The 1,153,433-nt window shown below is 45.9% G+C and overlaps 3 protein-coding genes and 2 non-coding genes across 8 annotated transcripts; 3 read left to right on the plus strand and 2 right to left on the minus strand.

Annotated features, from left to right (window-relative positions):
• Nucleotides 1–34,990: 34,990 nt before the first annotated feature.
• PLXNA4 (plexin A4) lies at nt 34,991–545,478 on the plus strand. Its single transcript, XM_058021923.1, has 32 exons — nt 34,991–35,234; nt 69,622–70,885; nt 92,510–92,692; nt 291,697–291,828; nt 371,769–371,869; nt 417,710–417,833; nt 421,406–421,559; nt 424,846–424,945; nt 428,400–428,514; nt 446,038–446,238; nt 456,507–456,603; nt 460,610–460,800; nt 465,486–465,637; nt 466,224–466,341; nt 472,075–472,211; nt 473,795–473,962; nt 480,227–480,320; nt 481,401–481,640; nt 482,575–482,721; nt 488,071–488,305; nt 488,735–488,877; nt 492,953–493,221; nt 496,895–496,961; nt 499,284–499,430; nt 504,839–504,998; nt 513,977–514,080; nt 516,452–516,551; nt 519,824–520,014; nt 522,528–522,697; nt 526,207–526,419; nt 538,555–538,705; nt 539,434–545,478. Exons 2-32 carry the CDS (start codon nt 69,707–69,709, stop codon nt 539,527–539,529), a joined length of 5,679 nt encoding a protein of 1,892 aa, XP_057877906.1. The 5' UTR covers nt 34,991–35,234; nt 69,622–69,706; the 3' UTR covers nt 539,530–545,478.
• A 66,714-nt stretch (nt 545,479–612,192) lies between these two features.
• Nucleotides 612,193–612,307, minus strand: LOC131083262 (U5 spliceosomal RNA). The gene has a single exon (XR_009114413.1). It is a non-coding gene; the product is annotated as a U5 spliceosomal RNA (small nuclear RNA).
• Nucleotides 612,308–614,437: 2,130 nt separating this feature from the next.
• On the plus strand, nt 614,438–614,552 carry LOC131083263 (U5 spliceosomal RNA). The gene has a single exon (XR_009114414.1). It is a non-coding gene; the product is annotated as a U5 spliceosomal RNA (small nuclear RNA).
• Nucleotides 614,553–884,999: 270,447 nt separating this feature from the next.
• Nucleotides 885,000–932,741, plus strand: PODXL (podocalyxin like). 4 transcript variants are annotated; one of them, XM_058023601.1, is made up of 9 exons: nt 885,000–885,076; nt 914,689–915,525; nt 918,380–918,537; nt 919,024–919,089; nt 925,075–925,231; nt 925,990–926,051; nt 926,147–926,311; nt 928,003–928,059; nt 929,239–932,741. In XM_058023601.1, exons 1-9 carry the CDS (start codon nt 885,022–885,024, stop codon nt 929,431–929,433), a joined length of 1,752 nt encoding a protein of 583 aa, XP_057879584.1. In that variant the 5' UTR covers nt 885,000–885,021; the 3' UTR covers nt 929,434–932,741. The 4 variants fall into 4 exon arrangements, with proteins under 4 accessions (XP_057879584.1, XP_057879586.1, XP_057879587.1 ...); XM_058023603.1 differs by having other exon boundaries at nt 929,242–932,741; XM_058023604.1 differs by lacking the exon at nt 928,003–928,059.
• A 9,683-nt stretch (nt 932,742–942,424) lies between these two features.
• MKLN1 (muskelin 1) lies at nt 942,425–1,041,171 on the minus strand. The gene is made up of 18 exons (XM_058022237.1): nt 1,041,069–1,041,171; nt 1,022,787–1,022,856; nt 1,014,787–1,014,929; nt 1,013,327–1,013,415; nt 1,007,470–1,007,579; nt 1,003,581–1,003,773; nt 996,416–996,493; nt 995,201–995,266; nt 986,978–987,090; nt 970,516–970,728; nt 967,826–968,047; nt 966,190–966,319; nt 958,155–958,302; nt 956,984–957,098; nt 955,239–955,378; nt 952,925–953,027; nt 944,639–944,693; nt 942,425–942,740 (listed from the first exon to the last, which is right to left on the minus strand). Exons 1-18 carry the CDS (start codon nt 1,041,161–1,041,163, stop codon nt 942,619–942,621), a joined length of 2,205 nt encoding a protein of 734 aa, XP_057878220.1. The 5' UTR covers nt 1,041,164–1,041,171; the 3' UTR covers nt 942,425–942,618.
• Nucleotides 1,041,172–1,153,433: the final 112,262 nt, after the last annotated feature.

The following is a 1,153,433-nucleotide window of genomic DNA, read 5'->3' on the forward strand; positions in this document are numbered from 1 at the left end:
AGTTCTTGCAAAGAAAACTGATCACCTTAAACCCAAACTGATTCCACACTACAGTTCTCTCCTTAGCAAGAGCCTTGGGGTTTGGCCCAAGGGTAACAGGGCAACCCTTCTCTCTGCCTTCATATAATTTATCATCTCTGCGCACCCAGGATGATGAGGCTGATTTTAGGTTGGAACCCTGTCGCAGACATTTTTTCACAGAAATCCTTTCTTGGAGATTGTCCATCTTCTGGGAAGCTGAAGGCCCCAGAAAGAGAATGTAAACAATTGTTATCAGCTGCTGTAAATGCAATAAGATGCACCTGTGATTGGTTCATATTCCATGTGTACAATATTAGAGCCAATCACAGGGCAAACTCTCTGGAACACAGAGACAGAGAATTCTCTTGTTTTTAAATTCTTTCTATTCTTAGCTTAGCTTAGCAGCCTCTGCAACTTCTCTCTTTATTTTATTTAGTATAGTTATAATGTATTATATATCATATATCAATAAATCCAGCCTTCTGATCAAGAAACAAGATTCTTATCTTTCTTTCACCCCAGCGACCACCTCAAGTTGCTGTAATAGAACCCCTCAGTCTGGGGCTATACTCAAATTCTATCTGTATCTCTACAGAGAAATGAAAAATTCAAATTTGAATTTGAATTTGAATTCAAATTCCAATTCTAATAATTCTAATTCTAGGTTGGAACCCCTCAGTCTGGGGCTATACTCAAATTCTATCTATATCTCTACAGAGAAATAGATAATTCTAATTCTAATTCTAATTCTAATTCTAATTCTAATTCTAATTTGGAACGCCTCAATCTGAGCTATACTCAAATTCTCTATATCTCTACAGAGAAATGGTTAATTTGAATTCCAATTCCAATTCCAGTTCCAATTCTAATTCCAATTCTAATTTTATTCTAGTTCTAGTTCTAGTTCTAAATCTAATTCTTATTCTAATTCCAATTCTAATTTTTATTCTAATTCTACCTCTACCTGTGATTTCCTATGGGTTAATCTCTCCACCTCTCTTCATCACATCTCTCCAGGAGTCTCTCCAAAGTCCCTGCCAGTCTCTGCTGGGAAATGCTGTCAGGTTTAGAGGGAATTCAGTCCACCTGAATGTGCCTTTAAAAATGTTTCCAGAGGGCACAACTGGACTGATGCTGCATGGGCTGGCTTACAGCAAAGGTTTCTGGAGTCTGCTCCCATCCTTGCAGCTCTCACTTCCATAATCATGTATCTTTTTAATGACTTGGCTGGAGATGCTGCCTGCAAGGCAGCCTTGGGAATTCTTCCCTTTTCCAGAGGCCAGGTTAGGATGATAAAGATATTCAATGATCAGCGCATGCTAATGCTGAGCTATCACATTACTGACAATTGTCAGGTTGCTTCCCTTTGGACTGGATGGATCTGGTGTTTTTGTACAGTGTATTATGGGCTAATTAATGCTGTTAATGATAATGGTTCTCCTGCAAGAAGCCTGGAGTCTTATCTCTATTAATCTCCTTGTCACCATCCTTTTATCAACCCATTAAAGGCAAGCAGGCTATCAGCCCCAGCAGGATAATTCACTTACACCCAGATGGAAAGCACTCCACAGAGGGAGGATGGAGCCTTCCACTCATGGTGGGGCCTGGGCTCTGCTCTCCTGGCATCCCCTGCCCTCCTTTTCCCTGCACTTTGAGCCATCACCCAACTCTGCTTGAGGTTAGAAGGTGATTTATCATCCACAGGGCACCTTGGCAATCTTTAATATCTGCTGGAGATATGGGGGCTGGACCTTGTTCTAAACCACAAATCAGCAAAGCTGCTTCTTTTTTTCTTCTTCTTTTTATTTTTCTTTTTCTTTTAATCCACCACGAAGAAGAAAACACAGTGTTTGGAGAGCATTGGTGTTCAGGGCACTGGCAAGAGGAGGGTAAGTGGTGTTTCATCTGGGGAAACTCAATTGAGATGTTCTTTCCCAGTCAGTCCCTACCTCCAAGAAGTGAGAGAGCAGGAAATTCTCCATATTGGCTCCCTGACAAAAAAAAGGAAAGGGGTCTTTTGTGTTTCTGTGGTGGTGGAAAGAGCCACAGACACCTTTCCCAGGGGAGAAATGATCACAGCAACAGAAATGCATTGGACAGATAAAAGCAGCCTCTGCTTATGCTCAAAAGCAGCATAAATAGGAGCTGGGGAGGTCTGAGGCTGCAGAGAGAAACCCTTTCTGATACGTGTCTCTTCTCTGTCAAAACAGCTTAATATTTTTTTCTGAAATGCAGGCTTGAAAGCTGCCTTTGTAAAGGAAATGTTTAAACACAAAGAGCTTGAAGAAGATGTAGGGATAATCTTCAGGGATCAGTCGTTGCAGAGAGGGACTTTGGAGAACACAAGCACGGTCCAGCCATTCATCTCAGCATCGCCACTCCAGAGTGGGAAAGGAAAACAGTTCAGGGTTTGAACTGTTCTGGGGCCCTTCTGCAGCCCTCTGGCTTCACAGCCTGCAGGGCTCACCTGTGCTGGCTTTGCTCCTCAGCCACATCCACCCAACATTTTCTGCTCCACACAAAACCCTTCCACTGGTTCAAGACACCCCGAGATGTTGTGAGGCCACAGGGAAATCACAAACGCTGGCAGAACATCATCAGTGCCTCCCACCAGCTCCCTGCAAACTGCCAGCCTGTCATTTTACTATTTTTCTTTTGTGCTTTTATACCTGGGGAGCTGTGATTCCTGTGGGCCATGCAGGACAGAGCCAAATCTCATCTGTGTGTGTGGTCACAATCATATTTACTGGAAAAATCCCTTTGCCAGGATTTCTTCTCCTGGGAAGCTGAGAAGCCTCAGAGAAAAAGGAAAACAATATTATCTCATTTGCTTCTTCTGTGTTTTGCTGCTTGGGAATGTGTTTGGACATTTTTTACCAACTTGTCATTGTTTGATTGGTTTCATGTGAATTGTTTTAATTAATGATCAATCAGGGCCAAGCTGTGTCGGGACTCTGGAACGAGTCACGAGTTTTCATCATCATTCTTTGTAGCTTTCTGTCTGTATCCTTTCTGTATTCTTTAGTATAGTTTAGTTTAGCAGATATGATATGATATGATATGATATGATATGATATAATACCATAAAATAATAAATGAGCCTTCTGAGAACATGGAGTCACATTCATCATTTTCTGCCTTTGACGAGGGACCCCAAAAATACCACAGGGACCTGCTTGGTGTGGCAGCAGCCAGAAACAGATGCACAACCCTTCTCCTCATCAGCAGAGGGCAGAGAGCCAGGAGCAGCCAAGGGCTGAGAGGCGTGAATCAACAGCATCCCATAAAACAGCTAAAAAAATCATCTAATTCAGGTTAAGACATGCAGTGCACCAAGGCACCCTCTTAGGATGATGTTTCCCCAGTTATAGAGTGAGGGGAGATCCAACCCATCTTGTGGAGGAGCTGTAAAAGTCCCAAATCTTTCCCATGGTGCAGGGTCTGCAAACATTTCAGCAAATTAAAATCCTTCTCATTTTGCAGGATGAGTCCTTGATTTGCCTTTTCCCTGTGCCACCAGACCCAGCAGTAAAAAACGTTAACTTATGTCACCCTAGGACACCAAATCCTCAGGAAATTCATGGATTTCTTCACCCCTCATCCTGCTGTCATCTTGTGCAACACACAAAAAAAAAAGGAATTTCCCAAATAATCACTTCCATCTAATCAGACAAATGATATCCAGCCTTGTCCAAAGATGGATGGATCAAGAATGTGCAAATGGTGTATTCCTGGTGTCTCCAAAATGCCCAGCTCCTGTATGAACAAAATTCCTTGACAACAGATTATTTTGGAAAAATTCGGAGTGGGGCATAACTGTGGGGATGCCCATCAGATCCCAAATTATCCTTTTTTTCAAGTAACAAAACCTTATTTAAATGTTTTACCTCACCGGGAATCCTGAAGAAAAATATGTTAAAAATTACATCTATCATGAAAAGCTTGATTTGAGAGGTGAGGTTTTCCTAAGCTGGGCTTTGCCTGGATATGGTTCAAGCCATAAATCTCCTGGGTGACACAGAGGAGGACACAGCTGGCAGGTGACTCTGCAGAGGGGTTGATCCAGACTCTGTGGCTCCACCAGTCCCTCTGGATTGGTGCCCAGATGGAAAAATTCTCAAATTCAACCCCCTGGTTTCAAGGCTGAAGTGAAAAAAAAAAAAGAAAATCCTGTTGCCCTACACACCCCGAGGATTTGAGAAATTGTTCTTATTAGGGAGAGCTGGTGGGAAAACAGAGCAAAAAATCCCCAAATCCCAAATTTGCACCAAACTTCCACCCCCTGAGGCTCTGAAGTGCCCAACAAATGGCTCAGCTCCTCCTAGATGAAGTTTTGGACAGCTGGAAATTTTCTGGAGCAGCATTTCATCTTCATTTCAGCCCCAACCCCCCCGATCCTGCCACGAGTTTTGATGGGATCTGATTGAAGTGTGCCCAGGAAAAAATATGAAACATAAACATGGGGATGGCAAAAATCAGCTGGACATGCCTGCTCATCTATTTACCTCAGAAAGCCTCCCTGGAGATAATGCCTGATTTTCTTCCACAAATGAGCAATAATCAGAAAGGGAGTGTTGGCCAATGGCTGCCAATTTTTGCAAACACCATCCCTGGTTTCCACATTTGTCCCCATTTATTTTGCATAAGTATTTTCTTTTTTTTTTCAGACGCTGCTAACTCTCTATCTCTGCCTTTTTTTTTTTATTATTTTTTTTCTCTTACTGGTGTCCTTCTTACAGCTCTGAAATGCAACAGGTGAAACATCTTAGTCCAATAGCTGATGGAAACAGAAGGAGCTTTTGGTGTCCAGCAGGCCGTGAGGTAGGAATGGAATTATTAATTAGAATAATGATAACAAAAAGTGTCAGGTGATGATTACAGCTCCTTGCTGGATTATTCCATATATCCAGGTGTGCTCCTAGACAATCCATGAAATCTTACCTCAATTCTGGCTGCTTGTTTGCCATACTGGTCTTTCCTTCCATTATTTTTAGTTTTGTTTTCCCTGCTGTGTAAATTGCATTTTTTGGGATGCACTTCCACTGGAAGCAGGAGATATTATTGCAAATTGTGCAAGAATACAAGAGCTGGTCTTCCACAGGTTTTGTGGATGTGGAATTCCTGTCCTAATCCTGGATACTAGACCTGGAAAGGGTCCTGTGATCCAGTTTGCCACTCCTGTTTTTTTAAATCTTTATAACCATTTTATCCATTAAACCCTCTGAAATCTTCTATCTCTGCTATTAATTGTTGTGATGATGTAAATTGGGAGCAATTTTTATTCCTGGACAAGTCAGGAAGCCTTGATATCCAAGGAAGTAAAAAAGAAACTTTCATAAGTGATCTTGGGCACATTCCTTGCCCACAATCCCATCCAAGGGCAGGGCAGTGAATCCTTGGCTCTCTCTGATAAGGTGGATATGGATTAAAAAAATCAAAACCAGTGGTTCTGTAAAATTATTCAATAGTTGTGACCCCCCAGCCCTGCTCACAAGGCAGGAAAATGAATAATAACAGTTTAGTATTTGCCCAGTGCTCTGCAAATCCATAAAAAGTCGTTTTCCCTCTCAAAGATTATTAAATAAAACCCCAGAGTCTTCAGGGACTGGAGAAATGGGGCAGACACTCGATGTGGGAGCAGAGGGAGTCACAGAGGTTGCTCAGAACAGGAACAAAGGAGGAAGGATTTGAGGAGAGGTGAAGCTCCAAGGAAGGACAGAAAGGTGGAAAATCCCCTTTACTAAGAGCTGTGATTTTTACATATTTAAAAAAAAAATTCCACATGAAACAAAACAAAGAAAGCTCCTTTGATGGGTTTATTGCTCTGTTTTTGTGGATCTGATTCTTGTTCCTACAAAGGTCTCATTCCATCATTGACCCTCAACAAACTGATTTTATGGTATGTTCACCCTCCCTTAGAGTAACCCCAAAATGTGGGTTTTTTATAGGAATTGAGTCAATCTCTCCAATTTCCCCACATTTTAAATGCCACTCTCAAACCCTTCTCCAAGTTAATTTATTGGGATAAAAAAATAATTTTTTCAATGGGGAAAAAATAAGAAAAACCCTTTTCTTAATGCAAGATTAAGTTATGATTTAAAGCCACAAGAGTCAGAAAATGCAGAGTTAAGGAGCCCAGAGCCCACTGAACAACCCCCACCCAAAAATGAGCTGTGATTTATTGATTTAGGCCTGATCACACTCATTCAGCACAAAAACCCCGGAATGGACATGGCACATGAGAAGTTTTGCAGTGTTTGGGAGCCTTTTGACCCAGGAGTATCTGTAAAATCAGAATTTACCTATCTGGGCCAATCACTCCAACAGCCCTGCTGGCCTGTGGCCAAGAGCAATCCCCCACATGTTGAGTTTTAATTTTATTTTTTTGTTAAGGTTGGGATTAAATGTGTGAGATGGTATTTTTTGTTTGGATTTAGATGTTTATTAGTTTTTATGTTATAGTTTTATAAATTGGGACTTTTATACCCAATATAATAATTATTTGCATACTATTTTATGCTAATAAAATAAAAAAGTGGAGTTGGATTTTTTTAATAATTTTTTTAAGAATAAACTTTTTTAAGGATAAATTGTTTAATCAAGAAATGATACTTAAATTCTTTTTATTCTTAAGAACTAATTACTTGTGGTTTGTAATATGGACTTTTTAATTCAATTATATAATTTTACTTAAACTTATGAAGAAGGAGGATTAGTTCTTGTTTTAAGCCTTTTGTTTTACATATATTATTATATTTTAAAACTTTAAATTCAAACTTTTTTACTATTTGATATCACACACTTTTATTTAAACTAATCACTCACAACCTTAGCTTTATAATGTAATTTTGGAAGCTTTTTCTACAGCTTCAGGTCAAATGTAGCATTCTTTTGGAGGCTAGTGTTTGTTCGTTTATTTTAAACAGAAAGTTGAAAATTCTGTTTATTTTAATTCTGTTCATTTTAAGCAGAAAGTTTAAAATTCTGTTTATTTTAAACAGAAAGTTGGAGAGAGGTTTGTACCTTCCTCACTTGTCTGGACTCAAAAATTGTGAATTTCCCACCCCTGAAAGTGCTCATGGCTACCTGGATGGGAGCAACCTGGGACAGTAAAAGTGTCCCACCATGGCAGGGGGTGGCACTGGGTGGGATTTTCAGTCCCTTCCAAGCCAAACCAGTCTATGACTCCATGATTCTGTGAAAAATAACAATAACAGCTTTAGCTCACCTCTCCACTCACTTATGACACTAAAAACTAATCTGAAAAGGCCTTTTCTAGCTGTTTTTATGGGTGTTTTCCCCCTTTCCTGCCTGATTTTTTACCTTAGAAACAGCAAAACCAGCAAAGACACAGGAGAGCCACTGTGGTGCCCTGGAGGGGATTTTTTGCTCTTTATCAGAGACATTCATAAGTCCACAACAAAATTTCCTTCTCCTACCTTGTTCTCAGGCCCTGGAGCTGAAGGGGAGATAAAAATGAAACAAGTGCCAGCTGGAAGATGAATTGGAATCCCATCCCCATCTCACTTACTCGCTGTCCATCTCTTTTGACACCTTGGGCCCTTCTAGCCACGGATTTGTCGGGTGGCGTTTATTTTTTTTATTATTAAAAAAGCTTCTGCTCCTGTGGTGCCATCCATCTTGGCAGCACTTTGAGGCCATTAGTTAATTGAGCTTCTGGACAGCGCTGTGAGGGGGGAGAGCTGCCTGAGTTTGTAGGAGATGTGTGGGAAGGAGGAGGCTGAATTTCCCTCCTCAAACCCCACAGGTGGGAATCAGCCAGCTCAGATAAAGGTGCCCCTGCAGGAGCTGGGGGTTGGAGTCCTTTGACACTCTGCACGAGGATTTATCTTCCCTTGCAGCAAATCTCTGTGTTTGGCTGGTGAAAAGAGTTTGGGGAGTTTGGATAGGGCTGAAAAATAAATTTGTGTTGGAGGCAAGAGTGATTTGCAGCAAGCCAGGAGCGCAGGCGCTGCGAAGTTTTGTGTTTCCTTGCAAATCTTGCTGGGTTTGTGGCTTGGAGCCAGAAATGACATCCTGGAGATGTCTGTAAAACCACAGATACCACTGAGAGATACAATAACCAGGGGGCATCCGCTCTGACAGGCAGGCAGCACTTTGTAAAAACCAAGCTGAAAACAAACACCAGGACATCCTGCAGGTGGGGGCTGCTTCTGCTGGCTGCATCCTCACAGCAGGGATTTGCACAGGGTCAAAGAGCTGTTGGACAAATTCCTGAGAGAAAAAAACCCAAATTCTGAATGCTTTGTAAATATAAATGGCCCTTTCCCAGGAATCTGTAGTGGGGTTCTTGCTGGATGGAAGCTTGTCGGGGTAATTCTGGGGTTTAGGGGATGGGCAGTGCTGGGTAACATCAGTATCCATCCATCCGTCCATCCATCCATCCATCCATCCATCCATCCATCCATCCATCCATCATCCATCCATCATCCATCCATCCATCCATCCCTCCATCCATCCATCCCTCCATCCATCCATCCATCATCCGTCCATCCATCCATCCATCCATCCATCCATCCATCCCTCCATCCATCCATCCCTCCATCCATCCATCCATCCATCCATCCATCCATCCATCCATCCATCCATCCATCCCCCATCCATCCATCATCCATCCATCCATCCATCATCCATCATCCATCCATCATCCATCCATCCATCCATCCATCCATCCATCCATCCATCCATCCATCCATCCATCATCCATCCATCCATCCATCCATCCATCCATCCATCCATCCATCCATCCATCCATCCATCCATGACTCCTGGTGCCCTCAGATCCCACCTGGGACACCCCAGTGGATCTGGGGACGCTCCTGAGCTGCTGCACCTCCAGCACAAACATTCCCTGCAGCAGAACTTGAGAAGGGATTGTTGTTCCCCCTCCTGATCCTGCAGGGATGGGTTCACTTTGCAGGCAGACTCTGGGCACGCAGGGATGAGGGAAATCTGCAGAACACATCCCAGAAAGCCCCTGCTCTGTGACTGAGTAAAGCTGCAGTCCCTGGCAGTGTTTGCAGCTCTCAACTTTCCTCTAATTGAGTTTTCACAGCAGAGGCAGGGCTGGGCACCAGAGCACAGAGGGTGGATTTGGGCTCAGGCCCATCCATGCACCACTGAGTGTGACCATCCAGCAAATGTGTGACTGGAAAGAGCTGCTGTGCCAGCAGAGCAGGGAGAGGAGGGGGAGGCACCTCTGCCAGCCACATCCAGCCTGGGATGATGCCTTAAATTTTGGCTTTGCTATTTCCCAGCTCCTGTCCTGCATCAGTGTGTAGCTCTGAACTCCCTGCAGTGTTTGTAAGCTCTGTTCTCAGTTTGGGCACACAGAACAATCCCTCTGCCCTGAGAACCAAGGACACCTCACAGCCTCAGGCCCGAAAAGCACAAACAAAAGTGAACTGGAAGGGGCAAACTGGGGGAATGTGACTTCATCACCTGAAGCTGTAACTGGACAATTAACCTCTGATATGCAAATGGACCAAACTTATATCTGCCAAAAAACCTGGTGACCTTGTAACTGGTGAATCTTGGGAACCCTAATTACAAAATAACACCCTAACCTGTGAAGGAGGTGAAGAAGGTGGTGAAAAAGAAGGTGAAGAAGAAGGTGGTGAAGAAGGTGGTGAAGAAGAAGAACCAGCTACTGCCCTAAAACCTCCATCTTAGCTTTATATATTTTACTATATTCTAAAACCCTAAACTCCAAGTCTGTCACCCTGTGATATTACACACTTCTAATCAACTACACACCTGTAATCTCAGTTCTATAATTTAATTTTGGAAGCCTTCTCCATGGCCTCAGGTCAATGCAGTGCTCTCCTGGGAGTCAGAGTCTGTCAGCACAGAAAGTCTCAAATTCTCAGCATCCAGAACTCCAACATGTCCAGGGCTGACCTCCATCCTGCTCCAGAAGCTGTCTGACCCCAAAGTCCATCCTTGGGCTGGACTGGAAACAGGGAGCTGGCAGAGCTGGAAACAGGGCTGCAGAATTTCCTCTTTTCCACTTGGCTGCTCAGGGCTTGGAAGGAGCACACCAGGCTGTGCCCTGCCTGAGGAGCTGAAGTGTCTCCCTGTTCTTCTTCTAGGTTCTTTTAAGCCTTCTGATGTTTACATTCTTGTAATGAAGTTTCTCACTCACTTTTATGAAATAATTATTGGTTTTACATTCCTCCTCTGGAGGAGGAGAAATTGGATGGGCTGTTGGTTTGTCCAGTGTCACTGGAGAGGTGGCACTGTCACCCTCCAGCCCACTGTCACTTTTGAAAGTCTACAATTGTTGGAGTCAGTGTGATAGCCTGAATGAGAGATGTGGGATTCCAGGCAGCTCTCCAAAATGCAGTTTATTGTATCCAAAATGCAGTTTATTGCATCCAAGGTGTCACAGCATCCCAGGGCTGTGGGTGACAGAGCTGTGCCCACAGCTGTCAGCTCCAGCTGCAGGCAGGCCTGGAGCCCCTTTGGTTTTGGTCACAATGCATTATAGACTTTTCTTTGCTGAGCATCTTCATACAGCAGAACCAATCTATACCTGAACTGTGATCTACAGCCCATCATAACTGCTGTAATTGCCATATTCATGTTACTGTTCTCCAGTCACTCAAAGTCAGTACATTACAGTTTAAGCTAGAAGTTGTTTTTCAGTTTTCTTGCAGTGGAAAATTCTGAGACCTTTTTTCTACTTGCACCATTTGCTGACTTGTTTGCCTGTGCTCTCTTTGTGCTTGGTAAAAACATCTTCTTGTTTGGGGTGGGTTTATTCTTTGCTCTAAGCCATAAAACCCCTTCTAACTAACACACCCTTTGCCTCCTTGGTTATCCAGTGAGACTGGCTCAGCAATTCTTTTCTTCTATATCAAAACTCGCTTTCATTTTAATTCCTTCATCAGATTCTACATTCAAAAATCTTTCTGCCAAGCACACGTATCTGTGAGACCTTCTTGTCAAACTTCCATCCTTCCCAACAAGTCAGGAAATGAATGTCCCTTCTTACTTTGGAGTTCCAGTGTCTGCGTTGTTTTATTTCGTGTCCTATTGCGACACTAAAGCATCACATGGAGTAAATAATAATAATAATAATAACAGCAGAGCTATTCTGGTGTGGCACGTGCCCTTTTGTGTCTGATTAATGCTTCCCCAGGGCACAGAGCCCTCCCTGAGCCCATCCACCAGTGCTGTCCCCATTACCATGATACTGCTATTGTTGCCTGCTTCTCCCCTCTCCCTCCCATTGCTGGGAGCAGAGAGATGATGGATGGCTGGATTAGATGCTGCACACCTACTTCAGGCTGACAAAGTGATATTTTTCTGTCCTATTTGGATGCATCTCTCTCCCATTGTGAGCAGGGAACAATTGTGGCAGGGCAGTGCCTGTGCCTTGCACTGACGTGTGCTGCATCCTCCCATTCATGGCATTCAAAAAGAGAAAAAGCAGGCTGGCAAATATCATCAATTACAGCCGGAATGCTGCAAGGTGAAATGGAGTAACCATGTGCTTCACTGTTCAAGGTTCACTGAAGGTCCCAGGCAGGGAGAAAGGAGGCATTGCTGCTGGCCTTTAAGGACAGCTACCTCTCTCTGCTCTGAGGCTGAGTCCCATGTAATCCAATTTCACATCCTGCCTTTAAACTGTTATTGGATCTTCCTGGAATTCACAAAGGTTGGAACTCCCAGGAGGGGAACAGCAGGATCCCAGGACTCCAAAGTGTATTCACAGGGCTGGAGCAACACAAAAACATTTCTTTCTCCTACCTTGTTCTCAGGCCCTGGAGCTGAAGGGGAGATAAAAATGAAACAGGTGGGTCCTGAAGAAAAGCTGGCAATTAAAAGTGTCCTCTCTGGGGCTGGATTTGCTCTTGAGGGGCTACATTATGCAGCTGAGTTTCCAACAGAGCTCTTGGTTTCAGGTCTATAATTTCCCCAATATTTCCCCAATCATTTCCAGCAACCTGGTCCAGTGGAAGGTGTCCCTGCCCATGGCAGGGGGTTGGAACTGGATGGGCTTTAAAGTCCCTTCCAACCCAAGCCATTCCGTGATTCAATGATTTAATGCTGGTAACAGTGACTAAATTTCAATCAAGGCAATCAAGGATCCTCTTCTCACATTCCCACCTCACTGAGACCTTCTGGGGGTCTCACATTGCCCTTGGGGGAAAGCCGGAAGATCATGGACAGTGCAAATAAACAACCCCATCTCAGTGAATCCACCAGGAGAATGTGGTCCCAGAAGGATGGGTGACACACCAAACCATCCTGGGACACCAGCCTCTCTCCTCCAACCAAAAATAAACCACAAGTGACCAAGAGACCTGCCTGAACCACCAGAGAGATGCTGGGGAGCTGCTGGAGTGGCTGGGCCTTGCAGCACTGCTGTCACAGCCAAGAGAGGAGAGGGGATGGATGTTTCTGAATTCCCAGCTGCCACAGCAGCAGGATTCCTGTGGGGAGCATTTATTTGGAAATCTTGCAGTGACTCCTTTTACAAATATAGGCCCAGGATTTCCAGGGAAGGAGCTGTATCAGGAAAGATCTGGCACACCCTAAATAATAATCATTATTATTAGCGTAATTATATTAATTACTGTAATTACAAGCAGGGCAAGACACTACAGGAATTACAGATGAGTAGGGTGCGTGCAGATGCCAAATGTTAGCGGGTTTTCCCTTCCTCTCTGCAGTCTGAAAGCATCTGCAGTGCCGAGGAAGAGGAATGCACACACAACACACCCAGCGCACACATGGCTCCAGCCCGGTGTCAGGATCAGAGTGTCAGGTAGAAAATGCTGCCAGAGCCTGGTAGGCAAAAATTGACAAGAGAATCCAGTGTTATCTGGAACTGCTCTCTCCAGAGAGGCTGAAAATCTTTGATAGGTTCACTCCAGGGGAAATAACTTCGGAGGATAAGAGGCATTGATGTGTGCTGAGCAAAGGCAGCCCGCGTGCGGCAGCTTGGAGCTGACATGCATTCTTCTTTTCCCCAGCTCTCTTTTTTCCCCTCTGCTCATTTTCCCTGAGTTTTTTTTTTTTCTCCCTCTCTCTCTCATTTTTTTTTTCCCCTCCCTTTTTTATAATTCTGCTTTATTATCATTTTTCAAAGCAGCCCGGGGTCTCGCAGTGATGGTGAAGGATAGAAAGGATCGAGCTGTGCCAGTGGGGGAAATGAGGACCAGGAGATGAGGGGAAATGTCAACAGGCAAATCTGAAAAGCAAACCTGGGGAAGGGCTGTGTATCTAGGCTGGTGTGTGTGTTTGTGCTGATGGAGCCTCTGATGGAGCGCAGGAAATATTTTCAGGATTTTTCCCCATCTTTGGAAAGGAGGGAAAAGTGGAGCCTTGTAGGAATGTGCCCCAAAACCATCCTTTGTCCCCTTAAAAGAATTCTATAAATATTGGGGACTGGAAATAAAACCCCCTTTTTTGCCTTGGACATCTCAGCGTGTGAATGTCATTCATTTCGTGTCCTATTTGTGACACCGTAACCTGGGCAAGCACAACCCCTCTGACACGACACGAATTCTAAATTCTGTGAACACAAATTCACAAATTCTAATTCTGGATGAGCTCACTGTGCTCACAGACTCTCGGGACTTCTCCTGCTCAGAGTGACCCCGAGATGTGTTAGAAAGTCTCTTTTCCCAGCCTGGCAGTCGAAGAAGGAGTCAGAGCTCTGCAGTTCTTGTTCTCAAGGTTGTTCATTGTTTCTTATCTATAACATTCTCTCTCTGAGGTCTGCCCAGCAGGTCAGACAGAGGCACACTGACCACCTTGGGGTGGTGTTGTCTTTTTATACTAAAAACTATGTGTACATTATTTACCATTACTTCCCAATACCTATCACCTATGTCAGACAGTGAGCTTCTACCTTAAACCAATCCAAAAGTGCCAACATCACCCAGAAAATGGAGGCCAAGAAGAAGGAGAAAGGCTGGACATGCCCAGATTCCTCCATCTTGCCCCCTGAACCCCATTCTAAAACTCCAAAAATCTATTTTTAACCTCATGACAAACTAATTATTATTCTGCTTAAACTTTTGTGGCTTGCAGATCCTCATAAAAGGTTGGTAATTTTTTCCATGGGTCAAAATCAAAGTCACAGGTGCCTTGGGCTCTGTGCCAGGGTCTCTGAGCCCTCTGGCAGGGGTTTGGGCCATCCAGGACAGCCAGAGGGATGTTCTGAATTCCAGCAACAGGCTTTGCTGGTTTGAGGTCTGTGGGAAGCACGTTGCTCCCACTCTTCTCCACCCTTATTTCTGTTTAGGGGAAGTGGTGGTTTTTTGGGCGTTATTTGGGACTTTTTGCCTCTGCCTGCAGCATGCTGAGGGCTGGGTGGTTGTGTCTGAGCTGCTTTATGGTCAGGAAAGAGGAGGATTCACAATTCTTGTCTCCCAGCTGGGCTGGGTTGCACGGGGGATTTTCCTCTTTCTCTCCATCCACTACAAAAGGCACCCAGACAACTCATGCAGATTCACTCGTCCCTGCTGATGGCACAGCAAGCTGGATGGATGGAACCTGGACAGGAATAATTCCTTCCTCTTCCAAGCCTGAGGATTTTTCTTTCCTCCTGCTCCAGTTTTGGGGGTTTTTATGCTCCTGCAGGACAGAAAGGGCAGGAAAATGGTGCTGTGGGGGTTCAAACACCTTGGGGACATTGCAAAGCCTCTGGATGGAGAAGGGGGATCTCTGAATGTTGCTGTGGGGCATCCAAAGAAGTTCTGGGATGGGATTCCAAACCTTTCCTTTTGCATAAACCCACCCACAGGGAGATGCAATGAACTCAAAGCCTTGTGGGACCACCACAGCCCCTCCAAACCTCCAAGCCTCCCTCTCCTGGGGACACTGCACCCCAAAGTTCTTCTTCTCTCACTACACCTGCCCTTGGAAGAGGATTGTTTTATTTACAGGTGTAGCACAAGGCAGGAACTCTGGTTCTCACCAGGCTAAAATAAAGGAAAAGAACATTCCCAAGTCCAAAGGGCTCTTCTTTTTATTTTTATTTCCTGTTTCCTTGCATTCACCAAATCCCAGGCAGACTCAAGGGGCTGTAGCTTCGCTTCCATCATGTGGTCCAAAACCTGTGCAGCATCCTGGATAAACCAGTTCCCTGTGCTCTCTGTGTGTGAACCTCCAATTTCAGAGCTGTGCTGGTTTCACCAACCCCAGAAGGGCTGAACAAAGACAACAATTGTTATTATTCATTGCATTGCAGCAGATTTTACACATGCCAAGCAGAACTGCCATTCCATCCTTTTGGGAAGTGCAGCTTGGCCTCCTGCTCTCCAGCAATTCCCACTCCAAGTGCCCAAAGCCTGTAATCTGATCTGCAGAAGTGGAAGATGTGGCAGGAATTGCCCTTCCTGTGGATATAAACCCAGGTTTTAACCACAAGGCCATCTCTGTTTGCTGTCCCTCTTCCAGTGTCAGAGGATCTGGAATGATTGCTCAGGGAGTGTGGCTGATTTATCCCCCTGGAATTCTCGTAAGGATAATCACTTTTGGAATTTGGGAACAACAGAGAGCCTCTGTTAAGTGTCCCATCAACATTTTTCCGTCCTGGTTAAGCACAGTGCACATCCTCACTGGGGTTATAAAGGGAATTATGGATTTTAGGGGGATGAGTGTCCAAAACAGCTGCTTGTTGTTTGAAACCACCATGGATTGCAGTTCTAGGGAAGCTTTGGCTTTTTCTCTTCATTTCCAGCAAGAAATCAGGGGTTTTGCTCCACAGGTGAGAGGTGGTTCCAGCCTTGCAGTCTGTCCAGACACATCCCAATTCCACTAGCAGTTTTACCCCGATTCCACCAGCAGATTTACCTCAATTCCATCAACAGATTCATCCCAATTCCACCAGCAGTTTTGCCCCAATTCCATAAGCAGTTTTGCCTCAATTCTATCAGCAGTTTTACCCCAATTCTATCACCAGTCTTTCCCCAATTCCATCAGCAGTCTTATCCCAGTTCCACCAGCAGATTCTTCCCAATTCCATCAGCAGTTTTATACCGATTCCATAAGCAGTTTTACCCCAATTCTACCAACAGTTTTACCCCAAGTCCATCAGCAGTTTTACCCCAATTCCATCAGCAGTTTTACTCCAATTCCATCAGCAGTTTTACCCCAACTCCACCAGCAGTTTTACCTCGATTCCATCAGCAGATTTACCCCGATTCCATCAACACATTCATCCCAATTCCACCAGCAGATTCATCCCAATTCCACCAGCAGTTTCACCCCGATTCCACCAGCAGTTTTTACCCAAATTCCATCAGCAGTTTTACCCCAATTCCACAGCAGTTTTACCCCAATTCCACAGCAGTTTTACCCCAATTCCACCAGCAGATTTACCCCGATTCCATCAACACATTCATCCCAATTCCACCAGCAGTTTCACCCCGATTCCACCAGCAGTTTTTACCCAAATTCCATCAGCAGTTTTACCCCAATTCTACCAACAGTTTTACCCCAGCTCCATCAGCAGATTTACCCCAATCCCACCAGCAGTTTTACCCCAATCCCACCAGCAGTTTTACCCCAATCCCACAGCAGTTTTACCCCAATTCCACAGCAGTTTTACCCCAATCCCACCAGCAGTTTTACCCCAATCCCACCATCAGATGTGTCCCAGTTTCCCCAGGATGGCTAAGCTGGTGGGATGGGGTGCTCTGGGCCATCAGGAGCTCGGGCAGAGCTGTGGGTTGCAGGTAGCCCAGCGCCTTTTGGCCAGGAGCCTGCAGCCTCAAAACTCACAGGGAAGTCAGTCTGAAAGCTCAGAAAGTTTAATTGGTTCAGGAGCCAGCTCAGAAGCCATCTTTGTGTCCCAGGAGATGGCTTCCAGATTAAAAAAAATAAATTTAAAAATTAAAAAAATCCTGCCTTGCCTTTGGAAAACTCTCAAATGCCTTCCTGGATTGACTTCTTACAACACTGTGGGCTGAGTTATGTGAAACATTTCCTTCCAGCTACTGCAGAGGGAGGCAGGCCGGAGCTGGAAAAGCCTTTCCCAAAATCACCCAGCACACTTGGAGCTTCCAGCACTGAGGATTTTGGAACTCCTGGGTTCTGGTTTCGTGCTCAGGAGGCCACGTTTTGTCTCTGGATGAGGGAAAGCAGCCACATCCAGGGAAGCTTTTAGCCTAGGATCAGTTTCCACCTGGAAGATGCAGGATTTGTTTTGGAAAAATCAGCAGGCAACACTTACTTAGAAGGAAATAATTCCCAGTGAGAGATTGAGCTGACCTTATAAACTGTGCAAGTGAACTTGTGGGTTCTTTTCCTCCCCTGATGGAATTAGCTCCATAAAATGCTTCGCAGTCCATTTCTTGTGGTCTGCATTTATACATATTTTACTCCATAAACATACATTTAATGTCCCCTTGGAAATTATTTCCTGCCCGTACTTAAAGCTCCACATCATCCTAGGGCAGCAAGTGGATGAAAAATAATTGAAACCATTAAGATCAGCTTTTATTTCAAAGGAGGAGAAAAAAAAAAAATCCCCACAAGGTAATTGCTGGAATGTGTCTTTTTCAAATTACACAGTCCCTGGGATGCCTCTGCCACCGATGTGTTTTAATGCTGTAACAAAAATGAGGTTTTCCAGTGAGTTGTGATATTACATTTCTGACCACGTGGCACCAGAGGGACCTGGTGACATCTGAGCAGCACCTCCACCTCTAGCCAGGGACTCACCTCCATCCTCAGGCTGCTTTCCAACATTTCCAACAGTTAGAATTCCAAAAAACTGCAATTCTGAGAGAAAGGTGGGAGCATTTCTCTCCAGTTTTTATCCTAATGGTATTCCTAAAATTCTAACCCCTCACTTTTCCTGGTTTGGCATGAAAAGGGTAACTCTGACTAGAGTGAGGCTGTTGTACTGATCCTAGGAAATTTGAGCTAAGTTAGGTTATTATTTTTCCTCTTTCACCAATTCTCTGCATCATCTGCCTAATATCAGGTGAGTCTGCATGAGATTTAACACAGGTTGGTGTTTCTGTGGGCAGAATTGATGTGAGTGAAGATGTGTGAGGGGCTGAAGTGTGACAAGATGGGATCTTCAGAATTAAACGGATAGTTCAGATTGATTTCAGGTGAGCACATGCCCAAACAACCTCAGGCTGCTTTCCAGCATTTCCAACATTTCCAACAGTTATGCTCCCACCTTTCCCTCAGAATTGCAGTTCTTTGGGGTTCTTTTTCTCCAGTTTTTATCCTAATGTTATTCCTAAAATTGTAAACCCCCTCACTTTTCCTGGTTTGGCATGGAAAGGGTAACCCTGACTAGAGTGAGGCTGTTGTACTGATCCTAGGAAATTTGAGTTAAATTATTCTTTTTCCTCTTTTACCAATTCTCTGCATCACCTAATTTCAGGTGAGTCTGCATGAGATTTAACACAGGTTGGTGTTTCTGTGGGCAGAATTGATGTGAGTGAAGATGTGTGAGGGGCTGAAGTGTGACAAGATGGGATCTTCAGAATTTAACTGATAGTTCAGATTGATTTCAGGTGAGCACATGCCCAAACAACCTCAGGCTGCTTTCTAGCATTTCCAACATTTCCAACAGTTATGCTCCCACCTTTCCCTCAGAATTGCAGTTCTTTGGGATTCTTTTTCTCCAGTTTTTATCCTAATGTTATTCCTAAAATTGTAAACCCCCTCACTTTTCCTGGTTTGGCATGAAAAGGGTAACCCTGACTAGAGTGAGGCTGTTGTACTGATCCTAGGAAATTTGAGCTAAATTATTCTTTTTCCTCTTTTACCAATTCTCTGCATCACCTAATTTCAGGTGAGTCTGCATGAGATTTAACACAGGTTGGTATTTCTGTGGGTAAAATTGATGTGAGTGAAGGTGTGTGAGGGACTGAAGTGTGACAAGATGGGATCTTCAAATTTAAACCGATCCTCCAGGTTGATCTCAGATCTCAAACCATAATTGTATTTATTAACTGTATCTCACCAAATTCACCTGCAATGGCATCTGTGACATCTACATTGGGGTAAATATCACATTTTCAGACAGTTAACAGCACCCTTTGTCCACAGTGAAGGGTCCTGGTGGTCATTTCCCACTGACCCTCTGACCCCCAGCTATTCCAAAAATTCCCACCTGAGTGAACTCCCCCCACCCAGCTCCCTGGTTTGCTTTAATTACAGCTGCTCCTGCTCGTTGCGGGCTCCTAATTAGATGTAAGTGGCAAAGAGAGAACCGATCTGAGCTGCTGCTTGAGAAACACAGCCTGAAATCAAAGAAATTGGGGTCAGCACCTGACTACACTTCTCTAATGCTGGCTGCTGATTAGCTGCTGTTTACACGAGTGGCTGCAGCTCCCGTTTCTGTGGGAGGCTCCTCTGCAGTGCTGGGCAGTGGGCACTGATGGATTTGTCAGCTCACAGCTTTTAATTGGCTGGAGGGGGCGGCAGGACCCATGGGAGTGGGAGAAATGTTGGTTATAATGTTGGTTGTAACGTTACTAGAACACTACGGGGGGAAATGAGGCACGGATGGGGTGAAATAGGAAGGAGCAGAGCCTAAATCAAGCAGATGGGTTCTCTGGGTGTTGTGCATTGTCCCCCAAATGATGGAGGGGTGGTTTGGAGGCCCAGCTCAGCCTAATTCCTTCCCAGCACGGCCTGGCCACGGTCCAGCAGCACAGAAACCCAGCTTGGGCTGCAGTGGAGGGATGGGGGATTCTGCCCCTCTCAGGTGAGACCCCACCTGCAGAGCTGCCCCCAGTCCAACAGCACCAGCCCCTGGAGCTGCTGGAGAGATTCCGGAAGAATCATGGAGCTGCTCCAGGGCTGGAGCCAGGCTGGGAGAGCTGGGGGTGCTCACCTGGAGAAGGGAAGGATCCAGGAAAGGTTTTAGCATCCATGGCAGGCGCGGCACTGGATGGGTTTTTAGGTCCCTTCCAACCCAAACCATTCTGGGATTCCCTGAAATGAATGAAGCTTGAGGATTCAAGACATGCAAAAGAATTTGAGAGGTGATAAACTGTGTTTGGTTCCATGTGGAAATAATTGAAATATGTGTGCAGTGAATCAGTGCAGGAGAAACAGAACCTGGTGTTCCTGTCCTGAAACAGGACCTGGAGAAACAGAACAGGAGAAACAGAACCTGGTGTTTGTGTGCTGAGTGGTTCATGGAGCCAGGCTGGGGGAGCTGGGAATGTTCCCCTGGAGCAGGGAAGGCTCCAGGGAGAGCTCCCAGCACATTGCAGGGCCTGCAGGGGCTCCAGCAGAGCTGCAGAGGGACTGGGGACAAGGCCTGCAGGGACAGCACCCAGGGAATGGCTCCCACTGCCAGAGGGCAGCCATGGGTGGCATCTTGGAAGAGCCTGGAGGTGCTCAGGGGTGGAATCAACTGAGGATGTGGAAGAGCCCACACAGCTCTAACTCCATCCAGGGCTTCTCCATGGTGTGGATATGACTCAGGAAATGCCCATGGCAGGGTTGGGGACTGGACCCTTCTCTCCAAGCCTTGACTCAAAAGCTACCACTGGGCTGTGACCTTCAGTGGTCAGATCTTCTATCAAAGTCAAGAACCTCCAAGGAGTTGGGACTTTGCAGGAGAAAGACTTTGGTGAGAGCTGGAGGATGAGCCAAACTAACAAAGAACTAATTGCTATGAGGACAGAAGAAAAAAAATCCAAACAAACTAAAAAAATCTGTAAATGCCTATAGAACCACAGAATCCCTGGGTTGGGAGAGACCATTTGGGCCATGGAGTCCAGCCCAGCCCCAACCCCTCAGGCAGCCCCTGGCACCCAGTCTGAGGTACATCCACAGGGTGCTGTGTGCTAAATCTGAATCTGCCCCATCAAACAGGAAATAAACTTGGGAGGAGACTCCAGATTTGTTTAGAAACCTTGGTTTTTTCCACATTTTCTGTGGACATCTATGTGAACAAAACACTCCATCCTGTGGGATCTTTGTGGTTTGGCAGCACCAGCTGAGCTCTCTGGGCCTGTGACTGCCTGTGGGACCTGCCATGGTGCCAGGAAAAGCATTGCACAGAATCACAGAATGACCAGGTTGGGAGACCTGTTTTTCTCATTGAATTGTGGAATGGTTTGGGTTGGAAGGGGCCATCAGGATCATCCAGTTCCATCCCCTGCCACGGGCAGGGACATTTGCCACTAGACGAGGTTGCTCCAAACCTGGTCTTGAAAAGTGGGAATAAAACCTGGGGATGTTCATGCAGCCTCTGGGAGTGGTGTTGGAGAAGGTTGGTTTGGGGAGGGTGTAAAATCGCAAAAACCCAAACTTTGCCTTTTTCCTTCACACACAGAATTCACAGAATCACCAGGTTGGGAGAGCCCTCCAAGGCCCTGGAGCCCAGCCCAGCCCCTGGCACCCAGTGCCACCTCCAGGCTGGTTAAACACCCCCAGGGATGGTGACTGCACCCCCTCCCCGGGCAGCCATTGCAGAACTTTCTCCCCCTTGCTGGAAAAGCTTTTTGCTGCTCTCCAAGCTGGATTTCCCTTGGCCCAGCTCAGGCTGTGTGCTCTGGGTGTGCCAGTGCTGCTGCAGAAAGCGACTGAGGTTTGAACTAATTGCTACGAGGATACAAAAAAATAAAATACAAACCCAAACAAGCTAAAATAATCTGTCAATTCCTGTAGCTGAGGTTTGTGTTCTGCCACAAGCTCGAGGCAAGAATCATTGTCACACCCAGCCACGGACAGTGTGTGGGTTTCTCTCTGTGCAAGAGCCATAAGTTTAAAAAATTTATTGATTTTATAATTAAGGAACTCTGCAATACATAAAGTTAAAAGCCGTGCAAGCGTCTACACAGAGACCACATAAAGATAAACAAACATTTAGATTTAACACAGCATAAGTGCAATAATCACCCATAAATGTAGTCATCACCAACTGTTTAATATAGATCAGTAGCAAACAAAAGAATAGATGGGATGGAAATTATTATTTGTACTAGAGGAGCTGCAGAGGCCACAGGCAAGATCACATCTCTGCTGTGGCAAACAGCACCCACATGCATAATGAGAGGCAGCCCTGGGTGGAAACAGCTCCAAAATTAAGTCCAAATTCAAGAAGAGGAGCAGTGGAAGGAGGGACATGCTCCCATCTGGAGGTCACTAGATGAGTCCTCCTGGTGCCCAGATGCACTTCCACCCCAGAGCATGCAAATGAGATTAAACTGGTAATTGCTTTTATTTCTTTTATGTAACTTTTATATAACATAAAATGATCAGGAAAAATAATGTGATTTCTTCCCAGGCTGTTTTGGCAGGGGTGGAAGCACTTTTTTCCACCCCACTGTTTTGGTGGGGTGTGATGGTGTTCACAGGGGTTCTTGGATTGGGGAAGAGACGAGGATCTGACTCCATGTTTCAGAAGGCTGATTTATTATTTTATGATATATATTACATTAAAGCTACACTAAAAGAATAGAAGAAAGGATTTCCTCAGAAGGCTGGCTAAGAATAGAATAGCAAAGAATGATAACAAAGGTTTGTGGCTTGGACAGAGAGTCTGAGCCAGCTCACTGTGATTGGCCATTAATTAGAAACAACCACATGAGACCAATCCCAGATGCACCTGTTGCATTCCACAGCAGCAGATAATCAATGTTTACATTTTGTTCCTGAGGCCTCCCAGCTTCTCAGGAGGAAAAATCCTAAGGAAAGGATTTTTCATAAAAGATGTCTGTGACAGTGGGGGAGCTGAGTTCATGGACCACCTGCCCAATGTGTGTGGGGAGAAACTCTCCCTCTTTCCTTCTCTGTTTTCTTTTTTGCTCTTTAGACATCACAAAATGTTCACTGAGCAGGAGCTCTGGACACGCTGTCCCAGCAAGGAGCTCACTGGGTCATTTTTCTTCTGCAGTCACAGGGTAGGATTCATCTCATTTAACCGGAGATATTTATATTTAAGATACCTCCCTTGATGCTCCGCAGAAAAAAAAATAAATTAAAAAACCCTTTTTGGCTCTTTATGGAATGTTCAGAGATTTATCCAAGGCATGGCATCCCCTGAGTGTGAGCTGAGGGTGATGCCTCAGCTGGGTGCCAGGGGTGGCCATCGTAGTGATGTTCCAAATCCCCAAAACTTCATCTCATTTAACTGGAGATATTGATATTTAAGATACCTCCCTCAATGCTCAGCAGAGAAAAAAAATTTAAAAATAATTTTTTAGCTTTTTAGGGAATATTCAGATATTTATCCAAGGCATGGCAGCCCCTGAGTGTGAGCTGAGGGCTGTCTGCAGTGGGATGATGCCTCAGCCAGGGGTGGCCATTGTAGTGGAGGTATCCCAAATCCCCAAACCTTCATCTCATTTAAATGGAGATATTTATATTTAAGATACCTCCCTTGATGCTCAGCAGAAAAAAACTCAAAAAACCAAAAAAAATCCCAAACTTTTTCTAGGTTTTTAGGGAATGTTCACAGATTTATCCAAGGCATGGCAACCCCTGAGTGTGAGCTGAGGGTGATGCCTCAGCTGGGTGCCAGGGTGCCCATCGTGGTGGAGGCATCCCAAATCCCCAAACCTTACTCTCATTTAACTGGAGATATTTATATTTAAGACACCTCCCTTGATGCTCAGCAGGAAAAAACAAAACAAAAGAACTATTTTATCTTTTGCTGGGTGCCAGGGTTGCCATCGTGGTGGAGGTGTCCCAAATCCCCAAACCTTCATCTCATTTAACTGGAGATATTTATATTTAAGACACCTCCCTTGATGCTCAACAGAAAATAAAAATTAAAACCCCCTTTTTTAGCTTTTTAGGGAATATTCAGATATTCATCTAAGGCATGGCAGCCCCTGAGTGTGAGCTGAGGGTGCCAGGGTGCCCATTGTGGTGGAGGCATCCCAAAGCTCCAAACCCCCAAATCCAAACCCTCTCCCTTCCCTGCTACAGCAGGAATTTGGAGAATGCTCTCCCAGAGCATCCCACAGGGCACAGAAGGGATGAGGAGCGGGATGGACTTGCTGTTGGTCACCACCTCCTGCCTTTGCCTGGGACATTTCCTCTGCCATGTGCTGCCCCTGGCATTGTTTGCCTGATCCTCTGATGAGCCTTTCATGGTTTCTTCAGCTCCTTGAAAATAATGGAGGTTAATTTGGTTAATTTATCGCCTCCAATTGCTGCAGGATCTCAGAGCCATGAGGAGAAAGCTGTGCATTGTCTCTCCTGTTGCCCACCCTCCCTCTGCTCCAGCGAGGGCTGCCGTCCCAGGACATGCAGAATATGTCAAGTTTCACGTTGTCTAATTCCCCCCAAAACAGATTTTTCAGAAATAAAGACAACTCCTGTGGCTTTGCAATTAAATATTAAAAGGCCTTGATTAAAGAGCCATAAATCACTGAAAGGCCTTTAGATTTCTGTGATGTCTCCTGGCCTGGCATTGCAATCTCTGATTGCAATCTCATTTTGCAGTGGTGAGAGACAGGTACCTCCAAATATTGGCCATTAGCTGTTGATGTCTACAAGTTAAAGGAGAATGGGGAAGGAGTGAAAGAAACATTTAAATCAGGGTGATAAAAATGTGCTGGTGGGACAAGAAGTGAGCAGGAGAGCTGGAAATGGGTGCATCAAATGCGGCATGGGGCAAAGTGAAAGTTTAAAATCTCCTGAGGGAGTGGAAGGTGGCCCTGCCCATGGGGGGAGTGGAATGAGATTTTAAGGTCCATTCCACCCCAAACTGTTGTGTCATTCTCTGATTTTCACCTGTGGCTTTGTCCTGCTCGGTTCAGGGATTCCTGTGCAGGATGGAAGCAGGGCTGTGGTGTCTGCAGGGCTGGGGATTCTCCCTCCTGTCCTGTGCGCTCCACATCTGCTGCCCTGGGGAAAATCCTCATCAAATTCCCTCTGCTGGGGTGCAGGAATGAGCTCCAGAATGCTCCATCAGCACAGCTGGCCCTGGGCTGGAGCAGAGCAGGGATGAGGAATATCCTCATCATCCCCATCAACTCCAACTTCACCTCGTTCAGCTGAGGCCCATACCATGCTCTTTAAACTCGCCTTTAAGCCCACCGTGAGTCCATTCCTGATGTTCTGGAGGGAAGATCTGAGATCTCCAGGTGTTTCTGGAGAAACATCTCCCTCTCCACTCTGGGCACAAGGACTGACAGATCCAGGATCTGCTCCTGCTCTATGTGCTCAGAATCCTTGGATCTTTAAGACTGGAAAAGTCCTGTGCAGGAACATTGGCTCAGGGACATGCCAGGGGAATATTGGCAATTTCTACATCTGTTTTGGAACCCCCAAGGCCCTCATCACCAGCCAAGGGGGTGAAGAGGGGCTCCCCACTGCTGCCCCTCCTGTGCTGCAGAATTTAATGCCACGCCTCGAAACGTGGTGTGGAAATTAATTATTTGGAAATGAAGTGCAGGAAGGGAGGGTCAGACCTAGTGGATAATTTATTCATTACTAATATCTCCAGCAGCTGTAATTGAGGTGCTCTTTTAATTGTCCAAGCCACTCAAAAAAAAAAAAACAACCCAGCTTTTCCAACAATGGCTTGGAAGGTAACTGTCATTCAGCTGTATAAACCTCTATCAAAGCTGGCTTTTGACTGGCTGATGGCATCACCCAGTGCCTTGACTTTATTTTAGCTTATTAAAATTGATCCTAAATAAACCTGATCTGCCCCAAATTATTTTTTTTTTCCTTAAATTAATTTGAATGCAATTTGTTCTCAGCGAGATTTGCTGCCATGTTGCATCTCGCAATGCAAACACGAGTTTGTTGGGTCACTCTAATTAATTTGATTTTGTATCTCAGCCCTCCTACCCATCACCAGCACTAAATGGAATTATTTAGAAATAACAGAGATAATGCTGGCAAAATAACATGCTGTGACAAGACCAAGCTTTGCTTCTTTAGGAGGGGAAAAAAAAATATAATAATACACAACATATTGAGGTGGTTTATTTTTTGATTAAACGCTTCTGCTTCGCCTCGGCATTTATCTTTCTGAGACAGCTCCAGATCAGAGCAAATGCATCATTCCATTACCATTATCTCTCTGCACATTTGAGTGGGGGTCCCCAGATAATAAAGGGCTACAACGTGTGCGTGGCCAGCTCACACCTCCAGCAGCTCTGATTCCTTCAAGGGGATTTCTACAGGAGGTGTTGGCAGGGAAGGGAAGGGGGAGGAGGTTTCTGCCTTGTTGGTCGGTGGGGGGAGGCAAAAGGCTTCAAAGAGATGGGTGGAACAACTTAATTCAGAGATTTTTATAAGGATATTGGTGTCAGGAGCTGCTCACAGTGACCCGGGTTTGAGGAGAGGATGTTGGGTGGTTTTATTCAAAAGCTTTGACACAAGAGCTCAGCAGCTTGAGGATGTGAGATATCCCCTGCTCCTGGAGGGTGTGGAAAGAGGAAAGGGAGACAGGCAGGTGTTGCAGGTGATCCAAAACATGGGAGGGATTTGGGATGAAGAGATTCCCAAAAGGAGCACATGGTGGTGTAGGGGTTTTGTGCAGATTCTTTGTTTCTTTCTTCTGTTAAGGTCAGGATTAAATGTGTGAGATGGTATTGCTTGTTGGACTCAGATGTTTATTGGCTCTTATCCATGTCACAGTCTCACAAACCCTGAGATCTACAGCACTTCACTAACAAACTAAAAATGGAGCCCCATCTCTCTCTCTACAAGGCCTTTAAAGGATAAACTGTCCAATTGAGAAATGACACCTGAATTATTTTCACTTTTAACCCAATACCCAACCACCCATGGCTGAAATGGGGACTTTTTATCCAATTACACAAAATCACCCAAACCCATGGAGAAGGAGGTGAAGAAGAAAGTGAAGGAGAAGAAGGAGAAGGAGAAGGAAAAGGAGAAGGAGAAGGAGGAGGAGGAGGAGGAGGAGGAGAAGAAGAAGAAGAAGAAGAAGAAGAAGAAGAAGAAGAAGAAGAAGAAGAATCTGCTTGGAAATATACATAGAGGTGGAAGGAGGTTAAAAAAAAAAAAGGAATTAGGAGGGAAAAAAAAATTGGAATTTGTACACTTGAGGTGCTGCACCATCAGTCTGTAGCACTGCAAAGGGGCCACAGGTCTTCAAAGCTGTTTATTTTCACCATAGATGAATCCACCCAGGATAACAGGAGAGTGAATTCCCTGTGTTTTGTACAGGTCCTACCAGTGAACAAAGGAGAGAAAGCAGATGTCTTCTTGTGAATATGCAGGTTTTTTGTGAATATATTTATATTTTTACTGAAGTTTTTAGGAAGGGCTGACTGCACCAGCCCCAGCCCAGCATTCCAGAAAGGACCTACTCTTGTGAATTTGGGAACACGATAAGAGCTCCTTTCTAAAGGGCCCAGAGCATCTCTCAGTCTGCAAACCCAGGGTACCCCACACCAACTATTTAACCAGTGACACTGCCCATCAGGGAAACATCTTCCTTTTGCCTTCCTGTTTGTCTCCTCAGTCTCTCCCCGCTGTTTTCTGCCATTTCTCCCTCTGCTCTCCCTCCCTGATGCCATGGTGATGGAGCAGACACGTAAGAGCAGCTACTCTTCACTGGGGCTCCCACAGCATCCCCAGATGAGCTCCTGCTTCTCCCCCTCTCCTGTGTCCCACCTTCCCTTCGTGGGTAAATCTGAGTGCTGCCAGCCCCACGTGCTAAAAAAGATGGGCCAACATTCCCCCTCCTGCCTGCCTGTCTGCCTCCAACTGGCTTTAAAAGCATGAATTGCAGCAAGGAAAAAAAAAAAAAAAAGCACAAATGTTGGGCTTGGTTTGTGGGTTTTTTTCTGGTTTTCTTTGGAGCTCGGGGTTCTAACAAAATAAATCTTTCACCCCCTGCTGTCGACAGGGTCCACTGCTGGTTTGGGTGGTTTGGGGCATTTTCAGCCAGATTTGACAGGCAGCAGGGAGATCTTATTCCTGCAAGTGTTTGGAAGTAGTTTTTGGCTGGGTGGATGTTCCCTGAGTGAGAGAAATGCCAAGGTAGGATTTACAAATCCCCCCTGTTCAGGATTAGCCTCCAGCGACATCCACAATTAGCTGTGAGGTCTGGGAGGCTCTCAAGTGCATTTTGTGTGTCCTTTCCCCGCTATCTGAGGGAGGCAAACTTCCCAAAAGGACCTTTCCAGAGTGTTACCCACTGCAGATTCCGTGAAAATCCCTGCAGCTCTGTCCTGGCTCCTCATCTCTCTCCTGGAACCCACCGGGGCTGCACCAGCAGCAAGAATGGCCCAGGTTCTGAAATCCCAAACCAAAGCCCTAATCTGTGGATAAACCCTTCCCCTCTTCAGGCTGCCCTATTTCCCTTTGGATTTATTCTGATTTAAGGGCTGTTCCTCCTCAGATGAGTGCAGCCTTCCCCTCTCTCCTTCCAGACACCCTCCAGCTCCTCCTGGTTGTCCCTGGACTGTTTTCCTCTGATTTCTCCATCTCATCCCTCCATCCCCACTCCTCCTTCTCCTCTCCCTTGCCAGACACTCTCCAGCTCCTCCTGGGTATCCCTGGGTTGTTTTCCTCTGACTCTTTACCCATTTCTCTGTCTCATCCCTCCATCCCCACTCCTTATCTTGCCCCAACGCTCTCCAGCCCTCCTGAGCAGGGATTGATTGCTCTTCCTCCTGCTATTGCCCTCCAAAATGAAACAACAATGAATTCCTCCGACTTTCTGTGGTTGTGTATCTTATCACTCCACCTGCCTGCCTCCAATATTATTCCCTTTCACTCCTTGTCCCCTCTCAGATGCCCCGGTTTAATTGGCCAGCCCCAGCCTGGGTTTTGTGGCTCCCTTCTCATGATGGGCTGAGTGCTGCCCTGGCTCCCATCTCACCCTGCCTGCATCCACCTGCCCCTCTCCAGACACTCTCCAGCTCCTCCTGGGTATCCCTGGATTGTTTCCCTCTGATTTCTCCATCTCATTCCTCCATCCCCACTCTTCCTTCCCCTCTCCCTTTCCAGACACTCTCCAGCTCCTCCTGGGTATCCCTGGATTTTTTCCTCTGATTCTTTACCCATTTCTCCAACTCATCCCTCCATCCCCACTCCTCCTTCTCCTCTCTTCTTCCAGACACTCTCCAGCTCCTCCTGGGTATCCCTGGACTGTTTCCCTCTGATTCCTTACCCATTTCTCCATCTCATCCCTCCATCCCCACTCTTCCTTCCCCTCTCCCTTTTCAGACACTCTCCAGCTCCTCCTGGGTATCCCTGGATTGTTTTCCTCTGACTCTTTACCCATTTCTCCATCTCATGCCTCCATCCCCACTCCTAATCTTGCCCCAACGCTCTCCAGCCCTCCTGAGCAGGGATTGATTGCTCTTCCTCCTGCTATTGCCCTCCGAAATGAAACAACAATGAATTCCTCCGACTTTCTGTGGTTGTGTATCTTATCACTCCACCTGCCTGCCTCCAATATTATTCCCTTTCACTCCTTGTCCCCTCTCAGATGCCCTGGTTTAATTGGCCAGCCCCAGCCTGGGTATTTTGGTTCCCTTATCATGATGGGCTGAGTGCTCCCCTGGCTCCCATCTCACCCTGCCTGCATCCACCTGCCCCTCTCCAGACACTCTCCAGCTCCTCCTGCATATCCCTGGACTGTTTCCCTCTGATTTCTCCATCTCATCCCTCCATCCCCACTCCTCCTTCTCCTCTCTTCTTCCAGACACTCTCCAGCTCCTCCTGCATATCCCTGAACTGTTTTCCTCTGATTCTTTACCCATTTCTCCATCTCATCCCTCCATCCCCACTCTTCCTTCTCCTCTTTCCTTCCAGACACTCTCCAGCTCCTCCTGGGTATCCCTGGACTGTTTCCCTCTGATTCCTTACCCATTTCTCCATCTCATCACTCCATCCCCACTCTTCCTTCCCCTCTCCCTTTTCAGACACTCTCCAGCTCCTCCTGGGTATCCCTGGATTGTTTTCCTCTGACTCTTTACCCATTTCTCCGTCTCATCCCTCCATCCCCACTCCTTATCTTGCCCCAACGCTCTCCAGCCCTCCTGAGCAGGGATTGATTGCTCTTCCTCCTGCTATTGCCCTCCAAAATGAAACAACAATGAATTCCTCCGACTTTCTGTGGTTGTGTATCTTATCACTCCACCTGCCTGCCTCCAATATTATTCCCTTTCACTCCTTGTCCCCTCTCAGATGCCCTGGTTTAATTGGCCAGCCCCAGCCTGGGTTTTGTGGCTCCCTTATCACGATGGGCTGAGTGCTCCCCTGGCTCCCATCTCACCCAGCCTGCATCCACCTGCCCCTCTCCCCTGTCCCTCCTGCCGCTGTTTTGTTTGGCCAAATGACAGCTTGGGTGTGACCAGAGGCGATAATGGTCGGCAAATATTTGAAGGGGGAAGGAGAAAAATTGTCCCTGGGGGAGTTTGGAGGGGAGGGCAGGGATGGGGTTGGGAAGATGTGCAGATGATGCTGTCGGCCTGAGGACATCATAAATCCCCTCTGGGTGGGTGGGTGGGGATGGGGAAGGAGCATCTCTCTCATCCCTGGGTCTGCTTGGAAGGGCAGGTCCTCTCTGGAAATGGCATTTTGCTGGGGAGATTGGAGTTGGAGCAGAGGGGCAGAGAAAAGGGGATGGGAAGGGAGAAAACGGGAATGAAATAGCAGCAAAAAGGGGAAACTTGGGCTGGAAATACTGGAAATGTTTAACTGGAGGGGTTGGTGAGTTGGTGTCTGACTCAAGTGCTAACATGGACTGGAGCACACAGTGATGGGAAGGAGCTCTGGACAGGGAGGGGACAGTCAGACCCTGCAGGTCTGTGGCTCCTGTGAATTGCTGGATTTGCCCCTGGGACAACATAAGAGGAGATTTTGCTTCCCTCAAAAACACCCAAAAAAGTGATCCAAAAAAATGAATGGAAACCTCACCTCTGTTTAACATCGTACCTGCTGAAGGGCTGGGAAGAGGGAGATGCTGCATAACTGATAAAAATGTTATTTATAAATATCCTACTGGAAAATCTGCCCCGAAAACATCCCTGCAAAGACTGGCAGGGGAGTTAAGGGAGTTGCCAGAGGCTGTGCAGCAAATCAGTGACAGAGGAGAAAGGGCATGTGTAACCCCTCTGCTCCATGGCAGGACACCCTGAACTTCCCAAAAAAATCCCCCAAGACTCCAAGGAAATGCTGGACAAACACAAACAGAGGGTGGCTGAGATGGACCCTCCCAAGAGCTTTTTCTCCACCCACCTCCCAAAATTGGTTGTACAATGCTGCAAAAGAAGGGGAAGGTGACCAAGTGACACAAATCCTGCTCTTCCTTACAAACTTCTCACTTCTCTTACATTTTTTTTTTTTGGGGGGGCAGCACTCTCATCCCGTTTTCTGCCAGCACAACCCTTCCTGAGGCTGGCAAAAAATGAGAGAGGGACACCCCTAAAGGTGTCACGTAGGGGCAAAGCTCACCCAGAGCCCTGGCCCAGTTTAAACCAGCTTGCCCAGCATTCCCCACCCTCCCCAAGCACGACCAAGACATCCTTGGTCAGCAGCAGGGATGGTAGCTACCCAGGAGAGCCCAATTTTATTCCGTGTACCAGCAGAGAGGGGCACGTTGGAAGCACCTGAGAGACGCGAGGGCAGGAGGGGGTGACAAAGAGACCTGGAGGGAGGAGATTTCGAGCTGGCAGCCGTGTTCCCCCGGCTGTTTTAGCGCAGGGCTGGGCCGGTTTGGGGCGTTTTGGAGGTGCCACCAAGCGCGGCCGCTGCAGGTGGCGCTGCGATGTTGGGTTTGAGCTGCAGCCCGAGCGGGAGCCACCAGCGCCGGCTCCCAGCCGCTTAAACACCGCGCTGCTCTAACAAACTTGTAAAATGGCGGGGGGAAAGGAATCACGGAGAAATCCCCGCTCAATCTCACTTAGATTTTCCGTCTCTCTCCATTTTTTCTTATTTTTTTTAAATTTTTTTTTTCCTTCTTCGTTCCCCTGATTGGCTCGTCCTCTGTTGTCGGAGCCTTGAAGTGTACAGGTGGATGTCCTGGCGAAAATGGGGTTTTGCTGTTCTTTGGGTGTTGGTGGGAGTGATTCCTATGTGCCACTGTGTGTGGCTCAGGTAATAATGCAAGAAATGAAAGAAAGGAGGGAACGAGCACATCAGTGAGGGAGGAACCACAGAGGGATTTAGGGAGGCTGTTGGCACCCAGGACTTCAGGGGCATTGGGGGATCTTTTGGGGCAGCAGGAGGGAAATCCGATGTGCGAGGTTGTTTGGGTGGAGAGGACAGGATTTTGCCTCATCCAGATGATGCTGAGACAGCTTTGGCGCTGCTTGGTTTTCCCCTGGAGCAGAGAACGGGGTGCCCTCTCAGTGATCTCTGCTGTGACTTAAGGGGGGAAAATACCCACCAGGGTGAGCCTGAACCCTGCTTGTCCTTGGGCCCTTTTGCTGCACAAATTCCCAGGTCAGGGGAGGTCGCTTGGGTTCTGCAGCCCCAACCCTTGCCCGCCCCCGCTGCCCGGTTCATGAGCAGGCCTATAAATAAAGTCTCATTTGTCACTCACTCCTCCATGAACCCAAACAGCACGGGCATCTATTGACTCCTGCCATTGTCTTAAGAAGCAGAAAGAGCTGGTATTAATTTCTTCCTCCCCACCAGCTCGTGGGAAGTAATCTGAGCATATCCAGATTATCCGTGTTTAGGGAACAGGTTTTAAACACGAAACCGAATTTCCTTGAGATTTTCATATGTTTTTATTAAATGGAGCTGTGAGGCAGGCTGGACACTCAATAATGCTGTAGCACTCGGAGCAGCAGTGATCTTTAGAGGTTACTAACCTGCCATTGTATCTCTCAGATTCCTGTCTGGCTCCTCCGTTGTCATTTCGCTGCGTTATTACTCTTCAGGCTTCGCATGGCATTCATTTCTCTGAATGAAAACAAATGACTCCTTGCGAGAGGTAGGAGATAAAGAATAATAAATACATTTTATGCACCACCTTAAAAAAAAAAAAAGAAGAAAAAAAAAAAAGGGCTGTGAATCCCCCATCCATCCATCCATCCATCAGGAAATGTAAACGGGAGCTCAGGCAAAACACACACACACACACAGGCGCGCGCCGGGGAGATAAAACTTGTTTTAAGGAAAACATGATATTGTTTCTAAATAAATATCTTGGAGGATGCAAATAGACAGCCCCCGGCCCCCGTGCTTTGTGGCATAAATTTAAGATAATTAAAAATACTAAGCTGGGATTAAGGCTGATTTTCTGTCAATGGCTGTGGGGAGGAGGGGGGAGTCCTGCTGTGCTTGGTGCTGCACAGCCCCTGGAGAGGAGATCCCTGCCTGTGACATCGGCTGCTGGCACCCCTTCCCCAGCACCCCCTGCCTGCCTGCCGGATGTCTGTGCCTTCTGCTGGGCAAGGGGGAGCTGCGGGGCCACTTGCAGAGTTTTCTCCTTGGCCTGAGCACGGCCAGCCCCGCTGGAAGCAGAGGAGATGTCCCCCAGCTGCTTCTCTCCTCTTTCCAGACCTCTGTGAGGAGCCCATCCTCGGGGACCCGGGGCTCCCTGGGGAGCAGCCCTGTTGGTGTCACCACCCTGAGAGCATCCCTGCCCTTCCCGCACCTGCTGCCGCCTCTGGCATCACCCGCGGGGAGGAGCGCGGCTCTCACACACGGGAATGAACTTTTGGGGTGGGCGCTGGGGGACACCAAACTCAGGTAGGAAACACCAACAGCTTCTGAAAAATCCCTTTATTCCTGCGGCTGCCGGCAGTGGGAGGCAGCCCGGGCCAGGGGAGCAGCCCGCAGCCGCTCTCCGGGATTATTGCTCACCCCAGCCGGGGGATTGATCCTCCTCAATCCTCCCCACGCCCCGCTCCCCTCCTCGCTGCCTCAGAGAGGGCAGGGAAGCAGGGAAGGCACGGAAAAGCGAAGAGAGATACCAAGCAAAGCCGGGAAAGGTTTTTTTGTTTTTTTTTTTTTTTTTTTTTTGAGGAGCAGATGGGGGCAGGCAGCGAGATGCCCTTGATTCCGTGAGTGCGTTTTGGGTTTTATTCCTTTTTTTAAAAATTTTTTCCCCTGTTTTTCGGGGAGGGCAGAGACGTTTCCCAATTAGCCCGATGGGGCTGGAGCTCCTAGGTGTCAGTAGTGAGTAGGAGCGAGGGAAGGCACCGCGGCAGGAGGAATCCAGCAGCCGGAGTTGCAGCCGGGGGAGAGCGGCGCCGCTCCCCGCCCGTCCCCAGCCCCTTCCCCAGCCCCTGCAAACTTTGGGACGACGAAAAGCGCCTTGGGGGACCCCCGTCCAGAGGCGACCTGCGCTCCTCCGCCTTCTCCCCTCTCCCGGAGGTGGGTGGGCTGGAGAAAGGAGGAGCGAGCGGCCACTCTCTCTGCAAAGCTAAAAAAAAATAATAGGAAAGAAAGAGAAGAGGGATAGAAAGGGATTTTTATTATCGCTTCAATTTTTTATTTATTATTTTTTTATTATCCCTCCCCCGAGCATTAGGCTGCGGTTGCCACAGCACTTCTACACCTCTCTCCAGCTATTCTTTTTTTTTTAATTTTTCAAATTTTTTTTTTTTTTTTCGGAAAGGGGTGTGTGCCTGTGTTTGCCAAAGAGCCTGGGTGTCCAAGCCGGCTCCGCAGCCACCATTGGAGAGAGAGAGGAGGGCTGGGGAGGAAGGAAGGGCTGGCTGGCGAGACAGCCGCAGTGCGAGCCCTCCCCGGCGGGCGGGCGGGCGGGCGGCAGAGAGGCCGCGGAGCCGGGCATGGCCCCGTAGCGCATCCCCTGCCCGCACCCCGCATCCCCTGCCCGCATCCCGCACCCCGCATCCCGCATCCCGCACCCCGCACCCCCTGCCCGGCTCCCCCCGCTGCCGGCTGGGTTAGAGGCGGAGGGGGGGAAGGGCTGGGGGAGGGAGGGAAGGAGGCAGGGGAGGGGTGATTTGGGGGGGGAGTGAAAACTGGAGCTGCGTTCTGGAGCTGCGTTTGCCCCCCCCCCCCCCCCCGCTCCGTTCTCCCCCCCCTCCTCCGCCGGCTCTGGGCGAGCCAGACACGGTTTGCCCAGTGCAGAGAGAGGGGCTCCGTGTTCCGCCTCCGTGGAGTATTTGGGATTGGAGAGAGACACACACGCGCACACACACACACACACACACACACGCACACAGAGACCATCTGCAGTGTCAATGCGGCGCCTGCTCTGAAGACTGAAGTGGGGGGAAAGGAGAGGAGAGAAATATAATATATATATATACATATATACATATATATATATATATACACACCAAAACCCACCCAAAGCAAGCCAGGAGCATTCCCAGGTAAGGAGCCCCCCACCCCCCGCCCGGGCAGCGGGAGGATGCCCCGGAGGATGCCCCGGAGGATGCCCCGGCAGGGCTGGCGGGGCTGCAGCGGGACCTGCCCTGCACACCTGGCGGCACCAAGGGAGGGGGTCTGGGAGGCGCCCCCACCGCTGCTCGCCACCCGCGGGTCCCGGGAAGGGGGTCTGGGCTGGAGGGATGGAGCGCGGGGAGCCCCGGGGAGCGCGGGCTGAGCCGGGGGCTCGGGCACGGCCCCTCCCGGCCCGCCTGGGGAGGATGCTGGGCGGGGGGCGCGGCGCGGACCCCCCTGCTGCACATCCCCGGCGCTGTCCCCCGTTCCTGATGCCCTTTTCCCCACGCACAAGGCTCAACTTTTCTGGCCGGAGGCAGCGGCTCAGCCCGCAGCCCGTCCCTCCTCACCCTCGGCATCCCCGGCTGCGGGCTCGCCTCCCCTCGGGGAGTGTTTTCCCCCCGCGATGCTCCGGAGCTCTCCTCGGGCGAGCAGCTGGAGGCATTTCCAAACTTTTGCTGCTCCCGGTGAGGTTGCGGCTGGACTGGGCTGGAGACAGAGCCCGATTCCCGGGGAGGATAACCCGGGGATGGGGACAGGGGACAGGGGCCATCCCTGGTGGTGAACACCTGAAAGGGAAGGGCAGACCCTCGTGGCTTCCCTTCCTGCAAGGTGCTGGAGAGTTTCCCTGCCCAAATCCCGGCAGCCGAGGCTGCCTCCTTTCCCTCGGTGCATGTGTGTGCGCTGCGTATCGATGCTCCGCGGTGATCAGACATATGCCCTTAAACGATGTACACCGGGAGAAGTGATCCGAACACCGAGCCGCGCGTTGTTTCGCTGGAAATCCACGTTGTTTCGCTGGAAATCTAATACTCCGGCAGCAGCCGAGTTGCTCCCAGACAAACAAACCCGCTTGCTCAGCCCCGGCAGGGCTGTTTGGGTTTGTAGCGGCTGCATGTGGCTGCTCCATCCTGAAATCCTCCTCGCGGAGCTCCATCTGCTCGCTGTGCCGGGAAGGGACGGATGAAGGGATGGATGAAGGGATGGACGAAGGGATGCGGGGGTAGGAGCCCCGGGCAGGGCTCGCCCTGATGGGAAGGAGCCGCTAGATCGCCTTGTGGCTCCGCGCCTCTCCCGCAAAACTTCCCCACCCCGCTCCGCTTCCCAGCCCTGCTCGCTGCAAACGCACCTGACAGCCCACAGCTTCCCTTCGCTGCCGGGAAAAAGAGATTTTGGGAAAAGCGAGGAGGGTCCGGTGCTCCCCGGGTTGTGGGGTGAGGGATGCTGAGAGGTTCGGTTCGGAGCGGGACCCCCGAGATGCCGGGGGATGCTCTCACGATCCGCGGGAACAATGACGGTGCCGGGGGATTTTTACAGCCCATGCAAAGTGCTGGCAGCCTTCTAGGGACTTATCTTGAGCGTGCACAGATATTTCGGAGGGTGGAAAGCGTGCTAACTTATTTTCCTCAGCTGCCCTCTGTTTCAGCCGGGTGTTGTTTGTAGAAACCCGCGAGCGGGGCACGGGGGGCTCGGGCTCGTGTGATTATTCTAATTTCTGTGATTTTAATTACGGCGTGTGCCTCCCAGCGTGGGATTAGGTGCTTCCTCCCCCCGCCTAAGCCTCTGGCTGGAGGTGCAGGGGATGCGAGCAGCGTTTCGCTTGTGTTTTTGTGCTTTTGTTGGGTTTATTTTGCCGGGGGAAGTGCGCGTTTGTTTGTTTGTTTGCTTGTTTGTGTGTGGGGGATCCTTCGCTGAGCCGGGCTTCAAGCGGTGCAACAGATGTGTGTGTTTCTCGTGTGTAGCCAGGTTTAAACACGCAACCCCAGCCCCGGCACGAAAATCTGGGCTTTTTTCCCCCTCCTTTGCCCAGACCCACCCTCGTGGGGTGTCTCCTTTCCGAAAGCATCACTCCAAGGCTGCTTCTCTCCCTGTCCCATCCCGAACGTGCGGCGCTCGGCGGTGCCGACACCACCTAAAATAAACGCCAGCCGCATGATCTAAGCGCTGTTTCTGTCCAAGACGGGTGGTTTAGATGCTCAGTCGCGGTGCTGTAGGGAAGCGTTTGCTCGAGGATCGCCGGCGCTGCTGTCAAACGCGCTGAGCGCGCCTGGGGAGGGATGCTGCGAGCCCAAAGCGACGCGCTGAACTTCTCCGCAGGGAGAGCGGATATTTGAGCATTTTCTCAGCGGATTCACCTGCCAGCAGCGCAGGGAGCAGGGAGGGGGTGGGCGAGGCTAAGCCGAGGGCTGGGCAGAGGCAGGAGAGCGGCTGGGCTGAGCCGCGCTGCCGGGAAGGCAGGAGCCGGCTGTGGCAGCTCCATCCCGGGGGGCTCAGCCTCGCCGGAGCCGCTTCCATATCAATTCCTGCACTTTCGCAGGCTGACGAGGGGGAGGAGAGATGCCGGCGCCCCTTTTGTGTTGCATCTTTTTCCTCTTAGCGCGCCGCTTTGTCTCTGCCTGCCGATGCCGAGGGGATGCGGTAAAACCGAGCAGCCGAACCGAGCTCCCGCTCGTGTGAGGAGCCCGGCAGGGTTTTACGATGCTCGGCGTTGTGCTGAGGGTTAAAGCCGTGTGGGAATCAGTTTCTTGCGAGGAAGGGAGCCCTGGGGAGGATGCTGCGGTGCTCCACGCTGCGCTGGCCTGGGGAGGTGTCAGAGGTGGGGCTGCTGCTGAGTTTTGGAGTTTGCAGCGCCAGAGTTTGGGGCTTGGCGCTGCCCGCGTGTGTTTGGGAGCGGGATGGCGTGGTGTCCTGGGGATCGTTTGGCTGCTCCTGATCTATTTATCATTTATAACCCCTCTAAAGCGGGGTCCCACATAGCTGAGACTCCCAAGTCTCGTGTGCTGCCCATGAGGGAGCTGTCCATGCGCTCCCTCCCCAGCCAGGGACGCGTTTTGTGGCTGGGGAGGTGACTGTCCCCCCCCAGCAAAGCCCTCAAACTGCTCCATGCTCTAACACAAAGCATCTGGGGAGCCTCTCTGGCTCTCTGGAAGGCTTCAGAAGGCTCTTTCTCACTCCTTCCTTCTGGCTGGAAGGGACGGCAGCTCCAGGCGCCCAAGGCAAGGAGACTTCCCGTCTGTGCAGAGAGTCCAGTGCCTTCCTGCAGGGCATCAGTGATGAGCGTGCTTCCCTGCCCGCCTGTCCTCCTCTGAAAAGTGCTTTATATCCTCAGCTTTGAGCTCTCAAGGAGCCTGTGACAAAAAGAAAAAAAGGAGGAGAAGAAGAAAAAAAAAATAAAATTACGTAGTGCTGCCCACATGTTTTTCACTCAGGCTCTGAGTGGTTTTAAAACAGAGCCGTTCACTCAATTCCTGTGGTGTGGATGGGGAAACTGAGGCACAGGGTTTAAAACATCACTATTCACTCAATTCCTGTGGTGTGGATAGGGAAACTGAGGCACGGGGTTTAAAACATCACTATTCACTCAATTCCTATGGTGTGGATGGGGAAACTGAGGCACAGGTTTTTAAAACAGAACCTTCTACTTCATTCCTGTGGTGTGGATGGGGAAACTGAGGCACAGGGTTTAAAACATAACCATCTACTCCATTCCCATGGTATGGATAGGGAAACAGAGGCACAGGTTTTTAAAACAGAACCTTCTACTCCATTCCCATGGTATAGCCGGGGAAACAGAGGCACAGGTTTTTAAAACAGAACCTTCTACTCCATTCCCATGGTATAGCCGGGGAAACTGAGGCACAGGTTTTTAAAACAGAACCTTCCACTCCATTCCTGTGGTGTGGATAGGGAAACTGAGGCACAGGGTTTTGAAACATAAACATCTACTCCATTCCTGTGTTATGCATAGGGAAACTGAGGCACAGGTTTTAAATATAACCATTCACTCCATTTCCATGGTATGGATAGGGAAACTGAGGCACAGGGTTTTAAACAAAACCATCACTCAATTCTTGTGGTGGGGTTAGGGAAACTGAGGCAAGGTTTTTAAAACAGAGCCATTCACTCAATTCCCATGGTATGGATGGTGAAACTGAGGCACGGGGTTTAAAACATAATCATTCACTCAATTTCTGAGCAATTGGAAACCGAGGCACAGGGTTTTAAAACAGAACCATCCGCTCATTTCCTGAGTGATTGGGAAACTGAGGCACGGAGAGGCAAACAGCTCAGCCCACATTTATTGATGAGGAATTCTCACTCACCAGCCTGAAATGCAAACTGAGCCCCCAGTGGGACTTTGATGAGAGCAGGGATTGGTGCCCTGCTGTCCAGTCCGTGCTTCAACAGCCAGGAGCAGCCCTTGGACACAACAGGACGTTTCCAGGATTGAATTTTTTCCAGTTAAAATGGCAAATGGGTGCTTTGAAGTGAGAAAGAATCATGGAATTACAGAACAGTTTGGGTTGGAAGGGACTCTAAAGATCACCTAGTTCCAATACCTTGCCATGGGCAGAGACAAGCAAACATTTCAGGTTAGAGAACTGGCCTGGGAGCAGCTGTGCTTTCATGGATCTCAATCCCAGTGCCTTTAAAATTTGCTGCAAAATGTTTTTAATCACCTTTGGGGATGGAGACATCACTGCAAAAATGACCTGCTGAGTTCCCCAGAGCCTGTGTGGTGATTCTCTGTGTCTGGCATTATCCCTTGGGGGCTTTTTTTGACTCATCCCAAAGAACAGTCTGGGTTTTTCTGTTGGTGAATGATCTCTGTGAGTTTGCCTCATCCTTGAGGGGCTGAGCAGCCACCCAGGTTAGAGGTGCCAGCTCTGTGTCCCCTGTGTCATGTGGCTCTGCCCTGAACCCTTTCCTTGGTAAAAACCTCTGTGAGCCCTCAGAGATGCTCCGAAGGCCCTGAACAGTGGTTTGAAAACCCAGCTGAAAACCCCACTTCATTTTAGACACCTGTAGCCCTCCAGTTGATGTGAACATTGTCAGGGACGTGCTCCCTTCCAAGGGGATTCCTGCAGCCCTGGAGGAAGCCAACTTTTTGCTGAAATATGATGTTCCCCACTGTTCCTACCTCAAATACCAATGCTTGTAGAAGACACCAAGCTCTCAGGGGCTGAAGCCCTGGGGGAGAGCAGTGACTGGGTTCAAACCCCCATCCCTGGCTCTGACCTCACCTGGAATCACTGCAGAGAGGGAGATAGATCATTTGCAGGCTCTGTGACTTGCTTTTACACCAGGCTTTGCTGCTGAGAGGGTTTTCCTCCCTTTAAAAAAGCATTTTTTAAATGCTTCATGCAGTGAAACAGGAATCCAGGCCCAAAAGTGAAGTGGCTGAGACTCCCAGGCATCTTTTGCATGGGGATAAATAAAAAGTCCTGCTGAGCGTGGCAGGATTTGCACTTGTGACCCAAAAGGGGGATGTGGGACCTCTGATTCTCCTGCTTCTCATGCCTGATCCCTGAGTTTCCTTCCACCTCTGTTATCCCCACACTGATCTGCTGGGACTTTCCCACCCAGCCATTGGAAATAAATAAATTTATGGGATTTGCCAGGACGAAAGTGTGGCTCTGATGCAGATCATACAGGTTAGCTTTCCACTACAGGCATTTGCACGATCTAAACCCACTCATTTCCCCCTCCTCTGCTCTCCTGCAAGGGCCAGAGGGACGAATCTTGATCCTTGAGCCAAATGAACATAAATGTTTGTGAAATGAGGCTCCACGACCTCTGTGTGTTTCTCCTGGAGCTAAAACACTCCATGAGGGAGGAAAGGTGAGGTTGGTGAAAATGTTTATTCCCAGTAGTGTTTTCCTGGGAAACAGTGAGGTGATGCTGGCCTGGTGACCACCTGTAGATGGTTAATATTTCTACATTTGCTGTTTTTTTCTGAATGAGGAGCTCACACTTGCTGCCAGCAGCCCCCTGATGCTCATTCATGCCGAGCCTCGCTGGGGACCGGCCGGGCATTCCACTGCTTGGTGATTTCTAGAGTTATAGGGATCAGGAGGATGAATTAGCAGTAAATTGCAGCCTGGATGGCTTCATCCTCAGCAGTGACAGGGTTTAAATTAAAAATATCTTGCTGGGATGAAGCACCACTAAGTCAAGCTCTGGTGTTGTGTCAGTCTGGGTGAGAGCTCAGCCCCGGTGGAGCAGGAGCACCAGGAGCCCTCACATCGATTCCCAGCTGAAATGGGAAATTGCCACTTTGTTTCTCCCATCAAATGTTCCTCCTTTCCTCTCCTTTTTTGCCTCTTTCCCCAGCTGGAGGGAGGATGGCCAGGCTGGGAAGGTGGGGGGAGCTTTGCGGATTCGCTGCACGCGCGTGTGGCCCTGTTTGACTTGGTTAGAGCATATTTGATTGTGAAAAGGGATTTATTTGTTTTTTGTGACAGGGGATTTGTCTATAATGTAGTGCTGGAAAGAAAACTCATTTAGAGACTAAGGAGGTGTATCCTGTTACAATTGCCTATTGATGGAATAGCAAGTGCTTGGTGTGCTACACAGCTTCATTTTACTTTAGGGAAACTTCTCCTGGGCTGCCAAAGGGAGACCTGGCTTTGATGGAGAGCTGTCCCACAGCCCTCAGGGGCTTCTTTGGCTTTCTGTTTCCCCATCTATCAAATGGGGGAGGTCTCCTAGAAGTCATTGTCCCTTCAGCCACCACCTAATTCTTCCTTTGCTCTAATGATCTTTAAAAATGACTCATTTTTTGTGAAGGGAGTAAAACCCCAGGGGGGGCCTTGTTGGGAACTCACTCAGCAGCTGAGGAATGGCATCATGTCCATGGATAATTGTCCCTAATGGGCACTGTCCCACCACCTTCTTCTGCTGGCTGGGGAGAGGCTTTCAGAGGTGCTGAGGGACAGCAGGTTCTGTGTTCAAGGCAAAGGCTCTGCCAGGGAGAGGAGGTGAGCTGGGAATACAACCACACCAATTGTGGAGCCATTCAAAATCTTGGGTTTTTCTTAAATGGACAATCTGGGGAAGAAAATCCACAGCCAAATTAGGGTGGGCATGTGTGCCTTAGGAAAAATGAGTTTTGGGGCTGTTTTGGAAAACTCCTGCTTTGAAAAAATGAGTTTTTTGGGCAGTTTTGGGAAACTCGTTCAACTTGTCAGGGTTTTGGTGTAAATTTCTGGGTCTTGCTAAAAGCAGAGCAACACGTGGAGTTTGTAAGCTGTTCTCCTGAGTTGTGTGAGTGTTGAGGGGTATTTGCACGGATAATTTTGGGTGTTTCCTCCTTTTGGTTGTGCCTCACCCTTTGCACTCTCCCCTTTCCTGCTGGCTGGGCAGTGAGTGGGGCTGTCCCCTGTCACAGCCTCCTTTCCTTCCATCCCCTCTGGATCCCAGCAGTGATTTGGGGGGTTTAATCACCTCAGTACCCAGTGCTTTTGAGCTTCCTGCCCCCATCCCTCCTTGGATCCCAGCAGGGATTTGGAGATTGCAATGACCTCAATACCTGGTGCTTTTGAGACTCCGCACCCCAATCACCACTTGGATCTCAGCAGTGATTTGGGGGATTGCAATGACATCAGTTTTTGAGACTTCCTACCCCATCCCTCCTTGGATCCCAGGAATGATTTGGGGATTGTAATGACATCAGTACCTGGGGTTTTGAGACTCCATACCCCCATGCCTCCTTGCAACCCAGGAATGATTTGAGGGGTTACTATGGCCTCAACAGGTTCTTTTGAGACTTCCTACCCCATTCCTCCTTGGATCCCAGCAATGACATCAGTATTATATTAAATATCAGTATATATTAAATACCTGGTGTTTTTGAGACTCCACACCCCAGTCACTGCTTGGATCCCAGGAGTGATTTGGGGATTGCAATAACATCAGTTCCTGGTGCTTTTTAGACTTCCTACTCCATCCCTCCTTGGATCCCAGAAATGACATTAGTACCTGATATTTTTGAGACTTCATACCCCATCCTTCCTTGGATCCCAGAAATGACCCCAATACCTGGTGTTTTTGAGACTCCATACCCAAATCCCTGCTTGGATCCCAGGAGTGATTTGGGGATTGCAATGACATCAGTACCTGATGCTTTTGAGATTTCCTACCCCATCCCTCCTTGGATCCCAGGAGTGATTTTGGGGGCTGCAATGACCCCAATACCTGGTGTTTTTGAGGCTCCACACCCCAGTCACTGCTTGGATCCCAGGAGTGATTTGGGGGATTGCAATGACCCCAATACCTGGTGTTTTTGAGACTCCATACCCAAATCCCTGCTTGGGATCCCAGGAGTGATTTGGGGATTGCAATAACATCAGTTCCTGGTGCTTTTGAGACTTCCTACTCCATCCCTCCTTGGATCCCAGAAATGACATTAGTACCTGATATTTTTGAGACTTCATACCCCGTCCTTCCTTGGATCCCAGGAGTGATTTGGAGGATTGCAACGACCTCAGTATCCAGTGTTTTTGAGGCTTCATACCCCATCCCTCCTTGGATCCCAGCAGTGATTTGGGGTGCTGTAATGACATCTGTACCTGATGTTTTTGAGACTCCACACCCCAATCGATGCTTGGATCCCAGGAGTGATCTGGGGATTGTAATGACCTCAGTACCTGATATTTTTGAGACTCCATACCCCATCCCTCCTTGGATCCCAGAAGTGATTTGGGGGATTGCAATGACATTAGTACCTGATATTTTTGAGACTTCATACCCCATCCTTCCTTGGATCCCAGAAATGACCCCAATACCTGGTGTTTTTGAGACTCCATACCCAAATCCCTGCTTGGATCCCAGGAGTGATTTGGGGATTGCAATGACATCAGTTCCTGGTGCTTTTGAGATTTCCTACCCCATCCCTCCTTGGATCCCAGGAGTGATTTGGGGGATTGCAATGACCCCAATACCTGGTGTTTTTGAGACTCCATACTCAAATCCCTGCTTGGGATCCCAGGAGTGATTTGGGGATTGCAATAACATCAGTTCCTGGTGCTTTTGAGACTTCCTACTCCATCCCTCCTTGGATCCCAGAAATGACATTAGTACCTGATATTTTTGAGACTTCATACCCCATCCTTCCTTGGATCCCAGGAGTGATTTGGAGGGTTGCAATGACCTCAGTATCCAGTGTTTTTGAGGCTTCATACCCCATCCCTCCTTGGATCACAGCAGTGATTTGGGGTGCTGTAATGACATCTGTACCTCATGTTTTTGAGACTCCACACCCCAATCGATGCTTGGATCCCAGGAGTGATTTGGGGATTGTAATGACCTCAGTACCTGATATTTTTGAGACTCCCTACCCCATCCCTCCTTGGATCCCAGCAGTGATTTTGGGGGCTGCAATGACCCCAATACCTGGTGTTTTTGAGACTCCACACCCCAGTCACTGCTTAGATCCCAGGAGTGATTTGGGGGATTGCAATAACCTCAGTACCTGATATTTTTAAGACTCCCTACCCCATCCCTCCTTGGATCCCAGCAGTGATTTTGGGGGTTACAATGACCTCAGTCCCCAGTATTTTTGAGCCTCATACCCCCATCCCTCCTTGGATCCCAGGAATGATTTAAGGATTTCAGTGACATCAGTACTTGGTGTTTTTGAGACTCCACACCCCAATCACTGCTTGGATCCCTGACTGCTCCTCTCCAGCTCATCCCCACAGCTTCCCCAGGGAGGGCAGTGCTCAGGGACAGCCTGGAGGGGCACTTCTTGCTCTAAGTCCATCTGTGCCACCACTGAAGCCCCCTCTGGGAGGGCAGCTGCCTCCTCACCCTGAAGACGGCGGGATGAGCTCCGAGTTCTCTCCTGTGCTGAGCTGCTATGGTGATGAGTTGCTATAGAAACACATATTTAGCATTATTATTTATTATTGAAAGGTGCTTCTTTCCATGCCTTAAAGGCAGGGTTGTGCCCAGCAGACCCCAGTGGTGGCTGTGGGGACACTGCCCACCCTGTCCATGTGGGAAGGGGGGGTTAAGCTTCCTGGGAATGCAGGTTTATCCACGCTGGAGGCAGGGAACCGTGCTGTGCTGGCCCAGCAGGCTGATCTGGTTAAACAAATCCCCCAGTTTGTTCCTGTCACAGGTCCCTTCCCTCCTCAGATCCCTCCTTTGGAGGGGGATTTCAGTGTTGTAATGAGCTTACTCATCTCCAGACTGGTAAATCTCGTGTCACCACTCGGGGTGCATCAAGTTCTGGGACAATGTCTGCTCACCCAGCACAAATCTGCATTCGCAGCTCCTCGTGGGCATTGCCTGGTGAATACCTGCTCTTATCTCTGCCTCTGCTGCTCCTCAATGTGTGCTGGAGTCTGCAAGTCCCTCCTCTGATGCTCCTGTGCTGGGGTCCTGCTCTGCTGAGCCCCCCTGGGCCTGCAAGGGGCCAAGAAGAGCAAGCCCTGCTCAGGGCATGGCTCTGCCTGCCCTCCCCATCACTGCCCAGTGCCCATGGGTGGGATGGATCCTGCTTTGGTGGCTCTTGCCCCCCAGGAATGTGTGCAGGGGGTAGGAGCAGCAGGGACCCCGTTTATCCAGCACATCCCTGGGTTTTGGGGACGCTCAGGAGGTGCAAGAGGGACGCAAAGGGCTCTCCTGCATTCTCAGGGATTCCCAGCTTCCCTTCAAGCTGGCAGTGCTGCAGAGGTGGCTCTGAAGGAAACCTCCCTGCTGCTGTCCTTGCCAGCCTGGCAGCCCTGAGGATGCTGCACGGGGGCGGCTCAGTGGGGACAGGAGGTGCTGCCAGGATGGAGGGGTGTCCAGGGGCACGGGGAGGAGTGGGGCTGCCTTCCCTCTCTGGCTGGGGCTTGGCTTGCAGCAGGGATTAGCTGTGCAGTTCTTTCTTGTTCCTTGGGAATTGCCTAGTGGGGAAAAAAAAAAGAAAAGAAAAAGAAAGAGAAAGAAAAGGAAAGAGAAAAGGAAAACAACACAGCTTTTCTGGATGCTGAATGAACAACTGGGAGGTGAAGTTCTGGAGCAGCTGCAGGGGGTGGCTCAGCCCCTCCTCACACACAGGTGCTCCAGCTGCAGGTGGAGATGGGCTGGGGAGGGATGCAGGAATGGCTGGACCACTGCAGGATGCTGGGGAGGCAGAGAGAGAGCTGGGCTTGGGGGAATCTCTGCTGCTGCTGCTGCTGCTTGCAGGGTGAGTTCCCCGAATGCCTGCAGGTCTCCACCTTTGGCAGCCTTTGAGGAAACAAAGGGAGGCTCTTGAAAGCACCCCCTCAGGCAGGAATAAAACACCTTCCTTTGCAGAGCCCTCTCCCTGCTTGAAGTCGTTCCCTTTGGGCTTTGCATTTTCCTTCTTGGAAGCTCTGCTCCCTGCAGGGAAGAGAAAAAAAAAATAAAAATTCCTGGGGTGAAGGAGCAGGGCTGAGGGGGATGGGGGCTGTTCCTGGAAATGGAGGAAGGGATAAAGGGGTCCAGTGGAGGGGTCTAGGGGTGAATGGAGACCCCAGGGTCACATCCAGCCTGGCTCTGTTGTAGGGATGGTTGGGAGCATCCTGAGGGGTGGGGATGCTCCTGCACATCCCAACCCCTTCTGGTGATGAAAGGCAGCAGAGTGGGGTTTCTCTGGCTATGGGAAATGAGAGCTTGCTGTGTCCTGGTTGGGTCACCTTTGTCCATGTGGGTCTAGAGGGTTTGAGTTTGCTTCTACCACCCCTTTTTTCCACTCTGAGCTGCACCAGCTGCTTGCATGTGTGATTTGGAGAGGTCATCCAAGTGGTGGAATGGATTTGGGGCTGATTGGGGAATCCCTGTGGGTCCCACCAGCCCTGAGACCATCCAGTGTCAGGTCTGTCTCCAAAAGCCCGCTGAGGGTGGAGTCATTTTGGCCACTTCTGCATCCTTGGGCTTTCCCCTGCTGCTCTCCGAGGCCACTCCCAGAGATCAGGAGCTGCTCACCTGGGCCAGGAGGCACCTTGGAGCTGCACCCTCTGCCTGGGTGAGGGATGGAGAAGGGAGGAGAGCCATGGCAGGAGCTGGGGACCTAAACCAGCACCCCTTAGAGCCACTCAGGAGGGATTTTCCCCCTCCTTTAGGAAGGAGTTGCTCCTTTAGCGAGGCAAACATTCATGGGGATGGCCCTGAATGAAAGCACCGACTTTTAGGACAAATTTCTCTCTGCATAATATCTCAAAGAAAGCAAAGAGAGGAAACAGCAAGCAGGCCTAATTAGGTAAGTATTCCCCATTAGGAAGGGGAAGGAGCTATCAAGTCGATTTCCATTTCCTCCTTGTTTTACATGCCTGATTGTTCCGCCTCTCCAGGAGGCGGTGTGTGAAGTAGGTCTCTCCTTAGCTTGGAGAAGTAAATAATCAGGACACCACCAGCTCCTGAAGCTCTTCCCAAAGCTTTCCAAATCTGGGCTGAGCTGAGGATTTTTAGCATCTTCACCAGCCTTCCAGGAGCTCCTCAGCATCCATGAGACCTGGCAGGGACTCATTTCCCCGTTTCATGCTGAGAACCAAGCTGGGCAGCAGAAACTGAATATCCCTGCAGATATTTCTCCCTGATTGACCTGTTCTGGGTGGAATTTCTGGAATTTCCTGGCTGCTTCCCAGTATAAACCTGGGTGCGAGCACATGGAGGTGCATGGGGAAATGAGATTGGGATCAGCACCCAGTCCAGCCCTACCTGAGCCCAGCGTGTCCCCATGACGTCCCCATGTCCTCCAAAGCTGCTCTGATTGGGATCAGCCCCTAAAATCCCACCCAGACTACCCCTACCTGAGCCCAGTGTGTCCCCATGATGTCCCCATGTCCTCCAAAGCTGCTCTGATTGGGATCAGCCCCTAAAATCCAACCCGGCCCACCTCTACTTGAACCCAGCATGTCCCCATGATGTCCCCAGTGTCCCCACGTTGTCCCCACGTCCTCCTGGCCGTGCACCCCAATCTGCTCTCCTGGCTGTGCTCTCTGCTGCCTCTCAGCACAACACATTGCAGCGTGGGCTGCAATTATGGAGCCATCAACGGGTTCTTGTGACACATTTTGGCGAGCCTGGGGACGCTTTGTGAGCACCAGGCTGCGAGGGAAGCTCTCTCCTCCCCCCTTGTGCTGCCTCCCCCTGCTCCAGAGCCTGTAAGTGGTGTTATTAAAGGCTGTCATTGGCACAGTCAATGGCTGACACAAGGCAGCCCTCAGACTTTGACTCATCACACACACACACACTTTGCAATGCATGAGCCACAAAAAAAGCCCATTTCTCACCAGCATCACCCTTTCCCCAGCTGCTTGGGCCCTTTTTCTGCATTCATTTCAGAGAAGAAGCCTTGATTGTCCTGCAGTGTGAGCAAGGGATGGGAGTTGCATCATGCTGCCTGCACGTTTCCCAGCTCTCTCATTATCTTTTGCTGGAAGTTGTGATGCCTTTTTTTTTTTTTTTTTTTTTTTTTTTTTTTTTTTTTTTTTTCCCTAAATACAACTCCATATATATAGATATATATGTGTGTGTGTGTATGTTTTATACATACACATAAAAATACACATTTATATGCACATTGCTACACACAAATGCAAACTGCACATGCTTTGGAAATGCCAATCTGTTCACCCTGCACTTTTCACAGATCACTGCCAATTTTCCCTCACAGTTCAGGAAAGGTTCTGCAGGTCCAGATTTTTGGAGAAGGAAGAGCAGCCTTGCTGCAATAGCTGGAGTTAGGAGGGATTTAGGCAAAAAAAAGAAAAAAAAATTACTTTTTCCTGCAGCATCCTTAGATCAGATGCTGGTGGCAGAGAGATGTTTTCCAGCTGGTAGGCAGGAGAGGAAAGAAAGAAAAGAGTTTGAGTTTTTCCTCCACCACAGAACTGGGAATAAATAGAGCAAATTTGGATAAACCTTTGTGTCTGGGCATGCGCTCCAGTTGGGCTTGGCCGCCTCAGTGCTTTTCAGAAGGTGCTGGTCCAGGCCCTGCTGGTGACAAAGGACTCTCTGAGGGGCTCTCAGGGGTAGGGGATGACTGTGAGCATTTCTCCTCCTTCCCAATGGCTCAGCTGGACCCTGGCCACGAGCACTCAAGTGGGGCAGCACGAGGTGCCACGAGCCTGGAGGAGATCCCAAGCAGATTGGAGCTCCGTGACAATCTGCTTTTCTGCTTTCCAGTCCTTGGCTGTGCACGGACACGTGCAGAGGTCTCCCTGCCTCCTGCTGGGTGATGCACAGGGCTCTTGGAGCCACCTTTCCCTCACTCTCAGCCCTGCTGGCCATTCAGGCTGCTGCCCTGCTCTGCTGCCCTGCTCTGCCTCCCCTCCTTTGGGGATTTGTGTGGGAGGATAATTCTGAGGCTGCTCCAGTACTTGTACAAGGATATGGGAAAAGTGACTCTGAGATGCTTGTGATGCCTCAGGGTTTGGATTTTATATTTTTCACATTCTGTGCTGCTTTAGTGTGTGGGTCTGAGCTTCACATTCAGGGATGGTGAGCTGTGTGCACAGAGCAGGGAGACAAAACAATTCCTGCTCCAGCTGGGCACCAAGGACAAATGCCCCAAATCTCAGCCCAGGAGCACAAACCCCGTGGGCTGGAGAGAGAAAAACAAGCAGGGTGGGACTGCCTGGGCTAAAGCTGCAATGGGACAATGAACTGCAAGGTGCAAATGGAGCAGAGCTGATCCCAGGGAGAGACCCCGGCAGCGCTCGTGCATTTTGGGGCCATTTTGGTTCATCTTGGGTGCAGCCCTGGCTGGGCTCTGCTGCTGCCCAAGGTGCAGCCATGCAGGAGATCCTGTGAATGAATCCCTGCTTTATTTAATTCTGCCCAGCCTCTGTTCTGGGTCAGCCTTCTCAAGGCATCATCTGAAGCCTTTTCACTCAGTGATTTGCCTCTTGGTATCACTTGGTTGTTGTCTTCTCTCCTGCCTTGCCTCTCCCTTCCCGGGAACACAGGCAGCAGAATCAGCTTTATTTTATAAAAAGCCAAAAACAAAAAGGTCTCCAGGTGCAGGGCTGTTGTCACCTGTGTGTCCTGCACTGCTCTCTGCACTTCTCTCACCACCCATCATCAGCCTCTCCCAAGGTCTCTCTGTCGCTGGCTCAGACAGAAGGTTTTACAGTACTGCCTCTTCTCAAGCACAGGAATAAAATAATCCCTTCTTCAGCTCAAGGAGCAGCTTTTAAACTGGTTCCTGCTGCTGCTGAGGCAGGAGGGGCCCAGCCCAGCCCCTGGCAATGCTGGGGGTGGATGGATGGATGGAGGATGTGTGTGTTGGGCTCCCCACGCAGAGGAAGGAATCAAATATCTGCCCTATCTCAAATGCCATGCCGGGCTCCTCTGGGACAGAGTTATTGGTGAGGAGGAAGCTGACCTTCTCCTGTGTTTATGAACTGAATCTGTGGTTCACTTTGGGTTTGATTTTCCTCCCCCCTTCCCTCCTGTTACAGAGTGCAGTACTCCATTTCAAAGGAAATAACATTTTCTTCATTTTCTCCTTTGCTGGGATTTTTTTAAAGTGCTGCTCAAGATGAACAGGATTTTTTGCCCTCAGTCTTCCATGCTTTACCCTTGGCTTGTCACCCTGGAAGGGGATGTTGCTTGCCCATGTTTTTGGGGCAGCAGGGATATTCCCCTGTTACAGCTGTTGAGAGTGCACAAATTCTCCTGGAGCTGGGAAAACACAGAATTATTTTAGTCGTCAGACCCCAGCAAGTCTGAAAATTAAAAATTCTCCTTATTTCCCTCAGTGCCACATGGATCTGTCCTTCTTCCTCCTGGCTGACTTATCTCCAGCCTTCCCTGGCACAGCTTTTGCTGCAAATCCTCTCCTGCAAGGGCTGGACTTGAGCATCCTCAGAGCAGCAAGTCCTTCGGAGCCCCATTTCCTTTTCCTTCTGCTTCTACCTGTGGAGAGCAGATTTTAGGAAGCTCAAGAGCTCTGTCTCTCCTGTGCACAGGTCCCTTGGAGATATTTGAAGGCACTTTCCTGAAGTTCACATGTGACTTTTGAAAACCTTGGCCATTCATGTATATATAAATAATATATATATATAAAATATCTGTTCTCTCTTCCCTCCTGTTTTCTTTCTCTGTCAGGAATCCAGCTGTGCAACATGTGGCACTTGTAGGGCTTGGAAGGCAGGAAGATCAAGCAAACACAGAGCTTTCAGCAAGAAGAGATAAATTTCCAGCATAAATTCAAGCCACGTAGGCCCAGTCTGTTTTAGTTTTAAAGCCCTGCTGGTAGTGATGTGTGGGAGCTGTAGATATAAAGCCAGGGAGAGAAGAAGAGTTTATTTGTATTATTTCTGGCACCTTGGTAGAAAGAAAACCCCAGCTTTGAGTTCGTGGGGCTTGGCACAATGTTTGTCTGCATGGTCTGGAGCAGCAAACTGCCTGTTGAGCTCTGCCTTCGTGCCTGGCTGGAAGGCAGAGGGAAAAAAGGGAATTATCTGCCCTGGCTGTTGTAACTGGAAGAGGAAAGTGCAGGATTTGTGGGGGTGTGTGGGATGCAGATGGCCCCAGAGGAGAAATATCTTGTTATTAATAACCCTTGGAATTGTGATAGCAATTTCCCACCTGTGTGGAAACGCCGCCGCCGTTTTTATCTCAGCACAGGAGCTGGGGGCTCCCTGCTCAGGCAGCTGCTGGGGTTTCCTATTTACTGTGGAGACAGAGGGCAGGATTTGGGGTGTCGAGCCCTGATCATAAATTGGCCCCAGAGTAGAAATATCTTGTTATTAATAACCCTTGGAACTGTGATAGCAATTTCCCACCTGGGTGGAAACGCTGCTGTGGTTTTTATCCCAGAGGTCTGGCAGGAGCACAGCTGGGAGCTGGGGGCACCCTGCTCAGCAGCTGCTGAGGTTTCCTATTTTCTGCAGAGACACAGGGCAGGATTTGGGGTGTTGAGCCCTGATCATAAATTGGTCCCAGAGTAGAAATATCTTGTTATTAATAACCCTTGGAATTGTGATAGCAATTTCCCACCTGGGTGGAAACGCCGCCGCCGTTTTTATCTCAGCACAGGAGCTGGGGGCTCCCTGCTCAGGCAGCTGCTGGGGTTTCCTATTTTCTGCAAAGACAGAGGACAGGGCAGGATTTGGGGTGTTGAGCCCTTTTCACAAATTGGCTGCAGGGTGTGGTATTTTCTGAGACCCCTGATGAAGGCAGGAATGATGAATCTGACTCCATGCTCTCAGAAGGCTGATTTATTATTTTATGATGCTATATTATATTAAAGAATACTAAACTAAACCATACTAAAGAATACAGAAAGGATACTTACAGAAGGCGAAAAAGATAATAATGAAAACTCGTGACTCTTTCCAGAGTCCTGACACAGCTTGGCCCTGATTGGCCAAAGAGTCAAAACAATCCACAGCAAAATCCAATGAAACAATCGCCTGTTGGATAAGCAGCAAAACACAGGAGAAGCAAATGAGATAAGAATTGTTTTCCTTTTTCTCTGAGGCTTCTCAGCTTCCCAGGAGAAGAATCCTGGGCAAGGGGATTTTTCAGAAGATGTGACAGTGACAGCAGGGCTTTGGTGCTGTGCTGCTGGGGGTGTTTGCTGACCCTGACCTGGCAAAGTCACTCTGGCTTGGGAGCTGCTCTGTGGGCTGCTGCTTCTTCAGAGCATCACTGAATAGTTTAGGTGGGAAGGGATCTTAAAATTCTACTTCCAGCTGCCCTCAGGGGTGCCTTCTATCCCAGGGTGCTCCATCCAACCTGGCCTTGGACACTCCCAGGGATGGAGCAGCCACAGCTTCTCTGGTTACCCTGTGCCAGGGCCTCACCACCCTCACAGGGAACAATTTCTTCCAAATATCCAATCTAAACTTGCTCTCTTCCAATTTAAAGCCTTGTTCTATTTATTTTTTTTCCAAAAATCTTTTTTCCCCCCTATTTACTACTATATTTTTTGCTTTACTAAGGTAAAAATATAAATAAACCCAGAGGTGACCCCTGGATGCAATCCCCAGCTCTAACATTAGTGTGTTAGTCTACTATGCTTAATTTTAGAAAAAAAAACCTAAGTAGTTTTGGAAGAATTTTTATTTTTACAGGATTTTCTTGGTCACAAAGAGATGCTGTGCTCATGCTTGACTGGAATGTTTAGGATCTTATATGTTTACATTTTTTTATGTTTCATTTGTGGAGTTACAGTAGTATGATGACAAATTCTATATCTTAAGATATAGACAGGTGACAAATTCTATATCTTCAGATATAGAATATCTAAGACAAATCTTATGAATGAAAATAAGAAATCTTGAAAATCTTATGATGAAATGAAGATAAAACATCTATATCTTATCTTTCCCAATAAGATAAAAAGCACAACAGCACCCAGCACAAAACATGCTGATTTCGGCCTAATGCCAGCACTAACAACCCAGACTTCATTTCCATCTCTTTCCCTCTGCCTGTTTCCTCTAATCCAGACTTCATCTCCATCCCTCTGCCTTTTTCCTCTCATCCAAACTAAAACATTACAGGCTCTAACTCGAGTCAAGGGCAAAATTCAGCCCAGCTGAATTTAAATTTATGTTTACAATTTTTATGTTTACATTTTTATGTTTACATTTTTATGTTTCATTTGTGGAGTTACAGTAGTATGGTGACAAATTCTATATCTAAAGATATAGCATATCTAAGACAAATCTTATGAATTAAGAAAGGGCAAAATTCAGCCCAGCTGAATTTACATTTATGTTTACAATTTTTATGTTTACATTTTTATGTTTACATTTCTATGTTTACATTTCTATGTTTACATTTTTTATGTTTCATTTGTGGAGTTACAGTAGTATGGTGACAAATTCTATCTCTTAAGATATAGACATGTGACAAATTCTGTTTTCAGCCTAATGCCAGCACTAACGACCCAGACTTCATTTCCATCCCTCTTTCCCTCTGCCTTTTTCCTCTAATCCAGACTTCATCTCCATCCCTCTTTCCCTCTGCCTTTTTCCTCTGGTCCAAACTAAAACATTACAGGCTCTAACTCGAGTCAAGGGCAAAATTCAGCCCATCCTCCTGCCTGAGTGATGCTGGGTCATTAAATCCAGTCCCCAGATATGTCCCAGCCACACAGGGAGCAGGAGAAGGCCCTGTGTCCTCCAGCCCTGGGAGGTGGAGCACAGGTGATGCTCTCCAGGAGCAGGGGAATGCTCCTACCTCATGTCCTAACAGCTGTGATTGCATCCCCAAGGGTAATGGGCACAGATTTACAGCTTTTCACAGCATTTGAGGCTTGTGTGGCATCCCAAGTGCAGCTCTGGGGTCCTGTGAGGAGAGGGAAGGGAGCAGCAGGTCCTGTTTTGGAGGGAGTGGAGAGGTGGAGGCAGTACCAGGTGAGGATAAGGGGCTGGAGCACACATTGGTACAGTGCTTGTGGGTTTTACTGTTTTAGCACCTGGGCATCTGCTTAATAGTGTTTCTGCTTAATGGTGTTTCCCCAGCTCTTAAAAGCTGTGTTATCAAGGCCTCCATTTCCTGTGAGCAGGGTTTTATGAACAGAGGTGACCTTTGCACGCCCCCCGCATTAAAAACACCTCTTGCCTCAGCCACAGGTGCCTTTATCCTGTGCGAGCAGAGATGAGCAAAGCAGATGGTGTTTGGATCTGGATTAAATTAGAGTTCTGCTTGCAGCTGGCTTAGCAAACAAACAACTTTCTTCTGGGTAGCACAACCCCAGATCTCCCACCTCTCACTGCAAACTAAAGTGTCCTTTGCGGCCTGCCCTGCTCACGTGTGCCCCTCTCTGCTGCTGGGTTTGTGTCTGACACCTGTCCTAACACAGCCAGTGCTTTGTGGTGATGCATGTGCAATGATGAGGCTGTGCAAACAGCTAAAACAATTGCATCACCCTCCCTGTGGCTGCTCTGGGCTGTGACCGTGTTCACAGGGGTCTGAGGATGAGGGAAGAGACGAGGATCTGACTCCTTGATTCAGAAGGCTGATTTATTAATTTATTATATATATATTATATCATATCATATCATGTATATATATGATATATATTATATTATATATATATGATATATATATTATATGATATATATATGATATATACATAATATATGATATATATTATATTAAAACTATGCTAAAAGAATAGAAGAAAGGATTTCCTCAGAAGGCTGGCTAAGAATAGAATAAGAAGGAATCATATAAAAGGTTACACAGCTGGGCTGTGATTGGCCATTAATTACAAACATCCAACATGGGCCAATCCCAGATGCACCTGTTGCATTCCACAGCAGCAGATAATCATTGTTTACATTTTGTTCCTGAGGCCTCTCAGCTTCTCAGGAGGAAAAATGCTAAGGAAAGGATTTTTCATAGAAGATGTCTGTGACGTGGGGTGATTTGTGGGGCTGCTGATAGCATCAGGAACAGTCCATGCAGGTGAAGGGTCAGGTCTGTGAAGTGCAGGGCACCTGCAGCCCCCATCGGTGTCTGAGTGGACATGGGGAGATATTTATGGGAGGAAGAGTGGAGATTTTGCCTTTTTGCAGCAGCAGCAGCAAGCTGCCCACATGGAGCAGAAGGTGCTGGCAGTGTCTCCTCTCATTGCTGGTCAGTGTGGGCGAACACAGGGGTGAGCTGCAGGAAGCTTTAGCAGCAGAGCAGCAGGAGCAGACACCTCCTCCCTTCCTCCCCCCGGCCTGCCAGGCTGGGTGCCAGCAGCTGGGCTCTGCTGTATCATTTCAGGACGTGCTGGATGCATCCCTGCATCCCACAGCTCAGCAGGGTGACCACTGAACTATTTGAAGCGGCTCCAGCGCTGATACTCGGGTGTGAGATGCAAATTCTGCTGATGCTGGGAAAGTGCTGGGGCAGGGGATGGGTGGGGACTGAGGGGAATTTATCACTGTGAGCGCTTTTGGGTGTGTATCCCTCATACAAACACCAAAGGAGATAAGAAAAAAGAAAATCAGAGGTGAAGGAGCTTCCCCTGGTGCTGCTGCGTGGCTCTGTGTTATAGTAACTTTTTTGAGTTAGGTCTAATAAGCTCTTAGAGGCTTATAACACACTTAAGATAGCTCAGCTATCTATGGAGGCATAAAAATCAGCAAGATAGCTTTTGTTGCAGTGTTAGAAACAAAAAAGTTTCATAAAAAGCAAAATAACAAACAGAAAAATTAAACTAGGTGCTAAACCTTTTTTCTCTTAGTAAAACATTTTACAAAAGAAATTAGTTTTTGTGTTCTTTTATTTTTCTATTAGATTGCTTAAAGAAAACTTTTTAGTTTTTGTCTAATTAAATAGAGAAAATCATCAGTGAAGGAGGTTTCCCTGGTGCTGCATGCCCGGCTCTGTGTTATAGTAACTTTTTTGAGTTAGGTCTAATAAGCTCTTAGAAGCTTATAACACACTTAAACAAAACTTTTTAGTTTTTGTTTAATTAACTATCTTTAAATTTAAAGTCCTCTGGGTCCTATGTAGTGTTTTTCATTTAATAAAAAAAACCAACTTCTAAACTTCTTTCCTTTTAAAAAGACAAAAAAATAATTTTATCACTCTATCAACAAAAACCACACTCCTACAGCTCTGCAAAATAAAAGTTGTTGCTGTGGCACTGAGCTGGGAATTCAACCTGTGGGATGAAGATTTGTCTCTGCTTTGCTGGCTCTGCGTGACCTTGGGCAAGTCACAGAATCTCAGACTGGTTTATGTTGAATAGCACAATAATTTCAATAACTATTAATAATAATAACACAATAACTTCAATAATTGTGGGCAGGGACACTTTCCACTAGCCCAGGTTTCTCATCAGGATCGAGTTCTCCTCCTCTCTTGGTAAGCTCAAGTTTGTCTGATCCATCCTAGGAGCAGTGGAAAAGTCAAAACTTTTCCTTGCAATATTTGTGTTGTTAGAGGCTCAACTTGGTCAAATTTGCACAGACTTTTAGCCCCAAGAGAAGGAGCATTCTGATTTTTCCTCCCTGCCCCAAAGCCTGCCACCTTTTCAGTGAGGCAGCGGGAAGAATCTAACAGAGGTCAAATATAGAAAATAAAAAAGTTAAAACCAGTAACTTGCAAAAACTTTTCCCCCTAATTTAGTTCTCAGCATTGCCCAAGTCATTCTGAATGCAGCTTTCCACAGAGCTGGTAGCCTGAGGCAGACACTGAGCTCAGGAAATTGTCCCCTGAGTGGTTCAGGTCTGTCAAAGTAATGAGGACCTTAAAAGTGAGCCTTGGCACAGAACATGTCAGACAAGCTGAGCTGGAGGTGTTGCTGCTAATGCTCACTGGAATTATGCATGCCCACAGTGCCCTGCACGGGAATTGCAGCATTTTGGTGCAAAAATAAACGTGTCTGTACAGGATGGAGCTGTGTATGTCCCTGCAAACACTGTCTGTGTGTGTTTGTGTGTACAGCAGCTCCTCTCTAATCTGCCTGTTAACAACCAGAGCGTGTGATGATCTCCTCACCCCACATGAGCTCTGTTCTGTCTCCTGCCTGCCTCTGATCCTGGCCATGGGTGTCCTGTCCAGCTCAGCAGCAGCTCAGGACTCTCAGGCATGATTTGGGATTATTTATCCTGCAGCAACAGCCGGGCTGGCCTCTAAGAATAACTTTCCTTTGGCCTTTGGATGTGTTGGCAGTAGCTGGGCTTGTCACAAAGTCACTGGGAGAGAGAATTAACAGCAAATTAATAATGCTTTATCCACGCTTTTATTTCTGCAAGGAGGAATTGAGTTTTGCAGCTGATTCTCTGCTTTTGTGGTCCTCCTGTGCCACCTGTAAATTGGGACATCACAGCACGGTGGTGGGACAGATGTCAGGCTGCTTTTTATTTTTTCTTTTCCCTTGAAATGCTCCCAAAGCTGCAGCTTATCAGGGCTTGTGTCCACAGTGCCTCATTACAGCTCTCAGCACAGAGAGTCCTTCCCCAGTGCTGCTGCTGGGCTGGAAATTGGGTCTCAGCTGGAAGTCTCTGCTTGGAAAACGTGGGGCTCTCCATCAGTGCTGTCCCTGCGCCTCCCTTTTGGCTCAGGAGCAGCTCAGCTGCCCTTCAGCCTCCTCAAAGCATCCAAGTCAAGTGGGGACAGAAGTTTTAAGGTTTTTTTTTTTTAACCAGAATGCTCTGAGGGGAAGTGTCTGAAGAGGGCAGATCTTGTTTGGTCTGATCTTGGGCGTTTCTTGCTCTGGATGCAGCAGCTGTGCTGTGCCCTGGTTCATTCTGAACATCACAAAAAGTACTCTTATGCCAGAATGGTTTAAAATGATAAACAATTGTAATGCAGTTTTTATGGGGTTTGTAAGGGAAAGTCAAGAATAGCATGCAGGAAATTAGCATTAGTTTTAAAATGTCTATTTGGTGCTATTATTTGTGAAGGAGAGGTCGTGCTCTGTAGCAATCTCATATCTGCAGAAGATGCCTGGATTTTGGTGAGCTTTGGGGCAGAAATATGGACTTTTTATCCTTCTGACACTCCTTAAAGAGCCCTTTCCAAGCCCTTGGAGGCAGCAGGAATAGATTACTTCAGCTGACACGTGCAAGTTTTGAACGTCCAGACTGGGACCTAATTGCCCTGGGTGCTACAAGATGAAAAAAAAGATTCACCTGACCTCATCTGACCTGCAGGAGGGCTGAAAGATAGGCAGCAGTTGGTGGAAGAGCTGTCATGCAGAAGGCAGAGTGACAAAATGAGCAGCACATGTCTGCCCAGGAGGTTCAGGGTGCCTAAAAACCCACCCAGGAGCGTTTAGGAATTTGGTCAGAGTTAGGAAGTGCAGAGCAAATAAAACAAGGAGGTATCTGAAAGTTTCTTTTTCAGAATCTCCTGTCAATATCAAAATTCTGCTAATGGTTGCAGTGAAATGCAGCTTTGTTTTTAGGGTTGGGAGAGCAAATGCCAGCAGCAAATGCTGCTTCCCAGGGGTGCGCTGGGCTGGAGATCTGGCTGGGATTTGGGATGGCCCAGGCACCCCTGTTTTATGGGGCTGGCCCATCTGCTCCCTGCAGCCACTCACAGGAGAAGCTGAGCATGAAGAATTTGCTGTGTCAGATCTTTTTCCCTGGCCTCATCCAGAGCTGGTGGCTGCTGCTCCAAAAGGGGCTGGAGGCCTGCCATAAATGAAAGCAGGAGATTTTATGCTGAGTAAAGCATAAAGAGGGACTCTGTTCTCGCCTCTGCTGCAAACCCTGCGCCACAGAAGAGAAATTATCACACCTCTGACTCTGCCTGCCAGCAGTACAGCACTGCTAACAGCATTTCCTTGATGCTGCCACTCCTGCTGGGTGTCCAGCCCATTTCCTGCGAGGTTTGGAGCAGTTGCAGGATTGATGGTGATTCCCTGGGGGATCCTGGCTCTCCAGGAGCACACAGCTGTGCCCTGCATTAACCACATCAGCCTGGCCTTGTAAACTCTTCGTTTGGGAGGAGTTCCCATTTGCTGTGAGCCAGCAAATGCTGGTCACTGCTGACTGATGCCCCTCTGGTGTGCAGAGTGCCTGATCCTGTGCAGCAAATCCACTGCTCTGCATCCCTCTGAAGCTTGGTTTCCAAACCTTGTTCCCCATCCCCATCCAGGCACTGAGCAACCTGGTCTATGGAAGGTGTCCCTGCCCATGTCAGAGGGCTGAAACAAGATTTCTTTTAGGTCCCTTCCAACCCAAAATGTTGAGTTTTTATCTCTCTTTTTTTTTTTTTTTGCCAGAGTTGAGGTTAAATGTGTGAGTTGGTATTTATTGTTGGACTCAGATGTTTATTAGTTCTTATCTATGTTACAGTCCCACAAACCCTGAGTTTTACAGCACTTCAATAACAAACTAAAAATGGAGCCCCATCTCTCTCTCTACAAGGCCTTTTAAGGATAGACTGTCCAATTAAGAAATGAAACTTGAATTACTTTCACTTTTAACCCAATAACCAACCATCCATGCCCACAATGGGGAAGTTTTTGTCCAATTACACAAAACCACTCAAACCCATGGAGAAGAAGGTGAAGAAGAAGGACCAGCACTGCCCCAAAACCTCCATCTTGCTTTATATCTATTACTGCATTCTAAACCCTTAAACTCTGGGTTTCCCACCCTGTGATCTCACACACTCCTGTTCAAACTGCACACCCACAGTCCCAGTTCCATCATTCCATTCTGGAAGCTTCTCCAGGCGTCAGGTCAGTGCAGGGTTCTCCTGGGGGTCAGTGCCTGCAGCACAGAAATCTCAAATTCTCAGCACCCAGGGTTCCAGCAACAAACCATTCTGGGATTCCCTGATCCTGCTATCATCTCTGATTTTCCCAGTCCTGTTGCTTTTACTTTTTCCCTCAGAGCACTCTGCTCCAGCTGTGTTTTGAATACATAGCAAAATCTCAGACTTTGAAGGCTGGGGATTCTCTGCTGCCTTCTTTGCCAGTGTTTTCCCCTGTTCCAAATTTAGATCTCAGTGCTCCCACAGCCAGCTGATCAAGGTTTTGGTTTTTTCCCTTGAAGTCCCATGTTTTGTCTCACAGAGATGTGGAGAGTGAAGTAGCCAGTGGCCACCAAGTCCCTGTGAATGCAGAGTGGCTCTCCCTGCCAGAAGAACAGTGAGATTTGGCTCCTGAGGATACACACTGTGCTAATTGTGGGCATTCAGCCTGACACAGGAGACTTGTGTCTCACAGATCTTCCCAAAATTGCCAGGAAGGGGGAAACATCCACCCACAGGCATCCAGAGCAGCATAAACTCTGCTAAAACAGCTTCAGCCAACAAGGAAACAGAACAGCTGCCTGGAAATTCACGGGGAAAGCCAGGTCACCTGTGCTAGGGCTCCCACCTGAACCAAACCCAGCATATTCTGATTTCTTCTGGGTTTTTTCAGAGCCCCCAAAGCCTCAAAGGGAATGTGTGAGCATAAGCTGAGCTTCTGAGGAAGGAAATGCCATTTTCCTCAAGGCTGTCCTAAAATGCTGGAATGGATACACGAGCAGGGGAGACCTGCTGGGATGAAACCCAGCTCATTTTCTTTTCAATATTCATCACTCCTTTAGGGGCACAGACTGGGTTTATTCCTCTTTGTGTCTAGAGCTCATCAGGGTCTCCTTCCCAGTGAATTGCTGTCCTGGTTTTTGCTGGAATAAAGTTAATTTTCTTCCTGGGATGGTGTGTTTTGGATTTGGTGTGAGAATTGTGGTGATAACACACTGATGGTTTACAGTCGCTGTTAAATAGGGTTTAAATGAACTCCAGGACTTTTCAGCTTCTCATGGCCTGACAGGGAGAAGGCTGGATGTGCACCAGGAATTGGGAAAGCACAAAGCTGACCCTGAATATTAGGAATAGTCCATAAAATTTTAATTTTATTTTTGCTAACCTGGTGCTGCTAACACTGAGAGCTGCACCTCAGTGAAACACAGCAGAGAAACTCTTAGTGCTGGGGAGAGCAGAGTGCCAGCACTGTGTGATGGCCTTGCTGGGGACAGGAATGAGACAGAAGTCAACCTGACATTGGCAATATTTCCCTTTTCTCAGTGCCTCTATGATCTCACACCCACAAAATGTGGGACCAGCCAAGCTGGGCACTGCTGTGACATGAAATCAGTGACCTTGGGTGCTCTTGCTACACCAGTTTGTTTGTTGGGGGGGTTTACATTCCTCCAGTTACTGTGATAAGGAGTCATTTCCATGGATTTGTCCTCAGGACACTTTCAGGAGGCTGGGAAATACCTGTGTCACGTCATTGGAAGGTTGGGTCCCTTCCAGTTCTGGATGTTCCATAACACCCAGCCCTGGCGACTCACATCCCTGTCTGCTCCAGAAAAGAGAGTTTAACTCCACTCTTTGGATTTGTAGGTTATTTCCATGACCTCAAAACTCCATTCTTGTTTCTGTGACGCTGAATATTTGTGTCCTTTCATTCAAGTCTCTGTAGCAAATTCCTGGAGGAGCAGAGAAATCATTACAAACCCCTCTGCTCTCCCAAGCACAGAGGAACACAGCTCTGACCTGCTTTTGCTGCTAGAAAACCAAATTTGGAATGCAGGCAGAAACAACATCCACATGCAGTTTTATCACATGGGAAGAGCTGGGAAAAAAGGGAATAAAGTCCCACTCATGGCATGTGTTAATCCCATCATTTAATACTCTTCTGGCACAGACACAGGTAACAAGGTGATGGGCAGCATCTGAGTGCCTGAGAAAAATAATCTATGTGATGAGGGAAGGCTGTGTTGTGCCTCTGTATTTTAATTCTCTTGCAAACAAACCGCTCCTGAAATAAATCCCTTTATTTGGGACAAGCTGCAGCTCCTGCAGGGATCTGTTCTTTTTGGTGAGCTCCAAAGTAAAGCTGCTCTGCTGTGGGGTGTCCCCAAAGTGAGACTTGCCCTCAGCTTGGGCAGGTTGTAAGTTCAGGGAGAAAGGATTTAGCCAAAGTTAGAATCCAGTCTTTGTTGGGGAAGCTGTTGACAATGTCCCTATGTGGGTTTTTCTTGCCATGTTGGCTCCCAAAGAAAAGCTTCTGTCCATGGTAATCAGTGTTTATTAAAGAAAACCATGAACAAAAGTCTTTAGATGAGATTAAAGGGATTGTGTAGCTGCACTTGGTGCTGAATTGCTCTGTGCTGGCTCCAGCACTTGGAGTCTGCCTCATCAGCATCTCCTGCATCCCAGGCATGAACAGCCTGTGAAAAATGCCTATTTTATGATTGACTTTTCACCAATATTAAAATGAATGTTGTATGTGTTGTGTTTGAAAGTTATGCTGTATTAATTTTCTTAAGTATGTGTTAAATATAGTGTTAGGTTATGAAAAAATGTTAAAGTAGAAACTATGCTATGTAGGATACTTTTTTTTTTTCTAAAGAGAGGGCTTGCAGTGAGATAGCAGCCACAGGTCACCTGAATCTTTCAGAGAAAGAGAATTTATTGCTCCATTAGCAGGAGAAACTAACTTCTTCCCACCTTGCTCAGCTCTGAAGATGCAGTTAGGATTCAGAGGAAGAAGTTGACACTGACCAGACAGAATCCTTTGTTTGAATGGAATTTATGCATCATGTATGAGGTGTATGAATATGCAACAGGTTATTGTTTTTAAGGGTTAATCCTCTATTGATGTGGGGCCTTTTTTGGGCTTATTTTGCCCAGAAACGGTACCTGGACATCCGTAACTCTTTGTTTCTATTGTCTCATATTGTCCTAATCCAAATTGTCCAAAACTTTTATTACATTAAAACATACTCTAATTACATTACTATTTTATAACCATTTTATTACTATTAAACTTTTAAAATTTAAAAACAAGTGATCGGCATTTTTCACAAGCCTGAGTGTGGGAAAAGTGTCGCCACATTTCTCTTCACAGAGAAAAGCAAAGCACGACTTCACAAGAATATTTCTGAGATTCACATTCTCTGAACCTCAGAGAAAGGAAAAACAATTCTTATCATTTGCTGTGCCTGTGTTTGTGCAAAAGTAGAATGCAATATGGAGATGGTTTACCCCCAGTTGTGGTGTTTTGTTTCCTTGGCCTGTCAGGGCCGAGTGTGTAGCCCCACATTTCTCTTCACAGAGAAAAGCAAGGCACAATTCCTCTCAAGAATATTCTTATCATTTGCTGTGCCTGTGTTTGTGCAAAAGTAGAATGGAATATGGAGATTTTTTACTCAAAGTGATGGTGTTTTGTTTCTTTGGCCTATCAGGGCCTATCAGGGCCAGATGTGTGTGTGTGTGTGTTGGGACTGTTGGGACAGTCATGAGATTCTGTGCAGTGTGTGCAGAGTTCAGTGTTTAACAGATTCAGTTTATATGTAGTGTAATATAATATAGAATATTATAGTATAATAAAGTAATTAATTAGCCTTCTGATAAGATGGAGTCCTCCTCATCATTTCCTCCCTCGTTGGGGCCTACTCAGCAGCGCTTTAGAAAAGCAAACACAGGAACGTGCTGCCTCATTAGCTGGGCTTCATTAACCACCCTGGCACTGCCCAGGAGCCCTGGGTGCTCCTGGCTTCCCCCCAGCCAGGTGGGCAACTCACCCTGCCAGAACTTTGGGGTGCTGCCAGGCCCCATCCATGAGGATGTGCTGAGTTTTCCCACCCTCCCTTCCTCCCTCCCAGCACTGTTTTTCAGCTCATTTTGGCTGTATTCAAGTTTTAACATGTATTTTTTTGCTCTGAGCTAGACCCAGGGTGGGATTGCTTCTATTGGCTTTCTGTATCCAGGCTCTTCCTGCTGACTTTGTGGCGTCCCTGCTGCCACACGTGGCCGTGGCAGGGGACCTGGTGAGGTGGCTCTGTCTGACACCTTTGATGGCAGGAGGGCTGCGTGTGTGTGTCTCTGAGGAAATGCTGTGGTAATCACACGTTCTCTGAGCAGAGAGAAACACGGTTCTCCCAGGATTTTCCTGGGAAACTGTGAGAAGCTGTGGGAAACTTGGAGAGAAGGATTCAAACAATTATTATCTCTTTCTGTAAAAAATTATATTAAAACAATATAAATATAAATATAAATATAAATATAAATATAAATATAAATATAAATATAAATATAAATATAAATATAAATATAAATATAAATATAAATATAAATATAAATAAATATAAATATAAATATAGGGGGGTTTAACAGATATTTGGTTTTTTTATAGATACGCTTCTCCAGAGTGTGCTGTTCATAGATCACCAATAGGTGAGAGAAGATTCCTTTCACCAAGGCCCATCAGGTCTTAGGTCCACCATTGTTTCTACAAGAACTGTAGATTTCTAACAAGGTGTCTTTTCATGCTCTCTGAGGATGGAGTCTCTGTATCACCTCTGTCCCTGATACCCCTTTGGTGGTAAAATGCTCTTATGTTCACCCAGTGTTGTGTTCCTTTCAGGAGCTGTCACTGGAGTGGGGTGGATTTGTCTCAGACTCCAGTATAGGGACATGACCATGGATTTTGTGAGATTGTCAGTCAAAACCCAGCTCTCTCTTTTCCCTCTCCCTGTACACTTCCTCCCGAGTCCTTCCCTCTCTCTCAGTTGACAGATCAGTCCTTTGTGTCCTCTTTATTCCTGATTTATTCCTACTTCCTCAGGCATAACTCATCCTTGACTTTGTCCCCTTGCACACTGCTGCATTTCGAGGATGTATTCATCATTCCCTAAATTTCCCATCTAATAATCAGAGTTAAAAGACATTTGGAGTGTTTCTTCCTCTGAGACACTTTCACACCCAAGCTGTTTTTTGCCCAGAATCCCATCTATTTACCACACAGTTTCACGTTCTGGAATCTTGGGATTGTGTCCTGGAGATCCCTGGGGAGAGCCAAACTGCAACCTTTAACTCAGTGGTCTCAAACCTTTGCTGGAAATGCTCAATAAAAACAAAAAGAAAAAGTAACCAGGCTGTGGGGTAGCACCATAATTTGCTGTTTTCCAGGGGGAAACCAGTATTTAAACCAAACTCTGGGAGTTCAAGGCACCTTCTGGGCAATGTGTTGTTTGCAAGCTATAAAGTCATGATTCTACCGGCAAGACAGTGGTGTGAAACCTCTGAAACAGCTGTGTGAAACAGCTGGATTTGCTCTGTGATCTTCCCAGGGACCTTGGGTGTGCTGATGGAGAGGAGATGTGGCAGGAGCCACGTTGAGGGGTGACCTGGCCTCACACAGGAGCCCTGTGGTGGCTCATGGCATCCCTGCTGGCCACATCCCCAGTGGAAAAGGCACTTTGGGTTTATTTTGGAAACAGCCAGCTCAGAGCCCAAGTCCAGCCCTTGCTGGCTGTGGCCTTTTGTTTATTTGCTTTGTTTTTAGAACATAATTACTCTCTTGTAGTCTCTGCATGTCCATGGCAGTGATTATTGCCTTCCCAGCTGCTGTGATTCCTGCCATCCAGACACAGGGAAAAAAAACCCCATCCACAATTCCCTTCTCCTTGGTGCACCCTCTGAGGGCTTGTACAAACCCTGCTCTATTCTGCAGGCTAAACATCCAGGCCTCCTTGCCCCTGACCTCAGCTGGTATTTATTAATTAAGCCAAATTATAAATTATGAAGCTCCAGGACTGACTAGGGCTCCAGGACAGAGGGTACAGCACGAGCAGATGGGAGAGGAGAGAGTGCCAGCAGCAAGCAGAGAGAAAATCCTGCTCCTAGGGTCACTCAGATGGCTGCTGGAAGATGGCAAAACAGCCCCAGGCTCTCCCTGCTTTGTCCCAAAAAGCTGCTCCTGGTGCTCTCAGGCTGCTGGTGCTCTTTCTTCAACAGGTGAACTTCCTCCCCTGTGAGGTTCAGTGTTTTGGAAAGCATCCTTGCCTGCTATAAAGCCTTCCTGGAGTTTCTCACTGGAATCTCTCCGGTCTCCAGATCAAATTTGCTGTGTTTTCACAGGATGGTTTGGGTTGGAAGGGATCTAGCAAGGTTCTCCTCACCACTCCTTTCTCCTGTGAGTGATAGCCTGACCTCAAATCAATTCTCACCTGGATGGGCCTAGAAGAATTTATGTCTGGAGCCTGTCTCTTCTCATTTTGTGTTGGCTGTTTGTTTTAGTGGGCAGATTTTATCCCATTTTTGCAGGTGCTGTGTCCTGGTACTGTGATGAATTTTGGACAGAGGGGCTGCTTGGTATCAGTCTTGGGATTGCAGCAGTTCTCGTTTCCCTGCAGCTCTGCTGACTCTGCAGAGCAAAATACAGTAAAATACAGCAAAATACAGTAACTCCTTCCTGGAGTTTCTCACTGGAGTCTCTCTGGTTTCCAGACCAAATTTGCTGTCTTTTCCTGCAGGGATCGCAGAAGGGTTTGGGTTGGAAGGGATCTAGCAAGGTTCTCATCATTCCTTTCCTCTGCGAGTGATAGTGTGACCTCAAATCAATTCTCACCTGCATGGACCTCGAAGAATTTCTGTCTGGAGCCTGTCTCTTCTCATTTTGTGTTGGCTGTTTGCTTGAATTGGCAGATTTTATCCCATTTTTGCAGGTGCTGTGATGAATTTTGGACAGAGGGGCTGCTCAGTATCAGCATTGAGATTGCAGCAGTTCCCATTTCCCTGCAGCTCTGCTGACTCTGCAGAGCAAAATACAGTAAAGTAGAGGGGTAAAACAGGTACCTTTTTAGTACTTGAAAAGAATAATTTCTCCCTAGATCTGCCTAGCTCCTGATCAAACCAGTGCCTGTTAGAAAGGTGGATCATAACTCATCAGTGACGGGAGCTGGTGTTCAGGGTCGCCACGTGATGCTTCTGAACACAGGGCTCAAACAGGGACAGCTTTCCTCTTCTGCTGCTCCCTCAAGGATGGGCCCTTTTGAAGGAGGAATGGTTGTGGGGGGAGAGCTCATCCCACCACTGCTCTATCCATCATTATAAAGGTTATTAACAGCCTACGTGACCAGCCTGCCTATCCCTGCAGAGCCAGCCCTGCAAACTCTGCACTATAAGCTTGGTTTTATTAAATATTTGCTTGACCAGAGAGGCAAAGCAGAACAGGGTAAACATGACTAAAGCAAATGTGGGCTGACCTTTGTCCATCATCCATGCAATGCCTGCGGCTGCTGCAGCAGGGAGGGCAGCAGGAGGTGAAGTTGATGCTACAACAGACTGGGAATTCTGGCTGCTGTGAGAGAATTTTGAAATATTTGTGGTGGCATAAAAGTGGTGGCTGCTGTACAAGCCCAGACTTACCCTTTCCACTATCAGACCTTGAGGTGTTGTGAAGTCCCCAGGATGAGGTGAGAGATGAGAATTTGTGACTCCATGTTTCAGAAGGCTGATTTATTATTTTATGATATTAAAAGAAATTATATACTAAAACTATACAAAAGAAAAAGATACATCAGAAGGCTAAACAAGAATGATAATGAAAGCTTGTGACTGACTACTCAGTCTGACACAGCTGATGGTGATTGGTCATTAATTAACAACAATTCACATGGAACCAATCAAAGATGCCCCCGTTGGTAAACAACCCCCAGACCACATTCCAAAGCAATCAGATAATTATTGCTTATATTTATTTTGTGAGGCTTCTCAGCTTCTCAGGAGAAAAATCCTGGCAAAGGGATTTTTCAGAAAATATCATGGTGACAGGATCTAATCAGCCTATGGGTGAAAAGAATGTGGGGTTTATTCTTCCTATTATTTCTGAAGTAAATTTTTCAGTTTTACTGGCGTTAGCAGAACTGCAGAGATCTGAAAAAGCTGCACATCCAGGCCTGTGTCACTGTCACATCTTCCTCCCTGCTGGGATCTTTTCCTTGCCTCCTACTTGTGCCAGCCTGGCTGTCATCACTGATGACACCCCTGATTTCAGCAAAGTCACTCTGTGACAGAGGGGCTGGGACACGGCGGGAGTGGAGCTGTGTTTGGCTCGTGTCCTTTCTAAAATCAAGAGCAGCTTTGTGATGTTCTCATCTGGATGGCAGAGAGATGAAGGGCCGGGCCACCAGGTTTGTGTGGTCAGCACTCAGTGAGGAGCTTGGCTTGTGAGGCCTGAGCTGGTAGAACTCCATGCCCCACATGCTCTGTGAGGCCATGAAGGGGTAAAGCTGTTCCTAGTACAGAAGCAACCAAAAAAGTGGAGGTGAAGGAAGCAGATGGATGTGCTGAGTAAGAAGAGGTGTTTCCATGGGGCTTGGTGATGTGCCCACCAAATGTTTGAACCTCACACTGCTTCCATCACCATAGTCAAAACCTGGGAGATTTTAAGGGACTGAGTGGTGCAAGGACAGCCTTTTCCTTCTCTCTGGAAAGGTACCAGGGTGGTTCTTGGGTTGTTGTTTTTCCTCCTTCACGGTGCTTTAGGCTTTATCACTGCTGGTAGATAAGCAACCCCTTTCTCCTCACTCAGCTGAGATCCCGAGGAGAGCTGGATCTCTTTTAGATGATATTCCCTTGGCTGTGAAGTGGTTGAAGAGTGGTTTGTGGTGAGAGCCCAGGGCAGAGAGGACACTCAGTGACCCTTTTGGTCCCAACCCTTTGCAGATGTGGCAGTGACAGCTGGCACACCACAACCCCTGGGTCTGTACTGCAGGCTGGGCTGCTGTGAGGCCGCTTTGATCTGGATTCACAGAGCTGTCCTGGGCTGGGATCTCCCTGAAAGGATGTTAATGTCACACCAGAGCAGGCTCCTTCCTGGCAAACTTCAAGGGCTGCAGGAGAGCTCAGCATCCATCTGGCCCCATCCCTGTAGGCAGATCCCTGACCTTCTCCAGGCTTCAGTGCCTCATCCAGAAGAGCAGGACAATAATCCTTCTCCAGTTCTGGCGTCTCAGATAGCAAATCCACAGCTGGGCTGATGCTGGCAGTGCAGGCAGCAATGCTGGGTGATGTTTTTACCATTACCCTTCTGCACTTGCAGTCAATATTTATGCTGCACCGTGGGGCACATGCGTGTGTAATGGAGAGGGAAAGGGTGCTGCTTTATTACTCTGCTGTGTGATTTCTGCTTTTTCTCCCAGCATCTTTTCTGTCAGGAGGGTTCCCTTTGTGCTGGTTTTAAGTAGAGAGCTCAGAGTGGAGAAAGGGAGGATTAGCAATTAAATACGCTCTGATGATGGCATGGTTGTGAAGGAGGGAGGAGGAAGGAATACTCCGTAGTAATGCACTTTTGTTTTCTTTTTTCTCTGCTTGTAGGACAGAATCTGCCAGGGAATTGGCGTTTTGAGGAGTTTTACAGCTTCTAATCCTTGTTGCCTTGGGAATACAAACCTCTCTAATCATGTCGCCGGCCATGTGGAAATGGACTTGCCTGGTTTCCCACCTCCTGCTGTCCACCACAGTGTCACCTCTGGGCAGACAGCAGCCACCCCATCCAAAGAGGCCCTTCATCACCTTCACTGCAGAGCAAGCAGAGGGAAACTTCAACCACTTGGTGGTGGACGAAAGGACTGGGCACATTTACTTGGGGGCTGTCAACAGGATCTACAAACTCTCCAGTGACCTGAAGGTCCTGGTGACCCATGAGACTGGTCCTGATGATGACAATCCCAAGTGTTACCCTCCCAGGATAGTCCAAACCTGCAACGAACCCTTGACGCCCACCAACAACATAAACAAAATGCTCCTCATAGACTACAAGGAGAATCGGTTGATAGCCTGTGGGAGCCTGTACCAGGGCATCTGCAAGCTCCTGAGGCTGGATGACCTCTTCAAGCTGGGAGAACCCTTCCACAAGAAGGAGCATTACCTCTCTGGGGTGAACGAGAGTGGCTCTGTTTTTGGAGTCATTGTTTCTTACAGCAACATGGACGACAAGCTGTTCATCGCCACGGCCGTGGACGGCAAGCCGGAGTATTTCCCCACCATCTCCAGCAGGAAGCTCACCAAGAACTCCGAGGCTGATGGGATGTTTGCATATGTCTTTCATGATGAGTTTGTGGCCTCCATGATCAAGATCCCCTCAGACACCTTTACCATCATCCCCGACTTTGATATCTACTACATCTATGGCTTCAGCAGCGGGAACTTTGTCTACTTCCTGACTCTGCAGCCTGAGATGATCTCCCCACCCGGCTCCACCACGAAGGAGCAGGTTTATACCTCCAAGCTGGTGAGGCTTTGTAAGGAGGATACGGCCTTCAACTCCTACGTGGAGGTGCCCATTGGCTGTGAGAAGAACGGGGTGGAATATCGATTGCTGCAGGCTGCCTACCTGTCCAAGGCTGGAGCCATCCTGGCCAGGTCTCTGGGGGTTGGCCCTGAGGATGATATCCTCTTCACAGTCTTCTCCAAGGGGCAGAAAAGGAAGATGAAGTCCTTGGATGAGTCTGCTCTTTGCATCTTTGTCCTGAAGAACATCAACGACCGCATCAAGGACAGGCTTCAGTCCTGCTACAGGGGAGAGGGGACGTTAGATCTGGCCTGGCTCAAGGTCAAGGACATTCCCTGTAGCAGCGCGGTAAGTGAGTCCCTGAGCACCCCTTTGCCCTCCTCAACTGTCACCAGGTCTTGTCTTCTGATAACCAACAGGTCTTGTCTTCAAATAACCAACAGGTCTTGTGTTCTGATAACCAACAGATCTTGTCTTCTGATAACCAACAGATCTTGTCTTCAAATAACCAACAGGTCTTGTCTTCAAATAACCAACCTTAAAGCAGAGGCCAAGGAGTTGAGACTGCCTTGTCCCAGTGCTGGCTCTGCCCCCAGCTCACCACACCACCCAGTTTAACCAGTTAATGCCCCAGTTAGCTCATGGACAAGCTGGTGAAGGCATCAAAACAAGCAGACATGCTGTGTTTGCTAAACCAAGGGGCCTTGGAATATTTGGGAGGAATATGGCTGTTGTAGTTACTTCATGGTGCAAATCCTTGTCCCAGTGCTGGCTCTGCCTCCAGCTCCACCTGATTTAACCAGTTCATGCCCCAGTTAGCTCATGGACAAGCTGGTGAAGGTATCAGGACAAGCTGGTGAAGGTACCAGGACAAGCAAAAATTCTGTATTTCCTAAACCAAGAGGCCTTGGAATATTTGGGAGGAATATACTTGTTGTAGTTACTTCATGGTGCAAATCACAGGGGTGAAATCACTTAGACCCAGGTGCACTCTCAGCTCAAACCTAAACCAAAACAAGTCCTAGAAATGTCACAGCTTGTGCCAGTTTCTGTGTGTGCTGGTGTCCTTTTGCCTCCCTGGGCTGTAGCAGGGGCAGGATTTATTCAGGGGACTTTCTGAAGCCAGGGCTTCATTTCATCCAGGGCTGAGAAGCACTGGCCATTAACCATCAAAGCCCCTCGCCTTCCGGTCTCCAGCCAGCTCTGCTCTGAGAAATTAAGGCCTGGCTGCAGATCAAGGATTAAACACTGCAAGATTTAAGGGCAGGACTGGGGAAGAGGCTGGTCTGTCTGACCTACAAATGGTCTGAAGAAATTGCCTCGGTTTATTCTGAGTGCCACTGCGGGAATGTGCACAGGGCTGGCTTTGATGGCAGGCACAGACAGGGGCATTACAGCCCAGGGCTGCAGGAGCTGCTCCCCAGGCTTTGATTGCCACCCTTAATGAGCTCTTTCAAGTGAGAGGCCAGTTCCAGTCTGAGCAAAGGGAATAGGGAGAAATGCCAGAGTGCCTTCCTGCCCAAAATCTCCAGGCAGGCAGTGCTCAGGATATGGGATTGCTCCTTGGTGCTCCAGCCTTGGTAGCTGGGGGGTTCTCCTGATGCTCCAAGGATGGCCCATGAGGAATGTGGATGGCAGTCTCATTGCAAGGACACTGCTCCTGCCTTACTCTGCCCTAATTCCCCTTTACACCCTTGTCCTTGCTTGACCTTGCCCTGCTCTCATTCTCCCACAGCAAAGGGACAAATCCTTGATTTCAGTTGGGATCTCCTCTGCCTAGACCCTCAAATCTCCCTGTGGAGCATTGCACAGGAGAAAGGCTGTGCCCAAATCTGGCTTTTATTTTTTTGTTTAGCCTCAAGGCCTGTGCACATTCAAAGAGCTGCCTTTAGATTTAAGCTGGGAGCTTCCCACTGGAGTTTCCTTCCTGGGCTCTTAAGCCTCTCCATGCATTTGCATATTTGCTCTGCTTGTGCTCCACACTAACGTTCTGCAGTGCTGGACCTCTCCAATTAGGAGGCTTGAAACCTCTCAGTCCTGCTTTCTGTGGCTTTAGGCAGGAGCAAAAAAAGCCAACAGAGCTTTCTTGTGTCCCATGGGGTGAGTCCCAAACCAGGAAAACTGGTGTCAGACTGAGCAGGGACAGGAGTGCAGAGCTTAGAGAGAGGACACGGAGAGGAAAAGCATCAGAGCACATTTATGAGTGTACATCTTCACTGTGAATCAGAGGCACTGCAAAAGGACCTGGAGACGCTTGAATTAAAAGCAGCAAGTCTGAAGTGTGTAACTAAGTAGGCTGAACTCCCCTTAAATGAGCCTGCTTAGAGCTGCTGGCAAGCCCTGCCTGAGATCAGCTGCGCTGCCTGAGGGAAGGGGTATTAGTGACTTGGCTGCTGAAAGGGGCTGCAGAGTCCAGCTGCTAAGCTTGGAGAATATTTGATGGTTGGTGAAGTGTTTTGGAGGCTGGATGTGTGTCTGTGAGAGCCTGCTCTCCTCTGCTGGTGTCCTGCTTGCCAGCCAAGCCCCAGCACTGCTGCTCAGCCACTCACACATGTGTTAGAGGCAGCTCTGAAAGCAATCACTGAGCCATCAGTGAGCCTTTCCCTGCCTTTGTGGGATGTCAGATGTTTCTCTGCTGGTGCAAACAGAGCCTTGACCTGCCTATGGTCCAGGCTGGAAATGAATTTCAGCTTTGCTGGCAGCTAAAATCCTGTATGAGAACAGGTCCAGTGGTGGGCACTGAGCATTCCAAAGGGACAGAGGAGAGATTTGGATTTGGTGTTAGGGAGAAATTCTTTACACAGAGGGTAGGGAGGCATTGGAACAGCTTCCCCAGAGAAGCTGTGGCTGTCCTTGGATCCCTGGAAGTGTCCAAGGCCAGGCTGGATGGGGCTTGGAGCAACCTGGGATAGTGGAAGGTGTCCCTGCCCATGGCAGGGGGTGGCACTGGATGGGATTTAAGATCCTTTTCAACCCAAGCCATTCTGTGATTCTTTGTAGGACTGAGGAGCTGCTTTCACAGCTCTGTCCTTGCCTATCAAGACACCAATTTGTTTTAGTAACAAACATTCTTCTAATTTTTCTAATATTTCTAACAGGGCAATAACTGACTCAAGGGGGATCCACGTGACAGGCTACTTCTGCTCCTGCCTTGGTGTAATCCTTGCTCAAGGGCTAGAGAAACCTCCTGGGGACCATTCCCAGCACAACTCTGCACACAAATAATTCCAGGGATGTGGGGGAACAATGCTCTGGTCCCCAGCAGCAGATTCTGTAGCTCCCCTGGTCAGGCAGCTTGGTTACATCTGGAGCTGAGAGAGTTGAGGTCAGCAAAGACCTTGGCCGGACAAACTTTGTCTCATGGTCAGTGTTCAGCAGGAGGCATTGAGTCCCCAGATGTCCTGCAGGGTTGGATGTCCTGGAGGCTTGTTCCAGTTTGGTTTGCAAAGGTCAAGCCAAAGACAAAGCCAAAATAACTCTGTGATGAGCCTGTGGTTGCCCCCAAGTCCCTGTTGTAGATGTCAGCAGTGTGGTAGCAGAATTTCTAGAGTGGGAAAGGTGAAAGTCCAGTGATAAATGGAGAATCCTCAGTGTTCATTCTTCTCCCATCTCTGTGTTACAGCTGTCCTCCCATTCATCTTCAGCATAAATCGAAAAAAAATGACAGATTTTTATGTCTGGGCAGTTGATTTGCAAATTGGTGATGTTCACTCAGGTGATGAATGGTCTCAGGTAATACCTCTCTGCAAAAGCAGGATAATAGCTGATATTTAAGCAGTACACTTGACCCCAAATGCTTAGAAATTCATATAATCAGAGAAAAACGAGGCTGGGAAAAAAAAGGATTCTTCTGAGGTCATCTGATTTGCCCTTCTGCCCTACTTATAACGCTTCTGACAGATGTTTGTCTCACCTGTTCTTAACCTCTGGCTATGGAGATTCCTCTCTCTCCCTAAAATCTGTCTGTGCTGTGCTGAAGCTTTCCCTCATGTGGAATCTAAATCTCCTCTCTGGATGCTGAAGCCCTTCCTGCTTATACAGTCAGAGGGCACCTTCAAACCCTGTGGACATGCAGGGTGTTGGCAGAGGCAGGGCTGCTCTGGATGGGAAAAAAAAAAGGTTTATCAAAACAGAAAAGCAGCTTCATGTTGGGTAAAGAAGGCTGTGGTTTCAGTGTCCTTCATAAATTTGGTAATGGGGCAGCCTGAGCTGGTTGAAGTTACCCCTGCTCATGGCAGGAGGCTGGGCTGGATGAACTTTTAGGGTCCCTTCCAACCATTCTGGGGTTCTGTGACAGTGTTGGGAAATGCTGGATTTCTTAAAAAAATAAAAGGGAGGGGAAAAAAGGCAGCTTTAGAGGAGGATGGAGATGTAAATGTGTAATTTCTGTACAGGAGTTGGTCATTGGGGGATTTGTTGATTGTCATCACGATGAAATTAGATTATTGGGTGCATTTTAAAGCCTGGTGAGAGTTCCCCTCCTGGGATGCTCAGCAGAGGAGGCAGGGGAGCCTTCCCCTGTACCCTGGGGACCAAGCAGGTGAAAGCTGTGAGACAAAAAGTGGATGAAGAAGAGGAGGGTACTGGAGACTGACCCCAAAGCAGCCTGAGGGTGTCAGGGCCGTGGGGAGAGCAGAGGAGCAGGAATCCTGCTGGAACTTTGGCTGGAAAGGAAGTCCCAAACCCGGGGTGCTGCTGGTGTGTGACCCTGGCTCACATCTGTTTTGCGGAGAAAAGTTCTTAGCATGCGAGTTCTTTTTTTAACTTTAGTTTTACAAACTTTTCACTTCTCTTAAACACTTTACTTAATTTAAAATAGATTTTTACTCTGTTTCACATCCCAGGGCTGCTCTCCTGGCTGATCCTGACTCCATCCTCATCCTCATCCTCATCCTCATCCTCATCCTCATCCTCATCCTCACCCTCATCCTCATCCTCACCCACCTCCCAGCCTAAGAGGCTCCAGTCCCTGTCATGAAACGCTGTCACCTTCACCACTGCAGCTTCCACCAATATCTGCCCAAGATAATCCAAGTGTCAGTCCCCAACTCCTGCCCGGCCTCTGCCTTTTGCTGGTGTTTTCCTTTCCTTTTTGGGCAGGAAATGGGGTTTGACTGTTTAAATTGCTCCATTCGGTCTCTTCCTGTTTTTCATGGCAGCGCTGTCACTTGGGGGAGAACAGAAATGTTTTCAGAGCTCACTGGCCAACAAAAGCCCTTGTGTGAAGAGCTGGGCAATATTTTCCCAACACTTTGCTAGCAGAAGTGGATGTTTGGGTCCCAAGCCATTGTCTGACGAGTGACTTGGCTGTGAAGGCTTCCTGTGGCTGTTGGTAACTCCCCAAAACCTCTCTGCAGATGCTGCTGGGGAAATCTGAGAGTCCTGCACCACCTCCATGCATTTGTTCCTCAAATGGGCTCCTCCTGCTCTCTCCTGTTTTCCCTACATCCCCTGCCCATCCCTGCTGTTCTCATGGGGTTTAGCTGCATTCAGGAGGAGTTTTGGGATTAGTTTTTGGATTTGGTCATGTTTGGAGGCCAGCTGGGTGCACAGACATTCTCCTTTAGCAGCACTGGGATGAACACTGCCTGCTCCTTGGGGATCACCTTTGGGGTCCCTCCTGCTCCATCCCACCAGGTTAGGAAAGGCATTTCCAGCTCAGGTGGTGGACAGGCTTTGTGTAAGGTATGGGACAGTCAGCTTGACTCCTGGGAAGGGGGAGAGATGGCTGAGATTTTGGGTTTTTCAGCCTATTTTATATTCCTCTTTCTCCAGGGCTTCTCTTTGCAATCACTGGTGTTAACAGGGATGGCCAAGATTTTTCAGCCTGTTTCATGTTCCTCTTCCTCCCAGGCTTGTGTTCACCATTCCTGGTGGTCACGGGGCACAGAGCACCTCTGAGACACCAGGATGGGGAGCAGCAGCAGGCTGTGTTACAGGGGGCTAAGGCAAACCCCCTCAATTTATGGCCCAGGGTCTCCTGGATCTTGGTGCTTTGCCCATCTGTTGCAGGAACTGGAAATATCTCCCTTGCTCTTTTATTTCTCTCTGGCATGGTAGGCAGAAGAACAGGGTCAATTAGAAAGAAGGACCAGTTGGAGCTGCTAGAAATAAGGGGTGTTTTGAGGGGAAAAATCACTTTACAAGCAGAAAAGCAGGAATTGCCATCCCTATCTGTCATTTCTCCCATTTTCCCTTAAAAATGAAAGGTTGGGGGAAAGGAGTTTTGATGAGTCCTTGGGAAGAGGAAGGTGAGGAAGGAGATCCATGGGTTTTGGCAGCCCTGCCCATTTCTCCTGGCTGCACTGGTGAGGACGTGAGCCTGACTCTTTCCCAGGGGCATGGATCAATCCCAGGGATGAGTTATCAGCTTTATTTTACCTCAAAGTCTCCCTGTTTGCCAGCTGGACTATCCTAAATAAATCCCTGTGTGTGTCAGTGCCACTGCTGCTTGCACAACAGCACTTTTTGCTCATCCCAGTCACTTTTTGCTCATCCAAGTGTTATGGTGTTGTGTCCCCAGGACGAGGTGAGAATGAGAATCTGATTCCAATTTCTTAGAAGGCGATTATATATTATATTATATTATATTATATTATATTATATTATATTATATTATATTATATTATATTATATTATATTATATTATATTATATTATATTATATTATATTATATTATATTATATTATATTATAATATATTACATTTACCATATAATATCTTATCATATATTCTATTATATTCTAAAATTATATTAAAGAAAGAGAAAGGGACATCAGAAGGCTTAACAAGAATGGATAATAAAACCTGTGACAGACTAGAGTCTGACACAGCTGATGGTGATTGGTCATTAAGTAAGAACAATTCACATGCTGGGTAAACAATTCTTTAAATCACATTCTAGAGGAACAAAACATGGAGAAGCTGAGGCTTCTCATCTTCCCAGGAGAAGAAATCCTAGTGAAGGGATTTTTTCATAAAATACCACAGTGACATCCCAGCTGGACAGACCACGCACAAGTTTTGTGCACGTCTTTATTCCAAATTTTACAGGCTGGGGCTTCTGATTCAAAGGGTTTGTGGATAGCTGAGGTCAATTCTTGGTCAATTTTTAACAGCATTTCTTCCTTTGAAAATGCAAATAAGAGCAGGAAACCCCCACAAAAACGATAAAGTTCAGTTTTTGGGAGGGCAGTTCCCTGAGCAATGCTGTAATGCCTCTCTGGGAATGCTCGCTGGAGCAAACAGGGCTGGCGGCTGCCAGATCTGTGTTTGTGCACTCGCTCACATCAGTTTGTGTTGGATGCTGGGTGTGCAGAGCTGGTGCTGGCCCAGCAGCTGTGATAAGGGGTGACAAGTGTCCTCCTGGTGACACTGGGGCTGGGGAGGGCGGGATCTGAGCTGGGGAGGAAGAGGGACACAATCACTTCTGATTGTGATGGAGTGAATTATAACATCTGTGTTGTCTCACCCTTCTCACAAGACTGAAAATGGAATAAAAGTTTTGAAATGTCTCTCATTGCCCCATCTGTGGGTCTGAAAAGGGTTTAATCCAACAGGTAGGGCTCTGGCTTCAGGGTTTCTGCAGCTGAGCTCTGGGATTTGCAAATCTCCCCCTGCATCTTCCATCTCCATCACCTCCCCTGCAAAGCTGGCTCTGCTCCGGGGTGAAAAACTTCCACAGAGAGAAATTCCAGCTTTTTCCCCACAGGAGGCAGCTCAGGGAGATACACAGCTGGTATTTGTCAGGGTTGTGGTGGAAGTGGCCAGAGATGTCTGGGGCTGTGCCCTTTGGAGAGCAACTGAGTTCATGTCTCCAGGGCTCCCAGTAAGGTCCTGGCCCTCTGAACTGGGATTGGGAAATCCTCCCCAGGGTGGGGTGAGCTCAGGCAGAGTGTGGGTTCATCTCTCTGCCCTGGGGGATGGTTCTCTGTGCTTTCAGCCAGCAGGGATGAGGACAGGTCCCTGCCTCTGCAAAGTGCTCTGCACTCCAGGCAGGGAGAAAAGGGGCTCTGGGGGAGAGCAAAACAAAAACTCCTAATCCCCTACATCAACAGAAGCTTGCACTTAAGGGCTGTAAATCAGGGCCTAATTGAGTGGAGAGGATGATTGTATTTGAGGTATTAAGTAGGTTTCTCAGTATTAAACACCTGTCCTTGAAAGGATACTGCCTGACCAGTGGGTGCAGAAATAATTCTGGCAGTAATTAATTACCTTCACCACGAAACATCCCCACCCTGAAACTTCTCCTTCACAAATCCTCATTGTCCTGGGGGGAAAAACCCGAATATGCATTGGAAACAACCTTCTCAAACCCTTTTATTTCCTTCCAAAGCACAAACCAGGAGGAAAGCCTGTGCCTGAAAGTGGCTGGGTGCCAAACCCTCTCACAGAGCTGCTCTCTCACGTCGGGGTGACCCCGCTCACACAAAATGTTCATTGAGTGTGATGGTGCTCACAGGGGTCTGAGGATGAGGGAAGAGATGAGGATCTGACTCCATGTTTCAGAAGGCTGACTTATTATTTTATTATATATATTATATTAAAACTATACTAAAAGAATAGAAGAAAGGATTTCATCAGAAGGCTGGCTAAGAATAGAAAAAGAAAGAATGATAACAAAGGCTTGTGGCTCGGACTGTCTATCTGAGCCAGCTGACTGTGATTGGCCATTAATTAGAAACAACCAACATGGGCCAATCCCAGATGCACCTGTTGCATTCCACAGCAGCAGATAATCATTGTTTACATTTTGTTCCTGAGGCCTCCCAGCTTCTCAGGAGGAAAAATCCTAAAGAAAGGATTTTTCATAAAAGATGTCTGTGACAATTGAGGGCAGAGCAGGACCCAAGGCTGCTGGGTCTGAGATATCCCAGGCACAGCTCCCTCCCCCAGCATCCCTCTCATCCCTGCACCGCTTGGCTCTTCAGGCAGCTCAGCACCAGCCCAGGTGCTGCAGCTCCCTGGTGTGCAGGTGAGCAGAGTCCCAGACCCTCCATCCCTGCACCACCTCCCTGCCACGTGCACAATTAGATTTATTCCTGGGAACTGCTCTTTGCTGCTTCCCCTGCCAGCAACTCAAGCTGTTTTCTTCTGTGGTCGAGCCCTGAGGTTGTCTGTGGCTCAGCTTTGCATTTTTGGAGGCCTCCACGTGATGTGCTCACATTCTCCTCCTCGCCAGGACTTTGCAAAGCTGACCTCGCCTTGCCTCGCCAGGAGGTCGCCTGGCAGGCCAAGAGACTTGTGCAAGAGGGTGTTTTTTTTTTTTTTTAAATTAGAAAAAAAGAAATTGCAGAGAAAGCAAACCCCAGATGTCCTGGAAGAGCCAGAAGCAAAATGACTCCATCTCCCTTGGTGAGGCTGCTGCTATTTAAAGCAGCCGGAGCAGGGGCGCTTGTACAATGCCCATTCTGTTGAGGAGGGGGTCGAGGGGGTGCTGGGTTCAGCTTTGCTCTCTGGGATAAATCCTGCACAGACCCTTCCTCCTTCCCTCTCCTGATGCCAGTGGGGCTGTGGGGGTGAAACACAGTGCAGGCTCTGTCTCAGAACTTGGAGGCTCAGTGAAGATATTCAGCCTCCGGGAGCGACCTGATGTGTGTGTCTATTTATTGATATTCCAGGATTATAACATAAGACTTATCTGTTTTTTCCCCTCCTTGAAATATCTCCATTTATCCAAATTGCATGGATGGGTTCCTATTGTACCTGGTAGGGTAACACATATATTTGAAGAGTGGATAGAGTGGAGATGGAGATGAAAAAAGATGTTTTACTCACAGAGAGATGCCTGAATCACATCTGACCATATTTCTGCCCCAGACACTCCCAGCCTGGCACCTGCACGGCTTTGCTGTTGGAGGATAGTGTTTTTGCTCTGAGTTTGTTTGAGAAGCATTTTACTGAGAATGGGACTGTGACCATGTTCACAGGGGTGCAAGGATGAGGGAAGAGACGAGGATCTGACTCCATGTTTCAGAAGGCTGATTTATTATTTTATTATATATATTACATTAAAACTATACTAGAAGAATAGAAGAAAGGATTTCATCAGAAGGCTAGCTAAGCTAAGAATAGAATAGAAAAGAATGATAACAAAAGCTTGTGGCTCAGCTGTCTGTCCGAGCCAGCTGACTGTGATTGGCCATTAATTAAAAACAACCACATGAGACCAATCCCAGATGCACCTGTTGCATTCCACAGCAGCAGATAATCAATGTTTACATTTTGTTCCTGAGGCTTCTCAGCTTCTCAGGAGGAAAATCCTAAGGAAAGGATTTTCCATAAAAGATGTCTGCAACATGGGACAATATTTGGGTAACCTAGCAACAACTTTAGGACAAAATTTGGTGTTTGCAGAGTCGGCACAGACCTGGTTGTGCAGCTGGTGCATCCTGGTTCGGGATGGAGCTGGGGTTCCATCTCTGGAAGTGCTGAAGGCCAGTCTGGATGAGGCTTTGAACACCCTGATTCAGTGAAAATGTCCCTGCTCATGGCACAGGGTGGGACTGACTGGTCTTTAAAATCTCTTTCAAGCCACATCATCCTATGATCCTTTATTTAAAGAAATACTCAACACTAGGAAAGGCAAGACAGCCAGATAGGACTGGAGCTAAATGGTAAAGACAGAGTTTGCTCTGTTTCCTCCACGCAGCACTGGGAGCTGGTGCAGCTGATGGAACATGTGGGTGACATTAGAGGAGTACATTGCATTTCCCCGTTTCAATGTCATTACCCCGTCGTTGTCAGTGATCCAAAATATAATAGGATTTGTACAGCTGATTTATCCTGTAAACCAGCAATATTAGCCAGGCACGTATTTAGACAAGGAGAGAGAGTGGGAGAGGCAGAGTGAGGGAATGTGCAACAGGGAATAATAAAAATTCACTCCTCCTAATGAGGGAATGACCCGGTGTGGTGGTGTTGGAGGGTCCCCAGGACGAGGGAAGAGATGAGAATCTTGACTCCATGTTTCAGAAGGCTGATTTATTATTTTATGATACATATTAAAAGAAAATGATATACTAAAAGTATACTAAAGAAAGAGAAAGGAGACATCAAAAGGCTAGAAAGGAATGATAATAAAAACCCGTGACTGACCAGAGAGTCTGACACAGCTGGACTGGGATTGATCATCAAGCAAAAACAAATCACATGTGACCTATCAAATATGCACCTGTTGGTAAACAGCCTCCAGACCACACTCCACAGCCATCAGATTGTTATCATTTACAATTTTTTTCTCAGGAGAAAAATCCTGGCAAATGGATTTTTCAGAAAATATCTCATTGACAACCCAGCACTCTTGGGTTGGGGCTGTTGGTGGGGATCCCACTCCAGGCAACCCAGGGCTGTGACTGTGATGGTGTCCCTGCAGCCTCCCAGCTGCTCAGTCCTGCTCCCAGATTCGGGAGCAGTTGGAATTCCAGTGAATTGACACTGCCTGGTACAAACGCTCTGAATTCCTCAAGCACCAAGATCTGCCCAGATAAGCAGCTACAAGCTGGAGATTTTCCCTTTCAGGGCTGGAGTGCTTTAGTTTGTTGTTCAAACTGATAACCAGGCCTCTTTAAGTGCATCTTCTGTGAGATGGTGGCACCAGACACATCTCCATTCTCCCTGATGCAGGATCTCCACTCTGTTATTTGCTGAGCGAGCCAAGCTCTCTCACCCTTTCCAGCAGCACATACATCTCACTCATTACAGCACTTAAATCACCTTTGCAGGACCGTGGTGAGGCTTAATTAATGCTTTTAAGAGGCTCAGGGCTCTCGGGGTGAAGGTGTTGCCTGCATGCAAAGCAGCTTTGTTATTTCATTTCTGCAGCGCTGCTGGCACGGGTGCCACTTTGCAGCCCAAATGATGATTTTTTTTTTTATTTTTTTGTTTCCCTGTGTAACAAAATAATAATTATAGCAATTGTGATTGCAGCAGCAGTGAATTGCTGGTGGTGCCATCAAAGGGAGGCAGCCAGACTTTGGCTGACCAGGTGCTGGTGTGTGTTCAATAGGAATGAGAGGGCTGATCAGGGACATCCTTTGGGATAAATGCAGCACCTTCTCTCAAAGGTGTCTTTCTGCTTACACAAAACCCCCTTTTCACCTAAGATTTCCTCTCTCTGGGACTCATTCTCCCCATTTCAGGTACATATATACCAGTGCTGCTGTGTTTCAGGTGTGTAGCCGAGCTTTGCTGCTGGAATAAGTTCTTACAGAAGAGCTCCAGCAGCTTATTTGATCAATACTTCCCTTTTGAAAAATCCCTAAATGCTTATTTACCCAACAGCCCGTGCCAGTTTCAAAGGCAGAGTCTCCACACTCGATAATCTCTTTTTTCTTTTTTTTTTTTTTGGGGGTGTGAAAAATTTTCAGTGAATTTTTCAAAGCAGTGATCTGAGAGGCACAGAGATTATACTCCTCTGTTTATCCCTCAACGCCGCAGCCATACGATCCTCTGAGCCAGCAAGGGGAAGTTTATGGGACCACAGGAGAGCTCAGCTTCCTTTTACACCTTTGACAGTCACACTTGCTGCTCTTCAGGCCACATCCATCCTTCTGGCTCGCAGGAATGAACCTCAGTGGCCACACAGCTCTGGGGTGTGGTTTCCACCCCACCTGCATGGTTTGGAGTGCTGGGATTTGCAGTTGTGATGCTGGAAATTTTCTGGAGAGATGGAAATGCAATATTGTGAAAAACGCTGATCACTTGTTAAAATTTTAAAGGTTTAATAGTAATGAAATGGTTGCAAAAATAGTAATATAATTGGAATAATAATTGGACAATTTGGATTAGGACAATATGAGACAATAGAAACAAAGAGTTAGGGATGTCTGGGTACCTTTTCTGGGCAGCATAAGCCCAAAAAGGACCCACGTTAACAGAGGATTAACCCTTAAAAACAATAACCTGTTGCATATTCATACACTTCATACATGATCCATAAATTCCATTCAAACAAAGGATTGTGTCTGGGCAGTGTCAGCTTCTTCCTCTGAATCCTGGCAGCATCTTCAGAGCTGAGCGAGGCACGAAGAAGTTCGTTTCTCCTGATAATGGAGCAATAAATTCTCTTTCTCTGAAAGATTCAGGTGTCCTGTGGCCGCTATCTCGCTGTGAGTCCTTTCTTTAGAAAAAAAAGTATCCTACACAGCATAGTTTCTATTTTAACATTTTGTTATAACCTAAAACTATATTTAACACACTACTTAAGAGAACTAACACAGCATAACTTTCTAACACAACACATATAATATTCATTTTAATATTTGTGAAAAGCATAAAATACACATTTTCCACAAATATGCAAAAGGGAGATTTTGCTGTCACAGTGATGCTTGGGATTTGAGATGGGAAGATCTCCATGAATGGAATATTTTATTTATTATGTTTTATTATCTCGGTCTGCATTGCTCCTTGAGGTACTGTCCCTTCTCAGACTTGTGGGGTCTAACCAAGGCACTGGAAATACCACTTAAATCACAATATCACTTTCCTTCATGGAGAAATGAGCAATTTCACTTAATCACAGCATCTTAGAATGGTTTGGTTGGAAAGGACCTTAAAGCTCATCCAGTTCCACCCCCTGCCATGGACAGAGTCCAGAGTAGGTTGCTCAGAGCCCACAACAGCCCAGTGCTGCTTCCAGAGCAGTCCCAGCAAAAATGGGAACCAGAGATGGAGAACAAATGAAAAACAATCTTTGCAATGGTGTCACCATGGCTGTGACAGGGTCGGCTGAAAGCAGGGCTCTGCATCTCTGAGGTGTGACAAAAAAATAAAGGAAAGCAGCCAGAATTATTTAAATTTTGTAATATTGAGCCTAGAAAATGTAGGGGCTCACTAATGGATTTGGCTTGTGCACATCTTTGGGTACTGTAATCACTTAAAAAGGCAGAACTTGGAGGATGCTACATTTATAGCACAAATTTACAGCACAATTCCTTTTATCCACAATTACTGACAATCACCCAGCTCTGAAGACTGAAGGAACCTGTTGCTCTCTGCAAGAAAGGCAGCCTCCTCTTCAGGAAATTGCAAATTTTACGACGTGGAGGAGCGTGGAGTGGACTGTTGGGGAGCCTCACACTCACAGCAGAGCAGGAACATAAATGCAGGCATAAAAAGTCTGTACTCCATTAAGATTCTGCAGCACTCTGGAAACTTGACACCAGTCCTTGAACTGGTGCTTAAACTACAGACCTAAAATCCAAATGCCTGTAGCAGTTCTAGTCAATTTGAGTAACTTTCCCTCTTGTTCTTGTGTTCCTGAGCTGTGTCTGAACGAAAACCTCTTCAGCACAGTGGGTGCAATTTCCCTATAATTGGTAAAGTTCCTGTAGCTGCACTGTCATTTGTATATGGTGACATGTAATTGCACAGCAAGCACTGCTGTGGGTGCACAAGTGAAAAGCAGTGTGCAATTAGAATGTATTTCCAAATGCTGGCTCTCGATCCAGCTTCTGTTCTATCACTGTTCTATCCCTGGGGAAACAGGGCTGGGTGTTTTTGAGTGTCACAAACTCCAGACTGACCACTGGGGAGGGGTGGGTTGGTGATCTGTGCTATCTTTGGTCGCTGCCCATCTCTTTGAACACAAAATTTTGGGCTGCAGATGACAAATATCTAACACCAAGCAAACCTGGCCTTTTCCTGGCCCGGGATGGGGAGTGTTGGAATCCTGGATGGTGAGAATTTTAGACTTTCTGTGCTTAATGGCACTGACCCACAAGAGAACACTGCATTTGACCTGAGGAGAAGGCTTCCAAAATTGATTGACAGCACTGGGATTATAGGTGTGGAGTTGGTTAGAAGCATTTAATATCACAGGGTGGAAAACTTAGAGTTTGGGGTTTTAGAATATAGAAATAAATATGAAGCAAGATGGAGGTTTTAGGGTGGAGGCAGGTTGTTCTTCTTCACCTTCTTCTTCTTTCTTCACCTTTTCCTTCCTTCTTCTCCATGGGTTTGGGTGGCATTTTGTAATTGGACAGAAAAACCCACATTGCAGGTTTCAAGTGATCAGTTATTGGGTAAAAAGGGAAATAATCTAGGTGTCTGTTCTTAATTGGATAGTTTAGTCTTAAAAGACCTTGTAACAAGAGATTGTTGGCCATTTTGTGCCTTCTAATGAAAGGGTGCAGAACTCATGGCTGTGAGGCTGTAACACTGATAAGAAATAATAAACACCTGAGTCTGAACGTGAACTGCCATCTCAAGCGCCTTCAATCCAGACCCAGAGAAGCCAAGAGGGGAGGGCAGTGGCAGACATCAAATTCCAGGAATGGTGTGGCAGGAGGGGAAAGCCAGAGGGGCCCTGTCCATCCTGCGCTGGGATTTCACAGCTCGGCACAGCAGCAGGATAAAATGATAAATGATGGTTCTGCTGAGCTTCTGTGGGGAGGAAGGGCAGGTGGACCAAAATCCAGTGATTTCACAGGAGGCAGCATGGCCACAAGCAGAGATACTGCAGGAGGGAGGGTCAATCCAGCTTCAGGAATGCCAAGTACCAATGTCATGGGCAGGGCAAAGCAGCATCAATCATGAATTCACCTTGCACTCAAACCTGCTCAAACCACCAAGAGAATGTGTGCAGGCAAACAGGAGCAGCACAATCCTTGGGGACCATCCTGCTGCTGCTGGAATTTAAACTCCTGTGGTTTGCAGGGAGATGGTTTCCATTATTTCCAGCTCCACTCCGTGGGGATTTATGGTTCACCCCTGCTGCAGGTGTCCTAGACCCTAAATTTCTTAGCTTGTGTCTCTTCAAATACCATGAAGCTCCTGCTGAGAGGTTTTTCTATGCCCTCCATCTCTAGATTTTTTAAATATCCTATTGAGTGGACATGTGCCCACCTTCACCCTCATTCAGCTCTTGCAGCCAGGTGATGGAAAAGACCTTGGATGTCTCCTTGCAAAGACTCAAATGCCTGGAACTGTTGATTTCTTGCTGCTGCTGGCTGCCTGGCCCTGCTGGCAGCACAGACATCCATTAATGTGTGTTCCCTCCATCCTCTGCCTCAGCCAAGCCTGAGATAACAGGAGAGAGGAGCCAAGTACCTGCCACCACATGAAGGCAGGGCTGTTAGGTATTAGCTGTAAATCAAAGGCAAGGCTTGGCCACTGGGACAGCCTTTATCCCTGGTGAGTCTGTGGAATTGCTTTGGAGCCTGCTGAGATATCTGGGAATAAAAAAAAGGCTTCCAGTGCTTTGATTGAGGAGGAAGATTCTGCTGGAGTGAAAGCAAGGAGGAGTGAGGGGCGGCTAATCCTTTATTGAGGCTCTTCCCCAAATGTGGATTAGGCTGTGTTTGATTATCAGGGGCTGCTTCAGAGGCAAACAGTGAAAGCAGATGTTTAAGGGACAATTGGTGTATTATGAGCACTGTTTGCCCCTGTCCCCTGATATTTGGTGCTTCTGCCACTCCTGCAGTGCCAGCACGCTCGTTCCTGCTGGGAATGAGATGAGGACAGGCAAGGAGGTGATGGAATCAAATCTCCAACCCTTCTGCTGAATTTGGGGTTTTGGGGGCTCAGCCAATCCCTCCAGGACTGAGCCAGCACCAGCCGTGTAAACCCACCCTCTCCAGGAGGGTTTGGATGTGTTAATTATTTATTTGATAGGTTTAATCCTGGAGGAGGCAAACTCTTGCCAGAATCCTGTAAATCAGGGCCACTCTTTTGCACACCCTTCCTGTTTCAGTGGTGGCTGTGACACTTGGCCACGGTGTCAGGGCTGCAGATGGTTGGTGACGCAGACAGAGGTGACAGGAGCAGAACACAACCAGGTAGAGAGGTAGCTGGTGGGACTGGGGAGGGCATTTAAACCCTGATTGTTGTCTTATATATATCAAGAATTTTATTACCATTATAGGGCAAGGATTCCATATCACCAGAGCCTCGTACCGCCTCAATGTTTCTCACAGGCAACTCCTCTAAGCTCTGACTCTTCCTTGTCCTCACAGCAGCCAACTAACTCCAGTTCCCACCAATCCACTCTTTTATAACACTTATTGGCTACAGCTGTGGCCTGTTAACATCAGGCCTGCTCCTGATCTTTAGTAATTGGTTCAGCTGCAACTCTTTAGGGGATAAGATTACATTCTACACCAACCTTCATTCACCCATCCTGTATCCCCCTACACCCTGGGAGCTGCCAGTGCATCTCAGATGAAGATATTTTGGATATGCAGACATTTTGGATATGCAGACCACCTGTGCTTCTGAGTTTCCCTGGGGCAGGGTGGTGGTGAGAAATTTTCTCTTATTTGCAAGCGGGAATTCGGTGTGGGATGATGAAGTGGTTGATCCTAGCCCAGCAATCCAACTGCAGGGCCCCATTCCCTTCCAAGTTACCTCTGGCTGTGACTTTCTGCGTTGGATTTTAACTGCCCAGGACGTGAGAATTGCTGATATCATCCCCACCTCTTCAGACCTTCCCTTTGCCTCTCCCTGCCATCCCAGCCACCGCTAGAAGTGAATTCCTGCCCTCACCTCCCCCTTCATTCTGCAAAGTCGTTAACATGAAATTGCCAGGCAGAGAAGCTCCAGAGAGTTTAACGTGGCTACTTTATATTGCTGCTAGGAGTGTCTGGAATTGAAAATAAACCTGTGCTTGCAACTCCTGACCCTTTCACCATAAATCCAAACTTCCTTACGTGTCTGTCTTTGCTGCAGAGGATGACTGTATTTCTGGCTCTACAAAGGCCTGTGTGCAGCTGAGAGCCACAGCTGTGCAGGAGCTGGGTGCTGTTTATTTGGAGGGTTTTGCTTGCTGGCATTTTTTTGGCAGATGATCCCCCAGAGGAAATAACCCAAATACATTCAATGAAAATAGTTTTCGTGTGGCTTGCTGGCCTTGTTTCTGGGGGAGGGTTGTCCACACGGCAAACCAGCAATGCTGTGATTGCTTCTCTGGCACCCAACCAGCAGCACTCAGAGTTCTAGAATGGTTTGGGTCGCAAGTGACCTAAAGACCATCAAATTCCACCCCTGTCATGGGCAGAGACACCTTCTCTTATCCCATCCTGGCCTTGGGCACTTCCAGGGATCCAGGGGCAGCCACAACTTCTCTGTTCCCAACCCTCATCATAAACAATTTCTTATTTAAACCTAGTGGGACTTTACCTTCTTCAAAAAAATCTGCCCCCTATTTCTGTGTAAGCCCTTCTTATAAGGATTCTCCTGTAACTAATGCCAGAGGAAAAAGATGAAATAAATTGGCTTAAGTTTAATTTTGTGTCAATGTGGGATTATCAACCCCATTAAGGGTAGGTCTGAGCTCAGTTGGAGCCCCTATTCCTGTGTAAGCCCCTCTAATAAGGATGTGTTCTTCTGCAAATAATGTCAGGGGGAAAAAAAAGTTGAAATAAATAGGTTTAAATTTAATTTTGTGTCTGTGTGGGATTATCAGCCCCATTAAGGGTAGGTCTGAGTTCAGCTGGAGCCCAATCAGGTGCAGGGGGAACTACCCAGTGGCAATTAGATTATTGAAACCTCAACAGGTTGGAGACAAATCAGCCACGGGTGTTTGTGCTTAATGCTGTGATTTTGGGGGCTGTGTCCTCCCAGGCTCCTGCCCCTGGGGTTGGGAGGGTCTGGATGGAGTGGAAAAGCAGCCAGAGGAGTCTGTGGGTCCTTTCTGGGCTCAATGGCTTCAGCTGGAGGGCTTGGTTTTGCCTGTGCTCTGCTGGATTCATCTCATTTCACTGCTTGTCAGAATAATTTTCTCTGGTTTGGGATGGAGCTTTGCGCCCTGCACCTTAGGTAAGATGTCTGCTGGCACTTTGAAGCTTTTCATCATCTTGGTGGTGGAGAAAGCTGTCCTGTTTTCCTTGGAAACTTTCCTCCCTTTGCCCTCTTTCTGCAGCTTGGGATTTTCCTGCTTTCAGCCTGACGTGATTCTTTCCAGCTTGTCAGGGTGAGCACTCAGGCAGTTTGGTTATACCCCTGAAACACAAATTGTGCTCATCTCTGAGCTTAATGGTTTCTGGGCAAATTGGGGCTGACTTGGAGACCTGGACGCTTGGATCTTACAAGATCCAAGAATCTGATTGTCACAGGACAATTCAGCTTGGAGGGATATCAAGGGACCACACAGTTGGGCTGATTGGAGATTTGAAATTTTGGGGCCGATTGTGGGTTGGAATTTGGGGCCGATCACGGATTGAAATTTTGGGGCCGAGTATGGGTTGGAATTTGGGGCCGATCACGGATTGAAATTTTGGGGCCGAGTATGGGTTGGAATTTGGGGCCGATCACGGATTGAAATTTTGGGGCCGATTGGCGATTTGAAATTTTGGGGCCGATCACGGATTGAAATTTTGGGGCCGAGTATTGGTTGAAATTTGGGCCTGAGGGGATTTGAAACTTGGGCCCGATTATGGGATGAAATTTTAGGGCTGATTACGGGTTGGAACTGGGGGCCGATTAGATCACCTGGAGTAGTTTTGTGGCCACCTGGCTGTGTTGGAAGGTGCATTTCCAGTTTGGTTGGGTGGTTCCTTCTCTGGCACACCTCCTTTCCCTGCTGATTATGGATTTCCACATACTAGAGCTGGGTTGCAGATTTATCTTGGACTTGTTGCTGTCATTTTGGACTAGCAGCATCCTGCCTGCTGCTGATCTGCTCCCTAATTGCTCTTTTAGCTCTGCTAAAAAGGGCAGTCCACAAACACTAATGACTCCTGCCAGGCCAGAGCTCAGGCTAGCTGATCCCTCCTAATGGCCCTTTGAATTCCTCCTAGGTTTTATGTATTTATAAACACATTTAGGATGCATTATTCTTCTATTCAGCAAAACCATCTGTAATTATTGCCCGTAATTGCTGGGTGAGGATAAAATGAATCAACTATCAGGCTTTTACTGCTGGTGAACTCAAGCAGGGACCATCACTTTTTTTTAGCTGTGTTTCCAGGAAGATGTGAGCTCAAAGAAAATTGTCGTGGTCCTTTACTTCTGATATATCAAAACTAGGCAACCTTCCTGTACACTTCATTATTGCTTCTCTAGGCCTTAGCTAAACATTTTAAGAGTTGAAATCTGTGAGTGGCCCCAGCGAAGTTAATAAAGTCCAACTACTCTGGCTCATGTGCTGGGATATTTGGAGTTTTATTTGATTTATTCTGTGGAGATCTGTGACCTGTATTAACTTCACCTGCCTTGATGGTGCCTGAAGGTAGAAGAGCTGCCTGTGCCACATTCCTGGAACTCCCTGAAGCCCAAGGAAACACCTTTAGGGACAAATAGACATGACATTAATTTAAGTGAAAGGGATCCCAGTGGAACATCCATGTGCTGAAAATGCTGCTGAGTTCAAATGCAGTGGGTGTTGGAGCTCAGGCGGCAGTATTGATGGATAGGAATTTTTCTCTGGTTGTTGGGAGTTCATGGGTATCTCCAAAAAAAAAAAAAAAAGCTGGAAATTCCTCATGGTAGCTGTGGAAGCTTCCCTCCTCTCCAAAGAACTACAGGAAATTACAAAATCCCAGTTAAATCACAGAATGGTTTTGGTTGGAAGGCACCTTAAAGGAAGGAAAGATGGGTGCTAATGTCCTTACAAACAACTCGATGGGTGAGGGGTCTTTAGGAGGAATGGGTGTTAATGCCTTTGAAATGGGCCTAAATGTCTGTACCAACCACAAAACATGGGAATTTGGGAATTTTAACTGTGGTTTGAACTCCCGAGCTTTAGGGTTGGACAAATGGGTCTGGGTAATATCTGAGGCACTTCTGGTGGATCCCCTGAAGGTAGACAGCCAAAACTGCTGAGTTTTGGGGGAAATTATAGGTTCAAGAGGGGATATGTGGGAGGTGGATTGGGAAGGCTGCACCTTCCTGGTAATGGGGAAAGGAAGAGGGTGAGTTTAGAATAAAAGGAGGCTGTGTGCTCTGAAACCTAGAGAGTGAAACCCCATGGGGGTATGCCCCAGTGAGCTGTCTCTCCATTTATTCAAATAAAATTGCAGAACTCCTCTGTCTCTTTTATGGACACTGGCACTTCACAGAGTGTTTTTTCCCCACACCATCCAGTCTCACCCCTCTGCCATGGTCAGGGACACCTTCTGCTATCCCAGGTTGCTCCAAGCCCCATCCAGCCTGGCCTTGGACACTGCCAGGGGCAGCCACAGCTTCTCTGGACCATGTGTGCCAGGACCTCCCCACCCTCACAGCCAAACATTTCTCCCCATGTAACGCTGCTCCCTGGCAGTTTGAAGCAATTTCCTCTTGTCCTGTCCCTCCATCCACTGTCCCAGGTTCTGCTCCAGTTCTCTTGGAGCCCCCTGAGGCACTGGAAAGGGCTTTAAGTTCATGATATTTAATTCTTACCATGGTCCCTTCTGCAGACTTGGCCTGGGCTGACCAACTGACCATCTCTCTCTTGGATAATGCCTGGGCACTCCGTGGGGGATGAAAATTTCCAAAGATGTAACATAAGCAACCTTGCTGAGCTTAAAATTAGGAGAGGAGTGGCTATTTAGGCTTGGTAGAGGTGTGATCTTTAGTGTTGGGTCCAGAGGACAGGTCAGGGTCTATTTTATAATTTTATTTGCCAGTGCAGATTTAGCTCAGTAGTTCTTACTCTGGATACTCTGGATCTACAGGAATAGTGTACTTTTTTTTTTTTTTTTGACAGAACTTAGGTATGTTTAAGACATTTTCAGCAGACTTGCACTTGATTGGTGAGTCTTGACTGGTAAAACTGACTGGTACAGCAGTAGGAAAAAGGCTTAATGTAATGTATCCTGCTGGGCTGTCATTCAACAGAACCAACTTTCCAGCTCTCCTTCTGGCTGTAACTCATTGTGTAACATCAGAGAGGTTTTTTTTTCTTTTTTCCACCTCTTTCTCCAGTCCTCCTTGATTTTCGTCAGCCTGCATAAGTTACAGGCACGTTACGCAACAGATGGATACTTTTCAAATGGCTGAAAAATTGGTGACTTCAGCTGTTTACCCACTTTTTTCTTTCTTCCTTTGCAGCTGTTAACAATTGATGACAATTTCTGTGGCCTGGATATGAATGCCCCCTTGGGAGTATCATCCATGGTGCGAGGGCTCCCCATTTTCACTGAGGATGGGGACAGGATGACCTCGGTGATTGCCTATGTCTACAAGAATCACTCCCTGGCTTTTGTGGGCACCAAGAGTGGCAAGCTCAAGAAGGTAAGACCTACGTGGTCCTCTAACTCAGATTTTCATGTTTTTATGGTGATTTAAGTGTTGCGTCGAGCACGAGCGCGGTCCTTGTCCGAAGGTGCTCCTATTTTGAGGATGAAAAATGGTTTGGTTGGCAAAGAAACTGCGTTTCACCCTCAAGGGATAAAGATGATCTGAGAAAGGATAAAATCCTCCTTCCAAGTAGTTATTCATCAGGAAATTAATGCTTCAGAAGTCAAACCACAGTCGCAGATGGACGTGATGTAATTTGCATCCAACAGAATTTTTTGGTGTTCAGACCGTCTCTAATTGAGTCATTGATCACAGGGTGTCTGTGCATGCTGGAGAAAATCAGACTGGGGCTGAAGTTTGGGAAACAGCATCCATGCTCTGGAGATCTTTCTTCAGGGCAGCGTGACTGGGTTGTGATCTCACCACGAGCCCAGCACGGGATCGGGGGCTGCCCTGCTGATGTCAGCCTGGGGTTTGTGCTGAAGGAAGAGGGTTTGCATCAAAGGAGAGCTCTGTCCTGAGCCATAATGAGCTTTGTGTTTATGGCTAGTGCCTCACAAACAGAATCAAGAGCGTGTCTGGGTTCCTCTCTGGGCATTCTCACTGAAATGTGGCCCTTGCATGGCTGGGGTTTGCCTTGTGAAGCCCCCAGAGAGACTGGGGAGGTACCTGTGGCTTTCCCAGGGTAAGATGAGTTGTTGGAAGTGGGATAATGATGGGCACTGGCTCCATTTCAGCCCCTCTGTGCCAGTCTGGCAATGTTGGTCTGAATGTTCAGCCCAGGGGTGTTGTAAGCCATTGCCTGTGCAAGGAGATGGTGGCTTGGCCATGGTCATGGAGATGGGGGAGAAGCTGGGAAGAGAGGTTGGGCAGAGCCTGGAGATGTTTTAGGATGCTGTTTCCTGTTTAAATCCCTTTTGTGAGTGAAGACTTCCAAGTTGGGGCAAGTAAGGTGATGTGAAAAGGTGACCCACTGTGGCTTGTGGGGAGCGAAGGGAGTTGTTTGTTCATGGATGCTTAGGGATAGTCTGGAATCTCTGGTTTTATTCTCTACCTGTTTCTTCACTTGAAAAGCAAATCTGGGCTGTAAATTCAGATGGTATTTCCCCCATGCTGAGGGAGGAATGGGATCCTGCCCACTGGCAAATGTCTCTGGCTTTGCTCAAAGCAGAGGAAAGGCTGCTCATGCTTTTGAAAAGAAAATATGGTAGGTTTTTTTTTATTATTATTCAGGCATGTGAAAAAGGAGCCAAATGGTTTTAAAAAATGGTCATAATAAAAATAATCTCCTTCCCTGGCTAATTAGCTTTTGCTTCCCTGTCATGTGTGATATCATAATAAACTGTTCAGTTCTCCAGTCAGTCTCTTGGAGGGAGGGAAATGGGGCAGCTGAGATCTGAATGGTAAATATCAAAAAGACCTAAACACTTAATGACTGCTCTCCCTGCACTCACAAGCTTTTGGTTGGGGTTTTTTTTGGCTTCAGGAGAAGAAAACTCAGCCATGGCTCTGTCTTTGCCTTTGCAGGTTGCACTGCAGAGTCCAAGATCTGATTCCTCTTTAATAGGGGAAAATAGGAGAGAAATCTTTCTGTGCTTTATGGAGTGTGGTAGGGAGCAGGGACAGCCTTATAGGGTAAAGAATGAGCAGAGGAGAGCAGAAGTGGCTGGTGTAACTTGAGAAAGGGAATAAAATGAAGCTTTTTCCTAACATGCTGAATATTCCACTTGTGGTAGTTCTAACTTTGGGTGAGTTGGAGTGGGGCTGGAGCCTTGGGCTGAGATTTGCTCAGGTGAATGAATTTCCCCCAAAGGGGCAGAACACAAAGCAAAATGAGGCTCCCCTAACCATGTGTGATTGTTTTGGACCAACTGATCCAGACTCCTGGAAACCTTTAGGTCCACCCCAATCCTTGCTGTGTCTTCTGCAATCCCTGACTTTCCTCCTCACATTGTCCCCCTCCAGTGCTCCTGAGGGTGTCTGACCCTGGGACAGCAACCTGTCACCTCCTCTGCGTGGTTTGGCACTCAGGACTTTCCCTTGATGCTCCTTGACCCCTGCCATGGGCCTTTGGATGCTTTATTTTCCACCTTGCCCCATCAATCAGGTGCTGCCAGGAAAACGCTGCATTGGGATTGCAGCTCCAGCATAAGCCATTATTTCAGCACAAAGTTTGTTTTCTGTTCAAAAACACTGGTAAATTGGAGTAAGCCTTGTAGGATTAGATGTAACTCCTGGATAAAACCCAGGAGCTGGGATTTCTTTTTTTATTTTTTGTGCTGTTGGGTCCTACCAGGCGTGTCACACTCTGCTGCTTCTCCTGGTGCACTGCAGCTCCTCGGTCAAGCTGCAGTGGAATATTTGGGATGGCATGAAAAAGGAGTTCTTAGATTATCCCCAAGATAGCAGGATTTATTCTGTGCTTGGAAGACTTGCTGCAAGTCATTACAAGATGGTTTTGGAGAAACTTTGCTGCTTTTTTTCCCCTGCAGTTTCAGTATTTTCCTCTCTATGTGGTTTTTTTTTTTTTTTTTTTTTTTTTTTTTTTTTTTGTGTATGAAAGAGGCAGACTGTGTATCAGACTTTGATTTATGTGATCCATGAATGCTCTGCAAAATACCCACAGTCATAAAGCAATATCTGTTAGTTGATATACAAATGTCACATGTGTCAAAGGAATTTATCCAGTGGCACACACAACTGAAGGAAAATATTGTGCTTCACGGGAACATATCATTAAAATGAATACTAGCAGAGTATCAGGAGTCTGCCCATGTAACCAAGACAACAAAGAGGGAAAGAAAAGGAAAAACCAAGATAGAGATAGGGTAGGGAAAGTGTGAGTGAAACCGAATGACACGCTTGGCCCCAGCTATTTCACTGCCCCAGGCAAAATACATTTTGCAACCCCTGCTCATTCACAAAGCTCCCTGTGCAGTCCATCAGGAAGGCACAGAATAATGTGCTGGAGAAATATTCCCTCCAATTCTGCTGCCTTGTCCATGGCACAGCCCTATTGTATTTGTGGGGTTCCCAGATGAAAGAGGGAATGATGAATCTGACTCCATGTTCTCAGAAGGCTAATTTATTATTTTATGATACTATATTATATTAAAGAATACTACGTAAACTATACTAAAGAATACAGAAAGGATACTTAAGGTAGAAAGTTAAAAAGATAATAATGGAAACTTCTGACTCTCTCCAGAGTCTCAACACAGTTTGGCCCCACTTGGCCAAAGAGTGAAAACAACTCACACCAGAATCCAATGAAACAATCTCCAAACACATTCCACATGAGCACAACACAGGAGAAGCAAATGAGATAAGAATTGTTCCCCTTTTCTCTGAGGCTTCTCAGGAGAAAAATCCTGGGTGAAGGGATTTTTCCAGAGAATGTGAATGTGACACAGCCCAGCCCTGCAGAATGAAAAAATAAATAGGATAAAAATGAAGACCTGTGGAAAAGGAAAAATTCTCCTTGTCCATATAAGAACTACTGTCCTTACATTAAAGGTTTCATGGGGATTTGTGGGTTCTTGAAGATGGAGGAGAAGTTCAGTCCTTTGCTCTGCCAGGAACTTCTGGTGTGCCTCCGTGTCTCGTTTCCTCTCCTGCAAATGGCAGGGAATGTTTTCCTTGCTCAAAGAGTGCTGGAGAAAGTTGTACTATAGGACACAAAAGAACACAAGTGCACACTGCTGCTCTCAAGGTGAAGAAAAAGGGAAGTTTATTTTCTGACTTAAACATTTATAGTTTTCCAAGAGTGACAGTGGATCGGAGGGTGACAGTGCCACCTCTCAAATGACACTGGGCGAACCAACAGTCCATCAACTTTCTCTTCCTCCATAAAGGAATGCAAAACAATGAGTTATTTACAGAAAGTGTATGAGAAAGTTCAGTACAAAAATGTCAACATCAGAAGGCCTAGAAAATGTTAAAAAAACAGAGCGACAGAAAATGAACGTGTTAAGTGCTGTGAGGTGTGTGATCACCTCAAACAGCTTAATTCAACAGATCAGGTGGGATGGAAAACCACTCCTGGCCACTCGTGTCATTTTTAATGAGAAATATTTAATCTTGCTGTGCTTTGGTTAGAACCCAGTGTCTGATTTCCTCCTGTGCTGGCTGTCCCATGTGTCTGTGCCACTTTGGTGGTGAGTGTTCCCACAGTTTGGTGCAATCCAGGGATCCTGATGGGCTTCCTTGGCTGCAAACCCCTCTGCACCCTGGGGAATGCTTCAGGCAAAACCCGTGGCTGAAATGCAGTTGGCAACCCTGGGAGTTTTTAGTGATTTCTTCCAGGAGATGCAAAAATAAACTCGAGTTTAGCAAATGTCTGGTTTGTCTCCCTGCAAACAGCACAGGAGCTATTCCTGGGATTGTTCTCCCTACAAACCACTCTGCTGTGAAACAACCAGGTGCCAAAATTCCCTGGCATTTTATTTTTTCCTTTGCTCACTCTCTCATTCACACTCAGCTCTTCAGTGCAGGACAAAAGCAGGGATGTACCCATGGGATTGATTTGGATTTCTTTCCTGGTGCCACCAATACCTGGCATCACTAAAAGAGCGTAGCAGTATTCCATATTCCTTGTATTCCCTCCCCAGGCATTTAATTTATGGGTCACTGCTTCTGTACAGATCATTTCCAGTCAAAGAAATACAACTTACCTGCAATAATTCTGTGTGGAGGTGCAGGTGTAAAGGGAGAGTTGAGCTTACAAAAATGTCAGCCTGGGAGCAGCCCCAGGAATTGTATATCTCACAAAAAAAAAAAAATCTGGTCTGTTTTGAAATGTGTATTTGATAATGGAGTAGCAGAAATTTTCATTTATTTGAAACTTGTAAGAAATTGTTTGGTTTCTTTTTATTCCATCCAAATATTTCACTCAAAGCCTTTTCTATGCTGAATTCCTTGCGGAGAGGGAACTTTAACTTAAAAACCAACACTTTCACTCTGTGGGCTGTATTTAATTTTTCATCAGATCCAATCAGTTTGTGGTCTTTGAAGGGTTTTTAGATGTGGAATGTTGTGTGGGGTGAAGGTTTTCTTTTGGATCCAACAGCTCTGAAATCTGGCCAGCACTTCCCACCAGGTATCAACTCTGTTTAGGAGAACATCCTCAGTTCCATGGTTTATCCATCCTCTGGATAACCCTGAGCCCTTGGGACGCTGCTTTCCCTGGATCCAGAGACAAAGCACCACAGGGAGTGTGACGGTGTTCACAGGGGCCCCAGGATGAGGGAAGAGATGAGGATCTCACTCCATGTTTCAGAAGGCTGATTTATTATTTTATGATATACATTACATTAAAACTATACTAAAAGAATAGATGAAAGGATTTCATCAGAAGGCTAGCTAAGAATAGAAAAAGAAAGAATGATAACAAAATCTTGTGGCTTGGACAGAGAGTCCAATACAGCCAGACTGTGACTGGCCATTAATTAGAAACAACCACATGAGACCAATCCCAGATGCACCTGTTGCATTCCACAGCAGCAGATAACCATTGTTTACATTTTGTTCCTGAGGCTTCTCAGCTTCTCAGGAGGAAAAATCCTAAGGAAAGGATTTTCCATAAAAGATATCTGTGACAAGGGAGAATTTTAAATCTGGGAGCTGGGATTTGCAGTTCTCATTTTGGCCCCTCACTGTGGTGCTGGGGAAGTGCTCAGCTGTGACTGGAAGTGTTCAAGGCCAGGTTGGATGACGAGGTCTCTGGTGTTGAGATGACCCCGAGATGTTGGAAAGCCTCTTTTTCCTTGCCCCGAGACCAAAGAAGAAGTCAAGATTAGTTGGTTCTGCTTTTCAAGGTTGTTTATTTTCTCTTATAGATAACATTTTTTTCTCTGACCTGCTGAGATCTGTCCAGCAGGTTGGGTTGTGGCACAATCCCTGCCCTTGGGGTGGTGTTGGCTTTTTATACCAAGAACTACCTGTACTTTATTCACCATAATTTTCCATTACCTATCACCTATGTTAGACAGTCTGTCTCTGCTCTAAACCAATCCAGAAGTGTCACCATCACAGCAGAAGATGGAGGACAAGAAGCAGGACAGAACACACCCAGATTCCTCCATCTTGCCTCTTGAACCCCCATTCTAAATCCCCAAAATTCTACTTTTTAACCCTGTGACAAATTCACTATCATTCTACTCACACTCTTGTGGCTTGTAACTCCTCACACAAAGTTGGGAATTGTTTCCATGGGCTAAAATCAAAGGCACAGGTGTTTGTGACTCTGTGCCAAGGTCTCTGAGCCCCCTGCCAGGGTCTGGAGTCCTCCAGGGCAGCCAGAGCAATGTCCTGGGTTCCCACAGTTGGATGGGGCTTGGAGCAGCCTGGTGGAGTAGAAGATGTCCCTGCCCATGGAATTGGTGTCCCAGTTCCAGCCAGGGGGTTGGGATTTATCTCCCATCCGAGGAGGGAGCAGCTCTGGGATTTCCATGCTTGGAATGTCAGTCTGATTGCAGCTGCACAGAGATCCCCACTGCTCCTCCAGGCCAGGGGGTTTCTGAATACACACAAAACAAGAAGCCCTGCTCAGTTTTGATACTCCCTGAAGGGAATTCTGCAGCTGACAGCTCTGTGTGAATCCCAGCAGGGAAACTCAGCTCCCTCTCCTTCCCTCTGCTGCCTTTAAAGACTTTGGAGATCTTTTGAATTTTATTTTTTTTTCCCCCAGCTGTTTGGCAGGTGGACTTGACTGCTATGAAAATGTGCTGGAGAGGCTCTGGCTCCTGCTGGGAAGATGGTTTCTGCAAGAGGGGCTGGTTCACCCAGGCCTCTCCTCACAGCTTCCTGAGCCAGCAGGAGTCCAGGTGCTTCACTGACTCGTGATGGAGCGGTGCTGGTTCCTGTCAGAATTTGATGTTTGTAGATGTCTGTGCTCTACCTTGATGTGCAGCCCCTCTTTGAGAGGTTGGTGCCAGTTTAGATGCCTGGAAATTAGTTAATTTTTCTGGCTGAAGCAGTCAAAGTTGTGGTTTTGGTAGCTGTGGTGAACTCTGCACTTGGTTGGGTGAAAGGGGTGGTGGGAAGTTGTTGGTTTCTCTGGGTCTGGATTGAAGGCACTGGAGATGGCAGTTCATGTTCAGACTCAGGTGTTTATCATTTCTTATCAGTAAAACAGTCTCACTACTGTGAGTTCAGCAGCTTTTCATTAGAAGGCACAAAATGGCCAACAATCTCTTGTTACAAGGGCTTTTAAGAATAAACTATCCAATTAAGAACTGACACCTGGATTATTTTCCCTTTTAACCCAATAACTGATCCCACAGAGCGCACAATGCAGATTTTTCCACCCATTTACAAAATGCCACCCAAAAAGAAGAAGGAAGAAGAAGCATGAGGAAGAAACCCAGGATGACACCCTGTGCCCTCCATCTTGCTTCCATCCACAACACACTAAAAATCCCAAAACCTCAATTTCTCACCAAGTGATGCACCTACACTGCTCTCTATAATTTATTGCACACTTTTGTGGATTCCAGTCTATCTCGAAGTCCAGGAAACTTTCTCCATGGATGAGGGTCACAGTCAGTGCTGCCCTGGAGGTCAGGGCACCCCAGAGCAGACACAGAAATATTCCCAGTGCCCTGGGTTTCCACAGGAATCAATGTGGACATTGGGCAGTGGCACAATTTCTCCTGGGTCATGTAATAATCATTGTGATGATCATAAAGTCCTCAAACATCACCTAAATATGAATGGATTGTGTTCCATGGGTGAAATCAAAGATGCAGGATATAGATGGAGGAAAAGTGATCACCTTGGGCTCAATTGCCAGGCCACATCCAGATGCTGCCCCCAGTTTTAGGCTACTCAGAGCAAAAGCTTTGTTGACAACCAGAACAAGTTCAGGAAAGAGTCAAGAGTTTGGGCAGGAGCTGGAGAACCTGCCCTGAGAGGAGGGGATGAGAGGAATGAGCTTATTCAGGCTGGGATGAGAAAATGTGGAAGGGACCAGGTTACAGCATTGCCGTGCCAGCAGGGGAGGTTATTGAGGAGCTGGAGACAGGTTCTTTGTGTTGGTGAGTGAGGAGAGGATGTGGAACAGCAGGCATAAGTTGGCAGGAAAAAACTCCAATTGGACATAAGGAAAAGCTTTTTGTCCATGGGGACCTTGAAGAAGCAGTTCCTGCTCTTGGAGAATTTCAAGGCCAGAATGGACAAAACAACCTGGACTGATCTCCCAGCAGAACCTGCTTTGAGCGGGAGGTTGGGTTAGATCTTGGGGTCTCTAGCTGGTCACAGTGACCCCAAGATGTGTCAGAAAGTTTCTTTTCCCAGCCTGGTGATTGAAGGAGGAGTCAGGGCTCTTCATTTCTCGGTCTCAAGGTTGTCTATTGTTTCTTATCTATAAAATTCTTTCTCCTGTCCAGCTGAGGTCCACTCAGCAGGACAGTCAGAGGCCTGCCCCTGGGGTGGTGTTATCTTTTTGTACTAAAAACTACGTGTACAATATTTACAGTAACTTCCCAATACCTATCACCTATGTTAGACAGTGAGCTTCTACTCTAAACAAATCCAAAAGTGCCACCATTGCAGCAGAAGATGGAGGTCAAGAAGAAGAAGGAGAAAGGTTGGACACCCCCAGATTCCTTCATCTTGCCCCCTGAACCCCCATTCTAAAAACTCCAGAAGTCTATTTTTCACCCCATGATAAATTCACTATCATTCTGCTTAAACTTTCATGGCTTGAAATTCTTCATATAAGGTTGGTAATTGTTTTTTCCAAGGGCTAAATCAAAGTCACATGGGTCTTGGGCTCTGTGCCAGGGTCTCCAAGCCCCCTGACAGGGTCTTGAGTCCTCCAGGGCAGCCAAAGGAATTTCTGGGTTCTGACAGAGACCCTGTGAGGTCCCTTCCAGCCTGGATTACCCTGATCCATCCTCTGCCCTAAACCCACACCAGAGGGGCTCTGTCCAGGCTCTGCTGCTGAACTGGTGCAGCCAGCACTTGTTTGAAACACCCACTGAGGGTTCCATCACTGCAGGTGGCTGCTTTGCCTCTCACATCCCTCATTTCCATTGCTCTGAGACTTCCAGCTACAACTTCTCCATGTCTCACACTGCAGCTTGTTGCAGTGTAAAACTGCAGGAGGAAAACTCCTTTTTTTCTTTTTTTTTTTTTTTTTTTTTTTCCCTGTGACTTGAAGGCTGCTGTTCCTGGGAAGAACTGGAGCCTGCTTTTTGGCAGAGAGCGATTAATTTTCCATGTCTCTCCTTCGAGTACCCCTCTCTGCTTTCTGACTACTCAGCAATCTCCGTGCTGGTGTGCAGGGTTTGGCTGAGCTGTGCTTTCGCTGGGTGCTTTTCCTACATGTGTGGAGTGCTGCTCTTTTTTGGTTTTTTTTTTTTTTTTTGGATGTTCTGCTTTAGCTGTGACTCAGAGCCTTGTCAGAGATGGAATCTTGTGATCATGCAGTGAGGTTTGCAAATAACTGTCTAATCCCTCCAAATTCTACACCAGCAGTTGTGCCCTGTGTGTTTTTGCTCCCAGCTCCAGGAGATAGAGCAGGCTCCGGTGAGCCCAGGGAAGGCAGCAGGCTGTGCCTTCATCTCTTCAAACCCTTCCTTTAAATGCAGCCTGCATTTGACAGCTTTGCAGAGCTGGGTTTCCCCTCAGAGGGCTGAGGATGCGCATTGAGCAGGCAGGGGGATGTTAGTGATAAAACCAAACAGGAGGGGACAGGTAACAATGTCCTGCTGCCTGTTCCTTGCTGGAATCCTTGGGTCCTGCAGCCTCCCGGGGGGGACACCTGGCTGTGTCACCTGCCCTGTGGTGGTGTGTGACCGTGTTCACAGGGGTTCTTGGATGAGGGAAGGGATGAGGATCTGACTCCATGCTTCAGAAGGCTTGATTTATTATTTTATGATATATATTACATTAAAACTATACTAAAAGAATAGAAGAAAAGGTTTCATCAGAAGGCTGGCTAAGAATAGAATAGGAAAGAATGGTAACAAAGGTTTGTGGCTCGGCTGTCTGTCCAAGCCAGCTGACTGTGATTGGCCATTAATTAGAAACAACCAACATGAGACCAATCCCAGATGCACCTGTTGCATTCCACAGCAGCAGATAATCATTGTTTACATTTTGTTCCTGAGGCCTCTCAGCTTCTCAGGAGCAAAAATCCTAAGGAAAGGATTTTCCATAAAAGATGTCTGTGACAGTGGTGGTGGCAGGTGATGTTCTGCATGGTGTCAGGCTGCAGAGCCCGGCATGGCACCTTGATGGAAATCATGTAGGGGTGGGATACAAGGAAAAGCAAATCCATTCCCATGTCCCTCTGGTCCGTTTCCTTCTCTTTGTCCCTTTGTTCTCAGGGAAATGCTGTGGCTGGGACATCAGGTGATCAGCTTTGGTCTTCACCTGCTCCTTCTGCTCTCCAGCCTCCAGAGAGGCTGTTGAGCTCTCCATACACTCCAGTGAATTCCCAGGTGGATGCCCAGCCAAAAAGGCTCTTGTGGTGCCTTCCTCCTCTCTAGCCCCTTCCTTTTTGACTGGGATAATGACTTTTCAGGGAGCCCTTGAAGTGCCTCTTGCATCTGCCTTTGATTTGAATGCCTCTTGCCTGCTGACCTTTCTTAAGGGAAGTCGGCTTAAGTGTGGTTCTCCTAATTAGTTTTGCTTTAATTTAATCGTTTGAAATAATTTTATCAAAAAGAGGAAACCTTCTCCCCACTCCCTTATTTTATTTTATCGGCTTGTTTTCATGCACGGTCTCTGGGTTTATTTCTCTGTTTCCCTTGTCTCTAGATAGGACATCATTTGCATATTTGATTAAGCTCCATATGTTATCAGGGAGCCAGTTGAAAGAAGAGCAAGTCCCTGATAAGGTGCTGTGTATCCATCTCTCCTTTTCACTTTGCATGTGGTTGTAGCAAGCTGATCTTTTTAAAAAGTTCTCCTGATGATTTTTGTTTGGGGGGTGATTCTTCACATTGTCTTAATTTTTGTCTGGACTCCCCACTAAGTAGTTAGTGCTAGGAAAGCATTGAAGCTTTAGAAAATAGATGTGGTTTATTGAAATGCCATCCTTCTACAAACTCTTTGCAGAAGACCCAAAATGAGCCTGGGTGCTGATCACTGGCCCTTGGCTGCACTGTCCTCCACTCCATCATCCTCACCACCCTGCTGCTCTATCTGTGCCCAAAATCAGCTCCTCCCTCTCCCTCTGGCCACATGTCTGATCTCTGCCTCAGCTGCTGGTGGGGGAATGCAGAGAGCACAGTCTGACAGCTCCTGGCCTTAGGAAGGGATGGGCAGAGGAGAGGTACCACAGACATCTTTTATGAAAAATCCTTTCCTTAGGGTTGTTCCTCCCGAGAAGCTGACAGGCCTCAGGAAAAAAATGTAAACAATGATTATCTGCTGCTGTGGAATGCAACAGGTGCATCTGGGATTGGTCTCATGTGGTTGTTTCTAATTAATGGCCAATCACAGTGGCTGGCTTGGACAGAGAGTCCAAGCCACAAGCTTTTGTTATCATTCTTTCTTTTTCTATTCTTAGCTAGCCTTTTGATTAAATAATTTCCTCTATTCTTTTAGTATAGTTTTCATATAATATATATAATAAAATAATAAATCAGCCTTCTGAAACATGGAGTCAGATCCTCGTCTCTTCCCTCATCCTCAGACCCCTGTGAACACGGTCACAAAAAGTTCTCCCCCAGAGGGTGGTGGGCACTGCCCAAGGCTCCCCAAGGAATGGCCACATTCCCAAGGCTCCCAGAGCTCCAGGAACACTTGGACAATGCTCTCAGGGATGCACAGGGTGGGATTTTAGGGTGTCTTGAGCAGGACTGGATGATCCTCGTGGGTCCATTCCAACTGAGGATACTCTGTGGTTCTCTGGAGCTCCTTACAGGATCCCATTGTGCCTGTGGGGAATGTTCTGCACAGAAATTTCGTGTCCCCACTCTTCACGTTGACTCTGCTTTGTTGAGTCTCAGCTGAGCTGTTTCCTGCAGGTAGCTGCTGCACTCTGGGCTGACACCTTCTCCCAGGTGCTGGAAATCACTGCTGTGCAGGGCTGGAGGGGCTGAAAACACAACAGCCACAGATGCATAATTCTGAAATGTATTTTGTGCAAATATGTGTATGAATGCAAAAAAAAAAAAAAAATCTCCTAAGTAAACACATGCCTTGCAGCTTTTGTTCTCTGACTGTTGCACTAGGAAAACAATTTGCCTTAAGCAGCTCTCCCAGCCCACCTCTAGGAACCCTCTAATTTGAGAGCAGCTGTGGGATGCCCCTGAGGAAACGCAGGGGAATGTGCATTTAACAGTAATTTTCTCCTCCTTTCTGCTGATGCTCAAGCTGGGGTAGGCTTTGTTTGGTTTGTGACCCATAATCAGTAATTTGTGGTGGTGATCAGAGTCCAACTCCTGGCCTGGCAAAGGCAGGGTGAGTTCATAGCAAACAAAGGCAGTGTAATTAGTTGTGTTGGAGCTGGAGAAGCGACACAGCTTGGAAAAAGAGCTTTTTCCCTCAAATGACAACGAAGTGTAGCAAGCAGAGGTTTGATTTGAGCCAGCTTTTAATTAGAAGGCAAAAAGGAATGTGCCTCTCTTTGTTAGGATAAGCAGCAATGGGCTGGGGATGGTTTCGAGATCTCTCTCCACATCTCCCCTGCACACACCCCATGTCCTGACCAGTGCAGAGGCTGTGAACCCCCGAGAGGGAACTTCAGTGCCACCAGCACATCCAGGAGTTGTGAATGCTGATGTGGGGCTTAAGAAATAAAAGTAGAAATAAAATAAAATAGAATGAAATAAATCCCCCTTGCTCCTTTCCAACTTGAGCCCTTCCCCTCATCTTTCTTTAATTTTGGTTTAAGGACTCTTTGGAACTGTTATGTCCCATTCTGTGGTGCAGCCTGGCTGGGGAGAGCTCAGGCTCTGATGGATTGCTGGTGGTTGGAATGGTGTGTGAGGTTTCTTGTGCTGGTGTGTGGAGGCAAGCTTTGCTGGATTGCTGTTGTGTGAAGAGTTGTGCTGGTTTTTGGAGGCAAGATTTGATGGATTGCTGATTGTTGGACTGGTGTGTGAGGAGTTGTGCTGTTGTTTGGAGGCAAGCTTTGCTGGATTGCTGATTGTTGGACTGGTGTGTGAGGAGTTGTGCTGGTGTTTGGAGGCAAGTTTGATGGATTTCTTGTTATTGGTTTGAGGAGTTATGCTGGTTTTTGAAGGCAAAAACCTGCTGGTTGTTGTACTGGTGTGTGAGGAGTTGTGCTGGTGTTTGGAGGTAAAAACATGCTGACTGATGGAATGGCGTGTGAGGTTTCTTGTGCTGGCGTGTGGAGGCAAGCTTTGCTGGATTGCTGTTGTGTGAAGAGTTGTGCTGGTTTTTGGAGGCAAGATTTGATGGATTGCTGATATTGGACTGGTGTGTGAGGAGTTGTACTGGTTTTTGGAGGAAAAACCTGCTGGTTGTTGGACTGGTGTGTGAGGAGTTGTGCTGGTGTTTGGAGGTAAAACCATGCTGACTGATGGAATGGCGTGTGAGGTTGGTTGTGCTGGGTTTTAGAGGTAAGCTGTGCTGGATTGGTGATGTGCGAGGGGTTGTGCTGGTTTTGGAGGCAAGTTTGATGGATTTCTGATGGTTGGACTGGTGTGTGAGAAGTTGTGCTGGTTTTTAGAGGCCCTAGCCTCCAAATTTGATGGATTTCTGGTTGTTAGACTGGTGTGTGAGGAGTTGTGCTAGTTTTGGAGGCCCCAGCCCACCTGGTGTCTGTGGGAGTGAAGATGTGCTGCTCTGTGGCACTCAGGGGTCTGTTCCTGCTTGTTCTGACACTTGTCTTTTTGTTTTTCTTTGGATTTTTTTCCCTCTAACCTCCCAAACCCTGTTGCTGACCTCTCACCTCTCCTAAATGGAACCATATGGAAGAGCTGCAGGTTCCTGGACCAAATGGAATTAGGAAGGCTTTGATTGCTGGGTGAGGGGTGCAGAAATATGGACTGAAGGCCAGACCAGGGCAGTCCATCAAAGATGTGAATTGCCAAGTCCCCCTGGGTTGCTGTGCCTAGGGTGACCCAAAAGAATCTTCCTGGCTGTGACAGCAGCAGCTAAACCTATAGACCTGCCTGTAACCTGGGGGTGTAAAATCTTGGTTGATGTCAATGATTTTTTTTCTCATTATTTGACTCTAATTTCTTGGATTTCTTCATCCTGGCCAATGTCACTATGGCACCAAGGATGGTCTCTCCTCCTCTAAACTAAAAGAGACATTGAATTATAAAGAGTTCGAGTAGTATTTTAAAACACTCAAAAAACACTCCTAAAAACACTCCCAAAAAAAAGGTTTGCCAGCTGGGTTGGTGTCCACACTCGACTAGAGATGGCAGGACTGTGTTTGTGGAGATAGCCCCTAAGCTATGGAACATCACTCCTGAGAGCTGTTCACCCAGGAGGCACCAAGCTGGGATCCCCCTTCCTTGGAGCAGCCAGCCTGGAAGTGTGTGCTGAAATCCAGTGCTGGAATCCATTGGAACACTCCAAGGTTCTAAAGAGAGATGGTTTGGACCCCCAGGGGGTGCCAAGAGAAGCAAAGTCTGTGTCACAGTCCTATTTTCTGTAAAAAATCCTCTTTGCCCAGGATTCTTCTCCTGGGAAGTTGAGAAGCCTCAGAGAAAAAGGAAAACAATATTATCTCATTTGCTTCTCCTGTGTTTTGCTGCTTTGGAACGTGGTTGGAATGTTGTTTATGCAACAGGTGATTGTTTCATTGGTTTCATGTGAGTTGTTTTCACTCTTTGGCCAATCAGGGCCAAGCTGTGTCAGGACTCAGGAGAGAGTCAGGCATTTTCATGATTATCTTTTTAGCCTTCTGTCTGTATCCTTTCTGTATTCTTTAGTATAGTTTAGTATAGCATTCTTTAGTATAATATAGATCATAAAATAATAAATTATCCTTCTGAGAGCATGGAGTCAGATTCCTCATTCCTCCCTGCCATGGGGCACCCAGCAAATACAATAAAGTCTGGAGAGGAAAGTTGGGAGCAAGTTCCTCTGTGGGTTTGAGCTCTGGTTGCACTCTGTCGTGCTGAACGCGTTCTGCTGGTGATTCCCAGGGCTGGGTCACTCTGGATAACAAAGCAGCAGCTCCTGGGGCGTTCTGGTGGCTTTGGGAAGCTGTGCTGAGGCTTGTTTTTGCAGCTGATGTGGTGCACTGGCAGAGGAGCCCAGCACACTCCATCTGTGGCACCCTGGCAGCTGTGCTGGCATCCCACCCTGCTGAGATCCTCACGGATGAGCTCTGGAGTCATCCTCCTGACTTCTTGTAATTTCATTAATTATTTTTAAACTGAAGCTGGCGATAAATCCCAGTGATGTCAGAGGAAAAAGGTTATCACTGAGACTAGCAGAATTCATCATATGAATTTTTCAGGACCCCTCCTGATGAATTCTAATTAAACACCACCACTGGCACTGTGCACATCTCCCTGTGTTTGTCATGTGGCTGATCAGGGCTGGGTTACCAGGGGGAGTTTATGGCTTGTGATATCTGCTGGGCTGGATGTGGTTTCACACAGCACAGGCACTTTGATCTTTTCCCTCCCACTGCTCACAAATTTCTGTGGGTTTTTCTCGGGTTTCCTGTGCCACTGATTGATCTCCTTGGGGTCTAAGGGAAGGTGTTGAGGACAGAGAGAGGACCTGAGTGACAAGGACACTTCTCCTGTGTTCTGGGAAGAGGTGGGACCCTGGCACCCTGTTAGTCTGGAGTGTCTCCTACGATGAGAATAACTCATTTTGTTGTTTTCTTATGGAACGGAGCAGCATTTTACAAGAAATAAACCCAACCCTAACGCAGCCCCGTGCCAAATCAAAACTGATTGCTTCTCCCTCCTCTCCTTTTCAATACAACAAACAAGCTGTGAAAGTTGTGTGGTCTATGAAACAACCACTTATGGTTATTTGACCTCCTCTCCTCCCTTTCCTCCCTTTCTTTTTTATTTTTATTTAATTAGTTCTCTTCTCACAGATATTTCTACCGTGAGATTGAAAAGTCAAAATGTTTTGATGCTTTCAAGCCCCTTCTCCCCCTGCAATGATGTAAATTAATTCCCCAAATCCCACCTAAATTCTGAATTTTTAGCTAATTTTTCTATTAATGTAGAGAGGAAGGGGGGGAAAAAAAAGAGAATGTTTGCAAATTTGTATGTCTGTTTTCCTTGCACGTCTGTCTTAGTCTGCAATATGTGGAGAGGTGGGAGATCTTATGAGACTGCTGCCTTTTAGTCTCTTTGTTAAACTTCTTCTGCCGGGTTAGCATTTTTGTCTGCTTGGAAGCTGGAGGATTGAACTCACCTGGGAGCTCCAGTAGTGAAATAAATTATCATAATAGAGCAGGAAAAGAATATATTTTAAGATGGTGAGCAGTGCAGGACTGCCCTGGTGTATCACATCTGTTCATGTAGAGATGTGAGATGTGGCTTTGGGGCACATGACTGGGATATTCTCATTTTGAGGGGAGGGGACTGAAAGGATGCAGGTAAATATAACATAAATACAATCCCAAACACATCCTGACACTGATAGCAACTACAATAGCAAGATAAAGCTGAGCACTGATTGTTAATTTGTGATTCTTTAAGCCAACCTCTCGGTTTTAAGAGGAATCTGGTTCTTCTTAGGGGACTGGCAGAGAGATGGAGGGCAGGAGATTGGAAGATCTGTTGTAATTAATATTCCAATGCTCTGCTTTAACAAATTGTCAGCACAATGGGTGGAAGTGCAGGTGCAGGGCTGTTCACCAAGGTGTTTTATGCCCTTCTGTTAAAAAAGCATGAATCTTTAGCTTGAACCAGAGTACCTGGCAAGGGGGATCTGAGCTCAACCTCTCCAGAAAAGCTCAGAGCAACAGGAGCTGAACAACCCCAAAGTCATTACACAGATTCTGTCATTTTTTGTTAACCAACATTGATATTCTGTGGGGTTATTTATTCCCCCCCGGGGGTTTTCACCTTGCTTATTTTGCAGCCCCTGCCCTGTGGTGGAGCCTCTGTGCTGCTTCCTTCCCTGTTAAGGAAATCTCAGGCTCTCCCCTCTGCAAGCCCTGCCTGACATTGCCATGGCAGTGCTGCCCTTCTCCTCACTGCTAGGAAAGATGAGATCACTGGCACTAAATATATCCCCTTGTCCATGCCAGGGATGCTCTGGCAGACTCGGCAGTGACTTATTTTCTATGTTTTGTCAATTCTCTGTGGCAGGTGATTTCATTAACTGCTCTTTGATGGCTCTTGCTTTTTGCTATTTTCGCTCTCCTGATGGAAAGGTGCTGGTGGCCACCTTGCAATCCCTTCCTCCAGGTCAGTCTTGTCACCTGCCTCCCAACTTGACATCTTTATTTTTATTTTTTAAATAAAAATAAGCTTCAAAATGTGGAATTGGAGCCAAACTGCCCAGAATTTCCCTCTCAGGGTTTCAGGCTGGGGTGGGATCTGCTCCCAGTTTGTTCCATGGGTGATCTCTGGATGATCTCAGGCATGTCTGTCTGCTCTCCCTGTTTATGCTGCAGTTATTCAAATGAAGACCAGGGTGGGAAGATGATGTTTGGGGCAGGACTGAGTTCCCCCTTTACAATATCTGGGCTGGAGACGGTGTCTTAGCAAGATTTTTCCCATATATATTCACTGGGACAGTCAGTGTGTGCTCCTTGTGGATCATCCTCACATCCGCAGTGTTTTATGAGCAGTGTGACCCCCAGCTCTGCTGTTCTGTCATCTCTCCCCTTTCTTCCACTAATCACCTTGCCTCAAGGTCCTTTTAACTTGCTTTTTAGGATATTCCAGTTCTCCATCCCCTCTGTTCCTTACCCATGAGGAGCTTCCTTCAAGCCCCCACAATTTTTTTACTCCTGGGGTGACCCTTTGGCTCTGTTCACCTTTGATGTCCACCTACAGTTTGATCAGACTAAAAGATAAGAATCCTGCACTCACTTCCTGCTTTGCTACTGACTTTTATGGACCTAGCTTTTGGAGAGTGGGGTTTCAGCTCATTAAGTGGGGAAATCTCCATTCCCAGGAAGTTCTGTCAGCTTCATTCCCACTCCAAGGAGAGAAATCAGACCTTTCAACACACAGATCATCTCATTCTGCAAGGGAATGAGACTGCCCTAAAGCAGGGCAGGTGAATTATGTCCAAAAATGTTCTTTTTTCTCTCCATTAGAGCTTAGGAGAGCTGAGGACAACTTGTTCAGATGTGAACATCCCTTATTTCTCTGTTCCCTGGCTGTAAGTGACAGTAATGGTGTTTCTCTGCTCTGATAAGGGTCTCATCAACAGCTGGTGGTCGTGAGGTGCTCCAACATGATGATAATAGAAAAGCTCAGTGCAGGGTTATTTCATGCAGGGTTTTCCTGATGGAAATCTGATTAACATGTTCAGATGGGGCCATTTCTTTTGGTCCTTCCTGTTTTCTTCATTCTACTGCAGGTGGAATTGAAACTTTTCTGTGAAGGTCAGGGTCTCCTACCTGGGCCAGGCCAAGAATATAGAGGAGGTGGCTCGAGAGCAGGGACACTGGGCTGCAACTTCAATTCAGGGGGAAAAAGGGGCTGGAACAGACCTGGCACATCAGCACCCCCTAATCCATGGATTCCTTTTGATGCCATCACAAACTGTCCCCAAACTGCTCAAAGCTGAGTGAAAAACCTCCAGCCTTGCTTAGAAGGGAAAGGAAGCCTGCAGGATTTATGGCACCTGCAGTGAGCAGGGGTTCTGCGTGTGAGTCCAGGGAGGAGGCTGGGATCTCCTTGGGATCACACATCTGACACTCACAGCTGAGTTTTGATGCCTCAGGTTTGGCTTTTCTATTTTTCCCATTCTGAGCTGCTTTAGTGTGTGGGTCTGGGCTTCACATTCAGGGATGGTGAGCTGTGTGCACAGAGCAGGGAGACAAAACAATTCCTGCTCCAGCTGGGCACCAAGGACACATGAGCCAAATCTCAGCCCAGGAGCACAAACCCCGTGGGCTGGAGAGAGAAAAACAAGCAGGGTGGGACTGCCTGGGCTCAAGCTGCAATGGGACAATGAACTGCAAGGTGCAAATGGAGCAGAGCTGATCCCAGGGAGAGACCCCGGCAGCGCTCGTGCATTTTGGGGCCGTTTTGGTTCATCTTGGGTGCAGCCCTGGCTGGGCTCTGGTGCTGCCCAAGGTGCAGCCATGCAGGAGATCCTTCTCATCAATCCCTGTTTTATTCTGGAAATCTAGCCCAGACTCTGCTTTAGCTCAGCCTTCTCAAGGCATCAGCAGCAGCACCATGGGATGCTTTGGGAGGCACAGCACACTTGAGAATATTTTGGAATGCCCAAAGTACTTCCATGTGATTTGGAGACTGGCGTTGGCAGGATGGGGTGAATTAAAGAAGCAAGGAAGTATTTAGGCATGCAAAGCTGAAATCAATATACCTTCAGGTGCATGCTTGCACTTACAGCAGGCCCTGACACCCAGGAACTTGCAATCAAAAGGGCACAGTAACTGGAGCAGACCCTGAAATGGGTGAGTGTGGAGAAGAGCAAATTCCATAGAAGGAGTGGATGGGAAAGGCCAGCTTGGGCTGGGGGGTGATGTGGAGAGCATGAGGAATTGTCACTCTCATACTTTCTGGAAAAATCCCCTTGCCCAGGATTTTCTCCTGGGAAGCTAAGAAGCCTCAGAGAAAAAGGAAAACAATATTATCTCATTTGCTTCTCCTGTGTTTTGCTGCTTTGGAATGTGGTTGGAGATTGTTTATCCACAGGTGATTGTTTCATTGGTTTCATGTGAGTTGTTTTGACTTAATGACCAATCAGGGTCAGGCTGTGTTGGGACTCTGGAAGGAGTCAGGAGTTTTCATTGTTATCTTTGTAGCCTTCTGTCTGTATCCTTTCTGTATTCTTTAGTATAGTTTAGTATAGCATTCTTAATATAATATAGTATCATAAAATAATAAATTAGCCTTTTAAGAACATGGAGTCAGATTCATCATTCCTCCCTTCATCTGGGAACTCCACAAATGCAACAAGGAATGGTCAGAAACAACCCAGTGTGACATCATGGCAGAGCAGGAAGCCTTGATCTATTCCTGGCTCTGTTGCTGATTGCAGAATGACCTCGGGCAATTCACTCCCCTCTCCCCATGCCTGCCCTGCTCCTCCCCGAGCTCTTCTCTTCGGGGGAATGGGCTGTCACTTGCAATGAGCCTGTCCTGAACACACAGCCGCCCTTTGATTCCATCCTGATGCTTCCCAGGCTGCTGAGCCCAGAGTTCAAAGCTGGGTGCTGTCGTGGGCTTCAGTTGCTTTCAGATGCAGAAATTTCCCCGTGCAAAAATTCCCTGACGGGAGTGGGGGCTCCTCCCCTGTGTGTTTGTGCAAGGGCTTGGGCTGAGCTCTGTCAACACCAGGCTTTCCCCAGCTCCCTGAGTACCCCTGATTTCCTCACCCCCTCCCAACAGGTTGGCCATAAATTAGGTTCTGATGTGGGGATTGGATTTCACTCCAGCTGCCAGAGCTGTGGCACATCTGGGGTCCTCCTGTGGTTAATGACTTCACAAAAATGAAGCAATAAAGGTTATGATGGCTGTGTTTTAACCCCATGGCCCTCGTTTTGCTCAACAGGAAGGTTTCCCTGTCTGCATTTAAATATCTCCCAGTGATGTGCCATCTCTGAGCAGCTTTTTATGAAGTGAATTGAGTTTTGAAATTTAACAAAGCTGAAGCATTTTTCGTTCAGGTTTTTCTTCATAAAAGAAAAACTGGTTCTCTTTAAACTGAAAAAAAGCTCTGTCTCTAATTTATGCCATGATTTAGAATTTACATACAGCAGAGCAGGGAGTGTAAAGAAGAAAGGGGGAAAAACTCACCTAAAATTGATGGGTTTTGGTGTAATTCTTTTTAAGGGATGATGTGTCTGTGAAGAGCAGTTCCCAGCTCTGGTCACCAATGATCCCTTCAAGGGATGGTGTTTCTACTCTCCAACAAATTCAAACACAAACTCAAAAGCCATGGTCAGGAAAACTCGGATGTGACTTGGGGCACTGAGCTCTTGCTCCATCAGAAATGCTGGCATTTCAGAGTGTGTGGATTCTTAGAAATCAAGGTGTCTTTTCCCAGTCTTCCTCTCCTTATAAAAAAAATCTCTACAGATTTTTTTGAAGCAAAGTGAAGTTTTGGTGCTCCAACCAAACCATGGTTGTGTCTGTTGGGAGTTGTGGATGCTGCTAAAGGTGCCACTCTGATTCTCCAGCTGTAGGATTTGGCTGCCCAGCAGATCAAATCAATAAATGTATTTATCCTCCTGTATTTATCAGCTCTGCTGATAGGTGTGGAACTGGGACCGTCCCTGAGATGCAGAGGGAGCAAAACCATTCAGGCTCTGAGCTAAAGTGGATTTACCTGGAAAAGAGGCAGATATTTAATTTTGAGAGTGGTTCACATCACCTCCTAGCCAGGATGTCCTTGTGTGTATAGTCAGTGGCATTCAAAGCATCATTTGTGGGTATATCTTGGAGATATTTGCCTATTTTCTTTATAAATAACTCCAGTCCTTAAGGGGAGAGCCACATAATTCCCTTCCTGACTTGCTGCAGGGGTGGCTCCATGGGGGAAATCACAGCAGAAACTCTGGGTTTGCACCAAGCTGCACAACAGGAATAAACCTCAAGGTCCTTGGGCTGACAGCAAAATTATTCCCTTAATCACAGCAATTGTCCTTAACAAGTTATTCTGCTGCACTTAGGGAAGAGGGTTTTTTCCCTGACCCTATTTCTGCCCTAAATTGTGTTTTACCCTTGGTCCCAACATCCTCAGGATGTGCTGGTGGTGCTTGGTGTGCCAAATTCTTGTTAAAAAGCAAGAAAGGCATGGCAGACACACACTCAGAGGAGATAAACATCTCCCATTTATTTATTTAACTCTTTATTCATTGCAAAGGACACTCATCTGTTATGAAGTGTATTGACTTCCCCTCCACAGGAGATTTCCAGGAGATTTGCTGCTCCAGCACAAATCCTGAGAGAGCCCTGGGTCAGTTTTTGAGGAGCAGAGGGGCTGATGTTGGAGCTAATGAGCTTGTTATAGACATATCCTGGGATCTCTGGCAGTTCCAGCCTCTGCCACCGTGTCCAGCCAGCCTGCAATTAGGAACAAGGTCTGTGACACTGCTTTATCCCAAATCTGCAACCAGAAAGAAATGTTTGATTTTCACTGAACACACAGAAACTCCTGATCTGCAGAGTGGGAACAAATTTTTCTTCTTTATGACTCAAAAATCTTTAGAAGTCCAGAAGTCCTCAAGGACTTACCTTTAAAAATTGGATAAAATTGGATTTTTTTTTTATTATTATTTTTTGGCAGAGCTGCTGCCCATTTTTTCCAGGGATCCAGAAATCAGAACAGTGTTACCCCAGGTAGCTGGAGCTATAAGCCAGGGCAGAGTGCTCATGAGAGCTTGTTATGTAATTGATATTGATAAATTGCTGTGGTGGAAGGTAAAAGATTATCTGGATGGCTGTGGCAGATGCAGACACACCAGACCTGGGGCCATGCTGACTCCCTGCCATGGAATCATGGAGTGGTTTGGGTTGGGAGGGATGTTAAAATCATCCAGTTCCAAGCACATCTCCCACTCTGCCAGGTGCTCCAAGCCTCATCCAGCCTGGCCTTGGACATGTCCAGGGATGGGCAAGATGGCTCTTGGCTGGAGCTGGAAGAGCTCAGTCATAATTCAGATGCAAATCCAAGATGCCAGAGCATTCCTGCAAGTGATTCCTTCTTCTTTGATCCAGAGGAGTTAAATCAATGAATACAGGTATGGAAGTGACCTCAGGAAATCTCCTGTGCCCCAAAGCAAAGCCAATGTAGCCAAACCATTCCTCTGGGATGTTCCCATTAACTCAGCCACTGCAGAATCTCTAGCCAGACCCCTGGAGTCCAGTGGCCTCTGCCTGACTTGGATCATTTCTGACTGTTGGGTTTTCAGGTTTCACCCTTATTTTATTTTAATGAATGTCACAAGCCTGCAAGGTCTGTCCTATATCTGGAGATGTGCTCCTCTGGGGGATTATCCAGCCATTGTCAGAGCATTCATCTGAATTACCCCATTCATTTCAGCCCTATTCACTCCCAGCCATCCATTATCCTCACCTTTCTTTCCCTACCCAGAATATCACCCAAGCTGCTCTTTCTTCCTGCCCTGGAAACTTTAAATATAGATAGATATGTTAATTGGAATCATTGCAACAAACGGTCCCAGTCACCCTGCAATTCAGGGAACATTTCATGTTGCCATTTAAATGATGAGGGTTTCTTTCCTTTTTTTTCCCTTTAACGCCGCTGACAGCTACTTGTGTTTAATTCATTTTGATTTTGTTAGGAGGGGGAAGTTATCAGGATCGTATCATTAAAAATGCATGCTTGGGTTATTCATGCATGTTTCACATATCCCTGTGTATGATCCATCATAATTCAACATTAGCCAATGGGGATACCAAGTGGAAAAGGGTCTGCTGAGCATACACATAATTCAATTACACCCATGACGTCACGTTGATAGGATTCTTAATGACACCTCTGAGCTGGGCTGGGAAAAAGGAGGGTCTGGAAAAAAGGAGGGTTTCCACCCAGGCTACTACAAGGTTTGTGCTCCTGATCCTGGCTGGCACAAGTTTGGAGCTGCTTGGGAGCTGAAGGACAGATGTGAAGCAGCTCAGGCACAAACCCTGTGTGCCACAGGAGTTGTGTTGCTTGGGCTGTAGTAAAGAAATTAGATGTTTTCCATGATGTTTTATGAAAGGGCTCTTACCAGGACAGCAGTTCCTGTGTGTCTTGGTTTGAAAATCCAGGTGTCTGCTAAGGAAGGCAGGAGCCTCCCAGAAATGGAAAATGTAAACCCCCTCCCTCTATAAATTATTATAATTTTGAAATTAAGAGGCTCTCAGACAAAGATATGGGAGTAAGAATAACAGTTCTTTACTAGGAAAATATATGGGAATGGGAATAGTTCTTTACTAGGAAAAGATATGGGAATAACAGTTCTTTACTAGGAAAATTAAAAACACAAATGCAATAGTACAAAAAAGAAACCAACCCACAGTCAGAGTGAGAGCAGGCCCTGCCCCCTGTGTGCCAGGGGGTGTCCCAGCCCCATCCCATGGGGGCTCAGCCCTCCTGCAGTGCCAGCTGTGGCTCTGCTGCAGCAGGGATCCTGCACAAGGGGGGAGTTTTCCTCTGCAGCTCCAGGGCTGCTGCAGATGGGCCTGGGCTCCCTCTGGCCATGCAGGGCAGCAGAAAGCTGCTCCTCTGGCAATGCAGGGGGCAAAGGCTGCTGTGCTGTGCCAGGCTCAGATTGGATCCAGGTAGGAATGCTTGGCTCCTCCCCTGGGCGGAGCATCTCCCCATGGGATGCTGGGATTGGATCAGCCCTGCAGGGACACTCAGTGGCCATGGACAGCAGAGATCTGCTGGAGGGAGGGTTGGCTGTGGGAGAGAGAAAGAAACCTGCCCCATGGACAGAGAGAACTGCCCTCCTCTGGCAGATGGAAATAGAATATATATTTATTTTACAACCCAGGACACCGTGGCACAGGGACAATGTGTCCTGTAGCAGCAAATCCTCCTGATCTGGGATAGCTCTGCTCCCACTGGAGCATTGATTTGGTTAAAACCCCTGTTCTCCTTGGTGGGTAATGTGGAGCAGTGCATGGTGGAATTCTCTGCAGCTGAGGGGGGAAACAGATTGATTATTGATTGATTGATTGATTGATTGATTTAAAGACAATGTAGCTGGTGGCACCTTTATCCTCTCCTCTTGTCATACATCCTGACTTAGGATAAATCAGTAATTACACCTTCCTTCCTTTCACCTCCACAATGGTCTCTCACCCTGTTAGTGAAATGAATCCCTTTTTTCCCGAGCCTGCTGACAATATCCATAAAGAGGCAGTGCCATTCCTGGGGCTCCAGGTGCCAGAGGTCAGGGAATGTAAAAAAGTCCATTATTTTGATAGCAAGGATGGGCTCCCTCTGTGACAGGAAGGTTTGGGCGGGATATCAACAAAGGTTCTTCATTCAGAGGGTGTTTGGGCCCCAAGGCTGCCAGAGCTCCAGGAATGTTTGGGCAATGCTCTCAGGCATAGGGTAAGATGTTTTGTGTAGTCCTTTTTGGGGCCAGAAATTGGATTGGATGATCCCTGTGGGTCCATCCCAAATGAGGATATTTTATCTGTAATTCCACCTAAGGCAGCATTGGCATGCTGAGCTCAGTTGGGGTGTCCTGGCACTGCTGCTCCTTGGCATCAGTCAGGTGGAGCAAGGATTGCTGATGCAGAGTTTTCTTTGATGGTCCTAAAAAAATCAAAAGGAGGGAGGCTCGGCATCCCTCGCTGCCTCTCGCTGCAATATATTTAAAAATAACTCCTCTGTGAGCGTGTCCCAGCACCTCTCTGCCTTAGCACTTTTGAAGCTCTGGTGCATTCCAACCCAACACTGGATTATCTCCATTTTACTCGTGCTGGATCACGAGCTGAGAGAACTAAAAAATATCTCTCCTTATGGTCATGGCTGGGAGGAGAAATCACTCCTGACTCCCAGAGCTCTGCTTTAAGCACATGAACATTCCAGCTACCAATCCTATTGATTTTCAATTATGGCTCAAATGGAAGTGGTTGTAGCTTTGTGTTTACCCTCGGGAGGCTTTGCCTTGTCGTTGCTGCTGGGGAAATTCAGTGCTGATGCGGACGTGTGGTTTTGGGGCTGGAACTCACTCCTGGGCAGAAATGAGGGTTAAAACAACAAAATCCCTTTTTATGGGACTGGATGTGCTGTTGGGGGGTGTGGCATGGAGAAATCATGACTATAAATACAGAGCCAGCGTGGCGTGGCACAGAGTTATTGTTGGCATGAGAGTGGGGTATTTTTAATGACGTGGGGAGACTTGATTTCAAATGAGAGCAATGCTGAACCTTGTTGGCATGTCCAGGGTGGGCCACGCAGGAGGCACATGAGAAGCTGGAAGCTGCAAAATTCACACTCTCCCTTCCATTATTTGTAGCTTGGTCAGTGTTTGCCATGGCTGCTGTGAGCAGGTGGGTGTGCAGGTGGCCTGGAAAAAACACAATTCCAGTTTTGAGGGGACTTTCCTCCTTGGATTTCTCAATTTGCCAAAGGCAGGAAATACTGGAAATACAGGAAATACTGGATATTCAGGAAATGCTGGAAATACAGGAAATCCATTCCCTTGGCTGGGAATGCAAAGGAGTTAAATAATTTATAGAGCCGGGTTAGGATTATGGAACCACAGACTGGTTTGGATTGGAAGAGACCTTAGAGATCATCCAATTCCAATCCCTGCCATGGCTGGGACACCTTCCACTATCTCAGGTTGCTCCAAGCATGGTCCAGCCTGTCCAACCTGAGATGCAAAGGAGTTAAATAATTTATTATAGAGCCAGGTTAGGATTATGGAACCACAGAATGGTTTGGGTTGGAAGGGACCTTAAAGACCATCAAATTCCACCCCCTGCCATGGCAGGGACACCTTCCACCATCCCAGGTTGCTCCAAGCCCTGTCCAACCTGGCCTTGGACACTTCCAGGGATCCAGGGGCAGCCACAGCTGCTCTGGGCACCCTGTGCCAGGACCTGCCTGTGTAAGAAGTTAATTTTCCTCTTTTCTAAAAGCTTCCTTTAGTCCCTGGAAGGGGCTCTGAGGTCTCCCTGGAGCCTTCTCTTCTCCAGGCTGGACACAGCAGAGGAGCTCCAGCCCTTGGAGAGCATCTCCATCACCTCCTCTGGACCCTCTTTGACAGGTCCATGTCCTGAGAGTTGTATGTGGTTCTCCAGCTGAAGTCTCACAAGGGCTGAGCAGAGGCCCCATCTTTCAGAGATTCCCTGAAATCCCTGAATTTTTCCCCCCAAACTCAAGGATTATCATTGTCCCCAGCCTGCCCAAGAGCTGAGATGTGTTTCCCAGCATTTGGATTTGCCTTGCCATGCCCTGCCCCGCATGTGTGGGGTGCCCTGATCCCTGTGTTTGCTGCCCTGGCTTTCCCTGAGAGCCAGCAGGGTGTTATTTATAGCAGCTGGGGCAGCTGGAGCCCAGCTTGGGTTTCCATCACCTGCTCCCCTGCCCTGCAGCAGGGCTGGATTTCAGCCCAGGGTCAGGAGCTGACCCTGACCCATCGCTGCCCTTGGCCACAGGGCTCTGGCTTCATCCTCTTCATCCTCATTTTCCCCTCAGGGCAGAGCCTGCAGGGAATGAAATGCAGCAAAAAACCTGAATTATATATTGCAGGATGATGTTAGGAAGGACTAAAGGGAATATTCTTCAAGGTTTTATACCTCTGTAGTTTGTGTGTTCGCCTTGAGCCAAACCCATTTATTGTTAATAATATTAAAAATGAACACAATTTCTGTGCAGGAACGGGCTCTCTTTGGGATGTGCCCTCTTGAAGGTCCAGGAGATCTTTTTGGGGTCCTGCAAGTCAGTGCTGAGCATTCCTGAATGGCAGGAGGAGAGAATCTCTGTTAGATGGAATCAGGATCCTCACAGGGAAGGTACCAGGCTGCTCTGAGCTGTGGTTTTATCTCACTTCTTCTCCCTGGAGGGCAGCGAGCAGCCCTACCTGCCTCTTTTCCCTCCCTTATCAGCAGCATCTGGCATTATCACATTTGCTGTATCTCCTCCTTGCAGTGCTGACATGAGGGGACGTCTCCCAGGGTTGACAACAGCATAAAAAAGTGGGGAATTAGCAAAGCCTGGATGAGTCTCCATGAGTGCTTCCTTTCCAGACTGAACACCAGCCCTGGGCTGTTCAGGAGGTCACCACACTCCTCCTGCCTCTTCCATGGATAACGCTCCTCTGGAGGGTGCAAACTCTGTCCACATGCTGGCAATAACCAGGAGACAGTGGCCGGAGTAGCATTTAAAATAAACTGATTTTTATTTTGCCAGGGAAGCTGCTGAGAGCCAATCTGTATTTTTTTTCAGCCTGAGAGTGCCTGTGAGGAGGGATAACAGAGGTGGAAGGGCTGCAGCTTGATTATAGGATTCCTTTCGCTGGTTTTTTTTTGAGTCCCAATTGGAAACAGCTCCCCGCAGTGGCTCTGCTTCAAACCCTGCTCCTTGGAGCTGACTCTGCATCCCTGTGGGAGGCCCTGGCTTCCCAGAAGTTCACAACCTTCCCTCCCTGCCCCTTGCAGCTCCCTGGAAAAGCTCTGTGGGCTCCCTCCTCCCTCTGCCTCGCTGGGGAAATGCCCTTTGTAATGCTCCCAGCTTTTGTTTTTTGCATGAGCTGTGTTGGGGTGAGCTTGGCAAGCCTGCCAGAACATCATGAATAAGTTAGGAGGGAAGCAGAGCTCGGGGTGTGCACGGGCAGGGAAAGCAGGCTTGGTGCTCAAACAGCCTGCTGAGTGCCTTGTAGTGGCATTTTATACCCTCTTTATTTCTATACCCTCGTTGATCCCACATTTCTTCAGGAGTCTTCACTGGTCTTGTAGCTCCCCAGCCATGGCTGGCTTCATTTTTCAATTTTGGTGCCCTATCCTGATATTCTGATGTCAAAGAGGTTTCTTGCCTCAAAACATCCTCAACCCATAGAGTTCATGGCAGAGTTTTGTGTCTCCTCAAAGCCTCTGCCATCACAGCATCCCATTGCCCAAGGGATGTCCTGCAGGCTCTGGTTCTCCCACTAAAATAGAGAAATGTTTAAAAGGGCAGAGGGGACACTGTGGTCATTCATTGCCACCAAACACACATGGCCCTGTAATTGTTCTTATTTTTTAATGTGATTTTCCTAGGAGATGTAACATCTGTGATGTTGGGGGTGGAATTTCCCAAAACTATCTTTGCACAATTGGCCAAATGGGGAGCACCTTCCTCTTCCTGGGCACATCTCAGCTCCGCTTCTACTCAACTGCTGGTGCTTTTTGATTCCTGAAGGCCAGGAGTTCTCAGTCTCAGGGATGTCTCTGTGCCAGGGAGAACAGCCACACTTTGCTCTCAGCCTCTAATGCATCAGCCAGATATTTTTGCATTTTATCCCATTCTCCCTCTGTCTCTGAGCCCCTTGTCACCATGATTTCATTCATGCTGTCCCTGGAGGGTCATTGCCAGTCACCTCTCTGCAGTTATTTCTGCACAGTTGGGGCTTTGTGATGAAAAACAAAACTCTCACTCTGCTTCGTTCCCAGAGCTGCTGGATCAGTTCCTGATTCCTTCCTTGGCTTCATTTCAAACCACAGCAGGTCAAGGAAGGAGGTAGATCAATGTCCTCTCCAAAATGTGACCTGCTCTGGATTAGGAGGACTTTTCTGGCTGCTACATCAGGACTTGTTGAAGGGTCAGGGAGCAGAGCTCCTGTATCGAGATCTAGGACTGGAAAGGGAATTTTGGGTCAAATCTCTGTCCCTGCCATGTCATCCCCTCGTGTGGTTCTGACTGCAAACCTTGAAGGCTCCATCCTCGCCTTCATCATTTTCTTCTTGGCCCATTCTTGGCTTCATTCTTTCTGCTTGGCCCAGCCCAAGGGATCCTCACTGCTGGTGAGGGAGAGGTGGGATCAGCTGGGCCTAAACTCAGACCCAGGAGTTGGACACAGGAACTGGGCCTAAACTGAGACCCAGGAACTGGACCTAAACTCAGACCCAGGAGCTGGGCCTAAACTCAGACCAGGACGCTGGACCTAAACTGGACCTAAACTGAGGCCCAGGAAGGTGCCTCCTCCACCAGATGTCCTTCCTGGAGCCCAGAGGTGATATCCTAGGGCTGGGCCAAAGGCACTTTTTGGTTTAAGAGTCGGGAGAGAAGATCACCCCAAACAAGGAGAGGTTTTTCATCTGTGTGCACAAAGCTGGTGAGCTCAGGATGCCCAAATGCTGCCTTGTGCAAGGTGTCTGTGGGGTGCAGCTGCTCCTCTGGGGGTGCAACCCCAGCCCCAAAGCCACAGAACCATTGTCCCAGAATCATTGGGGTTGGGAAAGACCTCCAAGGTCATCAGGTCCAACCTGTGGCCACCTTTTCAGCTAAAGCAGAGCACTGAGTGCATCCTCCAGTGATTCCTTGGACACTTTTAGGGATGGGGACACCAATCCCTCCTGGTGCAGCCCGTTCCAGTGTTTGACTGGAATTTCTTCTTTCCATGAAGAAATTCCTCCTGACTCCAAGGTCATCAAGTCCAACCTGAGCCTGGTCTGTTTGCTGTGATGGGAAGTGACCCCAGCTTTGGAGTGATGCTTAAAAATTGCCTCTCCCATGGTTTTTTTCCCATAAAAAGTAGCAAAACCAGTGCATTGAGCATATCTTTTCTGCAAGTGCTTCCACCAGGAATATTTGATAGAGGCGCGTGCTCACCTCACACAGAGCAGCTAAATGTGATGAAGGGATTTATTAGCAGATAATATGAAATGTGCTCCTGCTGCTGCCTCCTCTGATTTTGTGGTGCAGGACAAGGTTAGTTTTGTCTTTTTGTTTGGTTTTCCTTCTGAGTGCTCCCCTGATGGCTGCTTTTCCTTCTGCTCTGTGTCCTGGGGGAGCTGAGTCAGCACAGAGCACCCAGCCCTTGCTCAGAGGAATTTGCACTGAGTTTATTTGTTATTTTGGGTACAGCCGGTTCTGCTTTGCCTTTAATTGACAAGCAGGAAATATCTCTCGGTCTTTTCAGAGAGCTGAGTCCATTGTTTGGAGGAGAGGGGAAGCTCATAGGAAACTGGGGTTTGAGTGATTAGCAAACAGAACATGATTTTGTTGCAAATGTAGCTCTTAATACTCAAGGTGTCAAATACTCTGAGTAATGATCATGTTTTAAATATAGTTTATAACTTTCTTCTCATGCATACACCTCCTACTGTATCTGCATGGTGGAATTTACACCCAGGGTGGCTGTGTATAGATGATGTCTCTGAATAATTACACCTCCAGAGGAAGAGAGAGATCTGTCGCTGTTTATTTTTAAATATTATCTATATCTGTGCATCTAAAGAGAGAGAGGGTTTTTACACAGATGGAATCCCTTTTAGGTCACATTTCAATCATAATTACAACTTAATGATGCTGCGGCTATTTTATTTTATCTTGTATTATTTTAGCTGCTTCTAATAATTGCTAATTTCCCAACCACAAAGGTCACGGCGCGGATGAGAATAAACGCGTCGTAAACTGGGTGTAGTAAATAAATCCACTCCCCAGAAGCCGTGGTGCTGAGCACAGTGAGAGTGCAAGGACTGGGAAAACAGCCTTGCCACTCATTTTCTGCCTGTATTAATGGCCGTTGTGTAATGAAAGATCACACTGAGGTAATTGATTGCTGTGTCTTTGATGTGGGGTTAAACTTTTAGTAAGTGCTCTGTAGCTACAGGACCTTTTTTACCAGACCTGTCTTGGTTTGAAAAGCCAGGTGTCTGCTAAGGAAGGCAGGAGCCTTCCCAGAAATGGAAAATGTAAACACCCTCCCTCTGAATTATTATAATTTTGAAATTAAGGGGCTCTCAGGCAAAGATATGGGAATAGAAATAACAGTTCTTTAATAGGAAAGTTAAAAATACAAATGCAATAGTACAAAAAAATTCCAAAAATCACAGTCAGAGTGATCACAGTCCCTGCCCCCTGTGTGCCAGGGTGGTGTCCCAGCCCCATCCCACGGGGGCTCAGCCCTCCTGCAGTGCCAGCTGTGGCTCTGCTGCAGCAGGGATCCTGCACAAGGGGGGAGTTTTCCTCTGCAGCTCCAGGGCTGCTGCAGATGGGCCTGGGCTCCCTCTGGCCATGCAGGGCAGCAGAAAGCTGCTCCTCTGGCAATGCAGGGGGCAAAGGCTGCTGTGCTGTGCCAGGCTCAGATTGGATCCAGGCAGGAATGCTTGGCTCCTCCCCTGGGCGGAGCATCTCCCCATGGGATGCTGGGATTGGATCAGCCCTGCAGGGACACTCAGTGGCCATGGACAGCAGAGATCTCCTGCAGGGAGGGTTGGCTGTGGGAGAGAGAAAGAAACCTGCCCCATGGACAGAGAGAACTGCTCCACCTCTAATAGACAGGAATAGAACACACAGCCCCATTTCCAGCCTAAGACACTGACCCAAAGTTATTCACTGGTTACACCTCCACCAATGCCTCCAGCTTGGATTTGTAAAGCTCCATCACCTATCTCCTTCCTCCTTGCTGTTGTGTTTGGGTGTTATGTGTCTGCTGAGATTTTTCCGAGCTTATTTCCTGCACTGGAGGAAAAATCAATCTGCTCCCTGTGCCATCAAATGTCATCTCATTCCTTTTGGAGACAGGAGGCAAGATTTGGATAGACTCAGTACCACCAAAATCTGACCCTAAAACTTGTGACTGAGAGAGTTGCTTTAGTTTTATTTGTTTAGACCCTGGTTGAAGATTACTGGTAGACTCTGGTTTAGATTAGATTCTGGTTTAGATTACTGCTTGAAGAAAATTTGATGGGCCACAGAGGGCTGGGGCTGAGTGGCTGCTTAGTGTAAGGAAATTATCAGAGAATCCCAGAATGGTTTGGGTTGGAAGGGACATTAAAGGTCATCTTGTTCCACCCCTGCCCTGGCAGGAACACCTTGCACTGTCCCAGGGTGCTCCAAGCCCCATCCAGCCTGGCCTTGGACATTCCAGGGGCAGCCACAACTTCTCTGGGAAACCTATCCAGAAAATTCAGGAGCAGTCTTTGATCAGGGATGGAGCTCATGGAGGGTGATGAGCTGCTGGCTGTGCCAAGGATTAACTGGAGAGGGAAGGTGATCCCAAGGGAACAGGTGGGATATGCTGAATTAGCAGGACAGAGAGCCCATCCCAGAGGGAGGGATTGAGCTGCTGAGGTGCCAATACCTTCACACAGAGCAGTTTATTTTGGGTGTGTGTCTGGGATGTGTGAAACCATCCTGTGTGACGGTGTTCACAGGGGTCTTAGGATGAGGGAAAGATGAGGATCTGACTCCATGTTTCAGAAGGCTGATTTATTATTTTATGATATATATTACATTAAAACTATACTAAGAGAATAGAATAGAAAAGCATGATAAAGGTTTGTGGCTCAGCTCTCTGTCTGAGCCAGCTGACTGTGATTGGCCATTAATTAGAAACAACCACATGAGCCCAATCACAGATGCACCTGTTGCATTCCACAGCAGCAGATAACCATTGTTTACATTTTGTTATTGAGGCCTCTCAGCTTCTTGAGAGATGTCTGTAACAATCGTGGTTTTGGGTTTTTTTTAGCTGAACGGGTAAAATCCTTGTCCTGCTGAAACTTCTGTCAGAGTGGACAGCCCTGGGGACATCTGGGGGAATTCTGTGGCAGTGGAATGAAGCATCTTTTCTGGAGGGAGTGCTTGTGGGAGGAGGGGAGTGGATTGTTCTCACCTGCTTCCATCCTGCTTTCTGCACCGCTGCTCACATCTCAGTTATCTCCACCACAGTGCTGTTTTTTCACCCCTCCCTTCCCACTGTGCTGGCTCTGGAGGAGATAAAGCACAGCCTGACACATTTCTGCCTGCAGCTCTCCCTCTGCATGGCTGGGCTCCTCACACCTGCCTGCTGGGAGGAGCAGAGGTGGGAGCAGCTTTGGCTGCTTGGCTCCTGCCACACGATCCCACTTCACGGAATGTTCCTGCGAGACAGGGAACATCCTTTGTGCTGAGGGAGGAAAACCCTTAATGTTTCAGGGGCTGCTGGTTGACCTGGCTGCTTAAAAACGATTTTCAGGTGCTGCTCCATTGAGGGTAAATGTTTCTGCAGGTCAGATATTGGACCTGAGTTTGTTGGGCCCCCACAACTCTGTGTTCAAACTCTCAGCCGTGCCTGACCCTTCATTATCCCACCCAAACCATTCCATGAGTCTTTGTTTCTATCCCCTCACCTGGCTGGGGCGATGGGGTGGGTTTGGGGTGCCTGGAGGTCTCTTTGGGGGGCAACAGCCTCTTCCTCTCTCACACACCTCTATTATTTCAAGCAATACCTTCTCACACCATCTGAAGGGATGTTTTCACATCCAGAGAACCTCCTGGACACGTCCTGGATATTCTGGGGGTTTCCAGAAGGTGAGAGGTGGTGTTGCAGAAGCTCCTGAGGATCCCACTGGGGCTCCTGGCCCTTTTCTCCCTCCTTTTCCATAGTTTGGAAACACCAGAGAGCAGTGACAGGCAGTGCTGTGTGAGCACCCTGTGCTTGTGCTGCTGCTGCTTTCCATTGATCATTCACCCCGGGATCAGCACTCACAATTAATTCAATTAAAGGGCCCTCATCACTCATTTATGAGGAGGGGAGGCTTACAAAGGGCTGTGCACAGGGAACATCTCTTTGTGTGCTGAGGATGGAGCTGTGTCTGGCTGGGGTCTGTGGTGGGGTGCTGGGCATCCTCTGGCATGGGGAGGGCATCAGACTGGGGGTTTATGCAGTGATGTAGCAGGGAAGCCTGAGCTAACACTGAGCTGTGCTTTTGGCATGATCTGTGAGGTTTTGTGTCCAATCTAAACTATTTTAGTGGGGCAGTGCAGTGCAGGGATCCCTTCTGAGGGTGTGCAGGTGCATCTGCCTCTGGAATCCCCAGGTCAGCCATTTTAACTTTGATAACAGCCCCAAATTTTATATGTTTTCCTCTCCAGCTCTGTGATAAAAACATTTTTTGTATTTTTGAAATCTGCCTCTCACAGATTTTAGCTCTCTGTCCCTGTCCTCATTTCATCCTGCCCTTCAGACCCTCTCTCCTCTCCAGCCACAGCTGGAGATGATCATCACAAGAGCTCTTCTCTCTCTTCTTCCACATCCACATTGAATCTGTAGCTGTTCTATCATCAGGGAGAGGCTTTTCCAGCTTGGAAATTTGGAGATTTACTTGGGAAATTTGGGGATTTATTTGGGGGTTTGGGCTCACACCATTGACCAGCTGGAACCTGGGTCTTTAGCTTTCCAGATTCTGGCTCACAATCTTTCTCCTGGAATGAGCTGGGAAGGGAGAGAAATGTTTGGCTTTTGCACTCAGGTGTGGCTGGATTTTTTTGGGAATTGGGAAATTTGCTTGACAGTGCAAAGGTGCTGTAAAAAAGGTGATTACTTCACCCCTGGCGCACTTGGGGACTGGGTAAACACTCCTGGTAAGTCAAAGTCCACCAAATGCCAACAGGATTGTGTCACCTCATCAGCAAAAGCTACCTGTGAAAATGATTTCTGGGTGACTTTTTTCCTCAAATTGCTTTTCCTCCTTCAGTTGTGGCTATTTGAGGTTCTCCAATCACCATCACAGCTCCACACCATCTCCAGGATAATGAGGATGGAGCACCTTGCTGTGCCTAGCTCAGGGTGGCAGCTGCTGGCGCTCCACATTTCCTAGAAGTGACTTGACAGGGAGCTGTTCCCAGACTCTGTCCTTTTCCTTCCTTATTTCTGAGCAAAAAACCACAATTTTGACAGGCCAGTGATGCAGAAAATAACTTGCTGCTCTCCAACTGTTGCATCCCCTGACCCCAATTAGAATGTGGTGCATGTAGAAGTGTCAGCTTCTTGCTTTCTCTCCGCTCGCCGTCTCCCTGACCAAAATTCCCATTACAGAGATGACACCTGAGTGCTTCATGGGGCAGAAAGAGCCGCTGACCAAAGAGGGAATCTGAGTGGATGTGAAGTCCAGCTCCTCTGGGTTTTTTTCTGACCTTGGTTCCAGGACAAGGAGCAGGAAAACTGTCAGGAAATGAGCGTGGTGGTGTTTGTTGATGGTTGGGTTGGATGATCTTAGAGATATTTTGCAGCTGTAGTGACTTTATGATGGAATTAAATATTCCAACCTATGGGAATATTTCTCCTTCACCTGCCTTTGTAGGGGTGGATCCATAGGATTGAAATGTAAAGTTCCATTGAAATGGAAAATTTCAAGGCCAAAGCCTTGAAGTTGTGGCTGCCCCATCCCTGAAAGTGTTTCAGGAAAGGATGGATTGGGCTCTGAGCGTGCTGGGATAATGGAATCTGTCCCTGCCCATGGCAGAGGTTGGAACTGGATGGTGTTGAAGGACCTTTCCAACCCAAACCATTCTGTGATTCCATGATAAATGTCTGTGTTCCTTGCAGAACTCCAGAGCTTTTCAACAACTGATGCCCTGACGGCTGTGAAGGATAAATAATAGTGTCTGTGGAAGGGGTGTGAGGCAGCCCATGGATCAGTGGGATTTCAGTGGGTTTCAGCCCATTTCAGGGAGATTCAGCCCATTTCAGTGGGATTCAGCCCATTTCAGGGGGATTTAGCCCATTTCAGTGGGATTCACCCATTTCAGGGATATTTCAGTGGGATTCGGCCCATTTCAGTGGGATTCAGCCCATTTCAGTGAGATTCAGCCCATTTCAGTGGGATTCAGCCCATTTCAGGGGTATTTCAGTGGGATTTGGCCCATTTCAGTGGGATTAAGCCCATTTCAGTGGTATTTCAGTGGGATTCAGCCCATTTCCGTGGGATTCACCCATTTCAGGGATATTTCAGTGGGATTCACCCCATTTCAGTGGTATTTCAGTGGGATTCAGCTCATTTCATTGGGATTCACCCCATTTCAGTGGTATTTCAGTGGGATTCAGCCCATTTCAGTGGGATTCACCCCATTTCAGTGGGATTCAGTCCATTTCAGGGGTATTTCAGTGGGATTCAGCCCATTTCAGTGGGATTCAGCCCATTTCAGGGGTATTTCAGTGGGATTCAGCCCATTTCAGTGGGATTCAGCCCATTTCAGTGGGATTCAGCCCATGTCAGTGTGATTCAGGGCCATCCAAAACCCCTCCTCATGTTCTTTTACCACCCCATGACCCTGCCCTTCACGTTGAGCACCCGCTGGCAGCTCCCTCACGTTCTCCTGCAAGCTTGGCGTGAGCTCCGAGGCTGAGAGAGCAGAAAGCAGGGCTGGATTTGTGCCTGAGCTGGCTCTGGCTTCTCCTCCCACTGCTCTGAAAGCTGAGTTTTCGGGATGGGACATTGGGCAATGTTCCAAAGTGAGGCACAGCCTCTCCTCAGGTTATCTGAGTGTGATTCAAGGGGATGGCAGGAGGGCAGAGCTCCAGCCTCTAACTCATTCACTCTTTTCCCACTGCTGCTGTAATTCAAGTGGAAATCTCAGGAGATGGTGAAACCTGCAGGCATGTGAAAGATGCCAGGATTTGAGTGCATGTGAATGAATCCAGGGCTCGTTTCTGAACTTGGAGAAACAGGGTAGGATTGCTGGGATCTGCCTGATGCTGTGGAGGGGCAGAATAAGGGGGAATGGCTTTCAGCTGGGAGAGAGAAGGTTTAGATTAGATATTAGGGGCAAAAAATCATTATTGGAAGGGTGGTGAGGCCTTGGCAGAGGTTTCCCAGAGAAGCTGTGGCTGCCCCATCCTTGGAAGTGCTCAAAGCCAGATTGGACAGAGCTTGGAGCAACCTGGGACAGTGGGACATGTCCCTGCCCATGGCAGAGAGTGGAATGAGATGATCTTTGAGGTCCCTTCCAACCCAAACCATCTTAATGGTTGTATTTTTTTTTCAAATGACTTTTCTGACCTAAAGGTCAGAAAATGATTCTGTGATTTTTATCATGGTGAAGCTCAGGACCAGCACAGGGACACAGCTGAGCATGCAGAGCAGGATGTTCCATCAAAGCTCCTGTGGGATTTCCCTCCCTGCTGGGTGCCCTGGGACCTCCTGTAATCACTGAGGATGGACCTGGCCATGAGTTTGCCTCCCTGTCAGGCCATTGGGATTCATCAGCATGCTCTGGATATTCCTGCTGGATTCCTTCGTGCTCCCTCTGACACTCCCTGTGGCCTTTTTAGGCAGATACTGAGTTGAAGGTGGAATATTCTCCTGCCATGGGGTGATGGAGCTCGGTGCCAGGGTCAGAGCATCCAGACCTCCCTCAGTCCTGCTCCTGACATCGAGTCTCTGCTCATCCTGACCTTCCCTGCAGTGCAGGGCACAGGGAGGGTCCATTCCCCAGGCCTGGGTGTTGGCTGTCCTTCACAGCTCCCTGCTTAGGAGGAACCTCAGAGAGCTCCAGAAACCCTCCAGTGCTGCAGCAGGGAACATCCTGCTGGCTGGAAACTCCGTGAGGAAAACCCAAGCTGTGATCAGAAAGCTGATCAAATATTTCGAATCAAAATACCATCACTATTTGGATTCGAAATCACTGGAGGTATAAGTCATGCCAGAAAAAAAACAAAAACAAAAAACCCAAGTGTGATGGTGTTCACAGGGGTCTTAGGATGAGGGAAGAGACGAGGATCTGACTCCATGTTTCAGAAGGCTGATTTATGATTTTATTATATATATTACATTAAAACTATACTAAAAGAATAGAAGAAAAGGTTTCATCAGAAGGCTGGCTAAGAATAGAATAGGAAAGAATGATAACAAAGGTTTGTGGCTCGGCTGTCTGTCCAAGCCAGCTGACTGTGATTGGCCATTAATTTGAAACAACCAAGATGGGCCAATCCCAGATGCACCTGCTGCATTCCACAGCAGCAGATAATCAATGTTTACATTTTGTTCCTGAGGCTTCTCAGCTTCTCAGGAGGAAAAATCCTAAGGAAAGGATTTTCATAAAAGGTGTCTGTGACACCCAAACACTTTTTTTTGGCCCTGGAAGAGTTCTTTTGTCCATTAAACAACAGCAACAACCACCACTGCAGCTTCCAAAGCTCCTGAATGAACTCTTTCCTTTGTTCCTGCTGTGTGAGGAGCAGGTGATGCCGAGGTGTTTCAGAGCTTCAGCTCTGAGGAGGTCTTTAATCTGAAGGAATCATGCAATCTGTGAGTGACAGGAGTAATTGTGACACTGATTGAGCTGTGGTGGCTCCACTCAGAAGACTTTTGTCTCTGCACTTGGGATGAGTGGCAGATTAAAAGATCTGCTTCCTAATTTGTGCCATGAGAGCAGGAGAAATGATGTGGGAGGGAAGAACTGAGCCCTCTGAACGGATCAATCCCTTCATTCATTTTCCTCTGCACTCTGCATTGGGATGGTGAAGACTGCTGCTCTTGGAAGGACCACTCCAGATGAGGAATGGTCTTCCATTCCATTTCTGATCCTTCTTTTTGCTGGCCATGAAAATGGATCAGAAAACTCCCTTTTTTTTCTGACTGTCTTCCCCAGAGATGATAACCAGAACCAGAGGGAGAAAACAGAAAATCTGTTCTGGTCAACACTGCTGTCAACAAAGCCCTGTCTTGGCTCTCTGGCTGGAGAGCTCAGAACATGGTGAAAAATTGTAGTAATGTTTATTTTACAGAAGATAAGTTTAAGCTGAATATATGATGGTGTTTTGGCTGACAGCAATCGGGGAATTTTTTTCCCCCTAAAATAAGAAAATAGCTGCCCAGTCTCCAGCTTCATTTTAATATGAAAAATGTTGGTGGCTTGACAATGGTTTGAAAAAAGAAATCTGGTTGAAAACCTAATGAATGGCTCAAAAGTTGATTAAGAAGGAGGGGAGATGCTAAGTCAAAGTTTTCTAGCTAGAAATAGTGATTTATTATCCAGCTATCTTTACAAATGACAAAATAACTAATTAGATACAATTCGTCATCAGAACTTTATACTGCCATGGGTGTAAGATGGAAGGTTTTATGTAGAATTCATAGTCTCAAATTCTGATTTAAATGTAGCATAATATGTATTGAGAGTTAGTCAAACACACTGAGGCACTGGGAAAGGCTTAATCAGATTCTGCAATTCTGACCCCCTGTAGATTTTTTTACTTTTTTTTCTGATGAAGGATTTGAAAAGGGCGTTTTGGAAAGATGTTTTATCTGGTAGGAGTCTTTTCCCATAAAACATCAGCCACAATAATTATTTTTATGCAGATCCCGAGGCACAGAAAGATTAAATGACTTTCTCAAGGTCAGACAATGAGTCGGAGGCTGATCCAGAGAATGAAGGTGAGCTTTGATTCAGTTTTTGATTCTCAAGTAGCTTTCACTCAGATCTCCAGGGCTGGATGCACTCAATCTTTCTGGGTCTGATGTCCCAGCATCTCCTATCCCAGTCAGGAGGATTTCAACCCTGGAAGTAGATAATCCCAACCATTTTTTGATTTATCTTTGGAATCAGCATGACCTTCATGAAGCTGTTGATATCCTTGGTGGGTAACTCCCCTGGGATCATTGTGATGATGAATGGCTTCTCCAGTGGCTTCTCAATACTTAAACAGGACTTATAAAAAAGGAGAGAAGGATTTTTTTCCATGGGCAGATGGTGATAGGTCACAGGCGAATGGTTTCATACTGGCAGTGGGCAGCTTTGGATTGCATGTTAGGAAGAAATTCTTTATTCAGAGGGTGGTGAGGCCCTGGAGCAGGTTTCTCAGACAAGTTGTGGAAATCCCATTCCTGGAAGTGTTCAAGGCCAGGTTGGATGGGGCTTGGAGTAAAGTGGGATAGTGGAAAGTGTCCCTGTCTGTGGCAGGGGCTGGAACTGGATGATCTTTTAGGTTCCTTCCAACCCAAACCATTCTCTCATTTTTATTTGGCTGTACTGCCATACCCAAGGTGAAAATTGTGGGAAGGGATCAGGCAGAGGCTTTCCTGCATGGCTTTCTACTGATAAAAGACCTGTCCTTAATTTCAAATCTTCACTGAATGATTCTCAAACCATTCCCTGGGGTCACCTGGAGACTGGAAGCCTCAGACCATTCCTGGATCACCTGGAGACTGTCACAGACTGAAGTGCTGTGACACTGCTGCCTGTAAGAACACGTGTTGCGGTGAATCTTGCATTGCTGCTGCTGCTGGCCAGTGCTGGGGAGGGATTTGCATTCTGGCCTTTTTGCAAATCTCTGTGTTCAGCCCAGTTCAGCTGCACCAGCTCCCAGGGGACACACGAGCTGGAGAAATTGTTCGCTCGCTTGGTGAAGTTGGATATGTCAACTGCATTCCTCTCTGGACATTGTTTGTGTCTCCAGATATCTCCTCGTGAATTATTAGCTATGGAAAAGACTTATTGCTAAGATACTGGGCTTAGTTTAGTCTCCTGGTCACAGCAGGTTTCTTTGCAGATGTATTTTGTTCTGAGTGTCTCGAGTGCGGCTCCTCCCGACGTTTCCCCCCGGCCTCTCCCCTGCAGTCTGGTGGTTGTTGCTGTCAGGAAGTTATCCCTCATGCTCAGGCTATTTCTTATCAGTCTGTCACTTTTTCAACTCATTGGGCTGATAGTTCTCCCAGTGCAAGAGCTGTCTCTCTGTGTCCTTTTGCCCTGGTCTCCCCAAGGGAGCCTTTTCTTTCACTAAAAGGGACTCAATGACTTTACAGATCTTTTTCTGCTCTCGTGCTCTGGCTGCTTAGAGTCTCAATTTCAGAGTCTCTAGATCCAGAGTCTCAAAGATTCTGGATCTGTCCTGCAATGAACTCTGGCAGAATGAGCAAAAGAACAGATTTTGCAAAACAGAATCATGGAATCATTTAGGTTGTAAAAATCCTCCAAGATCATCAAGTCCAATGATTCCCTCAGTGCTGCCAAGGCCACCACTACTCACTGTCCCCAAGTGCCACATCCACATGACTTTTAAATCTCTCCAGGGATGGGGACTCACCCCTGTCCTGGCCAGCCTGTTCCTAGGCTTGACAACTCTTTCCATTGATTTTTTCCCTAATATTCAACCTCAGCCTTCCCTGGTGCAACTTGAGGCCATTTCCTCAAGTAAGCGATGAAGATTTTGGGGTCCATAAATCCCAGGGGTTTAGACATTCTCATAAACATGAGAATTGTACCCATGAAGGTGTGAAATGGTCCTTTCTGTCCTGGGTGTACATTATTTCTGGGGCCATGGGGAAAGCCTGAGTTATTCCACCACTGTTTCTGAGTTATTCCCTCAGCACTTCCGAGGCCACCACTATTCACTGTCCCCAAGTGCCACATCCACATGGCTTTTAAATCCCTCTAGGGATGGGGACTCACCCCTGTCCTGGCCAGCTTGTTCCCAGGCTTGACAACTCTTCCCATTAATTCTTTTCCCCTAAAAAATTCAACCTCAACCTTCCCTGGCGCAGCTTGAGGCCATTTCCTCAAGTAAGCGATGAAGATATTGGAGTTCATAAATCCCAAGGGTTTAGACATTCTCATAAACATGAGAATTGTACCCATGAAGGTGTGAAATGGTCCTTTCTGTCCTGGGTGTACATTATTTCTGGGGCCACAGGGAAAGCCTGAGTTATTTCAGCACTGAGACTGTTTCTCAGATTTGCAGCAGGGATGTGAAGAAACAGGGAAGAGAAGGCAGGGAAAAAAAAGCCATAAGAAAGATGATTTTTGATGCTCATCTGAGGAACCAGGAAAAGGCTGAATCTGAATCTCCTCATAGACTGAGTTCAGGGCTTGGACACCACAGAAATCTTCCAGACACCCCATCCATTTTGGGCTCATAAAGGCAGCTATCCCATCTTGGCTCCAGATGTGCACAGATGTTGAGCAGAGCCTTGCCCTGCCATGCACCATCATCTGGCATCCCCATCCTCCTCTCTGGAGGACACCTCAGCAGCTGGGCTGGAGAGGAGAGCAGCAGAGCTCAGTGCTGATGAAGCACTAATGTAATTAATAGCCTCTTACCGTCCTTACATTACCAACAACGTCAGCGTGTCAGGAACTATTTACAATATAACTTACACAAATGTCATTTTGCTACACTGAGCACTTCATATTTTGCAATTCTCTGCCACAGCAATAAAATCAGTCAGCCAGTCGGACGGGAAACGCACCCAGGAGATATCATTATTAATGGCACTGGGCCAGGCTTTCCACGAGCTGTGCAGGAGGCAGAGGAGCAGAGAGGAGCTCATTCCTGCACTGAGATGCCCTCAGGTCTCTGCAAGGATCACTTTGAATCCAGCTGAAGGAGGGCTCAGTTTTCCAGTCAGCAAACTTGGGAAGGGTTTGTCAATTATCTCTCCTCGTGGTTAACATCATCCCAGCGTGTTACCCAGGGCTCGGCACAATTGGGTTTTAAAGGTCTCAAATAATTTCGTTTGTCTTGAATTGATTGTTTCCTGCACTAAAATTACTTCCTGCTTAACATCCTGAACCATCCAAAGGCCCCTTGGCCTCGTGGGCTGGGGATTCTGCACTGATACTGAGTGAAGGTGGCTTTGATGCCCTGGTGCTTTGTTTTGAAGTCATAAATTAATAGATGGATGGGACCTTGGCGTCCCTAATTGGTCATTTGCAGGGAGAGCTGATCTCTGACATTGTAGTCCAGGCTCACTGTGGCCTTGCAGCTCTTAGAGGGGTTAGAAAAAAGGGAGGAAGATAAAGGACTTTATCCCCAGGCAGAGGATGAGGGGAGCAGTTTTAAACTAAGAGGAGAGTTATTAGGAGGAAATTTTTCCCTGTGAGGGTGGGCAGGCCCTGGCACAGATGTCCAGAGAAGCTGTGGCTGTCCCTGGATCCCTGGAAGTGTCCAAGCCTGGCTTGGAGAAACCTGGGATAGTGGAAGGTGTCCCTGCCCATGGAAATGGGGCTGGAACTGGGTGATTTTAAGGTCCCTTCCAACCCCAACCATTCTGGGATTCTGTGATTCATGAGGGTGTGAGGACGCTTTATTACTGAAGGTAATAAAGCAGTGCAAAAATTCCTGCAGATTTCCCTGGGAGCTGCACAGATCCCAAAAGGACTTTTTATATCCTGTTGTCTTCTCTGATGAGAAGAAAGACTTTTCAAAGTGCCACCTTTTTTACATGGATTGGTCTGTTGGCATTGATCTTCCAGCAAGGCCCAGCTTTGCAAAACTGGGATCAAATAATTTCCTGTTGCTGTCCATTTATTTTCCTCTGCAAGATCCTAAACCTCCCTAAGTCTGCCACATCAGGATCCAGGAATATTTGTGATTTTTTAATGGGTGTGAGACAATTATAAAAAGAGACCATTATTCTGGGTCTCTATGCAAGCAAATTATGTGACAGCATTTGAAGGTATTTTCCTGTGGTTTCAGATCTAACAGCAGCCATGGCAAATTCACATTTGTCTGTTAAAAAAAGAAAAAAAAACACACAGGAAAAAGGAAAAATTCCCAGCACTTGATGGATTAAATAGTGCATTGACTGCCTAGAGCATTGGAGATCTGGGTGGAATAAAAATGCACATCTTGAAATATGTATTGAAATCAGTGGAATCACATGAAATGTAGAATTTGCCCCCTCAGTCCCCACTTTTCACTGTCACATTCTGATGCCAAGGCAAAGCAGGGATAAATCATGTACAGAATGGGGAAATGTGGAGCCTGTGTCAGCTAACACAGGTGCCTGAGCTCCTGCAAGCTCTTGACTTCTTGCAGAAGAACTGATGAGCACAAGTGGCTGCAGGGAGAAACCTCCAAGGGCTCAAATCAAGCAGAAGTGTCAGTCAAGTAGCCTGACAATGCCTGGAAATCAGCTCTGAATTCTCCAGGAAGAGTGTGAGGGGAAAATGATGCCATTTGTTTGCAATTCTATTACAGTGCATCAACAGATCCCTTGCAAAATGCTCCTAATGAAAATGTGCACGATGGGTGTGCACAACCAGAGGCTGTGAGGAGAGAGGGGGTCTGGGCCTGGATTTGCTGCTGAAATTTGGAAGTGGTTTGGTCAGGCTGAGATGGATCTGACATATCTATAAAGTCAAGTGTTGGGAGAGCATGGCAGTGAAAAATGTCATTTTTGGTGCTGAAAAGGAGGTTTTGGTAAAGAAGGAGCTGTTATGGAATGGTTAAATGTTTGGTAAAAACAGCAAATGTGGTTTTGGTAAAGAAGGAGTTGTTATGGAGTGGTTTAAGTGTTTGGTAAAAACAGAAAAACATGGACTCAAAATATAAAGTCTGAATGGATTAAAAATCACCTGGAAACTGAGACAGGTCTCCTACCAGACATATTTTCTCTGTTTTCCTTTCCTGCTGAGAAATCCAGCTTTTAGCAGTTTGATTGTTGTTGCATTGGTGAGTTCTTTTTGGGGCTGGAGGGAGGAATTTCCATGGGAATTGGATAGAAATCAGCTTTTCATTGTCTTTTTTTGCTGTAAGAATGAGGGACTTTTTGCAGGGAATGAGTCACCTCTGGAATGATCTAGGCCTGGATTTGCTGCTGAAATTTGGAAGCGGTTTAGTCAGGCTGAGATGGATCCCACATATCCATAAAGTCAAGTGTTGGGAGAGCATGGCAGTGAAAAATGTCATTTTTGGTGCTGAAAAGGAGGTTTTGGCAAAGGAGTTGTTATGGAGTGGTTAAATGTTTGGTAAAAACAGCAAATGTGGTTTTGGTAAAGGAGTTGTTATGGAGTGGTTAAATGTTTGGTAAAAACAGCAAACGTGTTTTTGGTAAAGAAGGAGTTGTTATGGAGTGGTTTAAGTGTTTGGTAAAAACAGCAAATATGGACAAAAGATACAAAGTCTGAATTGATTAAAAATCACCTGGAAACTGAGACAGGTTTCCTACCAGACATAATTCCTCTGTTTCACTTTCTTGCTGAGAAATCCAGCTTTTAGCAGTTTGATTGTTGTTTCATTTGTGAGTTCTTTTTGGGAGTAGAGAGAGGAATTTCCATGGGAATTGGAAAGAAATCAACTGTTCATTGTCTTTTTTGTAAGAATGAGAGACTTTTGCAGGGAATGAGTCATCTCTGGAATGAAAAATTGCAAGTTTTAATTATTTTCAAATTATTACTTTTTTCTATTCATACCAAGGACAAGCAGAACCTCCATCCTTCGCCCAGTCAGAAAAAAGCAATTAGGCTGCCACAGGAAAAAACAGGTGATATGGGATGACCTGTTGGGGATCTGAATAAAACTTCTGAGCCAGGTGATCTCAGGGATTACCTGGGATTTGTTGTTTTTTTGGGTGGAAATGTTCTGTGGATGAGAAACAAGCTGGTTCTGAAGGTTACTGGTGATCTGGTCTCTGCTTCTTCTGGAGTTTCAGCTTTTCAGGCAGAGGTGGGAATTGCTCAAAACTTTCTGCAGTATAATGTTGGAGGTTATAAGCATTTCCCTGCGAGTGGGAAGGTTGAGTGAGGCTGGAATGTGAAGCAGCAGTGTGATAGCACAGAATTCCCACTGTGCAGTCCATTTATCCCACAAACTGTGTGTCAAAAATTACCAGATTACACCCATGGAACAAAGTGCCAGGTCTGGAATGCTGGAATTCTCTGCCATCACACATCTGCTCATCTTGGCTTCAGATCCAGAAGGATCCATTGCTTTCTCCCTTAAAGGACTATTGGGCAGCAGAACAACAAATTCCTTGAAGGATTGGCCCAGAGCATCTGTATTTTTCTTTCCTCCACCGTGCAAATATAAATTATTGTGGCATTAAAAATGGCCTGGTATGGTGGGAATACTCTGCTGCGTTGGCACTGAGAATCTCCATTGAAGAAGGGCAGGAAATTGAGCTCCCTGACCCTTCTTACGTCCCTGGGATGATGCCTAAAAGATCAGGACTAATTTGTGTCAGGGCAGAATTTCTACTAATTATATATTTTTTAATGTAGATTTTTTTCTCCTACCTCTTCATTAGTTTTTTGCTTTCTCTGTCTTTTTCTCCCACTTCTGCTTCTTCCATTTTCTCTTTTCCCTAATGCTTCCATAAAGCAAAATAAATGAACTTATGGTAAAACACAGTTTTTATTGTCTACACTGAAATTTCACTGAAGTTTTACACCTGCTATTCCATGTGACTTTTTTTTTTGTCTGGACAGAGGAGAGGTTAAATAAGAAGTAGAGTTGTCTTTCATCTTCACACAGGTGCTTGAAGTGCTGCCTGGTCAAGGTCACTTTTAGGACCAGTGTGTCCAAAAAGTGAGCAGGACCCTGAGGAAGAGTGTGAAGATGAAGCAGCTCCATTTTCCCAGCTTCCAGTAGTGTAGGTGTTGTAAGGAAGAGTTCTGAGGGAATTTTAAAAAGTCATTGGGATTCAACCTCAATTTTTCATGAGGGGCAGCTGAGGTGTCTGAGCATCCTTTGGAGCATGGAGGTGGTGCTGTCTCTCCTGGGAAGATGGAACTGCTCTCTTCCTTTCTTTTCTCCATGCTTTAGGATGGATGATGCTTTTATGAGCCCCAGGAACATAAAAGAGACCTGCTGGCCCAAATAGGAGGAAAGCAGGGAGAAAAGAGTGATTTTGGGGCTGTTTGGAGGGAAACTGGGCAGGCAGGAGGGTGCTTTTAATTAATTGTTTAATTAATCATGTTTCTGAGAGCACCTGCACAACAGAGGAACTGAACTGGACTCACTGCTGGATCTTTTCAAGATTGAAAAGCCCTTGACTATCTCACGGCTTTATATGAAGGGTAAATACTACACTGAGCTATTTGACAGCAGGACCTGGCTGTTGTTATCACCTCTTGTCCTCCTTCTACTTTAAATTTACATTTTTATTTAAGGCTATTTTCTCTCCTCCCAGTAGATGGAAAACCTGGAGTTATCTCCAAGGTTATCACTGGCTGTCCCTTCCCAAGGTCTGTAGCACAGGTAATTTGGGGAAAGTCAAGCAGCAGGGAGAATGTGAAGGGAGCTCAGAGCAGGCAAAAAACAGATTTAAGTGCAAGGAGAGTCCAGTTACCATGAGATGGAGATTTGCCTTTGGAACAAATAAACAAGGCTCCCTCTTTAGTCAGATCCTTTTTGCTCTTTCAGAAATAGCAAAACTATATCAGCCCTGGGAGAAAGGGACAGCCCAGGCTGTGGTTGATGCTCCAGGTGTGAGGAGGACACAAAGAGAAGGCAGAGCTGCAGATAACTTCTCTCCTATCAGCACTTGAGGGAAATTCATTGCTGATGTCTCTGCTTGGATCCAGACTTGGGGGGGTGAAGTCTGCCCTATCACAGACCTGCTGTGAGGCAGCAGCTCCCCCCTGTCTGGGTGGCATGGCAGGTGAATAATCTCTTTCAAACACTTGCTTTTATTCACGGGGATTGAAGCTTCCCTTTTGAACCATCAGATCCCACGGTGGAATTCTGGGTGGTGTACACAGGAGAAATCATCTTTTCTGAGGCTGCTGAATTCCTCAGAACGGGGTGGTGGCGAGGAAAGAGGCTCCCAGGAGCAGTTCAACTTTTGTGGAGGTTTGATAAAACCATCCCTGCTTCTTGTTGGTTTTCATTTTCTTTTAACACTCTGTAATACAGGGAAAGGATTTCCAGGGGCTGTTTCTGGCTGAGGTTCTGCTGGGGATGGCTTTGTGCTCTTGGTGCTTTCCCCCCCCCCCCTCCTCTGGTGTGGCTCTTGCCTTCAAGCCTCCTTCTTTTTTAATTTTTTTTTCCCCCTAAGAAGAGATTTTATTTTTTTTTTCCTTCTGCAGAGATAAACATGATGATTATTTCATGAGCATGGAAAAGCTCAGAAGCCCTTGCAAAGCCCCAGCTCTTGTTTGATTTGTCCTTTGGACAAACAAGGGACAGTTCATAACTGTCCATGGAGGAGAGATTTGTTTGATTCCATCAGCAGCATTGCAGGGAGTTATGGTGGATTTGAGCTTTATTTGTCTTTTTGTTTTGTTTTTGTTTTTTTTTTTTTTTTTTCTTTAAAGTGGAAATATATAAAGGAGAATTATTGATTTCATTCTCCCACAACTGTTTAATGTAAACTTCTCTTCCACAGGTGTAACTCTTTTCTGATTCACTTGACGACCTCTCATCTTTAAGGGAAATTATTTCCCTCCACCATAGCATAAATTACATGTCAGGCTGTTTTTAGGCACTTTCAGGCTGGTTAGTTCAGAGACAGCACTGCAAAAAGGAGGCAAATTGGCTTTTATTGGGGGACAACTTCCTTTCTCTCCCAAGCTGGCTGTTTTGGATCATAATGGAATTTCTGACCTGCAGTCGAGTGTGTGGCTTGACAGGCCTGGGCAAATGTGATCTCCCAACAGGATCCACGGCGGCTTTTCTGGATTATTTACTCTTATTTACTTATTTATGCTATTTCTGAAGTGGAAGTGGCTCTTACTCAATATAGAAGCCCACGCTGTGCTGTGTGATAATGGAGGATTTATTCCTGTTGGGCGTAGAAAGGAGCCCCAGTGCACAACAACATCCCAGTCACTCGTGTGCTGCACGAAATTTTGCCAGAAATACTTCTCCACCTCCCTCTTTTCAGTTATTTTCCCATTGTGTGAGGCTGGAATAACCCTGGGAAGAGGATTAACCTTGGATCTGATGCACACCTTGCTCTTGGGAGATGACACGAGAAGATTTTTTGGGGTTTTTTTTTCTGGTTTCACTTGGATAACACAGCTGAGATCCACAGCCAGGAGGTGGGAAGGGCAGAGGAGGGTGACAGAGAAGGGGAGGTCACTTTTTCATGCCTTGCCAGTGGAGGTTCAAGGCTGAGAGAGCAGAAAAACGGGCACATGTTTGTTATGGATGTGGATTTCAGAGTGGAAAACATCCCTCTGCCCATTTCCACCACATGGTTTCCTTCAAGGGCAAAGCAGGAAAAAAAATCCTAAAACTGATCTTCCCTGTCCTTAGGTCTCTTTCTGCCCAATCTAGGTTCAGCTAAAAAGACCCAAAACCAGACCCAGCCTGGTTTGAGGTCTTTTTTTTTTTTTAATTTCCCAGTGCTGACAACACAGGTGTCCATGAAGACTTGAAAAATCCATCAATTCTGGAATAAGTGCTGAAAAGTAGATGTAGGCAGGGTTCAGATTTCAGCCCCTGGGCACAAACCTGTTAAAAGCTTGAAAATTAAATACTTCAGGGGGATAAGGAACTTAGAGCTTGTAGGTAAATGCAGCTTTTAAATAATAATTTATGTCTGTGCTTTTAGTGCTGTATATTTTATCCTTTTGGTTGTTTCCTCTCCCTCTGTACATCAGTGTCTTACTGGGGATGGAATGAAACCTGAGCTCAAAGGCAGACAGAAAACTGGAGGTAGAATATTACACACCCCTGTTTTACAACTGACTGAATTTGGGAATTCATCTGTGTGACTGTAGGACACAAAATATTCCCTCTGAGTGCTTGATTCTCCATTTCTCCCCAGCTGACAAAAATCAAGCAAAACCTGTGTTTTCCACCTGGGAGGCCAAAAGGTTTCCAATAAAGTCCATGATGCAGGGAAATGAGGGATGCAGAATCTTCCAGGGCTGGGTGTAGGATCCAGTTAACAACACACTGGACAAGCTGTTCTGATTGCAGGGTTTTCTCTGTGCCTTTGCCACCAAATTTCTCAGAATCCTTGGCCAAATGCCTTGACCTGGTGTTCAGGTCCATCTTTTTAGAAAGTGAGGCAGTTCTGATAACATGCATGTGATAAAGAGGGAACCTTGAGCAGCAGGAAATCCATACTGAAGGCATGACTTTCTAACATTGACTAACATCATTTTGTTTTTTTTTTTTTCTTGGTTTTGCCTGTGGTTTTTGGGTTTTTTTTTTGCCTCATGAATGTGCTGGTCTAACCTTGCAAATGTAAGCTCAACCTTATAGCCATGAGAAATGCTGGAGTAATTATGCATGAACGTTAATTAATCCTGAGCATGTTGGGTGTCAGGGTATTGGGGGACAGTTATTCTCTTCCTCTGCTTGCATTCTGCATGAAAGTATAGAAACAACCCACAACACTTAGAATTTTGTGTATTTTTTTTGCCTGTTCCCAGGAATTCCTATTTAGATGGAGGTTTTCCCAGCCAGGGACCACTTCCAGCAGTGTGCAGTGCCTGGCACAATGGGCCCCTGCTCTTGGTGGTGACCTCCAAATGTTGCCACAATAATAATAATAATAATAGTCTGTGGCTTTTGGCACATCACCTATTAATCACAGCAGCTGTCAGGCAAAGCATTAGATGGGGAACAGCTCCCTGCAAGAAAAAACAAATACAGCAACACCCTGTGGCTTGTGGGGCTCCAGTCCACGCTCTGGAGGGTGCCAGGGAGGGAAGGAAGGGCTAAGCTGTGACATTTCACTCTGATTTGTTAACCTTGGCTGCTGTTCAGCTGCTCGCTGCTCAGCCCAGGGGGTCCCCAGGGACATCCAGCACTTGAAATATTTACAGTGAGCTGCAGGGAAGGTGCACGGAGGCACCAGGGACAGAGTTTGCTATGGGGAAGAGGAATTCCTGGCACGGTTTATGTGCTGAACCCGTGTTTAAGGCAGGTGGTGGATTTTTTCTCCACTGAATTTTGTTTTGTGCAAAGAATTTTTTTTTTTTTGTTTCAGGTCCATGGAAAGAGCAGGGAGCTTTATCAGACACTTCCCTCAATGAAAATTGAGGTGGTCTGATGCCACAGACCACTTGTTTCTGTGCTCTGCCCTAGGCAGAAAAGTAGGCAAATGTGTTCAAAATTCACCCTCCAGAGGCATTCCCTGAAAATTGCTCCCCATGTTTATGCTTGAAAAATTCCCTGGAATTTTGTTTTGTGCAAAGAATTTTTTTATTTTTTTTTTGTTTCAGGTCCACAGGGTGATCCCTGCTGGAAAAAGCAGGGAGCTTTATCAAGCACTTCCCTCAATCCCATGAAATTTGGGGGTCTGATGCCACAGACCACTTGTTTCTGTGCTCAGAAAAGCAGGTGAATGTGTTCAAAATTCACCCTCCACAGGCATTCCCTGAAAATTGCTCCCCATGTTTATGCTTGAAAAATTCCCTGGTGCTGCACTGGTCCATCTGCAGAAAGCAAACCGGTCCATTAGAACATCTGCAGAGAGCAAACCCAAACAAATGAGATTACTGTCAATTTGTGCTTATTTGAATTACTGGAGAAGTCCTAGTCATGGATCAGGGCTAAACATGTACAAATAATTGATTTTAGGTTCAGTGGCTCAAAGCAAAAACACATGGAAAATCTTCTGGTTGACCTAAACTACTCTTTTTTCCCAGTTTTCTGTTAAATGAAGGCATTTAAAAAGCAGCAAGAGAATGCAATTCTTTAACACAGAGCATTGTTAAATATTTGAAGCTTCATGAAATATTTTCCTCCTCACTTTGATACTTTCTAACTTTTGTCATTTAAAAAAATCTACTAAAAATTCCTTCAAAATGAAAGATCAACATCTTTAATGCTGCAATTTTACAAAGAAACTTCTCAAATTTTCCAAGTTATTAACAAATGTTTTGCTGTGGGTAATGCTGGCCCTGTGTTGATTGATGACAAGCCAACATCTCTGTCCAGTTGTAGCTCAGACCCCAATGTGAGAGATGCTGTTTAAGGAGTGAGCAGGAAGATTTTTAACTGAGGATTCTGACACTTCCTGCTTGAGGATTTTATTTTATTTTATTTTATTTTATTTTATTTTATTTTATTTTATTTTATTTTCAGAGGCCAAGGACATTATGGAATTTTGATCAGTTGTGTTAATTTTGCACTGTGGAATATTGGGGGAATTGGGGTGAACTTGGACTGGAGGTTGATTTGAACCCTCTAACCAAGACCTGCTGTTCTGGGGTTGAACCAGAGCTGAATTTCAACCTCTTCTTCTTGGACTCCTTATAAATGACACCATTACAAATCCAAGGAAAATTTCGCATCTCACAGGCTCCAGGCAGGAAACAGCAAAGTGTGCTTGGGCCAGACCAGTGGGAATAACCCAAACCAAGATCCCCTGTGTGCAGTGCTGAGGACTGAGCTGTTCACCTCCTCCAGGTGCCACCTCCATGAGCACAGTGTGTCCCTGTGTCCTCCACCCCAGCAGCTCCCTGTCACAGACATCTTTTATGGAAAACCCTTTCCTTAGGATTTTTCCTCCTGAGAAGCTGAGAGGCCTCAAGAACAAAATGTAAACAATGATTATCTGCTGCTGTGGAATGCAACAGGTGCATCTGGGATTGGTCTCATGTGGTTGTTTCTGATTAATGGCCAATCACAGTCAGCTTTTTGTTATCAAGCCTTTGTTACCATTCCTTCTTTTTCTATTCTTAGCCAGCCTTCTGATGAAATCCTTTCTTCTATTCTTTTAGTATAGTTTTAATGTAATATATATCATAAAATCATAAATCAGCCTTCTGAAACATGGAGCCAGATCCTCGTCTCTTCCCTCAACCTGAGACCCCTGTGAACACCGCCACAGCTCCCTCTGGACCTTTCCCACCTGGTTTGTTCCCTACAGCCAGCAATGCCACCTGAAGGCTTTTGGGGCAGATTTGCAAACCACCAAGGGCTAAATTTGGTGGTTGAGGAGGCTGTGGAGCTGTTTGGGTTGAGGTTTTCCAGGAGGAGGAGTGGGAGTGAGGGTGGTGGCAGAGGTGAGTGTGCCTGGAGCATCCCTGGCACCCCATCCCTGCCATGGGGGAGGCAATGGGGCAGGAAGCCCCATGGAACAAACATAGAACAAAGAATTTCCCTGTTGCCTGCCTCTGGGAATGCCTGGCCCCACCCATCCCAGCTCAGGTACTCTGGGAAGGGAGTGCACACCCCAGCAGAGTTTATTGGTAAATGCTACCACTGATTAAAACAGGCTTGAGCTGCTGTAGGAACAAGAGGTTGCCATGGAAACACTCTCTTGATGTGTCCAGGTTTTGAAACCACTTTTCCCTCCTCTCCCACCCTCCAGGCTTCTTTTCTGCTGTTGTTTTGTTGGAGATTTGCTCTCCTGGGGTGCGGTGGTGCAGGTGGGCTCTGGGGACCAGGAAGGTACCGAGAGAAGCTGCTCATCCCTGGGAGGGCTGGGAGACCCTCTCTGCTCATAGGGACACTGCAAAGTGGGGTGTGGATGGACCCTGGAGGGTCACAGTGTTGTGGGGGCATGTCAGAACTCAGCACATCCCTCTGGGTGTCCAGAGTTGCCAGGGACCCCACTGGAGAACTCGGAGACCCTGGCATGCAGCCCAAAACACCTGGGGATTTGATTATGATCTGTGGAACAAATTACCAGCTTTGTACGAGGACCTGAAAGTCACAGAAGTTTAAATAGTATAATAATAAAAATTACCACAGGCTGAAAATGTAGATTTTAGGATTTTTTGTATGGGGGTTATAGGGACAAGATGGAGGAACTTGGGTGTGTCCAGCCTTTCTTCTTCTTGTTCTCCATCTTCTGCAGTGATGTTGGCACTTTGGGATTGGTTTAGAGTAGAAGTGCACTGTCTAACACAGGTGATAGGTATTGGGAATTGAATGTAAATATGTTATACATAGTTTGTGGTATAAAAAGACAGCACTGCCTTGGGGGTGGTCAGAGTGCCTGTGGCAGCCTTGCTGAGCAGATCTCGGCTGGGCAGAAAGAAAATTTTATGGATAAGGATTAATAAACAACCTCAAGAGCAAAAAGTGAAGAGCTCTGACTCGTTCTTCAGACACATGGGCCAAAACAGAGACACCCTGCACATCTCGGGGCAGCAATTAACAACCAACAACCCGAGAGGGGCAGGGGAGAATATCCCAGGGAAACCCTCTGCCATCAGAGCTGGGGTGCTCGGAGCCCCTGCAGGGCTCTGCCCCACTCATCTCAGCAGTGACTCTGCTCCATCCCCTCTTGGGAATGGTGGCAGTGATGGGAAGCCACCTTTGGAGCAATGGGAAGTCAAGCCAGTGCCATGAGGAGCGGTTCTGAGAGGCAGAAGAGGAGCCCCCTCCTCCTTCCCCATCCCTGCCTGGGCTCCCCACCTTGGCAGAGGAGCTCTCATTCCTCTCAGGTGGGAGAGAAGCAGCCCCTCCCCTGTGCTGGTGTCACTATGCAGCTGTGCTGAAGGGCCATTGAGGGCCCCTGCAAAGCTCTGAGGAGAATTTTCCTTGCGGATCATTCAGCCCTCCTTTCAGACGTGGAATTTTTTATTTTTGCCAACCTCCCGCTTTGTTTTTTGCGTCTTCTTCCAAAACACAGAAGCATCTGCATAAGCATAGGCTCCTCCCTGTGTGCTGCTGCTTTTGTTTCTTCCCTGGCAACTCCCCTGGCTCTTTCCAAGTCCATCCTAAGCTCCTCAAATCCTGCATGAAACTCCTCTCTGCAGGAGCTATTGAGGATATGATACTATAATGTTATATATTGTTTTACTGTATTGCTTGAAGGAGTTATTTCATTGTTTTACTGCATCCAGAGCATGCCTGGGAAATCCTAAACCTGGGATGGCTTTTCTGTTGTGTTCTAAAAGTTCCAAGGATTTTCCTCTACAGCTCTCTGGAGGGTGGAGCCAGGTGAGGGTTGGGCTCTGCTCCAAGGGAATAAGGGGCAGGACAAGAGGAAACAACCTCAAATTGTGCCAAAGGATGTTTAGATTGGATATTTGGGAAAATTTCTTGAAGGCCCTGAGAAGTGCTGGAATTGCCATCCCTGAATTTAAAATCTGTGGATGTGGCACTTGGGGACACTTGGGTCAGTGGTGGCCTGGGCAGTGCTGGGGGAACAGTTGGACTCGATGCTCTTGGAGGGTTATTCCAACCCAAATGATGGCAGGGGTTATGAAATCCGAGGTAACCTTACATGGATTTGCTAAAATAGATGGAAAATCTGTTAATTTTTTTCAGTATTGCTTCATTGTCCAGACTTCCTCAGCAGGAAGGAAGCTAATGACACTACAGTCCCTATTTGTGGTTTATTTTATGTATTTATGGTAAGATCCCCAAGTAACAGAGGCCATAAAGATAAAGAATCGAAAGAATGACCTGCCAGGTCTCCCCTGAGCTTTGTGGAATCACAGAATGGTTTGGAAGGGACTTTAAAGACCATCAAGTTCCAACCCTCTGCCATGGGCAAGAAGAGCTCCACCAGAACCTTCCGCAGGCCCTGCTGGGCCATTTCAGCATCCAGGTGTGAACTCCCTTGGACCTGAGCTGCTCTCCAAAGGTTCCTTCCCCCTCTCATTGCCTGCTGCAGCAGCAGTGACTGGTTTCCTGAATTACCTTAAATTTATGTGATGTGAATCCAGGTCTGAACACTCCTTGTGATGATGGACCTCCGAGGAGATAATTTGTAAATTTGTCCATCTTTTTGTCTGTGTAATTCCCCAAATTTGGTGTCCACTGACTTACTTTAAATGACAAAATGTTTTTTTTTTTTGGACAAAGGTCTCCTAATGCTTTGCCTGCCCATCAAGACCTGATGATAAGTGGGGAACACCCAGCAGCCAAAATTGGAGAAGAAACCTCCAAAAAGCCCGGCCCTTTTGCTCCAAGCTTGTAGGAACTTCTGTACATCCCCATGTTGTGTGTTATTTCTCAGATTTTTCAAATTTCAAGCCCTCCCTCAAAGCTTGGACAGTTCCTCACTTTCATGGCATCTTAAAAGGGAGCAGAGAGGCCCTGGAGTCCTTCAGCAGGAACGTCTCAATCAAAGGTGCCATGAAAGGGCTTTAATTTCAAAAAGCTCTGAATTACACCTCGATCAGGAAGGATGTGGCAATGGTGGAATTGCTGAGCTCAGGAGGTTAAAGAATGAAGGGAAATTCACAGTTCACATCAGGATGAGAGAGCCTCCATCCTCAGAGCAGCTATCAAAGCCGTTTCCTTGTTCCCATGCTTTTGGGAGATTTTTAATTACTCTGGTGTTGGTTAAGAGTCACTTTATGGCCAAAGAAGTGGATTCTTAAATTCAAGGATGTTTGGTTCTTTTGGTTCTTCTTTTCTTCCCAGAAATAATGGCTGAGCAGCAAACCAACCCCAGCAAGGCCAGGAGGATGCAGTGAGCTCAGAGCTGCTCTGAAGCCAGATCAAATATCAGTTCACATTGCAGCCCCTGCCTCCACCTGCACCAGCATGATGACAGGAGAATTGCTTTGAAACCCTCTAAAAAAAAAACCATCCAAGACAGTGCTCTCCTGGGAAAACCTCTCCTTTCCAGGCCTCCTATTCCCTGCAGCTCTAATGCCAGAGGTGGCAGGTGGTGAACCTGTGCTGTGGGGAGGGCCAGGGGAATTGGAGAAGGGGAATTAGGCAGGTGTTCAGCAAGGCAAGCAGCAGCCATTCAGCACTGGAATTCCTGGCTTCACCTCCCGGCCACCTGGAGCAACCTGGGCTCTTGTGTCACTGCAGAAAATTGGGAAAATACTGGAACAATGAGGGGCTGGGGCCACACAGGTGAAATGCCCAGCAGGACTTGGGTGTGAGGGGTATTTTGTATTGTATTTGTGGGGTGCCCTGTGGCAGGGAGGAATGATGAATCTGACTCCATGCTCTCAGAAGGCTAATTTATTATTTTATTATACTATTTTATATTAAATAATACTATACTAAAGAATACAGAAAGGATACTTACATGATACCTAAAGGATACTTAAAAAGATAAAAATGAAAACTTGTGATTCTTTCCAGAGTCCCAACACAGCTTGGCACTGATTGGCCAAAGAGTGAAAACAACTCACACCAGAATCCAATGAAACAATCACCTGTGGGTAAACAATTTCCAACCACGTTCCAAAGCAGCAAAACACAGGAGAAGCAAATCGGATAATATTGTTTTCCTTTATCTCTGAGGCTTCTCAGCTTCCCAGGAGAAAAACCTTGTGTGAAGGGATTTTTCTAGAAAATGTGAATGCCACACTCAGGTGGAGGAGAGGTCAGGGGTGTAACCTGGCTGAGCCACAGCCCCACAAGCAGATTGATTTCCTTGGAGCAAAACATCCCTGGGGGAATGGGTTTGGGATGGTGCTCGTAATATGGGCACAGCTTTGTCCCAGTGTGTGGAGCTGCCCTTGGTTTCTTGCTGGCAGTCCCTGATCTTCCTGCTGGCACATCAGAGCCTGGCTTAGCTGGGAAATATTGCATAAACCTCACTGGGGGCCTGGAGAGCAGATTAATTCCTTGAGCATCTTCCTTCTGGCTGCTGGTGAAGTCTGCTGCTCTGAGAGATCCAGCTGGTCAGGGCTGAAACCTCCCCCAGACACACAAGGCATGGCAGGAAGATTTCCCTTCCTCAAGAGCCCAAAAATGAATTTTTGGGAGAAACCCTTTCTTGTGGCAGCTTAGGGTATCCAGCTACAGAAGGGACCTCTCTGAAGGTACCACAGTGATGATGATGATGATGGTGAGACAGTCAAGTTAAGGCAAAGACAGACAAAGCATGGCAGGAGGAAATATTTCCCTTCCTCAAGAGCCCAATTCTCGATTTTTGGGAGAAACCCTTTCTTGTGGCAGCTTGCAGTGTCCAGCTGCAGAAGTGATCTCTGTCCAGGTACCACACTGATGATGATGATGATGATGATGATGATGATGATGGCGATGATGATGGTGAGACAGTCAAGTTAAGGCAAAGACAGACAAGGCATGGCAGGAGGAAAGATTTCCCTTCCTCAAGAGCCCAATAATGGATTTTTGGGAGAAACCCTTTCTCGAGGCAGCTTGCAGTGTCCAGCTACAGAAGGGACCTCTCTGTAGGTACCACACTGATGATGATGATGATGGTGAGACAGTCAAGTTAAGGCAAAGACAGAGTGTGATGAAGTTCCTCTCCCTCCCCCAGGCAGAGCTCAGACTGGGAAAATGCTTTGGATGCGGTGGCCTGTAATTATGTAATTCTTCCTCGTTATCTTTTCTAATTGTTCTCAGTGCTGTTTCCTAAACTGATTGGAAACAATGGCAGATGGGGGTGAAGTGGGAGGCAGACGTGAGCATGGCAGGCTGCCAGTGCAGCACTCTCCAGGAAGGGAGAGAGGAGAGGAAAAAGAGGGGAAAAAAAATAAAATATCCACGGTGGAGACTTGGATGGCAGGACCTGAATGGAGGGGACACCTGAACCTCTGCCAGGCTGGGAGGTGCTGCCTGGGGATGTCTCATTCAGGCTCATGAATATGCAATTTTCCGTGTTGCATTCAAGAAATTCCAAGCTTTCCCCCATCCCTGGCACAACTCTGCTCCCCAGAAAACAGCAGAGCAGCTCTGGCTTTGGAGGAGGACAGGGCAGCTCTGGTAAATTCTCTTTTTCCCCTCCCTCATCAGCATCTTGCCCAGCTACCAGCACTGCCAGGACATGGGGGCTGAGAGAGAAATTAAACACTCAGAGGCTGGGATGGGGAAGGTAAATCAGCACCAGGGAAATCATCCAGGGGTGGCTCAGAGCCTCCTCCAGAGCTGATCCTGATCCCAAAAGGACCAGGAGGGTTTGTTTGCTGTAGGGCAACCTCCCATCCCATAAGCGAGATACATCAGTGTGAAAAATGCGTATTTTATGATTGGCTTTTCAGGGATATTTAAATGAATATTGTGTGTGTTGTGTTAGAAAGTGATGCTGTATTAATTCTCTTAAGTAGTGTGGTAAATATAGTTTTAGGTTATAAAAAATGTTAAAATAGAAACTATGCTATGTAGGATACTTTTTTTCTAAAGAAAGGACTCGCAGTGAGATAGCAGCCACAGGACACCTGAATCTTTCAGAGAAAGAGAATTTATTGCTCCATTATCAGGAGAAACAAACTTTTTCCTGCCTTGAAGGTGCTGTCAAGATTCAGAGGAAGAAGTTGAGGATGACAGGACAGAATCCTGTGTTTGAATGGAATTTATGCATCATTTATGAGATATATAAATATGCAACAGGCTGTTGTTTTTAAGGGTTAAGTTTTGGATAAAAATATTTACACAGCAACCAGACTCACCAGCATCAGCATCCTTGCAGCACTCCTGCTGTCCCTCTATCCTTTTCCTGTTTTTTTTTTTATTTTTCCCTGGAATATTCTGTTTTCCAGTTAAATCTCCTCCAGGTCCCTGCTCCCTACAGACCTTGTTTCCTTCTGCACACAGGCAGCAGCACCAAAGCTGTTTTCTCCTCTTGGCCTCAAGTTGTGACAGGAAATGTCAAAAAAAGGTTGTTAAGCACTGCCCAGGGTAGTGGTGTCCCCAGCCCCGGAGGGATTTGGGGATATCGGTTAGTGTGGGCTTGGCAGTGCTGGCTTCATGGTGGACTTGATGGTCTCAGAGGGTTTTTTGAGCCTAAATGAATTTATGGTTGTTTTTGCCTGGATTCCTTGTGTGAGGGAGTGCTCAGCTCAGAGGTGATCTCTGCATCCACTCCCCTCCTGTCCTGCTCTCAGGTTTCCCCATTTGAGCCATTGAATGGAGCTCCTGGGTGCTGCAGAAAGCTGCTGTGAGATGGTTCTTGTTCCTTTCCTGCCTCAGTGCAGCTCAGGGAGGTTGTGGAGGGCATGGGGACAGTCAGCCCTTGGTGGTGGGAACAGTCATGCCTTGACTTCTGGTCATCAAAAAATCCAGAGATGCTTCCTTCAAAGCTGAGCTGGGAAATCCCAGCCTCTCTCTTCCAGCCACGTTCCTCTGCAGGATCTTGCTTTTGTTCTGTTTACCTGAATCCCCTAGCTGCCTGTGGATTTGCAGCTCATTTTACCCAGTATAAAACCCTAAGTTGTTTTTTTAATTTTTTTCCCCCTTCAGGAGCAATGTTTTTATTTGCTTGCTGTTTTTAATGCCTTTCTCTTTGGGGAGTCTGAGTCAATACACTATATTTTTTTTTTGGTGATGAATAAACTTTGCTGTCTCAGTTTATCCTCGTGAATGATTTTAACAACCTGCCAAACGCTCTCTGCTTTGCTTCTGTGGCTCCAGTCTGATTTCTTGTGGTCCTAAACCCCCATAGGCTGCTTCCCACTCCATCCTGTAAATCCATTTCCCTCCCACTTTCTGTGTCTCTCCTACCAGGGCACTGAAACTGCTGGAAAATCGGTTTCAACCTTCAACATGAGCATTCAGAGCTGTCTGTAGGTGTAAGAAAATGAGGCAAAACATTCACCAGGGGCTGTCATTTACTCCTGCTCCTCAGTGATGATCCAAAATCCAGGGCAGAGGGTGAGGCTCTTGCTGGAATGAGCTTCCTGATGCTCAGCTCGTCTCATAAAAGTGCATTAAGCATTAAGGTATGGGCTTAAATAAACAACACAGAGCTCAAAGGGAAATCCTTAATGTGATGAAGGCCTATTCAATGACTAATTTGATTTAAAACCAGGCCTCAGAGCCATCCTTCAAGAGCCCTGTGCCAATATTTCCAGGGAGCCTGGGTTTTTCTGTCTCTGCACAGGTCAGCGCTGCCATGAACTCTACAGGAGTGGGGCTCAGCTGTGTCCAGGCTGTGGCATGTTCAGCACTAACACAAAATTAGAGATTATTCAAGGCTGTCAAGCTCTCTGTGGCCTACAGAGCAGGGGTGCAGGGTATCCATCTTTTTGGACAACACTGACCCCTGAATCAAACCCCTGGGTTGAGGATCTCCTAAAACAATACTGAAATGGGCTGTGGCACTGCTGGTGCTATAAAAATGTTGCCAAGCTCCATCACAATCCCTGTAGTTTCATCTCATCTTCCAGAGCCATGTTAAACTCTGACACAAAGATCAGGAACCCCAAGACCTTCCTCTAAAACCCTCTGGTTTGGATGCAGCTCCTTGGGAAGCCCACTCACCTCTGAGCCCTGAGGAAGCATTTGCAAGGCAGAAAAGCTGCAGTGAAAATCCCCACACAAAGCTGAGTTCCTGGAGTTTATTTTCCAGGTTTGAAAGTGACAACTTGTTGGCCTTGAAGATTTTTCACCAGCGCCAGAATAATCCGGAGGGAGAGATTTCTACTTCTTTCTCAGACCATGGGATAATTAGCAGATTTTAATGACTGCTGGAGAAAGCTGGCTAATGAGCTATTAAAAACACCCCTTACTCAGCCCCTAAGTGAAAGCCACAAAGCAGTTGGTCATCGTTCTGACCGTGTGCATCTTAAAGATATTTTTCTTTTCAAGCTAATTGTGGCTGCTCGGTATTTGCTGGGGAAAACTCCAATTGGGAATGCAGCAGGATGAAAAATGGTCTGTTCTGCTTCCACAGAAGTGTGGAGTATAGCCAGAGGCTGGTGCAGGAATTATACAATCCTTTAGGTTGGAAAAGGCCCTTAAGGCTGAGTCCAACCATTAATCTAACACTACTACTAACATTAACTACTAACTCAGCACTACTGCTGACTCACTCATGAGAAATCTTGTGCTCTCTGTGGCCTCTTGAAATCCAAATGTGTCCTGTGAGCCAAATTCCTGCCACATGGATGCTGATATAACATGGTAGCACCAGGGCTGGGACTCTTTGGTGCCACAAACTCTTGTTTTTAGAGCCATTTTCACACTTGGTTTAGTGACACCTTGGCAGCCAGGCTGCTCTGCCTGGCCTTCCTTGGGGTGTTCTCTTAGGTAACAGGAAGAAATTCTTCTCTGGGAGGATGGGGAGGCCCTGGCACAGGCTGCACAGAGCAGCTGTGGCTGCTCCATCCATGGAAGTGTCCAAGGCTGGCTTGGATGGGACTTTGAGCAGCCTGGGATGCTGGAAAGTGTCCCTGAAGATTTTGGAAGATTGTTAAGCTCCTTTCCAACCCCTGGAGAGGGGCTGGGACACAACCCCTGAGGGAGCCCTGAGGGAGCTGGGGGTGCTCAGCCTGCAGGAAAGGAGACTCAGGGTGCCCCCAGCACTGTCACAGCTCCTGAAAGGTGCCTGTGCCCAGCTGCCCCTGGGCTCTGTCCCCAGCAGCACTGGCACACCCAGAGCACACAGCCTGAGCTGGGCCAAGGGAAATCCAGCTTGGAGAGCAGCAAAAGCTTTTCCAGCAAGGGGGAGAAAGTTCTGCAATGGCTGCCCGGGGAGGGGGTGCAGTCACCATCCCTGGGGGTGTTTAACCAGCCTGGAGGTGGCACTGGGTGCCAGGGGCTGGGCTGGGCTCCAGGGCCTTGGAGGTCTCTCCCAAGCCAGGGATTCTGTAAATTCTGTGCAATGCTTTTCCTGGCACCATGGCAGGTCCCACAGGCAGTCACAGGCCCAGAGAGCTCAGCTGGTGCTGCCAAACCACAGAGCTTCCAGAGGATGGAGGATTTTGTCCACAGCAAATGTGGAGAAAACTAGGTTTCTAAACAAATCTGGAGTCTCCTCCACTTCTATTTGCAAGTCTATTTCCTGTTTGATGGGGAAGATTCAGTTTTAGCACACAGCACCCTGTGGGTGTGTGACCGTGTTCACAGGGGTCCCAGGATGAGGGAAGAGATGAGGATCTGACTCCATGTTTCAGAAGGCTGATTTATTATTTTATGATATATATTTCATTAAAACTCTACTAAAAGAATAGATGAAAGGATTTCATCAGAAGGCTGGCTAAGAATAGAATAGCAAAGAATGATAACAAAGGCTTGTGGCTCAGTGAGAGAGCCCGAGCCAGCTGGGCTGTGACTGGCCATTAATTAGAAACAAACACATAAGACTAATCACAGATGCACCTGTTGCATTCCACAGCAGCAGATAATCAATGTTTACATTTTGTTCCTGAGGCCTGTCAGCTTCTCAGGAGGAAAAATCCTAAGGAAAGGATTTTTCATAAAAGATATCTGTGACAGATGTCCACAGCAAATGTGAAAAAAACCAGGTTTCTAAACAAATCTGGAGTCTCCTCCACCTCTGTTTGCAAGTTTATTTCATGTTTGATGGGGAAGATTTAGTTTTAGCACACAGCACCCTGTGGGTGTACCTCAGACTGGGTGCAGTGTCTGGCTGAGGGGTTGGGGCTGGGCTGGACTCCATGACATTGAAGGTCTCTCCCAACCTGGTCACTCTGCGTGTGAATTCTGTGAGTTCTGTGATCCTTCCTGAGCGTGCTGAGCGCTGAGGTGAAGGGAGGACACGGCCAGGGTGGTCTGTGCTCCCCACGTGTCTGTCCTGCGTGACTCAGGCCAGGCAGGAGATGGCCCTCGGTGCCTCCCGTCTGCGCTCCCGCAGACACTGACAACTGCTCCTGCTCTCCACAGCAGAGGTGGACAGCTTTGCAGAGCAAAATAGCTCCACACCCTCTGGCTGTGAACTCTGGTGCTTCTTCGCTCAGCTCTTGGCATGTTCTCCCTTCATTAGTGCTCCTTGCCTCCTCCCAGGGTTGTTTCCCTCCCTCTTCCCCTCTCCCCCCATGTAATGTGGTTTCAGAGGGACAAAATGTTAGCGTGACAAGACTGAGGCCCCTTTTGCTTTTTGAGGCGACTTCTCCTCCTGTCACTTGCCATTCTCTTCAAGAGCACTGAGGTTGTGCAAGCCACAGAGCTGGGGTGGCAGCTCCTGCTCAGGGGCTGTCGCTCTCCCCATCTGCTCCCACCACAGATCCTGCCCTGCCACACCAGGGAAAGAGCCTCGTCCCTGCTTTTGGGGAGATGCTGGCCTCTTGCACCTCTTACATGAGGACAAAGGACCTCACTGTGACACAAATCAGAGCATGTGGGGATTGTTTAGGGATTGATAAGTGACAGGGTTTGTTTATCTCCTCCAGCCTTGACAATCAGCTGCAGAGAGGTCTTGGAGTCTCTGCTCCTCACAGTGACCCCAAGATGTGTTAGAAAGTCTCTTTTCCCTGCCTGGCAGTTGCAGAAGGAGTCAGGATTCTTCTGTTCTCGTTCTCAAGGTTGTTTACTGTTTCTTATCTATAAAATTCTCTCTCTGGCCTGCTGAGGTCTGTCCAGCAGCTCAGACAGAGGCACACTGACCACCCTTGGGGCAGTGTTATCTTTTCATACTAAAAACTACGTGTACATTATTTACAATAACTTCCCAATACCTATCACCTATGTTAGACAGTGAGCTTCTACTCTAAACCAATCCAAAAGTGCCAACATCACCCAGAAGATGGAGGCCAGGAAGAAGAAAGAAGGACAGGGCACACCCAAATTCCTCCCTCTTGGGACCCCAAGCCCCCATTCTAAAAACCCCAAAAATCTATTTTTCACCCTGTGACAAACTATTATTCTACTTAAACTCTCTTGACTTGTAATTCTTCATATAAAAGTGGTAATTTGCTCTATGGGTCATAATCAAAGGCACAGTGTCTTGGGCTCTGTGCCAGGGTCTCTGAGCCCCCTGGCAGGGGCTGGAGCCCTCCAGGACAGCCAGAGGGATGTCCTGGGTTCTGACAGAGAGGCTCCACATTTGCTCCTTCCTTTGGTGTTGGTGGGCACGAGCCTCAACTGGAGTAACTGGTGTCGCCCCAGTGACTTTTCATGGGATGGTTTGGGTGTTGCTTCTCCCCAGGTCCCATTCAGCAAACAAGAAACGTGGAGAAATTAAGTCCTCCTACGTGGCTGATTTCCTTTTCCAGCCTCTCATGTGCAGCTCTCGGATCTCACAGTCTGTTGTTATGGAAATAATGCAATTACAGTCACTGTGAGTAACGAGGAAACACAGTCTGCCACAGGGAGAAAAAGGAGACCAATTTTCCAAGGTTTCCTTAAGTATTTGGTGAGAGGAAGAGGAGGGAGAGACACAAGTGGCATGGGGCAGACCTGTATTGGTTTCCAGCTCTTATCCCCCTTTCCCCAAGCATTCACATAATTTTTTTTTGCTCTTCTGTAGATAATGGCCAAACCTTGGCGAGTGTGTTCACTGCTGCTTGGCTAATTAATACTTCTTAATCAAGCCAGTGAAGGTGGATAGCTTTTCAAAACAAAGCAGGTCCCCAGCCTCCAGCTGAGGGCTCTGATGCTTTTCAGCTTTGGCCCTTGATGTATTTCTTCATTAGTGCTCCCTCGTCCTTCAGGGGGCTGCTGGCACCTCCTGCCATCGTCCTTCCTTTCCACTTCCATCCTTCCCTTCCATTTCCATCCTTCCCTTCCATTTCCATCCTTCCCTTCCACTTCCATCTTCCACTTCCATTTCCATCCTTCCTTTGCACTTCCACCCTTCCTTTGTACTTCCATCCTTCCCTTCTATCCCATCTTTCCTTTCCATTTCCATCCTTCCCTTCCACTTCCATCCTTCCCTTCCACTTCCATCCTTTTCTTCCACTTCCATCCATCCCTTCCATTTCCATCCTTCCCTTGCATTTCCATCCTTCCCTTCCACTTCCATCCTTTTCTTCCACTTCCATCCTTCCCTTCCATTTTCATCCTTCCCTTCCACTTCCATCCTTCCTTTCCATTTCCATCCTTCCATTTCTATCCTTCCTCTGCACTTCCATCCTTCCCTTCCACTTCTATCCTTCCCTTCTGTTTCTATCCTTCCTTTGCACTTCCATCTTTTTCTTCCACTTCCATCCTTCCATTTTCATCCTTCCCTTCCACTTCCACCCTTTCTTTACACTTCCATCCCTCCCTTCCACTTCCATCCTTCCTTTCCACTTCCATCCTTCCTTTGCTCTTCCATCCTTCCCTTCTACTTCCATCCATCCCTTCCATTTCCATCCTTCCCTTGCATTTCCATCCTTCCTTTCCACTTCCATCCTTTTCTTCCACTTCCATCCTTCCCTTCCATTTTCATCCTTCCCTTCCACTTCCATCCTTCCTTTGCACTTCCATCCTTCCTTTCCATTTCCATCCTTCCATTTCCATCCTTCCTCTGCACTTCCATCCTTTTCTTCCACTTCCATCCTTCCATTTTCATCCTTCCCTTCCACTTCCACCCTTCCTTTACACTTCTATCCCTCCCTTCCACTTCCATCCTTCCTTTCAATTTCCATCTTCCCTTCCACTTCCATCCTTCCTTTGCTCTTCCATCCTTCCTTTCAATTTCCATCCTTCCTTTGCACTTCCATCCTTCCCTTCTACTTCCATCCTTCCTTTCCATTTCCATCCTTCCCTTCCATTTTCATCCTCCCCTTCCACTCCACTTCATCAGCTGCTCTCACAGGTACTGCTCCTATTCTGGCTCCTGTCACAGAGTTTCCAGCTCTCTGCTCTTGCAAAGCCTCTGGAATTTCTTCTTCCAGACCATGGTACCAGGAGTGGTCTGTGCTGAGGGGATGCCTGAGAGCCTGGGGGAGGAGGTTGATGGAGCAGCCCTATGGAGCCCAAATGCTGCTGCCCTGTCCAGTGCCAACACATCAGTGCAAAGATAATGTAAAAAGAGATGTGAAACAACGAGGGATGAGGCACAGAGGAGGAGATGGAGGCTCTGTTTGAGTGTTGGTTATGGAGTCTGTAGGATATAGGGAAACATATTTTTATTTCCCGTGCCTTTGTTCAAAAAGTCTTTAAACAGGGAAGATGAAACCTTAATTTTAACTGTCCTAGGGACAGGGGGTATTGCTGTCTCTGGAAGCATCTGACTTGGGGTGATCACTGATTTCTCTGAAGATGAAAATGTTCTTTTCTTTAAACTATTTGCTGTCAAGCAAGGGCTTGAATGGCTCCGATTGCTCAGGCCTGGGGCAGTGACCCATTCCTGAGGCCAGTTTGCAAATGACTCTGTGCTGCTCAATCCGACAGCATTCATTCCTCTCTCCTCCTTCCACCCCCCCCCAAAAAAAAGCTTCAGGGAGAGAAAGACAGGGAGAAACAGAGTGGAAGCTCTGGAAGGGTTGTCTCAGTTCCCAGCAGTCACATTGCTCTCGTCAAAGCCAGCCAAGTGGAACTGGTGACACTCACCAGAAGAGCTGCTCTAAATTAAGCAAAGCTGCACAAACTTTGTAAACAAGAGCTGAGGGCTCCAGGCTGCAGGAGGGAGAGGTGGCAAGTGTGGTTTGTCCTGTGGAGGAAACCAGAGTGGAGCAGAGCCCTCTGGAATGGCTCTGCTGAGATCTACATGATGTAGGTGTTCCATGGGTCTCCCAGTTAGCTGGAAAAGCAGATGCCTGTAAGTGCTCAGGATCAAATTGGAGCTGGGCTTTGAGCAGCCTGGTTGAGTGGAAGGTGTCCCTGTGATGCTTTGAGAAGGCTGAGCTAGAACAGAAACCAGACAGAGCTAAAGAATAAAGCAGGGATTTATCCACAGCATCTCCTCCATGGCTGCACCTTGGTCAGCACCAGAGCCCAGCCAGGGCTGCACCCAAGATGAACCAAAACGGCCCCAAAATGCACGAGCGCTGCCGGGGTCTGTCCCTGGGATCAGCTCTGCTCCATTTGCACCTTGCAGTTCATTGTCCCATTGCAGCTTTAGCCCAGGCAGTCCCACCCTGCTTGTTTTTCTCTCTCCAGCCCACGGGGTTTGTGCTCCTGGGCTGAGATTTGGCTCATTTGTCCTTGGTGCCCAGCTGGAGCAGGAATTGTAATATGAAGCTCAGAACTGCACACTAAAGCAGCACAGAATGTGAAAAATAGAAAAGCTCAAACCTGAGGCATCACCTGCCCATGGAAGTGGGGTTGGAATAAGATGATCATTGAGGCCACTTCCAACCCAAAACCATTCTGGGATTCCGTGGTGTCCTCTGGGCCAGTGTGAGGAACAGGAACCTCACTGGGAGTTGGACAAGAGGCTGACAAGATGTACAGGCACAAAACAAGTAGAGGAAGAGTTGATGAGGTTTTGTTGAGGGGATTATTCTTGGTTTTGAGCGTCCCATCCTTTTTTGCCGTGAGGATATTCACCCTGTTCTGGATAACAGGACAGAGATTGGTTGGGATGGATGCTCATCCTACTCACATCATTTTATATCCATTTTACACCACCAGACAGAGTAAGGAGGCTTTAATGTGAATTGGAGCCCCTGTTTTCCCTGTCTGGCCAATCCAGGTGTGTTTTACACATTGTCTGACTCCCTGAGAATCCCTCCAGAGGGTAGGAAGAGGTTGAATTTGCCAGGCAAGTGATGCTGCCCTGTGGTTACCTTGCTCTGTGGAATTGCCCTGCATTATGTTTATTCTTGATGATTTCTTCTTGATTTTGATGGAATTTGATGATTTCTCCTTAGGCTGTCCTACAATTGTTGGAGATACCTGAAGGTTCTTCCCAACCTTAACAATTCTGTGATGCTGTGACCTGGGGATTTGGTTTGTGGGCACTGAGGGCAGGGAAGGAGAAGTTTGAGTGTCCCAGCAAATTGTAATCTTCTTTTCCTTGTCCTGCTTCCCCTCTTCCCAGCTAGAAAAGAATCTCTATTGTGTGCAAGGTTTATCATGAATTGGCTGTGTCTCATCCTGGAGAAAACCACTGCCCCTTGTGACTAGAGGAATCTTTCAAGATAAAAGAGCCCTGTAAGAAAATGCTTTTACTGTTGAGCATTTCATTATAATTACAATTTATTTTGAATCGCGTCTTACAGCAAGAATTTAATCTAATTTTGATTATCCAGAGGATTTAAACCTCTTCAGCTCCTGTCTTAACACGCATAAATAAAACTCCTATCTTCTTTAACTTATATTCCTCAGCAAGTCCTCCTGGTAGGAGAGGTTTCTTTTTTGTACCCCATTTCCAGAGCTATTGGCATGACGATATTGTGCAGAATGTAACAGACCAAACACAGAGGTCTGGATAACTTTTTCCTCAAAGAAAAAGCTCCCCATGGCTTTTTTTTGGGGGGGGGAAACACTTTATCTTGCTGATGTACTGCATTACCTTTAATTCCTACAAACTGCTAAAAGGAGGATCCTAAATATTCCTCCCTTAAGGGGCTCTTGCCAAGCTCAGTGCAGCCCTAAGTGTGCAGTGAAAAAGTGGGGTGGGAAATGGGAGTCAGGAAGGGCCTGAGCCAGTTGCTGGTTTTCTTATTAACAATTAAAGTTTGAGGCAGCATCAAACAGGGATGTGGTTGTCTCTGTCTGAGACAGAAAATTGCTCCTCATTTCTGATGGATCCTGCCAGTCTGTGCCAAGGGCAGGGTTGCTGTGGCTTACCTGGAAAAACTCCTGCAGCCAGCATGGATTTCAGCTGTAAATGCCTGGGATAATGCTGCATCCAGAATGTGGGAGGTGAGGGGTGAAAATATTTGGACTGCTCTGCTCCAATCTCAGTCTCCAGAATTTGACTGTTCCACCAAAAACCCTCCTGGCACAAAGCTTTGTGTTCCATTTACTGGAAAACCACCTGATAATGCTAAAGAAATCCCTTTTGGTGTTGACAGGCACTATAAAATATTGAATCCAACCATGATAATTATATGTCCAATTTATTATTTAGCTGTGTCCATTTCCACTGTATAAAAACTAGTCTAAATACCAGTGTGGTGAGTACAATAACAATAAATATATGATCTTCTAAATGTCTAATGTGGATTTAGCCATGGTCATTCCAGATTGATGGAATGAGTGTGTCAAATCTTCCAGAAGAGGCAAAAAAATCTTCTGCATCTCCAGATAGAATCCAAAACAAACAGGCTCCAGTTTTCTAAAGAAATCTCTTCATGGGATCTGAAAAGAAACAGCAAAATCCCGGTTAAATACTAGTTAGACACAATTATTGTTCTTCCTTTAATCTAATTAAGCCTTCAATTTAGTGAGAAAAGCAATTAGCATCTGAAAAGCCGAGAGGAGTGGTAGAAACAGTGGAGGAGGCAGGTCCCACACAGTGGGAGAGAGGAGAAAATGCTCTCAATTCCAGTGCAGAAGGGAGATGCCATCACTGAATATGGCCATAAAACTGATAGTTCTGCACAACCCATGGTCTTTAATTTCAGTGAAAACAGGAATTTTAGTTCCCCAAATTGATTTTGAAAATATTTTAGGAATTTACAATGAAGGCCAAAAATGAAAACAAAAAAAAATCTGAGCAGGGTTATTTTTTTTTTTAAGGAAAAAATGTTCCTCCCATCAATTCTGCTCATGATCTTTTTTAGCTCATTTTTGTGGTAGAGTCGTGGTTTTGTGCTAACTCTGTAGTTTCCACGAGGACCTTGGGTTCTTTGGATGAAATGAGCTGTGTTTTGGAAGGATCCTGCATGGAATGATCCAGGGGTTTGCATGGATATCTTGTAGAGCAGAGTTACAGCAGAGTTTGAGCTCCTTCCCAGAGAAACAAGGCGAGAAGGGGAAGTGCCAAGGTCTGGTTTCATTTGTGATTTGTTGGCTTGTGGAATGTCTGATGGAAGAAGTGATTGCAGTGGAGACTGCTGGGCTGCTTGGGAGCTGGGGCACGGATTGGGAGAATGCTGCCACCAAGGCAAGGTCTTCACTCAACACAGCTTTAAATTATTTAGTTGTCTCTGGTAAAATCCAGCATGGGACAGTATTTGGTAGTAGAAATTTAGAGATGTTGGGAGATTTTTATTTTTTTTTTTTAGTGTGTGTGGTGGTTTTAGTTCAAAACCAGGCAGAAACTTCCATGGTGCGAAACCAGCACACTGTGATAGTTATAGGAAAATACAAGTTAATTATTTGTTTCTGGTAAATTCCAACATGGGACAGTATTTGGTAGTAGAAGTTTAGAGATGTTGGGAGATTTTTATTTTTTTTTTAGTGTGTGTGGTGGTTTTAGTTCAAAACCAGGCAGAAACTTCCATGGTGCAATACCAGCACACTGTGATAGTTGTGGGAAAATACAATTGGAGACTCAGAAAATAGTGAAAAGAATAAGCACTTAAGACTAGGAGAGAATTATTCCTAGTAAAAAATTTGGAGGAGGGGGTCAAGAGGCGGAATAACCACACTTGGGAATATTATTGCAAGGGTCTTATTTCCAGGACATGAATATAGTGATTCCAAAGGTATTTTGAGAAAATATTGCTGCATAAGGATGCTTTTGAGAGATGTGACCCAAATTCATATTAGCTGCACGCACAGAGGGAGGTGGAGTTATCCTAGCAAAGACAGGATCCATGGGGTGGCACTGAGGGATGTGTTGGCCAAGCAGCGAAGAGCTGCCGTAAAAACTGCCAAAATGTGAGCCCAGCTCAGCAGTAAGAGGATCCCAGCCTGGAAAGTGCTGGCATGGGATTATATCAAGTGCTTTCCACACACAAATGTATTTCAGAAAGTGTCACGGGAGTAATTGAAAAACATCAATAACCATTGATAAAAACACAGGGCTGGACACGCCTGGCGGAACCTCTGTCCTCAGGAAGCCAAGAGTGAGGATCCATAAAGGGCTGAAATGAATTGTTATTCTCTTGCTACTTAGATGAGATTCACGGGAAAGTTGCTGATTTTTGCATGAAAAGATGACCTTGTCCTGCAACCAGATAAATCTCTAAAGTCTTTCCACCCATTGGAATTGCTTTATTGGAGTTGTGAGAGGAATTTATTTGGTCCTCAGTCAGGCAGTTTTGCTGGAAGCAGCATCCTTATCTGAAGTTAGGGATCCCAAAGCATTAATTTTCCTCTAACTTTTAAGCTAAAATATTTGGGGTGGGTTAGCATTTGGACAGGAGCTTTAATACCCCAAAGTGGCAGAAGCTGGAGCAGTGGGACAATGGGGTGCGTGGTATTTTCTGGAATGTGCTGATGTTTTGGCAGGATGTTAGGCTGGAGTTGTTAAAGTTGTTAAAGTTTCGTTCCTGACTTCCTTGTGGTTGTTTTAAATGGACAGTGCCCCACAGCACAAACCAGCAGACGGAGGTGATGGACCTCAGCATCCTGGCCAAGTCCAGTTTAGGTCTTCAAAACAACTTGAGTGGGATTAACTGTTCTGTGGGTGTTTTCCGAGTTCTTGGATTTATGGACTATGTTATTAGGACTGTCATGTACAATGTTTTCCTCATAGTATCTATGGATTACTTTGCTTTTTTCTCACCTTTTTATGTGGCTAGAGAAGGTGCCTGTGGAGACTAAAAAACCATTGAGTCCTAACATTCTCCAGATCTTCAGGTATTGAGTAGGAAGGAGTATTAAGCTGATCATCTAGAGATGATGTGAAGGGGTTTTAAGACCACCTGTGGAAACCTCTCTGGGAGAATTTGGGTTTATCTTCATATAAACCAGGGCTGAGATTCAGAATCCTTCTAGGACACTTAGTCTAAGGTCTTAGACTAAGGTCTTCACTAAATGACCCCTTCTCTCTTTTCTGGATGTTTTCTATCCATGGCTGAGAAGGGAAGAGTTAGGGCAAAGCTGTAGGAAGAGAGACAAGAAAGAGTGAAGGAAAAAGTGATGTGCACTTTATGGTTTGGGTTGGAAGAGACCTTAAAGATCATCAAATTCCACCCCCTGCCATGGGCAGAGACATCTCCCACTATCCCAGGTTTCTCTAAACCTTTTCCAACCTGGCCTTGGACACTTCCAGGAATGGGGCAGCTACAACTTCTCTGGGCAATCCTCACAGAGAAAAAAATTCTTCCTAATATCCAATCTAAATCATCCCTTTTTCCCAGATGGATGTTGCATGGGTAGGCAGAGGGTTGTGAAGGCTGTAAATTAAGGGATGTTGGATGACTTGTGCAGTTGCAGAGAGAAAAAAGCTGTGTATCAGGAGCAGGAAAGCAGGCGCAGGAATGTTATGGGATAGGGAATAAGGATCTGGTTGTTTCACCCTGGCAGTGAAGTGAGGAAATGCCCTGTTGTGGGAAGTAAAGGGGTAGAAGGGGGACATTAAACCTGGGACAAAGCAAGCAAGAGGAGAGCCACGTGTATCCCATGGGAATGTGGAGCTGCAGGAGGCTGAATCCCTGGGTCAGGAGCTCTGCTAGGATTGGGCTCTGGTGTCTTCTCATGTGTAACAAAACATTTCAGCTGTCTCTGATGCTGTGCTGCTGATTCCTGTCTGAAGCCCTTGTCTGATCACTGAGCAACATTTGGAACTCCTGTTCCTGCCCTCACCCTCCCCATGAATTTTGGATTGATTTACTCAGCCTGCATCTCAAATGTCCAAACCTCTTTGGTGCCTGATTGCTGTCTGGTGGTGGCTGCTGGTCCCTCCCTGAGCTCTGATCCTTTTTGACCATTTCCAACCCCCATCCCAGCAATGGGTCAGCTGGGAGAGACAGAGGATTGATTCCTTTAGGAATCTCTGTGCCTGTGATGGGAACTGCGTTTGCACTCAGATCTTCTGTGGGTTGCTCAGTGCAACAGGTGAGTGTAGTTTGCAAGTGGTATTTCCTCAGACAATTTTTTTTAATGCTTCTGCTTAGCCCGCACTGGAATTCCCTCATTTTTTTCTTCTTCTCTTAGATGTATTTGATAGAGGCTTTCATGTAACTGCTGGGAAAGGCCTCCCTCACTAAAATGCCTCTGTTCTTGAAAGCTTTTTTTGAAGGATTTAACAGAGAAGATCTCTCCATTGAGCTATAGTCTTGGTGGTCCTCAGAGGGACTCTGATTCTGCTGAGATTTCTGCTCTTGCTTTCAGCTGGCAGTGCCACCTGTGTGCCCTGAAAGGCCACGGTAAAGCACTGACCTCATGTGGGACAAGGTCTGCACTCTGAATTTGCTCCCTTGCCCCAGCAGTCTCCTGTGCACCTTTAGGAGAACGATGTAAAAGCATCTGGTGAAGCTGATGCATTAAGCTTTAGCTTTTATATTTTTCACATTCTGTGCTGCTTTGGTGTGCAGTTCTGAGTTTCATATTAAGTGTTGGTGAGCTCTGTGCACAGAGCAGGGAGACAAAACAATTCCTGCTCCAGCTGGGCACCAAGGACAAATGCCCCAAATCTCAGCCCAGGAGCACAAACCCCGTGGGCTGGAGAGAGAAAAACAAGCAGGGTGGGACTGCCTGGGCTAAAGCTGCAATGGGACAATGAACTGCAAGGTGCAAATGGAGCAGAGCTGATCCCAGGGACAGACCCCGGCAGCGCTCGTGCATTTTGGGGCCGTTTTGGTTCATCCTGGGTGCAGCCCTGGCTGGGCTCTGCTGCTGCCCAAGGTGCATCCATGGAGGAGATCTTTTCATCAATCCCTGTTTTATTCTGTAAATCTAGCCCAGACTCTGCTTTAGCTCAGCCTTCTCAAGGCATCAAGGCAGCAGCTCTTTAAAGGGATCTCCAGTGCCGGGAATGTTGTAAATCAGCTCCTCCCCATGGTGTTAGCAATGAGGATCTCAGCCCCTGTGTTCTGGGAGTTTGGAGAGTTTTCCTCAGACCTTTACAGACCTCAGAGCACCCTGCAGGGACTGAGTTCAAGCGTGGCTAAATCCTCTGTCCTCTGCCAGCAGCCTGCAGTCACTTTGCTTTCCTGAGGACCAATTTCATGGGTGGCATTTCCAAATCCAGCAGAAAATCCCAAACCATGTGAGCAAGGAAGAGAGGAAATCCTGGTCTCTATTCATCCCACTTAAAGGAAATCTGGGTGTGGATGAGGATGCAGCTGCAAATTCCCCACTTAGCTGAGTTTGGGTTGAGGGTGATGGTCCTGCAGTGTCCCAGTACTCAGAAAATGAGAACTGTGAGTGGAATGGGAACAGAATCCCTGGATCCATTGGGATGAAAAGGCAGCACAGATAAAATCCTCAGTAATATTGATGTGGGCAATGCCAAGGACAGCCTGTGCATCCCTTATCACTGTGCTGTGAGCCCAGCTCAGCGAGGTTTAATGAGATGAGACTTTACCCTGAACCTGATGCTGGAGACAAATCCAGTTTTGTTTCCAGTCTGCCAAAGCTGCTGCAGCTCCACCTCAGCTCCCCCATGGCAGATCCCTGCTGCTGCCATACGGAGGAGTCTCACAGAATTAAGCAACAAACTTTTCACTTTAGCCAACTTCTGTCCTGAGGAGTTTCGTACCTACACTGAGGTCCTAGAGGATGTTAAAAATAGCTTAATATAGTAACTCTGTGCAGAGAGGCTCATCCTCAGCTGTGCCATGGAATCACAGAATATTCTGGCTTGGAAGTGAGCTACAAGGTATACTGAGTCCAGCTCTTGCACAGGCACCCCAAAATCCCACCCTGCAGTGTCCAAACTCTCCAGGATCCTTGGCAGCCTTGAGGCTGTGCCCATTCCCTGGGGATCCTTTCACCCTCTGGGGAAAGAGCCTTTCCCTGATATCCAGCCAAAATCTTCCCTAACATTCCCCCAGGATCTGTCATCTCAGTGACACTTGGATGCACACCAGGGTTTGTCTCTGCTAAAATCCAGAGGAAGTTTCTCCATTGAGCACCCTCATTGCTGCTTCACAACCTGCTTTTCATCCTCAGAAGTTCCAGTTTGTCAAATTTTTTTCCTTTATTTTTTTTTTTCCTCTACACTTCTAAGCAATTCTAGAGAGCAAGAGGGATAAGGGGACTAAAGCTGTTGGCTTGGGACTTGATAAATATTTTCCCTCTGGAAGATTTAGTGTTTGCAGAAGGCGAGTGATTGATTCCGCCGGTCACTTAATTGAAGCAAAATGAAAAGCGAATTTCCAATAAGCTAAACCATTATTCATCCAGGATCTCCAACCTGCACCCAGGCAGCCCTCAGCAAACCCCAGGCTCTGTGTGAGTTATCAGTGGAGGGCTTGGGAGGATCTCTCTTTTTCATTCCTGTGCACTGGAGGGGCTGCACAACACCAAAACACTGTTGAGGATTTTCCTTTAGCTTTGGTGGGGTGCTGTGAGAACTCAGATATTGCAGTGACAGCAGATCAAATAAATATCCTGGGAGATAGATGGCTGGAGGGGAAAATGAAGTTGGACTCTGTGGAATTATATTTTCTGAAAATTCCCTTGGCCCAGGATTTTCTCCTGGGAAGCTGAGAAGCCTCGGAGAAAAGGAAAACAATTCTTATCTCATTTGCTTCTCCTGTGTTTTGCTGCTTTGGAATGTGTTTGCAGATTGTTTCCCCACAGGTGATTGTTTCATTGGATTCTGGTGTGAGTTGTTTTGACTCTTTGGCCAATCAGTGCCAAGCTGTGTTGAGGCTCTGGAAGGAGTCACAAGTTTTCATTATTATCTTTTAGCCTTCTGTCTGTATCCTTTCTCGATTCTTTAGTATACTTTAGTATAGCATTCTTTAATATTATATAGTATCATAAAATAATAAATTAGCCTTCTGAGAACATGGAGTCAGATTCATCATTCCTTCCAGCAAACACAGTAGGACTCCACTCACTCTGTTCCTTGATGTGTTGGGGAAGTTTGGTGGTGCCTGGTCAGAGTTTCAGAGTTAACTTCAGCAGAGCTGAGGGTTGGCTGCTGGGTTTCCAGCACAGTGAAATGAGATGAATAAAAAAAAACAAGCATGGCACTTAATTGCAGCTCCTCCTGGGACCAAACCTGTCAACCTTTAAACAGTGACATGACAGCAAGCAGTGCCATACTCCATGCAGATGCAGCTGGGATGGGTAAAACGTGCAGGCAGGAGCTGGATTGGTTTTTATTTCCATTTGCAGTGAGCCTGTGTAGAAGTTGTAGGGTGCCCCTGTCATGGGAATGATTGATATTTAGGTTTTGGAATGTTGAATATTTGTTTTATTAAAACTATATTATATGATTCTATACTATACTATACTATACTATACTATACTATACTATACTATACTATACTATACTATATTTATATTGCAGAGAATATTAAAAAATACTTACTACTAACTAAAAACTTGTGACTGTCTGTAGTTTGACATAGCTTGGACTTGATAGGCTAATTAACATAAAGAATTTCCACTAGAATTTAATTAAATAAATTCTTTTAGGTAACAACTTTCTCAACACATTCTACATATGCAAAACACCAGAAGCAGCAAGCAGAGATAAAAAAAATTTTTTTTCTTTCTGTGCTTCTCCAGGAAAAAACCTGAGAGGGAGAATTTTGTCCCTCTGTTCAGAGAATGTGAATGCCACAAGCCTGGAGCCCAGGAAGGCTGTGGGCAGCACATCCCACATCCCTGCCAGGCACTGAGTGCCACGTCTACCTGGCCAGGACCCAGAACTGCTCCTCCTGAATTGTGTCATGAGAGAGGAGCTGGTGATGAGACAGGGTGACAAAGGCCTGCCAGGAATGTGGCAGGAGGTTTATGCAGCCAGGTAAAATGTCACTGAAGGATCCCACAGCCCTGGAAGTGCCCAATGCCAGGTTGGATAGGGCTTTGAGCAACCTGGGATAGTGGAAGGTGTCCCAGCCCGTGGCAGGGGATTGGAATTGGATGATCTTGAAGGTTCCTCCTGACCCAAATCCTTTTATATAATTCTATTTTATGGTTTTATGATTAGTGTTAACAGAGAGGTCTCCTCTCTGGGGGGAAATTCTGGGCAGCAAAGGATGGGCTGTTCTTGTTGAGCAGCTGCAGTTTCATGTCAAAGCCCAGTATAATCCCTTCAGAAGTCCTGCTGCAGTGCATGTGGGCAGGGTGGTAACTTGTGAGGAAAATGATAGGAGTTTGGGGACTAAAGTTTAATATACAGCTCCTATAAAATATAATAATTGTGGCCTCCACATGTGCAAGCCAACCCCCACACGTGGTTTGGATTAGTGCTGGGAGTGGGTGGAATGACCATGTTGGAGAAGCAGAGCTACTTCAGCACTAACACCACATCTCCTGAGCTAAAATATGATCCCAGCAGCCTTAAAAAATGGGATATTCATCTTTATTCAGAGCCAAACACAGATAAGGAATTTAATCCCAAGTCCTGATGCAGGGATCACGGGTGCAGAAGGGAAATCTTGGAGCTGAATGGGGATCCCACAGTTAAAACCCAACTTGCAGCAGTGTGTTAGTGATAGTATTTCTTATTGTGGCAAATGGATTGTACAGAGAAACCAAAGCAAATGCAGAGCCTGAACTGCTCACAGAATTCAGGTCTGCCTTCAATGTGGGACTGGATTTCTGGGGCTGGCTTTTGTCGTGCTTCCTTTGGCAGCCATCCCCGTTCCTCTTCACTTTCCCTGCAGCATTCCAGTTCAGACTGCCAGGACATCCCACCCCTGATGGGATGAATTGCCCAGACCTGCAGCCTTCCAACCAGAGTCAGAGGAGCTCAGGAAGCCACGGGGACACAGCTCAGGGATCAGCTGTACCTGTGGGCTGTGTGGCAGCAGCATTTCACAACTCTGGCTGATCCAACTAACTTCACTCTCAGGCCATTGTTCTCATCCACTCCCCTCTATTATTAATGTAAAAACACACAATGGCAGGAGAGCTTTGTTTGGGGATGTGTTTCATTAAAATAACCAGGTCCTGCTTAGTTCTAATTCCACAAATTCATCCCAGAGGTACCTGAGACAGATGAGCTGCTCAAATACTTTGCCATTTGTGACACTGGGGACTACTTTTGGGGAACAGCACAGTTTTCTCACAGTGCTCCAGAGAGATGCTCTTTTTAGGGCGTTAGAAAGTGAGGGATTATGGGGATTTTTGAAGGTATTTTCAATGAGTTAGAGAGGGACTTCTGAGATGTTTTTGATGATGCAATTTATTTTCTTCTATATAGGCAGGAAGGGTGAGTTCAGCTCACATCTTCACTGCATGGCTCAGAAGGTCACAAGACCCCTAGTTACAGGACCTTTTAAGAAGTTATTGACCAATAAAATACTACCAAGAAGGATATTTATGGTTTTGACCCAATCCTTAAATATTTGGTCTTATGGACCCATGCTACAGTGTGAGCTTTCTTAACCAATCATGTTATGGCACACAAACCTACAGTATTGCACTCTAAACTCATTGTTTACCTCTGGAACTGCTTTTATTTTTTCTATATCCTAAACTCTAAAACTCTAAACTTTCCTCTACTTAGCTTAAACTCTAAAACTCCAAACTTTCCTCCACTTAGTTTAATGTGTCTCCACTTCAAACTGTAAATCCACATTCTTGCTTCTAACACATGAGTTTGGAAGCCTTTTCCAAGTTCTCAAATCAAATCCTGTGTTTACTTATAATCTTTGGCTTAGAATTAAAACCAAAGTTTATTTGGCTTTAATTTAATGGCCAAAGTAATTCTCAAAGTTCTGAGAATTCCTTACATTTCAGATTCCAACATGGGATGGATCATGAGCCCCATGTGAGTGTATGTAAAGATGTAATCAGAGCCTCCACCGTGTGTGATTTCGTGTCCATACATGTTGTGTTGCATCTATAATATTTGTGTGGTGACTTGCAGGTGTTTTTTTTTTTTTTAATGAATCGGGCTTGGAGGGAGGTCACATCCTTGGAGGGGTCGCACTGATGGCCACAACATTCCCATGCTGAGGTGTGCTGTGTCCATCAGTGTCTCTGGCATCGCTTGCCCTTTTCATGCTGAGATGGAAAGGAGCTCAAAGCCCTCAGCCCAAGCTGCTGCAGCATCCCTGTTTTCTGAGCCTGTCCACTCAGCTGCTGTCTCCACAAACCCACAGGCTTCTGAGGGAGGAGGCAGGTGAGTGATGGCAAAGTTAGTTGTATTTTCCAGTGGCTTTCCCTCGGCGCCGCCGCCATCGACCTGGGCTGAACCCACGGCACTCACAAAAATGAGAACCATTTCTCATCCCAAGCCTCTGCCCCAGGCTCTGTCATTTTTTTTCAAGAGAAATGCTTAAACACCTACCAGGCTCCACGTGCTGTGCTGAGGGAGCCTGGGAGCTTTGGGATGAAGCAGAAATGGAGCAAGACCAAAAAGCTTCTCCTCACCTCTGAAATCTTGTCCAGTAACATGCTGGATTTTTCCGCCTTGTCCCAGCCAGCTCTAGGTTATAGAGAAGAAAATGAAAATTATGTATGTTTGTAACCAGAGTAGCCCAAAATATGGGCAGAAGGTCATTTTCATGCTCTACCATGGAATGATGCTGCTGCTCAGCTGCTGTGGTTGGGAGGGAGCAGCAGTGGCATCCAGCGTATCCTGAAGAGCCAGCAGCTTTCCTTCTTCCAGCCCTGTTTGGTCTGGCAGCATGGCCCATGTGCCCCAAAATGCATCCAAATGAGTGGGAATACCCACTGCTGAATCAGTGCCTGTTTTTCTCATTGAATTGTTGAATGGTTTGGGTTGGAGGGGGCCATCAGGATCATCCAGCTACATCCCCTGGAGTTTTCACTAGACCAGGTTGCGCCAAACCTGGTCTTGAAGAGTGGCAATAAAACCTGGGCATGTTTGTGCAGCCTCTGAGAGTTGTGTTGGAGCAGGTTTGGGGGTCATATAAACCCAAACTTTGCCTCTCTCCTTCATATACAAAATTCACAGAATGACCAGGTTGGGAGAGACCTTCAGGACCACGGAGTCCAGCCCAGCCCCTGGCACCCAGTGCCACCTCCAGGCTGGTTAAACACCCCCAGGGATGGTGACTGCACCCCCTCCCCGGGCAGCCACTGCAGAACTTTCTCCCCCTTGCTGGAAAAGCTTTTTGCTGCTCTCCCAGCTGGATTTCCCTTGGCCCAGCTCAGGCTGTGTGCTCTGGGTGTGCCAGTGCTGCTGCAGACAGAGCCCAGGGGCAGCTGGGCACAGGCACCTTTCAGGAGCTGTGACAGTGCTGGGGGCACCCTGAGTCTCCTTTCCTGCAGGCTGAGCACCCCCAGCTCCCTCAGGGCTCCCTCAGGGGTTGTGTCCCAGCCCCTCTCCAGCCCCGCTGCCCCTCTGGCCCTGCTCAGTGTCCCAAGGTCCTGCCCAGGCTGAGGGGGCAGAGCTGGCACAGCCCTGGAGCTGAGCCCTCCCCGTGCCCAGGGCAGGGCAGAATGACCTTCAGCCTCTGTGGAAGTTCAGTCCCTCAGAGTGGCAGCAGTTTCTGAGCTCCACTCGTGTCCCTGGAGTCCCATCACAGCAAGAGAAGGGATGGTAATGTAACTCAGTGCCAGTTTATTCCTTCACTTATTTTGCCCCGCCAAAATGTTCCTGCTGAGGGTAATGGAGTTTCCCCTTGTAGCAATAGGACACCAAATGACACACAGAAGCTGGGACATCCAAGGTAAAAAGAGCATAGTTTATTTCTGACTCCAATATTTATAGATTTTCAAAAGTGACCATGGATTGGAGGATGAAATTACCACCTCTGCAGTCACACTGGTCAAACCAACAGTCCATCAAATTTCTCCTCCTCCAGAAAGGAATGCAAAACAATCATTATTTACCTGAAAAGTATGTGAGAAACTCCATTACAAAAATGTAAACATTAGAAGTCTTAGAAGAACTTAGAAGAACAAGGAGACACTCTTCTTTCCTCTCCTTCTTGGAGAGTGTTTCAGAGTCTAATAGATGCTACTCTCAGTATATTTTCTGTACATACCACTCAAGTTTCTTCCAGCCATTCCTCATGATAATCAGTCAATATCCTTCTTTAGAGCCATTTCACCCTCCCTCTTCTCACCTTTGCTGTTTATCCAACCTAGCTCCACAGCTGAGCCCTCCTGAACTCCACACACTCTTTTCCCAATTTGCAGAAAGCTGGATTAGCTTTTCAGTCGCCTGGGTCATCTTGTGAGAGGGAAAAAAAAGGTGTGTTAGAGGGCAACCAATTTATTTGTTTAATATTCTGAGAGCAGCAGCCTCTTGTTTCCCCCGCCGCGTGTGCCTGTGTATAATAAATCTTCTGGGAAGCAGGGGTGGATAGATTGGGGAGCTTTTTTAAAAACAAGCCCGTGGTGTGTGGAGTCATTTGGTTTGCTGAACGCCCAGGCTGCAGCAGAGTGCACAGAAAATTGCTCTGGCAGGATCAGGAGGTCTGGGATGTTTGGCAGCAGGAGCCGTGGAGGGCAGAAAGTTTCGCAGCTCCTCGGTGCTGCAGGTGGCAGGGAGCCCTCAAGGACGTCACATCTCATCATATCCAGCTTTGTGTTGGTGTTCTCTGCAGTTTAGGATCACACCCAGCTCTCCTGAGCCCCAAACAGGGACCTGGGCACCTGTTTCATCCTTCAGTTAACAGGCTGAGTGTGGCCTTTCCCTGTGATTGGCATGGCAGCACACCAGCCACAGGAGATGCTTTTCCCAAAAAAAACCCCCAAAACACTGAAGATTTGTTTTTAGCCCAGCGATTTCTACAGCCTGTAAAACACACTACAAACTCCTCATCTTAATGCCCGAAAGGATGCAGCCACACGCCCCTCCAGTGGCACTAATACAATAATGTAAAATGAAATTAATCCACCTGCTAAACCCCGACATGTCACCAGATAATTATCAGCAACACACAATCTCCTCCAAGGAAGATCTTATTCTATTAAAGAGAAATTGGCCGACACTTCAGCTGCAAGAATGACAATGTGCTCTTTAGATGAGGTTTCCAGTCTTGGAGTTAAAGCACACAGAGATCTCTGATAAACAGCTTTTTTTTTTTTTTTTTTCCCAGAAAACTCCGAGGCTTATTCCGAAATAAGGCGATTATAATTATTTTCAATAATGATTGTTTTTTGCAAACTTGCATCTGGGGTTTAGATGCCATCTAATCTTGCACAGTCAAGAGTTCTTGAAGGTCAGATCTTTCTGCTCAGCACAGAGGTGATGGACTAACACAGAGTTGATGGTTTCTGGAGTGAGCCTGCAATACCTCCACAGGAGTTAATTTGCAAATCCCACCTGATCTGAGTAATTAAGGGATCCATGATACACTCCCAGGGATTCTTGGTAGGAAGGATGTGATCACCTAAGCAATGAGCAATCCCTGGCTTGCTGGGGGATGTGGGAAGCACCCTCTCTCTCTCAATTTCCCCACCTTTTTTCAGGGAGGTTCATTCTGCTGTCCCTCTATCCTGGGAGCCTTCAGCTGGTGAGATCAGCATGGGACAGGTTTTGCTGGATTTTTTTGGAGTGATGGGACCACCCCAGTGCACTCCTGGCAGCTGGTACTATTCTGTCGAGTTTACCATGTGGATTAACTTAAGTTCAGTCTCATTAAGGGCCTTTAAGCGAAATCAAATGCAACTTTCCCTTTATTACCAGACTTTGTGTGAGATCCAGTGGAGGAATGAAGCATTTTACATTTTTGTGTGAGATCCAGTGGAGGAATGAAGATTTTTCACCCCTCTGCTCCAGCCCTGATGGGGCTCTGAGCATCCTAGTGGAACCATGGCAGGGGTTGGGATGAGATGATCTTTAAGATCCCTTCCCACCCAAACCATTCTGGATCATGCTGAGATCTGACTCAGGACCCTCATGTTCTGTCTTCTCATTGAATGCCCAGGCTGCCCAAGCTCAGCTGGAATCCCACCCTCTCCTACATCACTGCAAATCGTGGATCAGCTGTGGGATGCTCTGGCTGAGCTGCTTTTTCCTGAAACATCAGCGTGAAGCTCTGTCTTGGTTTGGAAAGACAGGAGCCTGCTAAGGAAGGCAGGAGCCTCCCCTGAAATGGAGAATGTAAACCCTCCCCACCCCTCCAAATTGCTAGAAATTTTAAATTAAAGGGCTCTAGGCAAAAATATGTGAGCAGGAAATGACAGTTCTTTAATAGGGAAGAAAATAAAAAGATAAAATAAACAATGCAGTAAATCAAAACAACACTGACAGAGTCAGAACCCAACCTGACACCCTGTGCGTCAGGGTGTTGGTGTCAGTCCCATTGGAATTGTGGCTGCAGCCCTCCTGCAGTGTCAGGGGTGGTTCTGTTGGAGCAAGGGGGATCTGTAGAGAAGGATGCATTCTTCCTCTGAAGATCCAGTGGGAGAGGCAGCTGCTGTTCCTCTGGGGAATCCAGTGGAGAAGCCGTGCTGGTGTTCCAGAATCTCCAGATTATATCCAGGTAGGAATGCTTGGCTCCTCCCTCTGGGCTCACATCTCCCAATGGGATGTTCTAGTTCTTATCAGTCATGCAGTGACATTCAATAGCTGTTATCAGCAGATGTCCCCTCCCAAGGGAGGTGTGAATGTGGTCACTCAAAGAGAGAGAGATAAGGCAAACTGCCCACTTGACAAAGACAATCTGCCATACAGATGGTAATGGAAAACATCTTGCATTGCAATCCAGAACAAGCCCTGCCAGAGGTGAGATGGAGGCTGGAGGGAGCTTTGGCCCACCCTGGCTCCCAGCATCTCCCACCCCTCTGCCAGCAAAGTCATCAATGAATGGATGAATGAAGGAAATCATCTCTCTTTCCACCAGGAGGAAAGGGACTCCAAGATATTCAGTTCATTTATGGAAACAAAGAGACACAAATCAGAGCTGTCCCCTGGGGCAAATCTCAGTGTGAGCACCGGCCTGTTACAGGACACCAGGGGCTCCATAGTGTGGGGCTGGCAGGAGAACCTGTTCTGAGGGAATGGCAGGAGGAGTGGGCCTTTAAAAGCTGAGCTTTGCACTGAGGTATTTGTTTAATAAGTGTGTGGCCAGATGTTGGTGCTTGGGAAAGCAGAAATTCCCTTTGCACGTGCAGCAGGAGCAGATGAGGTCTGCAAAGCCCTCAAATTATGGTGGGAGTTTATGAGCCTTTCTCCAGAGACTGAGAAACACTGGGTTTAAATAATTTTATTCTTTTTAAAGTATGAAACTCTGGAGTGTGGGGACCTCTGTTCTGCTCCAGCCCATGGAGCAGTGCATGGACAGCATTAGCAGCTGGACTTCTGCTTCCAAGGAGGGGATGGGATGTTGGTGTTCCCTTGATCTTGAATGCCTGCTCACAGGCAGCCAGAGCTCTCCTGCCATGCAGAGCAGCTCTACCTGAGCTCTTTCCACCCAACAATCATCCCTCTTTCCAAGGCTACCATGCTCCCAAAATCCCAGTGCAGCCAGGAAAGGGTTTTGGGATGGCAAGGCAAGATCAGGTTTTACTGCCTGGAAGGGGTGTTTAAGAAGAGACAGATTAACAGCCTTTGGGAGCAGGTCCAGAGGAGGCCACAGGGATGCTCAGAGGGTTGAAGCCCCTCTGCTCCCCAGCCAGGCTGGAAGAGCCTGGAGAAAGCTCCAGGGAGAGATCAGAGCCCCTGGCAGCGCCTAAAGGGGGCTGGAAGAAAGATGGGAACAGACTTTTTATCAGGGCCTTTTGCACTAGGACAAGGAGGGATGGTTTTAAAGTGGAGAAGGTTGGATTTAGATAAGTTAGAGAAGAAAGTTTTTCACAGTGACGGCGGGGAGGCCCTGGCACAAGGTGACAGAGAAGCTGTGGCTGCCCCTGGATCCCTGGAAGAGTCCAAGGCCAGGTTGGAGCACCTTAGGATAGTGGGGGATGTCCCTGCTTAGATTAGGTGACCCTTAAATGTCCCTTCCAACCCAACCCGTTCTGTGATTCTGGGTTCCTGGATAATGATTGTGCTCATTCCACCTTCCCCACCTTCTAGCATTTCCTATTTTCCCTCAAAACACCACCAGCAGCCCACCAAAACTCTACAAACCCCTTGGCATCCCTGTCCCCTGTGACTCTGTTCCTGCAGGGCTCCATGTCCATGACAAATGCATGGCCAAGGATAACCCTGCATTTAGAGCTTGGCTGTGACTGGAATCTTTCCCTGCTCTCTCCTGCAGAAAATAGGGGTCCCTGATGGCTGTGAGAATTGTGGACATGGAAAAGGGGGTGCACGCAGGGTGTTGGGTTTCTGTGGTTGAAATGACCCCCAAGGTATTAGAAAGTCTCCTTTTTCATGACTGAAGAAGAAGTCGAGATTCCTCAGCTCTGCTTTTCAAGGTTGTTTATTTTCTCTTATCCATGACATTCTTTCTCTGACTTGCTGAGATCTGTCCAGCAGGTTGGGTTGTGGCACAGTCCTGCCCTTGGGGTGGTGTTGGCTTTTTATACCAAGAACTACCTGTACTTTATTTACAATAATTTTCCAATACCTATCACCTATGTTAAACAGTCTGTCTGTACTCTAAACCAATCCAAAAGTGTCACCATCACAGCAGAAGATGGAGGACAAGGAGAAGGAGAAGGACAGAACACATCCAGATTCCTCCTTCTTGCCTCTTGAACCCCCATTCTAAACCCCCAAAATTCTACTTTTTCACCCTGTGACAAATTCACTATCATTCTACTCAAACCCTTGTGGCTTGTAACTCCTCACACAAAGTTGGGAATTGTTTCCATGGGCTAAAATCAAAGGCACAGGTGTTTGTGACTCTGTCCCAGGGTCTCTGAGCCCCCTGGCAGGGTCTGGAATCACCGAGGGCAGCCAGAGCAATGTCCTGGGTTCTGTCAGCAGCGTGGGCAGTGGAGGAAGAGTGTTTCCTCCCCTGGGCAGGCAGAGCAGGAGCTCCAAATCAATTTGGGAAGGTGCAGGGGCTCAGGCACTCTGGCTAATCCCTTTTCTGAGCACAGCTCACCTCTGTGCTCTCCTCCTTCCCTCTCCTTTCTCCCCAGGGACTGATTTCCACCCCCTCCTCTCCCCTCTGCACATCCTCTTTGATCCGTCCTGCAGTGGCCAGGGTGCCCTGCAGCTCTCAGGGTTTGCAGGTGACCTGTGCTGGGGGATAAATCTGTAGGGGGATACAGTGTGGGTAAATGAAGGGGGTATAGAATGTAATCTTATCCCTAAAGAGTTGCAGCTGAACCAATTACTAAAGATCAGGAGCAGGCCTGATGTTAACAGGCCACACCTGCAGCCAATAAGAGCAGTGTTATAAAAGAGTGGATTGGTGTGAACTGGAGTCAGTTGTGTACTGTAAGGATGGGGAAGAGTCAGTGCCTAGAGGAGCTGTCCATGAGAAACACCAAGGAGGTATGAAACTCTGGCAATATGGAACCCTCGCAATGTAACGGCAGTAGAACTCTTGGAATATAATGACAACATAAATCCTGCTGGGACGCTTCAAATATTGTATTATCCACAATAATAATGGTCAGGAACCAAGTGGGGATGGGGGGAGCACCAATTTGCCATTTCCTGCAGTATCGTGAGTAGCACTGGGGGCTTTTTGGGGAGGGGGCATTTATGTTTGTATTTCCAGGTATTCGTTTTTAAAGCAAGGCCACACAAATCAGGAACTTTGGAGTAGAGCGTGGAGTGACAGGACGGAGGGGAATGATTTCAAACTGGTAGGGTTAGATGGGATATTGGGAAGGCTGGGATGGAATTCCCAGAACAGCTGTGGATCTCTGGAAGTGCCCAAGGCCATGTTGGACAAGGCTTGGAGCACCCTGGGATAGTGCAAGGCGTCCCTGCCCATGGCAGGGGGTGGAATTAAAAGCTCTTTAAAGTCCCTTCCCATCCAAACTATCCTATGATTCAATAAATCTTTCTGTGAGGGTTTATTGATTTTAATGGGGGGGGGGCTTTTGTGCTGAAAGCAGCTACTTTGTGTTCGATCAGGAGGTAAAATTACGTACTTTGCCTTTTTTAATGAACTCTTGCTCTGCAATGTGTGGTTTTTCCTGCCATGTTCATTTAAGGAAACCCAAAGTGAAGCCTACCCACTGACAATAAAGAAGCCTCCCAGTGTCACTCACAGAAATATCCAAATATCACATTTTATCCGCTTGAGCAAACACAAACAGAAGCCCAAACTTGTGGAATTTGCTCTGAACCAGAGGTTGGGGTCCCCACATAACTTTGATTTCCCAACTGCAGGGCACATAAATTTGGGGTTTCAGACCCAAACCTTCCTGTGTCTCAGGTGGGAGCTGGGATTTCAGATCTGTTTTGACAGGAGGATCCTGGGCTCTCAGGCAGCAGCAAATCCAGTCCTGCTGGAACCAATTTTCTTTGAAACCTCAACCCTCGTCAGTGATATTTCTCCTTGTGGGTTTTTCCAGCTCCTCTGCTCCTTTTAGGCTGCAAAAAAAAAAAAAAAGGCATGAAGGCTTGAAGGCATATTGCAGGTATTCAAAACTCAGTGCCCATCGAGGTAGTTTTGGTGCTTCCAAACTACCAAATGTCCCCTCATGTTATGTCACAGACATCTTTTATGAAAAATACTTTCCTTAGGGTTTTTCCTCCTGAGAAGCCTCAGGAACAAAATGTAAACATTGATTATCTGCTGCTGTAGAATGCAACAGGTGCATCTGGGATTGGCCCATGTTGGTTGTTTCTAATTAATGGCCAATCACAGTCAGCTGGCTCAGACAGAGAGCCGAGCCACAAACCTTTGTTATCATTCTTTCTTATTCTATTCTTAGCCAGCCTTCTGATGAAATCCTTTCTTCTATTCTTTTAGTATAGTTTCTAATGTAATATATATAATAAAATAATAAATCAGCCTTCTGCAACATGGAGTCAGATCCTCGTCTCTTCCCTCATCCTAAGACCCCTGTGAACACGGTCACAATGTTGACAGAATCTTTCTCCTGCTTTCAGTGTGTTTCTGCTCATGGGTTCAATCAGGGCTCTGCTAATTATTCCCCTTGATTAATTGCTTGGTAATTTTGCTGTGTGTTAAGTGTTTGTTAGTCCAATGGCGCAGCAGCTGCTGTGTCCTCCTGCCCTGTGTGTTTGCCCTGGCTCTGCTCTCCCAGGAAAAGCAGAGGCTAAGCAGGGACAATCTACTTCAATGGAAGTGCCACTGCTGGCCCCAGAGCTTGTGGTCACCTCTGCAATTAAACCTAAACCAAGGCCAGGGCGGGCTGGGCAGGAGAGCAAGGCAGGCAAGGCAGGTGCAGAGGATGGAGTCAATTTTGGCACTGACCTCCAAATTTGAGGTTGCTGGTGGTTGGTTGAGATCTCCCACCCTGCTGTGAGGGCTGGAGAGATGCACCAGGTAAAGCCTGGCTTGGATTTTCAGGCTGTGCCAGTGTGACCGTGTTCACAGGGGTCTTAGGATGAGGGAGGAGATGAGGATCTGACTCCATGTTTCAGAAGGATGATTTATTATTTTATGATATATATTATATTATATTAAAACTATACTAAAAGAATAGAAGAAAGGATTTCATCAGAAGGCTAGCTAAGAATAGAATAGGAAAGAATGATAACAAAGGTTTGTGGCTCGGACAGAGAGTCTAAGCCAGCTGGCTGTGATTGGCCATTAATTAGGAACACCCACCATGGGCCCAATCCCAGATGCACCTGTTGCATTCCACAGCAGCAGATAATCATTGTTTACATTTTGTTCTTGATGTCTCTCAGCTTCTCAGGAGGAAAAAAATCGCAAGGAAAGCACTTTTCATAAAAGATGTCTGTGACAGTGCCAGGGTTAGAAGTTCCACCAGGCACAAGCTGTGGCCTATGGCTGTCCCCAGAGTTTAATTCCCTGCTCGTGCCCTGATGAGGTTTGGGGTAGTTTGGGCTGGAGTTCACCCCAAGACAGCAGCTCAGCCCTGGTAGGAGTGTGGTCATGAACTGGTTTAGGAAGCAAGGAGAATATGAGCTCTGATCTGATTTATTGGCTTATCCACAGATGTAGCCACCCACTCCTCCAGAAAACACAGGGAAAAAGGGTCTAAACCTGCTCTTCTCCCTGCCAGCAGCTGCTCCTCCAAAACCTGCTGGCACCAGGTGTAAAACCACAAGGTTTGGCCATTTTTTGTGCAATTTCTTCATCATCTGGATGTCCCTCTCATTAGAGAATGAAATGCTTTTTTTGAGATTTAAGTCACACTTGGCCAGAGGCCTGAGCATGATCACTGCGAATAAAGCTTCCTCTACTGAGCCTCCCAATAAAGCATCTGTACTTTTTTAAATGAGCAACAAAATAACCCTCTGAAGCCTTATGAACCCTGAGAAATCATTGCATTATCCAGAAAATAGTAAATGCTGTTTTCCACAGAAAAATCACCCAAATTCTCAAGACTGTTTTGGGTTGGTTTGTTTGTTTGCTTGTTTTGCTGTCAGAAATCAGATAGATGGAGGAAATTGGGCTTTCTGCAAGTGGTTCATTCGAAATCCCCATTCCCCATCCTAATAATGCTTGATGGGAAATTTTCAATTAGCCCCGATCATTATCAACATTTTGCAAATTAGGGAGACTCAGGCACAGAAGCGTAATCATTTGTTTATGGGCGTTGTGCATGTCAGAAAGCAGATTAGGGCTGTCCCCTGGGCCATTCCTGATAGCCTGGCCAGTTCCACTGGGGCTGAACTCCACACAGGCCTGCTCAGAATGAGAAGAGGCTGTTTGTTCAAGGCTAATTTTAATTATTTTTGTGTCTTTTAAAGAGGAAACCCTGTCATAGATCTGGGAATCCGAGCTGTCTCTGCATGTTTCTCCAGCTCTGGTCTCAAATTCAGGTGATATGGGAAGTGTAGAATGTGTGACTTCAGTTTTCCAATTAGACCTTCCTGCTATGGTCTGAGACCTTAATTTTGTTTGATCTCCTAAATTAAACTTTGAAATTAAAAGAATCTTCCAAAGCTGAGAGAAAAATAATCCCTAAGCTTCTGTGTCTTTTTGATTCATAGAATCATGGCATGGTTTGAGTTGGAAAGGATCTTAAAGGCCATCTCAGTCCAAGCCTCTGCTGTGCTCAGGCACACCTTCCACTACACCAGATTTTTAACTGCAGCACTCCAGAGCACCTTTGATTCAAACCATAACACTTGGCAGGTGATCAGTCCATAAATATCCTAATTGCTGATAGAGTTTTAAATTAGATGTGTAATGAGATCCTTTTCCCCCTTTTCATCTATTTTTCATTACGGTTGCAGAAGGAATTTTTAATTTTTTTTTTTTTTTGTGAATCGAGTGAGAAAGGGGAAAACAAAGTACAACAAACGGGGGCTGCAGAGCTCGATTCAGCTCTGCTTAGTGCCTGCTCATGCTTTATTAATTGTGAGAGCACTGCTGCCCCTCATAGGTGTTGAGCTGGGTCCCTGGGGAAGCTCATCTGTGTTTGTGTTTGTGAGGAGAGACACGGCAGGCTTGTTTGGACAGATCCTGGGATGCACTAATTAGGAGTTAAAGATCCACATTCTGGCACGAGATGGGAATGCATTAGAGCAGGGAGCCCTTCCTAATGCTCTGACTCCTCGGCAGCACACGCCGCATTAAAGCCCGTGGTGCTTCTTTGATCCACGCCACCAAAATAATTCCAGGGACGAACACAAATGAGGTATAATAACTAATTTCACTGGACTTATTGGAGAGAGACACTGCAGAAGATTAGGATATCCGGAGCAGACTGTAATTGCTGGGAGATTGGGGTCTGATGCCTGTTTATCTATTCTATTAATCTTTCTCTGCATCTGTCCTTCCACTCGATCAGTTGCCCATTAGCCATCATTTAGCTCCTGTTCCTGTCTTTCCTGCCTTCAGTGTCTCACCCTTTCTGTCTGCTTGTTAGCCAGAACAGATGTAAGGAAATTGCGTTCTGCACAGAACGTAAATGGCAGCTCTGAGCGGGCCAGATTTGGGTTTTGAATGTTCTGGTGTGACTTTGAAGAAGTTAAGAAACTCTTCAGCATTCAGAGCAGCACTGTGGCACCAAAATTGGTCCCCCACCAGTGATCTCCCCTTCAGTACCTGTTAAATCATCTCTACAGGATGCTGGTGGATGAGGGAGATTCCAGGTTTTAAGACATTGGGATCATGATTGGATTGTGACCATTTTTGGGGAAGCACTTTCCCCTTTGCAGGAAATAAATAAATAAAGGAAAGCTGTTTCTTTCCTTTATTTTTGATTCTCTTCTTGTGAGCCTGACTTGGTGTTCAAGTGCTGTTTTTAGGGAAGTGCTGAGGGGTGAAGAGCCAGGACAGGTCTAGGTTGAACACAGTGGAATTGCCTGCATTTGCCGTCCATCCATCCATCCATCCATCCATCCATCCATCCATCCATCCATCCATCCATCCATCCATCCATCATCTATCCATCATCCATCCATCATCCATCCATCCATCCATCCATCCATCCATCCATCCATCCATCCATCCATCCATCCATCCATCCATCCATCCATCCATCCCTCTTCCTATTCCTGCCTCTCCTTGTGCTCTCCCACTCCTCTGCCTGTCCTCCCTCTGCTCTTCTCAGCCCTGGACTGTTCATTTAGACTCCATTTACCTATTCACTGTTGATTTTGCACGTTAAAATCCCTGCCCATCTTTGCTTAGCTAATGGGGATATTCTCTGGATCTCATTTCCTAATAGGGCATTAATTAGACTTTTCTAATGGGATCCCTTTGGAATCGCACGTTGCATCCACAAGAGACCTTAATGCTTACATATTTATTTTTTTTTCTTGTGGGAACTAAAGGAGTTGGACATGTTTTCACTCTGATCTCGAAGCCTGGCCACCAAGCTCACAAAAAACAAGGTGTACCTCAAGAGTGGGGCACTGAATCCCCCTCTCTGTCATCAAAAACTCTTTCAATTCCATCTAGAGGAAACACACACTACACAGGAGGAACAAGGAGATGGAATTAAGGAGATATATTGATGTGTCTGTATAAAATGAAGAAAACATAGGCCTTGGAGACTTCTGGGAATGTTGGGCTTGAGTATTCTTAAAGCTTCCATGGATTTTTGCCTGTGTGTTAAAAATATTGTTAACCCCTGAGGAAATTCAGTGCCCAGAATCAATGAACATAACACACAGGTGCCTAATAATGGAAAATAGGATTGATGGGGTGGGCTGGTAAAATCAGCCCAGCAGTTAATTCTGCTGCCACAACAAGCCTGTCAATAAAGCTCCCTGCTGATTCCTGCAAGGATTTAGGGATACCGCAAGACATCTGGGGAGATAAGAGTTGAGTTTGCCTCAGCAGAGTTGGAAAAAAGGTGGGAATTCAGCTCCAGCAGGGAAGTGTGTGTTCTCTAGAACAGGTCTGGGCACTGAATCAGGGACAGCACATGGCAGCACCTCCCACTCCCAAATGCTGGGAAGACATTCCCCAAAACCCCCACAGCTCCAGCCTCTCGTCTCCCTCCCAGCTATTCCTGGCTGCTTTGGGGCACACTGACAGACTTCCTGATCTTCTCCAGGTTGGTAGGGCTGAAAGAAAGTTTTCACTGCATTTCAGTTCCCTCTGGGTCAGGCCTAGCACTGATTCTGGAGTGTGAGCAAAGCAATCCAGAACTTCTTGTTTTATCAGTAATTATAGAATCTGGGAAGGAATAGAAGTGATTTTCTTTACCTGACCCTTGTATGATGGTGCTGAGACCATGTGTGAAAGGAAGAGAGATTCATTTTGTGGGAGGCAGCATTTGGGAGACTGTCCTGCAGGAAAACATCCCAAATGATGGGACCTTGGGAACATGAGCTGCTGCCCCTTCCAGTCTCAGCACATTATGTTCATCTCACTCCTTCTTGGAGCAAATTAAGTTGCCTCTGGGTTTCTCTTCTGGTGGAGAAGTATTTGGCTCTCTCCTGCCCCCCTGCCAGGCTCTGAACTGGGATTTATCTCCTGGATGTGTCCAACACCCTGAGCCATGAAGCAGGAGAGCAAGCAGGACAGCACCATGCTGATGTAGCCAGTCTTTGGGTCCTGTGCCCAAGGTTTTGGCTCCTCCATGCCACATGAGCAGAAGTGAGGTTGGGATTGTTCTTGGAAAGAAAACATCTGGCAATATTGACTTACACATGTTGCTCATTTTTCTCTCTGTAATTTGCTCCATCAGGGGTTTGGTTGGACCTTTAAAGATCACCAGGTCCTACAAGAAAACGTTGCTCAGAGCCCTGTCCAAACTGACCTGAAGGTTTCCAGGGATGGGGCAGTCACCACCTCTCTGGGCAACCTGTGCCAATGTTTCACCACCACTGTCATCAAAAAATTGCTCCTTATACGGATGTTTCCCCAGCCTGAACTCTTTGTTTGCTCAGAGGCTGTCCTTGTTTTGAAGTTGATCCTCTTTTTTTCTTCCTTAAGCTCCGAGCTCATGAGGAAATCAGCTGTTGGTTGCTAGGCTGCAGCAAGCCCCAAAGTGCTGATGGAGCCGGGCTGTGTCTGAGAAATTTGGGTCTGAGGCCAAATTTCAGACACCCACAGATTTCAGGGCAGCCTAGATGTGACTCTTCAGTTCTTTCCCTTCGTGGGAGGTGAATCTCTAATCTCTTCCTCGGCTCTTCCCAGACACGGGGATTTTGGGGTTACGGCTCAGATCCACCTCTGTGTCTCTAAATAACAATAAGGGGATTATCCTCCTTGAGGGGGTGGGAATTGGAGGCAGGAGTGGGCTCTGCAGGAGACTCTCTGGGACCCATATGTTGGGTGGATGGTTAATTTTTGCACTAGGCCAAAGACCAGCAAATCTGCCTTGTGTCGATGCTGGGTGCCCCAGATCCTGTCCTGCCTGTGTTTTATTAAGGATCAGGGAAAAAATTGCTGATGGTGCCCACTCCATGGAGAGGGGGGAGGTGTCTGGGCAAGTCTATTACATCTGGGCTTCTTTCCAGCATGAATAAAAACGTTCTGTATGTCCAGAGTTATCAACATACTCTTTTTTATTCCTGTCAATTAATCTGATCTGAATGAGTCGCTGCTGCTCGTGGAATAATAGCCTGGAATGTAAAGTCTTATTTCTCATCTGCTTCATGGACTACACTCCGATGTTGCTGGCCCCAGAATGATGCTGTTCAATTATTTTGAGCTAAATCAAGCCTTCTTTGGCCTAAAAACCTGCCAACCTTGCTGAAGGAGCTCAGTGGTGAGGAGGGAGCATCCCAGCTCCACCCTGGCTCGCACGCTGCTTTTCCAACCCTGTCCTGGCTCTTGGCACCTCTTGCCCTTCTCCCCGTGCTGTTTATTTTTCCTTGCCACAGATGAAAGGCAGGGAAGCAAACTGCACCAGGGCTGGATTGTTCATGGCTTATTGAACAATTAGTTTCAGCTCGGGGTCTAATCTTCCGGCATTTCTTTTCTTCCCTTTGTGTGCCAAGCGTGCCTTGCAAACTTGTTGGCTTCAGGACTCGTGCGGTGCTGGGGCTCTGGGCTCCAACTCGGCTCCAGTGCCCGCAGCAAAGCAGGTGTGAACAGCTCTGACAGGAGCAGGAGTGGGGCTGCAAGGAAAAATAAAGAATAAGAGATGCAAAAATAAAGAATAAAAACTGCAAAAGAAGTGTTGCGTGGTGAAGCCGCCTGCTCAGGCTGGGGTATGCCCCTCTGGCATTCCTCTTCCTGATGTCTCTCCATCAGCTGGATTCTCAGAATCTCTGCTGGTCAGAGTGACTGAGATAGCTACAAGCCTCTTTTTCCCAGCCTGGCAGTCAAAGAAGGACTCAGGATTTTTCTGTTCTCATTCTCAAGGTTGTTTGTTATTTTTTATCCATAACATTCTCTCTCTGGCCTGCTGAGGTCTGTCCAGCAGCTCAGACAGAGGCACACTGACCACCTTGGGGTGGTGTTGTCTTTTTATACTAAAAACTACGTGTACAATATTTACCATAACTTCCCAATACCTGTCACCTATGTCAGACAGTGAGTTTCTACTTTAAACCAATCTAAAAGTGCCAACATCACCCAGAAGATGGAGGGTAGGAAGAAGGACAGGGTACACCCAAATTCCTCCATCTTGGGACCTCAAGCCCCCCATTCTAAAACCCCAAAAATCTATTTTTCATCTCGTGACAAACTAACTATTATTCTATTTAAACTCTCTTGACTTGCAATTTTTCATTTAAAGGTGGTAATTTGCTCCATGGATCATAATCAAAGTCACAGGGGTCTTGGGCTCTGTGCCAGGGTCTCTGAGCCCCCTGGCAGGGGCTGGAGCCCTCCAGGACAGCCAGAGGGATGTCCTGGGTTCTGGATGAGGCTTTTTCAATCTTTTAACCCCTTTTCAAGTCTCCCCATGGTTCCTTTGGCTGGTGGGCTGTGTCAGGAATGCAGGATCTGGCTCCCTGGAGTTCTGGGAGGGTGTCAGGCATTGGGACACGTCTCGGCAGGGTGGGACAGAGCCAACACCATCCCGTGGCACCACAATGGGGCTGCACGTGCTCCTTGCTGCCTCCTGGATGAGCTTTGCTGCCGTGTGCCAGGAGCTGGAGTGCTTGTGCTTGTGGACGAGGAAAGGTTTGGGTGCTGTCTCTCAGCATCTCAGGGCCATGCCAAGGCTTGGGACTGGGGGAGAAACCTGACTGAGAGGAGAGGAGAGCTGTGCCTCATTTCCTGCCCAGCACCTTCCCCCTCTGGGCTCTGCTCTGTCTTACTCCAGCCTGCCGCATTTCTCATCCCCACTGCTTGTTTGGGATTTTTTCCCAGCTGTAGCAATTCCTAACCTCTCCCTACACAGGCTCACACGTGAATGGATTTTTTTCCTCCCACATTTGGGCCCTCCCAACCCCAGCTCAGCAATCTTGCTACTGTTCACTACTCCATAAAGGGGGTTCAGTTCACGTGATCCCCCCCCTCCCTCCCATTAGCTGCTCCAACTTAAGCCTCGGGCAAATAGTCATTGAGGATTTATTTTTATTAAAAAATAATAAAAAAAAAAAAGTCGGATTAAATATTCTGATGAACAAGAATAACATTAGCAGCTGTGCCTGCTCAGCCAGCATGATCCCATCCCTCATATCATAAGCTGATTGCCTGGATGGGTCAGTCAGTTGTGCCAGCAGCCCTGCGCTGATAATGCTTCACATGTTGTTTTCATAGTGCACGAGGGATCTGGGAAGGGTTGTGATACCCAGAGAGGCTCCACGGGTGCAGAAATCCCTTCTTCAGGTGCCTTTGAGTGTTGTTGAGCATGTCTGAGGGCTGTGACTGCAAGAGCCCACCTGGCAGAGGTGCCGTGCATGGCCAGGGTGTGCTCCCTGCAGCACAGAAACTTCTCCGTCTCCTGGAGGCGGTGATGGGGACGTGTCGCTGACATCTTTTCATTAAAAATCCTTTCTTAGGAGTTTTCCCTTCTGAGAAGCTGAGAGGCTTCAGAAACAAAGTGTAAACAATGGTTATCTGCTGCTGTGGAATGCAACAGGTGCATCTGGGATTGGTCTCGTGTGGATGTTTGGAATTAATGGCCAATCACAGCAGAGCTGGCTCTCTCTCTGTCCGAGCCACAAACCTTTGTTGATTCATTCTTTTCTATTCTTAGCCAGCCTTCTGATGAGAACTTTTTCTCCCATTCTTTTAGTGTAGTTTTAATGTAATATATATCATAAAATAATAAATCACCCTTCTGAAACGTGGAGTCAGATCCTCATCTCTTCCCTCATCCTCAGACCCCTTGTGAACACTGTCACAGGGACACTGGGGAACCTCAGCTCGGGTGGGGAGAGGTGACCTGGAGCCTTCTGCTCAGGCAGTGTGGAGCTTTGCCTCTGGTGGCTCAAAGGGAGGCACAGGGTGGGGGCAATGTGGGGCAGCAAATCTCCTGCCACACACTGAGGAGCAGGGCATGAGTGACGCTGTCACCCCCTGACACGAAACTGAGCGGTGTCCTTGGGTCACTCTCATTTCAAGGTGCTCAGTTATTCCTTGGAGCAGTAAAATCCCTTCCTCTGTCCCCACAGCAGCCAGAATTAGGGTTCCTTCCCCCTGGGGAGCAGTCCCCAGGCCCATGCTCTCCCTGTCTGTGTTCCAGGGTTTGTATTAATGGTACCAACACTCACCTTAAATCCTGCTGCTGCTGAACCCTGGGCTGGCTCCTGCTTCACAGGGCCCTGCCAAAAGCTGTGGGATGCCCTTTGAAGATGGGGAAGCAGGAGCCATAAAATTATGCAGCCTTATTAGTGGTGTTATTATTTCTTCTCTGCAAACATCTGAGACTCTTCTTCATCCCCCCTTTCCCTGCTCCCAAATCCTGTGGCAGCTTCCAGAAACCTTCAGTCAGGGACACCCCTCAGCAGCTCCAAACTGCACATGGGGGTCCCAAGGGGGGTGAATTCTTGTCCCCTTCCCAGATTCATCTCTCCAGGAGGGCCATGTGTGCCTCAGAAGCTTCTGTGCCATGCAGCTCTGCTGCCAAGAGATAAATCCCAGTGTGGGCACTCAGCTTGGCAGAGGGGAGCATCCTCCTGGGCTGCCAGCCCTTGGGAGCTGGGCAACTGAGGAGAAACAGAGGAGAAAGCCCAGTTTTCACTGGAAATCGTAGAATTGTAGAATGGTTTGGGTTGGGAGGGTACTTAAAGGTAATCTCATTCCAAACCCCCTTCAGGGACACATTCCACTATCCCAGGTTGATCCAAGGCCCCTCCAACCTGGCCTTGGGCACCTCCAGGATGGGGAATTGACAACTTGGAAACCTTTTCCCAGCTGGAAAATGGGATCTTGTAGCCTGCAGATCTTGTCCTGAAGTGTGGGAAGGTGGATGAGGTCTTTCTGGGGTTTTCACCCTCATTTTTTGTTACTTAAGGCTTTGCCATGGAGGAAACTTCCCTGTTGGAAGTGGAAACTGCCACAGAGGCACTGCTGAGCCACATTCTCCTTGAGGGATTGGTGTAACCTCCAAAAGGCATCAGCATCAATAGCTTCTAGCTGAAAATCTGTTTGGTTTTTCATTGATTTGTTTTGTATCTTTTGTGTTATTTTTTTTTTAAATTTTATTTGCTTGTTTTTGGTTTGGTTTTTGGTTTTTTTTTTTTTTTGGTGTTTTTTGGTTTGGGTTTTTTGTCTTTTTGGTTTTGTTTGTTTTATGTTTTACTTTTGGAGGATTTTGTTAGTTACAGTGTATGAAAAACAAGACTGTGACTTTGTCCATTTGTTGGTTTGGGCTTTTCTCTTTTATCCTGGAATATCTTGAATTATTTTAGGACCTCTGTCTGGATGTGTTTAAAAAAGACTGGACATGGTACTTGGTGCTATAGTCTAGTTGAGGTGTTAGGGCATGGGTTGGACTCGATGATCTGAGAGATCTCTTCCAACCTCATGTGATTCTGTCTCAGTGCTACAAACTAGACAAACTGCAAATATTACATTTCTGCTCTCTGTAATCTTCCAAGAATTCCTAGTGGATGCAGGGACTTCCATCAGGATTTTCATCCCCATGGCAGGGAAGTTGGAATCAGAAGATATTTCCAACCCAACCCCTTCTGTAATTCTGTTATTTTATGATGTTTTCTCTCTGTGGGGGTGACACTGTCACAGGGATGAAGAGCAGAGTGTGTTTCTCTTCAGAGGGTGATGGATATGGTAGGAAATGCTGCACAAAGGTGTTGCTCCCCTTATTCTGCAGAGAAAACCCTTTTTTGTGTGTTTGGAGAAAAGCAGCTGCTCTGTCCCAAAAAAGCAGAGCTTCTCTGTTGCTTCAGAAGTTGTTCCACAAATTTCCCTAGGTCCCTTGTGAACAGGACTTGTGTAAACATTGTGATCTGTGAGTTGAAGTTGGCCAGAATTTAACAGGGAAAAAGAGTCAGGAGAGGCTCTCCCAGCCTGGGACAATTTTTCAACATAGAGTCATGGTGGTGTTCAGGCTGGAAAAGACTTTGAGTCGTGGAATAAAATTGTAGAATCATTTAGGTTGGAAAAGCCCTTTAAGATCAAGTCCAACCTTTCCTCAGCACTGCCAAGGTCACCATTGACCCACGTCCCCAAGTGCCACATCCACAGAGCTTTTAAATCCCTCCAGGGATGATGGCCATGGTTATGGGAATGGGATAAGAGCACAGAGTGGACTTGATGCCTAACCCTTGGCTTCCACCAATAAAATGAGGAATCCATACAAAAAGTTGCATTGGGATGGTTTTGTTGAGTTGCTGTGGACGATTTTTCCACCCCTGCACATTTAACTCATTTTCTGAACCCTTCCCCCAAATCTCCTGCCATTGGCACCCAAACTGCATCAGGGCAATACCTGTTCCATATTCTAGTGCGGGAGAGAATTGGAAGGAGAAAAAAAGGCGCAGAAAAAGGAGCAAAAGACCCACTTATGACACAGGAGATTAAATAATTAGCAAATGTGGCAGGAAGGACTATGAAAAACAAGTGCAATGATTCATGTTCTGTGTCTCCTACTGTAGAGAACACTTTCAAGTGTCAGACAGCACGACAGTCACTCTTTAAAGCCAATTAAAGTTTTATAATAAATAGAAGCCTTTTATTTTTTTTTAATCTCTCTCTCCCCATGAGATGGTGATGGAGTTCGCTGGCGAGAGCTGGGTGTGATGCATTTGCCAGAAATCCACAACAAATGGGTACAGCGACCTGCTTTTCAAAAGCCTCTTTTATACCAATTATTTACCTTCCTTAAATTCAGCTCCAGAGGGGAAAGTAGCTGTAATAATATCGCATTTTCTCATTGTGCTTTTCATTGGAGGAGATTACAGCCGATAACCTGGAGAGGGCAGGGAGAGGGGCTCTCTTTTCATGCTTGGGCAAGGTGATTTTTGGGAGCTCAGAGAACAGCAGAGCAAGACGTGAGCTGGCAGCAGATTTTGGGATCCCCGTGGGCAGGGATTGCATTTGGAGAAGGCGGGTTGCTCTGAGCTCTGCAGGTGGAGGTGGGTTTGGAGGTCAGGTGGGGGTCCAATTAAGTGAAGCAGGGTCATTTTGGGGGCCAGGAGAGCAAAGGATGCTAGAGAAGGAGCTGGAATTTTTATTTTCTTTGTGCGCCATCTCTCCGAGGGAGACTGGTGCTTGTTGACCTCTCGGACTGGTGACACTGGAAGATGCTGTGAATTGTGAGCAGCTCTGGTGAAGGCTGTGCAGAGGAGGGGACTCTGGTTTTGTGGCTCTTTTTCCTTCCCCTCTAAGGTAACGTGGACTTGCACAGGATTCATTTCACCAAACTTGTCCTTGGCTGTTCCTCCTGCACAGCTCATTGTTTTGTCTTTGTATTAATGGTACTTCTTGCCAAAAAACAAACAAAAGAAAGGATTTCCCACCATTCCAGGCTGGGGGTAAGATCAAGTTCACAGCTCTGAATAAAGAGATCTTGCTGGAGAAGAAGCTGTGGGTGATGCTCCTCTCTGAGCCACCACGGCCTCTTCCTCCTCCTCTCTCCCCATTTCCTCTCCCATCGACAGCGCTTGCGTTGGCGCGCCTTTATCACACACATACAAAAATACACCTCCAGCCAATTGAAATGTTAATCCAATTAACACTCAAAGAAAATGAAAGCACACTGAAATTGAAGGTCCCCCTCGCCGTGGCCCCCAGTCTCCCTTGGCTGCAGTAGCTCTGTGAAGCTCCTCAGACCGGAGCCCGCGATTCCCCGAGCGGCGCCACTTTCATGTTTTGGAGTGGGCAGGTCTGAGATGCAGGCAAGCAGCTCCTTTGTTCCCCATCTCCTCAGCTTCTTTCTTTCGGGAGGGCGATGAAATTATTCCTCAGCTTTGCTGCCAGAGGGGAGCTGGAGGAGCGGTGTTCCCGCTATTAGGCAAAGATCCCTTTAATTGGACAGAGTGAATATTCACTCTTTAATAACGCCGGGGCTCTAATCCTTCGTTAGGTGCCTGCATCCCCCCTCCCCGATGGTTTTTAATGACCCGTTGCCTGCATCATTAATATCACAAGTGCTGACACTGGGAGGAAATGCAACAATCAAAGGGACACCCTCAGAGGTCCGGGAGCAACAATATTTTCCATCTCCCCTTTGTTGTGGAAAATGTCCTGCACAACCAAACCGGCCTCAAGTTCTGGCCTCCCGCGGTGGGCAAGGGGAGGGTTAACTCCTGCAAATTGCAGGAGCTCAATTAGTTCAATTAGGAGCTTGATAACTAAAGCAGCTCTTCCTGAACACTGTCTAGGAGCCGTGGGCTCTGCCTGCAGGCTCTGAGCACTCCCACACTGCCCCGTTCCCTGGGGCTTGCAGCTTTTGAGGACAGCCTCCCTTCCAGAGGCAAGGTGGGATTCCCACCGCCTTTACTCCATCCTGAGCTGGAGCAGCTCTCTGTAGGAATCCATGCCATTACTCCTGCATATTCTTGAAGGCAGATTCTGGTCCAGGGAGTCCCAACCGGGAGATATTCCATAAATCAGAAGAAAAATGGCAAAATCCTTTTTTTCCCTCTGTTTTTTTCAGTGTTCTTTTGAGTGCCTTCCCAGCAGTGCATGAGCAATAAGCACCAGTCACATCCATCCATCCCCAACTGTAATTTTTTTTTTTCCTGCGTGACAGCACTTGCCTTTTGATAATCTCAGAAGGAGACGAGGGGGTATTAACATAACAAATCTGTGGCTGTCTAGAGAGTTCCATGTTGTTGGCACGTCACAGGATGTGTACGTTCAGCGCTGCTCAGTTCTCATTGTTCTAAATCCACCCTGTGTATTAAGACCTAATGAATTACTACCTGACAAATTAAGCAGCTGCTGCAAGGAGCCCGTGTTGGCATTGTCCTTCTCTCCCTCCTCCTGTGCCATTTGGATTTTACAGCTTTTCATCCTCGTGCTGTCAGTCTTGGGGAACACTTTCGTGACTCTGCATTGTGGTGAGTGCAGGGGATGCTCTGCAGAGCCACTGAATTAAAGGTACACGTGGTGACATTGGGAGCTGGATGTGGCCAAAGTGATCCTTTATGAGGTTTTTGGGTTTAAAATGGGAGGTTTTGTTCATAGAATCATACAATATCTCAAGTTGGAAGGGACCCATAAGGATCACAGAGTCCAATCCCTTGTGAGCAACCAAATCTGGGAAAGGGCACAGGGAGGGGCTCTGGTCTATCCCACTGTGCTGCACTCAGGAGAGAAAAGCTGCTCTCCCTGCAGTGGGGGAACAGCCCAGCAGTGCTTTTGACAGCTGTGGAGAGGGAGAAGTGACTCATCTCTCTGGGTTACATTAGATGAGAGAAAAGTGTTTGTCTAAGCTAGAATTTAATGAGAAAATAGGGGTTAATAACCTCCAAGTCCTGGCTGTTCTGGGAATATTAGCTTCAGTTTTCATGTCCTTTTCCATCTAATTTATACCAGGGTGGGTACAGCTCACAGAGATGCCCCAGCTGTGATCTCTCCCTGGTGCAGCACAGGGCTGGGCTCGGAGCTGTCGCCTTCTTCCATCAAGGCACAAGGATGCTGCTCTGGGGAAAAAAAATTATGTTTACTCCCAAGTTTCCTTTCACTTCCTAAAGTGCTCAGTGATTGACTTCCCAGTCTCCTCGCAGTGCAGACAGTGTTTGTGCAGCTTTTATTACCTGAGCTGCTCTGGCAGGGGAAGTTGTGTGCTGTGGGTGAACCGCTCGTCTCTCCAGAACATCTCAAGTGGCCACACGTCTCTCCTTCCATCTTCATCCTCCTGCCCCCTCGAGCTGCTGCAGGAAGGGAGGCAGACTCCTCTTGCAAACCACAGCAAGATGCTTTCCTCCTCCACCCCATCAGTCCTCTTGTGGCTGGCATCACCGCAGTGCTTGTGCCAAGCCAGGGGTTTTGCGGTGTAGGATGCTGCGTGCAGACTGCCTGTCTCAGCCCTGCAGGATGGATGGGGTCAGGGCTGGGGAGATGCTGATGCTGATACCTGCTTGTCTTTCCATGCCTGGTTGCCCCAGCCTCAGCATGTGTTTGCAGCAGATTCTCTGCTCTGCTCTTTGTTACTGTGCTGTGCAGCGAGGGGTGTGGACTGGAAAGGGTGAGGAAGGTGGGATGTTGGAATTTCGGCTTGTGAGGGCTAAACCTGGTGCTGGGGTGATTTATAATCACACCAATCTCCTCCCACAGACCCTCTAGTCTCAAAGGAGCTGCTCATGTGGATACATTCATTGCCATTCATTGGGATGGGGCTTGGAGCAGCCTGGTCTGGTGGGAGGTGTCCTGCCCATGGCAGGGGTGTGACCGTGTTCACAGGGGTCTGAGGATGAGGGAAGAGACCAGGATCTGACTCCGTGTTTCAGAAGGCTGATTTATTATTTTATGATATAAATTACATTAAAACTATACTAAAAGAATAGAAGAAAAGGTTTCATCAGAAGGCTGGCTAAGAATAGAATAGGAAGGAATGATAACAAAGGCTTGGACTCTCAGCTCTCTGTCTGAGCCAGCTGACTGTGATTGGCCATTAATTAGAAACAACCACATGAGACCAATCCCAGATGCACCTGTTGCATTCCACAGCAGCAGATAATCAATGTTTACATTTTGTTCCTGAGGCCTCTGAGCTTCTCAGGAGGAAAAATCCTAAGGAAAGGATTTTTCATAGAAGATGTGACACAGGGGATTGGAACTGGTTGAGTTTTAAGATCCCTTTCAACCCAAACACTCTGTGATTCCTTTTCCTGGAAGGTGTGACCCTCCAGGCTGGGCTTTTCTTTTGAGTTATAAAATCAGGCACACCTCAAATGGGATATATCCAGATAGTGGGGCTGTGACACTGCCCAGGGACTACTCCATGCTCCTGTCTGTGCCACGCAAAACAGGTGGCACTAGCTGGGTTATCATCTGTTCTCAGATTGGATGAACATCATATCCTTGAAAACAGACACGTGGGTTCACACACACCTCATTGCAGAGCTCGAAATCACACCAGGCACTTTGCCTGTGCACAGTTCCCTGCTGAGCTGCTCTAAGAACCAGCTCCCAGGGCAGAAACACGCTCAGATATCTGTGTACAACCTCCACACACAGGGAACATCTGAGGGCACGCTCCTCCCCACGCAGAGCTGGAGGCAGTTCTGCATTTCTCAGTGGCTCCTGGATCCTGGCAGGCTGCCCCACGCCACGAGGCTCTGACTGTGCCTACTCTGCAGGTGCCACGCTCGGTCTGCAAGCACAGGCGTCCCACAGAGGGATGCTGTGTGGCCAAGAAGCCCAGCTGTCCCCAGTGGGTGCGACAGCCCCGTGTGTGACATCAGCCACAGCCACCCTGAGCACACGGGGTGACGCAGATCAGCCTGGGAAATGTGTGTGCACCCTGGGGGAAAACGGGGATCTGGGAGTCCTGCTGCCTTGGCAGATAGGGAGAAAGAGCTGGAAGTCCTAAGGAATGCTATCATGACTTGCTGTGTCACAGCTCTTTTTGATACCTTCCATGAGACATAGAATAATTTGGGTTGAAAGGGACCTTCCAAGGTGTAGTTCAACCCACAGCTTCCACTATATCAGATTGTCCAGAGCCCTGTCCAAATTGAACATGAATTTTTCCAGGGATGAAGCAACTGTGCGACTCATGCCTCATCATGCCCACTGTAAAAAAATTTCTCTTTTACCTCTAATTGGAAGAGCTCCTGCCTGTGTAGCTGTGCCTGAATAGTCCCTCCCTCCCCAGTGCTCAGGGAGAACACCCCCAAATGTTGGACCATTGGTGTCTCTCTGGCAAAAAGATGAAAGAAGAAGATGGAACATTAATTGAACATGAATTTTTCCAGGGATGAGGCATCCAGAACATCTCTGAGCAACTTGTGCCTTATCATGTCTACTGTAAAATAATTTCTTCTTTACTTCTAATTGGAAGAGCTCCTGCCTGTGTAGCTGTGCCTGAATAGTCCCTCCCTCCCCAGTGCTCAGGGAGATCACCCCCAAATTCACAAAATCATTGTCCTGCTCCAGCTGGGACCCTGCTCTCCCAAAACCAGTGGAAGGAGCTCTTTGATTAAGGGTTTGCACCATTGGTGCCTCTCTGGCAAAAAGATGAAAGAAGAAGATGGAACCTCTAAGAGTCTCTGGCAAAACTCCTGATCCTTGGAAGGAGTTATTACAACTTTTTGTCATATGTCAAGTCCAATAAAAGACACAACCACGTGAACTGGAACAGCTTTACAGGCCAGTGGGGACTATTTCTTGATTTATTTCCTTGATCTGCTGCAGACAAGTGTCCCTTTCCTGCATTTCATGGCGCTTTATTGGTATCACCTTTTTTGCCAGGCCGTGTTCAATCATAACCATCCATGACAGCATTTCAAAAGCTTCTTACAGTTAGTGCAAACTGAGTCCAGCTTCCCAGTATCAGTGCACTGCCTTCCCCTTCCCAATCTCAGTTCTCTCCCCCAGCTAGCCCAGTTTAATCCACTTGATTATTTTTTCCTCACCTTACCCCCTCTATCTACTCTGTCCCATCTTCCGTCATTCCCACCATCCTTCCCTCTTCCCTTTGCCCTCTGACCCCATAACCTGTGGCCATCCCTTCTGTGATGCTGCTCCCTCTTTGTCTTCATTCATCCCTGCCTTGCCTCCCTGCTCCATCCCTTCCCCAGTCTGTTCAAGGCTCCTGTTGCAGACACTCTCTCAGCTCTGGAACAGCACATGACACTCCTGGCAGTCGTTCTGAGCTTGGCTGCTGTCCCCAAGTTGTCTGAGGCTCTTCTGAGAATGATGAGAAGCTGCTGTGTGCCTTCAAAGTCACAGCTAATTGCATTAGCTCCAGATCATGTAACTCCTGTAGATGACAGCTGCCAAATTTAGGAGCACTTGAGAGGTCTTACAGAAGATGACGGGGATGGTGTGCTGGATTCAGCAGAAGGGAAGTCCTGGGTGTTTGCAAAGGCATTGGTGGTGGGTTCTGTGTTTTTCAAAATTTTATGCTCTCTTATTCTGTCTTTATGGGAGTATTATCTATATCATCTATATATTATCTGCGTAATCTATATATTATCTATTTATTATCTATTTATCAGCCCATTCTTAAGCCCAGCATTGCCCACCATCCCCACTGAAAATTCAGGATATGGAGGAATATAATCTAAACAGAGTAAATCCTCAGCTCCCTCACCTCTCTCTGTCTGTTCTCCTCCCTGTTTTTCTGGTGGTCTCTGGAAGCAAATTGCAGTTCCCAAACCATCTCAAACCCCAAAGCACTTGCATCAGAGGCATCTTGGTGTTAAATACTGGCTTTGAGACCTGCTTTGCTCATCTCTGTCTCAGTGCTTTTTATATCCTTGTGTTGGCAGAATTTAGGAGAAAAATGATGAAATTAACCACCTCCACCAAAAGCTTGAGGTGGTTTGGATTAATATTTCCCTCTCCCAGGACACCGAAGCCTTGAGGGGGGACTTTTCTCCTTTTAGTCAGTCTCACAAGACCAGCTGCTGTGTTTTCCTCCTCATGGAGGATATTAACAACACCTGAACTTGAGAGCACACCTTTCTCTGGGGAGGTCACACACACAAGTTCACAGAAGGCGGCATCCTTTTTCTCTAGGATCATTGATGATTCCTCTGTCTGGAGCAGTCCTCTCAACCTGAGAGCCAAACAAGCATCCACAATGCAGCAGGAGATCTAAACCCAGTTCTGGTTTAGATGAAATGAAGGCTGTGATCACCCAGGCCCTGTAGCTGGAGGGCAGAAATGTCACAGCCAGAGTGATCGGGGATAAGGCAGAAATTTTATCTGCTGAGATCTCACACAGCTCTGCTCCTGTTTATCTCAGGATCAGAAAGGAGCTCACACCCCAGTATCGCAAAATCCTGTGCTTTAATTTGGCCTCAGAAAATAATAATTTCTCTCATTAATAATAAGAGACAAGATTAAATATAGCCTGGTTTCTATTCCTCCCTGCTGCTTCCTTTGGTGGAGCCCACAAGAGATCTCATAGCAAGTTTAGCTCCAGCTGCATGGGAAGACCAAGGAGAACTTTTAAATCTGGTCCAGTTCCAGGTCACCTGAGGTGCCTGAGTCCTGCTGAGCAGGATGATTGGTGTGAAGGGATGAGCTGCTTGGTGTTTGCAGCTCATTTCTGTCTGCTCTGTCTGGACACTCTCACAAAGTGTTTTTTTAACACTCTTACAGATGATTTCTTTTTTTCAGGTACCACAATTCACGTTCAGTTTTGCAATGAAATTTGATTCTGAAAAGTCAGTTTATGTGGTCAAACTGTGAAATTATAATATGGGGACCATATCTTCAGTCCAAAGAACTTGACATTCACTAATGATCACATAGAGCAGTTGGATCTGCCGCACGGCTTGAAATTCATTAATGATCACATAGAGCAGTTGGATCTACTGCACAACTTGAAATTCATTAATGATCACATAGAGCAGTTGGATCTGCTGCATCTGCAACCCAAGCAGATTAGGATTGAGATATTTGAAGCCACCTAACAGATTTAAGAGAAATGGAAAAAAAAAAGAACCCAAAAAACAAGCCAACCCCTAAGTAAAGCCTTCCTGCTAGTTTGAAGGAATATTATTTTAAATCCCCTAATCGGCTCGGAGATGAACCTCTAAGCAGCATGTTCAGGGTCAGATGGGGAGCCTGCCACAAGGGGGGTGCTAACCCACATCTGTGGGGCTCCAACCATGCAGCATCCTCCACTCACCTGCCTTAGGGAGCAGGCAATCCCTCAGAGCAGGCTTTTCCCAGGGAGGAAGGACCATCACCACCCTCCTCCCAGCACTCTGCAGGGCCATTCACTCCCTGGAGAGCATCAGCCACTTGTGGGCCAGCTGGAAATAATTTAAAAAATAAATTAAAAAAAACACAAAATACTAAATCTTAAGGAAATTTTTGTTTAGTTTTCCATGCAGTAGGTGAGAGGAAAGGCAGCAATGTCTTGCCTCACTGGATCCAGTGAATATCACTCTGATGCTTCCCACGTTTTGCAGCCAGAAGGCTCGAGGCTGTGTTAATCTCCCTTCCATGCCTAAGCCCTTCCCAAATCCCTGTGCTCACAATCCCCCCGTGGTGAGAGATCCCCCTTGGTAGGGAAGGAGGCACTGAGGTGCAGCTCTGGCAGGGCACAGATGGGAACTCTGGGTGTATCCCCAATTTCCCCAATGCTGACAACTGGCATGCAGAGCTCTCCCATCAATACTCGTGGGCAAAGCAGAGATTGCTGATTATTATTTATTATTTATTATTTATTATTTATTATTTATTATTTATTATTTATTATTTATTATTTATTATTTATTATTATTTATTTTATGCAGAGAGGAGCAGAGATAAAAACAACCTGGTTGATTCAGTTGTGGGTCTTGTATTTTTGGGGTGCCCCGTGGAAGGGAGGAATGATGAATCTGACTCCATGTTCTCAGAAGGCTAATTTATCATTTTATGATACTATATTATATTAAAGAATGCTATACTAAACTATACTAAAGAATACAAAAATAATACTTACAGAAGGCTAAAGTATAATAATGATAACTTGTGACTCCTTCCAAAGGGCACAGCCTGACTGTGATTGGTCATTAATTAAAACAATTCACATGAAACCAATGAACAATCACCTGTTGGATAAACAATCTCCAACCACATTCCAAAGCAGCAAAACACAGGAGAAGCAAATGAGATAATATTGTTTTCCTTTTTCTCTGAGGCTTCTCAGCTTCCCAGGAGAAGAATCCTGGGCAAGGGGATTTTTCAGAGAATGTGACAATGACAGTGGGACCCAAGCTGAGTTTCTGGGCTGTGTTTGCATTCAGGGCAGGGCACGGGGATGCTCAGAGGGAATCATCCCAAAGGTGACTCCAAGTTCTCCTGATGACAAATGGCTGCAAACTGATCCAGCAGATTCTCCCCAGTGTGGAGCAGGCTGAGAGATGTCAGCAGTGCTCAGAGGTGATGTGAGGGCATTCTGTGCCAGAGGTTTTTCAGTCAGTGCCCACTGTACTGTCACATGGGCACAGAGCTGTTCAGCATCTCTCTCAGGCACTGGGAGCTTGTGCACAGGATGCTGCCATGGCCTCTGGGGATGTGGGGAAGGTCAGCTGGTGTAATTTACTCTGCATTAATTCTCCAGAGAGATGAGTCTGTTTGCTGTGTCCCTGATTCTCCAGGGTGCTCATGGATGCCTGGGAAATGCCAGGATATCCTTCAGTACGGACTGAATCCTCCCAGGCTGGCACTGCCAGGTGAACTGCACCAGGGAGAATGGGAAATGTGGTTTATAAGGTTGATAAGATTTTAAACACAGATTTAAGAAGATTTGTGTCATGCTGGAGAAATTTCAGAGGGTTCATTAAGTGTTTGAGACTCAGTTGTTTGGTGACACACGTGAACCTTTGCGATGTTTGGTGGTGAACCCAATGTGCCCGATTTGCCTGTGAGATTTTCAGGTTTGCCACTGAGCCAGACTTCACATCTGAAAAGTCTTTCTCATGTGAGCTCAGATGGCTCAACTTCTGGCTGAGATGGAGCTGTGAAGAAACTGTGAAAGGAAAAGCAAGGGAGTCGATAGGTTTGGAAACAGTCTCGTGAAGCAGAGGCAGCGTTGAGGGGAGGGAAAGCTCCATTTCCTTATCAGGTCAGCTCTGATTTTCCTTGTCATCATCTGGGCACGGGCAGCCCCTGGAAAGATATCCCTGTCTTGGGCTGGATGTGACTTGCTGATGTCTGGTGTCTTCCTGTGCCATCTGGACCCCGTTTAGCTCAATATCCCCAGGGGTTTACGGCGAGCTGGAGATTGGCTGGGCAAAGCTTCAGAGAAATCCCATCTTGGTGTGTGATGAGCTGTGCTCAGCAAGGAAACCCCACAGCTCTCAAACACCCTTTGGAGAGGGCCACAGACGTGTCATGTGGGCAAGCTGGCAGAGCTGGCACTGGAGCTGCCCAGCCAAGCTCTCGGGGCATGTGGAGCATCCCGCGCTGGTGGAGGAGCAGGGATATTGGAGCAGGGATGGACCAAGTGAATCAGAGCTGATGAGTGGGAGGAATGAATCCTGGCACCAGGACTGCATTGGGATTGTGTGTCTTCTGGTGTGAGCTGAACTCGGTTTAGGATGGGGACTTTGGAGAAGCCATAAGGAAAATGTGGAGCCTGGACTGAGCTCAAAGAGCCCCTGCTCTCTGTAGGAAGCTGAATCCAGGCAGGAGCACATCCAGCATTTATCTGACAGCCCTAAAGTCCAGGATTGACTCATTTATTAATTCAAGACCATAATGAAAGGTACAATGCAGACACAATTTATGCTTCCCATCTCCAATTCCTCAGTTTAAAGAAGACCCAAGATTTGGAGACGCAACAGGACTCAAATATCTGAATTTTACCATTCACCCGTTGTCCTTTCTTTGAACTTTTCCTTCTTTTTTATAGAATCCTAAAATGGTTTGAGTTGGAAGAGGCCTTAAAGACCATTTCATTCCAGTCCCCATGCCATGGGCAGGGACATCTCCCACCAGATATTTGCTATCTTTACACCCCTTCCTGCTTCCCTCCAGAGAGAGATTTCGCTGGACACAGTGGCTATTTCACAGTTAAAAAAAAATTAAAATTCTTGCTTCATTGCTGTTGTAGAAATAAAGCCCAGGAGAGGCTGGATTAGACTGGGCTCAGATCTGAAACAGGAGACAGGATGGAAAGAATATAATCCTTTTCCTGGTCCTACATGCTGACCTGGACCTCACTCTTCCTTCCCTTCTGATGTTTTCCTTTTAAATCTCCCTTCCTAGGAGAGATTTAAGGACAGATCTTTAACATGCAGAATTTTGGGTTCCTGATGATCTGGGAGGGCGGATGGGACAACAAATCTCCCCCAGTTTCCCGTGTGCATCCCTCCCAGGGCCTGCGTGTGTCCCAGCAGGACCTGCCTTTGGCTCTCAGTCAGCCTTGGCTCCTGTCCAGAGGCTTGCACCAGGTCTGGCATTGCTGGGATGGGCTGCCAGACACAATCCTCAGATCTCCCCGCTCCTGAGTTAATTCAGGGCTCTCCATGGATTAATTCCAGAGCCAAAGACAGATATGGAGAGCAGTAATTACCTCTCTCCCACACGGATCTGTTCCCCGAGACGGCACGCGGTATTTTCGTGTCACTGGAAGTTTCTCAATGGCTGAGATCCTGCTGTGCTGCCTAATGAATTAAAAAAATAATAAAAAATGGAGGGAAATAAAAGGGAAAAAAAGAAAAAAAAAATGGAAAAATGGAAAAAGGGGAAAAATTAATGAAGTGGTAAAAAGGAAAAGAAAAAACAGGAAGGAAGGAAGGAAGGAAGGAAGGAAGGAAGGAAGGAAGGAAGGAAGGAAGGAAGGAAGGAAGGAAGGAAGGAAGGAAGGAAGGAAGGAAGGAAGGAAGGAAGGAAGGAAGGAAGGAAGGAAGGAAGGAAGGAAGGAAGGAAGGAAGGAAGGAAGGAAGGAAGGAAGGAAGGAAGGAAGGAAGGAAGGAAGGAAGGAAGGAAGGAAGGAAGGAAGGTTGGTTCTGGATGTTATTGTAAATGGGTTAATAGTTGGACATGATCTCAGAGATCTCTTCCAGCCTTAATGATTCTGTAACAAAACTGCTGTTTCCAGCTAAAAAATCTCCCCATAAATCCCCATTCCAGTTTGCTTCTTTGTGACCTGTGACTTGTGTAAAAGCAGTTTAGGTGTCAATTTGACATCAGTTTGAATCCCAACACGAAACTTCAAGCACGGAGAGAAACTCCACCAAGATTTGATGTCCTGGAGAGCTCCCTGGGTGGAGGGGATGAGGAGTCTGCCTGCTCAGCTGCTTCCCCTTGGGGGAAAACACCCTGCTTGGCTTTGCTGCACGCCCCGTGGCTGGGTTTTGGGGCTGCAAAACCACGTCAGATGCCCTGGTGCGTGTCCAGGTGGCCCAGCCAGGCTGATTCCAGGCTGCTTGGAGAGGGAGATGCTGCTGCAAGCAGCTCCCCTTCCAGGCACACATTTGGGCGGCTGTTTTTAGAAGCGAGCAGATGATGTGCTAATTAGAAACAGGGCCAGAGCCATCCCGGCTGGTTTCAAGTGTCTCTCCTTTCATCAGGGCCCAGACGGGGAAAAGGAGCTCTCCCTGGCTGGGGAACAGAGCTCTCCCTTTGCTGGGAGGAACAAAAGTCCCACAGAGAGAGAGCTGGGAAAAGAGCGCCAGGGCTGGAGGCAGAGAAAGTTCACAGCAGTGAAAGGCTCCCAACAGGAGCTGGGGGTGCTCAGCCTGCAGGGAAGGAGACTCAGGGTGCCCCCAGCACTGTCACAGCTCCTGAAAGGTGCTGTGAAATTTGCAGGCAACCCCGACAAGGGAAGAGATGGGAATCTTGATTCCATGTTTCAGAAGGCTGATTTATTATTTTATGATATTTATATATTTAAAGAAAATTATATATTAAATCTATACTAAAGAAAGAGAAAGGAGACATCAGAAACCTAGAAAGGAATGAATAATAAAATCTTGTGACTGACCAGAGTCTGACACAGCTGGACCTATGATTGATCATTAATTAAAAACAATTCACATCCTGGGTAAACAATTCTCCAAATCACATTCCAAAGCAGCAAAATGGAGAAGCTGAAGTTTCCCAGCTTCCCAGGAGAAAAGATCCTGCTAAAAGGATTTTTCATAAAAGATGTCAGTGTCAAGGGGCCTGTGCCCAGCTGCCCTTGGGCTCTGTCCCCAGCAGCACTGGCACACCCAGAGCACACAGCCTGAGCTGGGCCAAGGGAAATCCAGCTTGGAGAGCAGCAAAAAGCTTTTCCAGCAAGGGGGAGAAAGTTCTGCAATGGCTGCCCGGGGAGGGGGTGCAGTCACCATCCCTGGGGGTGTTTAACCAGCCTGGAGGTGGCACTGGGTGCCAGGGGCTGGGCTGGGCTCCGGGGCCTTGGAGGGCTCTCCCAACCCGGGGATTCTGTGAATTCTGTGAATTCTGTGAGCTCTGTCAGCACTGTGGGAAGATGAGGAGGAAGCTGGAGTTGAGACTTTGGGGTAGGTGGTGTGAGCCCATGGGGAGGGAGAGTACCAGGATGCACTCTTGGGCTTGGTCCTTGGCATCAGGGCAGGAAAACACCTGCCTTGGGAGCAGAGGGTTGAGTGGTTTGGGTTCACAGGACATGGTTTGGCAGTGCTGGACTCGATGGTCTTTGAGAGCTTCCCCAACCTCAATGCTTTTGTGGGCCTGTGTTGTAGGACCCGTCACAGCCCTCGTCAGTATTTAAATCAGTGCACAGTACTGGGTCAGATGTGAATGTCAGCTGTGTCCTGGCTGCTCTTCCAAACTCATGAAGGAAAAGGCTTCCCATGACTGTTTTACATCTTGGTTTTCACTGTTGAGTTTGACTCAGTCCTCCTGAATTGCTGATCCTTCTCAAAGGCAGGCATAGAGTTAGGCAGGGGATAGAGGGGGTCCAGACTTATCCTTAATCTTTAGCCTGGATTCTGTAGTGCTCCAGAATCCCCTCTACTTTTCTTTACATGTGGATAAACTCCAAGTTTCCTTTCAAGTCCTGGTGCCTCTCCCAAAGACTAGATTGTACCATGCAGGAAGAGCCCATCTGGGGCTTCCCTGCATATCACAAATGGAGGAGGAAAGATTTGCTCCAGTTCCTGCAATTTTTGGTTTTCTCAGCACAGGGGAGTGAAAAGCTCTCTGTGGGTTTTGTCTACAGCCTTTTGAAGCCAGAGGGAAACTCCTGTTACTTTGGGAGGCTCCAGGCAATGTGCAGAGTCATTTTCTTGCAGCAACATTGGGTGAGTTTTATTCCAATCCCAAAGATCCTCCCCTCCTTCTGCAAAGGCAGCATCTACCTGTCCTTCCTCCTTTTATTTTTTTCCATGGTGCCTTTTGCTCTCTCTTTTATATTATCCCATTCAAACCACAGGGGAGTTTCCAAACACACAAATTTGAAGCCTTGTGGTCAATAAGAAGTTTATTGGCAGACCCTACTGGGGCCAGAATGAAATTCAGCTCTTGCACCCAGGTTTTCTTGGTGAAGGGTTTGGCAACTGAGGGTTTGGATTTACCTGACAGCCCTAAAGTCCAGGATTGATTCATTTATTAATTCAAGACCATAATGAAAAGTACAACACAGATGCAAATTTATGCTTCCCATCTCTGATTCCTCAGTTTAAAACCCAAGCTTTGGAGAGGCAACAAGACCCAAATATCTGAATTTTACCATTCGCCCTTTGTCCTTTCTTTCAATCTTTGCTTCTTTCTTTATAGAATCCTAAAATGGTTTGAGTTGGATGGTGGTTCCCACTGTCAGTTCTGGGAAAAAGGGATGGGAACAGAAAATCACCAGGGATTGAAGAGGGTTGTGCCCCTTGTAGTGCAAATTCACACCGAGGCTCTTGATTTGCCGTGTTTCTGATTGAAAAGGCAATCCTAAATCCATGATTTTCATGTCAGGGTCATGGTGGGATGACCCTGACATCATGGTGGGATTCTTGGGGGTGTCCAGTGCAGGGCAGGACTCGATGATCCCTCTGGGCCCCTTCCAGCTCAGGATATTCTGTGATGGGCTGAGGGAGGTGAATGAGGAGCAGGAAAAGCAGCTTTGCAGCCCAGGCCACTGAGCCAGCACCTTCCACAAATCCTCAGTTCCCTTTGCCCTGAACTCTGGAGTGGCTTGAACTCCATCTGCCCCCCTCCAGAGCAGTCATTTGCTCTGCTCCCATCCTCTCCCAGCGAGCTGCACAAACCCTCTTCCTTCCCTGCTTTAAATAAGTCCCTGTTGCTCTCTGGGCTAATAACTTCCCCCTCATTTTTGCAGCTGTGAGGTTGCTTGATGGAGAGGATAATAAGTATGTCTGAGCTTTCAACTAAAAAACCCAAACCAACTGAAAAACAACCCAACCAAAAACGAAAACACCCAAAGGAGATAAAAAAGAAATCTTCATTGGAGAGAAGTGAACTCAAGTTTCCCATGCAGAGCAGCAAAGCAGCTCTGCAGCCTTCTCGCTGCCACTATAATCAGAAAAAGCATTTCTTTTTTCTTGTACCAGCGTGCATATCAGCACTTAAAAAGGGAAAATAAATTACGAGGAGTGGAGCTGGAGGCAGGAATCATCTTCCAGGAAAGAGGAATGAAGCCTGCAGCTCCATTTAGTTAATATGTTCTCACGAGGCGGGGGTGCTTGAGCGTTTTATATGAGCTCCTAAGCCACTGCAGGCAGGGAGTTTCTAGAGGTGGTACCACAGAGAGTAAGTCACTAGGAGAGCAGGTGTTATTTCTAAAACAAAGATTATGGTTTATGGCATTGCAATTACAGACTTCTTTCCAGCACTGTTATTGCTACTGCTGTTGGCTTCTGCATTCAGGCAATGTTTGGGTTTCATTTCAAAGGAGAAATTGATGATGCAGTTATTATCCCTTTGATGCAATCCCACTCTCGTATAAAGGATGCATAAAGTTCTGCTCCCTGAATACGTCTGGCAGCCAAACAACGGGGGTAAAGTTGCTTGTGGTTCCTTTTTCTACTTAGCACATTGCCTAAAAACTTTCCCTCCACCCTTCCAGCTATCTATGGGGAGCCCAGCCTGATTTCTTTATGGCTCTGGCACCTCATCAAACCCCAGGATCTGAATCCATCCAATCCATGACTTCCAGTCGGGCTTGGCCTCTGGGGCTCCTCTTCTGACATTGCACATGGACTGAGTTTTGAGCATTGCCTTCTGCTTCTTCTCTTTCCCTCCCCTCCCTGGGTGCCGGGCAAGGAGCAGTTCTCAGGCTTTCCAAATTTAATGAGGTTTCACCCAGCCCTCAGTGCATTGTTATTTATAGAGGTTTACCAGGAGGAGAACTCAGAACTGGTGTTCACCAGAGCAGATGTTCTTTAGAGAGGGCTGTTGTCTGCAGACAGTACCTAAAATATCTGTCACTTCAAGGGAAATTTGAGGGCAGATGTTGTTTGTTTTTTTTTTTAATGCACCCAGTGCTGTCACCTCCACTTTTATCAAAGTAACTCCTTGTCTGCTGGTCAGCTTCCAATCTGGAGAGGGGGAGAAAAATGCAGGCAGAATTTGGTATTTCCAAACTGCAGCCACTGGGAGGAAATGGATTTGATTTTTGAGATTTCAGCCCACATCCAAGCAATTTTATCCCACTGGGACTCGGCAATGCACTGCCTGGAGGGAACAGAAGTGAAAGGACATGACAGGTGCTGGAAGTGTTGCTGCAAGCAGGAAAGAACATTTATTTGTGTCCTCACCTATTTGCTCGAAAAATCAACCTCCTAAAAGGGGAGCTTAAAGCCTGTTGTAAATACTAAAGGAAGGACTTGCCTGGCTGTGCAGGCAGTGCAGGAGCCCTCAAATCCCCGCAGCTTCCAGGAGTTTGAGTCCTCTGTTGTTTAACAGGGACCTGGGAAATCACAAGCAAAGCCTGGATCCTAATGTTCGATGATATCAGCAACACGGTTCCGGTTCAGCAGCACCAAACATTCCACGTCTGATAATGGAACTTCCTGGTGCATTCAACCAGAAAAGTAGAAACTAGATTGAAATAAAGATGCTACTGCCCCTGCCAGGCTCGGGGAGTGGGGTTTTGCTGCTTTCTGCACAGGGACACCCAGCCTATCTCAAATACATCTGGACTCTGCTGCTGTTGTTGCTTCATCGGAACGTGTCTGGCCAGAGATGAAATAGCTGGATGCTGGTGAATGCACCATGCTGGCTTCTGACTCCTGGGTTTGAGTCCAAAGCAGGTCAAAAGGAAAGAAAAGTTCTTTTTTTTTTGGTGTGTTTTCTTATCCCAAGGGTGGAGTTTGTCCACATCTTGTAACCAGGCTGACAATTTGACCTCGGTGGATTCAAGTGTGCAAGAGGAAGCCAAGGTTGTCCATGCATGTGAACACAGAATCAGGCTCTGCATCCTTCCTCTAGGATTTTAGAAGAGCCAGAGAAGCATTATGTGCCTAAAATAACTTTATTCCTTCTTATTATTGTGATTGTTTTTAGCACAAAGCCAGCTTTTTACTGAGCAGGTTTTATTTTCAGAAGAATGTGGACTATGCAGAGATTTCTGGTATTTCTATCAAAAGCAAAAATCCAGTAAAATAAAGAAGAAAGAGAAGAATACTGAAAAAGAAAATATACCAGCTGGGATTTGGGATTGCTATGGTTTGGTTGCTTGTCCTCCTTTGCTCCAGCAACAACACCCCAAATTTGCCAGAGAATCACAATTTTCCTTATTTGAGACAGAATTTGCCAATTTTCCCCATTTGCCAGAGAATGACATGATGCCTTTTTTCCTACCACTCACAGTGTCCTGTAATGAGGGGTGGTGTTCATCTGGAGACCTCAGGCTGCCCAGAAGCTTGGAATGTGAGGGTAAACTTAAATTGCAGCTTTGAATGGGCAGCCTGGATTATAAAGAAACCTTTTTTTTTTTTTTTGGTGGGGAATTTCTCTGGGCACATCCAGTATCTTATGGCTTTTCATAGCTTAACTCTGTTCTTGCTGTGTGTTTTCCAGCAGATCCTTTTTTGCCTCCCTCTGCTTTCTGTAAACCCCTTGGAAAAGCTGCAGTGCCCTGGAAGACATCTCATGGTTGTCTCCAAAAGCCTTGTGATGTCTCCACAGGGTGTAGTCATCCCATACCTTTGTGTGGGGAGGGATGGGAATTTCTGAGCTGAAATCCTCTCATCCCACCTCAAAGAGCTCAGGGGGATGGTGCCCAGAGCTGCCCATTTCTCTGTTGGCTGGGGGTGGTGAGTGACCAGCTCAGGATGAAGGAAAGCACATGGAGCCTGAGTTTCTAGACAGAGCTATGAGGTCTGAGGGGTCACAGAGAGATTTGGGACCAGCACATTGACTTCAGCACCTGCTTCTTTCTAAGCAAACCCCAGCAGGAGCTGAGAATAAACCAGCCCCACTCTTCCCTTCTGGTGACCAAGGGCAGGAACACTTTGAGGTGTTCAAGACCAAGCTGGACTGGGCTCAGAACACTCTGCTTTGGTAGAAGATGATCTTCCATGGCAGGGAAATTGGAATTTGATGATCTTTTAGGCCCTTTCCAACTCGAGCCATTCTGTGATTCTGTGACCATTTTCACCGACCCACCTCTTGATCAGCTCCACTTTCATTTCTGATGTTCCCAAGCTGAGCTTCTCTCCTAAATTTCAGAACCCCTGAGACCTGCATAGGCTTCACAAAACAGAAGCAGTTTAAACAGAAATAATGCAAAACCAAGTGCTGGGTTGAGACTTTTTTTCTCTGATATCCTACAACCAACTTGAAATCTTTCTATCCTCTGTGCCCTGCTGACCTGGCCTCAGCACCTTTGCTGCAGAAAGCATCCCAAATATTGATCAGGAGCACGATGGGGACACTTCCCTGCCTGTCCCTTCCTGCACACAACACGTCCACAGGCACACATTGACATGCAGGGTTTCCATTGCTGCTCTTAACCCAGGCATTTACAATTCCTCTCGCGCTCCTTGCGCTTTCTTCTTAAAGAAGGCAAATAAAAGTGTGAATAATCAATTTCCTAACTGGAATTAAAAACGGCTCCAGTTAAAATAAGGGAAAGCGTGAACCAGCATGTAAAGTAGGATGGAGGGGTTATCTGAGCCCCCATTAGTATCCTGCTCATGCAGGAGAACAATTAACGTGTGCATGAGAACGATTAAGCAGAAGGTAAATTACACGGAATGCGCCCATCCACCAAACAGGAGGGCTCGTGGTCAGGGCTGGTGTGAGAGTTTTTATGGCTCAGTTGAAACGAGTGCCAGGAAAAAAAAACCTTGTTTCTCTGCTTGCTCAGGGCTGGAGACCAAAATAGGGTGATAAAGATCCAGTCTCATCTCGGGCTTTTATCAGAAGTCTGTTCTGTCTGAATAAAGGCAGAATTGGGGTGGGTTTAATGAGCTCTTTAAAGGGAGATTTTAAGTTCTCTTGCATGTGGAGTGTGATGTCAATGCTAGACCAGGGGCTGGGAGTGGGGTTTTTTGTGTGACTCACCAGTGAATGTTTCCTGGGGCAGATCTTTGCCTTTGATTGTCTCCTGGGTAGAGCGATGAGGGCGATGGCTCCGTGTCAGCTTCGGATGCTCTTTGAAATATTCTTGTGAAAAAAACTACCAGACAAATGTGAAATGCGAGGCTGCCAGCCCGGAACCTGAAGGATGCAGGAGGCTGGATGACCCCAAACCCTGTGCACAGCTTCTCAGGGATGGTGGAAGGGATCACGAGAACTGTGGCCAGCAAAGTGGCCAATTTAAGGAAGGATAAGTCCTACCATAAAAGAGAAAAGGGAGCAGCAGGATGTGTTTGGTTGCTTCTCCATGTGGAAGATTTCCAAGATCTCTCTAGTGAGAGCAGGTAATGGATTTTGAAGGTGATCTCAAATATAAGAACAACTCTGCTCATTAAAGTCTCCACAGCCACTACAGCAAATCACAGCAGACGCCTTCCAGGAGTTTTGACAACAGACATCAACCATCAACAAGGATAAAATAAGGACAAGTCAAAGGCTAGTATTGATTCCAGGAGCCTTTGAATTAAATCCTCGTTGGCCCACTCAGCATGTGGAGCTCAGACCAGTTTCACAATGCCTGTTCTTTGTGGCTGTAAGGCTCAGTGATATATATCCTTAAAAAAAAAAAAAAGGGTGAAAAAAGCAGAAAAAAATAGATTGGTTCTTGCTGTAATCAATAAACAGAGAAAGGGCAATAGAAACAAAGTGGTAATGGGAGAAGTGTGTGTAGGGGAGCCAGTCTACTGGTATTTGTAACAAAAGAGGGTGATAAATGAAGAATAAAAATGAGATAGTTCTCAGTAAAAAAAAAAAAATATTAAGAAGAAATAAAAAGCAAAAGCCTAATTTTTAAGTGGAACATTTCTCCTAATGAGGGCTTTGTGTGCAATAGAAATATTATCTCCATGCTGTCAGATAAAGGTAAAAATGTGCTTTGGTGCAATTTAAAGAAAAGTCACAAATTAAAAAAGTCTCCCCAATCTTCCACTTTTTCTTTTCTTGTTTGGAATTAACATTTTCCTCACGGGTTGGGGAAAGTCTCTCAATAGTACAGCTCAGATCGGTTGGAATGAGACCCTGAAAGGACTGAAATCAGTCAGGCTCATCTCATCACCCGGGCAGAAGAAAGTGCCCAAAGTAACTCAATCCCAGTGCTGCAGAGAGGGTGAATTCTGATGCCAAACTTGCAATTTCACAGCCTGGTTGTTTACAACTTTCTCATCATTTATGGCTCATTAGGATGTGAATCAGAGACTGCCTTGTCCAGGTGATGTCCCCATCCATGGATTTGACTGGTGTTAAACACCCAGGGGTGCTCCTGGCCTCTGGAAGGGAAATGTGCCTTTTCCTTCTTCCCTGGGTCTGTTCTCCTTTTCTTTGCTGCATTTGAGGTCTGTGTGCAGCCTCTGCTCATCCTCTCTCCTGGGGGGTTGTTGTATGATTGGCGTCACGTGGAAGGCTTTTATTATAATTTTATAGGGGGTCAAGAGGCAACCAGGAAGGCTGTGGACCATCAAACTCACAGGCCTGATGTAGTGACCTCTCTAATAAAACTCAACCATTTCCCTTCTGCAAATCCCAGGGGAAGGGGAGGAAGAAATGAAGAAGAAAAAAAAAAAAATAGCAGAAAAATAGAAACCAGAAAGAGCTCTTTCAAAATTCATGAAAGAGGAAAGTGAGGTTTTGTTGACATTCATGTTTGATGAAGAGCAAGCACGCAGGCAGGACGAGTTTCCCCCGTAAGCAAACACTGCTCCGGGCTGCATCCCGCTTTCCCTGCTCCAATCAAGTGATCTAATTAGCTCCAGGAGGCTTCAAAGCGCGGGGGGCAACAGCAAGGGGACGGAGGGGACAGATCTCAGGTGGGGTGAAACCTTAGATGGCAGGGGGAGGACGGCGTTGGGGTGGCACTTGGTGGGTGGGAGAGGAGGGGGTCTGCAGGAGCTGAGCACAACCCGCCAGCGGAAAGGAGCCGATTTCATCCCTCGCCGTTCCCCACCAAGAATGAAAGGGCAGGGGATGTTAAGTCGAGTCCATTGAATCAGATTAAGGGAGATTAGCTCTTATGCTGTTGCTAGACTGGGAGATCAGTTGACCAGTTTTTTTACTAATTTTCCCTCTTGGGGTTCGGCGTTATCTGAGATTGATCAAAACCCCGGGAGCATTTTATCTGGAAGGCAAGGGCCTCCCTCCCGGGCCTCAGATCTAAGCCCTGCATTCTGAGCCTTGATGAGCTGCATCTTGCCCGACGCCCCTTCGTTACAAAGCCTGTGTTCACTTGACACGGCTTGAAAGGTGCTCATTCAAAAAGATTTTCTTCCTTCCAGATGTATTTTGAAACAACTCTGAATGAGTTGTTTCAGCGGGTTGATGGGGGATGCTGTGGGCTCGGGGTACCTCATTGTGTCTATTCATGTAGGAAATGGAAAAAGGGATTTTGAGGCTGACTTTGTCTGATGCTATTATTTTTTTTTAATTTTTTTATTTTTTTTTTACAATCAGGGGAATAGGAAACAGTTATCTTTAATCATTTTTGTTTAGCTGTTGACATATGAACGTTCTTCCAGAGCATAACAGAGTGTGAATTTAAAGGCAGTGAGTTTTTCCAGAAGACAAGTCCTCGGGGAGGCAATGTTTCCACTGTTTTAATATAAGTGGATGAGCCCCTGGTTAATGCTTTGGGCTGCAATTTAGGAGTTCAAGGTGCAATTCCCAGCTCTGATGTAAAATATCTGCAGCTTTTGATGAGTCCCCAAAGGTCCCATCTGTTGCTGACCAGGACCATTTACAGAAGCACGACGTGGGTAAAAACCACACAGACCAGGGGATTTCTGGTTTGCAGCAATTATTGCAGCTCTGCAAGGAGCTGGGTGGGATTTCACTCTTAAGACCATTGCTCCCTACAATGTGACATGAGATAGGCTTTCCCTCTTTGCACCTTTGCTCACTTGATACCTTCAAAACGTTGACTGAGAAATGGCAGCTGCAGTTTCACAGAATCGTGGAATATTCTGAGCTGGAAGGGATCCACAAGGATCATCCAGTGCAGCCCCTGCACAAACACCCGACAACCCCACCCTGGGCATCCCTGAAAGCATTGTCCAGATGCTCCTGGAGCTCTGGCAGCCTTGGGAATGTGCCCATTCCCTGGGGAGCCTGGGCAGTGCCCCACCACCCTCTGGTTGGAGAAACTTTTCCTGATCTCCAACCTAAACCCCCCTGGCACAGCTCCAGCCATTGCCTCATCCCCTGTCCTCGGTCACAGAGAGCAGAGATTGAGCTGCCCCTCAGGAGAGACCTGCAGCCCTTGGTGAGTCTCCCTTCAGTCTCCTCCAGGGTTAAAGAGCCAAGCTGCCTCTTAAAACTCTGCTTCTGCTTTTGGGAAGGATTTTAGGCTGTGTTTTTGTGTGCATGGAGGGGCACCGTGGTGGAGGTGGTGGTTTTCTGCAGGACAGGAGGGTGTGATGGTGTTTACAGGGGTTCTTGGATGAGGGAAGAGACGAGAATGTTGACTCCACGTTTCAGAAGGCTTGATTTATTATTTTATTATATATATTACATTAAAACTACACTATAAGAATAGAAGACAAGGTTTCATCAGAAGGCTAGCTAAGAATAGAAAGGAATGACAACAAAAGCATCTGTCTCGGACAGAGAGTCTAAGCTAGCTGACTGTGGTTGGCCATTAACTAGAAACAACTCTATGAGACCAATCCCAGATGCACCTGCTGCATTCCACAGCAGCAGATAACCATTGTTTGCATTTTGTTCCTGAGGCCTCTTAGCTTCTCAGGAGGAGAAATCCTAAGGAAAGGATTTTTCATAAAAGTTGCCTGCGACAGGAGGGAGGCTCAGGAACATCAGCTGGAAGTAGGGAGCTTCCAAATGAGGCTGGCTTCTGAGGGAAGCACTGGGGATAACACACCTTGGATTTCCAGTGGAGACCTGCTCCCTCCATATCTTATTGCAAAGTAACATTGGAAGCAGGAAAACAAGACTTTCTGGGTCCTCTGCCACAGATCCTGATATTTAAAGCTTCTCTGCCTCAATCACAGGATGGATGGGGCTGGAAGGAGCTCTGGAGATCACACAGTCCAACCCTGCTGCCAAAGCAGGATCACCTGGAGCAGATTGCTCATCCAGGCACATTCTGATTAGAGGAGGAGGAGACCCCACAACCTCCCCGGGCAGCCTGTTTCAGTGTCCTCAAGCTCCCTACCTCCACAGGCAGGATGGTGTCTTGCTGGCTTCACAGAGGAGGTTGAAGTTCCCTCAGGTTGTGAGAAACTTTGTGGATTTGTCACCTTTCCTTGCCTGGGCATTTCCTTTGTGCCCAAATTCACCAACCTGACCCCAATTATTGCACTTCAAATGTCCCCACCACTCAGTCCTGGCTATGGGAAGGCTCCTTTCCCCTGTGTCCTGCTCTGAAGGGAACTGTTTTGACCTTGACTGGGATGACCAGTCAGTGCAGATCCAGCAAGTCCTGCCAGTTAATCCTGGCCATCTCTGACCGTGAGATCCTGTATTTGGAAGGCTGCAGGCAGGGCCAGAAATTCCTAAACTGATGCTCAGCAGGGCACCACAGATCCATTATGTCTTGTTTAGCTGCCCCCCACGTTCTCCCTTCTGCAGCAACAACCTGGCCGTGCCTCCCGGAAATGCATGGAGGAATATCACAGGGCAGAAAACGCTGCAAATAAAATCAGAAGTTGGCTGGACTCAGCTTTACAACCAGAACAAAGAATTTCCTTCAGTGCTGCATCAGCTCTGGAAGCTCCTTTTGGTGAGCTGCTCTTAGGAAGACACAATTTATTGGAATACATCTTTGATAACAAACCAAGAAAATCAAAAAACAAAATGTCCCAATGCTCTTGGGTAGTGCTGTGGCAGAGAATATTTCTCTGTACTGAAATCCATCCCAATTCAGGAGTATTTCTGAAAGATCTGGTGAGTGATGCTGTGTGACAGAGGATCACCCTTGGAACTCTAAGTGAAATCCATTTATGGAATCATATGTGACAACAAAAATGAATTCATCAGGGCCAGTGATCCTAATGAACATGATATCCCTGTCCTAATGAAAACCTAAAGGAGTTCTGCAGGGAATAAAACTCTAGAGGTTCACAGAAAACATACCCCTGATAATAAAAAAAAATTTCAAAATCCAACAAAAATGCAGCAATCAATCATTTGTAAAAATGTTGAAACTACTTTTTTAAAATTTTCATTTCTTTGTTGCTTCCAAAAAGAAAAAGTGAGTGTTGATTGTGCTCCCTCCCTTCACAGCTGCATGCATGTCTCTTTGATTTGGGCTGGCTGGCTGGATTGTTAATTGAATATAGTAAGGTCTTTTCAGATCTTGGAAAAGAGACAGAAATAAAGAAAAAAAAAATAAAAGGGAAGAGTTTTTTATTGCTGTTTATATTCCCCATCAGGGCTTGACAATCCAGCCTGTCTGTTCCAGAGGGCTTGGACCACCTGAGTCTAAGTTTAGATCATATCCTGCTACATTAAACTCCACACATAATACGTTGGCCACATGGGAAAATTTAAGGAAAATGAGATTTTATTAAAACCAGGAGACCGCCTGACTGCAGAGGGATATAATAACAGTGTTATGAGGTTCTTATCTCACATGAAAGTTTCACATTCCCCTGGTTTCCTTTCCTTTATGCTACTGTGGCCTCCCCCTCCCCCCAATTCCATATGGGTGTCTCATTATTTAATGCAACAGCTGAAAAGGCAATTAATAACCCTATCACCACAAATGTTTGATTGTTTAAGGAAGGCCCCATAGAAGTCCTAAATTAGCACAATGGCATCAAAGATTCCCTTCGGCATCCCAAGCACTGGTGGGTCATGCAATCCCCCTTCCCAGAGGGAAGCAGATGGAAAGGGGAGAGCAAAGTTGGTTTGTGTGTCAAGGAGAATGTCTTGGGCGTTGTGCTTGAGTTCCTTCCGCTTTCACATTCTGAAGATGCTGTTCTGTGAGGTTTCCCCAGGTTCTGGAGGACATCTGGACTTCATGGTCCGCCAGGCACGTCATGGTTTGCTCTGGAAGCACCACAGATCTGAGCAAGCCTCTGTCACAGACATCTTCTATGAAAAATCCTTTCCTTTGGATTTTTCCTCCTGAGAAGCTGAGAACAAAAGGTAAACAATGATTATCTGCTGCTGTGGAATGCAACAGGTGAATCTGTGATTGGTCTCATGTGGTTGTTTCTAATTAATGGCCAATCACAGTCAACTGGCTTGGACTCTCTGTCCAAGTCACAAGCTTTTGTTTTCATTCTTTCTATTCTTAGTTAGCCTTCTGATGAAATCCTTTCTTCTATTCTTTTAGTATAGTTTTAATATAATATATATCATAAAATAATAAATCAGCCTTCTGAATCATGGAGTCAGATCCTTGTCTCTTCCCTCATCCTCGGACCGATGTGAACACTGTCACACCCTCCTTGACCTTGTCTGCTGGAGCTGAAGGTGACATCCCCCTCCTTGGGGACAGTTTTGGAATTCCTCTCTTGGATGGCTCCATCAGTTCACTTTCACACCTGGTGTCCTGTTTTGCCCTGGCCACATCTGTGCCCGTCCTGAGACATTTCTGGGATGTCAAAGGACCTCTGAACAGCTTTGGCTCTTCTCAAAACTTGGCTCTGGTTGGACTCCAGCAGCAGATCTTCTATAGCTGATGGTGCGGTGGAATTATCAGAAAGGGGACAAATGCAGACTGGCACTAAGTGTTGGAAGGTGAAAAACCTCCATAATTCATCTTCCTTGAATGAACTTTTGAACTTCCTTCATGAAGCCGGAGGATTCTTCTGGGTTTGTTTTTTTTCCCCCCTTACTTTTATCCCCTTCACTCAGATAATCGCAGAACTCACCAAAGTTCACTAAAAAATCGTGTGCTTGATCACCCCAGTCTTCAGAGACCCACCTCAGCCTTCCCCAGGGAACATCCCTGCAGCACTTCCCACAGGTGCTCTGATCCACACATGGCTGTGCCTCGGGTTTGCTGCTCTAATTATCCTCCTGAGATCCATTCCGTGGGAGCTGTGGGAAGGCTCTCCAGAGACAGCAACAGGCAAACCTCTGGCATTCCCACTATTCCACATAGGTGAAATCTGAGGGAGGTTTTCCTAATAAAGTTCTTTGAGTGGGGAAGGTTTTGTAGCACTGCTGTGCTCATTCCCAGGCCCTTCCCAGGGCTTTGTCAGGAGCAGATCAGATGTTAGATTAGGCATTCTGGAGAAATTGTATGAGAACTAAATGCTTTTTGATGAGTTTTATGTTCAAAGCAATGCATTCAGGGCAGGGAAGGAGCGCTGGCTGCACACTTTGCACAGTTATTACTTTTTATCAGTTCGAGTCACTTATCTCTTAAACGATTTCTTTTATCCTTTCTGGGTTACTCCACTCCTGGGATGGTGTCTCAGGGACAGAAATGCAGCTCCTATGGCTTCTCCAGTCTCACCTTGGAGTTGGGGACACTTTTTCTGGGTAGCCCATCTGGGCAGCCTTGGTTTGCTTCCTCTGGGGATTGGCTGTTTACAGAGCAAGCAAGGTATTTAATTATGGCACTTGCACCCTGGTGGTTTGCTGGGAATTGTAATCAAAGAAGGGGCTTAGTGAAAAGCTTAACACAGCCTGTGCAAGTGATTTTTGCCTGAGGGGACGAGGAGAGTTGAAAGGAGCAGCAGTGGTCAGAAAAACAAACATACAACTCAAACTAATGAGACAATTGCCTCTTCCTATGCCAGAGCTCCTGTGGAGACCTCGCTGCTCCCTCACAAGGTCCACGAGACCTTCTCAGGGTGCAAGGTCATTTCCTTTCTCTTCCTAATGAACTTCCAGGGAGGAAAAGGTGGGTAGAATGTATTGCTGTGCTTTTGAGGGATCTGTGCTGTTCTGAGCACATCTCCTGGGCTGTTCTCTCATGGCCCTTCTGTCCCTGGGATGGGCTGGATGAAATCCTGCTCTTAGAGATGGATGCTGTGTTCCAGTGTGTTTTCACAGAATTCAATTCACAGAATGACCAGGTTGGGAGAGCCCTTCAAGGCCATGGAGTCCAATTCAGCCGCTGGCACCCAGTGCCACATCCAGGCTGGTCCCCAGGATGAAGGAGGAATTGATGAATCTGACTTTATGTTCTTAGAAGGCTTAACAAGATACTAATGAAAAACTCATGATTTCTTCCAGAGTTTTGACACAGCTGGCTGTGATTGGTCATTAAATCAAAACAATCCACATGAACCCAATGAAACAATCACCTGTTGGCTAAACAATCTCCAACCGCATTCCAAAGCAGCAAAACACAGGAGAAGCAAATCAGATAATTATTGTTTTCATTCTTCTCTGAGGCTTCTCAGGAGAAAAAAACCCGGTGAAGGAATTTTTCCAAAAAATATGATAGTGATGCTGTGGGACTGCTGAGACTGCTGTGGGGCAGGTTTTGGGTGGGATAATCCAGATACTGAGGTAAAAACCTGAGGATGTCCCATTATTTTGTACGTGGAACTGGTGGCTTCTATTTCAGAACTTGCATGCTGTGAAGAGAAACGTGTCTGAAGCTTGTGGTTCCTCTGCTGAGAGCTGATGGATCAGGAAATGTTTGTGTCCCTGGATGGGTAGCATGAAGGATTAGGAAATGTTTTCTTCACTCTCTGTCCACTCTGTGGATTGCAAATGCAGTGGTGGAAGAAATGCATATTTGGAGAAATATAATAATTTGATTATATTTCCCCAAATCATGATGTTTGACTTTACATTTATGGGATTTTTTTTTTCCTGCAATAGGAATCCCAAATTCAAGGAGGCATTTACCCACATTCTCAGGCAGGTGCTTGGGTGTGTAAGAAGGTCTTTCCCTTTGGATTTTAATTTGTCACTTGGACAAGAGGTGGACATGCTGATGGATCATGTATTCCTGGAATTGAGAGACAGCTGCCATATAACTTGGGAGAGGAACACCTGGAAAGAGGAGGGAGGAGAAATGGCAGCAGCCATGGGAGGATGGGATTGAGATGAAGGATCACCCTCATCCTCTTGTGTGTCTCATCAGTGACCCTTGTCCCAGCAATGGCAGATAATTGCAATACATTGCAATTACATTAATTGTAATACAGATGAATTTGCTCTACAGGGAGCAAAGAGAAGGCTTTTAAAAGCAGAAATCTTCCCTGTTTGTTTTGGTTTTTAATGTTAAGGCTGAACACTTTAAAAATTCCCACTCTTAAAGAGTCTACACATTTGTTTCTAAAGGTTTAATAAAGGAGAAGAGGTGACATCACTCCTAATTTGTAAATATGGATATGTGTGTCTCTGGTTCAGTGAGGGGCGTCCCTGATCATGGCAAAAGGGTTGGAATTGAATCATCTTTGGGGTTCCTTCCAACCCAAACTATTCTGTGATTCTATATGGACAGTGGTGCTGTGACCTGGCAGTGTCCAAGGCCAAGTTGGACAGGGCTTGGAGCCACCTGGGACAGTGGAGGTGTCCCTGCCCATGGCAGGGGTGGAATGAGATGATCTTTAATGTCCCTTTCAACACAAACCATTCTGGGAATTTGTGACTTGTCCAGCATGTGTTTCAGCAGAGCTGAGAATGGAACTGAATTAATGAATCCATTTTCCATACACACCTGGCAGCCTGGGACCCAAGGCTTGTATTTATATTCATATTATTTATATTTATTTTTATACTGTAATATATTTTATATATTTTATATATTTATATCTTTTTTATATTTATATTCAGATATATATTTATATTTATATTTATATTTATATTTATATTTATATTTATATTTATATTTATATTTATATTTATATTTATATTTATATTTATATTTATATTTAGATGTAGATCTATATTTATATTTTACAGTTTATTTTTGTTGTATTTTTATTTTTATTTTTATTTTTATTTGTCTCCCACTCTGCCAGTGTGGGAAATGCAGCTCCAGGGCTGCTGAGAGGCCATGTCCCTGTCCCCTCTGAGGCACATAAAGTTGGCTCTGGTGGCCACAGCAGCCTGGCTGCGATGGGATGGGGGCAGGGAGCAGAGCCAGCCCAGTAATTTGGTGTTATTGGAAATATTGCTTTCGCAGCCCAGCATTTGGTTTTCATTTGGTGCCTTGCTCAGCTCATTTCTGCTGGCGCTTCACTTCTGATCCAATTGAGTTATCGATGCAGGCAGGGAAAAGGAGGCAAACAAGATTGGTGTCACTTTTTTTTGTGGTTTTCTTCTTTTTTTTTTTTTTTTGTTTCCCTACCTCCCTCTTGCTTCTTTGCTTTCAAAGATCAAAAGAGGACAAAATAAAACTTTCTATATAATGAAACACAGGCAGAGGGAAAAATGGCAGCGCACAAAATTGTTTTCAGTCTTCCTTTAAGGTTGCTGTTGGTATCTTTGATTTAGGCACCAAGGCTTTAATCAGAGTGTTGGAGGCGACACAAAAATTATTCATCTAACCAAGTTCCCCTCTCTTTCTCTCTGTTTTTCTGTCTCTCTTTTTTTATTAATGTGGGTTTAAAAAGATTCTCAAACTACAGTGCTGGCTCAATTTTGTTTTCCCAACTAATAACCCAAAGCAGGATCAGCTATTTTGCAGCTGACAGATCTGTCTCTAAACTAGATTGTCTTTCTTGCTGAGTTCATCCATCATGTATGAAGTTAAAAAAAATACAGAAAAAGATAGAAAAAAGAAAAGAATAAGAAAAAAAATATTTCTTTTCCACGGGCTCATGTCTCCCTGCAGCAGCAATGACCTGAGCTCATCCATGCCTTGAAAATCCCACTCCCAGAATGGGATAACCAGGGACAACACTGCAATAGCAGATATTTTTTGGGGTGGTTTTCCTGCTCCCAGGGGGCTCAGTGGGGCATTTATGGGATATTTTCTAAGGCATCCCCATGGATCAACCAGTGCTGTTTGTGCCTCTGAGGGAGAATTGGGCAGCTCTGTTGTCACTCTGCCCCTTTTGTGGCACTTGGACCTTTGTGGTATTTTCTGAGTCCCCCATCATAGGGAGGAATGATGAATCTGACTTCATGTTCTTGGAAGGTAAATTTATTATTCTATGATCTGTATTATATTAAAGAATGCTATACTAAACTATACAAAAGAATACAGAAAGGATACACACAAAAGGCTAAAAGATAATAATGAAAACTCGTGACTCTCTCCAGAGTCCTGACATAGCCTGACCCTGATTGGTCATTAAGACAAAACAATTCCCATGAAACCAATGAAACAATCACCTGTTGGATAAACAATCTCCAACCACATTCCAAAGCAGCAAAACACAGGAGAAGCAAATGAGATAATATTGTTTTCCTTTTTCTCTGAGGCTTCTGAGTTTCCCAGGAGAAGAATCCTGGGCAAAGGGATTTTTCCAGAAAATATCAGGGTAACAAACCTTGTTGTGAAGAGGCCAAAAAATGTTGGTGGTGAGCACTGATGTGCTTAACCTGCACCATGGAGATGAACATGGAAATTCAGCTTCTCCTGGATATCCTGTGGACTTCCAGCAGACAGTGGTGTAAGGAGTTCCTGAGGTGAAGGTTATATCCTGAGCAGTGTTTAATAGCTCTTAATGGACTCATCCTCCTTCAACCACCCGAACTTTAATTTATTTTTTCTTTAATTCATTCATATTTTGTTGGCCTGCCTGACATCCTGCCCAGACCAGTTCTGTAATTTAATTACACACTGGATGAAAAAGTGCTTCCCTTCTTTTGTCTTCAACCTGCTGCCTGCTGCTTTCTCTGCCAGATCCCTTTGCTCCTGTGTGCCAGAAAAGGAAAATATGTTTACTCTTCCCTGCCTCTGATCTGTGATTTCATAGACACCTCATCACTTCTCTCTTCTCCAGGCTAAAAGCTACTGGTCCAATACCTCCTTTTCTGAAGCTGTTTTGTACTTCTGCTTATTTTATGCCCTTCTTCTGCATGGAGATAACAAAATAAATATGAGGCACAAATATAAAAGCACCTGTTTGTGTCAGACCTTCTCTCACACTGGCTGTAGCAGATCAATTCTGCATGGTACCAACCTGGAGCAATCTGAGCCGTGTTTTCCCCTCTGAGGGACAGGAATTATCCGCAGGGATATGAGGAGGAGGAAGGGGAGAAAATTAACAAAGAGGTTTTTGAGGAATCGTATCCAATTTCCAGGCAGCAGGGGTTGTTAGAGGGGAGAGCATCCTTCCTTACAGGGTGAGGAGAGTCTGGTGACACTCTTTAACCCAAAGCTGTCAGATCTCTGTGGTGTTGGCTGTGCTTTGTTTCACCTTTTTCTCTAAAACTGCTTTTTTCATTGGTTCATTTCTTAGTTTACTTTTTCCCCTTTCCTTTCCTTTCCTTTCCTTTCCTTTCCTTTCCTTTCCTTTCCTTTCCTTTCCTTTCCTTTCCTTTCCTTTCCTTTCCTTTCCTTTCCTTTCCTTTCCTTTCCTTTCCTTTCCTTTCCCTTTCCCTTTCCCTTTCCCTTTCCCTTTCCCTTTCCCTTTCCCTTTCCCTTTCCCTTTCCCTTTCCCTTTCCCTTTCCCTTTCCCTTTCCCTTTCCCTTTCCCTTTCCTCCCCCCTTCCAGGACAAAATCCAACCATTTTATGGAAAAACAAAGAGAAATGCCAGAAAGGAGAGGAAACCCTCAGAATCTGGTGGTGGAAGCGCACCAGGAGGGGAAACCAGGACATGGTATCTCTTAACTGCAGTCCCCCAAAGGGAATATATTTGTTAAACATTATAATTACCCTTCAGTGCTGAACTCCACAGCAGTTGAATCCACGGCAATGCACATTATCATTTCTGAAATGATGCTTTCATTTAGATAAGGCATGCAATTATACATCTTGATTAGGTCACTGTTCCCAGGAGCTCCAGCTTATTTATGATGAGTTGCCCCCTTTTGTAAATCGTATGGTGAGGTTGTGAATAAAGTCAGATTCCCTCCCTCTACTCCTTACCCCTTCCTTATCCTCCACAGACCCTTTTGCTCTTCTCCTTCTTCCCTCAAAGCACAAAACCAAAACCCCATCAATCAGAGAGAGAAAAATGCCATGCGCATAGTGAGGACATTGCCATGAGAAGGGAGATCTGGGAGTTCTGCTCATCCCTTGGTTTCTTTGTGAGACCTGCTACGGGTGGTATTGAGGCTGGGATGCCCACCCATGCATTTTAGACCTCTAAAATTGCCACTTTTGACCTCTGAAATTGTCATTTTTTTGCACAGCAGTCAGCTCAGGGATCAGTGGCACCTCCTGGGGGTGCCTTGTCTCAAGCTGTGACCTGGGGACCTGGTTTCCAGCCCAGCCCATGAGCTGTGTGCTCTCCAGAGCTGAAATAACTGCCCTGGCAACAGACCCCACACGGGACTCCCCTTCTCTCCTCACTCCCCAGTTCCATTGAACCACTGCTGAAAACTCCCCCAGTTTCCACAGAAAAAGTGGAAATGAGCTATGCTCCTGTTGATGAACAGGGAAGTGTTGGTTGAGGCAAGGAAAGTGGGATGAGAAAGTTCCCAGGGAAGAAAAGTGATGTGAAAAGAACTAAAGGGAAAGAGCAGGAAAATTATATTCTTGAACTGTTTCTGGAGTGCTTCTGCTTTCATGTTTTATGAAAAATCCTTTCCTTAGGATTTTTTCCCTGAGAAGCTGACAGGCCTCAGGAACAAAATGTAAACAATGATTATCTGCTGCTGTGGAATGCAACAGGTGCATCTGGGATTGGTCTCATGTGGTTGTTTCTAATTAATGGCCAATCACAGTCCAGACTTTCTGCCCAAGCCACAAACCTTTGTTATCATTCTTTCTTTTTCTATTCTTAGCCAGCCTTCTGATGAAATCCTTTCTTCTATTCTTTTAGTAGAGTTTTAATATAATATATATCATAAAATAAAAAATCAGCCTTCTGAAACATGGAGTCAGATCCTTGTCTCTTCCCTCGTCCTGGGACCCCTGTGAACACCGACACAGCTTCTAAAGAGCACCTCCCTGCTGGGAACTGGAAAGGCCTTTTGTTTCTCCAGGCTGTTCCAGTAAATCCAAGTTCAGGATGGGAATATTGAGGAATCACAGTCAGGATGAAGCCAGTCTGCTTCTATGATATCATTTTGGATAAATAAGGATCTTGTCACAGAATTATTCAGGCTGGGGAAGAACTTTGAGGGCAACCATTCCCTCAGCACTGCCAAACCCACCATGGAACAATGTCCCCAAGTGCCACATCCACATGGCTTTTGAACACTTCCAGGGATGGTGATCCCACCACTGCCCTGGGCAGCTTGTTCCATTGCCTGATGACTCCTCCAGTGGAGAAATATTCCCAATATCCAACCTAAACCTGCCCCGTCCCAGCCTGAGGCCGTTCCCTCTGCTCCTGTCCCTGTTCCCTGTGCCCTCCTGGCAGGGACTTGTGCAGAGCCACAAGGGCCCCTGAGCCTCCTCTGCTCCAGGCTCAGCCCCTGCCCAGCTCCCTCAGCCCCTCCTGGTTCTCCAGACCCTTCCCAGCTCCCTCAGCCCCTCCTGGTTCTCCAGACCCTTCCCAGCTCCCTCAGCCCCTCCTGGTTCTCCAGACCCTTCCCAGCTCCCTCAGCCCCTCCTGGTTCTCCAGGCCCTTCCCAGCTCCCTCAGCCTCTCCAGACCCTTCCCAGCTCCATTCCTGGACCCTCTCCAGCCCCTCCAGGCCCTTCCTGCCCTGAGGATCCCAGAGCTGCCCCCAAGGTTCCAGGGGGTCCCTCAGCAGTGCCGGCTCAGGGGACAGTCCCTTCCCTAACCCTGCTGCCCACTCCATTCCTGCTGAAATCCAGGTGCCAGCGGCCTCCTGCCCACCTGGGCACACCTGGGCATGTCCAGCCACTGTCACCAGCACCCCCAGGGACATTTGCAGCCCCTCTGGCCCAGCCTGTGGAGCTCCATGGGGTTGGTGGGACCCAAGGACACAACACTTGGCCCTGGTGAACCTCATCCAGCTGCTCCCAGCCCATGGATCCAGCCTGTCCAGATCCCTCTGCAGAGCCTCCCCACCCAATCTGGCATCCATAAATCGACTGAGGGTGGCCCCAGCATTGTCATCCAGATAATTGATAAAGATATTAATATGTGAGAGAGAACTCTTATCCCAAAGATTTCAATGTGGGATGGGCATAGATAGAGGCAATCCAGGTTGTATCAGGGTACAGGAATGAGAAATGGGACAAATTCACCAGGCTCAGGAGAGAGTGAGCAGGACCTGAGCAGTCCTGAGAGGCAAGACAGGATAATCCTACATGGTCAGGGGAGAGATGGGCTGCTATTGATGGGGTTTTAAACAGCTCTCAGTTGCCTTAACTGTTTCCATCTGCCACCTTCCAAAGCTGCCTCGGGGCCAAAGTGCAAGTCCCACCCCAGATGACCTGGAGGCTCATTCCTAACTCTGGCTCCTCTGCATCCACAGTTCCTCAAAGAACACAGCACATCTTAAGCAGATTAATGTAATCTTGATCTTCCTCCCTTGCAGATCTGTCATCCTTTCTCCCCCTCTGTGCATCCCAGCAGCTCATAATCACCTTTTGGGGTATTAAAGAGGTGTTTTCACTTGGTGCACTTGGCCTACCCCACTCTCCCCTCCCAATTTTTTAAGAAGAAGCAGAGAGAGGAGAGGTGCTGTCAAATGGGACAGTGTTTCCCATTTGCAAATATTTATTTGCAATAATTATCCCTTTTTTTGAGATTAAAAGAGCCATTCACATGTGGAAAGCAAACTGTCTTATCTCTCTTTTTAAATAATATGTTTAGAAAGTTTGACCGAGCATGAAAGTTCATCCTTCAATATTGCTACTTGTAATCCAACAAGAAATATTTACTGTGTTTTAATTGGCATCATTAAGCTTAGGTGACGTTATTAATACTAATTAATACTAATTAAACTGCTATAAACCTAGTTTGCAGTTACATAAACACATCATCTCCTGAACCGCCTGCCTACATGTTTTGGCATTGGGGGGGAGGGGGGGGGGGTTGGATAAAAGCAAATTCAAATGCAAATGATATGAACATACTTTAATCAGAGGATCAGAGGAATCAGACACAGGGAAGGCTGATTAGGGCTGCTCTGCTCTCCAGAGGCAGGGCTGTCTCCCCACAGAGACTCCCAGGAGCTTTGGGCAGTCTCACTCTAAATGCCCCAAGCCATGGGACTTGTCCTCTGTGTCTCAGGAAGAAATATTCCCAAAATCCCCCATATCAAGAAAAGGGACTTGATATTCTGTCAGAACCAGGACATCCCTCTGGCTGCCCTGGATTGCCCAAACCCCTGTCAGAGGGCTCAGAGACCTTGGCACAGAACCCAAGACCCCTGTGACTTTGATTGTGACCCATGGAAAAAATTACCAACCTTGTGTGAGGATCTGCAAGCCATGAAAGTGCCGCAGACATCCTTTATGAAAAATCCTTTCCCTTCTGAGAAGCTGAGAGACCTCAGGAACAAAATGCAAACATTGATTATCTGCTGCTGTGGAATGCAACAGGTGCATCTGGGATTGGGCCCATGTTGGATGTTTGTAATTAGTGGCCAATCACAGTCAGCTGGCTCGGACAGAGAGCCTGATCCACAAACCTTTATTATCATTCCTTCCTTTTCTATTCTTAGCTGGCCTTCTGATGAAATAATTTCTTCTATTCTTTCAGTATAGTTTTAATATAATATATATCATAAAATAATAAATCAGCCTTCTGAAACATGGAGTCAGATCCTCGTCTCTTCCCTCAACCTGAGATCCCTGTCAACACCATAACACGAAAGTTTAAGTAGAATGATAGTTAGTTTGTCACAGGGTGAAATGTAGAATTTTGGGGTTTTTAGAATGAGAGCTCGGAGTCCCAAAATAGAGGAATTTAGGTGTGCCTTGCCCTTCTTTCTCCTTCTTCTTGGCCTCCATGTTCTGGGTGATGGTGGCACTTTTGGATAGGTTTAAGGTAGAGATGGACAGTCTAACAGGTGATAATTACTGGAAAATAATTGTAAAAAAAGTACATGTAGTTTGTAGTATAAAAAGACAAAACTGCCCTGAAGGTGGGGAGTGTGCCACTGACTGATCTGCTGAATGGACCTCAGCAAGTCAGGAAAAGAATGTTATGGATAACAGCAAATAAAGAGCCTCAAAAACCAGAACAGAAGAATCCTGACTCCTTCTTCAGCTGCTGAGCTGAGAAAAGAGACTTTCTATCACATCTTGGGGTCATCCTGACTGCAGAGACCCCCAAGCCATGGGATTTCTCCTCGGTGTCTCAGGAGGGAGCTGCCTGCAGACTGACAGAAATGGAACTCTAAAATCAGCCTCTGCTTTCCTGCTGGAGCAGAATTCAGCTGCAAAACAGAGAAAATCCACTCTTGACTCTTGAAGAAGGGCTTGAGATCATACCCGAGGGCAGAGGAGAAGAGAAAGGCATTTGTAAGGCATCTCTAAAGCTGCCTGGAAAATCATCTCCTCCTCTTTGTTTGGCTTTCTGGTAGCACTGGGTCGTCCTGGCACCTCAGGCAAGAATTGGCCATAGGCAGCACCCAAAAGCTCAAATGTTTGACCCAGTTTCTCTACAGCAGGGAAATCCATCTTCTGTCTAGAATTTCCCTGAGTTTGGCTACTTCAGGAATATCCTGAGGACAGCATTTTCCCTGATCCAATGGTATTTGGGTCCCATCTGGAGCCAGAAAGTGCAGAATCATGTGGAGCATTAAAAATAGGAATGCCCTGAGGAGGCAGCTCCTGCTTGCTTCAAGTTCCTGCTCTCTCCTCCTTTTCCATCACCTGTTTCCCACTGGACCAGAAGGCTGTGGGAGCACCAGAAGGCAGAGACCAGAGCAGCCCTGTCAGGATGGTGTTTTTCCAAAGGAGCCCATGTCAGAGGCGCTTACTTCAGAAACGGCTTTAAAGCATTGCAGCTCCATTCCTTGGCTCATCTGCAGAGTGGCACAGATCACCAAAAACTCTTAAACAAGCTTTTCTCAGTCCAAACTGATGGGAAAAGATCCCTACTACCACTGAGAAGTAACTCCCCAAAGCAAGGGCATGTTTTCCGTGATGCCTGCACTATGAACATTGCTCTGGTGGTTGTAGGTGAGGTAAATGAATAGTGGAGGCTGCTCAGAGAGACTTTTGAGTCTCAAGTTCACAGCTGTGACTCTCAACCAGCAAATCCACCTTTATTCCTGATGTTCAGTAGCAAATTGGGGTTCCCAGCTTTGTTTTTCCTTCCTCTGGCTCCCCTGGGCACTGCCCAACAAAGTTATCTGAGCTTTTTTAATAGATCTGATTAAAGCCAAGCACGAAGATTAAGATCTCAGTGCGATCAAAGATTTTTGTCTAGCTCCAGCTACTCTCATGTAGTTTTACTGACCACTGAGAGGGCAGGTAGGTCCCACAGAGTTCAAACTGGGCTGAGTGAGTGTCAGGGAGCCAAGACAGCATGGAGAAAACCGTGTTCATTCAGGCCAATGGGAAGGGATGTGACAGCAAAAGGTTTGTGGCTGTTGGGAGCCACAGAGCCTTGCTGGGCTGTGCTGCCAGCCTGGATCCATCAGCCCCATTTGGCCTGTCTGAGCTCCCCAGATACATCTTGAAGCAATCCCCAGGCTGTTAGAAAAGGAATAAGGTTTGTTTCATCAGATGAAAAGCATAATCTTCTTGGGCAGCTCGATGTTTGTGCTAATGGGCTGCAGCTGCAGAGCTGTGACATGTCAGATCTCACCACACACACACACACTCCCCATGCGTGGACAAATGCACCCACATCTGGAACGTGAAATAACAGAATTTCTCCTAAAATCTACTTCACAAAAATGCCCATCCCCACCTGGGAGCATCCTTTGAAATTTGTTTGAAGAGAAGGACCAAACTCATTCCTTTTCTTAATATTCCACTAATGATGAACATGTTTGTCTAGAGACTATGGACAGGGAAGTTCAGAAGGGAAGCTTTAGTAACATCCCCCAAATCTTAAGAGGTCATGGGTTGGGAGAGGAAAGACTCTAAAGCTTCTCTAGAAACTTTCATTTCTTGGAAGAATGGATCTTGAATCATCCTGTCAGGAAAACCTGAAGTTTGGCTGGACCTGGACTTAAACTCCTTTTCCTGATGCCTTGAGAAGGCTGAGCTAGAGGAGAGGCTGGGCAGAGTTCCAGAATAAAGCAGGGATTTATGGAAAGGATCCATGGCTGCACCTTGGGCAGCACCAGAGCCCAGCCAGGGCTGCACCCAAGATGAACCAAAACGGCCCCAAAATGCACGAGCGCTGCCGGGGTCTCTCCCTGGGATCAGCTCTGCTCCATTTGCACCTTGCAGTTCATTGTCCCATTGCAGCTTTAGCCCAGGCAGTCCCACCCTGCTTGTTTTTCTCTCTCCAGCCCACGGGGTTTGTGCTCCTGGGCTGAGATTTGGGGCATTTGTCCTTGGTGCCCAGCTGGAGCAGGAATTGTTTTGTCTCCCTGCTCTGTGCACACAGCTCACCATCCCACAATGTGAAGCCCAGACCCACACACTAAAGCAGCACAGAATGGGAAAAATATAAAAGTTAAACCTGAGGCATCATCCCCTTGCAGGATCTGCTTTATGGGCACCCCATCCCTGACACAGCCAGACAGAATGGTTGCTGGTATAAAAGATGGGTTGTATTGTTTAACAAAATTGTCACAGGATGTCACCAGGATGTGGATAAGCTCCTAACATCAGTACTGATGTACAAAGTGGTATTTTCATGGTGGAAGGTTCCTCTGTGTCTCTGGGGCTTCAGGAGGGCTCAGATGCCTTTTGATAGAGCCAGTTTTGGCACATTTAAATGTGAAATAAGGGACATTTCTCAAGGTGCAGGGTGATTGATCACTCAGCCCCTGCTCCTGTTAAACCTGAGGTGCTCCACCCAGTATTTGAGTGAGTTTTATTATCTCCTTCCCAAGTTTTCATATTTCATATGGGGTGGATGACTCAGGAGCAGACAGAAAACAAAAATTACCAGTTTCTCCAACATCTCCTTCAGAGGAGAGCAGCCTGGGGACTGCTGAGTGTAAAACCCACCACGTTCCACATGTCTGTGCACGTCTCAGGGCTGCTCTCAGTGGTTTTTTTGGGAGAGGGAGGGACGTGCCACAGAGAGCCCCTGACCTCCGAGCTCCTGAGACCCTCCCGTGTCTAATCAGGGGACACATGAAACAAGCCAGGTCGTGGCAGTGACTCCTGACTCACCCTCCCAGCACGGAGGGCACCAGCAGGGTCATGTTTTCATTACTGCCTGTGGCTCTGATGCTCTCAGCTCTCTGGAGGTTAAGTCAAGGTCTTGGCTTTGAGATTTTTTGTTGTTCTAACCTTGCACGGGCAGATACTTCACGTGAAGTTCTGGCAGGCAGGCTGTGGCCAAGAAAATGCCATTTTCTGCCCAGGCTGCCAGAGAAGCAGAGCTCTGGCCATGGCAGCCAGGCTTTGGCTAACAAACAGTGGTGAGTGCTGTGTTTTGGCAGCCAGCTTGCTTATCAAGTTGATATAGGAGCCTATAAGCAATTGCATCTGGATTTCAATGGGTTCCCCAGCCTGCTCGGCTGCTTGGGATCCACGCCAAGGGAAAGGAGAGGAGTTGTGAGGAGAATACCCAATTTCCCTCTGTGAGGACTGATTTTAGTTTAATGCAGCCTCCTCGCCCTTAAATCCAATTAAAAGCCTATATTATGTCAGTGGAAATTTATGCCAATCCTAATATAGTCTAATAAGCCTTAAAATAGCACTTTGCTAGTGAAAAGTCCTGTGGTTTAATTTGATTCTGAGCCTAATAACAGGCTTAATATGAGGGAATTGGCCCCTTTTTCTCTTCTAATGGGGCTCCACATGGCTGCTCCCTTTTTAGGAAGGAAAAGGTTCTCTCCAAAGCAGGGGCAGGAGACAGCTCACCTCAGCAGGTTGCCTCTTTTCCACTTGTTTCATTTGTTGGCTGTGGGAAGTCTCTCTAAAGGCATCCCAGGTTGGAATCTGTAATGAAAAGCAGTGAATATCAGACTGCAAAGGCTCAGGTCTCTCTTTCAGGTTTTCTGTGCCTTACTTTTTCTTAGGCACCATGGTCAAAATCATTACCTTGACCATCACTCAGTCCCAGCTCAGGATCTGACCTTCAGAACAAGCTTTTTGCAGGTGCCTTTCACTGACAGCTTCAGATACACAGCTCTTTCTACCCATCCATGCTCCTAAAACTTTCCCTGGCCCCATCCTCTTTCAGGGTTTCTGTTTCTAAACATCCCTGTGCCCTCCCTCTATGCCAACATTGCAATGTCCATTAGCAGCCCATGGTGCCCTCTTCCCTGGCTTGCTTGGGAGATGCTCATTCTCTTCCATAAATTTAGGATATTACAGAAAACTCCTCCTCAACAGCCTCATTATCGTCCCACAGTTTGTTCTCTGGGATAAACTTCATAAATCCCTGATTCCTTTAGGATTATTAGACCACAGCCTCCAACATTACCGTTTCATAGAATCACAGAATATCTCAAGTAGGAAAGGACCATAAAGATCAAGTCCAATTTCCTCCTCCTCTTCACAGATCTACCTGAAACTAAACCAGCACTGTACAAATGCTCCTTGAAATCTGACGGGTTTGGTGAGACTTCCTTTCCCTGCAGGGTGTTCTCAGGAGATAAAAACTGCAATGTTTAGGCAATGGTCGTTCTGGGGATGCTTTGAGGGAGCTTGTTTGGGTGGGAATCTGATCTTTTTAAGATGCTGATTAGAAGCAGAGAATCACGGGATGGTTTGGGCTGGAAGGGACCTTCAAGATCATCCAGTGCCATGGGCAGGGACACTTTCAACTATCCCAGATTGCTCCAAGCTCTATCCAGCCTGGCCTTGGAAACTTCCAGGGATGCAGGGGTTTCTCTGGGCTTCTCCACTCTCCCAGCAGCAAAATTCTTTTGTAATATTTAATCTACAACTGCTTGGACCTGCTTCAGGCTGCTGAACCCTTTGCAGAGCCCATCTGCTCTGAGGTACCACTTGATTTGGAGGGGGGCTGTCAGCCCCAAGCTCACCCCTGCTCCCCTGCCCTGGCTGTCCTGCTCAGCTTTCCTGCACACACTTACCCAGCTGCTGCTCTGCAGCCCACAGACGACTGAATTTCGGGAGTGGGCGGGGTGATTTTGATGTAGCACTTACTAAAATGCGTGGAGATAAAAGGCTCTGCAGGAACATAAAAGGCCTTTTGTACTCGCAAGTTGTTACTGTTATTTTTCGATTAAGAACAATAGTAAACAGAGCTGCTTCCAGGAAAAGAAATAAAGGGGAAATAAGGAATGATTTGATCTTAAAATAAGAGAAAACACTTTTTTTTTTTTTTTGGAGCACCTAGTATATTTAGGTGCCTAAGCCCCTTTGAGTCAAGCAGTCTGACACCCCAGCTGGCACAGCTCCGCTCTCCTGCCTGAACCAAAGGCCACAAACCCTCCCCATCGGGTCCAACCCATCTCTGGGCTACTCTCTTGGCATCAAACAGATTTATGCTGGTAGGAAATTTGGCCCAGAGCCCTGATGAGCAGCGCTGTGGCTCTGCAGTCCCAGGTGGCAGTTTTGTGTCTCGGGCACCTCTTATTCCTCCTCTCCTTTGTACGGAAGGCGACTTCACGCTGCCACCCCTTTATCCCTGTCCCTGCTCTGCCCAGCCCTGTCCCCCCATCCACCTAGGGGCAGGCTGGTGGGTTAAGGGAGCTTTGTTACTGCCCTAATCCTCACGTGTGCTCAGCCTGACAAAGCCCCGTAAATGTCCCGTGTCCAATCGATTGCCGCGCTCGCTCCGGCTGCTCGGCAGCTCCTCCAGCCAGGGCCAGATTGCTCTGGCAAGCTCATCCATCCTGCAGGGATGGATGGGGGCAGAAGGGTGGGGGATGGATGCCTGGGATTGGGTGTTTGGGATTCAGGGAGGAGGGAGAGCTGGCAGGCAGTGAGAGAAGGAAGGGTTGGAGTAGTGCAGGAGATGGTGACGGGCACGGAGCTGTCGTCTTCTTCATCCCAAAGCCTTCCCTGTTGATGGTGACCCCATGCCAGATCTCAGACCCCAAGCCTCATTCATCCTGCAGGGATGGGGGCGGAAAGGTGGGGGATGGATGCCTGGGATTGGGTGTTTGGGATTGAAGGGGGAGGGAGAGCTGGCAGGCAGTGAGGGAAGGAAGGGTTGGAGTAGTGCTGGAGATGGTGACGGGCACGGAGCTGTTCTCTTCTTCATCCCAAAGCTTTCCCTGCTGATGGTGACTCCATAATCTCATGGAGCACGTGGGATTTGATTGCACCACTCCTCATGGCCATGGAATGCTCAGCTGGCCCCTCCTCCTCATCCATGTCCCTCAATTCACTCTCACCCTCCAAACTCTTGTGCATCCTCAGTGACCAAGTGTCGCAGACAACTTTTATAAAAAATCCTTTCCTTAGGATTTTTCCTCCTGAGAAGCTGGAAGCCTCAGGAACAAAATGTAAACAATGATTATCTGCTGCTGTGGAATGCAACAGGTGCATCTGGGATTGGGCCCATGTGGTTGTTTCTAATTAATGGCCAATCACAGTCTGGCTGTATCGGACACAGAGCCCGAGCCACAAGCCTTTGTTATCATTCTTTCCTTTTCTATTCTTAGCTAACCTTCTGATGAAACCTTTTCTTCTATTCTTTTAGTATAGTTTTAATGTAATATATATCATAAAATAATAAATCAGCCTTTTGAAACATGGAGTCAGATCCTTGTCTCTTCCCTCATCTAAGAACCCCTGTGAACACGGTCACAACCAAGGACATGGAAAAAGGAAATTATTCTGCCAAGGTTTGTACTTCCCATCTCTGCCCCAAATTCTGCAGTTTCAATTCCTTGCCTAATCCGTTCCATAGCTCAGGACAGGCAAGTTTCCAAAATTTCTTGGGCCTAAAAATGTCTTTATAAGCGAGGTGGAGAAGTGGAAGTTCTCTTATCCAAGGGACTGGTTCTGCATTAGGAAGCATCATATTTATTTCTAATCCTAGAAGCATTTAAATGCTAGATATAAAAATGTGATTTTTTTTTTTTTAAATGCATAGTGAAACTGTTCAGGATTCTTTTCAAGGTTTTTATGGCTCCTTCTGTGCTCTGCATATTTAAGCCCAGAGTGACTCAGTCATCCAGTTTCATAGAGGGCAAGAATCCTTGTCCCAGTAAATTACTTTACAAACTTCTTGAAAGGTTCCTAAAGTTCCTTAAATGTCTCTGGCTTATTGAGGCAAGATAGAAGAATGTGAGAAGCAAGGGGGAAATGGATTTATTTCCAAAGGCTGTGCACTGAGAGCCTCACGTGTTAGGAAATTGCATTCCCTCCTCATCTTTAAAGCTTTGTGCAGCAGCACAACTCATGTTGGTGTGTCCTGTGCCCCTTCCCTGCACTGCTGTTTCCAGGAGTGGGCTTTGGGGTGCTCTTCCATGGGAAAAGGTGACACGATTTGGGAAATATCCATTCCCAGCCGTGGTACTGGGTATTTCCTCTCTCCCTTATTTACCTGTGTTCCCCAAGGCTCATGAATGCACCCCAGCAGCAAAGCCTGACCTGCTCCAAGAGAGCTGGAGAGAGACTTTGGACAAGGGTCTGGAGAGGCAGGACAAGAGGGAATAGCTTCAGACTGACAGAGGGCAGGGCTAGATTGAATGTTAAGAGACAATATTGTGGTTGATAGGAAGGAAGATGCTCAAAGCCATGGTTTGAACCTTTCATGGAGTGAAAAAGCAGCACTGAAAGCCAGTGGCCACCTGGGGTCATCTTCTCTGCAGTCCCTCAGGTTCTGAAATCCTGAGTCAAGCATCAGGAACCATCAAATTTAAAAATTGTCATAAATTTGAACTTTCTTGGTTGTCTTACAGTTTCTCTGTGTTTGTGGCTGATTTCCAGCCTCCTTTCTTTATCTTGGATTCTCCTTGTATTCTGCAAGCCCTTGAGGCAGTGCTTTCTGTTTGGTGGTGTCCATAAAATGGGTGGCTGCTTCAAGACTGGCCCTGCTCAGTTTGAAGTAGTTGAGGTTGTATTTTGAGGCCTCACCCACCCAAGAACTCAGAATTTCCTTTTACACGGAGAAGCCAACTTTGGGATTCCAAATGAATCACTTGAATCCAGACGCTGGAGAATCTAGAAGCCTGGAAATATTTGAGTCAGGTTGGATGGGACTCTGAGCACCCTGCTCTAGTTGAAGACGTCCCTGCTGGTTGAAGGGGGACAAGATGACCTTTGAATGTCCCTCCCAACCCAAATGGTTCAGCGATTCCATGAATTCCAAATAAACTCTGAGCTGCCGTGAAAACCTCCCTTGATTCAGGAGAGCAGACAGGGAATAGCTCACAGAGACAGTGCCTTGGATGAAGCCAAACTCTCTGGAAGGCTCCAGGTCAATCCTTGCTCCGTGATGGTTTAGTTGCCATAGAGACAACCAGGTCTCACTTCAACCCGCAGCACTGTTGCTATTCACTGGTGACCCCTCTGGATTAAAGTTGGAGTGTTTTGGATCATTCTCTTTATTTTATCAGTGCTGTAGCACACTGCCTAATCCTAGCTGTACCTCTCAGGAAGGGAAAAAAAAATAAAAAGAAAGAGACAAAAAAAAGCCAACCTCCTTCCCCACCATTTGTTGTAGAGGCCAATTATCCAAAGGGGTGACAAGTAGAAAAATGAATTAACCAGAGCTTTGTAATGTCAGCGTTATTTATGATGCCTAACTTTGCCCAGCTCAGCTGTGGATCAGCAAAGAAGTGCTTTTATTCTTTCCTCCTCTTTTTGATGCTGTTTTTACCTTTCCCCCCTTTCTTGGCCTTCTGTAGGTCCTTTGCTCTGCCACACCATTGTGACCGTGTTCACAGGGGTCTTAGGATGAGGGAAGAGATGAGGATCTGACTCCGTGTTTCAGAAGGCTGATTTATTATTTTATTATATGTATTATATTAAAACTATACTGAAAGAATAGAAGAAAGGATTTCATCAGAAGGCTAGCTAAGAATTGAATAGGAAAGAATGATAACAAAGGTTTGTGGCTCAGGCTCTGTGTCCAAGCTAGCTGGGCTGTGACTGGCCATTAATTAGAAACAACTCTATACCAATCCCAGATGCACCTGTTGCATTCCACAGCAGCAGATAATCATTGTCTACATTTTGTTCCTGAGGCCTGTCAGCTTCTCAGGAGGAAAAATCCTAAGGAAAGGATTTTCCATAAAGGATGTCTGTGACACACCATCCTTACGGAATGTTTTTCTCCTGCTCCAAACCAGGTGGGTTGCCCAGCTGAGATGAGGGGTTGGGGAAGAGATGCCCTGCAGGAGGTGAAGGAGGGGAGATTCTCCATCTCTCATCTTCCCTTCTGCCCCTATGACAATCAAACCACTCTATTGGTTTTATCTCCTTTCATCTCCAACTCACACAAGAAGTAGGAGCTGAGACTGGAACCTCTGTTCCCCTTTTTTCCCCCCCTCTGCCTTTTCCTGTGCACACTTAGCTGAGTCTACGCCCTCTCCCACCTGCTGCAGTGAAGACTTTTCAAAAGGGAAAAAAAAATGGCACTTGCTGGCAGGAGGCAGGAAAACAAGGGACACTCAAGCAGGATCCAGCCTGAAAGCAATGCCCTGGCAAGGAGCCCACAAACACTTCAGATGTGAAGCGCCGAGTCACAGAGAGCAAAGAGGCAAAAAATGCATCCTTGTAAAGCCACAGTGAGGCTGCACCTGCTCCAAACGGCTGCAGCCAGTACACTGTGACACTTCAAAGCTGCCAGGGAATGAGATACTGGAATCAGATACCCCTGGCAGGGTGTAAAAGTAGCCAAAATCTTGCACTGAGGCAGCCGGAGTGCTGCTTGACGTAGGGAGCAAGCCTGGAGGATAGTATGTGTGTATCCAAATGACAGATGATGGGGAAAGAAATAAATTATCTTGCAGTGTGTCTGTCCCTGTGTGAGTGTTGCTGGCTTCCCTGCATGGATTTCGAGACCATCTTCACTGTGAATTTCTCCTTCCAACACCCACAGCCTGCAGATCCTACACATGCATTAATAAATCAGTCAAGTTATTGGCTCCAGAGGTGATAGCTGGGTTTGCTGGTTCAACTGGGCTGGGTTTTGCTGTTTAAAATCCAGTTGTTTCCTCTCTGAAGGTATCTTGGTGGGCTAGGCCAGCCCAGATCCGACAGCACGTCAGGAATTTTCCTGGAGGAGTGGGCAGCTGCACCAGTGTGGCATGCAGGCTGTCAACTGGCAGTAAATCTGCTTCAAGCTCTTTTGTTGTGCCAAGCAATTGCTGAATAACTTCTCTGAATTACTTCCAGTCGATATCTCTTATATGAAAAGCTCACAGAAAGCTTATTATGTTCAAAATTCGCCAGATACGGATTCTCACACGCTAAACATCCATTAGCAACTGGATAAAGGCAACTCTTGGGATCACATTTCTATAGGGGCAGCTTTTTTACAGACATGCAGGTGAAGTTGGCTTTGTGTGAGGCGTTTTGGATGCATTCTCATACGAGTGAAAATAAATTCTTAATAAAATCTGGTGGTTGACGCCAGGCATGAGATGAGCAGGACTGCAGGCAAAGCTAAAACATGGAATAACCCTGAAGAGAAGGGGAAATTTAGTTTTTTTGTAGGTGATTTTTTGGCTCCATCCTTCAAGGGTTAATTTTTGAGAGATGAGATCTTCAAATGGTGAGAAGAACATCTCTATCCCTGCTGCCTGGGCATGCTCTCAGCACACTCATTGCCATGAGGCTGCTGAGTCTCAGGATCTCTGGTTGGTCAGAAGGACCTCGAGATACATTAGAAAGTTTTTTTTCCCAACTTGGCAGTCAAAGAAGGAGTCAGAACTTTTCTCAGTCTCAAGGTTGTTTATTGTATCTTATTTATAAAATTCTTTCTCCTGTCTTGCTAAGGTCTGCTCAGCAAGACAGAGGCACTTTGTCTGTCTGAGAGGTGGTGTTATCTTTTTATACTAAAAACTACATGTACAATATTTACAATTACCTTCTAATACTTATCACCTATGTTAGACAGTGAGCTTCTACTTTAAACTAATTTAAAAGTTCCAACATCACCCAGAAGATGGAGGCCAAGAACAAGAAGGAGAAAGGCTGGACATGCCAAGATTCTTCTATCATGTTCTCTGAACCCTCATGCTAAAAACTCCAAAAATCTATTTTTCACCCCGCGATAAATTCACTATCATTCTACTTAAAATTTTGTGACTTGTAATCCTTCATACAAGGTTGGTAATTGTTTTTTTCCAAGGGCTAAATCAAAGTCACAGGGGTCTTGGGCTCTGTGCCAGGGTCTCTGAGCCCTCTGGGCAGGGGCTCGAGTCCTCCAGGGCAGCCAGAGGAATTTCCTGGGTTCTGACAGCTGAGTGGGCATTTCAGTGGATTGTATTGTTTTAAATGTGAGGTGGTTGTTAACACGCTGGGTAAAATGTCATGGCAGGGTTTTCAAAGGTGGCCAGCACAGGGCTGACCCTTCTCTAATTAGAGACCCTGGGGGAGCAGCAGAGATGGCTTGTCCCAAAATGACCCCTTCCAAAAGAGCTGCCAACAGCCAGATTCTTGCTTTAGAAGGAACAAGAGGCTGTACAGCTGGATCCCATGAAGGTGAAATTATTTCCCATTGTCCAGCTGCTAGAAATGACTTAAAAATAACCGGTTAAGTCAATGCACCAATTACTCTGTGGTTACAGTCTCTAGAAGGTAATTCAGATCTCATTTGCCCTGGCAAGGGATCTGTCTTTTTCCTGTTGACTGGATGGGAAGCCTGAGATGACAATTTCCAGCTCAAGATTGTGGCTAACTGAAGCTCAGTGGGGTAAAAGCAGTCACAAGCCTGGTTTGGACTTCATTTTTCTGTGCTAAGATAATTTTTTGTGAAAGGGGCTGTCACATCTCAGAAAGGAAAAGAAAAAGTGGAGTGTTGGAAAAGTAAAAACTAATAATTTATACAGCTTTTAGGGCCTCCTATTTGAACCAACTTGTGTTTGAAACAAAAATTATCTCCGTTAGACTTGATATTGATTATGATGGATTCAAAGCAGAGCCCCAAAACCTCCAATCTTTCTGTTTTGAGGAGCTTTCAATGATGAATCAGACTATTTTTCTGGCCCTTCAGAGTTGATGTTCTGCACCAAAACCCACCATCCAAACTGCCACCAATCTGCTGCTGTCTGTGAGCTGAACTTCTCAGAGTTAGTCCTTGCTATTTTCTTCTGAGAAGACAAATCTTTAGAGATGACTTTAGGCTGAGTCACAGCTGAAGAAGACCCTGAGATCAGCTCAGTTGGCTGGAGGATGGTGCTAATAATGCCAAGATTGAAGGTTTGGTCCCCGTATGGACTCATTTAAGAGCTGGACTCGATGATCCTTATGGGTTCCTTCCAGCTAAGAATATTCTGTGATTCTGTGGGATTGTTGTGGTGAAAAGCTGGATTTGGCTACAGTGGAGGGGGAGATGTCCTCCACCTGGGCTGGTGGCTTGAATGTCTCTGCAGGGACTCAGAGGTTGCCTTGAAGGTTGGTCCACCCTGGCTTGGTGACCAATTGCTTTGACCCTCTTCCAGCCAAACCAAGGTTCCACCTTTGCCATGTTCTGCAACTGGTCACCAAGCAATTGGTCACCAAGCAATTGGTCTTCTGGTCTCACCCTCCTGATGCTCCAGGCCAGCTGGACATCAGCCTGCTGCAAACTGGAAGCCACAGAGTGGTGCTGGTTTTGTTTTCACCCCATGGCTGTCGATGCCACTGGGAGCCCAAAGCACAGCCAGTGGTGGCAGCAGGGGCTGGGAAGGGGCTGGTGTGATATCCTAAATCCCTCTGTGTGTGTTTTTATGCCCATGAGTTCATTCATCTGGGACAGAAATCTGACCTGAACCTGCATTAACCCCTGAGCAGTGACTATGGGTAACATGGGAAGGATGGACCTGCACCTTTGCTGGCCATAACTTGTGTCACTGGTCTGGCTTCATTGCCACAGAGGTGGCAGGGAAAGAAATGAGTGGTGATTCAGGCCAGTAATATTTGGTATCATCCAGGCTCTTGGCCAGCAGGGCTGCTCTTCCCTCTGCATTCAGCAGCTTGAGCAATTTGGCCAGCAAAGCATCCAAAATTCCAGCATCACCTGATGGATGTTATTCACCTCTCTTCCCACTCTCCTGTCCTTTCACTCTCCTTGGGGCTGGCAGAGCAGGAATGCAGCCTGCCATGCAGGCAGCAATCTCATGGCCAGGGGGATTAAAAGGGTCTGGGAATGTGGGATGCTCCCTGGAGCTCCTGGCCTTGACTCCCCACTGCTCAGAGCCAGAGGGTGCCTTACCTTGCAGGCAAAGGATCAAAACCCATCGTGTCCCTCGTCACCCAGCTGTCACCAGGCTCCTGCTGCAGCAGGGCGTAGGCAAGGATGTGGTTTGTTTACTCACTGCTGAGGGTTCATTAGCTCCAGCCCTTATTCCTGGAAGTTTCCAGGATCCCAGGGGAAGCTGACACAATGCCCTGGGCAGCCCTGAGTGGCAGAGGAGGAGAACAGAGGGATGAGAGAGCTGGAAGCACCCGTGGCATTAGGGCTGGGAAAGGACATTGCTCCATTTCCACAGCAGATGTCCCAGTGAGAGCTGGAGCTTCTTGCCCAAGTAAATGCCTTCATTTATCATTGTCAAGGTGATTTCTTGACCACCCAGGCTCTTCTGGTTGTCCCATCTCTACTTTTCAGTTGCCACCACCTCTGGAGAACAGGGCTGCCCAAGCCCTTAGGGAGACCAATCTCCATTGCCCGTGCAACAGCAGCTCCCCACTTCCATCACCTGCATTCCTCTGACACCCTAAAAATGCCCTCTGGGGGCATTAGATTTGGGGAAATAGATTTGTAGAAAATCTATTTGTGGGCAAAATAGATTTGTAGAAAATTCTTAAGCGTTGATAGAATGTTTATATAGTATATAAGTGTATGTAAATATGTGTGTATGTTTGTATGGAAATATGTGTGTATATTTGTATGGAAATATGTATGTGCATGTAAAGATATGTGTATGTTTGTATGTAAATATGTGTGTGTGTGTATATATGTATGTTTGTATGTAAATTTGTATGTATGTATATGTAAATATGTGTGTATGTTTGTATGTAAATATGTGTGTATGCTCGTATGTAAATACGTATGGGTTTTTTTGGAGTATAATGATGTGTTTGGGGTTTTTTTTGAGGAGTTGTGGTTTTTTCTGCTGGTGGTTGGAACTGGAAAGGTAAATTGAGGAGCATCCTCTGGATGCAGTGGAATGTTGAAAATATATTCTTTTACTTTGATGACAACAAGAGGTTAGTTTTTTGGAACTATTGAAAGAGAAGGAAGTCTAGGCTGTAGATGGTTTATGTTTTCTATGATTTTGTTGATTTGGCTGAATCCAACATCCTGAGCCTTGCCTGTTTGCTTCACCACACTGGAGATGGATTATGCTCTAATTTGGGAGAAATGGATCTCACATCCATTATTTAGAGCTCCCCATGCCTGTGCATGGAGAATTGTGTTTAACATATTTTGTTTGTTTGGTGCAGGTTGAAATACACCTGTTCCTCCTGACATTTTGCTCTCCACAGCTCCCTGATGTTGTAGAGACCTGGGGGTTGCTCTTGTTTCCCAGGTAACAAGTGATAGGACTGGAGGGAATGGCTTCACTGAGCCAGCTGAGGTTTAGATTGGATATTAGGAAAAAAATTCTTCATGGAAAAAATTGTCAAACATGGGAACAAGCTGCCCAGGGAAGTGGTGGAATCACTGCCCCTGGAAATCTCCCAAAAATGAGTAAATGTGTTGCACAGGGACATGGTTTAGTCATGGCTGAAGATGTCAGTGTCAGACTGATGGTTGAACTCAATGATGTTCTCTGGCTTTAATGACTCCTTGATTCTGTTCTTTGATGGTGTCTCTTGGTTTGAAGCTGTGGCTTTGTTTGCATATTCACTTTCCCCATGCTCACTGCTCATTTAGGCACCTTGGGAACATCTGTGAGAGTTTCAGAGGCTGAATAAACTTTCCATTGCTGCTGTGTCTCACCCTGAAATCAGCTGCATTTCTTCAGTGGATTAAGGGATTTTCTGTACTTTCTAATTTACAGCAATCTTGATATTCTCAGATCTGAGCTGGGTTCTCCCCTCACTCATCACTGCTGTAAACTGGGAGTGAACTTGACTGAAAGTTTTACATGGGCAGGTATTGACAGAGCAAGGATGTTTTAAAGTTTTAAAGTGTGTTTTGAGTGTTTTAAACTGGGAGAAGAGAGATTCAGATTGGTTATTAACCAGAAATACTTGTGAGGGTGGTGAGGCCTTGGCACAGGGTGCTCAGAAAAGTTGTGGCTGTCCCTGGAAGTGTCCCAGGCCAGGCTGGATGGGGCTTGAAACAACCTGAGATGGTGGAAGGTGTCCCTGCACATGGCAGGGGGTGGAACAAGATGATCTTGAAGATCAAACAATTGTCTGATTTTAAGAACTTTCCTATCTATCTATCTATCTATCTATCTATCTATCTATCTATCTATCTATCTATCTATCTTATCTCTCTCTCTCTCTCTTTCTCTGTGGTGCTCCAAGAGGAGGAAATAACTCTGATTATGCTGTTTAAAATCACAATGTGCCCATCTGAAGTGTAAACCTGGCACACTGGTGCACACTGGTTGATTTCTAGCCCTGGATGTGCATTGGCCCTAAATCCCCCGGAGGCATTTGGGATGGAAGTTTTTTACAAAATAAACTGTTTAAAATGTTTAAACTCTAAGTTTTCCACCATGTGATAGTACACATTTCTATTTAAACTATACACCCATTATCCTTGCTCTATAATTTAATTTTGGACTCTTTTTCCACAGCCTCAGGTCAATGCAGTGTTTTCTTGGGGGTCAGTGCTTGTTAGCACAGAAAGTTTCAAATTCTCAGCAATCAGGGCTCCAACAACTATTGTCTGATTTTTAAAAACTTAGAGAACTCGAGAACATCCCACTGGGGATGGAATTTCCTTTAACAAAATCATCTGTGCTATATTAAGTTCTGTGTGTAAACACTTGCACAAGGTTTGGCTTTCTAGAAATAAACCCAGAGGCAGCAGTTTGGGGTGTGCTGTGTACTAGGGCAGCAAAGTGCAAGGGAAATGAGAGACCAGAGCCTCGAGGAGTTAAATGAACACTTTGGAGCTTCAGAACCTCCTGATGCTTCATGGGAAAATGGGAAACTATTCTATTTAGAGACTCTACTGCTCACACATCAGATGTTTTCTGCAGTTCTCTCTCTCTCTCTCTCTCTCTCTGTGTAATTTTTTTTTCTTTTTTAAATTATCATCGGGGGCAATTTGCATGAGAGGGATCTTTGTCTGTGAAGTGCCCATCTGCTGTGCAGCCCCACCTCCCCCCTGACGACAGAGCCATCTGCTTTTGACATCACAGCCACGCAGGGCTGAGACCCAGGCAGCCTCAGGCACCTGATAACACCTTGCCTCCATCTCACCCTGCTACCTGAAAGGGCTCCCAAATGCTTTCCCTGGCTTTTTCCCCCCAGACAGGGATGAGTGGCTCAGGATGGGCTGGGCTGGTGAGTGGGAGGTGCACAAGACCAAAGCCAGGAGCAGTTTTGAGCAGGGACTGTGATTTTTGATTTGCCTTTGTGTGACACGTCATGTGAAGGAGAAGTCCCCTTGTCTCTGCCTCCTGGGAATTGAATAATAATAATTATGAGGCTGATGATCACTCTTGTGAAGCAGTGCTTGATTAGCTTCACTTGCATCTGCTTGAGACACTTCTAATTACACAGCAGTGTCCTGGTGTCATTCATCCTCCAAACTAAAACTGATTTGCCCTTCAGAGCTCGTCCCACCCCAGTTAGGGATGCTCAAAACCGAGAGGGGAAAATATCCACTACAGACCTCATCTCTGACTGATTTACCTGCTCAGGGCTTAGGTATTACATGGATTAGCACAACATATCTGAAAAAAAAAGTGTATCCAACAGCCCAGATGGTCAAGGCTTGGTGAAAACAGTGGCACCTTCCAAAGTGCCAGCACTTGTCTGGCTGTGTGTCCTCGGGTGGGTAACAGCACGAGCTGTCACCAGTGCTGCACATTGAAGGAATTTGCTGTGCTGAATTAAGAGAGTTGCCTTCAGGTTAAAGCTCTGCTGCATCTGGAGTTTTGGGCATTTATATTAATTTTCCTGCCTAGAGTCCTTGTCCAGGTGGTGTTTGAGGTTTGAGGTTTTCATGTGCTGTGGTTTTTTTGTTTGGGTTTGGTTTTTCGTTTTTTTTCCCCTGTATATAAATCTGCAGTGGGTTTCTCTCCTTTGGGAAGGAGCAGAAGCACTGCAAAGCCTCTCTGGTCTGGCTGCCATCCACCCAGAAACCCTGAGCAGCTCCCAGGCACGTGTAGGGATCAGCTGTAAATCCAGCACGTCCGGGAAGGGCTGTGCTCTGCCCAACCCCGCTGGAGCAGGCTGGGCGATCCCACTTCATTTCATGGAGTGTGGAAATGCTGCTGCAAGCTCTTTTTCCTGGTTATTTTAATCACCAAAAAGTGCAGGGTGATGCTAACTGAAAACTTGTATCGAATTCAAGGCGATTTTTGATTATTTTCTTTTCAATGAAAGCAATCTGTAAGCAAAGCTTGAATAGGAATTTGGAAAATGTTGTGGGTTTAGGGTTTTGTAAATGAAACTTGTGAATTGTTCCTCTGGGAACCGAGCTTATCTTCAAAATTCACTGAAACAAAACAGCCAACTGTAATATTATTGATTAACATCAGCATGGTTGTGACATTGGTTTTGATGATAATAATAAAAGACTAAGAACAGAAGAGGTAAAAAATATGTTTTGTTTCAGGTCAAGCAAGTTGTTTTGTTTTACCTGACCCATTTCCCTTCACTAGGCTTTCATTTAAGTAAGAAAAGCTCAGGAGACAAGTGGTGTGGATTAACTCTGACCAAAATTAAGACCAACAAGAGAGGTTTTCCTGGGCTTGTAACCAGGATGTTTGATCCTGGGAATGACCGTGGCATTCAATGTGTGCACAGCCACTCCTCACCACACTCCCTCAAGGCAGGGAGGTTAAATCCTGGAGTGAAGAGCTTCTAAGCATGTTCCCAGCCTCTCCAGCCTCTCCTGCTTTGCATGGGAAATACCAATGCACAATCCCAAATTCCTCTTGAATCCAAACCTTCTGCCACGGCCAGAGGGAATTGAAAGAAGCAGCAGGGCAGATTGCTCCCCAAAGTTTTCCTTGCCCGTCAGCAGGTCCATTAATCTCATTGCAGAGCTGCTGCTGCACCAGGTGCCCAGATTATTCTAATATTGCACCGTGCCTGCCAGGAGAGGCTCGTGCTGGATGATAACACTCCTCTAATCCACTTACTGAGGTGCTTTCTTGCTGCAGCTTGAATACAGCTTCCCCCTCTGATCGTGTCCCCATCAGTGCCACTGGAAACTCTTAATCCTTTGCAAGCATCTGTCAAATTCTTCTCCCACCTGGGACCCCTCTTCTGGTGAGCCCTGAATTCCGTGGGAGATGAAAGCCAGCAGCACCTTGGGGGATCAAATGTGCATTTATGAGCTGCTGTGCTGGGGGCACATGGGTGCTTTGAAAGCTCCATGGAGAGTGGGCAGGAAATCTTCTCCTTCCCTATCAGAACCCAGGACATTGTTCTGGCTGCCCTGGAGGACTCCAGACCCTGGCAGGGGGCTCAGAGACCTTGGCACAGAGTCACAAACACCTGTGCCTTCCATTTTAACCCATGGAAACAATTCCCAACTTTGTGTGAGGAGTTACAAGCCACAAGAGTTTGAGTAGAATGATAGTGAATTTGTCACAGGGTGAAAAAGTAGAATTTTGGGATTTTAGAATGGGGGTTCAGAAGGCAAGATGGGTTAATCTGAGCATGTCCAGTCTTTCTCCTTCTTCTTCTTAGCTCTTCTTCTGCTGTGATGGTGACAGTTCTGGATTGGTTTAGAGTAGAGACAGACTGTCTAACATAGGTGATAGGTATTGGAAAATTATTGTAAATAATGTACAAGTAGTTTTTAGTATAAAAAGCCAGCACCACCCCAAGGGCAGGGACTGTGCCACAACCCAACCTGCAGGACAGATCTCAGCAGGTCAGAGAAAGAATGGAATCGATAAGAGAAAATAAACAACCTTGAGAAAGCCAAGGAATCCTGACTTCTTCTTCAGTCTCGAGGCTGAGAAAAAGAGACTTTCCAACACCTCAAAGTCATCTCAACACCAGAGATGACCGCATCACTTCCCAAATCTTGTCTTGGAGAGGCCATCCTGTAACAAACCCACCAGCAGTCAAACACTGAAGCGTCCCCCTCCCTTTCCTTGTCCTGGAGCTCAGGGAATGCCGGCGCTGGTGGGAGCTGGCACTGTGCCGGGGCTGCACAGAAGGCTGGGGGGCTTGTGCCATGTGGGAGCCGGGCAGACTGGGAGCAGCTGTTGGAAAGGCAGCCAGTTTGGGTTTGTTTGCAAAGCGGGACGTGGGGGTGAGAGGCTGGGGGGGAGCAGACAGCCTTCCCCGTCTCCCCCTCTCGAGGGTGGGGAGCTGCTTTTCTTCTCAACTTAGAGAGGTTTATTTTCCTCTGTGCCCCGTGAAATAGGGGAGTGATGGAGTTATTCAAGTCTATTGAAAGCAGCGTGCAAAAGCTGCTTCACTTTGTGGGGCAGGTCTCCACCCAACAGGCTGGGGGGGCTTGAGGGCATTTTTAGCTTTATGCTGGGATTTTTCTCCACCCGTGCTCGTGGCCAGTCCCTTTTTATGCAAGGGTGGCCTTCGCCCAATTTCCTTAGTTGGTCAAATTAATTGACTCTGTTTTATTAAACAACTCATAATTGAAGTATTGAAGGCTTTTGGGTTGCCTTAAAGCCTTGATCTATTACTGTGCTCGTCATTGTTTAAAGTAAAAAAATGTCTCAGTTATCCCTTTCTTCTCCTTGGGAAGTCCAAAGCAGTGAAGCTTTGCAGATTGTGGATGTCACAGAACATCATACATTTGTTTTCCCCCTTTTCTAGCAATTTAACACATTGTGCTTTTGCAGAGGTTCAAAAGTTCGCTCAGCAACAGTTGGTTCCTGGAGCTCGTGCAAAGGCCTGTGAGGAAACTAAAAAAAAACCCCCAACCAACACCATTCCATGGCTGCAGGACATAACAGCAACAAACCACATGTAATGCCCTTAATGTTGCTTAAATTATGCTAGAATGCAACCCCTCAAACCCCTGCAAACCCATGTTTTCTGTTTCCTCACCATATGTCAGTGTGTTCTGCGAGTCGTTAGAGGTAAAGCCTGACCTGGCGCTTTCTGACTTTTTTTTAATTTGACCCAGCAGCTGGGATCAAAGCCCTGGTACATTGAAACAGCCTAAAAATATGGAAAAAATCCTGTTTGTCCTTCAGCACGCTTTAGTATGCAGTGGGGAGAAGGGCTGGGTGAAGGGCTGGGTTAGCAGATGTTGCCCACACTGTGCCTGCCATCGGCGCCATCTCCAGAGCCAAGTGTTGGGCTCTGCTCTCCTAAATGCCTGCAGATGTTTGACGGCCTGACAGATGGGACCCAAAATCATGTGGAATACACCCAAACAGTGAAATCATCGAATGGGGATGGCTGCTGGGGTTTGATGGATGGTGGGGCTGGTTCATGAGTCAGCTGGAGAGAAAGGGGCATCCCCTCCTGATAGGAGAGGTGAAAAATGTCCTGGGATGTCTGTTGGTTGTGAAGGATGGTGAGTGAAGGTTCCTCTGAGAAAGATGGTTCAGGGAAATCATTAATTTACTGGGTTTTATCTTGTTCTGAGGTAATTCAGGAGTGGGTAGCAGTGTACGGCCTACCAGGGAAACTGGGGTGAGCTGGGTGCTGCTGTGGAGTGGTTCTGCCTTCTGGTTTGGTGCTGGGAGGGCACTCAGGGTGATGGGGCCAGGCTCTTCCTGAAGCTCCTAAGGGTGACAATAATGCCCCTAATGCATAAAAATTATGACAGATCTGATGAGCAGCCCTGAGTTCATTAACATTGCCAAAATCTGGCCCTGACCCTGATCATTGCAGGGGAGCTGGACTATGTGACCTTTAAAGTTCTCTTCCACCCCAAACCATTCTATGATTCTGTAATTCTACAATCAGGATTCGGACCTGCCCATGCATTTATCCACAGATAGGTGCACACAGCTGTCCCTGGGTACATTCTGCCACCCCCTCTTGTCCCAGTTCCAGCAGAGTTTTCCCCACACATCCCTTCTGTAGCTGTAAAAGAGTCCCCAGAGCATTGCAGCCAGGCTGGTGACACGGGGGCTCACACTGCGTGTCCCCAGACCTCTGAGCAGCCCACAGGAGCAACTCTGTGCACAATGAAGGTGGCAGACTGTCAAACCTTTAGCTGTGCTTTCCTGCCTCCTCAGCCAGCTTCCAGAGAGGGGCTGCAGTATCTTCTGGGCTGTCAGCCATGCCAGAGAGCTGGAATTCTGGAATCTGTCTCTTGGCACTGCTGCTGGCTGCCGTGCCTCCTCTGTCTGCTGCTGCTGCAGGCACTTTGCAGGTCTTGTCTCTGGGAGGATGCTAAACACCCTCCCTGCCCCTTTGAATGCCCACTTTGTCTAATTACCAGCACATTTGCCAATGTGGTTTTGGCACCGGCCAATCTGTTGTGTCTCAACAAGGGCTGAGCTGCTCCAAGGGTTAACACGTCCCAAAACCCATCCTCAGTGAGCAGAGTCGAGGCAATCCCCCTGGTTTGGTGGCAAAAGAATATGAAAGCACAAACCCAAGCTGTGCCATGTCATTTGCGGACAGCAAAAGTGGTTGTGGCTCGTTTTATATTCCAGCTGGGAGTTAACAGAGGAGCCAGGATTTGCAGTTTGACTTTTTGCTCAGCAGCACCGCAGTGCTCCTGCGCTCCCCCGAGCACCTTCCCTCCAACAGGAAACCCAGCAACACCTCCTTGGAGGAGATTTATGAGCCAGCAGAGCTGACACCACTTTGCTCAGCCCCTCAAGGCACAAGCAGAGCCCCAACCCTTATTTTTTGTCAGCGTGGAGGGTCCCCTTAGCAGCAAAAAATGTGGCGTGGCATCGAACTTCAAAGGCTGCTGGAGCAAACTTCTCCAGTCTGGTGCCACATGGCGAGGAGGGACAGGGCTGGAGTGGCAGATGCACCCACAGATGCACAATCAGGGGACAGATGTGCCCCTTGGCAAGGGGCAGGGCTGTAGGAGAAGAGGTGCAGACCCCAACTGCTGTTTCACGCCCCATCCCTTTACAGGCTACCCTGTATTTTGTAGGGATTTTACTTTGATGGAAATTTAGTGGCAATTCCTGCTGTGGAGTGCAGCCTGGTCAGTGTGTTCCCATCTTCTGGTTGGGTTTTGCGCAGGGGGATTTGGTTTTTGTGGTGTGACCTGGTGCAGACCCCAATTGCTGTTTCACGCCCCATCCCTTTACTGGCCACCCTATATTTTGTAGGGATTTTGCTTTGATGGAAATTTAGTGGCCCTGAGGGAAGGAGGAGCAATTCCTGCGGTGGGGTGGAGCCTGGCCAGTGTATTCCCATCTTCTGGTTGGAGTTTTGCTCCGGGGGATTTGTTTTTTTCTGGTGTGATCTGGTGAGCAGCACATGGGGACAATTGCGGGATGCTGGTGGGCCACATCTCCGAGGATCCCCAGCTCCAGTCCTCAGGATGGCATTGAAAGGATTGAGACTGTGTGAAATAAATGTCATTAATTTCCCCTTAAATGGAGATTTCTTTCGCTGCCCTCTCACAGCACTTTCCCTGCAGAGTGCCCACACAAGCTGCTCCCTCCTGGGGTGCACTGGGACCCGCTAATTCCACCCTGGAGGTGTTAAACTGCATCTGCACTAGGTGCTAAAAGGTGTTCAGTCTGAGGAATAAAAGGGAACAGGGAAAGAAAAAGCACTTATTTCTCCTGTCTGTGCACTCTGTGTGGCTGGGACATCTCCCCTGCTGCTCTTGGTGTTTTTCAAGTCTGGAAAAACATAGAAAGCAGGAGTTTGTGTGTCTGTGAAGGAATTCTCCCATAGCCTGGCAGCAAACCTCATCTTTTGGTCCAGGTTGGGAATAAGCTTTATTGTCCCTTTGTTGTCCCTTGTTTGTTTTCCGTATTTTGCCATTTAACTGCAAATCCTAGTGGAACACTGATGCCATGTGCCCTGCAGCCACACTGCCTCAGCTTCTCCATGGTGAATTATCCAGCATTGCAGTGCTGGGAATGAGTATAAAAGTGTATAAAAGTGGAGGAAAAGAGTATAAAAGTGGAGAAGACAAAGCTTTTCTTGCCCTCTTCTCCGTGCTTATCTCCCAGGTGTCCACAAGCAGGTGTCCACCTCCTTCCCTGGCTGTCTGGCTTCTCCTTGGACTCTGGAATTTCCTGCATTTGCTTCTTGACCAGTGGTCAGGCTGCCCAGGGCAGAACCTTGGAGGGCCCTGGGCAGAGCTGCGTCAGGCTTGGCAAATTTGAGCAAATCCAGAAGCAGTCTCTGCTCTTATATCCCAACCTGCAAACACTCAGGGAGGCAAATAACCACAATTCACAACAAAGCAAAGCTGTTAGGATTTGCTTTCATGTTGTTAATGAAGGTAATTAAGCTGTATACAAAGAGACAGAGGTTGGAAGGCATGGAGAGCAGAGCATGATTTCACCAGAATATGATTTTTGTGGTTTCATTTTATAGGAGCACCTTTTATCCTTTAATAGGGTGAGGGGAAGGGGCTGGCAGGAAGAGCAGAGCTCATCCAGGATTTCATGAGATGTGCTACAGCTGCAACAGGTTGGAGAAAGGGTTTTTAGGGGTGGTGTGAACAGGGCTCTTCCTGTATCCGTGGAGCTGAGTTTTTCTTTACTGTCAGTGGTTTCCTCCTACCCTGACCCTGACGGTGGAGAAATTTTATCAATTCCTCCACTGGGACAGCACTGGCAGCTCCCACCACCTCTGGCTGTGTCCATTTAGAAGGCAGGGGACAGCACAGTGTCCATCTGTCCATCCTGACAGGCAGGGGGCTGGAACTCGATGGTTTCAAGATCTTTCCCAGCCCAACACCACGGTACAGGAAAAAGGGGATATGATTTCTTTACCACAACACAATCTCTCCTCCCTTCCTACAAAAGGAAAACAAACCCCAAGCCACCAGCCAGCGAATAAATAAGTAAATAAATAAATAAAAAATCAGTGTCCCACTGCGATGGTGGCTGAGGGTGATGATGAGGAGGAGGAAGAGGCCTTCCAGGCAAGTTGTGCCAGTGGATCCCAGTTAGCAGAGGTGTCTGGTGCCTGAGAGGGATGTCTATGAACAGAGGGAATTTGTGAAGCTGTGCGGAAACCCAGGGCACCGGGAATATTTCTCTGTCTGCTCTGGGGTGCCCTGAGCCCCAGGGGAGCACTGACTTTGACCCTCATCCATGGAGAAAGTTTCCCAGACTTCAGGATAGACTGGAACCCACAAAAGCATGAAATGGATTATAGAGAGCAGTGTAGGTGCATCACTTGGTGAGAAACTGAGGGTTTTGGGAGTTTTTCTATGTTGTGGATGGAAGCAAGATGGAGGGCACAGGGTGTCATCCTGGGTTTCTTCTTCATGATTCTTCATGGGTTTGGGTGGCATTTTGTAACTGGGCAGAAAAGTCCACATTGCAGTTCTGTGGGATCAGTTATTGGGTTAAAAGGGAAAACAATCTAGATGTCAGTTCTTAATTGGATAGTTCAGTCTTAAAAGACCTTGTAACAAGAGATTGTTGGCCATTTTGTGCAGTGCTTTTCCAGTGTGCTGAGCCTGGTGTGGACAGCGTGCAAAACTCTAGATAAGATAATACCAAACAAGAACCTGAAGACCGAAAAGATCCAGTGGGTCTCTTTCCTGACACAAGACCACTCCAGGAAGATTTTCCTGGACAGGGAAGCCCCCTGGGAGGGCCCAGCCTGAGTCCCAGAAGTCAGGGAATTGGCAACAGGTACTGTCTGGGTTTAGCGCAAATTTGGGAGAAAACCTCCAAAGGGGCCCCTCCAGAAAGCAAACCCACCCGGCCCCTCCCTGCAACCGGTTTGGGAAGGATTCCTCAGAGAGAAGTGGAAAGAACCTGTTTATTTAACAGGCACAGCACCCCCCAGCACACAAAATGAACAAAACCAGGTGACAACACTCTTTCACTGCTCTGACAAAAATGACAAATTCAGAAAGTCTCTCTGGGGGTGGTCGCTCTGTTATCAGTCCCTCAGGTGCTGGGGACGGCTGCTGCCCAGAGTAGGCCCCAGTAGGCCACAAGGTGCAAACTCTCGGTGTTCCCAGGTCCCAATCCAGAGCAGGCTTGAGTAGTTGCAAAAAAGGGAAAGGAGAAACAGTCCAGGGAAAAATTCAGACTGCTTAGCTAAACTAACTAATGAGCAGAAGCAAAGAGCAAGAGCAAAACAGGAGCAAAGCAGAAGCAAGAGCAAAGCAAAAAGCAAAAGCAGCACTATGTACTGCCCTGTCCGTGTGTCCCACCAGCTGTGGGGGAGCAGGCTGATAACAAAACAAAACTTTCACTCTTCAGAGCCAGTCTTGAAGTCACAGAACATGATATCCAGCATAAACAGAACACGTGAATGGGGATACAAGCATCATAACATCACCCTAGGACAGGCACCCCGGCAAAGCTGCTGCCACACGCCGCAGATGAGGCGTGTGAACTCACATCCATCTTACCCAAACTTGGGGATTTGTTAATGCACACCTATCTCACCCAAACTTGGGGATTTGTGAACGCACACCCATCTTACACCAAATTTGGGGATTTCCTCCCCAGTTCTACAGGCTGTAGGAGCAGAGCTGCTGCACAAGGCGGCTGCTGCAGCCTCCCTCACCTCATTGTGGATTCCTGGGGAGTGCACGATTGCAAGGGGGAGCAGGTGCAGCCTTTGGAGGAGGTGGGACCAGCAATTATCAGCCCGAGCGTTAATTGTCGAATTAACATCACACGGTGTAACACGAGTAAATAAGAGTCGGCAGTTTGGGTTTCTTGTGGAAACCTTCATTGCAAGGGCTTTGTGTCTGCTCTGATCTCTCTTCCACCTCACGTTACAGAGCCTGGCAGGAGCGGCTGGTGTTGTCTGAAACATCCTGGATGATTTTTCCTCCCCCCAAAGTGGGATGAACATGCAGAACTGGCCTGGACATAATTTCTGCAGAAGTGCCTGTATTAACACAGTCTATTATCTGGCTGCAGATTGGGTGTGAGTGGCTCTCCATCCTTTTGGCAATTCCTGTGGTTTTTTTGCTGGTAACTTTGACCAGAAGCTGTTAAAAATCCACTGTGTGCATTCCGGCTGCATTTCAGGAGTGCAGTGACACTGGGAGCTGAACCCCCCTTTTCTCCAGGCATCTTCATCTGCCAGGCACTGCAGGTCCTTGGGGATGATTATAAGGTATTTATAGTTGAGGAGATGGATGACTTGGTCCTAACAGTCTGAGTGATATCTCAGCCATGGCAGCCTTAAACACAGACAGCTAGAGGTCACATTTGATTACATAAAAACTGGATTTCAGCCCAAGCAGCTGGGAGAGATGTTCCTCCCTCCTTGAGAAATGACAAGTGCAAAAAAACCTCCATCCTTCCTGACTTGGGTTCCTGAGGCAGCCAGGAGCAGAGTGCAAGGTTGGGTGCCAGTGGCTCTGTTATCCTTGGCAGCAGGAAGCAGCTTGTTAGTGGTGGCAGCACAGCCCAGCTGGCAGGTTGGAGAGGCTGGATGCCCCCAGCATCCCTGTCCCCTTGCAGGGAGGGCACCAGGATGATGTGTCTGCTTTCTGTGCTGATTGTTCATTTGTGGGTGTGTAAATTCCTGCTGCTATTACACGGTGAGGTGGTGCAGAACAAAGCTGCTGATTAACACATGCAGGAGCCATGGATGCTCCTGGGAAGGGACAGGGACTCTGCTCCAGACACTGCCAGCTGGACAAGGGCCTGGCCAGTCCCTCCAGAAGGAAAACCCAACGGCTCAGGCATCCCCCATGCTGGGGATGGTGGGATGGGATGTGCAGGTTGGTGCTTTGTCCCCCATGCCCCAGAATAAAATAAAATGTGTGTGGGACAGGTCTCCTGCCCTAAATGAACTTGTTGGCATCTTCTCTGTGGTCATACGTTCTCACAGCCTGGCAAAAAGGGACTGGTACAAGTTGGAGAATGTGACCGTGTTCACAGGGGTCCCAGGATGAGGGAAGAGACAAGGATCTGACTCCATGTTTCAGAAGGCTTGATTTATTATATTATGATATATATTATATTAAAAGAATAGAAGAAAGGATTTCATCAGAAGGCTAGCTAAGAATAGAAAAAGGAAGAATGATAACAAAGGCTTGTGTGTCAGACAGTCTGAGCCAGCTGACTGTGATTGGCCATTAATTAGAAACAACCACATGAGACCAATCCCAGATGCACCTGTTGCATTCCACAGCAGCAGATAATCATTGTTTACATGTTGTTCCTAAGGCCTCTCAGCTTCTCAGGAGGAAAAATCCTAAGGAAAGGATTTTTCATAAAATGTGTCTGTGACAGGAGAGGACCTGGTTTTGTGTGGAGAGGGCAAGAATAGAACAGGAGAAGGGACAGGAGTGTGGGAAGTGGGAAGAGAGAGCCAGACACCAGAAAGCTCTGCTGGTTGGGAGCCAGGCACCTGCACCTGAGGGGAAGAGAACAAAACAGGTGAGAGGAAGTGGAGCTGGCTCTGAGCTGTGGAGGCTTGCTGGCTTGGTTCCCTCTTGCAGAGACAGCACAGAGCAGAGCAGATCCATCCCTGGATGGATTTTAGCTGGATGCTGCTCAGATGGAGAGCTGCCAAAAAGTGGCTGACCCTAGGAGAAGCCTGGGTCTGGGAGGGATCAGCTCCTGCAGGAGCCACAAGATTTGCAGTTTCTGTGGTCCTCTGGCTTTGCCACATCATCAAAACCAGAGAGGCTGAAGCTGCACCCAGGTGGAGACGAGGGTTGGAGGTGCTTCCAGCCAGGAGGGCAAAGAAGGTTTGATGGCGTCCTGCTTATCACCTTTTTCCTTTCCCTGTCAGAGTTTTCCTCACTCTCAGTCCTCAATTCCTGCAGCTCCAGCAGGAGCTTGCCTGCAATCCTCCATCCTCTTCCAATCTGGTGTGGTGCTCAGCCAGGCTGGGCTTTTCCAGACCCTTTTCCAGGTGAGCTTTGGTGTCTGTTGCATAAGGCTGGGACAAAAAGGGAGGGCTGGAGGTCCTGCTGTCTTGCCAGAGCTGAACAATGACGGGGAAGGGAGGTCAGACCCGGCCCCATGCAGGCAGAGCTGCAGGAAACACATCAGCAGCAGCTCCTTTGTGTCCTCCTGCCCTCGAGCTGGAGGGGCAGTGGCAGGCATGAAATTGCCCCTGCAGTCCTGTCAGCCTGATGGACAGAGTGGCCCCTTGGCCCTCCTGAGGGTGTGGTGAGGCCAAGCAGCATGGAAAGGAGCTGTGCCCTGAGGGGAGAAGCAGCTTTGTGTGTCTGGGGTCCCTTCTGCAGCCTGTGCTGGGCTTATCTCACACGGTTTTATCACCAGTGTTGGACACAACCTCAGCTCTTGGGGCCACAGGGTTCATGGAAGCGAGTTCTTGCATTTTGTATGTCCCTGTGGGTAAGGAATGTAGAGCACAGCTACTCCAGGGTCATCATCACCTTTCCAACAAGCTGCTCTGTGAAGGCCGAACATTTTTCCTACCCCTTAAGCAAACCCAAATTCCTGTCAGGAGCACAGCCAAAGTCTCTGAGGTTTTGTAGAAATAAACAAAAGCCACATAGAGTGAGCCCAGATGCTGAGCCCAGATGTGGGATGGTGGCCACATGTGCACCTCTATGCAAACCTTGCTGTCACCTGGAATAATACTCAATGCTGTGAAGCAGGAGATGTTAATCACACTGATGTGAGAGACCTGACCCTCCCCATTTGTGCAGCTATCCAGCTCTCCAGCAGTGATATTTGACCCACCAGAGGCAGGGAGATGTAGATGTCAGAGCCAGGGTGCAATAGACCCTATTTTTCCCAAGCTGTCACTCTGTTTAGTGTTTTATCACAGAGGTGCTTCTCCACAGCTGGAAAAGTATGAAAATATGTGTTAGGTGTCTTGATGGAGACCCAGGAGGTCCTGAGCTGGTTGTCTCCAGCTTTGTGTAGTAAACCAGAAACCAGAATTAATTAAACCAGAATATTTTTGTATTAAACTAGAATATCTATGTATTAAACCAGAAACTCACAGGTATATGAGTACGGGACACGTGGGCAGACTCTGACCTGTCCACTTGGCTCTGGACATATGCATCTCACTGGGAATGGAGTGACTCCTTCAAAAGTCCTTTGGAGCACTTGGTGTCAAACAAAGGAGGGGTCCCAGACACCACAGAGCCATAGAATAGTTGGGGTTGGAAGGGACCCTAATGCTCCCGTGGTGAAGTTCTGTGTCCCCTGGACAAAGGAGTGGTCCCAGACACCACAGAACCATGGAATGGATAGGGTTGGAGAGGACCCTAATGCCCCCATGATGTTCTGTGTTCACTGGTAACACCAAGGCAGAACCCAAGAAATGAAGCCCAGGCTCTGGTAATCCCTTGGTGCTGGATAAGCATGGGTTTTGGATAAGTTCTTCTGGCCAAAACCTCTGGCTGATGTTTGCATTTGCTTCCTGAGGATTCAGTGTCCAAGTCAGCTCCCAGCACTCCTCACTTATTGCTGACTCTTGAGCTCAGTGGTTTTGCTGCTCTTGGGAAGTTATTCCCACCATCAGACTCTCTCAAAACGAATCCTGCCAAGATGCTCTGACTCCCCCTGTTAAGCAGCAGGAAACTTCAGGCTGTGCCTCAGAATAATTATGCACAAGACACAGTGTCAAAACAAAGGCAGAGGATCCCAAAACACTCACGGCTGTGCTGCACTGTTCCCATCCGTGTCCTTGAGACACTTCAGCACCTTCCAGAAAAAGAACTATCAGGTGCCAAATGCTGGCTGCTGTCCCCTTCTCTCCCAGGTGCTGCTTCTCAGGAGATGTAGACTTGGCTGGGAAGGGAACAGGGGTTATTCAAGGCTGTTTGCTGGGAATGCTGGGGTGATGCTGGGACAGGCTGTGGCACTGGGGCCTCAGGATGGACCCTCATGGGGTCAGCACCAAACTTCCTCTGTGGGAAGGCTGCAGGCTTGTCACAGACATGTTTTATGAAAAATCCTTTCCTTAGGATTTTTCCTCCTGAGAAGCTGAGAAGCCTCAGGAACAAAATGTAAACATTGATTATCTGCTGCTGTGGAATGGAACAGGTGCATCTGGGATTGGTCTCATGTTGTTGTTTTCAATTAATGGCCAATCAGAGTCTGGCTGGCTCGGACAGAGAGCCTGAGCCACAAAACTTTGTTATCATTCTTTTCTATCTATTCTTAGCTAGCCTTCTGATGAAATCCTTTCTTCTATTCTTTTGGTATAGTTTTAATGTAATATATATCATAAAATAATAAATCAGTCTTCTGAAACATGGAGTCAGATCCTCGTATCTTCCATCACCCTCGGATCCCTGTGAACATGGTCACTCAGGCTCTCCCGTGAGAGAGCTCTAACAGAGAGGAGCCAAGGTCCTGCAGTCTGATCAGGAGCACTTCAGGTCCCTCCTGTTTCAGACCCCCAAAGTCTGTTTGTATCTGCAGTTCTCTGCTTTTGGAGGTGAGCTGTGACCATGTTCACAGGGGTCCCAGGATGAGGGAAGAGATGAGGATCTGACTCCATGTTTCAGAAGGCTGATTTATTATTTTATGATATATATTATATTAAAACTATACTAAAAGAATAGAAGAAAGGATTCCACCAGAAGGCTGGCTAAGAATAGAATAGCAAAGAATGATAACAGAGGCTTCTGTCTCAGAAGCCTTCTGTGTCCGAGCCAGCTGACTGTGATTGGCCGTTAATTAGAAACAACCACGAGACCAATCCCAGATGCACCTGTTGCATTCCACAGCAGCAGATAATCAATGTTTACATTTTGTTCCTGAGGCTTCTCAGCTTCTCAGGAGGAAAACTCCTAAGGAAAGGATTTTTCATAAAAGATGTCTGTGACAGGGAGCCGCTGCATCCTGGAAATGCAGGCTCTAGGACCCTTTAGGATGTGGAGGCAAGTGACAACTGCACTGTTTTGAGTTGGCCTTACATCAGCTTTTTCCTCCTTCCCCATGATTCCCACACTTTTATTGCATTTATTTTATAGAGAACTTTCTGAGGGAGGTATAGACATGAGGCTGTCATAGAGCAACTGTCCCATGGTCCCCCCAAGCCAGGGACATCAAATCTGCCTGCTGGGATGAATTTAGGGCTCCTTCCAGCCCATCTTTCCTGTTATCACTCACACGAGGAGCTTTGGGAGAGGCGTGGACATCACCAAGACATTTTCCAGACTATTCTGGCATCAGGCAGTGCAAAAGGAAGCAGCTGAGCTGTTTCTCTGGAGAATGCCCCGTGGGGCAGGGCTCTGGCTCTCCATCCTGCTGCCACCAGACAAGGCAGTGTCAGCAGCCTGGGAGGCACCCAGCTAAGGGAGGCTGATGTCATTTGTGGCCCCACGTTGTGCTCAAAGCTCTTCAGCCTCAATTTGCAGCATGGGGGCAGCCAGGGCTGTGTCCCACTGGCACAGACTCACAGATGGGTGGATCCATCCTCTCCTGCTGCTGGTGGAGCCAGAAGTTCCTTTAATCAATGTTCTTCCTTGGGGTTTTCAAATGTGGCCAGGCAAGGTGATTTTTAGGCTACTTAAAACCACAAGTTATCCCAATAATTGATGTATTGCCACTGTCTGAGGCTCTTTGGATGCTGGAAGCATCCCAAACTGGCTGTCACTGGAATGCTGGTCATGCTTTAAGCTGTAATCAGCCAGGTGAGACCACTGGATCCTGGCAGACACCTGCACCAAGGAGAGGTTATTTTATCCAGCCTATTCCCCTAATCCCTTTGATACACACTCCTGGGGCTTTGAAGGGGATTTGGGATCCTGCACAGGGATCATCCTGTGGGATCAGCCCGGGGATGGAGGAGGGGATGGTGCCTCTGTGCTCCCAGGGTTTCCAGCTGCCTGTTGTTGTGCTCTGATGTCAGGGAGGCAGCTCTGCCAGGGAAATCACAAAGGCAGCCACAAGTGGGGCTTAAAATAGCTCTGCATGGAGGAGAGAGGGGAGGGAGGGGGACAGGGCCCTGCCTGCCACACTGACAGCGTTCCCAGGGAGCCTGGACTCTGCTGCCTGCCTGTGCTCTGCCTCTTCCCAAATGGAAACCCCCGAGGGGAGGAGGAACCTGGTGCCTCTTGGCTTCTGCAGTAGGTTGAACGCGAGCCAGCAGGGTGCCTTGGTGGCCAAAAAGGCCAATGGTATCCTGGCCTGGATCAGGAATGGGGTGGGCAGCAGGAGCAGGGAGGTCATTCTGCCCGGCACTGGGCACTGGGGAGGGCACAGCTTGAGGGCTGTGCCCAGCTCTGCCCCCTCAGTTTGGAAAGGTCTCAGAATTTCTGCTGGTCAGAGTGACTCTGAGATAGGTACAAGTCTCTTTTCCCAGCCCAGCCATCAAAGAAGGAGTCAGAACTCTTCAATTCTCGTTCTCAAGGTTGTTTATTATTTTTTATCTATAAAATTCTCTTTCTGACCGGCTGAGGTCTGTCCAGCAGCTCAGACAGAGGCACACTGACCACCCTGGGGTGGTGTTATCTTTTATACTAAATACTATGTGTACATTATTTACCATAACTTCCCAATCCCTATCACCTATGTTCGACAGTGAGTTTCTACCTTAAACCAATCCAAAAGTGCCAACATCACCCAGAAGATGGAGGCCAGGAAGAAGAAGGAAGGAGGACAGGGCATGCCCAAATTCCTCCATCTTGAGACCCCGAGCCTCCATTCTAAAACCTCAAAAATATATTTTTCACCCCGTGACAAATTAACTGTTATTCTACTTAAACTCTCTTGATTTGTAATTCCTCATATAAAGTTGGTAATTGTTTTTCCATGGGTCATAGCCAAAGCCACAGGGGAGTCTTGGGCTCTGTGCCAAGGTCTCTGAGCCCCCCTGGCAGGGGCTGGAGCCATCCAGGACAGCCAGAGGATTCCAACAGGAAGGATGTTGAGATGTTTGAGCACATCCAGAGGAGGCAACGAGGCTGGAGAGGGGCTGGGAACACAAACCCTGTGAGGAACGTTTGAAGGAGCTGGGGCTGTTTGTCCTGGAGAAGGGAGGCTCAGAGGTGCCCTCATTGCTCTCTGCACCTTCCTGAAGGGAGGCTGCAGACAGGTGGGGTCGGTCCCTGACAGAACCAGAGGACACGGCCTCCAGCTATGGCAGGGAAGGGACAGGTTGGATATTAGGGAAAAGTTTTTCACTGAAAGAATAATGAAGTGCTGGAATGCTCTTCCCAGGGAGGTGGTACAATCACCATCTCTGGATGAGTTTAAAACAAGACTGGACATGGCACTGGGTGCTGTAGTCTGGGTGAGGTGTTAGGGCATGGGTTGGACTTGATGATCTGAGAGGTCTCTTCCAAACTCATTATTCTGTGATTCTGTGATTCTGGGAGGTTTCCAGCTGGCTGTGAGAAGGGGACAGAGTCAAAGTGGATCCCGGTGGAGGGAGGGGGACAGCCCCTTCCTGGCTGGTGGCTGGGTTCATTCCAGTGCCAAGTCCCCCTCCCCACATTCCCACTCCTCCTGTGGCGTCCCTGAGATGCCAAGGGCGGTGATTCCGTGGTGTTTGCTCAGCCAAGTCCCTGCAGATGCCAAGGCTGGAGGCTTCAGGGATAAATGAGGTGGTTGTTCAAGCAGAGAATGTGGCCACCACACTGAGGGCTGATAAACCAAAAAACACTTATAATGTCTTGTAATTAGGAAATGGTTGGCTTCTGATTGTGATGGAGGGAATTATAACATCTGTATTGTCTCACCCTTCACATGAGACTGAAAATGGAATAAAACTTTTTAAAATTCCTTGTGGTGTTGTGAGGTCCCCAGGATGAAGTGAGAGATGAGAATTTGACTCCATGTCAGTCACGAGTTTTTATTCATTCTTTTCTAGTCTTCTGATGTCTCCTTTCTCTTTCTTTAGTATAGTTTTAGTATAGCATAATATAATATAATATAATATAATATAATATAATATAATATAATATAATATAACATAACATAACATAACATAACATAACATAACATAACATAATATAATGTAATATAATATAATATAATATAATATAATATAATATAATATAATATAATATTGTATAGTATAATATAATGTAATATAATATAATGTAATATAATATAATACAGTGTAATATAATGTAATGTAATATAATGTAATGTAATGTAATGTAATGTAATATTTTATAATGTTATATTATATAATGTTATATTATATTATATTATATTATATTATATTATATTATATTATATTATATTATATTATATTATATTATATTATATTATATTATATTATATTAGCCTTCTGAGAACTCGGAGTCAAATTGTCATCTCTCGCCTCGTCCTGGGGACCCTTACAAACACGACACTCCAAGAGCTGCCATCACGCCTGGTTAGTGCCAGTGTGGAGAGGTGTGAGGTTAATGCCAACACACCTCGTTATGACTAAGCTGAGGAGATGTCCCCTAGAGCAGGTGGCCAGCCTGGGGAACCTCCTGGCCATACAGATGTAGATGTATTATGTATTATTTATGTATAATACTTCTATTATACCCATAGGAGTATTTCCTGAATTCCTTTTTGGCAAAACCCAGCAGAATAATGCCCTTACAGCACCCTGGCTCTGTCTTCTCTCCACAACTCTAGAGCTGATAACCCACCCCTCCTCCGACCAGCTGGGATTTTTTATATCATTCCTTTTGCCAAGCTGCAACCTGTGTTGTGTAGTTGTGCTGATCCTTGTCTGGCACTCATAAATATTCAGCGTGTGCTGCAGGAGGCTTTGGGCTGGAGTGTGTCACACAGCAAGGAGCCTGACTTTGCTGGGCACACAGCACTACAGGAGCTTCCCTGACCCTCCTCCCAGGGGACAATGCTCCCATTCTGCATGTTTTTGTCCTTAAAATGGAAAAAACTTCAGCCAGAGGAACCTTTGGTAGAGCAGGGCTGAGGGGTTTGTGTTGGGGCAGGCAAGGTTTGCAAATTTCTGGTGCAGAGAAATTATGAAGTGCTCTGAGATAAAGTACATGACTCCAAAAATGCACTTTTTGCTTTATGGTTATCCCAAACACAAAATATCCCCAGTTTTTGCCATCTGATCAATGTCCCCTGTGCCCCCAGCAGTGCCAAACTTGACCTGTTTCATCCTGGCTGCTCTCCTTGGCAAAGAAGGGTGAACGTGACTCATGGCAGTGTCCACGTTCATGTGTGCAGCCTCAAACATTCTGTTCTGCTCTCTCCCCCGTTTGGGGCCCTCCTTTGGGGATTCCACGTCTGCTATTACCCCACAGCTTTCAGCTGATGTGAGGCTGCAGCCAACTTTCTGCTTTGGATTAAATTTACCAGGGGTCTAAGAAGATCACTGCTCCTCTCTGTCCTGTGTCCCAAACTGGGATTTGGATGTATTACATCCAAACTGGGATTTGGATATATCACAGAATCATAGAAAGGCTTGGGTGGGAAGGAACTTCAAAGATCATCAGGGACACCTTCCCCTAGAGCAGGCTGCCCCAAGCCCCATCCAGCCTGGCCTGGAACACTTGAAACAGATATTTAATGCAGCATAACTCTCAGGCTGTCTGTCCTACCTCCCCATCCTCTAATTTAGGGACTATCTTGCCTGAATCAGATGAAATTCTACCTCAAGTTTCCTATAAAATCACACATTTTGTGGAAAAAATTGGGAATTTTTGTAACATGTGAACTGCTTTAAATTCATTGAATCACTGAATGGTTTTTCTTGAAACAAACCTTAAAGATCATCTTGTTCAGGGCAGGGATGCCACGCTTTATTCCAGGTTGCTCCAAGCCCTGTCCAACATGGCCTTGGGCACTTCCAGGAGTTTTGAACACCCTGGGATAGTGGGAGGTGTCCCTGCCCAAGGCAGGGAGTTGGAACTGGACGGTCCTGAAGGTCCTTCCAACCCAAACCATTCAATGATTCCATGATCTCTCTGACAAGACCTTTTCAATAGCTCGGTTTGGAGTGTATTTTATTTCTTTGAAGTCTTGGCCTGCTCTCTCCAGGATGGGAGTTTGGGGCTCATTTGTCTTTTTTTTCTGCTTTTCTGTCTATCCAGAGAAGATACACTGAGAAATTATGCTCATTTCTGATTTTATCATCTTTATCTGCATTTTTTAAAGTGTGACCATCCCACCTTCCACACCCACTCAGCCCACCTGGGTGAGAGATTTGCTGTGGAAGGTTTTCCATCCCCAAATCTCCATTTTGTACTTTAACAAGGAATAAGCACTTCACAACTTATTCAATTCATATCTGCAAAGATTAAACTCTGCTGGACCCTCAGAGCATGAACCTGAGCACATTTCATTCATGTAACAATGAACTAAATGCATTTATGAACTTGCCCAACAAGCTCTGGATTTGTCAGGTAAATTGCACAGTGATTGACAACAAACCTGACTCAACATGACCCATTACCAGGAAGGTTTGGGAGCTGCAGGTGGGGATGGATAACTGCATTCTGTGTGCCAGGAGGTTCTTGTACGTCCAGCCTGGGCAGCCATCCCTAAATCCAGGATCTGGAGTGAAATTCCACCTAAACAGATTCCCCCTGTGAATCTAGGAGGGGTCCTGTGTGGCTGCTGTGTGTTTTTTGGGCTCCAGCAGAGGTTGCACAGTCTCCAAGGTGTTTTTGCACCCCAAAGGGTGTTTTGGCAGCTGGTGTTACCTTTTCCATGGATTGTGCTGGAAAAAGGACTTGGTGGTGATATTTGTGATGGACTCTAGGACTGCTCTCCATTGCCTCTCATTCCCTGCCATGGACAAATATCCTTTGGTGTGCGGGTGCAGTTTAATTATTCCAGGAGGGAACACCACATTTTCCCCCCAAAAATCCTTGCCATATCTTTGCCCCCATGTGCACAGAAAATCACCTCCCATGGCGTCCAAGGAAAGAAGCAATTAAAAAGTGCTTTGTTTTCCTGCAGCACTGAGAACAACAGAGTGCAGCAGGATGCAGCCCATGCCCCGGGATAAATGTCCTCAGGAGAGCTGTGGCTCCCTGGAAGTGCAGGTGGCTGCTAATTTGAACAGTATCCACTCTTTGACTGAAGCCAGCAGGGGTGAGGAACAGGGATTTGTCATTTCTAGGAGGTGGCTTTGGGTCCCTGCCAGCTCAGCAGGGTTGGGAAGCTCCTCTCATCCAAAGCAGCAGCTGCAGAATCAGCCCCAGCCAGAACCTCCCCTGTGCGTGGGGAGGCTCTCCAAAAACAGGGGATAATTGCGTTGGGAGACACCTGAGAGCTTGCCCAGCCCATCCCACTGAAGGCAGGATCCACTCTTACCCATATCCAGCCTGGCAGAAGCTCCTCCAGCCTGTTCATCTACTTCCAAGCTCCCCAAACCACTAAAAAGCTTCTTCAGTGCCTAAAGCCAGCCTCCCTACTGTTATCCACAGAATACCCACCCCAGACAGGGAGAAAGATTTATTTTCTTCATTTTTCTGCTCCACATTTGAAGCTGATTATTCTGCTTCCCCTCTAAACAACCCTCCAGCTCCTCCTGTGTTGCCATGGAATTTCAGGCTCTCCAAGGTCCCCCTTGAGTCTGGTGCCCTGGAGTGCCCCACTCCTGGCCTTGGCAGCACCATCAGGGCAGCTGGACTGTGCCATGTGCCCACATGGCCATTTTCCCTGGGATTGGGGTCTGTAGCTGCTGCAGCAGCTGATTTAAGCACATTTATCCCCCTTTTTCCTCAGTCCCACAGTGCCACCGAGTCCTGTTCTGACTCTGTGCTTTCATTTCTTGTTTCCTGAGAGTATTTGCCCTCCCTGAGTCCAGTCCTGTTTCTTTTTCCTTTTCCTGAACTGTTCTTTCAGTTCACCCAGCTCATTTTGCACCCCAGGCTCTCCGGTGCTCTCACAGCCTTTCCTGATTTAACAACCTTCTGCCTTCACCCTGGTCATCCAGGGAATATCAGCCTGCCCTTGGGGTGGTGTTATGTCTTTATACTAAAAACTATGTGTACAATATTTACAATTACTTCCCAATACCCATCACCTATGTTAGACAGTGAGCTTCTACTCTAAACCAATCCAAAAGTGCCAACATCAGAGCAGGAGATGGAGGCCAAGAAGAAGAAGAAAGGCTGGATATGCCCAGTTCCCACCATCTTGCCTCCTGAACCCCCATACCAAAAACCCCAAAATCTCCTTTTTCACCTGGTGATAACTTCACTATTATTCTACCTAAACTGTTGTGGCTTGCTGATCTTCATATAAGGTTGGTAATTTGCTCCATGAGTCATTATCCAGACCACAGGGGCATTGTGGGCTCTGTGCCAGGGTCTCTGAGCCGCCTGGCAGGGGTCCTGGCCGTCCAGGACAGCCAGAGGGATGTGCTGGGTCCTGACACTCCTTTCCTCACCAGCAGCAGCCTGTGGCATCCAGGGCTCTGGATCCACATGCCCAGGATTTCCCAGCTAATGGACAAGCAAGGAAGGATGGTTTTGAGGCAGGCAAGAGGATCTGGGTCAGGGATCCTGAAAACAATGGAGAGTTTTCCTCAGCAAGGTGCCAAATGCCCTTTGAAGTGTCAATCACATCATTTGGCATTGATTTTCCTGTAAAGCTTTCCCTGCTGCTGCCCTCCTGGAGCCAGGCTTTCTGCTGACAGGCTGTCTGGTGTGGGAATTTCGAGGATGTGCAGTGCAAAACTTCCACAACCTGCCTTGGGTTTGGGTTCCTGGAAATGGGGGCGCCCCTGCTCCCCACATGAGAGTGTTCCCATGTCCTGCTGCTGCACTGGCTGGGAACAGAGCTTTGCATGAGCAGGGAATTGGATGCCTGGTCCTGGGGGCTCTTCTTGGCAGGGAATGGAATTTAGGAGGTGATTTTGCCCTTGATGCTGTGGGATAAACCCAGAAAACTTCCATGTAGTACAACAGTGGGGTTTTCCCCATGGCCTTGAATGGCATTGGACTGACAACAGAGTAGGTATAGATTTTATATTAGGATGAAATTCTTCCCTTTGAGGGTGCTGAGGCCCTGGCAGAGGTTCCCCAGGGAAATTATGGACAAGCCATTCAAGATCAGATTGGATGGAGTTCTGAGCACCCTGGGCAAGTGGAAGTTGTCCCTGCCCGTGGAATTGGATGATCCTTAAGGTCCCTTCCAACCCAAACCATCCCATGATTTTATGACTTTGATTTCAATATTTTTTCTTTTTTGCTGGACTCACATCAAACCTCCAGACCCCTGTCTTCTCCAGGACATATTTCAATTACTTTTCACATCTTGTAGCAGGGATTCTACTTTTACTCAAAGAAGTGGATGTCTCTGCATTTAAATGATGACGTTTTATTTTCCTGGGACTGACAGCTGGGAAGTTCTAGGTGGCTCCAGCTTTATAATTACCTCTGTCTGTCTTGCCTGTGTGTTCATGCACACTCACACGTGCACTTGCACTCAAAAGGAAGCAGTGAATGCAAGGAACAGCTGGATCCACTATGTGACACGTCAGAAAGGATTGTTTTGCTTTAAACATCTTTTTATCTCCCTCTCAATGCTGCTTTTTCTGAATGAAAAACCCTGGAAATCTTCAGCCTGTTGAGGGAAAAAAAAAATAATGGAGGTTTGCTAAATATTGGTTGTGTCTGTGTGAACTTGGCTCCTGCCTGGGGATGGTGTATCAAGGAGAGTTCCCCAGGGATTGGGCTCCTGGGACTCTTGTGAGGAGGATGCCTTCAGGTTAAACTTCATGACAGGCAAGGCAGAACAGCCCTGGGGATGGCTGGGATTGAACCAGAATTGTGTTTGTGCAGAATTCCTCTGTTTCCCTCTGTCCTTCCCACTCCCTGCTCCATCCCAGTTGGATTTCCTCATGTTGAACCCATCCTATCCTTTCATTGCAAAGACATTTAAATGTTCCATCTTCAGAAATGGAGAAACCATCCCTCTCCAGAGCATCTATCTCTCCAGCAGAGAGATATCTGCTGGTCAGAGAGACCTGATCCCTGTGGATTTCCTTCTGAGTCCTTGCTCCATCCCAGTTGGATTTCCTCATGTAGGACCAATTCTATCCTTTCATTGCAAAGACATTTAAATGTTCCATCTACAGAAATGGAGAAGATCTTCATTTCTCTCTCCAGAGCATCTATCTCTCCAGCAGAGAGATAAATCCTGGCCAGAGAGATCCGATCCCTGTGGATGTCCTTCCCACTCCCTGCTCCATCCCAGTTGGATTTCCTCATGCCGAACCATTCCTATCCTTTCATTGCAAAGACATTTCAATGTTCCATCTTCAGGCAGGTGTCCAGCAGAGAGACATCTCCTGGCCAGAGAGATAGATATCTCCTGATCCCTGTGGATGTGTGGGCAGGCAGAAGCTGGGGCTGAGATTTTGGGAGTGAGATCTTTCCCCATCAGCCTGAGAGGCCGTGGAGCGAGGTTTGGAGAGGCCTCATCTCGCAGTCTGTTTCCTTTTCCTTTTAATGTGTTTGCTCTCTAATGTGTGTTGACACAGTAAATACACATGTTTGTACAAACATCCCAGCTGAGGGCTGCTCTGAGAGCCCCTTGCAGGGGATGGGAAATGTGCCTGGCAGATGTTGGGAGCCTGGCACGCTCCACTTGTGGCAGAGGTGCTGGGAATGGTCCCCACTGGGAGGAATTCCGTGGGACAGCAGGAGGAAGAGTGTTGGATTTTCTGGGTTCCCCAGATGGAGAAGGAAATGATGAATCTGACTCCATGTTCTTAGATGGCTAATTGATTATTTTATGATGCTATATTGTATTATATAATCCTATACTAAACTATACTAAAGAATTCAGAAAGGGTACAGACAGAAGGCTAAAAGGTAATAATGAAAACTTGTGACTCTCTACAGAGTCCCGACACAGCTTGGCACTGATTGGTCATTAATCAAAACAATTCACATGAAACCAATGAAACAATCACCTGTTGGATAAACAATCTCCAACCACATTCCCAAGCAGCACAACAGAGGAGAAGCAAACGAGATAATATTGTTTTCCTTTTTCTCTGAGGCTTCTCAGCTTCCCAGGAGAAAATCCTGGGCAAAGGGATTTTTCAGAAAATATGACAGTGACAGAAGAGGAGGCTTTTGAGAGATTTTTTTGTTTGCTGCAGAAATACACAGGAGCCCAGTGCTGTCCAGGGGCAAAAAGTGTTCCATTGTGGATTTGAGCTGGTGTTGGATGTGAGATGGTGAGGAAAACATGGATAAGGGTGGGGAGAGGGGAACTGGACAGAGCTCCCATGGAGGAGGCTCTTGGATGGAGATGGAGCTGAGATTGTGGGAAATGAAGGGGAGCCAAAGCTTTTTGAGGTGCTGCCAAAGCTCCCTTCAAACCCAACACTGGATGTTGAATGGGGCAGGAACCAAGTTTCCCCATGGAAGTGGTGGAGTAATCACCCCTGGAAGTGTTCAAAATGCAAATAGAATTTGTGATCTGGCTTAGTGGGTGTGGTGGTATTTGGCTGAAGGCTGACTTGATGATCCCAATAATTATCTGATTTGCTTCTCCTGTGTTTTGCTGCTTTGGAATGTGTTTTGAGATTGTTTATCCAACAGGTGATTGTTTCATTGGTTTCGTGTGAAATGATGGTGACTTGATGATCTTGGAGGTCTTTTCCAAGCTTAATGATTTTATGATTGTAATTTCTTCCAGATTGCCCTCACAGCTGATCAATGTGCTTTGGCACCTGAATTGATGCTCAGAGTTGTCTTGTGGGATTTTATTCCCAACCATAAATTGCAGGAACCAGGGTCATGGGGAGCTGAAAATTGGTTAAATTGTGTTAAAACTGATTCCATTGTGAAATTATAGAATATCCTGAGTTGGAAGGGACCCCCAAAGATCATCAAGCCCAACTCCTGGGCTTGCACAAGACACCCCAACAATCCCACTGTGTGCCAGTTGAGTATAACAAGAAAAACAGAGATTAAAGCACAGTTCTTGGACCCTCTTGTTGCAATAGGCCACACTGAGCAAACAAACAAAATTAATTAATTAATTTTGCCCTCAAAATTAAGATTTTCTGCACTAGCCCATGCACAGCTTGTAGCACAGGGAAGCCAGGAAAGGTGGAGATGAGTGAAAGTGAGTCTGGCCCAGCTGTGAGAGATGCCAGACGCTCACTGAGCCTGAAATTTGTCTCACCCAATGCTGGTCATCAGCACTGAATCGAAATGAGCTGCTGTTTATAGATAATGGAGAGAGACTGGCACCTCCAGAGAGCAATTCACTCCATCTGCCTGAGCCACCTATTTAGGATGGCACAGATCAGCCCTTGGTGAAACCTGTCTCTTCCCATCCACTCCAGGGGAAACCTGCCTGACTCATTAGGTGAGATGTCTAATTTTGGGCAGGACCATGTTAAACTAGATGAATCCCACATTTAGTGCGTGCCTGGAGGGCAGGAAGGTGACTCTGGTGACAGCAAAATGTCTCTGGAGCCAGCAGAGCCTGGCTGCTCTCTCCTCAGCTGTTTGCTTTCAGGTTGGTTTCATTTGCCCCTCTTTACACCCAAAATATCCTGCTCTGAGCTGGATTACTATGAGTGACACCTCATTTTGTCACAGTCAGGGGAGAGGATGGAGCAGCATTTGTGACAAATGTGGAATTTGAAGGGTTTCTGCCACGTTTCTCCATCCTTGAGGCAGCTCCTGCTGCCCAGGCTTTGGAAGGGAGGGAGATTTCACTGCTCCCATAATGAAGGCATAGAACGAGTGACAAGGAAGGGCAGAGTGGGACTGGCACAGGATTTGATCCTTCCCAACACCAGGGATGGCTGTGCCCATGGATTTTTCCCTGCCCAGGTGGAGCTGGGAAGGCCAAGGGCAGTTTTTAGCTCTTTGGTGGGTTAGAAACCTCTGTGTTAATGAAACCATACCGGTGGTGTTTGAGGTGGGAATTGGCTGTCCCCAATCCCAATGGTGCCCCCCTGGGAATATGGCCTGGCAGTTGGTTTCAAACCTTCAGAAACACAGGAATTTGGAAATTTAGACCATTTTCACACCTGTCATCTCTGGGTTTTTTCTCCTTCTAAACCCCCCTTCCAACCCTAAAAACCCTTCTATGCCAGGACATGCCACCAACTCAAACTCATGGATCATTTTGGATCATTTAACCTCTGGGGAAGAACTGACATCACCCTAAAATCCCCCAAATCTTCTGTGTGTGGGGCTTGGGGCAAATCCTGGCTGCATTCTGTGGGACAAAGTTCTGCTCTGCCCACTGGGATCTCTGATGGAAGGATGATTCCCAAATCATTGCTCCAGCTCCGGGACATCTCGGGGAATTGGGATCCCTTTAGGAACCCACTCCATAGAGCTGCTGACACCCTGTGGCTGTCGGGGAGAAACGCAGAGACTTTCACGGGAGGGTTGGGCAAATTTGGGCTTGAAAAATGTTCTTCCAGGAAAAAAAAAAAAAAAAAAGGGACTGTTCTAGGAATTAAAAAAAAAAAAAAAAAAAAAAAAAAAAAAAAAAAAAGAGGGAAACAAATGCAGCAGACATTTCCCAGCTGTGCTGCCACAGGGACAAAGGTGGCAGCTGGCTGGCTGGCTGCCTGCTTGTGGCTGTCCCTGCTCCTCTCCCAAGGCCATGGGCTGAGGGCAGCAAGCTTTGAAGAGCTCCCAATTTGGGGTGGGGAAAGGCCAGGGCCAACAGAGATATGAGACATGGCCACTTCTTCACCAAAATAACTTCTTTAACTCTTTCTCCTTCCTTCTCCTCTCACGGTTTGTCACAGCTTCCACACAGAACAATATTTTCCTCTTGGTGTTCTCCTTCCCAGCCTCCAAGAGGTCTGTGTGAAAACACCAATCTCTCCCTTTTACAAGCCACCAACTCCTCCTCCTCCTCCAAGAGAGAGCAAGAAAAGGAGAGGAAGAATAAAAAAAAATTAGAAGGAGAGGCAGGATCATGCTCTGCTCCTCGACTCAAAAAGGGATAGGGGGAGTTGTTGGCCTGGGATAAAATTGGCAGTGTGATGAGTTTTAGCTGCAGTCTTTGAAGATGAGAGGAGAAGCAGCTGATTGTCGTGGAGGGAGCAGGCTTGGCCCTTTAAACAACAAAGCCTGCAAAGATAGATAGCCCCAAAAAGAAAAGGCTTCACACTGCCTGCCTCTGTCACTGCCCCACAGAAAAAAAATGTTCATTTATTCTGAAACAGAAATAGCAGCCCAGGGGGAACCATTAAGGGCAGGATGACAAGCTCCAGTCTCCTGCCATGAATGAAAGAGGGTGCAGGCAGTGGGAGGGGGATGGCTGCTGCCTCCTGGGGCAGCTGGATGGGGTCTGGCCTCCATCACCCAGGCTGGCACTGCCCTGCCAGGGATGCAGCTCTGTGCTCCTGCTGGGGAAATGACGCACCTGAGCCAGCCCTGGATTGCTCCCAATGGTCCCTTTTGGGGCTTGTCTTTTGTTTCACCCTGTTTTAAACAGCCTGGGAAGAGCTGCAGGGCTGTGAATGATGCCAGGGTCCCAGGAGGCATCAAGTTTTAATGGCACATCCATGATGGAGTTGTGCCTCCTGCATCCCTGGTGGGCTTGTCCCCCTGTCTGGGGCAGCTGGTGTGGCTTTTCATCCCTCTGAACTCCTTGGAGAGTCCTAAAATCCAGTGCTGGGGCCAGACTCAGCCAAAAAAGGGCAGGAGGGGGACCCCCAGATGTGACCGTGTTCACAGGGGTCTGAGGTTGAGGGAAGAGACGAGGATCTGACTCCATGTTTCAGAAGGCTGATTTATTATTTTATGATATATATTACATTAAAACTATGCTAAAAGAATAGAAGAAAGGATTTCATCAGAAGGCTAGCTAAGAATAGAACAAGAAAGAATGATAACAAAGGCTTGGACTCTCTGCCCAAGCCAGCTGACTGTGATTGGCCATTAATTAGAAACAACGACATGAGACCAATCCCAGATGCACCTGTTCCATTCCACAGCAGCAGATAACCATTGTTTGCATTTTGTTCCTGAGGCCTCTCAGTTTTTCAGGAGGAAAAATCCACAGGAAAGGATTTTCATAAAAAGATGTCTGTGACTCCCAGACAGAGGGACAGCCTTTGGGATGGTCCTGGAGCTGTTGTGGGGACACTGGGGACAGAGGTGGCAGTGGGACAGCCACTGCAGCTGCGCCATCTGCTGCACACGTGGAGAAGCTCTGGCCAAAAAGGAGCATTTTGGGGTTGTTCGCTTCCAAAAATAATCACCAGTCCAGCCCTAGCCCCTTCTACTTCCCTGTGACCCTGTTCACAGGGATCTCAGGTTGAGGGAAGAGATGAGGATCTGACTCCATGTTTCAGAAGGCTGATTTATTATTTTATGATATATATTATATTAAAACTATACTAAAAGAATAGAAGAAAGGATTTCATCAGGACGCTAGCTAAGAATAGAATAGCAAAGAATGAATAACAAAGGTTTGTGGCTCGGCTCTCTGTTCGAGCCAGCTGACTGTGATTGGTCATTAATTAGAAACAACCACATGAGCCCAATCACAGATGCACCTGTTGCTCCTACTTTGGAGGTTAAAGTCCTTTTTTTTAGCTGCAGTCATCAGCACACATGGATGTGCTTCAGTCTTTGGTGCTGCTGGTGTGGGGTAACCTTGGTAGAGCTGGGAATGTTCCCCTGGAGCAGGGAAGGCTCCAGGGAGAGCTCCCAGCACATTGCAGGGCCTGCAGGGGCTCCAGCAGAGCTGCAGAGGGACTGGGGACAAGGCCTGCAGGGACAGCACCCAGGGAATGGCTCCCACTGCCAGAGGGCAGCCATGGGTGGCATCTTGGCAATGAGCAATTCCTGCCTGGGCTGGCATTGCCAGAGCAGCTGGGGCTGCCCCTGAGCCCTGCAATGCCCAAGGCCAGGCTGGATGTGGCTTGAACCCCCCTGGGAATGGAACTGGATGAGTTTTAATGTCTCTCCCAACCCAAAACATCCTGTGATTCCATGATTTTCGCCACCACAAAGCTGATCATGGATACACCTGGCTGCTCTTAGGAGTGGTTGTGCTGAAACCTTCAGGGGGGGTTCAGCTCTGACACCCCTCCCCTTCCAGCCGCTTTTTGGCATGGCTTTGGTTGGGGGGGACCCTGCTGGGACACAGCCCATGCAAGGACAGAGCCAGCAGAGCCGTGTGAACGAGGGAAGGAGCAGCAGGGATGAAAGGAGCAGTAATTATGCATCTCAATGCCCTCCCTCCCCAGCAGCCCTCTCAGGTACATCTGATCCCAGCGCTTTTGTGTCCTGGCTGGCACTGACTGTATTGAGGCTGAACTCCTGACCTTGCTTTGTCTCCAGCCACGACCTGATGTCAGAGTGGCTTGGGGTCGGGTTTCAGTGCCCGGGTTACCCTGAGGTCCCAGAGGAAAGTGATCCCTCTGTTTGTATGAGGGACATGATCCTGCTGTCCCTCCCTGCCCACGGGACAGAGGGGATGGCTGTGGAGACAGGAGGTGCTGCCCAGGCTCTTCTTCCATCACCTTCCCATCACCATGGGTGTAGCTGAGCTTGCTGTGTGTTCTCCTCCTTGATGGACGTGTTCAAAATAGTGGGGAAATATCCAGTTTGGGAACCCTGGTGCAGTGCTGTGATTGTCTTAGGGAAGCAGTATTTTCCCCAAATTCTGCTGTCCAAATGTGCCAGGGGAAGTTTAGGTTAGAAATCCAGAAAAAATTCCTTCACTGAAAGAGTGATTGGGCACTGGAATTCTCTGCTCAGGGAGGAGCTGGAGTCACCTGTCGAGAATTGGAGATTTTCTGTGCTGCAGGCACTGACCCCCAGGAGAACCCTGCACTGCCCTGAGGCCTGGAGAAGCTTCCAGAATGGAATGATGGAACTGGGACTGTGGGTGTGCAGTTTGAAGAGGAGTGTGTGAGATCACAGGCTGGGAAACCCAGAGTTTAAGGGTTTAGAATATAACAATATATATAAAGCAAGATGGAGGTTTGGGGGCAGTGCTGGTCCTTCTTCTTCACCGTCTCCTCCATGGGTTTGGGTGGTTTTGTGTCATTGGATAAAAAAGCCCACATTGCAGGCCATGGGTGGTTGGTTATTGGGTTAAAAGTGAAAATAATTTAGGGTGTCATTTCTTAATTGGACAGTTTATCCTTAAAAGACCTGGTAGAGAGAGAGATGGGGCTCCATTTTTAGTTTGTTGGAGTGAAGTGCTGTAGAACTCAGGGTTTGTGACTGTAACAGAGATAAGAACTAATAAACATCTGAGTCCCAACAAGAAATACCAGCTCATTTCATGAGATCTACATTTAATCCCAGCCTTAACAAAAAAGAAGCAAAGATTCTGCACAGTCACCATCCCTGGTGGTGTTTTAAAAAGCCTGGATTCCCACCTTTTGTTTCCCTCTGAACGAGGGCTTCACTCTGATGGTCCTGGCTGGTGATTTACTGACATTAAAAATGGGCCTGCCACACTGTTATTTTAAAATTCATTTGAAATGGTTTTGGATAATTCAATCAAGAGGTTTGAATACACTTCTGGTTAATTCTGATTGATGTTCCAGGAACCCCTGTGATTAAGGGTCTGGGGATATGTGCCATTCTTGCACTATTGGAGGTAATAGTTAAAATTATACAATGATAGAGTTGTTAAGGTTGGAAAACACCTCTAAGATCATGGAGTCCAACCTAAGACCACCACTAAATCATGTCCCCAAGGGCCACATCTACATGGCTTTTAAATCCCCAAGGGTTGGAATGAAATGATCTTTGAAGTCACTTCCAACACAAACCAGTCTGTGATTCTCTGAATGGAGAGGACCAACAAATTGTCTGGTGTTCCTGGAAGGAAAAAAAAAAAAGCATGAGAGACATCTTTGGGTCACTAAAGGAGTTTTTGGGGACACAAAGACCTCAGTGGGACCTTTGCTGAGGTTGGCTGGTAGAAGAGCTGGGGCTTGCTGCGCTCAGTGCTGCTCATTTGGGGCTGTATGGGGAGAAAGGAGTCTGTGCTGGGGCTGGGCTGCAGAGAGTCCTCCCTGGTCAGGTGTCAGACACAAAATCAGAGAACCTGTGGTAGATTGGTAGCATCCTTTAGTCTATGGGACATGAATGGATGAGGCCTCGTCCACTGTTTCAGTGCTGGATCAGTTTTCTGGCTGCTTTCATGAGAGGGGAGAAAGGTCAAATGTGAGGTTTTGTCCCCAGATGGTGCTTCCCTTTTATCTGAGGTAATATTGGAAGATAAGCATTCGCTTTCTCTTCTTCTCTCCTCCTTCTATTTTCTGTGGATAAACATAGATTATGAAGGTTAAAAAAGCTTTGAGGGATGTTTTTTTTTATCTGATATTAAGTTCTTAATAGGTCACCTTGGCATTGAGGAGCCCAGGAGCTGAAAGAGTCAGCAATTGAATCACAATAACCTTTTTGCAGAGCACAGCCCTGTCAGTGGGGCTGGGGCCCAGAGATATGTGGGCCCTCATTATCTCAACCTTAGCCCCAGGGGTGTCAGCTGACAAAAGGGGCTGGGGACAGCTTTTCTTCCAGGTTCCCCTTTCCCCTGGCCCTGGAGATAACCTGTCCCCATTTGCTGACAGGGATTGTTCCCGTGACACCCACCCAAACCCAGTGCTCTCAGTGAGGGAGTGAGGAAAGAGCTGTGGGTCCCAGATTTCTCTCTTTTCAGTGATGCACTCACAGCCCATCACTCTGCAATTCTGAAGCCATTTAGCACCAGCGTCTGACACAAATATCAGTGCAAGAACAGCCAATCTCACTTGACTGGTGATATCATCTCTGGGATACGACTTTTGATTTTTTTTTTTTTTTAAGAGAAAGTGCCCAAATCCTCAGCAAAGCAGGAGCTTTGGTCTGCCTCTCTTAAGCTTGAAAGGGAGATTGCAAATGTGTCTCTCTATCTCCAAGATTGAATATGACAGGCTGTGATTGAGTTCGCTGCCCTTGCTGGCGCCTGGAGCTGCCCAGGGCCCTGCACCACCCGAGGTGTGGAAATGCCCTCCTTGGGATCTGATCCCTGGGTTATCTATCCCAGCTCCTTTTGGGGGAATGCCTGTGGTCTCCACAGACTCTGCTGGGTGTGATAGGACAAGGGGTGATGGTTTTATCCCGAAGGATGGTTGATTTAGATGAGATGTAAAGGAGTTTTTACAACTGGCTGACGTTGTACAGAGAGCTGGTGGATGTACCTTCCCTGGAATCATTCCAGGCCAGGCTACACGGGACTCTGAGCAACCTGATCCTGTTGGAGATGTCCCTGGTGGTTGAACCAGGTGACCTTTAGAGGTGTCCTCTCCAGCCCAAGTATTCCATGATTCTGTTTTTCTCTCATTTTTGGTCAGCACATGTGTGTGCTCATCTCTCCATCACCCCTCGGTGATCACATCCTCGAGCCAGGAGGATGATCCTGGATGATCCAGGTGCCTCCACACCCCCTGTTTTGCCTGTCTGGATACCCTTTCACACTGCTGTGCTGATGTGTGCCCTGCTACCTGCATCTCCACAAGAATTCCCGCGTCTCCATGAGAATTCCCGCGTCTCCACGAGAATTCCCGTGTCTCCATGAGAATTCCCGCGTCTCCACTCTTCCCTCCCGTTGCCAAAGGGCAGCTGGCTCCCTCTCAAGTGCCACAGTGTGGTGAGGATCCGTGGGTGTCTCCAAGCTCTCCCTGTCTGGCCACACTCAAAGGACCCTTTGTGGTGCTGCCCTGCACCCCCTCCCCATGGCTCCCAACCCTCGGGGTCAACGCGTTCCCGGCGGGATGAGCTCATCCCTGCCCGAGTCTGGTCCCTCAGCCCCGTGAACAGACACTTATAAAGGGCTTGCATTCATCATCCAGCCTGTCTTGTGGTGCATCTGTCTTCATTCCATGCCATATTACTCCCTGACTGGGTTTTTGAGCTGTCCCACAGAAGCGTTTGTGCTCCGGGCCAGCTGCGTTGGGATCGTTGTGTCTGGTCAGTCCTGTTCACACACACTGGGTGAAATTTCTGAGGGAAAACTCTGAGTCTCTCTGGTGTTGCAATTTGTCTGAATTATTTTTATCTAGGGTTTGAGCTTTGCTGAAGAGCTGACCAGATTTGAGGGAGCATTTTGGTTTCTGCAGCTCACGAGCTGACATCCATGCTCTCACATGTAAAAATTTAATTTTCATACTTTTTTTCATTATTTTTCCCTTAATCCCAATCAAAACCACTGTGACCCAAAGCAGTCTCTTTATGAAGAACCAGGAGTGATGGCAATAACAGCCATAAATATTTAAAAGTTAGGAAGTTCCCAAAATATTGGTCCTTTAAAAGAAATTCCACTAGTCTGGGAGAAACAAAAGCACATGAGTGGCACTGGGGTGACCTTTGAGATTATCCACTGGCATCATAAATATGAACATCCAGCAGCAGGACCCTCTCTGTGAGACCTGAGCTTTACCTCTGGGAATGTCAAACAGAGACTCCCTATTTTCCATGAAGAACCTGGAGTGGCTCTGCAGAGCACCCATGGCAGGATTTGTGCCTGAGAATAACCCAAGGATGAAGAGACTGCTCTGTTGCCAGTGAGACTGAAATCCTGCAGAGCTTGGGAGGCAGACACAGAGCATGGATGGGCTCCTGTGGTGCAGAAGCAGAATTGTCCCACCCTTGTCCCTTCCACAGGATGGTCAGTGGTGACTTATCCTTCCCCGATGAAGTTTCATTCCCTCAAAGCACTCACGCAGCTGGACAGAGCTCGTAAGATCCTGAGACCAGAAATTTGGGTGTTAAATCTGGTGGCTGGAGCATTCCAATGGCCTCTTTATTTGGCCAGGCACAGCTTGATGCAGACATTGTCCTTTTGAGATGCCACTGATGCCAGCATGGAGTTCCCTAGGACACACCTGCAGGTCAACACCTTGAATACCCACCTTCATTTTCCATTGATAAAGGACAGAACACAGTTTTTCAGGCTTAAATAACTTCAATTTTAGGTTGCAGGGTTGGGGTAAGTGGAGAACAAATGTCCAAGTGATGCCTTGAGAAGGCTGAGCTAGAGCAGAGGCTGGGCAGAGTTCCAGAATAAAGCAGGGATTCATTCACAGGATCTCCTCCATGGCTGCACCTTGGGCAGCAGCAGAGCCCAGCCAGGGCTGCACCCAAGATGAACCAAAACGGCCCCAAAATGCACGAGCGCTGCCGGGGTCTCTCCCTGGGATCAGCTCTGCTCCATTTGCACCTTGCAGTTCATTGTCCCATTGCAGCTTTAGCCCAGGCAGTCCCACCCTGCTTGTTTTTCTCTCTCCAGCCCACGGGGTTTGTGCTCCTGGGCTGAGATTTGGGGCATTTGTTGTGGTATTTGCTGGGTGCCCAGGATGAAGGAGGAAATGATGAATCTGACTCCATGTTCTCAGAAGGATAATTTATTAATATAATATAATATAATATATTATAATATAATATTATATTATATTATATTATATTATATTATATTATATTATATTATATTATATTATATTATATTATATTATATTATATTATATTATATTATATTATATTATATTATATTATATTATATTATATTATATTATGCTATACTACACTATACTAAAGAATACAGAAACAATACAGACAGAAGGCTAAAAGATAATGAGTACTTGTGACTCTCTCCAGAGTCCCAACACAGCCTGGCACTGATTGGCCAATGAATCTAAACAATTCACGTGAAACCAGTGAAAAATCACCTGTTGGATAAACAATCTCCAACCACATTCCAAAGCAGCAAAACACAGGAGAAGCAAATGAGATAATTATTGTTTTCCTTTTTCTCTGAGGCTTCTCAGCTTCCCAGGAGAAGAAATCCTGGGCAAAGAAGATTTTTCAGAAAATATGACAGTGACAGTTTGTCCTTGGTGCCCAGCTGGAGCAGGAATTGTTTTGTCTCCCTGCTCTGTGCACAGAGCTCACCATCCCATAATATGAAGCCTAGACCCACACACTAAAGCAGCAGAGAATGTGAAAAATATAAAAGCTAAAACCTGATGCATCACAGAAGAGAATCTGAAAAATATAAAAGCTAAACCTGAGGCACCACAGGGTCTGTGGGAGCAAGTGCATTCCAAATGTCTGGGTCTAGGGTGGCCACTGGCAGCATGAGCTGAGGAGGAGGAGGAGGAGGAGGAGGAAGAGCAGGAAGAGCAGGTTTGGAGCCCTTGCACTGCTCACAGCCCTTGGTGGGGACTGGACTGCAGAGGCCTCACTCAGCCTGGTGCCATAGGTGAGTGCCAGCAGCCCCGTAATGGATTGCCTGGCAGGGCTCAGAGCTGAACACGGATGCTTGGCAGGCCATTACCTTGAAAAATGAGCCGTGCGGAGCTTGCCTTGTGTTGTTACAAACTAATGATTTGCATTGATTAGCACATGGCTGGTGAGTGTCTAATTTATCAATCAGGGAGCGCCGGGGGAGCGCGTGTAAACCACGCTCTCAAAAATGATGTCATCTGTCAAGGGGCTCCTGCTTGTGAGAGCTGCACATACCTGACAGCTCTCCCTGCTGGGGGACAGGGACCTGCTCATGTCCTTCCCTTCCCTCTGCTGTTTCACTGTGGGGTGAGCCCTGCAGTTCACTTCAAGCTGCAATTGTTAATTTTTATGGTGCTGGGAGCAGCAGTCAGAAGCCCTCACTGTATTAGGTGATGTCCAAACCCAGAATGAAGGGCTTGAAGAGAAAGTCATTCTTTGTAGGGGGATAGAATATAAGAAAATAAAGATAGTGTAGAAAGTAATTTTACCCCTAAGGAGCTGCAGCTGGGCCAATTATCAAAGATTAGGAACAGGCCTGACTTTAACAGGCCACAGCTGTAACCAGTGAGAAGACGATGCTATAAAAGAGTGGGTTGGTGTTGAGAAGGGAACTGGAGTCAGTTGGCTGCTTTGTGAAGAGGAAAGAGTCAGAGCTCTGAGGAGCTGCTCAAATGCTAAGAAGGTATGGAGCCCCTGCAATAAGGTGACAGCAATTCCTTCACTTTGTCTAATTTAATTCATAACTCCGTTGCAGCCAGGAGTATGTCTTGCAATAAATGTTAATGGGGATGGGGCAGCAGTCCTGTGCTGTAGACTGGAAAAAGGGGATTTCTGTCAGCTGGCAATTTGTCTTTGGGCTTGAAGGACCCTCTGGCCCAAAGAAGGTGGCTTTAAGCTGACAAAGTGTAGATTTAGATTGGATATTAAGGAGAAATTCTTACCTGTGAGGGTGGGCAGGCCCTGGCACAAGGTGCTCAGAGAAGCTGTGGCTGCCCCTGGATCCCTGGAAGTGTCCAAGGCCAGGCTGGACAGGGCTCAGAGGAACCTGGTGTAGTCAGAGGTGTCCTTGCCCATGGCAGGCGGTGGAATGAGCTGAGCTTTAAGATCCTTTCCAACCCAAACCAGTCTGTGATCCCAGTGGAGCCCACTGTGCTGGATGTGTGTGAGACAGTGACCCACCATGGAACCAATACACCCAGGAGCTCTGTCAAGGCTTAGTGACCCCTGTGTCTGTAGAAAACCAAAGCAGATGCCCACCAGCATCTTGCCCCCTGGTTCTCTTGGGCCTCCTGAAGCAGGAGCCCTCTGTGCTGGCTCTGCAGGGTGATCTCCTCCTATCCAGCAGCCAGGCACAGCTGTGTTTGACCCAATTTTCCAGGATTACACCAGAGGTCAGTGGGTGACTCCAGTGCAGGGATTAAACCCCGTGGCCTGCTCCATGCAGGCCCTGTGCCCCCTGGCCTGGGGTGGGGATTACACTGCAGTGCCTGCAGATGATCAGGATTAGCCAGCAGTTATTCTAGGAAAGCTGTCTTCTTCAAAACCCTGGATTGCTGCTGGGGGAGAGCTGAGGAAGAGCCATTCTCCCTGGGTGTTGCTGTGCTGTAGGTGCAGCAAACAAGCCTTGTTTGCTGACAGTAGGATTTGTTCTGTGAGATTGGATTTGATGATCTTGGAGGTCTTTTCCAACCTTAGTGATTCTGTCACATGAAAACTGGACAAAGGAAATACAAACCAGGAACCTCATGGGATTGCAAGGCCAGCCTGCTTTGCTGTCCCTTCTGTTTTGTGGGGTGCACTCAGGGGCACCTACATTTTGGGACAGTGACCTTTACCTGGGTGATAGAGGAACCCTTTTAAAGTAAAAGAGGAGGGATTTAGATTAGATATTAGGTGGAAATTCCTCATTGTGAGGGTGGAGAGGCCCTGGCACAGAGGAGCTGTGGCTGCCCCTGGATCCCTGGAAGTGCCCAAGACCAGGTTGGACAAGGCTTGGAGCAACCTGGGATAGTGGAAGTTGTCCCTGTCCATGGCAGGGAGGGAACTGGATTGTCTTTAACGTAACTTCCCACCCAAACCATCCCATGATTCCATGACTCTCCTGTCCAGGTCGGCTCTCCCCTCTGCTCAGAGTGGCTCCTGTCATGACACTTGGGGTTCTGGACTGCACTGAGAGCAGGAGCTTCAAGAACACTGGAAACACCAGGATTTCCTGGTGTCCACATGGCTGGAGGTGCTCTGAGATCTGTGTTTGGCTGGGCTGGCATGGTCCAGGCACGCAGCACTTTAAAACACGTGTACAGGAGAAGAGAGACAGCTGCTGGCTGAGGCAGGAGTTAAGGATACCTCATGCCTTGCTTTTTCAATTAGTGTTTCTAAAGGTCTTTAGGATCCGTGGATAGACAGGGCTATTGAAATGCCATGTTCTATTAGGAATTGATCTCCTGTTAATAGGCTTTAGGCAAATTAGAACAGATTATTTTACTGGAAAAAGGAGGGAAATGGGCAGAACATGGAGTGTCACCAGCCCTTTTCCTGTCTTTGCTGGGATCAATAGAGCTCCATAATGAGACCCAAATCAATGGAAAAGCAGGAATAGGTGATCAGCAGAAGGGCCTGACATGAGCTCATGTTTGCTGTGTCCTTTCTCCCTCTCCATGCCAGGAACAGCAGCCAGCAGTCCTGGCATCCTCTGGGGAACATTAGGTTCATAAAAGAGGGAGGAACTGCTATTGGAAAAGCAATGAAGTATTAGTGGCCCCTGTGCAGTCGTAAGGCTCTGGCTGGGCCCTTCTCAGAGCAGCCTGGATTGATGTGCTGGGCTTCAGGACTGCTCGGATGCCCTGGAAATGGTGTTTGCAGATCCTTAATCCAATAGTGAGAAATGATGATGGTGATTTGAGTGAGGTACGCTGCAAGAAGGAGAGGCAGGGACAGCAAAGGAAGGCTGCCTGAGAGGATGGGGAGGACAAAGCTTGTCCTCCTACCTCTTGCTTTCCCTGCCCAAAACATTTTCCCTACTTTCCAAGGCCGTACCACAGTCATGGTTGCTCCTTTGCACCCTGGCAGAAGCAGCAGGGCCTGATTCCATGACCTGAAGGATTTTCTCTTTGAAATCCACCCTTGCAATTTTCCTGGCAGCCCATTTAATCCCCTTGTCCTAGGGTGATGTTATGATGCTTGTATCCCCATTCATGTGTTCTGTTTATGCTGGTTATTATGTTCTGTGCCTTTAAGACTGGCTCTGAAGAGTGAAAGTTGTTTTAAGTTTTCTTATCAGCTTCTCCCCCACGGCTGGCGGAACACAGAGATGGGGCAGTGCATGGTTCTGCTTTTGCTTTTTGCTGGGCTTTTTGCTTTGCGCTCTTGCTTCTGCTCATTAGTTAGTTTAGCTAAACAGTCCAAGTTTCTTCCTGGACTGTTTCTCCATTTCTTTTTTGAACCAGTTTGAACCTGCTCTGGACTGGGACCTGGGAACGCTGAGAGTTTGCACCTTGTGGCCTACTGGGGCCTACTCTGGGCAGCAGCTGCCCCAGCACCTGAGGGACTGATAACAGAGCAATCACCCCCATGAGACACTTTCTGAATTTGTCATCTTTTTCAGAGCAGTGAAAGAGTGGTGTCATCTGGTTTTGTTCATTTTGTGTGCTGGGGGGTGCTGTGCCTGTTAAATAAACAGGTTCTTTCCACTTCTCTCTGAGAATCCTTCCCAAACCAGTTGAGGGGAAGGATTGTGTGGGCTTGCTTTCTGGAGGGGCCCCTTTGGAGATTCTCTACCAAATTTGCCCTGAACCAGGACACCCCTCCCTGGGGAACTGGGGCAATTTCATGGCCAAAAGAAGCCACCAGCATGACTTGAGTGAGAGTGGCTGGAAGCGCTGGGGCAGGACGTGATGAATTCCCTGGAACTTCATCAGCCCAGGGGCTGCTGACACTGCACAAAAAGCAGAGTGGTGGGGAGGGATGGCTTGGCCGAGCGTGCCATGGTTCACCGAGCTCCTCTTCTGCTTAGTTATTGGTTTAATTATTTGTAATGACTCTCATCCACCCAGCGTCTGCTCCTGCTGCCTGCCTGGCTGGTCATTGTGATCTGCTCCCCACCATGCTCCCAGCATCCCTAGATGGTTTTAAAGTGCTTTATACAGAGATATTAATTGAAGGGGACCTTATTTTAACTCTGGTGGGCCAGGAGTGATGGTTTTAAAGGAGCAGGAAACAGCTGAGCCCAGTTGGCACAGTGGAAGTTTTCCTTTTTTTTTTATTTTGCTGCCAGAGACCAGTCCAAGCTGCTTGGACAAATAAAATAGAAGTGAGGTTGCAGCAGGAGATTGGGTTAGGAGTGTGTTTCTGAAGTGAGTCTGGAGATAATTTTGAAAGGACACATTGCACTAGATCAGGCTCCAAGTCCCATCCAACCTGGCCTTGAACACTTCCTAGGATGGGACATCAAAAACCTCTCTGAGCAACCTGTGCCAATGCTTTTTCTTGAATAAACCAAAACTGGATAATGTTAACGTACTCCAAACACTGATTCAGTCTACAGGATCAGGCTTTGATGGGCCTGGAATAAAGCTCCTGAAGTACATCTGTGTGGATGGATTTTAGCAGGAAATGTCCCTTTATAGGAAAGAAGAGAGGAACTAACAGAAGTATGTGGCCCTCTCTGGAAGGCAGGTGTTTCTGTTGCTCTGCTGAGCCTAAAAATATTTTCTTTTTTGCCACAATCATGATTTATCTTCCAGCAAAGGCACCACATGCTTGCTACCACCAATTCCTTTTGTCCCCCAATCCCACTGTTCTTTCCTTGACAATTTTGAGTCCATCCCCATGATTTGGAGGATTTATTGTGTCCCTCTCTTTGATAACTACGTGATACCAACCTCCACGCCCCTCTTAGAAGTGTGATTGAGGCATCTGCCACCAACTTGCTGGGGAAGCTGTCCTTGAGCATCAACCTCCTGTGGATCCCTCAGCAGCTGGGGAGGCCCAGATAAGGCTGAAAACCACCAGCCAAGGGATGGAAGGTATCTTTTACCTTCTTTCATCTACCAGACCCGTGGGCTGCTTGCCAGGGATGCCTGTGGGTGTAGCCATGGCCAGGGTGGGAGCTCAGAGAAGGCCGGAGCCTGTGTCTTTAAAGATTAATGGTGTTGTTTGCTCATTAAGGAGATCGTTTTGAAGCCAGAACATTCGAGTGCAAGCATCTGTTTGCTACTGGGAGAGGATATTTATTGTCTGATACTTCAATGGATGTAAATAAACAGCCAGCCCTAGATAATGTTCAGACAAACAAACAAACAGCTGCCAGAATGGGTCCCTTGGTAGTTGACCTTCGGGAAGCATCACGCTGATGTTTTAATAGCAGCCAAGCCCAGGGAGTGAAGCCTTCCAGGAAGAAACAGGATTAATGTGCAGCCTGAGAGTGCTGGGCCCTCCCACATGTCCTGGGTTAAAGGAGGACAAGGGAGCTGAGCTGAGTGTGACCGTGTTCACAGGGGTCTCAGGTTGAGGGAAGAGATGAGAATGTTGACTCCATGTTTCAGAAGGCTGATTTATTATTTTATTATAAATATTATATTAAAACTATACTAAAAGGATAGAAAAAAGGATTTCATCAGAAGGCTGGCTAAGAATAGAATAACAAAGAATGAATAACAAAAACTTCTGTCTTGGACAGAGAGTCTGAGCCAGCTGACTGTGATTGGCCATTAATTAGAAACAACTAACATGGGCCAATCCCAGATCCACCTGTTGCATCCCACAGCAGCAGATAACCATTGTTTACATTTTGTTCCTGGGGCCCCTCAGCTTCTCAGGAGGAAAAATCCTAAGGAAAGGATTTTTCATAAAAGATGTCTGTGACAGCTGAGCATCTGGGGCTCTGAGGGGTGGGCGTGTCCAGGACAGACATTCAGGGAGGGGGAGCAGGTGGATGATCCTGTTGTGGAGGTGATGGGGGTGTTTGTGGACTGTGGGTTGTGGTGGACTGGGCATTTTGAGACTGATACATGGTCCTGGAGCCCTTCTGTCACTTACTGTCCCCTTCCCTCTTGCCCTGCTGAAGAGCTCATGGTTCACAGGCAGCTCCCAGAAGTGGTCCCCACCTGGACTGTTTGTCAGGTTCTCATCCCCCACAGCCCCCAAAAAAACAACTTGAATATGGAAATGTCCATAATTCAGTCAGAAGACAACTCCATCCATGCCAGCACCCCAACTTCAGGTGGGGCTTGGGGCTGAGGCCAGCAGAGAAGAGCAGGAGCAGAAGGAAGGGGTGGTACATTCTTCAAATTCCCTGCAGCTGGAAAGTTGTGTTTCCGAGCAGAGATTGTCTCTGGCTCCCTGACTTTAGTGGTGATCACTGCAGGCTTTGATGAGAATCTTCCCATTTTTCCTTCACAGACTCTTCTCTGATTTTTTTTTTTTCACCAGCCCAAGTGCCCTGGTTCTAGCAGGAGCCTTGGAGCCAGGAATAAATCTCTAAGAGAAAATCCAGTTGTGTTGTCTGATGCTCAGGACTGTGAAGAATGTTGCAGGACAGGTGGAGATCCTCAGGGTTCTGTGCCTGGGGTCCAACATAGGAAAGAGAGCATTTAAGACAGGTGAAGGGATGGTTGGAGTTAGAGGCTACACTTGTGGCTGCAGTCTCCAATAATCACCTCACTGCTGGCACAGGGCTCGCACAGGCTGTGCAGCGTGGGTTGGTGTCTGCCAGATTTTCTGGCCTTTTTCTGAATTTTCCTTTTTATTAGCCACTAGATTTAATAGAGAGAGGGCTTTCTGTATGTAGAGCTGTGGGTGTGTGACACGTGTGTGTGTTTGCACATGTACAGCACAAGGAGCCCTGTCCCTCCTTCCCTCCCTCCCCCTATGCCAAATAATGACTTTTCAGGCTATTAGGCCAGCAATAGCTGTTAAATCACTTCCGAGCAGCTCTGCATTCCTGGTGTGAAGCCTCTGCAATCTTTTACCTGCACCAAATGCACAGGGGAGATCCCTGGGGGCTGTGCCTCCTGTCTCCATGGTTTGTTAACTCCTCTCCAGCCTGTCCCTTCCATCTCCATTTTCTTTCCCCTCTAATGGGGCCTGGCAAAGGCTGAGGACAGTGACTGAGCCCTGGGGTGAAAATTGGCTGCTTACATATCTGGCAGCCTGCAGATCTGACCACGGTGGTGCTGGAAATTCAAGGTCAAAGTGGAGATGTGAGGTTTGTTTAGCACAGGGATCAGCAGAGAGCAAGGATGCTGTGACGGGAATGAGAAGCTGAGGGACTGAGGGGAGGCAGAGTGGAGACAGCAGAAAAAGCTCTCTGAGAGGGAGAACTTGGAGCTGGAAAGGCTCAGAGGGAAAGAGGAAAGGCTCCTGTCCTGGGGGTATTTGGTGTGCTTGGAGCAGAGCCCCAACAGGGAGCCCCCTGTGCTCCTCAGCCTGCAGCTCCTCCTGCCTCCTTCCTTTCCCCTGCTTGTCCTAAGGGGAATGAATCAGCCCAAGCCTCTTGGCATCTTTGCCCTTGACCTCATGGGTGATTTACATCAGGGTCCACTTTCAAGAAGGAAGGACTCAGAGGAGCTGAATTTCCCTGTGAGAGACCACGGAAATAAGCAAGCCTTGGCTCCCAGGCAGCTAGAGCTTGTGGGAGTCAGGGATGTTCAGTGCTGGCGTTTAGGCTCTGAATTCTTTGTGTTTCAGCGATGTTCAGTGTTTGGACCCTGAATTCTTTGGGATTCAGACCCCAAATCCTTTGCGTTTCAGGGATGTTCAGTGCTGGACTTCAGACCCTGAATTCTTTGTGTTTCAGGGATGTTCAGTGTTTAGGCCCTGAATTCTTCATGTTTCAGCAAAGTTCAGTGCTGGGCTTCAGACTCTGAATTCTTTGTGTTTTGGGGATGTTCAGTGCTGGGATTCAGTCCCTGACCCCTTGGTGCATCAGGGATGCTCAGTGCTGGACTTCATGCCCTGACCTCTGTGTATGCTGCTGTTGGACGTGTGTTGCTCTCATCAGCAGCTCCATCAAGATGACAAATTAACTGCAAATCCTCCCCTGTCATTGGGGCAGCCAAGGCCAGCATGTGCTCCCACTTCTGGGGAGTCTGATGGATAATATGCAGGATCTGAGCATCCCTGAGCACCCTCCACACCCTTTGCTGGCACAGAGAGCCCCTCTAAGTCCTTTCTGCTTCATTTTCCTTATCTTTCTTGGGGAAATAATATTCCTTTGTTGTCCCACAGCAGGTGAGCACATCAAGGAAGGACAAAGATAACAATCTGTATATCACTGCTGTCCTTTCCTCATACAGACTTTCCAGACCCTTTATCATTCCCTCTGTTCCCTTCTCTTTGACTTTCCAGTACAGAAGATGATTCAGGCTCAGTTTCTTGGCTGAGAGGTTGATACAGAAGGAGCAAACTCAAGGACTGTGCCCTGTGCCAGGGAATAGTGGGAACAGGTCTTGACACCATAAGTTCTCCACAGCTTGTTATTTCCCTTGGATGGGAAGGGTGCTTTTTGCTCAGCTATCCAACTGCAGGCTGGGAATTTTTGGTCAGGAAGGAATGGAGATGATAATGTGGGGCAGGATGAAGATCTCCTACAACTTTGTTTCTTTCAGGGAAAGGTGCTGTGGCGTTTGTGTTGCTGCAGGATAGAATATTTTCAGGAAGTGAAAGGCAACACATGGGAAATAGAGGGAGATAAGGAATGTGGAAACATGAAACTCTGAAACATGACTGTGGGGTTTGCTGCTGTAGAGAGCCTCACAAGGTTCAGGAGAACTCCTGAGAACAGCTATTTTATCATGACTTGCTCTATATTGAAAGAGATTGCAAACCTTCTCCAGCTGCTTTTGAGCCCAAACTCTAGAAATTGTTTTTAAGCAGGCAAAGAAAAGTCTGTAATTTTCTGCATTTTCTTCTGCATCACTGGATCACTGTCAGGGACAGACTGGGACTGTTTGTCTGATTCCTCCTCATAATCCCAGTTATTGATGTCCCTCAGTGACACCCTGTTATGAGAGGTGTCTGGAATCATAAGGTGCCACACTGGTGCAGGACTGATTTCAACACCTGATATATGCAATCAACAAGAGAAATAGTCTGTGTTGCACTGAACACCCTGCAATAATAAATTGCCCCGTGGAACATTAGCAATAAGAGCAATAATATTATCTGAGTGGCATTCCAGTGAGTCACTCCTGCAGATTTACGTGGTTTTTTATCTCCTGCTCATCACCACCACAGATCCTTCCCTCATTGCCATCATTTTGAGCGTGGTGGATTTGTCCAGGCGGTGACAGGAGCACAGTGACAGTGCCAGATAAAAGCCAGCAGGATCTGCATTGTTCTTACAATGCTCCTGTGTTGATGGGACCAGCAGAGGTGATGGAATCTGCTCTGTCCTTTTGGTGGGGAGGCTGGGAAAAGTTCACTTTTTGTTGGCAGTGGTTGTAGTCTGAAAGACCTGGGGCACAATGCATTTGCCTAGTGATTATTTTGGGTAATATAGATATATATAATATTGTATATTTATTTATATCTATCTATATATAATATATATGTACATAGATATGTATATATGTAAATAAATATACAGTATATGTTATATATATATGATATATTGTATTATATATTATATACACACTATATATTATATATCTACGCATAGGTATATATTTATGATAACATCTAATATATGCATATAATATAAATAATGTGCATATATAATATATCATTATGTATAAAAATAAATATATAACATATACAAAATACAACTAATGTAAATATTACTATAACCATAAAAACCAAATAACTATAATTAGAAACATATTAATAAACCTATGAATATAAAAAAATTAAAAATAGATATGAATTTTAAAATAAGTATATAAATATATAAATATAATTTTGCATATATATTTTAAGTAGATATATATTACTGTGAGTGCAGTGAGAGAGAAGGCTTCCCAGAGCAGCTGTGGCTGCCCCTGGATCCCTGGCAGTGTCCAAGGCCAGACTGGACAGGGCTTGGAGCAGCCTGGGATGGTGGAAGCTGTCCCTGCCCATGGCAGGAAGTTTGGAATGAGATGATCTTTAAGCTTCATTTCAACACAAAGCATTCTGTGGTTCTGTAGTTGTTTGTTTTCAGTGGAAGGAGGGGAAAATCCTCATGTTCTCCCTCTGCTCTTGTTTTTGCTGCACAGATCCGCGTGGATGGCACCACCAAGAACACGCTGGAGTACGAGATCGTGCAGGTGGTGGACACTGGCCCCATCCTCCGGGACATGGCCTTCTCCATGGACCATGAACACCTCTACATCATGTCTGAGAAGCAGGTAAGGAACTCCAGCAGCCCGGGGTGCTTTATAAACCTTTCAGCTCCATCCTGCTGTGGACATCAGGCTGCTCGTGAATTCCGCCATTTCCTACAAGGATGTGCTTTGTTGTCAACCTCGGGGTTTTTATGCCATAAATCCATGGCATTTACACACTTTTGTAATATTGAGGGACCAGGGGTACAGAGCTCAAGGGGCAGGAACCATCCCCAGAATTGCTTTGTCCTGCTGGCTGCTGGACAAGGAATTGCTGCTGCATTGTTCTCCATCCCCACCCAAACTGTGGCTGCATCTGCCACGGACACAGGAAGGTGTAGCACTGAATAATTTGGCTCTAACTGGAGTTTTTGGAGAGGCTGGAGCCTCTTTGGGACACTGGGCAGGAGTGCAGGATGCTACCAGCCAGTGTGCAGGCCAAGTTTAGTGTGGTGTTTCTGCTGTGGTGTTGGTATTGTGATTGAAAATGCTGGCAGCCAGATCCCAGGGAAGGAATCTGGGTATTCAGCATGGAATCCTGGCTGATTTCACTGGAATTCATGGCCTTGGGAAGTTTGCTGCTTGGGATGATGGTGGGAGGAGGAGCTACTTTTACATGAAGGACTCACTGTTTATACTTATTCCTGTGGGTGTGCAGGATTACTTGAGCTATCATACCTGGCTGATTCACAGATGCTTGTGAGGAGCTTTAAATCCACAAAAAAAAATGGGAGCAATGAGGGATTGTGGTGGGTGATGGCATTTGCCCTGCAGTGGAGGCCTGCAGTTTGAGTGAGACATATTCACGCATGCATGTTCAATGATTTATTATACAAGTAGTACTGGTTATATTTTTAATCTACAAGTGTCATTTCTTCCTCCTGCGTTTCTTCCTCCTTCCAACCATTTCCCTTTACTGTGCATATTTATACCTGAAATTTGGTGTGGGGTGGGGAGGGGAGCAGCTCTGTAAATTCCTCCTGATTAAAGAGAGGTACCATAACTCAGGAGAAGAGAAGGAATCCCAGCTGTCATCCTGTCCTATCTGCTCCATGCTGGGCATGGATGGGATTTCCCTTCCAGCCCTGAAGGGAGAACAGTTCCAATCACTTGTTGAGATGGGTGACAAGCTGGAGGCAGGTGATGCTGAACTCCTGTAAGGCTTTGAGCATGACACCATTCCTTTTCCTCATCTTTTTGCTGTCTGGGCACTTTCTTTTTCCTTCTGCACAGAGTGGGGCTCCTTGAGGGCCAAAACCCTGGAGAAGAACATTGAATGTGCCAATAACCAACCCAGGGTTTTCAAGTGTGCTCAGTGTCCTCTTTGTGCAGCCCCACCTGAGGTCACCTCACATGTTGGGACCCAGGACATTGCTCTGGCTGCCCTGGGTGATTACAGACCTTGGCACAGAGTCACAAACACCTGTGCCTTTGATTTTAGCCCATGGAAACAATTCCCAACTTTGTGTGAGGAGTTACAAGCCACAAGAGTTTGAGTAGAATGATAGTGAATTTGTCACAGGGTGAAAATGTAGAATTTTGAGGATTTTAGAATGGGGGTTCAAGAGGCAAGATGGAGGAATCTGAGCATGTTCTGTCCTCTTTCTCCTTCTTGTGCTCCATCTTCTGCTGTGATGGTGACACTTCTGGATTGGTTTAGAGCACAGACAGACTGTCTAACATAGATGATAGGTATTGGGAAATTATTATAAATAAAGTACAGGTAGTTCTTACTATAAAAAGCCAACACCACCCCAAGGGCAGGGACTGTGCCACAACCCAACCTGCTGGACAGATCTCAGCAGGTCAGAGAAAGAATGTCATAGATAAGAGAAAATAACCTTGAAAAGCAGAGCAGAGCAATCTCGATGACTTCTTCAGTCATGGGGCTGGGAAAAAAGACTTTGAATACCTTGGGGGTCATTTCAGCTGCAGAAACCTAAGACTCTACACCACTGCTGCCTTTGCACAGCCCTTCAGATTTACAGACACTCCCAGGGGCTGTCTCAAGCCTCTGGGGTAGAGGGCAGTGGGACAGCAACCTTCATTCCCTCACATCCTTAAAACATGAAATCTGGAACAAGAGAAACAATTCATTTTTCCTCCAGAGACTTCCAAAAACAACTTCTTTGTTGAAAGCGAAGGGAGACGACCCATCTTGTTGTTGATCAGCATCGACTCCGATTTATTGATCAAATCAGTCACCCTTTATAATAGTGTTAATTAACTTCATGCATATTGCAAAATCCGAGCTCACGATAGGTTACAGAGAAAACTCTAACCCCTCCTTTTGTTTACAATACCCGTGGTTGTTTATTGAAACCAAAATTAGTGTTCTCACTGTGATACGAAAAGTTCTCAAAACCTTCATATCTGTTCCCAGAGCAGCCAAGGACTGTTATGAGAAGACTGTCTGAGAATCCTGCTGTTTATAGAAAAGGTGCCTGAGAACCTAGTTATTTACAAAATCAAGCCTGGAAACTGCTGCTTTACAGCTGCCTTTTACTTTCCCATCAGCTGTATACCTTCATGGCATCTCTTTAAGCCATGCTTGAACCAGGCTCTCCACACTTCTTGCTGCTCTGTTGACTACCTGCACTTCCCTGACCATGACAGCATGAGCAGGTTCATTTTGGGCTTGGCTGTTCCAAAACACAAATCAAAGCTGGTGTTTTTGGGACTCCCAAGCCCTGTAGAGAGCTCTTGGCACCTTAGTTAAGGTGTTTCGGGCATGGGTTGGACTTGATGATCTCAAAGGTCTCTTCCAACCTAGCTATTCTGTGAGCTCTGAGCCCCCTGTGATTTATCAATCATCTCCTCCCACTCACCTTTGACGCCCATGGGTGTCTCTGTGAGAGAGGCTGGTGAAAAAGGCAGTGGCTGTTGTTATTTAAAATCTGATGTGAGCCTGTGAACACTCAGCACTACATCAGCCTTTGCCCAAATCTGATTTTATCTGAGGCAGGCACTGTGAGTGACAGCGCTGCCATCCCAGCAGTGCAGTCACTACCTGTGTGCTCATGGCAGAACACACTTTAATGCTGGAATAAATTAACATTTGGAGAGCCTCAGTGAGTGGGTGCAGGGGTTTGCCTTTGCTGGAGGCAGGATTATGGAGAGGCTGCCCTTGGGGAGCAAATATCCCACCCACTCTACAAGCCAAGTACACATCTTTTATGACAGGGTGAAATCTGACTTATCAGAGGTTTACACTGCCCAAAGTGGTATTGGGGGATCTGTGGAGATGAGGGACAGGGGGGTGATGACTTAACCTGACCTTTTCAAAGATAGACAGGCACCAGGGCTTCTGCTATCCCTGGGGAAGGAGGAGGTATCTCCTTGTTTTGTGTTTTTGTTTTTTTTCCTCAGCTCAGCCCTGTCTGTGCCCCAGAGATAAGAGTGGTTCTGTTATTACCTGTGTGGTTATTAAAAGCTGTTTTCACAGAATCATAAAATCATTAAAGTTGGAAAAGGCCTCTAAGATGATCAAGTCCAACCTTTGACCAAATACTCCTGTGCTCACTGAACAATATCATGAAGTGCCACTTCTACTTGTGTTTTGAACACTTCTGGAGATGGTGACCCCACCACTGCCTTGGGCCTCTTCTGTGGTGGTGTTCACAGGGGTTTTTGGATGAGGGAAGAGATGAGGATCTGACTCCTTGTTTCAGAAGGCTGATTTATTATTTTATGATATATATTACATTAAAACTATGCTAAAAGAATAGAAGAAAGGATTTCATCAGAAGGCTAGCTAAGCTAAGAATAGAAAAGCCAGAATGATAAAGGTTTGTGTCTCAGCTTTGTGTCTGAGCCAGCTGACTGTGATTGGCCATTAATTAGAAACAACCAACATAAGACCAATCCCAGATGCACCTGTTGCATTCCACAGCAGCAGATAACCATTGTTTACATTTTGTTCCTGAGGCTCTCAGCTTCTCAGGAGGAAAAATCCTAAGGAAAGGATTTTTCATAAAAAGATGTCTGTGACAAGCTTCTGCGTGCGAGAGTTTTCCCCAGTGAACCTGGGGGTCCTTGGTTTGCACATGGGGGTTTTCCTATGGAGCTGAACTCCCTGGGCTCCAAGGAAGATGGAACCCAGCTCAGCCTTGTGGTCTGTGGCTGAAACAAGCCCTGCCTTGCTGTTCCTCTGGGATCTGAGAGGTGACAAGCAGCATTGCCCACTCAATCAGAGGTGCGATGCTCTGAGGAGCAGAATCAACAGCTTTTCACCATTATCTAGGAATGCATATTTTATACAGACAGTGATTGAAGGAGGGAGAGATTTGTCACTGAGACCCAGAGACAGAGCATACAGAGGTCCCATCATTTCCCAGAGGTGTGGACATCTCTGTGCTTTAGGTGTGAATGGGTTTGGAGTCCCTGTTGACAGAACAGGGAAGGGTTGGTGCACACATGGGAACTGCCAGGATGGATCAGGAGATCATCCCCGCAACTTCAGCCTTCATAAACACTCTGATGGAGCTACAGCCACGATCCCAGCTTGCTCCAAGCCCCATCCAGCCCAGTCTTGGATCTTGCATGCATCCAAAGGCAGCCACAGCTTGTCTGTGCCGGTGCTCATCCCCCTCATAGCCAAGAATTTCCTCCTGATATCCCATTTAAACCCACTCCCTTTGTCTGAAGCCATTCTCCTCCTGTCCTGCAAACATCTCCTCTCCACATTTCTTATGGCAGTGCCCTGGAGGCTGGGGCTGTTTCTTTCTCCTTTTTCTGTTTCTGGAGTGCAGAGGAGCCCTGTGCCTCACACACTGATCTTAGGGGATGAGGAGCAGATGGGAAATGCTGGAGGAACAGGAGGGTCTCTGCTGCAGCTTCTCTGCATCCTCCCTGCTCCTCATCACACATGCCTGGGCTTCCTTCCCTCACCTCATCATCTCTGAATTTATTTCTCTTCCCAGATGAGGAACTCCTTGCAGGGATGGAGATAATTCTTCCACCCCTTTCTCATTCTCCCTGCCTTTATCTCTGATTCTTTGCAGCCCTTTCCTCTAATTTCCAGGCTTGCACTTGCTTTTCCAGCCCTCCTGTGTGACCGTGTTCACAGGGGTCTCAGGCTGAGGGAAGAGATGAGGATTTGACTCCATGTTTCAGAAGGCTTAATTTATTATTTTATTATATGTATTATATTAAAAGTAAATGATGCACTAAAACTATGCTAAAAGAATAGAAGAAAGGATTTCATCAGAAGGCTAGCTAAGAATAAAATAAGAAAGAATGATAACAAAGGTTTGTGGCTTGGCTCTCACAGCCAGCTGACTGTGATTGGCCATTAATTAGAAACAACCAACATGAGACAAATCACAGGTCCACCTGTTGCATTCCACAGCAGCAGATAATCATTGTTTGCCTTTTGTTCCTGAGGCCTCTCAGCTTCTCAGGAGGAAAAATCCTAAAGAAAGGATTTTTCATAAAAGATGTCTGCAACATTCCTGCACTCCTGGTGTCCCTGTTTCTCTGCTCTCCTGGCTGTCTCCACACTGCTGTCTCCTTGTTCCCTTGCTGCCCAAATGTTGACACACACACAGAGCTCACCTCTGCATGCCAGGAGGTGCAGGATGCTCCCTCCCTCTCCAACCTTTGGAAGGTCACCTCCATCACCCCTAAAAAACTATTTCTGCAAGTTGGGCCCCTGGATCTCTCCCAGCGTTTTTCAAAGCTCATACAACACATGGAAGCAACTCCAAGACTGGAATCTCAGCCCTTCCTTTTGATACAGAGGGATCAAAGGCAAGAGCTGCAGGAAATAACCTTAAAAGCTCAAAATCCAGAAGGTAATGGGAAAGAAGTGTCAACTTCATATTATTTAAGTCTCATGGTTTTGAGCTTGCTCTTACTTTTGGTTTACCAAAGGTTAGGGAAGACTGTTCTGCAACCAGGTTTTAGGCAACCTTGTGTTACTTATGAATAATTTTATTCATCCCTGGAAGTGTCCAAGGCCAGGTTGGATGGGGCTTGGAGCAACCTGGGATGGTGGAAGGTGTCCCTACCCATTGCAGGGGTGGAAATCGGTTTTATTAAAATCTCATGGTTTTGAACTTCCTCTTACTTTTGATTTATTGAATGTTAGAGAAAACTGTTCTCCAACCAGATTTGGATCAACCTTGTGTTACTTATGAGTAACTTTACCCATTCCTGGAAGGGTCCAAGGCCAGGTTGGACATTGGAGCAACCTGGGCTAGTGGAAAGTGTCCCTGCCCAGGGCAGGGGTGGAACTGTGTTTTTATTTAAATCTCATGGTTTTGAGCTTCCTCTTACTTTTGGCTTACTGAAGGTTAAGGAAGACTGTTCTGCAACCAGGTTTTAGGCAACCTTGTCTTACTTATGAGTAACTTTACCCATCCCTGGAAGTGTCCAAGGCCAGGTTGGATGGGGGTGGAGCAACCTGGGAGGGTGGAAGGTGTCCATGCCCATTGCAGAGGTGGAAATGAGTTTTTATTGTCCCTTAAAACCATCCTGTGCTTCAGTATTTGCCTCAAGGAAGGAGATTTTCTGTCCCTCCCTGTGCAGGCAGGTTTGTTCTGTGGGTCAGCTTCATGCTCCAGTGGAAAGCTGTGCTTTTTCCCCTGTAAATTAGCAGAAAGTCACCCACAATCTGTGAATAAATCACATCTGTGCAGTGCTATCATTCCCTAAAACCATTACAGTGTGTCGGAGGTGAGGCTGGTAGGGTCATGCATAGCAGAAGCAGATGGGTATTTTGGAGGCTCTTTTAAACTGTGCCAGCGAAATATCAAATAAATATGTACTTCAACTAAAGCGTGGCAGAAAGCACATTTGGTAAAAATTAAGTAACTGTACTGCAAATCATGTTGACAGGGTCTTTTTGGCCTTTTTGTGTCTGTTTCTCATTAAAATGGGGAAGGCTTATACCTATTTGTCTCCTGAGATTTATTCTTCTCCCCTCAGCCGCTGAGTCACTATCAGCAGCAGAATTATTGTTTGCAAATTAGCTGCCAAAGAGGAGGGGGTGTCTGGCCAGTTTACTTCTGGTTTCATGACCGCTGTGATTGAAATCTTGTCTGCTGCTTATGTAATCGTATCAATTAGTTAAAGCAATCATTAATAACTTTGCTTAATTATGGCTTAATTTCTTCAAATGTGGTCTTTGCACAAGATATCAAGCAGCATTAACTCCTGGGGTTGGAGTGGCTGTTTCTAGGGGATTGTCAGTTTAAGGCTGTCCCCAAAAACACTGGCTCAAGATCACAAGTTTTAAAAATAACTCAAGAGATTTTGTTTGTTTGTTTGTTTGTTTTTTTATTTTAACTTGAATTTGTTTGGTTGTGAACCATCAGGTTGTGTGCAGACCACGTTTTTCATCATTGAACCAGATCCACAAATTGCAGAAAGATTTTGTTTGAAAACAGAAAGCTGAGATTATCTCATAGGTGTGGCTTTTTAACCTGGGGATTTAAAAGCAGCAGAGACACCCAGAAACTGTAAATTTTGGTGCTGTTGTTGCAGATTTCTGTTATTCTGCCATTTTGGGATGTTGATTTAGAAGGGGCTGTGAAAGATGGCCACTGTGCACATCCACTCTTTGGAGATGCTCAGGTCTTCTGCAGGACTTCACTACTCAACTTCTGGAAGGGTATTGTCAGCATCATCTCTTCCCTGGATTAATTATCAGGCAATTAGGAAGAAATTTTTGGCTGTGAGGGTGGCAGGCCCTGGCACAGGGTGCTCAGAGCAGCTGTGGCTGCCCCTGGATCCCTGCAAGTGTCCAAGGCCAGGTTGGAAGGGGTTTGGGTACCCTGGGATAGTGGATGGTTTCCCTGGTGGAACTGCATGATCTTTAAGGTCCCTTCCAACCCAAACCATTCCATGATTCCATAACTGGCTGTTCCTAAACCAGACTGACATCCTACATAAGATCAGGGCCAGCAGAGCTTCTAAGGCACCCTAAACTTGGTCGAATTCACCATTCCATGATTCCATAACTGGCTGTTCCTAAACAAGTCTGGCATCCTACATAAGATCAGGGCCACCAGAACTTCTAAGGCACCCAAAACTTGGTCGAATTCACCATTCCATGATTCCATAACTGGCTGTTCCCAAACCAGACTGACATCCTACATAAGATCAGGGCCACCAGAACTTCTAAGGCACCCAAAGCATGGTTGAATTCACCATCTTTGCAAAAAATGTGCCACATTCCTCTCCCTCTAAATCCTCCAAAGCAGAGGACTCCAAACCACCCATCTCCTTGCCAGCTGTCCCGCTCTTGGGCAGCCCTGCACAAAATTGATAGGCAAGAGCAGTTCCTAGAGTTCACTCAACCCCTCTCAAGCAATGAGTGTAATCCCAGTTGGCAGCAAAGGCAACTTTTGTTCTCTTTGATTGTTCCTTGCTGCCCCTGGAACACTCCTCATTACCCTCAGCAATATCAGAGGCTGAACTCCGCTCTCCCTCGCATTTGCTTTCACCTAATTAAGGGCTTGTTAAATAAGGTCAGATGCCCTCTGAGAAATGGCTGAATAGATGGAAAATCCCGCATGGATGCTCAGCTGTGGATGGAAAAGACACTGTATGAGTGCCTGTGTTTCTCAGCCAAGAAGGATAAAAGTGATTTGGCCCACTGGCAGAAACAGCAGTGCATTGTGCTGCTGACTCTTTTGAAATAATTCTTTATCAGCAAAAGGCAAATTATTGCAAAAAGTCATAATTTAGCTTGATTTTAACTCATTTGCTGCTTTCATGTGGGTGTTTTGGAGTAAGCTGGGATAATTCAGGGAGTAGGGAGTCCCTTAACCTCCTGCTGGGTTGGTTGTGTGTTCCAGAAGGGATGTGAATAAGTGAGAAAGCTGAGCAGGAGAGGAACAGATTCGAGGTCTTGGAGGTGTCCCAAATGCATCATTCATGGCAAAGGAAGGAATTCCACTTGGGGCTATCTCCATCCCATGAGATGCATAGGCAGCTGGAATTCCAGCTCTCACTTTTCCACAACCTTGGGTTTTTCACACTTGAACTAAGCTCTTTTTGTGCTTTGGAAAGGTTTTCATGAGCCAGTTGATGCTGTCTTCAAGTGTCTCACTTTGCTCTAAAACCAGGACTCTGCAAAGTGCGCTGGGAAGGAGGAAAGGCTGGGAGAAAGTCCCAGATTTGGGAGACCTTGAATCATTCCCTGCCTTGCTCACAGACTCCTGGCACTCTTAGACACACAATGTGATTTTTGGGGTTGGACTTGGCGATCCTTCCGACCCAGGATATTTAGGAATTTATGATTCACTCACAGTTGAGGGCAACAAGGCTGGAGAGGGGCTGGGACACAACCCCTGAGGGAGCCCTGAGGGAGCTGGGGGTGCTCAGCCTGCAGGGAAGGAGACTCAGGGTGCCCCCAGCACTGTCACAGCTCCTGAAAGGTGCCTGTGCCCAGCTGCCCCTGGGCTCTGTCTGCAGCAGCACTGGCACACCCAGAGCACACAGCCTGAGCTGGGCCAAGGGAAATCCAGCTTGGAGAGCAGCAAAAAGCTTTTCCAGCAAGGGGGAGAAAGTTCTGCAATGGCTGCCCAGGGAGGGGGTGCAGTCACCATCCCTGGGGGTGTTTAACCAGCCTGGAGGTGGCACTGGGTGCCAGGGGCTGGGCTGGGCTCAGGGCCATGAAGGGCTCTCCCAACCCGAGGATTCTGTGAATTCTGTGACATCAGCTGTGGGCAAACAGCAAAAGATCAGGACCTCTTTTGGAACTCTCTGTAGCACCTGCCACTGACCATTGAAAACTCAGCTGTCCTCCTGTCCATGCCCTGATGAGAGCTTTGGTTCCCAAAGGTCAGAAGGACTTTTGTTTTGTCACCATCAGATGTCCAGTCTGAGTTTTGCTGTGCATCAGAGGGAGAAATGCTCCTTCAGAAAACAATTTGTAGCCACCCTGTCCTCTAAGTGTCATGAGTTAGAGCTTCCTTGATCCCATCTAGAGGAACCTTGATGAGCCAAATCTGTGTGGAGAGGACCAGCAGGGAGCAGTTTGACAGCTGCTCACTGGAGGGAAGGATTTCACACAAAATGCAGCTTGGGATCCCTTTGCTTCGTGCTTGGCCTTGCTGATCCATGCCAGAACCATCCCAGAGAAATCACCTCCCTGCAAGCACATTGCATGAATCACTGGGCCCAGCTGTGGGGGAGGATCTGCAGCTGCTGCAGGACTTTGGGTTCATGGATCCTGGTCATGGGCAGAGCCTAAACCCTCCCTGCTGGCAGGACATGAATTCCTCTAACTCTGGGTTGTCACAGACATCTTTTATGAAAAATCTTTTCTTTAGGATTTTTCCTCCTGAGAAGCTGAGAGACCTCAGGAACAACATGTAAACAATGATTATCTGCTGCTGTGGAATGCAACAGGTGCATCTGGGATTGGCCCATGTTGGATGTTTGTAATTAATGGCCAATCACAGCCCAGCTGGCTCGGACAGAGAGTCTGAGCCACAAACCTTTGTTATCATTCTTTCCTATTCTATTCTTAGCCAGCCTTCTGATGAAATCCTTTCTTCTATTCTTTTAGTATAGTTTTAATGTAATATATATCATAAAATAATAAATCAGCCTTCTGAAACACGGAGGCAGATCCTCCTCTCTTCCCTCATCCTCACACCCCTGTGAACACAGTCACACTGGGTCAGAGCACTGCTGGTGAAATTTTGTGTCTGATGAGCAGAGGAACCAAGAGTCACATCCTTGGTTGTGCCTGTGACAGAGCAGAGCATCAGGGCTGAGTCTCTGGGTCCCCCTGGGCCAGGATTTGGGTGCATTTAGCCCACATTAACACAATTTATTGCCTGTCACACTAAAAGACCTGTGTTCAGACGCAGTGGTGGCATATTTGTGCCTGAACTCTCCAGTTGTACCCTGCTCTGCGTGTTCAATATTTGAGGGTAGAACCACAGCTTTCCCAGTGCCATCTGTGGATCTGCATTTGGCTCGAGCTGCAGCCTGAACTAATGTCAGCATCCATCTCTCAGCCTGCCAAAAAAGCCATGTCCCCATGCCAGGATAGCTCCTCCACAGGCTGCTCAAAGAAGCAGCACAGGAGCTGGAGGGTGCTGTGGTATTTAGAGATTGGTTTAGTTAATCTTTGGGATTCCTTGCCTTAAGGTGAGGGGGACACCTGCAGGGCTTTGCCTGCTGTCAGGACATGAGGAATGGGTCTCCTTCCTCCTGCACCTTGATTTTAGGTTTTAATTATTCCCTCTAGCTCATGGGGTCTGCTGATAGCTCCCCCCTGCCTTGCACAGAAAACAAGAAAGGGTGGAGGAAGGAGTGAGCAATGCCCAGAAATGCAAAAAAACCCACTTTCAGAGTCACCCCCTGGGTGAGGAGAGCAGGGACTATTGATCCTGGGGTGGGAAGCCATGGAGATGTGTCCCCTGGGGCACAGTGCTGCCCAGCTCATGGCCTGGGGGTCACCTGGCACTATTGATTGTGCTGCTGCTCCTCTGTGCAGTCACACACAGGCTGCTCACTGCAGCTGTTCTGGGAGAAAGAAGGTGGATGTGTGGAGTTTAATGCATCCCTCTCATGTTTTAAACAAATAAAACCACCCACTCTTATCTCCCTGAGTCCTGTCAGATTGGTAGGTTGTGGTTTCAGCTAGGAATGGGTCAGAGTATTAAGGGCAGCTCAAGGAATTGAGCTGGAAATCTGAAAATCTCCCTCCATCCCTTCCCCCAGCCTTGACCCTGTAACAGACCCAGGAGAAGGGGAGAAGAAAGAGGAAACCTAAGAAGTTGGTGATTACATGTGAAGCCTGGCAGATGTGTAATCCTGGGCTCCATTAAACATCTGTCTGCTCCAATCTCCCTGACAGCCAGGTCCCCTCCTCTGCTGCCCTTGCAGGTCACCCAGGGGCAGGGGTTGTTAATCACCATCCTCTGCTTTGGGGTTCCACAGCCCAGCCAGAGCTCCCAGGGAGGGGGATTTGGGCAGGACAATGCCTGAATTGGCAGGATAATGTCCCAAAAGGCACAGAGCTACAGGCACATCCACAGATCTTGGGGTGGAGCTTTTCCATCTAACACATCCTTGAGTGCTTTCCCCGATCCCGTGATGCCTCAGGTTTTGGGTTTATATTTTTCACATTCTGTGCTGCTTTAGTGTGCAGTTCTGAGCTTCATATTATGGGATGGTGAGCTCTGTGCACAGAGCAGGGAGACAAAACAATTCCTGCTCCAGTTGGGCACCAAGGACAAATGCCCCAAATCTCAGCCCAGGAGCACAAACCCCGTGGTTTTCTCTCCGTGGGCTGGAGAGAGAAAAACAAGCAGGGTGGGACTGCCTGGGCTAAAGCTGCAATGGGACAATGAACTGCAAGGTGCAAATGGAGCAGAGCTGATCCCAGGGAGAGACCCCGGCAGCGCTCGTGCATTTTGGGGCCGTTTTGGTTCATCTTGGGTGCAGCCCTGGCTGGGCTCTGGTGCTGCCCAAGGGGGATCCATGGAGGAGATCCTGTGAATGAATCCCTGCTTTATTCTGGAACTCTGCCCAGCCTCTGCTCTAGCTCAGCCTTTAGAAGGCATAAGGTGCCCAGTGCCTGTCTGGGACCATTCTCTTAATTATTGTATTTTAAACATTTTTCCAAAGTTCTTTCCATTTCAGGCTCATATGTCTTATTACTTTCTTTGAGGCAAGTATTTGCTCTCTTGGGGCATTTCCTTGCACCATAAGTGCACAGAGTTATCATTTTCTAATGCATTTTCTATTTTTCATGTGATATCCCTGAACTCCTAAGCACACTCCATGTTAGTGGATTAATAGGAATTTCATTGTAAGACTCGGGGAGAATTTTTTTCGATGCTCCAGAGTTTGCTGTGTCTTCTGCACTCATGGCTTTGAGTCTTTCTTGCTGTAAGGCCCCTGCTAAATATCTTTCATCACTTTATATTACTTGATACAGTCATAATCATCATATGTAGTAGGAACTGGAAAATGAAATCCATTCCAGAACCTGCCCTTGAAAGGCAAACTGGCTTTTATGTTCTTTTCTATTAAAAAAAAAAAAACTCTTTAAAGTCATACTGTAATGTTATTTTTTCCCTATTTTTTCAGGGTTTGGGTTTTCTTCCCAGTTCTTGTGATTTTCCATTTTGTGATTGGAGACAAGAGTACTCAGCTACCCTGAAAATTATTTTCTTGTTTTATATCCTAACTGGATGAAGAAATAATGGGAATACTTGAGACCTAAATTAGTCTGTCTTGCTCTGTTGTTTGTTGTTTTGGTTTTGTTTGTTTTTTGTTTTTATTTTTTCCTTTAGAAAGACATTTTGAATCAGCAATCTGAGCACTTGGTCAATACTCTGCTGTATTTTAGTTTGTAGTGTAAACTTGGCTTTCATTCGTGTTTGGGTGGTTGAGAAGATTTGAGGGGACAGCAAAATCCATGCAAAAAGTTGTGTGGATGAATCAGTGGCTGTTTGCACACAGAAAAAGGAATTTCTCTGCCAAATGTCCCTCGTGTCATTGCCTGGATAAAGGCTGTGTTAAGATTTTTTTTAATAATGGGATTTTTTAAAATAATGGTCCTTAAACTTTTAGTTTTACTGTCTCATCCCAATTGCAGCATTTCTCACATCATTCCTAGGAATCCTTTCCTTCAGTTCACCTCCTGAATTTCTCACATCATCCCTAGGAATCCTTTCCTTCAGTTCACCTCCTGAATTCACTTCTTTTCCTACATAAACACCTGCTCTTGTGTCCCTCCTCTGAGAGCCTGGATCCACGGATGCCTTCGTGATGGATTTATAACTTGCACAGCCCTTTGGGTTTCTGGCAGATGAAAGACAATGTTTATACAAGATCCCTGCCCTCGTGATATAATTTGGGAAGCTTTCCCTGGAAGGAACCTTGCAAGCACTTGTGAGTTCACGTGTCAGTAGTTTCTGCCCCTAGGAGGGAAGGTAACCCAAGCATCACACCAGGAATGTGTTTTGATGGAGCATGGACCCCAGGGTGATTCACATAATTAATGCTGGATTCATGGAGCACTGGAAAGAGGGAGATGTTTGCACTGACCTGGGCTCCATCAGGACAAGGCTTCCTTTATTCCCACAAGTTATATCCTTGTTTTATTCCACTTTTTGGTTAAATGCAATAAAACAGTGAACAGTGAAGCCAAAAGTTGCCTTGTGTCTGTAGATCTCAGCTTTCTTCTCTCCCTGAAAAAAGGATAACCCCATTCAAATTAATAAGGAATAAACCCAAGCCATCCCTAGACTCTGGGAGGTTTCCTCTTTCTTCCTCTCCCCAAAAAAAGGATAACTCCATTCAAATTAATAGGGAAAAAACCCAAGCCATCCCTGGGCTCTGGGAGGTTTCCTCCTCCTCTCCAAGAGCATTATCTCCTGCTGAAACTTCCACCTCAGGCCATGAACTGGCAGCTTGGCCATTAGGACCCCCTTGGCAGTGACTGATGGTGGGGATCTCTTTTGCTGTGGAAAATGTGGAACTGATTGTGTGGGCGACCCCACTTGACCTGGGCAATTCTGCATTTAACCTGGCTTTAGACATAATAAACTGGAGTAATTAGCAGGGAAATTCAGTGGTGACACTTGTAATTGATTGGAAATGCCAGTCCCCAACGAGAGCAGAGCTGTGGTGAGGGCTGTGCTGGGAAGGGGTGGTGGGGATGCTGTCAGGAGGCAGGAAAATGCAGGCAAGGAATGTGGAGCCTGCTGGAGGTTTGCTTTTCTTTGCAGCTGAGAATGCTGCAGGTTTGCTTTTCTTTCCAGCTAATGGCCTTGGTGAATGCACTATCCATCACTAATTACTGATCCCTCCACTCAGCACTTTCCCAAGGTTGAGCTCACACCTCTGGGAAAATCCACCTCAGTCTCTGCACAGCCCATCTCAACTGGGTTTGCAAAGAGAAAAAACACCTTTTGTGCTGCTCATCTGAAAATCCAGCAGTTTGTGGCCCACCAAGGAGGCAAAGATGGGGCTTTTTTGGGAGAACATTTATTTCAGATCATGGACTGATGGTATTCTTATCTCCTGTGTCAATGTGGATTAGTGAGAGCCCTTCCTGGGCTTTGTGCTTCTAGATTGATGACAGCTGAAAAATAAAATATTTAAACTAATTTCTCTTTCAGAATTGTGTTTAAAAGTGGGAATTTTGCTGTCCTGGCTCGTGGCAAGGCGTCAGGTCTGTGTTGGAGCAAGGTACCTGTGGCATGGGAGCAGGAATGGCCTGGGAGCGACTCCCAGACAGTCTTGGACGTGGTTCAGGGATGACCACAGCCAGTGACAGTTCCTGAGAGGCATTTTGGCTGCAGCTGCTCCATTTGCAGGCTAAGGGAGCCAAATGAGGTGTAATTCTGATGTTCTGTGTTCGCTGGCCTTAGGAGCAAAGTGAGGGAGGCACACGAAACTTCCCAGTGCAGACAAAACTGTCCAGACTGGTACAAAATTGTATTTGCTGGGAAAGGCCCTGATGGAAGCAGGAATGATGAATCTGACTCCATGCTCTCAGAAGGCTAATTTATTATTTTATGATACTATGTTATATCAAAGAATGCTAAACTATACTAAAGAATACAGAAAAGATATTTAATGCTAAAAAGATAATACTGAAAAACTGTGACTCTTTCCACAGTCCCAACACAGCTTGGCCCTGATTGGCCCAAGAGTGAAAACAACCCACACCAGAATCCAGTGAAACAATCACCTGTGGGTAAACAATCTCCAAACACATTCCACATGAACAAAACACAGGAGAAGCAAATAAGATAAGAATTGTTTTCCTTCACTCTGAGGCTTCTCAGCTTCCCAGGAGGAAAATCCTATGTGAAGGGATTTTTCCAGAGAATGTGAATGCTACAGTACAGGGCTGTGTGATTTGTGTAGGAGGGTACAGGGTCTCTGCTATTCTAGTGCTTAAAGAGAGCTTATAAAAATAGAGGAAGAATGATTTACATGGACAGGAAGTGATAGGACAAGGGGACGATGGTTTTAAATTAAAAAAAAAGAAGGATTTTATTTAGATTATGGGAAGGAATTCTTGCCTGTGAGGGTGGGCAGGCCCTGGCACAGGGTGCCCAGAGCAGCTGTGGCCGCCCCTGGATCCCTGGAAGTGTCCATAGCCAGGTTGGACGGGGCTTGGAGCAGCCTGGGATAGTGGAAGTTGTCCCTGCTCATGGCAGGAGTTGGAATTAAATGATCTTCAAGATCCTTTCCAACCCATTCCATGATTCTGTGATACTTCAAGGGACAGGAGCCATTGCAAGGTGTCAAGCATTTAGTGTTTTTTTCCCTTGTGGTGCTAATTGAACATTTAAAATCTTGATGAAGAGCTTCCTATAAACAGGAGTAAAAGAGAAAAGTGGGTCCCTGTTTGGGGAAAGCTGAAGCAGCCTTGGGAGGGAGATATATCAACCGAATCTTATAGAAAAAGGTGAGAAAATAAAATGTGGGGGTCATTGGCCTCTTTTATCTCATAACAGGGACACAGCCCCAGAGGTTACAGCTGTTACACCATGAGAAATCTCCATTTGCTAAGGTTTTTTTCTTCAAGGACTGGTTTTGTTGAGGTGCACCCTCCTCCCACCAACAGGAACCTCTGGAAACCAATCCTGGGCTTGGGGAACGCTTTCCTGTGCTGGATCAATAAATAAAAAGGGGAAAGGCAATACAGTGACACCACCATATGCACTGAAGCATCCCGTGGAGATTGTGGAGTCTCCAAACAAACATTAGATGTGTAAACAGTGGAACAGCATTCCTTCACTGCAGACCCACTTATTGCCTTCCTGATGATTTATTTTCATTAATTTTCATAGCTAAACAGACAAAAGTGCTTGTGGCAAACATCCCTGCTCCCACACAACTCAACATCCCCCCCTTCCTCTTTTCCAGATTTTCTTTTTCTGCTGACAGCCAATCCAGCTGCTGCTTCTTTGCGGCACAAAGTTTGCACAGCCCAAAATTTGTAGGGACTCCTTTCCACAGTCTTCAGTGCTCTGACACTTTTGGGATGTTATTCTCTCTACTTAAGAGGAGCAGTGGTAAAGGTGGAGATGCAAAAGATCTTTTAAATATTGAAATATTTTTGGGTATTTTTGTGTTTGTGGCCTTTTGTTTGCTTCCTCCTGCGCAGTTTGGAAGGAAGGAGGATTCACACCTGACAACTGCACTTTGGAATAATTTTTCCTTAAATCAGAGGGACTATTTGTAGGTTTAGGCATTGGCAGTTTTACCCCAGGATCCTGGAAAAAGAGAAAAAAGCATTTTTACTGGATGCCTGGATGTGGCACAGGGTGCCAGGAGCTGCCTGAGGGGTTGGGGCTGGGCTGGACTCCATGGCCTTGAAGGTCTCTCCCAACCTGGTCATTCTGTGAATTCTGTGAAATTCTGTGATTCTGTGATCCTGGCAATTCTGTGCAATGCTTTTCCTGGCACCATGGCAGGTCCCACAGGCTGTCACAGGCCCAGAGAGCTCAGCTGGTGTTGCCAAACCACAGAGCTTCCAGAGGATGGAATATTTTGTCCATGGCAAATGTGGAGAAAACCAGGTTTCTAAACAAATCTGGAGTCTCCTCCACCTGTATTTGCAAGTCTGTTTCCTGTTTGATGGGGAAGATTCAGTTTTAGCACACAGCACCCTGTGGGTGTACCTCAGACTGGGTGCCAGGAGCTGGCTGAGCTCTTGGGGCTGGGCTGGACTTGATGCTCTTGAAGGTTTCTCCCAACCTGGTCATTCTGTGAATTCTGTGAATTCAGGTCACAGAGGCATTACCTGGCACTTTTAGACATTTCTATATCCAAACCCAGCGGGATCACCTTATCTGCCAGGGAAGCATGGCTGGGCTGGAAGGCAGCCTGGGCCTGGCAGGGCACAGCACCATTCCAGTAATGCCTCCACAGATGGGAGCCTGCCCAGGGGCTCTGGGGATAATGGAGTGCCTGGGCTAATAAAATTAACCTGGCATTCACAGCCTGAGTGGGGAGGAGGGGAACTGTCCCTTTCAGTCTTCCCAATCATCCCCTGACATCTCATTCCAGCCCAGGAAGGGAAGGAGGCGAAGGGGAGCCTTGCAGCAGAGTGAAAAATGTGCTGCTGTGTTGGAGTCTTATTTTATAATGAACTAACCAACCATGGCCTGCAATGGGGACTTTTTTATCCAGTTACACAAAACCACCCAAACCCATGGAGAAGAAGGTGAAGAAGAAGGATCAGCCCCAAACCCAAAACCTCCATCTTGCTTTATATATATTGTCATATTCTAAACCCTTAAACTCTGGGTTTCCCACCCTGTGATCTCACACACTCCTGTTCAAACTGCACACCCACAGTCCCAGTTCCATCATTCCATTCTGGAAGCTTCTCCAGGCCTCAGGTCAGTGCAGGGTTCTCCTGGGGGTCAGTGCTGGCAGCACAGAAATCTCCAATTCTCAGCACCCAGGGTTCCAAAGAGTTAATTGCTGATTTCCTCTGGGATAATTAGGAATTGAGGGACAGCAGGTTGTTGAGTTTATCTTCTTTTTGCCAAGGTTGGGATTAAATATGTGAGATGATATTTTCTGTTGGGACTCATGTTTATTAGTTCTTATCTATGTTACAGTCTCACAAACCCTGAGTTCTACAGCACTTCAATAACAAACTAAAAATGGAGCCCCATCTCTCTCTCTACAAGGCCTTGTAAGGATAAACTGTCCCATTAAGAAATGACATCTGAATTATTTTTATTTTTAACCCAATAACCAACTAGTCATGGCCCACAATGGGGACTTTTTTATCCAATGACACAAAACCACCCAAACCTGTGGAGAAAAAGGTGAAGAAGAAGGACCAACCCAAAACCTCCATCTTGCTTTATATCTTCTACTGTATTCTAAACCCTTAAACTCCGAGTATCACACACTTCTGTTCAAACTGCACACCCACAGTCCCAGTTCCATCATTCCATTCTGGAAGCTTCTCCAGGCCTCAGCTCAGAAGAGAACCTTCTGTTCTCTTGGGGGTCACAGAAATCTCAAATTCTCAGCCCCCAGGGTCCCAACACTGCTGCACTGATGCAGTGCTGGGGCCTCCTGAAGAACCAAAGGGGGCTGGGCTGCGGTGGCTCCAGCTGGGTGACAATGTCAGCACAGGCTCGGGGAGCCCTGAGCCACCATCACTTGGCAATACATTTGTCACTCCAGCTCCAGACAGCAAATGAGGCTGATTTAATTAACCCACGGAGCCCGGCTGGCCTTGTCTGTGAGAGCTCTGGACAGCAGGACGTGGATGAGGGGAGGCAGGGAGAGGAGGGAGAGGGGAAGAGGGCAAAGACACGAGGCTGGTGGAGCGTCAGGAGCCATCTCAAAGCACTTTGCTTCTTGCCACTGAAAGCCCTTCACAATTAGTCTTGATGTGATTTACATTTACTTCAAGGCATCTGCATAATGGGATGTAATGCGCAGGAAATGCAGTCGTGAGCTCCTGAAAGCTTTTGGGGACTGACAATTCCTGCAGAGCACGAAATCTCCCTTTTCCCTGCAGCTGGAATTGAGTCTGGCCTTTACAGAGCGTGTGCTCATGGGCTAAAATGCCCAAAATTTACCTTTTAGTGTGTCTGAACAATCAGTTCTATTCATGAAGCATCCAGACTTGCCTTTCCTTTTCCACCTTTCTGAGGGATTTATTGGGACCTTGAACTTCTTACTTAAGCACCAAGCAGGAGGATTTTCATTCTAGATTTTAAAATTCTAGATCTAAATCCATCTGGATTCATTTTCAATCTCTAGATTCCCATTCTCATCCAGGTGAATGTTGCTTTGGGGCAGACCTGAGGCTGGGGGGAACTGAACCACCTCTGCCCACACCTGGCAGAGCTTTGGTGGGCAGGTTTGCTGTGAGAGACAATCCCTCCTGCCTGTAGAAAGTCACCTTGGCCAAGGAGCTCTGAAATTTTAATGCTCCCCACCAAATATTGACTCTCTGAGGGCGTCTGAGTAAGCCCTTAGTGGAGAAGTCGATATTTGTCTGATGTTTCAATGGATAATGTTGCTTTTTCTCTGAATTTCCCCTGGACTCTCCCAAACTCGCTGCACAGTGGCAGAAGCAAGATAAAGACGTGGGAGGAGGAGGAGGGAGTGATCGTCTTGGAGGGTTATTCAGTGCTGTCCACTTCTCCCTGCCTTAATGAGGCTCTTTGGTGGGTTCCTCTCTCCAAACTCGGCCTCTGAGCCTGGTGTAATCACTTCCAGCACACAGCAATCCTTCCCCATTTGCCTCTCCCTGACTCTCTGAGGAATTTGGACAGCCAAAATTTAACATGGACGCATAGAAACATTGCAAGAAATGCAAACACATCAGCAATTTTCCATGACAAAAATTTCCTCTTTTCACTGGAGATCAGTGCAGGATAATCTTGTCACTCCATCCCAAGTGGGTCTCACCTGTCCTGCTGGTGAAAGAAGCTCCAGGTGAGATTTTAGGCAGGAGTGTAGCCATATATTGGTAATAGAAGGCAAATGTGTCACTGTTTCCTTGCTTTACTACACAGCAATCCTTCCCCATTTGGCTCTCCCTCGCTCCCTGAGGAATTTAGACAGCCAAAATTTAACATGGACACTACAAAAATATTGCAAGAAATGCAAACACATCAGCAATTTTCCATTAACAAATATCCCTCTTCCCACTGGAGATCAGTGCAGGACAATCTTGTCATTCCATCCCAAGTGGGTCTCACCTGTCCTGCTGGCGAAAGAAGCTCCAGGTGAGATTTTAGGCAGGGTTTTAGCCTTATATTGGTAATAGATGACAAATGTGTCTCTGTTTCCCTGCTTTACTGCAGCTCCTCAGTTGAACTCTGCAGCAAGGGCTCCATCCTGCCCTTGGACATGGCCATTCTGCCTCCTTGGGCAATTTAACATCTGTCCCCTACAAGTCGGAGCTGCAGAGGGATCCCAGTGGGGTATAAGTAAATACATTGCCTTGCAGGTAGCAAAATTACTACTGCAGGATAAATTTTTGCCAATTTACCAACCATTAGGGACTCAGTCTAAGTTGGCTGTGCCTCCTAAGAAAGAATAATCCTGTAAACAGTGTAGCTCTAATATACTGAACAATTAAAGAACTTGTTTCTGATTGAAGCTGAAATTCATTATATTTCCGTTTGCAAGGCGAGCTGGGCAGGTTTCAAAATAAGTGAGAAAAGGAGCTAATTTATATTTCTGTTCGTGCTTGTAGCAGCTAGTAAATAAATCCAGGTGCTCAAGGGGAGCTGGGAGACTTTAATTTCAATGGCAGCTTGGGTGTTTGGTAACCGTGGGAGTCTGGAGCTAAAATAAATGCAGAGGAACAGTTTTGAGCAGCAAAGAGCACGGGATTTGTGGGTGCATCTTCTTCGTTGTTTTAAATTTGTTCACAGAATCTCAGAATGCTTTCTGGTGGAGGAGACTTGGAGATTATCTCATTCCAAGCCTAACTCCCACTATCCCAGGGTGCTCCAAGCCCTGTCCAGCCTGGCCTTGGACATTTCCAGGGATGGGGCAGCCCCAGTTTGACTCCCCAGTAGAGATTTTATCCCACCCAACTGCTGCTGGATGCCTTCCCAGCTCTGTGGCACATCTGAAAGGCATCCCAGTCTGGGACTGATGTTTTTGGGGTGGTCATCTCAGCAGGGCAGGCTGGGCTGGCAGGAGGTCTGATCAATATTTATGTGGCCAAGAAAGGGAGTGAGTGATGCTGGTATGAGCAGTGTCATATTTAAAAGGTGTCTCCACTTAACTGGAGGTCACAGTGTACACTCTCCTTGAGTGGTGGCATCATTTCATAAAAAAGCTTTTTCATTAATTAAAGTCCCTTAACCTTGCATCGTGCTCAGGGTTTGCTATAGAAGCTTATTTTTTTTTCTGATCAATATATATTACCATATTTCCTAGAAAGAGGCTTTCACCCCCTCAATTAGCTGAGGAAAAAATAATTGTGTGCATTTGAAAGCATTTTTGTGCCTCTAGTATCCATTAAGTAGATCAGAGCTGCAGTTTGCTTGCTCTGATGGACTTTTGTCCATATCAGTTACCCAAAGGAGCAGAAAGCATTGTTTGCTCTCATGCAGATGACATTTCAATAAATGCCAGGGGAAAATGATGATTCTGTTCTGCCAATTTTTATTTTTATTTTTATTTTTATTTTTATTTTTATTTTTATTTTTATTTTTATTTTTAATTTTTATTTTTATTTTTATTTTTATTTTTATTTTTATTTTTATTTTTATTTTTATTTTTATTTTTATTTTTATTTTTGCTTGAGAGTGACAGTATGAACTCATGAAAACACCCCAGCCCATAAATCAGGAGTTTTGGGGTTGTGATTTCTACGTGGTCTCCATGTGATCCCCAAGGCCACAAAAACCTCCTTGCAGCAAAGTCTGGCATTTATTCTTATGTAACACCCAAAGCCACTGATTTTGGTGAGGTTTCCAGGCAGGAACATGCTTATTAAATTTATTCTCAGAATTAATGGAATTGAGCAGGAGAGGAGAACTTGTTTCATCTCCCAAACCTTGCCTTGCTTCCAGCTCCCAGCACTCTGGGAAGCCTTTGGGCAACTCTGCACTCCCAACCCATGGGCAGAGCCCTGCAGGTGCACTCTACCCCCCAGCAAAACGTCCTGCTGGGCTGGAATTAATATTCTTATTTCAATCCCTTTGTACGGGAAAAGCTAAAAATTAATTGCCTGTGCACAGGAGAGGTGAACAAGCAGATGCCCAGGAAAGCACAACAGAATTATTGAGTGATTCTGCTTTAATTAAGTGCATCAGAGAGCTGGGAATGGTGGGGCCCCGTGCTTGGTGCCAGGAACATCATTGAGAGGAGGATGTGAAGGGATGGCTGCTGCCAAGGGATGATGGAAGGTACTCAAGGAATATAGAAAGCTATTTTAATTCTGGCTTCCTTTGAGAAAGCTGCAGCTACGGCCAATAACCATAAAACTACTGGGGCAAAGCTGCAAATGCACCGAGGGCATCCCTCAAGCACTTATCTCTGCGAGCCCTGTGAGCAGGGACACCTTTTATCAATGAGAGGGGAGCACAGCAGAGCTGCAGATGTGTGTTCCCTGCCAAACAAAGGGCTGCAGGCAACGTCTTTAACCTCTGTCTGGAGCTGGCAGCATCCAAACCCACCCAAGAGGGAGGAATCTGGGGGCATCCTCCCTTCTGAGCAGGTGAAGCATCCAGAGAAAGCATCCAGACACCTGCTGGTGGTGGGAGTGGGAAATTGGTGGGAATTGGGTGAAATACACTGGATTTCCTGCAGGTTCAGCTTCAGGATAACATGAGGGACCCTCAGCAGGGGCTGCTTCACAGCAGTGCTTTGCAAAGAGAGCCAAAGCAGCTCATTTTAGGGAGTTATTTGCAATGTCTGTCAAAAATTATTTTTACTTCAAGTCTTTATAGCACAGCTAAGGGATCTTGGCTTGTCTCCAGTGTCTGTGTTTTTACTCCTCAGGATTCCCTGAGATCCTTACAGAGATGTTGGAGTCTCTGGCTCTGCCTCCAAGGAGCAGCTCAGGTTTTTGTTTAAGGCTCATACCCAACAACACCCAATAACCAGGGTGTTGACAATTATTCCAATCATTCTGCCACAGTGGCAGCACATGCCTTTGTCTCTGCTGGGCAATAAATGCATTTTCACCCTCAAGGGAATGCATTCTCATCCCTTTGGGAGGGTGCAGCATTTCCCCTTTCATTTCTTTCCATCCCCAGCTTGCCCAGGTCGTTGCTCTCAGGTGGCCTGAACAGTGATGATTTTGGGGTCTGCCACCCAAAGAATGGCCAGAAATGGGTTCATCACTTCTTCAGCTTTAAATCTGAGTGCTTGGACTGAACATTCTGTCAAGCTCAAGCTGTGCTTTACTTTAGAGTGTCATGGTTTGACACTGGTGCAATGCCAGTGCCCCCATGAAAATATATTCTTAATGTCTGCTGTGAGATGGGACCAGAAACAGAGCAGAGCAGGCTCAAGTGTGTTTCCTGGGGAAGCCTACGGTACAAGAGGGCCTTCTCTCACCTTGATGAACTGGGAGTTGATTACCTGAGGGGTGGTAACTGGATTGAGAATCCAAGGTTCTGTCTCACTGTGCTGTGGTGGAAATTGGGAGGAGGAGTCTCAGGTCTCTAGCTGCTCAGAGTGACCCTGAGATGTGTCAGAAAGTCTCTTTTCCCAGCCTGGCACTGGAAGGAGGAGTCAGGACTCTTAATTTCTTGGTCTCAAGGTTGTTTATTGTTTCTTATCTATAAAATTCTTTCTCCTGTCCAACCGAGGTCTGCTCAGCAGGACAGACAGAGGCACACTGCCCACCTCAGAGGCGGTGTTATCTTTTTATACTAAAAAAATATGTGTACAATATTTATAATTACTTCCCAATACCTATCACCTCTGTTAGACAGTGAGCTTCTACCTTAAACCAATCCAAAAGTGCCACCATCACAGCAGAACATGGAGGCCAAGAAGAAGAAGAAGGAGAAAGGCTGGGCACACCCAGATCCCTCCATCTTACCCCTTGAACCCCCATTCTAAAAACCCCAAAAATCTATTTTTCACCCTGTGATAAATTCACTATCATTCTACTTAAACTGTCATGGCCTGCAGATCTTCATCTGAGGTTGGTAATTTGCTCCATGGGTCATAATCCAAACCACAGGGGCATCGTGGGCTCTGTGCCAGGGTCTCTGAGCCCCCTGGCAGGAGTTTGGGCAGTCCAGGACAGCCAGAGAGATGTCCTGAATTCCAACAGAGGAGGAGGAACGTTTTGGAAAGTTTTTCATTCTGAGTCCTGTGTGTGTTCCTTTTTACACATGGTAAATTAATACTTTTTTTTGTCCTTTATTCCTAAGCTGGAGCCTGCTTTGCTCTATTACTGGTCACATCTCAGAGCAGACATTAAGGGGAATATATTTTCATGGGGGCACTGGCATTGCACCAGCACCAAACCATGACATTAGCTATTGAGATTTTCTTCTCACCTCCTTCTGTTCTGGCTCCCAGGCTCTCTGTGAAGGACACATCACACTCCAGGGACACAGACCCCACGCTAGAGATGCCCCACCTGGAATCAGCAGCGTGGCTCAGACATCAAGGGGTGTCAGGATGACTGCACATGATCTCCCATTAATTAAAGCATTTTAGCCCTCAGCTCCAAGGCTTTAAAGACCCAAACCCACATCACTGCTGTAGGAAATGTGTCTGGGGATGCCAGAGGTGAAAGTGCTGACAGAGAACTCCAGAGAAATTAGGAAAATCAGTGATCCATGGCAAAGCCCTTCAAGGACATTTGTGGGGTTGTTTCTCAGAGTGCATCAAGCACAGAGGGAAGCAGGGAATTTGTGGGAATGACTCCCTGGGGGAGCTGAGGTGTGGAAACTCCTTGGCTTGGTTCTTAAGGACAAATTGCAGTAGGGATCAGGACATTCTTCCTAAAATTTTGTTCATCCCCTGGGTTATTTCCATCCTCTTCTGACCTTCTGGGCACTGCACTGATTCAGCTGCTGATTCTTAGATGTTGGAGGATATTCTGTTAAACATTGCAGTGGGGCTTCAATGCATAAAGTTGTTCTTCAAAAAAAAAAAAAAAAAAAACAAAAGCAAAGTTGTTCTTTTTGAACAAGTTGTTCAAAAAGTAAAGTTGTAAAGTTGATCTCCAAATCACAGAATCATTAGGGTTGGAAAAGCCCTCTAAGATCATCAATCCAAGCATCAACCTGGCACTGCCAAACCCAGCACCAAACCATATCCTTTAGAGCCACATCCATGCAATTTTTGGAACACTTTCAGGCTTATGTGTAACTGAAGGATAAACTTAACAAAAGTCCCAGATCAAGTGCTAAGGGTCTAGAAACAGCTAAAGATGGACTTAAAATTTAAACCACACTAAACGAAGAGGAAATGTAAATTATCTCCATTTATCATCATAACTGGAACCTCAAAGGTGCTGTCAAGCTTTGGTAGAGGTGCAGTGGGGAAGCTGGGCATGGCCTGTGAATGGAATAACAGAGCTGCAGGAGAGCAGTAAAACTGAAAAATTGCTTCAAAACTGTGGAGATTTTGGCATATCCACTGCGGTGTTGCTACCAACCAACCTGGGACCACGGGGAGCCTTTGGGCAGGGTTAGGATTGTGGCCAGAGAGGAAACTGCAGGGAAAAATTAGGGGGATATTGGGGTCTTCATTGGTGTTTGTGCACAGTGGCCTTTTAGGGCAGCCCTAATCACATTTTGTGCATTTTGTGGGCATTGTCCCAGGTTTAGCACAGCCTGAGGATAGAGAGGAGATCATCTGGCAAAAATCACATCTATACCCTGAAAGTGAACAGCCATTTCCAGTATCCAGAGCAAACTGGACCTCTTCCTTTTTATGTGCCCACAAAAACACTGCAATTCTGCGCTGCTCCTTTAATTTTTATGGCATTTTGCTTCTTTCTGTGGCGTGCAGGAACTTGCAGGCTGCTCATAACAACATAAGATCACAGCGTGGTCTGCTTTATATCTGCATATGTACAGAGACACACAATGTTTCTCCCAGCATGCAGAAAGAATAAATTCTGGAGTAATTTTTCATTGTTGCCTTTATGAGCTTCAAGGAAAAAAAAATAAACTCCAAAAGCCTCAAAAACTAATAAATAATTTATTCTGGAGAAATTGCAGTTTATTGTGCCAGACTTTAGATAGCTTTGGAGTGCACGTGGGATCTGGGACATCTTGTCTATATTCTCATTATATAATTTTTATTAGTTTTTTTTCAGGGAGTCCATGAAGTTTTTGTGTGTGTACTTGCATTTGTGGGAGAGCATGTGCATGTGAAGGCAACAAACAAGAACAAAGAAATGTAATTTCTGTCTGTACAAGAACCATAGAATAGGTTGGGTTGGAAGGCAAGAAACAGGAACAAAGAGATGTAGTTTCTTTCTGTCTGTACATGAACCATAGAATGGTTTGGCTTGGAAGGGATCTTAGAGAACATCCAGTTGATTATTTGTAAAAAAAAGATCTCCAGCCCTCTGTGTTGGATGTGCAGGCTCCCTTCATAATCCAACACAAATTTGGATTCTTGACACCTCTCTCCAGAGCAGGACTGGTCACTGGTGGTCACTGGGACTCCTGGTGAGCTTTTTTTTTTCATTCTAAACAACCATTTAAAACACACCAGATGAACTGTGTCCTCTTTATATCGGTAAACACGTGTGGGGTTTGTGTAGTGGACCATAATAATATAATTTTATGTGGCTGTATAATTAGCAAATTGCAGTTTTCCAGGTGAGTACCTGGTATGGGGATGCTGCATGGACAGAAGTGTCTGATCACAAAGCACTTTATAACACTACCCAGTGTAATGAGACACCAGAGAAAATAAACCCAGAACAAAATGACAAAATACCCAAATCTGTGTGGCCTTTTTGAGGGTCTGCCTTAGAAGCACAAAAAGGTGACATTCAGGGTCATTTTCTGTGACCGTGTTCACAGGGGTTTTTGGATGAGGGAAGAGACAAGGATCTGACTCCATGTTTCAGAAGGCTGATTTATTATTTTATGATATATATTACATTAAAAATATACTAAAAGAATAGAAGAAAAGTTTTCATCAGAAGGCTGGCTAAGCTAAGAATAGAAAAGCAAGAATGAAAAACAAAGGTTTGTGTCTCGGCTTTCTGTCTGAGCCAGCTGACTGTGATTGGCCATTAATTAGAAATAACCACATAAGACCAATCCCAGATGCACCTGTTGCATTCCACAGCAGCAGATAACCATTGTTTACATTTTGTTCTTGAAGGCTCTCAGCCTCTCAGGAGGAAAAATTCTAAGGAAAGGATTTTTCATGAAAAGATGCCTGCGACAATCTGTAGCTGAGAGGCTGAAGTTACCTGTGGAGCCATGGAATCATGGAATGGTTTGGGTTGGAAGGATTTTAAAGCTCATCCAGTCCAAAACACTTCCCAGCAGATCAGGGTGCTCAAGGTTTTATCCAACCTGCATTGGCAGCCAGGCCTTCCAGAAACAGGGCTTTGCCACTGACCTCAGGGTAAATCATTTCTCTTTTCTGTCTTTGGTATTCTGATCTGTAGGAGATCAATCTATTCAATTTCCAGTGCCTTGTGACTCTTTTCTCCCTGAATTTTCTGCCTCTCTCATCATTTAGATGTGGACCAGAATGTCTTTTACTACATGTGTGCAGCAGGGTTGGGGTGGGCTGGCCTTGGCTGGACAGCAGGTGCCCTCCACCCAACCAGTCCATCACTCCCTTCCTCAGCAGGACAGAAAATGAGATTTTAAAACCCGGTGAGTCAGCATAAAGGCAGTTAAATAAAGCAGAAAGGAGAACTGTGCACAGAAGCAAAGGAGGATAAAAGATTTATCCTTTATTTTCCATCAGCAGGTGATACCCAGGAAGTAGGACTTCAGTATGTCTAGCAAATATTTTACTAACAAATCCAACTCCTCTTCCTCCTTTTTCTTAGCTTTTATTGCTGAGCAGACACCATATGGTCTGCAATGTCCCTCTGGTCAGTTTGGGACAGCCATCCTGGCTGTGTCCCTCCCAGGATCTTTCCCACCCCCCGCCTGCTGCTGAGGGGGAAATGTTGGAGAGACAGCCTTGATATTGTGGCCAAAACACTAGAGCGTTACCAACACCTTCCCATCTGCCAGTCCCCAGCGCTGAGAGGGATCTGGGAGAATTAACTCCATCCCAGCCAGGCCCAATTGGAGGGCACAGCACCTCCCAGCAGGGAAACCTTGGCACATCAATAAAACAGCAGAGACAAACGACTGCTTTGCCACTGGATGGTTTGATGCCATCGTTTGATGGTTGACGCTTAAAATGAAACAACCCCCAAATCTGCACGGAGCGGAAAAGAGGGAGTTTTGAAAAGCAATTCCTGAGCTCTTCCCTTGCTGATTCCAGGGGCTGGTTTGCATTGGTAAAGCCAGAGCAAAGCCTGGGATGTGACATCCCTGCAAGATGAGGTCTTAGGGAGATGAGGCAGCCAAAGCAGAGGGGCACGGGGTCGCTGCTGCTCCCGATTGCTGCTGCCCATTGCTCAGGCACGCTCCAGGATCAGCATTTCCAAGCAAAGCCGGATCTGTGTTTCCCTTAATGTGCCACTGGCTGCTTGTCCTGACCTCTTCCATGCTGCCTATTACCTCAGCTCTGCTTCCCCTCCCTTCTGATCGAATTACTAAAGCACACAGTGGAGTCTCTTGGCTCAACAAAATTTAATGACAGTGACAACAGAGGAGGATAATAAAGATAAATCAGCTGCTCCCAGGAAGGAAAGATGAAGTAAGAGCAGAGTGAGTTAGAAGGATACACCATGTGGTGACCCTGGCGTGTGCACGTTCCTCATCATCCCTTTTCTCCCAACATCTGTGAGAGGAAAAGCAGGTTTTCCTGCTTTTTGGGGGGATTTGACAGGGAAAGCAGGGAGCAGAGGGAACCAAGGCACTGGAGATTTCTGCCTTAGGCTTGTATTTGCCATGGAATTTGGGATACATCACCACCTCTTCCCCACCTCCTTGCCAGGCTGGAGGCTAAGAAGAGATCAGGAGAAGTTTTTCATTATGGAAAACCGTAATGAAGATCAGATCTGGGGTTTTCATCTCATCCCTAGCCCTGAATACACATTACTAACTCCATTTCCCTTTACTAACTGTGTGGATCACACGAATACACATGGATTACATGTGTATTCATGTGATCCACACAGTTAGTAAAGGGAAATAGAGTTGGTAAAGGAGCTCCTTCATTCTCAATGCCTATAAACCCCTGGGCACACCAAGTCTTGTCAATCCAGCCTTTTCTGACAGGATTTCTCATGGAAGCCAATGGAAGCAGAGCCTTCAGTGACTGTGACTACTGAAATCTCTTCTCTGACATTTCCCATGTTTCCAGTTGCAGAGAATTTAGTTTTTAATGATAATTCCTGGGGAAAAAAACCCCTCACCCTTCAACTGCAATCCTCTCTCCCCTCCCATCACGTTAATAAATGTTTACAGCCTTGCCCTAAACAGTGAGCTGTAGCTGAGACCTCCTGCAAGCTCAATAAACTTAATGGACGTCCTCAAGAACTTTTAAGTGGGAAGATTTAGTTTCTGAAGAAGAAGAAGGAAACAAACAGCCAGAGCAGCTTTGTCTGCCTGTTGTCCCTCATTTTGCCAGAAACAGCTGTTCACGCTGGGATTAGCTCAGAGGTTTGTACTGAGCAGAGTCTGACTCACAAGAACAAAAACAGGAGATCATTACATCTCAGTGCAGGCTCCAACTGCTGCGGGCTGCACAGGGAGAGAGAAAATTAACTGGAGTGGGAGCAGAGATGCTGCACAACTTGTGTGTGTGACAGAGCACAGGGAGGAGGGAGCACATCCAGCACTGCAGGGCTGGGATGGAGATGGAGCTGCAGCCAGGGGCATGGAGGAGATGACTGCCAGACTTCCCTCAATGCAGCCCCTTTGGTCAGGATTCCTGTGAAGCAAATGCTCAGAAGAGGAGGAACAAAGTTAATTATTTTACAAAGATGCTGCTTACGCAGAAATCCTGCTTCCCTCCAGACAGTGAGCGATGGGAACAATTTCCCCATCTTTTTAAGGCAGGTGGCAGAGTCTTCACCCTCACATGAATTTCTCAGTGAAGGATAATATCTGAGTTAGGTTTGAAGCATTATTTCCACACTTTAGTGAAAGGTGTCCCTGTGTGTGGCATTCACATTCTCTGCAAAAATCCCTTCACCCAGGATTTTTCTCCTGGGAAGCTGAGAAGCCTCAGAGAAAAGGAAAACAATATTATCTCATTTGCTTCTCCTGTGTTGTGCTCATGTAGAATGTGTTTGGAGATTGTTTACCCACAGGTGATTGTTTCATTGGATTCAGCTGTGAGTTGTTTTCACTCTTTGGCCAGTTGGGGCCAAGCTGCATCAGGACTCTGGAAAGAGTCACGAGTTTTCATTATTATCTTTTTAGCATTTAGTAAGTATCTTTTCTGTTGAGTATAGTAAATATTCTTTAATATAACATAGAATTATAAAATAATAAATTAGCCTTCTGAGAACATGGAGTCAGATTCATTATTCCTGCCTTCGTTGGGACATTTCCCAAAAATGTCCTCACTCTGTGAGATGACAATGAATCTGTTCCAGAAGGTGCTCAAAATAACCCTTGGAGACTTAACAGAGGGGAAATCTGAACTTTCATCTGTCTCCCCACTTGAGAAGAAAGAGATGGAGCTGGGGTATAAATAACCACCCCTGCAAGGCAGAACTGGTGGGGCTGAGCACTAAAACACAACTCCAGGTCTTTGGCCAATGTGGAAAGGTAGCCAGGGCTTCAGGAGCATTAATTACAGGCAGCCAAGGGGCCTGGTACCCCTGAGGCAGCAGCTCCAGGGCTTGTTGTCAGGAGGGTTTTCTCATCAATTTTGGCATTGGGGCTGGAAAGAGATGACCTTGAAGGTCCCTTCTAACCCAAACCATTCCATGCTTCCATGGAAATGGGTGATCTGCTTCAGGAAGTCATGTTGGACAAATATAAGGCTTGGAACAAATGGGCTGAAACACAAGACAGAACCAACTGAGAGCTCTCCATCCTCACCTTATTATTGCTATAAACAAGGAACCAGCATCCCTCTACCCAACATGACAATTTAATAGCATGTGGAATATCAAAGGGCAGCTACTGATTTAACAACAACTTCCTTTCTTCTAATAACTTCTTTTCTAACAGTGATGAAAGCCCTGGAGGTGGGGAGAGGAAAGCAGGAGGTTAAAAGGTTGCTTGGACAGTCTTTCACATTAAATCTGTGCTTGCAGCTCAGGGGCTCTGCTCTACTCATCCTTGTCAGGGGATGGCTTGTGGGTGGGAACAGCTCTGCAGACTGTTCTTATAAGTCCTGAGGAGCCCACAGGGCTTCACCAGACAGGCTCTCAGCCCCAGTTCAGTGCTGATGTGAACTCGGGGTCACCTTTCTTTGTCTTTCTGTCTTTCAGCCCTGTAACATAATAAACAGTGCCCCGAAATGCTCAGTAAGCCCATTCCTCCATGGGTAAGCCATCATTGCCTGGAACAGAGCAGGCTGCACTTCCATCATCTGCTGATGGCCGCTGCTAAGTATTTTTTTTTTTTTTTTTTTGGCCTTAATTTATTTTTGTACTCCTCATCAAATAACTCAGTATTGTCATGGCCCAGTGGCTAAACCACAGAGCACCAAAATTGATGAGAAAACCCTCCTGACAACAAGCCCTGGAGCTGCTGCCTCAGGGGTACCAGGCCCCTTGGCTGCCTGTAATTAATGCTCCTGAAGCCCTGGCAACCCTTCCACATGGGTCAAAGACGTGGAGTTGTGTTTTAGTGCTCAGCCCCACCAGTTCTGCCTTGCAGGGGTGGTTATTTATACCCCAGCTCCATCTCTTTCTTCTCAAGTGGGGAGACAGATGAAAGTTCAGATTTCCCCTCTGTTAAGTCTCCAAGGGTTATTTTGAGCACCTTCTGGAACAGATTCATTGTCATCTCACAGAGTGAGGACATTGGAAGGCTCTGCCACGTGCTGTATTGATCCCTTGACTTGATTAGTTGGTGTATTGAATACCCCTGCTTTTCTAATCTAATTAATGCAAGATAAATACTCCATGCAGGGGCCTGGAGTCACGTTCCAAGAGTAATCAGGGACTGGGACTGATTAAAACCAGAAGGCTTCAAGGATAATTTATGGACTACTTGACACTGCTGGCAGGTTGGGGTATTTTGGAGGGCTCTGTGTTGTCTCTGGCTCAAAATTGCCTCCTTGGCGGGCTCCACATCCAAATTCCTGCTCAACCCTCAGTAAGATGGGTTTGGAGGGGTTTCATCTCTGGGGTGAGACACCAGCCTGGAGGTGAGGACATCTGGTTTCACATCTCACCAGCAGTGAGGACACTGTGCCAGCAAGGCAGATGTGTCACTTCATCTTTGACCTTCAGAAAATTACATGTCATGGTCTGGTAAAAATGCTGAGCACCAGGCATGCCAGGACTTCACTCTTATTTGGGAATCTGTAAGGAAATATGGCTAAATTATTGGGGTGGAGCTCAGTTCCAGTTTGTCCCTGTTTCAATCCAGATCTTGGTGTTTCAGCACAAATGAAGGCTCTGGATCAAGAGGAATAACTGGAGCAGGGAAGGTGAGAGTGGCAAATCATGTATCATGAATTAATTAATTAACTCACTAGGAGGGAAGGAACACCATCGCTGCTGTGAGGAGCAAGGAAAAGACACAGAGGGGATTTTCATGCCCAAACCAGTGTGCTGCAGATGTGGTTGAGATCTTGGAGGTGAATTTGATTCCAGTCCCCTCCTGAGGTAAGCCCTAATCCTATGGAAGGAAGTCTGGCTGGGTAGGTTATGACAGAGAATTCATCTTCCCTCTGCTTTGTCCTCCAACCGTGGTGGCTCCTGTGACACCTGGCCATGGGATGTTCACCCTCCCATACCTGGATGAGTATGCAGGAGGAGAAGTGAGGAGTTGAAGGGTGCAATTCAGTGCAGTCTGTGGAGAAAGTGCTCTAAAATGTCTCCAGAGCGTGGGACAAGGTTTCTGTGAGAGGTGGTTGGGCCAAGCTCCACCTGCCCCAATTGCAATTACGCTGTGTCACTGTCATATTTTCTGTAAAAAAATCCCCTTGCCCTGGATTTTTCTCCTGGGAAGCTGAGAAGCCTCAGAGAAAAAGGAAAACAATATTATCTCATTTGCTTCTCCTGTGTTTTGCTGCTTTGCTATGTGTTTGGAGATTGTTTATCCAACAGGTGATTGTTTCATTGGTTTCATGTGAATTGTTTTGACTCTTTGGCCAATCACATTCAAGCTGTATCAGGGCTCTGGAAGGAGTCACAAGTTTTCATAATTATCTTTTAGCCTTCTGTAAGTATCCTTTCTCTATTTTTTAGTATAGTTTAGTATAGTATTCTTAATAAAATATATTATCATAAAATTATAAATTAACCTTCTGAGAACATGGAGTCAGATTCATCCTTCCTGCCTTTGTTGGGACATTCCCAGCAAATACAATAATGTAGTGGCCCCTTCTAATCTTAAAAGTTTTGCATTTATATGATGCCTGAATTAAATATCCTTGGCTTTCATTTTATGTCTGGGAACCCCACAAATACAAGTACCCTGTGGTTGGAACAGCATGACCATTTTTTCCAGGGAGCAGGGAGCCTGGGCACGGGGTCACTGATAGGAATGGCAGGGCCATCTATCCCAATCCCTTCCTTTTGCATGGCTGTTTTCCCAGGCGGGAGCACAGCTCGAACAGCCAGGGGAAGGCAAGGGCAAGTTCAGCAGCCAGATGTAATTGCATTTTCTTCCACAATTGCCTGCAGGGCTGAACCACGGCCCGCCTGCGCCTGCCTCTCTCCTCACAATGCATCAGAGAGAATTGGTGTAAAATCCAGTTAAAAGGCCACTCTGGGGTCTCAGCTGCTGCTACAGCACAAATTGCGGATGAATTTCCCCTCTCCCGTATCTGCCTGATGGGTTTTGTCACCCTGCCCCATATGGCTGGGTTGGATTTCTGCTCTCAGCCTGCTCTGTTGGTCTCTCCTCACAGCCCCTGTAGCTGAGCTCTTTCTGCACTTCAGGCTCCCTGTTTTACAGCGCTGTCATTACACCAAGATTTCTCTCCCTACACGTGTAAAAGGGAGCCTGAGATTAATGGGGTGTTGGAGTGGATAATCACAAATCCAGCTGCCCCGAGGTAGCTGAGAACAGAGATGGTGCAGGGCAGGGGGAAAAGGGTAGTGGGGCCTGAGGGAGCTTTGTAGGGTGCATTTATCACACTGTTGGCAGAGAGATGCAATTTATATGGACGGAGCATAAATCCTGTTGGAGTTGCATGAGGCTCCATATGGGCAGCTGAGCACCTGGGCCTGTGCTGGTGCTGGAGCCTGAAATGTGCTGCTGTGGCCATCCTGCCAGCTCTCTGCTGCTCCCCTTCCCTCTCCTGCATTTCCTTTTCCCTTTCACGTCCTGGTAATTTCCATTCTCAGCCCTCCCTCTCTGTGGGTGCAGGTGAGCAGGAAGGGCATTTCTCTGTGCTCTGCTCACAGGGACACATCTCTGCTGGAGTTAATGAATTATTGGAAATAATTGGAGTTAGTGGATTACTGGAAAAGCTCTGCTCACCAAGCTACCAACAGATTCTGCTCCAGGGATTGCTCTAATAAGATCTCAAAGAACCACAGAATGGTTTGGTTGGAAGGGACATAAAATCTCATCCAGTGCCACCCCTGGCATGGCAGGGACACCTCCCACCGTCCCAGGCTGCTCCAGCCTGGCCTTGGGCATTGCAGGGGCAGCCCCAGCTGCTCTGGCAATGCCAGCCCAGGCAGGAATTCCTCATTGCCAAGATGCCACCCATGGCTGCCCTCTGGCAGTGGGAGCCATTCCCTGGGTGCTGTCCCTGCAGGCCTTGTCCCCAGTACCTCTGCAGCTTTCCTTTAGGCCCTGGAAGAGGCTCTGAGGTCTCCTTGGATCCTTCTCCTCTCCAGGATGAAGAGCCTGGGAATAAGGATGGTGTCCCACTGGTTCTCCCTGGGTTTTGTGCTGTACCTTCATACTCTTCCCAAAAACCTACCAAGCACATCTCTCCTATATCATTAATTGTCCTCTTAACATCTTGTTAAATATTGTTTGCTTTTTCACAATCCTGAAAAAAACTTCTCCTTTTGGTTTTAGGTTTTAGAACACAGAGCACCAATTTCTCCATTATTCTGTCCCTGTCACTATCCAGTCACTCTTCCCTGGATTTCAGCCATCCTTTGTTGCACCCCCATCTTCTACTCCCGATTTAACAACCACAAATTCGTTATTCAGCTCCAGTCTGCACACACACACACATGGAGAGGTCCCAAGAACTTGGAATAAGGCTTGGAAATGAAATAATAAATAGAGACCCTCCTCCCTCCCTTCCTTCCTCACACGTGTTGCTCCAGCAAACGTTGAATAAATCACTGAGCTATGGGGTAATAAATCTTTCATGAGATTAGGACCATCTGAACCTCAGCGATTGTGTGGGGAATGTATAAATTCACATGCAGATATAGAGTGCAGGAGGGGGAAAAAAAAAGAATCTTTAGATTAGTTATTAACTTTGGAAACACTTGATGAGTTTTGATTCATTAAGTGTTTCAAAGTCTTGTTAATTTAATAAGTACCGATGAGGCTGTAATGTAAGACAACAATCAGTAATTTGGAGGGGGGAAATAATAAAGTAGTCATTACACAGCAGAATGTTTAATCAAAGAATGTGGAAACTTACAGTTTCACATTAATTTGAAAAGGTTGGAGATTTAAAATTAATATTAGCTCTGACACAGGGAGGCTTTCTCTACAAGCAGATAGGGTTTATATAATTGCCTGGAATTAAAATGCCTGTAAATTTAATGGCTTCACCTCTATAACTGGATCCTCAGGCTCTATAGGTAGAATTGAAATAGACCTCAACCAGTCACAGTCCTTCAAATCCATTTGGAATTTTGGCTGCAAACCTCAGGCTTTGGTATTCTTCTGGTGTCCTGTGCTGGGATGGAAAGAGGAAACTGAGACACACCAAGGAAAACTCAACTAACTTTTGTCTACCATGGAAACATCTCTTCTTGCCCAGAAAGTTTTGGATGATCTTGGAACCCTGGAAGTGTCCAAGGCCAGGTTGGATGGGGCTTGGAGCAACCTGGGATAGTGGGAAGGGGGATGGAACTCGGGGGTGGAACTGGATGATTTTCAAGGTCCTCTTGAACCCAAATCATTCTGGGATGATTCTGTAATGATGATTTTCATAATCCCTTAGAATTGAAATGCCTGTAAATTTAATGGCTTCACCTCTATAATTGGAAGGCAGACACAGATCTTTAAGGTCCTGTTGAACTCAAAGCATTCTGGGGTGATTTTGTGATGATGATTTTCATCTGGTTTGTTACCTGAGACTCCACCGGCAGAGTTATCTTTATGCTGTGACCTCTCTCACTTCCTTAGCTGTCCGTACCAGGATTCCACCAATCCTTCCCCAGATCCTTCCTGCATCTCTGTGCTCCCCAGGGAGGCAGCATGGACAGCTTGTTTGCACACAGCCACGGGCATTTCACACATCCAATTTTATCCCCAGCTCTGTGTCTGCCTGTACCTGTGAGCGTGTGGGATGTGTTTGTGCTGTACCTGTTTGTAGGACAGGGAAGGCAAACCCAGGTGGGCACTGGTGCTGTGTCCAGCCCAAGACAAGCAAAGTCATTGCAAAACTACCTCTGGTTAGCAAGGGCAGCAGGATGAGTTCTTGGAGCTGTTGGTGCTCCACCTTTTGCCAGGCAAGCCCCATAATTCTAAGACTCAATATTTTCACATTTCTCCCCACCCTGACAGGGTTCACTCTACCCATGACTCTTCATTTGGTGTGGCTCTGTAGAGGACAGGGTGACACTGTCCAGCTAAGCAGAGTGGGAATGATGGTCTGACAAGCAGCAGGAGCAGATAAATGTGATTTAATTTGTCCTCTGTCTGGACTCAACTTAGGTAAGCAGGACAAATCTGTCCAGACACAGTTTGTCACTCTTTAAGTGTCTGTCCAGGCTTTCTCCTCTTCAAGGGCAGAAGGAGCAGGGAGCAGCCTCCTCTCACAGCCAAGCTGCTGGAAAACCCAGTTGGGATTCAGCTTGGATTCACCACTAGCAGGCTGGAAAGGTGGGCTAATTAGATGGATTTCAGGCCTGTGTGGGCTCAGCTTTGCCTTGCTGCTGCTGCTGGTGTCCTGTGGGACTGCTGGGTATGGAAAAGAGCTGACTTTGGGAAAAGCAGAGCACAAGCCCTGCCTGGCTCTGCAAGGCTCTGCTTCCAGCATGCAAACCACCAGCTCCGCTCTTTGGGTGCAGAGGGAATTTCCCCTCTGCAGAAACTCAAAAAATTCAGTGTGTTTCTGCTCTCCCTGGGGAATCCTCATTGTGCAGTGGAAAGAGAAAACCCTGGACAAAACAAAGTTGGGCTATTTGAAGGAGTCAGGTTTTTTTGTAAAGGAAAAGTCTGTGTTCAACCACTTTGGAGAACAACCAATCTTGGATGCATATTTTGTCCCAAAAGCTATTGTTTAAAGACATGTTGACTTTCTCCTCTCTTATAAATAGAAGTTCATTTCTTCCCTTTCCTTGCAAGAGACAAAAATGAAATTATTTTTTCCTTTACAGACCACTTCAACCATTCTTATTGTTTTTTGTTAATGTCCTTTTGGTAAGGGGAGGGGAAAAAACCCCACAAATATCCAAATTTCAGTTTGATCCCAGTTCTTAGATTTATTCTAAGGGCTGGCAGACATAACAAGAGAAAATTTGTTTACTATAATTTTTTCCCTAACTTCTGCCCTTGTACAGCTTCAATATTCTCCCAGTTTTTGACATTATTTCCTGCGCCCACTGAACACTTTTGCTCTGTATTTTTGACCCAGTTTCCATTGGCTGCACCATTGGGTTGACAGGTCATGCTTTCAAATGATCCCTGTTCTTCCAAATAATGTCCTCTCTAAGACTTTTTTTTCTTAACAATTATTTTTATTATGTGCTTTCATGGCACCAGGAGATGAATAATGATAAAGAGACAAAGACACATAATATTTATAAGATTATTTCAAACTACTGTGTGTCCTCAGGTGGTTTTATGCTCAGCAAAGAGATTTATTTTGGGGTGAATAGTAGTTTCCAAATATATCTATATGGAGGCATGGATGATTTGTAAGTTCTACTGATCTTCCCACAAAAAAAAAAAAAAAAAGAAAAGGAGATTTTTTTTTTTTCCTGAAAGAACCGAGTGTGTGATTTTTATGGCATTCCCTTGATGTAGGGATGCACTTTGTTCTTCCTGTGCTATCCATTAATTCCATGCAACGTTCAGGTAAACTGGAGGGCAGGCAGCCTCCAGTGCTGACCTGCAGCATCACAGCTCCTGCCACTTTCTGGGCCAGCGGATTGGGAGGGCAGTGAGATGAATTGTAATAAAATTTGTCATTTTCCTTTGTCCAAAAGTCCCGAGTCCTCCCACGACAATGGAGTGGGAATGAAAGGATTGGCTTTGAAGAGGGAACCAGAGGGAGCAAAAAGCTACAAAAGCCTCTAATGACCATGGGCACAGGGAAAAAACGTTGATGTAGGTGAGGTGAAACTGATGATTCCTGAAGTGAGTTTGATCAGAAAACTGGCACAGAAGGAGCCCTGGAGGGGCTGGGAGTTGGGCTCTGTGTGCAGGCACATGTTGAGGTGTTGGCGTCAGTGTTCAGACACCTGGTTCAGCAGCAAGTTGTTACAAGAGTTATTTTGGGGCTGGAATTGATAATTTAATTTCTTCTGCTGTTCTGTTTTGTTTGTGGGGTGGAAATGAGCATATCCTGCAAGAGGAACTTGAAACGCAGGTTTTTCTCTGGCCTGAAACTGCATTTTTAGAGCCTTTTCTGTGCAGCTAAATGGTCAGAGCCAGACAGGGAATGCTCTAGATTTGAGTCAAATTAAAGAATAGGAAGAAAGGTCTTGGAATTCTGCACTGGCCCCCTTCAAGCTTGGAGATTTAGTTTGATTTTTTTTCTTTGAACTTTCTTTAAAAATTATGGAAGTTACAATGCGGATAGAAAAGATGAGAATAGGTTAAAAAATGTTACAGTGGTGCAAAACACTCTTCCCATTTACCTGTCCCTATAAATTCATCAGTGCTAACCCATTAGTGCAAATAAATGATGGTGTGCATGGGGAGATGTTTTCAGCAGCAGATGTCAGATTGTACCACAGAATGAAGATAAAAACCCAAATTTCCTGGGTTTTTTGGGGAGCTCTGGTGCCCAACCCAGAGCCTACAGGAATCTCAGCTCTTTGGCTGCCCTGTGGGATGTGGGGGGAGCACTGTCCTCACTCTGACACTATTTCAGGATGAATTTTGTTCCTGTAGCCAAGCTGTGTCCGTGACTGGCTTCTGTCATCATCACAAAGGTCCAGTTTCAGGGCAGTGATGATGTTGTCAAGAGCTGTGTCTTACACCTGCAGAAAACACTTCAGAAAGGAGGAGAAGCTCAAATCTTGCAGTAGAGAGGTGGAGGAAGGAGTCCTCAGGTGACAATGACAATTTTCAGTGATGGAGAACCCTTGTGGTGGTGTTTGAGGGGAGCCAGGATGAGGGAAGAGATGAGAATCTTGACTCCATGTTTCAGAAGGCTGATTTATTATATATATTATATTAAAAGAATGTGATATACTAAAACTACACTAAAGAATAGAAGAAAGGATTCCATCAGAAGGTTTGCAAAGAAAAGAATGGAATGATAAAATCTCACAGCCTCGACACAGCTGGCTGTCATTGGTCATCAAGTAAAAACAGTTTCACATGCTGGGTGAACAATTCTCCAAATCACATTCCAAAGCAGCAAAACGTGGAGAAGCTGAAGCTTCTCAGGAGAAAAGATCCTGGCGAAAGCATTTTTCAGGAAATATGTCAGTGACAATCCCTAGGCTGTGTCTTCACTGGTTAGCCCCTGTCATGGCTCAGGGACTCCTCACAGGTGGGGAAGGTAAAAGTGGGATGAGAGCAGCTTTGTGTGTGTGCCTGGTGATGGATCTACAGGGAAATCCTGCAGCTCCTCTCCAGGGAGGATGCTCTGATCCCACAATTCTCCAGCACTCAAATATCAGGCACAGCCAAGAGCTCCAAACAACCAGGAGCTTTCAAATCCACCATCTCCACACCACCTTCCCAGAAGGGATGGCCAAGACCATATTTTGGCAGAAACAGGGCTGATTTTATCTCTCACACCAAAGGATTTGGCTCTTTGACCTTTAGGGTGCAGCCTGAGCTCGTTGGGATGGGGACAAGGACATTCCCTGTGGTCTGGTGTCACAGTCATATTTTCTAAAACATCCTCTTTGCCCAGGATTTTCTCCTGGGAAGCTCAGAAAAGAATGAAAACAATAATTATCTGATTGCTGCTCCTGTGTTTGCTGCTTTGGAATGTGGTCTGGAGATGGTTTCCCAACAGGTGAATGTTTGATTGGTTTCATGTGAATTGTTTTTAATTAATGACCAATCACCATCAGCTGTGTTGGACTCTGAGGAGTCAGTCACAGGTTTCTATTATTCATTCTTGTTAAGCCTTCTGATGTATCTTCTTCTTTAGTACAGTTTTAATATAGCATAATATATAATATAATGTAATATGGTATAATATGGTATAATATAATATAATATGGTATAATATAATATAATATAATATGGTATAATATAATATAATATAATATGGTATAATATAATAAAATATAATATAATGTAATGTAATGTAATATAATAAAATATAATATAATGTAATGTAATGTAATATAATAAAATATAATATAATGTAATGTAATATAATATAATATAATATAATATAATATAATATAATATAATATAATATAATATGGTATAATATAATATAATATAATATAATATAATATAATATAATATAATATAATATAATATAATATAATATAATATAATATAATATAATATAATATAATATAATATAATATGGTATAATGTAATATGATATAATATAGTATAATGTAATATGATATAATATAGTATAATGTAATATGATATAATATAATGTAATGTAATATAATATAATATAATGTAATGTAATATAATATAATATAATGTAATGTAATGTAATGTAATGTAATGTAATGTAATGTAATGTAATGTAATGTAATATAATATAATATAATATAATATAATATAATATAATATAATATAATATAATATAATATAATATATAAATCAGCCTTCTGAGAACATGGAGTCAGATTTTCATCTCTCACATCATCCTGGGGAGCCCACAAGCACCACAGTCTGTGCTTGGCCCTGCTGAGGAGTTTGGGGTGCTGTGGTGAGTCAGCAGCAGCATTGCTGATGGGGAGGCTGTTCCTGGGAGTGTTTGCAAAGCAGAGGCTGGCCTGGAATTCTCTCCATCTGCTGCAGAAGCAGGGCTGGTGCTGCCCATGCCATTGAATGCCAGGGATTTTCACACCGAGCTGAGCAGTCCTGGGCCACTTTCCAACAAACTCCAGAAGCCTTTGCAGGACAGCTGTCCCAGAGGAGCGTCCTGCTGTGGCCTGGATGGACACACAGACCTGGCCAGACGGGCTTCTTGATGGAACCCTGCAGGAATTTCTGCAATCCCTCCGTGGCCCCAAACCACATTGGACACACCAACTGTGATAACGTGAAGGGACAGTCAGCAGCCCAGCCTGCTGCTCCTCAGTGCTGCCAGACCCTGCAAGCAGCGCAGGAATGCCAGAATTCTCCTCAAAACAGCCACACATTTCAGGAGTGTTTCTCTCTATTCACCCTACCAGGGGCCAAAGCCTGGAATTCCTGGCTAATTGTCCATCTGAAAGGGTCATCAGGGGCACTGGAGTGGATTTGGTGTCTGATTGTGGCACAGGCAACACGTTTTGGGGGTTGATATCCTACCCCCCTCTAAGATATTACATAGACCATAAGATACTCTTATTTTTATGAATTTTGAATTCCCATCCATGGCATGCCTGGCTTTATCCATGACTTAACCTCTCTTGCTCCACTGTCTCTTTTTACCAAACAAAGCAAGTTAAACAACCCTCTGTCACCATTTTCGACCTTCCACTATTTTTTCCTTTTGCTGGGAATCCTGCTGAAACACTGGGATGTGCAGTGGTGGATCCTACAGAAGAGACTCCTGCTGCTGCCCAATATTCCAGACATTATCTGCCTTTAAATTTTCATAATTTTCCTTTGGGATACCTCAGCCAAGAAGGGATCTTAAATCTAGTGATGTTGCATCTATGGAAGGGTTTTAATTCTGCTCATCATGGACAAGTCCATCCCAAAATGCCACACAGACAGGGCTTACTGTGAATAATAATTGAGAAAACCAGGAATAAATGGCCTGTGTATGCCACAGGATAAATGTGGGGGGATTTTTCTACATCTACAAGTCAGATAATGTGTTTAGAGAAAATGAGTTAAATGGAAGCATCGCCCTGTAGCAGATCTAATAATCAGCTTAAATGTCTGCAAAAGAAATGGAGAAAAAACAGTGTGGATATTCAAGTCTAGCCCAAACCTGCACATGATTTATTCAATTTTGAGTTTATCCAATAAAAGGTGGGAATTTAATCCGTTCTATTTAACATTTTATACACAAAGACACAGATAGAGAGGAGCAAGAGATGGGTTGGAAATGGCTGGTCAGCTTGAGATGGGAGTTGGACCTGCACAGTCTGAGTTCCTATGGACAACCCTGCTAGAAAAGGTAATTTTCTAGCAGTAGAGCACCAATCCTTCAGACATTGTAGGAAGGGAAGACAATCAAGAGGTGAGGGATGAGACTGAAGAGAGAATCAACATTGTCAGGGGCAGCGTGACAACCCAGCTGCTCTGATCACAGCTTTGTCCTTTTGTTATTTCATTTCCATTACTTATATTCACATTCATAACTTCATCTTTTTCCTTCTTTTTTTTTTTTTTTGTTTTTTCCCTGTCCTCCTGCCTCCCTCCATGGCTGATAACATTGTTTTTTTGGAAGGAATGAGACAGAGAGTGAAGGTTCAGAGTGTCTCATGCATGCAGAGCTTTCCAGACTGCTGCTTTTGCCATCCCCATCCTGGAGATGAGATGCAAGATGGATCTCCTTTTCCCTTGACTTGTTTGACAAACCTAATGTGCAGCTGCATAAAATATTTTCCCTCCAGGCCGTGGAAATGTCAGACTGTGTCTCTGTTGGTGACATGGGCATATTTAAATTGGGTTTTTCTTACCAGACAGCACTTTAGGCGACTTTGTCCTGTCAAGTATCCCCCAGTGCTGGGCACTGCAGGGGATCTGGGGCACACTGCACACACACATGCCTGGCACAGGGGTGATGCAGCACTGCCTCTAATGTGTATTTGAGCATTATTATTGCAGGATTCATGTGGTTTAAGCTCACACCTCAATCTAGATTACAAACAAAGACTCTCCTTTGAAGATAGGCAGAGAGAGTGGGGGAATTCAAGCTGGAGAAGGGTCTGGGGAGATTTTCCAGGGCCTAAAGGGGGCTCCAGGAGAGCTGGAGAGGGACTTGAGACAAGGGCATGGAGTGATGGGGTAAGGGGGAATGGCTTTATATTGACTGAGGGAAGGATTAGTTTGGATAGTGGGAAGAAATTCTTATCTGAGAGGGTGGGCAGGCCCTGGCACAGGGTGCCCAGAGCAGCTGTGGCTGCCCCTGGATCCCTGGAAGTGTCCAAGGCCAGGCTGGATGGGGCTTGGAGCACCCTGGGATGGTGGGAGATATCCCTGACTACGGCAGAGGGAGTGGAATGAGCCCCATCTCTCTCTCTCCAAGGCCTCTTAAGGATAAACTGTCCAATTAAGAAATGGCACCTGCATTATTTTCACTTTTAACCCAATACCCAACCACCTGTGTCCTGCAATGGGGACTTTTTTATCCAATTACACAAAACCACCCAAACCCATGGAGAAGAAGGTGAAGAAGAAGGAGCAGCCTTCACCCTAAAACCTCCATCTTGCTTTACATAAATTACTATATTCTTAAACTTTAAAAAGCTTTCCCACCCTGTGATCTCACACACTGCTGTTCAAACTGCACACCCACAGTCCCAGTTCCATCATTCCATTCTGGAAGCTTCTCCAGGCCTCAGCTCAGTGCAGGGTTCTCTTGGGGGTCAGTGCCTGCAGCACAGAAATCTCAGATTCTCGGCCCCCAGGGTTCCAACATTTTGTGGATGAGTTTTCTGGCAAGGAGGAGTTTTCCATGTGTTGCAGATGTCAGCTCATGTTGTGGGGCATGTTCCTCCTTGTTTCTTAAATTGCTGCCCCTGAATTTTTTTTATTTTTTTATTTTTTTTTTGTCCTAGAGGTGTTTTCATGCAGAAGAGGAGATTTTGAGCCTGAAGGGGAACACATAAAATAGAAACCCACGGGGGAAATGGTGAATCACGCATTAAAACATGCTGGGAGTCAGGGATTTCATTCTAATGCCATGGGACAACATGCACATGCCAGTGCTCCCAGGATGGCTAGAAATGCCTGGCAAAATGCTTTGCCCAAAGAATCTTGTTCTGTTGTCTCTTCTGATTCTCTTCTGATTCTTTAAGCAGAAGAGTCTGGCTTCCTCTGATGATGCCCATTTGAAAATAGTGTGATCACACAGGGCCATGCTGAACTCCCAGCTCCTTCTCCCCAGGGAATCAGTGTCAAGCAGCTCTGGCTAGGAGCTGAATGGAATCTTCCATCCTTTTCTCAGCAGAAAGCAAAATAAGAGATTTTCAAAGCACTCCTAGGTGCCACACTAAAATCCAGACACTCAAGATTTATTCCAGTGTCCATTTTTAAACCGGTGTGTTTAGATGTGCTCAGCATTTTTTATGGTCCTGTTCTATTTATTTATTCATAGTTTCTATGTCTGTTTAGCTGCTGTTGGATGATGCAGAGCAGTAGCTCAGCTAAAAAAAAAAAAAAAAACCAAAACAAAACAACAAAATAAAGTTTTAAACTGAAATAAAAGTCAATGAACAACATGCTCAGGTTGAAATATGCTAGTTGAAATTAAATTCTGGTTGAAATATGCTAGGTTAAATTAAATTCACATAAAGCTTGTGTGTAAACAAGTCCAAATCCTAACTTAACTTCTGTGGACATATAAACTGGTGGTTTTGGATGAGCCCTGCACTCAAATATATAATTTATAGTGCTGAAGTTTTGCCCCACAGTGTGTGAGCTCTGATGATGAAATCCACATTTTTATCATGTTGTAAGAGGTGCAACCGATGAAAATGGAGGTTTGAGACTTAGTACGTAGAAGAACAGAGTTTTCCTTTGCTTTTACTGGTTTATGACTTTTTTACTAAACTGAACAAATGGAAATTCAAGGAAAGCAATGCAAGCAAACCTTTTCCCAGGGTGGGGACTGCAAAACTTGTGCAAACAGCATTTGCAAAAGCAGCCCTGCAGGTTTTACATCTTGTCACCAACACCTAGAGCATATCAACATTTTGGAGTTGGCTGTAACACGTGCCTGGGGGAATAAACACAAGGATACAGCCAAACCAGGAATATAAATATAAGACTAAATATAACTCGGAGGAAGAAACGCAGGAGCTGCAACTTGTCAGGTATTTGCTCTAATGGAGGTTGATCTGTGAGGAATTAGCACCAGGGAGATCTGCACACCAGATGCTCCACGGTGCAGGGCTGGGGAGTTTTAGCTCCAGAGTCCACCCAGGGCCAGCTCTGTGTGGCACAGAGGTGTCAGGAGCTCTCAGCTGCCTCTCACCACTGTGGAGCTGTGGTTTAACTAATCCAGAGCTCAACCAGCCCCGACTAACAACATGCTGATGTGGGTCTGACCACTTCTCCACAGCTGATCTTAATTTTGGCTCTGTTTTGGCCAGTTTAGGTTCAAATCAAGGAGCAAGATCTGATTTGTTTCTCCTGGAGATCATTAATGGACAGCTGTTTGTGGGGGGGAAGGGTTGTTTGATGATCAGTGAGCTCTGGAATTCAGCAATAGGTAGGAGACAGCTAAAAACTCTCCCATGGGAGAAGGAAGTCTTTGGTTTCACTTAGAGCAGAAAAAAAAGACACCAAAAAATCAGAAGTACAAACCCCTTTCTGTCAGTGGAACAGACGTGGCCCAGTTTACCACTGTGCTGAAAGACCTTGGTGGAAATGCAGAAAATCAGGTCAATGGTTAATTTTCATCCTTGGACCTCACTGACCTCCTGGCCTTCAGGCCTTGCTAGTGCTGTCTGAGCTGTTTGCCTTCCCCTGATGCTTGTCTCTCTTTTTTCCCCTCTCCCTGTTCTCTCCTTCTTCCCATCCTCCTGGATCTGGTATCCAAAGGTTCCCTGTGTCCCTGCCCCTGGCAGAGGAGTGGAGCTGGGTGATCTCTCAGGTTCTTCCAGGCCATTCTGTGATAACCCACAGAAATCCACGGATTTCTGTGATAATCTGACTCGGCACAAGCAATTCTCTATGCTGGGTCCTCTGCAGTTCTGGGACGGGATCAGACACAAGGAAATGGGTCCAGGACAAGCTGAATTACAGATGTTTTATCCAAGCACCATTTCATTCCACGTCTCTCCAGCTGGCTTTCAGCAATTCCTTGCGATTCTGCACTCATTCCTCTAAGTTAATTTCAGTGATAAATACCTGATATGCAGCTTAACAGGGAATCTGTTAATCAGGTAAATAATTGACTGTTAGCCAGGATTCCTGGAAGTCTTGCTGGGATTGCCTCTGCGTGGGGACACGGCAATGCATGCCACCAACAGGATCTTTACCTGGCATGAAACCATTTATTAAAGCAGGATCAGGATTATGAAGCATAAATTGCTCCTAATTTCATCAGCTTTCTCTGCTGCCCCAGGAGCCTTTCCTTGTTTGTCTTCCAGACTTTGTTATTTAACCAGACACTGATCAGGTGACGATGAGATAATTGCTAGGTATCAAAATTAACAAATCAATTAATTAAGAGGAGACCTAGGACTTCCTCTGGCCAGCAGTTCTCCACTTTGCTGAGTTGGAACAGAAATCACTGCCAGCTTTATTTGTGCAGAGTTGTGTGATTATCTGGGCAGCACTTGCCCTCTTGGGAAAATTACATTTGTTTGTGTTTGCTATGCTTTTCCAGAAGTCCTCCAAAGGTTTGTTTGGGAATACATGCCAGCTCCAGATGAACAAGCTGAATAGATAAGGTTGTCCCAGCCAGCTGGGGTCCAGGAGTTTGCTCATTGTCCCCTGCCACTGACCCTGCTGTCACCACCCAGCCCATGGAAATTTGTGGTTATTTTCCATTCAGAGACAACTGGGAGAATTTTCTGGAGGATATTCATCTCCCAAACTTGCAGGCTCCTGCCTGCCCACGGTCCCCATTCCCCATCTGCTGCACAGCCTCCCATTATGCAAATAGAGGCAGCTCGCTTCAAGTTTATTTCTTAATTTAATAAATGTAATTTAATAAATCTTAACACGATACATTTCTGGTGAATGAAAGGATAGCTGAGTGCACAAAACAGCATCAGCTGTCAGACATCCCGAGTGTTCTCCAGGAGCTCAGACTGCTATGGGAATTGTTTCTTTTCTGAAGATTTTGCCAAATCAGATCTGTAGCTGTGCCTGGGCCTTGCTTTTGATCATGGCTAGGGGGAAAAATTACCTGACCCATCACTGAAATGGAGCCAGGAGAAGGAGGAGATGGCTGGAAGGAGAGGGAGTGTGTGCAGTGTGACCCTGGACGTGGTTTTCTGCCTAGGACAGCAGTGTCACCTCTCCTTGATCTCCCCCCTCTGTCCCTGCTCTAGAGATTCCAGCTCAGGGCTTCCACGCTGCTTGTGACAGCAGAAGTGAGTGGGCACTGCATTTATCCCCTTCTGCAGAATTAACTCATTTCCTGGTGCAGCCCACCCAGATTTGGGTGCGCAAGGCACCAGATGTTTGAAAAGAACTTCTTTTGGGGTGTGACAGTTCAGACTGGTGATCCCTATTTCCCAAGAATACCCTCAGGATCTGATCAGACTTCAATCCTGCAAGGTGGGAGTGGACTGTGGCAATCTCCTAACCAAAAAAAAAAAAAACCCAATAAATCAAACCAGAGACTCCCCTGAATGAACTCCTCTTTGAAATAGAGCAAAGGGTAAGAGAGGCTCAGGTCTTTTTCATGTCTCCACCAAGGGGACACATCAAGGTGTCCACTCTGGGCTAAACACCTGCTTGAAGGCCAGCAAAATTCTTGTCTCAAGAGCCAGCTCAAGTGAGGTTTAAAGTCCAATTCCAAAGAGGAGGGTCAGCATTTAGGAGATTTTGCTATCTTGCATCAAGGCACCCCAAAGAAATTTTAAGGTCTCTGCACTGGGGGCTTTACTGTACGTGTTTGGATAATAAAACAATCCCCATGCTGATAACCATAAAACTGTCTAAATATGATAAAAATCACCATCCACAAGTAAAATTTCCCTGCCAAGTAGCAGGGATATATCCTTCAGCTGAAGCAGGAAACCAAACTGGGGACTGAACTATTGAAACTTTGGCAAAAGTAAAGAGGAAAGAAGCAACTCATTGGAATCTCATTATGTGGATGCCATTCCTGCAAGGATGATTTTTCTGACTTGTCCTGTGCCATGATAACCTCATGCAGAAAGAGGGAAAAGTCCAACTTTTGTTTTCCCCATTTTTCCCTTTTTTTGCATCATTATCGTAAAAAAACCCCAAAACCCAATCAACAAAAGACTGCTCTGCCTTCATAAGGAATCTTGGGTCAAATGTTCAGCCACTTGAAAAAAATATATAAAATAAAACACATGTATGTGCTGTGGAGGCAGTTGCTGGGTGATGGGTAACATATGCAAGAAACCAGCATCCAAATGCAAAAGGAGGCTCTGGAGGCACCAACAAAGATAGATATTTTTGGTCACAGAGACAATTGTGCCTTTTATTTTTTACCTCATTCAAAATTTTTCATGAATGCATTCATCTCCCTCTTAATATCAGTCTTTTATTTATAGATTTTTATTTAAAACTTGACTGTCATTGTTTGGGAAAGACAATGAGAACCAAATTTGTGTCATTTCTTACTCTTGTTCTGTGATTTTCCAGGAAGAAAAAAAATTCTGTGTCTCTGTGAAAAAATTTCTCTGTGTGAATTTATTAAAGTGGAAAAAATCCAAAGAAATGCAAATCAGAAAAAAAAAAAAAAAAAAAAAAAAAAAAAAAAAAAAAAAAACCCCAACCAAAATACCAAACCCAGAAAATCCTTAAATTTCTTTTTCTACAGAATCAAAGAACTGTTTAGGTTGGAAAAGACCTCCAAGATCATCAAGTCCAACCATTAACAAAGCATTTCCAAAGTCACTACTAAACAATGTCCCCACATGCCACATCTATAAGTCCTCAAACACAGAGCAGAAGAACCATTATTCCACCTGATGGTCCCTTGTTAGGGTTTAGGATTATTAGGAAGATAAAAGACAAAATTCCTCTACCTGCTGGGTTTCAATGTGTGGGAGGAGGGTTTGGGAACTCATATTTGAGGCCCAAAGCTCTTTTCAACCATCCAGCAAACCCTTGGCCCCTTTCCTGCAGGTGCCTCCAGCAAAACTGCATTTGTGTCTTGGTTTGGAAAGCCAGGTGCCTGCTAAGGAAGGCAGGAGCCTCCCCTGAAATGGAAAATGTAAGCCCTCCCTCCAAATTGCTACAAATTTTAAATTAAGGGGCTCTCAGGGAAAAAATATGGGAGCAGGAAATAACAGTTCTTTAATAGGGAAGAAAATAAAAAGATAAAATAAACAATGCAGTAAACTAAAACAACACTGACAGAGTCAGAACACAACCTGACACCCTGTGGGTCAGGGTGTTGGCTGCAGCCCTCCTGGAGTGTCAGGGGTGGTTCTGTTGGAGCAGAGATCCCGTGGAAAGGTGCAGTCTCTTCCTCTGAAGATCCAGTGGAAGAGGAGGCAGCTGCTGTTCCTCTGGAAAACCCAGTGGAGAAGCTTTGCTGGTATTCCAGAATCTCCAGATTATATCCAGGTAGGAATGCTTGGCTCCTCCCTCTGGGCTCACATCTCCCAATGGGATGCTGTAGTTCTTATCAGCCATGCAGTGACATTCAATAGCCTGTTATCAGCAGATGTCTCCCCAGTTGTGGAAGAGATAAGGAAAACTGCCCCCTTAACGGAAGACAACTGCCATCAGACAGCAAATAGAATACAATTTGCTTGACAACCCAGGACACATAGGAAGCATGGGAATGGAGTGCCTGGCTAATATTAGCATCTGGGAAGGGCCCTGAGCACAGCAATCCTCTGTGGAAAGGAGAGCATGGCAAGAGGGGCCATCTGTGGAGGAGCAGAGTCATCCTCTCTTGCAATCACTCAGCGCTGCAAATTCCCGGAAAATTCCTCCCTGTGCATCAGGCCCGGGCGTTGGGAGAGGACACGTGGGGCCGTGGGTGGGTGAAAAGCACACAGACTTCCAGCAGCTGGCACTCCTGCTGCCACCCACGGCAGAAAAAGGGCAAGGGAGTTGGAAAAACACCAGGCCCAGCAGAGAGAAGCTGCCAAAAATCCTCCTCATTCCTGTCGGCCGGCTCATCCGCACCGGGGTCTTGCTGACACAGGATTGGGTTTTTCCTGTCCTTCTGTACCCTGATTCACTCAGGGAATGCTCCTGCCCCAAATGGAGGCTCAGCTGGTTGAAATTCTCATGGTTTATGTGATAGAGAGCTGAGATGGCCTCGTGAGGTTACAGAGAAAAGGGATGCAGGCCCTGGAAGCTGCATCCAGCAAGGGCCGAGCTGTGTGTTGTCCATGCAGGATGAACAGGGGGGGATGCAACGTGAGGAGATGGGCTGTGAGAGGGAACTTATCACCTCCAATAACTCCTGGGGGTTTAGCACTAGAGGAAACTGCCAGAGATCCAGCCAGGAGCTGTTATCACCTCTGGTGGGAAGATCTGGCTTGGCCCTCGCTGAGCTCATTTCCCTGGCAGCATCATCTGGGTGCTCATAAAAGTATCAGGGAGGTAAAGGAGGTATCTTTGCAAGAAATGTCTCTGTTGACTGCCAAGGAAGCTCTTTTTCCTCACAGGAGCTTTGTTTTCTCCATCTGAGTCTGATTTTGTCTGACTCTCTCTGGTTTGGATGCAGTTCCCACATCCAGGATGCAGGAGAAGGGTGTAGGAAGTCTCTGGGCTTTTCTCAAATTCCCCATCTCTTACCTCTCTCTTTTTGGAACTGCTTTCTGTGTTTCTCCTGTTTCTGCCCTGATGGGAGTACCATTTATTCCATTAAATTCCAATTTATTTATTTATTTGCTCCCTGGTACCCTGCCTGATGTATCCATTAGAGGGGAATTGAGAGCCAAGGGAGAGCAACTCTGATGGATGAGACAATGTGGGTCTGTTCCCAGGTGCTTCTGGACAGCTCTCTGAACACAATTTTTCCCCCCAATTTTTCACCAAGTGTCCCTCACACTTGGTCTAATTTTGCAAGGGAAGATGCAGAAAGTCCTTGGCACTTATACATCAGGAAAAAAAAGACAATACTCAAGCTTTTATTTTAATTAGACTTTCCTCAGGAGATGCAAATTTCTATAAATCCCCAGGGTTTGGCTCTGATAATGTGGATTCCCAAAAGGCTCAGCCCCAAGTGCTGAAAAGTGTCCAAGGAAAGGGTCTGGGGCTGACAAGAGCAGTGAAATGCTGGTGTCTGTATTGGAGAGTTGGTGTGATCATGGCTTTCTGCTCTGGGCTGATCTCAGATTATTTAATCTTTTTCTTCACTCTGATGTCAGTGATGGCAACCCTCTACATCCCTTTGTGGATCTGGACACGAAGGTGCATAAATAATTGTCAAATAATAATTGTCAAATCAGGCTTGATTTGGCTATGGTGGCCTCTCCAAGGGTGCCTGAAGTTTGGCACTGGGTGGGCCTTGGCTTTCTTCTGAAAAAAGATTTATCCTTTATCATGGTACAGGAGCCAAGAACCTTTTGGGATACCCCATATCCCACCCACCGTCTGGGTTGGAGCCTCTTTCCTCTTCTAGCTTTGGGTCTGTCTTGAAAAATAGAATAGAAAGAATAGAAAGAATAGAAAGAATAGAAAGAATAGAAAGAATAGAAAGAATAGAAAGAATAGAAAGAAGAAATGGAAATAGAAAGAAGAAAATCTCTTGAAGCAGCACATGCCCCAATAAGGCTGACTCTGGTAGAAATGGTGATGGGTAATCACAACTATACTAAATATGTATTTTTTTAAAAGCTCTGGTCAGGAGGTCACTGGTAAATCAAGTTTCAGCCAACACTATTTGCTTAAAGCTGGCTCCAGTTTTATTCATGTCCCTTTTGTAGCTTTTTACATATTAATACGAAAGATAATGACACTGATGAATATTGTCCAGTGAATGCAGGGGAAAACGAGCCATTATCTCCAGTTCACATCCAGGTGCAACCTTCTGTCCGTGTCTCCAAGAGGCCCCAAGTGATTTATTGATACAGCAATCTGATTTTGGTAATTAAAATTGATTTTCAGCTTAAGCTTTGTAAATCCAATGATCCATAATAAACGTGGGTCATGTTGTGGGGGAAAGGGGGAAGAGGGAATCAGGGAATTGAGGATGCCAGGAGGAGTGATGTGGATGACACACAGTGCTGGAGGAGGAGAGAGGCAGGGTGAGGTCTGTGAGCTGGGCCGGGCTCTGCAGGGCATCCCATAAAAGCCTGGCAGAGTCCCTGGGAATGTGCTGATCCCACTGTTGGGTGGCAGCAGGGCTGCCCTGAACCTGGGTTCCAACATTATCAGCTCTGGAGGCTCCAAGGGCAGCCAAGAAAAGCAGCTGGGCCTGGGAGTAAAATCCTGCTTGCTGCTGAGACATGGAGTGGAAAAGGAGCACAGGGAACAGCTGGCTCCTGGGATGAGCTTTGGGGACTGTGGTTGAACTCCCATCACTCACACCCTCTCCTTTAACCTCCTCCTGATGGAAATCCACTGATCTCAGAGCAGGCCCAGAGATGGGAGAGCTGGAGGTGTCCGGCCTGAGAAAGAGAAGGCTCTGGGCAGAACTTATTGTGGCTTTTTAGTACCTAAAGGGAGCTTAGAAGAATGCTGGACAAGTCCTGATAGGAAGTAGTTTAAAACTAGAAGAGGAGAGGTTTACATTTGATGTTAGGAGGGAATTCCTCGCTGTGAGGGTGGGCAGGCCCTGGCACAGGGTGCCCAGAGCAGCTGTGGCTGCCCTGGATCCCTGGCAGTGCCCAAGGCCAGGTTGGAAGGTCGTGGAGAAACCTGGGACAGTGGAAGGTGTCCCTGCCATGGTAGGGGTGGCACTGGGTGATCTTTGAGGTCCTTTCCAACCTAAACCTCTCTGTGAGTCCATGAAATTTGTCTGTGGCTACAGCTGAGGGTTGAGAGCAGAGCATCTCCTGCTGCAGGGCTCTGCCCACTCACTCCTTGAAGCATCCATCCATCCCAAAACCTTTCCTCTCTCCCTGTGGCAAGGACAGGCTGTGCCCACCCTGCACATGCACAAACCTCCTCTGCTTTGAGCCAGAGGGATCTGTGCTCCTTTTGTCGCCGATCAGGGCGAGCCCAAGCACCTTTTCCTGCTTGTGCTTCAATTTCCTCACTCATTCAGGGCAAGGAAAGTTGGTTTTTCCTTCTGTGAGCAGCCTGTGCTGCCTTTGAAGAGTCTGGAGGAGGAATGATGTCCCCGGGCTGTCCCCATCCTGGGCACTGATAAACTGAGCTCTGCTGGCAGATGTGCACGTTGCAAAGGGCTGCGAGCTCTCTGAAATCCCAGCACAAGAGATCTCTAAGCCTGGAGCCCTCCACCTCCTTCTTCCCCAGGCCAAGCACTTAAATCACTCCCTTTTGAGGTTGAGAGGGAACATGGCAAGCCAGCCCACACACTGGCTGTTTTCTGCTTCTGAGCCATTTTTCCAAGCCAGCCCACTTTTGTAGCAGGGCTGCTTCCATTAGCAGATAATCTCACTGTACAACTTGTGCAATTGCTTTTGGGAAATCTCAGTGCATAACATCTATTACATTTCCCTTGCCTACCTTGGCAGTAATGCTGCAGCTTCAAAGAACTCCCCACAAGTTAGTTAAGCAAAAAGACCTCCTGCTTGTAAATCCATGCTGGCTGTCTCCTCTAATCCAATTATGCTTTACAAGGTGCTTCCCTCACTAAATCCTGAAAAATTGTTTCTGATATTTTTACCCACAATTTATGTTAAGCTCCTCGGTGTATAATTGCTTGTCTAATCTCGTGCTCCTATTTTTGAATAATGGCGTTAGGTTTGACATTTCTGCAGTTCTCCTGTGTCATCTGAGAACTGCTAAAATGTTATTACTCCTGACTTCACTCACGTGTGTGTGCTTATTTCCTACAAAACTGAAGTTCATGCACCTGAACCGTGCTTGCACTGATGGCTTTGGTTGCCAATAATGTCCACTCATCAGCTGAACCCTCTTTTTTGATTCAAAACAGGTGGGAAATGCAGATGAAGTAGCACAAATCCTACTCATAGTAGTAATTCTGCTTTTACTCTGAGTATGAGAGCTGGGACTTAATTCACTCTTCACCTTCAGGCACCAGGAACCATCAGCAAAAGATGTGGGGCTTTGTGCTGAGCAGAAAGAATTATTCCAATTATTTTCTGCATAAAATGATGCTCAGGGGAGACTTTATTACACCCTACAAATACCTACAAGGAACTTGTGGTGAGGTGGGTCAGGTTCTTCTCCCAGACAAGTGACAGCATGAGAGGAAACAGCCTCAAGTTGTGGCGGGGGAGGTTCACGTTGAATCTTAGACAAAATTTCTTCAATGAAAGAGTGGCTAAGCATTAGAAGAGGCTGCCAAAAGCAGTGGTGGAATTACCACCTCTGGAAACATTCAAAAACTGAGCAGATCTGGCACTTCACCCCATGGTTTAGTGGGTTTTAGTGGTTCTAGGGGTATTTTGATTGAAGGTTGGATTTGATGGTCTTGGAGGTCTTTCCCCACCTTGATGATTCCATGGTAAAGGACAATTAAATGGGTCCCCCACACCCCAGAATCTGAAGGTTTTGCCACTCAAATCAGGGATTTTTTTGGGTTCTAGGGCTATTTTGATTGAAGGTTGGATTTGATGGTCTTGGAGGTCTTTTCCCACCTTGATGACTCCATGGTAAGGGACAATTAAATGGGTCTCCAACACCCCAGAATCTGAAGGTTTTACCACTAAAATCTGGGATTCTTTTGGGTTCAGGAAGACACAATACCCCTGATTAGGAAGCTGGCTTTAAATTTTGAGGACACCAGCAGGTAGCAGGCAATATTAGAGGCGGGAGCAGAGCAGGAGGAGGTTTATTTGCCTGCCCTTTTCCTGTTTTCCAAGGCAGCAGCAACTTCCCAGGCAAATGTCTCTGTCTGTGACGGTGGCATCAGCTGGGAGTGATTTTTACACAGCATTGGCAGGGAGCTCTGTTGAGATGTCACATCCTCACACAAGCAAGATTTAGGGAATAATCCGTGCTGTACCATCAGCAACACCATGGGTTTGAGCCAGATGAAGGAAAGTGGCATCCTCTGTGCTGGCAGCCAGGCAACAAAAGGGATGGAGCTGCACTGGGGATGGAGCAACAGATGGGTTTGAACCTTAAATAGACTGGTCTTTTCAAACCAAGAGGAAGAGTTGTGGTTCCTCGTGCTAGAATCCTTCCTAGCCAAATATCACATTTGCAATCCTCAGCCTTTCCTTAAAGTTTAACTGAAAAAAATTAAAAAATGAGGAGAAAAGAGCAGAACAGCTTCTCTAGCAAATCCCTCCTTTAAGGTTTTAACCTCTAAAAAGGAGGAACAGCTCCCCAGGCCTGAGCTCCAGGTGAGATCCTGCCCCACAAACAGCACTGGGCAGATTCCAGTTCCCAATCCTGCTTAGTGGCTGCAGGGACCTGGAGAAAACACAGCAGGAAAGGTAAAAACTGAAAACCAAACCAGTTTGTTAAAGGTGGATCTGCACTCTGACCCCGCTCCTTTCCCAATAATCCATGGGGTTTGTCCTGAGCTTATCAACATCCAGCAGCCAGAGGAGCTCAAGGATGCTCTGGGAATTCAGCTTTGTTTCCCAAGCCTGGGAATTCTGTAACAACCAGGAGAGGTTTTAATTTCCTTCCTTTTGGTGCACAGTTTGGAAAGCATCTCTTCCTCTCATGAAAGGTGAAAATTAACTGTCCTCACTCACCATTTCTGCCTCTCAGGATGTGCAACCCAGGATTTCAGTGATCTCTTGTAACAGGGACAGGTTCTGCAGAGAGATCTCCCAAACTTCTACTCATTAATGACTTATTAATGTTGGCTCATATATATTTATCCAAATTATGATCTCTGGAGGATTATTCTGCATCAGACCCTTCATCTCCTGTGCTTTGGGTCCAAGTTCTTCCCACCTCCCACCCCTCCAGCTGTCCCAGATAAATTGCTACCACAGATATTTCCAGCAGAACTCCTGATCCTCTAATTCCTTTCTGTGGGGAAAGGTTTATTTTGGAAAAAAAGATTATTCTTATTGCTCCTAAACCAGCTCAGCATTTCTAAGTTCAGGTGCACAACTTGCAAATTACAAGTTTTTTTGCCTCCTCTCTGATGTGCTGAGCCTAAAAACAGCTCCCTGCAATCTGTCAGGGCTCAGTGGACTGAATTCTGTGAAGCAGCATCTCCCCATGGAAGTTTAATTTTTAGCCCTTGCAGTGGGTCCTGGCAGTGATTCTCTCCATTGTTGGACAGCATTTCCCCAGGAAAAGGACTGAGGTGGTTATTTATGTTTTAGTCCTCATTCTTTCATTCTAAACAACATTCCTGGAGATGCATTTGTAAGCAAAGACTGGAAAAAAACCACCCTCAAAATAAAAAGGAAACATTTTGCAGCTTAATGCTTTAATGTGGTTTTTAATTTAAAAAATATTAACTACCTAGACATTTAGAAGACTTAAATTATTCAGTTTATAAACCAGGTGCTAGAAAATGCAGATACCTAATACAAGGCCCTGGCTTTTATGGGATACTTTCCCCTTTTATGAAGCATCTCACTGGAGCTGACAGCAGAAGCAGGAGATGGAGAGGGCTGGATATTAGTTTTTATTAAATCTGTCAATTTCTAAATAATTAAGGAAGCATTTGATATAAATTGTACTTCTAAATCACGCTTTAATCTCAGTTATTTTGCCAAAATGGTTTCTTAGTGAGCCTTTATAGCTAAAAGCACCCCAGGGCATTTGCTCCCCATCTGTGGGGTGATGGGGGAGCTGGTGGCCTTTAGCTCAGCTTTTGGCTTCCCCCACCTTGTCACTCAGAGGATAAACCCCCTGATAGATGGCAGTGTCCATAAAAAGGTTAATATTTTTAAAAGCTAGATAGATCTTTGTTCAGCTGCCATTTTGTGGCAGTCCTGCAGTTGTGTTAGGAGGAGCTTGCCCATCCCTGGGTTGACTAATTGGTCTCTGAGCTATCCTTTGCAAGGAGGGCCATGCATCAACTTCTGCCTGACAAATTGTATGAAAAAAAAAAAAATTAAAAACCACAAACAAAGCCAAGGAAATGGAGAAGTTAATTCTAAACTATGACTAAATGTTCCGGTGAGATGGAATTTTACGGGAGTCATAGGATAATTAATCAATTAGATTCTTTTATGAAAGGATTATGATTTCTGCAGATATTATCTGAGAATAACTGTTCAGTCTACATTCAAAAAACCAATTTTGATGATTTTTCGTGGGCTATTCTGAATTTGAAGTTAGAGATTCAGACGTGGCCAAGTTGTAGGAACTACCAGTGATGGTTTCACTGATGCTACAGACCAACATCTTGGAGGAAATGAGAAATTGGGGCTGCCCCTGAATCCCTGGAAATGTCCAAGGCCAGGTTGGACGGGGCTTGGAGCACCCTGGGATAGTGAAAAGTGTCCCTGCCCATGGCAGGGGGTGGCACTGGATGATCTTGAAGGTTCCTTCCCATCTAACCCATTCTGGGATTCTGTGAAATCAGTAGGAAAAGACTGGGGTGTTTTTTGAAACCCTGGTCTAATTAGGTGGGAATAGAATTAATTACTCTCAACTTGGTAAATAATCTTTTACACCACCAGCCAACATCCTCCTCTTTCCCAGAGTTTCCAGCATCACAAATGCTCTAAATCTGTGAGAGATTCCAAACCAGCAGAGAATTCAGATTCATGCACTAATATTTGAGGAGTTTTGCTGGAATGGTCATAGAATCACAGAATTGTTCAGGCTTGCAAAAAACCCCTCCAAGATCATCAAGACCAACCACTAACCCAGCACTGCCAAGGCAAACACCAAGCCATGTCCCTAAGTGCCACATCCAGGTGATTTTGAACACTTCCAAGGATGTGATTCCTTGGGCAGGCTCCAATGTCTGACCACTCGTTATTTCCCTGTGAATTGTCTTAAAAGCCTGTGCTGTCAATAGGCCACAAAATCTCTGACATAAACAGGAAAATGAGGTGGAAAAGGGAGCCCCTAACACAGCAAGCTAATTGCTGGGACGTTTATGCATCAGCAGAAAACAAAACACATCTGGGGCGATGATAAACTTCATCTCTGCTGTCTGTGAGGCTCATCTGGAAGAGGCAATTCATCCTTGTCTGGCAAATATGGCAATTACTGTCCCAGTCCCATTACAGGCCTGGTCACAGGGTCAGGCAACTTGTCTTGTGAAATCTGCATCCTGATGGAGAAAATGGAGTTTAAAGCTGAGCGAGACGAAACCCGTCTGCTATAAAAATAAAAATAACAATAATAATAATAAAAAAAAACCCCTTTTCACTTCACATAAAGCCTGTGTGCCTAGCTAAGCTCTTTTCAGCCCAGGCTGACAATTATGGTTGGAACTATTTGGTGGCTAGTTATAAATTCATGGGATTGAAAGCAAAAAGAGACTGGTGTGATTGTCTAATGTGATCTGCATAACTCGGGTCACAGAGCTCCTCGGGGAGATGTCTGCTCTGAGCCCTCAGCTCAGCAATATTTCATATCTTTTAGGAAAACAAACTGAGCTGAGCTAAATGTTTCCAGGGATTCAGAACATGCTTTTCTAAACATCCCCCATTAGCACCAGGCAATCCCAGCAGTCCTGGAGCCTCACAGCATCCTTGGGAGCTGCAAATAGGATCTAACTCTTGCTGTGCATGTGAAAGGGAAAAAAAAATAGAAAAAAAAAGCCTGCTCCAGATTTATCCCACCTCCCTTCATAAGGAATGGGCAGAAATTGTCCTGGGTGGGGTTTGTGTCCATTTCAGAGATTCTTTGGCTGCATGGAGGGAATTGGAGATTAAATAAATTCTAAATAAAGGGTCTCTGGCCAGGGAGGGATTAGAGCTGGGCTCCTACCTGGCTTGTATTCCTTTCTTTCCAGACTATTTCTGTTTGCAAAGGTATAAATAAGATCTTCAGACAGGAAAGGATGTTTGGAGTTGCTGATTCAGGGAGTGATGGCTGAAACAAGAAATAAAATAAGTGTTAAACCTCACTTTTCCTTCACCTCCTTTTGGGACAAACACCTATAAAATCTGTGTGTCCTCTGGAGGAGATAAAGGAACAGGGGCATGAACTCTTGTGTTTCCCTGAAACGTGAGCCAAAAAGGTGATATTGTAACTCCTGGCATTAAAGCAGGACATCTACAGCTCTCCTTAGGTAAAATCCCCGACAGCTGGAAGAAAACTCTCCTCCTCACCCATTATTTTGGTGAGATTTGAACCTGATCCTCATCTGGCTTGATAACACATCCCTAATTTCCTGCTCCCCATAAATGCTGAGGAAACCACTCTCCTGCCTGTGCCGGGTGAGGGCTTTTCTCCACGCCTGCTGTTGGGTTAATAAAGCAGGGGCAGGGATTGCTGCTTTGGGAAGAGGCAGCCTGTAATCCTGGGGAAGCAGAGGTGAAATTGCTCCTTCAGGACATCCATTATTGCCACCAGGCTGCACCCGTGTGGGTAGGAGGGAGACAGACAGACAGATGTCACAGATCCGTAACGGGCCGGGGAAAAGCTGTGGTTATAATTTTATGGTTCACTGGTGTGAAATGGAATCTGAGAAATAAAAGAAATGTTCCCCGCAGCCCCTCTGCTGTGCTGTACAAACCTGACAGGGCTTACAAACACCGCGAGCTGGCTGCCAGGGTCAGGAGGAGTGGGATTGGGGATCATCGGTTTGAAAAACACCAATCAGTTTTAAAATTTTAAAAAGTTTAATGGTAATAAAATGGTTATAGAAATAGCAATGTAATTAGAGTAATAAGAATTTTAGACAATTAGGATTAGGACAATATGAGACAATAGAAACAGAGAGTTATGGACAGTCAGACAGACAGTAGGATTGGGGGTCATCAGTGTGAAAAACACCAATCGGTTTTAAATTTTTAAAAGTTTAATAATAATAAAATGGTTATAAAAATAGCAATGTAATTAGAGTAATAATACTTTGGACAATTTGGATGAGGACAATATGAGACAATAGAAACAAAGAGTTACAGACAGTCCGGGTACCTTTTCTGGGCAAAATAAGCCTGAAAAAAGACCCACGTTAACAGAGGATTAACCCTTAAAAACAACAGCCTGTTGCATATTCATACACCTCATACATGATGCATAAATTCCATTCAAACACAGGATTCTGTCTGGGTAGTGTCAGCTTCTTCCTCTGAATCCTAACGGTGTTGTCCTTCTCAAGCAAGGCAGGAAGAAGTTCATTTCTCCTGATAATGGGGCAACAAATTCTCTTTCTCTGAAAGATTCAGGTGTCCTGTGGCTGCTATCTCACTGCGAGTCCTTTCTTTAGAAAAAAAGTATCCTACATAGCATAGTTTCTATTTTAACATTTTGTTATAACCTAAAACTATATTTACCACACTACTTAAGAGAATTAACACAGCATAACTTTCTAACACAACACATATAATATTCATTTTAATATTTGCGAAAAGCCAATCATAAAATACACATTTTTCACAATCAGCACCTCTGCTGATCCTGTGCATGCCCCCAGCCTGTTGTGGCTGGAAGGAGGCCAGGGCAGTGTCCAGAGCTCAGGAGAAGGGATCTCAGCTTGCCCAGCTTCCCTGCACTTCAGCCAGTCTGTGCATCAGAGGGTTTCTTAGCCAGGCCGTGTGTGGCCACAGCAGTATTTATTCAGTGGCCAGATTGCTTTAATAAAACTGGTGTCAGTTCTCATGCCAATCAAAGGATGAGTGTGTTTGACCTTCAGGCAGCCACTTCAGTGCTAGGCCTGGCTTTCTCCTCATCCCTGATGCTTTTTATTCCCTGTTCCCTTCCTGGAAGGGCCTGAGAGCCACAGGTGAAAAGCACTGGCCCTGTTGTGAGTGTGTGTGCATTGGCTGGAGAGAAGGAGGAGTAAAGAGCAGCAAGGAGAAGGTCACCTCTGCTACTGAGATTGAGAAGCCAAGTGCCCTGAGCTCTGCAAGGAGACTCCAAACTCTTTGAGGCCACTGGTTTCTTTTTCTGGGATGAGGGTGAGACATGGATAAAGGGGTTCAGGAGACTCCAAACTCTTTGAAACCACTGGTTTCTTTTTTGGGGGGAGGATGAGACACAGATAAAGGGATTCAGGAGACTTCAAAATCTTTGAAGATACTGGCTTCTTTTTGGGATGATGGTGAGACATGGATAAAGGGGTTCAGGGGACTCCAAAATCTTTGAAGCCATTGGCTTCTTTTTGGGATTAGGGTGAGACACGGATAAAGGGGTTCAGAGGACTCCAAACTCTTTGAAGCCACTGGCTTTTTTTTTTTGGGATATGGGTGAGACATGGATAAAGGGGTTCAGGAAGCTCCAAACTCTCTGAAGCCATTTGCTTCTTTTTGGGATGAGGGTGGGACATGGATAAAGGGGTTCAGGAGACTGCAAACTCTTTGAAGCCACTTCTTTTTGGGATGAGGGTGAGACAGGGATAAAGGGGTTCAGGAGGATCAGCAGTGTCCTGCCAAGAGGCAGAAATGTCACCTGCCTGTGAGCCAGCCCTGCAGGGAGGTGCTGGGGCAGTGAGGAAGCTTTGCCCTCCCATCTGCTGGAGGTGGAGGGCAGGAGAAAGTCCTTTGAGCTGCACAGGGTGTCTTGTGTTTCAGAGGTGCTCTCTGAGCACCTGGCACTGCTCCTTGCTCTCCTTTCTGTCCCCTTGCATGACAAGTCAAGCACGGCTCCCTCCTTTGTGACCAGGGACAAAAGGGTTTTATTTTTTATTAGGGTTTTTTTCTTTTGGTGAGCACTGTGAAATGCACCTGAGCAAATCCCCCAGCCCAAACCCTATTGTAAGGGAGGCAGGTGTAACCAGAGCCCTGGAGCCAGCGTGCCTTTGATCTTTGAGGTGGAGGGCTCCTTTGGGGTGCCTTAGCAGGATAATCCCGCTCTCATTCAGGGTGCCACTTTGGGAACCACCTGGATGGAGCTGGCAGCGGCTTTGTGGGACCTCTTGGGTCTCTGTGCTTTGTGCACAGGCCAGCTGGCAGTGTTCACCTTGGTCATGAAAGTTTTCTATAGATTTGGGCCCAGTATTGATCCCTGGAGAATACCACTAGGAAAACCCTCAGGCTCTTTGAGAGCTACCAAGTATTAAACCATTTCAGAGATCTCTTGATGCTATTTTTAGGGTTTGGGACTTTTTTTGTTAATGGGAACAGGCTGTGGAGTTGTCTCAAGCACTGTGTGGAAAGGTAAAGACTGGGCATCCACAAAGAAAACTTCATTATTTCCTTCCAGAGTGGATCACCTATTTCCTTACAGATTGACAAATATCCTATTTTTCCTAAAATCATACTGCCCAGATGCCATTTGGCCCAAATCAGGAGCTCCAGATTTATTCAACATTCTTTAATATTGCCCCTTGTAGCCCTCAGGAATCAGTAGGGCAGGAGGCTGAATGCTCCTAAATCATGAATGTAGTCTCCAGCATTTTAGATGTAGGACAACAAAGAAAACTTCATTATTTCCTTCCAGAAACAGAATGGATCGCCTATTTCCTTACAGATTGACAAATATCCTATTTTTTCCTAAAACCATACTGCCCAGATGCCATTTGGCATCCAAGAACACCATCCCCATCCCCGTCCCTGCCTCCCTGCACGGCGGCTTTTGTGAACTCAGGGCTTGGCTGGAGGAGCTGAAACGGGATCTCCCTGTTCTATACAGCACCAAAGCCGTGCCTCAAATCCAATTTGAATAGTTCCCTGCAGGGACAAAAGTTCTGTTTCTCTGCAGAGCCTCATGGCAGCTGTTTCTTTCCCCAGGAAATCTGGGCGCCGGGTCTGTCGCTCCATAAAAAGAAAGGTGCGGTGGGAGTCTCGTCTTTCTGCTTTGGCTGGGGAGGAATGCGAAAAAACTCACCAGGGTACAAAATGAAACTAATTGGAGGAATGAGAACCTTGTGTGCTGCTGCACAAGCTCGGGGATGGTGAAGAGGCCTAAATTTGGGGTTGTTACCTGGAGTCGGGAGGGTTTTGCAACTCCACAGGTTTCCCAGGTTGATCCTGTGTAACTTTGGGATCTTCAGCAGGGAATTTAGGTGTAAATAATACAATAAACAGGCACTGGTTAATGCATGGCTCTTCTGAGGATCACCTTGCACACCTGAGACCTGAGTTATCTGACCTCTAAAATGCTGGGGACTGCATTAATGATTTAGGAGCATCCAGCCTCCCATTCTAAGGATTCCTGAGGTCTAGAAGGGGCAATATTAAAGAATGTTGAATAAATCTGAAGTTCCTCATTTGGGCCAAATGGCATCTGTTCAGTATGATTTTATGAAAAATAGGATATTTGTCAATCTGTGAGGAAATAGGTGATCCATTCTGGAAGGAAATAATGAAGTTTTCTTTGTGGATGCCCAGTCTTTACCTTTCCACACAGTGCTTGAGAAAACTCCACAGCCTGTTCCCATTTACAAAAAAAAAGCCCCAAAACCCTAAAAATAGCATGAAGAGATCTCTGAAGTGGCTTAAAACTTGGCAGTTCTCAAAGAGCCTGAGGGTTTTCCTAGTAGTATTCTCTAGGGATCAATACTGGGCCCAAATCTATAGAAAACTTTCATGAATGAGCAGGAAGTTGATATTAAATGCCACAGATAAAATATTCAGTGGAACAATGATTAGCTCAGCATTAACCACCACCAGGGCACAGAGGCTGGGCCACTTTGGCTCCCTCAGACAAAACAAAGACAAACTTTGCTGTGTCACAGGAAGGAATTTAGGTCAGGCTGGGGACTGGGAGACTGAAATGGATGAGGGGCCCATTTCTTCACATCCTTCCAAAGGGTTTTTTTCCTCATCTGGCCTGTTGTAGAAGCAGGTTGACATCATCCTGCACTTTGAGGAGAGTGGGAGAGCTGTAGTCATGCTCTGTGGCCAGGTGGGAAAAGCAGGACTAAAGAACCACAAAAATTATTTGTAGGAAGTGGGCAGGTCCTCATGGCATTTGAAAACATCTCAGTGTTAATTTATCACTCGGAACGTTGAGGGATAACTTGATCAGGATCTCTGAGCATCTTCATGGGGTGAAAACAGCATGTAAAAGGGCTTTACAACCTGGAAGAGAAAACCAAAATAAAGATCAGTGGTTGGAAGCCAAAGCCTGATGAATTCACAAGAAAAGTAAAGCATGTGCAAGCTTTTAATGGTGTGAGTGATTAGCAACCCTTGCTGCACTCAGTAGGAATTCTGCATTTGAAGACCCCTTTGTGAGTTAAAACCACCCAGAGAAGAAGCTGTGTTAGAGCCTGAATGAGAGATGTGGGACTCCAGGGGGCTGTCCAAAATGCAGTTTATTGTATCCAAAATGCAGTTTATTGCATCCAAGGAGTCACAGCAGCCCAGGCTGGTGGGTGACAGAGCTGTGCCCACAGCTGTCAGCTCCAGCTGCAGGCAGGCCTGGAGCCCCTTTGGTTTTGGTCACAATGCATTATAGACTTTTCTTTGCTGAGCATCTTCATACAGCAGAACCAATCTATACCTGAACTGTTATCTATAGCCCATCATAACTGCTGTAATTACCATATTCATGTTACTGTTCTCCAGTCACTCAAAGTCAGTACATTACAGTTTGAGCTAGAAGTTGTTTTTCAGTTTTCTTGCAGTGGAAAATTCTGAGACCTTTTTTCTACTTGCACCATTTGCTGCCTTGTTTGCCTGTGCTCTCTTTGTGCTTGGTAAAAACATCTTCTTGTTTGGGGTGGGTTTATCCTTTGCTCTAAGCCATAAAACCCCTTCTAACTCACACACCCTTTGCCTCCTTGGTTATCCAGTGAGACTGGCTCAGCAATTCTTTTCTTCAAAAATTCTTTTCTTCAAAACTTGCTTCCAACTCTATTCCTTCATCAGACTCAAGATTTAAAAATCTTTCTGCTAAGCACACATATCTGTGAGATCTTCTTGTCAAACTTTCATCCTTCCCAACAGAGCTGGGCTTTGCTGGTATTTTCTTCCCTTTAATTCACGCCAAAGCAATCAGCAGGGATATCTAAAGACAAATGGATGTGCCCCAAAATTGTGGCTGGCATCTCTGCCTGGCCACTGCCCCTTTTGATAGCACTGATTACCCCCCAAACCTGGAGGGATCCCACAGGCACCAGCTGAGCAGGGAGTGCTGTCTGCTTTTCTCTCCTTTAATAAACTGACACACACATTTAAAGGTTTGGGAATTTTCACATCTCCCTGAATCCTGCTTAGCTCTTGAGTGAAACCCTCAGGAAGGCTGCTGGTGGTGAGAGCTCTGCCGAGGCAGAGGTGCTGTGATAGCCCTGAAAACCCCAATTTTGGGGCTGTTGGTGTGTGTTTGCTCAGGAACAGCTGCAAGCAAACGTTATCACGGCTCTGCCTGCCTCACATCTGAAGATTCTGGGCTGCAGATTAAGCAGTGTGACCTCAGAACTCTCCAGCTGATGTTATCACTCTGATTGATGCTGCCTGTGGAGCTCCTGTCAGAGAGATTTGAGGGCACTGCTTGGAGAATGATGTGTGAAAGGAGAGGGGGTAGTGATAGGGGGAGAAAATTTGGGGTGGGGTGTGTTTGAGGGTGTCTGAGAGCAATCCAAATGCCCCTTTCTGTGGGCTCTGAGGAGCTGTGTGAAGATCAGTGCCACTGAACACTCACTCTAAAAGCAATCAAGATTTATGAGCTACCTGCCCCTGATGAAACAGTCACAGGTCAACCTGATGTGCTGTGTTTGTCACCTGGGATGAGCCTGAGGGATGTGGACACCCCTGTGCATCAGACTGAGAGGTGACACCCTGCTAAAGGCAGTGATTTAGTAAGTGATTTAATAGCTTTTGGTGAGATAAGGGCCTGAGAGGGAGGGGACAAGATGGTGAAAGCTACAAAGAGATGACTGCCATGTAGCCTCTCCTTTTGCCCAACATGTGGCTAAAAAGGGTGAATAAATGGTTAAAAGAGAAAGGATGAGTAGAAGTCTGATGAGAAGAAGCTGAGGGAGCTGGGAAAGGGGAGCAAAGTAGGCTCAGGGGGGACCTTGTGTCTCTGCACAAGTCCCTGCCAGGAGGGGACAGCCAGGATGGGGTCAGGCTGTGCTCCAGGGAACAGGGACAGGATGAAACAACCTCAAGTTGTACCAGGGGAGGTTTAGATTGGAAATTCAGGAAAATTTGTTCATGGAAAGGGTGGTCAGGCATTGGAACAGACTGCCCAGAGCAGTGATGGAACCACCATCCCTGGAAATGCTCCAAAGCCCTGTGGATGTGGCACCTGGGGACACATCAGTGGTGGCCTTGGCAGGGCTGGGTTGGGCTCCATGACCTTGGAGGGCTTTTCCCACCTTAATGATTCTTAATGATTCTTCACCTTAATCTGATCAGAGGTGATTTCCATGTGGGAGGTGAGTGGAGAAGCAGGAGCTCCTCAGCCTTGAGGGAGGTGAGCTGGAGACCTTGGCAAACTCAGGAGTGGCAGGAGGGGATGGATAGGAGCTGACTGCTCAACACCTCTGCAAATACAAGAATTACAGGGCATGAAATTAAACTGTTGAAAAATCAAGCCCTGAACAAATGAAAGCAGGTGATTCCTTCAAGCAAGAGGGGCTCTGTGGATCTGTGAAAATCCCTGGCAAAGCATACTGTGGATGCAACAATGCAATTTCAATGATAAAGCAGAATAATAAATAAATAAAGAAATAGCTCTTGGGGTTATGATGGAGAAACAGACAAAATACAGAAGTTCTCCTGAATGGAAATAGCTGAAAGCTGGGCAGCTGCTGGGGACATAAATGTGTTTACTTTGGTCTTATTCTTTCAGGCCATGGCTGATGGAACTGGGATTTTGGGGTGTTGCCCCCAGCCAGCACAGCTCTTCTTGTGTGTTATTATGGGGGATTTAAAATCGGATTGCAGCTGAAAAAGGGGCATTTATCAAACTGCCCCAGTTTCTGTAGCCTGGTAGTGCTGGCAGGGGTTGCATCCTGCCCAAGGGAGTTGGATCAGCACAGTCCTTCAGGAACTGCCTGGGTCTGGAGTGGTGGAGCCAGAAACCTGGGACAGAGTCAGGGTGCAGGGCAGAGAGAGGAGGCAAAGCTCCTACAGGCTCTTGGACGAGGATGAGGATGGAACTTCATAGCCCAGGGAGATATTTTATGGGTTTTGTGTCATTGAAATGGCTCCCAAGGTATTAGAGAGTCTTTTTTTCAGCCCCATGACTGAAGAAGAAGTTAAGATTCTTCAGCTATGGTTTTTAAGGTTGTTTATATTCTCTCATCTAATACATTCTTTTTTGGACTGGTGGAGATCTGTTCAGCAGGTTGGGTTGTGGCACAGTCCCTGCCCTTGGGGTGGTGTTAGTTTTTTATGCTAGAAACTATGTGTACTTTATCTACAATAATTTCCCAATACCTATCACCTATGTTAGACAGTCTGTCTCTTCTCTAAACCAATCCAGAAGTGCCACCATCACAGCAGAAGATGGAGGACAAGAAGAAGAAGAATAAAGACAGGACATGCTTAGATTCTTCTATCTAGCTTCTTGAACTTCTATTCTAAACCCCCAAAATTCTACTTTTTCACTTTGTGACAAATTCACCATCATTCTACTCAAACTCTTGTGGCTTGTAGCTCCTCACACAAAGTTGGGAATTGTTTCCATGGGTTAAAATCAAAGGCACAGGTGTTTGTGACTCTGTGCCAGGGTCTCTGAGCCCCCTGGCAGGGTCTGGAATCACCCAGGGCAGCCAGAGCAACGTCCTGGGTTCTGATAACGTTAAATATGTAAAGATGGAATCTGTAGTGGTGACAGGATTGAATAGATGGGAATGGACACAATGAGATACCTGAGAGGGCTGCTGAGGAGAATTAATCTACAGGAAGACGCTCACTGATAACTGAGGATAAGGATCCCTTCCCATGATGGGGTGTTGGAGCCAGATGATCTTTAAGGTCCCTTCCAACCCAAGACTTCCTCTGATTCTGTGGTGGGGACATCTGGAAAGAACAACATGACCTGCAAAGCACCACCACCAGCAGAAACAGCTCCTAACTTCTCCCTGTGTTTTTTAACTTTCCAAGCCTCCACCAAGAGCCTTCAAGGGATGCTGAGCTTTGACAAACCCATTGCAGTGGCATGAATTCCTTCAGAGGTCCCAATTAAATCTATTTATAGCCTTTTTGGAGCCTGGGTAGCAACCTCTCCCTTGCTCAGCAGCCACGCTCCAGTGGCCACACAGGCACCAGCTCTCATTAAGGCTGGGCTGGCCCTGCATTAATTGTGACACGAATCTCTTTTTTTGAAGGCTTTTGAACACAAATGCTTAGCCAAACCTCATTTGTTTCACAGTTTACAGAGTGAAACACTTGACCAGGGGATCAAGATTTATTGTAAACAAGGCAGGGGGAGTGTGAAGGTACCTGGATGAAGCAGGGAGAAACAAGGATGGAGTGGTGCAGGCAGGGGAAATCAGGCAGAGCTGATGGTTTGTAGGGTGGGGAAGAAGGTGGTTGGTTTCATCAGGTTTGGGTTAAATCACGTCTGTCTCCTTCCACACCTCTGAGCTGGTGAACCCTGATTTTTACAAGGAAAATTAAAGATTTTCCTGCCTTCTGCCAATGGGATGCAGTCCCAGCTGAGGAAGGGTTTGGCACCCTTGGGTAAGGGAAAAATGGGTTAATTTGGTGGAAATCTGAACTGAAACCTCTGAGTGTGTGAAACACTTTTCTATCACTGGCCGAGGTCTCTGTACAAATCACCAACAGGACAGGGCTGCTGGGAACGTGCCTTGAGCTGTTTGATTTTCCAGCACCAGCCTCATTCCATGGCTGTGGCAGTGGGAAGATGCCCTCAGCTCACACCCCAGGCAGCAGACACAGAACTCAATGTCACAGCTCACTTTTACAGTTTTGTGACCAATCCCACACAGCAAAAGCACATTGACAGCAGTTCCATCCAACCACTGCAAGCACAGGTGCCTTTGGTTAAACAATGCTGGCTTATTTCAAATACAATTCTGCTTGTGAGCCTTAAAAACACAATGCACAGAGCTCCATTATTAAGCTTCAAACTTCTTAATATCTTGCTAGATAAACTTTTCTGTAGCTTAGAGAGTTATTCTAGACAAGTGTTTATACACAGACCATTGTTCTATTTGTCTTTGCTTTTCTACTTTTTAAATAATTTTCTGCTGACCAATCTCATGGCTGCTGCTTAGCTCCAATCACAGTTCTGCTGCCTCTGAGGCTGCCTTTTGCAGATTTCCTGAAACCCCTTAATTTTGTGGATTCCCACACTTTTCAACCCTCAGGATGCCAACCAAGGTCCCAGCAGGATGCTGTGTCCCTGCTCCTCCTGGAGTGATGTTTCTGGGAGGGCAGTCACCAGGAGAGGGGGAATTCTTTGAAGAAGGGACAGCACAGGGCAGAGGCTGAGCAGGGAAAACTGGGAACTTGCCAAACCTCTAAGAAAAGGACTGAGATAATCTTTATTATCTTTCCATTCCCTTGTAAATACAGCCAGGAGAGAGAGCAGGGATGAGGTTGGTGTGAGGGCTGTGATAAAGCAGACGGAGAAAGGCTCTTGCTCAAACCCCTGTCACCACACAGGGGTTTTGGAGTTCTGCAATGGTTCACAAGCTGTGCAACATGGGGGATTTCCTACAGCACTCCCCAGGAAATTTAAGAAAATTTATTTTATGCTGTGACACAAAATTCTGTTATTCTGGTGCTGTGATTAGGAAGAAGAAAGGCCCGAACATATCTGGGGATTGTTCTCAGTGACAAAAATTTGAGGATGAGCAGAAAATGTTCTTCCAGCAGTGTGGCATTGGTGTGGGAGTCACCTCACCCAGTGACTGTGGTGTACATTGTGTCTCCACCTGACCTGGCTGTCCTTTCTATTCACTGAACAGACACAGAAACATCCAGGGTGTGATTTATCTCATCCCTGCTTGACATCTGAAACAGAGAGCAGACAAATCCTGCCCTGCAAAAGGCCTCCCCTTCAACAGAGCACAAGTTCCTAGCTCAGAATTGGACTCTGATGTTGCAGACAGAGTTTAGTGAGAAGGCAGAGCCCTCCCTTTTCACACCTGCCATGACAAAGCTGTTCCCTACGAGCTGCAAGACTGACAGACCTGATAGATCAGAAATGCAGCCCAGCATGGTTTACACAGAAAACCCCTGATCTGAGGGGTTTTCTGAGCCAGCTGCAGGGCAGGGTCCTGCCAAGGGGTGGATGAAGAGAAGAGCTGCACTGCAAGGTGTGCAAAGCCAATTTCACTGCTGTAGGAGCAGCAATCTCATCCTGAGAGCTTCTCAGGGGAGTTGCCAGCGCTCAGCCTCACCTCAAAGCTTCCTGGAGCTGTTGCCACAGACGCTGTGGGCACCAAATCATTCTGTTCATCTTTTCATCTTCTTGGTGTGCCTCTGTTGGTGTGAGTGTTGTATGGTTGTGAGTGGGGATTTGCCCTGGCAGTGCCAGAGTAGAGAAATCTCTCACCAAAGGTGCCCAGAACAGAGACAGGAGAGGAGGAGGAGGAGGAGGAACAGCAAACACACAACTGGAGGTAGGGGTGAGCAAGGATATTTGATCAGGTAATTTATCCTGCCACACAGCAGGACACTGACCCCCACTTTAATTATTGTGTCATTTGTCCTTGACAGCTACTGCTGCTTCCAATTAACACCCTTAATTAAACCCCCCAGTTTTCCAAGGGTGTAAGCATGGATTTACTGGGAAAAGAGCTACAATGAAGAGGCAGAGCTTGGAGGGGTCTGATGAGAAATGACATTCCCTGTCCCAGTGGGACTGGCAGGTTCTGTTCTTATCCTGCAGACGTGGCAGGCTGGGATCACACCCAGCTCCTCTCCCAGCAGTCCGACATCTCCCTGTCCGTGAGTCCTGTTTCTCACCAGGGTAAATAAATAAAAACTATTTATTTACCCTGATGATATATAAATTTAAATGAATATAAATATAAATATAAATTTTTTGCCTTCCTCTATTTAATAAACTGTATTATCATGAACACTCTACTCAGGGCTTTGAAATCAAATCAGCTCCACTCCTAATCTTCCTGCAGTTTTTTGGGGTTTCTCACCGGGGTAAATAAATAATTTTTATTTATTGTTTTAATACTTATTTGTCCTGGTAAGATATAATAGTACTAATACTAGTACTAGTACTAATACTAATAATTTATTTTATTTAATTTTTATTTTATTTAATAAATTAATAATGTTAATATAATATATTAATATTGATATTATTAAATTATTTTATTTAATAATGCATTTTATTTTTTTAATAGAGCTATAATTTTTGTTTATTTACCCTGGTGAGATATATAATAATAACAACAACAACAATAATATTAAAAATAAAATTTTATTATTTATTTTTATTTCATTAAATAAATTATTAATATTAATAATTTATATTAACATTATTAATAATAAATTATTTTATTTTATAGTTATTTTATTTTATTTTTTTATTTATAGATATATAATTTTTATTTATTTACCCTCTCTGGGCTTTGCTTTTCCCTGTTCCTGCTTTTTTTACTGGGTCTGTAGATCAGGTAATAAGGCCCAGGATATCAAACATGACAGGGGAAATCCAAGTCCCTTTGTCCATAATTCAGGCCAGAATAGAATCAGCATCTTGGGATGCTGTGCAGGTGATTGAACACCCTCACTGACGGCTATAAAGGTGCAGAAGTGCTTCAACCTGTGCTTCCTTCAGGTGGTTTTTTTGCCTTCCTCTATTTAATAAACTGTATTATCATGAACACTCCATTCAGGGCTTTGAAATCAAATCAGCTCCACTCTTAAATCTCCCTGCAGTTTTGTGGGGCTGGCTGAGCCTTGAAAGATAGCAGCATTCACAGAACCCACATGGCTTGACAGAGCCACTGTTCAGTGTTTTGGAAATGTATCTTTTGACTGTTGGGAAGGAAATTGGCTACTTAAGATGCCTTTTTGTACATTTAAATTAACTTAGTCCATCACACTGAATAAATCCTGCTGCTGTATTAACATCCAATTATAACAACAGAGATTGAGCAATGATTCAGGTTTTGACCAGAATGTTGGCAGTTTAAGGGGGGAAAGAGAAGTAATGTATATTGAAATAAAAAAGTCAAAAATGGGAGCCAGAAAATTGTGACTGAGCACATAGCAGGAGCTTTTGTGAATGCATAATGGCAGAAGCAGGAGCCAAATTTCTAACAGGATTAGCTGTTCCTGTCTATCAGATCCAAAAAAAACTCAATCATTTTGTTTTAAATGACTTTTTGTAACTCATTCATACTAGAAATAGGGAGGGGAAGGGAGGCTGGGAGCTGGGGAATGTGCAGTTTGGAATTTAGGCAGGATCAGAGGTGAGTGTTGTGTGAAACACCCTGAAGGAGCAGTTGAGCCCTGAACCATCCAGCACTTAGCAGATTTCGCCAGATTTTAAAGATGTCCTTGTGAGCCAGAAACGTGTGTGTGATTTCTTTGGGGAGCAGTGAATGAATGTGTTGATGAGGTGAAATATCTCTTGCAATCCTGCTGCAGCCATGGCAGCTGGGCCTGCTCATTGTCCCTGAGAAGGACACAAGAGTCACCTTCCCCTTGTCCAGCCCTGGCTCTGGGATTGCATCTCACTGGGACGGGGATCATCTGTCATCACCTTACCTTCATATCTTCAATATTCCCATGAACCCAGAGCCTGAATATGTTGTATTTCATAACCTAATTTACAGAAATTTGCCAAGAAATGGCAAATTTCAGTCCTCCAGGACTTCTCTCTTGTACCTATATCAGAGCCAGCAGCTGCTGGATGTCCACCAGGAGCGTGGACAGGCATCTGAAGGGACATTACCTTCATATCTTCAATATTCCCATGAACCCAGAGCCTAAATATGTTGTATTTAATAACCTGGTGCTCAGTGAGTGGGTGTTACCTGAACTTCCTCCTCAAATGTGCTCAGATTCGTCTCACTGGGACAGGGATCATTTGTCCCTCTGCTCTGCCCTGGGCAGATCTTTGGAAGCACAGCAACTCCTGGATGTCAACCAGGAGTGTGAACAGGCATCTGAAGGGACCTTGCCTTCACATCTTCAATATTCCAGTGAATTCAGAGCCTGAATATGTTGTATTTAATAACCCAATTTACAGCAATTTGCCAAAAAATGGCAAATTTCAGTCCTCCAGGACTTCTCTCTTGTACCTATATCAGAGCCAGCAGCTGCTGGATGTCCACCAGGAGTGTGGACAGGCATCTGAAGGGACCTTACCTTCATATCTTCAATATTCCCATGAACCCAGAGCCTAAATATGTTGTATTTAATAACCTGGTGCTCAGTGAGTGGGTGTTACCTGAACTTCCTCCTCAAATGTGCTCAGATTCGTCTCACTAGGACAGGGATCATCTGTCCCTCTGCTCTGCCCTGGGCAGATCTTTGGAAGCACAGCAACTCCTGGATGTCAACCAGGAGTGTGGACAGGCATCTGAAGGGACCTTGCCTTCACATCTTCAATATTCCAGTGAATTCAGAGCCTGAATATGTTGTATTTAATAACCTAATTTACGGCAATTTGCCAAGAAATGGCAAATTTCAGTCCTCCAGGACTTCTCTCTTGTACCTATATCAGAGCCAGCAGCTCCTGGATGTCTACCAGGAGTGTGGACAGGCATCTGAAGGAACCTTGCCTTCACATCTTCAATATTCCAATGAACCCAGGGCCTGAATATGTTGTATTTAATAACCTGGTGCTCACTGAGGAGTTGTTAGCTGAAATTCCTCCTCAAATGTGCTCAGATGCCGTAAGCCCACACCTTCAGAGACACTGAGACAGCTCCTCCTTCTGCTGCTGAGACCTCACTTCCAGCTTCAGCTCTGCTTGATGAAATGGGGAGATGTGGGGATGCAATCAGGGAATATTCTGAGCTGAAAGGGACCTGTGAGGGTCATCCAGTGCAGCCTCTGGTCCTGCAAAGACACCACAGATCCCACCCTGTGCATCCCTGAGAGCATTGTCCAAATGCTCCTGGAGCTCTGGGAGCCTTGGGAATGTGACCAACAGGGGAGCCTGTTCAGTGTCCCACCACTCTCTGGGGGCAGAAACTTTTCCTGATATCATGTATTTTCTTAATATATGGGATTTAAGCCCTGAGGACAACAGCAGTCTGTTCTTACATCCATATATTGCTCTGGCACAGTGAGACTAAAATACCAGTGAAGCTGTGACCACTGCAGGAATATAAATTACTCCAAACTGGCTCCTAATGCCCCAAAATGAAAGAAAGACACTTTCCTTTTCTAATCCTGCTGAATCCCTGGTTATATCTGGGATATATCTCAGGCATGTGGTGGATTCTTGGAGTTGCCCTTCAATCAAGGACTGAACTTCAATGATCCTTGTGGGTCCCTTTCCAACCCAGGATATTCCAGGATTCTGTGATATTTGTCGCAAAATGTTGAATCCAGGTTTCACTCCCACTAAGAACCAGGGGTAGGGACCCTCACCAAGGTCAGGAAATAACCTTGAAGAGTTTGTCAGGCTCTTCCAAGGATGGAGAAGGGGTGGAGGGAGTGAGCACAGCCTGGTTTGCCATGGAGATTTCCACCTCCAGCACTGCCTTGGTCCCTTCATCATTATTCATCAAGTGAATAATGGCAAGGCTCTGTAACTGGGAGGCTGCATGGACTTCCCTTGTGCTGACATTTCAGTGGCTGTTCCCTGGAGGGACACAGTCAGCTCTCAAACCCTTCAACGTGGAAAGCTGAGCTGAATTAATTACAGTTTATGCTCCAAAAAGGAAAATAAGACCTCTGATGTGCCTTATTTGCTTGATGTTCTTCCTCTTTTCAGCAGAGGACCCTTAGGTGGCTTTTCTTTCTGCTGCAGCTCCTTTGTTTTTTTGTGTTTTCTTTCTGCATTAATTGGAAGGTCTGACACTTGCAGCCCAAGACTTTATCAGCGTGGTACAGTTTTAATTAATCTCACAATAAAGCTGCTAGAGGTGAGCTCCTGAAAGGACTTTTAGGGCAGGAATAATGCACACAGAGACACACCCCGGTGGGATTGAGAGGATTTGGGATGTGGGCAGCTCCTGACACATCCCTGTGGGCTCTGGGGCAGCAGCACAAGCCAGGTGTGCTCCTAAAAGCAACAAATATCCCACAAAATATCCCCAAACACACTGAAAATAAAACATTTCTGCAAAGATGAAGTCTGGGTTCCCAGTAGGTTTCTCCTGCCAATGAGCTTGGCTGTCCTTTGATGGTTAATTAACTAATAAGAGTAAAACATACAGAGACCAACTTTTATCTCCTTTTTTTACAGCAATTTGCCAAGAAATGGCAAATTTCAGTCCTCTAGGACTTCTTTCTTCTACCTATATCTGAGCCACAGGTGGATTTTGACTCTGAACATTCAAGCCAGGATCACCAGGTGTTGGAAAAGTTCATTTTCTGATCTAAACTTCTCAACCAAGGCTCACTTTTACCAGACAGGTGTAAACTGGCTCAGAAATGAGGTTGGATGGAACTATCTAGAGCTAATGAGGATAAATCAAGCAGCACCATATGTCAAACTGAGGGTGGTTTGGGTGGGAACTGCAGAGCCAAACCCAACTGTGCTCACAAAATCCTAATTACCAGGTGGGAATTGCATCTGGATTGAGGAATGGCAGGTTTAGAGTCTTTCAAAATTAAATTATCTGCTTCTTCTTCAAATCTTCTGGTGGCCACAGTGCAGACATGGCCAAGCTTGATGTGATTGAGATAAATCACAATGTATTTTTCTCAGGTGGAAATACAACATGGGAATGGCAGACATAATGAATTATAATGTGAGCCTTATAGATTATAAATTTATAAATAATAAATTGTAAATTACAAATTATAATGTGATATAACATATAACATATTATATATTATATATTATATATTATATATTATATATTATATATTATATATTATATATTATATATTATATATTATATATTATATATTATATATTATATATTATATATTATATGATACCTTTTGGTATCTTCTTGTAAAAACTTTTGTCTGTTTGGAATTTGGATTCAACACAGACTATTGGGTTCAACAAGTTTAATTGTGTGAAAACCTGAGGCATAAAATTTGTTCTTCACAAATAGGTGATACCTTCTTGATCAGAAGCTTGAGGAAGGTGAAACAACTTCATTCATGGCCAATCTTAATTTTTAAACTTCTTGGAAGAATGATAAAATCTTGGAAAATACCTTTAAAAACATCAAATCCAACCATTAATTCACCACTGGCAGGGTCATGATAATTAGAGAAATCTGAATTACTCCCTCCCTGTCTTGTTCTTATAACTTTTACTGCTCTGTGGTTTGTTCCGATTGTGTTTTTATGCTCATGGCTATAGATTCACTTGAGAAAAGTGAGTTTGTGTTGGTTTTTGTTTGAGTTTTTTCCCCCCATTCTCACTTTTTCATTAAAGGCTTTCAGTAGCCGCAGTTGGCTCCTCTGGGTGACTTGGCACAGGCACTGGTGCAATGGTAAATAAATAAACCCCATCGTGTTTCTACCTGGAGTTTTCTAAAGCTTCTGCCACTTGCCAGAGGCAAAGCTGCACATTTTCAGCTTGTGCTTATAGACTATCAACTGGGATTTGGGGTGAGAAAAACAATTTCTGATACAACCAGAAAAAGGTCTTCGTACGGAGCTGGAATTTTGCCTGTTATATATATATTTATATTAAAATAGATAAATATGAAAATTAAAAAGCCAGTTCTTGGTTCATTTGCAGACACAGTCGAGATGGATCTTAGTCTGTCACTCCACAGCTCAAACTCTCCTGAATGCAGTGCCAAGTAAAAAAATTGTCCCTGGGATCCAGGTGCATTCCCTCGTCATTTGTCAGGAGTAACTGTTCTGCAGTTTAGAGCTGGCAGCTCTCAGTGGCGTTTCATCAGGATAATGCCTCACTCCATCATCTGCGGGAATAAACTCTCCCTGCTGACAGGAACTGGGGTGAAGACACCAGCAATTGACTGGATATTACAGAGGCTCTCTGAAGCTTATTGAATGGAAAAGGGACTAGCAGGTCATTGGGCCCAAATTGTGTGTTTGGCTTCAAAAGCTGTGAGGGGCTTACAAAACGTAAAGGGAATCAAAATCTGTGAGACAGGAGGTCAGGCTGGGCAGTCCCTTCAACCTTTGAAACCTCTCGCTGAAACACTTTAATTAAAAAGGAAAAATAAAAGAAAAAATAGATGATAAAATGAGGTATTTTGGCAGTACCTGGGTGTTTCAGGTCCTACTCTAATGCCTTCTGAGCTGCAAAAGCAGGGCTACAGGAAGAAAATATCCAGCCTGGTAGCCTTTGTCCCTTCCCTGCTGGGAGCAACCTCTCCTGGGATGGGACAAGAGATGGTTGGAAAGATGCATGGACAAAAGGGAGTGGAGTTAATCCTTCCCTGGGACCAGCAGTGGTGGTGGCAGTGGGAACTGGGGGTGGCAGGAGGTCATGGGAGGGAGACAAAGACATCACAAGACCTCAGTTTTCACAGGAAGCCAGAAAGAAACAAGAGTCCAAAAAGAGGTCCAGGGAGTTTAACTTACTGCAGATCTCAAAATGAATTAACTTAATTTCATAGTACCACATCCCCACAGCTTGCCTAATTTGCTGATTGCTGAGAAATCCTGCAAGGCATGAAGGGCTACAGGGAATGTGGAGCAGGATATGCACAGGGATTGCTCCAGGCTGAGCTCTGGAGAAAACCATCCCCATCCCCATCCCCATCCCCATCCCCATCCCTCTGCCTGCCAGCCCTGCGTGGGTGTTCCTGCAGGAGGACAGGTGTGGCCACGTTTCTCTTCACAGAGAAAAGCAAGGCACATTTTTTCAATAATATTTCTGGGTTTCACATTCTCTGAACCTCAGAGAAAGGAAAAACAATTATTATCTCATTTGCTGTGCCTGTGTTTGTGCCAAAGTAGAATGCAATATGGAGATGGTTTACCCACAGTGATGGTGTTTGGTTTCCTTGGGCTATCAGGGCCAAGTGTATTGTCACAGACATGTTTTATGAAAAATCCTTTCCTTAGGATTTTTCCTCCTGAGAAGCTGAGGCGCCTCAGGAACAAAATGTAAACAATGGTTATCTGCTGCTGTGGAATGCAACAGGTGGATCTGTGATTGGCTCATGCGGTTGTTTCTAATTAATGGCCAATCACAGTCAGCTGGTTCAGACTCTCTGTCCAAGACACAAGCCTTTGTTATTCATTCTTTCTTTTTCTATTCTTAGCCAGCCTTCTGATGAAATCCTTTCTTCTATCTTTTTAGCATAATTTTAATATAATATATATCATAAAATAATAAATCAGCCTTCTGAAACATGGAGTCAGATCCTCGTCTCTTCCCTCATCCTCAGACCCCTGCGAACACGGTCACAGTGTGTAGCCCCACATTTCTCTTCACAGAGAAAAGCAAGGCACAATTCTTCCCAAGAATATTCTTATCTCATTTGCCGCGCCTGTGTTTGTGCAAAAGTAGAATGCAATATGGAGATGGTTTACCCACAGTGATGGTGTTTTGGTTCATTGGTCTGTCAGGGCCAGGTGTGTGTGTGTGTGTCAGGACTCTGGGCTGAGATTCTGTGCAGTGTGTGCAGAGTTGAATGCTTGGCAGCTTCAGTTTAGATGTAATGTAATATAATGTAATATAATATAATATAGACTAATATAGTATAATAAAGTGATTAATTAGCCTTCTGATACCCATGGAGTCCTCCTCCACCCCCCCATTCCTCCTTCACTGGGGGCGAAAAATATCCACTATAGGCAGGCGGCAGGGGAAGGGGACAGGAAGGGTGGCACTTCCACCAAGCCATCCTGAGTTATGTAAGGAGCCTGACGGGTTTTCCCTTTCCTCCTGCAGCTCACCAGGGTGCCCGTGGAGTCGTGCAGCCAGCACGAGACCTGCAGCGAGTGCCTGGGCTCGGGAGACCCGCATTGCGGATGGTGCGTCCTCCACAACACGTGAGTACCTCTGGGCTCTGCCACCAGCCCAGCCCTGCCCGTGCCACCTCCTGCCCTCACAGAAACACAGCTGAGGCCTGCAGAGGCTGCCTAGAGCAGAGGCTACTCAGGAAAACAGTGGTTTTCTTCATTAAGTAGGGATTTAAGTGGTTACATGAAGGTATTACATATACCTGAAATCATCTTTCATGGAAAACCCAACTTACTTGGTAGCAAAGCCATATCCAGCAAAATGAAGTGAGCAGTGGCGTTATTAAAACCTAAGAAAACAGTGATGGTTGGGTGATGATCCAACCCTTTAAGATGATAATCTTAACCCTTGATTCTGATGCAAACTCTATAATGGAAATATTTGAAAACTAACAGGTTCAGGGTGTTCAGTGTAACAGTTTTCTTAGGACCAAAATGTGCTTGCTTACCTCACTGCTATCATCTATTACCATTGTGAGGAAAAAAGTGAGTACACTTCCTTTTCTTATGTTTTGCACTTAGCAGCACACCATACTATGGTTTATTTTCAACAGCCTAAATAATCAGCCAACTCAATCCAGATTATTTATCTACTTTCCTGCATAGGGATTTCCTGTTAAAGGAATAAAGTAGGGATTTATTAAAAGGTCTTCAAAGGACACACTTTGGGCAGTGCAAGAGCCTGGCTGTGGCTACATCAAAGATACACTCTGAGTCATGAGTTTTCACACTTTTACAAGTTTTGGTCCATTTCCATATTGGGGTCAATTGTCCAATTACAGCTCCAGGTTATGCAGTCCCATCCTCCCAGATTGCTCTCTTCAATTTGCTGTTGTTTGCACTTTTTGGGTCTGAAGCTACAATGGTGTCCTTGGTTCTGGGGCTGGAAAAGGATTGTTCTGTCTGACTGAGCTGTGAGGAGAACTTGAAGTTAAGAGTTGAAGTTATATGAAGTTAAGAGTTACGCACCAATGCAGAATCTGGAAAATATGAAAGCTAAAACTTAAGGCATCAAGGTAGAAGGGCAAAATGATGTCTCAGTCCCTGGCTGAGCCAAGAAACTCCAAAAAAGTCTCTGGGATTTGCTGGGGAGTGACTTCCAGGGTTTTTTTGGAAGAGTTTTTTTGGAAGACTCAGAGAAAGAAGGGTGGCAGAGGCTGGACAGAGCTTCTCCACCAATTGGCTGTTTTGAATTCAGCACTCCAGCATCTCTTCTCTGGGTCACATTTTCCTGGTGGTTCCCATTCCATTCGAAGAAACTTGACTCTGGCCATCAGCCCCTGTCCCAGCACCTCCAGCTTTGCAATGCTGACCTGAACCTCTCCTCTTCTGGACTTTTCAGGATCTCCATCACCCTTAGAGAGGAATCCATGGGGGTTCACTCCAAGGGGTCCACTCCAAGGTAGTTTTCATTGGTACCTTATGGTTTAACAGGCTAGGCAGGGGCCTCATTCCTCTCTCCCATCGTTTTGCTGTGCTGGTTTATCCACTGCCTCACAAGGAATATTGGATCCAGGTGTCCTCAGTATTGGGATATCAGTTATTGGGATATCAGTTCATTGGGATATCAGTTCATTGGGACATCAGTTCATTGGGACCTCAGTTCATTGGGATATCAGTTCATTGGGATATCATTTATTGGGACATCAGTTCATTGGGATATCAATTCATTCTGGTTTTTCTTTAAGCTTTTTAGTGATGCCGTTGATCTTGAAGCTGCCTCTCTGCAGCCTTTCCCTGAGTGATCTCCTCCTGCCAAAGCCCTGCAGAGGGAGGTGTCAGCTTGGCTGAGCTCCTGGCCATGAGTGGCAGGGAGGTCTCCTTTGCCAAGCCCCTCTGAGCACAGACAGGGGCTGGGAAGGGCTGGGATCTGTCCAGCCCAGGGTTCCAGCTGAGAGTGGCTCTGCAGGATGCTGTCACTCCAAGGCTCACGGTGTCCTTGGCAGCCTTGGAGGGGTTTTCTGATTGTCTTGTTGGTCTTCACCCTCTGAGCTCACCTGAATTCTTCCTGTTGAGTTGTAAACTCTCCAGGTGGAGACAGGGATCCAGTTGATGTGATAGACTTTGCTGCCTCTCCTTGCTGGAACAGAAGGGAACAAACCTGGACCATATTCCAGCCTTCTGTTGGTGTTCTGAATGCTCTGCTTCCGTCAGCTTGTGTGACCCTCATCCAAAACCACGGCAGTCTGCCTGATTCCAGATCAGATCTGGGGGATCCATCCCAAAACATGGCCAAAAATGGGGCTCATGCTCTGGAATTGTTCAAGAGAACCTTGGCAAACCAGTCCTGAATTGTGGTGCGGTGGGTAAGAGCCCAGAAAACTTTCATACTGTGACCTGAGGATATTTCCATTTGACACAGAGCTTTATAGTGTGTTCCCACCCCATCTCACCCTGCATCCATCCTCCAGTGTGTTTGCTGTCAGTGAAGGGACAGCACAGAGATGTGCAAGCAGCACAGAAAGGCATGAATTTGTTCACTGGTTGTACCACAGCCATGCTGGATGTTTCATCTCCTTGCATCCAGGGTCAGTGGCAACAAAGAGTCAAAACTTGCAGGAATAAATCCCCAAAAGAGAGAGAAGGGGCACAGACAATGCAGAGTGAGGAGTGCTGGAAATGGAATGGAGGGTGATGGGTGGGGCTGGCAGATGGAATTTGGTTAAAAACACCTCTGTGCAGGCTCAGTCCGTGAGGGAGAAGTGAGGCTGGAGTCTGGACCTGGCTGATGGCAGTGTCCCCTCCTTCCTGTGGCCACTTAACCTCTGATTCCTTTTCTGGAAAAGAGAAACTCCTCTTGTTTATGTACCTTGCAGCAGGGTCACTCAGATTGACTCCCCGAGGGGTTTTCTTGAAGCACTTTGAAGGCAATCGTTAGCAAATCCCCCTTCAAGTCTGTTGCTTCCCTCTCAGTTAAGGAATCTGATTTTCAGTCCTCCCAGTTTGGGAGGGGTTTTCAGGGCAGCCTCAGGTGCTCCCTTCTGAGTCTCAGTTTCCTCATCCTTTTGGGCAGCCCTGAGAGCAAAGGAGCCAATTACATCCCACTCAACAAGTTCTGGCTGTGCGGGATATTCAGGCTAAGGACACTGGAGTACTGAGTCTCTAATTAGACATTTTTGCACATCAGAACCCCTCAAGCCTCATTAACAGACTTTTCCTCGAGTGGGATACGCCATCAACAACTCCTGCACGAGGATCCCTGGGGAAAAATGCCACAAACATTTCCCATCCTGGCTGCCAGCCCTTCCCTCTGCCCTCCCAGTCAGGAATCCCAGGGGATTCTCAGTGCAGGGCTGGATCCAGTGATGTGGAAGGCACGGAGGGAGCAGCTGGGCTGTGCTGGAGCTGGGGTACAGCAGGGCTGGGAGCCAGATTATTGGGCAGAGCCACAATGTTCCCTCATCCTCCTCCAGTATAAACCATCAAGAGGAGCAGAGGTGGACTGGGAGACAGGTGAAATCTGCCCAGTGGGTTACAGCAGGGTGGTTTTATGTCTCTCCCATGCACTCTTCTGTCACTACAGAACATGAAATAAAACTACATCTACACTGGAACTTTTAAGGTAAAAAGAAGGGAAGTTTATTGTCACAGGCATCTTTTCTGAAAAATCCTTTCCTTAGGATTTTTCCTCCTGAGAAGCTGTGAGGCATCAGGAACAAAATGCAAACAATGGTTATCTGCTGCTGTGGAATGCAACGGGTGCATCTGGGATTGGCTCGTGTTGGTTGTTTCTAATTAATGGCCAATCACAGTCAGCTGGCTCGGACTCTCTGTCCAAGCCACAAACCTTTGTTATTCATTCATTCTTTTCCTATTCTTAGCCAGCCTTCTGATGAAGTCCTTTCTTCTACTCTTTTAGTATAGTTTTAATATAATATATATAATAAAATAATAAATCAGCCTTCTGAAACATGGAGTCAGATCTTCGTCTCTTCCCTCATCCTTGGACCCCTGTGAACACGGTCACAGTTTATTTTTTGATTTTAACATTTATAGATTTTCAAAAGTGACAGTGAATTGGAGGATGAAAGTTCTACTTCTTTAATAATACTGGACAAACTAACAGTTTAAAAAACTTTTCTTCTTCTAGAGAAGAATGCAAAACAATAATTATTTACATTAAAATGCATGAGAAAGTTTATTACAAGAACGTAAACATCAGAAGGTTTAGAAGAGCAGGGTGACACACCTCTCTTATTTTGGGATATTCCCTACAAGGGCTGGTGTAACTCCTCTCCCCCAGACCCCCATTTCCAGCTCTCCTCAGCTCCCTCTCCCCATCCACGTTTTCCCAGCAGAGCTGGGCTCTCTGTGCCCAGGGCAGCACGCCAGGGCTCAGGAATTGATTTCCACAGCTCTGCTGTCCTAGCCTTACACTGAGAAACTCGAGTCCTCTGAGAGAGAGGCAGAGACAGACAGACCCACAGACAGCAGAGAGGGGGGGAGCATTGATTGGCTGCTGCCCCGAGGAGAGGAGTGATGCAGAGCAGGGTAACCGAGCTTTTCATCTCTGTATCTTTACCCCCATCTTGTCCCCCCTCCTTTTCCCAGCCCTGCTCCCTCCCGGGCTCTCTCAGGCCTCTTTAGGTGGTGATGAATCATTTACTTGGTGTAAATTGAAATTGTGGCTCTGCTGGCTGGGGTGGGAGCAGTGGGGATGGAGCAGAGCTGGCACTGGGTGCCTGCTGCAAGGTCACAGCAATGTCACCAGCCTGGATGGGCTCTGCACAGAGGGCTGGGAGCAAAGGGAAGTTTTCTGCAAGCCTGAAATGAATTCAGCAGCTTCCTCCTGTGTCAGAGGCAGCGCTGCCCAAAGATGCCACCCAAATCTGACTGCTCTTGTAACCCCCTGGCAAGTCACTCCTGCCTCGCCCACACCCAAGCTGTAACCACCCCTCTTCCTTCTTTCCCATCCATAGTTCAAACTCTTTATCCCCAGAGCACAGGTAAACCCTTCAGTACTGAAAGAGCTCTCCTTAATTGGATATTTGGAAGGAATCCTTCCCTGTGAGGGTGCTGAGGCCCTGGCACAGGGTGCCCAGAGCAGCTGTGGCTGCCCCTGGATCCCTGGAAGTGTCCAAGGCCGGGCTGGATGGGGCTTGGAGCACCCTGGGACAGTGGAAGGTGTCCCTGCCCATGGCAGGGGGTGGAACTGGATGATTTTGAGGTTCCCTTCCAACCAAACCATTCCAGGTTTATTCTATGTACATTCCCTGGTCCATCTGCATGTGGTCACCACGCAGCTTTTCAACCCTGCACAGCATCCCTGGGTTGTGCTTATCACCCCAGACTGGAAATTTGGGGCAGAAAAGCAGCATCCCAATAGAGAAGGGCAACATTTTATTAGAGGGAAATCCCCTGCTGGGGGCAAAGGGACCTGTCTGTCACAGACATCTTTTATGGAAAATCCTTCTCTTAGGATTTTTCCTCCTGAGAAGCTGAGAGGCCTCAGGAGCAAAATGTAAACAATGATTATCTGCTGCTGTGGAATGCAACAGGTGCATCTGGGATTGGTCTCATGTGGTTGTTTCTAATTAATGGCCAATCACAGTCAGCTGGCTCAGACTCTCTGTCCGAGCCACAAACCTTTGTTATCATTCTTTCTTTTTCTATTCTTAGCCAGCCTTCTGATGAAATCCTTTCTTCTATTCTTTTAGCATAGTTTTAATATAATATATACAATAAAATAATAAATCAGCCTTCTGAAACATGGAGTCAGATCCTCATCTCTTCCCTCATCCTCAGACCCCTGTGAACACGGTCACAGCTTTCCCAGGCTCTGCTGTGTCAGTGACACTCCTGGATTTGGGCTTTGCTGCCTCATTCTGTCCCATGCAGCATCCATCCAGTTCCAGGAGGATTAGCTGAGCACACACAAGCTGTCCTCCAGGAGGATGCAGCCCCAGGCAGGAGCCTCCTCCTGCTCTGGAATCTGCCCTTGCAGGTCTGGGGACTCCTTGCCTGGCAGGTCATTAATTGCAATCAGAGAGGGAAACAGTCCCATTTTCTGGGAGAACTTGTGATATTTCAAAACTTTTTTTTTTCCCCCTCCAGCTCGCAGTGGCCAATTATTTTTTTAATAAGAAATGTTCTTGAAAGCTGTTCTGGAAGGGGCTGATTCTATTTAGTAATTGGAGAATGATTCATTTAGACTTTGGAAGTCCTCGTTTTGGGGTTTGATTTCAGTTTTTAGCAAATTGCTTGAGATTTCAAAATAAAAAATCGTTCTGAAAGGAAGCATTATTACTTTTTAATTTTATTTTTTTTTCCATTAGAATGAAACATTTGGGCATCTGTGATTTCTTTCTCCCCCAGAAACCTTTACCAGCCCTTGAGACTGAGCAAAGCAGTCAACAAGAGCTGTTGGTTTAGAGAAGCTGACATTTGCTGTGGAGGGAAGAGGGATTGTTTAGGCATCTCCAGTCTGTCCTGCTTGGAGATATCTGAGCCAGGAGCTGGCTCTGCTCCCTGCACTCCTCTGCTCAGCTCTGAGGAGCTGCTCGTGTCCTCTGTGTGTCCTTCTGGCACCCAGAGCCTCCCAAAGGCACCCAAGCTGGTTCTGTTGGCTTTGCAGAGCATGTGCCAGCAGATCCTGCTTCTCCTGAGCCTTGGGAATGGGAGCCAGTGGCCTCCTGAAGGCATCCTCACCCCATGGAAGAAGCAATGAGATAAATCCAGTGATCTCTCATGTCTGGGCCGCCTTCCTGGATCCCTCTGACTCTGGGTCAGTCAAGGGATGGCCAAAATCTCCCCCACACAATTCCTCAGGTGGAGCTGGTCTGGATTAACTATTAAATTTTTGGATCCTGTTATGAGACACCTCAGAAGTCGCTGTGATGCCTTGAGAAGGCTGCCCTAGGACAGAGGCTGGGCAGAGTTCCAGAATAAAGCAGGGATTCATTCACAGGATCTCCTCCATGGCTGCACCTTGGGCAGCAGCAGAGCCCAGCCAGGGCTGCACCCAAGATGAACCAAAACGGCCCCAAAATGCACGAGCGCTGCCGGGGTCTGTCCCTGGGATCAGCTCTGCTCCATTTGCACCTTGCAGTTCATTGTCCCATTGCAGCTTTAGCCCAGGCAGTCCCACCCTGCTTGTTTTTCTCTCTCCAGCCCACGGGGTTTGTGCTCCTGGGCTGAGATTTGGGGCATTTGTTGTGGTATTTGCTGGGTGCCCAGGATGAAGGAGGAAATGATGAATCTGACTCCATGTTCTCAGAAGGCTAATTTATTATTTTATGATACTATATTATATTAAAGAATGCTATACTGAACTATACTAAAGAAAACAGGAAGGATACAGACAGAAGGCTAAAAGATAATAATGAAAACTCGTGAATCCTTCCAGAGTCCTGACACAGCTTGGCACTGATTGGACATTAATTAAAACAATTCACATGAAACCAATGAAACAATCACCTGTTGGATAAACAATCTCCAACCACATTCCAAAGCAGCAAAACACAGCAGAAGCAAATGAGATAATATTGTTTTCCTTTTTCTCTGAGGCTTCTCAGCTTCCCAGGAGAAGAAATCCTGGTGAAGGGATTTTCCAGAAAATACGACAGTGACAATTTGTCCTTGGTGCCCAGCTGGAGCAGGAATTGTTTTGTCTCCCTGCTCTGTGCATGGAGCTCACCATCCCATAATATGAAGCCCAGACCCACACATTAAAGCAGCACAGAATGTGAAAAATATAAAAGCTAAAACCTGAGGCTTAAGAGGAGAATATTTTTTGGTCTCCCAACATAAACCAGCCCTGTCCAGAGGGGTTTATGCCATTCTCTGGCACAGACACCCACCCTGGTGTCCAGGACTGACCCTCCACATCCTCCTGCTCTCCACCTCTTCCCATCCACCACAGCCCCTTGTGTGAGCAACTCATCCACCCTGAAACTACAGCTCTCCTTTCTAACATGGCATGAAGAGGGAAAAAAAAAAAGCCATTTAAACAAGCTGTTTTCCAGTGATCACAGTGGAGGGGGAGGGAGGTTTGTTTTCCACACTCAGACTCACTGCCAGACCAGGAGGAAAAAAAGGAAAAAGTTCCAAAGTGCAGCTCGTGGTGCCTGGGCTCAGCAGGTAACCTGATGCACTGCCTCTGGCAGAGCTCATTGATCGACCCTGGCTTTAACTTTCTTGGTCAAAGTCTTCTGAACCACCAGAGAGTCTCAGGTAACCCCAGCTGCCTGCACAGGCTGCAATAAGACCTTTCTTGAAGGGTCTTTTTCTTGTTTGACTTTCTGCTGTCTGAAAGCCTGTGACTCTTTCAGGCTGAGGGGTTTTGTTATTTCTTTTTTTCCCCCTTTTTTCACCTCCTTGTTTTTGTCTCACAGTTTTTTCCTCCAGCGCTGCTTCCAGAAGGGGCTGTGTGGGTCAGGCTGCAGGGACTCAGTAGGGCAGGAGGTTGGAATATCACTCCTGAGCTTTATCAGTGAGAAAAGAGGGATTTCCTGACTCTTGTAGGGGTTTCTGATCCTGTAAACCTTCAGCTGTCCCTGCCTGGTTCTCCCCACACTGTTTTTTCCCAAGGTGCAGACTGGAGTCCCTCCAATAAGGCAGAAATTTATGGGCGCTTTGCACTTGCCTGAAATGATGAAAAAGTCATAGAGTTAGGGAATATCCCGAGCTGGAAGGGACCCATATTGTCACAGACATGTTTTTTTATGAAAAATTCTTTCCTTAGGATTTTTCCTCCTGAGAATCTGAAAGGTCTCAGGAACAAAATGCAAACAATGATTATCTGCTGCTGTGGAATGCAACAGGTGCATCTGGGATTGGTCTCATGTGGTTGTTTCTAATTAATGGCCAATCACAGCCCAGCTGGCTCAGACTCTCTGTCCGAGCCACAAACCTTTGCTATTCATTCATTCTTTTCCTATTCTTAGCTAGCCTTCTGATGAAATCCTTTCTTCTATTCTTTTAGTATAGTTTTAATATAATATATATCATAAAATAATAAATCAGCCTTCTGAAACATGGAGTCAGATCCTTGTCTCTTCCCTCATCCTCAAACCCCTGTGAACATCGTCACACCATATGGATCATCAAGGTCCAACTCCTCGCCCTGCACAGAACAGCCCCAAAAATCACATCAGGTGATTTTTGAGAGCATTGTCCAGACTCTTCCTGAGCACTGGCAGGGTTGGTGCCATCACCACATTTCTGGGGACCCTGTTCCACTGCCTGACCACCCTCTGAGTCTCACAATCATGGCTGGTGCCACTTTTATAGGAAAATCTTTCTCCTTTCCTGCCCCAACACACTCCCATCCTAAAACCCCCAAAATTCTACTTTTTCACCCTGTGACAAATTCACTATCATTCTACTCAAACTCTTGTGGCTTGTAACTCCTCACACAAAGTTGGGAATTGTTTCCATGGGCTAAAATCAAAGGCACAGGTGTTTGTGACTCTGTGCCAAGGTCTCTGAGCCCCCTGCCAGGGTCTGGAATCACCCAGGGCAGCCAGAGGAATGTCCTGGGACAGTGATGGGAACTGGAGCTGGTGTTTCAGAGGGAACCACAGCAGGGGGACATCAAAGCATCCTGCCTGAGCCCAGGGAATCTCTGATCTGCCTGCTGAGGTACAGCTAAAATACCCATCCTTTCACACCTTTGGACAAGGAAATAGCCCCAAATGGGACAGCTCTGCAATGGCCTTTTGAAATGAGATCCCCAGGGAGGAGGAGGAGGGAATTCTCAGCACTGGGAGCGTGGCTATTGATGGTGATAAAGCCGTGGGTGAATCAGAGGCTCCTGGGAATCCTGTTTCTCTGCAGATATCTCTGAATAAACCCCTCTGAGCAGATCCCCAGCCCTGGAGTGTCGCCACATTTCTCTACACAGAGGAAAGCAAGGCATGACTTCCCAAGAAATTTCTGGGGTTCATATTCTCTGAATCTCAGAGAAAGGAAAAACAATTCTTATCTCATTTGCTGTGCCTGTGTTTGTTCAAAAGTGGAGGAAAAGGCTGACCTCTCATTGTCAGTTCAAAGTGCTGGAAAGCCACAAGTCACCCTCAGCCCGAGTGGTTCAATTGAGGGCTGTGGCCATGGCATTCCAGGAGTTTTCTCAATATTTTTCAATACTATCAATGGATTTCTAATAGTTATTTGTGACGGTGTTCACAGGGGTCCGAGGATGAGGGAAGAGACGAGGATCTGACTCCATGTTTCAGAAGGCTTATTTATGATATACATTGTATTAAAACTATACTAAAAGAGTAGAAGAAAGGATTTCATCAGAAGGCTGGCTAACAATAGAATAGGAAGGAATGATAACAAAGGTTTGTGTCTCTGACAGAGAGTCTGAGCCAGCTGGGCTGTGATTGACCATTAATTAGAAACAACCACATGAGATCAATCCCAGATGCACCTGTTGCATTCCACAGCAGCAGATAATCATTGTTTCCATTTTGTTCCTGAGGCCTGTCAGCTTCTCAGGAGGAAAAATCCTAAGGAAAGGATTTTCCATAAAAGATGTCTGCGACAGTTATTAGTGACCTTTTTCTTTTTTTTTTTTATCAGAACCTTTCTCAGAGGTTCAGAGAACACGAACCCCAAAAATTTCTTGGGAAGCTGTGCCTTGCTTTTCTATACGAAGAGAAATGTGGCGACACCGGAGAAGCGACCCATGGCTGCATCCCTTCCCTCAATGCCATCGTGTCCCCTTTGGGAGCACTTTTCCTGCCCTGGTGAGCCAGGCAGTGCAGGGCAGAGCTGTGCCCTTCACAGGTTGATTATCTTTGTGGCTGTACCTGCCTGAGGCAACTCAGGGACGGCACTGGGCACTGTGGGCCATAAGACGCAGGCGTGTGGTAAATGTGTTTTGATAACAACCTTTCCTTTGATTAGCTTATTTTGCTAGAGGGCAGTGGGGAAGGGTGGGAAGATAATTAGTTTGTGCAGTGGGTTCCAGCAGAAGCTTTCTCCTCCTGCAGCCCTGTGAGTTTGGTGTCCTACTTGGGATTTGTCTCCGTCACAGGAACGTTGGCAGCTCGGGTTTAGCGTTGCGGAAAGTTCAGCCCCGTCAGGGGAAGGTTTCTGGGTGAAATGTCTACATATCCCACAGGAGACATCCAGGGAGGGAACAGGGACAGGGGAAAGCTGCATGGCCACCCCAAGCAGCTTTAAAAATCTAAAAATCATCGGACATGAGATGAAAAGTTACAGGAAAGGGGTATTCCCTGACTGGAATTGTAACGTGGATGTTGGCAGAGCCAGCAGGGAGATTCAGACCCTAGGAAGCAGCAAAATAAGGAATAATTCAGGCGCTTAAACACAGATGGATTGAGAATATAAGGAGACTTTGAATTATAGGTGGTTTTATGTACAAAAGGAACTCAGTTCAGTGGCTCATCCCTGTGACTGTGTTCACAGGGGTCCAAGCATGAGGGAAGAGACGAGGATCTGACTCCATGTTTCAGAAGGCTGATTTATTATTTTATGATATATATTATATTAAAACTATACTAAAAGAATAGAAGAAAGTATTTCATCAGAAGGCTAGCTAAGAATAGAATAGAAAGGAATGATAACAAAAGCTTGTGGCTCAGACTCTGTCTGAGCCAGCTGGGCTGTGATTTGCCATTAATTAGAAACATCCAACATGGACCAATCACAGATCCACCTGTTGCATTCCACAGCAGCAGATAATCATTGTTTACATTTTGTTCTTGAGGCCTCTCAGCTTCTCAGGAGGAAAAATCCTAAGGAAAGGATTTTCATGAAAAGATGTCTATGACACATCTCTGCTGTGTGCTGCAACTGGGGGACTTCAGGTGTGAGACCTGGGGCTGACAAATATGGCACAGAGTCTACTTTTCCTCTTCAGGATAAGATGGGATCCTGAGGACATCTCAAGTGACTTTAGAGCTCTGCATGTTGGCAACACAATAGAGCCTAACCCCAGTTTGGGATGTTTTCCCCTTTCAAATTCTCAGAATGGACAAATTCTGTGGTTTATGCAATGTGATCACTCTCACCCCTCCCCTGAATTTTAAAGTCTTGAATGCCCTAATTTGCAATGGAGCAGGGCTAGGCTTTGCTGCAGGGTTGTGGCTCTCAGTGAGTGTCAGGGAATATGGATGGTTCAGGGAGCTGGCTGTTTGTAGGGGATATCTCTCTTTTAAGGAATCTGTGTTGCTGTCAGGTGCTCCCTGGTGTTTCTGCAGCCAGTGAGCTGCCAATGAGGGAAAATGGCACATAAAACCAGGGTGGGGAGGTGGGGAGGCATGGCCTTGTGCTGCCGCTGCTGCCTCTGTGACATTTCATCAGCCTCCACCCGTGACAAGTCTCAGAAGGGAATGGAGCAGAGGGGGATCAGGGAGAAATCCCTCCTAAAGAAAAGCACAGCAAACCTTTAAGGTGTTTCTTTGCCCAGCCTCAGTCTCTCCATGGATCTGCTCTCACACTCCTGCCCATAAATTCAGGCCATCAGAGAACCATTTGTGTGGGAAGAACCCTTCAAAAATCATCCCAATCCATGCCCTGACATGGCAGGGACACCTTCCACTATCCCAGGGTGCTCCAAGCCCTGTCCAACCTGGCCTTGGACACTTCCAGGGTTCCAGGGGCAGCCACAGCTGCTCTGGGAATTCTATTCCAGCCCCTTCCCAACCTCTCAGCCAGAAATTCCTTCCCAATATCTTCTGTTGCACATTCCCACACTCAGTGACCTGCCACCCAACCTCTCCTTCTGTCACCAGCACAGCCCCCAAATCTCCCCATTGCTCCCACATCCCCTGCACCCCATTCCCCAAGCAGAGCTGCAGAGGTAGATGCTTTCCCTTTGACGTCTGTACCAGGGAAATAATAATAATAATAATAATAATAATAATAATAATAATAATAATAATAATAATAATAATAACAGCAACAACAACAACCTTTTGGATACAAGAATTGGGTGTTTTTGGAACCGACTCCGCAGGGCAATGGTGACAGCATGAAGCCTTCCAGAGCTCAGGAAGAGTTTGGGCAACACTCTCATGCCCAGGGTGGGATTTTTGGGATATTCTGTGCAGGACCAGGAGTTGGATTTTTGGGGTGTTCTGGAGTTGATCCTTGTGGGTCCCTTCCAACTGAGGATTCCCTTCCAAGCAGAGCTGTGGTTCCAGAGGGAGGTTCTGAGAGTTCACAGGAGCTTCTGGGCTTGAAGCTGATTCTCTCATCCTGCTCTGGGGCTTTGTTTTGTGGAGGATCCTCCTCAGAGTCTTGTTCTTTCTAACCCCAGCAACATCTGCATTTCTTTTGCCTGGTGAGTGGCTCTGAGCAACTCATTGTCCTGTTTCCTTGAACATCTTCTCTTCCATTGCTTCCAACTTCAGATATGGGTGCAAGAAACCAGGATATTCAAAGAAAACATGTTTTTTTCTGCAGGGAAGCCTGAATTCCCAGTGAAGAACAGAGGTATTGGCTCTGAATTTCTCCGGCCACTGCTTCCTTGTGTGCTGTAGGGACATGGGGCAGCCCCAGAGCAAAGAGCTTGGCTGTTTCTTGCAGAAAAGCATCCACCTGGTAATGGAAGGACGAGCAGGTTTCTTTACATTTCCCTCCATCATCTTCCCTGCCTGGGAAGTTTCAGCAGCAATTAGCCCATCTTTTTGTGGCAAAAAAAAAAATAAAGAGGATAAAGAGGAATCTGAGGAAAAGTTGAGATAAATATTCTGAGGAGGGGAAATGGGAAAGGGTGGAGGAGCTGGAGGATGATCCTGCCTAGCCTGGATAAAGGGATTTGAGAGGTCAGGGATGTAGGAATTGCTGTGGGCTGAAGGACTGAGTCACTGTTGTAAGACAAGATCTGGGACAGGTTCTGGCTGCAGAAAACACGTCCTGAAGGCCTTGGAACACTGAGAAAGGAACGTCAGCATGATCCACTGCTCACAGGATCTTTCCTTAGGCAAGGGAGAGCAGAATTAATTTCCTTGCTCTGCCGTGGTACCTTGCGTGAATCTGGACAAATGACTGAGGATGGGATTTATCTCATCTGCTCCTTGGTTTCCTGTCTCTGCACACAGTGGAGACAAGGACTTTTCTGAGCACATTCCTCCTAACCCTGAGCTGTTGAAGGCAGTGGAATAATTGCCCTCTGGAAGTGCCAGTTTCTTTTAGTAGCCATTGAGGAACCTTAAAAGGACAATTTCAAACAATGCCTGACTTAAAATGACTCCAATCCTTAATTTCCTTGTGTTTTAGCCCCTTGTTTGTAGGACAGGAGCAGCTCATGAGTGGGTGTGAGATCCTAAGGCTTAAAGTATTTTGGACAAGGGGTCGATTGCAGAAGTCCTGTCAGGAGCTGGATGTGATGACTGCAGTAAAACACACACACATATATATAAAATACTATATATATATATATATATATAATGTATTTTATATATTTATTTTTATATAAAATGTATTCTATGTATAATACATTATATATATAAAATACATTATATGTATTTATAAATAAAGACATTATATATAATACATTATATATATAATATATATGTATATATAATATACATATGTATATATATAAAATGCATAAATATCTATAAATGCAGTAAAATATATAAATATATATAAATAGAAAGCATATATAAAGCATATATAAAGCACAAAAATAAGAATTTTATCTCACAAGTGTCTGGGTAGGTTGTGAGTTTGTGTAATTAGAGCAGAAGGAGCCTTGGCAGACATGACAAGGTGCAAACACACGTGCAATTCCTTGATTATCCCAGTGAAGCCCCTTCTGTCAGAGCAGGGGTGGCAGCAGAAGGGTTAAGGCAGACAGCAAACACTCCCCATACCTTGCTTCTCCCTCCCATATCTCATTCCCAGTGCCTCCTGCCCCTCTGCCCCAGGCAGTGGAGGAGATCTGCATTTTAATTGAGACGTGAAGAAAATAACCTCAATCTAACTGAGTCTAACTTCCCATGCCTGGAAGGTTTCTCCCTTGCTAGCTTGGTGCATATTTTGGGGTGAGGGTGCTTTAGAGCCCCATCCAACCTGACCTTGGATGTTCCCAAAGATCCAGGGATGGCCACAGCTTCTCTGGGCAGCCTCTGCCAGTATTTTACCACCCTTATTGGAAAAAAAAAATCTTTCTATATTTCATCTAAATTGACCCTCCTTCAGTTTAAAACCAGCATTAATGAGGGCCCTGTATTGATGAGGCCCCTGGATTAGTGGGACCCCTGTTTTAATGAGTCTCCTTTATTAAGGAAACTTCAATCTAATGGCACAGAGCTGAGGTGAGGAGATGACCACAACAAAACCAAGCTCCTTTTGTCCTTCAGACCCAAGCCCCCACCACAAAGAAGTTTTGCCTGCAGATTTTCTCAGCTATAGCTGAGGGACAGGAGCCCCCCTGTGTGCATTCACATTCTCTGAAAAATCCCTTTGCCCAGGATTTTTCTCCTGGGAAGCTGAGGACCCTCAGAGAAAAGGAAAACAATTCTTATCTCATTTGCTTCTCCTGTGTTTTGCTGCTTTGGAATATGGTTGGAGATTGTTTATCCAACAGGTGATTGTTTCATTGGATTCTGCTGTGAGTTGTTTTCACTCTTTGGCCAATTGGGGCCAAGCTGTGTCAGGGCTCTGGAGAGAGTCAGGAGTTTTCATTATTATCTTTTTAGCCTTCTGTAAGTATCCTTTCGGTATTCTTTAGCACAGTTTAGTTTTCTTTCATAATATATTTAATAATAATTTTATTTTTATAAATCTATATTTATTTATTTATTTATTTATTTATGTTTCTATACTTCATATAGTAATATATTTATTAATAATAATGGGTTTTATATGAAATATATAATATTTCATATTTATATAGTTATATAAAATATATAATACTATATAAAAATATATAATACTATATATAATATAGTATATATAATACTATATTATACTATAGTATACTAATACTAATACTAATACTAATACTAATACTAATACTATACTATAGTATACTAATACTGTAGTATATATAATATATAATACTATATAAAATATATAATATTTTTATTTTTATAAATATATAAAATAAATGAAATAATAATAATAGTAATAGTAATAGTAATAGTAATAGTAATAGTAGTAGTAGTAGTAGTAATAATAATAATAATAATAATAATAATAATAATAATAATAAGTTATAAGGTAATAAATAAGCCTCATCATTCCAGCAAATACAATACCCCTGGTCCTGTCCTTCCCTGTGGCTCTTCCTGAGCTGGGAACAGGCAGCCAGACACGTCCTGACCCCAACACCACTTTGGAAGGGCTGCCATCCATCCCTGCCAGGGAGCACAGGGTTATTTTGTGCAGGGCTAGAGGGCAGGGATTCAGTTCAGATAACATTTGCCCACTTTGTCTGCTCTCTCAGAGCTTGCCTGGCCTGATAAGGCGTTATCAGAGCAGAGCATCTCTGAGATGTGGCAGGGCCAGAGGTGGCTTTTCTGCAGGTGGTCCTGGCCCTTTTCCACCCAGCACCTCTGAAGAGGCAGCCAGTTAACAACAGGAGGAGGAGGATGGTGTTGGGATGCTTGCCAGGGGCTTTAGCTCTGTGCTTTTCTCAGGGAGAAGAGAAAATGCAAACGTGGATACAAACAAATCAACCTGATCCCTTCCTCATCCTCACCCAGCCCCAGCCCTGCAAACAAGCTTACAAATAACTTTCAGTGTATGATTAGCCAAGAAAGCAGAAATGATTTCTCCATCTTGAGGCTATTGCCTATTTCCAGAAAATTTTCTGAATTTTGGAGTACCTCTGGGCAGGGTCTCAGTGTACCTGGACCTGTGTGGTGGAGAGTTAAGTTTTACCAGAATTGTAGGGCAACAGTAAGTCTTTGTTCTTTGTTCCCCTCTCTGCTTTTAAGGACATAAAAAAAAAAAATCCTGACCTGAAGAATTCCCTCCTGGGTTTATCTGGTAGAAGATAATAGATTTAGAGAATCCTAGGATGGTTTGGGTGGAAAGGAACCTAAAAGTTTATCCAGTGCCACCCTCTGCCATGGGCAGGGACATATTCCACTACCCCAGGGTGCTCCAAGCCCTGTCCAACCTGACTTTGGACATTCCAGGGATCCAGGGGTACCTGGATCAGGATCAGAAAGGGCTGATGAGAAAGGAAGGGGAGTGGACCCACAGCATAAACTCATCTGTCCAATTGACAAAATATCATTTGATGGCCTCTTGAGCTGTTGAGGAGCACATCAGTCCTGTTATTGAGTGTTATATTTGATCTGCTATTGATTGGGGTGAGCTGGAGAGGACAGCCTTCCCCACTTCTCCCATCCCCAAATTTAAAAATAAAATAAGTAAATGCTTTGACTTTTTCATTCTGCCTGGATGTTTAGGGAATTTACTGCTAATAAAAAATAAAAAAAAACAAAACCAAAAACCAAACAAGAAAAAACTCAACCCTTAAGCGTGAAAACATGAGTAGAATGAATTATAGCAAAATCAATTAATACTAACAGTATCTATTAAATATTGCACTCTGGAGCTTTGCAGGAGTACATTGCTGCTCTGATATGATCATGACATCATTAACATAATATAAAGAATCAAAAAATCAATAGCTTGCTGGAGCCCAAAATTAAGGCCAAGCAGTGTGTTAGAGCATATCTTTAAAAATCTGAAATAGCAACTTGTCTCTGTCATGTACAACCCATTTGCAGATGAAACATCTCTCCCAAAGTGGATGGGAATTTGTCTGGCCTGCCTGCCGCTCCTGCAGCTGCCCCTTTGGGATACTTGGCATGAAGTTATCTCACATTTTCCAATACAAATGGAGCAGGAAAACTGAGCAGGGTTATATTGGCATAACCCTGGAGGAGAAAATCTGAGCAGGGTTACATTGGAGTAAACCTGGAGGAGAAAATCTGAGCAGGGTTACACTGGAGTAAACCTGGAGGAGAAAATCTGGTTCAGGGTTACATTGGAGTAATCCTGGAGCAGAAAATCTGGTCCAAGGTAACATTGGAGTAACCTTGGAGCAGAAAATGTGGTTCAGGTTTACACTGGAGTAATCCTGGAGCAGAAAATCTGAGCAGGATTACTCTGGCATAATCCTGGAGCAGAAAATCTGTTCAAGGCTACATTGGTGTAACCCTGGAGGGATCCAGAGCAGGCCCAGGGCGACTGCACTGCTGGACAGACTGACAGGTCTCTGTAGGGTGAGAACATGGGCCAAGTGTCTTCTGCTGCTGCCTTGGTTTCTATTTTACAGTGTTCATGTTGAGGATGTTCTTTTCCTTGGTTTACCAGGCTAGGACACTTCAACTCTTCTGTTTGCACTGGGGAAAAATAACAAAAAACCACAAATAGAGATAGGAGAGGCTTTCAGGTGGGCTGGGAGAGATGTTTGGGCAAAAAGAGACTGGTGTGAAGAGTAAAATGGTTTGGGTTGGAAGGAGCTTCAAAGACCACCTCATTCCACCCCTGCCATGGCAAGGACACCTTCCACTATCCCAGGCTGCTCCAAGCCCCATCCAACCTGGCCATGGACACTTCCAGGGATCCAGGGGAGGCCACAGCTGCTCTGGGCACCCTGTACCAGGGCCTGCCCACCCTCACAATAAAGAATTTTTTCCTAATCTCCAACCTAAATCTGCCCTCTGTCAGTGTGAAGCCATTAGTTGGCGGCAGGAGAACATCTCTGCACATTTCTGAGGGCAATCAGAGAGACACCAGTGGGAGGAATCCTGTGGTGCTGGGCCATATAACAATATATTTACAGCAGGAATTAAAACAACTCCATAGAATATTATTAGACACTGGAGGACAATTCCTAAAGCTGCAAATTTATTAGGATGAAGTTTGCCTTGGGCCAGCTATGGCTCCTTCAAACAATTCCTGGACGTGTTTGGGCATTAAAAGGATCAGGGAGGGTTTCCAGGAGGTGTTTTGGAAGTTAATAGAGTTCAGTAACATGGCCGTGATCAGACCATGTCATTTGCCCCCAGATTTAGGGAATATTTCCTGGTATTGTTCGGTGCACTAATGGGATGTTGCCACAGCTCCCAGTTGCAGGGGGACAGTGGGAGGAAAATCCTGAAGGAAAGACTCACACTGTTGAGATAACGGGCTAAAAATCAATGTTTTTATGGAGACATTTTCTCAAATGCAAAGCCAGGGACAGAGAAAATGTTTCACTGCATTAGTTAAGAAAACAGAGTAGGAAAAATCTGGGAGGAATAAGGAAACCTTTTCAAAGAATGGGAACTGACAGAGGAAGCAAGATATTTGTTGCCAGTTAAATAAAAATTAGGCAGGGAAGAGGTTTTAAAGGTTGAAACTCATTGTCTAAAGGTGAAGTCATAACATGCCTTTATCCTTGGAAGGCAATTGGATTGGAACTTGATAAAATTCAGGTTAAAGCATCAAAAATCAATGCCAATGAATGTCCCTTTTAATCAAGGCACGTGAGAATAGGCAATCAGACAGAATTAAATATATACTTGCTCCTGTGCACAGACTGCTTTAAATGAAGATGCTAATGGGATACACAGCCTGAAACCTTGATAAAGGAAAGCTCATTTATGGCATAAATCACCCAGGAACAATAGAGGAGGCCAAAATGATAAAGGAAGGGCTTCCGTGTTAAAGAAAATGTAAAATCAAAGAAAGAAAATAAGGTCAATGTGCGCACAAGTGACAAGGTGTCCCCAGGGAAGGGCAGGGTGTTAAGGCTGCTTTATTGACCACTTGAAGGCTGTGACAGTGACAGTGACACGCTGAGAGAAATGCAGGAGGTTGGGAGGGCAGAGAATGTGGTAATGAGAGGCTTCAAGTGGCCTCGGTACCGAGCAAATGTCACAATGCTCGGAGCTCCTACCTGTGAACCCAGGAAAAGAGACACAAATGTGGATTTACTCTTGATTTACTCCCAGGATGTGCTGCAGGACACAGATATTCACTGCATTGCTCTGAAAGGGCGACCACGTGGTGCTCAAATCCTGTAGAGGCAGAGTAAAATAAATAAATAAAAATTAGCGGAGTTCAACTTCAAAGTGGAGACAACGTAAAATTGAGTAGCTTGTTAAAAGGAGCAGATAGGGTAAAAAAAAAAAAAAGGTGCAGTGCCTCACAGTATCCTGCATAAAAACATCATGTAACAGGCTTGTGAAGTTATATGAGCTGTGAAAAAAGACCTAAAGATAGTAAAAGTGAATGAAAAAAGAATTAAAATACCTACTTAAATGGCAAAGTCAAGAGACATTATTTAAAATTAGAAGTTGCACTCAATGAAAGATAAAAACAAAGAATAAAAAGATCACTGAGTCTGGGGTGTGAATTGCAAAGCAATCATCAGGCAGCCCACATAGGAAACACATTGCTAACTTCATAAAAATAACTGATTAAAATTTAACGAGGTTCCCCCGGAAGTTTACTTTCCAAAGGGCACAAGCTGTGTGAAGTGGCTGAGGCCTCAGCAAAAAAATGCTTTTACAGCATAAAAGTGATGTTCACTGTAAGATCTTGGGAAACTCTGGTGTGAAATTGCCACGTTATTAAATCTGCTCTACACCTCATTGCCTATTCCGGCTTTGATGGAAGAATGAAAGGTAGAAAGCATATATATTTGTTGTTTTATTTTTTTTTTTAATCAAACTGCTGAAAGGTTCACGATCTGGAATTTGAAACCATGAAATTTGAATCCAGGTTGTGGCTGTCCCATCCCTGGAAGTGTTCCAGGTCAGATTGGATGCGGTTGGGAGCAACCTGGGATAGTGGAAGGAAACCATGGCAGAGGGACTGGAATTAGATCATCTTTGACATCCCTTCCAAGCCACCATTCTGGGATTCTATGATTCTGTGGAATATTTTTATTCCCATTAATTTGGTTGAGCCATGATTAAGAATAGATGAAATAAAAAAAGAAGCACATGACACGCTGGGGGAGGGCGGTGGGTGTCACGAGTCAATTATTGCTCTTTAAATAAATCAAAGCCCATGTGATAGGGATGATGTGGTTAATACAAAGGAATTTATGCTTTTCCCATAGCTAGGAACCTCAACAATGCTGTCATGGGACAGGAAGATGAGTCCTCTGATAGATCAGCAGCCAGTTCAAAGGTGGGAAATAAAGACCATGAATAAAGGGTTGTGGTGGAGGGAGGGAGACTCTGAGAGGGTCCCATGGGAACGTCTGCTGAGGGTGTTTGGTGTATTTATAAATGGGCTAAAAATGGGTGAAGAATGAAGTAGAAAAGATAATTGGTGCTGGAGGGCGATTTTCAGAGTTGTCAGAGGTACACAAGGAGAGATTGTGTGACTTGGCAATTTTCATCTTAAAAGAGAGATGACTGAGAGGGCCACAATAGATCCAGACAATCAGGAGGGCAATGAAGACAGGGAAGAAGGGATGATTACTGCCCATTTCTCATAACACAAGATCTGGGGAACTTTATATGAGCTTATCAAGCGGAATATTAAAACAAACAGAAGAAAGGACATTTTCATACAGTGTATCATTCATCTGTGCAGCACTGAGAGGCACATTATGGAGACCAGCAACACAACTGGCTGGAAAGCAATTAGACAAATTAATGAAAAAAAGATCTGTTGAGAGCTGTTCAATACAATGACATCAGTGCAGGCTCCAGGGCAGGCAGTCCCTTGCCAGTGCTGGCTGGAAGCTGGGAGCTTAAACCAGGAGAATTTTCATTTATTATCTTTGTTTTGTCATTTTTATCCTGCCATTGGAGCGGCAGAATGAATGAAGGGCTCTGTGGATGTTTGGGCTGAGCTGTTGCAGCCATTTCTACTTTTCTGCTTTTTCAAGAGCCTCTGAAATGTAATTTTGCACATGAAAACCCCCTGATCTGTGTCCTCAGCTCTCTGAGTCTCTCTCCTGCTTCCACCCAGGTCTGTGTGTGTCGCTGCAAACTGGCACTGTCACTCCTCACATGTAAGGATTTCTCCTGGGAATTAAATTATTAAATATCTTTAGAGCTCTCTTAGTCTCTCTCCTGCTTCCACCCAGGTCTGTGTGTGTCACTGAAAACTGGCACTGTCACTCCTCACATGTAAGGATTTCTCCTCTGAATTTTGTGGGTTTTGGGCCTAGGGAAGGAATTAGGCATAGCCTAGGCCTGGCTGAGCATTCCAGTTCGTCCCTATCCTCCTTGGTAAGGCCATGGGCAGAAATCTCTGATTCTTTCCTTGAAACACCCATGAAATCAGAAGGAACAATTCAAGGCTATGACAGAAGCACAAAAACCACTATTTGTACCTCAGGGGCTGTGTGAGACCAGAGAGTGGGACATTTCCTGGGTGGGAATAGGAATTAATACTTCTCACAAAGTTCTGGACCAACTGTTGCTTCCTCAGACCAGCTCCAACAAATCCCTCCATGGGTGCTGCTCATGCTGCTCATTAGATATTGAATCAGTGACTAATAATGAGACCCCTCCATAAATGTGTCCTTGCCAGTCCAGCCCCCAGCACTGACCCAGAGCTGCTGATGTGGAGCCTGATGAGCACCTTGGCCTTGCCCATCCAGTCAGGAGGAGTCTGGACACTCTTTGCAGACATGGAGCCACCAAACTGCTCTTCCCCATGCCCAGCACTCCTTGGAGGTGGCCCTGGCTCTGCTCTTGGCAGGTTTGGCTGCTCTGGCTCTTTGGAGTCGTGTTTGGCCATTTCCCTGTGGCATTTCCCTGCGGCATTTCCCTGCAGCAGAGGCTTCTCTCCCATTCAGCCACCCCGTGCTCCTGCTCCCAAAGTGCCTCTCAGCAGCTGTGGATTTTGCTGGCTCACAGTCCAGACTGAATTGTGTTTGATTAGCTCAGTAAATCCAGGAAGGGGAAGCCAAGATTGTTGCAGAAGCCTTTCAGCAGCAGCAGCGGGGAGTCCAAATCCCCATTAAAACGTGTGCTCGGCTCATCTCCACTCTCTCATTTTTGCTGTGTCCTTCCATCCCCTCCTTTGTTTTCCTGCCTTTGATTGCAGCTGATGAAGTTTGGATCAGTGCTGTCATGCTGGGTTCATTTTAAGTGGTCTTTTCCCTGCAGAATCCATCAGGATTCATGGTTTCCATCTAAAACTTGAGGTTCCATGGGTGAGTGATATTTCTCCTGTGGATCTCAGGTTCCACAGCCTGAAAAATAAAATAAAAAATTGCCTAAAAGTTTTACTCCCCTCCAGCACAGGGGAGACATGTGCTGGATTTATGGATTCCCTTTGGATGTGTGATGTGGAATGCTTTAAGGGTGGATTTTGAAGGACAACTTTATCCGCTCATCTAAACGGTTCCAGCGTGAGGTGTGTCAATGTCACAGCCACCAGCTGGGCTAAAATTCAACCTGCCACTCACTGTGACAAGGTCGTGAGAGATAGCAGGGTGGAGAAGTCCCTGAGCTGAGCTGCAGGAAGCCTTCAGGGAATTACTGCATGGATCTTGCTGGACCTCAGACTTAATGGTAGATTTGAGAAAACTCTGAATGTGGATGTCTGGTGAGATCTGTGCCCACTGTGAGCTCTGGGATGAGCTGGTGGGCACCCATTCTGGTCAGACTGGGAATAAAGGAAGAGTTATTTTAACAGGATCAGTTTCTTGAGCCTGAGAGGGATCTGACTTGCTGCTGCTGGCTCCTCTTTTCCAGCCACCTCCTCGGTGCTGAGGATCTTTCTGGAAAGAATCCCCTTTCCTTCCATGTGACAATTGCCTAAGACCTGAGGGGGAAAGTATGGAAAGGAATCCATAAAGTAAACACAAACTGGGATTGAGCTGTTTGAAGGGATGGAGGGAAAGTGCAAAAAAAAGAAACACCAACCTTGCAGCAGGATGGAAATAATGATCAACCACCTGAATCACCCAGCATCCCACAGACCCTCCAAGTGAATTTCCTCTTGTGTTACAAGAAAAGCTCCTTAGAAGAGCTTCTCAGGATGCATCACGATCCTTGTTCCAGAGGAATTAAGTTATTAAATATCTTTAGAGCTCTCTGAGTCTCTCTCCTGCTTCCACCCAGGTCTGTGTATGTGTCACTGCGAACTGATGCTGTCACTCCTCACATGTAAGGATTTCTCCTCTGAATTTTGTGGGTTTTGGGCCTAGGGAAGGAATTAAGGCTGGAATTAATAACCTGGCTGAACATTCCAGTTTGTTCCTATCCTTCTTGGCAGAAATCTCTGATTCTTTCCTTTAAACACCCATGAAATAAGAGGGAACAATTCAAGGTTATTACAGAAGCACAAAAAATACAATTACCTCAGGGGCTGTGGGAGAGTGGGACATTGCTGGGTGGGAATAGGGATTTGCTTCTCACAAAGTTCTGGACCAACTGGTGCTTCCTCAGAGCAGCTCCAACAAATCCCTCCATGGGTGCTGCTCATGCTTTAATTAGATTTTGAATCAGTGACTAGAAATGAGACCCCTACATAAATCTGAGGTCAGCATCTCCCACCTGCTGTGCCTGAGCTGGCTGCCTCAGTGCAGGCAGAAGGTCTGTACCTGCCCCTGACCTTCCTCTAATTATTTGGAATCCATATTATGGACCTTGCTGCACAAGGCAGCCAAGGCCAGGTGTTAAATTAATAAGCTGAACCTGGTTTTCTGATCAGTGCTCTGGGCTGTTTGCCATTGCTTTTTCTCCTCAACATCTGACAAAATAACCCGGGGCTTTGGTCAAAAAAAAAAAAAAAAGTATTTTGTGATATTGATAGCACTTTGAAAGTGTTGGGTATTTTTTTCCTGCTGGGTAAGAAAGAGAGAAAAAAATGGGGGAAAACTGATCAAGTCAGGGAAAAAAGTAGGGGGGAAACTGATCAAGTCAGGGAAAAAAGTAAGCAAAAAGATGTTGGGGAGGACAGTGTGTAAAGGTGATCACAGACATCTGCTGAAGGTGCAGTGCTGGTAATTTAGTGCTGTTGAACTGAAAATACAAGGAGATAAAGTGCTGGGAAGATTTTAATCCATCCTGGCACACATTCAGCCATGGAATGAGCAAGGACAACTGCCCAGCTCTTACCAGTTCCATGATTCTGAATTAAGGTCTTGTTCAACAGCAGGCTGAGGAACATCTCATCATTATGGCCAAAACAGCTAAGTCCACGTGCTGGAGGTAAAGAATTAACAGACTGTGGGAGGGAATATCAGTGTGGGACAGGGATTCTGCAGAGTGGCTGGTTGGGAGTGAACCTGTCACCTGAGACTGCCACCAGGGAAATCCCTGACACGGGCATTCATTTGCTTGTGGAGTACTTTTCCTAATAGAAGAGGCAGCAACACATCAATAAAGCATCCAGGAGGGGCTGGAGAACATCATGGGCTGGAAAACACAGAGAGGGTGATTTGATATGTTGGCTCCAGGTTCAGATTTTGGGGTGAATAACTAAGAGGGGCCCAAGGAGCTGCTACAGGCAGAGCTACTGGGCGGGACCTACTGTGTCACTGCTTTGCTGGTTCTCTGGAGAGATTTTGTGGCTGGTTTTAGGGCTGTGTTTGGGGTTGGAAGGCTCTGGTGTGCTCAGTGTGGTTTTTGGGATGCCTTGGCCACCTTCTCCCTATGGAGGAAGGTCCTACCACTCTCACCTTGCAGGGTCTCCCATGGGGAATCTCATTTTGGACTCAGTGATCCCTGAGGGTCCCTTACAGCTCAGGATATTCTCTGATTTTCTGGTTTTATGCGGCTTCTGGCAGCAACAGTTCAAGGTTGAACAGTTTGAGGCAGAGCATCCTCCTTGTGCACCATAAGGAGATTTTTGGCATCGGGACAGGGGGTGGAGGACAAAAATAATTAAGAAAGTAATAGTTGATTGATGTCTCTAAAGTTCACAGATATATCTGTTTTTTACATCCAGTACCCTCCTTTCGGTCACTATGCCGGCTGTAAATTTATTAAAAAGAGAAAACAGAAAGATTACAGAATTGTGGTATTTTTGGGATCCTCAGGATGAAGGAGGAATTGACGAATTTGACTCTATGTTTTTAGAAGGCTAATTTATTATTTTATGATATTATATTATATTAAAGAATGCTAAACTAAACTATACTAAAGAATACAGAAAGGATACAGACAGAAGGCTAAAAGATAATAATGAAAACTCGTGACTCTCGCCAGAGTCCTGACACAGCTTGAATGTGATTGGTCATTAAGTCAAAACAATTCACATGAAACCAAAGAAACAATCACCTGTGGGTAAACAATCTCCAACCACATTCCAAAGCAGCAAAACACAGGAGAAGCAAATGAGATAATATTGTTTTCCTTTTTCTCTGAGGCTTCTCAGCTTCCCAGGAAAAGAATCCTGGCAAAGGGATTTTTCAGAAAATATGACGGTGACACAGAATTTCTGCTGGAATGGACAGAGGGGAAGGTTCCCTCTTAAAGGCAGCAGGGATAAAAACAGATCTTCTATCCATCTGTCCATCCATCCATCCATCCATCCATCCATCCATCCATCCATCCATCCCCCGCGTGTAATAATCCTGATTGCAGCAGACATCTACCTCCGGGTATCTCTCCACTCCTCCCCATCAGAACAGAAATCCATTCACAGCACAGGGAGAGTGATTGGTGTTGTGTGGATGCTCCTATGGATTTTTTATTGCACTTTCCATGCAGTTTGCAAACCCCCAGCCATCCCAAGGCTGCCTTTGCTTCATCAATTCTTGTGACTGCTTAATGCTGATGCTGTAGAGTTTGGCAGCCTCCATTAGGAATGGCTTTCCCCATGATATTAACAGGCAGGGAAGCTTTGTGCTGATGGATAAAGCCTGGTGTAAAACCTGATTGGAATCAATCAGAGTAATTGTCTGGATGTGTGGTGGTTAATAGGAAACCTCCTGCATATTATTGGCTGGTTTATGCAGCACAAGGATTAACTTCTGCTGCCTTTCATGGCTCACATCCTCTCCCGAGCTGCTGGGGGAGGTGATGGATCTGTTGGGAGGCTCATGGAGCTTGGGGAGTGCCCTGCAGCTTTTATTTGTCCCAGTGATTATTCTTCTTTTCTGTCTGTGGCTACCAACTGGGCAAAGGGTGACTGGCAGCCTGTTCCTTGGGTGATCTGAGCCCAGAGCAGGGAGCAGAGAGCAGGAGCAAGGGTGGAGCAGAGGTTCTCTGAGCCTCATGTGTGATTCAGACTCACACACTGGCCATTAAACACAGCCCTGAATCCATCCAGGTGTTCCCATAGCTGTGTTTGGGAGGAAACACACAGAGAATCCACCAGGATCCCTCAGGATCAGGGTGCAGAGCCAGCCTGGCAGGGCTGAATGTGAGCAGGCACTGTCTCATCGAGCCAGGGACCACCACAACCGCCCTGGAACAGGCTTCAGAGGCAACAAACACTGTGAGGTGTCACCCACAGCCCAGGAGGACACAGACAGCTTCTGCCTGGTGAGAAACCCTGTGATCAGACACTCAGCTAAACCCTCTGTGGCTGCAGGCAGCAACTGGACCACAGCACCTGGCATGGTTACACATAAACTGGGAGCAGCTCCCTTTCCTTTCCCTCTCCTCTCCTTTCCTGAAATTTCCTTTCCTGAAATTTCTTTTCCTGAAATTTCCTTTCCCCTTTTCTCCTTTTCCCTCTCCTCTCCTCTCCTCTCCTCTCCTCTCCTCTCCTCTCCTCTCCTCTCCTCTCCTCTCCTCTCCTCTCCTCTCCTCTCCTCTCCTCTCCTCTCCTCTCCTCTCCTCTCCTCTCCTCTCCTCTCCTCTCCTCTCCTCTCCTCTCCTCTCCTGAAATTTCTGTCCTTTTTCTCTTTCCTTTCCTTTCCTTTCCTTTCCTTTCCTTTCCTTTCCTTTCCTTTCCTTTCCTTTCCTTTCCTTTCCTTTCCTTTCCTTTCCTTTCCTTTCCTTTCCTTTCCTTTCCTTTCCTTTCCTTTCCTTTCCTTTCCTTTCCTTTCCTTTCCTTTCCTTTCCTTTCCCTTCCTTTCCTTTCCTTTCCTTTCCTTCTTATCAAAAAGCCCATTAATCTTCCTCAGGGAAGCATCTCCCCAGCTGCCTGGCAGCTGTGGGTGCAGCAGCCCCTGACCTGCATCTGTACCCCCAAATTCTACTGAGGCTGTTCTTGGCTGGCCTCTGGGTCAGTGAGGACTCAGCTTTCTCCCTGCCACAAGGATTGGGCTTTTCCCCCACTCTGTTTTGGAGAATTTATCATTTTTAGGGTTGATAAATCCCCACAAAGCACAGAGACACCACTGGCATTTCATGAATAAGGGGCTGACTCTTGCCTCACGTCAGGAGTAGTACCTTTAATTTAAATTCAGTGCTGGAAACTTCTGAATTCCTTGGAAAGAGATCTTGCTTGCCAAAGAGCAGGAGGGGAGGGAGAGCAGGGTTTGGCTAGGAGAGGCCAATTCCCCTCAATGCCCAGAGCCCTGGGTACCACCTGAAGTGCAGCAGGCTGGGATCTGAATGAAAGAGCTTCCTGAGCACTCCTTTCTTCCCTCAGTGAGTCGAATACTATTAACCTTTAAGGCAAAATTATATTTTGTGCCTCTGGGAAGCAGTAACATTTCACAGAGCTGCACTGGGGAATCAGGTAAACAATTGTTAACTCTCTCCAGCCCCATTTCGAGGCCATCTGTGCAAACCCAGCCAGGCTGAGAAGGTCCCTGAGCTCAGGAACCCCTGAGATGGAAGGCTCAGCTGGAGATGTCCTCTGTCCCTGACTCAGCCTGAGGCCCCAATTTTGTGTGGCTGTTCAGTTGAACCCATAGTCCTGGCACAGAATCATCAAATCCCAGAATGGTTTGGGTTGGAAGAGACCTCAAAGATGATCCAGTTCCTGTCCCATGTCATGGGGAGGGACACCTCCCACTGGACCAAGCTGTGACCAAAGGCTCGGCATTGTTATTTTGCCATTTCTCTGGTCCACACAGACTTTTGGGGAAGAGGCCTGGCATTTCATGGCTGAGGATGTGCTTTTTGCAAGTCAGGTTGTAAGAAACCATTCATGAAACTGTGTTGAGACATCTCTGACAACAGGGGACAGATCTGCTGTTTGCATCACTGCTATTAAACAAAGACATGCTGGCTTTGAATTAAATATCCAGCTGTGCTTAGAAGCTGCTTCACAAACAGCTGTGACACTCCAGAGGCTCTGACCAGGTCCTGTCCTGTCCTTGGACAGAGTGTGGGACCCCAGCCCACCAAAGGCACATGGACATTTTACTATCAGGGTGGAGCTGGTGTTGGCTGTGAACACCACCAAGCCTTAATGTGCTTTGCACAACATCTTCTGAATTTGTTGAATACTGGGATCCATTCCTGTGGGGAAGAATTAATAAAACCAAAAATCAAACCCAAAGAGAATTAAAAAGTGAGGCCTTACCCTTCCCAGCAGCAGGCAGTGCAGGTTGGGCAACCAGCAGCAGTGAGGGGGCTCTGAGCCACTGCAGCCTTGGCAGGAGCCACAATCCCAGGACAAAGTCAACACCTTGGGTGGAAAATTAAATCAGTGAAGCAGCAGGAGCCAGAAAGCGAACGATGCACCGGCAGCAGAGCCGGCTTCCAAATTGAAATATGTTTGCTGGGGATTGTCCATTGGCTTGGGGAGTTGTTATTTCCATTTCTCTAGTTATGAATTAATTTCTAGAGGACTTAATCATCCCCTCCCTTTTCCCCTCCACAACCCCCTCTTCCCTTCTCCTTCTAATTTTCCACTTGACTGGGGATCCTCTGACAGTGAAAATTCAGGCTTAGAGGAGGTCCACGCAAGCTGCTCCATTAGGCTGGATAATCTCATTGGAACCAGTGGCTTGGATAATAACACCTTCACCTCCTGCACAGCACCTGATTCCAGTGGCACTTAACACCCTGGGCTGGAGGGATGGATACACAGGAGAAGGGGCAGAGCCTGTAGCCAGCACCCTTTGTCCCCTGGATTTGCCAATCTGCCAAGAACACTTCTGCAGTTTGAGGTAAAAGCCTTCTCCACTGCTGGGGCATCACAGAATCATCATGTTGGAAAGACCTCAAAGATCATCAGACTCAAACTTTGTCTTGAACCTCCCTGCCCATAGAGCCAAGTACCACGTCCACTCATTTTTTGAACATTTCCAAGGATGGTGATTCCACCACTTTCTTGGGAAGCCTGTTCCAATGCTTAACCACTCTTTCAATGAAGAAACTTTTCCTAATATCCATCCTGACCCACCTCTGGCACAACTCTTGTCCTGCTGCTTATTACCTGGAAGGAGAGACTGAAAACTGGGAGGTGCAATTAAAAACCTAAATTCTGCCACCAACCCATAAGATGGATAGCTTGAATCCGGGATTCTGGATTGGATGTTGATCCTGAGGGACTTCAAGCAGGACATTTTTGCCCTTCGAGTGCATAGATGGACTTCTGTCCATCACAAATGATCATGTTGGGAGAAGATGTCTTGTATGGGTGGATGAGGGACAACATCATGAAACTGCACTTGAATTCCTGCCTCCTTCAGCATTCCCAGCCTTTCCCAACCACCTGCCCACACTGGATGCCTCCTGTGTTGTAGCACTGTATTGTATTTGCAAGGTGCCCCATGGCAGGAAGGAATGATGAATCTGACTCCATGTTCTCAGGACGCTAATTTATTATTTAATTATGCTATATTATGTTAAAGAATTCAATACTAAACTATACTAAAGAATATAGAAAAGATACTTTCACAAGGCTGAAAGGATAATAATGAAAACCTGTGACTCTCTCCAGAGTCCTGACATAGCTTGGCCCCAAATGGCCAAAGAGTGAAAACAACTCACAGCAGAATCCAATGAAACAATCACCTGTGGTAAACAATCTCCAAACACATTCCACGTGAGCAAAACACAGGAGAAGCCAATGAGATAAGAATTGTTTTCCTTTCCTCCGAGGCTTCTCAGCTTCCCAGGAGAAGAATCCTGGGTGAAGGGATTTTTCAGAGAATGTGAATATGACACAGCACTGCCTCAGCCAGGAGAAATAACCTCTTCCCACAGTCACTCCCATCACCTCCTCTTGTCTGGCTCACCCAGCATCCCCAGGCATGCCCAGAGAGCAGCACCACATGAGCTGTGTCCAGAAATTCCGTGCTTTTAAAGGACAGGGAACCAGGAAATGAGTCTGGGAGAGGCACACCTGGAATGTGTAATGGATGGCTCCATCACCGTGCATCCGACAGCCCAGGCTGCTGGAGGTCACCCCCAGCACCAGGGCGATTTCTCAGCGCTTAACCCACCCCCTCCAGCCATGCACACAGGGGGGGAAATCCATCCATCACCTGCTGACAGCGTTTTCCTGGCAGCTGGAGTGTGAGCAGGGGTTCCTGGGGTAGCCTCGGGTCAGGGAGTGCTTCCCAGAGCCTCACAGTGTGAGGGGGGCTGTGCCTGACCTGATTGCTTCAGGAGAATTACTCCTAAAATAGGAATAATTAAAATTTTAAAAAAGCCAAAACCAACAACAACAAACAACAACAACAACAACAACTATTATTATAATTATTGTTAATATTAATATCAATATTATTTATTTTGACTGCATATTTAAACTACCAGAGGGATGAAGCCAGGATTGGTTTTAAGGTGTTTTGGAGCCCCAAAATTTTTTTATTTCTGTTACTTATGGCTTGGTTCTGGATGGATCCTCCCTCCACTCCAAACCTCTCTGCAGAGCCAGCCCAAGAGGAGGCTTAGGAAGAGAGAAACTCAGCTTGTTCCTTGACTTTTTGGCTGGATCAGGCTTGGGCAGAGAAAGGCAGTGAGACTAAAATTAAAATCCTTCTTGCTCCATTTTTCCTCTTATCATTCTGCCCCCCAAATTCCCATTCCTAGAAGGAGCTGGGGTATGAAAGCCAGAATTCTTATTGATGTTTTTGTCAGAACTGAGGAGAAATGCTGATTTAAGTAGCTGGGTAGCTGCAACTCTGATCCAAAGCCTGTGCATTGGTCATGTGAGGATCTGAAAACTGCCATGGAAACACAGCTTCTCCTTATTTCTGATCTCTGTTCACCTGTTGAAGGCTGTGCACCCAGCTCAGCCCAGCCTTTCTCCTTGCTCCAAGGAAACAAATAGCTTAGGGATGGATCCAGAGCCTCGGGCACGGTCTGAGTGGGGTTGGTGCAGGTGCATGGGTGCCTTTTTCAGGTAGCAAATCCCATCCCACTGATTTCACAGCCCACAGGGAAAGCCCAGCCTGGGCTGAGAGGTTCCTTGGCTTATTTTTCCCAGTTCCCTGCACAGTCTCCTCTCCCACCAGAGCCATGGAGCTACTGGAGAGTCCCTTCCCAGGCCTGTGTGGGAATGGGGACTCGATGCAACTCCCTCTGTGCTGTCCTCTGGCTTTTCTGGCTGCTCACTGCAGAAATTCTGCTTTTGCTGCAGAAAAGTCTGGGCCCAGAGGGAGGAATTCTCTTTGCCAGGAGCAAATACTGGAGTTACAGCACCCATCAGTGTAGGCTCTGCACTGGTGGACAGAGGGACGGACAGACGATGGATGGATGGATGGATGGATGGATGGATGGATGGATGGATGGATGGATGGATGGATGGACGGATGGATGATGGATGGATAAGGAGGAGAAAAGGAGCTTATCAGCAATGTGAAAATAGAGATACTGATGAGGATTAAAAGGAGCAGTGGGTTGTGGAGAATCAGGTTTGAGGAACTCTGTGGGATTCCCTCTGCCTTGCACCTTTCTGGGTAAAACTGCTCCAGAGGTTTCCAGGGGTGGGACATTTGGATGAGAAGTGTTCAGGCCTGATCAGTCTATCCTGTGGGTGTGGCAGTCATATTTTCTGGAAAAATCCCTTTGCCCAGGATTCTTCTCCTGGGAAGCTAAGAAGCCTCAGAGAAAAAGGAAAACAATATTATCTCATTTGCTTCTCCTGTGTTTTGCTGCTTTGGAATGTGGTTGGAGATTGTTTATCCAACAGGAGATTGTTTGATTGGTTTCATGTGAATTGTTTTGAATTAATGACCAATCAGGATCAGGCTGTGTTGGGACTCTGGACGGAGTCACAAGTTTTCATTATTATCTTTTAGCCTTCTGTAAGGATCTTTTCTGTATTCTTTAGTATAGTTTAGCATAGTATTCTTTAATACAATATAGTATCATAAAATAATAAATTAGCCTTCTGAGAACATGGAGCCAGATTCATCATTCCTTCCTGCCATGGGTCACCCCACAAATACAATATGTGAGAATGTTTTCCCTCTCCTTGCTGTGCTCCCCCAAGGCAGGACAGCAGATGCTGACAGGAAAAGAGCAGTGAAATGAGGTGCTGGTGAGCCTGGCTGGGCTTCAGTGTCTGTGAGTGGGGACTCCTTCCCATGGCTCCCTGACCTCCTGGAAAACCTCCTTGAACACAAATCCTCATTTGCCTTTTAAGAGACAAGGCTGAAGTGGCACCAAACCTTCCCACCTGGAGGACTTTTTGGCCACATTTTCAACAGTCACTTCAAACTATACCGCCTTGAGAAGCAGTCCAATCATCTGGCTCCAGCTGCTCTGGTTGTTCCTTTATCTTCTCCTTTCCTCCTGCTGGCACCAGTGTTTGTGGAGCCAAGTGGGAAGGAGCTGGGGCTGGAAGGAGCCATTTTCTGTGCTGAGCTCATGTGGGTTGGTTCCCAGTGTGGATCACCCAAGAGCTGTGGGGATGCTGGTGCCAGCAGGAGGAGGAGGGCAGCACGCAGGGCTGGGTCACTGCTCCTTCTGTTGGCTTGCATCTCTTCCAAGTGTTTAAGACATCTTTTTAGCTTGAATTTTGAGCATTGGTTTCCAAATTCTTGTTACTGTTTGCCCTTTGTCTGCTGCAACAAAAGGACCTTGAAGATCAGCTTGTTGCTTGTGAGTGTTTGCAAGTTGTTGTTTACAGATCATCCTTGAACACAGACCTGATTTGCCTTCTAAGAGACAAGGCTGAAGTGGCACCAAACCCTCCACCTGGAGGACTTCCAGGTCTCACTGCAGCCTTGAGGAAGCCTCAGCACCATTAATCAGGTGCAGGACACCCCAAGTTTGACCTTTCTGAAGGCAAGGGTACCTCCCATCATTTTCACCAACAGATATTTTGCATTTGGACCACAGTGACAGGGAAAATACCAAATGAATTTCCTTGGCATTACTTGAGAGAAGCTCCCACAAAGAATTTGGGGATGATTCTCTGAATCAGGCCAGGAACAAAGAACCTGAGCCCCTTTGAACAGATTATTTGCATCAGCCTTGCAGAGGAGAGCATGTAGGAGCACAGGAGAGTGTAGGTGTTATCAGCCCAGGTTCTGGGGAAGACACTCACAAATATTATTAGCATGAATAGGAAGCACCATGATAGGATGCTCTCTGGGAAAAGTAATTTTGTTCATTAATTACTTGCCTTATCTAGCAGCCTCGTTCCCTTTTCTCTCTCTTTCGTCTTCTTTTAATTTTCTTTAAAATGCCTCTAAGTGAATTCAGTGTGGGGAAAGTTATTTTGCTGCCTCCTCAGAGACAGGAGCTTGTATTACTCAGGTAGCCTTCAGCTGAGCCTCCAGGGGTTTCTCCATCTCCATTTGAAGCTCAGCCATTCACAGGCAGATGGCAAAAGGCAGATTCCTGTGATTCCTTTTCTGTCCCCTGGACTGAGTGCAGTTCTCATGCCTTTGGCTCAAGTTCTGCCTCTTTTCTGTGGTTTTTATTTTGCCTCTTTTTGTGGTTTTGCCTCTTTTTTTTTGTGGTTTTTTGGCTCTAAGATTTTCCTCCTGCTTTCAGCTACCAGGCTTGTGTTGTGCCTGGTAAGTTCAGCAGCAAAAGGAGCTGGAGAGCTGTGATTGAAGGGGCAGCAAAGCAGAGACACTGCCACTTCAGAGATGTCCTTTCCTTGTGTCTTTGACCCTTGCAGAGGTTGGGAAGGGTCAGAGGATGGAGGGAGGAGATCCCCCATGTGTGCTGGCTGTTTTCAGGCTGCTTTCTACAGCAGGAAATTATTTAGGAATGGATTTTTGAGGGGAATTATTGGCTGTGAGGAAGGGGAGGCCCTGGCACAGGGTGTCCAGAGAAGCTGTGGCTGCCCCTGGATCCTTGGAAGTGTCCAAGGTTGGGTGAGGCTTGGAGCAGCCTGGTGTGGTGAAAGGTTCCTGCACATGGATGATCTTTATTGTCCCTTCCAAGCCAAACCTGTCCATGATCCTGTGATTCACTGAGGAACTCCACTTTTCCATGTCAACCAGCTGAGGAGTTGGGATGGATGGATTGATGGATGGATAGATGGATGGATGGATGGATGGATGGATGGATGGATGGATGGATGGATGGATGGATGGATGGATGGATGGATGGATGGTTTCAACAGCTTATTTCAACACCACCTTCCACAGATCCCCTCCCTCATTCCCACACCCTCCTTCCCCTGTGCCAGCAAACAATTTTCACTCTTCTATTGGACAAAGGCTCCAAATTTCCAGGGATTTGCATGTGAAAAATGCTCAAATCCCTGGTCCCTGGCCACACCTCAGCCATGCATGATCTGGGTTGGTTCTTGGGGCCACCCCATCTTAGACTGCAGATCCCCAGTTTTGATGATCTGTTCCATTTTTCCAGTTTGGACTCTTGCCTGCAGGTACAGCCTGGCTTGCCATGGGCTCTGGCTGTGGTGGAAATTCTCAGATTTTCCCTTGGAGATGGGAAAATGGAAAATCATTGTCTCTTAGCCTGTCTTGATGCAGGACAGGATCTGGGCTACTCGTGGTTGCATTTGATGCTCCAACCCCGCCTCCCCTAGGCAAGATTAGCAGGGCCAAGACAATGCACAGCTCTGGAAATTTGGTGAGGGGGCTGGTAGAAAGGAGAAGGGGCATGAAATCCCCCAAAACAGGGGGGAGAAATGCTGAAAGTTGGGGGAAAGGAGAAGGGACATGAAATCCCTCAAAGGAGGGGGGAGAGATGCTGAAACTTGGGGAGGGGGCTCAGGAAAAGGAAAAGGGGCATGAAATCCCCCAAAGGAAAGGGAGAGGGATGCTGGGGGAGAGGAGAAGGGGCATGAAATCCTCCAAGGCAGGGGAAGGGTGCTGTTTGTGGATCTCTTGGCTTTGTAGGGCGGGAGATGGAGGATAAATCCCCGTGGGGCTCCGGGGGTGGGCTGGCACAATGGCTGGGCTGCAGGGAGGAGCCCACCTGGGGACAGAGATAAGGGGCGGGCGGGGGGATTGCGGTTCCGCAGCGTGAGCCGCACGAGTTATCAGGGCAGAAACTCGGCTTCTATTACCATGCATTAGAATAGATTAGCAGGCAGAGCAATTAGCAGCCTCGCTCCTCTTTGGCCAGGCGACAGGGGCGGTGATGATGCGGGGAGCAGCTTTGGCAGGGCAGATTTTCCCTCCCCAAACTGCAGCACAAGGACAGGGATGGAGTTCTGCTCTTTCAAACCAGGACTGGCCCGCTGGGACATTGAGAAGAGCAGCTTTGGATGGTGGTTCTGAAGAATTTTGTGGCTTGTGGCCCCTTAAAAATTGCATCCTTGGAAGATGCAAAGCTCCAAAGAGTGAAATTCCCAGTGATTATTCGCAGCAATAATCCAGATTTTTTGAGTTTCTACTTCCAGGTCCTTTTGGAAAAATCTACAGATCTCTTGGTGCCCATGTTAAAGACCCTACAGCTTTTACTTCCCCCAGTGTCTTTCCCCCCTCTTTGTCCAGTTTATCTCAATGCCCCACTGGGACGTTGAGAAGAGCAGCTTTGGATGGTGGTCTGGAGATTTTTGTGGCTTGTGGTCAATTAAAAATTGCCCTGAGGAGATGCAAAGCTTCAAAGAATGAATTCCAGATTTTTTGAGTTTCTACTTCCAGGTCCTTTTGGAAAAATCTACAGATCTCTTGGTGCCCCTACAGCTTTTACTTCCCCCAATGGCTTTCTCCCCTTTGTCCAGTTCATCTTTGATGCCCAAACAGCAGCATTTGGTGAGTTGAGCCTGTTTGTGGTTAGAACCAAAGATGAAATATTCAACTCCTTCCTCAGATACTCATGAAGTTGCTGAGAAAATTCCTCAGCAGCAGGACAGGTTTCCCAGCAATAATCCTGTGCATTATCCCAGCTCAAGTTTGTCACTTTTCCTGGAGCATCTCCTGCCTTTTTTTGTCCAGAATGGAGTATCCTGGGCAGTTGGTCAAATTAAACTTCTTGGTGCCAGGGAGAGCTAAATTTCAGCCATGCCCTGGGCAGCCTGGAGGCCAAACAGAGAGGGCAGGGAGGGAGTGGGGTGTTCACCACATGGCCATGTAAAGTTTAAGGTCAATTATGTCTGTGTCTCGACATTTATGGCATCCCTGTTCTCAGGACCCCCAGGGAACCTGGAAAATGTCAAAACATTGCTAAAACTGACCTTAAACTTTACATGAGAGTGGGACTGAGTCTTCTCCCTTTTCCTGGCTCCAGCCAGAAAATTGCTTTGGCTGCAGCAGAGGGAAAGGCAAATTTCAGCTGCTCCCTCCTTCCCCAGCCTTGCTCCCCCTTGGTGATAAATCCACCTCAGGAGACCCAAAGCTGGCTCTGAACATTGGTCAGATTTGGGCTAAAACAAATTTCTTCATGCATCCCCAGATTCCTTTAATTGCTCTGTTCTCCTCTCACCCTTCTTTCTGACTGGAAAATCAAAAAAAAACTTTTGCCCACTAAGGAATGAAGCTGTCACATTTCATCTCACCCTGAAAGAGGGACCAGACTGATGAGCCTGAGCCGGATAATTTAGATCTCCAGAGCCTCCCAAAGCCAAGCATCTCTGTCCTGAATCTTTCCTAGATTGCTGCCCCCCAGTTCTGGCTGAAAATGCCATTCCCAGGGTTTGCACTTGGCTTCCACTGAGCTCCCTCTGCTGATCACTCCCCAAAGGCACCTCAGACCTGCCTGTTCCTCATGAAGACAGGGACAGGCACCCCTGGGTGATGCTGGCATGGTGCTCTGTGGATCCATCAGCCTCTGCTTGCTAGGGGAACATGGGGAACAGGCACCTCAGACCTGCCTGTTCCTCATGGGAACAGGGACAGGCATCCCTGGGTGATGCTGGCATGGTGCTCTGTGGATCCATCAGCCTCTGCTTGCTAGGGGAACATGGGGAACAGGCACCTCAGACCTGCCTGTTCCTCATGGGAACAGGGACAGGCATCCCTGGGTGATGCTGGCACAGTGCTCTGTGGATCCATCAGCCTCTGCTTGCTTGGGGAATGTGGGGCTATGTAGAGAGAGAGGGGGAACCCCAAGGGCTGCAGCAGTGCCAGTAACCCCTCTGCCACCTCCTAGGTTCTCTGCTGCTCCAGCTTAAAGTATGTCCTGGTTCAGGGCAAATTTTGGAGAGAACCACCCAAAGGGGCTCCTCCAGGAAAGCAGATTCAATCGGCCTCTCCCCCCAGCTGGCTTGGGAGAAGAGACCTCCTTGGAGAAAAGTGGAAAAAAACTGTTTATTAAACAATAAAACCTAAACAATATTAAACAATAAAACCCCTTGCTGCTCCAGAAAGAGAGACAAACTGAGAAAGTCCCTCCCTGGGTTGCAGCTCAGCTCACTCAGTCTCTTATCAGTCCCTCAGTGCTGGAAATGTCGCAGGCCTGGCCAGGCCCGGTGGGCCACAGGTTGGAGCTACTGTGCTCCTCTGGTGTTCAGGCCAGAGCAGGTTTAAACAGGTCCAAAGAAAAGGGAAAAAAGAAAAAAAAAACCCACAGTCCAGGGAACTTCTTTGCCTCAGCAATGGACTAGAATGGAACCTTGAGTTAACCAGGACTTTGAGACCTTCCCGACGTGACTAGGCAAACTATTGGCTGGACTATGAGGACTTAGTCTCTCCACGTTTGGTAGCTATACTCCTGTCCTGGTTCAGGGCAAATTTTGGAGAGAACCCCCAAAGGGGCTCCTCTAGGAAAGCAGATTCAATCGGCCCCTCATCCAACTGGTCTGGGAGAAAATACCTCCTTGGAGAAAAGTGGGAAAAAACTGTTTATTAAACAATAAAACCTAAACAATATTAAACAACAAAACCTCTTGCAGTTCTAGAAGAGATGACAAACTCAGAAAGTCACCCCATGGTCTGTAGCTTCCAATCTCTTATCAGTGCTGGAAATGTTGAGGCCCAGGCTCGGCCTGGTGGGCCACAGGTTGGAGCTGCTGTGATCCTCTGGTGTTCAGGACAGAGCAGATTTAAACAGGTCCAAAGAAAAGGGAAAAAGGAAAAAAAAAACCACAATCCAGGGAACTTCTTTGCCTCAGCAATGGATATAATAGAACCTTGAGTTAACCAGGACTTTGAGATCTTCCCAATGTGACAAGGGGAAGACCCTACACCACAAAGAAGCTTAGGAATGAAGAGTTTGGGGGTGAAAATAAGAATTCCAACGTGAAACTTTTATCTTATCAAAATATCCCACCCTGGCCTGGTGACCCCTCCTCACTGGTGTGACTGGGGGTGCCCTGATTGCCCCCCAGCACTGGAGGGAAGGTGTGAGGAAAGGGGGGCTGAGCTGATCAATCAGAGGGCGAGAGAATTTATCCTCTGAGGGAAATGTCACTGTTTAGAACCAGAAAGGAAAACTGAAATGTCAAAACCTTTTGCAAAAGAGTGATTCCAGCAAATTACCTGTTTGGAGATGGTGGAAAGGTGTCATTTGGGGCTGCTGGGTTGACCCAAACCATTGAGCTGTCTCTGAGCTTTGCCATCAAACACAGATTTTTCACATCCCTCTCCTTCCCTGAGAGGCCACCTGAACACCCAGAGTCAAAGAAAACTGCTGTGCATCAAATGGTGAGGCTTCTCCAAAAAGGATTCATTTCTTTAGAATTTATTTCTGGGAATTAAAAATTTTTGATGGTGGTTTTTTTTCCCACTGAATAATAATAAAAAAAATTACATTGTGTGCTAATTACCACTTGTAAAAAGCCCCCAAACACTCTGTTCTGAGTAGCAATTTCTGATCAGATCCAATCACCGCTCTTTTGTCTTGAAATTTGTTATTAATTAACAGAATTGCAGATAAGACCTTTTCCATTGCCAGAAAACTGACTTTTTTGGGTCTCACATTCAAATAGCTGGATATTTTAGTCTGCTTCTTGGGAAATCATGGGGAAAAAAACAGAATCCAAATCTTCTCCTTTTTCAACAGTTATGGTTATGAGCAAGCAAGGCTTGGTCAGGAGAAAAATAAAGGTTATTTTTGGGGGGCTGGGGGGGGGTTATGTGTGTAGCGTGGTGGTTTGGGGTTTTTTGTCTACAACAAGATGATGGAGATGAAAGTCTGGGCTTGGTTTGGCCAAGATTTAGGGAAATAATGGCTGGATGTAGGGAATTAATGGCCTGATTTAGTGACTTAATGATGATTTGGTGTCCCAAACCAGGACCTCCACCTCAGACTTTGCCTTGCTCTCAGTCTGTGCCTCACTTTCCTGTCTGCCTTCTAATTCCAACCTCATGGACATATCCTGAAGTTTAATTAGCTGCAGGCAAAGCCCTCTGAGATTCTTGGGGGAGAGACACGAGAGAAGAGGAAAGTATTAATTGAACATTATTAAAATAATTGGTTGGTGGCTGGCGAGCAGAAGGTGAGCACCAGTGGTATTTATTCTTAATGGGAGATGAGGAGGAAATCACATTCCTCATGGTTCAGTGGTAGGAGCAGCTCCTCAGTGTTTGTGCTGATGGTTTTGGACCAAGCAGGACACTTGGAATTGCTGAAGTCACAGCTGATGGTGAAAGAGAAGCTGCTGGTGAGGCACCCAGAGGTGTGTGGTGTCTGCACCATGATCAAAACAAGCTCAGGGGTGGGAAATGCTCTTTTAGTGGCCTGGAGTGGGATGTGGTGCCACTGGGTGGGAGCTACACATCCCCCAATTAAGGAATTAGGGAGTGTGGCAGTGGAAAGGGATCTTGGTGTATGGACACCCTTGGAATGTTGGGGCTACAGGTATTTTATTATTTTATTATATTAAATTTGGCAGTGAAAGGGGTTTTTTGTTTTTTTTTTTTTTTTTTCTGTGTAAACAATTATAAACACACCAGGTGAGAGCCACAGGAGCTCCCAGGGTAGACAATGACTGCCACCAGGGACAGCAGAAATGATGAGTTGAGGTTAGGATATTTCATTATCCCTCCCTCAGCCCAGCTGCCTGCCAGGTGACCACTTTCATCAGCAGGGCCTGGATGTACTTGTTTATTAAAAGTCCATCTGCCTTTATTTACAGTTTGCTGAACTTCTGGGGCTGCCACATCCCCTCTGGGCAGATCCTTCTGTGACCAGATCCTTTGTCACTTTTGTTCCTGCACCTCAGCCTCACCACCCAGGGATCTGAGGCTGCTGCTGGAGGGAAAGACTTTCCTCTGCACGTGTTGGAACAACTTTTTCTGCTGTTTTTTCCTCATTTGGGGAGGGCAGAACAATTTTGGTGGTTCAAAGGAAGGCTGGAGGGAGAAGGTTGCTTTGTGTCAGGTATCTTTTTCTGAATTGTAGGATCACAGAAGGATTTGGGGTGGAAGGGACATTAAAAATCATCCAATTCCTCCCCCTGCCAAGGGCAGGGACTATCCCAGGCTGCTCTAAGCCTTGTGCAACCTTGGACACTTCCAGGGATCCAGGGGCAGCCACAGTTTTTCTGAACAACTTGTGCCAGGGCCTCACCACCCTCTAAGATTTTTTTCATAATATCCAACCTAAATCTCCCTTCCTTCAGGGCAATCCATCACAGGAGAACCCACCACATGGAGAACTTCAGCTGCAGTGCTGGGCAGACACCTTGGGTGATGTGTGAACCCACAGGGTGCTCCAGCTTAGGAGAGATGAGGTGGTCATGGGAGAGGGGATGGGGGAAACCACGGTCAAAATGATCTAATAGGAGCTCTCGGAGTCTCTGTGGTCAGGATGACCCCAAGATGTGTCAGAGAGTCTCTTCTCCCAGCCTGGCAGCCAAAGGAGTCAGGATTCTCTTGTTCTGCTTTTCAAGGTTGTTTATTTGCTGTTATCCATTACATTCTTTCTCTGATCTGCTGAGATCTGTCCAGCAGGTTGGGTTGAGGCACACTGAGCGCCTTGGGGTGGTGTTATCTTTTTATACTAAAATGACATTAATCACAATAATTTTCCAGTACCTATCACCTATGTTGGACAGTCTATCTCTATCCTAAACCAATCCAAAAATGCCCCCATCACCCAGAAGATGGAGGACAAGAAGAAGAAGGACAAGGCACACCCAAATCTCTCCAACTTGGCTTCTGAACCCCCATTCTAAAAACTCAAAATTCTACATTTTCACCCTGTGATAAATTCACTAACATTCTATTCAAACTCTTGTGTCTTGTGAATTCTCACACAAAGTTGGTAATTGTTTCCATGGGCTAAAATCAAAGGCACAGGTGTTTGTGACTCTGTGCCAAGGTCTCTGAGCCCCCTGCCAGGGTCTTGAGTCCTCCATGGCAGCCAGAGGAATGTCCTGGCACCACCATCTCTCCTTTCTGCATGCACAAACCTCCCAAAGCCACTGGCAGGTGGCTCCATCCCTTCAGGTTTGATTCCTGAGGCAGCTGTGGGTGCTGACCCCAGAGCCTGAACCCTGACCCAGAGCCCAGCTCAGCAGAGCTCCCCCACCACCAGACTCCAGCTCCGGGTATTTAGAGCTTTTCCAACTGAGGAATTGCACTGCAAAATCAGACAGTGAAAGTCAAAAGTTAGGAAGTGGCAGAATTGAGGTCACCCTGGAAAAAAGGAATAATAACCTGTGATCCTGTAATTAAAATCTGGCTTGCAGTGTGTGAGTGCAGGCAGCAGATTTGGAAGTACAGAAGCTGCTTTCAGTCTGGCAGTCCCTAATTCCTGAGACCCTTAACATTATGTTAAACCCAGGCTTAGTTTGGTTTGGTTTTTCATAAATTCATGCTTTGGATGACGTTATTTTCACCTTATGGCAGATATCAAGGCTGCAACGCACATCAGTCTAATATGCAGCGAGAGTTTGGTCTGAAAAGTTTCATTTTTTAAATGTGTATGACCTGTAAACAGCAAGGTAAAATGTGGATTATTATATTCCTGCTCAGTGGTGGGATTGGGAATACAAACCACATTCCTGGATGCTTAATCCATATCCACAGATTTGAACTGAGCCTGTTTAATTTTAGAAAATTCAGATATTTCTGCTGTGCTGCAGCTGAAGGAAGCAAATGGGAGATAACAGAACACCTTGAAGAATTTGGGCACTTGTGTTTTGATTCTGAGCCCAAAAAGGTTTCCCTTCCGAGCTATTCCTGGGAGAGGAGCTCCCACACACCCTGCGGAGCTTTAATGGGATTGCTGTGGCTGTTTGTTTTATGGAAGTGCTTGGAAAAATCTCAGGTCAGCATTTTGCCTTTTAGCTTTTGTCCCACCATGGGGGACTCAGAGTTTTGGGGATATTTAATGGGCTGTTGGTCCAACCCTCTGGAGAGTGCCCATTTAAAATTCCTGATCCAGCGTGTGGCAGTGCCAGAGGAGATTTAATGGGATGAGGACTCCTGGGGAGCAGAGAACAGGAGCTGCACTGCTCCTTTTGCTCTCTCAAACCTGCAAAGTGTGCTGAGAATGGCCTAAATATCCCTTTATGGGTTCTTCCTCTGGAAATACAAAACTTTGCCAGAAAGATGGAGAAACTGGAGTTTGGAGTTGGGGTTATCACTTTATCTAGTCATTCCATAGAGAGAAGCCAAGCCCTGAAGTTTTAGCCAGCCTCAAGCTTTGTAACATTTGGATTAACCACATATAGAGATTTTTTGTGTGTGTTTCCATGGATCCTCATCTGCAAATCCCCGTGCACAAGGGTGCAGTGTCTGCTCCAAGGAGCAGGGGTGCTGAGGGGTGATCTTGGAGCTCCAGCAGCCCCCAGGTTCTCTCACAAGTGAGACTCTGAAGTCTGGGAGCGGGTGAATAATTTAACATCCGCACTTAAGTCTTTATAGCTGCTTTTAATGGGGGGTAATAGCACTGCTAATAACAAAATCCATTGAAGACACCCTGTGCAAGTCCATAACATTAACTTAATGGCAGGAGGTAATTGGCATGCAGCTGGAGCTGTCCTTTTGGATTAACCCTGTGGATTTCCAGGCAGACACCTTCCTTGGAGCAGTGGCCTTGGCAGCGGGTGTGGAGTGAATTACAGATGTGGTTTATGTTAAACGAGTGCAAACCTGGCTGGAAACGGGGGAAACAGCCACCAATCCACTTTTCTGGGTTGTGTTTGCACCTCACAGGTGAGATGAGGGGGAGTGACAGCACTGAAAACATCAACAATTAATGAGTGGTGTGAACTTCATGCATTTGTGCAGCCCAAGTGTGTGCACACAGATTTCACTGGGCTGTCACTTACTGGGGACACCTAAATTTTTAAGATTCAACTCTCAGCACTTCTAGTCAGCCATTTTCAATACATGTAGAATTATACTCTTTTCTGACCTAGAGATGGGGCAACTGAGAAGTGTTTTAAAAACTTTTATTCTATTTTTAGTCTTATGAGAAAGGTGAGACAACACACATGTTATCATTCACACCATCACAATCAGAAGCTAACTACTTCTGAATTACAATACATTATAAGTATTTATTGGTCTATCCCACAAAGGCAGATGCAAAAAACTCCTTAATCTGCAGGCATAACTGCTTGGGGGCTGGCTCCATCCCAGAGGTGAGGTACCAGCAGCCCAGAGGCACCACAAGTGCACAGCATTCTCAGGAGGAACAAAAACCATGGGCTGTGCATGGCTTCCCTACAAGGACAGCCCTGCCTAAGGTGTTCCCCAGCCCTTGGGCAGCAGAGTTTGAAGGGCTGGGGGTTTGGCCCAGGGAAGGTTGTGCTGGTGTGTGGGGAGACAGAATTCCTGCAGCTGGGATGGAGCTTTCACCCATCACACTCCCTCCTCTTACAGGTTCCTTGTGACTCCTCAGTCTGCTTGAGCAACCCCACAGCTGCCAGCAGCAGTTAATGCTCTCAGACCCATGGTGGGGCTCTTGGGAATCCTGTGCAGGGCCAGGAGTTGGGCACGATGATCCTTGTGGTTCCCTTGCAGTTCAGGATATTCCCCACGATCCCATGAGCGCGCCAGGGCGCAAGTGTGGTTTTCCACTTGTGCCCTCCCAAAGAGCACAGAGCTGACTTTCTGTCCACACTAACTGAAATAGACACGGGCAGGAGACCTTTCTCCTTTTTAATGCCTTTATTAAAAGTGATCAGCTCGGGTGGGGAAAACTAACGGGTCTGTGCTCACGCCACCGCTACTCCCAGGAGTGACTCCAAGGAGGAGGAAGAGGAACAGCTCAGCTTTGTCCACTGGTCTGTGGGCAGAGCTGGGGGTTCTCTCCTCATGAGAGGATCAGGAGATTATCTGCTTTCCTGGTTTAACATTTGAGGTCCTCTGTCTATCTGACAGGTTAGGGTGAGGGGGGAAAAGGGTCTTAGCAGATACTAGATCCTGTTCTTCACGTCTAGACATCACTTCGATTCATCCATTTCATGTGAGCTCATTTTTTGTAGGGGTTTTGGCTAGGTTTGGTGAGGGGTCTCTCCTGTTGCATGAGGTCATTTGCATGCTAACTTCGAGGTCTCCTCCTCTTCACCATCTGGGTGCCATCTTCCAGGAAGCAGCAGGGTGTCACTCAACAAAAGGGGGAATTCTTAACCATCAACGACTAGTGATTACAATAACAAACAGTTAGAACTCCACCCTGGCAGCAACTGGCCCAACCTGACAACTCTGCAACATTTTAAAATAAATTGGCAGCTTTTTCTACTAATAACACCCTGCAGCTCAGGATATTCCCCATCATCCCATGAGCCAGAGCGTGCCAGGGCGCGAGCATGGTTTTCCACTTGTGCCCTCCCAAAGAGCACAGAGCCGACTTTCTATCCCACAGTGCTGCTCCCACTGGCCAGGTCTGTCCCCACGCTGCCAGCCTGGCTGTGTGCTCACCCTGTCCCTGTCTGTTCGTGTTTCCCCAGCTGCACGAGGAAGGAGCGGTGCGAGCGCTCCAGCGAGCCGCGCAGATTCGCCTCGGAGATGAAGCAGTGCGTCCGCCTCACCGTGCACCCCAACAACATCTCCGTGTCCCAGTACAACGTTCTGGTGAGCAATGACAGCCCCTGCCCCCTCTCTTTGGGTTTCACCTGCCTGTGCAGCGTGGTAGATCCAGAGATTCAGCAGCAAGAGGTTCTCCAGATTCTGTTAACTTCCCCAGCGGCTCTGCTGGCGCAGGGAAGGATTCACCACAGGAGAAGGTTTTGGCATTGGTTATTCTCTGACATTTTGCCATTGGTTATTTTCTGTTTAGAAGTCTAGAAGTGGACTAGGAAGAGTCTTCTTTGTTGTCTATGAGGACAGGTCTGAAGGGACTCTGTGTCCTGCAAGTGTTTTGTGTTGCCATGGGAGAGGAATTAATGAATTGCTTTAGGCAAGGGACATTTTTGTGGTTAGAAATTGCATTCTAGAAGAAAGCCAAGTGAAGGATGATGTTAGTTATGTCAGTGAGCTCCAAGTTCCTATCATTTTGGGTGGAAATGTCTCCTTCTAAGCCCCCAGGAAGTCCATCCTGCTCCAGCACTAGGGAGGAGAGAGGCAGGATGCCGTGTAGAGGAACCTGAGGTTTCCAGGGCTCCTGCTGTCTCCTGTGACTTTCCACATCACAAGGTTTAGCCTTTCTGGCTTCCAGCTACTCAGGCAGCAGCCAAGGAAACCACACGGTGAGTGCTGGCAGCACAGCAAATGATCCTGATCATCCCTGGACTTGAGGCAGGAAATCTCTGCTGAAGATCTGACCAGTTTGTGGTTTCCCTCCTGACTCATGGCAGCAGCACCAGATGTGGTGAGATCCCAACATGCCCCAAGAAGGAGACAAAACCCCATTTCTCTCAGGCTACCAGTACTCTGTCTTTTTGACCATGCTAATTTGGGCTGCAATTAAGTTAATAACGCAGGCCCTAAAAGCTCCATCCCTAGACAAGCTGGTCATTAGCCCGACACCCTGAAAGGCCTAAATGGAATTTAGGCAGCTGCCAGACCCCTTCCAGCAGGTGACAGGTTTGGATTTCTCCAGGGATAATGAAATCAGCCTTTCAAAGCCTGCATGTCCAATCATTGCTGCTTTGTTTCAGCCTCTTAACTTTGCTGTGACTTTACTTTCCCCAGGCTTCAAACAAAACTGATCTGAGACATCTTAAGTTCTTTGTTCTTCTGGGAGTTCAAGGTTTCCTTTCCGTATTCTCTCAGTAGCTGTTGAATTCTTTCATGTTGGAATAAATCCTGGGGGACTGGCTGGCTCGGGGAGACTGAAAATGATAACAGAATAAGAGACCTTTTCCTCTGGGTTACTCCCAGGGTGAGTCAGCCCAGAGCTGCTGGGATCAGAAGTTGCCATCATCTGTTACCCAACATTCTGCATGGGCCTTTTGATGGAAGTCTCAGCCCAGTCCCAGCTGAACTGGTGACCCAGCTCATCCCATCACCAGAGGCAAACCAGGGGGGGAACAAACAGAGGGTTGATGGTGTCCTTGGCAAATCTCTAATCTAGAATGCTAAGATCTTGAGTTCTAGCAAAGTGTCAGTGACAGTGAGTTCTTGCCCATGGAGGCAGAGCAGGTGTTTGTGTGGTCAGCCATGTTTTAAATTTTGGGCACTAACAGAGCCTTGGAAAATCTTACCTGAGTCTGTTTCACTGCTCTGGGCTGTCTGAGAGGAGCTGCTTGCTGAGGGAAGGGTCCATGCTGTCCCAGGAGTGTGGGCTGTAGGACTTCTTGTCTGCTTGGGGTGTGCCCTGGCTCATGGAGCTTGTGGCCAAGCACTGCTCTGCCCACCAGTGTCATCTTCTGCATGGCACAGCTTCCTCCTGCATCACCCATGCCCAGAGGGAGATTTGTTAAGAGGACAGATTCCAGATTCCACTGCTAGCAGGGAGAATGAATTCAGCCTCAGTATTAAATCCATCAAAGTAACCAAACCTTTTTCCTGTTCCCCATCCAAAACAAAAAAGCACCTTTCCCACTGCCATTCCCATGGCCCCAAAATGATCCTACTCTCACAAAGGCTTAATGGCATCCAGGACTAAGGCCTGTTTGCTCAGCCTTCCTCCCTGATGGTCCTCAGTGTGGAGAAACAGCTCCAGCCTTTCCCTAAGAGAGGAAAGCACAGTGTGTGGGAGCACTGAGTGTCACCTTCTCATCTGTCCTGCTTTGTCACCTGGACTGAGCCCTGCTCTTTGTGCTGGTACAACAACACCTCAGCATGCACCTGTGTCTCCTTTCAGTGGCTGTCACCTCAGAGGGACCTCAGCCAGCTCAGGGATGAGGCAAGTGTGGAGAACATCTGCAGTTGATCCTGTGCCGAGTGGTTGGCTCCAGTGTTTGGTCACAAAACCACTAAATTTGCACCAATTACCAGGTGCTGGGGGTCCCCTGGGGTGCCCTCTGTGTTCAGGCATGGCCTGGTGAGTTGAGCAGGACCCTCAGTGATGGAGAGCCGTGGGACAGGACCTTTGTTTGGGAAGCTGGCAGCATGACTTTGCTCTTCCAAAGCATGGACATGGTGCAAACCAGCCCCGAGATTCATTTTCCCATGAGCAATGCCAGAGGATGCTGTGAACTCCAAAAACAAGGGCAAATCCTCCTTCATGGCTGTTTTTCCCATATGGAACCCCAGGATAGCACGAGGAGCCAACTGGTGGGATGAGCAGGAGAGGTTTCTGTGCCTGTAGAGACAGGGGAGTTTTTTGTGGTGGACTGAAGGCTGTTGTGACCGTGTTCACAGGGGTCTTAGGTTGAGGGACGAGACAAGGATCTGACTCCATGTTTCAGAAGGCTGATTTATTATTTTATGATATATATTATATTAAAACTATACTAAAAGAATAGAAGAAAGGATTTCATCAGAAGGCTGGCTAAGAATAGAATAGAAAAGAATGATAACAAAGGTTTGTGGCTCGGACAGAGAGTCTGAGCTGGCTGACTGTGATTGGCCATTAATTAGAAACAACCAACATGGACCAATCCCAGATGCACCAGTTGCATTCCACAGCAGCAGATAATCAATGTTTACATTTTGTTCCTGAGGCCTGTCAGCTTCTCAGGAGGAAAAATCCTAAGGAAAGGATTTTCCATAAAAGATGTCTGTGACAGGCTGTAACTAGACTCTCCTCACACAGGAAACTTGGGGACAGAGTGCTCCCCCCTGCTGGTGCTGGCAGAGCAGCCCGTAGAGAGTTAGACTGGAGCGCTCCAGTTTCTCTGGAGTCTGCAGAGTGCCTCTTGTGAGTAGCAGTCACCTTCCTCAGAAACCCTGGGGGCCACCACAGCCCTGGGACCCACGGCTGGCTCCAAAGACTCCCTGCCTAACCTGACACCTGCATGACAGCGAGCACTCCCTGCCCTGCACCTCCCAGCCAGCAGTGGGACACTGCAGTGCAGGTGTCCCTGCACAGCCACCTGCCACCTGTGCCAGCACCAGCATCTCGTGCCCTCCCCTCCTCACTCGTCCCTCTCCCCAGTCGCTGCTTTCTGCTGAAGGAGGATGCTCTCTCTAGCAAGAGGCTCTTTGTGCGACCTCTCCAGTGTAATTCTCTCCTGCTGGCCCAGCTCTGGTGTTTGGCTGAGTGTTCTTTCTTCTCTCTTTTTCTGCTTCTCCTTCTCTCCCTCCGTCTTTGCCTGCAGCTGGTCCTGGAGACCTACAACGTCCCCGAGCTGTCTGCAGGAGTCAACTGCACCTTCGAGGACCTCTCGGAGATGGATGGGCTGGTGGTGGGCAGCCAGATCCAGTGCATCTCTCCAGCTGCCAAGGAGGTGCCCCAGATCATCACAGAGAATGGTGAGTACCCCACAGCTCCTCCACCTGCACCTCTCCCTCCCATCCTCACCCCACACCCTGCATCTGTCCTTGATGCCCTGTGAATCTGCCCTAGAGCAGAGGCTGGGCAGAGTTCCAGAATGAAGCAGGGATTTATTCACAGCATCTCCTCCATGGCTGCACCTTGGGCAGCACCAGAGCCCAGCCAGGGCTGCACCCAAGATGAACCAAAACGGCCCCAAAATGCACGAGCGCTGCCGGGGTCTCTCCCTGGGATCAGCTCTGCTCCATTTGCACCTTGCAGTTCATTGTCCCATTGCAGCTTTAGCCCAGGCAGTCCCACCCTGCTTGTTTTTCTCTCTCCAGCCCACGGGGTTTGTGCTCCTGGGCTGAGATTTGGGGCATTTGTCCTTGGTGCCCAGCTGGAGCAGGAATTGTTTTGTCTCCCTGCTCTGTGCACAGAGCTCACTAATACGAAGCTCAGACCCACACACTACAGTAGTACAGAGTGTGAAAAATATAAAAGCTAAAACGTGAGGCATCATCCTGCATCCTCACAAAGCAGGATTTGGCTCCTGAGAGCCTGAAGAGAGGGTAAGAAAAGCTCTGGGAGCAGGAGGGACTCTGGAGCTGCACATCATGGCACGAGTTGTGTGGATGTGAATGTTTCAGAAGCGCCAGCCTTTAGCTGCAGCCCCAGCACCTGCCCTGAGGTGCTCCTCTGTGTGACACGAGGTGTTTGCAGGCTGCCACCGAGTGGCAATTGCACGAATCCAGCAGAGACACGACATGGATGTGAGATACTCCCTCTCCTTTTGGCCAGGCTGGAGTTACACACCAGGGGTACAGGCTTACAGGCTCCCAACACATCCCATCCCATATAACAGACAGAAATTCCTGCAGAGCTGGACAATCCTGCCTGTACTGCCTGTAATTTCACCCTGCTCCTCCCAGATTTAGGTCTGTGTGATCAGCTCCTTGTCTCCATTCCCGGCCTTACTGCCTTCAGTTGTTCCAGGTTTGCTTCTGGCTCCTTCTCCCACACTGGTCCAGCACAGATAAATACCTTGTCTCCAAGGGTGCTTCCCCTATCCACAACTTGCTCCACTTTTTCTTTCCCTTTTTGAACAAACTTTCTAGGTAATTTCAAGAATTCCTGTGACTCTTTACAGGGACTTATTACAAAGACCTTTACCCTGCTATCACCCCCATGAGACACAGAGAGGATGATGCCAATTTTTGTCCTTGGCTTCCTGTGAAAATTTGCTGTAAAATTTCCCTCTGGGGATCCTCAGACCGCAGAAAATGAGGTGACATGGACTGTCACTGTCACCTGTGCTCTCCCTGAGCTGCACACAGCTGCTGTGCTCTGCCCTGCAGCCCCAAAACAAGCTCCCAGGAGGCTGTCACCACTTTCAAGTCCCACTGAGTTATCAGTCATGTTTGCTTACCAAGACAGGCACCAGAAATTCTTTCCTTGCATCTGTCCCAGGCCAGGCTATCATCGACCACCAAACAAAAACAGCAGTGAAAGGTGGAGACAGGAAAAGAGGGAGAGATTTATCTGCTTTCAGGGCACCTGCAGCTTGTCTCAGTTTCAGAAGTGCTGCTCTGCACCTCTGCAAAAACCAAGTTCTCCCTGCAGTGCCAGAGGCTGGATTTGAACCAAAGGATGTGCAACTATCACACCTGAGGCCATCCAATCCTCATATCGTGGTTTAAAATCTGCAAGATGGTGGCAAAGTCGTTAAATATGGCAGAGCAGATGTGCAGCAAGGCCAAGCAAGATGTGTCCGGTGGAGTGTGTGGGGTGTGTGTGCCCCAAGGTGGGTGAGAGAGCACCAGGTGCTCATTGTGACCCCTTGTCAAGTTCACTCTGGCCTCGATGATTAATGAATCTTCCAGGTGAGGAGGAAAATTATACAATTATAGACTGGTTTGGGTTGGAAGGGCCTGAAAGATAATCTCATTCCAACCCCCAGCCATGGGCAGGGACACCTTCCACCATCCCAGGGTGCTCCAAGCCCTGTCCAGCCTGGCCTTGGACACTTCCAGGGATCCAGAGGCAGCCACAGCTTCTCTGAGCACCCTGTGCCAGGGTCCTCCCACCCTCACAGGGAAGGATTTCTTTTTAATATCCCATCTAAATCTGCCCTCTTTCAGTTTAAGGCCATTCCCCCTTGTCTTATCACTCTGTGCCCTTTTATAAATAACAAGGAAAGGGCCACCCAGGTAAATCTTGAATTAAACCTGGGTCACTTCCACTGCACCCATTGATTGCCCTGTCTGAACTGTGGGGAGAAGCAGCAGCTGACTGCCCAGCTTGGGAGCAGTGGGAAAAGGGATGGGGAAATGGTATGGAGGAGCTGAGGTGAGAAGGGAAAGCTGCAGAAATGGGTGGATCCCCCTGGAAGTGCAATGGATTTCACATCTCTCACACTGAGATGGGTTCTTTGTAGCCACAGGCTGAGGGGAATGGAGCTTGGGGTGAGTGGGGCGAGTGAACATTTAAGGAATGTCCACATGCTCTTTTTCTCTGGGAACATTGAGTGAACCAGCAGTACAGACCAACTTAAGGACAAAATTTTATTTTAATAGCCTCCAAATTCCAGACATCTGCACTCATTCATTGAGCTTGGTTTTCCTACTTGATGAATTCAGTCACCACAGTTTGAAATCAGATCTGCTGTCACCCTCCAGTCCAGACCCTGCTACCAGGCACAATAATTTCCAGTGGCAAAGACACACCATACCTGTGGGAGAACTGGGCTCTAGAAGGAGTTTATAACACTTTTTACCTCTATTTTACATCTGTACTGAGGACAGCCCAGCCAAGGTGCTGTGGGACAGCTCCAGGCTCAGGTTGGTTTCCTGGCCAGCAGGGTTAACAGAGCAGTCATACCCTGATGTGTGATGGTGTTCACAGGGGTCTCAGGTTGAGGGAAAAGTTGAGGATCTGACTCCATGTTTCAGAAGGCTGGTTTATTATTTTATGATATATATTATATTAAAACTATACTAAAAGAATAGAAGAAAGGATTTCATCAGAAGGCTGGCTAAGAATAGAATGACAACAAAAGCTTGTGGTTCAGACAGAGAGCCCAAGCCAGCTGAGTGTGATTGGCCATTAATTAGAAACAACCAACACGGGCCAATCCCAGATGCACCTGTTGCATTCCACAGCAGCAGATAATCATTGTTTACATTTTGTTCCTGAGGCCTCTGAACTTCTCAGAAGGAAAAATCCTAAGGAAAGGATTTTTCATAAAAGATGTCTGTGACACTGATGTGCCTATTTTTCCCCCAGGTGACCATCACATTGTCCAGCTGCAGCTCAAGTCCAAGGAAACGGGGATGACCTTTGCCAGCACCAGCTTTGTCTTCTACAACTGCAGCGTCCACAACTCGTATGTTCAGTTCCTTTGGTACCTGTTTCTTGTGGGCACGTGTCCCTCAGGAGGATGTTAAAGTGTGGAGGTGACCAGGGGCTGGGGTCACTTGTGTGGTGCCCACAATGGTGTGTCCCTCCTGAGACGACTCAGAGTGTGGGGACCATTTAATCTGCAGGCAGAGCATCAAATTAGGAGCAATTTGCCACAGAATTGAGTCAAAACTGAATTGTGCTGTCAGCACATGTGACGCCAGCCGGGGTCTCTGTACAAATCATGAACAAGATGGGGCTGCTGTGGAACATGCCTTGAGCTGTTTTATTTTTCAGCATCAGCCTCATTCCATGGTTATGACAATGGGAAGATGCCAGCAGCTCACACCCCAGGCAGCAGACACAGAACTCAATGTCACAGCTCACTTTAACAGTTTTGTGACCAATCCCACAAAGCAAAAGCACATTGACAGCAGTTCCATCCAACCACTGTAAGCACAGGTGCCTTTGGTTAAACAATGCTGGCTTATTTCAAATCCAATCCCTGCTTGTAAGCCTTAAAGCACAACACACAGAGCTCCATTATTAAGCTTCTAACTCCCTAATATCTTGCTAGATAAACTTTTCTGCAGCTTAGGGAGTTATTCTAGACAAGTGTTAATGCACAGACCATTGTTCTATTTGTCCTTGCTTCTCTACTTTTTAAATAATTTTTCTGCTGACCAATCTCATGGCTGCTGCTTAGCTCTAATCACAGTTCTGCTGCCTCTGAGGCCTGCATCTTGCAGGTTCCGAAAACCTTTTAATTTTGTGGATTCCCACACACATGGTCCCCTTATTTTGGCTCCTCATATGCACCTCCAGCCCTCATCCATGCTGCCAGTCCCACCAGTAGCCCACCCCAGATGGTTAACATAGACTTAAACCTCCCAACCTGGAAAAATAAAGCTTGTGGTTCCTGCAGGACATGCACTGAGCCCAGCTCATCCCTAAAGACCACGTTCCCATGCTGTGAGCACCTTCCCTGACTCACACCCCGTTTTTCTCAGATTTTGCTGCCACCCAGGATCTGCCCCAGTGGAGCAGACCCCCAAATACCTGCAGAAGATGTCCTTGCAGCAGGCTGCTCCAGCCCTGAGCAAGGCTGAGTGGCTCTGTCCCCACCACTGAGCCGTCACAAGTGCCAAAAGCAGATAATTACTGCGGCTCAGCAATTCACAAGGAAAGGCAAATCTTATTTCCATGTTCCTGCTGCTTTGACAAACAGTGTCAGAAAGCAAGTGTTGGGGAAGGCGGGGGGAGAGAGCAGCAGAGATGGTGCTGTTAAATATTTATGGCGTGTTTTGGTTTCTTACTTGACAAACTATAATACGCTATCCATTTTTAATTCGATATATCAGAGCAAGCACTTGTTACCAATTTGAAGAATAAGTTGCTGTACCAGAGCTGAGAGTGGATTGGGGTTGAGAAAGATTTCACAGAGACAGGAGAGAGGGGGTGTGTCTGCCTGTTGGGCTCACACTGGAGCTCTGGAGGTTTTTCTCCCCTGCCCATTAAAAACCCAGTGGGGTAGAAGGACCAGGAAAATTCACTTCCCTGTAGTCTCCTCAAGGTACTGCAGCTGCATAGAATCAGAAAATTTTAAAGGTTGGAAAAGCCCTCTAGAATTGTTAAGGTTGGAAAAGCCCTCTAAGGTTAGGCCCTCTAAAAGCCCAAGCTAAAATGGTTAAGGTTGAAAAAGCCTTCATAGAATCATAAAATTGTTAAGGTTGGAAAAGCCCTCATAGAATCTCAAAATTGTTAAGGTTGGAAAAGCCCTCTAAGACCCCTAAACTGTTAATGTTGGAAAAGCCCTCATAGAATCACAAAATTGTTAAGGTTGGAAAAGCCCTCTAAGATCACCAAGCCCAAGTCAACCAGCACCACCACCATGGTCACCATTGAACCTTGTCCCCGAGTGCTTTTTGACACTTCCAGGGATGGTGACTCCACCACTGTCCTGGACAGCCTGTCCCAGTGCTCTACAACACTTTCCATGAAAAAAAAATTCCTCATATCCCACCTAAACCTCCCCTGGCACAGCCTGAGGCAGTTTCCTCTCATTTTGGCACTTGTTACCTGACACAAGAGCCTGGCTGTCGGCTCCTGTCAGGAGTTGTGCAGCGCCACAAGGTCCCTCCTGAGCCTCCTTTTTTCCAGGCTGAGGCCCTGCCCAGCTCCCTCAGCCCCTCCTGGTTCTCCAGACCCATTTCCAGCTCCATTCCCTTCCCTGGACACTCTCCAGCCCCTCCAGGTGTTTGTCATGAAGGTCTCCAGAGTGTGAATGACCAGGACTGTGCAGAGAGAAGGGTTTGGTTGCTGCTGAGCAGACATCACATTAAATTGAAAGGGAAGTGTGATGTAGGTCCTGTCGGTGCTGTAACACAGCCAGGGGAGGTGTTTGCAGCCCTGACTCTGTGCACAGGAGAGCAAAACCTTGTAAGATGAAGGGAATGGCTCTTTCCTGCACCCAGAGGAGGTGATGCCCTAAATATGCCCTCTGCTTCCCAGGTACCTGCTCCAGTAGTCTTTACTTCTCCTCTGAGATGAAAAATATGAGTTAATTTATTGGCAGGAACCTCATCACCCTGAGCAGAACTCACACCAATAAACCTGTGTGACCCAGGGGGAGAAAATTCTCTGCTTCATCTTTGGTTTTCTGGCTTTGGTACATCCCAGTTTGTCTCTGGCCTCTGTGTCATGTGTGGGAGAATTAACCAGACTGGATTGTTGGTGCCCAGAGCAGCCAAAATATAATAAATATTTATTATTCTTCTAGTTGCAGTGATATGAATGCAATCTAAATTATTTAATCCTATCAGACATTTGAGATGCCAGTGACAACCAGCTCAGGCCAGAGAAAATCCAGCTCTTTGGGTCAGTGCAAAGCCTGTGTCTTTCTGCAAAAACAATTCTCCAGGCTGTGGAGAACATTTCCCATTTTCCTCTGGGAAAAGCTGTGAGTGGTGCCTTGGACTACCTAGAACAGAGGCTGGACAGAGCTAGAGAATAAAGTGGGGATTTATTAAAGGCATTCAACAGATACACCCTGGGCAGTGCAAGAACCTGGCAGAGGCTACACCAAATATGGACCCAGGATTCCCGACAGTCACGAGTTTTTTTGGCAGATAAAAGTTTGGTCCATTTGCATATCAGAGGTTAATTGTCCAGTTACAGCTTCAGGTGATGAAGTCACATTCCCCCAGTTTGCTCCTCCCAGTTCACTTTTGTTTGTGCTTTTCAGGCCTGAGGCTCTGAGGTGTCCTTGGTTCTCAGGGCAGAGGGATTGTTCTGTGTGCCCAAGCTGAGAACAGAGCTCACAAACACTGCAGGGAGTTCAGAGCTACACACTGACAGAGCAGGACAGGAACTGGAAAATGTAAAAAACTAAAATTTAAGGACCCAGCTGGCCGAGTGATTGCTCTCTGTGTCTGTTGCAGGTGCCTGTCGTGCGTGGAGAGCCCCTACCGCTGCCACTGGTGCAAGTACCGGCACGTGTGCACCCACGACCCCAGCTCCTGCTCCTTCCAGGAGGGACGAGTCAAGATGCCTGAGGTAGGCACAACACACATCTGAGATGCTCAGGGCTGGTGTCACCTTCACAGAATTCACAGAATCTCTGGACTGGGAGAGACCTGCAAGGCCCTGGAGCCCAGCCCAGCCCCTGGCACCCAGTGCCACCTCCAGGCTGGTTAAACACACCCAGGGATGGTGACTGCACCCCCTCCCCGGGCAGCCATTGCAGAACTTTCTCCCCCTTGCTGGAAAAGCTTTTTGCTGCTCTCCAAGCTGGATTTCCCTTGGCCCAGCTCAGGCTGTGTGCTCTGGGTGTGCCAGTGCTGCTGGGGACAGAGCCCAGGGGCAGCTGGGCACAGGCACCTTTCAGGAGCTGTGACAGTGCTGGGGGCACCCTGAGTCTCCTTTCCTGCAGGCTGAGCACCCCCAGCTCCCTCAGGGCTCCCTCAGGGGTTGTGTCCCAGCCCCTCTCCAGCCCCGCTGCCCCTCTGGCCCTGCTCAGTGTCCCAAGGTCCTGCCCAGGCTGAGGGGGCACAGCTGGCACAGCCCTGGAGCTGAGCCCTGCCCGTGCCAGGGCACAGTGACCTCCCTGCTGCTGTACCCTCCATTGTGGCACAGCCAGGTGGCACTGGGCCCTTGGCCACCAGGGCACAGTGACCTCCCTGCTCCTGCTGACCTTGTTAGACCACAAAGCCTTCTCCACCTCCAGTCCCACCCTTTCCCTCCTCTGCTCACTCTCCCCTCTGCTCTGCCAAACCCCAGGGACCTGATCCCTCCCTCCCTCCAGCACACCACAGGCAGTGTAATGTGGGAAATTAATTTGTAGAGAATTCTCAAAGCCTGACAGAGAGCTCACATCTGTATGCAAACTTTGAGATGAGAAATGCTGATTTAGGAGTGCCCTGGAACGGGACAGACATGGCTGAGAGAGAAATGGAACTGGGAACAAGTTCCAAAGGGTGGCCTTGCAAATAAGAGTGGATTCTTTGGAGAAACAGAACTGTGAAAGATGCATTGCAGTGGGACCCACCAGGGGTAATTTTAGATGATTGGCTTTAAGGCATTTACAGCATGGTGTGGCTAAAGCTGATAGGCCAAGAAACACTTATAATATCTTGTAATTAAGAAATAGCTGGCTTCTGATTGTGATGGTGTGAATTAAAACATCTGTATTGTATCACCCTTCACATGAGACTGAAAATGGAATAAAAGTTTTTAACATGCCTCTCAGCTGCCCCATATCTGGGTCAGAAAAGGGCATAATCCAACAGTGTGTGACCTTGGAAACTCATCACAAACTCCTGGCCCCAAAGCTCAGGGAGGGATGGAAAACACTGGTGTGCATTTCCTCCAAGAGAGAAGGAGGTTACCAACCCCAGGGGAGAATTTAGGGCTTTGGCCATGGGTTCAGTAGATCCCAGCTGTGTTTGGAACACCTCTGTGGCTTTGTGGGTTTGGTGCCTAATGGCAGATGCATCCAGCTGCCCCCCAGATTGCCACTGACAGAGCTGAACTGGAGCTTGGGTCTTAAGACAGAGCTGCAAATGCTGCCTGGCTGGTGTTGTAAGCAAGGAGCCCTTGCAGGCAAGGAGAATACAAATAGGAAACCACTTAATTCCTTCCTGGTGCCACATGTAGTGTCTGTGACATTGCCATTCCCTCCCACCCCTTCTGTAAATGCTGGTGGAGCTGTCACATTTGTGCTGGTTGAGATGTCCTGCATCAGATGTCCTGACCTGCTCTGGCACTGGGAAAAGCCATAAATACTCATGAGTTCTCCATCTGCCAGGATTCAGGATTTTCTGTAGAGCTACTGGAAAATGTGCTGAGGAGCTGGAGAGTTTGATACCCTGAGCTTGGTGGTGGAGGGGTGAGGAAAGGCAGACCTTTATTATTCCAGAATTTGAGTTATTCCAAAGCCTTGTCATACTTTGGCCAGTCCTCCTGGCCACAGGTTTCTGTCCCATCCACTCCAGGCACTGTGGGAACCTCATTTTCTCACTCAATGGGATCTTCTGGGACATTTTGTCTTAGTTTTCCACTGTGCCATGTCACCACCACCACCACCCCTGCTCTCCTCTGGTGTGCTTCAAGCCCAGGACTCACCTTCCCAGCTCTCCTCCCCTCCAATCCCCTGCCCAAAGTGAGATGCCCACAAACCTCAGTGGATCTCCTGATCCACCAGAAAAGAGGAGATCATGAGAGTTATCCCAGTTTCTTAGGGAAGGGACAGGGGGTGGCACAGCCACTGCTCTTTGCTTTGTTCTCCCCAAGGTGTTGCTCTGCAGAGCTGGGGAGAGGCAGGAATTCATCAAACTCTGCATGGTTTTAGCTTCATCACTTCTCTTCTGTCTAGTTCTGTTTCTGAAAGATGTCCTCTTCAGGAGGAAGCTCCATTCTGGGGGGGCTTTGTCAGCAGAGTTTGCTGTTCCTCTCTTCTACCCCCTTCAACAGAGAATTCCCTGCTAAGCTTTGTGTACTCCCTTTATGATCTTGTAAAAGTAAGATTTTCATGGCAGCAGGAAGAGGCACAGACCTGACCTGGGAAAGCCACAACTGATCTACAAGGCAATGACAGCATCGTGGATGTCACACTGCTAATGGGGGCTGCAGCGTTTTTTTTGCCTTCTCTGGGCACAAATGGGATCTCATTCCTCTGGGATCCAACATTTGGAATTATCTGCTAAGCTCAGGAGCTGGTTTTGCTGTCTGCTCCACAGAGGAAGGAATGGAATGATAAAATCTCCAAGAATAAAGGGCTTGCAACTCCCAGAACTTTCAGAGCTTGCTTTGTGCCTGGCAGTGCGAGAAATGCCCTGCAGCTCCAGGCTCCTTCTCGTTCCCTCTGAGTGTTTGTGCCTCTCAAGGGCTGGGGAAGGATGGCATCACAAGTGCCCTCTGACAAACAGATTTGCAATCACTCTATGGCCAGAAAGGTTTGTTTTTTTTTTTTTTTTTTTTATTTTTCTTCTTTTTTGTCAAATGGCACTTTGAAGGAATGTCTATCTCCCACGCTTCTCCTCAAAGACATCTTGTCACTGACTCACTGCTCTCACCAAAACTTCCACTGCCTGTTTTTCACTGTCACCTGCAATTCTATCATTTTCTGTCCTGTGCACTTTAGTGGATTCTCTGAGCAATATAAACCATTCAGTTCCCTGAAGAATCCCAGCCTGGCTCCTCACTGCCAATCCAAACTGTGACAGTGTTTGCAGGGGTCCCAGGATGAGGGAAGAGATGAGGATCTCACTCCATGTTTCAGAAGGCTGATATATTATTTTATGATATAAATTACAGTAAAACTATACTAAAAGAACAGAAGAAAGGATTTCATCAGAAGGCTGGCTAAGAATAGAATAACAAGGAATGACAACAAAGGCTTGTGTCTCAAACAGAGAGTCCAAGCCAGCTGGGCTGTGATTGTCCTTTAATTAGAAACAACCACATGAGACCAATCACAGATGCACCTGTTGCATTCCACAGCAGCAGATAATCAATGTTTACATTTTGTTCCTGAGGCCTCCCAGCTTCTTAGGAGGAAAAATCCTAAGGAAAGGATTTCTCATAAAAGATATCTGCGACACCCAGACCTTCCCTGGTTCCTGGTGGTGCAACGTGACTCACTTGGTTGGCAAGACCCAGGTCTGTCCCCATCTTCAGCAGAGCTCAAAGTCACCCTCACTATAATAGTGGCTCTATTTTCTCTGGCCTCTCACATCCATTCTCCTTTCAATCCTTTCCTCTGCCAGCATTTGGAGCCCTGGAGGATGAGGAGAGGGAAGGCTTTGCCCCCAGCCAGGCATGAGTACCTGCTAAGTAAATCTTACTGGGAAGCATGGAGTGGTTGGACCATCCCATTTGCTGTCTCTCCATGAGTTTGCTGAGCAGATTAACTCAGGCATCCTCCCAAAACAAATATTGGTGTTACTCTGTCACACGGACCTGTGCCATGGACTCCTTCCCTCTGGAGCCATCAGTGCTGGCACACCAAGCCTTCCCCCTCCCCATCACTGTGGCCTTCACCTTCTCTTGCTATGCCCACCCTCAGGTGATTTTTTTTTTTTCCTCTATTTGCCCATACAATATCTTGCCATCCTGTGGGAAGAGGCTTCCCACTCTCCAGATGGTCTGGGCTGCAAATGGGCTCATTTGGGCTGGCATCCCTCAGCCAGTCTGAGGTGCTCTCAAAGGAAGGTTGTGCCTTTGTGTCCTCACAACTCCATCATTTCCTTAGGATGCCTCACAAATTTCTGGGCTCAGCCTTTCATCTAGGCCTTATTTGTGTTCTCTGAGAGTATCTTGGGGTTTTTGCTTGTAGTGTGAGATGCTGGTTAGTGCAGGATGCTGGATGGATGTGAGACTGACCCAGAGGGACAGCAGAAAGGCTTTGGCTATGACCCACATTGTCCAGAAAATGCTGTAACCTGCCATCCAAGGGCAGCCTTTGAATTGCCTTGTGGATAGGCTGGGAATGGCAAAACAACCAGAGATGGAGAAAGGACAGGAAATGTCTGTTCCCTCACCCTCAGCTCTGAGATCTGACTTTCTTACCTGTCAGGTGAATCAGCTCTGTCTGTAACAGATGTGGATCTTTGGGAAAGCCCAGGTTTGCTCCAGTGAAAAGCTCCAGCTTAGTCATAAAGCAGGAGTATTTATGATTATGGCACTGATCTTAATCACAGAGGGTTCATGATGTCCCCAGATGATTTGTAGAAGAAATACTTCACCTTGGCGTGTAATTTCCCTTTACAGCATGGTTTTTAAAGCCGGGCCCACTCACTTGAAATATACTGAGTGACTTCTTGCTTTAGAAAGGGGAGCTGATATTATTGTTACTGAGGCAGGAAGGGAAAGCATGAGGGAAAAAGGACATTTTAATACTGGAGTGGGTTGTTGCTGCTGCTGTTGTTGTTTTTCCCAAAGAGCTGATGGCAAAAGTAGAGAGAATTAGTCTCAGAGATAGAAGGGAGTGGACTTCTGGGGGTTTTTCTTTGTCATCCTGTCTCTGCTTTTGACATCTGCTGCTGACCAGAGCTGAAGTCAGAGTGCAGGCTCAGAGTCTAAGCACAAACCATTGCATTGCAGATTCCTGTTCTGAAATCAACCCTCACCTGACACAATCCCCAGGCAAGAGAGGTCAGCCACTTCCTCTGTAAATGGGCAAGACAGTCAACAAGAACTGGGGGGAAACTGAGGCAAGAGGGGTAAAACAATGGATTTGAGGGTCTCCAGTGTGACAGGGGCTGTAGAAACAACACCTGTGGTTTCAATTAGATATCAGATAAAAGATATCAATTACCCAATGCTGATTACATCATCTGTCTTGTCCCCATTCAGATCTGCTCTGATCCAGGGAGGAGTTTTCATATCAATGTTTCTGTAAAAGGATGGGATGCTGGGAGGGCCTGCTTGAGTTGATGGGATAAAGGAATAAACCTTTTATTTGTGCTTTTTTCTCTGAGATGAACATTATCTTGTTCCAGGCCTCGCAAGGATTTTAGCTTTGTGTAGGGAAAAAAAGGAGGGGAAAAATGGCACAAGCCAAAAGCAAGCCTAGATAACAAATCTGTTATTCACCAGGTTTAACAGATACATAATAATTTAATTACCTTGAAGGAGGTTTTCATCTCTTCCTGCTCAGCCGACATGCGTGTGCATGTGTTTTTCTTTCTCCCACAAACAAGCCTTTCATTAAAAGGATTTTCATCTGCTGCCTAAAAAGGGGAGAGAAGAAAAGATCTCTCACTGAGGTGTTTTATGTGGAGTTGTACGTGCTAATGACAGCAAAGCCCACATAAAAGGAACAACTGCTTCAAATATTCATTTGTCAGGAGTGCTGGGGAGCCCTGTGAGCTGCGTGCTGGTGAGCAGCTGCTGAGGAGCAGAGCATGGCTTTGCTCCTGCCTTGGGCCAAACCAGGAGCTGCCCTGGTGGCCTCCATCACCCCTGCACTGATTTGGCTCTGCCTGGCTGCTGGTCCTTCTTGGGAAGGTGTTTGTTGGGAAATGGAGTGGAAGGAAGGGGGGGAAAAGAAGGAGGGTGATGATGCCTGAACTGACAGGCATCCAAGAGGCATTTGGATAATGTCATTAGTAACAGGCTCTAAATTTTTGTTAGTCCTGAAGTGGTCAGGAAGCAGGGCAGGATGGTGATTGTAGGTCCCTTTGAAACAAAAATACAATATTTTATTCTACTCCATTAGGGAAAATTATTCTGTTCCATTCTGTTCCATTCCTATCCCATCCCAATTTATTTGTTTAATATCCATGTCTCCTTATCATGGACTTTGTAATAAACTCAGCAGTGCCTTCCCCATCCTGCTGCTCCCTCTCAGACTCAGAGGGGACTTTGCCCCAAGGCCTCCAAAACCCAGACGTGTTTCCAGGCCCTCCAAATGTTTAGTTTTGTCCTCTTTTTGAGGTGCAGAAGGAAGTCACGGCACCCACCTGCTCCCAAAATGCACCCCAGTGAACGGGGTGGCTGCACTGGGGAGGGGACAGAGGACCTGCTGGGCCACTGGGGAGGAGCGTGGCCAACTCCTTGCTCCCTTGTATCAAAAACCCTTCTGGTGATGCATCTTCAGCTGTTGCTGTGGCAACTGCTCAGTTTCCATCCCTCTCCTCTTTCCAGCTTCACTTAACCCATCTAGAGAGGCGACTGCTGGAAGCCTCAGTATGGGGAGAGGAGAAAACCCATCCCTGTTCAAATGAATGCACCTCTCCTCTCTCAGGGGCTGCAATGACAGCTCCAGCCAGGCCAATCCCAGAGCTCCAAACCCTCTCCTGGCTTGTCAATTATCCCTTCACTTCTCCTGGCACCTGCCTGTCATTGAGGGGAGGGTGTGAGGGGGAGTTTCTATGGCAACTGCAGGCAGCTTGCTGGGCAAGGCAGGGGTGATGCCTTGAGAATCTGAGCTAGGACAGAGGCTGGGCAGAGTTCCAGAATAAAGCAGGGATTCATTCACAGCATCCCCTCCATGGCTGCACCTTGGGCAGCACCAGAGCCCAGCCAGGGCTGCACCCAAGATGAACCAAAACGGCCCCAAAATGCACGAGCGCTGCCGGGGTCTGTCCCTGGGATCAGCTCTGCTCCATTTGCACCTTGCAGTTCATTGTCCCATTGCAGCTTTAGCCCAGGCAGTCCCACCCTGCTTGTTTTTCTCTCTCCAGCCCACGGGATTTGTGCTCCTGGGCTGAGATTTGGCTCATGTGTCCTTGGTGCCCAGCTGGAGCAGGAATTGTTTTGTCTCCCTGCTCTGTGCACAGAGCTCACCATCCCATAATGTGAAGCTCATACCCACACACTAAAGCAGCACAGAATGTGAAAAATAATATGAAAGACATATAAAATATGCCTTTTTTATACCTTGTATATGCCTCAGGTATATTATTTTATACCTGAGGCATCAGGGGCACTGGCAGCCACCCCATGCAGCTAGGATCTGCACACATTTCACGGTACCTGCAGCACAGGGGGTTGGTGTTTAGCATCTGTTTCGCTCCTAGAAGGGTTTCCAGGCACGTGTGATGGAGTTTGGTCTGCTCTGCATCATGCCCAGGGAAGGCAGGGGTAATCCAGGAGGAGGCTGCAGCTGGTGGTTTGGATCCAGCTGTGCCTTGGGACTCCTGGTGCTTTGGCATTTCAGGCTGTGGCATTTCAGCCCCCATCTATCATTACAGCACTTTCCCAGAAAAGGAGATGTGTCCTGTAGTGGGTACATCCTCTTCAGAGGGGATGCTTCAGATAATGATGAGAGGAAATTAAACACAGAAAATGGAGGCTGGGCAAAAAGCTGCCCTTTTTTCAGGGAGCCTTGTTAGAGCATGAAAATGCTGCTCAGAGCCACAGGTTTGATTTCAGCAGATGAGAGTTGTATTTCTGACTCTGAGTTGGCTTGGACACGTTCACCTTTCCGTGCCCCTGATTCCCTCACACCTTCTGATTTGGGTAAGCACTTCCAGTTAATGGGTGCTTGTACCATCCTTAGTTCCTGGAGCTGTGATCTCACAGTGGGGGCTGCTCGTGAGAAGCCTTTGAACACGTAAAAACAAATTAGATAATTTGCTGTTGTTTGCCAGTCACGATGACTTGCACTGAGGTGAAGAAGAAGGAAAGTGTGAAGAGGCTTCTTCTGTTATTTTTGGGTATCTTTTGCCATCTCTGAGCCTTTCTGCCCTGCAGTCATCCAACTGGCAGGGAAAAAGGCTGGTAACTTGTTCCATTTCTGCAGAGTTTCAGAGATGTATTAATTCATAGAATCATAGAGTGGTTTGGGCTTGAAAGGATCTTAAAGATCATCTCATTCCATGGGCAGGGACACCTTCCACTATCCCAGGTTACTCCAAGCCCTGTCCAGCCTGACCTTGGACACTTCCAGGGATCCAGGGGCAGCCACAGCTGCTCTGGGCAACCTGTGCCAGGGCCTCCCCACCCACAGAATAAATAATTTCTTCTTAATATATATCTCATGTGTCTAATATCTAATCTATTTCTGATCATTATGGTGGTGAATCTTCAGGAAATCTGCCCTGGTGCACAACAGCTCCATCCTTTCTCCTCTTGTTGAGATGTCCAACCAAACCACCAGAGGATCTGAGAAATGATGGAAAAGGGTTTTTCTGAGAGCAGCAAATCCTACCTTAATGCACATCTTGTTTTCTTAGAGCTCAGCCTCACCTTGTGAGTGACTAATCAAGGACCTGCTCGTGTGATTTCGAGGAGCGGCTCAGGGTTGGAATGAGAGATACAAGAAACATCTGACACTCAGCACTGTGTCCCTGCTGTTTTTCATAACAGTTGGGCTGCTCATCTTTGTCATGCAGGATTATCTATCCCACAGGACAGAGTGATCTCAGAATGCAGCAGGCTAATGTTCATCTGTCCCCGCCAACACAGCATCCTTGACAAAACACCGGGAAGAGCTTATGTTGTTTTGAAAGCCCAGCTCAGTGCAGTGCTGTTGTAATGCCTCAAGTGGCTACAGGGTTTTCTGGCTCTCTGGATATCTGTCAGGACTGCTGAGATCCCTGTGGCACCCTGCAGTCTGAGGGAGGAAGGACAATTCCCCATTCACACAGTCCAGGGTGATGTCTTGGCTTGGAAGAATTTGCTTTTCTGCATTGTAGCATCAGCTGCGTTCATCGCTTTGGGGGCTGGCCAAGGAGAAACATTCTCAGGATGTTGAGGCTGCAGATAAGAGGTGAGGCTGGAATGTGAGTCCTGCCTCTCTTGGGGCATCTCCAGGAGCCCAAACCCTCCTTTCCTGCCTGCACTTTGAGTATGAGTCCATTTGCTTTGGTGTTATCCCACGTTGCCATGGATCTCGGGGAGGGAAAGGATGATAAGAGCTGTGATATCGTGGTCTTGACCTTCCCACTGTGGGAGCCAAGCTGTGATGATTCCTGGGGCTTCTGTCCTGGTTTCTGAAGGAAGTGACCTCTGTGCAACCTCCAGCCCATCTGTTCCTCTGTCTCCTCCATCCACTGCCAAGCTCACTGACCATTCTGGGCCTCGTTGGGCCAAAGTCTGGAGCCCTCAAAGTTCCAGAGAGTCTGGAGTTCTCAGGTTCCTACTGGCTATAAAAATGCACAGCTTTAGAGGAGAAATAGGCCTTCAGTCCTCTTAGGAAGAAGGCACTACAGCTTGGGCTCAACCCTCGTTAGATCCCAGAAATCCCCATGGGAGGGTGTTGTCATGGGAATGCCTCCCACTTCTGAGGAATTCTGAGTTTGATAATGTCCCTTGGCACTGGTTAATAATGAACTTCGTTGAGGAGTGACAGGTCAATGTCATTATCATAGAATCAGAGTGATTTTGGTTGGAAGGGACCTTAAACATCCTCTAATTCCAACCCCTCTGTTGTGGGCAGGAACATGCATAGAAGTTCTTGTGAACTTCTGGTAGAACTCCTTACAGAAGGCTGGCTGGGAAGGGTGCAGATTTATATAGGCATAATTAGAGAAGGAATTAATTACTGTTTTATGAGCTGTCTGTGCTCCATGCCTTCCACAGCTTTGCACAATCCACTTTTCCTGTGTGAGTCGTTCGGAAGAACTCCCTTACTTAACCAGGGTTTTCCTTTAACAAAAGGCAGATTGCCCAATTAAATACATGGTTTTCTTGTCTCTTGCACACACAGCACCTTTCTCAATGCGCATATTCATATTATTTATTATTTCCAAGCTCAGGAAGCATCAGGACTGAGGCTGCTCATGTGTCCCCAGCAGCCTCTTTTCAGCAAGCAGATGGACCTCATGACAAAACCATTGACTATTTTTGTCACTGGTCCACTCCCCTAATCCAGTGACCAGAAGGCTCCTGCTCTCTGGATCATTACTTCTCCTTCTGAGAGTGTGTCAAAGCAGCAAAGGGCTGAAAGAAAGCTAATGTTGTGTCTCTATTTAAAAAGGATAAATGTGGCGCTTGGATAATTATGGCAGCCTGACCTTGATCCTCGTGAAATAATGGACCAGCTAAGAAAGACTCTATTAATAAAGAATTAAAGGAGGGTAAAATCATTAATGTTCATCAGCAGTGATGTGTGGACTGACTTCAGAGGCAGAACAGTCCTGGGCTAGGATCAAGCTCTCAACAGACCTGGGTCATTTCCCAGCGCTGCCTGCCTGGCCTTGGGGGAATCACTTTGCTCCCAATCACCAGGAGTGGGCAGTGAGCCATGGCAGGGGAGGTTGCTTATCTTCATTTAGATCCTGCTTGTGAGCAGCCACTCTCTGGTGATCAGCATCACTCATCACTCCCCAGCCTCCACAACACCAGGCCAGGGGCCCAGGGCAGCTGAGCTGATGATCTCCAGTCCATCAGTGACGAGGCTCTGCTAGAGGTTTCCCTGAGGAATTTTGGATGTTCCATCCCTGGGAGGGTTCAAGGCCAGGTTGAAGCCACCTGGGATAGTGGAAGGGGGTGAAACTGGATGGCTTTCAATGTCCCTTCCAGCCCAGCCCATTTTATGACCTGCTGGTCTCCCTCCAGCTGTGGTACCTGTGCCCTGATCTGTGCAAGCCACCACTGATGTGTGTCACAATCATATTTTCTGAAAAATCCCTTTGCCCAGGATTTTCTCCTGGGAGGCTGAGAAGCCTCAGAGAAAAAGGAAAACAATATTATCTCATTTGCTTCTCCTGTGTTTTGCTGCTTTGGAATGTGGTTGGAGATGGTTTATCCAACAGGTGATTGTTTCATTGGATTCTGCTGTGAGTTGTTTTCACTCTTTGGCCAATCAGTGCCAAGCTGTGTCGGGACTCTGGAAGGAGTCACAAGTTTTCATTATTATCTTTTTAGCCTTCTGTCTGTATCCTTTCTGTATTCTTTAGTACAGTTTAGTATAGTAATATACTATAGTATATTATAATATAGTAACATAAAACAATAAATTAGCCTTCTGAGAACATGGAATCAGATTCATTATTCCTTCCTGCCATGGGGCACCCCACAAATACAATAGATATGTGCAGCTGCCAGAGTGCACAGAGCTAAAACAGAACCAAATCTTTCCCTAGCCTGGCCACCAGCCTCCAGGCCAACTCCCTTTTGCCAGGCACCAGAACCCCTTGCAATGCCTGACAAAAGAGAGCTGGAATTTGCTCCTGAGTGAGTGGAAGACTCTTGACTAGAAAGGAGCCCCCAGAAGTGACAGAGATGCAGGGACTCAATTATTCCTTTGTTGTCTCTGCAGATGTTTACACTTCCCATAAATCCTGTTGCTTTCTCCTCATCAGCTGCCTTTAAAGTTCGGAGCGTTTTCCTCATGTATTATTACTTTTGCTGTGCCAATAAATAAGCACACCATCAATCAGGCTAACAACACTGTAAACTTAGGAAGTGCAGATAAAATATATGGTGCATTAAAAAATTCTTTGACCGGGTGAGCTTTTTTTCGGAGCTGGTTTGATTGCTGCTGGTGCCGATGTAAATTTGGGAGAAGTATATCCAGAAATTTATGGAGCTTGGATTCCTGCCTACAAGGCATTGACCTGATTCCACTTTATAACATAATAACGTTCCCCAGCACTGTTTGTGTAAATTTTAAATATAATTTTTACGACGCTAAGAATTAGTGGTATAATAATGTAAACACAGCGTGGACTGTAACTCACCCCTTCTCCTCCTGCACTGGGGATGGAGAGCTCCTTGCTGCTTCCTTCTCCAGACTAGCCAAGGTCTGGGAAGCTGTGCAGGAGTTTAAAAGGAACCAGCTTGGCAGTCCTGGAGCCCTGGGTTTGCCGTACAGGGTGGTGACCCTGTGTGACTGTGCAGAGGTGTGAGAGACAACTTCAGGAAACAAATTCCAGGCAGTCCCTGCTGCCTCTCATTTGTAAACTTGCTTTTTTCCTGCATTTTATCCAGGTGAAATCTGATTTCTGCAAGGTCAGTGAAAGGTCAGGGGGTTTTTGCCTCTCTTTTGCCTGTTTTCCCCTCTCCTTTTTCTCATTCCTTGTCTGCCTTTTCTTTCTCTTTCCTTGGTCTGTTTTTGTTTTTAATCTAGTTTTTTTTTTTTTTTAATCTAGTTTAATTTACAGAGCATCCAGATGCTGTGGTCCAGATATCTTTATAAAAACCCAATCCCTGCCTCTCAGCTCTTACCCTCTTGACTTGATTACAGCAGAGTGGGCGGGTGACAAAGCCAGAGGGAACGCAGAGAAAACAGAACATTGCAGCTCGGCAGAGCAGATGAACAAAAGATGTATTTGTTTACGTAATAACTGAGTAAATAACATTCTGAGTTTCATTTCTTACAGGGTCCCAAAGGGCCTGAGTGAGTCAATCTTGGTTACCGCTTAGATTCACTGTATGGTCATTTTTTTTTTCAGGCAAGATGCCTTAGATAAGGTACAAATATGTTTGCTGGATGAGGGATATAGAAAGGAAAGTCTTAAAAAAATCCTGTAAAGTTAAAGAAATGGATTTTAATGACAGAAGAAAAGAGGAACTGGATGTTTTGAGTAATGATGAAGTTAGTGCTGGAATGAAGTAATGAAGGAGCAGTGAAGGAATTAATGGTCTGTTCCTGAATGGAGGTGACTCCTACTCTTCTGGGAGAGGAAGGGTGAAAACCCATTGCCAAGGGTTGAGTAAAGAAATAAAGAAAATTAATATCTGTGCAGTGGTGCCCCCAGTGCCCTCAGCATTAGGTGAGCTTTATTTTTGTGCCATGCAAAGTGGAGATACAGCCAATGCTGCCAGGGATGGTGAGGGAGGAGTATGAAGGAAAAGCTGGAAAGGTTCCCTCCCCTGGATGCTCTGGCTGACAAGAGATGCACAAGTGGGGATGGGTGAGCCCCAGTAAAACCTGGGGGCTGTTTGTAGGTGGGGGGGTTCATTGTATTAAACCTCCATGGATGTGTTCCCTGTTCCCATGTGGAATGCCTGCCACCCAAGGTAGATAAAACTCCTTTTCTACTGGGAACTGGAAAACACTTTGATGATCCTTTGGATCATAATCATGGCCAAAAATATTAACAGATAGCCAAACTGTGCAAAATAAGTTGGGAGAAAGCCTGTGCAGTATCACAAGGCTGTGAGACATCCCAACGTGCCATTTCCTAGGAGAGGAACTTAGGATGTTTTGTCAGTCTCCAGCTTATACTGGGAAACAACACAGCGAAACCTCCATGAAATCATAACTCTGGATGTATGAAGCACCATAAAGAAACCAAACTAATTAGTTCAGGGCTAAGACCACACAGCCTCAGAGAAGCCTCCTCATCCTCTTTAGCAGCATCCTCTCAATGGCTCTCACCGGAGACCAACTCAGCTCAGCTCTGATGAAGGCCATAACACACATGTGAGAGAAAAGGTCCTCATATTTCTGAGACTTTATTATTCCTGCTAGCTACAACAAAAACACATTTGCAGGCGCTCTATGAGGAGTTATAAATAAAGAAAATTAAACTACCATCGACCCAATGAGTACAGCTCATTTCATGCAGTGGTTTCACTGCAAAAGCTCTCTGACTTGGTAATTGGCAAAATTTTGGTGATGTGAGGTGTGCATCGCTGCTGATACCAGTAATTGGCAAGGGTGGAGGATATTATTTTAAATGGACTGACTCATTTGAAAGCATTCAAGAGCTAGAATGAAGCTACACACACAAAATGAATCAACAATGATTCTCTGGATTGCCAGCTCCCCTTAGAGTCAGGCAAAAGGTTTAATTTATTATATATCAAAGGCAAAAAAGGGATGGGATTGTGCCCATCCTTGGTGCATTTGTTGGCAGTCTATGATTTTATTTCCCTACGTCCTGTGAAAACTGTATTTTTCCAACCAAGGAGAAGGATGAAGAGAAAGTGTCTCCACTGCAAAATGTCCAAAATAACTCTTTTTTACAAAGCCTTCTGCTTGGGTCTGCTCTGGTCAGCTTGATGCTTTACCCTCAAAAATACAAACCTGACCCATTTTACTCCCAAAATTACAAACCTGGCCTGTTTTACTCCCAAAAATACAAGCCACCCAAAGCTTGATACAGGCTGCAAAAGGAGTTCTGCGTTTGAATCTGAACCCAGAGCCTGGTCCAAGCTCTGAGGTTTTATGCAGTACATCACCCAATGAAATTGCCTTTTCCCCTCCCCGTTTCAATTAGAAAGAACATTAGGTCAATCAGATAAAGCCACATTGGGAGGATTTCCTCTTTATGGCGCTTGCCTCTTCAATTATCTATAATGAACTTCCTCACAGCACTGCAAAGCTTTTTATATGCAAACGAACCCTGTTTTGGGGCTGCCTCAATCACGGCTCGTTAATGAACTTGAAACAAGTGTTATCGGAAAGGTTACAGCACCAGTGGTGGAGGGGGACAGGATAAAGCCCCACAAGAAAGACCAGGCTGGAGGGCTGGGATTGGCCTGCAGGTAGCAGAGTGGACTATCTCCATCCTCCATGCCACAGCCCCCACCAGAGGCTTTTCTCTGTGGCACACATCAAGTGAAATGCCCGCTCCTGGGGAACGGCTGTGCGGCGGCTGATAGGGCTCACCCACCCTCCTGCCCCGCTGATTCCCTCTGCCAGGGCACCTCTCTCTCTCAGCTCCTGGAAACAAACAAGGAGAGGCTGCTGCCAATGTCTTTCCTTGTGCCAGGAGAAAGAGAGGGAGCTGAGGCAGAGGCTCCAGGATTTGTTGGGCAGGTGATGGGGAAGGGTCAGGGGTGTTGAAGATATAAGGTCCCAAATGGTGTTTGCGTCTGCTGGTGTGATCAGTACTGAAAACTCTTTATTATAACCTAGATCACCTCCTTCTTTTGCTCTCTGGGGTTTTTACTGGTCTTAAATCAGCCAGGATTATAGATTATGCATCACTTTTTTGTGCTGAGCAGCTGCAAGGAGCCTTGATGCTGGTGTGCCATGGTATGGTGGAACCACAGGACCCAAGCTTGGGAAGACTTTTCAGATGGTTAAACCTTGCTCTTTTATCAAGAAAAATACTTCAGTGACACTTTACCCATTGTGTGTCAGCCTTAGGAGCTCCCTGGAGAGGTTCCATCACAGAACACAGCAGCAGTGAGGACAGGGAGGGCTGGATCAGGGAGTAGCTCCTCAATCCTGCACCCCCAAGAGTGCAGAGGGTGGCAGTGATAAAGCTCATCCCTGCATTGCAGTACTGCATGGGTTTTCCACCTCCAACCCTTCCTCCTTCCAGCCAGGTTAATGGCATGGCCTGTTAAGCCTTGGCAGCACAAATCAAGCCAGGCCTTGTGCCAGATTATCTCAGGCAAAGAGCCAGTGGATCTGAGGTGGTTCAGCTCCACCCAGCTCCAGGGGCTGTGCTTGGCTCTCCTGTTCTGGTGCCAGCTCAGTTTAAGCCCATCAGTGGCTCTCAGTCACTTCCACCCTGAGCATCACCCTGTAAATGCAGATGAAAAATCATCTCTCAGGCTTCTCAGTCTGGCAGCCCCTCAGGACAGACCCTCAGATCCTCTGGGCCTGGCGAAGGTTCTGGACTTCACTGCAGGGATGCATTGGGTGGTTACTGGATTTTCTGCCTGCCCCTGGCCAGGGATGAGCTCACATCCTCCATGTGCTGAGTGTTGGCTCTGTAATTCTGTCTCTGTTTGGTGAAACTACAGATGTTGCACATCTGATCCATTTCTTTATCTCCCTCAGCTATTTGCTTCACTAAGATGCTCCCACCATCTGCTCTAACAAGATCCCAGGCTCTCAATGAGCCATAAATTCCACTTTTGAACCCTTCCCTACTCTTCTGTCCTGAATCAGTCACTTTCCTCTCGCCCTCACCTTCAATTCCCTGTCTCTACTGGAACCAACTGGATCTGGGTTTAACTTTGGGCAGGACAGGCAAAGGCTGCAGTAATTTCCTACAGAGCTGATATTGCCCCAGAATCCATGAAAGGGACATCTTGCAGCTGTCTGACTGTGCTATGAAGAAGCAGAGCATGTCTACTCTGTCTAATTAAGCTGTGCTAATTAATGAAATTTTAAATGCAGCCACCTGTTAGGCAGCTTTGGGTGCCCAGGGTTCACCTGTGTGAGGAACCCATGAAGAGGCACCACATTAGCAACATCCACTTGGCATTTCTCCTTTTGTGAGCCAGTGGAAAGCTTTTCCAAGGGGTCTCCATGCTCTTTGTGACTGCTGTTTCTTGGCAGCTGGGTCTAGATCTCTGTAATGAATATTTTCTCCTCTTCTGAGCCAAAATAAATTCTCTTTTTAGCAACCCTGACTCCATAGGTTCCAGTAGGTCTTGCTGGAGCTGTGCCTTTTGTACAGGGGCGTGCTGGCTGTTGGGAACTGAGGAATTGTGCTCAGATTTTTGCTTGATTCACTTTTATCATGGCATTGTGACCGAGTTAAGTCTGTGGAGAGAACATGATTGCTTTTCCATTACCTGAATAAACAGGGCAGGTATGAGAAAGCACCAGAGGTGTCTTCCCTGGGTCCTGGAGGCTGAAATAAGCCGGGGAGATAGGAAAGGATGGTATGTAGGAAAGGAGGAAGGAAAGCAATCCCTCCTCACTTGTTTATCTGAGCCTACCCAGGAATGCTCCTTGAGTAGCTCAGTAATAAACCAAAGCCCAGGGAGCTGCAAAGGCTTTGTAATCAGGCAAACTGAGAGGGTTGGGAAGCACCACAGTGTCACGGTGTTCACAGGGATCTTATGCTGAGGGAAGAGACAAGGATTTGACTCCATATTTAAGAAGGCTTGATTTATTATTTTATTATATATATTAAATTAAAACTATACTAAAAGAATAGAAAAGGTTTCATCTCAGAAGGCTAGATAAGCTAAGAATAGAAAGGAATAAATAACAAAGGCAGCTGTCCCAGACTCTCTGTCCAAGCCAGCTGGGCTGGGATTTGCCATTAATTAAAAACAACCAACATGAGACCAACCACAGATGCACCTGTTGCATTCCACAGCAGCAGATAACCATTGTTTATATTTGTTCCTGAAGCCCCTCAGCTTCTCAGGAGGAAAAAAATCCTAAGGAAAGGATTTTCATAAAAAGACATCTGGGACACCACAGGACTCTTCCTGAGGCTGGCAAACCCCTGTGCTGACTTGCTTCGGTGTCTGCTCTCTCCCCAGGACTGCCCCCAGCTGCTGCAGGCCGAGAAGATCCTGGTGCCCGTGGAGGTGATCAAACCCATCACTCTGAAGGCCAAGAACCTGCCCCAGCCCCAGTCGGGCCAGCGGGGCTACGAGTGCATCCTCAACATCCAGGGCAGCGAGCAGAGGGTGCCAGCCCTGAGGTTCAACAGCTCCAGCGTGCAGTGCCAGAACACCTCGGTGAGCTGCAGGGGACACACGCGCCCACAGCACTGTCCCCAGGGGGCATGGGGTCCTGCCACAGCCCTTCTCACCTCATTCAGGGTGCTGGAGTTGGTTATCTGGAGGAAAGAAGGCTCGAGGGAGAGTTTATTGCTCTCTAGAACCACCTGGAGGTTGTGGTGAGGTTGGGGTTTGGATTTTCTCCCAGGCTGCTGGTGACAGGACAAGGGGAAATGGCCTCAAAATGCCAGGGGAGGTTCAGGTTGGATATTAAGAAAAATTTCTTCACTGGAAGAGTAGTTAAACATTAAAATAGGATGAAGGCAAGAGTCACCATCCCTGGAAGAGTTCAAATGAGGTGTACGCTTAATAATAGGGTCTAGTGGGCATGGGGGTGTTCAGTCAAAGGTTGGATTTGATGATCTTGGAGGCCTTTTCCAGCTTTCATGATTCTGTGGTTCCAAACTCAGGCAGGAGAAGGTTGGCTGGTAGCTTGAGACTGCCCATTTTTCGCCTTGGGCTGGCTGGTGCCACCACTCAGTTGTTGCTTCTGGGTCCCATCCTCAGGCTGGGCTGGAGCACCTCAGCTGTGACCCACAGGCAGCAATATCTGCTTAACCTGCTCATATTCCCACAAAAAGGGCTTCCAGTGGGACAGGTGTGGATGTCAACGTGAGAGTGAAGCTTATTTTGGGGGAGTTTGATGATAAAACCCCATATGAACAGTCTGACACGTGCGAGCATGTAACAGATCAGGAAAAAGGTGAGAACACAGAATCCCAGAATGGGTTGGGTTAAAAGGAACCTTGAAGATCATCCAGTTCCAACCCCTTATGTGGGCAGGTGTGACCGTGTTCACAGGGGTCTTAGGATGAGGGAAGAGACGAGGATCTGACTCCATGTTTCAGAAGGCTGATTTATTATTTTATAATATATATTACATTAAAACTATACTAAAAGAATAGAAGAAAATATTTCATCAGAAGGTTAGCTAAGAATAGAAAAAGAAAGAATGATAACAAAGGCTTGTGGCTCAGACTCTCTGACTGAGCCAGCTCACTGTGATTGGCCATTAATTAAAACAACCACATGAGACCAATCCCAGATGCACCTGTTGCATTCCACAGCAGCAGATAATCATTGTTTACATTTTGTTCCTGAGGCCTCCCAGCTTCTCAGGAGGAAAAATCCTAAGGAAAGGATTTTTCATAAAAGATATCTGCAACAGGCAGGGACACCTTGCACTGCACCAGGTTGCACCAAATGCCATCCAAGGATGGACGGGATTAGGCTGAGTCAAACCTTCCTGCAGCCCTCACATGCCCTCTGAGCAGTCTGTCTGTGCCCACCTCCAGTTCCCCACCTGAAGGGCAGGACCTTGCAAGGACCCTGTGTGAGTCATGACAGTGCTGTCACCACAGCAATGTCACTTTTGGGGACAAACCCAGTCAGCACCCAGTGCAGTGGAGGCCCCTGCTTCTCCAGAGGTTTATCCATGTCTCCAGGATATGCATTGAGTCATCTCCATTGCTGCTGCTGTGAGATGATTTATTAGTCAAAGAGCTAATTACAGGCTTTAGCCACTCCACGCTGGGCAGTGCTTGTCACAACACATTCTGCTGCATTAAGCAGGGCTGAGGACTGCAGGCAATTCACACATTTTACATCTGTTGCAAACAAGCAACTTCCCAACCGATGCTCTTTTATTTGTTCCTTTGTCTCCCTCCCTCCCTCCCATCTCTCCCTGATTTCCATTACTGGTTAATGACCTGTGAGCATTCAGGTTTCAGGTTAGAAATGGACAGACTGGGAAGTTCAGGAGGGATGCACATTTTATTTAGAGTGTTATTTTTAAAATGGTGGAAGCTAAGGGGGAATTGCATGGTGGTGGGCAGAGATTATATCTGTCCAAAGAGCCTTAGCAGGCAACAATGACCTTTAATGATCCTTTAGAGTCAGGAATTCTCTGGCACACGTAGGCATTCCAATGAATTATCCCATTTAAGGATTATTTAAGCAGAGTTGGGCTGAACAGGAAAGTAACTCCAGCCAGCCTCAGCATCCCACTTTGCAGAACCCAATAAAAGAGTGGTTTTGACAGGCAATGGCGATTATTCCCACACTACCTGCATGCTCCAAGAAATTGCCAGTGCCTGGGACTGGAGAAGTGGGGTTTGATGAGTCCCCCGGTGGATTTGCTCATAGGATGCCTGAGTGCTGTGACTGTAGCATTTTGACTTTAATGTGTGTTTTCCTAAGCCAGAGCTGCAGAGGGTGGCAGGGCTGAGCCTCAGGCTGGTGCTAAGGCACTGCATGGCCTGACTTGCTTAGTGCTGTCTGCAGGATGCTTGTCCTGTGTTTTTGGTGGCCCAGGTGGATTTAATTCTTCTCCAGGGAGAGAAGCTCATTTGGGAATGAAACCAACTCTTTTCTATCCTGTTTCTGCCTCTTCTCTCCCTCTGCCCTCCCCTTTTCCTCTCCCTCGCTTTCCTCCTTTTTCCCTGTTTTTGCTTCCCTTGTCTTTCCTCCTCTTTCCTTCTCTTGTCTTTCCTTTCCACCCCTTTTCTTCCCCTCCCTTTTGAAGGAGCTTTGACTCTCTGATTTGAGGTCTTTCTTCTTTTCTTCTTTCCTTTTTTTTTCCTCCTGAGAAATGTTATTTCATTGTTGCTTGGAATTTGCCAGACACCGAGAGAAAGAGATGTGGAAGGGAGAGACAGACAAAAGAAAGCAGCATTCGGAGAGATACAAAAAGGCAGCAGAGAAGCCCTGGCTGGTGGAGCAGGTAGCAGAGGACACAGACAATAGGCAAGGAGTGCTGGAGATCTGTCTCCATCATGATTATTTCCTTCCTGCCAGAATTAGCATTCAGGCAGGAGCCACTGCAGCACAATGAGCCTCTGCTCCGGGGGTCACCTGGCTTTGGAGAGAGCTGTCTGAGCCTGTTTGCAAACCCAGCCAACCCCCTCTGACAGAGCTGTTTTACTCAGCACAGTTGCTGGAGGAGGCTCTGAAGGTAGCACCTGCATTGCAGGCTTGGAGGAGGTCCAGGGGAGGGTGGGAGGATGTGCTGTGATGGTGTGTCCCTGAAGGGATGCTGTCCTGCCAGCAGATCCCTCTGTTGGTGCTGCATGCTAGACTAAGCAATCACTCCTGCCTTGTTTTCCAAGATCTGCCCCCTCCCATCTCACACAAGGCACCCAGGAGCTCAAATTTCTCTCACAGAAAAACTTCTGCAAAACTCAGGATTTTTTCTATTTTCACACGGCATAGAAACAGGGAAGGAGCCTTAACTTCTGCTCTGCATTTCCTGATCCCTCAGGATTTACACCAAGGGTCAGAGCCAGCTTAAGCACCTTTTCTAAGTGTCTCCAAGTTCAGTGAAAGATGCTCTGAGGACACCCAGGTGTGAGCAGCCTGTGATGGTGTGTCCCTGAAGGGATGCTGTCCTGCCAGCAGATCCCTCTGTTGTTGCTGCATGCTAGTCTAAGCAGTCAGCCCTGCCTTGTTTCCCAAGATCTGCCCCCTCCCATCTCACATGAGGCACCCAGGAGCTCAAATGTCCCTCTTGCAGAAAAAGAATTTAGGATTTTTCCTACTTTCCACAGGATAGAATCAGGGAAAGAGCCTTAACTTCTGCTCTGCATTTCCTGATCCCTCAGGATTTACACCAGGAGTCTGAGCCAGCTTAGGCACCTTTTCTAAGTGGCTCCAGGTTCAGTGAAAGACGCTCTGAGGACACCCAGGTGTGAGCAGCCTGTCTGTCACTAATGCCACATCCAGCACTGATGATCCCTGGGTGCTCAGCCCTGTCAGGAGGCAGATCTGCCTCTCTCCCTGTCTTTCCCGGAGATATTCCATTTGATAACAGCAATAAGTCTCTGCAGGCAGCACCATTCAGGACAATTATTGTTCTTGTCGAGTGGTTTGAGTCTCAGCTCTGGGCTTTGTCCTCCGTCACACCACCCAAGGCACACAATTATCACTCACAGGGACCCTTCCTGCCATCCCTTATTGCGCTGGTGATAGCTCTGCCAACAGCCTGGACGTGGAGGGATGGGAGGGGATGAAAAGCAGGGGAGCTAAGGAGAAGCAGAAATAAAGAAGTAAAAATGTCAGCAGGAAGGGCTGAAATTGCTGGATGTATAAGGGCAGAGTGCAATCTTCCCAGTGGGAAGCAATGGGAGCCCCAGCACTTCAATCAGCCCAAAATGATCGAGGAAGAGGGAATGGGGAGGGCTGACCCACTGAGCATGTTATGATCAGGGCCATTACCTGCTCCAGGGGCTGATCCCTCATCCGTGCTTGGTTCCTGGCCTTGGCACACCCTGGATCCCACCAGCAAAATCCCTGCTGATGATTTTGTCCTGAATCCTTCACAGCTCTGCCTGCTGTGAGACCCGAGGTGGTGCAGCTGGGAGTGCTGTGTGGCTCAGGGACAGGAGAGAAGTCAGCTCTATTTGTCACATCATTGCACTCCAGCAAGGGATCTCGGTGGCTTTTGACTCCGTGGTGTGGCTCACAGTGAAGGGAGTGATAAAAAAAATAAAAAATTCCAATAGAAAGCAAAGCTGAGAAAAAAAATGAGCTATTCACAGAAACTATGGGAAAACACAGTTGTGGGTTGTGACCGTGTTCACAGGGGTTTTCGGACTGGGGAAGAGATGAGGATCTGACTCCATGTTTCAGAAGGCTGATTTATTATTTTATGATATATATTATATTAAAACTATACTAAAAGAGTAGAAGAAAAGGTTTCATCAGAAGACTAGCTAAGAATAGAATAGGAAAGAATGAAAACAAAGGCTTGTGGCTCGGACAGAGAGCCCAAGCCAGCTGACTGTGATTGTCCATTAATTAGAAACAACCACATGAGACCAATCCCAGATGCACCTGTTGCATTCCACAGCAGCAGATAATCATTGTTTGCATTTTGTTCCTGAGGCTTCTCAGGAGAAAAAATCCTAAAGAAAGGATTTTCCATACAAGATGTCTGCGACAGTGGGTGGCTAAAAGACAAGCACAGGGCTGCGAGTTGTAGAATAAGGGAATGGTTTGGGTTGGAAGGGATCTTAAATCTCATCTAGTTCCAAACCTCCCACTGGGAATGTCACGCTCATGCATCCACTTCTTTAATAATTATTTATCTATATTTAAATGAAAGAGAAACCCCAATAATGACGTGGACTCTGTTTGTGGGTGATACCCAGATACAAAAATTCTGTCCCAGCTCTGGGAAGCAAGGGATGCAAGGAAACAGAATGACAGTGAGCAAGAAGTTTTCTGGATCCAAGGGAACAGAATGACAGTGAGCAAGAAGTTTTCTGCCTTTTTATGGCTGGAAAATTGGTGCAAGCAAGATTAAATGGTTTCCACAGGATTGTGCAAGGGGTTGATGGCAGAGCCAGGTACAGGAATCAATCCCTGGATTTGAGCTCTAATCACAAAAGTGGTGTCAGAGAAAACAGACCAACACTAAAATTCTGCTAAAATGCTGCAGAAGTTTCCCCACTATTGGATATGTTTGAGGTACAAAGGCGAGCTATACCATGAAACCACTCTGGATTTATCATCCTGAGTGTGCTCAAGCCAAATTATGAAAGGGCAGAACACTGCAAGTGGTCAGGCATAGATATGGATTTGCACAAACTGCAGGAGCATCTGATGCTATTGAAGAGTTTAAAAAGCAAAAGAAAGGATACTTGTTGAGTTCTAAACGTTGCTCCTGTGAAGTGCAACAGCTCCTTCTAGTAGATTTTTGGCATTTCCTGAAGAGAGCCAGTCTGTGTTCCAGGCAGCACAGCCTTTCTTTCTCAGGAATTGCCCACAATTTCCTGCTTTGATGAGATTATTGTGATTAGAATCCAGACTGGTCAGACTTAGGGATCAGATTTACATATTCTGGGGTGTGCTTTGCCTGTGTTGGAGGCAGCTGTGCCGGGAAAGGTGGAGACACAAGCCCTGATGGTATGAGCATTGCTCAGGGGTGTCCGGGAAGCTCCACTCTCCTGGAGATCGATGCTCCAGCCCTTTATTCTCCCCTGAAACACATCCCCATCTCATTGTCACGGCTGAGCAAGTCCTTTTCAAAGACTCCTGTTGAGCTCAGTGGGCTTTGAAGAGGGGTCACAATGAGTGAGCAGCTCCTGTGGTCTGAGGAGGACGGAGCATTTCCTCGCGGCTCCTTTGCCAATTGCTCTGTTCCACTGCCCTGCAGCCCACACAGCATCAGATGGGCTCGGGCAGGGCCCATCTGTGTGAGCATCCTCATCCCAGCTGGCTTCATCCTTCACAGCTCTGCCATGGGATTCATCCCCTCACACCCCTTTCCAGCTCTGGATCGAGCCTGATGGGTTAAAAAGTCTAATATGTCTAAAACTCACCTCCAAGGACAGGTAAAAGGAAAAGAACTTTTTGGAGTCACTTGTTTCTTTAAGTGAGCTTGTGGTATTTGTTTTTTGTTAATTAAAATTAAAAAAAAATAAAAAAAAACCAACCCCCCTGTGCTGTTACCAGTGACAGCTGAGATCTACTTTTCTGAGCTTTTATTAGGGGAAATCTTTTCTCTGTTAATGACATGTGGTAAATAGCTTTTTAAATTATTATTAATGTTATTTTACTGTTTTTATTCATTGTGGAATTTCTAGCAGGTGCTGAGTGTTTATTAAGGAAACGTGCTTGGTTGGGGGATTGACTCTGCTGGTGGATTCTTGTGTTTTGTCAGTGGTAGCCCATTTTCATGAAGTCCCTGGAAGACTTGCTTACATTCTCTAAGTGACTTGGCAGACTCACTTCGGAGGTGCAAAGCACATCCAATACTGAACATTTCTGGAAACAGAAAATATGTGCTAACACCCAGACACTTACTGAAACTTGTTTCAAAAATACATATCTATGATTACAGTAGGAAAAAAAAAAAGCCCTAACTTGCTGAAATCAACAATCTCCAGCTTTTAATACAAATACTTGTCTTATGTTTTTAGAGATGAATATAGAATTTTTCAAAACTAGATTGCTTCTTACAAAGGAAAACAAAGTTCTCGCTAAAGCGAAATGGTGAAGGTGGTGTCAAAATTATGAAACATTTCCTCATGGTTCCTTTTCAAATTGCCGGTGTGAGCATCCTCATCCCAGCTGGCTTCATCCCCACAGCTCTGCCATGGGATTCATTCCCTTTCCAGGTCTGGATTGAGCCTGCTGGGTTAAAAAGTTTAATCTGTGTTTGCCCCTGGTGCTGCAGACAGACAAGATCTAAAATCCCAGCTGAGCTCCTGCTGTGGGGTCTTCCATGGGAAGAAAGGCTTCAGAGATTCCCTTGCCTGTCCCTGCCTAGCTCTTCCAGCTCAATCCCAAAACACACACAAGGCTCTGGGAGACCCTTTCTAAGACTCATTTTCTGACTTCAGGATGACCAGTTATTCTGAATATATCCCATTTTCCATTCCCAATCAGTGTTTTCAAAGTGCCGTGCAAAGCAGGTGTTCCTGAGTGGCAGAAGTTTAATTATTCACCACTCTTCAGGCACTCTCCTTCCCATTCCTGTCTCCCCATCCTTGCATCCAGTGGTGTGAGTCCAGACAGCTCTGCATCATCTTGGATCTTGCTGGCAGTGACACCCAAAATTGTCCCAAAAATGCAAATCCTGAATGATGGCATGTCTACTGCAAAGGGCCTGGCTCACCTGGGCTGCTCTTTACCTCCATGGAAACCACAAATACCCATCAATTCCCCACAACTGGATCATAATCACAGCGTTTTTGCAGATTAATGGCTAATTGTGTTTAGTCTGTGCAAAGAGGAATTACTGAGCAAGCAGCTCCCACTCTGCTGTAATGGACAGAAATCACCAGTTACCATTTACTCCCCAATTATAGAGCAATTAATGGATCCAGGAAAACCTACCTGCAAAGCTCAGAGCTTTGGCATCTCTGTGGATAATCACAACAGGAGTTTAAGGGATGGGGGACTCTTTAGTGACTTTTTTGGCCCAGTCAAACCAGCTTGCTGAGTTATATCTAGTTGGAAGAATATTTTTCTTTCAAAGTGGGATTTTGTCATGCTGTAGATCCCAGTGCAGTGGGGGATGCCTGCTCTTAAAATTCTGCAGAAGTTTCCCCACTATTGGAAATGTGTGAGGTACAAGGGGGGATATACCATGAAACCACTCTGGATTTATCATCCTGAGTGTGCTCAAGCCAAATCACCAAAGGGCAGGATGCTGCAAGTGGTCAGGCATGGATATAGATTTGCACAAACTGCAAATTTGATGCTACTGGAGAGGGTAAATCCTGTTGTACACTCTGCTCAGCAATAGTAGCAGACACAAAATGTTTCTCCCCTTCTTTCTTGCTCCCTTCTGTCCTTTCATCAAGCATCTCCTCTTCCACCATGAGGTTTTGGCCTTTTGGTGAGGTGCTGGGTGGAAGCTGCTGATGCAGGTGAGGAGTGGGGTGAGCCCTGGGTGAACTGGCTTGAGATAAATCAAAATCTAGGTGGAAAAAAGCACTCAGCACCACGTGGAGAGGGCCTCCAGAGAGCAGCTTCCATTTCCTTCCTTGGGGTCACCTCTGTGTGCCTTGACTGCCCCTGACAAGTGTTTGTTTAATTCTGTCCAACTCTCTCAGAAGATTTTTTTTTTGCAGCTTTTTAAGACATATTTGCTGGAAACTGGATACTCCTTGCTCCAGCTGAAGCTTTTCTGGATCCAAGTAGGGAAAAGTGATTGCCTCCAGGGGTTTACACATGTAACAAGCTCTATCTGCTCCCTCCCCAAAGGAGAATTGTTTGGGTTTTGGCAGCAATATGGCATTGTTGATTTACAGTCTGTTCATGATCCCCAGCAGTCCCCAGACCCTCTCCTGCAGCACTGCCCAGCCACTCCAGTTTGAGAGCAGTTTGCATCAATTCCTCCTACTGAAAAAAATAGTCCCCATTTGCCAGCATTGAATTTCATTTGGTTGATTTTGGCCCAGTTCTACAATTTGTCAAGTTTGTTTTGAATTCTTAACCCTGGTGTTGAAGGTTCTTATAGCCCCACCAGAACAGTCATGAAATCATCCAAGTCAGTAGTGAAAATACTGAGTAATGACAGACTCAGGACAATATTGCTTTTGAAACATCCTCCCAGCTTGACATAGAATTATCTGACTTTTTTTTTGTTTAATGGTTTTTTGCATAAACCTTATGGTGGCCTTTCTTAGGTCATATTTCCCTGGTTTGTTTATGAGGATCTGCTGTAGGATAGTAGCAAACACTCTCCTGAAATCAGGATAAATCACATCTGCTGCCTCCCCTTTATCCACAAAGTCATTAAGCCTGTCAAAAAGGAAATTAGATTGGGTTGACACAATTTGTTCTTGACAAATCTGTGCTGGCTGATTTTTATCACCTTATCATCTCGCAGGTGCTTATAAATTGATTGTTTAATAATTTGATGTACTTTCTTTCTTTCTGGGAAGCCAAGTTAGGCTGACAGGTCTATAATTACACAGTGGCTCCATTTTCCCCCTTTTTCAGAGGATTTCCCTGATTTTGAGACTTTACGCAGCTTCCAAGAGTTCTTCAGGACACCCTTAGTGTAAATAACCTCACCTACCCCCTCAGCACCTATGGGATACCCAGCAGAGGCACAGCTGGATGCAAGACCCAGAATGTGTGATTTACACCTTAAAGTTGCTCCCAAATTGGGAAAAATACTTTTCAAAGCTGTGCTCAACACCCAAAAAATGGATTTCAAAGTTAAGGCCCATCACGTGCAAACCCGCTTAGACCATGGAATATTTTTCTGACTGATAGGCCAAGAGGGAGTGGCTCTAAATTGGAGAAAGGTTCAGATATATATTAGGAAGGAGTTCTTGGCTGTGAGGCTCTGGCTGTCCAGAGCAGCTGTGGCTGCCCCTGGCAGTGTCCAAGGCCAGGCTGGACAGGGCTTGGAGCAACCTGGGATAGTGGAAGATGTCCCTGCCCATGGCAGGGATGGCACTGGATGATCTTTAATGTCCTTTCCGTCCCCATTCTGGGATTCTATGAATGTTCATCTAATGGATAAATGGGTTTTTGTGAGGGGCATGGTTGATGCTCCACAGCTTTGGGAGCATCCCATGGCATTCTGGCAGGTGCTGCTGATTAGGGAGGTGAGTGACATCTCCATTTCTCTTGTTCTCCACGCTCAGCACCGCCTCTTGCCTCATCCCATCCCCTCCCCACCTCCAGGCACTCTCTAAGTCTGGTTTTGGGGTTTATTTTATTCTTTTTTTTGGTTTGTTTTCTTTTTCCTCTCCCACTTCTAGTACTCGTACGAAGGGATGGAGATTAACAGCCTGCCAGTGGAGCTGACAGTCGTGTGGAACGGGAATTTCAACATTGACAACCCGGCACAGAACAAAGGTAAAAGAGTTATTTCAACTTGTCCTTGGAAGCAGTAACCTTAGCAACGGGCCCTCGCTCCCTACACTTAACAAAGCCGCCACCGTCTCCCCGTGCTGGCTGCCGCACACTTGTTCTCTGCACTCTGCAAATTACCAATTTCTGAGTGCTTTGTGTGCCTCCCCCCAGCCCTCCAGTTCTCTCATTCCACCTGAGAAACACGGCTCTCCCTCCCACTTGTGCTGCTCCCCCTCTCCCTTCACCGTCCCTGCTTCTCCCCGCATCCTCGTGTCTGCTTTTCACGCCCCTCCCTCTCCAGGTTTTTTTTTTTTCTCCCCCTCTTTATTTCTCCTGCAGTGATGCTCTTCAAGTTAACATGCCAGGAGAACGGGCTCTCTGCTCAGAGGCAATTTAGTAATGAGCAGGGGAAGGCAGGAGGGGAGCGGGAAGGTTGCAGCTCTGCAGTGCGAGAATTCTGAGCAAAATGAAATGATGATGATGATGATGATGATAAAAAGGATCTGAAAACCACCTGTGTTTAACCACCACCAACGGCACAGGTTTGGTGTGCCCCTCGCAGAGGGGGCTGCACATCCAGCCACAACCCTGGGTGTTACTGGAGATAGATGGTTTGTCCACATCTTCTTCTTCCTTCTTGTCTTTCCACCCTGGAACCTTCCCCCCAGGCAACCCCTCCCCTTGGCTGCCCTGCATTTGCAGCTCACACCTGCAGATTCTCTTCTTCTCACATCATCACCTCTCAGAAATGTCTCCCTCCCTCTCTTTACCTTGTCGTGGACACTTCCCACACCTTCTCCCACTCAATCTGTCCCCAGCAGGTTCTGCCATGGTGCTGTCACACAGTTCCACACTGTCGTGGTTTGGAAAGACAGGTGTCTGCTAGGGAAGGCAGGAGCATCCCCTGAAATGGAAAATGTAAATCCCCTTCCTCAAATTGTTATAATTTTGAAAGTAAGGGGGGCTCTCAGGCAAAGATATGGGAATAGGAATAACAGTTCTTTATTAGGGAAGAAAATAAAAATGAAATAATGCAGTAAAATAAAACAAACACTGACAGAACCAGAACACAACCTGACACCCTGTGGGTCAGGGTGTTGGCAGAGTCCAATTGGAATTGTGGCTGCAGCCCTCCTGAAGTGCCAGGTGTTGTTCTGTTGGAGCAGGGATCCTGTAGAAAGGTGCAGTCTCTTCCTCTGAAGATCGAGTGGAAGAGGCAGCTGCTGCTCCTCTGGCAATGCAGGGGGCAAAGGCTGCTGTGCTGTGCCAGGCTCAGATTGGATCCAGGTAGGAATGCTTGGCTCCTCCCCTGGGCGGAGCATCTCCCCATGGGATGCTGGGATTGGATCAGCCCTGCAGGGACACTCAGTGGCCATGGACAGCCGAGATCTGCTGGAGGGAGGGTTGGCTGTGGGAGAGATAAAGAAACCTGCCCAAAGAACAGAGAGAACTGCCCCACCTCTGACAGATGATGATGGAATTGACATTGCTTGGCAATCTAGGGCACACACCCACCCTCATGCTGAGGGGTGGTGGGTGAGGTTCCCACCAACACCACATCCAACCTGGACAGCAACACAGAAGGCAACACTTCTCCCCATGGCACAGCCCCATCTGCCCTTCTCCCCCTCTGAATGGCAGAGATCTGGCAACAAAACCCCAAAACTGTGGCTTTTGAGGGTTAAATCCACTCAGCAAACACAACAGGCTGGAAATTCCTGCCCAGCCCTGGCACTCAGGCACAGCCTGTGCTGAAAGTGCCACCCTGCCTCTGCTCTGAAGTTGTCTCCTTCTCTCCAAGCTATGTTTCAGGACACTGCTGATTTCCATGGGCCCAAAGAGTGCCAAGGACTGGGAGAACCTTTAACAGTATAGGTTGAGGTCAGAATTTGGATGCTTGCCTCAGTCCTGCTTAGTTTTGTGCTACCATAAAATGAGCACCCCTGACACAAGGTGATCCACACCAAAAATGTAAATGCTTTTCTTGGTCTGCGTTGAGCTATCCTAGGTGATGTGGGAGTGAAATAAATCTCATAATCACGATGACAATATTTTATGACTGTTAGTGCCAGTAACATAAAACAGACCAGGGGATGAACTCAAGAGTCATCTCCAGCACCTTCTTGGGTTGTTCCAAGCCAAAATGTTGCAAATAATGACTAGGAAAAAATCTGGGAAGCAGCACTGGCTGGTGGCTCTCCCAGATGAGTAATTTGGATATTATCGTCATGATTTTGGTCAGGAGGAGAGTTTAGGCATGTGCCCATAGAGATACCACATGGAAGCAGTGCCACACAGAGGTGGCCAAGATGCCACTGCTTTCACATCCAGCATCACCATGGGCTGGGAGGTTCAAATGCCAAACTGACCCAAACCTGCTAAATTATATACAGAAATACCCACTTGTAGCAGCTCAAGCAGAACAACTCAGCAAATTTGAGGAAATCCCACAAAAAAACTAAGAAAAGAAGTATATTCCATGAGGTCTGGAAAACACTGTATTTGACAGATGTTTTTCAGGCTTTTTGGGGTACTTTTATGTACTGTTCTTGCACACCGCCTGCAGAAGTAAAGAGTTTATGAGATTTTCTTGCATTGGCCAATACTTGCTGACATTAAGGGGGAAGGTATGGAGAGACAGAGCCTTTCAGCATAAATATTTCCAAAGCCTTTGAGCTCTGGGATTGTGTATAAAGATAAAAACCACTTTAGTCACCCACAGACACAGCAAAACACAAGCACAGAGGGAAAATTTCCCAACATGCCCACAAATGAAGGAAAAAAAAAAGTCTGAGAGCCTTGGTTCTGTCACCTTCATCTTCCAGGAGGAGAATTCTGCTATCAGTCTCCTGTGCAAGCCAGGCCTCCATTTCTACATCTGTAAAATAAGGATAAATAATATGATCTCATTTTGTAGGAGGACTTCAATATTTTTAGGTTTTATTAGAAAAACCTCAGAGTGCTTCTAATCACTTAACAGCTCAAAATGGAGCTAAGCATTAATCACTGCTGTCTGTATTAGAGTGGAATCAACTCTGCTTCAGAGTGGGAAGCAGACTGAATTTCTGGAGCAGAAGAAAGGGTAAAGGCTGGTTGTGGATCCATGATAATAAGGAGCCATTCTGTATTTACTGTTGCCTTTTGGGATTTCTGTCAAGTGGGAAACCTGAGTGGCATCACCTTAACCCAAAATCCTGGGGAGTTTCACACCCAAGTTTAAGTTGTGGGTTGGCCAGTGTCACTATAGGACACGAAAGAACACAAGCTCACACCGCTGTTCTCAAGGTGAAGAAAAATGGAAGTTTATTTTCTGACTCTAACATTTATAGTTTTCTAAAAGTGACAGTGGATTGGAGAGTGACAGTGACACCTCTCCAATGACACTGAACAAACCAACAGTCTATCAACTTTCTCCTCCTCCATAAAGGAATGCAAAACAATGAGTTATTTACAGAAAGTGTGTGAGAAAGTTCGCTACAAGAATGTCAACATCAGAAGGCTTAGAAAATCTTAAAAACCAGGGTGACAGGCCACGTCTAGCAAATTCCTTTAGGATGAAGTGCTGAGTCTGAGGCTGGTTGTTGGTGACACTTTATGACATTCAGTCTGTGAGAAAGGAAGGGACTGAGGCCAAATCACTGCCCAGGCATCATTTCCTCCAACCTTGTGCTTGTAGTCCCTCATCTTACTTTCTGCTCCCATACCTCTTCCTCTCCCATACCTCTTCCTCTTCATACCTCTACCTCTTCCATACCCCTTCCTCTCCCATACCTCATCCCTCCTGCTCTCAGTTTCCAAAACCACCATTGATGAAGAATGAACTAACGAACTTTATTTCAAGAAGGATGTCCATGTTTTTCGCCCCATTACTCACCTCCCTGGAGAGTTTCCATCCCGCCTCTGGCACGAGCAGCCCAGAACAGTTTCCCCTCTTTCTCCCAGTGCCATCCCACCCTCCCCTGAGCTGCCTGCCTCCCTCAGGCCTTGTGTGTGTTTGCTGTCCCTGCAGTTCACCTGTACAAGTGCGGGGCCATGCGGGACAGCTGCGGACTCTGCCTGAAAGCCGACCCCGACTTCGAGTGTGGCTGGTGCCAGGGGCAGAACCAGTGCACGCTGAAGCAGCACTGCCCAGCCCAGGACAGCCAGTGGCTGGAGCTCTCCAGCACCAAGGGCAAGTGCACCAACCCCAAGATCACGGATGTAAGTCGTGGATCTGCCAGAAGCTGGGGGATTCCCTTTCCTTGGTTCGTTTTCTTGGTTTGGGCTTGGGTTGGGGATGGGGAGGTCAGGGCTGAGTTCTGATGGGTCAGGAAAAGCCTCAGGAATTCTGGGGGTGTGAGGCCATGGTGCCTTCAAAGGCAGGAACAGAATTTTTATAATTTTTTTTTTTCAACCCAGGGGTGACATTGGGTGTTGGAATCCTGGCTACTGAGAATTTCAGACTTTGTGCTGCCAGGCACTGACCCCCAAGAGAACACTGCATTGACCTGAGGCTGTGGAGAAGCTTCCAGAATGGAATGATGGAACTGGGATTGTGTGTGTGGAGTATAGAATGTGTTTGAATAGAACTGTGTAATATCACAGGGTGGAAAACTTAGAGTTTAAGGGATTAGAACACAGTAATATCTATAAAGTAAGATGGAAGTTTTAGGGTGGAGGCTGCTCCTTCTTCATCTTCTTCTTCTCCTTATTCTTCACCTTCTTCTCCATGGGTTTGGGTGGTTGGATAAAAAAGTCCACATTACAAGACATGGGTGGTTAGTAATTGGGTTAAAAGTGAAAATAATTCAGGTGTCATTTCTTAATTGGACAGATTATCCTTAAAAGGCCTTGTAGAGAGAGAGATGGGGCTCCATTTTTAGCTTGTTAGAGTTATCTATTGAACATGTTGACTGGGCCAAAGCAAAAGCTGGAGGAAAGGTTCAAAAAGGAAATAAGAGAATAGGAAGACCATAAAGACAAGGAGCAGAATAAGGGAGAGAAGGCAGGGGAGGCAAGTCAGGCCTGAAATCTAAAGGGATTTTTGTCTGCTGTCTTAGGATGCCATAATGCCAGGCACATTTTCAGGGTCACAGGACAGACCAGAGCCTTGAAAATGAGGGCTCTGTCCCTGCCTTGAGCATCTCTCAGTCCCCAGTCACCAGGCCTTACTCACCATGAGCACCCTTTCAATGTGGCCAGGGCCTGATTTACAAATGGGAAAATCAGGAGGGAAACGAAACAGGGAAAACACGGATAAATGCAAAAGAGGAAAATCCAGCCTCCACAGTGGTGCTTTAATAGGAATAGTTAGGTGGGTTATTTTCCTAGAAAGCAAGAAAAGCTTTTTAAAGTTGTATTTGATTCAGATTCAAAAAGTGTGGGTGTTATGGAAGAGCCCTAAACCAATATCTGTGCTGGAACATTTGGGGAGAGCAAAGACTGGGTTGAATCTGTTTTTCCTAGATGTTACTGAAAATAACCCTTTTTCCTGTGTTTTGAGCCATCTCCCTGTCATTCACCAGCTTTCAAAACTCTCTCTCAGTTGAACTGTTGGAGTTCAGTTTATTCTGATGTTTATGGCTCATTCTGGTGTTTCCAAGGTGAAGGTCTCTACTTTACTTGGATTTATCTCAGACTGGTAATTCTGACCCCACCTGAACCACCTGAAGCTGTGAAATCAAACCCAGACAGCCAGAAAGCACAGCTAAATTCAATTGAAAATTCAGCTTTGAGGTCTTGAAAATCACTTGGAGCTGGGGGAAACATTTAAAAATATTTTCAGATTCTCAGACCCCCTGAAACAATGATAGAATTTGGTATAGGGGTAGCTGATGGATGATCAGCTAAAGCAGAAATCCAAAACACAAGGACATAGGTGTGCAGAAGGTTCACCCACATTTCCCTGCCATGCTTTAACCCTAATCCTTCATCTCCAGCCTCATTTTGCAGAGCAAACCCCTCATTCTCCACCCTACAGCTCCTGAGTGCTTCAAATTCTGCTGGCATTTCCCCCAACAGCTCTCTGAGCTCAAACAGATCATTGCAACACTCACTCATGAAATATTCCAGCTGCCTGCTGCAAGCCTTAAGTAGCTCTTGGAAGGCCTTTTTTCTGAGCCATTAGCATGGAAGTAATCTCAAGTGACTGGATATATATTGCAGCTAATGGTAGGTCTGGAGCAGTGGGGTGGGAGCATCCAGAGCCTGGAGAGGAGCCAGGGCTGGGTCTCTGCAGGGAAGAACACGTGTACTCACACTTGGAGGGGCACTCACACCCCCTGCAGCACTGATCCCCCCGTTTCTGTACCAGCCCTGGCATTTACAGAGCCACACAGGGAAATTAAGGGACTCAGAGGCTGGCTGAGCCACAAAAAAAACTCCTTTAGGAGCGACAAGCAGCAGTTGATGTGAGCACAGACTGGAAATTGAGATGCAGCTAGCTCTGGGTCTTCCAGAGGAAGCTGAGGCTTCCTGGCAGCTTTTGTTTCCCTGCCTGGATTTTCCTCTCCAAAACTGACAGGTCTAGTGGCACGATTTTCCACCTGTGATAGAACAGACTCCTCCTCTCCTGCTGTGAAAACAACCTGGCAACACCTTCCTCTTGGTTGAATCTATGGCAGAGCTGTGAAATAGGGTTAAAAAATCTTCCATGTGATCCTGGGAGAACCCCAGGCCCTCCTGATTTGAGGAAATAAGTGATTTTTAAGGAAATAAGTGGGTTTTGAAGCTGGCCTTCACAAATAGAATATTGGCCAGGGAAGGATTCCGTGGTGCTGTGTTGGCTTTGCTCTAGGAAGTTTCCTGTTGATGCTTTTTGAGTCATAGCAAGAATTTTTTTAAATCTTGTGTTTTAGACAGCTTTCCCTTTCCCTTTCCCTTTCCCTTTCCCTTTCCCTTTCCCTTTCCCTTTCCCTTTCCCTTTCCCTTTCCCTTTCCCTATTTTTCCCTTTCCCTTTCCCTTTATTTTTCCTTTTCCCTTTCCTTTTCCCTTTCCCTTTCCCTTTCCCTTTCCCTTTCCCTTTCCCTTTCCCTTTCCCTTTCCCTTTCCCTTTCCCTTTCCCTTTCCCTTTCCCTTTCCCTTTCCCTTTCCCTTCCCCTTTCCCTTCCCCTTTCCCTTTCCCCTTTCCCTCTCACCTTCCCCTTTCCCTTTCCTCTTTCCCTTTCTTTTTTCTTTCCTGTCAAACCACCACAAACACCTCCTGCCTGGTTCCCTTTAGAGTCAGAGATAACTCACACTCACTGAGGAGTTGGTTCACAACACCTAAAATTACTATCCTAAAGTTAATATCCTGAAATTAAATATCCCCTAGAGGTGCCTGGCTCTCCCTCCTTTTATTAAAGGTTGGCCCTTCTAAAAATCACCCTTTGGATGGGAATCACACCAGCCCTGGTGCCAGGCTGGGTGCTGGGAGCAGCAGGGCACGGCTGCCAGCCCCGGATTCCCACCTGGCAGAGCCAGGGGCAGGTGGGAATGGCCCTGAGACAGGGAATTCCTCACTGCAGGGAGAGCTGTGCCAGCCCTGGCAGATGGCAGCCGTGGCATCCTGGGCAGGCAGCAGGGAACACTCTGCAAGGGAAGTGTTTGAACCCTTCTCAAGAGGGCAGTGGCATGGCAAAGTGGGCATGGTGAGGAGTTGGAAGGGCAGGATGGAGATAATTAAGGGCCAGCCTTGTGATTCTGGTGTTGTTCCAATGCTCAGGAGACAGTTCTAGTGCTGATTCCCACCTGGCTCTGGACAAGGGGGATGGAGCAAGGCCCTGTGAGGGTCTGGTGCAGGGCCAGGCTGGCATGCAAACACCATTCCAGCAGCCCCCAGGCTGGTTGGGATGGTTGCTCCTCTCATGCTCAGACCCAGAGGCTCCACAAATAATCTGTCCATGCTCCCTGCCTACACTTCCAATGGCCCCAGCTGTTCCAGGAGGGAAACTGGAGCTCTTTCAGGAAGAGGTGTTGGCACAGAGCAGCTGCTGCTGCTGTCTCAGTCACCATCCACCTCCTCCACACCTAACCCAACACCCTCTTCCTACTGTGGCTCGGCTGGATATTTTCCAGGTGGTCATTTTCAGCTGAATTTCTGCTGCATGACCATTCCCTCCATGTGCTGTGGGCTGGGAATTTAGGATTTCAAGTGACTGGCTCAACCCTTTATGTCCTTGTCTTGTCCTTTCTCCCATTTCTCTCCACCGTGTCCCTCTGCTGCCTTTCCATGGCTCACGTCTACAAAGTGCAGAGCTCAGCTGCAGCTCCATGAATCCCTACAAAAAAATCTTCAACTCATCTCTGGATGTTTTGCAAGTAGTTAAAAGAGAGTAAAAGAGGTCTGAGGCAGAATTTTGCATACTCTGTGTATCTGAAGTAGGTTTGTTCAGCATTTATAAGTGTCCCTAGTGATCCCCAAAAGTTGTCTGTTCTTTCACCTGACAGGTTTTGTATTTGTGTTGCCCCCAGATGAAGGAAGGAATGATGAATCTGACTCCATGTTCTCAGAAGGCTAATTTATTATTTTATGATACTATATTATATTAAATAATGCTAAACTTTACTATACTAAAGAACACAGAAAAGAATACAGACAGAAGGCTAAAAGATAATAATGAAAATCCATTACTCTCTCCAGAGTCTCAACACAGCTTGGCACTGATTGGCCAAAGAGCGAAAACAACTCACACTAGAATCCAATGAAACAATCACCTGTGGGTAAACAACCTCCAAATACATTCAGCATGAGCAAAACACAGGAGAAGCAAATGAGATAATATTGTTTTCCTTTTTCTCTGAGGCTTCTCAGCTTCCCAGGAGAAAAATCCCAGGTGAAGGGATTTTTCCAGAAAATGTGAATGCCACAGCCAGGATTCTGGTGCCTGCTTTGATCGTTCTCCTTTCCCTTGGCTTGTTTCCCCAGATCAACCCCGTGACGGGCCCTCGTGAGGGAGGCACCAGAGTGACCATCCGTGGGGAGAACCTGGGGCTGGAGTTCCGCGATATCGCCTCCCACGTCAAAGTGGCCGGCGTGGAGTGCAAGCCCCTGGTGGAAGGGTACATCCCAGCAGAGCAGTAAGTGGGGTGTGTGGCACAGCAAAGGCCACAGCACACCTAATGACATTCCTACCTACAGGGGCCTTCCAAGGGATCCATTCTGACGTGGGAATTGAGGGATGAAGAAGCCATTCCTCATGTACAGCTCAGGATAATCTATTTATTTCATAACCCAGTTATTACTGTGTTTGGATTGCATATTTAGGTGATCCTCATGGCAAATGCCCTGAAGTTATCCTGGTTTTCACCAAGCAGTCACCCCAAGCTGTTCTATTCCTGAAAAGCCTCTTGCTAAATGCAGGAGTGGTCATTAAACCTTAGAGCTGCCTCCACCACACCAGGCTGGAGCTGAGAGGGATGGAGCCAGACCTCAGCCCAACATTTCTCTGTGTTTTAAGTGGATTTACACCACCTCAGCACTCGTCCCAGCCAAAAGCCACCACTTTCTAAAGAATAACTTCATCCACAATTTTGGTTCTGGATGGGACAGAAGAGGGTAGATTAATCTTCAGTCCATCCCCCAGCAGTGTGGGTTCTTAGCTGCAATTCCATCTTACCAAAACCACCCCTCAAACTCTGCTCCTGGTTGGTGTTTTCCTCTTAGGATCGTGTGTGAGATGGGGGAGGCCAAGCCCAGCCAGCACGCCGGATTCGTGGAAATCTGCGTGGCCGAGTGCAAGCCAGAGTTCATGGCCAGGTCTTCTCAGCTCTACTACTTCATGGTAAGTTCCTGAAAAAGCTCTCCTTGGCCCTGGACTCCTTGGCCTTGCTCCTCTTGCTCCCTCTGTCCATTGTCCTTCACCACATTGTGCCTCCGAGCTCTTCGCTGCCGTTCCGGTGCACCAGATTGTTCATTCCATTTCCTTTCAACATCTTGTTCCCAGCAAAAATAGCTGGTCTAATTAAAGTTTGAACAACCTAATAATAGTCCAGATTATTAGTCCAGTTACAGTTCCATGCAGTCACGGTCCAAATTAATACAGAAAATTCTCATTAATAGTTAAAAGTGCTGTACAGGAAAGAATAAAAAGGAGCTAAAAAGAGGAAAATTTCCCTAGTATCTTTTTTTTGGGGGTTGTGATGCTTTTTCTACCAACGCCCCTCTGCTTGGGGCCACTGGTGTCCTCCAGAAGAAATTTGAGCGCTGTCACTACTGATTACAACCCCAGGATCTTCAGCAGCATGAGTGTGATGGTCTTGATTGGGTTTCTTTCTCCTCCCTCCTGGATTCCCCCAGGTGTTTATTCATCCCATCCACACCAGGAGCACTGGGATCAGGACAGATCCAGCTCAGGCTGCTGGTGAGCCGTAGGATGTGACTGGGGCTCAGTGCTGCTTTTGGATGCTCCATGATGAAACAAGAGACACCTGCAAGCTTCAGCTTCAGTTCAAGTGCAAACACATGTTGTACACTCAACCTGTGCTTTATTCCTCCCTTCTGATGATGTTCCTTGTCCAAGAGACCTGATTATTCCTCTAAGGCCCCTTGCTGGGGACATGCAAGCATTGTCTGGCCTTGATCTGTTCAGATCTGTGCAGGTTTGAGATGAGAGGGTCCCTTTGTTCCCATCAAAAGCTCTCGGCTCTTGCAAGAGAATGGGTCTCTTCTGAAATTATTCACATGCCTGAGCATTTCTTTATGGTAAAGGGAACTTGTAATGAATGCAAATGTCTTGGATTCCCCCCTCGAGCTACAGAAATTCCTCTGTTCTCTGCATCTCCCGGTGTCACTCAGGTGTTGCGGTGGCGGGGGCACAGAAACACCTTGAGAGAAAGCCCCTACCAGGCAGCCAGAAGGGCTCTTTCCAGGACATTACACTTCAACGTGTCACCTTTCGCTACTCCTGGAATTACTGTCTGCTTTTGATCATCCGTGTCCATCTGTGACAGCTTTTCCCTCCGCTCGCCGCCTTCCCGGCTGCCAGGGCGCGAGCACGAAGCCACCGGGGTTTTTCTCTGCTCAATACCTCCATACCTTTGTGCTAGACAAAATAAAACCCCAAAATACAGGCACTCTCCAGCCTGCCATCATATTCCCTCTCCCGTGTCCGCTGCTTTCACAGTGGGAGCTGTGTTTTTTTGGTTTCCTTGGGTTTTTTCTGCCAGGAGGGCAGAGATGCTGCTGCAGGAATCTTAACGCGCCTTGGCATCCCGCAGCGGTGCGTGGCAGCTTGAAGGGAAAGAAGATGTTTGAAAAGCAAGGAAGGGCAGCACCTGGGAGATAAATGTCACTTCTTGACTCATAGCAAATCTTCTGGAAAATTGGTTTCCGAGAGGTTTGAAGGAAAACTTGGTCAGAGTTGGCCAATTGGTTCAGCCTTTCCCTGTCTTGCAAGAATTCGAAGAGATGATGGTTTGGGCTCAGATGAGTATTTAATTTCAGTGTTTTAAGTGTTTAATTTCAGATGAGTATTTAATTTCAGTGTTTTAAGAAAGAGGTGGCTTAGTTTAGAGATGCCAGAATGGTTCTTCTCCATCTTTCTAAACCAGAACTTTTAAATTCAAATAGCTGCTCATTTGTTTTAAACTCGTCTGTGATCAAAACCTGCAAATTGCATTAGGAAGTACAATAAGCCAAGAGGGAAACAAAGCTGAAATGAAATTTATGATGATCTAAATGAAATATATTTTTTTTAGTTATTCATTTTCTTGCTGTAATTATTGCCCCAGTCTTTCAATGAAAAAAATGTTACATTTACTGAAGAATATTTATCTTTATTCTGGCTTTAGATGAAAATATTGTGTCTCAGTGCAGGTGTTGTGGGCTGCTCCACATTTCTTTCTAAAATCCTTGTTTTGGGGAGCACTTCCCATCCATCCTTTTCATCTTTTCCCCTCTTGCTGCTACTGTGGAACCTCTAGGAAGGAAACCCAGGTGCACAAGCTGTGTTTAAGTCACAGCTTGCTCTTCCTGTGTTCCCAGGAGGAATGGAATAGGAACCAAGGTCCTGACAAGCTCCATGGGGGACAGTCTAGACCCCACCTCTGATGGTGCTTCTCTGTGGAAAACCTGTGTGCAGGAGATGCTGGAGGAAAGAAAGGGTTGGGAAGCTGAAGAAAGTAGATAAAATCCTAAAAAATGCAGAAAATTTCATGTCCTCTTTCCCTCGTTGTCACTCTCCAGCCTATCCACAAGACACTCTTTGCATTTTCCACCACCTTCCACCAGTGAGGAAATGGTGAATAATCTGGAGTTTTGCTGTGAATGTGCTGTGCAATATTCAGGAAGGCCACTGTGAATAATTTAAGGCTGATCACACCTTTAAAAGCTGAGCCACAAACCCATTTGTAAGATTGGCTCCAGGCACAGCAGGGCTTTGCCAAGGAGCCTTCCTGGTGTGGCTGTGGCCTGTGAGGATCCTCAAAATGCCATGGCTGCTTTATCTACCCCCAGGAGAGGGCAGGGAGCCCACCCAGGGGTGAGACAAAGCTCTTTTGGGTCTTTAACTCAGATATTCTTTATGATTTTTGAATCAGATACTGCTGCAGTGGTGCTGTGTGGGCTTTGGGCACCAGGTTGGCCATTCCCAACCCATTTTCTGCCAGCCATCAAGGTCAGCAGGAATTTGCACTTGGTGGGGGTTTCCATCAGTAAGGGAGCTGCTATCAAAGCTTGAGGCGGTACCCAAAATATAAATGAGCAGTACTGAAGTGCATCCTTTGCATTTCCATACTCTTCCTGTGGTTTTTTATCCCATTTAAAGACAATGGTAGAGAATATTCCCAGAAAAATCACACTCCAAGCTTGGAGAATGGCTGGAATGCTGCCCAATGGAAAAGGACTTGTGGCTGAACATGAGACCATGTGTCCTGGTGACCAAGAAGCCAATGCCACCTGGGTTGTATCAGGAATAGTATGGCCAGCAGGAGCAGGGCAGTGCCCACCCCACTGTGCTGGCACTGCTGAGACCCCACCTCAAATCCTGGATTTTGAGCCCCTCAGGAAAGAGAACAGAGCTGGAGAAGGGTCTGGAGCACCAGGAATGGCTGAGGGAGCTGGGAAGGGCCTGGATCGCCAAGAGAGGCTGAGGAAGCTGGGAAGGGCCTGGAGCACCAGGAATGGCTGAGGGAACTGGGAAGGGGCTGGAGGGGCTGAGGGAGCTGGGAAGGGTCTGGAGAACCAGGAGGGGCTGAGGAAGCTGGGAAGGGCCTGGATCACCAAGAGAGGCTGAGGAAGCTGGGAAGGGCCTGGAGAACCAGGAGGGGCTGAGGGAGCTGGGCAGGGTCTGGAGAACCAGGAGGGGCTGAGGGAGCTGGGAAGGGTCTGGAGAACCAGGAGAAGCTGAGGGAGCTGGGAAGGGTCTGGAGAACCAGGAGAGGCTGAGGGAGCTGGGAAGGGTCTGGAGAACCAGGAGGGGCTGAGGGAGCTGGGAAGGGTCTGGAGAACCAGGAGGGGCTGAGGGAGCTGGGCAGGGTCTGGAGAACCAGGAGGGGCTGAGGGAGCTGGGAAGGGTCTGGAGAACCAGGAGGGGCTGAGGGAGCTGGGCAGGGGCTGAGCCTGGAGCAAAGGAGGCTCAGGGAGGACCTTGTGCTTTAGTTGTGGGTTAAAGCCTGGACTTAGCAGATCATAGGGGTCCTTCAAAAACCTCAAAAATTCCATGATTTTAAGTATAAAACCAGCTTCCAAACTATCAGGTGAAAACCAGCCAGGTTTAAACACACAAAGTGCCCAGCTCTGACAGCAGATCCTTCTACAGAGCTGTAAGTCTGGGTTTCATGTTCTGCCCTTCCTCCAAGAGCTGCATTTAGAACAGGAGCAAAATGGAAAAATGGAAATCTTACCGCTGTTTTTCAAAATGATTAAACCAGAGGGGCCTGGGAACAGAGGTGGCTCTGTGTGTGTGAGAGTGGGAGCTGTGGTGTGTGTCAGGTGGTTTTATAAATATGGATTAATGGTCTCCAAAGCTCAATAAGGTGACTGCATGATGTACCTGCTCGCTCAGAGGAGCTGAGAGCTTCAAGCACTTGTGTCATCATTCTTAAAGAGAGGGGGAAAGAAATAATCTTCATTTAAATGCATATAGTAGCTTTTCACTTGGGACTGAATGGAAAGTTTTTCTATTAAAATGCAAATGAAAGAATAAACTGTAACACCAAATTTCTCCCTGAATATTGATGTCTCCTCTCTGCATTGTGGTAACAGGGTGATCTGTGCCTTCAGAGTGCGAGTATTTTATCTTGATTTGGGGAAGAAGGGAGGGTGGCAAGGTAAGAAAAAGAGTTTTGAGATTTGGGGCCTCTAAAGGAATTGTGGCCCTTTTTGATATATTAACAGAACGCTGTGTTAGGCTGGGAAAAGAGGCTCAGAAAATCAGCAGGAAAAGGGAAAAGGTGTTCAAGGGGCAGTGCTGCTTCTGAGGCTGTGGCATTTCAGAGAAGCACCACCATGTCTCACTGAAGGACAGCTCAAGGCTGTCTCAACATCCAGGTCAGAAAAGAGAAAGATTTAGGGTCGTGTGTGAGCATTTTGCACCAGGGCAGGTCCATGTTGGACATGAGGAGGAATTTCTTCATGGAAAGGGTTGTTGGAATTGGAATTGCGCCAGGAGGTGATGGAGTCCCATCCCTAGAGGTGTTCAAAGAATGAGCTCTGCTTTGGTTGTCAGGGTGGGGATGGGTCACAGGCTGGACTTGGATGACCTTGGAGTGATTCTGGGATCCTGTGTGGGAGAGGCAAGAGCACACTCAGGTGTTCTGCTGAGCTCTCCTCCATCCAAGGGGGATGGCTTCCCACTAGCAGAGGGCAGGGTTAGATGGAATATTGGGAAGGAGTTGTTCCCTGTGAGAGTGGTGAAGCCAAAGAAGCTGTGCCTCATCCCTAGCAGTGTCCAAGGCCAGGTTGGACAGGGATTGGAGCAATCTGGGATAGTGGAAAGTGTCCCTGACCATGGCTGGGGTGGGACTGGCTGATCTTTGAGGTTCCTTCCCACTCAAACTATCCTGTGATTCTGAGAATCAATAAAGTTGAGTGATCTTCTCAAAACCAAGCAATTTTCATCACTTGTGAGTTCCACAGTTTGGAGGTGGAGATTCCCTATCCAGATGCAATCAAACCAGTTCACTGCCTGAGTTATCCTGCAGAGCTGGTGGTGTGTGACAGCAAAAAGAGCCCTGGTCTGTGCCAAACAAACAGTGGAGATGAGAGGTTGTGACCCAGAGTGCTCCAGGCACGGACCTGTCTTTGTGGGATTATTTCTGAGTGGGTACAAGGGCAGATCTCGTTTTGGAGGAGTGAGAACAGACTGGGGTTGGGTCTGAACTCATCCCACCAACCTGGCATTCGAGCAGGGAGTCTCTGACAGGTCTGGTGTCACTCCAGGCTCCTTTATCAGCCAGATGTGGCCAACTTCAGAATTACCCTGATTAATCCTTGGGGGTGCCTCCCTCTCTCCAGCACTAACAGGAGAGGGAAGGTCCCTGCGCTGTGTCTCCAACACCTCCCTTTGCCTCCACAGACTCTGACCCTCTCTGACCTGAAGCCGAAGCGAGGACCAGTGTCGGGTGGCACCCAGGTGACAATCACAGGCAACAACCTCAACGCTGGCAGCAATGTCATTGTGACCTTTGGGAGACAGCCCTGCCTCTTCTACAGGTACAGATGAGCCCTTCCTGCTGCTCATGCCTGAGTGTGAAAGATTAAATGCCAGTTAAAGGCAGGAAATTTCTCCTGCAGCCCTGACACCTTGTCCCTCAAGCGCCTCCTTTGCTGCAACAGGACTTGTGCATTCTGCAACATGCACAGCCTTGCTGGCCATGTTTTTGGGGAAAGAAAATAGGATTTATTTCATTGTTTTGACTAGTATTTGATGTGCTTTTTCCCGTGGCCTCTTGTCAGATTTCAGTACAATTCTCCACGGTCCTGCGCTCTGCTACTTGCTCTGGGAGTGTGTCGTTTAAAAGATTCATTTTCATGTCCCTGCTTTAGTGGAGGTGACAAAGAAAATCTGACAACATCAGTTCGAAGTACTAAACCACCTCCCTTTTATCCCAGAATAGTCCTGTAGTGCAAAGAAATGGATGATTTGCAACATTTCAGCTCCGTGTTGGCTCCTGCTCAATGGCGCTTCAGAGAGGCTTAATGTCAGTGTTACCTGCTGGATGTTCCCTGATCCCTGTGAGAATGAGCCTGAATCCCATTCCCAGGGGCTCCTGCAGCTCCAAACTACCCAGAGCAACACATTTTGCTGCCAGTAGAGATGGGGGCTGAAGATGAAGTTGGCACATTTCTCCCAAATATGTCCTTGGCAGAGGAAGAGCTCATTCACAGGAGACCTGGGAGCACTGCCCTGGGGCAATGCCCTTCCCTCTCCTGGCTGTGGGGATCCTCTTTAGCAGCCTGTCATGGCTGTGGAGCGATCCAGCATCCAAAATTCAGCAGGGTGAAGTCACAGGCTGTGATTTGAAATGCCAAGTGGGAGCCACAGCTGCTTGGAGATGCTCACTGAAGGCTGGGGAATTTTAGGAGGGATTGAGCACTGTCTTTTGGGGGAATTCAGAGGGCACCTGGAGGGTGCAGTCATTGGAGGTGCCTTACACTCCCATTTTAGGGGCATAAGGTGAGGCTTTGTGATTTGCATCACAAATCACAGGACTGGGAAGTCTGAGAATGTTTAGTGCCCGGATTTTTGACTCATTTTGAAAGAAACACAGACCTGGAGCTGGGTTTGAGCCCTGCCAAAAAGGAAAGGTTTATTCAGAATCCTCTTTAATTGTAAAATGCTTCCCACTGTATTAGCACTTCCAGAGGTCCCAGGCATGCTGCAAACTGCACTTAAAACAAGACTTACAGTCCTAATGCAAAGCAAACTTTATGATCCCAGGCTGCAAAGCTGAGGTGCAAACACCCCTTTTACGAGCTGCTGCTGCACATGTCTGCAGGCAGGAAGGAAACATCCATCAAATGTTTAATCACAGAGAAATACTTCTGCAGAGAGGCCTGCTTTGGACTGCCCTTGGGGTTCAGATTTTACTCTGAGTCCTGAGAGATGAGGGCTCTTGTGGTTTTGTTTAACCCAGTGAAAAGGCAGTGCCACTTCCCCAGAGACTGCTACAGGAACACACTGAGTTCCACCTCTTCAGTGCACAGGTTTGGGCCACAGGACATGAGAATAAATATCTGGGCTCTTTTTGGCACCATTTTGCTGCTGGTTCACTTTTACTTTCTCCTCCTCCCAGGAGATCCACCAAGCACATTGTCTGTAACACCACGGCCTCCTATGAAGGCTTTGAGAAGGTGAAGGTGTCTGTGAGAGTGGACAAGGCCAAGATCCACCAGGAGCTGCACTATGAATATGTAGAGGATCCCACCATCCTGAGGATCGAGCCTGAGTGGAGCATCTTCAGGTGAGAATCCCAGGAAAGCCCTTCTCCCAACTCCCATGGCTTTTTAAAGGAGCACTGCCCTGATAACTTTGGCCCTTGGTGTAGAAAACTGAATTCCAAGCATTGTGTCCACCAAGAATTTGTGCAGTTATACTTTCCAGAGCCAATAGATCCCTCAGGGTGGATTAGAGTGAAATGACACTGAATGATTAGAGTTTGTATAATATAATAGATATGTAAAAAAATATATATACATATATGTATAGATATATAGATACATATATAGATATATATGTATGTAAATATATATATTATATTTATATATATATAGGTTTATTTTATAACAATTTGGTTTTAAGGGAAAGCAGCTACAAAGCCATTCTGGTTGTTATTATCTCCAGCAATATGAAAATACAAAAGCCTAAAAATATCACATAAGAAAAAGCATAAGGAAGAAAAGGAAAGGATGAGAGTAGAAAGATTGCACCTCATCATAGACTCCACAGAACGTGGTCATTGCAATTTTTGATGTCTGTCAGTTGAAGTGATGGTCACAGACTGGATCCATCAGAGGACAAGGGGCATCCCAAAGAAAATCCCCAGAACACAACCTCTCTTGGGTTTATACTCAGGTGGGAACACCCAGCAGGGAGTTTCCCACTGGATGATGGAAAGCTGTGGATCAGGGACACCTGGATGATGGAACGTGGTGGATCATGAGTTTTTTTACACCTTCTAAGTCAACATAGCTGCCTTTTGCACCAGCCCAGCTCACTCCATCAGAGTTTAGCTTTTATATTTTTCACATTCTGAGCTGCTTTAGTATGTGTGGGTCCGGGCTTCACATTATGGGATGGTGAGCTCTGTGCACAGAGCAGGGAGACAAAACAATTCCTGCTCCAGCTGGGCACCAAGGACAAATGCCCCAAATCTCAGCCCAGGAGCACAAACCCCGTGGGCTGGAGAGAGAAAAACAAGCAGGGTGGGACTGCTTTCCATGATTTTATCAATATTTAAGCCAAGAACCATTTCATTCTCTCACAGTTTGTAAGCTGCAATTCCTGCCTTTCCCACACCCTGTATGGACTTGAAATTCCTGTATTTCCTACAGCCTTCATGGACTTGAAATTTCTACATTTTTTATAACTCTCATTGACTTGAAATTCCTACAATTCCCACAGCCTTCATGGACTTGAAATTTTACATTTTTCATAGCCCTCATGGACTTGAAATTCCCACATTTCCCCCAGCCCTCATGGATTTGAAATTCCTATATTTCCCACAGATTTCATGAACTTGAAATTTCTACATTTCCTCCAGCCCTCATGGATTTGAAATTCCTGTATTTCATGCTGCTTTAATGGAATTGAAATGTCTACATTTCCCACAGCCTTCATGGCCTTGATGCCTCAGGACTAAGCTCTGCCTCCTTGGCCATGGTGCCTGGAAGCCCCAGGGCTCTGTCCTGAGATGAAACACAAAGGGAGCCCTGCTCCCTGCCCCATCCAAGAGCCTTTCTCCTCATTAGGGATCCCATTTTTCTCCTCACCCCCCTGATGCTGCTTTGGTGGATTCACAGGGTTCACATGAAGGTGCCTGAGAGCAGCGTTTGCCCTGGTTGTGGAAAGCATCAAAGTGATGCCCAAACTCTCAGAAGCCTGGAGGAATGGCCTCAGGAAGGGAGAAATTGGTCATTAAATGCACTGGTATTTCCTTGAAAAGATACAAAATAAGAAATCTTAAGTCTCCCCTCATTCGTCCAGGCAGCTCTCTGCTTCCCTGTCAAACTGGACTGATTGGAGTCCCTGGGGATTAGGAGCAGGGCTTGTAAATCCCCCCACTTCAGCTCCCATCCCAAAGATGTTTTCACAAATCAATTAGTGCCTTTAATTACCGTGAGGGAATTTACTGATTTAGCCGGATTGAGTCTTTGCACGTTGGGCTTGAAGCTTTAATGTCAGGATTTTCCATTCGGGGCTTTTATTTCCAGTCAGAGTCCAGGTTATCAGTGAAATGAGAAATCACTTTACTCCCTTAGAAAGCCAGTTCAGTGCTGCTTAAAAAAAGGTGCAAGATTGACAGCCTAGGAGAGTGAATTCCTGAAAATCCCCTGGAAAGCTGCAGCACAGGGACCTTCCTCTTCCTCTCTGGCCTCAGGTGTGTCAGCACAGCTTTGCCCAGCCTGCAGGTGCAGGGACTCTGTGTCCCATGGCTGGATGGGTGGGATCTCCCATCCCAAATCCCATAAAAAATGGAAATAAGGGTGAGGTGTTTATTTAGGGGGTACTGGGTTATTTGTGGGGTATGTAGCTGCTAGGATGGATGGGATCTCCCATCCCAAAACCAAAAAAAAAATGGAAATAAGGGTGAGGTGCTTGTTTAGGGGGACTAGGTTATTTGTGGAGTGTGTAGCTGCTAGGATTGATGGGATCTTCCATCCCGAATCCCAGAAAAAATGGAAATAAGGGTGAGGTGCTTGTTTAGGGTGTACTGGGTTATTTGTGGGGTGTGTAGCTGCTAGGATTGATGGGATCTTCCATCCCAAATCCCAGAAAAAATGGAAATAAGGGTGTGGTGCTTGTTTAGGGTGTACTGGGTTATTTGTGGGGTGTGTAGCTGCTGGGATGGATGGGATCTCCCATACCAAATCCCCCAAAAATGGAAATAAGGGTGAGATGTTTATTTAGGGGGTACTGGGTTATTTGTGGGGTGTATAGCTGCTAGGATGGATGGGATCTCCCATCCCAAAACCAAAAAAAAATTGAAATAAGGGTGAGGTGCTTGTTTAGGGGTACTGGGTTATTTGTGGAGTGTGTAGCTGCTAGGATTGATGGGATCTTCCATCCCAAATCCCCCAGAAATGGAAATAGGGGTGAGGTGCTTGTTTAGGCGTACTGGGTTATTTGTGGGGTGTGTAGCTGCTGGGATGGATGGGGTCTCCCATCCCAAATCCTAAATCCCATAAAAATGGAAATAAGGGTGAGATGTTTGTTTAGGGAGTACTAGGTTATTTGTGGGGTATGTTGCTGCTGGGATGGATGGCTTGGACTTGCACATGTCTCATCACTCATGGAATTATTAAGGCTGGAAAAGACCTCTAGGATAATTGTCTCCAATTCTTTACCCAGCACTGACATGCTCACCACCAAAATGTGTCCCCAGCTGACACATCCACACAGCTTTTGAACACTTCCAGGGATTATTTGAGCATTTCCAGGGATGGAGCATTTTGGGGTACAATCTCTCCCCTTTGCTTTCTTCATCTGAAATCAGGAAGCATCAACTTGAGCATTTTTTAACCAGACCTGTCCAATTTCATCCTCCTTCTTAAGCACTTTTGAGTCCTTCCAAAGGTGCACAACCCTCGAGAGAGAAGACGGAATATCCAGGATTATCATGGGGATTTGTGGTGTCAGGGACAGTTTTAGGTGCTATAACTGTGGGGCTGAGCTGTTCCCAGGGAGAGATGATTGCCACTAAACCAGCTTTGCAAAACCAGTGAAGGAATGCAGCAAGCCTGGCTTAAAACCTTTATTTTTCAAAACAATAAAGAAAATATTACTGCTAATTTATTTCCATAGCCAAAAAAAAAAAGTCACGCTGGGTTGGCAAGTAAATAAAATTTTATGACCTCCATTACTACTTTTGATGTGGGTTTGATTTGAGTTACATCCAGCAATTACCTGAGTCTGAAGGCATAAAATGATACTCAGGGTCTTTTGGGGCAATAAACTGTTAAATTCTGAGGGCTTTTGGCACCTCTGTTATTTTGCTGGGCAGCAGCAGGTCTCCAGGCTCTGCTCCCACCTGGCTCAGCATCCAGATGCCAATGGCCAGTGATTTTCAAGGCAAGAAACAGTTTTATTTCCTTTATTTTCAAGCCAGAGAGGGTTTGGGGGCGATTTTAAGTCTTCAGCAAACAAAAAAGTGCTTTCCATTTTTTCTTTCCCTCTCTCTGGTCGGGTGCTGTGTCTGTGTTTATTAGCTGTGGTCTGAGCCTGCAAGCTCAGATTCCAACCCAAACAGAGGATATTTAACTCGTGGGTTTAAAGCTGTGTGCACAGATTTGGTTGATTAAATAAAAGGATTTGTCTGTATATAGACACATGTACCTGTAGGTGTGTTCACACATTGGAGTTTTGTGGAACACATAAAACTTTCAGCCAAGTAAAGATATAAAATCCCTTCTAGTTTGAATCAGCGGAGATTAATTATAATATATACGATATATATATATAAAATATATGTAATATATATACCATATGTACTATATAAAATATATATAATATATATAATATATAATATATATATAATATATATTATATATTATATATATTATATATATAATATATATTATTTATGGTAGTAATTATATTATTAATAAATTATACAATAATAGCAATAAAATTATATTTTTATTATTAACATAAAGGCTCACAGCCAATATTCAGAAGACCCAGAGCAATTTGGTTTATACACTTCTGGGTTCTGAAGAATTCTCCCAGGATGATGTCAGGAATCTTTACATGGAAGCTGAATTTTGGAGAGGGGATATTTTTTTTCTGTAAAGCAGGGAAGGTCTTTTGTAAGACATGTGACTTCATCAGGATCCCTTGTGCATTCAGAAAAACTCATCCAGATCTTATAGAAACCGCAATATGTGGGTTTGCACAGTAAAATTTCCCATTATAGCTGATATTTCAGAGAGAAAAAACTTGAGATACTCTGCAAAACTCAAGGTCAAATATTGCCCTAAGCATGGACCAGTCCGGCCCTTGAGGGAAAGACCACAAGGAGCCTCCCAGGAAAGTGTCCCCCAACATCTGCTGAGAGATGTGGTTGTGCCAATTCTCTCTGGATAAACCCCAAAAGTGTTTGGTTCATCAGTGTGGGCGCCACTGGAGGGGCTGGAGCAGAGCTCACCCAAACCTGGCAGCTCTCCTGTGTTAATAATGGAAGATCAATCAGGAGCACTGAAAACAAAGGTCAGAAACAGGGGAGATTGCTGCCTTCTGCCTCCCAGGGTGTTTATTCTCTGGTGTTTTCTCATTTATAATGCACATGCCTCACCTTTCCTGTACGTGCAGCTTTACCTGGGGGCGGGAAAGGGATTCTGAGCTTTCTTCTCACAACCCCATTGATTTCCGCGTGGCCTCCCTTTCCCAGCAGGAAATAAACTGCATCCTGGACAGTTTCCAAAGGGAGTTATAGAGGCAAGTGCTGAAACTGCTGAGAGCACTGTCCACCCTGGGAAACCATCAGAGATGGGGCTGTGTGCTGATGGCAAATCCTCCTCCTGTCCTGGCTGTGGGAGCCCTGACAGGTGAAGGTTTTGCTTTCTTGGTCATCTCTTCTCCTTTCAGCCCTGGCTCACTCTGCCCCCACCTCCTGCTGTACCAGCCCTGCATCCATACCCAGAGGCTGCCTGACATGGCAGTTTCAGCAAAATGCAGTTTATTGTATTCAAAATGCAGTTTATTGTATCCAAAATGCAGTTTATTGCATCCAAGGTGTCACAGCAGCCCAGGGTGGGTGACAGAGCTGTGCCCACAGCTGTCAGCTCCAGTTGCAGGCAGGCCTGGAGCCCCTTTGGGTTTGGTCACAATGCATTATAGACTTTTCTTTGTTGAGCATCTTCATACAGAAGAACCAATCTATACCTGAACTGTTATCTATAGCCCATCATAACTGCTGTAATTACCATATTCATGTTACTGTTCTCCAATCACTCAAAGTTAGTGCATTACAGTTTAAGCTAGAAGTTGTTTTTCAGTTTTCTTGCAGTGGAAAATTCTGAGATCTTTTTTCTACTTGCACCATTTGCTGCCTTGTTTGCCTGTGCTCTCTTTGTGCTGGGTAAAAACATCTTCTTGTTTGGGGTGGGTTTATCCTTTGCTCTAAGCCATAAAACCCCTTCTAACTCACACACCCTTTGCCTCCTTGGTTATCCAGTAGGACTGGCTCAGCAATTCTTTTCTTCTATATCAAAACTTGCTTTCATTTTTATTCCTTCTTCAGATTCTACATTCAAAAATCTTTCTGCTAAGCATAAATATCTGTGAGACTTTCTTGTCAAAATTTCATCCTTCCCAACAACTTATTTCTCCCCTTATGAATGAATGAAAACTTTTTGTGTTGTTCTTCCTTCCCTCTCTATGGGACTATGAGATGTGCTCAGACACTTTGCCACCAACATTTAGGAACACAGGTCACCCATTCCTGGTGTGATGAGCTCTGACATCCCTCAACTGGGTTTCTTCTTTAATTCCATTTCTTATTCTCCAGTGGCAACACTCCCATTGCTGTGTGGGGAACTCACCTGGACCTCATCCAAAACCCCCAGATCCGAGCAAAGCACGGTGGAAAGGAGCATGTCAATGTGAGTATGACTGCAGAGCTGGAATATTGGTAATATTCCAGTAGGAGGGGACATGCCACACTGGGGACAGGGCCTGGCTGACTCATCTGCAGTTTGAAATCTCCTATCGCAGCCCAAAAAAGAGGGCATGGTTTGTTTCCATAAGTATTACCCCATCCCTGAAGGAGACACACACAAAAAAGAAGGTTTTTGGCAGGGCTGGAACCAAATTTCAGGGTCTTCTGAGACCTTCACCTTTTGTTTTTGCTTCTCCAGCTTGCTGGGATTCATTTCAGGTAACCTGATATCCAAACTGAGCACAACTGAGCATGCACTGCACAAACACTTTGGGAAAAACAACCAGAGTGAGAGACCTGATTGCAAGGTGGTAGCAAGGTTTTGACTAATCTGTGCTGTGCAAAAAATAAGGGAAGAATCTTCTGTTTCCAGAAGGAAACAAAGTCAGGGGAAGATTCTGACGCTGGCAACAGAGTCTGAGCTCTCTCAAGAGGCACAGGAGGCCCTGTCGAAGTGCAAACTGCTCCACAGGCTTTCCTAACCTTGATTGTGTGGTGGGAAATAAGATAGGAATAACCCACGGGAGTCTGCTCCTCCCTCTCCCTGAGAGCCACCTGCCCACCAGGAAGGGTGGGGGCATTTCCCATAAACACTCCTTGTGTTGGATCTCCTTCCCCAGAACTGTGAGGTGCAGAACAGAGATGACCTGCCAAGGTCCCTATTCCCATAAGCACTCCTTGTTTTGGGTCTCTTTTTCCCCCAGAACTGTGAGGGGCAGAACAGCACAGAGACGACCTGCCAGGGTCCCTATTCCCATTAATATTTTGTGTCTCTTTCCCCAGAACTGTGAGGTGCAGCACAGAGATCACCTGCCAGGGTGCCTATTTCCCATAAACATTTTGGGTTTCTCTTTCCCCAGAACTGTGAGGTGCAGCACAGAGATGACCTGCGAGGGTACCTATTCCCATAAGCATTCAGTGGTTTTGGTTTCTCTTTCCCCAGAACTGTGAGGTACAGAACAGCACAGAGATCACTTCCAGGGTCCCTATTTCCCATAAACATTTTGGGTTTCTCTTTCCCCAGAACTGTGAGGTGCAGAACAGCACAGAGATGACCTGCCAGGCCCCAGCTCTGGCTGTGGACCCCAATCACCAGTCTGAGCTCGCCGAGCGCCCGGAGGAGTTTGGCTTCATCCTTGACAATGTGCAGTCCCTGCTGATCCTCAACAAAACCAACTTCACCTACTACCCCAACCCCATCTTTGAGGTTTTCAATCCCTCAGGAATCCTGGAGCTGAAGCCTGGAAGTCCCATCATCCTGAAGGTGAGATGGGCACCAAGGACTGGACTGAAATTCTGCCTCTTGCCTCTCTGTGCCTGCCTGCACCCCCATAAATCATCCTGATTCCACCCCAGAAACTTCCTCTATTCCTCCATTCCAACCATATCAGAGTCACCATCAGCAAACACTAAGCACTGCCCACAATCATAACTAAAAATTATAAACCCCTGGGTGCAGCCTAAATTTGCACCCACTGCTGTTCACCAGAGAACATCTTCTACCCTTGCAATGTGGCTGATAGTGAAATACTCAACTCTGTTTCATTTCTTGTTCATTCAAGATCTTCCTCTTCCCTTTGTTTTAACCCAAATCAGTCCCTTGAAATTTCTGTAAACTTCACAGCAGTACAGAGAAGGAATTTTATGATGCAGCATTTCTGTATCACTATTTTTACACTGTGAATATGCAAAGAGGTTATTTTACCTGCAGATGCATTTTGCACGTTTGGAAAGGGGTCTGACTTGCTTACCTGCCTAGGTTTAGTGAGGGCTTTATTGTGCAGGACTTAGATGGAGCATTTCCCACTCAGCTGCAGAGAGGGCGGAGCAGGACAGGCTGTTGTGATGCTTTGAGTCTGTGACCACTCATGCTGTTCTCTGCGTGAGTTCCTAAATTGGCTTTTCCTCTCTGTGTGAGCAAATGGCGAGCTACAAATGTCATAATGGAATCATATTTACCTTGGAAGGGACCTTAAAGGCCATCTCATTCCAACCCCCTGCCATGGGCAGGGACACTTTCCATTAGATCAGGCTGCTCCAAGCCCCATCCATCCAACCTGGCCTGGAGCAGTGTCAGTGATCCCGTCAAATGCAATATCAACACTTGCATCCCAAGAATGAACCAGAGGGGGAAAGAAAACTCTTTCCTGGTGTTTATTTGGTTATTTTTGGGGTGTGATGTTCCTCTCTCTGTGTAGGGCAGGAATCTGATCCCACCGGTGGCAGGAGGCAATGCCAGGCTGAACTACACCGTGCTGGTGGGGGAGAAGCCCTGCGCGGTGACCGTGTCAGACGTGCAGCTCCTCTGCGAGTCCCCAAACCTCATTGGGAGGCACAAGGTGATGGTAAGTGATGCCTGACCCCCAGCCCCTTCTCCCTGGGTGGTTTGAGAGGGCACAGCAGAGCTGGAGAGCTGGCAGAGGGCTCTAAGGGGTTTGCATCACTGCTTGAGTTCCCAGAAAGATCAAGACCCCTTCTTCATATAATATTCTCATCAAGGGTGGCTTGGAGAGGTACAACAGTGGAACAGTGACCTGGAGGTCTTTGTGGGCAGTGAGACACCTTTCATGATGAAACCCCAGTAGGAGAGTTTGCCTCTCTTCTGTTTTTGTATGGGCTGTATCAACCTTGAATTCTCATGTGAGATCACGTGTAACATGTTCCTACATGAAAGTGTTAAATTCAGCACAGTCCCCATCACTTTGTTGACAGGATGGTGACTAAAATTTGCCTTTATGTAAGAGAGAAAGAAACCCAAAAAAAACAGCATGTGGACAGTAGTGTGACTGGACTCCAGAATTTTGAGTTCTATAAAACTCAGTGTGCTCCTACAAATCCTTCCTGGATGAAGAATGGACCTGGTGATTACATCAGAGGGAGCTTCTCCTCCTCTCACCGTTTATTTATTTACTCCTTTTTTTCACTTTCCTCTCAATAATTTGAATTCTTTGATGCTGGTGCTTGATAAACATCATATCAGCAAACACCCTGGAGTTGTACCAAGCTGTGGGTGGGAACAACAAAAGCTGACAACTGACATCAGTGTTTCTCATTCCTTGTGAACAACTGTTCTTCTCTTGTGCCTCCCAAAGCTGTATCTGTCACATATTAATTTATTTATTTATTTCAGTGCAATGAGACTCAGAGAGTTTGATCTTTAAAAAGGTTTTTCTGGGAACTTTGAAGGAAGCAGAGCTCATGATGACCACTTTGGGTCTTGTTTGTGGCTGCTGCTGGGATCCCTTGTAGTGGCTACTTAACTTGTCTGTGCCAAAGTTTGTCATCTGGAAAATAGAGGCAATAATCCTCTCCAGCCATGCAAATACACCATGACTCTCGATTCATTGCAAAGCACATTAAGACTCTCCAAGAAGAGCAATAATGAAGTGAGAGATTTTCTCTGTGTGAAAACCAAAGCTTTTGAGCACGGCAATAAATGTTCCCTGTAATTTTCATGGATATGATTAAACATATGGTTAGTCAGAGACGGACAAAGCCAATCCTGAGGAGACAAAACTCAAAGCCAGGTGAGCAATAATCAACCCCTGGGGATCCAGGATGATGGCATCTGGCCAGGCTGCACTGGTTGGGAAGACTCCCATGCTCCTGCAGCTTTGGACAGTTTAAGTGAAGCAAAGATTAAAAACAATCAAAAAAGGATTGTTTTTTAATTTTGATGCTGGTGAAATGAGGGATACTGCTGGGAAACTGGGAAGATGATGGAGGTGCTCAAGGATGGACTTTGCTTCTGAAACCAGGGCTGGAAAATGCCTCCTCCAGCATGGCACAGCATCCCTGCTGCTTAGGCTGGGACCACATTTCACACAAACTGATGCCTCATGTTTTAGCTTTTATATTTTTCACATTCTGTGCTGCTTTAGTGTGCAGTTCTGAGCTTCACATTATGGGATGGTGAGCTCTGTGCACAGAGCAGGGAGACAAAACAATTGCTGCTCCAGCTGGGCACCAAGGACAAATGCCCCAAATCTCAGCCCAGGAGCACAAACCCCGTGGGCTGGAGAGAGAAAAACAAGCAGGGTGGGACTGCCTGGGCTAAAGCTGCAATGGGACAATGAACTGCAAGGTGCAAATGGAGCAGAGCTGATCCCAGGGAGAGACCCCGGCAGCGCTCGTGCATTTTGGGGCCGTTTTGGTTCATCTTGGGTGCAGCCCTGGCTGAGCTCTGCTGCTGCCCAAGGTGCAGCCATGGAGGAGATCCTTTGAATGAATCCCTGCTTTATTCTGGAGCTCTGCCCAGCCTCTGCTCTAGCTCAGCCTTCTTAAGGCATCAAATCATCTCTAGAAGTTCCTCCTCCTGATTTTGCCAAAGATTTACTCTCTGACCTTGAGGAAATTGTTGAACAAACCATTTCTTGCAAAGTGAGGTGGCATAAACTGAGTGGGAGCCGTGGGAATGAATCAACTGGTGCAACACAGAGATTATTTCTAAGTGAAGGAGCAGTGGCAATGACACACGTTGATGTCAACATGCTTTTGATCTGTCTTCTTTTGAGCTTTCTGATTTTGAGCTGTCTTTTACACAATGACAGAGTTAAGTGTTTGAAAAAAAAATAGCAAGGAAATAAAAGGTTTGGGTGATGGTTAAAAAGAAGATTGACTAAAACCCAGAGGCAAGTTTTTCCAAGGAAAAGAAAGAGATGTGAGAAAAATCCATGAGTGGCTATGCCAGAGAAGGTCTGCAGGGAAGATGTGGAACACATCTGAAGGGTTGCTGGTTTCTAACACAGCCTGAAAAGTGCACCAAACTCTTTATAATGAATGGAGAGATGGTCAAATGCAGCAGCTGAAGGTCAGGACATGATTCATCTCATCCTTAGAGGGATAATTTTATTTGCACCAGGAAAGACACTCCTTCAGAACTCCTGAACTCCTACAGGTGGCCAATAAGACTTCATTGGAGAAAACATTTAGAACATTTAGTCTAATTTAAGACAAATTCATTATTAATAGTCTTTAAAAATGGCCAGATTGTTGTTCTTTGGTGGGTTCATGGTCAGTCTTCAGGAAGATAAAATGCACTTCCTCCAGAACCACTGGGTGGATTAAGAAGTAAAGGTGGGCTGCATGTGCATATTTTCTTGTGTTTCTTTTAAAAGCTCACAATAACACTGCAGCCTCATAGGCTTTCTTCTTCAAGAGCCAGATTCCCTCAGATCACGGCAGCTTCACTTGTGGATTGTGAGACCTTCCCAGTGATGAAACCACCTTTGAAGGGGAACACACTGGGCCTGACTTTGAACATCTGCTTTTTTGGAGCTTAGATCCCCTTGTCATGAATGGAGAAAAATGGGAACTTTCACTCAATGAAATGCCTCCTCCCAATGTCAAAAGTGTCGGGAGCAGCTCACATAAATCACATCCTGAAAGTGTTTTTTCTCTTTGTTGGCTCTGGAATCATGCTGCAGTGTTGAACTCGGATGTGTACGCGGAATATTTGGTGAGAGAAATCCCACCCATGGAGAGGGGCTGTTCTTCCAGCTTTGAGGATGGATCTGCACTGGGATTTGGGATTGGGGTTGTCTGAGTCTAGTCTGATATTCCTTGAATGGACTCGTCTGACTGCAGGGCTTGGAGAAAGAGAAAATGGAAATGAATTAAGCAATTTATTGATCCACTGACAGGAAGGAAAGCGTGCGAGCTGTGAGAAAATTTTGGGACAGCGGTCTAGGGCAAATGGGAACAATTTCCAGTGCATGGATTAGGATGTGATTTTGGCAGTTTGCTTTCTCAGTTGAGCAGGCCACGTTCCAACAACAAACCTCAGGATTTATAAGTGAGTTGGAACTTTTATCTTGAAATAGATGGGAAAACTCATTACTGCTGCATCCCAACTGTGTGTCTGAGGTTCTTTGGCCACTGAAAATGCTCCACAAGCCCTTAGTGTCATGGTAGCAATTGGTCATTCTGGAACTGTTACGTTTCAAGATGAGTTTAAGATTGGCTTTGTTTTTCATTGTGGACATTTCATCTCTCCAGTCCCCTTCCATGGGGGCTGAAGATGGCATGAGCGGGATGGATGGAAATTAGCAGTTTTTAGACATTCACTTTGGTCTTGTCCATGACACGAGGGTTGTAGTTGTGTCTCTTTGGCCACTGAGGAGCAGCCTACACCTGGTGGTAGAGCAAAACAACCTTCTTCCCTGAGACTGCAACTGGGGCCGCAATGGCTTCTAGGAGATGATAAAGTCACTGAGATTCATGTCTCAGAAAGTGTTAGGGTGGAGAGCACCTGGGAAAATTCATTAATTCATGATTATGCCGTGTAGTCCCTTCTGCTGGCTCCAGCTGGCCCAGTTTCTTCCTCTGCAGCCTCGAGAGGAAACCTGAGTAGGTGCCTGAGCTGAGATGGGGGAAGCCCTGGGATTAGTAAATGCAGGCAGGCTGGAGATTAACTGAGAGCCAGTGGGATGCACGACAAGGCTGAACACCAGGCTGGGGTGTGGGGGAGAAACCTGAGGAAATGTGAGGGAGAGTTCCTCACAACAGAGGAAGAAAACAGTTTAATTCCACACTGCAGTGGTCCCAGGTGCAATGGGAGCAGGAAACAGCCATTCCTGGGGTCTTAATTGCATTTCTGCCTGGCAATTAGAGTTTGCCCTTTGTGCAGGGCCAGCTGTGCCTCTCTGTGACACAGCTCAGCTGGGGTGAAGTGATGGAGCTCATCATCCTTCAAGCTCTTTGCATGGCATCTTCCCAGCTTTCTGCTGGCCTCCAACCAGCATTCCCAACCACAGCACAGCCCTAGAAGCCTTTTTATACTGCAGTCCAGCCAGAACAGCTTTCCTCCCACCACTCAAGCTTTGCCTACTCTACAGATAGCTTTGAACAGCCTTGCAGTAGCCTAAAGCCAGTGGTATCCTGTGGGATTCCTGCTGGGAGTGGTGTTCATGTTGTAAAAAAGGGCTCCAAGGGACTTGCTTCAGCAGAACATTTTGCTCAGAACAGGAGTGCTTGCAGGGTTTCTTTCTTTCTTGGTTGTTAAAACCAAGGCCCTTTCACAGCTACTTCTTCCAGAGGCTGGAAGCAGCTATGGAAACCTCTGGAAGTAGATGGAGAACAAAAAGCTGTGTTCAGCTCCTACTGGTGAACATCTGCAGTCACCCTGACAATGTGTGGCTAGGATAGGGGCTGTAAAGAGAGTGGGCCAGGCTTTGTGGGGTTTGTAGTGGATCTTCACTATCCCAGAGGCTCCCAAGTAGAGTTTTATCTGGTGGGAGAGTCAAAAGAAAATAGTGGCTCTGATTTCTGCAGTCCCACTGTACTCAATGGGTGAGCTCTCCTCTGCCCCACTGTGGGGTTAGGACCCATCAAACCATGCCTTGAGCTCTGTTTTCTGTGTGTATTTTTGGCCTGAGTGACATCAGTGCCCCACACAACACATCAAGATGGGGTATGAAAAGTCCAGAATGAAACCCAAACTGATTTGGAGAAATTGTGACCGGTGACTTCTCTCACCACAAATCCTTTTGTGGCTGGGTTCATAGTGACTGCCAACAGAGGTGATTCTATCATTTCAAGTGTTTTTAAGCTGTTCCATATCCAAATACCTCCCCTTTTGGCTTGAGAGACAAGGGGCTGTCACCATTCACCCTCAGCCAGAGGGTGACAGAGATCCTCTGTGCTCCTGCTCAGTTTGACAGTCTCAGTGCACCTCTTTGCTTCTTTCCCTCCAGGCTCGTGTAGGAGGGATGGAGTTCTCCCCAGGGATGGTGTACATCTCCCCAGACAGCCCTCTGAGCTTGCCAGCCATCGTCAGCATCGCGGTGGCTGGCGGGCTGCTCATCATCTTCATCGTGGCCGTGCTCATCGCCTACAAGCGCAAGTCCAGGGAGAGCGACCTCACCCTCAAGCGCCTGCAGATGCAGATGGACAACCTGGAGTCCAGGGTGGCCCTGGAGTGCAAAGAAGGTAGGCTGAGGGAGGCAGGATGACACTGTGTGAGTGTTGGTAGAAGGGAGACATCAGTCATAAAGCTTTGAGCCAAAATCACAGTGTTGAACCACGGTGTTGAACCCTGTGGGTGCGGCTCAAGCCTGGATCTAATCTGACATTCCTTGTTTTCACTTAGTTCAGACTTTCTCCACCCTATCCTAGAGTTCAGGAAAGTTCAGACTTTCTTTCACCCAATCCTCTCCTAACTGGAATTGATAATTCAAAATCCACAGAAAGCCTTGGCACATGTCCCTGGGGAACAGTGACCCTGCTCTCATCCACCTTCTTCCTCTCCACATGTTGCCTTATTCCTTATTCTCATTCATGAGGGTCAAGAGTTTTCCCCTTCTGGTGAGGCTGATCTGGATTTTCACTGCTCCCTGAGTTGTTCTGCTTCTGTGCCAGCCTTTGCAGAGCTGCAGACAGACATCCATGAGCTGACGAGTGACCTGGATGGAGCTGGGATCCCTTTCCTTGACTACCGAACCTACACGATGAGAGTGCTTTTCCCTGGCATTGAAGATCATCCAGTCCTAAGGGATTTGGAGGTAAATCAACAACATTTCCTGTTTCTAGCTCCTCTCATGCCTCCCTGTTCAGTCCTGAATTCCAGAGATTCTGTGTCAGTGGTAGGAATGTGATGACTTTATAAGGGGTGAAACAGGTCCTTATTAAAATTCTGGTTGAAATATTTGCTGTTATCGTAGATCATATTGGATCATAAAATCATTTAGGTCATAAAAGACTTCCAAGACCATCAGTTCCAATCATCAACCCAAAGCTGTCAATTCCATCACTAAGCCATGTCCCCCTGTGTGACATCCACACACTTTTTGAAAACCTGTAGGGATTGTGATCCCAGAACTCCCCTAGACAGCTTGTTACACCATCTTTCATCCTTTCAATTAAGAAATTTTTTTTCAATTTCCAATCTAAACCTCCCCTGGCACAACTTAAGGCTGTTTCCTCTCATCCTGTCACTTGTTACCTGCTAAATTCTGTTTGATTACTCCCTTATTTGGAAAACTCATAAATCACAGGTCTATTCAATTAAGCTTCTCTTTGGTCTTAACTCTTCTGTGGCTTGAGTTTTAGACTGGATTCAATATTTTCTGCCATGCAGGGGCAAGGAAAACCTGTTGTGTGACAGAGGAGCATGTTTGCCTGTGCCATCCAGCTTTGCATGACCCTCACACTACTACGAGGCCAGGTTTTCTTTGTGGCAACCCCTATAAAAATAACCCACCCCTATAAAAATAACCCACCCCTATAAAAATAACCCTCTGCCACTGAGGGAGGTTCACCTTTGCTGCATCCTGGTTTTCAGTGAGGTCAGAAAACACAGTGTCAGTCTGTCCATACACTGCCCACATCTTCCTCCTCCACCCCAACGTTCTGGATGGAGATTTGTGAGACATTGTTCACAAACCTTGGGGTCTACACAGAGCCTGTATCACCTGAGTGGTGACAGGAGCTTGGTGGGAGCCCAGGTGAGGTCTGCCAGGCTAAAATGTGCTCCAGGCTCTGGCAGATGGACAGGCTCTGCTCTAGGAATACCTGGGCTGGAGAATCAGGAGCCACACCACGGCCAAGGTGTTGGCTGAGCTCTCTGCAAAGCCTTTGGCAGGCTCTGAGCTCCAGAGAGGTTCTGGCATGGGCCTGGGAGATTGCTGGAGGCCAGGCCTGGGCTTGGTTGGCAGGGAGGAGGAGCAGGAGCTGGCACAGGCAGGCCCACGCTTGGCTGGCCGTGTAATCAGAGATGCCTGCTCGCCTTTGCTCCTGACACGGGGAAGAGCCAAAATTCACCCGACTGTGTGGAGAGAGACATTAAAAAACCTGATCTGTCAGCAAGGCAGGCTGGTGGGGCTGGGCAGGAGGCTGAGTTACACGTAGCTGCCATACAGATTTGGAGTGCAGATTTGGAGGGGCTTCCAGCTGCTTTCCCTCAGGACGAGCAGCTCCAACAAAGGAGGAACGAGGGGTGCTGAACCTCCCTCTCACATGTGTGTACACACAAACATTTCCATCATCCCCAAGCCAATTTCCATCCCTACATTCATTAACCCCATCCAGCTGATACAGAGCAGCATCTGACCCCTGCAGAGGCCTTAGCACGGATGCTCCCCTATGTAGATACACACTGAGCTAATGTTCCAATCCAACACCTTTGATCTCTCCTTCCTTTCATTCCATTTGTTGGGGTTTTTTTTTTCCCTTAATCCTTTGTAAAGCTTCACCAGCTCTCTCTGTGTCAGCATCTTTGGCTACCAACGTGAAGGCAGCTCCCATTCTGCTCCCTTCTCTGTAGCACCCAGAAGGAATTGCTATTTATTGCAAAAGGCCCCAGCACAGATCCCACAGTGAGAAGGCCTTACTTATTTCCAGTTCATTTGCTAATTAACTGCTTCCAGATGCAGCACAAAATACTTTTCTTGTTATTTTGTTTTAATTCTCCATAATAATCCTGGGATAGACAATATTAAATGTTCAAGTGAGTGAGTTAAAAATAATTATTGGCGGGATGGGTGGTGGTGGTTTGTTGGTTGGTTGGTTGCCTCAATCTATTTAGGAAGTAATTTATTTGTTGGATGCAAAAAGAGTTCAGAACTGTAATTTCCAGAATTAAAAAGTAACAACTCTATAAGAGGCCTTGCATTGCTTGTCTGTTTAAGCAAGCCAACTTATTTTGAATTAAAGTGCCACATTTGGGTGGTTATTAATTCACATATGCCTTGGTGACATGTGCTGCTCTGTGGTGAGACCCTCCAGCTTCCAATAAAAGTTTTCAAGGGCTGGAACGGCTTCAGCAAGTAGAGGGATGAGTTTGGGGTTCTCTTTTTAGGTTCCATCTTTGCCTAGAGCCAGAAGGATCAAAAAGACCTCTGTGGAGCCCAAAATCCAGCACTGAGGTCCATATAATTTGTTCCATATAAAAATGAGTTCATCAGCCTCTCACAGCTGAGAAATAAGAGACTTATCAATCACTGTTCCCAAAACAGCTCAGCTCCCAAGCCCTGGGGTTCAGCTGGAGCTCAGGGTGTGCTCTCACAGCTTCACCTGCCTGGCTCTTCACACCAAGGCCCAGTTCCATGGTCACCATCTCAGCCACTGCCTCACTGCCTCTCTTCATCTCCTCAAAACCTCACCCTGGGCTCTTTTCCCCAGTCACTCTCTTTCTGCCTCTCCCAGCTCCCTAAAGCTGAACTCCACACCTCTGCAAGCAGGATTCTTCCAGGAATGAGAAAGAAGTTTTGGATGAAATCAGAGTAAGACTTCAGTCTGACTAAAATAAAAACATGGCATGGTGACACATTTAGGCACCAGAAATCCCTTTTGGATGTATTGAAATCCCTTGAAAACCTTTCTTGGAAGCTAGAGGGTCTCACCACAGAGCAACACATGTCACCAAGGCATATATGAATTAATAACCACCCAAATTTGGCATTTTAACACAGGTAGGCCCCCAGCTGGGTAATAACTAGCATAGACCCCATGCATTTCAGAAGGATGACTATAATAATCTTTATTAAGAAACCCATACTTTTATACCCTAAGTCACTACAGGTAGACCTAATTTGTCCTCTAATTAAAACACCATCACCATTGACAAATTAAGAAACCACCCTTTGGTAAACAGATCTCCATAACACATTCCACACGTTCCCAATACCAGGTGCAGCAAGTGAAGATAAGAATTGTTTCTCATTCTTTTCTCTGCTCTTCTCACAGCCTTTCCCAGAACAAATCCTGGGAAAGTTGTGTTTCTCTCTGCAGCCAGAGAGCTGCTGCCACAGGTGTTCTGATCAGAGAGGGGAATACAGAACTGGAAACATCATCTGAACGTGGCTGGGAGTCTTCTCAGGCTTCCTAATCTTTAGATAATATATGAATTCCCTTCCTGTCTTTCCTTAGCGGAGGAGCTGGAGGAATGAGAGCAAAGAGAGAGTAACAACAGTACATTTGACAGTGGGAAAATGGGGGAAAAAGAAAAACTCCTGTTGGGACCCAGGACATTCCTCTGGCTGCCCTGGAGGACTCAAGACCCTGGCAGGGGGCTCAGAGACCTTGGCATGGAGTCAAAGACACCTGTGCCTTTGATTTTAACCCATGGAAAAAATTACCAACTTTGTGTGAGGCTTTGCAAGCCACAGGAGTTTGAGTAGAATGATAGTGAATTTGACACAGGGTGAAAAAGTAGAATTTTGGGGATTTAGAATGGGGGTTCAAGAGGCAAGATGGAGGAATCTGGGCTTCTCCTTCTTCTTCTTCTTCTTAGCCTCCATCTTCTACTGTGATGGTGGCACTTCTGGATTGGTTTGGAGACAGACTGTCTAACATAGGTGATAGGTGTGGAAAAATTATTGTAAATAAAGTACACGTAGTTCTTGGTATAAAAAGCCAACACCACCCCAAGGGCAGGGACTGTGCCACAACCCAACCTGCTGGACAAATCTCAGCAAGTCAAAGAATGTTATAGAAAAGACAAAATAAACAACCTTGAAAAGCAGAGCTGAGGAATCTCGACTTCTTCTTCGGTCGCGGGGCTGGGAAAAAAGACTTTTAACACCTCAGGAGCCATTCCAGCAACACAAAACCTGAGAAACTCCCTTTCTTCTTGCTCAGGTCCCTGGCTACCGTCAGGAGCGTGTGGAGAAGGGCCTGAAGCTCTTTGCCCAGCTCATCAACAACAAGGTGTTCCTGCTGTCCTTCATCCGCACGCTGGAGTCGCAGCGCAGCTTCTCCATGCGCGACCGCGGCAACGTGGCCTCGCTGATCATGACGGTGCTGCAGAGCAAGCTGGAGTACGCCACCGACGTCCTCAAACAGCTCCTGGCCGACCTCATCGACAAGAACCTGGAGAGCAAGAACCACCCCAAGCTGCTGCTACGGAGGTAAGGATGGCTGGGCATGGAGGGAGCCGGGCTGGGAGGGCTGTGCCTGGGTTGGGGTTTTTCATGAACAGGATGGGAGTGCCTGGGAGATGTTCCTTGAGCTTTATTGCAGCCTCGTTAAGTGGTTGAGATAATTGGAAGATGACAATAGCTGATGTACAACCAGCAGGAGCCAAAGATTTCTTTGTGTCTTGGTTTGAAAAGACTGTCTGCTAAGGAAGGCAGGAGCTTCTCCTGAAATAGAAAATGCATACCCCCTCCGTCTGAATTATATAATTTTGAAATTAAATGGCTCTCAGGCAAAGATATGGGAGCAGGAATAAAAGTTCTTTACTAGGAAAATTAAAAATACAAATGCAATAGTACAAATAAAGAAAGTAATTCACTGTCAGAGTGAGAGCAGGAGCTGCCCCCTGTGTGCCAGGGGGGTGTCCCAGCCCCATCCCATGGGGGCTCAGCCCTCCTGCAGTGCCAGCTGTGGCTCTGCTGCAGCAGGGATCCTGCACAAGGGGGGAGTTTTCCTCTGCAGCTCCAGGGCTGCTGCAGATGGGCCTGGGCTCCCTCTGGCCATGCAGGGCAGCAGAAAGCTGCTCCTCTGGCAGTGCAGGGGGCAAAGGCTGCTGTGCTATGCCAGGCTCAGATTGGATCCAGGCAGGAATGCTTGGCTCCTCCCCTAGGCGGAGCATCTCCCCATGGGATGCTGGGGTTGGATCAGCCCTGCAGGGACACTCAGTGGCCATGGACAGCAGAGATCTCCTGGAGGGAGGGTTGGCTGTGGGAGAGATAAAGAAAAAACTGCCCTGTGAATAGAAAGAACTGCCCCACCTCTGACAGATGGGAATAGAATACCCCCATTTCCAACCTAAGGCACTGTTGCAGAGCATTTAAAAACTTTCTAGCCAATAGTATATTGCTAAACCTTACACACAATTTTTCTAGCCAATTACTAAAAGCACATGTACACCTGCTTCACACAATGCTTGCTTGTATGCTTTCTATTAGCAATACACAATTAAGCTTAAAACCTTCTATCTAAACCATTATTAAGCTTAAAACCTTCTACTGTCTTGCTAAGCATTTTTTTCTGCAGTCTTTAGGTCTATCTTAGCCAAGCCTAAAACTCAAGCTATTGTTTCATGTCCTTGCTTGCTTGTACTATTGTAACTTTTCCTACTTTCAGACTTTGCAGCTGCAGCTAGTTCTAAGTTTTCTGTTCTTTCTGTTTCTAAGGCCTGCTTTTACAGCTTTCTGGAAGTCTTCTTGCTTTTAGTATTTCCCACGGTGCCCACATAAACATCATAATCATCTTTTGAGATGATTGCTCTGTTTCCTCCCTAACCAGAAAGTAATCAATGATCAAAATTTACAGAATGAATCTACCTCTGGATTTTCATGTGGATCCTCAGAAAGTTTCACAAGGAGAGGAAAAGCTCAATCCTTATTTTGAGCTCTTTGCATGCTTACAGTGTTAATTTATGCTTACATTTCCTTTTAATCTGAAAACCCTGATCATGTTGTGTAGGAGCTATAGGAATATCACTTATATAGTCTATTAAATCCCTGGTGAGAGGACGTCATCTTCCATCTCCTGCCTGGGACGTGGATTTCCCAGCTTTGTCTTTTGTTCCTGAGTTAACTACGGACACCTGGAGAGTCTTCAGCTGCATTTTGGGATCTCATTTCTCTCCCAGAGCTGGGAGTTAGTGGAAATCAGCAGAAGAGAGGGACAACAGAACTGGATTCATACAGGGAACAAGTTTGAATTGATGCTTCTTGGCCTGGCCTAAGGTCTGAACTCCACAGTTATGGGGGAAGCCTCAAGTTTGGAATCTGCTGCTCGGTAATTCATGTCCTTTCCTTGCCTAGGGAAGTGCTCCCTCTTCTGCCTTTAGGATCAGATTCATCTCCCTTTCACAGACTGGACCAACCCTCCTGGTTCAAGGACCCTACATAAAATCAGGGGGTTATTCTGGAGATGAGTGGCCTTTGCCACAGCTCAGAGCTGACTCTGAGGAGCCCCCAGATGATTACAATGGACAGCTTAGACACAGAGGAGATCTCTGCTGCCTGCTGGGCTGGGGGGATTTTTCATCTGGCACATGGCCCACTGTGGAGAACCAGCAGCAAAGGAGCAGAAGGCACTTGCTGGCATTCAGGGCAGCAATGCCAGGGGCAGAGGCTTTGCTTTGGTGTCAGTTGACTCCCTGACTCCCTGATGTGCCCTACAGCCTGGCTGGTGACCACCCTCCAGCTGTCCCCAGGCTTCCTGCCTGAGCTTCTCCTCTGATGCTGGATGGCACTGCCTCCCCGCTTCATTTCCTCCTTTTCCTTCCCTTTTCTCCATCTGTCTTCCCTTCTTGCTCACTCTGAGCATCCCATCTTTCCTCTTTCTCCTTCCTCCAGCCCTTTTTTAAGTCTCATCCTTTCTGTTGGACGTCAATTGTGACCTTTGGAAGGAGAGCCAGTGAACAAAGAAGGCACATCCAGTGCTCCAAACCCTGGGAGCACCAGGAGAAATCAGAGAAGTTCATCACTGAGCAGCACCAGAACAAAACATGTGAATAGCTCAGTGCCTTGGGTTAGATGTTGGTGTGAGGCCCTCAGACAGCTCTTTGGAGCAGCTGGATTCAGCTTGGTGCTTCCCTTCTCTTCCCTCCCCATGAGTCTATGAAAGGGAATCTTTTGCAGTTTTGGAGTTTGACAGAAAAAAGGAGCTGGTAGAAGTGATTTTCCCACCTCAGGTGTGTCCAGTATTCACCCTGCATTACATTTATGGCCCCAAAAGATTTTCTGGACAGAGAGCAGCAGCAACAACAAGCAAGAACCTCTGCATGGCTTTGGTGAGAGCCATGACGAGGAGGACCCACTTTAATTCTTCCAGGCAGGGACTCTTCTTTTTTTCTTGGTTTCCCCTAATTTCTCTTGGTTTCTCTAGTTTTTTCTCCATCTCCTGCCTAGGACGTGGATTTCCCAGCTGTGTCTCTTGTTCCTGAGTTAACTACAGACACCTGGAGAGTCTTCAGCTGCATTTTGGGATCTCATTTCTCTCCCAGATCTGGGAGTTAGTGGAAATCAGCAGAAGAGAGGGACAACAGTGCATGGGCTGCAGCCAGCACAAGTTTCTGCAGGAGAAGCTCACCCTGAAGCCTGGAGATGGATTTTTGTTTGATTGAGGACAGAGCGCTCAAGGGCAGAAGGATGAGCTCTGAGCGTGTGCCACAGTGACACATTGAGGAGTGTAATCACTCCCAAATGCCAGGGAGATAGGCAGTGCCAGATAGCTGCTCCCCAGAGACTCAGATCTGTCTCTCCTGAGTATTTATCCAGCCTCCCTGACATATGGCCTCGCTCTGAGCTCCTCAGATTTGATGGATTTATCCGCCCCGAGCTCTTTGGAGAAGATTCCCTCAAATGTCATCAACTCCTCCTCGTTGTTGGAGACACTGGAAAACAGACACACACAGGGACTTGTAGCCACAGGAGAATCAACAGGGCAGCAAGGGTTTTCCTGCAGGTTTCCTAAATCCAAAACTAAAACAGGGAACCCAGGACATGCTAAATCCTGATGGTGCCATGCCAGATTGCCCACTGGGCAGGAAGATAGAAAAGTGCAATATTTTAATAGGACCAGCATGACAAACTCATTTCCAATTCCCTCTTTTCTCCACTTTAGGACAGAGTCTGTGGCTGAGAAAATGCTCACCAACTGGTTCACCTTCCTCCTCTACAAGTTCCTCAAGGTAAGAGCAGGAGCATGCCTGGAAAAACAGCTGCTCTAAAGCATTCCTTCTTGGTGAGGATCACTTGGGGTGAAAACTTCCCTGATGACAAGTTAAAGGCTTTTGGTTTTTTTTGCCTCTGGAAGGAGGTCACTGCCTAATAGGAGCTGGGCTATTTTCTGACCCAGGGAGAACAAAGAGGGACAATTTGTTAGAGAGAGGCAACTTGTTGGGCCCTCTCTTGTACAGAGATGGGATCTAAGGGTCAGTGTGGAAATGGGAAGGATTTCAGAGCCTGCCTGAGACCTGTGTGGAAAAAGCTGTCCTTTCAACAGCAGCCTGAGGTCTCCATCATGTGGTGACCCATATTTCCAGTGCACAGGGGATGGAGATCTCCTGCCACCCCAGCTCTGGGGCAGCACTGAGACAGCCCCACGAGGAGTGGAGGTGCACCCATCAGCAAAGCTTGAGTGCACGGATTTGGGGCACCCCCTGAGCTCTCTCATTCCTCCTGGAAGGTCTCCTTGGGCTTTGTGGAGTTGAAAAAGTATTTCAGTCCTTGAGCCCTGCCACTGACTGCACGGGGATCCAATTTTCCCTGAGCCTCAAGAATCACAATTGCTAAGCTCAGAGCCAGCCTTCATGGAAGGAGCTGAGCTCTGCACCTCTCCCCCATTCCCACTGCAGCTGCTAAATATCCTCCCACCTCACATCCTCATTTGGACACAATAACCACCTCTGCCAGGCAATTTGAGGCTGCACAAATAAACCCCAATCCCCCTGAGCCTTCCCCAGTTCAAGGACGAGCACATGGGAAAGTTTTGAAGGTCCCTGGAAGGCAATTTCAGTGACTCCAGTATCAGATCCCTGCTTTCAGCTGAAAGGAAAGGATATAAGGAGGTGACTCTCTAAAGAGCTGCTTTTATAATAGGCTTTTTTCACCCCACTCAGCTACTTGTCTTCTTGCCTTAGCCTGAACAGAGGCCTGATAAGGGCAGGAGACAGGCACACAGAAGCAATATGCTGCTGGCAGATAAGCTAATTAAGTGGGAGACAGGTGTAGGGACTGAAAAAGGGGCCACTTTGCCTCGATTATTAACTTGTTTTCGCCGGGATTTACACCAGAGGAAAATGACCTGGCTGGTTGAGCTGGGACACGAGAGGAGAGGGCGAGGAGGGCAGGAAGGAGGGAGGGATGAAGGGGAAGGGAAGCAGGAGCAGAAAGCTCAGAGTGCAGTAAGAGAGGAAAAACGTGGGAAGAGTGAGTGGAAATGGTGAGGAGGAGAAATTAGGGACAGGTGAGCTGGGCTGTGCCTGCCTGGGGCTGATTTCGGCTGTCCTGTGCAGGGCCCCACACCTCTGTCACCTCCACACGGGTCCAGGGGCACATCTGGGCCTGAGAATTCCTGTTTGCCTGCACATTCCTGTTTGCCTGCAGCATGAGAGTGCTCAGGGAGTCTGTGGACTCTGCCCAGACACCCAGGACATGGCACCAGCCATCCATCTCCCTTTAAAATCTCCTTCCAGGCCATTTGGCACCTATCCCACTACCTGCTCCACCAGTGCAAAGCTCTGGCCTGGTGGCAATCACCAGAACAGCCCTGGCATTGCCAGGAAACACCGACACCATGGCAGGGCAGTCAAAGGGTCACAGAATAAGCTGAGTTGGAAGGGACCCAAAAAGATCATGAAGTCCAACTCCTGGAGCTGCACAGGACCATCCCCAAGGGTCCCAAGGGTCTGAGATAACTTCTGCAGGTGCTCCCATTCCCATTCATGTTGATCCCACATCCTGATGGGACACAGACTTCTTCATGACAGAACAGTGCTGGTGTCCTCTCAGTGCCCAAACAGTCTCATCCTTGAGTGACCCTGAAGCCCAAATGAAGCTGGTGGGTGGTGGAGCAGCAGCACTGCATTTGGGAGATCCACAAACCACAAAACTTCCCTCATGAGCCCAAGAGCTTTGTACCATCAAGTCCAGCTCCTGGGCTTGCACAGGACCATCCCCAAGGGTCCCACCATGTGCCCAAGAGCTTTTTACTATCAAGTTTAATTCCTGGGGCTGCACAAAGCCATCCCCAAGGGTCCCACCATGTGCCCAAGAGGTTTGTACCATCAACTTTAATTCCTGGGGCTGCATAGGACCATCCCTAAGGGTCCCACCATGCTGGTTGCACTCTGTGGAAGTGGAGGGTCACCTCTGATCCTGTGCTGTTGGAATGGACTGGTTTCCATTGATATCCACCGTGAGCGATTTTGAATGGTGGACCTGGGATGCCCATGCTGGACTCTCAATTCTGTCCTGTAGTTTCACCTGGTGGTTGCCTCTCATCCCTGCAGGAGTGTGCTGGAGAGCCCCTCTTCTCCCTTTTCTGTGCCATCAAGCAGCAGATGGAGAAGGGCCCCATCGACTCCATCACGGGGGAGGCGCGGTACTCGCTGAGCGAGGACAAGCTCATCCGGCAGCAGATCGACTACAAGACCCTGGTGAGTGCTCTGGGCACGCCTTCCTCTGGGCTGATCCACAACCTTCCAAGGCCTAAAGGGCATTTAGACAGCAGAAACCTGTGGTTGAACCTCTGGGGTGATTTATTCTTGTGTTTTAGCAGGGTAACGCTGCCTAAAGCTGGGTACAAAAATATAAAATTTTGAGGATTTCAGCATCAAGGAATAGTCAGGGACTATAGATAGACCTATCAGGTCAGCTCTAGAGCTGGTGCAACCCTCCCTCCTGAGAGAGCACAAGTCAAAGAAAAAGGAGCTTGATTTAAAGATTTCAAGGGAAAGAAAACCAATCCTTGTCACTGAGCCATTTCCCCCAAAATGGAATTGTCTGCATAGGGTAAGATACACATTGCATATATGCAGCTTTAGCTTCTGCTCTGAGATTACACCCTCTTCCCACTTGATTAAAGAGCATCAATTAAAGAGCATTAGATATCTCTTCTTAGAGTGTTTGTGGGCCTTCATTCTTCCCTGGATGCATTAAATCCACTCTAAGTCTCTGCTCGATGAAGAATACTTTCTAAGCCTTCAATGATCCTTGTAATTTTTCTCTTTCCCATCTTTATTCTCAGCAAATCCCAAGTTTTAGGACAGTCAGAAGATGCTCTAAACTGATCAGATTATTTTATTTGCACTTTCAAATGAGGGGAATTCATCTCACTTAGCTCCAGATATCTCTGAGGGCTGTGTCCAATCACAGAATCATGAGGTGGTTTGGGAGGGGACCCTAAAGATCATTTAGTTCCAAGTCTTAGACCTTAACCTGTCTTAGACCTGTCTGACTTTAGCCCAGGCAGGCTGATGCTAGAAATGCCCTTTCATGTTTTTCAACTCCAGTTTAGAGCTGAGCTTTGATTGAATCCAAGTCTGATGAGGGGGTGGACTTAATTCTGAAATAAGGCCACAGTTGTATTCTGCATATTAAAAACGTGACTTTCCTACTGAATTTGGCAGAGTGCTGCTTCTCTGCTGTTATGTGTGGCTGTCTAAAATTTCAGAAGACTGATCACACACGGAGAAAATGAGCAGAAAAGAGAAAAAAATGCAGCCACAGAGCGATCACTTTCACCCAAGGAAATCCCCCCGATCCTTTTAGGCTTGATCTGAAGCAGCCAGCAAAGGGTAGTAATTATACATCAGGCTGAACAAAGCTCTCCTCTGCTGGCTTTGTGCTGTTTGATGATAATCAGCTCTCCCTCTTACATCTCAAGAGCAGACAAATATACCCCGATAGGAATCTCAGCAGATTTGCAGAGATCAGCTCTGGTGAAGGAGATTAGGAAGGAGCAGAATATGAATAGGATTGTTCTTCGTTTCTGTTTCTCTTTATTTCTGTTTTATTTCGTCCTTCTTCTACCTTCCTTGAGCTGCCTGACATCTTTTATTAAAAATATAGAGTAATGAAATAAAGCCAGAACTGATTCAGTGGTTGCAATATGGGAATTCCAACAGAAAAATGGAGAGAGAATATTTACAGAGGCCTGGAGTGACAAGACAAGAGGGAATGGCTTCAAACTGAAAGAGAGTAGGTTTAGATTGGAAATTAGAGAAAAATTCTAGCCTGTAAGATGGGGAGGCCCTGGGTACAGGGTGCCCAGAGAAGCTGTGGCTGCCCCTGGATCCCTGGAAGTGTCCAAGGCCAGGTTGGACAGGGCTTGGAGCAACCTGGGATGGTGGAAGGTGTCCCTGCCACCTTGGATTACTCCCTCACCATGGGAGCAATCACAAGCTGTGCCTTTATTATTTAAATGCCACTAATGTGCAGTGGAAATCAGGGCTTAGCTGAGCCAAGCTTTGCATGTACACAGGCACTCAGAGACAGATCATGGTTGGAAGAGCTAGCAGATAAAAAATAAAAAAGCCTGAGGATGGAGTAAAAGGTCAATAAACAGAAATCCAGAGAAATGAGATGTCCCAAGGCCACACAGAGTCAGTGGGAGAGCAGGGCTCAGAGATAACTCCTCCATGTGCTCCCACTCCCATTCCCATCCATGCTGACCCCACATCCTGAAAGGACACAGACTTCTTCATGACAGAACAGTGCTGGTGTCCTCTCAGTGCCCAAACAGTCCCATCCTTGAGTGACCCTGAAGCCCAAATGAAGCTGGTGGGTGATGGAGCAGCAGCACTGCATTTGGGAGATCCACAAACCTCAAAACTTCCCTCAGAGTGACCAGTCCTGAAAGAACAAAACCCATCATGGGTTTTGTTCTTTCAGGACCCACCAGCTGACATCAGAGATTGTGTTGAAGGCTCTGAGCAGCACTGCTGGAGCACTGAGATTTGTTTCTAGCTTGGTTTGTATGGGTATGGAGAAAAGTTTCATACTCCACTCGAGAACAGCTGGAAAACTCCACTGGGAAGATGATGTAAAACCTGGGGAATATATGCCAAAGCCACTGTGCTCTGGAAGTGCAGTTGGCTTCCATAACTGGGGTTAGAATTCCCTAAAATGTTGGAGGGACAGCCTTGACAGTCGTTGTAATGAACACAGAGGTGTTCTGGGGTTTTCAGGGGTCACCAACTGCCCCATCTGTGCCTGGAGCACAAGAACAGCCCTTGGAAGAATTGCCTGCCCTGCTCCTTCTTCCAGCTGAGCTGGAAAAGAGGCAAGCAAGGATTACTGCAGCCAGGCTGGGATTGAGTGTGGTTCACTCAGACACAGTTTTTCCTGGCACTTTCTAAAGGTGATTAATCCCTGTGAAACTCCAGGATAACCCAGATCAAGTAACCACTGTCATCTTCCAGCTGGGTGCTGTGTGGGGACACTGGTCAGCACCTTCAGGAGATTTTGGGGTCTTCTGCCCCAGCTGCTGGCCTGGCATCATCAGCTCAGATCATTTTAAAGATCACCAAGTGCCTTCTGTGGGAAACTGACCCAAAACCCAGCTGTTTGTATCAGAGATTTATCACACCACAGAGCTTGCCTTGACTGGCACCAGCTCATTTTAGCTGAGCTCAGACCACTGAGAGAGAAACCTGGAGAGTAACTTGGTCCCCATAGCCAGGTGTGACCCCAAAGAGCTGTCCCAGGCTGCCCTCACTGCTCCATTTCCCTGTGATAGAATAATTTAGGCTGGAAAACATCTTTAAGATCATAAACTAAACACCAGTGCAAATTTATGCAGCTTGTGGTGGGATTTTATGCAGCAATCAGGTGGGATTTTCTGGATGTACCCAAGAAGTTTGCAGAGGAAGAGGTTCCTGTGGGCTGGGAATGGGCATAACCCAGGAGAGCTGCAGACCAACTAATGGCCTTCAACACTGGACTCATTTCAACAGTTTTGTGTACAATTCTGTGATCCTTTGAGATGAAAGGTGCCCCAGAACTGTAAATCTGTGCTGTTATTATGATGTGAATTGATGCTTTTTCAATACTTCTGGAAGTGACATACAAATAATAGCATTATGATCTAATCAATATCTCCTATTTACATCTCCCCTTTCATCCAGCAAGATCACAGAGCTCTTTGTAAGCAGTATCTTCACAAGTCCCTCTTGGCTGAGCACATCACCACCAAAGGGAGCCTGGTGAGGCAGTGTGTAATTAGGCTGATGGGATTTCACCCCATTTTTGAGTTCCCACTGCATTTTAGGAGGTGAAGATGGAAAGTGATGCACAGTCCAGCACCTCTTGCATGCTACAGAAGGGAATTTAGGTCAAGTTAAAATTTGTCTGAGGCACCAAAACCAACATCTCTGTGCTTGTAAAAGTGCCACAGGAACATTTTAATGACCATGTACAGCCTGGAGCATCACTGAACACTCCTTTCAAGTGCAAAGGTGTGCTAAGTTTATAAAACTTTATAGACTTCACACTTGTGCCACCAGAAATGAGCAGAATGATCAACAGAGACACAGACAAGGCTTAGCAGGGAGATTGCTGTTAAATGCTCTGTGTTTAAGGTATCCCCCCTCACCACATGCTTTGCATTTACTCTTGGACAGAGTGGAGAAAATTAAATTTTCCTTCTGAGAAAAGAGAGGCCTCTCCAGTTAGGTTGATTTTCTTCTTCTGTATGTGAAAGCAAAGGCTGCTGATGTTGCTTTGTGTTTCATTTCTTAAGGCGCCCTGCATTTCAGATTAATAACATTCTTCTGAGGAGGGTCTGCTCAGCTCCACGGCTGTGCTGATGGACAAACATAAAGCTTTTCACTGGGATTATCAAAACCAGGTGACAATGCAAGGAGGCCACTCCTGAATTAGGTCACCTTGACATCTCAATGAACATTTTTTACTGAAAGCACTCAGCTGGTGTTCATGGGTTTTCTGCTCTTAAGAAAGAAATTCTCCCCTGTGAGGGTGGTGAGGGTTAGGGTTAGAGGTGCCCAGAGAAGCTGTGGCTGCCCCTGGATCCCTGGAAATGTCCAAGGCCAGGCTGGATGGGGCTTGGAGCAACCTGGGACGGTGGAAGGTGCTCCTGCCCATGGCAGGGGGTGGAATGAGGTCATTGAGACCCCTCCAACCCAAACCCTTTTGTGACTCCATGATTAAATACAATGAAGACACCCCCAGGTGAAACCACATCTCTGTGCCCATGTGAGGGAGGGAATACCCTTGGTACCCATTTTTTGTGGCAGTCACATTTTCTGGAAAAATCCCTTTGCCCAGGATCTTTCTCCTGAGAAGCTGAGAAACCTCAGAGAAAAAGGAAAACAATATTCTCTCATTTGCTTCTCCTGTGTTTTTCTGGTCTGGAATGTGGCCTGAACATTGTTTACCAACAGGTGATTGTTTCATTGGTTTCATGTGAATTGTTTTGACTTAATGACCAGTCAGGGCCAATCTGTGTCAAGGTTCTGGAAAGAGTTACAAGTTTTTCTTTAGTATCTTTTTAGTCTTCTGTCTGTATCCTTTCAGTATTCTTTAGTATAGTTTAGTATTCTTTAATATATTCTAGTATCATGTCGCTATAGGACACAAAAGAACACAAGCTCACACCGTTGTTCTCAAGGTGAAGGAAAAGGGAAGTTTATTTTCTGACTGTAACATTTATAGCTTTTCAAGAGTGACAGTGGATTGGAGGGTGACAGTGCCACCTCTCCAATGACACTGGACAAACCAACAGTCCATCAACTTTCTCCTCTTCCACAGAGGAATGCAAAACATTGAGTTATTTACAGAAAGTGTATGAGAAAGTTCACTACAAGAACGTCAACATCGGAAGGCTTAGAAAATCTTAAAAAAACAGGGTGACAGTATCATAAAACAATAAGTTAGCCTTCTAAGAACATGGAGTCAGATTCATAATTTCCTTCCTGCCATGGGGTACCCCATAAATACAACAATTTTCTGCACCCTAGACCCCTCATGTAGGATGCAGACACCTCAAGGGGGGTGCAGGCAGAGGGTCTGAGTGCCCTGTGCAAGGTGTGGTGCCTCTCCTCAGGTGCTGAGCTGCGTGAACCCCGACAACGTGAACAGCCCCGAGATCCCGGTGAAGATCCTCAACTGCGACACCATCACCCAGGTCAAGGAGAAGATCCTGGATGCCATCTTCAAGAACGTGCCCTGCTCCCACCGGCCCAAAGCTGCTGACATGGACCTGGGTAGGAGATTGCTGCTGGCCAGGGGGGGACAGGGGAGCTGGGAGATGGACAAACTCCATGCAGAGACTTTCCTCTAGACAAAGAGCAAAGAGGTGTTTAGGGGTTTTCAGGGGTCACCAACTGCCCCATCTGTGCTTGGAGCACAAGAACAGCCCTTGGAAGAATTGCCTGCCCTGCTCCTTCTTCCAGCTGAGCTGGAAAAGAGGGAAGCAAGGATTACTGCAGCCAGGGTGGTGTTGTCTTATATATCCAGAGTTCCATTATCATTATAGTGCAAGGATTCCATACCGTCAGAGTTTTGTATCTCCTTGATGTTTCTTGTAGGCAGCTCCTCTAGCACTGACTGTTCCTGATCCTTGCAGCAGCCAGCTGACTTCAGATCCCACCAATCCACTCTTTGATAACACTGTTCTTATTGGCTACAAGTGTGGCCTGTTAACATCAGGCCTGCTCCTGATCTTTAGTAATTGGTCCAGCTGCAACTCTTTAGGGGATAAGATTACATTTTATATCACCTTCATTTATCCATACTGTATCCCCCTACAGGGTGGGATTGAGTGTGGTTCACTCAGGCAGAGTTTTCCTGGCATCTTCTAAAGTTGATGCATCCCTCTGAAATTCCAGGATAACCCAGACTGAGTAACCACTGTCACCTTCCAGCTGGCTGCTGGTGTGGGGACACTGCTCAGCACCTGCAGGAGATTTTGGTGTCTTCTGCCTCAGCTGCTGGCCTGGCAGGGCAGCTCAGATCATTTTAAAGAACACCAAGTGCCCCTCTCCACACTCCCTGCAAGGCAGAGTGGGGCAGAGGGGACATTTTGGTGATATTTATTCTCCTGGCTTAGGAAATCTTTGGCCATAAAAAGACAGTGCCATGCATTTCATCTTGGACAAAGGTTTTGAAAAAGCATGAGTGGGGCTGTTCTTGTTCTCTTGCCAAAGACCCCTGGAAAAAAGAAACCTGGAGAGAGAATGCTGTTTGTAGTCTGAATTTGGGGTCCACAGACAGGTGTGGTACCACACCTGGAGAATATGAAAAAAATGCAGAAAAATCTGGAGGAAATGAAAAATCGTAGAAAAATCTGCTCAGGCCATTGCTGAGATGTCTGGTGGAGAGCTGGGGACTCCATTGTGGCTGAATCTGCCAGAATTTGCTCTCAGTGACCTTCAGTGAAAGAGACTGGGCTGGAAAATGATGGAGTCTATAAAACCAGCTGAGCTGTAGAGGAACCAAAAGGAGAAGGAATGGACCGAGGCCAAGAAACGATTCACAGCAATAATGAAGGCAGCAATGAGAGGTCAGGGATTGAAGTTAAGTGTCTGAGTGTGTGTATGTGTAGGGGAGGGAGGAGTTCCTGACAGAAATTGCCCATCAAAGGCAGTTAGAATAACGGAAGGAGCTGCCAAAACCAGCAGCAGTAAAGAGCAGATCACGTACATCATCCAGAAGAGGACCCACGATGGCTCTGTAGTGCTGAGAGGTGGGGAGAGCCTGGGGGAAGGCAGGGCAGGGTGCCAGGCAGAGCACAACACAGCAATGGGGTTCACAGCCACATCTCCTGGCCCATCTGGTGGTCACAGAGAGTAATTCCTGCAGATCTCAGGCCGGGTGTGGCTGGGGATTGTTTGTTCTGCTGTGAGGATGAGGGATGTGTCCATAATGAGATGCAGGAATTTTACCTGCACATTGTAAATACAGGGATTAACTGGATTCCACTGTGGTTCTGGGAACCAGAAGTGTGTGTGTGCGTGCAGGGTTTCAGCTGGAGCCTGACAATTCTGCATCCAGAATTGCTGCTGGTTTAGGAAATATTGACCTCTTCAAGACCAGACTGGACAGGGCTTGAAGCAACCTGGTCTGGCAGAAGCTAGAAAGGGGCTGGAGATTTCAGATCTCTTCCCACCCAGCCCAGACTGTGATTCTCTATCCCACCCAACACACTCTGTGATTCTGTCACCTCCTGAATGGTGCTGAGGAGCAGAAAGTTCCAGAAAGTTGGCATGAGCATGTGCACCCCCTCAGAGAACAGGCTTGCCCACAGTGATGACGGACTGGCTAATGGGCAGCTCTGGGAGCATTGATGAGGCAGCTGGGGTGGGAAAAACAATTAAAATGTAAATAAAAAGCCCTTATCCAGTAGAAGATAGCAGCAATGCAGATAACAAGGTGAGAGGAGCATGGGTGAAACAGGAGCAAGAGTGTAGTATTCACATTCTCTGAAAAAAATCCCTTTACCCAGGATTTTCTCCTGGGAAGTGGAGAAGCCTCAGAGAAAAAGGAAAACAATTCTTATCTCATTTGCTTCTCCTGTGTTTTGCTCATGTGGAATGCATTTGGAGATTGTTTATCACAGGTGATTGTTTCATTGGATTCTGCTGTGAGTTGTTTTCACTCTTTGGCCAATCAGTGCCAAGCTGTGTTGGGACTCTGGAAAAAGTCCTGAGTTTTCATTATTATCGTTTTAGCATTCAGTAAGTGTCCTTTCTGTATTCTTTAGTATAATTTAGTATAGCATTGCATAATATATCATATCATATCATATCATATCATATCATATCATATCATATCATATCATATCACCTTCTGAGAACATGGAGTCAGATTCATCATTCCTCCCTTCATCTGGGGGGAACACAAATACAAGAGGGTCCACACACCCAGCCACAGCTCCATCCCAGCTTTTCCTCAAAGAAATGATGCTCCTTGGCACCTGGCATCCTTCAGAGATGCTGCAGGCAGCAAGGGGAGTGCAGAAAGCCCTGCTGGCCCTCGGGAACCATCCCAGAGCTCTCAGGATCAGCCTGCCCTGAGCTCAGGGGCTGGAGCAGAGCAGAGCAGAGCAGATGGCTGCAATCTGGCCTTGGAACCCGTGGCTTTCAAACAGCAGCATCATTTCCTGCTCCCATCACCATTTTCTGGGCTTTCTGTCCACGCTCAGGCCAGATTGCTCGCAAGGCAGAAAGCAAACAAGCTAATGAGTTGTTTTGAGCTGTTAAATGCAGGGTAGCTGCAGGCAGAGGGACTTGTGTGTGTGGCAAATGTCACAACGTTTGGCAGTTGCCCAGGCAACTCCTGGAGGGGGTTGTCAGCTGAAAGCCTTGATTTTGGACACCCTGAGGTTAGGTTTTAGTGCAAACCCCCAAATTGCAGCCCTCTGAGTAATGACTTCTTTCCACGGTGGTGATTTTTGTTATTATCATTTTTTTAAAAGATCTCTCCCGCACATGAAACACCCCATCTCTGGGAAGGCATCAAGGTGTGAGGGTCACAAAACAGGAATGTGGCTTCATGCCGAGGTGTTTGCTCTTCCCTGGGGTCTGGATGCTGTTTGGAAGGTGGTGCTGAGGTCAGAGGTGCTGGGAGGGAGCTGCTGGCTTGGCTTGCCCTCAGTGATGCTGTCCCAGGCTCATTGTGGACCATGCCAGGTGAGATTTCACTGCCTCACCAGCCCTGCAGGGCTGGGATGTGGGTTCATTTAAGCTGGAAACATTTAAACTGGGTCTAATTTAGCATGCATGGAGTAAGACGGAGAGTTTGCATTCATCTCTCCTGAAGACAGGTTGGGAGAGCTGGAGGAGACCCCAGAGAGACTTCAGAGCAACTTCAGGGCCTAAAGGGGCTCCAAGACAGCTGGAGAGGGACTTTGGGCAAGGGCTTGGAGTGACAGGACATGGGAAAATGGTTTAATACTAAAAGAAGGCGAGTTTCAGATTAGATTTTAAGACAGAAATTCTTTACTCTGAGGGTTCTGAGGCCCTGGCACAGGGTGCTCAGAGAAGCTGTGGCTGGCCCTGGATCCCTGGAATGTCCAAGGCCAGGTTGGATGGGGCTTGGAGCATCCTGGGATAGTGGAAGGTGTCCCTGCCATGGCAGGGGTGGAATGAGGTGATCTTTAAGATCTTTCAACTCTAACCAATCTGTGATTTTATATTCACTCCATACAGGATGAAATATTTCTCTGTCGTTTCCCAGCTCCGTGTTCTGAGATAAACTTTTGTTCCCATCCCTTTCTCCACCCCAGAAACAGAGCTGAGTTTCTCCTCTCTTCCTAGGCCTGGATCAGAGGGAGATGTAACATTTTCTGTAGGATTTGAGGTGCAGGGTGACATCTCCCCATCTTCCCTCTCCTCACAGAGTCACCCCCTAGCCAGGCATTGCTGCCTTCACCTCATTGCCAAAAGGCCCCCGGAATTTCCTTTTTCCCAGTCAAGTTGAACAGAAAGGTTGTTCCTTAAAAAAGAAAAAAAAAAAAAAAAAAAGAGAAAAAAAGAGGCAAAGAAGTAATTCCTGCGTGCAATAAAAAGATACACTATCTGCTGAATGAAATATAAAGGCTTCACAGCAGCTGTCTCCTGAGTTTGCATTTACCACTGCTCCTGATTGGAAGGCTTGATAAAGTTAATGGGATTTTTACCTCCCTCCCCCTCTCCTCCCTCTCTCTGGAAGGTGGGAGTGTAACAAATTGGATTGGAGTGTGTCTGTCCTTTGTGCTGGATCCCAGCAGAGAGGGGACAGGGTGCTGCCAGCAGGACAGAGCTGACACTGAATGCTGTCAGGATGGATGGCAGGGTCACCTTCTCCCTCCCCATTCCCTTGCAGGTCTGTTTGGGACCCCCTGAGCTCGTGGAGAAGGGGAGCAGTGAGGCCAGGAAGAGCTGGGGACAACTGGGCTCCTTTCCCCATCATTTCCCTGTCATTGCTCAGGGGCTCAGTGAACTATCAGAGGTGGAGTGATTTGTGTTTGGGCAGGGAAATCAAAAACTGAAACTGGAGACTCCAAGCCTGCCCTGAAGGTTTTCCTCATTGTTTTATGCAGCCAGGCTGGCCCTGGGTCTTCCTCACATGACCCTTCCCTTCAGGAAGGCCAAGGAAAGGCCTCAGGAATCCCCTGAGCCTACACAAAAGATTTGAGGAAGCATCTCAGGGTGTCCTTAGAGCAGAGGGAAACCTGCTCTGAGCGCCTTGTCCAGCCCTGGGATACAAATAAACCCCAGGAACTATCAGAGGTGGAGTGATTTGTGTTTGGGCAGGGAAATCAGGCTGTAAAACTGAAACTGGAGGCTCCAAGCCTGCCCTGAAGGTTTTCCTCCTTGTTTTGTGCAGCAAGGCTGGCCCTGAGTCTTCCTCACACGACCCTTCCCTGCAGGAAGGCCAAGGAAAGGCCTCAGGGATCCCCAGAGCCTGCACAAAAGATTTGAGGAAACATCTCAGGATGTCCCTGGAGCAGGGGGAAAGCTGCTCTGAGCACCTTACCCAGCCCTGGGACACAAAATAAAGCCCAGGAACTATCAGAGGTGAAATGATTTGTGTTTGGGCAGGGAAATCAGGCTGCAAAACTGAAACTGGAGACTCCAAGCCTGCCCTGAAGGTTTTCCTCCTTGTTTTGTGCCGCCAGGCTGGCCCTGAGTCTTCCTCACATGACCGTTCCCTGCAGGAAGGCCAAGGAAAGGCCTCAGGGATGCTCTGAGTCTCTGCACAAAAGACTTCATGAAACATCTCAGGATGTCCCTGGAGCAGGGGGAAATCTGCTCTGAGCGCCTTGTCCAGCCCTGGGATACAAAATAAAGCCCAGGAACTATCAGAGGATGAAGTGATTTGTGTTTGGGTGGGGAAATCAGGCTGCAAAACTGAAACTGGAGACTCTAAGCCTGCCCTGAAGGTTTTCCTCCTTGTTTTGAGCAGTCAGGCTGGCCCTGACTCTTCCTCACAGGAAGGCCAAGGAAAAGGCTCAGGAATCCCCTGAGCCTGCACAAAAGATTTGAGGAAACATCTCAGGATGTCCCTGGAGCAGGGGGAAACCTGCTCTGAGCACCTTGCCCAGCCCTGAGATACAAATAAAGCCCAGAATGAGGAAATCTGTGCTCAAAAACCTGTGCATCCCTCCCAAAACACGAGTGTGTGTCTCTCCAAAGGTGAGCCAGGGCAGAAAACATGCAGAAAACAGGAATATGCAGAGCCATGAAGGAGGGAGGTCAATGTGACACTGTCCCCATGACCCCATGAGGAAAGCACACAAGAAACACTCTGTGACAGCAGATTTGGCTTTGGCCTTGAGTGGGGCACTTCCTAAGAGCACCATTTCCCATCCCAGCCCAAACTTCAGCATTTTTTTGCTTTTCTAAGCAGTGTCTGGGAGCAGTTGGATGGCAGGGATCTGGCCGAGGTGGGAATGAGCAGAGACCATCATCCTCAGACTCCACAGGGATGATGTAGACATAGTGGTTTTTAATAGTTTATTGCATTTCTTTGTATTTGGTGTATGGTAGGGGATATGATACACCCAATGTCATGTTCTTTAGTTTGGGTGCTAATAAGGTTGGTTTTCAAATGAGTTTTGTTGTTTGATTCAATTATTTTAGGGGTATTATGTTTTTAAAGGACTTGTTTTTTAAGACCTAAGATGGTGTTACAGGCTATAGTGTGAGGTGTAGGGTAAGTCTCTAATTATTTTGTGGTGGTTTTTATTATTGTGAGTACAATAAACATTGTGAGTCCCTAGTGTTTACTTTGGTGTGTTTGGGGTAGTGTGATATAGTTAATTTATTACGCTTTTCTATACTTATATTTGGAATATTGTCCGCTATTCTGTATGGCTTTTATTTGTTTGGTTTATTTGATGGTACTCTCACAGTTTTTGATAATCTGAAAAATATTGTTTATGGTTAGGTTTATTTTTTAGTCTTGTGCTACTTATAGGTGGTGTCTGTACCTCCTGAAAGTTCCTGAGCTTCTTTCACCTTTAGCATTTGTTTTTCACAAGAGTGTGTACAATTTTCTGGTAGCTAGAAGCTTTCCATCCCTTCCATAAATGCCTCCCATGCAAAGCCACCCAGCAGGTGAGGCTGTGAGGGGCTGCAGTGGCTGAAGGGCAGTTCAGGAACGGTGCTCAGCCAACACAACCCCTGCTCACCCTCAGTGTCTCCAGCCAAAGTAACACCCAGCAATAAGCACAGTTGCTGACCTCTCCCTGCTAATTTCAATGAATAATAAAGGCAAGAGCAGCTTTCCCGTTGCATTTTAATTATGTGATAAGAAAAGTGCTGAAACCAAAAGAAATTTGCAGCGGTCCTTGCATTTTTATATTGGGAAAAACAAACAAGGGTGGCAGGTGATGTCTCCATATCCAAGAGTTCATTTTAATTAACTCCTGCTAATGAATGGACTTTTAGATGTGGCTCTGGCTAAGCTGCATTTGGCTGGGTCACTGTGACTGAAATGTGACAACCAAGAATGGTCCAGCTTGAAAGCACAGGATGTTTTCCTTGCTTTAGACAAGTCCATGAGTCCTATGTGGGGAAAGCTGTAGCAATCCTCCTCAAGGCTCCAATATCTCAGAAGTCTTTTCTAACCTTAATGATTCTGTGAATTTTTGGAAAGTTCTTCAAGATTTGAGCAAAAAATGGCACGCAGGGAGGTGAGGGGCTGCTCCAGTACTGCAGGATTCATCATTCCAGGGCAGAGCCTGGAGAAGTGGCAGAAGCAGGAGCCCTTCTGCCCACAAGCAGGTGCTGAAGATTTGTAAAATTTACATCCTCCATGGAGCACAAGTTGGATCTGTCCCTGGCTTTTCCGCCCAGTTGTGCCCCTCCTATTTTTGCCTAATATCAAAAGAGAAAAACTTTTGCAATGGTGTTAAAATAGCAAAATAAAAAGCAGACCTTTATCTGGAAGCTTCCAGGGGCCCCAGTGGTCATGGGTATACCCAGTATTACCTTTCTACAAGTTTTATAGGTTTAACAAATTATCATATCTAACAAACATTGGCCAATTGGAAGAGCAGTTGATTAGGTAATTTTCCCCCTGGATTCAGAATTCAGGCAATTTTACCCCTGGATTCTGCTCCATTGGATTTGATCCAGGGCTTCTTTGCCCCATTTCTTATTGTGTCTTCTCAGATTCTGACTGGAAAACAAAATGTTCTTCTTGTAGGTCCTCTCCTTGAAAATAAGACTAAACAGTATTTCAGGAATGTGTTAGAAGCTTAGCTTATTATTTTAAAATCTAAGAGGAAGGGCAGGAAAAAATCCTAGGAGCTAGGTAGCTATGGAATAACAGTCTACAGAGTGATAAGTGATGTGCCCACATAGGTGTGTCCACGTGGATTCTGGGCACAGAGAGTGCCAGAGCTCTGTCCCTGGGATGCCATTTGGTTTTTCCTTTTTTTTTCCTACGTTCCCTGTATTATTCACTCATCACTCACCTGAAAGGTGCCTGTGCCCAGCTGCCCCTGGGCTCTGTCTGCAGCAGCACTGGCACACCCAGAGCACACAGCCTGAGCTGGGCCAAGGGAAATCCAGCTTGGAGAGCAGCAAAAAGCTTTTCCAGCAAGGGGGAGAAAGTTCTGCAATGGCTGCCCGGGGAGGGGGTGCAGTCACCATCCCTGGGTGTGTTTAACCAGCCTGGAGGTGGCACTGGGTGCCAGGGGCTGGGCTGGGCTCCAGGGCCTTGAAGGGCTCTCCCAGCCTGGTCATTGTGGGAATTCTCTGAATTCACACATATATTGCTAGCTCTGTAGCCTATTGTATTTATGGCTAGTTTTCCCAGTAATTTTCCATGTCCTTTCCCCAGGCACAAAGACAACACAAATCCCAGAGCCCCAAGCCCCAGGAGGTGCAGGGTCCCAGTGCTACCTTGACTCTTCTTTGAGTTGCATTCTCATGGACAAAGCACAGCCAGTGCCAAGGGGGGCTCCAGAGAAGGGACTTGACCTGGTGGGGAATTGCATCACCACTTGTCCTCCTAACTGGTGCTTTTTACCTAAAACCCATAAAATCATACTCGTCGGACTTTTTTGGACATATTTCCACAACTGCCCCTGAAGACCTTCAAATAAAGATCAGCTCTTATATTACTAAATGTTGCTAAAATTGCCTCGAGTTTCATTTCCAGGTGGGCAAAAAGGCAACATCTGTCTCGTTTGTTTATTTATTTATTTATTTGTTTGGTTGTTTATTTGTTTGTTTGTTTCTCCTTGCAGAGTGGCGGCAGGCAAGCGGGGCAAGGATGATCCTTCAGGATGAGGACATCACCACCAAGATAGAGAACGACTGGAAGAGACTCAACACGCTGGCACACTACCAGGTATCTGTGGGAGAGGGTGGGCAGGAGTTGGGTCTTCTTTCTGCCAAAGCAAAAAGCAAAATATTATTGTCTTGCCCACAGAAGTGGTGGAATCAGCGCTCCTGGAAACGTTCAAAAACTTGTGGATGTGGCACTTGGGGACGTGGGTTGGTGGTGGCTTTGGCAGTGCTGGGTGAACAGTTGAGCTCGATGATCTTAAAAGTCTTTTCCAAACTTAATAATTCTGTGGTTTTTATTGTGCTAAGATGCAGAGGTAAAGAGAGGTTGAGTGGGCAGTAACTGGGCAGAACCCCCACGTTGAGCACATCCCTCCCTGCCCTTGTCCCAATTATCCTGAACAGCTCTAGAGAGGAACACAAGGGTAGAAAAAAATATCTTTTTTCCCTCTCAAAGGACGCCCCTGGTGAGTGGAGGGGGTGAAGAGGAGATGAGGACAACATGAGCTAACAGTTCTCATGCAGACAAACAAATCCAAGGCCTCTCTTGCCCCTTTTCCCAATGTTTCCATGGCCTTTTAATGCAGGCAGAGTTCAGAAGGATGGAAAAAGGAAAAATGGAAAGAGGGAGGCTTGGTGACTGGAAAAGGGAGGTGGAAAACAGCGTGGCTGGAGAGCATGGAGCAGTGGAGTTGTTATTACAAGGAACTTTTTGATCTTTAACCTGGTCCAGGTGACCTGCTCTGCTTCCCTTCCTCCCTACATGACCTGAAATTCATAATAGAGGGTTAGAGATGTCTGAAAATGTCTTACACAAGTGGTAGATTTAATGAAAAAAAGTGAAGTTTTGGTCAAAGTCTTCTCCCTTGCAAAAAAAAACACCTACAAAAAAGACCTCATTAAATTTAATCCGATGCTGACAATTTTGTCATTTCCTCCATCACACCTCAGCAACCTCTGTTTCATAACAAGATTATTTTCTCTTGTCACTTAAGAGCTAAGCTGAGGAGGCAGCAAGCAATAATTTGAAAAGGAAACAAAACTTTACTTCAGATTGATTGAAGCATTGCTGGCTGATTTTGATTTGATTTTTTTTTCCCCAGACAGAACAAGGACATTTCCTGCTTTATTTCATCAACAAACCAGGCATAATTTTCTTCCCTCTCTGTGCTTTTTCCATGTTTTCTTTGCCTCAGGCAATGAGCTCCCAGCTGTATGACGAGCTGGGCCAGGTCCTCAGGAAACATCATTTTCCTGGCTGTCCTGGAGGCTGACACAGATCATGCTGGGACAGACACTGAGATTGCCTTTGCCTCAGTTTCCCCATCTGTGGTGTGGGGCTAAAACTACAAAGAGCTAATAATTGCCTTCCCTGATAGCTGAGGGGCTATTTAATTAGCCTCTGCAGTGCTTTGAAGATGAAAAACTCCATGCAAGTGCTAATTATTATTATTATTATTACACAGACAAGAGTTAGATGTCGTTAGAAGGGATTATTTCACCCATCTCCTCTTTATGATGTCTTATTTATCACAGATGTTCCTGATATGGCTCTTTTGAGCCACGGGCTTGTTAACATCTCTGACATGGGACCCACATGATTTGCCTTGTTGTAGAAACAGAAAGCCTGGCTCCTTTAAAAGAGTCCTGTGGTCCCTCAAAACATTGTCCCACGACATCCTGGACATCAGCCACTCCAAACCTGCTGCTTTTCCACCCTCTGACACCACAAAGAGAAAGAAGTTGTGCCTGTCCCTTCAGTCCAGCAGTGCCTTTGTCACAGGGAAGGGTGACGGGATCACAGTGGAAAATTGTAGACAGGAATTTTTGAACCAGGCACCCAGATGTCACCTGCAATCCAGGAGGAAGGAATGGAACATTTCACATCAGTTTTATCATCCTAATGGAACAGCCAGGCCTGTTTGAAGTAGCTCAGATGATTTTATTATTCTCATGCTCCTTCTCTGCCTAAGAGCTTCCCTGGGATGAACCTATTGTCAGATTTACTGGGGTTAATGCAAAAACCACCCCTGGAAGTGTTTTAAAGGCCTCTGGATGTGGCCCTTGGGGACATGGCTTAGTGGTGAACACAGTGGGGCTGAGTTAATGGTTGAACTCCATGATCTTAAAGGCCTTTTCCAACCTAAATGACTCAGTGACTCACACTGTCGTCAGTGGGCTTTGAACCAGGGCCTGGATGGAGCAGAATCTGTTTGTCACCACTTGTCCCTTTGTCCAAGTGCAGATTCTGGCTGTGTAACAGCAGCTTTTGTCCCTTTTTATTACTAGACCAACTCAACAAAGCAAGAAGTCGAAGCTTTGAGCGTAAACTGTGCCCTGGCTACAGAGACACTGATTTGCAGCTCATGCTGCCCTGGGCATGGTCCTCAGCCAGTTTTCAGAAGTTTATTGACCCAGTCATTTTTGTAATGCAGGTCCCAGATGGATCTGTGGTGGCTTTGGTCTCCAAGCAAGTCACTGCCTACAACGCAGTCAACAACTCCACGGTGTCCCGGACGTCAGCCAGCAAGTATGGTAAGGGTGTGTTTGTCTTGGGTTCCTGTGGTTGAAATGACCCCCAAGGTGTTAGAAAGTCTTTTCTCCCAGCTCCACAACCAAAGAAGAAGTCAGGATTCCTCAGTTCTGCTTTTCAAGGTTGTTTATTTTCTCTTATCCATGACATTCTTTCTCTGACCTGCTGAGATCTGTCCAGCAGGTTGGGCTGTGGCACAGTCCCTGCCCTTGGAGTGGTGTTGGCTTTTTATACTAAGAACTACCTGTATTTTATTCATAATAATTTTCCAATACCTATCACCTATGTTAGACAGTCTGTCTGTGCTCTAAACCAATCCAGAAGTGTCACCATCACAGCAGAAGATGGAGGACAAGAAGAAGGAGAAGAAGGACAGGACACGCCCAGATTCCTCCATCTTGCCTCTTGAACCCCCATTCTAAATCCCCAAAATTCTACTTTTTCACCCTGTGACAAATTCACTATCATTCTACTCAAACTCTTGTGGCTTGTAACTCCTCACACAAAGTTGGGAATTGTTTCCATGGGCTAAAATCCAAGGCACAGGTGTTTGTGACTCTGTGCCAGGGTCTCTGAGCCCCCTGCCAAGGTCTGGAATCCTCCAGGGCAGCCAGAGGAATGTCCTGCATCCCAACACGTGTGCTGGGATGGACTGGGAGAGCACTGGGAAGAGATCCCAAATGTCACAGTGGTCACCAGACTCTAAGCACCAGCAGGGACAATGATGGGCAGATGATTATTTGGTGAAATTAGGCAGGAGGGGAGGATTTAGCCATCTAAAACTCTGGCAGCTCATTCAAAGTGTTGGTCCAAGTGGTTGGGCTGCTCTTGGGAGGTTCTCCTCCCTCATTAATGAAAGGAGGAGTCTGTATAATTAACTGCCTCCCTCTTATATCACCAAATGTCACTCTTTAGAGTCTGAGGTCTTTATCAGCCGATCTCAAGGCAGTGGACTGTTGTTCCCACTGTCCCCATGAGACAGCAGAGTGACACAGTTGTGGAAGGGACACCAGGTGGGAACTCCTCTGCAGGGCCGAACAGGGACCTCCTGAGTTTCACCGACCCCCTCCACACCTTCCTCCCTGCACTAGAATTGCATCCAGCCCGTGTCTCACTAAGGTGATGCTGGACAGCAAAGCAAAACATCCCCCCCTGATGCACAACCGGGGTGCTGCAGACCCCCCTCCAGCCTGAATGCTGCTGTCATATCACTTTATTCATATTTTTAATTTATGGAAGCATCTCCAATCCTCCTTACTCCCTTTATCTTAAAGGAAAGAGCAGTTACTCAATGTCCAGAGGTGCCCCCTTCCACTTTCTCCAAGGACATAAATGATCCATGAGGCCTTATTAATATTCATCCTCTTTGCCATGTTGTTGCAATTACTGAAAGACACAGTGACCTTTGGAAAGGAAGATTTGAGGGGGGTTAATTTCTGTTGGATTTCTTTAATTCTTTTGCCATTTGATTTTTTCAGGAGGAGGGAATAGGGAAGGAGGCAGGGGGAGGAGAAGATGTGGTGGGTCAAAAAGTGATTGTTAATTGCAATTAAGAAAACAGCATCCAGAGAGAAAAAGGATATTCCATCTGATAATTAATATGTAGAGATTGGTAATGCATTAATGAGGCTGATTCAGATCTTGCTACAGAAAGGTGCAACACTTCTGATAATTATGGTTGGAAAAGGCAACATTGCTAGAAGGTCAGGGAGAGGGGAATGCCTTGTGCCATCACACAGAGGCAAAGAGAGGTAAAATTTGGAGCCTAAAAGTATTCTTGGAAAGGAAATTTGTGGATGTCCACCTGGGGTTCTGGCTGATTTCTGCCAAAACAAGATTTTGGAGCAGGGAGTAAGGAGGATGGCTGGGCAGGAATTGTTTGCTTTGCTACCAAGGGAGGGAGGGGAGGCAGCTCCTTCTAAATCTGGGGATAAGGAGCTAAATAGGAGATCACATTAGAGATACCATTATTTTTATGTTAAGCAGCATGGCATGGCATGGCATGGATAAAATATGGGAAAACCAGTCACGTAATGAACTGGTTACCAAAAGGAACTGGTGCTATACCCTGAACCGAAGTGTCTGACAGGGACAGTGACACTTGCCAGGGAGCATGATAAGAGGTAAAGATTATAGAGAGCTGGAAATCACTTAATTTAAACACTTAGAGAGTTTGAACCTCACTTAATTTAGTAGTGTAGACATTGACATCGCACCTGGCTCTGTGACATCACACCTGGCTCGTGGTTGTTGAGCCAACCGCGCGGGCAATGCTTTGAAAAACGCACTTGGTGGCACGTCACAAACAGAATTCCTGAAAACCCCAATACCAGTGAATATGAACAAGGCCAAACTTTCTCTGGAGAAAGAGGTTCTCCGTTTATTAAAATAGCTACAAGGAATGGAGTACCCAGGATAAGCCCAGGCACCCACACAGCAAGCCAAAAACAGAACAGTGCACTAACCCCAAGAGCACAGGGTTCTCCCCAGAAAACAAGTTTCCAAAAATATGAACTTTGACCCAACTGAACCTCTGCCATTTATAGCCTCCTTTGAGTCCAGGATCTGTCCATTTTGGATCTGCACAGTCATTGGTCCATTTCCAGGCTTCTCATTGGTCTTTAACGCCGTTCATTCTGGGCCAATCATTTCTGCAGGGCTTCAAATGATGGTCAGATCTTCCATCCAATCCCTCTTCAACCTCGTCTTGTCTCGCCAGACCACTGTTCCACCAAACCCTGGACCCTTCTCCTAGAACACTCTAATCAGCCTCCCCCCACTCTTAACATAATACAATTAATATAACATAATTAATACAGTATAATTGAACTATACTCCAATTTAACATAACCAAACTTTTACTTATAACACCAAGAACTGCTGAGACATGTGGGGCCCCTGTTTGTGTGTGTCTCTGCAGAAAACATGATCCGCTGCACGGGCAGCCCCGACAGCCTCTTAACATAATATAATTAATATAACATCATTAATACAATATAATAGAACTATACACTGATTTAACATAACTAAACTTCTACTTGTAACACCAAGAGCTGCTGAGACATGTGGGGACCCCTGTTTGTGTGTGTCTCTGCAGAAAACATGATCCGCTACACGGGCAGCCCCGACAGCCTCTTAACATAATATAATTAATATAACATCATTAATACAATATAATAGAACTATACACTGATTTAACGTAACTAAACTTCTACTTGTAACACCAAGAGCTGCTGAGACACGTGGGGACCCCTGTTTGTGTGTGTCTCTGCAGAAAACATGATCCGCTACACGGGCAGCCCCGACAGCCTCCGCTCGCGCACGCCCATGATCACCCCCGACCTGGAGAGCGGCGTCAAGATGTGGCACCTGGTCAAGAACCACGAGCATGGAGACCAAAAAGAGGGTGACCGAGGCAGCAAGATGGTTTCTGAGATCTACCTGACCAGGTTACTGGCCACCAAGGTATGTGGTGAGGGCAGGGGACAGGGCGGGTTTGCAAGCGAGGTGGAATTCCTTGTCGGAAAGAAGTGAGAGGCCGCTCAAAGGATGCCAAAGTTGGGTAAAAAGGGAGGAACAGAAGGGAAATAGAGCAAGGGGAGAGTTCTGAGCATGTGGAGAAGGAGCTTGAGCTTTGAAAGCAGAGTCCAAAAAGAGACACTGAAAAAGCAAGGAGGAGTAACAATCCAGGGCCATGAGATTGGTGGGGAAAGCACAGCAGGAGGTGCTGGAGTTGTCAATTATACTGGTTTGTAATTTGTACCAAAATTGAGCAAGCGAAGAGCCAGGGCAGGTGCTCAGAGCAAGCTCCAAAGATGTGTCGGGTCTCACAGTCTGAAATGGCTCCTATACCACAAAATCCTGAGTTTTGTGGTAAAAATCCTCCTCCACATTTTCCCTGGGCCAATAAAGACTCTTGTGCTGATGACTTGGAGAGGGTTACATTGACATTACAGTGAGACATGAAAACTCAGCATGCACAGAGAGAAAATACAGATGAAATCAAGTGGGGGCAGAGCAGGGACATCCTGACCTGAGTCTCCAAACACATCCGTAACTTTTTAATTTTCTGTCAGGTATTAATAGGCACAAACACAATTCCATGTGCTCACGCAAATGCTGCCTGAATTTGCCCATATCAGACACATTTCCATCACTAGTTTAAGTCCTACTTTCCAGATTTACCTGCTCATTTATTCCTCAGCTCATTCTGCCTCTGATGTCTGGCTGTCCCTGCAGTCTCACTCAGGCTGGCTGAGCTGCAGAGGGATTTGGAGGAAAGGCAGCTTTGTCTTTAGCCCCTGGTCCATGCCCCATTCCCTGGCATCAGGAGGCTTTTATGGATCACACAGCACGTGAAAAACGTCGAAAAAGGAAAGTGTTGCTCCCCAGGGCTCAGGCCCCAGCTGGTGTAGACCAGCAAGCATTGGACTGGTGCTGATTTATGTTGTCTGGGGATGCAGCCCCTACCCCACCACTGAACTGCTTTTGCTTTGTGTTCTGAGTCACAAACTCAACACTTGGGTTGGATTTTTTGTTAGGTGTCTTTTTTACTGTTGTTGCTTTTTTTGTTTGGTTTGATTTTTGGTTTTTGGGGTCTTTTTTTGTTTGGTTGGTTGGTTTTTTTGTGGAGATATCTGGAAAGCAGCTGCAAAACCTGCACAGCAACAGAAAGAGTAGGAAGGTTGGAGTTTTATTGTTTCCCCTCTTGGGCCGAGCAATTTTCTCTTCTCATTGTGGCCGTTTGAGGGAGGGAAGGAGAGAGAGCAGTTGCTGTAGCACAATCCCCAGGAAGACTTTGTTAAATTGACAATGATTTTTATTCTGGTAAATCCCTGACCTCTGATACCCAAGAGCCTCTTCCCTAAAAGCCTCAAAGGTTTCTGTGGCATTTGTGAGGGTGAGCATGTAGAGAACTAATTCCCTGCAGGAACTGAACCTGAGGGCAGCTCTCCCATGTCAGACCAAGAGGATTTCCCCTCCTGAGCCCTTTCTGAGTCAGATGTGCTGCAGGGCTTTGTTCACCCCGCAGGAGTTCACACAAACAAAAAGGTGCCTCTGTTTGTTTCCCAAAGAATAAATCAGGTGGTGAATCAGCCAGAGACACCAGCTTTCTAATTAAGTGTTTGTTAGCTCTAGGTAAACTTGAGCCACTCTGGTGGAACCCGGGGCTTTGTTTCTAGAAAGGAGACATTTCTTCCCTAGGTCCTTGGAGGAAGGGCAGAGCTTTATCTTGCAGGAGAGGAAATTTTTCATAGCAGGGAATGTTTGTTGGAGATTCAGTTGATTTTTGGTTATTTTAGCAGCTGTTTATCCACACATACATGCTCTGGTGACAGAGAAAACGTGTCCTGCCTGGTTCTACCCCAAACCCAGCCTAGAACTCCTAGCTGTCCCCTTATCCAAGCCTGGCCACCCTCAGATATTCCAGCTCCTCTCCTTCCTGCTAAAAGTCAATTGTCCTCACAAGGGTGACTCCAAGCTCTCAATCTGAGACTCTTCTGCCAGTGGGGAATAGAAGAGGAGGAGGCCTCTTGGGAATTGAAGTTTGTGTTATTTAGGACACCGGTCACACATTAACCACCCACCTCTCTAGGTTCTCTTGTCCTTTTTGTCTCTGTGACACCTTCTACAGACTTCTCTTCCCAGTTTAGATGCCCTGGGTGAAAGCCAGCCTGGAAAATGGCTAGGTTTTGTCTCATGGATGCACTAAAGCATTGAGGATGGGATGCGGAGAGAGGAATCCGAGAGGAAATGAGGTGTAATGGTTCTTGCCATGATGAACATTCCTGCTTAAAGACATTTGTATTGAACTTCTCAGGTCATGTCACATTTAACTGATATTAGAGAGCCCTCAATTTTCTATCACGCCTTGGTTTATCCACAGACATGCCCCGTTTTAGTGGAGTACCAAAATTAAACATCCTCTGCCCACTTGTACCTCATGCTCTTCTTTCCTTCTTTCCTTCTCCCACCAGGGCACCCTGCAGAAATTCGTGGACGACCTCTTTGAGACCATCTTCAGCACTGCCCACCGTGGCAGTGCCCTCCCCCTGGCCATCAAGTACATGTTTGATTTCCTGGATGAGCAGGCAGACAAGCACAACATCCACGACCCCCACGTGCGGCACACCTGGAAAAGCAACTGGTGAGTGAGAGAGACAGTCCAGCGCAGCCCAGCATGGATACTGGGCTGGAAGGAGACCAGAGGGAAGTGTGGTTGGCATCTGGTTGCTGGAAGAGCTGAGGAATCTGGTGTGGGGCTCAAAGGATGAGGCTCAGTCTTGCCAAGTCAATGGAGAAGTCAGAAGATCCCAAAATCTAAAGGATCAGCACTTTTTGGCTAAACAGGTCCCAGTTTGCCCTGTATTACATGGAAATGGCAGGATTTGTGAGGGATTTGATGAGGAAAAATTAAGTTTTTAATTGCTGCAGTGCCCAGGCTCTGCATAGGAATATGCAGAATATCCCCAGGCTCACATAGGAATATCTAGGGAGGCATGGGAGAGTATTCAACACCCCTGCCTTCATCTGCACTGGGTGTTTTAATTCCCAGCCCTGTCTGTTTGCCAACACAGAGGTATCTCATACCAACTGAGAATTTTAAGGTACCCAAGACGTCCTCAGAGGATGTGGAGCACCCACAGGAGATTTGTGCCCTCCTGAGTAGAGGCCAGGAGAGCATCTCCAATGGTGCAAAGTATTTAAAGGATCTGGAGCTGGATGTGAGTGCTCTTTGGAGTGAGTAACAAAGGGTGACATCAGTGGCAATGTGTGACATCAGCCCCCTGCTGCATATGCAGAATATGCAGAAGATGCCAGAATATGCCCAGGCTCACACAGGAATATTTAGGGAAGAATGGGAGAATATTCAACACCATGGCTTCATGTGCACTGGGTGTTTTAATTCCCAGCCCTATTTGTTTGCCCACACATGGAGCTGGATGTGAGTCTTCTTTGGAGTGAGTAACAAAGGGTGATACCAGTGGCAAAGTGTGACATCAGGGACAAAGTGTGACATCGGTGACAAAGTGTGACATCAGCCCCTCGCTCCAGCTCCTCATCCCTGCAATGGGACAGTGGGAAAAACCAGGATCGGTGAAGAAAATTCTCCTTTCTGCTGAGTCTCCCGGTTGGAAAGAGCTCCCTGGGGAATGGCTCCCTCCCCTTCTCCTGTGCAAACACAGGGACTATAAAAGGAGCAGCAGAGGAGAGCCGTGGGGCTCCCAGCTCATGCATTTTTTCCTTTTCCCAGCCATGCAGTTGGCAGATCGTCACAGCGCCGGTGACATAAAAAAAGAAACCCCATGCACCAAAGAGGCTTTCAACTAATGAAACATTAGCATATTATTAACATTATCTGCGGCACTAATCTAAGGCTGATTGCAGCCACTCAGCCTAAATGAGCAGGAGGTTTATTTAAGGGGGGAGGGGGGTAGGCAGAGCGTGTGTGTTCGTGGGAGAAGGGGCAGTGTGAAGAAATCTGTTCAATCAGATCAAATTAACTCAGTCACATCACAGGTCTCCTTTATTCCCAGCCAGGGACATCGTCCCCTCTCCCCTCCCCACAGCCAGGCACACAAACACACACTCTGCTCCTCACCAAACACCTGCACAAGGACTTCTGCAAGGTTCACCCACCCACCTCATCCCCCCAGTGATGATTCTCCATTCCCAGCATAAATTCCCACAACTCCATCCTGTCTCACTGACATTTTTTACTTATTCTTCCCCGAGACCCTGTGGAACAGGCTGTCCAGAAAAGCTGTGGCTGCCCCATCCCTGGATTGTTCAAATCCAGGTTGGATGGGGCTTGGAGCAACCTGGCATAGTGGAAGATGTCCCTACACCTGGATCATCTTAAGGTCTCTTCCCACCCAAAGCACTCTATAATTCTGTGTTTTCCAGCATCTCCCTCTTCTCCTGAACTTGGCTGACCAGATTCCCTGTGTGGAGCTTTTCTTTACATTTGTTCTGTAATTTTGCTGCTCAGGAGAACACACAGAGGTTTGGGAAAACACTCTGTCAGGAAAGTTGTCACCCAAAATCCATCAGGCTCGGGGATGAGTTTTTTACAGTGTTGTGAATGCAATCAGCAAATGGGAGGAACTGGGGAGTTTGTCCTGAATATCAGGAGAATTTTTTAAGCTGGAAGATGCAGAGAGTGAAGGTAGATTTAGCAATCTGCCTGAGAGAGAGACAGGGGCTGGGCTCTGTGCTCAGTGACACATTCCAGCTCCTGGGCCTGATCACTGCAGTGCATCTGCCCTGACAAAAGGCTCCAGGCAAAGGCTGGAGGTACCTCATACATGTACCTCAGGGCATCTCATACAAATGAGCTGCTCTTTGGAGAAAAAGGGGGAAAAGGGCTTTGGGTTGCAACTGGAATAGCTTTTCCTTGGTTAGGGCAGATATATTTTCATATCAAAGGCTGTGGTACTTGTTTCCCAGCTCCTTTTTTTTTTTTTTTTTTTTTCCTTGAGGCAATGGGGCTTTCCCTGTCATGTAGCAACTGCTTGCTGCTCTGGGTACTGGGACTGTGTGCAGGCTTGGACTGGAGCAGCAGAGAGTGACAGGACATGGTGTCCTACAGGGTGTGCCATGAGCATTCCCAGTCTCCACCTGGGACCTCTGCCTGCCTCTCTTCCCATGGGATTGCTGTGAGGCATAAAAGCCAAGTCCCTCAATGACAAATGTGTAGAATCCCAGAATGGTTTGGGTTGGAAGGGACCTTAAACTCATCAAGTGCCACCCCCACCATGGGCAGGGACACCTTCCACTATCCCAGGCTGCTCCAAGCCCTGTCCAAGCTGTTCTTGGACACTTCCAGGGACCCAGGGGCAGCCACAACTCCTCTGGGCAGCCTGTCCCAGTGCTTCATAACCCACACCATAGTAATTTTTGTGGGTTCAATGCCTGTCTTCATCTGATGGAGCAACCAACAGGGTCAACTTTCCATTGCAACTTAATACAGAGCGATTCAGAGTGTTTGTCATCATCACCCAAATTTTACTCCCATTAATTTATGGGCACCTTCAACAAGATTGTATAAAGACTGAAAAAAATCTGCCTTGTTTTACAAGGACAAGAGGTGATCTCTCTACCATCCTTAGACTTTGTAGGGGAGGGATCCATTTCATAGCAATGTTAATCCCAGAATCTTCATATCCAGATTCAGAGTGTTTGTCATCACCTAAATTTTACTCCCATTAATTTATGGGCACCTTCAACAAGATTGTACTGACTCTAAGACTCACAAAATCTGCCTTGTAATGATTACAAGGACAAAAGGTGATGTCTCTACCATCCCTAGACTTTGTAGGGGAGGGATTCATTTTGTAGCAATGTTTATCCCAGAATCTTCATATTGAGATCCAGAGTCTTTGTCATCATCACCTAAATTTTACTCCCATCAATTTATGGGTCCATTCAACAAGACTGCATTGTCTCTAAGACTCACAAAATCTGCCTTATAAGGATTACAGGGACAAAAGGTGATTCCCAGACTTTGTAGGGGAGGGATTCATTGCATAGCAAAGTTTATCCCAGAATCTCCATATCCACAGCCCGATCTTTGATCCCCACCCTCCATTTGCTGCTGAGGTGTCTCCTGTGAGCTGTGCCCTGACTGTGTCCCCTCTGCCGCCCCTCCTGCAGCCTCCCCTTGCGGTTCTGGGTCAACATGATCAAGAACCCCCAGTTTGTGTTCGACATTCACAAAAACAGCATCACAGACGCCTGCCTGTCCGTGGTGGCTCAGACCTTCATGGACTCCTGCTCCACCTCAGAGCACCGCCTGGGCAAAGACTCCCCCTCCAACAAGCTCCTCTACGCCAAGGACATCCCCAGCTACAAGAACTGGGTGGAAAGGTGAGTTTCAGCTATGCAATGATGTCGATTCTTTATCTTCTTTTTCTGCCTGGGTCAGGGTCGGGATTAAATGCGCAGAGAGGGAATTTTGTGTTCGTACTCAGATGTTGATTAATTCTTATCTATGTTACAGTCTCACGAGCTGTGAGTTCTACAGTACTTTAGCAAGCTACAAAATGGTCCCGTATCTATCTCTACAAGGCCTTTTAAGGATTATTAAGAATTTAAAAAATTACACCTAAATTGTTTTTACTTTTAACTCAATAACCAACCACCCATGCCCTCAATATGGACTTTTTTATCCAATTACACAAAACCACCCAAACCCATGGAGAAGAAGGTGAAGAAGAAGGACCAACCACTACCCTAAACACTCCATCTTGCTTTATATATATTATTATATTCTAAACCCTTAAACTCTTGAGTTTCCCACCCTGTGATATCACACACTTCTGTTCAAACTGCACACCCACAATCCCAGTGCTATCATTGAATTTTGGAAGCTTCTGCAGGCCTTAGGTCAGTGCAGGGTTCTCTTGGGGGTCAGTGCCTGGCAGCACAGAAATTCTGAAATTCTCAGCGCCCAGGTTTCCAACAGAATGACATAAAGTGGCACAACCAAGCTCTGCTTTGTGGGTGGAGGTAGGAGGCAGCATCACTGTTGCTTTTGGAAACTGCCCTTGGGGCTTTTTTGTCTCTGACTTTTACTTAGTAGAAACCTCCATGTTAGCCTTTTATTCCTCTGCCTTGCAGCAGAGATGGAAATTTAACTAATGGTGGGAGCTGAAGGTGTTTGCCATCATGGTTTCCTTTGAGGAGAAACTCTTGAGAAGTGGCAGAGGGAGGAAGGAAGAGGAGGTGATGTGTGTGAGCCCTGGGAAGCACATGGGCTTCTCAGCCTTTCCACACAGGCCTGGAGTGGTTTGCTGCTCTCAGCACTGTTGTGACAGTCCCCACACTGTCTGGATCCCAAGGGATTTATAATTATCCCCCAGCAAATTCCCTTGGAGGCTCTTTGCCTTGAGTGAGATGCCGGACGATTGACAGGATGCTGAATGAAGCTCTGCAGGTATTTTATGTCAGGTCAGAGGTATTTCCAAGCATTTTGTCCACACTCCCAAGACCTGTGGCTGTGGATCCATCTGCTGTACTGAGGATCAGTGCCTGGCAAAGCTGCTCCACAGGGAATACAATCAGAACCTCTCTTCCTGCAGCATGTTGGGGTCTCATTTTCCATAGGGTTTTCCCCAGGACAAGCAAACAGCACATCCTGTTCTTCATCCAGCAGGAGCTGGGCTTTGCTTTCCAATATTCTGCATATGCCTGGCATTATTGACAGGTTTGGGAACTGCACAGATGGGGAACAGTTGCTGCTCTGTAAATACAAAGGCGGGTTTATCCTACAGATCATTCCTGTGCACTGCACCCAGCTTCCAGCCTTGATTTGCTCTGGATGACTTCCTAGGCATGGCCTAAAATTGACACCATGTCCTGCAGGCTGTACAAGGCCTCTGCTGCTGCAGACACCTCACACTGGGCTATAAATCCCTGTATTGCCTTTGCTGGGGATGGTTTTCTCTCGTTTTGTGACAGGAGCGTGGCTGATCAAAGAGTTCCGTCCCCTACTCGGCACAAGGCAGCTTTTTTTCCCAACAATTCTCCCATTGGTCTGTGATTTGTCTGGACAATTATTTTTAGACGTGGTTAAACACTTCAGCAAATGTCGTTTCTAGGCAACCTGCAAGGCTCTTATGAGCTACCTTGCTTAATTATGACCTACTTTTGGTACCGTGTCCAAGTTTCTTAGAATGTATTGAGGCTGATTGCTGGATTGACCTGGATAATGGGAAGCAAGTGTTGGAGGTTCCATTTAGAAATCAAGTTTGCACCAACAGTGACCCAAAGGTGTCATTCTCTAGTGATGCTTTAGCTACGCTCTATGTGGTTGGGCTGTTTCTGTAGACAAATAATGGTTTTCATCTCAAAGGGGTTGATTTTATCCTTGGAGATGCTACATGTGAGTGACAAACTGAGGTATTTAAGTGGAGAATGGGATATTTCCTTATGCAACAAACACCCTTTTTTCTCTTTTTCTCTTTTCCCTCTGGACAAACAAAAAGCTGCAGTTTCCATTTTGTTTTTTTTTTTTTCCAGTATTGATTTCACTTTACAATTTTTTGGAGCTAAATCCTGGTGCCCAGTGATCTTCAGCAATAGGTGCTGCATTTCCTTGGAAGTTTTCCCAAACAACTGGGTTTGCAAACGAGGTACATAACACCTCCTGCTGCTTGTAAACAGCCCTGGATTCCTGTCCCCAGCATGTGCTGGGTTGTTATCTGCACTGATGTCTGACAACTTGAACTGAAGCCCAAGGGGAGACTGCAGGTTTTGGAATATGGTTAGAGCTTCCTCCCTGCTTTTATTTTTGTGTGTTTCAGTTCCACTGACTCAAGGCAGTGGCACCTGGATGCTGTGGGAGATGAAAGAAAAAACCTATCAGGGATGAATAAAATATAATTTGAGTTCTACCCCGAGCTAATGAATTCCTTCTCTCCGTTCTGCGATTGTGCTTTGAGGGAGTTTTTTCCAAATCCAAAGGCTTCCAGTGCTGGTTGGAGCTATTTCTGTAGTCAGCATCAGCTGGAGATGGCATCCTTCAAGACCACTAGACTTCTTCAAAGAGTGAATCAGGAGATAAAAAGTCAGGGAGTTTAAGAAATGGTTGAGTAAATCAGAAAAACCTGAAATCAAACAAACTTCTTTGAGAAAGAGGAAACTCTAAGAGGGTTAATTAGTCAGTGGTAGATTGTACCCAACTTGAGGCACTCTGGATTAAAACATGACTGGATTTAGAGGTCTGGAAATGGAGCTGAGCTGGGTTACTCCAAGCCATCCCTTTTTCTTTTTTTTTTTCTTCCTTTCCTTTCCTTTCCTTTCCTTTCCTTTCCTTTCCTTTCCTTTCCTTTCCTTTCCTTTCCTTTCCTTTCCTTTCCTTTCCTTTCCTTTCCTTTCCTTTCCTTTCCTTTCCTTTCCTTTCCTTTCCTTTCCTTTCCTTTCCTTTCCTTTCCCTTCCCTTCCCTTCCCTTCCCTTCCCTTCCCTTCCCTTCCCTTCCCTTCCCTTCCCTTCCCTTCCCTTCCCTTCCCTTCCCTTCCCTTCCCTTCCCTTCCTTCCCTTCCCTTCCCTTCCCTTCCCTTCCTTCCCTTCCCTTCCCTTCCCTTCCCTTCCCTTCCCTTCCCTTCCCTTCCCTTCCCTTCCCTTCCCTTCCCTTCCCTTCCCTTCCCTTCCCTTCCCTTCCCTTCCCTTCCCTTCCCTTCCCTTCCCTTCCCTTCCCTTCCCTTCCCTTCCCTTCCCTTCCCTTCCCTTCCCTTCCCTTCCCTTCCCTTCCCTTCCCTTCCCTTCCCTTCCCTTCCCTTCCCTTCCCTTCCCTTCCCTTTCCCCTTTAGGGCTCACAAAACCCAGAGCAGGGAATGACCTTGGCATGAGAAGGAGGCAGGGATGAAAGGACTTTTCTCCAATCCTTCAAAAATTTGTTTTCCACCTGGGAATGTGCATTGGGAAGGGAATAGTTACAGCTTCTGGCCTTACCAGTTGACCGCAGGGTGGTCAACTGGAAATTTGACTCCAAAAGATTTCAACAGCAAGACTGTCAGGAATCTTCCCTGGTTTTATTTGTTTGTTTGGCTCATGTTTTAGCGTGGGATTTTTTCATGTTTTCACTTATTTTGTGGTGAGGCAAGTGTTGCCTTCAGAATCAGGATGCATGACAATGACTAATTAAGACATTTTAAAATTTACCAATTTTTGTCGACCTAATGGAAAACTATATAAGAAATGGACATCTTCCATGACATTTTGGGAGGTTGGTTGTTTCAGTGCCCATTTCTATAATTATTCTAGATAGTGGATTTGCTGACAACAGCAATAGAAAGATTATTGTACATCAGTTAAATTTAGTTGAAGATTCTCCCTGCTCATTGCAGGGCGTTTTGACTAGATGACTTCTAAATGACCCTTCCAACCCAAACTATTCTGTGATTTTATAAAAGTCCTTTTATAACATTGTTGGAAGCAGAGGTGGACTCTGCCTGCTGAAGCAATCCAGCTGAGAAATTCTGGCTTTTGGGAAAAAGCAGGTTCCCTGTTCAAATGGGACACAGAGAGCTGGAAACACGTGGCTAAAAAGTGTCCTGGTGCAGGCACATCTTGGATTTCCTGCTGCAGAACACGAGGCCTGATGAGGCAGGACAATTAACCCAGGAAATTGGGACAGGCTATTTGGCTTTTGTTGAAGCCACCACGAAGAGTCAGGCTGTAGTTCTAAAACAAAGTGGAGGCTTTTCAATTATCATTTAAAAAAATAAAAAAAAAAAGGAAAAGAATGGTAACGATAGAGCCCAATCTCATCTGACTTCAGTTAGTAAAACTCCATAGGCTCTGCTGAATTTACATTAGAGCAGCTTCAGATCTGCATCTTTTCAAGTTTACTTCAAATGTCCCCTTTGAGCCTGGAAATCTGGAGAACTTGGGAGCATTTGATGCAATCCCCAAGCAATACAAAGGGGAGCCTGTTCTAATTGGGGACTGTCTCATTAGCATTCAACACCACACTGAAAAATGACAAAGGGCTGTGGCTGACCTTTCATTTCTCTCCATGCTGCCAAGCTTATGATAACACTTGTTTGAACTTCATTAACACCATTTAATTGCCTGCATCACAATCAATATGATGTTTCCCTACTGGAGCCTGGCACGGAGGCAAGGATGTGGGAGACTGAAAAGGGGCAGAGCACAAAAAGCAGAAGTCAAAGAGTTTTTCCATTTCACACTGGTGCCCAAAACACCTGCAGGGCTGCAAGGAGAGGATCTGGTGCTCTTTTTTTTTCCTCTCATCCCTGCAGGGACCTGGTCTCCTTTTGGCTGCTTATTGTGCATTGAAAAGGGCCCCTCTAAGAAAAACTTAAGGAGACATCACAAGCGTTCTTAACTTAGGAGTCATCCAATGAAGACCGTTCAAAATAGGTTCGCCAGGTTCACGATCAAAAAAAGAAGCTTAAAATGATCTGATACGTGGGTTCAGAATTAGAACATTTGCATTTCATTGTGTTAACCTGGGTGCAAACAGTGCCTGACACAGCTGGTGCTGCTCCTGATGCCATGATCCCATCTACCTTTTTTCCTTAAAAGTACAGATACTTTTAGGAGAAGGGGGAACAATTTTTAACTAAAAGGGAGAGATTTAAGTGAGATTTTTGGAAGCCATTCTTTACTCAGAGGGTGGGCAGACCCTGGCACAGGTTACCCAGAGCAGCTGTGGCTGTCTCTGGATCTCTGGCAGTGTCCAAGACCCAGTTGGACAGGGCTTGGAGCAACTTGGGACAGGGGAAGGTGTCCCTGCCTATGTCAGGGGATGGAACAGGATGATCTTTAAGGTCCCTTCCAACCCAAACCATTTTTGAATTGGTGATTCATGCAGCAGCTATGATTTGCATCCCATTAGCCTTCAGATGTCAAGGTCTTGGTCTTGTTAGGAAGAGCTTTATGAGCATGTTTGGAGTACACAAAACAGACAGCCTGTACCCATTTGGGATTTCACCCCCCTGGTGTGTCAGCCTGGGGTTTCAGGCCTCTCAAATCACTGGGAAATCTCTACCTGTGCAATGCTTGTCATGTCTGTTGGCCACTTTGCAGCTAACTTTAGAAAGAAAGACAAACTGGACCAGTTTAAAGCAATAAAAAGTTGTATGTGCCTTAACATTGTGAGTTATTGAGGTTTTAAGCAGAAACTCTGAGGGCTTTAAAAAAAGAGAGGTGCAAATCCTGGCTCTACTTTAAAAAAAATGAGTTTTCCGTGCCCCCTCTTTCTCTGCTGGAAAGAAGGCTCAAGAAGTAGCATACCAAAGGTCAAGGCAGGGGGTGTTGTCGGTGGAGATAATAAAAAACAGTGCTGGAAGGGGCCTCGGGAGGTCAACCCGACCATCTCCTGCCTCAGGGCAGGATCAGCTCTGTCTAAAGCCTTCCTGACAGATGCTTGTCTGCCCCCATCTTAAAGGCCTCCAACAACAGAGCCTCTGCTGTCCTCAGGCAATTCATTCCCGTGCTTCCCTGTCCTTCCCATCAGAGTTTTCCCTGCTGGGCAGCCAAAATCTCCCTGGCTGTAATTAAAGCTCAGGCATGGTCGTGGCAGGGGGTACAGCTCATTCCCTGCCTCTCTGGGGCAGCTTTTGGTGTGTCTGAAGATTGCTCACTTGTCTTTCTTCACTTTTCATCTCAAAAGAAAAAAAAAAATAAAATCATCCCAATGTTTTCTCATCACGCCAAGGAGCTGTTTTTACACAGTGAAGAAAAAAAGGCAGGATGAAAATGTGTCCATATGGGGAGGGTGCAGCCCCACTCATCCTCTGCTTTGAGGTGCTGCTGGGTGATCTCCTCTCCCAGAGGAGCTACCTGTGCACCAATTCACAATTCAGCCACCAAGGCAGAGCTGCCCATCAGCCCTGCACTCTTTATTCTGAGGGGACAAGCAGCAGGAAAAGCCAGGAACAGGCAAAATAAAAGCATTGCCCTGTCTAGGGCTTGCACACACAGAATTGTTCCTTTCAACAGCTTGGGTTGGAAGGGACCTTGAAGCTCATCTCATTCCATCCCTGCCATGGGCAGGGACACCTTCCACTGTCCCAGGGAGCTCCAAGCCCCAGCCTGTCACCACCAGAGAAAAGCAAGGCACAATTCTTCCCAAGAATATTTCTGGGATTCACATTCTCTGAACCTCAGAGAAAGGAAAAACGATTCTTATCATTTGCTGTGCAAAAGTAGAATGCAGTATGGAGATGGTTTACCCAAAGTGATGGTGCTTTATTTCCTTGGCCAAGTGTGTAGCCCCACATTTCTCCTCACAGAGAAAAGCAAAGCACGACTTCCCAAGAATATTTCTGGGTTTCACATTCTCTGAACCTCAGAGAAAGGAAAAACAATTCTTATCATTTGCTGTGCCTGTGTTTGTGCCAAAGTGGAATGCAATATGGAGATGGTTTACCCACAGTTATGGTGTTTGGTTTCCTTGGCCTATCAGGGCCAAGTGTGTAGCCCCACGTTTCTCTTCTCAGAGAAAAGCAAGGCACAATTCTTCCCAAGAGTATTTTTATTTGCTGTGCAAAAGTGGAATGCAACCTGGAGATGGGTTACCCACAGTGATGGCGCTTTGGCTCCTTGGCCTATCAGGGCCAGGTGTATGTGTGTGTGAGGACTGTTGGTGACAGTCATGAAGTTCTGTGCAGAGCTGAGTGCTTGGGAGATTCAGTTTAGATGTAATCTAATATAATGCAATATAATATAGACTAATATAGTATAATAAAGTAATTAATTAGCCTTGGGTAAGATGGAGTCCTCCTCGTCATTTCTCCCTGCCATGAGAGTCGTCCTGTTTTGATGCCATCCAGCCTGGTCTTGGACACTTCCAGCGATGGGGCATCCCTGGATTTCCCTGGGCAATCCATTCCAGTGCCTCACCAGCAGCTCAGATGCTCCCCAGGAACTCCAAGTGCCCTTCTGTGTCAGTGCATGTCCTTGCAATGCTCCAGTGCACCCCAAAAACAGAGCTGCTTGTTCCAAAGCTTTCCACCAGCCCTTCCCTGCTGGAAGAGCCCCCCAGATCCCTTTCACACACCTCTCCACCCTTCAGTGGTCTGGATCCAGCCGGCTATTGCATAACCCTAATTATGTTATTGCTGTAATTGCGTCTGCCGTCTGCAGCACATGGATTCGTTACAAGCTTTTCATATGCTAAAATGATTATTAATGAGTGCAGTCCCATCCCAGCGACAAACAACGGTCATGACAAAAAGATCTTTTGGAAGGCAATTAGCTCCATGCTAAGCTGCCTAAACCATGGGCTGTGCTGGGAAATTTCGGGCTGGGGAGGGAGCACTGGCAAACGTGGCTTTTCTCTTCTCTTTTGATGAGTTAATGAGTTACTGAGCGGCAGCAGGCACAGTCATTCTTGTGAAACAGCTCCACTAAGGAGCCTTTCCCTGTCGGTGCCGAGGGAAAGAGCATTTATCCCTGGATAAACAGAGGACAAAATGTATTCCCAGGTCGCTGTGATGGATGCCCAGGTCACTGTTGTGTCGCTTTCCTTGGGAAAACAAAACAAAACAAAACACAAAACAAAAAAAACAAAACACAACCTAGGGAAAGATGAGGTTGGAAGGACCAAGAATAATTATTTTTTCAGCAGAATAGTACCAGCTGTATCCTGGTACATCCCAAATCCTTCTCCATCCTCCAGTGGCAATGAGGGGTCTCTTGGGCTCTCTCTCCATTCAAGGCAGGCTGGGGTGAGTTGTTTTACCCTTTATATCTGTGAGGACACATCCCATGGCCTGGTTATCCTCACATCCTGGAGTACTGGAATGATGGGTTCACCCCAGTTCCTCATCATTTTAATTGCTTATGAAGCCTAATGAACAAATTTCCTGTGGCCACATCAGAGGATGGAGAGCCTTGAGGCAAGAATGGAGGCTGCTCCTGTGAATCCAGGGAAACTCAGACACATAAGGCTCCATCAGAAGATCCTCAATCTGAGGATCCTCTGGAAACAGCTGGGGAAGGATCCAATGGAGATGAGCAAAACTGGAGTACAGCAATAGCAGCAAATCTGCTCAGGATTATAATTTTTAGGAGCAGATTAAACTGCATTTACTGCTTTGCTTTGCTATTTTCTGTCTCATTCAGAGAGAATATGGCTCAGTGTTGTGTTGCCAACCTTCTGCTGGCTGTGGAAGTGTGTCAGAGCCCTGTCCCTGTCTCAGGTGAGACCAGGTGTCCCTCCACAGGTGACAGAGCCCCTCTGTGCCCCTGGCACTGCCTCCCAGCCCAGCTGTGCTGTGGAAGCTGTCAGCTGCAGGGCTGATGGAATCAGCACAGGAAATTCCACTGCACATTCCAGCAGTGGGAATGCAAGGGCCTCTGGGGTTTGGTGACAGCTCCTCAGTGGTTTTTGCATTGGGGGTATGCAAATGGCAGAGAGGCTCTAAGTACCTCTGAGGATCTGGGCTGGAATGGAAGGTAAATAAAGACTCAGCAGGGATGTTGTCATCTCCCTGCTAGGATGCTTTAATACACACATTCATCATTTCTTTAGAGAGCACAGTGATGGCTTCATTAGAGACTCTTCTGCATAAATAAGTCACTGGGCCATGGCAGAATTTGGATGGAAGGATATTGCATCTTCTCACTCAGCTAGATTGAGGCATTGGTACATGTTCGTTTCCACTTCTTTCTCTTTTATTTTTGCCCCAAAACACCTTGGTTGAATGGGAAATGGCTGTTTAGGTGTGAGATGCCAGGGAATTGAGTCTGGAGAAGACTTTGGTGGGTGATGGCCTGTGACCCCAGAACATCCTAGGAGTCTGTCATGGCCAGAGCCCTGAAACTGTGCTTCTTGAAACTCAGATCTGTGCATGCCATCCCTGGCTCCAGGGAACATTTCCTGCTGCTTTTCCTTGTTGGGATGAGTCACAGGAGTGTTGTGCTGCTGGGGAATGATCTCTGCAGGGCTGGAGAGGGGTGGGGAGCTTTCAAACCCTTGTGAGTCACAGACTCAAGGGTCTGTTTGCTACCAGGTGGAAAGGAAACAGGACAAACTTGCAGAAGGAGTTGGTAAGTGTGTCTGTGCTCCAGTTTTTGGGAGCACCCTGTCCCTACACCCACTATCCTGCCACCACTTGGTGACAGCTCAACCAGAGAGAAAAAGGAGGATTTTAACTTCTTGTCAGAGCCAGACTGGCATCTCTGATATCCTCCACCAACCCCATTTATTTTTTGCTGTGATGAGACCCCTTCTCTTCTCATTTCACCCATCAGGAGGGTGCCTATCCAACATTCATGAGGAGCTGCTCCCTTTTCAGGGGTCATAAATCAATGTATTTCACTGCTTTGCAGCCTGTTTTCCCCACAAGTCTGTGAATTGTGCTGGTGGCACATGGATTTTTTTTTTCCAGTGCCAAGGCACACCTTGCTTTTTGACCATTAGATTCCTTGCTTTTTGACCCTAAGATTCCTTGTTTTCTCAGCCATGTTATGCATGCCACCAATTCCTACGTGCAGCACAGATCTGATCTTCTCCAGCAGGTGATGTCAAGACCTGTTTGGGTTTTTCTGCAAGTGGCAAACGTCTAAGAAATATTTATTCCTCCTGCTCAGCATCTTCTCCTGGGGGCAGTTCTGCAGGACAGAGCCTCCTCGGATTTCTAGATGCTCACTTTGCTCACAAACAACTGTCCAGGTCCACCTGGACTTGGATCCCCAGGTCCACCTCAATCCCTGGGGACTGAGGGTCAGGCAGAGTGTAAAGAAAATCAAACCCACACCACTTTTCACTGGAGCACTGGCAATGAGGAATATTTCGACCACAGGACTGAGTTAGCCTCAGATTTCTGGCTGGTCCTAAGCCCAGAAGACAAAATGCCAGGGCTCCAGGGAGAGAGATGTTTCTGTGCCTGCTGGAAGTTGCAGTAAAATTAATGAGGTTTGTACAAGTTTTTATGGTGAAACAGAGTTTAGCTTTGGGAACTGTCAAGCAAGAAGGACCTCTGCCTCCTGAGCCTCCCTCTGCCGAGGATTACATCAGCATCCCACCACCAAAAACAGGTTATCAACAGGGACTGGCTCATTGGGGTAAATCAGGGCACAAAACCAGACTGGGCACAGCTGGAGCCTCCTGGTGTGGAAGGGTTTCCCCCCATGCTCTTGCACTGCTCTGTCTTCACTCCAGCAGCTGCTCATCCTGCTCTGTCACGGAGTATTTTCCCATTCACCCACCTCAAGGATGCTCACCACACAGCATTTCCATGTCCAATTCCTCTGCAGTGGCACACAGCCCCCATCTCAGCAGGTGTCTCCACACTGTTTACAGGACACCTGTCAGCTCTTTTGGCTCCCTGTCCCCTCTGCCTCCTAATTATAAAATTGTGGATTGCTGCAGCTATGGGCTGCTTTTTTTATTTTTTTTTCTCCTTCTTCTTCTTATTTTTTTTTTCCTTCTGCACAAAATGTCAAATTGCAGAAATTAAAAATGTAAATGATGGCGTCTAATTAACCAGTTGACAGCAGAGCACAGCTGCGAGTGACAGTGACTGATTACCTTCTGCAAACCTTGTCCTCCAAGACCTGCCTTACCCAGGGGAGGAAGGACAACCAAAATAGCAACTTCCTTAAAGAGACATCACTCTGCACATGAAGCCTGCTGGGCAGTGGTTCTGGGGGATCCAGAGCCTATGGATAAACCCCCAGTCCTCCTGAGCTCCAGGGGAATGCTGTTGACTCCTAGGAAAAGCAGATTGTTCTAGGAAATGCAGATTTTTTCCCAGTCAGACTGGAGTTGAAGGCTGTTGCCACAAATATCAGGCTAGCTTAAAATATGGGGCAAAAAAAGGAGATGCTGAGCAAGAGAGTTGTTGGGATAGACTGGACTGAGTGTGGAAGGTGGGGGATGTCAGCAATGGGGCAGATGTAGTGGTGAGAATGGTGCAAGAAAAAAATACAAATATTTAGGGTTTTTCTCTATGTGGGAGTGAAATCATGAGTGGGCAGCAAGATCTCTCTGGGAAGAGAGGCAGGGCTAAAAACCCTTGAGTATCTGACAAAGTGATCCAGCTTCAGTCCAGCTCCTATTGACTGGGAGAGTTTACAGGATACTCTTTGGGGCTTCATTCTCAGACTGGGGTGAATAAAAAGACATATGTGGTGCTCAGGATGAGTGCTCAGTCATTTCCACCTTGGCTAAGTCACCTTTCGTGCTGTAAAAGAAGAGCACGAGCAGGTGTTTGAGGAACCAGAAAAACCCAACACTACGTGTGGATTTTTTTTTCCCCTTTTTGTTTGCAGATTTGGGGCTTCATTCTCAGATTGGGGTGAATACAAGACCTATGTGGTGCTCAGGATGAGTGCTCAGTCATTTCCACCTTGGCTAAATCATCCTTTCTTGCTGTAAAAGAAGAGCATGAGCAGGTGTTTCACTCAGGAACCAGAAAAACCCAACACTACATGTGGAGTTTTTTTCTCTGTTTTGCTTGTGGCTTTCACTTCTTGATCTCCTTCTCTTCCCCTCAAGAAACCCCTGTGTTTGTGCCCCTCAGGTACTACTCAGACATCGCCAAGATGCCAGCAATCAGTGACCAGGACATGAATGCTTACCTGGCTGAGCAGTCCCGCATGCACATGAACGAGTTCAACACCATGAGCGCGCTCTCCGAGATCTACTCCTACGTGGGCAAGTACAGCGAGGAGGTGAGAGCTTGGGGACATCTTTGAGGGGCCATGGGAGCGGAGGTGAGAGCCTGGGGACACCTCTGGAGGGCCAGGGGACAGCCCACCCATCCCCTGGTGGGTCACTGGTACCTGTCTGCATCCTGGCTGGGAGGGTGGAGGATTTAAGGAATGAGAGACAAGGCTTGGGGTTTGCAAAGGGAAGGTCTGGGATTTTGGATCCCTGTTTTGTGTCTCTCTCATTCAGTCAGGCTCGGCTGAAGTAGTTGATGGTCAGATGTTAACTCACTGGAGCCCTACATGAGTTCTACATCCACAACGGGCAAAAGTTGCTTAAGGACTGTTCCCAACGTCATTCCAGATACCCCAAACACCCCAAAATGGTCCAACACAGACTTGAAGGTGTCCAGCATGGTTCTTTGTACTGAAGGCCATGTGAGACCCCTTAGGGCATCTCAAGTGGCATGGCCAGGTGATGGATAAAGCTCATAAATAGATAAATAACAGATCTCCAAGATAAAAATCCACTTGATTGGTTACAATCCAAAGGTCTGCATTGAGTCAGATCAAATCCAAACTCCCCACCTAGCTCCTTCCTGGCTGACTGACTTGCCTTGCATGATCTAAGCTAAGCCTGGGACGTGCCTTAGAGCAAGCTCAACCTCCTCTGCTGCTTTAAGATGCTGGACTCAGTCATTTTGGGGTAAAAAACTGAAATCCTTAGCACTTCTTCCTCTCTCCTTTTCCAGATTCTCGGAGCACTTGATCAAGACGACCAGGCTGGGAAACAGAAACTTGCCTACAAACTTGAACAAGTTATAACCCTCATGAGCATAGACAGCTGAGAACTGTCCTGCCAGGGACACCCTGGGAGGGATAAACCAAGTCGTGCCTCACTCAAGATCATCATCTTTACCAAGTGCAAGTTTTGATGGGCTGTAAGCAGAGTCACCCGAACAGCGCTCCTCTCTCTCTCTCTCTCCTCCCCCTCTCTCTTTCTCTCTTTTCCTTCTCTTTCCAAACCTATGGACAAAGCAACAGAGCCCCAGGGGTTAAAAGAAAAGACTGCAGAGGAATCTTGGCTCTGGGGCCACAAAGACATTTGGGTGGAGCTCTCCTTTTCACAGCTTCCCCTCTGCCTTTTGCCCTAGAGAGAAACTACTGAACACACGCGAAAACCCCACCAACCCTCGCCCAGCATCGCATCCTCACTCTGCAGAGGTGAAACTGGGGGGTAACTTCTGTCATGCTGCTTTAACCGCCCTCCGAGGGCTGTAGCCTCTGGAGAGGACATGGAAATGAACTCAGTATTACTCAAGTGTCCCCAAGGGGAAGGCAGCCTGCCTGCAGGGCTCCTGGAGGGCAGAGCCATTGCAATTCTATCCCTCGATAGCCACCCACTGGGAGAGGAGGCTCCCCGAAAAATGCCACAGCTGTGTCCAGAGCAGGGCCACTGTGGCTCATCCTGCCTGTGCAAACAGCTGCTCTCCTGGGGCAGGGAAAGGGTCAAGAGGGGACGAGGAGACCGACGCTGCCCTGCCCATGTGTTTCATATGGTTCTTCTTATTTTCCCAAGAGCCGCGTGTCCCCCTCCGTCTTTCCCGTCGTGTCCTGTTGGTCGTAGCACTGCAGCATAAACGCTCTCTCTGCTGGGTGGCATCCTGTCTGTGGTGGTGGTCCTGCTCCTCCTGGCCATGGAGAGCACAGCATCATGCCCCTTGTTCCCACCTTGCCTTGGAAAGCAGGAGCCACAGGCCTCGGGTTGTTCCAGGCAAGGAGCTCAGCCTCAAAAGAAGAACCAGAAGGATTTTTTGTTTTGTTTTGTTTTTTTAAGCTGTTCTTTCCATTTTGTTTCCTCAACTGGAACACAGCTGTTGTTTTCCCACAGTGGAATATCAGAGGGTTACTGAAATGCTTGCTGTGAAGTGAGGTGGTGCACGAGGCTGATGGTGAAGCCTTCCTTCCAAGCCGCTCCTAAGAGGAAATGTCACCACACACTTTGGAAGGAGATCTTGGAGGAAATCCAAATGAAACACTGCAAAAAAATTCTTCTACCTAGATCCCCCCAGCTGAACTGCCTGTCTCCTGGAGGTCCCTGAACTGCTGTGAGCCCATCTGCCTTTTGGTGCCAACTCCTGGCCTTTCCTCTCCTCCATTTCTGGAACCAACAGGCCTTGCTGAAGGCACAGTTGCTGCCTAGGAAGGATTTTATCTCTCTTTGCACTTCTTATCCCTTCAGGGATCGCTGTCACCATGGGACAATTGTGGGGGATCACCCTGTCCCTGTGCCATCCTCTGCTCAGCTTCTCCAGAACATCTCGACTTGTTTCATGGCCAACCAAAGGGGAGTGAGCTCCTGCATCTCTTTTTGCCTTCAGCTGTTCCATCCACACGGCTGCCAGCCCAGATAACACCATGACCAGAGACCCTCGGGGTGTGGAGAACCTTCCTTGTTCACCAGGGAGGCATGAGCTGGGTCAACATTCATCTCCCCAGCCATGAGCAGAGCTCCCTGGTAGATGGAGGAGCGGCTGGAGGATCAGCCCACGTCCACCTCACCCCGTCCTTGGAGCAACAGCCTGGATCTGCTTTGCACCTGGAGGGAGGAAGGGGTGCAGGGTGTGTAAAGTGATTACAGAGCGAGTTTGTTTGGGTTCATGCCTGTCTCTTGCCGTCGAACCAGAACCTTTTGGGAGTGACAGACCCCGGGTGTGCGTGAGGGGTGGTGTGGTGCAAGCAGGAGCCAGGCGGCGGGAGGGTTTCCTTCAGCCAGGCAGATACACACGTAGGCGAGTCCAAAACCACTCAGTCCAACACTGGACGTGTCTGTGGGGAGAAAAATCACCAGATTCACGTTGAAACAGCAAACTTAGGGACACGTCTTGGTTTTAAACCCCCCAGACATTTCTCTCTTGATTGCAATTCCAATTATTTTGTGCGTGTGTATCTGTGTGCGCGTGTGCGTTTCCTTCCTCTTTTATTTTTGGTTCTGCTTGCTTTCTGTGGGATTGCTGAGCTGATGGACTCATCATGCACCTTATGGACGTCTCAGCAGTTTTAAGAGGCCTGTGCATTGGGGATGGTTTGGGTTTGGTTGGTTCTGCCATGGTTTTGTTGATCCATTTTAGTAATGTCGGCGCATGTTCCAGATCCATTGATTAATGGCTGTGAAAGTGGGAAGTCCCACCAGAGCCAGTGGTAAGAAAATGACAACAAACAACACACAAACACAGTATTTTTTATAAGTACGTAAATTTAAAAAAAAGAAAAAGAAAAAAAAAAAAAAAGGGGAAAAATTAAAAAAAAAAAAAAGGAAGAAACCAAAGGTTTTGACAAACAAAGTGCCACAACAGATAAATATGGACCCTATTGTCATGCCTTGTACTCACAGCTGGATGGTAGGAGTCTAAGGACAAAGAGCTGGCTTGGAGGGAAGTGGTTATGAGTGATGGGCGATCCTGCCTGGACATGCGCACATGAGAGGAAGAAGAAGCTGTTTAACAAAAAAAAACCAACAAAAAAAAAAAAAAAAAGTATCAAAATGAACTGGTGTGATCCTGTACTGTTACTGAAGTCAGAGGAACACCACAGGGGAAATCTGAGACTCACCCTGTTTCTTTTCGATGTTTTCAGGGCTGTGTTTTTGGTTTGTTATGGTTGTTTTCCATGGTTGTTATTTTATTTCTTCTTGCTGGTACGGAGTTTTTCATCTGTATATTATATATATATATTTTTCGAGGAAAAACTTGAACACCTCAGAGACACTGAGAATGAAACACTTAGGGGAAATGGGAAGTACCAGGAGATTGGTGTCTTAACCCTTTCCAAACTTCCCATTTAGGCATTTCTGCTTTTCCCCCACCCTCTTCTTTCCCCCCATGCCCAGGATTTGAAAGAAAATCTGCGTTTTGCTTCTCTTTCATCTCCTCTTTATTTCTTTGTCTTTCTGTTTCTCTTTAGTTTGGTGTTTGAGCTGGATTTGCTTTTTTGCTTGGAAAATGTGCCAGAATTGTGATGTAAATGCGTGGGCTTCCTCCCCTGTCCCCTTCAGTGCCCTTCCCATTTCCAACCAGTGTCCCAGAATCCCCCAGTCTATGAGAAGTCTTGGCATCTTTCTTCCCAGCCTCACCTGTTGAGCTAACTATTTTTTAAGTGCATGTAAAATACAACTAAAAACAAAGACACAAGCAGAAGAATGAGCCCTACTACAACACGGATGCTTTATTTTCCTTTTATTTCTTTTCCCCCACCTCCCTCTCAAAACTTGACCAAAAATTCCTGATAAATAAGTAGTGTCCCACACTGTTTTTCAAGCCCCATGGAGAGAACTGGACCCAAAGTTCCTAAAAGCCCATGGACAGGCTCCTAATATCCAGAATATTCCAGATGATAGGCTGATATTTATGGGCATTTCTCAAACACTTCAATCAAATAATTAATGCTGGCACCTGCAGCACCATCAGAAACAGGGGAAAGGGAACTCACGAAGACTCTCTGAAGTTCTATGGAGAGAGTCAAGATTCTTTCTTCACTGCAGGGTTTACAGCACAGGAGAACAATCGAGGAGAAATTCAGCCACCTTCCTCTGCTAGCACAGAATCATAGAATGATTTAGGCTGGAAAAGACCTCTAAGATCACAGAGTTTGAATGTAATATCGTTCCCCAGTCCTTCTCTTCCCACTCTTTATCCTATCCTGAACATATCCAAAGGTTTGGTCCCACCCAGCACACATCAGCCTTGCTCCATTAGAGAAGAGGGCTATTCCAATTTTCATCCCTGTAGCTGTACCACTGCAGTTGTCTTATCTTGCATCTTTGACACTGAAGACCATAAAATTTATTGGGTCATAAAGAAGATTTACCAGAATTTCATTTGGTAATTGCTTAGATTTAAAAGTGATTATCAAATTTTCCCAATCTTCTGCATTCACCCACATGAAAATGTTTGCCATGAAGGGAATGAGACCAAGCAAATCAGATAATTGTAATTATTTTTAATGGTGCTGTTGAAAACCAATAGATAAACTTTGAGGGGTCCAGTCAGTGATCAGCATTCCTGTGGAGTCCCCTCTGAATTTCCTGGAGTCTGGGACGCCTGTGAGGTAAAAACCCAAACACACAACAGCCAATATCAGAAGGAAAATTTTTCGGAACTAAGTCAAAACATGAAATGTAGATTTGTCCTTCTCCAAGGCTTTAACAAAGTGCTTTGGGAAGAGACACTGCTATTTGGGGACTCTTCCAAAAGAGGAGAAAAGAAAATATAAGTAGTGAGAGTTGTCCTTCAGGGCAGGTGGAGGTTTTGGGATGTCCTAACTCTTGCCATCCAAACTTGGTGTGCTGTGTGGCAGGAAATTGGTGAAACACATGAGCCTCAACATCGTGGTGTGAACCTCAACCTCCTGCCCATTCCCAGCCTGAATTTTCCTGCTTTGCGCCTGGTGCAGCTCCCATTTCAGGGTAGTGCTTGGTCCATTAAATCCTGCAGTTTTCCCTCACCTGTGTGACTGTGCAATGCCCCTTTCCCAAAAAACAAATATCTTGCTGTCTTACTGGGAGCAATGGCTTTGTGCAGAATGCTTTGAAAATAGAGCTTGTCAACCGTGTTTTATTTGGGGTGGCCCAGTTCTCTACACTTGGAGAAGCATCCAAGGGGACACAGGCTTACAGCCAAAAAAAAAAGAAATTTGTAGAAAGATGTCAAAAAAAAGTTGAAAAAAAACCAAACAGGATTTACACTTGGAGAAATAAATAAACCACCAAAAACCCCACAGAAGTTACAAAGCTGCTTAGTCTAATCAACCTGTCACGTGTTTGATTTCTGTTGTCGTCGTTGTTTGTTCATTGTTTGGTTGGTTTGGTTTTTTGTTGTGTTGTTTTTGGGTTTATTTTTTTTTAATCTTCTGTTCCAAAAACTGAGAGTTTACCTCAAGAAATTCTTTCTGCTTGGAAACAGATCACCTCAAAGACGCTCGCAGCAGAGAGCAGTGTGCAGGGAAGCTCAGTAAAGCAAACTTGGGTGTGGAAAACAAGAGGGAAAACCAGGACATTCAGGCTCTTCTCAGCATTCCCTTCTTTTACTGGTGTGGTCTGGCATTCCCCAGTGGAGAAGCTGCTGTTCACTTTCACACAGAACTGAGGCACAAGAGCCAGATGGAGAAATCAAGGCACATGTCCAAGCTTGAAGTCCTTTCTGGAGTATCTTAAGAGAAACTTGGTGTTATTTAAACTTTCTATGCTGCTCTTTCTCCATTCCCTGGAGAAATTCCGCTTTCCAGCCCAGGCTGGGGTAAGGAAGCAGAGAGATTAGGTGCTAGCTAAATGCTCCCAGTGTTTTCCCCAAGGATTAGAGAGGCAACTGGATTATTTGAGGTCACAAGAGAGGCCCTTCCTTGTGTCTGACCCCGTGTCTTGGACATACACGTGAGCCCAGAAGTCTCATTCTCTGTTTTGCTAAAGCTTCCAACTCAAAATCAATGGAAAGACATTTCCTTTCACCACAGTGTTACTAACAGCCTCAAAGAGATGTCAAGACAGCATTAGAAAGGAGGTTGGGATCCTTTTTCTTAGGTTGTTGTTGTTGTTAGTTTGATTTTCTTTTGAACTGATCCTAGTTAAAAAAAGAAAGAAATAAAATCTATACTATTTAAATTGGAATCCCGTTGTTACTTGGTAAAGGCAAAGCTTCTGTACCTTTGTTATAATTAATTGTATACCTGTGTATGTAAATATAAGGCATTCCTATTTTGCAGTCCAGAACAAAAAAGAAAAAAAAAAAAAACAACTATTTGTAATATAGAATAAAGTTTATTAAAAAAAAAATAAAGAAATAAAAATGCCCCAGGCTTTGATTGCTGCTTTCTGTGTCAAATGGAGCCAGAGGGAGGGAACTGAAGTCAAGGAAAAGTTAGAAAAAGACCTTAAAGATCATTGAGTCCAGCTGTTAACCCAGCACTGCCACATCCAGCACTAAACCATGTCCCCATATCCACATTTTGGAAACAAACTTCCCTTCCCTTCCCTTCCCTTCCCTTCCCTTCCCTTCCCTTCCCTTCCCTTCCCTTCCCTTCCCTTCCCTTCCCTTCCCTTCCCTTCCCTTCCCTTCCCTTCCCTTCCCTTCCCTTCCCTTCCCTTCCCTTCCCTTCCCTTCCCTTCCCTTCCCTTCCCTTCCCTTCCCTTCCCTTCCCTTCCCTTCCCTTCCCTTCCCTTCCCTTCCCTTCCCTTCCCTTTGTTGCCATTTTTCCTTCCCCCATCACACAAAAAGACATTTATTGGATCATTTGATTTTTTTCCTTGCAGAGGTGGAATCCAGACAGGTTATATCTTTCCAAAAGCTTTAGAGGTGTCATCAGCTCTATTAAAAAATGAAAATAAACAAAAAAATATTGTCAAGCTGACTAATTCGGGGATGCCACTAAAGGAACCACATACAAGGTTGGCGGAAAGCAAACAGCTTTCCACAGTCTCAGCTCCATGGAGACCACAAAAAGGAAGCAAGAGGGTGGATTTCAGAGAGGGAAGGGAGTTGAATGAAGCCCTGACAGCTTCAGGCTGGTTCTGCTCAGCAATCTCTGGGCACCTATAGAAGAGCAGCACATGGACACCTGTAACTGACCACATCCAGCCATGGAAACGAGACATCTCTGTCCTGCTGCTCCTTGGGACACAGAGGAAAAGGCCTGGGGCTCAAATAATGTAAATTCTTTTGCTTCTTTTCTCTGCCAAGGTCGGGATTAAATGTGTGAGATGCTATTTCTTGTTGGGACTCAGATGTTTATTAGTTCTTATCTATGTTACAGTCTCACAAACTGTGAGTTCTACAGTACTTTAATAAGCTACAAAATGGAGCCCCATCTCTCTCTCTACAAGGTCTTTTAAGGATAAACTGTCCAATTAAGAAATGACACCTAAATTATTTTCACTTTTAACCCAATAACCAACCACCCATGCCCTGCAATGGGGACTTTTTTATCCAACGACACAAAACCACCCAAACCCATGGAGAAGATGGTGAAGAAGGAGGACCAGCCCAAAACCCAAAACCTCCATCTTGCTTTATATATCTATTACTGTGTTCTAAACCCTTAAACTCTGAGTTTCCCACCCTGTGATATCACACACTCCTGTTCAAACTGCACACCCACAATCCCAGGGCTGTCAGTGAATTTTTGAAGCCTTCTCCATGGCCTGAGGTCATGCACTGTTCTCTTGGGGGTCAGCCCCAGCTCAGCCAGTCCCAGCAGTGTCACCCCCACGAGCATCCCCCACCAGACCCCTCAGGCCAGCAGAGTGACTTGTGGGAATTGATGCTAAAAACTTCTGTGTGCAAAGAAGAGCTTCAGGTTTTGGATCTTCTGAATTATCACTGGGTTGAGGGTAAAACACAAAACCACCTCAAAATAAAGAATTACAAAGTGTTTTGTTTTCCAGGGCATTGTTTAAACCTAAAATATCTCACTAAAAGCTTCCTTTCAGACAAAGTGGTTGTATTTACACTTCCACCAGAGTAGTTTTAGGCTGTGTCTCCATCAGAAACTGCATAACAAGAGAGAGAATGTCCCTGTAGAAATAACAGCTTCCATGTCAGTAAGACCAGACAGGAGAAGGAGAAGGAAAAGGAGAAGGAAAAGGAAAAGGAAAAGGAAAAGGAAAAGGAAAAGGAAAAGGAAAAGGAAAAGGAAAAGGAAAAGGAAAAGGAAAAGGAGAAGGAGAAGGAGAAGGAGAAGGAAAAGGAAAAGGAAAAGGGGAATCTGAAGCACAAAGAGGTGAAATGGATTGCCTGGAATCTCAGAAGCAAAGCTCTCTGCAGCCCAATACCAACCCCAAGCCACCCAGTCACTGTTTTTGTGTCTGGCCACAGCTTTGGGGGAATCCATAGGGCAGGGCATGGTTGGCACCAATATTGTGACCCTGCTGATAAATCCTGGACCAGTTTCCTCTTGTCTCTCATGCCAAGACAGGGAAAAAAACAAAACACCAACTATTCCCACAAAAACACCCTTCCAAATATTAAATGGAGCTGCAATTACTGAGCACAGCCAAGCAAACAGACTCCAGGCCTGTGGGAACTCCCTGTTGTCAGCTGGAAAATGTTTGTTTTTGGGGGGGATTACATGTGTGGGCTTCCTGCTGCTCAGCAGAGAATTTCCCTGTGGATTTAATGAAAGAATAGGAGGAAGGAGGAAAGGCTCTGACATGGATCTGTCTGCAGCAGGACAGGGCATCATTCTGATGCTTGGCTGTGGTCACATTTGTGTGACAGAGACTGGAGGCAACAGCCTCTTCTCCCAGTTCCAGCCTCTGCAATGGCTCTGTCCAGCTCCCAGATGAGCTAAGTTGGATACTCTAGGCCAAGCAGGTGTTTACAAAGGAGGCAGGAGCCACCTTCCCATCATTAAAGTTGGAACAGCACTCTAAGATCACCAAATTCAATTGTTAACCCAGCACTGCCAAGCCACATCTAAGTCCCCAAGTGCCACATCCTTTCCCCAAAGTTTCTCTGTCGCAAACATCTTTTATGAAAAATCCTTTCCTTAGCATTTTTCCTCCTGAGAAGCTGAGAGGCCTCAGGAACAAAATGTAAACAATGATTATCTGCTGCTGTGAAATGCAACAGGTGCATCTGGGATTGGTTTCATGGGGTTTTTTCTAATTAATGGCCAATCACAGTCAGCTGGCTAGGACAGAGAGCCGAGCCACAAACCTTTGTTATCATTCCTTCCTATTCTATTCTTAGCCAGCCTTCTGATGAAACGTTTTTCTCTATTCTTTTAGTATAGTTTTAATGTAATATATATAATAAAATAATAAATCAGCCTTCTGAAGCATGGAGTCAGATCCTCGTCTCTTCCCTCATCCAAGAACCCCTGTGAACACTGTCACTCTCTGTCCATGCTGGATTCTCCCTCCCACGAGCAACAGAAAAGAGGCATTTTCAAAGCTTTCAAGGCTTTTCTGCTTTTATGGTCCATGAGAAATCAGGGCCATTTCCTGCACCTCAGTCCTTGCCTTCTTCCAGCTCCTCCAGTGAGGAAATGGTGACCATTTGCTTCAGGTCTGTGACATCCCTGGAGTAAATAACATCCTCCAAGTGTCCCACAGAAACCTGGCAGGGGAAAGGGCCTTGCAAAGCTCAGAGATGATCTTTATCTCCCAGGTAAAAGCTGGGAGCTCCTCTGCAGCTCAGCTTCCCAAAGCAATCCCAGATGTCAGCTGAGAGAGACCGTTTCCAGCACCCTGGGGAGGATTCCATTTGCCTTTATGATTTCCTGTTTCCTGCTTTCTGCCTCTTCCCATGCTCAGTTGCCTGGATTGCATTAAGACGTTCCTCTCACCATTCCCCATCCTGCTTCAGCAGAGAATGACTCCAGCATCAGCTCTCTCTGGATATCACTTGTCCAAGGCGTCCCTTCCCTGTGTTCAGCCCCAGGCGCACCTCACCAAGGTGGTGACAGGGGTAGGGACCCTAAATCTGAATCCTTTGCCATGCAGAGACCTGCCAGCTCTAGTGCCAAGGTGTTCCAGCTTATTGAGCAGCAAGAAAATGATCCTGGGGTCAATGAGGCTTTATTCATAAAACCACAGAATGGTTTGGGTTGGAAGGAAGCTCAAAGATGATCCAGTTCCATCCCCCTGGAATGGGCAAGGACACTTCCCACTAGGTCAGGTTGATCAGAGCAGGATCTCTGCAGAATCACCGCTTCTGATGAGGAGTTTTCCGAGTGGGTGTTTCCTCCTGGGGGGCTTGTCCTGTCTCTCTGTGCAGCCACCAGTGAAAACTGAGCCCTTCCAGGATCCAATTAATCTCATTACAGCCCTGCTGGTTGACAGAGGGAAATGCTGTTTCCTCTGGCCGGCTCCAGGGAGGAGCTCACCCAGCTGCACTGTGCCTTTCCAAAGCCAGGTGGGATGAATCCCAGCAGTGGCTCTCCCTTGAGCTTTTTCCTGTAATGGTTTTAGGAAGAAACTCTCTTTTTCTCTGCACAGCAGAGCCCTGAACTTCTCTGCCATGTGCTATGTGTTCCCACAATGAAACAAGCATTTGGGAGGAAAGCAGGAATCAATTTGGTATTTGGTCTTTTGCCTTCAGCAAAGACATTCAAGGAAAGAAAATTGAGAGAAGAACAGCAACAACAACTTCTTCTTTCTTCTTCTTTCTTCTTCTCCTCCTTCTTCTCCTCCTTCTTCTTCTTCTTCTTCTCCTTCTTCTTCTTTCTTCTTCTTCTTCTTCTTTCTTCTTCTTCTTCTTCTTTCTTCTTCTCCTCCTTCTTCTCCTCCTTTTTCTTCTTTCTTCTTCTTCTTCTTCTTCTTCTTCTTCTTCTTCTTCTTCTTCTTCTTCTCCTTCTTCTTTCTCCTTCTCCTTCTCCTCAATATTATTATTATTATTATTATTATTATTATTATTATTATTATTATTATTATTATTATTATTATTATTATTATATTATCGTTGTTATTATCATTGTTATTATCATTGTTATTATCATTGTTATTATTATCCCTTTTGAATTTCCTGCCTTCTCATAAATTCTAGTGGGAAATGTACTCACTGACCTTATAACTCCCCAAACCAAACACGATGCCACGGCTTCTCCACAGGCCAGCTTTCCTCCAGTTTGTTATTTGCCATCTGGGATGCAGCCCTCATTCCCACCACACAGGCAGGCAGGTCAGCACTCAGGCACAGCTCATGGCACACAAACACATTGCGGGGAGGGACATGACAAGCAGAGAACACCAGCAGGAATCGTGTTTTTCCTGGCTGCATCTGTGCTAGTGAATAAAAGGAGGCCAAGGTGGAGAACCAGGCTCTGTGATGAGTTGTCTGAGGTGTTCAGCTGTTAGCAGGCGCCCAGCACAATTTTTTGGATGATTTTCTCCCAGAAAATGGCCAGGCACGGCTTGGGATGAGCATCTATCATGCATTTTTTTTTTTTCTTCATGGATAAAAATGCATCCAGTCTGGCTCTCTCTGTCCCATAAGCTCTAAGATATTGTGGCTTCAGAGGGCCAAATATACAGAGCTAAAGAGAAAAAAAAAACTGGGAAAAGGTCTACTGGATCAGGAGATGTTTGTTAAAAAATATTGGAAAAGGAGGTGCTTTAAAGGTTCAGTCTTCTCTGACAGTGACAGTGTGGTGTTCACTTCTTTGGGGCTGGTAGGGGGAGAGAATGAGCCCTAAAAAAAATGGTCTGGAGTTGGATTTAAGTTTTGAAACACAGAGTTTGGGGGCAGAGAGAGGATGCCAGAGGGAAATCTATCGACTGGAAAAAGTGCTATATCCCAGGACACCCCAGCTTTGTCTCAGACTGGCTGGTGTCAGGTTAGTCCTGGACATGGGGTCCTGCTGGGTTGGATGAACTTTTGCTGGAGGAGCACTGGGGTGTCAAAATACAGACCCTGAGCTACCATCAGGACCTGTCCTTCTCTGGAATGTTATGGAATGGGGCCACAGGTGTGGAACTGAGCCAGGTCTCATGTCCTGGATTGTAGCAATGCATTTGCAAGGTTTAGGCCACAGTGTGCTCCAGCCAAAGCGCTTTTGGTTATTCTTACCAGAGTAAGAATAACTGGAATTCATCAAGGTTGCTAAGACATAAACTGTGCTAAATTAAGACAGAAGAGGGTGAGGAACAGAATGCCAAGACCACAAGAACTGGGTAGAAGAGGGTGGTGGTGCACCTGGACTGTAACCAATCACATATCCTAAGAAGTGCATGAAGAACAGGTGGACAAGACAGAGGAATCAGACAAGAAATGTGTGACCAGAGTGTGCAGTAGTTTTAGAATGTAGAAGTTCTATTTTACAATAAATAAAGCGTAATGTAAACAATAAATCAGCTCCTGCCTAATCATATTGGTTAGCTGTCCAGGAGTCCTGATCTCCCACACTGGATCAGGACTGGTTGCCCTGAGTCGAGTCTTGCTTGTCTGCAGTTCAGGACAAACCTGCAGTGTTAGGAAGGATGAAACTTTGACAAGAAGATCTCACAGATATTTATGCTTGGCAGAAAGATTTTTAAATGTGGAGTCTGATGAAGGAATAGAGATGGAAGCAAGTTTTGATCTAGAAGAAAAGAATTGCTGAGCCAGTCTCACTGGATAACCAAGGAGGCAAAGGGTGTGTGAGTTAGAAGGGGTTTTTATGGCTTAGAGCAAAGGATAAACCCACCCCAGACACAAAGATGTTTTTACCAAGCACAAAGAGAGCACAGGCAAACAAGGCAGCAAATGGTGCAAGTAGAAAAAAGGTCTCAGAATTTTCCACTGCAAGAAAACTGAAAAACAACTTCTAGCTCAAACTGTAATGTACTGACTTTGAGTGATTGGAGAACAGTAACATGAATATGGTAATTACAGTAGTTATGATGGGCTATAGATAACAGTTCAGGTATAGATTGGTTCTTCTGTATGAAGATGCTCAGCAAAGAAAAGTCTGTAATGCATTGTAACCAAAACCAAAGGGGCTCCAGGCCTGCCTGCAGCTGGAGCTGACAGCTGTGGGCACAGCTCTGTCACCCATGGCCCTGGGCTGCTGTAACACCTTGGATGGAATAAACTGCATTTTGTATACAATAAACTGCATTTTGGATACAATAAACTGCATTTTGGATACAATAAACTGCGTTTTGCAGGGCCCCTGGAGTCCCACATCTCCCATTCAGGCTCTTACACTGCAGGCAGCTTTCTGCCCTTGGGAAGAGCCACATGGAAAATCTCCAGGGCTCGCCAGGGTCACCTCAGGGGCCACACCATGGCCTGTGCTCCTTCTGGGTGATGGATTACTCAGAAAGAAGAAGTTCAGACACTGATCCAGTTACATTAACAGCACCCAAGTTTGCTCTGTGCTTTCTCAGTGCCCCAGCTGAGCCGGAATCCAGGGAAACTGGCTCATAACCCTGCCCTGCTTTGCATTAGCAGACGCAATGTGATTAACTCCCCAGCAGGAGCAAGGCCCAGCTCCCAGCCCCAGCTCAGCTTCCACAGCAGAGACCGCCGGTGAATTGGATCCAGAGGAGGCAGCTGTGAGCTGTGCGGCTGGAATTCCATCAAGGGCTTCTGGGGAGGTCACAAAACCACCAAACAGCTCTCACAGCCTCCCTCCCTCTTCCCATGCACCGTCCCCAAACAGAATTACAGCCCCATGATTCAAAGGGGGGCTGTTTGCCTGCAGGAGGACAAACGCAAGGAGTCATCTGGGGCTGTAAATCCATCCCTTTTCCTGCCACTCTTCCGTCTTCACAGGATGGGGCTTCCAGCCTTCACCCAGGGCTCCTCACCTTCCCCACCCATCCAGTCTTCATCTCCTTTCTCCTTCTTTTCCTTCTTATGGAGCCATAAAAGCAGTGGGTGTCTCACACTGCTGGCCACTCACAGCCAATGCCCTTCCCTTCACCTGGAGAGTCAGAGCAGCGCTCACTCTACCCCTCAATCCTATTTATCCACAACCCATTCCCTGGCACAAGCCAGACTGCAAACATCCTAAACCTCCTCAATGGAAATGCATTATTTTCAAGTTGGGCCAAACAAGGACCAAACAACAATTTTCCATTTATTGCGTTATTTTGATGGTTTAGGGCACAAGGAGGGGCTTGGGCACAACCCTTTATAATTTTGCTGGTATTTACATGCAGGTATTTACAAAATCTGGAATATTTCAGCATTATAAGTTAGATAAAATTAAGTGACTCCAAACTTGCTCTGTTTGTGGGGTGTTTTGGGCACCCAGGGCTTCAGGGCTGGTCCATGTTCCCCAAAGATTCTCTTCGATTGTTGACAAACCAGACTGCAAATCCTTTGGAAGTTAAATCTGGGAAGCATCATAAAACACCCTCAGCACTAATTCAGCAAGAAAAAAAAAAAAAAAATTAAGTCCATAAAGGAAGGATTTTCTCGGGTCAGGCACAAAGCTGAGACTGGAAGATGCTGGGTCACCCCATCTCTTCTACCACACCTGCTGGTCAGTCTGAATAAATATGATAAAACTGGGTTTGGGCACTTCACATTTCCTCAGAGTCCCTTTTTCTCCTTCCACCAGAACTTTTACAACCTCCTGCCTTCAGGAATTTGGTGTGATAGGTCAAGAAGCAGGACCTGAAAGTGCTGGACATTCCAACATGAGACATGATAGGGCAGCATTTCTCAGTAGCTCAGGGATTTCTGCATCCTCTCCGTCATTTTTGTCTTGTATTTTATGATATAAATGATCACCAACTCCCTTGAAGACAGGAGGGGGTTGCACCCATGTCAAACCACAATGAAACCAGCAGCAGATTTGCTGTGTTTGCTTACATTTAAATGCTCTTGTGAGCTCAAAGATGAAATGACAAAGTGTTTGTGGTGCTCTGACCTAGGCAGCAGCTCCAGAACACTTGGAATGTTTTTTTCCCGACAAGTGGTACAAATTTTGAGGGTATCTTGTGCTCCTGACTCTGGGAAGATTCTTTCACCAGTCAAAAATACAGGTAGGGTCATATGTGGGCTTTAAGCCAAATAACAAACCGCGAAACGTTATGGGACAAAGCATCTGGGAAAAAATGGATGAAAACAACTCTGAACTCTTAAAGAAACAACTGATAAGAAACCATCAAGGGTCTTGGTGAATCCCAGCAGAAAAGTGCTCTGCACACTGGATTGTGCCCTGTGATCAGCATTGTGGGGTTTCATTTATATGTATAAACTCTTCAGTTACTAAGATTACCCCATGTAATATTTGATAATACAGCCCCTTTGGGAAGCTGTAAGGGAAAGGAATAAAGCATTGTTCCAGATTTCTAGCCTGGGGAATTGCCTTAGAGGCTTGTTTTGGTTTACTTTTTTTGCCTTGCTATTTCTTGCCCCCCTTTCGAAATCTCTCATTTTTTCTTCCTTAGGACAGAATTTCAATTAACAGAAGGATAATGCCATTGGGAAGCACTGAATATCCTTGGAGATAAATCTAGCTGGGAATTGTCAATGCAATATCTGGAGCAGCCTGACAACAGAGGTCCTGTAAAGCTTAGATTACCCTTAAAAATAAAAAAAAAAAAAAAAAAAAAGACAAATAATCACTGTGCCTTTCAGAGAGGGAATGAAATGGGTGGGAATGAGGCTGTTTTATGAATTGCTGCTTTCAACTGCAAAAGAAGATGATAAAAGTAAAAAAAGGGTATATTAGGGACACCCAAACTGCAGCATCTGACTCATAAAATGTCAAGATAAACTTCTAGGCACACCTATAAACACCTTTTGGCTGGATATTTTCACCATCCAGCTGAAAGTTTCTTGTTGAACCTTTCCTCATGAGAGGGTTGACAGAGACCCATGAAAGCTGCAGGAACCCAGGTGGGGTGGAGGACATTGAGATGGTTCTAGAGCACTAATGAGCATGCAGGAGCCTTCATTTGGTGTTTTCTCATTCTTAAAAAACAGGATTTTCAATGTAAGGCAACTTTCCTATTTTTGAAGTATGGGCTGATCCTAAGACATTGCACATGACCAGTTAATGGCAGATTTGGGTGTCGCAGACAACTTTTATGAAAATCCTTTCCTTAGGATTTTTCCTCCTGAGAAGCTGAGAGGCCTCAGGAACAAAATGTAAACAATGATTATCTTCTGCTGTGGAATGCAACAGGTGCATCTGGGATTGGCCCATGTTGGATGTTTGTAATTAATGGCCAATCACAGCCCAGCTGGCTCGGACACAGAGCCGAGCCACAAACCTTTGTTATCATTCTTATTCTATTCTTAGCCAGTCTTCTGATGAAATCCTTTCTTTTATTCTTTTAGTATAGTTTTAATATAATATATATCGTAAAATAATAAATCAGCCTTCTGAAACATGGAGTCAGATCGTCATCTCTTCCCTCAAGCTGAGACCCCTGTGAACACTGTCACATTTGGGCTTTAAAACTGTGTTTCTTCAGTCACTGTTGCAACTGAATGGGCATTTTCACACTAAAAACATTGGGTTTCAACTCCTTTTCTCTTTTTTTTTAATTACTCAACTTGCTTGAGAGTGGGATTTCTGCAGCAAGTTGAGTGTTTGTGCCATTGCCAATATCTCCCTTAAATATTTTCAGGATAAATACCTGCAACAGAAAAGTGTGCCCAGCTCCAGGTACCTGGCCAATGTCTTTGAATATTCACAATCAGCAAAGTGAAAAGAGGAGGGAAAAAAAGCACTCTTTCCAGTCAGGAAGCAGAAACAAAAATCATAATTAAAACATTAAATGCAGAACAAACCATCATTGCTTTTTGCAGCAATTTGGAGCCTAAAAATCCTGTTTAAGAAATGCTGGAAAACATGTGACTAGCATAGATTTGATGAGGAATGTGACATAATTCACAGGAAAAATGGCAAATTCTCAGTCTGGGGGATGAGTTAAACCTCCAAAGTAATCTGTCAAGTCCCACAGTTCAAGCCTGCATGGGTCCAGCAGCAGTTTTTGGAGGATGAACTCTTCCCTGAGACTTTCCTCAGGGTTAGATTCTGGCTTCTTTAAGAACAGCAGGAATTTCCTTCTGATGGGAGGGGAATCCCTCCACATCTTCATCTCAGAGGAGAGAGGACAAAGTGTAACTCAGAACAGTGGCATCAAAGGGGAGGAAACCACTCCAAGCCCACAGAGAGAGGGCTCTGATCTGCAGAGATGCTGTCAGCAGCAGAAGATTGAACACAGAAGATTTGGGATTCCCCACAGGCCTGCTGAGCAATTTTTTGGGGACTTCTGCTTTAGTTGAAGCCCATATTAACCCTTCAAGCACTGAAAAGAGCCCAGCTCTGCCATCACTGCTCCCTGGTCCTGCTGGTGACTTCCCTGTGCTGAGAAAAATCTCCTATTTTTTTCTTTCTCAGTGACATGAAAAGACAAAAAAACCCAAAAGTCTTTCTAAAACCATGAGGCCAGTAAGTGTTGGTGAAACAATATTTCCTTTTCCAGTCACAGCATGATCTTGGGGGAAAAATATTCCTGTTCTGCCTTTATCCACCTGTATAGAGATCACTCCAGAAACATCCAGTGGGACTATCTGAGTGTCACCTTCAGCCTGAGCCTTGCAGGAATGAAATACCTCAGCTCTCCTACTCTCCTGTCTGCTGTGGGCTCAGCAATGCATGGAAGCACCTCTCAAACTCAATTTATTTCAAGCACAAGCAGCCCTGATGGATTAATGTGCCCTGAGACACCAGCAAATCATTCTGGGGATGTGGGAAAGGAGCTGAGCCATCCTCAGACACCAAAGCCACACTGGCTTGGCCATGGACTCCAAACTTGCCAGCCACCAGCATCACAAAGATTCCAGGTGAAGTTTCTTCTGTAGAGAAGTCATGACCAGTCCTCTGAGGCCAAAAATTGTCCCTGGAAAAAGACCTCAGGTGAAGTTTCCTTGGGAGAAAAGTCATGGCCAGTCCTCTGAGGCCAGAAAATGTCCCTGTGTTGAAGATTGCAATGCAAGTTGTTTTCAATTACCATCTGTATGGCAGTTGTCTTTTGTCAAGTGGGCAGTTTGCCTTATCTCTCTCTTTGAGTGACCAGATTCACATCTCTCTGGGAGGGGACATCTGCTGATAACAGCTATTGTATGTCACTGCATGACTGATAAGAACTAGAACATCCCATGGAGAGATGTGAGCCCAGAGGGAGGAGCCAAGCATTGCTACCTGGATATAATCTGGAGATTCTGGAACACCATCACAGCTTCTCCACTGGATTCCCCAGAGGAACAGCAGCTGCCTCCTCTTCCACTGGATCTTCAGAGGAAGAATAAATCCTTCTCTACAGATCCCCCTTGCTCCAACAGAACCACCCCTGACACTGCAGGAGGGCTGCAGCCACAATTCCAATGGGACTGACACCAACCCCCTGACCCACAGGGTGTCAGGTTGGGTTCTGACTCTGGCAGTGTTGTTCTAGTGCATTGCATTGTTTGTTTTATTGGTTTTTTTTCTTTTCCCTATTAAAGAACTGTTATTTCCTGCTCCCATATTTTTGCCTGAGAGCCCCTTAATTTAAAATTCATAGCAATTCAGAGAGATGGGGAGGGTTTACGTTCTCCATTTCAGGAAGGCTCCTGTCTTCCTTAGCAGACTCCTGTCTTTCTAAACCAAGACACCCTGGAAAGACCCCAGGTGAAGTTTCCTCTGGAGAGAAGTCATGGCAAATCCTCTGAGGCCAAAAAATGTCCCTGGAAAGACCCCAGGTGAAGGTCAGCTGGTGCTGGAAGGCAGATCCAGTCCACAGGCACCCGGATGAGAAATGTGCATGGGGTTGTGTCTCCAGGAAGGAAGGAAGGGAAAGTTTGCAGCTCTTTTCCTTGCCTAGGAGGGAAATTACACAAACCTCAGGAGCAGCAAGCCAAGATCAAAGGGGAGAAAATGAGGAAAAGAGAGACGAATGGAGAAGTGGGAATAATTTATGCTAGGGTAGAGCTCCAGGGCTTGCTCTTTCTTCTGCTGAAGCTTTCAAGTCCACAGCGCTGTGGAATGCAGCTTTTCTTCTCCTCCTTGTCTTGTGAAGGGATCCCTCCTCTCTCCCTTGGCTTGGACACATGAGGTGCAGGAATTAAAAATAACAGAATTAATAATAAATAATAAAAATAATAGAATTAAAAATATCCCTCCTTGGCTGGGCTGGTCCCTTGGAGGCAGGTAGGGCAGATCATCTGTCTCCTCCTGGTTCCCGGGTGGACCTGAGCCACACCAGATGTCTGTCAGCAAAAGAGAAAAATTAAATTCTTACTCCTTGTTGCACATCTTGTTTTTTCACTTAAACTGGGCACAAATGTTTCATGTTTTTATCCTGTTTTGGGCTCAGAGGAACCTCCCCACCTTAAATCATCAGCAAGGCTGATCCATCAGCTGGATTCAAGGGGGATGAAAATGCCAACAGCCCCACACAGGGCTGGTAAAGGAGAAACATGTAATACAGAAACCTGTGGCTCAGCAGGAGCACCTGGAGGCTGGGCACATAATTCAGGGTGTTAGGAATGGTTAAAGAAGTGAAATACAAGATTTATCCATCCCCTTCTTTTCTTCTGCCATGGATGGTTTTACAGTGAGAAACAACAGGAAAAGCAGAAGGCAAACACAGTTCACAATCCTCAGCACCGAGAAAGTGAGAGGGCTGAGCGGCACCTTTTGGGAGCAGAACAAAACTCAAAATAATACAGGGCCCAGAGGGCTGTGGAGCATTACATTTTGTAATAAAAAAATCTGCTTCAAACTTTGCCAGCTTCTCCCTTTAGCTGCCCACCTGCTTCTCTCTGTGCCCAGGGAAGGAGCAGAGCAGAGCAGAGGGCTCTCCCTTCCCACTGCAGTGTTGGTATATTGGAAACTCTGCCTCCCCTTGCACCAGGGGATCCATCCTAGCTCACTGCTCACAGCCCAGGAAAATTGCCAGGGATGGGTGATGGCTGAGAGGACCCCTTGGGGACCACAAAGATGACAGCAGCAATATTGAAGAGAGTGTGTTTGGCTTCCCACTTCAGTCTCAAGTCTGCTTTACTTTGGAAAACAAAAAAAATCTGTTTATTTCCCAGAGAGGAAGAGAGATAAGTGACTTGGATCAATGCACATTCAGGGTTTGCTAATAAGTTTCCTCAGAAGTTTGCCTGCAGAATGATTTTATACTTTTTAGGTAGGTCCACAATATCTGCAAGATCACCTAAGACTTGATCTCTCCATGGCAATGAAGTGAGACAATTCCCCAGAGGAGCCCAGACTCAGCTGTGGCACGAGTGGAAGCAAACAGGCTCCCGATGACTGATTGCTGAAATATGTTCATTATCCCTTGGGAACATCAGCTGGCAGCAGCAGAGCTCGTGGGCTTGGAGTCCTGCAGGCCAGGCTGGGTGGGAGGGAGTTGAAATCCCAGCTCAGGTGATGCTTGGGTGGCACTCTCGGGTTGTTGGTGGTTAATTGCTGCCCCGAGATGTGCAGGATGTCTCTGCTTCAGCCTGTGCAACTGAAGAACGAGTCTGGACTCTTCACTTTTCGGTCTTGAGGTTGTTTATTAATTCTTATCTATAAAATTTTCTTTCTGCCCAGCCAAGATCTGCTCTGCGGGGCAGCCACAGGCACTCTGACCACCCTCAAGGTGGTGTTGTCTTTTTATACTACAAACTTCATATAACATATTATACTTAATTCCCAATGCCTATCACCTATGTTAGACAGTGCACTTCGACTCTAGACCAATCCCAAAGTGCCAACATCACTGCAGAAATTGGAGACCAAGAAGAAGAAGAAGAAGAAAGGCTGGACACGCCCATCCTCCATCTTGTCCCCATAACCCCCATACCAAAAATCCTAAAATCTACATTTTCACCCTGTGATAATTTTAATATTACACTATTCAAACCTCTGTGACTTTCAGGTCCTCATACAAAGCTGGTAACTTGCTCCAGAGGTCACAATCAAATCCCCAGGTGCTCTGGGCTGTGTGCCAGGGTCTCTGAGCCCCCAGGCAGGGTCCTCAGCAACTCTGGGCACTCGGAGGGATGTGCTGAGTTCCAACAGCACCAGCTGGGCAGATATAATTTTTTTGGTGGTACAAGCTGGGTATTTTGGGTGTCAGGATCAGAGTCCAGCTCTCTGCATGGTATTTGGTGTGCAGTGCACCCCCAGCAGCAGATCCAGAATGTTTTCCTTCTGCTGGCCACTGACAATTTTACAAGGCATTTTCTTTACCTCTGAACGATGTCTCCTCACATATAATCAGAATTGTAACAAACACATAATTTCTCCATCTACTACTTCCTTGACTGAGTGGTTTTTGCACGGCTTTCAAGGGTTTCCAGCATAGCAAACTGTTCTTTTATCAAACTGCTCTTAAATTGGGCACAAATGTTTCATGTGCTTTCAAATTTACAGCACATCACAGGCAAGGCCTTGGTTTTATAAGTGACAGGGCGTACCCCTGAATGAAATTAATAGGACAACACAAATCAAACAGGTGCTGAAATATTTGAGTAGTGATTTATAGAAGTCGACAAAATCAACATTTCTGCTTTTAGGGTAATGTTAGTTGTTCTAGAAGGGAGGAGCAGCATTTTGGTGTCTGGAGAAAATACAGAAAATTAAGGGTGAATCTCAAATCTGGTCTGGAAAAGGAAAATTTTGGGAGAGCAAGATGGGGGAAAATACCAAGAAGCAGCATTCTTGCTGGTGTCAGGTTAATTACACCTTCCCACGGTGTCACAAAAGAACAGGGAGCTCTAAGAGGTGTCTGTGTTGCTTGTGTGGGGTTTGAGTCAGGAGCCAGCCCAGCACTGGCTCTGATTAGGGACTGTAAATGCTGTTATTATCATTAGGAACAATCAGGATCACAGAAATGGAGGTGGAACAGGGCTGGGGCTGCCCTGCTGCTGCTTCTACAGCAAAGGCAAGGAGAACAGAACTTTTAGAAGGGCATAGTGTGTCCTTGTAAAGGGCATTTTACAAGTGATTTTAAACAGAAATAAATAGATTTATACTGGATATTAGGGAGAAATTCTTCCCTGTGATGGTGGTGAGGCCCTGGCACAGGGTGCCCAGAGAAGCTGTGGCTGCCCCTGGATCCCTGGAAGTGTCCACAGCCAGGTTGGACAGGGCTTGGAGCAACCTGGGATGGTGGAAGGTGTCCCTGCCATGGCAGGGGTGCACTGGGTTGTCTTAGGTTGAAAGATGTGGCTGGGTGTGAGCATTCTATTTGCCATCTGTCAGAGGTGGGGCAGTTCTCTCTGTCCATGGGGCAGGTTTCTTTCTCTCTCCCACAGCCAACCCTCCCTGCAGGAGATCTCTGCTGTCCATGGCCACTGAGTGTCCCTGCAGGGCTGATCCAATCCCAGCATCCCATGGGGAGATGCTCCGCCCAGGGGAGGAGCCAAGCATTCCTGCCTGGATCCAATCTGAGCCTGGCACAGCACAGCAGCCTTTGCCCCCTGCATTGCCAGAGGAGCAGCTTTCTGCTGCCCTGCACGGCCAGAGGGAGCCCAGGCCCATCTGCAGCAGCCCTGGAGCTGCAGAGGAAAACTCCCCCCTTGTGCAGGATCCCTGCTGCAGCAGAGCCACAGCTGGCACTGCAGGAGGGCTGAGCCCCCATGGGATGGGGCTGGGACACCCCCTGGCACACAGGGGGCAGGGCCTGCTCTCACTCTGACTGTGGGTTGGTTTCTTTATTTGTACTATTGCATTTGCATTTTAGTTTTCCTAGTAAAGAACTGTAATTCTTATTCCCATATCTTTGCCTGACAGCCCTTTAATTTCAAAAATATAATAATTTGGAAGGAGGGGGTTTGTATTTTCTGTTTCAAAGGAGGCTCCTGCCTTCCTTAGCAGACACCTGAATTTCCAAACCAAGACATTACCTCTCTTCATTCCTCTTTCCATCCCTGCCACCCACCTGGCTACAGCACTTCCCCAGCTCTGTTTCATCCCAGCCCTTCCAGCAGTTTTTCCCTCTCCCACCCCCATTCCCCGCACCTCCAGCAGCATCCTCAACCTCTATTCTCCAGAGAATGACCTTTCCTCTGGCTGCCAGTCCCAGTTATCCTTCCCCCAGCTCCACCACACCCTGTAGGTGATATCTCTGTGTGGTCAGGAATGGACATTCCCTCCTTCCCCTACAGATTCTTCACGCCCTATTTATTTCTTCCTTGCCCTCAGCCCCCTGAGGAGGTTTCTGTGAATCCCTGGCTGGGGACAAGCTGAGCTGTGCCATCATCCATCACAGTGACAGACACGCTGTGGAAGGGCTGGGTGGCACAGAGCCAGGGCTAATGGCCCGAGACACTACTTTCCTTCACTCCCAGCTGCTCTGGGAGCACTCCCAGGTGCCAATCCCAGCTCTCCATGGCCCCTGAAGGAAGGATGAGGTGGTTCAATGTCACATTCACATTTTCTTCAAAATCCCTTCACACAAGATTCTTCTCCTGCGAAGCTGAGAAGCCTCAGAGAAAAAGGAAAACAATATTATCTGATTTGCTTCTCCTGTGTTTTGCTGCTTTGGAATGTGGTTGGAGATTGTTTATCCAACAGGTGATTGTTTCATTGGATTCTGGTGTGAGTTGTTTTGACTCATTGGCCAATCAGTGCCAAGCTGTGTCAGGACTCTGGAAAGGGTCACGAGTTTTCATTTTTATCTTTTTAGCCTTCTGTAAGTACCCTTTCTGTACTCTTTAGTACAGTTTAGTTTAGCATAATATAATATAATATAATATAATATAATATAATATAATATAATATAATATAATATAATATAATATAATATAATATAATCCTTCAAGAACATGGAGTCAGATTCATCATTCCTTCCTGCCACAGGGCACCCAGCAAATACAATAGTTCAAGGCAGGGGGAGATTTCTGATGGTGGACCTTGGGAACAAAAGCTGCCAGCAGCTCTTGGGTTGTGCCACAATCAAGACAGAGTGACCTTGAAATCCCTCCCATGTGCCCCAGGAGAGCTGTGGTTTGTGGCCATGCTCTGTCCACAGCCCAGGGCTCCTCATGGGTGACCAGCGTGGAATGGGCACAGCCCTGCTCTGCTTCATCAAAGGACACGGAATAAGCACGGCAGCAAAATCTGCAGTAAAATTACCTAGAAACGGTATTTTAGAGCTGAGAATATCTATTCTCCCTGAGGCCAGGTGTCACTGTCCATTACCCCATGGTATTTCTCTCTGTTTCTGGATGCCTGTTCACCTCTGATGGCAGCAGGAAACACCAATGGGGCCAAGAGGAATATGTCTGGCTGAATCTGCTCTTTGCTTTCTGTGGCTTTGCCTTCACAGAGAGCCAGAAACAGTTTCTTTTGCTCCCTGTTTTATTTCCTTCTTCCACGGCCTTCAAATAAATGCTCTTCCACAACCTTTATTTCTTAAATGGCCTATCTTGCAGATGGAGAGATGATCTTGTCAAAGCTGAATAAAACCCCATTTTCACCATGAATCCGTGAGGTAACAAAAATGTGAGGGAACTGTGAAGTGCTACAGCACCAAAATTTGCTGCCTCCACAGCCTGTTCCTGCACTCAGCTCAATAATTTTACCTTCCACCACCTCAGCCCCTGGGAGTTAATCTGATCATCACTGCTGGCCCTTCCCCTGACATGTTCACTGATGGATTTGCTGCCCCTCACCTGCACAGACAGATTGGTTATTCCTAATGTGGGGCTGGGATGCATACCTTGCGATTCCATCCTTTCCAGAGGACTCAGACAGGAGAAGTCTTTAAGGGGCAGCAAGAATTGAGTGAATCTTATTTATGTGAGGTGAAACTCTAGAGATCGCTTTGACTTTTCAGGCAGCAAAAAAACATTGTGATCCAGTATAAAAATTATCTTTTTGTGTGAGAGTGGGTGTGTAGGAGATGGAGCCATCACACTAGTGTTCACCAGACAGCCAATAGAAGGGTCCATAAAACCACCACCTCTTCCACCTACCATGAGCCACACAAGACTCCCCAGGGCCTTCAGCTGACACCAAAAGCCTGTAAAACCTGTGAAGAGAGCTCCTAGAGTTCTCAGCCATAGAAATGTTCAAAAAATGAGTGGATGTGGCATTTTGTGGTATGGTTTGGTGGGCAGGGTGCTGTTCAGAAAAAGGTTGGACTTGATGATCTTGGAGGTCTTTTCCAACCTTAATAATTGTATAATTCTCTGCAGCTCCTTAATGGCCCCAGTTACTTCCCCTTCCTTTTCCTTTCCTGATGTTGGGACAAAAGCTGTGACCTGTGGGGGAGGCAGACGCTCCCTGACCGATCCAGCAGGGTTTTAGGGGCTGTAACTGCTTCCTCTTTTCACCTTTTATATGTGTGCCATCCCCACCTGCATCCCCATTCTCCCATCCCAAAAGCCAAAAGAACCCTGCTGCCTGTGCTGATTGCTCTGCTCAAATGAAACCAGCCTTGATTCCAGCTCCAAATTCTGCTTGCATCCCCTTCCAGGCTGCTCTCAAAGCTGGGATTAAGTGAAAAAAATAAAACAAGGGAGAAGTTAGCAACATTTGAAAGCAATTTAACCAGAGAACAACTTTTAAATGAAGCCATTTAAGGGCAGATCCTCCCAGCTGTCTGGGTGTCCCTGCTGAGCCCGCTGCAAATCAGAGTTCAGGACATCCCTGTCACTGACTGCAGGCTGCCAGGGAAGATGCATTAGCCAGGAATGGCCAGAGCATGATTAATCTCTCCCTCCTCATTGGGATGCTGCTGCAGCTGCCACAGATGTTCCAGAGCCTCCCGGCAGTGACAATCCCTGCGTGGTCCTGACTCCTTACCAGGCAAGTAATGACAACAGCCACGGATTCCCAGGGCTGTGTCAGCTGGATTTTATGGGTTTCTTCCTCCTCTGGAAAGTTCTGTCTGTTTTCTGGGATGAGTTGTGATGTGTTGGAATCATGCTTTGACTCTTTCCCACAGTTCACAGGGGTAGATTGGAGATCTGGATTGGGGAAAACATCCTCCATTCTCACCATCCCAGCCTGGAATTTGTCCATGGAGGAGGAGGGAGGTTGCATCAGAGCAAGGAGGGGAGGCAAAGATCTGTGTTTTACCACCAACCATTATTTTATTTTTAGGGAGAACTGGTCAATCTGTGGGAATCCACAAAATTTGAGGGTTTTGGGAAAGCTGCAAAAGGCAGCCTCAGAGACAGCAGAACTGTGATTAGAGCTAAACAGCATGAGATTGGTCAGCAGAAAAATGATTTAAAAAGTAGAAAAGTAAGGACAAATAGAACAATGGTTTGTGTATTAAAGCTTGTCTAGAATAACTCTCTAAGCTACAGAAAGTTTATCAGTGAGATATTAGGAAGGTTAAAGCTTAACAATGGAGCTCTGTGCGTTGTGTTTAAGGCTCACAAGCAGGGATTGGATTTGAAATAAGCCAGCATTGTTTAACCAAAGGTACCTGTGCTTACAGTGGTTGGATGGAACTGCTGTCAATGTGCTTTTCCTTTGTGGGATTGGTCAAGAAGATTATAAAGAAAGTTGTAACATTAAGTTCTGTGTCTGCTGCCTGAGATGTGAGCTGCTGGCATCTTCCCATTGTCATAGCCATGTAATGAGACTGATGCTGAAAAATAAAACAGCTCAAGGCACGTTCCACAGCAGGGATCCCAGTTCCCAGGGGTAGATTGGAGATCTGGGGAAAACATTCTCCTTTCTCATCATCCCAACCTGGAACTTCCCCATGGAGGAGGAGGAGGAGGAGGGAGGTTGTATCAGAGCAAGGAGGGGAGCCCAAGATCTGTGTTCTACCTCCAGCCATTATTTTATTTTTAGGGAGAACTGGCCAATCCTGCAGGCAGCTTTGCTTTCCTTGCATTGCCCTTCCTGACGTGGGAGCAGAGCCAAGAACCTGCACTGGGGCTGAGCCTGCACCTCCTGGGAGCCCATGGAAAGCCAAGCATGAGGTGGGAGAAGCCATTCCCTGGGAGAAGGGGAAGTGACCAGTTCCTCAGGGTGCCTGAGAACCACAGAAACCCTGAGCAGTTTGGGTTGGGACAAGAAAGACTGTCGCAGACATCTTTTATGAAAAATCCTTTCCTCAGGATTTTTCCTCCTGAGAAGCTGAGAAGCCTCAGGAACAAAATGTAAACAATGATTATCTGCTGCTGTGGAATGCAACAGGTGCATCTGGGATTGGGCCCATGGTGGGTGTTTCTAATTAATGGCCAATCACAGTCAGATGGCTTGGACTCTATCCGAGCCACAAGCCTTTGTTATCATTCTTTCCTATTCTATTTTTAGCTGGCCTTCTGATGAAATCCTTTCTTCTATCTGATGAAATCCTTTCTTCTATGCTTTTAGTATAGTTTTAATGTAATATATATCATAAAATAATAAATCAGCCTTCTGAAACATGGAGTCAGATCCTCATCTCTTGCCTCAACCTAAGACTCCTGCGAACACGGTCACAAAAGACCAGCTCGTTCCAACCCCCTGCCATGGGCAGGGATGCCACCCACCAGACCAGGTTGCTCCAAGCCCCATCCAAACTAGATGGACACTTCCAGGGATGAAGCAGCCACAGCTTCTCTGGGCAGAATTCCCTTTATTGCTCATCCTGAGTTCTCAGGATGCCCCTTGCTGCCCCCAGGTTTGCTTCCCCTGTCCATAAACAGGGGTGTTCTGCCCTGCAAGGTGAGATTCCTTGCTGTTAAAACCACAAGATCCTGCCTGACCTCCAGAGAAATCAGACCACTCTCTCTTAGCTTTGAGGCAGGCAAAGTTTTCTCTCATTCTTTAAAGGTCTCAAGGGCAGGACTGATCAACTTATCTCACTCCTTGCCCAAGATTATTCATTTTGCTGATGATCCATCCCACCAGAAAAAAAAAAAAAAAAAAAAGACAAGTTTGCTTCACATTTTCATTTTAAATTTTCCACCTTCATTTATTTTCTGCCTTCCCCTTCATGCCATCAAATCTCATTTTGCATTTGTCTGCCAGCTGCGTTCAGACAGTGCTGACAAGAGCCTTCAAAGGAAAACCCTTCAGCTCCTCCTCCTCAAGTACAACCCTGTTTACAAATCAGCAATGAACTTATTTTGTGTGGAATTACAAAGCTGCAACCCCTGCTTGGCAGACAAAAAGTCACTCAGAATTCTTCCCACTCCTCGTATAATATCCAGCAAGGTGTATCCCACTGTCAGAGATGAAATCTTAGCAGCAACCATGAGAAAAATTGCTCCCCACACTGCAGTGGCCATGCAAGCCTGAAATGTGAGGGATGTCATGTGCATATAAAACACTTCTGGACCCTGTGGATAAAATCCTGATGTGGAGAGAGGCAGCTGTGAAGCACAAGGACTGCAGCGGGTCCTGAGGCTCTGAGTCTCCTTTCCTGTGGATGTTGCTGCATTTCAGCTCACTCTTAGCTCTCATTCAAAGGGGAAGATATCCACAGGGCTCATCCAACCTGCTTTTAGCCAGATCCAGGACATATGGCTGCATCCCATCCTTGGCACTCTTTAAGGTCAGAACTTTTGGGTCCTAAATCAAGAAGCCTTATGCACTCCCCAGGCTGTAATGACAGCTATCAGTGATTAGCCCAAAGAGAAGTGTCCATCTTATGCTTTAAATTGAAAGAAAGTTGGTTTAGGGTGGGTTTTAGGAAGAAATTGCCCTGGCACAGGTATCTAGAGAAGCTGTGGCTGCCCCTAGATCCCTGGAAGTGCCCAAGGCCTGGTTGGACAGGGCTTGGAGCAACCTGGGATGGTGGAAGGTGGAGTTGTAATCAGGTGATCTTCCTTCCCACCCAAACCACCCTGTGATTCCACGATTCTGTGATTCTATGATTCCATGATTCTGTGCCCACACCCAGCCAGACAAACTCCAGGCAGGTCCTGGGTTTGCAGAGAAATCCCTGAATGGTGCAGCAGATGAAAACAGAGCCAGCAGCATCTGCAGAGGGCAGGACCCCACATCTCTGAGGCACAGCTGTCTCCACTCCTCTCAGGGGGTTGCTGTTTCCAAGCTCTGGTACAAGCCATGATTGCCAGTTGCTTTGATGCTGATTAAAAAATGCATAAAAGGAACCCCCGAGAGCCAAAGTTGTGCTGGCACCGCTTCCTTATGGTACCAGACGTGATGGATCCCATCTCAGGCATGATCTTGGGAATAATATCCAGCCTCTCCCATCTGTCTTCCACTCCCATATATTCCCTGATAACTCTCTCTGTGAAATTGAGTTTCTTTGCAGGTCAGCACAATCTCATTTTGTGTGGGTGAGGAGGTAAATACAGTGTGCAGTTTGGGACATGAGTGTTGTCTTGGTTTAAAAGACAGGTGTCTGCTAAGGAAGGCAGGAGCCTCTTGTGAAATGGAAAACGCAAACCACCTCCTTCCAAATTATCATTTTGAAATTAAGGGAATTTCAGGTAAAGATATGGGAAAAAGAATTACAGTTCTTTAACAGGAAAATTAAAAAAACAAATGCAGTAGTACCAAAAAAAGAAAACAACCCACAGTCAGAGTGAGAGCAGTCCCTGCCCCCTGTGTGTCAGGGGGTGTCCCAGCCCCATCCCAGGGGGGCTCAGCCCTCCTGCAGCCCCAGCTGTGGCTCTGCTGCAGCAGGGATCCTGCACAAGGGGGGAGTTTTCCTCTGCAGCTCCAGGGCTGCTGCAGATGGGCCTGGGCTCCCTCTGGCCATGCAGGGCAGCAGAAAGCTGCTCCTCTGGCAATGCAGGGGGCAAAGGCTGCTGTGCTGGGCCAGGCTCAGATTGGATCCAGGCAGGAATGCTTGGCTCCTCCCCTGGGCGGAGCATCTCCCCATGGGATGCTGGGATTGGATCAGCCCTGCAGGGACACTCAGTGGCCACGGACAGCAAAGATCTCCTGGAGGGAGGGTTGGCTGTGGGAGGGATAAAGAAACCTGCCCCATGGACAGAGAGAACTGCCCCACCTCTGACAGATGGGGATAGAACACACACCCCCAGCCACATCCTGCATTTCCAGCCTAAGGCATTATTCCATAAATTAACTTTTCCTGGGAGCAAGCACAGGGAAGGGCTGATCAGGTGATTGAGGGGCAGCAAGGCATGTTTTTGGAGAGGAGATTCACCACATTTCATTTCCTGAAGGAAGCTATCACTCAGAAAAATCCCACTGGACTGCGTGAAAACAAGGGAAGGTGGTAAAACCTCTTCATACAAGTTTAGGTTGGGTTTTAGGAAGAAGGGCAGGACTGACACCATGAACAGAGAAAGAGAGAGATCAGAGAGCTCATGAATAAATTTTGGCTGATAATGAAGAAAAAACAGCTAAATCATCAGAACCAGATAGTTTAGATGAGCTATAATAGGAGAGAGGGTAAGGAACCAAGTTGCTAAAATGGATCTTAATGCCTTTATTTAAATTATTTTATTTAAAAGATTTTATAGTATAGATATCATAACAGCAGAGGACTGAGGCATCTCACCTGGTCTTGTGTCCCTAAAATCATCCCTCTTCCCTTCATCTTCTGTTTCCTTGCAGAAATGCAGAATAAAGGAGCCAGAAACCCCACAGCAGCCAAGCCCAGCCTGGGTGAAGCCAGCCCAAAGCAGGGCTAAGATTTAGCACAGAGGCTTGGGATGAAGGAGCAGGTGGAAATACCTCACACCCCAGACAAGCACCTGATTGATGCTGGCAGCCAGAGGGAGTCAAAGGGAGGACTTCATAATTCCTAGGCCACTTATCCTCACCACCATCCAACATCCAGGAGAGGATGGATCCTTCTTCTTCCACGAGGGGGTCTGGCTGAAAAATGTGAGTGCCAGAGTGAGCAGCCATTAATTATCTTTATGAGGCGGCTCCTCTCTGGCTGTGCTGTTGGATTCACTGTCACAGCCCCATTCCCACTGCCCTCCCCTGCTTCCAGAGCTTCCACACCTCCCTGCCAAGCCTGTGACGGTGTTCACAGGGGCTCTTGGATCGGGGAGGAGACAAGGATCTGACTCCATGTTTCAGAAGGCTGATTTATTGTTTTATGATATGTATTACATTAAAACGATACTAAAAGAATAGAAGAAAAGGTTTCATTAGAAGGCTGGCTAAGGATAGAATAGCCAAAAATGATAACAAAGGTTTGTGGCTCAGCTCTCTGTCCGAGCCAGCTGGGCTGTGGTTGGCCATTAATTCGAAACAACCACATGAGACCAATCCCAGATGCACCTGTTGCATTCCACAGCAGCAGATAATCAATGTTTACATTTTGTTCCTGAGGCCTCTCAGCTTCTCAGGAGGAAAAATCCTAAGGGTAGGATTTTTCATAAAGATGTCAGTGACACCAAGCCTTTCCCTGTTGGAAGATCCCAGCTCTGCAGAGATGGGGCAGCTGAGTAGTGTTGGAAAAGATTTTATTCCATTTCCAGTCTCATGAAAAAGTGAAACATTCCATTCTATCAGAAACCAACTTATTTCCTAATTATAAATATTTTTCAACCCTTTAACTTTTGCCATACAATGCTATCAACACTTCTAACACCAATCACCCATTATTTTACCCCGCCTGCTCTTACTACCACACATCTTTCACAGTTCTAATTCTCTAAAATATCTGGCCTTTTTTTGCAAAGCCATCTTTAAACTTGTTTCTAGTTTTTTTTTTTTTTCTGCCAGGCCCTTCCCCAGCACCTCAGCATGTCAGGAGTGCTCCCTTCTTCCCTGGAACACAAATTTTCCTGCTCATTGCTGGGTGGTAAAGACAGTTCTCCTTCTCCTGACCTCTGCAGTGCTGGCTCATCCATGCAGAGAAAGTGGATGCATATCCCATTATCCCTTGAAGTGTTTTATAGCTTATGTTAAAGCTTTGGAGTTTGGACCCAATTTTAGGATCATGATACCTCTAAGGGGAAAAGTGATGGGATGTTATCTGAAAATTATACTAACCATCAGAAGACAGATCAAAGTATTTATTTTATTTATTTATGAAATCTGAACTAGATGGTACAGCTAGGAAAGGAATGAATAGGAAAAAAATAAACCAAATAAAAATGAACAAAGAAACCAACCACAAATATACCTAGAATTTAAACGATGTGAAAACTATCTCTTTCTCTGAATGGTTCAGCTAGCAAGAGGACAGGCATTTCCCTGGCTTCCCACACAATCCTCACTCCTTGGAGGAGCCCAAATCCATTTTTGGGGATGTTATGAAAAGGAACTATTTACAAGGGAATGAAGTGATGGGAAGTAATGGCTTGAAACTGATAGCGAGGAGGTCTTGATGTGAAACTAAAAAGGAAATTTTCCCTGGGAGGGTGAGGAGGCCCTGGCATAGATTCCCAGGGAAGCTGTGGCTGCCCCTGGATCCCTGGCAGTGCCCAAGGCCAGGCTGGATGGGGCTTGGAGCAACCTGGGACGGTGGAAGGTGTCTCTGCCCATGGCAGGGGGTGGCACTGGGTGAAAATTAAGAATCATTCTATCCCAAACCTGTTAAGGACTCTATCACCAAAATTCAAACTTTTATCCATCAGCTGAAGCAATGAATCTTCTCTCCAGCATCTCACTCTGGGAATACTGGTGTCAAACATTCAGAAATGATATCTTGAATGATTTTGTGGAAGCACATTGCTGCACAGGCAGGAGGGGCTTTGATACGGCTTGATCTGGGTGAGGTCTACAAGAATAATCCATATGAAGGATGGATTAATAATTATTCTACAAGAATAATCCATATGAAGGATGGAGCAACTGGTGTCAGCCCAACCCTGCAAGGGGTGTCAGTGCCAATTTAACACCAGAGAATCCACTCCTGAAGTCTAAGGGACGCTTGTCCAGGTGCCATGGGCAACAATTGCTAAAAATGCTCCTTTTTCCCATATGCAGCTGAGTTCCCATCCCAGCAGGGGCCATTTCAGCAGCTGGTGGCTTTTCTTGCACTACCCGAGTCAATCATTGACTGCAAATTAATTCCAATAGTTTTGGGTACTCATTTCCTGCAGTCTGTACTTGGAATCCATTTGTTTATCTCATAAGGCAAGAGAAGATTATTTCCTTGGCCAGACATGCCTTCACCATGAATTAGACTTGAATGGAGGAGAAATGCAGCAGAGGACAAATGTGCAGACCCCATTGCACCCAGGAATTCACTCAGAGCCCTTTTAAATCCATGCTCATAAAGAAAAGACAACCAAACACTGATTTCCTTGTCCAAACTCTGATTTTCACTGATTGTCCCTGGTCCCCAGTGCTGCTGTCAGATTCCCAGTGCCCAGCCCAGGCACATCCAGATCTGATATTTTTCTGGGCACTGCCCTAGTCCTCAGGACATTTGTGACCCCAGAGATACCCAGCTTAAGGCACAGCAAGCCCAGAGTGGTTTTTTTTGGTTTTTTTCAGAAAATAATCCTTCCATGCTGCATTTAGGATAAAACTGCCCAGCATAATTTCCATGAGTTTTTAAAAAAATAAGAGAACTGCGGGTTGAAAATAGCCCCAGAGTAAATGTGTTTCAGAGATAGGTCCTTGATGAATGGGATTTTCCCTGCAGAAATCAAATTGTGAAGTCAAGCATTAGAGAAATAAAGTCCCTTTCTGTACTTTCTATTTTGTCATGGTTTGTTTTCTGATAGGAGTTACCAGTGTGACCAAAGGATTTCTCATTTTTTTTGTTTTAACTTCACTCTTCAGCAAACTCATTATATCATAAATTCCTTCTCATGCAACATCAGACTGTTTTACTTTTATGACTGTGCCATTAAAGAAAGGAAAAAGAAAAAAAAAAAGAAGAAGAAAATCAAGAAACTCCACAACGCAGATCAGCTTTTAACTTTCTGTGAAAAGAAATAAAATCAGTTAGAGTTCCTAAAAGTATCATCTCCATTTTCATCATCCTTCAGGAATATGAAAATTGTAGCTGATCAATTTTCTCCTGCCATAATAGTTAATTTCTAATAACTGGGAAATGTCGTAAGACTCACTCAGGTTATTCAGCCATCCATTTACTGGTGCCATTCCTCAGTGTTTTCATATATTCCACAGTGAAAGCTATTAAGTCTCTTCTGTCATTCTGAAACCTTTCGCTAGATGAGGAAAAGTGAATTAAAAGTTAGTTATATAACCTGCAGAACCAAATGACAACTTAAATATAGCACATTCTGCAGTATGTGAACTTAGCAATTAATCTGCAGCTAATATTCCTCTTATTTGTCATTAATTTGTGGACAAAATGGTTTCTCCCAAGGTTAACATTTTCATTATCATCCGCAAACGATGGTACATCACCAAAGTTCAAGCCATTTGAATGTAGAGCACTTTTTACATTTTTAAATATTCCTAATTCAGTTTTTATTGCTCTCCTGAAAATAATTAGGCAGAAAATGGATTATTCCTCTTTCAATGAACAACATTCTGAAATTTCATGCTTTCAGGCACCAGTGGCCACAGAGAGAAATATGCCCTTTCAACCAAGCCCTTAATTATTTTATCAATTGAAAGAGGAGCTAATATATTGTTGGCAATACACAAAGCACTGTCCTCCAGATCTGCATGATTTTATCCATGGGCTAATCCTGGAAAACAATTAACTGCCCCAATCCAGTGATCTACACAAAGAGCCACAATAGTGACACTACAGAGCACCTCTGTCCCTCCTCCAGAACAAAAAAAGCCTTTTAAGAGTTTTGTTTTTAGGAGCTGCAATAGAACTATTTTTATCATCTTTTATATTCCCCTGCTTTCCTGTATTTGCCAATCTATGTCAAGCAACTTGGAGACAACTTTAATATTTCTTCTGGGGAAGCCTTTTTGCTCTCCCCAACGATCCATTCCCATTCTTTGGGCAGGAGCAGAGGATTCTGGCTGTGTTTGGACCTGCTGATTGATAAGGACAGATCCACGTGGGGATTTAATTCAATTAACTGATGGAAACCATGGGCAGAGTCCTCAGATTTGACGTGAGGTCATGATTGCTTTCCTTGATTCATCCCCTGCATGTGCTGCCCAGAGATTTTTAGAAAATGTGCCACATCTGGGCCAGATTTAGTGCACAATAAACACATGAGATAAAGTTTTCTTTGGAGACCAAGGGGTTGGATGTCCAGGGCTACTCCCCTGCACTTCCAGCAGACTGGATCTGTTCAGCTTTTTGTATTTTAAGGGGGGAAAAAAAATCATTCATGTAACATTGGGAGAAGAGAGTTAGGCTGCTGCCTAAGAAAGAAGATGGGAAACAACAAATTTGGTTTTATTTAAGAGATGGACAGTCACAAACTTAGGCTAAGTGCACCCCTACATGTTCAGTTGCCATGGAGATAGGCAGGTTTTATGAACCTCTTCCCAAAAAAATCACCCCAATTAGATCTGCCTTCATGCATCACATATGCCTGAACTGTTCCCTGAGGTTCCTTAAGTACTTGTGACTGATTCATTCTCCTTGCTGACATCTAAAGAAATAACCTTTACTTCCCAGTTCCCGGGCCAGCTTCAGTTCTGGTTTCATCTCTCCACAGTTTCCCCACAGCCCAAAATGGGTCACTCGTTGCTGTAATCCTAAATTCCTGCCAGGGATCACCCAAGGAGAAAGGCCTGTCAAAAAGCATGGAAAAGAACCAAGTTTGGAGGCAGGAGCATGGGAAAAAGGAGGAGGAGGAAGCACCAGGGTGCCTCTCTTGTGCTGCTTGACAGCTGCAGAGCTGGGTCTTAAAAACACTGATATTTCCCAACCTGACCATGCTCAGCATGGCAGAGGCAGCTTGGTCTTAAAAACACTGATATTTCCTAACCTGACCATGCTCAGCATGGCAGAGGCAGCTTTTTCTGGAGCGGGGAGTGGGACAGGCCATCTTTAAGATTCCCTTTTTATTCTGAGTTGTTCAGCTCAGCTCTGAGTGCCTGGAGGTTGCACATCTGCCATCAACAGGGCAGCACTCTGTCGCTCAAACGTTGCTTCCCAGCACATCCCATCACCTTCAGACAAAACCTTGTGAGACTGGCGGGACCTCCCGTGATTTCAGAGCAGGAAAAAAGAGCACAAACGACCCTCTGAAGACCTGGGTGGGATTCCTTTGACTGAGTGCAAACATCTGTGCAATAGGTGGTGATCACATTTGGAAGTTTTAGGGAGATCCTGGCATTTGCAGGGGATGATTCAGCTCACCCAAATGCAGTCAGGATTAAGGCAGGTGCTGATTTCACTTCAGTGCCTGTCAGAGGAGAGTTCAGCACAGCTGGAGGCCCTGGCAGTAAGGCCTGACTCAAATTAATTTCATGCAAACCCTTCTGAGTTCAGCCTCATGCTGGACCCACGAGCTCCCATTGACTGCTACCAATCGTGTTGGGAAATTCTAATGACACTGACTAATTTAGTTTTACAGAGAAATGCCACTTTTAGTGATTAATCTTCGGTGAATTGTTGCAAAATTCAGGGGGGTGGATGAAATGAACATTTTGGAAGGCAGAAAGAGTGTTATGTTAATTAGCTGCAGTCATAAAGGGAGGAGAAAGCTTCTCCAAAAGCTGCACTCCTCTGATTTACAAGGATTTCAGCTGATTTTGCTGAAGCTGATTTTGTTCTCCATCTGAAAGGTCATTTCCAGCCTAAATGAGCCCAAGTTTTAAGGGGAGAAATTACTATTAAAAACTCACATTAAAGTGCAAGGTGCTTACATAACTGCATTATAACTGGTTACAAAAAGAATAATGGGAACTCTTCTGGTGGCCAAAGCAATTTTTCCTGCACATTTTGTGATGGTTTGGAAGCTGAAAGCCACGGGATTACAATTCTGACCTCCACAAGTTATCACAAAATCAGGTCAGCTTTGAGAGTCTGTGGTCACATGAAGAATTTCCAGATGAAACACAAAGATTTTCTCTGGATGGGCTGATATTCCTTCTAAACACCCCCCAAAAATTCAGACTTTGTGCTGGTGATTCTGCAATCAGGTGAGTTCACAGGGGATGTTTTAAGTCAAGGCCAGAGGACATCTTTTGTGTTGTTTAAAACCACCCAAGCCATAAAAAAGACTCTTCACTTGGAATTTATGAACCCCATTAACTTCCCCAGGAAAAGTCCCTCTCTCTTATTAAATCATTCCCTGGGAAGAGACAACCACACAAGTCATCCTTGGAGGAGGGAAAACCACAGCACTGCTTTAGAGGCTTCCAGATAAAAATTAATTAGCAAAACACACTGTGTAAATTCAGCAATATGCAAATGAGAGCAAATCCGAAGGCGTGTGTGCAGGGCTGAGCTGGTGCTGAATTACTGTCATATTTTGCATAAAAAGTATAAATAGTTTACCTGTTTCATGAAATTTTCAAAGATTTGTGATGTAATTGGGGATAATAATGATACCATTAAATATACATACAAAGATAAAAAATATTTTGTATAATTTACGTCTTCTGTGGGTTCCGCACTCCCAGTTTATAGATCTAAAAGTGGAAATTTTTTTTTTCAGTTTTAATTAAGGTTTAACAGGTTGTGTGCTTGTGTAGCTCTTAATATTCTCAGCAATAGTGAAATATATTTCTTGAGAAGAGTTGAAGATGAACTTTACTGAACATTTTTTGATGCTTTTCATGACTGTCCTAGGCAGCATTTTTCCCTTCATCTTAAAGGTGTAAAACTTATTTTTGGGCAAAACAGACAAATGGGGATATGGGAATCATAAAGTCAGCAATAATGTATGTGTCTTGATTTAGGGTAAATTGGGAGAGAACTTCTGAAGGGATTCTTCTAGAATGTAGATTTAGTTGTCTCTTCTTTAAAGTGGTTTGGGGAAAATACTTCTTTGGAGAACAGTGGAAAAAAGTGTTTATTTTACAAGTTAAGTATTCGCTAGCACAAAAAAAAAAAAAAAGAACAATATTAAAAAGTAAAATTTCTTGCTGCTCTAAAAGAGATGACAAGCTCAGAAAGTGTGCTCCAATCCAGACCCTTTTCCAGAGCTGGAGCTGCACCTTTGGGGACTGCAGGGACAGCACTCACAAGGTGTGTGGATATCTGTTGGGAAGGATGAAAGATTCACAAGGAGGTCTCACAGATATGTGTGCTTAGCAGAAAGATTTTTGAATGTGGAGTCTGGTGAAGGAATAGAGATGGAAGCAAGTTTTGATCTAGAAGAAAAGAATTGCTGAGCCAGTCTCACTGGATAACCAAGGAGGCAAAGGGTGTGTGAGTTAGAAGGGGTTTTATGGCTTAGAGCAAAGGATAAACCCACCCCAAACAAGAAGATGTTTTTACCAAGCACAAAGAGAGCACAGGCAAACAAGGCAGCAAATAGTGCGAGTAGAAAAAAGGGCTCAGAATTTTCCGCTGCAAGAAAACTGAAAAACAACTTCTAGCTTAAACTGTAATGCACTGACTTTGAGTGACTGGAGAACAGTAACATGAATATGGTAATTACAGCAGTTATGATGGGCTATAGATAACAGTTCAGGTATAGATTGGTTCTGCTATATGAAGATGCTCAGCAAAGAAAAGTCTATAATGCATTGTAACCAAAACCAAAGGGGCTCCAGGCCTGCCTGCAGCTGGAGCTGACAGCTGTGGGCACAGCTCTGTCACCCATGGCCCTGGATAAAATAAACTGAATTTGGGAGAGCTCCTGGAATCTCACATCTCTCACTTAGGTTCTTACAGATATCCACTTTTGATAAGCCCAGACATGATTTGTTCTCATGACATGGATCCCCATTCGTGTACAAATGTGTTATGCTTAAAAAACCAACTTTATCTACTGCCAGGAAGAGAGAAAAGAGCAGGAAAAGAGTCCTGGACTATGGGAATAAATCACACAGACTCCATTTTCTTCGTGGTGGAAAAAAGGCCATTTTTTATACACATAACTCCTTTTTATACACGTTTACATAGCTCGTGTGGGACTCCAATTGGTTAGGAGATTTCTTGCCAATTACTTTATTAGTTAGTAATTGTTATTCTGCATTGATTGGTCACTCAAACTCTCAGGGTGTACATGTAGAGAAAGTTGTTTGTGAAAGATAGTTTTCATTTTTCTATCTAACAGCGTAAAACCAGTTTAGGCAGGTGCTGGTTGTTTTTACCCAGGAATAGATTGTTACGTTAATGAACTGCTCACACCAGGATTGCTTTCACATGGGAACTTGCAAAATGCCAGCTTTGACAAGGCCAGCCACTGATTCCAGGAGAGCAGGCTGGGTTTTATGAAGCCTTTCTCTCGGAATATCTGCTGGTCAGGATGACCCCAAGATGTGTCAGAGAGTCTCTTTTCCCAGCCCAGCAGTCGAAGAAGGAGTCAGAATTCTTCAGCTGTGGTTTTCAATGTTATTTTTCTGTTATCCATAACGTTCCTTCTCTGGCCTGCTGAGGTCTGTCCAGCAGGACAGACAGAGGCACACTGGCTGCCCTTGGGCTGGTGTCAACATTTTATACTAAAAACTACGTGTACTTTATTTACAATAATTTTCCAATACCTATCACCTATGTTAGACAGTGAGTTTCTACCCTAAACCAATGCAAAAGTGCCACCATCACCCAGAAGATGGAGGCCAAGAAGAAGAAGAAGGAAGAAGGACAGAGCGCACCCAAATTCCTCCATCTTGGAACCCCGAACCTCCATTCTAAAACCCCCAAAATTCTACTTTTCACCCTGTGGTAAACTAACTATCATTCTACTTAAACTTTTGTGGTTTGTAATTCCTCATATGAGGTTGGTAATTTTTTCCATGGGTCACAATCAAAGTCACAGGGAGGTCTTGGGCTCTGTGCCAGGGTCTCTGAGCCCCCTGGCAGGGGTTTGGGCAATCCAGGGCGGCCAGAGAGATGTCCTGGGTTCGAAACCTTACTTTATGATTTTTCTACCTTATTGCAACACTGGACAATTATCCATGACCTGTCTGGTCTGGTGTTGAGTGCAGCCAAGGCTGGATGGAGCCCAGCTCCATTCCAGCTGGAATTCCTTTGGTTTGACCTTAGACATCCCCTGGCAACCAAGCTGAGTTTGTGTCTGAGCCACTCAGCCACAAATCATTCCCGTATCCAAGGCACAATCCATAATTTTCTCCTTGAGGCCAAAGGAGAAAATTCCTGCCTCCTGCAGAATGAGGTGTGAGGTGTCTGGAGGTGCTTCTTTCTCGCACTGCTCACAAGGTTTGTACAAGTAACCAGGCAAGAGTGGATTGTCTTTTCAGGGTCCCCTAAATCAGGACTGATGGATGCTCCCCAAGCATCTCAGCAGTCTGGAGAAGAAAAAGCTCCAGGGAGATCTTACAGAACATTCCAGGACCTAAAGGAGACAGGAGAGAGAGAAGGACTTTGGACAAGGGATGGAGGGACCGGGCAAGGAGGAATGGCTTAAAACTGCCAGAAGGCTGGGTCAAGTGGGATATTGGGAAGGAATTCCTGGCTGGGCTGGAATTCCCAGAGCAGCTGTGGCTGCCCCTGCATCCCTGCAATGTCCAAGGCCAGGCTGGATGGGGCTTGGAACAGCCTGGGATGGTGGAAGGTGTCCCAAAGTGGCAGGAACTGCAACAAGATGATCCTTAAGGTCCATTCCCACCCAAACCATTCCAATATTCCACAATTAGACAGTTCATTATGAGCAGACATAATTTTACCATGCTCCCCCACAGCAGCTCCCAGACTGGACAGAGGTGAAGCCCTTGCACCACGTCTAGAGGAAAGATTTCAGTATTTCAATATTTCAGTGACTTTTAGCCAGGAAAATTGTTCCAGTGATTTTCCAATTCATGTTGTGCTCCTAAGAAGAGCTGTGCAGAGATTGCTTTGCATAAAAGACATGAATTTGAGTTGTGGGTACTGTCATCAGACATCTGAGATGGGGGAAGATGAATCCCATCACAATTCCACTCGGGCAAGTGGGCAATTAACCTTCCTTTCCCCTTTCCACGCTGAGTTATGGATTTATGAGGTAAAAGGGGCAACAAAGAAGTGCTTTAACGTGAATTATTTAGCCCAAAGAATTACCATGTACCTCTCCATCATTTGAGTCATGGCACGGATCTGATTAACAAAATGCATCATGTAGCAGCCTGCCCTCAGGCACCTTCCTGGGAGGAACAGGGGCTCTTCTCGTGGAGAGTGGGGCAGGAGGGAGAAAGTCTGGGATTTCACTGTGACAGGGACATTTAGCCCATGAGGAATGACAAAGGACAAGAGCATCAGGGTGCTGGAACTGGGAAAGGTCCCTTGATCACCAGAGATATGGAAGAAGTTGGACAATGTTTTGCTCCCTGACAATCAATGAACAGGATTGCTCCAAGGATCAGAACAACCTTCCCCAATTGTTCCTCACTTTTCACTGTTTCCTAATATCAAGGTTAATCTTCCTGCTGCAATTTAACCCCATGGCTTTCCTCTCCTGCCTCCAATGTCTGTGGAGAATCCTGATTTATGTCATAAAAAGAACTGTGAGGTGGACACCACTGTCAGAGAAAGGGACTTAAATTTGAGGGCTCATCCACCCCATAAGGATGCAACAGAGAAATTGGTAAGAAACAGCAGAAAGAGCAGTGGAACAGGGAGAAAAATGGAATGACAAAGGATAAGAGCATCAGGGTGCTGGAACTGGGAAAGGTCCCTTGACCACCAGAGATCCAGGAACAAGTTGGACAATGGTTTTGCTCCTTGAAAAACAATGATCAGGATTGGGGATCAGAACAATCTTCTCCTTTTCACTGTTTCCTAATACAAAGGTTAATCTTCCTGCTGTAATTTAACCCCATGGCTTTCCTCTTCTGCCTCCAATGCCTGTGGAGAATTCTGATTTATGGCATAAAAGGGACTGTGAGGTGGACACCACTGTCAGAGAAAGGGACTTAAATTTAAGGGCTCATCCACCCCATAAAGATGCAACAGAGAAATTGGTAGGAACCAGCAGGAAGAGCAGTGGAACAGGGAGAAAAACAGGTATCTTGTTTGTTTTCCTTTTTCATAAAGGAAAAAAATGAAACTTATAAAAATTGCATGAGCTGGGTCACACAGGAATTCTGCAACAGAGCTGGAAACTGCATCCAAGCCTTCTGAGAGCCTGCAGGAGCTGTAACAGCTTGGTGGCCAAAACTTTCTCCTTTTTCAGCAGCTGTAAAAAGAATCACAGGTTCAAACCAACCAAATCTTTGTAAAAAAAAATGGAAAAGTGCAAAAATTCCCTTCCTTGGTCAGAAAGGAAGGCCACCTGCAGAAAAGCAAGGGACAGCAAATACAGATGTGCAGGCAGGAGTGTTTACGACATGGAGCAGTGCTGGGTTTGGCAGTGCTGGGTTAACAGCTGGAATTGGTGATCTTAGGGGTCCTTCCCAACCCAAACGATTCTGTGTTAGAGGCACAGGAGAGATCTGGCATGGAAGGTGGGGACCTGGCTGATTTCCACTCATCCTGGGTCATTTCTGTACAGGTGTGTGTTCCCAGGATTATGCTTCAATCCCAGCTGGTGTAAAATTCCAGGCTTGTCTTACCTGGCGCTGGAAAATGAGGGATACAGAGGATTTCCCTTATTTGTTGTCCACCACCACTCAGATGGTGCCCACAGCACCTCATTCCTGCCCAGAATCAAACAGCACTGGTGCATTTCCCACATATTCTGTGTGACCGTGTTCACAGGGGTCTGAGGAAGAGGGAAGAGACAAGAATGTTGACTCCATGTTTCAGAAGGCTGATTTATTATTTTATGATATATATTACATTAAAACTATACTAAAAGAATAGAAGAAAGGATTTCATCAGAAGGCTGGCTAAGAATAGAAAAAGAAGGAATGATAACAAAGGTTTGTGGCTCGGACAGAGAGTCTGAGCCAGCTGACTGTGATTGGCCATTAATTAGAAACAACATCCAACATGGACCAATCCCAGATGCACCTGTTGCATTCCACAGCAGCAGATAATCATTGTTTACATTTTGTTCCTGAGGCCTCTCAGCTTCTCAGGAGAAAAATCTGAAGGAAAGGATTTTTCAGAAAATATCATGGCTACAATTCTGCTAACTGGGATAGGTCTTGAGAGAGAGAAAAAGGTGGGGACACACGTAAACCAAAACCAATTTATCCTCTCCTGAGCACTCCTCTTGCCTTCTGGCCTCCCTGTGCTCACATCTCCAAACAGGGGTGGAGAACTTGATCACATCCTCAAATTTCAGACAGAGAGCAGGAAAAAAACTGAGATTAACATTGCCATGCCAGGTTGTTTTATCAAGGAAAAGGGGATTAGCAAACAGGAGATGAAAAGTCTTCCCTGCACGAGCCATCTGCCAATTCCAGTGAATATAGACATGATCAGGAAGCTTCTCCTGACCTGGCAGCCTGTGGGACAGTGGGCTGGGACAGTGGGACCAGCCAGGATGGCTCTGTGACCCCAAGCCCTACAAGAACCCTCAGTGCCTTCTGCCCTGTCAGGACCCAGGACATCCCTCTGGCTGTCCTGGATGGCTCCAGCCCCTGCCAGGGCGCTCAGAGACGCTGGCACAGAGCCCAAGACCCCTGTGACTTTGATTTTGACCCATGGAAAAAATTACCAACCTTATATGAGGATCTGCAAGCCACGAAAGTTTAAATAGAATAATAATTAGTTTGTCATAGAGTGAAAAATATATTTTTGGGTTTTTTAGAATGGGGGCTCAGGGTCCCAAGATGGAGGATTTTGGGTGTACCCTGTCCTCCTTCTTGGCCTCCATCTTCTGAGTGATGTTGGCACTTTTGGATTGTTTTAGAGTAGAAGCTCACTGTCTAACATAGGTGATAGGTATTGGGAAGTTATGGTAAATAATGTACACATAGTTTTTAGTATAAAAAGGTAAGAGTGCCCTGAGGGCACGAACAGTGCCGCTCTCTGACCTGCTGGACAGGCCTCAGCAGGCCAGAGAAAGAACGTTACAGATCAAAAATAATAAAACAACCTTGAGAATGAGAACAGAAGAGCTCTGACTCCTTCTTCAACTGCTGGGCTGGGAAAAGAGACTTTCTAGCACATCTTGGGGTCATCCTGACCACAGAGAATCTGAGACTCAACCCCCTTTCCTCAAGAACAGGAACAGAGAGCAGAAAACAACCCAACCCAAGCTCCCCCCTCAGAGACTGATTTATTCTGTGCTGGCAGGAAAACGAGGAGCCAACGTGAACTGGAGACAAGAAATGCAATTAAAAGGGAAGGGAGGCATTCCCTGGAATGGCTGTTTCCAGCAGGCAATATGCTGTGGATTACAACGGCTCAGGCCCGGAGTGGCAACATATGGCAAAACTCCCTCCGTCCCACATTAAATCCTGGCATTTTGCAGCTGTCAAGATTAAGCTGTTTGTATGAGTAACATTGTAGTTTGCTTATAGGGAAATAATATGTAGCCAGTTATGATTAATCAAGGTGTCCAAAAGCTGCTGCAGGCGCCTGGAAAAGATTGGGTTCCGTGGCAGGAGCTTTGTCTATTAAATTATTGATGTATTTTTCCTTTTTTGTTTTTTTTCTTTTTCTTCTTCTGTGTGTTTTCTTTTTCTTCTTCTTTTCCTTCTCTTCCCCAGGGTGCACAGGCAGTTGGGAAGGGGCAGATTTTATCCCTGTGGTCCTCTCAGGAAAAATCCAACAGATAGGGCTGGCCTCATTCATCAGATGAGGGAAGATGCCTTTGCTTCATTGACCTGAGTGGGCACAAGGCTGTTCCTTGCAGAGCAGAAAATGTCCTTTTCTTGGAAAAAAAAAAACCAACCAAAAAACCAAACCAAACCAAACAAACAAAAAAAACCAACCAAAAAGCAAAACAAACAAACAAACAAACAAACAAAAAACACAACTCCCCCCAAAAAAACCCACAAAAAACAAAAAAAAAACCCCAAAAAACCAACAAAAAAACAACACCAAAACAAACCTAAAAACAAAAAAACCCCACAAGAACAAAAAAAAAAAAAAAAAAAAAAAAAAAAACAAAAAAAAAAAAAAAAAAACAAACACAAAAAAAAAAAAACTTCTGCCTTTGGAAATCTGGAGGTTTTTCTCTGCAAGGGATCATGTTATTTTTGTTGCTATAGATCCTGGCTGTCCCTCTCTCCTGCCAAGAGAACATGTGGATGCCTCACCCCTGGAAGAGTCCTTTGGACAGGTGTTTGTGTGCCCTTCCTGCTGGATTCTCCATTTGGGGGGATTCTCTTGTGCTTTTTCCCAGTCTTGCCCAAATCTTGTTTTTCAAATTGCACATAAGGCAGCCAGCAGCTCCTGATGGGAAGACAAAGAACCAGCTCTGTTCCTGGCTATGCCTCTTGGCAGGGAGGCTGTAAATCTTGGTTATTTAGGGGCAGAGAACAGGTGATGTACAGCAGAACAACTCTACAGAAATCAATGGGAAGTTATGCTAGAAAATGCTGCATGTTTTTCTGAGATCCTCCTGGGAAGGGTTTTACAGCCAGCCTGTCCTGGTTGTGACAGTTTCCTCTGGACACTTCAACAGGACACCCAAATCTCTCCCTCTTAACCTTGGGCAAGGTTTTTTCCCAGCCTTCTATACAAACACACGGGACAAGCTTTGGGATCTGGCCTAAAACACTTTAACACATCCTATCCTTGCCTAATGATAACTCAACAGCCTTTTAATCTGCAGATTCATCACTGTTGTCCTCCTCCCACGAGCCCCCGAGGAGATTTATCCCTCCTCCTCTGCCCCATCCACATTTGTTGCTGATTATTCAATATTTTCAGGCTGATGGTTTGGAATAGGACGCCTGGCAAAGGCAGCCACCCCATCTCCCTGGATGAGCCACTTATGGGAAACAATCCTCTCCATAGGAGGCTGTTAATCGGGGCTGCAGGGAGAGTTATAGATAATCAATGCAGAAATCACATTTGTAAATGGCCCCTGTAGCTGCTTAATTAAGCACGGGGTTCTGGCATCAGGCATTAAAGCGCTTTAAGGCCTATTTGTCTTCACAGAAAGTATCCCAATAATATATTTGCAATTCTCTGCCAACCCAGCCTAATCTCACCTGCCTTTTGTGGATTAACAGGATAAAGTGATTTGAATAACAGCGAGGAACTTCTGGGGCAGGTGTGGAATCAATGACAGTGCCAAAGGAATATTTGCTTTTGATGCTCCGCTGAACAAAATTTTTTCTCTCTTTTAACTTTCCTCTTGCATCTGACACCTGGGATGTGCTCTGCAAACCTCTGAGCCACCAGGAAACTTTCCCTTCCTAACAGAGAGCTTGGGATGTGGCAGGGAGCACATCCTCAGCCAAATTATTCCTGCAAGAGGGAGAAAATGAGGGATTCAGAGGCAGGTAGGAGAGTCGAGTTGTTTATGCTACTGTTGTTGTTGTTATTATTATTTTATCTCCCACACTTCCTCCTAACAGATGTTCATTTTGAAAACGTCTTTGGGGATTGTTTTTTACCCTCCTCCTCTTCTTATCTCTCTTGCAATTCCTCGTTCTTCAGTCCCTCTCCTGCTTCCATCTCCGGTGCAAATTCAGTCTTGGAGCGTGTGATCAGCTGCTCCTGGGAGACTGGGCTGGATCTCAGGAGCACCTCAGTCCAATCAATGTCCTTCCCAAAATCCACCTGCTCCCCAGGTGCAAGACATCCAAATTCCCTCTCAGGTTTCCAGACAGAAAACAGCTGGGACGGAGATAATAAATTGCACATTTCAAACCTGCAGAGTTTGACCAAAACAAATCCCCAAATGCTGAAGTTTTTCCTCCTTTCTCTTCACTTTTCCACTAAGTCACAGCACAGATTTTTTTTTTTTTTTAAGTCTAAAAATGCCATGATGAGGTGCAGGCAATGCCACAGAAATTAGAATTGGGATCCTGGACAAAAGTGACTTCATCCCATATTAATAATATCAATTTTCATCTCGCTAAGAACCTCAGCTATTTAAAATAACTTCTTGCTCTCTTGACATTTTTATTTGCCTACTGCCAGAAAATCTTGAATAAACCCGTGGTGGTGGCACCCTTTCAGTGAATAAACCTGTCATGACTTTTGGGGGTGACTTCAGACCTCCCTCCTGCCAGGAACTGTGAAATTTGAAGGAGTATTGTGCAAATCAAATGGTGGGAATGTCTCCAGGCATCATGAGGAAGGATTTACTTGGCTGCTGCTGAGCCTGGGAGAAGCCAGGCCCGTGGGTTGTCTGCAAATAGGTGTCATTTTAGACATCCCATTCCCTACCTGGCCCCAGCACAATTTCCAAAGGGTTTGGGAGTCCCAGTCTGTGTCACATCTGCTAGCCTGGAGCATCTCAGATGGCACAAGGAAAGGAAATGCATGGTACTTGTCTAGGAAGGAAATTCTGATGTATTTTCAGAGATTATGTCAAAGAGAGCTGCAAAACAAAGCCAGGCTGTGCTAGACAAAACAATGAGGTGTGGAAAGCCCAAAATCTTCTCCAGCCTCCTCCATACTACAGCATCATCCCAGGGAAAATGCCATCCCAGGGATGTGGTTGAGCTTCTCCCAGCCCTGTGTTTAATGATCAGGATCCCTTTTATCGCCAGAGCTCACCATTTGTCCTGCACCTTGTCAGGGAAGGGGAGATTGAGGCAGAAATCATCCCTGTGCCAGAGGGGTGGGTGGTGCTGGGGTCTGCTCGTGGTTCATGGGCTGTGACCCCCTCTGTCCTCACAGCTTTCATTAATCTGTTGGTGACAAGGGCCATAAAGCACGGGCTGCTGCTCCTGCCTGCACGGGAAGGAGGTGTTGGGATCTTTAGCTGCTCAGAGTGACCCCAAGAAAAGTTCAAAAGTCTCTTTTCCCAGCCTGGGCTTGAAGAAGGAGTCAGAACTCTTCCGTTCTCGGTCTCAGGGTTGTTTATTGTTCCTTATCTATAAAATTCTTTCACCTGTCCACCCAAGGTTTGCTCAGCAAGACAGTTCCAGGCACTCTGCCTGCCCTTGGGGTGGTGTTATGTCTTTATACAAAAAACTATGTGTACAATGTTTACAATTCCTTCCCAATACCTGTCACCTATGTTAGACAGTGAGCTTCTACTCTAAACCAATCCAAAAGTGCCAACATCACAGCAGAAGATGGAGAGCAAGAAGAAGAAGGAGAAAGGCTGGACACACCCAGTTCCCTCCATCTTGCCTCCTGAACCCCATGCCAAAAACCCCAAAATCTACTTTTCCACCCTGTGATAACTTCACTATTATTCTACCTAAACTGTTGTGGCTTGCCGATCTTCATCTAAGGTTGGAAATTTGCTCCATGGGTCATAATCAAACCCACAGGGGCATCGTGGGCTCTGTGCCAGGGTCTCTGAGCCCCCTGGCAGGGGTCCTGGCTGCCTGGACAGCCAGAGGGATGTTCTGGGTTCACACAAGGAGGTGGCAGGGATATGGGGAGATCCTGGAGGCACAGAGCTCTGGCAGCACATAAATCCTTGGCTGGGAACAAGGCTGGTGTGTCCTGGGTGTCTGCACATCCTCTGGGCAGGAAGCATTCCATGGGGGTGTAAGAGGGACAGGGAAAAGTGGGAATTGGTGATTGGAAAAAATAAAACAAAACATCCGCAGGCGGAAGGAAGGAAGGAAGGAAGGAAGGAAGGAAGGAAGGAAGGAAGGAAGGAAGGAAGGAAGGAAGGAAGGAAGGAAGGAAGGAAGGAAGGAAGGAAGGAAGGAGGGAAGGAGGGAAGGAGGGAAGGAGGGAAGGAGGGAAGGAGGGAAGGAGGGAAGGAGGGAAGGAGGGAAGGAGGGAAGGAGGGAAGGAAGGAAGGAAGGAAGGAAGGAAGGAAGGAAGGAAGGAAGGAAGGAAGGAAGGAAGGAAGGAAGGAAGGAAGGAAGGAAGGAAGGAAGGAAGGAAGGAAGGAAGGAAGGAAGGAAGGAAGGAAGGAAGGAAGGAAGGAAGGAAGGAAGGAAGGAAGGAAGGAAGGAAGGAAGGAAGGAAGGAAGGAAGGAAGGAAGGAAGGAAGGAAGGAAGGAAGGAAGGAAGGAATCTGAGTCCTAGAAGTGGGTGTGAATTAGAGTGAAGAACTTTTCTTTGTCTGCTCAGATTCCCTTCACACCCAGAGCTGTGCACAGCAGATCCCACAAGGACAGATCAAAGCCTCTGAGGATCTTCCCTAGCTCCTGTTGCTTGCCAGGCTGCAAAGGAGGAACTCCAAAGAGGTTCACCCCAGGGACCATGACTGCCAAACCCTGTTCCATGAAGGAGCACATGCTGGTGAAGCCTCAGAGCTGCACAGGCAGAGCTGATTGATGATGGGGGAAGCTGCTTTGAAGCTGCATGGAGCCCTGGGTTTGAGTTTTATGAGGAGAGGACTCTCCAAAAATGTGTGTAAAATGAGGCACCATTCTCTGCCTTTAGTCTGTGGAGAGTTTTTTGCAGATTGAGGAGTTCTTGCTAGACAATGGCCATATTCAGACAATGCACAATCCAGCCTGCTTGTACTAATGAACAATGGACACGTTCACAAACAATGAATAATGGACATATTCAGAAATGGGGTCGGTATAGCCTTGAAAAAGATACAGGAGGAAGAGTCATCAGGACTCAGCAAGTTTGTCAGCGAGCTTGGGAAAGTAAGAAAAAAGTGAGTTATGGGTGGGCCAGACGACCACAGCAAGATGCATGAAAAATTTGAAAATCCAATCAGCATTCTATTTTAGACGTGTGAACAGCTAGGATTAACCAATCATGTATTAGCTAGAGATGCGTGGACAGTAGAAACTTATTATAAATATAGCCTTTTTAAGGATAATAAATTTGGCTTCACTGGATCATATTGGTTATGGTGTGATGTCCCTGAACCTCTGCACCCCGCATTAGTCCATCAGTTCTTTCATGGCCCTGAGCCATACAGAACCAAATGCATCAAGGCCCAAACCTACCCAAAAGAGAATCCCTTGTCCCTCCTGGTGTCATTTGCATCTCTGATACTGGAGATGAACTCCAGAGGATGTTCAGGAACATCATTTGGGTTTTGTGGAGGAGGAGGGAGTGAGGAGACCCATGGGGATGGATTTCTGGGTGGTATCTCCAGCCAGGGATAAGAATTCTGTATTTTTTACGGCTCCACCTCTCCTCTCACACCCTCAGGCTCTTCCCCTGTGGAGTGTGAAAAGTTTCCTCACGGATACCAAACGCTGGGGCTCAAAACCCACAAAGGGTTTGCAGCGAGCAGGGATTTGGTTTCTTCTGTGCATTTCAGGCATCGTTTTTCATCCAGAAAGCAACAGATGACCACAGCTGCTCCCTGCTGGGCTCCATTACCGCTCCCTGGCTGAGCTGTTCCCTACTTGAAGACAGCAAAGGGGAAAGATTTCCATACCCAGCTCAGAGGAGCAGGCAGGCTGGGTCAGGGGGACAGTCAGGACCCACATTAACCTCTCAACAACTGCACAATTCCCTGCAGGATCACTGATGGAGACAGCAGGCCAGTTTAAATCTCCTTTTCCTTTTTTCCCCCCTTGAAGGTTTAGTGCTGTACACACCACGGCTCATTGGTTTTGGGGGAGGTTTTTCTCCCATTTGGTAAAAACAGCTGTTAAACTTGCAGACAGGTTCCAATTCAGACGCTAAATATCTTCCCCTTCATGTCTCTTCCTGCTTCCATAAAATCCCTCTCTTTCTTCCTCAGTGCCGCGTGAAATAAATGAATAAAATATATGAAATAAAGGTAATATATATGAATTAAATCAGCTTTTGCTCTCCTGTATTCATGGCTGAAAGGGGAAATCTTTAAATTTGTCCCCACCATGTGCTCTGTGACCCTGCTTCTTGATCTGATGGTTATTAGTCTACCAGGAGACTGAATTCCTAAGGTTATAATGATTCTTAAGAGCTTAAAGCAGAGATTTTTAAAACTTAATACCTCAAAAATACCTGTAAGTGATCACCTTTACTCCTAACTATTGAAATAAGCTCAAAATAGACTTGAAAACAATTTGAAACATGACTATTCCCAGGCTGGAGGCCAGACTGATTCCAGAATCCATCATGTTAAATCCTGGACATCTGAGATGTCCCAGGAGATGGGACAACACCTCAATTGCTCTTCAGCGCTGGGAAATGTCCTCTTGGCCTCTCATCTCTGGGCCTCAGTTGCTCTGTCTGGAGAAAGAAATTCATATTACTTCTGTTTTCAAAGTCCTCTGTGCCCTCCCATCCCTCTAGGGTGGAAAAGCTTTATTTTTTCAGTATTTATGCCAAAGATGCTCATCCTTTACTTAGTGACTGTTGTTTCTTTCAGTCCTAACACTCCAGAGGTAAAAGCTGCAGCTCATTCCAGGACCGATTTTCTCCTAAAGTTGATAAAATTCTGCATAAACAATGTCAGAGTTTTTCTGGAGATGCCAAGGGATCAATTAACAACACAGTTTGATTTTTTTTTTCATGAACAACAACAAAAAATCAGTTAAAATATTTTGAGAGTATAATGTAAACACTTTCCTAGTCCTTAGAATAGGTGCTGTTGGACTTCCTGCAGAGGGTTTTCTGGGGAGGGGGTGAAATTTTTACAGTTTGTTAGCTGAGAGCTCATCAGAAATGTCATTTCTCCAAGGATGTTTATCAGCAGGACACATGAGATGCCCCACATATTTCTGGGAATTAATTTCTCGTGCCATTCATCACATTCCTGTGGCAAAGGTATGTAGAACATATAGGATCTGCAGCTCACTGGGCTCTAACTTCCCACTGTGCTCTGTCTTGCACAGAGAGTCCTGGGATAAAATTTAGCATCTCCTATCACAGAATCAGGTTGGAAAAGAGCTTTGAGATCATCCAGTCCAACCTATGACCTAACACCACCTTGTCCACCAGACCATAAAAACTCCTGAGTTTTGGGGTCTGTGAGGAACTGCTCTCCATGGGATTTGGGTGTCCATCCTCTGCCAAATCATGCCAAACCCCCTAAAGCCACCAAAAAGTGCTTTATCTCACCCTAAAGTAGAGGATTTTGTGAACCCTCGGTTGATCACTGACACTGAGGCTAAGATCTTCATGAGCTCATGTGTGGGTTTGTTTATAAATCCATCCTTAACTATAAATGCCATTGAACATCTTTGTTCACACAGCTAAACTCCCCTCCCCTCTGGAGAATCTTTAATCTACAAATGTGCACCTGAGCTGAGTGTCCTGGCTCCCTGCAGGCAGCTGGGCTCGAGCTGAGATCATCAGTGCAGTTAAAGCTGTCGTTCAGGCGACGAGAAGCGGATGAGAGATGAACCACATGAAATTTCAGGGCCCACACCGACTGTCTCTCCTGATAGAGATCACTGAGGGTGACGTGCTCAGAGGCAGATTCTCTGTTGTATCCCTGGGTGATTGTCCAGACTCCTTCCCTAATCACTGCTGAGATTGGCACCTGCATCCTGCCTCCCTTCTGGATGCCTCATGTGGTGACACGTCTTGGTTTGAACAGACAGGTGTCTGCTAAGGAAGGCAGGAGCCTCCCTTGAAATGGAAAATGTAAATCCCTTCCCTCTGAATTATTATAATTTTGAAATGAAGGGGCTCTCAGGCAAAGATATGGGACCAGGAATAACAGCTCTTTAATAGGAAAATTAAAAACACAAATGCAATAGTACAAAAAAAGAAACCAACCCACAGTCAGAGTGAGAGCAGTCCCTGCCCCCTGTGTGCCAGGGGGGTGTCCCAGCCCCATCCCAGGGGGGCTCAGCCCTCCTGCAGTGCCAGCTGTGGCTCTGCTGCAGCAGGGATCCTGCACAAGGGGGGAGTTTTCCTCTGCAGCTCCAGGGCTGCTGCAGATGGGCCTGGGCTCCCTCTGGCCATGCAGGGCAGCAGAAAGCTGCTCCTCTGGCAGTGCAGGGGGCAAAGGCTGCTGTGCTGTGCCAGGCCCAGATTGGATCCAGGCAGGAATGCTTGGCTCCTCCCCTGGGCGGAGCATCTCCCCATGGGATGCTGGGATTGGATCAGCCCTGCAGGGACACTCAGTGGCCATGGACAGCAGAGATCTCCTGGAGGGAGGGTTGGCTGTGGGAGAGAGAAAGAAACCTGCCCCATGGACAGAGAGAACTGCCCCACCTCTGACAGATGGCAAATAGAATAGACACCTCAATTTCCAACCCAAGACATGACAAATCTGCAGTTGGCTCCAAGCCGTGGGACACCACCAACACCACCACGGTCACCTTGAGAGTGTCACATCAAATTCTGGTTGTCCACCCAAGAATGTGAGCAACCCTGGAGACACCATGTATGGATTGAAAAACACCTCTCAGTGGAGGCAGATTTCACTTGCTCTCTATAATTTTGTTCTGAAACACAAAATCTGGGAATTATAGAAAGGTGTGAGGTGGAAGGGGCATTAAAGATCATCTTCTTCCAAACCCATGGGCAGGGACACCTCCCACTAAACCAGGTTTTATTTCAAGCTCTGTCAAACTTGGCCTTGGACACTTGCAGGGATGGGACTGCAGAGCCCAGCTCTCAGTGTAGCCTTGAAAGTGTGAGCTGGAAATATCCATGGATATTCATGTGGATATCCATGAAGGTGTGAGCTGGAAATATCCATGGATATTCATGTAGATATCCATGAAGAGAAGGAAATATCCACGGATATTCAAGTGGATATCCATGAAGATGTTGAGGTGGAAATATCCATGGATATTCATGTGGATATCCATGAAGGGGTTGAGGTGGAAATATCCATGGATATTCATTTGGATATCCGTGAAGTTTTTGAGGTGGAAATATCCATGGATATTCATGTGGATCTCCATGAAGGGGTTGAGGTGGAAATATCCATGGATATTCATGTGGATATCCATGAAGGTGTGAGCTGGAAATATCCATGGATATTCATGTGGATATCCATGAAGATGTGAGCTGGAAATATCCATGGATATTCATTTGGATATCCGTGAAGTTTTTGAGGTGGAAATATCCATGGATATTCTCATGGATACCCATGAAGAGGAGGAAATATCCATGGATATTCATGTGGATATCCATGATGAGGAGGAAATATCCATGGATATTCATGTGGATATCCATGAAGGTGTTGAAGTGGAAATATCCATGGATATTCATGTGGATATCCATGAAGATGTGAGCTGGAAATATCCATGGATATTAATTTGGATATCTGTGAAGTTTTTGAGGTGGAAATATCCATGGATATTCATGTGGATATCCATGATGAGGAGGAAATATCCATGGATATTCATGTGAATAACCATGAAGGTGTGAGGTGGGAATATCCACGGATATTCATGTGGATATCCATGAAAGTGTGAGCTGGAAATATCCATGGATACTCATGCGGATATCCATGAAGAAGAGGAAATATCCATAGATATTCATGTGGATATCCATGATGAGGAGAAAATATCCATGGATATTCATGTGAATGTCCGTGAAGGTGTGAGGTGGGAATGATGTGCTTGGATCCTGTGCTGTAAATCTCAGCATCCTTCTACCAACACCCTCTTGCAGGCTTTCAACCTCACCACAGGAGAGAAATTAAGGATATACTGACAAAAGAACTATTTTGATCCATGTCAGCTGCAGATTGGCCCCACCCCAGGCCTGCACATGCCCATAGAAGCAGAAGATGAAGCAACTGTTATGAAAGATTTAGTAAAGGAATAGAAATGCACATTTGTTGATTAAGAGTTCCCTTTGGCTTTGCCACTGAATCCCACTACAAAAATACTCCTGTTGTTCTCCTCAGAGGGATTTTTTTATCCTCTTCTCCACCAAAAATTGAGAAATATGTTGTGTGAAATATCAAGACTAATTAGACCAAATGGTGCTCAGATCTGTTGCTGGTTTTCTGGAGGATTGCTGACAGCTTAGGAGACTTTATTTTTCTTTCCTGTTAACTAATTACGAACAATTCTCCACACAGTTGAAAATTCCTATGGAGGCATTAATGAATGTAGCATGGCTGTGGGAATGGAGAAAGTGTGACAGCGTGTGTGGGGTTGAGAAAGGGGATGTTTTTTGTGGTGGGATTGTTTTTGGAGTGCACATGTGGGGAGGGAAGGAGTGTCTGTCCTTTGAAGTGTGTGTTTATGGTTTTCTAAAGCAGGCAGAGGCTTACGGCGGCATTTCTGAGGGTGGGGAGGTCTCTCTTGTGGTGGGAGGGATGGTTTGCATGAGGAGCTGCTGCTCTGTGGGGCTGGGCTGCAGATGGTGCTGCAGATGTGGAGGAACACGAGGGTTTGGGATGCAGAGCTGGCTGTGGGATGGCCTGGAGAGCTCGGGCACAGCTGGATCATTGTCTGAGAATGGCAGCAAGTAATCCAGGAGTGGCTGCAGAAAGGACCAAGGCTTGGAGCTGTGCCAGGGAGTGTTTGGGTGTCAGGAAAAGGTTCTTCACCAGGAAATGGTCGCAGCCCCAAGCCTGACACAGCTCAAGAAGTGTTTAAACGATGTTTACAGGTACAGGGTGGGATTTTTGGGGGGTTTTGCAGAGCCAGGAGTTGGACTCAATGATCCTTCTGAGTCCCTTTAAACTCCCATGATTCCATAATTCTATGAAAGCTGAAATCACAGAAACCCGGGGTAAGCACCAGGGAGGATTGTGACGGCGTTCACAGGAGTTCTTGGATGAGGGAAGAGATGAGGATTTGACTCCATGTTTCAGAGGGCTTGATTTATTATTTTATGATATATATTACATTACAACTATACTCAAAGAATAGAAGAAAACCTAAGAATAGAAAGGAATGATAACAAAGGTTTGTTGCTCGGACAGAGAGCCTGAGCCAGCTGGGCTGTGATTGGCCATTAATTAGAAACAACCACATGAGACCAATCACAGATGCACCTGTTGCATTCCACAGCAGCAGATAACCATTGTTTCCATTTTGTTCCTGAGGCCTGTCAGCTTCTCAGGAGGAAAAATCTGAAGGAAATTATATTTCATAAAAGATGTCTGTGATAGAGGATGAAGAGGTACTTCATAAAATGACAGTGCTAACATCACTGAAAATGAGGATAAATAGCCCAGGAATTGGTTTAGGGTGGGAATTAGAGTTAAAACTCACCCATTCCTGTAGATCAGCCTCCCTTCAGGACCAGAAACAGAAGTGTTAATTTGCTTCCTCCTCACTTGATCTGATGGAGTGAATGTGACAGGGGAGAGAATGACCTTATACCACAGTCTATCCTGGACACGCTCACAAGGGTTGTTTCTGAGAGGAAATGTGGAAATCATCTCACTTCTGCAAGAGAAACTCCAGCTCTCCTGTTCATAAAAGCTGTGACTTGGGCTCCTTGACTTTTGGGAGGACTCCTGAGCTGAGCAAACACCTCAGTGGGGATGCTGAATCCTCCCTCTCCATGTTCCATGTGCTGTGAGTAAATGTCAGCGCTGCAGCGAATCCACAGAGCTGAGTTAGTCCCAAATTCCTGCCCCAGGGACATAGCTGTTAGAATGAGTGCCCCATATATAGAGGAGGGCTTCAAATCCTCTCAAGCTAATCCAAAATACCAAATGCCTCTTCAGCATCCTCTCCCCATCATGCCAGACCTTGCAGAGTGCCAAACTCCACCATTTCTATGAGCAGGGGTGGTGCAAACCCTGTGGTGAGATGTGAGAATCCAAACCTTGTCTCCAGCTCACAGAGGTCCCTCAAGGAGCAGGATCTTAGCAGCACCACTGGCAAACCTGGACTTCACCATCTCCTGCTCTCATCCCAAATTTGCCCCAGTCCTGGCCCCTCTCTGCCAGTCCACCAGGCTTTCATTTGTGTGCTTCTTCTCCTTTTCCTTTCCTTTTTTTTTTTTCTGGTGTTAGTTCCCAGCACACTGAGCTGACAGCTGCATTAAGAGACCTGAAAATACCACAGCAGAACTAAAGCAATTATTGTAATGTAGTTTAACAGAGGCTGTAATGAGAGAGAATTAAAAATGTGCCTGTCTCATCACGATTTGGTGTTCCTTTGACCTTCCAGGGGTACTGTCAGATGAGGAACTGAGCAGCCCCTCTGCTGTTCCCTTCTTTTTTTTTTTCTTGTCAGAATAAGGAACAAGCAAGGAAGAAAGCAAAAATTAACCAGATGCACCAGTCCTTTCTCCAGGGCTGTGTCTGGGTCACCTTCACTCTGATAGTCAAGGGTAGAGAGGTGTTCATTCATCATGGAATAAAGTCCATCACTCCCCATCAAGTCTGCCTGGTAGACCCCACCACTGCTAAGGTGAAATTTAGGATATGAAGAGGCAGGAAAGTGATGCGGGTCTGGAAGAGGCCTCTGAATCAGCAGGCAGATAAGGCAGGCAGAGGTACATTGCTCACAAGCAATACCCTGGAGGAAAAACAGAAAAAAAAATGTTCAACGTTTCAAGATGAGACAGAAAAAGAGTGTTAAATGGTGCTTTTTTGTCACAGACATCTTTTATGAAAAATCTTTTCCTTAGGATTTTTTCCTCCTGAGAAGCTGAGAGGCCTCAAGAACAAAATGTAAACAATGGTTATCTGCTGCTGTGGAATGCAACAGGTGCATCTGGGATTGGTCTCATGTGGTTGTTTCTAATTAATGGCCAATCACAGCCCAGCTGGCTCAGACTCTCTGTCCAAGCCACAAACCTTTGTTATTCATTCCTTTCTATTGTTAGCTTAGCTAGCCTTCTGAGATGAAACCTTTTCTTCTATTCTTTTAGTATAGTTTTAATGTAATATATATAATAAAATAATAAATCAAGCCTTCTGAAACATGGAGTCAGATCCTCATCTCTTCCCTCATCCTGGGACCCCTGTGAACACGGTCACACTTTTTATCCCTATAATAATGCCTCACCAAGCACAGTCAGGTCAGGGAGGGAGCTGAGGTCCCACAATCCCCATTTCTCAGCACCAATTTACCCCTAATTTTTTGCATTTCAGGCTTTTCCCCTTCCCTGCAGCCCGTCTGGACCTCCCAGCTGCTGTTCACCTTCCTGACCAGTGAATCCTTTAAGAAAGGTCTCACCAGGTTGACCCAAACCTCCCCACACCTGTGACTGTGCTCACAGGGGTTTTCAGATTGGGGAATAGACAAGGATCTGACTCCATGTTTCAGAAGGCTGATTTAGTATTTTATGATCTATATTACATTAAAACTATACTAAAAGAATAGAAGAAAGGATTTCATCAGAAGGCTAACTAAGAATAGAATAGGAAAGAATGATAACAAAGGTTTGTGGCTTGGACTCTCTGTCCGAGCCAGCTGGGCTGTGATTGGCCATTAATTAGAAACAACCAACATGGGCCAATCCCAGATGCACCTGTTGAATTCCACAGCAGCAGATAATCATTGTTTACATTTTGTTATTGAGGCCTCTCAGCTTCTCAGGAGGAAAAATCCTAAGGAAAGGATTTTTCATAAAAGATGTCTGTGACACACACCCACCAGGGCCCTTCCCTGCCTGCTGCAGACCAAATGTCCCTACACCTCCACACCTGCACCAGAGAAAGCAGCAGGGCAGAGGATCCACCTGAAAATAACATTTGGTGGGATTTAATCTCCCCTTCTCCCAGTTCGGACCTTCTCCACTGAGTGTGCAAGTGCTCTGACCAGTAACACCATCACCAACACCAGGCTGTGAGTTGGAAAACATGCTAAAATTATATTTTTCTCATCCAGATAAAATCCAAGCCTTGCAAATGTAGGAAGCATTCCTCATCTCAGCTTTAAATAGGCTGTATGGAGAGGCCAGGTGAGAGTTTCAGCAGCCACCAGACCAGCACCTGCCATCAGATTGAGACATAAGGCAGGGCTCACTGTCAAGCATATTTGCAAGGTGCAGGAAGATTTGTGGACTCAGAAAAGCCAAATTTCACTCTGGGGACAGGCACAGAAGGGCTGTGGCTGTGCTCTTGGTGTAGTTTTATTTTCAACACAAAGTTTATCCCAGGCACTTGGAACAAAGTGGACTTTCCTGTTTTCCTGCATAGAGGGAAGCTGTGAGACTCTCAGGGGCAAGATCAGGACTAAAAAACCAACATCTGAAAATGAGAACAGCCTTGCAACTCTTTGGAGAATTCAAACTACCTAAAAACACCAAGTAAAAGTGGCAGCAATGACTGGGTCAGGAAAGGGATGGCATGGAAAGCATTGGAGCATCCACCAGCTCAGATTAGAGTGCTGGGGGGTATCATTAGGAGGCGAAATCTTCACAGATAAATATCTGCAGGTTGTGCTTTGGCAGCAGCCCTCAACTGCACCTTCCAGGGAGAAATCTCTGTCTCCTTGATTTTTTAAGATTTTCTAAGATTTTCTAAGCCTTCTGATGCTGACATTCTTGTAACGAATTTTCTCACACGCTTTGTGTAAATAACTCATTATTCTGCATTATTTTATGGAGGAGGAGAAATTTGATGGGCTGTTGGTTTGTCCAGTGACCTTGAGAGGTAGCACTTTTACCCTCCAATCCACTGTCACTTTGGGAAATCTATAAAAGTTGTAGTCAGGAAATAAACTTCCCTTTTTTTCACCTTGAGAACAGCAGTGTATGTGTTGTGTTGTTTTGTGTCCTATAGTGACACATCTCCTTGGTTATGGACCTCCACAGGGCAACCTCTGGGCCCTAGAGCAGGGAAGAAACTCTGATCCCCCACACTGCTCTTGTGTGACACATCTGAGAGTGAAAAGAGGCTTGAGAAATTCTTAAACCAAGGAAGGGATCAGGAGGAGGCAGTTCCCACGTGGCAGAACCCGATGTGTTTGTTTTGCACTGCTCTGAGGCTTCTCTCTGTAGGAGCAGGGCCAAAACCACAGGAAAAGCTGTTCTTTGAAAAGCAGGCTTTTGTGCTCATCATTAAAAGGGGCTGTGGGAAGTTATGGCTGAAGGGATGAACCAAAATGCAGAATGAAGTGGAAAACAGCCTGGCTTTCAATTACGTTCTCATGAAACCAAGACAAACAGGTCCCTGAGCCCAGCATTTATCATGAAATATTCTTCCATTTTTCCATTTCTGACTTTGGAACAGCTTGGAGACAACAGCACCAGATATCTCCTCTGTTTCCTGCCTATATTTGGAAAAACAGTGGATGTCAGACAGCTCACCTGGCCTGGAGGTCACAGGAGGGGTGAGGCACTTTTCTAAATGCACCAACAAGTGCCACCTGAGATGTCCTGAGGGTGGGGGACATGGCACAGGGGTCACAGGAGTGGTGAGGCACTTTTCTAAATGCACCAACAAGTGCCACCTGAGGGTGGGGGACATGGCGCAGGACCAGCTGGAGAGCTGTGCCCTTCTGGGCTGGAAGGGCAGGCCAGGTGGGACACGCTGGGACATCTCAAGTGGCATTTGCTGGCTGTGGGTGCCATGGTTTGATGCTGGTGCAATGCCAGTGCACCCATGAAAATATATTCTCCTTAATGGCTGCTGTGAGATGTAACCAGAAAGCAAGCTCCAGCTTAGGAATAAAGGGAAAAAACTTTATTAACTTACAATATATAAAAGAAACACACAGAGCTCAGAGTGAAAACCTTCCAAAAACATTCCTCCTCCCCACAATTTCTACCACCACACAAAATAGAACCTTGGATTATCAATCCGGTTACCACCCTTCAGATAACCAACTCTCAGTCCATCGCCACCATTTCGATAATCAATTCTCAGTTCATTAAGAAGAGAGGAGTCCCTTTGTACCACAGGAAACACAGTTGAGATCTCTTGTGTTTCCATGTCACACGCGACACTGTCTGGAGATCATTTGCCATCGTGACCTCTTCCTTCCACGTCCAGTGCTCTCAGCACTGTGCATGGACCAGAGCTGCTTCTAGGGTTTCCATTTTAAGGATGCTTGCCCAGTTCCAAAAAAGCAACAGCCTCTCACTTTTGGGACACCTATTCCCCCCAAATTCACCCCCTGGGGCCGAGGGGTCTTGAGAACAGAGATCATCTTCTTCACTGAAGATCAAGGGCACCATCACCCTCCTCATCCATCATCTCTGTTCATGCCACTCCTTCTCACAGGCTGCTGGATCCCACTCCTGCAATTCCAGCCCCAATAAATGCAGCTGGCTGTCTCATGGAAGCTTCATCCCCCTTCCTCTGTCATCTGCTCTCTTCAGCCCCATCGAGGGCAAAGCTGAGCTTCCACCAACACAGTGCAGAGCAAGGAATGGTGATGATGCAGAGTAACTGCTCAGAGAGGAGAAGGTTTTTCCAGGAGAACACATGTTGCTTTTGAGACACTTCTGGGTTCAATTTTAGTGCCACAAGACACTTAATTGCAGGGTGTTCTCCTGTGTTTTTCTGGCAGTGATGGGATCAGTCTTAGGCAGCACCTGTGGAAGCACGGTGGTGAAAACTGCAGAGACAGGTATGTCACATAATGCTTTTGATTCCATTATTAATGCTGTTTTCTGTGCTGCTTTGCACTGTTAGCATAACTAGAGTAATAACCAGCATTTTGATCCAACTGCTAATACTGTAATTAAGCCAAAAATAAGAGGGTTTTTTCCTGCAGACAGAGTGTATCCTGTTAACAAGATTTTGAGGGTCAGGAAATGAAGGGGCACTGAACCTGCAGAGCTGCCTCTCTGTGATCAGCCGCTTTCTCTTTTTTATCTAAATGAGCATGCAAATACAAACCACAGGCCCACTCTTTTTGCCAGTTGCTCCCTGCAATCCTCTCCAAAACTGGCCTATCATTTTACAGAAGGCTCAAGAAGAGCTGGGTAAAATCTTCGCAGGTTTGTGTCCTTTAAAATTAAAAAATCCTGTGTCAGGGGGACAAAAATGCAGTGAAAAAGATTGGATCAAGATACCCTGCTCATTAAAGTCAGGAAATGGTACAATCTGTAGGGTCTTAACTTTCAGTCCCAAAATAAAAACGCCTTTTCCTCTCCCTTTTATTTCTTCCCAAGCCATTTCAACGCTGCTTACTGCTGCAAAAGCGATCTTGATAAACTTTAAAAATGCTGCAGATCCTCTGATTTTATTGGAATTCCCCGTTACAGAAATATCTCAGCTGAGGACTGAGTGTGCTGGGCACTGAAAGTGCTCAGCTGTGTGCTGCAGCTCTCAAACAGACAGCACAGATTTGCTTTTGGGTCTTGGGTTTTTCAGAGCAGAAGGACTTTTTTTTTCTTTTTTTTTTCTCTTTTTTTCCTTCTTTTTTTTTCTAAGGAAGAAGATTGACAGCTTGTTGAGGGGGACGATCCTTCCCCTCTGCTGAGGATGCATGTGGAGTGCTTCCCAGTGCAAGAGAGGCATGGACATATAAATATAAATAAAGAAAACATGTTTAAAGGAATAAAAAAAAAATTAAAAATTTTAAAAACCCACCAAAAAACAACTATTTTTTTTCTGTGAAGGTGATTGAGCACTGGAGAAGGTTTCTCTGAGAAGCTGTGTCCAGGCTTGGGGCAACCTGGAATAGTGGAAGGTGTCCCTGCCCATGGCAGGGTTTTGGAACTGGATGAATCTTTAATGTCTCTTCCTACCCAAACCAATCTATGATTTAATGTTTCTGTGAAAAACTGGAGTTTTATACCAAACTGTAATCAAAACCATGAATCATCCATGGAGCCAGATGGGTGACAGCAGGAAAGGAGCTGTGCAGGAATTATTAGACCACTGGTGTTCTTGTGGCATCCAGAATTAAGAGGTATCCCACAGAACCTGATGGAGTAGCCTCTGGAAAGAAGGAGGGATCTCTGTGTGAAGGAGTTTTGATGTTAACTGGTTCTTTTTGGCACATTTCTGTCCCCCTGCCACCTGAACCCTGCACAGCCACACTTCAAACACCTTCCCAGCTGGAAATAAGCTGAAAAATAGTAGATTTACACATATTAAAGCACTTTCCTAAATAAACCTGGGGTAAGCACCAGGGAGGATGGAGAGGTACTTCATAAAATGACAGTGAAAATGAGGATAAATAGCCCAGGAATTGGTTTAGGGTGGGAATTAGAGTTAAAACTCACCCTTTGCTGTAGATCAGCCTCCCTTCAGGACCAGAAACAGAAGTGTTAATTTGCCTCCTCGTCGCTTGATATGATGGAGTGAATGTGACAGGGGAGAGAATGACCTTATACCACAGTCTATCCTGGACACGCTCACAAGGGTTGTTTCTGAGAGGAAATGTGGAAATCATCTAACTTCTGCAAGAGAAACTCCAGCTCTGCTGTTCATAAAAGATGTCACTGGGGCTCCAAGTACTCCTGAAGCTGGGAATAGATTTTTTCCTGGGAGAAGGTTGCTGCAAACAGCTGGAGAAATGCAGAACTGCTTTTACAGAGGCCACAAACCCAATTTTCTCCAGAACATCCCCATGCTTGTTGTCCATGTGAAGGCTGACATGGCAGCTCAGAATTCATCTTCTCAGAAATAAAAATTCAGATTCTTTGCCCTTTACAAAAAAAAATTAACCTCAGGAATTTTCCACTGCAGAGAGTGAGCAGATGGGAGGAACTTCCCTTAAATGCCATCTGCAGCACCGCCATAATTTCATAACTCTCTCTGTTGAAAGATCCCTTTTTAAGTCAAAAGAAACCTGATCTGGAGGAGAGAAAGGGACATCTGAGCCTGCATTCCCTGTTTCCCTGTGTTGGCGCACAAAGAGGAGGTAAACACTGTGAATCCAGCTTTGGCAGACTGATGGGTGGCCTGAACAGGTACAGATATTTCTGATGACATGAAGGAACATGATGGCCCCAAGACACCTGGGTTTCTTCCTCCACACCTCCAGTGACCACTCCATGGCACCTGATCCACACCTGTTTCAGGAAAGGGTAATTTTCTCCTTGGAAACTCCTCTCTCTCTCTATGGACACTAGAAAGCTCCTGGAAAACCAGCTTGGGCCAGATACCTGTTACATGGCTAAAATTGGACATTTTATCCAAGCCTGCACAACTCACTCAAGACCAGGCAGAAGCAAAGAACTGATTGACTGCGGCACTCAGCTGGCCTCTGGGATAGCTCTGGAAGCGCCAGATCCCAAATATCTTCTCTTGGAAATGCAGACAGAAAAGCTAAGACCCTTCACCACAACGCTCATCATGCAGGACAGTGCAAGATGGTTCAGTCTGCATTACTGGGAAATGCACACCAGGAATATTCCGACAGCTGAAGGCTGCTTGGCCCTAAAATTTCACAGCAACACATTAGAAAAAGCATATTTATCTCCAAAAAAATATGGCAGGAAGGGAAGCTCTGTGTGTGTGCTGAAACTAAAATTCTAAAAATCTAAAATTCAGTCTCCATCTAATATAAATAAAACAAGTTTTGGAGCAAGGCAGAAGGAAGGAGGTGGGCAGGATGAAGGTGTCCGTGGAGCAGTTTCTCAGCAGAGACTAGGCCTCCCTGCTTCTACTTAATTGATTAATTCCTCCTTAGCAGAGTCATCTGTTTGATGTGCTTTTCCATGAAAGCAGTTCAGGAAGTTCATGGGAGTTAATCCGTGAAGATGGCTGGAGCTGCAGAGCCGAGCATCTGATTAAAGGATGCCGAGATTGCTCACAGCTTAACTGCTTTCAAAGTTGTTCCCAAAGTCTTTGCTAACCTTCATATTTCAAAGTTCATTTCTTGGCACTGGGGAATTTAAAGGGGAAGGTTCCTTTTTAGCAGTGGGATTATTACTGTGATCAAAAAGCCAGGGGAATAAATTCCAAGGGAGGCCGCACGCGAAGTCGCGCACGCCCGTAAAACGCAGCAGATAAAAGATCCAGAGGAAAACCCACACACAGAGGCTTCTGTTCCACAGCCTCTCTCTCTCAGGTTTAGCTGGGTGTGTGTTCTATTTGCCATCTGTCAGAGGTGGGGCAGTTCTCTCTGTCCATGGGGCAGTTGTTTCTTTATCTCTCCCACAGCCAACCCTCCCTCCAGGAGATCTCTGCTGTCCATGGCCACTGAGTGTCCCTGCAGGGCTGATCCAATCCCAGCATCCCATGGGGAGATGCTCCGCCCAGGGGAGGAGCCAAGCATTCCTACCTGGATCCAATCTGAGCCTGGCACAGCACAGCAGCCTTTGCCCCCTGCATTGCCAGAGGAGCAGCTTTGTGCTGCCCTGCATGGCCAGAGGGAGCCCAGGCCCATCTGCAGCAGCCCTGGAGCTGCAGAGGAAAACTCCCCCCTTGTGCAGGATCCCTGCTGCAGCAGAGCCACAGCTGGCACTGCAGGAGGGCTGAGCCCCCATGGCATGGGGCTGGGACACCCCCCTGGCACACAGGGGGCAGGACCTGCTCTCACTCTGGCTGTGTGTTTGGTTTTGGTTTTTTTGTTTGTACTATTGCATTTGTATTTTAATTTTCTTAGTAAAGAACTGTTATTCCTACTCTCATATATTTACCTGAGAGCCTCTTAGTTTCAAAATTATTATAATTCAGAGAGAAAGTGTTTACATTTTCCATTTCACAAGAGGCTCCTACCTTTCTTTTCAAACCAAAACTATCCAAACCACTCAGCTCTGAATGCAGCACACATCCCACAGATAAAGGCAGAGCCATCTCTTGTGCCAGGGCTACCTGCCTGTGCCCAAGGAGCTGGAGAAGCAAACAGCACAGGAGTGTTGTTATCCTAGCGTGATGTTATGATGCTTGTATCCCCATTCGTGTGTTTTGTTTCTGCTTGGATATTGTGTTCTGTGCCTTCAAGACTGACACTGAAGAGTGAAAGTTTTGTTTTGTTTTTGCTATCAGCCGCTCCCCCACGGCTGGCGGGACACGGAGACAGGGCAGTGCATGGTGCTGCTTTTGCTTTTTGCTGGGCTTTTTGCTTTGCTCTTGCTCTTTGCTTCTGCTTATTAGTTAGTTTAGCTAAGCAGTCTGAATTTTTCCCTGGACTGTTTCTCCTTTCCCTTTTTTGGATCTACTTGAGCCTGTTCTGGACTGGAGCCTGGCAAACACCGAGAGTTTGTACCCTGTGGCCTACTGGGGCCTACTCTGGGCAGCAGCTGCCCCAGCACCGGAGGGATTGATAACAGAGTGACCACCCCCAAGAGAGACTTTCTGAATTTGTCATCCTTTTCAGAGCAGTGAAAGAGTGTTGTCACCCGGTATTGTTCATTCTGTGTGCTGTGCCTGTTAAATAAACAGGTTCTTTCCACTTCTCTCCAAGGACTCCTTCCCAAACCGGTTGTGGGGAGGGGCTGCGTGGGTTTGCTTTCTGGAGGGGCCCCTTTTGGAGGTTTTCTCCCAAATTTGCGCTAAACCAGGACAGTTGTCTCTGCAGGGGTGTGCTGGCTGCAGAGCCTGGCCAGCAGCATGGAAAGGTGAGCAGGAGCCCCAAGGGGGCCATAACTCAGGTGTGCTGGTGCTGATGAGGTGACAGAAATCCTCTGCTGGTGCCCTGAGAGGTAGTAAGGATGAGGGATGATGTGGGAGGCTCGCACAGGGACGTCACACTGCTGAGTGATTCTGTGACTAAAGAGCAGCTGAAATTCAGGGGAAATAAGTGCAGGGTGGTGCTCGCGGGGAAAAGAAAGCAATCCTAACTTTACCTACAGTGATGAGCTCTGAATGGGCTATTACTTACTCAGGAATGAGTTGGTGTTTATAATGAGCAGTTCTATGAACATGTCACCTCCGTGCTCAATGGCGGTGACAAAAAGCAAATTGAATGTTAAGAATTAATAGCAAAGGAATGGAGATCAAAATAGAAGCCATTATTACACCCCTGTGTAAATTCAGCGCGTGTCTGCCTCGGGAATGTTTTGAGCAGCTCTGCTGTTCCACCCACAGAAAGGATGCAGCAGAACTGGGAGAGATGTGTAGAAGGGCAATAGAGTGATCAAAGGTACAGAACAATGAAGTACTCCAGGAATATTTCATCTGAATAAGAGATGACAGCAGCAGAGTATGATAATAGTCTATCAGATTATGAGTGGCATGAAGAGGATGAAAGAGAGCAACTATTGTTTTTTGTTCCTTTGAAAAGACAAAAAAAAAAAAGGGTGCCTGAGATGATAGCAGGTCAGAACAAAGGACTTGCTTCACACAAGGTGAAGGTAATCAAGAGATAATCCCCCCTTGCCTAGGTATACTGCAAATGCTGGAAGTTTACTCAATCGAAAAATGTTAAAACAACTTAATGGGGAAATATTCATGGGATTCATAGTAAATACAAAGATACTTCAGGTATACTTATGATTTTTTTCTCTAGAGGATAGAAAAATATCTGTATTATCTAGTGTTTCACCTTATACTGGGTTGAGTAGACCCAGAGTGTGGGTGATGTTATCAGTGCTTGATTTCCTGTCTCCTCCAGAGGATCTGTTCCCCTGGAAGATTTATGGGGCAATCACCATGCCAGCAATAGTTCAAAAAATGTGTAGATGTGGTGCTTAGGGACCTGGTTTAGTGATGGACTTGGTAATAATGGGTTAGACTCAATTATCTTAGAGGTATTTTACAACCCCAACTATTCTATTAATAAATGGTGAAGGACTTGGGACTTTATCCTGGCTTTTCAGGAGGGCAGCTCTCTGTAATCTTTTCTGGATCAGCTTCAAGGCTCCTGAAGAAGTTTTTCCACACTAATTTTTCACATTTCCTGAATTCTGTTATGCAGGATTTGAAGACCTTGAAATTTTCTCAGGTTATTGCAGTTTGGAGGACAAACCAAACCTCACTGCTCTGTGGTTGTATTATGAAGCTGATATTGCCTCTCTGAATTAGGGGCAGATCAGAAGAGGAAAAGGATTTAACTCTATTAAAGAATATTTTCTGTGCCAGAATTCAATTCTGCAGGACCATGTAAGGCCCCAGAAGCAGAATCACAGTGCAAAGGGAATGAGATCTGCTGTCATTCCTGTATGACCTTGTCCATGGCACAGCACCTCCTTCATCATTCACACCTTCTCTTCTCTTCTCTTCTCTTCTCTTCTCTTCTCTTCTCTTCTCTTCTCTTCTCTTCTCTTCTCTTCTCTTCTCTTCTCTTCTCTTCTCTTCTCTTCTCTTCTCTTCTCTTCTCTTCTCTTCTCTTCTCTTCTCTTCTCTTCTCTTCCTCTTCTTTTCCTTCCCCTTCCCCTTCCATGGAAAGAAACCCTCACTCTACAATGGAATATTAGTGAGCTAATCTAAGGGAATTTAGGCAGGCAGGTGATTCAGAAATATTTCTCTGTCGTCCAGCAGCAGAAACAATCAGTGGGACCCTTGACTGCTATGGACAGAGCTGGATATTTTCACTGGTGAGGCACGAGAGAGTTTGAAGAAGGCAAATCCCTTCTGAAAGAGTAGAAATGGCAGAGTTCAGGTTATGAAGTTCAACCAGGTCATGGAACGACTGTGGACAGGTGTTTTACAGCCCTACACGTGCCCTGCCTTGTCCCCTCCCTCTCCATCCCTCATGAAGGCTTAGCTGAGGTACAGAATAATTTTTATGATGGATTCACCTTGTCCATTTACAAGCCAAGGTGCGCTGATATCTTCAGCCCTGGAGAAGTGATGAAGGGCCACACACACACTTGAGAGCCTGCAGCACCCAGGCTGGTGCCAGAATCATCTTGGGAACCCGTGGGCTGGGTGTGGAGGCAGAACAGATGGTTGTCAGTGCTGTGTTTAGAAACATGGGACAAGGAGGTGGAGCAGCAGTCAACAGTTTGAGGTCATGCATCCAGTGGAGATTCAATCCCTGTGTCCTGCATGACATCCCCTAAAACTCTTTCCTTCTCACAGCCCCTGGTTGGAGAGCTGTTGCAGACATCTTTTCATGGAAATCCCTTCTTTAGGATTTTTTTCCCCCGAGAAGCTGAGAAGCCTCAGGAACAAAATGTAAACAATGATTATCTGCTGCTGTGGAATGCAACAGGTGCATCTGTGATTGGCTCATCTTGGATGTTTGTAATTAATGGCCAATCACAGTCAGCTGGCTCGGACAGAGAGCTGAGACACAAACCTTTGTTATCATTCTTTCTCTTTCTATTCTTAGCTTAGCTAGCCTTCTGAGATGAAACCTTTTCTTCTATTCTTTTAGTATAGTTGTAATGTAATATATATCATAAAATAATAAATCAGTCTTCTGAAACATGGAGTCAGATCCTCATCTCTTCCCTCAACCTGAGACCCCTATGAACACCATCACAGAGAGCAGCACGAGCAGCACCCAAACTGGGCAGGACTTGGGAATTTGGAAGTGATAGCCCACAGTGGACAGGTGGAGCAGTCACACAGAGTCATCATCTTTGGGGAAAATAACTCTGCCCAAAGGGATTGGGATGAGTCAGGCTAAGGATGCTGTAATTGAATAAAAATACTTGTGCTTTTCTGCATTTCAGCTAATCCACATTAGCAGTTCACTCAGATTTCATTCCTTCTGACAAGAAGAGCACAGAATCGAGGGATTTTAGGGCAAAAAAACGCACCAGATACATTTTTAACAAAAGATTATTTAAGTGAAATGTGCTGGCCACCTTTCCCCTCTCCTCCAGTCAGACTGACCTTCCCCCAATCTGGCTTTAGAGAAGAATTTATCTAGGGAGTGAATATGCAGCAGGTTGCCCTTCCCTGGCCATATCTCTGTCTCCAAGCACACAGCAGGCTGAGGTCAGCACAGGGAGCTGAATTTTCATCAGGAACAGATCCTTTTATTGTGGTTTGCAGTTCTGGACACAGAGATCAGGAAGGAGATCAGGTTGCCTGCTCTTACCTTTATCAGGACTTTCTTTCAGCAGGTGACATCATCTTATTGATAAAGGTCAGCTCCTTTCTGAGTCATTGAATATTAGAGATGGCTGGAGGCAGGGGGAGGCAGTGATTTGATGTGACAGGGCAGGAGGGAGCACACCAGCAGTGCAGCAGGACACAGGCTGCAGGAAAGGACCATGCCATGATCCATTGTGACAAGGGGAGAGCTGTGGATGGATGGTCCAGCAGCCTAGAGTGACCCAGCAAGGGCAGGATGGAGAGATGCAAAAACCTCCATGGTGTGTGTGCAAATGGGACAAATCCAGAGAGGTAAAAACCCCCTTGGTGTGTGTGCAAATGGGACAAATCCAGAGAGGCAAAAACCCCCTTGGTGTGTGTGCAAATGGGACAAAACCAGAGAGGCAAAAAGCCCCATGGTGTGTGTGCAAATGGGACAAATCCAGAGAGGTAAAAACCCCCTTGGTGTGTGTGCAAATGGGACAAATCCAGAGAGGCAAAACCTCTCAAAAACCGCCCATGGTGTGTGTGCAAATGGGACAAATCCAGGGAGGCAAAACCTCTCAAAAACCGCCCATGGTGTGTGTGCAAATGGGACAAATCCAGGGAGGCAAAACCTCTCAGAAACCCCCTTGGTGTGTGTGCAAATGGGACAAATCCAGAGTGACCTTCCTTAGCTGAGGATGGGAGCAGTTTTATTCTGTGAGATCTGACATCATGAGCCATGTCCTTTTCCTAAAGCTCATCTCATTCCACTCCTGCCATGGGTAGGGACACCTTCAACCATCCCCTTCCAGGTATCCAGGAACAGCCACAGCTTCTCTGGGCAGCCTGTGCCAGGGCCTCACCTCCCTAACAGGGGAGCATTTCTTCCTGACATCTCATCTAAACCTACTTTATTTCAGTTTAAAGCCATTAATTCTTTGTTTTAAGATCCAGAGCACAGCTGTCCAGGCTGGACCCAGGATGTGGATCCAGCAGAGCAGGGGAGAAGCAGCAGCAAGCAGGGACTCTGCTCTGTGCAAAAGAGCCTGTGATATCCATCACTTGCCATGTGCTGCTTGACTAACCTGAACATGCATTTAAAGACATCAGGTTTGCTCCCAGGAGATTTCTCCTTCCTCCAAAGGGCTGTTTCTCATGCATTCAGCATCCAAGCATCTTGAGGAAAGGGCTCTCTGTTCCTGCAGGCTCAGGAAGGCAGGGACAGCTGGTAGCTGTTTCCTCCCAGCCCTCTTCCTTTCCCATCCTGTGAAATTTCACACCAGCTGTGGTCACCTGTTTGATTCCTCTTTGAGTGCCTGCCTTCCTCCACAAATTAATTTTGATTATTGTCTTGCCCGGCAGGGAGGGAACTCTTATTGGTGTGAGCCTGCAGAACTCACTCTCTTTATACTTTTCTCTTTTTCCCCTGCACTGAGGCTAATTTTGTGGTTCTCTGCCTTGCCCAAAACCAACCCTCAGACCCAGTTCTGAAGTGTCATCTCCATTACATCACAGCTGCCTGCAGACAGGGCCTGTGGCTCACAATCCACTCGGTTACTTGTGATTAAAAGTGATTGCAAACCCCATCCTGGCTGCTGAGCCTGGGAACTGGGAATGTCTTCATCATTTCTGACAGCAGATCTTGAGGCCTTGGATGAGCCTGGCAGGACAAGATCTTCACAGGCCGCTGGGAGTGGGAGAAGAATATGGATCTGTGAGAAAAACATGGGCTTTCTGTGAGAAAGACAGGGCTGAAGATACCAGACTTTTTTAGGGAAAAAATAAGATACAGGAGGGCCCAGGTTAGAATCCCCCAAGCTGAAATTTGGGAAATGAAGGGGCGAAAATAAAGCTCAGCTGTTTGGACTGCCAGGATCATCCTTAGGAATAGGTGATGGAGGAAATGATGCAGCAGAGAAAAGCAGATCCCTGCCCAAGCCTTCACTCAGTTTGGGGCATCAGAAACTCATGGAATCAGTGTGGATGTTCCTGGAAAAACAAAAAACAACTGTTGTGCTTCTTCCCAACAGCAGCAACAGCACATCCCAGTCTCAGGACTCTCCTGCACTTCTGCCTCTGCTGCTGCTCCATCCTGTTCCCTTTGTACAGCTGCAGCCAGGCATCCCCTGCTGGGTCAGAGCAGGGCTGCAAAATTAAATTTTGCAGAGTGATGGAGCCTTAAATGTGCTCAGAGGGCTTGGATCTTGCTCCAGACTGAGCTGCACCACCTTTCTGCTAACCTGAATTTTGACTTGATTTCAGAGATTTATATACCTGGAATTAACTATGGACTTTACATTTATATATAATAAATATATTTTTAAAAATAATAAATAAAATATTGTAAAATATCATAAATATTACATATCTTTATATCATAACCCACTTGTTTTTTCCCACCTGGAATTAGCTATGGACTTGACATTTAGTATATAATAAATCTATTTTTAATCAATTAATACAATATTGTAAAATATTATAAATATTACATATATTTATATCATAACCCATTTATTTTTCCCCACCTGGAATTAACTATGGGCTTTACATTTATTATATAATAAATGAAATGTTTTAAATTAATAAATAAAATCTTGTGAAATATCATAAATGCTACATATCTTTATATCATAACCCACTTGTTTTTCCCCACCTGGAATTAATTATGAACTTTATATTTATTATACAAGAAATGTAATGTTTTAAATTAATCAATAAAATCTTGTGAAATATCATAAATGTTACATATCTTTATACAATAACTCACTTGTTTTTCCCACTTGCTCTTGTTTGGGATCCAGCGCTTTGTGTTGAACCACAGCCTGATTTCCAGAGTTTGTTCTGAGGTGACAGAAAATCCACCAGATTGCTCGGGACCTTTTCCCAGCATGTTAAATCCTCTCCCTAACTCACCTCAGTCTTTACCTCCTCCAGCCTGATCTGAGCAATGTTTTCTCTCATTTCCTCTGAAACTCCCCTGCAGAATCAGCCAAACATCACCACAAGGAGGTGCCTCTCCAGTGTCACCCCCAGGAACTGAATGGGGTAATTCTGACACATTTCCCACTCAGAGCTTGTCCTCCAGACTTCTGGGTCACTTTTGCTGCTCTCTCCAAGCCCTGGGTGCTCCCTCGTAGGCACAGACATCAGAGCAGGGTGTCCCCCCTTCTGCCATGCCCAGATGAGAAATGACTCTCCTCATCTCGCTCACCACGTCCCATTCTGCATCCAGGGGCTGAGTCAGCCCTGCTCAGGGATCTCAGGCATTGCTCTGAGGTTTTTTCTCAAATCATTGAGCTGGAGGTGCTGCCCTCCAGCACAGATTCTCCCCCTCGTGCCCATGCTCCAAGAGATATTTTTTTTTAATTAAAACAAACCTTTGTACAGAGTGTGTGCCCAGTAAGACTGCCTCAGCAATTCTTTTCTTCTAGATCAAAACTTGCTTTCATTTTTATTCCTTCTTCAGATCCTACATTCAAAAATCTTTCTGCTAAGCACAATTATCTGTGAGACCTTCTTGTCAAACTTTCATCCTTCCCAACAGTGGAGGATCCTGAACCCAAACAACTCATTCCTTCAGTTTGAACAGTCTGGGTTAGTACCAAATACATTTTAGCCCCCTCTCCGCAACAGTTTCTACTAGAATATTCACTATAACAACTCTTTTTTTTTAACCAATAAAAGTGCGGCTCTGACAAAGCAGAGCCACCAAAAATTCCCAGTCACTCCTGACTGTTCCTCTCCACGGAAATCTTTAGTAAAAGGCGAAAGATTTATTCGCTCTGAAGAGAAACCAGAGTTTGCCCTCCCAGCCCTGCCCGGGCCCTGCCCTGCATGGAGGTTCCTCTGCAGGACACGGTCACCTGTCCCACCCCCAGTTTCACCCTGTGCTGTCCCCAGACGGGTCCCCTGGCAGGGTCACAGCCCAGTCCCGTGTCCCCACCCAAGTTTTCCCACGGCAAAAGTGGGAATTTGGGGCAGAGCTGTGCTGCTGGCCCGCAGTGCACCCTGGGTATGCAAATTGGCTGAATGCTGATGAGGCACAGGTAATGAGCTCTAGGGGAACATGAGACAAGCGCCCTTTGTCAGCTGCACAGAGCCTGGGCTGGCTCAGCTCCGCTCCTGTTCCAACCAACACAGAATGCCAGCAGGGGCTGCGTGGGAAGGGACCTTAAATGCCACCCAGTGCCACCCGTGCCATGGCAGGGACACCTGCCACTGGGCCAGGGGGCTCCAAGCCCTCTCCAGCCTGGCCTGGGACACTGCCAGGGATCCAGGGGCAGCCACAGCTGCTCTGGGCACCCTGTGCCAGGGCATCACCACCCTCACAATAAAGAATTTCTGTGCAATATCCCACCTAAATCTCCCAGGTTTACTTTAAATCCATTTTTCTTCCTACTATCAGTAGCTGCTGGGGTAAGGTCACACACCTCCTTCTCCATCAGCCCCTTTGAGCCCTGGCAGGGGCTCTGAGCTCTCCCTGGAGCCTCCTCCTGTCCAGGTGAGCACCCCCAGCTCCAGAGCAGAGGGGCTGCAGCCCTTGGAGCATCTCTGGACCCTCCTCTTGAACCACTGCAATGAGTCCAGGGAGGAGTGTGAGAGCCTGAATGAGGGATGTGGGACTCCAGGGGCTCTCCAAAATGCAGTTTATTGTATCCAAAATGCAGTTTATTGTATCCAAAACGCAGTTTATTGTATTCAAAATGCAGTTTATTGTATCCAAGATGTCACAGCAGCCCAGGGTGGTGGGTGACAGAGCTGTGCCCACAGCTGTCAGCTCCAGCTGCAGGCAGGCCTGGACACCCTTTGGTTTTGGTTACAATGCATTACAGACTTTTCTTTGTTGAGCAACTTCATGCAGTAGAACTTATCTATACTTTGACTTTTATCTGCAACCTATCATACCTCCTATAATTACCATATTCATGTTACTGTTCACCAATCACTAAAAGTTAGTGCATTAAACTTGAAACAAGAAGTTGTTTTGTTTTTCACTTTTCTTGCAGTGGAACATTCTGAGACCTTTTTTCTACTTGCCACATCAGTAGGCTTGTTTGCCTGTGCTCTCTTTGTGCTTGGTAAAAACATCTTCTTGTTTGGGGTGGGTTTATCCTTTGCTCTAAGTCATAAAAATCCTTCTAACTAACACACCCTTTGCCTCCTTGGTTATCCTTCTGAGTCAGCCCAGCTCAGGGATTTCAGGCGTTGCTCTGAGACTTTTTCTCAAATCATTGAGCTGGAGTTGCTGCCTTCCAGCACAGATTCTCCCCCTCCTGCCCACGCTCTAGGAGATTTTTTTTAATAAAACAAACCTTTGCAGAGAGTCTTTGCCCTGGGACCATCGAACTCAAGGCATGGGGCTGATGTGCCCCTGCCAGCAGCCCAGTCACAAAGATTGTCACCAGATACACCCAAAAGAGTCCCATTTCCTGCATCAGCAGGGGCTCTCAGGATGTCCCTGGTTTCCTGGCAGTGTCCCAGGCCAGGCTGGACAGGGCTTGGAGCCCCCTGGCACAGTGGGAGGTGTCCCTGCCATGGCACGAGTGGCACTGGGTGGCATTTAAGGTCCCTTCCCACGCAGCCCCTGCTGGCATTCTGTGTTGGTTGGAACAGGAGCGGAGCTGAGCCAGCCCAGGCTCTGTGCAGCTGACAAAGGGCGCTTGTCTCATGTTCCCCTAGAGCTCATTACCTGTGCCTCATTAGCATTCAGCCAATTTGCATACCCAGGGTGCACTGCGGGCCAGCAGCACAGCTCTGCTCCAAATTCCCACTTTTGCCGCGGGAAACTTGGGTGGGGACACGGGACTGGGCTGTGACCCTGCCAGGGGACCCGTCTGGGGACAGCACAGGGTGAAACTGGGGGTGGGACAGGTGACCGTGTCCTGCAGAGGAACCTCCATGCAGGGCAGGGCCCGGGCAGGGCTGGGAGGGCATCCTCTGGTTTCTCTTCAGAGCGAATAAATCTTTCGCCTTTTACTAAAGATTTCCGTGGAGAGGAACAGTCAGGAGTGACTGGGAATTTTTGGTGGCTCTGCTTTGTCAGAGCTGCACTTTTATTGGTTAAAAAATAGAATGAATCGTGGGAAGTGTTGTAGAGAGGGGTTAGAATGGGTTGGGTAATACCTGAGCAGCTGTGGCTGCCCCTGGATCCCTGGAAGTGCCCAAGGCCAGGCTGGATGGGGCTTGGAGCACCCTGGGACAGTGGAAATTGTCCTTTCTCATGTCAGGGGGTGGAACTGGATGATCTTTAATGTGATTTCCAACCCAAACCATTCTTTGTCTCTGTTCTTGCCTCTGAAGCAGCCCCTGTTCCAAGGGGAAGAAATAGCTCCTCCTAAAGGGATGTACATCCAAAATTATAGGTAAGATTTTCCAGGTTAAGGCTGTGTATTTACCAAAGTGGCACCTTTATCTTGAATTCAGTATGCCAACTCTTTGGGACTGTTTTCACCATAAATAATTTTTAAGGTTAGAAAAGGAAGACTTTAGACCATTCACACCCCTCTCCTTCAAGAAATGAGTTTCCTGCCTTTATTTTTTGCATGCCTTCATTTCCTGCCTTCATTTCCCCTGCTTTTGAAAGGAGCAGAATTTTCTGTTTGCTCAAGTGAAACCCAGGGTGACAAATATTCCCTCCCAGAAAACCCCTCCATGTCTGGGTGAAGTGTGGCATCTGTCTGAGAGCACAGGGAAATGTTTTCATGTGTTCAGAGCAGCAATATTCTGAATTTATTTGGAATAATAAAGGGAAATGTCCCAGGTGGGAACTGTCCAGGGCACACTGCACACCCTGGATGAGATGCCTGGCTTGCAAGGTCCTGGCTTGAAGTGTTTTGCTGCCAACAAATCATTGCTGGCATCTTGGCAGTGCTGTAAACACCACAGACATCCCATATTTTCCTTTGGCTCCTGCCCCAGAAGCCCCTCTTGTCATCATCTCTTGGTCATTCTGCACAGACACAATTTGGATGCATTTGTGGCTGTGGTTGTGGTCACCTTGCTGTTCTGGAGGCCCTAAAATCCCCTTGAAGACTGCATGGACATCCCTGGTGAGTGGAAAAGGCTGGAGGGAAAGATGCTTGAGTTTACAGGCCGTTAAAAATGAAAATAAAATGTGTTGCATGGGATCTGTGGGCGGTGGATGATTGTTCTCTGCAAAGGCAGAGTTTGGAGGGAGAGAACATTCCCACATCTGCTGTGGGACCTGCAAACTGTCCCTCCATGGCACAGAGTCAGAGCCACTCATCCCTCACATGAGTGGGATGAGGTGGAACAAAATTTGAGGCGAATTTGCATCACCAGGCTCACATTTTCCCTACAGCTTTTTATGCTTTAGGCTTCCAAACCCAGCCTGGCTACCCAAAGCAGACTCCTGCTTTTAAACAGCACTGAAATTAAGGGACAGAGTTTCCCCCACAGGAGGCCTGGGATGCTCAGTGTCAGTGCCCAGCCAGAATTAACATGCAACCTGCAACCAAGAGGCTGCCAGGGACAAACAGCAGCTTTGAAGGTCACCTCTCCTTCAAGTAAATAAGTAAACAGTAAATAAGAAGTCAGGCAGCAATGAATAAACCAGAGACATTCCACTGGCTTGGACTTGATTTTTTTTTTTTTTTTTAGTTTTTTCCCTGCTCTTTTCACTTTCACATCCTCAAAGGTTGGTGCTAACAGGAGACCCCTCTTATTGCTCAAGCCCACTGCAGCACCCTGGCCTGTCCCAGAGGCCCTGAGACCAGCCCAGAGCCCAACTGGGAGCACAAATCCACAAATCCTGTCATCCCCACAGCTGATGTCAGTCCTTCTGTCAGTCCCAGCCCATGGCAGGTGGGAGGATGCTCTGCAAATACTGGGTTTGCCTCTTGGACCACTGTAGTAGATGACTGACCCCCATCCAGAGAATAATGTGCTCTGAATCCATGATTCAGGAATGCTGAACAAACTCTTTATTAAATTACACCACATTACACTAATACTATACTAAATTAAATACTAAAGTATATTTGTGGAATTCACATTCCCTGAACCTGAGAGAAGCAGAGAAAAGAATGATCAAAACAATTCTTACCTCATTTGCTGCTCCTGTGTTGTTCACAAGTGGTATGCATTGTGGAAGATTGTTTACCTGAAGGGAATTGGATTCTGGTGTGAGTGTTTGGATTCACTGACCAATTGAATCCAGGGACAGTCACGAGATTCTGTGCAATTGAGTTGAGTGCTTGGCAGATTCAATTTAGATGTGATGTAATATGGTGTAATATAATATAGAATAATATAGTATAATAAAGAACAATCTAATAATATAATAAAGAATAAATATAATAATATATTATTCTTTATTATACTATATTATTCTTGACTGATTTCTTATTTCTGATAAGATGGAGTCCTCCTCATCGTTCTTCCTGGACATCAGGCAAAAACATCACCTATAAATAGTAAAGAGATACCATATTAAAGATTACTAAAGAGATACTGTGCTAAAAAGATACTCAAGAAAAGCCCATGACTGTCTCCAACCATCACAACACAGCCATTACCCAACTGGCCAATCAATCCAAACAACCCTCACCTTCAGCAAACAATCTCCATTAACACATTCCACATGTGCCAAACAGGAGCAGCAAGTAGAGATAAGAATTGTTTTGTCTTCTCCGAGCTTCTCACTGCCTTCCCCAGGAGAAATCCTGGGAGAGAGGGAATTATAATTACCCCAGGCCACAGTCTTTGCCTTTTTCACCATAATCTCCCTTGCTGAAGGGACGTGGTGGTGCCAGGTGTTTGTTTTCCTGCTCCTCCCTGCTGTGCCTAATGAGATGCTGGCTCTGCAAAGCTCAGAGTTGACTTTTTCCAGCAGTTCCTGCAGCTTGGCCACATGGCCAGGGACGAGACAGTCTGAAATCACACAGGGAGCTGTGCCAGAGCTATTTCTGATTGTGTTGGTGCCACGCTGGACCCATCTGCTGCCTCTGAAGGGCTGCTCACAGAAGTAGTGCAGGAGATGGAGACTTCATTCTTTCTTCTTGATCAGAGAGGCTCACAGCCAAGAGAGGGCTGTGCCTCACCTCTCAGAGAGCCCAGGCTCTTGGGCACCCATCCATGATTAATCAGTAACTTTCCTCTTCCTTCATAATTTTTTTTTTTTTTTTAATTTAAGAGCCACATCCAGTGGCTCTCTGCAGGCAGGACTCTGGGTGAGCTGACAGGACAGTTTCCCAGGGATGCTCTCCATGTGTGGATGCTGCACCGACTGAGCCCAGTGCTGTCCCAAAAGGGACAATGCTCACTCAGGAAAATTTTTGTCATGCTCCAGGTCATAAAACTCATTTCCTGGCACCAGACTTGGAAAACAGCACATTGAGGGCCATGACATTCCTAGCTGCCAACCAGCACAGCCTTAGCAGGACTCAATATTTTGCCCTGCCCACATGCAGCCCAGTAGAAGCCAGTGGTGGATGACAGGGAAGTTTTTTTCCTCTTAAAGAAATGCACTCTCAGAACATGCCCATATTCACAGATCTTGTCCTTTTTGGTCTGCCTGCCACTGACACTTTTGAAACGAGACCAAACCATCCAGCTGAAGTGGTTCAGGACACTCAATCAGCATCTCATATTGCTGCTCTCCACCTCTCCCTTTTCTGCTGGGTAGATTTATATATCTATGAAATGTGGGATCCCATATGCTTTAGGATCCCTGACCAGCAATGTGAAGAAGGGCTCTCATTCCTCAGCAGTGTGAAGAGGAGCTCTCCATATTCTATGGAGAAATTCCATGTTTCCCTGCAGGCTTGCAACCACGGAGTTCACCCTGCAGTGCAAGGAAAAGTAGGATGCCTGTTTAGGGAAAACCCTAGCCTTGAACCCCATATAGCAAAAAACTATAACTTCTAGAAGCAATGAAAAGAGCATCCCCGAGGGAATGAGGGACAGTGGGGACAGGCAACAGAAGTTGTAGACACTCTAGGAATAAACAATTTTTAAATTATTATTATTAAAGAAATACTAGGTTTTTTATTAAAGAAACAAAGATGTTTTCTTCTTTCTGTTGTAGCAGGAAGATGTCTCAATTTCTTCACATCACAATGAACAGGGTGCCCAGAGAAGCTGTGGCTGCCCTGGATCCCTGGAAGTGTCCAAGGCCAGGTTGGATGGGGCTTGGAGCAACCTGGGACGGTGGAGGATGTTCCTGTCCATGGCAGGGAGTTGGAGCTTGGATGATCTTTAAGGTCACACCCAAACCATTCCATGATTCCATGATAACAAACCCTTTTCCCATGGGTTAATACCTGTGATGGCCAATGCTGGGAACAACCAGGCTGACATCTGGGTTAAACATCTGGGTTAAACATCTGCTAACTCCTCACCTCATGGACACACCCATCACCTCAGGCTGATCCACCCCCTCCAAGCAGCTCCTTCCCAGCCCTGCTCTGAGGTGTTCCCACCAGGAACATTGCCACTTCCAGCTTTCCCAGCAGCCCAGGAAGGACAAGGAGGACCCCAACATAAATCAGAACCCACCAAAGCTCTCCCTTCCCTACCTGCAGCTCTGATGGGGTGGCTCCAGGCATGACCCTCCCTACATAGGTGCAGTGCCTGTGTCCCCAAAACTGGCAGGAGTTGTCTCCCAGAAAGTGGAAAGTGGCTGGCAGGAGACCAGGTGATCTTGTCCTGATTTCCTCACTATTGACTCTTCCCCAATTAACATGATAATTGTTACCCTGTGGGCCAGACATGATTAATCAGTAATTTTCCTCTTCCTTCCTTAGTTTTTTTTTTCTCTTTATTTAAGAGCAGCTGGGAAATGTCATTCTATCTCCTCCAGTAGAGTTTGAAAGCTTCTCCATCTGGACAATCAAATTCTTGATGTAAACACAGGGAAAGGAGGAGGAACCAGAAGAATGGGGATCCCCAGGGAGCACCTCCACACCCCTCCTGTCCCTGCCTGAGGTGACTTTCTCCCCTTCTCTCATTGTCCTGGCCCTTAGGAACAGAGCCAGCCACTCCACTGAAGGGGAACTGAGTAAGTGACTGTAAATTAAAATTAACATCCAGCAGCAAGGAGTACAAAGCCATGATTAATGGCCTTTTAATGCTCCACTGTTCCACACTCAGAGCACTTTGTTTTAATGGTGCATGTGGGGCATGGAGGATGAAAAGTGAGTGGATGTGAAACCAGAGCACATCTCAGGAATTCTCACCTTTAAGGAGAGATAATCCCTCTCTCTTTAGCTCAGAATTACACAGCAAAGGCTCATATCCACCTCATCTCATCAAGTGCATCACAACTAAAAATGGAATGGAGCAAAGTCATTAAAAGAAATGTCCTCTAACCAGCACTTACCCAGATAATTGTTTTTCTGCTTTGGGTTTAATTATAATGTGGACCAATTGATTAATTGAGTAAGTTTCTGTAACCTCCTCCACCCTTGCCCTAAGGAAGGCTCCAGTCAGACTTGCTGAATGATAATTATTTGTCTTTCAGCCTGTTTTAAGAGTTACAGCTTCTTTAGGGCCGTGCCCATGGGTAACACTTCCAGCTGTTCATCATTCCATGTGTTGATATGTGCCAATAATTATCCACATCACTTTGCCACAGGAAAACTTGGAAAAGCCACGCGGGCAGCAGTCATTCTTAAACAATCCTCTTCTGTTTTTCTTTTTTTTTCTTTTTTTCTTTTTTTTTAATTATAAACTGCCTCCTAAAAGCATTTTCAAATAACTTCTGTCCAAGAACATGATCACACCACGCTCAAGTTTATCCAGTGTGAGTGCAGCCAGCACCTAATGACACATTGTGATTTGCAGCAGGGATGATCAAGGTCAAACTGGAATGAAAGTGTGATCAAGTGAGATAGTTATTAGTGAGATAGTTATTAGTGAGATAGTTATTAGTGAGTGAGATACTTATTAGTAAGTGAGATACTTATTAATGATCCCCTCAGCTCTTGGAATAGCTACTCCATCTGCTGTTCTGAGATGAGTAGACCTTTCCTCATGATCCAGTTTGGATTACTGTTGGAAAAATGAATCAGGTTCTTCAGGCATTATCTTGACTGTAATATCTCAGATTATTGATTCCCTTGGAGCAGCTTTTCCCCCTGGGGAGGAAAGGGTACGATGAGGAGTTCATGTGGTGATGTCCACACGTAGGTTCCTGCAGCTGCTGAGATGAGCTCCGTCCTTCCACTCAGGCTGACCACTCAACCTTTGGCTTTGGAAATCTGCTTAAAAATCCTCCTGCTCAATAATGCACTGCAAAAGGTCTCTGGTGATACAGGTCCCTGCATCAGGTTCTTCAGGCATTATCTTGACTGTAATAACTCAGATTATTCGTTCCCCTGAAGCAGCTTTTCCCCTTGGGGAGGAAAGGGTTGGATGAGGAGTTCATGTGGTGATGTCCACACGTAGATTCCTGCAGCTGCTGAGATGAGCTCCGTCCTTCCACTCAGGCTGATCACTCAACCTTTGGCTTTGGGAATCTGCTTTAAAACACTCCTGCTCAATAATGCACTGCAAAAAAATCTGGTGCTACAGGTCCCTACATTTCCTTAGGGATAAACTCCTGCTAAAGGAATAATCTGCATCAAAGACAGACTGTTGGAAAGAGAGCAGCAATACAACAGCTTCAGACTTGGCAAGTGGCTCCCTCAGGAAACCAAAGCATTTTGAATTTTTCTGCTCCCCACCACACTGACCCTGCTGAGGTTTCTGGTTTTTATTTTGCAGGAACAAGTACAGGGAGATTTATACCCAGGAATATTGCTTGACACCAGTTGAATGGTGGGTATAATTACGTATAAAAGCTCTCTTGTTGTAGAATTTTTTTTTTTTTTTAATCTGGTTTGTGGGTTAAAAAAAGGAAAACAAAACCAGTCTATTCCACAATCAGACAGAGGAGATGTTTGTTAGTGCTGCTATTGATCAGTAACTATGGCAAAGCTCTAATGTGAGTTTAATACAAGGAGCAACTGAATGATCTCATTGCAGGATTCACGATCCAGAGCAGGATTTGAGCTGCTGATGGTCAAATCTTTGCCCGCCTCTGCTCCCCTTGTAAACATCTCCTGGCAGAAACTCCCTGACAGTCTCTTGGTGCAGCTGGTCGCCCTGGACTCCCAGCTGGTTCCCCTGGGGAGTGCAGAGGTCCAGCTGGTTTTTCTGGAAGAGAGGCTCTTCTGGAGCATCCCACGCCGTTCTGGATGGCAGAATGTGCACAGCACTGCTTCCATCCCAGCTGGGAAAGCTGACAGCACTGGGAACTCTACCAAGCACAGGAATAGCAAACAGGATGCTGTGATGGCTGACAAAGGCAGGGAAATATCCAAAGGAGGCAAATCACCAGCCTGTGTAGCCCATAAACCTGATGGCACCGCAATTTTGGAATTTTGGAGTCAATAGTTCACCACCACAGGCTATCCCCCTACAAAAGCAGAGCACATTTGGGATCTACCTGTGGCCTTTTCAAGGCTAAATGCCCCGACAAACTTTTTAAAAGATTTTGGGTTTTTAGGAGGTTTTGGGTTTCTCCTTGGGAAAACTTTGGCAAAGCAGGAGGACACACATTCCATGAGTGGTGTTATTTTCATGGCAGTGCTGCTGATGGTACCAGGAAGGGTTTGCAAACAGCAGGAACACTTGTTGTAGGGTAAGAGGCTCATCAGTGGTTTGATGAAGTCTGAAAACACAGCCCATGTCCCAACACACTGCTCAGGAATCACTGGCAAGGACTGAGGACAGCTTTTCTCTGCCGTGCTGTTACCAAAGCTTTGGGTTTTTGGAGTAAAATTGTGATTCTCGCCCTTTCTAAGATGGGGAAGGCACCTGTGCCAGCTCACTGCTGCTCTCCCTCCATCTCATCCCATTTATGCTGATACCACTCACTCACATCCACACACAGATGTGATCCTCACAGTTTTCCTTTATAAAAATGGAAAGTATTCCAAAATGGAAGGTATTCCACCTGGGAGGCATGGGATGGATTATACCAGTCTGGCACATCAGATCCTGATGACTGAAAAATGCAGAAGACTCATAAATTTCAGAATTCTCATGCCTGAACCATTCTCCCTGCTGTCTTGGTCAAGATCTCTGGATGTTTTGGAAGAGAGACAACTTGCCAAGTGGAATAATTTGCACTTCAGTGTAAGCTCAATTCATCCTGAGTGCTGCTCTTTCTCTAATTTTCCTGTAAGTGTCAACTTCATCCATGTATTTATGCACAGGAGTGATCTCCCTGACAGCAAATCAGCATAGTTAGAGAGATGGAGAATGCTGAGATCGCGGAATCATGGAATGGTTTGGGTTGGAAAGGACCTTAAAGATCATCTATCTCCAACTCCCTGCTATGGGCAAGGACACCTTCCACTATCCCAGGTTGCTCTAAGCCCCATCCAGCCTGGCCTTGGACACTTCCAGGGATCCAGGGGCAGCCACAGCTGCTCTGGGCACCCTGTGCCAAGGCCTCACCACCCTCACAGGGAAAAAATTCTTCTTAAAAATCCAATCTAACCCCATTCTCTGTCAATCTAAAGCCATTCCGCCCATCCTGCCCATCCTGTCCCCTCTGCTCTTGCCCATCGCCCTCTGCTCTCTCTGTCTCTACAGGAACCACCCAGTCCACCATGGCCCCAACCTTCCCCTGCTGCTCAGACCCTGTTTATCACCTCTGCCTTAACCTCCCTTTTTATTCCAGCCCTCCCCTGCTGACAAGGGGTGTGATGGTGTTCATAGGGGTCCCAGGATGAGGGAAGAGTCAAGGATCTGACTCCATGTTTCAGAAGGCTTGATTTATTATTTTATTATATATATTATATTAAAACTATACTAAAAGAATAGAAGAAAGGATTTCATCAGAAGGCTGGCTAAGAATAGAAAAAGAATGAAAACAAAAGCTTGTGACTGACCAGACAGTCTGGACAGCTGACTGCGATTGGCCATTAGTTAGGAACAATCACATGAGCCCAATCACAGGTCCACCTGTTGCATTCCACAGCAGCAGATAATCATTGTTTACATTTTGTTCCTGAGGCCTCTCAGCTTCTCAGGAGGAAAAATCCTAAGGAAAGGATTTTTCATAAAACGTGTCTGTGACAAAGGGGTCTCTGTGGCTGTCACTTGCCAAGGGATCTCTCCTGCAGATATGATGTGTTACACGCTCCATTCATCAGAGCCAGTGAGAAAATCTGCAAATTGCCTGGCCAGACCCACAGAGGGCCTGACAAAGTGCACTGGAGAGCAGGCTCCATCCCTCCAGTATTCATCTTCCCCTCCTCAGTCAGTCCCTGACTCTCCCCGTCAGCTCTGCGGCTGTCCCAGTGCTCACTCCCTCTCCCACCACTCTGGTTCTTCCCTTATCTACTTTGCTGTGATGACATTCTGAGATTCATGGCTCACTCCCAGCACAGGGACTCAGGACCCAGCAGCAACAGGCAAATAGATCATGTCCTAATGAAGGGAAGGTTCCTCTGAGCCACTGTGGCACCTCTGCCAGCAGTTCTTCACCAGGGCAGCGCTGGGCACAATCCTATCAAAGATATTACAGCCAAGAGTTATTGGAGCATAAGTGGTGGCAATGATCAGCCCCTGACACCAAAAATAATGGGAATATTACTACTCCTAACAAAACAAACCTGTTCACGTGGCAGGCTGGTGAGTGGGCTGAGTTCCCATGGCAACTGTCGGGCGCTGGAGCTTGTAGGAAGAAAGTAAATATTCTGTTTGAAATGGTTCAGATTCCTGCCACAAAGTTCACACAGCATGGAAACATTCATCAGATCCCTTCGTTAGCAGCACAAAATGCCCCCCATCCCCCCTGGCAGCTTCCCAAACTGAATTATCCATGTCTGCTGTGCCTTTGAGGGCTGAAATTCTCACAGAGGTTTTAGGGAAGGGATTCCAGATGTTGGATGCTTTCACTCGAGCTGTCTGCCTGCCTCTCCCCTTCAGTCCTCCTTGCTGCTGGCTCCCAGTTCCCTGCCAAGGTGGGTGCAGGAGCTTCATCAGGATTTCTGCTGCTTGTTTTGGGTATAGTACAGGCAGCCCTGATCCCTCCCTGGGCAGCCCAGTGCTGCACACATCTGTGTTATTGTCACATTTTCTGAAAAATCCTCTTTGCCCAGGATTCTTCTCCTGGGAAGAAGCTGAGAAGCCTCAGAGAAAAATGACAACAATAATTATCTGATTCGCTTCTCCTGTGTTTTGCTGCTTTGGAATGTAGCTTAGACATTGTTTACCAACAGGTGAATATTTAATTAGTTCTATGTAAACTGTTTTAACTTAATGGCCAATCAGGATGAGCTGTGTCAGGACTCTGGAAGGAGTCATGTGTTTTTTATTATTCATTCTTGTGAAGCCTTCTCTCTGTATCCTTCTCTTTCTTTAGTACAGTTTTAGTACAGCATAATATAATGATATGACATGACATGACATAACATAACATAACATAACATAACATAACATAATGTATTATTGATATGAGATATGATATAACATAACATAACATAACATAACATAACATAACATAACATAACATAACATAACATAACATAACATAACGTATTATTGATATGAGATATGATATGATATGATATGATATGATATGATATGATATGATATGATATATGATATGACATAATGTCATAAAATAATAAATCAGCCATCTGAAACCACAGAGTCAGATTAATCTCTTCCCTCATCCTAAAATCCCTCACAAACACCACACATCTGGACTTCAAGACTGGTAGGGGGATAGAATATAAGAAAATAAAGATAGTGTAGAAAGTAATCTTACCCCTCAGGAGACAACAGCATGGAATCCCTGCAATAAGATGACAATAAGGACTAGCTTGGATTTCTCCAGAACTGTGGAATCTGGCCTTAAGGCTGCAAAAGACCTCCAGTGTCATCAAGTCCAATTTGTGACCAAACAACAGCAACTAAACCGCAGCCCTGAGTGCCACATCCAGTCATTAGTGCCACCTCCAGCCATTAAAGTATTATTAAAGTATTGCACAGGGCTGGGGATGGATGATTTGTGCCTTTACCTCTCACACAGATCCTTGCAGGGGACAGAGGAGTTGCTGGAATATTGATTTAACTCAGTGAGAAAGAAATCCAGGGCACTGCAATGCCAAGGACTCTGAGAAAGCTCTCACAGAAAATGTCCTCAGTAAACACTGCAGAGACAAAACAAAATGGGTTGGGCTGTGGGATTTCCTTTCAGATTGAGCTAATGGTGTTTATCCTCAGAAGAAACTGGAAATTGCAGCCCACAGATTCACCTGCCTCTGTGCAGATCCACCCAAGCTCTTCTGAGGAACTTTCTGATGATGGCAGCTCATGGCTTGGGACAAAGCCAGTTGCATCCAGAAATTCTGATGGGGAAAAAAATGTGATTAAATCATCTTTCTGTAATTTCAATGTACCAACACTCCCCCAAGCCCCCTCCATCCCTCTCCCACTTTGATACCTTTTTCCACAAGGTTGAAATAACCTTTGACATCCAGAACAAGCATTCCTATGTTGGATTATTAAGGGATTTGAATGGGAATGGCAGCACCCAGAACAAGCATTCCCATATTGGATTATTAAGGGATTTTAATAGGAGTGGCAGGATCCAGAACAAGCACTCCTATGTTGGATTATTAAGGGATTCGAATGAGAATGGCAGCACTCAGAACAAGCATTCCTGTGTTGGATTATTAAGGGGTTTGAATGGGAATGGCAGCACCCAGAAAAAGCATTCCTGTGTTGGATTATTAAGGGATTTGAATAGGAGTGGCAGCATCCAGAACCAGCACTCCTATGTTGGATTATTAAGGGATTTGAATGGGAATGGCAGCATCCAGAACACGCATTCCTGTGTTGGATTATTAAGGGGTTTGAATGGGAATGGCAGCACCCAGAACCAGCATTCCTATATTGGATTATTAAGGAATTTGAGTAGGAGTGGCAGCATCCAGAACCAGCATTCCTATATTGGATTATTAAGGGATTTGAGTAGGAGTGGCAGCACCCAGAACAAGCATTCCTATGTTGGATTATTAAGGGGTTTGAATGGAAATGGCAGCACCCAGAAAAAGCCCAAAAGCAGCCCCTGAAGTGCTCAGCCCTGGCAGAAGGGATGGTCAGGAAATTCTTCTGCTCTCCACAACATGTAGGGTCAAGGACATGTGTCACCCATGCCCAAGCTGTGTGTCCCCAGCATGGCCAGGAGGGTGCTGGGGACAAGGGGAGGTCACAGCACTCCTGAACCCACCAGAAAAAGGGAATTCAAGGTGTTTTTGGGGAATGCAGCCCCCCACCAGCCCACCCACAGCAGCTGCAGGGTGCAGAGTGCCTGGAGAGATGGAGACCATCAGTTCTGCTCTGGAGCATGGCCAAATCCCTGTGTCAGTGCATAAAAACCACTGGGAATGAAAATAAATTTGATTTCGTGTTTGATTTGCAGGGTCAGAGGGTCAGACATCCAGCCTGCCTCTGTGCCACATCCTTCTCTGCTCCAAGGAGGTGGAAAAAGAAAAATGCTTCACTCCTCTGCTGTGAAACAGAGACATAGTGACTTGCCCAGGGAAAGCAAGGGAAAGGAAGATTCACACATTTCATTAAAGGCTGGGGCCTGCAGCCACTTCTGCACTGTTTCACCTGTACATGGCTGAAAAATCACCTCTGTGAGGGAGAGCTGCTCCCAGGACAGCCCAGATTAACCAGGATCCAGGAGCTCCCATCTCCTCCTTGGCCGTGAACTAGAGCTGCACACGCTGAGCTCTGACAGGAAATAAACTCAATTCATTCCAGCCAGGAAAACTGGGAATGGATCCAGGCTTGAGTCTCTGTCCCCCAAACTCAGCCTGGCTGTGATGTGTGACCTTCCCTTCCACACGGGAGCCAGCAGTGCAGGAATGTTCCTGGGGGTAGGGACAGAACTTCCTGCACTGTTCTGCTGTTAGGAAGATCCTGAAATAGTTTTAGTCTCAGTTTTTTAGTTTTAGTTTTAGTTTCAGTTTTTTTATTTTTATTTTCAGTTTTAGGTTTTTTTTAGTTTTAGTTTTTTAATTTCAGTTTTAGTTTTTTAATTTCAGTTTCAGGTTTTCTTAGTTTTAGGTTGTTCTAGTTTTTTAGTTTTAGTTTAAGTTTCAGTTTTTAAATTTTAGTTTCAGTTTTAGGTTTTTTGTTGTAGTTTTTGGTTTTTTAGTTCCAGTGTTAGGTTGTTTTAGGTTTAGTTTTGGTTTTTTAGTTTTAATTTTAGTTTAGTTTTAGTTTTTAGTTTTAGTTTTGGTTTTAGTTTTAGATTTAGTTTTAGTTTTTTAGTTTTAGTTTTAGTTTTTTAATTTCAGTTTTAGTTTTTTAATTTCAGTTTCAGGATTTCTTAGTTTTGGGTTGTTTTAGTTTTTTAGTTTTAGTTTAAGTTTCAGTTTTTAAATTTTAGTTTCAGTTTTAGGTTTTTTTTAGTTTTAGGTTTTTTGTTGTAGTTTTAGTTTTTTAGTTTTAGTTAGTTTTTTAGTTTTAGTTTTTTAGTTTTAGTTCCAGTTTTAGGTTGTTTTAGGTTTAGTTTTGATTTTTTAGTTTTACTTTTAGTTTAGTTTTAGTTGTTACTTTTAGTTTTGGTTTTAGTTTTAGATTTAGTTTTAGTTTCTTAGTTTTAGTTTCAGTTTCAGTTTTAGGCTTTTTTTAGTTTTAGTTTTTTAGTTTTAGTTTTAGTTTTTAAATTTCAGTCTTAGTTTTTTAATTCCAGCTTCAGTTTTAGAATTTCTTAGTTTTAGGTTGTTTTACTTTTAGTTTTCTAGTTTTAGTTTTTTAATTTTAGTTTCAGTTTTAGGTGGTTTTAGTTTCAGTTTTAGTTTCATTTTAGTTTTAGGTTTTTAATTTTAGTTTCAGTTTTAGGGTTTTTTTTAGGTTTAGTTTTACTTTTTTATTGAATTTCAGTTTTAGGTAGTTTTAGTTTTTTGTTTTAATTTTTAGTTTTAGTTTAGTTTTAGTTTTAGTTTCAGTTTTTTAATTTTAGTTTCAGTTTTAGGGATTTTTAATTTTAGTTTTAATTCAGTTTTAGTTTTAGTGTTTTCATTTTAGTTTTTTTTAGTTTTAGTTTTTTATTTTCATTTTAGTTTTAGTTTTAGTTTAGTTTTAGGTTTAGTTATAGTTTTTTAATTTTAGTTTCAGTTTTAGGTGTTTTTAGTTTTAGTTTTTTAGTGTTAGTTTTAGTTTTAGTTTTCATGCCCTGATGCAATTCCCAGGCATGATTTGAGGCTTGGCCATAGATATGTGCAGCCACCTCATGCAGCAGCTTTGGAACTGGGCTTTGTTTGTTTGTTTTTAACTAATTTGCAGGGATCTGAACTAGATATGGCACAAATACTGAAGAAAGAGATTTTACTGAACCCAAGGACTTCAGAACCAGCCTCTGGAGACACCAGAACTGCAGAAAGTTGGGGAGAAGAAGCTTCAAATTGGACCTATTTTCCAAGAAAAAAGCGGAGGGGCTTAACTTGTGTTTGTAAATGATGTCTCTGACTGGTGAGATTGTGATCAAAGGGAAATGTGACGGCTCCTGTGTGATGTTAGGGAGGAAATCAGGCCAGGGAAGGGACAAGAAGGTGACCTGAGGACATGTGGCAGCAGCAGAGGCACAGAGTGTCAGCAGGCAGGGACAGAAGTGAGCAACCCTCCAGCCTGAGGATATCCAAGCTCCCTCTCAGCTCCTCAGATTCATGGAGGGGGATTAAAGGCAGCATTAATATGTATGCAGCAGCGTGCTGCTCCTCTGTCATGTCCTGGCTCCGGTATTTTTAGAAAATTTGGGTTGCTGAGGAGCAAAGCCTGTCCCTCAGGGTCTGTCTGCTTGTTGGGATCATTGCCCTGACTAATGAAGTTGGGAGAGGGAGGGGAGGACATCGACCATTATGGGGAGAAACTGGAATTAACGGGTTGGGAGGAAGGGTCCCTGCTTTTAGCAAAGTTTCTCAGCCCAAATGTGTGGTTTGACCTCCTTGGCAGGGCTAAGAGGGCTCAGGGAGCTCTAAACTGGACAAAAGCAGCCCAAAACCTGTGGAGACCACAGCTAAAGGTGTGTGTCAGATGGGGCTTTTCTGGAGAAATAGAGACAAATTCATTCAATATTATTTTCTGTCCCAGTCTGGCAGTGCTGGTCCAGCCTTGGTCAAGCCAGGCTCAGAGAGAGGAGTCCCTGCAATATTTTGGCTCCTGACTCAGGAGTCTCTCTCACATCCATTTTTGGGGACAAGGGATAAATCCAGATGTCTCCACCTTGCTCTGGAGCTCAGGGGTCTCTCTCACATCCATTTTGGGGGACAAGGGGTAAATCCAGATGTCTCCACCTTGTTCTAGAGCTCAGGAGTCCCTCTCACATCCATTTTTAGGGAAAAAGGATAAATCCAGATGTCTCCACCTTGCTTTGGAGCTCAGGGGTCTCTCTCACATTCATTTTTGGGGACAAGGGATAAATCCATATGTTTCCACCTTGCTTTGGAGCTCAGGAGTCCCTCTCACATCCATTTTTAGGGACAAAGGACAAATCCAGATGTCTCCACCTTGCTCCAGACGCTGCAGGAACACTTCCAGGGGTGGGACAGCCAGAGGATCTTGCTGAATTCCTACAAAATCCCTCTCAGGCATTCACAGGATCCCTCTGAGCCTCATATTCAGGGTTAAATTCCTGTGCATCAGTTCCTGCCTCTTGTCCTCCTGCTTGGAATCCTTGGGGTCCCTTAAACCCAGAATCTGTCCCAGGGTATTTGCCCTCACCCTCCACCCTAGGTTTTTCTAATTAATAAATTGTCTTCAGTGATGTAATCATAATTTTGAGCAGACATGATGTGCATTACTGACTTTTGAGAGGGTTCAAACACCAGCTCTGATTTTTGCCTCTCTCCATTATACTTTTTTTTGAAGTGTGCTGTGAAAATGTGTCACCCCTTGTGATTACACTAAGGGGAAAAAAAAAATGCAGAAGTGACACAAATTACTAATTACTTTATTATGCAGTGATTAAAGAAAAAAAAAAAAAAGAAAAGAAAAGAATTAAAAGCCAGAAGTTGCTTCAGCAAATTCTATTTTTAAAGAAATAATTATTGAGTTTCAAATGTATTAAATTAGGTAATTCTCTGCCAGATTTCTTCCCCACTTTTAATCTTCATTCTTGGCTGCGTGGCTGGCTCTGCAGTCAATGCTGTGGTGGGGTGATGTGCTCAGCCCCATGTTATTATTATTATTATTATTATTATTATTATTATTATTATTATTATTATTATTATTATTATTATTATTATTATTATATTAATTAGTAATAATCGAGTTGTCTATATTTTTTCCATGGCTAACAGGCAAAACTAGTTAACATCATCTGGTCCTTCTGGTCCTTCACAGGTAGCTCTTTTGAGCTTGGGTTTGTTATCTTTAATCTGTTGCTTGTTGCCAACAGACATAACTAAGCAATTAATTTTTAGGCACTTAGCTAGAGTTATATGAGATGCTACATATTAATTAAGATATATTAATATGCAATATAGTAATAAATAGTAATAGTAATAGTAATAGTAATAGTAATAGTAATAGTAATAGTAATAGTAATAATAATAATAATAATAATAATAATAATAATAATAATAATAATAATAATCAGTATGGGCAAAACACGGAGCCTCTGAAAGGTGTTGTGTGAGCAGAGAGGGAGGTGTGAGCCCAGGAGAGCTCCTGGGCTGGAGAAACAAGTCAGCCTAAGCTCCCACATTTTCCAGAGATGCCTCATTTCCTACAATTCTTATCCACATGGTCAGAAGGGTCTGGGGACAGACCATGCCACAGACAAAAATCACTTTTGTGCCTGCCTGTGTGTTTCTGGAGGGTTTGAAGTGGGAATTCTCTGCTCTGGGTCTGGGAGGATCTGAGCTGCGAGGATTTCCCATTTTCACCACAGCAATGGTGAATTTTCCTCTTGCAGGGATGTGGGAAAACCAAGTGGGATGTTCTCACTGACTCCAAGGGAGATGCTCAGAGATCAGGGAAGCCAGCAGGGATGGAAGGGGTGTTGGAACAACTGAGCTGTGCCCATGGAGGAACCCCCAGGCCACCTCCAGGACTCAGGAGAGCTCCAGGTCATGGTGAGCACCCCAGGAAACAGCCCAGGATGTGCTGGTGATGCCCTGAGAAGGCTGAGCTAGAGCAGAGGCTGGGCAGAGTTCCAGAACAAAGCAGGGATTCATTCACAGGATCTCCTGCATGGCTGCACCTTGGGCAGCAGCAGAGCCCAGCCAGGGCTGCACCCAAGATGAACCAAAACGGCCCCAAAATGCACGAGCGCTGCCGGGGTCTCTCCCTGGGATCAGCTCTGCTCCATTTGCACCTTGCAGTTCATTGTCCCATTGCAGCTTTAGCCCAGGCAGTCCCACCCTGCTTGTTCTTCTCTCTCCAGCCCACAGTGTTTTATGTTTTTTGGGCCTGGATGGCTGTCCTTGTTCTGAAGCTGGAAAAGGATTGTTTTGTCTGCCTACCCTGTGAAGAGAACTTGCTAATACTTAATATGAAGCTCAGAGTTGCACACAAAAGCAGCACAGAATGTGAAAAATATAAAAGCTAAAACATTTGGGGACAGAGCAAGGCTGGAGGAGGTGACAGGCCCAGAGTGTGGGTCCTGCTGAGGGGAAGGAACAGTTTAAAAATCAGGAGGAGAGATCCTGGTTAGTGGCATGGTGAGAAGGTAGGAGTGTGAAGTCTGCTTGGAGATACCATTCCCCAATATCCTAGATCCTGGATCCAGTGAAAGACACTCAGGTTTCTTCTTGATGAGGTCTCAGGTTCAGGAGAGAAAACAGCGGTGACTTTATCCCACCTGAAGATAATGGCAGTGACTTTATCCAACACAATGCATGATGAAATTCAGCTCTCTAAGGATCAGCTCTGTAAACACCCATTTCTCTCCAATCCCAGTCTGCAAGGAGATGTTTCCTGTCCCCCTGGATCCCAGCAATTCGTTCTGGCAGTTTCACAGCTCTTCAGCAACCCTCTCTGCCAGGATAACTGCTGCCTAACTTCATGCCAAGCTCACTAAGTCCCGTTTCTCTTTATTTTTTTTCCTGTCATGCAGATTTTGGTGAGCCTGTGTCCCCCAGAATCTCCCAGGACCTCCCCTTCTCCCCTTTCTCTGTAATTAAACAAGAACTGTTGACAGATGCTGTCGAAGCCAGTTCCAGCTCACCAGAAATTTTCAGCAAATAATCAGAGTAGCTCAGAAATGAGAAGTCAGAAGAATTCAATTAATAGGCAAGAGACAAATTCTCAGCAGCCTTAAAGTGCCTTAATTCAGAGAAGCACCACTGACACCACACAAGAAAAAGGAAAAACAATGCCTTATTTTTATTTTCTCTGTGATGAGACACCAGAATAGAGAGTTTCACAAGGCATTTTTCTTTTTTTTCACTTTTTACCTTCAGATTTGGGTCACTTGCCTTGCACAGGGCGTCTGAGCTGGAGGATCTGCTGTAAATCAGGGGATTTCAGTAAAAGAGGGTGCACACCCAAGATTTGCCAGGGAAAAGCCACCAGGGAGACAAATGAGGTGTGGAAAAGGATAATGTTTGGAGTGAACTCCCTGACATCATTTTCCTTGCCAGGAGTTTGAAACACCACGGGGTCAGAAAGGATTTGTGGTGAACATTTCTCCAAGCGAGGAATTTGACAGATATTCCTGCTCTGCTGAACTTGCTTTGCTGACTGCTCCCTAAGTCCTTTAAACAAAATGCTGCTGCGATTTGAAATGTCACAATACCAAAAGCATCATAATTGCAAAAAACATTCTCATTAACAAAAAAGTTCTCCTTTCAAATTCCCCTATTCAGGCAGCTCTGTAAGCTTTTAATCCTTCAAGCACCAGTAAATGACATCTTTGCTAAGAATGGCCAGTTTACATCAGCTGGGGAGGGGATCTGGGTTTGCTGCGGAGGGAGGGGGAAATGTTTCATGTTGGCTCTCAACTTCCAAGAGAAATTCCTCTTTTCAAACTCACAGCCACAAGTTGAGAGGCTCAAAAGCTCAAGACCAAGATGCTGAGGTGGTGATGATGATAAGAGGAAATGATCTATCACAGAATCCCAGAATATCCAGAGTTGGAAGGGACCCCCAAGGATGAGCAAAGTCCAATTCCTGATCTTTTTCTGGAGGATGTGATTTTTCATTTGTGCCCTAGAATGGACAGGTCACATCCCTGGGCTCACAGGGAATTGCCTGAGCAGGTCAGGAGGACACATGAAAAATAATGGGGTTTTTAGGTCAGTGAGACCCAGCTATAACCTCAAAATGAACCCAAATTCAGATTAAATTCTCCCAAATCAAGCTCCCCTTGGTGCCCAACTTCCAGACTGGCCTATTTGTTGTCCTCTGTTTTTCCTCCAAAATCCAGAAGGCAACAGAACAGCTTTCCCAGGATCCAGTGACACTCCTGGGGCCATCCCCTCAGTTATATGGGACAGCCAGACCATGCTCATATGGAAATATCCCATCCATAGAGGTGTGGTGCCAGCAGAGTGATCCAAGACTCATCCCTGAAGGGTTGGGAAGGATTCCCTCCACAAGTGTGGTGGTGCCCCACTACTGGAAATAAGAAAAATTTAAGAAAAACAAGAAAAATACCTCTTCTGTTGACTTTGGAAATGGCCAGAAATAGGTTCACTTTACATCAAAGCTGAAAAAGAACCCACAAGTGCAAAGGCCAAGTTGGTTGCTTTTGACCCAGAATAATTATTTAAAAGGGAAATAAACCTACAAAATCTGAGAAGTCATGTTTGTGACTCACTGCCCTGAAAGCAAGCAGTTTTGTTTGCATTTGTGTTTTAAAAGCAAAACATTTCAGTCAACAGGGAAAAATAATTTCCCTCCAAATTCATGTTTTCTGTTTTGGTCCTTTTCCTCTTCGAAAATTGGGTCAGTTCTTTGAATTAAAATCCTGCTTTGAATCACCTGAAACATTCTTCTTGAAATTGTCCAAGCACAAGGGGTTTTTTTTATTATTTTATTCCTGGAATTCCCCTTTCATCTCCTCGTTCTAAATTACTCATTAAATTCAATGTGAATTTAGACTCATTTGCAAACTGCTCGTTTTGTTGGGGTTTTTTTAAAGATATTTACTACTCCCTGTTTGTACACCTATGTGAGAGTGCATAAATATCTGTGCACGGAATGTGATTCAATTTTTGAGTCGTGGAGAAAGATTCTCAGGGAGAGTGAGACAGAAGGAATTGCCTGTTCAGGAGGTGAGGGTAGAACTTATTTCTTTGCAGCTCCAAGGACGAGCAAGGAGAAGGCATTTCAGACATCCTGCTGCCAGTGCCTGCCAGACTTTGGCTCCCTGGAGAGACGAGGCAGAGCATCCCAAATATCGAGTGTCTGAACGTGTCCCTCTGTCACCACCAAATCCTGCCTGTCCCAGCTGGCACAAGGGAATTGCTCCTTTCCCCACTCTGCTGAAAATCAAACAATCCATTAGGGCTTTGCTGAGCGGATCTGACATTCCCAGGTGTGGATTAACACCCCCTCAGGGCCACGGTGCTGTGAAAATCAGTGAAAATCAGCTCATCAAAAATTCATATCATCGTTTGTGCCTCGCTGCCCATCCATGCTCCCAGTGAGGAGGAGGCCCAGAGCCTTCCAAGAGTGGTTTTCCAAGGTGTTTGACTTTCCCTGGAAGGGATGAAGGGGAAATGATGGCATGCTGTGAGGTGTTCAGGGATAAGAGGACTATTTTACCAAAACTGAGAGAAAAACAAAATCTCTCCAATAATATTTTCAGTGTTAATTAAGGCATCACTCTGTTCTGGCCAGGATGTGCAGCAGGACTCATTTCATCCACACATTGCCTGGGTTGTGAAGAGAAAATCACTCCATCACACGTGATCTTCGCTAGATTTTTCACAAACTTTGTACAGTCAAAATCCAGAGAAATTCATTGCTTCAATGTTCATTGGTCCCAAATTGCACAGGTTTTAGTATTTGGTTTCCTATTGGTTATTGATCCCTTTGCCTACAATGTTAATAAGGTCCTCATTCTTTTATCTCTCCTTTCCCAGGCCAGGAGTCTTGCACCAAGCCAGAGGTGATATTTGGAGTTGATGTCCATTAATGGTTGTTATCTTGTGCATATCTTTTGTGCTACTCCCAGCTTGTTGAAATGTTAAGCTCATCAGGCCTCAAGTGGTGGAACGGTCCTTCGAAAAGAAACTTCAGCCTCCTTCCCCCCGGGCAAAGATGAACAAAAACCCCCTGACTAAATTCAGTTTAAAACTGTAGGAATTGTGTAATTTCCAGCAGTAGCTCAGGGTATTCCCACCTTGATGTGGTTATTCCTTTGGGTTGTGGTTATTCCTTTGTGCTGTGGATTCACAATGTCTCTGGAGATGGAAGCAGATTTAAGCTCCCTTCCTCTTGTAAGACTCTTTGTCTTGCCCATCACCAGCATGGAAATTGGGGTTGTTTCCCTCCATCCCTCCCTGGATAATGATGAGTATCGCTGCTGGAAATGATACAACCTCTAAAATTTTTTAACTAACTAAGAATTGTGTCATTTGGGACCAATGAACATTGAAACAAAAAATTGGTTTGGGTTTTGTATGGATAAGTATGAGAAAAATCTAATAAAGGACCATCTGGGCAATGTGTGGATGAAATTATTTCTACTGCACATCCTGACCAGAATAAATAATGCCTTAATTTTGGAACACTAAAAAATGCAGTTGGAGAAGTTTTATTTGTCCTGCAGTTTTGGTGACATCACCATGATGGTTTTTGCTCTGGATTCTCTTCCATTCTTGTTCCCTCTGCCTATCCAGTCACAAAGCTCCATGGAAACCATGTAGATATGGTTATCCCTTTGGGTTGTGGTTATCCCTTTGGGTTGTGGATTCACAATTTCTTTGGAGATGGAAGCAGATTTAAGTTCCCATTCTCTTGTAAGACTCCCTGTCTTGCCCATCACCAACATGGAAATTGGGGTTGTTTTCCTCCATCCCTCCCTGGATAATGCTGAGTATCGTTGCTGGAAATGATAAAACTTCTAAAATGTTTTAAATAACTAAGAATTGTGTCATTTGGGAACAATGAACATTGAAAAAAAGAATCGGTTTGGTTTTGTGTGGATAAGTATGTGAAAAATCTAATAAAGAACCATATGGGCAATGTGGGGATGAAATTATTTCTCTTGCACATCCTGACCAGAATAAAGTAATGCCTTAATTCTGGAACACTAAAAAAATGCAGTTGGAGAGGTTTTGTTTGTCCTGCAGTTTCGGTGACATCACCACGATGGTTTTTGCTCTGGATTCTCTTCCATTCTTGTTCCCTCTACCTATCCAGGCACAAAGCTCCATGCAAACCTCACCAATACAGCTCCATCCCAAAGCTCTTCTTGTGCTGTTGGAGACTGAGACCAATCCCAGCCCTCAGAGAATCCCACAGAAATGCAGGGAAGCCAGAGGAGCCACTGCTCACGTAAATAAATAAGGGATCATTTACAAAGCTGACAGGAGTTAAAGGATAAGAACAGCCAGAGCAGATCCAGCAGATCATTCCAGCTCAGTGTCCTGCTGCCAGGAGTCGCCAGAAGTAGGTGGCAAGGGTTTATCTAAAAGAACCCCATGTAAATGTGATTTTGCTTCCAGTGAGCCACACATCACGAATCTTTTGAGTTTTTATATTTACCAGCCCTGGCTGGGTTTTCCTGCCCATAAATTTTCCCAGTCATTTATCTATGGGAGCACTGATATGGATTCAGGAAATGAAGGTTCTTTGGTGTGCCATGTTGGAGAACAAACCCAGGCAGGATCTGAAACATCATGTTTAGTGTCACTGCAGACACTCAGGTGACCCAGGAGAGTGGCAAAGGTGACACCAGCCCTCATAGGCTATAAATGTGCTGGCCTGAAGCTGGGCTGGTGCGAAAGGCAGCTCAGGGAGGATTTTCTGGTATCTCACTCTCCTGTCCCACTCTTGCTTCTTCCCTTCCAGCACTTTTTTGACATTCCAAGTGTCTGCTCTTCATTTGTAGCCCGATTTCATCCTTCCATGTACAAAAAATCTACACTGATTCAGGGACATAACAGAGTGACAGAGCCAGGAATTCAAACCAAGTGCCAAGCTGGTCCCTAACATTCTGTCCTAATAATTCAAGGTGCTTCAATTTCTCCTGTATCTGTTCCTGTTTGGAAACCCCTGGATCCTGCTCTCTCCTGCACAAAAAAAACAGCAGTTGCTCCTTCACATTGCACTTTTAAAAGGACAAATGTTTTCCCTTCCAGCATCCCAGTCAGGAGCAGGGGTGAGAGCAAAGGCTCTGGGAGAGGGTTCAGAGTGGGATGCGCAGGAGTGTTCAGCCAGCAGCACAAGGACATTAAAAGGGAGGGAGCAAAACTGGGTTCATTAGCTGGGAATTAGCTCTAAATTGATGATCATATGGTGCAATTGAGCTCGGAAGGGAAAGGTGGATCTGCCAGCTGGAGACAATAGAGTCTTTGGAGGTTGATCCCTGCTGGGTGGGGCAGGATTTATGGGGAGATCCGTCCAGCTTTGTGTGCTCTGGACACCTGAAAAAAATGAAAATGGTGGCTCCACTACTGTCAAGAGAAGGCTTTGGACAGGAAGAGGGGGACAGTGATTTCCTTTTGTTCATGAGTCCAAGGAGAATTGCAATTATATTATATTATATTATATTATATTATATTATATTATATTATATTATATTATATTATATTATATTATATTATATTATATTATATTATATTATATTATATTATATTATATTATATTATATTATATTATATTATATTATATACTAAAACTATAGAGAAAGGCTACAAACAGAAGGCTTAACAAGATACTAATTAGAAACTCATTACTGCCTAGAGTCCCTACACAGCTGGACTGTGATTGGTCATTAAATCAAAACAATTCACCTGCTTTATTCTTTAAATAAAAAGAATAAAGAATAAAATTCTTTATTATTTAAAGAATTAAATTAAATTTAAGAATTAAATTAAAAATTCTTCATTATTTAAAGACTTAAAGGAATAAAGAATAAAATTTGCCAGTTGGATAAACAATCTCCAAACCACATTCCAAAGCAGCAAAACACCGGAGAGGCAAATTAGGTAATATTGTTTTCCTTTTTCTCTGAGGCTTCCCAGCTTCCCAGGAGAAGAAATCCTGGCGAAGGGATTTTTCAGAAAATGTGATGGTGATGGTGATGGTGATGGTGATGGAGCATCTCCCCCACCCTGAGGAGCTGACGGAAGGCAGAACCTGGTGACATGTGGGGCTGGGATGAACAGGGAGTGTGTGAAAGAACGGGTGTATAAAGAGCAGATTCTGGGGAGGAGTTAATCATGAATGCTTTCCTTGCAAGTTACTGATCTCCCTTGCACATGGAACTCCCCTGGGCTGAGTGAGCAGAAGCTTGAGGAGAAGGATTTAAAATGAGTAGGTGTTGCAGTCATTAATTTGTGGCTCAGTCTAGAGCCATCCATCAATTAAACCTCAGCCACTGCAGGCTGAGCAGCAGCCAGGCCCTGTTTCCCTGGGCAAAGAGCAGGCAAAATAGATGGTCTGGAAACACCTCCATGCCAGGGGCTGCAGTGGCACTGCCCAGCCCCGAGGGCACAGCTGTCCTTGAACACACCCAGTCCCTACTGGGGCAAACTGGGCCATGGATGTGGGTTCTGTGTGATCCCCTAGAAATCCCATCCCTAAATGTCAGTCCTGCAGGCCAGGCTCGGTGACTCCTGCACACAGCTGAGATGAATGCTCCTGGTGGTCCATCCATCCCAACGTGCCTTTCCCATTGCTCCCATCCCTCCAGGCCCCTGCTGACAGACTCTTGCCATTAGATATGATGGAGAGGGCTGTTGCCCCTACACAGGCACACTCCCGTGCTAGGGAGGCTCTGGGAATAATGGGAGCAATTAAATAAATGAAATAAATCACGCCAAGAGCAAGTGGCTGTGATGAATTAGGAGGTGTTAAATGCTCAGAGAAGACAGGGCACTGCCAGCCCTTTTCCCCAGCAAAGCCACAAAGACAACGGGCTCTGGGGCTTGCAGGGCCTGTAATTCCCTTTTCATATTTTGCCAGGAGTGCTTTCAGAGCAGGTTTGTTGATTGAATTTGTCAGCCACCATTCTGGAGATGGCAAAGCTGCTCTCGCTGCCTTTATTGTGGAGCTCGCATGAGGCAATTCCAAAGCATCTGTATTCATTCCAGGCAGCATTAGGTAGCTGATGATTCAGCCAGCTGCCAGCAGATAGCTGCTCTCTCCTTGAGATGACTGAGTAATACAGGAATAACCCGGGGATTTTGCTCCCCTCTGGGTTTTATTTATTTATTTGGGGTGGATCTCATTTATCACCGAGTTGTGAGCGCTGGCATCCCCTTGGGAGTGGAGAGCAAGGCAAGGCTGCTCCTCATCTCCTTTGGACAGCTCTGTCTCACCCATTGGAGATGAAACCTTGCTGGGCTGGGAGATTGGAAGGTGTGTGCAGAGAAAAACACAAATTCCACACTTTTGGAAGTTGTGCGCAGAGGAAAATAGGGATTTCTGGGTGTGGGTATGAGGGGATGGGTGAGAAGAGAAGAAAGTGGAAAAATCAGATGGGAAGAAGGAAAAGGAAGCTCTCTACTTGCACAGGGGAATTGGAAGTTGTGTTTGGGGGAGAGAAAATAGGGGTTCAATAGGAGATAGGTTAAATAGGAAAAATAAGGAAAAATAAGGGTTTCTGGCTGTCTATACGAGTGGATGTGTGAGAACGGAAGAAAGTGGAAAAATCACGTGGGAAGAAGGAAAAGGGAGCTCTGTGCTTCCACAGGGGAATTGGAAGTTGTGCTTGGGGAAGGAAAAATAGGAAGGAAAAATAGGGGTTAAATGGGAAATAGATTAAATAGGAAAAATAGGAAGGAAAAATAGGGTTTCTGGCTGTGTATACAAGTAGATGTTTGAGAAGGGAAGACTGTGGAAATCAGGTGGAAAGAAGGAAGAGGGAGCTCTGTGCCTCCAGAACAGGCTGCTGTAGTGGATACTGATGGTCTCTGGGTGCATGGAACCTTCTGGAAGCAGGCAGAGGTGAACAGTGGCAGCAAAGTGCGGATTGTCTATTGCAGGAAATCCAGGACTCCTGACCAACTGACCAACATGACCAAGCAGAAGCTGTTTATTGTTTACATTACACACACATTTATGGATTCTGCAAACTACTGAGTAGACAATTCTAGATTGGTGCCTTTGTCTTGTTCCCTCATTTTCTGCCAGCATTTCTCAAATTTATGACTGGTTACAGTCCAGGTGTTTCACAGCCCTCTCTTATCCAGTTCTTTCTGTCTTGGTACTTGGTTTCTCAGCCTCTTCTTTCTCAATTTAGCACAATTTATGTTCCAGCAGCCTTGATGAACTCCTGAGGCTTTGATAACCAACTTAGAAGCAGGCTGGCTGGTGCACCCTTGGGAATTCATTGCCACAATTGTCCCTTGCTTTTGAAAGTCTGGCTTTCCCCTGAGTGTGTGCTGGGACACCGGTGGGTCCCAAAAGCCCTGAGCCTGCTCTGGAGCCTGCAGGATCTGCAGCAGAGCTCCTGGCCTTGGATGCATTCCGGGGATCTCCTCCAGCCTGCAAGTTCAGCTCCTTTCCCAAGGCCTTGGCCTGGGCCCCATCTCCACACTCTGGAGGGAGATAGGGAAATCTCAGCCTCCTGAGAGAGGTGTGTGAGATAAGTGGGCTTGAATCTCACCCAAGCAGCTCTGATTTCTCTGCGCTGATTACAGAGGGAATTTGATGACAGCCACAGAGCAGCCCTGGATCCAGGCTGAATCCACTCTGGGCACTCAGGATTTCTCCTGCCTTTCCTCTGGGAGCCATAAACCAGGTTTTGAAAGTGGGATTGTCAGTTTTCTGTGCTCCCCCAGTGACCCCAGGCACAGAACAAACCTGCCCTGAACTCGGGACATTTTTCCACAGGAGGACACTCAGATTTTCTTTATTTCTCTCATTCCCTGAATTGGAGACTGGTGTCTTTCCAAACACCACGAGGGTGCAAGAGGGAAAAACATCTTCCCCTTGGATCATCATCAACCTAGTACTGACAATTTTCATTAATTAATCAACTTGCCAAAATTTGGACACAGGCACAGAGCATCAGGAAAAGAAGCATCCTGTCATCATGGCCAGTGTATGGTGCCAGAGAAGTGCAGATCCCACATCCCATATCCTTTGTCCTGGGGGTAAAATTCATTTTGGTCACTCCACGTGGTCAGTGCTCATGGCTCTGAGATGCACAAGTGTCCTAGGTTGAGAAGGAAGTGAGTTTTTTGGGAGTTTGTGGTCAAACCAAGGAAACCTCTGGGAGAGCAAGTCCTTATCTCCATCTCCACTTCAAGACAGAACAACTTGAGTCTCATCCCCTAAATCACCTTTTCCCCTGAGATGTTCCTGCATGGAAGCCTGGGGATGTTCCTACAGCTCTCAAGGACAGAGAAAAGGGTTTGGTAACTTCCTCCTGAGATAACCTGAAGCACCTCCTTCCACATCCATGTCCTTGCACTGCCTCTTTTCCTGACCTTTTCCCATCAACACGTGTTGAATTTCCTTTCCAGAGGACAAAAGTGGAGCTGTCCCTCAGAGTCACAGCCCAGCTCTTCTGTCCATCCCTGCATTCACTGGGAGGAAAACTCCTCCTGTCTGTGAGGCAGGAACAGAAGGGAGAAGATGAAAGGGGGAGAGAGAGGGAGCATTTCAGGCTTGTAATTCAGTTACAGCACGGAGAATCAATTCGCTGCAGCTCAGGGCCCTGCTTGTTTCTGCAGGAACAGGGGAATGAATCCAACAAGGCTGCTGTGACAATCCCAAAGGCAGGGGAGGATGCCAGGCCAGCCCTTCCCCAGGTGCTGCCTCAAATCCAGCATGTTGCATCCTGCACACAGGTGAGGTGGGGTTATGGAGGGGGGAGCATGGCAGCTGGTCTGTACCAGACACATTGGGGGAAAAAAATCTGATTTTGGCAAGGTTTTCTCTGGCTGAAAAGAGAACAACAACCTCTTGGGGTTCCTGAACACCTGAAATAGCATTTCTGATGGCCTTGAAGAGGGAGCATCTGAGTGGGATTGCTCGTGGCTGAGCTGAAGGGATGTGGCATCCTGCTTGCTTCAGGCATCTCAGAAAAATAAATTAATCCAGGCTCAAAAATTATCCAGAAAGGTACAACAAGAGCAGAAAGAGAGAATAATGGGGAGAAAACATGGAGCAGAGGGTGAATTGTGTCCCCCAGCAGTCCCTGTCCTTCCAAGAGTTAGGTGGGTGTCACATTCACATTTTCTGGAAAAATTCCTTTGCCCAGGATTCTTCTCCTGGGAAGCTGTGAAGCCTCAGATAAAAAGGAAAACAATATTATCTCATTTGCTTCTCCTGTGTTTTGCTGCTTTGGAATGTGGTTGGAGATTGTTTCTCCAACAGGTGATTGTTTCATTGGTTTCATCTGAATTGTTTGGACTTAATGACCAATCAGGGCCAAGCTGTGTTGAGGCTCTGGAAAGAGTCACCACTTTTCATTATTATCTTTTTAGCTTTCTGTCTGTATCCTTTCTGTATTCTTTAGTATAGTTTAGTTTAGCATTCTTTAATATAATATAGCATCATAAAATAATAAATTAGACTTCTGAGAACATGGAGTCAGATTCATCATTCCCTTCCAACCATGGGGGGGGGGGGGGGGGGGCAGAAAATATCACAGGTGGGCACTTGTCATTTCTCTTGTCTGTGACAAGACCTGGCCACCAACTTCCATCAGTGCTCAGCGCTGAGGACCCGGAATTCCACCCAAATTCATTTAACTCTCAAAACCTGCCCAGAATATTCCTGAGCAATCTCCCTGTGAAACTGCTGATGTTCCTGGCTTTGGGACACAACCCCACCTCTGGCTGGGCTGGGCAGCTCTGTTCTGTGTCCCCTGCCCTTGGCAGTGACCTCAGGAGTGACAAAGCCCAAAAAGGATGGGAAAGGAGCAAAAACACCAGACTTGAAGCACAGAGGGCTGAAAGGTCCCAGGTGGGTGGGCCTGGCTGAAAATCACCAGGCACTGCTGCCACCCTTCCCACTGAGCCTCCCTGGAAAGGGAAGAATGAAACCCATTCCCTTTCCCTGCCCTTCTGTAGGGCAGATGGGGCCTGGGCATCACCTGGCTGGTGGCACATGGGGCCACACAGGACAGGGGGAGGATGTGCTGGGAGCTCAAGAGCTCCTGAACTGCTCAGGACTGCAGGGGAGGTCAGAGCTGCCTTCCTTGAAGAGCTTGGACACATCCAGGGACTGGAGTTATCCAGAATTTCTGGTCTGTGAAAAAGGAGCAGCACAAAAGATAATGGCAGAGCAGTGAAAATATGTGGGTGCTGCAGGAGCAGGGGGCAATTCACCAAGTCACATTCCCTGAGTTTGGGAAGGAGAGAGAAGAGCTTGGCCCAGCTACCTACAATGCAAAACCTTCATTCTGAGCATGCTTTTGAAAGCAAAACAGTTTTCATCCCAAGAAAGTGCAAGAAGACAAAGCAGAAATGAACTTCCTTTGACCAAGCACCCTTTTATTTTATTTTTGGAGTTTTCATTGTTCAAACATTGCAGTCAAGAATGGAAAATTCAGGTTGTTGACCATCCTGCTGCTCTTACTTTAACCTTGCCCTGTATTTAACAGAGGCCTGGGGGTGCTGGAGTGACTCTCTGACACAGAGTGTTCAGGATGGAAAATCCAGAGATGCCCACTGGAGCTCTTTAAACCAAGGATTGCAGAGCCTGAGCTGTTGGCTGCTCCTCAGAGTCAGTCTGTGCCTTGATATCACCCAGTCCAAGGCAAAAATAAAAGGAAGGTTGACTCCTAAAATGCATTACAAACACTCCCTCTGGTACAGTGTCTGTGACCGTGTTCACAGGGGTCTTATGCTGAAGGAAGAGACGAGGAACTGACTCCATGTTTCAGAAGGCTGATTTATTATTTTATGATATATATTACATTAAAACTATACTAAAATAATAGAAGAAAAGGTTTCATCTCAGAAGGCTGGCTAAGCTAAGAATAGAAAGAGAAAGAATGATAACAAGGGCTCTGTCTCAGACTCTCTGTTCGAGCCAGCTGACTGTGATTGGCCATTAATTAGAAACATCCAACACAGACCAATCCCAGATGCACCTGTTGCATTCCACAGCAGCAGATAATCATTGTTTACATTTGTTCCTGAGGCCTCTCAGCTTCTCGAGAGGAAAAAATCCTAAGAAAAGGATTTTCATGAAAAGATGTCTGTGACACAGTGTCCATGGGTATAAAGCAGCATCTCCAGGGCTGTCCCTTTTTGTCACAGGGAGCAGATCCTCTGGGAATTTAGGTGGGGAAAATTTCCCAGATTGTGTCACTTTGGGAAGCTGGAGGTGAACAGCATTGCAGTTAGGGATGGGAATGAAGCTCCAGCAAGCTCTTTCAGAGCTGTCTCCTTCCCCTGAGGGCACCTGGTGGCCTCTGCCAAGGGGACAAATCTCAGTGAGAAACTTCTGAGAGCTCCTTGTAGTGACCTGGCTGGCCAAACTCAGTCCTTTGTCAGACAAAGGACATAGGAGAAACACAGAGTGAAGGAGGAAAAGGTAAAAAAAAGAATTATGCCCACACCAGCCTCTTGCAGAGCATCTGCCGTGGTCGTCCTGGATGTCACCCTCCTGTCCCAACAGAGAGAATCCTTGCACCAAGCCCCCTCACCCAGAGGCTCACACTGAGGAAGGGGATTTGGCTGCCTGGTTTTTGCTGCTGAAGGGTTTTAGGGAAGGTCCCTGCCCCTGTCAGCCCCACAGCTGGGCAGGGGTGCTGGCAGCTGTCCTGCAGATAGGGCAGAGGTTGATCCCTGCCCTGCCTTACCCAAGGGGAATTGATATCCACAGAGGATTTTAAGGTGCTTCCCGTTTAAAAAGTAGAATTCCTTCAATGTGGAGAGACAGAGAAGGATCAGCCCCTTTCTGGGGAGCTGCAGGCCCCCAGTGTCCCCAACCCTGCTGCTCCCCATCCCCTGCAGCTGCGGGATTTGGGATGGCTGCGGTGCAGGGTTCCCTCTGCTGGCCTGAAAACCCCACGGCTCGGAGCCCACGGAGCCTTTCAGCGCAGGGAAATGTCTGTTTAGAGACATTCATTTCATTTATTTTATTTCGGCATTTATTTATTTTAGAGAATCAAAGGGGAGCGCTGGCTCCAGAGGGTCCCTGACCTTCCCCCGGTGTCAGGACCCAACTCCTGCCCAGGGCGGCTTCCATTCCCTCAGCACTGGAGCTCCTGATCCTCTTCCCGTCCCAAATAATTCCTGCCTGTTTCTGTCTGATTTAGCAATGCCACTCTCTCCAAATCCCACATGTGCAGGGAGGACACAGGTGACCAAAACCAAAATACAGCATCCTCTGTAGCTGGCCAAAATTCAGGTCTGGACATCCCTGGGAACAGCTGGGGATGGCCAGGAGGGCCACAGGCAGGGGATAACCAGGACCTGACCCTCCTACCTGGGATGAGGGACACTTTCCTGTTGTCCTTCATGCCACAATCCTTCTGTGGATGTTTTAGGAAAGGAAAATGTGTGCAAAGGGAACGTATCTACATCTCTAGGAAATGCTAACAAAGAAAAGGAGGATTGAAAAAGAGATAAAAGTGAGTGTTTAACTTCACTGAAAGGTGTTTAACCAGCTCAAGGTCTTAGAGGTCAGAACATGGAACAACTAACACAAATAAAGGGGAATTTCCACCCCTGTGATTGCACCCCAGTGTCTCTGCTCCATCCTTTGTCCCACACACGAGCACCTATCTCTCTCCTCCCCTCATCCAACCTCTGTCTTTATTATTATCAAAGTGAAATTTATGAAGAGCTCGAGGCACTGGCGATTTCCTGGATTTCAATATAACTTCTTGCAATCTTAAGTGAACAGCTTGGTTGCTTCTGCCTGTCAGGGAATTTAAATTGCAAATTGAATAGTGAAATGCAGCAGCCAAGGGTCTGTGTCAGTGACTTTGGAGAGCAGAGATATCGCTTAGCAACTGGAGGCAGAGAGGGATGGAGGCTGCTGTAAACACAGGAGCTGGATTTTGGGATCCCCTTTGCCCCTGGGATGCCAGAAGAAATAACCCATTAGAGAGCTGGGAGTGTGACTTGGGAAGGAAACACCACAATCCTGGGTGTGCTCAACCTGACAGCTTGCAAGGAGAACTATTTTCTTTGTAGGCACCAGCTCCAGCAGGTGACAGAAAAGGCAGGGCTGTCCCCAGAGAAGCAGGGAAATGGCCAGAGCTGGTAGCCACTGGTTGAATTTTCCAGTTTCAGCTGGAAATAAGAACAAAATCATCACAATTTGGCACAATTGGGTCACCGGGGCCCACACAGGTGATGCAAACTCTACAAGAGAAATCTTTTGCCACTCCTGTGGAGGAGGTATGGCCCAGCTTTGAAGGTGGCTTTGCTTTGAGCTGGAGGTAAAACCAGACACCTCTAGAGGTCCCTTTCAACCTGTGCTATTCAACAATGCCATCCAATCTCTTTGTTTTTAATTAAAGATGTTTAAAAATTACTTCCACACTGCCAGAAATTATAACAGAGAAGAGTCCTGAGGAATCACTTGAGCCTCCCCCTGCTCCTGGCAGGTTGAGGGACATCCAAAACTGTGCTGTCACCTCTTTATTGGGGCTTTTCTTGCAAGGAGGGACATCCCACATCCCCCGTGGACATTCTCTTCCCATCTGTGTTGCTAGAAAATGTTTTCCAGTGTTAATCTTGCCTAAATGAGCTTCAGCAAGCTTTCAACCCACTAGCTTGGAGTTACTGCTTAAAAGCACAAACCTTCAGTGCAGCCACCATTTAAAGGCACAGCAAACTCGAATGTCCTGCAGCAGTGGATTCCACCAGCCTGTTGTGCTCTGAATTAAAATGAATAATGGCTCTTCATGGAGAATCCAACAGGCCAAGAGGGAAGGGATTCTCCTACTCTGCCCTCCCTGATCACAACCCCTGAAATTTGCATGGAGAAATCATCATTCAAGTCCACCTCACCCTAAATATCTGCAATAAGCAGAGCTCTGTGACTCAGTGAACCTTAGTCCAACACCCTGTGAGCATGGACATCTTTCCTGAAGAAATTCCACAGGTGAGATTCCCCAGAGTGGTTTCCCTGTAGGACCTGTTGAAGGAGAGGCATAGGCATTGTCCAGGAGCTGTTCATCTCATCCTTTCCATGGATCTATTCCCAGGTGATTTGGATTGCTCCATAATGGTGGTTTTTTCCTGCATACAAAGGGATGAAGAAGGAGGAAGGTACCTGCAGTGCTTATTTCCAAAAAAGCTTTAGGAAAACGAGCCCCTGCCCAAATATCCCACACAGGGAAATAACCTGTGGGCCTGGAAGCTGTAGGAACTCACAGGAAAAGACCTGGTAAAGTAATTGGAAATAATGGAATTAATTGGAAATAATTGGAAATAACTTTCCAATGGGAAACCTGTGTTTTGGGAAATGCTACAATCAAGAGGGAAGATTTGTTTCCACTGAGGCTGTGCTGAAGCAATTCCTTGATGTTCTCCTTGGGGGACTACTCTTAGTGCCAGAACAATGTGTTCCTGAGGAGAACAGGTCCAGGAAACCTTGGCGAGGAATTTTTGGGTGAGGATCAAAGACCCAACAGCCACTAGATCATAGAATTATATCAAATTCAGGGCGACCCCAGGGTCTGGGAATGATTGGCCTCTGACTCCATTGATCCAGGATGCTGAATAATGTCATTATATTATATTATATTATATTATATTATATTATATTATATTATATTATATTATATTATATTATATTATATTATATTATATTATATTATATTATATTATATTATATTATATTATATTATATTATATTATATTATATTATATTATATTACTATGTTATGTTATGTTATGTTATGTTATGTTATGTTATGTTATGTACAAAAGATACTAAAGAAAAACCCATGACTGTCTCCAGACAGTCAGGACACAGCTTTGACCCCATTGGCCAAGGAAACAAAATCCTCAGCAGAATCCAATTGACAAATCACTTCAGGTAAACAATCTCCCTAACCCATTCCACATGTGCAAAAACAACAGGAGCAGCAAGTAGAGATAAGAATTGTTTTCTCCTCTTCTCTCTGTGCTTCTCCAGGAAAAATCCTGTGAGAGAGCATTATGTCTCTCTCTGTTCATCTAATTATTATTTTATTATTACCTCTGTTCAGAGAATGTGAACGCCACAGTGGCTTGGGTCAGAGAGGACCTTAGAGATCACCTAGTTCCACAAAGGGCAGGGGTGCCACCTACTAGATGCACATCCAAGGCTATTCAGGGAGTATTTCCTGTATTTCTCCAGTGTTCCAGAATAACCCCAAATTATTTCCCCCATTGTAAAACACCCTCATAGGCTGTCACTTAAAAGGAGCAGGGATATTTCTCTGTCCATCCCTCACCCCCACGGGCACAGCACTGTTTGCTGGCTGGCCTCAAATGCTGGCATGGCTTCAGCTGTAGGAACCAGCAAGTCTCACCCCAGAACCCACTGCGATTTCCCAGTCAGTGCTAAATTCCCTGAAATCCCACACTTCCTCTGGAAGCGTGTTGACATTTACTCAGCTGCTCGTCAAGCGTCTGGAGATGCGAACGTCTCAAAGAGGAGCTGTTGTCATGGAAGGAACACAAAGACAGGTATTTAGCATGATCTGGGGAGAGGTGTCTGGTGAGAGGGTGCTCTGTGTCTGCCTGCCTTTCCCCAGGAAACAGTTGGTGCCAGGGTAGCACATCAGATGGCAGAGGAGTTTTGTGGGATAAGCAGAGAACATTTCAGATGTGGAAGACCAGCAGAGATGTGGAAAATTCCTCTGTCTCTGTCATTCATTTTCTTTCGTGAAAAAAGGGATTTGACAGGAGGTTGTAGACAGGTGGGTTTGGTCTCTTCTCCTAGGAAACCTGCAAAAAGATCAGAGGAAACAGCCTCAAGTTGCACCAGGTGAGGTTGAGACTGGATTTTAGGGAAAAATTCTTCACTGAAAGGGTGGTCAGACATTGGAACAAGCTGCTCAGGGAAGTGGTGAAACCACCAGCCCTGGAAGGGTTCCAGAAACCTGGATGTGGCTCCTGGGGACATGGTTTAGTGGTGGTGAATCCAAAAGCCCTAGAAGGGTTCCAAAAACATGGATGTGGCCCCTGGGGACATGGTTTAGTGATGGCCTTGGCAGTGCTGTTTAATGTTTGGAGTCAGTGATCTTAGAGAGTTTTTCCAACCAGTCATCCTGTGAAGCATCAGTGACACTCAGGTTTGGCTCACCCCAGGTGCCAATCACAGCTCCTGAAATGGGCGGAAAACAGAAATTTCCAGCACCTTTTCTGTTTCAGGATGAGCTGAGCTCTGTCCTCGTGGTGTAACCCTTAGGAGCTAATTAGTCTTTGTGCCCTTCATTTCCCATGGTGAGAACACCATTCCCGTGATTTCTTTATTGAGCCTGGGCCTTGGGCTGTTTTTTAATCTTCCACGAACATCTCCAGGTAAGAGAGCTCTTGACACCATCCTTCACAAACCACCTTGATGTGAATTATATCCCTGTCCCCAGGAATTCCAGTCCTTAACCCTGACCCTTCAAGCCCCACAGCAGCCTGAGGGAAGTGGAGCAAAATCCTGGTGGGGCTTCAGAGGCCCCAGTGTGTCCATGTCTCAGGTTTCTGTGGTTGAAATGGCTCCTGAGGTATTAAAAGTCTTTTTTCCTAGCCCCATGCTTGAAGAAGAAGTAGAGATTTTTCGGTTCAGCTTTTCAAGGTTGTTTATTTTCTCTTATCTATTCCATTCTTTCTCTGACCTGCTGAGATCTGTCCAGCAGGTTGGGTTGTGGCACAGTCCCTGCCCTTGGGGCGGTGTTGGCTTTTTATACCAAGAACTACTTGTGCTTAATTTACAATAATTTTCCAATACCTATCACCTATGTTAGACAGTCTGTCTGTGCTCTAAACCAATCCAGAAGTGCCACCATCACAGCAGAAGATGGAGGACAAGAAGAAGGACAGAACACACCCAGATTCCTCCATCTTGCCTCTTGAGCCCCCATTCTAAATCCCCAAAATTCTACTTTTTCACCCTGTGACAAATTCACTATCATTCTACTCAAAACCTTGTGGCTTGTAAATCTTCAGAAGTTGGTAATTTTTTCCTTGGGCTAACATCTTCCAAAGTTAGTATTTTTTCCCATGGGCTAAAATCAAAGGCACAGGTGTTTGTGACTCTGTGCCAAGGTCTCTGAGCCCCATGGCAGGGTCTGGAATCACCCAGGGCAGCCAGAGCAATGTCCTGGGTCCCAACATCCATGGAACATGTAGAGCCCCATGTCCTCGTGTGTGGCATCACTGGGGAGGTTTGTGCAGTGCTCTGTGCTGGAGTTTCAGAGCCTTGTGAATTTAAATCCCCTACGTCTCATTTTCCAAGAGGCAGCCTCTAAGAGAGGGGCTCTTTCCCTGCAGGCTGAGGTTAATTGGCTTGTGCTTTTAAAAGGATAAAGCTGCGGAGGCTCGGAGTCAGGGCTGTTCTCCAGATTTCCATTATAATCTACATTGCAGGAAAATAGCTTTCCTGATCAAATCATCTGTCCTCTCGGAGCAGAGGATAAAGAGCTGGTGATGTGGGAAATCTGCAGAGGGGGAAATCTGCAGTGTCTCTGCACGACCTTGCTGGACAGAGGAGAAAGAAGAGGCAAAGACTTTTCTCTGCTCTGAGGAAATGTGAGAGAGGTGCACGGCAGCAGTGAGCAGAATTAGGGCCATTCCTGAGCTTGGTGTTATGCATCTCTTGAAAAACAAAAACAAATAGGAAAACAAGATGGTGCACAAGAGTGGGAATTCTCTGGGAAATTATGTGAGTTTGGGACCAAGCCCAAAAAATTATTAAAACTTGTAGCACTCCTGTTTGACAGTGTTCACAGGGGTCTGAGGATGAGAGAAGAGATGAGAATGTTGACTCCATGTTTCAGAAGGCTGATTTATTTTATGATATATATTATAGTAAAACTATACTAAAAGAATAGAATAAAGGATTTCATCAGAAGGCTGGCTAAGAATAGAAAAAGAAGGAATGAATAACAAAGGTTTGTGGCTTGGACTCTCTGTCTGAGCCAGCTGACTGTGATTGGCCATTAATTAGAAACAACCACATGAGACCAATCCCAGATGCACCTGTTGCATTCCACAGCAGCAGATAACCATTGTTTACATCTTGTTCCTGAGGCCTCTCAGCTTCTCAGGAGAAAAAATCCTAAGGAAAAGACTTTTTAGAAAATATCATGGCTACACTCCTGGCCCTTGAAAACTGCCTGAACCTTGCCCAGGTCAAAGACAGGTCTCCAACACCTGTGGGAAAGAGGCAGCAAGAGGTGGCAGTGGGGCCTCCCCAGAGCCAGGATTGCTGTCTCAAGCTTGTAGCTCGTTCCCCAGAAAGCCTGGAATATCCCTTTTCCTGTCAGGACTGGGCATATATGGTTTCCATGCAGCTTTTTTAAAATTAAACCAAAACCAAACCACCATTATTTGGCCAAGAAATCAATTTGTTCTATATTTCACAAAAGCAGCAGCAGCAACCTGAAGAAAGACAAACCAAGTGTGAGGACGAGGACTGGGAGGAAGAACAAAGAGTTTTTCACCTCTTCATTCACCACCTGTGGAAAGGGAACAGCAAGATTCACTTCCCAGATTTGTCTATTTCAAACTCTCGATTTTGATCTTTTCCTTTGATTTTTCAAACTCTTGACTCTGGTCAGCACCCTGTTCTCCAGGCAGCCTTCATCCCAGCAGAAACTGCAAGGAAAGATTTATCCCCTGCTACACAGAGCCCTCCTGGTCCTTTCAGCTCCCATCTCTGGGAATTCTCACCAATGCATTTGGCCCTGCACACCTGAACATCCCTCTGGGTTCCCATCCCAGACTCAGCCCTCACAAGCACACAGCCCCTTCTGTACAACTTCTTTTATGGCACAGGAAGAAAATTCACTCAGAGAAGTTCACCTCACTATTCCTTTTTCTAAATTTCTAAAAATCATATTTAAAAAAATTCTTTAAAAATTGATGGGACCAAAACACCCAAAAGCTCAAAGCCTGTGGTGAAATTCCTTGTCTAGCTGGGTTTCTCCAGGTCCAGTTGTGATGGCTCAACCCATTTCCCACAGAAAAAGAGGAATGACTGGCAGTCTCTGGGAAGAAAACTGCATTTCTCCATCCATCCCCTGTGTGGAGATGGCCTTGCAAAAGAGGAGGATTCATTGCATTCTGTGGGCTGCAAAGCTCAGGGTCAAGTTTGTCTGGAGCATCTTCCCTTGAGGTTTCTTTTCTGAGGCCACCAGTTGAGACTCACTAGAATAGTGAGTTAAGTGTTCAAGGCTGGGCTGGATGGGGCTCCGAGCAGCAGAATGTCCCTGCCCATGGCAGAGGGCTTGGAATGAGCTGATCTTGAAGGTCCCTTTCAAACCAAAACATTCCATGATTCTCTTCCATGGAAAAGGACTCAGTTTTCCTTTCTCCTCTAGCTCTTACCTGGCACACACCCAATCTTGGGTTTCTGTGGTTGAGATGACCCCTGACGTATTAAAATTCTTTTTTTCCCAGCCCCATGACTGAAGAAGAAGTTGAGATTCCTCAGCTCTGCTTTTCAAGGTTGTTTATTTTCTCTTATCTATTCCATTCTTTCTCTGACCTGCTGAGATCTGTCCAGCAGGTTGGGTTGTGGCACAGTCCCTGCCCTTGGGGTGGTGTTAGCTCTTTATACCAAGAACTACGTGTACATATTTACAATATTTTTCCAACACATATCACCCATGTTAGACACTTTGTCTCTACTCTAAACCAATCCAGAAGTGCCACCATCACAGCAGAAGATGGAGGACAAGGAGAAGGACAGGGCACGCCCAGGTTCCTCCATCTTGCCTGCTGAACCCCCATTCTAAACCCCCATAATTCTACTTTTTCACCCTGTGACAAATTCACCATCATTCTACTCAAACCCTTGCGGCTTGTAACTCCTCACACAAAGTTGGTAATTGTTTCCATGGGCTAAAATCAAAGGCACAGGTGTTTGTGACTCTGTGCCAAGGTCTCTGAGCCCCCTGGCAGGGTTTCAAACCACCCAGGGAAGCCAGGAGAATGTCCTGGGTCCCAACAACCCAACAGCCACATAAATCAGCACCAAGGCTGACAAAAGTTGTGCCAGGTACTACAAGGGGACAGAAAATCCTCCCCTCCTGTGTTGCATTCACATTTTCTAAAAAAATCCCTTTGCCCAGGATTTTTCTCCTGGGAAGCTGAGAAGCCTCAGATAAAAAGGAACACAATTCTTATCTCATTTGCTTCTCCTGTGTTGTGCTCATATGGAATGTGTTTGGAGATTGTTTACCCACAGGTGATTGTTTCATTGGATTTCTGGTGTGAGTTATTTTGACTCTTTGGCCAATCAGGGCCAAGCTGTGTTGGGACTCTGGAAAGAGTCACGAGTTTTCATTTTTATCTTTTTTGCCTTCTCTAAGTATCCTTTCTGTATTTGGTATAGTTTAGTATAGTATTCTCTAATATAATATAATATAATATAGTATCATAAAATAATAAATTAGCCTTCTGAGAACATGGAGTCAGATTCATCATTCCTTCCTGCCATGGGGCACCCCAAAAATTCAATACCTGAGCATCCCCCTCACCTGCTGACACCCAGAACTGTCACCCACCTCCCCTCTGCTGCTCAGCACTCCAGGGAAGTGCAATCCAAAGGCCATCTCCACTCCATCCATCCTGTAAAATGTGCTTAGGATTGAGAGAAAAACAAATGTTGAGATTTCTCCCTCTCTCACGGCCGTATATTCTCAGTGCTGAGCTCCTGCACATAAAGTTTACAAGATGTTTGCCACAGGGGTGATTTGTATCAGAGAGGATGTTTACCTATGGTAAATCACAGCCTGCTTCTTTGTGTTCTCCTGAAATTTCAATTACTGAAACTATTCCTTTCTTTCTTGCTTTGCTGTATGTTTTTCTCATTTAGGCAATGAGCAGCACCGTTCAAGTTTGTTCCTGTGTGACTCAAGGTTTTATATGACCCTCATTTTGCCTTGATGCTTTATGCTCTGCCTGGGTGTATTTCTCTCTTTGTATTTTCATTTTCTGCTTTGAGCTATTTTACAACACCTTGCTCCTGATGAAATTGCTGCTGCAGCTCCAGGTCAGGTTTTTTTGGGTTCAGGAACAGGACTGTGAGCTTTGTGTAAGGTTGCAGCTCTTTCCCCTCCACTTTGCATCACTTTCTGACCTGAACTGCCACGTTCCACCCCTGCTGGGGAAGGTAGTGAGGGCTAAAAAAGAGAATTTGCAGGGAGAGCAGTGGCAGGGAAGTTTAAGGCTGGTTTTCATTGCCCACCTGGAGAAATGGCTTGGTTTCACTGTGGAGACTTACAGAGCACAGGACTGATGCAGACCCAAACCCCAACAGGGAAAGCTCTGCCTGTTCTCCAGGACTGATGCAGAATCCATGGCAGACAGAATAACCCTTTCATCAGTTTCCTAACTTGTAAAATTGCTTCCTTCTCCTGGCTGAGCAAGCTTAATAACCATGTCTGGGCCCTGGGTCAGGTGTAAAATCAAGAGTCCAACCTGCCTGACATGGACCCTGAGATCAGCTCAGCTGGTTGGAGCATGGTGCTGATGATGCCAGGATTGTGGCTTAGATCCTGTGAGGACCATTCACTCTAAAGCTGAGCTTGATGATCCTTGTGGGTCCCTTCCAGCTCAGAATATCCTATAATTCCATGTCCAAGCCCATCCTGATTGGTACCTAAGTGCTATTTCTCTTTCTCAGTCCTTTTAACATTTTACAGGGGCTCTGCCATCAGAGCTCTCCATTCTCACACCCATTTTTGCATGGTTACCATGCAGCTTTTTTCAAACTAAAACAAAACCAAACCCAAACCACCATTATTTTGGCCAAGAAATCAATTTGTTCTAATTATTGTGGTGCTTGACAATCCCTTCTCTGTTTTAGAGCACAGCTCTGACCATAGCACATCTTGGCCCCTTGCCTGCAGTTATTGTTGTCTGAGATAATGTTTATGATTGAGTTCAGCGAGTTGTGCATTTCCTTATCTTTCCACATGTCTGTGAATACCAGTATTTGGAGTCAATCCAACAGAATCCCAGGATGATTTTTCAGAGACAAGCCAACAAGAGAATATGAAAAGGGAAAATGTGATGGCAAGGGCGAGAATATGAAATTTCTTCCACAGATGCAGCGGGTTTGATAAACCCTGGGCATTGCAAGCTCTGAATTGTGGGGTCCAGAAAGAACCTAAACAAGACACAAAAATGCCCTGTGTGCACTGGGACACAATGGGAAATCTCCTTGTCCTGCTGTGTCCTCTCCACAAACACAGAAGAATAGAAATAAGCCCTGTAAAAGAAACTTAATGAAACAAATTATTCCAATACAGTTGGATTTCTCATCAATTATAGAACATTGAAGTAATTTTGGAGGCAGGAACATCAGTGATTGTGGTTCTCTGAGGTGTTGTGCAAACTTCAGGATATCCTTAAATGATGTTCCCTATTCCATCAGCAAATGGGAATATCAGTAGAGACTGGGCAGAAATATTTGCTATCACCACGTGCAAAGTGCTTTGAGATCCTGGTGTGAAAGAAATGGAAGATGAGCAAAGCATCTTCCTCACTAAACTCCTTAGCCATGGTAATTCTACACGGTCATCATTCACAGGAAGAATGTTTTATTTGGGAAGGAATAATCACATCTTGCTGCCAAAACATGAAATCCAATTACGCTGTGAACTAAAGGCTGTTTTAAAGGGTTTATAATTTCTCAGCTTTATCCTCATCAGGATATAAAGTGAGTTTTCTTCCCTTCCTTCCTTCCTTCACTTTTAGAAGGGCTTAGTCCATTTCCATCTTCCCTGAGTGACAAATTTCCCTTCTCAATGGCAGAGTTAACAGTTGGACTTTGCTTGGGATTTTGCCTCACACCTTCACTATTTCCCCCCAAAAAATCAAGGCAAACCTGTGATCCCTGCTTTGGTTTTATTGTTTCCCACTGAATATGAAATGCAAAACCATGAGAGTATTGAAATTGGGAGTTTCTGCCTGTTTCATCCTCTTGAACAGACTTTGTGGCTAAACTTTGGATCCAGTCCCTGTAAAATATCCATCCATGGGGAAATACATTTTAAGCAGTTATTTAAAGAAGTGATGCTTCCTTTCCTTTCCTTTCCTTTCCTTTCCTTTCCTTTCCTTTCCTTTCCTTTCCTTTCCTTTCCTTTCCTTTCCTTTCCTTTCCTTTCCTTTCCTTTCCTTTCCTTTCCTTTCCTTTCCTTTCCTTTCCTTTCCTTTCCTTTCCTTTCCTTTCCTTTCCTTTCCTTTCCTTTCCTTTCCTTTCCTTTCCTTTCCTTTCCTTTCCTTTCCTTTCCTTTCCTTTCCTTTCCTTTCCTTTCCTTTCCTTTCCTTTTTTTCCTTTCCTTTCCCTCTCCTTTCCCTTTCTCCTTCCCCTTTTCCCTTTCCTTCTGTCTTGAACAATAAATAACATAGTTCCCTAAGAATGGAAATTTTGCGTTTATGGTGTGTCAAACTCCTCTCTATCCACAACTTTACAACAGAAGGACTAAAGGCTCATCAGGACTGAGAATTTAAAGGCAGGAGAATGGGGTTTCTTCCTGTTGCTGCCACAGATTTTTATTAAAAACACAGGTTTGGGAAACATATGGGGTAAAGGCGCTCCTTGTGGTGAGACAGCAGGGAGATGGGGTCAGGGTGGGACTTGGTAAAATTCTGCTGCTCTGGAGAAGGATCTGTTATACATGAGAGGAAAGAATCTCATCAGTGGATAAAGCAAGAAACTGATGTTTTAAAGAATGGTTCAGGATGAGAAAGAGCCCTGGTGGCATTGGTGTGTTTAAGGAGGTTGGCAAGGAGGTGATGGCAGTGGTAGGTAGGGCTGCCATCCTCCAGAGGCTGAAGAAATACATTTGTCAGGAACTAATTAGGTGGAAATGACCCTGCCTTGCTGCCTTTACAGCCCTAATTTCCAGTGACTGAGGAAGTCCCTTGCCGGGTTAAGCCTCCCTCTATTAAAACCTGTCTGTGCAGGCTGTAAATCCTCTCAACCAGGCTGAGCCTAAGCTCAGAACTGCAGTGGGGAGTCACAGGTGCAGCCAGACCCAGTTCCAGTTGCAGGCAGCTGCAGGAGACCCCAAAACCAGCCCTGCCAGCAGGGACAGATGTGCACTGGGCTGGACTGACAGCTGTGCCTTGTGGAGTCCTCCTGCCTTTTCCCTTGGAATGAAATGTGGAGCTCCTGACCCACAAACTAGACTCCAATCTAGCATTCAGAGCTCCCAGGACTACTGAAAACACTCCTGTGCCTTCAGCCACAGAAACCTCTGGCTCCTCCAATTGCAGTAGCCTGGTCTGAATCCCGTGACAGCTGGAAAGCTCAAGATGGATGAGCTGCTTGCCTTTCCTCCCTGATTCCTTGATTCATTAGTTAATGTCTGAAAAGCACTTTGGAGCTCAAGAGTGTTAAGTGCTATTATTATTAGAGACCTTTCATATGAATGTTGATTGAAAAAGATAATTGTTACCTTTCTACCTTTCATTCTTTTTTTTTTAATTTATTTTTTTCACATTTTTATTAAAGAGAACAGTAACTGGCTTCCCAAGAGGTGGAAAGGAAGAGTTGGATGTGCTATTGACGCATGATGATGGAGATGATGGTGCAGTCATGATGAAGGACACTGAGAATGGAAAACAAAAGGAAAAACAGGATGGGGGCTTTTTATCTTTGGGCCAAGAGATAAAAATTGGGGAAGGGACTCAGACTCTGCATGGTCCAAATCCATGGATATTTCTGAGCTTGGCTGGGTGGGACCTCTAGGGAAGCAAATTTAACTGGCACCGTGTCTTGGTGGTGGTGTACAGACCTATTCAGGTCTTTTAAATCCTGAATTATTCTGTGATTCTTAACTCAGGAAGGCAAACTGGACCTCTGGGTATCCATCCCTTCCTGCTGGGTGTAAAGGGAGACAAGTGAAGGGCTAATTCAGACAGAGAATTCTACATCAGAGACCTGTGAAGGTGTGGGTTCATTATCATGCAACCAAGTTTGAATGTCTTTTCACAGCTGTAAACCGAGACAGGCCTGTAAGTGGGAGAGTGGAAAGCAGGGCTTGCTACCAGTGATGGCTGAATCACCCCCAGGAGGTCTTTCTCCACCAGGAGTAGGCAGAGTTTGGATAAATGGAATAAAAGTCCTTTTTTGCATGGAGAAAAAGAAGGAGAATAATCCATCCACCATCTTCTGCCTCTAGGAAGTTTTACCATTATGGGTTTGAAGGATTTGAAGGTTCTAACTTGAACCTTTAGGCAGAAAATCTTGAATTTGCTTGAGTCCAGTGCTTCCCTGACCTTCCTGGATGCTCAAATGGCTGTTTTGACCCACCAGAACTCATGGGAAGGTGAATTAGTTGAATTCTGAGACCTGGAACACATCTAGCCACGGAGGACAAGCAGATACCCCTGGAGATCTGCAGCTGGAAATACCCAGCCCATGGAAGGAAAGAGGAAAGCTCCTCCAGGGCACTGTCCAGCTCCAGTTTAGCACACTGGGAACAAGCCTGACTGCCCAGGCTCAGCTGCATCTATGTCTGACTCCACACCATCATCTTCTTCATCCCACATGGGATTTCCATGGAAAGAAGCAGAAAAAAATGACCCGAAACAGAGGCCATGATGCTCTTTGTATGGATTCTCTTTCCATGGAAAGAAGCAGAAGAAAATTATCCAAAACAGAGGCCATGATGTTCTTTGCAAGGTTTCTCATTCCATGGGGACCAAGACTGCCAGCATTCCACTCTCCTAGAGGGGCAGAAAGGTTTTTCTGGGACCATGGGAACAGCCAGGCCTCTCCTGGCTCTAGGACAGGTGGGACCAACCATGGGCACAGTGCAAAATTGGTGTTTAAACAGAGGCTCTTCCCATGGAGCTCTAGGGTCACTTTCACCCTGGATACCCCACAGAATTGTCCTCCCTTTTCCCAGCTTCATTTCCCCTCTGATGGCTCCACCAGGTTGGAACTCACTTTTCAATCTCCCACCTGGAAGCAAGAAACAAAGTGAAAAACCTGTTCCACTTCCCACTGACCCTCCCTGCCCAGATTCTTTCACTTTGGGTTAATGGGAACCAGAGATGCTCATTTTGCACAGCTGTGGAGTGCAATCATGTACACAGACCAAAGATATTGCTCTCACAAAAATAAATTTGCCAAACTGCTATTGCCCTATCTTCCCATTTTTATCGAGCTGGGGTAGCATTAACATTAATGAGATGTTAAAGGAGAAGGGGAAAAAAAAGGAAGAAAGAAAGTCTTCCTGAGCAAATAATAACTACTCAGTCATAATTCAGAGGAAAATTATGGCTCTGTTACGTTTGAAACTTTCCACTGTATTTCACTCCTGCTTTTGCTAAATTATGTGCAAATGATGGAAGTCCATACATACACATGAATGTGCCTTGCAAAGTTGAAATGTTTTCTTTGCCTGGGAATGATTTCCTTTTCCAGTAACTATCTTGTTTCTTTCCCCTGTTCTCTTTCTGTCCATGCAGTGCAGATGAGAGGAAATTCTTCTTTCTTCCAAGTTCCAGCCTTGTTTAACTGGGACAAAGAATTCATTTCATGACTGAGTGGAAGGGACATCAACTGAAATTCTTGGACTACAGAAGAATAATCCCAGAAATCCAGATCTCATTGTTATTTTTGTTGAGATTGGAAAATGGCAGCACCACTCAGCTGAGCTCTATCAATTTTTCTTCTCTGCATCATGGGCTTGTCATTCTGGCCCAGAAAAGCTTTGGTTTATTTTCAGTCTATTTTCCTGTTGTCCTGCAGGTTCTCAATCACCCGGAAAATACAGAGTGAAGCAGCGAAAGCTACAGGTGTAAAGAGAAAACTGTAAGTTGTTTTGGACTTTCTTGATGAAGAGTCTTAGGGGGAGTTACTCTGGTGTTATGGATGGGCTCAGCTTGTGCACATCACACCAGGGACCTGACAAAGTGCTCTGAGAGAGGGCAGCCAAAGCCAAAGGTAATTCCCACCTTTCCTGCTTCAGAAAAACTCTCTGACAGCAGCAGATCTGAAGGAGAGCTGCTGAGACAGACACCTGAGTGATATGTCTGTGCTTGTTTCTGTAAAAACACCAGGCTGCTCAAAAACACACGGGTTTTGTAGGGAGAAAATAAAAGAGTCCAAGCTGGGATTTCCCCTTCTCCCAGGAAAAGGAAAACAAAACAAAACCAACCCCAGAAAACCTCATGGCAAAGTCTTTCTCAGGGAAATCACTTTGCTCTGTTTTCCTGGGACAAGGAAAGCCTCAACACAACATCTCCCTTTCATGTGGCTTATGCTCTTTGGTTACCTTTTCCTGCCATGGTTCCATGTGTTTTTGGAGGCCAGGGAATGTGGGAATACCTCAGGAACACTCATCCTTTGCTGACAGCCAAACAGAGCTGCCCCATATCAGAGATGTCCCCTGCATTTACCCCCAGGAGCTGAAGAAACAATTCCAACCCAGACAATCCACAGCTCACCAGGAGATAGATATGCAGTAATAATTCCCCTATTTATAATTCTATTAAAAAAATTTAAAATTAATTAAAATTTATTTAAATTTTTTAAAATTAAAAATTTGTAATTTATTTAAATATTTAAATTTTACCTTATGTAAATATAAAATATATGCAAATATGTAAAGATATAGATAAATATATTTATTATTAAATTATGTATATAAATATATAAAATTTTTAATATAATAGATTTAAAAATATTATATTATATATAGGTTTATATAAATAATTTATATAATAATAATTAATATTATCCATATATATATATATATATATATATATATATTTTAAAAACCTTTGTTATTATGAAATGATAAAGGGCTTTGTTTAGGAAAATGACACAGTGATCAGGTTCCACAGTAATAATTCCCCTATTTAGTCTTCTGCAACTCACAGAACTTATCTCTAAATATGCATGACCATGGCCTTGGAGTGCTGCATGGGGCACATGATGCTCTGGACCTGTTTGAAACCCCATTTGAGGCCTGAGAAAGCAATCTTGGCTTCCTTGTGAAAGTTGAACTTTAGCCCATGGTGCCTTCCTGGGCTTTGGCCACAGTTTTTTCCTGCACTGAGCCTCAGGACTCCTCAGAAAGTCCGGAATTTGCTCCCATTGCTGCTGCAAATGAAGCTGACTGAAAACATGATCCTATTCTACCTCGTTTTATACAAACCACCTTTTCTCTTCATTTACCCAAAGCCTCCTTTTGAAATCTCTTGGCCAGGTCTTCTCCAGACCGGAGGCCACGGGTTCATTCTCAACTTCTTCGTTTTTTAATAAACTTCTCAGTAAGCCTCACCTCGGTTTCAAAGCTGGCTGCAGCATCCCTGAGGCCCGGGGCTTTGCAGAGCTTTGCCTTTCCAAATGAAAGCCTGATGCCGGCTCATTGTTCCACAACCCCTGCTCCAGCCTGACCTAAGCCCCAAAGCCTAGGATGCAAGGCAGTGTCAGGATTACTCCTGCAAGCTTGGCAGGGAAAACACATCAGAAAAGAACAATTAACACTTTGTTTATGTGCCAAGGAGCAGACTGATTTGCGTGCTGGCCAAAGGCAACAGAGCGACTGCTGTTTACCTTGATGTGTCCGTGCTGCTGTGCAGCAGCTCTGATAGCACAGCTTAGTCCCAGCCTTAGAGCACAAGGACAGATGAGAGGTCCTCCTCTAATTTCCCGTCCTCTCCATTAGCAGGGAATGCAGATAAAGCCAGCAGCAGAACCCTGCAGTCCCGGCTCCTACCTGGCAGATAATAATGCAAATGACAGCGACAAAAAGTGGCGAAAATCCGCGGCAGGGAAATAGATGAATAGGGCTGATGTGGGCTCCGTGGGACAGCACCAAATGCCACTCCCGAGGGAGGCTCAGGTTCTGCTCAGATCTCTGCTGCTTTCACCAGGCATTAACATTCGTTCCCATCTGGGATTGCAGGCTGCCATCGGAGCCCTGGGATGCTGCTGTCACCAAATGTGACACAATACCTCATCAGAGAATAAAGGAGTTTTTGCAAGTCTCTCAAAAACTATTTCTGCCTCCGTGTTCTGCATCCTGTGCCTGGCTGGGAGAGTTGAAAGGAGTCTGATACTTAGGGCAGATCCCAGATTAGGGTCAGCAGATGTCTCTGCATCCCACTTCACATCACCATCCTGCCTCCAGTCCCTCCCAGAAACCCTTCTTCACATGGACAATTTAATACCAAACAGGGAATATTCAACTCAGATCAGCCCAATTTCCCTGCTGCCTCCCTTTTACGCCAGGCTGGTGCTTTCCTGCCCCTGTGGGATTGTTCCCTCCAAGGATGTACCCACTGTGTTCTCGGGGGTCTCTGTGGTCAGGATGACCCTGAGATGTGTCAGAGAGTCTCTTTTCCCAGCCCAGCAACCGAAGAAGGAGTCAGGATTCTTCTGTTCTGCTTTTCAAGGTTGTTTATTCTTTGTTATCTGTTACATTCTTTCTCTGACCCACTGAGGTCTGTCCAGCAGGTCAGGCTGAGGCACACTGACCATCTTGGAGTGGTGTTATCTTTTATACTAAAAACTACATGTACATTATTTACCATAATTTCCCAACACCTATCACCTATGTTAGACAGTGTGTTCCTACTCTAAACCAATCCAAAAGTGCCAACATCACCCAGAAGATGAAGGCTAAGAAGAAGGATAAAGACTGAACACACCCAGATTCCTCCATCTGGCCTCCTGAACCCCCATTCTAAAACCTCCAAAGTTCTACTTTTTCAATCTGTGATAAATTCACTATCATTCCATTTAAACTCTCGTGGCTTGCAGATCCTCATATAAGGGTGATAATTTTTAACATGGGTCAAAATCAAAGGCACAGGAGTCTTGGGCCCTGTGCCAGGGCCCCTGGCAGGGCCTCGAGCCATCCAGAGGAATGTCCTGGCTTCCCACACTGTGCCTCTGGATAATTCAGTGATTCCTGGAGAGAGAGGGGCCAGTCCTGTCCTGCTGAATCCACGGTGGGATTGCTCTGCCCACAACAGGAATTGCTGCCTTTGCTCCTCTCTCTTTTCATTTTGGCTCAGGCCCTCCCTGCCAAACCTCTGAGCTGAGGAGAGGCAGTGATTGATCAGGGGAAATTTCACCAGCAAAGATGCAGTCCTGCAACCTTCACTCGAGATGGAATGGAAGTCACCAGGATAATAAAGATGGATAGGTGGATAGACAGACAGACAGATATGGAGATAGACACATAGATAGATGACAGCTTGAATCCTCTATGTTAAAATTGTGGACAATCTGTCACCCAGCCTCCCTTCCCTTTTTTATCCGTCCCCTTTCTTAAATTATGCCTATTACTCTGGTGAAATTTATTACAATGTAAGAAATAATGACTTTTTAAAGATATTTTTTACTTTTTATGCAGAGGTGTGAGGGCTCCCTGAAAACAAATGGATGAAGATGTGAAAGCTTATTGGATTGTCACGTCGGATACATTATCCCCAGGGCTCTGAATGAAGAATTAGACCATGGAGATCTTATTTGACATTAGATGTTTCAATTTCTCCAAGAACATTAGGCATGTTGGATTCAGCACTGAATTCAATAATAAACAACAAGCATTGACCCTCCCCCCTTCCCCTTTTACCCCTTAGCATTTTAAGTCCAAGACATGCTATTAAGATTTATTTTACATTTTTATTATTGCGCTCACAAGGAAAGGGAGATCATATTTGCATAATTCATTTTTATACAAACCTCTCTGTATTACTTACAGCTGCCCATTTCTCCCCCCCTCTAATATATGTGTTTTTGTGGCAGTAAAGCAATGACATTGGAACAACACACTGGGAATTATTTACTCCAACCCTGCAGGTATTGCTGTCTATTTATTAACCCCTGGGAATTATTTTGATGGAAATCCCTTTGGGTAATGCTCATCAAGAGGCTGAGGTTAAGCAGTCTGTTCCTAGAGAGAAGGCAGGAGTTTAACATCAGCCCCTCCTGGGGTGGTCAGGGAGTGGCCACTTGGCCATGGAAGCAGTTTGGGCATTTTTAGGGCTGGATTTGGGTGGGATCTGGGTGCAGGATGAGTGCTGGGACAGTGAACGTGGGGATGGAATTCAGAGTTTTCCCCACGGATTTCTCCACATCGTCTGGACCAGACCACCACAGCCCCACACACTGCCCAGCTGAGCCTCACCAGACACAAATCCAGGTTCTCCACATCACCCCAGCTCCCAGGAGCTGCTCAGACCTTTCCCTTTGTCAGGCTCTTTGGTTCTCTGAGAGCTCTCCTGCTCCTTTCCCAAGGGAGATGCCCACTCCCCCAAACACACCCAGGGAGCTGCACCCCAAACTCTCAATTTTTTTTCTCTATTTTCACACTCTGCACTCACTGGTGGTGCTGGTGGTGCTGGTTGAAGGTGGTTGTCATGGAAACTCCCTTTCCTCTTTCTGCTAATTCTGCAGGATTTCTTTCTACGGCATCGATCTGTGAACGTGCCTCCTTTTCTTGCTCGCCCTTTAAAATAACAGCTATTGGGAATATTTGAGGAATGTGAAATTTGCCAGGCCAGGGGGCTTCTCAGAGTGGTTGATATTGAAATTATACCTACATCCAATAGCTGCACCCTCCAGCTGCTTTCAAAGGAAGTCTCAAGGAGGAAGAATTTCCTGACCAAAAGGTTTTTCCCTCAACCCAGTGGGAGCAGTGATGGGTTCTGCCCCTCATGCCTGTCCAACCTACAGAAATTCCCACTCTTTTTCTCCTTCACAGCCTAGTCCTCCTCTGAGACCTGAATTCATGGTATTTTTGACATCCTGGCACAGCATCTCCCACATTTTAGCTATGGAGAAGCCAAACTCAGTGTTTAGTTTTTCACTTCACCATTGCCCCACTCATTTGGGAAGAGGCTTCAAATTCCCTCTAATACTCAGAATAAAATCTGATTCATTTTATTATCTGCTATTTTAGATACCTTCTTTTACTCTCTAAAACACCTTTCCTGATGTTTTCCAGGGTCTTTGTCTAGTTGTGAGCAGACAGAGTGTGTCTGGTGAGGAGGGACAGCTCTTTTTGACAAATGATCCACTCATTTCACAGAAATTTCCAGGAAAATAAAAAGGGAAAAGAAGAACAGGTTTTAGACCTTTCTCTCTTAAAAGACCCACAGATGAGGGATCCTCACAAAATAGGAGAATTCTGTTAATAAATTATTCCATCAGGGGCGTGGCAGATGGATCTGGATTTCTTCACTAGAGGAAATTTAATCTTAAAATCTCTCTCCAGCTTGTTTCTCTTTCCTAAAAACATGGGTGACCATTTTTAGGCTGCCATCAGAGTCCCCTAAGGTGAATACAGACATTTTCTGTGGTGTTTGAGGTCAGGGGAACAATGAGGAGTAGGGACTATCTGCACTCCAACACGCTGGATTTAATGACACTTCCATCAGGGAACGCTCCCCAGAGCGTCCCTCACATCTCTCCTGGAGTCAAATTGAAAATTTATTCACCCAGCTGGGGATTTATCTCACCTAGCCTCTCCTATTTCAGCACAAGCATCACCCTCTGAGCCAGCTGTCTGGATGCTCTTTATAATCAGGGGAGAGAGATGGGCACTTCCAGAATGAGATTTGCCTGCCCTGCTTTCGACAGCTCTGTCTCCAGACGAGATGCTCTGAACACCAGCAAGGCACGTTTCTCTCCCAGAGTGATAAAAGGGCTTAGAAATGCTGTCAAAATCCTGTTGTGGGACAAAGGGAATGTGGGAACCCAGGACATTGCTCTGGCTGCCCTGGGTGATTCCAGACCCTGGCAGGGGGCTCAGAGACCCTGGCACAGAGTCACAAACACCTGTGCCTTTGATTTTAGCCCATGGAAACAATTACTAACTTTGTGTGAGGAGTTGCAAGCCACAAGAGTGTGAGTAGAATGATAGTGAATTTGTCACAGGGTGAAAAAGTAGAATTTTGGGGGTTTAGAATGGGAGTTCAGGAGGCAAGATGGAGGAATCCGGGTGTGTTCTGTTCTTCTCCTTCTTCTTGTGTGACAGTGTTTGCAAGGGTCCTAGGATGAGGGAAGAGATGAGGATCTGACTCCATGTTTCAGAAGGCTGATTTATTATTTTATGATATATATTATATTAAAACTCTACTAAAAGAATAGAAGAAAGGATTTCATCAGAAGGCTAGCTAAGGATAGAAAAAAAAATAAATTACACCAAAGGCTTGTGGCTCAGACAGAGAGTCCAATCCCAGATGCACCTGTTGCATTCCACAGCAGCAGATAACCATTGTTTGCATTTTGTTCCTGAGTCCTCTCAGCTTCTCAGGAGGAAAAATCCTAAGGAAAGAAATTTTCATAAAAGATGTCTATGACATTCTTGCCCTCCATCTTCTGGTGTGATGGTGGCTCTTCTGGATTGGTTTAGAGCAGAGACAGACTGTCTAACATAGGTGATAGGTATTGGAAAATTATTGTAAATAAAGTGCATGTAGATCTTAGTGTAAAAAGCCAACACCAGCCCAAGGGCAGGGACTGTGCCACAACCCAACCTGCTGGACAGATCTTAGCAGGTCAGAGAAAGAATGTCATGGATAAGAGAAAATAAACAACCTTGAAAAGCAGAGCTGAGGAATCTCGACTTCTTCTTCGAGCATGGGGCTGGAAAAAAAGACTTTTAGTACCTCGAGAGTCATTCCAGCAACAACAAACCTGACAAGGGAAGACCATGTATCAGAGCTAAAAATTTATTTTTATATCAGTAATTGTTTAAACAGTCTAATAGTTAAAGTTATCCAATTAGCATGATAACATTTCATTCATGATGTTGTTCAAACTGCTGTACAGAGCCATTCCTGCCTTCCCAGTGTCCATCCTTCACCTCTGGTGTCCTGCTCACCCTGCTGTTGGAAGCCAGGACATCCCTCTGGCTGTCCTGGATGGCTCCAGCCCCTGCCAGGGGGGCTCAGAGACCCTGGCACAGAGCCCAAGACCCCTGTGCCTTTGATTTTGACCCATGGAGCAAATTATCACCTTTATATGAACAATTACAAGTCAAGAGAGTTTAAGTAAAATAATAGTTAGTTTGTCACAGGGTGAAAAATCGATTTTTGGGGTTTTAGAACGGGGGCTCGGGGTCCCAAGATGGAGGAATTTGGGTGTGTCCTGTCCTCCTTCCTTCTTCTTCCTAGCCTCCATCTTCTGGGTGATGTTGGCACTTTTGGATTGGTTTAGGGCAGAAACTCACTGTCTAACATAGGTGATAGGTATTGGGAAGTTACTGTAAATAATGTACATGTAATTTTTAGTATAAAAAGATAACACCATCCCAAGGTGGTCAGTGTGCCTCTGTCTGAGCTGCTGGACAGACCTCAGCAGGCCAGAGAAAGAATTTATAGATAAGAAACAATAAACAGCCTTGAGAACAAGAACAGAAGGATCCTGACTCCTCCTTCAACTGCCAGGCTGGGAAAAAGAGACTTTCTGACACATCTCAGGGCCACTCTGACCAGCAGAGATTCTGGGACCCTCCCAGTGTCCTCTTCACCCCAAAGTGGACAGATCCAGTGTTTCTCCATGGAATGAGGAGGGGGGATTAAAAGCCATCACCACTCTGAGCTCCTTGCTGGCAGGGCTATGATGGCCATGCTGGGGTTTCCTCTCCTCCACTCTTGGTTTGTCCATCCCCCTGTCCCCACCCAGGGCTGGGGTTTGCTGGACAGTGGCCATGGGGTGTCCCCAGTGCTGAGCTCAGGCACAAGACCCTTATTCATGGGACACTTGTTGTCATCACAGGGACACCCAGCTCTGGGCTCAGCAAATTTAGAGACATCCTGAGCTCCCCCAGTGTCAGGTCAGCTCAAAGCCAGTGGCCTTTCACTACCAATGGCTGAAATCACATTAGCTGGGCTGCAAAGGACAGCACAGAGATGTCCCAGGGTGTGTATCAATGTTATTCCCAGTGGCATTAACCACAGGGCACTGACCTCTTCTTGTTCATGATCACTGTTCCATTCTCTCCAGCCTAAAATGTGCTCCAGCCATTCCTTCTCTGTTTTTTTTTTTTTATTTTATTTTATTTTTTTTTTTAACACTAAGTTGTGGAATAAATCAGGCTTAAATCAGGTTTCAAGTGACCCATGGCAGCCATTGCTCCAAACCCCATCAGGGTCAATAGAGAAAGTTCTCATGTCACAGTTAGATGAAGTCGCTCTGCAGGAGAAGCATTTTCGTGGAAAACCTCTCCAGCTTGATACTAATGGTGAAATAAGAAATATCTGTTCCATTGCTAAAGTTGATTCTCAACCCTTTACACTCAGCAACTGTTACAAGGAGAGGTTTCAGGTGCCCTGAGCATTTATTTATCTCCTGGCACAAAAGAGAGGTCAGAATCCAGTGTTAGCTCCACTTATCTGTCACCAGCACTGATGGGAAGGCTGCTCTTCCCCCAGCACACGGAATTGCATTTCATGGACACGGGATTTGAGAAAGCATTACCCTGCAGTTTGATCCTGCCTTGTTTCAGAGCATGTAGAGAGATGTGCCTTCAGCTTTGAAGGGAAAAGGAGAAGGCACTTAATCAATAACCATGTGAGTGATAAGCACATAAAAAAGATGAGCTTGGCCAGCCTGGATAACCGTCAGCAGGACCAGATGGGAAATGCATTATTCAGGAAGAAAGATGACCATGGTGGGGATGGTTTTTATGAGGGTCAAGACTGCTTAAGGAGTACTCAGTTATCTCATGGAGCCTCTTACCTGGAGTATTCACAGCTCTTTATTAGGATATAATAAAGGAGGGAGGGAAATAGCAATGAATATTTTTGGCTGTGTCCTGGAGAGGACAGAAACAGAATATTTTGACTTCCAGGATCTCCTGTCCGGAGCATAGAAGAGGGCAGAAAAATGTTATTTTTACTTCAAAATGTTATTTTTACTACAAAATCTCCTGTCCAGAGCACAGGAAAAGTCAGAAACCAGGTTGTTTTAACTTCCAAAATCTCCTGTCCAGAGCAAAGGAAAAGTCAGAAACCAGATTGTTTTAACTTCCAGAATCTCCTGTCCAGAGCACAGGAAAAGAAACCAGGTTGTTTTAACTTCCAGAATCTCCTGTCCAGAGCACAGGAAAAGAAACCAGGTTGTTTTAACTTCCAAAATCTCCTGTCTAGAGCATAGAAACACGCAGAGGCCATAAAGAGAACGCAATAAGAATTTTTTTTTCTTTTTTATTTATTTTCTCTCCCATGACAAACATTTTTTCACGGATGCAGTGCTGCTGTAGAGCTGGAATCAAACAGGCTGAAATCTGCAACCTGCTCTCAAAGAAGCTTTTCTTCCTCCACCAACGCCAGCAGCTCCTTGTCAGGCTTGAACCTGCCTGACTTCAGCCTTGCTGCAGCTGCGCAGTGCTGAGTGAAGAGGAATACTCAGGATGCACTTCCAGCTCCAGCTGCGCTTCTTGAAGCGCTCACGGCTCCCAAAGGCACCTGGAGCTCTTTATCACCTTCCTCCTGCTTCCTCCAGCTGATCAGCCCAAGCGCTGCTGTTGCTCCCTGTGTTTGATACGAACTGGAATAGCAGAAATGCACTTCTGAAAGTGTTTTGTGAGCAGCCTGGCTCACTTTGGCTGTGACAGGTTGGGGAGCAGGATCACAGACAGCCAGTGCCTCTTGGATAGGGATGAGGTGATAACAGCATCCAGCTGAGGCTGGGCTCACTTCAGACCATTCAGAGGGATGCTCATTCCAGACAGAGAGAATTAAATAGTGCAGGGCTGTTTTAGCAGCTCCCTTCTGTACCAAATCCATGTCATTGTTTAAAAAAAAAATTAAAGTACATAACTGTCATTGTCACATTTTCTGGAAAAATCCCTTCGCCAGGATTTCTTCTCCTGGGAAGCTGAGAAGCCTCAGAGAAAAAGGAAAACAATATTATCTCATTTGCTTCTGCTGTGTTTTGCTGCTTTGGAATGTGGTTGGAGATTGTTTATCCAACAGGTGATTGTTTCATTGGTTTCATGTGAGTTGTTTTGACTTAAAGACCAATCATGGTCAGGCTGTGTCAGGACTCTGGAAGGAGTCACGAGTTTTCATTAGTATCTTGTGAAGCCTTCTGTAAGTATCCTTTCTGTATTCTTTAGTATAGCATAATATAATATAATATAATATAATATAATATAATATAATATAATATAATATAATATAATATAATATAATATAATATAATATAATATAATATAATATAATATAATATAATATAATATAATATAATATAATATAATATAATATAATATAATATAATATAATATAATATAATATAATATAATATAATATAATATAATATAATATAATATAATATAATATAATATAATATAATATATAATGTAATATAATATAATAGCCTTCTAAGGACATGGAGTCAATTCATCTGTCCTCCCCATGACAGGGGAACCCGAAAATACCACAGATATTCACTCCAGTAGTCATAGTAAGAATCAGAGAATTATAGAATCATGGAATGGTTTGGGTTGGAAGGAACTTTAGAGATCATCTCATTCCAACCCCCTGCCATGAGCAGGGACACCGCCCACAGTGCAGGGTTATCTGAGCTCCAGGCAGCTGGTTGAGAGCAGGGCAAAGCTGCCTCTCTGAATACACAGGGCACCGTGATCCTCCCACTGATGTGTCTGTTTGAGATGGAGGCTGTGATCCTGATGATCCCAGAGTCCACAGGAAAGGCATTACAAACCAGAAATGTCTCTTGGTCATGGAAGATGCTGGAAGTAAAACCTCATGCTGGCACCCCGTGGTCAGCAGAGGTGATTCCCACTGTGGGATAGAGGCTTTGGCTTTCCACTGCTCTGCAGAAGTTGTTAAAGCAGCCAGCCTTGGCAGGAAGGAGCAAAACCCAGGAAAATCAGAGGAGAGGAATCCCATGGCCAGTGCTTTACAGATGATCCCTGCATGTGAAGCTTCTCTCCACCCCACACCTCCCCTGGCTTCTTTGGCGCTTCCTCACCCCACCTGCAGTGCTGTGCCCAGCTCTGGAGAGCCCAAAACCCCAGATTGCTCCAAGCCCTGTCCAACATGGCCTTGGACACTTCCAGGGATGGAGCAGAAGAGCCAGGGACACTGATTTGCCATCAGCATTTACTGACTGTGGTGACTCTGCTCTTGTGAGACAACAGTTCTCTCCTAGCCTAGGCTGATACATCACAAGAAAATCATTGTTCCAGAACTTAACCTCTAGCAGGAGGAACAAACCAGCCCATTCAGACCAATGGCTTTGCCCCCTGGAAGGGACAAGGGCTGTGTGATAAAGCCACCTGAGTGTCCTCTCAGAAATCCAGCTGCTGTGTGCCAGATGTCATTCAAAGCCCAGAAAGGCCAAGCAGAGCCCCTTGAGTTGCCATTCTCATGTCTGGTCTCTCCTCACGGTGGAGTTTGTGGTGACAGAATTAATGTGGCTCTAAAGGTAATTTGAAAGCGTCAAGAGAGGGAAATTATCACATGAAAATGCAAATCGTGCCTTATCTGGGCTGTTCCATGGCTGCCATGATTCATCATCATTTCTTCATCTGTTTTTTTTTTTTTCTTTTTCTTTTCCAGGTGAGTTCTCAATTAAAAAAAAAAAAAAAAAAAAAAAAAAAGAAAAAAAAAGAAAAAGGAAAGAAGGAGTAGTGGTAGAGCAGAGTTTCAATTGCCAGGAAAGATTTATGGCTCCTTTTATCTGAATGTGAAGCATCCTTCAACACGGCCGGAATATTAAACATTTCAAATCACCATCTATCACTCAGCCCTGTCTCTGATGGTGACCACACATCCCTCACACACAGCTCAGGTAGCTCTGCCTTGTCCCCCAGGTTCAGGGCAGCAGCATCCTCCCACCACCTTTCCATACTGGACCAGGGGTGTAAAGCTGTATTTACACCTCAAATTCCACTGAAGCTGCACAAATCCACCCTAGCAGAAGATCCACAGTGCTGTTCTCCACGTTTCTCCTGCAGAACCTCCTTCTTTAATGCAAACCATGGTGTGATGGGGTCACATCATCCCAGCAAACCTCATTTCCCGAGTGCTGAGTGTGGGATTTACAGACCTGGCCCATTTTGCACTGGTTGCTGATGAGTGTGAGGTACAAGGAAAGGGAAGCAGGGTCTGATCGCTCCCAAAAGAAGGGAGAATCATCAGAAGGTAAATTCAGCATAACTGGGTGGAGATACTTCACACACAAAAGTTCACCTCTGAAATTCCCTGTCTTAGGATGCTGTGGTGGCTGAGCATACAAATGGTTCAAAACTTAAGGAAACTGATGAAACAGAAACATAGAAGGGGCATTAAACATGAAAACATAATTTCAGGCTTTTTACTCCCAGAAGGCAACAAGATGTAAAAATGCCACAGTGTACCAGCCTCATTTTTTTCTATTTTCCTTCAGTCAGTTTTGGAGAGAGGACACAACTCCATGGATTGAGAACATCTTCTCTCCTCTCTACAGTCTTGGACATTCTGTGGTGACCTCCCAGTGCAGCATGTGTGGGAGTGGGAAGCAAGGCTTCCAAAACCTCTTTCCAGCTGCCCCTTCATCTCAGCACTCCAGACCAGGAACTGCCCAGGCAGAAAACCAAACCCTGTGGGTGCTGTGACATTTCCCCCCAAGTGATTCTGACACATTTCCCCATCCATTTTCTAAGGGACACAGCACATCAGACAGACATCAGTGCTCCCAGCACTGCCCCTCTGAGCAGACACAGCAGCAACCCAGCAGCAAGGACACTTTGGGATCTCAGGGAATTAAGGAAATCTGAATGGTCAGCAGGCTGAGCAGAAGATTTCACCTCAAGCTGATAAGGCACTGGGGTCATGCCCTGCCTGCACCAGAGCTGTGGATCCTTACAGGATGCAATCTGCCCCTGGTGGTGCTGAATTTTATTTTTCCTGCCTTTTTGGCCAAATTGTGGAAACTGGGATAAAAGATAAATAAAATGCTCACAGTTGAACTGTCAGTTAAGGAGTTGGACTCCATGATCCCTCTGGATCCCTTCTAGCTCAGGATATTCAATGATTCTGTGATTTATATTACACTCTGCAGCATAAATACTTTCAGTTTTCGTTTGGAAGTGACAAAGTCTCACAGAATGGGTTGGGTTGGAAGGGTCCTTAAAGATCACCCAGTTCCTGCCCTTACCATGGGCAGGGACACGTTCCAATGGACCAGGCTGCTCCAAATCCCATCCAACCTGACCTTGGACACATCCATGGTGTAACTGAGGTTAGCTGGAGTATCCACTCCTGCTCATGGAGGCAGAGCTTCCAAACACAAGGTTTTAAGAAACAACAGTTCCATGCAAAGAAAAACCACCCCACAATTCCATGGAGGGACACCACAGCACTCTGGAATCATCCTGTGGGCACATTTCTTCACTTGACTGGCTATTACACCTCAGGTACCCCCAGAGAATGGAGACAAACACCATTAACCCACCCAGGTGCAGGGTGTCAGTAAATGCACCACTCACAGGCAGTTAATCTGCATTTGCCACTGGTGGTTGACACTGCAGATCGGGTGTGATATGCACAGATAAATGACCAGGCTGCTCCAAATCCCATCCAACCTGACCTTGGGCACTTCAATGGTGTAACTGAGGTTAGCTGGAGTATCCACTCCTGCTCATGGAGGCAGAGCCTCCAAACACAAGGTTTTAAGAAACAACAGTTCTGTGCAGATTATGCAAAGAAAAACACCCCATAATTCCATGGAGGGACACTAAGCACTCTGGAATAATCCTGTGCATTTCTGTGGGCACATTTCTTCACTTGACTGGCTATTACACCTCAGGTACCCCCAGAGAATGCAGACAAGCACCATTAACCCACCCAGGTGCATGGTGTCAGTAAATGCACCACTCACAGGCAGTTAATCTGCATTTGCCACTGGTGGTTGACACTGCAGATCGGGTGTGATATGCACAGATAAATGGCAATTAAGCATCAATACCTTCAGATCCCAGAGCTGGCCAGGCTCCTTTCCAGAGCAGGGCCTGAAAGGAAAGCTTTGCCATTATCTGCACCCTGCACTGTGAGCATATCCATATCCAAACACCACTTAGGAACCACTCCAACAAGTGATCATCTTAACAGGGTCAGCACCTTTCCTCCCCAGGACCCCGTAACAAACTTAGCATCAGCTCCTAACTAATTGAATTGGAGCATGATCAACAGTCTAATTGAAGACTGCCTCACATCCATTTCAAGCTCATAGGATTTCCCAATTTGCTTTCTGAGCTTCTGCTCAGAGTTAGGAAAAAGGCAAAGGAAAAAAAAAAAAGAAAAGAAAAGAAGAAGGAAGGGAGGGGAAAAAAAACAGAGGGGAAAAAATCAGCTTTACTTAACAGTTGCTATTTTGGTATCAAAAGGAGTCTGCATTGTTGATTAGAGGGAGAGATCATTATCCCTCTTAGGAGCCCGATGAAGGTCGTTGTGTTAACCTTCAAATCACTCTGTAACTGGAGGATGCTTTTTTCTCCTGCTGAGCCACACTAGGAGGAAAAAAAAAGAGAGACAGAGCAACTCAAAGGAAACAAGTCCAGCTCTGCTGCTGCAGACTGGAAAAGCAGAGTGACAGGGTGCGATTAGCTTTGGATCTTGTGTATTGTTCATGTGTCGTCAGAGGAGGCAGGATGGAGGGAGAGGGAAATAAACAGATTTAAATGTTTCATCTGTCCTGGTGCTGACTGGACAGCAGCAGGAAGGCACCCTGACAGCTAAAAACCAGCTCATTAAACACCTATGTGTGGGGAAGAGTTTATATATTTACTCCAGTAGTAATTATTGCTATTTTACACCCAACAAACTGCCCCTGACAAGATGATTCAGGTCAATGCACAGGCAGATTCTTGTCTGCTGCACACTGAATGATGCTGCTGCTCCTTATTCTTTTTGTTTTTATCCTGTTTCCTTCTTTTGTTCCTGTCCTGGCACAGCAGGTCCCAGCTTTACAGTGCAGGGTTATCTGAGTTCCAGGCAGCTGGTTGAGAGCAGGGCAAAGCTGCCTCTCTGAATACACAGGGCACCATGATCTTCCCACTGAGGTATTGGCATTATATAATAACTAAATACCTATAAAAATAACTAAACACCAACAAAAAGAAATAAATACCAATAAAAGAAATAAATAAATACCAATAAATAAATAAATACCAATAAAAATTGCTATGATATAATCCATATACATTGTTGTATTGTTTGAAAAGGAAGAAAAGCAGTTGAGGCAGAGAAGTGAGCAGCCATTTGCGTAAGACATGAAATGGCATTATTCTGACTGAATTACCTGGCTGAAAGAACGGTTTGGTCTGTCTTGTTTGTGTTGACTGTGTTTGAATGAATGTGTTCCTTTGAGATGGAAGCTGTGTTCCTGATGATCCCAGAGTCCACAGGAAAGGCATTACAAACCAGAAATATCTCTTGGTCATGGAAGATGCTGGAAGTAAAACCTCATGCTGGCACCCCGTGGTCAGCAGAGGTGATTCCCACTGTGGGACAGAGGCTTTGGCTTTCCACTGCTTTGCAAAAGTTGTTAAAGCAGCCAGCCTTGGCAGGAAGGACCAAAACCCAGGAAAAACAGAGGAGAGGAATCCCATGGCCAGTGCTTTACAGATGATCTCTGCATGTGAAGCTTCTCTCCACCCCACACCTCCCCTGGCTTCTTTGGCGCCTCCTCACCCCACCTGCAGTGCTGTGCCCAGCTCTGGAGAGCCCAAAATAAGAAAGATGGGGACATCTTGTAAAAAGTCCAGAGGAGGCCACGAGAATACTCAAAGATTTGGAGCAACTCTGCCTCAGAGCCAGGCTGGGAGAGCTGGGAATGTTCCCCTGGAGCAGGGAAGGTTCCAGGGAGAGCTCCCAGCACATTGCAGGGCCTGCAGGGGCTCCAGCAGAGCTGCAGAGGGACTGGGGACAAGGCCTGCAGGGACAGCACCCAGGGAATGGCTCCCACTGCCAGAGGGCAGCCATGGATGGGATCTTGGGCAGGAATTGTTCCCTGTGAGGGTGGGCAGGCCCTGGCACAGGGTGCCCAGAGAAGCTGTGGCTGCCCCTGGATCCTGGAATGTCCAAGGCCAGACTGGAGAGGGGTTGGAGCAGCCTGGGACAGTGGAAGATGTCCCTGCATGGGAGGGGTGGCACTGGATGATCTTCAGGCCTTGCACCCTTTTGGTGTCTCACACTCAGGCCGTGCTCCTCTCTCCCCCCTGACCCCTTGTGACATATTTGTGACTTAATTATGCAGATTCTCCCATGGATGTGATCCATCCTGTCCCCATTATCATGGTGGCTCTCTCCATTTGCTGTTAGGAATCCTCTATTTTCTATGCAAGGCTGGAGCAGCTTTGCAAGACATTGGATCCACTTGTTGCCACCCATTTCCCTTCCCTGTGATGCTGTTGCCCTTGCATTGCTAATCCTCCTCAGATAACTTCTATTCTAAATCAGCCATGTGTCAATTTAGCATTCACCTTTTGTTGAATCTTAAATCCTTTTAATCCCTGTCCTTGCTTCTCCATGTTAAACAAACAAAGCTCATATTTCCTCCTGTCTCTCTGCCTGCTCCCTGTGCCTGGTGGGGAGCAGGCTCTGAGGTGACATCTCCCATTCAAGGCACACAGATGGAAATCTCTGGGACAGGGAATGTGTGCAGGACACCTACTGTATTTGCAGGATGCCCTGATGAAGGAAGGAATGATGAATCTGACTCCATGCTCTCAGAAGGCTAATTTATTATTTTACGATACTATATTATACTAAAGAATGCTATACTAAACTATACTAAAGAATACAGAAAGGATACTTACAGAAGGCTAAAAAGAATAATGAAAACTCATGACTCTCTTCAGAGTACTGACACGGCTTGGCCCTGATCGGCCAAAGATTCAAAACAACTCACAGCAGAATCCAATGAAACAGTCACCTGTAGGTAAACAATCTCCAACCACATTCCACATGAGCAAAACACAGGAGAAGCAAATGAGGTAAGAATTGTTTTCCTTTTTCTCTGAGGCTTCTCAGCTTCCCAGGAGAAGAATCCTGGGTGAAGGGATTTTTCAGAGAATGTGAATGCCACAGAAAGCCATCTCAACCTGGTGACAAGGTGAAAAAATTCCCTGCAAAAAAAAGAAGAGGCTGGTCCTGTCCATGCCCTCACCACCTGTGACCCTCTGAGACATTTCAGTGGGAGAAAGTCTCTTCAGAAACAACATTCCAGTCCAGAAAAGGTCTGAAACGAAGAGAAAAATTCATGTTCTGCTAGGCTTTAACAAAAGCAGTTCCAGTTCCACTTGTATGTGAGTTGCCCTTTTCTCTGTGCCTCACTCCTGATCTGCAGGCTGTGGGATGCTGTCACACCAAAGAGGAATTTATCCAGGTTTTGCCTTGGTTTTTATTTTAATACATCTTCCCTGAGCAGTGGTGCAGACAGGGATAAATGCAGGCAATTTCACCTGCTCACCTCTGGGATGGGCAAGGAAAGCTCATCCACAGGTGGATGATAAAGGCACTGGTTCATCTGCTCCATCACTGCTGCTCTTGGCCACAGCACCTAAACATGGCAGACGTGTCATTTTTATTATATATGACACATACACATCATAAACGTGGCGTTTTTGATGTGCTCAGTAATTAATATCTTGCTACCATAATCCCACAGGAGCAAAATTTTGCCTTCCTGATGTTGTTGTGCCTGCACAAATCCACTTCTGGTCTATTTGTCAGCCAAGGGTTTCAACCTAAATTCTACTTCCCGTTCATGCTCAATAAAACTCAAAGATTTTTGGAAGAGCCCTGAGATGGGAAGGGTTAAGTGAGGAAAATGGTGTCAAGTGAACCAAAGGAAATGAATGGGCACAATTCCTTCACCACAGGGGCCTGAGATCCTGCCAGTCATGTGGGGAACACAACACACATCTCCACTGACTGCTGATTTCTGGAATTCCAAGGGAATGGCTCTGTCTCTAATCAAGGCTTGGTGCTGGTGCTTGGACATCTGGTTTTCCATCAGAGGGTTCCAAAAGAGTAGCACTGAAATAGAATAAAAATAAATAAATAAAATTTAAAATAAAGTGAAATTACATAAAATAAAATTAAATAACATAAAATTAAAATAAAATAAAATAATGAATTTAAATGAAATAAAATAACTAAAATGTGATAAAAACAAAAAAATGAAATTACATAAAATAAAATATAAAAAATGAAATTAAATGAAATTACAAAATACAAAAATAAAATAAAATAGAATAAAATAGAAAAACTAAAATAAGATAAAAACAAAAATGAAATGAAATGACATTAAAAAAAATTAAAAATAAAAAATAAAATAAAATAAAATAAAATAAAATAAAATAAAATAAAATAAAATAAAATAAAATAAAATAAAATAACTAATAGAGGATAAAAATCAAAATTGAAGTGAAATGAAATTACATAAAATAAAATAATAAAATAAAATAAAATAAAATATTAAAAATGAATAAAAATAAAATAAAATAAAATAAAATAAACAGAATCTTTTTCTAGGCAACTGAACACATCTCCACAGAAAGAATCAGCCTTTCCATCAGATGTTGCATGTGGAGAGGGATTATGTTATTTAGACTGACAGAGAACTGAGCCTTTCAGGGTCCTGCTTCTTCACTCCAGACCTTCAGTGTTCCTGGGGCACGAATTAGAATTTGGGTGACTGGGTTTGCATATCTGAAGAATGTTTGTAAATTCACCTCTTGGACACCTCAGTCTGTGACTGAGAACCACAATCTCAGCACTCCTTTTGTGGATATCTCCCAAATGCTTCCAGCTCCTGCCCCAAAAGTGAGAAATCCCAATATTCCCTTTGAACTCCAGGGGTGTTGGCAATTCCAGCCAACACCAAAGTGATTTAAACCTTGAACCCACGCAGAGAAGGAGGATTTACCTCCCTTGAGGGACACAAGTCTTCTCAAGACTATGGAGAGGGACTAGAAGAGCTTCATGCTCCCTCTGGAGAGGAGAATTATTGTGCTGAAACCTAAAAGTGCTTTTGGGCAGGGCTGCCACACTCCTCCTGTCACTGTCCAACATCCATCCCTCACCCCAGGGGCTTCCAGCAGCTTCTCCCACTGTCTGGGGCACGGGCTTTTCCAATTAACCTGTCAGGAAGAGCAATGTATTATTTTCCAGCACCCGAGTAATTTAAAAGCCATCAGATTTCAGAGATCTGCCTGGCGTGTTAAACTCCCAGCCAGTGCTGAGGAGCTCTGTGAGGCTCAAAAATGCAGAAGCAGAGAGACACATGGCCAGCAGAAGGTGTTGCACCTGTGGAAGAGGGGGACAAAACCACACAGCCAAGGTGCTAAAGCATCCTTTGGGAAGGTTTCTGAATTATTATAGTTATTATAAATCCATATTAATTCTGTCACTGGCAGAGCCCCAGTTTGGAGTGCCATGCCCTGATTCACAGGGTCAAGAGAATCCAGGATGCTGAATGGTAACTCTGATAACTTAGATAAATTCATCTCTTGACTCAAGCTGCTGAACCAAAGGGATGTTCTCCCATTTTTGACCACATCCCAGCATCTCCATCACCAATCCCTCCATCTCCATTCTCTGGAGAGCCTCTGGAAGTTTTGGATACATCCAAGGTACTCATGACTGTCACTGACATATTTTATAAAAATCCTTTCGCTAGGATTTTTATCCTGAGAAGCCTCAAAAAGAAATGTAAACAATAATTATCTGATTGCTTGGAATGTGGTCTGGAGATGGTTTACTAACAGGTGCATCTTTGATTGGTCTCATGTGAATTGTTTTCACTTGACGATCAATCCCAGTCCAGCTGTGTCAGACTCTGGTCAGTCACAAGATTTTATTATTCATTCTTTTCTAGCCTTCTGATGTCTCCTTTCTCTTTCTTTAGTGTAGTTTTAATATATAATATTATATGATGTAATATAATATGATATTATATGATATGATATTATGTAATATAATATATGGTATTATATAATATGATATATGATCTGATATTATATATAATATATGATATAATACGATATAATATAATATAATATAATATAATATAATATAATATAATATAATATAATATAATAATAAATCAGCCTTCTGAAACATGCAGTCAAGATTCTCATCTCTTCTCTCATCCTGGGGACCCTCAAACACCACCACATTTGGTGACCCCAAGTGAGTGACACCCCAACACATGGCCATGGTCATGTTGGTGGAGACAAGCCCCTCACTCCAAAAACACAAATTTCTCCTCTGGCATCTTTCCCTTCCTGGAATCAGCCATGCCCTGGCTGATCATGTCCCAGCAAAGCATTTCCAGACAGAAACTCACACCTGAGCTCTGGCCTTCAAAGCACGTGTGGATGCCTGGGGACCTGAGGAGGGGTAAATGGGTTTCTTTGCAGGCTCCTCCTGGGCTCCTGGGGAGATGATGTGGGTTTTTTTTTTTGCTTGTCTTCCATCACAGAACAAGAGCTAAGTGTTATTGATCTGGGACCTAGGGGGAATATTTCTGAGCAGCTCACCCTGGCATTAGTCCATCACTTAGCTGGTATTTATTATTCAGGGCTGGCAAGGGATTCCTGGCAGCGTGCCCTGGCCAGACAGCAAACTAGTGACAGAGGAGCTGAGCCAGTCAAGGGCAAATGAAGAGGGAAAAGAAGGGAAAAAAGAAACTGCAAACCAGATTTTCCTTCCTTAAATTAACTTAGGTGGGTCCCGGAGCTTCTCTCTGCAAAGTTGCTCCTGTGTGCATGAAAAACCCCAAGCAGGGTGTGCACACGGAGCTTGGCAGATGGTCAGTGTGAGATGATTTCTGGCTGAAAGATGATGGAAAAATGCAGATAAACAGGACAAGAATAGGACAAGGCTTCACCCACCAAAAAATCATGAAAGGCATATGTGAGGAGGCAAACTGGCAGCTTTGCAGAGGGGAAAGCTGCTCCTCACAGCTGGAAGGTCCAAGAGGAAGAGCCATGGCAATGAATGATGTAATTTGGGTTATTCCCAGCACTCCAGAGAGGTTTGTCCTGCCTTATAATGAATGAAAGGATGTGTTAGTAGATCTACCCAGTCCCCTCTGAAGGCAAAACCATCCTTTATTCCATGATTTGGCATGATCTGTTAGAGGAATTCCTCTTGAAGGCTCACTGGAGCAACAGCCCAGCAGAGGCAGAGCATTTCTGTGTGCATAAGGATCTGGGAAATAACTGAGTCTGAAGCAGGACAGGAAGCTTTAATGACATCCCTGGTGTCCATGCCAAGGAGAAAATCAGGGAAAACACAGCTTCAACAGCCCATTTCTGTGACAATTCCCTGCTCCTTTCTAATGCCAGTCCACTGTTGATCCAGGGGTTCATTCTCAGGTGCTCTGGGGATAGAAGTGGCAAACTCTCAAGGATAAATTAGATGAAAAAACCATCTCTGATCTCAGCTCCAGGTCTGCTGTCCCAATGCCAGATTTGAGGGCACTTTGCAGAGCTCCTGGCTTTGAAGAGTTGTTGTAAACCAGCAGTACACCTCCAGTCTAGGGAGCTGAGTAAGGTTCTTCCCAAGGGATTGTAAAAAGGGCCAGAGGATCTCCTGGGAGGAAGGGAATTAAATCTCTGCTTAGCCTAACCCCAAACATTGCAGCAGGGCTATGGCAAAGAAGGAATAGCTCAAACTCTCTGTGAAGCTGCAGGAAAATCCATAAAAATCATCTTCTGGACAGACAGCAGGGTGGGCACAGCCTTTGGGAAGTTAAGCACATGGCACCTCTTTCTCCTCAGGCAGTGAACACACTGCCTGTGTGTCTTCACAGGCAATAATTTGGCCAGTTTAAGAGCTCTTGTAACCTCTGCACTAAGTTAACATTGGCAGAAAAAGGGGGAAAAGGTCCCTCAGGCTTGGTCAGATTGAAGAGCCCTGTCTGCTAAGGTGTAGTGAATTCTTCTGCTATTGATCCCTGGGGTCATCCTTGAGACATGAACTAATGGACCAGCACATTTCCTTGGACTTCCTTTAACTAAAAATTACATTAAGTTCAAGTGGGACATTAATGATGATGATGATAATGATAATAGCAATATAATAATAATAATAATAATAATAATAATAATAATAATAATAATAATAATAATAATAATAATAATAGCAGTAGCACACCATTCCATCTCTCTCAGACAAACAGCTGCAAGGCTAATCCAGCTCTTACTGATTTTACAAGAACCCCCAGGTTCTGAGTTTTTGAGTTTTCACATCTTGAATCTTTCTGTTCCCTCCTTCTCAATGTTTCACACCTCCCCCAAAGTGTCCATAGAAAGACTATAGAAGAGCAAAATAATTCCCAGTTTGGCTTCCACCTTGGAAAAAGTGTTTGATTTATTCAGCTCAGTGGTCTGGTGTCAAAGAATCTTCTATGAAAAATCCTTCCCTTAGGATGTTTCCTCCTGAGAAGCTGAGAGCCCTCAGGAACAAAATGCAAACAATGATTATCTGCTGCTGTGGAATGCAACAGGTGGATCTCTGATTGGCCCATCTTAGATGTTTCTAATTAATGGCCAATCACAGTCAGCTGGCTCGGACACAGAGCCCGATCCACAAGCCTTTGTTATCATTCTTTCTTTTTCTATTCTTAGCTAACCTTCTGAGGAAATCCTTTCTTCTATTCTTTTAGTATAGTTTTAATAAAAAAAATAAATCAAGCCCTCTGAAACATGGAGTCAGATCCTCATCTCTTCCCTCAACCAAAAACCCCTGTGAACACCATCACAGTCTGGTAGTCTGAACTTGGCCTCATTACAGATGTTGATCTGAAAATGCGCTATAAGAACCTCTCCAATTGCTGTTAAACCAAAACAAAACCAATCAAACAAAGCAAAAAAAACCAGCAACAAAGTTCCCTGAGCTCATGCTCTGTTAGGTGAAGTTTCCAGAAGCAGAGCAGATGTGGCTGCTCCTCTCTTCGTGGCACCAGCTCTCCCTGATCCCTCACATCAGTTATTTGTATACGGGTGCAGAGAAAAGGCTGGAAAACTCAGGGAGAAGTGATGGATGCCTGCTCCCACGAGCTGCAGAGGCATCTTTTGCCAGGAATTGTGCAGTGCTGCCTCTCCCAAAGCAAGGCCCACGGAAATGAAGCGATCAGCGCGGCTCCGTAATTACGGTGGCAGCTCGTGTGTGCTCAGAAGGTTTGGGCTGAAAGGAGGTATATTTTAATTATTAGCATCCAATTAAATATTGAATAAGTTCCATTATTGAAGGGGGATTTTGTGCCTCTCAGGGACCCTCCAAAGAGTTAATTAGAGAGCCTGCACACTTGTAGACATAATGTGTATGTGCCTCCACCCCCTCTGGTGCTGCTGCAGATCCCAAGCTTGCAGGTGTTTTCTACTCTGTGAGCCTGAAACTGGATTTTTCCACGTTCTTTAAATTGTAAGGTGTCAGTCCATCTTCAACAGCAGGAATCTTGGCATAAACTGCCAAAAGAAAAGAGCTGACCAGCGCTGTTCTGGCTGAGGAACTGATGAATTTCCATCAAGCATGTTCATGTCTGTCCCTGCCAGCCTGGAGCAGTCTCCAGAGGATGGGCACATCCTGCTGGTGATAAGAGCATGTCCAGAGTGAGCTGTTCCCTGGCTGGACACAGCTCTTGCTGCTGAGCTAATCTCAGAAGCCTTCCTGGGAGTTAGAATCCCACCAGGCCATTCCTGAGCTTTTCAGCAGCAGCGAGAATGGGTCAGGATTTATTTATGTAGGGATTGAGCACAGCCCTGTGCTTTCATTGCTGGCATTTTCCTGATTTTTGACTGATGCTGAACAGCCCAGTCTGGGCATTGGACAGTGAGGTGTTCCAGGGGTAGTACAGGTGGGGAATGTGTTATCAGGGATAAGAGAGATCAATCCTGGCAGAGAAACCAGCAGCAAGAAGAGCAGAGCCTGCACATTGCATCTGCTGGAATATACGTGGCTATTAATTATAAATAAATATAAAATATTAAAATTATAAATAAGGTGGCAGAGGTGAAGAATTAACCAAACAGAGGCACTGGACTGTGACCCATCAACATTTAAGGGTGGTTCAATGTCCAGTATCAGAGGGAAGAGAAGCAACCCAAGGTGTCAGTGGACAGCAATGCGATCCTCTCGTGGTGGGGAGGAGGAGGAGGAGGAGGAGGAGGAGGAGGAGGAGGAGGAGGAGGATGTGGCTCCAGCTGGAAATCAATCCACACGTGGCATCCATCAGGCTGCTGGGAAAGCAGGCTCCAAATGGAGCGCTTGTCATTAGGAGAAGATGCATGGAAGAGCCAGAGATGGGGGAATAGCACATGGGGGGGCTGTTTGTGAGGCAGCCCCATCAGGCAAATAGGATTATTTGGGAATGATGAGATAATTCACCAGGAAGTCCTGTCAGGTTTAACTGACCCTCCCAGATGAGGGAATGCTGGGGAAGAGGGGGGTGAGAGCTCCCAGCTGGGGCTTGGCCTTCATCCAGAGCCCAGCACAGCTTCTGCACTGGGAAACTGGGTGAACTGGGAATGGAGGCTGCAATCTTTCACAGTGAAATTATCTCTTTTTTCTTGAGAGGATCCCTAAATCTTGCAAGCAACATTTCACACTGAAACTGAGTTTGTCTGTGTTTTTAAGCCTTCTGTCGTGCCACAGCCCATCTGCAATGCATTCCCAGAGAATAATGCATCCCAGAGGAACCAACACAAAACACAGCCAAGCTCCACAGGCAGCAATGGGAGGTAAAGGTTCTAAACCACTGGCCACTATGAGACCAGGCAGCCTCTCCAAAATTCAGGAACCCTCCCATGGAGATAAGCCAGCAGAACCTGCCCTCTTCAAATCCCCAGCAGAAAAGTTGTGCTCATAGCTAGGCTGGCCTAAAATAAGAGTCACTCCAGTTTCTTCACTAGTGTGTAAAGGACTTAAAATATAAGTCCTTTAAAACTCTGACAACACTTGGATAAATCTCCTGCCCTCCTCTCCATGAATGTGTTGGCAAATAAAAAGAACCCTCTGACCGTGGCTCTTTGAAAAGGAATATACTTATTTTTTAAAGAAAACAAAGCTAAAAATGCTTTTAACAATGGAGTTGCTAATTATTATTTACATAATTAATTATACATATATATATATAACTACATATATTTATCTATATAAAATATAGATAATTATATATATTATATATATATAATATAACTATAGAAATATATATAATTATATATATTATATAACTATAGAAATATCATATATATTTATAAAATTAATTATATATTTATATAATTAATGATATAATTATTATTTAGTTCCCAACATTTTTAGGGCAGTTCTCACTAGATGGATGCACAAGTAGGAATGACAAAGCTGCTGTCTCCCCATTCATAGCAGCAGAACTGGGTGATTTTTTGTTTTGTTTTGTTTTGTTTTGTTTTAATGACAGCCTTTTCAAATGCTTGGGGATGTCTGCAGGAGGGATGACAATAATTAGATTCATAACACATTAACGATGGCTGTGGCTGTGTGGGCTGTCTGGAGCAGGGAAATGAAGTGACACCCAAGGCTGTGGATCTGCAGCCATTCTGTTCCCATCTCTGCCCTCCCCAGGGGAACCCACCACTGATAAAGAGCTGATGGACACAGACAGCTGACATGAACCAAACTACCCTTCCCTTGTAAGGAACTGCCAGAATTTGTCAGAATTTGAGCAATGTGGCCTAGTGGGAGGTGTCTACAGCAAGGGGTTGGAACTGGGTTATCTTTAATGTCACTTCCAACCCAAACCATCCATTGATTCTATGACAATTAAGCAATTTCTCAGTTTTCTCCATATTTTGCAGATTTCTTGGCCCTTCAATCTATCAGATCCTGTACAGACCTAAAGTAAAAGTGATGGTTCATGCCCCATAATAATATAAAAAGAGGTTAAAACATACACAACTCAAATTTCCAAGCCCATCTCTTTCCCAAAATCTTATTAATAGGGAGAAATCTCATGCTGAGTTTATTTTTCTTCTTCACCTGACAAGTTGTTCTGGGAGCAGACACTGTCTTTCAGAAGAAGAAAACAAATTGATCCCATTTAAAATTCTTCTTCATCCATGACCAACCCAATTTAAAATGCTATCAATCTGCATGGTGGCTTCCCCACTGGAAAAGGTGCAAACCAAAGGCTTGGTGCTTTTATTTTGGCTTGTGTTGGATTTCTTCACTGATGTTGTTTGCATTCTGATGTGCTTTTAATAACACACAGACACAACTGCATCTTCTAGGTGAGGGCAGCTCACCAGCTGCCACTGTTTATTGATTTGTTTATCTTCATTTACCTTTTCAGGACAAAAATAGGGAGCACAGTTTGTGTCCTTGCTGTGGCCAGAGTCACAGCAGCAGGGATTCCAGGCATGTGCCTGATGATGGAGAGAAAGACCTTGAAGAACAGGAGAACGACAGCCTTTGAACACCTGGCGGCCAAATTATTTCAACTGCAAGAGTGCAACTGGAATAGAAATTGCTGTGGAGGCATCACAAGCAGCAGAGGAGTGGGAAAAGTCACCTCATCACAAAGTGGGGTGGGTTTGACCTTCTCCTTGGTTCTACAGAGGGGTGACAGCTCTGCCTCTGATCTACAGGGCAGAGTGGGGGTGTGTGTTCTATTTTCCACCTGTCAGAGGTGGGCAGTTCTCTCTGTCCATGGGGCAGGTTTCTTTCTCTCTCTCACAGCCAACCCTCCCTCCAGGAGATCTCTGCTCTCCATGGCCACTGAGTGTCCCTGCAGGGCTGATCCAATCCCAGCATCCCATGGGGAGATGCTCCGCCCAGGGGAGGAGCCAAGCATTCCTACCTGGATCCAATCTGAGCCTGGCACAGCACAGCAGCCTTTGCCCCCTGCATTGCCAGAGGAGCAGCTTTCTGCTGCCCTGCATGGCCAGAGGGAGCCCAGGCCCATCTGCAGCAGCCCTGGAGCTGCAGAGGAAAACTCCCCCCTTGTGCAGGATCCCTGCTGCAGCAGAGCCACAGCTGGCACTGCAGGAGGGCTGAGCCCCCCTGGGATGGGGCTGGGACACCCCCTGGCACACAGGGGGCAGGGACTGCTCTCACTCTGACTGTGGGTTGTTTTCTCTTTTTGTACTATTGCATTTGTATTTTTAATTTTCCTAATAAAGAGCTGTTATTCCTATTCCCATATCTTTGCCTGAGAGCTCCTTAATTTCAAAATTATAATAATTCAGAGGGAGGGGGTTTATATTTTCCATTTCAAGGAAGGCTCCTGCCCTCCTTAGCAGACACCTGAATTTCAAACCAAGACAGGAAAGCCCAGTGCAGTGTACTCAATGTTCGTAACTTTTAGGGTGCTGTGGACAAAAAGGCTGTTGGCTTTTAATGCAAACCTGAGAAAAATTACCCTAAGGAGGAAAAGTGAGGCTGTTCAGACTTCAGGAGCTATTTGCCCTGTCCCCAGACAAAAGCCCATAATCTGGTGGACTTCTCTGTCAGAGGCTTTGCAATATCTGGGGAGCAGGACTGAGCCAGAGAATAAATATCCTGCTCAAAACTGGTCAGAGCTTTACATGGCCATGGTCAGAATTTGGTATGAATTGTTGAAGGGAAATTGGACTGTAAAGGGGGAACAGGAATCTGTGTGTTTACAGAATCACAGAATAATGAGATTGGAAGAGACCTCTCAGATCATCGAGTCCAACCTGTGCTTTAATACCTCAACTAGACTATAGCACCAAGTGCCGTGTCCAGTCTCTGTGACAAGTCTGAGGAAAGCCCTCTGTAAATTCATGTCTGTGTTGACTTGTACACCCTCCCCTCACTCTTAACCATTCCTTCTTTGATTCTGAGCAGTTTCTGCTGCTGGCAAAGGCAAGTGGGGCTCTGGCAAGTTTGGAAGTGACTGGCAGTAAGGCACACAAGTCAACCTTTGCCCTCAAAGAACTTTCAGAACTTTCAGTATGAGTTTTACCCCTTGTTGGTATGAATGCATCCCAGTTGTCCCAAACCCAAATACCTACAAGGGTTTCTCATGTCATTTTGCCCCCCAGACTGAGTGCCAGGAGAGCCCCAGTGCACCCCGTGAAGCTGGCACACCTGAGGGCTGCAGTGCCCCATCCCCAGCTGACCTTGAGCTTCTCTTGGGGCTGAACCAACATCTCAGTGCTGGAGGGAGAAGCCCCTCGTGAGCCAAGAGGAAATCTGTCAATAATGGGAAACCACAGCCATTTAGCATCAATCATAACAATTGATTCTGCCAGGAAGGAGGGCAAGGGGAGGGAGCTGTTGGCTGGGGGACCTGGGACACATCATATGTCCCTGGGACCGGGGCTGTTCCTGCACTTTAACACGGCTGGAGCAGAGCGAGGAGCCATTAATTGACTTTTAGCTCCAACTGTAATCCTGGTGTCTCTTGGATGTCAATTAACCGCCAGTAATAGGTGGCTAATTGCATGAGATGGCCTTTCAAATGAGATGTAAGACACAGACCCAACCACTGTGGTCATTAAGGGTCCTTCTGCACATTGCACAGGAGCAGGGATGCTCAGGGCACTTTTCTCTGGCTCTTTTCCAGTCTCTTTCATTACATCACACCCTGTGTCTGCAGTGGATAATCTTTTATTCAGGCTCTACCTTTATTATAGCTCTTTTCTTGTGCTTTTATCCATCCAGGGGGGTACAGAGTTGTATTATTGCCATTTTATTTAAAGGTCAAGGCAGAATACCTCACAGGTGCATGTTATGGAGTCTCACAAAAACACTGTCTTTCAATACAGGACAGGGTGAGAAAAGCCTCTCACAGCTCCTGCCATGAGCTGAAATGTCAATTTTGTAGAGAGAAACTTTTCCTGCCTGAGTGTCCCAAGGTCTGAACAAGTCCAGGTATCCATCTCCTCATATGGAGATGATCTAACCTGCCCTGCAAGGTTAGAACATCAACAGAGGGAGAGAGAAGATAAATCCTGACCTGATAAATCCAGGGGATTGTCAGTAGGAACTGTGCTTGGAGAAGGATATCAGGGTCTGAGCTTCTGTCCTCCCACACCCCTGGCAAGTGCAAACCACAGACTGGACATTCAGCAGCACCATTTACCCCTAAAATGATGATGTTTTTAAGAGCTGAGAGAAATATTTTCTTTCAACAATGTCAATATTTTCTCCTTTTTTTTTTTTAATCTGTATGTTCCCCAAAGTCCTCTGAAAGTCAACCAGTCCAGTTTTTGTCACTAGAGCTTCTATGCCCAAGTAGAGCATAAAATTGTCACTTTTGCTACTGTGGTAAATTGGAGATGGATGAAATGGATTCCTCCCCAGAAGCAGACAAATTCCAGAGGTGGGGACTAAACTCTGCTAAGCCCTGCAGAAAGCAAGATGTGCTGTCACTGCACAGCTGGATTTCTGTGGCTCTGAGATGCAAATCTGATGCAGTCACTGGAAGTTGCAGCTCACAGAATCACCCAGCTGCATCGAGAGCACAGACGTGCTCAAAAAACCCTCCAGACATGACATCCACCACAGCAGACAGACTGAAACCCCATCATTGCAGCATTTAATGTGATTTTCCAGTGCCAGAACATCACCACAAAGCCAGGCTGCAGCCACAGCTGAGGTTTGTGATTGCCTGGCACCCGACTCAGCTCACCTGACAATTCCATCAATCCAGGGCCTTGCACCTTCTGCTTCAGTGCCTCCTTGTGTTCTGACAGCAGGTTGGAGACAGCAGCTCTGAGCAGGACAGGTGACATCAACACTCAAGTGTGAGACTGATAAGGAAATCACTCAGGATGTCACTACAGGAAAAACTACTCTTGTGTTTAAGGAGCATTTTCCCAGAGTGGGGGGAGTGCATTACTCTGCAGAAAGGGAAAAGAGAAAGCAAAAACTCTTTCCTGAGTGAAGCTTACTGTCCAAGGAATTGCCTTTCTTCACAATTATCCAAAATTTTGCATCTGCAGGTGATGGAGACCAGATGCAAAGTTGACATTGGGGGGTGCAGGGTGGCCCCTGGTGTTCCAAAATCCTACAGGAGGAAATGCCTGGCTGAAATTGATATGGCCACATCTGCCTCTAGAGACTGCATCCTCCAGCAGCTGGGATTTGCATTCTGCTGGTGTCCCAACAGTTCAGAGAGCAGGGATGGGGCGTTATATCCAGCAGCTGGAGGTTGTGCCCCTGTGGATACACCATGAACCGTGTTAGCATGGTGCTGCCACAGGGAGAGACCACAGGAGGTGCATCAGGAGCTCACAGACAGCATTCACATCCCCCTGCCAGAAGCCTCATAATTTGGAGCTCCCCAGAGGGGAAAAAATGGAAAAAATTATAATTTTCAGGACAGTAAATAGGAGGCTTAATTGTATGGCTGGGTCACCCAGCTACACTCGCTAGTCTGGTTTTAATGTGGGATAGAGAAACATCAAAGAATCAGAGAATGGTTTGTGTTGGAAGAGATCTTAAAGATCCCCCTGCCCAGGCAGTGACACCTTCCACAAGACCAGGTTCCTGAAATCTGTATCTAAACTCACAGTGCCTAAGGAGTTGGATCTTGCCTGCAGGATCTGTTTTCCCTCTGTTCAAGCACCTGAACACTGTGTTGGAAAATGCCATGGCAGGGGAAACTCAGAGCCTGGACAGGTGAGCAGACACAGGGAGAAAACTGGGAGCACAGAGGTTCATTGAGGGGAAACTGAGGTAGCAGCAGAAACCAAGCTCAAATCTGCAAATCTTTATGGGGTCTGGTGTCACCTTGATGCCTTGGGAAGGCTAAACTAGAGCAGAGGCTGGGCAGAGTTCCAGAATAAAGCAGGGATTCATTCCAAGGATCTCCTGCATGGCTGCACCTTGGGCAGCAGCAGAGCCCAGCCAGGGCTGCACCCAAGATGAACCAAAACGGCCCCAAAATGCACGAGCGCTGCCGGGGTCTGTCCCTGGGATCAGCTCTGCTCCATTTGCACCTTGCAGTTCATTGTCCCATTGCAGCTTTAGCCCAGGCAGTCCCACCCTGCTTGTTTTTCTCTCTCCAGCCCACGGGGTTTGTGCTCCTGGGCTGAGATTTGGGGCATTTGTCCTTGGTGCCCAGCTGGAGCAGGAATTGTTTTGTCTCCCTGCTCTGTGCACAGAGCTCACCATCCCATAATATGAAGCCCAGACCCACACACTAAAGCAGCACAGAATGTGAAAAATAGAAAAGCTCAAACCTGAGGTATCAACCCGAGATTCTCTCATGGGGATAATCTGTGATGTGAGCCCAACTGGAAATCCCAGATTGTCTGCAGGGGCATTGGGGATGTTCTAGGAAAAAGACTCAGAGCTGAGTCTGTGTTTGAGCAGTTGAACTGCACCCTCTCATCTGCTAATTTACAGGGGGATGCACAGAGGCAGCCGGATTGGCAGGAGCACTCAGGCCAAGCTAAAGGTCACGTGCTCTCAGGGGATGTCAAAGCTTTTCCCCACAATTTGGGTTTGCATAAGCAAACACCAATTCAGGGGAGCAAAAAGTACTCATAGCTCCAGAGAGCTCCCAATGAATGTGACATTAAAATGGTTTCTCAGGTCCTTCCTGGGCCAGGGCAGCCCATGTCGCATCCCACATGTTTTCAACTCTGGACATCCCAGAACTCACACATCAGGTGAGTTCTGGGATATCCAGAGTAAAAAATATCTCCTTTCCCCTCTCTAGGGAGCACATCAGTGGCTTAGTGTTTTCACAGTGGCTTAGTGTTTTCACAATGCAGGGTAAAAAAAAAAAAATTTGTTTAAATTTGAATTATTTTCCTGCACAGAGAAATGGTAGAGTTTGTTTAAGTTATTTCCTTGAACCTGTGTTTGAAGCAACAGGTTTAATCTGTCATGAGCCAGGGAGACTAGGGGAGGAGAACAAGCTGTGTAAGAACATTGGGAAACTGTGTCATTGGTGCAAGAGTTCTATTGTTATTACATTGCAAGGGTTCCATATTGCCAGAGTTTGGTACTTCCTTGATGTTTCTTGTAGGCACCTCCTCTAGCACTGACTCTTCCTTGTCCTCACAGCAGCCAATTGACTCCAGTACTCCTCAATCAACCAATCCACTCTTTTATAACACTCTTCTGATTGGCCACAGGTGTGGCCTGTTAACATCAGACCTGCTCCTAATCCTTAATAATTAACCCAGCTGCAACTCTTTAGGGGGTAAGATTACTTTCTATACTACCTTTATCTACTTATGTTCTATCCCCCTACAGCAAACCGAGAAGAAAAGTGGAAGATATCCCACATTTAAAAGTGGTTTGTGAAATCCTGGGCTGAGATTGATAAAATACAAGGTGATTGCAGGGCAACAAACCACTTCACCTGCAGCTCCCCTCTCTCACTGAGGCCAGCACAGCTGGACATGTCAAACTCCAGCTGTGACCCCACCAAACACCGTCATCCAGCTGTTTCCCCATCCCAGCTGAAATAAATACAGGCAGGAGACCTTTCTCCTTTTCAATGCCTTTATTAAAAGTGATCAGCTCAGGTGGGGAGAGTCGATGGGTCCACACTCATAGGGGTGACATGGAGGAGGAGGAACAGTGCAGCTTTGTCCACTGGTCTGTGGGCAGAGCTGGGATCTCTCCTCATAAGAGCACCAGGAAATTCCCTAATTATCTGGTTTAACAGTTGAGGTCCTCTGTCTAACCAACATCTTGAGGTTAGGGTAAGGAGTAAAAAGGCCTTGGCAGATACTAGATTCTGTTCCTCACGTCTAGTCGTTGCTTCGATTTGTCAATTTTGTGTTGGCTCATTGTTTTAGGGGTTTTTGGCTAGGTTTGATGATGGGTCTCTCCCGTTGCATGCTGGATCCAATGTCATTTGCATGTCGACTTGATGTCCCTTCCCCTTCACTGTCTGGGTGCCATCCTCTAGGAATCAGCAGGGTGTCACTGGACAAAAGGGGAATTCTTAACCACCAAGGAGAGGTAGTTAATGAAAACGACAGGTGATTACAACAACAAACAGTTAGAACTCCACCCTGGCAGCAACTGGCCCAACTTGTGAACTCTGCAACCTTTTAAACAAAATGGACAGCTTTTCTGCTCATAACACCAGCCCTCACCTGAAGTGCCTTCAGAGCGCCCTTGCCGTGAAGGGCTGGCTTTGCTCAGAGGCACTGAGAGATGGAACCACTCTCAGCATTCAGAGTGACATCCCCAGCGTGAGACAGACAGACAGACAGGAGACAGCAAGGGCAGCACAGGTCAGGGGGCACGGTGCCTTGTGCCTCTGAGACCTCTCTGCCCAAAGAGCAGGGCCGCAGATGAAACCAGACTGGGGCTTTTCACTCCTGCTTCAAACACTTCTGAAGTTTCTCTGTAAACAAGGATTAAAACAATATAAACAACAACAAAGAAAGAAAGAAAGAGTGCGTGTGTGTGTGTAGGAACTGCAACAAGAAGCACGAAAAATAAAGGAGGAGGCAGCAAAAGTTTCCCTGAGCAGCTGCCTGAGCTGCTTTGGGGGGCTTGGAATATCTGCTTTGCACACATAGAAACACACAGCCCTATAAGCAGTGATAGTATTTTGTAATTAAAGGTGCCCCACAGCAAGGCTGTTCTCAACAGAATAATACCATAATCTTTACAAATGCCTTTGCTTCCTTGAAAAGATGCAGTGAAGTCAAAGACGGAGACATAGGGAAGAAAAAAAAATAATAGCACCAAAGGCACTCAGGATGCAATAAAATAGAGGATTAGATCTACATTACTTTCATTACATTATATTGTATTTTTATTATTAGGTCCACAGTTATCATTTAATCTTATAGCTGCTGTGTCTGATAGAGTGGAACAAAAACAAATGGAATTCATCCCCCACACACACACCAAGGAATTGGAGATTAAGGAAAGATTAACATCACGTGTAAATGAATGAAAAATGTAAATTGCAAAAGAAAAAAGGGAAGAAAATGAGGGGTGCTGGGGCTGGGGAAGCAACCCTGGTGTGAGGTTAACTCTCCTTTATCTCTGCCTATTTCCCTTTGGCAGGAGGGAGAACCAGGGACCCTGGCCACTGCTGGGCATTCCTGAACTAAAGGAATGAATTTCACTGAGGATCCATCCCCTTGTGATGGAGCCAGGCCCTAGAGAGCAGGACTTGAGCACCAGGCAGATCTCAGCACCCTGGTGGTGTGACAAAACCAGGGTTTACCTCTCTATGCCCTTACCTGGTTTACAGTGGGATTCATTTTAGCTTGGGAGGCTTAAATCTCATTTTCCCTTCCCATTTCCCTTATTTCCAAGAGCAGTGACCAGGCAGCAGCTCTGCTGCTCCATCCTCCTGCTGCCAGTATGTGGGGCTCAGCACAGCCTCACCAACCCTGACTCTTCTGCAGGATTAATTTCTGGAGGAGAGGAATGGCTGACACAATCCAGGTATTTCTTGGCGGCAATCCTATTTACCCAGAGCATTCACAAAGGATTTACAAACCTAAAGGGGGATTTAAAGGGAATTTGGGCACCTAACTCTGAAACAGCCAACCTGAAAATCCCCACTCATCCATCACCTGATCCCAGAGGTTCCTCAGCTGCACAGGTACCATTTTTTTTCCCCCCTGTACTGGCATGTTCAGAAGATCTTTGGTCATGGCAAAGCTGAGCAGTTCCTAACCAGAAATCCCCCTGCTCTTTAGTTAACCTACCCCGAGCATCCCTTTATCCCTCTGCAGTTCCCAGACAGCCTGAGGCTCTCTGCAGCCAGAAAGGCAGAGCTGCTGCTGGTTTACTTTAAAATGCAGCAGCTCCTTCTTCCCTCCATCCATAAAATAGCTTGGGAGAGTCTCCTGGGCTATGGAGACCCAAATCTTGGTTTTTCCTCCACCTGAATCAAACTCTTCCCTCCTGTTGCACACAGAGCATCAATGAAGATGATTTACTGAAGTGGAGGTTTTTCCCCATTTTTTCACAGCAATGAGTTGTGGCACTCACATTCTCTGAAAAATCCCTTCACCCAGGATTTCTCTCCTGGGAAGCTCAGAAGCCTCAGAGGAAAAGGGAAACAATTCTTATCTCATTTGCTTCTCCTGTGTTGTACTCACATGTGGAATATGGTTGGAGATTGTTTCATTGGGTTTCTGATGTGAATTGTTTTGACTTAATGGCCAATTGGGGCCAAGCTGTGTCAGGACTCTGGAAAGAGTCACGAGTTTTCATTATTATCTTTTTAACATTCAGTAAGTATCCTTTCTGTATCCTTCAGTATAGTTTAGTATAGTATCCTTTAATTTAATACAGTATCATAAAATAATAAATTAGCCTTCTGAGAACATGGAATCAGATTCATCATTCCTGCCTTCGTTGGGACATTCTCAGCAAATACAATAAAGAGGGGCAACCTCCTGCCTCATCCTGATGTTTGAGAGAGGTTAAGGTGTCATTTTGGGACATGACAGAGGTGGACACAAATGTTGTCAGGCAAAAGTAGAACACCAGCTATGCCTTTGAGCATCACAGGAAAATTACCTGGAGACAAGGAAGGAGGAAGAAAATGGTGGGAAGGGGGGGGATGAATTTATCCTGGGGACACCCATGAGGGAGGAGGAAGAAACCTCAGCTTAAAGTGTGAAGAGCAAACTACCACAGTTCCCTGCTTTGACTGCAGAAGGAGTTGAGAAAAATAGATATTTAATCCCTGGATAATTAAACTGAGGAGAGAATGTGTTCTCAGGTCACACAGCCCAGCTGCTGGGTGGGCCATGGCTTTGGGCAGAGGATTCTGTTCCTCCCAGTTCCAGCACTATAAAGTGTTTTAATTGCTGTTTTCACCTTGTTTGAAATCAGGGTGATGATCATTCCTTATCTGTGCCTACAAACGTCTCTCCCCCAGATCTGGTGCTGGCCACTGACCCTTTTCAGATTAGTGGTGCAGCCAGCTCCAGCTGTTCCTGCCTGCAAGCATGACTTGATGGAGCTTTTTAATTTAATTGAGGTTTCTCTGCACATTCTTTCTCCATGGCCGAGGGGTTCCCCTCCATCCTTCCCACCTGAGGTTGCCTCTCAGCACATTGAAATCCACTTCCCAGAGCAGTTTGGACTTCATCTGAAGCCACACCATCAGCAAGATTATATTTTCCCCTTCCATTCCTTGTGCAATGCTTTGCATTTCCCACACACGTGTGATGACTGTCCTGTGCTTGGAGTTACAAGCAGCAAGGAAAATTAATTGTCAAATAAATAGGTTATTAATGACATTGATATTCCTGCAGCTGAAATAATCTGGTGGGTTGTAGGATTATCACAGAAGATCTTAAAAGTTCATACCAGGCACAGGTCTGTCCCATCCCTGTGATCTATCATTTTTTCTTTCACTAGAAAACCCCCAACCCTCAAGCCTTCAGACTTCCAGTTTTGGAGGAAGCCAAAACCAATTCCAGACAGTTTGTATGGCACATTTCATGAAGCTTGAAGTGACCAGACTGAGAGCAGCTTACAGCTGCAAATCAGCCACATTTTGTGCTGTGATTATTTATTCTCTGTCTTTGAGCAGTTGCCCAAGATTGCATGCAGGATCAGAATCCCATGGGATTCCACTCAGACACTGAGATATGTTCACTAATGTGGCAAATATTTTCATCTAACATATGAAATACCTAGCAGGGAGCTGAAAGGGAAGGACAGCTCTCAGGCAAGGTGACACAATTTCTTCAATTCCTCAGCAAGCTGAGAACCAGGAAACTTTAGAGCAGTTGGCCACTGCATGGGGTAAAGAAGGATGTGTGAAGTTTTAGCTCACTTGAAGTCATCTAAAAAGTTCAGCGAGGATCTGGTCAAAACCCCACAGAAATCAGCAAGAGCCTTTTCGACAGGTTTGCATCCCCTGAAGGATTGTGCAGCAGAGACAAGGCTGCAAGTTCCAACTACAGAGAGTTGCAAATCACAGGGCATCAAAGTTTGGGAAGCCTCTGAACATCCCTCCCTGCAGCAATCACTTCTCTGCCAGCTTTTGTGCTGGGGGGAGGTATCAGCTACCTGAAGTACTGTTTGCAAACACGTTTCTCTCTCTGTGTGACTTTCCAGGAGGCAGGCAGGAATATAAGTAAAAGCAGCCCAGGAGTGGGCATTGCTTGCTGGGGAATAGAAACTCCTGCAGAGCAGGAGGATTCCTGGAGTTTGGAAGGAGCTGTGAGTCCCTGCAGGTGTGGTGGGATGGGAAAGGGAGGGGTGGAAATACACCTGGCTGGGGAGGACCCAAAAGTGAGGAGGTAAAAACAGAACCATGAACATCACAAATCATCCAGGAAAGTTCTCAGGATGGTGACAACTCTTCATAACTTTCTCTGATTGTGCTGAAGGGACTGGAATCTGTCAACCCTTGGGTGCAGAGGGATGTTGGCAGGACCAGAGAAGAAGGGAGGATGCTGGAAAGCTTCCTTATATAACAGTTTTAATGTAATTATAACTGAGTTTCATCAGCATGGATTATGAGTGTGAGTTAATTAACTTCCACATTATACGTAGATGGGCTAATAATAATATTTTTTTGGCATGGGGGCTGCTCCATTTCACACACAACAAAACTCTAAGTGTTATACCAGGACCATTTCAGACCAATTTTGAAGGAATATGGTGGCAAATGACCCAAAAAACCCCAACAGTTGAATTCCACAATGTAGTTTTGTTGTAGGGAAAAGAGGGAGCTGCAGCTGAACAAGACCATGTGAGTCCCAGGGGATGTGAATATTTATTGGAGAAGAAATGCAGCAGCATGTGACCTAGGGAGAGCTGAAATTTCTGGTCTTTTCTTTTAATTTCAGAAAGGAAAGAAAAAAAATACAGGGAGAAAAAATGCTAAAAATCTAAAGGTGAAAGGTAACTTCTCCCAGGAAATATTAGTGGCAGTAACTGTCACTTTATTAAAGAAGTGAAGGAGTAGAAACAGCAAAATAGAAACAGGCTTGACAAAGTGGGCAACAAATGTGAAATAATGCTGCTTCCTTCGTAAACAGGCTCAGTAGCAATGAAATAAATATTGGCTCTTGCTGAAAGAGTCCATCAAATCCATATCAGCAAACCTCAGTGTCACAGGAAAAAAACAAGGCAGGAGACCAAGATGGTTGTACCAGGAATGCTTTAAAAGCCTGAATATTTGGTCAAGGAAAACAAAAATTGCACATAAAGTGGGAGGGAGGCTGCAAATTTAATGAAAAAATAAAGGAAAAGTGCAACTATGGGGGAATAAAACCGGGAATGAAAAAATAAAGGAAAAGTGCAACTATGCAGGAATAAAACCGGGGAGTTTAATCTAGACAGTGAATAAAAGTGAGTTAACAACAAAAAAATAAAGATCTGGAAATCATTCAAAATGAGGGGATGGAAAAAAGAGCAAGTCTGGTATTTCATTGGGAAGAAAAATTTACATCCTGTGATGCAGAGATGGCATGAAGTAGACCATATCTTCACAAAGTTGATAAGACATTTCTATCTTCTTGCAGAAAGAAAAAAAGAAAGGTTAATTGTGATCTGATAGATAATACAATTAATAATAAAATTGATGGAGAAGAAGGAGCCCTGTGAGGGAAATAGAAGTGGTGTGGGGGTAACACAGATGATCTGAGCCACCAAGACCTCGTGGAATCTTCTGGAATGCTAAAGGAAGTGGTTCTGAGCAGTTTGCTCCTTTTAATAATCCAGGGATGGCAGGGGAGGCCCCAGAGGACAGGAGAGCAGTGAGCATGGAAGTGTCTTAGAAGGGAAAGAGAAAAGCAAAAGGCTGGGCAGCCTAATCTCAATCCTAGGATGATCTTGGGAGAAATTTCTGAATTATTATTGGGGGTTGCATCTGCCCCACAGTATGATTTATACTGTGATATAAACTGGTTTATACTGTGATATAAATAATATTTAACATGCCACCCACCATGAAGAATGTTTGATAGCACAGCTTTCCCCTAGATCAGGGAAAGCAGGAGGTGTGATGGACAACCTGAAATCCCATCCTGAAGGGTTTTCTGTTTCCTTCAATAGAGTGAGGTTTGTGTGACATCATGGTCCAGCAGGTGGAATTGTTAAATGCCAGGCTCAATGACAAAATAATTTATTGTATAGCAGAAGGGGATCCCACTTCTCATAGGATCAGGCCTTAGAAGGGATTCAAATGTTCAATATTTCCTGATGACTTCCACAAGGATGTTGACACCTCAGAAAACATTCAGAGGTTTCGTTGGTGAATAGAGAAAATTTCTTCACTGAAAGGGTAGCCAGGCTGCCCAGGGAAGTGGTGGAGTCACCAATCTTTGGAAGTGCTGAAGAGATGTGTGGATATGACATTTGGAAATAATATCCTTTGGGTAGTGCTGTGCTAATGGTTAGACTTGGTGATGTCAAAGATGTTTTCCAATCTGAATAATCTACAAAAATAAATCTTTTCCCTTCAAAATGTTTTCCCATCTCACCAATCTGCCTCAGCACCCACACATTGAGATATTTTGACCTTCCACACCCCGAGAGGCAAACCCAGCTCAGTATAGGAGGGAGTGACAGGTTCCAAGGGTCACATGAACATTCTGCCTGAGATCCCATCACTGATGTCACTCATGATGCTGTCAGGTGTAGGCTTCTATTTTTACAGCAATATGGGCTGCCACAGACAACAGTTTTCCCTGCTCTCATGTGCCAGAAGAGATCTCAAGAGGAAAATGGAGTGGGGAGATGAGAGAGGTTTGGAATTATAGTGTAAAGTACCCAATTTTTTGGCCATGTTGCCAAGTGGATAGATTTATCTTGTCTCTAAGGCCTGTTGGCACAGCTAAAGAAGGCACAGAATTCCTGTCCTCTGGTTCCAGCAGACACAAAACCCACCTGTCCTCTTTCCCCTCTTACACCAGGAACTAATTCCAACAGATCAATGCAATGCATCCTTTAACAATTCAGCTTCTGGAAGCCTTCTTTGTTTCATTGATTTAATACATTCCTGTTACGTCTTTGAAAGGAAAAATTACACCAAGATTGCCCCATCATGTGGCATTCACATTCTCTGAAAAATCCCTTCACCCAGGATTTTTCTCCCGGTAAGCTCAGAAGCCTCAGAGAAAAAGGAAAACAATATTATCTCATTTGCTTCTCCTGTGTTTTGCTCATGTGGAATGTATTTGGATATTGTTTACCCACAGGTGATTGTTTCATTGGATTTCTGGTGTGAGTTGTTTTGACTCTTTGGCCAATCAGTGCCAAGCTGTGTCAGGACTCTGGAAAGAGTCACAAGTTTTCATTATTATCTTTTTAGCATTGAGTAAGTATCCTTTCTGTATATGATATGATATCATATGATATATGATATGATAATTATATACTAAAACTATACTAAAGAAAGAGAAAGGAGACATCAGAAAGCTAGAAAAGAAGGAATAATAAAGTCTTGTGACTGACCAGAGAGTCCAGCACAGCTGGACCTGGGATTGGTCATTAGGTTAAAACAATCCACATGAAACCAATCAAAGATGCACCTGTTGGTAAACCATCTCCAGACCACATCCCACTGCAAACAGATAATTATTGTTTACATTTCTTTTCTGAGGCCTCTCAGCTTCTCAGGGGAAAAATCCTAGGGAAAGGATTTTCATAAAATATGTCAGTGACATAAACCTACCCTCCTGAAGCTGAAATTACCTCGGAGTCATTTCTCCTCCTTGAGATGCCCCTAGCAAAGGAAAACCCTTCCCCACAGTTCTGTCACCCTAGAGCAGACCCTGGCCCAAAGGAACCAGGATTTATGGTTGACTCATCTGAAAGAGTCCAAGGGCAACCGGCCTGACAAGGTCTCTGGTGTCAAGATGACCCCAAGGTGTTGGAAAGTCTCTTTTTCCCAGCCCCAAGACTGAAGAGGAAGACAGGATTCCTTGGCTCAAGGTTGTTTATTTTCTCTTATCTATTCCATTCTTTCTCTGACCTGCTGAGATCTGTCCAGCAGGTTGGGTTGTGGCACAGTCCCTGCCCTTGGGCTGGTGTTAGCTTTTTACATTAAAAACTATGTGTGCTTTATTTGCAATAATTTTCCAATACCTATCACTTATGTTAGACCGTCTGTCTCTACTCTAAACCAATCCAGAAGTGCCACCATCACAGCTGAAGATGGAGGACAAGAAGACGAAGGACAGGACACGCCCAGATTCCTCCATATTGCCTCTTGAACCCCCATTCTAAATCCCCAAAATTCTACATTTTCACACGGTGATAAATTCACTATCATCCTATTTAAACTCTTGTGGTTTGTTCATCTTCATACAAAGTTGGCAATTGTTTCCATGGGCTAAAATCAAAGGCACAGGTGTCTTTGACTCTGTGCCAAGGTCTCTGAGCCCCCTGCCAGGGTCTCAAGTCCTCCAGGGCAGCCAGAGGAATATCCTGGGTTCTGACACCAGCTCAGCTTTGGCTGGCTACACTTAATCATCCAAATCCCATCTACAGTGACAGTGTGGTCCTGCTTCCCTCACAGTTGAAAAGGTCCCTGTAATCTCCAGGAATAGCAGCAATAGTTGTTGGCTTTTGCTGATAACCCAGCCATGTATTATTTTCTCCCAACAGCAGTACAGTTTGTTTGGTTTCTCTCGTACAGGACTCTTTAATCTTTGTTTTGACCTTAAAAGACCTGCCAGTGTTAGTCCATGAAATCAGCTTAACAACTTTCCCATCCTTTCGCTCCTGCTTTATGAGAATAATTTCCCCATTGGTTCCACTTTCCTCCTTCATCCCCTCAATTTCACATTTGTTGTTGTCGTTACTGGTTATTTCTCTTTCTCACCCCGGTCCCCTGCAATTCCAGTTCCCTGCAGAGAAATTACAGATTGCAGTAATAATTAGTTGCTGGTGTTATCTGCTTCTGTCCCTCTGATAGCTCTCAGAATAAAGCTGTCACCCAGCACTGACCGTCTCATGTAATCAGAATAATATAAAAATAACCTTGCTCAGCACTGCCAGAGGTTTTCTTGCTTTGGTGCCTTAATTGTGTTTGTTAATCAGAAAACACAATTAATTTCCCTGTTTCTGCATCTACAGGTTCTTTTTTGTTGTTTTTTGGGGGTTTTTTTCCCTTTCCAAGATGAGATTGTGATCCTATTTATTTGGCTATTTGCTACCACTTTTCTGCTAAAAAAACCATCATCAAACTGGGGGTGGGGAACTCCATGATTTTATTTGAGTGGATTTTTTTGATCATTTTTGCCAAGTTTCACCAGTTATCTGGCTTCATTATGACCATGATTTAAACCTATTTTGAAACCTGTTTGAGACTGCACCATTTTAAATGCCAAGTTTCACCAGTTATCCTGGTTTCATTCTGACCATGATTTAAACCTATTTTGAAACCTGTTTGAGACTGCACCATTTTAAAAAATCATCCCTTGGAATCTGTCCTCAGTCCATCCTCAGTCCATCACTCACATTTCCCTGTGTCACCTGCAGCCTTGATGTCCTCAGCTGCACCCCTGACCCTGACTGGTGCTTGGTGACATCCCCTGAGTTCTCCAAACTCCTGCAGTGACCACTTGGGAGCCTTGGTCAGGATCTTCAAGCAGCTGCTGATTCTAGTGGGAAGAAATCTGAGGAAATTCTGGGTCTTTTGAGTGCAAAATGAGGACAAAATGTGCTTCCTGTGGGTGCTAGGTAATACAAGGTTCTGTGAGCACCAATCCTTCCAGGAGAGGTTGCCTGAAAGCCAAACCAACGCTCAGAGTTGTGTCTGCTTGGAGGAAATCTGGATCAAGTGTTGGAAACACAGGAGCAAATCTTGTGAGCAAAGTGTCCCAGTCTCATTACAGAAGAGCCATGGAGATGGTCCATGAGCATTTCAGCAAAAAAAAAAAAAAAACAGCCAAAAATCTTCTGCTGCAAGACCAACACAGAGGGAACAACTCAGAGGAACTGAGCAGCAGCTCCTCATCTCACCCAGAGTGGTGGGAGCACATTCCAGGGGTACCCACAAAGTCCTTGCTTAAAATTCTCTCCAGCAGAGGTTGATGCTTGGAAAACACCTGAAATCCATTCTGTGAGCAGGACTCTGGGAATTTCTTCCTTTAAAACAGCTGGGCTGCACAGCTCAGCTGTCAAATGCGAGACACATTCCAGGGAATCACTTCTGAACAGTCCACTGAGAGAAGCATCAGCAGGGATTGCTTCAAATTCAAAGTAGCTGCAATCAGCTGATAGGCAAATTATTATTCCCTGCCACAATTATCCACCTGGTTTCTGTTACAACCCCTACCAGCTTTAAAAGTCAACATCCCTCTTTCCTGGTGCTAAATCTGGTAGGAAAGAGAAAGATCAGGGAGCAGAGAAAAAGGACTGAAAAAGAAAATAGGAGCAATTTGAACAGGGACAGAACATCTTTTGGGGCAATGTGTTGTGTGTAGGGAAGGGCAGCAGCATTCCAGAATGATATTTGAAAGCTGTCACAGACCACAGGATAAATTTCTGGAAGATTTGGGATGAAATCCTTAGGATAAAGTTGTTATTCTTGAGCACATGACAGCTTCCAACAAAAGCTGTGCTTCTCCCAAAAAAATGTGGGGTGAGTGGAGAGTCTGTAAAGGCCACAAAAGGGCCCAGAAAATAAATCCTGTTGGGAAAGTCAGTGCTGCTCAGCAGAAAGGAGACAGGACTGCGAGGTGGTTTAAGAATGGTCTTCAACAGGCAAAAAATCTTTATCAAGGCAACACTGCTCCCTGTGCCTGCTGGTGGTGGGGATCTCCATGGAGGACACAATAATGAGCTTAAAGGGCAGAGACAGACATTCAGGGGAGAAATTGGGAGAATATTTAATGCTTAAGAAAATGCCTTTGACAGGTGTAGAGATCTCCTCATTGAAGGTTAATGAAAGCAGGTACAGAAACCAGGGTAGGATGGGTTCTGTCGTGGGACAGAGGAATAGACAAAATGAAAAACCTCTGTTTTTTCTGGCTGTCTGCAGGCTTCTACTGGCCCATAACCTACGTCAGGTGCATGGTCTTCCAGATCAGCCCGTGGGAGTGAGCAAGCACAAAGATTTCAGGAGTCACAGCACAGTCCAGGAGTCCAAAAGGTTGGAACAATTGAACTGATGAAGCAGTAAAATCCAAGTAGTGTAAAGCTCCTGTCTCTTCCTGAAAGTTTTGCAATACTTTTCCTCAGGTCAGCAACAGCTTTACCCAGTGTCCCTGCATAACCCATGAGAGGGAAAACTAAATCCACAGTTAAGGATGATGCTTGCCTGTATCCAAAGGCTGTCACCCTGAGATAATTCTCCCAGTTTCTCCTGGAAGCCATCCTAACTCACCTTCTCTGCTCATTATTTTCCAGCCTCACAGTCTCAGGGCAAAGATAACATCCCGGAAATCAGCTTCAGGTGGTAATTACAATATATATTGGTTTACAAATTCAATTGTTTAGCAGGGCAGGCTGCAGTCAACATTCATGGGAAGAGGAGGAAAGGAATCAGATTAGAAATCAGGTGGAACAAAGGAGGCTTGGAATGAGAACATGAGGGAAACAGAGGAGGTCAGCACAGAAACAAAGATACCATGCATTGGTCATTTAGTACTAAGGTCAGATTTAGTCTGGACTTGACATCTCTGGCTGTGAAAACTGAGTGGGTGTTTAAAAATTGGTTTAAAAAAATTAAAAATTAAAAAGAAAGGTCAAACAAAAGATAACAGGGTTTGGATACATAATTTTCCCCATAAAACTAAGGGACAAGGCTTTTATTTCTATCAGCTTTAATTGGAGACAAGAGCAGCACAGGGACTGAGAAAGAAAATAGGACCAAGCATAGGGTACCAGTGAAAGGAGATGGTTTTAGAGAAAAGCAGCCTAGATTTTGTTGGATTTTTCCTCTTTTTTTTTTGGATTAAGGGTTTTTTAAGAGCTGGGCTGGGATCATCTGAACTGAATGGACATCTGCCTTCTCTTCTGGCTGTCAGTAACTCAGCAGACGAATCAATCTGAGGTTGATGCCCTGGCTGCTTGACCAGCCCAGTCCCCTGATGAGGAAGCACAAATTGCTATTAAAGGTAACATGAAGAGGCTCGCAGGCTGGGTGCATCTGTAACAGCTGGATTTTGGCAGCTGGCTTGTTAAACCACTCCAAATGCAGAGGGAGAAGTGCTGGAGAGCAGCTGCAGCCACTGGAAGACGCTGTGCAAATCCACAGGAAGCGCTGGTGAACAGCTGGAACGCGCCACATTTCCCTTTTTTGTGCCTGGTTGATGAGCTGGTTTGTACCAGTCCTGTGCTCCTGCTCAGCAGTCAGTTTGACAGACAGAAAAACACATCTTCATCTCAGCAGCTCCATCACCTCCCTGCACTGGAGCTTTCACCATTTCTTGTGTCTGTGCCCCAGAGCAGGCTTGAGAACAGGGTGGCAATGCTCATCTTAGGCCAACACACCTGGGTCTGGATGGTGAGGCAGAGATTAAATTCTTCTTTTCTTAAGGATCTGTGGAAGAAAGATTGGTCTAAATAATTAAAATTGGCCATTTGCAAATTGCTGCAGGATGGAGGAACCTCTGGAGATCATCTGGCCAAATCCCACTCTTCAAATAGGAACAGTTCGACCAAGGGCTGTGTCCAATTGAGTTTTCAATATTTCCATGTATGGAGAGGCCACAACCTCTCCAGGCAACCCATAGTAGTATTAGGTCACCCTCACAGTAAAAAAAAATTTGTTTTCTTTTTATGTTTAAACAGAATTTCCTGTGTCTCATGGGAGCTTGGCCACTCCCCAAAATCCTTGTTGTGAAACCCTCAGAGAAAAGACCCTATAAACATCTCAGGCTGAGCTGCAGAAAAGTCTTATTTCAGCTCAGATGGACAAGATTTGCAGCCCAAGAACAAGCAAAGATGACAAGTCCCATCCCCACATGAGACTTGTCTCTCCTGCCTGCATAGCTGTAGAAGTCAACTTTTTATTTTTCTTCGTCCAGGAACATTGTAAAATAAACTGGCTGATAGGAAGTGGAGATTTCTGATTGCTCCAAGCATTTCATGAGACATTATTGTTTCAGCTGAAGCTATCCTGCCTTAAATATTGCATTTAAATCTACTTCATAAGTGACCTTTTCAAGGGAGAGGCTAAAAGAGAGGATGGCACAGAGCTGATTTAAAGTTTTCTCTTCAATTCTTCTAACCAAAACACAACCACAGTAGGAGGCATGTAAATATGTGTCTGAATTTTCACCTGCCAGACTCAGGAAAAGTCTCACCCTGATGCTGAAAGCAATAATCCTGTAGTCATTTGCATGCAAGGCCCCTCTCAGACTTTGTGTGAGTTTTGTGTGCTCAGTCTCACGTTGGTGCCCCAGCCAGCAGGCGTGGGTCCCTCTGCCCTTTGGCAGATGGCTCTGAAACCTCCCAGTCCCATGGCAGGAGCCAGGATGTTGGAGTCAACAGCAGGTCTTTCCTTGGGGACCGCAGAACCAGGCTTCTCTGCTTTCACAAATTTCACAGAGCTAAAACCAAAGGAAATGAATTCCCAGTTCTAATCTGTTCCCTCACTCGTTGGCACAGGGCTGGATTTTACCTAGACACTCAGAGTTGGAAACCTTCAAGTGACCCAGTTACAAGGTGCTTTACAACCCCGTGCAGGGCTGAGAGAATGAACTCTCCCAGCTCATCTGCAGCTCAAAGGGAGGGAGGAATCATCTGCTACATCAGCTCATGCACCTGGCAGGAGTGGACGAGCTTCAGGGCGCACAAACCCTCTGTCAGATTTTTTCCAAGCAATTAAAACCAGCAGAGAGGGAGCAGATCTCCTGTGGTGAGAGCATTGCTGTGAGAGTCCTCCATCCCTCTTTACCAGCTGAGTCAGGCTGATGAAGTGAAAGACCAGGCATGGAAAAAGGAGCTCTCTTGCCTTGGATAACAGCATGTCCTCAGAGGCAGGAGGGATGGTGGTTGAGAGCTGATGGCTGCTGAGCATCCTGTGAAATGATGAGCCCCTGGCACAGGGTGCCCAGAGAAGCTGTGGCTGCCCCTGGATCCCTGGAAGCGTCCAAGGCCAGGTTTGGAACAACCTGGGATAGTGGAAGGTGTCCCTGCCCATGGCACTGGAGGATCATGAAGGTTCCTTCCAGCCCAAACCACTCTGTGATCCTATGATTTTAAGAACCTATTAAATTATTATTTTTTTCTCCAACCTGTTCTTGATGTTGTGGTGTGCTGTAATGTCCCATTTTAGACTTCCAGGTCACTTTACTTATCACTCTGCTGACTATCTTAGAACACCACAGTGGCAGCTGGCACTGATGGACACTCTTCCAGAGTGTCTTGGGGAAGTTCAAGAGCTGAAAATTTTTGGAAGACAAACTGGAGAGAGAAGGTGGCAGTTCTGGGCAGCCTGATCAGGGCTGTGGGACACAAACCTGAGCCTCTTTGTGCACAAACACTGACCTGGCACCTTTCACTGGCCCTAAATGATTTACAGAACAGTTCTGCCTGGGAAACCTACAAACCTGAGCAAGCCATATGCATTATTTATAGCAATTTCCTTGAATTCCAGATGCTTATCACAATTCATTTGCATCTCATTCAGCACAACTCAAGATAGCCAAAGGCTGCACAAGGGCTCAAATTCCAACCATATGCCAGGGCATCATGACCAGCATGACTCTGCAAACACCTGGAAAGGTCAGTGATGGTTTGCTCTCCCTACATGTTCCTGCACTTCTTGCAAGCCCTGTCTGACCTCTCCTGTACAAACACACACCAGGAAAAAAATGCTGATTTCCCTGGAAGATCTCTGCCTCATTTATCCTGGTACGGAGAAGAGGAGAAGCAAAGCCACAGCACCTCAGCCATGCTGCAGCTTCTCTGCTGCTTTCAGGTGCTGCATCAAAGATTTTCAGAGGTGTCTATCAGGGAGGTGGATGATTTTATTCCAGATCTGTTGCAGCTATGTGGGTTTTAGCCTGGTTCAAGTCACTTCGAATCCTGCAGCAGATGAAGGCAGTTCAGCTTCTCATAAGCTCAGGCTGGAGCCTGTTAACAGCCACAACATGGAGAGAAATGCTTTTGTGGTAATTTCTGGGTCCCCTGTTGCTGGGAAGAATGAATGAATCTGACTCCATGCTCTTAAAAGACTAATTACTATTTTATGATTTATATTATATTAAAGAATGCTATACTAAACTGTACCAAAGAATACAGAAAGGATACAGACAGAAGGCTAAAAGATAATAATGAAAACTCGTGACTCTCTCCAGAGCCTCAACACAGCTGGCTGTAATTGGCCAAGAAGTAAAGACAATTCACATAAAACCAATGAAACAATCACCTGTTGGATAAACAATCTCCAACCACATTCCAAAGCAGCAAAACACAGGAGAAACAAATGAGATAATATTGTTTTCCTTTTTCTCTGAGGCTTCTCATCTTCCCAGGAGAAGAATCCTGGGCAAAGGGATTTTTCCAGAAAATATGATGGTGACAGGCTTTGATTCATAACTCTGTATAATCCTGTTACTCTGAGAGGCCACAGCAAAGTGAGTGAGTTCATACAATCACAGAGTCACAGGATGGACTGAGTTCAAAGAGACCTTAGAGATCATCCAGTTCCAACCTGTCTTGGTTTGAAAAGCCAGGTGTCCATTAAGGAAGGCAGGAGCCTCCCTTGACATGGAAAATGCAAACCCCCTCCTTCTGAATTATTATCATTTTGAAATTAAGGGGCTCTCAGGCAAAGATATGGAAATAGGAATAACAGTTCTTTACTAAGAAAATTAAAAATACAAATGCAATATTACAGAAAACAAACAAACCCACTGTCAGAGTGAGAGCAGGCCCTGTCCCTGTGTGTCAGGGGGGTGTCCCAGCCCCATCCCATGGGGGCTCAGCCCTCCTGCAGTGCCAGCTGTGGCTCTGCTGCAGCAGGGATCCTGCACAAGGGGGGAGTTTTCCTCTGCAGCTCCAGGGCTGCTGCAGATGGGCCTGGGCTCCCTCTGGCCATGCAGGGCAGCAGAAAGCTGCTCCTCTGGCAATGCAGGGGGCAAAGGCTGCTGTGCTGTGCCAGGCTCAGATTGGATCCAGGCAGGAATGCTTGGCTCCTCCCCTGGGCGGAGCATCTCCCCATGGGATGCTGGGATTGGCTCAGCCCTGCAGGGACACTCAGTGGCCATGGGCAGCAGAGATCTCCTGGAGGGAGGGTTGGCTGTGGGAGAGATAAAGAAACCTGCCCCATGGACAGAGAGAACTGCCCCACCTCTGACAGATGGCAAATAGAACACACAATATTTCACAGGACACAACCTCTTCTGACTCCTGCCATGGGCAGAGTTGCTCTGTCTCAGTTTCTCTGAAATGAAGCTGATGCCATTTATTTTCCCCAAGCCAGTGCCTGCAGGGTTTAACGGTGGTCTGAGGTTCTCAGCCCTCCATCAGCTGTGGAGCAAAGAGCAGAGCAGGACTCTCAGTGTTGTCTGAAGCAAGGAGGAGTGGAGTCATTTCCTCTCATAATCTCATCATATTCTCTGGATTTTCCCTAATTTGCATGGCTGCATCTCCCAAATGACTCACACTGTGGTCCAGACCTCTCCAAAGCTGGTAGGCAGCACCTGCCCATGGCACAGCCCTTTGGACAGCACATTCCTCTCTTGGCACTTCCCAGCCTCCCAGATCAGATTTTTTCATGCTTTGGATTTAATCTCTTGCAGATTAACACAGCCAGACCAGGGCAATGGGTTATGTGTTTCCCTTGTACTCAAATTTGCTGTTTTTCTAACAACTCTGAGATGCCACCTGACATACACACCTTTCCCCCAACAGCCATCCACGTGCCTCCCCCCAAAAAACAAACACTAAATCACTGCTAATTGAAAATAAATTGAGTTTGAAAGAGACAGGAGACATCTGCATATGATGTTGTTTTATTATTACAATTAGGCAAATGAGGTTTTCAAGCAAACTTGAAATAAATTTGGGAGAATTTATGCTAGCATTAAGTCAAACATAATAAAAAGCCTTTCACAGAGTGGGATTTTTTTGATGTATTTTTATTTTTTTTGCAGCAAAACAAATCCATTTAGTGTTTTATTGGGACAGGAATGGTTGAGTGAGGTGATGTCTTCAAGCATCCAAAGAATTCAAAACCCCTTCACAAAGCTGGGGATGGTTGGGTAAAATGATGAGCATTTTGGTGTTCTCGTGGCTCTTTGGGAAAGAAAGCCCTGATGCAGGAAGCTCAAACTTCCTTCCTAAATTCCCTGTTTGTCTGAGACTCAGCCACTCAGCCAGCTTAAGGAAAGTGCTACAGAGAGAGCCATGGAGAGCCAGTCCATCAGGAATACTGGACGGAAGGACTTGTTGGGAATTCAGTTGGGTTGAATGAAGGCTTCAGATGTTTACAGGGAACTGGAGTTATTCTGAGAAATTGTCCCTGAAGGGCTGGAAACTTGCAAATGCTGGTCGGAATTTAAAGCAACAGCATCTCCCAGCCAGAACTTGTGCCTGCACACACACACACAGAAACTCCAAATAAAATCGGAGACAAAATCCAGATATTTGGCAGATCTCTGTGTAAATGACTGTAAAACATTCTAAATTTTATTATAGATGATCTCCCTGCAGTAGCATTTGTACTTTCCCATGCTGCATTACAGCCAGGGCCACACACAGCCCCAGCATTGCACTGAGGACCCCAGGGAGCTGCTGAGATTCCCAGGACAGATCAGGTCTGCTTTCCATACACAAACCACCAGGACCACTCAAAAAGCAGGTGTCAGGGGTTAACAGGAGCCTGGCACTCTGCCCTGTTTCTGCTGCACATCAGCAAAGGGGCCTTTGCTTTGTCAGAGCCTGGATCTTTATTGCTGTTGATATCTCCGTGACCTTGTGTGTGGAGAAACTTGGGGAAGGAGGGGGAACACTGGGGAGTCTGACAGCTCTGTGTGGCCAGAGTGCCAAACACAATCAGAATCACATGGAATTGGGTTGGAAAGGACCTTATAGATCATCCAGTGCCACCTCCTGTAATGGGCAGGGACACCTTGCACTATCCCAGGTTTCTCCAGGCCCTGTCCAACCTGGCCTTGAACACTTGCAGGGATCCAGGGACAGCCACAGCTTCTCTAGGCACCCTGTGCCAGGGCCACCCCACCCTCATAATAAAGAATATCTTCCTAATATCCAATCTAAACTTGCCTTTCATCAGTGTAAAGCCATTCCCTGTGTCCTGTCCCTCCAGGGCCTTGTCTCCAGTCCCTCTCCAGCTCTCCTGGAGCCCCTTTAGGCCCTGGAAGTTCTCCCTGGAGTTTTCTCCATGTGAACATTCCCAGATGCTACAACCCTTGGACCATCAACAGTCAGAGTTTTGCTGCTTTTTTTTTACCCTTCATGCTACAAAAGGTTTCTAAATGTAACCAAGATTCTGGCTAGGTTTGCCCAATAAACTCTGGCCTGGAATTTTTCACCCCGTGTTTTCACCTCGGAAAACATCAAGAAGTGTGTGAGACTGAGGTTTTTTCCTTCCCCCAGTGCCACAACACTAAATGTGTAATTTCTAACACTGCTTTCCTCCTCAATACCATTGCACACAGCAAATCCTCAGCCTCCAGCACCAGAGGCACTGGAGGAAGCTGAAAAAAGCTCTGGAAAGCTCCTGCTGGGTGGGAAGATGGGGCACACAGGAGTTTTGAGAGCAACCAGAGCTACATTTGTGCCTGAGCTCAGATGTACCTTGACATTAGCAAAGCCTGCAGTGTAATTCTGCAGCACTGCTCATTTCAGAGATGCTCTGGGCCCAGGAAGTGGGAGCCATGTGAGGGACAGTGATCTGCAGAGGGAAAACCCCATAAAAAGGTTGTAAAATTAAAGAAAGGTGGAAATTTTAAAATAACAACCACAGCTGAACTTGCCAGGCTGCCTTTTTCTAGCTCACTCACACCCGTACCTCCAGCTACAGTTTCCAGGCCAAACAGACCAAAGATGCAGAGCAGGGGATAGTTCAGGGTGCTCTGCCAGTGCTGTCTCTCCCAAAATCTGTCTTTTGAGGAGGTCACAGATACCCTGCCAGGCTGGATTTCATGCCACCCAACACAGTTTCCTTCATCTGTTTTAGATATGGACTTGAACTAATCATTCCCCCAATATTCCTCCTTACCTCCAGTGATGGTGAATGGATCAAGACTTTGATGGACAGAGGTAAGTGTCCCTTCAAGCCAGATGAATCTTCAGGAGAAGTACCTTTGGGCTGTCTAGAAAAAAAAAACAAAAAAAACCCAAAAAAAAAACAAAAAAAAAAAACCACCCAACCAACAACAAAAAGCAAACAAACAAAACTAAAAAATTAAACCCCAAAACCAATCCCAACCCTCCCTCCAAAAAAAAAAAAAACCAAAAAAACACCCAACCCAAAAAAGCCCAACAACAAAAAAAAAAAAAAAAGAAAAAACCCCAAAAACCTACAACCAACCAACCAATGAAAACAAAAACCAACCAACCAACCAAAAAACAAAAAAAAAAAAAAAAAAAAAAAACAAAAATAAAACACAAAAACCAAAAAAAACCCACCAAAAACTAAAGAAAACCAGGAAAAGTTCAGGAAGAAGAAAGGAGAGAGGACATTTTATTATGGTAGAAGAAAGGCAGAGAGTCACAATGACATTGCAGAGCATCAAAGGAGGAGAGGTTTAAGCTTAGCTCTGCTGCTGTCAGGAAACCTTGAGCCATGCTGGAGCACTCTAGAGTTCCAGAACAGCAAGTCCTGACATTCTCCATCCATTATTTCACTTCAGCTTTGTCCTGGAGCTCTCAGGTGTAATAACATTGTGTTAAATAAAGTGTTAAATATTGTAACCAAGGCATGATGCTCCTCATTGATGACTTCCTTGCTGCCCTCACTGATAAAATAGAAAATGTTTCATATCTAAGACAAACATCACCATTAAGCTATCACTGGCCTAACCAAGCTCTGTCTCTACCTAACCAAGCACTCACCCTCCACCACCCACATGCTTGGCAATGCCTCTGTGGCCAGACAGGACTTTCCTGAACGCCACTCAGGGGTTGTCCCATGCCAGGGCCATTCCCTACAGAAATTGATGTGGGGACAAGGGGAGCTCAGCAGTGTGGATGCATGAAGGATGAGAGGACTGCCCCTGTATTGTTTTGTTTCTGCCTCTGTGTGCTTGGAAGACCCAGAGCTACTCATGACCCACCTCCACTCCCTGGGTTATAGATGAATAATGAGATTATTTGCTCTCGAAATTAAAAGATAACCATTGTGTGAATATTAAAAGAAGCTTTAGTGATGTATAGTTATTTCATTGTAGTTTTAGTTATGTATATAGTTCTTGTTATGTTGTTGTAGTTTGGATGTCCTCTGTTGTCCCCATAGTTCCCTTTCCCCCCTATATTATGACCATCACACAGCCTGGGCTGCCTGGGACAGGTGTCCCTTGCATGGGGCAGTTGGGAATGGAAAAGCTTGCTGCTTAGGGATGCAGCATGGCAACACCTGACCTCCAATCCAGTTACAAAGCAGTTTCCACTGATAAATGGCAAAGAAGAGCTGACTGACAGACTTTGAGAGGGGCCAGGGCTGGCTGATGCAACCCCCAGGGGTATAAAAGACTGAGCATCCATCCTGAAGATGAACCAGCCATGTGGTATTCATGAAGGGCAGTTCCCAGTGCTGTGAATTTTTCCTTATATATTCCTTTTGTTGTATTTTTATCAAAGTTTAATAAACCTTTTTAAATTTTCAAAGTGAGCAGTTGTTTCTCACACTAAGCTCTGGCTATACCTGACCAAGCACTCACCCTCCACCACCCACATGCCTGGCAATGGGTCTGTGGCCAGACAGAACTTTCCTGAACCCCACTCAGGGGTTGTCCCAATCCAGAGCCATTCCCAACAGAAACTGATGTGGGGACAAGGGGAGCTTAGCAGTGTGGATGCCAGGCATGAAGGATGAGAAGACTGCCCCTGGATGTGGCATTCACATTCTCTGAAAATTCCTTTGCCCAGGATTTCTCTCCTGGGAATCTGAGAAGCCTCAGAGAAAAGGAAAACAATATTATCTCATTTACTTCTCCAATGTTTTGCTGCTTTGGAATGTGTTTGGAGATTGTTTACCCACAAGTGATTGTTTCATTGGATTCTGGTGTGAGTTGTTTTCATTCATCGGCCAATCAGTGCCAAGCTGCGTTGGGACTCTGGGGAGAGTCACGAGTTTCTATTGTTATCTTTCCAGCCTTCTGTAAGTATCCTTTCTGTATTCTTTAGTTAGTTTAGTTTAGTATTCTTTAATATAATACAGTATCATAAAGTAATAAATTAGCCTTCTGAGAACGTGGAGTCAGATTCATCCTTCCTTTCTGCCACGGGCACCCCACAAATCCAACACCTGGATTGTTTTCCTGCCTCTGTGTGCTTGGCAGACCCAGAGCTACTCCTGACCCACCTCCACTCCCTGCACCACGTCCCCCTCCTTGGCCAAGTGCTCGCAGGAGGCTGTGGCTGCTCCGTTTGCTCTGCAGCCTGGCATTTGCAGAGGTTTTCCAGGAGGCAGATGTAATCTCTCTCCTGGCCTCCCAGGAGAGCTCCCAGCTAGCAGATCTCTGGCGAGGCCATAACACAGACCTTTTGCTACCTTTATCTACCCAAACAGAATTTATGAGCAGGGAAGAAGTCAGAGACCACCTTATTCTTTAGCCTGAGTTCACAGGAGTCCTGGTTTCTTGCAGCTTGGTCGGATGAGAGTGGAAATGTGGCACGCTCACTGCTAACAGGGTTTTGCCTCAACCTTAAAATAGAAAAAGAAGGAAGTGGAAAAAAAAAAAAAAAAGCTGGATTGTTATTGTTTGGGGGTGGAAAAAAGAAAGCAACTTTCTGTCATTTTGACAAGGTCTCATGACGGAGGCCCCCTGAAAAACATTTGCAAAGTTGCAGCGAGCAAAGCTTCCAAGTGAGGAAGCCACAGCAGCCCGTGCCAGAGACCAAAGGGGATGATCAATGTTTGCAATTAAAATCTCCTTTGTTTCGTGCCATTCACACACGGCAACCCTTACATTTTGGCCATCAGAGCGTACTCCACGAGATGGTGAGCCCGGGCTTTGTTCTGTGTCCTGCTCATTCTCTCCAGGCAGGGAACAAGAGCCATCCCAGGCAGCCAATTGTCTGAACCCTGCTCGCTTTTGTTTGCAGCAACAGCAGCCAACACAAGGCTTCCCCCCCTCGCCTTTATTTTTTAATTCCCCACAATACATCCTTCAAAACTAAATTAGCAATACTCTGTATACTCTAATTGTGTTTTCAGAGGCACAACAATGCGGGCGCGGGGAGAGAACAATGCAGCGGCTCGTTATTAAAGGGGAAAAAAATAATTAAAATCTCAACAGAGATGATACTTCGTTTGGACAACAAAATAAAAGAAAAAAGGGAGTTTGAGTACATTTTTATTTCCCTGCCTCTCTTCTGTAACAGCTTTGCCTAATAAGAGGTTGGTTTGATTTAAACACAAGCAAACAAGGAGTGAGTTTCTTCTCCTAAGAAACTGTACCAGCTTGGGGCAGAACTGCCCCACTTATCTCTAGGATGGAGCAACTAAAATCACTGAAACTTCAAATGATGATGTGCCCACACCCCCACAGAAGGACCTTCAGCGCTGCAGAACAACCCTCTGTCAATTTGAACCTACAGGTCTGGTAGAAATGTAAAGCTGTTATCACCCAGCAAATGCATCATCCTCCTGAAAGAGAGTAAAAGGAAAGGAGAGTCTGGGGAATTAGGGACAAATCAGCCTGGCTTCAGTGCTCAGAAAAATCTTGGAGTGAAGAGTCAAGCAATCTGTCTCTTAGCACCTAGAAAATGGCAAGGGGATAAGTAGCATCCGGCCTCGATTTCTGAGGAACAAATCACATCCAACCAACCTAATTTCCTCTATGACAGTGTAATGACCCTCGTGGGTCAGGGGAGCAGCAGCAGATGTGAGACAGCTTAACCTCAGCAAAGCTCTTGACATGCTCACGCAATGTCCTCTCCATCAATAAATGTCTTGGTGACTTGGTCACCCCAAACTGGCAATTGGTGTGATCAAAAATCAGCCAAATTATTTGGGACACTTGGCAAAGATCCGTTTGGGGGTCCCTCTCTACCACATTTCATCTTGCTGAGTCAAATGCTTTGGAGAGCTGCCAAGGGGGAGCAGGAAGAGGATGAGAAAGAGAGGAAGAGAAAGAGAGGAAGAGTTGGAGTCTGGAGCACAGACAGCATCAGGAAAGGAGGTTGGAGCTGATGATCCCACTGCTCCTTTCCAGTCATAACCATCCTCTCACCCTGGAGGACATGAGAGCCACCACCTCAAACCAGTGGTCAGAAGCACTGACCACTCAATGATCATTTCCCCAGAGTGCTGGTGGTGAGATGCAAATGCTCAGGGGAGTCTCCAACACATCAAAAATACCCCCCAAAACCATTCTCATGTCTCTCCTGACACCTGCAGGTCTCTCTGTTGAAGTGATGGGATGGATCTGCAGACACTGGCCATGATATAATCCCTTGGTGGGAGGCAGAACTGATCCTTTCTACTTGGAAGGAAAACTCAAATAATTGACTAAAAATGCAATGCAGACTTCTGCAAGCTTCTCCAATCCCACACACTGGTCTTGGGACTGATGGAAAAACATCATTGCTAGATTGGAAAGTTAAAAAAAAAAAGTGGGGCAAAGAAAATATTTCACATCTGGCTTTGAGACACATTTAAAAATAAACTTTGAACCCCTAGTCATGGAGATTGAAGTGAAATACCAACTCCCTACTCTCCTGCACTCAAATTGGGAGATATTGATGGCTTAAAGACCTTGTCTTAATTTTCTCCATGACTAATCTATTCAGTTTTCACTTAAGGAACCCTCTGTGGTATAATGAGACAGCTGTTGCCTTCTATCCCTCCCCCAACTCCCCCAGCTAAGAAATTAAATTTAAAACCACTGCTTTAAATAGGGCTGGCACTGTTTCATCTCCTCTTGAGCTGCTCTGGGAGCTTCTTATCCTTAAGTGCAGGTGTCAGGTCAATCAAAATTCACCCAGCTCTTTAGGTCTGCCCAAGTCAGTGATTTGTAAGGAAATGGAGAGATAAAACTTATAGATCTCACCCCTGTGGGCTGTGGGTTGAGTTGGGTTTATTGGTTGTTTATTTGTTTGCATGTTTCTAAGTGGTAAATGGATTTGCTTTGGGGTTTTGAGGTGAATCATAGGATTCTAGACTAGGTTATAACAGAATAGAGATAAGGATTTTTTTTTTCATGATGAGGGATCCTAAATGTCAACTTTTTCCAGCTCCCTGCCGTGGGCAAAATTCCACTATCCCAGGTTGCTCCAAGCCCCATCCAGCTTGTCCTTAAACACACCCAGGACAGCTGGAACAGCCACAGCTGGGAGTCACTAAATTGCCTCTGGTTACTCCAAGCTGGGGGCTAAAATTTCATGTCCCTTGTTGGCCTCTACTGTGGGATCTGCTGGCTCAGAGTGGACACTCAGTGTCCCAGGGCCACCCTCACCCTGCAGGTTTGGAGATATGGTCTCACAAAAGCACTTCAGTCAAAGGTGCCTTGGCAATTGCTTCCCTAATGACTCTGGAATTAGCAGCTGCAGACAGAAAATGAGAGGCATTTTAATGTAACGTAAGATTTTCCTTTGCTTCTAGGCTCTGATTGGGAGGAAATCGCATGAACAATAACAGACTTCCCTTTCATGTGAACAACGTGGTTTAGGCTCTCACCTGAGCCCCCCTTTCATGCTGCTCCCCTCTCTTGCTTGCACATTTCCTTCCTCTCACTCACCTTTAACTCCCTTTGATCTCTCTGCAGTGTCTGTCTGTTTAGCTCAGTCTTCAGCTTCAGCCAAATCTGCTCCATTACAAGAAATCTTGCTTAAAGGAAAGAAATGCACAACACATGGGAGTGTCAGTGTCACAGCCTGTCCCTAAATTTCTGAAGGGCTGGTTGGAGAATTTTTCTGCCATCCTTTTTCCGCCATCCTTTTTCTGCCATCCTTTTTCTGCACATATTTAACACCCATTCACATCCCATATTCACCTGTCCTTACCCTAAGAAGTTCATTGCATCTTCTACAGCATTCCTCACTCATCAGATTCTCCCATAACTCTGGCAACACCAGGGGCTGCTTCAGGCAGATGGAAAATCTACTCTCCCAGAATAAAACATCATGGATAAAAATAAAAATAGGCTTTTCACTGGCTTTTTTGACTTCTCATTTAACTATATTATACCAAGAAGGGACCCAGTCAGCCCAGCAGAGGCTCCAGATTAATGGACAGTTATATTCCAAAAATTACTCAGATATTGCATATTTTATGCCATATTTTTACTGACCAAGCCCTTCCTTATACCATATCCTTATGGCATTTCCTTATGGCACATGGAAAGAATTGGTGAACATTAGAGAACATCTGGCATTGCAATCATATAAATCACTGCAGCCATGATTTACCTGGAAGGTCACCACATCTGTAGAAGGACACAGGGGAGGTTTGGGGGAAAAATAAAAAGGATTAACTTCCTGAGAAATGTCTTCTGCAAATAAAGCCAATGAAATTACACTTTGGTATATTGGAAAGGGGGGGAAAGGGCAGAGCCAAGAGGATGCACGTAAAATGAGGGAGGTAGGCTGAGAATGGCTCGCTCTGTCTCAGACGACAGGAATGAGACAGATATTCAATGCAAAGGAAATCTCTTGTCTTCCAAAGTGTAATTAGACTGAGGGACTCATTTCCATAAGATGTCAATGAGGCCAGGAACTCAGCCAGACACAAGGATGGCTCAGACATTTGTGAGGATAACCCGAACATCTGAAGTTGTAACAGCCGATGTAAAATAAAAAAACTCTCAGGAGGGATCTAACATCCTATGCTTCAGACGTTAAATTAATCTCTTGGTTATTAGGAGGATACCTTGTTATGGGGGAGCAAATTATTTTCCCTCTGTCTTGGAGTTTACCAACACTTTTCTTTGAACCTTCTGCCAATGACCTCAGCCAGGAGCAGTGTCCTGCTCTGACAGCCCAGATCCCTGGGTGCTGGGAGAACCCCTGTGTTTGAAAAGCCAGGTGTCTGCTGAGGAAGGCAGGAGCCTCCCCTAAAATGGAAAATGCAAACTCCCTCTCTCTGAATTGTTATCATTTTGAAATTAAGGGGCTCTTAGGCAAAGATATGGTAATAGGAATTACAGTTCTTTATTAGGAAAATTAAAAACACAAATGCAATATTACAAAAAAGAAACCAACCCACAGCCAGAGTGAGAGCAGTCCCTGCCCCCTGTGTGCCAGGGGGTGTCCCAGCCCCATCCCAGGGGGGCTCAGCCCTCCTGCAGTGCCAGCTATGGCTCTGCTGCAGCAGGGATCCTGCACAAGGGGGGAGTTTTCCTCTGCAGCTCCAGGGCTGCTGCAGATGGGCCTGGGCTCCCTCTGGCCATGCAGGGCAGCAGAAAGCTGCTCCTCTGGCAATGCAGGGGGCAAAGGCTGCTGTGCTGTGCCAGGCTCAGATTGGATCCAGGTAGGAATGCTTGGCTCCTCCCCTGGGCGGAGCATCTCCCCATGGGATGCTGGGATTGGCTCAGCCCTGCAGGGACACTCAGTGGCCATGGACAGCAGAGATCTCCTGGAGGGAGGGTTGGCTGTGGGAGAGTTAAAGAAACAACTGCCCCATGGACAGAGAGAACTGCCCCAACTCTGACAGATGGGGATAGAATACACAGTCCCAGCCTAAGACACCCTGTGTGACAAGGGAGAAGATATTCCTTAATTCTGTGTGTTTGGTGATCTAGTTCAGATGCCAAGTTGAGAGCAGAAGGCAAACTCTGCACAGGAAGACAAAATCTTGCTGGTCCCAGCTCATGTTTTTTGTACCCTGGGGTTCTTCACTCTGAATCCTCTGTATGGGCCAGAACAGCAGGGATGTATCTGTGCCCTCAGCCCACGAGGAACATAATTTCACCTTTGTTTTTATGTTGTATCCCCCACTCTGGACACCCAGGAGCCTTCACTTCACTCCCTCAGTCATTATAGCCACGAGGAAACACCAACCCTCTTTGCCTTTTTTCTGCTTCTACACTGCCATCCCCTGTGTTCCCTTTCCAATTTTAAGGGTTTATGGCTTGAGACAGAGCATTACTGGTGTGAACTTTGTGGATAAATCAGCCAGAGAGTTTGCACTAAACACAGGGATTTTACAGGCTAGGAATTCTTAGGCCAGTGGGTCTCATAATGAAAATCTGTGCTGTGGTATGGAAATCAGCCTCATCATTAAGATGTGTTAATCACTTCACTCCTTCAAACCTGGAGCAGTACCCTGTGGTTGAGGTGGGTTGGTTGATGGTGTGGCAGGAGAGAGCAGGAATGTTGGTGGGCTGGGGCTTGCTGGGGGTCCTCAGGTGATTTTGAGCAGCAAAACATCCCCTGGGATGAGAGTGACCCATGGTGAGGCTGCTGTGGGACCAAACATCTCCCACTCCAGGTTCCTGCACCCATCAAGCCTTGGGATTTCATCTACCGCATTTCCTCTGCCCGAGCTCTCTCTCCCCTTCATGTCCCCGAGAGCCCTACAGCACCAAAGAGCAATTTTGGACGAAATGCCCATTTCCCAGTGGAAAAGGCCAGGAGCTCGCATCTTGGTTGGATGATGGGAATCTTCAGATGTATTCCAGCTACAGAAAAATGAAAATGTTCTTTAGATCAGGATAACTAATCCTGCTTATGCTGTAAAGCCCTGGATGAACAGTCGATTCCACTTTCTTGTCAGATCCTAATCTGACATGCTGATAATGAAGAAAGGGAGGAGAAATCACAGGGAGGAAATCAGGAAGAAAGCTGTGTCATCAGGGAGGGGTGGGGGATTTGCAGGTCAGGAGGGGAAAGGGAAGGGGGAAAGGGAGGGAGCACGGACAAGCTTTAAAATTAAATTGAATATTAGGAGCTGGAAAATCTAACGGAGACAGGCTGCCCTGAAAGTGATACAGGCTGGAGATGGAGAGAGACAAAGGATGACAGGGGATCAGTTTAAGCATGAAAGAATAGAAAGGAAAAGAATAATAATGTTGGCTTGTCAGGCTGAAATCAGATTACAGTTTCCTCCAGTGAATTAACTCTCCCCTAATGTAGTGCAGGGGGCTTTGCAGAGCTGGTGAGATTCCCCTGTTGGGTGGCACTGGCACATTAAACTGAGATGTGTGTGTGTCTCATTGTAACCCTGCCCATGTTAAATCTCTCAGAGGACACCCATGCATGAGGCATGTTCTGAGTATTCCTGTGGAGAGGAAGATGTTAGAGGTGTTTGGAGGAGGCCCCACAGTGAAATGGACACCTGTCTTTGTGTGATGGTGGGACATTAAATTTTGCTGTGTGTTTCTGTCAGCCAAAGTCACCCTAAAATACCAGGCTGTCTCCTCAGGATGGGGCTGAATGGGAGCCACCTACAAATGGGAGTCCCAAGGTCTCCAGAAGCTGCTGCCCCATCCCCAGCAGGTGAGATGACACTGCACTGGGATGGAGAAGTGTCTTGGTTTGGAAAGCCAGCTGTCTGCTAAGGAAGGCAGGAGCATCCCTTGAAATGGAAAATGCAAACCCCCTCCCTCTGAATTATTATCATTTTGAAATTAAAAGCTCTCAGGCAAAGATATGGGAATAGGAATTACAGTTCTTTAATAGGAAAATTAAAAATACAAATGCAATATTACAGAAAACAAACAAACCCACAGCCAGAGTGAGAGCAGTCCCTGCCCCCTGTGTGCCAGGGAGGTGTCCCAGCCCCATCCCATGGGGGCTCAGCCCTCCTGCAGTGCCAGCTGTGGCTCTGCTGCAGCAGGGATCCTGCACAAGGGGGGAGTTTTCCTCTGCAGCTCCAGGGCTGCTGCAGATGGGCCTGGGCTCCCTCTGGCCATGCAGGGCAGCAGAAAGCTGCTCCTCTGGCAGTGCAGGGGGCAAAGGCTGCTGTGCTGTGCCAGGCTCAGATTGGATCCAGGCAGGAATGCTTGGCTCCTCCCCTGGGCGGAGCATCTCCCCATGGGATGCTGGGATTGGATCAGCCCTGCAGGGACACTCAGTGGCCATGGACAGCAGAGATCTCCTGGAGGGAGGGTTGGCTGTGGGAGAGAGAAAGAAACCTGCCCCATGGACAGAGAGAACTGCCCCACCTCTGGCAGATGATAACAGAACGCACACCCAGCCACATTTTGCAACCCAAGGCAAGGAGGCAGCTGGAGATCAGTAGGAGGGTGTGGGATCTCACAGTTCTGGCGCTCCTCAATGGGACTGAGAAGAGTTTGAGATGTTATGGGCGTACTGAGAATCCAGCTAACAGCAGCAGCATCCTCTCCTTGGTGGAGATTTGGCTGGGGAAGAGAAGCCTGGGTGGGAGCCAATATGATTTTTTTTGTGTCAGAGCCAGCAGAGCCCAGCCTTTGGGTTGTTGTTTCTCCAGCTCTCCAGGATCTTACATCAGCATGACAGTGGGATGAAGTCCAGCTCAATAGGCAGCCTTCCCTCTCTCCCTCCTGCCAAATCTTCTCATTTGTTTTCTTGTGGCCTGTTAATCCTGCCCAAGCAGGATTATCTTAATTTGAAATTATCAGTGCAAACACCTGAGCTCTCCCAGTGGTTATTTGTTAAGGGGGGACATGGAGAAGCTTTCATCTTCATGGGACCTGCTAGGATCCCTCTCCTTAGTGCTCCCAAACCATAAGGTGTGAATGGAAAACCTTTAATCAAAGAGGAAAAGAGGACATGGAGTCATGGGACTCAGGGAAAGACAAATGCAGGGATGCTCAAAGAGCTGGAAAGAGCTCTCCATGAAGAGTAAGAGTAAAATCCAGGGTGCTGCAGAGATGACTAGGAAGGCATGAGATGGAATACATAAAATCAAGAGTGCCAAGGAAAGGATGAGTGGGTAATGGTTGCTCATGGACTTTTCCAGAGCAGGAACTTGGGGGTCCCAGTGAAAGTGCAATCAAGCTGTGGAGTTTCTTGCCAGGGATATATAGTTGGTGCTCAAAGTTAACAAGGGTTCAGGGAAGAGCAGAGAAGTTCAAAGAAAAATCCAGACAGTGTTATTAAATTCAGGGAGAACATATGGAAGTCCCTGAGTCTCAAATGGCTGGAGGCAGGGAAAGTACCAGGGAGGAAACTCCACAAACCCGCCACTTGTCCTTATGCATTATTCATGTGCCTGGAGCTACTTTTGGAGAAAGCCAGTTGGGAGGAACAACCTGTGGAGCTGCTCTGCTATGGGTAGGGACAACTTCCACTATCCAAGGGTGCTCCAAGCCCTGTCCATCCTGGTCTTGGACACTTCCAGAGATCCAGGGGCAGCCACAGCTTCTCTGGGAAACCTAAGCCAGGGCCTCCCCACCCTTAAGGGGAAGAATTTCTTCCTCATATCCAAATCTAAATCTCTCCTCTTTCAGTTAAAAACTATTCCCCTTTACCCTATCACTACCTGCTCATGTAAAAAGTCTCCCTCCCTCTTTTTGATAAGCCCCCTTTAAGTACTGAAAGGATAAACCTTGGATGCCTGAGAAGAGTTAAAATCACAGCTTTTTTCTTAGATCAAGCCTGACTAAGCCTGAGTGGTGTGACAGCACTTGAAACCAGAGCAAGGCTTGGCTTTTCCCCATGGTAACACAGATTCTGGATGGCAAAGATGTGACTCTTGTAGTGGGGTTTTTTTTTTTTTGTGCCTTCTTTGTGGCCCTTGTCTCCTCTGTATTGCAAACACAAAGCAATCCTCAGTGTGTTTCAGATAAGGGCAGGCCCATCCATACCCTGGTGACACCAGGCTGTGATAGTGACACACCCAATCCAACTTTCCTCAGCAGCTGCTGGACGGAGTGCCCGAGGAATTAACTGTGCTCTGGGATAATTAACCCTGTCACTTGTGCTTATATGGGGTGCTTTGTTCCACCAGGGCCTTTAGGATTGCTTCTCTCTGGTCATTTCCTCCCAGATCCCTCGATCTGCTGGGTGATAAATGTCTCCCTGCTAAGCACTCTCTGCGTTTCTGCAGCACCTTGAGGAAAAGTTATCACCGGAGGAGCTGCAGATGAAGCTGAACTTCAATTAGGCCTCAAATTAGTTGTGCAGGGTGACATTTTCCAATCATGCAACATTAGCATCCTCCCTAATTATGAAAATGTAAAGCTAACTTCTGTTTCATAATAAATTAGGCTTGTTCTCTCTATCTAAAACACACAAGCCTTCACACAGCACAATCTCCAGCAGGTCTTGGCTTCCTGTTTTGCTGATGCTCAGGTACAGACTGAACCACAGTGACCTCCCTGTCCTCTGAAGGTCAGGAATGGTGTCTGGTCAGTGTGCAGGGGAAGGGAAATCAGAAAAAAAGGAGAAAAAGACACTGAAGGAATGGGGCTTTATCAGCCTTGGGTGATCTCACAGCAACCAGCATCTTTCTTCAAGGAGAGAGAAGGGGCAGGAGGAAAAATCCTGTCCTCTCCCTTCTCCACTGAGCTTTTGCACCTCAGGTTTGCTCACTTGTCCAACCCTGAGAGAGGTATTGGAGCCTCCCTTCCACCACAGTGCTGACAAATCCATAGGAGGGTGAGATTGCAGGTATGCTACCACACACCTGAACCTATTTATTCCCCAAAAAAAAAAAAAATATCAGGCAGCAAAGCGTGCAGGTGAAAGGACATAATAAAAAACAAAGGAGCAACCAGCACGAGCTTTTGTATCAAAGAGCAGTTTATGTAAAAACCACAACTACTGAAGAGTAAAAGAAAATCAGGTATTTTTTGTACAGTCAGAAGAATTAGAAGAAATGTCTTTTTTGGAGCATTTCCACAATGGTTGGGGAGTATATCTCTATTTAAGAAACCACTTAGAGCTGCCTCATTGTGGTTTATGCTGGAAAAGGGATCAAAAACTACCTGGTTTGTGCAAGAGAAGTTTTGCAGCACTGCTGTGTGTTTCCTGGAGCAGACATTGCTGAAAGTAAGTGAAGTCACCTTTGTGCAGGGTGTGGGCCACAGATCCTTCACCCCTCCACACATCCCAAGCTGTTCTGTGTCACTAAAAATAATGGGGCCTCTAGAAACAGCCTGGAAACTGCCGGATTTTCAGCCTGGCTGAGTTCAGTAGGTTCAAGTAATGCTGAAGATGCCTGAAAAACAAAGCAGCCAATTATTGCATCTCTGCATCAGAAGGAGCAGGGAGCTGCAGAGGGTGGCTGACAGGCAGCTAAATAATGCACTAACAAGCAGGGTGGCTGGAATCTGTCACAGCACTAATGAAGGTCAGGATAAGGCACCTGCATATTTTAAGGAGTGATACGTGTGCATCTGAAGATGCCCAGATGTGACATTTAAAGGCAGAGATCATAAACTGAGTGCAATCACTGCTGAGAACTGGAGCCTGGCTTTGCACAGGATACCTGGATAAAAGAATTAGGAACAGTTTAAGAACTGGAAGTGGAGTCTGTGGAGAAGCTGGAGAACCAGCAGCTTCTGAAGTGAAACTAATCCAAGGGAGAAGCCAATTCTGCTGTGTAGAAGCTCCCACAAGGTGGATTAAATTTTCCAAAAACTGGAGGAAGAGAGAGAGCCCTCAGCCTGCCATGCAGGGAAAGGGGAGCAGCTGAAGCAGAGAAGGGGATTTGCAGTATCCTTTTCTACAGAGTAACCTAATTCACCATGAGAACACTGCAGAGGAACTTAAATAGGGCAAGGGAAAGCACTGTGTAAGCAAACTCACTGCAAAGCCCAGGGAATGCTGGAAAGCACAGAGAGTGGGCTGCAAACTGCAGCTCCTCTGCTTTCAGCTGCAGTTTTCATTTGAAGGCTCATTTATTGCTGCAAAAGCAAAAAAAAAGAAAGAAAAAAAAAACAGGCTAGTTCAGTAATCAGTTAAAATTAAACTTCCTAAGCCTCCCCTTTAGGAGCCCAGGATGTGAAAGGGGCAATGTCCTTCCTCCCCAAAACTACCTGCAAAAGTGCTAGCAGTGCTGTTAGGCAAATCCTGTGGTCCTTGTGGTTTTGAATATCCAATTCTCATCACAGCCACAGCTCTGAGTGCTCCTTCTCAATCCCAGGTGCTGCACATAAGTAAAAATCCAACAATATCACAATAATGCAATAATAAAGCAAAAAATTAGAGACTTGAAGGAAGATTTGTTCCCTTCAGACATCAGGATCTTTCCTCTGCCTGTTCCTTTCCCATGCTCTGAAATAATCTGATTTTTATCTGCCACAGTGGGTTTTCTTTCTTTTTTTTTTTTTTTTTTTTTCCCCAATCAATTCAATTGCTGCAGCGAGCCCAACAAGCATTTTGAATAATGAGTTTGTTTTCGGGGTTGAAGGGTTTTGCTTGCTCATCCTAGCTTTGGAGAGAGCTGCCTTTGTGTTCGCAATGCCAAAAGGGAGCCGGGGCTGCAAAGCACACGAGGAAGGATCAATACTTTAAATGCATTAACACTGGTGAGTTCCAAATGAAGTTAGTGGCTGCTGAGCATCACTGATTTCACAGTAAGTCTCAGTTCAGTTGGTTAATTTTTCTGAAGGATCAATGCCACAGCTGATGGTTACTGAAGTTTCTTCCTTCGCCAAGCGCAAGGGGGTTTGGAAATGAGCTCTACGGGGGATCACAAACCAACTCGGCCGTGTAAATAAGAGGAGCATGGGTAATTCTCTTAATCTGTCAAGACCAGCACGGCAAAGACAGGAATCATAAGACCTGAACTAAACCAGCTTCGAATTTTGGATCTAAATTTCACAGCTCCTCTCATTGTGCGGGGTCAGTCAAAACCGCTGGGTCCGACCTCGCCAGAGCTCTCGCGGAAAGTGGACTTGAAAGCCACAACTTCCCTCCAAACAGAATGCAAATTTTGTGTACAATTCTTGCAATATTGGGTCCTTCAGGATCTTAAACCCTTTAGGCAATCTTATGTAAAGTGATGCCTTTATATTGTCAATAAATTTTATATTGATCTCTTCTTTTCACTGGGGTTGGAGTCATCTCCCTCACAGAATGAAGATGTCCATAGGCAGAGTGCATGATTCCCACTCCAAGAGAGAGAAAGGGGATGGAAATATGGGTTCAAGAGGGCAGGTAATGGTTTAAGAGGAGATTGTATGTCAGGAGGAGAAAGAAACCCAAGATCTGGAGGGAAAGAAGAGGCAACAAAGCAACCAATGTGGAGAAACTTTGGTGGGATAGCAACTTGGGGAAGCATCAGTAAGGGAAATGGAGAACAGAAAAATTCAGGCGTTTATACTGTCAATAAACTTGAAATTGATCTCTTTTTTTCTCTGGGGTTAGGTCAAGTCTCCTTCACAGAATGAAGCTGTACACAGGCAGAGTGCATGACTCCCACTCCAAGAGAGAGAAAGGGGATGGAAATATGGGTGGAAGAGTGCAGGCAATGGTTTAACAGGAGATTGTATGTCTCCCACTCCAAGAAAGAGAAAGGGGATGGAAATATGGGTTCAAGAGGGCAGGCAATGGTTTAAGAGGAGATTGTATGTCAGGAGGAGAAAGAAACCCAAGGTCTGGAGGGAAAGAAGAGGCAACAAAGCAACCAATGTGGAGAAACTTTGGTGGGATAGCATCTTGGGGAAGCATCAGTAAGGGAAATGGACAACACAGAAATTCATGCATTTTTAGGGATATTTATGCTTGTCAGCAAAACAAACTCACTAGTCAAGACTCAAAGAACCCAAGAACTCCATGTGAGGAGTTGAATTTGTTGTTATGAGGTAATTAAGCTAAACTAGACTATCTGAAGGAGGGTTTAACTCCATTACTCCCAGTTTAGCCAGGAGGGCTCCATCATAATTCCATCTTTATCATGGATTTGAGTCTCAGTCATTTAAAGAACAGGAATGCTCAACACAGAATTCCAGCTGAATTTAAGGCCCTAAAGACTTAAGTCTGTACTCACTGTAACTCCCTTTTTGGGTATCTGAAGAACTTTTCATATCAGTTTTCAGACCTAAGGAGAAGGAGATCTACCAAGGAACAGAGCAATGGAAATGTCCACCCACAGCTGACCTAGATACAAAGCCTTGTCATTATTTTTATTTGATTTTTTGCTTTATTTTTACTGATTGTCACAACTCCAAGCAGACAAAATTCCTACCTTCACCTGGAGGCAATTGCTACCTTGCTACAACCTTCATATGATTACCCTGTAGTAAAAAATAACTTTGGTTCTTTCTTGTAAGCCTTGTTCTAGATTCCCCAGCCCTGGAAATGCTCCAGGCAAGGCTGGGCAGGGCTTGGAGCAACCTGGGATAGTGGAAGGTGCCCCTGCCCATGGCAGAACTGGATGATCTTTAAGGTCCCTTCCAAAAAAACCATTTTGTGGTTCCATAATTTCCAAAATGGAAAAACTATGGGGCAAATTCCTTCTAAAAAAACCACCCATATTTAAGTAATAACTAAGCTTTCCATACTTTGCTTTGCTGGAAATGGGCATTCCAAGCATTTTTTTCCCTACTGTATGGAGGCTTGGAACATTCTTGCCTCCTTTTCCAAGCAGAAGACAAGAATCACAAGTAATCTTGTGATGCTCATAAAGGTGGTAGATCTTTAAATAGAGTTTCTTGATGCACTTGAAATTTCTTGACTAAAACAAAAAGGAAAAAAAAATAGACATTTTCATGCATATTTTCACAAAAATAAAACAAAACAAAAAAAAAAAACAAAAACAAAAAAACCCCAATGAAAACCAACCAACCAAACAAAAAGCCAACAAAAAAAAAAAAAAAAAAAAAAAAAAAACAACAGCCAAAACCAACACATCTTTTATTTTGGGATAGGTGGCCTTAGCTTAAAAAATAGGGTAATGAGATTTGTGCTAAAATTGGAGAGCTGTCAACACTGTGCGTTCTTGCTATACATTAAAAGTCACTTAGAAAGGAGCAGGAACTCATGTATGCACAGAACAGGTGGGGAATCTGCAAATTGCTGACAACATTTTCAAATTTCACAAAAAAAAAAAACGCAGCAGAAAACTTTGCCCTACCCCCCAAAAAAAAGTTTGTGTTTGTCCTTCCTTCATTTCCAGAAACTGGGGATTGTATGTTAGATTGTTGTTTTCTGGCTCTGATATTAGAAGATTTTTCAGTCCAAAAGGGAAAATATGATCTACTACCCTCAGCAGCAGGGGTATTAAAGCCTTTATTCATAGACCCACAGGATCACAGAATGGTTTGGATTGGAAAAGGTCTTCCAAGCCCATCCAGTTCCAACCCCTGCCATGTAGGGACACCTTCCACTATCCCAGGTTGTTCCAAGTCCCATCCAGCCTGTCCTTGGACACTTCCAGGGATGGAGCAGCCACAGTTTCATTGACAACCTGTGCCAGGACCTCCACTGTGTCCCCATGAGGAGCACTCTTGGCTGGATATTTCCTTCTAGGTGACAGGAAGAATTTGGAGCTGACACTCACAAAAAAATTTTCCCAGGCAGTGAAATCCTTCCCCAAGCTCATTGGCTGGCACTCTGAGGACAGAGACTGTGTCAGGCTGTTTAATCTCTTTCCTGGATGGCCTCGTTCCCCACAGAGATGCACAAGGCTTTGGAGAAACCCACAGAGGTATTTAAGCCTTTATTCGTAGACCCACAGGATCACAGAATGGTTTGGATTGAAAAAGATCTTCAAAGCCCATCTAGCTCCAACTCCTGTCATGTAGGGACACCTTCCACTATCCCAGGTTGTTCCAAGTCCCATCCAGCCTGTCCTTGGACACTTCCAGGGATGGAGCAGCCACAGTTTCATGGACAACCTGTGCCAGGGCCTCCATTGTGTTACTCTTGGCTGGATGTTTCCTTCTAGGTGACAGGAAGACTTTGGAGCTGACACTCACGAAACAATTTTCCCAGGCAGTGAAATCCTTTCCCAAGCTCATTAGCTGGACGTTGGCTGGCACTCTGAGGACAGAGACTGTGTCAGGCTGTTTAATCTCTTTCCTGGACGGCCTCGTTCCCCACAGAGATGCACAAGGCTTTGGAGAAACCCACTGAGGTTCAGGCCTCAATGCTGATACCTCCTGGAAATAACAGCCACGGCCTGATTGTGTGGAGCTGTGTCTGCTTTCATCAGTTTGGAGTCTGGCACCTGGAGACCTCAGTGAATATCTCCTTTTTATAATTTTTTTTTTACTGCTGTATTCTCTCTGCAATTGATGCAGGGGAATGAAAAGGAGCAGGTTTGCACTGGCAGGAAGAAAGCTGCAGGTGCTGGGAAGATAAGCAGTGCAGGGTTTGAAAGGCTTTTAGGTGGGTTAACACTTGCTTAACCAGCTGTTAATTAAGCAAAACATGCAGATAAGTTACAAAAGTGCCTCCAGTGCCCCCTAATGCTCTTCCTAACTATTGATACAGGCTGAATTAGGGGACAGGACATTTTCAGAGGCCACAGCACCAACTCTTTGATCCTCTGAGGTTCACCAGCCAAGTTCTCAACTTTGTTTGACCCCTTTTAATTAATAGTATCCAGCAGTATCATCAGGAAAAGTTGTTGGGGGATTTTTCTTTAAGAAAAGCTCCATGAGTTATTTTTTTGAGAAGAAACAAGGAGTCCTAATTTCTCTGGGGTAATTACTGCAAGACAGGCTGAGGCAAAGCAGTTGAAGTACATTTATTTCATCCCAGGCACAATGCTAATTCAAAAACCTATTAAAAATGACAGGGACAGGAGGAGTTCAGCCTCCTCCATCCCTTCACAGCTTTACACTTCCTTAAATTCTTTCCCATGTGTGTTGTATATTCTCCCTGAACTGGGCAGAATTTTGTATCCACGCAGTCTGACTAACGCTGGAAAGTCTCTGTTCTTTATTTCCCAGGCCATCAGCAAGGGAGCAGACATCCATCTATTTTCTGTGACAGGACAAGAGGAAATAGCCTCAAGCTGTGCCAGGGGAGGCTCAGGTTGGATATTAGGAAAAATTTCTTCTCTGAAGTGTTACCAAGCATTGGAACAGACTGCCTGGGGAAGTGGTGGTGTCACCACCCCTGGAAGTGTTCAAAAAACCTGTGAATGTGGCACTTGAGGATGTTGTTTAATGGTGAAGATGATGGTGGTGCTGGGTTGATGATCTCAGAAGTTTTTTCCGTCCTTAACAATTCCATAATTTAAACAACTGCTGAAATCAAGTAGTGCCATGAAGTTAAGCCATTTAATTATCACAGATTTTAATTTCTTGAATGCTCTGCATGTATTTTACAGTCCTTTCTCCACTTCCTTATCAGCAGCAGCCCTCCTGCTCTGGGGTAGTAGTCCTCCACACAAAATGGATTAATGCTTGTAAGGAAAACCAACTAATTCTACCCAGGATCAGCATCTGACAGAGACTAAATAGACCTCTTTAGCAACTGGATAGCCTTATACTTCAGTGGTATTGATCCACTGAAGTGTTATTTTGGCCATATTTCTGCCTGCAAAAATCTTTGATGCCATGCAAAATTACCCAGCAGACAGGGTGTGAATTACAGTCTACAGCCATTAGCAGACTGCTAAAAAAGATTTGCTTTAATGCTCTAAAAATGGCACACGTGGTCCTGATTCTATTCACATTAATGTAAATCTGGGGGGGAAAAAAATTGCTTTCTTTTAGAATTTGTTTCTTCATAAGTTAGGATGACTTAACAATACCTACATGACTGGAACAGGTTGCTCAGAGAAGTTATGGATGCCCCATCCCTGGAAATGTTCGAGGCTGGATGGGACTCTGAGCAAGCTGGGGTAGTTTAAGGTGTCCATGAACTTGAAAAGGAAGAGAAAGCCAGGGATAGAGGGGTTAGACAAACCTGTAGGATGAACACAAGCACTTCCAAAAGAAACAAGGAGTATGGCAGGGGTAGGACAAGGTGAGTGGGTTTTGCCCCATTGTCTGGTTTTCATTCAGATTCAGGTGCTACCAGGCAAGACCTAAGCGCTTTTGGTTAGATGCCATCTCAAACAGGGCACAAGGAAGAGCAAAATCCTAATTTCATGAAGCCTCCACTTCATTCACTCTTTGCTCCATGCTCACTGTAGTAAAGCTGTGGGATTTTGGCTGGATCAAGAAAGGGAACACAGAAAATGTCAGGCAGTCTGCCCTCCAGAATGGGGGAACACACCCCTACACTCTTTAAAGGAGAAAGGACAAGAAGGGGCATTAAAGCCCCTACAGAAACCCTCAGGAGTGGCTCCAGCCTCTGGAAAAAGGCAAGGCCAGTGGCTCATTAAACAGGGCTGGGCTGTGGGGTGGAAAACCCTTTGTGGAAAACAGCAGCTCCTTTCCCACACCTGTGAACGGGGCAGTGGCATTGACCTTCCTTTGGAAAAGCACACAGGGATTTAAGGATGGAAAGTGCTGCTTCAGCACTGTTATTTTTATTCAGAGGGAGTGCTTCAGAAGGGGTTTTAGTACTTCTTTTAATTTTTTTTTTTTTTTTTTTTTTTTATGGCTGCTCATCCAAGAGCACTAAGGGAATTCGGCTCTCATCCTTTCTGGGCTGTGTGAGGCAGCACATGTCACACCTGTGCCTCTGTGTCTCACCTGGCAGTGCTCTGATTTGGGACAGAACACACCTAAGAAGGATGGGAATAGATTAGGAAGGGTCCATCAGAGCTGGTGAAGCTTTTGGGATGGTGCAATATTATTTTCCTCTTCCCTTAAAGAGGAAAATAGAAAAGTGACCTGCTCCTCTGGCCCTCGGCAAGGTCTTCCCTGAGTCCTGGTTGGAGTTCTCTTAATTCTGTCCTTCTGCCAAGGGTCAGGGACAGAAATCTTAGACTGAGACATCACAGGAGAGGCTGCTCCCTTTGCATTTCCAGCCCTGTTTTATGCTGATTCAAAGATGTGAATATTTTGTTTGAATAATTAGCTGCAACTTTTATCTGATCTGAGCCTCAAGCACTCCAGGATTTTTCCCATTTCTGCTATGGAGCCATGGGATTTATTTCTCCTGTGGCCTGTTACAAATTCAGATCAGATAGCTGGGGTTGATCCTGACCTGACCTGAGTTCACCCTGATTTTCCTCCTCCCCAAAGCCAGGAAAGCATCACAGGTAGAGCGCACTCAGGTTAAATATGCAAGGTACATCCTGCAGACTGGGAAAGCAATCCACTCCTTTAGCCTGAAACTGCTTTCTCCTCCCTACCTTAGGTGATAACTAAAGCCTGGATTGCTCTTTAAAATATTTAACTCGGGAAAATGAGTTGTTCCCTTCAATCTGTTTATAGACAGAGTGTCATTTTTTTTAATATTAGAGAAATCAGCACATTTTTCCCTGCAGCAGCTGCATTTTGGTTTCTATTAGAGAGAGACTGATAACTTTACAGAACAGCACTCACAGCCCCTCTCTGAAACCCTCAACATCCACTCACTCCAGAGCCAGTTCCTGCAGAAAAAAAGAAAGATTTACAAGGCTGGGATGGCAAAGGAAAAATTCTGGTTGTTAACAGAGCAGGGTTTACCTTCTCTCACTTGTAGGACAGCCGGAAGATGGGGTTGGAGGTTGGATGGGGTTGGAGGTTGGATAATAAATTCAGTTTTTGGACAAACTTTGGGAGCATGACTTAACCCATTCAAACATTCCTAAAATCTCAGATCTTCTCTGACCACATGATCCTTCTAGCTGCAATCAAGAAGGGTCCTCCAGTGCCACCCCACTGTAAAAGGATCCATGCCAAGCCCTCAGGATTTGGGCTGCCAGGCAATTTATCCTCCTCTTGTGTGAGGACATCGGTTCATCAACCAACTCAAATGCATTAAGGGTGTTGCTGGGAGAATAAATCCAAGGGGACAGGGAGAACAGGGTGAATTGGCCCCTCTTAAGCTCCTCTAGGTCTGAGCAGGAGCTAAAACACCCTGAAAAACACGCAGATTTGGGGAATCCCTGAAAAAAGAGTGGGGGTGCAACCCTAGGCTGGTTTGGCATGGGAATGGGCACTGCTGGGACTGTCCATGAATTTGTAGAGGATAAATGAGTGGTAGGGAGAAAGCTGGAGGGATCTTTGTGCCCAGAGCTGGTGATTCCACCTCATTCTGTGCCACCAGGGCTTCTGCTCCCCACCTCCATCCCTGCAGTGTCGCGGAGGGGAGGGGAGGAGGGAGAAAATGGAAAGGGAAGCACAGCTCCCCGGGCTGGCATTTTAATATTGAGAGGCTGTGAAATCTAATAAGAGCTACAAGGGAGGGTGATGTATATTTTCCTCGTGCTAGGATGAAATTGGGATTCAATAACTAAATGTGACAAAATATGCAATTTCCCATAGATTTCATGCAGCAGGGCGCTTCCTGTGTAATAACCTTAAACCAGGATTTTTTTTCCCTTAGGCCAAGGAAGATCTCCTGCCTCCATCTTATCTGGGTATTAGTTCACCCCCATGAAGTACAGGCTGCCACTTTAGCTGCACCTTATCACTGTCTGTTGGCACATGGCGAACAAAAGTTGATTTTTTTCCCCCTTTTCTTCCCCATAAATGATATCTTCCTGCTTCTTCCTGTGAGAAATAAGCCTGAGCTGTGAATGATGGGGGAAGAGTAATTTTTAGTTGGCCGCAGTCTCTTTTATGGCGCTGAGGTGTGAAGAGCCTTTGAAATGTGTTTCATTAAGACCTCTTGGAGATGCCTGTTGATGTCAAGGCCGTATTGACCATCTCAGAGATGGTGGGAAAACTGCAGCAAAGGTTCTCCCATCCCCTGGGGTGAAACCCTGCCCTAGATGTAATTTTCTAAGTGGGGTGACACGTTGGACATGGGCTCATGACCTCGATCCACACGTTCTGACTTTGGAGCTGGGTCTAAATCTGATCTTTGATTTGAGTTGGACCAGGTGACCTTCAGAGCTCAGTGGCCACCTCAATTATTTTGTGCATAGTTTTGCTTTAAAACCCCTGGTGTGAGGGGCGAGCTGGAGGTGTGTGTAAATAAAGGGCATGGGGACAAAATCACAAGTGCTCCAATGCCTGCATTTTCACCTCTTATTGCCTGTCAGCAGTAATGGCCTGTCTCTGTAACCCTCCCCTTCCCCAGTTTAGCAGAGTGAGCTTCTCCCACAGGCTGTTCACACGCACTTAACTCCCCCTTCACTGAAAAAAACCCAGAAACTCTTGCTTAGCCCCCTAACTGAGCTTTATTCTTACACGTGCATCCACCAGGACCTGCAACATTTAAGCTCGGATTGCTGCCCATTCCTAATCATCTGGAGCAGCCAAGTTAAAAAGGATTATTAATCAATAAACAATCTGCCTTTAATCAAACACGTTTTACTCTGCAGCCCAGGGAGGGCTGAGCACACAGGCAGGAGGGCTCAGCAGTCCACAGGAACTTTCTGAGCTGCCCAACACTTTAATTGCTTGGCACGGTGTTGAAGATTGCAATGCAAGATGTTTTCAATTACCATCCTTATGGCAGATCACCTTTGTCAAGTGGGCAGTTTGCCTTATCTCTCTCTTTGAGTGACCACATTCACACCTCCCTCAGGAGGGGACATCTGCTGATAACAGGCTATTGAATGTGCTGATAAGAACTACAGCATCCCATTGGGAGATGTGAGCCCAGAGGGAGGAGCCAAGCATTCCTACCCAGATATAATCCAGAGGTTTTTGAGATGCCAGCATGGCTTTCTCCATGGGATTTCCCAGAGGAACAGCAGCTGCCTCTTCATCCCCTGGATCTTCAGAGGAAGAACACATCCTTCTCTACAGATACCCCTGCTCCAACAGAACCACCCCTGACACTGCAGGAGGGCTGCAGCCACAATTCCAGTGGGACTGCTGCCAACACCCTGACCCACAGGGTGTCAGGTTGGGTTCTGACTCGGTCAGTGTTGTTCTAGTGTACTGCATTTTTTATTTTATCCTTTTATTTTTTTTCTTTTCCCTATTAAAGAACTGTTATTTCCTGCTCCCATTTTGTTTTTTTTTTTGTTTTTTTTTTTTTTTTTTTTGTTTTGTTTTGTTTTGTTTTTTTTTTTGTTTTTTTTTTTTTTTTTTTTGCCTGAGAGCCCCTTAATTTAAAATTTCTAGTAATTCGGAGGGGTGGGGAGGGTGTACATTCTCCATTTCAGGAGAGGCTCCTGCCTTCCTTAGCAGACTCCTGTCTTTCCAAACCAAGCCACATGGCCAAAGTGAGAGCACCCTTCCCGCCTCCAGGAGGCTCTGATTGCCAATCCAGGGATACCCTGGCTAGCTAAAAACTCCCTCCTTCCTCTCTGCTCCAGCGTGGCAGGGAATCAAATCCCCATCACCGCGAGCTTTGAGAGCTGCAGTAATAAAATGTGCAGAATGACACCCTCCCTCTTTGCTGGCCATCAAAAGGCACTGCCTTTGTTATTGCAGGCAGTTTGATTTTGTCTTATCACTTTCCAGCTGGGAATGTGATGATTTTATTGGTGTGCACTGTTGCTTTGCCTGCCCTGGGGAGGCAGAGGTTTCGCTGGAGATGCAGGTGAGCAGAGTTTTTTATTTTTGCTCTCGTCTAGCCACTCTCCATTAAAGAAGAAAACCCGCAAAAGCAGCGAGCTAATAAAGCAGCTCCAAAGGAAACCCTGTGTAATTAAAACCTCTGGTAACACCAGTCCAGCGTGAGGAGGGTCACACTCAGAGCTGGCATCTCTCTCTCTCTCTCCCGTTAATGTTTGACTGGAATTTCAGCTCCGGAGTTTGAGTGTGGAAATTTAATGGCCCATCTGATTCAATGGAACTTATTGTCATTGCCAGTTAACTGGGGTTGATATCAAGATAACAGCTTATGAGCAGTTTCTGTGTGGTCCTGATCACTGCTATTGATTTCAATAAGGTGTGGGCTGGATCCTTGACACTCTAATTCTGAAATCAATGGAGCTGGGACGTTTCACTCCGCCTCAGCGCCAGGGAAATCAGGTACATGCCTTTAACAATAAACCAGCCATTTAAATTATTTGTGCAGTCCTTTAGGGATCTCTGCCAGGCAAAGCAGAGATCCTGCAGATGTGGAGAATATGTGATCCAGGAGAAGACATTCAGGTGCTCAATGTTCAGGTGTCTTGAGCAGAGGATGGAAGAAGGGAATTTGGTGATTCTTACTCAAAGCACTGTCTGGTGGTGTATTTATGGAAGAGCAGTGCATGAGGGAGCCAAGTAATCCCATCCTGGGGGATGTGAGCACTCAGACCAGCATTCCCATTCATTTGGGATGGGGATGTGGAGTCAAAGTTGCTCTGAGTTGCAGAGCCACTAATGCACGCAGTGAGTCCTGCGTGATTATTCACAGCAAATTGGACCTTAAATTGACCATGGCATCCCAGCCCCAGCCTAATTCCAGAGTGCAGGAAATAAAGCAAAGATGTTAAGGAGAGGGGACAGAAGGTAAGGAAGGATCTGGAAATGCACCTGCATTCCTGCTGGAGCACTGTGCTGCAAACTGCAGCTGTGAGAGAAATACAAAACCCCTCATATAAGTGGAGCCCTGGATGAATGGCACTGAGCAAGGGTTCCCTCCAGAAAATCTAGAAATGCCTTTTTCCCTTTCATCTGGTTCAGGAGAAAGCATGGTGCCTCCAAAGTGAATCTTAGAGCCTGCTCCATGGATAAGATGGAAGTAAACCTCATTGTGGTGGCACAGCAGGGCTGGCACTCGTTACCAGAGGACACCATCCAGAACTCCCCATAGAAGGACCCTTGAGGAGAGTTGCAGAACAATAAAGAGGAAAACTTCCTGCCCTGAAGACTAGGAGATGTTTCTTTTTCTGCCATGAAGTCTGGGAGGTGTTTCTTTTCCAACACTCCAGCAGACATTGATGGTTGCACACTCTCTTCTACCTTCTGATCAGGTAAATATTAGCTTAAAGATGACTCTTTAATGCTTTTTTCCCCCATTTGTAAGTTGGTGCAGACTGATACTCTGCAGGTTGCTGCAGGTCTTGGATGCACTAAAGGAACTCAAGCTCCAGCAATGGCCTCAGCTGAGGTCTCCAACCTCATTCCTCCTCTCAAGCACAGGGTTTTTCTTGCAAGCAGGGAAGCCACACACAGATCCTGCAGGCAGCATCACTCCTTGACCCTCCTTAATTCCTTCAGGCCTTACAGAGGCCAGATGTAAACCATGCCAGTGCAAAGTTCCTCTAAGGGAATGTTGTCACTGTTACCAGTTAGAGGTGCCCTGCCACATCTCTTGTTAACAGAAAACTTATTTTACTCTACCGCTCTTTCTCAACATCAAGAACTTCATTAGATTTATCTGGGAGCTGAATTTAAAAGCAATGGACTTCAGATTTCCACAGGTTCAGGTGGTCCTGAATCACAAAGATTCTTCAGAGTTTGGTCCCTTGCTCCCAACTCTGGGCATGGATTTCCTCACATGGAGATCTCACTGCCATGCCTGTGGCAGTGCTGTAGCCTAATAAATAAAGCTGAATTTCCCCAATATTTTGCTTTTTTCCCTCCTTCTCTCAGGAGAACTTAAAATAGTTCAGACAATGTGTCCCACACTGGTGCTGAGGCCAGTATTGATTTATGCAGGTGGGAGATAATAATTATTCCTTAAGGTAATGGCAATAGTCCAGTAGCTGTGAGCATGTGGGAAGGACAGACAGCCATGCCAGTTTATTTATTTATTCTCAGTACCTTCCAGATCAGCTCAGCTCAGTTGGGAAAGCAAAAGAAGGGGTTGCTTTTCTCTTACTTTCCACGCTGGGAATGGCACCTGGCATGTGAATAATCCATCTGTCCATCATTCAGCATCCACCAAGGGAAGAGATTCTGCAGGAGAGCTTTCAGCTGCAGTTTGGGGGATAACTTGGAGATTTTGCTTTTCTGCTGCTTTCCCAGCTGTGTAGAGGGCTCGGGGATGCAAGTGAAGATGAGGACTTGGAGGATGAAGGAGGAATAAATTCAGAATCGCCTGAGCATGCCGAATCACTGGACCATCCTTCCCCTGAGCATGCAGAAATGTTCACTGAGCTCTCTACCTGTGATCTCCAGCTGGACACAAGCACAGCACTGCAATCTCCCTCTTCCCCTCTGAGATTGGATGTGACTCCTTTATAAACTCCCAGTTTGTCTCTCCCTGCCTGCTCTTGCCCTGATAAATGCTCTCCTCTGCCCAGGAGCCTGCAGTGCTTAACCCACTCCATTACCATTCCCCTGGAAGGTTTACACATTGTTTACAAACAGAATTTCCCCTGTCACTGCCAAAGTGGTGCCTTTTTCCCAGAGCATCAGACAAGGTGAAGCTCGGGGAGAGGTGCAGTGACACAGTTATCCACCTTGCCTGGCTCTGTCTGTTCCCCATGGATATGGGAAGCGACACATTTCCAGCAGGTGATTACATGTTGTCATCTCACTGTGCACTGTGCAATGCTCTGTGAGAAGCCCTGAAATCCCCTGGAACACGTTTGAGAGAACCAAGCTGAGGTGAGAGCAGTGAAGGCAGATTATTCTGCTGTAACCTGGGAATAGCACTCCAAGTGTTACTTTGGGGTGATCCATAGAGTTTTCTTCAAGGTCCCTAAAAGTATGTGATTTAGAAAAGCAGAGCAAGGAGCAAAAGCTTTTTGAATTTAAAATTACAGAACTGCTTAGGTTGGAAAAGACCTCTGAGATTTTTGAGTCCAACCTGTGACTTATCACCACCTTGACAACCAGACCATGGCACTGAGTGCCAAATCCAGTCATTTCTCGAACACAAAATGATCCAGCAGTTGCAGCCTGAGCCCCATATTTCATCTGGATGCAAATCCAGATGTTGACCTTGATTCTGAAGAAGTCCAGGCCATGCCTGAGCTGAAGCTTCGCTCCAGATGTTTATCCTCACATCCAAAGCTGTGTTCTGCTCTCCACAGCCCCTGCAGATTTCCCAGTGAGAGAAAACAGAGGTGAAGGAGGTGAATGGCTGCTCTAAGAGGAGGAGCAGGAGATGAGGAGCCAGAAAGGCGAACATTTTCAGTGAGATTTGCCATTTTCACACACACTTCTCTGAATTCCAGACAGCTCTTCTGGGTGACAGTGTCCATATCCATTGTCATTTGCTGTTTGGGAGCATTCCCACAAAAGGATTCAGCTTTAAAGGAGTGCTCATTTTCCCAGCAAATATCCCCATATGCATAAAAAGAAGGATAGCAGTGTGAAAAATAAATTATAATTCCCTGTTTCTCCCTTGCTTCCCACTCTGAACTTTCAGCCACCCACTTGGTACCAAAAGCACTTTGCCACCACCAGCACTGGGTGGAACAGCAAGGAAGAATTTGGAAAGAACTCCCTGGTTTGAAGCTGTTTCCCCAAACTAACTGGAGAAGAGTTATGAACAACAATAAGCATTCACCAAAAAATCAGAATCCCTTCAGGGACACATGAAAAGATCTCCATTCATCCCCCTGCCATGAATAATTCAGCCCTCCTGAACTTGGGAAAGAGGGAATTTCGTGTGCTTTGCAGAGGAGGAAGAGGATGGAGATCAGAGGGGCTGAGGAGTTTGGAGATGCCTCTAGGAGGGTTTAGGAAGCCAAGTTAAAGACACCTGGGAGGTCTTTGGAAGGGCAGGAAATCCTGAACAGGATCTGAATGTTCTCAGTTGGCCCATTCCGGGGTGAGCAGGTGCAATGAAATAAAAATCCCCACCTCCGCTAACCTGGCTCGCACATGGAGAACTGGGGGGAGAAGGTTTTAGAGCTGGAATTACTGCACTGCAATCATTCCAATAAAGATTGTGCTGGGGAAGACAAGAGGAATTTTCTGGCTTTTAAGCTGAGGGGGAAGCACGGCTCTGCAGAAGACACCTCAGACAGGCTTTAGAAGACAGCACACAGGACGTTTTTCCACGGCTCTGCTGCTCACATCTTTTTAAGCACAGGATTTCAGCAGCCCCTGCTTTCATTAACCAGGGAGCATTATTTGCAGGGGTGACAGCTTCAGATTCCCTAATTTTTTTCATGGATGTGGAATTCCCTTGCCTGCCTGAGCTCGCTGCTGTTTCACAGTGCCCGGCTCATCGCCTCAACCCTCCTGGGCTTTGACAGATGGAATTAGGATACAGCAGCACTGCAGCAAGACTGCAGATGGCTTCAAACAACTGACTTCAGCACCAAAACGCTTGTAATTCCCATTTTTAAATGGGGCTGGCTTCCCTGGGGAAAGTGCCTGGCTCTTCTAGGTGTTGCAGTGAGTTGATAGAGAGAGAGAGACACGCTCCAACAACCCAGTGCTAATAAAGAAAATTAGGAGTAACTTGCCCTTTCTGTTGGAGGAAAGCCATGGTGGGGGAGAAAATTCCATGAGTGTTCTTCATCTGAGATGAATTTTCTTCATCTTCAAATTTCACTGAGCTGCACCCAAACCATTGGCTGCTTTCAGAGGTGAAAGTACCCTTATATATGAGTTTTTGAAAAAAAAAAAAAAAAAACAAAAACAAAAAAAAACCAGCACTGTCAGAGATTTCCTCTCTGAAAGCCAGGTGGGTACAGCAGAAATAATAACACTAATAGAAAAATAAAAGTAGCAATTGTAGCAACAATAATAACGCAATATCTCGGCCTCCAACTACAGCCCTTGTTCAGGGAGCTGCTCCAGATTGCAGGGGGAGAGGACAGGGCTATTTTTTTAAGGTGGATTTTGATTTCATCAGACTCTCTGTGGCTGCTGGAATCTTTATCCTGGCACAAAGAAGGGGCCAGGGCAGCAGGGGAAGAAGGGGCAGAAGGTGAGAAATGTCCCTGCAAGCACCTACTGTAGTAATGATTTGTTTAAAATATAAGATACATAAATTAGATATTAGGAAGAAATTCTTTATTGTGAAGGTGGAGAGGCCCTGGCACAGGGTGCCCAGAGAAGCTGTGGCTGCTCCTGGATCCCTGGAAGTATCCAAGGCCAGGTTGGACAGGGTTTGGAGAAATCTGGGATGGTGGAAGCTGTACCTGCCCTTTGCAGGGGTTGGAATGAGATGAGTTTTAAGGTCAGGGAAATTATTTTGCTTTAAAAAAACCCTCATTTTATCTGAACCCTTTCTGATTCTGCCACAAGTTTCACACACAGTTAAGGGGGTGGATGATGAGAATCTCCACTGGTGGCTGTGGGGAACTTCCAGCTGCCTGTAGGACCATGGTGGGATATGGACTGGAGCTGTTTCCTTTAAAAAAAAACCAAACCAAGATGATGACGATGATGACGATGATGACGACGATGATGATGATGATGATAATAATAATAATAATAATAATAATAATAATAATAATAATAATAATAATAATAATAATAATAGTAGTAGTAGTAATAATAGTAATAAATCACCATCAATAACATCAATAGTAATAACAATAGGCAACCAAAATGTTGGGGAGGGAATTAAGTAGCTGTAGCAGCAATTTAAAGAACAGAAGCACAGCAAAGGTTAAAAGAGAATTTAAGGCAGCAGGCCCTACACGCTGCCCAATTTCAAGGATTCATTCTGCTTCTTGTTGATGAGATTTGTGGGTTTCAAGGCTAAATTCTAGAGAAAAAAATAAGCTTTCCAAATTGACCCGAGGCGATATTTCACACCTTTGGAATTAAAGACATGCGGTGTCGAGTGCTGCATCCACAAACAGCTGACAGGGCTGAGAGTTTCTCAGAGTGAGCTGCAAGGCTTGAGTCCCTTTTTCCCTGAAATGGCAGAGGGAATGTGGAATCGCTGGGGTCTCCATCCCTGGAGGTGATCAGGAGGTGTCAGGCTCTGGGTGGCCCTGTATGAGCAGGGAGGTTGGACCAGGTGACCTCCGAAAGCCCTTTCCAACCTCAATGAGTCTGTGACTATTAAAGTTGGTTGAGAAACTATTTTATAGCCTGCAAGAATTCAAAATAATTTCTGTTTTATCTAGGGATGCATTCAGAATCTCAAATTTTGTTCCTGAAATGCAGGTGAGAGGAAAATTCCCCTTCCTCCCATCAGTTTTCTCCTGGCATTTGCAAAGCTGAATGTTACGCCCCTGCTGTGCCAGAGCAAAGAAATTCCTCCATCCTAAGAAAAATGTCCTGGGGATTGGTCTGCAGCTAGAACTCTTCATTTCAGTAGGAATTACCAGAGGGTTGTGCTGGTTCATGCCCTGAATCTCCACCATCACAGATGAGTGGGTTTATGAGACTGTTTGCTCTCCTGGAGCAGAAATTCCCTGTTGGCACAACTGTGGATTCTTGCATGGAAAGGTTCAGATAAAATGAGGGTTTTTTTAAAGCAAAATAATTTCCCTGACCCATCCTTTTGCAGTTCTTGTGCTCTGGGGTGAATGGGGCAGAGAAGGAGGAGAGGTCCCAAGGCTTTAAGACCAGGTGAGAATGGGATTGCGAGACTGTGGGAAAGGCAGGGCTTCCCTGGGAAATTAACTGAGCAAGAGATGCAGAGAAAAGCCTTAAAGAAAGCACCAGTGCCTCAGGAGTTTGGGGCAGGCATCCTGGTGATCCCTGATGCATCCTGGTGCTGACATCCTGGTGATGCCACTCCTCCTTCCCACACCTCCATTGCCACAGCTGGCTCTGTTTCCTGCCCTCAGGGCTGATATCAAGGCACAGACATGATTTTATAACTCAAATCTACACCTGGCCACCCCTCCCCAGGAAACCAGATGCCTCCCAGAGATGGAGGATGCTGCAAATAACGTGGGGACATTGAAACTGTAGGGAAAAAACTCAGAGATGAGACCCTGTGATCATGATATTTTCTGAAAAATCACCAGGATTTTTCTCCTGGTAAGATAAAAAGCTTCAGCTTCTCCATGTTTTGCTCCTCTGGAATGTGATTGGGAGAATTGTTTACCCAGCATGTGAATTGTTTTTATTTAATGAACAATCCCAGTCCAGCTGTGTCAGACTCTCTGGTGTGTCACGAGTTTCTATTACTCATTCTTGTCCAGCCTTCTGATGTCTCCTTTCTCCAGTATAGTAATAATATAATATAATATAATATAATATAATATAATATAATATAATATAATATAATATAATATAATATAATATAATATAATATAATATATCAGCCTTCTGAGAACTTGGAGTCAGATTTTCATCTCTCACCTCGTCCTGGGCACCCTCACAACAACACCACAACAAGACTCCTCTTAACTTCTCCTGTGTGGAGAAGTGAATCGAGAGGGGGAATTGTGGGAATCCTTAAAAATCAGAGGGTTTTGGGAAAGCTGCAAAAGGCAGCCTCAGAGACAGCAGAACTGTGATTAGAGCTAAGCAGCAGCCATGAGATTGGTCAGCAGAAAAATTATGTAAGGAGTAGAAAAGCAAGGACAAATAGAACAATGGTCTGTGTATAAACACTTGTCTAGAATAACTCCCTAAGCTGCAGAAAAGTTTATCTAGTGAGATATTTGGGAGTTCTAAGTTGATAACAGAGCTCTGTGCATTGTGTTTAAGGCTCACAAGCAGGGATTGGATTTGAAATAAGCCAGCATTGTTTAAGCAAAGGCACCTGTGCTTACAGTGGTTGGATGGAACTGCTGTCAATGTGCTTTTGCTGTGTGGGATTGGTCACAAAACTGTAAAAGTGAGCTGTGACATTGAGTTCTGTGTCTGCTGCCTGGGGTGTGAGCTGAGGGCATCTTCCCATTGCCATAGCCATGGAATGAGGCTGGTGCTGGAAAATCAAACAGCTCAAGATGTGTTTCCAGTAGTCCTGTCCTGTTTGTGATTTGTTCAGAGACCCCATCCCAGGGATATCCTTGAGGCTGGGAAGTTCTGAGTTGCTGCAGCAGCACAAAACAGGGTAAAACTCCAGAACCCAGAGCAGATGCCGTGCAAAGATACCCAAGTTATTGAGGCCACAAGACAGAGCAATAAATCACAGCACATTAGGGGCATGATTTCGTTATCTTTGTGACGTAAAACCCCTCCTCCTCCTCCTCCCAGCCACCTCCTGTCCCCATGACTTGTGGCAGAAGCAGCCCGCTGCATTTTTGGGAATGAAATCATCAGGGACAGCAGCAGTTCAGCTCTGGAAGCAGATGGAGAGGGGAATCTTGCATCTAGAGCATGTGGGAAAACTTCAGGTTTGCTTCTGCAGGCACAAGGTGCTGCAACATGCTCTCTCCTCCCTCTCCTGGTGTTCAGCTCGCGCAAAAAAAAAAAATCAGTTCATGCCAAAAAACCATTTGGTCTGATTCTGTTATCTCTTTTTCCTGCCAGGAGGGCTCCCTCGTGGGGCTGGAATGGATGTGAGCAATGCCTTTAAGGCTGGATGCTCTCAAAAAAAACAGCTTTTGTCCTGCAAACTGTGTCCCACCGAGCTTTGAGGAGCCATTCCTTGCTCAGAAGTCCATCCAACCTCCCCATCCTTCCCAGAGAGCTTTAGATCAGCGCTGAAAATAAATAATCACCCAGGAAGGAGTTTATGGAGGGAAGGGAACTCAGCCTGGTGGGAGGGTTGGCAGAGCAGATGCTGCAGACGGGACCACGAGCGAGCTGGTGAGGGAAAGGGCAAACATGGGAATTGCATTTCCTGGAGCTGAGTGAGATTTGGGCAATAAAACGAAATATTCTCCAAATGTGAGGCACGCTTTCATTTTTTTTTCCCCAGTCTGTGGTGAAAATGCCTTATGTTTGCAAATGTTCTTATGGGGAAAGAGGCAGTTTTCAGCAGGGTAGGAGGGGTTTCCACAGCAGCAAAAAATTGAAGGAGAGCAAAGAAAGAGCAGGACCCCAAGCAGACTCCTTCCCACTTATTACACATTTGTAGCAGGGAGAAGTGAAAATAAATATAAAATATAAAAATAAAAAATAAAAAATAAAAAATAAAAAATAAAAAATAAAAAATAAAAAATAAAAAATAAAATATAAAATATAAAATATAAAATATAAAATATAAAAATAAATATAAAATATAAAATATAAACACATTTCCCAGGAAAAATAATTAATTGGAAAAAAAAATAAAAGTCATTGTTGCACCCATGAGTTCTCCAAAATCAAACTGATAAAAGATCCATGGAGTCAAAAGTCTCCAAAATGCATCTATTAATATAATAGAATATTATATATTCTATAAAAAATGGCCAGGTTGTTTGACAGGGTCCCCCTCTTCACTCCTTCCCCTGAGAACCACTGGTGACAGCTGCAGTTGACATTATTTAAACATTTCAGTATTACATTTCTGCTTTCATTTTTCATCACCTTTCGGTTGAAATTCTCCAGGCCTGGCCAGTTCAAAGTAAATAGCTGGAGGAAATGAGAATAATTTTTAAAAAAATATTATAAAAAGTCCCAGCCTACTAATTTTTTTAGAATGGTTTATTCCAAAATTAAATAAAAGCCTACATATCCTCTTCCAAATCAATGATTATGATTTAAACAAACAGACTGGGAGACTGAGAGGGAGACAAAATTAGATGGGGAGTTACATTTTTCCAAGGAAAATGGGACTGACCTGGACAATGCTTTTGATGTAAAGGTCATCCCACAAGGACACAACAGCTGTGCCCGTTTCCAAAAAGTGAAGAGGGCTAAAAATAAAGATATAATAAGGAGTAATAAGGATACAACTTCTGTCCCAATGAAGCATGGCCAAATAATTACTCAGAAATGAGAAAGTCAAAGACAGAAAGTCTCCCACGTGGCTTTTTCCCTGATTTATTGTGGGAGCCTGCCTCATACTGGAGTTGTATTTATAGGCATCAGAGATGGGTGCAGCTTGTGGAAGCAGGATCAGCAAGTCTTGTTAGGGATGAGTCAGGAAAGATGTCAGCAAACCTGATCCTTCCTTTCCTGAGCATCCTGGATGCTCAGCCACCCCCTTATTTACCACCCTGTCCTCACAGCTTGAGTTCAGCCCTGAAATTCAACTTTTACCTCCAGCCCAGCCTCTTTTCACTCAGGTTTTTCCTTCCTTTTGGAATTGTGTCCTCTAAAAAGGGCTCAGTGCCTTGAAGGGGCAAACTGTGCTCTGAAAATTGCTCAAAAATGGCACTGAAAATCAAGATACTCAGTGTTACAATGCTGTAAAGTGAGTTTAGAAACCACACAGCTCTTCCCTGAGCCCCACCTGAAGCTCCCATCTCACCTGGCAATTGACCACTCCTGTTGTCTTGGCACGACAAATGGCCACAGAAATCTGAAATGTGGAGGAAAATCCGAAATGTGGAGCAAAATCCGAAATGTGGAGTGAAATCTGAAATGTGGAGTGAAATCTGGAATGTGGAGTGAAATCTGAAATGTGGAGTGAAATCTGAAATGTGGAGTGAAATCTGAAATGTGGAATAAAATCTGAAATGTGGAGTGAAATCTGAAATGTGGAATGAAATCTGAAATGTGGAGTGAAATCTGTCTCTGCTGCAGGAGTCAGGGCACAGGATGGCAGAACGAGCTGCTTTTAGATGGGGCAGAGGTAATTTTCTTTCTAAGGTGATGTGGTGGAGGCATCATCCCTTGAAGAATTTAAAAAAAGACTGGATGTGGCACTTGCTGCCATGATCTAGTTGAACAGTTAGAACATCGGCTGGACTAGATGATCTTATAGGTCCCTTCCAGTCTTGAAAATTCTGTGATTCTGTGATTCTGTGATTCTGTGATTTGGGCACATCCTAATTTTTGAGGTGCCACTCACAAAGCTCAGGAAGGTGTGCACATCATTTTAGTTTTTATATGGAATCACGGAATGTTTTGGGTTGGGAAGGACCTTGAAGCCCATCCAGTTCCACCCCATCAGGGACACCCTCCCCTATCCCAGATTGCTCCAAGCCCCATCCAACCTGGCCTTGGACACTCCCAGGGATGGAGCAGCCTTTAAGTTGTCTCCTCTAGGAAGCAAAACAGCGGAGTTAAAGGAGATTTGAGGGGATTAACCTCTCCAGCTGCCATTCACCACCACTCTCCGCTTCTGCTTCTTCCAAGGAGAGCCTCAGCTCTGCAGGGAAACACATTCCAGCTCCTCCAGGCCCCAGCTGGAGGCACAGATGGGACAAGGACCTGCAGGATGCTCAATCTTCCACAGAGAGCTCCCTGCTCGAGGCTGTGCTGGCTCCCAGTGCCCTCAAACCTTCCCCAGCAGAGCCCTCCCCGTGTGCCAGGGCGGAGCATCAGCACCCCAGGAGATGCCAGGGGGTGAAGTGGCTTTGCCAGTCCATGGGAATGAATTTTGGTGTCACCTCCTGGCTTTGGAGGCAGAGCAGCCCGTTGGAAGTGTGGTGTCCCCTCCTCTCACCAACAGATTGGCCTCCTGAAATAGAGGCATTTAGACTCTCACAGGCAAAACTGGCTCCAAAATGCAGTGATTTAGCTCTCAGATGAGCCAGCAGAACAGGCAGAAACAGGGAAGCAAAGAGAGCCCAGCTGTTCCAGCCCCCTTTGGTGGGAGAAATAAATTTATACAACAAATGGGGTGAGGAGAAGGCATCGAGGCTTTCAGAAGGAACCCATTTCCCTCACAAATCCCAGGCTGAAGGGTTCAAGGTTGCTTCAGGGCAAGAGCTCTGGTGAAATGGCCCTTTTATTTTCACAGCATTTTTGCTGTGCCCATAATTTAGCTCCCCAAATTAAGAAAAAAAGGGAAGTGTGGAAGTGCCCTGGGGGAGTGTGTGGTTTGTGTCTGAGCTCAATGTTGGTCCAGACAAAGCCCAGGGAGCCCAGCTAACCTTGGGGCTGCCCCAGGAGGAGCAGGGACCTGTCAGCTGGACGTGTCACACACTCGTCCCTGCACGCAGCACTTGATGGATGAGATGATTTGAAGTTTTTGACAACAGCTTTTTGCAGTGGAGGAAAAAAATATGTGGGTTTTTTTTTTTTTTTTTTTTTTTTTTTCCAGCAAGTTGCAGATAAATGAGCAGAGTTTGCTCGAGTGCAGGGAATGCAGAAAGCAACAGAGTCAGGGATTCGTGAGGGGAATGGAAAATGCAAGGGACTGGTTTGAAAATTAAGGTGTGGAGAGAGAGAAAAATCTGGTATTTAAAGGGAGGAGAGGAGAGGAGAGGAGAGGAGAGGAGAGGAGAGGAGAGGAGAGGAGAGGAGAGGAGAGGAGAGGAGAGGAGAGGAGAGGAGAGGAGAGGAGAGGAGAGGAGAGGAGAGGAGAGGAGAGGAGAGGAGAGGAGAGGAGAGGAGAGGAGAGGAGAGGAGAGGAGAGGAGAGGAGAGGAGAGGAGAGGAGAGGAGAGGAGAGGAGAGGAGAGGAGAGGAGAGGAGAGGAGAGGAGAGGAGAGGAGAGGAGAGGAGAGGAGAGGAGAGGAGAGGAGAGGAGAGGAGAGGAGAGGAGAGGAGAGGAGAGGAGAGGAGAGGAGAGGAGAGGAGAGGAGAGGAGAGGAGAGGAGAGGAGAGGAGAGGAGAGGAGAGGAGAGGAGAGGAGAGGAGAGGAGAGGAGAGGAGAGGAGAGGCATCATTGCATCCTTCCAGTGCTTTAAGGGGGTTTATAAAACAGAGGTAGAGTGACTTTTTTTTCTCAGCGATAGGAGAAGGTAAAATGTTTTTAAACTAAAAGAGGAGAGATTTAGATTAGGAATAGGAAGGGAATTGAATAGGAATAAGAATAGGAATAGGAATAGGAATAGGAATAGGAATAGGAATAGGAATAGGAATAGGAATAGGAATAGGAATAGGAATAGGAATAGGAATAGGAATAGGAATAGGAAGGAATTCTTCCCTGTGAGGGTGGTGAGGCCCTGGCACAGGGTACCCAGAGAAGCTGTGGCTGCTCCTGGATCCCTGAAATGTCCAAGGCCAGGTTGGACAGGGCTTGGAGCACCCTGGGACAGTGGAAGGTGTCCCTGCCCATGGCAGAGGTGGCACTGGATGGGCTTTAACCCCCTCCAACCCAAACCAAACCATGATTCCATGACTGTAGCACTGCTGCAAGAGAGTCCCAGGGCAGGAGTTATTCCCTGATCAAGAATCCCCTACTCCCCTCACCCCCTGTCCCATGGGATGCTGAGGGTGACATGCAGCAGGACCTGTTGAAACAAATCTGGTTGTAAATGAAATGCAGAGGACTGCGAGGGTCCTGGCCAGCTGATGGTAACTGAGGATGAGTAAATCAGAAAAATCACCATTTTTATGCAGGGTGGGCAGGAGCCAGGAGTTTCTCGTGGTTCTCATCCAGAGGTGTGTCCAAGAGTGGCATTTAGGGTGAAAGAAGCCCATCAGTGAAACCTCTAGCACAGAAATTGTTATGCATCACAGGAGGACGGTGAGGAAAGGACACAAAGGACAGCAGAAAAAGGAGAAGATAATACAGTGACTTCATATAAGTATTCCAGGGGTGATGCAAGGAACGTATTAATGTCATCAAAGTATTGGCACTGGCTTGAAAATCTAAAAACCAACGTTAAGATGTTTCATGGTCTGTTAAATCACATGATGAAAGGCATTTTGAACAACAACAACAAAAAGATTTTATATGAGTGAGCACTGTTCTCCAAGAAAACAGCCCATTACCAAATGGACTTAGTACAACAGAGAGGAAAGTGGCTAATAACAATAAAAATAATAAATCCTGCCATTAGATTTTCACAGCCTAATTATTCAGAGGGTTAGTCACTAATGGCCTGAGACATCCCCATCACAGAGAACACAAGGAGTCAGGAGAAATATGATTGCAGATAAGTGGCCTGAATTAGGAATAATGATAAATAAGAAATATGTTTTACAATTCTTTCATACCCCCAGTCTGTGACTCTCAAAGAACTTAATGAGTCCATGTGACCCTTTTGGTGGCAGAAGATTTTGGTCACCTTAATATGCTGCATTTGGGAATTAATTAGGCAAAATGTCCAATGATCCCTCAATTTCTGGCTATTAAGCACTTTGCCCTCCATAATCTTCATTCCACGGTTCTCTGACCTTGGACTTGAGAATTCTGGAAGGACCTGACAAAACTTCAGGTTCTGACAGGCTTGCAGAGCAGTCGCTGAAATATTTTCATGGTGTTTATGAGAGTCTGGGATGTTTTTTAGGATTTTCTGCTTTACTCACAGAAGAAGAGAACGAGAGGTTTGTCACCATCATGGGGTGTCCAGGGTCAGATCCTACACCTCACTCAAGTCTAGAAAATTATTTGATATTTTCCTTTTTGGAAGCTGAACAACTGCAGCCTTTACTGCTTCACATTTTGCAGATGTATTCTTTGCTTGTTGTTGAGAGTCTCAGAAACAGCTGACACCAGATATCACAACGTTGATTGATTTGATACATTAATTTTCTTGATAACCCAGGTGTTTTCCTTGGAAAGGTAAAAAAAAAAGATCTCTGACCTAAAGTAATAAGCTAATAGAGTTCGTGTTCTGACTTTAAAAAAAGGGGGAAAGAGACGAGAAATTCATAAATATATTTATGCTTTCAATCCACTCCAAATGATTAAAATCCCTCAGGCTTGTAAAAAAAAAAAAAAGTCAGTGCAAAGGAATTCTTGGATTTCCTGGTAAGCAAATCATTCATTAATAAAGAACACTTCATTGTGGATAGAAACACCTTCTGTTTGATTCTTTACAACACAGAAGCATCATCAACTGCCTGGCATGGAACTTTGGAAAGGTCAAGATTAGCATTAATCATATTTTGGAATGTTGATAAAGGGTGTTTTAGCTGCTAGCCAAAAAAAAAAAAAAGAAACAAGACTTCTTCTTACTTACATATTGCCATCACATTATTCAAAGCCAGAGAAAAACAATTTCCAAACTGATTTGGAAACAGCAAACCTGATCCTGTGCTGATTGGCAACCAGTTATTATTGCTCTTCGTTATTTGTACGCCGGTAGCCTGAGGATGCACTGGAGTGATAAACACTGGGTGCACACTCTGGAATGGAAAGTTTCTTCCCCAACTCATCCCAGCAAAAATGGGAGGAGAGGGAAGGAGTGGAGGGGTGGAATGATTTGCTCAAGGTTCCTCCATAGGCCAGCACCAGATGTGGCACCACTGTCCCAGCCTGCACCAAACACATCTGATGCCTCAGGTTTTGGGTTTTATTATTTTCCCATTCTGTGCTGCTTTAGTGTGTGGGTCTGGGCTTCACATTATGGGATGGTGAGCTCTGTGCACAGAGCAGGGAGACAAAACAATTCCTGCTCCAGCTGGGCACCAAGGACAAATGCCCCCAATCTCAGCCCAGGAGCACAAACCCCGTGGGCTGGAGAGAGAAAAACAAGCAGGGTAGGACTGCCTGGGCTAAAGCTGCAATGGGACAATGAACTGCAAGGTGCAAATGGAGCAGAGCTGATCCCAGGGAGAGACCCCGGCAGCGCTCGTGCATTTTGGGGCCATTTTGGTTCATCTTGGGTGCAGCCCTGGCTGGGCTCTGCTGCTGCCCAAGGTGCAGCCATGCAGGAGATCCTGTGAATGAATCCCTGCTTTATTCTGGAACTCTGCCCAGCCTCTGCTCTAGCTCAGCCTGCACAAGGCATCAATTCAATATCCTTGGATTTCAGGTGGAGGAGTTGAGCTCTCCTCTGGACATACCCCCTCACTTGCTATCATATTGTACTATTTATAAATTTGTACTATTTGTAAATTGTGTGATTTGTAAATTTGTGTCCCTGCCCTGCCATCCTGCTTTGTCCCTGACAAAGGGACCATGCAGTGCCAGAAGAATTAGGCTGAGAGAACTCGGGCTGTTCAGCCTGGAGAAGAGAAAGAAGTTGACAAGAAAGATGGAGAGAGTCTATTTACAGGAGCCTGGAGTGAGAGAACAAGGGGAGAAAGCTTCAAACTGAATGAGAGTAGGTTTAGATTGGATATTAGGAAAAAAAATCTTTACTGCAAGAGTGGTGAAGTTCTGGCACAGGTTGCCCAGTGAAGCTGTGAACTTCCCATCCATGGAAGTGTTTAAGGCCAGGTTGGATGGGGCATGGAGAAACCTGGGATAGTGGAAGGTGTCCCTGCCCATGGCAGGGGTGGAACTGAATGTTCTTTAAGGTCCCTTCCAACGGAGGCCATCCTGTGGAGACATGGGTCATGTTCCTCCTCTCCCATGATGGAGACAGCCAGGCACTTTGTTTCCCTCTTATTTCAGCGCTGACTAACCCCGGGAGCACGATAACCAGATGTTTTAATTCTGGATAAATTACTCCTTCCTGCAAGAACTGCTAAAAAAAAAAAAAAAATTTAAAAAAGAAGCCTGGAGGGGCGAAAACACGGCACAGCTTGCTCAGTGCTGCTTCAAGGAAAGCTGGAATTCTGGGTAATGGTTTTCTGGGAAGGAGTGCAGGCATGAGGGGCTGGGGGGGGACCCTAAACAACCTCTCTGCTCCGCTGAACAGAAGGAGAATAGGAGAGAGCAGCAACCAAGATGCCAAAGCGATGATAATGAATACGGCTGCTCGGCGAGAGGCGAGCGCCGTGACTCATGTAGTGTCAAGGTAAATACAGAAGTTGCTCTGTGTGTGCATTTGTTGCCTGTGGGGCTCTTTTACAAGGGAAATGAGACAGCTCTGTGGCTGGGATCACGGTGGGGGGGTGTCCAGCTCTGATGTGTTGACAGGTCGCTGGGGAGGACGCGGAGGTTGCGCAGTTTTGCTGCCCATTTCCATTTTTCCGAGGTTACCTGGGCTACCACAGCCAGGCAGCGAGACCATCCCTGCTCCCAAAGGGGGCTCTGAGTGTCTCTGGGAATGTAAATCGCTCCCTGCTGAGCCTGACCCAGTGCAGGATGCAGGATGTGCTCCTGCTCTCGGGGAGGTCACCCAGCCGCTCAGCCGGGAACCACGGGAGATGATGCTCTTGCTTCTGAAACGTTGGGGTTCACTTCCCAGCAAATGGAGAGATGGCAACGCTTGAAAAATGAAAAATATTCCTCTTACTCAACGCCGTGGGAGGCATCAGCCCTGGGGCAAAGCCCTGCCTTTGGAACGTGACTGGAGTGCCTGAATCAGGAGCGCTGGTGTCCTGTAACTCCTAACGCTCAATAAAGGCAGAGGATGCTTCCAGAGATGGTTGAAGCATCTTCTCAGAGCTTTGCTCTCTCCAATGTCACTGGAGCATCTCAGGGCAGGGTTTCTGCTCATGCCAGGCTGACAAACTGGTTTTTAGAGCAGCACTGAATATCTTTCATGACCTCCATCCTGGATCCCCGGGAACGGAGCTGTTAGGCTGTCCATTGCTCTTTGGAAAGAATGTAATTTGCTGCAGAGCAGTAATGGGAAACAGATGAGCTATATAACCCAGCAGGCCATTTATGCTTCATTTCTGCAAATGCAGGCTGGAACATACGGTTGTATTTATGTTTTGGGTGTGCAGAAGGGAAAAAAAACCCCTAAAACCTAAACCCCTGTTCTTTATCATTTGATTGGCCTGGACACTCTGAGTATAAACATTACACCGTGGAGACAGGAGGGCAAAATTTCTTAATGTCCTGTAGTGTCTAGACCTAAAGCAATAAAGGCTCATGCTGTCCTGTGCACCTCATCATAATGTCATTATTCAGGGGAGAACCTGTCAGATGGGCTGAAAAATGGAAGTTTCACCTTTTTAAAACTAATTTGATAACTTCATTACCCCCTGAGACAGGGAAGTGATTGGAGCCAAGGCATACACTAATGTCTTGTTGAATGCTCTTTGATTTTATTTTTTTTTACAGCCACAGGAATCAGTCAGGAGTTCTGCATTATCTCATTATAATTGTCCCAGGAGAGGTACTTCGATAATTTTTATTACCAATGGGAATGAAAATGTATGTTTTATTTGGTAATTTCATAATAAAGGCTCCAACTCTGTAACAAACTCTCAATGAGCTGAACCCTGGTCCATCATTATATACTCACTCTGAAAACACAGGATGCAGGAATAAGACAGCACTCACACCAGGAACAGGAGCTGGCAAGTCCCTCTCCATGCATTTTAAACAGCAGCAGGGGCAAAAAAAATGTAGAGAGGAATAACCACAACCGTGGCAGCTGCCTGTTTTACTGCAGTGAAGTCAGCTCCAGCCTCCAAGACCTCTTGCATCCTGGCCTTCCCTATTTTGCTCTCCCTGGGGGATGACATCTTAGCTCCAGAAGTGCTGATGTCAACCCAAATTTTTGTAACTCATGACAGTTCACTTTCACTTGTTCCCTCCATGATTTATCATTTTTTCTCACCACCCAGGCTGTGCTATAGATCTAAATGGGGTTGAGGGAACCTTCCAGCCTCCTGGCTGAGGTCAGGAGCAACCTCAGGTGGACTTCCAGGAACCTTCATGAACATTCATGCTCCATCCCTGGAAGTGTTCCAGGCCAGGCTGGATGGGGCTTGGAGCAACCTGGGGTAGTGGAAAGTGTCAATTGGAATCGGAATCGGAACTGGAATGAGGCGATCTCTAACATCCCTCCCAACCCAAACCATTCTGTCATTTCACAATCTCCATTTTGGTGCTCAGCTCCAAACTCCAGTCAATGCAATCTCCTTTCTGGACCAGCATGAAGAAGATGAAGAGAAGGTAAAGATCCGTGAACTCTTAATACCAAACCCAGAGTTCGTCCTGTGGCATTTTGGGGCTGACCAGAAGCAAAGGACATCCATGTGGCCTATAGCAAAGCCCAGGTACTCCCAGGAACAGCGAAAATCCACTCACAGAGGACAAATCAAATCAAGGGCTTCTAAAGACAAAGATAACAACAATTCTCAACCCCTTTACCCACCTGCTGGAGACAGGCAGAACATATTGCAGAAGCATCACTCTGTGCTGCCACGTGCTCGCACTGCTCCCCAGGCATCTGCTGTTAGCCATTTCTGGAGGCAGAAAGCTTTGTCTGACCCTCTACAGCCCATCTTATGCTCGTATCTCTCATGGAACAACACAGTTCTCAATCTGATAGCTCAATGTCTGCCTGCTCCTTCTGCACCACCAGGCTGCTGCAAGCTCGGAGACCCTGCTCGAAGCCTGGGAGCCACGGACTCAAAATCTCCCTGCCTCCAGTCACTGCCTTTATTATCATTCCATGTGTTTCCCATGGCAGAAATTCCATGGTATGGCTGCCCCCAAAGCAATTTGTATGCTACGACTCAAAAAGAGCCCCAGGCAAGAGCTGGCCTGATTTAAGAGAGTGAGAAAAAATTAAATATCTGAGTCTGTCGAGAGCAGTCGTCTTCTAGATCCAGAGATCACTTCCCCCAGATTTTCTTTATTCACACTCTGCTGAAGGTTACAACCTCTCCAGGAAGAATCAATTCTCTCATTTCTTGGCTTGTTGCAGACAAAAAATACATTTTTTAGTAAAGATATACTGATTATGTCCATTCAATTTCACTGATGCAGGTTAGGATAACCTCACCGGAGAGCTCCGTCAGCTGATAAAAGGAGAAATCTGTTACAGGAGACAGCAGTCAATTTTAGAGAATAATATAATGTGGTATGATATGATATGATATGATATGATATTATATTACACAATATAATATTATATAATGTGATATAATAATATAATATAATATAACATAATATAATATAATATAATATAATATAATATAATATAATATAATATAATATAATATAATATAATATAATATAATATAATATAATATAATATAATATAATATAATATAATATAATATAATATAATATAATATAATATAATATAGTATAATATAATATAATATAATATAATATAATATAATATAATATAATATAATATAATATAATATAATATAATCAGGATGGAAAAGAGCCCATGCTCAAGCAGGGCTTGTCTACCCAAGTTTTGAATGTCTCCAAGGACAGAGAGCCAACAACCTCTCTGGGAAGCCCATTCCAGTGTTTCAGCAGTCACAGGGTGCCTTTTTTTGTCCATTATATCCAATAAGAACGTCCCACGTGCATCACCTCTGTTTTTTCACCTGTGCCCCTGGACAAGTGTGGAAAATGCAAGCACAGAAAGCTCCCAAGGCCTCAAGCTCAGAGACAGAAATGGATAAGACCTTGAAGAAGGCTTGATGATTTAGAATAGAATAGTGAAACAGACACAAAATAAGAATAAAGATTTGTAGTTTAAGCAGAAATATGTTTTAAGCAAGCGCATATAGGTCTCATATAAGTGAAGAAATATGCCAAGCAAGATAGTAGAAGATCTTGTAGTTTAACAATAGAACTTGTAGAGTTGATGAAAGGTAGAAGATACAGTAATAAGTTTCTTCTTATTAGAAGAGTTATGTGATTGGATAGAAAAAGATGCATTGGGGTAAATTGTGTAAAACGTAGCAATTAGCAATTGGTTGTGAAGATGCTGACGACTTTGTGGAAGTCGCTGATTGGAAAAGAAGTTTCTCACCCTTCCATGAGATTGACTTTGCAATAAACCATCTTTTAAACCCTTCAGTCAATCTCATCTTTCTGTATCCTGAACAAGCAGGCTCCACCCATGGAAGAGGTTTTACAGTGACTTCTGTGAGCCAGAGAGAAGTTTGATAAGAGGATCCATGTTTGATTAGAGGATCCATGTTTGATTAGAGGATCCATGTTTGATAAGAAGAGGATCCATGTTTTATAAGAGGATCTGTGTTTTATAGGAGGATCCATGATTGATAAAAGGATCCATGTTTGAGAAGAGGATCCATGTTTGAGAAGAGGATCCATGTTTACCCCTGAAGGAATTTCCTACCAAGGTCATTGACACAGAAACCAAGACAGATAGAAGGATAAATCAGAGAAACTGCAACTGCCTGTTCAATGAGCACCTTGTTTGTCTCTTGTGACCAATGAGTAAAGTGCAAACTGATGAGTTGTGTAAGAATGTATAAAAAGCATCAATGCTGGAATAAAAACAGTTTGAAGCCTTCTGAAAATGGAGTGTGTTGCTTTGTATTGTCTCTGTCTCGACTACAACATCCACCTTCTCTGCAGGGCCACATTGGATATTGCAGATATCAAGACAAGATGTCTTGCAGATACCAAGACAAGGCAAGATGTCACCAAGCTTTCTCTTGGGCATGCTGAGCACACCCAGCTCTCAGCCATTCCCACATTGTGTGCTCCAGGACCCTGAACCTCCTGGTGACACTTTGCAGGGCTCATCCCTGAATTCTCGGGGGTTTTTTTTGTTCTTTGGTTTTGTTGTTTTGGGAAGCACAGAACTGGGCCCGGCATTGCAGAAGCGGTGTCAGGCCTGCTGCTCAGAGGTGAAGAATCCTTTCACTGGGCCTCCCGGTGAACACTTCCCTGAGCACAGCTTGCCACGAGGATGCACTTCTGACTCACGAGCTGCCAAAAACCCCCAGCTCCTCCTGCACAGAGCTGCTTCCCAGCCAGCTGGCACCAACCCACCTCCTTGCACGGGGTTATCGAGTGCTAGATGCAGCATTTTAATCATGGCTTGAGTGGTAAGAGCAGCTAAGAGCTCTTACATTTCTTTAAGTTCTCTTAATTAAGGGCTAATTGAGCTTCCAAAGCTTTGTGCCATCTCCTGAGATTACCTAATGAGCAGCGTGGCTTGAAGTACAGTGATGCCACCAGGCCCCACTTCAGGCCCACAGAGCTCACAGTAAGTGTTGAGGGAGCTGCTAATGCACTTCAGGGCAGGTTTTCCCACCCAGCTTCCAGGTGAATGTTCAGGGAATGAGGTCCTTAAGACACGAGAGGATTTTCATCCATTCCAAGCCATGAAGAGGCGCCGAAGTTCTCCCAAATTATCTTCCAAAAAATAACATTTTTTCACATGGTTGCAGTCCAGCAGACAGCACACAGATGTATTGCTGGCTCAAACAGCCAGAAGTGTCAGGGTTGGAGTTAATTGCAAATTGATTGAATAGGATGTACATTAAAAAAGAAAAAAAAATATTCCAGAAGTAACAAATTCTTTAGCTGGGTCGAAAAAATGCTTTGTGCTTATTCAGTCTCTGCCATCCAAGCTCTCTGTAAATGTTTATGAACCAACAACTGATGCTGTCCATGCTTTGAGGCGTTCCACATTCCCTTTATTTACCAAGGGAAAAATCTAAGCCACAGGAAAACATAAAACTGTAATATATCCCCCAAAATGTTAACATATGGTACCTTATTTTATCTTGAGAACCAAGCACTCGCCTACCTGCAGAAAGGTTCTCTGCCATAATTAGAGTTGCCTTTCTTCAACAATTTATTAATGCAGCCCTGTGAAGAATCAAGGTCAGTGTTTGTGGATTTTATTGGATAACAAACAAACCTGAAAATCCAGAGGACTGTTAACCCAAGTATAGAGGAGGTTTTGAGTTATTAGAAATTCACTGCTTATATCTTCTTCCCTTTGCCTGATGTGGCACATCTCCCAAATAATCTCAGCTTTAAATTATATCCTGAGTTTATTAACCATGACATCAGAGAGAAAAACTACCCACTATCATCTTTTTCCTTCCTAAGGCTGAAGATTTCTGCCAAGTCATCTCAAAGTCTCTTCTTTTCTATTAAAAATAAACTCCACTGCATTAACTCTACTCCATTAACCTTTCCTCTTGGTTAAAGGTTTCTAAACCACTCCAGGGGCTGCTGCTTCCTCTGGTTTCATCCTGCATTTATTGTGAAGTGAGAATCAGAGACAAGAGGACAGGACAGGGATTGACAGGCTTTTCAAAATTGATCAGGAAATGCAAAATTTTACAACCACTCGGGCAAATTCTCAGAGCTAGACCACGATTCTTCCTCATTGAGAAAAGGAGTTGAAACTGTGCTAGAAGAACACAATAAATGGAAATAAAGACAGGCAGACACCAAGCAAATCATCACAGCTCTGCAAATCAACAAGGGTCAACACCAAACACTCATCATGGGTTGAGATTCAGCCTTTACCAGTCTCATACAACGCTGATATTCCAGTCCTTTTCTCAGTTTAAAGGGAAAATCTGGTCATTGTTCCTGGTGGGCAGTGAAGCCTTAATGCCATGCCTGTCTTTAGGGCAGGTGTTAGTGCAGGCGGTGGAAAGAGCAGCTGGTTTTCTCTGGCTGGATTCAGTCCCTTAATGAGCTGTTAATTACAGAACAGGACATTTCCAGCCCAGATCTGGCCTGACCAGTGCATGTGGGCAACAACCAGAGTCTGAGGGCACTTGTAATTTACAGGTTTGCAAGAAACTGGTGGATTTAACAATGGTAAATTAGCAATCCCAATACTTGTGTGCAGTTCTGACACTGATGATGATAATGGGGAATATCATGGAATTCTCCTTTGGTTTATGGACAGAACTAAGAAGTAGAACTCACCTCACTTGTGAGGATTCACTTGTGAATCCTTTCACTTCAGTAAGGAAGTAAAAGATGTTACAAGATCTCATGCTGCATAAATGTCACTGTCCCTAAACAAATCACCTGAAGGAAAATTTTTCAAATTACTCCATATTTGTGAGTAGGAAGTTTGTTTCACAGATGGTGTGGATTGAACTGCTTTGAGAACTCAAATTCAGGTATCTCCAAGGCTTTAGACAACTGGACCTCAGCTCTCCATCAACACAAAAAAGCAAAGAGATTTTCCTTTCCTCTTCATCCATAAACCTTTTTCCCCTCATTGAGTTGAATGTCCAGTCTTAGATGTGCTTTCATTTTGTGTGTGAAGAGCAGCTCCCAAAGTCTCAACCAGGACTTTTCTCCACGTTTGGTCCAGTGGTTTCAAACACACCTGAACTTCCAGAACCTCTCACACACACAATATCTGAGATACAAATTTACATTGATGCCTTAAGGTTTATCTTTTATATTTTTCACATTCTGTGCTGCTTTAGTGTGTGGCTCTGAGCTTCACATTACGGGATGGTGAGCTCTGTGCACAGAGCAGGGAGACAAAACAATTCCTGCTCCAGCTGGGCACCAAGGACAAATGCCCCAAATCTCAGCCCAGCAGCACAAACCCCGTGGGCTGGAGAGAGAAAAACAAGCAGGGTGGGACTGCCTGGGCTAAAGCTGCAATGGGACAATGAACTGCAAGGTGCAAATGGAGCAGAGCTGATCCCAGGGAGAGACCCCGGCAGCGCTCGTGCATTTTGGGGCCGTTTTGGTTCATCTTGGGTGCAGCCCTGGCTGGGCTCTGGTGCTGCCCAAGGTGCAGCCATGCAGGAGATCCTGTGAATGAATCCCTGCTTTATTCTGGAACTCTGCCCAGCCTCTGCTCTAGCTCAGCCTTCACAGGGCATCAGGACAGCCACTTTTCAATTTTGACCACGAATGCAACAGAAGCATTTCACATCTCTTTGCAGGAAAGAAAAACCCTTAATTTCTCCTCTGATGTGCAAGATTTCTCCCACACACCAACACTTACCAGTGCCTTATGCCTTTGCAGCAGAGCTCAGAGTCATTACCATGACACATCTTGCTGCATCACTAATGGGTCCTCACTGTGAGACCGCCTGTGCCCACCCAGGAGACAAAATTCCCTGCTCCTGGTGGCTCTGAGAATCCCTTCTTGGTCATTAACTCAACCCCCAGCTCTCCAGCTGCAGCCCTGCTGACGGACCCCTGCTATGGAAGCTCATTTCAGAAACATTATTGAGGTTTAAGATCAAGACCCAGCAGTTTGCTGTCCAAAGCCATGGATAGACTTCATTTGATTTAATGCTAATTTGTTATATTCGTTTCAGCAGCATGGGCTCTGTAAAGTGATGATCTCTGTTTTGCCAACAGAGAGGAAGATATCAATAGACATTTGGGTCAGGAGCTCTCCTCTGACACAAAGAAAGTTCTGCTGGAAAGTTAATCTTTTTCTCAGTTCTTTGGAAAAGGAAAGTGACCTGTTTTGACTTGCATTGTGAGTGATATTTTTTTCCTCATTAGTTCCTAATCTCTTTGTTAAATGCTGGGATTCTTCTGTGATAACTCTTGTAGAAATCAATGGCCTATGCTTTGGGTTATGGCATGGTTCTCTCTTGCTTTTAAGAGTGTGGCTTGAGAGCATCTCTCCCTGATAATGACTGAAAGATAACTTTAGTTTTAGAGATCCTCTGGGAATGAAACAGTAACAGGCATGGACAGGAATTTGCAGGAATGAAAGGCATGAGCAGAGGCAGCTCTTGAAGTGGCACAGCAGGAAGGCTCATGGCTCAGGATGGTTAAAATTTCTTCCCTCCATTCTGAATCAGGAGAAATGGTGTAGTGACTGGGAATCATCATCTATTCCCATAAGTCCTTGTGTGAAATATTTTACCCCCATCAAATCCAGTGACCACATTTCTCCCAAGCAGCCTGTAGGAATTGATTTCACCTCTTCCTCCAGCGCTCTTTGCTGGTGTTACCTTTCATATTAACAGCTGGCAAACAAAAAGTCTTTCTGATTTATTAGCAGAAGCCTGACCTAAATATTCACCTGAGCACAGAGCCATGAACCCTCCTGTAAGGAACCCTGCAGAAAGCAGCCCCTGTGATACATGGCTGGGACAGAGGCAGAGAGAACAGGCAGCATCCTCATTTCCCTGGGAAAAGTGCCACCTACAGATACTTCCCGTCATCACTGCTGAAAATCACAGCATTCCTGCTATTGCCAGTGCTTAACTAAAGCTGCAAACTCCCCAGCAAGGCCCTCATTTTTCAGGTCAGCTGCTGTGAAGATGACTGTGCCTCCAATGGAAGCATTAAGGAGAGTGTTCCCAGACAAGGCCTGCCAAGCTCATCTGCCCATGTTTGGTTTCCAGCCCATCCCTCAGCAGAATGGCACCTCCCAGCTCGGTGTGAAAAAGTCAGTGATCCCACAAATTCAGGAGGCTAAATGTTATGCAATTGCCTGGGTAGCATTAAAGTGATTCAGTGACCTGGGAATGGGATTGATGGTGGAACAAGCCCACACCTGCTTCCCACACTCTGGGAGTCTAAAGTTAATGGGGCTGAGCTGCTCCTCTATCCAAAAAATAAGAAGTTGAAATGCTTTCCATGCATCCCTGCACTCCAAACCAACTTGTCTACCTTCCCTAGCTCTGATCCTGACTGAGAATCATGGAATTAATGGATATTTTAGGTTGAAAGGGACCTTAAAGATCATCCACCACTTCCCATGGGCAGGGACACCTTCCACTATTCCAGGTTGCTCCAAGCCCCATCCAGCCTGGCCTTGGACACTGCCAGGGATGGACCATCCACAGCCTGTCTGGGCAACAACTTCCTCAGGCAAAGGATTGCATTCTGAGATCGGACATGCCATAAAGGGTTTGAAGCTGTTGCTGCCTCTTGAAAAGAAAAGATTTCAAGGATATTCTGCAGCAGTCTGGCAGAACACTGCAGGGACAACTCGCTCGCAGCTACAGAGTGTTGGTGATCTATATTTCATGCTTCTGATACTCTCTTCTAACAACTGACACACTCATTTTCTGGCTCCCACAAATAATTATTTCAGTTTGGATTCAGCCGTTTTCTCCCCCTCTAGCTTACAACAACAGTTCTAGAATCGTATCAAATTCACAGAGATCTGTAAATTATAAATTACAGAGTGGTAACGGTGCACATGTCCATCAGTGCCAGTGGGCTCCTTCTTTTGTTTTACTTTGTTTTCTTAACTTTTCTAAGGGATGCTTTGCCACCTTTGCAGGCACATTCACAGGAGTTTGGGAAATAGAAGGATGAAGGTCTTACCCAGTGGAAAGTTGATTCCTCCAGATTATATTGGGAATTCAGACAACTTGCTGGAATTTATGCTGAGTTATCCCATTATAGACCAGGAAGGAGGTGCCACAGTATTTATCAGTGCCCCACACTGATGATAAGAATGTAATTCCCAGAAGAAAAGTTCAGACATCTTTCCATTGTTTTCAGTGTTGGTAGTAGGAAACATTTGATGTTAAAAAACACTTCAAACAATTTAAGCAATTTGTTTGCTTACAGTAGCTTATCTTCATGTTCTTTCTCCTATATTATATTTTGGAACACTTCAAGTTTTTAAACATCACAATTTTTGCAGAAGTTCTTAATTAGCAAACTTCAATTTGACTTTCTTGTTTGGCTGGTTGGTTTTTTTAATTACTATTTATTTAACTGTTTCCAACACCAGAAACAGTTTGAAGGAACACTTGGAAAAGAAAACCTAATACAATAAATTTTTTTAAAGGGTGTGGAAAGTTGAGACAACATTACTCCTTGTGCTGAGCAGGAAGCAGAAGATTGAGGAAGGAAAAAACAGTCTTTATTACAAAGCTGAAATAATTTTGAAAAGTGAAAGCTTTCTGTTATAAGCTTCACAAGTCTTTGATTTGAAAGGTCATTTTTGTGTCACCAAAAACAGTGGAAAAGAAAGCTGTAAATGGGATAGACAGAGAGAGTTGATTTGGACATTACACATACAGTTTCATACAGATTTTGCTGAGGCAAATAATTCTCTGCCCTTGGGAAAACCAGACTTTCTAATATAAGACAGGGAAAAAAACCTGGCATCACAACAAGCCAAACTTTCCTGTTGAGTTTCCTTACTGATGTATTTTGCAATGAGCTGACTTCTGACTCTAGTATTTGATTAGGCAAAACAATAGGGTGGCACCACTTTTCCTGTACCTGAAATCCCAGATTATAGCAGAGAAATATGATGGCATGTCACATTCGCATTTTCTGAAAAATTCCTTCACCTGGGATTTTTCTCCTGGGAGGCTGAGAAGTCTCAGAGAAAAAGGAAAACAATTCTTATCTCATTTGCTTCTCCTGTGTTTTGCTTATGTGGAATGTGTTTGGAGATTGTTTATCACAGGTGATTATTTCATTGGATTCTGGTGTGAGTTGCTTTCACTCATTGGCCAATCAGGGCAAAGCTGTGTTGGGACTCTGGAAAGAGTCAAGAGTTTCATTGTTATCTTTTAGCCTTCTGTAAGTATCCTTTCTGTATTCTTTACTATAGTATAGTTCAGTATTCTTTAATATAATATATTATCATAAAATAATAAATTAGCCTTCTGAGAACATGGAGTCAGATTCATAATTCCTGCCTTCATCTGGGGGTAACCCAAATACTATAATGGAATCTCACTTTAGCCAATGCTGTGTGATCCCTGAGGAGACTCAGCCTTTCTTCTTGAAGAGTGGCCTTACAAAGTCAAGGAAGATACAGCCAAGAGACCAATCTAGAGCTGCAAAATCTTTTCTTCTGGGTCTGAGAGCTCCAGAAAGCAAAATAAATAAAGTATTCTTGTTCTCCATTCTGCATGTCTTAGGTTGGAAATGGGGGTGTGTATTCTATCCCCACCTGTGGGGCAGTTCTCTCTGTCCATGGGGCAGGTTTCTTTATCTCTCCCACAGCCAACTCTCCCTCCAGTAGATCTCTGCTGTCCATGGCCACTGAGTGTCCCTGCAGTGCTGATCCAATCCCAGCATCCCATGGGGAGATGCTCCGCCCAGGGGAGGAGCCAAGCATTCCTGCCTGGATCCAATCTGAGCCTGGCACAGCACAGCAGCCTTTGCCCCCTGCATTGCCAGAGGAGCAGCTTTGTGCTGCCCTGCATGGCCAGAGGGAGCCCAGGCCCATCTGCAGCAGCCCTGGAGCTGCAGAGGAAAACTCCCCCCTTGTGCAGGATCCCTGCTGCAGCAGAGCCACAGCTGGCACTGCAGGAGGGCTGAGCCCCCATGGCATGGGGCTGGGACACCCCCTGGCACACAGGGGGCAGGGCCTGCTCTCACTCTGGCAGTGGGTTGGTTTCTTTTTTTGTACTATTGCATTTGTATTTTTAATTTCCCTAGTAAAGAACTGTTATTCCTACTCCCACATCTTTACCTGAGAGCCCCTTAATTTCAAAATTATAATAATTCAGAGGGAGGGGGTTTGCATTTTCCATTTCAAGGGATGCTCCTGCCTTCCTCAGCAGACACCTGGCTTTCCAAACCAACACCGCAGTGTCTCTCTGACAGTCAGACCCCATGGGCAGCACACACTCCTCCAGGCCTGGTCCTAATTTCCCACACCGGGCAATGCTGGAGCTTCAGAGACACCAAGGAAATGCCCCGTGCTTTAATGTGAGATGCTTGGGTTTGAGGCTGTTGCCTTTCATGCCTCCTGGAAGACAACCAATGTTCTTAAACTCTCCCAAACCCATGTTTCCAAACCCCATTAAAGGGAGGGGATGAAAAAAAGCCCGGGCAGCCTTAAATCTCTGATTTCTTAAGGAAGAATTTCTCTGTTGTCTCTGCATCTTCCTTTCAAAAAGCTGTGAAACATCCTGGCTGAATTTAACCAAAAATCACGAAGCACCTTACCGGTTTTAAGGAGAAGGAGCAACTGGGAAGAGGAGAGACTGATAAAAAAAGTGTTTGGTTCATCCCAAATGAAGTTCTTCTGGAAACCAAACCCTGTTCTGGTGCCATGGGACTGCTTGTTTTTGGTGAGAAAAGTGTGATTCATCCACAGGGTACAGCTCACACTTTTGTGTTGGGCTGAATGCCCACCCCTCCTCCCACCTCACTTTTATTTTGCAAGCTCTTCCCTTCACTCTAAGTACCCTGTTAGATTTATGGATGAGTATTATTGCAATACACTGCTGCTTCTTATCTATTCATCATCCCTTTTTCTGAGACTTATCTGGGGATTTAAAGTCTCCTTGATTGTAATGATCTTCAGGAATTAAGGGTATAAAAGAGATCCTAAAGTCCCGTATGCCTTCTAGGCATTTTTGTATCTCAAACTCAAAAAGGAGTAAACATCAATTATGCCAGAAAAATGTATCATTAACTCTTCAAATGTCCACCTCTACATTGTTCATGCGGAACAGAGATTTATAAAAATAATTTATATAATTTATAATACTGGGAGCTTGCAGGTAATTTTGGTGGTGTGTGACCTGGATGATGAAGGATTAAAAGGGGGCATTTGGAACCTTTGTGGAAGTGACAAGCAGGAGTTTGGCCACACATCTGTGGGAGGCAAAAATGCAGAGCCATGACTTGTGCTTGACCTTTCACGTGCCAATTTTCATTACTGCAGCTCTGCATGTCCCCCTGAGAGCTGCCATACCCCTGATTTCTGGATGTCAGACCACCACTTTCACCATTATCATCATCATCATCCAAGCACCGGTCTGGGAGATGAAGAGCATCATCTCCTGTGCTCACTGTCCTGACAGAAAGGAAAATGATCTGCTCGTTCAGGTTTGAGAACCCTGAGTGATTCCTGCCCTTCCAAGTCTTGCAGCCCCTAATTTAGACCCACAGAGGTTCCCCTTGGCCCATACATTTGACAGGATCTCAGCATCCCAGACCATCAAACAATATAAAAATATCATCATTTTTCTTTCCTCATTCCAGCACAGATGTTCTGCCTCTGTGTGCAGAACAAGGGCACATCTGGGATGCACTTGTGGAAAAGGAAACAAGCAGACCCACAACTGCTGGAGATGGTTTTGGAGACAAGGGTGGAAGGGACTTTTGCCCTCATTAAATCAGAGGGGAAGCTCCATCTGAGCAAAGCCTAAGCTGGAATGGAAATACCAAACATCTGGTTATAACTTCTTTTAGTTCTGTCCCTGCTCCTCTCTTCCCCCGAGGGAAAAACAAATAATAACTGAACCAAAACAACCAATAACCTCAGGTTTAACACAAGGAGATGGAGGGTTCATAATTCCTGCCAGATGCCTCGGTGACAGGGTCAGAGAGGAACAGACTCACTCTCAGCCTGAGCAGAGAGGGAAGATTTGCTTTCTGAGCTGACAGGGCCTGCAATCCCATAAAAGGCCATATGCTCAGGCAGCCACAGTACAAGACACACAACTGTTGTTTGGTGGTGTCTCCAATTCCTCTCTCTCATACTTTTTTCCCCTCTTGCTTAATCCAGAAAAATACAATCACCGAAGTTTGGGGTTTTTTTTCCCTGTGAGCAGACCGAGTCAGCCAGTTTGCATTAAAACAATAATTAGTAAACTCTGTACATTAGTCATGCATGTATAGGCGTGCTAGGGGGCCTTTTCTCTGGAAAACTCTCCAAAAACACTGGGAATAGAAACACTTCAGTGCAAAGGAGAGGTTTTGTGACAGTCCCATACGCAAAAGGAAACTTTTAGTGGAAGAGAGGTTGATAGCCCCCCCAAAGAAGGCTGGACACAGGTGGGGACTCAGAGGGGGATTAATTATTCTGCAGGTGTTGGAGCTGAGTAAGAGATGGTTTGGCACAGACCAAGGTGCCTGAATGGCACCCATTAAAGGCCATATGCTCAGGCAGCCACAGTACAAGACACACAACTGTTGTTTCGTGGTGTCTCCAATTCCTCTCTCTCATACATTTTTCCCCCTCTTGATTAATCCAGAAAAATACCATCACCAGAGTTTTTTTTTCCCTTTGAACACACGAGTCAGCCAGTTTGCATTAAGACAATAATCAGTAAACTCTGTACATTAGTAGTGCATGTCTAGGTGTGCTAGGAGGCCTTTTCCCTGGAAAACTCTACAAAAATATGGGGAATACAAACACTTCCGTGCAAATGAGAGGTTTTGTGAGAACCCCATATGCAAAAGGAAAGTTTTACTGGAAGAGGGGTTGATGGCCCCCCAAAGAGGGCTGGTTACAGGTGGGGACTCACAAGGGGGATTAATTATTCTGCAGATATTGGGGCTGAGTGAGAGATGGGTGCCGGAATGCCATGCAGCTCCCAGCCCTGTTTCTAAGAGGTTTCTACGAGAGGTGCCAATCTGGAAACAAGATATGTTGTAGGTCCTCCCATGCTTTCCAGTCCTTACAAGATCACACCTGGGAAGACACAAGGCGGAGTGCACCATTCCCATAAATAAACCCATCCCAATTTAAACAGGAATTTTCACATGCCTCCCTCTCCAGTCCCCCCAGAGCTGTGAAGAACCCAACACTTCCCTTGAAATCCTGGAGGCACCATTATTTTGAACTTCAGGATGTAGAGAACCAGCTCCTCACCAGGAAAATGAATTCTGAGCCCTCCACAGATGCAGTGACCACCAACGGGTCAGACTGTGAAGGTGCAGGAATCTGAGGTCACTTACCCACATGGCTTCAGTTTCTCAGAGTAACCTTGAAAAATAAAGGGGATAAAAGTCCCCCTGACCCTGCTTTATTTATTTAGGCAGTGTGTCCATCTGTCTCTTCCTAGAGGGACAAACACCTTTCACATTGTGCTCCCAGACCCAGCCAGGCCTCAGTCCACCATAAGGTAAACAGGAGTGAAAGATGAGGCTGCTGCCACTGTGGGCTATGAGACTCCAGCTCATCACATCCCATCCTCACTAAAAGCTTCCAGCTTTCCCTTTAGGATGGATTTTTCTTTTTCCTCAGGGACACCTCGTTACACTTCTTCTTTTCTTTTTTTTTCCTCCCTGCGCTGCTAAAGGTTTCTTTACAATAAGGTCAGGAAAGAGGAGGATTTCTAGCTATTGCTTACTTTCCAGACCATTTCTCACCCTTCCTAGTGCTCCTGGTAATACTTACTGAGAGACAAAGCCATTCATCTTCGCACATTCCCAGCCAAGTGTGGTTTGAAGCAGTTCACTTGCACTGTCAGAAGAGATATTACTCGCTATAAAAAGCTGCCTTATTCCCTCAAGTTGCCGTGCTCAACGTGTGACCCTTTTTTGCTGAAAGATTGGCACGATGATTGCTTACTTCTAGTCACCTGGAACTCTTCTGTCTGCGAGACATTTTATTGAAAATCACATTGTACCAGTCAATCACCCTCCCACCACCATATGTTGCTGTAGCAGGAGGGAGCCTGGCGAGCCTGTTCATCGTGCTTGTGAAAATGCAGCTTGGGTGACCTTACTGCAAACATCACCTGGCTCTGCAGAGGGGTGGCGGGAGCAGCTGGGACAACTTGTCTTGGATGCTTTTCCCTGTAAATTTCAGGCTTTTTCTTCTCCATCCTTCTCTACTCCCAGGCAGGTCCTTTCTGGTTCATGCTTGTTGTCAGAAACAGGGAAAGTTTTTGTGGTAATTTCCACTTGGGAAGTTTGGGAGGTGGTGGGACAGCAAACTGATTGGGTGTGTCTTGGTTTGGAAAGACAGGAGTCTGCTAAGGAAGGCAGGAGCCTCCCCTGAAATGGAGAATGTAAACCCTCCCCACCCCTCCCAATTGCTAGAAATTTTAAATTAAGGGGCTCTCAGGCAAAAATATGAGAGCAGGAAATAACAGTTCTTTAATAGGGAAAAGGAAAGAAAAAAAAAAGGATAAAATAAACAATGCAGTACACCAGAACAATACTGACAGAGTCAGAACCCAACCTGACACCCTGTGGGTCAGGGTGTTGGTGGCAGTCCCATTGGAATTGTGGCTGCAGCCCTCCTGAAGTGTCAGGTGTGGTTCTGCTGGAGCAGGGATCCTGTAGAGAAGGATGTATTCTTCCTCTGAAGATCCAGGGGAAGAAGAGGCAGCTGCTGTTCCTCTGGGGAATCCAGTGCAGAAGCCGTGCTGGTGTCGCAAAAACCTCTGGATTATATCTGGGTAGGAATGCTTGGCTCCTCCCCCTGGGCTCACATCTCCCAATGGGATGTTCTAGTTCTTATCAGCCCTGCAGTGACATTCAATAGCTGTTATCAGCAGATGTCCCCTCCTGGGGGAGGTGTGAATGTGGTCACTCAAAGAGAGAGATAAGGCAAACTGCCCACTTGACAAAGGCGATCTGCCATAAGGATGGTAATTGAAAACATCTTGCATTGCAATCTTCAGCAGGTGTATGTCACCCTGATTTTTTAAGATTTTCTAAGCCTTCTGATGTTTACATTCTTGCAGCAAACTTTCTCACACACTTTCTGTAAATAACTCATTGTTTCACATTCTTTTATGGAAGAGGAGAAAGTTGATAGACTGTTGGTTTGCCCAGTGTCATTGGCGAGGTGGCACTGTCACCCTCCAATCCACTGTCACTTTTGGAAATCTATAAATGTTGGAGTCATAAAATAAATTTCCCTTTTCTTCCCCTTGAGAGCAGCAGTGTGTAAACTCATGTTGTTTTGTGTCCTATAGGTGTGTTGGTCCTGAAGCTGAGTGAGCACTCATGCTGGACCCACCAAACAGAAATTATGAAGCCCAGTGAGCTCCTCAACCCACTGTGGAGCAGCAAAGAGAAAAGCAGGAGGTGGGAATGCCCACAAGCTGCCCATGGAGCATCTCCCACCAGGCCAGCATCAGGCTGGAGCTCTGGGAAGACTCTGTGGCAGCCCTGAGGTCCTGGAAAGAAGAGCTGCCACACCAAGTTCTGGGTGCCTGCTCCTGAGAGAGGAGAGACACTCTGCGCAGTATTTCTGTCACACAGGAGGTTTATAATAAACCCACTCAGTTTATCTCCAAGACAGCTTGAACATGACAGCAATTTTCCCTGCCTTGATGCAGATTGCAGAGGTGTTGGTGGGGCCCTCCCGCTTCAGATGTCAGTCCCTGAAAGCAGGACAGCTTCCCCATCACACCCTGCAGGGATGGGGTCCTGGAGGGAGGCTCTTGGTTTGCTGTAGTCACTAGGATTTGTAGGAAAGCCCATGGTCTTTACAAGGTGAGTAGGAATCATAATTTTTCCTCCAGAGGGCAACATGTCAGCACATAGTTTAGAGTAATCCACACACCTATGTAATTCCTTATTCCTAGCTTAGGTTTAAGAAACTACAAATATCCACTAACTGGGGTTCTAGATGTGGCAATATCAGCCTCAGCTGAATAAATCCTGTTGTTCCCCGCGCTTTTTTATCTGCTTTTCCCTCCCCTCTATCCTATGAGGTCCCCCCTTCTCATTTAAATTCCTGCAGACACTTTTACATATCGCCTGGGGATCACCAGCTCAGTCCTACCCTCCTCCCTGCATCTCTTCTTGCCCTGAGGCTGTTCCTGAGCCTTGACAGAGAGCAGCAACTTCTGGAGAAGTTGGAACCCAGCCTGGTGACAGCCTCAGCCAGTGTTTCCCTGCTGGTTTTACCTGCACAGCCACAGGGAGGACTGGCAGCCTTAGCCATGTGCAAATCACGACTGCACATGCACGTACAAGGAACCTGAGCAGGCAAATAATTACCTGATGGAGGGAGCAGGGATTCATTTCTGTGCCCAGAGGAGATGGATCTGAGTCCCCATGGGCTTTGGGAGGATTTAATAACTCCTCCTTGCTCTAGGAATGCATGCCCTGGACAGGCAGCAGTCATTTGAGCTGAGCAGTCAGGCAGGCAGAGTGATTTCATTGCTGCCTTGCCAGGGCTGGTGCACAGGCATTGTCACTCTGGGGCTCTGCTCCCAAATAAAACAGGCCAGGTATGGTGGTGTTTGTTCACAGGGTTCTGAGGATGAGGGAAGAGATGAGGATCTGACTCCATGTTTCAGAAGGCTGATTTATTATTTTATGATATATAGTATATTAAAACTCTTCTAAAAGAATAGAAGAAAGGATTTCATCAGAAGGCTGGCTAAGAATAGAATAGGAAGGAATGATAACAAAGGTTTGTGGCTTGGACTCTCTGTCCGAGCCAGCTGACTGTGATTGGCCATTAATTAGAAACAACCACATGAGACCAATCACAGATGCACCTGTTGCACTCCACAGCAGCAGATAATCATTGTTTACATTTTTTTCCTGAGGTCTCGCAGCTTCTCAGGAGAAAATATCCTAAGGAAAGGATTTTTCAGAAAATACCATGGCTAAAGCCAGGGATCATCTCCTGGGCTAGGCAGCACTGCTCTCATCCATATAACTAAATTTTTGTCCCCACACCAGAATCAGGAAGCCTTGATGGGATGCTCTCAGCCTGTGTTGTACCTTAAGAAATTGAATAAGATCATGCTTAGCAGATGTTGATCAAAACACTGCTGTAAACAGAGCCCTGGTTAGTTGGCTGCTTTAGGGACAGCTCCAGTAAACTCTGCCCTGCTCTCCTGCTTGTCCCCACCTGGCTCCCCAGCCCTGGGCTGTCCCAGCTGTGCCCCCAGATGTGCCTGGAGCTGCACCTCTCATTTCAGCACTTTGGGGGATTGAGCACACTGGGAGGGAGCAGCCTCAGAGCTGAGCAAACCTTATTTTTTACAAGTCAGACCTCTGAAAAGGTCCTTAGACACCAGGGAGTCAGCAGCCAGGTCTTGTTACACTGCAGTCCAAAGGTGTGACCCTTTCCTGCCTTGCAAGAGCAACAAGTTCCCCAAAAAGCTTTTCCTGATCAATTTGATATGAGGGAACACGGCATTTTTACCACGTCCTTGCCTTTAAATGCCACTGAGCCCCTTATTTGGATTGTCTGGGGTTGGGTCACCTCACCCCAGAGAGGTGTGCCCAGCGTCCTGCTGCCAGCAGGAAGCACAGCTCATATCTCTGTTCTGCTGTTGAGACTCTGACAAAGCTTGGGAAAACAAATCCCTTCCTCCTGCTTTGCCCACCTAAATTCCTAAGAAACCCTTTCTTGTGGGGCACCCACAGCCTTTGGTTACTCTGCAAAGAGCGCCCAGTTTTGGTGCTTGGAGACTGCCCCACTGGATTTCTGTCACCTTTCTGTTACCAGCTTTTCTTAATTGACATTATTTGTCATTATTTAGGAGTTGGTTGATTTTGGGGGAAGGTTTTGCTGGGTTTTTGTCCCATATTTTTACAAAGAATTTTATATCCTGATTCTGAAACAGGCTTTCCCCTGGAAAATCCTCCAAAAATACTGGGAATAAAAACATTTCAGTGCAAAGGAGAGGTTTTGTGACAGTCCCATACACAAAAGGAAACTTTTACTGGAAGAGGGGTTGATGGCCCCCCAAGAGGGCTGGTTAGCAATATAGCAATTAGAAATTAGCAATCCCAATTGTTATTCTCCAGAATCCCTCTCATTCCAGTTTTGTTCTTACTTCTAGGCTTTCCAAAGAGATAAAAGGAAAATGTTTCCATGATACCAAAAGCAGCTGCATCATCCTCACATTAGGAAAGTGCAAACAGACCAAAGCAGCAATGCTTAGAGGCAGGTCTGGGTCTGAAGTCCCTCAAGGACAGGGGAAGCTGTCTCAGGTGTTTTCCCTCACATCTGCTGCAGCAAAATTGAGCCAAAGCATGAGCCTGGCCATTCTCTGCATTAACTGCTCAAATACTGCAGTGGGAATGCACAAATTGGTCCATCAGGTGGATTTTGTGACTGCATCCTAAATGTGTGCTATTTGTGAGTCTCTGAGTTACAGATCAGCTTTGGGGCTGGACATGGGAGGGTCAGGGGAGGGAGGCAGTGCCATTATCAGAGGGTGGCAGCACAAAGAGCCTCTAACCCAGCAGGGTGAATCCATCCCACCACTCTGACCTCCCTGCCCGGGAGATGCCAGAGCCGGGCTCTGAGCAGGGCAGGAACTGCAGCAGAGGCACATTTATTATTTTATTGCTTCCCCAAGAAATGAAAATCACATTAATGAGTGTAATTTATAAGCAGGGGGAGCAGACAAAACCAGGCTCACAGTTTTGTAAGCTGTGCACTGCCTGGGGAGGGCCAGGGAGGAAGAGATGGGTAGATACCGGCTATTGTGTCTGGCTTGCAAGGTTCCTTGTTCTGATAGAGCTTCATTTCACATCTATCTTGGAAAACAAATTCCCTTTCAGGCCTTTTCATAATGAAGAATAAAGAGGCTATTGTTGCAGAAAGTTAATTGTGCTTTTAAGCCATTTTCTGCAGCATCTCCACGTCACTTTGGAGCAGCCAGCGAGCTGGGGCTGCTGGAGAAGGGGTGATGCAGCCTCCCCTGGACACCTATGGCTACAAACACACACATCTGTGTGCCCAGCACTGAAAAATCACCATCTGTGGCAACTCTTAGTGATGCTTCAGCAAGCTGCCTTGATTTTTTTTCCCCCCAGGATTATAGGTGGGATTTCTGTTATTGCCCACACACTCCATGGATCCACAGAGACACAGTCTGCAGTGACCCTCAGCACTGCTGTAGGCAGGTGGACTTCCATCTGACACCCAAAAAAAAAGGGCTTTTCCCCCTTTATTTACCCAAATTCATGCACCATTTGGCCTGCCCTGAAAGACATGTAATGGTTAAAAAACTTACTGTGCTTGATTTTCTTTCCTGAAATTCCATTATATTCTTCAGCATTAGTTGAGCTGAATTATATTTAGAAATGTTTCAGCCACGTTAGAGTGGTTTTAAGACAATTTAGTCTCAGGAAATGTTACCCAGAGGGAATACAGGAAGAGCAATCATTAAGGATGCTTGTCATTAGACTTTTAACCTTCGTGCTTTCCCAGTCTCTCCCTACCAGGCAGCTCCTGCAAGGATCATTCTTTCTACAGCTCGTTCATTTATCTCTATCTTTCTGCTCTCACTGAAGTCAAACATCAATTAAAGCTATTAAAGCAGAGCTGCTATGTAGGTATCTTCAACAGAAGCATCTTCTCCCTGCTGTCTTTATCCCTTTTCTCCGTCTCTTAAAACCCCAGCAGTGTTCAGCAGGCAAAGTGAATTTTCCCAAAGCACACCTGGCAGCCTGGGAGTGCTTTGCTGTCTCCCTGACCTGGTGTGACAGGTCAGTGTGCTGCCAGCAGAGCCAACAGGCCATCTGCCAGCTCCACCTCCAGCAGCCTGGCCAGCAGCCCAAACTCAGGGCCAGGTTCCTCAACATCAAGAGACTGGCTCAAAATTGACTAAATAAAGATTAAACGTGATAACATGGGCTGCTTTTATTTGCATCCTGGATTTTCACCCTTAGGTTACCCTAGGATAAATATTTTCCGGCTTCTAGAGACAGGGCAGGGCAGACCATAAATCATAGATAAAGCCTAAAAATCTCTGTCAATTAAGAAAAAAAAAAAAAAAAAAAAAACCAACAAACCAAAAAACCAGGTTTTTTCTTCTAATGCAAGGATTATCCCTGAATCACAGGGAATTCAGGACAAAAGAACAAGTATTGAAATACTCACAAGAAAGCCAGTGATGACAATAACAAGCATGTACTGATAGATCCATGTGCTTGATTTTCTTCCTTGCTTCACGTGCCTCTCCTGCACCATTGCCATCAGTAAATCCTTTGGAGGATCTGTGCATTCCCCACATCATCCCCTGGCAGCACAGATTCTTCTTCTCCCTCATGTGTGATCCAAAAAAACCCTTTGGCTTCCAAGAAGTATCCTTCAGGTCTGGCAGGTCAGGCTGAACGTCAGTTTGACATCTGGTGTCAGAGCAGAGGTTTTCCACGTGTTTTGGAAAATTCCAGCCGAGTCTTTCAGGCCTCCCCAATCACTCCTGGCCTCTGAGTGGTGGTCAAGCCCATAGACATGATAGCTGGAGCTGTCACCTCAAAATTGGCATTTACTTCATGCTCGCAGGTGGGGTTTTTCTGTGCTCTGGTTCCTCTGCCATGCCCAGAGAGTCTCAGGAGTTATTCTGACACCTCTGGTGTTGTCTCACATCTTCTCCAGCCTGCAGCCATCCCAGATGGGGACAGGTGACAGAGGAACCAGCCTTGATCCAGGTACCACAGTCTCTGAGCATCACCCTACCAGCTCATCCCTGTGCCAGGCTGCTCATCCCAACAGACAGTTATTCCCCAACAGCTTTCCATTCCTCTTCCCAAATCCCATTGCCCCAACAGCTTTCCATTCCTCTTCCCAAATCCCATTGCCCCAACAGCTTTCCATTCCTCTTCCCAAATCCCATTGCCCCAACAGCTTTCCATTCCTCTTCCCAAAAAATCCCATTTGCCCCAACAGCTTTCCATTCCTCTTCCCAAATCCCATTGCCCCAACAGCTTTCCGTTCCTCTTCCCAAATCCCATTTGCCCCAAAAGCTTTCCATTCCTCTTCCCAAAAAATCCCATTGCCCCAACAGCTTTCCGTTCCTCTTCCCAAATCCCATTTACCCCAACAGCTTTCCATTCCTCTTCCCAAAAAATCCCATTTGCCCCAACAGCTTTCCATTCTTCTTCCCAAATCCCATTGCCCCAACAGCTTTCCATTCCTCTTCCCAAATCCCATTTGCCCCAACAGCTTTCCATTCCTCTTCTCCAATCCCATTTGTGGACCAGTGAAAAGCAAGTCAAGCAAAGGCCTTCAGTATTTTTATTTACTTTGGGAGCTGCTGCAGGAAGAGAAACAGGAACTGGCTAAAATTTTCCCTGCTGAGATTTAGTTCAGATTTAACCAGCTCTGCCAGAGGAGGGTCTCCATTATAGGAGGGGATGGATCTGTCTCAAGATGAGAGGAACTCAGGCTACAAATTATGTTGATTCCCCACTGTTCTGCAGCTGGATGATTTTGGAGCTGAGGCATGGGCCCTGTGTGATTCCCATCTCTTCTGTCAATACAGAAAAATCCTTTATGGCCTTTCCAACACATACTTTTGGAGGGAGGGGAGGTTAAAGGGTCATCAGAAACACTGCTGGACCTCCTTGGAGCTTCATTCCTTCATCAATAACTCTCACCAGAGGATTTTATTCCTTATTCCACACGAGCAATATTATATCATCAGAGAGATGGCACGAGCAAAGGCCAGAGTCATCATGCTCATAGAGGTGCCATTAACAAGCACAGACACAAAAATCAATGCTCTGCACTCGGTGCCTTTGACTGCAGATCCACAGTGACCCTGTTATCTGACTCACCCTTTGCAGCACAGACAGACACCTCCCAGCACACTGGATACCCCTTCCCACATCCCCATCCCTGCAAAAATAAATAGCTCAAAAAGAAAGAAAACCAGGTTGGTAAACAGCAATTTGTCTGTAAGGTGAGAGGCAAGGAGACAGAGGCTTATTTAAAATTAATGTCAGCCCCAAAGGATGTTTCTTCTGTCTCTGTGGTGCAGGGTTATTGAGGTAATGCTGTGGTTCTGTGGCCTCGTGGAGTCAAAGGGGACAAAACTTGTTCACTTCATATCAAATCACCATCTTTCCCTCATTTTGCTGTTCTTCTTTGTCCTTTCTCATTTCAGGAAGAAGAGGCAGCCCTTCATCTTTCCTTCCCAGCTTGCATTTTTGCTCAAGAGTGGAGGGCCCTTCAGATTTCTCTCTCAATGTTTTGTAGTTGGCCTCTTCTACCTGGGCTAACTGCAAACCATTAAAAGCCCTGAATAATTCACAACCAGCAATTGATAGAAATAGAGTCAGCTCCTGCCTTCCATTTTCTGGAGGCATCCACACTTTGCAAACGCAGCTAAAGGATTGCTTGATATGTTGTGGTGTTTGTGAGGGTCCCCAGGATGAGGTGAAGGATGAGAATCTGACTCCATGTTCTTAGAAGGCTGATATATTATATTATATTATATTATATTATATTATATTATATTATATTATATTATATTATATTATATTATATTATATTATATTATATTATATTATATTATATTATATTATATTATATTATATTATATTATATTATATTATATTATATTATATTATATTATATTATATTATATTATATTATGCTATACTAAACTATACTAAAGAAAGAAAAAGGAGACATCAGAAAGCTTAACAAGAATGAATAATAAAAACCTGTGACTGACTCAGAGTCTGACACAGCTGATGGTGATAGGTCATTAATTAAAAACAATTCACATGGAACCAATCAAACATTCACCTGTTGGTAAACAATGTCCAAGCCACATTCCAAAGCAGCAAAGGCACAGGAGCAGCCATCAGATAATTATTGTTTTCATTCCTCTCTGAGGCCTCTCAGCTTCCCCAGGAGAAAATCTTGGGCAAAGAGGATTTTTCAGAAAATATCATGGTGACAATATGTCTGTCTCTTTCCTTCATTTTCTAAGAGTTCTGATTCTAGTGGATCTCTCAAATGTCCTGCCCTACACCTACAAAGTGTTTATTTCTTTTGCTTTGCTCCAAGTGTAGTGAACTACTCAGAAAGTGACAAATGGGAATAGTTTGGCACAGGTTTGACTCTTCCTATGGTGAAAAACTCTCAGTACTGCAAAGCAAAGGGATAAATGTGGATTAACAAACCCATCCCAGATCTGTGCTGGGGGCAGAGATGCTCACAGCTGATGAGGATGCACAGGAAGAATGAGGGCAGATGGAAAAGGAGTCCTGAGTGCTTGTTTTGGGAAGCTGAGCTGTGTTTCAGCAGGGATAGGAAAGCAGAAGGTCATTACCCTTCTCCATTAAAGGAACACTTCCTAAAGGGAGACTCTTGAAGGGTCACAGCTCCTTTCCAGCTCCAGGAGCCCATGCACCAGGTGTGGCTGGCCAGTGCATCCCCAGATACCCTGGCATGGAGCTCCTGGAGTGGGCAAGCTGCAGGAAAGGGCAATTCCCTGGCCACAAGCCCTTCAGAGACCTCACAGAATGAGACAGGACAGATCCTGCTGATGTGGCATTTAGACTCTCTCTGGAGATGTTCCTCAGTGCTGGCTTGTGGGAATCCACACAATCAGAGGGTTTTGGGAAAGCTGCAAGATGCAGGCCTCAGAGGCAGCAGAACTGTGAGCAGAGCTAAGCAGCAGCCATGAGATTGGTCAGCAGAAAAAGTATTTAAACTGTAGAAAAGCAAAGACAAATAGAACAATGGTCTGTGTATTAACTCTTGTCTGAATAGCTCTCTAAGCTACAGAAAGTTTATCTAGCAAGATATTAGGAAGGTTAAAGCTTAGTAATGGAGCTCTGTGCATTGTGTTTTTAAGGCTTACAAGCAGGGATTGGATTTGAAATAAGCCAGCATTGTTTAACCAAAGGTACCTGTGCTTACAGTGGTTGGATGGAACTGCTGTCAATGTGCTTTTGCTTTGTGGGATTGGTCACAAAACTGTTAAAGTGAGCTGTGACATTGAGTTCTGTGTCTGCTGCCTGGGGTGTGAGCTGCTGGCATCTTCCCATTGTCATAGCCATGGAATGAGGCTGGTGCTGGAAAATCAAACAGCTCAAGGCACGTTCCCAGAGCCCTGTCCAGCATCACTGGCTTAGGAGAAGAAATTTGGGTGCATTGAGGAAATCAGCAGGGAAATGTTCTTGCTCATTTTAAACTCGTGGTTAGGCACAAGCTCATTATCCCACCTGAGCCAGAGTGATCAGGAATACCTGTAAAGATCTGGTAGGCAAAAATAAGGCTGAGGTACGGAGTGGTCACTGCCCAGCCATGAAAACAAACATCCCCCAGTAATTCCGTCAGCTCCAAACCAGGAGCTTCACACAGACCAGCTCCACACCCAGCAACTTCCTGGGGAAGCCAAGTCAAACCACAGCTCGACAAAAAAATAAATAAATATAATAAATAAAGTAGAAATTTCACTGTCTCACCTCAGCCTACAGGTATATGCTGGCCAGCAAGTGTAGGACAGAAATACAGAATGACTCACCGGGACATCTGCTGCCATTCCCTCTGTAAGGTCTCCAGCCCAGCCCTCATCCAGCTGCCTCCACGCCTCCCTGCTTCCCAAACCCACCTTTTGTAATGCAAAATAATAACAGGCCTTGTTCCCTGCCTTGCCTGCTTTTCATCTAAATTAAAACTCGGCTAATCTCATTAATGAGCTCACCCTGGTGCCACCGTGTTCTTTGCATGCCCCCTAACATCATTAGGGACTTATGCAGGGAAACAAAAGGGCATTACTCCATGCAGGGAATGAAGAATTAGTGCAAGGGTGGGGTGTGCTTTGCAATTGTCCCCCTAATCACTTGTTTGTGTGCAATTAGGGGCTGTAATCTCCATCTCATTGCCACTGTGGGCAGGGGGGATGCAGGGGTGGCCAGGGGACAGCAGCACACTGGGCAGAAGTGCATCTAAAGAGGTGACGTGTCCAGGTGGCAGCAAAGTGGAGGGAAGAGGTCTCAGAGCGAGCAAAAACCAAAATATTCGGGCATTTCATCAAGTGAGGTGTCAATTGGTGGCAGGGCAAGGCTGAGAAGGAAGAGAGACACCTTGGAAGGGACAGCAGAGCTTCAGAGCACCCTCCCAGGGGATGCACCTGGGAACCCGTGTGCAGGGCAACAGGGCATTGAAAGAGAGGAGATGAGATTTATTTATGTCCCTGTCCTCAAAAACAAGAAAAAACAACAAAAAACCCCAACAAAAAACAACAAAAACAAGAAAAAAACAACCAAAAAAAACCAACAAAAAAGTGGATATCAAAGACCAAGCAAAAGGAGGAAAAACAGAATCAAAGGAAAATACTTTCCCCAAATTCACCTGAGTAAATCACTTTCCTGGTATGTCATGGAGCTTCCAACCCTGATCCAGTCTGACGAACACTTCCATTCCCTTTCAGATCGTTTGAGAAAGCAAGTTTCTTCATATCTCACCAGATTTGGAACAAAGCAGATGAAAACACTTTTCTCTTTCAGGCTCTCCTCCTGAGGGCCACTATGATGATTCATCTCCAACCTTCTGGCTGTGTGTCTCTGGGGCAAAGAAGAGGGAGGAGGTCACATTTTCTGCTCTTGGGATCCTGGATCCCATCCTGATCCATTGCAAACCAACTCCCTGTTTCCAATCTGATCCTCCCAGCTTCCCGAATATTGCGTTTTTATTATTATTTTTAGGGCCTGTTCCCAGGACAGGAGTGTCTTTGTTGCTGCTCAGTGGGGCTGCCACCATCAAACACTTGAGCACTAATGTTGTTTTGTCTCAGAAGTGCAGCTCTGCAGTGCCGGAGTGGGTTTTCTATTGAATTCCTGGGTTTGATCTGGCAGGGCTCTGTGATGAGGGGATGCTTTGCCTGAGATCAGAACCTCAGCAGCACTTTGTGTATTGGTTAACTGAGGGAATTGCCATGGTTTGGCTTCACAGCCCATTGCAGGACAGTTTTTTGTTCTACAGTCTCATGCAGGTTTGCAATTTTGGGGTAGCAGTGATAAAAGTAAGCTTGTTTCAGCCAGAAAAGGAAAATACACCAAACATCTCCTTCCTTAAAATAAAACATATGGCTTTATCACCCTGAGGTGTTTTAACCTCTGGGACTAATTTCTTTGGAGTTCTTGATGCCATACTAAACCTTCAGAGGTTTTCAGTACAGTTATTTGTGTGGATACGCCTTGCAGTAGTTTGTTAGTCAATGCTCAGCTCTTCAGGTGGTTTCCTTTATATTTTAAACCAATGTGGAGATGAAAACTTTTCATTTCTTCAGTACAATGTTTCATAGGTTTTTTTTCCCTGAGGCTTCATGCTGCCCTCTGAATCCAACTGAGAACAAATTTGAAAAAAAAAATAATAAAAAAACCCTAAAATCACCACCTTCTTCCTCACGTTTTCACTCATTCAGGCAGATTCACAAAAAAACAAAGCAGAATTTGGCAAAAGCAAAAGATCTGGCAGAGATTTTGGAGGGGAAAGGCAAGAGGGGAGAGAGGAGGCACAGGGAGAAAGATGGGCCTGTCTGCGGTGGGGTGGGAAGGACACAACAGCATTTGAATAAATGATGAGCACTTAAGCCATCAAAACAAGGCTGGGAGCTGTAGGTAAGTCTATTAATGTCAAACCAGAGCTCTGAGGGATTCCTGGGAGTTATGGAATGTGAGGGAGCACTTCAGGGTGTGTTTACAGGGCTGAGGATCAGTGGGGTGTGTGAGTGGGACTGTACAGAGCACAGCTCATACTCTGTACACAGAAATGCTAGAGAATTATTTGGTTTTGGGGTTTTTTTTCCAAGCTAAATTATGCTGTCCTTTCCCAGCTCCTCTCCAAGTGCCCCCCTCCCTCCTGAGACAACGCATTAAAGCATGGGAAAAGTGATACTTAACATTGAGATTCATCATTAATTCCTCTGTCTTTTATTGTCGTAACATTAGCCATAATGAACTCCTCTTGCACTGATGTCGATTTGGTGTGTCACTTTCCCTAGAAGTGCTTCATAACTTAGCATTAATTAATGGTGACTTCTTGCAAATTGTGTTACAGAGCTGATAGCACTTCTGGGTAACCGAGTGTCACTAACTGCAGCCATCAAACTTGCTGCGGTAGCCAGGCATCGGGCAGGATTAATTGCTGTATCACACCAGGACTTCACCTCTGGGTCTTCCTGGGGAAGGGGGGAAAGTTCGTGGCTTGGGAATTTAACTTGGTTCAGTTCTCAGCTTTGCTGAGACCTCCAGCACTGGGCAAATCAATGGGGATGTTTGCACCAGTCTGTGTGAGGATGGGGCAGGTGGGAATCCCAGGGGCTGGGTGATCCCTTCAAAGTTCTTTCCAGGTGGAAAAAACACACTTCAAGGTGTCTCTGCTTCGTGGAGCTTTGGCTTCCAAAGGATCTGCCCACCTTGGCTCACCCAGGCGTTGTTATGTCACTTCTTGCTCCCAAATCCCAGCTGGGTGCAAGTCCTCCCATGGCAGCTTGGTCAGGGGAATTTGCCTTGAAATTACAATAAGATTTTACTCCAAAAGGCAGAAAGTCACATTTGACTGGTTATTGAAGGAACCTGAAGGGAAAAACTCATTTATAAACATCTACAGGTTTGATATCAAGGACTAGAGCTGGGGTCACAGACAGAGACGCCCACATTTAGTCCCTGTTTGAGCCCTTGGTGTGGAGATTTGGATGATGCAGTGTACAAACTGACCATAAAATCACTTGCTTAAGACCAAAAGATAAAATAAGAGACCAACTTTCATCAGCAATAAGAAAGACACTGAGAGGGAAAAAAAGTTTAGTTCATTACAAGTCATTGTTTATCAGATTGAGCTGTGCCTTTTGGCTCAACAGGACTGGGGATCCAGACACAATTCTAGCACTGCTTTAAATATAAATCTAAACAGATTTGTTTTCCTTGGAGAAGAGACTCAATCACCTTTTTCACAGATATTAAAAATGCAGAGAGAGGCTGGTGCTTAATGAGTTCACTTGCGAGGTACTAAAGCCAGCTACCACCTGTCAGGATCTTCAGATGTGCTCCTAGGCCTTAATTAAGAGCTGTTCTTGGTTTAATTTCATTCCTTCTCCCCCCAGCCCCACCCACCTGCTTCCCCCCTTTTTTGGTTTGCCTTGTTTCAGAAGACAGAAACCAGCCCCAGAGAGACGCCTTCCAAAGTCAATCAAAAATTAATTTCAGGTGGCAGCCGAGTCACAACTTCTCATTTATTCATCAAACTCCAGCGACTTCCCAATCTCCTAATCACAGATTCATTGAATCATTCAGCTTGGAAAAGGCCTCTAGGATCAGCAAGTCCAACTATCAAATTCCTGCTGAACGATTCCAGCTCTTCCAGCTCCTCCTGTTTGTTGCCTAGTGGTGGGACAAAAGCAGCCAGCCAAGCATGCAAATCAGATTAACAATTTGCACCTCTGTGAAAGGGATTAGCTGTTCTGCCTGGTGCGGATGCTCTAAGAAATCAGTCTGCATCTGTCAAAATCTGTAACCTTTCTTGTGTCCCTGACTCCATACTTGGGTTGGTTAAGATAATAATAATAATAATTAATTAACAGGCTGCTTTAGATTGCATCTTCTCCCGTATGGGATTAAGCTTGTATTTCCTTAGGGAGCTGATTTTCCGGGCTGGCTGTGAATTTATTCTTTGCTGCTCTAATACATGATGGTGTTTGCATGCTTTCAGGGTCACAGCTACAGCAGGGAAAGCATAGGAGTTAAAGCAGTGGAGCCAGTTTAGGATTGTGTCCAAATCCCATAAATGCCACATGTGACTTCAGATAAGTCACTTAATCACCCTTTCTCACACCCTATATTTACCAGATCAGCCAAGGCAAGCGGATTTACAGGGATGATTCATCCCAAAAAGGGCCAAGGGACATTGCTTCTATTCCTGACTCTGCTCTGAAACTTCACTGAAGTCACTTTTCTCACACCATCCCCACTCCCCAGCTGCATCTGCTCGGCTCTAAAACCTGAGTGACAGCCCTCAGCCAAGACAGAGACATTCCCAGCCTTCAGTGTCCTTTTAGGGAGAAGGTCACTCTGTGGATGGTGGCTTTTCAGTGGACACCATGCTTCTGATCTCAAATGGGGATGTGTCACCTGAGGTAACAACTCTAAATCATCAGCTCCCCTGAGTGACCATTAGGTCTGAGTTAAGTCTTTGAGACTAAAAGCAGTGATAAACCTGAACTTCCCCTAAAATTGCAATAAATTCTTGTCTGACAAACTCTCTTGTACAAGGTAAGGAGGAAGGGGTGAGTATAAAACTCACAGTAGCACTTGCAATGCAGTCTGGGGATGCTGCAAACCTCCCCAAGCCCCTTCTCCAAACAAAACAACACAATGACCTCATTCACTGAGGTATTAGGGCAAAGAAACCAACTTTGCAGTATCCATGAGTTCTCCCAATTTTTGCTTCACTGTTGCCCTTTGCAGACTGATCCCCTAAAGGGAAGAGACCAGCCCTGCTTGGAAGGTCCAGTCTCCTTTCTGGTAGTGTCACAGCCAGTTTGAGGCCAGCAAATGCCATATTCCGTATTGCAGTATTCCACATACCTTGCAAAGCTTTCCCCTGTGGATGTTCTGCGTTTCCATTCCACCCAGTGCAGAGCAGGGTGGCAGAGAGATGCTGAGCAGCCTCTTTGGACATACTCTGGGCATAAGGATTGGTCTTGATGGTGCAGTCTGGAGCCCATCACCACCAAATTTACCTCAAATTTACCCCAGATTTACTGCTTTAGAGGCACTTTGGATGAGGGAACTGCATCCCATTGGGTGGGCACAGCCTTGGCCAGACAGCAAGTTTTCCTTTCCAGGGTGTACAGAACACTTCCATTAAAAGTTACCTTTCTGTGGATTTAAACTTTCACCTTCTCTAGTAAAAGTCTGAGTTCCTAAAATTATTTGAACACTCCCAAGTCCTCAATTTCTTCTTTTCCCATCTTTTCAAGCCTTCTCCAGAGGAAGAATTGTTCCCAGCATCTCTCATACCAGGGGCAGTGAAGTTCACCTACATGATGCTACTCTGCCATGCAAACATCATCCACCATCTCCTGTCTCAGTCAGACTATTGGTGACTTTTTGTCCTCTGTTTCCTCTCAGGAGGCTCCAGGCAGTGCTGCAATTCAAGCAGTTGTTCCATCATCACAATCCTGGCTTGTCCAGCCTTCAATTTGCATGACAAGGACAAGGACAAGGACAAGGACATTCTCTTCACACCATAGGCTGGCCATGTCAGCCTGGGGCCAGAAAGAATCTGATTCTTGGCACATATGGAGATCCCAAAATGGGTGCTCACCTTCATCTGCAGGCAGAGTGAACCCATGAGAAGCAGCAGCAAGACAGGTTTGGTGGAGATGCAGCAGGAGAAGGAGCAGAGCAGGGTTTGTGATGAGCTTGTCAGGCAAAATTGTAACTTGGATCAGGCATCGGGGAAGAGCAAAGGCCTGAGGGAAGTCCTGGCATGCCAGGACCAGCAGCCCCTGGGACTATTTAGGTCTTGTCAAGCAAGGAATGACATCTCCCTTTGAGCAAATGTCCATCTCTGGAGCTGTGGTGACAGCCCATCCCTGTCCGTCCATTAAGGGTTTTGTTTTTGTGACAGCTGACACGGTGATGGCTCGGTGTGAATTGCAATCACAGCCCGAGCACAGTGAATCTGAACTTCCCAAACAAGAGGCTTTAACAAACCAACAATTCTGCTCACAGGAAAGGCCTCCTCCTGGGAGAAAAAGGCTCCTGAGGAGCTAAAAGCTCTTTTCCGAAAGGGATCTGTGCCCAGACAACAGCAGGGCTGGGCTTTGTAGGGGAGGAAGCTCAGGTGTTAGACAGAGAGGATATTTTTACTTGTTCCTTTGCCAATCACTGAAAGAAACAGGAGGACCCCTGGACTGGTGCCATGCCACTCAATAACCCCACAGGTAAACAAGGAAGGTCTCCCCCAGAGTGAGGGAATCAGAGTCTAAAATATAATGGGAGCTGGAAGAAATTAATAGGAAAAAAGAATCATTTATTATACAATATACATTTTGTATATATATATATATATATATATATATATATATATATATATATATATATATATATGTATATATGTATATATATGTATGTATATATATGTATATATATATAAAAATAATGTATATTATATAATAAATGGTTCTTTTTATACATATTTTATATATATTATATATATTTATTTTATATATTATATATAAATATATAAATTATATAAAAATATTATATATATTATATATATTTATATATATATTATATATATTTATATATATTATATATATTTATTTATATATATATAAAATACACTTTTTTTATTATATGGGAGGGGTTTTAAGTGTGTGAAATCTCACACATTTTAAGAGTGCAACTTTTGGGTTTTAACCCTCCAAGATCTCCACTCTCAAACATATCTCCTTCATCCCCCTCCCTGCCAGCTTTCACTGTGGGCCACAGGAGGGAGGGAACTGCAATCCTGCAAAGCCAAGAGTGCAAGGATGTCCCATGGAGACGCCCCAGAAGGTTCCCATATGGCTGGATAAGCTGCTGGAGCTGATTTCCTGGCAGCAGGAGGGGTGCACAGTTGGAACAAACCTGTCCCAAGACGTCTCACCTCCCTCGTGCGTGCCAAGCACAGCTGAGCCACAGTGGATGCCAGAGCTGGAGCTGATCAGGAGACCTGGAGCTGAGCTCTGAGCTGCTCTGGCTGCACACAGGTCACCTCTCCAGCAGGTGAGGTTTCTTTCTTTTATGGACAGGAAGGTTTCTTTTATGGACAAGACTTTCCAGAGCACAGTGAGAGTGTGGATGTTGTGAGGTTGAGCAAACCAGTGGAAAGGGAGATGCATCCAAGCTGCCAAATGCACTTGCAGACACAAACTGTGCTTTTGGGCAGCACTTTCTGTTTGTGTGTTCCCAAAGAGCCACCTGCACCTCTGTCCCTGCCCTCAGAGGCTGTTGATGGCCATGGTGGAGGTGGGAAATGCCCAAGTGTGGAAGAGGTTTTACAGCAACTTCTGTGAGCCAGAGAGAAGTTTGATAAGAAGAGGATCCTTGTTTGATAATAGGATCCATGTTTGATAGGAGGATGCGTGTTTGATAGGAAGATCCATGTTTGAGAAGAAGAGGATTCATGTTTGATAAGAGGATCCGTGTTTGATAAGATGTTCCATGTTTGATAGGAGGATCCATGTTTGATAAGAGGGTCCACGTTTGATAAGAGGATCCATGTTTACCCCTGAAAGAATTTCCTGCCCAGGTCACTGACACAGAAGCCAAAACAGACAGAAGGATAAATCAGAGATACTGCAACTGCCTGTTCAATGAGCACCTTGTTTGTCTCCTGTGACCAATGAGTGAAGTGTAAACTGATGAGTTGTGTAAGAATGTATAAAAAGCATCAATGCTGGAATAAAAACAGTTTGAAGCCTTCTGGAAATAGAGTGTGTTGCTTTGTATTGTCTCCATCTCAACTATGACACCTGACCTCCTTGGATCCTCTGCACTGCCTCCAGCATTCCTGGCTCTGCTTTACCCTCTTCCTCAGTTTCCCTGCCTTCTTTGCTGAAAATGCAGCTCATGGGGCAATAATTGCCCTTGACAACAGGCACACAAGAAGTTTTTTTCCTTTGGCCACATCTCTTTAAATTCACTTCCCTCAACCCCTCTTTCCAGTGGCTTTACCTGGCCAGACAGACAATTCTAACCTCTTCTTTGCAGCCTGCAAAGTCCACTGCTTTGGTTTCTCTCTGGGGGTGGGATTCATCTCACCTGGCGTTTGATGTGCACCACGTTGGTGTCTGCAGCCACACACTGGTCACCTTCAGACACCTTTAGAGTGTGCAGAGAGAAACAAGCCCTGCCAGGACGTGAGTCATCTGACCTATTTGAGATGTCTGCTTCAGAATGAGATTAATCACGCCCTGGAAGCACCTGTTTTGCTGCAGCTAAAGCAGGAGTCTAGACAGCCAGCTCATGAATTCAACCTCAGTGTCTTTTTAGGTGCTCATCTCCCCAGGATCGTTGGCTCTAATGAACCCTCCAGCAATTTTGTCAGTCCTGCTTTAGCTGAGCTGTACTCTGGCCCATGCTGTGTGATGACAGCTAATGATGAGCAGTGTGACCTGATGAGAGCAAGGGCTGCTGTTGTCTCCTGAAAAGAGAATTCTGCCCTTCAGAGAAGGTGTGTAAAGGTAGCAGACTAGGCAGCCACGCTCAGGATCTGGATGTGGGTGGATTTTGGGGGTATTTTTACACTGCTCAGATGGTGAGGATCCTGCTCAAACAGAGCAGAAGAGATATCAGAGAGCACAAGTAACTTAAGGATATGCTCAAACAGTGAAATGATGAGTGTTGTGCTCTGTCTGCTTTTCCTGATAGTGCTGCCTCTCAGCCTTGCCAAAGTCAAACAGGGAAAAAGGAGCAAATCCAGAGTCCCATAGCTGGGGAGCATCTCCTTAGAGAATTCAGTGTCCCATCCATGCAGCATCATAAACACCTACACAGAAAACCTTTGGAAGGAGCTTCAGGTGTGAAAGGGGCAGGTGAAGAGCTGCAGCCAACACATGTGCCCATGAGCTGGACAAAGACCTGCCTACAGTGCCCACACCTAATAAATACATCCAGGGCTCAAAATGCAGGGCTGGGACCCACTAAAAAACTCATGTGCATTAATTTCTTGCTGTGTTTCCAGAACTCAGGCACCATTTGTGTCTAAGTTAGTCCTTAACAGTGCTGAGCCTGAGCTTGCAGAAGGGCTTTGACCTCGACTTAATTAATAGAGAAGACATAATCTTGATGTATGGCTTGCTGTTAGCATCCCTGGTTTGATACAGGTTAATTTAACTACAGCAGGATCTGTAGGAGAGCAGGATCATGGGATTTGGCTCTGGGGGCAGTTCCAGGTTTCATTATTCCACTGATTAATGACTATCACAGAATCACGGAATGGGTTGGATTTAAAGGGGCCTTAAAGCTCATCCAGTTCCACCTCTGGCTGTGGGCAGGGACACCTTCAACTAGTCCAGGTTGTTCCAAAACCTATCCAACCTGGCCCTGGACACTTGCAGGGATCCAGGGACAGCCACAGCTTCTCTGGGCACCCTGTGCCAGGGCCTCCCCACCCTCACAGTCAAAAAATTATTCCTAATATCCCATCCAACCCTGCCCTCTGTCAGTTGTAGCCATTTCCCCTTGTTCTGTCCCTCCATCCCTTGTCCCAAGTTCCTCTCCAGATTTTCTGGAGCCTCTTTAGGCACTGGAAGCAGCTCTGAGGTTTCCCCAGACCCTTCTCTAGGCTGAACCACCCCCATCTCAGCCTTCCCCAACAGGGAGAGTCTGAGCCCAGCTGAGTCTTTACTTGTTGAGTTTGACAATCAAATACTTCCGGCCATTGCCATCTCTTTGTCACCATGATATTTTCTGAAAAATCCCTTCACCAGGATTTTTCTCCTGAGAAGCTGAGAAGCCTCAGAAAAGAAATGTAAGCAATGATTATCTGATTGCTTGGAACGTGGTTTGGAGGTTGCCTACCAACAGGTGTATCTTTGATTGATTCCATGTGAATTGTTTTTAATTAATGACCAATCACAGTCCAGCTGTGTCAGACTCTCTGGTCAGTCACGAGTTTTTATTAATCATTCTTTTCTAGCTTTCTGATGTTTCCTTTCTCTTTCTTTAGTATAGTTTTAGAATATAATGTAATGCAATGTAATATAATGCAATGTAATGCAATGTAATATAATATAATATAATATAATATAATATAATATAATATAATATAATATAATGTAATATAATATAATATAAATCAGCCTTCTGAGAACTTGGATTCAATTCTCATCTCTCACCTCGTCCTAGGGACCCCAACAACACCTCAACAACTGGTGACTACTCTCTGTCACAAAGATGAGATCCTTGTCCTGTCAGTGGAGCAAAACCTTGTAAAATTGACACCTTTTATTGCTCTTGGAACCAGCCAACACCAAGACAGGGCAGGAAACACACAGGGAGAGCTGAACTGCCTCTCTCCTGGTACTGGAGGCCATTGGAGAGGAAAGGAATTTCCCTGCAGTGCCTCACAGAGGGTTTGTTCTTGGCTTGCAAAAGCAAAGCAGTGTTTAACACCAGATGAAATCAGTGAGGAGGAGCACGGGAGTGGGGCCAAGGGTGAGATGATGTTTTGTGATAGAGTTAAGGCTTGCAGCAATCTCAGTATTTTGGGAACAGATAATACGAGATGGGAAGTCTCCCATACGTTTTTCTTTTCAAGCATCGCTGTTCTTAGAGGAGCCACTAATCCATTCAGATAAAAAATTTATTTACACAGCAGGAGATGAAGAAGCGCTCAAGTCCCTCTGTCCCAGAACTTGGCTTAAGTTTCAATGCAGCCCTCAGTGAAAGCAAACCAGTGCTGGGGACTGCATGAGTCTTTCTCAGGAGCAATAAAATCCAAGCTAAATCAGCCAGCTTGCTGCTATGACAGTCCCTTATTTTTTCATCTCTTGTTTCAGGCAGAAAGGGGGACACAAATATAAAAATGCAAGGAAAATATGGAAGAAGAGGAGGAAGAGGGTTCCGATTGGAAGACAGCCAGTAAATATTGTGATCCTTGCCTGTGGCCACAATACTCTGTATTGAGCAGGAGGGACCACCCTGTCCATCCAAGGGCTGCAGTGATTTAATCCAGCCCTCAGGAAGCTACAGAGAGTAGGAAGCAGGGAAGGATATTTACTTTGTCACAAGAACAAAATCCAGGACAGACCAACTATTTCTGAGAGACTTTTCTTCAGCCAAAAAAGCCCTCTAGTACATCTGCTCTCTGCTTTATTTTCCCCACATTTATCAGAGGACTCCAAGCAGGACACCCCGGGGACTGTGACAGAGAAAAGGTCTGCAAAGGAGGAAGCATTTGAAGCTGGTTTTCCACTGGGAATATCTTTTAAAGTTGAAAATCTGCACTGGCCAGCATTCTGCCCTCTCAAGACTCCTTCATCCACACCCACATTTTCACATGAAGGTGCAAATTCCCTCTGCTGTGCTGACATGCAGGATGCTGTCTGACACCAGCCTCTGCCGGCAGCTCCCCTCAGAGCCTGTTAAAGTGAATTGTCTGAACCCCAGAGAAACTGGGCAGCGAGTCATTGTCTTGGTTTGGAAATGAGAATGTGAACTTCCCCTCTCTGAATTGCAATAAATTTTAAATTAAGGGGCCGTCAGGCAAAAAATATGGGAGGAAATAGCAGTTCTTTATTAGGGAAGAAAATAAAAGGATAAGATAAACAATGCAGTAAACTAGAACACTGGCAGTCAGAACACAACCTGGCACCCTGTGGGTCAGGGGGTTGGTGGCAGTCCCATTGGAATTGTGGCTGCAGCCCTCCTGCAGTGTCAGGGGTGGTTCTGCTGGAGCAGGGATCCTGGAGAGAAGGATGTATTCTTCCTCTGAAGATCCAGTGGAAGAGGCAGCTTCTGTTCCTCTGGGGAATCCAGTGGAGAAGCTGTGCTGGTGTTCCAGAACCTCCAGATTATATCCAGGTAGGAATGCTTGGCTCCTCCCTCTGGGCTCACATCTCCCAGTTGGATGCTGTAGTTCTTATCAGCCATGCAGTGACATTTAATAGCTGTTATCAGCAGATGTCTGCCCAGAGGGAGGAGTGGTGTGGAAGAGATAAGGAAAACTGCCCACTTAATAGAAGATAACTGCCATACAGATAGCAAATAGAATACATCTTGCCTTGCAGTCTGGGACAGTCATTTCACCTCTTTCCTATTTCTCCAACATCCAGCATCACCCCTTGGATTGATCCCCACATTTCTGTGCTTTTCCTGCTCATTGAGGTGTTGTTCCTGCCTTGGTGATTTCTGGGAGAGCTCTTTGAGCTCTCTCCAGGCCAGGCTGCAGATGATGTTTGCCAGCTCTGAGCCTCTGCAGAAGCTGTGAATCTGTGCCCAGCAGCTTCCAGGTACACAAAAATCTGCCTTCCAGCACTGTCCTCCTCCTCCTCCACAGCCACCCTGGGCAGGAATTTTAACTGCATTAATTAGTTGCTGTTTGCACTACCCAAGTCTCACGTTATCACTGGAATACTCATCTAAATTTGGTGGCCAAACAAATTAGAACTAATGAGGCCATCAGGGTCATATTAACATAGGAGGAAGATGGGAGAGCTTCTGGAGGAGGTTTCATTGCCAGACTAGGCATGTGCCCACACCTCATGCTGCCAGCAGAGCTTGATTTCCAAACAGGAGCAGTTGAAGTGGATGCAGGGATGATCCAACACCAAATCTGGTGTTGGAACCCAGGACATTCCTCTGGCTGCCCTGGAGGACTTGAGACCCTGACAGGGGGTTCAGAGACCTTGGCACAGAGTCACAAACACCTGTGCCTTTGATTTTAGCCCATGGAAAAAATTACCAACTTCTGAAGATTTACAAGCCACAAGAGTTTGAGTAGAATGATAGTGAAATTATCACAGGGTGAAAAAGTAGAATTTTGGGGATTTAGAATGGGGGTTCAAGAAGTAAGATGGAGGAGTCTGGGCATGTCCTGTCCTCCTTCTTCTCCTTCTTGTCCTCCATCTTCTGCTGTGATGGTGGCACTTCTGGATTGGTTTAGAGCAGAGACAGACTGTCTAACACAGGTGATAGGGATTGGAAAATTATTGTACGTAAGTAAAGAGATTTGTGGACATAGTATAAAAAGCTAACACCACCCCAAAGGCAGGGACTGTGCCACAACCTGACCTGCTGGACAGATCTCAGCAGGTCAGGAGAAAGAATGGAATAGATAAGAAAAAGGAAAAAAAAAAAAAAAAAAAAAAGAAAAAGAAAAAGAAAAAGAAAAAGAAAAAGAAAAAGAAAAGAAAGAAAAAACCAAACAAAAATCAAAACCAATCTTGAAAAGCAGAACCGAGGAATCTCAACTTCTTCTTCGGTCACGGGGCTGGGAAAAAAAGACTTTTAGTACCTCAGGAGCCATTCCAGAAACACAAAACCCAAGAATCTGGGGTGTGGCAGGGTGTGGCAGCAGTTCCTTGCTGCCTCCTGGGGAGTTTGGTAACGGCAAACAGGAGCAGGCTTGGATGAAGGATGAGAGGCAGAGCGGATGGAGAGAATCTGGCACAAAGCTCCAGGGATTCTGGGCTCAGCTCCCTACACTTGACCTCTGCTGGTAAATGAGCCTGGTGCTCCAAGAGAGACTTCAGAAAGGTCATCTGAGTAACTCCCATGCAGGAGATGCCAAGGAAGCAGAGGGGAGGGGATGTGAAGCCAGGTGCATCCTATCTCCCATGCCTTTGGCTACAGACGGGCTTCCATGGCATTTCTGCTGGCCCAGGAGCCCACATGGGTGGAGCTGTTGGAAGAGGCAGATTTAATGGGAAGATGGACAGTTCTAGAAGAAATACAGCTGACACAGACATGAGGATGGGTCCTCTAAGGGGTAACAGACCCAAATAGAAAGTCCATCCCTACTGAGATCCTCTCTGTCCTGCAGGCAATCACAGCCTTTCTATTCTTTAGGATAGTTTTAGTATAGTATTCTTTTACATAACATAATATAAATATAATAAAATAATAAATTAGCCTTCTAAAAACATGGAGTCGGATTAATCAATTCCTCTTTCGTCCTGGGGACCCTGAAAATACCACAAATGGTGACCTCAGATGTTGGCTGTAGCCTGAGCAGAAGAACAGACCCACACTTGGTGCCATCCCTGTGGGCTGCAACTGGATCATTTTCAAGGTCCCTTCCAACTCAAACCATTCCATGATTGTGTGGGAAGTGCCAGCCCCCCTAACACTTCTGGAAAGGGTGGAGAAAATTCCATACCACCCCTCTGAGACAAGAACCAGAGCATTCCTGCTCCCCCTCTGCCTTTGAAACACAGACAGTGGGTATCAGGAGGGCAGATGGGACTCAAAGGGTCACCAGCTGACGATGCCTGAGTGGAAGGGGCATCTCAGGACACATACAAATGTTTCAGAACTTTGATAAGACCCTCCAGACATCTTCTCTTTATATTCTGTCCTTCCTCAGGCACCAGAGAAGCAACTGCTTGGGAGAGGCATGACCAAGGCTTTTGGGAGAAGTTGGAACCTTCAGCAAGGCTCAGAGAGCAAGACAAATGTTATGGTTAATACTGTAAATTTGGCTGCTGCTTTCTGAGATTTATTTATTTTATATTTTTATCCTGCAATGAGTTTCTTTGCTGCTGCAGAGGTAGCACTGAGATTATTTGCTCATATACCCAATACTATGGTGTCATTTCTGTTTTGTTGGATGGATGAGGGTCACTTTTAGACCCCTTTTTGTAGGAATGAACTCTTAAAGGAGACATTTTAAAATGTCTTTCCCATAAGCATTTATGCTAACGAAGAAAGCATTTACAGAAATCTCCAAAAAGCAGCACTGAATCACTCCTGCTTGTCTTCTTTTCCTGGAGATCATCCAAGACTGAGATAATGCTCATGTTCCTTTGCAGGGTTAGAAGGTCTTAGAAGCATCTCCAGAGGTTCTTCTGCTTTTATAACAGCACTTGAAATCTGCGTAACAGCCAATAAATAGCACAGATACCTTCTGATAGTAAAATTACAGATAACTGAAGTGTCTGGTGGTGGTGCCTTGGTCACAAACCCTCACCTTGTGCTGCCAGCCCAAACATGGCCTCAGGTGACACCAAGAGAAAGCCACCATCATCTCATGTTGCAGGAGTGACATTTTATGGGACATTAGCCAGCTCTTAAAGAAATCAGTGATGTAATTGACAATTAGGAATGAAATCTTATCTCACTACCAGAGGTAGTTAAATGAACACTGAGGCCTAAAGGTGATCTGATACTGAGGGAAGAGTTTATGTCATTCCTTCCAGAGATGCAGCAGGGAATTCTGCATGTGCAGAATCTGTATCCTTCACACAATCATGGAGTGGTTTGGGTTGGAAGGGACCTTAAAAATGATCCAACCAACCCCAGGGATGCCACCAAGTGTGGGTCTGTTCTTTGGCTGCTCCTCAATGTCTGAGGTCACCATTTGTGGTATTTTCGGGGTCTCCAAGATGAAGGAGGAATTGATGAATCTGACTCCATGTCCTTAGAAGGCTAATTTATTATTTTATTATATTTATATTATGTTATATAAAAGAATACTATCCTAAAACTATAGTAAAGAATAGAGAAAGGATACATACAGAAGGCTTAACAAGAATGAGAATAAAAAGCTTGTGACTCTCTAGAGCCTCAACACAGCTGGATGTGATTGGTCATTAAGTTAAAACAATTCACATGAAACCAATCAAACAATGATAAACAATCTCCAGACCACATTCCAAAGCAGCAAACAGCAGAAGAATCAGATAATTATTGTTTTCATTTCTTTCTGAGGCTCCTCAGCTTCCCAGGAGAAGAAATCCCGCCGAAGGGGTTTTTCAGAAAATGTGACAGTGACAACCAGGGAATGCAGCTCTTGAGAGGACCAAAGCCACCTTCCCCAGCCATCACCAGGAAACAGCTTTCCAGGGCTTTAATTGGTAAAAAGGCAACAAAGCGTTGATGGAATCAGTGAGTGACACCAACCCCTCCATCAGCTCCAGCACACATCCTCATGGATGGTGGGGCTGTGGGGAGGGTTTCATTCCTGCCCTATCACCCTGCCCCATCTCCCTGGCCACTCTGGGCAAAAAAAGGAGCAAGAGCAAAGAAAAGAAATGCAGTGATGGGAGAGAGAGTTAACTTTTAGGCTGTGTGAGGAATAAGGGAGCTGGATGTCATTGTGCTGCAGAAGTGACCTACTTTCTCTTTATCTGGCTTATCTCTGTTTGCATTGGTTTATTGATGGCAGGAGATACTGCTAAGTGAGTGGTGCTCCCAGAATACAAATGAAGGTCGAGTGCAGCCCTTCTGCCCAGGGAAAACTCTGGCAGGGACCAGGAGCAGCTCCTCCACCCAGCTCCTGGCAATTAGCAGGCAGATCTAATGCAGGGAGGTGATGGGCTCTGAGGCAGTGACCAGAGCACTGTCACTGCCGTGCCTTCTAATGAGCAGGCAGAAGGCAGGCAATGAGCCCTGCAGCAGACTGTGATGGGGCAAATGCTGGTTTAGTCCCACAGGAAGCCTGGTTCAGCTGGGGTAGACTTTTCCTTGGTCATTCCTTGAACTGAAGCATGAGGAGGAAAGACAACTGCTGGGAAACTGCAGCTCCAGGTGGAATTCTCTCCAGGAAGGACAGTGAGATGCACATTTCTCTCTCCCATTTTCTGGCCACAGCTGTGTCAGCCCAGGGTTGCCATGGCTCTCCATGTGGGCAGGGCATTGTGCTCCTGGTGTGCTCTTCATCCCTCTGCAAAAACCTCCACCTCTGAGGCTAAGCCTGTAAAACACACAGTGCAGGGCCAGGAAAACAGCTGCTGGCACAGCCTTGGCCAGTGCCACCCTCACCCTGACAGTCCAGCACTGCCCTGGCAGGGTTCAGGAGGTGGCCTGGACACCACCTGAGCCCATCAGGCCACGTGGTGGAAGAAAGGAAAATGATATTTGTGGACATAAATACCTGTACTACATACCCTCAGCCTCAGGGCATGTGCCCTGCTGTGTTTCATTACATACATTACAGCACCTATGAAAACTTCCTTTAGCCAGACAAAAACTTTCCTTGGAAAGTACATGGACTGTAACACGATGGTGCCACAATTCTCAGCATCCTTTTGCCTTTCTACAGGGACTGAATCCCTTTTCCAAGCCAAATCTGCCTGGCTGGCAACCACTGAGACCAGGGCTCAGCCCCACTTTCCCCCTACTCCACACCTTCCCTTGTCACAGACATCTTTTATGAAAAATCCTTTCCTTAGGATTTTTTTCTCCTGAGAAGCTGAGAGGCCACAGGAAAAAAATGTAAACAATGATTATTTGCTGCTGTGGAATGCAACAGGTGCATCTGGGATTGCTCCATGTTGGTTGTTTCTAATTAATGGCCAATCACAGTCAGCTGGCTCAGACTCTCTGTCTGAGCCACAAGCCTTTGTTATCATTCTTTCCTTTAGTCTTCTGATGAAATCATTTCTTCTATTCTTTTAGAAGAGTTTTAATATAATATATATCATAAAATAATAAATCAGCCTTCTGAAACATGGAGTCAGATCCTCATCTCTTCCCTTATCCTCAGATCCCTGTGAGCACTAACACATTCCCTCACCTCTCTCAGGTCCCAGGCTGGTTCCACACCTTGTTTCCAGGATCCTGCTTCCCACCTGCACAGGGCTGGTGCCACACTTGGAAAAATCTCCTCATCCTCTCCTTTCCTCCTCCTTTTCCCCTGCCTGCCACACCTGTATTTGCTAATCAGCTCACAGCATGCTCAGTAATTGCCCACGAGGAAACGCGGGTGCAGATGTGGTGGGGAGGAAGGGGCACGCACAAAATGAGATTCTTGTTTTCCAAACAGACACCAAAATTTAATTACAGCCTCAATAAGCGGTTATTAAAACCCTCTTCACTTTGTTGTTGTTCTTCCCCCCATTGTCTCCTGGCTCTGCATTATTGAATCATCAGCTCCTGTTGTCTTGTTTGGATGCTTTGAGGAAAAAAGACAATGCAGGAGACCGAAAACACAGTTTGGACCCACACGGCGTCTTCCCCCTCTCTCCTCCTCCTTTTCTTTTACCACAAATTTTCCATTTCTTTCTGATAAAAATACATAGCTGAGAGTTATCACCCATATTTTTCTGTCTGTTTTCATCGCCAGGAATTAATGGAATTCTCAATCCTTGGCGCAGGGAAGGGAGAGAAAGAAGGAAAAGGGAAATTTGCTGCAGGAATTCCCAATCCTTGGCAGAGAGGAGAGAGAGAAGGAAGGAAAAGGGGGATTTGCTGTGTTCTGTAGGGTAGTGTGTGCCAGTGGGATGTGTTGGAGCCCAAAAAGGGGGCACAGCCTGCTGCAGATCTCCATGATGGGATGATCTCCCCATCCCCTGCCCAGACTGACACTCCCCAGGTGTCTTCACGCCAAGGGAATGTCTTTCTTGCCTAAAGATCAAGGGAGTTTTGGGTTTCCAGCCCAAAGGGATCATCCTGCCTTGGGCTTGAGCAGCGTCCTCATGTTATCCTGATCTTTGAGGGGATCGGAATGACCTCCTCAACCAGGCCTTTCTGTGGAATATCTGCCATATCTTTCTATGGGATATCTGCCATAGAAAGATATGGCAGATATCCCATAGAAAGATATGGCAGATATCCCATAGAAAGATATGGCAGATATTCCATGGAAAGATATGGCAGATATCCCATAGAAAGATGGCAGATATCCCATGGAAAGGCCTGGACGCCCTTTTTCCTATAATCCTGAGGTAGTTAAACACTCCTGAATGTTTGCAGGAACACCTTTCAGCTTCCCTAGGAAATTGTGCTTGTTTTACCCTCAGGGTAGGAGTGAGGATTGACATCCCCACTGCATTCCTGTAGGGAAAGAAGGAGATAGAGTTTTCCTGAAGCTGGTGCCTGTGAGGATTCTTTGCTGACTCCACCATCCCATTTCCCAAGGACATGGAGAGGCTGTAGGCTGTGTCACCACAAGGTCCCTGTCAAAGGGTCCCAAGCTGTCCTTAGAAAAGGCAGGAATTAAATCCTGTCCATGTCCAGCTTCCCTGTGAGGCTGTTCAGGGCAGAGGGCACTAAGAAAGCTTTGCTGCTACACCAGGATTCATTAGCACACCATGTTAGCCCTGGGCATGCATCAGAAATGTTAATCAGAGTTTCCCCCCTCCCTCCTCCCGGCTTTAATCCCTCTATCAGGATCCCTAAAGGTTTGACATATGCACCCCAAGCCTGCTCGCAGGGCTTGGTGCTATCTCTGCCTCCATCAGGAGGAACCAGCCGGTGTCTAAGCTCCCCTGCTGCCTGCTGGGTTTTCAGACTTGATTCCATCTCCTTCCTGCATAATCCCTGCTTGTAATTACAAATACCAGGCGTGGGGGGCCGGGGGGGCCCATCTGTGGAGATAACAACTGCCCTGTTTGCTGACCAGAGCAACCAGAGATGGCTCCAGCTACTTGCCAGCTCCGCTGCATAAATCCAAAGGGCCTAAAATTGTGTATTTACATGGCTCCTTAACTGCCTTCTTGTCAAGGGCAGCCTTCCCACCACGGATGGAAATAAAAAGGTGTTTATTTGCACAAGCCCTGAAGCCTGGCTGGCCTGTCACACGGGTGGCAGATTTATCCTGCTCATCCCTTAGAGCCAGACTAGGACACATGGAGATGAATCCTGAGTGTGGGCAAGGGGACCAGGATACAGGGACACCCTCCAGAGAGCAGTTTCCCACACAGAAATAGAGGGGAAGTGCTGGAAAAGGTTTCATCTGGCTGAGAAAATCTGGGTTAGTAAGAGGGAAAGGCTTTGACACAATAAGAGGATGGTCCCTGAAAGGATGGACATGAAGTGAGGCATGACCACTCTCAGGAGATGCTCCAACTCCTCAAATCCTTGGCTAGAATTCACCTCCAGGAAAAGGTGCCTTCTCCACTGTTCCTCACTTGGGTTCACCAAATGTGGTGGTGTTTGAGGGTCCCCAGGACAAGGGAAGAGATGAGAATCTGGACTCCATGTATATCAAAAAGCTGATATATTATTATAATATTAATATATTATATTTTGATATATTAATAATATACAAAATATTATATTATGTTATTATATTATATTATATTATATTATATTATATTATATTATATTATATTATATTATATTCTGAGGCTTCTCAGGAGAAAAATCCTAGCAAAAGGACTTTGATAAAATATGTCAGTGACACTCCCCTGGCTGGCCTCATAAAATCAATGTTCTCCAACATCACCAAGTCCAACCATTAACCCAGCACTGCCAAGGCCACCCTTAAACCATGTCCCCAAGTGCACGTTTACATGTCTTTTAAATCCCTCCAGGGATGGGGACTCCACCAGTGCCCCAAGCAGCTGGACAACCCTGGTGGTGAAAATCACTTGACAGGAGGGGAAAAATTCACCTGAGTGCCTTCAGACACTGTTTGGGCAGTGGTTTCTTGTTGGAGCCCTGGAAGCTGAGAATTTTTAAACTTTCTGTGCTAAAAGGCACAGACCCACAAGAAAATACTACATTTGACCTGAAGCCGTAGAGAAAGCTTCCAAAATTGATTAATAACACTAGAACTGCAAGTGTGTAGTTTGAATAGAAGTGTATAATATCACAGGGTAGAAAACTTAAAGTTTTAGAATATAGTAATATATTGAGAGCAAGATAAAAGAACAGAAGCTAGTCCTTCTTCTTCTTCGTCTTCCTTCTTCTTCACCTTCTTCTTTCTTTTTCTTCATAAGTTTGAGTAGTATTTTAAAATTAGACAGAAAAGCCCGCATTGCGGACTTTGAGTGAATAGTTATTAGGTTAAAAGTAAAAATAATTTAAGTACCATTTCTTAATTAAATAGTTTAGCCTTAAAAGGCCTTATGGAAAAAGATAGTGAGCCATTTTGTAGCTTGTTAATTAAATACTACAAAACTCACACCTAGTAAGGCTGTAATATAAATAAAAAATAATAAACACCTAGGTCTGAACATGAAATATCATCTCCAGGAACCAAAAAAGGGACTGGGCATGGTACAAAGTACCAGCTACAGCATCCACTTTATTTTGTTGCTGAACATTCTGCCACAGGTAAGGGACCTGCTGGAGCTCTCACAGACAATGCCAAGTGTGAGTCAGACTGCTCTGTTTGCCCTCAAGGCTGAAGAGGGCAAATCCCTGGCCCTCTTTATTTATTTGCCAGCACAAACAAAGCCTTTGAACCCTCAGAGTCCCTGGAGGAGCCTCCTGTGCACAACTCAGAGTGCAAGTTGTGTCATCCTAAAGCAAACACCCACTCCTGGCCCCTGACTCACAGCCCCAGTCTGATGATGGTGTCAATTAGATCCCTCTTATCTACACAGCTCACAAGCCACCCACCTTTGAGACACTCCAAGAGGTGAAACCCACCTGAGATCTCAGCCCAAAGGGGACCAGTTCTGCACCAGGGTTTAAGGAGATGCAGCAGAATCCATCCCTCCATCACCCAGCTCCTGTTCTTGGCATAGTTAGTGGATGAGCTCTGTAAAAAGCAGATGTGAAGGACAACAGTGTCACAGACATCTTTTATGAAAAATCCTTTCTTTAGGATTCCTCCTGAGAAGTTGACAGGCCTCAGGAACAAAATGTAAACATTGATTATCTGCTACTGTGGAAGGCAACAGGTGCATCTGTGATTGGACTCATGTAATTGTTTCTAATTAATGGCCAATCACAGTCAGCTGGCTTGGACAGAGAGTCCAAGCCACAAGCTTTTGTTATCATTCTTTCTTTTTCTATTCTTAGCTAGCATTCTGATGAAATCCTTTCTTCTATTCTTTTAGTATAGTTTTAATGTAATATAGATCATAAAATAATAAATCAGCCTTCTGAAACATGGAGTCAGATCCTCCTCTCTTCCCTCATCCTCGGATCCCTGTGAACACGGTCACACAACAGGACCAGCCTAATGGGATGTTCCAGTTCCCCAACAGGCCCTCCTTGTCACATCACAACTGGGCCCTGGCTGCTTCTCCTGAGGGCAGGAGACTTGGACGGGTTAAAAAAACCCCAACCAGGCCCAAATTGTCACCTCTATCTGCCCTGGAGACAGTGAGCTCACAGCTCCTGCTCATGGCTTTTGGACAGGAATCTACATGAGAGTTTCTTCTCTGCATGGATCTTTAATTCCTGACCTTCCCCACATCCTTCCCTCCCTGCTGCCCTCCCTGGCCTCTCAAATCTTTTCTCCTGCCTGTGCTGAAGGAAAATTCCTCTTGCTTTTGGAAGGGTCACTGTGTGAGCAGCAGAGAGATGACAGCAGCGCTCTGAGCAGCCACCAGAGATGTTCCCTAAGCATTCCCATCCCCTTTCCCCCTCCCTTTCTCCAGAAGTTCCAGTCCTTTATCACACTCATTTCCGCCCAACTATTTATTGTGCAATAACTCATTACCATTCCTCCTAGGACACCTTTAATAAAAGCCTACGCTTGCATATTAAATATTAAATTTATAAGATGTATAATCCTTCTAATTAAGTTGAATTTAATCTAGAGCTCTAAATTAGAAGGAAAAGAGTGGGGAGAAAATAAGAAGGGGAGGGGAAAAAAAAAATCAGAAAAGCCAAGCATGGCAGAGAATATCTGCGTGTGCCAACCACCCTGTGGTGCCATTGTCTGAGAGCAGAGACCTGAGGGGCTGCCCCCACTGAGATGAGAGAGGGCAGGGGATCCACAGAGCCCTTTGAAGGTTCATTTCATGCCACTCACAGGCAGCACAGCCAGAGGCAAGGTGTCCACCCATCACTGGAGCCTGACAGACCTGGTTCCCTGCCTGAGCCTGGCTGTGGGGAAAAGGTCCAGATTCACAAAGGGGCTTAGGAGCTGTGTCTTGTTTGAGGCAGGGCTTAGCTGCCAGCAAAACGATTCTGAAAGCTCCTGACTTTGGGGAGTTTGGGTCCACGTGCCTTTCCAGCCTTTGGATTTCACGCAACATTTGGCTTCCTTGTAAAAGTCAGAGAACATAATCCCAGATAATTTGTGTTTTTTGCTGGTCCTGAACTGCAGTTCCTGCACACAGGGGTAATTCCAATTGCTCCTGCAGAAGACCGGTGTATGTGCTAGATCCTAAAGCAATGGGATCACGCCTGGATTCTTCAGGAATGGAACCTCATGGAACCAAAGAATGGTTTGGGTTGGAAGGGACCTTAAAGCCCATCCAGTTCCACCCCTGCCATGGCAGGGACACCTTCCACTGTCCCAGGGTGCTCCAAGCCCTGTCCAGCCTGGCCTTGGACACTTCCACGGATCCAGGGGCTTCTCTGGGCACCCTGTGCCAGGGCCTCACCACCCTCACAGGGAAGGATTTCTTCTGTAAATTTCATCTCCTGCTCCTTGGTTTTGATGCTCTTCTAATGCTCAGAGGAGACAGCAGGCCTATGGGGACTGCCACTGATGAATGTACCCTGTCACTTGTGAAATATCTTATTTTGCTCTTAAAACATCTGGATTTCCCATCTTACCAACCACACAGCTATATGGCTGTCATTAATAAATTAATAAATTAATTGTCATTAATAAGTACAGTAAGTACAGTTATGGGTTTAACACAGTCCTTAAACACCCCTCACAGCCTTTTTCCATGGGATATTTTTCCATGTGATATTTTTTAAAAGCAAGAATAAGGTGACCATCATGCCTGGCCAGAAGCTGGGGAGAGGGGGAATTCTGCTGTTGTAAGCAGAGTGTGTAAGTGCCATTTTAAAAAAAGCATTTTTAAAAAAAGTTGTTACAGGTTTAGGACAAGAGAAAGGAAGTATTTGGCAAACTGAGCACTGCACTGGGTTTACTAGGTTGTTGGACAAGTAGTTGGAAAAAAACTCACCAGGGATGCTCCTAGCACAGCTGGAAGAAAACTCTCTTGGGGTATCTCCAGCACATCAGAAAAGAGCTGCAATGGATGTCACTGACAGGACTGGAGGTCACCAGAACTCTATCAGCACACCAGAAAGGAAAGGTGATTATGATATTTCCAACATAACCTATCTGTGTTTGAAGACAATCCCACCAGGACACAGTGGCACATCTGGTGCCACGTTCTACCAAGACGCTCCAAGCCCATCTGGCAGCACTAGAGGAGTTAAAAAGCACAAGAACTGGAGTGCTGGGAAAGAGGAATGTGAATTATCTCTCCTAACAACTTAATCTTCCTTCCTAGCCACTGGGTGAACAAGACCCACAGCCTGCAAAGCATGGAAACCTCTCTCCTTGTTGCCTCTATCACACCCAAGTTGTGCTCCTGCCTTTTTTCAGTCATTAAGAGACTCTTGCAGGGCCATAAAGAAAATAACTCACTTACTGGCATTTTCTTCAAAGTCCATATTGTATGCATTGCTTTTCACAGGGAATTGGATTTTCAAATTCACAGGCTCTAAAGGTCAAGGATAACAGGCTATCAGCATTTAATATGCATTCCAGGGAAAAGAAAAAAACTATAAAATTTGAAATAAAGGCTGCATGAAAATTCATTTCCAAAAAAACCCCAGATCAAAACACCTCCCTTCCCTCCCTATGAACTGGCATCTGCTCTTTGTTGTTGTATCTGAAATGTATTAAAAGTCTCCTGCTAGCACCGTGGCTTAAGTCAACATCTGCAGCATTGATTCCTGAAGGTGATCCAGTAAGGAGGGGAGTTGGAGCCAGGACTTTTGTTCAGCATCAAAACAACAGCAGCAGCAACAAAGACCATGGCAGCTTTTGTGGCTGCGTGTGCACGTGCCTGTTAGAGATGCTGAGGTGGGTGAAGGCGTTGAAAGGGATTCAGCACGGATTTCAAACAGCTCCCTGCTGCTGGAGGGACGGGGAGGAGCACACAGAAAGGAGAATGTGAAGCCCTGAAGCTGTCTGTGTTCTCATTTCAGTCACACCAGCCATTCTCAGGAAGGGCAATCAGCTATTCTGAGCTTTGCTGTGTACCCCAACAGGAATAAGACTGAGAAGGAAAGAGGAAGGAAATTTGCTCAGAATCCCATATTCTGACCAATGGGATGACTGTCTTCTCCCTTAAGAGGGTTCCACAGATAATACCCAAAAATGTTCCACGTTGTCTTGCACATCTCCAGCACTGAAACAACTCTCTCCTCGCTGGAGGAATTCAACAACATCACTGAAACAACTCCCTCCTCAGTGGAGGAATTCCCTTTCCCTTAGGATCCACCTAATTGTAGCATTTAGCAAGGTAAATGCCCAAGTTGAACAGCCACTTTGGTAGCAGATGGATAGAGACAGACACTTCCAGAAGGTTGTTAGCCCAGCTGGAGAGAGCTGGACTGAAATTTTCCCTGAAAATTCATTTGTCTCTCTGCCACCTCCTCCAAGAAGTTTAGACAACTTGCTTTTACAAGAAATTTCACTTTTCAACAGCTGAGAAGGGCCTCTCCCTTTGAGAACTGCCCAAATCCTGCTTTCAACAGAAGAATCATTCCCTGCCTTTCCCCCAGCCTGTGACAGACCTCTCAGCAGCAGTTTCCACCTGGATCACCTCATTCCCTGGATGAGGGCAGCAGGGACACAGGGACTCACATCCACACACAAATTCCAGGAGTGGAGCAGAGCCAGAGCCCAAACCCTCATCAAAGATATCATGATTCATGGGTTCCCTCAGATGTGGAATCATCTCAAGTTAAGGCAGGAAGAGAGGCACAAGGAAAAGAATTCCCAAAGTCCCCTACATCCCCATTCACAGCCTTATCTGTTGTACCACACGTCCCACAAAGCCTTCAGCTGGAGGAAAACCCATCAAAAATGCGCTGAGTGACTTCAGCACCACGGAGTGCTAAATGAGTCACCATGACTCAGGACCCGGTGCAGAGAAGGAGAGGGAGGAAAACTCGATGGGAAAAGTTTGGCAATCCCTCTTCCCAGTCAGCTGCTGTCAGTCTGTCTGTGCTCCCCTTGCCTGAGCAAGGATGTGCTTGGGAATCACTTCAGCACAGGAGCTGCTGGCTCCTAGAACAGGTATTTCACATTCCTCCCTGGAGCTCTTCAGGATTTCCTCTCCATCAGGTTTCTCCAAAGCCCCCAGTACTGTGACCGTGTTCACAAGGGTTTCAGGTTTAAGGGAAGAGAGAAGGATCTGACTCCATGTTTCAGAAGGCTGATTTATTATTTTATGATACATATTACATTAAAATTATACCAAAAGAATAGAAGAAAAGGTTTCATCAGAAGGCTAGCTAAGAATAGAAAAAGAAAGAATGAATAACAAAAGCTTATGTCTCAAACTCTCTGTCCGAGCCAGCTGACTGTGACTGGCCATTAATTAGAAACATCCACATGAGACTAATCAAAGATCCACCTGTTGCATTCCACAGCAGCAGATAATCAATGTTTACATTTTGTTCCTGAGGCCTTTCAGCTTCTCAGGAGGAAAAATCCTAAGGAAAGGATTTTCATAAAAGATGTCTGTGAAACACAAGGATCTTGAGGAGGAGGCCAAGGCGCTCCTCAGATTATCCACAACTGCAATCCAGGTTGGATTTGCCAGCCCATCCTCTCCAGCAGCCTGTACTGATGCCTTGGACTGCCTAGAGCAGAGAGACAGAGCTAGAGAATAAAGTGGGGATTTATTAAAGGCCTTAAGTAGAGACACTCTGGGCAGTGCAAGAACCTGGCAGAGGCTACACCAAAGAAGGACCCAAGATGGACCCAAGATGGATGATGGTCATGAGTTTTTTTGGCAAATATAAGTTTAATATGTTTGCATATCAGGGATTAATTGTCCAATTGCAGCCCCAGGTGATGAAGTCACATTCCCCAATTTGCCCCTTCCAGTTCACTTTTGTTTGTGCTTTTTGGGCCTGAGGCTGTGAGGTGTCCTTGGTTCTCAGGGCAGAGGGATTGTTCTGTGTGCCCAAACTGAGAACAGAGCTCACAAACACTGCAGGGAGTTCAGAGCTACACACTGATGCAGAACAGGAGCTGGAAAATGTAAAAACTAAAATTTAAGGCATTACTACTCCCTTGCCATGGCAAACAGCCTCTCTCCTTTCCACCAGGCCTGTGGCAGGGTGCTTGGGGCTCTCCACAGAGAAAGGGTTAACCTGCCCCTCTGTGGGACAGAGCCAGACACCCAAAATCAATCCCTCAGAAGCCAATGTGAATTAAGCCAATTTCTGCATCAAAGCCTAGGCAAACCTGGTTGCTGTTAAGGCAGCATTTATGAGGGGTCTGGAGGTGTTGTTACATTGGGAAAGTTTCTCCTACCCCAAGATCAAGGACTCCTGGACAGCAAGCCTTCAGCCCAAAGCAGCACCTTGTGGTGAGGAAAACCAAACTGAGACAAACTGCTGGAAACAGCTTAAAAATCAGCTCAGAGAGAAGGTCTGGGAGGTGAATTTGTTTGGTTTGTGCAGCACAGGGCTCTCCAGTAGAGGAAAGAAACACCTGAGGATTTCTAAAGCTTGGTCTGCTGGGGTGGACTGAAATTAATTTGACCCCACCATGCAAGGGCTGAGAGGTTCCCAGCGAAAAAGTCAGACCATCAAAACTGAAGCCAAGGGAGTCTTTGTTCACAAAGTTCCTGGTCCATCAGAAGAAATTTTTGCCTCAGGATATCAGGTATTAGTAAATGTGCAACAGAGAGAGCAGTTTGCATCATCCATCTGTAATCCTGAAAAACACCTGGCCCACTGCTCCATCTCCAGTCAGGAAAATCTGTCTGGATTCTGAGTCAACTCTTCCAGACATTTGAAGATGTTTGGTTGAAGAAAATACAGTTTTTTTGGGAAAAGGCATTCCCTCCCTCACACCTACCTGCTTAGAATTCTGCCCAGTGAGATAAGCACTGAAAACAAGAGGCAAAAAGCACCAGCAGTGCAGGAATGCTCCTGAGTGTGTCCTTTCCTCATCCAGGAAAACTGAATTTTTGCCCCTCGTTCCCAGTGCAAGTGGCTGAACTTATAAAAGAGAATTGGATATGACTGAAAAAAAGGGAAATGATGGGATAGGCAGAAATTTGGAACAGAGAATTGGGGACATGAATGGAGAACACTCGGAGGTTGAAAGCAAATTCATTTTGGGAGGTACAAAGGAGAACACTGAGCATTTCTGTACTCTGTGCAGATAGGAGGACAATTCCTTTCATTTGTCCCTGGAGCTCTCCAAGAAAGCCAAGTTGCTTAGTTTGCTTAATTTCCAGCAAGGGTTGCTGACATGAGGAAAATTGTCTTCACACCCAGGCTGTGAAACACTGGAGGAGGCTCCTGGGAAGGGAAAGCAGCAACATCTTTTGTGCTGGGACAGGTTATCCTGCCTTCCTCCATCTGCAGCAACATCTTTTGTGCTGGGACAGGTTATCCTGCCTTCCTCCATCTGCAGCAGCATCTTTTGTGCTGGGACAGGTTATCCTGCCTGCTCTCATCTGCACAGACAGCAATTTCATGGATGTCACAGGTGCAGGCAAGCCCATGGAGTGACAGTGACACTCCTTGGGATTGCTGGGCACTGGCCAGCTGCTCTGCCTGGTCTGGTTGGGTGGAGATACCCAAAATGGCAAAATATCATGAATAGCAAGATTTTCACCACAGAAACAGGGACAGGAGGTGGTTTGGGTACACCCTGGTGGGTGCAGGGTACAGGGAGGGGGGATAAGGTGTTTTCCCAGCCTGTGTTATCTGGAAGCTCTGGTTTCTTGATAATAACAAGGAACCCTGAGATCCCACGGCCAGCTCATGGCATTGATCCCCTCTGACCTCAGCTCCTTCCATGGGGAACAGAAAAAGGAGAATTCTGACGGTGTTCACAGGGGTCCCAGGATGAAGGAAGAGACGAGGATCTGACTCCATGTTTCAGAAGGCTGATTTATTATTTTATGATCTATATTACATTAAAACTATACTAAAAAAATAGAAGAAAGGATTTCATCAGAAGGCTAGCTAAGAATAGAAAAAGAAAGAATGATAACAAAAGCTTGTGGCTTGGATTCTCTGTCCAAGCCAGCTGACTGTGATTGGCCATTAATTAGAAACAATTACATGAGTCCAATCCCAGATGCACCTGTTGCATTCCACAGCAGCAGATAACCATTGTTTACATTTTGTTCCTGAGGCCTCTGAGCTTCTCAGGAGGAGAAATCCTAAAGAAAGGATTTTTCATAAAAGATATCTGTAACAGAGAATGTCCCTTTTTTCATTCTCCTCCCTTGTTTCCACCTGGATTTTACAGGTGGCTGATGATTCCTGCTGCCCTTGTGGGCCAGGTGCACCTGTAGTGCCTCAGACTCTGAGGTGTTGCTGCAACCTCTGCTGCTACAATCACTGCCTTGTGCATGTGCTTCACATGAAAAAAGAAGTCCAGCTCCACCTGAAAAGCCACCAGTTCTGGTGGAAAGTTGCAGGATTTGTGGTGGAGTGCCTGATGGGAATAGGGGAGGACCTTGGGCATTACAAACTGAAGGTTGGTGGCAGGCAGGTGGTGATTGCTCTGTGCTGGCCAAGCATCAGGTCTCTGCTTCATTCCCTTCCCAAACACAGCAACCAGACAGCTTCCAGCCTCCTGCTTGCCATCTGCTGTGGAAATGCTCCTGGATGAGTGGTCTCTCCTGCTTTCTCCCCTCCCATCACGGAGCAGACTGAACCAGAGGTGATTTCCCCTGTTAATGCCTGAAGAAGAACAAGGCCCTGGGTAGAAGGTGTGCCCTCTGTCACCCCTGGGGCTGTGTCTGGATTCTGCTTCCCACACCAGGGACATCCAAGCTGGTTCCCATCGTGTGCAGGATGAAGGACACCAGGAGGGTATCACGTCTGCATTGCTCAACTGGCCCTAAACACACAAACCTGGAACATCTCAGCCCCATCAGACCCCAGTACAGCCCTTGCTATTGAAGGGAGCATAGAACCTGCCCCCCCTGCTCCATCTCAGGCTTCTCCATGGCAGAAACAGAGGGACAGAGCCATTCCCTGTGCAGCCATCAGCAGAAAGCATTGCCACGTTTTGGGGCAAAAACCTGCCTGGTAATCCCTGCACAGCCAGCCTCCCATGGCAGCCAGAAGTGCCTCTGTGCAGAGCTTTGCCTTTCCTGAGGAAGCAGAGAAACAAGTGGTAAAAAGTGTTTTTCTTTAGCTTGGGCAAATGGGCCCTTTTTTTTTTTTTCCCTTTTCTTTTTCTTTTTTCTTTTTTTTTTTTTTTTTTTTTCCCAGCAATAGCACAGCGTTGCCTGCATACTAAGCACCCTGCAGCACTCTAATTATCCTGGCAGCACACACAGCCCCTGCTTCTGCTGATGGCTGCAGGGAACCTCTGGGAAGGCAGGCAGGGATTAGAGAGAGGCTGTGGGCAGAGGGAGAGGGATGCAGGACCTAGCCCAGGAGGTCAAGCTGAAATCCCCGCGCCCTAATGGAGGGGTGGGACACCCTGGAGCCATGCTGGGGACAGCAGGGATGCCCTGGGTCTGCTAAAATCTGCCTGGAGGTGCTGGTGGCTCGCTAAAGTGTGGTGAGTTCCTCCCATGGGGTGCTGGGTGATGATTTGGTGGTGGCTGCAGGATTGTGGGTCAGTCCCACATCCCACTGGTCATTCACCACTGAATGGAGGCTCTCAAATGCTCAAGGCTGGGAGCATTGTGGCCCCACCTCAAATTCTGAGTTTGGCACCTCATGAGAAGGGCTGGACCTTGTCCAGGGAAGGGAACAGAGCTGGGGAAGGGTCTAGAGAACCAGGAGAGGCTGATGGAGCTGAGAAGGGTCTCAGCCTGGAGAAAAGGAGGCTCAGGGGGGATCTTGGGGCTCTGCACAGCTCCTGACAGGAGAATGCATCCAGGGGAGTTTGGGCTCTGCTGCCAGAGAAAAAAAAAAAGAGACAGGATGAGAGGAATGTAATAATTAAGGTTGGAAAAACCTTTTAAGATCAACCATAATTGAGAAAATGGCCTCAAGTTGTGAGGAGGTTTGGATGGAATATTCAGAAAACTTTGTCTCCCCCTCACCAAGCACTGCCCAGCACAGTCCCTGGCACTGCTGCACCCCTGCTAAAATCCACAGGAGCCCCAGAACTGTGACCTGCTTCTGGAGCAGCTGGTCCAGTTTACCCAACTTTAAATTATCACTGGAAGAAGGATGGAGCAGTCCAAGAATATCTAATTTCAATCTGTTCAACAAAACCACTGTGGTTGTGGTTGTGGTTCTGGCTGTGTCCAGCCCTGGCAGAGCAGTCCAAGGCAGGGGTGGAGTTCCCATCCCTGTAGGGATTTAAAGCCATGTGGATGTGCCACTTGGGGACGTGGATCACTGGTGACCTTGGCCTGATGACCTCAGAGGTCTTTCCCAAATCCAATGTCTCTACAATTCTATGTGGAGCCAGGAGGACAGAGCTGAGCAATGGGAGACCATTTTTTTATGGTCTCCTGTGAAAACTTTCCTATGGAAATAACGTGTCTGTTTTCAGGAACAACATGGACCTCCAAAACACCCAGGAGCACTGGGAGAAACAGCCAGGAATTGTCTTCTGACAGGTGAAAAAAAAATAATAAAAAAAATAGGGCTAATTTCTTTCCTCTTTTCTTTCCTATTACTCAGCAAAGCCAAACTGGATTTCTGCAGTGATTGTTTCTCCTTTAATCTGTCCTGGTTCCTAAAGCTTTAATTAAAACCCTACTGGGGCCCCATAGGATGCTCACAGTTAGTTCAGAAGAGTCCTAATGCCTTTCCAGACTCAGACCAGAAAAAGTGCTGAAATGAGGGAACTTGGGCTGAAACCTGATGGGATTTCAGCTGTCAGGACCAGAGAAGGAAATCCTTCTTTGCAAGAGATTCTGACTGCTCTGGGTGTCAAGTCCTGGGCATGGCCAGAGTCCAGTTCTGTGTGACTGATGTCTTCAAATGAAGAGAGCCCCAGGCTGAGGGGACACAAGAGCTGATAGACTCAGTGGAACAGGGGATAACTCCAGGCTAAAAAGGACCCCTCAGATAACCCTGAGTTCCTACAATGCCCATAGCTGGAAATCAGTCAGTGCTTGTTGTATAAATTGTGCTGATCTCTCCAAAACTTACTTCAGATTTTGACTAGGGGACAATCCATTCTCCCTTTGGGGAGAGGAATGCAGTGGCTCCTTTGGCAGGTTATTCCAACAGTTAATCTCAAAATTACTTAAGATAATTTACCTCTATTTATGACCTGAATTTTTCTATGTTCACTTTCCAGGTAGCAGCAACTTTGCTTTGCTGTAGGAGAGGCCTGAGCAGTGTTACGTCCTGTTCATTAGTCCATTTAAAGGCACGATTTCCCACGTTTTATGCCATCCACAGCTTTGATTTTCACAGTCAAGTCTTGCAGGAACCTTGAGCTGTGTTACCATGCAGAGCCAAGCTGGGCGCTCCCAGGCTGATGTGCCTCTAATCTGCTGTGAGATTCCTCCAGTCCCTCGCAGACCATCTCCAGTGACCCCTTAGGAAATGACTCCCAGGTCAGTATTTGAGATTTCCTTGATTTTGTTGTAGAGCTTTAGAATTTCCTGACTGTCTTAGGTTATGAGATGTGGCTGGGGATGTGTATGCTGTTCTGTCAGAGGTGGGCAGTTCTCTCTGTCCATGGGGCAGTTGTTTCTTTATCTCTGTCACAGCCAACCCTCCCTCCAGGAGATCTCTGCTGTCCATGGCCACTGAGTGTCCCTGCAGGGCTGATCCAATCCCAGCATCCCATGGGGAGATGCTCCGCCCAGGGGAGGAGCCAAGCATTCCTGCCTGGATCCAATCTGAGCCTGGCACAGCACAGCAGCCTTTGCCCCCTGCATTGCCAGAGGAGCAGCTTTCTGCTGCCCTGCATGGCCAGAGGGAGCCCAGGCCCATCTGCAGCAGCCCTGGAGCTGCAGAGGAAAACTCCCCCCTTGTGCAGGATCCCTGCTGCAGCAGAGCCACAGCTGGCACTGCAGGAGGGCTGAGCCCCCATGGGATGGGGCTGGGACACCCCCCTGGCACACAGGGGGCAGGGCCTGCTCTCACTCTGACTGTGGGTTGGTTTCTTTATTTGTACTATTGCATTTGAGTTTTTAATTTTCCTAATAAAGAACTGTTATTCTTACTCCTATATCTTCGCATGAGAGTCCCTTAATTACAAAATTTTAATAATTTGGAGGGAGGGGTTTGCGTTTTCCATTTCAGGGAAGGTTCCTACCTTCCTTAGCAGACACCTGGCTTTTCAAACCCATCTGTTGACTTATCCCATGGAGAAGAGCACGTTCCTTTCCCTCTGTGCTGCTCTTCTGCAGCTTGAGAGGTGCCCCCATGCCTCTCATGCCCCCACCTCAGTGGATGAAGCATTCCTCATCCTCCCACCTTTCCCCATGGACAGGGAGCCCTGGGATCTCTCTCCTCTTGATTTTTTCTAATGGGTCCATCTAAATGTCATAACCCAGCTGAAGGCCTCGCATTGATCCATCAAGGAGAAGAATTGCACCGAGATTAAGTAACCACAAGCGAGGCCATTGCAGTCAATCTTCCCTCCACAGAGGCATCAGCAGGGGGAACTGTCAGCTGAAATGCCTCCCAGCATTTTAAAACCCAAAGAGCTGCATGTTTTCATCTTCATAACCAGCCTTGCATGATGCATCCGAGCTACTGTTTATTACCCTGGCAAGAGCAATCTACTGCAGTCCCAACAAATGTAAAACAGACTGGCTTTTCCTTATTTCCTTTTTTTTTGTTTTGTTTTAATTTTTTCCCTTTTTTTTCCCCCTTTTCATAAAAGCAATAAACGCTGAATAATCTCAACATCACCATTGGCTTTATTGGTTAATCAAAAGCCTTTTTTTCTCCTTCTGAACCCAAGCCAAGCTCTTAACTCCATATTTAATGGGCAGATATTTTCTCCAAATGCTCTTTTTTCATTCCCATAAGCTAACTATGCAATGGATAATGGCTTCTTTTTCCTGTTGAAGTGGGCTCTTTATCTACCTATTGGTTCCAGCTGATATAAATCCCTCCTTTTTCAAGACAGACAATATTCCTAAGAGGGAGACTGCCTGCATCTGTCCTCAAAACCCCTCCACTGTCTGTTTTTCTTTCTTTTTTGCCACAACCCATATGAAAATATTGGAATTGTTGCCCAAAAATAATTTTATATAATTATGATTATTCTATTTATGTGTTTATTTATTTATATATCTATTTTTTTTTTGTTTAAGTTTTAGTGAATATCCATCACCAAGCTTGACAAGACCAGGCTCTATCCTTTCTGGTGAGGAGAGGACAGCTCAAATGACCCATCTGCCACTTGAATGTCACCAGCCCCACAGTGGGTGAGCTCAGAGTGGGTGCCAACACCACAGGGTGGGCTCTGGGTACAGCATTCTACAACAGGGCAGGATGAAACAGGGAAAAACTCTTCTCACAGACATTATAATAAAAAGACATACCAATAAAAAGGTTCTCTGCTGGACATGGAATTTTTGGGACTAAGGGGTTGCATAAGGATGCTTCCTGCTACTCCAAGTGCTGGGTCCTCACTCAGCTCCTTGCACCAGTTCCTTTTACTCTCTTCCCCCACCAAAGCCACCCATGCAATTGTGAAAAAAAACATAAGGAAAAACACTGGGATATTCCTAAAAAGAGAATCCCGGGGATGGATCCCCCAGCCTGCAGAGCTGTGTCACCCCTCTGCACCATCAGCCCCAAAGCTCCTCCCAGCCACGTCTGCCTGAGCCACATCCTGGGAATTCTAGGCTCCAAACTGCCTGCCTCAGCCTTCCAGAGGCAATGAGAATATCTGCACTTTAGGTGGCTTCAGCAGCACTCGCCTCCTGCAAAAGAGCACTTCATAAATGGATGTTTTTCACTCACAGATTTTTTTTTTTTTTTTCATCTCCCATGCTTGTGGGGTTTTTTTTTCTGAGCTCATTACTGGCTTGGCTGTTAATCCCTTCCACGACTCTATCCCTCATCTTCAGGGGCAGTTTAACAGTCCCTCTGTCTGTGAAAGGGCCTTCAGATGTGGGATCACAAAGCATTAATTATGGATCTGCAGTATCAACTCCGTGCCACTCGCCGTATTCGCGAGCTGCCAGAAATCAATGGCAAGTTTGTGAGAACTGCTGGGTGGGATTTAAGGCTCCTTCACAAGGAGGAGTTGGGAAACCTCTGCATGGCTTCTGGGGGAGAGGTCTGGAGCGTGGGAGGTCACTGATGGCTTTGTGACACCGTTATTTCTAGGGGAGAGGATGGCTTTCCACTGAGCAGCTCACTTGTGGGGTTGTCTTTGCACTTGAGCATCCAGGGATGAGCAAATCCTTGGATCTGACCCCAGCCAGCAGCATCCTGGCGCTGTGAAAGGGTGGCTTCACTACACCAGCAGGACCGGTCTAAAAAATCCTCTGAGCTTGCCCCTTCTTCACTCAGACCATCCTTCGTGACACTCTGGCTCTTGCACAGCACCTGTGCGACAGTCCAGCTCTCTAAAGAGGAATAAAATTAACCCAACTTAAATAAAACATTGGGGTTTTGGCAGATTATTATTTTGAATTGCTCCAGCACAGGTCCAGGTAAGCATCCACACCAGATCAGAAGGAAGTAAATCTGCTTGCCCTTTAAAAAAATTATTTCTTGTTGTTCTGTCCCAGTGCTGCCTGGACTCTTCACGCAGCCCCTCCTGCCTTGTGCAAAATCCTTCCCAAACTCCAGTCCCACCTCCCAAGGGAGCTCAAAGCCCTCCCAGGTCACACTGGGAGAGGTTGTACAGCCCTTGCATGGCCAGGTAAAAAGCTAATGGTAAATGCAGGACCAGAAAAGAAATCTCCTGTGCCCCACCATCCTTGTTCTCCTCCCAAGGCCAGCAGGGGGTGGAGGAAGACGCGGGAGGATGACAGAGGAAGGTGCTTGATGGTGGCAGGAGATGCTCTGTGGGGTCTGCTGCCCAAGGCAGAACAGTGAGCGACCCACAGGCTCTGCAAGGCACAAACCTTGAGGCAGCTGTGCCAAAGTGGGCACAAAATGCACTTACACCAAGCACAGAGGGTGCTGCTGCCCTCTCCTGCTGGACCAAGCCACCTTCCTCCTCACCATAGCCAGGGTGGAGCAGGGTCTCTGTCACCTTGTCCCTTCACTCTGAAGCTCCCAAAAGTGACATTTCTGCTCCACACAAAGCCACCACTGCCTTAGCTCAGCAGCTGGGAAAAAGCAGGGGCTGAGCAACAGGAACCCCTTGGGTCCATCCTGAAAAAGGGGAGAATTCAGCTGCAAAAAGCTCCTTTGGATGGAGACTTTGCTTGCGGCAAGGAAGCAAGGTCCCAACTTCTGTCCAGCCTGGCTTCTCCTCACCCCAGGGCACAGGGGCAGGTTCAGCTGCCCTCTGGGTGTATCCAGCCCTAGGGAAGGGCCGGGATGTTTCAGGAGAAGGAAGAATTTCTGGGTGGGGGAAGGCAGCACCTGGTGCCTGGCTGTGCTCTGCCGCAGCGCGTTGCTGCCATCGTGAGCCCAGAGACAAGGACTGTTCACAGGGAGCAGAGACAGCTGTAAAAACATCAAAATAACTCCCCAGAGCAGGCATTCCTTTCACTTCACTCCTGAGGTGAAGGGCTGCAAGAAAAGCCTTGCTCTAAAGGATGCAGGAAGGATTTATCCTGTGCATCAGCTTTGCCTGTTGTCCTCCTAACGCGGGCTCTGAGCCACCCTGAGCTGGTTTAAACGCCCCAAGGAGCAACAGGGGCCTGTGCCACCATCCAGAACAAACCTCTAGGGAGACATTTCTGAGTTTCTCCAAAGAGTTTTTCCCTGTTCTGGGGCAGGGAGAGATCCCTGTGAGGAAGAGCTGCCCCAGACCTTCCCATCCTTGCCGTGCTCTCTCTGACCAGTAGCTCCAGGTCGTTCTCTTCTGCCCTGTCCCCTCCTGCTCACCATTGTCCCTCTCTCTGGGGACAGACTCTGTGGTCGAGCACAGGGGTCCAGCTACTGTGGTGTCTCTCTAGAGTCTCTAAAAAACCAAATTAAGGAGTTGGAATGGGGAGGAGTGAGTGGAGTTTCTGAAAACAAACTCTGCGCTTCTTCTCTCTCCCCCCTTTGTTCTTGGAACTACTCTTAAAACTCATTATTTAGCATAAATAGAAGAGATTATTTGGGATATATGTATTATATAGTTAATTTAGGATATTTTATATTACATCCTGAATTCCTGATTATTTATAATTTAGGATATTTTATACTACATCCTGAATTCCCCTGATTTAACAGGCCTTTGGAACAGCAGCAGCAGTGCTCTGTCTGTGACAGGGAGCTGGAAAGGGAATCAGAACATATTTGGAATATTTGTTTCTGCTTTTTACAGCATTATTTCAACATAGAAATAATGAAAAAGTGAATTCTTTTCCTTGCTTTTTCAGTCCTGAGGAAGAGCAGTGTGGCATGAAGATTTTCCCTCTCTGGGGGAACGTTCCTTTGGGAGGTCAAAGGCAGAAGCTCCTGATTCCTGCACAGCCCCTAACAAGGAGCCAGGGTGTTTGGTTTGTAGCAAAAAGTGCTTTTCCTCTCAAGCATCCCACAGGCGTTTCAGCTACATGCAGGTAAATGAAGGGTGCAAATTAAACCAGAGCTAGGAAAAAAAATTCTCCATCCCTAAATATGAGTCCCTTCACACTTCTCAGTGTTCAATATTGCAGCCCCATCAGTTTTCCAGTCACCCATGGTATCTTTCAGGAGTCTGAGGCACATACAAACAGGATAGGAGAGACCAAATTTATTCCTAATGCAAAAATCAAATGGGGAGAAAATCATAACCTTTCACATCAGTCTCAGACATCACAAGAAAGCAGCAAAAAAGGATTTAATTCAGTTGTGCTTTTCCTTCAGGAACAGCCCTTAGACACAAGCACTACCTGTGCTGCTTTACCTGGGAACATCAATTAAGCACACTGATTTGCTGTTTGCCTATTAATCCAATAACTTTATTAGACAGAAGGGGTTTAGTGAGGGAGCCCTGAGAGGTTCAGAACAGATAAGTCTGGAAAAGCTCCCACGCATTAATGACATACAACCCCCGTTCAGGAGGCAGCTGCTGAGGAAAAGCCTCAAAGCAAAGAGCAGATCCTGGCCCCAGCACACAAGTGGGGCTGGTACCATCCCCAGGCTCTGCAGGGAAGTGAGCATTCCCTGCTGAGCTGGGAAAGCATCCAGGAGGTCTTTTTTCCACACTCTCACTTGAATACTCTGTATTTACCCATGGAAACCTCCAAGTAGAGCACCACTCTGGCTCCAACCAGGGAATCATGTCTGGGATCACATTTCCTGAGGAACTTGAGCTTAAAGACAAAGCCACCAGTCTGATGGCTGAGGACTCTTGTGGCTTTCTGGAAGCCTCTGCCTCTGGAGTTATGTGAATATTCCCAGACTTTCAGATTTTTATTTTTTTTTTTAATTTCTCTTCCAGTTTTTGTACTTGTGGTTATAGAATCCCAGAATGGGTTGGAAGGGATATTAAAGATAATCCTGTTCCAACACCCTGCCATGGGCAGGGACACCTTCCACTATCCCAGGTTGCTCCAATCCCCATCCAACCTGGTTTTAGACACTTCCAGGGATGAAGCAGCCACAGAAACCTGTGCCAGTGCTTCACCGTCCTCTGAATAAATAATTTGTTCCTAATATCTAACTTAAACCTGCCTTCCTTCAGCTTGAAACCCTTTTCCTATCACTGCCCATCATACAAACTCCTCTCCCTCCATTCCACAGACCCCTTCAAGCTAGGGTGAAAGGCTGGGAATTTCAATATTTGTGTAGGCACAGGGGAAGTTATTGAGAATTGATAGTTTTGGGTTCCAGAGGAGAGGATGTTGCTCTCCTTTAGCTGGAAATCCTGCTGGGTGGCTGCTCCCACCAAAACCCCAGAGTGGCACTTGGTTCCTTCCCTCCCACACCTGAGACCTGAGGTTCCCTGCCACCAAAGGGGTTCCTGGCCAAGGAATGACGAGGAATTACATGGAATCTGCCTGCCTTAGGAAGCATTTGGACTTCTTTAATCACAGCAGCCAAGCAACCTTCTCCCACCTTACAAAACACCTGGCAAAATATCCCTGTCAGGACAACACGGATCTGCTCCCCCAGCTGTGTCCCACACAGTCCCAGAGCAGGAAAGGGGCTCTAAATGTAGATGGGAAGAGTGGGGAGGGGACATCAAGGAGTTTGTCCCATCAGGGGATGACATCAAGGAGTTTGTCCCCTCAGTTTGTCCCCCTGCAGGGCACGAGATTCACCTGCCTTTGAAAGTCAACCTGAGCAGCTGTTTAGCCCCAGCAGCCAATTTTTCCCTCCTGCTTGCACTTTCCTGGAGTGTTTGGTCTGTCTCTCTGGCAGAGAGCTTTTATTGCTGAGATGGTTACTTCAGCCTTGTCTCAATTTGCTTTTAGACTAACAAGCAATGTAGCTGCAAATTAAAAAGATGGAAAACAACAATAACCAAAGCTCTGCCTCTCTCCCCATCCCTCCTCCCTTCCGAGAGGACGCTGGAAGATTGAGAAGTGAGTCACTGAATGATCTTTCTAGGTCACAGAGACCTTTTCTTAATGCACTGTGAATAGAGGAAGGAAGGGTTTGTGATTGCTGGGCAGGGATCTGGGCTCAGAGCCTCACCTGGCTGCAGGCTCACAGTCTATTTTTGCATCTATTAATTACACAACTCCAGGGGATTAATTTATACAAAATGAGTAAATAATTCCCCTTTTTCCAGTCTGGCTGCTCAGTTTAGAAGGCCACATCACTGGGGCTCAGACTGCTATTTTTGGGGAGAGTACAGCCCCAGGTACCCATCAACAGGCTGTAAATCAGAGCTACAATGAGCAGCATGAACTACAAGAGCACAAAACACCATTCCCTGGCCCCAAACCCACCATTCTTTATCATTTCAGCCAAAAGAAATTTCACTTTTTGGCATTGTGGTCACACTGTTTGTAGCTGGGGTGGCTGAACTATTTGTAGGAAGGAGTTCTTTTCTGAGGGAACACAATGTTGGTATCTAAAGGATTTGGAACACAGACTCTGTTCTTCATGTGTGAAACAGAAATTACAAGCTCAAAGAAAGATTCAATAGGCATCAATTTTTGGTAGAAAGGGGAAATTGAAGCTAAAATCCTGACTTCTGTTCAGCTTCCCATTCCTACAGAACCAAACAATTTTGGCCAAATGGAAACGACCAAGGGAACCAAGCTGAGCATGAGATGGGTGTGGGTTGGGCAGAGGAAGTGAGGTAACTTAGGAAAACATGAAAGGCATTAACAGGTTAATGGGCAGGACTGTGGAGTTAAAATATGGCTGGGAAAAGCTCCCTGAGCAGTCTCTTGGATATTTGACTGTTTTCAAAGGGAAATACTGGAAGCAGCTGCTCCTGGAGATATTTTATCAACTTTGGGGAGGCCAAATGCTGTAGGACATGGTGAAGGGAATATTTGCATTAGCTGGGAGGTTCAGCTCTTTTCCAAGTGTTGTTTACCTGCTCTGCTCCTCTCCCATTTTCTCCCCTTTGCCTTTGAATGCTGTGACACAGCAGACACCCCATAGTGCAGAGGGATGTCCCCAAGGAGATTCATAACCCTCCACCAAATTTCACTCAGGAGCGGAATTTGCAGCATGTGGGGCCTCAGGATGGCATCTCCCTTAGCTGGGCCTTGGAGGGTGTTGATGGACCCACAACCTCTGTCTCTGTATTGTAGGAAAGGCCAGAGAGGTTGAAGACCAAGAACCACAGAATGGTTTGGGTTGGAGGGTTTAAAGTCCCTACTTTAAAGCCCATCCAGTTCCAGCCCCCTGCCATGGGCAGGGACACCTTCCACTGTCCCAGGCTGCTCCAAGCTCCATCCAACCTGGCCTTGGACACTTCCAGGGATCCAGGGGCAGCCACAGCTTCTCTGTGCCAGGCCCTCACCTCTCTCACAAGGAAGAATTTCTACCCAATATTCAACCCAAACCTACCCTCTGTCAGTTTGAAGCCATTCCCATTTGTCCTCTCCTCCAGGCCCTTGTCCAAAGTCTGTCTTCAGCTCTCCTTGAGCCTCTTTAGGTACTGGAAGAGGCTCTAAATTCTCCTTGGAGCCTTCTCTCCTCCGGGCTGAAATCTCCATGTCTCTCAGCCTGTTTTATAACAAAGGTTCTCCAGCCCTGTGATCAACTTAGTGGTTTCCTCTGGAGCTGTTCCAACAGGTCCAAATCCTTCTTGTACTGAGGCACAAGAGCTGGATGCAGAGACACCTCCGAATCCTGATGGCAATGTCAGAGAGAAAGAGAAACCTGGCAAAACAGAAAACATTTGCAAATTTTGCCTTTTTTATGCACACTGACTGCGCAGCCAGTGCAAACCACTTGAGCATCTCCTCTCAGGAGGAGGGCTCAGGGTTTTGAACCCTGACTAACTGCCTGTGCCACGAAGAAGGAGCACTTTTATTTTTCTGGTGGGTTGGCTGAGACACAGAGCACTGAACTCGTGTTCTGACACAGCTTCTCTCCAAATCTCAGCATCAAGTAGGATCAGCAAACAGAGCTTAAAGGGACTTGGAGATTTTCTAAACACTCCTCTCTGCTCAAAGCCAAGACTCTCTACGCCTGTTATTCCCAGCCATTCCTAATATCAGTTGTTTCTTGTTTTTAGAAGATCCAGTATTAAAAGCATCCAATTCATCTGCATTTTCCCCTTATTCCTGGATTTTAATTAAGTTAAATGAGCAGCAGGTGCATTTCCTCTCACTTCTGTATTTCTCTATTCTTCTGAAGGATAGAAAAGAAAAGCAAGGAGAGACGCAAGGTTTCTTAATTGTTCAAAGAGGCCACTGACAAATTGGTTAGTTTTTACTGACTCTCAGTTTCACTGCCGTGGGCTTTTTTTTTTTCCCTACAGAAGAAAAGGCCATGCCAGAGGAATATTTATGAGCCTGCACAATTGGGGAAATGGCTTGTAAAAGTATCTACAGCAAAGCACAGCACAGACATGTCTATTTGCTAAGGAGCAGGACCAAGTTAGTGAATCTGGGGAGCCACTGATGTATGCAGTAATAGAGTGAAATCAAGCTCCAGAATAAAATGTGCAGTCAGGCAGAGACCCAAATGAAATGCCATTGCGGGATACAAATGAAAAATTATCAAAGGATAAAATGAAACCCATCAAAACACAATGTCCTTCACTTTGTTGTTTTTATTCTAATTCAGAAACATTCGGGTTTCATCTCCAGCCAGGCCCTAAACAGAGGCAGACTTGCATGTTTTATTTCAGGCGTTCTTGCCTCGCTCTTTTGTTCTTCTGTTTCTCTTTTTAATTCAATTTTTTTTAAGGAGGAAAAAAAATGCTGCCTTTGTTTCTAACCTGAGCAGTTTGCCCTTTGCCTGAGGCTCTGCCCTCAAACCCAGCCCATATTCTGACCTTGCTCCCTGACCTCCCTCATCCCCATGGCTTTGCCTTGAGCATCCTGGTGTTAAACCCAGAGCCTGAGCTGGGACAAGAGGGTCTGTGAAAAAGAGATATCCAGGTTTTCTTTCCTTAGAGGACAATCCACCTGGTCTCTATTATCTTTTTCTCCTCCGCCCTCCATCAGCACAATGTTTTAAAAGTGTAATTTCCCCAGTTTGAAACACTCACAAATGATTTTCCCCTTGCCATGGATGCCAGCTGCATGCATCTTTTGCTTGCTGAATGGTCAGGATCTCTGCTCTAAGAAATCTGCACCCCCAAAGGGATTTACAGAGAGAAGGCAGTGGCTTTTTACACCTTTCTGCAGTGAATTCTTTACTGAAGCACAGGATTTCCAGGTCTGGGCACCAGACTTGTAGCACTGACAGACATTGCTGCTGCCTCCCTGGGGCAAGGAGAAGAAAATTGGCTGTGTTGTACTAACAGAGAAGGCAAATTATTTCCTGGAGGTGATTTAACTAATCAAGCACAGTCAGAAGGTACAGATGTCCTTTCCTCTGCCTGTGCATCCCCAGGCTGGGTGCAAGACATGCTTGAAGTGATGGCAAACAGCTCTGCTTTGGGTATTTTTCACAGGTTTTCATGGGTCTGTTTTACTTCCATGTGCCATTCCTGAGATCATTCGGGCAGAGCTCTGGTGGGATGTACCTTGAAACTCTGCTGTTGGTGAGCAAAACCAAAGAGATTTTAGAGATGTAGAGGGTAGATTTAGATTGGATATCAGGAAGAAATTATTCTCTGTGAGGGTGGGGAGGCCCTGGCACAGGGTGCCCAGAGAAGCTGTGGCTGCCCCTGGATCCCTGGAATGTCCAAGAACAGGTTGGATGGGGATTGGAGCAACCTGGGATGGTGGAAGGTGTCCCTGCCATGGCAGGGGTGGAACTGAATGGTTTTCAGTTGCCTTCCAACCCAAATCATTCTATGATTCTCTGTTTCTATGGTTTGGGGCAAAACCCCATCTGTTGTAGAATTTGGGGACATTTCCCACTCTGAGTGCTGAGGCAAGCCCAAAAGTTGATGTCCATCACAAGGAAACATTAAAAGGATCGGATCAGCACATCTTGTTCCAACTCAGGTCAATCAGGCTTCAATTCACCACAGAAAAAATCTCTGTTCAAATCCAGGCTTAGAATACATTGGAGTTATTTCCCATCAAGGTTTTATCCTCGGGGGCACTCAGAAACATTCACCCCAATGTGAAAGTTCCCAACAGCCACCTCTCTTTAAACATGCTTCTTCAAATCTTATTTTTCCATACTCATTTCTTAGCCCTTCTAGCTGAGACATTCAGATATTCTGCTCTTTTTGACCACACAGATCATTTCAAGCGCATATTATTGCGTTGCTATGGTTATATTAGGATTGCAGTTTCCCTTTGTATTTGATTCAAACCTGAAATGAGTTCTTCCTACAGAACCAGTTTTCTAATATATAGATATCACAATTGTGGGGTTGGTTTGTTGGTTTTGTGTTGGGTTTTTTTTTTTGCAGCCAATATCAAACATGATTTCAACATTTCAATGTAATGGAAAGGCTGATGTGCCCCAGTCAATGCAAAATTCAATCTACCCTCGGAAGGAAATTTTGTAATCAGTTACAATTTGGCTGCTTAACTTTTAGATGAGTAAAATTAGAGAAGATGGATGCTGGTTGAAGCACTGAAAATATGATATTTCCAAGAGAACACATTTCTGCAAGGGTACAGGAGGTGAATCGTGAACAGTCATTGCAAAAAGGGGCCAAACAATTTAAAACCCTTTCATTTGGATTGATTTCTTAATTAACACAAATCCCAGCATCAGACTTGGGAGAAAGACCAATTTTTGCCAGAGATTCAAAACTATGTTCCTTCCTGCTAAGGTGAAAATACTCACAGAAAGTAGCTATGAGACTCCTGCCAACTTTCTGGTACAAAGCTGAAGGAAAATGGGGATTGGCAAAGCAATTTTGGAGACCAAAGATTAATCTGAGAGGAAGATACTGATAAAAACACAAAACCCTTTAGGATTCAGGCTTAAAATTAAGGGTACAAGAGCAAATTTTAAGCATCTTTCTTGCACATCATCTTGAGATGGGAAAGGAATACAGAAGGACCACTAGTCACAGTTGTTCCCATCACAAGGACTTTTCTCATTGCCTGGCCAGCATCCTTGCTCAGGGATGGGAGATGCAAGGATTTCATGTTCCATCTGCCTGCCTGGAGCTCATTTTCCACCAGTTGCTGGGGTGGGATAGTCCCAGCAGCAGCCTGAGTGCCCAGGTAAGAGTGTCGGGGGTATGACAGTTGGGACAGACTGAGACAAGAGATCTCTGAAGCCAGGTGGTGGAACTTGGGGTTTATTGCACAGGGCCTGGGTGCAGGGCCCTGCTGGGATTTGGGGTTTATTGCACAGGGCCTGGGTGCAGAGCCCTGCTGGGATTTGGGGTTTATTGCCAAGGGCCTGGGTGCAGGGCCCTGCTGGGATTTGGGGTTTATTGCAAAGGGCCTGGGTGCAGGGCCCGGCTGGGATTTGGGGTTTATTGCAAAGGGCCTGGATGCAGGGGCCTTTTGGGATTTGGGGTTTATTGCAAAGGGCCTGGGTGCAGGGCCCTACTGGGATTTGGGGTTTATTGCAAAGGGCCTGGGTGCAGGGCCCTGCTGGAGCTGCAGCCACAGCTCAGAGCAGGACTGAGAGAAGAGAGGGGGAGAGAGGATGAGAGGGTGAGAGAGTAAAAGCATAAGAGAGTAAAAGTGTAAGAGAGTAAAAGGGTAAGAGAGTAAAAGGCAAGAGCTAAGAGGCAAGAACGAGAAGTTCCCGTTACAATACAATAAATCTTCTTCTGTGTTGAATATTCTGATTCTCACTAACCAATCTAGTACAAGATACAAATCCTATAGCATTTACATACAGCCTGTAAGAATCATTACATTACCATGCTGTGTTACATTTTAAACCCTAAAAACTCCTCTTTGGGCCCCTTCTGCCAAGCTGTAGGGTCTGCTCTGACCCTTGGACCTGTCTGCAAGCAGAGGGTGTTGTTCCATCACAAGGGGATTACCTTCAGCCAGCCACACCATGGTTTTCCAGTTGTTCAGTAACTAAAGGATCTCAAACCTTGCTTTCATTTCAATCTCGCTTATAGTTTCTGTATTCTCAAAATCTTTTGTCAGGCAATCATATTTATAAGGCTTTCCTGTTTCATCTTTCCCAACACCCAGGCAGGGCTGCTCCATCCCAGGCTGTTTGGAGAGTGACCCCTGAGGCTCTTGGGGTCTTCTCTTTGTGCTTCAGGGTGGGAGGCCCTGGCACAGGTTGCCCAGAGAAGCTGCCCCTGCACCCCTAGAAGTGTCCAAGGCCAGGCTGGACAGGGCTTGGAGCAGCCTGGGATGGTGGAAGGTGTCCCTGCCCATGGCAGGGGATGGAATGAGATGATTTTAAGGTCCTTTCCAACACAAACAATTCCATTTTTCCAGTGCAAACCCCCAGCACTCCTTCTCTTCCATCATTCCAGCTCTGTGGCGCTCAACACCACCACCTCCCATCCCAGCCTCCCTCCAGGACCTCTTTTGGGATCACCCTGAGTTGTGGAGATATAAAACAGGGGCGATCAGTGCAGGAGGCACGCTGAAGGCAGTGCTGCTTTATTCCTTCCCCCATCTCCCCCTCCTCCTCTCAGTCAGGCTGTGTGAACACCCAGCACTGATGCACGGGCTTCTCCTGCCCTCAGCTGGCTGCTCTCTGCAGTGCAAAGGGCTCAATTCCCAAAATCCCAGTCACCTCCAAGTCAGGAGGAAGAGGAGAAATCACCTCAGCATCATTCAAGCACCGTTTGATGCCACCTCTCTCTCTGATGAGGAGACACAACCAGAGCTGGGAGCATCAGAACAGGGAAAAGCTGAGCTTTCCATGATGGGCTGTGTTAATTCTTAATTCTAGTGTCATCGCTAGCAGGGAAAGCACTGGAAATGCTGGAAGAGCTTAGAAGGCAGAGGTCTGATTTGTAAAATGTTGGTGGTAGACAGGGAAAGAGGGATTTACCCTTGATAAGGGGGTGAGTAGTTGTGGGAACCCAGAACATCCCTCGGGCTGTCCTGGACGGCCAAGACCCCTGCCAGGGGGCTCAGAGACCCTGGCACAGAGCCCACGATGCCCCTGTGGTTTGGATTGTGACCTGTGGAGCAAATTTCCAACCTTGTATGAAGATCAGCACGACACAACAGTTTAAGTAGAATAATAGTGAAGTTATCACGGGGTGAAAAAGTAGATTTTGGGGTTTCTGATATGGAGGTTCAGGAGGCAAGATGGAGGGAACTGGGTGTGTCCAGCCTTTCTCCTTCTTCTTCTTGGCCTCCATCTTCTGCTGTGATGGTGGCACTTGCAGATTGGTTTAGAGTAGAAGTTCACTGGCTAACACAGGTGATGGGTATTGGAAGTTATGCTAAATAATGTACAGGTAGGTTTTAGTATGAAGACATAACACTGCCCTGGGGGCAGGCAAAGTGCCTGGGACTGTCCTGCTGGACAGACCTCGGCAGGGCAGGAGCAAGAATTTTATAGATAAGGAACAATAAACAACCTTGAGACCGAGAAATGAAGAGCTCTGACTCCTTCTTCAAGCACCAGGCTGGGAAAAAAGACTTTGAACAATCTCGGTGTCACTCTGAGCAGCAGAGACCCCAACAAGTAGTGTGGGCTCCCAGAGCACAGGGTGCTAAACTGGGTGGGGTCAGCTCCTGGGCAAGAGGAAGGGGAAAAAATTCCTTCCACAAAACAGGAGATTTAATGAGGTCTGTTACTCTGGCATTGCAACCCTATAATCACAGAATATCCTGAATTGGAGACCTACAAACATCATCCACACTAGTCCCTGGCCTTGCACAGACACCCCAGCAATCCCACCCTGGGCATCCCTGGGAATGTTGTCCAAACCCTCCTGGAGTTCTGGCAGCCTTGGGGCTGTGCCCATTCCCTGGGGAGCCTGGCCAGTGCCCCACCACCCTCTGGATGAAGAAACTTTTCCTGATATTCAACCTAAACCTCCTCTGGCCCATCTCCAGCCATTGCCTCAGGCCGCATCACTCAGACCATGACTCAATTAGCAGCAATGTTCTTATTTAATGTCACTGTGATGTCATGGGACTGAGAGGACATGATGCACCCTCCTGGCTGCTTGTGGGCCCACATGTAAATCAGTTTAATGATTATAAAGTGTCTGAATGTTTTTTAGGGCAGATTCTCAGGAAAATGGAAGTGCCTTTCAGGTGGGTTTTGCCCTGTTGGCACCACAGAAGTTTCAATGCCTTTGGGGAAAAAAAACCCCAAACCTGTTTCTTCATCACAGCACCTCCTGAGACGTGATCTTGCTTTGTTTTAGGAAACTTCTTTGATGTTTGTTTTGTGGTTTGGGGTTTTTTTTTTGTTGGAATTTTCTTTGGTTTTAATTTGACCAGCACTAATTCAGAGTGCTCCTTTCCTAGATGAACTTTGGGAGAGGGCAATTCCTTCCCTCACCTCTTGAATCCCCAGTGTCTCTGGCTGGGATGCTGATGTGACCCAGGGAATGCCCCTCCAGAGCTTCTCTTTCCCAGGGAATCCCCTAAACTTCGGAAAGCCAGATGTCAGAAAGGGATGTTTTGCCAATTCCACCACGCGAGGGCAGCCTCTTCCACCTTCCCGTGTCAAAAATCTTCCCAAATCCAGGATTAAAGGCTCTTTAGCTTGTTTGAGGTCCCTTGATGATAGCATTGCTGTGGTGCCACCGGCTGCTGGATGATTTTCAACGAGAGATGTACAAACAGTTGGACTTGATGATCTTAGAAATGCCTTCCAACCGAAATGATTCAATTATTCTGTGAAATATTGGTCTGTTATATTAAAGGAAAATAAAAAACATCACAGGGCTTTCGAAAAGGATGCCTGGAGCTACAGGAACATTGCTTAAGGACAGAGTTGAAAGTACTCCCACACCTCGAACTGTGGCCACTGAAAGCACGGGGTTAAAACAAATGAAATAACTGCAATGACTGATGAGTCCTGTGTGAGTAACACTGAATTCCTGGCCAAGTCATCTCCAACAGGCACAAACCTCATTCTTCTGGCTCTTACATCAAGAGCCACCACGTACAGCAGATAAATAAAAGCGGATTTTTGCAACCCAGAGGCAGCATCAGATTTATCAGCTGCTGTTTGCTGGAGTCACTGCTGTGTGTGGGCAGAGAACATCCCACTGAAGGCGTTGAATTACACACATATTTTGCCCTGGGTTGTGTCCTCCTCTTGATTTGTGCACTCACAGCCCAGTGGAGGTAAAGGAGCTGCTTTCCCGGAGCAGAGAGCAGCAGGAAGAGCCAGAGCTGCAGCATCATTAAAACCCTGCTGTCTCCAAGCTGTGGGTGCCAGCCTGGCAGTCAGCATCTCTGGAGAGGAGGGGTAGCAGTGACCATCATGAAGTGAGCTTGTTTCTGTGATCACTCCTGGAGGACTGCTCCCAGATTTCTCCCTGAGGTGCCTTTAAAGAATTTTATGATGAGTTATGTTTAAACTCTGTGTTATAGGATTCCTCCTTCCCCTCTCCAAACAGAAATTATGTTTTCCCATGGACTGAGCCTTCATCTCAGCATCCTCCTGGGCTTGCCACAACCCAAACACAGCAGGCTGGCCAAAAAGACCAGAGCCCACCCTGATGAACAATCACAGCCTGTGCAAGCTGAATTTGTGCAGAAATTCAAACCTTGAGCTTGATTCCCCAATGCCTCAGCTCTGCAGACTGTCCCAGCAAGTTAATCAGGAAGATTATCAATTTACACCCACTTTGCTTGAACATGAGCAATTGACTATCAGAGCAGGAGTGAATTTGGCACCAGCCTTAACATATTAAGCAAATTAAGAGCTGGGATAAAAATCATTATATCTGACAGAGCAATTTGTGCATCAGAGGATGGTGTGCTTTTAATTCGTTGGCAAGAAGGAGGGGGGAAAGGGGAGCATCCATTCTCTGCAAACCCAAAGATAACTGGGTGTGGTTTATTCTGGTGCCAACCCTTCCAAATAAGAAATAAATTAGCAGGCAACTGGCACAAAAAGATAAACATGTAAAAGAAGAATTGGCCGTTTATTGCAGAGAAATTCGTCCTCTTATCCTGGCACCACGCTGAGGTAAAATGTGGGATGAGATAAAAGTGGGTTAACTCAGGACACCCCAGAAAAGGTTTGCTCAGGATAGAAGAGCTGTGAAATCCTCTCCTACTTGGCACCCTCATGGCTCAAACAGAGGGGATCAGGGCATGGAGAGATTTCCAGGGTGGGAGGAAAGGCTGGGTGGTGGAAAGGTGAATACTGGCATTCCCCTTGATCCAGCCTGGGACCTCAAATGAGAGAGATGACACCTTGATTTCCACCTTATCTGCTCTTCATCTGTGTGGGAGGACATTCATCAGCCTGAATCACAGGATGGTTTGGGTTGGAAGGCACCTTAAAGCTCAGCCAGTGCCACCCCTGTCATGGCAGGGACACCTCCCACCATCCCAGGCTGCTCCCAGCCCTGTCCAGCCTGGGCTTGGGCACTGCCAGGGATCCAGGGACAGCCCCAGCTGCTCTGGGCACCCTGTGCCAGGGCCTGCCCACCCTCACAGGGAAGGATTTCTTCCTAATATCTCATCTAAATCTCTCCTCTTTTAATTTAAAAATGTTCCCCCTTGTCCTATCACTCAGTGCCAAAGGAGGTGGCAAATGAAGAGAGAAAAAAACTGTAACTGTAAACTCGTAAATCATCTAAGTCCTAAAATCCCCCTTGTCCTATCACTATCTGCCTGTGCAAATTCAGTTTTCCCTCTTTTCATCAGCCCCCTTTAAGTACAGGAAGGCCACATTAAGGTCTCCTCAAAGCCCTCTCTCTTCTCCATGTTCAACAACCCCATTTCTCTCAGCCTGTCAACATAAACAGTGCACCTTTGTTTATACTAAAAAAAAAAAAACCTTCTACTTAGGAACTATTTTCTACCTAAGAGCTGTGTTCACAGGTGCTGCATGACATTGAATGGGTTCTGCAAGTTAGGGTAGAGCAGGAAAATTTGGAGTGATAGGAAAAAAAAGCAAATTGATGGGTTATTTTGTCACAATTGATGGGTTATTATATCACCATCATGGAGGACATGGAGGACAATTCATCAGCCTGCCCATCAGAGCAGCTGCTAGATATCTTCATTCCTTTGTCCTTTTTTATATGATGTCCCTTCAAGTCTGAGACCCCACTGAGGACTGCTTTGAATCTACTGTGCTGTGACAGGAAATTTCTGCGAGGGTCAATGCAGAAGTGTCCCTGACAAAAAGGACACAGGACTCTGCCACAGCAGCTCTCTGTGCTACCCTTTTGATTTAGGGGATAAAATACCCCAAAGTTGGTTTAGAGGTTACTGTTCTTTCTGCAGGTTACTGTTCTTTCTGCAAGCAGCACAAGGGCTCTGAATAAAGGTGTTTCAGAGCTTCTGCAGCACCAGGTGCTTTGAAAGAGCAGAGCTGAGTTGGACAAGACACCAGCAAAGTTCAAACCAAGCTGCCCTGAGAGTCAGAGCTTCCCCTCAGCTCACAGTGGGCTCTGAGCTGCTCCTGCCTGGCCAGGGGTTTTCTCCTGCATTCAGGTAAGATGAGGGACAGGCAGGGATGGCCAGGTACAGGGCAGCTGCTGAGATGTGATGCCTTGGAAAGTAGAGGGCATGGCAGAGGGGCTTGGCAGCCAGCTGGTTTGGTTTCCCCAGTTCTGAGTAATGATCTTGACAAAATTCCATCCACCTTCTCAGACAGGCTGAGAGAGCTGGGAGTGTTCAGCCTGGAGAAGAGAAGGCTCCAGGGAGACCTTAGAGCCCCTTCCAGTGCTTAAAGGGGCTCCAGGAGAGCTGGAGAGGGGTTTTGGACAAGGGCCTGGATGGACACAGCAAGGGGGGATGGCTCAGTGCCCTCAGAGCCTTTTCCAGCCTTAATGATTCTATGGCACATGAGGATTGGGCATTCCCCAGACACTCCCACTGCCTGAGGAGGGGTATCTGGAGGATGCTGCTGGTGTTGGAGTGGTGGGATGGGGTCCTTAAGGGTCACATTGAGTTCTCTGGTGCACTGCAGCCATCCCCAGATCTGCCTTCTCGTGCCTGTGCATGCTGAAGGATGGGGACTCAAACACCTCCATGGTTTTTTATAGAATCACAGAATGGTTTGGGTTGGAAGGGGCCTAAAGATCATCCCATGGGCAGGGACACCTTCCACCACCCCAGGCTGCTCCAAGCCCTGTCCAACCTGGCCTGGAGCACTGCCAGGGATGGCAATCCACAGCTACTCTGAACAACAAGCAGGCCAAGATTTCTATTTTCCTTCATCTCCTGACACCAAAGGAGAATTGTTCATTTTTCTGCTTCCACACCCAAATCCTTCCCTTCCCCACACTGGCTCCTTGGCCAGGTGAAGGCTGTGAGGAGAAGGCCTCTGGAGCTGTACTGCTTTAGGAAGCATCTAAAGCCCCTTCAAACCATCCCAAAGACACATTGGGGCCATACAGGCCTCAAAAGACATCTCCTCCTTTTAGGAGAAGCTGGCTCACAGTCAGTGCCAAAGGAGGTGGCAAATGAAGAGAGAAAAAAAGCTGTAACTCTGTAAACTCGTAAATCACCAAAGTCCTGAAAGAGAAGGAAAAAAAAAAAAAAAGGCAAGAACCCAACATGGCCTTTTTGGTTTGCAGATAAGCACAAAGTTTGGCAGGAAGGAGATTAGGGCTTTTTCCAGTGCACCTCACAGTCGATAATTCCCACAGCAACAGAGCTCCAGGCTGCAAACAGCCACACGTGTTCCCCTGCAGAACATGGGAGAGGGCAGAGGGGCAGGGGACAGCTCATGATTAACTTTGCTGACACCAAGGGAAGGTCCTGGCTGATCCTCTCCACACATCTTCCAATGGAGAAGCATTTTTGCCTTCTTTGTTAATTTAGTTTTTGGAAGCCCCCGTGATGGTTCCTGGGAAACCCCAGCCTGGCTCTATCAGCTCTTGCCAGCAGCCAAGGGTTGTTATGGTTAATAACAGCAGAAAACTGCCAAAGGCACACAGAAGGAATTAAGTTGTCACCAACATTTAAAAATCAACGTTAGGCCATGGGAAGGATGGGGGAAGAAGGTGACGGTTGTACCATATCTGCAGCTTCTCACTCTCTCCACAGTTCCTCCTGGGCTGGCCTAAATCCATCCTGAAAATAAACTTTCAAAAGTTTAAATGACTTTTAAAAATTCATTAAAAATAATAATTTTGATATCAAAACAATCAGAACAATTTCATAAATAATTTAAATTATTAACTTTCTAAGTCATGCTTCGTGTCACCAGAGTCCTGCCAGACACCAAAGTGCCATTTAAAGGATGCAAAGGTCTCCCATGGTCTTGTGCCACATCTGCCACTCCTCTGTGGGCACTGGAGGTGCTCTGGGACATCTCCAGTGACATCAGTTGTGTTCAGGTAGCTTGGTCAAGTCCCTGCAGTTCTTCCTGGGACAAAAACACCGGAGAACCAAGTGAGGGACAACAAATGTCACCCAGGTACCAAGTGATAGGATGAGAGGGAATGGCCTCAAGTTGCACCAGGGAATGTTTAGGTTAGATTTTGGGAGAAAAAAAATCATAGAAAGCGTTGTAAAGGATTGGAACAACCTGCCCAGGGAAGTGGTGGTGTCCCCATCCCTGGAAGTGTTACAACCATGTGCATGGCGCACTTGAGGACATGGTTTAGTGGTGAGTATGGTGGTGGTACTGTGCTGGTGGTTGGATTTGATGATCTTAAAGATCTTTTCCAACCTAAAATGAGTCTATGAAATGGAAAAAACCAGGGATGGTGGATAAATACAGCAATAAATTCAAGCAGAGTTAATTGGAAGGAGATCCAGAGCCAAGAGTCCCCCTGCGCCATGAAGGATCTTCCCTCTGCCCACCAGGTTTGAGCTGGAGATGCAGGAGGCCAGAAGGGAGAAACAGCAAAAATTCTCTAAAATCAAGCATCTCTTTCCAGGCTGTGAGCTCAGGGCTGGGGCAGGGAAAAGAAAAGACCTTATGACTCCAAGGAACACCTCATTGTGTAAATCAAGGGTGAGAAGTTGCTGGAACTGCACAGGTTTCTTAAGAAGGTGTTTCTCCCACCTCTGCAACTCTTTGTGCCCCCCATTCCCACAGTGAACACAGGAGGGTGGACCCTCCAAAGCCCCTCCTGTCCATTCCTACATGCCCTGGCCATGGTGGAACTCCCACCCCTCCAGCCCAGTGGCCCAAGGAAGCTCCATTCCATCATTCCTCACATCCCTGACTTGCACAGGTGACAGATGAAGCAGAGACAGGAAAGGGGACTGTGGACATGCCTTCCCCTCTTGTGGGGGTCCCAGTTGCCAGGGTACCAGTTGTTGGTTTTTCTGGGTCTGGATTGAAAGCACTTGAGATGGCAGTTCATGTTCAGACTCAGGTGTTTATCATTTCTTATCAGTAAAACAGTCTCACTGCTGTGAGTTGGGCAGCTTTTCATTAGAAGGCACAAAATGGCAACAATCTCTTGTTACAAGGGCTTTTAAGAGTAAACTGTCCAATTAAGAACTGACACCTGGATTATTTTCCCTTTTAACCCAATAACTGATCCCAAAGAGCTGTAATGGGGACTTTCCTGCCCAATTACAAAATGCCACCAAACCCATGGAGAAGAAGGAAGAAGAAGCATGAAGAAGAAACCCAGGATGACACTCTGTGCCCTCCATCTTGCTTCCATCCACAACACACTAAAAATCCCCAAACCTAAATTTCTCACCAAGTGATCTCCTTCCAATTAACTCTGCTTGAATTTACTGCTGTGTTTATCCACCCTCCCTGGTCCTTTCCATTTCATCGACTCATTTAGGTTGGAAAAGATCTTTAAGATCATCAAATCCAACCATCAACACAGAACCACCACCATGTTCATCACTAATTTCTCTACACTGCTCTCTATAACCTATTTCACACTTTTGTGGGTTCCAGTCTATCTTGAAGTCTGGGAAACTTTCTCCATGGATGAGGGTCACAGTCAGTGCTCCCCTGGGGGTCAGGGCACCCCAGAGCAGACAGAGGAATATTCCCTGTGTGCCCTGGGTTTGCACACCCTCTCGCAGTGGGGGGTATTTCCCTATCAGGAGCTGATAAGATTTGGGCAGAGCTCTGCTCCCCACAGCATTCCTCGCGGGAGGGAGCTGCAGCCAGCAGGGAGTGGTGGCCCCAGTGGCAGGGACAGGCTGTGGGATGTCAGTCACACTCCATCCCTGGAGCAAGCCCAGCCCTCCACAAGGCACAGATGGCTCCTTTCCGTCATCTGACCTCATTGTTTAATCTGACCTGATCCGGTGCTCCAATCTAACTCCACTTTAATCACCACTACGAAGCCGGGATTGTTTCCCTGGGCTCCACCCTGAGTTCCTTCCCTCTGAGGGCACACACACAGAGCCCAGATCCATCCTCCATCCCAGGGACACCCTCAGCTGGCTCCTCTGTGGGGTTTGGGGGGTGCTCCCAGAGGAGATGGTGCTGCTGGCAGCCAGCACTGTAATAAAAGGTGAAGTCAGCAGAAGTGTCTCTTATGGCTGCTGCAGGTCACAAGGGTTCCTAAGACCCTCAGCAATTTTTGGTCAGGGCTTTTGTAGTGTTTGGGGGCTCCTAAAAAAGATCTGCAATTATAGAACCACAGAATGATTTGGGTTGGAAGGGACCTTGAAGATCATCCTGTTCCAACCCCTGCCATGGGTAGGGACACCTTCAACTACCCCAGGTTACTCCAAGCCTCTTTCCAACCTGGCCTTGGACACTTCCAGGGATCCAGAGGCAGCCACAGCTTTTCCAGGATTACATCATGACTCTGCATGACCTTGGTCAAGTTGCTCAGCTTTCGTGGCAGCACCTAAACTTTTCCCAATTTCCTGCTCTGCTTTGTGTTCTGATCCTGATTTGGTTGTCAATTCACACCAAATCATCCAGTGGTGATTCCCAGCCCATCCTTGGTTTTCCCTTGATTTCCATCCTTGGGAGGTGGCAGAGATCACAACCCCAGGGAAGCTGCAGTGCTCTCCAGTTGTGACCGTGTTCACAGGGGTTTTTGGTTGAGGGAAGAGACGAGGATCTGACTCCATGTTTCAGAAGGCTGATTTAGTATTTTATTATATATATTACATTAAAACTATACTAAAAGAAGAGAAGAAAGGATTTCATCAGAAGGCTAGCTGAGCTAAGAATAGAATAAGAAAGAATGATAACAAAGGTTTGTGGCTCGGCTCTCTGTCTGAGCCAGCTGGGCTGTGATTGGCCATTAATTACAAACAACCCACATGGGCCAATCACATATGCACCTGCTGCATTTCACAGCAGCAGATAATTAATGTTTACATTTTGTTCCTGAGGCTTCTCATCTTCTCAGGAGGAAAAATCCTAAGGAAAGAATTTTTCATAGAAGATGTCTGCGACATCCAGTTTATTTTATGTTTGCACATTAAAATAGCCTCATCTCAGTTCTCCCTCTTTGAAAGTCTCAGCCCAGCCTCTCCAGGTCGAAATCCATGGATAATGCAGCCAAGAAGCACCAAATGCAGCTGAGCAGGGCTGCAGACACCAATGTGTCCCAAATTTGCTCACCCAAATCAGGTCTCAGCCAGCTGTGGGACTCGTGCTGGTGCTGCCTGTACCCAGGAAAGGACTGCCCCACACATCCCCTTCCCTACAGCCAGAGGGGGTTTATTGCCCCCAGCCCCTCCCTGCCCACAGCCTCAGAGGGTGGGAAGGGGCCTGGAAAGGTCACAGAGCCCATGACATCCCCCAGGGCAGGATCAGCTCTCCTCTGGCCCCCCTGGCAGATGTTTGTGTAACCTGCCCTCCTGCAAGCAAGGCCACGTCCTGCCCCCAGCCTCCTCCTCCTCCTCCTCCTCCTCTCTCAGGATTTTCCCACGCTGTCTGGATTACACAGCATCCCCCCAAGCTGCAGAGAGCCCCTCTGCTCTCAGCTGCGGCTCTTTTCCCAGACTGAATGAGGAGAAACAATTTGCCAATACCTTTGCAGCGTGGAAAAATAAAAAAAAAAATTTAAAAAATCCTTCCCAGGCTGTCTTTGCCGCACATCAACACAGAGCCCCTAACTCACAGCCCTGTCAGCGCCTGGGAGGGGATGTGGCTCTGCCAGGATCTGTCTGGCAGCAGAAGTGCTCCCAGCTCTTGCAGAGGGAGATTCCCTGCAATCTCATGGTAAGGAGTGAGAATAAAATGTTATACTCCTTTTCTGTCCCTCCCCCAGGCTGTTCTGGGATGATGCTTGCTCAGGTGCCTTGTTCCACACACTTTGTCCCACTGTGGTCTCCCAAGATCTTCTGTTTCAATGAGTTTTGCCTCCACCTCTCTTTGCAATCCTTATGAAAGGGCACTGACAGCTTCACTCAGTGTTCCTGCAGAGCCCTCAGGTGCAGGTGGGCTTTGCACAGCAAAGGTCCCACTTCCAAAACACCTCAGAGTTCTCCATACTCTGTCGTCCCACCATGGATAATTTTCCCTCTAAATTAAAGAAGCTGGCAGGTGAAAAGCAAATATTTATGCCCAGACTGATGGGTGGTGCCAAAACTTCTGTCCAAGGTTGGAGCTGACCCTTTGGAATCTCAGCATTGATCCCCATGTGCTGCTCGAGGGCAGCATCTCCTCTTCCCCCTGTTCAAGTTTTGTCACTGCCTATTTTAAAGACGCTGCTGAAACCCTGCCCAAGGCACTGTTTTCCCTTCTGAAGGGGAAGCTGTCCTATTTTGCCATTTTTCTTTGCAGTCAAGCGTGCTCCAACTGCAGTGCAATTCTAGGAGCTCCAAGACACACCATTACTGCAGCAGCTGGGGCTTTACATCCAAAACACACATGATCAAATTGAAAGGCTTAGCAACACCAATTCCTCTATTTCCCCTGGTATTACACTGACTTTCTGGCTGAAACAATTTTCACTGCAGTATCCCACCAGTGAAACTGCTCCCAGATGCCTGAGCTTAGGCTGCAGATTTGGCTCTGAAGCCAAGTTTCCCAAAATGCTCCTGGTGATTTTCTACGGAGCTTGGAAATCCTGGAGGGTTTTTTTCCTTTCTTTTCTGTGTCAAGTTCACTTTATTTGATTTGGTAGGCTGAAAAGCAAAAAGTAGATCTCTCAGCAGCCCTATGTAAATGTTATTTAAATGTGCTGTCACGTTGGCCTCAGAACTGCTTGAGAAATACTCCCTCATCTGCCCCCTTGGAAAGCTGTGCAATCCAGGCATTGCAGACAGGAGGATGATTTCTTGGTGCAATGCACCAAGGGATTTAAATGCTATGTGCTCTTTTAGTTCTGAGGCACCTCTTAATTAAGAACTGATTAACGTTTGGGGATTATTTTGCAACATAATCACTGTTTTGCAGGGACTGGTGCTCTGCCAGGGCTGGCTGCACAGGTTACACCCTGGGCATTCAGGGATCTCAGGCATCTGGGGCCAGGTTCTTTTAAAGGTAGATGTATTTAATTTGCAGAAGGGGTTTTATCCCCATTCTTCATCCCTCAGCCCCATGGCACAGTTTGTGTCCCAGATGTGGCAGGAAAGCTGCAAGCTGTGCTTTGTTAAGTTAAATCAGAGAATTATGGAGCAGTTTGGGTTGGAAGGGACCTTCCAAAGCCCCTCTAGTCCAACCCCTGTATTGGGCAGGGACATCTTCCACTAAACCAGGTTGGTCCAAGCCTTGTCCACTCTGTCCACAAATCTTTCCACTTATGGGGCATCCACCACCTTTCTGGGCAACCTGTGCCAGTGTTTTACCATTCTCATTGTAGAAAAATTCTTATTTTTGTATAAATGGAGCCTCTTTTAATTTAAAGCCATCTCTCCTTGTCCAGTCATTGCAGCCCTGCTAAAAGGTCTGTTCCACTCTCTCTTATAGGGCCCCTTTAGCCCTGGAAAGGACTCTTGGGTGTAGCAGACAACTTTTATGAAAAATCCTTTCTTTAGGATTTTTCCTCCTGAGAAGCTGACAGGCCTCAGGAACAAAATGTAAACAATGATTATCTGCTGCTGTGGAATGCAACAGGTGCATCTGGGATTGGTCTCATGTGGTTGTTTGTAATTAATGGCCAATCACAGCCCAGCTGGCTTGGACCCTCTGTCCAAGACAGAAGCTTTTGTTATCATTCTTTCCTATTCTATTCTTAGCTAGCCTTCTGATGAAATCCTTTCTTCTATTATTTTAGTATTGTTTTAATGTAATATATATCATAAAATAATAAATCAGCCTTCTGAAACATGGAGTCAGATCCTTGTCTCTTCCCTCATCCAAGAACCCCTGTAAACACCGTCACACTTGGGTTTACCTGGGGCCTTCTCTTCTCCAGGTGAAGACCCCCAGCTCTTTCAGCCTGGTTCCAGCCCTGGGAGCATCTTTGTGGCCTCCTTTGGTCTCACTCCAGCACCTCCACATCCTTCTGATGTTGGGAACCCCAGGGCTGGAGGCAGCTCTGCAGGTGGGGTCTCACCTGAGCAGAGCAGAGGGGGAAGTTCCCCTCCCTGGACCTGCTGACAGGTGTGGTGCAGCCCTGGACACAGTGTTCCCTGGGTGGAATGAGCAAACCCAGCCCTGCTGCCAGGAACCACAGGAATAACTCCCTCCTTTCCCAGCCTTCTCCCATCTGATTCCAGTAAAGTTTGCCAATTTCGAGCTTGGCACCACCCTGTTGGCCAGGGCGAGTGGCAACAAACAGAGACCATTTTCCATGGGAAAAAGAAGTCATTTCCCCAGGGTCTGGGTATCAGCTCAAAGGGGGCTTTGGGGGCTCTAAGGGCTTGCTGGCTCCTCCTTGCTGGCAGTTTTAGTTTTGGAGAAATCCAGCAAAGTTTGCAAATTCCTAGCTTGGCACTGCCCTGTCAACCAGGGCAAGTGGCCGCAAACAGAGGCAAATTTCCATGGGACAAAGAAGTCATGTCCTCAGGTCTGGGTATCAGCACAGAGGTGACCTTTGGGGCTCTAAGGGCTTGCAGGGTCCTAGTTGCTGGCAGCTTTAGTTTTGGAAAAATTAAAATTTGCCAATTTCTAGCTTGGCACCCCACGGTCTGCCAGTGCGAGTGGCCTCATACAGAGGCCATTTTCCGTGGGAAAAAGAAGTCATTTCCCCAGGGTCTGGGTATCAGATTAAAGGTGGCCTTTGGGGCTCTAAGGGCTTGCAGGGTCCTAGTTGCTGGCAGCTTTAGTTTTGGAGAAATCCAGCAAAGCTTGCCAATTTCTAGCTTGCCACTGCCATCCAGGAGCTCTCACCAGACCTGGGCTTGTCTGTGTGGGATGGACAACAGCCACAGGGCTCCTTCTCCTCCCTCTGAGCCTCCTTCATGGCCTCAAATCATCTCCTAGCCCACATCAAATGTTTTTCTCTGCTCAGCCCCCTCCACCTCACCATATCTGCTCTCCCATCGTGGTGTTTACGCTCTTCAAAGAACCGAATGCCGTTATCCTATCTTGGCCTTAGTCATAATTTGGCCAGGACTTACACATTTCTTGCTCCTTTTATTTTCTAATCTGCCCTCTCAGGTCTCTCCCATCAGGAGGCTGCTCTCACAGGCTGCTTGGGTTTCTCTGTTTATCTTGGAGCGGGGACAGAGCAGATTTTGCAAAGCTAGCTGTGAAGCAAGAGACTTTCACACTCAACAAGCTCACGGGTGGCAGAGTGCCATGGGACAGCTGTGGAATGGAAGGGGATTAGAGGAGCTAAGTGGATGCCCCTGGGACATAACCCCAGTCCCTTCAGTCCTTTCTCCAGCAGAGGGACTGATGTGGGCTGTGCTGTCCCACCCTGACAGAGCACGGACCTTGGCAAGAAACTCCTGTGAAAACTTCATGAAAATCCCATCATGGGGCTGGAGTGGGAGGGCAGCGTCTGCTCTCTGCAGGATCAGCCTGGGCCTGAGAAATGTGTCTTTCCCTGAGGCTTTCCTATGCCTTTTCCTGGGCCTGGTATATCATGGGATGCTTTAATCTCACCCCTTCTCAGTCAGATCTGTCAGAGCAGGTCCAGAGGAGGTCACCAGGATGATTCCAGGGCTGGAGCACCTCTGCTGTGGAGACAGAGTGAGGAAGCTGGGGTTGTTCAGCCCAGAGGAGAAAAGGGACAAGGGAGATTTTATTGTGGACTTGAATGGAGTTTATGAAAGAGGTGGGGAGGGACTTTTACAGAGCAGATAGTGATAGCATGAGGGGGAACAATTTTAGACTAAAAGGGGAGAAATTTAGATGTTAGGAAAAGTTTCTTCACTGTGAAGGTGGGGAGGCCCTGGCACAGGCTGCCCAGAGAAGCTGTGGCTGTCTCTGGATCCCTGGAAGTGTCCAGGGCCAGGCTAGATGGGGCTTGGAGCAACCTGGGATAGCAGGAGGTGTTCCTGCCCATGGAGCTGGATGATCTTTAGGTTCTTTCCAACCCAAACAGTTCCATGATTTCATGAGGTCAACTTGAAAATAGGCTGGAAGTCAGAGCTCACCCCAGCTGAGTCTGGCTGGTGGGGATTTTGGAGGAAAAAGACAAGAAGTTACAGCAGGAGAAAAGGAGGAAACCAGCCCTGAAATTCCACCACCCCATGTGGTGGGAGAGATTCTATGAGAGATCATGGAATCATAGGATCATTTTGTTGGAAAAGACCTCCAAGATCGCTGAGTCCAACCCTTAAAACAAGTCACCACTAAGCCACGTCCCCAAGCACCACATGTCCTATCTTTTGGCAGGTCTGATCATTGCCTGATGGGAATAACATGGGAAAAAAAACTCTTCCCATTTTAAGATAAGGGTAAATGAAACCCCAGAGAAGTTAATGAAATAAAATTTCTGCCAGAAGGCACTGAACCATCACAGCCCTTAGGGCTTGGATTAAAGTTTTCGGCTGCCTGTGACATTATTTGTGCTTTCTGTCCCTGCAAACTGAAACCTCTCACTGTTCACAGCAAACTCCCTCAGGTTTGGGATGGAAGGGAGAGTGAAATGAGAGTGAGTGGTGTGTGGAGGTGCCCTCTCTTACCCTGCAGAGCGGTGACTTCTGCTGGCATCAGCACTGGGCACAGGCTGTGCAGCCTTGGCAGGGCTGTGCCATTCTGACAGGCCACCAAGAGTGGCAAAAAGTGGCACAGAGCTGGGTTTGGGGGGGTTTAGGCAGGATATCAGGAAAGGTTCTTCCCCCAGAGGGTGGTGGCTCTCCAGGGAATGGGCACATTCCCAAGGCTGTGAAATCTTAGGAGCATTTGGAAAACATTCCCATTGATGCACAGGGTGGGACTGTTGGGGTGTCTGTGCAGGGCCAGGAGCTGCACTGGTGATGCTTGGGGGTCCCTTCCAGCTCAGGACATTCTGTGATTCTATAAAACATCATTTTTAGAAATCATTTGTGTCCTAATCCTTGCAAAAATAAAGGCAGGCAGCAGAGCAATGTGATCCCAAGGAAGAGCCAGCACAGGGTCATGGGATTCCAGAAATCCCTCTCTTGGCTCAGCACAGGCTTGTGTTGAGACTTTGGCCAACTCCACTGCTCTTTTCTATTTTTCCCCCGCTTCCTTTTGTGTTGTTGCATTGGAAGCTCACGGGAGGGTTCCTCTGTGGGCGTGTGGGGGTGCCCACATGTGTGTGCAACATTCTGAGGTCTCTCAGTACAAAGGCAACATAAATTATATCGTGTCAAATCCTTGGAGTGGTGGCATTGGCAGTTTCCTCCCTCGGAGGCTTTGCAAAATAGCTACCTGTGAAATTAAATTGAACATTTCTTCTCCTGGGGTTTAAACAATACACTCCCTCCAAGTTGGGCTAAGGATTTCTTCGTGCTGTATTACTTTATAGATTAATACAGTGCAGAAAATTAATCACCTTTTATTCACTATGACTTTTTTTTTTCCCTTGCAAGTTTTAGACTTTCAATTTGCAGAGAAAACTGAGGGGGGACCACAGGCAATCCCACGTATGTGAGGAATGCAACCTTAAGATCTGGTTCCTGGTACCTGGTCTGCTCTGCCCCTGGGATCTGCTCTGCCTCCCCCAGCTGATAAGAGCACTGCTGGGCCTGCCTGCCACGCTCCTTCCATTCCTCCTGACACTGCCTTTTGTCTCTGGTGGGCTCAGGACAGGCACAAATCAAAGCTGCCACGTCCTGCACAGCCCTGCTTTGGCCTGGAGTGCAGACATCTCTGAACTCTGCCTTGTGCAACCATTTATTACGGGCAGAAAAATATGCAGGGTAGAAATCTGGATGCCTTTTTTGCCTCTTTCCCCAGCCTCAAGCACTGATGTTGAAAGGTGAGGTTTTGCAGCACTGCATTGACCAGAGCTCTTTTGGTGGTCCAGGGAGTGCAGCTGGGAGGGGAAGAGCAAAGCACCACTAAGATCTTAATCATAGCAGGGGATTTGAGGGGCAGTAAAGCATTAGTGAACACCCTCTTTGTCTTCCAGATCATCAGGCAGAGACCCCAAAGGAGTCTGTGTAAATTCCCAACATTTCCCCTTCAAGGATAAATAAAAATCCCTCTGTCTCACTTTGCCATGAATTTTTTTTGTTTGTTTGTTCGTTTGTACTCTTGCTCCTATAACTTGAAATCCTTTTGGGAGCAGCTTGATGCCCACCTCCACTGCCACCACAACACCTCTGGCCATGAATCCTCTGAGCAAGGAAGATGCCAGAGCTGGCAGAAGGCAGCCCAGCTGGAAATCTGGCCAGGGATGGGTTTGGGCAGCGCAGGTACCACCACGTTCCAGAGGTCACCCACACACTGCCAATGTTTTCCATGCAGAGCTGGCTCAGGGAGGGCCTTTCTGAAGTGCACAGGGCAGCAGTTTTATCTGTTGCAGCTGGCTATCTTTAGAGAATTTTAATAAATCAGTGGGATTAGAAACATTCCAGTCTCCTCCGAGGTGTTTAACCCCGCCAGGCTGGGCGGTGAGGAGGAGAGCTTTTGAAAACTGATTGCATTAAAAAAGGGAGGTCTGGAGGAGTTTGTGGTTATATCCTCTTGAGCAAGTGCTAAAGGGATGGTGCCAGCTTCCAAACCATCCTCTGGGGATATTCATGCTTGTATCAGCCCTGATAAAGGTGCCTGCAGAGAAGGAAACCTCTGGATCTGTCCTGCCCTGGCTCCATGGCACATTATCTCCATTGCACAGTGGCAGAGACCTTCTTGTCATCTATTAAATGGTGTGAATAATTTCCACAGTTCTCCTCTGGAAGTCAAGACATTTGGTCCTTGATTTTGGCAGTTTGGGAAGTTTGTCTGGGGACCTGGAGAGGAAGGAGGCCTTGAACTCCTGGTGAGCAAAGCAGAGGCAGAGGTTGTCCCAGAGCTGGCCTCAGACACCCATGCAAGGAAGTCCCAGATTATCCAGCTCAATTATTGATTATTATATTGATTACATCGATATGATTATCCTGACAGGTCAAACAGGGCTCTGAACAACCTGATGCAGTGGAAGATGTCCTTTCTCACTGCAGGAGGTTGGACTAAGTGACCTTTAAGTGTCCCTTGTAACCCAAACCATTCCATGACTCTACAATTCCATGACCTGGAGGGCCCTGAAGAGTGTGGGAGCACATTTCTGCAAAATGGCCTGCAAGGAAAAACCCACATTAATTGCCTCTGCAGGGACAGTCTTCAAGCCTCACAAGTCCAAGCCTTTGCCTCTAGTAGAGCATGACAGAGGTCCTGAGCTTGACATTCCACATTGTTCCCCAGGGAATGGTGTCACTGGAGTGACTCTCTGCCATCAGGGTGTTTGCAGTCCACACTGAGGACCTCCCCAAACCATGACCCTGAGCTTGCCTGCCCAACATTAGGCATTATCTAATCATCCTTTGAGGTTGTTCCCTAGAGAAATGTGCTTCCCAGCCCAGCAAAGCCTTTTCCACCAACAGAGATGGAGCACTGGGTGAGTTGAGAGGTGCACAGAGACCTCTCACCTTCCTTCCTGGGGTCTTTGTGGAGAAAAGCTGCTCAGTGCAGCTCCTTTTCCACAGTTGTGCCACAGCAGGGAAAAATCCAGATACTTCTGAAACAATTGAATGTTGAAAATTCACCAGTGTTTTATGCTCAGAATAGCCAGCATATGAAATAAGGAAAACTTCGACTTCAGTAGGATTTAGAATCTAATGTTGCATTTAACATTATTGATAATATAATGCTACAATTATTTTTTTTCCTAGAAATTCTCAGTTCTTTACAAACAAAGCCCAAGAATCTCATACAGCAGTCTCAGTGGCAGAGGATGAACAATAAACATGAACAAAGCACAAAAATATTTGCTGAAAACATGGTATTGCTACCTCATTTCTCCCTTTCCCAGCTCTCAGGGTACATGATCTGAAGTTCCTGACTTTTAACTATCCAGTGGCATGGAGCAGGTTCTGCCTCTGTTTTCCCCAATAAGCAACAGCAGGTGAATTTTTCATGAGCTCAGGGTACATTTGGAATCTAAAATAAGGTCCAGACATTGGCTCTGCAGCTGGTATTTTCCAATTAGCTGTGAAATTAGCAGCCTTGAAGGGATGATTTTCCTTGTTGGTGCTCTCATACAAACAGGGCCCTAAGCTCTGGAGAGATGCAGCAGCCCAGTCACTGCGGCAGAAGAGAATAAGAAGAGTTAACATAAATTTAAAATGGATAAAGAATTTAATCTCATAGCTTTATTTGTCTGTTCTCACTGCCCATTGCTCAGCTGTTGATCACATCCATGAGGGTGGCCAGATCCAGCTCTGGGTTCGGGTGCTCCTTCCAAGTTTGGTAAATGCCAAAGATGAGCCAGCTCTGGGAATGCACAAAAACTGTTAAAAACACATCTCTGAGTGTAACAAACTGCTACCAGATCCAACAAATATCAGCTGGCTGCACCATGCAAACCCTGACTCTGAGCAGGGCCTGAGCATCAATTTCCCTTGTGGAACTCCAACTCAGACGAGTTCTCAACAAGGAGCCCAAAGTGATTTCTGATTGTAGAAGAAGCTTACATGCTAATTAAGTGGAGGAATGACAAAAACCAGCTGCCTTCCTGAGGAGAGACCCTCCTTACCAATCTCGTGTTAACAGGAGGAGCAGGAAGATGCCGACAGCTGCACGGAATCACTGTAATTAAAAAAGGGAAAAGACAAAACTTTCCAGTAAGCAGAGAGCAGTGGGGAAAGGTTAATTCCAGGCTCATCTCCCAGCTGGCTCCATGAGGACAGAGGTTAAAGATGAAGCTGTAACATACACATGTCAACACAGCTCAGATCTCTGCTTAGCAGTCACCCTCCCGGAGCCTGCTCCGAAAACACCATTTCCCTCCTGTTTGGTGAAGGGAATCCACCTCCCAGCACGTTTTAATGGAGTTAAAAAAATAAGTGTTATTAAATATGAATGCTTAAGAGGCCGTGTCTCCAATTGAGACGTCTGGTCTCAGGCTGTAGAAGACAAGTATTGAAAAGAGAGATCCCTTGAGGGCTCCCAGCGAGACAAACTTCTGAAAATAACTGGAAGCTGGAAAATATCTGAACAGGGATATTACATGTGCTTGCCTGGCTTGGACCTTTCCCCTGGGGTCTGCTTGCAGCCACACTTGTGTTGCCTTTCCTGTTACAGACAGGGTTAGCCTGTCCTACCAAAGCCAAACACACCTTTTGAAAAGAGGAAAAACTAAAGGGAGATGGGGAAAATCTGGGAAAAAAAATGTTTAAAGCCCAGGAGCTGGTGGGCTTCCAAATGGTGCTCTGGGAGGAGTCCTGGCTGGACAAGGGAACAAAAACTGTCCCTGCTGCCTCTCTCCCACCCTGGTTTGCTCTCTTGCCAAGGAGATCCTGTTGTTAGCTGAGGCTTTGGAGGAGGAAGGTATAAATACAAAGATGAAGGAAAAGAACAACCAGTTCCTCAACAAGAAGCTGTGGAAGGGTGGCTGCTCATTTTTGCACTGCAGAAGGGACAGGGGCCAGAGGATGCTGCTAACCATCTTGTGCCAGCATTCCCATGTCCTGCAGGAACATTTTTCCCAAGACAAGCATCCCCTAGGTTGTTCTCTGGCTGGCTGTGGTTAATGCAGAGAGGGGATGGAATATAACTGGGACTTCTCTTACACAGCCCAGTGGTAATTAATACAGACAGTCATGGAACCATGGGGTGGTTTGGATTGGGAGGGACCTGAAGATCATCCAGTCCCACCCGTGCCATGGCAGGGACCCCTTCCACAGTCTCAGGGTGCTCCAAGCCCTGTCCAGCCTGGCCTTGGACACTGCCAGGGATCCAGGGGCAGCCACAGCTGCTCAGGGCACCCTGTGCCAGGGCCTGCCCACCCTCACAGGGAAGGATTCCTTCCTAATATCTCCTCTAAATCTCTCCTCTTTTAGTTTAAAAATGTTCCCCCTTTTCCTATCACCATCTATCCCTGTAAAAACCCACCCTCCCTCTTTTTTACAACCCCCTTTCAGTACTGGAAGCCTGGAATGGTTTTACTCCCTTGCTGTGAGGGTACCCTCAAAACCATTTTGGGAAGATGCATCACTCTCCCCTGTTTTGACAGCAATTCCTTCTCTCAGTCCCTGCCCTCAGCTGTGCTCCTCAAAACCCTTGTGCCTCAGCAGAACCCCAGGATCTACCCTCACCCATATTTTTCTCCATGCAGCCCTTACTGAGCTTGCCCTTCTGCCACACTTCAGCATGCCAGAAGGCTGATGTGTTTAAAAAGTGATGTATTGGAGCAGCATTGCTCATTCTCAGGTATCAGAAAGTCTCTGTGCTCTCTTGGAAATCAGAAAGCCATCCTTGAAATGATTCAAAGGAAAACAAATGAAGCAACCCTTACAGTTGTTTCCATGAGTTTAACTGGTGTGACTTGGTGCTGGGGTGTCCATGAGCAAATTCGATTCTCATCCTCTGCAGAAGTGAAATTAAATAATTCCTTCACTAAATAATTCCTTCACAACCAATCCCAAGAAGTGCAATTTAAGTTTAGAGTTTGAAAATGGGGTGGGAATGTAGGATATAAAAACACGGCTAATTTGAGAAGTGTGCAAGCTACAGAGCAAACTGAGAAGGACATTAACTAAATCCTTGGAAGATTGCAGGGCAACATAAATCTTACCCCTACCTGAAATGTGATTCCCTGCATGGGGGGTCTGGGTGACCTTTACCTCTGAAGGTTTCCTGTGGGCATCCAACCTCTTGTACTTTGAGCTTAGGACAGCACAAGCCAGATATTGGATTTTAAATTCCTTCTAAAATTTTGTGGAAAACAAACCAAGTGTTTTTAGTGGATGCTTTTTCAAGTGGGCAAATTTTTTTTTTGTTGTGTGGGTGGAAGTGTTTTCTTACAATGGCTTTTCCATGTGTGTTTGTTTGCTTGTTTGTTTTATGAAAGCCCCAGAAGTGGGAAAAAACAAACAAAGAAAATATGATTTTCACCAAAAAGGCTGAACTCTCTATCTAAAAGATTTAGAGAGGTTTTTGTTTTGAGGGGAGAAGGTGGTGAGTTTGAAAAATTAGAAGTTAAAAATTAGAAAGGTTTGGTGAAGTGTTTGCCTGCAGAGATGGGGACAGATTTTTTACAAGAACCCGTAGTGATCGGACAAAGAGAACTGGTTTCAAACTAAATGAAAGTTTGTAGATTCAAACTACATAAAGAAGAAATTTTTTATGGTAAGTGTGCAGAAACACTGGCACAGGCTGTTTAGAAAGGTGGTAGATGTCCCATCCCCAGAAGTATCCAAGGTTGGACAGGGCTTGGAGCAGCCTGGTCCAGTGAAAGGTGTCCCTGCCCATGGCAGGAGGTGGAATGAGATGAACTTTGAAGTTCCCTTCCAACCCAAACCATTTTAGGATCCCATGATTCCATGAATGAAACTCTAGGAATGCTCTTGGAGGATTCCCTTCTCTATTCCCTGGGCCTGTTTGAAATGGGAAGAAATTGGATTGAGGACTTCCATGGGGAAGCTGTGGGACTCAGTTCTGTGGCTGGGCCCTCTCTTTCATGCCCAAAATGTAGGACTGAAGGCTGACATGATACAAAGGGTTATGGGAGTGACAATATTCCTTACAACTCCTCCCTTACAACACAACAGAGACATTGAGTCTACACAACTCCCCTCTGATTCCCCTGCCCTCTGATATCACAGCCATTCTCAGTTTTTTCCCTTAATTCTGAGTCATTTCTGTAGCTTTTCTTCAACATAGGAAATAGAAGGGGTGGGTTTGCTTTTTTAAAATTATTTATTATTAAGCACGCATTTGCAGCAAAGAAAGAAATGCGAATTTGCACCAGACATGCAGAGAAATGTTGGAAAACAGCAAAAGAAATATTCCAATCCTTTCTGAGAAAACAAGGCAGAGGCAACCTCTGGGAATCAAATAAAGTGCACATACACATGAACAGCAAAAACCAAACATGCTACATATTAATTCAAGCCAACTTATTTTTTAGAGCTAGAACTTGGAAAACATAAACAAGTTCCTACAAAAACAGAGGAAATTGGCTGGCATTTCCCAGCCTTCCTTTCACAGTTTTTGAAGACGTTTGATAAGAGATCCTCTTGGTCTTTTGAAGTCAGGGACAGTCCAGTTCCAGTGCCAACCCAAAGGCAGAGTCATCACTTTCAGAGGAAACAATGGATTCCATCCCTGCTGCACAGGGACCAAACTCCATCCTCTGGATCACAGCTCCTGCTCCAGTGGGACAGAGCAGATCAGAAGGTGCCTGAGCGCTCCCAGACAGAGTCTCCTTAATCAGGGGGGCTCATTAAATGTCAAATACCCTGAGGAAACGGGCTCAGGCTCTGAGAAAGTGGCCCCTCCTGAAGACAGAATTCTTGTCACAATACATTCAACACTTAAAGCCTTTTTCTCATCCTCAAGTCCCAGTGGCAAAACACCATTTTCAGTCAGAAGCCTGGCTCCACCACTCATCTCTTTCCATTGATTTTCCTTGGCAGCTGTATGGATATTCCAAGGATTGGGGCCACTGGAAGGGCTTAGCTCAGCAGTTCCCAGGGCATAGAAGACCTTAAGGTCATTCAGAGTGGTTTGTACACACACGAGCTGAACCCATGTGTGCAGAGGGACAGATTTTCAAACCTGCCTTGGCAACTTTTCCTGGGGCAGCTCTTTGGGCAGCAGGCACAGCTGGAATATCTCAGCTCCTTCTGCCTCTGCTCACAGCGCAGTGCTGACTCAGGTGTCAATGCCAGCATTCCACATCTTCCTCCTCCTCGAGGCTGCTGTGCCTGAGAACCACTTCAGCTGGCAGATAAAATTACTTGTGTCTTGGATAGAAACCCTGCTAATCCCCCTCTGTGGCCCACAGAGGTCCAAAGGAGCTCAGCAGAGATATCAGAAGTCACTGAAACGAGCACACTGCTCTCCTCAGGGTGTTTGTGCTCCTGCCTGGACTGAGCTGTGTTGTCTTATATATCAAAAGTTCTATTATCATTATGGTGCAAGGATTCCATACTACCAGAGTTTCACACCTCCTCGGTGTTTCTGCTATTTCTCATAGGCAGCTCCTCTAAGCACTAACTGGTCCTGGTCCTTGCAGTAGTCATCTGACTCCAGATTGCACCAATCCACTCTTTTATAACACTGCTCTTATTGGCTGCAGGTGCGGCCTGTTAACATCAGGCCTGCTCCTGATCTTTAGTAACTGGTTCAGCTGCAACTCTTTAGGGGATAAGATTACATTCTATACCACCTCCATACTGTATCCCTCTACCGAGCTGAGTGACCTCCCCTCTGACTCATGGAGTTTCACATGTTCAAGCCTTTTTCCGTTGCTGTGTAGGCAAAGCTGTCAGCATCTCCTCCTGAGGAACATCTGTGCTTGGCTAAGCAACCTGGAGGAGGATTTCCTTGGGAAATCCAGAGAGACAGCTCAGAGAAATTTTCCAAACTCTTCCCAGGACATCAGCTCTTAGCTCCCATTGGCTCCAGTGAGAATATTCCTTAGAAAATGTTGGATGAAACACACCAGTGGACCTCCTTTTTATCTTCTGAGCAGGTGATGTGTTGTCCTTTGTTGGTGGTGCAGGGTTAACACTTGGACTTGATGATCTTAGAGCTTTATTAAATCTTATTAATTCTATAATTCAACTGAAGTCAGACTCCCCTGGTGGTGGGAGTGTTTCTCTTGCTGGTCGTTGATAAACATCAAGATCACCTTCAAATAAAGTGGTGGCATTGCATGTCAACCTTTGCTGTCTTTGTGCTTAACACACTAATTCCAGGTGCTCCTTTGCCAGGAAGCTCAGCCCATTGGCAGTGCTTCTATTTTATAAGGAACATCTAAAGTTGATCATGGCACAAAGATCAGACAGAGCCCCTGAGGTCCCTTCCAAGCCTTAGAGTGTGACATTGGGAGCTGGCTCCTACCAAAACTCCAGCCAGGAGCAAACTGCGACTGGTTTGTTCCTCCCAATATTGCTCTTAAAGAGATTTTTGGGATTTTTCCTGGACAATAAGGCAATCCTCTAAGCTGCCAACACAGAGCAAAACAGGCAACTCCAGGATGCAATTCTTCTCCTTCTACACCAGACAGCCAAGCTTGTGTGAGCGAGCAAATCTCTACAGGTGTCTGTTCCTCACCTTTAAATATCCAGGCAGCAAAAATGAGCAGGTGACATGGAGGAATCTGAATTTGGTGAAAGTAAACCCTTTACCTTTGTCCTGCCAAAACAAAAAGTTCTTTTGCCTCCCCAGAAGAAGCAAATGTCTTGTCCCTGAGGATACCTGTCAGAATATTTTTTACAGTTTGGTTTTTAGTTTGTTTTTTATTTTAGAGAAGAAGCTACTTTATGCCAGTTGCCGTTACAAATGTGCTTTTATCAGCAGTTGTGGAGGTCAAGTCACAAGTCCGTTGGTATAAATCGCTCTCGCTCAGCTGACATCCTGTCAGGAGCTGGTTAAAAGCACTTTTAGGGCTCAGAAAGAACCCTGTAAAGGACAAAAAGCCTTCAGTGGGGTGAATCACCATCTGCTCTAACAGAGACACATCCTTCCCAGGGCTACTGGGAGGACCTGTGTTCAGGAATGCTTTATTCTTGGAGGAAGCCATTAAAAAAAGTACAAGGAAGGGTGGGGTCACAATCTCTGATGTTATAACAGAGTAAAAACCTTTTCATTAACCCATCATCTGATCTGCAGTAACTAAATACTCACACTTGTGATCCTAAAATTCCGGGATTGCCAAAGTGAAGGGCTGGCTCGGGCCACTCCTGCATTTCTCCAGGTGGGATGTGCTGATGCTGATCAATAATCCTTCAGCACCGTGGCTTTGTGGGCTTAGAAGGGACATAGAGGAGTCCAAGGCTGGCAATTTTTCTGTCACTGCTGAGTTGAGAAAAGGCTGCTGAGCTCTGACTTACAGAAAGCAGTGATCTCTGCATCATCCAGGAACACAGGAGGTGAAAGGGAGGCTCTGGGAAAAGGAGATTTAGGTTTCAGACTGAGCAAGTCTGAGAAAAAAACCCTCTGGGAGCCATCTGACCTGGGCTTTGCTATTTGCTGTGCATTTCTTGTCTAACACAACTCATAAGGCTGGAATGTGTAGTAGCCCTAGAGAGAGCCTGTTTGCATTGTATATGAAAGCACAATAAAAGCAAAGCTTGCTCCCAGAGAGCTTTAGTGACTTAGAAAAAAATGTTGTTCATATTTGAGAGGACAGAAGTAGGATGGAAAAGAAAACAATGACACAGCCAGGAATAAACAGGAGGTAGAAGTAGAGGAAGAGCCTGAATGAGAGATGTGGGACTCCAGGAAGCTCTTCAAAATGCAGTTTATTGTATCCAAAAATGCAGTTTATTGTATTTTATTGATTTTATATTATATTGATGTTACAGCAGTCCAGGGTCGTGGGTGACAGAGCTGTGCCCACAGCTGTCACTCCAGCTGCAGATGAGCCTGAAGACCCTTAGTTTAGGTTACAAATGCATTATATATTTTTCTTTGCTGAGCATCTTCATGCAGTAGAACCAATCTGTACCTTAACTTTTACCTATAGCCTATCATAGCTACTATAATTACCATACTCATATTACTGTTCTCCAATCACTCAGAGTCAGTACATTACAGTTTCAGCTAGAAGTTGTTTTTCAGTTTTCTTGCAGTGGAAAATTCTGAGCCCTTTTTTCTGCTTGCACCATTTGCTGCCTTGTTTGCCTGTGCTATCTTTGTGCTGGGTAAAAACATCTTTGTGTCTGGGGTGGGTTTATCCTTTGCTCTAAGCCATAAAACCCCTTCTAACAAACACACCCTTTGCCTCCTTGGTTATCCAGTGAGACTGGCTCAGCAATTATTTTCTTCTATATGAAATCTTGCTTTCATTTTTATTCCTTCTTCAGATTCTACATTCAAAAATCTTTCTGCTAAGCATAAATATCTGTGAGACCTTGTTAAACTTTCATCCTTCCCAACAAAGTAGGTAGGAGATGAACCCAGGTATGCTGCTTTGTCCTCTTGCCCCCTCTGACTAACAGAATCAAAAGAAGGACTGGCACATGGCAAAACCAGGCAGATGTGATTTTTAGGAAGAATACCTGTTTGCAGGGGCAGCAGATTTCCTTATCTCGTTGATGCTCCTGTTCTCTGAGCATAATTATTCACTGTCCCCTTCTGCCACCAGTATCAGCAGCAGCAGACAGGCACTGCTGCTCTTTTTCTGTGCTTCCCATGCCCATCCATTGTCCCCTGCCATTTGCTGTGGGCATAGAGTGTGCAGCCCAGTGACAGAGCAATGGCCCTGTGTGATGGACTGCATCTCCCTCTGTGGCCTGTTTGCTCTGCCACAGAGACAGCCCCAGATCCAGCAAGGAGCAACAAAGAGCCCATAAAGGAGATCATTTATCCCTTTCCCAGACACATCCATGAAAGCAACTTATCTTCCCCTTCATCCACCCAGAGCCAGGATGTGGCTCTTATCTGCCTGTAAACCAGACAGAGTGTGGAGCATGTTGCCCTTTAAGGTCAACCTGTTGAAAAAGAAGGAAAAAAAAAAAAAAAAAAAAAAAAAAAAGGGAGAAGTAGCAGCATTTTTAAGCTTTGTTTTTTCCCCTAGCAGCTCGGGTGTGTTGGACATGCCTGTCATCATGGCAATCCCTGGGAAATGGGACCTGTGCCTGCTTTTTGTGTTCTTCTTGGAGCTCTTATACCTAATGTTTGAGCTCCATTTGCTCAAACCAGCCCAGAGGAGGCCACAAAGATGCTCAGAGGGCTGCAGCACCTCTGCTGTGAAGAAGTCTGGAGAAGAGAAGGCTTTGGGGAGATCTTATTACAGCCTTCCAATACATGAAGGGGGTTAAGAGATGGAATGAAACTTTTTACAAGCACATGAAAAAGACAAAAGTGTAGCCATGATATTTTCTGAAAAATCCTTTTTCCCCTGAGAAGCCGAGAGGCCTCAGGAACAAAATGTAAACAATGATTATCTGCTGCTGTGGAATGCAACAGGTGCATCTGGGATTGGTCTCATGGGGTTGTTTCTAATTAATGGCCAATCACAGCCCAGCTGTCTCAGACTGTCTGGTCAGTCATAAGATTTTGTTATCATTCAAATTCTTTTTCTATTCCTTTCCTTGCTAGCCTTCTGATGAAATCCTTTCTTCTATTCTTTTAGTATAGTTTTAATATAATATATATCATAAAATAATAAATGAGCCTTCTGAAATATGGAGTCAGGATTCACATCTCTTCCCTCATTCTGGGACCCCTGTGAACACTGTCACACAAGAGTTTTAAACTAAAAAAATAGATTTCGATTGAATATAAGGAAGGAATTATTTTTTGTGAGGGCGGTGAGGCCCTGGCACAGGGTGCCCAGAGCAGCTGTGGGTGCCCCTGGATCCCTGAAAGCGTCCAAGGCCAGGCTGGATGGGGGCTTGGAACAGCCTGGGATAGTGGAAGGTGTCCCTGGACCATGGCAGGGGTGGGACTGGATGATCATAAAGGTCCCTGCCAAAGCCAATCATGCTGTGATTCTGTGGTTTTGTGTGCAGGGAGCTGGACAATGCACTCAGTGGCCAATGAGGTGTTACACAACCTCTGCTCACAGAGAGCTCTCCAGCTCTGGGTGAGGTGAATCACATTCCTACCAATCCTGCCTCTCTGTGGAGCCTGTCCCCAGCTCAGGAGTGGCCTCTGGCACAAAAGGTGCCCAGTTCAAGTGGGGTGAACCCACTCTTAAAGCTCAGCCAGATGAATCCCACCCTGGTGACTCAGAGAGAAGGAATTGCAGTCATACAGGCATTTGTGATGAAGTATTTCCTTTCATTTCTCTTCCAGTCTCACTCCTGGTCATTTTACTGAATGCATCTTGGTTCCTGTATTATGAATAATAGTGAGTAACCACTTCCTACTCACCTTCTCCATTGCTCCCTACCTCTCATAGTTCTAAAATGTGATTTTAGAAAAGAAACTGGAATGATTCCACACAAAAGACAAGGCTACACTGCACATTTAAGCAGCTCCATTCTGTTACTCTCTGTTTTGTTCACTATTCCAGTAATTCCTAACATTCAGTTCCCCTGGGCTCTGATGCCAAGATCTCTTTTGTGAGTGGAAATAGCTACCCCAGAGACCATCACTGTGTATAAATATTTAGAGCTGCATTTCCCACAAGTGCATTACTTTGCATTTACTAACGCTCAGTTTCACCTGTCTCTTTGTTGCCCGGTGTTGAGATGATCCTACAATTCCTGGTGGGAATATTAGTTTCAATTACCATGAATAATTCTGTGTCATCAGCAAATTTCATCACTCTTTTATTGTCACTCTTTTCCAAATCATTTACAAGTGTGCTCAAGAACACAGTTCCCAGTGGAAAACCCTGCAGGACTCTCCTGGCAATGTTTCCCATCATCAAAACCAATCAATTCTTTGTTTCTTACCTTTTAATAAATTAATAATCCACAAGAATAATTAATCCCACAACTTCATTTTTTGACTGCTCTGTTGAAAGACCTTGCTGACAACTCCCCATTTCCACACAGCTGGGTGAATTTACCACATGTTCACAAACTCCATCCAAACAGTTTGAATTGTGGGGATTAATTCCTCTAAAAGAGGGGTTGTTGCCTTTTCCCCAACGTGTTGCATTTAGCCCTGGGACTATGGATGCTGCTCCTCCTTGCAGACCCCACCAGTGGGTTTAATTCAGATGTCAGCATTAATTTCCCAGGTCCTCATGGTGCCCTTCTGAAGAATTCCCAGCACAATTGCTGTTTTATATTCCCCTGCAGCTAAGTCTGATTGAAGTGACAAGCTTCCCACCACGATTAATAATACAGCAGTTTTGTATCTCCATTCCCTCTTGAATCATGTTTCCTTTCTTTTCATTGATTTTTTATGATTTATTTTACTGACCCTTCTGTGAGGGATCATTCCTGTGATTGACTCTCTCCCTCTTCTTCCCCAAGATCAATGTTGGTGTAGGAACCATCTGAATCCACTCCATATTTAACAGGATTGGAAGAATTCATCAAACCTTTCTGCTGCACACAGTGACCAACTCTTTCTCCCTTTCATCCCTTTTACTCCACTTGAAAGTCCCTTAGAGTCCCTGGCAAATTCTTGTACCAATAAACTGGAGAGAGGTTTTATTGATATTTCATTCCTTTAGTAAAATGTTTCTTCAAATCTTGTTGGCATAATTTATTGATGTTTTATGTTAAACTTCCAGATATTGAGTTTCTTCTATGCCTCATTTGTCATATAGATTTTCTTAAGGATTTTGTCTTGCTTCAATCACTTTTAGTCTTTTACTAAGCACTTATTTATCTAGATTTAGTCTTTTTTTTAAAGATCTTTTTAATACATTATATATATTCATCCTCTGAGCATCCAGTTTGTTGCCTGCAAAATATTTACTCTACCATATATAAGAACTTTGTCATTTTTGCCATTTCTTATAGTTTCTTGTTGAAAGTTTCCCCCTTTTTGATTAAGTTCAACCCCTTTTGGGGCTTTGAGTTTCATTAGTGGACTTTTTTTATCTTTTCCTCCCTTGCAAATATTTGAGTTTATGTACATTATGTTCACTGTCAAAGCATAGCTGCTGGAATTCCCAGGCTTCAGGAACAAGGAAATAAAATCCAGTGATTCCTCCTGTACCATGTCATTCTTTGAACAGTTTTTTTTAACCACTTTTATACCTCTGGTAGGGAGCAGAAAAAGCTGGCCTCTAAGAGGTGAGATTACACTGAGGTTCACCCATCATTTAATCATTGCCTGATTACCATCAGAGTTAATTTCAAAGTTAGATTCTCATCTAGTCCAACTTTTAACCTCTGCAAGGATATTCTGAAGCTGTTTCAATAATCAGTCATGCCCATGCTGAAGAATTGCACCTTGAAACCAGGCAGAATGTCTTTTTCTGCTTTTATTTTTACTTTTCTCTTGCTGTCTCACAGTTCACTTTTTTCTTCACTGAGCAAAGTCCATCTCCTGCTGCAGCCTCATGGCCTGCCCATCCAGTCCCCATCTCTCCAATCTGTCCACAGACATGTGAGACCATGTCAGAAGTGCTGCTTCAGTACAGGTAGGAGACATCAGCTGCTCTTGCCTGTCAGCTCATCCCAGGAGTCAAAGTTGTCCAAACACAGCCTGTTCTCAGTAAATCGTGTTCATAATCTGCTTTTTTTTTAAACTCCTGTGCATGTAAACAGTTCACAGAGGGACTTGTCCCATTATTTTCCAAAGGTCTGAAGAAAAGTCAACCAGATTTAAGTTCCTTGGATCCTTTTTACTTACCTCTTTGAATCTGAATGGGATATTTGCCTTTTTCCATCAGGAAACCCCAGGAGTTGCCACAGTCATTCAGATATTGGCCAGCACCCTCAATCTCCTTGTCCTCTGCTGGACTTGTAATTGCCTACAAATGATTTAATCCTCCTCTACTCTGAGTAGAGTCTTTCTTCTCCTGCCACAAGGCAGGTAGATCTGGGAAGTTTAGAGAAGTGTCCAGTAAATACTGAAGCTAAGAAATCACTTGGTTATTTTCTTATAATGCATCCTACACAGTTTTGCTGCAGCAGAGAAAGCAGCTGCCTCTGTGACCTTTTCCTGGAGCACTTTCAATCACAGACAGGATTTTAGGGGTGGCTTTTCTGTGCCATGTCATCACCATCAGAACAGAGCTACAGCCTGGTGATGATATCAGCTGCTTGTTTTGGAGATGCTTTTTCTCCAGATGTTGTACAAGGCTCGGTAAATGCTAACCTATCCCACAGATGCTGGATTGCAGCAGAGTGATTAGAGAGCCCTACAACACATCTGATATTGCTGAGTAGGGGGCAGGAGGAAGAGGATCCTCTTCATCACTGCTGCAGGTTGAGTAATCCATCAGTTATCACTAACCCACAGCTCAGGATTAAAGTCCAAAAATACAAAAACCACACACTGCCTGCAAAGCTGGGCTGCAGGAGAGGAGGAAGGAGAGTTGCTGCAGACCATCCTGTTTTTGTTTTTGTAGGATGAGGTTCTGCCTTTGGTGTGCATGGAGCTTTAGTTGGGCCTCAGGTCTTGAAAGAGACACAAGCAGTTGTTGGTTGCTATAAAGTTGTTTATTGCATGAATATATCAGTCTCAAAGGCAAACAGTTCAAGGTGTTAAAGTCCCTGCTAAAGCTTTCTGGAATAGAATCCCAAGCTGGAGCAGCAGCTGCAAGGCTGCAGGACTGCAAGGCTGCTCTCTGATGTGCAGTGCAGGTTCTGTGCAGGAAGAGCAGCCGCAGCACAACAATTGTTCCCTGGCACAGAGTCCAATGTCCCCAGCAGCAGCAGCAGGGACCACAGCCCCTTTTTCTTCTTTTTTCTTTTTGTTCTTCTTCTTCCCTTCTCTTCTTCTTGTTATGGTTGTTGTTTCTTGCCCCCCATTACAGGGCATTTTATTGATAAAACATCCAATCATCAAAAAACACGATTCTAAAACATTCTTTCCAAACCAATGTGAACTTGATTCTAATGTGCAAAAGGAGTACAAAAGTAGTGTCAGTTCTTACCTAAAAACTACACATTATCTATTTATGCAAATATACTTTCTTACTTAAAATCTACATACATAATTTTATCTATTTACATGAATAGTTCTATCTATTTACACATACAGTTCTATCTGTTCTAGAAATGCAAGCAAGGTTCTGCTATGTTTTTGTTGTGTTTGGAGCTAAATTACTGAACTTTTAAACTAGGCTTTAGGGCCTTTATTAGCTAACACAGTTCTTAAGGGGCTTAAAATATATTTCTACTGACTTAAAACTATAACTTACACTTACTTAAAACTTAAACCTGCACTTCTGCTTCATATCTGTATGGCTTAATATATCTTAAATTTCTCTAAAGGCTTTAATTCAACCCCTGCATTCATCTCTCACTCTGAGGAACTCAGAGGCTTGCACTCCAAGGGGTGTAGCTCAGCCCTTGGTCCTGATTTATCTCGTTGCCCAAAGCAGGGTCCAGCTCTGGGATCGTACAGCTCTAGGATTCCTTTCCCCCTGCCCCACTGTTCCTTAAATCCAGACCTTTTTTATTGTGGCTCTGATCTGAATTCTCACTGAAACCTGCCTTTCGTTTCTCTGCCTTTCCCACATGCCAGCCTCCCTCCCCTCCCTCTGCTGCCTGTAATTTACCTTCTGCCTCTTGCCTGACACAGATGGGATTTCACATTTAAACAATGTTCCACCGTGTACCATTTCCCCCTGATAAGTAGACCCAGTCCCCGGGTGACTCAGCCCCGTGGCACGCAGGTAATTTCTGCAGCTCCTTCTCATGGCATTCCTCTCCCGTGCCTGCCTGTGAGAGATTCTCACATTCTGCTTGTCTGTGTGTGCCTCGGGTGGCTGGATGACCTGTTTGCAGTGCACGAAGATGTGATGTACAGATTTAATAGAAATCTTCACAGCAGCTCTGTCTTGAAAACCCCGAATTGTGCTCATTAGGAGAAAAAATGTTGAACGTTCCCGGGATGGGGCAGCCACACTTCTCTGGGCAATCACTTCCAGTATTTCACCACTTTCACAGGGAAGAATTTATTCCTAATATCCCACCTAAATCTCTCCTTTTTCTGCTTAAAACCATTCCCCCTTGTCTATCACTACATATCACAAAGTGCCACATCTTGTTTTTTGAAAAAAGGATTCTGCCACATCCCTTGTTACAATGCCTAATCAATCTTCCAGTGAGGAAACTTTTCAGAATATCCAACCTGAACCTTCCCTGGCGCAACTTGAGGCCATTCCATCCTCTCTGCCCCAGAACCACACATCCATTTCTGCTGATGAATGTTGCAGATTTTTCTCTGTGGCTGTTTTTGAGCTGCCTCATCTCTCAAGTGAGCGGTTGAGACGGGTCGGAATAACACCGTGAGGGACCCTGCCAACACAGATAGACATCACCACAGACAGAACTGCAGCTTTTTTTCCCTCCAAACATATGTTCCTCTTGTTGCCATAACTGGAATCAGCTTGTTGGAGAGCCAGGAGAAGTGTCCCAAAATAAGTAATAATTCACTCCTCGGATCCGATGGGTTTGCGTCAGGATTGCGAAGGCAAAATCCGAGACAGTTACAAATCCATGGAGTAATGGTGCACTGATAAAAGGGAAGAGGGAGGAGAATCACATTCCTCCCAGCCCAGCAGGCTGCCAGGGAAAAATTCCTTATTCCAAAAGGAATAAGAACATTTAGTGCTCTGCACACCAAGTCCTCAGCCTGGCAAAGGGTGTGAGCCTTATCAGCTGGACAGGGACTTTGTGCCTCCCCAGCACCTCTCTGAGCCAGGTCACACCTCTGAGGTGTGATCTCCTGCCCTGGTTTGCTTCTGCTTTGCATTTCTCAGCTGGGCACTTCCCCATCCCCAAAAACCCCATTGGATGGGCTAAATTGACCCACATGTGACAGGAAATTTAATTGTCTGTTTTCCTTCACCTTTTTTATTCTGCTACCGCAATGTCCAAAAATGTATCTTCTTTTTTCCCCCCCTCTTTTTTTTTCTTGAGCTTTGAGTACTGACAAATTCCTGTTTTCCAGTTGCCCAAGGGAGGCTTAGAGGGGTCAAAAATGTGCTTATTATAGGTTTTTCTCAAGGCTGGCAGGTCAAGAGGGTCCAATCTAATCAAGGAGAAACATCCTCCTCCAAACAAATGTCCTGCTGGAGTGTACCACAGGTCTGCCTGTGAACTGCCCAGAGAAACACTGTCAAATAGGAAAAAAAACTATAAATGAATAAATAAATAACTCAGAGATGTTGAAAAAATCACTTTTTTACTTGCTTTCAGACTGAAAAGTTGAAGTGCTAAATTGCAAACTTTGCTGTGATTTAAGTTGACCTTTCTCAAGAGCTTGCAGGGATAAGCAGAAAAAGCCACCTGATTTGAAATGTTTCATTTTAAGACAAACCCAAAGTGATGACTCAACCTGGTACAGTTTTTGCCTGCTTTTTGCCTATTTTTGTGAAGAAAAAAAAAAAAAGAAAAAGAAAAAAAATCATTCTGGTTCAACCAATATCCACATTTTGATTTTTGACTGACTATATTTTCTGAGAAGAGCTTCTGAGCCAAAAAAATCTCCCAGATGAAGATGTAACACTCGATCTGACTCTGTGAAGCAGCTGATAACCACCAGATACCTTCTGTGTTCTTATGGAGGTCACCTACATTTAGATAGGTATTTCTGGCAAATATATGTGAAAACAGGAAACTTCAATTCCCTGTATCAAGAGCAAAATCAGAAATCCCTCCCAAGTTCCTGGAACATCTCCCTGTGCTCAGTCTGCTGTAAATGACCCTCTTTGGACACACCTGCACCTAGGGAAGGACCTTGAAAATGAGGATGGACCCAACTGAAGGGCCTGACTGAACACCCAAAGAGCAGATATCCTCCTTTATTTCAGATTTATTTCCCATCTGACTCTATTTATTTATTTCTAACCAGCAAATCTCCTAAGCTAACTCCCTTCATGCCCTGAAGATGCACTGAGTATTGTGCAAGTGCTTAAAAGCTGTTTTCCATGTCTGCTCTGAGAGGAAAGTTGGACCACTTCTCACGTCCCAACTCAGATGCAAAGGTGAAGTGGTTTTCAGGCAATGCCTCAGAAAGAAAAGTGGGTTCACCAAAATAAGTTTGTGCCTGGCCTGGTTACCTCCACACACATTTTTAAGCAGCTGAGCCAGAGCTGTGGGATCAAAGTTAGGAATCTGTTTAAATTTTCCATTGCAAATCTGTCTGAAGAGCAGGAATGTCATGGTGGTGTCACCAACCCATGTCCCCGATCCCTGAATGATAATAAATCATGGTCAAGTCTCCCTTGGTGCCTTTTGAAAATGGAATAGTCTGAATTAATGCTTTAACATGTTTATCCCTTGTGGAGGAAAAACAGTCTGCAGTGCTACAGGGGGAAGATACAATCAATATTTTGGAAAAGATTATTAGATTATCTTACAGGTTTACAAGATGATTTTTAGGGTCCTGACGAGGTCTCTGGTGTCGAGATGACCCTGAGGTGTTGGAAAGTCTCTTTTTCCCAGCTCCGAGACTGAAGAAGAAGTCAGGATTCCTTGGCTCTCATTCTCAAGGTTGTTTATTTGCTTTTATCTATAACATTGTCTTTCTGACCCACTGAGATCTGTCCAGCAGGTTGGGTTGTGGCACAGTCCTTGCCCTTGGGGTGGTGTTGGCTTTTTATACTAAGAACTACGTGTACTTTATTTACAATAATTTTCCAATACCTATCACCTATGTTAGACAGTCTGTCTCTGCTCTAAACCAATCCAGAAGTGTCACCATCACAGCAGAAGATGGAGGACAAGAAGAAGGAGAAGACAAAGGACAGGACATGCCCAGATTCCTCCATCTTGCCTCTTGAACCCCCATTCTAAACCCCCAAAATTCTACTTTTTCACCCCGTGACAAATTCACTATCATTCTACTCAAACCCTTGTGGCTTGTAACTCCTCACACAAAGTTGGTAATTGTTTCCATGGGCTAAAATCAAAGGCACAGGTGTTTGTGACTCTGTGCCAAGGTCTCTGAGCACCTTGCCAGGGTCTGGAATCACCCAGGGCAGCCAGAGGAATGTCCTGGGCTCCCACAGGGTCCCTTCTAACCCCAAACATTCTCTGGTTCTGTGAAAATATGGTGTCTGCTCTGACCGGTGCAGAGGAGAGGCACAGAGACATTGTGCTATTTGCCTGGAGGAAGCACAACACCAGTGACTATTTGCCTTACCTCTTTGCAAACAAAAATGTAGATTCTTGCTCTGAAGCTGATTCTCACTCACTTTTTGCATCCACCTTGCACACAGTGCAGACCCACTCCCTGCCTCATGCTTCAGCACAGAGATAACAAGGTGGGATGTGCTTTAGGATGGTCACAAAGGAATACCCAGGGCCCTTGGGCTCAGCTTTCTCCATCTGAGGGCTCTCAGTCTGTTCCAGCAGACAGCCAGGTCACTGCAGTGCTTGCCAACAATGCTTGGCACAGGAATGTGGTGCTGATCACACCCTCAGAGCTTCCTGCAGCCGCTGGCACAAAGTCAGCTTCCCTGTGCCAGGCCAGCACAGCAGCTCCTGCAGCCAGGCTCGAATTTTTGCCCTCAAACCCTCAGTTTCCTTCACTGGGAACCATGGACTGATTTGGGTTGGAAGGGAAATCAAAGACTATCTCATTCCAAGCCCCCTGCAATGGGCAGGGATGCCCTGGAAGTTTTGCTGTGCTTCTCCAGCTACAGTTCAGAAAACTGAGAAGAATTCTGGTCGCCTGAAGACTAAATGTCACCATTGCAAATTTAGAAAACTTTAGAAAAAGGAGGGCTGGGGTGGGCATGTGCCCTGCCCCAATCTCACCACAGCAGGAGAGCTGAGCTCATCGAGCTCCTCAGCTCCACACCAACCAGCAATACTCCTTGCAAGACTTCCCACCATCACCTTTTAAAGAAATCTTTGTGGATAAAGAAATTTTGGGGATCCCTCTGGATGTTTCCCTCAACCATTAATGCCCTGTGTGGAACCATGGGAGTGTGTGGAATACGTTATGCCTTGATTCCTCTGAATTTTGATCTTTATTTGCCACTGTGATTATTATTTCATCACCCTACCCCAAAACTCCTCTTTTGGCCCCCACCTTTTAGTCACATTGACTGTGTAAAAGTTAATTCTGGTTTTCTGTCCTTGCTTCTGAATCTCTCAAGAGGTTCTCCTTACAAAGATGGCTTTAGATAAGTAGGTATCAGCTGTTTCCTTGTCATGAAGTGAATTTTCTTTTATTTCTTGAATAGGAATTTGTGGAAGTGTAGACCAGGTCTCAGATCAGTGTGTCTCTAATTTTCACATACTCTTGTCCTAAAAAAGGAAATTTTTCAATTTATTCAAAAAGAAAACTCCAGCGGCTGCCTCTTAGTTTGAAACTTCTTTCAAGTATCTCCACTAAAACAAAGGTTTCACTTAACAATGCATTTCCTTATGTTCTTTAACTCTCAAGAGCATGGGAGCATATAATCAAAATCCTGGCTAAACAGAAGTTTATTTTAAATGGAAATATCTATAGAAAATGTCAAGAAGGATGTTCCGTCAAACGTCACAGCTCCTGCCAAAAATACATCTCAGCTGGCATTGTATGATGGCCTCAAACCCACAGAAAGCTCCTTGAGGATAAACAATGCACTCCACTGCACTTCCAGGCTGCAGGACGGATGGTGACACAGGAGCTGTTAGCTGTGGCTGAAGGAAAAAAAATCTAATGTCCCAAGAACTCGAGATAATTGATGTGCTGGAGCTTGTTACCAGATAAAATATCTCAATTCTAGTGCTATTTCAGAATTATGCCTGGGCTCTCTCCTCTCTGCAGGTTCAGGAGGCTGCCTGCTGTGACATTTTGTGTTGAATTCTGTGTGCACAGCAGAACCTTTTGGGATGAATGCTCAGGAAGGTGTCTCCAGTGGGTCTCTGCAGTCCCACTGCACAAATAGTGCTGCCTCAGCTCTAACCTGGGCAGTTCTTCCTAGCCAGGAATATGGAATTTACTACCCAAATTCTTTGGTTTATGATTCCCAAGGTTGGTTGGATGAGTTTTGGCAGGTTTGAAATTTTGGGGGCGGTAGTTTTGCTTGCAAGCAGTTCAGAATCCAAAACTCAGTGTTCTGTTTGGCCCTGAAAACCAAACTTGGTGTAATTTAGGTGCTCAGATGGACTGAAATGTGACCCTTAAGTAGCTGAAGGCAGCCTAGAAAAAAGATTTATTCACAGAAAGAAAATTCCAGTCGTGGAAAGGGACTTTTACAAAAGCATGGAACAACAGGACAAAGGGGGAATGGCTTCCAAAAGAAAGAGAGTGGGTTCAGATTATAAATTACAAAAAAATATTTGTTGTGAGGGTGGTGAGATACTAGAACAGGCTGTCCAGGGAAATTTTGGATGCCCCATCCCTCAAAGTGTCCAAGGCCAGGTTGGAGAGGACTTGGAGCAACCTGATCCAGTGGAAGGTATCAGAGAGAGTGGAGCTGGATGATCTTTCCAACTCAAGCCATTCCATGATTTTGTGATTCCATTAAAATGACTGTCCAGTGCAAGTGCACAGTTGTGTAGATACATGTGGCAAAACATGGAATTTCTGCCCCCATGACTGGAATTTTCTTTCTGTGAATAAATAGACATCACATCAATAACAGGCATCACACCCTCATTGCACCAAACACACACTGAATGAGATTTGAAGCACATTGCAGCTCTGATCTAATCACCAGTGACCAACTTCCTGACACAACAGCCTTTTGGTTTAGGATCCACAATGACAAAACTCTGTGAGGCATTAACTTTCCTCAGCAGGAGGGTTTGAAAATTAACCTTATTTGCCACAGTTCATCTCCATCACTCAAGATGACTTTCAGTGCCACAAATACTCTGGGAATATCAAGACTTCCTTGTCTGGTGTCCATTAATTTCAGTGATGTTTCTAATTTAAGCCTAGAGAGAGAGTCCTCAATGACAGTGAGTTACCCAACCACAAGGAGATGATTTAAGAGCAGATGCAACGATGTAGTTGTCAAAAGTTTCCTCTCTGTCTGCCTGGCTGGTGAGTTCAAGATATCCTACAGGATGCCAGTACATAAGTGCTTCCTGTGACTGGAATCAAAATATGCCCTAAAATTCTGCCCATGACACAGAATGTGTTTGGGGTGATGTCTTAAAACTGACAGAGGACAGGTTTAGATTGGATATTGGGAAGAAATTCTTACCTGTGAGGGTGGTGAGGCCCTGGCACAAGAGAAGCTGTGGCTGCCCCTGGATCCCTGGAAGTGTCCAAGAATGGGTTGGATGGAGTTTGGAGCAACCTGGGATGGTGGAAGGGATTGGAATTGGGTGATGTTTAGGCTCCCTTCTAACCCAAACCCCTCTGTGATTCATTCTGTGATTCCATCCTTTTGAGTTTGGTGTTTAAACTCCCATGGAAGCCAACAGAGACTGAGGGCTCAACTCAGCTGAGCTGTGACACCAGCTGAGGTGCTCTAGGATGTCATAGAATATCCTGAGATGGAAGGGATCATCCAAGTGTCACTGTCATATTTTTTCTCCTGAGAAGCTGAGAAACCTCAGAAAAGTCAACAATAATTATCTGCTGCTGTGGGATGTGGCAGGTGCATCTTTGATTGGTCCCTTGTGAATTGTTTTTACTTAATGACCAATCACAGCCAGCTGTGTCAATCTCGCTGGTCTGTCAGGAGTTCTTATTATTCATTCTTTTCTACTTTTCTGATGTATCCTTTCTCTCTATAGTTTAGTATAGCAAAAATATATTATAGTATAATATAATATTATAGTATAATATATAATAATATAATATAATATAATATAATATAATATAATATAATATAATATAATATAATATAATATAATATAATATAATATAATATAATATAAGCCTTCTGAAACATGGAGTCAAGATTCTCATCTCTTCCCTCATCCTGGGGACCTTCAAACACCACCAAATCCAAGTCCAACTCCTGGCCCTGCACAGAACACCCCAGGAACCCCACCCTGTGCCTGAGAGTCCTCTCTTTGGGATATAGAAAGCTTACAGATGTATCAGACACCTGACAAGACAACTCAGATGATGCAATAAACCCATGACCAAGCAGCTGAATCCCACCTACTGTGCATGGCATGGTCAGGAGACCAAAGCAAAGCTCAGCTTGAGGAATAAATGACGTGGAAGGTGGAGGACACCTGCACTCAGCAAGAGCTTCTTCACTAAGGGAGCAGAGACAGGTCAGGAATACCAGACATTATATGGGATTAGTTTGCACAGCCAGAGACAGTTCCCAAAACAAAACTGCTCTGGATCTCATTGTTCTGTGAGGGGCTGGCTCAAAGCAGTGGCTGGTGGCGCAACCAGCTGTGTGCTTCCCTGTTTCCATCTCTCAACCCCATCTCCTGCCCCCACAGAGGCAGATCCTGAGCCTCAGGGGCTGGAAACTCACCAGAGGTGTTTTGCTGCTGTTTGTTAGGCCCTGCCAGCAATGATGGAAACTAAATATAACCTGGCTCGGGCTCACAGATTTCATTATCGAGCTCAGAAGAGGAAACACCTGGAGCGAGGGGAGGAGGGGCTGAGCACAGCCAGCTCTGGAGCTTGCAGGGAATACCCTGCCCCAGAGGCAGCAGTGTTCCCATCACAGCCTCCTAACAAATACCAGATACTGTTTTCTACTCCTCTAACACGTCCCTTTGGAGCCACTGTCCACCCTCGGGCTGTAATTACTGCCCCAGGCTGCTGCAGGCTCCTCATGGATCCATCACTCATTGGGAGAAACTTCTGCTCACTTTGAAAATTTAAAGAGGTTTATTAAACCTTAACAAAAATACAGCAAGGGACTACATAAGGAAAAAGCTGCACTGCTGGGAACTGCCCTTCATGCATACCACATGGCTGGTTCATCTTCAAGGTGGATGCTCAGTCCTTTATACCACTGGGTGTTCCATCAGCCAGCCCTGGCCCCTCCCAAAGTCTGTCAGTCAGCTCTTCTTTGCCATTTATCAGTGGAAACTGCTTTGTAACTGGATTGGAGGTCAGGTGTTGTCATGCCACACTCCCTAAGCACCAAGCTTTTCCATTCCCAACTGCACCATGCAAGGGATACATGTGCAGCCTTCTTTTACCTGTCCCAGGCAGCCCAGGCTGTCTGATGGCAACAATACAGGGGGGAAAGAGAACCACGGGGAGAACAGAGGACATCTGAACCACAATAACATAACTATGCATCACTACAGCTTTTCTTAATATTCATGCAATAGTTATCTTTTAATTGTGAGAGCAAATCATCTCATTATCCATCTATAACACTCATCGAGGCATTGGGGAGTATGAGCAAAAACCATCCTGTCCACCTGCCAGCCCTTCATCATCTTCTGCTGGCCAAGATTTCCCTCGCAGGGCACAGGGGTGTCCTGCACAGGTTGGGTCCCTGTCAGAACCCAGGACATCTCTCTGGCTGTCCTGGATGGCTCCAGCCCCTGCCAGGGGGGCTCAGAGACCTTGGCACAGGGCCCAGGACAACTGTGACTTTGATTTTTACCCATGGAGCAAATTACCACCTTTATATAAAGAACTACAAGTCAAGGGAATAATAGTTAGTTTGTCAAGGGGTGAAAAATAGATTTTTTGGGGTTTAGAATGGGGGCTCTGGGTCCCAAGATGGAGGAATTTAGGGGTGCCCTGTCCTTCTTCCTCCTTCTTCCTAGCCTCCATCTCCTGGGTGATGTTGGCACTTTTGGATTGGTTTAAGGTAGAAACTCACTAACATAGGTGATGGGTATTGAGAAGTTATTGTGAATAATGTACACATAGTTTTTAGTATTAAAGACAAAACCACCTCTGAGGGAGGTCAGTGTGCTTCTGTCAGACCTGCTGAACAGACCTCAGCAGGCCAAAAAGAGAATGTTACAGATAAAAAATAATAAACAACCTTGAGAACCACAGCTGAGGAATCCTGACTCCTTCTTTGACTGTGGGGCTGGGAAAAGAAGCTTGTCCCTATCTCGGAGTCACTCTGACCAGCAGAGATTCTGAGAGGTCCCCATCCCACTGTCCCCAGTGTTAAAAACAAGAGCAAGCTTCCAGTACTAGAGTGATTTCAGCATTTATTACAATAAAAATAAAGGCCTAAAGCAAGCGGGCCTGTGGGCTGAGCAGGAGCGTTCCCATCGAGGATGCTGCAAGGCCTGTAGCAATGTCTCTGATGTCCCAGGTGGAGCAGCACAATTCAGTGGGTCAGAAGCCCCTTTTTATCCTGTTTTTTTGTCCCTTTGAATTGGTTTCTGTTTGGATCCTTTAATTGCATGAAGGTTTAAGGCTCTTGATTTGCCTGTTACAGTTCTATCCAGGCTGGCTCTTTTCACTTGGGGGCGGTGCACTTTACTGAGGTGTAATTTCTTATAACTACCCTTTTAACCCCTTTTACCATAACCAAACTAATAGTACATGTCAAAAACGAGAGCAGGCTCCCAGTACTAGAGTGATTTCAGCATTTATTACAAAAAAAACCCAAAGGCCTAAAGCAAGGGGGCCCACAGGCCAAGCAGGAGTGTTTCTGTTGGGGATGCTGCAAGGCCTGTAGCGATGACCCTGATATCCCAGATGGAGCAGCACAATCCAGTGGGTCAGAATCCCCTTTATATCCTGGTTTTTGTCCCTCTGGATTGGTTTCTGTTTGGATCCTTCATTTGCATGAAGGTTTAAGGCCTTGATTGTCCCATGACAGTTCTGTCCAGTCTGGCTCATGGTGCACTTTACTGAGGTGTGTTATGGTACATTGAGTACCCTATTTCTTATAACTGCCCCTTTAACTCCTTTTACAATATAACAACCCAACTAACAGTACATGCTTAACAATCTATCAACTATTTTACAACAGTTTCTGACCTATTTTTAGCATCCAGCACCACCTAACTCGTGGCATTTGCCTTTTCTCCCTTCCCAGCCTCCAACTCCATCCACCTCTTCCATCCCTAGCCTGGACTCATCAAAGGGCTCTGTGTTGTGCCTCCCGCTCCCACTGAGGTCGGCACTACAAATTATCCTTTCATTTGGCACAGCACTCAAGTCCCTGTCCCCCCCTTACCCTTCCCAAGTTCAAAGCTGAAAACAAAAATTACATTCTGGGTTTTTTCCCCGCAAAACACAGCCCACCTGCTCTGACTTTGGTCCCCATCCCGTTTTGTGCCCTTCCTTGGTGTGCTGCCTGTTCTTACAGGAAAAACATCCACAATGGAGGGGATCAGAGGCGGTGGGGAGGATCCCACAGGAGCCAGCATCCATCCAGACAGCTGCTACGGCTCCACCAGCCAGCAACAAAGATTTTGTTTTCCTCTCTCCCTTCACATGCTAATCACCCTGCAGTGATTAGAGCTGCAGCCTGACTCCAAGGGAAAGGAACAGAGGCGAGGGGCCGAGGGGAATTTTTTCAGCGATGAAAAAAAAGTAGAAAGGGGGAGTGGAAAGGGGGGAGAAATTGGGGAAGGGAAAAAATAAACCAAAAAAAAACAAAAGCAGCAAAATCAAGAAATGGGACTTGAAGAAGCTTCATTCCTTATGGTTGGTCACGTCCATCCTTTTCAGCATTAAATCCCAAAGTGACCAGGCAAGGGGCCTATTAAAGATCCCTATTTTGTTATTAGTATTCCTCCCTGCCAGCCGGAGGAGGTGGCGAGGGGGGGAAAGGGAGATGGGAGCAGGTCTGGGGAGGGCGCTGGGAAATTCCTGGCATTTTTCTGCCTTTGTGTCTGGGGGCTGAACTGAAAGGGAGGGATGCCGGGCTGCATTAAGCCTCCTGCCCCCTCTAGCAGAGAAGGGATTGCGCTCCCAGAACTGAGAGCCTCTTTATCCCCTCCCTTAGAAGGCTTCCAAGAAAAAAATCCTACAAATTCGTTGGAGTTTTGAGGAGGAAATCGCTCTCAAGGGAACTCTGGGTTCTCCCTGCCATCTCACTGGGTATCCCTGACTCCTTTTGATCCGTAAAGGAAAGCAGATTTTTGTACATCCCTGAGGGCTCAAGCCCTTCGTTTTTTTGGGCTGGTTTCACTTCGTAATTGCTGTTTGATGGGGCTCCCCTGGCTCTTCTTTTGACACGATTCTACTGTGCTTCTTTTCACTGTCAGATCCCTCAGGTCACATTCCTCAGGGAACAACAGCCACCAACCACCATGGAGCTCATCAAAGCCTGGCCTGAGCCACCACCAGGTCCTCAAAATAACTGGGGATGGATAAAGGGGGAGAATGGGAATGGAGGAATATTCCTGGAGAGCAGAATGAGAGTTGCAGCAACAGCAGATCTCCCCAGGAGCTCAAGCACGAGGATGATGGCCCAGAGCATCATGTTCATCAGCCACCAGTATTCACATCACCAGAATTTCATGTCCTCCATGAAATTTTTTCAGCTTTTTTTCATGTTTCTGCTCTGCACATCATGCTGAGGCAGCAAGAGCCACATCTGAGCTCCTCCTGGCTGTTGCTTGGCTGAGGGATGCTGCCCAGCTGCTGGAGTTGGGGGAAGGAGCAAATGCTCCTGCCTCCTCCTCCTCCTCCTCCTCTCCCTCCGGATGCTGTGCCCCTGCTCAGCTTTCTCCCCTGCAGACAATGGGCACCCAGTCTATTCTTACTCAGAAGCCATTCGGGGCTTGGAATTGTTCCTGGTGCTTTTAGCTTTCCCACACCACTGTATCCCCCTGAGGTGTGGGATCAGCATTGTGCCCACCATACAAGGGCTCAGAGCCCAGGTGGATTTTTTTAAACAATATTCTTCTCATAAACGCTAAACTCCAATTTGACCTTTTTGACTCTGGCTGAGTGCAGTGATGACATTTCACTCCTTCTAAGGATGACACCCTGGGAATGATTAATTTGGGACCTCTGTATGCTCAGGCTGCTTTTTTGCTTTTTTTCTTGCACAATCTTTTTCACTTTTCAACATCAAATATAGGCTGTCCCTTTTCCTGCTCGCTTCCTGCAGACTGGAAAAATATCCTTCAGCAGGTTTTCCTGGTGAGTTTTTAGTAGCATAAATCTCTGCTGGTTTCACTATTCACCCCCTTTGCCAGATCAGTCTGAGCAGAGCAGTACCAGCATCATGACTCTTCTGGGAAAATCAGCCACGCATTCCTGTCCTTTGTTCCCCAGCTTTAAACATTTAATTAATCCACTGCAGCCTCTGAATAAGGACAGTAGGAGAGTCACTCCAGGAATTGGATCAGTCCCATCAGATCAGATTCTGCCCATGTGCCAACTCACCCATGTTATTGACAGGGTCTAGCAAAAGAAAGTGCCCAGTGGCAGGATGGCCTCACTCCTGAGGTTCAAACTGTCCAAACTGTTCAAACTCTTCAAACTGCTGCTTTTTGGGTGCTGTCAGAGAGAATTCCCACAAGAGGCTTTCCTGTAGTCCACATCATCCTGTGAGAAGAGAATGTGCCTAATAGTATGAGGTTCAAGCATTAAATCATAGAATCAAAGAATACTTTGGGTTGGAAGGGACCTTTATAAGCCCTCTGCAATGAGCAGGGACACCTTCCACTAGAGCAGGTTCCTCCAAGCCTGATCTTGAAAGTTTCCAGGGATGGGGCATCTACCACCTCTCTGGGCAACCTGTGCCAGTATTTTTTCACCCTTTTTGTAAAAATTTGTTCCTTAGAGCTAATGTGAATTGACCCTTTTTGTTTAAAACCATCACCACTTGTCTTATCAAAAAAGGCCCTGCTGAAAAGTTTGTCCCCATCTTTTTTCAGTATTGAGAGGACACAAGGTCTCCCCAGAGCCTTCTCTTCTCTTCTCTTCTCTTCTCTTCTCTTCTCTTCTCTTCTCTTCTCTTCTCTTCTCTTCTCTTCTCTTCTCTTCTCTTCTCTTCTCTTCTCTTCTCTTCTCTTCTCTTCTCTTCTCTTCTCTTCTCTTCTCTTCTCTTCTCTTCTCTTCTCTTCTCTTCTCTTCTCTTCTCTTCTCTTCTCATCCCCAGAGCTCTGCCTGGATGGATTTTCCCTGGGGGAATCATCTCATCTTACCCCACCTGCAGGACACATCTCCAACCCTTCTCTCCTCCTCCATCCCACTGGCACCAAGAGGGAGAAAATGTGCAGGATTTTACATCATGGGGAGCTACCAACATTGTGTCCAGATCTGTTTCCTGGAAAGAATTGCCAGGAGCTGACAAACATCCACACATCATCTGACAGCTAAAAATAGGGAGTGTCCAGCAGGAACCACCAAGCCCCGCCTTGGCGTGCCCATGGAGCACGGGTGGGATGTGTTTGCAGCTACACAATGGGAGATGGGGAATGCTAAATATAGGGAGAGCTGTTCTTTAGCACAGGGAGACGTGCTGGGATGTGTGCCATGCCTTTGGAGAGTGGCCTTTGGCCAGTAAATAAGAGATGACAACAGTCAAGGAGGAAGAACTTCATTTATTCCTGGATACATGCTGTCTTGTGCCTCTGCGTGCTGCCAGGAGTGACCCCAGGGAAACAGGGAGCTCTTCACCACCTCCTGCTCCTCTCCTTCCCTGCTCCTCTTTCTGCTTTGGATTTCTGTGTTTACCATTCTCAGAACATGCACAAGCACCCTGCAGTGAGAATCTCTCTCATTCATTGACAAATAAATGTCTCATATCCAACCTACTGCATGCTGGAGAGGAAACTCTCCATGACTAATACAACAGAGGAGGTTTCAGGCTTCCATTTTGTTTCTCACTATTTCCTGTGATTATCCTGTGCTTTTTAATGAAGAATGAGCAGTCCAACCCTGCCTGGTGCCATAAGAGCCAGGAAAGCACATCAGGAAAACTCAATGATGTCACATAAAAATAGGAAAACAGAGATCCCTGCCTGGGCTGGTCACTGCAGTTTGGCTCTCTGGTTCTCACTCATCTGAGGTTCAGTCCTCAAAAAGGACAACTGAATTGGGAGGGTTTTGAAGGTGAGGTCAGGCCTATCATATTTTGGGTTGTTATCTGTAGAAAATGGCCATAATATTTCCTGTTTTCCATGTTTGCCCTCCTGTGTGCAGGACTAAATGCTATTCTGTAATGCCATCACAAGCAGACACCTGAAAGAGAAAACAGTTTGAGGAGGACAAACAGACTCTTTTTGGAGAAAATGTTGGGGGTTTTTTTGTAATTCAGTGTGTGAACTACAACGTTGCAACATCAACCTGTTCTTCAATCCAGCATCTTGAAAAGCAGCATTAGGAGTCAACATTTGGGTTTGTCATCTACCCTGTGAATTGAGTAGCCTTGAGGGAGGTGAGGCTCTTCCTGCAGGGGAGATTCTCACGGGACAGCAGTTGTGTTCACAGTCCTTGCTCCACAGAGGCTTTTCCACCTTCTGAAGCAGGAAGTTTGCATTGATCCAGGTGAGGCCTTATACATTAAATAGCCACGTTCCTGAAGTCTGGGTAGGAATTAATTTTGTTCTCAGGGCCTTGGAGACAAAAGGGCTGGGAGTTCTTTCCAAGGTTAGCTGGCTCTCCCCAGTGCTGCATCTCCCTTATCACCTTTGTGACCACCCTGCTCCTTCCACCCTGGGTACTCCAGATATCATCAGCATGGCTGCTGCACATGGATGGGCAACCCTGCCTTCAGTGATCATCTCAATGCACGACCCCAGTGCCCAGAGGCTTATAAATACAGAAATATTACAGATTTCACATTTTCCTTATTGACCAGAATCCTAAAGAGTTATTATGTTATTATGGCACTGCCTTCTGTGTTGTGAGGGGGCAGCTGTGCCACATCTCACATGTCCCAGAGAAAAAATGAGCATCCACATTAATCTCTCTCTGTGCATCCCATCCAGGGTAATGGAAGAAAACCTCTCCATCCTCTCCAGTGACTGGAGAGACCCTGAAAGGAGAGACAGCCTTGAAAAGGTCCAGCTGCTGGTGACTCAGGTATCATCAGCATGGCTGCTGCACATGGATGGGCAACCCTGCCTTCCCTGGTCATCTCAATGCTGGACCCCACTGTCCAGAGGCTTATAAATACAGAAATATTACAGATTTCACATTTTCCTTGTTGTCTCGAGATCCTAAATATTTCCAAGTATGAAGGAAGTTATTATGGCACTGCCTTCTGGGTTGTGAGGGGGCAGCTGTGCCTCATCTCACATGTCCCAGATTAAAAATGAACATCCATGTTAATCTCTCTCTGTGCCTCCCACCCAGGGCAATGGAGGAAAACATCTTCGTCCTCTCCAGTGACTGGAGAGACCCTAGAAGGTGAGACAGCCTTGAAAAAGTCCAGCTGCTGGTGACCCAGGAGCCATAGGAGCTCTGCAGTGGATATGGAGCATTCACTGATGGGGTGTGGGTTGAGACTAAGCCTTGCCTCTGGTCCAGACCAAGATGCATTTGATAGAGACCAAAGTACAGATGGGGATCAATAGTATGGATTCCAGTTCCACCCTGCTCTGCAGCTTTGGGATCCAGCTCTGATCCTGGACTAGGTCCACCAGACAAAGCATGGAAAGCACACCCTCTTCATCCTCTGCTGCCTGATTTGCCCAACCCAAATCCAAAAACCCATCATCAGAGCCGTGGACCTCTCCAGTGTGGTCACTGCTGTGGTGTGTTGAGGTCTGGCTGTTTGCAAGCCTGTTGGGGAAGGAATTGCAGGTTTTCTCTGAGTGGATTTGCCATTTGCTAGCAGGAAAACCAATCGGGTTCAGCCTGGAGAGAGAGGTCAAAGCCTTGTATGATCCTTTTGCATCTTTTGCAGATGTTCTCCTCAATTCTCTCTCACACACAGGATGCACAACATAATGACAGCTTCCTTCAGTCCCAGAAATTCAGCAAAACTCTCCCCAAAATGGGGGCCTTCCCACCATGTTTCTTACAGGAGCAGGTCTAGCCCAGCCCCCTGTTCTTCCCAGAATTTCCTTTTATTGTTAATCTCAGCAGAGTGAAACACAGACCACATCTGGAGTGTTCTCCTGGACTCAACTTTCCCACCAGCCACCCTGGAGAGAGGAGACCAGGCCACAAACCACAAATTGCTGGGGATTTAATTATTAATTTTATTTAATTGCCTTCTTTTTCTCTCCACTCTGGCTTTTAACTCTTCTCTTTTTATTATCTTGGTAGAGATGCAGCCCATCACACTGCAGAGTGCCAGAGTGCCCTTGCAGATCCCCCTCCTTCAGGATGCTCAACTTGAGAGCCAAAACTGACATTTTTAGGACAAATCAACTCCCCTGCCATCACCTCCTGCATCTGTGGGCTGAACCCCTCCTCTTGCAGGTAGCAGAGAGCTGAGGCACGAAGCAGGGCTGCATCTGATGTAAAATACCAAGGTGCAGGGTTGTGAATGCTGCTAATTGTCCTTCACTAAATGTCAGCTCCCCAGGTTCCTCATTAGCATCCTTAACACAGCCAAGAGGATGTGGCTTTATGCTGTGCTGGGACAGGAATGCTCTCCATGCCTGTTTGCCCAGCAATGAGCAAAAGGCAGCTTTTGAATCCATTTGGGCTTTCTGAGATCGATCTGAACCACAAGAAAGAGCAGTAATATTCCTTAGCTCTAATAAACCTCATCTCATTGCCAATGTCCCAGGCTGAAAGGAGAATTTCTTTTTACTGGTAGAGGCTGCAGGCATTCTGCAATCTCAAGGAGGTGAAGTGTTTGCATGAGGTCTCCTGGCAACAATTTCCCAATGCCTGGGCAGTTTGGTTTAAGCCGAATCAGCAGTGACTCCACATTTGGGATGATTTGGGTTAATAATTCCTGCCTAACTTATCCTACATCTGAGTGCCACAGAAGAAGTTAAAGCCACCACAGATTCACCAGCACTCAGCTGCAGCAGGGAAACCACCACAAACCCTCCCCAAGGTCAGCAATTTGCTGGGAGCCCCAGCACCAGCAGAGGGGAGATGATGGCAGGATCTCACACCTTCATAATATTTCCTTTCCCAGCTGCTTGGAAAGCTCTGAGCTGTCTTTTCTTTTCAAACATCATGTAAAACTTGTCATGCTGGCAGTGCTGCTGGTGTGGGCACCTGCACAGAACTGCAGGAATGGTGAGGAGCTGGCTGGATGGAGATTTCCCCTGCTGCCTCTCTGCATCCCCCCTTTACCCCATGCTATTTATTGCTATTCTTTTGCAACTGGAGCTGACTTCTTCTGAAGAGTATTTTATCCCTGGTTTTGGTGCAAGCAGGAATTCTCCTGTCCCTACACTTCTCCAGCAGGGAAATTGAGCTCCATCCTTGTCAACCCTGCAACCAATGTCCTTCTGTAATTCCCATTACTGCTGATGAGAGTGACGCATTTCCACTAACTGGGTGAATGTCCCTTAAATTAGTCTTCCCTGAAACATGGAAGCAGGAAAATAAAAGGGAAGCAGTGTTTCAATTAGCTCCCAGTTTGTTTTCAGCCTTGTCTTTAAACAGGAGAGCTCCACATAAAGTGTTTAAAAACCCTTCACAGCTGAGGAAGAAAAAGAGAAAATGTGTTTATCTGTACCAAGCTTTAGCCTATGCAAATAATAACATTTATTATTTCCACTGCATGTTCTGTCTGTAAATGTCAAAACCTTTCATAAACTCAGCCCATGACCATCTTGTTGATCTTGTTGAGATGCAGGATGTAACTCAGAGCTTGCGTTGAGAAACTGAGGAGCTGGAAGGGAAAATGGCATTTTAAAAACCAAACCAACCTGAGCATTAGAAATGAGACTTAGGAGTGGGGTTCACCTCATCTGACTGCAAGAAGTGACTCATCTGGCCTAGCTTGAATTCCCACTACAGAAGTGAATCCCCTTTCCAAAAGCACCTTTCTTACCTTAATTTACCACAAACAAACACCGGCGTAAGGATTGGGGGTGCTGGGGTGGCACAGGATTCACAACTCTGCCATGCTGATATCCAGGGAGGGGTTTTGGGGGTGGAAGGAGATGGAGATGGGAAGTTTTGGGAATGGAAGCCACCTGAGCTGATTCATGTCTCAGCAGCCCATGGCTTGCACCAGGCATGAAGGAAAGTGCTCACAAGGCAGCTGGGAGCACCAGTGTCCAATAGTGGACATTGGAGTGGAGAAGAGAAAATAAGATGAGTGGAGAACAGAAAATAAGATTTTTGATAGTGCTGGAGGAACTGGAAGGGTCAACCACTACTCTGGCACATGAGGCTTTCATTTGACCCCTTCTTTCCTCTTTTTTTTTTTTTTTAATCCATGTCTAAAAAAGCACAAGGAAGACAGCAACTGAAACACAGTCCAGGACAGGGACAGAGACACAAACAGGGATTTGCCCAAGGCTACCTGACCAAACCCAACCCTCTGGCCCTCACTCCCAGCCCTCACTGTCCTCCAGGCACCCTCACAAATTCCCAACCACATCCTAAATGCTCCATGGAGGGGATCCACAAAGACAAACCCTCCCATCCCCTTCCCCACTCCAGGCTCCGAAAAATTCCCCTCATCTCCAATAATTCAACGAGCTTTGTTATGACAGGGCAATGCACTTAATGGAGAGTGAAATTGAAGAAGAATGTGTGGAAGTTGCAGCTTTTATCTCTAAAACAAATAGTGAATTCCTCAGGGCTGCTGCAGCCCCAGACAATGATCCAAGCTGCTGGACCTTTGCAGGTTGCCCTGGTAACTTCCAGGCTTTTTTTGGGGCAGATCTTTGTCAAAGGGAAGAGGCGGTGGCAAGGCCACTCCAAAGAGATGTGGAGCTGGAGTTTGGAGAGCAGTGGCAGAAGATATTTAGGTTGTAGAGGTGTGCTGCACCTAAGGGTCATCTTGGGAAATTCCCACTGGATCCAGACTGGGACTTCAAGGAGTTTCCCTGCTCCATCTAGAAGGAAGTGTTGTTGATCCCTTGTCCAGCTAAATGGTGCAATCCATCCCAAATTTCTTCTCGAGGTCTTCCACTGGTCCTTCACAGCCCACAGACCTCTGCAGGAGTTTGTGGGGAGGATGAACACGAGGGATTTGGAGCAGGAGTCATCCACTCACTATGGCCTTGGAAAAAGAGTTGTTTGAATTGGTCTCTGCACCTTCCTGAGGAGGTGAGGTGGAGATGGAGGTGCTGAGCTCTGCTCCCTGATATCCAGTGACAGGATGTATTGGAATGGTTCAAAACTGTGCCAGGAGAGGCTCAGGCTGGACATGAGGAAACATTTCTTTACCAAGAGGGCAGTTAAACAGTGCAGGAGATTTCCTAGCAGGAACGTCGGCAGCTTGCTGAAAATGAGTCCTCGATTTTTCTCTTGGGAAGTTAAACCCAAGAGAATCAGAAATTGCACCTGTTTGAGTGATCAAGTGCAGTGAAAAGTGGAAGAACAGAAGTCTTCAAAATAAATCACTGCTGAGACCAGGAGATTATTTCAGAACTGAGAGCTGAACCTGGATTTTATAAATCTTTGTCTAATACCAATAGGATTTTTGCCTCTTCACTCACAGAAGTTCAGGAAAAGACAGCTGGCATCGTGAGCAGTATCCTGGGCTGTTCTTGGCTTTCTCAAGACAATTTCTGCTCCCGAGGCAAGCTGCATTTTGTTTCCTTCTCCTGGGTCACGTCCAGGCTAAGGAACAGATTCCCACGTGACACTTCTGACTCCCCATCTTCTGAGATACAAATACAAACATCAGACCACAGGTATTTTTGTCTCTTGATGACAGGAGGGTAGTTTGGCTTTGGTGGGTTTTCTTTTTTTGCTTTCCTTCCTGAAATAGCCTCTGATGATCTTCAACCCAGGAGTCCACAGGCTGTTGCTCACACTGTTACTCACATCAGAGGAATCAGCCCTTCCTCTTCCCCATCTCAACCCCAAATCTGAATTCCAAATGTTATTACTTCGTGCGTGGTCTCACAAGGAGATGGGTGACGACATTCAGTGAAATCGGATTACTAGCAAGTTAAATGATCCCAAGCTGGATCTCAGCCCGAGGATTTTCAAGCTGTGCAGGCTTCCCTCGGTCATTTTCTGTGAGAAGAGGTAAATATTGCCAGGGCAAATATTGCCAGGCTGCCTAGAGACGTCAGTCAAACGTTGCGACAAATCCGAACGCAGCCAAGAAGGAATTACAAGGTGCAGAAGAGATAAAACTGTCTTAGGGAATTAATCCCAGCACAAGAGCACCTCCTACTTTAGGTTTTCCTCTCCTTTGTCCACTTTCCTTCTAAGCTGCAGAAGAAACGGGGTGTTTGTACCCTTTGGGGAATCACAAAAACATTTTGAGGTTTCCCCAACAAGGAAATCTTGTGTCATGTGGAGTCCTCCTCCTCCTGAGAGGGTTTCAGCCCAGCTGACTTGCATACCTTGAAACCACTGACTCCCTGTGCTCTTCTTTCAGAGCCTTACATAAATATTTGGCTGTAACACACAGACCTAGGTAAATGTGAACCTGTGTGCAGCCACATCAATGTCAGAATTAAAAAACACACTTGACTCACTTAAGCCCATGAGATTTTAAATAATCATAATGTCAATAATACATTTTAAAGCAAACTCTTATTTTTGGCTCCCACTTCTCAGACAGATGTGCAGGCCATTCTCCAAAGGGTTTCCCTTCACCTCTGAGACATTCATGTTTGGAGTTGAAAGCAAAAGCCTCTACATAATTTCCTGGCTCTGTGGTTTTGGTATTTAGGAAAACCTCCAGAGCTGGGCTACTGGTGAAAAAGCTCCTAGTTAGCAATGCTGTTTGTCTTTCTTGGGGTGTTAATGACTGTTTTCATCTTTCTGGCAAACACCAATGCCTTTTTGACACCCCCAGAAAGTGCCCAATTTCCCAAATTTGGGTTTTTTCCTGACCTTTCCCCCAGCTGATGGTTGGGGTGTACTTTACCAGACACCCGGCTTTTAAAGCAGTCATGTTAAATATCCCTTTCTTTTTGCCAGCAAAGGCAGATTTGGAGCTGGCACAAGTGGGAAGGTGCCTGTGCCCTGCAAAGCAGCTGGAATAGTGGGAGACCTTCCTGCTGCCCTCCTGCAAAAGGAGGCTCAGCTCCATGTTTCTGGATGAATCCCTGTTTCCAAGAAGTGGAGGCCATGCTGTTGTTTCAGCCACCGTGGTAATTGCCAGCAGTCAAGGTGTGAGAGAACAAAAGAGAGTTACATCCAACAAGTCTGCTGAGAAGTCACAAAACTCCCTGTGTGAGTACCAAGCTGCCTTTTGTGATAATTAAGAGAAAACCTCCATCCCAAACCAGCAATCTAGAGGGACTCAGAGGCTCAGGGGGTGAGGCTCCCTCGTCTTTGCCCAAGACCAAAGTACCAGCACAGCCCAGATCTGCTGATGGGACCAACCAGGCAGAATTCTTCTCCTAACTCTCTTTGGTTACAAACATCACGCAATAAAACCAAATCCAGCCTGACTTTTAAGTGGATTTCAGACTGTTCTGTTCTGTTTTCCTTAGGCTGCTGCCAAGGGAGCTCTGTTCTTATCTGTTATTCCCACAGCCCTCAGTTAGAGAGGAGACCCAGCACTCTTGGGGAAAGCCCCATCTCCCAGGCAATGAGACACAGGATATTTTTGCAGTGTTTTGTGGGCACTGGTGCCATAAACAGAGAGTTTGAGGAGTTCAGCATCACCTCCCTTCTCTCTATCCCAGAATCTGTTCTACTGAAGCAGCCCAGGTTTTTCCCTGGGCTGTCTTGGCTTGGCAGTTAACACCAAAAATTGGGAGAGTGCGAGTGTGTGAATGGGATCTGTTATTAAAAATACTCCTCAGGGGGAGAAGGAACAGCCACTCTGATACTGGCAGGATTAATAATATGTACCAACACTTTCATTCATTTATTGCAACTCGAGTTTCACAGTTTTGGCTGCTGTGTAGTGCACAGTTGTAGCAAGAAGAGGTGAGGCTGGGCTGAAGCACCTGGAACATCTCTCATAATCATGAATATAAATTTATGGTTTTTGTGTTCAATGTTTGGATATTTTTTATATTAATTTAGATTATTTTAATTTTTAGATTTTTAAGATTTTTTTAAAGTTGTACATTACATGGGTTTGAGTTTGCGAAGATTTTTTTTTTATTTTTATATTTCTTTTCTCTTTTAGTATTAAAAAATTTTATTAACTGACCCAGCAGTTAAATCAGGACAATAAACCTTTTCTGGGGACAACATGCAAAGCAGGGAGGGCTGAGCCAGCAAACCCAAGCATGTCCTCATCTTCTGAAGGTGACCTTGCAACAAGAATAAAGTCCACCTTTAACTGAAAGCATCAAGAGATCGGTGTTTGAAAAGTCCTTTTTGGAGTGAAAGTTGTCTTTACCCACTCTGGGTCCAGGCTGGGAAGGTTCCTGGCTTGGCTGGATCCAGCAGAGCCAAGAGGAGGATTCAGTGCAAAGCCCTGGGCTTATTTTCAGTCTCCTCCCAGCTGCAGCGAGCACTCCTTGCCTGAGCACCACAAAACAATTTCAGTGCCTCAACACAAACTATGCCAACGTTTGATCATAATTTTGTCCTTCATGCTTTGGGTGCATGGCTTCCTTTGAGACATTCTCAAAGAGGTGGAAATTTTTCCTAGAAAACATCCTGTGAAAGTGCACATTCTCTGGGGGGAAGAGAAGGGTCAGTGTTTGTGTGCAGAAGGTGATCCCAAATTAATCCCACCTCCAGATGAAAACTCCAAATAAACCCCCAGCCCTGCTGAGGATCCCCAAATGAACCCAATATGGATGAAAATCCTCAAGTAATCCACACCTGGATGTGAATCTGAAATCAAACCCCAAACCCCCATCCAGATGAAAATCCCAAATCCACCCCCATGTGCTCATCCTGATAAAACCTACACACTTTTGCCATGCAGGTAGGAATCCCAAAGAGACCGCCAAGTCAGCATCCAAACAAAAATCCTAAATCCTTGTTCATGTGAGTGGGAATCCAAAATCAATTTCCAAACCACCATCCAGATTAAAACTCCCAATCTCCCACAAGTTTTCACCATGATAAAAACCCAAAATCCACCCTCAGCTCCCCCAATCACTCCTATGATCCACGCAAATCATCCTCACTCCTCTCATTCCAATAAAAATCCCAAATCTACCCTAACATCCCAAATCCAATGAAAACCCCACATAGATGGGAATGACAAATCCCCTCTCAAATGGCCCACCCTGACAAAAACCCCAAATCCTTCCAAAGTCTTCATCCTGATGAATATTCCAAACACCCCCATGCAGGCAGGAATCCCACCACCCCCCAAGCCCCCATCCCAATGGAAATCCCAAATCCACTCCTAAATCAAATGAAACCTCCAAATCTCCCCATGTAGTTGAGAATCCCAAATCCCCTCCCCAGATTACCACAAATCCCCACCTCAATGAAACACCAAAATCCTCCCCAACCCTCCAACTCTAACAAAACCCCACGCAGTTGAGAATCCCAAATCTCAACCCCACATCCCTATCCCAGTGAAATCCTCAAACTTCCCCATTCAGTTGACAACCCCAAGTCCCAATCCAATCAAAACCCCTCAGCCCTCTCCAACCTCCTCACTCCAAAGAAACACCCAAATCCCCCTAAAGCCCCTCTCCAGCTAAACCCCTAAACCCCTTTACAACCTCCCAACTCAAATGAAACCCCCAAATCCCTCCATGCAGTTGGGAACCCCAAATACCAATAAAAACCCCTAAACCTTCTCCAAACTTCCAACCCCAACAAAACTCTCAAATTCCGCCATGCAGTTGAGAACTCCAAATCTCCCCTTACCCTTATCCTAAAGAACCCCAAGCCCTCTCCAACCTCCCAATTACAGGGAAACCCCTAAACTCTCTCCAACATCCCAACTCCAACAAAACATCCAAATCCCTCCATGAAGCTGAAAGCCCCAAACCCCATCATCCATTCAGCCACCCTAACAAACCCCTTAAACCCTCTCTAACCTCCCAAATCCAATCCCTCCATGAAGTCAAGAACCCCCAAACTCCCCCTCCCTTACCTCCATCCTAACAAATCCTTAAACCCTCTCCAACATCCCAACTCTAACAAAACACCCAAATCCCTCCACGAGGTTGAGAACTCTGAACTCCTCCCTCACAATTCCATGCTAACAACCCCTTAAACGCTCTCCAACCTCCCATCTCCAATGAAAGCCCCCAAATCCTTCCATGAAGTTGAGGAGTCCAAATCTCCCCCAGACCTCCCATTCCCTCCACAGGTGCATCCCCTGCTCCTTGCTACCCATCCCCATCCCCATCCCCATCCCCATCCCCATCCTCATCCCCATCCCCATCCCCATTTATCCCCATCCCCATCCCCATCCCCATCCCCACCTCCATCCCCATCCATCCCCATCCCCATCCCCATCCCCATCCCCACCTCCATTCCCATCCATTCCCATCCCCAGCCCCATCCCCATCATCCCTTTCCCCACCTCCATCCCCATCCATCCCCATCCCCATCCCCATCCCCATTCCCATCCATCCCCATCCCCATCCCCATCCCCATCCCCATCCCCATCTATCCCCATCCCCAGCCCCGGCCCCATCCTCATCCATCCCCATCCCCACCTCCATTACCATCCGTCCCCATGCCCATCCCCACCTCCATTACCATCCATCCCCATGCCCATCAATCCCATCCCCATCCCTACCTCCATTACCATCCATCCCCATCCCCATCCATCCCCATCCCCATCCCCATGAATTCCCATCCCCATCCACCTCCATCCCCATCCCGGCGCTCTCTCCCCCCGCGCCGGGGGCGGAGGCGGGGGCGGTCCGGGGCCGTCCTGCGCCTCCCCCGGCGGCGGGGGAAGGGGGGGCCGGTGCCGGGGCCGTGCCCGGGGCCGGGGCCGGGGGAGGGAGGGCATCGCCCGCCCGCCCCGCCGGGAGAGAGCGCCGGGAGCCGCGCCGGGACGGCCGCGCCGAGGCACCATGCGGGCTGCGGGGCTGCTGCCGCTGCTGCCGCTGCTGCTGCTGCTGCCGCTCGGTGAGTGCCGCCCTCCGCTGCCCGTGCCTTCTCCCCCGCTCCGAGCATCCCTCGCCTTCCCGCCGCGCTCCGCTTTTCCCGTTACTGTTGGCGAGTTTGGCGGAGCAGCGGCCGGGGGACGCGGGGCGCGCACCCGCAGCCCCAGTGCGGCTTTATCGCGGCTCTTATCGGCACAGCCAGCGCAACTCGGAGCCGCAGTGCTGCTCGGGTCTGCGCGGGGATGAGCTCCAGCTCTGCCCTCCCGCATCCCGCTCCGGGGCTCTGGGGAGAGCCGAGCTTCCCATCCCATGCCATCCCATGCCAGTTTTTGGGGTCCCGTTCAGCCAGGGGGGATTTTTGGGCTGTTCGTGCAGCGGTTCCAGGTGCTGCACCCGCGGAACGGGAGGCGGGGAGGGCGCGGAGAAGAGCGGGGAATGCTGCTGGGGATTGATGGTGGAGTTTGGGAAAAGGTGGAACTGGGAGTTCTTGGGGAGGTTTGGGAGTGGAAACAGCTCCTGGGGTGCTGCGGTAGTGTTGGGGTTCGGGGTGGGAGCTGTGGTGCTCTGGTGGGGTGTTTTGGTGGATAAGTGGCCGTGAACCACATGGAAAAGTAGCAGGGAAAGGAAAGGTACTAAAGCTTTCCAGAGTGAATAAAGGTAGGGAGGAGTGGGGCATTTCTTCCTTATAATCGGGCAAGGAGAAAGAGGTGAGAAAAGAACATAAAATAAAGCAATAAAATAAAATATTAAAATAAAATAATGGAATGAAATAAAATGAAATAAAATAATAGAATAAAATAAAAAATGAAATGAAATATAAAATAAAATAAAATAAAATAAAATAAAATAAAATAAAATAAAATAAAATAAAATAATGAAATCCTGCTGCAACTCCCGGCTCCCAGAAGAGCCTCTGCAGAGCTGAATGTGCTTTTATTCAAGGTAACAAAAGCTGGGGGATGCTCCGGAGGTAAAAGCACAAGTGGAGGCAGGGCCCTGGGGATTTAAGTCTGGGGTGAATTCCCAGAGCTCTGGCTGAAATCTCTGCCTGCTCCTTGTTTTCTCCTGTTCCTCTTGGGACTCAAGGGGTTTGGGGGGCAGGCAGGTGTAAACCCCCATTTGTCCCTGATGCCAGCAAGGGCTTGAAAAGAGATTTTTCTTCCCTTTAAAACTCAGGAAGCCTCGAGCATCATTAATACTGGCATAAAGTAGGAGCTGCTCATGCAATTTTTCTTGTGCTGGCCAGAATTTAGCTGAGTTTAGCTGACTTTGCCTTCTCAGAAGGTTTTGTTCTGTTTTCCAAAATGAGGTGATAAATACACTGGGATTGGGGCAAAATAGGCTTGAAGTGTGTGGACCTGTTTCTATAACACTCTGAAGTGATCCTATTACATCTTTATCAAAATTAATTGATTAAATCCTTCAAAACAGTGTTTTCTGCCATTCCGTGCTGCTCTTAAATTTTTAAATAAGCTCCTGACAGATGCTTTTATGTTGCTCCCAGGGTATTGGAACCAGGATTTTCTTCCTTAGGGGCCAAGATAGACAGACATCCCTCTTTGCTGAGTGTGTGGGCTCAGAGTCCCAGCAGTGCTTAACTCCAAAACTGGGATCTGCTGTGGTCATCTGAGTTCCTCAAAACATAAAATTCATCTTTTTTTCCCCCTTCCTCCTTTGATGGGAAGAAGTTGTGTTTGTAAGTGAAGCTGTAATATTTTGGGTATCTTAGGAAATAAAGACTGGGATGGAGCCTGCATGATTTGCTGTGTTTAAATTGGATGTGAAATGAGAGTTGGGGATTTCAGAGCTGCTTTTTGGAAGGTGACTTCTGTGTGTGGGGCAGAGCAGAACCAGCCCAAGGTTGATGAAGTTTTTAAAAGCAGCTCTCTGGCATACAGCAATTTCCTTAGAAATACTGATTTCCAGGCTTGTACATCCCAATCCTCTGATTCTGCATAGATTCCTCTTTATATCCTTGCTTAAATCAGAAGAAAATCAGCTTTAGACAAGGCAGAGCCAGTGTGTGCAAGAGATGCAGCAAATATAGCATTAGGTAAAAAACATCTTTAAATTCCACCAGCTGAAGAGAGGCTCAGAGTTACCCATTACAGCATCTTCATGGGATATTTTATTTTATTTATTCTTTCTCCACACTGCATCTTATATTCCCACCAAAACTGCATCAGGAAGAGACAAAAAAATACTTTTTATTCTCAGGGGATCCAAAAGAGCCGCAGCTCAAACCTGTCCTGGGGGCAAAAAAGGGCAGGAAGGGTTTTTACCAGAGATCAAGCACCGAGCTCAAAGCAAGGCACAGATTGATGGGTTTGGAACCCTTGTTGCCAAAACACAGCTTTTCATTATTCCCAAAGCTGAATTCCCAGGCTACCTCCCCAGCACTGAGAGTTCCCTGGTACTGGGAGTTCGTGTTTGTGGATGAGCTGTCAGAGGTGTGCGTTTAAAAAAAACAAACATTTTACCCATTGAATACTAATCCTGACACGGGCAGGAGGAGGCAATTGGGGCCATGTCCCCAGGAGGAGAAAAAAAATGTTTAACCAGAGGGGGTTTTAGAATCAGCATCAAAGCAGAGACACTCTTGTGGGATATTTTGTCTTGGAGGAACTTTGATAAGACTTTTGCAAGGTTTTTGCCATTTTAGCCGTGCAAAGCCTTGGATTCCCTGCACAGACACAGTAACACCACCCCGGGGGCTGTTTGGGCTTAATTAAAGGATTGTTTGTAAATCACTTGAAGATTCCTGGATGAAAGGAGTGCAATATACTGATTTAATTCCTGGGAGTCGCTCTGAAGGCTTGTGGGAAGGGTGATCATTCATGCTGGTGGCTGGAAATATCTGCTCCCAGCATTTGCAGGGAGGCTGGGGTAGCACTTTGGGTATTGTTTTCCCTATAAACCGTGTATTTTGTCTCCCTATCTGCACCTCTATAAGGTCTAAACCCACCAGCATGAGCTCTGGGGTGTTTTTTGGGACTGAGGGAGGTGATTCACCAACAGTGAGAATCCCTCTGGCTGTGCCCCATTATCCTGGGAGTTTTATCACTCTCTAAGAGCAGAGAGGAGCTGTTGGGGTTTAGGTACCCTAAATTTTGCCCTTTTGTCTGTGATGCTGCTCTGGGTGGCCCCTTTGCTGTGTTCCCAAGGACTCACCAGAGCAGTGGTAAAAGCACAAGTGGAGGCAGGGCCCTGGGGATTTAACTCTGGGGTGAATTCCCATAGCTCTGGCTGAAATCTCTGCCTGCTCCTTGTTTTCTCCTGTTACTCTTGGGACTCAAGGGGTTTGGGGGGCAGGCAGGTGTAAACCCCCATCTGTCCCTGATGCCAGCATGGGCTTGAAAAGAGATTTCCCATTAGGACTCAGGAAGCCCTGAGCATCATTACTACAGGCATAAAGTAGGAGCTGCTCATGCAATTTTTCTTGTGCTGGCCAGAATTTAGCTGAGTTTAGCTGACTTTGCCTTCTCAGAAGGTTTTGTTCTGTTTTCCAAAATGAGGTGATAAATACATATCATAGGGATAGGGACAAAACAGGCATGTTATAGGAGTGGGGACCTGTTTCTAGAACATTCTGAAGTGATCCTATTACATCTTTCTCTAAAATTAATTGATTAAATCCTTCAAAACAGCATTTTCCACCATTCCTTGCTGCTCTTAAATTTTGAAATAAGCGCTTTAGAGATGCTTTTATGTTGCTCCCAGGATATTAGAACAGTGAGTGTGTACAAGAGATGCAGCAAATGAGGCAAAAAACACCTTTAAATTCACCTTTAAATTCCACCCAGAACCCCTTGAAGCCCTGCAGAGCCAGGGAAGGAGTGAGTGGGGTTTTATCCTTACAGGGTGGAGGTGAGGTCCTGTGACAGTGTTCACAGGGGTCTGAGGATGAGGGAATAGATGAGGATCTGACTCCATGTTTCAGAAGGCTTGATTTATTATTTTATGATATATATTACATTAAAATTATGCTAAAAGAATAGAAGAAAGGATTTCATCAGAAGGCTAGCTAAGAAAAGAAAAAGAAGGAATGATAACAAAGGCTTGTGGCTCGGACAGAGAGTCTGAGCCAGCTGGGCTGTGATTGGCCATTAATTAGAAACAACCAACATGGGCCAATCCCAGATGCACCTGTTGCATTCCACAGCAGCAGATAACCATTGTTTACATTCTGTTCCTGAGGCCTCTCAGCTTCTCAGGAGGAAAAATCCCAAGGAAAGGATTTTTCAGAAGACACATCTGTGACAAGGTCCGGCTGTAACATCTGCCTGTGCTACCGGGGCTCAATCCCCCAAGCACAGGAGCCTTCAGCATCTTCATCTCCAGGTGCTCCCGGCAGGATGATGCCTGTAGCAAACCCACCTGTGGATGGGCAGGAATTCCTCCCTCCCAGGCAGGATGATGCCCATCCAGTGGCAAACCCACCTGTGGATGGGAGGAATTCCTCCCTCCCCACTGCTGAGCAGTGACACTCAGAAATGTGCCGGTTGTGATCCTGAGCGTGCAGCTGACCTGCGGTGCTGTTCCCAGCCTGACACCACCCCTGCACTGCCAGGAGCCACCCCCAGAGCAGCAGGAGAGGGTTTGAGCCCCGCAGGAATCCGGGTGGCCCGGTTGGGTCCGTTCCCCGTGTGCAGGCATGTGAACTCTCAGCAGCCTCTGCGGAGCTTTCACACGCTCCTGGCAGCTTCCTGCTCCTCAGCCTGTTTACGTGCTCAGCCCCTTCCACCACTGGCCCATCTCCACCTAAGGATGTTGTTTCTGAATTCTTGCAATGCCTGCCCTTTCCTTCACACAGAGCAAACCTTGCTGCTTTTTTTTTTTTTTTTTTTTTTTTTTTTTGCTATTTTTTTTCTCTCTCTTTTCCCACTCTCTAAGCAACGCACACACACAAAGTCATCTGGCATTTCTTGTTCTCCAGCTACCTGTGCTCAGTCCACTGCCACCCCCAAGAGCTTTGCCAAATACTCCACCTTGCAGAGAGCAGTTCCTTTAGGCTGGGAATTGCCAAACAAATCCATGAAGTGCTTCACTTCAGTAGTTTGTGAGGCCACCTTGATTCTCCATTGGGGTCTTGCAGCTCCTTTGGGAATGTGGCATCCATCACTCCCAAAAACCTGTTTGACACTTTTTTTTTTTAATCCTTTTTTTTTTTTTCCCTGAACTGCCTGGTGGGACGGTGTCCTACACCCCAGAGGTGCTTCCTCCATTGCTTTGTTTTTTGGGGACATTTTTTTCTCAGCTTCATTGGGTTTTAAGTGCTCTAATTATATATTTGTTGTTGTGCTGGGCTGAAGCCTTGCAGTGTTTTGCTCTGGGGATCCTTGGAGAATACACTGATCCACTGCAAACAGGCAGGAGGGATGTGCTCTGCTCATATGACAGCTCCAGAGGTGCTCAAAATGATGCTAATTTTTTATCCAAAAAGATGCTAATTTTTGTGCTAAAAAGCCCTGTCTGAGAAGATAGAGCTGGGGAGAAACAGATAATCTTCCTTGCTACTGTACAAAAATCACATAAGATTTTTTCAGCTATAAACTGAAGAGGTGAAATGCTGTTTAAAGAACTGCTGTGTGGAGTTCCTCTCTCTATTTTTCAAGCGTTTGTTGCCCAGACTGTGCAGTGAGTGGTCCGGGACAGGGGGGATTCTCTCAGCTGGGGCTGCTGTGGTACAAATAGCATCAAGTGTTCAGAAGGGTAGATGTGGTGCTTAGGGACATGGTTTAGTGGGGGACCTGGCATGTTAGCTTAATGACTTAATGGACTTAATGTTCCTAGAGATCTTTTCCTACTAATGATTCCATGATTCCATGGGCAGGGGCACCTCCCACTGTCCCAGGCTGCTCCAATCCCCATCCAGCCTGGCCTTGGACACTTCCAGGGATCCAGGAGCAGCCACAGCTTCCTGGGCACCCTGTGCCAGGGCTTTACACCCTCACAGTAAAGCTGAGGTTCCTTCAAAGATGACTAAACCTGTTTCAAGTTACCTGCTGGCTTTGAATTGCAAATAATGCTGGAAATAGTGATTATTGGTGGGAATCTTGGAAAATGCTAATAGCACCTTTCATGACTTTAGGGAGCGTAGAGCTCTGTGGTGGCTTATTTAGGGTGACTTTTTGAGGGTCACATGCCCATACACACTTGATTTGAGTTGTTGTGTGTCTTAGAGCCAGCCTTTGGCACTGAATGTTGCTCAATTCCATTGGGAACCAGAAAATGCCAGGACACCCTAAAGAGAAAAAAACCCTCTCTCCTTCAAGAGGTGAAACTGATGCCTTGGGAAGGCTGAGCTAGAACAAAGACTAGATGGAGTTAAAGAACAAAGCAGGGATTTATTAAAAGGCCTCCATGGCTGCACCTTGGGCAGCAGCAGAGCCCAGCCAGGGCTGCACCCAAGATGAACCAAAACGGCCCCAAAATGCACGAGCGCTGCCGAGGTCTCTCCCTGGGATCAGCTCTGCTCCATTTGCACCTTGCAGTTCATTGTCCCATTGCAGCTTTAGCCCAGGCAGTCCCACCCTGCTTGTTTTTCTCTCTCCAGCCCACGGGGTTTGTGCTCCTGGGCTGAGATTTGGGGCATTTGTCCTTGGTGCCCAGCTGGAGCAGGAATTGTTTTGTCTCCCTGCTCTGTGCACAGAGCTCACCATCCCATAATATGAAGCCCAGAGCCACACACTAAAGCAGCACAGAATGTGAAAAATACAAAAGCTCAAACCTGAGGCATCATTTTCCCCCCTGAAAGCTCAAACCTGAAGCATCAAAGCGAAGCCGCTCAAACTCCAAAAGCACCCACATCCTTCATTACTCATCTGCCTGTTGGGTCCCAGGTCTTGCTGATGGAAGTTTTCTCACCACCAGACGTGCCTGTTTAGCAAATCTTTGCATCCCTGCAGCTCTGCATGCTGCAGGCACCTTTTCTGCCCCGTAAATAATGTGTGTCTCACGCCTGGCTTGGCCGCGGGCCAGGCGCTCTCAGCAGACACCGGTGACACTTTGGTGACAAAGCATTGCAAGGACACAAGGAGAATTCAAACAACTTATTAAAATCCACTCAGTGCGGTGTCTCAGCACCCAGCAGACAGCAGGAGGAGAAAGAAATAGGAGTGAACCTTTCTTTTGGGCAATGGGAGTTCCAGCGCTGCTGGAACATCTGCTTTTGGATGTGCATCCAAAATGAGCAGCAGAGGGAAGGGAACAGGCCAGGCTGAGATTTGGCTTTCAGCAAGGCTCCACTTGTGAATAACATCCAAAGTTCTGTGTCTCGGGGCTGGGTGGGGATGGGTTCCAATTTGGGAAAACTGGGATGACTGGACTTAAGGAAGAAGGGAAAATTGGAGTCACTGTGTGATTCTTCTGCCTTTTCCTCCCACTGAGGGACACAAGGTAAGGCCATGGAGGTTCACATATTTAACTAAGGTGTTCAAGGTTGTAGCTGAGTTATCCTTGAATCTAGCTGTGCCTTCTGAAGGCAATTCAGATATGTCTTGGGATGATTTGTCCACTAGAGATGCTTGTTTCCACAAATGCTCCCCAACGTGGTCTGATGTTGCATCAAAAATATCCAGGACCTGCCCCTGGATACACTTATGTTGTGTAACACTCTCTGCATATACTCAAAAATGTAAAAAAAAAGGAGTTTGGTATTTGGACTGACTTCTTGCTGGTGGGTCAGGAGTGCACCCTAAAGGCTGCAAAATGAACAGGCAAATAAGAAGAACATGGTCCTTGGGTTTAAAAACGAAATCTGTGCCTGTTGTCAGGTGCAGGACAGATCCTTAGAAATGGGCAGAGATGGGATCTGAGTTAAAAGCTCCTCCAAAACTGGAAAGGATTTTTTTTTTTTTCTGAGTTGGTCCCATTTTAGATGTTGCTTTGAGGTCTGGTTCATATTCTTATCATCCTGAATAAAATTGGATTAATCCAGTGGCTTTTTCTCTGTTTCACAGGCTCTGTGTGCAGAGAGCTTTGGTCTTAGACCGCATGGCTGATGAGGGTGGTGAAAGGGGAAGGAAGGTCATTTTGCAGTGGAAGAATAAGGCCTCAGTTATTAATGGCAAAGGCTGAAATTTTCTCTCTCAGCCTTAATTGATTTTGGCAAATTTAACTGGAGGAGAAAGTAGAAATTGGCTTAGAAATTAAGCCCTAATACTTAAATATATATTAGATCTATTGTAGAGAAATGAGGAGACAGCCTTGTTAAACTTTTATTCTAAGTGGCTTCTGCTGGATACAGGCAAAGAGAAAAATACCCAATTTCTAACTTGGACAAAGGGGACTTGAAAGGCTCTTCAGAAAGGCTTGGAGAAACTCTGTTTGAGAAAGTGCTTCTTTGAAACCTAATAGCAAAGACCACTTTTTTTTTTTCCCCCCCTCCCTGGAGTCTAAAGGCAGGAGGGCAAGATAAGACATTCCACCACGTAGGCAAATGGGGAAAAAAAAAAGAGAAAAGTTTAAATGATAGTGCTGCAGGCTGTGGAAAGTGGAGAGCTCTCAGGGTGACTATTATGTGCTGCTTATCAAAATGCTGTGAGCCCTGACTGTGAGAAAAAGCAGAGTAATTTAAGAGATGCTCTGTGCCAGCACAGATCTGGTTAGCAGTGGTTGTACTGGAACAGCATCAAGTAACCATCAAGTAATCCTTGAGATATATCTAATCTATATGTATCTATATCTCTATCCACATTAAATAAGCAATAAAGTTGTCCTCGCTGGACATTTCTTATTAATCAAGCAACAGAAGAAATGTTTAAAGCACAGGTAAGGGCAGCAAGTTTTTTACCACGTACTGAGTCAGGTGATAAAGGAGCAGCCTCAAAGCAGGTTGTGATTGCAGAACTCCAAATCAGTATTCTCATCATGCATTTCTTGCAGCCATCACTCTCTGCTGGCGACCTGGTTCGTTTTTTGGAGCCTGAAGGAACAAAAACAACAAATAAACAAGAATTTGTTCCTGTGGGTTTCTCTTGGCAAAGCGGAGAAAGTAGCAACACGCAGTAAAAGCAGAAAACAGCCTCCTCCTGTTTTATTTTCTTTTTTGTTGGCTTTTTCCCTCTAACATTGGTCTCATTTTCAGATGGATCAGCACCCTGATCTGGCTTGACAAATGCCAAGAAATGTTTGTGCTCTCCACTGCCTCATTCTAAGGGCACATAAATTTATACCAAATCACAGCATTGCCATAAACACCCCAAAATCCTGTGTGGCAAAGAAAAGCTGTGATACCTGTGCTGCAAATGGGAGGAACCAGCAATTCTGGGGCTCCCAGAAATCCTGATCCAACTGAGAGACAGCCAGGACAAAAGATAAGCAAAATGGGACAGGGCATTGTGTCAGCTGTGAAGCCAGAGAGTAAAATTCACAGCCTTGAGCCCAAATTTCAAGCGTGCAGGATTTAATCTCCCCATCACCTCCACTTTCCCAAGGCTCAGGGTCATTCCCATACCAAAAAGCCAAGGAGAGGTGCTGATCTCTTTGACATAAAGAATAAATTTTCCTGTCCTGTACAGTACACGGAATACTGCGGAAAATGAAAGTTTAGAGATTAATGCAACACCCTATTATAGACAATTATTTTGTTTCCTTCATATTTTCCCAGCTGGCTAAAAAAAGCCCTCAAGGCTCTCAGTCCATGTGATTTTGTGGGCTTCTAAGACAGTTCCTGCCCACGAATGGCACAAATAAATCCCCATTAACTGCATTCAACAGGAGAATGATCTTTTTTTTTCTCATTAAAGCTTCACAAAGGGTTCAAAACCTCATTTTATGGCAGGGTGCTTCGATTTAAATTGATGTGGCTTAAATTATGAATTTTAATCATGACTTAAAATACAGAAGGAGAAAGTTATAATTTGAATGATTTGATTTTTATCATGTTTTTCATTTACAATTCATAGCTATATCCCTTAAGCAGGGCTGATTCTCCTCATTGTAAAAGTTGGAGATTTACAGCCCACTCTTGCCTTTCAGCTGTGTTTTCTAACCAGGCTGGCACACTCTGAAGATATTTGTGGAAGGAATTTTATAGCCTGAGACCTCTCTATTTTGATCCCTAATTTATGCATCTCTGGAGTCGTCCTTGGTAATGATGAATAAAACTAATTTAGGTTTATTGGTGGAAATCACTCTTTGCTTGTAGAGGAAATTTCTGTTAAACTGACAAATGCAAAAGAGCATTTACAATTCCTTTAAGATACATCAAATAACCGAGGACCTTGGGTACCTTATGCAATAAACTTTTCAACAAACTTTTCAGTTTAGTGCTAAGCAATTCACTGAGCAAATCTCCAGTGTCAATCTGTGATGGAGTTAGTGACTGAAATGAATTGTTCTGTGTCCCTTGAGGGATTCAAATAAACAGGAGTCATTCTCTTAAAATTCACTTTTACTGTTTAAAATGGGAGAGGAAACAATTTTATTTTTCAGCTGCTGGTTTCCAGTTGTTTTTGCAGTTTGGAATTAACTGTTGGCGGAGCAGCTGAATGTGTTTCTCCTTGACTTGGAGAGGGAATTTCAGTGGATAGCTGAGGTTTACGCAAATAACTTTTGATTGTCTAAATGGGACTGGCTATCCCATGTCTGGATACCCTGGATGTCTGCCCAAAGTGTAGGCAGAAAGCAATTAAAGAGAAACAAAAATTAACAAAACTTCCTTTAATTGACTGCCCTGTTTTTGTCTCATATCCAAATCCAGCCCCACTTAGTGCTGGAAAAGCTGAGTTCCTCAAGTGCCACGGGTGTCCTGGTTGGGTTTGGTCTCACTGCAATATATTGAATGTTCTTTTTGGTGCTAGATGATAAAATCTCCCAAAAATTAGGGAGATATTTGGGCTTGATGGATTGTGGCTCATCCAGGCTCATCCAGCCTGTTCTGATGTGTTCTCTTGCTGATCCAACATGACAGCATTTTCTCCAGCAAGCTTGGCAAATAAAACTTTGCTGTTTAAAGCAACAGAGAGGAGGAAATGAAGGAAAATAAAATAATCCTGAGGTGATTGTGATTGCCACTCCTGCCATCACTCTTTGCACAAATCCATCCCAGTGAGAGGACGCATCTGCTTCTGCTGCAACACATCAGTTTAGGCTAATAAATGTCTTTGATAAGCTGTACTTTGACCCAGCTCAAGGTGGAGGATGCTCTAACAGACCATGGGCAGGTTCCTGCAGCCCTCACTCTGCATTTCCCTAGTCCAAATCCCTCCCAGGCTCTTGGGAGGAGCAGCATCCCATTCTCAGGATGGCCATGCTCCTGAGAAGTCCTTCCATGGTGAGTGGTTATCAAAACCTGGCCTGTAATTCACCATCTCACTCCCAAACATTATTTTCTGGGGAGTTTTCCAGCCAGGAGAAGGTCAGTAGAGGAGAGGGTGGTGTTGAGAAATTCCTAATGAGGACAAGGATGGGCAATACAACCCCCAGCGAAGGACAAAACCTGTCACCCATCAGTGTCCACACTCCCCATTCCAGGTTTCTCCAAATCACAGCTTCACTTGCTGGGGGTGATTTAGGGCAGTCAGTTTGGGAGGGGGAAAAAAATAAGCTTTTATTTTGGCAAAGGAAGTGGTTCAAGCACAGTGGAGTGGTGGAAGAGCGGTGAAAAGTAGAAATGTGAGGTTGGGGTGGTGGCAAGAGAAGCAGGAGATGTCATGTCATGATGTGTGTACTTACAAATGCCCTTTAGAGGGTTGGGGGAGGAAACACTGGAGTCCAAACTGATGGCTGAGAAAGCAAAAAGATGGTTTTCTGCTTTAGAAAAATCCACCTGTTTCTGTGTTCCTATTACTGCACCTGGCCACAGGTAGCTGATAGCTGCACCTGGTAAATTCTGGGCATTTAAAGGAATTTGGGTGTGACAGGAGAACCCCAAAGGAGCAGTTCTCTTCCTCCCTGATCATGTTAGAAATGAAAATTCCAGCATTTTTTAGCATCCTTGATGGAAGCAGTGACCTGGCCCCACCAGCATCTCCTGCTCTTTCAGGAGACTGTGCATTTAATCCCTGGCCAGCACAGAGGCTTTCAGCATTGCAGGACATTTAATGGATAATTGCATAGGGTCCGGATGGGTGCAGAGCCCCAGCATGATGAGAAATTCATGGGGTGCTGTGGACAGTGGGTTATTTTTCTGTGGACAGTAGGTTATTTTGGCCCAAACCCAAAGCCAAGCTCTGGAGTGGTCCCACTGCGTGCAGCTCTCCGTTATCTCTGCTGTGTTCTCACCCTGAAAAATCCCACTGCCAATCCTGATAAAATACTGCAAGGAGGGAAAAAAAAATAAAATAAGTCAGGAAACCACCAAAAGAAGCTCCGTGTGCCTTGGGGGTTTGATGGGGAGCACTGGGGGGGAACAGCCACCCTAAAGGAATGCCGGCTATTTCGGGCTGTGTTTGTGTTTGAGGCAGGAGCAAGAGGAGGAAGAGGAGGAGGAGGAGGAGGGTTGCAGCTCCACGCTTTTTCTGCCGTGAGAGCCTTTTGCATGTCTGGCAGGATGGCTCCAATCTGATTAGGAGGAGGTTTGATTAGGAGGGGGCTCTCTGTGGGGGCAGCAGGGGGATGGGGGATGGATGTAAAGCTGCTTTCCCTGGGAGCAGCAGCCAGGGGATGCCCCGAGCCCAGCTGGCCTTTTAGGGAGGGTTCCTTCCTAATCCAGCTCAGAAGCAGTTTTGGGGCAGGGGTTTATCTCTGTCTTGGCTGGTCAGATTGGGACCCTGAGGTGCTACAAGAGGAGTGTTGATAAAGTGGATGGGTGAGGAGCAGAGGCACAAGGAAACCTCTGTAGGGGAACTGCCTTTGAGGCTGGATTTTGGGATCTCACTCTACTTATTTATTAATTAATAATTAACTAATTAATATATTTATTTATTTACTCCCATCCTGAAGGCTGATGCTCATTACAGTTACAGGGAGGATTAAAAAAGTGCAGGCCATGAGCTGTTCCTGCAAAGATTTTGACTCTGTCTGAGCAGAGGCACTCACCCCACAGAGGGACAGGAGAGAGAAGGGCTGATAAGGTTTAGTCTCTGCTCAAATCTGACAAGATCACATGCTCACAGTCTCTGTCTGAAGAAATAAGAAGCATTCCTGCCTCAGGAATTTATTTCTTAGAGGAATTTTTTTAGAAAGGAAATTGAGGAAATATTGGAGGAAATATTTATTTCTGAGACCCTCGGATCTCTCAGCCCCTGTTTTAAGTACCAAGACTATTCCTTGCTGAGATGGACTTTGAGTTATGCCTGTGGGCAGATTTCCCCTTTTTCTGCTCAAAAAAGGCAAGAAATGACTTGTTACAGGAACTTGGTACCACCTGCATCTCTCAGGACTCCCCAAAGCCAAAGAGTTGCAAATTTTCCCAGTCTGTTCAATCTATGGCTGTTGCCATGAAACTGCCAAGAGTGGGGAGAGAAGGAGCTCTCTGCTTGATAATCTAGATTAGGAACAAGGAATTTGTTCTGTAGTAATAAGGATCAGCTCTGGATCTGCTTGGATTTGGATTTGAGCTATCTGCCCAGGGGTGAGGGCCCAGCATCCAAATGTCCTGATGCTGTCACTCATCTCCATCACAGGTTTGGGCTGCCCTCCAAGCATCAGGGTTAGGGTTTGGGTTTGCAAGAAGGGGATTTGCTCCACACCTTTCTTTCCTCCAACATTGTTTCTGCTTCTGTTTGGGAGAGTTGATTTGAATCCTGCAGCAGCACAGGACTTGGCCATCTGCTGCATCATCCTTAGTCCCAAAATGCAGTGCCTGGATTCCAGTAAATATTCTATTTATTTGGCTGCTCTGCTGAGCAGAAACTTCCTGGGCAAAGGAAGTTTCAAATGCATCATTTGAGCATTTCAGCCTCTCATCAGTGACTCTGTGGCCCACATTGAGAGGTCTGGGTACTGGGAGGGACTGGTGATGGAGAAGCAGAGCAATTCCAGGCCAGGCTGAGTGGAGTTCTGGTCTAGTGGGAGGTGTCCCTGCCAGCAGGGCTGGAATGAGATGATCTTCAAGGTCCCTTCCAACCCAAACCATTCTGTGATTCTGTGGTGATTCTGTGCCAGCCACCAGGGCCAGGAGCATGCCTGCACCACAGAGCAGAGTCTGCAGTACATGGGCTTGTAACTAATTAATTATTTAAAGCAATCAGTTGCTAAGAATTTAAAACAAACAACAATCAATTACTGAGAATTATCAATGAGCATTGCTGGGAGTTGTAATTTGTTTTTGATGGCTCAGCTCTTTCTTGCCTCCATGGTCAGCAGGCTCAGGGCTTGATTTCTGATTGGTGTCCAGCAGCATTTTATCCAATTAGAGAATAATTTCCAGAGATGTCAGGAGGAGATGGGCTCAAGGCAGTGAGAGGGTATTTTTGCGCAGCTGATTGTGCTTCTCCAAATGCACATTTGAAATGTGTGTGGGGATTTTTCAGCTCTTTTCTGCCTAGCTGTAATCAGGGATGCTGTCTTCAGGTAGTTTTGGCAGCAAAGCCGTGCTTTGATTTGGCCAGGGATCACTTGCAAACATGCCAGGAATGTTCATGCAGCTGCAGCCTTTACCAGAGCAGAGGCTCCAGCTCCAGGATTACAACCAGCAGCACTCACTGAATCCCAGCTCAGTGCCCCCCTCCCCTCTGCTCTGCTGGTGGCTTTCTGTGGCTCCCATCATGTCCCTGCCCTCTCCTCCCATCTCCATCCCCACCATGAGTCCAGTTTCCTAAAGGAAATGCCCAAGCTGACGTGTCAGAGTTTCCTTGCTGAGCACAAAGCAGGACCTGGTGTCTGTCACCCCAGAAGCAAAAAGGAATTGGGATATTTCCATCAAGCCCAGGCCCACAGCTCCCTCCTGTACCCAGAGCTGTGGATCCCCTCCAAGGTGAGAACTCAGCCTGGTGTTTGCAGACCTGATGGCCTCTCTTAGGAGGAAGAGGAGGATGATTAGCAGCAGGGAGGGGATGCAGCTCCTTCTTCCTTCCTGCTTCCTTTGCTCCCTTCCCTTGCCCTGCCACTGCCTTCCCTGTGGCACAGCCTCAAGGCACTGCCCTCGAGAGAAGGGTTTGATGGCAGGGAGATGTTTTTGAGCTCAGCAAAGCCCTGAGCTCAATAGGTGACATGGACAGGGTCTGTTCCATCCAGCCACCCTGGGTGCAGGTGCTGTAAGCTTTGCTTTCCTCTAGATACCATTTAGGTTTTTCCTCCCTGCCTGGCAAATCTCTTTGTGCTCAAACTCACTACCTATCATGGGAGTTTTGAGGACCTCAGTATGACCCTTGTTGTGTGCTGTATTTTTTTCATATATTACATTTATTTTTTGGCTTCAGTTTCTCAGCATGCAACTACGCCATTGAAACCTACTAAGTGCAAAGCATTGCATCCCCAACCAGCAAATCTCTTTCTGCTCAAACTCACTACCTGTCATGGGAGTTTTGGGGACCTGAGTTTGACCCTTGTTGTGTGCCGTATTTTTTTTCATATATTACATTTTTTTGGCTGGAATTTCTCAGCACGCAACCACACCATTGAAACCTACTGAGTGCAAAGCATTGCATCCCCAACCCAGTGACATCCCACAACTTCCCATGCTCTTCTGCTCAGCTGTAACCAGGCAGGAATCTCACTCCTTGCTGGGCTGCTGGGTGGACAACATTGTTCCCCTATTGAGTCATTAACAATGAGGTCATTGGGCTGGAAAGAGAATGTCATTCAGCAGCCAAGAACCCAGCTGGCTGATCCCGGTTGTGTCTCATCTCCTATGACAAAGCCACTTTTAATTGACTAATTAAAGCTTTTGCAGGCTCCATCTTGGAAGGGATGACCAAAATAGACATTGTTCTTTGTCAGCAATAAGTCAGGCCAGTTGGCTGTTTAAGAAGCAAGACCTTTCTTCCTTCTCCACTTTGCCACTTGCTGTGCAGGCCTTAATTTCTGGTCCTGGCAATGGGAAAACCTCCTCAGAGATATCCCACCATGTGTTGCAGAGCAAGCTGTTTGACTGAGGCCCCAAGGACCCCAAGAAAGCTCACCCAAAGCCCCCTCAAGCCACTTTGGGATGGCCTCTCTGTGTTACCATCACACCTTTTGTTGGACACTTGGTATTTTGGGTTCCCAACTCCTCTAGGGGTTTGATATTGCACCCAAACCTATGGCATTGTGGTGCTCCCATACACTGCAGGCCTTACAAGGGCAATTTGATCTACTGGCTGTGGGCCAAGGGCATTTTTCTTCCCATTTCTGGGCCATCTTTATGTCACTAACGTCCTCGTCCTAACCTGAGTAGGCAGCCAACCAGTGGAACACTCATTCATCATCGTTGGTCAACTAACCTCATTCACTTACTTAATAATCATTCTAGTTTCATTCCCCCTTGCAGCTGCCCTAGAAAATAAACTACTCAAACTCTAATTAACTCTAATGGTTTATAAAAATTTATGTACTTTTTGGGTGGTACAGTGCAGGTGGAAAGCAGGGACATGTCCAAGCACTGGCAAGAGATGTGTCCACAGTAAATCCTTGCTTCCCTCAGCTGAGTGCTTCTGCACTGCCAGGACCCTCACCACCCCCTGAATGAAGTTGTTTTGAGCCCTGAGACCACTGGCCACTTCTGCTCTTTGCATCTCTTGCTCTCATTGCCACTCTGCCTAACACCATCCCCAAACCAGAGAACAAATGTGCCCTGAGGGACTCCGCAGGACAAACCCTGCTTCGTGCAGCTACCTTGCCATTTCCATGAAACCCCCAGGGTTTTTTCAGCCTGCAGTGTGATTGTCTCAAAGCAGATTTATCTCCTTTTTGCTGCCCAGGCCCTGCTGAGCAGGAACGCTGGGTGTGTGTTTACCAGGGCCTGTGTCCCAGCCCTAAAGCACAGCAGCCGCTTCTTTTGAAGAACACACAAAGCAAGGAAGAGGAGCAATTGTTTGGGAGGAAGTTGAACCATAATGTAATAGACTCCCATGGGATTTACTATTAGTAATTATTTGTATTGCTCTGGCACCCAACCAAGGTTGGGGCCCCGGTTAGCAAGGTGCTGGATCAGCCTGCAGATGAAGACAGCTCCTCTGTCTAAAATCTGTCCATTCCTGCAGGTAAACATGGGGAACTGAGGCAGGGAGAGGTTGACAAGTGCAACAAGGGTTGTTTTAGAGAGTTGTGGCTCAGCAAGGAGGTGAACCAGCACACAGTGCTTACAGGAGCATCCTTCCTCTCTGGGGGCAAATCCTAGAACATGGAACTGCAGAATGGTTTGGTGGGAAGGGACTTTAAAGACCATCTCATTCCACCCCCTAGGAAGGGATACCTTCCTCTGGCTCAGGTTGCTCAAATCCCATCCAACCTGGCCTTGGACACTTCCTTTACTTGTGCTGCTTCCAGTTCCACTGAAGAGGCCATTAGGTAACAAATATGCTGTGCTGGAGGGTCCTGCCCTAGGACAGCAGTGCAAAAGGTAGTTTCTCACTGTTTGTGCCTTTAATAAGTGATTTCTGTGATCATGTGCATTTATTTTAAGGAGGGGAGGAGCAGGAGTTATCAAAGAACACGAGTGCTTCAGATGGAAACCGAGTCCCACTTCTCCTGAAAAACAAAACAAAACAAACAAACAAGAAAACAAAAAGCTAAAATGGATTTCTCTTTCTGTAAAGCTTCAGGAGAGTTAAATAATGAGGCAATTACAAATTTGCCAACAATAGAAGCAGATCAGATTACACAGGCCTGTAAAACCAGGGGCCTGCAAAGCCAGATCGTCACTGGGGCCATTTGGTGGGAAAGAAACTCAGTGCCAGACAGTCTTTAAATAGTTTTGAATAAGAGGGAGGGTTGGCTGTGTCCTTCCCTTCCGAGGCTCTCCCCACCTAAAGAATAGCACCGAGCCTCCTGCCAAGTCCCTGCCCGGAGGCTCCACACACAGGCCCAGTATATAAATATATAAATATATATATAGGTGCTCATGCATGCAGTGTGTATATATAGAGCTTCCCAATCATCTGGGAAGGCCCCACCCTGAGGGAGGTGTGGGTGTGGAACTGGAGGGAAAAAAAAAGAGAAAATTAAAAAAAAAAGGTAGGACCCAAAATAGCACGGACACACAAAGGATCCCAAGGAAATGTGGAGCTCTCCTCACGGCATTGACAGGAAATCTCTGGGCTGCTGGTTCGGTAACCCTGGCCAGCCAAGGTCATGGGGGACTGATTGTGGTGGACGGAGAATCCTGACATCCATCCTCTGCAAAAATCCTGGGGTGAGGGGTGTGAGGTGGAAGTTTTTATGTCAGTGAGGATTTGCAGGTGTTCTAGATGTGCCTGCAGAGGAATCTGTCTCCAGCATAGCCTGAAAGAGATGCAAAGTAGTCAGAACTGGGGAGGATATTTAACCAGGAATCACCCAAAATTTTACTTAGAGAAGCTGGGATGCTTGAGGGCATCACCAGTGCCTCTAGGAGGTGGCTTCTATGTCACTTGGCATCACTTGTGTCTTTCACATCACCTTAGAGTGTCAATAAACCAAATACCTCAGAATTACAGAGTATCTGCAGCTGGAAGGGACCCACAAGGATTATCCAGTTCAAGATATTTCAGGTCATTCTCTTTGGGCTGATCCTGGCCTGGTGGTGGGTGGTGTGCGAGATGAGCTGGGGGAGGCAACATGACTTGTCACCTGGGAAAGTAAATTTTCTTGCTGGAGGGCATAAATTTGGGCTGATTTGTGACTCATCAGAGACGCTGGGTGCACAAAGGAGGGTGAGGCTCTGGGCCTTATCCTGTCCCCACCATCTCCTTTTCCGCTGGTCCGTTCTGTCCTCAGGACAGGCAGGCAATGTCCGAGTCCTGCCCTGAGCATGACCCTGGGCACTGGCAGCCTCCCCACACAACCCACAGGGGTGGCAGGAGCAGGCAGAGCTGTTTCTGAGGGCGATTCCTGCTGTAAATCTTCGGGGGAGGTGGAGAGGAAAGGGAGGTGCAAGAGGCAGGGCACAGCGTGTGGCAGTACCACAGCAGCACCATGCCAGCACAAACTCACCTCCCACTCACCCACCTCCATTTTTCCCTTGTACAAGAGCAGCCTGTGACCAGGCCAAAGTCTCCTTATTGTTTTGTGTTTAGACTCTCTTCCTCTTGTTTCCTGCCCCTTAGGGCTGTGGTTTGGACCTCCTGTGTGCTGGGCCTGCATCTTCAGCCTCCAGCTGAGGATGGCATCCTTGGATTTGATGGCACAAGTTTGGGCATTAGATCCCTGCTGCTAGTACCAGCTTTAACACCTCTCTGTGGTCTGGCTTTGCCAGGCTGTGAGGTTCCAGAGAAGCCTGTCCTCGAGCTTGGGGTTGATCCTTTTCCTTCAGGAAGAGCCCCTGCCACAAGAAAGGGAATATTCCCTCCTTTCCTCTTCCTCAGTGGAAAAATTAGAGTGACACTCACAAAAAGTGAGGTGTTTTGTCTGCACAACCAACCTACAGGAGCTCTGCTCCAGGAGATCCTTGTGGCCCCATTGCCCGTGGATAAAGTCTAGACACATCGCTGATGCACGGCACCCAACTTGAGTGACACTGGATGTGACAACTCTTCCCCAGTGCCAGCCAGCTGGCAGAGGTTCAGCTGGCAGGATGAGTAGCTCAGGGCCAGCTCCATGAACCCAAATATGGACCCAGCCAGCAGGAGAGGAGAGCAAGGCAAAGAATTTCACCCCCCGTGCCACCCAACAACTTGTAGGGTGCTCTCTCCTCTCCACTGCCTTCTTTGGTCCTGCCTTTCTCCATGGCAAAAAGTGAGAAAAACTGAGTTCCAGGGGGACATGATTGTGGCCTTTCTGTAGTTTAGGGGGATTATAAGAAAGATGGGGACCAACATTTTAACAGGGTCTGTTGCAATAGGACAGGGGATGATGGTTTTAAACTGAACAAGGTTCAATTTACATTAGATACAAGGCAGAGAGTTTTGATTATAAGGGTGCTGAGATGCTGTCACATTTTGTGAAGCCGTGGATGCCCCATCCCTGGAAGTGTTTAACACCAAGATGGACAGGACTCTGAGCAACCTGATCTAGTTGAAGATGTCCCTGCTCATTACAGGGGGGTTGGACAAGATTTTAAACATCTGTTCCAACCCAAACTAATCTATGATTCTATGATGTGACATCAAATCTGACATCAAACAAAGCTTTCCATGCCCTGGAATTCAGAAGGGCCAACCTCAGTTAGAGAGGAAGGTGTGCCCCATCCCTGATGTCTGGTCAGTGCAACATTTAGGAGCTTGTTTTCTGGGGAACATCACCAAATTTCTCCTGAATTAACCTTCCTAAAGTGCATCAGCTCCCCCTCATTACTTGGTTTAAGAGCTGAGGAGAGTTTGATTTAACTTACTTCATTTAATCCAAATTAAATACAGAGTGATTTAAAACTGAACAAGAGTGGCCACCTGGTGGGTTGTGTGCACTTTGACTAATCCACTCTGAAGTCATACCTCCTTTTAATTTTAGATTAATTTTTTCTGAGTACCCCTGTGTAGACAAGCCATCAGGCTGCATCAAGATCAGTTCCTGTCTCGTGGGCTCACGTCCTCACTCCTTCCCAAGCTGTCTGGAGTCCTCCAGGAAAATCCAGCAAGGGATGATTCATCTTTCTAGGGTGAAAAGCAGAGGGAGGAACTTTTCTCTGTCTGAATGAATAAATCCGTGTGCCTCGTTGGTGAGGGTGGAGAAAGGAGGTCAGCTGAGCTCTCGAGAGCAAAGCTGATGCTTTGGCCAAGCAGTTCATGGTGTTGGCTTCTCCAAAGGGCTCCTTCCCACCACCCTGACAGCTCCACAGCTCCTCAGTGTTGGAATCAACTCATGGTCCAGCCCTCAACCCTGGGGTGAGGTGGTGAAGTTCCTCCAACCCTTCTTCCACCCCGGAGAGAGGTGGTGAAGGTGGATGGGATCCTCATATGTTCAAGGTGGAATTCCCAATCTGGCAGGCCCAGTCTTTAGGTTCTTCTCATGGACCTGAAATCCCTGAATTTCTGAGATTCCAAATTCAGAAAAATCTAGACTTTTAACTTATTTGCCTTTTCTTTAAAAAAAAAGTACTTTTTTAGTGCTCATGCCATCAGACAAAATCCCGAAAAACCATTGTAAAGATTTACATCATTAAAGAAAAGCCCCAGCTATTCAATGTATAACAAAGTTCTGTATTCTTACAGTTATCCTGAGGTTTTCAGTGTAGTGTTGACTCACAACCACTGCTTTGGGACAGAAGAACCTGTGCTTTACCTTGATCTAGAGAGACTTTCTGGCTCATTCCTCGGTGCAAACCTTGAGTTTCTTCCAAAGTCCTCTGTGATTTTTGCAGAAATAGAGGGGTCTCAGGGCTAAATGTAGCAGACATCATGTCCTTCAGCGATGGGTGATTGATGCTATCTTGATACAGGCCACAAATCCTCCTCCAAAGCAGCAAGGTCATCATGGGGCAGCTCCACTCCAAGGGTACAAAGGATTCAGGTGAGGACAGGAGTGTGGCCAAGCTCTTTGTTTTGGAGGGCCTGGGATGGGAATGGAAATATCCTCTTTCCCCTGATGGAAAGAGGATTATTTCCAGGCTTAGTGGTGAAAAATGCCTGTGGGTTGCATGGATAGAGGTGGGCACTTGTGTTTGTGTTGGTTTGATTCCTTAACAACCTCCTGTGAAGGATTTTGGAGATTTCATTTTCCACAGTGGTCTTCCTGTCTCCTTCTGGTGTTTTTTCATCTTTCCCCTTCACTTTTTAGATAGCCACAGATTTTTCCATGAGAAGAGTGGTGGAGACACAATCCTAAATAGGATGTCCTATGTTTATCCCTAAGAGAGGCTGGACTTCCCACTGCTGGCATTCCTCACCTCTGGCTGGAGCTGGCCTTGGGGTGCAGAACAGCCTGGGATGGACCAGCTGGGTCCACTTGAGTGAAAAATGCCACTGATCACAAATTTCAGACAAACTCTGAGGAGAAATTCAGAAGAGTTCCAAGCATGGCATGAAGGAAATTCAACAACAATGTTTTTGAGAAGGTGGGAGTGAGGAACACTGAGATATTCCTGCTCCCTCAAGTCCACTGTCTGGTCATTAATTAGTGCAGCAAATTAGCCCATTTCTGCCTCCCCAAATGTGGTGTTTAGAGGGACCAAGGGAGTGTGAAGAGGGCTACAGGAAAAGAGGAGTATGGGGAGGTGTGCCTTGGGATGATTATTTTTAATATTTGTCACACTTCCAAATGAAACAGCAGATGAGCTGAGCTGGCTCAAACACTTGCAGAAAGAGCTGATGGGGAATTTGTTAATGAAGCAAGTTTGTCATCAGAAAACGCTGGTTCATCAAAACCTGGGTTCTGGGGACATGTGTTGCAGTCCTGGCAGGAAAAGTGAATCAGGCTGTGGGTAGGTTTCTTGAAATCAAGGAGGTTTAAAGGCTGTTGTGTGAATAAAATAAAGCCAGGCAGATCTAACAGAGAAGATGAAGCAGCCAAAGCTCACGTGAGGTTTGCTTCAAGTCCTACTCTTTGGGCTTCAGGCTTACTTGTACTTTGTAAAAATAGGGAAAACTTGAATTTTTTCCAGTTCTCAAAGCAGAGTGGCCTTTTGGCTACCATAGGGATGTGACTCACTGCAAAATGCTGCAGACTCAGAGTCCTCAAGATGACGCTAAATTGCTGTGAGGACATTCTCCAGATCTCCTGCCGAGGGTTATCTCCAGGCTGGCAGTGGAGTAGGAAGCCCTGGGTGCTCCTCTCCATCTGGAGATGAGGCAACACTGCTTGGGGCTTGAAACACATCCATTTCTTCCCCCTGCCCTGCTCCAAGTCCATACAGTAAAGGTTTATTGGGAAGGGTTTCAGGGCAGAGGCTGTGGCTGCAGATTCCTTCAATTTGGCAGTAGAGAGGAGGGCACTGTCAGCATTATTGCCTCCGTCTCACTGTCACTTCCACACACGATCTAAACAGCAGCAATTTGAAGAGTTTTTTTCAATAGAGTCTTTTCACAGGGGGGCAAAGGAGGTTCCCTGCTGACAATAAACCCAGTGGCTTTAAATCAGAGTCCAGGCACACTCATTTCATAGAACCATAGAATGGTTTGGTTTAAAAAGGACCTTAAAGATCATCTCATTCTAACCCCACTGTCATGGGCAGGGACACCTTCCCCAATATCAGGGTGCTCCAAGCCCCATCCAACCTGGCCTGGGACACTTCCAGGGATCCAGGGGCAGCCACAGCTTCTCTGGGCACCCTGCACCAGGATCTCACTCCCCTCACAGCCAAGAATCCCCTCTCCTGACCTGCTGCCCACACCTCTGATGCAGCCTCTCCCCTAATTAGAGCCAGCCATTAGGTCTCATCTTGAACATTTTGCAGAGCAATTCTATCAAAAGTGTTCTGCAGCAGTTTTTATTCTGGCAGGAGTTTGGAGAGGATATGTCTGCACTGGATGATTGGACGGATGGATTAGAGGCAAATGCTCTGGCAGCTGCTCTTGGACCTTTCCCCATTCTCTAACCCAGGAAGCCAAGCTGGTCGTTGGCCTGGGTGAAGCCATTTCATAAAGCTGATGGTGAGGCTGGCAGCAGAGGGGTTGGGTGATGCTCATTAGGAAAACATCTTAAGACATGGAGAGTGCCAGGGTGATGTGTAAACTGTCCTTGAACCACATCCCTCACTAAAATCTCTGCAGGCAGCTCAGGAAGACCCTGTTTGGATCCCATCTTACCCTAAGCCAATGGAAGGGAAAGAGCCTCTGCACAGGCAAAATTAAAAACCCTGTGAAGTAACCACTTGCTCTCGTAGCCCAGCTTAATTCCAGGATAAATAACACTGCTCTGTGATATTCTGCCAATCTGATCCCTCTCACAGTTTCAAAAGGAGGTGACAGATTTCCTGTCCTCTGCAGTGGCTGGGCTCTGCTGCACCTCAGATATGGCTGCATTGCAGAAGGGTGGATAAAACCCTCCTTTCTCCCAAGAGCTTCTTGCAGTGCAAAGAAAAGAGCTTCCTCACTCCCTTTGGCAGATGCTGTCCCCTAGGAGAAGCCACCCCTGGAGCCTGAGCCCCTGCTTTGCCTTTGATGAACTCAACCCGCTGCCCCTGTTCAATCAGGAAAGGCTGCACAAAAGGGGAGGAAAATAGGAACTTCCTCAGGGCCTGGCTTACATCCCTTCCCCTTCCCTGGGCTGCTCAGGCTCCTTGGCTTTCTCATCCCGCCTTGGGAGGAGCAGGAGCTGGCTGCCCTAAGGCTCCGGGCCCGCCGGCCTGGGGTGTGTCACCCACCATTTCCTAAGTTATTCTTTTGAGTTTCCTTTTCTCACTATTAATAGAATTTCAGCCAATATCTGAGCTGTTTGAACAAGGTGGATGGGGGGGAGACAGGGGGAGGCGTTACCAAAATAGGAAGGGGAAGCTGTTGGGGAGGGAATAATCAGAGGAGCTGCCTGGAGAGGGAATAATCGCTGGCTTTGGGTGGGCTCTGGGAGGATGGACGGGACGTGTCCTTTCACTTTGCATTTTAAGCCTCTTTGATTCTCTTTTTGCTCTCCAAGCCCTGACCTTTCCAAAAAAGCTTATTCTCTGAGTGCCTTCCCCAGCCTGCAAAATTTCACGTACTCACCGCGCTGAGATTACAACCAAAGCATCACTCCGTGGCATGGTTAAACTGGGAGAGAGACACTTTATACTAGATATTAGTTGGAAATTAGTAGGAAATTTCTTCCTGTGAGGATGATGATGCCTTCAGAGAATCTGCGTCTGCTCCATCCCTGAAAGTGTTCAAGTGTTCAAGGAGCATCCTGAGATAGTGGAAAGTGTCCCTGCCCATGGCAGAGGGTTGGACTAGAGGCCCTTTAAGGTCCCGTTCAACCCAAACCATTCTGTGATTCCATGAGTTAGAGATGGTGCAAGCAGCTCAAAGTTGTGTCTGTACCTGCTATTGTGAGGAGCTGTGCTGGCACAAAGGAGATCACCTTTCCTTTTACATTTTGGGTGACTGTGACCTGTGTTCACAGGGGTCTTAGGATGAGGGAAGAGACGAGGATCTGACTCCATGTTTCAGAAGGCTTGATTTATGATTTTATTATATATATTATATTAAAACTATAGTAAAAGAATAGAAGAAAGGATTTCATCAGAAGGCTAGCTAAGAATAGAAAAAGAAAGAATGATAACAAAGGCTTGTGTGTTGGACAGAGAGTCTGAGCCAGCTGAGTGTGATTGGCCATTAATTAGAAACAACTAACATGGGCCAATCACAGATCCACCTGTTGCATTCCACAGCAGCAGATAATCATTGTTTACACTTTGTTTTTGAAGCCTCTCAGCTTCTCAGGAGGAAAAATCCTAAGGAAAGGATTTTTTATAAAAGATGTCTGTGACAGGTAACTTTCCACATCCCACCAGCCCCTGACCAGAGAGCTCCCACCCCATCCCCATCCACAGAGTCTCTGTCAGCCTCCCAAATGGGCCGAACGAGCCTGTCTGGGTAATTAGCAATAAAGGAAAGTTGTGTCCCCTCCTGGCTGTCCCCAGCTGTCCCAGCCACACTGTGTCACAGGCCTGGCTGTGGGATACACGTATCCGGACATGAAATCATGTTTTTGCAGCGCTCCCATTTCCTCCCGTTTGGCCGCGGTGCCTGCAGGCCTCGCGGCCTCCTCCCACAGATCCACCCCACACCCAGCCCCAGAGCTTTGGCTTTTCTGAGGGACACAAAAAGAGAAGCACAGACCAACCTTTGGACTCACTGCAGCCAGGTCAAAATACCCCTAGTAGCTGCTAAATCACTCTCATCTTCTGTAAAGTGGGGAATTGGTGAAGGTCCAGAAAAGTGAAATCAGAAAAGCGGCCTTGGCGTGCCAAATGCAGCCAGGAAGGTCAAGGGCAGGTGATTTTTTTCTGCCTTCTGGAAAACAGGTTGAGGGACTCTGGCTGAAATTCAAGTGGACTTTCTTTTGGGAAGGGTCTCCTCTGGGTAAGGGGAGCGATAACTTGGAGGATCTCCATGCTCCATCCTCCTCCTCTCTCATAGATGTCTTAAATCCTTTTATCTCCGGGCTCACGGCATGAAGGGATCACTTGTCCCCTGCAAAAGGACTTACTGTATCTTTTGTGAGTGATTTTCATGCTGAAGGGGCCCCAGACATAATCCTGTCCTGTCTGGCTGTTCTTACCAGGGCTTTTCTCCTCCTTCAACCAGATCCTTTTCATTTCTTCTGCTGGGGACAGTTGTCAGGCAATACTGGCCACCAGCCCAGGCAAACAGGGGCTCGTTACCAGTTATTACCCTTGGGTCCACCACTGAAATTTGGCACAGGTGGCTAGTGAGGGGGGAAGACATTGAAAAAAATCCCATTTTCTGGCATTTGAAAGAGATACAGTATGTGTGGAAGGAAAATAGTGACTCCTGGGACTGTGGTGCTTGCTCTGTGGTTGTTTCTGCTTTGGAATTAAGTTTGCAATGGGTTTGGCCTAAGCCAGCTCTTCTGTGGGTGGTGATCCTGCAAGACATCAAAAAAAATAAAAAACCAATTTTTCTAAATGAAATGCATTTTTTCCTAAAGCTGCAGTGAGACAGAGTCCCTGGACAAACAACAACATTAAGCTCAGAGCAATAAAGCTGCAGGAAGGTATTGAGCCCCATGACTGCAGCAGCACCTGGTGCAGCAGCAGAGAGAACACAGTTTAATTTAATGCAGCAGGATAGAAAAGGAAAATTATGCTGACAGAAAGGTGCCCCAAAACCTGCAGGAGGGGTGTGGAGATGGATGTTGCTGCTCCTCTGTAGCTCTGTAGCCACAGCCCCTCTCCACTGGTATGCTTTAGGTCCAGTCCATGATGCTTGATTCCACTTAAATCACTGGTCCTGGCTTAATGAGGAAGAATAAATGGATTTTTAATGTCTTTTGACCTTAGTGAAGAGGAACACTAGGAGTGGATGCAGAGATACAGAAAGATAGAATACTAATGAGATTTTTGGGCAGCAACTTGAGTCTTGGTTCTTCCCCCAGTCCTTTTTTGGGGGAGGGGGGGACTGTGTCACTCTGTGCCCCAAAAAAGACCCTGCTACCACCCCAGCCAGGACTAGCCTGGAGGATCTCACCAGATCTCTCCATTAACAGAATAACCCCTTGCTTTGGGTTTTTGCTCTCAGTTTTTTGCTAAAAGTGGTAAAATCCTATCTGTATCTCCTCAGGGTGGGACAGGAAAGTGCTGGGGCAGGGATCCTGGTTCCTTGGATCACAGGGTGGTCCCAGCTGGCCACCAGGACTGGCCCGGAGCCAAAGCAGGGTCCTGTCCCCTTCTCTTGGACTGAGTTGAATTGAATTGTCTTTTTGACCTCTGTTGGGAGCCTTTAGTTTCTGCCCCTCTGGGATGAGCCTGGGGCATGAAGAGGAAATGAGAGCAGTGGGGGATTTCCTCCTTCCTTCCTTCCAACCCTTTCTTTCTTTACATCTCTTTTGTATTGTTCCTACCTTTAGGGGATTTTTTTGGTACCTCTCTTTTGTTGTCAGACCCCCTGCCAAACTTTTACACCCTATTTATGGGACAGACCCATTTTGTGGCTCACTGGATGCCTTGTCTCTCCCCAGCTTGGTGCAACCATCACTGATAATTCGAGCCACACAATTTGATAACACAACTAAGGAGGTGGTAGATCAAAACTCCCTTCTATCTTCAGCACCTGGGTGGGGTTTATCTGTCAGGACCCTGTGATGGTGTTTTACTTCTTTACCTCTTCTTCTCCTGCAGACAGTGGTCAGCCTATAGGAAACATGACTTATCTCCACAAAAAAGCCCTTTTCCTGCAGATGTAATGGAAATGTTTTCTCACCAGCCAAGTGTTTCCTAAAATAATTCATGCTGCTGCTTTCAGTTACACTCAGATCTTGATTGTGTTTCCAGGAGTGGCTGCTCTTGGTGGCTGGTGAGGAAACCATGTTTTGGGAGGAGATCTGAATTTTTACAAAGGCACAGAGTGACACGACAAGGGGTGATGGCTTTAAAGAGACAGAGAGCAGGGTTAGATGGGATATTGAGAAGAAATTCTTGTCTGGGAGTGTGGTGAGGCCCTGGCACAGGGTGCCCAGAGAAACTGTGGTTGCCCCATCCCTGGAAGTGTCCAAGGCCAGGCTGGACAGGGCTTGGAGCACCCTGGGATGGTGGAAGGTGTCCCTGCCATGGCAGGAGGGCTTGGAATGAGATGATCTTTGAGGTCCCTTCCAACCCAAATCACTCTGTGGTACTGTGATCCCCCTGAAATGGTCAGGCAGTTGTATGAGCTGATCAGTGCAGGTCCATTCCAACTGAAATATTCTATATCCCATTCCATTCCTTTCCATTCCTTGTTTGGATGACTATGAAAGGCCCAGCTGCAGCTCCTGTCCCACCCTGTCCCCAGGCAGTTCCCACAGGAGCCCAAACTTGTTGCAGCCTCCCCATCCCAAATGCCATTCCCCAGCTCCTTCTCAAGCCAGATCCTGACATGGTGGAGTTAAATTTTCCCACCAGAAACTTGAGCTTCATCATGCACAATCAGTGTCAATAGACAGGCTCTAAAAGAGAAGATACTTTGCCTGCATGCCAGCATGGAGGAACAAAGAATATTTCTGGAGAGCAGCATTAGGCTAAAAATCAATCCTTGGAAGTGTGACTCCTGTTTTGGAGGGTTGGAAATAATATACGAATTCTTCATTGGAAAAAAAAATAATTAAATATAGCAGTTCTTGTGCACAGTCCCCAAGTGGAAGAACCTTCTCTCCAAATCAGGTCGTTGCTTTGACTCCAGAGGGATCCATGGATAAAGTGGCTCAGCCCATGTTTCCTGAAAGGTGAAAAATTGATCAAACTTTTCCAGGGGTGAATTTGAGCAAGAGCCCAGAACTGGTGATTGCCACACAGGGAAATTCTCTGTGGCCAATGATGGAGCTCCTGCAGTGATTACAAACAGAAGAATAGACCTAGGTTTTTATACTGGTTTAGCAGTGAAAATATCCCATTTTGGCATTGCTGCACATTGCAGAGCTCTCTGCAGTGGGAGAGTTCTCTCTTGTCAGGTGAGCTGTCCTTCAGCTGTATCCCCCACTGAGGAACAGCTTCATCATTTGAAAGTTTAAAGTATTCTTCAGAAACAAACACAGATCTCTTTGCATGTGATAATGTGAGGTAATTTGGCTTCATGATCTTGGAGGTGTTTTCCAACCTTAATGACTCTGTGATTCTGTGTCACCTTATCCCTTCAGGGATGGGGGAGACCCTCCTGGCAGGGATGGGCACTTGCAGTCAGTGCATCCCTTGGCTGTCCCCTTACAAGGGCTGGACCTGCTTTATTTTGGGAACCACTTGCAGGGCTTTTCATGGAAGCTGCTGGACTTCCCATCTGAGGGAAACCTGTCCTGAGACCCAGCAGGCCTTGTCCTTCTGCTCTTGCTCTAAAGTCCTGCTAGTTTGACTGTGTTTGGAGGTTCCTCTTGTCCTTCTCTGCTGTATTTCCTGCAGGACACAGTGACACCAGAACATGGAATTTGATATGACTTTGGAGAGCACAAGGCAAGCCCTGAGGGAACGACTCGTGGTTTATACCAGTGTTTACTTCTACAGATACACGTTCTGAGGGGAAACCAAGGGCAGTTTCCTTAGTTCAGCATTGACTTTGGTGTTTTCTCTTTTCCCAGGTGTCAGCTCTCAGGATTCTGCAGACCTAGGACAAGCCACGACCCCCAGAACTGCAGAAGCCACCACGACGACCCCGCCTGCAGGCCCTAAAGGGACCACACCAGCCAGCACTACACCAACAACTACCACACTCAAACCCACCACCACTGTCACAACTCAGACCACTGTGTCAACAGCCACCCCTCATCAAAGCATCGCCACCACCACCATAACCAACCCGCGAGTGGCTCCGTCCCCCACTACTGCATCTCCTGCCCCGGTGGCAGGGGCCGCCCTCACGGCACCAGGGAGCACAGTGCCTGCTGCCCCCCCTTCAGCCAGCACGTCTGGGCAGGACAGCCCCGCACAGAGCACCCCTAACCCCAAAACCAGCCCTGCTACAAGCCCCACTGGTCAACAGCAGCCCGGCACTACAGCCAGTTTGGGAAGCTCAGGCACCATCACTGCTCCACAATCTGCCGTCATCACTCTTGAAACCAATTCTCCAGGAGTTACAGGGGCTGTTGTCACATCCACTGCCACCACAGAGTCTCAGGGAAAGCAGCCTATGGATCAGGATCCTAAGCCTAATATCACTACGAGCACCCCAGTGCCGAGGACTGACTCTTCCCAAAGCTCCAAGGAGTGTCCTATCACTCCTCCGCCATGTGCCACCAAGCGGCCTACTCCTTCTTCCAGTTTTCCAGCCCAGGGACCAATCCCTTCCACCAGTCCTGGAAGCACCAAAATTGTTACCCCTCCAACTGGATCCCTGTCCCCAGCCACCACTCCGATGTCACAACATGGCAGCAAAGACACGGTCCCAGATGCAACCACCATGACAGCTCCTGGGGCAGGTAACAGGGGATAGGAACCTTGGTTTCTTGTGCTGGGGAGGCCTTTTTTTGTTTTCTCTCCCTCTGGATACCTAAGCACCTCCTGCCATTGTGGGCTGTCACCACCTTGTCCCATTTTAGGCCTTTCCAGTGTGGTTGTCTGTGTGACAAGCACTGTTGTCTGTGACGGTGTTCACAGGGGTTCTTGGATGAGGGAAGAGACAAGGATTCTGAAACATGACAAGGCTTGATTTATTATTTTATGATTATATTACATTAAAACTATACTAAAAGAATAGAAGAAAAGGTTTAATCAGGAGGCTAGCTAAGAATAGAATAAGAAGGAATGATAACAAAGGCTTGTGGCTTGGGCTCTCTGTCTGAGCAAGCTGACTGTGATTGGCCATTAATTAGAAACAACCAACATGGACCATCACAGATGCACCTGTCACATTCCACAGCAGCAGATAATCATTGTACATTTTGTTCCTAAGGCCTCTCAGCTTGTCAGGAGTAAAAATCCTAAAGAAAGGATTTTCCATAAAAGATGTCTGGGACAATTGTCCTTGGTGGAGGTTGAGTCAATGCAGGCAGTGAAATCCAAGGAATGAATCAAGTGGCAAAGTGCAGGCACTGGCTTTTGGATGGACCAAATGGTGCCTGAAGCACCATCAGCTGCAGTGGCTCGATCTCCAGTGACGGGGAACAGGAGCAGCAGCAATGGGCTGGCGACTGAAATGGGAGAATTGGGGAACCAATGTGACAGCCCCCAAAATGCTGCCCCTGGGAGATCCCTGGTGCAGCTGACAGCTTAGGCAAGGCTGTCTGGGCATGCACGGAAAATGAGCTTTAGATGACTAAGGGGATTTTGTGGCTGAACTCTGAGTTTACAAGCCCTGAGGAGTCTGACTTTGGTAGGACGTCCGTCAGTGCTGCGGGAGGGCGTTGGCTGCTGTCTAGGCAGCAGTAGGAGTGTCCACGTGATGTTTAGGACCTTGCTGAACACCAGTAAGGTGTTTTCTCTGACCTCTGGAGTTTTACAGTTGTGTTAGCTCCTGGGTGTCCTGGTGAGGCACAGTTCAGCCTCCCAAACTGCCATTTTGTCTGGTTCAGCCTCCCAAACTGGCATGTTGTCTGCTAGCATCCACAGGGAATCCACAGACCCTGTGAGGGCTCCATGGGGCCTTCCAGACTTGGCTGGGATTGTGGGCTCAGCTCACATCTGGCTCTGAATAAAAGCTGTGATCACACTGGAGCCCTTCATTATCTTCCCCTGGAAAATGCTCTTCTTGACCCAATTTCCAGTTACCTGGAATACAGAAGCCACTCAAAAACCATCTCCATCCCCCTCAGCCTCTCAGCTGTTGGCACCCCTGAATGGGCCAAGGTTTTATTGCAAGGCCATCTTCACTGGCTTCCCCCAAGTCATGTTTTCATGTGTGGGCAGGAATGAGGTGAAAATATCCATGAAGGATGTTTATTTTTCCTTTCTTTCCCCTCCTGCTCCACAGGACTGTTCTCCACTGAAGGATCATATATAAAATTATGTTAATTCAAATTGGGCCTCAAGCATTTAAGCCTGAAGAGGTCTAAAAACCCCTTTATATTTAATAAATAGCTGGCAGAATTCATGAGAAACAGATGGCTTTGGAATTAATTCTCTCCTGGAGCCATCACAATGTGTCTGGGAGAGAAATATCCCTCATTTTTACTGTAGAAGAGGTAGGAGTCCAGAGAGCAGACAGGCTGTGAACATCCTGTGGCATTTTAATTCTCTTTGTCACCACTTAAGGATCAATTAGTAAGCCAAGGATGAAGATCCATGTCTTCAAAGGGATCTGGGGAGGCAGGAGGCTGCTGTGCTCCTCGCCCTGCTCCCACTGCACAAATAATTCTAAGATGATTCAGAGCTTAACCAAGTCCTCAGAGGTGAGCTCAGGTATCGGAGACACCTGAATGGGGCCGGCAGATCTGGGACTTGGAATACCAGGCAGGACACACCAGGCTGTCTCCTGTAGAACCAGGCACTACTCCTAAGCTTGTCCCCCTGGAAGTTTTCCAGGGAGGTGCAGTCAGCAGAGGTTATGGCATCCCAACCGTGGCAAATCCAGGTCTGCGCCTGTTGAGGAAATCTCCATGGAAGACACCCCAGATAAAGTGAAAGGAGGGTCACCCCACACTTCTCAGTGATTACCCAGCTACCCACACACAGCCATCTGTGTCAGTGCTCACAGGGGTCTTAGGATGAGGGAAGAGATGTAGATTTGACTCCATGTTTCAGAAGGCTGATTTATTATTTTATTATATATATATTACATTAAAACTACACTAAAAGAATAGAAGGAAAGGTTTCATCTCGGAAGGCTAGCTAAGCTAACAATAGAAAAGAATGAATAACAAAGGTTTGTGGCTCGGACAGAGAGAGAGCCAGCTCTGCTGTGATTGGCCATTAATTCCAAACATCCACACGAGACCAATCCCAGATGCACCTGTTGCATTCCACGGCAGCAGATAACCATTGTTTACACTTTGTTTCTGAGGCCTCTCTGCTTCTCAGAAGGAAAAAATCTTAAGAAAAGGATTTTCATCAAAAGATGTCTGCGACAGCCATCCAATGGCCTTTGGTTCCTCTCTGACAAGTTTCAGCAGCAGAAAATAAAATCAGTATCCAGATTCTTTCCATATCAAAGTTAAATAAAAAAATAAATAAAATTAAAGAAGGAATCTAAAGCCTTTCCAGCAGAATGAGTTTCATGGTAGAACTAGAGATGAAAAGTGATTTTGAGGCGATCCCTAACAGGGCTGTGCCAGCTGTATCCTCTATCCTGTGTCAGTGTCTGTCTGCTTGTGTTTTTGGTGCATGCTGGGGAGCCAGACCAGAGCACGCAGGGCGCTGGACCTGCGTCAGCCGAACCCAGCGGTGCCTCCCAGAGCCCTGCCAGTGCCCAGCCCGCAGCCCCGGGGGACCACACAGAGCGGGCAGAGAGCTGCACCTCTGGCCACCCACAGCCCAACGTCTCCTCCTCAAACCAGGTAACAGCACCACCTGGGGAGGTGGGCACCTCTCAGCGGCGTCAATTCAGCTCCATCCCACGTGCACGTGGAGCCTGCGGCTCTTCCCGCTGTTCCTGTACCAGAGAGAGTGAAAATCTGCCAGCAAAGCAATTCCAGGTTGCAGAATCCCAGAGCTGTTTGGGGTGGAAAGGACCTTTAGAGGTCATTTACTCCCATCCCTTCCTCCTGGAGCTTTCCAGAGAAGAGAAAATGAGGATGGAGGTGAAGGGGAGAAGGGAAGGGGTCTGGGGCGCCAGGAGCAGCTGAGGGAGCTGGGAGGGCTCAGCCTGGGGACAAGGAGACTCAAGAGGGACCTTCTGGATCTCTACAACTCCCCGGAGAGTGCAGCCAGGAGGGGGTCAGGCTCTTTTCCCAGGAAACAAATGATGGGCTGTTGGATTGGTAACCAACTCTCCTTCCAGCCTTTGTCCACCACTTAGTGATGTTTTTCTTCTGCCTTTCCAGCTCATCTGTAGAGAAAAGGTGCAACATACTAGGACCTCCATCCACCTGAAAGAACCCAGAACCTGTGTAAGTATCACCTTTTTGGCTTCCATGGAGAATTAGCAGCTGTTGGAGGTTCAGATTTTAACCTGTGGCGCTCTGAGGATGTGAGAAAATGCTCAGAAATGATGGAATTTCATCAAAGGTGCCACCAATGTAAAAAATGGTGAATGCAAACCCATGTTCAGCAGTGTCACCAGTGGGGGATGTGGCAGGAGGACAAGAGGCCAGCATTGCCTTCTCCAAGTAGAAGCACCAGCTGAAACCACCCAGGTCCTTCAGAAAGACAAATGGAAAATTTTAAAGGATAAATCTTTCCCTATGCTAGCAGGAAAGCTTTTTTCCTAAATTGAAGGGCTGAAAATTTGTCCCAAAACTCAAGAAAAAAATTGAGGTGTTCCTCTACAGTTATTGTGCACTTGTGAGATCTTGTACCTCACACTGGGCTAGGGTGGCATCCAACTGCAGAGCAGCTGGGAATCAGAGGAGCCTGGAGTTTGGGACTCACTGTGCTCTTCAGTGCCCTCATAGAACCCTTAAATGAGAGGGAAAAATTCCATTTCACTGGTTTCTGACCCTTTGCAAGACCAGGGAGCAGCAAAATGTGGTGGGAAGGCTGGGAGCAGGGAAACCCAGTTTAGAACCACACACCAGGACCCTTTTTGGTGGGTGGGCACTGTCTGCTGGTGTTCCCTGAGGGATAATCAGAATGGTTCTGGTGGAAACTGTGAGCTCCCTGCAATAAGGAAGATGCACTGTGCTGACAAGTTCCAAATAGGAAGAAGTTTATAGTTGGTGATAAAGAGGAAGAGACACCAGAAAATGACTGGGGAGGTCCTGACAGAGTGACCTGACACTGGTGAGGTTCTGACAGTGGGGTAGGGCTCAGGGATGGAGTTTGGCATGATAATGCTCTGGTTTCTGGCAGTCTAAGCAGTGGAAAATTGGCACTTCAGGGACCTTCTCACAGCCTGTGCTATGGGCAGGGACACCTTCCACCAGACCAGGTTGCTCCAAGCTCTGTCCAGGCTGGCCTTGGACACTTCCAGGGATGGGGCAGCCATAGCTGCTCTGGACAACCTGCTCCAGTGTCTCACCATCCTCACAGTAAAGAATTTCTTCCTAATATCTAATCTAAATCTCTCCTCTTTTAATTTAAAACTAATTAAAACTAGTTAAAACTAGTTAAACTTATTAAAACTAACTAATTGTCCTGTCACTCACTGTCCTAAGCGAATCACAGAATCAGCCAAGTTGGAAGGGGCTCTCCAAGTGAAGTGTTCACAAAACCCCTCCAGACACATTGTGAATGCAATTCCTGAGCACAGCAGCTCTTGAAACTCCCTGTGCCTGGGTGAAGGCCTTGCCTGGCAGCCCTGGACAGGGCTTGGGCCTCCCAGCATCACCCACAGTGCTCCTGGAGGAGGGCAAGCACCTGCCTGCTGTCTGTTGTCACCTTTCTTCTCTGGGTGTAAATGCTCCTTGCCCACACACCTGCAGTAGTGCTGATGTCCTTAGTGATGCTCTGAATGCTGAGGATGATTCCAAGGAGGGCCCTTATTTCCATGGAGCTCCAGCAGGATGGTCTCTCCTCAGACCATCCTTTTCCCCATGCAATGTCTGGACACGGCTGCAGGTTCATGCTGGAAAACCTTCTCATCAAATTTTGTACTGAATATATAAAAATATTCAATCAGATTGACAAAATCCAATTTTGGAGCCTAAAGGGATTTAGGACTGGGCTGGTGTTTAAAGCTTCCCCCCCTCCTTGTGGGCACAGTGATGTCCCAGAGCTGCTGTCCTTCCCATGGAGTTGTCCTGGAAGAATTTTGGAAGCAGGGATGGTGAGGCTGGGAAGCACCAGCGAGCTGAGGGATGGGCAGAAACCACATCTTGGCATCACAGCCTGCTCCAGGGCCATGGAGCATTGGAGCTGGAGAGCCAGGGAGTCTCCCACCCTGCTTCCCTTTGATTCTTCTGGGTGCAATAACGAGCCAGAGCATTGTTAGCACAAAATGCCAATAACACCCCAAAACAGCCACAGAAAGGCTGCAGGGCTGCATCCTCCCATCCCATCACCCTCCTTGGCTGACCAAGCACCAAGCACCTCCCTCTCAGCTTGCCCTTAACTTTCCACTCGTTGTATTCCTGAAAATCACAGCCCATTTGGTGCCTCCCAAGCTGAGCAGATAACAGAGAAAAGGCACTATCTGGTTTCCCTGCTTTGTAGGCCTGGTAAACACGTCTGTAGCCAAATCCTGACAGCAAAGTGAAAAAATCCTCTGTGTTTCACAGCCCGTGGGAAAACAGGAAAGTGTGTGCTGTAAGAAGTGTTCCAGAAACTGCTCCAACCCTGCTCGAGGAACAAGCCAGAGTCGGGGTGGCATTGTACTAAAAATTCAGATCCAGCAAGAAGCCAGGGCTGTGTGGGGGGACCAGTGGTGGGGGACACGTCTGGGTCACACAGGGAAAGGGAGAGGACAGTGCAGAGCCACCCACCCCATTCACAGCTGGGCTGGTGGGGCAGCACCAGTGAGGGGGGTACCCAGCAAACAGCTGGGACTGAACCCAGGAACTGCAGACCTTTCACCCCACCACACATCACTTTCTCCAGAAAACAAGGAATTCAAACTAGAAATTCTTTTTAAAAGTGCCAAATATACAGCTGGTACCACTTTGTGGACTGTAGGTGTTTCACAGGCTGGTTGGTTCCCTGCATCCTTCCCCTTCAGGTGATGCTTTGAACCAATGCTGAGCAGGTTGGTCCATGTTCCCCACCTTCTCCTTCTTCTTCCTTTGATTACAGCAGGATCTTAATGAGTTTTTTAGTAAGGCTTATTAGCTCAATACTTTACGTTCTGGAGGATGATTTCTCCTGAGGTCTAGCTCACAAATGCATTTTCAGTTGGGTTTCTCCTGCCTTGGAAGGAAGGGATGGGTGGAAGATGGATGGATGGATGGATGGATGGATGGATGGATGGATGGATGGATGGATGGATGGATGGATGGATGATGGATGGATGGATGGATGATGGATGGATGCTCTGCTCCTCATCCCAACCCCAAAAGGAGTTAGGTGAAGCAAGAAGTGACGATGACAGAGGTGGTTGGTGTAGCCTGGAGAAAGAAATAACCAGAATTATCCAAGGAATGAAACAAAATGCAGATCATCGCTTTAGGTCATCACCAACTGCAAATAGAATCTTCAATAAGTTGTGTCATCCCGTTGTAGTTTTGTTAATATTATTTAGAGTAAGTTTGTGGTGTGTGGTTCAGTCCATCTCCCAGGTGTTCCTCCTCCATCGCTTCCCTCACCTGGGCAAGGAGCTGAGTCAGTGATGAGCTGGGGAGCACCAGAACCTGCAAAAACCACAGCAGGACCACTGGAGCCCACTGGAATTGCTGTGTGACACCCACTGGAATGGCTGTGTGACACCCACTGCTCCGGGGATGACACAGGCCAGTCCCTGGAGCAGGCAGAGGGACTCCCTGGCCGAGCAGGGCCGCGTTCCCCCCTCAGCCCCTGCAGCTGGCGGGCTGGTTTGTTGACTCAAGTGCTGTTACCTCATTCGGGGATGTTGGTTTTAGGTCCCCGCCAGTGTGGGAACCGGATCCGAGCTGCTCGGCAGCTCCTGTCAACTCCGGCCAAGGAATGCAGGCGGCGCAGGGGGAGCTGCCAGGGCATCCCTGCCGGCCCAGCGCCTCACCCTGCCCCTGCCAAGGGCAAATCCCTCCAGTTCACCCTCCAAAGGGCTTCAGGCGCTGCCCACCAGCTGCCCCTTTGTAGTGGCAAAAACCTCAGCGAGGTTTTAGCCTCGCATGCCATTTCCCTTCACACCCACAAAATTATCTTCTTTTATCCCCCATGGGGTGGTAGGGGAATTAACAGGTTATTGAGGGCTGGGGGAAAGCAGAGCTGCGGCAAAACCGGGGCAAGGAGGATGCAGGGAGGCAGCAGAGGCTTTTCCTTCCTTTGCCGAGCAAAAGCGCTGCACAGACAGGGACTGGGAAATCTCAGGGACATTCCAAGCGTAGGAGCACAACCCAGCGTCCAGACGCGATAAAAGCACCGAGCTGCAGCCCCCTCCTCCCCGTCCTGCTGGGAACCGGCTCCGCAGGGAATGCTGCCCTGGGGCTGGGGCACATTTCCCACCCAGCTCTTTTCCCAGGGATGGAAAAGGGACCCCACAGAGGGGCCCCGGGGAGCTTGTGCCGGTGCAAAGCGAAAGGACAGGCGAGGGACAGTGGCAAGGGACAGTGGCTGTTCCAGGGACAGGCAAGGGACAGTGGCAGCTCCCAGGGACAGGCAGGGCCTCCCGTTGCTGAGCTCTGTACCCCGGGCCAGCCTTCCGCCCCGGCAAGTGCATCCTGTCTCCACTGCTGCTTCCCAAATATTTAGATAAGATGGGGTGAGATTAGATGCGTCCCTGGGTCGGCAGCTCCCATCCCTGCAGTGTTCCATCCCACCAGGGCTGTTGGGATGGGAGGGGAAGGGTTGGGATGATGGAGCAGGCAGGAGCAGAGCCTTTCCCACCTCATTTCAGCAGGAATCAAGGACTTTTACACACAGGATTACCTGTGTCATAAAAGACTTGTGCACGCAGGAGCTGTAAATATAGCACCTCTCACATAGGACCTCTCTGCACAGAATTATGGAAGGATTTATGTTGGAAAAGCTTGCTAAGATCATCAAGTTCAACCATTAACCCAGTTCTGCCAAATCCAGCCCTAACCCGTGTCCCTAAGTGCCACACCCACACCTCAGGATCTGTGGAGGCAGGAGGGAGCACTTTACTGAGCTCCCAGATGCTACAAAAAACAGGAAGACCCCAGAGGGAACGTGGGCTCCATCTACCTCTCTCTCACCTCTCCAGGGATGCTTTGGGTTGCCCAGAGAAGCTGTGGTTTCCCATCCCTGGACATGTTGAAGGCCGAGTTGGAAGGGCATAGAGCAATCTGGTCTGTGGGAGGTGTCCCTGCCCATGGCAGGGAGTGGGACCGGATGATGTTTTGGGTCTCTTCTAACCCAAACCACTCCGTGATTCATTCTGTGATTCCATCCAAAAGCAAGACACGCTCTCTTGCTCTTCCTTGCGGAGCTGTGGGGAAGTTTTGGGCAGGACAGGGAGCTGTGTTGGTGGGGACAGAGGCCAGAAAGGCTGGAGATGGGGAACTGTGGGTCTGCAGGGCCCTGCCCTGCTCCCGCTGCGGCCCCCTGGCCTCCCCAGCCCCCCTGCCCCGCTTCCCTCGGGACCTGCTATTCCTGGAACACCGAAAGCTGCGGCTCACAGATAAGGCTGGTGCAGGGCCCCGCTGAGGAACGGCAGCCAAGAGCTCGGCTCCTTGTAAAGAAACTCCTCTTAAACCTTTCCTGTTGCCCCGAGGGCCGGCGGCAGCCGGGCAGTGCACAGGGAGGAGGGGAGATCACAGAATCCATTTGGTTGGAAAAGACCTCTGAGATCACCTATGGATGTCCAACCTGTGACCCTTGTCCACCAAACTGTGACCGTGTTCACAGGGGTTCTTGGATGAGGGAAGAGAGGAGGATCTGACTCCATGTTTCAGAAGGCTGATTTATTATTTTATGATATATATTACATTAAAACTATACTAAAAGAATAGAAGAAAGGATTTATTCAGAAGGCTGGCTAAGAATAGAATAGGAAAGAATGATAACAAAGGCTCTGTCTCAGCTCTCTGTCCGAGCCAGCTGGGCCATTAATTAGAAACATCCAACACAGGCCAATCACAGATGCACCTGTTGCATTCCACAGCAGCAGATAATCATTGTTTACATTTTGTTCCTGAGGCCTCTCAGCTTCTCAGAAGGAAAAATCCTAAGGAAAGGATTTTCCATAGAAGATGTCTGCGACAACCAAACCACGGCACAGAGGGGCGCATCCAGTGTTAAAGGGGTCATTCTATAAGGATGGGACATCCTGCACCCCTGGCAATGGGGCAGGGTGCAGTTCCTGGGTGGGGGAGCAGTGCTGACCCTTGTTGTCACTGCAGGATGAGTGGGAGGCTGCCAGCAAGAACAACTCCTTCTTTGAGAGCTTCTGCTCCACGGCCCAGCAGGGATTTGATGCCAGCAGGGACTGGTGCACGGTGGTGCTGACGGCCTGCGAGAGCCCCTCCCGCCACTGGGCCGTGAGGGTGGTCCTGCACTGTGAGTATGACCCCATCTCTGGCACTGGGGACCCCATGCTGGAGGCGTGGCAGAGCCCTCACATCTACTAGAGCTTGGTCCAAGGCTTTGTTCTGCCCCATCCCAGTGGTCTGGGAGAGGAACAATCCCAGAAATGAGCTTTGCGCCCCAAGGAATGCACCAGATTTCCATCTGCCGTGTGGAGTCATGTCCATCCATGTTCCTCAGTCTCCAGAATTCTTCCCTGGTGGTTAAAACTGGGTGCCCAGTTTAAATCCTTCTCCAAAGACCACAGAAAGGATGTTCTCGCTCATGTCAGCTCAGCCTGGGTGTGCTCAAACATTGCTTTAGGATCAGGGTGCCTGGGAGATGCAGACATCCTGCTGCCCTAGCATGAGGGGGAGGAAGGCCTGGGCTCCATCTGCTCTTACTCATCATCAGAACAGGAGCTGGGTGGGTGATCCAAACTCCACATTCAACCTCAGGGAAGGCAGTGGAGACTAATCCTTGAGGAGACAGGTACAGCCCCTCACTGGGCTCACTTGTAAATCATCCACTGGAGATGGATGGTGGGGCCTGGAGGCTCTGGGGCTGTCCCCCTTCCAAAAGAGACCCTGGCTCCTGGTCTGGCTGTGAAGCACCTACAAGGGTTGGCTTCATCTCCACACATCTTCATCCCCCTCCTCCAGAAAGTGGGTCACCCCTCTGACAAGGGGATGGTGGCAAAACCTGTCCCCTGTCCACACCTTGTGCTCACTGAAGCCTTTTTCTTCCCCCAGCTCCCCTGGACTCTGGAGAAGTCCTCATGGGGCTGATGGAGAAGAAGGACAGGTTAGAGGAGGTAAGTGGGTCCCTGGTCACGGCACAGCTGCCCCAGGGGTGTTCCCCAGTGGTGGGTGGGTGGCACAGGAGCCTGACCTGTCCCTTCCATGGCAGCTTGGCATCATCAACGTCACCTCTGACAAGATGGTGGAGGACATGACCATCAAGGACGAGTTCAGCACGCCCCTGATCATCACCATCATCACCCTGGCCGGCTCCCTGCTGCTCGTCGCGGCCATCTACGGCTGCCACCAGCGCCTCTCCCAAAAGAAGGACCAGGTAAGGAGGCAGGAGGGTGGGACAGGTATGCCAACACCTTTTCCATCCCAGAGGCATCTTCAGGAGATGAGGATCATCAGTGTTGCTGTCTCTGCTGGTGGACACCTGGTTTGCCCAGTGAGCATCAGCCTGGGTTATAATTTTGACAAGAAAGGCTTTCTCAATCCAAAACCCCATTCCAAAAACAAGCTGGGGAAAAACCAAGGGAGCTGGGGTTGTTCAGCCTGGAGAAAAGGAGACTCAGGGGTGACCTTATCACTCTCTTCAGCTTCCTGAAGGGTGGCTGGGGTGAGCTGGGGGTCGGTCTCTTTCTTCGGGCAACAACAGACAGAACAAGAGGACACAGTCCCAAGCTGCACCAAGGGAGATACAGGCTAGAATTAAGGAGGAAGTTTTTCACAGAAAGAGTGGTCAAATACTGGAATCATCTACCCAGGGAGGTGGTGGAGTCATCATCCCTCGATGTGTTTAAAAAATGACTGGATGTGGCACTTGGTGCCATGATCTAGTTGAGGTGTTAGAACATGGGTTGGACTCAATGATCTTAAAGTCGCTTCCAACCTAGAAATTCTGTGATTCTGTGATTCTGTGTAGACCTCAAAAAATTTTCTTGAAATACTTTTACAAGTAGTGGAGCTGGGGTGGGTGCCAGGGAGCCCCAGGCTGTGTGCAGAGAAGAAGGAGGGTGTCAGCAGGAGGGACATCAACACTGCAGGGCTCAGCCTTTGCAAGAGCTGGGCCAGGGCCAAATTTCAGAGCAGCAGCAGCAGGATTTAAGGAAGAACCAACGCAGAAAGAGAAAATAATGTGATTTTTATCTCAGGAAGCACTCCTAGGTGATTTTAGTGTAGCATTCACCTGCAAGGACTCATGGCCATTGCCACGCCCTGGGGCACTGAGGTTTGCACTGGTCCCAGCTGCTGTTCCTGCTCTAGGGCAGACAGAAACAGAAAATTATGAAATCAGATTATGCAATCAGGGTAAATCACCCTCCTGATGGAGAAGCAAACCTACTTCAAATTGCTTTCCCCTGGACCAGCTCATCCTTTCTCAGCGATTCCAACCTCTGAACCACAGGAAAACAAGGGATAAAACTTTAAATACTTACAGTGCAAGGTAGGTGAACACAGGAGGGAGGGAAGAGCAAATTAATGCCCCTGTCAGACTTGTTTGCACTTACCAGGCTTGATTTTTTGGGAAGAAATGGGGGAAGAGGCAAGACCTCAATAAATATTTGACCTGCACTGTGGTCCTCTTGGAGCTTCCAGGGTTTCATCATCCCTTGCATGAAATGCTGGCATGAAAAACGTCCCACCAGGGACAGATAGCAGCATAACACGCCCCATATCGTTCAGAAAATAGGATATTTCTAGTGATGGGAACACGTGTCCCTAAAATAACCGGGTGCAGAGGAATAGGTACCAGTCCAACTTGGATGTTCCAGAGGTAAATTCCCACCAGACACAGGATAAAACAGCAAAATCAAAGCAAGGGATGCTATTTCCAAAAATCAAACACATTCCTCCTTCCTGCTTTTGTTTTTGGGTGGTTTCTTTTGTTCTCTTTCTGTTTCGTTTCCAAAAATGACTTGAAAGTTTTTTTTTTTTTTTTCCTATTTTATTTTTTTTTTTCTCTCCAACCCTCCTCGCCCTCCACCTCCCTCCCTGTTGTTTTATCTTGGAAATACCCAGAACATCCACCCTGATGTCCCCGGGTTTGATGATGGACATGTGGCCCTGATCTTTAATGTGAGTTCCACCACAGGGATCGGAGGGGCGGGCGCCGCATCCGTAACACCCCCAGCTCTCACCTCCAGTGCTTGGTAGGGCCCAGGAGCTTTTAACAGGACTAAAGCCCAGCTTTACAGCCCCTTTCCCCTTGCTGCATGGCTGCAAGGTGCCTTGCCATGGTGGGAGACCAGCAATCCCACAGGGCAGCAGCACTTGGGAGAGCCCAGGTGTGTGCTCTGCTTTTGGAGCATGCCATGATCCCCACCCTGGCACAGGGAGTGACACAGGGGGACTCCCAGCAGCACCTCTGCAGCCCCTCTGCCAGCACCAAGCCCTGCAGTTTTGCTTCTCCATCCCTCTCCTTCTCCATGGATTCCCTCCCACGCCTGTCTCCTGACATTTATAGGAGCACTGTAATAGAGCAAGCTGTGAATCCAGGCAGATTTTAACAGGGCTCCCCAAAAAGGGCTGAGCAAGGACTGCAGCTCCCCACTGAATCCTTCCAGGGAAGGATAGGGATGAAGGACCCACCAAGAGACCCAAAAAGGGCTGAGCAAGGACTGCAGCTCCCCACTGAATCCTTCCAGGGAAGGATGGGGATGCAGAAGCCCAAGTGAATCCAATATTAGGACAGGCTGGGGTTCTGCCAAGGGATGAAGGGCTGAGCTGGAGCCTGAAGCACATCACACCAAAGGACCAGGGTGATAAAGTGTCTGATTCCATCTCTCCCTGCCTGGTTTCCACTGAGAGTTCTAGAATGAGGAAGGATAATGCTCAAGATCTGGCAGATGGGAGCTGCCCCTGAGTAAAGGAGAATGATAAAGCAACCAGAAAAAGGACAGGGGTGAATAGAAAGGGGAGGGGAAGAGCAGAATTTGAGGCAGGGAGGCAGGAGTTGGGATGCAGTGTTGCTCAACCTCTTGCCAAGGTCCTGGATGGAACAAACTGAAGGTGGCAGCTGCTCATGGAGGTTTTCCACACGTCTCTGGCTGCTCTTTCCTCCTTCCCATCATCAGCAGAGTCTTCCTCTTGCCAGCTCCATGCTATCCCCTCGCTGCCCCCTGCCTCAACCTCACCATGAAAGTCTCTATAAGTAGCTACATAACTCTATATGGGCAGCTGTCACAGCCCTGAGGTGACACTTGCAGCATGGCCCAGGTGCTGTTCAGTGGGGTTTATGGCTTTCTTTCCTCATAGCAGCGCCTGACCGAGGAGATGCAGACCATGGAGAATGGCTACCACGACAACCCCACGCTGGAGGTGATGGAGACCTCCTCTGAAATGCAGGAGAAGAAGGTGAACCTCAACGGAGAGCTGGGGGACAGCTGGATCGTTCCTCTGGACACCCTCATGAAGGAGGACCTGGAGGAAGAGGAGGACACGCATTTATAGGATGCAGAACTTGATCAAGAGAAAAACAACCACCACCCCCAAAAAAACCCCATAAACCCTACACACACACACACATACACACACAAAATAAGGCAAAATTCTCCCCCCAAAAAGCAGAAAATCCCTTGATGAACTAATTGTGGCCCCTTGTGGCACCACATGGGGTGCAGGATGGAAGAGAAAAGGACATGAGAAGACACCTCTGGGGCACAACAACACAAGCCACTTTGGTGGCCACATCTGGCCAAGCATCCTCCAACCCCCACCCACCTCCCACACCAGCCATGGGCTGACAGGGTGGCTCTGCTCCTGAAGAGCTGCTGGTGTCTCCTCCAAGCATGTCCCCTCCCATCCCACATCTGACCACGCCATCCTCCAGCTACTGAACGACTCAAAAATCAAGAGAAATAAAATAAATAGGACAGGAGATGGAGTGCATCTGACAGCAAAGCAGCACCTGGCGATTACAGCTCGACAAATCCTCTGGCCCACGCTGTTTAGTCATCACCCTGCCCTCCCTGACACCCAGGTAGTGAATGAAAAAAGCTGGAACAGCCTGTTCCTTTTTAATCCAGTTTCCAGCCTCTTCCCAGAGCTGAAACGCACAAGAGCCCCTCGTTGTGCCATGGGCAAATGGATGCACCCAGAGCCAGTGGGATGGCAGGGATGCAGCAGTGCCAAGGGATGCTCAGCCCCCGTGCCAAGGGCTGAGGAACAGATCCTGCACCCACCTGGTGAGAGAGGTGCAGCAGCTTCTTGTTTTGAAAGGATGAGATGGAGGGAGAGGAAAAGGAGGAATTTCTTGAGTTCATCCCTCTTTAGGAAGGGTGTGGAGAGCAAGAGTGATGTCTGGTCTCTGGCCCAGGCGTGATGTTGGGGGTTTTGTGGTGCAGGAGCCCAGCTCTGGTGCTGCATTTCCCTCTGGAAGGATCATTTGCCTTCCAGGAATTACACAGCAGCATCTCACAGCCCTCACCCATCCTCCACGAGACTGTGGGACACAGGCACCACGATGGTTTGTGATTTTTGAGGGCACATTTTCCTGCATGAGCAGCAAGTAGAAGAGGCAAAAGAGCAACAGAATGTGAGCCAGGGAGCTCAGTGGCATTCAGGTGGCCTTGGTGTTTCACGCCCTCAAGGTTTAAAAGCTCAGCCTCAAGCTCTTCTTCATGAGCCACTAAAATAACAGACCTGCAAAGCAGCTCCCAGCTCAGCAGCAAAGCTGGGGCTGAGCTTTGTCCTGCAGCCCTTGGTCTGTCGCCCAGGTCTCCCTTTGCTGAAGTCTTTCAAGGGGAGGAGAAGAAAAACATGGCTGGACTGAGGCCATTTCTGGATTTTGACTCCTCACCACAGCTCTAAAAGGTTGGGGAGAGTTTCATGCCTTTGCTCTGGTGAAGCAGCTCAGGGCTGGCAGAGGCAGGATCATCCTCCAGGACCAGAAGGTGACCGGGCTGAGTCCCTCTGCCAGAGTGAGGATGGAGCTTGTCCCAAACCCTCTGCAAGCCAAAGGAGCTGCAGATGAGAGTGAAACACAGCCCAAACACAGCCCTGCTCCTCTGCTCGCCATACACCAAGGCACAATGGGGACATTTCCTCTGGGCTCTGCCACCAAGTCAACCCGACTGGGATCTGCTCCCACGGCTGCACTGAACGAGGGGAAAAGCAGAGCCAAGCAATGGGAAGCTGGGAGAAGCCCTGGTGGAGTTGGGAGTACTCAGGAAGGAGGATTGGGGTGTTTTGCTCAGCCCCAGGACAGGAACTGGCAGAAGATACAAGTGGCTCTTCCCCCTTCTGTCCTGCACTGAAGGGCAGAGTCTGAAGTGTTCAAACCTTTCTATTTTTGTATGTAAATATTCCTGCTATTCATTAGCAATGTATTCCGCACACTTCACTTACCTGTGCACTGCACTATGGGGAAGTCATTTTGGAGGGGAGGGGAAATAACAAATAAAATAAATTAAAAAAAAACTTAAAATCTTAAAAATAAAAAAAAAGCAAGAAAAAGCTAAAGGCCAGCCTGGTAGGAGATAAAAATTTGACATGAAGCAGAAAAACACCTCTTGCCCAGGTAACTTTGTGCCACAGCTTTGTCCCTGTTCTGGCAGCATCAAGTTCAGCTCTTTAGCGTGGCTATGAGTCTCAGAGAATGGAACCTCGGCATCCACAGCTGCTCCTGTGAGCATTGTGGCCATTCCTCACATTTCTGTCCTTCCCAGAAAACAAACACAGGGAAAACACAGGGCAGCAGCAATGCTGTGGCCACCAGGGCTGAGCTGCCACAAGGACACCCCTGGATGGCATCTCCAGGCTTTGGCACGTGCCTAAAGATTCCCCCTTCCCAGCAAAGAGATGCCAAAGTGCTTTAATGAGTCAGGTCCAAAGACTTTCCAAGAGAATCCTACAGAGGCTTGAGATCAAGTAACCTTAAATCTTTCCGAGCAGAGACCAGTGAAGATGTTAACTGCTCAGCAAGTGCTTATAGTGATTTATATTTGAATAGGAATTGTACATTTATTTATTTTTCCAGACACCATATTTTTAAACCACTAATATTTTATAGTAGATTTTCCTTCCCCTATTTAAAAGAACTATTTCCACAGGAAAAGAAAACAGTACATTTGTTGTTTTTTTTTAATGTTGAGAACATTCTTTTTTTGGAAAAAAAAAAATCAGGTAGGAAATGCAGCAATGAGCATCTTTGGCCTTAACCCTTTCCTTTGTAGAGTGTAGCCATAATTGTTAGACCAAAAATAATAAATAAAAAAATAAGATTTACCCAGGCATTTCCTTCCTCCCTGCCCCTCCTCCCTTCCCTGTGCTCCTCTTCTCTGCCCCAAACCAGCTTTAACATCCCACACATTGTACAAAGAGAGATTCCTGCTCTTACCTTTGGGCGAGAGCTTTACAAGCAGCTCAGATGTCCTTGCAAGAGACTTTTCTATTTTCAGATTCAAGAGGAAACGTGTAAATACTTTAGGAGCATTTTATCTCCCGCTCACAGTGCCGTGACCCAGCTGATGAGGTTGATACTGTGACTGCTGCCTACAGAAGACACACAGAAGTCATAATCCATGAGGGACTGGTGAAGGAAAACCTAATTCCCCAGGTGGTTTTTACCTGTTGAACCTTGCACATATAGTAGAGCTCTTACATACTGTGTGTAGCAGCACCTCTCATGGGGACAGGAGTCTGATTTACACTGGAATTTACTGAGGAACTGGATTGTAAGAGATTATTCTTGCATTTTCCTACAAATATATTTTGAGAGCATCATGTATTTCTGTCAATAAACATTCTTATGTAAAAGATTCGTGTCTGTGGATGAGTGAGGAGGGGTGGCCAGGTCAGAGGACAAGTTCCAGGGCCACAGCTTCCTGCCCTGGAGAGGCTCCATGGGAAAACACTGGAACAGCTGGAACAAAACCAACCCAGACCCTTCAAGGTAGCCAGCCATGGAAAAGCCTGTATTTTTCCTGTGCAGAAGGAAGTATTATAGTGGTGGAAAACCTATTAAATTTAAAAATCAGAGGATTCAGAGGGGTGGGAAGCTGGGGTGATGGTGAGGGCATCCCCACCACAGCCTGAGCACTTGTTTGAGCTCTTGGTGCCTTCAGGCTGTCAGAGGGAAAGGCAACTCACCCTTATTTCTGCATTTCACCCCCATTTCTCCATTTCAGCCTTTTTTATTTCTGCATTTCAGCCTTATTTACTCCTGCATTTCATGCTAACTCACTCTGGTGTACAGCCCTCCTCAGGTCAGGCTGTGGAGGAGGGAATCAAACCTCACACATAAAGCAGAAGAGGCATCACCCAAGGGCAGCAGAGGGGCAGCAGCAGCGTGGGCAGTTCAGCAACTCCATTGGCCTTCAAGCACCCAAAATAAAACATTTTGCTCCAGGTTAAGTTTCTGCTTATGTAAAGGAAAAAAAAAAAAAGCGATTTGTTGCAGTCAGATAATAAAAATCAGTGGTTTGCTGCAGCCTGTGTTCTAACTCTGTGCTTCTCCCCAGAAAAAGTTCCTGTGAATGTGTGGAGTATGTGCTGGATTTATGGGATACTGACTGAGCTCATCAGGGAGGTCAGGCAACAGGGCCAGATGTAATGTGCCACTAGTTTCACAATTTCTCTACCACTAAAAGACCTTCACAGGCATTTTTCCACTCTCTGAAGCAATGTGAGAACAAACAGATCTTAAATCAACACCTTTGCTAGCATATACATTTTTATTAAGAAAAAAATGAACAAAATACATTCTCTCCTTATGTACATTACATACAACATAACTACATTTGTAAATATTCCTCGTGTCACTCATTCATTTATGTACAGCATGGGGCTCACACACCAACCCAGAAATCATCAAAGATGATTTATGCCAAGGAAGAAAATTAACACTCCAGGCTGAACAAAGATCATCCATAAAGAAAAGGGTGGGAAGGGGAATCACCAGAGTCCAGGGAAGGTGCCTGTACCCACCATGGGCTCAGCACAGGAGCTGTCAATATTTGCCCTGCCTATTAAAACACATGAGCAGTTCACAGCTTTCACCACCCCACGGATGCTTCTTTCCAGCCCAGGGCTGTCCACACCTCTCAGCTCAGCTCTCCCGTGCTCAGGTGTCCCAGACAACAACTGCAGGACAGACACCAAAGGGAATCCAGACGGACACCAGAGCCTGCGGGATTGCTGGGGAGGCGCAGACGCTCCAAGCTGGGTGCCAGAACACAACAGAGAGGCCAAATGGTGGACAGGGGGTGGACACTCACACTGCCAGCACTAGAGAACCAGCTTCTGGGGACCACACTGGGGTGCAGAGGACAAGATAATGAACACTGAAGGTCCAGACACACAAACCATCACACACTACAGTGGTACCATCAGAGCAGAGGCAACAGCTCAACAAACAGCTCAAAACCCCACCCCAATCAGGTGATGGCGCCCAGCCAGCTCACTGGTGTCTGACCCCAAGCTACCCAGGTCCTGTCCATGCCACCAACTCCAAATGCAGCAATTTCAAAGGGCAAACACTTAACAAGGCTCAACGCTCCCAAAATGAGACACGCTGCATCTCAGCATCTGAATGCACGACATGCACAACACCACCAGCCCACAAGGATGGGAATGTCACCTCCAATTAACTGGGAATGAGCCCACAGACTTTCAATTCCTGTCCCTCAGCAAAGTGGTCTGCGTGGTTTGGGGCCTCCAACTCGCAAGACTCCCATGAACACGTTTGTTTGTATAATTAAGCTCTTTTCTCTGGCTTATGGTCTCCCCAGCACCCCCTCATTTCCTGCTGTGGAGGAGGGAGTGCTGGAAGGCAGCAGAAAATACAGCTTTAGCAAATGGCAACAGCTACTAATAACGAGGGGTTTGTTTTCTTTTCCACTAGCCTGCACAGCAGCTTCTGAAGTGAAGAGTGTTTCGCACATCAAAACATCAACGGGAGGGACAGGAATGAGGAGGGAGAGATGAAGGCAATATTCACTCTGCACTGCTAGTTTGCATTCCCGATGACCACAGCTGACAGGAGGGGAAAACAAGTCAGCAGCACAATGGTTCTCCTCCATCTTCCCCTTTTAAGAGCTGAGTTTTTGACAAAACCTCAAAAAAAAAAAAAAATCACTTTTCAGCCTCAAAGTGGCTTTTTTCATGAACAGACCCTGTTCACACACAGCAGCACTTCTATACTTAGTGAAACACTGAGTAATTGATTGAATCCCTTGGTTACTAAGTCAGGATATTTAAAATATATTTTCCTATCATTGGGGAGTAAAACCTATCCATTGCTATTTGGGATGTGGAGATGACTGCAACCACCAGAGCCACTATTATGGTCTAGCCTCCCCACCATCATATTAATTAAAAAGCACTTAATTTCCTTTAATCAAACTGGCAGATTTCACCAGAAAGCTCAAAACATTTTTAGGTTTTAACAATCCCTTAAGGCAGCCAGACCTGATCCAAAAACCAATGGGGCTGCACCACCTCAGGTCTGTTTGAGCAGGGTTAAGCCCAACTGGCTTCCTCACAACTCCTGTGGAGAGAACAGAATTTGTATTATTCTCTCTGGTGTCTGGGGTGGAAAGGGGCTGAAGCTTGAGGTGAAGCTCCAGGACTTGAAGATCCTGATATTGCATCACCTCTCTCTGAAAAAGAGCCAGAGAATCCAGCTCTCATTGTTAAAATCAGCTCTAAATAGCAAAGCTACTGTCAGGAGAGTCCTTTGAAGCCCTTCCACAAAGGCAGAGCACACCTTACACACCTACTCACATCAGCACCCCTGTATTAACCCCAAGATTATTTCTCTTCTCATTCCTTCTACCTTGCAGAAATAAACCAAACACCCCAATACCCATGGAAGTTTTGGGATTATTAGAGCAGGTTGCAGGAACCTAGGACAACTTAAGGATTGGTATTATCACCTTTTTCTTCTTCACAAAATAAACCCTGAGATGGGACGGAAGGAGCATCACAGCACTGAATGTGAGGCCATGGAAGGGCACAAGTAAATAAGTGTGAGCTGCAGAGGGAAATCATCTCCCAGGCTTCCCTGTCCTTACCCAGGGTGAGAAACAGCCCTGGAAAGAACAATGTAAATCACAAGGATCCTTCCTGACTGTTTCAGAGGCAGCAGGAGGAGTTATGCAGAGGAAACAAACGAGTATGATGTGGAGACACTGACGCCTCAATACCCACCATGCAGCTCCAACCTTTAATTCCTCCATAGGTACCCATTAAACTCAGGGAAGTCTGAAGCACTTTAATAGGAGTGAACAGCCACACAGAGAAAGAAAATTCAGAATAAATGGGGGAATAACCAAGGGGTCATGCTTTAACCATCACACCTGCTAATGATAAGACTTTCCTTTCAAAATGAGTAGCAAACCCAACCATCTAACCTGACAGAGCCAGTTTTGAGCTGCTCACTCACATCCCTATTTCCAGGAATGAATTGCAATTCCATGCTGGAGCTGAACAGTTGAGTGAGTTCTGACAACAACACTCACACTCTCCAGGTCATCAGTAAAAGCTGTGCTGACTTACAGCAAACAGCTGGAAGCCAAGACAACATGGAGCTGTGTCTGCACCAAGCATAAATTGAGATTTCAGGGTAGCAAGGTGAAGCACTGATAGCAGCTCAATTGGAAACACAGCACTGAATTTGGGTCACAGCAATACCTGGAGTTCACCCCTATCAAACCAAGCCCATGAAAGCAGAGCAGACAGCAGCAATGTGTTATCCTCAGGATCTGTGCTTGGGGCTTGGGGAAGGTGCTGCCCTGCAGAGCTCCACACCTCAGCTCTGCAGCTGGAATTGCACAAACCCCACAGAGCTGGAATTGCACACAACCCATGCAGCTGGAATTGCACACAACCCACACAGCTGGAATTGCACACAACCCACACAGCTGGAATTGCACACAACCCACGCAGCTGGAATTGCACACAACCCACAGAGCTGGAATTGCACACAACCCATGCAGCTGGAATTGCACACAACCCACGCAGCCACTGCCCCCTCCTCGGAGGTTTAGGACACAACCAAAGCACACGTGGATAACCCCAAACTCCAGGCAGCTCTGTGACTCTGCCCTGGCACCCCCATGAGGCTCCCCTGTAGGACTCTCCAGCAGCAATAAGCAGGTCATTAACTGGCTTCCACTCCAAAACCACGTTTGGATCCATTGACTAAGGACAAAAGCATCTGGAGTCAATTTATCCAAGCACTGAGCCATGGACTCTTATCCTGGTTCCAGTACATTTAACCTACTTTCTCCACTCCAACTTTTCATTATACTAGAAGCTTTCAGTAAAAGAGGGATTTTGCCTATAAACCATTACCACAACTTGAATAATCTCCAAAATAACCTTTTCCATGACAGGATATGATTGGGTCTCCCATTCCCACAGGCATTTAGATACACTAACAAGCTTCTGACAGCACATTTACATTTCAACAGTATTTACAGCTTATATACTACTAGCAATCTATAGCAAGAACAAGTCATATAGCTGTTCTCAAACTCTCCTCTCACAAAATAAGACCCATCTCCAAATTAACACAGGTACTTATTAAAATAGGCCAAGCTCAGAGTTTCTATAATCTTTCCCCTAAATTAAGACACCAATAATTTTAATTTTTCAACTGGGTCCACCTCTGTTTCTGTAGTAAGTACAGCTATAAAACAACACAAGCACTTCCAGAGACATACATAAACTGCTTTTACTGTCAGGACTTCACTTGACAATAGCCAAACATTCCTTAACTCTGAGCCAACTAATAAGCTAAAATTCAAAGTATACACGGGGACTTCAAAGTTTCACAAGACATTTCTCCACTTTTAAAAACAAAGGGACCGAATGGAAACATATCTGCTAATTTTTGCCATTTTCCCCAGAAGTGGCACAGCATTACATCAGCAGAATTACTGCCTGTACAGAGATGGAGGTTGTACACAAGTTATTAAAATCTAAAGTTCACTCAGTAAGGTCTACAAAAGTATTTATTTCTCGATTCTGAAATGCAGGAGGCAGTAAGAGAGCTGATGGTATTTGTGCTACAGGTACCCACCACCCTTCTGCATGACACAAGCAGCATTAATGCTCATCTTCCTCACAGTAAGAGCAGCAAACAAGTTTGCAGCATTCCTCAGGAGTCTGCTCTGAACCCATCACTCACCAGGGCAGGTTGGCACAGCACAGCCAGGTCAGCACAAAACTCTGGGACGGAGAAAACTCCCTTCAAAAAATCTGCACACATCAGGAAAATGGTTCGGCCAACAGCTGTTCCACAAAGCCCCATGGAAAACCCTCTTCCAGAGTCATTACTCTGCTTTGGAAGGAGCTTCTTCTGGAAGAGGGAATAGCTCATGGAGCCCTGGACTCTTGTGGCTGCCAATTAAAGAAACACACTTTTGAGTGGTGGCAATCCCTGCCCACCAGCCCCACATCTCTGGTGGGTCCAGTTAATTTGATACTGCCTCCTCAATCTTTAAACTGTAATCATTAATCATTCAATTTTCAGGCTGGGTAATTATTATCAATGACCAAAAGCTCTCAGCAATTTAATTTAACTTTGTTACTCCACAAAGGGAAGCTTTTCTACGCTCTTTAGGAAAATCTCTAATTTCACTTCAGTTGCCACTGCACAAGGCAATGCCTTAGAAAAGCTTTTCCAACTGGGTGTTGTTCCCAGACTGATTTTCCAAAATAAGACTTTGCTAACTGAAGTTCTGGTAGGAAGCTCCAGCATGATCCCTGAGCCAGCATGTACACCCAGAGCCAGGTGCCCAGGCAAACAAAAACCAAATTCCAGAGGTTTATTTACACAACTGGGTACAACTACCTTAACTACCCATGCAAGATGCCACCCAGGGAAAGGGCAAACTGAACTTTTCCAAGACAAAGTTCTCCTTCCTCATTATGCTCAGCAAAAGGAAGAGATTATAAGAATAAACACATCACAAATATAAAGAGTCAGAAGATAACAACTACAATTAATTTAAATGAACATTTTGCATCACCCTTCAGGCCTTCCCAGGACCAATACTAACTAATGGGATCCTCAAAAGAAAAGAGGCAAAAAGGTGGTTAAAATGGTTATAATCTCATTTAACAACATGTAACAAAGTCCTTCTGCCACATGACAACATTTTGGGTCACACTGCAAGAGCAGAACATGCTTGGAGAAGTAATTTTGGGAGAACTCTTAACAAGTTCTACCTCATGCTTACTAAGAGGGGTCGTGTAAGAGGAACATTAACAAACTCACTTAATTCTACCTAATCCAAGTGACCAAAAAAATTAATTCTGAAGGGTTCTATTTCTCTAAGAAAATGCATCACTTGATAGGAAAAACATAAAGAATAATTTCTTGTTTTCCAAGGAGATGATCCACTAAAGGTTATTGTAAGGGTCAGAGTCGGTGAAGAACCAAACATAGGGATTTCAAAGGATATTTTTAAAAAGCTAAATCAAGAGTGAAGTCTGGATGTCTGTACCCCACCCTGACTTCCTCTAGCTTTAAAAGACATACCAGAACCTTGTAACTTTGGCTTTAAAGACCCAAAACATGATGAATGAGTCCCTCTCTGACAAGGAACGACGCTTTCCTTCGCAACACCTTATTTACAAGTTAACACAGAATTTACAGATAGAACTACTCACTGTAGTGCAAAGATTATGTGGTGTCAAGTTCATACACAAAGTCACCTTATAATCTAGAGTAAAGGCAAATAGAGTATGTTTGTCTTGTCTAAGCTAAGGAGCAGCCTCAGACACAGCCTGCAAGCAATGATGGTGAGGTTCAAAGACTTCTCACGCACAGCTTGGGTATTTATAACCTCGCATGCACTGGGCTGTGAAATGTTTTCAGGTGGCTGTTTCCTGATCCAGTGGGTTTCTTTACTGTTTGTATTTTGGGCTTTCTGTAATGAGCACATCAGATGCTTTCCTGGAATATCATCAGTGTCTTTAAAGATCAGCATGCAATGAAATTCAGACTGCTTGTGTCACTGCCTGACAACAAGTGGCTGATTTTAAAAGGAAATTTATACTTCACCGCTCAGAATTTTTGGTTAGAATTTAAAGCAGGTAACATAGCATACATCAATGCAAAGAGACCATTTGACTCCTAGCTTTAAGGACAAAAAGAAGGGAAGATTCTTGGCAAAGCCACAAGAAGCCTTCCCTTTGGATTAACCTCTCTGGCCACACGGTGCCTCTGCTGCTCAACAAATACTGCAGAGCTGAGGGAAGTTTCTGCTGGTTAATCAGCAGCTGTAATCCATGAACTGCGCTGGTGCGAGCGGCATCGATCGGCTCGGGACAAAGGCAGGTCAATATTTGATCATCCTGAAGTGCTCTCGTTAGCTGGGACTGTCAGTCCTGCAGCAGCCACGTTCCCCTGGCTCACACAAATCATTGATTTGCACCGTGCTACGGAACACGGAGCCGAGGCTGCCGGGCTCCGCGCGCACCCCGGCGCGGAGGACAATGAGTTTGGATCGAATTCCTGTCACACAAACCCGACCTGACACCATGCACTGCTCGCCAGCAATGCCACTCACAGCTCTCTGGCTGCTCCTGAACTTCCCCTGCCTGCTCACCACGGTTTATGAACAGTTTATGAAGAGCCTGGCTAATCAGAGAACTGTCACAAAGAGTATTTAATCATCTGACTGAAGCTGAGGATACACAAGCAATGAGATCAAGTGGTAAAGGAGCACAGCAGCAGTAAATTTAAGTACTAAAAGGTTGCAGAATTTTGGCTGGTTGCAGTAAAAGTGCTCATTTTGATCTCAATGGAAGCAACAGCTCAGCTGGAATATTCCCCCAGTATCTACAATTGTACTGTATAAACTCTACATTACTTAACAAAGCCTCAGCACAGGTAGCACACCACAAAGCCCAGCAGTGATGTAAAACTTTCTGTGTCAATAGGAAAAAAACCTGCCATGTTCCAAAGAAACAATTTCATCAGTTTTCATTTCCCACACAGAGTGAATTCTTCTGCAGACATCTGATTTGCCATCCACTGAAGTGCACAGTGTCTGAACAGTCTCAAGTGACAGGTTAAAAACACTTCATTTGTACAGTCCTCCCTGAAGACAAGCCTGGCCTCTGACATACTGTTCCTTTCTAAGTGATTAAACACTAGTATGAGGTTTTGAAATTTATTTCTAATGCACCAGGACTACAAAAGTTACACAAAGAACATGATAAAGAGGCAATACAATCAAAGCAAGCAGACACTCGAGCTCTGAAAAAGACACTTGACTAACTCTTTATTTCAAGAGTCCAAATCATTGCACACACAGGACTTCCACCAAGTTCAACAGGAGCCACAGCGGGTGCAGCGACGATACCTGACTGGCATGAACACTGCTGGGCAGAAAGTTTTGCAGTTTCATATAAATATTTACATCTGCCAGTGTGTACTGAATGCTCACAGACACTGAATGCAGAGTTTCTAACGCTGGGTATGCATGTCCTTCATTCAACCTCACAGTGCAGCACCAAGCCCTTACAGTGTTTATAAAGAAGGCTTTCAGCAAAAGGAAGAATATATTTTCTATACATATGCATCAGCTCATTTTCAGAGATTTATGCTAAGAAGGCCTCCCTCACATTCAGATCTAGGTCTAAAATGCTTTGAACAAGGGAGTTGCACTTACATGGGAAGGAGACAAGCTGTTGGGAGCAACGCCCTGTACACGTACACATGGACGAACGCACACAGAAACGCTTCACATGGAAATGAAGACAATCTGCTTCAGAAATCCTACACCCAACCTGGGGGCAGGTTTGCAGAGGTTGGGGATGTGTGTGGTGGAAGACCCAGTTCTGCCAGGCTCGCTGAGGACCCACAGGGTTTCTCAGTGGATGAGCACAGCAGCAAAGAGATCAATCCCTGAAAAGGGGCCCGTGTGGGCAATGACCGCACTCCTGTTTTCCAGCTGTATCTCAGGTTCCCTCTTGCCTGCCAGGTTGAACTGGAAGGCCCCAGAGAACAGGAGACAGGGATGTAGGTCATCAGTTTAGGTGGAGTCTCAGAAGCAATTAGACATGACTGTCACACAGCTCTGGAAGGGGACACAGACGGTTCGGAACACACGCTCGCCTTCCTTCCCGCGACACACCGTGAGTGCGAGACTCAGGACATCAATTACATCATCTCAACACCTGCCAGTGTCCTGCCACCAGGTTATTCAGCTGCTGAGGACGGAGTTGTAGGATAAAGCAATACATCATGACTAGTTACAAATGAGGAAAGAAAAACCTCTTCCCCCTCTTCCTCAGGAAACACAAAATAAAACCATCATCTTTAATCCCAGACAACTCACATATCTCAAATTTTCCCCCATAGGCAAAAAGATCACTGCATGACTGGGTTTTATTTCTTTTTCTTTTTTCCCCCCACCTTTTCATCTTACATTTGCTAACTCAAAATCCAAAGTCAGAAAAAATATATATATTTAGTCAGAAGTACGTCAGTTACATTTTATTAACCTACTCCGAGGGAAAAGCTCCAGGGATTCACCATACAAGTATAAAACCCCTTTCAAACACCTAGGGGTTACTATATTAACTTCATCCCAGCAGTCAATCAATGCAGTAAAAAAATTAAAATACTGAAAATGGATGCTTTTCCCCTCTTCCATGTGTCCAGTGATTGCTCCGTTACAGCGTGATGAGGTCCACCAGGTTGCCTTTAGGAGGGGTCATGTTGTCTGGGAAGAAGTTGACTAAAGTGTCAAACAGCTGAGTTCTCTGGGCATACGTGTGGTCAACGTCTGAAAATCCTGGGGGAGGAAGGAAAGGGGAAAGTAAGTCACTCCTCCCAATCCCAACACTCCATTTAGCTGTGGAATTGTCCATTTGGGATAAATGTTAACGGCGCCCTCTGCCTCCACTAATAAGGCTGCCGGCTCTCCGTCTCACTACTGTGAGCACATATAGAGAGATTATGTCACCCCAAGCCAGCACTGCCATCAAGATGCCATAAAAAGTAATAAACAAATGCCTGTCAAGCTCACTGACAGCCCTGAAGAAACAGGGGAAGCAGGAGTTCTCAGGGGACTGCTCTGATGTCCCAGAAAACAAAATCCATGCAGCTATTTTTATTTGGTGCCTCGTTTCTTCTGTCCTCGGGCTTTCTTCATTACCTTCACTGCCATAACCAGAACTGCTCCTTGGATTGCTTGGAGTTTTCCTTGAGAAAAGCTGTGCTGACAGCAGGAGACCCAACTCAGAGTTGGTATTTACTCCCTGGACTTGCACCTGGCTGCATCTTGGCACACAGGAGCTTTGCAAACTGGTTTCTGGAGTGCTGCCTCCCAACACGGCAGGGTTTGGTTTGCATTGTTTATCCAAATCCTACACTAAAACCATCAGCAAGAACAACAGGGCAGGCACACAATGCTCTCCTCCACTTTGGATTACTTCCATTGCTGCTATCTCAAAGGAATGCTTTTTAATTCAGTGAACTGACTCCTCAGTTAATCAAAGTCAACCAACTTAATCAAATCAAGGAGGGCTGGGGTTTTTATTTTCAAAGCACCTCTTGATGTACATATCCTCCTGTCTGTAAATCCAAAATCTGGATAAAGTATTGTACTGAGTCAAGAACTAATTCATCTTTTAAAATGCTTAAAACTAGGGAAAAGTTTTGAGGGTGGTGAAGCACTGGCACAAGTTGCCCAGGAAAGCTGTGGATGTCCCATACCTGAAGTGTTCAAAGCCAGGTTGGATGGGGCTCGGAGCAACCTGGGATAGGGGAAGGCATCCCTGCCCATGGCAGAGGGGGTTGGAATGAGATGATTTTTGAAGGTCCCTTCCAGCCCAAACCATTCCATGAGTCTATGAAAAATCCTACTTTTTTGAAACTTGGGTTTTCTTTCTTTAAAAGAAGTTGGTCCTATCAGTCAACTTGATGTCTTCCAAACCACAGGAACACAGCAGAGCTTCCTCATCCAGCAGGGCAGAACTGCAGTGGGCTTTAACCTTCCCTCAGTTTCTCAGATTGGGAATTATACCTCCATCAAAAACTGAAGTCATCCATTCTCTTAGCGAGAGTTCAGTGACTTGAGGACACCCCAGCAGTACAAGGATGTCATTTCTGCCTGTACCTTCCCTACAGCTTGCCCAGGATGTGTCTCTGAGATCTCTCAAAGGGTTAACTGGACAGAGCAGTGAAACAAATCATGGCTTTGGCTCAGCCCTCCTGTTTCCAGCCCTTCACGCCACTGTTTTCTCCACTCTTGACACCCTGCCCAAAGAACTCGTTCTGCAGAGAACAGAGCGAACCAAACTACTCCAGGAATTGCAGTTATCACAGCAAACAGAGCCGTAGCCATGCTGTGAGATTCCAAAGTGACATGACAGGAGGTGCTTTACTCTGACCAAAGCTTCTGTTTACTTGGGTAACAGCGAAGGATCAGATGTAATTAGAGACACAAAATGATCCCGGGAGGCATTGGTTTAAAACCACTGATGTTGACAGATGTTTTAAATGTGGGCTTGAGGTATTGGACACTGGTCATTATAAATAACCTCTCAAATGTCTGGGTAGTGGCACTTTGCATATTGAAAAGAGCCTGCAATGTTCATAGGAACTACAACATTTGACATAAAACCAGTAGAAACTAAGAGTAATTATCAAAGAGAACATCATGTAATTCCTCTGACACACAATACTCACCGAGAGTCGTGAAATCCGAGCCAGACTTAAATAATGCTGAGGCAAGAAGCTGAAACTGCAGAAGAAGAGGTAAAGGGACAAAGAAAGAAAAAAGTGTTATTAACCACAAAGGCAAAAACCCCAAGGGATTCACAGAAGTACAAGTAGCTTTAGAGTTGCTGTGTTTTCTCCACACAATGCTCCTAACTCCTGTGCCATACACATGAATAAGAGCAGCAGGCACTTTCACATGAGCACCACAATTTGTCACCTTGGCACAAGTTAGATGCTTTTTCCTAGAATTAGAGCAGTGTTGATGCAATGAAAGGTATTTGACTGAGAGCTCTAAAAATCTCATTTTTTTACACATAATTTTTTGCCTCTTTGGCAGAAGGTAGAGTCCCTTCCACACAGTAACATTCCCAGGGATTAACATGGTACAGGCTCAGCAGCCAGGGCTTAGATGGCACAAACACAGGGTAACTGCTGGAGTGAGCATGAACTTCTTGAACACAGAGAAAGTTCTACCCCTCAGAGAGAAGCTCTGGATGCCCCAACCCTGGCAGTGTTCAAGGCCAGGTGGCACTGAGCAATCTGATCTAATGGGTGCCATTCCCTGCCCATGGCAGGGGGTTTGGAACTCAATGATCCTTAACATCCCATCCAACCCAAACCATTCTAAGATTCCAATAACAACCCTTCTGAACTGCCAGAGATCTCACATCACAAATTTAAGGCAATATCTTCTTAACTAAAAATAAAAATTCTTTGTTTGGGAACATCAAGACCATGAATAAAAACATTTTACTTAACACATTCATGGTTTTATTCTCCCTTCAAGTTTCACTGATAGATGGTGACCACAGCATCTTCCTCTGCCCCTGGACTGCTGTTTCCAGGAACCCAAGGAACAGCAAAGCTTAGTGCTTTGTCATGCTCCTGCAAGGAAAGAGTTGATTCCTTAAAGCCTTGGAATCTTGTGTCTCCTGCCTGTGTGTCTTTTCAGCACACAGCCTGAAGGAAAAGAAGGGAGGAAAAAAACCAGAAGAGAAGCAAATATGTTCAGGGAAGGAGTGGAAAGAACAGCCAGGCATTACATATCCATCAGTTTAATTTCAATTTCAATAAAAAATGGGAACACAGACAGTTTGTAGGCATGTAGGAGTGGAGAAGGTGATGAGTAGCAGCCAACGTGAATTTGGCAACAACAAGTTGAAGCACATCAATCTGATTTCTCCTATGAGGCAGAAGGCCCTAGGGATGGAACTTGGCAATAGACCTTGTCCATTCTGACTTTCATAGGAATTCTAACACTTTTATATGATATTTAAGGCACATTGTCAAGGCATTACTTAGATTAAGCCAACAGGGAAAGGCAAACAGGTCAAATAACTTTTCTGTGGGTGGCCATCAATGGTTTGACATCAAAATGGAGCCTTGAATCAGGAGTGATTCATCTGTGCCCCAGGGTCAGCATCACCCTGGTTTTCAGTGATAACCTGCTTGGCAGAACAGGGCAGGATCACCAGACCTTACACCACACTCAGACTGACTGCCAGCATGGAACAGACAGCCTTCCAACTGTTTTTCCACTTAATCCAAATTATAATGATGGATTGAGGTGCATTTCACCAGGGCCAAGTGCAAATCAACATAAACAAGAAAAATCAGCAATACAGAACAGGTGCAGAGGCTCTGTGGAAATGCACTTAGGCACTACAACAGATCACTATCACTTTTTTATAAAACTGACAAATGCATGAAAAGGAGCAGAATCTTTAAATAAAATACTCTTGCTGTTATCAAGGTTTTAAAGTCTCCTCTACAATAAGGAGCCCATTTTGGGATCCTCTGTATCAGCTAGCAACATATAAGGAAAGCACTAGAAAAAAAATTAAGTGTTCTAAAAGCAAGTTCTACAAAGAAAGCTCAAAGGAGTGAGGGCTGCAGAGAACAATGGCCAAACACAAAACTGCCAGAAATCATGCATGCAAAAAGTAGAAAAAAAATAGAAAAAGAAGAAGTAGAAAAAGTGCTACAGAAAGTAGATCTACATCCAAGTGCAAGAAGCTACAAAAACACTACAGTGACATCAGTTTCAATGTGACATCAAGGGGAAAATCAGGCTAAAATAAGGACTGGGGTAAGTCTGCATCCTTTGGGGAGAGTATGGTGAGACAGACCCAGGATTGAGAAACTGGAGATGAGGGGGAAGGGGCTGCAAAGTGCAAGGCTGGTCACACTAAATCACTGCAATGCCCCACGTGGGTCCCACTGTGAGCCTCATTTGTGAGAGCAGCTTGGCTTCCCAGCAGCACCCAACTCAAACAGCTGCCCAGCAGAAATAGCTCCAGAAGTTCCAATAACCCCGTGGCTAAATCCCTGCAGCTTCTGAGAGCAAATGCCAGGCTCTGGCCATCCCTCCCTCCCACAGGATGGCTCAGGGGCCGCTGCCAGCTGCCTGGTGGCACACCAAGCTGGGATAAAGCAGGTGCCACGTGCTCCCAGGGGTGCCCGTGCTCCTGCAGCAATGCCCTGCTGGGAGCACAAAGCCACGCTGGGGCTCAGGTGCCTGACCAAGAGGCCACATGAGCAGGGTTCAGCCAAGAACTCGCTGAGCTGAGAGCAAAACCCTGCTGAAAATGTCCTCTGCCAAGTTTCCAGCCTCATCTGCACCAGGCATGATGGATTTTCATGGCTATGAGTTTCTTTGCAGCTTCGTGGGGAAGGAGGATCTTGTTCCCTTCTCTGCTGGTGGTGGCACACTTGAGTTAACCTTGAGGGCTGTTGTTTGTTTGGTTTGAAATCTAATTTGTGTATCAGCTCACACTTGGAAAGCACTTTCTGATAGAAAAGTCAAGCGTGTGAGTTAAGAACAGCAGTTAAGGACAGTGCTGAACCCAAGCTGGTTCACTCTGCATTTGTATTACAATCCCAAACCCTACAATGCTCTCCCATAGGATCCCTGTGTTTTTCCCAAAGTGCAGGACAGTTACTGCTCACTCTATACCAGGTCTCCTACACACCATTCCCAGCAGATATCCAATGTACTGTTTTCTTCACAAAGTACAAGCTCTGCTCTAAAGAAGGAATTAATTTCTTCATTGACTTTCTTATCATATTAATTGTTATTCTAACAGATGGCACTTCAAACTCTGATTAATTTTGGGTCTATTTGAAACTAACAGTATCTGATTTTTCAAAATATGTAGTGTTATGCAACAGCTTCTGAATTCACAGAAAAGCATGGCCCTCAAGCAAATCACACCTCACATCTCTCCCATCAGGCACCAGAATGAAACATCCAATTAATGACCATCTAGGAAAAACAATTTACTTAATATCACACAGCAACTCTGTTATGGAGACAAGAGCAGAATTCAATTATCCAGCAGAAGCATCCAACTGCTTTAATCACACCACCACCCATTTTCTTCTGACAATCCCTCTGGCTCACTGGCTGCATCCATTCCAAATTAAGCCTCCACTCCAAAGACAGCATTTCCCTCTGTTACACAATTAACTTCTCTCTCTCTTGGAGACCCAACCAACCTCCTGAACAGAGGCAGGGGTTCCTTGGAGATAAACAGATCTGGTTAACTAATAGAAGGTCACATACTATTGTCTATTTTTATATATTTGCTGCACACCTCTGCCTTTGCACAAACAAAATGATTAAGGGGGAATGAGTAACTCTCGTTTGGGATACCTGGCCAGTTGTGTGAATCAGACACAATTCTCCCTCCTCCTCTGTAATGCCTGTGTGAGAGTGCTCAGATCACAGCAAAAACCAGTTCCTCAGCTTTGACCAGCTCTCAGGGGCTGGTGAGACCCAGCACAGGCTCAAAGAGGCAAAGGGAAGCTCAAACCCTTTGAGGATGGAGCTGTTGCTGAAATTGGGAAGGCTGAACGCTGTTTTTGTAAAGGCTCCTTGGTTCCAAAGCCTCTGCTCCTGCAGCACTCAGGCTCTGAGGCTTTACAAAGAATCACAGCAGGACACAGAGAGGAGAAACAGGCTTTTCTTAGCTCCTTCCTAGAACTATTTTTCCCATTTGGGCTTCAGTTTTCCCAGAAATACCAGTCTAATGCAGATTCAAACAATACTTTTGGGCCCTGCTGGCTTTATCTGTCAAATTTATTAAAGACAAGGTCTTAAGAATGGAAAGTATGAAGCAGCCTTGAACAGGGGCCTCCAGCCTCAGTCTACAAGCAAGTCAGGCCTCAGATTGGCCTCCAGGTCCTTGCTCTTTCACCTACCACGCTCCAAGAAAAACATACTGTGAGTTTTCCTTGTGCTTTGTATCTGTTTTACAACAATCATGGGATTGAGCTTCATCAGTTGTTGAATCTCCATGTACAAAATCATGCTGCCCTCTCATACTTGGAAAGCACTGGACATTTTTTGTGTCATCTTGATTTCTACTGCAGCCCATTTAACAGCAGCAAAGTTCTGGGTATGATTACTGCAGTGTTCAAGGAGCATCTTCAGCTTTTATACATGAACTACTGATGTTTCTGTGATTTAACAGCATCTGTTTTTCTCTAAGCACAAAATTTGGAATTCAATTTGATATTTATTTTGACCATCCTCTTATCTTTAAAAGCCTGCTGTTGTAATCTTCCACCAAATTCACATCTGTGTGTGACAGAGAAGAACAGCCATGCCAGCAGAAAATTTTACACCAGCAAATGACCCATTTATACAATCTTAATTTTAATCTGTTAAATCAGGGGCAAAATTCCCCCTTTTCTAGAAATTTACCCTCCTCTTCCCATAGTGTCAGGGCTATTGACCCACAGCCACTAAAAAGATCCACTGATTTGGGAACACTGAACTGACTGAGGAGGTTTAAGTGATGCCAAGCAGAATCACAGTTGAAGACTGGATCTGCATTTGTGGGCAGAGAAGTTGCTGGCACACAGCCTGTGGATACTAAACCAAGCACCCATGCAATACCTGTTACTTGCAGGCATCTACTTCATTTCAGAGTAATAAAAAAGGGGGAAAAAAATAGTCCCTAAAATTCACAGCAACAGAATGAAAATCTTGGGGTATGTTCCTACTATCAATCATTCATGCTACTTTAAACAAAATCGGTTACTAAGGCCAAAGTAAGTTTCAAGAACAGTCTGTTTGTTTTCCTTGGCATGCAACTGCAAACAGCTGAACAGACTTGCCTAACTAAGTCAGAAGGAATTACTTCTATTACAAAGCAAGCAAGCCTCACCACAAGGGGAAATTCTGCTTGTAATGGTATATAACACCACCCAGATCTCCATCCATAAAACATGAAGCCACACAGGCCACTCTCCAGAATTACTGCATGAAGTTGGGGATGAAACTATTCAGCCTGGTCCTTCCCAAATTTAACAGCTGCCCTGGAAAGAGGGAAAACAGGCAGGAATTGATTCCCTGAAGTTCTAAGATGCCTTTCAGCATTTAATGGCTGCAGCCAATCACATCTATCACCTTTGCTATCAATCGAGATACAAATCAAATAAAGGCAGGGTATGGAGGTGTCTGGGCTGAGAGACACAATCAAACTGGTGCTTGAAATTCGATGTGGAATCCAAAATGCCTGCGTCAGTCAGTCCTTTGGAAAGCACAGGAGCTATTTGAAGATGCAATGCCAGAGCAAAAAGCCAACTCGATGTGATAACCGGAAGGTAAATTGACGTCAGCTGGAAATGCACCCAGTCAGTACCAGCCCAGCAGCTGGCTCTGTGCCACAGCCCTGGCAGATCTGTCCCAGTGGAAAAAAAAAGCTTTGGATGTTAAGGCTTTATGATCAGCACAATGAGTAATAATTAAAAAAAAAAAATCCAAACAGAAAACAAAATAGCAAAACCCAAACAACAAAGCGTCCCAGAAATTGTGAGATGAGTTTTGGAGATGGCTGGGATGGATGGAAGCTTTAATTCTGCTGAATGGTGAGTGCTGATCTGACAGCCCAGCACGACAGACAGAAGCTATTGGATTTTGTTTGGATCAGACATTAGGCCTGCAGAGAAAGAATCCACAATATATTCACTCAGCTGGACTGAGCTATGTAAGCTCATTCACTGGATCATTAATGCTCAGAACACCAGTGAGCTCTCTGAAAAGGGGTAATTCTTTTTTTCATTTTATTCTACTTCTACTGGTATGATACAGCTTCTACATTCCCCAAAATCTCAGAGGAGCCATGCAGGCATGTAAATTCTCCATTCCTACAAGGTGGACAAGTGGAACACTGAGCTGGGAAAAGGAGGACATTAAAGGGTTTTCTGTGCCAGATGTGCCCAAATGCAGCTTCTGCAGCAGCTCCCTCGGTCTGTGGGCGACAGGAGGCAGCAGGAACTAGCAGAAGAGCTTGCTCATCACACCACAGATGTTTGCTGTTCAGGGAATAATAAAAAGGCCCAGCCAGCCATGAGATGCAAGATCTCCTTAGGAATAACTGGCAGAGGAGAGGCAGGCTACCAGCACACAGGTGTGACGTGGAGAAAAAAGGAGATCAGAGAACACAGGACACATCTTATAGGAGTGGGAGGGAAAAAGAGAGCATCTGGATGGGGGCTTGTACTGTGTGGGTTAGTACAGGCTTGAACAGGAAGAAGAATCCTTGAATTCTGGGCTCAGTTTTGGGCCCCTCACAGGAAGAAAGTCACTGAGGGGATGGAGTTGGTCCAGGGAGGGGAACGGAGCTGGGGAAGGGTCTGAGGCACCAGGAGAGGCTGAGGGAGCTGGGAAGGGCCTCAACCTGGAGCAAAGGAGGCTCAGGGGGGACCTTCTGGCTCTGCACAACCCCTGACAGGAGAGGGCAGCCAGGACAGGGTCACTCACAAGTAACAGAACACAGGAGAAGAGGAAATGGCCTGAAATTAAGACTGAGTATCAGGAAAACATTCACCATAAGGGCTGTCCAGCTCTGGCACAGGCTGCCTGGGGAAGTATAATCCCCTTCTCTGGAGGTATTTAAAAGCCATTAGATGTTGCACCTGGGGACATGGTTTAGTAGTGGCCTTTGCAGTGCTGAGGCAATGGTTGCACTTGATGGCCTTAAAGGTCTTTTCCAACCTCAGAGACTCTGAAGTGTTACCACACTGGGAAGACGACACATATTGGGGGGAAAAAAAAATTTCCTTCCCTACTTTAAGAAAAGCAGGATCATCTGCAGTCTTTCCTATGCTAGAGATGGCTAGAAAGGATGTGAAACTACTTGATATGGAACAATTTGAACAAGAAACCATTTGGAGAGAACAGAGAGTCACAGCACTTAAATATTTTGTTGAATCACATGTTTATAAACACTGATTACAATTTATGACAAATGAGATCACTTCTAAGATCCTGATAAAACTTTTTTCCTCATTCTAACCCTACAATTCCATCCTGTGCACATGCAAGAATATTTTTATATTCTCCCCCAAGACCTTTCAGTGTCTGTATAATCTTTTCTTTAGCTAAAGTAGCAAGTTAAAGCCACCAGATTAAGAGATTTAATCCAGGGACTCAGCATGGAATAGAACTGCCCCTCCTCCTATCGAGATTTTATAAATGGAGCTGTTGAATCCCTTCCCATGTCATTAAGGAAAGAAGACAGAAAGAACCCCAGACTCTTCCTTATCCACCCATCAGGAGCTGAATGTTGGCACATCTCAGCTGGCTGCCCCAAACTCCATGTGGAAATTAATGCCAGAGTCAAATCAACCACCTTATGTGACACTTCTGACTATTTCTTTAATCTGTTTTGTAAAGTGACACGCACTGCAGTACTGGAATCAAAACAGGAAATGGGAACAAATTCCTGGAATAAATAAAGAACATGTCTACTGGACAATATTCAAAAGGCAAAGGACATAAGATTTTAAGGGTAGCAAGCAGTGTATAGGTATAAACTACTTCAAGAAATATTGATCATCTTTGGAAAAGCTTTCCCTCCCCAGAGATGCTGAATATTGAGAAGCCTGGGCATGAGTAAGTTTCTATTCCCTTTCTACTGCACAACCAACTACAGACTGGTGACATTTCAGAGAGTTTACATTTCAATTAAAGCTCCCAAAATACACACCAGCACACTGGAATTAAAACATGGCTTAGCCTTCACTCTTAGGAATACAAAAGCTATTTTATCTGGACCTGCAGTTGTTACATGACTGTTTCCAAAACAGTCTGACTTAAGTGCAGAGAAATACGTGATACAGCAAAGTGTCTGGCACCTGCTGAGCTTTTACAAATTGAATAAAACCCAGATTTAAGAAGCCCAAAACTTTCAATGAGAATGCATTCTAAATTTCTTTAGGACAAGGTTCTTTGATCCTCACCTCCTTTGTCTCCTCAGGGTCCGAGTGATCCACAGTTACATATAAATCATTCTGCAGGTACTTCAGTGCACTGAGAGGGTCAGTCTGAGCTTTCTCCTCAAACCTGCAGAGAATAAACAGAAAACTTGAGCACAGCCACATCCTTCAGGACTAAACTGGTTCAAACCCATCTAACAAACCCAGTATTTCCAAAGAAAACCACGCTAGTGAGCCTCATGTTTGATGGAATCTCAAGCCAGACTGAAACATGGAAGAGGTTTTTTGGGGTGTAAAGGAGTTAAAAGGGCAAAGTATTACATTCTTACCAAAAATATTCAAAAGCATATGCACAGAAACTTCTTAATATATAAATATAAAATCTTGAGTACAGCTTGTCTTCCACAAATGAAGTCAGATGTGAGCAGCATCTCACAGAGCAGACACAGGCAAGCCTTGAGCACTTCAGCCCCTGGGATATTGACACCCCACCTTCGGAAAGAGCACAGCTCCACAAAAATCCTGTGCACCACCACCATTATTTCCCCATTGTCTTTTAATGAACAGGAACTGCAACTTCTGTGAATTCCCTCAAGAAGTGAACAGAGCCCTCAGGATATGATTCTGGGCTCAGCACACTCAGTGAGCAGAGCTGCTTCCCTGCAGCACTGAGCTGGTTGCATAAGCCTGGAAAGGATGAGGTTTAAAATCATCTTTTTCCTCCTCTCACCTACCCCTGAGTGCAGCATCACACTGTTTGTCATTTTATCATATTGTTATTTTTTAATTTGGGTCATCTACCTGGCTATTTATACCTCATTGGACATGTGCAGCCTGAATTTTGAAACTGCCTAAAGATGTCAGTGATTGAACAGCACAGGGAGCACAAAGACCTTGTCTGTCACCTGCTGCATCTGACAGTTTGGTCACTACACATGGTTTCAGACACTGCCAGAGATTTTCTCAGATGACACCACCATGGTCCAGAGAGCTGAAGTGCTTTAAATGAGTGGAATCACTGTCACCTTGCTCCTTCTCAGCTGCCCAGCCTGGCTGACTGGTACTGAACAAGCTCACAGGAAAAACAGGATCCAGGCTGATGCTGTGGGATTGCTGTGGATGCAAGGCCAGCACCTGTTCTGGTACCCAGAGTTTGGGGCAGTGCAGGTAAAGGGCAGGCAGTCACTCCACAGCAACTCAGCCCCAGCCAGGCATCCATGCCACCATTCCTGGTTGCTCAGGTTTGGCTCCTTCACAGAAACCCCAAAAATGGGAGCATGGTGCATAAACCCCAAACTTCTGCCAGGTAACACGCAGCAACATTTCCTTCAAGTGCAATTTAAGCAAGTAGAAACAAATAATTCAGAGCTGTCTCTGCACAGCTGCATTTCCATACCATCACACCTGGGTTTAATAAACCTCCCAGATAACTGGGCAAGGCCTTTATTCATTCTTGTAGGTATTCACATCTACTGTGTGGCAAATCTCAGTGTCTCACCCAGCCACAGTGGCTGGGAGTTGAGTACAGCAATTTGCTGGCTGCCTCAGAAATAAAATACCATCAGGTATTTTAACCTGACCTTCTAACTCTTGGCAGAGCCTGATAACAAAGTATTCTCTCCCAGAATGCAGGGAGAGCTATTTACTGCTGTCAAATGATTTGCTGGGTCCTGAAAGGCTCTCTCACTGCTGCAATTTCTTGACTAAGGCAACACCATAAGCTTGATTTTGAAAAGCTGCTGCCCTTAATAGCAAATACAAGGCAGCTCTGAAGCATCCAGAGTGCAAGAAGCACTGCAGTGTAGCTGAATTCTGCCTAAGTGAGCTCTTTCAGGAGTTTCTGAATGAGAAACTCTGATGACCTCACCACGGTTGAGTCTCAGATGTGCAAAGGCATCCAGCCCCCAGACTTCATTAGCATCCTTGCAGGCTGTTACTATCTCCAAGCACAGTGTTTCCAAAACATACTCCATTTCCTTGGGAGGTGACAGCACCAAAACACATGTTGATGAGCAGCACAGTGAAAAGGGAATCTAAAAATTCCCCATGACTCCCCACACAATAATCAGATTTTTCTACTTTTAGAATAGCATGGGCAAAATGAATCAAGTTAATTTTGTAGTTTAGCTCTGGTCCACTGCTTTTTATTAAAATAATTTAAAAGAATAATCAAGAAATGTGCAGAAGGTTTAGAAGGGACCCTGAAGATCATCTAGTTCCATATAACCAACAAAATGATATTTCACAAGATGGTTTATGAGATATTTGAGTCTTAGCAACTTGAAAAAAAAACCAGACACCTGGAAAAGGAAATTGCAAACCACCTTTGCTTCTATACCTGTGCTTTCTGATGAGGTATTTGCAGTGTCTTAGCAGATATTCCTTTGAAGGTCGACAGAGCTTCAGAGACCAGAAATCATCTAATCTCATCTTTGGAGAGCAGGATTTACCAGGATTCCCTCCAAATAAGTAATGAACCTAAGGAAATGAGAGACAGATCAAAAAATTGATTGTTTGTGTAAATCTACTGAACAAAGACAATTTACTGTGTCAGCAGCTTTGCAGAGGTTTGATAAACTCTGCCTTTTAGACAAGTTGCTCCATCTTATTATCAGCCTCACTTTGTCCACTTGGAGATGAAGAAAGTTCTCCTGAACAATTTACATTTTAAGATAATAAAAGAGTTGTACTCTTACAAGATCCCTTTAGCAGATACCTGAGATACTTATAAATCAACATCCAAAATTCATGCAAACTCTTTCTTTAGGAAAAGCCTATGAGAATGATAAATCCTTAAGCACTGACAAAGTGAACTGGAAGTCTTGAAGATATCCAAAGTAAAGTGAGAGCAAGCCCAGTCCAGCACAATCTAGACTTAGAGAGAGGCAAACTTCCAGAAAAGTGGAAATGTCACAAAAGAACTGTTTATTTCTCTGCTACATTTTTCTTCCCATCATGTGGTAATTTCAGACTCTGAATTGTTGATATTAAACATGCTACAAAGGACCTTCAAATAGTGAAGTTTAACAAGTCCAACAGCCTACCTTTCCCCATGGCTTTAAAAATAATCACTCAAAACAATGTATTCTGCATCCCACTGCTGAAGGCTCTCCTTATTTATATCAGAGGAGTTTAGAAAGGTCATTGGAACAGAGGTTTCTAAAAATAAGACTCTTCAAAACAAGCACATCAAACAGCTCCTCAGATAAAGCTGGGCAACTGTGATGATTTAGCAACCTTCAGAGTAACTCAGAAAATACTACTCTCTCATGGTGCCTTATACTTAGAAGTAAAAGCAGAACAGTATTTACTTATTTACTGTATCATTACAGTGAAGACAACAAGCAATGCAATTTCCCCATACAGAATCTGCACCCATTCCTCCTTAAAATCCCCCAAGTTTTGGGCTAGCTGGGTTTCCCAAATTTGATTAGCATTCCGCAGAATGCAAGACTAAAATATGTTTTTCTTTAACTCAGACTGTTTCAGACTAGGGAGAATTTTTAAAAAAAATCCATGAAAGGACCAGTAAACGTGTCACAGTAATTTAAATTCATGAGTTTATGAACCTAATCTGTGGGTTTGTGCTTTACTGGTTAATATGTACAAAGCTTTAAGTTTACTGAGCTGTCCTATAGACTAAACCAAGTTTTAAGTCCATTTAAGTATGAATGTGTCCATTGGAGTCTGACAGTGCTAAAGAATGACAGTTCCTTCACACATGCAGGGCAAAGTCAGGCACCTCTGATTCAGAGGATTCTTAGCTGTGATTAGTTCACTCAAACACATCTTTTCCTAGAAATTTTGGTAACTATCTGTTCTCATTTATTCACCAACAGATGAGATTAAATCCCTGAGGATAATGAATGAAGCTTTGTGTGTTCTGAAGTGTGAGAACAGATCTCATGTTTACTTCATACTGACATTAAAAGTACTTCAGCACCTTATTTCAAAATATGAGAAGTTAGAGTTATTCACCATATTAACCCAAACATTCAAAAAGGATATTTATTGTACCATCTTTAAGGAAATAGCTACATCTTCAGAACAAAAAGACTTTAAAAATTAAAAATCACTTTTTACCTTGTGCAGCTCATCATACACCAGCTGATGGGCAAACCTTGGGCAGGGCTCCTCTTCCTGAAGGCTTTTACCTGGATTCTCTTTTGCTGCTTGGTCATTCTTATAGACACAAGACCTGAAATTTAAAGCAGTAAAGAATTATTAGTTGTACCTACAGGAAGCCCAAAAAGTTGCTGAAAGGCTGGAAGCTACAAATGATGTAAAACACCAAAGGTTTTCTTACTTCTCTTAATGTTGTCCTCTATTATCCCATCCCATCCCATCCCATCCCATCCCATCCCATCCCATCCCATCCCATCCCATCCCATCCCATCCCATCCCATCCCATCCCATCTCTCTACAAAGAACCCAGCCAGCAATCAGAGGTCATCTTGGCTGAAAACAGTCCTCAAGCACAAGCCAAACAGGAAAAAATTCCAGAAAATTATTTGTCATAAGCTTTGGGGATCTCTTCAGATGTTACATTATTTGCTGACAGAACTGTCAGCTTTAAGTATTTTTTTATTATGGAAGAAAACATCTTGGACCCAGCAGAGCTTTAGACCACATATTATGGCAGAGGTGGTATTTCAGTCAGTGATTTCCAAGAAGACTTAAGTTATAACTGAGAATTCACTTTTAAAAAACAACACTCACACCTTTGAAGTGGTTGACCCCACTTGAGAAGAGGCCTTGAACACAAAATCTCTGCCAGCTCCTCTGGAAAGGAACAGTGGCAAGGAGCTACTAAGTACAAAACCAGGAGATATTTTCTCAGAATATCCCTTTTGGCACGAAGACTTCTCCATCACCATTCACTTGCACCAGTTTCCTCAGTTTCTAAGAACTAGAGCCATGTACACTGCTATTAACAACTTACACTGGTCTGAATTTGCTGCACTGGATCTGAATCCTGGCCTTGAACCCTTCCTGCAGGAAAAGCCTTTTTGAACTGCTCACTTCCCCTCATCCCTTCCACCTGGCTCCCATAAAGATGTTCACATGATTTCCCTCTCTCATTTGGATTACTGCCATTATTACCTCTAAAGACAATGGGAAAAAGAGGTGCCTAAAGGGAACTCAGCTGTCTTTCACAACTTTCAACAATTCCATGGTTATTAGAGGTTACAGAGCTGCCTTACAGAGACAGGATTGCTTTCTAAATAAAGTCAGTGTGGAAGTCAGGACTCACCAGCTGTTCCTCACAATGTCATAAATCCAGAAGGAATTCCTCACGTTCTCTTCCCGCTTCTCCTTGTCTTTACTGAGCCCTGACAAGACGTGGATTTCATTCAGTTCAGGATCAATGGTGGCCCTCTGAGTGAAACCTGTCATTGGAACTGAGAAAAAAAATAAAAGTTACATGCTGGATACATCACAGGATGCAGGAGGGATCCAAACATCAGGCAAATGAGTTTCCTTCCCCCTGCAATTCAGCAATCACCATGCAGAGCCCAACTTCTTCCCTGTTAAAGCCAAATCCATTGAAAATTCTTTTCTTCTCTTCCTATCTCTGATTCTTGGAAGAAAATACAAACCATTCTGAGAGCTGCTGTTTCCCTAGGAAAAGATATGGACAGAGCCATCTGGGAGATGACCAGCTCAGAAATGAGGATTGGCTGTCTAATATAGAGCTGAATGACCAGATGACCCTTACAAACATGAATGGAGTGATTTTGTTATTATCTCATCTGTAAAAGGAAGCATTGATTCCAGAAAGCTTCATTGCAAAAGCTAGGAAACTCCAAAAAATTCAAGATGACCTCTCAATTCTATACTCACAACCCTGCAGGACAAAGATATCAAAGAAGCTTTTTGTATTTTCTGAAGAGTTGTGGCGTAATTACCAAACTATTCTTCTGTCCCATCTTCAGATTTGGAAATATGGTGAAATCCCACGGATTCCAATAGTTTTCACCATAATTCCCCGAAAAAAAAAAGGTCAGCAAATTTGTTTGGCAGTCCTTTTTGTTTGTTGTGTAATTCCCCATTTCCTGTTTCCCTAGGCAACCATCCTTCCAAAATGTATTTGTGAAGGGCACGTGATCTTTGTTTACAGATCCTGTTTGTCCCCTTTCTCTTTCTGGGTCAGTTTACAAAGGCTGGTAAAGGTTCCTGGCCTTTGGTCAAGATTTTGGCATGAAAAATTCTCAGAACTCTCGTATTTTGCAAATTCTTCCTTGCAATTAACTGAACTGCCCCCACGGCCTAGAAAAAGAGCCCTATGTTAATAAAATATTTAATATTGCCGTTGGGGAATACACAAAATGGTATTTTGGAAACCCATTCTGTAACTGGTTTCATTCTCACACTTCACTCTTTTCATTTGTTAGGCCAGGAAAGCAATAAAGGAATTAAAAAATTCTGAGTAGAATTTGGTTTTCTACAATTTTAGCCCCTACTGCAGAATTTAGCAACACCATAAAACCTAAGCATTTCTTTAAAAAAATTTAAATGCTTAATTTCCATGTAAATTTAAATAGAAACTGGAATATATTTGGATAACTCATTCTCAGACTTCCTTTGACAAAATCCTTCCTTATGATTTTACAGGAGGAAGAGGCTTTGGAGCCCTCATCAGCATAAACCTGTCTAGTTTGGCCTCCAATTTTGCCACAATGTTTTAAAGGAAAATTAATCCAGTTTAAAAGCAAAATGAGTGGTAGAAAAGAGAAAAAAATAAGGAAATAACACTGACACAACAATGACTACACACATTGTTTTATCTGCAAACCACAAAGAACTTGGTTTTTAAATAATACAAATGAGGACTGTGAAAGTCATCCCATAAGGAAACTGAGAATAGAAAGATGACTATAGACTAAAAATTGCTAATTTTTGAGAAGTATCGTGCAATATGTTTGCTTGCATAGCCAGGGACTAAGTTGCTGACCCAAAAGGATTAAATTCAAGGCCTGCTTGAGACATTTCTGGCAGGAGAGCCATCTAAATGTGATCAGCAATGCTAATGCACATGGAAAATGTCTTTGCAACCCTATCTGCTGCTTTGAACATTTGAGACCAAGCTGGGAATATTACAAAAAAAAAAAAAAAAAAAAAACCCTGTGCAAATCTTCAGAGCACTAATACCTCATTGAAATGAAAATTATTATAATCATGAGGAACATAGCTGCTCTCTTACCATTGATACTCAAAGCATCTGAAACTTGTCTATGGAAGTCCCATCCCTCCTCCTGAAATGTTGTTAAATAAATTAATTTTGTATCTCGTTTCTGCTCGATTTCCCGAAGCTGAAATTATTATTTAAATAATGAAGGAGGGAAAAGCTGCCAAAGTTCAGCGCTGGTGGTTTTTTCCTCTTGATATTAAGAATAGAATTCATCTGCAGTAACTGCAATCAAACCAAGATTCAAGTCAAGTAATTTCAGGCTTCCCTCAGCTGTAAATCAATCTCTTCTTGAGACTGTTTGAAATGCAGAATGTCTAGAGAAGTATTAGAAATATAAATCCCCACATTTACTAAGGGCCAGAGACAAGGAGTAACTTACATAAACTCTGTGACCTATCTAAGCAACTGGGTAGAAACTGTGTTCAAGCAGTGCCTTAGGCAAGAAAGAGTTGACATCTGGTCTTTTGCAGAGGAGGACAAAATGAGAAAGTTGGATGCAGTGTCCAAAGGCTTAAAAAAGCCCCATAACACAAATTTGATAAACAAGTCCCTGAAAATAAATAGACAGTAAGACAAGATACTACACAGTGGGCAGGAAAAGCTGTGATGCTTTAAACCCAACAGAAACGTCAAAAATATGTTTTCCAAGGAAGTCTGATCCTTGCCAGAGCAAAAGGGCTCCATAAAAACCTCAGGACTGAAATACTTCCACTAGGGGGTAAGAGAGGTTCATCATCTGCAAGTGCAGCAGACTGGCAGCAAATGTTGGACAGAATTCAAAGCAGAATGGTTGGAGTATGAGAGAGGGACACGGGCTGGAAACATCGGAAAAATTCTTGTGACATTTAGGTAACAAAATGTACACTGGGAAGGAAATCTAATTGATTTGAACCTGTAAACATGGGTCTATAGCAGTGACAATAACTGATTGCTTAGAACATATCTTGTTAAATTTTAGGACTTGGGAGAAAAAAGTCAAATAACAAGGGGTGAGAAGCAGAGCACTTCCAGATCTGTTATCTGCAATGTATTAGATCCAAGGGGTGAATGAAGTGTAAGAAAGGCTCCATGCAAGTTCCCTCACTTGTGCTTCTTCACAGAGATGTAAAATCAGCTTTGGAGCAAATCCCCACCAATTCCACACCTTTCAGGGCACCTCTTGGGCAGCCAGGGACAAAGCAGTGACTGAGGACTTGGCCCTGGGTGTTTTAACACTGGCCTGTGGCTACGTGGTATTAACTTGGCTCCTGTGACAATACATCACTTATTGAAGAGGAAAAGCTGTAGAGAGAAATCACTGAACAACACACAATCCTGACAAGTCTAGAAGATGGTGAATGCTTTTCCTGTGCTACTGAATGTTTTCTTCCCCCTTAATCTCATTAACCAGCCTATGGTAGAAAGGCAGTAACTATCTGAAAATAAGAGGTCTGAATCCTTGCCCAGGAACTTAGTATTTTCATTCATTTTTAGAAATTAAAAGCTTGTGGCCTCAATATTTAAAACCAATATTCAGCCACAGAGGCCTGGAGTTTGCAGCCAGTTCCATAAGCAAGCAATAATTCCTGAGCAAGCTCCGAGGAGATGCTGTGCAGCTCTGTACAGTGCAATTTCCATTTAAATACAACACACAGGAAAAGCTTTTCTCTGGAAGTGACACCTAATCATGGAACAGCCAGGTTCCCACTGCCACAGTCCCTGCTTACAGGAGTTTATGGGATCACAGTGATCATCTCAGCCAGCTGGATATTTTTTGGCTGGTGCGTGCAAACAGCTACAGTTGTTCAAGCACAACCTTGGCTGCTGCCAGTATGGAAGCAAGAAAACAGCTTTAACACAGAGACAGGGCTTGCAAAGCAGGAAATTGAAATTCATGGAATTCTAGGGTGGTTTGGGTTGGAAGGGACCTTAAAGATCATCCAGTGCCACCCCCTGCCATGGCAGGGACACCTTCCACTACTCCAGGCTGCTCCAACTCCCATCCAACCTGGCCTTGGACATTTCCAGGGATCCAGGGGTAGCCACAGCCACTTTAGGGCAACCTAAAGTCAAGTTTATGGTTACACAGATGTGGTTCTCATAGCAGTGGACAGCATTTTGGGAATAAAATCTCATCTCTTACATTTGAGGGGATACTACAGCAAATCTTTCTACACACTTTGAAACAAGCAATGGCGAAACAATTCTATAAATTTCTAGTCTACAGGCCATTCCTGAAGGATTCATGAAGGATAAATAAAGGAAGCAAGTTCAGTGACAGGGTTTTAGTGCCACCTGAGTTATGAAACCCTCAGAACATGTGACTGCCAGTCCCACTGCAAGCAATTCACAAGTATCCTCCCTCCTTGTGCTGCCTCGTGATCACAAAATTGGGAGAAAACTTCATCACATGGATTCTGCTGCTCACCAGAACCTGGCACCTCCCAGTGGATTAATTTTTAATAAGTGGTAGGTGCAAATTATTCCAAGCCACTCCTTGTAGTTCCTATAAAGTGGAAGCAGCACCTCCCCCAGACTTTAATGGAGCACGTCGTGGTGAGTGATAGCACCAGGCCAGCTGTTGACACAGCAAGATAATGATTATCCTCTTGGATTTTTCCTGATGAGACTGCATCTGGCAGTCTGCCAAGAAGCAGCTAAGGAGACCATCTGAACAGTTTGGTTGTCATGTTGACAAAGCAACAATCCAATGTCCAATGCTGGGATGTCTCTGAGATTTTTGGAAAAAAACAATCGGTCAGTAAATCTGAATGGAATTCTGAGCTATGGCAGCTATGCAAAGCATCTCTAGGATCTGGTGACTGCCTGTCCCCCTCCTCACCTTCACAGGTAGAGGAAAGATTTGGGGATTAGCTCTGAGAAGCACCTCACAGGAAGAAAAGCACATAAAATCCCTCAGAAAACAAAATGCTTCCATGGCAAGGGATGTGCTGGCCACAAACCTCACCTGAACACAGGCACAACGTGCCAGGTGTCACAAAGAGGTGATGAAAATGACACACTGAGGCTGCCTGTGTGAGCTGGATCCCAGCCATGCTGAGCCAGCTGTACTACCTATTTTGATTCATTTTTTTCTGACTTTGCCTTGTTTCCTGGGCTGGGCTGTGTCGCCTCTGTCCGTGGTACTTAACCATGAAATTCCCCATCCATCAGGTGCACAGTTGTCTATGTGAAGTGAGCACCTGCCCAAAAGAGCCCTGGGAGCTTAAAATCTAGGCTTAGCTTTAAAATGTGTGGGCTGCCCTTAAGAACTTCTTCACCACTACAATGAGCCACAAGAACTTTTAAGGCTTGCTCACATTTGACTTTGGAAGTTACTTGATGCCAAGGGATAGAAGATGCTCGGCACATCCTCTTGCAGAAGGAATTCTCCCTCTGAGCAGGAGCTCTGACACCACCTGAGTCAGGGCCAGAGGGGATTATCACAGAAACCTCAACCACAAATGTTACCATGAGCTCCCTCAGAGCTGAAATGACTGTCCACAATTAGTCATGGGACTAAGGGACTCAGGAAAGCTCCCAGTCCAGCCCTCAGGGACACCTGGGACTGGTGGCATCTCCAGACCACCTGTATGTTTCAGATACACACAATTTTTGTTTGCTGGCGGGGTTATGTTGTTGAGTGTTGCTTATGTGCTTTTTAAAGCAATTAAAATATAAAACTGCTCTAAAAGTGTGTCCATCAACACAAACATTTCTGTCTCTCCTCCAAACACTCTCTATTTATGGTACTAAAACACCTCTAATTTGCACCTCTGTTGTGTCTTCCTTCACATACAAGACATCACCACAGGTGCATGTCTAAATTTGTTAGAATTATGTATTTTACTTCAAATTAAAAAAATTTAAGTGATACTTATCACCCATCATTCCCAAACACATCAGCCATCCAAGGAGCTGGTCACAGGATCAACATCAGAGGCACAAACAAAGGCAAAGAAACGCTGAACAGCACAAATATCTCAGAAGATGAAAGCAGCAAAACCAACATATCATTACGATGGTTTTATAGCACAGCAAAAACTCTGTGTTACTGATAATCCTTATTATCTATTTCACTACTTTTTTTAAAAAAAATCCCTACTCCACGAGATATTTAAACAAATGCACAATTAAGTTCTTTTAGAAAGGGTAAAAATCAAAATAGCTCAACTAAGAATAGAACTGAATGCCACATGCGAGCCAGGAACAAAATGTAATCATGGGACTTTATAGGAACATCTAGGTCAGGCATCCTCAACTTGACTCATCACACTGAGCAGCTTAAAACTTCACAGCGACCAGGCAGGCAATCACTTTGTTCAGACAGATCAAAATGGTGTCTCACCACCTAACAAGAGCACAATAAAGACTTGCTTTTTTGGGGTGAAAATAGTGCTGTCAACATTTGCTGTCTGAATGTAATGAGCATTTTGTTCTCTTCCTGTTAAAATGCAAATTAACTCAGTGTTTTCTTTCAAAAGCAATGGAAACGTTCAAATCTCTTTGTTTACTTTCCACACACAGGAGAACAGTAAACCAAAAAAATCTACTTGTGAATTATTTCCAGTGAGTCATCTTCTCATTTAAAAAAATACAAAATCTTCTATTCATCACTTCAGGGCCTGTGGGAATTGGGAGAAGGGCTAAAAATTTACTTCATTTCTCATTTACTTTACTGAACACTGAAGTTCATGTATGAAAAGCAGAGCTCAGTGTCCTGACAAACTCAGTATCTTTAAATCTGAAGTACACAAAGGTATCAGCTTAAAGCCACATATTTTCAAGCTTCTAGCTATGAAGACATGTAGCTTGAAAAGATCAAAATGCAGAATGTTACAAATTTCCTGGAGAAAAGAAAATCTATTCTTTAAAAGCTTTGAGGACAACAAAGGGAGAGTGGGTGTGTACAGAGCAGCATCAGGCAACGTGCACCTGAATAAAGGAGACTGTCAACAATATGAGCTGGTTCTTTCTTGGAAGCACTTGAGTAAATAAATGACTCCAGAGAATGAGAGCTTGGGCACTTTTCTCTCTTATTGGCATAACTAAATTAACGAGGAAACAATAACTCGTCACCACCAATAACTGACTTCAGAATTTCAGTAAAATTACTTGTTAAAAGTTAAGCCTGATCAAAAGGAGGAGGGCAGCCTAAATTGAAGATTAATTACCTTCCTGGGGTTTTTAGTAACTAGAAAAAGAGAAGGCTGGGACTGAACATAGAAAACATGAGAAATATTCATAACTTCTGTCCCATAGTGGTACACAGTGCAACTCAAATTTCAAATTCTGACTGGCAGGATGAAGATCAGGGTATTTGTAACAAGAAAATGATGTGCTTATACATGCAGAAAGGCTTTTCGGGAAGAAAGGAACATTTTTCTCTGTCATTTGAGGAGAAAAGGCATGAAATCAGTTCTTCATGGTTATGTTACAGGCCTTCTGGGTGTTTTTAAAGACTTCTGTCATACAGAACTACACACAGAATATGTGGTTCTAGTACTATGAATCACATAGAACTGGAGCCCTGCTCCCTTCTCTTCCTTTTATTCACCCTTTTCTGATATTTATTACAAATATAACAGGACAACAGCTTGGTCTCATCTTTCTGGTGAAAACAACTTCTGTCCCTCTACTCCAATTCTCTGCCTCTGAGCACCCTACCTGCCTTTCTGCAGATTATCTTTATCTTATGGCAATTTATACTTAGTGAAAACTACCAAGATCAGAATTTATTTTCTCCCTTCCAGGCTTAAAGAAGCTTTTTTTTTTATCTTTGTTAGAGTTTCCAGAAGAGGTATTCTTAGTTCTTATTTTGCTGGTTTGTTTTTCTTGTGTATTTTTTTCTTTTGAGGTGCTGTGTGGTTTCATGCATCAATTATTTGTATTGTGCTCAAGATGGAGAGTGTCAAATGACAGAAAGGAGAGTTGGCAGAAGTTTAACCTGCACAGTGTGGAGTTTACCCAGGTATGAAGGGTTAGCTAAGGATGCCAACTTGATCCCACAGGTTGAACCTTTCCTTTCACCTCCATATTTCTCCTTTTACAGTATTTCATCTTTCACAGTATATTTCTCATTTTACCAAGGGAAATGATTATGTTGTTATCCTCTTACCCATCCCTGAATCTTTCTTTGTGCCATCTGAGATAATGTCCACGTGGTCGCTGTCCACATCGTAACTGAAGAAGTCATTCAAGTAAGTCTTTGATCTCTGGCCACCAAACACATACAAGCAGCGATTTTTCTGGAAAAGGAGGGGAAAAAAAAAATCTTTATGAGTGCAAGACAGTATGTTGGTCAACTGTGATCATTAACAGCAATATTTATCACAGAGTCATACGTGGTTTGGGTTGGAAGGGACATTAAAGCCCATTCAGTTCAAATCCCCTTCCATTATTCCAGGTTGCTCTGAGTCCCATCCAACCTGGCCTGGAACATTTCCAGGGGCAGCCATTAATGAATCAAAGAGGAACAGAGATGTCTCTTCCAAGTTTAACATCATTGTACTGATGCAGCTCTGCCTCATCCAGCTTTGACTTCAGCACATTAAAGCAGCAGCTCATCTTTCAGGTTTATTATTAAAAAATTACCAGGCCTTGTCTCTAAAGTCCATCATAAAATCACTGTTAAAAAACACAACAGGAACAGAAGATAGACTGTAGGAGAAACCATCCAAGCACCAGCACATTACTAAATTCAGTACAGGCAAAAGGCAAGGAGCAAGCCAAGAATAACAGGTTTATTGCTTCTTTCAAGTCTGCCAAGTGGAAAGTCCGTGAGAGGCAGATTATTTTTCTTTCAAATGGTTGAGAAAACAGAAAAGGACTTAAACTTCCATGACCTGTGCTTACAGAAACCAGTATTCTTACATTTACCACGGACTCCTATTTGAAAGATCCTCAAGTTCCTGTAGAGAATTTTGTGGGGCAATATGTTCTCCCACCAGATTTTAAAGAACCATTCAAAACAAAAATAAAATTAAAAGCTCAGAAAGCCCAGTATTCACTGTAAAAATTCTGATCTTTCACTTGAAAGGGCAAGAGAAATAATATCAGCAATTTCTTCAAATTGGTGGGTTTTGAGTTGATGGTATTAGTAAATATTTAAATGTCACAACATTAATTTCAATTCTCCTTAGTACTCTTAAATAGACATGTGGTTGATGAACACAACTGGAAACATATACCCAACACAGAATAAAATGCTTATATACACCTTTCCCCCATCCTTCTGCTTCTCCAGAAGGCTCTGGATGAAGTGTCCATAATCCCAGCTGTTTACAGCTGTCTGCAGCTGCTCAGGATTCCAAAGAGCAGCTGGATGCTCCAGCACCAAAGGCTCTGAGGCCTGTGCAACTCAATGCACACCCATTAAGTCCCATTCCAGTAACAACACAGAGTATCTACCAGACCAGAAGCTTCTAAAATGCTCTACTAACTTAAAAGGAATACATTTTTAGGTCAAAATGAACTACATCCTTTGCTTTTTTTACCATTATTATATTAAAATCAACTCTTTAAAATTCAGCTTGATTTTTTACTTGAAATTTTATTCAGTTGGAGTCACAAAAGCTCCAAAACTTGAATTAGCACCTCCTGCACTTACCAAAGCAGCATCAGCAAACATTGAATTAACTGAGACAACACATCACTCAGGAGATTAAAGAGCTCAAAATCTGCAAGAAAAACCAAACCCAGATGTTCTCCCTAAAGTCAGCCATCATAAATCAAAGCAGGGTGTGGATACTTACAGAATGGAACAACATGCAGTGTCCTATCCGGGACTGGATATCCTCGGGTCCGGCGTTGCAGGAATCCTCCCTCAGAAGTTTCCACGTCTGGCACTGGCAGTCAAAAGCAAACAAGCCACTGAACTGGGGCTCACTGGCTCTGCTGTCGTCCACACTGCCATTGCAGGTCAGGATTCGGCCCCCAAAGGTGTAGATCATGTGTTTTTCAGAATCCATGCACATCTGCAAGAAGCAGGGAAGCAGTTTTCAGCAGGTAAGACCTGAACACTTTGAGATCTAATATTAAACACTCCTCTCCTGCAAGCAATGCCTACTAAGCTAAGACAATGCTCTGCACATCTCCTGAGCCTCCAACAAACAGAAAAGGACACACATCTTCATGGTTGTCAGGTATTAATCTCTTTAAAAAAATTTAAAACACACGTCTAATTTCTACATGCCATTTAATATGCAAATGTATCCTTCATCACCCAAAAAACCTGCTGATTTCAGGGAAAAGTACTTGAAAGTCTTTTACAAGGATTCACAGGGTTCTTTTCCATAGATTCCACAGAAAAGATCCATGGGGATCTTTCAAGCTACGTCCTTATAGCCAGAGTTAACAGAGTATCACCTGGGGCAATGGTTGTGCAAGGGAAAAATTCAAAATCACTGCTAATTCACTGCCCACCGATCAACTGATGCAAAAATCAGTCTGTGATTTGTTACTGAGATTCCACCACATTTACTCTTACCCCATTACTGGAACACAAAGTGGGGGCTTAACCCAGGCAAAGATTTCTCCTGGGACTGCAGCAGAAACCTGTTTAATCTCCAAACCTAAACTGAGGTTATGGCACCCATGAGGAGCAATGCAGCACAAATCAAACCAAACCTCCTGACTCCAGGTGATGTTTTCAGACAAAGTGCAAAGCAGAGGGTTACAAAGCACCAGAGGGGAAAAAAAGGCAAACCAACAAACAGACAAGATTACAGTAAGATAGAGATGCTATTCAGCAAAGCCTACACAAACCACTTCTAGTGCAGCACATTTCTGAAGGTTAAATAAAAACTGCCATTGCAGTAGGTGCTGAGGGAGAGAAGAGGAAGAGCTGCAGACTGACAGAAGTCAGTGAGGTCCTTCATCCCTGAGAGACAGAACAGGGAAAAAAGGAATCATTTCAAGAGGCAAGCAAGGTACCCAGAGTAGCTTTGCCAGCTGACAATTTCCTTGTGCCTCTTCCCCAACACCTGGGAGACTGGCACAGATTATTAATAGAACAGAAAGACTGATTGGCTTTTGTTCTGCAGACATGGTGTATCTTTAATTTTCGGTGTCAGCAGAAAGGCACATTGTGCTGGCAAACAACAGCTTTGGTTACAAAACAGCCAGTACCAATAAAAGCTGATCTTGGGCTGCTTTAAAAATGAGTCCTGATGTGCTGTTTCTTGGCAATGCTTCATAAAAAAAAAAAAATCAATTGAGAACAAAATACCTTTTTCAAGTAGACAAAAGCCACTGAACACAACATAAGTAAAGAAGAAAGAAGTTTTCAATTTGAACACGTGGACAGATGTGACTTTTTAAAGAATTAGTAGCCATTCCTCTAAGGTGTTTTAAGCTCTACAAAGAAAGCATATTCTAAAATTTTTAAAGGTAACCAATTCAGAAAGGATCCTGCTCCTGTGCTGGCCTCAGTCCAGCAGCTTGCTTGGAGCATTCTTCCAAAGGTACCATACACAGTTTAAAAGTTGCTCCCCAAGGCCCTCCAGGCAAGGCATATCTGCAAACCCAGCTCAAGGAGACTGATTAAAACCAGATGAACTGTGCTTTGGGCTTTAATAAAACGTGTCTTAATAAAATGCATTTGTTTGCAAAGGTTTTTATGATTCTTCTGACTCGGTTTGATTAGAGCACCAGCAGCCAGTGGCATTGAGCAGCAATGCTATCAGGATTTAATTGAGTGCAGATCACACCCTCTTCAGCCCTGCGCTGTTACCTGCTACAGCACCTCAAAATCACAGAGACTACAATCAAAACTGACTTTTAAACACTGAGAACTTGCAGCAGGAGGATGAGTGTATTGAAACAGGATGACCCCCATGGCAGGGAGAAATGATGAGGAAGACTCCATCTTATCAGAAGGCTAATTAATTACTTTATTATAGTATATTAGTCTATATTATATTGCATTGTATTACATTACATCTAAACTGAATCTCCCAAGCACTCAACTCTGCACACACTGCACAGAATCTCAGCTGACAGTCCTGACACACACACACACACCTGGCCCTGATAGGCCAAGGAAACCAAACACCATCACTGTGGGTAAACCATCTCCATATTGCATTCTACTTTGGCACAAACACAGGCACAGCAAATGGTAAGAATAGTTTTTCCTTTCTCTGAGATTCAGAGAATGTGAAACCCAGAAATATTCTTGGGAAGAATTGTGCCTTGCTTTTCTCTGTGAAGAGAAATGTGGGGCTACACACTTGGCCCTGACAGGCCAAGAAAACAAAGCACCATCACTTTGAGTAACCAATCTCCATACTGCATTCTAATTTTGCACAAACACAGCAAATGATCAGAATTGTTTTTCCTTTCTGTGAAGTTCAGAGAATGTGAAACCCAGAAATATTCTTGGGAAGAATTGTGCCTTGCTTTTCTGTGTGAAGAGCAATGTGGTGACACGAGTGTGGCTGACCTGATGATCAAACACCAGCTTGGGGCCTCCATCTGCTGCAGTGTCCTCGCTCAGCAGCATCCAGGTGTTGGTGTCGATGTCGTAGCGGTAGAAGTCGCTCTTCAGGGACTTGCTGTTCCTCACAGAGGAATCCAGGTACCTCCCCAGGGTGTAGATCTGCCTTCTCTGGATGTCAATGCACATCTTGTGACAGGACCTGGCACTGGGACCGCTCTGAGAAAGCAAAGGGCCACAGAAATGTAGAGAATAATGGATTTGATATTGCTTCAGGTAGGTGGTTAAGGTGAAACAAGTATTAGCAGCAGCTAGAAATCCTTGGGAAATTCAGGAAAATCTGCTTGTAATCAAATACAGGATTAATATATAACTAACTACAAGAGCACATCCTATAACTTCTGTCCTTTAGAAAGACACCAGCAAAAAATCTAAATGCATTTTTGTCACAACAAAGTTACAATTTGAAACCTTTCTGTCATATTCATTAGAAAACAGTTTCACCACAAAAATGAAGAGAGTAATGGATTTAATATTGCTCCAGGTAGATTGCTAAAGGAAAATAAGTCTTAGCAGCACCTAGAAATCCTTGGGGAATTCAAGAAAATCTGCTTGTAATCAAATACATGATTAATACATACTAACTACAAGAGCACATCCTATAACTTTAGAAAGACACCAGCAAAACCCTTAATGCATTTGTCACAACAAAGATGATTTCAACCTGTTTTGTCAGATTGATTAGATAACAGTTTCACCACAAAAATGAAGAGAGTAATGGATTTAATATTGCTCCAGGTAGGTTACTAAGGGAAATTAAGTATTAGCACCAGCTAGAAATCCTTGGGGAATTAAAAAAAAATCTGCTTGTAATCAAATACATACTAATTACAAGAGCATATCCCATAACTTCTGTCCTTTAGAAAGACACCAGCAAAACCCTTAATGCATTTGTCACAACAAACTTCTGATTTGAACCTTTTTTGTCAGATTCCTTAGAAAACAGACAGTTTCTCCCAGAAGTGATCCTCAGAGGCGTGTGAAAACTACTTGATCTTTTAAAATAACAGAAGTCGATGCACATGAGAGGCAAATTAAGATGTCACGGCCTATAAATAACTACACAGGAAGAAGATTAAGAAGTGCTCTATTACAAGAGACTCTGTTTTATTAATAGGCTGTTTTCTAACAGATCATAAGCAGACACTCCCCCAAGCAATCATACCCCATAATGAATGGCTCTGGGAAGGTAACAAAAGCACTCCCTGTCCTTCACAAACAGATATGGCCCTCCCAGGCTCCAGCTGAAAGAAAGTTTCCCACGGTGATCTTCGAGAGAAACACACAGAGTGCCCCATGTCAAATTACTATGGGCTTAATCCATCCAGGAGTGCTCAGGTTAAATCATGGAGTAATTTATTTAATGACATTATGATGATGATGATGATTATGCAGGCCTGGCCAGTTTCCTTTCTGCATCCCAAATCTCTTTTTAAGGGCCTTCATATGCTTCTTCTTGAAGCATGAGAGTGATGTTCTGGTACACCAAAACATTAGAAATCAACGCTTGCAAAGCCTTATGTGCAAAATATCAGATTAAAAACATCATATCATTAATACAGATAAATTCTGTAGTTTATTTTGACACAGTTGGGTGCAAGACACAAAGAATGGCTTCCCAGCGACAAAGGGCAGGTTTAAATTAGATATGGGGAAGAAATTCTTCCCTGTGAGGGTGGTGAGGCCCTGGCACAGGGTGCCCAGAGCAGCTGTGGCTGCCCCTGGATCACTGAAGTGTCCAAGGCCAGGTTGGACAGGGCCTGCAGCAACCTGGGATAGTGGAAGGTGTCCCTGCCCATGGCAGGGCATTGGAATGGGATGATCTTTAAGGTCCCTTCCAACCCAAACCACTCTGGGATTCTATACAAAAAAATCTATTTAAAACCATTGAAAAGTAAAGATTAGGCAAGTAGGCAAGGATATAGCAAATCTTTAAAATGATTATTGAAGACGTATAGTTAAAGAAGAGTAAGCCATATCACACCAAATAATCAGCACAAGAGTTGCTCTGTGTACTACCTTATGTGGAATGTCTTATGAAAAGATCTTGATAACTGTACCCTTTTACTTAAATTCTATTGAAATTTAAAGTACACTAATGGAATGCACATCACTAAATTGGATAAAACAAGAAAGGAAGCATTACATCTCTGCTGCCAAAAGCCTTTACTATTCATGTTACAAAATTCAATTTCTTGATTAAGAAATGGTTCCAGGAAACTGTTTACAGAAACTCAAAAGACCATGTGAAGAGGTGAACTCAATTGTTCATATTTTGTAAATATGAAGCATTATGTCGGCAATGATTACAGCTTTGAGGATTAGTTACTTCACGGTAATTAGGATAATTTTATTTTCTGAATACAAAAGTACTGATAGCAGTGAAATATTAGCATAAAATCCTGAAATGCAGCAAAAAACTCACTGATTGCCTTTGGTCATTAAAGAAGATTACATAGAAGGCAACAACACAATTATCTTTGTTCCTAGAAAATACAAAATATCTCTCACCTCTATGTGGACTAAATTAAATCCTCTCAAACTTGGTCAAATAGTGTCTTTGGCACTTTCAGGAGTAAATCTCCAATTCAGCAATTTCCAGATCTGCCTTGCCATGAAAAGCTACACCATCAACCAAAATTTGTCTGAGCAGAGACACAAGGCTGAGACACTTCACAACTCAATACCCATTTCAAGGCAATGGCACCAAAACCACAGTTGCTACACTAAATATGCAACATACAGATTTCCTAGGACTGTTTTAAAATGAGGAAAGAATTTAAGGAAAATACCTTTTTTTTTCTTTAATTACATCCTAGCCACATCTCACACAGTAATAATCTGCTTTCTTAAAGAGCTCTTAAGTTAAACATTTCATCTCTACAGACACAGAATTTTCATCACCCCAAGTTCATGCAAGAACTTCAGCTCTACCAAAAACTGTCTCTTGTAATACAAGAAACTTCATCCAATTTGAAACCTGTTCTCCAAGAAGACTGGAGTTCTGCCTGCACACCACTCACAAGGTCACAAGGAACCTGCCAAAGTTTCCTCCTTAGCCTGTTTACCAAAATGAGTAAATATCTCCATTAACAGTGATACATGCTGGCTTGACATTTAAGGCAGAAAAGGGGAAAAGTCCAAATCTGTGTTCACTTCTGAGTTCAGCTTGACCATGGCAGCCCTTGCAGCTCATATGTACTTCAAAAAACCACAGAGTTCAGTTACAAAGACACTACAAAAGAATAAAAGGCTTCAAGGCACATGTGATGAATCAAGTGCCCGTGGGTGGCTCTGAGGGTTCATCCAAAGCCCTGTGCTCCATGTGGTTACAACAGCAGCCTGTTGTTCAGGGGAACACTCTGCCACAGCTTGCCATGGATACAGCAATCCAGAAAATTCAAACAGGAAGGTTTGTTGATTCCACAAGTGTTCAAAGAATCTGACTCTTAAAAAGCAATGAGTGAGAAAAAGTGACCATGACAGAGATGACTCTCTAACCCAAGGGTGAAGAGATTAAGCATGGCTAGAGGGCACTGCCCTTTTATCCTCCTGCCAGGATGTAGGCTGATCATGATCCATTAATTAATGTCCCAGGCTGAGTGGATCTTACTAGAGATCTCTAAGCCCTTCTTCAAATTCAGGCCTTCTCACCAAGTCACAGTTGTGACAAGTTGTTTCTGTGACTGTCTGAACTCATAACAAACCTGTGCAAAACTCCTCATCTCTGGAAGTGTTCAAGGCCAGTGGATGGGGCCCTCAGCAGCCTGGCCTAGTGGAAGGTGTCCTAGCCCATGGCAGAGGGGTGAAACTAGAGGGTCTTTAAGGTCCATCCCAACCCAAACCATTCTGTGAATTTATAGTTAAGTACTTTACTTTAGATCTGGTTTCTTCTAAGTTTTTACATGTGGAATCCACGTTTTTGCAGACGAAGCTTCACGACCTGACTGACTGAGGTAGCAGAGTGTCACTCCCCAAACAGAGCCCATCTTCCATAAGACTCTGAAAGCCACATCCAGCAACAGCACCCCAAGGACCTGAACAAACACTGCCTCTGGGCACTCCTTCCAACTCTCATCAGAAAGCTCCTGGCACACACACTGCAGAAACCACACGTGAAAGGGGCTTGTGACTGGGCTAAGTCCTTATTCAGATGGCAATAAGTGTGTCAGGCTGCTTTGGCCAGTGCCTCAGCTGCTGCCAAGGCTGTGATGGCAAGAGGAAAGCATTAGCATATCACATTTCTAACCTACAGGACACCAAACAATACCAAAAACTGCTAAGCACAGGCACTGCTGGGCTTGTGTGGGACTCAATAAGTGCCTGCACAGAGCCAGGAGTGACCTGAACAAAGTGGCTCTGTGCCACCCAGCCCTACCACACAATCAGCACAGCACAAAAACAGCTAAAACAGATTAAACAGCATGTGCAGGGTCCTGTTTGGAAGTGCTACAAAATACCAAGCTTTATGCCAAGCTCCAAGGCTCTTCTTTAAACAGGTTGGTGTTGATGCAACTCCTCTGGTCTCTACAGCACAGATAAATGCCCTGGTGAGGGTGGGATGGTGGGGAAAGGAAGAGAGGCTGTATGGCCAGGAGCACTTAAGAAAGGCTTTCAATCCTTTAAGCACCCAGGGCCAAATAGGATTTTTAGGTTTCGTCAGTGCTACACGAAATTCAATTGTGCAATGCCAAGTGAATACACAGTATACTTTATGAAAAGCCTTCTCAACATGCTAAGCCACTTTATAAAATCTAATTAGAGCTTTCTTCATTTAACTTGCAAATGCTGAAAGCAATTATCCCACTTAAGGACTAACTTACAAAACGTTTTCAAAAAGCAACACAACAGCACTGAGAGACAACACTGCCTCCTTAGAATAATTGATTTGTTCCTATACAGGGGAGAAAGGATTGGGACTCAACTCCTTAGGGTAGGGTCTGCTCAAACCACTATTTATGCCAGAATCAGCAGGCATCATCTTAGCAACAGCATCCTGGAATGCTACATTAGGGCACAAACATGATAGCTTTCATTTTTTGGTTTGTTTTTAAATAAATGTCCTATGAACCTCCTTTAATGAGAACATGACCGCAGGAAGCCGGTTCCACTGCCCATCCCAAACAAAAACTGGGGGAGCTTGGCTTCTTCTGGTTATCATAACCTTTTGCAAATAAAGGGGTTTCAGTTGCAAGAAAAATCTGTTTTATTCAGATCAATCCAGATGAAAAACCTCAGGAGCGAGCCTGGATCCTGTTCAAGAGTCAGGGAAATAAAAACAAAGAACAGCTGACTAATTCTCCGTTCCTGGTCCTGTAAAAGACTGAGTGGAATGTGAACACTGCCTCCAGTATGAAGTTCAAAAATAAGCGTCATGAGGTAAATGCTCTTGTCCTAAAGCAAACTAGGACGAGGACATAAAAAGACACAAACAACCTACTTTGTTTCCAGTCCTGAGAGCAGCCTGTCAGGCAACAAATAGTCCCTCCTGCCTACACACAACTGCAGAGATTAATTGCTCTCATTTCCCAGTTTTGGACTATAATTCATTTCCTCCTCCACCCCCCCCAAAATAAAAACAAAAAAAAGGGGGAAAGTTCTCCACAAACTTGAAAATGAAAGGAAATGCATATTATTCCTGGCATTAATTCAAGTCCATGTGCTTTAAGATTAGAGCTTGTCAGTGCTTTATCGATGCCAGTCTAGAGCTAATGCACTCCCAAAATGTTTAATCTGAGCCGCAGCAAAGATTTGCTTTGCTCTAGATGAGCACTAAATTCAGCAAGAGAAACAACTGCAGCTATACAACAAAATAAAACATTTTCATCCCATACAGGTTACTCACAGAAGGCATTTTAAGTTTATCATAACCTAAAGGTGCCAGAAACGTAAGAAAATAATTTGATCTATTCTTTTTTTATGGTAGCATGGAGGATTTGTATGGTCCCTAAACACAAAACAGGAGCTGGGGATTGATGCATCATTCCTATCAACCACAAAATCACTGATGATGTGCCAGGAGCACCAAACCACCAGAGGGAGGGTCCAGTCACACAACAGGAGCATCACAACCGTGCTCAAGGCCAGAGCAGCCCAGCACAGGCACATGGCAGGGGCTCAGAGCCCCCTGTGAGGGTTTCTGCACTGTGAAAGACCCTCCCTCAAACAGCACATCCCAATTTCCTACTCTGTATGATGGCAGAAATCAGTGCCACCTGTGTCATTTGATATCCAAGACCAGACAGTTCCAACACTAGAACTAAAAACTTTTGCATGTCACACAGGGTAGATGCAGCAAAGGACTGAATGTTTCTAGGACCATAAGATGGGAGTTTACCTCCAGAAAATATTTTTGGATACTCTATGTACACTCCATTCTTTAAATTACTCTGCAAATAATCTCTGGAAGTGCTCAAGGCCAAGTTGGATGGGGCTTGGAGCAACCTGACCCAGTGGAAGGCGTCCCTGGCCATGGCAGGGGTTTGGGGCTAGATGATCTCTAAGGTCCCTTCCAACCCAAACCTTTCTGTGGCTGATGAACTTGCATGTTCTCAGAAATATTCTTTAGAACTGCTAAAGGAGCATTAAAATTAAGTTGGAATATCTGTTACTTTAATAAATAATGGCAAGAATAGTGGAATGTTAAAAGTTGGAAATTCAAATCTCATCCAGTCCCACTCCCCTGCCTTCCACTACCCCAGGTTGCTCCTGGGACTGGACACTTCCAGGGACAGGGCAGCCACAGCTCCTCTAGAAAACTGTTACATATAAATTAAATATGTTCTGCCAAAAAATATTTTGTGAAGCCTAAGAAATAGATCAGAATCTAAGAGTCAGCATGCTGAAAACTCCTCACGACCAGTACTGGAAAGCCATGAATTTACACAATTTTTCACATAAGAGAGTGAAATGCCTTACGATAAATATTAAGTTTGGATATTAAAAAGTTATAATTAACTATTAATAAGTCCAGGCAGAGCCAAGACAGGAAGACACCCTTGGTCAGGCAGTTGACACAGAATCTGAGCTATGGCTAATCTGCTTACTGGTGCCCTCCCACAGTGATGCCACAGGACAGATTTACCAGCAAAGTCCTTTCTGGGCATCTGACTCAGACATGATGGAGCAGATTAAAGTCAGAGGCAGCTTTCAGCACACAGTTTTGTGTGCACGTCTCTTCAAGGTGGGAAAATACTAAAATTCAACAGCATGAAGCTTTCTTTTTCCCCTTCCTAAAAGCATGTTCACATTTGGGACAGTCCTAATTTCCCAGTGTTGATGCTGCGTGGCCTTGAGCTGAGCCTGCCACAAAGAGACTTTCCCTGCTTAAATTAGAATTAAAAAATAAATGGCCTGATGTTCTATTTTTGAAAGAGGGTTCAATGAGCTTATAAGTCAAATGATCAGGCTCAGGGATCATACAACACAATCCTTATGACAGCACTGGGCTGGATTTGATGACCCTTGACAGCTCAACCCTTCCAGTCTGACACAAACTTGACTCCAAGTCTTGGCTCCATCCTGCAGGGATCAGCACAGGTTTATCACAGCACAGACTCAGTGCTATGAAAACAAACAGATAATGCTCTATTCTCATGAAATTAATATTTATTAGCCTCCCTGCCACCTGCTTGTAGAAACAACTAAATTGAGAGTATTTTCATAAAGGAATGAATTAATATACAATCTTCTGGCTTCTGATGTGCCCTGACCAAGGCACCTCTAAAGACCAAGTGTGTCCTCACTCAAAGCTGAACTTTCCACAGCACCAACACTGTGCTTTGACAGCTGTGCTGCCTGAGTTTCCTACAGTGCAGGAACAGCTTTGGCAGCCCCTGCCAGAGGAATTGCCAGTGCAGGAGCCACATTCCTGGATCTCCTGTGCTCCCTGCTCTCACACCAAGGTATCATCAAGGCCTTCCAGCAATTCATAACACCATGGGTCTTATGCTGCAGAAAAACATCTTAAAAGCCAGTGGGAAGGGGAAAAAGCTCCCACATCTTCAAGCACGTAAATAGAGGGGAAATAATTGGTGGTCACTCAGTATTTAAAATGGGGTTATAAAAAAAGATGAAGGGAGACTTTTTACACAGGCAGATAGTGACAGGACAAGGTGGAACAATTTTAATCTGAAAGGGAAGACATTTAGATCAGCTGTTAGAAGGAAATTCTCTGCTCAGGAGGGTGGGGAGGCCCTGGGACAGGGTGCCCAGAGAAGCTGTGGCTGCCCCATCCCTGGAAGTGCTCAAGGCTAGGCTGGATGGCAACCTGGGACAATGGAAGGTGTCCCAGCGCATGGCAGGGGGTGGAATGAGTTGATCTTTCCACCTTTCCAACCCAAACTATTCTGTAATTCTTTAATTTATTTGAAGAAGGTTGCAGGAATGTCTATGAAGGTCTTGTGCGGGCTTTAGTTTACAGTCAAAAGTAAAAGTCATCCAACCTTTGTGATTCAGCTTACAAATGCAAACAAGAGAAGTACTGAAGGAATACCCCAGTACATGGTGACCTTGCAGCAAAAGGACATCAGCTCTGTGCTATTTCTAACAAAAGGTACAATTCACCTGCAAACAAAGCGCTGCTCACACTGCTGAAATGTGAAAAAAAAATTCAACTTCTTAAATTTTACCAAGTAAATTGCCAGTTTGTTCCACATCCAGTGCTCAGCTTTGCTTTCAGCAAGGCTGATGAAATGTAACAGACAAGCCACCAGAGAGCCAGAGCTTTCACCAGCTCCGAGATGGGCCCTCAGGACAACGTCCCTCGGGTGCCGAATTTAACTAACCCCATTAACAATTGCAGGATGTTGAATGAGGTCATTTTTGCATGCATCACAAGTTCACTGTGTCCTCTCATTACCAGTAACAATGGCCAGCAAAGGTCCAGCCAAGAGAGGTTTTTCCATAGACACAAACTACTCAGCTGGGCTACAGCCCCACTGGCAGACCAGAAAGCTGAAAAATATTAACTGGTTGCTTATAAACTGTTTAGCCACAAAGTTACAATCAAGGCTACACTTCTGGAAGTTGGTTTTTTTTTGTAATTAATTGTCCTTGAGAAGCTGGTGATAAACAAACATGAAATTCTAAGTCTAAATCCCTTGACAGCCACAGGCTCTCAGATGTTTCTGAGAAAGTGAAGACAGTTTTGAGTGTGACAGAAGAGTAGTTTGCACCTGAAGGTGTTGGCAAGCTGGCTGTTTAATTTCCTAGAGCCCACTATCAGTAACATCTCCATCACGTGCAAGCCCTGGAAAATTCAAGGATTAAGTCCTATTAAACACACAAAGCTCTTTCAGATAGATCTGAACTCAACACATCATTGCACCAGCCACTGTGCCAATAAGTTCTCTTGAGACACTCCACAAAGCTCAATTCCCAATTACCTCCATAGCCCAGTTGCTGAAATACCTCAGCAGCAAGGTCTGCAAAAACTTACTACATTTTCAAGCACATAATTATCCAGACAATTTAGCTACAGATTTGTCTGTGGTACTACTTGAGACTGCTTCCCCTATGTTACCACCCTGGGATAAGTGATATTTCTTTAGGGATTTCTGTATTTGCACAGACTGAGCAACGTTAATGTAACATGAATGTAACAAGTCTCTCAGTGTAGCTGAAATAAGACATTACTGCACTCCCAAGGCAAAGCTGACTGGTGTGTGAAGCTACTTTCACTCACCGGCAAAAGAGTTAAGTTTTCCTTCCACCTCTACATATTCTCCTATTTCTTTATAATCCTTTTCTTTTAATCCCTTCTGTGTGAAATGCTGGGGTCCTGGCATTCCAGCTGGCCATCTCACAGGTGCATATTTCTGTGTCTTTAAAAGCCAAAAGGATATAAATCAGAATTCCTTGTACCAACCTCTTCACTAAATCTTTACCTGAAAATCCTGTAATGTCATTTTCCCCTCAGGATGCATCCACAGCCACCCAAGAATGACTATACACTGCCTCATCTACAATATACAGGGAATTGCAAAATGCATTAGGATGATGCAATAATGTCCTAATAAAGCCATGTAAGTAAAATAAAGTTCCATTCCAGAGCAGAGATCAGAGCATTAAACTCATCATAAGCTGCAGCTGAAGTGGTGATTTTTATCGGAACATAAACGCCACAAATCAACCCTGCCTGATGCATTACTTCAAGGACTAAAAGTAGTTTTACATTGCAACTGAAAGCTTTATGATGGCTTGGAAATTCAGCATAACCTGAAGACTGGCATGCACGAGCTCCAGGGCTGCCAAAGTTGTGCAGCCTCCAGAACATTGGGCACAAGGCATTTATTTAATGCTCCTTTCTCCACGAGACTGACTTGAACAGCAGCATGCGGAGGAAAGGACCTCCACACATTCAAACACCTGGTGTGAGGAATAACTGAAGTTTGGCTGCTTCTCTGGGATTTTTTTCATGCTGGAAGCAAGAAATACAGGCACCTAGTGAGGAAACTGAATAACTTAAGACCTGAAGCTGTTTTCAAATATGGATGATCTTTTCCTTAAAAAAATGTCAAAGTTAAAAAAAAAGAAAAAGATAAATAAACCAGGATTAAGAGGACAGAACTCTTGAGGCACACAAGGTAGCATGAGCACATAAGTTAGCTTTAAAAGCCAAAAACCTTTTCCAAAAAGTTTATTTAAAAATAAAGTATTTAAAAGCTGAGGTGGTACTCCCTCAACAGGGTTTTTTTTTGCTTTCCCAAAATGTTTATTTAAAAATAAATTATTTTAAAAGCTGAGGTGCTGCTCCCTCAACAGGGTTTTTTTGCTTTAGGCTGCCTAAGTGGAAATCACTGAGGATGTCAGTTAGGCATATGTGAAAGTCTCTCTCAAACATTCTGGTGAAAGAATACTGGCTTAGAACATTTTAAACCATTATGCTACTAAATAGAGAGGAAAATAAACCATTAGCCTGTGATATTTAGGATCAGCCTGGGATACTTTTCATTTAGTTCACTCCAGCATCTGCTGTCTTTGTCCCTACTTTTGTAGGCATTTGCACTATTTAGGGAGTTGGCTCCGAGGTACGTCTGCAGTATCCAAGTTTCTTTCAGGGACAGCTGCTTTCTCCCTATGTGCTTTTGCAGCACCAGGAATCTCCTACAACTGAGCATCTGTACCACTGCAACTGCTCAGCAGTAGGACATGGCACACTCACTGTATTAGATATCAAGTCTGTAAACATCACAATATTTGCCACAAAAAGCCCCTCAAGTCACTTGATGTGTCTTCCAAACTGTATCACCATCTGTGGGAAGAAGTCAATATTTGAGACTAGTTCAGCTCCTACACTTCAAACAGCACAGGGTAAAAGTTTTACATTGATATGCTCATGTACTTTTGCATCACATCCAAAAAAACCAGTCAGAGGTGTCACAAACTCCTACAAAAAATACTTCTGTGGTAACATGACACTGAAAGCTTTGGGTAAATTCATCCATGTCAACAAATGCAAAGAAATGCATGCAGAGACTGGAGAAAATTTAACTGGAAATACAATAGCAGCTGAAATTCCCCCTGGCTCTCACCATTAGGAGATCTTTCCACACTTGTCAGCTTTTACTTTCAGCATCCTGGAAAGGCACTTTCTGTTCACAGCAAACTGTCACCTCACAATATACCCATTTTCTACATCATTTTGAACCTACTGAACAGGAGGCACTTGTTGACCTACACTTTCCTTCACTGTGAGCAAAGATTTATCCTCTCAAGCAGTTAAACCATGACAAGACCTTCACTTCTACCTTTGGTACAGAAATACTCCAACAATATTTGAGAGAAACACAGTGTCACCTAAACCTAACCCATTTACACAATTTCCACATCCTTCACATTGCTGATTTGTGAACAGGATTCTCCTCTGAAGAAGCCAGAATGAGGATGAGTCAATGCATTTCCCAAGAAGCAGCACAGAAGGTACCAATCAGTGCAGTGACACTGTTTGAAGGGAGATCCCCCCATCTCTGGTCTCTAGGAAATACTAGAACAAGGTACAGGAATACCAGAGACAGGGAATATGCCAACTATCACACTGCTTCAGCCTCATTTATCTGATCTCCAGAGGCATCAACACCCCTCAGCATTTTGATCCTATTTCAAAATCCCCTGACTATCAATTTACACCAAACAAAGTCTTTCCTACATTTAAAACTGTACTCCTGTACTGATTTTAACTAAATTACCCTTCAAAAGAGAAAGCTGCTGCTTGGAAACTAGAAATAGACATCAAAACACACTCATGAAATTTCCCTGTTAACTGACACTGGCCTAGAGTAAAAACATCCAAGGAATGACAAGGTTTGTTTTTTAAAAACTATTTATTCCCTAATCCTGAAGAGGTCTGTTGATCTATAGCCACTAAAAAACCCCGAAGACAACAGCATTTGTCAGAACATTCCAATTGATTCAGGGTAGAAACTCTTAAAGGCTCTTAAATGAAACTCATTTTGGCTGTGCCTTGTGCCAGCTGATTGGCAGGGCTGTCACACACTGCAGACACAGAAGCTGTGGGGAAGCTGAGAGGTCCTGAGCTGCTCCAGGGAGCATCTCCCTGCAAGGATTCAGGCTTGAGGGAGAGGATTTGATGAGCACAGCAGGAATCCTGCTGGATCCAAACTGTGAAGGGATGGTGGGGTCTGTCTGTCTGTCCATCAGCAGTGGTGGTGCAGCAGGTCCTGCAGACCTCAAGGTGATCAGCTACTCCAGCAGAGCCCTGAGCATTTTGTCCAGACATACAACACAGATATAAGGAGCTGGAGCATATCCAGGAAAGAGAACAGAGCTGGGAAGGGTCTGGAGAACCAGGAGGGGCTGAGGGAGCTGGGAAGGGTCTGGAGAACCAGGAGGGGCTGAGGGAGCTGGGAAGGGCCTGGAGGGGCTGAGGGAGCTGGGAAGGGCCTGGAGAACCAGGAGGGGCTGAGGGAGCTGGGAAGGGTCTGGAGAACCAGGAGGGGCTGAGGGAGCTGGGAAGGGAAAGGAGAACCAGGAGGGGCTGAGGGAGCTGGGAAGGGTCTGGAGAACCAGGAGGGGCTGGGGGAGCTGGGAAGGGCCTGGAGAACCAGGAGGGGCTGGGGGAGCTGGGAAGGGTCTGGAGAACCAGGAGGGGCTGAGGGAGCTGGGCAGGGGCTGAGCCTGGAGCAAAGGAGGCTCAGGGGCCCTTGTGGCTCTGCACAAGTCCCTGCCAGGAGGGGACGGCCAGTGGGGTCGGGCTGTGCTCCAGGGAACAGGGACAGGAGCAGAGGGAACGGCCTCAAGTTACACCAGGAGAGGCTGAGCTTGGATATTTGGAAAAATTTCTTCACTGAAAGGGTTTTCCATCCCTGGAAAGGCATCCCATGGCAGTGATGGAGTCCTCATCCCTGGAGGAACTCAAAAGCCATGTGGATGTAAGACTTGGGGACATGGTTTAGTGGTGGCCTTGGCAGTGCTGGGAGAACCAGCTGGAGTTGATCTTTGAGGGCTTTTCCAACTGAACTATTCAATGATTCTGTGAAAAAGAGCTATGAAAAAATCAGCTTTGGTGTCTAATTGTTAAAAAAGATAAATGCAACTTCAGATGACAAAGAGACACCTCACTGGAAAATGTTGAAAAACAGCAGCAGAAACATTTTTAAAAAGGTCACACAACGTTCTCCTAATGCACTGCAACAGAAGCTCCCAGCAGCCTTGTCCCAAAGCATTATTCTGCATTATCCCTACAATAACACTGGACAGGATGCAACTTTCACCATATTTCACTCTTATCCAAGTTTCATTATTAAGTGGCGAATTTAACCACTGTCACTGATTAATTAGAATAAAAAAGCCAGAAGCAGAACTAGCACAATACAACAAAACAAGATTAAGCTCCACTGGAATCTACTCTGAATATTTTTTAAAATTCCATGTCAACAGACATTTCCTTTTTGCAAATTGTTTGTGAGCAGTTGATGTCCCTATTAGAGAAACATCTGGAGTCTTTGTTTTTGAATATACTCCTCAACATTTGAGATTGACCTTTTCATTTCTAAATCAGGTTTCATCCAGATCTCTTCAGAAAAAAAACAACCCACAACCCATTGCTGGTTTCTAGTGATGTAAGTACAGCAGCTGGCAGCTCACTGTACCTCAGAAAGTCACCAAAAACCTGAATTATACTTCAGGATGCCCCCTGAACACTGCTGAATGTATCACAGAATCATGGAATGCTTTGGGTGGGAATGGACTTTTAAGCCATCCAGCGCCACTTCTGCCATGGGCAGGGACACCTTCCACCATCCCAGGCTGCTCCAAGCCCCATCCAACCTGGCCTTGGACACTTCCAGGGATCCAGGGACAGCCACAGCTTCTCTGGGCACCCTGTGCCAGGGCCTGCCCACCCTCCCAGACAAGAATTCCTTCCCAATATCCCATCTAACCCTGCCCTCAGGCACTGGGAAGCAATTCCCCCTTGTCCTGGAACACCATGCCTCTGTCCCCAGCCCCTCTCCAGCTCTCCTGAAGCCCCTTTTAGGCACTGGAAGGGGCTCTGAGCTCTCCCTGGAGCCTTCTCCAGGTGAGCACCCCCAGTTCTGCCAGCCTGGCTCCAGAGCACAAGTGCTCAAGTCCACATCATCATGTTGAGCTTGCCAACCACCAACACTCCAAGTCTTTCTCCTCCTCCTCGGGGCTGCTCTTGGATCCATTCTCTGCTTGACCTCCATCTGCTCTTGGAATTGCCCCAATCCATGTGCAGGACCTTGCACTTGGCCTTGCTGAACTCCACAAGGCTCACAGGGGCCCCACCTCACAAGTTTGTCACAGAGAGTCCCTCCAAAATTCCCTTTCCAAAGCCATGTTTCTTTACACTTTTCTCCATTAAGTACATCCCTTCTTCAAAACTCCTCACACATTCAGCAAGCCTCCACTTTTAAAAATTCTTCTTTCTTCCTCTCCTCACTAGACCCTTCCCATCTGAATTTCCTGAGCTTCCACAACACTCTACTAACATCTTCCCCTCCAAAATCCCTTTATAATCATTTAATCCCATAAAATCCCAACTCTTCCACTGTGTCTCCTCCACAGCTCTCCTTTTGTGCACTCCTCCTTTCCCCCACCCCAGCCAGGCCTCCTAAGCTTTAGAGAAACTCAACTGGATGTGGCAGGACCCCAGCAAGAAGGAAATGTGTCCCTTAAACAGCAGACTGACCCACACTGGTTCGTGCAGGAAGAAAAACACAGCAGCCTCTTTTTGACTAAATACAACAATTTTACCTCTCCACAGCTCTGTTATGACAGAAACCAGAGTATCACATTCAGTTTTGTTATTGCCCATTTTGTAAAGGATGTTCCAATCAGTAAGAACATGACACAGAGATTCAAAGAGCTACAGGAAATTCCTGTGAGATTTTTTTTTTTTCAGCTCAGGCTATTTGTCCTACATGATCACAACCTCTAAAAAATCTTTGCTATGAAAAAAAATGAGAATATTAAAGTGTTATTTAATCTGGTAAGGAAGCTTACAAAATTAGCCATGACAAGAAACTGAGAAATACAAATGAGAAATTATGTTTTTATACTGTTTTCAAATAGCTGAGGAAATCAACTCCTGAATTTGTCAAAAAGTGGTGGGATCTCAAACTTTTGATATCTCCAAGAAGAGATGGCATGAATTTTCCTCTGACAAACAAGTAATGAACACAAAATACAATAACCACAAAAAACTTGAAGATGTACAGTGAAATAAACTACAGAAGCCAAAGGTCTTGGACATTTTTTGTCTGGTCCTATAACCCAAGCTACATTCATTTCAGGTTTCATACGTCAAATCCTGAGCAAGAGAGGCCAAGGAAAATGGTTCAAATGAATTCCACGAAAGCTCTCGGGGTTGTGTAGCCTTTGGCAGCAACCCCTGTCCTCTAGATTTCCATCTGGTCGATGTCCATTTCTATTCATTTTTGACAGAAGCTAAAAAAATAAACAATTGGTTTCTGAAGCTCAAACACCAGGATCAGGTCTGAAATGTTCATTAGCAAGTTCTTGGAACCTTCCAGTGGGAGGTGTCCCTGCCCATGGCAGCAGGGCTGGAACTGGATGATCTTTAAGGTCCCTTCCAACCCAAAACATTCTGTGATTCTGTGATAAGTCTGGATGTTCAGCCACAGAAAATTATTTAACTCATGCTCTACTTGCTGAGCTGATTTTTTGGCCGATCATTTCTGCTTTTGAGAAATAAACCTTTCCCCTCCAGGAATCTCAGCACTTCAAAGCCACCTCCAGCTCATCTTTTCCTCATGTAAGCATTTCAAAAGTCTTCAGAACTTGAAGGTCTGAACTCTGTGGCTCTCACTCTTATACTGCACTTCTACACAAGTACTTTAGGAGGGGCATTTTTGAGGGCAACCATTGATGTATTTTTCAAAATCTGGATGTTTGCAGAACTTACCTCTTTCTCAGTATCCCTGGATATACAGGTCCACTGGTTTTCCTTCACACTGTATGCCCAGAAGTCAGCCAGATCCTGAGTTCCATCCCAGCCACCAAACAAATAAACAGTTTCTATTTAAAAAAAAAAAAATAATTTAAAAAGAGAATGTGTTTAAACAGGCTAATGCCTACAAAACATCTGTGACAGAGACAAAGTATCAGAAGATAAATTTAAACTTTTTTTTTTTTTACTTAAAACACCACTGCTTTTTGAATGGAACTAGTCATCAACACAAAAATGTGGTTTGGTTTAGTAATGGAAGATTTTAGGATTGATAGACAGCCAATTCTCAGAGTCATTTTCTATTTCCACATTTACATAAGAGGCAATCAAACCCACAGCCTTCTGATTAAAATTCCAGACAGACAAATGAACAATATTTAACATTTTGGATCCTGTGCATGTAGTCTATCAATGACATCTCATCCTGTGCCCTGTTTGGTGCAGGATTTATACATCAACAAGATTCTGGAGATAGAAGCAGCAAAGTTTTTCTGTTTAGTCCATCCCTCAGATAGAAAAATCAAGTACAAAATCCTCTTCAAGGGAAATACCTTGCATAAAGTAACTTACCTGATGCCACAAAAGCTAGTGAGTACAAGAGTCACAAATTTAAGTGAGTGTTTCAGGGCTGTCACCTCAAACCCACAACTGCTCTGTGTACAGTAAGTTCTAAGGCTTCCCAGACTCACTGATAAAGCCAGATGAAGCCTTTGGAAAGGGGAAACATTTAAAAAAGGAGTTTCTGTTCTGCCATGGAGAGATAACCAAACTGCTCCCATTATAGAAACAGCACTATCTGGTCTCAAATTCTAAAAATACTTCATTTTTAGACTGCATTAAAACAGAACACAAAGCCAAGCCCAAGAAGAACAAGTTCCTCAAGACTTGCAGAGCTTTGAAAAACTCCTTTAAAATCCACAAACCACTTCCATTATGGAGGTAATGGCCAATTTTTAATCCAACACCAATTAAAACACAGCGTTAGAGCACGATTATAAAATGGGACTGGTCCCTGACCCTTACCTACCATCAGGATAGTGGTCATCACCATGGAAAGGTTACCCTGGTTCATTAACTTTAATTACCCTTCCTCCTGGACTCAGGGCTCCCAGTGTTCCCTGCAAAGAGCAGGTCCCTTTGTGAGCATAAATTCTCACAGCTCACAAAACCCACATTACCACAACAGCTTCATTGATAGCCGAGAAAAATAAAAGATTTGGCACCAGCTAAAAATCCTCCTGGGGCCTTGCCAAAATGTCAGGCCTGCCTGGAAAGGCTTTGTTGGCTCACATGAAATTTAATAGCAAACCTGAATGACTCTGATGAAAACTCAGATTTTGGAAGTTACCTAACCCAAGCTGACAGAATTAAATGTGAGCACTGAGAGAGGAGCATGAGCACCCAGCTGGTGCTGAACATCCCTAGAGCAACACCCTGAACACAACTGGACGTGAACTCTGTGCCAGACCCATTTTACATCAAGAAGTAAAACTGCAGCTCACATGAAAGAAAGGCTCCATCACTACCTAGACCCAATGAAAATAATTTTTTGTTTATTGTCTTATTGCAGAAGTATATGCATATTTTAGAGGAAGGTTCCATGTTTTAAAAGGAATGTTTCTTAGTGCATAAATGCATCTGTTGCTGGTAAAGTCAAGTAAATAATTTTTTATAGTTCTCCTAAAATTTGTAAGTGCTTTCCCATGGTATAAAGCAAAAAAAATAGTTGTTTGGTGGTTTGTGGGATTGTTCTTGTTTAGTTGGGGTTGGGTGTGATTGTTTTGGTTTGGTTGGGTTTGAGTTTTTTGGGGATTTTCAAGTTTTTTTTGAAGTCCGGCTTCACTCTGTTTCCCAACCAGTAACACTGCTTGCATTCTAGCTGTTAATTCAGATTTTATAGAGGGTTTTTTTTCACTCTGCATGCAGAGACCCAACCAGGACAGATATGAAAGGCCAATATTCAAAGAAGAGGACAGAGGCCACAAAGCCCAGGCAGCAGCAGTGGGGCAGCCCAGCAGTCTCACACCAATATAACTCTGGTAGCACTGGGGAGCTCAGGGAGGAAAGGATCCTCCCTCTGCATCCAAGCAATATGGAACACAGCAAATTGATGCTGCTTTATTAAAGTAAGTCTCTATTCAGCTTTAGGAGCAGAGCAGGAGAATTTTCAAACCTAGCTGCAAGGCAACAAGAAAAAAACATGAAAGCAATTATATTTACCCAAAGCTTTTACCAGCGTCGTTTAGGAAGTCAAATTTCTCCTCCAGCATCCTCAGCTTATTTCCTCTACATTTTTTTTTCTGAATACAAATTGAACACTTTGAATTAAATATGTTCTGTGAGTATTTCTAAACTGCTTGCTCAGTCAAAAATTTTTCTGTAATGTCTGAGTTCTTTTCTTCCCTTACTCTCTAGATGATTAAAAGGTGCCAGAGAAGTCCTCAAATTAGAGGACGTACATTCCCAACAATCCACATATTTCCTGTCAATCTCTCCTTAATTTCTATTTCTCAGAAAAGCAGCACAGCAGCCTTCTCCAACCCATGAAATATCAAAATTCCTGGGGTGGCTTCAGTCCAGGTTCAGACACATTCTCAGGGACAGTTCTCTAACTCCTGTTATCTGCATTTTCTCCATGTGCTGAAATACTTGGTGGGATTCTGGTACAGGAGGTCTCCCTCAGTGAGTACATTGCAGTCCTGCTGACATATTTAACTACATTCTTTGGTCAAGTAGTATTTCCATGTCTCTGCTAGAACAGTTATCTAAGGAATATAAAAGAATTGTGGATCTACAGCACTTCTGCAAGGTCCATCAGTCATCCCCCAAATCCCTCACAGGAGGGCTAACTTCAGCAGAGAGCACATTGCCCAGGGAATTATTCAGTTACACTTTGTCCAAGGAGGGACATTTCAGACTGCAATGACTAATTTACTTCATTACAATTTTTCCCCCTAATATCCAACAGGATTTTCCCTTCCTGTCCTTTATCTTATCCCTCTGCTCCCCTCAGAATGAGCCTGGGTATCTCCATGCTCTCACCACTAGCTCTAGGACAGCTCTAAGATCCTCCCATGAACCTTTTTTCAATCAGAATCTGAAGGATTCCTCTCAGAAATAACAAACCAACCAAGGTGTAAGATCTCTCAAAAGCCTTCTACAAAAGGATGTCACTTCTCCAAGCAGCACCCACACCTTTAGTTACGTGCCAGCAGTGCTGCCCACTTTGTGAGGAGCATTTAAGAGCACAAATATAAAACCAGCCTTAAATCTTCTTGCAGTAGCACACTCCTTGGGTTCTGAGCCACAGTTCAGCTGGATACAAGTTGGCTGAATACAAGGGGTTTTTTTAAAGATAGGCACACAGTCTCAAATGTGAAAGCCCCATGAAGTTGAGTAACCTCCAGGATTCAGCAGCTGTTTGTGTTTCAGAGCTTAGAAGCCATCTGTGTTTTGTTTCTGAGATCCCTTCATCCTGTACACAAGTCTTGTCTTTAAATATCTTATGGATAGCAGTGTTTTCCTCAGGCAAAACAGCATCCTTCATGTCTGCTGCTCTCTCTTCATCTTTTTCATCTTTCCATGCTGCTTTTGAAGGAGCCTTGTCATTTCTGTTGTGCTGCCCACGTACACAATGGGCACGCTGGGCCCAGTGCTCTGAATCTCCCTCTGCTCCCAGCCTACAGATTTATCCTCATTTATCTAATGGAAGGAAGCAAACAGAATTCCTCTGGACGAAAGGAAAAGCAAAAATGATGTACAACCAAAATTACACAGCAGTTGCACTTCAGTGAGAGAACAGAGGTACCACATCAGTAAAGACCATTTCACTAATGTTTTCTCTCAAAAAATTGTTTCACTTGCCAAAGAGAAGAGAAATGGAGACAGAAGAAAAATCATCCTGGTTGCTTTGCTGTTATTTCTAAAGCAGGCTCATGGGAAAACTTCAACATTTAAGAAAGCCTGATATAACACCAAATATCTTTTTTTTTAATAGAATAGTTTCTACATGGTCCCTATTTCTATTGTTACCAAAACAATTACAAGGCTTTATGGACTGTACTGTCATTCACTGTGTCTGCCCTGTAAGAGCAAATAGATCAATTCCACCTTGCCTATGGAATTATAAACCACATCTCCAAAACACAACACACATATTGCTCCTAAGTACCAACATCACTCCTTGAAACTTGCTTTTGGCAATTCACTTACCCATTCCCTCTTCCAGAATAAGCACTGGAATGTTGAAACACGTGGCATATCTGACCCATAAGGAGGCCAGGGAGGGCAGACACAAAGAGCTGGTAATAAGGAACCAGTGCCAGATGCTGACACCCTCATCCAAACCTGCATTAGGGTTCAATTCCCTGGGAACACAGTTCTGCACATGAGCCTGAGTGTTACTGCCCCAGTATTTCCCCAGGGCCTACACAAACAGCTTCTCATGCCTGACATGCAGCACACAACACTGTTCTTGTGTACTTTTGGGGTTGTTTGGGGGATAATTTTTTTTATCTATGTACCTGGGTTGCAACTACTCAAATGCTTCTCCTTCCTTGTAGAAAAGCAGAGAGAACTCTCCAGCCTCCCACATGGAGAGCTGCACCTTGCAGGGAACAGCAGGAATAACAGGAGGCTTCTGTTTTCATTTGCAGCCTAAAGTTTTAAAGTACCTAACAGCAGTTTCAACTGTAACTGAATTTTTCTTTGTTTATGTTTCTGCACATATAAACCAAATCCAACTTTCTAATTCTCCCATCCAGAGTCATTCCAGTCTCAGTGTTAATGTGATTAAAATGATGAAGGATATTGAGGGAATCACTAACTTCCCATTTTTAATTTATCTTTGTTTTTTATATAGGAAGATACCAGGCTGCATTCTCAGTTCTGCATCCCACAGTGCCTCCAGTTCCATTTCAAACTGCTTTAAGAGATTTCCAAAGCATCAGGAACACTGCACTTACTCAGCTGTGGCAGGTATTAAGAGCAGGAGTACCAGATGGAAATGAGCTCCAGCACTGGCTGCCAGCAGAGATGTTAAATTCTCTTTCAGTTACTTTCAGCCTACTCTAAGTGAAAGATAAACCATGCTAAAAGGCAGTTTAGACCAAGCTGATCCATGTTCCACCCAAAACTGATAAACAAAGTCTCAGTGACTCCAAGCAGCAACTTAAGGTCTAGTTCAGCTACTCACCAACCCATATCCTCTACCCTGACACCAGCACCTGCATCCAGCTGGTAAATAAATTAGAATTATTTTTCTAGTCAGTAATAGGTGGTTAAAATCTCTTTGAGGTTAATCAAAATACTGAACCATGCTAAAAGGCAGTTTAGACCAAGCTGATCCACGTTCCACCCAAAACTGATAAACAAAGTCTCAGTGACTCCAAGCAGCAACTTCAGATCTAGTTCAGCTACTCACCAACCCATATCCTCTACCCTGACACCAGCACCTGCATCCAGCTGGTAAATAAATTAGAATTATTTTTCTAGTCAGTAATAGGTGGTTAAAATCTCTTTGAGGTTAATCAAAATACTGAACCATGCTAAAAGGCAGTTTAGACCAAGCTGATCCATGTTCCACCCAAAACTGATAAACAAAGCCTCAGTGACTCCAAGCAGCAACTTAAGGTCTATTTCAGCTACTCACCAACAACACCCATATCCTCTACCCTGACACCAGCACCTGCATCCAGCAGGCTCAGTACTATTAAATCAGAATTATTTTTCTAGTCAGTAATAAGAGGTTAAAGTCTCTTTGAGGTTAATCAAAATATTGAACCATCTCTAGTCCATTTATAGCTACACCAGATCTGGACATCAGAGATGAAAATTTGCTTCCAATACTTAATTCTACATGATCTGAAAGTTCAGAATCTCCTTGTAAGTATGATTTTTGCTGTTTCACTTCACTTCCAAAAGATTCAAGTTGAAGAAAATACTGATTTTTGAGAAGGACCTAACTCCTTTTACAAGGACTGCAAAGTGAGATGATTTTTCTTCAGTTGCCAAAGTCTTCTGAAAAAATCCCACTCAGCAAGTGTGTGAGTAAGGAGGGAGGATGTCTTTGAAGGGAAGAGTACACCACTGCTCCTTTTTCCATTAGCACTGGATCTGTCCAAGGTTAGCCAGGGAGCTTTCCAGCTCCAGTCTGTAAAACACATCCTGACATACCTGGCTACATTCCCACCAGCTCATTAAACTCCACCTATATTCAAAAGGAAAACTCCAGCAATCAGCAATGGGAAACAGCCCCAAGAACTTCCCCTGGCCTGTCACGAGCTAAATGAAATGGCAAAACTGATCATCTCAAAAACATTTCAGCTTTTACAGGCCTCAGTGGACCTGGATGCAAAACTGAGAGCAACTTCCCAAAGAGCCCACAGGGAAACTTTGGGAAGGTATCCCAGCACCTGTAAAGAGAGCTACAGCAAGAAAGGACCAGCCTGAGGAGGGGAGATCCAGGACTCCACCTTTGTGGGTAGTGTCCAGCCACTTTTGTGTAAGCAAATCAATTAAAATAAAATTTTTATTGTATATATTTGATAATTTATATTATAATGCATAATATAACATACATATATAATATATATATTATAATATATAATAATATATATAATATATTATTATATATATTATAATATATATTATAACATATATAATAAATATAATATGTATAATATATAATATATATTTATTGTATATATTTGTTAATTTATATTATAATGTATAATATAATATATATAAATGTATATATAATATATACATTTATAATATAATGTATTATACATATATTTCCATAAATAATATAAATATTATATATTAAATATACACATGTATCCAAAGCAGATATAATACATATAAAATGTATCAAGAATTACTAAAAAATATATGGATGAGTTTCAGTGCCTTGTTAAAGCAGAGTGAAACTGAAGTCAAAGGCAGAGCTGACAACCGTAGTGGGACTTTGGAGAAGAGCAATGGAAAGGAAGGCTCACACTGCCATGGATATTTTATTTTCAGGAGGTGTGCAGGACTATCATTTCCAAGTTGTCAAGGATCATGTTTCTTCCACGCTCTTGTGAAACACTCACTGCTAATTCCTGAGGCCACTAGGGAGCGTCCCCAGCCTCTGCATAGACAAACACCAGCAAACCCTCCAGCACTGTTTTGTTCTAATCAATCTCAAACCTCTCCCACCAAATGAAAGAAGTTTACTCTCCTATACCAAAGGACTTGAGTGCTTCCTCCAGTGCAGTAACTCCTCTGAGCAAAAGCCAGAGGCTGCAGCAGCTACTGCTGCATTTTTGCTTGATCACCATGACTTAGCAAATTACTCTGGAAGGTCCTGTCCTGTCACATGCTCTGTCCCCATCCTGTGACCACAACAGATATGGCCATGGGCATTTTTTTGCCAGCTCCTTCAATGCCACCCTATATTCCTGTCCAATACCCACGCCCTGATCTTGTTTCTCCCTTCCCAAGAACAATCCTTTCACTCACACAGCAAAGACTCGGGCAGATGCTTTCCTTATTTTAGTAGGGACTGACGTAGCACAGAAATCTGATTAAGTAACAGACAAAGATATAAAAAATTATGCAGCACAACAATCACTGGAACTGCTCCTGATACACCACCCCACTTTCTTTTCTCTGTATGTTCTCTGGAACAGAGGCTGAACCATTCCTTAAACTGCTACAGGAAACGTTTTTGCAAAGGATATCTAAAGAATTATATTTAACAGGAGTTTCTTGCACGCTGTGGGAATTAGAAGCCATTCCAACCAAAATACAAGGAATGTTTCAACACATCAGATCTATTGCTTGAGCACAGCCTGTAGAAGATAAGGGAAATTATTTTCCCTAATTTCTCTTCTCTTGTTTGAACTCCTGCTCTAAGATGGTAGGAGGAACAAAAAATTAAAACCAATTGCTCTTGTCTTAGTTAAGACAAGACAATGGCTAAGGCATAGCACAGAATTATCAGGGAAGGAGGAGAAAGGCAGCTGGAATATAGATCCAGAGAGGAAGCAGAACATTTAATCCAACTATTAGAAAGAGTAATTTTTTTCCTCAAAACCTGAAGCTAACACAGTATCTGAAGAAAAACACATTTGCATATTAATCTGGAAAATAACAGATGAAATAATTTAGTTAAGAAATGTAACAACTACTCACCTGTCTGCACATCTATCACCATCTGATGGCCACCTCTCATCCCTGGCCGACTGTCTTCCCCATCACCTTCAGAAAAAGAGGAAAGGGAGAATTTTCCATTTTAGATTTTTAAATCAAAGAAAGACACAGCCTCAACATGGAACCAGAGGAACTGAGTAACTCACCCTTCCTTAAACACTAGCACATCACTTTCTCCAGGTAATATTTTTTGAGCATTATAAAACTGTACAAAGTTTTATAGTGAACTAGCTGGTGACTGACAGTACAGAGGGCAGAAGTGAATACTGCAACTCCCAGTGCCTTGGAGAGGAGCTCCAACGTTCCTGACACACTTGGTGCACACCAAAGAGCTCTGAGCTGTCCTTGCAGCTCTCCAGAAGGATGACACAGCCACCCTTTGGCTCCCCTTCCATCTCTCCACACCTGAGAGCTGCCTGAGGGCTGAGCTGTGAGAACAGATACTCAAAGGGCAGGGAAATGAACCCCTGGGATGGGAGCAGGAGGTGATGCAAACCACAGAGCACAGCCAGCTTTGCCCCAGCTATTCTCACATGTAAGGGAATTCCAACTGTCCAATGAAAGCAGCTTTCCAACCACTTTATGTACCTTAAGCATTCAGGACAGGTGACACAGATAACCCCTCCCAAGGGGCTTGGGGACAGTGCTCCACACTTGGCAATTGTCACCTTGGATCCTGCATTTGCTCTCTGACAGTGATTTCTGTACTTTGCAGTTAAAGATGCTGCTACAATTCTCCTCTCAAGGCAGACAGGAATGGAAAAGATTCTGCAGTTTGAATTTACTGTGTAACAGATCAGGACTTCAAAAGATGCACCTCATTTAAAATACTCCCTGTTGAGATAATGTATTTATTTGCCAGCTCCTCAGTTTAAATTGAACTTACAGCAAATCCATGTGCTAAATCCAGTAACACAGATAGCTGTTCTCATGTTTAACCAATATTCTCGGATTTGTTACTAAACTGATGAGCTGTTCTTGAAGTTATAACTAGTATTCCTACACTGATCCTTACTCAACCAGGGAGTAGACTGAATTTCACTGAATTTGCAGACAAATGCAACTTTTTCAGAGAAGAAACCATTCCCTAGAACTCTCCTAGAGGAGACTTTCTTGCATCATTCTCTTGCTCCATATTCTCAAAGGAACAAGACAGAACTGGCAGTACATGAGTTCTATCTTAAGAAATGTCCTTACCTTTGGTGCTTTTGGGGATAATCTGCCCCCAGCGAGGTTTGTACTCTTGCTGACTGATATACTGATTGAACAAGCCATCTGCAAAACAAAAATTTTGCTGGATAAAACAATTATCCTTCCATTTTAGCAAAATCACTATTAATGTGGTAACTTCAGTCTAACTCAATCCAGTATGCCACTCCAAAGCCTCCATTTTCAGTGAGTTCTCCATTATGTGTCAGTTCGTTTGTTAAACTTTTGTTAGTTTGTTAAACTTTTGTTAGTTTGTTAATGAACTAAATGTGTGAGCACTAAAATAAAAAGAATACTTGCTACTAGATCAATCAGGAATTATCCAGTTTGCCTGCCAGGTCGTGCCAAGTGTCTATAAATCTCCAGTGTGGAGTATTTAATTAAGAATAGAATCCCTCCTCCTTATTTAAGCAAAAGGAAAGTTGCCAGTGCATATAAAATTCAACCATTTTAGTGCATATTGAGTTAAAACTAGGTCAGACAGCATCTCTGGAGCTCCATCTGAGAAGGGAGGCAGAGCAGATTGTTTAAATGCTGTGATATGGGACAACCAAGTGCTGGATGAAAAACAAAACAAGAGTTTACATCTCTTCAGAGAGTTAAGCAAGAAGAGCAACAGAGGAGGCGTTAGATCCCAGGCCAGATGTGCCAAGTGCAGCATTTCTGTCAGCAGCACTTTATCCACACTCCCCTTGTGCTCTCCACCTCTTCAGCATCCAGAGGCCAGTTCCTAATCCTCTTCAGATGGTAGCAGTCCATCACACAAACAGCAATTTTCCGTAAAGGAGAGCTGTAACACCCACACTCCCTGGGGCTGCACGTGGGGAACTCGGTGCTTTTGTTCTTCAAATGTCTCCTCTGAAACACCTACCTTACCTTCTGTAGCACAACAAACTATGAGAGCACCTGAGCACTGTTTGCCTGGCTACATCCCACCCATCACCCACCATCCCAACACACAAGCTCTTCCTGACAAATGTTCCTGCTCTATTCATGTATGAATGCACTGCCTGGAAGAAAAACAATAGGAATTCAATAATGATGAACGCCTCTGCTTATTTATACAAAAGCCCTTTGGAGGTATATAGGCAAAAAAGAATGATCCTTACTGAATGCATCCCTATTTATTTAGGAAAAGGTAAAAACTCTTTGTTAAGCATGACACAAGGCTCAGAGAAAATTTTCAAGTGTTTCCTGGCATCCTGTACTTTGTCGTGACTGAAATCCAGGTTTTAATTAAAACCCAAGCCAGCAAGTATTTCCTGGGAGAAGATGAAAACTCTATTTAGAGACCATCCAGCAGGAAAACAAGGGCACTCAAGAGCTCCTGAAAAGTGATGAGTTTGGTCTGAAAATATAAAACTTCCATAAACTCAGCTGTGCAAGTTTTTCCAAATAAATACTCTGAAAACAGGGCAGGTTTTACTTTCACCTCAGCAGCAAAACCAGCAGCTCTCCCCCCCCAACATTAGGTAATCGAGGAAAGCCAGAAGTTTGCTCAACGTATGTAGAAGGAAAAGTGGTTTATTTTGGGTTTAATAGCAGGGTTCTTAACTCCCACTTCTTCAGCATTTATGAAGCTGGGACAACACACTAGAGGCTTGAAGCTTGAGATCTCATAAATTGTGATTCAGAAAAGCCAGGCCTAATAGAACAAATAAATGCATGTGCTGTAAGAAATCCCACAGTGACTCAGCCACAAACCCAGACAGAAATGCAGCTTTTTGGTTATCGTTACAGCCTCGGGTCTGCAAGACAGAAACCAAAACCATATTTATCCCTATGGCAGCCAATAGATAATTGGACATAAATAGCTCAAAAGGATGAATTACACCACATAGGATCTGAAAGGGTGATTTAACCTCTCTCCCATGCTCTACACCCACAGGCTGCACTTGTCAAGATATGACACTTCTCCCCCACTGTGCCTTCGGCCTCTTTTAATAATGCTTCTCGTCTTCCATGGGACATTGGTTTGGAAATAGTCCAGCTTGCTTCCCAGAAATGTTTCCTTCTGCTGGAAGCAGTTCCACATTCACTCTACTTGCATTGCAAACCAGCAGCAGCTTGTTTTGGAAGCTGAATCACCACCTGTCTGACACCAGCAGGGAAAAAAAAGGAGGATTTCTAGGTGGATCCTGTACCCGACGCCAGACCTACGCCAGCGCACTCCTTATGTTCCCTGTCAGGAGAGCACTGCTGACCAAAAGGTCTCCAAAGCTCCTGTGAGAAAGCATTGAGCCTCACAGCTAGGCCTGCTCAGGTCTGTCAGCTGCTCCCAATGAAACAGGAGTTTAAAATAAATTTCAAGACTCTTGTCAAAAAAAAAAAAAAAAAAAAGAAAAGAAAGCGCTGAGTGGAAGTTTTTAAGCGAAGTGTTTTCTGTCGCTCCGGAGACCTCTCACTTCAATGTCCATGTTTACTAAAATTACAGCCAAAAAAACAACTTTGTACTATTTTCAAGCCCTTTGCAGTAAGCCATGACGCATTTTGGATGTAACAACACGAAGTTCACCGTGATTAAAGCTTGGTAAATTCTGCCTCTCTGATAAGCCAAGTCTTATTTTGCCAGCTAATTGCAGGTTACCTAGAAAGGATTACGACAAACGTTGTGGACAAAAATATTTAACTTGCTGAAGCCAATCAGGAGCAAGTTGTATAAAAGTTTGGGGGTTTTTAGACAACACACATCTCCAGGTAGGGTTGCTGAAATCTGTTCACTTCACTGCCAATGGCTCAAAAACCTACAGAATGACATTTAGCCCATAATTTCTGGGAGCTGGGGTTTGAGGTTTTAAGATTTTTCTCAAACCAAAGAAAAGTAGCCAAAATACCTAAACAGTTTGAGGCTTTTTGAGTCACAAACTACCTTCTAAAGAAAACTGTAGGAGAGAAAGGTTCTTCTACCAGATAAAAATCCAGCCATTACTTGACAACTTCCTCAAGACGTGGGAGAAACAAGGAAACATACAATTTTTTTTCCAGCCTCAGAGCTATAATATTTTCTTGCACTTTGTTCTTCATAAAAATGAAACAAGGCTTGCCCTCAAATCCATGTAAGTTATCCTTCCTCTACACAAACCTCTACCATTTACTTCCCAGAGGCTCTGGATCCCTAGCCAGCCTCTCCCCTCCAAATATCCCAGTATACAGAACAGCTTTCTCAGAACTAAATCCAAACAATATTAAATGGGAAAATTCAGGTATACATGTCTGTCTAGAGTTTCCAGGGGAATCCAATTGTTCCTGTGAATCATGAGTTCTGGGAGACACTGGAGCCTGCAGGCTGCACATCACAAATTCTTGTTTGTCGCACAGGACTGACTTGTCACCAGATAAACACATGTCACATACTGACACAAGCAGTGCCAAAAGGAACACCTCAGTCCCTGGAATACTAATGGCAAACCAGCAGTTCTGCCACCATGCCAAGCAGCTTTCCATGTCTACAGGAGCTGTGAGCAGTTCAACCAAGCAATTTGCACTCCACATACTCTCTGTAGGAATATTAAGCAGATTTTTTCCCTGCAATAACATAGGCCCGAAAGCTATAGGAATGGATCCAAATGTGAAGCATTTGAACCGAGTCTGAGAACCAGCTGAGATTTAGGGAACCTTTTCTTTTTGAGACGAAGTCAGGCAGCTGCCAGAGTTTCCATTTGCCCATTTTCGAAGTGTAACGCACAAGTCAAAAGAATCAGTGGGAAAAGTGTGGCTGCCTGCCACCGAGCTCTCAAAAGAAATCATCTGGTGATGTGAGGTGGAAGACAGCGTTCATCATTAGCAATGCAAAAGAACAAGAGTTAGCTCTGCCAGCACTAATTCTTGACCACCTACTCTTTTTCTACATGACTAAGCCTATGGAAATAGCCCGCCAGAGACGCAGAGCGTTGCACTTTGTCAATACCCACCACTGCAAATATCAGCCTCTCCAGAAGAAATTTCAGGCTGAACTGAGTGTGCAGTATCTCTGTCAACCTCGCTGCACTTCTGTTTGTGCCTTTAAGGCAATGAACTCCCAGATCAGCAAGCGGTCAGGAGTTCACATATTCATGCCCAGTCTGCAACAGAACAGTTGCTCTTTGAACGATTTCAGGGATAATTTAAGGATCTGTATGTCTCAATTAACTCTACACTTCAGCTACAGTACACAGACACAGGACCGAAGTTAATCCTCTTTTATTTGGAAAAACAACGCATCAGACAGGAGTTCAGTGGTAAGAACACCCACACCTTAGAGACTGAGCAGCAAGCTACTGAGACTTCACAACAGAGCTGCTAGGAAAGTAAAATGATAAAAAAATCATCACAGAATGGCCTGGGTTGGAAGGGACCTGAAAAATAATCTGGTTCTAACCCTCATGCCATGGAGACAGGGACACTTTTCAGAAGACCAGGCTGCTCAGACAGATGCAGAACAGAGTAAGGACAGGTAACTGTGGAAGATCACAGGGAGCAGGGATACTGCAGGAGAACACGCTGAAAGCAGAAAACCTCTATTCCCATCCTACCAAGAAGAATCCAGCTGTTAAGCACCATTAATATTCAACACCCTGACTGCCACAACTTCAGACAAAATGTTCCAGCTGCAGTTTTGGGGGGGTTGGTGGCTATCAGAAGAGGTTTGTCCTGCCCTCTCCCCCACCCCAGCCTGATCAGCTCCCTGTCTGGGTTGGCCATGTGGCAGCACGAGCACCAGTGCCAGGGACACAGAGTCCTGAGCAAGGGCAGGATTGACCCAGTTAGTGAAAAGCCGCAGTGGTGTCAGCTTAAAGCAAATATGGGATGCAGCCTTGGTGTCTCGGGATAGATAGCACTTCTCTCCAAAGAGTGCTGGGAGGCCATAGAGCTTTAAATGGGTACATTTAAAGCTGAAGACAGCATAAAGAATGGCAGGAGCATGGGGGAAGGAAGGTTAATGTATTCCAAGACAAGCAAAATCATTAAGGATGACCAACAGAGCGATGGGAGATGCACACACTGACATTTAGCTTTAGCTAGCCAGGTGCTGGATTAAAATGAAGCAAAATAAACATCCCCATGCATATTTTTCTGTCCCTCAGAAGCAGTGACAAAACCTAATGATGCTCTAGAAGACTCTCCTGCTAAATTATCCACCGTCTGTTACTACCAAGACTTGCTGGAACTAAAAAAAGGCTGATAAAACAAGCTGCAGCATATTCCTTCAGCTCACCTAAGCGATGCCAGTGAGCTCCTCAGCCTCCCAAAAGGGATGTGATTACAAAAACCAGGGAAGGAGGATTATCCACATCAAATCTGACAAGAAACAAGTGTCTGTCAGGCAGAACAACACAAGACCTACAGTTTCCTACCAGGCCAGTCCTTTGCCAGTATTTCCACACCTGGAAAAGCAGAGCACTGCTGACAGCAGCCCCACTCTCAGCAAACATTAGGTAGTAAAAGAAATTAAAATATAAGAGCTCAAAAAATGAGGCTACAAACATTCACTTCATTAGCACCCAAGAAAAAATTCCATTTTTGAGAGTACTTTTTCAGCACATTCTTAGACTTTGAGTGAAATTCCATTCAAGAAATCATTTCCACTCCAGCCTGCAATGAAGTGGAAAGAGGACAGCCTCCAGGCACTGAGATTAAGCCATGGCCAAGGCAGCAGAGCGAGGCAATGATAAAATCATCACCATCAGCACTCAGCACTCCTCTGGCTGCTGCTGCATCATGGTGGGCTCATCAGCTCCCTCCAGGCACTCGTGTCTTTAAGACACACACAGAAACAGCTCCCTGCTGCTTTTCCAGCCTGCAATCCTCCCTTGCCCTTATGATTCAGGAGGAAGCTGCCAGTTGCAAAATGCCCCTGCATTGCAGGAAGCTGTTCACACTCTGCTGTCTCGGGAGGGTGAGGATGAACATGGCAATTCTCAGTCTCAACACTCGGAGCTGCTCATGGGGCTCAGCACAGGGCAGGTCTCCACTGCTCCGTCTGAAGAGAAACCTTGAGCCAAACCCACAGAAAACCACTTACTGCAGTTTTGGAAGGCCTGCTGCAATAAGCTCCTTAAAACTGTGCTCAGTTGAACAGCTTAGTGACAAAAAGATGGTGGGTTTTCATGGAAGACAGCCCTTGATTTCCAAGCTATCATTTCTATCACATTCTGAGAAGCACTTCCAGCTTCAGTGGTACAAACCACATTGATGGGAGTCAAGCAGGTACAATGGCATCTTTCCAAAGGTATTACAAAATAACTGATTAGCCCAGAATTAAAGAATAATATCTCTGGTGCCAGCTATCCATGAAATTGGTTCACTAAGTCCCTAACTCCGCTGGCATCAGACACAAAGTTTTCCTCTTACACCCGTACAAGTCTCCCATAACAAATGACTGCACAGAGTTAAAAAGCTCTACACCCACAGCCAAGAGCACCTTTGTTTTATCTGACTGCAATCCAAAACTGCTGCACAGGTCTTGAGAGTCACTTCAGTGCAACAGCCCCACTCTTTCTGTATCCCATTCGATCAGGAGAGAGCACATCTCCCTCCTTTTAGGAGCTGAGAGCTGTTTATACACCGTGTTTTTAAGTAGAAAGCTTTCAAGTAAAAGATTAATAGCAGTTCCAATGAAACTGACTGGCCTGCCAAGGTCCCACTCTGCAAAGGAAAACAGACTCTGCCTCCAGTCACTTCCACAGAATTGTCCAAGAATTATCTTGCCCATAAGCAAAGAGAGCATCCTCATCCAGACACAGCTGAAAACTTCTGCCTGAACACCAACTCAGGGGTGAGCTCCAAGCAGAAACCATGATCCAGATCACCACTGAGAACTCCAGTCTTCTGCTTCCCTGCTCACCATTCCAGTGACTTTCCTGACAGTTTAAGCCCACCTTCAGCTTGCCAACACTTACATGAAGAACTTGTCTTTACCCACTCAAGTGCACCGCCTTGTCATCTCTGGGGGAAAGTGACTCCAAAAGTAGCAGCAATAAGAGATTTCAAGAATTTTTATCCCTCATCACACACACACTCACAAGTCCAAAAGCTGACAGCACACCAGAAATGAAACAACACATGGACCTGCCAACTCTACTACTAAGAGCACACTAACATTCAAAAGAAGGTAAAATTTCAATGCACTTTTTTTTTTTTCAAACTAATGAATCACTTCCTCTGATTCTCTTACCATTCACAGCTTTTTCTATCAGTTCTTCACAAGCATCGAAGTCCCCCTTCAACACCAGCTTGTCGTGCAGGTCTGTCAGCATGGGGTGCTCCAGAGCAATCTTGGTTTTCTTCTGCAGCGACTCGAAAGCCTCGGTGTAGTTGTGCTGCCGAAAGTGCTTTAGGCAAAGGCGAATGGCTTCCTGTTCACGGTACTACTGGAACACAAGAAAACCTCTGAGACATGGAGATGTTTCCTCTGACCAGCACTGCTGGCAGCTACCTGTGACCCTGCCCAGAGACAGGCTCTCTTACCCACGCTGCACAAAGGGCTCACGGAGAAAGGCTGTGTGAGAGACATTACAAGCTGTGCAGGCATTTACTTTCCAACAGTATAGAAATTATACAATTTGGTATCATCCAATTTAATAAGCATACAAGAAAGAGAAGTGCATGGTGTCCCAGATCTCTGGGGTGACCATTATTTCCCCCCCATCTGCTTGGCCCTGCTGTTCGAGGCCTACATGAAGCACAGAGCAGGAAAAAGCCGTCGCTATCAGCGTTACATAATTTGATTGTATGACTCTTACATAACAAAATAATTTAGAAGAGTAAGTAGGTCACAGCTTTTCTAGAAGCAGAAGGAGAAAAAAAAAAAAAGCTGTGAGAATGGGAATACTTGCAATGACCAGCACTCCTGCCACGGAAAGGCAGAAGGCTGACCCCAAATCCTGTGGGCTTGTGAGGGTTTGGAATCGCAGCACCAAGGATTTCTGTGCACACCAAAGCTTTAACTTCTAAATATTCTCCTGTATCTTGAAGCAGAACCTCTGTTTTCACACCACGGATGGAGCCACAGCTGCCCATCTCCCACTCAGCTGTGGGAAGGGGTGAGAAAGGTGAAAGAAAACCCACGCTGGGTCAAACATCCTGGCACAGACACACGAGGGAGTAGTAAACTCTGAGTAAGAGCTACAATTTCCAAAGCTGCTAACAAGATGTATAAGAAACACTGTTTTTTAGGTTGGTAAGTAGCAGAAACACTTATTTTAAATAGACTTTTCAATCCTAAATTCTTAAGCATTAAAAAAAAATCTCCATTTCCATCTTTAACACACAACTACTATGGTAAACAGCAAATGTAACTTTAAGCATCTATAAGACTGATCAAATTACAGACAAAAAATTTTACTCCTAAATGGACACTACTGCTAAAAGTGAAGTTTATAGTATTCAAATGAACAGAATCTTTCTGAAAACCTGGAACTAACACTGACATTCAACAAAATTTAATGCTCTCGAAAGAATGGCTCGATAGCAAGAATCTCATAAACTGAAGCAGCTAAAAAGAAACACGGCCATGTGCTGTATTTTTAGTTCTTAATCCATCAGTATTTCACAGCTGCAAATAGCCAGAACTATGCATTTTTAGAAAACCAGTTCCCAGCCCACATAAAGGCCAAGGACATGTACCGATAAGAATGCAAGGCTGCAGCAAAGAATTATTAAAGCTAAAACAGTTTTACAGCACAACTGGCAAAAAACAACTCCTTTTTTTTCTTTCCAAGAGATGCCTGAGACACTCTCTAAGCAAATCTTCACTTGCATGAGTCAAGGCCAGAACCAAATTAGATTTTTTTTGTTCAAAGGGATAGCAAGCAAAAGGAGAGCTGCACATCAGTAATTCTTCTGCATTTTTTAGATCCTCCAGTTTAGAAATCAGACAAAATGCAGACTTGAGACAGAGTCTCCTCCCTTTCACTGAGCCTCTCATGACTGACAGACCTGGCTTAGATAGCCAGGAATGACTTGGATGGAGTCTGGCCACTTGATGCAATATAAAAGTTTATATTCAAGTTTATATTCAAGTGGCATTACAGTAGTACTTCAAAAGTTAAATGTAAGAAGCTGCTTTAAGCAAAAAAATGTGTATAAAAAGTATATAAAAGGCTCCTTTTTAATGCTGTCATACAGGTTTAAAGAGATGACAACCCAAATAATAGCTTTGATCTGAAGCTGTAAATAATTCCTATGGTTAAAAACGTAGCAAGAGCAGGAGACTAAGACATCAACACTGTCAAATACACTCGTAGAATTAAAAATACTTATGTGCTCATTATCAGAAGTGGTACCCAGTGATAAAGTGCCCCTTCTCAGGTGCTGAAGTATGTCCACTCTCAGGAAAGAGGGGTGAGGCTGTTTGGAGGCAGCAGGCTGAGCTGGACAGCAAGGAGAAAGTGCTGAGGAATGTTTCAGTCCTTATCCATTATCCCCAGCTCCACTCCCCACAGGAGAGGGAGGTTTTGCTGGCACAAAACAAAAAGGAAGGGCAATGTGGTGTAGAAGTTCTCTCATCTGATGTTGCAGGCAGTGAAGAATTATTACACTTCAAAGACTCTGAGATTTCCAAAAACACTCGTGAAAATATTCCCACATCTCAAAGAACTGGAAGAAACAGGTCAACCTTTCTGCCTTTCCCTAAATATGGGACAGCACATCCCTCTCCACGGATCCAGCAACAGTGGCCTCTCTTCTGTGAGACAGGAGAACATCAGTGGCACGTGCACTCATCACCAACAACTTGGCAGTGGATGCCAGCACAGCTCCCACCACCATGACTCAGTCTCTGCACTGCTGCTCTGGGGCTCCAAGCTCCAGGAGAACAATGCTGGCAGCCCTTGGAGAAGCTGTCCCTACACACAATGCTGACCAGGAAAAGTGCCCATTCCATGGGAGAAGATGGAACAACACAGATGAAGACATTGTCACTGCATGATTCCTGACCAAAAAAGAAAATAAAAATCAGAACTTCCTGCTTGAAGCAACTGCTCCAAACTGCCAGACACGCCACCACGTGCAGAGCCAGCAAAAGGAAAATCAGCAGCCTCTGTCAAGTGGACTTCCATCATCAGCTGACTCATGACCACAAAGCAGCTCCAGACAACTTCCACTGTGCTGGTTATTTAAATCCTCCACAAAGCAGCTCATGATGTTGGTGTAAATGGGCACGAGCCAGACACCACAGCACCCTGAACTAATCACACACAACCTCTATCCCCTTCTAAGTTCCTCCTTCTGGAAGCAGGATACACCACTGCTCCACTACTCAGTCCCACTCAGCTGGGAAGGGATGTCTTCTCTGCAACACAATATGAGTTTCATTAATTGTTCCAGAGAAACCAAAGCACAAAATGTACCAATAAAATGTGTTCTGCTTGTCAGTGTGCACTTCCCTCCCAGGGGAGAGGCATCTCTAATACTCAATTAAATACAAGTTATAAAAATAAAGCTTGGAAACCCTTGAACTTTCTGTCTATCTAATGACAAATGACATAAATCATCTCATCTCACAGTCCAGTGGCACCAGCCCCTGGACAGTAAAAAGACAGTAAGAGGAAAACATCTAAAGAGCAAGACACCAACAAGGATTCTCTTTTTAAAAAATGTCATTTTTATACCCTGTAACAAAAGGTGCATCTGTAACCCAAAAGGTTCTGGACTCCACAGACTGGAGATAGAAGAATCAGAAGATAAGAAGAGGGAGAAACTGAAGGTTTTGTGAAGATTCATTTCCCTTTCAATACAAATACTAATACTTTACTAATACTGTCCCCTTTGGCTCAGTGTTCCCTTCTTGTGGTATCTACCTGTCAGGTCTTTTGGGTGATGCTGGTGGTTTTGAGGTTTCTTGGGGCTGTTCTGTTGGTTTTTCAAAAGAACAAACAGATAAAATTCAGAAAGTTTCCCTTAGGGTCAAAGTCATCCACATGGTTCCAACTATGCATGTTTGCTGTTTTAATAGCTGATGTTCAAGGAATGAAAAGGTCACATCACTCCAGTAAGAGAAGTTTCACAAGATTCTGAGACTGGGAATCTTCAAACAAACAGGCATCTATAAAATGCAGGCCTACCTTGCTGTACCAGTTGAGGCACGGCTGGACCACATCTGGATCATCAATGCCATTTAGCTCAACATACCAGATACTAAAATTGAAGCTAGGTCCCCACGATAAGAGTGGAACTGGAGAAGAAAGGAAAAGGAGAAAAACTATGCATAAACATCAAACAGTCACTATTGCAACAGAATGATTTTAAAGTTTACACAAAATTCAGTGTTTCTGACTTAAGTTCTAGCTCATTTAACTTAGCTTAGGAAAATTACCAAATACATCATGTTCAAGTTTGTCATTTAAAGCAACCTGTGCTGAGCAACATTAACACAGCAGATCATTACAAAGCAGAAGCTTGCTTTAAGCAGAAGAGCAAAAACATTATCATTAAAAACAGCTCCAAGAGGCAACAAGCTTTGACAAGGATGGGAATCACGAGCATAGTAGAGACAGTATTTGCTCCTCAAAGTACATTTATTTCCCCATTTGTCAGCAACAATTATTTTCCCTAATGGTGAAGACAAGAAGCTTGGGTAGTTTAAATTTTACAAAATTAGTAACATCTGCAAGTTGTGGAGGAGCGAGGGAGGGATAACTGTCAGTTTCTAACTTAAAAACTCTATTTTTTTAAAAGCTTTATTTAATTTGTGCAGGTTTTTTGTTGATACTATTTTATCTGAATATTGGAAAAAATGGACTTGAAATAATAAAAGACCCATGAAATACACTACAGCCTCTCACCTATGGCTTCTCTACCACTCTGGGTTAGGATCTGTGGCCTTGCACTGATTTTGTGGTTAATCTGCAGGTTAAGACCTGGTTCTGCTTTTTGAAGCAACTCCAACCCCCAGAAAACTTGTGTGTGAACTCTGACTCATTAAAACTGCAGTGAAATGGAGTAGTTTCATTTCAAATACTTTTGTTTCCTTTTTATTTGACTCTAACTGATAAACAGGAAAAGACAGTATTGAAGTTGAATGAGCAGTTACCAGCAACAGCAAGGAGTCCACCACCTCCTCCCTTCCACTATTTTTGCCACTAAGAAATTGCTGTTGAAACAGGCACCATGAAATACCACTGATATTAACCTGCTGAACTCACATTTTTCTGACCTACTCCTTGAGGAAATAAAAACCCCAAACTCATCATAAAGCTGTTCCTGAGTTCTTACAGGTTCTAAAGTATTTATACCTCAAACAAGCAACATCTATGATTGTCTGCAATGTGTTTGGGCACAAGGCACATGTTCAAACACATGATTTTCTAAGTTTTAGAGAGTGTATTTACAAACCTATTGCTAAAGACACACAGTAACTTCTGGGAACAGTCAAGATCCAAACAGACTTTGTATATGCAACTCTTAACTGATTTTAATATCCCTAACAAGGTACTTTCTATTGTACAGCTCTCAAAACATCTTTTCAAACAGTTTTTTTTTCAACTTGGTTATTAAGCACACAGCGTGATGCTTTCAGAGCTCCTTGTAGGTGCATGTTTGTGGAGAGAAGTGAGGTGGTCAGAAAAACCAAGAGTCACCTGTCTCCCATCCACACTGCACACTCTCTGCCCAGGAAATTTCCCTCTTGCTGACTTTCATCCCCTGCACAGGCTGAGTGCTGCCAATGGGGTAACCTGACACCATAAAACATGACTGCTGCTAAATTCAAGTTGGGTCCCGGATATCCTACCCATCACTGCAGCAGTCTGGCAGAATACCACATCTAAGGGCAGCACCTCTGGTGTGTCCTCAGACCTGAGCACTCAGAGCAGACCAAACTGAGGTTAAATTTGGTATTTGGTCAGCTATAAACGTCAAAGTCTATCCAACAGCTCACTGAACTGAAACACTCAACTAAACCGCAGACCACCTCAAATGGGCCAAGACCACCCATTTCCTGATGGCAAACCTGAGGCCAGCTTCCAAACTGAAATATTGTCACCACCTCTATCCACCTCCATTTCTTTTCAGCCATTCTCCTCAAAAACCTTCTATGAGCTTCCCTCAGAAAACAAATTAAAAATTCACCCTCCTCCCTTTGATGCTAGCTACAACCCCTAAGAAGTTATTGGGATGTACACAAGAATCTGGGGCAGCTCCCACCACAAGAAAAAGCAAAGCCATCAACTTGCTGACATTTGTCCTTCCCACAGTTAACTCAAGACTTCCAACAGTCTTTTGTACAATAAGGAAAAAACAAAACACCAGAAATGGTGATTTTTAACAACAAGATTCTCAGGGTGCAATCTTTTCTAAGGAAAGCACATTAAGATGTACAGGGAAGGGAAGGAAAACACTTCCCCAGAACTGCACAGGCAGAGAAAACTGAACCTGACTCCACAGGAGCAGAAAAAGAAACAAAGCTGAAGGTTGAGACTGAAATGTGATTTCTATTCCAGTTAGGCAAGCTGAAGTGTTCTGCTGGATCATCTCCCCATTTCTGAACTTCTCTCCTGACTCCCAGGAGACACCTCTCACCCTTTCTTCTGCCCTCTCTCTTTTGAGGCCTCCACAGGAGCTCTCAGATCTTCAGAAAAATCTCCTTTTAGAGCACCCACAATCTGACTTATACCTGGAAAGAGGAGGCACTAAGTGCAGCATGGAAGCACTTTTTTCTGCACACCTTTGAGATGGAAATGTGCTACAATCAAAGATGTTGAAGGCCTAAAGGTATATAATTTTATCAAAAAGCCACCTCACTATGTTTTTTCCTGCAGGTACCACAGCAATCCATCCTAAAAAGGTGTAACTGCTCAGAACAGTTCAATTGTCACTCCACAGTGAGAGGAGTTCAGCAAAGGAAAAAAAAATTTAGAAAAATCAATATTCTTCTGAGAAACAGAAGGTATTTGAGTCACTTAAACACTTCTTAATCCATACAAGGATGATTTTAGGGGATACTTCTGAATAATAGCTATGCCTAGACAAGGACTGCAGCTCTATTGTACAGAAACTAATAGCAAAGGCATTAAACACAGTAATTTTAAATATCTCTCTCAAGCTAATTTCTGTGTCTCTCATCTACAGGCAAACATACAAACAGGTACACTTGCAAAATGAAGAAAATATCCATTTAAAAAGTATCCCTCTTTTTTGTTCCATCAAAGCCTAAAAATCTTTAAGCTTAAGTTACCAAATCCCATGCAATGAAAATTACACCTGGCATTTTTCAAGTTCTTTCATGGCAATCAGTCTTTACACCTTCTGCTTTCAAGGACACAGCACAGAGAAATCTCTGCTTGGAGGAATCACGAGAACAGAGCCAGAAACAAAGCTCACAGACATGAAAAAGATTATTCTTCGATATTTTGTCCAGATAAAGACTTTCTTCTCTCTCTCCCGCTCTTTAATGAGGCACTACATGAAATGTAAAAATTACCTGTCAAGTAAGTCAAAAAGCCTGCACAAGTGGGCATTTCAGTGCTCAGGAACTGCAGCTGAAGTAATTAAACTAACAGAAGTGCAAGGCTTTCCCTGACCAAAGGAGAGAGGTTATTCTTTCTGCACTTTATGAGCCTGGAAACTCCTCTGCTATGTGAGCAATGGAGGCTGGAGCAGGAACTTCCCCCTCTCCCAGATCTGCCCGTGGTTTCTCCTGCCCCGTGCCCCCATACAAACCCCACTGTTGTGCTGTTGTAGGTCCCTGTGCTGCTCTGTGGAATCATGAAGCCCATTCCTGATGCAAGTGCTGTGAACCCCCAAACCTCACTGATAGCTGGATTTCGCCCTGTCAGTCCCTGAGAGTCCAAAAGGGCAGATTTTGGCCTTGCTTCCTGGCACTGGTACAAGGAACACAGCACGGTGCTTGAAATTTTCAGTTACTTTGGCTAGCAGCTTGGAAATTTTAACAAACTCAAAACATTTTCAAGCTGTGAATCTGAAAAATAACAGAATTTCGTAACAGTGTTTTGCTGTTGTTTCACAGTAAAAAATGCTCTCATAACTTCATCAACAAAATGACACCAGCCATCAGCCAGAGGCTTTCATAGGTTTAGGTGAAAAGACCATTTCCAGTTCTGTCTTAGCACAGGAATTTCCTCATGAAAGACATTTTCAGGAAATGAAAGGCTATAGATAAAGGAAAACTCATCTCAAACCATAATCAGTGAGGAAGTGGCAGCTCAATGCAAACCTAATATTAATGTAGATAATAATGTTTATTCATGGAATGGTTTGGGTTGCAAGGCCACTGAAAGAGCATCCAACTTCATCCCCCTGACACCTTTCACTAACCCAGGCTGCTCCAAGCTCTGTCCAACCTGGTCTGGGACATTTCCAGGGATCCAGGGGCAGCCACAGCTTCTCTGGGCACCCTGTGCCAGGGCCTGCCCACCCTCACAATCAGGAATTTCCTGCTAAAATCTAATCTAAATCTACCCTCCTTCAGATAAGGCCGTTTCCTCTTGTCCTATCAGTACATGCCCTTGAGAAAAGTGCTACATGAAGATCCCATCCCAATAACACAAGGTACTGATGTAATTGCAGAGGAAAACCTCCTGGTAATGGGAATTAATCAGCATTTCACTTTCATAACAAGTTTCAACTCACAGCTACACTTCATTTCATCAGAACACACTTTCCTAGAATACAATTTACACATCCAAAGCAGCAGCCAAAAATCTTTCCACTGGGCCCTTTAGCCCTCCAGGAACCACTTGCTAGTTTTTAGCCACTGAAAAATAACATTTTCCAAAAACTTAATGTTGGAAGCTTCAGAATAAAAAATAAAAATCTTTTAAAAATTCATTTAACTTTCCTGATGTAGTCAACCTTTAACTTGATTCCTCTGCTACTCTTGAGGTTTCCTAAAGCCAAGCACTACAGCTGCTTCCAAAAGTAGCAGCCAGAAACCAGCCCAGTGAAGAACCAAATCCTCTGCTTCTCTAAGAACAGGAAACCCCACAAATGATTACTGGATTCCCAGCCTGAAGCTTTCAGTTCCTGACAAACATGAGGAGACTCAGAAAGAACACACTGGAGCAAAGGGCTCAGAGGGGAGCCCCTACACAGCCACTATGATCAGTCTTGGCAAAGGAATTACCCAACACATCAAAACACTCCTAAATTCATCTAAATTAGCCAACAGGATCTTATCTCATTTTTCAGCAACTACCTCCTTGCTCTATTTTTAACCTTAAACAGCTAGTTTAAACCCAGTCATTCTTGTACTATCTCAGTAGGTAGGAAGGGAAAGATAAATTTACTGAGCAAGCTGAAAGGCTCCAAAAGCTTGGATTAAATCCAATAGCTCCAAGGCTCTTGTTCTCTCAGGCCTGCAGACAGCAAGGAGGAGATATCCTTACCTGCTCCTATCACAAATCCAGTACCTGGCCTTGGGGAGCACCCCCTCAGCCCCAGCCAAACCAGAAATCAGGGGGTACAACCCTCCCCTGCCCCTGGGTGCCATCCTTGGCCAGAGGTGAGTGAGACATTGTGACAGGAGCAGCAGGGAGAGAACAAGGGAGGCTTCTGCTGTTGCTTTATGTGTTACAACTGTGTTTGAGAACAAAACTTTTCAAGAATAGAGGGTTGTCAATATAGAAACTTTTACTGGTATTTAGCTTAGTTATTTCTTTAGAGCTCTATACAGCAATTCATAGGAGGACAGTAAGCAGCTTCTCCCACAATTAGTTGACTCAACAGCTGGATTTCTGAAAATTGCTCTATTTTGCTTTCACTCCCCAGGATCTAAATTATGAAGCTACTATTTCTTATTAACAGGACTTCACTGTGTTCCAATCTAACCAGCCTAAAAGATGATGAAATGGAACAGCTATTGTGGATACTGTGCCTGAGTACAATGAAGTCACAAGTGCCAAGACAGGCACAAGTATCAGAAGAGATTATTTTCTACTCAGAATGCTGAAAAAATGCATTTACCTATCTTAATGAATCGACAGGGGAACATCTGTTCATCAATTTTATGCTTCAAGGTGAATGTTTCTTTGTTATAATCATTCTTTAAGCCACTGTGGGAAAAAATAAATAAGGTTACTAAATCTTACCTTGTATTTAAGGACTAGCTAATAAATGCAATCTAGGTCACACCTTGTTTCACACCACCCTGAACCATCAGTACACGTGCTGGACCCAGCCTGGGCTGCTCTCCACCTACCTGTGCCTCCCTGGGAGGCAGCACTGCCATTGTGGGAGGGAATTGCCTTTGGATCAGTGCTGCTCCTCTGCACCTGGAACCCTGAGACTTCAGCTCCTGATGTGCTGAACTGCACTCTTCCATTCTCAAGAGGGAGATGGATCAGGTCTTAAAATTATCACCCTTCAGGTCTTAAAATTATCACCCTGACAAAGTGCTTTGTGATTCATTTATGGGCATTGCTTTCTAAAAATATCAAACACTTAGTATCATTTATAAAAAAATTTAAGTCCATATTTACTGAAAATACAAGTACAGGTCCCAAAATGAGGATTTTCATTAAACCTCAGCAGAAGTGGAACAATATTAAATGCCAATAATTACTATGGCTCTAAAAGACTTTTCCCCCCACAATTGTAACAGCAATAAAGTCAAATTTTAAGAGAGATCTATTTAAAGAGGGCAAAAGTGTGGGAAGGGTTGTGGATAGATTCTACATGGTCCTGAATGATACCTGCAGCACAGAATTTCCCATGTTTGTCCATGGCTACTCTGCTTGACTACAGATGATGTACCCCAGAGATGGACTTCTTATCTGTAGGCCCCCAAAATACACCAGTTCTTGCCACTCTTTTCTCTTGTACTCCTGGATTTTAACTCCCATTTCCCTTTCTGAAACAGCACACTCCCTAAAAGGCTCTTGCAAATTTACATTAGCAACTACTCAGAAGTTCTGGATAACCTGAACAGCCCCAAGGCTCTTTTTTTAGTACCTATCAGTACAACTCTATGAAATCCAACTAAACAAAGGAAAATGCAGGTTTCCATTTGCCTGTCTGATTTATTTACCCATGTGACAAAGGCAGATCAGCTGACTAGTTCAGATCTTTAAGGCTGCAACAAGGGTTTTGATAAGGGGATTGGGCTTTTAAAAGTTACTTCAGTTACCTGGGGAAACATTTTTGCTATGCCTGAAGCACATGGAAGGAAGGAACTGCAATCCAGCAACGCTGCACTCAGCTCTTCCAAATCCCCAAGAGCTCGCTCTCCACAAACTCTGTGGTTAGAGCAGGGTGAGGAAGGCTCCTGGAGCAAGGGTTGGGATTGCTGCTCTCTGACCTGACCACAAACATGGCAGGGTCACAGCCACAGCTCTGCCCCTCTGCTGGCCATGTGTCTGCTGGGGAGCCAAGGGGGATTTGGTCCAGCCTTTATGATTCCCAGAGCTGATGGAATCACATCTTACCTGGATAAGAGATCTGTCATATTCTCCTCATTCATCCCACCAAAGACTTTAAACTTCTTTAAATTGCAGACATGTGTTTTCTCATATTTGCCAAATGTGATGCTCTGGACTATGGCAGGTCTTTCAAGCTTCAAAATCAAATACTGTGGAAGAGAAAACAGTGAGTTTGAATATTAAAGCCAAGGCTACAAAACAAGCTAAGGGAGAAGCTTTATGCCCTCCAAATACTCAGTTTACAAAGCCAGAGAATGAAAGTGAAGATGAAACCTCCCCATTATGGTATTTTTTCATTGGTCCTGGAATGAAGAAAAGATTTTTTAAAAATACTATTTTTAAATCAGTTTACCTAGGAAAAAGATTTGGTTGAACTACTTATGCCAAGCAATTCTATTCAGAGCTTACATACATTCCTTTGAGTTGGACTCAAGACTTCCTGAAATCTGGCAAATGGGATCCAACTCCAGAGAGTGAAGATTCAAACGCCCACTAGAGCCTGAAATGAAACCTAAACTGAATACACAATTAGATAAATACAGTATGTTCCACATGCTAAGAGAACACCAAATTACTTTTCCTCCCTGGGCTGATGCTGTTTAACCACTAACACAAAGTTTGGTGTGTGGCAAACAGCAGAACCAACTGCTTATTAACCATCCCAAATAAAAGTGAGCCACTTAATTACAGAAAAGGAGCTTTACATGGAAAATGATGAAAATGTTCTCCCTGGTGAACATTTGCTCCCCTCTCACACTGGGTGAACCACAACCTGTGTATGAGTAGTCAGATTATTTAGACTCAGGTCACAGGTACCAGCTTCACCAGCAGTGCTGGAGGAAGAGATCTGTTCCTTTGGAAAAGCAGGAGCAGGGAAGCACTTGCACCACTCATCAGGGACCACCAAACACCTTCCCCAACCAAACAGCTCTTGGAGGGAGCCTGGAGACACCTTGGTTTTTTTCACCTTGCAGAACACATCAAGTTTTATATCTGAAAATAATGTGTTTCACTCTCTTCCCTGATGTCTCAGGAATAAGCAGTGCAAAGAGGCAAAGCACAGAATGACAATTACTCATCCTGCTGGATTTTGTTACAAAGCCCTGTCACCAGGGCTCCAGCACAAGCAGATCAGCACTTTGTAGGACACCTCCCAGCGCAGCTCTGCTGGTGGCCCTGTCCTCCAAGCAGCAGCACTGCCAAGCCAGACACGATGCCTGAGTTTTGGTCTTTCATCAAGTACAGATATCTGCATCTGTGTGGCTGCTTTCTGGGGATCCTGAGCAGCATCTCCTAGGCTAAATATCTTAGGAGAGTATCTACTATCCTAGACAAGTCCATCAGTAGGGCAATCTCACCCTAGAAAGGCAACTTTTGAGAGAGCAGCAGAAAAAACTTGCTCATCCATTTAGTCCTCAGTCTTCTTTTTTTTTTTTTTTTCTCTCAGCCCTATAAAGCAAGTAATTCTCAATCTAGTAGCAGCACTGATGTTGTTCTGGAGAGCACCAGGATAAAGGTTTCACCTCAATGGCTGGCTCCTACTATTCTTACAAAAAGCTTAGATTCACAGAAATACTTGTACACAGAGCATTTACAGATCAGGGTGTAGACTGGATAGGTACAAACAGCAGATTTACTGTCAAAGATGCTTCAAGAATCTCAAATTTTTTCAAAATTAAGAAAATAAACCAGAAGCAGCACTGTGGGGGTACAACAGAATGCTTTAGTGCTTTTCCAAATGCTTTTAATGACAAATTTCTACTTTTGTGAAGAACACCATCCACCTAAATGTCAGAACCCACCATTTATGCAGCAGCAAGCCATGCTGTTGTCTCAAAGTACTTCCCAAACTTCAGGGGGAAAACACCCCACTAAAATTCTAGAGAAAACTGATTTTCTAAAGAGAAAAAAAGGAAAGAATAAGCAAAAGGATGGTCCTTTAATGAGCAAGGCAGCACTTGATACATGGCACAGCCCGCTGCCAAAATTCCCATACAGAACAGACAGTACACAATGTCTAAGAACTCCTCCTACACCATCATATCTTCACTGCACATTTCTCCCAAAGCTGGAAAAGTGAAGCCAGCACTACCAGCAATTGCAATTCTTAATCCTGTTGGAATCCCAAACCTAATGCCTGGGCCATGAACACACACTTTCTCAAGTACCACACAAGGTTTGCAAAAACTTGGCACAAACGTCATCCTGCATTATTCAATTCTTACCCTAAATTAAGGGAGAGAAAACCAGGACTGCAGTTAAATCCTTTATGCCTGGAAGGGAACAAGGCACAGCAATTACTCCACATGGGCAGCAGTGATTTCTTAACCCTACAGACAGGAGAGGGAACTCTGCCACCCTCCTTCCCACTTCCACACATCCCACCACCTGCTGAGTCATGCAGACCTTCCAGAAAACAGAAGCACAAAAGCTAAACTCAACCTTGTTTTGTGAATTAGCTGCTGATTGATGTGGAAACAAGAGATCTGCTATAAAATCCTGTGCCTAGATATGTGTTTTTCTGGTTTACAATGGATTTACACACACATCAAGCTGAAAAACTTTCAAACTAGAAGATACATTAGGAATAAATGAGGAATATTATTAGGATAATAAAAGATACATTAGGAATAAATTAGGAATCAATTCTTTACTGTGAGGGTGGTGAGACCCTGTGCATTCCCCATCCCTGGAAGTGTCCAAGGCCAGGTTGGATGAGTGATATCATCTTGGAGCCACCTGGTCTAGTGGAATGTGTCCCTGCCCATGGCTTGGAATGAGACGTTTAAGGACCCTTCTAACACAAACTATTCTGTAATTCAATGATACATGTAAAAATAGAGATGTACTTTTTGGGATTCTGTACACACACCACTGGCACTGTGTGGGTACCAGCTATGAACCTCAGTGATGTTGAAAAAACACACTGCCTCAAGAGCTCCTAGCAGCTGGCTGCATGAATATTTTTGGACTGCTACCAGGATTTTAGCTGTGACAGACTATTCTCTGTAGCTCTAAAAGATGTGACAGAAGTGTCTGTAGGATCAAGTGATTTATTCAACCTGGAGAGAGAACAAGTCTATGAGATTTCAGGCAAATACATCAAGATATTTGACACTTTTCCATTTTATTGCTGTGAGTAACATCAGTACATTTAATGTCCACGTATTCATGCAGTATTCCAAAAATCCAAATTATAACTGAAGTGTTTGTCCATTTCAACATGGCACACAGAAACTAATTGGCATGACTGAGCAAAAACCTCAGCCCAGTTGTCAGGCCTCAGATCACAACACTAACAAAATGATGCTGCAAAACACCAGAAGAGGAAAACAACTGGTTTCTGAAGTAAATATGCACAAAGAGCAGAGTAAGTCACATATGGCTCTTCAGCACCCAACAGCTGCTTACAGTGCACCCCAAAAAAAAAAAGCAAGTCCAGCCTTGTCACATTGGGAGCTGCAGCAAATTCCAAACTTTTCTGAAGTTCTGGTCTGCGCTACCATTTAATGACAACCATATGCAGGCTGCTGCATCACACAACAGAGTGCAAATTTTATTAATGTGCTCTAAATTAATTCCTGATACAATCTACACAGCAGCATTGAAATCAGAGGATAACTGGTCTTCAGATGCAAACTGAAACCAATTGTTTGGACAATAGCACTAACATATGATCTTCAACTGGTCAAAATTCACAATTCCACAAGGCTGGAATTGGCTGCCCAGGGAGCAGGTGGCAGAGTCAGCATCCCTGGAGGTGTCTAAGAAACAAGTGGATGTGGCATTTAACTGGACCCTGGCACTGAGAAGGTGGTGATTGGTAAAGGGTTGTGCTCTGATCTCTGAGGTCTATTCCAACCTAATTGATTCTGTGATCAAATATGCAGAACTAGACTCCAAATTGCACTACACAAGCTGCCTGTACAATTAGAGTCACACAATCTTTTACCAATTTCTTTTTCTTTAACCAGCTCTGCTCAAGCATATTTTTTGATTAGGGAACAGTGAAACTTGCATTGCATGTAAAAATAAAACCCACAAAATAACAAAATAACAAGGGCTGTCCTTGTCCACAACACAAAAATCTCGATTGCTCTTGCAATTAAGTTGGTGGCTAAATAAAAATCTATGCTCTTGTTCTACATGTTATTAATCAAGGCACTCAGGGGAATTAAGTGCTCTGCACAGTGTTCCACATCAGACCATCACTGGAATCATCAGAATGAGCCTTTCTGACAGGGCCATGGTCTCCAGCATCACCAGCCTCAGTGCTTCACACTTCCAATGTAAGCTGAGAACAGAATTAAAAATAGACCCATCAGCCCTCTCCTGCCTGAATAGGTTACTACATAACAGGTTTGTTATTAAATATACAATTTCTGGGTCATCTATTTCAAGACTCAAGCAAGATATCTAGTGTAATAAACAGAAAAACAGCTGTCAGATGTATTTCCTTTCACTGGCACTCATTCATAACCAACTGATGGCTTTCATGGCCATGAGAATTATTTAACTCTACCATACCCACAAAGCCAGGAAAACCCTTTACTAAATATAGTCACGTGGCAGCATTTCAAGTGCCTGCACTTCCACTTTCATTTTCTTTCTGCTTCTAAAAAGGTTTGGTAGGGACTTTAGCACATTTACTGCATTTTCATGGAGCTTGTGAGTACATCTTTGGTTTTGCCTATGTTCTTCTGATTTGTGCTCTGAAAGAAAAGGTGCCTGGAAAAGTTTTGTTTCAGTCAATGAGGGAAGGGAATAAACCAATGTTTAGGGGCTTGCAAGGGTTCCTCAGGGGTGAAGAGATAGACGACAATCTTGACTCCATGATCAGAAGGCTGGATTTATTATTTTATGCTCTAAGTTGCATTAAGACTATGCTAATAGGAATAGAGAGAAAAGTTCAGAAGCTGCTAAGCTAAGAATAGAAAAGGAATGAATCAACAAAGGAGCTCTCCCCGATTCTGTCCCAGAGAGAGCTTGTCTTTGATTGGCCCTTAATTGTAAACATGGAACAGGGGCCAATCACAGGTGCACCTGTTGCATTCCACAGCAGCAGATAACCATTGTTTACCTTCTCTTTCTGGGGCCTCAGCTTCCCAGAAGAGGGAAAAAATCCTAAAGAAAGGATTTTTCACAAAAGATGTCTGTAACAGACTCACTCATATTTTTACCCTTAAGGCAGCACAGCATCATCACCTCAGCAGGGAATTGCTAAACCCTGGCATTAAGGTGAGGCACTGAGGAGACAAACACGAGCGATCAGGGCTGCAGAGCTTATTAAAATATCTCACATTGAGCATGCTGGACATCATCCTTGTGTTGTGCCTGAGCCCTGGCTTCAGCTAATAAAGCTGGGAACAAGGAGAGCTTTATTTCCCTGAGTTTTAGTTTGCTTCCTGTCCAGACCATTATGGCCACCCACACACTTGAGCAAGTGCGTCACCGCACGAGTGACCAGTTTGTAAATGGAGAGCTGCCAACACAACACCTAGAAAATGCCTTCCAGCTTCATTTTCTATCAGTTCCACGATGTTTATTCCAGAGATTAAAAGTCATGTGTATAAATCAACATTTTTTGGAATATGAACTATTCAGCTTGATTTTCCCCCAAATTCTCTCCTCACCACATTTATAATTCAGTCATCCACTGTTTCAACTGAAGTTTTCCAAGCTAAAATTTTGCTGTAACAACTTAAGCCACTGGAAAAAAAAAAAAAAAAAACAAGGAAGCAGAACACCTATATAAATGTTTTTCCTACATTTAATTTGGCAGTCTTTCAATGGACAAGGTGCAAGAACTATTTCAATCAAAATGCAACCAAATCTGGAGTTCTTTCATCTGTCAAATATGAGACAACACAAATGGGAACTGCTTCCTTATACACAGAAATAACAAAAACTGCACTCTTTGCACACAGGACTCTTCTGCAAATTTCAATTCCCCACTTCCTCTTTCCAGCTGATTTTTCTACAGAAAATTAAACCATAAAAAATGCTTTACATGAATAATTAAACACTCAGATTAGAAACATGAGAATTAGCTGCAGTATATAGTACTTTATATAGTACAAAGGCACTGCAAACACATCCTCTCTCTTACTCAGTGTTTAGGATTGGGCTTGCTGAACACATGAGCAACTACACAGTAATTTATATTCTCATTATTAGATACAAAAATTCAAGCAAGAGGATACAGCAACATGGTCTTTTCCAGTCAGGCAGCCAGGTTTTCTGTTAGCTTTGGCATTAAGTAAGAGAATAAAACTCAAATACTGTCTTGCCAATTTCAGTTGATACATGAGGATTTTTTTTGCAAGCCAGGCCTTAATTCTGGATAACCAATATATGTCTTGGTATGTGACACACAGGTAGACAATGCCACTATTAATTCATCTCTCTCCCACCAAGAAGTTTGGGTTCAATGCCTTGCTTAGCATGCAGAGCAGTGCCCAACTCTCCAGGGTTGGAGTCAAGTCATTCTGCACTGTCTCCATTCAGGTCACGACTTGTACACATGAAATTTTTGGAAGACATCTCTTTAACAAGCTCATGTGGTTTGTACAGAAGTCTGCCACTCTAATTAATCCCTGCTTAATCTACATGTCTGAGTACAACCTGCATCACTCCTTGTCAGCCTAAGTATAAATTGGGAATATTCTAAAGCATCCACTTACAGGAGGTGTGTTTCCATTTCAGAATCAGATTTTTAAAAGGACTAAATGTTCATGATGGCTCAGAAAAGTAAAGAGTGAATTTAAGCCACAACTAAGAGCACATGTCAGATGAAAAATCCAGTCCAAAGACACACCATGAGCCAACCCTGCCTTGGGAACAAAAGCACCCCAAAAAAACATGTGCTTCCTGCATAAAAGCAAGTAAAGGATGGCACGGGCTGGGGTACAATCCATGCTCAATACTCATTACTCTGCAATCCATAGTTCCTAGATAGACTAAACTGCTTCAGGCTATGGATTAAAATTCTGCATTCTTTATCAAAATATAAATAAGTAAAATAATCAAATTCAAAGAGCAGTAGATGCACAGAGGCATCAAGAGGATCAATATCAGTCTTCACAATCAGGTTTAAGGAATACAAAGGATACCTTTCCTTCTCCTCTAAAAAACCCAAAAACCTTATTTTACAGACACAATGACAGAGGAGGATTGATCAGAAAATCCAGGTGAAAGCTCTTCAGTGGCAGCAGATGAGCCACCAGTGCAGACTCTGGATCTTCAACACAATTCCAAGACAAAGCAGGAAGATTTACCTGTGAGATTTCACTCAAGAGGAATACTTGGATTAAATAAGTAGATAAGCAGAACTTTGCATGAGAGGAACACTGTGCAAGTCACTTTGCTGTGTATCAGTGCTTTAAGCAAAGAATTGAAAACAAGCAGCATAAGAGACATAGAAGCTGATCAAACATGTCAGAGTAAGAAGGTACAGATCTAACACAGAGAAAAGGAGAATATTCACTGGAAAGAAAAAGTGGAAAAGACTATTCTGGATAATCTAACAACCTTAATAATAGCAAGAAAGCAAATTAAATGCTAAAATCAATACAAATCTTATTTTAATAAGATGCTTAACCAGCAGAAGAGGTGACATTTGTGTCTCTAACCAGAGGCCACACTTCTGAACATGCTATAAGGAGAAATAAATCCCAGCTCCTTAGATGTGGGATTCAAGGCCAAGGACCTCCAACAGCCTCCAGCAGTGCTGACAAAGGGGGGCCTGCACGCCTCATTAGCAGCTTAATCTCACCAGAAGGTTTGATTATTTCCAGCATGACCACGACTGCCAAGGAGGAAACCTGAAACTTCCCCCACAATGAAGCACTTCTAGAAAGATCACAAATTGCTAGAAATGTAAATATCTCGTGTACCAACAACCTGCATTTTATTCAGGGAAGGAAGCCTAGAAATATGTCCACGTCAATAGCAGCAGCCCACATTTCAAATAAAAAACCCAGAGCAGCAGAGATTCAGGAGCTTACCTGGGGAGGATAATTGCTTTCTGAAGACCACCTTGAGGACTGATCATTTGGTCTATCCACCAAGATATTCCTAAGAAACGAGAAGCCAAAAGTAATTTAAGTAAGAGCTGCATATTTTACATCTCCAACAAATGTGCTGTACATTCAGATCAGTAACATTCTCATGCAACTACTAAATCATTAGGTACAGACTCAGGTTCTCCCCCTTTTTTATTAAAGGTTTTCTAAATTGCTATTTTACAGGACCCATCAAAACACGCCTTCGAGCTTTGTGGTTGTGAAACAGAGCTGCAAGTTGCGAAATAAAAAAACTTCAAATTGTGACATAAATGTAAAACAGATGAATTTACATAGGCCTAAGTCTGTAATGAAGTGGGAAAAAATGGGCTTATACAACTCAGTAGGGTAAGAATCTTTCAGAAAGGTTAAAATGATGAGCAGTTGGAGGGTTAGTAAGGAAGGGAGACAAAGGGCTGCTAACCCACTTAAGCTTTCCTGGAGCATAGAAAGTTGACCACCAGAGCCATGCCAAATTTTAACAAGTATTTTTCACAAGCTATAAGCCCTGAACAACACACAAAAAAGTCCAAGTTCAAGTCTTCAACCAGCAAAATTGAGTTACTTTCTTCACTTTGAAACAGTACAAAACTTAGGTAATTATTAAATTCAAAATAATTATTTTTTGGTTAAAATGAAACAGATTCGTTATGACAGTTACATGACACATCTGCTTTCTCTTCTATAACCACGCAGTAAAGCTCACACCCCAGATTAAACTAAAAAAAAAACCTTATAAATCCCTAAAATATATATAATTATTGGCAAGGTGACAATGCACCACCTGCTGGACAGGGCTTGTGAGCTTCACCATTTCCAAGTAACGAAACTCGTCAGCTCATAAAACTTCTGCAAAAAGAAGGAAACAGTCATCAAAAGGCTTCTGCCATCTCCATCTGCTGTGTAGGAGGAAAAGAACACGAGCATCTGGATTACTACAAAGGGCTGGAGGAAAAAGCACTCCAATGAAAGCTGCAAAGGGAAAGAGGTGAAGGCAGAGGTTGAGCATGAGCAGACAGAAGTCAGCTGGCTCTTTCCACACTGGGCAGCCCCAAGTCACCGCAGCAGCCACGGCATCCAGGCAGGCCCATGGTGGGACAAGGACACGGCCAGGAGCCACTCCAGGGTGGCCTCCTCAATCTGAGGAGCACTTCTGAGAGCTGGCCAAGTGCCTGTGTCTATCCATAGGCTTGGAGACACCTCCGGATTTTCACACAGTGCAGGAATAAAACTGAAGCTCCCCCTCCCTTCAGCTGATTCCCATCACAGCACAGCATTTATTAGCACAGCGATGCCAGCACCCATCCAGGTCTGGGGCTGCTTCATTCACCCATCCCCACTGGATGGAACAGCACTGCCCTCTGCTCCAACCCCATCCAACATAAAATTCATGGCTCTACATCATTCAACATCCAGCTAACAACATCATCTGCACTGCAAAGAGGCTCAATTACAAGAGAAAACCTGGCCCTGCCTTTAATAACAACTGGGACAAAACAAACCAATCTAAGCAAAGGGAAGAATTTGGGAACTGAGACACAAATTTCTAATAAAAGCTGCCAGTCTGAAAGCTAAGTCACCATTAGAAACCACAAGACACTTGCTTTTGAGAAGAATCACCTGCAGTCTCCTGTACCATGCCACAGGCAAGACATGGTATTTAATAAATTCTTAATACCTCAACATCTGAAGAGAAAAAAATGCTAAACTTAAAGATATATATCTTATATTAAATACTTTAGGGATACAAAGGCAGATAAAACTAGATAATGCTGTATGGCTTTTCTCCTTTATGGAACTTTATTCTAATCCTGGAACACAAGAAGACAAGTTACCCTACGGAATAAATTTTATTTATGATTCCATTACATTTGTTTAAACATTAGACAATAAACTCTTCATACACTGAGCAACACTCACAGGAATTGGCACTGCTGCATGGTCAGATTATGCCCAGCTGGAAAGAGGCATTTTGTACCTGGGACAGATCCCAAATATCATATTTTTAGAAGCAGATTTGTTTGCTTCTCCAGGTCAAAGATCAGTTTTGCCACAACCAAGGAAGATCTCAATCAGCACACTAGACAAGATAAAAACCCTTCCACAGAGTGAGACAAAAAGGGACAGGCAGCTCACACAAAATAAAGGCTAAAAAGAAATGTGAAAGATAAAGATAGCAGTATCAATGGAGTTAGAAATGTTTAAAATACATGGGGTATTCATTTATTAAGATTAAACAAACATTGAAGACAGAAGTCCATATGTACAAAGCCAATTTACCACAACAGTTTAGGGAAATTTATGGACTCGGAGGATTCAAGCACTGCAGCAGTCGTGAGCAATAAGAAACAAACAAATGCATGTCCTGACAGCAGATGCCTTTTTCCATGTAAAACCCTTTTTCTGGACATCACAAAACTCCTACACAGTACCTGGAGGGAGGCTTTGCAGATATAACACTTAGATTAAAACCTGAGAAACTTTAGAAGTGAAATTCCATTAACACGACGACTTTCCATGTCATTTTCACAAGACATTCACAAAGGTATTTGTAAGCCCTCGAGCTACCACACATACCGAGGTTTTATGAAAGCTTTTCCTGTGAAAAAAGCAACCCATGAAACGTGGTTTGAGAGAGCTTCCCATCATCAGCTGTGGGTACAAGATCAAGTCTAGCACAAATTTACAACACTGCCAAAGGGACCAGCCCACCCACTCGCAGAGGATCCTCCCCCTCCCTACACCAGCAGCTATAATAAAGACTTGCATAAATAACTTAAATAACTTATTGCATCAGAGCATTTCCCAGCTCAGCTCATACCAGCACCAGCACAAACTGAGACTGAAATACGAGCAGCTGGACTGGGATAAGGGGTTCCACTGGAGTGAGCTTCCAATCCCCCCTTTCTGCTGAAAAGAAAAAAATGAGATTATGTGATGTTGGAACTCTGGATGCTGAGAATTTTGGACGCTTTGCTTTTGGAATTTTAGCACCTCTGCTATGAAAAGCAAAGCAGGAGGGGCCATTTTATTAACACAAGCAATTCCAGAGGCAGCCCTGGTGTGCCTGATTTCCTAACCTGGCTGCCTGCACAGCTGCCAGCAGCCAAACCTCCCTGTAAGCATTCCCATCACCGAAGAGTGGATGGTTCACAGAATCACAGAATCACAGAAGTTCAAGACTGGAAGAGACCTATAAGATCATCAAGTCCAGCCGATGTTCTAACTGTTCAACTAGATCATGGCAGCAAGTGCCACATCCAGTCTTTTTTTGAATTCTTCAAGGGATGATGACTCCACCACCTCACTGGGTAAATGATTCCAGTATCTGACCACTCTTTCTGTGAAATATTTCCTTCCATGCAGAAAACTCTTGGCAGGGCACAGTGCAAGTTTCTTTTCATTACCTAGGCAGACACTGCTCTCACAACTGCTGGAAGGAGATAATTTTTCCTTTTACCAACCCAGAAACTGTAATATCCTTTGTGCCAGCTGTTGGCTGATCTCTGCTGGAATGCCAGAGATGTCCCCATGCCTGGGGACTTCTCTGTGCAGAGATCTGTGGGTTCAGGCACGACAATCACTAAAGGAGAGTTCTCCTTTGCTCCAGTATTACAGTGCCTGAGTGGGTGGCAGCTGGTGGTGAGAGAGAGATGGTGAATCTTGTTTCTTGAATCAGAAGGCTTGATTTATTGAGATATCATATCTAATACATGAGGACTATACTAATAAGTGTTGTGGTGTGCTGTAATGTCCCATTTTGGCCTTCCAGGTCATTTCCCCAGGTGTGCCTGTACCTCTCTCCCTTCCCCCTTACCCCCATGCTGAGTGAGTCCTGTCAATCAGGCTGAACATTCCAGCAAGGCGTCCTGTGGTTGGTCAAGTTCAAAGGATGCCCCTCAGCCCAGGGGTCATTGGCCTGTCTGGGTGTCATCTTCCCCTGAGACCCTGCCCCTCTCACCTGGTTGGTGCTCACCTGTACCTCCCCTCCCCCTGTCCCTGAGCTGAAAAGGTGATCAGACCATGCGGCCGGATTCTGTTGGAGCAGTTGCTCACGTTCAGACCTCTGTAACCATGGAATAAACCTCTGGACATTAAACCCTCCAGCAGAATCCTCTCCTTTTTCTCTTCACCATCGCCTGAAGCCATTCCTCCTGAGGTAAACGGGGTTCCTAACAAGCCTGGACTTGTTCAGTGCCCAGCTGCAACCTCCAGCAAGCCAAGGTATCTCTGGGGTGACACACCGCAGTTGCTGCCTTTGGCCCAGCAGCGAGGGTCAGACTGGCCCAGGCACAATCTAACTGGGAATATTGGGAGCCTTTTTCCAATAAATAACAATATAGGAGAGAGGTTTGCAGAGCAGCTAGGCTAGGCTAAGAACAGATAGAAAGAATCTATAACAAAGTTATCTCCAGGGTCTCAGTCCCCTGGCTTGCACTGGTGATTGGCCCTTAATTATAAACATAGAAAATGAGCCAATCAAGGTGCATCCCATTGCATTCCACAGCAGCTGACAATAATTGTTTACCTTGTCTTCTGAGGCCTTTTGCCCTCCAGAAGACACAGAAATCCAAAAGGAAGGATTTCTGTGAAGAAATGTCTGCGACACTCCAGTGGGAAAGGGAGAAATAAGATGACTTTGCAGAATATGCTGCAAATGAGCTTTAAGGCTGCTAGAATTTGCATCTAACCTAAATATTTTCATGGAGTTGCTATCAGGGAAATCCATGACTTTAGGAACAAGTCTTTGAGAATAAACAAATCCCAAACACTCTCTTGGCTTGGCACACTCATAGCTGAGCAGGAAAGGGCACAGGCTTCACTAAGAGGACTTGGAACTCAGACTCTCTTCAAAACCACAGAGCTACCAGGCCATTACACTGCAAAAAGGCACTCAGAGTGCAAGGAAAGCACAGACTGGCTAGAAATGGACTAAATACTTGCTCCAGGGTTGTCCACGTGATGATTCTTTCAGTTTTTCCTACGACTATCCCAAAAGAGATTGGGAAGAATACAGCAACTGGAATGCAGGGACTAAAATTTCCACTAAGTTCACTGGAAGATGTGGTGGATGGAACTATTCCAAACATGCAGAGCCCTCACAGCAGCCAGCAGAAAGCATCCACGGAGATAATCCTGCCCAGCCTAGACACTGGAATGTACACACAGCCTTAACCAAGAAAAACAGGGGGAAAAAATGACTTACCACCTAAAAACCCAATGGATCTGGAAAGAAATACAGGTTTTTTTAGTCCTGAAACTCCCACACCTCAATAAAAGCCATGCTGGTTTCAAACCACCTGGCTGCAATGTTTGAAAATCTGCATGTGCCTATAGCTGTCCCCTAAAGCAAGTCAAAAAACACATTTTAGGTTCTGCTACAGTTTCTCTCCTTCTCACTGCAAAAGTTCTCTGCTCAGAGTGGCAGAAAGATGTAAAGCCATGGAAATGTCTTGATTGAAACGCAGTAAAAACAGGAAGTTATTAAGCAGATCCATTCAGGAAAAAAGGTGGGGGGCTTTGGGGTTACTTTTTTACAATATAGGATTCTTAACCTCTTGCATAGCAAAACAAAGTTTGAATTGAACATGCACAGGAGCACAGTTTTAAATATTATAATGTCACAAGATTGGCCAATTTTCTGCTCAATTTTGCTTCATGTCCTCAGCAGTCTCACACTGTCATCCAGTATATTATAAACTATTTCTATTTAAAAAAAATAGCTTAGTAAATACAGCATTACAAAAATAAACTGAAGAATTTAGAAACCTTACAGAAATACATTCATCAGATCACAATGGACAACAAACCTGGGATTACTTAGTTCTGGCCTAGAAATAGCCCAATTAAAATCAGGTTCTCAATTTTTTCAATGAAAAGTTAGCTTTTGTTTTTTAAGCTGCCTATCATCACTGTCAGACCAATCAAACTGCTTCTTAAATGGTAAATTACCCTGTTGTAGATATTTCCAATCAGGCAAGTTAAGATGTACTTTTTTATCACTCCCCAATCTAGTTAAGACTAAAACACACTGGACAACAAACCTGGGATTACTTAGTTCTGGCCTAGAAACAGCCCAATTAAAACAGCCCAATTAAAATCAGGTTCTCAATTTTTTCAATGAAAGGTTTATTTTTGTTTTTAATCTCCTATCATCACAACCAAACCTTAAATGGTAAATGACCCTGTTGCAGACATTTCCAGTGAGGCAAGTTAAGAAGTATTTTTTTATCACTCCCCCCATCCAGCTAAGACTAAAACAAGACTTGTTTGATTTTGATTAATCAGTTCTTGCTAGAGCCATGACAGGAATGAAATAGTAACAATAATGACTAAAAGTGCAGCAGTGCAGTGCAGGAAGTTACAGAATCACCTGGGGTTGGGAAATCCCAAAGATCACCAAGTCCAACCCTTAAACCAGCACTGCCAAGGCCACCACTAACCAGGTGCCACATCCACACATCCTTAAAATCCCTCTAGGGATGGTGAATCCAGCACAGCTCAGGGCTGGACAACCCAAGGTAAAGAATTCCTTCCTGATATCCCATCTAACCCTCCCCTGGCACAACTTCAGGTCATTCCCAAGTTACCAGAGCCCATAAATAACTTCTATTGCAGTGACACTCAGCAACCCTAAATCACAGATTAAACTTTTGACTGTATCACTGAGAGATTCAAATCCTTGGTGGCAAAAGCTCCAGGCTGGGAATATCACTATTAGCACAGAGGAAAAACAAACAGGAGAAAAAAATCAAGTCAGGCTTATTTACTTGAGTTGGTACCCACAGTAACTTCAGCATCACAGATGATTACCAGCCTAATTGTCCCAACATTTAGGGATTAGAGTTTAGATGCAATTTCACTGCTAAGTGATGCTGAGAATCTCCTAAGCTTGAAAAATTACCAAGGTTCATTCTCTCTCTGCACTAACTTTGAATTTAAGAATTGTTAGATCACTAAAACTGATCTTTTCTACATATTTTGATTAATGTCTCTTTTTTTAATAAGAAAATAACTTAAAATGCCAGTGATATCAGTGAACTCAGTGATATGATCATCTGATGCAGTTTCTTTTACTCATTTCATACTCAGTGTTCACCAGTACACATAATTACCTGTACATATATCACACATGCCCACTTGTACATATTATTATTATCCTCAGTAAGGATATTTGAGCACACAAGGATATCTGAATTCCTGCCTTTTAACCAAGCTTAGGTGAGATACCAGAAGACTCCCTGAGTAGAAATAAATCCCTGGCTTAATAAAAAAGCCCAAGAATAGCATGAATTCTGCCCTTCAAGACTCAAGGATAAAGATGAAGAGATTACACTCTTCAGTTGACTGAATTTGTAGCCAATAGATAAAATACTGGAGTAAAATCCTCCAGAATTTAAAACATCACCACCCACAACCACTGGATAACAACGTTCAGTTTTCATTCTGAGAAAATCTCCTATCTGGCTTGAAAAGAGTTTGGATTGTGTGTGAACATCGGGATTTCTACAGCCAGCAATCACCACAGAAACTTGGGCTTTAGAAATGTTCCAAAATTCTGGTGGAGCAGTGTCGCTTTCTGGGCTGTTTAGGTGGCCTGGAAAGGCCCGGGGTGGCCTTGGACAGCCCGGCGCTTCAAAGGACGAGGAGAGACTTCAGATCTTTTCTTGGTCTCGGTGTTTATTAATTGTTTATCTAAAAGATTTTCTCTCGGCCCAACAGAGGTCTGCACAGCAGCCAGCCATGAGCACACTGAGAGCCCCCGGGGTGGTCACCTATCTTTATACCTGAAGTTACGTGTACAATATTTATCATTTTTCCCCAATACCTTCTACCCTTATTGACCAGTGCACTTTTAGTAATAACCAATCCCAAAGTGCCAACATCACCACAGAAGATGGAGGCCAAGAAGAAGAAGAAGGACAGGACACGCCCCAATTCCTCCATCTTACTTCTTTAGACCCCCCTGTACAGAAATCCTAAACCCTGTGTTTCACACTCTAATTAACTTATCCCTTCACCATTCACCCAGTGAAATCCTCCCATCCTCATACAGGTGTCGTCTCCCGTGCAGGATCAAAGTCCAGCCACCAGACACTTCTGGCAACATTCCAGGACTCCCGAGCCCCCCAAGGGTGGTCTTGGCCACTCTGCACCTCAGTCCTGAGGTGCTGAGATCCCACAGAGCAGCCCACTTGAGCACTGCTCACTTCTCATTTCCAAAAGCATTTTCTTGGGATGGGACAGATCCTTTTTAAGGAGATGAGAGGAAAGCAATGTCTAGCACACATCTATGTAAATTCCCTGTGCTGTATTTTGGAAGCATCACAACCTCAGTAAAATATTTCTGTTTGACTAATGCACATATGGAAAATCTTAACAAAGGCCAGGAAGCAGATCAAGGCCTTCCACGATTTCACAACAGTGCAAGGATGCTCTTCTATTCCACAATATCTGCAATAATTCCACCCAGGGGAAGCCACAAAGCCAGACTGAGTGATGATATGTAAAGATATACATTGCTAAATGTAAGCCATAAACACATCTTTAATACTATTATTAATATTAAACACATCTTTAATACTCATCAGCACTGTAACCTCACAGCCAGTAAAAGCTCACCCAAAAAATGATGCCTGTAAAAGAATTTAAAGCAGACTGTGTTCAACAAAACAGACTGAAGTGCCCTCATGCCCAAAGTGATGTCAGCTTTGGAAATGTTTCCAAATGGAAAATGCCTCCTGGTTCCAGGTGGGAAAACTTTCCCAGTTTTCCTTTCACAATTAAGCTTCTCTCACTGACAGTGCAACTCAGGGAGTGCAGAAGACAAAATACAGATCTGGCAAGAAAAGGAAGTTTCAGTCTGTTAAGTGCTGGTTATGTGGAGAAACACAGCACAGGTCAAACATTTAACCCTGGATGACATTAGGGAATAATTCCTTATTTTGGATCAATATACATAATTCATGTTCAAGGATACAGCAGTTCCCAGGCCAAAATTACTTTCATATTTGGCAGTTTCCAAACCCTGTAGTAGAAATGAGGATTTTTAGAAGACAAAATTGAAGTTAGCAATAGTACACTGTCACAGAAGAGTGGAGTGGGAACTCATTCATCAATTCCTAATTCATGGGTCAATTTACCTAACCCAAATTTTTACCTCCAATTTAACACTCTGTGTTAAGAGCATCTCTTTACTAATAAAACTTCCAAGTGCAGAACAAGCTGGGAAATTGCTGTTTAAATATAATTATATAATTACCATAACAGCCAAATGCTGTTTAAACTATGTCCTGACAGAAAAGGATTCCAGAAAAACACAGGTCATGTCCTAAAGAGAGTTTCAATGTTTTTTCAGGCACCTTCCCAGAGCTTGAGCATGACATTATGAACCCAGGAGGAAAGACCAAGGAAAACACCAAATTCAACCTGACCAGAGCACAATTTTTGTCCATGATGAAGATCCTGTTCTCTTCCAGGAGCAGCAGAAGGTGCCAGCAAAGGAAGAGCAAGTGCTGTCAGCCAGACTGCTCCTGCAGCTGAAATTCAGGCATGCAGGCTGCTGTCCTCAACTCCAATAAATGGTTGTGCTCCCTGATTTCAATTGATTCAGGAAATGATTTCTCAAGGATTATTATGCACCCTGAGTTGGAAGTAGTGACTGAAATAGCAACTACCTAAAGCAACAAACCACTCTACACCTTCAGTGCTCCTCCTCCCCTTCCAGGAACTGGTGTATTGTGGAATTGAAACTCTGTGAACTTACAGCTCACTCTTCCCACAGAATTCCACAGGCAAAAAAAGCAAAATTACATCTGGGTTTACATTAACATGCAATAAAGTTTATATAAACTGGGTTTACATTAACATGCAAAAAATGCATTGCATTTAAAAAAGCATATTTTATGCATAACATAAAGCAAAATTCCATCTGGGTTTACAAGTTTATATTAACATGCAATAAAGTCAAGCACTGGCTTGCTTTGGAACAAGTCACCTCTATGTAAGTGATGGAATCAGTGCTACCCACACCACTTATCTCAGCAAAAAAATCAGGATCAGATCACAAAATTGGTGGTGGTGGTAAACATGATCATTCTATCAGCAATCTGATAAAAACATAATGAATGTACAGAATTAAAAACCATATTCTTGGCCATGAAAAAAAAAAAAATCAAGCAGACTGTATGTGATGCCTGAATAATAACATTTATCCCAAGGAAAACTCTGTTTAATAACTAGTCTTTAAATCAGTAATTAGTAATTAAAGGCTGGAAAACTTTTATTAAACTCCTAGGCTATACAGCAACACACACAGCAAATGATCCACAATCTGATGATGTTAACACCTCCCATGAAAATTTTACATTGCTAATGTTCTGTGAAATGCCATCCCAGAATAGGCTGAACACCAGAGCACGGCAGGTTCTGCCAGGTTGGGCACACCAGGGAAGCTGAGCAATGAGCATCTCACCTTGCTGCTCCTGCCAGTGAATAAACCTGTCTCATCTCTAAAATAACATCTGTATTTTACCTGCAGCCTGAAGAGCTTTCTCCTGATACTACAGCACTTGTGCTTTTACCTGGGGAGCAAGAGATATCATAACTCATAATCCCTCAGAACTTCATCATTTTGTGATTTTTTTCACTCCTCCACCTCTGACATTTTTCTTGCTCACTAATTAACTTTATCAGACACCAAAGAAGTGTTTTATAGTTGTGCATTCAATCTGTAGGCAACTTTATTTTCTACAGAAATATTTTGCTCTGCAATACTGAATTTCAGCGCTCAGAGAAAAATCCTACAGGCTACAGAAGTGATGCAAACAAGAGGGAAAATGCCTGAGGTTGTCTAGAAACATCCACAAAGTCCACACAGACAAGCAGAGGAGAAAAAAACATTTCCCACAGGCCACTGGAAAGGAAGAGCTTTCTCCTGATACTATAGCACTTGTGCTTTTACCTGGGGAGCAAGAGATATCATAACTCATAATCCCTCAAAACTTCATCATTTTGTGATTTTTTTCACTCCTCCACCTCTGACATTTTTCTTGCTCACTAATTAACTTTATCAGACACCAAAGAAGTGTTTGATAGTTGGGCATTCAATCTGTAGACAATTCTATTTTCTACAGAAATATTTTGCTCTGCAATACTGAATTTCAGCACTCCCAGAAAAATCCTACAGGCTACAGAAGTGATGGAAACAAGAGGGAAAATGCCTGTCAGAACATGAGGTTGTCTAGAAACATCCACAAAGTCCACGCAGACAAGTAGAGGAGAAAAAATATTTCCCACAGGCCACTGGAAAGGATGAAAAGCAGAACTGAGAGCATTTCTGTACACAGGGCTCAGAGGGACAAGCAGTGGGGCAGCTCACTGGTTAGCCAGGATTTGCATCCCCTGCTCATTTTAATAAATGTTGGAAGGATTGATCAATATTGAAATTCATCAGCAGCTACAGAGCCAGCCCCTGTGCCTTCCCCTATCTAAAGGCAAAGCAACTACAACAGGAAAGTGAATTAACTATGTCAAAATACTGAAATAAAGCTAGAAATGCTGACAACTTAAGCTGAAAAAAAGTACATTGATGGTTATTATTAGTGCAAAAAACCTCCACAATTACAATTCTACAACTCTTCCAGCATTTGGGTCTGGTTTAGGTGGCTTTGAAGTGGTTACACCTCAGCAGAAGCTATCCTTGCCTTGTAAAGGGAATAAAGCTTGGGTTCAGGGAAGATAATATTCAAAATAAACCTTTCATTAGTCATGACTGCTCTCAGCTTGAACAGGAGATTCTTCAAGAGCTGGATGCATCTACAAGGAGATTTATGAACCTCTGTGGTACAGATCTGAGTCATCATTTTCATGTGGTTGGAGGAGAAACTGAGAAGTACATCTCACTGGCCACAAACATATGTTTATTCCTGTCACAAAAATCCCAGCGAGCACAGGAGCTGGAATTCAGGTTATTTTTCACCTGGGGCTTTTTGTTTGTTTGTTTAGCTCTGTTGCTTTTAATCCTTATGGACTTTACCCCAAAAAGTTTGCTGCACGTGTTCTCTTCATCTTCTGGATCAGGTTTTGCAAGATTTGAAACATTAGAGTACATTTTTTTGAGAGTACACCACTACAGCAGGACATTTTAGTTTGGCCAGGAACTTGCTGTTACATCCTCATAACTAGAAAGCAAAAGTTAAATTTGCATTCTCACTTTAAAAGCCTATGAGTCACTCATATTTTACTATCAAAGTACCTTACACTAAGTTTTCTTCCCCTGGTTTGATGGAAATACAGCAAACTGATGAATAAATAAAATTATTTTGAGTGTATTTTAACAAATCAACTAGATACTTCCTAGAAAAGGGACAACAAAGTTATTCAGCCTTCAGCATATGACACAACTCAAGGCAACAAACTGGAGAAGACTGGAATTCTCTGAACAACTGAAGTTAGATAATAGAAAAATCTGAGTTGCAATGAAAAAGTGACACCAGCTAAGATGTTGTGGATGGTATTTAATTATCAGCTAAGAAACCAATCTTAATTTATATTCTTAATAACAACCTTAGCACAAGAAATAAACAAACCACTAATTAAAAATCCTGGAGTCAAACACAGGAAATATACTGATCTTCCTCTACAGAGATTCCATGCAGGACAACTTGAAGCACTGAAAATTTGAGCAACAGAAACAGGATGAACATTCCTTACTGAAGTGTGTGAATAGAGGAACACAGCAAAAAGCTCTTGTTGGTCTCTGAAGTGGGATTTCAGCCATATAAAGCAGTGACAGAAGGACCTGAGTGCATTATCAAACACAAAATGCCACCAGTCCTGATGCTGAGGCAGCCACTAGAACCCACAGCCCCAGGATGCAGCAATCTGGGAGTAAAAAAGGGCACAAAGCTGCCATCACACAGAGCACAGCACTTCACCTCTCATTCACCTCAGGAGCAAGTTCAAACTGCAGCAGGTACAAAAACAAGCCACTAAAAAAGTCAGGATATGAAGTGCTTCTCTCTGTGAAGAGCAAGAGCTTCTGGTTCTATTCCTTACCAAAGGAAAAAAAAACCAAAAAGCCAAATTGGAGCAACCTGCATTACCTTGTGCAACTCTTCATTCCCTCCCTGTCAGAAAGAAACAAAGTGACTGAGCTCAACACTCCTGCAGGAGGGCAGAGAAGGGAGAGGAATGAGTCCATCCCTGGCTCTGGGCATGTCTGAAGACACCAGCACTTGTTTGTGGCACTGCCATGCTGGGACAATCCCTGGGCCAGCCCCACGTGAGGCACCAGGGAGCAGTCACTTCTGGGGCTCCATTCCTCCCCCTGGGGCTCCATTCCTCTCCTGGGGCTCCATTCCTTCCCCTGGGGCTCCATTCCTTCCCCTGGGGCTCCATTCCTTACCCTGGGGCTCCATTCCTCTCCTCTCCTGGGGCTCCATTCCTCCCCTGGGGCTCCATTCCTCTCCTGGGGCTGGGGCTCCATTCCTCTCCTGGGGCTCCATCCCTCCATTCCTCCCCCTGGGGCTCCATTCCTCTCCTGGGGCTCCATTCCTCTCCCTGGAGCTCCATTCCTCCCCCATTCCTCCCCTGGGGCTCCATCCCTCTCCCTGGGGCTCCATCCCTCCTCCTGGGGCTCCATTCCTCCCCCTGGGGCTGGGGCTCCATCCCTCCCCTGGGGCTCCATTGCTCCAGGGAGGAACCCTGGAGAGACCAGGAGTGGATCTGACAGAGCAGCCTCAGGCAATGGGCTGGGCTGAGCATTTTCCAGGTTGGATCAGCTGAAGCCTCTCAATGCTGAACTGGTGATTCTGTGTCACAGACATCTTTCATGGAAAATCCTTTCCTTAGGATTTTTCCTCCTGAGAAGCTGAGAGACCTCAGGAACAAAATGTAAACATTGATTATCTGCTGCTGTGGAATGCAACAGGAGCATCTGGGATTGGCCCATGTTAAATGTTTGTAATTAATGGCCAATCACAGCCCAGCTGTCCGAGCCACAAACCTTTGTTATCATTCTTTGCTATTCTATTCTTAGCCAGCCTTCTGATGAAATCCTTTCTTCTATTCTTTTAGTATAGTTTTAATGTAATATATATCATAAAATAATAAATCAGCCTTCTGAAACATGGAGTCAGATCCTCACCTGAGACCCCTGTGAGCACTGTCACATTTCCACACAGACAGAGCATCTCTGGAAGCATCAAATGTTTCAACACCAAATTTCCTCCTGGATCAATTCTCCTCCCAAAAGCACAACCTCCCCTACAACACAGCCACTATTACCAGACCAAATCTTTGATTTCTACCCACAGTTTCTAAAATAAATATCCAAGTCAGTCTTGATGCAGGTACAAACCAACAGACACCTCCAATGATTTGAAAAACAGAATAATTTCTTTTCATTAAGACAATCCTCACTTAATGTCTGGAAAGTTCCTTGCAGACATGCAGGCAGCTGCAGCTCTGGTAAAGCTGCCAGAAAGTGGATCCAGCACTAACTAATCCAGCACTAACTAATCCGGCACTAACTAATCCTCCAGCACTAACTAATCCAGCACTAACTAATCCAGCACTAACTAATCCTCCAGCACTAACTAATCCAGCACTAACTAATCCTCCAGCACTAACTAATCCTCCAGCACTAACTAATCCTCCAGCACTAACCAATCCTCCAGCACTAACCAATCCTCCAGCACCAACTAATCCAGCACCAACTAATCCAGCACCAACTAATCCAGCACCAACTAATCCAGCACCAACTAATCCAGCACTAACTAGTCCAGCACTAACTAATCCAGCACCAACTAATCCTCCAGCACTAACTAATCCGGCACTAACTAATCCGGCACTAACTAATCCTCCAGCACTAACTAATCCGGCACTAACTAGTCTGGCACTAACTAGTCCGGCACTAACTAGTCCGGCACTAACTAGTCCTCCAACACTAACTAATCCAGCACCAACTAATCCAGCACCAACTAATCCAGCACCAACTAATCCAGCACTAACTAGTCCAGCACTAACTAGTCCAGCACTAACTAGTCCAGCACTAACTAGTCCAGCACCAACTAATCCAACACTAACTCATCCTCCAACACTAACTAATCCTCCAACACTAACTAGTCCGGCACTAACTAATCCAGCACTAACTAATCCAGCACTAACTAGTCCAGCACTAACTAATCCTCCAGCACTAACCAATCCAGCACTAACCAATCCAGCACTAACCAATCCAGCACTAACCAATCCAGCACCAACCAATCCAGCACCAACCAATCCTCCAGCACTAACCAATCCAGCACTAACTAATCCAGCACTAACTAATCCACAGCACTAACTAATCCAGCACCAACTAATCCTCCAGCACTAACTAATCCAGCACTAACTAATCCTCCAGCACTAACTAATCCAGCACCAACTAATCCTCCAGCACTAACTAGTCCAGCACTAACTAATCCAGCACTAACCAATCCAGCACTAACTAGTCCAGCACCCAATGCAGAGGAAAGGCACTGGCACTGAGCAGAGGAAGCTCCTCTGTCCCTGAAAGAAATGAGTGCTTCTCAATAGGCCACTGATCCTCAGCTGCAGCACGACCAGAAAGGCCTTTGTAAAACACTTTTGGTTTGCCTTTGTTTAGGCTTTTTTAATGAAAAGAGAGGTTATCAGATGAATTCAGTGTTGTGAAAGTTTCAATGTCAGTTCAGCATCACACAAGCAGGTGAGATGGCACTGGACATTTAATTTCCTCCCTGGTCAGCAGTGATGGAAGTTTTCCATTCCAGAACTCTGTTTTACATTTAAAACCATACAACTGCTTAAAGCAAGTGTTTAAATCATCCTTAACTCCTCTGCTGCTCCTCCCTGAGCACTTTGTCTGCAATTCCACAACTCCCAACAACAATCAATAATATTTAATAAGTTGTATATTCACTCCTACATACATGAGGGCAGAGCCCCTCTTCTCCTTAAAGGTTAAAGTGATTTCTTTCTAGTTATGCCAGCAAATTCATTTAAACTACAGCATAACCAGAATTGCCAATGTCACAGAGTCATGCAGGATGGAAAACATCCTCTAAGATCAAGTTCTTCCAGACAAGCATCATTTTGTTGTATATATTAAATACCAAGAGAACCTTTAGCTGTGTGTGCATGCTGATCCCACAGGCTGTTATGGTCTTGTCCCAGCAATTTTTAAGATTTCCTTCTTCAGTCCCTCCCCAAAAACCCACCTTCCCATACATTTCTTATTAAACTTTCTCTTTTTGAGATGCTGATCTTAAATCACAGGTCAAAGCCTCTCCCTTCCAATCCAGGCTGTATTCCAGCTCTCTCCCAGGCCATGGGAATAAAAAGTTGGAAGCAAAAACCAAAATTTCCATAGCAAGACCAGAATCCCTCAGACCAAGGTCAGCACACCAGAGCCCAAGCCCATTGCTGGGATTACAGTGCTTAGAAGCAGATAATAAAATTGTTTTCACTGATGACAAGCACTTCTAAACAACATCTTAAAAGCAGCCAAATGCAAGGTCACACGTTTGTAAAATATAAAATACCATCCCAGCTACAGGAATGGGAATTTGTATCAGGGAAGGCATTAAGGACTTTGGGCAGCACTGCAGATGCCACGTGAAACTTAATTCCTGACACGAGTCTGTAGCAAAAAGGGACTAATGGGAGCCTTGGAAAGGAATATCAAGGACAAAGACAACACTCTGTGTTTGTACAGCATCACTGAGATCAATAATGGACTGTCACCCCTCTCCTCAGGGACCAACACTTTAACAAGATTTTAAAAGCCAGAAATGCCAGAAGAAATAACTACAAGCTCATCAGAGAGCTCAAGGAGGCACCCTAAGGGCAAGCTGTTTAAAAGGAAAGGTAAAGGGATGGCTTCATTACCACCAAAGATTACAAATTAAGAGAAGAAACCAGTTCTTTTCCACATCTCACACAGAAAACATACAGAGAAACAAAACAATTCAGAGTTCAGTTAAAAACCTGGATTTAGAGGTTTACTTCATTTTGCAAAGTGGAGATAATTGAGGATATTAATAATTAACAACTAAGGCAACTCTGTCACTTGTTGATAGCGGGTGAGTTGAGGATACATCAATCAAAGGTCAGCAAAAGCAGCACAATCGATGATGGGATGAGTCTGGACAGCCCATAATGACCTCGTTGTGCTGTGACCCCAGCAGTGCTCCAGAATTCCAGCACCAAGGATGGCTCATCCCGAAGGTGAACCAGAAACATCACACCTAAACCACGCTGTGGTCCCTCCAAACCTGTCAGTGACCAGAGAAATCCCGCGGGCTGCAGCTGGATGTCAACACAGGATGGGATCACTCGGTGCAGCAGCACAAACCGATGGCTCTGACAGCTCCTGCCAGCCCCCAAATTCCTAGGGACAGGCCATTAGAGCAGCAGGTGACCCCTCTCTCTCCCCAAAAGCCACACACAGCAGGGGACACAGCCCAGCAGTGCACAGTTCAGGGGCAGGACAGGACGCCCAGCTGCCAAAAAACACAGAGCCCACAGGCACCTGACAGAGGCAGGGCAGGGCAGGCGGGGCACTGACCCTTCTCCTCGTTTCACCCAGTAACTGCCCGGCCTCTGCCACACCGGCGCCTGTTCTTCCCCCGAATCTGGGGTCAGCTTCTCCTCTTCAGCTGCAACTTTCCTCTGCCCATACCTCGTGCTAAAGCTACCCCCAAAGCTGACTCTCAAGGCCTTCCACATTTAACCCACCACCCCATAACCTGCAAGCCCAGACTCTCTGCCCCACGCAACTCCTCCCAAATCTCTTCACGAAGCACTGCTCCAAACACAGCCCCGAGTGATAGTGCCCTGTCCGTGAACCCCCAGCCCTGCTGAGCACCTCCTGCCCCGCTAAAACCCCCAAATCCCGCAGTACAGATCTCCGCCAAACGCAGCCCCCCAAACCCTGCTGGAGAGAGCCCTCTTACACACAGCCACCCCAAACTCTCCTGTAGACACCCTGCTCACACACAGCTCCCCCCAGACCTGCTGCCCAGAGCCCCCTGACACACAGAACGCCGCTCACACGCAGCTCCGCTCCCTCTCCCCCCGCCGCGGCCTCCCCGCGCGGGCTTCAGCGCAGGGCCCGCGCAGGCCGCACACAGGCCCAGCCGCCCGGCCCCCACCAGACCCGAGCCCGGAGCGCGTTCCAGGCGCGCCGCCGAGCCCGGCACTCACTCGGGCAGGTAGGTGGAGGAGAAGCTGCTCCAGCGGTGCAGGCTGTAGCCCAACACGCGACTCTCAGCGCCCGCCGGACCCGCCGCCGCCGCCATCTTGTTGTCAGCAGCGGCCCCGGCAGGGACCGCGGGGGGCGGGGCCAAGCTCTTAAAGGGGCCGCGCTCTTAAAGGGGCCGCGCCGGCGGGGGTGGGGACGGTCTGAGGGGGGTCGGGGGCGGCTGACGGGGGGCTCCGTGGGACTTAGGGGTTCAGACGCTGCCCCTTGGGGATCAGGGGCCGTGAGGCGTTCAGGGGGTGCCCCGTGGGGCTCAGCGGGGCTGTGGAGCTGAGGGGATGCCTTGAGGAACTCAGAGGATGTGCCATGGAGCTGAGGTGGCCTGAGGAGCTCAGAGGGGCTCTGGGTCTGGGGGATGCCCTGAGGGACTCAGAGGATGTCCCATGGAGCTGAGGGGCTCTGAGGGGGCTGTGGCTCTGAGGGGATGTCCCACGGAGCTGAGGTGGCCTGAGGGGCTCAGAGGGCCTGTGGGTCTCAGGGGATCCCCTATGGAGCTGAGGTGGCCTGAGGGATTCTGGGTCTGAGGGGACATTCTGAGGGACTCAAGGAATGCCCCATTGAGCTGAGGTGGCCTGAGGAGCTGAGGGGGACTCTGGGTCTCAGGGGATCCCCTATGGAGCTGAGGTGGCCTGAGGGATTCTGGGTCTGAGGGGATATTCTGAGGGACTCAAGGAATGCCCCATGGAGCTGAGGTGGCCTGAGGAGCTGAGGGGGGCTCTGGGTCTCAGGGGATCCCCTATGGAGCTGAGGTGGCCTGAGGAGCTCACAGGGGCTGTGGGTTTGAGGGGATGCTCTGAGGGGCTCAAGGGATGCCTCAAGGGTTTGAGGTGAGCTGAGAAGTTTGAAGAATGCACTGTGGGGATAGGGGGCTGAGGAGTGCTAATTACCAAATGCTCCTTCCATGGCCCTGTGTGGGTGGGTAATTGGAAAAGAGATCAAGAGAAACCCAGTGAGGTTTGATCCTGCACCAGCTCCTGGATTTATAGAATTGTTAAAGTTAGAAAAGATCTTTAAGACCATTGAGTCCTACCATCAATGCAGCACTGACAGGACCAGCACATAAGCTTTAACAAGCCTTTCCTCTGTCTGAAGTTGTTGTAGAGTTTTTCCTAGAGAAGGGAGATGTTTTCACCCAGAGCTCCCACCAAAGCAAGGGGGAAAACTTGGGACTCCCCTGAGGGATCTCTGGGCTACTTGAGAAAGAAGGGGAGATATTTCAAGAGCAGGGGGAGGAAAAAAAAAAAAGCCAAACCAATAAACCACTGTCTGTTGGAAATGACAGATTGGAGAGATATTATGAGGCAGGACAGCAGGATGCCTGGCTAGATTAAATTAGCACAAGGATTCTTTTATTTTTTTTCCCCCTTTATTTTAGGAAAGTGAGTGAGAATGTGGCAGCAAAATCTGCCTGCGGATGAAAAACTCGCTCAGCAGCCTTGAAGGCTGAACATCAACTGGGTGTTTCTAAAGTGAGGGGGAGCAGAAAGCACTTCATCTCAAGACCCTTTCCCAGAGGGGGTTCGCTGTGTTTTCACTGGTATCAAAGCCACAGGGCTCAGCAACAACACAACAAAATCCATGGATGAGGCACAAACATCCACATCTCCTTCTGCTGCTTCACTAACGAGGCCTTTTGAAGTTTGTGGCCTTCCCGTGGCATTTCAGACTTCACTTATCCCAGCTCCAGCCTGCAGGCATCCCCCTCCCAAAACTACCACAGGAGTAATAAAACACATACTTTGCTGGTAATAAATTCTCAATCCCAGAGGAAGAGATGCCACCTCAGTGTTCGGAGCCTTGCTAGGGGAGCAGTGCCATGTGAAACCTGTGACTTCTGAATGTGAAATTTAGGGGGCTGAGAGTGGGGATAACAGCCCTGCAGCAGCCAGGAGGAGGAGGAAAAGGAGGAAGAGCCAGCAGCTCGCTGCTACACACTGAAACCACCCCAGGATTTCTCTGCCCAATATCCTGTTACCACTTGAATCAAGACCTGGATGCCAAGCCAGCGTATTTTTAGCACATTTTGGACTTAAAGCGAAGGGAATGCTGGTGAAATACGCAGTACTGACAGCCCTGGAAAATCTTTATTCATCTGCAGCACAGGCAGCGGGGAAGGCTGTGAGGAAGCAGAGCCATCCAAAGCTGCAAGCTGAGCCCTCTGGTCCCTCCAGCACAGCCTGCCAGTCCTGTGCAGTCACCAGTGGCTGCTGGAGAAGAGGGTTTTTCCACGCTCTGAGTGGACAGAGCACGGTGGGGAGGAGGGTGATGTGCAGGGCAGTGTTGTGCTGCAGGTTTGGATGGCCTGCAGCCTCCAGATGAGCTCTCTGTATCCCAACCAGGGCAGCTGCTGGAGCCCAGCTGGTGATGGGGCCATAGAAGAGGAGTGAAAACACAGAAAATCCGAACCCCGCTGTGATGGTCCAGGCCTGTGCTGTGTTTGCCAATGTGACACAGGATCTGAGCAATGTGGGGAGCCCAGTGGCACCAACATGCCTCATCCTACCTCCAGCAGTGACTGAGACCCATTGCTCCAGGAAAGTACCACAAAGAGGGCACTACACATAGAATCACAGAATCACTGAGGTTGGAAAAGATCTCTGAAATTATCAAGTCCAACCATTAACCCAGCAGTGCCAAACCCACCACTAAACTATGCCCCCAAATGCCACATGTCCATGGTTTTTGAATACTTATAGGGATGGTGATTTCACTACTGCTCAGAACAGCCTGTTTCGGTGCTCGACAACACTTTCAGTGAAGAAATTTTCTGAGGATTTTTCCTCTCATCCCATTGCTGGGAACAGACACCAACCCTCACCTGGCTGCACCCTCCTGTCAGGGAGCTGTAGAGAGGGAGAAGTTCCCCCCTGAGCCTCCTTTTCTCCAGGCTGAGCCCCTCCAGCTCCCCCCAGCTGCTCCTCATCACATTTGTGCTCCAGGCCCTTCACAAGCTTCCTTGTCCTTATGAAGCTAACCCTGTGCAGAGTTTTCCTCCTTCTGCCCCCCTCACTTGGGACCTCACTGAAACCCTCCAGCACATTTTGGTGCCTCCCAGCCCAGAGCTGGCTGGGTGGATCTGTGCTGCCTGTGGCTGGCTGCTCTCTGAGGATGGGGCCGCAGAGGGGAAGAGGGAGCTTTCCCAGCAGCAGAAGGTCCCTTTGGCGTTCAGGGACCAGCCTGCCAGAGAGCTCGGAGGTCCCTGGACGTGTGCCTTGGACAGTAGCTGGAGTTGCTGGGAAAGGCCAAGGTGACCACAAGAGATGTTCCCCACGTCTCCTTGCCAGGAGGATGCACAGACAGCATTCACATGCTTGTCATCAGCAAGCTGGAACCCCAACTGCAGGAAACTTGGGGATTTTACAGTTGTTTGTCAGCCGTGAGACAAATATCTCATCCCCCCCCCCATCAGAAACTTGCTTCTCTACTGCGCGTGTGTTTCGAGTTTCCTCATGCAAAACCTCGCGTGGGCGTTTGGATATGTAATGAGCACATAGTTCAGGATGAAAACAAGTTTCGTGGAAGAGCCAAGTAACGGCAGAAAAATGAAAGCAATACAAACAACAACATGGCACGCAGCCATACCAGCCAGCTCGTGGGCCAGCCGGATCTCACGTCCTCCCCGGAGCTGCGGAGCCGATCAGCTGTTGGAAAAAGAGACCTTTAAAGACAAGCGAGAGAGGAAATAGCATTGGCAGCACAGGCCGCTGCATGTTTCCTTCCAAAGCAGGACAGAGCCAAGGACATTAGGCAGAGCTGTAACATTTGGGGTCTCGTTGCTCAGCCATGAAGCGAGGCAGAAACCTCAAGTGGGCTGCAGTTGTGTAAACTCCCATTGTTCAGGGAGCGGAAGCGGAGCGCTGGCCCGGCGGGGTATTGTCCTACCAGATTTTGGCGGTGCTCACCTAACCGAGCTCCTCCTGCAAGGCCAGGGCCTCATTTAACTCATGGTGAAAAGAGAATAAAACCTCCTGCCTGCACTAGACCCAAGGTAAGAGCTTCCTCCCATAGCACATTCGAAGAAAAATGTTTCTAACCTGTGGGCAAAGCTGGAACAGGACCAGAGGGGATTCCAAAAGCTCCTCAAACTGACCTCACTCATCTTCACCTCTCATTTTGATGCCATGATGGAAAAAAGTGGCAAAGCTCATTGAGACTCATTTCTTGTGGGGCTGCCATGCACCTCCACACCACAAAGGGATGAGAACAAGCCTTAAAACCAGATGATGTTTTATTTCTCCCCTTAAAAAGAGGGATCATCTGTGCCTCCTTACAATGCAGTAAAACAACACCTCCTTCAGCATAATAAAATACCTCTTCTGATCTAGGCCCTGATCCAAGCATCTGCTCCTGGGCTAAACACTCCAGTACCTGCTTGAGTCCTCTTCACTGCCTCTTGCAGCATCCGTCCTTTGGTTGAAGGCTTAAATCAGTGAAAGACCTCACTGACAATCCAGAAGATTGAAAAGGGCCCGAAATGCCAGCGCCTCCATGAACACATGGGCATAATTCTCTGCATAAAAGCCAGCTTTAAAAGGCTTGTTTTGCAAAGCACAAGTGTGCATTTTTGTCGAATCAAGGTCAGTAACTCAGCTTCATTCACCAGTCTCCAGCTGCAAAACAACATGCCCCAGACAATGGAGGAAAGTGTATCTGAGTCAGAAGATGCCTTTTAAGGGATGCAAGTGGCTCTGAGCCACACTGGGGAAAAAGATCTCCTTGGTACCCTGGCATGCTCAGCCCTGTCTGAACTGAAATAGGGCACCCGATGGCAGGGAAAGACAGTGAGATGGGAATGGTGGCACAAATCACGCTGATACTCTCCATCCTTTGGTAAAATCACAGAATGGTTTGGGTTGGAAGGAACCTAAAGGTCATCTAGTCCCAACCTCACCTGCCATGAACAGGGATATCTTCTACTAGGTCACATTGCTCCAGGCCTTATCCAGGCTGGCCTTGGACACTGCCAGGGCTGGGTCATCCACATCCTCCCACTAGTGCTCCAGTGCCTCACCACCCTCACAGTAAAGAATTTTTTCCTAATATCTAGCCTAAATTTCCCCTCCTTCACTTTATACCCATTACTCCTTGCCCTATCACTACAGCTCCTGATGAAGAATCCCTCTCTGTCTTCCCTGTAGGCCCTTTTGGATACTGAAAGATTGCTATGAGATCTCCACACAACCTTCTCTTCTCCAGGCTGAACAGCCCCAACTTCCTCAGCCTGTCTTTGTGAGGGAGATGTTCCTGTCCTCTTGCCAGCTTTGTGGCCCTCCTCTGGACTTTGCTCAAACAATTCCATGTCCTTCTTTTTTGGAAAATGCCGTTTTCTGACGTCACCCCCGTGCCACTCCCTCTGTGCCCACCGGTGTGACGCGCCACCACACTCACACTCCACAATTCAGCACTCGTAGGAAGCAGACTAGACACTCCCAGCTGTGCCTCAGGCTAAAAATATTTACTCATCTCTTCCCCCCCAGGCAGGTGTGTTCATCCCAGGCAGGACTGCTCCCACAGGGATGTTCCTCCATGACAAGCACTCGCTGCTCATTGTACACTGCAGAGCGCTGGGGTGTTGTGATGATTCCTCTGAATCACCCAAAGAGAGCTCTGTCCTGTGTTTCAGATGCAAAATGTGCCTTGGAATTCAATAGTTGCTATAGTGCCTAATTACACATTTTATGGCGTACTTAGTCACAATGGCTAGAGCTCTTGTTACTAGACTTGAGCTCCTTCTGTTGCTAAAAAGCTCCTCTTTTTGCTAAATGTTTTCTCTCTGCATTAGAAACAGTGTATTGCAGCGTTTCTTCACTCCAAAAATATCCCAAATTCATGGAGCACTGGTCATCAAATTGATAGCAGCGAGCTTGCAGCCCTCTTTCTGTCTGTGGTGCTTCCCAATGCTCACCAAAGTCAGCTCAAACGACAGCAGCAAAACATTTCCCAGGATCCAGGAGCTCTTGAGCACTGGTCCTGGCAGCACTGCTGTCTGTGGTTTGGAGACAAGTCGCACTGTCTGCTTGGGGCATCCACACCTTCTCCTGGGGGCTTACAGAGAAGGTGGACTCCTCTTCCCAGAGGATGATTCAGCCCATCATAGTGGGACACGTCTGGTGTGAAGCTGAATCACTCCTGAGGTGCTGGTCTGTCAAAGCACATTCTAGAAGGGCTCAGCTTTATTGCAGATGGCTGAGATGGGTAAGACAAGCCCCATGCTCGCTCTGCATTCCTCCTGCAAACTGGTGGAATTCAATTGGAATTGACTGGAAGGTCACACCCCACCTAAGGTACTATGTTCATCGCTGGAGCCCCCAATATAAGAAGAACATGGAGCTGTTGGAGCAAGTCCAGAGGAAGCCATAATGATGCTCCAAGGGCTGGAACAACTCTGCTTTGGAGCCAAGCTGGGAGAGCTGGCGGTGTACATCTGAAGAAGACAAGGCTCTGGGGAGACATGAGATCTCCTTCCAGTGCACAAAAGGGCTCCAGGGGAGCTGGAGAAGGCTTGGAACAAAAGCATGGGGTGACAGAACAAGGGAGAATGGCTTCCCACTGCCAGCAGGCAGGGTCAGATGGGATATTGGGAATAAATTCTTGCTTATGAGGGCACAGGTTGCTCGGAGAAGCTGTGGCTGCCCCGTCTTTGTCATTGTTCAAGAAGAGGCTGGACAGGGCTTGGAGCAACCCAACAGAAGGTGTAGGGAGCTGGAATGAGATGATCTTCAGCATCTCTTCCATCCCAAACCATTCTCTGATACAGGCACAGGGATGTTCTCCACCCTATAGGACAGGACTGGTCTGTCCCCTATTAACCTCTTTTTGTGCCTGGTTTTCTTCACAAGGAGAACGAACCTAAGTACTTAATTGCCTACTTTCTAAGGAGTCAGGCAGGATAATTAACTAATGTTTGGGTAATGTGTCATAGGGTAGGAGTGCTAAGTAGTGTTCTGTCAGCAGCACAGTGGGAAAGTGAAGGACTCAATCCTGTTTTTCAGCCGGGAATGTCACGGTCCCCCCCAAGTCCATTGTTCCTATTGACTGGTTTGCTGAGGGCAGGGAACTTGGGCAGAGTGTTTAAAGGAAGAGGATGTGAGGGGACAGCAGAGAGCTGTTTGTAGTCCATAAGAACAGTCAGAAAAACCGGGTGAATTTTGGAAAGAGAAAACTGCCAATGAAGCCAAAAGCAGGAAATATGCCTGAGACTGCACAGAAAATCCTTACATTTATAAGTGTGGTGTAAATATTCAACAGCAATATCCTCTGAGTGAAAAAAGTGCATCAGAGAAACTTTTCTTGCAGTGCACTTATTGCACACAGTCAACACAGCGGGAATTATGGTACAAGGACCCATCTAACTCACCCTGGAGATTGAAGCAGACTCAGCCCAGCAGACATTTCACATCTTTAATTTTTATTACTGTGCAAATTACGTTATGGATGAACTTCAAGCCCTCCTCATGTCCGCTGATCATAATTGATGAGATTTCAATCTCACCTCCTTGAAGTTAAACATCTGAGAGACACTTTGGTTAATAGTTTGCCTTTCAGAGCAGTGCATTAGTTCTCTTGTGCTCCTGTCTGCTTAATTTAGAGCGAGTGGCCAAGAATAGTGCAATTAAGGAAGGAGGAATCTTGGGCTGAAGCTCTCGGTGCTTTCAAATGACCAGCAGACCCTTCAGTGCCAGCTTGTTTTTTTTTACAGTAGCTGGAACAACACTTTCCATGACTCACTGCTAATTATGCTCTGGATTTGCAAACAAAGGTTTTTAACCTGTTCTGATTTCATATGAAAATTATGAAATTCAGTGCTCTCCCAGTGCTCTCTTAGGATGTTCTGGGCCACCTCTGCAAACTTGACTCTTTCCAGGCCAATCCAGGGAGGCACATTCTCCCTCTGCCTCTCTTCTAAACAGCCCAAGGTTTCTCACTCTCTTTAGTTATTTTCTCCTCTTGAGGACAGTCTCATGCTTTGATCTGTGCAGAAGATGACTTTTCCAGTGAGGCTGTTGGGCTCTCCCTGTTTCCTGTGGAGTGTCCAGCCACAGGCCACATGGAGATGGTGCCAGCTCCCATCCCTTTTCCTTGGAGTGGCTTAGCCAGCTGCAGACCATCTCAGCAGCTTCTGCCAACTGCTCTGCATCCTGTACAAACTTCTCACTTGGAATCTCCACAGCCAGGAATAAGGAGAGGAAAAACCATGGATAACCTGGAACTGATCCTCCCCACTGCGGGTGTCCTCTGATTTTTCACACAGAGATCCATAAAGAGCAGTAATGCCTCTGGAAAAGGAAAGCCATCACTTTCCTTTCACTTCCCAGGCCTGACAAAATGCAATTATATGGCCACACACATGAAACATCCACATGCCAAACCCACCAACCCATCCCAGCACTTCCTGGGGAGAGGTTGTGCCCAGTCTCCAGTCTCTGAAAAGCTGCTTTATTCCAGAGCATTGCTTCCTGTTGTGTCTGTTCCCAGTTTTGTAGGTGGAAATACTGGCAGCAGTTCTGGGAAGGGCAGGGCTTGGGGAAGGATAAGCCTGTTCACCAAGGTCACCCTCCATGGCCATAGATGCTCCACTCCAGACCCTCTTTAGCACTCAGGCACAAGTGGAAAATAAGGGGAACATACTGTTCCCATGAAGAGAGAGGAATTTTTCTTCCACTTAAGAGAGAAATAATATTCTATGGAGGAATAAGCATTTTCACTCAGTACAGGTCATTCAGGGATCTCAACCTGCATTTTACTGTTGCCCCAGCAGCAAATCCACCCAAACAGACTCCTCTGTTCTGTCCAGAGCCCAACCCCACTCCCACCAAAAGGCTTTTTGGGAGGGGCTGAGGTGACACATGGTCTGGGGCTGTTTTTATCTACAGATCCAGAAGTTCTCAGTCCATTGCAGGACAGTGCTTCCAGTTTTTTGGGAAGAGAGAAGAGCCACAGACCCAGCAGGAGGCTTGTTTTATCCCAGGCTCAGCTTCTCCTGCCTCATCAGAAGCAATTTCCCAGGAGCCACAGACAGGTGTGGACTGATGCCTGAGCCCTCCACGCTCTGCTGGTCCCTGTGGTTACATGGGTTTGCAATTTGCTTCCTGGGAAAAGGAGGGAGGCAATGTTCCTGTGAGTGCTGGAGGTTTGGGATGGGCTGGTGCTCACAGGCATCATCTCTGTGGGCTTGGCAGGTGGAGCTCAGAGGTTTGTGGGATGTGGGAGTGCCATCCCTGCTGCTTTCCTGTCCTGTCCCCACATGCATGGATTGACTGTGGGGCTCAGGGGCCTCCCCACATTGCTGAGAGGAAGGACTTCCTCTACAGAGATGCCAGAAGAGGTTACACAACACAAAGTCAGAGAAGAGAGACAGGAGTATAACCCAATCACCACATCCTTCAACCTGAGCACCTGGAAAAGCATAGTCCAGGGAGTATCAGCCCAACATGTGCTGGAATAAAACAAGCTCCCTCCTAATCCCATCCAGCACAGGTTTTTCTTTGCTGGTTTACACTGGGACACAGAACAACATTTGAGTTTTATCCTGAAGTGGTGCTACAAGCCAGGCAAACCCCAGTGTCTCCTGGTTCTGCTGTAACAGGAGGGACACCAAAAAGCAGCTTTCCCTTCTCCAGTCTTGGCACTTTGAAAGAGACTTCTCTTCCTGCACAGGTCATCCCACATCACCTGCTGGTGTATTCCTGTTTGCCCAGACTTAGGTGTGGAAATTCAAGCTCCTTGGCCACTGCAGGGGGTGAAGGAGTTTGCTCTGCATAAGCCCCAGGTTAAGAGCCTTTGTGCAGACACCTTGTTCCTGGGATTTGTCTCAATGGGGCCTAAGTCTGGCTGTGTCCTTCTGCAAGGTGAGGCCCTGATCCCATGGGAGCCCTCTAGTTCACCCTCTTTATCTTCCCTGAGGCCCTTAGATCTGCCCTTGGCCTTGAATCCAGTCATCTTTGGCAAGGATGAGAAATTTGGCTCCATGAAAAAGTGAAGGAAGCTCAAGAGCATGTTGTAACCTCATGGAGTATGTCCCTACACATACCCCAAAGCTACAGATTTTCTTGTGATTCCCAGCTTGCTGTTTGTTCTGGATGTCTCGGGAGCACCTACCACGCAGGAGAGCTGCAGAGCTCTGAAAATGAGCCCTGGAAAAGCAGAACAGTCCTGCTTCATCCAGCAGGACAGCAGCAGCAGCAATGTCCCCCCTGAGAATACACAGCTCTGAGGGTAAAAATAACAGGTCTGGAAATGGAAAAGGGCAAAGCAAGCAGGTTTTCTGGAGAAAAGGGAAGGTGAGGGGATGAGCAACAATGCAATTCTGAGCTGAGGGTTGATCCTACAGAGCAGTAAGGGGACATTGAGGTTCAAGAAGTATCAGAGACACAGATCTGCCTCTGGAGGACAAGGACTGACAGATGTGTCCCTGCTCTGTCACATTGCCTGGGCAGTGCTGGAGGGGATGGCCACAAAAACCACATTCCCAGGCATGCTCTGAGCCCTGTGCAAAGCTTTCCCCTCACAGCACCAGCCCCACCGAGCTCCTCCCCAGCTCCTACATGTGTCCTTCAGCGCTGCCCCATGCCATGAAATGATGAACATCACAGCACTGGGCAGAATGGAGGTGCCAAACCTGCCCATGGTGGCTGAAGTACCTCATGTCAAGAGTCATTCCAGCCACCCACCGCTGCTGCTGCTGCCTGCTTAGACCTCATCTTCCTCTGCTGCCTGCGAGCAGCAGTCACGGCTGCGTGGGCATCCAGAGCGCGCGGCTGAATGCGGGAGCAGCGGGTGGTTAAAAAAGAAGGTAATTCCAAGAATATGTTTGTGTGTGGTAAGCAAGGACAATGTGTACTCCAGACTGCTGAGAGAGTGACCTTTTAGAAGTGATGGAAAACCAGGCAGATAGCTGGGAACTTGGAAAAGGAAACGGAAAGAAGAGCAGTCTTGGAAATTTTTACCTGGCAATTCTGACTTCGGTCCTGAACACAGCAAGGGGGAAGGCAGGGAGTGACATCAATCTCTGACCAGCTGAAAGATGATGGGATAACAAAAGTTAAGGAGTAGGGCTATTGAGAATGCAGAAATGGAAAGATTTCTTATCATTTTGTAAAATGAGTAGATATGGGAACACCGTAAGGCAATAAATCAACCCATCAGTGAAGAGTTTGATGTAGCATCTAACAAAACCTTTTTATTTTTTATTTATCTTTAATTAATTTCTCTTGGCTTGCATCTGAACATCATCACGCAGGCTGAATATTGCAATCTGAAGGTCCTCTCGGGTGGCCACACGGAATCTTGATTCCTCCCAGATAAAGTTTGTGTGTTTCTGTTAAAGACCCCACCCCTCTGCTGAGGCTGGCGCTCTGCAGACTTGAAACCACTGCATTCATCTGCTTCCTCCAACCTCAGTGCAGATAAGACTCGACAAACACCGCATCCTGCAGGATGGAGGCGGGAAGCGAGAAAGCCAGCGAGTGACTCATCCCAGCCTTACGGGCAGGAGTTGCCTGGGATCTGCGCTGTGCAGGAGAAGAGCTGTGCTAGGGGCTTGCAGGAAGCTGCTGCGGGTCCTGCAGGAATCCTGGACTCTTCCCAAGGATCACTCTGTGCTAGCATCATCATCATCATCAACAAAAAATCATAGAATTAATCATAGAATGGCCTGGGTTGGAAGGGATCTTAAAGATCATCTAGTTCCAATCCTGCTTCTGTGAATAGGGATACCTTCCACTATCCCAGGTTGCTCAACCTGGTCCTGAACACTTCCAGCACCCTGGGCAGCCACAGCTTCTCTGGGCAACCTGTGCTGGAGCCTCCCCACCCTCACAGGGAAGAATTTATTTCTGGTATCCAATTTAAACCCACTCCCTGACAATTTGAATCCACTCCCTCTTGCCCTGTCACTCCAGGTCGGTGTAAACAGTCTCTCTCCATCTTTCTCATTGGCTTCTTCAGGTACTGGAAGGACACAATTAGGTGACCCCAAAGCCTTCTCTTTTCCAGGCTGAACAATCCCAACCCTCTCAGCCTTTCCTCAGGGGAGAAGACCTTCATCCCTCTAATCAGCTTAGTGTCCCTCCTCTGGACTTGCTCCAACAAGTCCATGTCCTTCCTGTGCTGCTTGCAGAACTCAGCAAAACCATGTGCCAGTCCCCACCATGTCCTTGTCTCCCTCTCTTCTCCTGCAGGACCAGAAGCCACCTCTGCTGGTTTTCCATCCGGGAAGAAGTGTCTTCAGAGAGGCTGCAGCAGTGGTTTGTGGCCAAAATCCTACGGGGTGTAAATATAGGCCACACTGCAAGAGAAAGTGGCTTTCCAACTGTGTGGCAAGAATGGTCCCTCATTAAGGAACCAAAACACGATCCATCAAGGCTGTCTCTTGCAACATGCCCAAGTCCTGATTATGGTCATTTTCCTCCCTGCTTCCACTGCATGCCTGGGAAAGGGCCGCAGTAATTAAAGTCTGAATCTCATTAAAACCCAGAAAGTGCTTGGCTTTCTGAGAATCCAATTATCACAAACGCTACGTAACGCCAGTCGGGGCACGGCTTGTTTTTGGTGTTTGGAATTATTTTTGTTAAACATACAAATATGGTGTGAAATCAGATTTTCCAGAGGACATTGCAAATCCAAAGAGAGCACAGTTATAAAAGCAATTGAAGAAAAACACTTTGGAGAGGGAAGGAGAGGCTGCAAGGAGGAGGAAGTGGGGGGAACATAATGATGCTGCTGAAGAAGGACAGAGCTGAGGTGCCAGGCAGAAGGATGATGCATATCCTGTCCAAGGCCCTCCAGGGACAATCTGTCTGGGTCTGCATCCCGTGGATGTGGCAGGTCCCAGCTCCTGGCTGGTGACTTTAGGCACAGAGCAGTGGCCTGTTGTGGCTCAACTATGTCCCAGCTGTCTGTACTCACCACACGGCTGCTTGGGTTTCACAGGGAAAGTCCTTGAGTCTGTGGGTGCAGCGTGTATCCTTGGGATGGGCAGGAGATGGGAAATCACATGAGCTGGGCAGCAGGAGATGAAGCTGCTCTTCCTCTCCCTCCTCAGTGTAGCAAGCCCTACAAAAATGCATTGTGGGAAGCAGAACCCTGCCACTTTGCAAGGAAATTGATCTTTCTCAGAAGAGCTTGACTGTGGAAAGAGAAGAGGTGGGGTCTCCATCCTTCACTAGGATGGGAGCCTTTCTGAGGACACAAACCATTCATGTCAGCACACCTAGAACCAGTTCCTGTGGCTGTGCACTGACTCTGTGGGTCTTTCCCCAAACTCTGGTGAGCTGCAGCATCTCCAGATCCCATCTGAAACATCCTTCTCCTCTGCTCCCAGCTGATCCCTGGGCTGTGACCCCAGGGTTTTGCTGGCAGTGTGTGGCAGCATCCATGCAGCCAAGGGTTATGGAGCTGGAATTGGCAGTGGAATTTGGAATTTGGGATGCCTGGCTTTGCTGCTGATTCCCCAGGGGAAAAGGCACTTCACTGTTCTGTGCCTCAGTTTTCTCAGCTGTAAACGTGTATTAAAACAATTTACTAATTTGTTGGGTGCTGACAACCTCTGGCAGTGACAACGAGGAGCTGTGCCAACCTGGGGGAAAGGTGCTGGTTTGGTGCAGAACAGTGCCATGGCTTTCATGGCACACTGTGTCTGCCATACATTGCACTTATGTAACATTTCCTAGCACTCAGCCGGCACTTCACATCTTTAACTAATTACACACATTTGAACCATTTACCAGCGTGAGCAGAAAAACATCCAATAATGACTGATCTGGAAGGGTTGGACTGATTTCCAGATTTCCTCAAGAATGAAAATGTGCAGAAGGTGAGAAAAAGGGCTTTGAAAAAGAAAGGCCAAACAAACAGATGTATTAAAAGGGGGAAAAAAATTGTACAAAAAGTGTGTCTGCATGGAAGGAATTGCAGGGTGAAACGGCTGACTGCAATTCCTCATGGAAACACCCAGCCAGACCTCAAGCTGCAGCATCTCCAAAGTGCATTTAAAATTCACCTCCTCCTTCTTTTTGCAATTAAACACATATTCTTATGCACCTCGACATTTAAAATAAATAATGACAATTTTTAGCGCTGGCAATTAAAAGCAACGCTGTTTACATTTTAATGAGCTCCTCGAATGTGACTAGCTCAGCTTCTTTCAATCAGAAATGGATGGATTTAGAAACAAGACATCTTTGAATTCACTTCAGATTTCTGTAAACAGTAGCCCAGCTCTGCTTTCAGGTTCTCAGGGTGGAGGGAGCAGAGAGGCAATCTGCTGGACAGAGAACTCTGCACAGCTTTTCTTCCTGGTGGCGATTCTCTGTGGGAGTGCAGAAAAGGAAGTTTGTTTTGGAAGTGAGAAAAATAAAGCAAGGTTTTGTTCCAGGAGAACACAAAAATAAGTAGCATCTGTGCAGCTGGAAGTGCTGCATGTGGCTGTGAAGCCCATATTTACAGCTGCAAAATGCCAGGTACATTTTTACATCCTGGTAAGACTTCAGAAGGCATCAAAGTGCTCCCAAGCTGGTTTCCAAGATGTATTTTCCACCCACCTTTGGCTTGCACTTGGAAAACCATTAATCATGTTTTGGCTCAGCACCATCCAAGGGTCTTGATTCAGTGTAGTAAGAGTGGATGAAAACTTTACTGCTGATTTCAGTAGAAATAATTGTGTTGTTCCAGCCCGGGTGATACAGGTGGGGTACACTGGACACTAGGGCTCTACAGATCGATGCTGCTCCATCTGAACCTCCTCCAACAATTCCAGGGCAGCAAGCAGCCAGTTGGAGCTGGCACATCTGCATCTCAGATGCAAACCTCTTGGAGAAGAGGTGGATGTCAAAGTACCACTAGAAAAGCTTTTGCTGCCAAATAATTCCAGCACAAACAGCAACTGTGAATAAGTTGACAAAGCGGGCAAAGGAGAAGGAGGTTCAAAAATCCAGCAATAATAGGAGCAGGGTTGGATTCAGCACTGCTAAGCAATATTCTCCTTCCTGCACCCTCGTGCTGCTCAGTGACAAGGTGTCAGCATTTCTGACTCACAAAGAGACTCCAGCTTGCACAGGGCAGCAGGAAAGACTGTGGAGGTAGGATGAGGATTTAATGCTCTTTTGGGGAAAGCTCTCATAGAATCATAGAATGGCCTGGGTTGGAAGGGACTTTAAAGATCATCTTGTTCCATACCCCTGCCATGGACAGAGACACCTTCCACTATCCCATGTTCCTCCAACTCCTGTCAAACCTGGCCTTGGACACTTCCAGAGATGGGGCATCCACACCTTCTCTGGGCAGTTTATGCCAGAGCCTCACCACTCTTATAGCAAAGAATTTCTTCCTTATTTGTAATCTAAATTTACCCTCCTTCATCTTAAATTGTGCTCAAAAATCCCTGTTTCCCAGTTATTTCAGCCCTGGCAAGCTGGTAAGGGAGAAGTCAAGAGGCACTACAGCTCCTGAGAAGTCTAGCTCTGAAAATTGCATTTTCTTTGTCTCTCTGCTTTAGTTTCCTTCTACAAGCAGCACTCTTTGGCATGGTGTTAATGTAGGGAAAATGCCCTGAAAAAACCAAGCGTTGTCATGAGGTTGGGAGACAAAAGATAAGTCCCTGATTTTAAAGATAATAGAGCAACCCTGCCATGGCTGAGGGTGTAAGGAGAAGGAATGAGGTATTTGGGGTGTCTGGGGTATTCCCATGGGGAAATGACTCCTCTGTTCAGGAGAAAAAGGCTGCAGAGATCCTTCCTTGGGTGATTCCTGGGGATTCCTCATGGAGGTAGCTTCTGGTGAGTGAACCTCCAGGCTGGTCCCTGCCAGCCCCAGCATCCCATAAACCTGAGACCTTCTCTCACTGCTGGTCTCCAGCCTCACAATAAGCAGATAAATTAGTGAGACCTTCAAGGGCTTTGTGTTAACTCATGGACACTGTGAGCTGGGATCTGCTGGGTGCACGCAGCCAGAATCATGCCCTGGTACTGAGTCACTTTCAGAGAAATCCATCAACAGCCAGGCTCTGGGGAAGGAGAACAACCTGGAGAGAGCCAGTCCACAGGGAAATGCAGTCTGCAGGCTGACATCACTGCTCCTGTTTGCCCAGTGAGGTGATGACCACTGAGTCTGTGTCATTCAGCAATTATTCCCCATGGCAGGGCTCAATTCTGATACTGAAATCTCAGTTTAATCATCACAGTGATTGGAGTGGTGTGACAGTGTTCACAGGGGTCTGAGGATGAGGGAAGAGATGAGGATCTGACTCCATGTTTCAGAAGGCTGATTTATTATTTTATGATATATATTATATTAAAACTATACTAAAAGAATAGAAGAAAGGATTTCATCAGAAGGCTGGCTAAGAATAGAAAAAGAAAGAATGATAACAAAGGCTTGTGGCTCAGACTCTCTTTCTGAGCCATCTGACTGTGATTGGCCATTAATTACAAACATTTAACATGAGACCAATCCCAGATGCACCTGTTGCATTCCACAGCAGCAGATAATCAATGTTTACATTTTGTTCCTGAGGCCTCCCAGCTTCTCAGGAGGAAAAATTCTAAGGAAAGGATTTTTCATAAAAGATGTCTGTGACAGAGTGGGATATTTTTCCCCATTTTTTGTGCTTTCTGTGTAGCAGGGGTAGTATTTCAGGCAGAGATGGGCATCCCTCAAAATCCTTCTGCATTTGGAACTTTCATCCTTTCCCCTTCCACGGAAGCCCTGGGTGATGAGTTTAGAAACACTGGCACAGAACATGTCCCCCCACCAAGGCCAGCGCAGGGGATGTTTCACCCAAAGCCAGGAGCCTCACTGCTGTTTTGGGAGCAGCCTTGCCAGTGTCTCTCCTCAGGGGCCCATGCTCCTGGCTGCCCAAGGTGAGGACGCTGCCAGCAAGGACCAATTCCTGATGTGATGGGGCAGAGCCTGGAGGCAGCACGACAAGTGCAGGAGAAACCAGAGCTGTCCCAGCTGCTTACAGCTGCCCATCCTGAGCTTGAGTTGCTTTGAATCTTCCTTGGATGCTTTGAAAAAAACCCTATGGCTCATTGTCTCCTGTTGTGAGGCTGAAGGACCATCCCAACCTCCCAAAAACTGCTGGGTTGCTCTGTCTTGCTGCTTTGACGCTGCTTTGCTTTTACATTTTTCCAGCCAATCCTCCACCCAGTCCCTGCTTCTCTCCAACTCAGCTGCTCACCCCAAAGTAAGGATCCAATGCAAGGATCCAAAGCATGCACTCATGTGATGAGTTACACTTTGGAACACCTTCCTAACCCTGCCTCTTCCAGACTGGAAATGGATGGGAAACCTTGGACATGCAGCTTGTGAAAGGAGTTCAGCTGGGCCACAGTGAGGATTGCATAAAGAAAGAAAAAAAATTACAACAGGGATTTGGGGGGTTTTAAGTCTCTGCTTGAAGGGCCAGTAAAAGCCAGAGGTGAGGGAGAAGGCTGGAAAATCCCAAGGAAGGGTCTACCTAGGGCTGCAGTCCAAGAGTTTGTCCAACATAAAAGTTGTCCAATGCTGAGTCTCAAGAGGCTCCTCAGGGATGGGGAGCCCTGGACAGATGTGCACTCCCGAATCCAGCTGTGTCACTGGACATGCTCCTCCTCCAGCCTTTCCTCCCACCCCCCAGCTGCTCCAGCCCTTTCAGCACAGAGCAGCATCGCTCCTTGGAGCAGATTTGGGGTCAGAATGACACACCACAGACACCGTGGTGCAGACTGTCCTGTGCTGCTGGGGATGGTAACAATTACCCAGGGCACAGTGACGTTTCCAGCTGGCACAGCCCTCTGCAGGGTGGACATCTGCCTGTGGATGGAAAATGCAGGGAGATAACCACATGGGAGCCTTTTGAGACAGCTAAGAATTGTTAGGAGGAGGACAGTGAGCCAGGCAGCAAAACAGGTTGGTCTTCACTGAAGGATTAAGAGGGAATTTATACCCAAAAAGGAAGTAGGAAGGTAAGTGAGGAAGAAAAAGTCATTATTGACAAGCCAAAAGGGCCAATATTCTGAATGATCCTTAAAATCCTGTTCTCCAAGTGCAGGGAGAAAGAGAAGAAACTTTATATTTAAGAAACCAATCTGTGTGGGTTGCAGACATTCAGTATTCATTCTCAGCTGCTAACAAGAGGTTTCTTTAATGAACATATTGATCCTTGGGTGGTTGCATTTTAAAATCCCTGGACAATGTGATCCTGAGAGGCAGAAGAAAGGAAACGACGTGGTGATTTAAAACAAAGAAAGGGAGAATATAATTCTGGCAATCACCAGCCTATAAAAGTAGCAGAACAAATATTCTCTAAAAAATCATGATGAAATATTTAGAGCTTGGTTCTGTCCACACAATAGTGTCAATGGGGAGAAAATTTGCAGAAGCCAGATGCTGAATAAAATTACCATGAGACAACAGTCAGACTCAAGGGATGATGGGCACAGAAAACTGCCAGTTTTCTTCTTTTCCAACTTTTTTTGGTGCAGAGAGAAATGCTGTTAGAGAACGTCATGGCCAAAGGATGAAAGCAGTGCGGCCTTTTATGAACATGTGTTTTTATTTTGACTAATGTATTTTGCTTCTTTGTCTTAGGAAATACAAAAATTAGGGGAAAAAAGCCTTGGTCTGAAATGTGGTTTATGCAAACTGAAAACACATTGGGATGCAGTCAGTAATCCTGAACAGGAGTGGGCTACATGGAGCAAGGCCCAGTTACCAGGGCAGAACAAGAGTCAGGGCTAAAGATCAAGTTTCATTAACATCTTTGCTAGTGATCTGGAAGGGCACTGCATAAAATGAGATGCACAGAGGATGGTAAATTTGAAGCAGTTTGGTAAATAATACGGAGTTGTCTCCACTTTTCTTGTGAACACCTGGAAATTTCCATCCAATATCAAGCGGTGTTGAGCACGCTGAAACATCTCCTCTCACTGAGTGACATCTCCATTACTCACCACTTAGCCCACTCAGTGTCTCTTTTTAACCCTCCCAATTTACTTATGGGCACAATTCCCAGGTCTTGCTGCAGACCCAACCCTGGGTTGATATTTAGAGAGACATTTCTGGAGCAAACAAAGCAGCCCAGCACACGCAGCCGCCTTCTCCAGGTTCATCCTCCTTTCCCCACCTGCAATGAGCACTGCTGGAAAAGATGACGATGATGATCGCCATGCCTTCAATGTGTGTTCCTCCGAGCTTCTCCTCCAGTGCTGTGACACAGCGTGGCTTAAACTGGTCCCCCCCCAGCTGCCTCAAGGTCTGTGCTGGCCTCATGTTCCTCTGGCCGCCTCCTCTTTGCACTATTTGGGTGATTCACGGCTGTTGCTCAAGACCTTTCCATCCGTGAGGGCTTGAGCAAGAGCCGTGAGTCGCTGGAGGGGCCTGACCCAGGTCCCTGGAGCTCTCTGGGCCATCAGGAGACAGGGAGCAGCAGGGGACAGGGACCTGGCAGCATCTGTGTCCTCTCTAAGCAGGCTAGAGGCACACAGGATGTTTCTGAGCAGGATTTCATTGCTTTTTGTCTTTCCTAACAGAGCAAGTGGTGGAAGGGAATCAGAGAAAGCGTTACCCTCAGTATGGGAACCAGGAGTCACTATGGGAAGGAGACTCCTTGCTCTGTCAGTGTTCTCAGGACCTGCTGGGAAGGGAGAGAGGATTGCAGAAGTGGTTTTCACCTACATTTTCTGTGGTCCCAAATCCTCATTCTCTCTCCTGGCTGTGTCTGCCTGTGGCAGATGCCGTGGTCAGAGCATGACCAGCACTGTGGTCTCAGACACCAGCAGCACACCAGGAGCAGAAGGCCTGAAGAAGGGAGGGACATAAAACCTTGACACCCTCAGGTCTGCAGGTGTGGTGGGATCTGGTCCTCAGGAGGTGCATTTTGCAATTCCAGAGCTTGGATACAACTTTAAACAGGAGGTAGGGGTTGCAATCTCTATCATCACTCACTGGAATTCTCAAGTGCCCCTGAGGTGGAGGAGGAAAAAACTTGAAGAGAGCAGAAATAATGGACACAGTGACTGATGAGGGGAGCATGAGCAAAATTACCAAAAATTACCAGGGCTGGGGTCTGGTTGGGTCAGCTCTGGAGACCATACCCTGCACAGGGCAGGAGCAGGCGGTGTGGGGTAAAACTTTCTGGAGAGACAATATTTATCCAGTTTGGTTTGAGACTGTTTGAAGCCGCTGGATAATTTGCTCCCAAACAACCAAACAAACAGAGGAAAAAGAAATGCATGTGAATGGATCCAAATGTCTCCTTATGGTGTGGGGTTTCTTCCCTTCTTTTATTTTCTTAATGAAATTTGTGGATTTTATGTTTGCGGCACGTCAGGGCTAATTTTAGGAATTATTTTCTTTAAAAAAAAAATAGCTGGGGGGAAGGGGGTGAGGGTTGCAATGGTCTTCACCCCCAAAGGCTGAACCTTTGACTTTCCTGCCAGAGCAGCAGCAATCCCTAAGGTGGGAGGGCAGGCTGTCAGCAAGGCCCTCCAACCAAGCCATCATCCTCAAGCAGGGCAGGGGGCCAAAGAAAAATTCTGCCTCCAAGCACGAGAAGCAGGGTGGCCTTCCCAGGGAAAGCAGCTCTGGGATCACCAGAAGCTGGTGGGACCTGCTGTCTGGTGCCTCCTTGTCCCTCCAGCCTCCAAGGGAGCTCCTGGCTCAGCAGGGACAACACAAAGCACAGCTGACCCTGTCCCCTCCCCTCACACTGCTCCCCAGGCCATGCTGGAATTGGCCACGGGCACCTCGTTCTCTGACTCAGCCCTTATATCTGGGGAATTTATGGCTTTTCCTTCCTGCCAGCCCTAGTAAATAACCCTGTCATCTGACTGGCTTTTGGGAGTGACCAGGAGCAGGAGCCTGGCTGGCAGGCTGAGAGAAGGAGCTGCACCCCAGCAGGAAGCAGCACTGCCCGAGCTGGGGGTCCCCAGCAGGACTCTCAGCTGTGGCATCACTGTCCCCTCCACTGCGGGGCTCTCACCATCCCCAGGGAGACCCTCAGCCATGGCACCTCCATTCCTGGTGGGATCCACGGCATCAACATCCCCGGCAGAAGGCAGAGCCAGGAGCAGGGGGTCGAACCCAAAGTGTTTCCCCACTCAGGAAGGGGAACACTGGGCACAGCTGTGCTCCCACACCCTCTGACACCTGGCTGGGATTTGGCTTCAATTTTCCTTTTGCTTGGAACATCATCCATGAAACCAGAAGGAGGACAGGAGGGATAAGGGGTATTGAGGCCATGGAATAAACAGATCTCCATCAGCCACGTGCTTCAGCACTGCTGGTACCTCCTCTGCTTCCCTACTCACCCAGTGGGAGCTGCCCAGGTAGAGAGATGCTTTCACCCAGGGCATCCCAAGGAACCAGGGGCTCCAGTGGGCTGAGCAGAGCAGGGAGACCCAGGTTCTGCCTGGTGGACACCTCATTGCTCCAGGACAGATCAAAGTCACCTCCACAGATTCCCTATAGCCAATTTGGGCATCCTGGCTTGCCCCCTGGAGGCGGCCCCACGCACTTGGATGGAGGCAATGGAAACGATGCTGGCAGCAACAAGTGTGAGGATGAGCTGATGGAGGAGTTCGAGCACCTTTGAAGGGCTGTGGGGAGGAATATGCACTTTGGGATGTGGAAGCAGCTCTTTTGGATAGATGGGACCTTGCTGGACTGGGGATGGGAGAGCCAGAACTTAAATCCAATGTCTAAGCCAAGGCATGTCCCAGGACGGATGCTCATCCATCCCAGAGCAATTTCTCCCATTAGGCACCTCAGAGTTAATGGGAATTTTGAGCAGGAAGATCAGAGAGGTATTTTATTTTAACTCCCTGTGGTGAGGGAGGTCAGGCTGAGCCTGCTGTGGAAACTGCCATCCCTGTGCCAGGAATTATGTGCTGCATCCTCCCGGCATGGGCGTGGGGAAATGCCTCTTCCTTCCTGGCCTTCCTCTCCCCTGTCATCACCTCGGCAGGCTTTGAGGACTGCTCCAACACAGGGTCTCTGCTCCCCGTGTCATTGCTGGAGCCTGGATGCCAATGAAGTGCCATCAGGCAATGAGTGCCATCTGTCCACCCCCCTTTCCAGGAGTTTGCCCCAAGCAGCCCCTCCTCACAAGACTTTTCCCTGTTGTCTCCTGCACCAGCCAGTTCTCCCCAGCACCCTCACATTGCCTGTCACCAAGGCTGCCATTCTCTATTTAACAGCCCCACAGCCCCCAAATCCCTCTCCTCCCTGCCATGGGGCTGCACAATGATCTCAGCAGGGGAACTGATCCAGCACAGAATAACCTTGCAAATAAAACCCTCCCCACGCCCTGCTTGGACAACACAGCCAGCAGAGAAATGCTCCTGGGTACTTTAGGAGGGAGGCTGGCACATGCCTGCATCCACAGAATCACAGAATGGTTTGAAAGCACCTTAAAGATGCCCCAATTCCAACCCCTCTGCCATGGGCAGGGACACCTTCCATGAGAAGCAGCCCTGTGCCACTCCTAGAAGGCTTCAGCACACAGTGAATTGGAGGAACAGCATGGAACAAGAGCTGACCTCCAGACCCTGGAGTACCTGTGTGTAATCCTGGGAGCTGAGCTGCACAAGGTGTAAAATATCCTCTGTCTCATGGCTGAGCATTGTTTCACCTTCTGGTGGATGTTGAGCAGCTGATAGTATGTAATTAGTTTCCTGTCCAGTGTGCACTTATCGTGTCTGTGTGTTCTCTGCATTGGGTGGAGAGTTCATAAATCAAAAGCTCTCAAGAACTCCTCTGTCCCAAAGTGCTTTCGTGGGCAAGCAATCCCTAGAGGGCCCAGAGCAGTGATTAATAGCACCCATCTCTCTGTTTGGGCTGCTTTAGGGCAGCCTGAGTTCCTGTTCTCACTGAGAAATTCGTAGGTTGGCACAACTTCTCACCCCCAGAAAGCTCAAGGCAGCAAATCCTTGTGAAGCACCAGAGTCAAAAATAAGTGAATAAATAAAAAGTGCTGCTGAGAGCCTGATGGAGACCCCGCAAGACAAAAATTGTAAAGACAATCTGCAAATTGCCACTCTGGACCAAGCTGCGGAGGCAGCCTCTAATCACCAGGCTGATGTAGGGCTGCCTTAGTCATCCTTTATTGATTCCCTTCTCTGTGAATCATCAGCTCCTGGCGGGGAAGGAAGGGCTCTCCAGCTCCCCGGCTCGGAGAGACGCAAATTACCAGGGGGCAGCAGCACGTAAACAGGAGCGGGAGGGCGGAGATGCCGACGGAGGTGCCCTCGGTCATGTGCCCGGCAATTTGGGAGGGAGATTAGAGCTTCTGTCCAGGAAAAAAAAAAATTAAATTGAATTTTCAGTGGGAAAATGAGCCGGGTGAAAGGTGGCAGGCACGCAGAGGAGGCTGCTGGTCTTCTCACCAAGAGAAAGTCGCCTCCTGTTCGCTTTCCAGGGAGCAACAGGGAAGGGGTTTCTCCCTTTGATCGAGCACTCTCAGTGCTCTTATTCCACCAGGTGAGAGGCTCCTCGAGTCTGAAGCAGCGGGAACACGTCGGGAGCAGGGATTTGCGGTCACCTACATCTCTCCAAACCCCTTTGAGCCATCCACGCCCCATCACACCTGACCCTGGCAGTGAGTGTTTCAACCTGACCCATCCCCTCCCCTGCTCATCCCAGGACATGGCTCAGCCGCCAGACCCGAAATTTCCTCTGCTTGCTCTGACTGTGCACGGATCAGGGGGGGCTCTGGGGAAGGATTTGCACCTTTTGGGGGAGTCACAGCCCTTGAGGCAGCTCCGGTCGGTGTGCTGGCTCTGGCACTGAGCACAGCTGGCCTCTGAGCGGCTGCAGAGCATCCCTGGCGCTCCGCGAACGCGAACTGCAGCACCGGCATCGCGGGTGCCGGCCAAAAACCGGGCTGCTCCCTAAACGCTGAGGGCTGTGTCCTTGCCATTAACCCCCGGGACACGGGAAGGGCTGGGGTCCATCCCTGCCCCAGCCTGGGGTTGTTCCAGAGGCAGATGCAGGAGCGAGGCAGGCGGCTCCCCTGCAATCCCGAGCAGGCGCTTCCGCTGCCAGGGAACGAGCTTGAAAGGGATCCAGCGGATAAAGAGATATTCAAAGTTCAGCTAATGAGTGAGATGAGTCACTGGCTCAACGAGACAAAGGTTAGAATGGAAAATAAAAAGCCCTCGCTGCGAGGAGCGGGGCTGGTGGGGATGCAGAAGGCTGAGGATGGGGCGTAGCTGAAAGCAGCAAGCGCTGGCAGGGGCAGAGGGGCAAAGCAGCGGCTGTGGCTTGGTTGTTGGCCGAATTTGCCCCACATTCGGCCCAGGATGAGTGCAGGGAAGCTGGGAAGGATGTTCAAGCACATCGCAGCTCCCTCCAGCAGTCAGCAGCCCCTCCAGCCCCTCTCTGGGGTGAGGCACAGCTGTTTGGGGGCCCAAGATGTGAAACACAACAGCCAGTGCTGATGAGAAGGGACAGGGGATGGTCAGACCTCAAGAAACACTAATTAATCACTGGGAAGCATCAGCCTACTTCCAATGCTCTCATTGTTACCACTGTGCCCAGAGAAGAGAAATACTGTGGTAAATGTGGGTCCTGCTCCAAACCATCCCAAAAATGAGGACAGGGAAACCATTACCTTCCTGCTCCTTGAGGGTGGTACCCAAAATCCTGTTAGAGCACCCCTGTGTCAATGCTGAGCAAAAGAGAGGAAAAGTTCTTCTCTCCCCATGGTGTTTTACAGTCCAGAAACCAAAAAGCTGCAGCTTATAGACAGCACAGCAGGGGTTTGTGTGGCATGGGGCAGGTGCAGTGCTGAGGGACTTTGCTAGAGATTTCAGGACTTCATTTTTGGATGGGCTTTTATTTCCTTCCCAAACAGGTTCATCCCGGGCCAGCTGAGTTGCCACCTGAACTGCTACACTGAAAAAACATTCCCCTCCTCCTGAGAAAGTGAGAAAAAGAGAAATGGGAAAGGATGTCATGCAAATACTAAATTGAGTGCATTTGGAGATTTTTATGGTCCTTAACATGCTTTGGAAGCAATAATTAATCACCCAATAGTTTTGCACACTCGAACTGGCTCTGCTTTGCCAGGTCACTGTGCCTCTGCCCACGAAGACCTGTGGGACAGGCTAGAAACAGTGGGATGCACATAAAAATTCCTGGCATGAGGGCTGGTGGTTTTAAACTGGAGGAGGGTTGATTCAGATAAGTCATGAGGAAGAAATTTTTACCATGAGGGTGGTGAAATATTGGCACAGGTTGCCCAGGGAGGTCACAGATGTCCCATCCCTGGAAACATCCAAGGTCAGGTTGAATTAACAGAGACATCTCCAACTAGATCAGAGCTCAGAGCCCCACCCAGCCTGGCCTTGAGCGTTTCCAGAGGTGGAGTCACCTCTCTGGGCAGCCTGTACCAGTGTTTCACCACCCTCTTTGATTTCAGAGCTAAATGTGCAACCTGGGGATGAATGTCTGAGCTGGGCTGCCCCAAATGCATCACCTGCACTGGCAGTGTTAGAAAAGCCAGCTCAAAGAGTGCCCCAGGTGCTGTCACTGCCAGGAGCTGGACCTACTGCTGTCACCAGGGCTGATGGAAGCTCCTCTCGAGATGTGAGGAACTGGGTGGGTTGAGCAGAGACAAATGGATGGAGTCATCAGGGAGTTCAAAGAAAATGGTGACAAGTCAAATTGTTCTTAAAAATTATTTCCACTCTAGTGGTTGAAGGCTGCCACAGATTTCTCTCAAAAGCCCTACTGATGGAGAGTGACTCAAAATAATGTCTTCTGGTAATCAGAGTGTTGGCATTCCTCAGGCTGCACAAAGAGGGCATGAAAAGATTTCTATTAAAATAAAACAACCTTATGACAGATTGATGTTTACAAAATAAAAACGTGGTTAAAAGGTATCCATGTGGACAGAATAAAGCTCCTCACACCAAGAATGCTCAGAGCAAATCCATCTCACCATCATCAGTTGTAGACAGGGGAATACAGCCTACATCATGGAACAGCCACATCCCACAGGCTCAAATCCTGCCCCCACCTCTGCCCCTGTGCCCCTGTGCTGTGATCAAAGCCCTCCAACTGCTGCAGACTGCAATGATTTGCTTATTTTGGTCACAGTCCTACCCAGGGCTTGAATAATGTAGTAACAGAGTAATTGCCCAGAGCAGCTGTGGCTGCCCCTGGATCCCTGGAAGTGTCCAAGGCCAGGTTGGATGGGGTTTGGAGCAGCCTGGGACAGTGGAAGCCGTCCTTGCTCATGGCAGAGGATTGGAACTAAAGGGTCTTTAAGGTCTCTTCCAACCCAAACCATTCTGGGATTCCATGATTCCATGAACGTGCACGGGGGGCTTGGAGAAAAGTTTCCTTGCAACAAAAAGTTTTGCCTGTGCATATTTTCTTGTGCATCTTGAGCTAATCCTTTCCCAGGGTGTTGCTGACGAGCTTATTAATTTTATAAGAGTGAAAACCTACCAAAATGCCCTATTTGTTTTCAACCATTGGTCTGAAATGCCCGTAATTAAAGTGGAAGGGAAGGATCTCCTGCACAAAAGTGATGCAGCCAAGCCCTCAGCAGCTCTGGTGCTGGAACAGCATCATCCCAGCTCTCCCCTGGGAACAGCACGGACAAAAAACACCTTCTGAAAGCTTTGAATAAAACACCACATGTAAGGACGTGAAATACAAATGGGTTTGTGTCTGTACAGCCAGAGTAAAAATGAGACAAGGAGGCAAATGAAAATAAACAGATCGGGGTTGAGAGCGATTTATGCCCAAGGGATGAAGTGAGGGCTGGACTTTGAGAAGTCAGCACCGTGTTTTTGCCATGGGCTTCAGGGAGGAGTGTTTCTACAAACATTTACCCTTTTGCATGCGTTTATCACTCCTTTTTCCACCTTCATGCACGACCTGGAGGAGACTGGCCTTTCTGATGATGGATGAAAACCCAACATTTGTGCCAGAGGGGCGTGAACAAGGAGGGGACCTGATGCAGGGAGTCCATTCTGCATCATCTCAGGCACCTGGGAGCATTTAATTCACCCAGATGATGCTCCCAGGCCAAACAGACTCATCCCTTTAACGTGACATTATCTCGCTGCTGCTGTGACTCCTGTTATTAGCTTGGAAACAAGCTTTAGGATGGATTGCCAGGGGGATAAATGGGAATACAGGGGTGAAATTAACAGGGGGAGTGTTTAGATTAAATGCTGAATTTTCTCCTGGTGGAAATACAGTAAGTTGCCTGCAGCATGCTCACTTGGTCAAGGCTGAAGATCAGAAAATAAATAGAACAACTCTACACTGGCAGGGATGAGGGCTGGGTGACCTGACATATCTTCCCTCTCTCTATGGTCAGAGCAAAGATTTTGCTTTAATTGGCTTTAAACCATCCATCTCAGTCACTCCCAGTATTCCAGAACCTGAACAAGAGCCAAGTTTTTAATATACTCATCCTCATGCAGCTCTGCAGGGATAGGAAAATACCCAGACCTGCTTTGTACATGGAAAACTGAGGCAAAGAGAGACCAAAAGCCTTAACCTCAGCTTGCAGGGTGGGATGGCTTCACCATTGGGTGGGATACAGTGTCCTTTCCCAAGAAATGGCCAAAAGCATGGCACATCCCTTAGGATGCAGAGAATGGCACTGACTGTGGCCAGCTTGAGCTGCTGGACCATCTCGACTGAGCTGGCTCTGTCCTGGCCAGATTTCAGTGGAGAATTTTCAGGTGTTGTCTGCAGTGTGAGTTCACCCACAGACACCACATGGGCTAAGGTGTGAATCCTCTCTCCAGCACCTACACAACCCTGCCATATTCCAAACTCCTGAAATGTGTTCCTCTCCACACAATGAACCAACCACACTCTAGCACTGCAGAAAAATACTGCTGGCAACTTCTGTGAAACACCTGGATCTCCTGTGAGTCACCTGGGAAGCATCTCCCTCTCAGTGATGCAGAGCAGGTCTACAGCTGCTGGATTTGATGCCAATTTACAGCTTGTATGAGCCCATGCCCCCCTCAGCAAGGCCATTGAGGGCGTTGCTCTCCAGCACCTCCAGCAAACACCTGCCCAGAGATAAAGACATCCTTCCTTCAACAGAGCAGCTCTTCACTTGGACGTTCTGCATGACTTGATCCACTGCCAGGCTTTGAGCTTTGGTCGTCATCCAGGAGAAGCAGCTACCAAATTCATCAGCTTTTGCCTCAAAGTGTCCAGGCACAGGTTCCAGCGTTGAGCTGACGAACCGGTGCGACCCAAGGTTGGCCAAAGGTGACTCCGTCATCAGCAACGACTCCAGAGTGATGTGTCAGCTCCTCTCCAGCCAATGGCACAGCAGAGGGGGATCTCAATTTTCCAGGCTCCTGTTCCACTGTGGAGTTGTTGTTGCTCCTTGTCCCTCGTGGCCTCTTCCTTTGTGGTCACTGCAGGCGATTCCTTGGTGAGACCCCAAGGCGATGGAGCCACACTGAGCAGGGGAGGACTTTACTCCTGCCCTGTCTTTGCAGCGAGTCCAGGACAAGGGTCAGCGTCTAGACATGAGTGACTGGCAACAGAGCAGGATCGTTCTGGGCAGTCTTTGCAAGTCAGCAGTGGCTGGGTTTTGGCAGGGACAGCGGGGACCAGCCTGGCGCAGGAGCCGGCGCTGACACGGTTGGGCACCATCCGCTGCAGCCCGAGGGTTGCAGCTTTTCCTCTGCACAGTGAGGCAGGATTGTCCTTCCTTGTCCCAGCAGGACAGTGCCAGACGCCAGAGAAAGGGACAACACTCATCTTCCCTGGCTTTGGGGGCAAACAGGAGCCTTCTGCTGCTCTCATCAGCCTCAGCTCCCCTCAGTAACAAGCTAAGGAGAGACGCAGCTGCACCTGGAGGCTGGTCTGTCACTTCTGATGTCAACCTTAAAATGAAGCAAATCAGCCCCTGCTGCTGCAATTGGCATTTGTAATGTTATGATCTTTGTTTCTCATGAGTTATAAAGGTGCTTCAGTGAGACACTCCACAGCCCACCCACAAAACCTGACCTATCATGTAAATGGTTCTGTTTGTCCTACAAACATCTCCCAGGTCTTTTAGCGTGCCAAAGCCTGCCATCCATTTAAGGGGCACCACATATTGAGTTCACAGGATAGTACAAAGTTAATCCCTACAAAAGTTTTTCATTCCTTGTGGAAGTACCTTCTCTCATTTATTACCATAGTCAGCTCAGGATCTGTGGGTATGGAGCACAAATCAGGAGGTCCATGAGCAGTCCTGCCCTGGCTCACCAGAGAGCTCTGTGCAAGCCAGATCTCAAGGTCTCATTCTCAGGATTTTGCTCCAAATACTTCTTACAGATCTTGAATATCCTTCAGGGCTTTGTTTCTTGCCTCTGGCACGGTGGAACACTGGGAGTCACCAAGGAGATGGCTTTGCTGGCAGATGTTCTGCTGCCAGCTCTCAATTTGGCCAAGGCATCCTCTCTGTTGCAGTGATGTTGGTCCTGCATTTCCACATCATGTGGGGAGGAAGGGGATTGCAGACCTTGCAGGACTCTCAGGAGCCACATCCAACGTGATGGGAAGTACACAAAGACCATGAGTTTTATTATCAAGTTTTAGAGCTCTGGTACTCTCTAAAATGGCTTTATTCAGGCTATCTATAACACATCAGGTGCCCTTTTTGTTCAGTTTTGTTTTCCTTAGTTAGTACATTTATGAAAATTTCTCCCTCCAAACAGAGACCCTGCACTGGTGGGATTGGATTGCAAGAGGTGTGGAAAGACACAAGGTGTTTGTTTCTGTGCTTATCATGGATATTTCTGATTTCAGTATTTCCTCATTGTCTTTCATCTCATCAGACTGAGATTATAAATTATTGTTAGTTCCATTATTTTTTTTTTGTCTCCTGAACTCTTCAGAAACCCTAAGGAAACCAAATTGATTTTCTGGTATCTTTGATGGCTTGTTTGTTTAAAAGATTTTTTGGGGGGAAGAACAAGCAAAACGTGGCTGAGTCTAATCTGGAAATTGGATCTTTCAAATTGTTCCCCTTCCTGCCTGGCACTCAGCTGAGCTAAGCTGCTCCCTGGAACAGTTAATTCCACTGAGTGATGGAGACATATGATTTTTAACTTCTAGGTAGCACTCCAGGATGGGTTAGTAAATCACCCAGAGCTTCCCACCAGAAGATGTATTACCTTGCTTTTAACACTGTGAACTCTGGAACATTGGGGCACAAGTTTTCTGTGCTGAATGTTTTGTACTAATGCTCAGCCTTCAGCCAAAACCAGGCAGCCATTTCTGAGATCTGGAGTAGGGAAGAGTAAGATGTTTCTCCCTTTTAAGAAAATATCTGTGGATTTCAGCTGTGGAGGGGGATTGATTGTTTGGATTCCATCATCTTCAAAAATGGCCATTGGCCAGCATTCGGTGACAGCCCCTGAAATGCCAGGGCACTCAAAGCCCACCAGGGGCCTTCCCTGCACCTGCAGAAGGAGCAGGAGTGTCCCTGCTCCATAGGGGCTGCCAGGTCCATCAGCTCTGCGGGGCTCAGCCTGGAGCAGCCAAGGAACAACACTGATTAGCTGCTCATTAACTGAGCACAGCACATCCTGAGCACTAAATGAAGCAGCAGCTCAGTGCAAAAAATAGCTCAATTAAGGGCCATCAGGGCTCACCCACACAAGGGGGATCGTTGCAGGTTGCAGGGATATTTTTAAGCCAGGGTCTTCCCAACTTTCATTTGCTCATCTTTGCTTGGTGGAGTTGCCTCACCACAAAAGTGCCTGGAGCCTTTTCTGCTGAGATTTTCCTCTGTGACAAAAAGTACTAAAATTGAGCGGCGATTTCTTCTTTCCCATGCCCCAAAAGGACCTTGCATACCCATGTAGGGCAGACCCAAGAAGAGCCACGCTCCTTTACTCACAGAAGCAGCCACTCTCATTACTCCCAAGGCAGAACAAATGTTCCAGCAGCATATCCCAAGCGCCTGCCCCATCCCACCAAATATTTGTCACAGGTCCACCCGTGGTGGCAGGAGTAAGGTGACCCTGCCTTGGCTCTGCAGGGTCCCTGTGCCACCTGCCCTGCTCCAGTTTCAGGGTGTCACACGGGGATGAGGTAACACCGTGACGCCATCGCCTTCCCCGTAAAGCGCCCTTCTTATCGCCTTCCCAGTCATGCTTTCCTGGCTGGCAGCCCAGCCAAGGGATATGGTAATCTCCAAACGCTATCAGGGCCATCAGCTGAGGCTGGGATATCTCCCTGCAGTGTTTGTGGTGATAGCATCCGTCCCCATGGAATCAAAGAGTCGTCCTGGCTGGAAAACATCCTTAAGAACATCAAATCATGCAATCATCTAGGCTGGAAAAGACCTCTTGGATAATGAAAACCAATCATGAACCCAGCACTGCTGTGTTTACCACTAAACCCTGTCCTCAAGTGCAAACAGGCTTTTGAACACTTCCAGAAATGGTGATTCCACCACATCCCCGCTCCAGGGCTGGACACCTGTTTCAGTTCATTTTTCATAATACTCAACCTACACCTCTCCTGGTGCCATCTGAGGCTGTTCCCTCCCCTCCTGTCCCTGTTCCCCTTGAGCAAAGGCCACCCTGACTGTCCCTCCTGTCAGAGAAGTGTGCAGAGGCACAAGGGCCCCTGAGCCTCCTTTGCTCCAGGCTCAGCCCCTGCCCAGCTCCCTCAGCCCCTCCTGGTTCTCCAGACCCTTCCCAGCTCCCTCAGCCCCTCCTGGTTCTCCAGACCCTTCCCAGCTTCCTCAGCCCCTCCTGGCTCTCCAGACCCTTCCCCAGCTCCATTCCCTTCTCTGGACACACTCCAGCCCCTCAGTGTCTTTCTCACCACCAGGGCCATCAAGACAAGACAGAGATTTCTGTCTCCCTCAGGCTCTGTCCCTCACCTCCTGTCATTCCCTTCCTGCTCTTCCCATGCCTTTCTCCTTTCCCACCCCCTCTGTCCCTTTTTGTTCTCACCACTGCAAATGGAACCACCCTGCTGCTGTCTCCTGGCCCTTCCAGGGTGGTACAGATGGGGTCTCCATGGGGTTCCTCATCTGGAGAGGAATCCTAGGTACCAAGTCCTGATGCACAGCCCAGCATGGATTTTAGAAATCCACTTTTTTCCCCCTCTGGATGGCATTCTTGTTTCTCATGGGAGGTTTCAGCGTTGCTGACTCATGTAATTTTATTATAAATCTTGTGATATTTCATGCCATCGGTGACGCAAGGGTGGCCAGAGTCACATGGTTCTGTGACAAGGAGCTTTTATGAGGGGCAAAAATAGTCTGGTGTATTTGTGCTTCTCATGCTATGAGGGAAGCAGGAAAATATGCCCCCTAAAGGTTTGGAAAGCAGGCACAGAAAGAAAAGAAAAACCAAAACACAGCCTAAATCTGGATGGTCATTTACAAAAATGCCATGATTTTTAACCTGCTGTGATTTTTCCTGGTGCTGGTTCACAATTCCTGCTCTCCCAGGAGCAGCTGCTGTGCTGGCTTCCAAGCTGTTCCCTGAAATGTGGAAATCCCCCTTACACAAACAATGGCACTGTTAGTCTTGCTGATTTTCTGGAAGCACAAAAACATGTTTGTTTTCATGATCCTCTGAGGGAATTTCCTCCCTGATTTGGAATTTGGGAATTTATTTTTTTTTTTATTCCTCTGAAAGCCATTTTCCCAGTTTCCAAGATCCTTAATAAACTACAATCACCAAGATTAAGAGCATTATGTGGCTGGCATCAGGCACAGAAACAGACCCTGAATTGTGATAGCTTTGGTGGAATCTGGCAGGAATAACTGAGTGAAATGATCCCTTCTCCTGCAGAGGGTGAGGGTGTGGAATTGATGTGCTCCTCTTTGGGATAACAGGTCGCCTGTGGCAGGAATTTTGCTTCCATGGAAGCTCAGGCACCTGCCCCAAGTGCTGAACTGTGGAAGAAAGGCAGGCAGGACCTGCTGGCAGCATCAGGAGGCGCTGCTGGGGTGTTTGCAGGGTCATGGAGAGGAGGTTCAAGGGCTGGTCCCAGTAGTGGCTGAGTCCCTGGTGCTGCTGGTGGCCAGCACATCCTGTGTGTTCTCTCCCACGGCAGCACTGCGTGGCTCTCAGGGGGAATTTGATGGAGGGTTGGATGAAAGGGAGGGCAAAGGACTCAGGTCACCACATGGCTGGGGGACAGGGAGGAACACACTGTCCTCATGAGCAGCATGAGAGCATCACTCCTGGAGCTGGTGCTGGGTTTGAGGGCATGGACTCCTCTGCAGTGATCCATCCTGACACGTGGAGGCAGGAGGAAGAGCTGCTCCATGGGAAGAGCTTCTCCATCGGCATCCCCGGCAAATGCTCTCGTGGTTCCTGGAGCTTCCTGCTGCTCACGTGCCCTTGTCTGGAGAAACATCAGCAACACCAAATCCCGCCCCGAGCTCAGGCATGGCCGAGTGCCACCATGGAGAGCAAACCCTGACCCATCCCAGGAGGCTTTTGGGAGCCAGATGAGCTGCAGCACTCGGAGCTGCCAGCGCCGCCCTTCCTTCCTTTGTGTGTCACTGCCTGTGGCCACCCTGTCCCTGTGCCCCGGGTCTGGGTGGCACCTTGACCCCTCTGATCTGTGCCATAAACTCAGCAGGGCCCCGCAGACACTCAGCAACACCCAGCCAGCGTTGGGACAGCCCTGGGTGCCTCAGCTGAGGGGTCTGGGCAGATCTGAGGGGAGGTGTGACCCTCCTGGGGCTGCAGAGGTGGGCAGTGCCCCCAAGGCTCCAGCACATCCCTCCTGTGGGAGGAAGAAGCTCCTCTGCCAGGTGCACTTAAGATCTTCCCAGTAGGGAAGACTGCAGTTATTCAAGGAGGAAGTCTTTGAAACTGTGCTCTGCTGCAAGTAGCTCAGACATCCTCAGTGACCCCGGGATGACTAAGAAAGGACCTTTTTTTTTTTTTTTTTCTAGAAGAGGTTGAAGGATATGTGGGATTTCCTAAAATCCTCCTATTTGTGTGGCCATGTAGCTTTGATTCCAGGCACGTTAGCAGCTCAGCACATCCTTTGGAGGACAGAAAGTGCTGTTGACCATGGTGGACCTTTCCACCACAGGTACTCAGTGGAGACCCAGGTGATGCCAAAAATTTGCCAACGTCCAGGCACCCACAGCAGGCTTTACAAAACTATCCAAATCTGCCCTAAAAATTATTCCAAGGGAAGTCATCTCCTGCCACATCTGCGGCTTGATGGTGGGACTGCAGCCAGTGCAGGAGGATGAGGAGCCCTCACCCCTCTTTCTGAGATACTCAGCACTGAGCTGGATCCCGTTGGGCTCAGGAGAGCATCCCACAGGTGGGAGTGCAGCAGCAGGAGCTGTGCCCTGGTGGGCTCAGGAGGAGAGCATCCTGCAGACAGACACGCTGCTGCTCCCACGGCGGCTCCCCTGCAACGCTCCACCAGCGAGAGAGAGCGAGCTGCGAGGGAGGCAGGACTTAATTAGAGGGATCTGGAGAAAGGCAGATTTTGTCATGTAAATGATTCCTGTCACAGGACACGTTCTAAATTTGGATTCTGAAGCTGGGGCTGAGCAGAACAATCTCTGCCGTAGCGTGGCAGCTGTCAAAGGTAGGGAGAAGCGTAGAATGCCTACAGGAGTGATGGCTGGTGCCTTTTATTTCACTGTGGGGTGCTTTCAACCTCTGAGCACATCAAGTGATTTCATATTGCTGGACAGGAACGATCCTGGGAGACAGCTTCCATCATCCCCACTCCTTTTAACTAAGGTAGCCAAACCCCCAAGTCCGTGTGGGCAATAAAGGGAGTTGTTATCGCAGACGTGATTTGATCCTGGATTTCCAAACCCCCGGGCCTGTGCTGAGGCTGTCAGCCAATATCACAGCCTGTTTCTGTTTAATATTTTCTTTCTGGGCCGCTCAGCCCCGCACAGCATCACAATGGGAGGCAGCACTCCCTGCTCAGCTCCACCTGCTAATGGTGCCTCTCACTGTGTTTTTCTTCTGATGCTGCTCCACAAGGTACTTATTCCTTTAAAATAACAACTTTTAAATAAATTTTAAAACTCCCCAAAGTAGGTACAGATAAGGTTCCTGATAAGGATGCCTCCAGAGTGTGAATTGTGCCTCATGGGGTTGAGGCTCACCTTGCTTGCAGGCAAAGGTCTGACCAGAGTTCATTTCTCTCTGGATTCCCTGGGGAGCTGCAGTCAGCCTGTAATCTTTCTTTTCCTTGCTGCTCCCCTTTGCTCGCTTTCAGTAAAGTTCCAAAAATGCTCATAGAATCACAGAATGGTTGGGGACCTTAGATGGGTCCCAAATCACAGAACCCAATCACAGAAAGGTTTGGGTTAGAAGGGACCTTAAAGAGCATTCACAGTTCCAGTCCCCTGCCATGGACAGGGACAGCTTCCACTAGACCAGGATGATCAGAGCTCCATCCAGCCTGGCCTTGGACACATCCAGGGATGGGGCAGCCACAGATTCCCTGGGCAATTTTCACTTCTCCATCTGTTAAATTCAGATGGAGATGCCCACCAAGTTCAGCAGCTCTGAGAGGAGCCGGAGAGGCAGGAATGGAAGTGTGGCTCCAAATAAACGGTGCTCAAATGCATCAGCCTGCTTCCTTGGGAACCCAAGCTAACAGGGAACAGTAAAAACTCTCCTTGGAGAACAGCTGGAACAAATCCTGCTGAATGTATAATGTGGATAATGTTCCAGCATCTGGGAGAAGCGCTGAGAGAACCAGAGCAGAGAGCTAAGTGCATCATTCATAAGCACCAGCTTCTTTAACAAATGTGGCTCCTTATTATGCTCATGAATTATCCACGGAGGAATCACAGCTCCTGATGGTGCTGGGTGCTCTCACAGGTTCACATCCCTGCATGGACCAGGCACCAGGGCTGCTCTGGAGCTGATTCCATTTGGATGGGATCATTCTGGCTGGCCAGAAAGCATGGCTGCTCCTGAATGACTGATTTTTATTATTCCAACAGCTTCAGCCTCTATGTAAACCTCTCAGCTGTGAATGTTTAGTTGTAAATTTGATGTACACTTTCTGTAAGCTGGTAAAAGTTAACCTAGACTGGCAAAACTGTTATTGAGCTAAAGGAGCCCACCCACTCAAAACACAAATCTAGCAAATCTCCTGGAATATGGAAGGGAATAGAGGCAAAACACGATTGGCAGCATCTGCTGAAGGCTCTGAGAGGCAAAATACCACTGGCAGCATTTGCTGAAGATTCTTTGTCAGATATCAGTTCTGTGACCCATAAAGCACATCCGTATCGTATTAAATCAAACACACCATCCTAATAAATCACTTTCAGGAGTAAAGCCCCTGAGGGAGAGGTCCAAAAGTCAGACTGCTTGCTGTGCCATCACAGAGAGCAGCGCTCAGCCCTCCTCCTGCCCTCTCCATCTGCAGGGAGCGAGAAGCAGCAATTAGCCAGCCTGGGGGAGTGTTCCCTGCTTGGGCTGAGCGACTCCCTGAGCCCAAAAAGTTCAGGTGTGACCCTGTTTGGTGGCAAACCTGGCTTGGGTTCAGGCAGCCAGCGGTGAATGGAGCTCTAAGGTCAAGCTGAGTTTGCAAAGTGGAGAAACCCAGCGAGCAGCAGCCTGAAATCACACCCTGAGTGCCTCAGTCCTGGGGCAGACCTGTGCCAGGCTCAGGACACCAGGTCCTGGGCTCTGGCCCATCTCCCACTCAAAGATGTGGTCCTGATTTTGGAGACCTGATCCTGAGCTTGGCTCAGCTCCAGGATGGAGGAAATGACTCAAGTGACTCTTTAGCAGCAGCGGCGAAGAGGAAATAATAAAGAAATCCTTGAAAATAAAAATATACCATCATCAGCAAAGGACAGTGAAAATCCATCAGAGTTTTTGTGTATTTTTCCCCCAGGTGAACAACCAAACTCAGAGGGAAGCAGCACATGGTTCAGATTCTTCCTGTACCTGGGACTGTGGGTGTGGACCAGGATGGGCTGTGCAAGGAGCACAAGCCCAGAGCAAAGCACTCACCTCACCCCAGGGATGGCTCCCACCTCCTGTGTTGGGCACAGGAGACAGCAGATGGACTCAGATTGAAGGACACATAAAGGAATAAGAGATCTCAGTGACAAAGCCATCTGTCTAGCCAAAGTCACCCACTTTTGTAGTCTGTGAGGCTTTGGATCCACCCACTTGTGCTGTGGAGCCAGACTCTGAGCTCAGTGATTCTGCCTCTGGTGGAGTGTGGTGTCTCTTTTACGGGGAGAAGGATTGTACCCCAAGGGTTTGTACCTCTCTGCATTTACTGCAAACCCAGAGCAGGATTTAGTTGTTGTTTTGTCATCTATAGTCAACACATCCCAGGCAGACACTCAACAGTTCAGCTCTTGCCCCATTAGAGATAACTTGTTAAAGTGTCTTGGTATTTAGGGCTTAAGTGATGGACAAGCAAAGAAATTCAGGATACTCTGATGACTTGGCCCAATAGCAAGAGGATTTGTGCTCAGAATTCTACATCTTCTCACTCACTGACACCTGAACACATCTTCTCCCAGACTAGGAAAAATTTAGGAAAAATTCCTCCACCAAAAGGGCTGTCGAGCACTGGAAAAGGCTGCTCAGGGCAGTGGTAAAATCATATTCCCTGAAGGAATTTAAACTATATGTAGATATGTCACTTGGAAGAGTGATTTAGTGTTGGCCTTGGCAGTGCTGGATTAATGGTTGGACTTGATGGTCTTAGAGGTCTTTTCCAACCTCAGTGATTCTGTGATTCTGCACTCCAAGGGCCCTGTAGGAGCACAGTGAAATAAAGCCTTTGATATTTCGGTGCAACCATCTGTTCCAGCTGGAAGAGAGCTGAAGTTCCCTGCTGTGCCACGAGTTTGCTTTTTGGTTTTGTGTGCTTGGACGCGACGAACTGACTGCCCACCCAGCCATTCATCCCAGCTCAGTGTTCCCTTTGAGATCCTGCACACTGGGAGCTGGCAGGAACACCTTGAGTGCACTTGGGGCTGAAGGGAGTAAACACCTTAGGAAGAAGCCAGCCAAGAACTCCCATTGGTTTTGGATTAGGCTGGCTTTGTGCAGGGTTTTGTGTCTGCATTGGCCCCACAAGGCTCCTGTGGAGCAAACCCAGAGCCCCTGGTGTGGGGCTGGCTCCCTCCCTTCCTCCCCACCCGTGCTGCTCACATGGACCTGCTGTCCTTCATAATCCAAAATGAACTTGCCATGTCTCCACCTCCATGAATCCCTAATTTCTGCCTAATGAATAGCCCAGTGGGTAATAAAACCAACCACTTCTGCTGGTTTGTCCCACTGCATGGAGGGGGCTTCGCTTGCTGAGGGATCCTGGGGCTTGGTAGGATTTTGTTTTCACGTTGTTGTTTTGAAATGTCAGGGCCACTTTGCATTTTGCTGCTTCAGGTCATCAAGAGGAGCCAGCCCACCACCCATATGGGACAGGACAGGGCACAGGGAGCTGCTCCAGCCCTGGCAGAGCCTGAGCCTGGCAGGGATTTGCAGCAGCCAGCCCAGAGCCCCAGCGCTACAGGCAGGAAAGGCGGCAGCTCTGCTCCCAATGTGTTTCCTCTGCTGTCCTCCCACCCGAGCTCCTACGAGCTCCTCATCATCATTTTTACAGCACAGCTGACAATTCCCTCCCATATTTTCTGTCCCTGAGAACTCTCTGTTCAAAGCACCAGCAAGAGCTGCCAGGTATTTAGACCGAGGGCTCACACAGGTTCCCCCTAAGAGCTGTTTCTCCACTATTTACCTGTTTGTTTGTTTTTTTTTTTCTTGTGCAGTCTGCAAAGTATTTGAGGGAAAGACATATTCACCCTCTGGGCTCCTGGGCTTTTTTGTGGAAAGAGCATCAAAAGCTCCAACCTTTCCAAGCTGTGCTGCAGAGCTTCTTGCGGAGTCATCTCCATCCTCTGGCAGTGACAGTCTCGTTAAAATACAGGTTCCCATTGTCTCTGCCTTGGCCAGCAGTGTTACAGGTGCCTTGCCAGCCCTGCACGTGTTTCTCCTGCAAATGCATCACTTTCCTCTGGTCAGGCTGATTTTTCCAACCCTTCCCATGGCCACTCATTGATTCTTTCAAGCAAATTGCAAAGCAAGCAAAGGAAGAGAAACAAACCATACCAGAACCCCAATACAATACAAAACACAAAACAAGCACCCCAAGCCTCATCAACGTGTGTAGTTTAAAGCCAGAGAATACATTAAAAATTTCCATCATGGAAATTTCCTAGCTCAGCATGGAGATTTCCCAGTATATTAGACTCTTCTGTTTTTCAGGGCTGCAAGCAAAGAATGGAAATTTCCAATTACTGCATCAAAGGCTGCTGCTCTCCTGACAGTCTGCTTAGCAGGGGTCATCTTCTGCTCCTGTAGGACATTAAATAATTTAAGGGAGGGACAGGGAGGGTTTGCTCAGCCGCACCATTTCCTGCACGAGGCGTGAGCATTTCCTCTGCTGCTGGCTGGAAGGGAAGGACCTCAGGGTCAGGATTTTGGGAAATGCTTCTCCCTCATGCTGGCAGCCTGGCGTGCAGAGGTGGGACCAGGGGAATCTGGCCACCTTTGCCTTGACTGGAGCTGTCCAGCCCTTGACCTGTTGCACAGCTGGATTCCCACCGCTGGGATGCAGAAAACTTCTCCCTGCCGATGGATCATCGCTCCTTTCTCCTCTCAGAGCGCTGGGCTGGGAGGAGAGGTGAGAAGGGAATATGCCAGATCAAGAAGGGATGATACAAACCCCTCACTCTGCAGCTGTGCCCGACCAGCACAGGCTGCAAAAAATCCTCACGGGGCATTCCCAGCCAGGGTGTGGATGAAGGAGACAGAAAGGCAGGAGAACCAGCCCTGCTCCGTTCTCCCAGCCCACCACGGCACCAGCAAAGCCCACCCGGCCCTGCCGTGCTGTTTGGCAAAGTGGGGTGATGCTCAGTGGGGTTTAATCAGTCTGTGCTCCGGCTCCCAGCTGCAGGTCCTGCACAAAAGTGCCAAGTAATGCCATTACACGGGGATTTTCCTTAACAAGGCTCGGCGCTGCAACACGAGAAGCGCTCGGGATGATGCCATTAACAGTAACCAGCTCATCTCCTTTGGCAAAAGCAGCGGGGAGGGAGGAAAGGGAGGGAGGGAGGAGAAATGAATACATATGAGTCCTGGGAGAATTGAGATTTGAACTCGGGGTCTGATTTTTCACAGGCCGTGTCTTATCTGTCTTTGTAAATCTGGCTCCGGGGCATTTAAAGGAGCTCTTTTGTGCTAATGCTTCTTCTGAGCTCTGGTACTTACAGTGTGTTTTTTGTAGGTCCCAGCTCATTACAGGGGTAATCATGTGAGCCTCTTTATTTAAAAGGGAAGCTAGATCTGAATGTTCTCCAGACCCAGAACACCTTTTACGAGCGTGAGTCTGCAGTAGTAACTGCCTGTACTTCTGCAACCTCTCCCATCCAAGAAATTCAGGACCCTTTAAAAGCAGAGTTGATGTTGTTTCCCTTAGAGTGACAGAGAAATTGAGAGAAAAAGGGGCTCGTCTCAATGTTTCTTCCTGATTTATTGGTAAAACACGATTAGAAGCTTGGTCTTGTAGGCTCATTTAACTTCTCCACCCTCTCAGTTTTCAAATCGAGCCAGGCTGATTGTAGTCAAGCTCAAGAGCAGGTATTTGTAGCATCTGAGAATCAAGATGGGTCACACAGTTGAAGAGCAAAGTCAAATGAACTTTTTTACGAGCTCATCTTCATACCACATTGCAGAAAATGCAACTGTTGTTAAGGGGAACGTCAGCATGAGTCAGGTGTAAGACAAGTTTCCGGCAGCCAGCAGAAAAAATCATCACCAAGCCTTCTCAAAATTAAAGGAGATAGTTTCTGACACAAATGGTCTTGCACCAAATGTGAGCCAACTGGTTCAAGCCTCATTATGACAGATAAAATTATATTTATCACGGGGCTGGAAGCTGGTGGCTGTTCCCAGCCTCGTGAACATCACCTGCAGCAGCATTTGGTATGAACTAAGAGAGAACAGACCCAAAGAGAGACACAGCAGCTGGTGGCACAGTAGGTTTCCCAAAGCTGTGGAGAGAAATGGGATAAAACATTGAGATGGAGCCCCTTGAGTGGAAAAGGCAAGGTTGAGAGGAAGAGGATTTTATAGGATGTCCAAAAAACTCAAGTGTTCAGCGTGGTGCTCACCTTGGGTGAATAGCAAGATGAAAGCAGCAAGAAGAAATAAAAAGCAGAATACCATCAGCAAAAAGCAGGGGTAGAGGGAGATACAGACACTGGACAGAATGTGTCATGCACCAATTAATCAGGGGAATGTAACTGAGAGAGGCAACACAGGAATGGCTGGGCTGAGGGGCACAAGGAAGACAAGGAGAAATACTTAAGGCCAATGAGGAGCAAAGGGAATGCTTGCAGTGGGGTTGTTAAATCCCTGCCAAAAGGGAACAGGGCTACCCAGGCTCAGTGCCTGATGCAGCCACCTGCTTTGCCTTTCTAAGCAGCTGATGGAGAGAGAAACCTCTCCTGGAGAGTGATTCAGTCACTCCAGAGATGGGTGGGATGAGTTGTTCTAAAACTGCTTCCCTCCATTGACTAGAGAGGGGGAGGCCAGACTTGGCTCACACCGAACACCTGACGTTCTGGCAGCTAAAATTAGGTGAGATGAGTCTCATCTGTTGGTAGAACCAAGGAGGATATTGGATATCTACTACAGACAAATATTTTTAGATTAGCCATCGAGGAAATTTGCATCGAGTGGTCCTCAGGAGCTGCCTCCATAGGCCTCTGGATTGATTGTGTTGATATTTCTGCAAGCCTTGGCACATGGAGGAGCCCCTGAAGGCCAGGAGAAGGATAATCATAGAATAATCAAATCCTAAGATGGTTTGGGTTGGAAGGGACCTTGAAGATCATCCATTCCAGCCCCTGTGCCATGAACAGGGACACTTTCCCCTAGGCCAGGTTGCTCCAAGCCCCATCCAAGCTGATTGATGACAAGGCAAACAGGACACACAAATAATTATAGGCATGGCAACAGTCCCATGCAAAACAGTGGACACACAATTCAGTCCATATGGTATAAAATGACAAGAATATAATCAGCATCACTCAAGTCAGTTTTGATAGAAAACCAACATTTTTAACTGAGTTTGGCTTAGCATTTCTGAGTGAAATTACAGGTTTGTTTGATAGAGGCAATGATGACAGTACAAAATGCTCAGACCTTTGTCCTTGCACCCCATACTCCCACATTGGGGATAAATTTCCATTAAAAAACTGGCACTGAAAATGAGCACAAATTATTATTTGCAAAATGGATTAAAAAGTGTCTGCCTGGCAGACCTCGAATTCCAGCTTTGGCTGGGAACTAGCACCAAATGCAATTTGGAAGGTGAGGTGTCACAGGGATGAGCAGGCTGGTGGCAAACACGGAGTCACTGCTGCTGATGTGCCTCTTTCTGATCACACCTGGTGGGATGGATGGATGGATGGATGGATGGATGGATGGATGGATGGATGGATGGATGGATGGATGGATGATGGATGGATGATGGATGGATGGATGGATGGATGATGGATGATGGATGGATGGATGGATGATGGATGGATGGATGGATGGATGGATGGATGGATGGATGATGGATGATGGATGGATGGATGGATGATGGATGGATGGATGGATGGATGGATGGATGGATGGATGGATGATGGATGGATGATGGATGGATGGATGGATGGATGGATGATGGATGGATGGATGGATGATGGATGGATGATGGATGGATGGATGATGGATGGATGGATGATGGATGGATGGATGGATGGATGGATGGATGGATGATGGATGGATGGATGGATGGATGGATGATGGATGGATGGATGATGGATGGATGATGGATGGATGGATGATGGATGGATGGATGGATGGATGGATGGATGGATGGATGGATGGATGGATGGATGATGGATGGATGGATGAGGGATGGATGGATGATGGATGGATGGATGATGGATGGATGGATGGATGGATGGATGGATGGATGGATGGATGGATGGATGATGGATGGATGATGGATGGATGGATGATGGATGGATGGATAATGGATGGATGGATGATGGATGGATGATGGATGGATGATGGATGGATGGATGGATGGATGGATGGATGGATGGATGGATGGATAATGGATGGATGGATGATGGATGGATGATGGATGGATGATGGATGGATGGATGGATGGATGGAGGGATGATGGATGGATGGATGGATGGATGGATGGATGGATGGATGGATGGAGGGATGATGGATGGATGGATGATGGATGGATGGATGGATGGATGGATGGATGGATGGATGGATGATGGATGGATGGATAATGGATGGATGGATGGATGGATGATGGATGGATGGATAATGGATGGATGGATGGATGGATGGATGGATGGATGGATGGATGGATGGATGATGGATGGATGATGGATGGATGGATGATGGATGGATGGATAATGGATGGATGGATGATGGATGGATGATGGATGGATGATGGATGGATGGATGGATGGATGGATGGATGGATGGATGGATAATGGATGGATGGATGATGGATGGATGATGGATGGATGATGGATGGATGGATGGATGGATGGAGGGATGATGGATGGATGGATGGATGGATGGATGGATGGATGGATGGAGGGATGATGGATGGATGGATGATGGATGGATGGATGGATGGATGGATGGATGGATGGATGATGGATGGATGGATAATGGATGGATGGATGGATGGATGATGGATGGATGGATAATGGATGGATGGATGATGGATGGATGATGGATGGATGGATGGATGGATGGATGGATGGATGGATGGATGATGGATGGATGGATGGATGGATGGATGGATGGATGCATGGATGGATGATGGATGGATGGATGGATGCATGGATGGATGATGGATGGATGGATAATGGATGGATGGATGATGGATGGATGATGGATGGATGATGGATGGATGGATGGATGGATGGATGGATGGATGGATGGATGATGGATGGATGGATGGATGATGGATGGATGGATGGATGGATGGATGGATGGATGGAGGGATGATGGATGGATGGATGGATGGATGGATGGATGGATGGATGGATGATGGATGGATGGATGATGGATGGATGATGGATGGATGGATGGATGGATGGATGGATGGATGGATGGATGATGGATGGATGGATGATGGATGGATGGATGGATGGATGATGGATGGATGGATGGATGGATGGATGGATGGATGGATGGATGATGGATGTATGGATGAGGGATGGATGGATGGATGGATGGATGGATGGATGGATGGATTGACTCGGGCTCCCCAGGCAAACTCTGCTCATTTAAATACTTGCTGATGGCAAATTCTCCACCCAGGGAGAAGGATAGCTGGTCATCCCTGTCTGCTGAAGGATTATACTCTGAAAGACGGGATCATTCAGGAGAGAAAGAGCTCAATATGGTCTGCCAGTGAGAGACTGGTTGGAATGGTTGATGCAAACCCTGTGTAAGAAGCAAATCCTGCTTTCTGTGCATGGTGGGGAGCTCTGTCCTGCTCGTGGTTGTGAGAGGATATTGAGAAAGAGATAAAAGGATCAGGAGAGAAACATCACACCCAGAGTAAGGAATGGAGCTGGGGAAGGGTCTGGAGCCCCAGGAGGGGCTGAGGGAACTGGGAAGGGGCTGAGCCTGGAGCAAAGGAGGCTCAGGGGGGACCCTGTGGCTCTGCACAGCTCCTGCCAGGAGGGGACAGCCAGGGGAGATCAGGCTCTGCTCTCCAGGAACCAGCAATAGGATGAGAGGAAACAACATCAAGTTGCACCAGAGGATGTTTAGATCGGATATCAGGGAAAATTTCTTCACTGAAAATATTGTCAAGCACTGGCACAGGCTTCCCAGGGAAGTGGTGGAGTCCCCATCCCTGGAAGTGTTCAAAAGGCATGTGAACACATCAGCTGGGGATGTGGTTTAGTGGGGAGCTTGGCAGTGCTGGGTTAATGGTTGTATTTGATGATCTCAGAGGGCTTTTCCTGCTGTCATGATTCCCTGATTCTGTGATCAATGCCTTGGGGACTGGAGGCAAAGTTTTGGAGGGAATGGTCAGGAAGTTCTGGCTTTTAGCTACTGATAAGCTGGGCAGAAGTTTGCCCTTCCACAGGATGTGAGGGAGTAGGCTCTCATGGGCTCTTTAAACATCAAACAGTCCCAGCAAGACCCAATGACTCCAGACAAGCTCAAAGAAAAGAAGAGCTTCAAAAGCACAGCAGGTGACCTGATCTGCCAGTGGTGAAGTGAGTGGTGGCTCCTTCCCTGTGTGATGCTTTTCTGGAGCACATGGGCATGTGCAGGGACCCCCACACTGGGCAAACCAAGGCCCAGCCAGATGATCTCACACCACTCATGACTCTGACTGAGCTCCCCACATCTCCCTGGGCCGGAGCACTTGCCAAGCCCATCTCCCCTCCAAAGGGAGCTCTGTGTGAGGAGGAGGAGCCCTGCAGAGCCAGCAGTGCCTCCTCTGAGCCAACTGTGCACCACTCAGTGCTGGGATTTGCTCCAGCCCTTGGGGTTTTTGTCCCGTCCCCGCTGCCGGTCACACGGCGGTGACAAGGCCCTGAGTCACGATGGATGTGCTGTGTGTGCACGACTCCATCTGCCTCCCTGACCCACTGCTCCTGCACCCAGTGCTGATTGCAGGCTCTGGATGGTTTCCTTGCACCAGCTCTGATGACTTCAGCCACAATATTTCCCGAATGCCCACGGCTGCTCTTCCTGCAGACGCTTCAGCAGCTGTTTGGCAGCATTTTGTGCTACTGTGTCGCAGACATCTTTTATGAAAAATCCTTTCCTTAGGATTTTTCCTCCTGAGAAGCTGAGAGGCCTCAGGAACAAAATGTAAACAATGAATATCTGCTGCTGTGGAATGCAACAGGTGCATCTGGGATTGGTCCATGTTGGATGTTTGTAATTAATGGCCAATCACAGCCCAGCTGGCTCGGACAGAAAGCCGAGCCACAAACCTTTGTTATCATTCCTTCTTATTCTATTCTTAGCTAGACTTCTGATGAAATAATTTCTTCTATTCTTTTAACTATTTAACTATTATATTAACTATCATTTAGCTATTTAACTATTTATAGCCTTTAAACTATTCTTTTAGTATAGTTTCAATGTAATATATGTAATAAAATAATAAATCCGCCTTCTGAAACATGGAGTCAGATCCTCATCTCTTCCCCTATCCAAGAACCCCTGTGAGCACGGTCACACTGCTGCAGTTGGGATGGAGGACAGTGACCGCACCAGCAGTGAATTTTGGGGTTTGCAGCCTGTGGCAGGGGTGGTGACACCCCAGCTGGCACTGGTCTCGCTGCCAGCCAGGCAATTCCCCGTGACAGCTCAGCTCAGCTCAGCTCAGCTCAGCAGGGATGAGCCGCGCCACCCACGGCCCGAGCACAGCCTGGGGAGGGAGAGCTTCCACGCAGGGATCGGCCTCAAAAAACTCCTTCTCTCCAAGGACTCTCCCACCACGTGGAGAACAAGGCAGCTAGAAGGTGGTGGCTTCACCAGGTGCATCTTACAAAGTGGGATTTGGCCTCCTCACGGCTTGGAAAGGAGACTTGCAAGGAAAAGGCAGGTGCTGCAGGAAATGCTGTGTGTGAGCTGGCAGTGATGCTCCTTGCCTGTGTGAGGGGGATCTTATGGAGCACATGGAGGAAACACCCTCCATTCCACATCCAACCTGTTTGGTGATAGCAAATCTGTGCCCTCATTCCCCTGCACGTGCCTCAGTTTCCCTTTTTATAAAACCAAATTCCATAACCTGAGTAATACAATGATCCCCAGTTGCATCCCACATGTGAGGTGGGAAAGAAATGTCCTGGCCGTGGACCACAGAAGGTCTTGCTCTTCCAAATGTTCTTCTTGGCTGAATCTACGAATTTTCTTAAAAATTGTTCCGTGTGAGAGTGATGAGGCCCTGGCACAGGGTGCCCAGAGAGGCTGTGGCTGCCCCTGGATCCCTGGAAGTGTCCAAGGCCAGGTTGGATGGGGCTTGGAGCACCCTGGGATGGTGGAAGGTGTCCCTGCCCATGGCAGGGGGTTGAAATTGGATGAGCCCCAAGGTCCCTCCCAGCCCAAACCATTCTGAGATTCCTTCAGGCATCCTTTGCATACTTGGCCACCCAGCTGGAATTTCTCCTCATGCTCACAGTGAAGGTAAGGGGATTTTCTCCCTGCCCCATTCAGACAGGTTGTGTTGTCTCATTGGAGGCACACCCAGCACTGTGGAGGATGCACCATTTTGATCCCATAATTAACCCCTCTAAATAATGAAAAGATCACTGAATAATTCAGTCTAACCTTTCACACTCAAAGGACAGTGTTTTATGGACTGCAACACATTTTCCAGACAGGCTCTACTGCTCTCCTCATACCATTCTGGACTTCCAGGGATTAATAAATAAATGTGATATAACATAGGATGCCTTTGTGCCAGCCAGTTATACTTTGAAAACAGAGTCAGAGATTTGTCACATGAATTGGCAAAAATTACTCCAGTAGCCCAATAAAAGCATTGCCAAGGCTTTTTTTCATGGGATGCCCAGGCAATGATGCAATCTAATGCTTCTTGCAGCTTCACTATATCATGCAGAGACAGCAAGAGAAGTGTGCAGAAAGTGTCCAAAAGTCCTGGGCTGAAATCCCAGAAAATCTGGTGGCAGGATTTCCATCCATTTCAGTAGAGCCAGGACATCTCCCCTGAGAATTCCTGCTGGCTCTGCTGGGCTGTGTGTCCATCTCCAGCTTTTCTTTTTTTTCTGTTACCAATAGAAAAGACACAGGAGCCTGTTTTACTCACAGAGGTGTTGGGCATTTTTAACTCACCCATTCTTGCATGGTGGGTGGGAATTACCTTTTTGGAGGGTCAAAACGACCTCATTATTCTCTTTATTGCCTCAATTTCTGCCTGTGCTGAAGGGCAGGAGCAGATTCATGTTCCCAGGCCATGCTGTGCCTCCAGATGTGAGGTTTGTTTTTGGAGTTCTGCTCCATCTCCCCATCCTCCCTCATTACAGGTTTTATTTTTTTAACATGAATAATGGGATCAGAAATGGGTTTTCCTGGTGTTTCCTTTTTCCTGCCTGGAGCACAGGTGAAATCCAGCCCAGTGGGATGCCTGGGCTGGGAGCTGGACCAACATTATGTCATTGTCACATAGGGATCCATCCATCCATCCATCCATCCATCCATCCATCCATCCATCCATCCATCCATCCTCTGGACAACTCATGGGTTCTCCTGCTCTACATTTTCTGGTCCAAAAGTAAAGTACCAGCTCCATGTATTTTTTTAGACATTTTCATCATGTCAGTCGCTTTTGCTCTATGTTCATCCCGGACCTTGGGTTTATATCCTTCAAAAAAAGCAACAAAACCAGGGCTCAGACTGTGCTGGGGGTGGTTTCCTCCAGGAAAGATTCACAGATCTTCGTTGCCAAAGTTGGACTCTGTTGGAAAGAACCATTCCCAGATGGTTTGGTTCCCCAGTGAAACTGGTGGTGGTTGTAAATCCCTTCAAAACACAGAATTATAGAAACATAAGGTTGGAAAATACCTTCAAGACCAGCAAGTCCAACCTTTGACTGAAAAGATCAAAGGATGGTGGGGTGTCCTACATCTTCTCCATTGGATGAGCAAGGGTGAGCCAGTTCCTCATGAGTGTGTCAAGCCCACATCTTCCTAAACAGTGAGGAGATATCTGTGTTTAAAGACTGAAATTTGTTATCCTAAGCAAAAGAGAGCTCCTGACACAGCATCCCTGTGATCCCAAGACAACGGGAGAGGGCTTGAAGTTCAAAGAGGCAGAAGTGTGGGAGACAATTTTGCCACTGGATGTGTCATAGGAGGGTCAAAGCCAGGAAGAAGGTGACATCACAGGTTCATCACCCTGCAGATACAAGTCATGGCTAGGATGGGAAACCAAGGGATGAGTCAGAGCCAGCTGCTGGGAAGGAGACAATACTGGCGTGTGTGGCATTCACATTTTCTGGAAAAATCCCTTTGCCCAGGATTTTTCTCCTGGAAAGCTGAGAAGCCTCAGAGGAAAAAAAAAAAAAAAAAAAAAACAAACACAATAATTATCTGCTTTGGTTCTCCTGTGTTTTGCTCCTTTGGAATGTGTTTGGGGATTGTTTGCCACAGGTGATTGTTTCATTGGATTTCTGGTGTGAGTGTTTTGACTCAATAGCCGATGAGTGCCAAGCTGTGCTGGGACTCTGGAGACAGTCACGAGCTTTCATTATTATCTTTTTAGCCTTCTGTAAGTATCCTTTCTGTATTCTTTAGTACAGTTTAGTTTAGTATTCTTTAATATATTATAGTGTCATAAAATAATAAATTAGCCTTCTAAGAACCTAAAGTCAGACTCATCATTCCTCCCTTTGCTTGGGGACAACTGCAAATACGATAAGTGTGCTTTGTGCTGGGTCTGCATCTCCTTTGCTGTCCCAGGGGACTGCCTTGCTTGGGTTTACAGCTCAGTGTGATCACCCAGTGAGGTTCTGGAGGATTCCCTCTGGGGGATGGACTCCTGGAGCAGGAGGCTGCCATCCAGCCCTGGCGGGATCTATCCCAGCCTTACCTCTGGTATCCTGTGTGTCCTCCAAGGTCCCACATCCAATCCTCTGAGAGCTTCAACATCACAGGTGAAACATGGGTGGTTTTCTCCATCCTCACACTGCAAAGCCAGGAGCATCACAAGTGATTTGCATGAACCCCAGGAACCAAAAGGAGCCCCAAAGATCTCGCCAGCAGACTTTTTCCCGGAGAACGTTTTCAAGGCTTTCTTACTTCCCAAGCCCTGGGCTGGGAAGTGCTCAGGTAAGTTGCTGCAGCCGTGCCCATCAGTTTTTCATGTGGTGATTCAGATCCCTTGTGTGGCTTCACCCCGAGCGCTCCGTCCTGTGCAGCATGGAGGCAAACACTGCCAGGAGTTTGTGAGTTTGAATATTCCTGGCTAGCAGGAAGCCAAGGCTTGAGCTGTTCAGCACTCAGGAGTGTTAGAGGAGCCCTAAATGGCTGAATTGTTACTTGTGCTTGCTGTCTCAGGCAGGGGACTGCCTTGCTTGGGTTTACAGCTCAGTGTAATCACCCAGTGAGGTCCTGTAGGATTCCCTCTGGGGGATGGACTCCTGGAGCAGGAGGCTGCCATCCAGCCCTGGAGGGATCTATCCCAGCCTTACCTCTGGTATCCTGTGTGTCCTCCAAGGTCCCACATCCAATCCTCTGAGAGCTTCAACATCCCAGGTGAAACATGGGTGGTTTTCTCCATCCTCACACTGCAATGCCAGGAGGACCACAAGGGATCTGCATGAACCCAAGGAACCAAAGGGAACCTCAAAGATCTCGCCAGCAGACTTTTTCCCGGAGAACGTTTTCAAGGCTTTCTTACTTCCCAAGCCCTGGGCTGGGAAGTGCTCAGGTAAGTTGCTGCAGCCGTGCCCATCAGTTTTTCATGTGGTGATTCAGATCCCTTGTGTGGCTTCACCCCGAGCGCTCCGTCCTGGTGCAGCGCAGAGGCAAACACTGCCAGGAGTTTGTGAGTTTGAATATTCCTGGCTAGCAGGAAGCCAAGGCTTGAGCTGTTCAGCACTCAGGAGTGTTAGAGGAGCCCTAAATGGCTGAATTGTTACTTGTGCTGAAAGAAGCAGGCATGGTGTTTCCAATTATTCTTCATTTCAGACAACAGCGAGCTGTTTTGGTTTATTGGAGCAGCAGCTGGGTAGAGGAACAATATTGAGTAAACGATGCTGAAAAAGGCTCAGTGTGAGGCAACAAATTTTTCTGACATAGACCCAACCTTACTCTGGAATATTGCTGGCAAGTCAATAATAGGTAGGGCAGAAATCAATCGGGAATAATGTTGCAAATGAGGCAGGGAGCACAAAAAGTTCTTTCAGCGCCGTAAATAAATCCCTGTTTGTTCGAACAAGTTCGCATTTATGACATGATATGGAGCTCCCAAAAGCAGAGATTTGGGCAAACAGGGGAACACGTTGAGTTTATTAAGCAGACAAGAAATAGGCAACCCAAGCAGACAAGAAATAGGCAACCTCCTTCTTCTTTTCCTCCCAACAGCGTGGAGATGAAATATTAGGGGAAAAAAATGCAAGCAAAGAGTTCTGGAGCTAAAACATCTTACAGCAAGATTCAGCTGGGGGGAGGCAGTCTCCTGCTAGAGACGATGCTCTCTTGGGCATAAAATTATTTTTAGGTTACAAACCTATGTTAAGATCCTATAGAATTTATCAGGAAATTATACCTCTCTCTCAAGCTCTTAGCCGATATTAAATCAGTGCAATAGAATTTTAGAGGTTATTAAAAACTCTGTAAAAATTAAATTATTCTCTGTTTAACTCTGCAGATTTTAAAATAACTTCTATAAAAGTGAGTTACATTTCTATTGACTCCCACTGCTTTCTTTCCTTACCCAGTTCTACGAGATTTTTTTCCCCATAAAGCTGTATTACGTAACATTAAAATTGCAGTTGATTTTCACTTGCAAGTGGTCTGTCTTTCAGCTATTTTAGTATTTATTAAAATGCACAACTTGATAGTACTAAAAAATCAGTAGCATGGCAGAAAAATTGTGTTAAATATCCACAGATACATATGAAAAGAAATGTGATGTTAAAATCACTTAAAATATATTGAAATTGTGGGCTTTAAACCTTGGAAGGTCTGGTATCATCTAGATACTGAAAACACTAAGGGGGAATCAAACTGCAAACAAGGAAGGGCATTAGAAAAAAATCAGATTTTTTAATGCATGAGACAGAGTAAGGAAACCTGGAAGGAAACTGGCAATCTTTCAGATCATCAGAGAGTAAAAGGGGCAATTAGGATGTTGCAGAGAAGAGAAATGATTTCTTTGTGTCTGTTTCCTATCCAGAGGTTGTCAGTGAAATACTTGTTCTGTGCTTGCTCATTGCATGTAATAAATCTGGGAATATTGTCAAAGAATTAGGCTAAACTCAAACATTTTGCTGGAATAACTGCGTCAGCAGAAGCCCATGTGCTTTTTATATTATAGCAGCAAAAAAGTCAGCATAATGCAAAAGACAGCTTATTCTGCTGGAGGGAGCCTGTTTACCCAAAATTAACAAAAACTGAAGTGTCAACAGAAGATAAGTGTGTGTAATATCCCCAGTGAGGCTGCACAGCCCCGTGACTTCCAGGATGGGTCAGGAAAGACCTGCAGGCTTCAGTAGCTCCTTCCCCATGGAAGTGTCCAAGGCCAGGTTGGATGGAGTTTGGAGCAACCTGGGACAGCGGAGGCGTCCCTGCCCATGGCAGGGGGTGGAACTGGGTGGTCTGGGATGTCCCTTCCCACCCAAACCCCTCTGGGATTGTGTGTTTGGTGGCTCAAGGAGCAAGGGGCCAGCCTGGGAGTGACAGGAAGAGCCAGGCAGGAGAGCATGGGTAGGGTTCCATGGGTGCTGCCTCAGGGGCACCCTGTGCCAGCCCTGCTCCTCCTGTGCCAGGGCTTGTGCTGTGGACCTCTCCTGGGGGCTTGGGTGGCCCTGGCACACAGGACAGGCCGGTGCACGTTGGTCTTTCTTGGGTACAGATTTAGGACATGGCCATGGAATCACAGAATCATTAAGGGTGGGAAACACCTCTAAGGTCATCCAGTCCAACCACTAACCCAACACTGCCAAGCCCATCACTAATCCATGTCCCCAGCTGCCACATCCACACCTCTTTTAAATCCCTTCAGGGATGGGCACTTCACCACTTCACTGAGCAGATTGTTCCAATGCTTGACCACCCTTTCATGAACAATTTTTTCCTAATATCCAACCCAAACTTCCTATGGTGCAACTCAATGCCATTTCCTCTTGTTCTGTCCCTGTTCCTGGGAGCACAGCCTGATCCCCCCTGGCTGTCCCTTCCTGTCAGGAGTTGTGCAGAGCCACAAGGGCCCCCTGAGCCTCCTTTGCTCCAGGCTGAGCCCCTTCCCAGCTCCCTCAGCCCCTCCTGGTGTTCCAGACCCTTCCCCAGCTCTGTTGCCCAGCTCTGGACACACAAAGAAGGCCCAAGAAGCAGGGAGCTGTTTTCTCAGTATGGGCACTGCTGATGTCCCTTTTAGAACATCCCAGGCCAAGCCTCATCCCATAGACAAGAGATGATGGATCGAGAGATACAGGGATCAATTCAGAATATACACCTGTAGTGCCTGTTCCTGATGCTTAGAGGACATTTTTGGATGTTCTCATGCAAACCACATCAACAATCCCCAAGAACGAGCAGGCAAGTGCCCAGGGCAGTGTCCCAGCCATGGTTTGTATGTGCTGGCTGTGCTGCCAAGTGCTCTGCTTTGGGACAACCCCAACTGTTGAGTATTTCCTAGCACCTCTCTCTGAAGTGTTTATCTGGGGAAGTCGTACAAGGGCAGAAAGAGATGCTGGAAAAAAAATAGGATAAACTGAAGAGCAAGAGATTTTTAGGATTATTTCATGCACTTCCACGTATTTTGGGGAAAATTAGCAATGAAGTATTAAAGCCATTAGGAAATACATGTGTTAATTGCATTAAAAGTCTGTGACAAAGCAAAGGCCTGGAGCACACCTGGGTAATGGTGTACTCTGCTATTAAAGAGCAGAGGAGTATCAGCAACACTGGCTGTCTTCTCTGGCCCTGATTCCAACTGGCAGCATCTGACCACCAGGATAAGCTCCTTCATCCTCCAGAACAGGGACTCTTAGTCCAACTGCCCAGCAGAAGAGCTCAGACTCGTGCCCCCACATGATCCGGGAGAGCATTCATTAGCCTTGGCCAAAACTAGACCAGGGACCACACTAAAAATTTATCAACGCTTGTTCCTGTGCCCTGATCCTGGTGTAGATGTCCCTGCTGGATCACACCAAGCTCCAAGCAGTCCCACAGACAAGCTCCTGCAATGCCCCCACACCCATGGGGCTGTTTGCAACGAGCAAGTCTCCACCCAGGAGGAATTTGTGACTGTGGGATCTGTCTCACGTCCTGCAGCATTGCGCAAAAACAGGAAAGCCGTGGCTAAAAGTAAATCCATGATGAGCTAATATGTTTTGCTCTAATAGTAACATAGTGATGTCTGGTGCTAGCTCAATAGCCAAAAATGACTGGTGATAGTTACACCCTGTGCTTTGCACAGAACAATAAATAAATGATCCAACAGAACTGCCTTGCTCGGCTTGTCCTGTTTCCTCACTAAGGTGCAGGCAGGAGTGCCAGTCCCAAGCTCCTCAAGCCAGGAGTTGTCATGTTTTAGGCTGAGAAGACTTCCAGCATCCTCCATTTATCACTGTCCTCAGTAGTTTTCAAAAATCTCAGCTATGAAGCAACTATCCCAAGTGAACGTGACAGAAATAGTTGTGCTGGTGAAGGCTCAGCTTGTGCCCTGCGTGGTCACTGCCTACAGCCAAAGAGCTGCAGGCATGCAGGGGAGACTTCTCCCAGGTTCATCAAGGCCACAGCACGTGTTGGGAACAGCTTGTGTGCCCCAGGGCTGCTGCTGAGTGGCCTGGTGAGGGTAGAGAGGCAGCCTTGGATTCCTTCAAGGAGCACCGTGTCCGTCCAGCAAGAGCAGCGTGATGGGATCCCAGCTCACCCCACAAAGCAGAGTTTGTAACAGGCTGGGGCTGCCCCATCCCTGGAAATGTTCAAGGTCAGCTTGGATGGGGCTTGGAGCAACCTGGGAGAGTGGAAGGTGTCCCTGCCCATGGCACTGGGTGATCTTTATAGTTCCTTCTAATTAAGCTATTTTATAAAAGGGCAGCGAGCACCTGCTGAACCTTTCTCCCTTTGGTTTCCAGCTGCAGAGCACTTCCCAAGGAGCCAGGCAGGATCTGGCCCAGCAGGAATGATGTGGCTTTGAGCTAGTGCTTTTCACCTGTGGCTCCCAAAGCATTTGGCAAGGGGCTCCCCTCACTTCCCTGTAATTGCAGTAATCTCAGCAATGCACGTAATGAGTCAGAGGTTTTATCATTACATACCTTTGTGCAAAGGACGTGGCACAAACCCGCCTCTCTGCAACTCAAAATCATTTTCCCTCGTTAAGGTTGCAGTCATGAGTTAATTGCAGGGAAGAAAAAGCCGAAGACTCCAGATGTAATCCCAAGAAATTGTTGCTGTCATTCATCCAGCTGGTCCAAATGTGACGATCAGGATCAGTTACTCAGCAACTGACCTGGCATTGGGCTCCTTTGATTTAAGGTCCCGTAGACTCACTTGAACTTCCAGGCAGACATGAGTTCCCCTGAGGACAGATAGCCTCCTCTTGGAAACCTAGCCTTTCTTGTGAATCCTGGAATTCCTTTGAATTGGAAGGGTAGAGTTTTTTCCACAGGGGAGCTGACTGCTTGTGAATCAGACTTCTGAAGAAAAAAATTTAATTTGGTGATAATTTAAGATTTAGCTAATGCACAGGACGATCTTTTGGCAACAGTGTGATGCAAGCTTGACGTTTTCAGGTTATAAACCTCAAGCAAATAAAAAGAGAGAGAGAAGGATGGCTCCGGAAAAGTTCCATTGGGCTGCAAGTCAGAGGCTGTTCCACAACATTTTATCTCTGAAATGTCATGCTGTACTGGCCTCAAAGCAAGAAGAACAGACGGTTCATCTAATACAATTATTTTAGGATCCTTTCATCATAAGCAGTGTGCATGCCAAAATGAAAACGTATCATGGGAAAGCATTTCTCATTGAAGCCTGAATCTCCTCCCTAATGTTTATTCTATGTCATGGAGAACACCAGGGGCCAAATACACTCTGGGTTAAAAACACTGGCATCAGTTCTTGCAACACAAACCTGGCAGGGACTCGGGATGTGACAGCTGAGGGAGGCTGCAGCCTCTCTTGCACCAACAAACCACTTGGTGCCCAGTGCTGGTCAGTGAGGAAGAGGGAGGATGAGGAGGAATCTGGAGCAGGCTGAGGAGGTTTGGTTCCTTCTGGAGATGCTGGCTGGCACCCTGGATCGTGGCTGAGGTGTCCCAAGAGCCTGCAAGGTGCAAAGTAGGTGGGTAGCAGCAATATCCTCCTCCTGTCTTGATATAAATCCCTGCATGGTGGTGAATGTACCTCCTGGCAACAGCTCTTTGAATGCTATCCTGGGTGGCAAATCAATCTCTTCTTCATCTTCAAGAACATCCTGAAGTCTTTTTCTTGGAACAAAAAAAAAAAAAAAGAAATTAATTTTGATTGCTGTTAGTTGAGTTGGGGTACTGCAAAATTTTCTCAGCATGTTCCCATTTAGTGGATTATTTGGGCTCTTTTGTTGTTCCCACACTCTGGGCTGTTGTCTTTTTTCTTGCCAACACAATCCACACATTTAACAACAGTGACACTGCACTTTGTGGCATTTAAATTCCCCTTATTTCCTCGGCTTTCTCCTGCCATGAGTCTGGAACTTCCACGTCATCTCCAAGTTTATCAGTGATGATTATTATCATTTCCTCTGGGTCAATCCCAAAGACACTGAACAACCCAGGGTCCAAAATAAATAAATGGAAGACTTCAATATCTCTAGTCTAATTGAATTTCAAATTGCATTATAAGATCTCTTGCTGAAATAGTTTTTAATCCATTTAGTACCCCAGATTAGGTTTTGTACCGTTTTCCTTTAATTGGGACTGTGTTCAGGAACTGTTCAATAACTTGCAGAAATCTAACTAATTTATAACAGGCTTATCTTTATTAACCAAACTTACATTCTCATTAAAAAAACATTCATTTGTTTGACATGACAGACTTTCCATAAAACTGCTCAGGCATATCAATCAGGTTAGCATCCTTTAATTCATTACTAATCACAGCCTATATCAGATTTTCTTTGATGCTGTTTGGGATCAGGTTTAAACCAATGAATTCGTAATTACCTGGGATTTTCCTATTATACAGTCTTTGGATTCTGCACAGAGTACCTTTACAAATTTATGCAAAACAGAACCAACAGCTGGGGCAGCTTTGTAATTTTGCTGGCAATCAGCTGGAATGAGCAGGACAGCAATAGGACTGCCCCAGACCCACCCATCCAGGATTTCAGCATCACAGAGATTTGGGGAGGGAAAGATCCTCAGGGATCTCCAGGCTCCTCTTTCACACCCTTCCATCAGATTTCCCAGAGCCTTTCCCTGAGAAAAGGGAGGACAGAGATCCCAAAAGCTCTCTGGACTCCTGTTCTAGCCGTTAACTACTTTACTTGTGTTTTTTCCCCTCCTAATATCTAGCTTTAACATCATTTTCTGCCACTTGGGTTGGTTTCCTCTCATCCTATCACTGTGCAGCTTCAAGCAAAATCTGATGTTGTCTTTTCCATAATCTCCTATAGGCAGGTAATGACATCAATAAGCCTTTTTATCCTAATAATCTCTACTCTTCTGGGTCCTACCAAGAGAGCCCAGGGCTGCCTCCAGTGTGGAGGAATGCCCAGCTTCACCTGCAGCCCCTCTGAGAGCTGCTTGTTTAATGCTCTGCGCCAAAATAGAAGATGTATTCACCCAGATAATATTCACCCAGATATATTCACCTAGATATATTCTCCCAGATATATTCACCCAGGTTAAAGGCTCCCTCAGTCCTTGGACCTGCTCAGTGGAGAGTGCCCATGAGCCTGGAGAGCCCAAGGAAAGCCTTGAGCAAGAGTCAGCTGGGTGCAGTTCATGAGAGACAAGTGGATCCACGTGGAGCTGCAGGTCTCTGTGACCTTGCAGGTTTGTGTTCTTCCTTGTTTAGAGATGTAATCATTTTATGAAGAACAGTGACCCAGAGAGATGGGGACTTAATTTAATACATCTTATATAGGCCTGGGTTTGTTGTCTGATTTATTAAAAGATAGCAGCACGATTTTTGGTGGGAAAAAAAAAAATGCCATCTCTGTGCTGGACACTATAAAATCTGAAAGGTAAAGGGATGCTTCAATGCATGGTTCACTCAGACCCTTTAATTGCTTTTCCTAAAAGCCTGCTTGGTCTCACACCGAGCTGCAGAGGGGAGCTTCAGCAGGCAGGTGATCTCTGTAGGGCTTGCAGGAGCATCATCCTCATCCACCACCCTAAACAGGGTTTAAATGAAGCCTCCTAGCTCTAAATTCAGGCCCTGGGAAGAAGAGGGAAAGAGATGAGGAGATGGGAAATGTCCTCTTCCAATCCTTCTGGATGGAGAAAAAAGGCAGGGCAAGGACTGGCATATTGCAGAGGTGAGCATGGGTTTAAGAGACAAACTCATTATTAATTAGATCTGCAATAATGGACTAAAATGAATAATAGTTTCCTGTCTGGCAAATGAGCCAAAGGGTGCTCTGCAAACAGGGACTGTACAAAAACTGCCTTGCAAGCCCAGCAGGAGGGTGTGAAACTGTGTTTGGAGGCAGCAGGAGTGCAAAGGGTGGAGCAAAGTTCCTGTGGGACAAGGACATTGGAGCTCTCTGGGACTGGACTGACTAAAGGGAGGAGATGGCTGAGGACAGGAAGGTGGGGGTTAATTAAGTTGAGAGATAAGAAAAATGATGGAACATCTTCCTCCAAGAAAAGGAAGGAGTAAGGGAAGCAGAAAACAAGAGGATGAATATCAAGCTGTACAAAGGTGGGAAACAAGGCTAGGAAAATTATGTGTTTAAAAGAATAGTGTGACTATGGAGGACCAAAATGAGAAAGACCAGGGGCAAAATGAGTTTCAATTAGGAAGGGATATAAAGGGTGATAAAAGGGTGCTCTGCAAAGGTATTGAAGTAGGAGGGAGGCAATGGAAATTATACATAACTGAATTAATGGAAAATGAGAGAACAGAAATAACAATAGAGAAAAGACTGGAGCATTCATTAGTTTTTATGCTTTAGCTACGGAAGGAAATAAAATATTTTTTAAAAATATTATGAAGTGGTATTTATCAGGACCGCTTTTAATGCAGAGGGCAGGACAATCCAAACTAGCAAATAAACACCACTGAAATCATTCAGAGAAGTCAGGCAAATTCAAGTCAGCAGGACTGGATGAAGTTCCCCCTGCAGCACTTGAGGCACTGGCCAGAGCAATCTGACTCAGTAGCAATTATCCAGGAGAGCTCCTGGAGAAGGGAGGAGATCCCAGAGCAGGGGAGAAGGGCAAACACAGTGCCCATCTTTAAAGAAGGGGAAGCAGGACTCGGGGGATTACACAGCAGCCAGTTCAGCGTGTAATGCAAAATCTGTAATACAATAAACTGTGCAACAATCTCTTTGTGAGCATTTGACTCACAATAGAAAAACATACAGTCAGTCAGACTGCATTTGTCACAGAGGAGTGATGCTAAAACCATCCAGATTCCATCTTTGAACCCAACAACTGTGTTGTAGAATGAGGAAGATGGAGCATATGTCATGTATTTTGAATGAAGCAGGGTTTTTAACACAATTTCACATGACATTTCCATAAGCTGACCAGGAACTCTGATCTCTGTCAAATCATCTTAAGATATACTTAACAGAAAATAAATGTATTCACACAAGAATTACTAATTCCTTCCCTTTGGATTTAGAAGGTTTTCCAAAAGGGCTCCCTCAGGATTTGCTCCTGGATCTGATTCTAATATTTTCATTAGTTATTTGGATGACAAAATAAAGACTATATAAATACTCCAGAGGATGTGTTCCAAAATGTGGCTGGGAAATCAGAGTAACAGTATAAAATCAACCAGATTTGGTTTAGTAAAGTAAAAAGCAACAAAATATGTCAATGCAAAGTGGCAAAACTCTGGTCAAGCAGGCTTTCAACAGAAAAAGAGCTGTGAAAGAGGCACTGGAGAGGACACAGCTGTTTCATAATAAGGAAAATCTTATTCTAGGGTGTATGAACACAAATGAAACATCAGAAGCAATGATTCCACTCTAACAAGGAAATACCAGGTGTGGGTTTGGATGCTGTGCTAGGAGAAGATAGAAGAATGTCATAGACAAATTGTACAGGAGCTGGAGAAAAGCAATGAGAATCATGAGTGGTTCCAAAAAATTAGAGGATCTTCTTTGCTTTTTCCAGAAGGGGAAAAAACATGTGAGAAGATGAAAACTGCCTTCTAAGGCAGCAGAGACTTATAAAAAAGTTATTGACAATTTTTCTGGGTCCCACAGAAATAAATTGGTGAAAATTGTTGTTACTGGATATCAGGGAAAGAAGAAAACCCCACAAATTAAACCCAAAAGCTTTCTAATTCAGAGCAAATTTATATGAATTAAAATTTCTAAATTGGTTTGTAAGTATTCCTCTCTGGAAGTTGATTAGCTTCTCTCAGGGATGTTTGGATCCTGCTCAAGGCACTGAGGAGAATTCGTGGACTTTCTCCATCTCCCCTGTTCCATGACTGTCTCCTCAAGGCATGACAGGGCTTCCACCTTCCCCATGCCTGGCCAGAATGTGAAATATTGACACAAATCCTGTGTTTGCACTTTAGCAGAGCTTCAAACACTCCTTTGGTGTTAATTAATTACCCACCAACAGCAGGAAGCCAGCGATACCAAAGGCAGCAGAGAGCTTCCCTGGCCAATAACAAAAGCAATCCTTCCTCCTGTGCAGTGCAGAGCTCCACCAATTCCCTTCCCCAATGCACCAGAAGCAGAATGAGGAGCCTCCTTCTCTGCAGACCTCCCACAGACAGCCTGGGGCTGCTGGGGATGGATGTGGCGCCGAGGTCCTGGCTCCCGAGGGCTCCAAAAACTCAGGAGTGAGCTGGAGGGCCAAGCAGCCCTGCAACAACACACGCTGCATGTCAGGGAAACAGCGTGATCCTCATTCTTCCCTAAAATGAACATCTAATTTGTGAAGAAAGGAATAATACATGGATAAAGTTTGCCAGAAGTGTTGTTCAAGAGGAGCAGGTGGTGAGGAAAAAGGAGGAGGACGTTTGCAGGCTATATTCCTATCTGGAAGAAATATACTTTCTCTGAACTCTAAGAAGATTATGAAACAATCTGCTGGATGTCTCTGGGTAGTGATAAAGGAAAAGAGAAATCAAACAAAACCAGGAGCAGTCTCATGGTAGAGTCCACTGTACTTCAACTAATGAAAAAGAAAAAAAGGAGATATAGGAGCATGTTTTTTGAAAAAGAAAGCAATTATGTAATGAACAAGTGCTGGTGGACCTGAAGGAAAATGATACATCAAGGATATTGTGAATTTTAAAGTGAGAGAAAAAAGGAAAAGAGACTAAAATGATGAGAGGAAGAACTTTAGATTTTGACTGAGGGCAGCACAGCCCTCAGGTCTTTGGGAATTTTCTGGTACTCTGAACATGTTGCCTTCTTCCTTCTTAAACTAGCACCAAGTTCTGAATGATCAGATGGCAGGGATGGGTTTTGTGGGCATCTTTTTCTTGCAAAACACTCAGCTTCCTCCATAAAGGTACAATGACTGAAGACTGAACTTCTCAGTGTAGATATGCAGTGTGAATTTGAGGAGGGAAAGATACCCATCTATATTTTTAGAGAGGGCAACTAGTCAGTTCAGCTGGTCAGGCAGCATGGAGAGACCCTAGTGCCTATGGATTTGCTGCTCTATTTTACCTTGAATATTTAACAAAGGCATGGTACCAAAGGTTTTCAACTTAAATATCACTTCATGAATCTTGTATGATGCTCACAGCTATGACTGTATGCTGATCCCCGTCCAGCAACTAAATAATTCCTGTTTCCAGGAGGATGACCAAGAATTCAATAATGCGTATTTGGCAAATTTGATGCTCCTTAAAGGTGGCACCCCTTTGTTCACTGGGGAGATGAGGTGTGAAATCAGTGTTCTCTGCACCTCTCTGCTCGGTCGCTGGGGTGGCTGCAGCTACTGCACTTCTCATGCTGCTGAAGAGGTGCATGAGGAAATGATCGGGGAGGGTAGGATGTGGTTAAAGCCTCAGTTTGCTAACTGGGGCTAATGTGAGGGAAACATATCTCACATCCATTAAGGCCTCCAGCAATCACCTCCCACGAAGGCGAAGGAGCGGTGGAGAAGGAATTGTGACTTCCTGAGTCCCAGCAGCTCCTAGAGCTGTTCCTGTTAATATTCAATTATGTGCTGCTGGACTTGGAGCAGCTTAGAGCTGAACTACGTCTCGCTCCAGCCCTGAGGCTCAGCTGCAGCAAACACAGCTGCAGGAGGCTGAGCCACGGAGAGAAACAGCCCCAAAACAGGGTTATCACACCTCCCGCTGCCTGTGCGGAACCGGCGCGGAGGAGGAACTGCTCTGTCCACCCCTGCCCTCTGCAGCTCCCCTCCCCAGGCTGTGAGGCTTTGGGGAGTTGGTTATTCTGTGAGCTGTGGCCAGGGTCATCAAACTCTTCCCCCTGTTTTTTACCCTGGATGTGCCAATTGACCACGGAATGCTCTGCATGTGCCTCCTCTGTATCTCACACCAGGCAGCTTCTGCTGTGGCTTCTCCTTCATCTCATTCCCACACCCCCTGAAGTGTGTCCCATCCTCATTGACCCACCCACCCCCTGATAAGCCCCTTCCACTTCCAGATCATGGTATTAACTTGACATTTGCAAAAGGTCACCGTGTTTGCTCTGCCTGAGTGTTATATTGCTCACTCTTTTGTTGTTCTGCTTTGTAAGCTCTTCAAGGCAGAGGTTATCTCCTTGGGTGTGACTACACAGTGGCCAGGAGGACGAGGCCCCTGGTCTCAGCTGGTGCCTAACAGCTAAACCAAAAATAATAACTTGGTCATCGATGCGGAGGCTGGCTCCAATTTTATAGATTATTCATCAGAGGATAATGAATCTTAATTTAAATGCAAAACCCTTCCTTCCAGAAGAGGTCCATAAGCAGGATCACAACTAATGTCTTAATTTCAAAGACTACCAGCATCAGATCCCTGCTGTATTTCCAGGAGTCCGCTCGGACCGCGTGCTATTGCTGGAGCATATGCCATTTGCTGCAGGAACAAATGTGGGACATAAGGGAGGTGACACACAATACATACTTGGTGCATCCAGTTTATGCAGATGAAGTCCTGGCTTTTTTTAGCCTGGAGTTTGTCATGCTGGAGCTGTTTGTTGCATCGAACTAATTGCAATGGAGATGAGCGCGTATGGTATGTGCAGCGTCAGGGTGTCCCCCCTCCTGTGGCGGCTCCCAGCGAGATCAGCTGGTGGAGAAAGGACACATAAATTAATCCTTTGCTCTCAGGTGGGAATGGATCTGATCCTGGCTGCAGTCCTGACCTGACCAGCATTCCCTGAGGTGGAAATGCAGGTCTGGAATGCTCCCATCTCCGTTAGGCAGCCAGGAGGGCTCCAGCCAAGGTAGAGACCCAGCACCACCCATGAGGAGACACCCCAGGCTCGGCTCTTCGCAAACACAAACCAATTCTGAGCCTCAGCTGCAGCCAGGCTGTGCCAGAAAGGAAGATGGGAGAGGGGGCTGTCAGATGCACCAGCCTAAAGCCTGTGGTCGAGGCTGCTCTTCACCTGATGTTGGCATTGCAGAGGAAATGCACCCACGTCTGGAAGAGGTGCAGGTGGGGGATCTTGGCCTTTAGCTTTAGTGCCAAGAGCAACACAGCACCAGACTGACAGCTGTGCTGGCTCTAGGAACAGCCTGACCTGCTCCTCTGCCATGCTTTGCTTTGGGACTGACACAATAGCTAAATCATTCCCACAAACAATGTACAGCCATTCCCAGGTATTAGCTTGTCCGTTGCTTATAGCGATACTCCTTAAATCCCTCCATTATTTTGCCTTGAAAGCAGCTCATTCCCTGAGTTAGCCCAGCTCTTCTGCTTCTCCCTGATATCCCTTGCCAGGCAGAGAAAACTGTACTAGGCAGGCTAGGGCAGTGCTGTGGCTCAGAGTCACTACACTAGAGAGATTAATTGCCTGCCAGGGCTGGTGGGTGGCTTGAAGGTGGATGCCAGCCTGGAGGCGTCAGGGCTGAGTTCTGCTTCAGCTCCTGATCCGAGCCTTCCCCTCCTGCCTGTGTGCACCTCACAGAAATATAACTGAGTTTGAAGTATCTGTTTCCTCCCAAATTTATCTGGAATTCATTAATGGGTTCAGAAGCTTTTGGGAGAGGGGGATGGACACGTACCTGCATAGAAAAGCAGCGCAGCAGAACCTTTATTTCCTTAGGGAGGCAGCCTAAAGAAATATTAGCATTTATTCTCATCTGTTGCTGAGCTTACGACCCACACAAATAACAGGGAATAGCGAGCGAGCAGCCGGCTGCAGATTGGGAACAGGGAAAATGACTCAGCAAGCTTGGCACCAGTCTGGAGAAAATGCAGGTACATTATAACCTTGCTTGAGCATCAATCTCATCCGTGACATGACGTAGAAACAGCAGCCAGTGGAGATATTTGGATCTGATGGAAACATTCCTTCTGATAAATGATTTAGCCCTGCTCTTGCAAGTAGTTATATCCAGGAGCAGAGCAGGTGAGAAGCTGCCTTCATATATGCCAGCAAATGAGAGAAAAAGTTCAGTGAAAACCTCTCACTGCTTTATAAATATGCTTTTTTTCTTCTGCTATCGGTTGACAAATAGCTGCTGAATTATAGTTTCATGCTTTGTTCATGTCATTTTCCCCAAGAACAGCATTTCCTGCTACATCACCTTAGAAACTCGAACAACAAACACTCTGCTCTACACGTAAACAAAGCTTTATTTTACCCCATTTTTGACAGCAGACAGCATTTCAGAAACCAGAACATTTTGGGTTCTCTGGGCTATTTGCCTCAATTTCACAATCTGATTTAGGTTTTGAGGGCCTGTCAGCATTGTTTATACCTATATCTGTTGGAGTAGTGATGTTTTTGTGTGAGTGGCAAGGAAAATACATTGCTGCAAATTGCTCTCTGGAATCAGACTCTTCTCTCAAGAGTCTAAATGAAACTGCACTTTCTAACACGTGGGAACTAAAGACAGAAATGAATAGGAAAGAGAAGTGAAACAAGAAAACTCAGTGTCAACAACAAAAATGAATAAAAAAGAAGCAAAGACAACTCTGAGAATTAAGCAGGACCAGCTTCAAAACTCACGCTCCAATAAAATTCAGGAGTGTTATCTCCAACAGAGCACCTGAAGAACTCTGCAGCCAACTTCAGCCATTTCCTTGTGTAATAACATCATGTCCTGACCTCACGACAAGGTCTTTCTTTTTAACTGTGGAAAAACAAGATCAGAGCCCTATAAAGTTTTCTTACTTGGTTTCACTAGATGAGCATTTCCCAGGTAGCTGCTGTGAGCAAACAAATTAATACAACAGCAAACAGGGGATTTTATCTGGCAGTTTTTTAAAACCTGCACAGGAACCCCAGCTACTGAGCCTCCTGTGATCTCCCACCACACAGAGTCCATCAGTTAGGGATTAATTTTAAGGCAGATATTAAAGCCTATCACATGATCAAGGATTTTCCTATATGTGGACTTCAATGGGATGCTTTAAATCCTGTGTGTGTGCATGGATACACACGTGTATGTGCATGCTGGTGTTTATTCATACACAGCCTCAGGCTTCTTCAGGCCTTTCCAAGGAACATAAATTTGGGAGAGGGGACAGAGAGAGAGAGAGAAGAGTCATCTTTAAACTTCACATTTTTGAAAGCAAGTTTTTGAAGGAGACAGGCTGAGGGGGAGAGAGCCAAGATCGTAAAGATTTTATAACTAACAACATTTTTTAAGAGGAGACAGAATCTCTGTTCTTTTCTAATGCAAGACCTTGCAATAATTTAGAGCAAATTTGGGAAATAGCTCTCTTTTGACAGAAATGTTTCATTTTCCTTTTCTGCTGGGCTGTAACCTAAAGTGTCTTGGCTCGAGAAAATGAAATAAAGCTGAGTGATGACACGCTGTCACTGCTGCTGCCGCCACTCTGCCTCCTGCAAACCTCCCAAAATCGTGCACAGTGCACAGCTCTCCAGGTCAGAGCCCAGGAAGGCAGCAGTGCCCTCCCCTTCCAGCCTCAATCCTGCACCAGACAAACTTACACGGGGCTTTGTAAAACACGGCCGGGGCTTGCAGCGAGCGGCTCTGCCCGAGGTGCCGCTTCCAAGGGTTGGTGTGGAGAGGAAACTCTTCCCATGACACAGCAGAACAGCCACAGCAGCAGCAGAGTAAAACAGATCAGGTCTGGCAGTACTCCTAAAAGACTACTTTAAATCCCAGCTCCAGCCTCCTCCTCCTTTAAGCATGATCGGAAGAAAGGAATATGGAATAAAAAGAGGTTTAGTGAGGCAGGGAAACGAGGCCCGGAGATATGGGAAGCAAGGCAAATTGTAGTTAGGCTCCACAGCAGTGGGACAGCCTGGATAAATGGCAGAAAGGAGCCCAGAGAGGAAATTCCCTCAAAATTGGATGGCAAGGAGAGATAAATATAAACAGTGTGGAAGGTGGATGAAGGGAAGGCTCTGAGAAGAAGTAAGGAAAGGAGGATGAACTGCTCCTCACTTCGTTAACTCTTTTTAGTTAAAATCATTAGTAATTTTTACAAAACTCAAAAAAAAAAATTAAAACAAAAAAAATAACACTAGAGATATCTGAAACAGTGATCTGTTAGATATACAGCTCACTGCATGGGCACTGGAAATGAGAGGGGCAGAGAACAGGTATTCCCAGTCCAAGGCACAGCTGGGAGAGCTGACGGAGATGCTCCACCGTCACTGCAGGATCGGGCCTGTGCTGGGTGGCCGGGCAGCTCCGGTCCCCTCCCGTGGCTGACAGCCATCAGCACCAACCCAGCAGTTAAAAAACGTCATTTATATGACTCCCTTCAAGAAAACGTGGTGGGACACTGAAGAAATTAAACCCCCAATTTAAAATTTACTGCATCTGTGGATCATGGTTTTTTTTTAATCTGCTAAGGAGCTGCTGGAAGCTGTAAAGAAGGAGTGAATGCGGGATTGCTTTTCCTCATTCCGTTTTTAACAACAAATCTATGTCTCCCTTCTCAATCTAGTCCCTAAAGCCTTGCACTTGATCACCAACACTGACATGATGCCACCAGTTTGGGAGCAGAATTTGGGGGCCTCCCACAGGAGCCTTCCAGAGGGAAAATCCCGAGAGCCCCCTGCGCGTTGTCAGCCCGGCGGTGGGACCGTGGAGCTGATGGGCTTCAGCTCCCTCATCCCAAATCCAGGGGGCTGGTGGAGAGCAGGGAATAGAACCCACTTCAGCACCGCAGGCGGAACAGCAGCCGGAGGAACGCGGCGCTGCTGCCGGCCGGCCCCGCACCCCCGGCGGCTGCGGCCGGGCAGCGGGATGCGCGGGGAACCGGGGGCTGCCCGAACCGCGGGGAATTGTCGGCATCTTCCCTTTGCCTTTCCGCGAGGGCTGCCTGCTCGCTGGGAGCGTTGCAGTGGCCAGCGCACATCCCTAGGAGCGGCTTCTTCCAGCAGCTCGGCACAGAGCCGGCTGTCGGGAGCCGGCGGTGCGACGGGTCGGGACGGTGAAATCGCTTCGCTACCGACTGGCGGAGTTCAACGCGGCGGTAGCGACCACCGCATCGACCCCGCACGGGCAGAACCGCTCACATCTGCTCCTCCTCAGTCCGACACAAACAAGGGCTTTTCCTGCCTTATTTCTATTATTTTTATTTTTCTTTTGGTTGTTTTGAAATTTTTTTGTTGTTGTTTTTCTCCCTCTTCCAGCACCGGAGATCCGCCGCGGCCGCAGACGAGCACCGGATCCCGCAGACTCCAGGAGCGGGGTCCATCCTTCCGCACGGTGCCTGCCCGGCCGGTTATTCCCCGGTTATTCCTTTCTGCAAAAAGAGAAGGGGAAAAAGAAAAAAAATACCAACCCAAAATCCAAACATCAAATCAACCCGTAATAAATAATAATAGAAGAAGCAAGCGCAGCAACTTGCTTTAAGCAGAGGGCGGTAGGAGCAGGCAGCGCAGCCCCCCGGGGAGGGAAGGGAGGTAGCAGAGGGAGGGCAAGCGGGCACCGGCGGGGCTCGCAGCCCCCCGGGGGTACCGGCGGGTCCGGCGGCGGCGGACGTGAAAGTCCCCTTTAAGTTTCCATAGAGAGGCCTCCGGGTGTCACATGATGGACATGATATAACGAAACAACATCGTGGGGAGGGACGGAGGGAAGCAGTGGGGGAGCCCGGGGAGGCGTCGGGGAGGTGGCGGTGCCCCCCGACCCGCCCGCCCCGGCTGCACCTGTCTCGGCGCGCCGGCAGCGCGGTGTCCGCCCCGCTGATGGGGCTGCGGGCGGCACCTTCCCCCGGGGAGGAGGAGAAGGAGGAGGAGAAGGAGGCGAGCCGGTGGCGGAGGTAAGTTACCGGCGGGACCGGGGCGGGGGGCGCGGGGCGCGGGCGCGGTGTGTGCGCGGAGGGGTTGCGGGGTGTGAGTGCGCGGGGTGTCCGCGGTGTCCCCGCGGAGCGCCGGGCGTGTGCGCGCCCTCCCGCCCTCCATGTCCGCATTCCAGCTCATGTTGCGCAGATAAAATTCAAACTTGAGGTAAACACAAGCGGCGGGGGGGGGGGGGGGGGGGGGCGGACGGGGAACTGGGGGGGAGGGAGGCTCGCTCCATCCCGGCTCCATCCCGGTTCCATCCCGGCTCCTGCCGCCCCCTCCCCGCCGCTCCCCCCGCTCCGCACCCGCGGAGCCCCCGCGCACCTGGGGGAGCGCCGGCATCGCGCTGCTTCCCCCGGGGAGGGAGAACGGAACGTCCCTTTCCCTGCACCCCCGGTAGGACACGGCGGGTCGGGGGCGGGGGGGGACGCGGCGCGGCAGGTGCGCGGGGCGCTGTCGCGACATGGCGGGGGGGGTGTGTGCGTCGCGACATGGGGAAAGCAGCCAAGTGACAGCGCGGAGTGGTGGGGGGGAGAAAGAACGGGGCTGCGCCGCGTTGTTTTCCTCGGTGTTGCGTGGGTATCCCGATTAGAGCGGGCATAACAGCGGTGCCCCCCCCGATCCCGCTTTTCTCCATACGCATTTCCAAGTGCGTATGGAGAAAACAAGATGCGGAGCGGGGCGGGCCGGGGGGGGGAGGCGGGGAGGGCCGCACTGGCGTTCGCAGCCCCGGTCCGTGACACAGGCGGTGCCGCCGCGGGGATATTTAAGCGCTTGAAGCGGGGCGATGATGGAGGCGGCCGAGGGCGCCCCACAGGTGGGTGCGTGCACGGAGAGGGGCCGAAGCGCTGGTCGTGTGGGGAGCGCCGGAGCGGTCCCGCACTCCGCGGACTCGCGGCGGGCGGCGCTGCCGGGGCTGAGAGTGAAGTGGGGTGCGGGGACAAGACCTGGCAGCCGCGGGTTGCCGAGTGGCGCAGCTCCGGGAGCCGCGAGCGGTGCGGGGGTGACGGCGGTGCCGCCATGGCGGGTGTGAGGGAGCGGCGCCCTCAGGGGGGTCCCGCGGCCCCGCCGAGGGCGGGAAAAGCGCGCGCGGCCCCCGCCTGGCGCCTCCTCAGCACTGCACCAAGGCGGCGGGGCGGGAGGGGGGGCGTGCAGGGGGGGAGGTGGTGGCCACGCCCACCGCGCCCCCCCGCCGACCAATCGCCGGGGCGGCGCGGCGGGGACACGCCCCCCCTGGCGCGCTCCGCGTCCTTCCGGCCAATCGCAGCGCAGCTCGCCCCCCCTCCACCGCCCCCCTTCGCCCACCCGCCTGTTTGTTACGGTCGGGGCCACGTGCCGGTGCCTCGGGCCGGTCACGTGGCCCCCGGGGCCGGGGGGTCTGAGGGGACCGTGGGGTCTGGAGATCTCCTGACCTTGGGGGTCTAATAGGGACCGTGGGGTCTGGAGATCTCCTGGCCTTGGGGGTCTAATAGGGACCGTGGGGTCTGGAGATCTCCTGGCCTTGGGGGTCTGACGGGACCGTGGGGTCTGGAGATCTCCTGGCCTTGGGGGTCTAATCAGGACCGTGGGGTCTGATGGTGACCGTGGGGTCTGGAGATCTCCTGGCCTTGGGGGTCTCATCAGGACCGTGGGTTCTGGAGATCTGCTGTCCTTGGGGGTCTGATGGGGACCACAAGGATCTGGAGTTCCTCTGTCTGGGGGGGTGGGGGTGTCTGATGGGGACCTGGAGACATCCTGCTATGGGATCTGATAGGGTGACACTGGCGACTGGCGACACAGCCCTCCTGTCCATGGGAGAGTGATTTGGAACAGGGGGGTCTGCAGCTCTCCTGTCTGTGGGGTCTGATGGTGAACAGGGGGATCTGCAGCTATCCTGTGTATGGGGTCTGATGGGGAACAAGGGGGTCTGGAGCTGTCCTGTCTGTCTGTAGGGTCTGATGGGGAACAAGGGGGTCTGGAGCTGTCCTGTCTGTAGGGTCTGATGGGGAACAGAAGGGTCTGCAACTATGCTGTCTATGGGGTCTGATGCAGAGCAAAACTGGCTGCCAGCTTGGGCAGAGCCTGCAGTCCCCCAGCGCAGAGGAGTCTGACCGGGCCTGACTTTGGCTCCCTGCCCACGGAGGCTGAATCCCCCCATGCCAGGGAATGTGGCCAGCACCCTCCTGCCATTGCCCCCAGGCCCTTGCTCGCCATGAGCGTCCGTTCAGCCCTGGCCCCATTAAACCTTCTCCGAAGGGCCTGTCCCTGGCTGCTGTTCCTATCATGGCCGAGCCGTGACAGCCTGTCCGTGGCTGGCTCTGGCCTCCGGAGAGGGAGGTGTTTCTCTCCCGAGGAGAGCTGTTTATGCCCAGTGATTTTTTTTTTTTTCTATTTTTTTTTTTTTTTTAATTTCTTTCCCCTCCCTCCGTGCTCTCCTGCGTAAGCCACAGCAGCAGCTCGGTGTCTGCCCAGCCCGGCAGTGTCACGGCACGGCTCTTATGTAGGTGAAGCCGGGGAACGCTGCAAGGATCATGTGGAGCTCTCAGTCTCCTGAGCCTGGAGCTTTGAGCCTATTTATAGGTGGGTTGGGCAGTGTTCTGTGTGAAGGACTTGCTCCACGTCCGAATCCGTGGCAAAAAGAGGCGTCTTAAGCGATGGTGTTTTGGTTTTGGGTGGTTGTTCCTGGGAATGGGGTTTTGTGAAAGGCTCTGGAGCACAGGGTGTTAGTAGGTTGTGTGGAGGAAAGGCGAGTCAGTTTGGAGTTAAGGAACGTGATGCCATTTTAATGCAACTTCTCGGGTGGCAGAGCAAACAGTAAGGGGATACTCGGTTCTAGATCAGCAGCTTTCGGCTCTGCAGGCATTGGACAACTCAGGGTCAGTGGGAAGCCACAGAGGAAAGGACATTGTGTTTTCTGTAGGCTTATGCTCATTATACTGTTTTCTGCGCTGCTAAAGATTTTGTGGCCGACAAGCTGGGAAAAAAAAATATGGAAATCCACTATTCTAGATCCTTGAGATGTTTTGGTTTAGAATAAGTGGAGGAGGGGTGGGAAAAAGACCCCTCAACTGTGTGTTTTGTTGTGTATGTTTCTATTGTCAAAAATGTGAAAAATCAGAGTATTTTTAAGAGTTACATAACCTTTAGTAACGTGGCGAGTCTCAAGTAGCCTTCAAGAGTTAAATAACAGCAGATCAACGAGGCTGGGTTGAGAAGAGGAAGAGAGGGTTTTATAATGGTGAAGCCTATACACAGATATTTAAAACTGCTTTTGGTGTTGCACTAGAAACAAGTCTTTGCTTAGGAGGAGGAGGTTTTTAATACCCTATAAATACAGAACATGAGAAGGAGGATAGAAAGATGAGGTTTGCAGTTTTATGCTGCTCTAGTCCGGTAACAGGATCAGGAATAGTTTATGATACTTCACATTCTTCAGCTTCTCTACCATCTTGACTTTTTCTGTGCAATTTTTTGCAATGGTGAGAACTTCCAGATATTGACCACTGTGGGTGAAGAAGGAAATCTGGCCTGAAAACAACAAATTACAGAAAGGAGTGAGGGGCACTGTAGTGGTGAAAAAACTGGGGTAGTGACATGTCCTGAGAGAGAGAGAGCTGGTGCTTTGTGTTGGTTACAGGAGTAATTCGACACGGAGTTACCCACAGAAAGATGTTTATTCAGCCTGGGTGGTTTGTGCTGCCATATCCGTGTTATCTTTGTATTTTTGGGGGCAGGGAAGGAGCCCTGCCTTAACAGAGGAAATTATGGGGAGCAGGTGACGTGCTGGAGATGTGAGGATAGCTGGATATGCCTCAGAATTCGGAGTGTACGTGGCAGCGCTGGCATGGAATTGATGCAGCAGGAAATTGCTTTCTCTATTTTTGTTGGTGAGATGCAGTTAACGTAAAACGAGCCCTTTGGATCCCCTATCCCATTTCTCTTTGATATAAGTAAGATCATTTATCCTGTCAGGTGGAGAGAAGGGGGGAAAAGAAAAATACTTTGGTTTTGTAATTTGGTTCACCTTCTCTTGATTTGCTGTCAAGCTCATGACAAGGCACAATGCGTGCTGCACACTGTGTTCCACTGAGCTGTTTTGGTGACAAATACAACGTATACAAAAAAGGGGCTATGAAAAATAAGTATATTGTCCGTTTTTATAGGAACAATCTCCATTTTTCTCTAAGATACACAGAAAGTGTCATATTAGGGTCTTATGCCTTGTCAGTTTCGGTGGCAAAAAGGTCGATGTTTTAGTCTTCGTAAGTATTCAAAATGCAACTGAAAAGGAAATATTTAAATTAGTGTTTGTATTGGTTTTGCGGTAGGAATAGTAAAACCTTTTGTCAGTTTTAATAAAAAGGGAAATTGTGAACTTACTTTAAAAATGCGATTGTTCATGCTGTATGAGTCTGTTTATTGTTAAAATTAAGAGGATTTCTTTAATCCAAGTTAGATTTTAATTGCTGTAATCACGTGTTTACTATATTTCTTTTGTGTTTATAAATAAAAACAGAGAATCGTGGTTTTTTGACCTCATGTATAGCATGACTGGCTGTAGTTCATGCCATATTTGCACGGTGTTTTTCCATAAACATCTTGCTCCTGGAATTATTAGTAGCTTCAGAATAAGAGCTTGAAAATACTGTCACTTAAAGGGTTAGAGCACTTGCGAATAGGAATGCTGAAATTCCAAGTTAAAAAAAAAGCAGCCTCTCCCCAGCAGTTCTTTCAAGTCAGTTTGATGATAATTTTGGATCCCGACTCGTGGGTTTCTAAATGGCTGGAGATGGAATTAAGGGGGTTGCAACTCTTTGTCGTGAATTTCAGCATAAACAATATTTTTCTTTCGGCTTTGGATTTCATTTCAAATGCAGTGAAAAATCCCCTGTCCTTTCCCAGTCCCTCAGGATGCTGCACCTCAGGCAGCAGACGTGGTGTTGTTGTCTAACAGCGAGGCTGGAAATGGGAGTTGTTTGTGCTGAGTTTTACCCTTACCAAGGTCAAGAGATTTCATCCTTCCTTAGATTCCTCATCTGGGAATTTAACACTTGCACTGGGTCCTGATTTAGGAATTTTCATGAACTTCTTGGAGCTCTGGAAGGAATTTAAATGTCCCCGTGTTGTTCCAAACCTAAGTTTGGAAATGCCTGAAATGGTGACGTCTGTGAGGCAGAAATATTCATGATGGTAATAAAGCAGTCAAGCTGAAAATCCAAGTTTCTTACATAAAACTGATTTAATTGGCAGGACAAACAAAGGCGATAATTGGAATAATATTCCTGTTTTAAATAATTTTGGTCCATATGGACATTGAAGTTTTCTTTTGACAGTGGTTTATGACCTGTGGGAAGTAATTTGGATGAAGAGAGATGGTCCTACTCTGTCTCTCAGTGGGCTGAATTTCAATATACTTGAAATGTGTTACCTGAGAATTAGTTTTTCATAATTATGAAGTATTAATGAGCCCATGATGAGTGGCTCTTTTTTTTTTTTCCCCCAATTCTTTCTCTGATAGAAATTTCTTACTAAAATATAAGCAAAGGAAATGGAGAAAAAAAAAAAAGATTGAGAGGGCATTTATAACATCACTCGTAAGCCCTGATTTTACAAACACTCCTCTGAATGTGTCTTGTGTAAGGAACAGGTTCTATTAGGGAACGTAAATTGTGCAATTGTGTAGAAAATCAGCAGAGTTGGTAAATTCTGAAGCAGTCATCCTGGTTTTTCTGTCCTATATTTCAAATCCTTGCTCTCTTGCAGCCAAGCCCGTGGTGTGCTTACATGTGCAGAGTGCTGAACAGCAGTCTCATCTAAACAAAAAACTTGTGAAGTCAGCCTGCCAGTAACAGTGACATGATATTATTACTTATTTTATTTTATTTTTCATGTGTGCCATCTTGCCAATTACCAGAAGCGGCAATTAGTTGTCTGGGGGGGGAAGGTGATGTGAACAAGATGGGGAGAGGGAAACCTGATAAACATAATTTTCTAGTGTTACAAAATTCAGCTATTTCTGCCCCAATTTACCTGTGACCTACACCAAGATGTACCAGTTTCAGTGTGGAGCTGAAGTAATCCCTGTTTTTTGTAATGATTATTAGCAAAATAATAATATAAATATGATAATCATATTATTACATGATTATCATTATAATGATTATAATGAACATCGTCCACAGAACTTCTCCTGCTACAGGTGGAGCATGTTTGGATCTCTCTGGAAAATATACTTTGAATTGGGCTAATTCTTTTTTTATCTTTGCTGTCATTGGGTATATTTTTTGGTAGCTTTCAGATTTTCAGAAAAGCAAGATGACTTTTGAGCTCGTTTAATAGCATTGTGTGTGGAATTCCCCTAAAATGTGCTGTTTTGAATAACACCTGCATTATGCTCAGGTTGCTGAATTTTAACACAACTTCAGGAGCTTCTGCAAAAACAGAGTTGTAAAATGAAGGCAGGTACTGGCCTTGAATAAATGGAATTTTGCCTTGAGGAAACCAGGCAAAATCAAACCGAGGTTCAGAACTAAAACAAGCATTTCCCCGGGTGTTATGCCGATGATTATTTACATCAGCACAGGAGGGTGGTTTCGGTGATCGGGTGCTGGTGAGACGTGTCTGGAGCAGGAGGATCCTTGTGTTTGGATTATTGGAACTTGGGAGATCTCTTGCTCCGCAGCCGCTGTCAGCTCTCAGGGAGGGACGCGGAGCTGCAGCCGCCGTGTTTACTTCCAGCAGGAGGAGGAAAAGGACATTTCTGGCCATTATCCGCCTATGTTTTGTAAACTGAAAGCGCTCTTAATGCTCCCGAGCAGGGTGTAGTTGCTGTATCATTCTGCAGCGACGTTCCCTACCCCTTTATGTATTTATTTTTTTAATTTGAGCATAACTTCAATGTTCGGCTGGCTGTTGATGGGATCATCCGTAGCTCTCGGGCGATCCTTACATGCTAATTTCTCTGGCTTCGTGGCGGTGCTCCTGGACCCTGGAGGGGTCGGGATTACATTTATCCCATGGGCAGAGAGCAGGATCCCAAATGTGGAAAGCAGCACGGGTTTATTTTCGCTGTGCACAGGAGGTCCGAGGGGAGCAGAAGCCGCTGGAGCCGCGGGCTGCGGGCGCTCCGAGGCAGATGCCGGCGGTGCCTCGCTTCCGTGGAATGAACGCTCCGCTCCTTCCCAGGCGATTTTTCCAGCGTTGCCCTCTGCCGGAGGAGACCAGGGATTGCTGTGTGGGCTCCCTGCATGGAGTGCCTGGCGCTTCCTCGGCAGCTCCGGCTCCAAGAGCCCACCTTCCTCCTGGAGCCCCCGTTCCAGCCGGAGCATCTCATTCCTTCTCTTCTTCTGGAGCCCCTGTTCCACGCAGAGCATCTCATTGCTGCTTTTAAGGAGCCCCTGTTCCAGGCAGAGCATCTTATTGCTGCTTTTAAGGAGCCCCTGTTCCAGGCAGAGCATCTCATTCCTTCTCTTCCTCCCGGAGCCCCCGTTCCAGCCGGAGCATCTCATTCCTTCTCTTCTTCTGGAGCCCCTGTTCCACGCAGAGCATCTCATTGCTGCTTTTAAGGAGCCCCTGTTCCAGGCAGAGCATCTTATTGCTGCTTTTAAGGAGCCCCTGTTCCAGGCAGAGCATCTCATTCCTTCTCTTCCTCCTGGAGCCCCTGTTTCAGTCAGAGCATCTCATTGCTGCTCTTCCTCCTCCTGGAGCCCCTGTTGCAGGCAGGGCATCTCATTCCCCCTCTTCCTCCTGGAGACTGTTCCAGACAGAGCATCTCGTTCCTTCTCTTCCTCCTGGAGCCCCTGTTTCAGTCAGAACATCTCATTGCTGCTCTTCCTCCTCCTGGAGCCCCTGTTTCACACAGAGCATCTCATTCCTGCTCCTCCCTCCTGAAGCCCCTCTTCCAGCCAGAGCATCTCATTCCTTCTCTTCCTTCTGGAGCCCCTGTTCCATGCAGAACATCTCATTGCTGCTCCTCCCTCCTCATCTCTGTCCGTGGGCATCTGTTCAGGGAACCCGCTGGTTATTTGGATAAACTGAAAGCCAAACACTGGATCCAGCAGTGTGGGATCAGCTGCTTCTCCAAAGGTTACTGTCCCGTCGGAGCCACAGCTAATTCTGGCAGGGGGTTGTGCAGCTTTCCCATAAAACAGCTTGCCTTTGGTAATCCAGATGGTTTTAAAACAATATCGATCTAAAAATCAGTATTTTGAATATAAACGCATTAAAATTTGCTTTAAATTTGTTTGGTGTTGACACAGCATGAAACAATAAGATTGGAGCAATTAAATGTACAAAATTTCACTAACACTGCCTGTATCTGCTGTTCTGATCAGCCTGTACTATAGCACAGCTATATCTTGCGGGTTTTCTTTGTTTTGGTTTCATTTTGTTGTTTTTTGGGGTTTTTTGTTGTTGTTGTTACTTGTCTGAGGTTTTTTTTTTTTTTTTTTTTTTTTTTTTTTTGTGCTCTTGGGGGTTTTCTTTGTGGTTTGTTTTATTTGGTTTATTTTTATTTATTAATAATAACAAGATAATTATTAGGGTTTTTTGTTGGAGGGAGTGAAATTTTATTTATTAATAATAACAAGATAATTATTATTGAGGTATTTTGGAGAGGGGGGAGATGAAATTTTATTTTCCTTTGTGTTTTTGTGACTTAGGAGAAGGCCTTCTTATTGGTTTTCACGAAACTGCAGATTTCATGTGTTGCTGGTGTTGATGTGGAAAGGAGTTAAGCAGGGCAGAGCTCAGCTGTCCTATTTCAGTGGGATTTGAGTGGGAACCTCTGTTCTCCCAGTCCTTATTAATGGAAGTGCTGACATTCCCAGGCAAGTCCTTGCTGAATGTTGGGGACAAAAAAGGCAGAGATGGTGACTGTGGAGAAGCAACCAGGAATTGTGAGCTGAAATGCTATTTATTTATTGAATAAAACTGAATTCCTCAAAAGCAGCATTACTTCAGCAGCGAATGAGTCACATCTATAAGCAGCAATAATTTGTGCTGGAGCCCAAAATTGTGTAATACAGTGGGGGAAAAATGCTGGTAGGGACGTTTGATAGGTTAACCCAGGCCTGCAGCATTGTGATGGGCGAGCAGCATCTGTCAGAGCACTCTTTCAATTACAGAAGCATGGAAAATAGATCCTCATTGTGCAGCCTGGATGGCAGGATCCAGCCCTTTGCTGCTGCAAGCAGATGTGCAGGGTGATTCCTGCAGCAGATTTCAGGCTCCAGATTGGAGCTCTCATTGCTCCATTTTTCAGCTTTTTTGTGCCCTTCCCCCTTTCCAGGATATAGTGCAATCCCCTGTCGTTTAAAGACCACTGCTTTCAAAAACAAGCCCTTGTAGCCTTTTCCTGTGAAGCAAATTTTGTGTTCCTGTGGATAAAGTTACTCTGAGAAGGTTTATGGAAGATTATTCTCCTGGTTGCCTGGATCAGGTAAATAGTATAAACATAATTTGTCATGTCTAGTGTTCTCCTGCTCAAGTTCTCTGTAGGATATATCTGGTTGTATTTATCAGTTTTGTTGATGTTCTCTTGTGCAATTACAAAGTACTCCTATATCATGAAGAGGTTTAATTCTGTTCCAGATGCTATGGGCTGATAAAGTGCTAATGGGTCTTCTGGCAGTTTCTTGTGAGATCAGTTTCCATGAAAAAATTGTATTTACCCAAAGTAAAGTCTGCTTTGGAGCACAGGTTTGTGATGTGCGTACAATTCCTGCTAGACAAGGACTGTAATTTGTTTTTTTTCCTAATTCTGCTACTTCAGAAAAACCTCCCTGGCTAGATGAAAACTGTAAGTCAGCTCTGAGACTTTCAGATGCAGTCTCTTTGGTAGCTGTGTCAACATTAATTATTGTATAGCTCTAATGTTACGTATAAAGCGACACCTCTTCTGGCCTGCAACATTTCTCCTGGGCAAACCCTGCTTGGCTTATTTAGCTTTCATATTTGATACTTAAATCTTTGTAAAGATCTTAAACAATGTTGTTCAGCTGTTCATTGTTCTTTCTGGTAACGTGGACAGATATGCATCATGTTTTTGAAAGAGATTGCAGTGATTCTTTCCCAGTTCATGACTTTTCCCTTGAAATGTTCCTTCATGGTTGTGCCTGCAGTCAGTGTCCATCCCAGGACTTGTTTTCAGGCTGCTGCTGCCTTGCAGGAAGCAAAAAATGAGGTGACTAAGTCTGTCCTTTCCCTGCAAGTGGCATTCATGATTTGTCTGGTGTTTTTCAGTTGTTTTTCTGCGTTTCCTGCAGCAGAAGGAGACTTTGCCTCATTCCTGAGAGCTGGGTTATCTCTGTGCTTTGTTGATTCTGGATATGCAAAGAAAGAATCTGCAAGAGCAGAAATTCCAGCAGGGAAGGACAGCAGTATGGAAGTTCTCTGTCCTGAGGTCAGCTTTCCATCCTGATGAGAGTTTTGTTCCCTTCTGCCCATCACTGCCACCAGGGATCCAAAGCCCAGGGATGGGCAAAATCCATCAGCACTGCTTAAAGCAATGTTCCCATGGATTGCAGCAGTGTGTGGTTCATAACTTAGAGGTTTTTGGAGTAGGAATGGGATTGTGGAGTCATAGAATGGTTTTGATTGGAAGGGGCCTTAAAGATCATCCAGTGCCACCCCCCTTGCCATGGGCAGGGACACCCTCCACTGTCCCAGGCTGCTCCAAGCCCCATCCAGCCTGGCCTTGGACACTTCCAGGGATGCAGGGACAGCCACAGCTTCTCTGGGCCAGCTTTCCATCCTGATGAGTGTTTTGTTCCCTTCTGCCCATCACTGCCACCAGGGATCCAAAGCACAGGGATGGGCAAAATCCATCCTGGGCTCTCAGCGCTGCTTAAAGCAATTTTCCCGTGGATTGCAGCAGTGTGGCTCATAACTTCGGGTTTTCTGGAGTAGGAATGGGATTGTGGAGTCATAAAATGGTTTTGGTTGGAAGGGACCTTTAAGATCACCCAGTGCCACCCCTGCCAGGGGCAGGGACACCTTCCACTGTCCCAGGTTGCTGCAAGCTCCATCCAGCCTGATCTTGGACACTTCCAGGGACCCAGGGGCCACCACAGCTTCTCTGGGCACCCTGTGCCAGGGCCTGCCCACCCTCACAGGGAAGAATTTCTTCCTGTGAAATAATCCTTCCAGTTTTTTCCTCTAGACCGGGGCCTGTCTAGATTCCCCATCCTGTGGTTGTAAATTATGTTTTCCTGGTATCTCCACTGTGTATGTTAGATGGATGAAGGTTTTCAGTATATTTGATTTTAAGAATGATTTTCTAGCAGCCTTTCTTGCATAACTGACTACAGAATGAATTTCCCTGCTAGCATTTAGTTTAAAATGGATGAAGATTATAAATACATGTTTTTTCAGCTAATCTTACTCAGCTGACCCCTCTACTTCTACATTCTGTGTCTCTCAAGGGTTTTGTTAAGTAATATTGATATTAATAGTACCATCTACTGCTGAATCCCTCCTGTGGTTTATAAGAGCATATTTAAGTATTACATTATGTTAACCAGCTTCACTGGTAGCTCAGAATTCAAGCTGTTTGTATTTGCAGTGCTGCTGCTAAGTCCCTCATCTCCTGTGAGTGTTGTAAATGAGATTTGGACCTGGGCAGCAGGGGCTGGGGTTGTCCAGCCCTGCAGGGAGAGGGGATGTCCAGAATTCCATCCACAGCCCCCTTTGCTCCTGGGGAATTTGGGGTGTGTGCGTCACTGTCAGCAGCACTGCAGAGGAGATAGGGAGGGGATTCTCTGTGAGAATCTCTGGTGTCTGTGAGCACAGTGTAGAAACACAGAAACCCCACCTGGGTAAGATTTAAAAGTCAGAGACTGTGAAGAAGAGACAAGTGGCTAACATAGGGAGACCAGAGTAGAATCATAAAATAATTCACATTGGAAAAGACCTTTAAGATTGAGTCCAGCCATTAACCCAGCGCTGCCTTGTCCACAGTTTAATATAAAAAGTCAAACAGAACTTTCCTCTGTGCACAAAAATCAAATTTGAAGAGTTCATTGAACTTCTCTATATTATATCTGCTTATTACTAATTCATGTTCCTAGTACACATTATTAGGCATTTTTTGCCAACTTCAGGAGCCTATCAATTGACTTTTATAAACTCTGTGTTATATTATTATATCATTATTATATTACCCACCTCTTGGTGGGGAAGATAGCTGTGTATCCATCTGGTAAGATGTTATCTCCTGCTCAGCTCCAAGACAAGGCAGCAGTTCTGAGGCTCCCACTTTGCTGTCTCATCTTCCTGCACGTTGGATTTCTTCTGGGAGCTTCCATAATCCTTCCAACTGGCTGTGCTTCCTGTTGATTTGCTTATTGCTCTGCCTAATGAGTGCTGGTGTTCAACCTGGTTGTGTAAACACAGAAGGGTTTGGTGCCTTTTATTGAAAGAAACTTGGAACTGATGGAGGAATTAACTTCAGGGATGTCAAATGCCTGGAGCTGTGGTGCAGAAGTTAGTGTAGATATAATGCATGGATCTTAAATTTAGATTTCATGGAAAGATATGTCTTTGTGTTGCTACTAGATTAATGTGTTGGCCCAAGATAATGCTGTCTTTTGAAGAGCTTATCTTAAAATGTTTAAAAATCTGTTCTTGTGTTTTACCATAAACTGATGTGGTCCAGCAGTCATCTGGCTCACATACTGGAAATATTTTGTTTTTCTTTTAACGTGACTCATTACCATGCATTTGTAACTATGGTTATTTTCTCTTAAAGGATTTGTTCTGCCCTTTAATTATCATGTTTTGGGGCATTCAGGTTTGACTTATTACTAATGTAGGAATTCCTCCAGGGACTTCTAGCTTCCAAATAAATGTTTTAGGCTGCTTGCCCGTAAAATTACCAGTCCTTATTACTTCTCCTTAGTCTAAATTAGATCTTCAGTGAGGTTATGTTGCCCTAGTGCATGTGTGAATCTTACAACTTATTTAAGGTGTTAAAAGTGTTGCTTTTGATGTGTTTTGGGGAGTTCAGCTGCTGGAAGTGCTCAGTAGCAGTGGTGTGTGTTTTTACTGATGAAATAACAAGTGAACGGTTGTGGCAGATGTTATTACTGATCATTTGGACTTGAAAAAACAGGGAGAAGCATTGTCCATGTATTCCTGTTCTCAATAATGTATTGCATCAGTAGCTAGTGACAATTTCCCTTGCTCTGTGAATTATTATCTATGTTCTTCTGGTTTCTCTTAAGAGAAGGAATTCTTAAGAGGAAACCTCTTTTTTTTTGTTACAGTCAGAGAATTACAATATCTGTTTTTGTTTGCTTTCTGAAGGATAATCTTGCAGTTCCTGTTCATTTTTTTATTGCTAAAGGGGTTATTTTAAATAGCAGAACTTTTGATTGGGTCAGTTTTGTTCATTATTTCTTCAGTATTGGATAATTCTCTTTCCTTACCTTGGTTTCTTGTCTAAGACAGTTATTGCTGATGATGTTTGTGATATTCCTGAGAATTAATGCTAACTGCTGGTAAGAGTATTGAACTGGAAATGGTTTCCTAGGATTCTAAGGATAGAATCACTTGATATAGGAAGCCTGATGTTGTATAATTGCTATATAATTTGAACTTTAAAATAATCAAACTCCATCTTAAGGACAGGTTTTTTTTTTACTCCCATTATTGGAATAAGAAGAAAGACTCCAATTTTCAGAGCATCCAGGACCTTAAAAGTCTTCAAATTGCCAGCCTAACATTTTGAAGAGCCATTTCATGCTCACTTTTTAATGATAATTGCAGGGTTTGCCTTATGCCTCTTTGCCTGTTTATTGCTCTAATGCTTTTATGACCAGGAACTCTATCAGTTACTACCTCTTCAGTCAGGTAAGCAAACAAAGCCTCCAGTCTGCATTCAGTATTGAATTTTCCATTCTCCCAAACTGTGCCTGCCCTGCATTCTTGGCTCAGCTCAGAGCTGGCGTTGCACCTTGCTTTGCCTGCAGCCAGAACAGTTAAACCAGCGTGGGGACACAGTGTCCCTCCCTGAGGATCTCTGTATTCCTCCAGGAGCTCTGTGGTGAGCTCAGCTCGCCATGCTGGGCTCTGACTTGCGCTTGGAATGGCTCATCAAAGCACAGACATGATTTCAGGAACTGTTCCTAATCGTGTTGCTGTTGTTTGCACGAAACGAGCGCTCGGCTCGCCCTCCATTTCCTGCCTCACAAACCTCATGGTCCTGCCTTTCATTTTGGAGCTGGGGCTGCCCTGTTCTGGCCCAGGGTGGAGGTTGCAGGTGCTGCTTCTGCTCTCTGCCCTCAGCTGGTTCCTGCATGGAATGCTTGAGCACAGACCATGGATGGAGCAGAGGATGGCACAGCAGGAGCTTGTCCTCCTCCTTCAATTCTGGGAGGCAACAAGGACCAGCAGCCACTGCCCTGTGACTCTGACACTGATCTTGGCTGAGAAATCACTCTAAGGCTACAGCTAGTGCTCAAACAATGTCCTTATTTCTTTGGTTTTTTGGGGTTTTTTTTGGTGTTTTTGTCATCATAAACTCGGGGCCAGTTCAATCTGCCAAGCACAGAACTTGCATCTGCTGCCATTCCTGCTACCTAAAACCACCTTTCTTTCCATGCTGCAGTGTGAATCCAGTTCCCTTAAGCAGGGCACGCACAGTAATTAGGTGAATTTTCCAGGCAGCCATAAATTGGGGTCATGGTTGCTTTATTTAGCAGGTGTGTCACTCTGATGATCCATGGTCACGTAGTAATGAGCTAGGATTTTTCCTCCTTCATAGTTTCCAAATTAAGGAGCTGTTCACCTGGTGGGAATATGGATTTTACCCAGGTATATGACTCCACATCTGCTGCTGTAGAAATTCAGCCTACTTTTATTATTTAAGTCTATTTTTAAAGTTCTTTTTGTAGATTTTCCTGGTTCTGCTTTCCTAATTCAGTTTTATCAAAAGCCATAAACAAAAGCCAGGATGACTAGTGGGGAAAAAAATGTTAAAACTCACCCCAAACTGACAAATTTATAATTCTTAGCATCTAAACATATCCACCAACCAAGATCAAGACTAGTTACATGTGAAGAACTTAGTGCAGCCCATGTGTTGAAAAAAATTGAATTTTTGCTCTTTTAGCAAGATTTAAAACTGTCCCAGGATATATGGGTGGATTTAAAAAGTGGATGGTGAGGTCTTCTTGGAGGTGTTGCAGCTCATTTGGAAATACTCTGCTCAGTGAGGTAAAGCAGACAGAGATCCTGCAGATGTGAGAATGGAGAAATGTGGAATGTTCTAATCAGTGATATAGGAGCTCATAAGAGAATGGTTACATTTTTGTGTTATTTGGGTAGAAATAATCAAGGCTTCAAATCCAAATGCTTGGCTAAGTTCATTAAAGAAGAAACAACATAAAGAATGGAGAAAGGATTAAACCTGCTTTAAAAGAAGAGGAGATAAATAGAACCTGAAGCCACTCTAACACATGTCAAACAGTGATAAATACATTTCAAATAGTCTTCTGTCAATGCAAATCAGAAAAAGAATGGGGAAGCACAGCTCTCATTGCAGATGGTGGCATTTAACAGTTACTTCCATCCTTTGTGAGGATGAGGAAAGGGTAATTAATGGACATGATGGTTTAAAAGGTGGCTAAGAGGTAGAGAGAGGTGGTTTTGGAAGGGAAGGAAAAGGGGTGGGTTGATAGAGAATATATGGATTTTTGGTGGTTGGCATGGCTGTGAGGGGTCACATCATCTGCCTGTTGAGGCTTGCCATAATGAAGTTAATATTCAAAATGTAAGAAAATCATTGAAAGGTTGTGATATTACAGATACTTAATTATGTTTAACTGCTTAGCTATGGCATGAGTGTTGCATTGATCTTTATTTTTAGACCTGTAAGAACCTGATCCCTTTGATCTGCAGTTTTCATTGCTGGGTGGCACTGAGTGAACAGTGACATTGCTACAAGAAAGAAGCAGTGAGAAACTATTGCTCCTTTTCATGTTGTCATTGTGTGGTGTTTACATGAAGCTGTGAGGTCACTGGCTTCCGGTACCAGCCGCTTCCTGAAAACCTTCTACATGGTACATCTAAAAATGTACTTCTTAGAAAAACTCAGCTGATTGCTGTTTTTCCTTCTTGTGCTGCTGCCTCGCCGCCTGACTTTTGTTTCTGCTGCAGGGTTTGTGCAGCAGTGCAGGATGGCGATCCCCTGCAATGGAGGTGATGCTGCAGGAGGCACAGGGTGCTCAGAGAGAAATTGGGCTCACAGAACCCAAATCAGGCAGTGGGAGTGTGGAAACAAACACTGACATGTACAGAGTATTGATAGTCTCAGGCTTTAGCAAACTGTGAGTCATACATTGGCAAGTGCTGCAGTCAGGTTTGAAATAATGAGGTAAAACCAGCATCAGCAAAATTGCTCCGTGTTCCTATTTTCCTCTTGAGTTTCAAGTATGTAAAAAGTAATTCGTTACTTGCAAAACCTGTTGAAATTTAATAATTCTGTTTTTTTAATGCAGAGTTCCAATGCTGTTGGTTGCTTCTAAGCTTGTTTGGGAAATAATGGAATTATTAGGCTTGGAAAAGTCCTCTTAAGATCATGAAACCTAACCATTCCCTAAGAATCGGAGAAAAACAGGTTCCCAAATGCCAGATCTTCATGTCCTTTAAATCCCTGCATGGGTGAGGACTCTAATATGTCCTAGGCAGCCTGTTCTAATGCTCAACAACTCTTTTGGTGAAGAAATTTTCCATAATTTCAAACCTAAACCCTCCCTGGTGGAAATTGCAGCAGTTTCTTCTTGTCCTGTCTCTTGTTGCTCAGGAGATGGAAGTAGCCATCAAGTTTCTGTAAGACATGAAGGATTTGGCAATAATAAAAAACCCCCAAGCATATATGTGTGTGTGTGATAAAGGAAACAGGCAGCCAAGCTTTATTACTCATCACATAGAACACAGTTTTGGATTGTGTGACATTTATAATGTAAAAGAGTTGATTCCAACCAAAATGTGTTCTTTGAAGTGAAATATGGTCCTCATAGAGCAATATATAAATTAACTAAACTGTGGCAGGTCAGCATGTGTGGGAACCAGGGAAGATGAAAAGCATGTCTGAAGGAAGAATTAGAATTCTGAAGTAGTTTTCATGGGGTTATGTCTGTGGTTTTAATTTTTTTAAACTAGATTAGAAGAAGTGACGTATTTCAAAAGTATATGTATTTTTTAAAAATAACAGTATAATCCTAAAATGCCTGGATGAAATATTAGAGTTGAATATTTTTTTCTATTTTGTAGGGATTTTTTTCTTCATAGTAATTAGTTAAAATACTTCTTAAGGCTAATACCTAACCTAGCAGAGTAAAGACTAGCTAGAACAACTTTAAAGGAGTGCTTTTATTTGTAACTGATCTAAGGGCTTGCAGTATATGAAAATACAGATGTTCTGCTGTGAAAATGAGTGTTTGAACATCATGTGTCAGTTTGAAAGTTGAAGATAAATGTGAATTTCTGGGGTTAGTAATACACTCATTAATATCAAATCAGGTTATTCTGTTTGATGACCATGCACAATACACTGCAACTTGCCAGACTTCACAGAAGTGATAACAATGGGAAATTCTTAAATACAAATAGTTCTTAAATTTACGAGCACTTTTAACAATACTGTGGTTTTAGCCAGTCATCATGCTGTTTTATAACAGCTATAAACTCTATTTCCAGAAAGACACACTGCCTGTCAACCTAAAGTTGGCAACATTCTGTGAATTTCCATGGTAATTTTATTGGTAATTAGCATTTGTCAATAGCTTGTCTGTCATAACCCTTGCATGTCTCAAACTGTTCTATAGCAGTGAGATTCCTGAAATTCAACTTTGTGGTTTTTGTCACCCCTGTAGGAAGAACCAAGGGTTTAAACTCCCTCAATGTATTCATGTTCACTGTTTTGTTGATATTGGTATTGTAGTATTTTTTTTCCTCTCATTGTCTGGGTTTTAAACTTGTAGCTGTGGCACCAACATCCTCATCTTCTGGTGTGTATTTTCTTTTGTCCTGAGTTTTGGGGGAGATGCAGTGTGATCATAAGAATTGCAGGTTATCCCAAAAAGTTATACTGGCTTAAGTTTCAGGTGAACTTTCGGTCTGGTAGAGCCTTTGATGATTTTTGTGTTTCTCTGTAGGTTGGTGTTGTCATTCATTGAAATAATCTGGGAATATCTCTTTAATTGGTTTTTTTTCAGTTCTGGGGTGAGTGCATGACCACCTGACAGGTGGAAAAAAAAAACCTCAGATAAAGTTCTGTTTTGGATGAAATGCAATAACCTGTGATAGAAAGGGTTCAGATGAAGTGACCTAAAGCCTTTGGCCTGCAGAGCTGTAGTCCAGCTGCGTTGTAGAAATGAAGTCCATGAATCTTCAGCAGTGATCACACTGGAGGAACATTCGTGTATATTCACATTTTAAAAGTTTTGTCTTTGGGTGAAACTGGCACATAGACTTAGCTGAAAATTGTGTTGGGGTAACTTAGTTTTCTTTGTTGCTTAAAATCCTAAACCTTGAAGTACTTTGCACTTTGTGTGTTCTTCTGAAATATTAAATTCTTCTATTGGTTTTACGTTTGCTTTGCCGTAGTTACTAGTTATCTTTGCATCTTGATTTTATCCCCAGTGAATCCCTGGTGCTGAGCTTGTGGGAGCTTTATTTGGGTGAGTAACAGCGAGCAGTACGTGGCTTGGCAGCTGGAATTTCCCAAAATCAAAGCAAAATGAAGGAAATTAGGAGTTAAAGCAAGGACAGGAGCTTGCAGCAGCGGATCAGTGCAGTTTCAGATAGTTATCACTAGGAGGACACACAGACCGTGATATTAAAGAACTAATTGTTTATCTTTTCCTATTAACTGGTTTAGTACTGAAAATTCTGTCTTGAATGGGTGCCATATAGTAATGTGTTGATTAAGATACTTGATTTTACTAGAAATTAAAAAGGGTTGTGTAATGGACAAAACTGGAGTGTGATGACATGAGGAACTCTCCCGGGGATTACTTTGTTGGTGAAGCAGAACACGGATTCTCAAGGGCGTTCGTCTGCCAGAAATAGGTGACATTTAGGTAGAAATTATCCCTTTTTTTACCATTTACTTTACAGCTTTGTGTGGCAAGGAGTTCCTTACACCTTTCTGGGAAATGTTTGTGGTGTTTGCTCTGGTCAGGGCACGGTGGGAGAGGTGGATCAGTGGCTGGGATTTGATGCGGCGTTGGCTGTAATCTTAATTTAATCTGTTTGTTGGTGTTTCACAGTGTTTGCAAATAGATTTTCTTTTACTAGTCTATATGTGTTTACTTAGATTCTGATGTACAGTGTCTGTGTCAGGTTGAGTAATATGGAAATTAGTCTAATTGATTTAAATAGTTTGTAGACTGCCCATGTTGCTGAGGCAAGCTGTTACCTAATAAAGACTTTGGAATCTGACTCTTTCTGTATAGAATCATTATTGATATCACACATGCAGACAAAGATGATAACTGAAGCATATGCTTCAAATAAAATGACACGAGAAAATGAAAAATGGTTTCAAATTTGAAGTAACTGAAGGATGCACGGAAATAACACCAGATGGAGAGAAAGAGAAACTAAGACAGAGATTATTAATAAGTGTGGTGCCTTGCTGTGGTATAGAATAGAATCTTACAGGCTTTCAGTGTAGAAATGTTGTTGTTACTTTGCTTATAGTCCCTGTGATGTGTAAAAGTGAAAATGCATCCTTTCACTCCTCCAAAGTAATAGTCCCCGAGGCTACAGAAAGTAGCACAAGCCAGTTCAAAGTCACTTTGGGAAATGTACTAACAGTTTTGCCATGGTAGATGGTCAAGATTGAGCTATATCTTCCTGAAAAATAATATTTCTGGAATGAATGTGATTTTATATCTCTGGCTTCATAAACTATCACTGGGAGACATTTTCCTCAATATTGAAACTTGTTTCTGTAGTTGCATTTTGTCAGACCAAAAAGCAAACCAGTGAAATCTCCCTTTGATAAAACACATGGTCTGGAACTGTTGAATTGTTGTTTTGTTAAAATTTCTGTGTGGGAACGCACTGCTTCACTTTCCCCTCAGCATCTGTGTCTAACACAGTTTAATTTTTCATTCATTTCTTTGATCTTTGCATTTTACTTTTCCTGCAGGCTACAGTTCCTGTCTATCCATTTGTATTCCCATCAGTTCAGTTGACTTTGTCATTATTTTTTGTGGAATCAGTCTCTGCCTTCTAACAAAAACTTGATATTCTGTGTGAGGCCCTCAATTGTTGGAAAATGAGGATCCAGCCTGGTTCCAAACTCTTAAGGATCTGTTCTGACTCTATGGACAGGACTGGGAACTCTGTAGATCTCAAGCTTCAGCCTTTTGAGTCAATTAATTCTTCATCATTTGGGCTAAATTGTCAAGGTTTGTCAGGGCACAGTTTGATTTTCTGACCCTGCAGAGATTTTCTCTATTTTGCAGAACTTTCTACAAGTCTGGAGTATGACCTGACTCAGCAAAGTAGTTCTTTTTATTTACTCTACAAGTTTTAATGGCTGAGGCTTCTCAGTCTGTCTTTATGATTTTTAAAAAGACCTTTCAATCACTCATCCTAAAAATAGCCTGGAATACTCTAAACAGTAATTGATGGATGAGCAGAAACACTGTTTGATGTCATTAGAAGTCTGCACTGGTTTTCTGAATGATCTAATTTGAATTTTGGAAAATTCTGAGCATGGAAGGGGAGGATGAGACCTCATATTACTACGCAGAGGAAAGATGAGGATCCTTTTTAATTTTATGGGGAGGATGAGGATGAGGCTGCAACGCTGAATGTTAAAAATAAGGGTTGGGTTTTGTTGGGGGGGTTTTGCTGGTTTGTTTTGGGGTTTTTTTCCCCAAAAAAGTGGGTGGAATTCTGTGTGCTGAGAAGTTATACTAGATTACTGGAATAAGAGAAGCTGATCTCAGGATGAATAAATATTGAAGTACATTTCTTGTTCATACTACGGAGTAGTTGATGGTTCTGTCAGAGTGTTAACACAGAGAATAATTATAGTAACACAGAATATTTGCAGTGTTGTAGCGAAGCAGATTTGTGATTATTCAGGCCCTTTAAATTAAAAATTGCTTTGTAAGTTTACATTCAATTACACACATCAGTTTGATCAGGTTTTTGTTTTCCAACAGAGATTCTTAACCTCTGACTAAAAGCGAGTCCTGTGGAAGTCATTCAGGATAATCATTCAGATTTTGAGAGCAATGAAAACAGATCAATACTGACTTCTTGTTCCGTGAGCAGTAGCAAATTAAATCCTCATAAACTCAGCTGGGAGACTGAGGGATGGACAGCTGGGGATGGATGGGAGGCAGGAGGGGTGGAATCTTCAGAAGGAGCAGTGCAATGGCACCACTGCCAGGAGGTGGAATTTGAGGTGGGCATTGCTATTTATTGGTAGGGTAGCACATGAGGATCCCGTGTGCATTTACCACTAGGAGTGTGCTCACTCCTCGTGAAATCCCAATTTCTGCAGCCTTCAGGCTCCTCCGTGACACATTTGCCAGACTTGGTGTTTTGCAGCCCCGTGAGGTGTTGCGAGGAGCAGATCAGGGATGAGTGAAGCAGCTTTTTCTGCCTTCGTCTTCCCAGGTGGATAATGTGGGATGGGGAAAGGAATTCCTGAACAGGGCAGGGGATGAGGAAGTTTTGACATGCTGAAAGAGAGCGTTTATCAGCTGGTTGCCAGAACTGCAGTGCTTTTCCCAAGTTCTTGTAGATTTATTTCCAGAATATACCAAACGTGAAGCATCTATTTTGCTCTAATTAGAAGACCCAAAAAAAAAAAACAAAAAACAAAACAAAAAACAGCTAAAGAGGAAATCTTTCCTTGTCTCCACAATACTTTGGGATTTTTATGCTGTTTTTTTCAATGAATAATCAGATTTGGTACTTGTTTGCCTTGTTTGGTGCTGGTGAAAAACTCTCTGTTTGGAACACTGTATTGCCATCTTTTATATGGTAAAGGTGGACAGAATCAGATCCTGTTACTGTAGCCTGATTTGTTGTGGTTTCTCTGCAATTATTGCCAATTTCTTCCAGTATAAGCCTAAAAGTAAGAAACCAGTTTTGCATGACTAACAAAATTTTCAAGAAATCATCTGCATTTGGATTTCTGAAAATTCTAAGGATAAAGCAGAAAATTTAAAATTGATCTTACAATCATAGCAAACAATCAAAAGGTTATATCAGCTATTCTCCAGTAGTAAATGTGTCTTTTTTGCTAAACTCAATATTTGGTAATTTTTTCCCTCCTTCTTTAAAATCTTTTTGTCCTTTTTTTGTTTCTGCCCTTAAAGCTTTTTTTTTTTAAACTAATAATGTTTTTTTAAACTAATAATTTTTTTTAAACTAATAATTTTGGTTGCTGAGTGGGTTTTCTGATTTTAAGTGCCACAGGTGGCAGCAGTATTGGGGTGCTGGGTGAGTTTGGGAATGACAAAGAACTGTACATTGTGTAGTTGTCAGTGTTAGAATGTGATCTTTTGTTTTGACCTGAAGGATTTGTTTTTACAGTAAAGCAATTTCGGTGTCTTTTGTTTCTGTATTGTCATGTAAATAGTTCTGGGAGCTGCAGCAGAGGAGTTCATGCTCTCAGGGGCTTTACCCAAATCCATCTGTTGTTTTTTACCCAGATGCATCAGTTTTGATGGAGATGCAGGGTGCAGCAGTCACACACAGTGCCTTGGGTGGCAGAGGAGTGTTTTTACACTTGTTTTTGGAACTGTCTTTACGGGAAATGGATGCTGCAGCCCAGTGGAGTTGGCTTATTGAAGATGAAAGGTAATTGAACCAACATGGGATTAAATAAGGCTTTTCCATCTCTCCATGTGACCTGTCTTAACAGCTTTTAACCAAACAGTGGAAAAGTACAGAGTGTGTCCGTGGCCATTTGGCAGTCAGTTTCTCCAGACACAATTTCCAGGGCCTTTGGTTGTTCCCTTCATTTGCTTTAGTCAGTTAGTTGAATTTGATAACAGTATTTGATGTTATTTGATAACAATATTTGATGTTATTTGATAACACATTCTTCAAGTTTAAATTGAAACAGAGAGTGGCAGAACAGAGAAGAATGAAGGGAAGGTATGCACTCTGTATAATGTGAATAGAATAGAAATAAAGAAATAAATTTTATAAATTCTTTTGTGAAAATGGTGGCTAGGGTCTGCTCAGTGCACAAGGGCTGGTCAAGTGGGTTTTTTTCCAACAGAAACAGTGGAAACTGATATCTAGAGAGAATTTCCCAACTCCATTTATTCTCAGTTATCTCAGAGCTGTTGACCACTGAGGGTGAAGCTTGCTCAGCTTGCTTTAACCACAGGACTGATAAATTCCAATGGAATTATGGCTCTGTGTGTCAGAAGATGCCTTGAAGTTGCTTGGGAGAGGAAGATGACTGACAAAAATGGATCCTAACAGGAAAGGAAGGATGTTATTCTTGGTATTGTTCAGGGTGTTTTTCTCTTCTGTGGAATACATATTGAATCAATAACAGGAATGACAAAGTAGGAGGCTTGGAAGGGAGTGCAGTGATCAGACCTGACAGTGCTTGCTTAAGGAATCCAACCTCTTGCTGACACCAGGTCTGTGTCAGTGAAGTGCAGGTTAAAGCAGCCCAGGAGCCTTTCTGGATCTCAATGTGGCAGAGACTCAGTAATAGGTAATCTTCTTTTTGGGTTAGAAAACTTAGGAGTTGATTAATCTTTTTTTTATTTTTTTTTTTTTAGAGAAAGCATTGAGTTTGCTGGGCATATTTCCATGGGTTTTTAAAATTTTTATTTTGGTGTTCTGTTTTGGTTTTCTAACCAAATGCTAAGTAAATTAGTATTAGGTGTTTCAATCTTTCAGTCTTGCACGTTGTTTTATGTGGGTAACAATATTGTCTAATTATAAGACATAGGTCACGGCTCTATATTGTGAAGGGGAGAAATTGTGCTTTGCTGCCTCCATTTAATTTCTGTTTCCTCCCCTCACAGCATTCCAGTGCTGTCCATGTGTTGTCAGCATTGATCAAGCAGGGATCCTTCCACAGTGAGCAGCTCAGGCCTGGCTTTTAAAAAAGAAATGGAATTTCCTTGTGTTTTTTAAAACATGACCATTTAAAGAAGGTTCTTGTCTATCTGTTGTATCCTCTCTAGGTATAAAAGACTGAGCAGTTTCAGGAAATGAAATCAGATGTAATGGTGCATTTATCTCTTAGAAAGATGAAGAATCATCTTTTCAACAGAGGGAGGTTGTGGTCAGAGCAGGAGGGCAGAATGTTTTTGTCCTGTGCATCATTTCCTTGGCTGATGACCATGGGGTCACTGTGTCTTTAATTAATATTCTGGGCTTGCGTATATAATTTTTGATACCAGAAGTACAAATCTTCCTTTTGCCAAGTGTTTAATTTTTTGGACAGGAGCACTGCCTTGAAAGCACCTAGGAGAAACTTAAGAGTTGCCAACAAGATGATGAATCCCTGCAGACTCCAGGAACAGCATGTCAGGGAATGACTGATCTGAGCAGGTCACTCTGGACTTCACAGTCAGTGGAGGGATGCCTTAAGAAGTTTAGGATGGGATTCCTCATTTTCTCATGGAGAGAATTGGATTTAGTGAAGTGAATCATGATGGAAGCTCTGCTAGTTCCGGAAGACCTCCTTTACCTACAGGGGTACCTGGACAGCTGGTACTTGGTGTGGACAATTGATATAAATCCCAATATTCCATTATTAGATTGCTGTGCTTTCTTAGAAATAAGGTTTTATTACAGGTGTGGAGTTTTTCTGTGAAAATCTGTAGAATCCAGGTCTTTTGTCTCTCAAAATGACGACAGTATATGCCACAATATGCTTTTGAAAGCACAATCAAAAATTATTAACATTGCACTTCTCCTTTTTTTTTAACATGTGTTGATTTAGAGTCTTTCTGGAGTTGTAAGAATTGAGTCAAGCAGTTTGGAGGGGAATGTACTGGGTTAGAATAAAATTAGTCTGCCAAGTGTGGATACATAATAGACACCATGGTGCTACCTTGGCCACTGTGTCATTAAAATCCCAGAAATAGTCCTGATGAGTTTTATTCTGTTCTTGTAATCAGACTCTGCAGTGCAGTTGACTACAGTCTTAAAATACTTGTATGGATTGAATAAGAGGTGCAGAATTACAGGGCTGTGCTCTGATGTTCCCAAATAATTTCACCATCTCTGGACAGGTCACCTGCTGTTCAAATAATGGGAGGAAAATTAACAATTGAGTCATGTTGGTGAAATTAGAGATTCTATTGGAAGGTTTAGGTGGGCACTAAGTGCCCTGCTGAAAGGATTGGGTTGGGTTTTTCCCACTTGGTGCTTGCTTTACACCCAGGTGTAAATGTTAGCATGGAGTAGAATATTGCGGTTGGAAGGGAGCTACAGTGATCATCTATTCCAACTCAGGGCTTGCTAAGGGGTTGAAGCATCCAGGTCATTGCTAAATACATTGAACAGGGCTGATCCTTGAGGAGCACTGCTGGTGACAGTCCCCAGGCACCTGAAACCTCTCTGAGCTCTGCCCTTCAGCCAGTTTGTCACCCAGAACTTGCTCATCCCACAGTGGGACAGCTTACCCTAAAGGATGCTGGGAGTGCCAAAAGCCTTGCTAAAATCCAGAAAAACTAAATCCCCTTAATTCCCTGGGCAGTTGACTTTATATAGATAGATATCAAATTATTAACCTCGTGTTGATGGTGCCTGGCAGATATATTCTTCAAAAGACCCTCAGCAGCACCCAGTATAATCCTCTCCATATTTTTTTCCAGGAATTGAAAAATGGCATAAAATAAGGACTGACAGGACTAAGTCTGTCCTGTTTTTGGCTGGGATAGGGTTAATTTCCCCCAGTAGCTGGTGCAGAGCTGTGTTTTAATTCAGTGTGAGAGTAGGTTGATAACACACTGATGTTTTTGCTTGCTGCTGAGCAGTGATTATTCCAAGTCAAGGACTTTGAATTTCCCAGGCTCTGCTGATGAAGAAATGAGTGGGACAGTGGCCCTGGACTGGCCAAAGGGATATTCCATACCATGGACATCATGGACTGTATATGCACTGAGGGATGTTATCCTGGAGTCAGGGGTATTTTGGGATATGCTGGGCTTCAAATCAGTGACTGCTGACTTGTGCATCCCTTGTTGTCTCTCTTTTTGTTATCTCCATTCTCATTATATTATATACTACTATTATAATAATATTTGACTTAATTTAAATTATTAAACTGCTCTTATCCCACCCCATTTTTTAACTTTTCCCAGTTCTCCCCATCCCCCTGAGCTGGGAGCAAGGGGCTGTGTGCAGCTTAGTTCCTGGCTGGCATTAAACCACAACACTTTTTGGTGTAAATTCTCCTCCAATTATTTTCTGCACAAGTGGATGTCTCTTGCAGATACAGTTTAATTACCGTGGATTATTTTAGGTATCGTATTGATGACATGGGTGAGCAGAAGGAAAGGGAATGGGGTTGTCATGACTACTGTGATTTTTTAAAAAATTTTTTGTGCTTAGATTTAAAAATATTTTTATCTCTAAATTTTTAGGGATAAGTAATATCCTTTGCTGATTTTAAATTACTGGTCATACTTCAGATTCCAGTAATTTTAGCAGAAGCAGTTTTTCAAGACGTTTTTTCCTGGAAATCAGAAAAGGGTGAAGGGAAAGAGCATTCTCTTGGCAACTTATATAAAAGAAAACTGGGTTAGCTTAATACTCATATAATAGTTGAGTATAACTTACTGTGGTGCTCACAAAAGGGCTTGATTTGTTTCAAATCAAGGGATTTTATGTAGAATTTTTATAGAAATTTTTTTAACTGCTGGTAATTTTTGCTTGAGCTAGTAAATTCCTGCAAGCTTGCAGCTAGTATTACTAACAATAATTTCACTGTTTTATTTAAATCAAAATAATTGTTTTTCCACGAGGAGATTTTGCAGTGCTCATGCCTTACTTGTGGTCAGGAATGAGTTTCTCATGTGGAACTGCTTTAGGCCTTTAATTATTTTATAGCAAAGGGAAAACTGATGCAATTTTAAGGTATTTTCAGTCATTCAAAGGGTAAATGAACTTCTTCATGACTAATTAAGTAAATATTTCTCTAATGTACAAGAGTGGGTGTCTTTTTATGTTCTGGGTGTGTTCATTCTTGACCTTTGCATTACTTGGACCATAAACACAGTAATTCAGGGACAGAATTTCAGTGTTTCCAGCATTGATCAAGCAGGGATCCTTCCACAGTGAACAGCTCTGGCTTGCAAAAAAGAGAGGAATATTCTGTATTTTTAAAAATATATTCATTAAAAAAAAAAACAAAAAACAAAAAAACAACCAAAAAAGAAATAAACCCCAAAAAACCACCAAAAAACCCAAAGCTTGCTTAGATTATCCCTAAACACACATATTTATGTGATTATTACCTACACAGTTCCCTCCTGAATTTGATTGATGCCTCTGGCCTCCTTTATGTGCTTACTCAGCCCCAGCAGTGTCTCTGCTCTGATTCCCAAGCTGGTTTTAGCTCGGCTTGGTGATATAACCAGATCAGTCCGAGCTGAAAATGGGTTCATTTGTCCTGTTTCTCAGCCCTTGCTGGATTTGCTGGTACATGAGTAGGCTGCCACTTGTCCCCCTGGCTTGCTCAGTCTCGTTCTTAGACAGTCTGGCAGTCAGTGTTGGAATTAAAATGCAGAAAAAAAAATCATTTCTCAGTCATCCTTTGGTTGCTGGTATCTCTTAACTGGGTGGTTTTGTGCATGTACTGCAGGCTGATAATATCAGGTATTAATTTTCTGAAAGACTGAAATGCTTTTTTTTTGGGGGGTAATTAGAAACAACACTGATTTTTTTTTTTTTTTGTTTTTTTTGTGAAACCTAGTTAATATTATTGACTGGTATAAATGATAGGATGGGGAATCTCCAGCAGTGGATTTTTATGCTGACTGTGACGTGCAGCTCACTCAGCTGAAGAGCTTGTCTTAAATCCCACACCTGAGCTACTTAAAGGAGCAGATCTAAACACAGAATTTGCAGGAAGTGTAAAAGGACTTTAAAGCCTTGTGTTGCTGAAGATATTTCTGTGCAGTCTCTCCCTTTACAGTTGGTTTTTAAGGTGTGTAAAGCCAGAAGCATCAGGTGTGAGAAGTGGTGGGTTTGGATATCCCAGCATTTCCATCCTGTGTATCCATGGCTGTTCCTGACCACTTTTCCCCAGTCCACAAATGCTGGATTTAAAAATACAATTTGCCCATGGTGGTGACAAATTCCACTTTCCTAGTCACACTGAAAGCAGGAGAGAATTGGAAAAAACCCTGATTTTTTAATTTCCCCCCCCCTCTGCTTGTTTTATTTCTACTTCTCTGACAGGTGTTGCTATGTATGTCAAGGATCTTGTAGTTCAACGAGCACAGTCTTTATTTTAAAGTGCAGATAGGATTTTGGCAGAAGTTGGAAGATGCTCCTGCTTGCCCTGAGCGGATTGTTTCTTTCCAGGGTGTGTGTGTGTGTGTGGCAGAGACTGGAAAAGAGAGGGGTAAATGTGTGTGGGCACTGGCAAGAGACCCCACTGCTCAGGCCGTGCTCTGGATCATCCCTCCCTTCTCCCGTTGCCTTGCAGAATGTATGGGCTCAGCTATAGAAAATAATACATTTATTTCAAAATTGTGTTAAATGAGCTCATCTCAGTCACTCACTCAGCAGTTATGAAATCCTGCCAAGTGCTACACGTCTTGTAAATTCAGAGTTTTTTTTTTTTTTGTTAATTTGCAAAGCATGCAATACTACACGAGTTACTGAGGCAGAGAGAAGGCATCTTCCCTCACCCATAACATACTGAGGCACGAAGAGAGAGATGCTGAAAGCCAAGGTTTGTGATCTGACCCTTCTCCTCAGAGCTCCTGAACGTGAAGATTCCTGACTCACAGAGGCTGTCTGCTCGTGGCAGGCAAAATTAGCAATTCTTGCACTCACAGCTGAGGGTTTTGATGGGGTTGGTGACCAGCTCTAGCACAGCACAGCTCCTTTTCCTTCTCCTTTTCCTTCTCCTTTTCCTTCTCCTTCATCACCAGCTTGGAGCCAGGCATGGGTGAGACTCCTGCTGCTTCCCTCCTAACGAGGTACGAATTCCAGATCAAATGTTAAGGGCTGCTTGTTTCGACGTGAAGAAATCAGATTCAACCCCTGGATTTGTTCCAAGCAGGGATATCATTGCATGTGACTCTTGTCTTTGAAACTGTTAAAGCCTGCTGATCTGACACAGCTAGGGATGGAGCTAAAATATATCAGCATTTCAGAGATGGGAGGCAGAAGGAGCTGTTGGGTAATTTAGTCTGACATTTAGGGTGTTGCAGGTCATTGCATGGAACTGTTACTCTCTGTTTCGAGCTCAGTAGCTTATGTTTGACTGAAAAATTGAAAAATTAACAGGCATCTGCTGAAAATGCTTTTCAGAAGGGCAGGCTGGCTTATTAGGGAATTACTTAGAAATGAGGATTTCAGTATCTCTCTTAGTAATTTGTTCTGTGGGACAAACAGTCTATGCTTGCTTCTTTCTCTTTTTTTTTCTCTCTTTTTTTTTTTTTGTGTTTTGCTGCATTTCTAACTTGGATATGCCTAACTCTGCATAGTTTCATGGGGATTTTTAAGCTGGCATAAACCAGCAGAATTGCTGAAAGAAGCACTTAGCATCCCCCAGTTCCTGCTGGATACCAGCTGGACCCTGGTCCTGGCTTGGTGCTCCTATAACCATGGGTGAACCCTCTGTAGAACCAGTCACAAAAGCAGCAAAATCAGATTTCTCCAGGGTCAGCACCAAGATCTAGATCATGGCACAGCTGCATGAAGGGGAAATGAACAGTCAGGGGTGAGAAATGGGTGAAGGTGGCTTCAGCAGCAGATGGTGAAGCCACAGAGTTACTTCCAGCTGTTGGTTCTTGGCCCCTTTCTGATGGGAATAGTGGTTGTTTCTGTTGCCCTGCAGCCAGCAGTGTGTCTGGGTTCATTCTTCTGGTGTTAAACACCAAAACTTCACGACCAGGTGTGTGTCAGAATGCTGGAATGAAAAAAAAAAAATTACAGTTACTTGATGTAGCAAAAGCTGTTCAAGTGTTATGTAGGTATTAACATTTACCTTGCTGTTGAGTTTTCAGTATCTGTGTTGTAGTAATTGGTAGCTATACACAAGGGAAAAGGGCTTTGGATTTACTGGAGGGTTTATATGAAGCAAATTAGTCTGAGTGTTGGCAGGTAGAGTGTGGAAATCCTCAGTATGTGATGACTGTTTTTAGTAAAGATTTAAAAAAAATAAACTCTGCTTTAAAGACACAAATTGGTATTTATCTTAAGACCAGATGTTGAACAGTATTTAGTGCTAAACCAGGTGACCTTCACACTAAATAATTTTTTTCTCTCAATGGAATGATTATTTCTCTTAGGAGAGCATTTGGTAAGAAATCTCTGTGCCAGCTCTCATGCTTCTAATACTTTCTTGTGGTTTGTAATAAGAGGAGAGCATCTTTAGCCTCTGTAAGTCTGAGATTCGCATCACACTAACATGGTATTAGTTTATTGTGTGTCTGTAGTCTGAGGAGGATGAGGTTTTCTCAGAGGAAGAAAGAGCTGAAACTGTGAAGACCAAGATCCAAGGACAAGTCAACCCCAGCAAGAGAGGATTGTGCAGCCTGGGCAAGGGACTGTCTGTCACCACAAAACACTCTTGAGTTACGAATTAGAAATTCAGAATGTGCCCATCTCCGGGAGCATCACATACTGATGTTTTCTGTATAGATGGAAAAAGATTTTTTTCCCAGATACTGCTGAAAGTGTTGACTGATCATTTTTTTAGTACTGTCAAAATAATTTTTGTTGTTTTCATTTCAGTTTACCAGGAACTCTTACTGTAGTGAAAGTTGTTACATAAAATTGGCCTGTGTTTTCTTGCCAAAAGACTCCAGTATTGTTTAAGCAGAGGTGCTGAGTGGTTGATTCCGTGTTTCTCCTGGTAGCACTGAGCAAAACTTCCTTGTATTTAGGACTGAAAAGTATTCCGTTTTCTTTTGAGATGGATTTGGTTTTGGATAATTTGTGAATTACTTCAGCAAGAGCTCACCTTCACAAGTTTCAGCTGGTGCAGGTCTCATTTTACCCATGGGAGCTGCAGAACTCAGCTGTACAGGTTTGTTTTGCAGAGGAATCTTCTTTCCTTTTCCATTTTTGATCAGGAGCTCCTGACAGCCCAGGTCATCAGAGCTGTTGCCACCACTGATGTGGAAATCCTTTTTCTTGAGATCTGACCAAGTGTTCATTTAACTCAAAAACATCTTTTTGAGTGACCATCTGATTTTGGGCCGCTTTAATTGAAGCTTCTCAAAGTTGCCTGGCCACACTTGTCCCAAGGATGTTCTGCTGTGGTACCATGACAGTATTGGGTTCATGGTTGGGCACACAGGTGTTTTTCCAACCTAAATAATTCTGTGATTCCCTTCTTCAGGTGTTCTTGCTGTTACTGACTGGGCCTCCAAACTTAGATACCTTTCCTGCCTGTTTTACTTCCCTCTTTACTTCATTTCTGGTTGACATCTCATCCTGGGTGCTCCTGTCCAGGCGGTGCCTTGTGTCCTGATAATCCTTTTCACCTGTATTGTGTAAAACCTTCTGGTTGAATCTGTGGAAAGCCTTATTTCCAGAAATTTTCTGGCAACCTGCAGTTTTTATAGGGGAGATTACCATATTTCTAATTTAAAATTCTTACTTTAGGTTTTTATTGAAGACAGCAAAGAGTGCCTTTTCTGGTCTTGTTTTTGATTTTTTTTTTTTTTTTTGTCGGTGGTGTTTTTTTTCTTGTTGTTGTTATCGTTTCTCTTTTTAAAAATATTTCTTTCAGTATTCATTGTGCAGATGTGTATTACCATAGCAAAGCTGTAAAGTAGCCAAGCTGTGCTGATCTTCGCTGGAGGTGGAATAGTTTAAAGAAGACTTTGTGATCTGCTTTAGTTGTTTATACTTCAAAATAATTTAAGAGAAAGGTGCCTTTTTATTTACCAAGCATTTGCAAGAAAACCTTAAAAACCCATCACAGCAAATAGTAAATAATTTTCTTTACAACACAAGACCTCTTTTTCCTGAAGAGATGGGATTCTTGCCAGCCTTCAAAGTTTTCAGAAGATTGCTCCTATTTTCTCCTTATTATGTGTCAAATTGTAAAACATAAAAAATTGTTGACAAGCTTTAAAAAAAAAAAAAAGATATCCAAGATTGACACCTTTTGCTAAAATACCATTTAACTTCTTTTCAGGTAGAAAATAATGGTTATTAGATTAGAAGAGAAGATCAGTGAGCAATGCTGAAATAGAAGTTGTTTGGGGTTTTTTGGCATTTTTGTGTTTCTTTTTTATTTATTATTATTTTTTTTTTAAAGAATCTTAAATTATTAATTGCCTCTGAGACCTTAATGCAGTGGCTTTGGAGTTTTCCACTCTCAATACAGTTTCAATCTGCTGTTGTATCTATAACTTATAACTGGTATATATATTTATATATTATATAGTATTTGAAACATTGAATAAAAATGAAGTTTTGGACTCGGTTCAAGCTGTCTGGGTGCCTTCTGGGGATGTAAAAGTACAGTCATCAAGGAAATATCAATTTTCTAGTTGGCTAAAAAAGGTGTTTGTGGTTGTGTATCACTTCTATGCATCAATTCTGAAGAATTTAAAAAAAAAAACCTACAACTAGAGAAACCAAAAGCTTAAACTAATGATCATCCATCTATTCACTGAGCTGTGACTGAAACCAAGAGCAGGGCAAAGAGCTTTGTCCTAAGAAGTCATGGCTAAAATGTACCAGACATGACCCAAACAGGAAATTCTGCAGAGGAAAAGGGGAAATAAGAACTTGGATCTTGTTAATTAAAGTTTTGGCAGGCTGACCTTTAGGGCCTTTTTGAAAACTCCAGTGTGGGATGCATCATGGCTGGCGTTGGAATTTCTTGGGTCTTTTTTGACCACAATAGGGGGGAAATGTGTTTGCCATCAGGTGCAAGTCTCTGGTAGGAGGAGGTGGAGCATTCCCTGAAAGTATCTGAGGGTCTTTTTGGGAATCAGCTTTTTGGAGGATGGAATAGAAACTGGTCCGAAAGGAACATTTGACAGGGATGGAGACAAAACCAGCAGTTTCTGGAAATGTTCAAACAGGGAAAGAAAGACTTATTTCGAAGATGCATAGGGATTTGTGAAATTAGGTTTTTAATGGATTGAGAACAAGTTGAAAAAGAAAAAAGAAACCACAGTGGACCAGGGGCGTTACTTAAAAGTCTTTTATTCATCTTGCTTTTAATTTTACTATTCATGAGTCCCATGTTTTATGTATTTTACTAATAACTTGGAGCTCTGGAGTTTACAGTGCTTTTAGTGTGTTTAATGATGCTCATTCTGAAGGAGGGAGCAGAGCTCCTCCATCACTCAGTGACTCAGGGTCCCGGAGCAGGGGTGGGAGAGGCAAAATGAGAACCTTGATGCAGCCAGGAGGCTGGAAATAAACAAAAACCTGTGTCCTCTCAAGGCTGAGACAGAAGGTTTTATTTGTATTTGGAAGAGTCAGTAAGCACTCTTCCATACAGGTCTGGAAAAGAATTGCAGTGTGACCTCCCTTTCTTCCAAGGGTTGGTCAGAAAACTCCGTGTTGATCCAGGTGTGAGGTGGATGAATATTACAGAAAACAAAAGAAATCCAAGTTTTTCACTGAGTTCATCCCATGGCTCCCATGCATAACTTTTATATGAAAAGAGAGGAAGTCCAAGAGCCCAAGAATGCAGACAGATCACCAGACAGGCAGAGATTAAATTGAGATTGAGAAGTTTGGGCAGGAGTGACATGGCAGAGATAAACCAATGCACAGGTGGGGTCATTCACAAAATGCCTGAAGAGTATGTGTTAAAATGAGCATGTTTAACATAAATACATTGTATAGAGGTTTCCAAACTACATATTAAAAAAAGGGAAAAAAGCTAAAAGCTAGCAAGAACTCTCTTACAGTCTTTAAAGTGATTTACTTAGTCTGAGATGCTAGGATGGGCAAGAGATGCAGTGGTTTCATCACCTCCTGTAGGTGAAGACTTCAGAAATCAGCTTGTTCAGGCATTCCTGTAGAAAAGTATAGGATTTAAATCAAGTTAGAAGAAGACTTGCAACACAATTTTTGACTTAATCTCAGGGTGATACTGCTCTGAGAACAGGGTAGATGAAAATGACAGGCATTGGTGCCTGCTGAGAACTGGATGCCCTGGTTTTCAGAACACCTCAGTGGGTTGAAAGGACTAACACTGGGAAATTGGTCAAGCAGCAGATTTGGTCTGAGATAAAGTTCACCTGTCTGCCCTGTGAGAAAAAAAACAAAATGGGATCATGAGTGCAGAGTGAGGATGTGCTTGAGAGTACTGTTGAGATGCCTGAGGCAGGGATGAAAAACCCACCTTTCCTCAGGGGAGAGAACCATCTGTGATAAAAGGGTCATTTTGAGGCTCTGCAGGCTTGGTTTGCCGGAGACACTTGGGGGAGCTGGGGCAGAGGAGAGGTTTTCTCCTCCATTAGCAGAACATGCAGGAGGTTAAAGCTGTCACTAGGAAGAGGAGAACAGAGAAAATGCTCTGGATTTTCCACAGTGTTTTAGAATCCCCAAAAGATGCTTAACAAACCAAACCAAACCTTTTGGGCTGAAAAGGAGGAGTATTTCCCCTCCCAAAGAATGGAGGTGGATGGCTGGATGGCAAGTGTGCCCTGGGCTGGTGGGATGAGGGAATTGGGGAAACTCGCCTTCATCCTAAATTGCATCCAGACAGGGTTAAACAGGTCTCACTTCTGGCACTGCTGGGAACAAGGGAAAGAAAATTCCTGGTTTTGTCATGTCGTTTTTCAGAAACTTTGTTAATAAATGGGAAAATGAGGTGACTGGAAGAGGTGTGGAGAGGGAAGCAAGAAAGGGAAAACTGTGGAACCCACCAGAATTTGCTTTGTCCTTGGTGGGATTCAGTGACAGAGGGAAAGAAAATTGTTTCAGTTTCTAATTTGTAATCAAGCAAGTGATTGAAAAAGGCAAGAAAGAGAGAAGGACCTGCCCTGGAAGGGCAAAGTGGGCACAGAGGAGATCACTCAGAAACCACTTCATTTCTCTTACTTCGCTGTATTTTTTTCTATGCAATGAATGTATATTTAATCTAGCTGGTTCTAGTAAAACTCAGCTCTGGAATTAATAAATGTGCTCTGGTGTCTTTTGGGTGTCTCATCATGGACGGGTGGAAGCAAATCCACCTCTTGCTCTTGAGGTGCTGCCAGGCAATTTGTGATAGCACAAATCCAGGCACTTATATATGAGTGAGGTCTCCAGAAATCACTGACTCTGACATACTAATCATATCAGTAAAGAGAGGGAGGCCTCTGAGTGCAGGAGTGACCATTTCCATCATGGATAGTCTTAATGAAAATGATTATTTTTAAGTCTTATGTTAACCTGTATTTTTGTTTAAGAAATGAAAATGGGGAAACAAAAAGGATTTTTGAAAAATTTAAATTTATAGTTTTGATCAGTAGCAGAAAGCGTAATAAGGTTTTACTTTGGTTTGGTTTTTGGTGGTTTTATTTATATATTTATGTGCAAATTAGCAGCTTTTGAAATTGTGAGAAATCAGAGAGGAAAAAGGAAAATCTTTTGTACTTTTAGACCAGCGACATGAATGCAGAATTGGATGCTTTGCTGGGCTTCTAGCTGTGTTTAAAGTAAAGAGAATTTTCCTAGTTTTTCAGGCTGAGTGAAGTTGGGAGCAATTTGCTGTGTGATACGGAATACAGTGAATCAGCATTCGCAATGGCAGCTATTTATAGTCACCCTATTTTTATTCAAAGCAAAACAATAGCACTGAATTTCAGGCAGTTGGACCAGACACTCAGGAAGGTCTCTCTGGAAGCTGAGGGGGAAAATAATCTCATCTTGCTGGATCCTGAGGGCAGAGCTCCGCTGGCATCTCCATTTCAGCGCCGTCCTCCGAAGGTGAAACCCGGGGAGCTGTGCTGGGGAGCTGCAGGAGCAGATGCCTCTAAAATGTGATTTTAACCACTCTTCTGAGGCTGTCAGCATTCCTTGTGTTTTCTGCTTGAAGGGCTGAGCAGTGTAGTTAATGCCTGTTAATTTTAACCATCTCTTGCAGGTTTTCTGTGGCTGCTGCACGTCCTCCTGCTGCATCCAACGTGGATCCGAGTGCCGTGGCTACAAAGGCTTGTCACTGTCTCATGCTGGGTCCCTCACATCCAAGAGCTACTTGGCAGTTTCCAAGGCAACCACCTGTGGAATAATTAAAAAGGATGAAGTGTTAGCGTGCCAGATATAAGGAATTCTTGCCTGGAGAGAGCGTTTCACTTTCTTCACGTCTTGAAGAATCCAAACGTGCTTCTGCCAGCAAAGTTAAGGTAGTACAATTAAAAAGTAATGGTTTATTTTTCTGGAAGTTTTGAGGTGGAGCAACAAGCCTGATATATGGCTGTGTGATGGACAGAAATGACCATGGTTCCTTCTGGGTTAATATTTTGGGTAGGTTTAAATGGAAAATGCACGAGAAAGGTGGTGATGGGAAGGCAGTGATCAGAATTTTGTATTAGTGAAACAGTTGCATGGAGTGGTTTGCACTTCACGCCGTCTTCCCTGGGATGATTTTAAGCTGGGAAGGACTAAAATGGAGCATACATTAGTTAGAGCATAAATATAGGAAGTGCAGCCTTCATGCCAAGTACACTGAGATTTCTTTGGCATTCAGTGCAGTGATAGATATAAAAGGAATCTAGGAGTGGGCTCACTGCAAAATGACAGTCGGAATCAAGGCTTGGTCTTCATCCCAGAGCTTAAAGGGTGGGCAGTGCCTAAGTCCTTGCTGAACCAAACTGATAATCAGGTTTAGCTGCTTCAGTGAAGCAGCAGCTAAAACCATTTTGAAGTCACATATTCCCAGATTCAGAGCTGAAATTGCACGGTGGGGAAAAAACAAATACTAAGCAAAAGAAGCCTGTCAGAGTAACAAAAAAATGGCAAATTTGTTTCTGAAAGTTTGAAACGTTGCTTCAGATGTTGATGGCAGAGGTGTTAGACTTCAGAGAACTGGAAAAGTTCTTCTCCAAGTATTCTATGTTACTGGATGTATTTGCTCATTATATCTTCCTTCTCTGCCAGTCATTCAAATATAGTTGAATAGAAAAATATTCATTTCTGAAAATGGAGTTAAATGGAGAAAAACCACATTCCCATTCTTCCCATAGTCCAAATAACTGCTCAGTTAAGTCTGGTTACCTTGCCTGATGCTCTTGTACAGTTAATTTTAGGCGTGATGCTTTTGTGTGATTTATTTTAAGGAAAAAAAATAAGAGCCCTAAATTTTGAAGTAGAAATATTTGAGATGCCATCTGGGCTTTACATAATAAATTTTTCCTGCCAAAATGTTTGTGGGATTCTGTTGGGATGTGGATGGGATTTCACATTCCATGCCTTTCCACAGCACAAGAAGATCATTGTTTTTTAGATATGGTGGGTCCAAGAAGAAATAAGAATTGTGTGGTGGCAGCTCTGTGATCTGAGGGAATACAAATAGAATATATCCAGTAAGGACTCTCACCTTTTACAGATGTTACCTAATTTCAACAGCAAGTATTTGCAGGTACCAACTGAGTACAGCTGCAGTTTTCCACCCTGATGCTTGATTTCATGTCCATTGGTTGGTTGTCACCACATCTGAAATGCCAGAATGGTTTTCTCTCTGCAGTAATTCTTCAGCCTGTTAATTCCTTTCAGCGTGGAGCTGTGGAAAGTGTTTTTTTCAGGCAAATGCTGTTGTCACATGTGGAAGGAGTGTGCTGGCAGAGTGTCTGCAGCAGGCACAGTGAGGAGGATGCAGAGCTGAGACACTCTGTAGGTAGAATGAAGGTGCTTGGTGTGTGTGGATCCAGATCCTTCATCTTTCCAAGCAGCATCAGTAACTGTCAGAGATGGAATTGGGTACTTGTGAAAGAGCACAAGAGTGGATTTGTGGATGCCTGGTGTAGCAGCAATCAGACACACTAATGCAGGATTCCCAGGAGTGCACACAGAGGGGTTTCAGCTTGGATGCATCTACAGAACATCCCAAACACATAAAAATATCTCCATTTTTCTGTTTAAATGCTGTGGGTGAGGTTTTTCTCGTGAAGCTTAAAGGTTCAGGTGCTGCTGAAGCCATAGGGAGCAGCTTCCTGACAGTTCCTGTTCCAGATCCCCTTGAAGGGGATGACTTGTCTCTAAAAAGGTGCCTGTAGAAATTAATCCATCTTTTCCATGGATGGTTCTGCCTCGATTTAGATGATTTAGCACTGGTGGCAAACATTCCAGGAACTTCAAGTGTGCAATTAGATATATTTGTATATAAAATGAATTCATCTATGCTTGTTTCTCCATATTCCATTCCTGTTCCAGACTTCTCCAGAGCTGAGTGGAGTTGCATTTGATCACTGGTACATCCCCCTTAATCATCCTCCTCTTCCCCACTCTGATGTTTGACCCTGTCAGTTTTCCCAGCCTTCATCTGCAAGCCTGTGCTTCAGTGTCAGGGGTAGTGAAGAGCCCCACAGAGTTTGTTAACATAGTTTGTAAGAGAAATAAAAACAGCCGTGCTAAATTTAGGCAGCTGTGCTGTGTGGAAGAAAATACAGTAACAGGCAAAATTGATTTCTGATGTTTTTTTATGTAGGTTATGTTCTAACAATCTTTATCCCTGGGAAGTTCCACAAGACTGAAGGGAGGGAGTAGGTGGTTAGAGGCAGTGATTTGTTCAATAATTTTAATCTCTTAAAGTGATTCAGTACCTGTTGACACAGAAGTTGCTTCTGTAGCCTTGGCTTTAAGAGTTGGTGCTATATGCACCCAGAAAAGTAAAATTTCCTTTTGAATTCTCTTTTCTGTGGCAGAAGAGTTGTTTTGCTCCATGTTGGAGTAACTTGGTGTCTTTTTCAGAAGAAAAAAAAAGGGAAATAGTGATATAGTAACTCTTTCAAAGATTATTTTGATACAGTGGTTAATATTTTCCTATTTTTAAACCATCAGATCAACTGTATCAAGAGTCAGTTACAGTGTGGTAGTCTAAAAGTGTCATTAAAATACCCATTAATTTTGTTAAGTGAATTAGGAGTGTTTCCTGGAATAGGTAGGACTTTTCATCTTGTTGCTTGGAAATCCAGGTGATTTTTGAAAGGGAGTTTTCCCTTCTAACAAGAGTGGAAATGTAGGGGAAATTCAGGGAAAGAGCAATAAGCTCAAGCCACCTTTGTGGAAAAGGGAACTCAGATAATGAATGGACCCTTTTACTTAGGCTTGATTTTCCTTTGAGAATGAGGGAACTGTTTTGTTGCACTTTGGTGGGTGGATGTTTTATGGGGAGCAAAGCTGCATTGCAGCTTTGATGCAAACAGAATTATCCACAGGGTGACAGACTTTATGTTCGGCACCTGATCCCTCCACCCTTCCAGCTGCTCCTGCTGGGCATTTTGGATATGCTTTTCCAGCATAGTTCTGATGATTTTCCCCTGATAGACAACACAGAAAGTCTAGAATAGAATAAAAAAGAATAAAAAAGCCTGACGATTGCAGAAAGGTACTGAAGGTAGGAGGAGAGAAGCAGCTGTTGTCATTTTCTGACCTAGAGCAGTGATTTGTCTCCAGCAGTGGCCACAGGTGGGTTTTGGAGGAGCAGAATGGGAACAGGATCCTCCTCCTGCACACCCTTCACTGTCCTGACGTCTGTAGGACAGGGGTGGTCTGAGCTGGGTGGTTTTGGGGTTTTTTTTTTTGCAGTGTTTACTGGATTTGTCTTTTGGAATTCATTAGTGAGAAGCAGTGGGGAGTGTAAAGCTCTGTGGTTCTCCAGCTTAACTAACACATCAGCCCGTTCAGTGAGGAACCATCTTCTTTTGTCAACTTTTGAGCCTGAACTCCATTTAAAATCCACTCCTTGCACTGGAAAAGGCTTAAGTAATTCATACATAACTGTTTCCATTGCAACCATAATTTTCTAGAGCTCTGCCTGCTGCAAGTGTTGAGTCAGTTCAAAGCCTGCTGACCTACATACATGAAATAGGGCCACTTGCCCCACCTCCACTCATCCTACTTCACCCTTAATTTCATTGAGAGTCCTCATTAATTTCACTCCTGAATTTCATTTCAAGATTTTAATGTCCTGTGAGTTATCTGCACGCATTTCTTTTTTTTTTTGTTTTTCCTACTTATTTACTGCCTTTGCTGCTGTGAATAACTTTACTATCATCAGCAGATGTTTTCATCTCACTGTTGAGCCCTTTTCATGTCATTTCTGAATTCATTGAACAGTGCTGGGAACAGATCCCAGCCCAGATCCCTGTGGAAAGAAGAGCTGAAATGGCACCAAGTTCCTGCCAAAAGCAGGGTGGGTTTGCCCACTTCTGCACGTGGCTCAGCTGAGTTTGTGGTAAAATCCCTGTCCTGTTTTGGTACACTTGTAAATGTGGAGTCACTGTAAAACACTTTGTAGGAATGGATAATAATATTTGAGATACAATGTCATTCTTCATCATAGAATCGATGTTAAGGTTGGAAAAGATTTTGTTAAGGTTGGAACTTGTTAAGGTTGGAAAAGACCTCTAAGATCACCAAGTTCTGCCCTCAAGCACCACCATTTTTATTCACCACAAAGCCATATCCTCAAGTGCCATATTCATGCATTTTTTGACTCCACCACTTCTCTGGGCAGAGTATTCCAGTGCTGCCTATTTGTAATTTCACCTTTGAAATACAGGGTGGGCCAGGGATTCACCTTTTTGGATGTCTGAGGATGATGTTTAATGTTTAAAAGGTGCACTCCTGCTTTGTTCACATTTTTCATCTTCTGAGTTTTTAGTCTCAGAACCAACTTGGTTGGAACCTGTTGGTTTGTCACTCTCTGCGTTGCCAGAAAATATTGAATGAGGGAAATTAGGTAAGATAATCAATCTCCACATTCATAAAAACACACTTGTTTTAGATGTTTAGATGTAGGAAATTGCCTGAGCAGTAGAACTTGTTCTTGTTTTTCAGCATTAACGTAGCAAACATCTAATGTTTGTAAAACTGGGCCAGATTTAAAGGATCTGTAGCATGAAATAAGTTTTCCAGTGGTGTTCTGCAGCTGCAGGTTGGGGAAGTAGAGAGTTGAAGACACAAAAGTGCTGCACATGAGTGCAATGTACCACTGCTCCTTCCTCTTACCACCTCTCTTCATTCCTAGTTACTCCTGAAATTCTGTTTGCTTTTTCACTGCTCCTGTTGTCAACCACTGTGAAAACTGTATTTTCACAAAGCTATCTGCAGTGACTTCAAGGTCTCTCCTAATCAGGAAAAAGACTAATTTAGAACCCCTCATGTTCAGTGTGTAGTTGGTTGTTTTTATCTGTATACAGGGCCTTAAAATTAATCTACTTGAATTTCATCTTCTGTTTTCTCTCCCAGTCACGCTGTTTAATAACTAGCTGGGAAAAAAGGCTGAGGATAACTGCTTTGGTGCATTTACTGGTTTATCTGCAATAGACCTGTGACCCCCACAGTGTGTCATTTTCAGCATAATTTATTGTTCAGTAAAATGAGAGAGGTCTAACTCCAGACCTGTACAGGAGTCTGGTTTTATGTGTGTGTATAAGGGTTTATGTTCTCTCTGCATGTAAATTAACTGTTGATTAATAAGATCCTTCCTCCTTTCTGCTCTGCAGCAGAGTTTTCTTCAAGATTTTGTGCAGTTGATAATTTTTAGGCACTCCCAAATCCACAGAGCCCTTTCAGAGCCCTCCTATCTGTGACCTGCAGACTGCAGCCCATCAGTTGGTATTTTCAGTAATTTGGTTTCCTTAGAAATCTGGCTGTGTGCAGGTGCTGCTGGCTGTGTAGTTCCTGGCAGGCTCTGGCAGTGAGCAGCGCTCAGCTTCCCGCACAGGATCCCCTTTCCTGCTCCTCTCCGCAGGCAGGCGCCAGCGCTGGAACTTCCCTGAGCACTGACTTCATCTGGGTTTTCATGTGGCAAAGAAGAATTGCTGAGGTTTTTTCCCCTTCCCCACAGCTTGGTCCTGTCGAGCCTTTTATCTTCTGTCACCTACTGGCCTAGCAGGCTTTCTCATAAGCTTCACCCATCTGGTGCATTTGATAAAATTTCCTCTTACACATCAGTTCTCAGTATTTTTTTTTTTCAGCTTAAAATTTTGCATTTAGTTTGTTGAAGTCTTTTTTTTTTTTTTTTCCTAGAATCACAGTATGACTTCTGTTTTTGAAGGACATGCTTTTGAACTCTTTCTTAACATTGTTCTTTATTTTGTTTTAAGTTGCACTTAATCTATTCTTCCATGTGCCATATGGGGTCTTTACCTTACTAATACCCTTAATATGGTAAAGACCCCATAATACCTTCCCCTTAATACCTTCCCCGTTTTTTGCCTGTTCATTTTAGGGTTTTGTATAGCAGTTTCCTTGTTTTTTCATCACAGAATGCCTGAGCTTATTGAGGACCTAAGATCACCTGGTCCAACCCTTATTATCTTCCCTTTTTTTTTGCCTGTTCATTTTAGGTATTTTTGTACAGCATTTTCCTTGTTTTACCATCACAGAATGCCTGAGCTTATTGAGGACCTGACTAAGATCACCTGGTCCAACCCTTAATACCTTCCCTTTTTTTTGCCTGTTCATTTTAGGATTTTTTGTACAGCATTTTCCGTTTTTTACCATCACAGAATGCCTGAGCTTATTGAGGACCTAAGATCACCTGGTCCAACCCTTAATACCTTCCCCTTTTTATGTCTGTTCATTTTAGTTTTCTTTATAGCATTTTTCTTGTTTTACCATCACAGAATGCCTGAGCTTATTGAGGACCTGACTAAGGTCACCTGGTCCAACCCTCATGCTCGAGCAGGGTTTTTTTGTTTTTTTTTTTAGTTGCACAGCTAAAAATAGAGAAAACTACTGTTTCAAGTACTGAACTTGAGTGCTTTGTAATCAGCAATGCAGCCACTCTTCAGCAGTGAAGATCCTGCGCACAGGTCAGGACTGGGTCAAGCTCTGCCTCTGATGTGGGTTTTGGGAGTTGTTTGAAGGAGTGCTAATTAATGGTGCCTAAAAATGCAGTGTTTACATTGCAGTGACTACACTGGGAGTTTATCCACCTCCAAAATCCTGCAGTTTGGCCACTTACATTTCAAGAGGTGATGTTTGATGCTGATAAATGTCAGGTACCTTCATGGGGCTGGGAAGTTCCAGAACCACAGAATGGTTTGATTTGAGAGAGACATTAAAAACAATCCAGTTCCACCCCCTGCCATGGGCAGGGACACTTTCCAGTATCACAGGTTGCTCCAGTCTCTGTTGAACCTGGCCTTGGAAATTTCCAGGCATGGAGAATTGTCTGGAACTGGGAAGTCTCTCTGTGCTGCTGAGCTTGGTTTTCTGTCCTTTCTTGTTGTGCTTTTGTTGGAAGGAAGAAGTTTTGAGCTTCATGGGCTTCCATGCACTTTGAGATGCTCCTGTCAGACAAAACGACACAAGAAAGTTTTTACCAGAAATTTTCTCCTTGTTGTGGCTCTCACCCTGCTGGAATAATTGGAGGATGCTGCCCCAGCCAGTGAAGTGGAATGAGCAGTTTGGTTCATCCTTCTGCCACCATCTCTGTGTGGTCAGATGAGCTGCTGTCTGCATCCCCTGAGCTGTAGGGAGGGATTTAGACACCCAAAATCCTCCTAGACCCAATGCAGGTATTTGAGATGGACTGAAATCCCACCCTGGTATTTCAGTGTTCTGAACTCACCAATGTTTTCACTTGTAGAGAGTTTTTTCAGTCATGATGGTTAAGAAAGAGCAATTTGATGCTTGATTAAAAGCAAGGAGAAAGCTTGCAAAGTCACTTTCGTTGAAAAGAAGTTACAGGTC

The sequence above is a fragment of the Melospiza georgiana genome, chromosome 4 (assembly GCF_028018845.1).
Source record: "Melospiza georgiana isolate bMelGeo1 chromosome 4, bMelGeo1.pri, whole genome shotgun sequence".
Classification (NCBI taxonomy): Eukaryota; Metazoa; Chordata; class Aves; order Passeriformes; family Passerellidae; genus Melospiza; species Melospiza georgiana.

Excerpts from the sequence above, each read along its gene's own strand:
- PLXNA4 (XM_058021923.1), top strand. The coding sequence starts at position 69,707 with ATGTCGCCGGCCATGTGGAAATGGACTTGCCTGGTTTCCCACCTCCTG. Across the intron at positions 424,946-428,399 it reads AACTGCAGCGTCCACAACTC|GTGCCTGTCGTGCGTGGAGA; the intron begins GTATGTTCAGTT and ends TGTCTGTTGCAG. Across the intron at positions 480,321-481,400 it reads GTGGAAAGGAGCATGTCAAT|AACTGTGAGGTGCAGAACAG; the intron begins GTGAGTATGACT and ends CTCTTTCCCCAG.
- PODXL (XM_058023601.1), top strand. The coding sequence starts at position 885,022 with ATGCGGGCTGCGGGGCTGCTGCCGCTGCTGCCGCTGCTGCTGCTGCTG. Across the intron at positions 885,077-914,688 it reads GCTGCTGCTGCTGCCGCTCG|GTGTCAGCTCTCAGGATTCT; the intron begins GTGAGTGCCGCC and ends CTCTTTTCCCAG. Across the intron at positions 919,090-925,074 it reads TGAAAGAACCCAGAACCTGT|GATGAGTGGGAGGCTGCCAG; the intron begins GTAAGTATCACC and ends TTGTCACTGCAG.
- MKLN1 (XM_058022237.1), bottom strand. The coding sequence starts at position 1,041,163 with ATGGCGGCGGCGGCGGGTCCGGCGGGCGCTGAGAGTCGCGTGTTGGGC. Across the intron at positions 1,022,857-1,041,068 it reads TCCTCCACCTACCTGCCCGA|GAATATCTTGGTGGATAGAC; the intron begins GTGAGTGCCGGG and ends CTCGTTTCTTAG. Across the intron at positions 957,099-958,154 it reads GACATTGTGAGGAACAGCTG|GTCTTGTGTCTATAAGAATG; the intron begins GTGAGTCCTGAC and ends TTTAAATTTCAG.